This window comes from Dasypus novemcinctus, chromosome 6, assembly GCF_030445035.2.
Source record: "Dasypus novemcinctus isolate mDasNov1 chromosome 6, mDasNov1.1.hap2, whole genome shotgun sequence".
Taxonomy (NCBI): domain Eukaryota; kingdom Metazoa; phylum Chordata; class Mammalia; order Cingulata; family Dasypodidae; genus Dasypus; species Dasypus novemcinctus.
Genome location: NC_080678.1, coordinates 40,239,912 through 41,268,322, shown reverse-complemented (window position 1 = coordinate 41,268,322; position 1,028,411 = coordinate 40,239,912). Strand labels below are relative to the sequence as shown.

Below are 1,028,411 nucleotides of genomic sequence, written 5' to 3'. Positions count from 1 at the left end.
AAGATCATTCAAGACTGGGGCTAACAGAACATGAAGGGCTGATTTTCGTGTACCAGTCAATGTTCAGTTTCCAGGAACCAGGAGGGGCCAGCAGGGAGAATTCCTCTGACCTATACTGCTAGGAGGGAGGGGAAGGTGGTTCTTCCAGGGAAAGGTCAAGGGAGATCCCTGGATCAAGCAGAAGCTGAGCCAAGACCAGGAAGGGAGCCAGGGGAAAGCTGTGGAGTCAGGACCAAAGGCTGAGAGGGAGAGGGACAGAAGCCCTGCGGGCCCACACACACCAGACAGAGTAGGTCTGTTGATCTCACGCTACAACCCAGTGGTTCTCCCAATGTCCTGGACCAGCAGCTTCAGCATCACCTGGGAACCTGCTGGGAATGTAAATTATCAGGCCCCACCCCAGACTCCCTGCATCCAAAATTCTGGGGATAGGGTCCAGCATCTGCATTTCAATAAGTCTTCCAGTAATTCTAATAACCTGTAGAATGATCACTCTCTAGACCATGCCCTTGGAACAGGTTTGCTCTGACCGAGTCTGGAGCCCTGTGGGTACCATTTTCCTTGGAGTCCTGGCCTGCCTGGCTGGCTCAGCCCTCTTGGGGGCTCTCTTGCATTATGAGGGGCCTGCTCCACGTAGGATGGACAGAGGCTTTGGGAATCAGGATGTCTTCTGCATCCCACTTATTCCCAAATGGATTTCCATCTCTTTGTGGGGTAGGCAGGTCCTCCCTTCTGTCCTACATAGAGTTCTACGAGGATGCCCATGTCCCCAAGGAGCTGACCATCGTGTGTGGGTGGGGATTCCTCATTGTCCTCACAAGGCTCACATGTGCTTGGCCAGGCATGGGAGGTCAGGCCAACATCTAGGTCGTGGTAGCACCTTCCTGCAGGAAGGGGATTGCAGCATCTATTGAACACTACAAAAACCCATACCAGTGTGGACATGGACCGAAGTCTGAGCTCTTCCTGGAGACCAGATGGCCACACGTGTCACTGACGCAGCAATCACTGGGTGAGATATGAGGAGGGGCTCTTGCCTCAGGAGTGCTGCAGTCTCTCCTTGTCTACCTGTTCCTTGTGCTGGCCAGGAGTTAAGCAAACCTAGTCCTGTATCTAGTTTGAGCTCTGCCTCTTTCCGAGCTGAGTGCTAAAGGGGGAGTCACTTGACCCCTCCTGGCGGGTTTGGAGCTGCCCCTACAGACAGGATTACTAAATCCACCAGTTCCTTAGAGTTGGTTCTGTTTTCATAATTCACAGTAGATCCCGAATTGCAGGGATAATTCTGGGTCCTGCACCATTTGCTGGATACACCAGTGGCCAAAAAGAGTTAAACAGAGCTGCAACAGTTGATTTGTTCACAAAGTGAACTGCCCAGAAAGGATAAGAAAAGCCTCATTTCCTAGCCATTAACTGAAAACCACTTTTCTTAGGACAGCTTGACCTCTAATTAGACTATCCAGAAAAAGCACTGTAGATAAAAGATGTCTTCTTTTCGCATTCAAGTCCAACAAACAAGGTGGGAGAGGAGGAATTCCAACAAGTTATTAGCAGAAATCTGACTTCTTAGAGGAAATCATTTCCTCTCCTCATTACCCATGAATGGGCTTAAGCTTCTATCCACCTTCTTTGAAGTAGTGTCACTGTGGTGAGGTGCCGTGACAGGAACTAGGTGTAGCGCCTTATGCCTTTGGCAAGGATTTGCAAACCAGAGCTAATAGGTGAATGTGTTCCATTCAAGTTGGGGTGTTATCTGGCACTAAAAATTTGGGCATGGACCCATCGTATTTGTACAGCGAGCACTGTGCTGGGCACTGTGGGAACATGAAAAAGAAAACACCCAGTCCCTGCCCTCAGTGCAAGTCATGAGCTAAATCGACCTGTGAAATCTGATTCTCTCAAGACGAAATCATTCATTCAACAGCTATTTACTTAGCACCTACTATTTATATAGCCACTTTGAGGGGCTAGAAAAGTAAAAAAAAAACCAGGTTTCCAGGCTGCAGATACTACTGGGATCACACTAATGACAATGGCCATATTTTCCAAGTTCTTGCCTCTATTATTCAGGGACCACTTACAGCACCACCTGTCACCCCAATCAAATTCTCCCTCAGTTTACACCTACAGATCCTCAGAGGGTGTCAGCATGTACTCATCATCCATGCTGTCCCATTCACCTGTGTCTATCTCTTACCTATGCCACACTGTATTGTTTCTATAGCTTTTTAGTAAGTCTTGACGACAGATAGTGTGAGTCCTCCAGCTTGGTTCTTTTTCAAAATTGCTTTGCCTATTCTAGTTCCTTTGCCTTTCCATATGTATTTAGAATCAGCATGTCAATTTCTCCAAAAAGACCTGCTCAGATTTTGGTTGAGATTGCATATCAGTTTGAAGAAAAATGATGTTTTAAGAAAATTGGGGGGAAACGGACTTTAGCCCAATGGTTAGGGCATCCGTCTACAACATGGGAGGTCCGCGGTTCAAGCCCCGGGCCTTCTTGACCCGTGTGGAGCTGGCCCAAGCGCAGTGCTGATGCGCGCAAGGAGTGCCATGCCACACAGGGGTGTCCCCCGCGTAAGGGAGCCCCACGCGCAAGGAGTGCACCCATAAGGAGAGCCGCCCAGCGCGAAGGAGGGAGCAGCCTGCCAAGGAATGGCGCTGCCCACACTTCCCGTGCCGCTGACGACAACAGAAGCGGACAAAGAAACAAGACGCAGCAAATGGACACAGAGAGCAGACAAGTGGGGGAGGGGAGGGGAATTAAATAAATAAAAATAAATCTTAAAAAAAAAAAAAAGAAAATTGGGCCTTCTAAACCATAAACACAGTATATTTCTCCATTTATTTTGGTCTTTGATTTCTTTAAGAAGTTGTTTGTAAGTTTCAGCATAAAGATCTTACATATATTTTTATTAGATTTATGCTTAAATATCCATGTTTTTGGTAATATTGTAAATGATTCTTTTTAAAAATTTCTATTGCTGGTATATAGAAATATAATTTCATTTTTACCTATTTACTTTGCATCCATGCACTTGCTAAATTCCTAGTAGCTTTTTGTATATTCTTTGAAAATTTCCTACTTAGAAAAGCATGTTATCTGTGAATAGAGAACTCATCCTTTCCCATCTGTGTGCCTTTTATTTCTTTTTATTGCCCTATTGCTCTTCCAACACAAAGATGAATGGGAAAGATGAAAGTGGACATCTTTGCTTTGTTCCCAGTCTTTTTTTTTTTTTTTAAGATTTATTTTTATTTATTTAATTCCCCTCCCCTCCCCCAGTTGTCTGCTCTCTGTGTCCATTTGCTGCGTCTTGTTTCTTTGTCCGCTTCTGTTGTCGTCAGCGGCACGGGAAGTGTGGGCGGCGCCATTCCTCGGCAGGCTGCTCCCTCCTTCGAACTGGGCGGCTCTCCTTATGGGTGCATTCCTTGCGCGTGGGGCTCCCCTACGCGGGGGACACCCCTGTGTGGCACGGCACTCCTTGCACGCATCAGCACTGCTCATGGGCCAGCTCCACACGGGTCAAGGAGGCCCGGGGCTTGAACCGCGGACCTCCCATGTGGTAGACGGATGGCCCAACCACTGGGCCAAAGTCCCTTTCCCTGTTCCCAGTCTTAAGGGAAAAATATTCAGTCTTTCACTATTAGAGATACTATTAGTTGTAGGTTTTTTGTAGATTCCCCTTATCAGGTTAAGGAAGTTCCTTCTACTTTTAGTTTACATGATTTTTTAAAATCACTGAATGGATGTTGACTCTTTTCAGATGCCTTTTCTGCATCTTTTGAGATGGTTATTTGTCAATATGGTGAACTAAGTGATCACTTCTGTAAGGTTGAACTAACCTTGCATTGATGGGGTAAACCCTACTTGGTCAGGAGGTATTATCCTTATTATATGTTGTTGGCTCTTATTTCCTAATGGATTATTTTTGCTTCTCTGTTCATGAGGGATATTGGTCTCTAATTTTTTTGTAAGGTCTTTGCTTGTTTTGGGTATTAGAATAATTCTGGCATTTAAAAAATGAATTGGAAAATGTTCCCTCTTTTTTTTTTTTAATTGGACTTTTATTTTGAGATAATTGTAGATTGACATGCAGTTGTAAGAAAGATCCCATTTGCCCTTTTCCCAGTTTCCCTCTATGGTAACTTCCTGCAAGACAATAGTAAAATAAACAATAAAACAACCACAATAACACATACAGCTTATATGAGCCTTCACAGAATTAAAGTGAAAAAGAGCCGAAGGTCAATGTACCCAAAAAGTATGTTCCCTGTGGTATGGGTCCATTTATATAACATTCTTGAAATAAGAAAAATATAGAAATGTAGAATAAATTAGTGGTTGCCAGGGGTTAAGGAGGGAACTGGGTGCTGGGTATAAAAGGGCAGCAAGAGGGGCCCTTGTAATGGAAATGTTCCATATATTGACTGTAGATACAATCAATAAATTAGCAACCACTAATTTATTCTACATTTCTATATTTTTCTTATTTCAAGAATGTTATATAAATGGACCCATACCACAGGGAACATACTTTTCGGGTACATTGACCTTCGGTTCTTTCTCACTTGGCACAATTCTGTGAAGTTTCATCCAAGCTGTATGTGTTATTGTGAGTTTGCAGCACTGCTGATTAATATCCCATGGTATGGATGTACCATGTCTGTTTAACCATTCACCTATTGAAGGGCATATGGGCTGATGTCAACTTTTGGTTCTTATAAACACAGTTACAATAAATATCCATATACAGGTTTTTTTGTGAACATTAGTTTTCATTTCTCTGATTTGAATGCCTTGGAGTACAATTGCAATGTTGTATAGTAGTTGGCATGTTTAGTTTTTAAGAAGCTTCCAAACTGTTTTCCAGAGTGACTGTACTGTTTTACATTCCCGTTAACAAAGTATGTCTTCCAGTTTCTCCACATCCTTGTCAGCATTTGGTATAGTCGCTGTTTTTTATATTAGTCATTTTGATAGATATTGGTGATAATTCATTGTGGTTTTAATTTGCATTGCCTTGTTGGTTAATTATGTTGAACATCTTTTTATGTGCTTATTTGCCATCTAAATATCTTCTTCAGTGAAATGTCTATTTATGTGTTTTGCCTATTTTCTAATTAAATTGTTTTTTTTTTACTGTTGAATTTTGATTGTTCTTTGTATAGTCAAGATACTTTTCCTTTCCAGATATTTTCAGTTTGCAAATATTTTTCCCAGTCTGTAGTTTATCTTTTTATCCTCTTGACAGTCTTTCACAGAGCAAATGTTTTTACCTTTGATGAAATCCAATTGATTGATTTTTCCTTTCTTGGATTATGCTTTTGGTATTAAGTCTAAAAACTCTGCCTAGCCCTAGATCCTGAAGTTTTTCTTTTTTTTTTCTTTTTCTTTCTTTTCTTTTCTTTTTTTAGATACCAGGGCCAGGGATTGAACCTGGAACCTCGTATGTGAGAAGGTGACCCTCAACCACTGAGCCATTGTAGCTTACTGGGATTTGATAGGAATTTCATTAAGCCTGTGTATCAATTTGGGGAGAATTGACATCTTTATTATGTTGATTCTTCCCATCCATGAGTTTGGTATACCTCTTCATTTATTTACATCTCCTTTGATTTCTTTTATCAGTGTTTTGTGCTTTTCAGCATATAAGTCCTATATGTGTTTTGTTGAATTTACACCTATTTCTTTTTTTTTTTTAGTGACTATAAATTATATTGTATTTTCAATACAATATATTTATTGCCTATGTATTCATGTCAGTACATAGAAATACAATAGACTATTGTGTGTTTATCTTTTATCCTGAATCAATGCCAAACTCACTTATTAGTTCTAGGAGTTGTTATGTAGACTTCTTGTGATTTTCTAGACAGGTAATTATGTCATCTGTAAATAGGGACCCTTTAATTTCTTCCTTTATGATCTGTAGGCTTTTTATTCCCTTTTCTTGCATTACTGCAATCGTTAGATCTTCCAGCGCTATGCTGAATAAGCATGGTGAGAGCAGACATACTTGCCTCATTGCCCATCTTAGGGAAAAATATTCAGTCTTTCATCAGTAAGTATAATATTAGCAGTGGTTTTTGTGTAAAAGTACTTTATCAAGTTGAGAAAGTTCCCCTCTATTCTCTTTTTTTTCTGTTTTTAACATGAATGGATATTAAATTTTGTCAAATGTTTTTTCTTTATTGATTAATATGATCATGTGATTTTTCTTCCTTCCCCAGTTAATATGGTGGCTTAAATTGATTGATTTTCAAACATTGAACCAGCCTCGCAATCCCACTTCATCTTGGTGAATAATTTTTTTTATATGTTGCTGAATTTTGTTTGCTAATATTCTGTTAAGGATTTTTGTATCTATATTCATGAGAGATTTTGTCTGCAGTGTTCTTTTTGTACTACCTTTATCTGGTTTTGGTATCAGTGTAATATTATTTTTATAAAATGAAGTAGAAAGTGTTCCTTTCTTTTCTATTTTCTGGAAGAGATTTTGTATCATTGGTGTTAATTTTTCTTTTAAATATTGGTAGAAACCATATGGGCTTAGAGACTTCTATGGAACTTTTAAAATTATGAATTCAAGTTCCTTAATAACAGTTATAGAGTTACTCAAATGATCTATTTCATTTTGAGAAACTTGTGGTAGTTTGCAAGGAATTGGTCTGTTTCATCTAAGTTGTCAAATTTATGTGTGTAGATTTGTTCCTAGTATTCTCTTACTATCCTTTTGATGTCTTCATTCCTGAAGATCCAGATTTACCTTTTGTGTCATTTCTCTTCAGCCTGAAGAACTTCCTTTACAATTTTTTTTAGGGAAAATCTTCTGTCATTGTATTCTCTTTTTTCTTTCCTGTCTTTAAGAATATCTTTATTTTGCTTTTATTCCTGCAGGGCATTTTCACTGGATATAGAATTCTGGATTGATAGGTCTTTTTTCCAGTACTTTAAAAATGTTGTTCATTTATTCTTTTGGCCTTTGTACTTTTAATGAGAAATCCTTGGTCGTGTGGACTGTTGACATCTCTATTTAATTTGTCATTTTCTTCTTATCTTTGGTTTTCAGTCATTTGATTATTAGGTGTCTAATGTTTTTTTATTTTCTTACTTTAGTTTATTATGTTTAGGGTTCACATAACTTCTTGAATCTGTAAATTTATGTATTTTACCAAATTTGGGGAGTTTTCAGCCATTATTTCTGCAAATATATTTTCTACCCCAATCTCTTTCATTTTTTTGAAACTCCCATAACTTGCATAGTAGACCTTTTGATATTTTTCCCCAAGTACTTGAGGCTTGATTCTTTTTTCCTTTTTTTAAGGAGGTACCAGGGATTGAACCCAGGACCTTGTGCATGGGAAGAAGATACACCACTGAGCTACTTCTGCTCCCCAATGAGAGTTGGTGTTTTCATTTGTTTGTTTGTTTTGGGATCAAGCCCTGGACCTCGTGCATGGGAAGCAGACACTCAACCATTTGAGCTACATCTACTTCCCTCAGTTCACTTTTTTTTTTTTTTTGAGGTACCAGAGGTTGGGGAATGAACCTGTGCCCTCATACATGGGGAGTCATTGCTCAATCACTGAGCCACATTGACTTCACTCATTTGGTTTTTTCATTTGTTTTGTTTTTGTTTTTTTCAGGCAGCATCAGGAACTGAACCTGGGACCTCCCATGTGGGAGGTGGGAGCTCAACCACTTGTACCACATGTACTCCCTTGGTTCACTTATTTATTTATTTATTTCTCTCCCCTTCCTCCTCTCCACCCCGTTGTCTGCTTTCTGTACCCATTTGTTGTGTGTTCTTCTGTGTCCACTTGTATTCTTGTCAGCAGCACCAGGAATCTGTCTCTTTTTGTTGCGTCATCTTGCTGCTTCAGCTCTCCATGTGTGGAACCCCACTCCTGTGCAGGCTGCACTTTTTTCGCTCTGGGTGGCTCTCCTTATGGGGCACACTCCTTGCGTGTGGGGCTCCCCTACACCAGGGACTCCTCTGCATGGCCCAGCCAGCTCATCACACAGGTCAGGAGGCCCTGAGTTTGAACCTCGGACCTCCTATGTGGTAGGTGGATGCTCAATCCATTGAGCCAAATCCTCTTCCCTGTTCACTTTTATTCAGTCTTTTTCTTTGTTCTTCAGATTAAATGCTTTCTATTGCTATATACTCAACATTCTTGATTCTTTCCTCTGTCATCTCCATTCTACTATTGCGTCCATCCAGTTTTATTTCATATATTGTAAATTTTTTATTTTAAAAAATTCCCTTTTATAGTTTCTATTTCTCTGTTGAGAAGTTCTACATTTTCATTCACTTTTGGTGCCTTTAATTTACCTCATGGTATGTATTTATAATATCATTTGAAGCCTTATATGATAATTTCAACATCTGGGTTGTCTCAGGTTTGTCACCTGTTGATTATCTTTTCTCATGAGACTTAGTCACATTTTTATGGCTCTATGCATGTTGAGTAATTTTGGATTATATCCTGGATATTTTGAATATTAGGTTGTGTATACTCTGGGTCATGTTATTTCTGGAGAATCTTGATTTTTTTTTTTTTTTTAGTAGACTATCAACTCAGGTTTAGATCACACATTTGTCTCAGCTTCATAATTTCAGTTATGTTTTTAAAGCCTTTGCTTTCCTCCACCCCACCCCCTTGTATTTTACATTTATTTATTTTTAACTTTTAATTTTGAATTGCTATTTAGTATTAAACTCATGGGACAGCTACTAAAATAATACAAACCCCCATACAGAGAATTCCAACATACCACTCTCCTTCCCCTAAATACCCAGATCCACCAACCTTATCTTTTTGCCACATTTGCTATATAATTATACCTATCTAACCATCTATCTGTTCATTTTCTGAACACTTCAGTATAGATTATATATATCATGCTCCTTAAACACTTAATACTGCCATGTACCTTTCCAAAGAACAAGATTATTCACTTATGTAACCACTTCAGGTGAAGTTATCAAGCTCAAGTAATTTAACATTGATATAAAGCTTACAGTCTATATTCCATTTTTTCATATGTCCCAATAATGTCCCTTTGAACCTTTTATCCTCCCTTATAGATCCAATCTAGTATCATGTATTGTATTTGTCATTGTCTCTATAGTTGTTCTTTCTTTTTTTAACTGCAGGAACATGTATACAATATAACCTTTTTCTGTCTCAACCACTCTCAAGCATATAATCAGTGGGATTAATCACATTCACAAAAATGCAGTTCCCTCACCACCTTCCATTATTAAAACATTCCCATCTCCCCAAACAGAAACCCTACACCCATTATGCATTAACTCCCATTCCCTCTACCCCCAGCCCCTGGCAAATTGTATTCTAATTTTATGTCTCTATGAATTTGCATATTCCCTGAAATTTTCCTTGTAGTTACCATCCTAAATCTCATTTGCTTTGGTATCAGCTTAACTTCAATAGTATGCACAAGCTATGTTCCTATACCTCTGTCCCTCCATCTTTATGCAGTTCTTGTCCCAAATTAGATATTTATACTTTATGAGTCCAAAACCATTGATCTATCATTACATTGTATGCATTTGCCTTTTAGGTTCTGTAGGAAGTTAAAAGAGGAGTTACAAACCAAAAATATGATAGTCCTGGCATTTGTATTTACCCACGTCATTATCTTCACCAGGGATATTTATTTCTTCACGTGGCCTCAGTCTATTTTCTATTGTTCTTTCACCCTGCAGCACTCTTGTGTAGGGCTGGTCTAGTGGGAATGAACTCACTCAGCTTTTATTTATCTGGGAATATCTTCATCTCTTCCTCATTTCTGAAAGACAGTTTTGCTGGACATAGAATTCTTGGGTGGCAGTTTTTAACTTTCAACACTTTAAATGTGTCATCCCACTGCCTTCTTTCCTCTGTTGTTTCTGATGAGAAGTTGGCACCTAATCTTATATGTGACTTGTTGCTTCTTTCTTGCAGCTTTCAAAATTCTCTCTTTATCTTTGGTATTTGACAGCCTGATTATAATATATCATGGCGTGGGTCTATTTATGTTTATCCTGTTTGGAGTTCTTTGAGCTTGGATGTGTATGTTTATGTCTTTAGTAAAATTTTGGAAAATTTCAGCCATTTTTCTTTGAATATTCTCTCTGCTCCTTTCTCTCTTTCTTCTCCTTGTGGGCATTCCCCCAATGCATATATCAGTACTCTTGATGCTGTCCCACAGACTCCTCAGGCACTATTCACTTTTCTTCATTCTTCTTTCTACTCCTCAGTCTCAATTTTCAATTGTCTTATCTTCAAGTTCATTGATTCTTTCTTCTGCCTGTTACAATCTACTGTTGAAACCCTCTAAGGACTGTTTCATTTCTGTTACAGTGGTCTTCAGCTCTGTTTGGTTCCTCTTCATAGTTTCCATCTCTCTATTCATATTCTCTTTGTGTCCATCTATTGGTTTCCCAATGTCCTTTAGTTCTTTGTCCTTGTTTTCCTTTAGGCCTTTGAGCATATTTAGGACCATTTTTAAAAAGTCTTTGTCTGATATGTCCAAGGTCTGTCCAAGGTCATTGATGGTTTCTAATGTTTTTTTATAAAGATTTATTTTTTATTTATTTCTCTCCCCTTCCCCACCCCCCCTGCCCCAGTTGTCTGCTCTCTGTGTCCATTCACTCTGTGTTCTTCTGTGTCTGCTTGGATTCTTGTCAGTGCACCGAGAATCTGTGTCTCTTTTTGTTGCATCATCTTGCGGCGTCAACTCTCCATGTGTGCGGCACCACTCCTGGGCAGGCTGCACTTTTTTCGCACTGGGCGGCTCTTCTTGCAGGGTGCACTCCTTGCACATGGGGCTCCCCTATTCAGCACAGCACTCCTTTTGCACGTCAGCACTGTGTGTGGGCCAGCTCATCACACGGGTCAGGAGGCCCTGGGTTTGAACCCTGGATCTCCCATGTGGTAGGTGGACGCTCTACCTATTGAGCCAAATCTTCTGAGTTTCTAATGTTTTAATCTTCTCTTTTCCCTGTACCATCACTTCTTGTTTCTTCATATGCTTTTTTTTTTAAGATTTATTTTGTTTATTTCTCTCCTTTCCTCACCCCCTCCATTGTCTACTCTCTGTGTCCATTCACTCTGTGTTCTTCTGTGTCTGCTTGCATTATCCGGTGGCACTGGGAAACTGCATCTCTTTTTGTTGCATCATCTTGCTGCATCAACTCTCTGTGAGTGTGGCACCACTTCTGGACGGGCTGTGCTTTTTTGATGTGGGGCGGCTCTCCCTGCGGGGCACACAGCACTCCTTGCATGTGGCAGCACTGCACGTGGGCCAAGTCACCACACAGGTCAGGAGGCCCTGGGGATCGAACCATTGACCCTCTATATGGTAGACAGATGCTCTATCAGTTGAGCCTCATCTGCCTCCCTCTTTGTATGTTTTGTAACCTTTTGTTAAAACCTGGACATTTTGATATTTTAATATGTTATCACTGAAACTTAGACCTTTCCCAGTCATTGTAGATTGAACTGTGTGAGTGTTTTTATTCAGGACTTATACATACTGTGAGTTTAGAGAATAGCTCCAGGTCAAAGTGTAGGCTCCTCCTTGATCCTTTCTGTCATGTGTCTTGTCTGGGGCATATGCTGAGGCCTGTGCATGTGAACCCAGGAATTCCTCCATTTACATGACACTGAATGTCCCCTCTTCCCTAGGAGATGGTTTCCTCATGGTTCTGAGCACTGCACTGTATGTCTTTTAGCCAGCAATCCTTTTCCCCAGGTAGTCCAACTTGACTGCTCTCCCACAGCATTCTATTGGAGAGTTCTCTCTACACACAAAGCAAATTCTGGAACAGCAAGTCCCTCTATCAAATAGATTGGGCCAGACATACATGCTCCCAGCATGTGCGTGAAGGTTACTCTGATCCCTCTAGAACTGGGACCAGGGATCTGCTCTGGGAGCATGGCTGGCTCTGCACCTGAGCCAGTGAGGAGTGGAAGGGGGAGCCAGCCAGGGCACCAAAAGATCCTAGGGCTCTTAAGAAGCCTTTTTCTTGATTCGGCACTTGCCCTATTACTGTACTCCTTTGTTTTCTGGAGCTCTGATAAAGATATTTCTGCCAGTTCTTGCTGGTTGTGCAAAGCTTCTGTGGAGGTTGCACTCTGTAGCATCTCACTCTGTCATCTTGATGGGGTGGATAAAGCCTTTGCTTTTAAAGAATCTTCCCTATGGGTTTGTACCACATGTCCCACAAAGAGGTTAACCTAAAACTTGGGCAATAGTTCAATTCTCATTTCAGTTCACAAAGCTTTATTATGCCAACTTGAGTCTGATCTGTGCATTTTCAGCTTAAGGAGGAGCCCAAGATTTGTATGGGTTCATATATAAAATTAAGGAATCCCTTTTTCAGTTCTTTCCACTTCCTGATTCCCCACACACGATCCAGACCACAGGGGTTTCATTTCCCCATATTCTCTTGCCAGAAATATGGGGTTTCTATTGGGATTTTAGATGTCCATAAATCTCCACCACTGGGGCCCACCCTTGGGGCAAGGCCAAGAGAGAAAGGAGAAGAAAAACACCAACAACCCTGAAGCGCACCCCTTACAGTTCACTTCTTCAAGTTTTTACTCTTCTCCATAATCTATCTGCCTTGGTTTGCTTTTCAGAGTCTTCAGTTAGCTTTTTGTGTTTTGTCCAGGGTTTTAAGCTGTAATCCATGGAAGAACTGGGCTGTAGTGGATTTGCCTCACTCTAGAGGATTTGCAACTCGATTTACTAAGGTATTTCCTCCCAAAGCAGGGACTGTCCTTTGGTGCTTGGGTTGTACTGAGACATTGAGACATGACCCTAGTTATGAGTCTGGAGGCAATAAGGGAACCAGGGGCAGATCTCGAGGAAGGCAAGTACTATCTTGCAAGGCATCTACCTCATCTGAGGACTTTGAATGGGAGGCTGTGCTTTTCTAAAGTGGGGAGGGGATGTTTCTGCCATCTCAGAGGGTTCAGGTAAATCGGAGGTTCATTTTTCTCATGTTCATCCACCTATAAGTCCCAACCAAGGTCTCACAACCCATTTCTTCCATGTCAGGGTCCTGACTTGAGCATGAGAGACCTGTTGACCCCATGCATTCATATCCTGTGCAGTTTTACCACCCTTATGATTAAATCCTGTGCCTAGTTTCAACCATCTACTGTACGTCTGCAGGGGATGAGCTATGCTTTCACAGCATGCCCTGACTTGATAGTCTACTGAGACTGCCATTCTCTTCCTTTAAGATTTCTAGGACAATATTAAAAGAAGTCACCTGATTCCCTAATCGTAATAATTACCATTGCCCTCATAACATTCGAGTGCTATAGTCAATGTTTTCCCTTCCACCTGTATGTGGGTTATTGCAATACGTGAACTTACAGCATACTAAGGGTTCCTACCACCTAACTACCACCAGCAACAGGGCCCTTTTGCCATGTGAACCGGTGAATAATCCAGGTCCAGAATCTCACGCAGGGAGTATGTTTTCCAGGGATGCTTTTGGTACCAATGGAATTAGTTTGAGTCTCCTTGAAAGTAGTGCCTGAGACAAGGACTAGGGTGCAAATTGTTTAAATAGGAAGTAATCCCAGAAAAAAATCCTAAAGGACCAAGGACAATGAGATAAGTAAGGGAGAAAAAGCCAATAGGAGTGTGATTAAGCTAGTTCCCATAATGAGTAACTGGGGCTCAACCCCTGGGAACCTTCTTACTAGATTGGAGGGATACATCTTAAAATCTTGCCCCAAAGGATGCAAGGCTAGGACATTTGTTTACCAACTCCTCCTTCAATTGTGTCATCCATTGTGGAGGGCAGGCTGTGTGGGGACACTAACTGCCCCAGAGGGCTGCGGCATGGAGCAGAAGAAGCATCCTCGTGCAGTGAGTAGGGGATTTGATGTCATGACAGCCAGACCCATGGTCTTGAAGCTGCAGTGTTTTGACCTTGTGGCATGATCTTGATCACTGTCCTAGGTTTCTTCTGGCCTAATCCTAACCCTACAGGCCTCATAGCCAACCTCTACTGCCAGTTCTCTCCCCTGAGATGCTGCTGGCGTCCTGAGGGCTTAATGCCCTGCCTGTTTCTGATCAGCCTTCTTCTCTGGACAGGAAGTGGAGGGAGGGATCAGCAGGGGCTGCATCTTATTCGCAGATACCAGCCATAGACTGAAACTTCTACTGTTAGAAGATCAAGTACCCCAAAGATGGAGCAATCCTGATTACTGTGCTATCTCCGGTTGCTGGGAAACTGCCACATTTGCGACCTGCTGTCTGTTGGCCTCATGGACCTCACCCATGTTGTGGCTGGAACTTGGACATCTCTGAGGTCTTTGTATCATTCACTGTTGTCTTGGCCTGCACTGGGGCTGGCACTGAAGTGGCTTGGTGCCCAGGTCCTGCCCTGCCATTACCCCTCAGGCCATCCTGCATAGGATCCTTTTTGGATGGACACGTGTAACTTAGCATGTGTTGCTTGGAAACAACGGACACCAACCCATGCTAATTTAAACAAAAAGCAATTTATTAGAAAGATACAGGAAAAGCTAAATAATCAGGTCTAATAAAAGGCAGGTGAAATAACAGCTCAGGGCACAGGACCTGGTTATGATTCAGGTTGCTGCCAGTGAAATGGCCTCAGGTTTAAATTCCGTACCAGAGAATGTCTGGTTGTGCCAAGTCTTGCTCAGGGCAGGGGGGTGGAGTGGGTGTGTGGGGAAAGGGCCATTTTGCCAGTCCTAACAAGACATCACGGAAGAGGGAGGGGTAGTTCCCCAAGGGAAGGTGGTGGAGTGCTGCTACCAAAAAGAGGGAAGGGCAACGAGCAGACAAAAACACCAATTACCCAGAAAGGGCTAAGAGCCTCTCTCCACCCAAAATCTCTCCTTCTTCCTGCTCAGTTCCTCAGGGCCAGGGAGAAGCCACAGGTTGTTTTTTTGTAACTTTAGAGGATGCCTGGAGTCAGCGATGAGCATGAGCGATAATGAGACTCTGATGGTTCTATTTAAGCACTTCACGTAATCAATTCCAATCACCTCTGCTGTCTCCTAGTATTGATTATAGTTCTGTGTTCTGGAAATCTTAAAGCCCCTATCTGGGATGCTCCCGCTGCCACTGTGTTTCAGGTAGGCGTGTGGGCACCTGTGCTGAGGCAGACCTTTCTTTCCATGTGGTTGCCTGAGATTCTTTTTCACCTTAATTGTTTCCGAAGACAGCACGGAATAGCTGCTCCATTACTAATCTGAATCTAAGTGGGAAGGAGTGGCCCAGGTAATGGAGCATACAGCTGTTCCCAGGTGGGAGGGATGGGGTTGACTGCTCCGGATGCCCTCGCGGGGAAGTCACGCTGTGCAGCTAGCTGAGGAGAGGTGACCCTGGACAGACACCAAGCCGCCCTGCCCACCCACAGTCATTGCGGCTGGCGACAGAGGCTTAGGCCAGGCCGGGATCCAGCTAAAACAGGAAGGGCTTTGAGATGCCTCGAGTCTAGGCAGTGTGGAAAAGCAGGGAAAGGGCTCAAGGTCAAAGGCAGGGTGGCAAGTTGCAGTGATTTTCAAATTGCTGCACAGTTTTAAAGGCTCCATGCCTCAGTCCAACCCCAGATTTTGGACTAAAATCTCTGGAGGGGGATGGCCTGAGTATCTGTATTTTTTAAGTTCCCAGGTGATCTTGTTGCACAAGAAATGTTGAGGATCACAGAATTGGAACAAGTGTTCTTAATCTAAGAGCCACAGTGGGCTGGCGGGGTCCGTGCTGTCTCCTGAAATTGTATGCAAAATTGTTCACATGTTTGCTTTTACAGGGAGAGAAATCTCTCGCTTTCATCAGATTCTGAAAGTGATTCATGCCTTCCCCAAAAATACAAGGTACCGAATTAGAGGGGATAGACCTGAGTTGGAAGGCCTGAGCTAGCGGGTGGATTTGAGCTCTGGTTGCGGGGAAGGAATGATTCTCAGGGCCGCTTGGGCTTAGAACCACTGCTGTAGGGGAGCGGGCAGCTCCCATCTCCTGGCGGGCTTTCCTGGCCTGGCTGAGCGCCTGTACGAGGCTGACGCGGGGCTTGAAAGCCTTCAGTGTCTGCAGCTGAGAAAGGCTCAGCAGAGCCTGAGCGTTGAGAATGCGTCCCAGGCCTGTCGCCTGCGGGAGAGGAAGGCTTGGGGTGCTGCATTCATCTGCTGAGTGAGAGCGCGTGGTGGGGTGGCAACTGTGTTCCTTTTCAGCCTTCTAGAACTGGAGGTAACTGGGGACCTCTGTGCAGATTGTCCTAGTGGTCCACTGAGAAGCGCTGGAGACGTGATCATCAGCAAGTAGGTTGCAGTCACCTGGGCAAGGTGAGAAGGGAGGAAGGAGCCAAATACAGAATCCGAGTCCCATAGAATCCTCTGTCCTGGCCCCAGTGATGAGGCAGCCCTTAATTATTTATTTATTTTTAAAAGATTTATTTACTTATTTTCTCTTTCTCTCCCATTCCCCGCCCCGCCCCCCAGTTGTCTGCTCTCTGCATCCATTCACTGTGTGTTCTTCTGTGTCCGCTTCTGTTGTTGTCAGCGGCACCAGGAATCTGTGTTTCTTTTTGTTGCGTCATCTTGTTGTGTCAGCTCTCTGGTTGTGTGGTGCCATTCCTGGGCAGGCTGCACTTTCTTTCGTGCTGGGCAGCTCTCCTTACGGGGTGCACTCCTTGCACGTGGGGCTCCCCTACGCGGGGAACACCCCTGCGTGGCAGGGCACTCCATGTGCTTATCAGCACTGTGCCATGGGCCAGCTCACCACACGGGTCAGGAGGCCCTGGTTTTGAACCATGGACCTCCCATGTGGTAGGCGGATGCTCTATCTGTTGAGCCAAATCTGCTTCCCAGGCAGCCCTTACTTAGAGCCCCCAGGACTTCTGATGCCCACAGCACAAGCCCTGGAGGGGCGTCCCATCCGACTGGGAAGGTGAGGCCTGCACACGAGTGGGTGGGGTGCTCCTCAGAAGGAGGGGCAGAATAATGTTTTTGGGAGGGCTAAGGAGGAAGGAATCCTTGCATCAGGAGCGACCACAGAGGGGTGCTCCCGGAGGAGTGACCGTGGGGTCTGGGAGCAGGTAGGTTATCCACAGGAAAGACGGCCAGGAAGACAGCCCCAACAGCCTGCCCCGGGGGCTCGTCCAGAGAACAGACACACCGGCTCGGCTGCAGCCCAAGATTACTAGAAGGGGCCGAAGAAGACATGCGGCCTGCTAGAAAGGCTGGGGGCTCCGCGTGCCCGGTAAGGAGGTGGGACCCTGCCTTAACTGTGCAGGTTTAGTGGGTGAGTGAACAATCTGGTAATGCAGACAGGAGATACCTGGATGGGGAAACGGCTGGAAGCTTGACCAAATTGTCCAGGTGTGCAGTGTTAAGGACCTTCAGTTAAGGCACTTTAGTGAGATGCTAATATTCCAGCTAAAGGGCGGGTGACCATTTACAGGCCTTTCCCTGAAGTATGGAGGGTCAACAAAGTGCTACCCACCCACGTCCACCCCGCACCCACGCCCCACGAGCAGTCTGTTGCCTCCTTCCCTCAGTCTCCAAGCCAGTGCCTGGGTGTGGGGAGCACCAGGACAAAGACTGTGGATGAACCCAAGGACCTGGGTAAAGAAATATGGTGAGGAACCAGGAAAAGGTAAAAAAAAAGGAAACAAATGTTTCTCAGAAGGGGGTGGTTAAAGATTCCCGGGTGGGAGGGAGGAGGTGCCGTGACATGAAATAGTTTCCCGAAACATCGTGAAGTGGAGAAAGCAGCTCCATACCCATGCATGTAGAATGATGTTATTTGAGTAAAGGATAGGAATCTGAAATTATCTAAGAGATGCGAATGTGCTTTTAAAAAGGTCTGAACGATGCACAGTGACCCACCCACAGGGTTGCCTCCAGGGAAGGAAGCAAGATTGGAGACAGGAGAGGGAGGACATGAACTTTGTATGCTGTATACTTAGTTTTTGTTTTTGTTTTTGCTTTTCAGACGACTAATTGGCGTTCCTGTGTTACTTGCACAAGTAAAAAATGAGAAGTATAGTTATAGAGCAGGTGTGAGGAGACCCAAATTACTCCGTTTTAGAGTTGGGGAGCAGGGGTGGCGGTGACTGGATTGCAGCCGGGAGGGGGCAGTAAGACGAGAATAGCCTGGGGGGGGCATCCACGCTGGCGGGCTTCTCACACGCAGGGTGCACCCGAAGCACTAAGGGGCTGGCTGAAATGCAGACCCCACGGCCCTGTCCCGGACATCCTAAAGTAGGACGTCAGGGTGAGGCGCAGAATCACATTTTATCAGGCTTCCAGTGAGCCTGACCTGCCTCTTCCCGTGAGCCTGAAGCCAGCCGTCCCTCAGAGGCTCTGGGTGGCATCTCCGTAAACCTGTCCTCTGGCCCTCAGTTCAGCGGCCGGTCGGCCTGGCCACTGGCGGTTGCTGGGTAACTGGCCTTGGTGACTACCCCATTAGCTGCGTAAAACAGCGCTGGGTGAGGCTGACGGGAGGGTCATGGGCGAGGCTGACAGGAGGGTCCTGGGTGGTGGCCCTTCCTTCCGAATGTGCTCTTCAGCGGGTAAACGCCTTCCTTGACAACCAGGCTTTGCTGAGCATGGCTGCGTGGCGCTCAGCTGTGAGGCCAGTGGATTGAGACCTTCATTTATTGAGCAGCAGAGGTAATAGCTCAGCCTTCCCTAGGTGGTGTTTTGTTTTTTTTCATTCATAAAATATTTATTAAAAATCATCTATATGCTGGACACTGTCCCAAGCGCTAGGGAAAACAATGGAGAGGAAATACACACCAAGTCCCTTCTCTCAAGAAGCTTAACAATCTAAGGGGGAAACCAATATTAGTCAAGGAGCCCCATGAGGGAATGTTCAAAGTGAGGTCAGGCGTCTGCAGGTGGGAAAGCAGTTCTATTCCAGTTTATACAAAGGAATCTCTCTTAGCTGGAGAGGTTTCCATGGGGAACGAAAGGTTGAACTGAGATCGGTAAACTGTGTGGAGGCAGGGAGTGGGAGCAGGGAAGGGCCAAATGGCATCTTCTAGAGAGGCAGCGCTGACATGTTTTGTCCTGTCACTTTCCCTCAATGCCGTCCAAGGCATAAAAGGCTGTGGGGAAAAAAACCAACACATAAACAAAGCCTTATGTTAAACTTGCCCCAGCCCTGCCCTGACTAACTCACCTGGTGGATTAGTCTCCCGTGGCTGCCATAAACTCGATGGCTTAAAACTATTGAGATTGATGTTCTTACTGTTCCTGAGGTGAGAAGTCTGACATCAAGCAGGGGAGAATCTGTTCCTTTCCTAGGCGGTGTTTTAAAGACACCTGAGTACCCAAATCATCCTTCCCGAATTCATTTTACATTCCAAGCAAGCCGTGAAAACTGGTGTTAATTGAATATTTAATTGGAGTCCATTAAGGCTGGAATACTGGTTTTAGTTCAAATTTATGACTTCGTATTTTTTATAGTTGCACATATATTGCATATAGGCCATTGGTTCTCTTCTTATAGTAGTGTTCAGTGTATTTATGCCCATTCATAGGACTTGGGGTGTAACTTGAGTATTTTAAGTGATTATAGTCAGTGTTTGCTTTGATGACATTGCTGATGGTAGCAGTGATAAATTTGCTGTTGAGTCACCACTGATCAGAGCAGAAACCCCAATTATAAGCCTGGGCCTAGGGAAATTCATCTTATGAAGCAGTTTTCAGGAACCTGTTGAGGCAACATGTGAGTCTGTAGGGATAGAATGGCTTGAATAGCTCCTCACCTTTTATGGTCAGGGCAAAATCCAGAAGCAAACTCCTGCAACTTAAAATATGAGTTTGGAGATTCCTCACTGAACAGAGTGGGTTGTCAGCCCTAAATCTGTACAGGCAGGGGAGACAGAAAACACGGGTTTCCTCTTGCTTTTCTGTTCAGCCTTCCAGAGGCCTTGACACTGGTCTTTGACCTATCAGGAGAGACTCTTTCCATCAGCTCTGAGGAGCTATAAATGTCTGGTCTTCAGTAGTCAGCAAAGCTGATGCTGAAGTCAGTTTGGGGTCAGTGGTAAGTATTAGGAGAGAACTAGACCTTCATCCAGTGTAGCCCTTGTTTCCAGTAAATCAGTTGTGCATAACATTAAATTTATAGAATGGAAGTTTTACAGAATGTTTTATAGAATGCAAGACCTGGAAGAGAGCTTAGAGATCTGAAGCCCAACATCTTTCTTTGAAGATAAAATACAAGCAAGCAACAAACACAGGAAAGCAATCTTTCCTGAGCACCTGCTGTGTCCCAGGGCTCTGTGACGGGCACAGGCGTTGCCTCATTTAGTCCTCCAGTAGCCCTGCGAAGAAGGTTATTATCATCCCCATTTGCAAACAAGGAGACTGAGCACAAGGAAGTTCCATGACTTGTCCAGGGTCACCCAGCCAGAAAGTGGCTGACCCTGGAACTCGGTCTTCTTGATGCAAAAACCCAAGTTCTCAACCACTCTGCTTGGGGGAAGTCATTGCTGGTGAGTGGCGGAGTGGAGGTTTAGGTCCTAGAGATCCGAACCCCGGGAGATGAGGAAGGGTAGGAGGCATTGGAATGGTCTGGGGGCAAGTGCAGAGACACCACAAAGTTATTCAGCCACTTTTGCCAGAACAGCTCCCTGTCCTTTGGCCTGTTCCCTGGCCATAAGTCAGAACGGTTCCTGCACTGTCAGAGACTTCTCCGCCGTGAAGCCACACATTTTCAGATTTTGCGTGGCCGTGAAGTGTCTTGGCTTCAGTATTTCTGAAGAGGTTCTTCCCCCAGTGTGGCTTGGAGGTCAGCCACACATGGGCCCTAAGCCACTGGGCCTTCTTCTGATGCTCACTGCAAGGTCTGGCCATGTAATAATCTAAACACCACAAACTGTGGCCTTACCAAGCCGGCAAGAATCAATCCCAGTGGAAACGGAGGTTCAGAGAAGCACAGCAGCCTGCCACAGGCACAGAGCAGAGTCCAGGCTAATTCCCACTTCTTCTGCAACCCGGTCTGCTTTTTTCCCAAGTTGATGTCCCACTGTGTCCCGCTGAAGCCTCAACTTGAGGTGTGTTCAGACATAAGCACCTCTGATGTTTTGGGGAAAATCCCAAATTGTTCACAGGGGCTCTGACCCATCACTGAGTTCATTCCTGGACTTGCTCTTTATTTCAGTTCACTGGGTGCCTGCCCTCCTCTCTCTCCACCTCCACCTTTGGCAGGGAAATATGACTTTGGTTTTAAATGAAAGTCAAAAAGAAAGGATCTACCATGCTGGTGAGAATGCAAAATGGTACGGCTACACTGGAAAACAGTTTGGCGACTTATCATATACCTACACATATACTTACCCTATATTCCAGCTCACTTTGGGGTATTTACCCTGAAACAATAAAATCCTTTGTTTACACAAAAACTCGTACTTAGCAGCTCTTTTCATAATCACCAAAAAACCTGAAATAACCCAAATATCTTCCAGTGGATAAACAGATAAGCAAATTGTGGTATATCCATACCATGAAATACTACTTAGCAATAAGTAGAATCAAACTACTGATACACAAAATGACACAGATGGCTCTCCAAGGCATTGTGCTGAAAAATGGACATCATACTGAGAAGGCTACAGACCATACGGCTCCGTTTATATGACATTCTGGAAAAGGCAAATCTATAGTGATGGAGGAGAGAAGAGTGGTGCCAGGGTTTATGGATGAGGGAAGAGTGTCACTCCAAAGGGGTAGCATGGGTTTTGAGGGGGTGCTGGAGCTGGCCTGTGTCCCGGTCATGGTGTTGGTTTCATGAATCTATATGTGTATTAGGAACTCATGGAACTATACACCAATAATTTAAAAAAAGCTTTAAAAGGGGAAGGGTCCATCTGTGCTAGAACACATCTAGCTCAGATCACACCACATGGCAGAGGTTGGATCTGGGGTCAAGCTCCATGGACCCTCTCTGGTCTCCAAACCAACAAGAAAAACCCCTGTGCCAGCTCTGGTCCCCACGTGTTGGTGCCGTGGGCGGCAGCTCCCTCTGCTCCTGGAGGAGTCTCCATACTGCAGACAGTCCACTGCCTTCTCTCAGGCTCTCCCCATGCCTTCTCAGTGGGGAGCTGGGATGACGGGAGCAGCAGGCTGTCAGCTCTCAGGATTTCTCTGGTCTCCTTTGGGTCTGGTCAAGAGGCTTCCAAGTCCTTTCCCTTCTGATGCTGGGGAGCAGCTGGATGGCCCTGGGCAGAGGAGTGGCCCTCGCATGACTGTTCCTTTCCTTATATCCCATTCCATGGGATCCCAGGGGAAAGGAAGCCAGCAATTACACCCCTCTGCTACTGGGAAAAGTCTCCTGGAATTGAATGACCCTGAACTGGCCAACCCAGCAGGAGCCTGGGGCATGCAGCATGAGTAACCCAAGGATGCAGGGAAAAGAGGCACCCAAGGGCAGTCAGCTCCCAGGGTGGCAATGCCAAAGTTAGCAGCCCCTGCCTGGGCTGGAACACATTTCTGAGGCTGGGAGAGCAGCAGTGACCTCAAGTACTAACGGGTCAAGCCGAGAAGCGCAAGGAGAAAAGGCCGGGGTAGTGGCTTCAGCCATCTGTGGCTCGGGAGGGGGAGTCCTCCGGGTGGCAGCTCGTGGCATGAGTGACTGGTGAGGCCTTGGCCCAGAGCCAGGCGATCCTGGGAGGGCCAGGGGCTGCGGGCCTCGCTGCCAGTACTTTTCCCGGCTTAGTCATCAGACTCAAAAACAACTCCACCCACCTGCGGTGAAGGCTGCCCTGCATTTTTTCGCATTTGGGCTATCATTCCGAGGAAGAAATACCAGCCCAGGAGGAAAATTTTGGCCAAGTTCAAAGGGAAGGACTTGGGAATGGAAAGTCCTTTGAAATCTTGCTTGGATGGCGACTTCCTGACCCAGATTTTTCCTTTTCAAAAATATGTTCTCTGCTCAAAGGCTCGGGTGTCCTGTAGAGATGGGTGTGACAGAACCACAGGGAAAACACACTAAGGAAAGCACAGCTGGAGCCTCGACTGGGAAAACCTCAAGTCTGAGCATCAGGCCAGACTCTGAAGGTCAGCCTGGCCCTGGGCATGTTCCTGTGGGGCCTCTGGGGACACGGGTGGGACTGGAGCCCACGACAGTGGCCCTGGCTGGGATGAACACTGGCCTCCTCTCCCTTCTCCCCATCTCCTGGGTGTCGTAGTTCCCCCAGGTGTGGACACTCAGACCAGGGCTTGAGGGCAAGATGACTTCCCAGGAGGTGGTCCCAGGCAGCGCTGCTATGGGAGTGGGAAAAGAAGACACGGAAGGAAGGAGAAGAAGCGGGGAACAGTGGGTAGTCAAGCAGGTGCTACTGTGGGCAGCTGGAGCTGAATTCTGCTGGGGAACCGGGAAGAGCGTGAAAGAGGCACCTCGGAGTTTGCCCACCTGGGGCCAGGGGATTGGAGAGTTCGTTCCCCATCAGGCCTTGCCCGAGGCTGCTTCTGGGTGGGAGGGGCACTGATTCCCTGTTCCATGACCTCTGGTGAGTGGTCTGCGGAGCTGGGCTGCCACGCGCTGACTGGTGAAGGCCCAGGGACCGTGGCCTGGCAGAGTGTGGCAGCGACACTGGGGTCCATACGAGTCTACTCTGGCAAGTACTCCCCAGACTGGATACCCCCACGCTGGTGTAGTTAGTGGAAATGGACCAATGCCAGGTCCAGTGAGCATGTTGCTAGTTCCTCACCGTTGTTTCCACTTCCCCTATAGGAAGGAAAGAAGGGGAGGAAAGGCCAAGACCAAAAGGACTGGGCCTTGGTTCTCTGCCACTGAAGTGGGGCTCTCCTGGGAGTCCACTGCATGAAAAGTCCGAGTCTTACCCCAAACTACGTGGGGGCTTGTCCTTGTATCCTATCGGTGGCTTTCACTTGGTTTCCTCCCTGCACCCCTGGGCCTCCTTAATTCTCCTCCATCTGCCACGAACTCTGTGGCTGCCAAACAGACCCCTGGGTACTGTTTCTCAACCCCATCACCTTCTTCTAGATTCTGCTTTGTGATGTCGAAGCTGGGACTCTAAAAACCACACTTTTCCTTTGCCGGCTCGTTCCCATTTAGGTTCTGCCAAATGGGGATGCTAGAAGGAGTCAAGGAAATGGGAGGAGGGCCGTGCTCCTTCCTGACTGGCTTCTTCCTGTCAACCTCATCCCAACCACGGTTCTTCATCCTGGCAGCAGCAGGCAATTCCAGTTTCTAGATTTTTTTTGCACATCCCTAGAGTCAGCCTCATTGTGCCGCCTCCAAAAGACTAGCCACGCAGCAGCCCCTCCTCAGAAGTCTTGGTCCCTGCTCCACACAGCCCCTCCTTCAAGCTTCTAGGTTCCAGTAGCCCCAATTCTCCCCTTTGTCCCTACTCCGGGGGTGGTAGCTGCTTCTTGCAATTATTAACTCTGCTTTCTCAGTGTGGCACCCCCCTTTTTTGCCTCTTTAGTTATCCAATACCAGCTTAACTGATTCTCTAGATTAAATTCTCTCTGTTAAAATAACTGCTGTGGTTGCTGCTTTCCTGACCAGACGTTGACTGATACAGACCCCAACGGCTGCCAAGCAGACTGCATGAAGGAAGCTGTAATTCACCATCTGTTTTTCATCCATCAAAGGCCCAGGTGGCTGCCAACTTACCCAGTTACCACACTGCACTGAGACCATTCCAGCCCAAGGCAAAGAAATTGGAAAACTTGACTGACCTGTATAAATCGATCATGGGCAAAGTTATGGATTCCCTTCGGCCTTTAGAAAGACTGGGATTTGTTTGCAGGGTCCCTAGAGATCCTTGGGTGGGGTGAGGGGCTAAACTATGAAGGAAGCATCGGTCTAGCCTCAGGTCTCTTTAGGTTTGCCGAGCCCTCTGATCCCCAGACGGCTGAGAGAAACCCCTCCAGGCTCCCAACTTCCATGCTCCCTCCCAGGTTGCCACCCTCCCCTTGGAGTCTTCCCAGTAAGGCTCAGGGGATTGTTCCCTGAGAATTGTGGCTCTAAGCATGAAGCTTCCTCTTAGGACCCAGACTGGGATTGAGGAGGAGATTCCAGCACACAGCAGCTAGGGATGAGCTTTTCCAAGCTCAGATGCAATATCATTCAGAGGCTCGGAGCTGGAAGAGAACCCAGAGGCCAGTGGGTCCCACCCTGTCATTTAAATGATGGAGAAACCAAGACCCAGAGAGGCCGGGCAGTTTGCCCAAGGTCACACAGCTTGTTAGAGGCAAAACCAAGGCAAAGGCCAAACTTCTCTGTCTCTGGAGAGTTTCTAGATCTTCCATTAGCCACACTGAGATTATTCTGTTTACAAGTTTCAGAGGCCAGCTGAGTCTGCTTGTTTCTGCCCCCTTTCCTTCTTTCCTAGATTTCCTGAGAAGTCAGCATTTTCTATCTAGTTCTGTTTCCCCTGAGTTAGCCGTGAGTTTCCTCTGAGATTCCCTGTCCACCAAACTCTTCTTTACTCTCTATTTCTGGTCCATCTGCCCTGATTCTCTGCCTGTCCTAGCTGCCCTCTCACCCAGCCTCTGAGTCTTTCTTCCCCTTTTAGGGATACTGGGGGCTCTCACTTTCTCATTACCAGTTAATGCTTAGCAATTAGTCCTGGCTGTTGGACTCCGTGAGCAGTAGCTTAGAGTATAAGCCTGTAATTGTAGCTGAGTCCCTGCCCCATAGCCCATGGACATTAATTTAGCTGCCTAGTCACTAAACCCCTGTTTTCCTCAAATTGCAGACTTGCGAGTGCCCTTTTTCTGAGGATTCTTGAGAAGATGGGGTGACATTCTTAAGAGTCCAGACTCAATCATCCTCTTGATCAGCCTCGGGTACACCCCAAGGCGTTCTCTGGCCAGGTTGTCAGTGCAGAAGAGAAAACCATCATTTTCCTTTGAAGAGTGAAAGCAAAGGTAGTTCTTAGAAATGACATCTAAAGCCTTTAACCCCTGACACATATAAAGCCTCAACTTACATGGGTACAAGGCCACTTACCCTAGTTCAGGAGTGTTTAAGTCTGATGTAGATCAAAATCACCTGGGAAGCAGTTTGAAATAAGTTCTTGTTCCCCCACCACGGAGCTTTCAAAACAGAATCCCTGGGGGTGGGAGACTATAGATCTATATATTTTATTTTAAAACACTCTCTAAATGATTCTGATGCTCAGCCAAGTTGAGAAGCACTGCCCAGACAGATAAATGAGGTTGTTTCAAGGCTGCTAGGATATTTTGGTAGAAAAAAGGATGCAGAGAAAAGTCTAAAGAACATGGAGCATGGGATTATGCAATTAAGGCCTTCGAGGATGAATATTTGTCCTAGAACAGACTGTATGGGGACAGATTCTGGGCTCAGCCTCACTCTATCCTTCTTGGCCAGCAGTGTATCCTCCAGGGCCATGCCAGCTTGGGACACAGACTGAGAGACCAAGGGACCCAGTCCTCTCATTCTATGACTTGGAAGAGCACCCCTTCCCCCCTCCAAGCTCTTGGAGCTTCCATTTTCTCATCTCTACATCAGAAGACTGGACCAGATGACAGGTGAGGTCTCCCTACTGTGGCATCCTCCCCTGACAAGGATACAGGATGCCTCTGGAACTGCATGGTGCCTTTGGGAACTTCTTTGCAGATATGATGTCTGCAGTGCTTGTTTCCCACCGTGGCCTGACACAATGAAAGTTATCAAATGGCATTGATAGGTCTACTTTAATGGGGACCATTAGCTTTTTATTTGCTCTGATAAGAAAAACGTATTTTAAAACTATGTACCTGAGGTACATCTGCTTCTATCAATTCTAAAGTCTCATAAGCTAATGGTACATTATTTACCTATGTATTTAGATATGGTGCAACAATTGACAACCTTTATGTGTCAACCGGTGTTTGTAATGGAAATTCAAGGGATGCTTTTTTTAAAAATTATTTTTTAATTGCCTTTTTTTTTATAAAGGATACATAGATCACAAATAATGTTACATAAAAAAATTTAAGAGATTCCCATATACCCCACACCTCTCCCCCACTCCTCCCATATCACCAACCTCTTTGTGGCACATTCATTGCATTTGTTGAATACATTTTGGAGCACTGCTGCATTGCATGGATTATGGTTTACATTGTAATTTACACTCTCCTCCAGTCCATTTAGTGGATTATGGCAGGATATATAACATCCAGCATCTGTCCCTGCAATATCATTTAGGACAACTCCAAGTCCAGAAAATGCCCCCACATCACATCTCTTCTTCCCTCTTCCTTCCCTCAGCAACTACTGTGACCACTGTCTCCGCATCAATGATTAAATTCCTTCCATTGCTAGAGTCACAATAGTTCTATAGTAAAATATCAGTGAGTTCACTCTAATCCATATTTTATTCCTCATCCTGTGGTCCCTGGGATGGTGATGTCCACTCCATCTCTAAATCTAGAGGGGGCTTAGATTCCACATGGTTGATGGATGTACTTCTCCTGTTTGCAGTTGTAGGCACTCTTGGTTCCCTGGTGTGGTAGTTGACCATCTTCACCTCCCTGTTAGCTGACCTGGGTAAAACCAGGAGACTCTGCTGAGTCTCAGGGTTCAGCTGACACATGACAAGTCCAGAGATTCAAGTCTCCTGAATAAATACCAACCCCAGTGCCAACCACTGGTTCAGTAAAAGTGACAGAAGAGGTATGTGTAGAAAGGTCATATCTGAGTCCAACTCGGTCATACTCAGGAGCACAAGTTCCAAAGTAGGGACCACTGACAAGGCACTGAACTCCAGAGTCATCTGCCATGACCGTAGAATCTGTGTGTCTCTGTAGCCCTCAGGAGCACCAGTACTTTGGGTTGTATCTAATTTGGCTGTCTCTGGGATCCTGCTGAGATGTGCATAAGCGCGACCCCTCTGATGATCTCCTGACTCATTTTGAAGTCTCTCAGCCATATAAACTCATTTGTCTTTACCATTTCTCCCTTTTTTAAAAAAAGATTTATTTTTATTTATTTCTCTCCCCTTCCACCCCCCGCCCAGTTGTCTGTTCTCTGTGTCCATTTGCTGCGTGTTCTTTTTTGTCCACTTCTGTTGTTGTCAGCAGCACGGGAATCTGCATCATCTTGCTGCGTCAGTTCTCCGTATGTGTGATGCCATTCTTGGGCAGGCTGCACTTTCTTTTGCACTGGGCGGCTCTCCTTACAGGGCGCACTCCTTGCGCGTGGGGCTCTCCTACATGGGGACACCCCTGCATGGCAGGGCACTTCTTGCGCACATCAGCACTGCGCATGGGCCAGCCCCACACGGGTCAAGGAGGACCGGGGTTTGAACCGCGGACCTCCCATGTAGTAGACGGATGCCCTAACCATTGGGCCAAGTCCACTTCCCACCATTTCTCCCTTTTGTTCTAGGTCTTTTTCTAGTTGTATCACCAGCTGGTGATTGGTAATAATCCCTTCGAGCCAGGGAAGCTCATCCCCAGGAGTCATGTCCCATGCTGGGGAGAAGGTATTGCATTTACATACTGAGTTTGGTTTAGAGAATGGTCACATTTGAGCAACATGGAAGCTCTCAGAAGGTAACTCTTAGGCATCCTGCAGCTCTAGACCTAGTTGAAATTTCAGGCACACAGGCTCGTAAGCAGTATTAAGGGCTCTTCATTGGACCATCCTTCTTCACTTGTCTTTGCCCTTGCACTTGGGAGATTGTTGCTGTTCCATTGGGGAATGTGACAGAGCTCCCCTGGCTAGGAAGTCAGCAGTCTCAAGGGATGCTTTTGGAATGTGTTCATTCTGTCTCTCCTGGGAGTGGCTATCCCCGTCCTGTAGCCATGTTCCTGCTGGGTGTCCTGCCCCTGCTCTGGCCTGATTGGATCAAGGGCCTCTCTAAATAGAACTATTTTCTCTCACAGTAAATTGGAATTGGGACTGGGAAGACGGATCCAATCTGGTCCAGTGTTCTAGTCCTGCATATTCCTAAACAATGGAGTTCTGCCAAGTGGGTGGAAGGACAGACAACAAACCTCCAGAGGAATGAAGGAAATGCCAGAGCAGAGTGACAAATGGCGAAGGGACCTATTTAGAACCCTACTTAAGTATGGTACACTCATGCTCTTGGCTTCCATAAGACATCACTATGTCCTTGTAACACAACCCCAATTCTTTACAAAAGCCCAAGCCCATTTGAGCTTGTTTCTGTTACTTGCCACCATACAGCCTAATTCATGAACAGGGAAAGGGGCCACCAATCCAGAGCATGACAGGTTACAAGCACAGTCTGGACATATAATAGTATGGAGGTTAATTTGAACAATGATTCTAGGCATTTATTACTGCATCCCAGACACAAGATACGTATTTTATATTCACCAGCTTTTAAAATATTTACAAAAATCTTAAAAGGCAAATGCTACTATCTTGTCTTGCAAAGAAGGGAGCTGAAGCTAAAAGACAGCCGATTTTCCCAATTCCCTCAGTGAATGGTGGAAATGAGACTCAAACCCAAGCTGTCTGACTTGAAAGTTTATCCCCTTTCCATGACCCCACATGGCTTTTTCGCGTTATATAAGATTGAAGAGCATTCAGACTCAGGCAGGCTGTTAGTATTAGATGTAGGTGATATCTAGAGGCCAAAATCCAGAAAGACAGAGGCTGCGGACCCTGTTGCTCAAGGCCTGAGGGCCCGCTGGGTCAGAGTTTCAGGCAGAGGTTGTCAGGACCCTGGAGAGCTCCCAAAGAAAAACAAAAACCCTTTCCATGCTTAGGTCAGAGGCCTTCCTGGGAGCTCAGCCCCCATCGTGAGCCTCCGGACTTTGAAGGATTTTCATTTGCATACTTAGGGAGGTTTTATCCTCTGGGACTCTGGGAGTATCCTGAATCGTCCCCACAGCCCTCCCTATCTCACCTTCAGCTTTTCTCTGCACCAGCTTTTGCGTGGGAGTGCTAACTTAGAACATCTGTGTCTCCTATGTCCGATGAGTTTAAAAATAATTTAAACAATATTTTTCATGCTATCTCACCTTTCATAGATGAAGTGACTGGCAAATATGATCTGTTAATCATGCCAAGCCTCCTTTAGCAATGTAAAACCAAACTGGCTGCTTTGCATTATAAAAGGTTAAAATTATGAGCCGTACAGGGAACAAATAAAGCTTGATCATTCAGGCTCGAAATTTGTGATTGAACATCCTAGTGCTTGCCTTTCACATTTGCTCCATCGTCACATGTCTGCCCTCGACTACAGCTGTTTATTTTTAATCCAAGTTTCCCCAAAATAGATATTAATAATTTTCCTGCAGCTTCTCTGACAGCACCCTCGGCATCGACCAAGAGCAACAATATTTCTTTGACCATATGCATTTGGGGTTTTCTTTGACACTGTAAATGGATCTTTTGCTTGGTATTTAAGTTGGCTATTTGCGGGAAGTGTTGGCCAGTTCAAACTTCCTTAATAAGTTCTTCTTGACTGCATTTGTGATGACATTAATGAAATCGTTCTGAATATCAGTGGGCAGATAATGAGCCCAGAGGCAGTGACCAGAGTGAGGGCCCAGATGGAGGGGAAGACGGGGTGGCGGAGGGGAAGTGGGGGCAAAGCTGTCTTTCTGGCTCCTGAAGGAAGGTGAAAATGAACTTAAAAACCCAGGGTCTGACTTTTCTCTTCTCCCCCCTTCTAGGTGAGTTTTGGGTGAGGAGTGCCCAAGAGTTTAATGGTTCTTTCTCCAGCCTGTGTAGGAGATGAGACGGAGGTGACTGTTTTCCCAGCCCTCCCCTCTCACACTCTCCCTCTGCAGGAGAAGTGAGCCAGGTTCTCCTTTCCTGGAGGTAGGGCCTCCAGGCTTTTTGGATGCACTTGGCTCTGTGCCTCCTCTCTTGCTTCCCGTTCTGACTCCCATGCTGGCCTGACTCCCTCTATCCCACTCCCTACTCAGTACCCTCTAGGCAGCCACGGGCAGCTCCCAGCCTCCTACCCACCCTTCCCTTTCCATCCAGTACTGGCTTGGTGCTCCTCTTTGCCATGGGGCCTGGCCACTTCCTTCACCTGAGGATGGAAGAGGCACTTGGTGTCTAGACACAGGGCTCCATCAGTCTGCTCCCTGAGTTTTAAGGGTCACTGTGGACTGACCCAATTGTCAAGGGAATGGAAAAGGAGAATCAGAGACCTTGGATAGGGTTGTCTTGGAGGGATTGGGGGGAGAGGCAGAAGCAGCCTTGTCAATCCAGGCTGCCACACACCCCTCTGCAGATGATGCCTCGCGCGCGCAACCTTAGGAGGCATCGTGCACATCTTAGATGCTGTAGGTTTGAAAATTAATTATGAAAGTTCCCTGGAAGCTGGCAACCAGGTATCTTTAATATTACAACAATTTTTCAATAACTGGAAGCAGAATGTGTTGTAGAAAGGGAATCCTTTTCTACTCTACATAAAGATACTGTGTAGGCCGGAGTTGGGAATCCCATAAACTTGGGAGGGACATTCTGCATCACACAGGAAGTAAATCCATTCCATCAATTGTGCCAAGCCCCAGGAATGTGGGGCTAGGGGCAGAAGAGTGGGAGTAGTAGACTAGACCTCTGGGTGTTCCTGAAAATCACCTGCCTGCTCTAACTTCAGTTGATCATCTGTAAACTGTGGGTTGCCATGGCACCTATTTGACTTTGCCTCTTAGGGTACTGGGAGGCTCAGGCATGAAAATGGTGCGCACACACTTTGGAATCTGGACGTTGAAGTTGTTTAAAAGCTCTGACCCCACAAAATCCAGATCACTCTCCAGCCCTGCAAACAGCGGCTCTGTTTGCATCCTTCTAGACATTCCAGAGCTGCTGGAATAACAGTCTGCTCTTCAGAAGGGCTATTCAATAGCTGTGGCCCTGCCTAGCCCTCTGGCTCTTCTCATAAGAAAACAAACAGGAAGGCGATGCTGGCAGCAAATAGAGCGGGGCCAGGGGTCAGGCAGGCAGCTGGAGAGAGGCGCTGGCCATGCCAGGTGTGGATCTGTTACTCTGGGGAATGGCTGACCTGGTGAGCAGCCCAGCCAGCCCATCCCCTAGGGAGATCACTGAGGCCAGGAGCTGGGTCTTTGCCTTGGCGTGAACTCAGGGGGCTCCTTTCCCTCTGAGCCTTTAGTTCCCAACTGTTGAATGGAAGGGTTGGAAGAGATGGTCTCTGAGGTCCCTGCCAACTCTAAGAGGTGTGGTTCTAGGTAGCTCCCTTCCAGACACAGGCCCATAGGTGCCAGGGAAGGGGAGGGCTCACACATGGACTTGTGTCCACCTTGGTCCTGTGCCCACAGCCCAGAGCTCTCAGACCTCCCTCAGGTGGCCAGGTTGAAAGAAAACGCACTCCTTTCCCATCCAGGGGCTGGGCTTACTGCAGCATAGCATGGCGCCCCAGCTCTCAGGCAGCTGGTCTCCCAGCTGGCATGCACAGAGGTGCCAGAGCAGCAGAAGCGCTCATGCAATTGATTTTAGAGAGAGGCTTGGAGGCTATATGTTGTGTTTTTTTCCCCTGGAGAAGCTATTCCCCGTAGCCAAACATCTCAGATCAGGAAAGTGCAATGCTGATAAAAATAGATTTTAGCCAGAGTAGCAGAAATGGGAGGAGGAGACAAGGGCTCAGCTCCTTTCCTTGAAAAAGCAGCACAAGCCATGGTCCCACCGTCGGGAAGGAGATAACTGATCACTGGGGCAATTGCTTCCTGCCATCTCCTCTCTCTTGAACCACCAGATGATAGTACCTGAACCAGGGCTCTCTCTTGGGCAGGGACAGCAGTGAGAGGAGGCTCCTGTCAGGACAAAGATTTATATCATTATTTAATAGAGAATGGGAGCTTAGTTGTCAAGAAAATCATACCAGGCCAGGAAAATAATAGTAATCATGGTAATAATAGTAATAATTGTGCTGACCATGTGCTTGGTACTGTTAAATGTTTTTTTCCCCATTTAATCCTCATATAAAAGTATGCAATAGTTATTTTTTAAAAAAGATTTATTTATTTTTATTTTCTTTCCCCCCTCACCCCAGCCCCCACCCCAGTTGTCTGTTCTCTGAGTCTATTTGCTGCGTGTTCTTCTTTATCTGCTTCTGTTGTTGTCAGCAGCATGGGAATCTGTGTTTCTTTTTTGTTGCATCATCTTGTTGTGTCAACTCTCCATGTGTGTGGCGCCATTCTTGGGCAGGCTGCACTTTCTTTTGCGCTAGGCGGCTCTCCTTATGGGGTGCACTCCTTGTGCGCATCAGCACTGTGTGTGGACCAGCTCCACACGGGTCAAGGAGGCCCGGGGTTTGACCGTGGACCTCCCATGTGGTAGACGGACGTCCTAACCACTGGGTCAAGTCCACTTCCCTACAATAGTTATTATTAGCTCCATTTCCCAAATGAGAAACAGAAGCTCAGAGGGCGTGTAGCTGGTATGTCCTAATGCCAGGACTCAAACCCAGGCCTGTGCAACCACGAAGCCCACGTGCCTAGCACAGAGCAATGACAGCTTGTGCATCCCATGCTGCAGGGATGAGAAGTTTGACCAGCCATGGCTCTGGGGAGAAGAGCCCAGTGATGGGCAGGTATTGGTGGCTTCGGCAGATGGTCAGTGACCAGGAAGCTGTCACGAGAAGTATTTGGTAGTAGGAGCCAGGTAGGTGTGCCTCAGCCACTGGGATTCTGGGAGATGGGAGAATCCTGGGTGTCCTGGCAGGAGACAATCCATCAGGGAGGCAGTCAGCCTCAAGCGGGAATGCCAATGAGGAGCCCCCAGCCTCCCGTTTATCGGTGGAAGCCTTCAGAAGCCTCCAAAAATGTAGAGTTCCAGGGCTACCCCATCTGCTCTCTGAGGACAGCATTCAGAAGTCTATTTTGCACAAGTTCCTTGGATGATTCTGATTCTGATACTCTGGGGACCATCCTTTAAAAAGCTGTAGCCCAGGATAAGTGGTGATAGCACAGCTGTCCCCAGTCGCAGAAGAAATGGGCTGTGGGGCAAGTAGAACCCCAGGATGTGAGAGGGAGCCTGGGTACAGGACAGAGGCCCTGGGCCTCCGAGGAGAGCTGCCGGCAGGTGAAGTGAGGCCTCCAGGTCCCTCCATAGAGGGCTGACAGGGTCCGTTCTGTGGTTTGTAATAGAGGGATTTTAAAGGCAGTGATTTTATTTTAGATCAGTGTGCTATTAACGATTGTATTAAAGTTGCTTTTAAGCACCCTTTAATTATATTCCTAATGTATAAAGATGAATTTAGGCATTATCCCCATCGAATAAATGACAAATGCTATTTAATATGCTTTAAATTAATCATGCAATAAGGTGCTCTGTTGACAAATTTTGATTTTATATGTTTTGTTTCAGGACCAAAGGTACTTTAAGATGCAGACAGCAATTTAATCATAAGTTATGGCATTAACTACTGCTTTTAGGATTTGTTATTTGGAGTTACCCAACTTTTTGTGTTGAAAAATCAACTAGTTATTTTAAATGTAAAAGGTTTTCTGACGTTGGATATTGAGATAACAGAGAACGCTTGAAACTGCTCTTTGCAAGCACTTTGTGAAAATATATTGCAGAAGTGGATCATCTTTATTGCTTATACATAAAAAAGCCAAATTGGCTATAATTGCCACCGTGTTTTTCCTTCTTAGCATTGCTTTACGGAGGACAAGGAAAATTTTTAGAATTATTGTATTTTTTATGTTCCGCATTAATTTGATATTGTGTTTCCACCTCAGTGTTCCTTACACTTCCTGTCTTAAGCCAATGGTCCGTAATGGGTGTGAATTAAACTGAGCCTGACTAAACGTAAAAAGAATTGAACACAGACACAGCGTGATGGTGAAGACCCCCACGGTGGTCTTTGGTGTTTGGCTGAGTGAGGGGCCTGGCTGGAGACGCAGTCGTGGGTAAACCTACCGGGTCACAGCCGATGTAGGCGCTCTCACGGCATGCCTGCGGGGCGCTCGAACCATTGCACGAAACAGTTATTATCAGTTTAGGATCACTGCCTTAAGGATGTGGTCCTCTCGCCCTGTCTCCAGGAGCCCTCAGGGATCACCAGCCCCCCTGGGAAATGCTGCCCACCCCAGCTCCATCACAGACTGTCGGCGCCCTGAGGGCAGGCCCCCAGCTCCACCGTCTTTGCATGTCGCAGCCCCGCAGCCCAGGGTATTTCCCGTGTGCTCAGATGCTTGATGTTTGTAGGTTGATGGGACACAGGGACAAAGGAGGGGAAGACCAATTGTCCCCGTGGGAGTATATTCTGCTTCCTGGTTTACAAGGGGGTCTGGAAGGGGCAGCACTGCTCAGGCTCCGGACCGGGAATGAGAAGGGCAGTTGGGGCAGGAGGACACCGGCAGGGCTGGAAACAGAGGCACACAGCCCCAGGAACCAACGCGGGAGCTCCCCGGCCATGCCCTCCCCCTGCCAAGAGCAGCCGAGATAATGAAGATAGAACAAGTTCAGAGAAGGGCGGCAAAAGCCATCCAGGAGACATGACTTACGGGAGGAGGGTTTAATTGGCTTAGCCTAAAAAGCCCATTACGCTCTCTGGTGGACACGGTCATGCTATAAATATCCGCAAGGTGACAACAAAGGGAGAGAGTCTGGGATCCGTCTGGCTGGGCACTGGTGTGAAAGACAGGGGGCTCTGAGGGCGTGCAGAAACTGCCGAGGGTTGGGGCCCATTTCAGGGCGGGAACTGGGGTTCTTAACAAGGGGTCCATGAGCTTGAATTGAAATTCAAAAAAACATTATTCTTGTGGGGATGTGTTGGTACAGTGTGATATATTATGAAATAATACACAGTATAGTGTGGACTAGTAAGGGGTCCAAAAAACGTTAAGAACTGGTGGTTTGAAAGATGTTTCTGCAGTCAGAATCCTTTGTTCAAACAAAAGTGTACATGGAGCTCTGCTGTAGGAAACGTGAGCTTCTCTGGTTGAAGTGGAAGAGCGGGGCCAGGACCCTTTCTGCCCACCCCCCGCCCCAATCTCCTCAAGCCCCCGGGGCTCAGTTTGAAAACCTCTAGGCTGGATGCTCGGAGACCCCTGCAGCTCTGCTATCCAGAGCGCTGGAGCAGCAGTGTCCAAGCAGGAGCCGGGGAGGGGGCCCGGAGAAAAATGGAGGCGGGGGTTGGGGACAGCTGGAAGCCGGTTCTGAATGGCCACCAGGCACAAAGGGGTTGGCATGGGATCCTGGTGCCTGTGCCGGTTGCAGCCGTTCGGGAAGAATTGAGCTGTACTCGCCGACGCTGGCAGTCCTGGGGGCAGGAGTTGGCAGCAGGGGGGAGGCCCTTGTGTGCTGGGGGTCTGTAGAGGAGCTCAGATTTCAGGGGTGGGAGGGCCTAAGGAGAAGAAAAGGGTGGCATCCTCGGGGCACAAGGGCAGCCCGCAGGCGCGGGGTGGTGGAAGAGTCCTGTGTCCGGAGGCTGCCTCTGAGCTCTCTTCTTCCTCATCCCGCTCTGCCCAGAAGGGAGGCTGATCCTGCAGTCTGACTCCCCGAGGCCTCTGAGCCACACATCGCACACTTGGTCCTTATGACAGCTTTACCTGGCAGGCAGCACAGCCATCGTCGCTGCCGTTTTACAGATGAGAAAACCGAGGCGCACAGAAGCACAGCGTTTTGTTTAAGTTTGCAGTTAGCAGCAGAGCAGGCCGGGCACTCACATCTCCTGGGTGAGAGGGGCTCTCAAGAGCTGGCGCGGCAGCGGACTTGGCCCAGTGGTTAGGGCGTCCGCCTACCACATGGGAGGTCCATGGTTCAAACCCCGGGCCTCCTTGACCCACGTGGAGCTGGCCCATGCGCAGCGCTGATGCGCGCAAGGAGTGTCCTGCCATGCAGGGGTCTCCCCCGCATAGGGGAGACCCACTTGCACCCCGTAAGGAGAGCCACCCGGTGTGAAAGAAAGTGCAGCCTGCCCAGGAATGGCGCCGCACACACGGAGAGCTGACACAACAAAAAGAAACACAGATTCCCGTGCCACTGACAACAGAAGTGGACAAAGAAGAACACGCAGCAAATAGACACAGAGAACAGACAATTGGGGTGGGGGGTGGGGAGAAGGGGAGAGAAATAAATAAATAAGTAAATCTTTAAAAAAAAAAAAAAGAGCTGGCACAGGAAGCTTGCCCAGGAGGGCCTGGGTGGGCCTGCAGGAGATCCATAAATCCCCTTAAAAACGGTGCAGAAAAGCATGCACAGGTGACCTTTTCTGGAAAGAAGGGTCTATTGCTTTCATCAGATTCTCCAAGGGGTCCAGGATCCTGCAATGCTGAGAACCAGGGATTGTTGAGGAACCGACTGAGGCTGCTTTGGTTTGCACAGCCTCGGGCAAGGGCAGGGGGCGGGGAGGCAGGGAGCATGCTCTAATGACCAGAGCTGTATGTTTTAGTGTGGACAGGGAGGAGCCGGCTGGGAATACAAAGGAGGGGGAGGCAGGTGTGGTGTGTGGCGCTCCCTCAGGGAGCTTTGCAGATTTCCAAGCTCCCACTCTGTCCTATTCCTGGGGGCAGTTGGTGAAGCGGGATCCAGCTCCCCTCTCCCTGACCCTGGAGTGTGTGGAGCCAAGTCCTCATGGGACAAAAGTGGGCTGTGTCGGGACAGAGGACGAATAAGACCGGGGCCCGATGGTCACTGCTGCAGAGAAGGAGAGAAGCCTGTGTGTGTGTGTGTGTGTGTGTGTGTGTGTGTGTGTGTGTTGGACTCTGGACTCACTCCATCCTGGGGAAGGGGACTCCCTGGAGGGGCCCCCACTCCTGGTGACACATCCCCACAGGTTGGAGGCTGGTCCCCTAGCAGTCAGGGGGGTGGGTGGACAACTGTTTCCTGATGTTGCTTGGGAACGTGATGCATGGGGTGAGAGGAGGAGAAAGAGGGAGAAAAGAATGTGGTCCAGCCACAGAGAGAGGCCCGGAGGAAGCTGTGTGTGCTGGCGAGTGGCCCCAGCAGAACTTTTTCTGGTAAAGGCAAGGGTGGCCCACCGCTGCCCACGCTGGGACCTCAGGTTGTGCACGATGTGTAGGAAGGCACCAGCCAGTCCATGCCAAAGAATGTTGCTGCTAACACCACCTAATTTGCCAAGCAGGACGTGAGGCTCAGAGAGGTCGGTTAGCTCACCCAGTCTCACACAGCCAGGAAGTGGTTGAGCTGGGAATCCAACCCAGCTCTGTTTGACGCAGTCCCATTTGCACGCGGGGTTTGCTCCCAGGGGACCGTGCTAGCCTTGCTCCTCCTCCCTCCTCCCTCTCCTCAGCCCTCCCACCCACTGCCCCAGCCTGCTGTCCTGTGCTGGGTCCCAAAGCCTCCTTGCCAGCTGCACTGGCCCAGCCTGCAGGCCCGGCAGAGGCTCCGCGGCCACCCATTGCCAGCCCTCTCCTGCCCTCTTATGGCCACCCCTGCGCCAGCTGCTGCTGCCAGGCTCCCGGGCTCCCTCAGGGCGGGTGAGTTCTAATCCAGGGTTGTGGGAGCCACAGCAGGAGGCCGGGCTGGGCGGATGGTGGAAGAGCGGCCTGAGCCCTGGCTCCCTGAGGAGAGGACCGCGGAGGAGAGCTGAGAGAGCGCCCTTGGGCCCTCTTCCCCGGGGAGCAAGGACAGCTCCACGTTGCGCCCCTGCTCCCTGCTGCCTGGAAATCAGAGGAACCCCCAGGGATGCCGGGCGCCCTTCCTGCCCTGTCTCATTCCTCCCAGTTCCCCTCCTCGTACTCTGTGCTCCACCCGACCTGGCAGTCCCCAGGTCTCTGTTCACTCAGTGCCTTTACCTGAAAAGGCTGGTTCCCGCCCCAGCTCCTTACTCCTTTCCGGGAAGTCTCCAAACAGTGGCCTGCACTCCCCTCACTCCTCTGTGATCCACAGTGAACACTGATGTACCATTTCCCCCTATTAAATCCACCCGTAACCCCAGGAGCAATCAAGCCCGTTCCTCTCTGGTGCCACCTGGAAGGGTAACTCCTCAGCAGGAAGTACTGCGCGTGCAGTTTTTCATCACTGTGTAACTATTTCCTCTGTTGCTGCACAAGCCTTATGACAGTAACTTAACGGCTGGGTTAGGGGTGTCCTGGGGTGAAACCTAGCTGTTCATTCAACCCCAGGATCCCTGCTTTTATCTTTCTCTCAGTCTTATTATTATTGCTCTTGTTATAGTACACTGGGGTCTCAGGAAAGATTTTTTTGGGAGTGAAGTCCTGTGCTCTAAAACCCTTAAAAATCATGGAGGTAGATTAACAAAAACACACACAACCAAATGCTTCATTTGAAAGCATGATTTTGTACGTGTCAACTTCCCTTTTAAGCTGGTTCCCTTGGCGTCTCCTGCTTGGTGCTGTGGTTCCCTGGCGAGTGCATTTGCCTTGTCCCTTCTGTGGGGCTGGGGCTCCTGAGCGTCCCCTCAAAGGCTGGCAAGGTGCTGTGTGCACAGCAGGGGCTCATCGGCACTCGTGGAGTAGAATGTGAAAGGGAGGGCTGCGGCAGTGTACGGGGTGTACGGGAAGTGCTGGGGCAGAGGGCAGCTTGTGCTGGCAGTTTCTCAGCACTGACCCCGTCAGGGCACAGCAGGGCAGGCCCAAGCCCACCTCCCTGGCTCGGGTCCTGGGCTGGGGCTCAGAGAATGGCTGCCTGGGAAGGGATTTTGGAATCCTTCCACAGCCCACCACGGAGCTTCTCCAGGGCTCAGGAAGGCCTCGGGGGCAGCGGGTGCATGTTCTTCTTCTCCCAACCCTTTCCCTCACACTCCTGCTGCCACCATCTCAGAAGATCCTGCTCTAAGGGAAAATCCCCAGAAGATCTTCAGGTGGAGTTTTTGCTGGAGACATGCCAAGGGCCTGGGGCCTGGCATGTGGCAGCTGCTCAACTGGAAGGCAGCGAGGTGCAGATTCAGGTCCTCTGGGCTTGGACGCAGCGGGCTCAGGCCTGAATCCCAGCTCTACGCGTCCTAGCTGGGTGACTTGGGGTAAGCAGTTTAACTGCCCTGACCGGCTGTTTTCTGGGTGATGAAATGAAGATACCACTACTCACCCACCAGGATCAGCAGCACTGCAGTCTGAGCACACTAGAATCTGCTAATATTTGAAAGCTCAGATGGCTCCATCTCTCTTCTTTCCTTTTCCCCTTCCATGGCAATTTCTCATCTTGCCTTCATTTCCATTCCTTTACCAAACAGTAATCGACCCCTTGAAAACTGATCGCGGGTCTTCCTTTACCTCTTTGCCCATCTCCTTGATGTGGCCTCTGAGTCTTGGTCTCTTTAATTGCAAAGTGGAGATGCTACTGAGTGACTCACTGGGTTGTGTGAGGACAGGGATGATGTATTCATAGCACTTGGTTCATGCTCAGCGCGTAGCTTGTGTCATTTTCATTCAAAGAAGGGAGGTGCCATACCCAGTGGCAAGGGTGCCGGGCTGGAAATCAACACTCTCCAGGGAAGGAGTAATAGTCGAGCTGCCCCTTGAAAAGTGGCCAGGAGAGGTCAGTGGGAATAGAGAAAGTCACGTCGGAGTCCACCTGCCTGCCGAGTCCTGGCAAAGGCCCCCCAGCTCTCCTGATGTGTGAACTCCCTGACATGCTCCGATGCTCCGTGCAGGTGTGGCATCCCCTTCACCCCCTTCACTGCCCCTGAACGTCTGCTTCTGAGGACCCCTGGCTGTGGGACACCCGCTCCTCAGTTCTGCTTGGAGGGGCAACCCGGGACCCATCCCATGCCGTCATGCCCACAGGTGGAGCCATCACCAGCCCCCAGCTCGGGCAAACACAATCAGAACACAAGGGGCTTGAGCCACCTTGGTGATCCCTTGGGGAAAGGCTAAGGGTGCAGGCGAGGTCTCCAGCATGGCAGTGCTGGGTGACAGTAACCCCTTCTCTAGCCACCGGCTCCTCTCTTCCCAGTCAGTTCTCACCCTCTGTCATATTTCCTCCTAGCTCTGGGCAGGAAATAGGGAAACAGCAACCTCACAATTGGGAGAAGGTTTCTGGAGCTCACCAGCTGTGAGAACTTAGGGACAATACCTGAGCTCTCTCCAAACCTTAGTTTATTAGACTGTAAACTAGCGAGTTGGACTGGTGGGTCTCCAAAGTTTCCTCCAGTCATGACATTCAGTCATTCTCCTGTGGGGAGTGGGATTGGGAAGAAACTCTGTTTCCTCTGCTGTGGTCCTAAGTCAGGGGCCACGTGAGTTATCCAAACCGTACGGGAGCTTGTTTAGAAATGCTTGCTGACAACAGATGCAAATCAGGGCCAGTCTGGGTGGACTGGGGTGTACGGTACCTGAGTGCTCAGCCATGGGTGGAGACTGTAGAGATGGGGTGTAGCACCCACAAAGCCCCCTCCCAGGCGCCCTGTAGGCTGCTGGCACCCCCATGGAACAGCAGATTAGTAAGGCCTGCCCCGCTCCCTCCCACGTAAGGTACCACAGAGGAGGAAGTCACAGCAAGGTAAGCCTCCCCTGCCGAGGCACCTCCTGGGGCCTCTTCCATGAAACAGCCTCCCTCTGAAGGCAGAGCACATTGCGCTTACAAAGCCCTTTTATTTTGTTCCAGCTGGCTCAAACCATAACATTCTCAGGAGGTAGATAACATAATTTGAATTTGTAGGTGAGGAAATTGAGGCTCAAGGAAACTTCCTTGTCCCCAGTGACACAGCCAGTCGGTGGCCGGCCAGGTCCGCCCACCCCGCCCCTCCCCTGCCTCCCCTGCCACGTGTTGCTGGCTGTGAGCTGCCGACGGGAAGTGCCCCCAACGGGAAGCAGCGTTTGGAGATGGGACTTATGAATTATTTGCTGAAACCTCAGACTAAGTACTAGGCATTCTGTGGTTTTTGCTAAGTGTAAAGGCCTTCCCTCAAGCAGAAGGCCTCGATACCCGGGCGAGCTGGGCCAGGAATCCACTGCTGCGGTGCTGAAGCCATGTCTAGCTTCGGTGGGCGGTGTGACATTCATGAGCTCTCGCTCCGCCTTTGTAGGAATTGTCACTCATGGGTTTGCATTTCTCCCCTTCACGAGGGCCTTTCCCCAGACTTCTAGGCTGAACTAGTCTCTGTAACTTGTTAGAATTTTTGGAAGTGGAAGGAGGAAAGGAATTAATATCGGGTAAGCGCCTACTGTGTGCCAATTCATCACTTTCGTTGTCTTTTGGATCCTCACACGGGCGAGAGGAGGAGCTGGGTCTCGAACCCTGTCCCCGGCCTGGCTGAGTGCTGAGGCCTGGCTCTTCCTTGCGCAGACTGCCTCTCCAGGGGAAACGCCTCGTTTCCCGGGAAGGAGTTCCCAGAAGCCGACAACTTCCTGGGCAGTCATTTAGGCTACATTTAATTGAGGTAAAGGTAGAAATTGTTCCTAGAAATCAGGGACACTTGGGAGCCTTAAAATCTGTTTCTGGAATTCAAGGACAAAGCCCTTGAAAAACTGCTGACAAAGGCCCATTAAAGGGGCTTTAGAATTCAATTAAATTCAATGAACTTTTATTACTGTCTCCCATAGACCAGGTGTTCGGGGAAGCAAATGCCCAAGGCAGGTGCCTGCCTTTCTGGACCTTTCTGGAGAGGGACCAGGGCATCTCCCCTCCATAGGGCTCCAAGCCACAGAGTGGGTCGGAGGCTCGGAGAGGAGGAGGGTGGGTCGCTGAACCTACGGGAAAGGGCCGCAACCTCCCCTTTTCTCTTGAAGCTTCTTCACATTTTCAAAGGCTTGAGAAGGAAGGACACTTGCTCAGCTTGCCTCAGTCCAGAGTTTTCCAAACTTATTTGACAAGACGCCTCCCCCAGGGCACTCCTGCCCCTGGTGAATTTATTAACATCCAGGGAGTAGTCCATGGAACACCCCTGGGGACCCAGCAGCTTGGGGGCAGCAGCAGGGTGGGCCTGGGAGGCGCACACTCTCTTCTTTCAGAACGAGCTATAAGGTGCCCTGTTTGGAGCCGTTGGTGCTTCCCCGCCTTTGTGCTCTTGCATAGAAAATGTGTCTCCAGATGCTTGGGTTCAGCCTCGCCTGCTCTCTTAAAAGAGTGTCTTTCAAAATTGGGGGATTACCCAGACCTTGGGGCCTTTTAGCTAAAGGGACCCCTTGTGTTCGGGGTGTTTGGGGAATATGGGTCAAGGTTGCAGCTCTCCATAACATGTGCAGGAGCACAGTTTCCAACAGGGGCTTGAAGCAGCCCGAATATTAGTCAGGGGGCACGCTGGAAAGCAACAGAGGGGCCATTTGCCCCCCGCCTGGGACCCCTCTTTCACCTATGCAGAGGTCACCTACCTACTGGCTGGACTCCAGGCACTTATTTGAAGGAGAAAATGGGGGCGGGGGCAGGGGACCAACCTTTTGCAACCCAATATCCAAGCCCGGGCCTTCTAACCCGGGCCTCTCCTCAGAGGTGACACGTAGCCAGAGTTGTTTTCCCGGCAGAGCTAGTGCAAGGAAATGGCTTGGATTTCCAGGGCTTGTGACAAAACGGAATGCTTCATGGGCGTGGTGACATTTCTTTTCCTGGGTTGAGAAATCGCCTGGCACCGTGACGAAGAGGACACGCTCCAGCTTCACGCCGTCTTGGCCCTGCCTTGGGCCCGTCACGTTTGCTCTCTGGGCCTTGAGTGCTGCTTCTGTAAAGCAGGGACACTTCCTACCTTGGAATGTCTGGTGCTTGAGGAGTCTGTAGGTCCCTGGGGGTCTGCCTATCACATTGGATTGTCAAGATGAGAGGATACATGTGAAAATGCTTTATAAATGTTAAGTGCTATGCAAATAGAGAGGGTTATAGCTAAACTTTGCCAAGGGCTTACTATTTGCTCTAAATGAGCCAGTCTTTTTTAAGCCTCACAACCACCTTACGAGAGACAGGATACTATAATTCTTCCCATTTTACAGATGAGAAAGCTGTGATGCAGAGAGGGAAGGGCATCTAAACACTCCACTTCATAGCCAAAGAAATTGAGGCACTGACAGAGATTGTGCAACGTCAATGCAGACAGAACCGAAACCAAACCGCTGGGGCCTGGTTCAGAGCCAGTGTGTTGAACCACCATTCTGTATGTGCCAATGTTGCCGACCCACTGGCAGGGCCAAAGGGGAAAGACGTATTCCAGTTGCCAGGCCAGGCCTGGAGAGAAAGAAGCCGGCTCTTTACATCTTTCCATTTGATTAATCCTTGCAGTTAAGGTAGGGCTTCCTGCCCTGCTTTTACAGGGGAGGAAATGCAGCCTTAGAGCGTTTAGAGACTCGCCCAAGGCCACCTCAGTCAGAAGGAGCAGCAGACCTGCCTGGCTCCCCGAACCCATCCCCCATTCTATCTTGCTCATCCTTAGAAATCCCGCTGCACTCAGAGGTTCTGGGTCCTTGGAAGACCCAGGCACACCACGTTCTTCCCAGTGGGACACACACAGCACCAGGCCTCTGCTCGTTCTTCATGCCTCCTTCTTCAGCAGCCCAGAGCCAAGGGCAAGTGGCAAGAAGAGGGCGGCTACTACAAACCGAATGGAGGAAACATGTCAATGAAAGACCCCTGTCTTTCCTCTGTAACATGCAGCCAGAAGAGACTGCAGGGAATTTGGGGTTCTCCTTCCTCTCGGCCTCTGGCTCTTCCACTGTTCAGCAACCATGACCTGCTCTTCTCTGCCCAGAGTCCCGCAGTCCTCACTGGTACACGAGAGCAGCACCGCAGACCCAGGACCAGGTTCTTAAAGCAGAAATCAGGGCACAAGTTCTGATGCGTGGGGAGAGAGCCAGGCTGCAGAGGGGGTTCTGCCGAAGAGCTGATGGGGAAGGAAGGGGAGAAGACTTTCAAGTACCCACGTGTTTCTTTAACCACATTTCACGAAGCTCCTACTGTGTGACAGGCACAGTGGTTGGTGCTGGGGCTGAGACCAGAGGCTGAATTAAAATCCCAGTCCCATCCCTGGGCACGTCATTTCACCCCTCTGTGCACCAGCATCCTCATCTCCAAAATGAAGACAAGGGCAGCCCCCAGCTCACCCAGCCGCGATGAGGATTAGATGAGGTTGTGTGTATTAGAGACTTCGAACAGTGCTGGCACATAGTAAGAGCTGAATAAATGGTGGCTATTAGCACTATTATTATCTCTGTCCTTGAAGAGTTCCCAGGCTGGTGGGAGACAGGCATTAAAAGAAACAGATAATTTCCTAATGATTCCGGCCAGGAAGTGATGCCGAGTTACACCGGATAGTGGTGTCAGAATTTCCTGCCTCCCTGCTCTCAACGAAATGTACTAAGGTCATATTCTGTGCTTCGCTCCGGAGGTGGGTGGCAGCCTGAGGGTCCCCCTGCCAGCGCTCCCTCAGCCGGGGCCGTGGGAGTGGGGGCGCGGGGCGACCAGCCCGCGGGGGCCCTTGTCCCTGTGCTCCTGTTCAGTTTCACTCAGAAAAGAGAGAGAAACTGTGTGGAAAGAATAAGCTGAGGCTCCTTTACAATTCAGCACTGCAGACAAGAGACAATGAGATGGAAAATCCAAATGGCCAAAATGAAAACGTAAGGCAGCCTGATAGCCTGAGGACAAGCTGCATATGAGATGATAATCCCCTGCCGAAGGAGCAGCATTTTGGAAGCAGCAAAGCAGAAAGGGCTAGGTGGGGTGAAGTTGGGGACCTCACTCTGGGGGAGGGGGCCTGGTCAATGGTCTCCACTTGGCGGGCGGCATCATCATTCTATTTTGCTGCATTTGGAAGAAGCAATGACCCAGAGGTAGGGCTCTGTTCTCGAGCATCCCCTGCTTTATGAGATTCATGATCTTAAATAAAATATAATATCTCCCCAGGGGCAAATGGAACTGGACTTTCCAGTGGTTCCTGAAAGTCTCAGCTTTAATTAAACTGATAATCTTATTCTCTGATGCAAATTGTAGAAAATAAATGATTTTAATCTTTTCCCTTAGTATTTCTGCTTTATACCCAAAAAACCATTTCCAGAAATTAGCTTTCAAAGGATAAATAACAACGTATTTATTGTCTTGGCGCATAGCACAGTCTTATGGGAAATCTGCTTCCTCCTTGGGGTTCGGTGCGCTGGCCTTTGGATGGGATGGGAATGAAGCTGAAGGTAGTTGTGAGGTTGGCCAGCTGGCGGGACCATTCTCTGGGATCCCGGCATGAATGAGCCTCCATAGTGATGCTAGGCTGACTGTGGGCAAGAGTGGGGAGAAGCCGATGGGGGAAACAGAATCCACAGAGGAGGGATATGTGCCTGAACTAGCATTTGGTAGGGATTTCCCACTAGGGGGATCTTGCAGTGAGTGTAGTGAGTAGAATGGTGGCCCCCAAAAGACAGGTCCACGTCCCACCACCCAGAACCAGTGATGAGACTTTATCTGGAAAAGGGTCTTTGCAGATGTGTATGAGAAGCAAAACAGGTATAAAATTCAGTGACAGTGAAATCTTGGTTAATTAATTGTGGATTATCTATGATCAATTTTGTAACCTTGAACCAGATTTAACCTTGGCCTGCCCCCTCCGACTGTCCTGGTGTTGTAGATTAGCTAAGTTATGGAGCTCGACATGAGATCATCCAGGCTTGAACAGGTGGACCCCAAACCCTTATAAGAGATGGAAGAGGAGAAGGCCTTGTGGAGACGGAGGCAGAGGCAGGAGCTCTGCGGCCACAAGCCAAGGCACACCAGGAACCACCAAAAGCTGGAAGGAGCAAGGAAGGATGCTCCCCTGGACTTCAGAGGAAACATGGCCCCATCCACACTTGGACTGCAGACTTATTGAGAGATCCCAGTGTATAAGACAGTCCTTGGGAACTAAGACAGGGGGTATAGAACTAAGTGGCTAAGTCATTGGTTGAAGGCTGGAGCCCATGAAGTTTGTGGCTCTCCATTAGAAAGGATCTTTAGGACAGGGGACTGGGGTGGGGGTGTCATGGGAAAGAAAGGAAGAGCGGTCCAGAGCCTCTTCTCCTCCTCCTCAGGCAGCACGGGGACAGACAGGGTGACACCTTCGATGGTCAGCTGGTGACTCTCGCTTTGATTCCTGCTTCTCCATCCCTCCGGTCATGCCCACCTGGCTCATCCTGGTCACAGGAAGACATTTCCCCAGGCAGCTTAGATGTGTGAGAACGGGCGGCCCCAGGGATGTCATCTCAGCAGCCAAGTCACACCGGCTTTTAGTACTTCCACCAGCTGTCCTGCAGCTGCAGGGCTTCCGCGCAGGGCTCAGGAGTCTGCGGGAGCTGCTTGCGTCTCTGGGGCACTTCTAACACCAGAGCCTCATGTCTGGGCAGCTAGAAGGGGCTTCCTAAACCTGTTTGAGTGGTCCTGCTCACGACTGCTCAGTCTTCTCACCCCTTGATCCTAAGTTTGTTCGTAAAGCTCTGGCACCTACTCCTCCTCGACTGCTGGGCAGTCTTGGGCTGCAGCCTGAATGAACAAGCAGCAGATGAATACTAAAGAGAAGCTGCAAACACAGTCCATCTCCGCTTGGCAGCTTATTATTTTTTTCCGAGGACACGTGTGTTTGTGGTCGTGAGATTATATTGCACACATTGATATAGTCATATTTTCTGCTAGTAAAATTGTTCCTGGCTCATATAATGGGATTAAATATATCAGTATTTCATGGTGTTCCGCAAAGAGCCCCATAACTTCCAGGTGCTCAGCCACATGGACAAGTTTGAGAACCACTGATCTATAATAAAGGGTAAAATCATTGAACACATAAGCAAGCAGGATGCTTGAAAGAAGTCATTTGTCTCTAATCTGTCATTGTTCTGGGAGGTGGTACCTGTACGTACACATGAACAGAGTCAAACCGAGGCATGTAAGCTATTTAACATTTTCAAGCGGTATTTGATTAGCGTTCACACGTAATAGAATTGACACGAAACACTCCTGAAGTGCTCATCTGACCTTCAGAGCCAAATAAGAACATTGGCCTCATTATTCCATGAGCCAAAAAAAGCATCATTATTTCACGGCCACACTTTGATTTGTGCATCTCAGCCTCTCCATGAAAATGGATGCTGTATGTGCGAAAGCCACAGCGCGGATGTCGGCCCCAGGCCCCAGACTTCTCGCAGTCCACCTCCCAGGCAGCTGGCTTGGGGAGCATCCTCAGGAGAAGGGACTATGGGATCAGTGGGCCTGCCTCCTTGACATGAATTGCATCCTCCTGAGCTACTAAGTGGAACCAGAAAAGGGACCTAGAGGCCCTGCAAATAGTGCTCTGCAGCTATTTATAGGAAGACAATCTGCAAAGGCCAAGATGACTGGACATTGGCCTCCTGCCAGGAAATATTTTCCTGCCTTTGAATCCAGCTCTGGACTAGCCACAGCTGGAGTGTGGCACGCACCTTGATCACTGGACATAATTCAAAGAAGTTTCCAGAATACCAAGGGTGTGTGACCTGGGATGAAAAAGACAGAGAAACAAAAATAAGAATTATACAGTTATAATAATAATAATAATAAACTCTTTTACTAATACTATAGAATTTATAAGATGAGGATGGGAAAAAAGAAAATGGTTGAGAAAAAGCAAGCAAGCTAGGGATATAAATTAGACTTTGGAAAAGATAATTTTGAATCAAACAAAATGAAATATTACTTTGTAAAATGGTGACTATTACAAGTCAGCACACATAAAACATAGCTAGAGGCAAAACTAGGATTTTGCAAAATCCCTTTTTGGTGGGTGTACAACAGGCACTTAAAGAAAATAACGACTCTGGGGACATGTGCTCATTAGTAATAATTTATTCAGTCCCTACCATGTGCCAAGAACTGTGCTGGTCCTGGGGAGACAGTTGTGCAGAAGGCAGATGCTGGCCTCCTCTTTATGCCACGCCCTCTTGGGGGGTGTCCGGTAAGAAAAGGAGCAGTGACGACACCAGGTGATAAGGGCTATGACAGGAAGCCCAGCACTGAGCGAAGTCGGGGCATCTTCCCAGACCCAGGAAGCAGGGGCTAGGGTGGACATCCCCGTGGGCAGTTGTGCTCTCCAGGGGTGGCCCCGGGGGAGTCAGAACGCGGTTTACTCGGCCCCGGACTGCACGTCTCCTGCTCGGCCACACCATACCCCTCGGAGAGGGGCTACCAGGAGCACAAATGGTTTTGAAAGCATTTTAATGACTTGGACCCATTCATAATGCAGCTGCTGCTGCCCCAGAAGCTCAGACAACGGGCAGCGTGATGGAGTCCACCCCGTTATAAATATTTGATCTTCTAAAACAGTGTTCCCGTAAATATTTGCTGCCCTGAAAAGCTTCAAGCTCATAGTTTTAATTTCCCACATCAGAGGTCTAATGAAGAGGATTTCAAAGCATGCTCTCTGGGGACAGAGCTTACTGGCAGGCTCCACGCTAGGCCCTGGGGAAGGGTTAGATTCAGAGCAGGCGGTGCTGGCTCTCAGCGAGGGAGACAGGCAGGCTGGGAGCTGTGAGAGCTGCAGGCGTAGGTGGACCAGAAAGTGGGGGGGCCCCCAAGGAGAAAGAGACTCCTTCTGGTGATCTGGGGTGTGTGGGGGGGTGGCATTCTGGGGGAGGCCATGCTTCAGCCAAGCTAAAACATCTAAATGAAGAGCTTGTCTGGAGCAGCAAGGCAGCCTCTGCTTTTTATTCACCTGATGGCCTCCGGCGAGGTAGGAAGTCTCACCTGCAAAATACAGCTAATCACAGTCCCTCCCTTCTAGGACGAATGCGTGGGGGTGTCGTGTAAAGTACTTAGCAGGGTGCCCTGGGCACAGGTGGCTCCCAGCCCCCCCCCCCCCATCTCTCCCAGGGAACACGGGCCAGCCCCTGCAATAACTGCAGCTGCTGCTGTGAGGATGACGATTTCAAGTTCAAATCCAGCCGCCTCCGCATGGCTGCAAGGACCCTCTCCTCCACCCTGACCTCCTTCCTGTTGTCAGCTGCTCGGGCCCCAGCCACCTTGTTCCCATCACAGCCGCTGCCTCCTCCTTGCCCTTTACTTGCTCTCTCTGCTGGAGAACTCCACTTCATCCCTTGTCTGCCAGCTAAACCTCCAAGTCTCTTCTGCTGTAACCACTGTTGCCTCCTCCACAAAGCCTCCCTGACGTGCCAGGCCGACCTGGTAGCTCTCCTTGGCCCCTCACCCCCTACCCCCAGCCCCGTCCTGGGCAGGGGCTTGTTGGCTGCCAGTTTCTCCAAACAGCTGTGAGCATCTGGCGCGTAAGGATGGAGCCTTACTTATCTCTCTATCTCCAGACCTGGCAGAGTGCTCGGTTCTTGGTGTTCAGTAAATGTTTGTGGAATGAATGAATGGATGGACTGTGCGCAGCTTTACGATGTTAAGGGATTTTCACACCTGTTGTGCTACTTGTCCACCAAAGTCTCTGGGAGCCTTATTCTGCCCCTCAGAGCTCAGGGAGGCTAAATGACTTGTCTGGAGTTGCTCAGCTAATTAGGGGCATGCTGGCAGCTGCGACCCCTCTACCCCCTGGCTTCAGGGCAACTTTGTGTGATCGTAGAGTATTCTGGGGTCTGGGTTATCTGAGGCTGGCTCAGGCCATCATCTTCTGGCTCTAGCTGATTTGAGAACTGAGGGCTCCTACAGGCACCTGTTGGTCCTGGGCTTCCTTCAGTTCCAAGTCACCCGGAGGTGGGAATGAGGTTCTTCCTGGAGCTGGGAGCCACCCGGAGCTCCCGGAGTCCTTGGCTCCTGTGAGAGGGCTCTTGAACAGCCTGAGGCGTTCTCCCTCAGAATCCCATTTACAAAAGAGGTAACTGAGGCACAGAGAAGTTTGGCAAACTGTTCAAGGTCATGTAGCTAGAAGTGGCAGAACTTAGAAAGAATCCGAAACTTAACTGCTGCTCATTTCCCTGTGTCTTTGACACCAGAGATCACGCCAGGGTCTAAAACAAATCTAGCCCCCAGGATGGCTGGTGCTGATGATTTAAAGGGCCCAGCAGTGCTTAATCTTCCTGCCGGGCTCCCTCATTTTAGTAAATGTTGAGATTTAAGAGCTCATAAAACTGAGCTATAACAGTGCCCTGCCAAGAGCGCTGCACGGGGCTCTCTATCCTAGGCTGCACCCAGCCCTGCAGGCCCAGTCTTGTCCCAAGTCACCCTGGGAGAGGTTTGTAGTTGATGAAAGCTGGCTGCCAGGCTTCTCGGGTCCTCATGAGACCTAGTGGGTTGTTTATGTCCTTGCCAGGGCTAGATTGACAGGCGGCGTGGCTGTGTGCACAGTGACTGGCCAAATCCATCAATTGTTCAGGACTCCGGCAGTGGCAGCAGCAATGCTGGGTGTTGGGGGACAGTCTGGCCACAAAAGCAAATGAGGGAAGTAGATGTGACTCAAACGATTGGGCTCCTGCCTACCACATGGGAGGTCCTGGGTTCAGTTCCCAGTTCCTCCTAAAGAAGACAAGCAAGACAGCAAGCTGAAGTGACAGGCAGGTGCAGTGAGCTGATGCAACAAAAGATACGAGGAAAACATAATGAGAGACTCAACAACGCAGGGAGTGGGGGTGGCTCAAGCAATTAGGCACCTCCCTTCCACATCAGAGGTCCCAGCTTTGGTTCCTGGTGCCTCCTAAAAAGAAGACCAGCACGCAACAAACTGACACTGCAAATGCAAACAACAAGGGGGTAGGGAGAGAGAAATAAATAAAATAAATCTTAAAAAAAAAAAGAAAAAGCAAACGAGCCCTTCAGAGCATCTGCACAGGGACCATCTTCCTATGGCCACAGCAAGACAGAGGCTACTGATGTCTATGGAAGCAACTCTGTGGCTATCAACAGCTCTCCTTCTAATGTATTTCAGTGGTGGTTTTTTTCTGGCCAGAACCTCCTTCTAAACTCTAGGACTTATGCCACCAATATGAGCATTCTCTGGTCATGCCTCCAATATCTAGCATAGTCCTCTCCTACTCTAGGTATACTTAATTGATGAGAACTGGGTGGAAGGAAGGAAGGAAGGAAGGAAGGAAGGAAGAAAGGAAGGATAGGAAGATGAATTGTTGGAAGGAAGGAAGGAAAATTGAGGTAAATTGATTATTAAAATGTCCACAATTCTTCCTACTTCCCCATATCCATACCTTTTGCAATGTGACTCTGCAGCTCCTTGTATCAAGATGGAGTGTTTCCACCCCCCCCCCCCCCACACACACACACCATCCCTTAAATCTGGACTGGCCCCATGACTTGCTTTGGCTCATGGAAAGCAGTGGAAGTGACCACGTGCTATTTCCAAGTCAAGGCCTCAAGACATCTTGTGCACTTCTGCTTTTCCACTTGGAACTGTGCTGAGCTGCCAAGGAAGTGTGGGCTGGCTTGCTGAATGATGAGAAACACCCGGCCCAGCCATCCCATCACCCCAGCCTACAGCCAGCCAACTGCCAGACATGTGTGTGAAGCTGACCACCAGTTCATCACAGACACAAGAGCTAGCCCAGCAGAGGTCAGCCAAGTCTGGCTTAGATCTGCCCAAATGACCCATTGTCTCACAAATAGAAATAAATGCTATTGCTGTTAAGCCACTTACAGGGCAGTTAGTTTTGTAGCCATAGCTGATAAAATGAAGAAACCTTGGGCAATTATGCCTTCCACATTCAGCATAGTCTCAATCCCATCTTTCAAAGTCCATCTGGCTTTCCCCATTTTATCCTGTGCCCTCATCCCCTGGCCACACCCCAGCCAGAGCCTTCTGCCGCAAGCTTGGACTTTCTTCTTCTATGTCTAAGATGTGCAAGCTCTTTCAATTTAAGTCAGTTAACAACATCGATGGAGTACTTGCTGTGTGAAAGACATCATACCAGGTACTAGGCAGGTAGTGAAAAATTACAAATGGCTCTTGCCTTCAATAAGCTATTAGTAGCAGTAATAATAGCAGCATTAACAATAACCGATATCTGCACAGTTCTTGACAACACGCAGAGAGCTTTCTCATACATTACATGTTTGAGCTTATGAGTTAGGGGGTGACACAGCAGGCTAGATGCAGATTCAGCTATTACTTAGTGTCAGGATAGATGCTGGTAAAGCAGAAGTAATGCACTAGGGGTCACTGTAAAGATCCAAACTTCACTAGGTGGTAGAGCAGTTGAGTCCAACTTTTAGCAAGTATCCTTGCTTGGTAGAGGAAATAGAGATGCTGAGCTAAAACCCTCAAGTAACAAATGGAAAGTTCAAATCATCTGGTTTGCAAGTGCAGATTAGGGGAGTTATGACTTAGTATCAGTCCTTGTGAAACAGATCCAAGAGAAGTTTTAGTTGTCAAAGCTACTGAAAAGCCAATTCAATTTTAGATTACAGAATTAACATTATTGCATCATGCCGTGGGACATTAGAGCCCTGAACTCTGTCTGGGCTGGACAAATCACATTTAGGTGGAGACTGGGATGGAGAAGAACATTCTGGGCTTGGAATACTTGAGGGAATTAGGGATATTGAGCCTGGAGAAGAGAGGGAAAAGGAGAGATGGGTGGCTTTCAATATTTGAAAAACCTGTTGTGTTGAGGAGCGCTGGGATTTTTCAATATTGGCCAAGGGGGAGGAATGAATAGAGTGGGAGAAGAGCAAGGAGTTGTAAAAAGACAAGTTTCAGTTCAACTTAAGAAATAATTTTCAGAGCAGGTGTAGCTCAAGTAGTTGAGTGCCTGCTTCCCATGTACGAGGTCCTGGGTTCAATCCCTGGTACCTCTTTAAAAAATAAATAAATAAATAAATAAATAACTTTCTAACATCTTGCACTACCCATTACTGGAGCAGCCTATTCCTCAATGGAGAGCATCAGTGCCCATTGACTGATGGTTGCTGGAAAAGGGATTCCTGGACTTGGTAAGAGTTCAGGTTCATTGACTTCCAAAGTCCCTTGCATCTCTGAGTTCCTATGAAGGGCTCTACAAAAGGGGCTGACACATTCTTTTGTAAAGCAGCGAAAAGGAAAGTTAACATGGAATGACATGTCCTTCGGCACATTGAACTCTGGTGGCTACTGAGAACATTTGAGAAATGGGCTATGGTGGGAGAATGTACATTAGCCTTTCCATAGGGACTTAAATACAGATTTTAACCATATAAAGGTTCATTTGTATATGTTATAAAAATTACCTATAATTTATGTAAATGGGATGTGTAATTTACAATTCTGTTCTGAAGAGGCGGGATTGAACATCTGGCTGGCCCCTCTCCCAAGTAATGGACTCAAGAAAATATGAAGCCACTGTGGTGACAAGAGGGAGTCAGAGAGGAAGGCAGACAAGGCAGGGAACTAACAAGAAACACGCAGCCCAAGGTGTGGCCAGAATGACGGTGCGTCTGTGGAGACACATCAGCTGGGCTGGGGAGGGAAGGGTGCAGCGCTCACTGGCTTCTGGCATACTGGTCGTGGACAGTGATGTCCTTCAGAATAACTGTCACAGTAGTTGACATTTTTGGGCCACATACTATATGTCAGGGCCTATGATTTTCATATGTTATCTCACTTAAACCTCACTGCAATCCAATGAGTAGGCTCTCTAATTATCTCCATTTTACAGAAGAGCAACCAAAACACAGAGAGCTCAAGTAACTTATCCAAAGTCACACAGCCAGGAAGAGGCAGAGCTTGCAATTGAACCTGGATCGTCTGACTAAAGTCTACACTTTTAAACTCTTCTCAATCTTGGCTCTCTCGGCAGTGCCAGTGGAGGGCTGTCTGTCTGTCTTTCAGTCAACTGCGTTCCCCAGAGTGTGGTGAGATGGCGCTGAGAAACATTTTGAGAGCCCAAGCAATCCCACCACCTCAGTGTATTGATTCCTTTTCTGGACTGTGACAGAGAGAAAGGCAAGTTGTGCCTGGTGGCATAAATGAGCTCTGTGCCCTTGGGTTTTGTCTCACCATTCTGCCTCCTTGCTTCCTTGCCATGCAGGTGGTGGGCCTTCCTGCCGCAGAGATGTCGCATTAGAGCAACTCGCGACTGGCACCTGACAAAGGCTGCGACGACAGCTTCCACATCAAGTCTGGACAAACAGCAGAGCAGAGCAGAGGGCAATGCAATTTACAAGGAATCTTAGCAACCAGGCAACGGGCAATAAACCAGAAAATCACCGAGGAAACGCAGCGGAGCATGAGCTAAACGAATTGCAGGATCTGTGAACCAATTTACACCTATCCGAGGAAGGGCAAGAGAGGCACCTGGCGGCTCAGCACGCCTCAGCCACAGAACCACTGGGCCATTGCATCCGGTGGCCCCGTCGAAGGGCAGCGAGGACGCTGTTGCCGAGGGAGAGCTGAGCTGCGTCTCTGGGGATGTTGCTGAGTGGCTCTTGGGCCACCCCCACTAAGAGGGCTCTTAGGCAGGTAAAGCCCTCTGTGGAGGGACGGGTGCCAGGCGTGTGCGGTAGCGGGTGGAGGGATGACCTCTTTCTTGCCTCAAGAAGTTGATTCAAAAAAAAAAAAATAGATGAAGTATGCTGACCATAAACAGCCTCCATGCCAAGGAAGACGTTGCCCAGGAAGTGCCCCATCTCTCAAGTGAGACATCACGTTAGGAGGTGGGAAGCAGGTTGGTGAGAGCAGGGAAAATAAGCAGGGAGGTGAGCAGTGCCCGCTCTTCAAAAGGGCATGTGTCTAAGAAGAACACAGGCGGCGGACTTGGCCCAGTGGTTAGGGCGTCCGTCTACCACATGGGAGGTCCACGGTTCAAACCCCGGGCCTCCTTGACCCATGTGGAGCTGGCCCATGCACAGTGCTGATGCGCGCAAGGAGTGCCATGCCACGCAGGGGTGTCCCCTGCGTAGGGGAGCCCCATGCGCAAGGAGTGCGCCCCGTAAGGAGAGCCGCCCAGCGCAAAAGAAAGTGCAGCCTGCCCAGGAATGGCGCCACACACTCTGAGAGCTGACACAACGAGATGACGCAACAAAAAGAGACACAAATTCCCGTGCTGCTGACAACAACAGAAGCGGACAAAGAAGACGCAGCAAATAGACACAGAGAACAGACAACCGGGGTGGGGTGGGGAGGGGAGAGAAATAAATAAATAAATCTTTTAAAAAAAAACAACAAAGAACACATCCCCATCCTGAGTGACAGCGGGGAGGAACAAAGGCTTTTGTCCCTGGGACACTAGTGGGGTGGGGAAGGGAAGGAGGGCACCGATTTTCACAATATAAATATACCCACCTTTAAACAAGAGCTCTGCAAGAGCACATAGAGGACAATGTGCCACTTTTGGTCATGCAGGGCCAGAAGAGAGTCTGCTTCTGGTGGGCTGGCCCCCTCAGCTCACAGTCCAGGGAGTTAGGGCAGAATCCGTAATAAATGGGCGAGTTACCGAAGTAGTGTTTAGGGATATGAACAGTTTATGTCAAAGGCAAAGGCCTATACAGAGGTTAATAAGGGGCCCAACCTGCTGCCCCAGCAGTGTAACTCTCCTGGTCCTGCCAGGAAGTGAGGAGTGAGACACTTCATTATAGTGAAATGGGCCTCAGTTTCCCCATCTGTAAAATGAAGGGGAGGAACGAAAGTTCTCTAGGGCCGTAGCCAGCTCTGCCTTGCTGGGTTCCGTGAATCACACCTGGAGTGAGGGGCTTCGGCTTGGCCCTGGAGGAGCAGTGTGCCCCAAATTTCCCACCAGCCATGCCAGGCTCCTCCCTGAAGCCTCTGGACAGCCCCCCGATGACACTTCCACTGGCCCCACGTGACCTCTGGGGGCCTCGTGGCTGCTCAGCAGTTCCCAGCCCAGGTGCTCGGCCTCCACAGCTTCCTGGCACAGCCCCTGTCCAGGAGGCCACCAGAAGTGGGAGTATGGGACACGGGAGGAGGGGACAGCAGCACAGCTATCACCTGCCCCGGGCATGGCCCCTCACCTGGCTTTCTGGCCCTGAGCATGGAGATGTGGAGAGAGCACAGGTGTGTTTGAGTTTGATTTTTTGGCCAACCTAGCTGGTGAGGCGCAGAGTGATTCAAACAATTTAGGTAAAGAAAAGGGAGACAGCATGGTGTAGTCCCTGCAGCTGGACACAACCGGGCTCAAATTCTCCCTCCAGGGCGGCGGACTTGGCCCAGTGGTTAGGGCGTCTGTCTACCACATGGGGGGTCTGCGGTTCAAACCCCGGGCCTTCTTGACCCGTGTGGAGCTGGCCCATGCGCAGTGCTGATGCGCACAAGGAGTGCCGTGCCACGCAGGGGTGTCCCGTGCATAGGGGAGTCCCACATGCAAGGAGTGCACCCAGTGAGGAGAGCTGCCCAGCGCGAAAGAAAGTGCAGCCTGCCCAGGAATGGCGCCGCACAAACGGAGAGCTGACACAACAAGATGACACAACAAAAAGAAACACAGATTCCCGTGCCGCTGACAACAACAGAAACGGACAAAGAAGACACAGCAAATAGACACAGGGAACAGACAACCGGGGAGGGAGGGAAGGAGAGAGAAATAAATACATAAATAAATAAATAAATCTTTAAAAAAAAATTCTCCCTCCACCTGGCTGTGGCACTTGGGCACATTATTTTCCTTTCAGTGCCTTGGTCTCCTCACATGTACAAGGATAATGACAATACCTGCCACACAAGTCTTTAGAGTATCTGAAATAACCCTGGCAGGCACTTAGTGCAAGGCCTGGCCCCTGGTTCGCTATTTTCAGTATTAAGAACCCAAATGCTGGGATTAAAACACATGTATTTTACAGCTACTAGTTATTAGGGCACCCTAGAGAGTCTACGCCTGGGGGACAAGGTGGAGGCCCAGAGCTGTGACCTGAGCTGGGACAGGCTAGGACCACCCATAGAAGTCAGTCTAATTTTCAGAGGACTCAGGAATCAGCTGAATGATCTAAAGCATCAAGGTCAAAAGGATAAAGAGAAGAACAAGAACTAGATCTTCTGGGAAGGGTCTTTCACAGAGAGCATCAATCAGTTTTTGCTGCATAACAAGCAACCATGATGTCTCAAAGGCATATGATGGCAAGCATTTATTTTGCACAGGGATCTGTGAGTTGTCTTGGCAAGCTCCGCTTCATGTGGGTTCCCTGCTGAAGGGACAGCCGCTGTCCGGGGGGAGTCCCTCTCATGGCCATGGCAGTGGCACAAGAGAGCAAGTGGAAGCTCTCCAGGCCTCTTAAGGCCTAGGTTTATAACTGGTGCACAGCCCCGTCTGCCCCAGTCCATTGACCAAGGCTAGTCGCAGATCGCAGTCTAAAGCCAAGCAGTGGGGAAGTGAACTCTGCCGTGCTGAGGGGACAGCAAGGGTGTAGTTGCAGGGAGGAGTGAAGAATTGCGGCCTATAATGTAATCTACCTCGTAAGGGTGGGCCCTGATGGGTGGGAGTGGTTGGAAGAGGTGGAGAGATCACAAGGTGATGGACACCAAAGCGGGGAGATTTTTAGAAGGTCTGTGGTGAGGCTCAAGGAGGGGAGGGAATGCTGAGGGGCAGAACTGGTGCAGGCAGAAGCTCTCGTGTCCAATCCCTGTGTCCCTGGGCCCAGCCAAGAAGCCCCAATGGCCAGGACCTCTGCATTTTCTTTCTCAGTCGCCAAGCTGTCTGGCATGAAAGTGGAGTGACTATTATCCCCGCTGGGAAATAACCTGCTGTTATGTCAGAAAGGGGGTATATTTGAGTCCAGAGAGGCTCCCCTGGACTCAAGCCATACAGGAAAATGACTGACACCAGTATTTAACAATTCGTCCCTAAAAAACCAGTTCCTCTCAGTCAGGCCTAATACATCCAACTGCATCTTATAATGGCTCTATGGGTGCAGTTGCCTGGAAATTTGAGGAAGGAACCTGGACTTAATGAAGGGAGTCATTAATTACTAAAGCAGGAGTGATTTTAAAGAGATGGCTTAGGGGCCAAGATTATTCACTTATTTATGATTTGTATTCCTACTAACTTCCAAACAAATTAGAAATGACTGGAATTAAAAACACAGGTCACAGGATGGCGAGATTAAAGATAAAATAGCCAAAGTCACACGGATGAAGGGAGGAAATGATTAAACCAGAAATCTAGCAGAAGCTAGTTACTGCAATTGTGCATTAAATTGAGCTAAAGTGAAAGGGGGAAATAGAACGAGTTATTGGATAAAAGGAAGTACAGCAATTTGTCAGGAGAGCCAAACTTTTCCCTGACACTCAATGTGAGTGCAAATTTATCATGAGAGTCTCTATAGGAGGGACAGTGAGGCACATAATAGACACTCTCTTTTAAGACTTTTGCCGAAGATGCAGAAACAGTCTTCGGATGGTTGTTTATTATATCGACCCTGCAAAAAGGTTGAGGTCTTAGGGACAGACCCTTCTAGATTTGATATAGCCCCAGCTAATGGCTTATAGATTATCGTAAGGCAGGCCTGGTTAGAAGCGTTTCTAAGACAAGTCCTGGAGCTCAAGGCCAAAGGATTGGGAGAGATGTCTGTCCGTCCCCCTGCAGTGGGGCTGGGGATGTGCTCCCCAACAGGACACGGCGCCCGTGAGTCCTCCTGAAGGCGAGACGTAAGCCACGTGGTGTCCTGAGCGCGTGAAGCTTGGAAAGCTCTTGGTATAGGACAAACTGCAAAATGTCCGACTGCAAAATGGAGCATAGCCGGTATTATTTCATTTCTATGAACAAAACATATATGCCAACAACATGTTAGTAGTGGCAACCCCAGGTTGTGGGACTCTAGAGGATTCTTTTTCTTTATAACTTTCTTCCTTTCAAATCTTTAAGATTCAGTTTGTGTAACTTTTACAAATGGGAAAAAGAAAAAAAAAAGGCTTGTTTTGTAAATCCTGATTTTTGAGGTCTTTAAATTGTGGAGAGGGATCCCCAGGAACAGCCCATGTGTTTTTGAGCAGATTCCTTTCTAAACGAAATAGATGTGCTTTTAGAACTACGACCCATGCTTCATTCCTGTTGCTGCTTCTCTCACAAGCTTCTAAGGCAGGGGTGCCTAACCAGAGGTCTGTGAGCTTGAACTGAAATTCAGAAAAACATTGTTCTTGTGGGGACGTGGTGGTTTGGGTGTGATATATTTATTAAATAATGCACAGTATAGTGTGGGCTTAGTACGAGGTCAGTGATTTTCACCTGACTGGCAAAGGGGTCTGTGGAACAAAAAAAGGTCAAGAACTCTTGTTCTAAATCTAACCCCACATTCCAAATTGTGTAAATAGATTATATGTCATTAGTTTCACATGGGGTAAAGACGATCAGGAGGCACTTGGCGCTGTGATCCCCTGAACATAAAGTGTTACTTCACTAATGCATTCTTTGGCACGAAAACTGGCAATACACAGCAAAAGCCTCAAAGATGTGCACCCCCTTGCTACATTGATTTTACTTATGGGAACTTCCTTGAATGAGATAATCATGGTCACAGTTAAAGACTGAGCTTTAAGAATATTCCCCACAGCATTATCTATAAAGCAAAATCTGGGGAACAGCCTAAGTGTTCACCATTAGAGATTTAGTTAAACTGTGGTCCTAAGGAACACAAAGCAACCATTGCAAAGAACAACTTGGGAGGGTTCTTAATGGCAAGACAAAATATTTCATGGCCCTCTGTTCAATGAAAAGTACAGGTTGCAAAAGATCGTGGACAAAACCATTCTGTTTTGGGGGAAAAAGGCAAAACGTATACATTAGTAGGGGTATAGATGTTTTTTCCTTTCTCACCCCACCCACTTCTATTTTGGCTTTTTTGGGTAGTTATTTAAGTTTCTATTGTGACTATATATTTCTTTTGGTAATAAGAAAAAAGGGGGAAAAAGCAGTTTTACAAAGCAGTACTACTTCACCTTTCTGTTTTCTGGAAGAAAGCTGTTATAGGCTGCCTCTTGGGAGATCTTCAAGAAGCATATTTGAAGCAAACTTATTCTGGCTTCAGGATAGTTCATTGGAGCTGAATAGAATCAGGGCATCTCTGGGCCACTTGACTCCTCTGTCCCTTCCTTTTTTGTCCCTCCCTGGGTTTGTCTCAATTCATTTGAGAGCCTGAAACCCCAGCCGATCCAGCCTTCTCTCCTCTCTCCCATTCTAACAGACGTGATGGTAAAAGATTAGGTCTGAGATGATTCTGAGGCTTGTTCTGAAAGGGCAGCTTAGGGGCGATGTGCCTTACTGGATGTGAAAAATGGTGGGAAAGATAAACAAGAACAATTGCTGACCCTGCCATCAGACGGGCTTTGAAAAGATGACATGTTCTCTTCAAGATAAACCAGCTTCTTAGAGACAAGGACCCAAAGCAGTGCCCCCATGTCTTGTGTATAGAGTCCTTGAGATTTATTTGGCTTTTTACTATTAAGTTCAGCTCTTCGAAAATTCATCTCAGTCCAATTTCTTACCATCTTGTTCCTCTTTGCAGACAGGCAAAGACAGACAAACATTTTTCCTCTTGGTTTCTCTAGCATGTTATATGTTAGAAGTGAAGGGAAATGTCTTCGGAGGAAAGAAACAAATTCGGGCATGTCAAAAAATATTGCCTGGACTTTGTGCTGTGAAATTAAGGGCTGTCTGGTTGAAATAAAGACAGGCAGATAAAATGTCTTCGGGATGAAGGGGGAAAAGCACAGACTCCAGGAATCCTGGACCTGAGACACACAACTGAAACTGGGAAAGTGCCTCATTGTCTGTGAAGATGATTCTCAGAGGATGGTCTAGGGATCCAGGTGGACCTTGAAGGTTCTCCATGTGTTCCAGAGAAAGCAAGGAAAGAGGAAAGAGTGAGGTTCTCCCAAATGCAGAACATTTTGTGTATGATGCCCCATCAAGCCTTGCCACAGCCGTGGGAAATAGCTGTCACTATCCACACCTGGTAGATTAAGAGACCAGGCTCTGAAGGGTTGAGCAGCTTGCCTGAAGGCACATGGCTAGAAAGTGGAAGAGTCCGAATTTATCCCAGGCCTGTCTGACTTCCAAGCAAGAGCTCCTTGTGCTCTACCATGCTGATCTCCTTCAATATCGATATTTATAATACGACAACAAGGTATGAAAATGCCTAGGACAATGCTTTCTGCCTTGGAGCTTCTCAGCTCCAACTGTTTGCCAGAGGAACTTAATTTTAAAAATTTAAACACTTTCTGTTTCTGGTATGAAGTAGTTTGCTTTTGAGATGGTAAATAAAAGGTAACTTCATGGTCTTCCCAAAGCAGTACCAGTTTCTCATCTAGTCTCGTGAGAGATTTAAAAATTTATTTTATTTTGCTTTTTTTTGCTGTGGTCAATAGAAGAGGGAGAAGTTTTTGGTTTTTGAGAAGTGCTGCTCACAACAGTAAAGAAGAACTGCTTCCCGTGTTCAAGAATCTAGGGGTATGGATAGCAATTTTAGGACTTCATCTTTAAAAAAAATTTAAATAATTTATCTTGAAGTACTTTCAAACTTAAAGGAATATTGCAAGAACATTCCAAGGAACTCCCATATCCCTTTACCCAGATTCCCCAGTTGTTAACATTTTACCCCATTTGCCTCATTGCCTTCTCTTTCTCTCTATATATACACATTATCATTATTCTTTTTCTGAACCACCTGAGAACAAATTTCAAGGACACTCTCCTATTGAACAAGCATAAAACCTTCCAAATCAGGAAATGGCATTGATACAACCCGATCATCCAATTTACAGTCCTCATTTAAAATTGGTCAACTACCCCAACAATATTTCCTTTTCTTTTCTGGTTCAAGATTCACTCGGGGTCGCATGTCTTCACACTTGATCCTTCAATATGAAACAGTTCTTCAGTCTTTCCCTCTCTTTCTTGAGAATTTTCAAAGAGTACTGAGTTTTCACTGGGTTTGTCCAGTGATTCCTTATGCATGGACTCGGGCCATGCATTGTTGACGGGAAACCCACAGAAACGAGGCGGGGCTCTTCTCTGTGCTTCACATTGGTGGCACAGGATGGCAGCCCTTCACACCAGATTTCTCCACCACTTCCCCTTTGTGATCAACAAGTATTCTGTGGGGAGATATTCCAAGGCTACACCAGTATGCTGGTCCTCAACAAAATTTTACCCAGCTTTAGCATTTGTTGAGGCTTTTGTCAATGATCAATTTCACCATAATTTCTTTATATTCCTTTGTTGACATTTTATGATAAACAGCAGATATTTCCTATCTATCATCTATCTGTATGTATATGTATATATTTATATTCATACTTCCGATTACAAGCCGTCCCCTCAGGATTCTTCTGTCCTTCCCCTTTCCTTATTTGTAAATCTTTCTTTAACAGTGAGAAACTTGGCTCCAATTAGTCTCAATATATTACCTTCTTTACTCAATTCCTTTTTTTTTTGGCTTTTATAATGGGAATTTTATTTAAGGTAAAATAAAAGCTTGCAGTTCTGAGGCCATGGAATGTCCAAATCAAGGCACCATCAGAGATGTTTTCTCACCAAAGTCAGCTGCTGGTGATCTTGGTGTGCTGCCACGTGGTGAAGCAGGGTGGTGGGCTATCTCTGCCGAAGTCTCTGCCTTCCGGTCCAGAATGTACAGTCTTCCAGAGCTCAGCTTTGGGCAGCCAGGCATAGGGCGTGTCTCTTTCCAGGCCTCTTCTCTCTGTCTCTTGGTGCTTCTCTGCCTTTCTGCAGCTGTAGGTGAACCTGGAGCCCTCTCTTACATGGCAGGATCAAAAATGGTGACTTCCTTTCTCTCTGTTGCTCAATTCCTCTTACATAACCAATCTCCTAATGATGCTGGCTACCACCCCCACAGCCCACTGCAATCTCCTGGTCCCTGGCCATTTGCCACCTCCTTTGCCCTGCTGTCTCTGGCCATCCTGCCACCTCCGAGGGAAGGAAAGAGAAAGGAAGAAGAGGAGGAAAAAGAATTTGAGGACTTGATATTTTCCTCAGGGTCTTTCTCACTTACAGGCTCTGCTAAAGGGAGGTACATATTTTTCATACCACAAGATTCCTACTCCCTCCACTTTTTCAGGTGATTGGATGGGGGACAACTTAAGGCATTGGCTGGCCAAAAACTGGTGTGATCCTTTCTATCAAGGAATTGAGCTAAGGTTGACAAGTCTAAGCACCAGAGCTCTTGCTTGAACTGAATGACATGCAGGTCCTGCTCTGGGACAGCCACTTCAGCCACCTGCACCCTGCCAGGTCGGTGGAGGAGGCCAGTCTGCAGAGAGAGGCCGATGGATCCAGCTTTTATGGTGCTTGAAGCTTACATAATTTTTAAGAAAAAGAATAGGAATATGAGTACATAAGTCTTTTGCTCTTTCTATCACCATTTTATTTAAATTAGTTCAAATGGCTTTCTCCGTTTTGTAACCAAGGAGCCAGAACTCTGAACTTTAAGACATCAGCAATGAGCAAAGGCTAGTTATTTTTCCTTCTCTCAATTTTGAAGGCAAACTCAGTTCAATATTTTTGTCCCCAAAAGATGTTCCTCTTAACAAAATTGCCAACTAGGATTTGGGATTTTGCAGCAGTAAATAAAGAAGAATCAGAAGTTCTTGTTTTGGCATCGCTACCGCAGGTTTTAAGTCTAGTTCTTGAAGATGCCTTCTAAATCAAGTGTCTGAGTGTCCTTCAGGTTTGCTGTTGACTCAATATTACTGGGGATGCTTTATATCTAGTTCCAAATAACTTCAGAGCTCAAATCAGCAGATCATTTTGGAAGGGGAAGTTCACCCCTTTTGCAGGAAGCAGTAGACCCCGGGTGAGCAGCATAGACTGCTAAATAAGAGAAGCTTGTCCGAGTCAGCAATCATTGCCAACAGGGGCAGGGAACTACAGGGGTCCCCTCGCCCGCCCTTACCTCCACATCCTTGTCCAACAACTGGTGTAATCCTTCCCATCAAGGAATTGAGCTAAGGGGGCAGTGTACCACAGGGGGCTCCACCTCCTCCATATCCTTGCCGACATCAATGGATCACAGGGGTCCCTCCTGCCACTCACCTCATCTTCCATCTTTCCACAGTTCCAGAGTGTTAGGCACTTTGAGGACCTTGTGAAAGGATATTGCAAAGATACCATGGCTAATGTCAAAACGAAGAACCAGTGTGTTAGTGCAGGGGGTGCCTTTTCATCATCTGCCAATCCCTGGCTCAAATTATAGCCCTACACTCCCTAGCTAAGCATGTTACTTAACTTACCTGGTTCCTCTTCTGTAAAATGGGAACACAATTAAAAACTAAAGCTCTCGGGAGGCGGACTTTGGCCCAGTGGTTGGGGCGTCCGTCTACCATATGGGAGGTCTGGGGTTCGGGCCCCGGGCCTCCTTGGCCCGTGTGGAGCTGGCCCATGCGCAGTGCTGATGCGCGCAGGGGGTGCCCTGCCACGCAGGGGTGTCCCTCGCGTGGGGCGGCCCCGCGCGCAGGGAGTGCGCCCGTTGGGGGGGGGCTGCCCAGCGTGAGGGGAAGGAGCAGCCTGCCCAGGAATGGCGCCGCCCACACTTCCCGTGCCGCTGACACGACGGAGGCGGACAGGGAAACAGGGCACAGCGGGTGGACACAGAGAGCAGACAACCGGGGGAGGGGGGGGGAATTAGATGAATAGATAAATCTTTAAAAAAAAAAACTAAAGCTCTCTGTAAATGGCCAAGTACAACAGCAATGGCAACAACTCAATGTCAGCCACCAAGTATGTATTAGGCTCTATTCTGACCACTTTATGTAATTTCATTTAATACAACAATCATATGAGTTAGGTGCTATTGGTATCCCCAACTGCAGATGCTGAAAGAACAGTGCAGAGCATTTAGACGACTTGCCCAATGCCATTCAACTCATTACCTTTTCTTTTTGTTACGTTTGAAGAAACTGGTACAAGCAGGACTAAGCTGAAGTGATTTCCTCCAGGTCATGCCATTAGTTTGATTAAGAGCTGCTTTAGTTTCAGAGGGGGAACTAACAGCACATTCTTTTCCCACTAAAGGGGGAAAGCAGAGACTTGGAGAATACACGGAGACTTACAAGGTCTGGGTAAAGTGAGCTCTAGACCCGGTAAGAGTGCAAGTGGGATGAGCGCATGGGATAGGAAGCAGGGGTGAAAGGCTCCAAGATTCTCATGCTTTTTCCTCTGGTAAGGAGAGGACTTGCCCTTCTGTCTGTGGACCTCAGAGGTCAGCATCAGCACACACACGGGTAGCCTCTTATCCCTACTGCTCCAGAGAAAGCCTCAGCCACTCTCCCTGACGGGGCCAGGTACAAGCCACCCACATAGCCTTCAAAGGATATAGCTGAGAGCCAAATTTTACTTTTCAAACATGGCAGTGACTCCTAAATTCAAATTGCTACCCTTAGAATTAAGTGGCATCAGTCAGCTTTTTGCTTAAGACCTACAGATTTTGGCTAATATGGGGGGACAATCTGGTGTTCCAAAAAGAGAAAGTCTTTTTATAACGAGGTATTTGCTTGTCCAGGCCCCCAAAAGGCTATTGCCTGGGGACCCTCCCAACTCAGTCACATGGCCATTTGATGGTGGCACCACGGCTAAATTCTTCTTTGAGCTTAAGCACTTGGGCAGTGGAGTCATTTTGACAGGGGTCCCCATTCCAGCTCCACTCTTACTTGTGGGAATTTGAACAAACTACTCGATGGCTCTGCCCCTGCCTTTCCTGCTAGGGCAGTGATGGGCATTAAATGAGAGAAGGTGTGGAAAGGGCTTAGCAAGGTCCCAGCGTAGTGCCAGAGGAGAGCTACTATTGTGGCTCAATGCTGCTTCTAGGGCTCAAGGATAATGCTGCCTATCTAACCTGGGGGAGGCCATCTCTTTTTAAAAAATCTTTGTTGAGGTACACCTGACTACAGTAAACCACATATATTTAAAGTATACAATTTGGTGGGTGCTGACATAAGTATACACCTGTGAAACCATCACCACAATCAATGTAATGAAAATGCCCATCAAAAAACTTTCCTTGTGTCCCTTTGTAACCCATCCCTCCCTCCCCCTCCTTGTTCCTCACTAAACTCAGATCTGCTTTCCATCACTATAGATTAGCTTGCATTTCCCAGACTTTTATATAAATGAAATCATGCAGTGTGCATATTCTTTTTGGGTCTGGCTTCTTTCACTCAGCATAATTATTTTGAGATTCATCCATCCAATCTATTATTGGTGTGTCTTCTTGGATGTCCTTGTGATGGTTTGAAGCTGTATGTACCTCAAAAAAGTATATTCTTTAAGTTAATCCATTCTTATGGTTGTGGGCCTATTGTAAGTAGGATCTTTTGGTGAGTAGAATCTTAAGTTAAGATGTGACCCACCTCATTCAGGTCTTAATCCTTTTACTGGAATCCCTTATAAAAGAATGAAACTCAGACAAAGAGAGAGAACACCATAGAAGCAAGAAGCTAACAGCAAAGAAACCAGAAGAGAAAGGAGAGACCAGCATATACCATTATATGCCTTGTCACGTGACAGAGGAGTCCAGGATTGCTGTCAGCTGGTCTTCAGGAAGAGGATATTGTCCTGATGATGCCTTGATTTGGACATTTTTATGGCCATAAAACTGTAAACTTGTAAGCTAATGCATTCCCATTCTAAAAACCAACCAATTTCTGGTATCTTGCTTTTGGCAGCACAGCAAACTAAAATAGTCCTTTTCTCCTGCACACTGTGGACAAAGCATTACCAAGAGATAGAGTGGGATGCTTCTTGCAGGGCCTCATCTGGGCTCCTAACGCTTACATGTCCCAGCCGTGTGCAAGTGCTACTGACTCTACAGCAGCTGGACTTACCAGGGTGCACATCATGATGTCCCGGGCAGCTTTTTCACATCCCTACATATGCCCAGACTAGATCCCCAGAGCATCACAGCTTAAGGTGTGGTCTGGTTGAAAGCCATAATTCTGAGCTAATGCTGCTAATATTCAAAAGTCACCTCGGCAGTGAACACTGAAACAAAGTGAAGGGAATTTGGGCAGCATCTGGTGGTAAGAATCAGCTTTCATAGAAAAGGTGGGGCATTCTGTGGTGTCTCAATGACATTGTAAGACATCCAATGGTCATCACGAATGTGACACCTACGGGTTTAATGATCACACATGAAAATAAATCTGCTCCCTGGGTCTATTTCAGCATTCTAGACATACGTGACCAGAGAGCCACCACGTATTGCGTGGAGCAGGAAATAAACAAGGGTGGTGCCGCCACCTGCCTACACATGCAGTTCCAGAAAACCACACTCGAGAGGGCTTGAAAATCAATATCGAAATGAGACATTCCAGTTACCGAGTTACCGCAAAGAGCTATTTTTGCCTATTCCAAATTGCTCTGTTTCTCTAAGCAGCTATTTTCAGTCATGGCAAATCTAGCCTCTTCCCTGGCTATGTATAGGGATGGCTTGACAATTTGAAAACAAGTGGGAAGAGAAAAGAAATCTGGAAATAGACTCACACCCCAGGGATAAATCTGGGGCAATTGAAAAGTGGCCCGTGTTGGTTATTTTCCCAAATATTTAGCCTCTTCAAATTCCACTCTTGGGCTAGGGAAATCAAGAAATAAATATACAGGCACTTTAGAAGATCACGGCTGCCTCTAGTGGCCTCTGTCCCCTGTGCCATCTCTTGCTCTGCTATCCAGGGACAGTGTTTGGATGGCAGGTGAGGAGAAGCTCAGGTCTATTTTTAAAGTTTGCTGGTTTTCTGACTGTTGCCAAGGAGAATGTGGACAAAAGAGGAGCACAGCAAAAGGAAGGTCACCTCAAACATTGGTTCAGTGATTCATGCAAGGATTATTTACTGGTTCCACTGCCCCAAAATATATTGAATCTGTCCACATGTGTCCACCTCTGTAGCCACTTTTGTCCAGGCCACCGCTATTTTTCACCTCAACTAGGTGGGCTTCCTGTTTGCATTTTTGGTCCCTCATCCACTCTCCACCCTGCAGCCAGAGAGAACTTTTTAAAAGTGCAAACTTGACCCCATCACACCCCTGATGAATATAAAGGCATAATAAAAAGTCTACCAGCATACCTGCCAGACTGTTAACCGTGGCCATCTTGGAGGAAGAGAAAGGAGGCTAGATTTTTTTTTATCGTGCCTACTTCTGTGTCATTTGATTTTTTTTTTTTTACAATAAGTTTGCATTTCTTTCATACTTTTAAAAGTGTCTCAAATGTTTAATTTGGTCCCCAAGCTCCAGGAGCTCTTAATCTTGCACTGGAATCCCAGACACTGGAAACTCGAGGACTTGTGCTCATGCGTTATGTCCTCGAGGAGCACTGAGGGGAAGTTACCAGAGAAATGCTCGTTGAGAAAGAGCGAGCTAATAAGCAGAGCTGCCGGAGGCTCGGCTGGTGGCCGGAACCGAGGTCGATGGCCCGGGTGGATGTTCCGGGCTGAGGCTGGCCCCCCTGCAGCGGGATGCGGCGTCGAGCACTTGAGCATCTCATGCGCACGGGAACCCTGCAGTTCTGTGACACCTTGCGCTGCTGCAGAAGACTCGTTTTAGCCTGACGGCTGGAAGGATATTCTCCAGGGGGCCTAGTTACGTTACCCTCTTCTGTCTTTCCTTTCTACCTCCAATTCTTTCTCTTCATTTTATGTACCAAGAAGTTATGGACAATTGTCCTTCTGTGAGAAAAAGGAACTCATAAGATCTGCATGTGAGCCAGACTGGTGCTGTTAGTTCCCTAGGACTGCCAAACACAGCACTACAGATTGGGAGCTTAAAACAACGGGATTTACTCTCTTACGGTTCTGAAAGCTGGAAATTAAAAACCAAGGTGTGTGCAGGGGCCTGCTCCCTGCAAAGACCCTGCGGACGGCCCTGCCTATCCTCTTCCAGCCTCAGGCGGCCCTGGCAGTCCCCGTGGCAGCACGCCCTGGTCTCTGCCTCCATCTTCGCGTGGCCGCCTTCCCTCTTCGTCTGTGTCTGAACTTGCCTCTTCCTGTGAACACCAGTCATATTAGATTTAGGCTCCTCACCCCAATCTCATATGGCCTCATCTTGACTAGTGCATCTGCAAAGACCCTACTTCCAAATAAAGGCCCGTTCTGAGGTTCCCATGTGAGTACCAGTACAGGCACTGAAAGTGGAAGGGAGATGCTGGGGCCGGGTGGCCAAGGAGCACACACAGCATAAGCAGTCTCAGGTAGGTCACCTTCACCTTGTGCCTTCAGTCTGAGAAGTTGCTTCAGGTGTAACTCAACTCCAGTATGTGTCTGCCCCTGCCTGCCCCCAGGCTTGCTTTCCCATCACCCCAGTTCAATCCCTCAGGTACAGTGCCAATTCCTCTTCACCTTGGTTTTTTGGGCATGAGTAGTTTTTATTTATCTTTTAATCAAATTGAGGTATTTGTTTTAAAGTGAGTGGTAGATTATATGTATGCCAATATACAAATGTATTTAGGATATACATGCACCTATATCAGATAAATTACATAATACTAAGGTTCATTGCAGCCATTCCCTGGACCTTCCAAAAGTATATGAACTTTATAAAATCTAGGACAAATTAGAACACAAACTCCCTGTAGAAGCAAAGGACTTGGTAAGTGCTGTAAGAAACTATAAAGAGCATGTGGGATGAATATGCATTAGTATTAAATCTATAGGTCCAAGCTAAGTAAGCTGGTGTATACAATAACGTGCCCCTTTAAGCTATGGGAATTCCTTTGAGTAGGACCAAACAGTAACAAGTACACATCGTTTGTAACCAATTTAGGGTAACTACTGAAAAATCTCTTCACTTTGTTAAAAGAAAACAAAATGTTGTTACTGATGAATTAGTGTGCTTCTGTAACAAACTTATGCCAATAAGTGACTTTCTTTTCCATTTTACCTGTTTTGAGCTAGATGTGTAATTATTGTATCCCAGCAGATTAGGATAAAGTCCAATTGTTTCACAAACATCACAGTATCACTTCTCGATGAAGCTTGTTGTTTGCTTCTGGAACCAAAGGGATGACATATCCCTCAAGATGTCATTTTTCTTATTCTGGAATAAATAGGGATATTGGTCTGATTGGACAAGCACTTCATGGAGCCTACCTTGTTCTTTGTACTCTCAGACGTTTACAAATTGGCTGAATCATGTTTTTATTTTTTCCACCACCTCAAGGCCATATCATTTTTCTTTTTAATATACAGATCATGCCTTGTACAGAGTAAGTGCTCAATAAATATTTGCTGAATTGATTTTCCTGTTTAGAGACATGGCAGAAAGACCCACCGGCTTTATGTGCATAAGTCTGTTGTACAGTGGCTATTTTTAAATTCTTTTCTCCTGGATACTGGTGGCATTAGCCAGCACTGTTCTTAGGGTCTGGGCTGTGTATTGCCTGGATCAAGAAAACCAAATGCAATCCAAATGCTGAGGACAGAGTATGACTGAGGAAGGGAGGCCAGAGTTGATAAAAGGAGAACAATTCCAGTCTCATGTAGGTGGGGGATGAATATGAGCCATAGGTGGGAACAGAGGTAAGAGGTTGAAAGCATGAGATAAGGAGCAGATGAAGAAATGGAGGACAAAATTGGATGTGTGATGGATGCAAGACCAATATGGCGCACTGTAAGGCTGGCTAAGTCAGACGTCTTGGGTTTGCATCCTAGTTCTGGGGTGTATGTCACTTTGGACAACTCACTTAACTCCTCAGAGCCACACTGTCATCCATGAAACTAGGTGGTTCATAGCCACTGTGCGATTTAATGAGGGAGCTAATATATATATGAAAACACTGCAAAATGTGAAATGTGATGCTACAAGAAAGCAAATTAGTGAGATTCGAAAATACTTAGTGTCCTTAAAGAATTCATTAGAAGTATTCTTCTGTTTCCTTCTACAGTTTTAGTCACAGGAACCATTCCAACCCTTCACAGCTTGATGGAATCTTGGAGTTTATTTGGTCTATCCCATCATGTCAAAGATCAGGAAATAGGCTCCGACACACACAGCTAATTAAAAAAAAATCAAATGCCATCAGACAAATGAAAGGTTATGTGAATTGTACCCCTCTCATTTAAATTTTTACTTTTTTTTTTTTAACTCCCCAAATGTTTTAGTCTGCTAGGCCACCAAAATCAACATACCAAGAATAGATTGACTTTAACAATGGTAAGCTTATTAATGTACAAGCTTACTGTTCTGAGGCTGAGAAAAGTGTCCAAATTAAGGCATCATCAAGGTGATGCTTTCTCCCCAAACACCAGGCTACCGAGGATTCTGGACTCCTCTGTCACATGGCAAGGCACATGGCAGCATCTGCTGGTCTCTCCTTTCTCTTCCAGGTTTCATTGTTGTGGCCTAGCAGTAACTTTCTCTCCCTCTCTCCTTATGCATCCTGTTGATAAAGGACTCCAGACAGAGGATTAAGATCCATCCTGGGCCACACATTAACTGAAGTAACCTAATCAAAAGGCTCCATCTATGATACATTTACACCCGCAGGAAGGGATTAATGTTAATAAGAGGATTGTTCTGGGGTACAATACAGCTTCAAACCATCACACCAAGTTTACATTTACTTTCATCCCATGTCTTTTAGGTTTATCTATTTGCTTTATTAGAAAAGTTATTTATAGGTTTACAGAAAAATCATGTGTAAATGAAGTTTCCATATACCACCGTGTTCTTTTTTTTTAAGATTTAATTTTTATTTATTTCTCTCCCCTTCCCCCACCCCCGCTGTTGTCTGCTCTTTGTGTCCATTTGCTGTGTGTTCTTCTTTGTCAGCTTGCATTGTTGTCAGTGGCACCGGGAATCTGTCTCTTTTTGTTGTGTCATCTTGCTGTGTCAGCTCTCCGTGTGTGCAGCGCCACTCCTGGACAGGCTGTGCTTTTCTCGCTCAGGGCAGCTCTCCTTGAAGGGGCGCACTCCTTACGCATGGGGCTCCCCTATGCGGGAGATGTCCCTGCGTGGGATGGCACTCCTTGCCTACATCAGCACTGTGCGTGGGTCAGCTCATCACACGGGTCAGGAGGCCCTGGGTTTGAACCCAGGCAGATGCTCTGTCATTTGTGCCAAATCTGCTTCCCCCACCTTATTCTTAACACCTTGCATTAGTGTGGTACATTTGTTGCAATTCCCACATGTCTTTTTAAGGGCAACTCCTGCTGCTTACTCTAGAGAAACATGGGCTAACTCAGAGTGCCTGGCAGAGACACTTGCTCAGCTGCACTCAGTCTCTGCCATCTCTTCCTAATAATAACTGCCCCTGCTCAGAGCCCTTGAATCCTCACTGCTGTGGTCAGGCTGCTTTTGGAAGGACCACCTTCCTTGGGGTCTGGATCTGGCCAGTAAAAGCAGGAGATAAAAAGATGACAAGCCTCTGCCCCCTGGCGTCACACAGCGGCATCTTACTCTCCCTGGCCGAGGTGGAAGTCACCTTTGGTTTCATTTGGCATCCTGTGTAGAGACAGCTTCCCTCCACCCCTCCATTTTATACTCTATGTTTGGCAGAGCTCTGCCCCATCTCAAGTGGCAAATCTACCTGGGCTTCTTCCCTGTCTGGGTAACTGACCTGTGCCTGCAGGCAGGAGGGATGGCTCTATAGCCACACATTGGTATGTCATATAGAGATTATGTAGTAGAATGATTCAGGGGCCTGTTCTAGAATGAATAAAACATGTCCTGTGCGCCTTCAGTGAGAAACCTGAAGGAAGATGTGCCCGTCCTCTTTGGCTCGTCCCTTCCTGAGCGAGCAGGAGGAGAAGGCAGGGGAGAGAGCGCTGGCCAAGGCGGCCAGGGAGGGGCTTGGCCACGGGACCAGAGCACTTTGGTGGCCGCCTCCTCGCTGTTGGACGCACTTCCTGCCGCTCTTCCCGCCAGCCCAGCAGTGTTCCCTCCTGGCTGTGCGCCCCCTCCCACCTGCGTGTCTTCCGCCTTGAAGTCCTGGCTGTCTTGACCTCCCCAGATGTCTCACCCCGCAGTTCCTGAGGTGGAAACCAGCCCCCCACCCCCACCCCCACCCCCACCCCCGCGCCGCGACGGCCCAGCCTCCCCCTGCGCCAGCGCAGCCTCCTGATCCTGGCAAGCCTCTTCCTGCCTCCCCGCGTCACTGTTCTCCCTGCAAAGACTGATTACAACAGTCAAGACAGATACATTTTCCATATGACCCAAGGCATCGTATTAATATTAAAATGCATACATTTGTCACAATTGGCATACCATACACTAATGACCAAACTTGAGCTGGCTGGGGAAACGAAGATAAGCTATCAGCCAACATGAATTTGTGAGAGTGAGGCACAACGGAGAGCATGTGGAGGGTTGCCAGTGTCCACACACACACTGGCTGTGATGCTGCCAGGTGAAGCCTCAGTTTCCTCATTTGTAAAATGGGCTTAATAATTAAAAAAAAGCCCATCCTATGTACAAGGCTTTTGTGAGGATCAAAGGACACAAAATCCTTCAAAATCTGTAAAGAAAACAAGCAAGGAAGAAACCCTAGACTTGTGTACAAGATTATTCTTCCTTAGTTAGCAAAGTGCCTTGCTCAAAATAGGCGCTCTTTAGGCTTTAGAATTGAAGTTTTATTGTGAGAGATAATGTTATTATTTCATGGCATTTCCTACCTGTCAAAGAGAAGCACCAAACAGTAGTTAAAGTAGCAGGACAGACTTTATCCAAATTTCCACAATAAGGGAGAAGAGAAGCCAGCAGCAGCAGGTTTCAACTCAAAGCGGCACAGAGGTAGCAGATTTTTTTTTTTTTTTTTTACAGGGCACAAGAAGGAAGGGAAGTGGGGAACTGGAAAATTATAGGGAGGGGTCTAGGGAAGGTCAGAGGAGGTCTGACGATGGACTCACAGAAGAGGGCCAGGTAGTTGTGCAATGCTTCTGAGAATAGTCCATTCTGTGGGTTAGCAGCATTGCATCAGCTTAGGTAAGAGCTCAGGCTGGGGCCAGTGGCTTGCCCAGTGACGTGGCCTAGCATTAGGGAAGTCTATACTTCTTTGGACAAGTTTCTGGGGAAAAGTTTAGACAAGTACGTGGGACCAAGCAGAGTCTCTTGCAAGGTTCACATTCCTGATGTTCTTATTTGCTTTCCTGGTTTATGCCTTTTTCCCCAACTAGACTATAAACTGAGAGCAGGAACTCCATCCATCTTACTCAGGGCTGTAAGGCTGTGCTTTGAGGGGTCTTGGCACAGGGACAGTGCCCATTAAATATGCTTTGAGTGAATGAATGACAGCTTTATGGCTCAGAAGAAAGCAACGTCAGGAACTGTAAAAACAGGCTTAAATCTGATGAACACAAGCTTATTTAATTAAAACTTGTTGCTAGTGTAGAAATAAAATATAGATAAGAAAGTGACTGGGTCATCTTAGAGATTGAAACATAGAAGGAAACACTAGGCATTGGAAACAGATAAGGGAATTGTGGAATTTCAAGTGGGGAAAGATTTGTTCCAAATATCATCCTGATTTGTGTTGTCCCAGAATGTAGAACCAGAACTTTCAAGGAAGTGGGGCTTGTTTCAATCAGAGATATTTGAAAATAGAATGGGCTGGCTCAGGAGGCAGTGAATTCTTTATCAGGAACGGTATTCAGGAAAAGGTTGGCTACATGTACGATCATGTGTTAAAACTGCTTTTTGACCTTGAATAAAAGGGGGAAATGGCAAAGACAAATAAGTTTATAAGTTTATATGGCTAAGAGTCTTCAAAAAAGAGTTGAGAGGTCATCAGAGGGTCGCGCTTTGTATGCCTCAGCAGGACCCCAGAAATAGCCATAGTAGATACAACCGTAAGTACTGGTTCTCCTGAAGGCTACAGAGACCACAGGGTATATGGTCATGGCAGATGGATTTGGAGTTCTGGGCCATGTCAATGGGCCCTACTTTGGAATCTGTGCTCCTGAGAGTGATGGAGCTGGACTCAGATGTGACCTTTCTACACATGCTTCTTCTGTCACTTTCACTGAACCTGTGGTTGGTGCTAGGGATGGTGTATACTCAGGGGACTTGAATCTCTGGACTAGCCATGTGCCAGCTGGGCCCTGAGCCTCAGCAGAGGTGCAACTCCTACTCTCTGGTTCATTGGACTTACCCAGATCCGCTAACAGGGAGGTGAAGATGGTCAACCACCACACCAGGGAACCAAGAGTGCCTACAACTGTAAGCAGGAGAATTGCATCCATCAGTCATGTGGGATCTAAGCCCTTCTAAGTGGAATGGACATCACATCCCAGGGTCCACAGGATGGAGAAATAAAATATGGATTAGAGTGGACTTACTGATATTCTACTATAGAACTATTGTGACTCTAGCAACGGAAGAAATTATCACTGATGTGGAGACAGTGGCCACCATAGTTGCTGAGGGCAGGGAGAGGGAAGAAGAGATGTGATGTGGGGCATTTTCAGGACTTGGAGTTGTCCTAAATGATATTGCAGGGACAGATGCTGGACATTATATATCCTGCCATATCCCACTGAATGTACTGGGGGAGAGTGTGAACTCCAGGATAAACTATTACCCATGTGGTGCAGCAGTGCTCCAAAATGTGTTCGCCGAGTGTGATGTGAGCCACAATGATGAGGGAGGTTGTTGGTGTGGGAGGACTGGGGTGGGGGGGGGTGGGGTATATGGGAACCTCTTATTTTTTTTAATGTAACATTTTTTGTGACTTATGTATCTTCAAAAAAATACAATTTACAAAAATGATGGGGGTGGGGGGTAGGTTATATGGGAACCTCTTACATTTTTTTAATGTGACGTTCTGTGTGATCTATTAATTTTAATTTAAAAATGTGTTAAAAATAAAATAAAAAAACAAAAACAACAAAAGATGTTTCCCTATACCCCACTCCCCCTTCAAATGATCTTTATCCTAAGGTTCTAGTAATAAAATGAAGATTAAAAGAAAATGAAAGAAAAGGCTGGGTGAATTTGTGGCACAGAATTGATGAGATATAAGATGGCCCCCATAGACCCAGTTAATCTTAACCTGTAGGGCTCTGGAGAAAAATTTCAAAATAAAAGATAAGACAAAATAAAAATGATAGGGAAAGGAGGAGGGAGGAAGGGAAAGAAGGAAAAATGGAGATACCTGCCATTTTGCTTCCTTGAGAATCTTTTCCATTCCTAATCCAAGGTCCCCCTTGGGGAACCTCAGACACCCCCCAAGTTTGTCTCAGAACTGCCATGACTCATGGCTTCCTTCCCGTAGACCTGGGGTGCATGGCCTGCATCCTGCCTTCAACTCCAGTCCCCTCTCCGCCCCCCGCCCCATCCTCAGCACCTCCTGCCTCAGCCCTTCCCAGCTGCAGCCCCCCAGGCTGCCCTCCTTTAGTCCAAGGAAGGCCACCATTTACTTCCTGCCGAACAAGATACCAGGGACTTCTCCTGCCTCACCTCCACATTCCTATGTGAAGTGGGAATTGGCAGCCCTCTTAGAGATCAAGGAACTTGGAGGAGGAGGCACCGATTGGATGCTCTGCTCTGCCACTTACTAGCAGGGGGGCCCTGGGCATCATGTTGTCCCTGTCCAGCCTCAGTGAAGTTGGTGAGATGTGAGATCTGGGTCACAAGGTTTAAATGAGAAATCTTATTAAACCACCTGCCCCATCAAAGTTGTCTCCCCTGCACGCTGGCCCTGAGGGTCCCACTTGTTCATCAATTACCTTCTGGGTTGTCCTTTACCAACATCTGCCTCTCCAATTTCTCTAGCTCACGTCCAAGCCCTCCTTCATGGGCTGTTCTCCTTCATGGGCTCTTCTCGGTAGTTTTTTGGGACCACAGTGAAATGAATCAACCATATCTGCTGGAGCATTATTGTTGTCCACTTGAGTTCTCCCACAGATCTTGCCTTTGCATACATCCCCCTGCCTCCCCTCCCCCTCCCCAGGCCGGCAGACAGAGGTAATGATTCCACGTGCAAGTCTTCCAAGTAACCTTGGGCCCCTGGGGCCTTAAGTTATGCCCTGAGAGGACCCCCTGAAGGATGCCGGAGGCACCCCACTGAACAGCCAGCCCACCGGTTAGTCTCACGAGCGCTGCCAGATTGTTAGATCAGGTCGGAGGCAGGGGAAGATTTATAGCTTATCTCAAAACACTGTGAACAGCAATGTCAATTCCAGACAAACGGCAGGAGAGGGCACTTGGTGCCAAATTACAGGGCTGGCCTCTGAAGAGCGGCTGCCCTGCGGGCTCACCTTGAACACCCCGCCGCGGGCTGCCTCCTTGGAGCGCGCACATCTGGAACGCAGCTACCAGCGAGCCCTGCACATTTCTCTTGGTGTTGAAATCGGGCTCCCCAGGGACACAGCAGGTCAGCCAGCACAGACACTTCCCGCATCCTGACCTCAGCAAGCCCACGTGCTCTAGGATAGCAGAAGGGAAAGCGCTCAAATCTGCAAAGGGCTGTCAAGTAAGAATTCAGGCATCCTTGCCTCGTGCTGAGAGGAAGCATACCACTGCCTGGGCTGAGTTTCGTGAAGGAAGTAGAAAATGTGATTAACATGTAACTATAAAATGCTGTGGCCATAAAATAAGATGGGAAAGAAGTTAGCCTAAGTCTAAGCTGTGTAAATGGCCACACCGTGTCACTTCCAAAAGCCTCATCTCACCGAACAGCAGTCAACCTGCTGGCCAAGCGGAAACTGCCTCAAGACGTTTCAAAATTAGGGACATTTCTGCCAGCAGCCACACTGACTCAGTGCCCCAGAGACCCTGACACAGTGAACTTGCTACAGTCATATTTGACTTTTAAAAGTAGGATGCATCCTGCATGACAAATGATGGGTCAACTCTCATCCATAGGGTCACGATTAGGTGTGAGATGTCACAACCAGTCTGCTTCTAAAGTAAGTAAGGAAATCATGTTGTGAAGAAAAGGAGAGAAAGGGAGGGAGGCAGGGAGGGAGGAAGAAGGGAGCGTTTGAGAGTATGCCCGTGATAACAGCATCATCTCCCTCATTTGCATTCTAATCTGATTTCCTGAGGAGAGGAAGAAATTGTTCAAGGAAAGACAAAGATCACAGCAGGGACCAAGTGAATAGAGCTGTCCACCCGCCTCGAGGGCGAACTCATCTTGTAAGGGAGTAAAGTCAGGGTGTGTTTCTCCGTGGGCCAATACCCTGGGATTGTTTGTTCTAGGAAGAGGAGTTTCGTTGTGGTTATGCTAGCTGAGGAGTGATGTTTCCAGTCTGGAGAGGGCAGAATGCGCTGGCAAGTCGGCCGTGATGGCTTGAAACCAGTCCCGTTTTCACTGGTCAGGAGAGTCTCCACTAGGCCCAGCAAGGGCCTGGCATGCTGGAACCACTCAGAATTCATAGTCATTCATCAACTGTGGCCAGTTAGAGCCAGTAGGGGTGAAACACAGCATCCGGTTTGAATATCTGCTAGGCAAATGCAAGAGGAATGGAGGCACGGCAGGAATCATGGCAGGAATTTTGCCAGCCCTCGTTACCCCAGGGCAGTCTGCTCTGGACTGTGTGCCTGCTGTGGTGGTGGGAGGAGGCTGAGACTTGCGGCCCGGGTGTCCTGACACCCTCCAGGCACTGCAGCTCTCTCCCCCTCCCCAAGAGTTCTTGGCAATGACCTTCATCTGATGCTGCTGGGCTCTTAGCCTTGCCCTTCTGCTGTAAGGCTCTGGCTCCCGCCTCTTCTTATGCTTACCCTTTATTGCTATCCCAGAGCACGTGTTCTTTTTGCTCAACCTTATTCACTTACGAACTCATTCTTTTGTTTAGAGTCAGTACTCCAGGCTTTTCCTTAAATTACATTGCTCCTCTATTACCTGCCATAGACCACTTTTGACTCTAAAGCTCTGTTGACATGGCCAGGAGAGCCCCCACATTCTGGTAGTGAACTCAGACAAGGTTCTTCTCCGTCCCTGTTTCCAAAGTATCCAGCCCAACCTGGCCTCAGGCAGACTTGGAACAAAAGGAGCGTCCTGGGAAGCGGAGTTGGATTTGCCTCAACTGATAGAGCCTCAGCCTACCACATGGGAGGTCCAGGGTTCAAACCCAGGGCCTCCTGACCTGTGTGATGAGCTGGCCCACACACAGTGCTGCCATGTGCAAGGAGTGCCATGCCACGCAGGAGTGCCCCTGCGTAGGGGAGCCCTACGTGCAAGGAGTGTACCCCGTATGGAGAGTCACTCTGCATGAAAAAAGCACAGCCTGCCCAGGAGTGGTGCCGCATAGGTGAAGAGCTGACACAGTAAGATGATGCAACAAAAAAAGATGCAGATTCCTGGTGCCACTGGCAAGAATGCAAGTGGACAAAGGAGAACACATAGCAAATGGACACAAGAGAGCAGACAACTGGGGGAGGGGGGGAGGAGAAGGGCAGAGAAATAAACAAAAAATAAAGCTTTTAAAAAAATTCTGGCTAAAACAAAAACAAAAAAAGGAGCCTCTTGATCCGTGCCTGAGGTGGTACAGGATGGTGGGACATGTGATGGCGACGCCAAGCCCCGGGCTTCAGCCGTCCTCTGCTAATCACTACTGTGAGTGAATGTGTCCATTTTGACTGCAGTCTTCTTATGTGTAAAATGAAGATAATGATAGACCCCATCGTGTAGGGTGGTAGAGTAAGTAAAGGAGATGATGCTTAGCATAGTCCCTGGAACATCTTTAGGACACAATAAAAGGGTAGCTACTTCCTTTGTGGCGAGGGAATGGTTCTTTATCTTGACTGCAGTGGTAGTTACATGAATCTACACAACGAAATGACATGTTGTCCCAATGCCAATTTCCTGGCTTTGCTATATCACTATATTGCAATTGTGCTCTATTGACACAACCATTGGGGGACACTGGGTGAAGGGTACGTGGAATCCCTCTGTGCTATCTTTGCAACTTCCTGTGAAGCTATAATTATTTCAAGATAAAAAGTACCAGATCAGGAGGGGAGGAGGTAGATATGAATAGGGTTATTATTGCTGGAGATTTAGCTCCCTCAACTGCCCTACTCTATGACTCCACACCCTGGCTGCTGCCCCTGCTGCCCACTGTATTTTATCCATCACACCATGCCCCTTGGTTGAAGGTATGTACTGACTCTCCCCCTCACAGCTTCAGCGTCAACCTGCTCTGCTGGAAACTGTCTTGTAGAAGGGCAGCATCAATTATGAGGAATTGAAAAATTTAACAAATCCCATCGGTTCAGTGATAAGAAGTAGGGCTAGATTCCAGAGAGCGCAGGCAATCAAGACAAGCACATGAGCTTTGGAAGGAGAGGGGAGATGGACAGGCAGGGGTGAGGTTATTTAAGATGTTCATGCCCAAATTAGGTCGTAAGAAACCTCCATGTGAAACTGATATGAAGTGCTTCAAAGTGTTTGGAAGGGAAGGTAGGAAAAGGCAATCTGCAGAGAAGATGTTTGGGGACTGACAATGTGGGAGGGCTATGGGACACCCCAAGGGAAACTGGTGGCAGTCAAGCACATGCTGGGGCTCTAGCCTTTGTTTGTTCTCTCTCATTTGTCTCCCACAAAGAAGGGAAAAGGAACTGAAGCCCATGAGCTTACGACAAAAAAGGGCAGATACCACCCTGTCTTTGCAGGAGTAAAATGACATGTTGTCCCAATGTCACTTTTGCAGTTTTGCTCCAGAGCCTACCCTTCCAAAATTGGCAATTGTGGGGATAAACAGATACTCTCACACATGGTTGATAGTAGTGTAAATTGGAACAATTGTTTGGGAATTTGTTCAGCAAACCTCACATGTCTACACCTAGGTCCTCATGGCAAAGACTGGGTCTTACTTACCTCTGGGCTTTGGCTGCTGACGACTAGTGAAGTGACACGAGCAAGCACTTCCCAATCACAGGCACCTGCTTTGCACCCCTGCAAGGCCCCTCACCAGCAGGGAAAACCAGGATAGTCTCTGAGCCTCAATTCTGCTGCTGGGAAATTGGGACAATAATATCAAAACCTCCCTCCTGGGGCTACTGGGAAGGTTATCTGGGTTTGAAAGTTGTAATGCAGTTCTCAAATGTTAGTGTTATTGTTGTGACACATGAAGAAGTAGAGGTTTGGGGCTCTGGGACGTTTTAATGGGAGAGGGAAGGAAGGGGTAAAGAGGCTTGGAAGGTGGGTTGTCAACAATCCCACTATGCTCCAGATGCCTGGAATGGCTGGAAAGGAGTTAAGCATCACAATACAATGCGATATCATACCATACCATACTGTACCATATGACACAATACACACAGGATGTGCTCTGGGAAGAACAGGTTCAGGAGACTCAGGAAATGTCCATGAAAGTCTTAAAGGAGTAAGACACAGCAGTGGAAAGAATGCAAAATGAAACCTATGATTAAAGAAGAAATGAAAGAACAAATAAAGGAAATTAAAGTTCTGCAAACAAGAGGGGGAGAGGGAGGAAACAGTTCTAGCTTTCCCTGCAAGTATATCCTTCCAAACATCATAGGACAGAGGGGAGAGAATGGCATAGAGCTTTGAAGGACAAAATGGGGCAAGTCAAAACCAAGTCACTAATGACATAATGATAGGTTCATAACAGTTTCCAGGTCTGTCAGAGGATATGGGCAGGCTGAGACTGGAACATGATTTGAGGATCCCTTCTAAGATGGTACTGACAGAAGGGAAACTAGAGGATTTGAGAAGCAGAAACATTGTCCGGGAACACAGAGTCCTGCAGGACAGTTCTACCTTTGGGACTGATAAGTTTATTAAAGAATTTTCACTTAGAGATTTCTCGTTGTCCAGAGTGGGAGAGAGTGGGAAAGAGCACAAGCCCTGGGCAAGACTGCGGTGCGAGGCCCAACCCCACGCTCACCTCCTGGGTCAGCTCCCCTGCCTGGCTCTCACACAGCCTTGAAGTCTAGTTCCCTGTCCATACCATATTACATTTACAAGAAATTTTATTTAGTACCAGGCTTAGTGTTGGAGCTGCAATACTATGAAGGTGAGCTGATAGAATAATTCAAGGCACAGAGCATGTTACCTGAAGAAGACTGGAGCCCAATTGTCTTAAAGGAATCAAGGACATGTGAAAAGTGATGGGCATCTAGGCCAGTCAGACCTGGCTTCTGATCCCTGCTGACCACGGAGGACCAGGTACTGAACGTGGAGGACAAGGTGCTTCATACTCTGAGTTTACTCACTGAGTCTCAGTTTTCTTAGCTGTAAAATGGGGATGACATCACCTCCTGAGAGGATGATAACAATGATCACCTGTGGTAGCAGGTGACATGCCCAGCGGGGACCCCAGGGCTGCCCTCAGTGAAGATTACCCTTCTTGCATCCCTAATGGAACAGGATAGCTGGATGGGCAAACAGAAGATGAGTTTGCAGTGCCCAGGAGGGACCTAACCTTGCCCTTTAGACGTTGATGCAAGCTCAGAAAAACCCCCGTGATTCCCGTTGTCCTTTCCCGTCTTGTCAAGCCAGGGTTACCTTTTCAAAAAACTGGAAGGCCGAACCCTTTCAAAGAAGTGCCAAGTGCCAGGCAAAGGCCGAGGCTGAGAGGCGGGAGGCCTTAGCAGCCCCGGGGGCCGGCTTTGGGCCTTGCGCTGGCTCTGCCTGTTCCTCATCTGGTCCTGCCTTTTCTCCTCTGGGTCCAGGTGGTTTCCGCCCTGTCTCAGCCATTCTGTTGGCCCTAGAATTTTTGTTCGTTTGTTTGTTTTGTTTTGCTTTTAGTTAGGCCAGTAATGTATTCAGGTAGGAAGGGAAGAGAAGTGGGAGAAAATACCAGATCAGGGATCTCAGGTAGAGAGGAAGGGGCTGAAAAGGGACAAAGAGGGCTGATTTACAGACTACAGTTCCCCACTACAGGTTATAAATCCCCAGGTTTGCTTGCGTAGTGGTTCGAGCAGGGGAGAAGGCAGCCAGGGTCCAGGTCCAGAGGCAAGAGCTGCCCTAGAGTTCTGTTCCTTCTGGCTGGACTCTTCCTTTCTGAGCACCTGCCCCTCATTCTGCTTTTGCAGTCCCCGAAGACTGAGGTCTCAGACTGCCTCCTGGATGTCTGAAGTCCTCCATCTCACCCGGGCCTGTTGGGTGGTATAATTTACTAACTGAGTGTGAATCAGTCTGGACCCAAGAGTGCGTTTGTGTCCAAGAGTATAGACAGTGTGGGGGATGGAAGGGGTGGCTGGTAGGGGGTGGTGGGGTGTACAGCCACCAGGTTTGCAGGTCAGGAGCAGTGTGATGGCCCGCCATCCAATAGAGCCCTCCCCCGGGACACACGGACCCGAACACATTCCCCCAGACGTGGGAGCCAGATGGCCCCAGCCTTGGATAGCTCTCACCTTTCACCTGTTAGCTGAGGTCAGGGAGGGAGTCCCTGTGGGCTGAGCCTGTGCCGGCCACCACCCCCAGCCTGAGGCATAGACTCCTCACTGGCAAATAAGACCAGCCACCTAGCAGGGGTGAGCTCAGCATTTTATTCCCCTCCTCTGACATATATCCCTATCACTCTTAGAGCTGCAAGATCCCATTAGTTCTCCCCTGACCCTGGGGTTTTAAATTTTCCATTGCACTCATTTCAACCACCATTGACTGGCTGTGTGCTGGGGACAAAGTTCTGGGCTAAACATAGGAAAGGAAAAGGTGAATTGGTCCCAGGGGAGCTGCTGGCCGTAAGAGAAGCAAACCTGTAAGGCCAGGCTTTAAGTCCAGCATAGGACAACCAGCAGGGAGGCGCTGGAGGCCAGGGGACAGGGCAGGGGACAGGGGGGCTTCACTCTGCGGGCTGGGGCTGGGCCATGGGTGTGCTGCAGGTGAGCGGGAAGGAGGTGGATTTAGTGTGGACCCTAGCAGCCGGTTTCTGCACAGAGGGACCCTCCAGAGTCAGGCATGGAGGAGGCCGGCACAGGCAGAGGGAGAAGCAGGAGGTGCAGGTGAGGCCAGGTCACAAAGGGCATCTGAGGAGGGTCAGGGTCTGTGAACTCCCACCCACAGTGTGAACAAAGAGCTGAGGGTACACACGTTTTCAGGAGAAGCGTCTAAAGTTAGACAGCTCCCTTACTGCTGATATAAACTTTGGGGAACCATTGGAACATTTTTTTTAATTAAAAAAAATATATTATATTGATTTTCCAAACACACAAAGTAGAGGGAAACTACACACACACGTTTTTAAACATTTTAACGTGTGTATGTATGTATATATACATACATACACACACATAACCACAATACTATCAAGTCATCTAAAATGTTTTAACATTATTTCATTAACATTATCAAATATCCAGTCAGGTGTTCTCCTTTCCCTCATTTTCTTCTGATTTTTTTTTTTTTTTTAACAACAACTTGCTTATTCCATTCAGGAGCCACATAAATTCTGTTCCTTGAAGTCTCTTAATCATAGGCTCCCCTCTTCTCATTTTCTCCCTCGCATCTTGTTGTTGGAGAAAATCGGCCATTTGTCCTGGAGGGTTTCTCGCAGCCTGGGTTTTGCGGGCTGCATGCCCATGGTGACATTTAACACGCTCCTCCATCTGTGTGCTTCCTGAAAATTGAAAATAGAGTCAGAAATGCCATCCGATCCAGACTTCATTCTTTCTATTTCAAGACTACTTCTTGGAAGGGTTGCGTCCTTCCTTCTGGAAGTTCATCGTGCCTGGCGGTCTCCCTTGTTGCCAGGAGAGCGGTGTTTTGCTGGGAAGAGACGTGATGGGCATTGAGAAAGCTCCCTCTGTGTTGTGGCATCTGGGCAGGTTAGGAAGCTGCTGCAGGAGCCCAAGCGAGCTGCTGCTTTCCAGCCTGACAGATCCCTGGTGCAAACCAGAGGTGCCTGCAGCGTTTTGCATTTGCGGAAGGAACGCTGACACTACAGGGAACCCTCGGCGTGGGGACATCCTTCTGTTTGTGACCTGGAGGAGCATAGCAGCAACCTGAGGGCCCCGAGGTGACCAAAGGCAGCACGTAAATGAGCCCCTTTGGTGGATGTCTTTGCTTTTTCTGCGCTTGCAAAGTTCTGCTAGATTAAGTAGGCAGCCAGTGGGCGTCCCTGCCTAGAAACACAATCCCTCCGGGGTAGGAGGCGGGAGGGAAAACGCCTCCTCTGGGTGGTTTCTCCTTTTAAAGAGGAAAACAGCAGCTGTTCTTTAATGACAAATGCTCAAACGGTTACAAAGCCCCAGATTGCAAAGCCTCATGCTCCCAAAAATGTACAAGGAATTTAATGTTTGAAATGGTTTTAAGATTCTTTGGAGGCCAAAAATCTCTGTGCCCATCAGCTAGTCTCTGACTCTCCTTGAAATCCAAAAAAGGAGAGACAGAAGGGAATGGGGGGAGAGAAAGTTAGATATATGTATGTAAAGAGAGAGACAGAAGTATATTATTCCTCCTTTTGGAATGGTTACGTATAAGGTAGCCAGCAATGTAATTTTTGAAGGAGTAACTAGGCTTATTTGCCCATTGTCCTGAATCATAAAATTAGACACTAATTCCAAGATGTAATAAAATCATATTTGATGCTGTGAAACATTTTAAAGTGTGTTTTTAAAGGAAAATAATGCATTTTGGATAAATATTAAGGATTTCAGCTATTCGAAATAAACCATAAAATGCAAATAAAAATGTACTTTGGGTTGGGTTTTGAATGTGGGCATGATACATTAGAGATCTGCTAAAGCAACAAGAGTGGTGACTCCACTGGTGAGATCCCACTGGACCTCTCAGCTTACATTCCCCAAACCCTACAGTTCTATCTTAAAGCAAACCAAAGCTGCTGGCTCTTTGGTGTCTCTTTCTGAGTTTTGAGGAAACTGATTTTTCTGATCTAAAGGGCAAATGCTGTATTGATAGATCAGTGATTTTGGACTAAATATATAAATAGGCAATTTGTGACAAGAAGGTGGCATGATGGAGAGGTATAGAAAAATTGTGCATGCTATTGCAATTGTTGATATTAAAACAATCGAGGTGGTTAAAGATTTAGGATGTTAAATTTAAACCCCAAGTAACTACAAAGAAAGTATCAGAGAATATGCAAGCTCATAGAGAAAGAAATTCAAGTCTATGTTACCAGGAGCAAAGATTAGAAGGAAAGAGTTTATGTGTAACGGGTGTAGGGCTTCTGTTTGGGGAGATGAGGAAGTTTTGGTAATGGAAGTTGGTGATGGTACCGCAATATTGTAAATATCATTAGCCCCATTGAATGCTTTGCTTGGGAGAGATTGAGATGGGAAGGTTTGTGTTAAATATATGTTCCCACAATTAAAAAAAGAAAAGAAAGAAAAGAGCAATGACAGGGACAGTGCCAATTAAACGCAATACCTTCTCTGAGATAGTATCTAGCAAGGAAGGAGAAAAGGCTCAAAGGGACATTAGTAAGACATGAAAAAAGTTAGAATATAAACTATAAGCTTTATATAACTGTTAAATTTCTTGAATTTGGCAACTGCATTTAAAGGGGTTTCATATGTGAATATTTGTCTTCTTAGAAAATGTACACGACAGTATTAATTGTTCAAGGAGCATGATATATACGACCCACAGTCAAGTGTTCAGAAAATTGATAAATATATAGACAGATAGCTAGAAAGAGGGAGGATAAATAAATAATGGTAGATTAAATAGATGATGATAGAATGATAACAGCAAATGTGACAAAAGGAGAAAATTGGTGGAGCTGGGTATCTGGGGGAGGGGGAGAGTATGTTAGAGCTCTCTGTTTGGGGTTTGTATTGCTTTTGTAAGTGTCCTATAAGTTTGAGAGTATTTCAAAATAGAAAATTAAAAAGAAAGAAAAAACTGTAATGAGATACCATCTCACACCCACTAGGAAGGCTATAATAAAAAAGACATAATAACAAGCGCTGGTGAGGATGTGGAGAAATTGGAACCTTCATATACTGCTGATGAGAATATAAAATGGTGCAGCTGCTTTGGTCTGGCAGTTCCTCAAAATGTTAAAAATAGAGTTACTATATGACCCACCAATGCCACTCTGGGTATATGGCCAAGAGAAGTGAAAAAGAATGTCCACACAAACAATTGTGCACAAATGTTCACAGCGGCATTACTTACAATATCCCAAATGTGGAAACAACCCAAATATCCATCCACTGATGAAGGAATAAACAAAATGTGGTATATATATACAATGGAATATAATTTGGCAATGAAAAGCAATGAAGTACTGACACATGCTACAATGTGGGTAGCATTGGAAAACATTATGTTAAGTGAAAGAAGATAGTCACAAAAGACCATGTACTGTTTGATTCCATTTATATTAAATGTCCAAAAAAGGCCAATCCATAAAGACTGAAAGTAGAGTAAGTATCATCTAGGCCAGAGATGATAAATAGAGGGCATTATGCTACCCTCCCCATGCTCATGCAGACATCACTAATCAATCACGGCACCCTTTCAACACTGACCTGCTTGAGACAAGGCCAGAAAGTATTTTCCTTGTTAAATTCTAGCCATTTCTCCAGAAATCTTTACAGAACTATTCAACTCCCCACTTGTTTCTCTACACTCTGAACTTACTTTTCTGGTTCTGGTTGGGTCCAGGAGTTAGCTTGTAAGCCACTTGAGGGCAGAAGTCTTAGTCCGCCCTTATAGCCCTTGCAGTACCTAGCCAATCTTGAGTACACACCCGGTGTTTAATTAGTATCCATTAATTGATCTGCTGAGACCATATTCAGCAAACCTAGAGGGAGTCTCTGGTGATTTGAGAGCCAAAGACCAGTTGCTCTAGGACCATTTAGTTGGTGATAAAGCCTCTAAAGTACTCGAAGTATCCACAGTTGTCCTAAACTCATTCTCCATGACCAGTGTGGCTCTTTACTTCTTAAGAGTTCCTGATATACCAAGACTATGGCCTTGTGAACCATCTCCTTGCTCTGGGCTTCACTGGCATGGCTGCTGTGACTCAGACTCATGCGCACAATCTCCCTCTGGCTGTGGCTTTATTCTCCGCCCTGGGAATTGCTCTGCTTGGCCCAGCCTAACTTTCCAGACCAGGCCCTCAGTGAGTTTTTCCACAGCAAACTGACTTCAGGGCATTTTATAGTCCATGGTCCATTATTTTTTTTAGAGAATTAGTTTAGTGTAATTTCCAGAAAGTTTTCCTTAAAAACTTCACATTTTGCCATGATTTTTAGGCATTTGAGAAGGAAAGCCATAGTACAAAACTAAATAAATATCTAAATATTAAGAAAATCAGCTTGCTGCTTCATGGGATTCTAACATGAGACAAATCTGTGGAACCTATAAGAGACTGACCCTAAAATACCACGCATTTGAGGGATCCATGGAAGCTTTAAGGAAAATGTCTACTGACTTTCCTGTCCTATTTGGCAAGTACGCAAGTGTTTTAAATAATTTTGTCTAGTACACAAAATAAGTATATTTTGATATATACTTGTACTTATAGCATCATCTCTGTTGAGGCTATATGACATATACTTGCAGCTTTTATATGGAAACCCAATTTTATAAGACATGAAATAAAAAGAACTACAAAGTTGGAAGAAATTAGTGTTAAGCTGAATATAATCAAGGTGCAAATAAGGTAAAGACAGGCATGATTAAGTTCGGTAAAACATATGTTCAACTAACTGGGTATTTGATATTAAAGAATTTTTGATGTGATTTTGTTTAGATGTGGTAATGGTATTGTACAAAGATTACATGGATCATATATATCTAGTCTGAATTACTTGCTGATGAAATGATGATATTCAGGATTTACTTCAAAATATTCTAGGATGGGGAATGCCTGAGGCTATATAGATGAGACAAGATTTGACATAAATTGATAACTCAAGCTGAGTAATAGATGGGGGGCTGTTATACTATTATCTCTACTTTTGCACATGTTTGAAAAGTTTCTAAAATAAAAAGGTTGAAAAAACACATGTTCAGTGTACTTATTTTGGAATGCTTCATGAAGAATGGAGGCTAGAGATATTCCTTGATGAGTGTAAAGATTGTCGAGGCTAATTGTTAAGAATTGGGAAAGATATCCTGGGCCAGGACTGGGAGTAGAGGAGGTGTTGAAAGAGAACAGAAGATACAGCTTAAGCAAAACCTCAAGGAGAGGAAAGGAGGGCATCAGTTAGCTTTCACTACACAAGTCTCCCCTAACTTAGTGGCTTAAAATAGTAACCATTCACTTAGGGCTCAACTGGTGGTTCTTTTTTTTTTTTTAAAGATTTATTTTTTATTTATTTCTCTTCCCTCCCCCCACCCCCCAGTTGTCTGCTCTCTGTGTCCACCCGCTGTGTGTTCTTCTGTGACTGCTTCTATCCTTATCAGTGGCACCGGGAATATGTGTTTCTTTTTGTTGCGTCATCTTGTTGCATCAGTTCTCCATGTGTGCAGCGCCATTCTTGGGCAGGCTGCACTTTCTTTAGTGCTGGGTGGCTCTCCTTATGAGGTGCACTCCTTGCATGTGGGGCTCCCCTACACGGGGGACACCCCTGTGTGGCAGGGCACTCCTTGTGTGCATGTGCACTGCACATGGGCCAGCTCCACACGGGTCAAGGAGGCCCGGGGTTTGAACCATGGACCTCCCATGTGGTAGGCGGACGCCCTGTCCATTGGGTCAAGTCCACTTCCCTGGTGGTTCTTCTGATCTGTGTCAGGTTCCCCTGGCCTTGACTAGGAAGCACTCATGTGTCCATGCTTGGGTCAGCTGAGGCTGGTGACTGTTGGCACAGCCTCTGCATTTCTCTGCGTGGTCTCTCATCCTCCACCAGGCTTGTTCACATGGTGGCAGGGGTCTAAGAGCAGCAAGAGGACGAGTCCCAATGTGCAAGCACTTTTCCAGTCTCTGTATTACATTTGCTGGTGACGTGTTGGCCAAAGATATTTACACCACCAAGCCCAGAATCAGTGTGGAGGACACTGCCAAAGGAAGTGGGTATAGGGAACAAGTTTAGGCCATCATGACCATTGATCAACTATAGAAAGGGAACGAATGTTTATTAAACACCTGTGATGTGCCGGGGACTGTGCTTTATCTTTGATCTAATTTAATCTTCACAACAATTCTCTAAAGCACTAGCTTTTACCTTTACAGAGGAAGCAGCATCATTCAGAGTCCTTGAGTCCCTTGCCCATGCAGTTAGTAAATGTTGGAGCAGAGATTTAAAGCTGTGGTGTCAGGGAGCTGGACGGGGCCTGTCCCCTGTGAGTGACAGATGTCAGTCACAGAGAGAATTTGCCAGGAGATCAAGTAGAAATCTACCCGAATCAAGCACCTGAATGGAGCTACCAGATGGAACCTGTTCCACACTGAAGTAAGCACGAGGCTCTCTATGGACAGATATGAGTCAGTAGCAAAGGTGTCCACTGCTGCCCATGGTTCTCTATTCCATTCCATCAGAAAGATGAGAACGGAAGCAATGTGTCCTATGGAGCAGAGTTCCCAATGCGGATGTCCTCATCAGTGTGGGCGTCTGAAGAAGACCTCTTCTTTCTTGCCCCTCTCCAATGGCAGACCTTGCTCTCTGAGGGCTCATGGGCCACCAACACTGTTGTCAACAATTTCAGATACAGGTTTTTAACAATTTTCAAAGTGCTGCATTTAAGACACAATTCTAGATAGGTCACTTTAAAGATCTAATTTGAACAGTTCTCATCTGGAATAAAACCCCAAACTCACATGGGTACATGCATCTGAATAATTTTTTTTTTCACAGATTTATTTATTTATTTATTTATGTCTCTCCTCTTCCCTCCCCCCGCCCCAGTTGTCTGTTCTCTGTGTCTGTTTGCTGCATCTTCTTTGTCCATTTCTGTTGTTGTCAGCGGCACAGGAATCTGTGTTTCTTTTTGTTGCGTCATCTTGTTGTGTCAGCTCTCCGTGTGTGCAGCACCATTCCTGGGCAGGCTGCACTTTCTTTGGCCCTGGGCGGCTCTCCTTATGGGGCGCACTTCTTGCGCGTGGGGCTCCCCTACGTGGGGACAACCCTGTGTGGCAGGGCACTCCTTGCGCGCATCAGCACTGCACGTGGGCCAACTCCACACGGGTCAAGGTGTGGTAGACGGGCGCCCTAACCACTGGGCCAAGTCCATTTCCCATGCATCTGAATATTAACACAAATCTCTCAGTGAAATTGTCATCTGAACTGAATTCTGGCTCAGAACATTGGAGGAGCAGGTCAGGGTACTTCCATTAAAACGTCTGCCATGTCAGCATAAGTCTCCTACCTCCAAGGCTGTTGGGAGCTGTGTGGAGCCAGGTCAATGACTAACTATCATCTAAGACCAAAAAATAAAACATTTTTTAAAATGCCATTTTCAAGTTCAGTTGAAAGAGACTCAGATGAAAGACGGTGGAAGTGGGGAGCACTTGACTTCCTGCAACCAAAACAGGCAGGGCAAGACCCGGTGCAGCCTTGAGCTTTGCCTCCACATTTCAAAAGCCTGAGTCAGGCCTTGATTTCAGCAGCCTGTTGACTTCCTGAGGCATAACCACAGCCTGGGGACCGTCCATGGAGGCCTGCTCAGGCCCACGGACCCCTCTCTCCCCACAGCTGAAACAGGAGATGGATGCCCCACAGGAGCGGGTTGCTTGGCCCCAACACACCACCTGACTTGGACCCTCCTGGACATACCCAGATCATGTTCACAAACTCAGGGCCTTCTTTATCTCCAAACAAAAGGGGGACCATTTTCTCTTTGGATGCACAGGCCTAGCATGAGAGGAGGATTTCTGCTGCTGCCCTCTCTTGCTCACAAAGTACCCATAACAATGCTCGGCCAGGTCAAGGAAGGAGTTTAGATCTTGCTCTGTTTCGTTCTTCTTCCCCCGGGATAAATGGGTTTACCCTCAGCTTTATGAATTCCAGCTAATGGATTTTGGGTGCCCAAACAACAAATGATTACTATGCCAGCACTTTCTAGGTGCTGCCTCCAGGTGTTGGGGGTAGGGTTAGCAATCTCCAACTGCATTAGTGCTGGACAGGGCCTGGTAGCTTGAGCCTTCCTCATGCCATTGGGTTGGTCACACATCTTACCACCATCTCCTTCCAGCAGCGATGGGTGGGGCCCCCACACCTCGCAAACCTGACTGCTGGGGTGGAGCATTTCTCCTTCTCTCAGGAAATTAGACTTCATCCCAAAAATGTATGCAGTAAGATTGAAGATGCATCAGCAGTGGAGACACTGTCTCAGAAAGTCATCATAACAGAGTGCTCATTAGAGTCAAATGACTTCAGTTGGAATTCTAGACCATTTAATAATGGCGAGACTATGGGAAAATTCCCATCCATTCTATGAGCCTCGGTTTTTCTTCTGCTGTAAAATAGGAATTAAGATGATATACTGATCCTCCATCTCCATATTGTCCTATCAAATGAAATAAACATTGTCCTCAAACAGGAGAACTGCATCCATCATCCAAGTGGAATCTAAGCACCCTCTTGATACAGAGGTGGAGCAGACATAACCATCCCAGGTTCCACAGAATGGAGGAATAGAGTATGGATTAGAGTGGACTTACCGATACTCCATTCTGGAACTAATGTGATTAGTAGTGGAAGTAAATGTAGCATTGAGATGGAGAAAGTGGCCATGGTAGCTGCTGAGGGTGGGGAGTGGGAAGAAGAGATGTGATGTGGGGGCATTTTCAGGACTTGGAGTTGTCCTGGGTGATACTGCAGGGACAGTTACTGGACATTGTATGTCCTCCCATGGCCCACTGGGTGGACTGGGGGAGAGTGTAAACTATAATGTGGACCATTGACCATGTGATACAGCAGTGCTCAGAGATGTATTCACCAAATGCAATGAATGTCCCATGATGATGGAGGAGGTTGTTGTTATGGGAGGAGTGGGGTGAGGGGGGTGAGGGAGACCTCATATGTTTTGAAGGTAACATTTAAAAAAATAATAATAATGAAAAAAAAAAAGGAAAAAAAAATTGTCCTAAGCATGTAAGCAGTAAGATATAGACAGATACAAGAAGACATTGTTATGATTTTCAATATTATCAAGCGAGGCCAGGCTGCTCAGGATGGAGGCAGAAGAGCAGCTACAAACCACAGTAACAGGAGTGGAGGCTTGAGGAGGTGAGGATGGGAGTCTGGGGAACTCAGTCGTCATTTGGACTTGCAGGTTGCTTTTCACTTCAAGCACTGTGAATGGATGAGGCCACACTCTATTCCTTCACATGTACCCCCAGGCCAAATGGCGAGTTATAAATTCTACAAGTAATTTCATAAGCTCTGATTTAATCACCTCTAAGCTCTGTCTTTTTAACTGAGACCCCAATTGCTAAGCCCTTCCTGGCAATTAAGCATTTTGAGGCTGAGTATTAACAAATCTGGGTTGTCACCAAGCTTCCCTTCTTTCCTTTCCCAGGTTGTCACTGCACGAGAATGGAGCCTGATGAAACGGTCCCCCTCGATTGTCTGCCTGCCTCTCTTGTTGGCAGTCTGTCCTGCAGTTGTGCTCCAAAACGAGCACTTCCATCGCCGCTCCCTAAGAGCCGCGTCTCCCCCTAATCCAGAGGGATGCAGATTCCTCTTCTGGCTCACATGTCCCACTTGAAGCCATCTGCAGGCACTAAAGGGCACTTGCCACCTAACATTCCCACATTCAAACTCACCCACGTCCTCTTGAATCTCACTGTTTGCACTATTTTTGCTCTTGGAACATGAAATAGGAAAATCAGTCCTCCCATCTCTGTTTTTTTTTTTTTAATTATTTATTTATTTTTAAAAATTACATTAAAAAAATATGAGGTCCCATTCAACCCCCCCGCCCCCACCCCCCACGCCCCCCATAGCAACACTCTCTCCCATCATCGTAACACATTCATTGCACCTGGTAAGTACATCTCTGAGCATCGCTGCACCCCATAGTCAATGGTCCACATCATAGCCCACACTCTCCCATGTTCCATCCAGTGGGCCCTGGGAGGATCTACAATGTCCCGTAATTGTCCGTGAAGCACCACCCAGGACATCTCCTCGTCCCAAAAACGCCTCCACATCTCATCTCTTCCTCCCATTCCCCAAATCCAGCAGCCACCATGGCCGCCCTTCCCACGCCCATGCCACATTTTCTCTGTGGACATTGGATTGGTTGTGTCCATTGCACATCTATGTCAAGTGGGGGCTTAGATTCCACATGGATACTGGATGCACTCCTCCTGCTTTCAGTTGTAGACACTCTAGGCTCCATGGTGTGGTGGTTGACCTTCTTCAACTCGATGTTAGCTGAGTGGGGTAAGTCCAATAAATCAAAGTGTAGGAGCTGAAGTCTGTTGAGGCTCTGGGCCTGGGTGTCATATTATCAGTCCAGAGTCCTCCCATCTCTGTATTCAAAATGCTTAACACAGAGTCTATGGACCTGGACCTTAACCATATGAGCTTGGTTTTATATCAATTTTTTATTCATTTTTCATTGTCGTCTTCATACTTGGGTTTTAGTGATTATTCCAGACCTTGTCTTCTTAAAACCCTATTCCCACTCATACCTTTATTGCTTCTTTACTTTCCTGGAGGCTTCTTGAGGTTATGGACTTGGTTTTACTTTTTGCTATAGCCTTACCACCTAGCACAGCTCCTGTCCCATTGCAGGCACTTAGTAAATGTTTGTGAAATGAATGAACACCTGCACGCATAAGCCCTCTGATGCTGTTGTAACATGCAGCCAAAATTAAGTGTTATTAAAGCAACACTCTGGAAAACGTTCTATTTACCTGGTCCCCTCACTTTGGGAATCAGAATCTTGATTGCCACAGTCTTTGGGGATCCTTCCAATATGAATTTATAATCATAATGATGTCCAGTTGAGTTTTTACTGTAGGGCTTTTAAAGACAACAAAAGACGTGTTTGAGACAGAACCTACACTAGGGAATGAGAATTATATGTGGTTTACTGTAAAGTAAACTTCAGCATAATTACATACTGTGAACTACAAATGCACAGAGGAATTCTGATATTCATTTCCAATCACTCCTCACTAAGGATGAAAAGCGTGGTTCGGGACATGACTCCCTTTGCACGTGGTTTGAATTTCTCGTCTATGTGCTACTCCTTCACCTTCCGCCCTGTTCCTGCCCCACCCTGGTCAGGGCTTGGATGCTCAGCTTCTGGCACCAGACTCATTTTGCCAGGATCTGCATTAGCACTTGCAGAGCTTCTCATGTCCTGTTTTCAGTCATACACAATTCAGAATTTAAATTGAAAAGACAAAAAGGAAAATGTCTGGATAAAGGATCCCAGACTATTGGAGTGAGAGGAGACCTGAACACTGCTGAGTCCAGGGACAACAGAGAGTTTTCTGTCTTGGGTGCCAGTGCCAGTCAATGCTGTGTCCGGGCTTGCTGGGAAGAGCATGGTGGTCATTTAGTGCCTGGTCACAGACAAGGGATGAGAGGAGCATGGCATACGCCACATAGCTGCCTTACTTGCAGGAAGGCAAGGATACTGCAGGGGTGGAGCGGGGGCAGGACTCAAGTTGAAAATAGAATTGGCATTTTAGAAAAATGAAAGTCTGGTAGCAAAAATACTCATGTTCCCTTTATTCAGTCTCAGGTGATATGCAAAATCACCTTCAAACCAACATGGCTAGTGGCAAATCGACAAATAGGAGCAACAGTGCGTGGTCATAGCATGATGTAAGTCCCAATGCTGGTGAACAGCTGGCTGTGACTCTCGCTGGACTCCCTCCTGTGACAACCAAACACCCTCTTCTCTTGGACCAGGTGCAGCGAACTTTCTGTGCCAAGCATGTTACGAGATTCTTGGCTCTCAATAAATTTCTGAAAACCCTTCTAGTCTTCCAGGAGGGAAAGTGTCATTCTTTGAGGTAGAATCAAATTGGATCCTGGGACAGAAAATGTTGGAGAGGTTTTTAAAAAAGTGTAATTTGAAGAAAAGGTGCTAACAATGTGCGAAGACATAAATGCATTCGTACACACCACAGAGACAAAGTAAACTATTGCTTACTACTAAAATAAATCTGTGAACTAAAAAGAAATAAGATGACTCGTAAATTGCCTGGCCCTCCATATTTTGTATAGGAAGTAAAATACAAAATTCCTAATTTTAAAATTCCAAAACAAAAATGAACAAATCCAGTTAGAGGGGCTGTTTATGTGAGTGGGATTTTATGTACTCAATCAACAATTATGCAGCTATTAAACATTATGATTATTATGAATGGAAGGGTTTGGAACAACTTGGAGAAATGCTTGTTATGTGAAATTGCAATATTGTTAACACAGGGTGATTACTACTAGGGAAAAAAAATCATTTCACAGAAAAAAGCCATCCTAATTCCTTTCTAAGTAAGAAATGGTCACTGTTAATTATTATATGTGGTTGTGTCATTATATCGTTTTCTTGCAGTGTTTTTTATCTTTTTATTGGGCATCAAAATATTAACAATAATTGTGCTCAAGAGTGCTAACCATCAGTGATCTTATTAGCTCTTGTAACATCATTCCTTCTTGTTTATTGCAGCAATATTAGAAAAGAGACAAGAAAAATTAAAACAAAAACACTCATAATTCTATCCTGCATAGATACAATTTTGGTGTCTTCTTTCCAGATGTTCAATATGCAGACAGACACATAAGTACATTAATTTATAAAACTGGGATTGTCCTCTGTGTCGGTCAGTATTTACTAATATTAGCCATGGGCCTTGCACTGCTTGGTGCCATCTGGGCCTTGGGAAGCTTATCCTCTCCTCTGCCAGGGAGTTCACAGGAATCAGATCGCGGCGTAGTCAATCTCCCAGCTAAGTCTGTACGTTGTTTCTATAAGAACACTTTAACCATGAAAGCAAGATAATGTTCAACCATCTCAGTTTCTGCAGAGACAGGCCCCTTTCCTTTGTAATCTGATGAACTCTCTGCTTTTGCACTAGAAAAAAAAACAGTGAAGGGCATGATGGCTCATTACATCTCTTGCCCTTCCCAAATGGTGTGTCTATGGGAAAACATCAAGTGGTTCTTCTCCAAGCACTTGGCCAGGAGCAGGTCTTCATCTTCCCAGCACCCTTTAGGAGAAGGGGCAGGGTTAGGACTGTTAGCCAGGGCTGCTCCCACCCCCCTGATGCCGCTAGAGGCATCCAAATAAAGCCATCCCTTCTGTGACCGGGAGACAGAAAAGACTCTGGGGAAGAGAAGCTCTACCCCCATGGAGGAGCTGTCCCCAAACAGCTGCAGGGAGAGGTATGCCAGGAAGGGTACCCTGTTACCTGAAGAGGGGCCAACTGGATAAACCCTCTGTCATTATTTCAGAAGTGTCTGGAAAGAGTGACTGAGTAGCACAAACTAAATACCTAAAAAACCTTCAACTCTTCTTCCTTATCATATCTTTGTAATCTCAGAAAATCCTTTTTGGGTCTCCATGATAACTGTAACTTTGAAAAGTCATTTAACTTCCATGGGCCCCAGTTTTCTCATTTATTAAGTGAACTTAAGCAGTAATTTTCAAGGTGCTGGCCTGGCCACCCTGGTGAGAACGAAGTCCCACTCAGATGGCTGTGAACAGACCCAAGAACGCAAATCCTTCATGGTTCCTACTGTGAATCACACGCAAGTTCTGTGGACTCTCCCTTTTATGTAGAAGAAAGGTTACTTACTGGTAACCCACAAAATTTGTTATTCATAGATGAAAATTAGGGTTTCCATGGTTTGCTGAAGGCTCAAATTTTTTATCCCACCCTATACATTGCATGGGTGGAATTTCTCCAATATTTAGAAGGATGCCTTTTAATTAGTTCATCAGTTGTTTTGAGCTGTTGTGGTTTGTAATTGCTGTTATTCATACTTTTTATTTATAAATTACTGTTGGTGTTGTGTCCTCATTATCCATTTTAGTCTGATGAGGTTTTTTTAGTTTGTCCTAGAATGAGTGGGAATGAGTGTTTGCTTCAAGAGAAAATTTGACCTATAAAGTTTTTCAGTGTCTAGACTTGATATAAAAATCAACTGTAGTTTAATAATGAATCACTCGTATACCCCTATTGCTAAAGGAAATATATGTATAATCCCCTTACTGTTCGCTTGTGGGAGGGAGACCTACAGTCTCAGTGTGCCCAGACTGAGGAGTGTCCCAGAATGTGGATCTTTCCATGCTAAAATGGGGAGAATCAGGGCAAATCCCCACAGGATGGGGACACTTCATCGGGGCCTTGCTCACCTGTGGATATGTGCTTTTTTAATAACTTTCACTTTCCAGTCAAGGTTAGGATAGTAAAATAAGTAGGGTCCTCTGTGAGGTCATAAGGAATTGATTTATAAGGTCAAGTATATCACGTGAGGTTCTTCTGTTGGAATATAAATAGGAAGTGAATCACATATGTTGCTCACAACAAGTTCAGGGCAACATATTCAGTTGGCTCCTTTATAGTGCTCACCCCGTGCCCCAACCGTAAGCCCCTCTGCTAATCCTAAACTCAGGAGAAAAGTGGAATAGGTGGGGACACTGGAGTTCTTTGGCTCCACCCAAGGGGGTATAGTCAAACCTTCAGGGACCCCTGGACTAATGGATCCAGAGGGCATTTTTCCCTGGCCCAGCAGCCTAGGGATGCAAATTCCTTTGACCTAGATCAAGACTCTCAACAAAGGCAGAGAGTGCTCATCACAGTCTCATGACACTTCCTTTGAGGATCTCACTGTCTCGCCACTGGAGGAAGATGCTGGGTATAACCTCCTTTGGATGGCCTCCAGTATGGATCGTCTTATTTGGCACCATTGTTTTACAGGAAGGCAGGAGGGGAGGAAAGAGAGCTGGTGTTGAGCTATGCTCATCCTCAGCATGTCAGACCTCAAATTAGAGGACTTTTTGCTTTTGACAATTTAATTCTGTCCTTGCCACTGTAATATGAAGCATTATTAGCCCTACTTTATAGAGCAGGAATCTGAGCTAAGATTCAAGCCCGGCCTGCCTTGACCTGACTTACCTCAAAGCCTGGTCTCCCCATCATGCTCTGCACCCTCAAGGTCCCCAAGAACCCTGACTCCACTCACCTGCACAGAGGTTACTTTAAAACTGAAAGAGGCAGAAGTCTTAAAATGTCCAACCCAACCAAAAGGAGGCCGACAATTCAAAATAAAACCAACGTGGCCTTTTTCAGTCTGGAATGGGAGCTCCCAATCAGCCTGTCTTTAGAATTCATTGTCCCCAGTTTATCCCACATCCCGGGTGGCCTCTCTCCCACTGCTCTGTTGGCCTCAGAGGCTTCCTCGACTTACTGGGCGATGTGAACTGAGCCCGGGAGCTGAACCATCAGGGGGAGGCAGCTTCACCCCCACCTCTCTCTGGCTTGGAAGGGCTTTTCTACCACAAACAGCTCTCTGCTATGTATTTCCAGGGAGTCGTCGGTGACGGCGGGTGAGCAGCTGTATGGCGGCCTGATTCCCACTCAGCCCTGGGTTTTTTCTGTCCCCTGGCAGGAGGCAGTCACGCAGTATGCCAGCCAGGGTTAGCGGCGCGGCTGCTATTTATTTAACTGCTAATCCCACTTATGTGGAATTAATTTACTCTGCTATTATAACTCACCTTGCTTCCTGCCCTGACGGACGCCTATAATTTACACCTGACTGGCCCATTATGCTCCTGTTTCCTGGGCTAAAGGTCAGCGGTTGGAAGCTGGGTCTTGGGGTGACTCACATTTGGAGGGTACTTTATACACAAGAGAGGTTTTCTCATTATAGACTGAGGAGGGTGATTCTAAAAGCAGTGTTGTGTGATATTTTTTCCCCTCCTAATAACCCAGTTCTCCTCGAGGCCATCCCTTTCCAAGGAAGTTTGTTTATAATATATTATTAAACTTCTTCTGGACTCCATATATGGGCTGCCCTAGTTTACACAGCATGCAGATGAGCCTCTGGCCTCCTTAGTGGAAGCCCAGGCCCTGGTTCTCCTCAGCCTGAGGAGGTGAAATGCAGACTTGCCGCCCAGCCCCAAAGCAAGGGCCCACGGGAGAGCCAAAGCCCAGGTAGCATTACTAACGAGGTTTCACAAATGTCTAATGACAAGCAGGGGCTGCCCACTAAAGATTCCTGAATCCAAGCCCCGAGGCCAGAGTCTCTCACTTTGCAGAAGTAAACAAGGCATCATTTCCACGGAGGCTTCTGGGGACAAGGTGTTTTCCACAGAGATGAATCTGAGTCACCCTGGCCCCCTGCTCACAGCCTGCACTGAGCTCCCAGCCTGGGTAGACAATGGGGAGTTGAAGCCTGAAGATCTGGCCTCTGTTCTGAGGACAACCTCCCACCCTAACTCAGTCCATCTCTCAATAGTTCATCAGGGTACCCTGGGAGGGGGCCGGGGCAGGGGATGAGGGGTGGCCCAAGAGCTTGCCTTGGACGGTCACTGCCAACACTGTGAAGGCGGCCACTTAAACAAATTGGCGACTGGGCATCCTCCAACATGTGTAAAATCCCCAATGTCTTCTCAAATAAACTTCACAACGGCATAGAATGAAGCCCACCTTTAGGCAGGCATTAGGGTTTCGGTGACTTGACCGTCTTGTTCAGTCTTATTTCCCACTGTGGCTTTTCATAAACCCTCTTCCTGCCCTCTGTATGCTCCTGAGCTCTCTGTCCATATCTACCTTTCAGCCTTTTTGTCACACAGAACCTTGAAATAACGAGAACACTCTCCTCTCCATTTTTACCCATCAAGTTCAACCCATCCTTTTTTAAAAATTATTTTTTCTTCCCTTCCCCTCTCCCACCCTGCTGTTTTTGCCTCTATGTCCATTCACTGTGTGATCTTCTGTATCTATTTCTCTTTTTGTCTTCTCATCTTTCTCTTTCAGGATTTATGGGATTCGATCCTGGGGACCTCTGATGTGGAGAGATATTCCCTGTCAATGTGCACCGCGTTAGTTCCTGGTCTCTGCTGTACTTCACCTTGATTCTCCCCTTGGTCTCTCTTTTGTTGCGTCATCATCTTGCTGTGTGACTCACTTGCGTGGGCACTGGCTCACTGTGCAGACACTCGGTGTACTGTGTGGGCACTCAGCTTGCCATGTGGGCACTGGCTCTCCACACAGGCACTGGCTCGCTATGTAGGCACTCGTGCAGTCACTCGGTTCACCACGTGGACACTTGGCTCACTGCACCAGCACACGCACGGGTACTCAACTAACTGCACAGGCACGTTTTCTCTTCTTTTTCACGAAGAGGCCCCAGGGATCAAACCCAGGTTCTCCCATATGGTAAGCAGAGGCCCTATCCCTTGAGTCATATCCGCTTCCCCCAACCCATCCTTGATCTCACTCTAGCTCAGGGGTTCTTAACTTTTTTTTGATCCAAGACCCTTTTGCCAGTCAGGTGAAAACCATGGACCCCTTCTTGGAATGGGAGGTCACTCAACATCAGAGGCCAGAGAAAATGAAGATAATAAGTTGATTTTTTTCAATCCAAGCTCATGGACCCCCTGAAATTTTGGGGGTCCATGGACCCCTGCTTAAGAACCCCTGCTCTAGCTCAATACCATCTGCTCTGTGAAATGCTTCCTGACACCCCCAGTTCACAGGCAGCTTGTCTCTCCATCCATTTCCCCTAGTGTGCTCTCCACAGATTTAAATGGCACTGGAGTGGTTCTTTGCATGTTTTTGCCTTCCCCCCTCCAAATATTCTGTACATGCTTTGAGACATGGAACCTACTCTTAGAAAGTCAGCCATCAGTGGCACTTGATGGTGATACAACCAGTTGTCTACCAGCTGGGTCCAGGGTGTAGCTTCTTGCTTAGAACATGACTTTGATATCCGGAAGACCTCAGTTCACATCTTGACTGTTCAAATCTTGATTAGTTCTGTGAACCAGGACAAGCTAATTAATCTCATTGTGTTTATTCCCTCATCTGTGAAAACAGAGATCTATCATAATTGGCTCATGGGTTAGTTGTAGATTTGCATTAAGTAATGCATGTGAAGTTCTTGATCAGTGCAGGGCCTGACATAGTCAGGGCTCAATAAATGGCAGTTGTTACTATTACCTCATTCTCTTTGGAGCTGGTGCCTAGGTACCTTTGCTACAGCAAGACACAACAAATAGCAAATTAATTGAGACACTGATTTAGGGGGGCATCCTAGAGAGACTTTTAGGTGAGTATGGGAAATCCAAGAAGGATAGGAATCAGAGCTTAACCCAATCCCATTCCTCCCAACTTTTCAACAGCTTGCAGACAAACGAATTTTTAGCTGATTCTCCAGATACTGCAGAGCTTTTCTCAGTGGCAGGTGAAGAGTGACTGTGTTTGAGCCTATCTGACCTTGAACGTAACAAACAGCCCCTGAGGAAGGTAGCACCAATTACAGTCATGGAGCTGGGGGTGCACTCTCAAGGCAGATTGATTTATTGAGCCAGAAATACAACTCAACAGCCCACACACAGATCTCTACCTTGGCAAACTGCCCTGCCTGCTTCCTTCTCTCCTGCCCTGGAATATTGATCTGCGTGTGTGAGTTGGTGTACAGTTTGTTGTAGGAGTGTATGTGTGTGCACTGCTGTCCCGCGGCCAAAGCGCCCAACTCAGGGGCCCCCTCACTGAGGGATGACCAATGCCTTATGTGGAAGGGAATCTCACTCTTTTTCTTGTGGTAACTTAATTCATTCCCCTGTTTCCAGTGGATCCGGAATACTCGAGTGGCCCATGCCTCATCTGACCCCTCTGTTTCTAAGAGTAGTAATATGTCCTTTTGTAAAGAAGGAAGAAAATGTCTCTGTTGTGTGCCTATGTGCTAGCTTTCTTTTTAACTTGTGATTGAAGTATAATACACAAATAGAAAACCAAAAATCCTAAGTGTAGAGTGTCGAGCTAGATGCGTTTTTCAGACACTGAGCAGACCTGTGTTACTGTCACACGGATCAAACAGGATAAGGCCACTCCCCAAGGGCCTCCTCAGGCCCACCTCCAGTTCTCACCTTCCCCAAAGGTGAACTCCTCACATCATGGCTTAGCCCATTTTTGTACTTTTTATAAGTGGAATCCTACAGCATATATTATTTTGAGTCTGGTTTCTTTTAGTCGACATAGAATTGCTGCATGTAGTTCTAGGTTGTTAATTCTCATTGTTGAATAGCCTCCTATTGTGTGACTACACCACAGTGTATTCTACTGTTGATGGGCTTTTGGGTAGTTTATAGTTGGGAACAATTACAAATAGCCCTGCACTGAGCAGTCTAAATGTGCTTTTTGTGAACACACATAAGCCTTTTCTGTTAGATATGTACCTGGAGTGGGATTGCTGGGTCATAGGGTATGAATATTTGATGAGCTAGGTTTACATGTACAATTCTCACATCCCCTTTGTATAGGACATCGGTGTCCCTCTTATACACAACCGTCTTTGAACGAGGCTTGTGCTTTCTCGACTGTACCTGTTGCTTTTTGTCCTGTTTGTGATCTTTCAAAAACCAAGTCACCCAGGTCCCCATCTGCGTATCGTGGAGTTCGGCACCCTAGAACTTAGCCCTATTACTGGCAGCCTTATAGAGAAGGCCACAGAGAGAGACGCCCCAGGGAGCAGCAGGAGGCTGGAAGTCAACGGAACCTGGAAGAGCAGAAGAAGAACCCACCATGTGCAAGGCCATGTGACAGAAGAGCCAAGGAACTTCAAAGATTGCCAGCCAGCTAGAAGACACCAACCCCGGGAGGAAGCAAGCCTTCTAGTCTCTGAAACCATGAGCCAATAAATCCCTATTGTTAATCCAACCCTTTGTGTGGTGTTTTGTTTCTTAGCCGGCTCAAAGGAAATACCACTCCATATGGGTCAGGGTAATTAATGGGAATTTATTCGTTGATAGTTTTGAGGCAGGGAAAATGTCCAAATCAAGGCATCAAAGTGATGCTTTCTTCCTGAAGACTGGCCGCTGGCAATCCTTGGCTCCTCTGCCACACGGCAAGGCACACGGCGTCATCTGCTGGCCTGTCTCTTCTCTTCCGGGCTTCACTGATTTCAGCTTCTTGCTTTTGCAGCTTTGTCTCTGTGTGTCTGAGTTTCATCCTCTTTCACAGGGCTCCAGTAATAGGATTAAGACCCATCCTGATTAAAGTGGGACTCACCTTAACTGCAGCAGCCTCTTCCAAGTGTCCTGGTTACACTGGGTTCACACCCGCAGGAATGGATTGGATTTAAGAACATGTTTTCCTGGGGTACATAAGAGTTTTAAACCACCACATGTAGTAATTGTTTTAGCAGTTAGGAAACTAAAACACCGTCCAAGGAAGTGAAAAAGAAAGAGGGAGAGGGAGAGAGACCTTCCCGATTCTACTCCTCAAACTACACAAAACATTACCAGTGGAAGCAGGGAAAAGTTCTAGTCTCACCTCTGAGAAGCAGCTAATTCCCCTCCTGCGACTCATTGAGAAATTGAGCTAAATCCATAGTTCCCAACCTTTTCACTGCTGACAACCCTTTTCATTACTTTTTCTTAAAAGACCCATTGTTATGGAAGGTTTCTGCATACCAAGCAAATGTCCTTGGCTCAGTACCATTTAATTTATCTCCTAAGTCAAAGACACATCTAACCAGTGCTGAGCTGATGACCAGTGCAGGACAACCTGTATCACAGAGCTGACATGATTTCAGACAAAACCAGAGAAAATCCACATTTGGTTTCACCTCTGTAGCCTCCTTATAAGACATAGGCTTTCTCTCAGGCTGTTGAATCACTAAACATATCCCCCTTGCCCCCCACCCTTCCCCTTTGTGACGTTAAGGGAACTTTAAGCAACTAAGGACCCCACTTCTCCAGAAAAGATATCTTAAACCCAGACCATTCTGAAATCCTCTGATTTATGATCAATAAGTATATATTAATGCACAGGTAATCAATAAATCATGCGGACCAGGCTCAGATCTTCATTTCAAACAAAGCTTCCAAGACCCGTCCATTTCCTTTGGGCCTGCCTGTAAGCGAAGGCTGGTGACGTGGAGGTGGTAGGGGACATTTTCCAAACTGCAGCCCAGGGGCCAGGAAGGCTTCTGGCTGCTGCCAGCACTTGGGCGTACTTTATCCTTCCCCTTGGTCCCTGCCTCTGTTCTCCATGTCAGTCTCTCTGTCTCTCTCATAGCCTCTCAACTCAATCAATAAGCTCAGAGAGAGTGAGAGAGTGAAAGAGAGAGAGAGGAGACAGAGATATCTATGTATTTATAGCTATATCTATAAATAAGCAAAATTGGGGTCACACTGTATCTTACCCTTTTATTCGTATTTTCCCATGTAATATAAAAAGCACTTTCAAAACATCTTTTTTTTAAAAATTGCTGCTTAATATTCCATCACATGCAGCTGCCATAATTAATTTAATTAATTCCCTATTTGGGAACAGTTAGGCTATTTCCAATATTTTGCCATTGCAAATAACACTGCATGGATATTCTTGCATCTAAGTCCTTGGGGGACATCTCTGATATTTTCCTTAGGCTAAGTGACAAGATGTTGAATAAACTGCACCAAAGCCCATGAATGTTGGTTTTTGAGTCTCAGTAACAAAAACAAATTTATTCCACTGTCAACAGTGTATAAGAGTATCTTTTTCACCCACACTGGGTATTAATCACAAATAATATTTCCTCAGTTTTATAGGTCAAACATGATAGTTTGGTTTTCATGGCATTTAATTGATTTCTAGTGGGGTTAAATATTGGTTCAGATTTGTTGTCCATTTGCCTTTCTCCTTATTTTGCATTTTGTGTTCTTTATTTTTATTTCATGTGTTTTCCCTTTCCCCTACAGAATATGGTCATGTGCTCAAGTGGTCTCTTTCCCTGCTGCAGCTCAGTCTTTACCATGGGAGTAGTATCAGTGTCCCACAGAAGAGCTCAGCGGTTGTCAAATGCCTTGCAAACAGAACATGTGTCAGAAAAATGCACAATCTCAAGGTCCCCAGGAGGCTTGGCTAGCCACATCTGTCACTCCTCCAACCGCGTCGCCAGAATTCCTCCCAGAGCTATAAACCTCCCACCTCATGGAGGCTCCAGACTCCGTTGCCCAGGAGCTGTCCAAGCAGGGGCTGGCGTGTTACATAACGACTTAAGCAGACCAGATTTGCGTGAACTCAGGTCTTTACATGATTGTACCTCAGAGGAAGTGTTCCCCACTGCTTTGGGGAAACGGGCATGTGTAAATCAAATAACAATATGGCCCTGCCTTATTTATCTATGCAGGAGTTTTACATATTGGAGTCAGCAAGGGACACATTTGCTTCATCCACGGCCAATTTGCAGAGTCATCATTTTGGGGCTGCCCTCCCCTCCATGTCCAGCCAATGACACATGCTGCTGGCTTATAGGAGCCAAGGCACCCCACAGTGCCAAGGCACCATCTTATATCTTGATCGGGACCAAACATTATCTTCCGGAGGCATGAGACGTGACAGGAAATCACCAAACAGTGGGAAACTCTTCCTCTCACTGCCCAAATGACTCTTTCCCCCTCTGCCTATCTCTTCCAAGTTCCTTCTTCTTTGAAGGAATGTTTGCCTGGACACCAACAGCACCCCTGTGATTCCCAGACACGGCAGTGAAGCATTAAAGCGGATAAAGATGAGAAAAGAGCAGATTTCAAATCTTTGGCTAGTGCTAATTAGCAATCAAGGCCAAAGCTATACTCGGTGTCCTATAATAAATTATGGTACATCCTTACAAAAGAATATTATGCAGCTATAAAAAAATAATGTTTTCAAAGAATTTTTATGGCCCTGAGAAATGCTTATGACATGATGTAAAAAGAAAGCTGTAAAACCCACATCTAGTACATAGAATATGATCCCAATTATGTAAAAGTATAGATGGAAATATTTGGAATGTTAACAGTGATCGTCTCTGCAGGAAAGATTATATTTGAGTTTTACTTTCTTTCTAATTATATTTGTCAAACTTTTCTACATTAAGCATTTGTGGCTTGTTTACCAAAAAAAAAAAAAAAAGCCAGCATGTTTTAAAAGACCAAGTCTGATATGACCTGCCCCAGGCCTCTGAGGATCTGTTGGTTTTTCGGTTCTCTCTTATATTAGTAAGTGTTAAGAATAGGTGTGCTGTTGAGTCCAAGACACCTAGCATGGAATGGTGAGAAAGTTACCCTCACAGGGGCTATAGACACATCTCACTGAAGAAATCAGTCAGCTCCCTGCCCCACGTTCTGTTTTAAAAAAGAAAACAATTATTTTCCCTTGGGCCCTGGGAAGTCTTTGGAGAAAAGTAAATCTCAGGAAACTGGCAACCCGGACAAAATCCAAATTTTCAACAAGCTCAAAAAGTCAGTTGCACCAGTGCCAAACAGGGGAGCCCTGGTCTGACAGCCCTTCATGTGGAAAAGGCTCAGCTGACCCCAAGATTGATCCACTCTGTCCTACCTAAACTGCTTCTAGCAAGCTGGTTTCAATTCTGGGTGCCATGTTAAAAAATAAGTATACATCAGCTGGTAGTGGGGAACCCAAGCAATGAAAGGGATGTTTGGATGGGAATCTTCCCTTGGTCAAATGGACTGTTGCAAGCTGATGTGGTGAGAATACTGAGTATCCCAGACAAGCGTATCCAGCTAACAGATCCACTGATACATAGGACAAAAAATACAAGCAAACTATCTCTATAAAACATTGCTTTTAATAAAACAAAACTAGTTCACTCACAGTGGCATGGGGTACATGGCTATCTTATGCTGAATGTATCAGTACATTTTTTCTAAAACGGTGGCTTGAGCCCTGTGGACGTGGCTGTACTCTTTGGAGCGGAGCTTCCTGGGAAGCCGACCCGATGGGGGACTTGAAAGCTCAATGGTGACTCAGCACAACCTCTTCTTGGGTCAGAGTTAGCGCACGGTCACATGCTCCGGAGGTCCCTAAAGACCACGTGGGCTGCATTGCGTCCAGCGGCGCCCATGACACCTCCTCCTGGAAGGGAATCTCCCGTGATCCAAAGCTCTGCTGGCCAAGCCAGCAGGGAGGGGCAGGGGCAGGGCCTGCAAGGGGGCCCTCGACACACCAGAACACGACACACCAGCACGCGGCTGCGTCGAGAGGCTGCTGGGGCCTTGGGCCGCCGAGTGCCTGACCGGCAGGTAAGCACGGACGCTGGGCTCCCCTCCAGGCTTCCTGCATCAGATCTCCCAGGGAGGGGTCAGGTCCACCGTCCAAACAAGCCCTCCCCTCTCTGAGAACCAGCGTGAGGCTCTTAGCAGGAGAAGCTGAAACGTGAGACTACGGGTTTGAGGGGGAAGGGGCCTAAGCACAGATCCTCTCTGGGAGGCCAAGGCCCCATGGTTCAGAGAAAACGCTGGCCGTCGTGAGGTCAGTTAGGATTGGGATAGGTGCAGAGAATAATTGTTAAATTAAGAAACTCAGCTTTACTGGTCCTTACTGGTTTACAGGTGGATGGGGGGTTTAGGGACATGGGTCTCTCACAACCCACAATTGGAATTTGGAGTTGCCTCTGTTGGGATATATCCTCAAACCTCAGGAGGAGGAGGCGTGCGCGAACGCGAGGGCTGTGGGCAGCCTGGCGGAGACCACCCCCGTTTGTCTACCTGTGGCCTGAGAATTCTGAACTGGAGGCAATGGCTTGTTCAGGTGGGACTTCATGCTCGCATCCAGCCCTCCCTTCGTCCTTCTGTCCCTCCCTCCCCTGTGGCTTATCCTGGTCCTGTCTGCAAGCCTCTGACTTCCCACCAGCCCTCGCAGCCCACACAGGGTAGCGGGGTTCCAGGTACTCACCGGGATGAGCCCCACTTCCACAGAGATACAGGCCCTGGAGGGGAGAGCGGTAACTGGAGTGCAGGGGCATGGGGCGGGCAAAGTAGAGCTGGTCCAGGGACATGGCGCAGTGGAATATATTCTGTGGAGGTAGGGCCACAGTCGTTAACGTAGGAGTGTTATGGCCTTGACCTCCCTGGGCCTGCCAGAGAGGCTTTGCCTGCTGAATGTTTCCCCTCCCCTCTTCTCCCAGGAATGCCTCCCAGGTTGTTAAGATGCAGGAAGGAAAGGGGAAGAGAGAATAGGTGTGGGCCCAAGGCCAGAGATGGAGTTTTCCAGAGGCATTTTTTTGGGAAGAAAGAAGTGTGTGGGGGGGTGGGGGTGGGGGTGGGGTGGGATCAGAATGTGAGGAAACTGGATGGGAGAGAAAAGGGGAATTTGATAAGCTTTTGCTATGGACTCTGCCCTCCACCCAATTTTTTTGAAAAATAGAAGAATTTAACTTGTTTTAGCTGCTGGCACCTGTTTCTACTAGAACGTGCTTCTTTAGCCAAGATACCATCTGAGACTAGATGCCAGGGGCCCAAGCCCCAGTAGCATCACAGTAAATGGCAGCTAAGGGCCACTGGGACCCCGAGGTCAGGTCTGCGTCCCTGGCCTGTGTCAGACCAGCAGCAGGCTGAGAAGGGCGGTGGGGGGTGGCAGAAGGCTAGGGCAGCCTGGGTGGGTGTCCCGGGCAGGGAGAGCAATGTCTGCTGGACGCCACGATGGGGAAACCCTTGTGGCTGCCCCTCTCAGTGCACCCCAAACTGAGCTCATCCCCTTCCCCCAAGCCTGCGTCTCTCCCCATCTGCCTTGCCTTCCTCTGCCAGGCTTCTGGCCGGAGCCTCCACCACCGTGCCCCCTCCACCGCCGCGGTTACCAGGTCTTTCCACTCTCACTTCCCTGCGCCTCTCACCTCCAGTCATTCCATGCCATTCCCTCTACACTGCCTGGCTGTTACCCTATATCTGGACCAGTGCTGCCCAGTAGAAATATAACACGAACCACATGAGTAATTTTAGATTTTCTGGTAACCACATTGGAAGAGCAAAAAGAAATCGGTGAAATCAATTTTGATACTATATTTTATTTAACCCACTATATCCCAAATATCATCATTTCAACATGTAATTACCATGAAAATTGCTAATGAGACTCTTCCCTTTCTTTTTGTGTACCCAGTTTTAAAATCCACTGGCAGACCTCACTGGCAGACCTTTCAGTCAGGACGGGACACATTTTCCATGCTCGGTGGGTTGTGCGGTTCGTGGCTTCTGTATTGGATAGCACTGGCCTCCTGACTGTTCTCTCTGCCTCCAGGTTCACAAATGTTTGAAATATTGACAAAAAGTTTGGGGACGCGCTTCCCTGAGTTGAGGGGCTCCTGTGAGGGGGCTGGCGCCCGACGTCCAGCGGAAGGGCCGCAGCCTTGTGCTCCGCCCCTGCCTGTCCCCCGTTCCCAGGGAGGGTGGGCACAGAGAGACAGGGCGAAGCCGAGAGGACACAGCAGGCCGTGGGCGGGCCGGGAGAAGGCGAAGAGGAACCCCCAGGCTTGTACTTACCCCTCCGGGAAGCCCAAAGATTCTCTCCAAGTCGGGTGGCGTGAGGATGTCTCTGCCCACCACAGAGCGCCTGAAGCCGGGGGCATAGGCTTCGATGCAGTCGAACACTGGGGGTGCCAAGCCCCGGGGGAGTGAGGGGGCAGGAGAAGGCCGTGCAGCAGCCGTCACAACCGTCCACCGGCCTGCGGGGGTGCTTGCGCAACCACTGAATTGTGTGCTTAAAACGGGCTCGTTTTATCGCATATGAAGTATACCTCAATAAACTCTTTTTAAAAAACAGTCCACAGGCGAATAAATCATTTGTCACCAAGGCCTACGGGCCCTAGGGCCGCCCAGCCCTCTTTCCTTCCATACCCCCTCACCCCAACCCTGAACACAAACTTATTTATCTCCCTTGAATATGAAAAAGCTCTTTTCACCATATTGCTTTGCTCAAGCTGTTTTCTCTACTTGGAATGCCTTTTCCTGGCAGGCCAACAACTATTTACCCTTTTAAAAACAGGCTTAAATGTTCCTGCTTCTGGAAAGCCTTCCTTGTCTCTTTGGCTCACAGCTTCCTCCTTTGGGTCACACAGAACGTAATATTAAAATTATTCGTTTATTTATTAGTCTCAGCTACGAGACTGAACAACTGAGGGCAGGAACGATCTCTTTAACTTCCTCAGCCCACCTGCAGGAACGCAGCGGACGTCAAAATGCCTGCCAAGATCGTGGACTTGAGGTTCCCTCGGGGACTTCTCTCTGCTCCGGCCAGCACAGGAGCCTGTGGGCATTAACCCTGAACCCGGCAGCTAGTTGACTGCCGCTCTGAAGGCCAAGGCAAAGCCCCTCTTTACCTTTGTCTGCGTAGGCATTTCTCTCCTGCTCATCCCAGACCTTGCCTCCGGCCAGCGTGTAGGGAGTGTACTGAGTGAAGAGGGAGACCACGTGGCAGCCGGGGGGAGCCAGGGTGGGGTCCAGAGAGGAGGGGATGCAGAGCTCGATCAGAGGCCTGCCAGGGGGCAGAAAGAGGGTCGGGGCTGAGGGGCAGCACCGCGCCACGGGGAAGGGGCTGGAGCTGCTCTGATGACCTGGGACAAATGAAGGCCCATGAGGACAGCGTAGGGCTGCACTTGTAGGAAGGAGCTAGAACATGCAAATTCAGAGCCAGCAAGTAGAGCACAGGTGACCAGGAGGGGGAGGGCGGAGGAGCAGGAGGTCCGGGCATGGTGGGTGCAGGGTTTCCATCTGGGGAGACGGGAAAGTCCTATTGACGGATGGTGGTGAGGGTACACCGTGAAGGTGATGCAGGCCCGAGTGCGGGCAGGGGAGGGTTGAGAAGGAAAGTTCCTGCTGTATTTATGCCTCCTAAAGAGACAACAACCAAATGCAAGGCGTGATCCTAGACTGGATCTAATGATGAAAATACCCAAAAGGATATTATTGGAACATAAGAAAGAATTGGAGTATAGACTGAAAGCTTCATATCAATGTTAAAGTTTTTCAGCTTGGTAACTGCAAGTAAGCTGGTTACAAACAGGAACAGGCTTGTTCTTAGGAAACGTCCATGGCAGTGTTAAGTGTTCAAGGAGCAGGATATAAACAACCTACCCTTAAAGGTTCAGAAGATGATAGCTAGCTGGCTAGACGGGATAGGTAGAAAGAATGATGTGGCAAATGTGCCAAAAGGTTAAAAGTTGGTGGATCTCGGTATCTGGGAGGACAGGGTATGCGGGAGTTCTCTGCATGGGGCTGTGTATTATTTTTGCAACTGTCCTGTAAGTTTGAAATTATTTCAAAACAAAACGTTGAGTAATAACAATTAAAAAATGAAGCCCCTCAGGGGACGCAGGCCAGGCGGATCTCGCTGAGAGGCCCTGCGGGTGTTGGCTGGCACATCCGGTGACCACTAGCCCTGACCACTAGCCCTGACCAGGCCAGCCCAGAGGAGCTCCCCCGCCCAGCCTGCCCCAGGCCAGCCGCAGGGGCTCGGGCAACCCAGCATCTCTCCAAATGTGGGGCTCCTCATCCCCCCACCACAACCAGGTACTTAACAGCGGCTCCCAAACTCAGATGTCTCCAGGGTCCAGGTGGACACTGAGGATGTGTGGAGGGGTGCTCAGACGGCCCGATTTCAATCAAGCTTAAACCCTGCCTGGTCACCTTTTCCTGGGCAGGTCAAACAAAACAGAGCTGCTGGGCCCCCCGAACCCCAGTAGAATGGCTGAATCTTCCCCGCCCCTGCCCCCTCTGCCTGCACCATCTTCCTTTCTACCTGGAGCACATTTTTCTGCTGATCTGCAAACATGCCCATCCTTTAGGCCCATGTGAAAACCCCTTCTCACTGCATCCCTCATGACATCCCCCTGAACGTGGAGGACCACGTCATATCTGAAACCTAACCTGCGCAAACCCCAATGCCTGACACCCCGAAAACCTGCTCTCCCCATATACAATTGTCTCTATGTCCGTGAACGGACCTTCACCACCCAGTTGCCCCTCCTCTTCGCTCACACCCCACTTCCTGTCCAACAGCAAATCTTGTTGGCTTCGCCTTCGACATACACCCATTCTTCTGCCACTTCTCATCTCTTCCACTGTGCCCAACCTGGTCCGAGCTTCCTCCTTTCTTGGATTCTACAACAGTAACCAATTGCAATTATCTCCACCTGGCAGCATGGCTCTTTCTAAAATACAAGCCAGGCAGCATCACTGCACCACGCAAACCCTCCTGGAATGAAAATCAGGAGCAGCTGAAAAGGCCTGGCAGGATCTCGCAGCTGCAGTTCTCACCTTACCTCCCACCCCTCACTCATTCCCAGGTTCTCTCTCTCCAGCCACTGGTCTCACAGTGCCTCCAACACAGCAAGCACATTCCTGCCCCAGGGCCTTTGCACCTGACCTTGCCTCTGCCTGGAGGCTCTTCCCCAGATATCCTGTGCTCTCACTCCCTTCCTGTCTTTGCTCAAGTGCCATATTATCAGAGAGTCCTTTCCTGAGCTCCTTATATAGAATAGAGCACCTTCCCCTCCCCTGTGTTATTTTTCTCCATAGCACTTATCGCCACCTTGCACGTTGGCTGACTGTCTTGTCTCCCACCAGGAGGTCAGCGGCCTGAGAGCAGAGGCTTCTTGACTTTGCTCCCTGCTCTGTGCCCAGGTCCCCAAACTGTGTCAGGCACAGAAGGAGGCGCCCAACGAACATTGATGAATGAATAAATGAGCTTTGCCCTCTAACACTCTCAGGGCACACATCTTTACCTTAGGTTGCAAATAATTGTGTGTCTGTTTTATCGTAAGCGTTGTGTCTGTTTCACGCCTTGCTCCCCACTCTGTCTGGACAATTGCCCCTTGAATAAGAACATCCCAGGAGACCGGGGCAGGTGACATGGGGCAAAGCCCGAGCCACCCACCTGTGGGAAGGGAGGCCGTCCACGGCGTCCTCGAAGGCCCGATGGAGGAGGAGGGTGTCCTCACAGTTCAGGTGGATGGAGCACTGGTGATGGGGCTGTGGCCGGCCACTCGGAGTGTTCGGGGCAGCCAGGAAGCTGGGCAGCCTGTCCACAGCCACTGAGGGGTCAAGGAGGGGGGTCAGGGCCCAAAGGCCGGTGTCCTCAGCCCCCCCGGGCCCTCCCTCTACACCCATCACTCTGCTCACCCGCGTGGTGGACTGGGAAGGAAAAGTATGAAAAAGTGTTTCACCTTCAAACGGGGTGTCAGGCTGGAGGGCAGGGAGGGGAGGGGATGTCGGGCAGGGTTCCCTGACTCGCAGATTTCTCTCTCATCTAAGGTCAGTCCAGGTGTGCCTCTTACCGTTGATCTTGGTGACAGGGGACTGGGTGTCCAGCTGAGAAACGGTTTTGATGAATGCCTCAGGAAGCCACTCCTGGAAGGGGAAGTTTCTGTGACAGGCTGGGGATGGCTGAAGCCCCAAGCGGATGGCGGTCTTCCTTTGCTCCAGCTGGGTCCTTGTCCACCTACCGAGATCCTCTTCATCCCTCACTGTCATCCAAACCACCTCCTCCATGAAGCCTTCCTCGATCTCCCCTTTAGCTCTAATGCCTTCTTCCTCTGTGCTTGGCTAGCAGATCTGGCATAAAAATAGCCCACATCTCCTCCTGCTTTGGATTCTGGCCAGTGGTTTGCAGGTGTCTTTTCTCTTCTTGTCTAAAATCTCTTGGAAGTCTTGATTATCTCAGAATTGCCTTAGCAAGATGCTTTGCACTGATGCTTGTTAAATTTATTAGTGGAATCGCTCAGAAATTTGGTGCCTTGTCCCCAAGGATAGCCCCAAGAATGGATGGCACTCCATGCTCAAAAACATAGTATTATCTAATTTGAGGACAGGGAACGTGTGATCAATTGCAAAAAATATGCCAAATCCCCACTGCTCCTGCACCCGTGGCCCTTTGCTGCGTATCTCCGTCGTGCCCTTCCACTCTGACTCCGGCCGGGCCATCAGACTCACTTCTGCTAATGTTAGCAAACCTGATGCGGGCAGAGGCCTGGAAAGCACTTGCGTGATCGAGCTTGCTTGCTTTTGCTTCCTGCCAGATCCTGAGAACCTGCCTGAACCACCCTGCTGGAGGATGGAAGTCACGTGGGGTGGAGCTGAGTCACCCCTGTCACCCCAGCAGAAGCCACCCTGCGTCGGCCACAGCGCCCGACCCCCAGGCACAGGAGCCAGCCCGGCCTGATCAGCAGGGCCCACGCAGGGATGCGCAAGCACGTCCAGGTCAGCGAGCTCAGCCGAGATGGACTGAATTCTCCCGAGCTGTGAGTAAACCCATACTGATGGTTATAGGCCTGGATGTTATGTGGTTGGTTGTTGGGCGGCACTAATAGGGCAATAGATAATTGATACACATGGTGGAATTTGAGTTCCAAGCGGGGGGAGAAGTCAGGGTGGTAGGAAAGTTGCAGAAATAACAGTGGAGGGCAAGGTACACCCGGGTTCAGCTGCACGGTGGGTGTCATCCCACATCTCTGCACCTTCCTCCTCACCAGCGAGGCTCCTTCCCTGCTTGCTACCTGCCCACAAGGTAAGAGAGGAGCACCTGCCCCAGGTGAGCGGAGACCTGTCCTGGCTGACCGCCCCGAGGCTGCCCCGTCCTCTCCCGCCCTAATGGAGTCCTGGCTCCTCGGCTCCCCCCTTCCCAGCCCCCGTCTGGGCAGGCACCCCCCTCCCCGCCCCGGGCCTCACCTGCGGCGTCAGCTTCAGGAAGGTGCTCTGGGGTGACGCGTTGGACAGCACCACCTTGCTCCTCACCTCCGCGCCGTCCTGCAGCACGACTCCCTGCACGCGGCCCCCACTGCCCACCTGCACCTTCGCCACGGTCTGGAGCCCACGGGAAAGAGGCCCCAGCAGCGCCGCCGGGAAGGGAAGTCCTGTAGGACCTTGGAGGATTTCCAAGGCCGCTGCTTCTCTCAGGCTCTCACCGCTTCCTCACCCCAAGCCCACCCCTGCCGAGCTCTGCAGCTCTCGGGGCAGCCTTGCCCCACCCCCTCCAACAAGAAGGCTCAGCCTGAACAGGGGGTAGTGGCTGCAAACTGAAAGGGAAGGGGGTGGAAGAACTGGGACCTTGTGGACAGCTGCTCAGCCACACGGTCCCTTGACTAGCAGTAAAACGAGGGACCTCGTTTTGCTGGAAAACCCTAAAAATTTGTCCTGCCGGGGATCCTCGCCAACAACGAGGGTGGGGGGCAGCGGGGTCAGGCACCTTTTCAGTAAAGATACTTGCTCCATGTGCAGTGGCTGAGCTGGCGATGGCATCAGAGAGGGCACCCATGCCACCCTGGACGTAGCCCCAGGCCCCCGGTGTCCCCTCCAGGCCCCCCATCACATGATGCAGCAGCACATACCTGAGGAGAGACCATCAGAGTCAGGGGCTAGAGGCGAGACTTACTCTCCCCAGAGCTTGTGAATGTGCAAACGTAAAAATGCTCTTCTCTGTTTTCTACCTTCAGCCTTTCCCTCCTCCCATTCGGCCTCTTCCCAGGCCTTTAGATGAGCTCCAGGCTCTTGTGCGAGCCCTCGCCTTCTCACTCCTCTCCCCATGCTTTATTACCAACAATGTGCTGGAGTGGCCCGAATCCGCAACCCCAGCTCTCCCCTGAGCTCCAGCCCGTATGCCCAGTCGCCCACAGATATCTCCATTTGGATGCTTTTTGGGCAGGCATCTTAAACTCACCACCTTCCCCCACCCCTCAACCTGCTTCTCCTTCCATCTTCTCCATCTCAGCAAGAGGCATCTTGGGTTTCCAACAGCAACCCAGCGCTGACAGAGGCTCCTACTAGTCCCTCACCACCTACGTCCAATTGAGTGCCGTCAACCCCGCCGCCTGAAGAGCTTGCCAGTACATGCCCCTGCTGCCTCTCGCCTGGCTAGGCTGCTCTCGCCTCCTCGATAATCTGCTGCAGTCACAGCCTCCTGGTCGGAACTCCTCCTCCCACTCTTGCTTCCCCGCAGGCCTCTCTCCACACAGAAGTCAGAGTCCTTTCTCCAGCTACGATCTTGTCACTTCTCTCCTCTGAAATCTTTCACTGGCGTTTCATTGCTCTTAGGGTCACAGCCAGTCTCTGAGCCTCCTCTCTGCTTGCTGGTCTCCTCTGTCCTCATGCACCCCCTTGCAAAACCCCACCTCTTTCAGTTCCTGGAATGAACCGCACAGTGTCACCCCCGAGCATTTGCACATGCTGTCTGCCTGGCGCCCCCTGCTCTTCATCGTGGGTTTAGCTAATTTGTCTATGTCCCTTGGGCCTCCTCCTCTCTAGGCCTTCTCCGACCTCGAGACCAGACCGAGTTCCCTGCTCTGCCTCCTTGCTCCCCATCATAACACGTGTGACACCTTATCATCACAGCTTGCGCTACGCCAAGCTCTTCCATTAGGATCTCAGCTCTGGTCACCACATATCCCAGCACCTAGCACAGGCAAGTACGCCATCAGTATTTGTTGAAAGAATTAGTGAAGAAACAAATGGCTTCAAGGCACATTTCACAAACTGGGCATTAGCTAAACCTCCCAGAGACCAAAGAGAGAAGGACGGGAGGCCCCTGTGGGAAGAATCAAATCTCGGGTTGATCACGGGGGTCAGCCAAGGCGTGGCAGCTGCTGCCGGGCCCCCACGTCCACGGCCCTAGGGAATTTGGGGCAGGTTTAATGCGTTTTGAAAAACCACTTCCAAGGGGCGCTCTCATCCCTTGAGGGAAAAGCAGCATTGACAACTTCTAGCTGCTTCTTCTGGTGCGTTGGAAATGGCCCAACACTTGGCAGCATCCTCCATCCCGAGGCACAGACACACGTGCGCATGCGCACTTTATTCCTGCTCCGACCAGGAGCCACAGCACAACGACAGACTTCACTGTGTCTGACTGCCACCTCTCGGACTGGACGGTCAGCACACACCCTGCCCTCAAAGGGAAAGGCAGCTTCCTGCCTACACAGACGTGCCTGTGTGTGTCCCTGGAATCTAGGGAAAGGAATGGTGGCAGAAGGCAGGACTCGGGGCTTGGCGGGAGGTGATAAGCTAGGGAGAGGGGGGAGAGGAGAGGAGGAGAAAGACAGCAGGAAGATTTGAATGTTGAGATAGCGCAGTGGGCAGCGAGGAGAGGCTTTTCTTAGTGACGCAGCAGAGAGCAGTGGCTGGGAAAGAAGATACCGGGAAGCCAGACAACCTGGGTTGGAAATCAGCTCTGCCACTTACTAGCCATGTGACTTTGAGCAAGATACTTTCCTTCTCTGAACTGTAGTTCCTCGGATGGCTCTTTGCGGGTTAAACTAATTGCACAGGAAGTGCTTGGCTTAGTGCCTGGCTGATGGTGTGGGCTTAGCAAACAGCACAGGCCGCTGCTGCTCTCACTCTTGCTCCATGTCAAGTTCTCCCCTGCGCCCCCACTCGGCCACCTCGCTCACCCGCTCCCTGGAGTGTGGGGACTTGTCATGGCTCCAATCACGGCATCTGTGGCAAGAGTGGCTTTTAGAGGCTCGGACTCAAACCACTGATCCAGCACCTGCGACAGCAAAATGGGAGGGAGAAGGGCTGAGGGGCCTGGCGGAAAAGAGGCGAGGTCCCCTTACTCTGCAATTTGGCCTGAGGCTGGGAGCTGCTTACCTTGGTGATTGGAGCTGTGAGGACCTGGTAATACTGGGGAAGCTGGGCTCCCAGGATGAGGCCTAAGAGAGAAGACGGGCAAAGCATAAACTGGGACAGGTAATAAGGAAACACTCTAATCTGGTGCCCCAGGCATAAAGGCATGGGAGGATTTCGGATGGGAGGCAGTATGGCAGTTGAAAGCAGGATTCCAGAGTCACACAGAAGCAATGTGAATTCTGGCCTCACCTCTCACCAGCTGCATGGCCTCGGGCACATGTTTAACATCGCCAAACCTGCTTCATCTGTGAAATGGGAGTACTATTGCCTATTTTATAGGGCTCTTGGGAGGATTAAATGAGATCTGCAAAGCATTTGCAAACTAATATGCACTTAATACATTCTATCTCAGCATTTTTTAATCCTGCCCCCCCCCACCCGTGGTTTTTTGTGTGCTCTCTGCTCTCTGTGTCCATTTACTGTGCGTTCTTTTGTGTCTGTATTTTATTTCCCCTCCCCCCTTGCAGCTTGCTTGCTGTCTGCTCTCTGTGTCCATTCACTGCGTGCTCTTCTGTGTTTTTGCTTTTCTCCTTTTGTGTGTGTGTGTGTGTGTGTGTGTGTGTCACCTGCTGAGTCAGCTCTCTGTGGTGCCTGCAGGCCAGGTGGTACTCCACGGTGCTTGCACTCCGGGAGGCTCTGCAGCGTGCAGGTGATCCTGCCTTCACAAGGAGGCCCTGGGGTGCAAACCCAGGGCCTCCCATATGGTAGATGGGAGCCCAGCTGATTGAGCCATGGCCGCTCCCCTCAGCATTGTTTTTGATAATTTTGAACTTGAAGATTTTTCTTACTTTGAGCTCTGAGAGGCCCACACCCAGGCAGGTAGCTGATGTGGCTCACCTGTTCCTCTGAAACCAAGACAGACTATCTGAGTCAGGGCAGTAAGACCTCGAGGCAGGGATCATGATCCTGAACGAGTGTAGCCCCAAAGCCCAGCTGAGTGAGTGCCTGGCACACAGTGTTGCTCAAAGATAGACGTGTGACTAGGTGTGTGGGAGAGAACGTCCCATGGACAGCCTGAGACCAGTGGGGGACAGAAGCTGATGGAGAAACGTCTCCCCCTCTGGCTCCTCCAAGGCCCGCGCAGGGTCCAGCACCTCGTCACCCAGCTGGAAGGTCAGCTCTATGCTCCCTGGTGTGACTCTCTCCAGTTTCACACCTCCTTTCCCCCAACCCTTCCGTATCCACCACTTGCACCTTTGTCTTGGGCTCTACCCCAGGACCCCACAGGTTAGGCCGTTCCCAGGAAAGTACACGAGGCAGCGCTCACCCATCAACAGCAGTGGGCAGGCAGCTTTGGAGGTCAAGCCACTGAGAAAATGGGCTCAGCTCCACAAGGTCCCTCATCACGGACCTACCTGCCTGCAGCAGGGGCTTGAGGGTGGAGAGTGCCTTGAGACGTTGCAGCAGGGAACCATGCCGGAAGGCCGCCACGTCCACCGGGGCTGCGTCCAGCAGGGGGTCGATGGCTGCCGCCAAGCGATTCATGAACGCCTCGTATCTCGGAAAGGCCTGCAACAGAGCCCCACGTCAAGACCCCGTCACCCAAAGCCCCATGAGGACAGTGTCCCCATGTTCTGCCTTCCATGCCACCACATCCCAGAGCTGAGTCTTGAAGGCCTCAGCCTTCATCCCCAGTGTGGCTCAGCTCCGCTCTGTCGACTCGAGGACTGCGTGCCAGCGTCAGCACCAGGACAAGACGTCAGAGAGATCATGGGTGAATGGAAGCGCCACTCAGGGCGGTGACAGGGAGCAGGGTCAATACTGGCCGACACAGGAAACTGGCAAGTATCCTAGTGTGGCCTCTGCGGTAAGTCCTAGAGCCATTTAAAGTTTCTTCTCTGTCCTGTTTTTCCCTGTTGCTGGTAAAAGCAAGGTCTCTTCCTGTGTTCTCCAGCATGCTGACCGCTCCTTCCTTACCCTAATCTTCATGTAAGTCTCACGTCCCCTCCTGTCATTAGGAGCAGCAGACTGTGTCCCATCACCCACCAGCCCCTGTTTTTGAGACCTGTCTTTCCTGAGCCTGGTTACCGACATCCACCCTTCCTTGCCTTGATGCACAGCAGCAGGGATGGGTGCCTGTCCCACCGAGGTCCCTGTCTTGATTCCTAGCCCAGAGCCTTCGATTTGGGGGTCATTTTTTTTCATATACCTATGGAATTTTGATAAGTGTGACCCGAAGAAAAATTTTACATTGAAGCATATTTGAGAAGTCTTGGTAAAGATGACAAACAGCTTTTTCTAAAGCAGAACTTCTCAGAGCCTTTAACATGACAACATGTAAAGACAAAACCAGAAATCGGACTCCCCACTTCCCACAGGAGGATGCGGCCTTTGCTTCCTGCTCATGTGGTCACTGGAGCACAAGGCCTCAGCCAGCGTCCTGCAGGCCCTGGGACCCGGCCTAGCACTGGACCCTCTCAAGTGCATCCGAGACAGGCTGGGTTTGGAGGACTGGGTAGGCAGTGGTCCCCAACCTGCTGCACAAAAGACTCTCTTGAGAAGTACTTAAAAAATCAAAGCCCCTCAGGGGATTCTGATCATCAGCCAGATTTAGAAATCATGTTGAAGAGCTTTGCTGTGTGTCTGTGGCTCTCTAGATTATACCCAATATCAGGTTAAAGCACCAAAAAAGCCACAACTCCCCCCCCCCAAAAAAAAAAAAACCCACACAAGGATTGTACAACCACATACATGGATTGTATAGCCCAGATTCTTACAAAAATGTTCTCACCAGGCCATGATTGAATGCTACACCTTTGGCTGCTATTCAGGTTTGGTACCCGAAATGGCCATTCAAGGACTTTCTATACCAGCAAACTCATCATGCCAGGTCCATTATATTATTTGGTGACTCATCTAGACAAAGCCACCCAACACATCCCTTAAAATGTAATCTTAAGAAAATAATGTGCATTCTCCATCAGATACATGTACTTCCTCTCACCAGACCTATACACATCATGGCCCCTTTTTGCCTTGGCTGCCAGGGGACTGACGTCAAAGTAAATGAATATTTACTGCAACTCTCTTGTCCTAATTTCCTCATCCAACTCATCCTATTCTCCTTGATTGTCTCTGATCTCTCTTTCTCCCTCCTTTTTGGCTTACGTGTACTTTAATATTAATTACCACTTGGGATTCTTTCTGAAAGCAAGAGGGATATGAAGTGGACACAGTATAAGCACATATCCATGGGTTCCTTTCTGGAATTTAGCATGTGGAGAGCAATCTAACAATGGCCTCATATCAACCACTTACAAGTTTGATGGCCTCCAGTGTCCACTGGTCTTAATCATTCCCTTCTCTTTGCAGTGGCTGGTATTAAAGGCCAGGGCAGGCTGGAGCCTTCCTGGCCTTTCGACAAAGCGTTCCAGGGCAGCTCCAGCCAGGCCCTTTCCATTCAAGAGCTACCTCCAGGCTCCTGATATGGGGAAGGAGATCAGCCATTGGTCACGCTCCCTACCTGGGCATCCTTCCGTGAGAACTGGGCAATCTGCTTCTGGTTTTCTGCCATGTCTGTGCCCAGCAGAAGGGACCTGGGCACCGTGCCCCCTGGGCCCTCTTCCAGGATGGGGGTGAAGGAGTAGGGGTTTCGAAGATGCAGTCTCAGCCCGTGTTTCTGCAGAACACAAACAGTACAGGCAACAATTTAAGGGATCCCTGGTCCTGCCCTTGACCCTGTGTGTGGCCAGCTAGGAACCTGTGTATATGGCCAAGGTATATGGCCTTGGGTCCTTTTTAAAAAATATATAAACTAATAAAAAGCCCTATGGTAGATCAGACACTACAATACACCACTTACTATGTGCCAGACACTGTACAAAGAGTTTACAATTATTATCTGATTGTAATCCTCACAACTCTCTAAGTATTACTGTTCTTATTATACAAATGCAAAACTGGAGGCTCAGAGACGTTAAGTACCTTGTCCAAGGTCATGTTAGAAGGCGGATCTGGGTTTCAAAACCACATCCCCGTGACTCCAGAGCCCTGGCTCTTAAGCTCTGGTGTAAAACTGCCCCACTTCAGAAATAATTAAAATTTAGAAAGACACAATACAGCAATGGTTATGTGAAAATCCATACTCATAAGGTAGATAAATTATTCACATTGCAAAAAGAATTATTTACTTTGCAGACACATTTACTCCAGGGTCACTTTAAGTGGAAGTTCCCTTGGTGCATTTAAAAAATGATTTGATTTACAAATATTTTATTAACACACAGAACTTTCCAAGAGCACACCAACTTTTTCAGAGGAGGCACCGATAAAACAAAGGGGCCAGCTACCTCTGCAAATAAGACTTACTGCTCACGCCATCTAGCGTACTTTCCTCAGGTGCTCAGGTAACCTGCTTCCTCGCTTCCTGAGGTTCCTACTCAAATGCTGCCTTACCAGGGGGCCTCTCCTGGACACCTCAACACACCTGGCCCCCTCACCCCACTTTATTTTTCTCCAAAGCATTTGTCACTACCTGGCTTATTACATGCTTAGTTTTTATTTGTTTGTTTTTTTCTTTCTCCACAAAGTAGAACATAAGCTTTCTGAGGTCAGGGACTTTGTGCAATTTTCTCACTGCTGTATCTCTAGCATCTAGATACAGTGCAATAAATCAATATTTCGTTGACTGAATACATGAGTGCTATGTTGCAGGGAAGTTACAGTCCCAGGGGACAGAAATGAGACCTGGGAGTAGAAGTTTTAGGAAAGTGATAGGAAATGAAGAAAGGCCTTTCCAACAATGACAGCTGGAGCTCCCCCAAACCCAAAACATGCCAGGCGGGCAGGACCACCACGTTCTTGGAGGTGATTCCAGTCTCTGATAGGGATACGGGCTGGAGACCCCCAGGGTCCCTTCAAACCTTAAGATGGGAAATTTTTTTACTCAAAGTTGGAGGAACTTCCAGCTGGGTTCCTCTTAATACAGTGAACTTCCTAACTCCTAGTAGGCATCCTTGCTCCTCTTGCCCTGGCCACTGGCATCCCATCCATCACCATACCTTGCCAGCCCTGTCTCTAGAAGTCATCCCTTTCAATCCATCTCCACCGCACCTCAAGCCACCATCATCTCTCTCGTGAACCCCACCAACAGCCGCCTTTCTCATCTCTCAGCAACCACTCCTGCTTCCACCACAGTCCATGGCCCCCCAGCAGGTAGACTGGCTTAGATCATTCCACCTCCTGACTCAACATCTCTACTAGCTTCCCATGCACCCAGGATGAAATGCAGGGCCTTCGTCACAGCCTGAAAGGCCCCATCTGACCTGGCCCCTGCCTGCCTGTCCCACCCATCTGCTCTGCTCTGCCCGTCCCTGGTCTGCAGCAGCCACACTGACCTCCATTCCATCCATACCCACCTTAAGGTCTTTGCACCTCCACTGCCCTCTGACCGTAACCTCTCCCTTCAGATCTTCACATGGCCGGTGACTTCCTGGCATTCAAATGTCAGCCCAAATGTCACCTCCGCCTGGAGGTTTTTCTGGTCACCAGGCTGGAACTCCCTAGTGCCTCTCCAGCATTTGCCTTATTTCCTTTCCTTCCTAGCACTTACCTCTATCTGGAATTATCTTAGCAAGAGCAGAGGCCTTGCCTGCCTCAGTCACTGGATCCCCAAGGGCCTCTCCTGGCACAGAGCAGTGCTCAGAAGCATTTTCTGAGTGAATGTCTCAATAAACCCTTAAAACAAGAAACCCAAGAGTAGTCTCAAGCACAATTAATTGAACTCGAATAATTTTTTTATTTGATTCCAGGACTTTCTATTATAAATTAGGTCTTTGACATTCTTGATGGTTTTAATTATGTGGAGTTCAAATGAGAAGGAGAATGTTAAATAACTATTGGACTATCTCCATTGGATTTTCTCAGATCATGCCGTTTTCCTTTTTTTTTAAAAAAAAAAAGTCCTTCGAATCTTTTCTGTGGTCTACCCATGAGCTTTCTCAGCATATATAGCTATTCTGGGCTGCAAATTGTTGGGAAGGGACGAACGAGTGAACAGAGATATGAGAGATTCAGAGGGTGTGGTTCTCAAAGTTGTGCTCTGGGGACCACCTGCTTCAGAACCGTGTGCTCATACTGTGACGTGATGGCCCACCTGGCCTCCAGAACCAGAACCTCTGATCAAGAACTCTTGGGAAATGCTCATTTCTCCAGTTTCCCATGTCATTCTTTTTTTTCTTTCTTTTTTTTTTTTTTTAAATTTTAAAGGAGTTTTAGATTACGGAAATGTTACATAGAAAATATACATACCCCACCTGCCAACACACACACACTTTTCCCCATTAACAGCATCTTTCATTAGTGCGGTACATTTGTTAGAATTGATGGACACATAGTGAAGCATTGCTACTAGGCATGGCATTCTCCTAGACCTGAAAGGTTGAGAGCCGTGCCTCAGAGAAATTTCCAGGGGCCAACCGTGATCAAAATGAATACGGCTGAGACCCAGGAGATGAGTGAGGAAGGGAAGGCAGCACAAGGGGTTGCCGTTGGGAACCAGGCAGGGCAGGCCTGGAGGGAGGGCAGGAAGGTGGCCACTGACCAACGCGGGACAAAAGGCCCCTCAGGGCAAGAGCTCTCTTCTCCCAGCCAGGTTCCACAATTTAATGGGAGGCGCTGTAAAAGCAAACTTGTTATCCAGCTGGGCAGATCTGCCAGGGCTCACGCTGACAGCTGGGGACAGAGAGATCCAGGAGGGGAAGCAGGCCCCAGCAAGGGCCTCCAGGGCAGGGAGGTTGTGGGGGAGGATGCCCGGGCAGTGGGCAGCTAAGGGTGCAGACGTGTGCAGACGTCTTCCGGCTCTAGGATGGGAGGAGAGGCCGTGGAACCCAAGTCAAACCTCCCACTTCCATTGAGGGCCAGTCAACCGGGTATGACCTTCTAAGAGGCAGGGTCAGAGGAGCTGTAGCTAGACAAGAGTCCTGGGGGGCGCTCCCTGGTCTTTCTGGAGCCTTGGTTTTCTCAACTGCAAAATGGGAGTAACAATAATAGCTGACAATTGCTGAGCACTAACTGCCCCAGGAATCTCGCTAATGATTATCAAGCATCATTTCCTTAAGCTTCACAATGACCTTAGTGGGTAGGTACTATTACCATCCCCATTTTATAGACGAGGAAGATGAGGCACTATGAGGCTCAAAGTCACGTAACTGGTGAAGAGTAGACTCAGACTCTAGAGTCTGTAATCTCAGCCACTGAGCTCTATCCAGGCCAGAGATGCCGTGAGAGCTCATGGCTGACCCCTGTCCGTTGCCAGCTGCAATGTGCTAGAGACGGGTGAGAGTGCAGATTATCGCTCTCCAGATGCCTGAGTTCAAGAACATCCAGCTCAAGAACAAGGGGTAGGAATCTACTAGCCCTAGACCCCAGTTCTCCGTCATTTTCCAGCTATGTGAACTTAACCTTTCTAAGCCTCAGTGCCCTCATCGTAAAGTGGTGGCGTTAGCAGTTCTTGTCCCAAAGGGATGGGGTGAGGATCAAGTAGGAGAGAGCATTAAAACTCTTAGCTCAAGACCTGACACTGGTAAAATAAATGCACTTTATTATTGCTTTGGAAACAATATTCCTGGAAAGAGCTCAGTTGCCCTCCTGTAGAAGCAGCCCGGGTTGTCAGTGTCCTGTTAAATTAAGATCTCCCTTCTCTAGATGGGGTTAGTTGGGTGCATCATGCTTGAGGGCTCTTTTCCTTTTCTTAAGCTTCAAACTCCTATTAATGCAAACCAAGGTCATAGGTCAAATCATATGCTCAAATCACTTGGGAGTTTCTAGTTAAGGAATGCTATGATAAATACCATTTTCAAATTAAATTTTTAAATAAAGAGAACAATTGTAAAAATCTCTGTATTCTTAGTTTTCACAAGTTGGGTTTCTTAAAGGAAGGTTTACTCACACCCTCGCTCACATTTACCACTAAGCATAATTGGTACATTTGCAAATTGCCTTCCACCACCGTCTGAAGATAAGCAGTCTCTCAGGTCCTGGCTGGATTTTGACTGCACTTAGCCTGGTGGCAGTGCAGTGGCTCTCGCGCGCGCTCTCTCCCTTCATCGCTTCTCCCTCCCTCTCCCACCCATCTCTCTCTGTCTGTCTCTATCTCTGTCTCTTTCTCTCTCAGTGATCCTAAGTATTTCGTGAGTGGGATTCTACAGTTACCTAGTTCCAAGACCTCCTACTACACGAGGCAATTGAAAAGCCAAAGAGCTGTGAATAGTGGCTGAAAATCTTACCAAGTTTAAACGTTGAATCTAGAGCAAAGTGGGGCTAAAGGGCACAGCAGCCGCGTATACAGATGGCACAGAGGGCCTTTTCTCTGGAGGTGGGCACAGTGGCACCAAGCAGGTAGCCGTTAAGTCGGCTTCAAGATGCGGTGATGGAGCTTATGAAGGGGGCAGTGAGGGGTGAAAGGAACCCGAGTGTGGGGCAGAGTTGGGCAAGGTGTGGACAAAGGTAGGCTGCTTCAAGAGAAGTAAACAAGGGGCCGCCCGAGAGCTCCCAGGTTCCAGGGAAAACAGCCCAATAGCCAGGAGAGGCAACAGTCCCCAGGGTCTGACTTCCTGCTCAAACCACCCTCATGGTCAAAGGCTCAAAGTTCACAGAAGCAGAAACAGGCTGTGGTCCTAAGGCAGCTGGGCAAGCCCAGAGGCCCCTGGCTTCCGGCAGGTGTCCTGCGAGGCCAGTTAGGACAGCTGGGGGCAGTGGAGACTGGCAGGACCGGGTCCCTGTTCCATCTAAGGGGAGAGGTTTCCTAGCATCGGACGAGTACTAGGAACGTGGCCTGGTGTCTACAGGTCCCATTATTCAAAAGACGCTCAAATTCATGTGAAATTTCTCAATTTTTAGAACACTGGGTATTGTGTGACAAATTCCATCTGGGGGAACACACCAGGTGGAAGAGACAAACCCTCAGGACGGAAGAGAGAAAGACTTCAGGATAGGGACCTACTTTTTACGTAGAATGGGGAGCAAGATGGGCCTTTGCCCCCCGCCCCGGGACCCCCACCTTCTGGCTGTGGGGGCTCTACCTTTAGCTCCAGGTCTGTGTATATCTGCGGCCTCAGCAGGCTGAGGAGGTAGGATGCGCGGGAGAACTTAAACCCTGAAACCAAATCAGAGCAGACGGTCACTGGGGATCACCGGGGGTCCCGCCCGCCACCCCACAGCCCTGCGGGGCTCACCTGGGATGATCTCCTCCGTGACCGCTGCTCCCCCAACCACGTGGCGCCTCTCAAAGACCACCGTGTTCACCCCCAGCCTCTGCAGGTATGCCGCCTGGGGGCACACAGGGCCCCCACTTCAGCCCTCCGGAACGTCTGGGTTCCCGCAGGGCTGGCCTGGAGTCCTGGGGCTCTCAGGGCAGGGGCGCCGCCCTTGGTCCAAGCCTGCTCCCGCCTCCGGGAAGCCCTTCCATTTGCTCTCCACCCCCCCAATTCCCACCGTTGCCAGGTCTAAGATCTGGTAAATGCTGCCTCGACCTGACGCAGCTGCCCCTCTACTCCCCGCTGAAGGCAAAAAGCCTGCCCTCCTGGAGCTCACGCGTCCTGCCAAGCCCGCCTAGGAGGTCTGTCTCTCCAGCAGGGAACGGGCCTCAGCCCCCGTTACAAGCGCCAGCAAGAGGCGGCGGCACAGGGAGGTCGGACTGGCGAATGCCAAGCCAGACCGCCGGGTTCAATCCCTCACTCTTTCTGCTGCCATGGCCTCAGTACGCCAGTTTCCTCCTGAACGAAGATGGGGCTGATGATAGTAGTAGCTGCTTTACCTCCTTCATAGGGCTGCTGTGAGGATGAACTGAGCTGGTACCCAGAAGGGGCTTAAAATGGTCCCTGGCACATAGGAAGTGCTCAATAAATCCAGCTATGATTTGGGGGAACACAGGATGCAGGGGTTTTTATGAATTTTTCTTAGCCCTTACTGGAAAATCAAGAAATATTTGTTGAATTGAGCTAGCCGTGACTCTACGGGCCTGGAATGCTGGTCCCTCCATCCTCACCGTCACCAGCGTGTTCACAGGCAGGGCGTGGGCACAAGTCAGCTTTCTTTAAAAGTTCACTTGGCAGCTACTATGTGCCCAATGCTGTGTGGGCATCACCTCCTTTGATTCACCCGCTCATCCCAGAGGTAGACACTGTGATTCTCCCCAGATTGCAGCTGAGGAAACCGAGGCTCCACGAGGTTAATAGCTTCCCTCAGGCTCAAGAGCTGCAGAGAAGAGGTGCTGGGACTCGAACCCAGATGGGCTGACTCCAGGATCTACTCCTGACATCGTAGGACGTGGAGAGGCAGGTCTGGCGCTCAGAGCTGGGCCAGTTATGCCCCTGCTAGACATGCACAGTGCCGCAGACCCCAGCCCCAGACAAGGGGACTCGGAGACCATGGTAAAGTGAGACAGAGTAACCCACATCAAAATTTTGTCTAAGGACCAACAAAAACAGGGTCATTGTGATGCCCACGAAGTGCCAAGCACACCCCGTGCCCCGGCCAAAATGAGTGACTCTGCTTCTCTGCCAATTACAGCTGCCCTCAGACTAGTCTCCCCCCACTACAGGCACGATTCAGGGAGATGCCCAGCCAGGGACGTGCCCATGCTTCAGGCCGCATCTTCTGCGAGCCTCCACTTCCTTAGACCTGCCCCCAAAACACCCAACCAAAGCCCACAGTAGGTTCTTTCTAGCACCCTCCTACTCTGGCACCCCTGGCTCACCATGGTGTGTGCTCTCCTTCACCAACACGAGAAGAAACCCACCTTGTTTAACTGTAGGTGTGTCACTGCTGGTGTTTGGTTGCAGGGTGTTGATGCTAGCCTGCCTTAGGTTGGAAACTCCAATAAAGGTGAGAGCCACCATTTGTGCAAGGCTTTACGGGCCAGGTCCTTGAAGCAAATTATCTACAACCTTCACAGAGCTATGGGAGGGTGGGTGTCATCACTCTCATGCTACTGAGGCTTAGAGAAGCTAAGTGAATTCTCTAACCTTTACAGGTTGAACATGGCAGAGCTAGGGATGAACCTGTGTTTACATTAATATAAATAAATGCTTTACATTCCTGCTTGGTTGAGTCACATAACTTTCCCTGCAAAATCCTCAGGTAGAATTGAAAAGCCAGCGAAAGCATTAAGGTTTAATATAAATCCCTTAGCAAGCTCACACCGTTTCCTAGGTCCTTCTGTATTGATATGCTAGAGCCGCCACTGCTTCGGGAAGATGCTTCAAGTTTGTTTGGTGGTCTTGGAGACCCTCTAGCACATGCCACGGCCTCCTAGGACTACACCGACTCAGGTTTGAGATGCGCAGAGCTAGGTAACTGTGACCAGGCTCAGCCTGGGACCTCGAAGCCTGCTGTGTTAGGGGCAGGGTCCCCGCCTCCTCTGCTCAACTGGGGTTCCTTGCCGTTTCCAGGGCACACTTTGGTCCACGTAGCTGCTCTGGACTCCAGAGCTCTCTCTGCACCAGGATTGCCCACATCTCGGGGCAGAGGGCCCCACCCAGCCCGTCAGCTGAACCTCGAGCTTCAACACGTCTCCTGGGCTTGCCAGCTATGAGGCCAAGGGGGAGAATCCGTGCCCATGAAGGAAAGGAGAGGAAAGGCAGCCCTGAAATCCTCCTGCCCTGGCTGTGGATGTGCTTTCCCCCCGCCCTGGGCCAGCGCAGGGGCAGGGCGTGGACCTCCTGCCTTCTTCTCCCCGCAGCTGCGGTTGTCCCACCGCCTCCTCACACTCCCTCGCTGCTGAGAGCCACACGGCGGGAGAGGAGGGCAGGGGGAAGAGGTACTCACAGCTACCAGCCCGTTGTGTCCTGTGGGGAGACAGGAAGAGGGGAGGAAGACCACTGGTGAGCGGGCAGACAGTCACGGTCCTCGAGGCGCCCAGCCGCCCTCCCTGCCTCCAAGCCCGTGAACACCCTGGAGCGGCAGCAGAAAGCTGACCTCCCCCCACACCCACCGAGCCACGGTCAGATGCTGAAATAGCATGCAGTGCTACACCGTGGAGTACCTGGCTTGAAAAAGCCCCCTCCCCCTGGCCTGGTCACTGCCTCCACGAGGGGTGAGGAGAAATCCACGGTCAGCCGATCCAACTTATCCACAATGCCCCGCATCGTCAGCGTCCATTACTCGGAAGTGAGCAGGTGAGTGTGTCTTAGGGACGGGCCCGTCACAGCCTTCTCGGCAGGGAAAAGGAGGTGAGAGGTGGGGGGCGCCGCGCGTGTGTGGTAATTGGCGTCCGGAGGATCACAGGTCGTGTGGGTGTCTGCTGTCAGTCGCGGCTTTTTTGCCCAAGTGTAGCTAACCATGGCACAGCAGTGCACAAGGAAGCTTTATTCACCTGGATTTTCCTTTTGCCAATCCCCCCGTTTACAAACACGGAGGGTGGAAAGTTCAAGATGCAGTTGTTAAACACGTCCAGCTCACTGTGAGCTCGAGTTACTAGGAGTGCTTCTGGTTGCTCGTGGGCTGGACGGATGTACCTGTCTCATCTATGAGGGTTTTCTCTAACCCTTGGAGGGCTGCCCCTGGGTGGGAGGATCTGGTATTCGAGGCTGGACCCACTCTCCAGCTTCAGTCAGCTTCCGAATCGCCTAAGGACCTTGCGTGAGTGTCATTCCCAGGCCCCTTCCCTGGAGGTTCCGATGCAGTAGCTGGAGGCGGGGGCCTGGACTAATGCTGATTTCTCACAAGCTCCCGGGTAATTCTAATGCAGGTGGGCTCAGAGGCAACCCAAGGAGACAGGCCTTTTCTTACTCTCAGGAGAAAGTGCAGCCGCTGAGGGGAGTCGCAGGCGGGCCCCTCCTTTTCAGGACACAGGAGGCAGGCTGTGTGTGTGACCCTTGGCATGTCCCTTCCCCTTGGTGATAAACGGTCACTCTGAGTCTTTAAAGACGTCAGCAGATAACCATGCTCTCTGGGCACCAAGCTCAACTCAGCGTTGTCTCAGATAAAATGCTCAGCTGCTCATTTGACAAACATCCACACAGTGGAGAGCGGCAGTGGCCCACCTGATGGATAGCTTCATGGCTGAGCCGATTTTGTTTCAAATTTTCCTCCTAGCGACTCCCACACGTCTAGAGGTCACTGAGCCAAACTTAGCCATTAAGGGTCTCTAACCCTGACTTTAATCATGACCCACAGGAAGAAATGCATTTCACATTGTGACCTGGCATGTGCCCCACCTATAAATGTATTTCACAGAAAGAAACAAAAGTTTCACAGACTAATATTGATTCTTAACATGTGATAAGGACACTGATATTTTCTCTTTGATTGCATCTCATTTTCTAAAATTGCTGGTTGATATGCTATCTTGCTGGTACCTTTCGAAATCATCATATTAAGAACGTTTTTTTTTAAAGTCCCGTTGAATGGATTGCAAACTCCAGTTTGTAAAGCACTGCTCTCAAATGCCTGCAACAGATGCAAGGCAGACAGTCCTGGGCTCAAAACCGCTTTCTGCCTTTTACTAGAGCACGGCCCTCGGCGAGTCGTCGTAACCCCCACCAGCCTCAAGCTTCCTCACCTGTAAGATGGAGACCACGCTGTGGACCCGGCAGGGGCAGGGAGGAGGGCTGAGGGGACTTGTAAAGCACCTGACCCTCAGCCAGCCTGCAATAAGCAGTAACTATTTGTTTTTTAATTACTGCTGATTATATATCCTGGAAAACTAATGACGTCTTCTAGACAACTGGGTCCAGTTTAATCATCAGCCATCGGCCCACAAGTGTACAAACAGACCTCACACGACAAAGGTCAAGGCTCCGACAGTCGCCCATCACCCCACCCTGGCTGAGCGCTCCTGAGGCTTCTCCTGATCTCCCCTCTCCTCTCCCAGGGGTCTTATGATGCAGGCTCAGCTAACCCCCAGGGCTGACTCCAGGGTCTTTGGGCAGTGGGCACGCGGGCTCCGGAGGGGAGGTGCCCTGGAATGAGTTCTCCAAAGGGTGGGCTGCAGACCTGCTGACCCCCGAGCTGCAGAACACTCCTCGCCAAGGATGGGCTCAGGAGTCGGCACTGGAGCAAGCTCCTCGGAGCATTCTTGGGCACATGTAGTCCAATACCAAAGCAGGGCCCTCTTCAAGGTGGTTCCAGGTACAGGTGTGACTCCAGGGGCTCAGAGGAAGCCTGTCTCAGAAGATGCAGACCTGTTCCTCTCTCAGGCCCCAAGTGCCCTTAAAACAGGCTTCGCGTTAGACTCAGCAACTAAAGAGGCGAAGTCTTCTCAAGGAAAAGCTCATGGACTGAGACTCACTCACACGGTGGGGCATCAACAAAGCAGCTGTGCTTGCTGAGAGCGAACTCTCCCCAGCTGGGAGAGAGCAAGGTGGGCTCCACTGGGGCCAGAGAAGGGCAGGGGCTTCTCTGGGGCTGAGAGGCCGGGGGTGCTCCCACTTTCCAAGGCTCCAGTCAGTAGGGTGCTGGAACCCACTCCCAGCAGCTCATGGAAATTCCTGGGAAGTCTGCGAGCTGGTTGTTCAACACAGTCATTATAAAGATTGAATGATATTAACTCACCATTAAATAGTTTAAAACAAAGGTAATAAATACTAAAAACTCATTGCTTTCATAATTATTTTACTACGTTTACTCTCTTCTGTGCTCTTGAGGTTATTTACATCTGTTTCTCTCCCCAGTCCACATTCAGGAGCCTCATGTTGGTAACCTGAGGCCACGATGGGAAAATCTACACCACAGAAACCAGCAAACACTACAAAGCAGGGCTTGATTTATTGCTTTGTTGATTGCCACACTTCAGAAAGTGAAGGAGAAAATGCAAATACTGCAGATTAGGCTTAAGGGTGTGCTGTGCCTATAGCTGTTATGTGGTGAATAGTACAGAAAAATATTTGAGGAAATAACCTTCCAGTATTCAAAAATATCACCCAATTGTGCAAAGTTGCTCATGTCATTGAAGGAGTGAAGTCTGGACATAAATTTTTGTTGTTTCTTCATATTCTTCAAAGTAAATATCAAACAACAGTTCTTTCAGACTACCCTCGTTCATCAGTTCCAACCACAGGCTGTCTACTCAGTTTGCAAAATCAGAGAGCATTCAATGAGAATCAATTGGCTACTAGGAATCTAAACAAAGAATACTGTATATTTTAATTGTAAATTGTGTGCTCTACATCTTTAGGCCCAGTATTCATGATTTACACATGTATGTGTATATATATATTTATGCACACATTCTTTCCTTGGGGAGATGGCTGCTGCACTTAGTACATTATACAAATGAAGAAATGTCAAAATAGGGATACAACATTAAAGCTGAATTCTTTTTCCATCCTGTTCCTGTCCCTCTACATGAACCCCCAAGTTCAAGTTTGGGCCCTTTATGAGTGTGAATGGATGGCCCCAAAGGAAGGTAACCTCATCTCCAGCTGCAGCCTCACTTCATCAGTCAGAATGTGGTGCCCGGCAGGCTGGGGTCAGCAAAGTGCAGCAGGGTCACCGCAGCAGACCCCCAGACGCCCCAGAGGTGAGAGGAAGTGGGGACTGCCGCCCTCCGCAGACATGCACTAGGGTCTCTGGACTCATTTCAGTTTTCTCCTAATCCCCTTTATGAATGGTGGGGAATGATTTGTTTCCTTTGGGGATGGTAACCTCAGTGGTGAGGTGTGGCGTCCAGACCTCAGGGCACTGGGGTGGCTGGACTTCACTTCTCTGTTGGCCTGACGCTTTTTCTTTCCAGCCCTTATATACCATGTGCTCTTCGTGAACGTGGCAGGAAATGGCTAACTTCACAGGGGATACGTAGCAACCTCCTAGCTCACCTAGCCCTCGTCATTCTAGATGCAACGACCCAAGCCCAGACAGGGACAGAATTTGCCTATAGCAAGGTGGTGGCAGAGCCAGCACCAGAACCCAGGTGACCAACTCCAAGACCGGGGCTCTCTACCACAACCCCCGCGCTGTCACCCAAACCCCGGGGCAGTTTTGTCCCAAAGGCAGAGAGCGCAGCAGCTTTGTGGAGGGGCCCCCACCAGGCCTCTAAGCAGGGCTGCTGACCCAGCCCTCAGCCCTGGCTCAGCCCCTTTTACCTGCTCCAATCACCACCGCATCGTACTCAGGCTTCAGGCGTCCTCCGGCTGCAGAGTGAGCTTGTCTCCAAGCTCGGCAGGGAGAGGCAGGCAGGGCCCTGCAGAGACCTCGGCTTCTAGCAGCCATTTCGGCCCCAGGCTGAGCAGCACAAGGCCAGGAATTTGCTGGCAACCAGCTTTTTGTGTCACCCCAGGGGGGGGGGGGAGGAGCAGGAGAAAGCAGGAAGAGAGGTGGTGCCCAGCCGCCTGCACTTGGCCGTGGGCCTTGGCCGAGACCTCGGGACCTGCGTGCACAGGGCAGAGGCCCTCAGGGAGGCAGCTCTTTAACTGGGCAGGTCAGGGCCACCTCCAGGACTCAGGAAAATGATCACCGCATTGACCACGTGACGGAGCTGAGGCCCCAAGAGGAGAGGGCAGAGAGTAATGCCAAGCCGCGGAGACAGAACAGGGTCCAGGATGTTCCACTCCAAAGACCTTTCTCGACCCCTGTCCTGTCCCGCTATGCACCGAGGAACCAAAACCCCGGGAAGTGCAGGGACGGGAATTCTAAGAAGTAGAAGGGTAGACTCGCCTAGGCGCCAACTCCAGCCTTCTGCTCTGGAGGGCGGTGAGCCTGCCTAGTCCAGGTGGGCTGCCCTGGGCACCGGGAGCCGCTGGCCCCAGGCCTTGGGAGCACCAGGCCTTCAGCCGAGCTGCCCGAGGGCCCCATCTGTCTCGGGCCCACAGAGAAGCCCCCTCTTCTCTCCTAAATGCTGACAACAGCATCCGCTCCAAAGACCGCTGCAGAATCTTGCAAGAGCCCGGGAGCAAGTTCATTTGTTTGCAGTTCTCTGGTTCACCTTTGTCTTCTGAAGATCTGCACATTTCTCCTGTCTTTTGGCCCCTTTCCCATTTCCCAAGACTCCCCAAGGATTAAAGATCACATCTGTTAAGACCTTCAGCTACAGTACTTTCTTGCTTTTGGCCTGTCTCAAGCGAGGAGCCCTCTGTGCTCCGCCCTGAGGTTAGACCATTTCCCTTGCAGGAAAAAGGACCTTAGGCATTAAGAGCGTCTGTACCTCCACCAGCATTACAAGATACTGCGCTTAGAAAAGAACCTCAAAACCAGAAGACTAGGTGGGCAAGATGGGACCCCTCCACCGAGCACGGAAGTGGCTGACACCCCGTGTGGACCTCTCTGCTAACATCTGGTTGAGGATGCTCACCCCAGTTATTCATGTTGACAAATCAGGGGGACTGGTCAGCAGGTCCCATCATGCAGCTGTTAAAAATTAGGGGGAAAGATTAGGTAACAAAAGTGGGTGGCCAAACCAGTGGTGGGCTTAAAGAAGACTGATTTTTTCTTTGTGCTCTTCAGCATTTTTCACAACCACTATTTCTTTAATTCCCATCCATAAAACCGCGATGTTGAGGAGGAACCTGTTCCTTGAGGAGGAACCTGTTCCGCACTGCTGCCTTCTGAGGACTTTAGCTCAGGGTGGTTCCACCTGCTCAGCAATTCCATTCCCCCGAGGCTGTTCTCTAAAGGAACAGTAACTCAGCTTCGCATGAATTCCAGGTCACGATGTAAGATAGGGGAAGGCATAAAAGCATCCATTTATGTGGTCAAGGCTGTTTCCACCACGGGGAGACGCCCCCCCAACACTGAAGGCCTCTTGGAAACCCCTCCCCGTCCCCAGGGCTCACCTCCTGGTGGGCTCTGGTCCTAGCGTCTGTTCTGGGGAGGGAACTTACGGCTAGAAGAGAGGCACATGCCCGGGAAGCTTTTAAAGACCCGAGCGCCTGGGCTCCCCGGCAAAGCGAGGGGAGCCGCTTCTTTGGGGAGGGGCGAGGGCATCGGGGGCGAAGCTCAGCCCTAGAGTGGAACCCGCAGGACCGGAGGGAACCAAGAACTCAGCGAGGGCCTCCCTGCACTGACAATGGGGGACAGAACCCGCATTTACCAAGCGCCAACCACATGCCCTGTAACTCACAGCCATCCCGGGAGGGGGAGGCTCCCACTTTAAATGTGGGAACCAGGAGCGCTGCAGAGAGGAAACGACAGACTCGGAATCCAAGCCCAGCGAGGAGGCAGCTTTTACTTGGAGAGGGAAATCACTTCCTGCAGGGCAGCAGGGGGTGTGTGCAGACTCTCAGAGGACTTCCCCCTGCCTCCAAGGGATACACCTAGAGGCCCTGGTCTCACAGGGGCTTGCTCCTTTCCCCACAGGAGGGAGGTCTCGGTGGATTTCTTGTCCCTGCCTCAGGGTGGCCACTGTGGAGAGCAGGAGGCTCTTGCCACGAGGACTGTTTGTGAGCAGGGGGTTGGTGTGAGTGTGCACGGGCACAGCCCACCCACCCTACAGCAAGGGGATGTAGGAGACCTCCCACAGGCGCCGGGCCAGCTCCGCCGCCTGCTGCACCACCAGCTCCGTGGGGACAACCGACAGGTGGAGGGCCAGCAGCTCGTAGCACCTGATGGCCTCGGCCGGGTGCCTCTTGCTGTAGTAGCGCAGGAGCTTCCTGGGAGGAGGAGACAGGGAAGACAGGGCTCAGGACAAGGCGACCACTGCCCTCAGCAAGAAGGGGCCTCCCCCGGCACCACGCGGAAACTGCAACGCCCATTCCCACGCTCATCTCGTTGGGTGCTGACACCTGCACCCCAGGAGCCTTCTCCCGCCCTTCAATGACCCCTCCTGGCCCCAACCCACTGTCCATCCCTCTGGGCTTTCCGTCCTCACACTGGGTCTGCTAAAGGCAGCAGCGTCTTGGCAAAAGGATGCCAAGAGCCAGCGTCCCTGTTCTTCTGGGGTCCCAGCACAGGCATCTCTAAATGCCGCCAAGAGGCAGACGGGCAGAAGCTCAACCTGCGCTCCCGGGCAAGGCTGTGAGAGAGTCTATGGTGGGTTGCTAGCTTCTTGGGATGGGGCATTCCTGATGGGAGGAGCTGCTCTGAGTGGGAGCTGGCACTTAACACCCAGCCTTTGGGACAGCCATTGTCCCCAGCAGTCTTTGGCATCAGCGTCACCTGTAATAGTCTCCACCCAGCACACTGACGGGAGCCGAGTCATCGGAAAGAACGGGCACCTCAGCCATTGGAAGTTTGTAGCCCTGCAGAAGAGGAAGAGGGGCTGGAGACCAGGAGGCACTGGTGTGGTGGATGGAAGTGGGCTGGACCTAGCCACGGGGTTCCCGGCGGCTCAGCCTGCCAGGGGGGCCTGGTGCTCGGGAAGACGGGGGGAACTTTTACCTTGTTTTCTCAGCTGTAAAGTAGGAATACCAATAGGGACCTTATGAAACAGGAGCTAAGCAGATAAAGTTTTGAACACAGTGCCTGGCAAGGGGAAGTCCTCAGGCAGCCAGGGCCCCCGGGGAGCCTGCACCGTCAGGCTGCGTGGACGCGTCCTGCGGGGCTTCTGGAAGATGTGGCCAGCATCAAGCAGGTCTGCCCACCCCACATTCTATCGTCCCAAGGGGCCAGCCAAGCACTGCTCCCTGGAGGTGAAGCATAAAGGTCAGAGGAACCTTCTGGCATTTGTCATAAACACACCCCAGGTGCTTCTGAGAAGCTGGTATGACGTTCTGAGTGGGGCCTGCAGGTGGGAGAGCTGTGCCCGAGCTCTGGCTTCACCACGTGTGAGCTCTGTAGCCCTAGCCATGGTGTCTGGCCTCCCCCACAGCAGCGTCTCCACATGTGAAATGGGGACACCACCTGCCCCAAGCATGGTGTGGGGCTGTCGTGAGGCTCAAATGAGAGAACAGCAGGGAAAGACGCCGACAACCACGTGGCGCTGTGGAAAGGGTGGGCAGCCACCCTCTGGGTGGGCAGGAGAGCAGGAAGGTGTGTTGCCTCCAGCAGAGAGGTGGCATGAGTGGGGTGGGGGGATGGGAACATGGGACCAGGGAGTGAGGGGCAGAAGGTGTGAATGGGCCTCAGCAAGCTGGAATAACAACCGAGAAGAAAACACACGAGAAACAGAAAGCAAGGAGAGGGGGAGCAAGGGCAAGGACACAGATGGCCATGCCTCTACCTGCGCTTACACTGTGGGAACAGTGGGGTCTGGAGGAAGAAGGGCCAGGGGACAAGAGGCCTGTCCGTCCTGTGGCTCCGTGGCAGGCGGGCTAAGAGCTCTGAAGCTGGGACGATCCACCTACTGTGGGCGACGCTATGTACACAGAGCTGGCCTCGTGGAAGCTCAACTGATGGCGCGTGCGACTTGAAGAGCCGCTCGCGGCGTGAGTGCGTGTGTGCCTGTCTATCTGGCTGCTGCCTTGTTGGGTGGCTGGGTGGAGGGAACCCCAGGCAAAGTGGAAAGCCTGGCGGGAGAAGGGGCCCCTGCAGCTGGGCTTACCTGTCACGCTGCCTGGGAGAAGAGATGAAGGGAGGGACAGACTGAGCACAGAGCCGGAGAAAGGAAGCTGAGAGTCCCGTGAGCACAGAAGGAAAGCACCTCAGGCTGCCACGCCCAGGGACCTGGTCGCACCCACCATGTCCGCCTCGAACCACAGGAAGTAGGAGCAGTAGAAGTCCCCCTCCCGGAACAGCAGCGTGGTGTAGCCCTTCTGGAGGTACCTGCGCGCCAGCCGGATCAGAGACCAGACCTGGGGGGAGGAGGGCACACTCACCGCCTCGGCTGCGCCTGCCCCCGGGGCCCCTCTCCCCGCCCCAGCACGCCTCCCACTCCCTGTGACTGCCCCAAGGAAGACAGGCACCTGGTCCAGGGCTCCGCGCAGGCCGGGCACCGCCGCCGGCCTCCGAGCACCTGGGGCACTGCCTCGCTCCGAGGAGGGGCTCAGAACCGAGCCTCACCTGGATGAGGGCCGGCGGGCGATGGGACCACCTCTCCACGGTTGGTGTGAGGACAGAACGTGTGCAAAGACACTTTGTATGACCGTAACACACTACACACGAGCACTTCATTAACGCGGTTAAGGTGGCAGATCAGGAGTGACCCCTGGAAGCCTCTCCCGTCCAAACTTGGGCACACAGTGCCCCAGGGAGAAGGTGCCTTAGAGCCCCACCGCCACCTTCTCCCTCCTGATGAGGGGACTGCTGCTCGCCCCAAGAAGCTGAGTGGAAGGATGCACGATCCACTCCAAACCCGACCACAGTGAAGCATCTAATTAAATCTGGAAACAAAAACGTGGGTTTGCTATCCTTTTCAGGAAAGCAATTTGACAACCTGCATCAATAACGTTAAAATACCCTCACCCCCCTCCCCATCTGATTTAGTAATTCCATTTCTGGGAATCCATATTGAGGAAACAATCAGAGATGAGGACAAAGATGGATGCACAAAGGAGCATGCTGCAGAATTATTAATCAGAATGAAAGCCTGGAAGCTGTCTAAATGCCCAGCATTGGGGCAATGGTTAAGTAGATTGTTACGTTCACGTGAGGGACTATTACAAGCTGTTAAAAATGATGTTTATAAAGAATTAATGACATGAGGAAATGCATCTGATACGATGTGAAATGAAAATGCGGTAAACGCAATTGCACACAGAATGATCTCAACTAAAAAAAAACTGTGCACAGGAAAACAATGGGAAAAAAATGTACCAATATGGTAACACCAACCACCAAGGGCAGGAAGGCGGGACAGCGGCGGCTCAGGAGGTGCTCGGCGCAGTATGCGGGACATACTGCGCTCCATACTTTATAGGCATCGTCTCGTGCAGTCTCACAGTAATTCTATATGACTATCCCCTTTTACAGGCGAGGAAGCTGCAACCGAGACCAAGCAATGCTCATGGCCACAGAGCTGGTGAGGGCTGGCCTTCTACCATGTGTCTTATTTTAACCATTATGACACATTACAAACTTTATTTGACAAAAAAGGAAAAAAGGTGCAGTTTTTTTTCAGAAAGTGGGAGAGGCAGCAACCTCCCCCAAGACCAAAAATACTAATTTGCCATGAAGAGTCAGTTAAATGAGGAGAACATAAAAGAACCCCCTAAGAAGACTTCCTTAGCAGAAAACACCTAGTTTTAAATTCTGCTACCCAAATGGATGTCTTCGTATATTTCTTTTTTCCGCTTTAGTTAATTCAATATTTACTGAGCATTTCTTTACACCAAGCACTGTGTTAGGCAGGCACTGGCCATCTCCTTCCTGGGATTGCTGCTCAGACAGCACTGCTAGTCTCAGGCACGGTACAAAAAGCACCCAGAGGGACAAAAAGCACCCAGGAGGGTATGAGCCAACACCCATGAGGCCGCTTGGCCCAGGGTGCTGTGCCCCTCGCATCAGGTTAACAGTCGGATTTCGAGCACACAGGTGGACAGTGCAGTGCGGGATGGCATGGGGGTGTGGCCTCAGCCACACTGGAGCCCCAAAGGCGAGGGGCTGGCTGTTCGGGAGCACATCGCAGCTGACGGGCAGTGAAGCCCGCCTGGCCGGGCAGAGGTTACCTTGGCTTTGACGAAGGCAGCCAGGGGCCCCTTGCCCAGCTCCGATGAAGTCTTTTCACTGACGCTCAGGGAAGGAGCCACCATCTGCCCGGTTGTGCGGTCCACGTAGATGAAGTGCACCAAGCCTGGGAAATCTTCTAGGTAGGTGGAGGTCTGAGTTAAGGTGTCCATAAAGTGGGGAAGGCACTGTCCTTGTCTTGGACTTCCAGCTCAGGAGGGCCAGATCTGCCCCCAGCCCCCTCCTCCCTCCCCATGGGTTTCCATTTCACCCATCCGCCCAGGGTCCCTGCTTCCCCACATCTCTACCTCCGACCTTCCCAGCCTTGAGACATTCTAAGACTCAAGTACAACAGACCTGTGACACTTGCACGTTTAACACAGGCGGTTCTGAACCCTGCAGGAACATGTCATCCTTGTATTTTATCACTGCATAAGGGACAGGTTTAAACTGCACACAGCGAGGCTGGTGTGAGAGCTGCTCAGCTGAGCGAGCCTAGCTGACTGCCCACCCTCCACACCTCATCAGGGTTTCGGTCATCTCTGCCCTCCACTGAGAGGGGTGGAAAGGGGTCCATTTGAGTGGGGGAACAGGCACCCATGAAAGGGTCCTGCGGATGGCTAAGAGGCCCTCTGGCAAGCCTTTCATCTGCCTCCTGAAGATAGACATCTCAGCAGACTTGAGGCCTGACCCTTCAGAGATTTTAATAGAGGAAAAGCTGTTTTATATTAAAAGGTCCATGGAAAACTAGCATTCAGTAAAACTAGCATTCCATAATAAAAGGGTCAGGTAAGCCTTAAATACACACACACATAAACACATAAAGAGGAAGCAGCGTAGACCCCACAGGACTTCAGAGCCCTGGCATCATGGTGCATCCTGCTGCCCTAAGGGGCGGTACACAGCCCTGTCCAACTCAGACCGCAAAGCAGCCACCCCACCTCCCAGGAGATCAATTCCCGATGTGCCGGCTGGGAACCACTGACGGAAAGGGCCTTCAAGGCTCGTTGAACTAGCTTGGGGCAAACAACACGGATTTCTCAAATTTCAGCCTTGGAGGGCTCCTAAACATTAGGCTCCTGGGATACTCTCTCCCATTACTTTTCTTTAGAGGAAAGACACTGAGGCGGTGACACCTGTCCTCCCTCGGCCCAAACACGCCCAAACACGAGGGGCAGTTCCGGGCTGGCTCGGGCTCAGGATATGACACCATGGTGACGTTCCTCCTACTCTTCACCAACAGGAAGTCCTTCCAGTCCGTCAGCTTCTCTCTGCGGGGGGGCCGGGAGGCGCAGGCTCCGTGAGGCGCCGGCTCCGTGAGGCGCCCCGAGAGGAGACTCGTGCACTGCTGGAGGCTCCCCGGGGGCCTCCCCGACTTACTGGAGGACGGCCTGGGCCTGCGCCTGCAGGTGCTGCGGCAGGTGTGGGCCTCCCCTGCCCGGGGCCGTGGTCAGGAAGCTCAGCCGGTAGAGGGCACAAAGCTGCCGCTTCACCTTCCCACACGCCTGGAGGAGCCTGGCCACAGGGAGATGAGAGTCACAGCAGGGAGGGCCGGGGAGCCCCGAGCACCCGGGGGGCCACTCCCCGTGGCTGTGCCCATGGCAGACACAGCTGACCAAGCACAACACTGCGCATCTTGAGCCAGGACGCAGCATACCAAGTTTTCCTAACATGGTGCCCCATGCATGTGGGATAAAGTCTTGGCAGGTGGAATTCTGTTCAACCCCTTCATTGTACAAGTAAGTGGGGGGAAGTGACTTGCTCAAGGTCATACCGTGTCAGTGCTAAAGCTGGGCTGGAACCGGCTCTATCGGGTGCTGCTCCCTGGCAGGCTGAACTCTGCGTCCCTAGGGCCCCTCTTTGCTTATGAGCTCCTTCCGGAGCATTCTCTCCCTCTTGGTCTGGGGGAAACGTGGTGCCTCTGGGAAATAGTCCCTCTGTCCAAGCAACTCTCCCCTTGTCCCCAGAGCCCATCACTTACTCCCAGGACGACCCTGCTTCACTTCTGGAGAAGGCCTTGGTCTTAAACTCCAGCCAGGTACTCTGAGGAGGACAGGTGACAGGTCAGCTGGCGATGCCCTGCCGAGAGCCCGGGGGGACCCCTTCCCACATCGGGGCTCTGAGGGCACCGGGCTCAGCACCATCTGCCTCCTCACAGCTGGGCTGGCTTCTCCGCCGCCCACTGCACCCTCAGCGGCCTTTTCTGTGAGCCAAGTGCTGGGCGAGGCGCTGGCGCTCACTTCTACATGTGGCCAAGGGCCTCGACAGAGGGCGAGTACAGGGCAGGGGAGGCAGAGGGGTGGCCTCCCAGAAGGGGACCCTGAGCGGGACCTCCGTAAAGGAGGAGAACTCTGCATGCTAACCCGATGCTGGGGTACCCCACGTACTGAGGGGACTCCTCAGACAGAGCCGGGGCCTGCGGGTTCAGTCACTCATTCTGCCTCCTCAACTCTTCTGGCCACTGTAGACCAACTTGTGCCCCAGCCACTAGGAACCCTCAGTTCCTTGAAAAGACGAAAGTCCCACCTGATGCCTAAAGGGGCCTCCTTTCTGAAGGCAGGTCCAGGCTCCCGCTGCCCACTGCTGACGGCCTTTCCGCGGCTCTGGTCTTGCCTCCCCACCTGGCTCCCAGTTCCCAGGTGTAAGGGGTTGCCTGTGCCTTGCAATTCCTAGTTCCCCACCACATCGAGGTGTGCTGGCGTGGGCCAGTGGAGGACACCCCATGAGGGCCCTTGGCCCAAGGCCCAAAGACTGATTCAGATTCTGACCCCACCGCTCAACAGCCCCATCATCTTGGCCAAGTCACCATCTATCTAAGCTCCAGTTCCCGCGTCTATAAAATGGATATTAGAATTCACATTCTGTCAAACGTATGGGAACAAGCTCTTCCAACTTTAAGTTGGAAGTTTCTGTTGTCTCATAAAGGGAAGGGGCCCACGGAGCAGCAGGGACAGGAACCCAGCCCCTCTGGACTGAACGGGCCCTGCTCTCCCCGGGGCCTGGGTCTCACCTGAATCTCCTGTCCCCCTCGATTCTTGACAAACTTGTCCATCCTCTGGCGCAGGTCTCCCAGGGCGGGGTGTGACCGCAGGGCACTCCCGGTCTCCTGCCCTTCCTTCAGCTTCTTTTCCAGGATGGAAAACCCGTCCAGCAGCTTGTACAGGGCCACAGCCAGGGGGGTGCTGGGGCTCTAAGGATGAAAGCAGGGGGCATGCCGAGGGAAGGGCCGGGCACTGAGCACGGCCGGGCAGGGCCAGGGCTCCCGCACCTTGGTCAGCAGCACCATGCTGATGCCCGGCCACAGGGGCAGGCAGTACATGGTGTGGGGCACGATGGGGCAGCAGCTCTCTTTCACGTGGGCTTCCAGGAAGATTCTTCTGGGACAGGAAGCTGCCAGGGAGTGAGAAGCCAGCGTGTGGAGGGTGTCTTCAGCTATCTACAGGGGAAGGAAGCGCTGTTAGAGAGGGGCAGGTGGGGAGTAGGAGACGCCGGGCTGCCAAAAGTGGACCTGCCCATGGTTGCCCATTCACTGTTCTCTTTGTGAACCTTCAAGGGATAAACCTTTAACCCTGAGAACAACTAGTTCTTAAATCCCTGTACTCAGCTGCAATGGCCCTAGCAGCTCCGGTTCTGCCACCTGTTTGTCCGCCCTTTGCCATCTCAGTCAGGAATGGATGCCAAACCGGGGTGGTGGGAAAGGGGTATGGGATCTGACAGTGGGAGGAAAGAAGGCACCAAAAAGGCAGGGAAAACAGACAGGACTGGGGTGGGAAACCCGGTGGAGGTATTTAAGGTTAAACAACAGCCTGTCATGCCAATGACCCTGACATCTTGACAGTCATTCAAATTGTCCAGGTCAGGACATGGAGGCATAAAGTGACTAAATGAGCAAGACTCTGAGTAGGAAAGTCCTTAGTGGGAAAAATTAGAAAATTAGGGAAATTTTTAAAGATGGCACACAATTTCTATATAAGGATGTCATTTCAGTGCTATGTATAGCACAAACCTGGAAACAACATACTAGTCCACTCTGAGGATTTGCTAAATAAATAGTAACATATGCATGTGATAGACTCCCGCACGGTTATTAAAAACCACTGTTGAAGAATGCTTAGTAAACAGGAAAATGCTTAAAGAAAAAATAATAATAAGGTACACTATGACCCAAATTTGGCAAAGTATGTGCATATATTATATATATTTACATATGGAGAGACACACATATGTACCATAGGAAAAAAGACTAGAGAAAAACACTTAAAAAGGTTCATCTGGGGTGGAATTAAGATTGATTTTTATTCTTGTTTCCATAGTTTACTTTTTGTATTTTTCTACAATGAAAATATTTACTTTCTCATATAAAAGTATTGAATATTAAGTTGGACTTTCTTTCCTGCTCAAGAATAGTGAGGAGGGTGGGTGCTCATCAGGACTGGAGGCCAGGGTCTGGGGGAGGGGGAGGGGTAAGCCGCCCCCAGCCCGGCCCCAGGGAACACGGGGGCGTGGGGTGGGATAGGGTGGTCACCCTGGAGGCAAAGCCCTTGGGGCCCCCAGCGCTCACAGCAGCATCTTGGAGGAGCCCCCTTCCCCCAGGAGAAACTCACCTGGATCTGGGAAGCATCAGTGGGTGGGGTGCCCCCCTCCAGCCAGACGGTGCTGCCTGTTGGCCCCAGGAAATAAGAATAACGTAAATAATGTGACAACGTAATGGAAGGGGGCGGGGGGGGGGGGGCGCACCAAGGGCTGTGCTGGGCGAGCGGTCCCCAGCACCAGGCACTTCAGCGTGGGCTGCAGCAGTGCCCCCTCCTCATCCCAGTCACAGCTGGCAAGTGCAGGTGACCTCTGCAGTACTCTCCAGGACCAAAGTAGCCTGTGTCTGGGAAGAGAAGCTCCCCCAGAGCCAGCTGCCCGGAAGTAAGCTCCCGAGGCTGCAACCTCCAAAGGGAAAGGGAGGGGAGGGGCTGACACTTTTCTCAGCACTCTGGCCTTTACTCCCCTCCTTTCTCCCCATCCTCTCTACTCCCTCAGGTCCCTCCCTGGCTCTGACAGTGCCTTGTCCCCAGGAGGCAGCATGTGCAGTCTGCATTTCCCCATTCTTTCCTTCATTCACTCAGCAAACTTTTACTAAGCACCAGCTACGTGCAAGCCACTGAGCTCGATTTCCTCCGTAGCATAGCTCACAAAAACAAATGAACCCACTACATACTTGAAATATGTTTGTACTAATACTGTTCTCTTTTATTTCATTGCAAATAGCCATCATTTATAACCATGTTTCTCTGGGGAAATGTGTTCCTCAGTGTCAAACACCTGATTTACAAATGGACGGACGTAATTCAAGCCACTTGTACGTTGTGAGTTTGGCACGTTGTGGAATGAATGGCATTATGTACAGCTCTGAGGCAGGAAAAAACCAGCCGCTGAGAGAGGGGCCGGAGGAAGACGTGATGGTGCAGGAAGACAGTGGTGAGGAGAAGAGAAAGGAGGTCAGAGGACACTTGAAAGCAGTGCATCTCACTGTGCTTGTGGCTCAAGGTGTAGTTTAGAGAGGCAGAGGAAAGCTAGGGACCCTCAGCCCAGAAAAATGTCCAAGCGTGAGAGCTGGCACCCGGGCTCAGGGGCCCCAGATTCTCCGGAGCCCATCCAAGGACCCCGAGTTAAGAACAGCTAGCCCAATAGCTGTCCACCTGGGCTGCACAGGATGATCACTGGGGACCCTCTAAACAGCCTCAGGCCCAGGCAACTCTCTAGAAGGTTAAGTCGGCATCTTGGGGCACAAGCCCAGCTTCGGTAGTTTCTAAACCTCCCCGGGTGATGCCAACGCACAGCTCTCACCTGGACCTGAGCAGAGCAGAGTGCCCACCCTGACGCTGTGCAGGGCTCGCCTGGGGACCTTTTTAAAGCAGTCACACTGGGCACTGGGCCCCAGGCCCAGCAACAAGGATTTGATTTTAATGCACAACCAGGGCTGAGAACCACTGGTTTAAGGAAAACACACAGTTTCAAAACAGTCACCGAGAGCTTCTCCTCCTAAAACCCCGGTCATCTTTCTTTTATCAGACAAAAGAACCGTAGTGCCATCCTTTCTTCTACGAAGCTCAGAGCTAAGTGAAATGATGCTCACTCATTGTGACAACAGTCTGGATTTTGGTTTACCCACTTCCCCAAGCAAGGCTGTCTATTTTTTTATTAGTAACGTTATACATATCATTTCCTCAGTGTTTAACTTAAGTACTTTGTGAAAACGGTAAAGATATATACTATAGACACTGGATACGAATATTCTAAAACAATATACTTGAAATCAAATAATTATTCCCTTCTTAATTGTTACTTGATTAATTACCAAGAAAAAATAGAGTCGAAGCAGACAATACACGTATGACTGATGAATATTTAAGTGTAATCAACCTGTCCTGAAAAGCCTGAGAATCGGCTGAGGGTCTTAGTCCTTGACTCAAGCCTGGGCCGGCAGGGAAGAGGGCGGGGGGCTGCAGACGGCATCCTGTGCTCTGGGGAGGGAACACTTCTAGGAGACTGAGTGTCCGTGGGACCTTGCACGGTGTGGGGGTCCACTGAACCCCAGGACAGTGTTGCCAGGGCCACAGACCAGCACCTGCCCCCTGCCTCTCACCTGAGCTCTGCTCGTCAGGGGAAGGGGCTGGCGTGAAGTACTCCTCCGGGAAGGAGCAGCTGTCGGTCTCCTGGGAGGGAGAGGTTGGCTCAGGCTGCCAGCTCCACTCCGGACCCAGCTGTCCCGTGGGAGGGGAAGCCTGGGCACTGAGGGGGTAGATCTCCCCTCTCCTCCCACCCTGTGCCCGGCGCCCACCTACCGTCTCCACAGAACTGCCCCTGGCCGGGCATGCTGAGGAAGAGCTCCGGGCCTGCTGCACGGGAATGTTGGGGCTGCTCCAGAGCCGCCGTGGGGAGGGCTGCGATGGGCAGCGGGGAGGCTGGTCAGAGCTCGCCAGCTCTGGCCTCCTGCCCGTCCTCTACCCCCTGCCCTTCACAGAAGGCCCTCGGAGAGCAGAGGGCCAGGCCGGGCCCCTCGCCCCCGCCACCTGCGCCCCACGCAGCCCCATGTGCGTGGCCCTCAGCTTTCCGGGGAGTGTTTCAATTCCATGTGGTTAATTCTTTTTCCAAAACCACTGAAATTTCAGAAACTCCAGCACACTGGTAGCCAAACCACCACCACCGCATGACGATGGTGCTGGTGCTGGCGACACAGCTGCGGCTACTGCGTGCTGAGTGCTCACCACGGCCCAGGCCCTGCCGGGGTCTACAGGAACTGGGGCTCAGAGGGGACAACACTTGTCCAGCTGACACAGCTAGTTCAGTGGCGAAGCCGAGTTTCAAACCAGAACGCCAGAAGTCTGCGCTTTAACCCGCTACGGCACGTGCGTTCCAGAACTGCCCTTACGTGAGAGTGGCGGGAAGAACGCCGTGCCTGGCCACAGGCCTCGAAGGCGGCCGCCCCCCTCTCCAGGCCGCCTTTCTGAGCCACCTCCCTCAAGGCCCCCCACGGCCCAGAGAGCTGCCCGAGACCTGGGTGTCAACGTCGTCCACGGCGCTCTGGCTGGGATAGAGGTCCTGAGCCAGCAGGACGAGGGCGAGCAGCTCGGCTGGGCGCAGGGAGCTCGCGCTGTGGCTGCAGAGACAGAACGTGCAGTGAGTCAGCCGTGTCTGCGCCCTCGGCTGTGCCGGGGGTGGGGAGCTGCGGGCAGGTAGTCTAAGGAAGTCGAGAGCATGCTCCCTGTCTCCAAGGCGCTTACAGATGTGTCAACTGACCATCCTTTCTGGAGGAAGGCAAATTAATCCATCAGTTTTAAAAACAAAACTTATTTGTGTTTTTTAAAAAAAGTTACCAATGGGCTACAACCAGGGCCTAGTAACAGTATATAAGGAAGTTCCCCTAAATTAAGACCCTCAGACAATGAGCGTCCCAGGAAGAAAGGCTTCAGTGAAGGGAGAGAGCCAGGAGGGGTGGGGAGGCGGTGCCTTCCAAGAACAGGGAACAAGGAAGGGCAAGCGGGCGAGGCAGTGGGCTCCCGGGCTCACCTGGAGTAGAAGGCCAGCAGCTTGGAGTGCACGAGCAGGAAGGCGTGCAGGGCCTCCTCGCCGCCTCTCTCGGCGCTGGAGTTGACAGCCTGGATGACGTGCCGCTCCAGGGCCTCAATGCACAGCTCACAGAGCTGGGGGTGGATCAGCCGCTCCACGGCCTGGCCACGGGCATGTGGGGAGAAGCCACGTCACTGACCGCTCCCCTGACTCCGGGCCCAGGGCTAGCAAGTGCGTTCACTCAATCCACTGACATGCCAGGCTCTGGGGACTAGGGGCACTAAGACTGGCAAGGCCCTCACCTTCCTGGAGCCTACAGTTTGTTTGCCAGACTCTAGTGGATGAAGCAGACAACATATGAGGCAGCAGACAAAATAAGTGCTAACTGTAACACGTGCTCAGTAGGAAATACACAGTACTGAACCAGAAAAAAACAGAGGAAGCAGATGTGGCTCACTTGTAAAGGCCTCCACCTACCATATGGGAGGACCTGGGTTTAACCCCTGGGGCCTCTGGGTGAAACGAAGAGAAAGCATGCTTGCGTGGTGAGCCAGCGCCCACATGGTGAGCTGAGTGCCCACGTGGTGAGCCAAGTGCTCATGCGGTGAGCTGAGTGCCTGCAGGAGTGCATACATGGTGAGTCGAGTGCCCACGTGGTGAGCTAGTACCTGCGTGAGTGCCCATGCGGTGAGGTGAGTGCCCACGTGAGTGTCAGCGTGGCCAACCAGTACCTGCGCAGTAAGTTGAGTGCCGTGTTCTGAGCCGAGTGCCCACGCAGCAAGCCAAGTGCCTGCATGGTGAGCTGAGTGCCCACGTGGCGAGCCAGTGCCCACGCAAGTGAGTCACACAGCAAGATGATGACGCAACAGAAGAGATGAAGGGGAGAGTCAAGGTGAAGTGTATCAAAGACCAGGAACTGAGGTGGCACAATTGACAGGGAACCTCTCTCCACATCAGAGGTCCCCAGGATCAAACCCCTGTGAATCTTAGAAGAGAAAGAGGAGAAGAGGAGACAAAAAGAGAAACAGATACAGAAGATCACACAGTGAATGGACACAGACAGCAAAAGAGCAGGGTCGGGGAGAGGGATGGGAAGAAAAAAAAAAGAGGACATGACCTTTAAAGTGACACTTAAAGAATGAGAAAGTCTGCCAGAGAAAAGAGGAAGGAACGAACACTGTAAGCCAAGGAAACAGCATATGCAAAGGCCCTGAGGTAGGGAGAAAGATGAGTTAAAATGGGGTGGCTTTGTCCAATTGAAATATAAGGCAAGCCCTTTGCATAATTTAAAAATTTTACTAGAAACAGGTGATCTTAATTTTAATATTTTATCTTACCCAATAAATTCAATACTATTATTTCTAAATACAGCATAAAAACATTTTTGAGATATGATAATAAGAAATCTTAGATTAGTTTTTGGAAGTAAATCATCAAAATCAGATGGGTATCTTACACTTACAGCACTACGGACTAGCCATATTTCAAGTGCTACATGTAATATGGCTCCCGATCAGACAGAGTTAAAGTTAGAATATTCCTGAAACTGAAAGAAGTCCCATGTGGCCAGTGACAGTGAGGAAGAGAAAGGCATGAGATGAAGCCGGAGTGAGACCCGCAGGGGCGGATTATACAGGGCTTGGGGGGCCTGGGAAGGAATTTGCATTTTATCTAAACTGCAGGAAGTCACCTTCCTTGATGTCTGGGAAAGAGGTGACCACTCCCTCCTTTGTGCCACCATGGATTCTGAAGAGAAATCTAAAGTGGCACCCAGGATGCTATATTGTATTTTTTAACATTTAAAAAAATAGTATATATCCATGACTGATTTTCCCACTAGTTGATAAACAACTCAAAGGCAAGAATTGGGTCTTTATTCATCTTTGTATTCCCAGGGCTTGGCACACCTCCTGGCACATAGTAGGTACTACATGTTTACTGGAAGAGTGAATTATTGGGGGGTGTGAGAATGAATTCCTGATTTATTTCCCAGTTCACGAATTTTTTCTCTAGCTATCTAATCTCCTGTTTAACCCATTCCTTGAATTTTTCATTTTAACAATTAGGCTTTTCATTTCTAAAAAATTTATATGAATTCTTCCAATCTGCCTGGTCATTTTTGAATCTCCTTAGTTGTTCATTTTTGGGATTCTCCTTTTGATGTCTTTTTATATTTCATATAGCTATTTGATATTCTGTATCTAGTAATTCCAAAACATCAAATGCCTTGATATCTAAATCTACTGGTGATTGATTTTGCTGATTCTCATTCGTGGTGGCTTATTTACTTGTGCATATGACCTTCTTTGAATTGTGAGCTCCGATTTGTTCTTAATCTGGCTGCTACAGCAGTGCTTTTCAAAGTATGGTCCCCAGATCAGCATGATCAGCATGACCTAGGAACTTTTAGAAACACAAATTCTAGAGCCCCCTCCTCCAGACCTAATAAATGAGAAATTCTGAGGGGGAGGCCCAGCAATCCAGATGATTCTGCAGCACGCTGGAGCGAGAGAACCACTGCTCTGGGGAGAATTTGCGCTTGCCTACGCAGGGAGCCAGGGAGAGTGCCAACCCAGGGCTCGTAGTCGTCGAGGGTCTGGGCTCACCATGGAGTCTCAGGTTCAGCTCCCCTTCTTGGCAGTGGCTTAAGGCTGTTTTCTGGCTGGAGTGCTGGCATCAGCATTTCTACTCTGGGCAACCTCTTCTCTACTGCTGCTTATTTTTCACTTTTTCCACTCTGGTTTCAGCTCAAAGTAATTTTTTATTTGGGGAAGGAAGCAGGGTTGAGGCGGCTATCTTCAGTAAACTTGTAATTTACTGCAAGCCCCAAAAATGTACTTTAAGTGCATTTTATCTAGGATCTAAGCTGTTTTATCACATAAGAGCCCAGCAGATCACCCAGCCCACCATGTGGCCAGAAAGAGCAACTCCATAAATGCATGAATTTCAGAATCTGCTTGTGCCTCACTCATTAAAGGCCAAAATACGGTCTTGGGCTGGATGCCCCTCTGCCTTGACTCTGCTGTGGCCTGAGGGCTCCCGCTCCCAGTCACCTCCACGGCGAAACACTGCTCCTGCTCCCGCAGGTGGCCGTAAGTCCACAGCAGGCTCTGGAAGTGCTCCCACACCTGGCTGCGCTGCTCCAGGTCTGGGGGCCGCAGCCTGCGGGCAGAAGTGGGAGAGCAGGAGAGGCTATGAGAAAGCTGGTCAGCCCAGCCCCAGGCAAAGTGACCACAGACCCCAATCACCATCAGGGCTGAGGCAGCTGGTGCGAAGTGACCAACTAACTGGGACGGCCCCACGTCAAAGAGGGAGGAGCCTGAGCAAATCGCCTCATTCCTCAGTCTCTCTCCCGCACAGATACAGGCTGCAAAGTCAAGTAGAGAGATCCAGGAAAGCGCGTGAGTTGTCTACACCTCTCGCTTCTCTTGCAGGCCACTGAAAACAGGACATCCTGGTCCATTTATCAGGGCTCCACACTGGGTGCACTCAAATGTTGATAAGACCTGTGCTGGCAAATGCATTTGTATAAAAGATGCCCAACACCTGCGGCATTTGCCACTGAAACTATGACCTGCCTGGGCTAAAATGCTGAAATGATGTTCGCTCATTTGAAAAATGCCTTAATGTGTGCACTTGCTCACATCTCTACAAAACAAAAGACCCAGCCTTTCAAACTACAACTTCCCAATCCACTTTTGAGACCCAGAGGTGATCCCACCATGAACTATTTCCTCCTGCATCTGCATTTCTACCAGGCTCTTTTGAGGGGGGCCTTCCCACTTGAGGGTGTGCTTTGAGCCACCATTTTCTAGCTCAGTTCTTTATCATGGGCCCAGAGATGGGTTTTGGGGAACTGAGTCCCCCGAAAATGTGTGCAAGATTGTTTGTGTGTGCACGGGCATGCACTCTGCTGGGGAGAGAATCGAACGTCTGTGACAACAGACAACTGATGTTGGGTGAATGGAAAGAGTACTGGACTTGGTTTCCTGAGCTTTGAAGTCGAGGCTGGGTGCTGCCAACCACCATCTGGATGGCCCTGGGCAAGTTATTTAACTTCTCTGCCCTCGGTTTCCTCATCTGTATAACGAGAGAGTTGGACCAGATGAGTTTTGCTTCTCTGACCCAGAGACCCAGCCAGGGGCAGGGTGTGGAGTGGCAGCTGCACAGAGGGGCCCGGCTGTGAGGACTCACTCCTTTCGGATGAGTTGGCCATCCACGGTGACCAGCCCAAAGTGCACCTCGATCAGGTACTTGAGCACACACAGCTTCCGCCGCAGGTCCCCCTCGTTCTCCGTGTGGTCTCCGTTGATGGCAATGAACAGGCATTCTCCGAACTGTAGACACAGCGGGCAATGTTAGCCGGCTCCAGGGGGCCTCCTTCCCCTGTCCTGCCCCCTGGGGACCAGTTAGGGGAGGCTGGGGTCACAGGATTTTAGAGGATGCAGTTTCTGCCTTCCAAAGGAGTCTAAAGTTGAAGATAAGGGAGAGGCATGTGGACTCCCCGTGGCACTGAGAAAGGAGGAGCACAGGCCCCAGGGCTACCCACTCACCAGGTGAAGGACATATAAGCAATTGTTGTTTTCTGTTGAGAAGCAGGTGTATGTGTCTGAAAGCTTCTCCAGCATCGTCACAGAGGAGATGATGACTGGGGCAAGGAGGGTGCTGAGCCTGTCCTCCAGCGCAGGGGGCTGCAAGAGGGGAATGAAAGAATACTGCTTAGTGTGCCAGGTGCTGGGGACAAAGGAATGGACAAGGCCCAGGCCTTGCCAGCAAGGAGCACCATAGTTTTAGATTTCAGACCAGCTCGGTGGGTTTCACTGTCCTGACTGGGGTAGGGGGTTAGGGGGTGGGAGGGGGAGAGACTGCTCCCAACACTTTTGGGTGCTGGCTAGGGAGGGTCAGTCAGCTAAATGGGCTGCTGCTGCTTTGAAATTAAGAAACTGGGCCACATTTCCATAGTGAAAGTATGGGACATTTAACTGATAACTGGCCAACTCTAAGGAAGTTGCAATATGTATCAAGAACCAAAAAATGTCCAAGTCCTTTGCTGTGGTATGTCCTTTCCTTAATTTATCTTAAGGAAAATGATCAGCAGTGGGTACAGATTCATGCACAAAGATGCTCACTACAGCATAAGAAATAACAGCAAACAACTGGAAAAACTGTAAATGTCCAGTATCAGGGAAACAGTTAAATAAATAAATAACGGTACATCTAAATGATGGAAGAGTGTACAGCATCTTAAAATATTAGTGTTTACAATGACATGGAAAATCCCATGATACAATGTTTAGTTAAAAAATGGCTGTGAATGTTCCATATTTAAAAATCCATTAATAAAAAATAAGGAATAGAAAAATATTAAGAAAGTCAACACTGTCTGTTATTGCTTCTGGACAGAGGAATTATGAGGGATTTTTCCCTTACTTTTTAGTACTTTTCTGTACTTTCCCTTTTCTCCAAAATGAGTATGCATTTGCTTTTATAAGATCTTCCCCCATCTGTTCTCTCTGCCCTCCCCCAAGAGGAAAAACACAAAGGAAAACAAAGAAGCAAAAAAGAACTGGACAGATTTGTTAAAAAGCTGTGCATAAAAATGGGATCGAGCTGGTGGAACTGTTACAACTCAAATTCTCAATACTGGACTGAAAAGAGAGGAGCAAACTAGATGACCTTCCCCCAGGCTGACTGCGAGAGCCTTGAATGAAATATGGAGAAAGCTGAGTCCTAACTTTGAGCTGGTGCAATCTTCAAGGAGCTGAGTAAGACCTTGCCTTGAAAAGAAAAATAGGCAACTGGCCAGGAGTAATTTGCAGCATTTAAAATATGAGTGGGACCGAGCACTTGGGAGCATATTTTCTTCCCAACACCCTCGACATCCAGAACCAGGTCTGGCTGTGTCTGGCTGTCGACGAGCCCTTAATGGTGGTTCCATCATTCCAGCCCCAGCTCAGCCGCCTCCTTTCCTACCACTCTCAGGTCGCCCTGCCCCAGTCATTCCCTGTCCCTGTTTAATTTGGAGGACATTTATCACTCCCTGAACTCTAGCTATTTATCTGCCATCTGGCTCACTGCATGCTTCCCCTCTTTTGACTCCAATTTCTACCACGCTTACTACTTTACACCCAGATGCTGGCACAGAGTTAAGTCTTGAATTAATATTTACTGAATGAACATCCTTCAGTATAGACAAGAACAGAGGTTTGTTGGTTATTTGGTGAATTATTCACATACTACAACTTTCTTGAAATGTTAGGAACAAATATATTAATAGAAAAATCACTTCGAAATCTTCGAGTTGCAACTTGTTTAAAGAAGGAGTAGGGAAACAGACTTGGCCCAGTGGTTAGGGCGTCCACCTACCATGTGGGAGGTCCACAGTTCAAACCCCAGGCCTCCTTGACCCGTGTGGAGCTGGCCCATGCACAGTGCTGATGTGTGCAAGGAGTGTCCTGCCATGCAGGTATAACCCCCGCATAGGGGAGCCCCACGCGCAAGGAGCGCGCCCCGTAAGGAGAGCCGCCCATCGCGAAAGAAACTGCAGCCTGCCTAAGAATGGTGCTGCCCACACGGAAAGCTGACACAACAAGATGATGCAACAAAAAGAAACACAGATTCCTGTGCCGCTGACGACAACAGAAGCGGACAAAGACAACACAGCAAATAGACATAGAGAACAGACAACTGGGGTGGGGCGGGGGGTGAGGGAAGGGGAGAGAAATAAATAAATAAATCTAAAAAAAAAAAAAGTCTAGCTTTTTCTGCAGGCTTTGTAAGAACTGTTTTGGGGTGGGGAAGGAGATGAAAATATTTGGTGCAGGTCTAGTGTAAAAGGGCATTCTCATTATATTACTCGGTGGAATTATAAACTGGTAAAATGTTTTATGAACGGCCTTTGACTTGATATTTTGTTTTTTAGGAGTTTAAGGAAATGATCAGCTATGGAGATAAAAATCAGGCATAAATGTTCCCTATAGCAATAGTTATAGCAAACTGGAAGCAATATATATGTTCAGTGTTAGGGAAATGGTTAAATGATGGTATATTAATTTGTAAACTAGAATATCACGCTGCCAATAATTATGCTTTGAGAATGTTTAACATTATGGAAGAGGACTTTTGATATAATGGTTAAGTGAAAAAAACCCAGGAAATCAAACTCTAAAAGTGGTTGGATCCTAACTATGTATCTATCTGAAACAGTAGTTTTAGAACTGAAATATTTTCAAATCTTTAATTTAAAAATTTTATGTATTCAGTTAAAAATAAAAGAGCCTAATAGATACACCTGTTGGTTTTTTAAAATCAAGGTAAATAAAATCCTTGGAAAGTCTGATTTCTGATACCTTGTTTTTCTCCAAAAGACTATGACAACAGTATCCGTGTCACTGCTGCTGAATTAGCCTGCTAAAGCGGAGTGGATTAAGACCATTAGAGCAGGAAGGACACTCAGAGGCAACCAGTTTACTTATGCTGCTGCAGAAATCCAAGAACTCTCTCTACTGCATTGCCAATAAGTTTTTTTTTTTGGAAAATTCAATATTAATCTGGAAAAATTTCAAAATCAATTATTCCTTTAATATAAGAGTGGAAATTATATACAATGGAAAATGGCAACTATTTCTGAGTTATGAACATCTACATGTAAAAAAACAAAAACAGCGTTGACCCATGCCCAGGAGTGGAGGCACGTGGCCAGGGTGCGAGGGGCCCTGGACCACGCCCGCTGTGTCAACTGCCCAGGCTGGGACCCCTGCCCCCTCGCACTCCGGTAGTTCTGTGCCATTCTCTCCCACCCATCGCTCCTGGGACTGCCTCGGTACTGTACTCACCTCTTCCGCCTCATTCTCTGACTGCTCAAACTTCAGCTGGAGGCTGTCCTCAAACTCCTCATCTGTCCAGTAGAAGAGGACCTCCGCGCCCCCTGTGGCCACCAAGACACACTTCATCTGAGGGAGAGCAAGGCCAAGGTCACCACTCGTGGCCACGCATGTGGCTGAGTAATGGAGAGGCTCATAATCCCAGCAAACGTTCACTGAGCCTAAACCGCACACCAAGCGCTGGGCCGAGGGCCCTTCTGTGCTCTGGCGTCCCCTCAGAGCCACTCGGGAGGTGGGGCTCTCCAGGTACCCTGGTTTTACAGAACAGGACGTGGGGGTAGCCCGAAGTGGCAGAACTGGGATCTGAGCATAGGCCTGTGTGATGCTGAGTCCAGCTCTTCCCTCTGTGTGGCCCTGAGCCTCTCACGACACGTCAGACCTGCCAGGGGACCTACTGAAACCAAACACTAGGAAAAGGACCCAGTTCTCGGTCTGGAGGCAGAGGCAACAGCACCAGGGCACCGTCCCTGTGCAGGCAAGGTGTGCCTGGCAGGGAGGTGGGGACAAAGTGCCAGCCCCCACCCCCACCCCCCACCTCTGGGCAGGCAGGGATGTGTTACCTTCCAAGAAAACCCATCTCCACGAGAGGAGCCCCAAAGATCAGGAGGAATGTATTTCAGCATTCAGACATTTTCCCCGCAAGATCCTTCTGCTCTTGGTGGAAACAAGGCTGCCGAGGAGGGCCCACCCTGGTTCTGCTCATACCTGCTCAGCTGCTGCTGCTTCAGCCACAGCCACCCGTGCCTTCAGTCCTGCCCAATCCCCCTCCCCACAGCGCACACTCTCTGGGTCTCATTGTCTAATGCTCAATTGTACAAAATATGATTCCTGATCATTCACCAACTGGTATATCCTTAATTTGGAGTTTCCCACACTGTGCTCTGGCCCTGGGTGGAGCAGGATCTCAACCCTCTGGACCCCTAGGACAGCCCGGTCAAGTTTGGAGAGGCCAGAGCTCCCAGATGGGCTGCTTGCAGCTGAAAGCAGCCTTGGGCAGAGGCTAGCAAGCCTCTCATGTGCCACACAAATATGATCCGGTTGTACGTGTGCTGAGACGTGACAGTGTTGGAAAGCTCTGCTCCAACTCTTCCACGCGTGCATGTCCAGCACCCTCAGTAGGATCATAAGCATCTTGAGGTTGTGAACTGAGTCATACTCTTTAGCAGCCCTGTGAGTTTGGCCCAAATCTCCAGTTGACTTATCAAATGTAACTCAGAGCACCTGACCTCAAGGTGTTTCTAGGTGAATGTGGGGAGACATAATGGCACAGTGACGTGAACAATAGGATGCAGCCTACCCCCGGTGACTGCTAAACACCAAGGCAGAACAGACTGTGCAAGCAGCAGGGGTATGAAAATGAGGTGATGGATGAGGGCATGAGGACCTGGAAGAGGCAGCTCTGGGCCAACTGGGACTTAGAAAGGACTCCCAGGTGGGCATGACATAGTTGGGGGTTTGTGGGGTCAGCCTCACCAGAAGGGAAGATTTGGCCCAGGAACTGTAGTTGTAGCTCACAACCTGTAGGCTGGTGAGCAGAAGAGTGGCATGACGGTGGGAGCTGGGCGAAGTTAGAGTTATGGAGGCTCATCATGGGATGATGAGAGCCCACTTCTCAGTGGAGGCCAGGAAAATGGAGAGGAAGCACTGATTTAAGAATATAGCTTAGGGCTCAAAAAGCCTGAAAACCACTTGGATACAGGGCATGAAAGAGAGAAGAGGCAAAGGTGACATCAGGAAGCAGAGCTGGGGAAGAATGCTTGGGGAGGAGAGGGCTCTGTGGAGCCAGGACACTCTTTCCACTGCCCACCTCGCTCTGTCTGCCTCCCATAGCCTCTGCATGGGTGCCACCTGCCTCCCTGGCTGTCCCAGGTTGGGCAGGATTATCTACTTTGGCAAGGAGCACAGTGAAGCTTCCAATCAGCCAGAGGTTCAGAAAGGGCTGCTGTCAACAGACTTGGCGACCAGCTCACAGAAGAGCTGCATAGCATACTTGGTCCTGCGAACACTTAGAAGGGAGAGGCCATGAGGGCAAGCAGAGGGTCTCATTCTGACTCATGCCCATTCCTGGACAGAGGACAAGCTGGTGAAGGACTGAGTGGTTGAAAGTCTCTCAGTCCCTTTGGCGGTCTGCTCAGATCATACTTCCCATGGCCAGTAAGTGACAGAGTGCACAGCTCCCCTCCCCCAATCGATGGCTTTCCCTCTGGTTCTTACAAAGAACACAAACATGGCCAGCCCAGGCCCCCGCACATAGCAGGTGCCCACAAACACTAATTCTCTGCTTGCTCTGATTCCTTCCGAGCACTCTCATTTCACTGTGGGTCACTCAGAGACAGGGTGTGTGTGGTCTAGCTCAGCGAACCTGCCCGCAGCCCAGGGAACATGCAGAGTGACTGATGGAGACAGCAGAGCACATCCTACGCAGATGGGAGCAGCAGTTCCAGGGAGGAGAGGGGGTATCCTGGGATGATGCAATGAAATGACGGTAAATTCTAACAGAAAAGGCACCACAGACCTGGTTCTAGTTTCTGCTTTGCCAAGTCATTAAAACCTCCCAGTCTTGAGAAGTCAGGGGACTAACTGGGAAGACCATCCTTAGCAAACAAAACTTGCTTTCTTATAGAGATGTGAGGGCTCATTGTTTTTACTTCCCAGCTTCCCTCCTTCAAATAACAGGACAGGCTAAACTGGTCCCAGGATCATTCATATTTTGAAAATAAAAGGCAGCAGCAACACAAAGCTTTAGCTTAATTAGAAAGCCAAAATATTGTAAGCATATAAGAGGCAAGTGACTCGACAAGGGCTGCCACCTATTGAGGGGTTCAGAATCTTTTATAACATTACTCTAAGACTTGCTACCAACATCCGATTGACTGGCCTTGATGTCATACTTCCAGAAAAATGGGGAATAGTTTTCTGTGAAGACTTGGGTTCTATTTTTCAAAAGGCTTTTGGAGAAAGAACCTCTCCTATTTCTTTTTGTGAGTTCCCTGGTCTCCTCTCAAACTTGCTCTAAAGAATGAACTCGGGACTTACGGGCAAAGACCGGCCGGGGTAACCGCCCAGGGCCCATTTTCGGCATCTGGACCTCGGGTCCTCGCTTCCTTGCCCTGCACACTGCCCTTCCAGGGCCACTGCCCCTCTTGCCTGCAGCTTCGCTTTGGGGCCCACGCCCTCAGAGCCTGTCTTGCTAATGTGAGTAGCGGCAAGGGGCGAGTAAGCAGTTTCCCGCCGCAGAGTTCCTTGGCCAAGGGCAGCCCTCCCGTGTGCCCAGCACAGCAGTCTTTGGAGCAGTTCCACCCCGACGTCCCCTAAAACCTCACGGCGACCCTGGGAGGAAGGTCCGGCTCACGGCACCCTCCCCACTTTGCAAATGGAGAAACTGTGACCCAGAGATGAAGCGACTGGCCTCGGGCTCCCCGGCCAGGAAGCGAAGGGCCGGCTCAAGCCGCTTACCCCGCTGCCCGGGTCGCTCAGGCGGGGATGGCCCCAGCTCCCGGGAACCCCCTACGGTTCCTCCCCCACTTCTGGGCGGGCTCTACAGGGGCCCGGGGAGGGGGAGCCCCGCCGCCCACGCAGGGGGGCGGCCGAGCGGGTGCTCCGACGGTCCAAAGGACCCACGTACCGGATCGCGGCCCAAACGCTGCCCAGCCGGCCTGGAACCCGCGGCCGCGCTTCCGCATAGGTCACGTGACCGCGCCACGTGACCGCCTTGCAGAGCCCTGCAGCCGCCGTCGGGTTCCGCAGGTTCGAACTCCGCGCGTGCCTGCATTACCCCTCCACGCCGCGCGGGGCGCTTCTGCTCAGGGTCCTGGCCCGGCGACCTCTGAAACCTGCGCTCTTGAGGCCACCTTCCTCCTGTTATCAAGGAGGGCGCCGCCGTCAAAGAACTGGCATTCTCCCCCGCAACCTTCAGAAGCATCTGCTTCCGGCCTGGCTCTGTGCTTCCCTCGTGGGATTCCCCACCGAGGCTTTAGGAATGTCGTTTTACAATTTTATTCTCATTTTACAGAAGAGGAAACTGAGACCCAGAGAGAAGAAATAACTTGCTGAATGGCCCAGATAAGAACCCAGGTGTCCTGGCTCCCAGGCCCTGGCTGTAGAATGAGTTGCAGAACGGTTTATGGTTATGGGGCGAGAGCTGCCCTTCTCTGACGGTCCCTGGCCTCCTGTTGAGGAAGCACAGCCTGCAGGAGGTTGTCCCCAGAGTGCCATCACTGGCATTTCTTCATTGTGACCCCCAATCCATTTTGGGGGTGGGTGGTAAGTTAGGGGCTTTGTCTCCTATGTGTGTTTTGCAAGATTTACTTAAATTCTATGTGTATTTGAGGTGGCTGAAGGGAAGGAAGATTGTGGAAGGTATTAAATCTTCCCAAGCAACCCCTCAATGTCTTAGTGCCACGTGGGAGCCTTGAGCACACACAGCCCAGCAGGGAATGGGGTGCAGAGAATGGCTGGGGATACAGCAGATGGAGGACCCACTAAGGAAAGTGAGGGGCTAAATACCAGTGCCTCCTCCACCTTCAGTTTTCGTCCTGTCAAAGCGAGCGTCAATCCCCTGGCACTCACTGCCCATCCTCCCCAGCCCACCTTACAGGCGAAACCTTTGGATTCTGTCCACACCTGCAGGGTACAGCCCGGCACAGGCCATCTCTCTTCCCAGCCCATAGCTGATATTGTTCTGTTTGTGCACCCTTTATCCTGCTGTTTTCATTCACCATATTTCTCTTTTGTGTCAAACTCTTCATAAGCATGAATTTCAGTGGTTGAATGAATTCTATCAAATGGATATGTTCCTGTTAACATGTTTATTCCCCTACTAGTAGTGTCCATTTTTCACGGACAATGTATGAGAGCTCCACTATCTCTACATCCTCACTAACATTCCTTATTATCTGTCTTTTTTGTTATTACCATCTTGGTATGTGTGAAATGATATCTCATTGTAGTTTTGATTTGCATTTCCCTAGTGACTAAAGATACTGAGCTTTTCTTTCTTTTTTTAATACAAAGCAAAGGAACTTTAATATTCAAAAGTCAGGGTAAAGAATACTGGATTAATGACCCATGAAGAATGAATCACTTCACATTTTATACAGTACCAGATGTATTTTAAAGTAAAATCTGAATGCATATTGCAGAGAATGAAACATTTTAAAAACTCTTAATTTCTTTACCTGATATTAATACCAATATGGTTTTTTGATGGAATTAACTTTAAGTGATTTAATGATAAGGGTAAGTTCCTGAAATGTGAATCTGTTCTGTAGTAACCTTTTCATCATGAGTAATGTTGAGCATCGTTTTACGTGCTTATTGGTCTTCTGCATATCTTTGGAGAGAAATGTCTATTTAAGTCCTTTGCTTATTTTCCACTTAGGTCTTGTTATTGAGTTGAGTTGTTTATGTGTTCTGGACACAGGTCTCTTATCAGATCTATGATTTGCAAATATTTTTTCCCATTCTGTGGGTTGTCTTTTCACTCTCTTGATGGTATCATTTGTAGAATTTTGGTACAATCCAATTTAGCTATTTTTCAGTTGCATATAGGTGTTTAATATGAATGCAAGTTTGCATTTCAGTTGAGTAAACGCCTAGTAGTGGAATTTCTGGGTTGAATGGCAAGTGTATGTTTAAATGTATATTAAACTGCTGAACTATTTTTCAAAGTGGCTGCACCATTATATAATTCCCCCAGCAATACTGAGAGTTCTAGCTACTCTTGTATGCTTGTTAGCATTTAGTATTGTCCAATTTTTTAACTTTAGCCATTCTAGTAGGTATGTAGTAGTATCTCATTGTGGTTTTAATTTACATTTTCCTAGTGAATGATAATGCTGAGCATTCTTTCATGTGATATATGCTGTCTGTATATCTTCTTTGGTAAAGTGTTCAAATCCTCTGTCCATTTTAAAATTAGGTTGTTTTTGTTAGTATTATTTATATAATTTCTTTATATATTTGGATAAAAATCCTTTATCAAATATCTGTTTTGCAATAATTTTTTGCCAGTTTGTGTCTTTGTCTTTTCATTTCCTTTACAGTAACTTTCAAAGAGGAGAAATCCTAAGAACAATGTCCTATCAAAAAAAAATCTTTACCACAAAGATTTTTCTCCTGTATTTTCTTCTAGAAATTTGATAATTTTAGATTTTGCATTTAGATCTACTATCCATTTTGAGTTGAATTTTGGGTATGTCAAAGAAGGGATTCAAAAATTTTTTTTTTTTTTTTTGCATATGGCTGTCCAATTTTTCTAGTGCAATTGGTCAGGAAGATATTCTTTCTCCATTGAATTACTTCACATATTTGTCTAAAACCAACTGACCATTTATATATGCGCCTATTATGTTCCACTGATGTGTGTGTGTGTCTTTTTTCCAAGTCCCTCTCTGTCTGGATTACTGAAGTTGTAGTCTTAAAATCAGGTATTGTGAACCTTCCACTTTTGGTACTTTTTTTCAAAATTGTTTTGGCTATTTTCATTCTTTTGCTTTTCCCTATAAATTTTAGAATCAACCTGTTGATTTCTAAAAAAAAATGTATATATTCTTCTGGGACTTCAATTGGGATTGAATTGAATCTATAGATAGAGCAGTTTAGGGAGAATTGACATTTTTTAAATAAAGTTTTTATCTTATTGTAAAATTTTTTCCCTGCCTACTCCCCTGCCCCTGTCCCTGCCCTGCTGTTTGTGGTTTTTTTTTTTGTTTTTTTTTTTTGCTGTCTGTGTCCATTCGCTGTGTGATCTTGTTTATCTATTTCTTTTTTTGCCTTCTCTTCTCATCTTTCTCTTCTAGGATTCAGAGTGACTCAATCCTAGGGAGCTCTGATGTGGAGAGAGGTTCCCTGTCAATTGCACCACCTCAGTTCCTGGTCTCTGCTGCACTTCAGTTTGATTTCTCCCCTTTGTCTCTCTTTTGTTACGTCATCATCTTGCTGTGTGACTCATTTGCGTGGGCACTGGCTCACCACGTGAGCACTCACATGGGCACTTGGCTCACCATGTGGGCACTCATGCGGGCACTGGCTTACTGCATGGGCACTGGCTCACCAGGCAGGTATGCTTTCTCTTCTTCTTTTTCACCAGGAGCTCCCAGGGATCAAACCTGGGTCCTCCCATATGGTAGGCAGAGGCCTTATCACTTGAGCCACATCCGCTTCCCAACATCTTAACAACACAGAATTTTCCAATCAATGAATATGGTATATATCTCCATTCATTTAGGTTTTCTTTGATTTATTTTTATCAGTATTAATCAGTTTGCAAAATGCAGATCTTGTATACATACTGTTCGACATACACCTATATATTTCATGTTCTGGGGTCTTGTAAATTATACTGTTTTTAACATCAATCTCCAATTCATGGTTAAATATAGAAAAACAATTTATTTTTGAATATTGATCTTGTATCTCACACAGTTGCTAAATTCACTTATGGGTTCTGATAGTCTTTTTGTATATCTTCAAAATTTTCTACATAATCAGTTTGGTGTCTGTGAATACAGAGAATTTTAATTCTTTCCAGTCTGTATGCCTTTGATTTATTTTTCTTGCTTTATTGCACTGACTAGGCTCTCCACTATGTTTTTGCATAGGAGTGGTGAGCACAGATAACTGCCTTCTTCCCAGTCTTAGAGGGAAAGCATTCTGTTTTTCACCATATATATGGTATTAGCTGTAGGTTTTTCGTACATACCCTTTATCAGGTTGAAGAAGTTCTCTGAGTTTGCTGAGAATTTGTATCGTGAATGGATGTTGAATTTTGTCAAATTGCTTTTTGTGCATTCATTGTGATGATCACGTTTGCTCTTTTGTCTGTTGATATGGTGAATTACATTGATTGTTTTCCAATGTTGCATTAGAAACAGTGTATTTCTAATGTAACCTTGCATTCCTGGGATAAACCCAATTGGTCATGCTGTATTATTCTTTTTATATATGGCTGGATTTATATTAGCAAATATTGTGTTGAGGAATTTTGTGTCTTTGTTCATGAGGGATAACTGGTTTGTAGTTTTCTTTACTTGTATCTGGTTTTGGTATCGGACCTCAAAAAATGGCTTCAAAAATGTGAGGAAATCCTGCCTCCTTTTCTATTTCTGGAAAAGTGTATAAAGAATTGGTAGTATTGCTTGGATCTAGTAGTGAAGTCTTCTGAGTCTGCATTTTTCTTTCTTGGAAGACTTTTTAAAGTAAAAACTCAATTTCTTTAATAATATAAATTATTTAGATTATATATTTCTTCTGAGCCTCTCTGCATGGCATTCATGCATGGGCATTCAGGCAGGTGTCCACTCCCTAAGCACCAACTACAGCAGCCTGTGGAAACTGCCATAGGTCAAGCAGGGAAAGCATGACTGTACACACTTGGCCTGGCTGTTCTGTTATGCATGTTCCAGATGTGTCATCGTGGGTTCTCCAGATGGACTATGACCCAGGCACATCCAGTTTTTCTTTTTTAAAATTCGATCCTTCCCACCCTTGCAACTTCAATAATTACAATTCCGAATGCTAGCCAGGAAGTCTGGCACTTAAGTGGGCTGCAGTTCCTTGGCTGTGTCTATTTTCTGAATTTATTTTCCTCTTAGGAAATCATGAAAATGTCATGTTCATTTCTGCCACAGGCCTCTGCACATGCTCTTCTTTCTGTCTGGAATGCTGTCTTCACCACCCTGTCGTCTCTGCCACTTTCATCCTAATTAATTGCATCCCTTTCCTTGGTCTTAAACTCAGTCATAACTTACTCAGGGAAACTCTCTAATTTATTTGCCCCTGGCAACACTCATCATGACTGTCATTTTACTTTTTATAAAGTTTTATTGATTATAATTGACATAGAGAAAACTGCACATATTTAAAGTATAGAAATTGATAAGCTTTGCCATATGTATGCCCCATGAAACTACACAACAATGAAGATTATGAAGATATTCACCACTCCTAAAGGTTTCCTTGTTCCTCATTTTCCTACTTTCCTGCTCTTCCTCCCACCCTTTTCTTATCATCAAGAAACCACTGATATGCTTCCTGTCACTGTAGATTAGTTTGTATTTTCTATAATTTTATATAAATCAAATCATGCAGGATATACTCTTTTTTCTGACTTCTTACAGCCAGCAAAATTATATTGAGATTCATCCATGTTGTTCCATGTATCAGTAGTTCATTCAACTTTATTACTGAGTACTATTCCATGGTATGGCAATATCACAATTTGTTTATCCATTCACATGTTGATAGACATCTGGGTTAGTTCCAATTTTGGCTATTGCAAATGAAGTTGACATGAATGTGCATGAACAAGTCTATGCACAGACTGCTTTCATTTATTTCAAGTAAATTACTAGATATGGCATTGCTGGACTGTTTAGTAGTTGTTGAACTTTTAAAGAAATTGCCAAAGTGGTTGTAGCAGAGTATGAGGCTTCCCGTTCCTCCATATCCTAGCCAGCAATTAGTATGGTCAGTCTTTTTAGTTGTAACCATTTTAATAGGTGTGTAGTAATGTCTTATTATACTTTTAATTTGCATTTTCTTAATGACCAATGATACTGAGTGTCTTCTTATGTGCTTTTTTTGGCCTTCTCTATATACTCCTTAGTGAAGCGTCTGTTCAAATCTTTTGCTTATTTCAAAACTGTATTGTTTATTATCTTATCATTCACTTTTCAAAGCTCATTATATATTCTAGATACAAGTCCTTTATGAGATATATACCTGGAAAATATTTTCTTCAAGTCTGTAGCTTGTTTTTGCATTCTTTTAACAGTGTCTTTTGAAAACCAGGAATTAAAAAATTTGGTGAAGTCCAATTTAACCAATTTATCAATTTGTTCTTTTATGGATCATGCTTTTGGTTTTTCATCTGAGAAACCTTTGCCTAGCTCAGAGTCACAAAATTTTTTCTCCTGTTTTCCTCTAGAAGTTTTATAGGTTTAATAATTATGTATAGGTTCCATTTTGAGTTAATTTGTTTTATATGTAGTGTGAGATATGGATCGAAGTTCATTTTTCTGCATATGGTTATCCCATTTTCCTGTATCATTTGTTGAAAAAAACGATCATTTCTCTACTGAATTGCCTTTATAACTTTATTGAAAATCTATTTTCATGTATGGGTAGCTCTATTTTTGAACTATTTGGTTTCATCAATCTATTTGCGTGTTTTTGCACCTAAATCACCTTGTCTTGGTTATTGTAGCTATATGTATTAAGTCTTAAAATCAGATTGTATTAGCCTTCCAACTCTGTTCATTGCTTTCAAAGTTATTTTGGTTATTCTAGGTTCTTTATATTTATATATGAATTTTACAGTATGTTTATCAATTTCTACCAATAAGCTTGCTGGAATTTTTATTGCAATTACATTCAATCGATAGATCGATTTGGAGACAATTAACATATTAATAATATTTAGGTTTCAAACCAATGATTAAGGTATATTAAATGCATGAATATTATTTTTTAACAAATCCATTTTTTGATATATATTAATAAAGCATAAATTCATAAGTCCATCCAAAGTGCACAAACAATATAATTGGTATAATCACCAAGCTGTGCATTTATCACTTCAGTCATTTTTAGAACATTTTTATTATTCCAGTAATAATAATAATACTACTACTAAAAAACAAAAACCAGTCAAACAAAACTCAACATCTCTCCATCTCTATGCTTCCCCTGCTGTACATAGCTGTGATTCTGTTTCCTTCTCTCTAGTTTATTTGTATTTATATTTTGTAAAAAGTCTTTTATATGAAATATCACCCATATTTATATTTTACATGAGGTTTCACTATGTTATACAGTCCCATGTTAAATTTTTTCGCTTTCCTTCTAGTAACATACATGTCCTTAGACTTTTCCTTTTGATCACTGTCATACCATGTCCCTTCTAGCCACAAACGCTATGATGTGCTCTCACCATTTCTAGTCATTTCCAAAGATTTACAACCTTTTAACCATCAGCTTTTCATTCTCTACCCTCATTCTATTTTCTGGTGACCTATATTCTAATTATTAATTCCATGAGTTAACATAATATACTTAGTTCATAATAGCTCATACAGTATTTGTCCTTTTTTTTTTTTTTAGTTTTTGTCCTTTTGTGTCTGGCTTGCATCATTCAACATAATGGCCTCCATTTTCATCCATGTTACCATATGCTTTACAATTTCATTTCTTCTTACCACTGCATAATATGCCATCATGTTTATACACCACAATTTGTTTATCCATTTATCAGTTGATGGACACCTGATTTCTTTCCAACTTTTGGCAATCATGAATAATGCTGCTGTGAACATTGGTGTGCAGATGTCTATTCATGTCACTGCTCTCAGTTCTTCTGGGTATATACCTAGTAATGGTATTGCAGAGTCACATGGCAAGTCTATATTCAATTTCCTTAGGAACTGCCAAACAGTCCTCCATAGTGGCTGTACCATTATACGTTCCCACCAACAGTGAATAAGCGTTCCTATCTCTCCACATTCTCTCTAACATTTACGGTTTTCTGGCTTTTTAATAGTAGCCATTTTAATAGGTGTGAAATGATATCTCATTGTAGTTTTGATTGTATTTCCCTCATTCCTAGTGACGTTGAACATTTTTTCATGTGTTTCTTTGCCATTTGTATTTCTTTTTTGGACAATTGTCTTTTCAAGTCTTTTTATTGTTGAGTTGTATGATCTCTTTATATATCATAGATATTAACCCTTATCGGATATGTAATTGCCAAGTATTTTCTCCAGCTGAATCGGCTGCCTTTTCACCTTTTTGACAAAGTCTGTTGAGGTGTAAAAGTATTTAATTTTGAGGAGGTTCTGTTTGCCTATTTTTTCTTTCGTTGCTCATGCTTTGGGTGTAAGGTTTATGAAACTGCTGCTTACCCACAAGATCTTGAAGATGTTTTCCTTCATTTTCTTCTAGGAGTTTTATAGGTCACCTTTATATTTAGGTCCTTGATCCATTTTGAGTTAATTTTTGTATAAGGTGTGAGATAAGGGTCCTATTTCTTTATTTTGGATATGGCTATTCCAGTTCTCCCAGCACCATTTGTTGAATAGACTGTTCTGGCCCAGCTAGCTGGGTGGGCTTGACTGCCTTGTAAAAAATCACTTGACTGTAGACGTGAGGGCCTATTTCTGAGTTCCCAATTCAGTTCCATTGGTCAATCTATCTGTCTTTATTTCAGTACCATGCTGGGGTTTTTTTTTTTTTTGTTTGTTTTTGTTTTTTAACCAAAACAAACTAAACTAAGTAATATGCTTTCAAGTTAGGAAGTGGGAATTCTCCAACTTTGCTCTTTTTTTAAGACATTTTCGACTATTCAGAACCCCTTACCCTCCCAAATAAATTTGATTATTAGCTTTTCAGTTTCTGCAAAAAATTTTTATTGGGATTGCATTGAATCTTTCAGTTTCTGCAAAAAATTTTTATTGGGATTGCATTGAATCTTTAAATCAGTTTAGGTAAAATTGACATTTAACAATATTTAGTCTTCCAATTCATGAACATGGAATTCCCTTCCATTTATTTAAGTCTTCTTTGGTTTCTTTTAGCAATGTTTTGTAGTTTTCTGAATACAGGCCCTTTATGTCCTTGGCTAAGTTTATTCCTAAATATTTGATTTTTTTCAGTCACTATATATATGGAATGATTTTTTCTGATTTCTTCTTTAGATTGCACATCAGTAGTGTAGAGAAGCGCTATTGATTTTTTGCATGTTAATCTTGTGTCCTGCCATTTTGCTGAACTCATTAATTCTAGTACCTTTGTTGTGGATTTTTTAGCATTTTCTAGATATAGGGTCATATCATCAGCAAATAGTCAGTTTTACTTTTTCCTATCCTATTTAGGTGCCTTTTTAAAAAAATTTAGCCTAATTGCTCTAGCTAGAATTTCTACCACAATATTGATTAACAATGGTAACAGTGGCATCCTTGTCTTTTTCCTGATCTCAGCGGGAAAACTTTGTTTTTCACCATTAGGTACAATGATAATTGTAGGTTTTTCATATATGCACTTTACCATATTGAGAAAGCTCCTTCCATTCCTATCTTTTGGAGTGTTTTTTATCAAGAAAGGGTGCTGTGTTTTGTCAAATGTCTTTTCTGCATCAATTGAGAGGATCATTTAATTTTTCTTCTTCAATTAAAAATGTGATGTATTACATTAATTGATTTACTTATGCTGAGCCACCCTTGTAAACCTGGGATAAAACCCACTTGATTGTGGTGTATAATTCTTTTATTTTGCCTTTGGATTTGGTTTGCAAGTATTTTGTTAAGGATTTCTGCATCTATATTCATTAGAGAAATTGGTCTGTAATTTTCATTTAACATAGTATCTTTATTTGATTTTGGTATTAGGGCAATGTTTGCTTCATAGAATGAATTTGGTAGTGTTCTTTCCTGTTCAACTTTTTGGAAGAGCTTGAGCAAGATTGATAATAGGTCGTCTTTGATTGGTAAAATTTGCCTGTGAAGCCATGTGGTCCTGGGCTTTTCATGTTTGGGGGGTTTTTGATGACTTTCAATCTCTTCAATTGTGATTGGTTTGTTGAGGTCTTCTATTTCTTTTAGGGTCATTATATGTGGTTTGTGTGTTTCTAGGAATGTGTCCATCTCATCTATGTTGTCTAGTGTTTTGGCACACAGTTGTTCATAGTATCCTCTTATGATCTCTCTTATTTCTGTGGGGTCAGTGGTAATGTCTCCCCTCTCATTTCTGATATTATTTATTTGCATCTTCTCTTTTTTCTTTGTCAGTCTAGCTAAGGGTTTGTAGATTTTGTTGATCATTTCAAAGAACCAATTTTTGGTTTTGTTGATACTCTCCTGTTTTTTTTGTTCTCAATTTCATTTATTTCTGCTCTGATCTTTACTATTTCTTTCCTTCTGCTTAGTTTGGGATTGGTTTCCAGTTCCTCCAGGCGTGCAGTTAGGTCTTCAATTTTAGCTCTTTCTTCTTTTTTAATGTAAGCATTTAGGGCTATAACTTTCCCTCTTAGCAATGCCTTTGTGGTATCCCATAGCTTTTGGTATGTTGTGTCCTCATTTTAATTTGTCTCAACATATTTGCTGAATTCTCTTGTAGTTTCTTTTTTGACCAACTGATTATTTAAGAGAGTGTTGTTTATTCTGCATATATTTATGAGTTTTTCTTGTTTTCTGTCCATTATTGATTTCTAACTTCATTGTGTTTTGTATAATTTCAATCTTTTTAAATTTATCGAGACTTGTCTTGTGATCCAACATATAGTCTATCTTGGAGAAGGATCCATGAGCACTTGAAAAGAAAGTATATCCTGCTGTTTTGGGGTGCAGTGCTCTATAGATGTCTGTTAGGTCTAGTTCATTTATCATATTATTCAAATTCTCTGTTTCTTTCTTTATTCTCTGTCCAGATGTTCTATCCAATACTGAGAGTTAGGTATTGAAGTTTCCAACTATCATTGTAGAGACATCTATTTCTCCCTTCAGCTTTGTCAGTATGTGCCTCATGTGTCTTGGGGCACTCAGGTTAGGTGCATAAATGTTTAGAATAGTTATTTCTTCTTAGGGAATCGCCCCTTTTATTAATATATAAGGACCTTCTTCATCCCTTTTAACAGTTTTGTATTTAGAGTCTATTTTGACTGATATTACTATTGCTACTCCAGTTCTTTTTTTGGTTACTATTTGCATGGAATATCTTTTTCCAACCTTTCACTTTTAAATGGATTGTGTCCTTATATATAAGGTAAGTCTCTTGTAGACAACATATAGATGGCTCATTTTTTTTTATCCATTCTATCAGTCTGTGTTTTTTGATTGGGGAGTTCAAGTCATTAACATTCATTGTTATTACTATAAAGGCATTGCTTACTTCGTCCATTTTGTCCTTTGGCTTTCTGTTGCCATATCATACTTGTAGTAGTTTGGTATTGTTTATGAATTTCAGAAGTAGATATTGGATTATGTTTATAAACTGGTCTGTTCCTTTGGGCATATTAGATTGTATTAGAGTCAAAGGTTTTACTTTTACTTGGTTAAATCATGATTAAGGATTTTGATTCATCCATGTCAGTAGGAGTTGAGTCCTTATAGAGAATCACAGAGAAAATGACACAGCAGAGGAGAGTCAGAGTTTTTGATGTTGGAGCCCCAGTAAGTAAATACACAGGAGAAGAACACAGAGGAATAGAGATGACTCTATAGCCATGGCAGAGGACCCAGGAAGAGAGAGAGTGCCTGATAGCCTTCAGCTGACCTTGTGGAGAGAACAGAGCAGCTGAGCCTGGAGAGAGATGAGCCTTACACCAGCCTATAGCTGAGACCGGAAGAAGCTGGGACCATGGAGCCTGAAGAGGAAGGTTGAACCCTCACAGAGACTGGCAGCCATCTTGCTCCAACACGTGGCAACAGATTTTGGCGAGGGAAGTAATTCACTCTTTATGGCCTTGTGACTATAAGCTTCTACCCCCAATAAATACCCTTTTAAAAAGCAACCAATTTCTGGTATTTTGCGTCAGCATCCCTTTAGCTGACTAATACAGTTTTATTATCTGTCTTTTACCCTTTAATTTACCCTTTCTAATAATCTCAGTTTCTACACTCTTCTCCAAGTCTCTCACACTTTTTCTTCCTTTCAGGCTGCAGCGGTCCCTTTAGTATTTCTAGTAATTCTGGTCTTTTGATAACATATTCTATCAATTTTTTGTCTGTGAAGACTTTGAAGTCACTCTCATATTTGAAGGACAGTTTTGCTGTATACAAAATTCTTGACTGGAAGTTTTCCTCTTTCAGTACCTTAAATACGTCATACCACTTTCTTTTTACCTCCATGGTTTCTGATGAGTTCGGCACTTAATCTTACCAAAGTTCCCTTAAATGTGTGCTTTGATTTTCTTCTTGCTGCTTTCAGAACCCTCTCTTTATCTCTGATATTTTTCATTCGAATAGTAGGTATCTCAGAGTAGGTCTGTTCGGATTTATTCTGTTTGGGGTGCATTGTACTTCTTTGATATTGATATTTATGTCTTTCATAAGGGTTGGGAAGTTTTCAGTCATTATATCCTCAAATATTCTTCCTGCGCCTTTCCATTCTCTTCTCCTTTTGGGACACTGATAATGCATATGTTTGTGAATTTCCCACTGTTGTTCAATTCTCTGAGACCCTGTTCCTTTTTTTCCCATTGTCTTCTCTTTCAGGTTCCTGACTTTTCCAGTTCAGATGTTCTGTCTTTGAAATCACTAAGTCTGTCTTCGAGCAATTCAAATTATGTGCATCTAATATTTTTAATCTCATTTATCTTGTCTTTCATTTCCATAAGGTCTGTTACTTTTCTTTGCAGACTTTCAAATTGTTCTTTATGCTCATATCTTTTATCTCTTCAGTCATATTTTTTATAGACTTTTTTTTCTTTTTTAAAAAAAGATACATTGATCACAAAAAATGTTACATTAAAAAATATGAGGTTCCCATATACCTCACACACACACCCTCCTCCCATATCAACAACCTCCTTTCATCACTGTGGCACAGTCATTGCATTTGGTGAATACATTTTGGAGCACTGCTGCACTGCATGGATTATAGTTTAAATTGTAGTTTACACTCTCCTTCAGTCCATTCAGTGGGTTATGGCAGGATATATAATGTCCAGCATCTGTCCCTACAATATCATTTAGGCAACTCCAAGTCCCGAAAATGCCCCCACATCACATCTCTTCTTCCCTCTTTCTGCCCTCAGCAGCTCCCATGGCCACTGTCTCCACATCAATGATACAATTTCTTCCATTGCTAGAGTCACAATAATTCTATAGTAGAATACCAGTAAGTCCACTCTAATCCATATTTTATTCCTCCATCCTGTCGACCCTGGGATGATGATGTCCACTCCACCTCTAATTTAGAGAGGGCTTAGATCCCACATGGGTAATGTCTTCAGTTGTATTTTCTTACAATTCTTTGAATTGATTTAGAAGAGTAGTGTGGTTATTATTGATTAATTGTCTTAAATCCTGTATTTCTTCAGGATATCTGGTTTGTTCCTTTGACTGGGCTATCTCTTCCTGCTTCCTGGCATGTCATGCAATTTTTTGCTGATGTCTAGCATTTGAAAATGTTGGTGATTTTATTCTGATGGCTAATTTCTCTCTCTTCCTTATTGTTTTTTCCCCACAGGTCTTCTTTGATATTTGGTTCAACTTATTCTAGTCTTTAAAATTGCCCAGCTTGAGTTACCAAATTGGGCCAGGGACTCACTAATGGGGTGCAGATTTTCTCCCAGGAGTTAGTGTAGAGAGAACCAAAAGCAGTTTTTGTCCATGCAATTTCCAGACCTGCCAGCAGATGGTGTTCATTGATGTACCTTCCGTGGAGGTGTTTCAATCTCCATTTTCCCATGTTTTGTTCTGGCCAGAGCTGAAATTCAAAGCAAGCTCTGCTGGCCAAACTCACTAAAGAAAAGCCTGCCCCACTCCCCTTCCCTTTTCCCTTGAGACAGGGAGAAAGATGTCTGTTCCCCTCTCAGTCAGCTTCAGTGAGCAAGGGGTTTTACCCCAGCTTAATATCTTGGGGTTGGGGTTGAGGAGCCCTTCCTGGCCATCAGGGAGGTTTGGTAACTCACATTTGTTGTTTCAGATTTTTCATCTCGGTCCCTCACCCTCCTAGAAGTTGTGTAGTACTGCTTTGGTCTTCTGGTCCCCAAAGCAGGTCCCTTGGAGAACTTTTGGCTCTTTCTCCATTGTTTTTGTGAGGTGAGCCCTGGCTGCCTATTCTGATGACATCTTCCCAGAATTCCCATTTAATCTCTTTTATTGGCTTTAGGAATGGGATTGGGTACAAGAAGTGAGTTATTCAACTTAGATGCAAAATTTAAGGGTGCCTCCAAAAACTTTGTAAACAATATAAATAATATTTATTGCAATATTTTAAAAATCAAAATTAATGCAAAAAATCCATGATTAGTAAAATATCAAATTTAAAAATGAAAGTAGGATTTCAGATTTTTCCTTTTTCCTAAGGCTCCAGTATAGCTCAACATAGGATTTTATTGCCTGTGGGTCACATTTTTCTGCTTTTTTGTGAGTGTATTTTGTATTTTATACTGGGCATTGTGGATGATACATTGAAAAGACTCTGGATTCTGTTATCTTCCACTGGGGAATGTTGAGTTTTATTCTAGAAGGCAGTTAAATTACTTGCAGTTCACTTTGATCCTGTGGAGTCAAGATTTTAGAATGATTGTATTTCAGTTTTTTCTTAGTCCTAGAAGGGTGTGGCCCTTAGTTCTGAGATGTGGTCCCTACTTCTAAGGTATAGCCCTTCTGGCATTTCAGTGGAAAGTCTGAGGTATTTACCAAATCTCTCTAACTTGTTAGACTTGAATTAAAACTCTGTTTCTCATGACCCAACCATAAGAAGTTTACAAGAGATTCATCTTAAATTGACAAAAGTAGTTTGCGAGTGAAAGGCTGGGAAAAATATACCATGCAAATAGTAACCAAAATAAAGCTATTCTGTTATGAGTGACAACTGTTACTGATAATGGGGTCATTTCAACAAGAAGATATAATAATCATATATACGTATGCACCTAACAGCAGAGACCTAAAATATATGAAGCAAATATTTTCAGATTTGAAGGGAGAAATAAACTGTTCTACATTACTAGTAGGAGACTTCAATACATAACTTTCAATAATGGTTAGAACATTTAGATAGAAGATAACTAAGGAAATAAAAACCTTGAATAATTTTATAAATCCAGTAGACCTCACAGACATATAGAGAACACTTCACCCAATAAGAAGAATACACATTCTTCTTTAGTGCACATGGATAATTCTTGAATAGACCATATGTTAGGCCACAAAACAAGTCTCAATAAATTTTAAAAGATTGAAATCGTACAGTCACTTCTCTGATCGCAATGGAATGAAGCTAGAAATCAGTAACAGAGGGGGAACTGGAAAAAATACACTATTATGTGAAAATTATGCAACAACATTCTTAAACAACCAATGGGTCAAAGAAGAAATTACAAGGAAAATTAGGAAATATTTGAAGGCAAATGAAAATGAAAACATAGCATAACAAAATTTAAAGGTATTGCTGAGAAGAAAATTTATAACTTTACATGTTAATTAAAAAAGAAGAAAACCCTTACCTCACAAATGGAGGATCTAGTAAAATAACAGCAAACTAAATCCAAAGCCAGAAGAAGGAAGGATATAATAAAGATTTAGAGTAGAGATAAATGAAATAGAGAATTTTAAAAACCCAATAGACTCCACAAAACCAAAAGTTAATTTTTTTAAAAGATCAATAAAATTAACAAACTTTTAGCTAGGGCTAGACTGATAAAGAGAAAGAGAGAACTGATGCAAATAACTAAAATTAGAAATGAAAGGGGGGATTCACTACCTACTCCCAGAAATAAAGGGATTATCAGAGAATGTCATAAATGATATGCCAACAAAATAGATATCCTAGATGAAATGGACAAATTTCCAGAAATGCAAACTACCTGCTTTGTTTTTTTTTTTTAAAGATTTATTTATTTCTCTCTCTCCCTCCCCTCCCCCACCCTGGTTGTCTGTTTTCTGTGTCCATATTTTGCGTCGTCTTTGTCCGCTTCTGTTGTCAGTGGCACAGGAATCTGTGTTTCTTTTTGTTGCGTCATCTTGTTGTGTCAGCTCTCTGTGTGTGCGGCACCATTCCTGGGCAGGCTGCACTTTCCTCCATGCTGGGCGGCTCTCCTTATGGGGCGCACTCATTGCGCCGTTGGGCTCCCCTATGAGGGGGATACCCCTATGAGGTGGACACCCCTATGAGGCGGACACCCCTACGAGGCGGACACCCTTACGAGGCGGACACCCCTGTGTGGCAGGGCACTCCTTGCGCGCATCAGCACTGCGCATGGGTCAGCTCCACACAGGTCAAGGAGGCCCAGGGTTTGAACTGTGGACCTCCCATGTGATAGGCAGATGCCCTATCAATTGGGCCAAGTCCGCCTCCCCTTCAGAAAGCTAAGCCACTTTGCTATTTGAGATTTCAAGTTCTGTATTTTTGAATGTGTCCAGTAGAGGGCACAGCATTCAGTACTTTGTGCATCCTAACTGGAGAGCAGTGGAACAATACAGTGTTTTCTGATAAAAACCATTCAAGCACTAGGAGAGGCAAGACTTAAGCGATAGAGTAGGTGGAAAAGAAAGCTCCTGTAGGTCATTACAAAGTATGAAAAAAAAATCCTTCAAATTTAGGTATCACCACACACTAGCTCTTTGGAATACTCACCTGCTACAAATCAACTGTACAGGCCTAAAATCATTGAATCATTCTCTGGTCTCTGAGATGTCCACCAAAGCTGTGTACTGCTTTTCCATGAAATATAATTGTTGGGAAGTGGCTGCCCAGTTAGGGACTTCATTTCTTACACTCCAAACATCTAGATTGGACCACTTTTCCAACTTCTGGCCAGTGGAATTGGATGGAAAGGATTTATGCCAGTTTCAGGTTAGGTCAATGAAATACTCCCATGGTATTCAGCAAAAGCTCTCCCCCCGCCCCCCAAGCTGCTGGTGGATGTTCACAGCAATCTCGGAGAGCAAGTGCCACCCATATCAGAGAGGCTACATCATTTGGATCCCTAAGCAACTACATGGAATAGGACCATCACCCCTCTGCCATGGAAATGGAACTTCACATGAGCTATGAGCAAGAAATAAACTTTATGTAAAGGCACTGAGATTCGGGGGTTTATCTGTTATGACACCTAATAGTCACTTTAGGCAGTGACCTCTAACTAGAATTATTAAGTTTAATCTCCACTTATAAGAGTTAAAACAGAGCTTATGGAGAGGGCAGCACACCATAAAATCAAAGGTCCACAGCATGTCTACTTCATCAAGCAAACAGTCTTATCTTTCAAACTGTAGTGTGGACAGCAGTTGCCTCCCTCTCCTCACAGAACACACTGAGAAGAGAAAATTAGAGTATTCACATTTTATTACTTACAAAATATTGCCTCAAAATATAAACTACTTCATGGACCCAAATTCTCTGCAATTACTACCTCATATGAACCTTAATATAATCTGTTTTCTGGAAGAAACTATTAACTAACACCTGTTAAAATTCTTTGCACAGAGAAGAAACTTTTCCTGCACTTGTTTTGTCAACTTCCAGATGAATAAAACTAAGATCTCTTTTTATTTCTTTCAAAAACATAATTTATTACATAACATTTACAACTTGGAAAAGAATCCTAGAATATTTTCATGAATAATAATTAGTAATGTTCATATGGTGGGCTGTAAAGAAGGGCCCCCTTTTCTCTGCTGGGTGTGTAGGACAGTGGGACTTATTCATGAGTTTGTCATATGGAAGTTGGTCAACTCTTCCCACTTACTCTAAGGGCTCCCAGGGGTTGTTCTTGTGTTTGGAAAGAAGCAGGTACCAAAGCAATTTGCTGTATTTTGATTTTCTTTGTTTTAGAGCTGTTTTTTTTTTTTGCAAATGCTACCCCTAGGGCAATGAATTAATGTGCATATACTAGTGAGCATGCATGTCTGTACCAGTCTGTCTGAGGACAGCCTGAACACTGAAAAAGGACATGCATTATCTCATTGTTCCAGAGCTTGCGCTGCCCACACAGAGGTCTCTTACAGAACATCACAGGAGAACAGTCAAATTGCAGCTGCATGGGGCAAAGGAGTGCCAGCTGTGTGCATTCATAGATTTATTATTTGGTCTTGGAGGGTGAAGAAAGGCTTCTGAACCTCTGGGTGGTGGTGGTGGGACAGTGCTCTTGGAGGCAGTGTGTGCATGTGTATGTGCTGACTGTTTCTGCCACTCCCTTTCCAAGACTAAGAAATACCAAGAATCATGACTTAGGGTGGCAGGTGGTGGTAAGTGTGGTCCTTGAATTTCTCCACAGGAAAACAGAGAGAGGAACAGGCCAAGAGGACCATGGAAGGCCTAGTTTGTCACAGCCCTACTTGATCCTCATCAGATATGTTAGTTTGCTCCCCCAAATCAGGAAGTCTGCAGAGATCTGTTGTCCTGGGAGAAGGTACTGATAGAGTTCTCTGTTGTGTACATACAGGATGTAAGAAAACATGGCTGTGCACAACCCAGAGATGAGGAAGACTTGGCTGTGGCCAGTCAGATGAGAGGAAGAAAAGTACAATGAGAGCAGGCTTTAGAATCCAATAGACCTGGGTTCAGACCCTACCCAGTTCTGCCACTATGCTATCTGCATGTCCTCAGACAAGGTATGATACCTCTCTGATACACTCTATCTACAACTGGGGTCCAATACTCAGCACACAGGACTCCTTTGATGATTAAATTAAATAAGGTATCTGGTACAGATGGCAGCATTTAATAAAGGGCAGCTAATAAAGGACAGCTGAGGAAGCTCTTGTGTCACTGTTAGTGGAACTTGGAAGCAGTGATTCTAATATCCCAATTGTTTGGGCCCTAAAAGAATAATAAACTTCCTCATTTTAGCACTGTCTTTCTTTGGAGTCTTCCTTACTAAGTTATTTTAAATTCTGGTACATTCTAGGAAAAGAATTCTAAAATCAAAATTTAACACCATTTTAGTACAGCAGATGTCCCTGGCTCTGGGTTGGGGGTAGAGTGGCTAGCAGAGGTGAAGCTGTGGAATTACAGCATAAGTTAGAGGGAAATAGCAATGGGCAATGCCCAGACTGGGACAGTTGTACTGAGATTGGAGAGAATAGGAAGTAGAGGAAGCCATGTTGCATAAATCTTTATGCCCCAACCAAGATGGTAGAGTGAAATGCTCCAGGGCTCTGTTCCTTCACAAAAGCTTTGAACAATCAGTAAGAATTATCAGAAACATTTTCTGAAACTCTGGAAAACAAAGGATTTTAGTAACATGGTAAGCACTGAATCAAGAAAAGGGCATCTTAAAAACAGTAGGAAAACCTTGTGGCACCCTTGATGGCCCATCCCTCACTCCCTTACTGGCTTGGTGAGGCAATGGCCTGTGCTCTCAATGTAGCTACCTGGTTCAGTTCCAGTGTGAGGAGAGCAATCTTTGTGCACATACATGGGTGAGACATGTCAGTGCCCATCTGTCTGAGGGCATCCTGAATGAATAAAGTACACACATTACAGCCCACTGTCCAGAGCTTGCACTGCCCTCACAGAGATCTCTTACAGAATGCTGTATGAGAACAGTCAAATTGCAGCTTCATGGGGGCAAAGGAGTGCCAGGTGTGGGACATACAATGTAGCACCCAGGACCATGATGTATCCTGAAGAATGAGGGCATTCATATCTGTGTAAATGGAGAGAAAGGGTGGAATTCTGAGGGTCATGTGTGCCTGCCCAGGACAAGAAGCATGCACAGAAAAGACTGGGGGAATCCCTCTGCTTTTGTCTTTTGGCTAGAGTCTAAAGTCATTGTATGGCTAAGCTCTGAAGAGACCACTCACATAGGCTAATCTGTAAAGAATGAGAAAGTTGTTTTATTTTTTCCTTTTTTTTTTTTTAGCTCTTAGTATTCAAGGAAACCTCTGTCATAACATCATAACATTATCTGGATACAAGCTTAAGGAACAGATACCTCAGAGTTTAAATTCCATTAAAACACATTAAAACATCAAAATGTCCAGGTTATCAGAAGATTACAAAACAGACAAAGAAACACAAGAAGCTATGGCCTGTGAAAAAGACAAAGTGTTAGAAATCATAAACAAGGAGTACCAGACTTGGGACATACCAGACAAAGACTTTTTAAAAATGGTCCTGAATGTGCTCAAAGAGCTAAAGAAAAACATGGACAAAGAACTAAAGGACATCAGGACTATAACAGAGGAACACAAAGAGAATATCAATAAGGAGATAGGAATCATGAAAAGGAACCAAACAGAACTGAAGACCACAGTACCAGAAATTTGAAAATATTCCCTAGAGATATTTGAGCTGGCAGAAGAAAGAATCAGTGAACTTGAAGATAAAACAATTGAACTCATTTAGTCTGGGCAGCAGAAAGAAAAAGAATGAAAAAAAGTGAACAGGGCCTGAGGAACCTGTGGGACACCACCAAGCATACCAATATACACTGTGGGAGTCCCAGAAGGAGGAGAGAGAGAGAGAAAGGAGCAGAGAGAAAATTTGAAGAAATATTGGCTGAAAATTTCCAAAAAAAAAAAAAAAGACATGAATATACACATCTAAGAAATGTACAGGGAATTCTGCTGGTTGAAAGGAAAGAACAGGGAAGCGGACTTGGCCCAATGGATAGGGCATCCGCCTACCACATGGGAGGTCCATGGTTCAAGCCCTGGGCCTCCTTGACCCATGTGGAGCTGGCCCATGCGCAGTGCTAATGCGCACAAGGAGTACCCTGCCATGCAGGGGTGTCCCCCGTGTAGGGGAGCCCCACGCGCAAGGAGTGCGCCCTGTAAGGAGAGCCGCCCAGCGCAAAAAAAAGTGCAGCCTGCCCAAGAATGGTGCCGCACACACAGAGAGCTGACACAACAAGATGACGCAACAAAAAAAAGACACACAGATTCCTGGTGCTGCTGATAGGGATAGAAGCGGTCACAGAAGAACACACAGTGAATGGACACAGAGAGCAGACAACTGGGGGGAGGGCAGAAAGGGGAGAGAAATAAATAAAAAATAAATCTTAAAAAAAAAAAAAAAGGGAACACTAGGTAATTGAAGCTGCATAAAGAAATAAAGATATTCAGTACAAGTTATGATATAGGTAAATATAAACACTAACTATCATATATTTTATTTGTAACTCTACTTTTTACTTCCCACAGGATCTAAAATGCAAATGCATAAAAAGTAATACTAAATCAATGGTTTTAGATTTGTAATATATAGATATATAGATAGGTCATTTGTGTCAAAAATTACATGAAGTGAGGGGAGGGAGGGATATAGGAACATAGTTTGTATATGTTATAGAAATTAAGTTGGTATCAAAACAAATGAGATTTGTTATAGATTTAAGATGTTAAACATAATAGTTGTAGGGTTTCTGGTTAGGGTGATGGGTAAGTTCTGGTAATGGATGGTGGTAAACGTAGTACAACCTAACACATGTGATTAATCCCATTGAATGGTATGCTTGTGGGTGTTGAGATGGGAAAGTTTAGGTGGTGTATATGTTTCTACAGTTAAAAAACAAAGCAACTAAAGAGACAATGACAATAAATGCAATATATGATCCTGGACTTGATCTAATAGTGGAGGAGAAAAGGCTTAAAAGGACATTGGGGCATATGGAAAAAAATGGAATACAGACTGTAAGTTTTATATCAATGTTAAATTTGTTGAACTTCATAACTATTTAAGGTGGTTACATAAGTAGATATCCTTGTTCTTAGGAAACGTTCAAGGAGCATGATATATATATAACCCACTCTCAAATAGTCAGAAAACTGATGAACAGATATAGATGAATTGATAGATGGATTGTTAGAATGATACAGCAAATGTGAAAAATGTTAAAATTGGTGAATCTGGATATCTGGATGGTGGTATGTTGGAGTTTTCTATAAGGGTTTTGTATTATTTTTGCATTTGTCCTATAAGTTTGAAATTATGTCAAAATAAAAAGCTTAAGAAAAAAATATTTCTATATCTTTTTCCCTCTTTATCATTTTTGGTTGTTCTGTTGATATTTCAAAAATGTAAAGTTTTTCCCAGTCCCACTGTCATTATTGTCAGAGGCATCCACTGGGTTCACCTTTGCTTCTGCAGAGATTAAACATTACCCCTTTGTTTTCAGAAATAAAGCGGTTCTCCATGGATTTCCAAGGCGAATTCTGTAGCTGTATCCATCCCAAACACAGGGGTGTTGAGTTCAAGCAAGCACACCTGCAGATGCTGGGTCTGCCCCAAAGCCTTCTGGGAGCACAACAGTTCACAGACATGCCTGGGTCCCTTGTTGTCCCCTCCCCAGAAGGCCACAGAGGCTCCCCAGTGCAGAGAGCATGGGAGGCCCTAACAGAACTGAAGGCAAGAGACAGAATCTTCTAACAACTCTTTCCCACCAGAGGGCACAGGCTCATCTCCTGGGGGACTGGCTAGCTGCAGTGGGGACTGGGGCTGAAGAGGCCGACTTGGGAAAATTGAGGTACTGGGAATTGCAGGCCTTGGTTTCACTGTAGCCCAGTTCTGGTATTTTCAAGCTTTCTACTTACAGGAGATAATGGTAATAACCCACAGTTGCAGCTTTTTCAGGATACTAGAAGATTTGGAACTTTCCAAATAACAATGAGAATTTGTTCTGGGCCTTCTTGATAAGAAATGAGAAAGAAAAATCATTCCTAGAGGCAAGAGGAGCAGGAAACATTGCAACAATAGGCCCCAGCTTTTCATTATGCATTATTACTCCTTCAAATAAGCCTTTCAGCGAGCTCCTTTAGTTTAAAATAATTTGGCTCTTAAGACTTTGATTATCTTGTTCATGTTTTGTTTTAGGAAGGAAAAATCTCGTCTGGGAAAGCTGGCAGATGAGCTCTTCTGTTCCTGATCCAGCTTGCAAGATGCTCCCTTTATGTTTATCATGATAGTGAGTTTTGCCACAGGCTGTTTTTTGGGTGAGTGTGATAGGGGATCTCCTTATAAAGAGCAGTCCTCTCTGGTTTAGTAGCTATCCCCCCTCAAGTGAAAAAGTCTTGATATCCTGCACTAAAATCTCTGTGGAATGTGATGTGATCAAGTAAGTTTCTTGGTATCCTTTGAACAATGCAAATACTTCTTCCATGAGATAGTTGCAAAGTTAGAACTCCAGAATTCCAAACATAAATTTCAGTGAGTCCCTCCTCCCTTTATATTAACTAAAAAATAAACAAAACTTAAATCTCTTGGGAGCAGCCTTTAATATACAGAGAAAGACGAAAGAAGCAGGAACTCCTATATTCTGTGAGTTTAGACTTAGTGAAAAATCAACACTTATTTACAGAAAGTGTGTTCAAATGGGGCTCTGGAAGTCCCGGCTCTCCTGGATTAGCAGAATCGATGCAGAGGCAGAAGGGGCGCGTCTCTGACGTGGGCAGCACTGAGCTTGGTAGTTAAGGGGGCAGGCGCTGGGCTATCCAGAGCTTAGCAGCATGCTCCCCTGGGGGCCCTCGGCAAGCTGCGGCCCCTTTCCAAGACTCACAGGGAAAGTGGGGCTGCCATGCATGTAAAGCAAACCATCCCAGAACCAGGCCCCTGGGGAAGTCTGGTTACAATCGTGATGATCAGCCCTGCAGCTGTACCTGCACCAGCCTGTGGAAGAGATTTTCATATCTGCACACATATTTAAAAGTTTGGGGAAACAATCTTTTCATTCCTTGTTTCTTTCCTTCTCGCTTCTTACTTTGGCCTGTCCCTCTGCTGCTGCTCTCCCCTCTCTTCCACCCCCAGCCTTGGCCCTCTCTGCCCTCTCCCAGAGCCTGTGCTTCAGTAGGAGGGGCCTGTTTCCAGAGCAGAGGAGGCCCCTGGGCCAGCTGGTGCAGGGCAGTCTCCTGGCTGCTCTTCTCTCTCCAGCAGCTCCCACGTTAGGAACACCCCTGACCTGTGCCTAGCCCTTCTCACTGGCTTGCCTGCTCCTCCTGCCTGCTGCTCTTCCTGCTCCCGAGAGAAGGCACAGCAGCAGCCACATACAAACTACCCTGTCAGCTTCCCTCTTTCCAAATCCTCATTCTCCAAACTGAGAACACTCACCTCCTCTCTGGTCTAACCGTCCTCATGTCTCAGGCCTCACATCCACTTTGCAGACTTGGCCCTAACCCTCAGCTCCTTGGGCATCTCGGGCATCTCCCTAGCCTCTGGCCTCGGCAACCTCCCTCTTCCCATTTCTGTATTTTCACAACAACACAAATTGTATCACTGTTCACTGGAACCCTACAGCAGTATCAAATATCCCCCCCATCCCCCTTTAAAGTGTCATCATGTCATTTATCCTCAGGGGAAAAAAATCATGTCCACAGAAAAGAAAGTCATTTCAAGTGCAGCTCGTTTGCAAAGACCCATATCCCCTTGAATCATATGGAAGTTCCTCATCATGGAGCGTAGATCCTCATCTACGTCCCATCTGCCTTACTGCCCCTCCAGCTCCCCCTGTCACACACACTTCCAGGGCTCCAAGAGGACATATGGGCCTAAGTGAGAGCAGACTGGTCACCCAACTCAGAAGCTTCTCACCTGCTCCACAGCTTGCCATCAGACCTCGGGGTCCAGATTCTTCTTTCTTTTCCCAAATAGCTAAGAGAAATCTGTTCTTTGCTCACACTGGCTGGTCTGAGATAGATGGACCTGGACACCTTTAATGACAAGATTTGATTTCTGCCTGGTCAATGCCAGCAAGAGGGCACAGCTCCTTGGGCAGAGGCAGAAAAGTTAGATTCAGTTATGTCCTACTGTGATGACTTTTTATTCACCTCTTCACTTTTAAAAAATTGTTTTGGTCAAGCAACCCATAAAGGGCTTACTCTAACAAGTCCCTAAGATTGTCTCACTTTGAAGGCATTTCTAATTGGCTTTGTTCAGTTGTGTGTTTGTGTGTTTGGTGGTTCAGGGTGTTTCTCATTGCACTAACACTCTCTTCCTCACAGCAACATGAAGGATGGTTGTTTTTCGTGGTGCCTAATACATTGTTCTCCACTCAATGAATATTATTACCTGACTCCCATTCCAAACCTGGGGGGATCTGGAGTCACAGAGGAATAGAACCTTTTTACAAAATCTGGAGTCTGATTGTAATTTTACTTTTGACGCACCTGCTTCCCAGAGGAATACCCAGTGATTGATGTCAGTGTCAGAAGCCCAGATGCACACACATACATCAGCTGTGAAATTACATAAACAGCTCACCCAGCAGGCCAGAGCTGACTCGCCCATTTGCTCCCTTATTGAAAGAGAGCGGTGATAGGAAACCCAGGACAACAGCAGAAAACAGACAAAGGAGAAGGATTTAGAAGAGGATTGGGGTCCTGCATGTGTACCCAGTTTTTTCCTCCCTCACCTTCCGCTGAGGGCAGCAACAACAGGCTAAGGTTTGAGGTCTGTAGATGTATTGCTCTGTGACTAGGATCATGGGGAGTTGTTTGGAAATATTTGTCCTGGGAGTGTGCTGTCATCTTTTCATGGTGCAGGTATGTGGGTATGTATAACTATACACATAACTTCATCCTTCTCTTGGTACAGATGTCTACATTGTCCTTTCAAATGGATGTGATCTATGTAGGCAAAGCTAACACTATGACATTTAGTCTCTTTGGAGAGCAAGTCTGTTGATTCCAGCAGGATGGGGAGGCAGAAACTTGTCTGTTCCTACGATGATGTCTGAAAAGTAAGGATGCTATTAAGGCGGAAGAGTGGAAAGCAGTCCAGCAGATCCACTGGTAGCTTGCGTGTGTGAGGGTGGCTTATCGGTAGCGGCAGGCCAAAGCGTTGACGTTCTTGACCACATAAAAGCCCATGGTGACTGGAGGGATGACCAATGTCCGGCCGGCCCGCAGTGGGCGGGGCTTCAATTCTGGAAGGGTCCCATCATCCACCATCACTAGGGGCTGACCATTCAGCTGCACTGACCTACAGTGAGAAAAACAGTTTGGGATCCGTTATTGCATTGTAATGGAGTCATCGCAAAAAGGCCTAGGTTGTTCCAAATTGCCTGTTTGTCTGTCTGATATGTGCACAACACCTCTTGACACTATGCCTCAGGCTCTGATCTAGGAGCTCTACATTTTTTGTTTGTTATGAAATCTTTTATTATTGGGGTATTACACCCTTCTCAAAACAGATAAAAATTTACAGAAATTACACAAGGCAACGTTTTATCAAATGTCAAAATTTAGCAGTATTGTTGAGCAGAAATGTTATTTCAGTTGCATAAACCATCTTTTGTTACAAAAAACAATTAGAAACTGTACTAGATTTAATGGGTTTTTACAAACGTCCTAAGAAGTCTTAAGCGAAATAATATTTTAAATAGAAAAACACTGATTTTTAAATAGCTTAATATACTATTTCTGTGGTTTATGTACATAACTGATCTCTTTTATAGGAAAACTGGATGTTTATCACTTGCACATTAAAGATTGTAAAATAAAGGCAAGAGCTAATTGCCTTTTAACAGAAATACTCTGTGAAAAAAGTAAGTATTAAAGATATTATTTAGTGGTTGGATAATTATCTCTACAAAATATAAAACAAAATATATTTCCTGAGTTGTTTTTGAGTCTGCAACTGCCTGTTGGCATCTAAAATCAGGATTCCAGAACAAAAGCAGCTGTGAAATTCACTTAGGGATTAGTGGTCAATCATTTTTTTTCTTTTAATTTTTTATCTTCCCTCCATACCCCACAGTGGCACCATATTATTAAAAACATTAAGTATCTAGGATTTATGCTTCATATCAAGGTATCATTTGAGTAATCTGTGGTTGCAATTACTTCAAAAAGTAATAATATTCAAATACCTGTCATAACAGGCTTTAGGAATTACAATACAGAACCATGATTTTGACATATGGCAATTTACAAGTTAGGCAAATGTGAAATCTAAAATACGTAAACAGCTATTTTTCTATTTAAGTTTAGAGTGCTGCAAAATTAAGGAAATGCCTTTATTTTTTCAGTTATCATAATCAGCCCATGCATGGTACAGCAACTAAATCATAAAGATTTTTCAAAGAATAAATCCAAGGAAGGTAATACCTTTACTAAGTTTCAAAATTTTGTCAAATAAATACAGTACTTTTAAAAAAAATTTATTGAACTATATCTACAAAAACAATAAGTGTATACTAGTTGTGAACTTACAAAACAAACATATATAATATCAAACAAACATATATAACACCTCACCCCACCACCAATAACTTGCATTGTTTTTAAACCTTTTTAACTAATTATTAAAGAGCATTGTCAAAATATTACTACTAAACAAAGTATTATTCCCCTAACCAATCCTACTATTATCTTTATATCATTTATATATGAACATACATAAACAAGTGTATAGTAAAAGTTGTGAACTTACAAAGCAAACATGGATAACATCATACAAAGGTCCCCTACATCAACCCTCCACCAACACCTTGCATTGTCATGAGATGTTTGTTACAAATTATGTAAGAATATTGTCAAAATCTTACTACTAATCATAGTCCCTATCTTCCATTTGGTGTGTTTTTCCCCCAACCCACCCTATTATTATTTTTTAAATATATTTTTTTATGACAGAAGTTAAAAACTTATCAGACAATCAGGCACATGTGTAGAATTCCCATCAACATCCCTCCATCAACACCCCACAATGAGGTGTGTCATTTGCTACAGATAAAATAATATCATCTGATTGTTACCATGCCCATAGTGCACATTTGGCTCATAATATTATTAGTACTACTAACCACAGTCCATGAATCCCTCCCACTGTATTTTTCACATGCTTCTCCACATTCCCAACATCCTGCAGTAGTGGTATACATTTGTTCTAGCTAACAAAGGACACTCTTGCATCTGTACCATCAATCACAATTCTCATCCACCTCTTAGTTTACTGTGCTATTCACTTCCTAGATTATTCTCTAGCATTCCGTCAATTGGCATTTACATAACTAGACTACCATTTTCAGTCATACCCCATTTATAAACTAGCTGTTAATCACTGTGTGTTACCATCCACTCTATACATTTCCATACCTTTACAGTAAAGCTAATTAAAACTTCTACATACATTAAACATCAGTAGTCCACTAAGTCCTTCTCTTATCTCCTTTAAGCACCACCATTTACCACCAGGTCTTGAAGATATTTTCCTGCAATTTCTTCTAGAAGTTTTATGGTTCTTGCTTTTATTTTCAGTTTTTTGACCCATTTTGAGTTAATTTTTGGATAAGGTGTGAGATAGGGTCCTCTTTCCTTCTTTTAGCTATAGATGTCCAATTCTTCAGCACCTTTTGTTGAATGGATTGTTCTGCCTGAGCTGGGTGACTTTGACAGGCTAGTCAAAAAACACTTGTCCATACCTGTGAGGGTCTATTTCTGCACCATAAATTTGGTTCCATTGGTCTACTGTGTCTGTCTTTAGGCTAGAATCATGCTATTTTTATCACTATAGGTAGGTATTATGATTTAACATCTGGAGATGAGGGTTCACTTTTCCCTTTTATGATGTTTCTGGCTATTCAGGACTCCTTACCCTTCCAAATAAATTTAATGATCATGTTTTCAATTTTTTCTTTAATGCTGGTAGAATTTTTATCAGGATAGCATTAAATTTGTATATCAATTTGAGTAGAATTGACATCTTGATGATATTTAGTCTTTTAATCCGTGAGCATGGAATGTTCTTTCAGTTATTTAGGGCTTTTTAAATTTGTTTTAACATTGAGTTCCAGTTTTCTGAATGCAAGTGCTTTACATCATTGGTTAAGTTTATTCCTGACTATTTTGAGTTTTATCTGTCATATTTTATTTTTACCACACTTTTGACACTGTTAGTTACTTTTATTGATATAATCTTCATTTCTAGACTCTCTTCCAGGTCCCTCTCTCCTGTCTTTTCTTTTCAGGCTCTAGCACACCCTTTAGTATTTCCTGAAAATCTGGTCTCTGGTTTAGAAATTCTCCCAGTTTCTATTTACCTATGAATAGTCTAACTTCACCCTCATTTTTGAAAGACAGTCTTGCTGGATATATGCTTCTTGGCTGGAAGTTTTTCTCTCGTAATATCTTAACTATATCAGACCACTGTCTTCTTGCCTCCATGGTTCTGGTGAGAAATCAGCACTTAATCTTATTAAATATTCCTTATATATTATGCATTGCTTTTCTCTTGCTGCTCTCAGAATTCTCTCTTTTTGTTTGGCCTTTGACATTCTAATGAGATGTGTCTTGGAGTTGGCCTATTTGGATTTTTTTTGGATGGGAGTACATTGTGCTTCTTGGACAGGGATATCTATGTCCTTCATTAGGGTTAGGAAATTTTCTACCATTATTTCTTCAAATATTCTTTCTGCCTCTTTTCCCTTCTCTTCTCCTTTTGGACACCTATGACATGTATGTTTGCATGCCTTTTGCTGTCATTTAGTTCCCTGAGACCTTGTTCAATTTTTTCCATTCTTTTCTTCATCTGTTCTTTTGTATGTTCATTTTCAGAGGCCATTTCTTCAAGCTCACCAATCCTTTCTTCTGCCTCCTCAAATCTGCTATAATATAATTCCAATTTTTAAAAAATTTCATTTATTGCACTTTTCATTCCCAGAAGATCTGCTATTTTTTCTATGTATGTTTTCAAATTCTTCTTTGTGCTCATCCAATGTCTTCTTAATATCCTTAATCTCTTTAGCCATCTCATTGAATTTATTAAGGAGATTTGTTTATATTTACAATTAGTTGTCTCAACTCCTTTATGTCATCTGGAGGCTTATCTTATTCCTTTAACTGGGCCATAGCTTCCTATTTATTGGTGTGGATTGTAATTTTTTGTTGGTGTCTTGGCATCTGGCTTACTAGGGTATTTATTCTGGGTGCAGTTTTTCTTTTTAGTTTAGGTCTTCCTATCCTTTCTTCCTTGCTGCTTGTGCAGTAGGAGCCAAGCATGTAGTTGGTGCTGTAAGCTGTGGAGGCTCAAGCTGCCATCATTGCTCCAGGGACCAATGAAGCTTCTTCCAACTTTCTCCCTTGCCAGGGGTAGAGACAGAGTCACAGCTGTGTGGAATAATCCACATGTAGGCCTAGACTGTAGTTGCCCAGAGAGACTGATGAAGCTTCACATAACTTTCTCCCCTGCCTGGGGTGGGGATGGAGCTGCAGGTGTGGGCAGTAATCTATGCAGTGCAGGTCTAAGATGACCGCAGTTGCCCTGGTAGACTTCTGATTTTTAGTCTATTCCAGCCAAAGTTACCTGCAGTTACCTGTATAGGCTGGTGCAGGGCTCCTCAGCCTCCTCCCTGCCAGAGGCAGAGCTAAAGCCTAGGCAGGCTGATCTGTGTGAAAGAAATTGGTTCCTGCTGACACTGAGATTTTCAGTCAGCCCGGCTTCCCCTCAGGCTGGGGGCGGAGTCAGAATGGCAGCTACTGGCCTCTTTCTGACTTGGGCTGGCTCATACCCCACGGTTATCTCTTAGCCAGCCAAGTCAACCAATCAGCAGCTGAAATTGGCAGCGAACTGTCTCCTCCTGCCCCGTTTCCTGGAAATGGAGCTTCCAACTCCAGCCACAGAATAGCCCCTGGGGTGGCTCACACCGCCAGAGTAGGACAATCACCGGTCCGCTGCGTGGCCGATAATTTCCCAGAGAGGCTGGAGCAGGTCCCTGCAGCTTCCTCCCTGCTGGAGGTGGCCCTGGGGCCTAGGCTAGAGCTGAAATCTGACCTGGATGGAAAGAAGCTGGTCCCCACCTGCACTGGGATTCTCAGTCTACCTCGCTTCACCTAGTGCCAGGCACAGTTAGGATAGTGGCTCCCAGCCTCTTTCTGACCTGGACAGGCTCAAACTTTAGCTGTTCCCAGGATTATACTGTAGCCCACTGAATTTACTCATCAGTAGCTAAAATTGGTGCCCAATCGTCTCTTCCTCCCCCATTTTGGGAAAGTGGAGCTTTCATTTCCAGCCGCAGAACAGCTCCCAAAGAGCTTGTGCCTCCAGCGGAGGATGGGCAGCAACCTCTGCAGCATGGAGCCTCTACTTATGAGTCTTCTCCGCAGATGGGCAGTCTTCTCCTTCTACTCCTTCAAGGACTTGCAGGATGCTCTTCTGGTCTCCTTAAGCCCCCAAACAGGTGCTTCAGCTAGCTCCAGATAGTTCTGGGTGTTTACTAACTGCCCTGTAGCAGGAGCTGACTCTAGGAGCTCCTTACTCCGCCGCCATCTTGCTGGTTCCTCCCCAGTACTCTTTTAATACAATAATATTATACTCTTTTGGAGTCATATATTACTTTGGTGATAATTTTCCCTCAAAAAATAGAATTTAAGTACCAAATCTGAACACTGGTTTTTAATGGTGATTGATAGCAGAACAAGTTATTTTATACAAATTGATATGCTTTTAAAAGGATACAATTTCTCCTTTGAAAGGGAGTTCCTTCATGTAAGCTATTGAAGTTTAATGCAGTAGGGCAATCTTGTGTACATAAAAGGTGTTACAGTTTTGTTCTGGGGTTGCTCCCAAGCCAGGTAGCATTCCAATATATGAAAGGGGAGGCCTTATGTTCTCAAACAGAGGGGAGGGTGTCTCTTGAGAGCATGGGTGGCTCCCAATGGGGGAGGACAGACTAGTGTGTCAAGCCCTCAGCATTGTTGTAAGTATCTATGACTCTTGCCCTTCAAGCAGTGAAGCTTGGTTGTCACTGTGGGTCCCGAGGGGTGGGGAAGAGAGGAATAGAATAGATGGAAGAGGGGAAACTGGGGGTCAATGGAAGTGTTCCATAAGATTGTGCAATGATGGATATAGGCCATGTTAAATTTAACCAAAAATATATAAAAATATATAGTCTAAAATGTAAACCATAATGTAAAGCATAATGGAACCATGGTTGGTAGCCATGTTTCAATATCTGTACATCAGTTGTAGCAAATGTAACATCCACATGTAAAAAGATCATTGCTGGGGAAGGGTGAATAAGGTTTGATGTTGAGTATATGGGAGTCCCCTATAATCTATATGTGACTTTACTGTGACCTAAAACTTTTCTGAAGACATAATAAAAAAATTAAGAAAAAAAAGGATATAGACACTGAGGAAAAATGGAAGATTGCCTTGCCGCTGTACATACAGGGCAACACCTATTACAGAGATGAAAGACAAACATAAAAAAAAAGTTTTATGACATTTTTCATTTTTTAATACCCCAATTTTTCACTTTAGTTTTTCCAAATTATTTTGTATTCTACTTCTAATATTTGAACCTGTCATTACTACTACATTTTCTTACTAATTGAATTTGGCAATATATTAGGCTTCATTTTTGAAGAAATTTTGGATCACAGAGGGGTTCAGCTATGGCAGGGGAGGAGCACTGGTGTGGGATGTCATTGATGGGGAATGCATGGGTGGAAGGGAATTCTCCAGGGCATGCATATAGGGTATATAGATATGTTCAGATGTTCATTGGGTATTGTCATAGTAGGTAGAGTTACACACGACAACTGAGGGAGTGCTTGAGTTCCCATTCTGGAGCGCTCATTGTGAGCTCCCAATGGAACAGCAACAATCCCCCAAGTGCAAGGACAAAGCCCAGTGAAGATGGATGGTCCAATGATGGGCCCTTGATACTGATGACTATGTTTATGAGCCTATGTGCTTGAAATTTCAACTAGGCCTAGAGCTCCAGGGTGCCTAAGAGTTACCTCCTGAGAACCTCCATGTTGCTCAAATGTGGCCACTTTCTAAGCCAAACTCAGCATGTAAATGCATTACCTTCCCCCCAGCGTGGGGCATGACTCGCAGGGATGAGCCTCCCTGGTGCTGAGGGATTACTACCAAGCACCACCTGTTGATGCAACTAGAAAAAGACCTTGAATGAAAGGGGGAAATGGTAAAGACAAATGAGTTTATATGGCTAAGAGACTTCAAAATGAGTTGGGAGATCATCAGAGGGGTCACACTTATGCATGTCTCAGCAGGATCCCAGAGACAGTCAAAGAAGATACAACCCCAGGTAGAGATGCTCCTGAGGGCTACGGAGACACCCAGGTCCTATGGTCATGGAAAATGGCTCTGGAGTTCAGTGTCTTGCCAGTGGGCCTTACTTTGTAATTTGTGCTCCTGAGTGTGATGGAGTGGGACTCAGATGTGACCTCTCTACACATGCCTCTTCTGTCACTTTTACTGAACCAGTGGTTGGCTCTGGGGTTGGTGTATGCTTAGGAGACTTGAATCTCTGGACTGTCCATGAGCCAGCTGGGCCCAGAGCCTCAGCAGAGTTGCAATACCTACACTCCAGTTCATTGGACTTACCCAGGTCAGCTAACAGGGAGGTGAGGATGGTCAACCACCACACCAAGGAACCGAGAGAGTCTACAACTGCAAGTAGGAGAATTCCATCCATCAGCCATGTGGGATCTAAGCCCCCTCTCGATTTAGAGGTGGAGTGGACATCACCATTCCAGGGTCCTCAGGATGGAGGAATAAAATATGGATTAGAGTGGACTTACTGGTATTCTATTATAGAATTAGTATCTCTAGCAATGGAAGAAATTGTATCATTGATGTGGAGACAATGGCCACAGGAGTTGATGAGGGCAGGAAGAAGGAAGAAGAGGTGTGATATGGGGGCATTTTTGGGACTTGGAGTTGTCCTGAATGATATTGCAGGGACAGATGCAGAACTTTATATATCTTGCCATAACCCACTGAATGGACTGGGGGAGAGTGTAAATTACAATGTAAACTATAATCCATGCTGTGTACCAGTGCTCCAAAATGCATTCATCAAATGCAATGATAAAAGAGGTTGCTGATGTGGGAGAAGTGGGGGTGGGATGGGGAGTAGGGTGTATGGGAACCTCATATTTTTAATGTAACATTTTGTGTGATTTATGTATCTTTAAAAAAAAAAGACAATAAATAAATTCTACCTTGAGGAGACTGAATATGCCAATGCCAATTTCAAGGTACTTTTTCAAAAAATTATAAAATTTTACCATAATTACCCAAACCCTTAAAAGTAGATGGTCGTTTAAAAAAAAAAACACATTAATTTCAGATGTTCTCTTTTACTCAGAAGCCCTGCATCTCCTTTGTTTTGATCAAAAGTCACATATCATTTCTTCAACTTATAAATAAAAAGTCTACCTAGAATATATGTTGTAATGTAAAAAAATAAAAACTAAATATATTTCCAGCTTGGAAAGACCTGGGGGGGTCCACTGTTGTACACCAATTTTCATTATCATTTCTCTATAAATGCTGCCACTGACATTATTGTCCTTATGCTCCCTCTTGTCAAAGCCATCAATTCTTCAGTCTTGGCTTTTGATTTATGTGTGACCCATTCTATTGTTTCTTGGCCTTCATCAGCATTTGAAGAAGTTGTACTTCTCATTAGCCCTTCCAGGTGACTGCTGAAGCTAACTCCTTTCACAGTGATTATGGCTTTTGAGTCAAAATAGTTTTTTTCTGGTTCTTGAGGATGTGGTTTGTATATGTCTCTCATATACTGAAACCATATTTGCAAATGAAATACTAGTAGATTTAAGTTCCATTGTTCTCTCTATAGGATCAACTACCAAAATGTTCCTGCACATAGGTTTTGGTTTTTGCTTCGCCAATAAGATATTTCACAATGGAAGGCAGTCCCTACTCTGTGCTGAGAAGTCTTTGGCTGTGCAACTTTCCAGAGGGATCTGTAAGTCTATCTGACTGCTTGGGTTCATAGGGTTTGGGTATTTCTTTTTTTCGTTTTTTTCCAAGATTTATTTTATTTTTTATCCCCTGCCCCCCACTGCTTGTACTTGCTGTCTGCTCTCTCTCTCCATTCACTGGTGTGTTCTTCTGTATCTGCTTGTCTTCTCTTCTCTTCTTCTCTTTAGGAGGCACTGGGAACCAATCTTGGGACCTTCTGACATGGGAGAGAGGCACTCAGTGTTTGAGCCACCTCAGCTCCCTGGTTTTATGTGTCTCTCATTGTCTTTCCTCTGTGTCTCTTTTTGGTTGCGTCATCTTGTTGTATTAGCTCTGTGCATGGGCCAGCTCTCTGTGTGGGTCAGCTCACCGTGTGGGCCAGCTCTCCATGTAGGCCAGCTCTCTGTGTGGGCCAGGTCGTCACATGGGCCAGCTCACTGTGTGGGTCAGCTCTCTGTGAGGACCAGCTCTCTGCACAGGCCAGCTTGCCTTCACCAGGAGGCCCTGGGAACCGATCCTGGGACCTCCCATATGGTAGACGGGAGCCCAATTGCTTGAGCCACATCTGCTTCCCAGGTTTGGTATTTCTGCCTTGTAGCTGTCATAACTGTTTCCCATAGGTGGTCAAGGACATGCTCTGAAGTCCATGTCTTCATGGTGCAGGGGACAGAAGCAATGTCTGGGCAGCACTAGGAAACACTGAAGCAAGAGGTAACACTGGTGCTGCCCCCACCACCTCAACCCTCCAGTCACTGTTGCTTTACATTTAATGACTCATCCAATCATCTTAACAATGCTCTGAGAAACTGGACTATTTTTATCCCCATTTTACATAAAGTGGCTAAGTGACTTGCCCAAGGTCATATAGCTCTATGGTCTGGGAGCAAGGATTTAAACATATTTTCCAGAGCAAATCGTCTAGAACAATGAAAAGCCTCTATGATGCAGAAGCCATAAATAATCTCATGTCTTTTCTTTTAAATCGTACTAGCAGCTCTACCTAAAGAGTTTTTACCTGTGGAATGATATATATGCTTAAGATGATGTTGGAAATCTATTTAACTGGTATCTTTCATTAATTTATTCGACAGTTTGGAGAAATGACATCATGTTCCTTGTCTAGAATTGTTCTGAAGGGGGACATCTAACAATACATTTTCAAAAATGAAATTTTTCATATTTTAAAATATGAAATTTTTCATATTTTCAAATATGAAAATGAATCTTCATATTTAATACTTAATAGATACTTCCATTTTAGCAATACAACAAAGTAGGTAATAGAAAAGGTATTTATGATCACAATTCACCTATTCTGCTTGCTTTTATTCTTCCTGTGTGTGCAGCCAGCCATTTTCAACCTTAAGAAGGGGGACAATAGAAATAGCAAAATTAAAGAGAAAAGGGAAACAATTTAACAGCTCATCTTAGGCTAGATCTGAGGGAAAATGGCACCCATACTTGGCCTGGGTACAGATCCAGACAACTTGCCAGCTTTCCTTGGCTGGGGTATGACAATCAACTATCCAGGTTGAAGCTCAGTTTTTTATGGGTCAGTAGAAAAGTATAGAATGTATATTGGTACAGAGGTCTTTGTTTAGTGTTCCTTCTGTGCTATGAATGATGGACAGGTTTAGAGAGAGACAATCAGACCCATGCTCTAAAAAGCAGTGAATCCCCAGCGATAAGCATGTTGTACTTTGCTCCCAGTGGCAGGCGAGGCAGAGCAGCAGCTCTAAGCCTGGCCCCACATGGATAGGTTTGGGCCCAGCTCAGATTAGACAGGCCAAGGGGGAGGATCCCCCTCCTCTTGGCATTGCCGGTTTTGTCAGAAATGAGCACAGCACTCCTGTTTGCAGAGTCAGGCCTGCCTCTGCAGTTAACCGGCTGGGAGAATCAAGATCTGAAGATCACTGTTAACTTCATCAAATGTGCAGGGAACTTTTCCGTATGCGACTGATTCTCCCTGGTGAAGACAGCCTACTCATTGTACGTGGACATGAGTGCGGGTGCAGAGAAAGGTTCAGTTGCAAAAAACACCCACACACATCTTCATAATGTATTTTCTTTTCTGTTTTTTTCAAACTTTATTTCAAATTCAAAAAATAAAATAACAGATAAAAGACAGCTCAACAAGTTATGAAATCAGTACTCTCAAAATTTCTGTCCAGGCACTTTTATCTCACCTAATTCCAAGATCTAACTCAATTGTTCCTCCAGTATTCAGAATGACACACAGATGAACTCAGCTTATGTTAAATGACGTAATCAAGGTCTCCTCATTAATGAAAAAAAAAATGAAGTGAAAAAAATGCTTAATCATATTCATATCTCACAAAACCAAACCCCAAATTCTTTTTTTTATCTTTAGCATTAATATCGTATCTTTTTTGCTTTTGCTACAAAAACATTACAATATTGTTGTTAACTATAGTCTATAAATTACATTAGTTATATTTTTTCCATGTATCACCATACTCTTAACACCCTGTAGTAGAAAAACATTCCTCTATTTATATTATTAACCACAATCCTCATCTATTGCCAAAATCATTGTTATTCATTTCCTATATTATACTCCAGCTGTCCTCCAATTAACATTAAACTCTCTAGACTACTCTTTTCAGCCATAATCACAGCCATTAATCAACAGTGTTTGTTACACTCGTTATAATGTGTTACCATCAAGTCCATCCATTACCACATATTTACAATTGACCTTATTAAACATTCCACATACATCCAGCATCAGCTCCTATCTTCTCAACCCATACTCCGTCTCCCACCAACCTACACTTCATAGTCCAAATTCTTCTCATGATATTTAGTTCATATCAGTGAGATCATACCAAATTTATCCTTTTGTGTCTGTCTTATTTCACTCAACATAAAATTCCTCCAAGTTCCTCTGTATTGTCATGTGCTCCCCCAATTGATTTGGTCCTTCTTATCTATAGAATTAGGTGTAAACACTCTTTCTGCAGAAGTAGGTAATACCCTTTTAGTTTCAGTTATTTCCAGAGTATTGACATCTTTGGGTACTGGGAAGTGCAAAATAAAGTATAATAAGCAAGGCCTTTGGAATCTATACTGGTTACAGTCATTTGGAACAGGTTCCATGCTGGTCCTCATTGGATGGTTAACAAGCTAACTCAGGTGTGGGTGGAACCCAGGGAGCATGGTTAAGACTCTGGACTGAAGTCTCTAATTTCAGAAGCCAGGTCACTAACTTGCTAGATGGCTTTGGAAAGTGCCTTCATTTCACTGTCTTGCAGTTTTGGCATCTGTAAGAATGTCATATAAGCTGAAGCAAGAATGAAATGAAATAAAAAAATACAAAAGTGCTTTGAAAGCATGAGGAGCCATATAAGCCAGATATGGTGGCACTGTTGCGATTCTTTTTTTTTCTGTTATGGGTAGATCAACTTTCTTTGGTCCTTATACTTGGCTGCTCTGTGGCACTGACATTTCTCATGGTCCCCTTCTTAAAACTCTCTTTTCCATTGGCTCCCACAATCTCTCATTCATTCATCGGTTTTCCTCCTTCATTTTGAGATGTTACTTCCTTTCTGAGGGGAAGCTATTCCCCCTACCTGCCTCTCAGATGCTGGAGTTCCCAGTGTTTTTTCCTTGGATCTCCCCTGGGTGCTACATTCACACGACCTTGATTACAAGCCACATGCTAATGCTTACCAAACCTGTATCTGTGGCTTAGATCCTTCTTCTGAACTTATGTATCTGCACTTGGTGTCCCACCTGAACTTCAAAGTTACAATGTCCAAATTAAAAATCTTCCCTTCAAATCCTGTCTTATCTCTGCCTTTATTAACTTTGTGATAGAACCACCATTTATCCCAATTCCTAAAAGAGAAACTTGGGGGTCATCCAAGATTTTTCCAAGAATTCCCATATCTAGGATCATTAAGTCAAATCAATTCTATCTTTCACCATATTTCACATCTTCTCCTTTCTCTCCAGTCACTGCTACTACTTTAGTTCAGAGCTTTTTGTTTTTTCATCTAGTCTACTGCAAAGGCCTCTGAAACCTACCTCCTTGCCCCTGGCCTTGCCTTCCTCTGCCCTGCTTTCCACATGGCAATGTCACTCTGATGTCAAAAAACCTCCCCCTCGCTTACATCTCCATGTGGATGATAAAGCCTAGCTCCAGCTACTTCTTCAGACTCAAACCTTCTCCTTTACACCAACTCTACCTGGAAAACAGACCTCTGGGTGCAGATGTGGAGTCAAGAGAGCAGCTCTTGGGAGGCGGGGCAAGATGGTGTCTGAGTGAGTGCACCTTACAGTCTCTCCTGTGAAGAGGCGGCCGAGAGTCGGGTTGGAGTCTTGCCGGAGTGGGCTCTCTTGGGGGCTTGCAGGGTAGGGGGTGTGTGGACATCGATTTGGAGAGAGAGTGGCGGAGGTGGTACTTGCTAAAGGTAGAATTGCAGCTTAGAAGTACAGAGTCAGAAGCTGTGGGCTGGCGGGACCCTTCCCCCTGGGGCTGGCGGCCGTGGTGTTTCCTGAGAACTGTCGGTTGTGTGGTGGCATTCCTGGGCCCCGTGGTCCCTGGATGCATGGTCCCCAGGTCCATGTCCCCTGAGCCCTGTAGCCCGTGTTCCACTGACCTATGTGCCCTGGGTCTGCAGAGTCCTGGACCACCCTTTCCCAAGTCCAGCACTCCCGGAGATCCAGGATTGCCCTAGCCCTCTGGTTTTGGACTGACTCTGTGGGTGGGAGGGATTCAGTGGGGGGTGCAGTAGGAGGGTCTGGCTAGTGTGGGTTCGATTTTCTGGTGATGAAAGGCAAAATGTCAAAAACAAAACTTTTTCGTTTTTTCTTTTCTTGCCCTTGGAGGAGCATACCGACTGGCTTGGGGAGAGTCTGGGAAGAGAAGAGTGGCGAATCTGCTGAGAAAGCCCGATTCACCTAAATACCCTGGGATAGGAAACTTGGCCTGGGAGAAGGTGGAGTCAGAAAACCAACAAGACCTCTCATAGCACACCTAAAGGAGAGGGACTGTAGGAGCTGCTTTCCATGCCTCCAATAGCATACTTGGGGTTCCTGGTGAGGGTGGGTGTTCTCTCTCTGGAAATTAAGAGTCATTGTTTTCTGTGCAGAGCTGATTCAACAAGGACCCACTTGAATCTCCTATCAGACCTCTCAGGCAGCTTTCCTGCTGCTTGGGAGAGAGGTAAGTGAGGAAGGGAGAAAAGGGGGAACGTCAGATCCCTAAGCGTTTTATTTAACTACAAACAGGATTTCTAGCTTGAAACTTTCCCTAGTATTTGGTTGGTTTTTCCTTCCTCTTTATCCCTCCAAGGCCCTTTTTGCTTTCTTTCTTTTTTCTTTCTCTTTTTCTTTTTCCTGCTTACTTCCCCACTCCCTTTTGTCCCTTTTTTCCCCCTCTTTCTTTCTTTGCTTTCTTATTCTTCTCACATTAGGTGCTGCAGGGAGAGCTTCACATTTGCTGTATTTCCTCATCCTCCATTTACTCTTTTCTGTGTGTATTGATTTTGGCCACCAACACTATTCCCTTCCCTCTACATCTTTCTATCCTCCATCATTGATTGTTTCTCTTACATTACACTTCTCTTTGTTAGCCCCCCTATTTTTTTGACTTTTTATTACTAATACCTTTGTTCTGTTTTCTGCCTTATATTTACTCTTTGTATTAATATTGTCCTCTCTTTTCTCTTTCCCTCTCTCCTGAACACACAGGCCTTTTAATTCACACTGTATTCCTCCCCATATTCAGATTTTTATGTACTCTACTTTTCTTACTGTTATAACTCTACATACCTTACATGAGTCTAATATCCATTCTCGTATATCTCACATGGTTCCTCTGTTAATATTTACTATCAATACTACTATTATTCATATTCTTTTCTTACTCCTTTTGCTTTCTCTGGCCCTAATATTTTCCTTCAAGTGAACTTAGCCAACAATAAGGAAATAGAATAAGAAGAACAAAGTGACAAAGAGAAGACTTAACATGCATGCAAAAACAACAACTAATTAAACTCCAAACCAGACAAAGAAGCTAAAAAACTGACTAAACCTGTCAAGATAAAATGATGACCAGGCAGCAACAAAAAACTACAAACCAAACCAATAATCAGGAAAACATGCCCCAATCCAATGAACAAATAAAAACCAGGAAGAGGAGCAGAACATTGAACAAGTAATTAAAGATCTCAAAACATATATTAGGGACCAATTTGAGGAGGTGAAGGAGGAGATTAAGAATATGAAGAAAACAATTGGAGAGAATACAGAAGAAATTGCAAACATACACAAAAAAATAACAGATATGGTGGTGATGAACAGCACAATTCAAGAAATCAAAAATACATGCTCAGCAAATAACAGCAGACTCAAAGAGGCAGAGGAGAGATTAAGTGATGTGGAAGACAGTACATCTGAAATCAAACAGATAGTAGAACTGGTTGATAAAAAGATAGAAGAAATCCAGCAGGGGCTTAGGGACCTGAATGACAATGCAAAATGTGCAAACATACATATTATAGGCATCCCAGAAGGAGAAGAGAAGGGAAAGGGGACAGAAGAGGTGTTGGAGGAAATAATGACTGAAAACTTCCCAAACCTATTGAGGGAGATGGATGTACATGTCCAGGAGGAACAATGCACCCCAAACAGCATAAATCCCAACAGGGCTACCCCAAGACATATACTTGTCAAATTATCCAATGCTCAAGACAAAGAGAAAATACTAAAAGCAGCAAGAGAAAAGAGAACCATGACATACAAAGGAGGATCCATAAGATTAAGTGCTGATTTCTCATCTGAAACCATGGAGGCAAGAAGACAGTGGTATGACATAGTCAAGGTACTAAAAGAAAAAAATGTCCAACTGAGAATACTCTATCCAGCAAAATTAGCATTCAGAAATGATAGAGAGTTCAAAATATTCACAGATAAACAAAAACTAAGAGAGTTTGCCAACAAGAATCCTGCCCTTGAAGAAATACTAAAGGGAGTTCTGCAAGAAGAAAGAAAAAAAACAAGAGAGACAGAGTTGGAGGAGAGTAGAAGAGCAACTAAAAAGACAAAAACAGAAAATCAAACAGAATATGACAAACACAAATCCAAAGAAAATATGGCTAATATAAGTAATTCCTTGAAAGTAATAACACTGAATGTCAATGTATTAAACTCACCTGTCAAGAGACTAAAACTGGAAGATTGGATAAGGAAATATGACCCATCTATATGCTGTCTGCAAGAAACACATCTTAGACCCAGGGATTTAAGGAGGTTGAAAGTGAATAGCTGGAAAACAATCTTACAAGCAAACAATAACCAAAAAAGGGCAGGAATAGCTATATTAATATCAGACAAAATAGACTATAAATGCAAAACAATTGTGAGAAACAAAGATGGACACTACGTATTAGTGAAAGGGATAATCTTTCAAGAAGAAAGAATAATCATAAACATTTATGCTCCTTACAAGGGTGCCTCCAAATACATGAGGCAAACACTGGAAAAACTAAGTGAAGGAATAGATGCCTCTACAGTTATAGTGGGGGACTTTAATATACCACTATCATCTTTGGACAGAACATCTCAAAAGAGAATCAATAAAGAAACAAAAGCTTTGAACAATATATTAGAGGAGCTGGACCTAATAGACATACAGAACATTACACCCAAATACAGTAGGATATACATTCTTCTCAAGTGCACATGGATCATTCTCCAAGATAGACCACCTGCTAGGCCACAGAAAAAGTCTCAATGAATTCAGAAAGATAGAAATCATACAAAATAATTTCTCTGACCACAGTGGAATGAAGCTGGAAATCTGCAAGGGCCAGAGACCCAGATTTCACACCAAGATTTGGAAGTTAAACAACACACTCTTAGAAAAACAGTGGGTCAAGGAGGAAATCTCAAAAGAAATTAATAACTACTTTGAAATTAATGAAAATGATAACACTACATATCCAAACTTATGGGATGTAGCAAAAGCAGTACTGAGAGGGAAATTTATAGCCATAAATTCATACATCAAAAAAGAAGAAAGAGCTAAAGTTGAAGAACTAAATTCACATTTGGAGGAATTAGTTAAACAACAAACTAACCCCAAAGGAAGAAGAAAGAAAGAAATAACAAAGATCAGAGCAGAACTAAATGAAATAGAAAATAAGAAAGCACTTGAAAAAATAAACAAAACCAAGAGCTGGTTCTTGAGAAAATCAATAAAATTGACAAACCCTTAGCTAGATTAACAAAGGAAAAAAGAGAGAAGATGCAAATACACAAAATAAGAAATGAGAAAGGAGATATCACCACTGATCCCACAGAAATAAAGACTATCATAAGAGGATACTTTGAAAAACTATATTCCAACAAAAACAACAATTTAGAGGAAATGGACAAATTCCTAGAAACACATAAACAGCCTACATTGATGAAAGAAAAAGTTGATGATCTCAACAAATCAATCACAAGTAAAGAGATAGAATCAGTCACTAAAAACCTGCCAACGAAAAAGAGCCCTGGGCCAGATGGCGTCACAGGTGAATTCTACAAAACATTCTGGAAAGAATTAACACCAATCTTGCTTAAACTCTTCCAAAAAATTGAAACAGAAGGAACATTGCCTAACTCATTCTATGATGCCAGCATTACTCTAGTACCAAAGACAAACAAAGACACCACAAGAAAGGAAAATTACAGACCAATCTCTCTAATGAACCTTGATGCGAAAATCCTCAACAAAATACTTGTAGTCATATTCAACAACACATTAAACAAATTATACACCATGACCAAGTGGGGTTCATTCCTGTTATGCAAGGATGGTTCAACATAAGAAAATCAATTAATGTAATACACCACATAAACAGATCGAAGGGAAAAAAATCACATGACCATATCTATAGATGCAGAAAAAGCATTTGATAAAATACAGCACCCTTTCTTGATAAAAACACTGCAAAAGATTGGAATAGAAGGAAACTTTCTGAACATGATAAAGAGTATATATGAAAAACCCACAGCTAACATAATTTACAATGGTGAAATCCTAAAATCTTTCCCTCTAAGATCAGGAATAGGACAAGGATACCCACTATCACCCCTCCTATTTAACATAGTCTTAGAAGTATGTGCTCGAACACTGAGGCAAGAACCAGACATAAAAGGCATCCATATTGGAAAGGAAGAAGTCAAAATTTCACTATTTGCAGATGATATAATCCTATACATAGAAAACCCTGAGAAGTCTACCACAAAGCTTCTAGAACTTATAAATGAGTTCAGTGAAGTCGCAGGTTACAAGATAAATGCCCCCAAATCAGTAGCATTTCTGTACACCAATAATGAGCAATCTGAGGAGGAAATCAGGAATCAAATACCATTCACAATAGTAAATAAAAACAAATACCTAGGAATAAATTTAACTAAAGAGGTAAAAGACTTATACACAGAAAACTACATAACACTGTTCAAGGAAAGCAAAGAAGACTTAAATAAATGCAAGAATATCCCCTGTTCATGGATAAGAAGACTAAATATTATTAAGATGTCTATCCTACCAAAACTGATCTACAGATTCAATGCAATCCCAATAAAAATCAACACATCATTCTTTAATGAACTAGAGAAACTAACTGTGAAATTTATTTGGAAAGGAAAGAGGCCCTGAATAGCCAAAGACATATTGAAAAAGAAAAATGAAATTGGAGGAATCATACTACCTGACTTCAAAACATACTACAAACCTACAGGAGTGAAAACAGCATGGTATTGGCACAAGGATAGCAACACTGACCAATGGAACCAAATTGAGAGTTCTGATATAGATCCTCATATATACAGCCATATGGTATTTGACAAGGCCACCAAACCCTCTCAACTCGGAGAGAATGGCCTCTTCAACAAATGGTGCCTGGAGAACTGGATATCCATATGTAAAAGAATGAAAGAGGTGGAAATGGTGTTTATGTGTGATGAATCTGGACTCAGATGGGATCTCCCTTCATAAGACTTTCATGCTAATGTGCTGGAGGTGCAGTTAATGTTGGGGTTTAAGATATATTTAGGGGATTTGAATCTCTGGACTGACAATGTGATAGCCAGATCCTGAGCCTCAACAGACTCCAGCACCTACAATCTGATTTATTGGACTTACCACACTCAGCTAAGATGGAGTTGAAGAAGGACAACCACCACACCATGGAGCCTAGAGTGATTACAACTGAAAATGGGAGGATTGCATCCAGCATCCAGGTGGAATCTGACCCTCTTCTTGACATAGAGGTGCAATGGACACAACCAATCCAATGTCCACATAGAAGAGGTGGCATTGGATTGGGAAAAGTGGACATAATGGACAAAGGGTATGGGGAAAGGCAGGAAGAGATGAGAGGTGGAGGCGTCTTTGGGACATGGAGCTGCCCTGGATGGTGCTTCAGAGGTAATCACCGGACATTGTAAATCCTCACAGGGCCCACTTGACGGAATAGAGGAGAGTATGGGCCATGATGTGAACCAATGTATATGAGGTGCAGAGGTGCCCAAAGATGTACTTACCAAATCCAATGGATGTGTCATGATGATGGGAACGAGTGTTGTTGGGGGGGGGGGGGGGAGAGGAGGGGTGGGGGGGTGGGGTTGAATGGGACCTCACATATATATTTTTAATGTAATATTATTACAAAGTCAATAAAAAATAAAAAAATTAAAAAATAAAAAAAAAAAAAGAATGAAAGAGGATTACCAACTTACAACTTATACAAAAATCAACTCAAGATGGATCAAAGACCTAAATATAAGACCTAAGACCATAAAGACTTTGAAAAGCAAAGTAGAGAAGCATCTGCAGGAACTTGTATAGGAAATGGCTTCATGAACTTCACACCAAAAGCACGAGCATCAAAAGAACAAATAGATAAATGGGGCTTCCTCAGAATTAAAGCCTTCTGCACCTCAAAGGAGTTTGTCAAGAAAGTGAAAAGAGAGCCTACACAATGGGAGAAAATATTTGGTAACCATATATCTGATAGGAGACATATCTTGTATATATAAAGAACCTATATCTTGGAAATGAAAAGACAAACAGCCCATTTAAAAAATGGGAAAAAGACTTGAACAGACACTTCTCCAAAGATGATATACAAATGGCTAAAAAACATATGAAAAAATGCTCAAAATCTCTAGCAATTAGGGAAATGCAAATCAAAACAACGAGATACCATCTTACTCCCATAAGACTGGCAGCTATCAAAAAATCAAAGGCTACAATTATTGGAGAGGATGTGGAGGAATGGGAACACTCATCCACTGCTGGTGGGAATGTAGAAGGATCCCGCCATTCTGGAGGACAGTTTGGCGGTTTATCAAAAAAAATAGCTATAGATTTGCCATATGACCCAGCAATTCCAATGCTGGGTTTATACCCAGAAGATCTGAAAAGAAGGACACAAACTGATATATGCACACCAATGTTCATATCAGCACTATTCACTATGGCCAAAAGTTGGAATCAACCCAAATGCCCATCAACAGATGAATAGATAAATAAAATGTGGTATATACATACAATGGAATACTACTCAGCTATAAGAACAAATATAGTACAAACACATGTGATAACATGGATGAATCTTGAACACCTTATGTTGAGTGAAGCAACCCAGGCATTGAAGGACAAATACTTCATGACCTCTCTGATATGAAATAAGTAAACCAAGCTGTCTCAGAGAGCTAGAGACTGGATGATAAGCTTTAAGGTAGTTGGAGGGTAGAGGAAGGCTGTGAGCTGACAGCTATTTGGGAGAAATCTATGATAAGCTGGAGGTAAGTATTTGTACAGGGAAGGGATAAAATGGGGGCATAGGGATAACTTTGGGTGGGGCTGTGTGGGCTTTAGGGGTGCTAGGGATGGGAAGATGGGTCAGTTTGCCCAAGAAATTGGGGAGTGGTGAGGGGAACATTTGATCATGGGAAATTGTTAGGTATGTGGTTGAAATTGTGGTGCAGAGAAAACTCTTTAGAGAATGTAATATGGAAGGTTGGATGTTTGGGATGCTTCGAGAGGTGGGCATCTGACACAGGGCAAGCTTCTGAGGAGTGTGTGAGTGCTCATTTTGTCATAGTGGATTATATCATTGGGTAGAGACCCATACAATGAGAGTGAGGGTATACCCACATCCTGGGGAGCACTGATGTTCTCAAACAGAGGGAATTGTATCTCTTGAAAGAATTGGTGGCTCCCAATGGGTTAGGGCAGTCAAGTATGTCAAGTCCTCAACATTTCTGCAAGTATCTCTGAATATGGTCCCTCAAGTAATGAAGATTGATTGTCATGGTGGGCCCTGAGGGGGGGGGGGGAAAGAGGTGTTGAATGCATGGCATCAGGGTAACTATGGGGCAATGGAAGTGTTCCACAGGATCATGCCATGATTGATATAGGTCATGTTAAATTATGTCAAAAATGTATAAAAGTCTATAGGCTAAAATGTAAACCATAATGTAAAACATAAGATAACTAAAAATTTAGAAAATTGTATAGTCTAAAATATAAACCATGATGTAAACCCAAATGGAACCATGTTTGAAAGCTATCATTTCAATATCTGTACATTAGCTGCAGCAAATATAATATAAACATGTAAAAAGATAACTGTTGGGGAAGGGACAAAGGGTTTGATGTTGGATATGTGGGAGTACCATATATTGTATATGTAAATTACTATGACCTAAAATTTATGTCAAGAGAAACTTAATAATCAGGGGGGAAAAAAAAAAAGAAAGAAAGAAAGGAGGTAGACACTGAGGAACTAAGGAAGAAATGGGAGAAATTGCCTTGCCACCATACATACAGGGCAACACCTGTAGCAGTGATGAAAGGCAAAATGTCAAAAACAAAGCTTTTTCATTTTTTCATTTCTTTGATACACCAATTTATTTTTCCTCTATTTAATTTTTCTAAATTTTTATGTATTCTATATCTAACTTTTAAACCCATCACTATATTCCATTTTTCTATTATTGGAACCTGGCAATATATTGGGTTTCCTTTTTGAAGAAGTTTTGGACTACAGAGAGGTTCAACTATGGTGGGGTAGAAGCACTTGTATGGGGTGTCATTAGTGGGGGGCACACGGTTGGGAGGGAGTTCTCCAGGGCATATATACAGGGTACATAGAAAGGTTTCGATATTTTCAAAGTGGTTTCCATTGGAAACGACAGATGAGAGAGTGCTGAATTCCTGACCAGGGGAGCTCTGTCACATTCCCCAATGCAACAACAACAATCCCCTAAGTGCAGTGGCAAAGACCAATAAAAATAAATGGTCCAACGATAAGCCCTCGATACTGATGGTTCTGATTATGAGCCAGTGTGCTTGAAATATGAACTAGGCCTATAGCTGTGGGGTGCCTAAGAGTTACCTCCTGAGAGCCTCCATGTTGCTCAAATGTGGCCACTCTCTAAGCCAAACTCAGCATGTAGATGCATTGCCTTCCTCCCAGTGTGGGACATGACTCTCGGGGATGAGCCTCCCTGGCACAGAGGGATTACTGCCAAGCACTAGATGATGACATAATTACAAAAAGACCATGAATGAAGAGGTCAACTCAGATCAGCAGAATATCTCAGCCTACATGTAATAGCGAGTGTTAAAAACTGCATTTTGACCTTTGATAAAAGGGGGAAATGGAAAGGACAAATGAGTTTATATGGCTACAAGTCTTCAGAAAAGAGCCAGGAGGTCATCAGGGGGTGATGCTTATGCATGCCTCAGCAGGGTACCAGAGACAGACAAGGTAGAAGAAAACCCAGATGCTGGTTCTCCTGAGGGCTGCAGCAACCCACAAGTTCTATGGTCAAGGCAGATGGCTCTGGAGTTCAGGGTCATGTCAGATGGCCCTACTTTGGAGTTTGTGTTCCTGAGTGTGATGGAGTTGGACTCAGATATGACCTTTCTACACATGCCTCTTCTGTTACTTTTACCAGACCTGTGGTTGGCTTTGGGGTTGGTGTATACTCAGGAGAGCTGAATCTCTGGACTGTCCATGTGACAGCCAGGCCCTGAGCCTCAGCAGGCTTGCAGCTTCTACCCTCTGGTTTCTTGGACTTACCCTGGCCAGGTGACAGGGAAGTGAAGAGGGTCAACCACCATACCAGGGAGCCAAGAGTGCCTACAGCTGCCAGCAGGAGAATTGCATCCATCATCCATGTGAAATCTAAACCCCCTCTTGAGGTGTGTGTGTGTGTGTGTGGGGGGGGGAATGGACATAACCATCCCAGGTCCACAAGATGGAGGAATAAAGTATGGATTAGAGTGGACTTACTGGTGTTCTGCTGGAGAAATATTGTGATTAGTAAGGGAAGAAATTGTAGTAGTGATGTGGAGAGGGTGGCCACAGTGGCTGCTGATGGTCAGGAGAGAGAAGAAGAGATATGGTGTGAGGGCATTTTCAGGATTTGGAGTTGTCCTAGGTGGTGCTGCAGGGATGGATGCTGGACATTGTGTGTCTTGTCATGGCCCACTGGCTGGACTGGGGGAAGAGTGCGGACTACAATGTGGACCACTGTCCATGTGCTATAGCAGTTCTCCAGAATGTATTCGCCGGGTGCAGTGGATGTGCCACAATGATGGAAGAGTTTGTTGATGTGGGATGGGTGGCGTGGGTGGGGTGGGGGTTATATGGGGACCTCATATTTTTTGAATGTAACATTTAAAAGAAAATTAAAAAAAAGAAATAAAAGATAGCAGCTCCTATTCATGTGTATATTTCATCAATCTATACATGAATAAAGATTTAGAATGGAAAAAAATGTCTTGCACATAGATGAGGTAAACATGTTTCAAATGAAAATGTAAGTAGCTACATGCTGATTAACATACTCAAGTTAATTTAAAAGTGCACTGAATATTTTTTCAAATGTAAACACAAGTAGACATTGTTGGGATTAAGACACAAGTTCATTTTAAACTATTATAAAACCATTAATAGCTTTTTTTGGGGGAAAGGGGGCATCATGTGCCTTTTTCAACCAATAGATTTTAAAAGAACAATTCCTGTAATGCAGGAGGACCATGACATTGTTGACATTAAAAAGGAGACTTAATTCTTGAGAGGCCGAGCACCCTTCCTCCAGCATGACCACATTAAAGGACACAGTTCCACCTTGGGGTCTCTGTGTATGGTGCTCCCTCCACAAGGCCTTCTTGTCTGTCTGACAAACTGCAGTGGGTCCTTGCTGAGGCAGCTCACATGTTGCCTCCTCTAGGGAACTTTCTTTGATCCTGGGCTTGGTTAGACGTCCCACCTCTGGGTTCCCTGAGCACCCAAAACTTATCTATACCATGGTCCTTATCACCCTGAACTGTGGTGATTTCCTTGCCTCTTTCCCTAGCTGGGCTGTAAACTTGGTGAGAAAAGGGTTATCTTTATCTCTTGAATCCTCAGTGCTTAACAAGGTGCACACAGTAGGGGTTAAATTACTATTTTCTGAATAAGTGGAGTTTTGAGATTTTTAAAATATTATTTCTAGTCCTCCTGGGTTGAGTTTCTATAGTTCTGAAGAGGCTCCCTGGAGGGTCACCAAGAGTTTTTACAGATTTCATTAATGTACCAATTACTCTTGCTCTCAGTGGCTCATGGCAATGTTAGATAAGACCTGAACTCTCGCTGATTCCTGATCTCTCACTAGATACCTTATCTGAACCTGACACGAGGCCATTGATCATTGCTAGTGTTTTTCATCCTTAAAAAGATCTAAATGACCATCTCTTGGCTAAGGCAACATGAGTTAATTTTCTTAGTAAGGTTTTGGGAGTCCTTGAATCCTCATAGATCCTTTTCTGCAAAGTCCTGTCATTAGTAAAGATGGATTATGTGCTCTACCACCTCTATTCTATTTTTTCTCCTGATAGTCTTCTTTTAATATTTATTCTGTTACCTACTGAAGTCATATCATGCTAAATAAGACAATAATCTTTCATTTATTTAGCATCAAACAGTTTGTAAATTTGCAAACATAATCACCCTAATGGTTAGAAATCACCAATCACCAAGCATGTTCATGCCAAAGGCACTCTGCCATGATTTACATTTATGATTTTGTTTTATCTTGACAACAATGAATGGGAGGGAGGTGTTAGCTTCCCTATAGTGCAGATGAGGAAAGTGAAGGTTAGAGGGGTCTAAAACTCACCTATGCCACACACCCAGTAAGTGGTGAGCTGAGATTTGCACTAATGCCCTCAACCATAGTTCAGTCTGCCTCCTATGCCTCATGTGATTTCCAAAGAGCCTTGCAAGGTACACGGGACAAGTATTATTATAACTTTACTATTGAGACTGGGTCAGAGAGGTCAAGTGGCTTGGGTAAGGTCACATAATAAATGGCTAAGCCTGGTTTCGAATTCAAGCTGACAGCTTTCTTCTATGTCATGTTCTCTCTCCAATTCCAGATGGAACTTACTTACCAGGATCATGTTTCTTTCTTTGAAAACCTTTCTTATCATATTTTCATCACATTTAGGACCTTCTTACTGGTCCAGTACTTTTCAAACCAAATACAAAATAATCCAGGCTATGTTGAACTATTTTCTCTTAATTCCCTAGCTTGCCTGGGCTGCTGAAGGTATTTAAATTATCCAAATATTAGGACAACTGCATTTTATCACCATCTGTTTTTATAAAGTCTGAGTTACTTACCAATTCCTAAACTTGCTTTCTTTATTTTGCATGTTATTTGAAATGGGATTCAATGTCTTAATTTGGAGTCACGTCCTCTGCTCCCTAGGCCTCCCTGGGAGCCCGTTGGCCTGGTCACTCTCCTACTCCCACCACCTGTCTCTAATCTCTGGGCTTCATGTCTTATCATGATTCTTGGTTCTTGGGATATTTAAGCAGGGTTTCAACTGTTTTGAGGTCCTTGGGGAAGCAAGTCTAAGTGAGCATGCCCTTCCCCAGTCTTGAAGATAATTTGCTGGACTTGGTTTGGCACAGGATGAACTTTTGTGGAAGCAGAGGCAGGGATGCCTGTGCACTATTGGGAGCAACCTTGGGAGCTGGTATCTGCCTCAGGCTGGCACATTTTGGGGCCTCGAATGGAAGGCGAAGGGAGTTAGCAATTAATTGGTTTCATCTTAGCCACTTTTAGAAAGTTATTTGCCTTCTCTGAGCCTCGGCTTCTCCATCTGTAAGATGAGGGGTGACAGACCAGGTGAACCATAAGATCCCTTCTGGCTTGAATATCTTGAGGATGGGTTACCCCACAGCCTCACAGCTGACTCGAGGCAAAGCAATGCCATATCCAGAGCAATCCTGCCAAATAGAAATCCGACCACATCCTGCCTAAATATTCAGTGGCCCCTGTTGATCTTGGACATGATCCAAAGTCCTTAAAGACCCCACTCAGGAAGCAGGCCCTCACTTACTTCTGTAGGCCCCTGGAGGCTCACTCTTGTGCCCACCCATTCCAGGGCCCCACCGTGCACTACTTTGATTTTATGCTGCATTTCCTCCCATTCTTCACTGTCTTTCTGATCTCAGGGCTTTTTACAAATTGTTCCATCTGCCTGGAACCCTTTCCACACTCCTCCCATCCCCAGCTTCCTTCTGGCTTATGCCTGCTTGTCCTACTGGTCCAACGTGCTCCCACAGTACCCAGTCTTCTTGGGTCACACACTCATCATGTGGAATTGTGACTGCTGCCTGCCCTCTCCTCCACAAGATGGGAAGGCCACGCCTCGTCCATCCCATATTCTTCTGTCCACCAACTCACACAGGAGGCCCACAACAAAGGATGAGCCACCACCCAGAAGAAGCAGACACTGGACTGGAAAGCCAGACTTGTGCTGCTATCCTGACCCCAGGGCATTAAACGCGCTGGTCTAGAAATGTCACCGGCCAGTTCTGGTCTGTTTCTGGACTGTTAAATGAGGCGGGGAGGAGAAAGAAGGAGAGGGGGAGAGGGGAGGACAGCGCGAGAGATGAAGGGAAAACGGGGGTGGGGTGGGACACAGTAACAATGCGTGCAGGGGCCAACTCCTTTTGCCGCTCAATATCCCGCACAACCTTCCTAGTTCCGTTGTGCTTTCCCACATGCCACTAGAGGTCAGTCTTGTTCCACATAACGGTGCCGGGAAAACCAGACACCCCACTGGCTCCCAGGAAGCAGGAATGCGTCTGCCTCCAAAGCCCGCACTCCCAGACCCGGGAAGGCCGGGAGAGGTGCCCTTCACTTGGCCTCCCAGAGGAACAAACCACAGTATCAATCAAATCCCCACAAAAACGTTGTTGCGGTCCCCTTGGCAGGGGACCGACCTGGAATGTTGCCTAATATTAAGAAAACGTGCGAAGCCGAGCTGCAATTCCTGCGGGGGGTGCGGGCTTCCCGGCCAGTTTGCAGAAAGAGGAGGGGTCCGGGCGCAGGTGCGGGGTTGGCTGCGCCGGGACGACGCGGCTCCCGGGTCCCGGGTCCCTGGCCGCTTCCGCCCCCGCCCACCCCGCCGGCTGCGCACCTGTTTGCGTTTTACAAGCACCGGGGGCCAGAGCTGCCCCCTCGAGGCCCCTTCATTGAGTTAGGAAGCTGGTATGTGCAGCTGCCCTGGCTTTCTCCAGGTCAGGGGCAGGTTAGAGCCCGGAGGGTACGCAGCGGTTTTGAGGACAGAGGAGCTTTGCTCCCCTCCGCTGCTCAGGGTCGTTGTGCATCTGGAGCCGCTTGGAGAGGAATCAGAAGTTTGCGATTCCGGTGAGTGAGGGCTGCCACAGCAACGAGGGCCGGTCAGGAGTGGCCACTGCAGGCTATTTTCTCCTGGTGCCACATTTCCGCCGGGGCAAAGGTTCTAGGATGCTCAGGACCCTCTCTTGGGCCGTCCTACTCCTCAGGGGTCACGGGGAGATCATTTCCTCTCAGGTGTGTCCTCAGGCTTTTCTCCTTTGTGGTTTTGCTCTCCCTGGAATCTGGTAGAACCTGTCCCAACGCCCATTCTTTCCTTGGGCCTGCTTAGATGTAGTCTCCTCCACTGGGCCTGGTCCAGTAGCCCCAGCTGGGTATCTGCACCTTCTTTATTATATCTATGTGCTTAAGTCATTTTGCCGGCCAGACAATTTTCATTTCTTAATTTTCAATACAACTTGGCTCCATGACTTGTTTTGCCTATGACAGTTGTTCTATTAATGATTGTTGAGTTCCACTCAGTCAACCTCTAAGAGTTCCAGTGTGGCTCTCTGGACTCTATTGCTGTTAAAGAGAGGAGACAGGAAGGGAAGGGAGAGAAAAAGTGGGGAAGAAACCTTCCCATTACTCTTATCCCTCCAATTGCCCACATCTTATTTGAAGTTCCTGGCCACTGAGATGCTTTGAGGGTGGTAAGATTCTTTACTCTTCACCCTACCCTCACAGGGGCTTATTGAAATGAGTTTTGGCTTAGCTTCTGTATTATTGACCAGAGAAAACACTAGGACTTCTTTATGCAAGCAGAGCTGGGAATTTTATAGGCAAGTTGTTAGGGATTATAGGCTTTTCCTGTGTGTAGCTGGCTTGGGGGCCATGATTTGATCTGTATTCTATCCCAGTCTGTGTAGCAATAGTCTAGAGCCATAATAGGATCCTACCATAAGTTTGTAAAGGTTTAAAATACTTAGCACGCTTAGCAAACAAGATGAGAGCCCAGCTAAGGAACTGGGTTTTATGCTGATATTATTTCTCCCAACAGATGACAGAATTATCTGGGGGCAGTTTGGGAAGAAAATGTGATCCTGCAACTATAGCAATGCTCCATGTCATAGCATATACACTCAAACCACAGGACACAATAGGAAGCAGTCATAAAAACCAAGGAGACTACTGAATGGACTGGGAGAGAGTGTAAACTACAATGTAAACTATAACCCATGCTGCATAGCAGTGCTCCAAAATGTATTTATCAATTGCAATGAATGTACCACACTAATGAAAGAAGTTAATGTGGGAGAAGTAGGGGATGTAGGGAGTGGGGCATAGGGGAATCTCCTATATTTTTTAATGTAACATTTTGTGTTATCTATGTATCTTTTAAAAATAAATAAAAAATACATGAAAACAGAAACAAAGCCCATGGCAAGTTTTGTATGCAGTTAACTATGTTATATCCCTTTGTAAAGAATAGGTGCCACAGTCACAGTCATTCACAAGTAGCATTTAAGGGGCATCACCCATAGCCATATTGTTCTTTGTGTTGTACAAATTCAATTGTAACAGACTTAGTCTTTGCCCCCTAAAATGGGGAAATCATTGAAACATGCAAATGTGTGTCAGCCACATCATACATTACACAAAGAGAGGGGAGAGAAGGAAAATCAAACTTCTTGTCCTAGAATTCAAGGCCTTCTGCAGTCCTTTCATAATAAATCTTTTTTCTAATTTTAATTTTTATTCCCTCCTCCCTCCCCCTGATATGGCACCCTCATCTGTCTGCTCATCTTTAGGAGGCACCAAAAACCAAACTCGGGACCTCCCATGTGGGAGGTGGGTGCCTAACTGCTTAAGCCATATGCATTCCCCGCCCTAATATATCTTTATGGCTTCTCCCCTTACCCCACAAAGCCTTCTATACTCCAGATCTATGAGATTATTTGTTATGCCCAACAAAATGTGCCTTGAGCTTTCTTACTTCCAAACCTTTAGTAAGCTCATCCAGTTGTCTGGAGCATTCCTTAGAAGTATGGCTCCTGCTTACTGCCCCTAAGCCCTGAGGACTTTGCAGGTTTCCCAGGTCAGAATTCATCTCTCTCCCTCTCCTATGTTTAGCCCTCTTGAGGTCTGTCTTGTATTAGAGATTAGAGTTAATGTATCCTTTGTGGATAGGGACCAATTTCCCCACCCCTGATTGTGTAGAGCTGGAAGAGGCAGTGTGGGGATGAGGAGCATTCCCTTTATGGCAGTCTGCAGGTGGGATGAAGAGAGGTAGGAAGGAAGGCAGATGTGTGCATGTGTGTGTGAACATGTGTGCATGGACAGGTTTTCCATATTTAAGAATATAACATAGAGTTGATATGTCACACCCCAAATTAGTTCCTTTACTGTGTGGTCATGGTACCACATTAAAATATATAATTATGTATTATATATAGCCATTAAAATATATTAGATCAAAGGACTTAATATGCTTATCAGTTTTTGGATTTTGACACAATGCACCCAGTAAAATAAGGGTGGGCAGGCTGCCCTCAAAAGGAAAATTTTAAAAAAGATATCTCCAGTGGCAAAGCCTCTGCTCCAGGACCCACAGATGTCAAAGTGCAAAGTGTGTGTTGACTCTAAATCATTACTGCAAAAATAAACAGGGAAGAGGTAGCCTCAGAGTGATTGCTGGTGTTTGGCAGTTGGTTCACAGTTCAGAGCTCCAGTCCCCTTTTCTAGAATGAGCCACATCCTGCTGTTGGCTTCCTGATGCTGGGAGTCAAAGAAATACTGATTCAGGGCCTAGCCCCTGCTAGAAGGATGAGTTGAGTTAGGACTTTTCAGTTCCATGGGCTTCATGTTTGTCAATCGCCCAAATCTCAACCTCTGCAGAGTGTGGAAAAAGAGCTGATGAGGGTCTTTTCTTAGTTCACGAGAACTGCCTCACACTCTGCTTCCTTGCCCTCAGTTTAGAATCAACTGTTCAGAGACATGTTGGTTTTTACCCAAAAATACTCCTTAACCAGTGTTTAGTCTGTCCCATCTGGGACAGAATGGAAATCTCTGCTGCAACGAGGGTCCCCAGGCGGGTGGGGGTGGGAGGGGAGACCACAGGCTTGATAGACAGCCATGCAGAGAGATTCCAGCTGCTCTGAGCTGGCAGAAAATGTATTCTGGAGCTGAGAACAAATGAAAAACTCTCAGAAAAAAACAGTGAAGACCCTGGATTCCTGAACATCTTGGTTTAAGTTGTCAAGTTGGTGTAAAACATAAAAGCATTTTATAATCCTCTAATCTGCTCAGTGATCTGCACATTACTAATCTGGGAGTTAAAACAAAATAAACAATAAAACCTGTGGGGAGCCAGTGCTCATCCTTCCACTTAGGCATTGAGAACTCACAGGGCCTCATGGCATGTTCACACCTTTGGCAAAATGGCTTGGTGCCTGAATGAAGAATGTAATCTGGGAGAAATCAAAGATGCAAATCAGCTGGGATCTTGTTGCAGCATTTTATAGAGGGATAGTGATTCTCAATTTCAGCCACATATTTGAATCATCTGGGGAGCTTTAAAAACTATTGGTGCCTGGGTCCCAGCCCAGAGATTTTGATTTAATTGTTCTGGGGTACAGCTTGGGCATTGGAGTTTTTAAAACTCCCTAGGTGATTCCAATGTGTAGCCAAGGTTGGGAACTGGGGATAAAAGAAGGGGTGGGAATATGTTTGCAGCTGGGGGCAGACAGGAATCAAATAACTTTCTAACTATTATGTTCTGAACTTATTTTGAATATAAGGAGCTTTTTTTTTTTTACTCTTTCTGAGCACCCTGGCAGGAGGCACATATTTAATCTGAAAGTAAGATGTGATATTTTCAAGGACAAGGTCTGAGTTTTCTGTTGTTGAATAGACTGAAGTGAGTATTTTTGGCTCTTTCAAGAAAACGGCTTCAAGCATTGGCTTTTTTCCCTCTAGCTTGTACACTGGTGAGATGAATGTGTTCCTCGGTGTGTACCAGGGAAGTATGTGTATAGCACTTTATAGGGTGAATTGAGAACCGAGTAAGATGAAGGATCCACATCCATAACCAAATGCTCTGTGTTTCTTTAACACTACAAAGAAAAAGGTTTTGATGAGCTTGAAGGACAAGTTCTATAAAGCCATTTAGATTTCTCCCAGTTCCTAGGTTGTGTCACAGATAGCTCTCCACAGGCAAAAAGTGGTTCAAGCTTTCTTTAGGCAAGGAGAAATAAGAGGAATGAGAATATATCAGTACTCTCACCCTTTTTTGGATGTGTATATAAAATTATTTACTTAGATAACACTATATACATTGGTTGTAGCTACAGTCTTTTTATGAGTCACAGACTACCCCCAATTAGCACAAGGGTTAACAGAATCCAAACTCCTCTAAGTTTCAATGAGCAACTTTGCATTAACTGAAGATTTATAAGGCTCATTTCTCTACTTATTTGTTTCTCTTTCTATTTTCTACTGATTGCCCCAGAACTACATAAGAATTTTTATAAATATATATGGTTCTATTTCAGACCCTCCTAACTGGAACACTAGCGTGAATGTTGGTGTTTAAAATGAGTACCACTTTCCTGTTCCTCAGAGCCAGCTCGTAAATCTCCCGGGTTGCAGGCACCTTTCTTGCCACTCGGAGCTCCCAGCCTCTGCAGCTTGTCTGCCTTTCCTCTGAGGGGCTCTGAATGGCTTTTCAAAAGGGCTGCAGATGGTGGTGGCTGTTTCTGCACCAGCAGGGCCTTTTCCTCCAGGTAAAAGAAGTCTCCATTCTAAGCCTTGCTTTTGAAAAAAGAATCCTCTTTCTCCCCCCTGGTGTTTTAAATCCAGTGCCTGAAGCCCTGCACGGGTTAAACTGGTGTCCTTACTCACGCCTGGCTTGAACACCAGAATTATCAATGCTCCTTACTTTCACCGTACATCAAAACAAATTCCAAGTGCAGTAAAGAGATGAATATAAAAATGAAACAAAAAAGAAACTAGAAAGAAAATAAAGATGAACATTTTTCTGATTTCAGAAAGATAAATACATATACATGTAAGTGGAATGGAAGAAAATACAAAGCAAAATACAAATTGATTTAAATACATAAAAGGGGTCACTTCTGTGTGTTAAGATAATATCCAAAAAGTGAAATGTTTGAAGAAATAGCAAATAAAATACTGGAGAAAATATTTTCAACACATATGATAGATAACAATGGGGAAATCTCCTTACAGTAAAGAAAACTTACAAATCATTAAGAAAATAGAGGAATACCCAAATAGAAAAATGAGCAAAGAACACAGAAAATTCATAGAAGGAATACAAATGGCTAATCGACATGGAAAATCTTTAACCCCACTAATATTAACTCAAAGAATACAACTTAAAATAAAGCCTACAAAAAACAAACAAGCAAACAAACAAAAAGATAAAAAAATAAAAGCCTACTCTTTTTCATTATGAGGTTATGATTCTAATGTTACTGTTCTGTGTTGGAGAGGTAAGTTGTAATAACAAAAGGTTCACATTTTCTACTCTTTCTCAGACCTCTTCAACTCAGCTTGCCTGAGGTAAGAAAATTGAACAATCATATGTGACAAAGTTCTTTAACTCAATGGATTCCAGGATGAACAGGATAGTGAGCAATCTGGAAACCAGGCTACCTGAAGAATGGGTGAAGGAGCTGAGAGTGTTTAGAGAGATAGTAGAACTCTATGGGGAGACACTGAAAAAAATGTTATAAAGAAGAAGGTATAATGGGAGTTATGGTCATGGCCGATGGGGTTAACTACCAGGTCAGATGGCCCCTCTTTGGAAATGGTGTTTATGTGTGATGAATCTGGACTCAGATGGGATCTCCCTTCATAAGACTTTCATGCTAATGTGCTGGAGGTGCAGTTAATGTTGGGGTTTAAGATATATTTAGGGGATTTGAATCTCTGGACTGACAATGTGATAGCCAGGTCCTGAGCCTCAACAGACTCCAGCACCTACAATCTGTTTTATTGGACTCACCACACTCAGCTAAGATGGAGTTGAAGAAGGACAACCACCACACCATGGAGCCTAGAGTGATTACAACTGAAAGTGGGAGGATTGCATCCAGCACCCATGTGGAATCTGAGCCTCCTCTTGACATAGAGGTGCAATGGACACAACCAATCCAATGCCCACATAGAAGAGGTGGCATTGGATTGGGAAAAGTGGACATGGTGGCTGATGGGTATGGGGAAAGGCAGGAAGAGATGAGAGGTGGAGGCGTCTTTGGGACATGGAGCTGCCCTGGATGGTGCTTCAGAGGCAATCACCGGACATTGTATATCCTCACAGGGCCCACTGGATGGAATGGGGGAGAGTATGGGCCATGATGTGGACCATTGTCTATGAGGTGCAGAGGTGCCCAAAGATGTACTTACCAAATCCAATGGATGTGTCATGATGATGGGAACGAGTGTTGTTGGGGGGGGGGGAGAGGTGGGGTGGGGGGGGTGGGGTTGAATGGGACCTCACATATATATTTTTAATGTAATATTATTACAAAGTCAATAAAAAAAAACACAAATATGGGTGATATTGCATATATAAGACTGTTTTTACAAAATATAAATACAAATATACTAGATAGAGGGAAAAAGAATAGCAGCTACATACAGAGGGGAATCATAGAGAGATTGAGAGGTGATTTTCTTTTGTTTTTTGTTTATTATTATTATTACTGGAATAATGAAAGTGCTTTAACAGTGACTGATGTGATAAATGCACAAAATGTGATTACACCAAATATCATTGATTGTATACTTTTGATGGATTTATGCTTGATTAATATGTACCAATAAAATTGATTTGTGAAGAACATAAAAAAAAAAAAAAGAAGAAGGTATAGATTCTACTTAAATTTTCTAAGGCAAGAGTGGAAATGGGAAAAAAACAGCCTTTGGTTTCAGTCCTGGAGTAGGCCAACTCATGAGATAAGGTGTCCTGTTTAGCTGAAAGGCTTTTTGACAGGGACATTATGGGAGAAACTTCTTAACCTCTGAGTGTATTCCAGCTTTTTCCTCTATAAAGTCATCTTTTAGTATCTGCAGAACTTTCAGGGCATGGTTTAATGTAAAAAGAACTAATTGAAATGATTCCAGAAAAATAGAGACAATGGAAATCTGCAATGATACATCTGGCTGATCAGAGTTTAAAAAAATCCAGGTACTAACTAATAGTAGTAGTATAGCTCTTAAACACTTAGCTGTCTTGAGTCTGCTGGGATAAATGGAGCAATGGTCCTTAGGTATCAGAAAACAGGTCTTCAGATTTTGTTTTTGGGTGTGGGGGTGAGAAGTCTTGGCATAAAATTCTTGGGTTAAGATTTTCCCTAAAGCTGTGTTGACAAGGGTCTTTCTGTATCTGGAAACTAAAAGTGGTACTTCCAGTTATCATTATTGAGTGGTTGTGGTGGGTCAGGGCCAGTTCATCACTCAGGACTTTTCACCTTAGCCAAGCTCTGAACTCAGAGATCATAATGCAGTCTGTTCCAACAAGGTCATGAAGATATTTTTAAAGTCTTAGCACCTGGGAGTTAACATATTTTCAGAACCATTCTGTTTGGCTAACATCAGATGACACCTCTCCAAAGGCATGCAGTTAGATGCCAGTGCTTTTCTTTGATATAGGATTTTAATGGGGGTGAAATCAAAGCACAAGTTTTATCCCAGAGAGATGGAAAAATGAGTAGTATGTGGAAAAAGGAAAAAAAAAAAAAGATGTTCATTACTTCACAGATTAGGCAATAAGATTCTTGGTTCATTGGAGCCTTGAGATTCTTGACGCTAAGGTCATGGAAAGGCATATGCAGATATTAAATTTAAACATTTAATATGGAACCCATTAGCCCCAAAGCAGAAATACTCTGCATCTCTATTATGACACCACCCACAGGCTGTTTCCTGTTGGTTGTTTCTAACCATCGAGATGAGCTCTTGAGGGAAGACATCTCAGAAATTCCCTCCCCACCCTCAAACACTCATTAAATACTCCCAAAGGCCAGATGATGGCATGGCCTAGCATTAGGAAGTAAAGATCATTCGCCATTCTGGTCTAAATATTCATATTGAATGTTGTGTTCAGATTTCCCTCCCTAATTTTCTACTATGAAATCCCTGATTTCTTAAGAGTTATAAGAGTTGTAAGTTTAAAATTCACTTATAATTTTAGATTAATTTCCACTTCAGAAGGAACTGCTGAAGAGAAACTAGTTATATCTGTTAAAAAGTAGGATCTCAATAAAAGTTGATAAATGGTGGAAGGAATAATTTTCCAGTCTCCTTGGGAAGTTTCCCCTGTTGGCATCTTTCCCTGAGAAATATACCCAAGGGTGGGATCCATTAGGTAAAGGGAGGCTGACAATGCCTGTGGGTATGGGATCAGAATATAATATACTGATATTGATTTTTATAGATCACAAATTAAACCAGTTTACAGTCACTTCTGATAATTAATAACTCCCACATTTGAAAAGAGCATAGAAGAAGTAGAAGGCTATTCCCCAGTTTGGCCGAGAACAAAATTTGCTTTTAATAAATTCTGTGATATGACACAGAGTTTTAGAAGCAGCTCAGAGGGGAACTTTTAAGAAAAGCCTGAAATTAGGAATTGTGAAGACAAGTTAATGGAACTTGGTTGAGTTTGATGGAGGGAACACTTTGGGTAACCCAATATTCTTCAAATGTATTCAGTATATAAAGAGCCTGAGATGAAATGAACTCAGATAGTAATAGAGTTCAGTTATTCATACTGTATTTTTGTCAATTATAATTTTATAATAATGGACTGTGGGGGTAGCACCATAATGAAGAAAGTATCCAGGATTAGGAGGAAGGAGAACTAGAGGCTAGGTACCGGATATCTTCTACAGCCTGTCTGAGGGCAGGGGAATCAACCTGATCACCTCAGAATATTATTCTACCCCAGGATTCTTAGCATTTGCTGATTCCCTCAGGTCAGTGTGTCAGAATGGAACAGCTGATGTGATGAAAATGGTTTCCTTTCTTCTAATTTTTGGATTGTTTTCCCTCCAAGTGGAGTAGGGACACATAGGGGAGAACACTGAGATTTGACTAAGCACCTGTTCCTAGTTTGACTTTTTTTCTGAAAAATTGAGTGCTCTTGCTTTCTAATGTAAGTTGACTTATTTGGGCCAACTTCATGTTACTGTCTGTTTTTTGTTGTTTTTTTTAAAGGCATTACAGATATTTCTCACATAGAATGGATTCCCTGGAGGACAGTGTTTATTTATTTTCTGTTTTTAAAACCAGTTTTTATTGATTTTTTTTTAAAAAAGAGGATCAGAATATGTATAAGCAATGGATCTCATTAGATATGACTGCTAATGTAGTTGCCAGGAAGCTCACAGGTGTATTATTACCACAGCAGTGATCCAACAGGTTCTCATTTTCTGTAACACATGAAAAGCTTGCGATGGGCTCAAAGGGCTGATTGTGCACTAACGCCGACCACTTGGTAAAACCAAATCCAAACCCGAGGAGGGAAAGTGCAACCGTTGTTTCTAGAGCTGAAAAGGATTCTTCTCTTTAATACCTGTGCAATTTATCTTAGCTTTTTCTATATTCCACGACAGAGAAATGTTAATAAGTAAACAAAACTCTCTAGTTTTTAACTTACGGAGCCTGGGTGCTTTTTCTCACTACTTACAGGTCAAAGGCCAAGTTCTCACAACTTTTAGACCTGCCCGTCTCCACCCCCGGCAGGGAATGACTTTAAGCCACTTAATGACCCACACAAAGCTGCTCGGTGAGAGTCCCCCACCAGGAAGAGATGAGAAAGCTGGAATGTATATGTCAACGATTATTTTCAACTTCTAAATGTACACTCCCCTCAAAGGCACTGAGTAATTCTTTAAAAAAAAAAAGGATTTAATAACATTGGATAGTATTCAATGTTTGAGAAAACTAGGGAAGAGAGAAGAAATCCAGGCCTTTTTGAGAGGCATAGGTAAAGCAAAACTCTCACCTAGAATTCTGTGAAGGTCAAGAAACACAGGCTCTGCCAGTGGAAGTGAATTCTAGGAATGAACAGTCACCCTTCTAATCCCAACCAGTGGCCTGGGTGCAGAAAGGCACAGGCTGGTAGTCATTGCCCAGGGGTCTGTCTATAGCTGGGCATTGGGATCAACAGTGAACATTTTGCTCTAGAAGAAGTCTAGAGGTTGAATGAACTCAACTCTGCATTCCCAGCACCAGGGTAGTGCTTGACTGGTATTAGGTACCCATGACTTTGCAAGACTCATCATCTGCCTTCATTGCTGTTTGTCTTACCATTCAATCAGCCATTTGGCCTATGGATGGAAAGCATCATCCACTTTTGCTTCTCCTTTATCACCACCATGGAGATAACTCCTGATTCCAAATTTCTACCTGCACTCTCCAATAAGTGTCAGTACCATATTTCAGCTGCTCCTGAATGTTTCTAATAAGATATTTTTCTATTGCCTCTAACTCAACATATCTAAAGGAACTCATCTTTTTCCTCCAAACCAGTCCTGCACCTTTAAATTTCTATTGTTGGGAAATCACTCTCCTAGATATCCATTTTGGAAATAGATTAAACTCTGAATCCAACTAGTCACCAAATCTTTGGAAATGTTTATCATCCATCCCTTCCTCTGAGGTTTTCTTTTCACCACCCTAGTTAATCCTTTTACTGTCTCATTCCAAAATTCTTGCCATAGCTTCTTATCAGTCCTTCCCAACTACATTGATGCCACCCAGATCTATTTTCCTTAGCATCTACACCACAGCATTCACCTGCTCCCGTGAAGTCACAACGTTCTACAGTATTGACTTAACTTTTCCTGTTGGCTTTCAAGATTCCCCACTTCATAACATATAGATACCTTCAGTTCTAGGCAGACATAAGTCCTTAGCTACTATTCCCCAGAACCTTCTCTGTCTCTGCCTTTGCTCATGTTCTCATGTTCACTTGATTTTGCATTGGTCACATACATCAAAACCACATACCCCTCAACATCCAGTGCAGGTTCTTCCTCCTCCAAGGGGAATTTTCCTCCTACTATACCTCTCATTGTTTTTTTGTTTTGTTTTGTTTTTTAAATTTCTTTGTCTTTTTTTTTTTTTTAATGTTACATGAGGTCCCCATATATGCCCCACCTCCCTCACCCCACTCCTCTCATAACAACAACCTCCTCCATTATCATGGGACAGTCATTGCACTTGGTGAATACATCTCTGAGCACTGCTGTATCACATGGTCAATGTCTACATTATAGTTTACACTCTCCCTCAGGCTACCCAGTGGGCCATGGGAGGATATACAATGTCCAGTAACTGTCCCTGCAGTACCACCCAGGACAACTCCAAGTCCTGAAAATGCCCCCACATCACATCTCTTCTTCCCACTCCCCACCCTCAGCAGCTACCATGGCCACTTTCTCCATCTCAATGCTACATTTACCTCCATTACTAATCACAATAGTTCCAGAATAGAATATCAGTAAATCCACTTAATCCATACTCTATTCCTCCATTCTGTGGACCCTGGGAAGGTTATGTCCACTCCACCTCTATATTGAGAAGGGGCTTAGATTCCACATGGATGATGCAATTCTCCTGCTTGCAGTTGTAGGCATTCTTGGCTCCCTAGTGTGGTGGTTGACCTTCTTCACCTCCCTGTTAGCTGCCTGGGGTAAGTCCAATAAACCAGAGGGTAGGAGTTGCAAGTCTGTTGAGGCTCAGGGCCTGGCTATCACATGGACAGTCCAGAGTTCAGGTCCCCTGAGTATACACTAAACCCCAGTGCCAACCACAGGTCTGGTAAAAGTAACAGGAGAGGCTTGTGAACAAAGATCACGTCTGAGTCCAACTCCATCACACTCAGGAACACAAACTCCAAAGTAGGGCCAAATGATATGGCACTGAAGTCCATCTGCCATGACCATAGAACCTGTGGGTCTCTGTAGCCCCCAGAAGAACCAATACCTGAGGTTATATCTACTTTAGCTGTCTCTGGGACTCTGCTGAGGTGTGTGTAAGGGTGACCCCTCTGATGACCTCCGGGCTCTTTTTTGGAGACTCATAGCCATGTAAACTCATTTGCAGGACAGTGTTTATTGATTTGTGATCACATGAGACAGTAGGGCAGAAGTGCTCCTTTACAGATGGTACAGATGCTCCAGGGGTGCTTTTCTCCTGGACTTACCAGAATGGGAACTATTGTCTTGGGAATGAATGGAGTAATCTTCCTCCTAGAAAGAGGAGAAACGAGACAACCTAACAGGGGAGGGACTAACAGCTGGGGGTTTTCTGATCAGATGTTATCACTTCTTCCTCATTTAGCACAAAGTCTTTGTGTGACTTTCAGAGGCTGGAAGAAGCTACTTGTGAACATAGACTACAGGCTCCAAGAGAAAAGTGAAATTGGGAAAAGGGGAATAGAAGAAAATAATAGAGATTTAGAGTTCGATGGGAAACGGTGATCTTTTACCTTAACCACCCACTGATCTAGGGATTCTAGAGCATCTCTAAGATGGCCTATCTTGCTCTGACTAATGGGGTTCCTCTTGAGAAAGTCTATTTTTCCCTCAGTCAGGCCATGAAAACCTTTGGGAATGAGCTCAAGTTGAGGCAAAATCTCTCTCTTTTAAGTTCTATTCCCTGGTTTTCTGTCATTTTGGAGTAATCTTGGTCAAATCTGTTTTTTTCACTTGGAGTCCTTTGAATATCTGAAGAAAGTCCCCATGACTTATCTTACTTTTCTTTCCTAAATAAAATCTCCCATTTCCTTCAGTCATTTCTTAAAGAATATGTATTCCAGACCCAGAATGTCCTTCTCTTAGATAAATGTGGTTTCCTAAAAGTTTGCCTTTTCCTCTCCTCTAGGGTATAGGGTGCCCATCTTTCTTCTGGTTCCTAGATGAGAAGAATCTTTTATATAAGGAGTTGAGACTTGAGTAGTGGATCTTACAATTGGTTCGCTCACTGTGATGGGAAACAACATTCTGTGTGAACTTGGATTCCTAGGCCATGCTTGATTAGTGGCCCACACTGTGTTTCCTGTGCAATACCTAACCTACCTTAGCCCCCGAGTTCAAATGGTGTCTGAGTATGGAGATACCCTTTCAGAGATTTCAAATCTTCCCAGTCCTGGTGGCAATTCTTAGAGAATGAGAATTACTATGCTCTCAGCTGATCAAAAAGTTTGCTGGCATCACCCTACCCCTGAGACCGTAGGCCAAAATGCCTGTTTGTTGGCTTGAACAAGGTACTTATATGTTCTATATCCTTTGCCTGGTTCTTCCGGATAGAAACGATTATAGATTCCCCTGCTTCCAGAGCTTTCCATGCCTATTCTGAGCTAATATGGCTTCAGGTTGCAGACTGAGAACACAGAGTCTGGCCCCAGAGGCTTATAAAAGAGAGAAAGAGAAACTAAAGGCTAAAATATCTTTCTAGTATTTCCCTTCATTCTTTGCTGCATGGTCTGCTGTACCCAAACCACACTCTTCTTGTGAGATTCCCCCTACCTCCATCCCAGAACCTCTTGCTTTTATTTAGTAGCTACTGAGCAGAGGTGCTGGATGCTTCAACTGAGCCATGTACCTGACAGAGTCCCTGCCTGGCAGCTTAGTGTACAAGATGGCATAGCACAGGGCCAGAGTCACTGAATTCTAGCATGAAAGAGGTGTGCAAGCAGCAGTAGTTAACAGGAGAAGAACAGACTCAGAGAAGTGAGTGAAGGGGCCAAAGGTACACAGTGAATTAGTGGCAGGATTAGAGTAAGAATCCAGTTCTCATGACTTCTAGTCCAAAACGCTAATGCAAAATATGAAAAACCATATGCGTGTGTCTGTATTTATAGATGTAGGTATATGCCTATGTATGAAATTTACATTTGTAGAAGGCTTTCTTTCACCTCTATGCTCTAATTTGATTCTCATAGTAACCCTATTTGACAGGTAAGGAAATCGAGGTTTAGCTCCCACAAAAAAATGGTAGCAACTGGATTCAGATTCAAGACTTCTGACTCCAGCTCCACTGTACTTCCTGTGTTGTGCCATCTCAGACTCTAAGCTGCCAGGCCCCTGACTCTGTCAGGTACATGCTCAGCTGCAGCATCAAACTGTATTTCCAATTGTATGACATTATCCCCGACTCCATCTCAGTAGGTTTTACCAAATCCCTTTTCAGGACTGCTATGGAATGAAATTCTCTTTGTTTCTGTTCCTCCCCTACATTCTCAACAAAGCTGCAATACAACTCCTCACTAATATGGTGACAAGGTAAGGTATAGGACTGCATATGGAAACATACAACCTAACAATAGGTGGTGACAATCACGTCAGTCACTCTTAAGGACTGGGCCAAAGTGTGGCTGGGTTCAGATATCAGGAGAGCAATCCTGGAGGCAGGGACATAGAGCTGAGATAAATAGGCTTGAAGGCCTGTGCCCTTGGCTGGTGGCAAAACAAATTCATAAAAATGATGCCACCCTTTAACTACCATCTCCTCATGTTTCATGGTTTTGCTTTTATGTCATTCTTATCATGTCATTTTTATCATAATCTTCACAAATGTCATGTTAAAATACTATCTTAAAAATCTGAGAAGATTCTACTTTTGAAGAACATGCTTAGGAGAGCAATTGTTTCCCTTCTCTTCCCCAACTAGGGTTCTGAGTTGCGGAAATGGAAGGCAATGGACAGTTAGGAACATCTATTATGTATTAGGAAGTTTACAGGACTTATATCCTTTCTTTCTCTCCATGTGAGAGGTTTTACAGATGAGCATACTAAGTCTCACAGAGATTATGAAACTTGCCCAAGGACAGGCAACCAACTAGTGGCAGAGCAGGGATTGACAGCTAGGCCCGATAGACTAAAGCATTTGGCCAATTCCTGCCAAAGGGGACAAAGCTTTCCTGACACTGGGCAGATCCGGTGGATCAACTGTAAGCTCTTCTGTTTCAGAGGACATCAGCTTGTCACAATTACTGCTGAGGAGTTAGCACCAATACCAGAAATGGATTTGCAGATCACTGCTGAATGGTAGCAGCAGGAAATTAAACCCATTTATAAGCCTCAGAAAATGACACCTAGGATGAGACTTTTAGAGCTGGAGGGGACCTTACCAATTACAGAGAAACATTTGAATTCTGAGCATGAGAAAACTGAGGCCAAGGGAAGTTAAGCATTTGCCTAGGCCATACAATCAGTTGGTGGTAAAGTTGGCACCAGAACCAGGTCTCCTGCTTAGGATGAGGACCAGGAATTCAGCACACCAGTTGTGAACTACTGGCAAGTGGAGAAAGCATGTATATAAGTAGACTGGGGAGAAAGAAAAGTAGAAGCAACGCACATGAAGACAGAAAAAAGAGGCCGTATTTGAACCAAGACTGAAAATACAGATCTAGGGTGGCCTAAAGAGACTCAATAAGTAACTTCCCAGATTGTGCTTTGTTTCCATTGCACATAGAGTTGGAAGCCAAATGCAAGCCACCAAGGCTGCAGTGAAACAGCGAACAATTATAGTGCAAATATTTGTGGGCAGCTGTGGGAGTGCAAGCCACCTGCTCCAAGTTTACAGCTTTGTTTAACTTGGTAAACATGAGAAATGGAATGGGAACGCCCCTAGTCTGTACAGCATTCCATACCCTTCCTGGGAGGCCTGGCTCGGGGAACTGGGCTGGTCTTGCCCTTGACCAGACCCTTCTCACTGTAGCCTAGAGCTGCTTTCTGTTGACAGAGATCTGTTGTCAATAATCTCTAGTAGAGACTGAGGGAGATGCGGAGGATCACAGAATCATGTATTTATGGAGTTTGAAGGGACCACAGAGCCCCTAGAAGCTAACTTCTTTTTTCATGTTCAGATGAGGAAACTGAGACCCAGAAAGCTGATATATCCAAAATTGTCTAGAGAGAGGCAGAATTGACTTGATCTCTGAAGTTCTGGCCTGTATGTAGTCCAGTGCTGTTTTTTCTTCCCAAACCCCAATAGATTTGTAGATGATGATAACAGAGGGTCACAGCATTACAGAGTGTTGGTACTGGAAGGGTCATGATTTTCAACTTGCATGTTTTGGGTTGTTACAATGTCGAGGGGACACTACCGGCATTTAGTGAACAGGGCCATTGGTGCTAAACAGCCTGAAATGTGCTGGGTAATCCTATGTAATGAAGAACTGTCTTGCCCAAATACCAAGTATGTCCTTGTTAAGAAATATTTTGTCCACCATTTCACTTTACATTTGAGGGATCCAAAGCTAGGGCTGGGGGGGTGGGAGGGGGAGTGTTTTTAGGAGGGTCCCAGTGCCAAGAGTCAGCAGTCCTCTGACTGCAGACCATCGTCAGTCCTACTCCATCCCACTGAGCCCCTGAGTGAATTAGTGGCAACTTCGATGTCTTCAGTAGAGAAATGACTCTAGTCCCCCTTGTCAACTCCCACTCATTTACTCTGGAAGCTATTTACAGGTCAGCACTCACTTGGACTTCAGGCCCTCCTGTCCATAGGGCTGCAGCAGATACTGGTGCACCAGCTTGTCCCTGAGAGTTCCAGCCAGTTTGATTTTCTTTCTTGATCGGTGCAGGTTGATGATAAAAAGGGTAATGGATCCACGAACATAGTTGTGGCTATCCAGAGAGAGTGAAACAAAAAAGATGGGAGCAAAGTGGTCAGTGAGATGCTTTAAATAATTTATAGACAGACTGCATGAAACAGAACTATGCCAGAAAAGGACACTTATTTTATGGCTCTTGGCCACCATAGCCCTTCAAAGACAGGAAGGCCTTGGTTATTGTGGTTTCCTATAAATAATATACCTAGTTCTCACCACACTTCTCTTGTTTTTGTTTAAATTTATTGTAATGATTTTAGAAAACACAATTATATATATATTTTTCTGAATATGGAAGTAAATCATACTGATTACAAAGGGAAAAGAGGAAAAACATGGAGAGACACAAAGCAGAAGAGGAAAATTCTCCATAATTCTAGTATCTTGAGATAGCCACTGATAACATTTTGGTAAACATCCTTCCTTCCAGTAGTTTTTAGTTTATTAATTTAACAAATATTTATGGAGCTCTTTGACATGCACATACATATTACTCAGTTTTTACATCGGGATCACACTGTTGGCACAGCTTTTTTCACTTAATAAACATCTTAAACATGTTCTCATATTACTAAATATTCTTCCACTTGTAGAAGAATGCTAAATGGTACAGAGAAATGTACCATAATTTATTTACCTAATCCCCTACTTTTGGGGACTTATGTTGTTTTCAGATTTTTGCCATTATAAATTATGTGGTGAACAACTTCAATGTACTAAACTTTGTGTACATCATGATTATGTCTGATGAATACAGTCCCAGAAGTAGGGATCACTGGTCAGACAAAATGCACATTGTATTATTTCTTACCAAATTTTCTGGTTCATTCCCAATGGTGCCTGTACTTGGGGGAAGATTTTGTACCACTGCTCTGTTGCACATGACTTGCTTTGGCCAATGAAATGTGGGTAGACATGTTAAGCCCCTAGACTGAACCTTTAAGAGTGAGCCCATGCTTTTCCCTCTCTCTTTCCCTCTGCCAGGAGACAATCATATTCTTGACAGAGGCAACTCTGGGTCCTGCAATGAAGATGATGCAGACAGAGCTACAGCTAAGCCATGATGGATAAGTAGTGTGAATGAGAAATACATTTTCTTACTGAAAGCAATGGAGACTTGGGGTCCTTTCTTATCACAGTGTAACCTTGCCTTCCTGACTGATACACACTTATTTTAAATAATTTATTTTTAAAATTGTGGTAAAATATGTACAACATAAAATCATTTTAACTTGATACTTTTTGTTAAATATTAACTTCCCAAAAGAGCTTGTATTGGTTTTCTCCCACTAGCTATGTATGTGCCCTTTTCCTCATACCCTTAAGAACACTGGGTATTAAATTTTTAATATGCAAGTGGTAGAAATGGGATTTCAATGTATTTTTAAAATTCATATTGAAGTTTAGTATTTTTTCATTTGCTGTTGGTCATTTTCATTTTTTCTTTTGTGAACTGCCTGTTCATGTCCTTCTCCCATTTTTTGTAGATTTGTAAAAACTATTAAAGATAGAAATCTTTTGTCTGCAGGTACAGTGTCACATTTTGGCTAGTTTTCTTTGACTATTTCAATTTGTTTACATTGAATGCTCATGTATAAGTTTAAAAATTTTTATGTAGTGAAATTTATTTAGCTTCTTTTTGATTTATGCTTTTGATGGTTTACCTATCAAAAGATGATAAAAGTATTCACTATTTTAGAACCTTTTTAAACTAGCAAAAAATTTTCCATAAGGCTGAAATAACTATATGCCAACATGCAAGAGCCTTTTAGCATGCACCAACAAAACTATAATGATTTCCTTCTCTCTCTCAGGAAAAAAAAAAGACTTTCTAAGGGGTCCCTTAGGACCCTATCTGGACAGGTTAATGAGAGGAAAGAGAAAAACTGGCCTGGCCCCACCTTCAAAGGAGGAGTTCAGAGAAATTCTAAGCCAACTTTGCCCAGGGGGAAACATCATTCTCCAGTAGAAATTGTACCCCTCAGCTTCCGTGTCACTTGGTTGCTTCCAAAGGTGCTAACTAACAGTTGAGTGACCAAGGGCAGGCCAATATATTAACTTGGAATTTAAAAAAAATACAGTTTCTGGGGTCATTCCTGGAGAGGCAATAGATTTAGCAGATTTGGGATGGGGTCTGGGAATCTGTATTTAAAAAATCTTTCCAGGGTATTTGGTAGATGTGTTTAGATTTGGAAACCACTTGCCTGGAGCAATCTATTATGTTTAGGAGAAGAAACTTCCAAAGTATACCCTACTGGCAGTGTATCAGATGATTTTTCCTGCATCTGAATGAGGGCACTTTACTGAGTCCAAGGCTTTTTGGATGCCTGCATTTATGTTCTGATAAGTTATTAAATCACTCTCCTAGCTGGTCCCTCTTCCTCTGGCCCCTCTTCTCAACCCCCTCCAGTATGTGAGCTAGCTTTTCCAGCCAAATGATTTAGACCAGAAGAGAATGCCAATTTATTTGAGCAGACTTAGGTCAAAAGAGCTCTGAAAAAATGCTGGTAGCCTGTTGACTAAAGAACACTGACTATATTCCATTGGTGGGCTTTATTTGCAAACTTGAGGCAGACCCCATTAACAACAGATACTCCAAGCTTCAGAATGTGAGCAAAAGGAGCCATGGATGGGTACCAATTTTGCTGGACTACTGTAAACTCTTTTGCGAACTACCATCCAACAAGTTTCCAAGTTAAGCCATGGGGGAGGAGAGAGCCATGTGCTTGCATTTACGAGGTCCTCCTCTGCAGAGCTGGGGCAGAATAAGCTCTTGGAGACTGCAGAGGAGAAGGGTGGGATGTGAGGAAGTGGTGGGTGGGAGGGAGACCTGAAGTCATAGCACTGCTGCAGGGAAAGCTGTTTTTTCAAGCTACTTGGCAATCGTCTGATTCCCTTTTCACTCTCTGCCTGGGGGACACAAACCAGTACAGAAAGCCAGTCCAGGGCCCAGCATGCAGAAGCTCTCACAGAACTCAGGGAACCTCTTTAGGTAGTAACTGCCTTGTAGGCTGCCTCAGCTATCCCCCTCCTTGCCTTGACTGAAGGACAAGGACATAAGCAGAGGCTTCTTAGATGCGAAGACACGTTCCTGGCTGGGAAATGCCACACCAACTTGAAAGTACTGTGTTGAGGATCCATATTCCTGAAGAATATACATTCTCTACCCACAGAAAAATAATCTTGGAGGAATATCTGTTACCTAAGAAGTTGGGGTCCAAAGGCTTGGATTGCAGGCAGTTGCTGACTTTCTTACGTCATCAAGTCTAAGTGGCCTTTGGTTATTTTAGCGAGCATATCTTTCTGGAGAGATGGTGTCTAGGTAGAATATCTTAGTCTCTGCCTCACTCATGATGAGACTTTTTCACCAATAGAGAATCCATGTATCTGGAGTTCATCTTCCTACCTGACATCTCTGTGTTGCCAAGGGAGGAGGAGGAAGTGATTCAGGAAACGGAGGCTGGAATTGGAATATCCTGGATGTAGGAAGTGGAGGATGTCATATGGGAGGTGCATCTTGACTTCCAGATAGAAAACAGTCCCTGTTCTAGAGATGTCTTTGGTGAAGCTGGAAGACTGGGAAAGGGAAGGGAGTGTGATGCTTTGGAATCTAGGGACACTCCCAGTGAAAATCAATGTGTTTGAAAACTGGGTTGGTCCAATGAATCCAAATCTAATTCAAAGACTTTGGGTTCGGTAAGAGTCAGGCCATGTTTTGCCAAATATTTTTTCCCCTTAATTTCTAGACTCCTGAGTATTTTAGGGGAAATTTAATCCACATGTTTCTGATTCATTTACACTTAACTCATCAAAATATCATTTTGTAAGAGCTATTTGATGTCCAAGAAGCCTCAAGAACCTTTTTTATTAGTCCTTAAAAAAAACTTCTTCTGAAAAACAGGAAGTCATGTTTTGCCAATAATAAATGAACATGAACCCCAAAAGACTTGCTTTTGATTCAACATCCACCAGGTTCCAATTGGTTCTGAATTTGGCTAAGAGCCTCAGTTCCTCCCCAGAAACATACATTATCTCAACAGAATGGTTCATAAAAAGAAGATTTCCCAGTCAAAACTTGTTCGTTATCTGAACAAGAAGATTTAGGGTCAGAACTGCCATTTTGCCAGTCTCCTAATTTGTTAACTCTAAAGCAGAAATCACAAAGGCACCTATTGGTGTTGATGATGAGTATCTAACTTTTTCTCTTAAATCAATCATAAGAGCCAACTCTCTATTATTAATAGATCACAAAAGACCCACAATGCAAGAGGCTGCCATGAGAGGAGGAATTGTAATACTATCTTTCAGGGAGATTGTAGAAGGGGTTCCTGCAGTGAATAGGAAATTGACTAAATGACCTCTAAGAGTTCTTTGCAAATGTAGAATTATTTGCTTCATTAATGTTGTTACTTGCATATAGAGATGACTCTGCAGAACCTTCATAATTCAATAAGATAATACAAATACAAATATTTGGCACACTGCTTGGCAAATAGTAAGTGTTCAATAGACACTGGAGTGCAGGAGCTGTTGTTTTAGTTAGACACCTTCTTTGTTGTTCTATTAGTAAGTTCAGTTTTCCTAGGCAGTCCCTGTTTTTGACCAAGGATGTGTATTTTTGGAGTATTGTTCAAGGTTGAAGAGCATGAAGTCAAGATGTCCATTATGGGGAACATTTTGTGGTGTTGGACTCATTGGCCACACATAGGTGGATCAGTTGTGCTTCTTTATGATGGTTCTGGAGGTTATGGGGGCACAGAGAGGGCACGTGGCTTCCCGGAGAGGAGAAAGGCTATTTCTCCCATCCTTGTGCCTCCCCATCTGGAGGAGAACCTTAGTCATCTCAGTGCATCCATTGTGGGCTTTCTTTTGTGATCTAAGAGGAACAAAAAGACATTCTTCCCTATGATTGTCATGTGTAGAATAGGTTGATAAAATCTTTCTTTCTTTTTTCACTAGGGAGAGGGATGGGCAGTACTAACAGAAGCACAGAGGCCTTATTCCCACAGAGAGGTTCTAGAATGACTCCCCATAGAAAGCAGAGGAGAGCTGGTGATATAGAGATAGGAGTCTTGAACCCTGATAACTTCAGTTACTTGCAGTTTCAAGCTAGTGAATGGAATGGCTCCTAACCACTTCATCACAACACCTCCTCCTGGCTGATGTGATGCTATCAAAGGGGAAGAGAACTATAACTATCAATCAAAAATAACATCTTGATGCCTTATTTCTACATTCATTCATTTATCAAACATTTACAGAGACCTTCTTCATGCTAGTCCCTAAGGGAGATACCAAGAGTACAGAAATGAATGGCCCTGAGTTCATGGTATCCTCAGAATATTAACGACAACTTCCCACAAGAGTATGAAAGAGGATTAGGGGGAAATTTGAAATAAGACTATGTGACAACAATTTTCCCTGGGTCCTCAGGCCAGTAGTATAAAGGCCACAGATTGATGCGCTTTCCAACAGGGACAGAAGGTGCCAAGAGTCCTTTTTCTCTTCTGAGGCTGGGGTCCACCTTTTGGGTGGTTTCCTCAGTCCAGGGTAGAGACAAGGAATACAATGTTTCCTTGTGTAGTGATCAGATAACTCCAGGCCAAGGCCATAAAGCAGTCACTCTCTGTCAGGTATTGGACTGAGTTTCCTGTTCAGCAAAAAGGATGTTGAAAGCCTTCTGGCCTCTGCCCAAACCAGCCTCCCTTCATCCACAATAGGCACTTGTGTCTACAGACAAGACAACTGGCCCGCTAGTCCCCCTCTGCTCAGAGTGATTCTTTGAAAAATCTTATCATGATAAATTAATTGGCTTGGCTCCTCTCTCATCAAGGAAGGCGAAGGAGCGTCTGCTGTAACCTGACCACTCAGAGCTCTTTGTGCTACCCACTCCCCTTGATCAGCTCCTGATGGGCCTGGGCTGAATGAAGACCTGGCTGGAGGCATATGCCTATGCCCCACCCTACCACTGCCCCCCCAACCCCTTATTTTCTTGGTTAAGGAAAAAAGAGTTCTCTTTTCCAGGACTGCTTACTAGGCCTCTTAAAGAGGAAGTGATGTAACAAAGCCATATTTGGTCAAATGAGTTTTCTCTAGGCCCATTTTAAATTTTTACCTTATGGTTCTCATGCTTTAAAAATATTTTATCTGCCAAACTCTATTTATTTACTGGAATTAATTTTCCTGTTTGTTTTAAAGGCAACTTTAATGCCAATCAGCTCAAAAAGAGAACTCCACATTACCACAATGAGTTAAGTCCAGACCAAAAGAAAGGAAGCCCAGGTTTTAGTCTCTTAACCTTTAAACCAGGCAAAAAGATTTTTGAACTACTGAAAATGGCTCTAAAGCTGGCATGACTCCTGTTGGGCATTCCTTCAGTTCTGCGGATCCTAACCGGGAACACAAAGGCCTAGAGCTAGGTTTCCAGTTAGTGGTGTCACTCTTCATCAGGTGGCAGGGCATAAACTCAGAAATGTAGACTTCTTCAATCTCTGCTAGTGAATCATACGAATAGATTCTGCACTTCTCACCTTGGAAAGCCTCGTGGGCGTTATATAAACTGGCAACAAGAAAATGCTAGATAAAAATGTGCTGGACAAATAAGTAAATGAGCAGATGGCATGCGTTTTATGAACCTTTTATGAATATATCCCATAAGTGTGAGAAGGGGGTTCACTTGGAGCAAAGGCTATTTATCATAGGTCATTTGAAACCCTGCAAAGAACAGGTATAGTGATTCCAGAGGCAGTTTTCAACTAAGGAAGATTAGTGAGCAGAGAGAAGTCTTGAAGGGATACTAAAGAGAATCCTAAAGGGCTGGAAGTCTGAAGCCCCTGGGGGTGGTCTCTCTGTGATATCTCTCCGAAGACTTACTTGTGGTGGTTTGTGCAGTGCGCATAAATCCTTAGTTTGTCCCGGATCACTCGGCCTGGCCGTGGCTTCCGCTGGAGCCCAGCCACATGTACAGCCAAGACTTTGGGGCCGATCAGGCGCTTGTAAAGGAGAGAGAGCCAGTAGTCCTGAGGAGAAGAGAGGAGGAGAATCAGAGAGAGTGCACGTCCAGGTGCTCCAAGCAACACAGATAGACGCAGGCCAGAAAGCACTTCTCACCAGCAGTGGTGACCGGCCAGCAGTGAGACCCTAACCCTGTAGGTCAGCCCATGAAGCGCTCACTTTGGGTTGATGACAAAGCTGGCAGTCTAAGGTGGCCATTTCACTGACTAGATGAAGTGTATGTGGAAGGGACCCAGAGCAGCAGAGGAGCAAAGGAATTGAAATTTTTCATCTGTAACTACCAGTTTAGCCCTTAACTTTTCAATTTGATATTCCTACAACTTTCATATTGGCTAATGACTTCTATCTAATTATAGAATGGAAGATTTCAAATCCTTCGGATTGTCCTCAGTATAGGAATCCAAAATACATATTCCAGATATTGCCAGTAAAGACTACTAGCATGGTGGGAAGGAAATGAAGCTTCTCCAGGCAGGATCCAGAGTCCTTAATTCCAGAGCCAGGAATTCAAACTGAAAAATGTTTGTAAATCATTGTGCTACTTCTTGGTTATCCTTAATAATTCTAAAATAACAAGAAAAATTCTAAAATTGAAAAAAAAGGTGATGCATTTAACCATTCCAGGGTCCATTTGTAACTGATCAAAAACTCTGCAGTCAGTAACCCACACATTTATCTAAAGTTGCAAAAGTCTACCCACCACCACCTGAATTTATTTCTGCTATTATCAGGTTTTGCATTTGTATTTGATTCAAATATAAAATGTGCATTTGTATTAACAATCTATTATCACTTATTATGAGGTAAAGACTTCAGTATTGGTAACTTTGCCATGTTAGACAGGGCTTCCTAATTCATCCTGAATATGTCTAGGGACATCCCCAACACCCCCGTTTCCCCACCCCCACCCCACCCCCCCGGAATTCAATGATTCTACTATTTAGTGAACACTATCCAAAGTCTTAAGGCCGTCAATTATGTTTTTCTCAACCTTCATCTTTCCAGCCAGAAGTCTTATAATTGTCTCCGTTTTTCAAAACGTGGCCATTTGTATCATTAACTGCTTAAAGACATCTGACCAATTGCATAAATCAGAACAAAGTCTCTAAGTCCCTTTGCCACCAGAATAGTTCCATATCTGCCCTGATTAGAGGGCTCCAAGCTTTGCCCAACCATTGACCTCAACTTTAAGTAGCCTCAGGAAGACTGTGAAATATGGTCTTCCAATATTTAAAAAGGTAAATATTTAATCATGGTCAAACATGTATATGAAAACTATCTCACCGGTTTAATTTGCTTTATTTTAATTTCAATTTCTATATTTTTATTGATTTTTATTTTGTGACGTGACTATCACATCATGCATATTTCCAGGGGATATCTACCTTTTTCTTATTAATTTGTAACATATCTTCTAATATTAGTGCTAATGATTCTTTGGAATGTATATGTTGCAAACATTCTGTCCAAGTTCATAGTTTGTCTTTTTTTTTTACTTTTTATAATTTGACACAGAAAGTTAAAAAATTTTACAGGAAAATATATCTATCTTTTTATTTTGATTTCATCTTTTTCTTTTATTCATAGAAAGTCCTTCCTGACAGAAGGATTAGATGAATTTTCACTTATATTTCTTCCAGTTCTTTTACATTATTATTATTTTATTTAACCTTTTAATTCATCAGAAAATCTTTTGGTGTACGGTACTAGTAAGATTAAAGAAAAAAAAAATTTGGTAGTTGTTGTAGGACCACATAGTAAATAACATGTCCACTCACCACTGAGCCCATCTTTACAACATAATAAATTATATAATTATATATAATAAATTATATATACTTGTTATTTATGTGTTATGTATATCATAATATATTGCTAAGAAATATATATAATTCTGAACCTGGACTTTCTATTATTTTCCACCGCACTCTTCATTTTTGTAGCAATTCCTGATCGTTTTAATTCTTAAAATTTACATTTTAAACTCTAGAGTTTCAAGACCATTTCATTATAATTTTTTCTGTTTGTTCAAACTTTCTTTAATTAGTCATACCCATTTATTTTTTACAAATAAATTTTGAAATTATTTTCTCATAGTGTTTGTTGCAGAGACGTTTGAAGCTAGCATAATTTTTGTTCTATATGTAGAGAGCCTATTTGTTTATATTTTTAGTTTTTATTTCTTCCACGATTCTTACAGGAGCCATGCTTTAATCCTTGATATCTGAACTTTTACCAGGAATGTAAAATGTAGTTTTATCCATATATTTGCTCCTAACCAACATATTATTTGTTAGCTTTATAAAAGTGACATCATGCTATATGTAATTTTCTGTGACTTTACTTTTTGTTTTTTAACATTTTGTTTTTAAGATTCATCTAAGTTGTTACATCTACTTACAGTTCATTCATTTTCAATGTCGTATAATACTTCATTGTGTGAACATACCACAATTTATTTATTCATTCTTCTGTTGATGGATATTTGGAATTTATGCAGTTTTTTTTCCCTATTACAAACCATGTTGCTTTGACTATTCCTGTTCCTGTTTCCTAATATACAAGTGAAAAACTAGATAAGTCCAGCTCCAACTGTGACTGGGGACCAGTATCATCTAGGTGCTTCTGAGAACCACAAATTCATAGATTTCTCATCAGACCTACTAAATCAGAATGTCCAGGGTGGAACCAAGAAATTGTGCAGCTCTCAGGTAATTCTGATGCTCATTAAAGTTTGAGAAGCTCTGTTCTAGAGTATATTCCTAAAGTGAAATTGCTGTCATATACAGGTATACAAATAATCAATTTTACAGGATAATGCCAAACAGTTTTTCAAAGTGATTCTAATATTCCAACTTACACTCCTTCCAGCAGTATCTGTGTAAGTTCCCCTGCTCTTTATCCATGTCAACACCTTTTATTTTTATACTTCCTACTTTTTTTGCAAATCTTGTGGGCATGAAATAGCTAGGGTTTTTTTTTTTTTAAGAGGTCCTTCTCTATGTACAAGTCATAAAGATATTCTATACTTTGTTTTAACACTTTCAAAGTTTTTTCTTCTGTAGTTAAGCCTTTAATCCATCTAGAATTAATTTAGGCGTATGTTGTGAGATAGGTATCTAATTTCATTTTTCTCATATGGATAGTTTCAGTTTTATCAGCATCATTTATTCAAGTCTTTCCTCTCTTTGGTAATCTATGATACCCTTGTGTGATATATCAAACTTTTGTACACTCGGGGGTCTGTTTCTAGGCTCTCTATTCTGCCCCACTGGTCAATTTTCCTGTCCCTACAACATTACCATTCCATTTTTTTTTTTAAACAAAGCAACATTTTACTACTTTTTTTTCAATAAAAAAGTCACATTTTACTGATCCATTATGTTTAATATCCATTATTTTATAACTTATCTTGAAATCTGGTACAGCAAGTCTTCCTATCTTATTTTTTTTCAGGAATAACTTTGCTATTCTTGGACCTTTGCTCAGTAATAGCCATTTCAGAATCAGATCATCAAGTATCTAAACAAAATGTATTGGGGCTTTGTAATTATATTGAATTTACAGCTAAAATGAAGAAAATTTACATTTTACAATATTAGGTCTTTCTTCTTATCAATAAATATGAAAGGAACCTAAAATAAAGCCTTCCCAGGGGGCAGGTATCATTCTCTTTCTCTCTCTCTCTCTTTAGCTTTGAAGGTGAAAGTTCCATCATGTAGTGGTTTTTAAAAAGTATTTATTTATTTATTTATTTCTCCCCCCTTCTCCATTGTCTGCTCTCCATGTCCATTCATTGTGTGTTCTTCTGTGTCTGCTTGTATTCTCATTTGTCAGTGGCTCCGGGAACCGATCCTGGGAGCCTTCTGGAGTGCGAAAGAGGTGATCATTCTCTTGTGCCACCTCAGCTCCCTGCTCTGCTATGTCTCTTATTATCTCTCCTCTGTTTCTCTTTTTGTTGCATCATTTTGCTGTACCAGCTCTCCATGTGGGGCAGCACTCCTGCGCGGGGCAGCATTCCTGCGTGGGCAGTGCCCTGCGTGGGGCAGCACTGTGCATGGGCCAGCTCACCACACGGGCCAGCTTACCTTCACAGGAAGCCCTGGGTAATGAACCCTGGACCTCCTATATAGTAGATGGGAGTGCAATTGCTTGAGCCACATCCTCTTCCCTTTAGTGTTAAGAAATTATAGAAATAGTGAAATAACTCAAAGGTTGATGGATGTTATTGGTAATGTTTTGGTTTTGGGGTTGGCTGGTGAATTCACAGGTGCTGACTGCATTATTTTTCTTTAAGAATAATATGTAGGTATAGATAATCTTTTGTATGTGTCAAATACTATATTAAAAGATAATAAAAGAAAAATTGTGTATGCATTTATCACAGCTTCCTTTATGAAGACATCATTGATCTACTCAAAGGGAGATAGGTTTCTGCTGAGTTACTTTTACTTTATTTTCAGTTTCCTGAGGGGAATAGAGGATTTGGGTTAGTAAATCAGTTGTTGGTAGGTTCAAATCCAAGGTGAATGTGAAAATTTCACCTTGAGTCTGTGTACTGTTTTGAGACTCCATTTTCACTCTTGTTCTTCAGTTCCCTACTTGTTTTACCTCCTTTTTTAAAAAACTCCATCCCCCCTCTCCCTGTCTTTGTTTATTTCTCTCCCTCATATAAACCAGCTCTCTGCAGAATAAAACTGTTTTCTTTCTTTCTTTCTGTTTATTTCCTTCTTTCTATTATTTTACAATAAATGTGTACCATTTATGTAATCATAAACAAAATTAAACAATGTGGAAACAAATATTTCTTAAGGAAATGATATGCAAAAGAAAGTATTATATTTGTGCATAGAGCAGATTCGAATAAAGAATGCACATCCATATCAAACAAAAAAGAAGAAATTACTAAAAGATGGAATATAATGAGGAATTTTCAGACAATAAATAAGAGTCACCAAGAAGGAAGGCAAATATAATGACTTTTTATGTCAATAATAAAAAAAAAAAAAACTAAAGCAAGGAATGCACTGTAATTTCAAAGGACAAAGAGACATACAGACAGACATTCTTTAAGTACATCAGACAGGAAAACAGATTGAAGAAAAATAGGGTCCATTTATTAGTCTGAAAGGGAAAACTAATAACAGAGGACACTAAAAAAGACAGGGGTTTTAAATCTTTTCTTTTTCTTCAGTATTTGTCAAAAAGTCAATTTCTGTCTGAAAGCTAGACAAAGCAGTGTGTGGAGTGAGTTGAACTGAAATAAATAGGAAAAGAGAAACCAACAGAAGGTTGCAGAATTAACTGGACAAATTGCTGCAGTGTGTCAAGGTCTAAGACTGCATAATCTAATCCAGTGCCCAATAGAGTAACTGGCCTTTCAATTATGGGAAAGTCTGCTGGGTTTATGGCTCTGTGCTAGGCACTAAGGATACAGTGGTGGTGAATGAGACAGATAAAATTCTTGAAATCATGAAGTTTTTAATCTTAAGCTTAAACTTTAGGAAAATGAGGTAGGCAATTATTTAATATCAATAATGATCTTTGTAATGGAGGAATAGGGTAGGATTTGTTGAGATCATATAATAGGAGTCATGATCTAGTCTGGGGGGGGGGGTGGGCAGTGGTTCGTGAAGGAGTCTCTCATTGAGTGACATTTAAGATTTAAGGAAAAAGCTAGGAGGGGACAGAAAGTGCTCTGAAAAGAGGAAGGGCATATTTCAAGGCTCTGAGATGGTAGAGTTCGGTATGTTTCAGAATATGAAAGCAGAACAATTCAGCTGGAGCTCTGTGAGTGAAGACGAAAGTGGGACAAGATGGAGATGGCAAGAGCCAGTTCAGGATTTTAGGATATGTCTTAAATGAAAGCCTTTGAAGAGTTTTAAGCGAGGAAGTAATACAATTATCAATTTACATTTAGTAGGCTGACTTTCAAGGATGTGCAGAAAATGGACTGGAGAAAACCACTTAGGAGGCTAGTGGAGGAGAAAGATGATGATAGCTTTGATTAAGGTGGGGAAGTTAAATTAGGGAGAAGAGGAATTTGAGAGATATTTAGGAGATAAAATTGATAGGACTTGGTGATGGATTGGATATAGAGAACAAGCATGAAAAAAAGCATTCATAGCTTTTCAAATGCTCAAATCCTTAACTTTGGAGGATAGGATGGCTATTGGCAGCACAAGCAACAACAGCAGTATTTTCCTTCTGTTCTCAACCCCACCCTTAACCCACAAAAGCTATGTAAAATCAAGTCCTGCCAAGGATAAACAAGTAAAGAACATGTCCAACAAAAACTAGGATCAGAGTGACAATAACTAATAAGAAACTTGAATAGGTTGACACCCGATGCATCCCTGAAATTTACTTCTGACATTTCTTTTCATCATTTTCAGTGCATATAAATCTGATGAGTGTTTTAGAAATATCTTGTCTCTATACACTTATTTACTTGACTGAATACTTCTCATATCTACTATTTACTCTAGAGCTGGGCAAGGGGATCCTTGATTTAGAGGACCATCCTCAGAGCCAAGGGCATATGCCCATTTTGTTTCCAGGGCTTGCTCAACATGGAGTCTGTCATCCTGAGAATGGACCACAGCTCTGGAATGTTCATCACTAAGTGGGAAAAGTGGCAAGTTCCAGTTGCTTATAGAGGTGTGATCAGGGCTTGGGCTTGTGAACTGGATTGTCTACACTGCATACCACAAGACCCCTCATGCTACATGACAGAGCAGTGTTAATAAGGAAGTGCTGGGTCATGCCCCAGGTCCTGCATATAATAGATACTTGTAGCAGTTTGATATTGTTTATGAATTCCAAAAATAGATATTGGATTATGTTTGTAAACTGATCTATCCCTGCAGGCATATTAGATTATATTGGATTCAGAGGTTTCACTTTTACTTGATTAAATAATGATTAAGGCTTTGATTGGGCCATGTCAGTAGGACATTGAGTCCCTGCCCCTTTGGTGGGTGGAGACTCACAAAGAAACTGCATCACAGAGAAGAGAGTTGGGAGTTTTGATCCTGGAGCCCGGGAAGTAAACATGCAGAAGCAGCAGATACGTGAGGAAAGTGAGAAGGTTCCATTAGACTCAGCAGAGGCCGGGGGAAGAGAGATGAGCCGTTCTCCTGAGAGTTTACAGCTAACCTTGTGGAGAGAGGTGAGCAGCTAAGCTTGGAGAAAAATAAGCACCAGGAGAAAGATAAGACTTATCTCATCCTACAGCTGATATTGGAAGAAGCTGGGACCATGGAGCCTTAAGAGGAAGAGGAAGGCTGAACATTGGCAGCCATCTTGCTCCAGCACGTGACAAAAGACTATGGTGACGGAAGTAACTTATGATTCATGGCCTGGTAAATGTAAGCTTCTACCCCAAATAAATACCCTTTATAAAAGCCAACAGATTTCTGGTATTTTGCATCAGTACCCCTTTGGCTGACTAATACAATACTCATCTGCTATGAATAACCCAGTGAGAGATGTGGATATATTAGTGGAATCTTTCATTCTACAAGCATTTTCTAAGCACATATTAGTGGTATACAAGGTATTTGGTTAGGCCTGGGGGATACAAAGATGAACATGACATCTTCCTCTCCCCATGGAACTTGAGGGCAAAGATACATGTAAACAACTCCCTGTGGAACAAGGCTGGCTGAAGTAAACACCACATGAGCAGGAACCACTTGTAGTTCTTTGGGAGTTCAGAAAAGAAAATAATTATTTTTGACTAGGGGATTCTGGGAAGGCACCACAGGGAAACAAAAGCCGGGAAGTAATTTATTTAGATTTGAAAGATACATATTTGAATCCTGGGAAGTGATTTATTGTCTTTGAACCTCAGTTTCCTCACAGGGGTTTAATGAGATAATATATCTAGAAACATCTATCATAATGTCTGATACATAAAAGTCCCTAATACATGTTGATTATTCTTCTCTATTCCCTGAGGGGTTTTTTACATCATGAAAATAGTTATACTTCAGTATGTGTATAGTTATGTTCTTTGCTGCCCCCCATACATAATTGGTATGTGTATATGTGGTACGTGTAGGCAGAGGTAAGGATTTTGGATGGAGGTTAAGGATGGTTGGAAGGAAGTTCCTTGAGATCAGGGTTTATCTTTGCATCCCCAGGGCCTATGAACATAGATATTTTTTTTTTTTTTAAAGATTTATTTATTTATTTAATTTCCCCCCCCCTCCCCTGGTTGTCTGTTCTTGGTGTCTATTTGTTGCGTCTTGTTTCTTTTGTTTTGCTTTTGTTTCTTTGTCCGCTTCTGTTGTCGTCAGCGGCACGGGAAGTGTGGGCGGCGCCATTCCTGGGCAGGCTGCTCTTTCTTTTCACGCTGGGCGGCTTTCCTCACGGGCGCACTCCTTGCGCGTGGGGGCTCCCCCATGCGGGGGACACCCTTGCGTGGCAAGGCACTCCTTGCGCGCATCAGCACTGCGCATGGCCAGCTCCACACGGGTCGAGGAGGCCCGGGGTTTGAACCGCGGACCTCCCATATGGTAGACGGACGCCCTAACCACTGGGCCAAAGTCCGTTTCCCTGAACATAGATATTAATAATAAATGTTTGAACCTCCTGAATAATGGGAGTAAATGAATAACTTTGCAAGATTTGAAGGTCATGGTTTTCCTGAGCACTAATAAGCTTTGCTGCAGGTGCATAAGCATTTTTAATCTCAATATTTTCTGCTTCTGGGAAGTATACATGTACTGAAGTGTGAAAGTGGAATGAAAAATATTTTTCCTTAATGGAGCCTTCTCTGTGACTTCCAAAGTCAGAATTAACTCTATGAGCAGAGATGCTTCATCAGTAACCACTCTTCATCTAGATATTTGACCTTGGAGAGCCAAGGGAAAGTGAAGGGGAATGTCACTGATGGTCCTTGCATCAGACGTGGCAGTATGCCAGAGCTAACCTATAAGGGAGAGAGCCCTGCTGCTCTGACTTCCTTCACAGAGGGCTGCTACAAGGCAGATCCAGAAAGTCTGCATGAGACTAAAACATCTTTGGAAATTCTGAAAGCTATAATTTTCCTTACTCCCTCTCAAGAGGGAATGAAATAACCTCCAACCCAATTTTTTTTAAACCACCCTACTTAAAACTGACAAGAAGTTTCCCATTGCTTGCAGGCTAGAGTTTGTTTTTAATACAAATTGGCTCCTTACTCTCTCGCCTTTCTCTACCTGGCCTATTATGCTCACATACATTGCTCTTTTCCTCTTTCCCACTATAGACAGGGCCTTTCTCTTTCTTCAATTAACCTCCACCCATGTGCCCTCTTCCACTAACACATGCACACACTCATATATACACACACAAATAGACACACATTTTGTTAACACTTAACCCGGATGTTAACTTTCCCAGGGAAGACTTCCTTGACTGCCCATTACTCTGCCCAGGCTAAGTCAGATTTCTTTGTTAATGTTCTCATAGGAATGTTTCTCTCTCTTAGAACATTTGATTCAATTCGTATTTAGGCCTTTATAGATTAGATATAGATTATCTGATTTCTGTGTCTCTCCCCGTTTAGACTATGAATTCTACAAAGATGGGCCTGTGCTTTTTCATAGTTGTATCCCCACAGCCTAGCACAGCATTTAGGAAAAAAGGTGCTCAATAAATGGTTAGAACCAGGAGGGCCTAGAGGTATCCATTTTCCTCCTTGGTCTGCTCCCTGCCCCTTGCCTCTCTTACCTAGTCTTGTCTACAACTGGACTTCAAGTAATGCACTTAGAAAAAAAATTACAGAATTTTTCTACACTTGGACCCACAAATCCCAGGCCTGCGTAAGGGTGGGAGGTCGCACTGGCCTACTTGGACTCCGTGGAACAGCCAGTGGCCTTAGTGAGGAAGGTTTACCCCAATACACTGGGGGGTGATACCCAAACCAGAGAATCGAGTGGAATGAAGACCTGTGAGGCCTCCAAACTAAAGCTGTAGCACAGAGGGCCATCACACAAAAGGGGCTGGAGCTACTGGGGAATGAAGTCAGAGTTCCGTATATATGGCAAGTGAAAACAATCACAAGCTTGTACAGAGAACTATGAAGGCATGCCTTCATTTGCTCATTGGGACAAGATAGGTGATGTCTTCTGGGTTCAAAAAGTCAGGGAGAGAACTGATAGGTTTGTTGTTAAAAAAAAATACTAAACTATTCCTTTGCAATGAGAGTTATTTTTGGCAAAACACATTTGAATTACTCCTGTGTCAACAACCTGGATGGTCAAATCACAAAGCTATAGAATGCCAATGAAACAATGCCTCGTGTTTAATATCAAGAATGAATTGCCAGAAACAATCTTTCCTGAGAGAAACTTGGCAATATGCATTAAAAGCCTGAAATTGCTGTATACCCTTAGACCCAACAATTCTACTTCTTATAATTTATTCCAAAGAAATAATTAGAGATATGTGTAAAGATTTATCTGAAGGACAGTTACAGTGGCCATTTTTTTGTTTTGTGGCCCAATATCATTTCTTCCTCCTTCTTGTTATAACATCTAGATTTTCTTTGGGGAAATGATTCAACCATGATTGTATGCTGTTTACTAAGAACATGTGATCTCCCTTGAGGTGGGTAAGTGCTCATATTAGACCAATTAGACTTTCTCGCCAGGGATTCTGAAAACTGAGTGGCATGGCCAAACCGAACAAGAGAGGTTAGAACAGATTTATTCTATGGAGTGGCCCATAAGAAGACTGACCATTTGAAAACACTGCCATCTCTAGTCCCTGTGTTGCCCTGGATCCTGTTCTTCCCAAGCTGGATGATTCAGTTTTTCAACCTCCCATTTCTTCTGTGCTTAAGTTCACAAGATTCTCTCCTTTTTTTCCTTATGACCAAGAATCTTAATTTTTTCAATGGCCATCACAGCATTATTTTTAATGGGGAAAAATCCCTGAAGACAATTAAATGTACAATAAATAAATTAATGAATAAATAAATTCTTGAAGATCCAACTATGGCTACTTTGCAGTCATTAAAAATTATATTTTAGAAGAATATTTAATGCTATCAAAAGATGTTCATCCTAGTATGCAGAAAAAGAACAGGCTCTAAAATAAGATGATCCTATTTATAATGAGAAATAAAATGTCTTCTGTGGAGTTAAAGTTGAAGAATACACCTAAATGAAAATAGTAGTTATCTTTGGGTAGCAGCATCATGAATGATTCTTCCTTCTTTCCTTTTTACTTAAGAATATTTTTGAAACTTACAAGAATAAGCATTTAAAATGAAAAAAGTTTGCTTTTTTAAAGAAAGAACCAGGTACTCATACTTTTGTTGCTAACCTTTCAGTGTAAACAGGAATTATTTCTCTACTTCCAAAGAGGTGTGTGTGTGTGTGTGCGCATGTGTGATTTTAATTGATTTGTTTCTACTTGCCTTTTCTACATCTTTAATAGGATACACCATTGGCACTTCGAATGCATCAATTCTGCCCTTCCTCCCACCAGCTTCCAAATTGTCTCTTCTCCCATATTTGATATCTCAGTAAATGGTACCTCTATTCACTCAATTGCTCAAGTAAAAAATCTAGCACCATCCCTTTACTTAGTTATCCTTCACTCATTTATCCTTCACTCCTCCTAGGCAATCAAAACCCATGTCCTATCCATTTTATCTCCTAAATATCTCTCTAGCTCTCCTACTTATTTCCATTTCTGTTGCAAATATAGTGTCATTCAACCACCATATTTCTCCCATCTGCTTTCCTTGCCCCCTCCCAACTAGAGAGAACTTTCTAAAATGCAAATATGATACTATTTGCAGGGTCAACCAAAACAACCCAACTGGAGGACACTCTGCCAACAACTCTGATGAGCTCAGGGGATTCACAACACAAAAGAGCTCAGGGAATTCATAACACAAAAGTCTCTAACCACATAGCCCAGGAAAGCCTGCAGAACATTGCGCTGTCCACAAGCTATTTTGCAGCCGCTTCAATTAAAGAATTAAACTATGTCTGAGTAGCAGCAACATTTATGGGAGACAAATTGGATTCCTCCTTGGAAAACAAGCTACAGACCACATTTTTTTTTAACGCTTTAACCATTTTTCTTCATTTCTAAAGATTTACAAATAACTATTTAAAAAAAAAAAAGATTATTTATTTATTTCTCTCCCCTCCACCCCCACCCCGGTTGTCTGTTCTTTGCGTCTATTTGCTGTGTGTTCTTCTTTGTCCACTTCTGTTGTTGTCAGCAGCACAGGAATCTGTGTTTCTTTTTGTTGTCATCTTGTTGTGTCAGCTCTCTGTGTGGGCGGCGCCATTCTTAGGCAGGCTGCACTTTCTTTTGCGCTGGGTGGCTCTCCTTACAGGGTGCACTCCCTGTGCGTGGGGGTCCCCTATGTGGGGGCACCCCTGCGTGGCAGGGCACTCCTTGTGTGCATCAGCACTGCGCATGGGCCAGCTCCACACGGGTCAAGGAGGCCTGGGGTTTGAACCGTGGACCTCCCATGTGGTAGATGGATGCCCTAACCACTGGGCCAAGTCCGCTTCCCAACAAACAACTATTTTAACAATTCTGCACAGATTAACCCTCAGCTTTCCATTCTCTACCCTCCTATTTTCTGGTGATCTACATTCTAATTATTAACTCCATATTTTGTTCATAACAGTGCATCACATAGTATTTGTCCTTTTGTGTCTGACTTGTTTCACTCAACATAAGACCACATCTTTATTGTGCAGACGCTTGTTAAAAATATGCAAAAAAACCCCAAAACAAAACAAAACCCCAACAACAGTCAGAGAAAGATGTTTTTCTGCTTTGGAGACTTTTAAAACAGCATTTAATTCAATCTGGCATGCATGGCTAAACCTGAAAATGGCTACAATGTGTGACTGGTGGGAAAGCATAACCAAAGTTGTATCAGTCTACCCTCTGCAGGACAAGTATACCCAGAACTCAGCTGGGTTAAGGAGAAGGAGGTACTTCCCTTTACTTTTTCTGAACATTTAGAAGAATTGTCTATGATTGGGCACTTCTAAGTTCAGGAACCCTCCTGGAACAAAATGCTGCCTGCAGATACCTAGGTTAGTCTCTCCATCCCTCCTCTCACTCCTGAACAGAACTTAAATTTCTAGGCAGGCCACAACATATGGACATTAGGGCCAGCCACAGAGAGATTTAAAAACCTGATTTTCAAGAAATTCTCCCAAATAATTTCATAGTTTACTGTTTAAATGTAGAAATAGGCTGGCTGTGTTTTTATGGGGGTTCATTAAGGTTCTCTGGACTCCAGACCCTGTTTTGTGAAGCACACACTCATATAGATCCAGGCTTCAGGCAAAGTGGGCTTAAAGTACAAGGTCAGAGCCATCCTTCACAAAGAGACATATATCATAATGGCTTTGAAGATATTTTCATTGTTATCAGGTTTTATGTGATTATAAAAATAGCTAACTTTTGCAATCTTCAAAGTACATTACGGCACCCCAAAGCCAGGCCATGTGAGTGTAGAAATATGAAAAAGAAAATAAAGAATCAAGCTGGAGAGGGACAGAGAATTTCTTTTCCGCCCACATCCTGTAATGGGAGCTGCTAGGTGCTTTGGCGTGTATGAAGAGCAAAGAAGCACTTGAGCTGTGGGAAGAAGTTCCAGGGTGAGAGAAAGTTGACCATGTGCAACAAAGCCCACTGCCATCAGGGAATCTTGAAAGCAGGTGACCGAGGTAGTGAAAAGGTAGAAGACCTGTATCTCATCCAGGAACTGGTATTACAGGGGTCCTTTTCTTGGCACCACGTGAAGAGGAGAACTGGTGATTATCTGGCAAACCCATGCTGCCAAACTGCCTAATTCCCAGCAGAAAATAGACTAGAAGCAAAATTAACCAAAGTTGTCTCTGTGTAGCAGGGTTTTCCTGGGTTGTGACTCGGTTCTTCCTAAACAGATTCTGCTTTAAGACCAGGGATGCCAGCAGCTCTCTTGGTTGGACACAGCACAGAGGTATTGGGCAGGGCTTTCTTTTTCAGCCATCACCATGTCCTTTTTTTGCAGGGGGTGATTGAACATTTGTGACATGAATGCTTTGGAGCAGGTACTTTGCCAATATATATTCTTATTTTGAGGAGCCACAGTACCAACTCAGTAATTACCACTGATGTTTTCATATATTGGAAATTGATCATTACAAAACTAAAAAGTTTCATTTATGGTGTTTTACAGGCTTTGTATAAAGAAATATTATTGATGGAGAAGTTGGAAAGAATGCAATCTTGGCACAGGAACCCAGTATGAAATGGAATATGGACTCTTAGGAATGTGCAAAATTTTCAAAGTTCAAAGGGAAGTCCAATTTCAGAAAACTGACAACTGGAAAACAGCTGATTGAACCCTGAATGAAGACATTACTACAAATCCCATTATGTAATTTGATAATTCTGACATTTTAAAGAGTAATGATATAAGTCTTGAATTGCACAAAGTCAAACTCTCCACACAAAAGAAGCTGGATGGAAAATTTTATCCTAATTTTGCTCCGATCACCATTCCACAGTTTTAAGTACCAGTAATTGTTTCAGAAGTATAAGTGGAACACTGAAGTTGTTTAAAAATTTCCCCTTATGACTAGAAATTAAAGTCTATGTAGTATATTCACTACCTTCTTGCTCACATTCACATCATAAATGTGCTAGAAAGAAAAATTGGCTGAGCCCTCTCCTATCTTCTCTATCTCCTTGGCCAAAGTTTCAGATGTTTTTGACAGAAATAGCACCAGAAAGCCTAATAGGTTAGGGGCCTTTCATAATATGATAAGGAATTTCTTCTGGCAGAGTCAAGGGCTTCTGTTCTACCTCTTTTTCTTAAGTACCCAGTTGAACCATCTTTTCTCAATCCAGGCCTGGCTTCAGGGGTAGGCCACTCGGCCCCATGCTCAGAAGGGGCCTGTGCTCAAAGAGCTCTCCAGTTGGCTTAACGCTCTGCTACTGCCTTCTTGAAGTTCTTAGTAATTTTATCTTTGAACTTGTGTTTTGTAAATGAAGTCCAATGGGACAATGGAACATGTGGATGTGTACAAATATGCATGTTCAATTTCTTGCTATCCAATTAACATATAATGTTTGTGATGCCCAGAAGCATGGTGTTCTGGTAGACCCATGATATATGGGAGTTCAGAGAGACTCAAAGTGAGTACAAGTAAGTGTGTCACATCTATGATTGAGAGGAGGGATGACCGACAGTCCCAAGAGGACATACTTTCTATTCACACCAAAACTTGTATTCACTGTAGGAAGAAGTAAGTGGCATTCTAAGAAACATGAATGGCAAAAGAACCCTGTCATATCTTGTCTTACTCTTCCTTGTTTTAACCAACCACTTTTGTTGAAAATGATAGAGTAAGAAAGGGCAACCCATAGTTCCTTTTCCTTTCAATCCTTCCTTACTTATCAGTAAGCTAGAGGTAGTAAATGTCAATAGAATGTGTGCATATTAAGAAGTGAAAAAAAAATGTTTCCACTGTTCTGTAAGAATAATATATGTACTCATGGACAAGCTATGAAATATGAATTGTGTAACTTAGGTAACGCTGCATACAAGTTAAATGTACTCATATTTGCATTTAAATCTTGCATTGCACAATGTAAAGATGAATGGTAAAATTCATGCAAATTATTTAAAATTTTAATATCACATTATATAGCAAATAAAAAGAACCATGATAAGTTTAGAGAGAGACTGAAAGAAAGGAAAAGCTTTATGTTTAAGTGCCTTAGTACTTTTAATGGTGCTTTTTCCACCTTTTTGAAGTAGAGGTCCTCATTTCCATTTTGTGCTAGGTCTTGCAAGTATGTAGTGGATCGATTCAGTCCTCGCTTTCCTTAACAACTCTATAGGATCACAATATCCCCTTCTTGTTACATATTTCCCAGGTATATATCATAAAATGGAGTGGGAGTCAGAAAAACAGATGAGAGACTTACGGATTACTTGGTAGAAAGATGGGCCCAAGGGAGATCAAAAGGAGCTTTTTTGACTATGAAAGGAAAAGCCAAATAAGGAGAGAGGAAAAGGTGGTGGTGGCTAAGTATAGGAATTAGGAGACTCTTCCTCTGCAGAAAAGGGAGTTGGATAGGTGAGGCCCACAAGTTTCAGAGAAAGCAAAGTAGGCCTGTGGATTACCATAGTGACCACTATCTACCTCTGTGGCCTATGGATCTCAGAAGGGCAGGAAGTGAACCGCGGGGTGGGGATAGATTGGGGGCATGTGAACTCTGGAGGGCAAGACTGGTAGAAAAACTTCGATATTCTATCTCCATAAAGGAATTCAGGAATTTGGCAGCATGTCCAGAGTGATATTTAGCAGCTTTTAACCCCAACCATGGAGTAATGCTTTAAATTAAAATTTTTGGTGTAATCTTCCAGTAAGAGCAACAATTCTGTATGCTAGATGCTCCTATGATTGCAAGGCAAAATTACATGAATAGTTTCCAAAATGCATTGTCTAAGATAAAATTTTCCAACTTTAAATCCCCCCAATCACTCCTGAGTGCAGGGATATTATGACTGCCATCATTCCTCAGGCACAAAGTCCCTGGCCTCAGAAACAAGAATTGCTACTAATTTTACTGTCCTAGTGCTGTCAAATGTGGAGAACAGTTATGTACGATAAAGACCTGGAGGGGCGAGGGAGATAGAGGAGAAGACTAATGTGGCAAAGGAAATCGCAAATCTATGAGGTACAGTGGTAATAAGGACTAACTAGAATCTATGTCTTTTACTGTAAAGTGGTATTTACATGGATGATAAGGAAAACTACAATTTTGGTGTGGCTGTAAGACAGAAATGTGTGTATGTCATTTACACGAATGTCATTTCTCCTGCAACAAAGTAACAATCACATCATTACATGTATCAGATCAATTTTGATGTGTTTTAATTTTAACTATAATACCAACTCCTATATTAAATTAAACTCCTGTAATATACAGTTTGGCACTAATCATGGGAAACCAGCCTTACTCCAAAATCACATTTCTTGGGTTCAAATTCAGTGCCCATGCAGCATGCCCATCTGCTCTATGATTTCAAAAATAAATCCAGAGAACATGGCTTCTAAGGACCTGGAAGCTAAAATACAGGGCATGGACATCATTAAGTTTACAGATTACACTAATGGGAAGAAGGGCAGGTTAGGAATTCCAAATAGGAATAAATGCAGTGTTGAGACCCGAAGAGAAAATCTTAACCATAGAAGTCGATGACGATGAAGGTCTTTAAGTGGTCATGACTAGATTAGGATCAGGGTTTACTGGGTCTGGGGGATGAAGCTAGTACACATTTCTGGAGCCTAGCACTCTAGAAGAGACTCAGGGTTTATTCATTTGAACTCCTTGTAAAGATTTTTAGCCAGTCTACTCTTACTTGGGGAGGGGCAGGAACAATTTCTTCAGGGAAGCTCAAACCCACCCTTGGAAGTTCTTGTGCAGTAGTGTTGATATGAGGAGGCCAACACCATCTTGGGGTTGGCATAAAAGAGAATGTAGAAACTGATTCCTTTGTTTCTCTCTCTCTTATCCCTTCCCAACCAGTCCCTCCAAATGTCCTTTCATTTCTTCCTTCTACATATATATATCTTTGAGGTGCCCCCTTCTGCCCTCTTCACAGCCTTAATCCTCGTCCAAGTCATCACAGTTTCTTACCTGGTCCACAACAGCCTCCTCTCTAGGCTCTCTGCCACCACTCTTGCTCCTTTAAAATCTATTCTCCACAGAATAGCTAAAGCAATTCTCCCTGAAACTTAAATCAGGTCATATCACTTCCTTGTTAAGTTCCTTCACAGACTCCCATTGTTCTTAGACTAAAGGTTAAGCTCCTTACAGCAACCTCCAGACCCTGCAAGATCTGGCTACTGCTTTCTCCAACTCGGTTTCATATCACTCTGCACCTCACTATATCTAGCTTCCCTCTCTGTTCTGCAACTCCTCCAAATCCTCTCCCTTCTAAGCCCCTTCACTGGAAAGCTCTTGCTCAAGCTCTTCTTGAGACTACCTCATTCTCATCCTTTGGGAATTCTTAAGTGCCCCATCTCAGAAACCTATCTTTACCACCTTATCTAAAATAGCCTTCCCCAGAGCTTCCTAAACATTTATGATACTTATCATAATCTGTAGTAATTATTGTATTTATTTGTTTATTTTATTATTTATCTCTCCACTAGATAGACTCTGAACTTCTAAGGGCAAGAGAGCACATCTGTTTCCTTCACAGCTATATTTTCAGAACCTAGCCTAGTGTTTGGCACATGGCTGGCACTCAATAAAATATTTGCCAAGTAACTAAACCAGTGTTCTGTCACAAAGCCACTGCAGTGCCTAGCATATTTTAAAAACCCGACCTCTGTATCCTATGGTTCTTGATAATGAAGAAAGCTGCAGGCAAAAAGCTGACAAACATACCTGGACAGTAAAACCAGCTATATTTTCAAGATCTCACATTACTTATTTGAGGTCCTTCAGAGGTGAGGCATGTAGTTCACAGGTAAGGTCAAGCACTCTCTGAATCTTCTGGCTTTTTATCATAGCAAAAATATTATTTATTTTTAAATATTATAGTGGTAGCTTTAAAAGGAACACTTTTTTCTGTGTACTTTCTACTTGTATCTTCTCTGCCTTGGAGAATGCCTCTAAAATCAGTATCACCTAAATTCTCATAATGGTGGCTTTCACATCTGTCTTCTAGATCATAAATGATAATGAGAGAGACTACAGTTAAATGGTTCCTCATCCCTGACTGCCTCACAGCAGGCATCCCTGAATTCAGCCCCGAGTCACTCATCACTCTCCCATGTTTGCCTTCCTCCCGCCAGTTTTTACTTCATTTAACTGGCTTAGATTCAAGCACACTGAAGTTTCAAAACCTGAGCTTTATATAATTCTAGACACTTACACTTTCTGAGTCATTTTCTCAGAAAAGCATACAATGTGTGTTTTAGAGGGCATTTCCAGAGACCAATCTGGAATTATAAGAAAGGAGTAGGAGAAAAAGAGTATGGATGTTGCTTGCATCCCCAGGCCACATGGTGATTTCATTAGTGAAGCTAAGTGTGTGCAGATCAAACCATGGAAGCCAGTAGAGAACAGACACCCAATTAGTTATAATAACCTTTGACTGGTAAGTGAAAGGAGAAAACTATGGAAACATGGACACCCAGAAAGAATTTCAAGACCAAACAACTCTGAGTTTCCTCTCTGACATGTCAAATGGGAGTGCAATCCTTCTGAGAGATGTGCTATGCATTCATTAGAACATGGGGAGGCAAGCAATTGGGAAGCAACAGCCTGGAATGGACTTTAAAGTTACCGTAAATGAAAAAGGAAGGCCATATATTTTTAAGAGAAAAAGCCCCATAAATCTGACAGTTTCACCCCACTTATAGCAAATCCCAGTCATCTCTAGCCAAACCACTCTATTTTCCTGACACAGACTTGCACAGTGGGAAGACGTTGTGAAAAATCTTTGGTAATAACCGCAAACCACTTATGGTACACCCTGGGCTCAATCATAATGTCTTTGGGTCCATTCAGAGCAAGGTGGGTCACCCTCTATTTACAAACACACACACACCAAACCTCATACTCAACCAACACACATGCAACACCAACTTCACACACACACAAGAATAATGCAAAAAAAAATTTTTTTTGTTTCAATCCTTAAATTGTATTAAACTTTTCTATTTTGAAACTTCTATGTTATTGGTCTCAGTGATACTGTTATCCAGTTATGTTTTTATAGTTGCTATGTTAAAATACACTAAGGGAGAGGAAAACAATGTTTTTTCCCCCAGTTAAATCTGCAAATATTGACTGATAATGATACCTATCACATTTAAAAGATATATACTCTTGACTCAATCATTTCACTTCTAGCTAATTTTGGTGTAGACTTACAGAAATATGCAAAGATATCCTTAACGAGCCATATCCTCCAATCCTTCTTGTACCCAAGCAGCTGAATACAGTTGGATAATATCACACAATCAGGTATACAGGTTTCATTTGAAACACCATCTCAAACCTCACATGGATCCAAATACAACCAGTAATCCTATGATGTTTCTGTAGTTTCTCCATCAAGCTTACTTTCATAATTTCTAAGATGATTATTTTGTATATTTCCTTTCTCCTCCAATCCTCTTCTCCATTCACTTCCATTCTTCTCAACCGATGACCTTCCTTTGATTCAAGCAGTACAAGAAACAATAATTTGGAAGCTCTCTTATCTTCCCACTACCCAGTCTATGCATGGTTGCCTTTGTATCCTTTTTTTGTTCTTGAACATGTGGGAAACGCTGTTCCTCCTAAGGAAGGCTGATCTCTGTATCTCTCATCTCTCATCCTATTTCCCTTCTGCATTGTCAAGCCTTCATCCTTTCCCCTGGCTTTATATATGTGAACAAATTTGTATCTTCAGCTCAAACATCTTTGAGCTCCACACTTGAGATTAAATTGCGTATTTTAACTCAATTGGCTATTTCACAAGGATGTCAAACTTGACAAGCTCAAAGTGGACCTTTGATTTCTCCTTCTCCCACAAACTTACTCTTTCCCCAGTCTTTCCTGTGTCAGTAAGTGGCTCCACCACTCATCAATTGTCCAGGTCTCTCTTCTTCAATCCCCTCATCCATTCCTATTATTCATGAAAGTTTTAGCTTCTAAATATGTCTTGGATCTGTCCATCTATAGCCACCAGCCTAGCTCAAATCATCATCATCTATTGCTTGGACCACTGTTCCCTTCTTAGTCGCATGTCCATCCTTGCCCCATTCCAATCTATTCCCCACAGAGTAGCTGAGTAATCTTTAAAATAAATGTTGTTTTTAAAAATTATCTGATCACACTACTCTCCTGAATAAAATTCTTCAGTGGTTTCCCATAGAATAATCTAAACTCTTTATAATGGCTTACAAAATCTTGTATAATTGGTGTCTGCCTATTTCTCCAATGTCATTTCAAGCCCTCATGCATCACCTTTCAATCACATTGGCCTCTTTTCAGTTCTTTGAAGACACCAAGTTCTTTCCCATCTTAGGGCTTTTCAAATATTATTCCCTATGTCTGGAATGTTGTATTATCTTTTGGGTCTTAATTTAAATGCACTTTCTCAAAAAATCCTTCCCTGGTTATACTGATGAGGTAAGTGTTCCCTGTCACTTTATCGTGGCACCCTTCACTTTCCTCATAGCTCTTATCATGATTTGTAATTATATTTTTACTCCCTTGTTTATTTTATATATTTCTGCTGCTAGATTGTAAGTTCCTCAGGGCATTCAGTTAGGCAGAGTCAACCCTTCATATAGTACATCACATATAGAAGATCAATAAATATTGATGAACATTTGAAAGAATGAATACAAGAAAGTTTTTTATAGCATTATCACAATAGCCAAATGCAAACAATTTAAGTTCTATTAATAAGTTAAAGATTATATAAATGATTGCATATTCTTAGAATACTTAGACCTATTTTTACAGACATAGAAAGCTGTCTAAGATATAAGTGAAAAAAGCAAACTGTAGAACATTGTGTTTAAAAGGTTTATGCCACAAATATATTTTCAAAAATGCATAGAAAGTTTCTGAAATGAACCTAAGAAACCATTATGAACTGATACTTCTGTTTAGAGGGAATCATTTTATTTTATATTCCTCCCCCCCCCTTCTGTTTTTCCTGTCTGTGTCCACTTGCTGTGTATTCTTCTGTATTTATTTCTCTTTTTGTCTTCTCTTCTCATCCTTCTCCCCTAGGATTCACTGGGATTTGATCCTGGGAACCACTGATGTGGAGACAGGTTCTCTGTCAGTTGCACCACCTCAGTTCCTGGTCTCTGCTGCACTTCACCTTGGCTCTTCCATTCATCTCTCTTTTGGTGCATCATCATTTTGCTGAGTGACTCACTTGCATGGGCACTGGTTCACCATGTGAGCACTTGGCTTGCTGTGCAGGAAATGGCTCACCACATGGGCACTCATGTGGGGACTCAGCTCGCCATGTGGGCACTTGCGCGGGTACTCGGCTCACCACACAGGCACTCAGCTCACTGCGCAGGCACTGGCTCACTACATGGGCACTCAGCTTGCCACGTAGGCATTCACACAGGCACTAGGCTCGCCATGTGAGCACTTGGCTCACTGCGTGGGCACTTGGCTCACTGGCTTGCCACACAGGCATGCTTTCTCTTCTTCTTTTTCACCAGGAGGCCCCAGGGATCAAACCCGGGTACTCCCATATGGTAGGCAGAGGTCTTATCACTTGAGCCACATCTGCTTCCCAAGAGGGAATCTTTTATGTCCTCATGTACTGCTTGAATTTCTACCCATATTTATGTTACTTTTATAATTCAAAAAGCCTATCAAAATTAAAATGAAAATATATATTAACAAACATTTGTACATGTTTTGTATTCCTCCTATCTGCCAAGACACTGTTCTGTTTGCTCCAAGGGCTACTAGGATCTGCTGGCTAGGAGCTATTGGAATAAATGGGACATGTAAATAACCATTTTCATTAATTAATGAAGAGATGCTCTGCCTTGTTTCCAAAAAATAACTTTATTTTATTTTTTATTTTTCAAAAAATAACTTTAGATGGACACAAATAACTGTGTTCAATGTGACAGTTAGAAAAGGTAGATTTGTAGCCACATTGGGAAGGATGTGTATGCCAGAGCAAGTAGTCCTCATTTAACTGGATAGGAACTAGGGAGTCATAGAAGGTTTTTGAGCTTTAAAAAGTGAATCTAGCAGCTAAGAAGATTAATCTACCAGAATAAATTTAGCCTTTTTAATAACACTTTATAATGTAAAATTTATGAATCAGACAATACTGCTTATCCCTCTGCTAGTGACAGCTACCTAGTTAAATAGCACTTAAATGATTAGAACCATCCCTGATGCCTCTGGCGGAGTGCCTTGATCCTCACTGATTGCCAGATTGCATCTGATTTTAAAAGTCTGCCAACTAAATTGTTGCCCATTGGCTTCTTCTGGTTTCCTTCTGGTTGCTTCATTTGTACATACAGACAAACATAATGAAGGATGTGTGCATAGGTGGGATGGAAGTAGGATAGCATATGTGATAACTGGAAGGTACCAAGCCCACAGGACATACTTAGGTTCACTCTTGTGTTCCGTTACTCACTTGGAGGACTTTGAATCTTCTGGTTGTTCTCAAACTTTAGCGTGTGTAAAGAATATCTTGGAAGCCTTGTTGAAACTCAGATTGGCCCCTCCTACAGAGCTTCTGCTTCTGTAAGACTGGGGGTGGGTGCAAGAATTTGCAGTTCTAACAAGTTCGCAGGTGATGCTGATGGCTTGAGGATTTCGTTTGAGAACGCTTGCTTTCGTGGAAGTAATCCTGACCCAGCTTTCTCCATGCACAAAGGACCCAGAGAGGTCATACAGGAAAGCATCCATCCTTTTTGTTAGTGCTCAATCTGCGAGCTATTGAGTTCTCTCCCTGAAAGGCTCCCAGCCATCTCTGCTTTACAGAGGTAGCGCAGAGCTGTTTGGAATGTTCCTGTTCTGCCTCGACTGGCTCTTGGGTTCTGGCTTCCCAACCTGCAGTGTATATACAGCATGCCATACACAACCCCTAGCAGAGCTTCAGGATGTCAGGTATAGGAGAGGATACATCCCTTCCTTTTCTTTCCCTCACCTTCCTGGGCAGGTGTCACCTCCTGGAGAAGACTGGGGAAGTTAACAGAAGGAGCGTTCAGTGAGGCACATTAGGAAGAAAGGGTCTGAGCCCCATGGTCCTGATTTGTTAGCTATTCATTTCTTTTTTTTTTTTTTAAGATTTATTTATTTATTTAATTCCCCCCCCCTCCCCCTGTTGTCTGTTCTCTGTGTCTATTTGCTGCGTCTTGTTTCTTTTGTCCGCTTCTGTTGCCGTCAGCGGCGCCATTCCTGGGCAGCCTGCATTTTCTTTCATGCTGGGTGGCTCTCCTTACGGGCGCACTCCTTGCGCGTGGGGCTCCCCTACGCGGGGGGACACCCCTGCGTGGCAGGGCACTCCTTGCGCACATCAGCACTGCGCATGGGCCAGCTCCACACGGGTCAAGGAGGCCCGGGGTTTGAACCGCGGACCTCCCATGTGGTAGACGGACGCCCTAACCACTGGGCCAAGTCCGTTTCCCATAGCTATTCATTTCTTATCTCTCTTGTTTCCTCTTCTACCTTCTTCCCTCCCTTCCCACAACATTAACGGAATATATGTTCTTTACCAGGCACTGCACTGTGGGCCTTGAGGACAACATGCGGAACATGTGATCCCCAGCGTCAAACAGTTTATACCCCAGTGGAGGAAACAGGTAAGTGACTACCATGGAAGATCAAAAGCAAAAGTACTGAAGTGCAAATATTTGGAAATATGGGGAGCAAAGAGGCAGGAACAACTCATTCTGACTGTAGAAATTAGGGAAGACTTCAAAAAGAGAGTGCCATTTCAAGGGCCACAAGAGGGGATTGGGGAGAAACTCTAGAACCAGTGGTCTATTATTCTGGGAATAGAAAATATTAGAGTCTCCCTTATCACAGCATCCTTTTGTGCTATGGGAGCTGGGGAGAGGGAGATGGGGAAACAGTATATTTCCCAGTTTTTACTTTGTGTTGCCAAGTAACATCAGATCTTTCCTACTGCAGCCCTGCCCTCCAAAGGGGTATTTTCTACAGTTGGTAGCTGCTGCTGTGATCTCTTTTACTCTGGGCCTGGCATCCAGACAAACTTAATGCACATGTAGGTTAAAATGCAATGTAGGTTGACATTCATAAGTTAAATCCCCCAAAGGGTGTCTTTCTATGCAAATATGCCCAATTTCCCAAATATAGGACAAGAAGCTCAGTCTTCCACATCTCATCTTCTACAAGTATCCACACATCAGCCTTACCAGAAATGTGGGCTTTCTCTACCGATACCCTGTGACACAGGGAACGGTGCAGTTATTTTTCTGGATAACTAAGGTCAAAAGTGCAACACAGAGCCATCTGTTCTGTCATCTGATCCCCAATTATATGACCCTTAGCAAGTTACTTTATCTCTCTGTGCCTGTTTTCCATATCCATAAATGGTGATGGTAATAAGAATAGGTAGACACATAGAGCTGTGAAAATTAAAAGAATTCATGTAAGCATTCAATGCTTAACTAATGGTTGTTTTTCTACTGACACTTAAGCAAAGGAAATGCATTTTTAGGTGAATTAGCCCCAGAAGCCCTCATATTTCCATTTTGTTTTTCATGGCTTTAATTCAGTACTCTACTTGTAACAGTTTCATGCCACGTGCAATGTTTGCCCTTTCAACATGGCTGACTCCTAATCTATTTCTTTGGCTGAGCAGCTTTTCAGGTATTTGAGAATTTAGAGGAAGAAAACCTCTCTCTCCTTTATGTTGGGAATCCCTAGGATTCATTTTAAGATGATATATGATTTGTATGATTCAATCTTCTCCCTTCAATACCACCCCTAAAATATTTCTGGAGTATAAAGCTTCAGAAATGGGGAGAAGTACATAAGCTCCCTGAAGGATAATTTACAACACAAACAACCTACTCAGAAGTCTTGGACCACCTCTTCCTTTGAAGGGAGTGTGGAATGGTAGGCTCAGTCATACTTGAGCCAGCCTGGGTCTGAATTCTGCCTCTGCTTTGTGATCCTGGGCATGTGCCTTAAACACACTTTGCCTCCATTTACTTTTCTGAAAAATGGAGATGATGAAAGTGCCTGCCTCAAGAAGTTGTTGAGAGGACTAAATGATATATTTTGGGTAGAACATTTAGTATAATACAGTGCTTGTCACATTATAAGCACTCAATAATATTAGTTCTTGTAGTATAATGGAAAAAAATCCAGACTGGAAGTTGAAGTTACACATTTTTAGTTCACATGTGCCACTAATAATCTTTATGATAATAGACATCCTATTGGGGCCTCAGTTTCTCTTTCTTTAGCATAAAGAGGAAAGACAAGATAAACTCAAAAGGTCTAGACTACCATCGTATCTTTTAAAGGGTGGAAACAATAGCTCTCTCTCTCTCTCTCTCACTCTCTGGGATTCAGAAAACAGACTCTGTACCCTGGAAAAGCTTCCCTTTGCTTAGTCTCTTTTGACCTTTATTGCTTCTGGCCTTACAGCTTCTCTGGGATGAGGGCCGACCTGGTGATATGCTCTTTCCTTTCATGGTCTGAGTCCATTTCCATTTCAGCAGATGATCTGGACCTAATCTGCTCCCCTGATATCTTGACATCCACTGAAGACCTAGAATCAGGCATGCCCCCTTTTGGAGCTTCAATATCCTCATTTATAGTGAATGGATGATCTCCAAGGTCTCTTCTAATTCTGATGTTCTGAGTTTATGGATCTCAACTGGTACTCCTTTCCTGTGGATGTTTGACTTTGACTGCTACAAAGTTGGATGTATTTAAAGTCAGTGTGGGCAACAAAGATTCCAGTCAGTGGGCTAGGAATGCAAATGAAGCAGCTGTGATGTCAAAAAGCATCACCATAATTTGGAGTTCAAACAGTGTAAAGTAGAATTTTATGGAAGAAGGTAGTCTTTTGGAGGCATTTATGGGAGTCACAATAGACACTGAAGATATAATAATGCCTTAATACAAAATTTCCTGGCTTTCTTTTGAGTCACTGGAGCACAGTGTTTATGTTTCATAATGTTAATCACATGCAATTCTTCTAAATCTGGGATCTAATGGATGCAAAAATTGGTCCAAATGTCAATTTTAGCATATGTTTTTTATATTGAATAGACCTGTGAGGTTCCAAACATGAGTTAACTCTTTGATGAAATCAGGATCTGAGTTTTCAGAGTTGTTTCTGGTTGGTATTCAAGATGCAGAGAAATCCTCAGATCACTCCAGCCACAGGGCAGCAGAGGAATTAGAAGGCTATTTCCTCCTTAAGCAAGGACTGAAGGTCTGGGATAGCTCAGTGACTTTTGCTCACTCTGAGGAATGGAGGGAGTTAGGCAGCAGTCTGGTAGACTTTGGTAGGATCTGGAAATTTTGAAATTGGACAAAACAATGATAGCCAATGTGAGAACCCTTTTGCAGGGACTTTAAGTACAGATGGAGGACATACTGATTTTGTTGGTCATTAATAATCATTCTGAATTTCAAAATAACCATTTTCATTTTTTTTCTAATGATGTGAAACAGTTTTACTGGAGCAACTGTTGTCCAACGGCTGTGCTTGTTGTTTTGTATGAAGAAAAGAAGGCTGGGAAATCACTTAGCTTTTTTAGTGTAAGAAGCAATGTATAGCTTAAAAAGCAAGAGGAATAAGGGTAAGGCATAAGACTTAAATTTACATGCCAGGACATCAAAACTAGAAGAACTGGTTTAAAAACAAAAAACAAGAAAACAAAAAAACATGTACTGAGCGATGGATGGCATCTGCTCTGAAGATTTCACACTATCACCTGTTTTGGACAATTTATGTGCAGTTCTACCTGGAGTTTGAGGACAATTTGATCTCTTAAAGGTCTTTCCAGGTTGTTATTTGAAGTATCAAATTACACTGCCAAGATTCACAATAGTTTGGACATTTAAACTGGAATTAGCTTTTGAGCCAGTAAAAGTCATGGAAGAAATCCACTCCCATCCACTTCATAGTCATAACTTGGGATTTTTTCACCCCAAGTGAAAATTCCCAGTTTAAATATCTACTTTATTTATTAGTCATGGTTCCAAGTAACTTTTGGCCATTTCTAAAAATCCAGTGCTCCAAAAGGATAAATATTTGTCACTGATAAGATACCAAAAAATGTGCCATATACTCAGAGAGCAATTCCTAAAGTGATGTTTCAGATATTTTGAGCAAAGGCAACATCAGTAAAAGAACAGCAGAGACTTCTGAGGTCACTCTTTTTGAAGGGAGTTTCCTTCATTAGGGTTTATAGTTCTGGAATGTTTGGTAAAAATTAACATGTTATATCTTAAACGTACTTCATGTGAGGTTCTCTCACTCTTCCCAATCCACACAGCCCTATCTTAGATGCTAGAGTACAAGTGTGTGTGTGTGTTTTTAGGCAATACTGTGGACTGAACCTGGGAACTTGTACGCGTGCAGCAGGCGCTCAACCACTTGAGCTACATCTGCTCTCCTGCAAATGTTTTTTGAAAGGGTTCAACTTGGTGGAGCACACACAGAAAACAACTTTATCCTTCTTTTAACCATTGTCTTTCAAATTCACCTTCCTGTCTCTGAATGTCATCTCAAAGTAGATTTCTTAGCTTTTGGATACTAATGAACAATTCTGTTTTCAGGTATTAAAAATCTAGTCTAATCTTATACCAAAACTTGAATCTTTTATCCAAATTCAATTCATATCCTGGCCAGTTTCAGCTTGACATATCAGAAACCTATAGAGGGGAAAGGGGGTACATGTTTTTGTTTGTTTGTTTTGTATTTCATCTTCTTCTCCACTGATTCCTGTAGGGGCAGAGGGAATAAAGGAAGACAAAATGGGGCAAAGTGCTTTAATGCCTGCTGTTATTATAATATGGTTTTGGTGTCCCCTGAGGGAAATGGCCAAATCATGGCTCATTTTCTTATGACTTTTTTTGTGGGTTCTTCCAATAGTTTCCTGCTGGGAACTTGCATGCTATACTGTTTTTGTATACAGACAATATACTCCCTGGCTGACCATTTCAAACTCCTCCTCTAAGTTTCTACACTGATGTTATATCTCTCACAGCCTCTTTGTGCTGGGGTGGGATTCTTTTAAGACAACTCAAGTTTGGTTACCTTCTGTAGCCCAGGGAAACAGGCACCCTTGCTTGGTCCTCAGTAAAGATGTAACTTGGTAACACAGTAGCTCTCTCACCTCTTTCAGTTGTTAGGGACAGCTCCAGCCATCCTCTTCTTTAGACCTTTTCAGATGAGGATCAGGTACTGGACTCTTTACTCTTTTCAGGTCAGAGTATTTTGAGTGATGTTTTGAATCTACCTTTCATTGTGGTAGCCATTCCTTTGGTAGCCTTTCCTTTGGTGATTAACTGTGGATACTTGACTTTTACTGGACTGAGATTCAATCATCCCCATCATGTGTAAGGACTCTAATTCCATTACACAACTCTATACAGTAATATCTGGACTACAGAGAAGAGCAACCACAGAGCTCTTCAGGGAAGATGGAGCCTGCCAAACTCTAGAGGACACATGTCAGGTTCTCCCAAGAACTCTCCTCAGATTCTCCTATAGCACTTCCAGGACCAAGGAGCCTTCTCACTGGGGGTGGAAGGGAAGAACCTCTCTCCTATCCCAAATGCCAGGCTGATACAACTCTTTCCAAACACAGTCTTACTTACCAATCTTTTCTCTCATTAACCTTCCAACCCCATCTTAAAAGTAGGCAAGAGATGGGAAATGGGTCCCATCTGCTATGGCTCCAGAATGGGTTTGGGGATATCCCTTAGCAAGTCCTGCACTGATGATCCAGCTCTATTCACCCTTTAAGATGCATGGTCACTTTATACCCATTGACCTTAGCTTTGGGGTCTCAGCTGAAACTGAAAAACAGAAAAGTCCCATTTGTTACAAAAGCAAAGGTACAACAAGAATAAGAGCCCAGGCAGAGCTGAAAAGATATTTTCAGTTTATCATTTGAAAAGTCATTACAGACATAACTATTTCTTTATCTGCTTTATTAACTTCTTTTGGGTTAGTGGAGAACTGAAACAGAATGGCCAAAGAAGCAAGTCAGGTGGAAATCACTGAGGTGATGCTGGAAAGAGACAAAGCTTATAAGATGAACAGACAGTATTGATGGTCCATCCTATTGAACTCTTAAAGCTGAGTTAAGTGGAGATGAATCAGGTTACCAGAGAGGGGGAGGAAAGGAGAATGTCAGGTTTGGTGGCAGAACATCAGGAATTGAAGACAATGAATAGCATTAGAGGACAGAGACAGGTTTGCTAAGCTAAAGTCAAGAAAAACAGAAATCTGAGTCAGGCAGGGTAAGAGAAGCATTATTGCTCCAGATCAGTAGATTACTGCTGGAGAATCAGCTCATTATCAGGGAGGAGAACATCGAAGGCTTTCAGTGCCTGAAAACATATTCACTCTCTCACTCATGCACACACACATACCACAAGTACTTATAGGGGGCCTACTCTGTACCTAGTACAGTGGTAAGTGTTGGGATTTCAGTGATGAACACAACCAAAGATGAGCAGAATTAATCCACATTCAAAGAACTAAAAGAAGTACAGTTTGACTGGAGCACAGAATGTAAAATGAAGGGTGGCAAGAGATAACAAGGGGATGTGGGTTGAGGCCAAATCATACGGGTCCCTGTGGACCATTTAAGGAATCTGAATTTTATTCCAGAGGCAATTAATTAAATAGTTTTAAGCAGGAGATAGCAAGCTTTGTGTTTCAGAAAATCATGTTGGCTGGAGTATAGAAAATAGATTGAAGGGAGGCACCGCTGAGGACAGAAGCAAGTTAAGGAGACTTGGGGAGTGAGATGAAGGATCAGTCAAGATTTCTAGTTCAGGCAATTGGGTGGATGGTAATACCATTCATTTTAATATGGACACAGGATAGAGTTCAAAATAATAGCAAGGATGGAAAACTGGAAATGGAGATGCTGAATTTACCTCTGGACATGCCTGAGAAACACCCATTCAGAGATGGCTAGTAGGAAGCTGAGGTCAGGAGAGAGAAATGGGCTAGACATATGTATTTGTCAGTGATCAACAAGTAGGTGAAAATTGGAGATATGCGAGTGAGTGAGCTTCTATAGGGCATGTGTAGAGTAAGAAAAGAAGTAGGTCTAGGAAAAACCCTAAAGAATATCAACATTTATGGGATGGGTAGGGGAAGACAAGCTTGCAAAGGAGGATGATGAATAGCCAGAGAATAGGTGGGAACCAGGAGAGAATAGCCTCTCAGTCAAGCATCTGTTAGCTCCTTTCTCCATTGGGCTTTATCCATCTTCCTATGGGTCCCAAAAATAGATTTACCTAATATTACCAGTAGATTTGGGAACATATGTATTACTATTTTACATTAGTTTCTTGGGCACAGCTGGGAATGAACAGGCATATTTTTTATTCCCTAGGTCTATATAATTTTCCCCAGCAGCATTTTATCATTAGAAAGGCCTAGATTTGTGGTTCTCCACCTTTGCTGGACACTGGACTCATCCAGAGAGCTTTAAAAATTAGGTCCACCCTCCCCCACCCCCATTCTGACTTAATTGCTCTAGAGTGCTGTTGGGAAACTGGAATTTTTATAAGCTTCCCATGCAATTCTAAATGTGTAGTCAAGACTGAGAACAATTGACTTAGGCCTTACTTAATTAAGGTGGCTTTTGATCTTGCATCAGTGTTTCTAAATAAAGGTTATACATTACTCTCTAGAGAACGGCTTTGTTTGGTTTAATGTAGGAAGTGAAAAGTTTGAACAGGCCCTTGAGGAATGGCAAGTGAACAGAGGTATGAGCATGCCCACTTGTGGGGAGAGTGAAGACATCTGCCTGTCTATTGCAGATGGTTCCAGGTATATTATCAAGTACTTTGACACATCTTGTGTAAATTGTCCTTGGGAGGCCAGTGACAGAACCTGGCTCTCTAATAGCTTACTAACCTATTACTTGGGGGAAAGCAATGGGTGACTGCTTAATATTAGGCTTAGAAAAGAAGAAAAATTGTAGAAATCTGGTGTTGGCCCTCTCTGGTCAAACCCACTTAACAGTAGGTCAATTTCACAATATTTAACAGGATGGTAAATGTGAGGCATAATGCATACCCTTCCTTAAAAGGTGTGTTAAGAAAGCTGCTTGTGTTAAGAAAGCTGCTTGTGTGATACTATTTTAACACTCCTCATATTAAAAGAGTGTGGGTAGCATTCTAGTTCAGTGACTTTCCCATCTATCTCTTTCTTTTTTTTTTTTTAAGACTTATTTTTAAAATTTATTTCTCTCCCCTTTCCCTCTCCCCCCTCCCCAGTTGTCTGTTCTCTGTGTCCATTTGCTGCATTTTCTTCTTTTTGTCCGCTTCTGTTGTTGTCAGCAGCACAGGAATCTGTGTTTCTTTTTGTTACGTCATCTTGCTGCATCAGCTCTGTGTGTGTGTGATGCCATTCCTGGGCAGGCTCCACTTTCTTTTGCCCTGGGCGGCTCTCCTTATGGGGTGCACTCCTTGCGCGTGGGGCTCCCCTACACAGGGTCACCCCTGTGTGGCAGGGCACTCCTTGCGTGCATCAGCACTGCACGTGGGCCAGCTCCACATGGGTCAAGGAGGTCTGGGGTTTGAACTGCGGACCTCCCATGTGGTAGACGGACGACGCCCTAACCACTGGGCCAAGTCCACTTCCTCTACCTCTTTCTTACTCCCCTCTTGTATCTCTTTCTTTGTCTCTGGTAGTCTCTGCCCTGTACATCTCTTCTTCATTCTTTTTCCACCACTTACTTCCCTTTTCTTCTCTTTCTCCCACACATCTGACTCTTTCACTTTTATCACACTGCCCTAAGCTCTTTGCCTGATTTATCTTCTGCATTCCATACTCATTCTTGGTTTTCCCACCCTCAGGCACACCTTCCTTAGCTCTGAATTCTTTCATTCTCCCTGCACCCTTGAACAGTCTTCCCACCTCTTTAATAGAAGCTATTATGGGAGAAAAAGTCATAAAGTGGAGAGATAGGAACACCAGGCTTCAGGCTCTTTCTGACAGTTGTATTACCTGAGTTATGCTACTTACAAATTCTGGGCCTCTGTTTCCTCATCTGAAAATAAAGTTGGTGTGGATCAGTGTTTTTCAACCCTGAAACTTACAGTAGAATCACCTGGAGAGCTTTTTAAAAAAATGCCAAAGTCCCACTCCAGCCCAAATTAGAGCTCTGATGATAGTGTTGTTGCCAGTCCTCTTTCCCTCACTAAAGAGGTTTAAGGAGATGGTTCTCAGAACCTCCAAAATTCCATTCCATCTTTTTTTTTTTTCTGTCTAAACCAAGTCTGACTCTGCTTTGACATTCTTTGCCATTTCATTGTCCTAAGATTTTAGGCTTAGAAGCCTGGATGAAAACACATGGGAATGAGCAAATAACACTAGAGATGCAGTTAAGAAGGCATCTAAAAGGATTGGCTAGGAAGCATCTGTGGATCAACTGAACTGCCTACCATATAGGAGGTCCAGAGTTCAAACCCAGGGCCTCCTGGCCTGTGTGGTGAGCTGGCCCACACGCAGGGCTGCTGCATGCAAGGAGTGCCATGCCACTCAGGGGTGTCCCCCACGTAGGGGAGCCCCATGTGCAAGGAGTGCACCCCGCAAGGAGCGACCCTGCGCAAAAAAAGCACAGCCTTCCCAGGAGTGGCGCCAAACACACAGAGAACTGATGCAGCAAGATGACACAACAAAAAGAGACACAGATTCCCAGTGCTGCAGAGAATGCAAGCAGACACAGAACACACAGTGAATGGACACAAGAGAGCAGACAATGGGTGCGTGGGGGGGGTGCAGAAGGGGAGAGAAATAAATTAAATAAATCTTAAAAAAAAAAAGGATTGGCTGGTAAGTCATATTTAATTAATTAATTTATTTATTTTAAGATTTATTTATTTATTTATTTCTCTCCCTTTCCCCCCTCCCCCCTTCCCCCCCAACCCTCCACCCCAGTTGTCTGTTCTCTGTGTCTATTTGCTGCACTTCTTCTTTGTCCACTTCTGTTGTTGTCAGCGGCACGGGAATATGTGTTTCTTTTTGTTGTGTCATCTTGTGTGTCAGCTCTCCGTGTGGGCGGCGCCATTCTTAGGCAGGCTGCACTTTCTTTCACTCTGGGTGGCTCTCCTTAATGGGGCACACTCCTTGCGCATTGGGCTCCCCTACGCGGGGGACACCCCTGTGCGGCAGGGCACTCCTTGCGCGCATCAGCACTGTGCATGGGCCAGCTCTACACGGGTAAAGGAGGCCTGGGGTTTGAACCGTGGACCTCCCATGTGGTAGACGGATGCTCTAACCACTGGGCCAAGTCCGTTCCCCATATTTAATTTAATCACATCAATAATTAGTTGTATGAAATAAATGCCACACAGTAAAGTATAAAGACTTATAAAATTTTAACATGAATAAAAAGATAGAAATGTTGAATGAAAAACAAGATTCTGTTTTATAGAACTATTGACACCTAGGCCCTAGAAGAATTGTTAGGGATTGCCTAATTCAGCAGTTTTCAGAAGGTGGTCTGCAGACCCCTGAGTAGGGGGTCCCTAAGACCCTTCCAGGGGATCTGTGAAGTAAAAACTATTTTCACAATAAGACTTAAATATTATTTGCCTTTTTCACTATGTCAGCATTTGGACTGATGGTGCCAAAGCAGTAGAGGGTAAAACTGCTGGAGCCTTAGCATGAATCAAGGCCATGGCACCAAACTCTACCAGTAGTTCTTTTCTTCTTCACCACCTCACACTTGCAATAAAAAACAACAGAACCAGTTTCACTTAAGAATGTCCTTGGGAAACGGACTTTGGCCCAGTGGTTAGGGCGTCCGTCTACCACATGGGAGGTCCGCGGTTCAAACCCCGGGCCTCCTTGACCCGTGTGGAGCTGGCCATGCGCAGCGCTGATGCGCGCAAGGAGTGCCGTGCCACGCAAGGGTGTCCCCCGCGTGGGGAGCCCCACGCGCAAGGAGTGCGCCCATGAGGAGAGCCGCCCAGCGTGAAAAGAAAGAGCAGCCTGCCCAGGAATGGCGCCGCCCACACTTCCCGTGCCGCTGACGACAACAGAAGCGGACAAAGAAACAAGACGCAGCAAATAGACACCAAGAACAGACAACCAGGGGAGGGGGGGAAATTAATTAAATAAATAAATCTTTAAAAAAAAAAAAAAAAAGAATGTCCTTAATGAAGCAGTATATTTTTTTAGCTTGTTAAATCTTGACCCTTGAGCACACATTTTTTTCAGTATTCTATGTGATGAAACAAGAAGTACGCATAAACACTTCCACTGCTGTCTGAAATACAATGATCCTCTTAAGGAAAAACACTTAAGGGATTGTTTGAGTTGTGAGCTAAACTAGCTGCTTTTCTTCTTTTGAAATGGAATATCATTTTTGCTTGACTTAGTGGTTAATAGGTAATTAAATTATGGCTATAAAATACTCCTTCCTTTTCCAATTACATATATGGGTGAGGGCAGCTTCTCTTCATATAGTTTAACCAAAGCAACATACTGCAACAAATTGAATACAAAAGCAGCTATGAGAATGCAGCTGTCTTCTAATAAGACAGACACTAAAGAGTTTTGAGAAATGCAAAACACTGCCACTCTTCTCACTAACATTTAAAAAAACATATAGCTATTTTCCATCAGATTTGTTATTCATGTTAATGTACAGTGGAGTTTATTATTGTTATTTCTGAATGAATTAACAAATATTTTTAAATTTTCTGTGTTAATTTCTATATGGTAAATATTGATAGATATAACCTATATAAACAAAACTCATTAGGTTCTTCAATAATTTTTAAAGAGTGTAATGAAAACCTGTTACCAAAAAGTTTGAGAACTGCTGATCTGATATGATAAACTTTTGGAGGACAGAGAATGTGTCTGTTTTACCTTCACACATCCCATCTTGCCTTGTGGGCCTAGTTCAGTATTATTATGAGTCTTATGATAGAGTGAAACAAAACACTGAAGAGTCAGTCAAGCAATTCATTCATTCTCTGATTCAACCATTACTTACTGACCTAGGCACTAGGAACACAATAGTGAACAAGCAAAAAAGAACCCCTATCCTGTGGAGCTTTCATCCTACTGGTTCTGTGTTCTAGTCCTAATTCTGCCCCTAATTTATTGTTTAAATCATTTAATCTTCCTAGGAGTTTAGTTTTCCCATATGTAAAATGGGAGATTTGAAAAGAATGCTATCTAAGGGCCTTCAGAATCCTATGATTCTTTAACTTTGCCTGGGCTCCTGGAGTGACTCTGATGATGGACCTGAAATGCTGCCCTCCATTTTAGGTTTCATTTCAACTGCAGTTTCTTCAGGTTAGCACCGTTATAATATGCACTTGTAATCTATTCTTCCTTTGTTAGGACACTCATCACACTGGTAATTGTATGTTCAAAATCTGTCTTCCTTACTGGACTGTGAGCTTCCCAAAGGCCAGACCTGTGTCTACCTTGTTCACCGTACTGTGGATCAGAGGAGGTACCTGATGGTTATACTCAGAGGTGTCTTCCTTGGCCACACTATTTAAACATTTACCTTTCTCTAATACTTCCTAATCACCTTATTTCCTTTTTATTTTTTATCCTTAGCACTTAACCTCTTCATAACATACTATGTATTTCATTTGGTTATTGTGTTTATTAATAATAAAAACTCTGTGAGGGCAGGAATAATCTTTTGTTCATTGTGTAACCCCATTGCTTAAAAGAGTACCTGGAATATAGATTCTTTTGTTGAATCAGTTTGTTGCTTGAATAAACCATCAGTGGTAGAACACATATATTGAACGATTTTTAGTAGTGGGTTTGGATTTGGATACATTCATATATATGTTTTGCTTTGTTTCTCTTGTGCCTAAAAATATACATTTGTGTGAATATTGATCAAGGTCTGTGAACTGTAAATACAGCAATATAAACTGGCCTATGTAGTAAAAGGGCTCCTGATCCTGATCTTCCCTGGATATAGTAGGCCACATGCAATTGCGGTGGGCCTGACCATTCTCTAAAACTATTTACGAGTCTGTCTCAAACACATTTTTGGGTAAACCAAGAGCATATGAAAAAAGTAAAAAAGAAATCATTAAAAAAATAGACTGCATGAATAGAGAACAGGGTCCAAAGGAGCTTGGAGCAATAACCTAAAGATATAAAACATAAACTCCTTCAAAAGCACATATAACTTAAATAGGTAATGTTTGCTCTCTGAAACACAGGTTGCATGATGGAGGGAAAGTTAACCAGCAAGAAAATTAAGTAAACAATAGCAACAAAACCATAGCAAATTAAGATTCATAATTGAGTTAGGAAATAGGAGTTTTGAAATGTACAGTAATTTCAAATACATCCACCATGAAATAATGGGATTTTAGATGTAAAAAGGAAATATCAGGATAATTAAATTTAAGACTGGTAGACTTAAGGACTATAACTATAAACTGTATCAAATTATAAAGAAGAGGAAAGAACAATGTGAAGAAGAGGAATAGCTGTTCTTTTAGAATTAATTTTTATTTAGGGTTCAGATGATTCATGCGGTAAAGAATTAATCATTAATTCCCTTCATGTAATTTAAAAAGCAGGGTTTTGATATAATAATTTAGTGTGGGGTAAATGTTTAGAATCATCGTAGTTGGAAAAATAGTTTTCTACTTTTCAGTTATAATGTAAAAGTCTTTTACATTAGGATATCCTTATACTGCTACATCAGGGTTTAATTATTAAAATTCAATTTTTCAAAGCTGAACTTTACTCCTCTGAAATGTGCTGCATGAGTCAAATTCTGAACCACTCAGAAGCATTATCTTTATTGAAACATTGCAATTGTCTCCACAAATTACTTTAAAAAAAAATTAAAGTGAAAGGGAGAAGATGTAGCTCAGTGGTTGAGCACCTGTTTCCCATGTACAACGTCCTGGGTTCAATCCCTGGTACCTCCTAAAAATAAACAAACAAACAAATAAATAGACTTAAAAAAATAACTAAAATGAAGACACTGAAACTGACCTGTCCATATCGAAGCAGTCATTCAAACTGAGAATTATTTGAACTAGACATATTTCCAAGAAGTTGGGTAAAAGATCTTTTCCCCTTAAAATGATTCAGTTTAAAGACTTATGCACTTATTAGATTCCAGACAAAACACAATCCCTGCCTTCTAAAGCTGATAGTCTCACTGAGGGACAAAGAATGCCCACAAACAACTATAATATAATGACAGGTATACATGCCATACACGTATAAAGCACATGGCCACAAAGAAGGATATATGTAATTTGTAATAGCTCTTATAAAGCTTTGGTTGTAATCTTGATTCTCTGATGGCCTAATGAATGGTGCTAGACAGAAAATAATCTGTCATTGACACTGGGTTAGCAAATTCCCTTTCCCCTCTAACTTCCTATATAACCTCAGACATCCAGATATGGATACTAACTCTTCAGGTGACAGGGAGCAAGGGCTCCTTTGAACACTAATACAAGCATACCATAGTACAGACTCTGTTTTGGGACTCAGTTGAGATCCATCCTCCCTGCCATTTATTCTACAGCCAAGTAGTTCAGCATCTGGATATGCTCATTAATCTTAATATGATATTCATTTCTTCTCACTGTGGTAGATAAGAAGGAAATGTAGTTTTTGACACCTCTCTTACTAGATTCCTACTGGATTTCTCACAGTAGATTACCAAATTATCCTTGTTCTCATAAAACCCCTCCATCTCATTTTCTTAAGCCCACTTGCAGCAGATAACCTCAAATCCTATTTTACTACAAAGTTTTAAGCTACTGCTAACAAGTATCCTAACCTTACATCTCAGCAACCTTAAAATCTTTGTGTTTCTACACATGCCTCTTCTGTTACTTTTACTGAACCTGTGGTTGGTGCTAGGGATAGTCCATACTCAGGAGACTTGACTCTCTGAACTGCCCATGTGCCAGCTGGGCCCTGAGCCTCAGCAGAGTGGCTACTCCTACTCTCTGGTTCACTGGTCTTATCCAGGTCAGCTAACAGAGAGGTGAAGATGGTCAAACACCACACCAGGGAATCAAGAGCGCCTATAACTGCAAGCAGAGGAATTGCATCCACCATCCATGTGGGATCTAAGCCCCCTCTTGATCTAGAGGTGGAGAGGACATCACCATCCCAGGGTCCACAGAATGGAGGAATAAAAGATGTATTCACCAAATGCAATGAATGTCTCATGATGATGGAGGAGGTTGTTGTTATGGGGGGAGGAGTGGGGTGAGGGGGGTGGGGGGTATATGGGGACCTCATATTTTTTTAATGTAACATTGAAAAAATAAAGACAAAAATTAATAAATAAATAAAAAATAAAAATATGGACTAGAGTCGACTTACTGATATTCTACTATAAAACTATTGTGATGAGTAATAGAAGAAATTTTAGCATCGAGGTGGAGAAAGTGGCCACAGTAGTTGCTGAGGGCAGGAAGAGGGAAAAGAGATGTGATGTGGGTTCAGTTTTGGGATTTTGAGTTGTCCTAAATGATATGGCGGGGTCAGATGCTGGACTTAATGTACTGAATGTACTGGGGAAGAGTGGGAACTACAGGGTAAACTATTATCTATGTAGTGCAGCAGTGCCCCAAAATGTGTTCACCGAGTGAGATGAGTGTATCACAATGATGGGGGAGGTTGTTGGTGTGGGAGGAGTGGGGTGGGGGGTATATGGGACCCTCTTACATTTTTTAATATAACATTTTTTATGTGATGTATATATCTTCAAAAATATATAATTTACAAAAATGATGTGGTAGGGGGTGGGGAGTGGGTTATATGGGAAAGAAGGAAGGAAGGAAGAAACGAAGGAGGAAGGGAAGGAGGGAGGGAGGGAAGGAGGGAAGGAGGAAGGAAGGAGCAATGTATTGGTTAAGAGAGGAGAATCTGGAATCAAGTTGCCTGGAATTAAATCTTGCTTAAACCACTTACTGGCTTTGAGATGTTTGAGATGTTTGTGCCATAATTTTTTCATTTGTCAAACAAGGAAAATAATAGTACATAGTACAGAGTTGTTGGGAGAATTAAAGTACTTAAACTATTTCTCAATACTTAGTAAAAGCTCAAAATAATAATAGTTATTATTATTATTGTTTTTCATTGCTGAGAAGAAAGAGAAGTATCCTACTTGTTCGGTGCCCCTTCCCTCTGGCCTTCTTCAGAAATATACTCCTTTAATTATCTCCATCTTATATTTTGATCAATTTTTTTATTAGCTCTAGTCCCTTGTTACTTTGAAACTTCATTCTATAAACCTATTTTCTTTTTTCTTTTTTTTTTTTAATTGACTTTGTAATAATATTACATTAAAAATATATATGTGAGGTCCCATTCAACCCCACCCCCCCACCCCCCCTCTCCCCCCCCCCCAACAACACTCGTTCCCATCATCATGACACATCCATTGGATTTGTAAACCTATTTTCTTATTCCTGTTATGGTACTGTGGCTTTCTGTCCCTGCACTGATCAACTTCTTAAAAATATATCTATAAGTCCTGCTTCCTTGTAAAATAACCTACCCGCTAGTTTCTATCTAATCCATCTGGTGCAAGTGTTCTTTCTCATAACCAAATGTCAGAGCTTTTCTTAGTCATTCTTCTCCACCTCTGCATATAACACTGGCAATTTAACACAGGCCAACAACCTCCTTCTGCCTGAACCTCTCCTCCTTAGGCTTCTGTGACCCTCCACTGTTTGACTTCTCTTCCTACCTCTCAGCCAGCTCTGTGATCTCTTTTAGACATGGGCTTTTCTCAAGATGTCCTCAGCCTGTTTCTAAATGATCTCTTTCCCAGCACTATCATCTGCTCCCACATTCTAATAGCTCTTGAAATCTACACACTAGTGTTTCTGACTGAGTAGAGGCCATTCGTTTGAACATTTCTTGCAGCAATTAAAAACTCAACTAGTTCAAGATTAAACATTTTCCTTTTAAAGAAAAATTTCTATTTATTTTATCCCTGTTGATGATTTCTTTACTCTTGCTGTCATTCTCTTTCAAAACTTCCTTTCTTTCTCACTTTCCATTCCCACTAAATTGACAAGTACTGTAGATTAAAGTACTGTAGATTTGCAATATCTCTCATGCCTGTATTTTCTAATTGTTACATTTCTGCTCTATGATTTCAACTGTCACCTAACTAGTGTTTTACCATCCACTGCTTTTCACTTGAATTCATCTTCAAAAACAGTGCTAGTTAAATTGACCAAGGTCCAGTCCCAATCATGTCTTTCCCAAATTAAAAAAGAAAACAAAAAGAGGCCCATTTGACAAAGACGGCAGTATAAAATGCTCCAGGATGCTGTTCCCCCACAGAATCTTTGAACAATGAGCAAAATCTGGCAGAGCCATCTTCTTCAAAACTCCAGAAAACATTAAAGGGTTGCAGTAACTGGGCAAGTGCCAAATCAAGAAAACGCAGCTTTAAAAATGATAAAAATGGTAGGAAACTTAAAGTATACAGAGTTCCTGTTAAGAATAATAGAAATGTTTTGGTAATGGGTGGTGGTGAACGTAATTAAGCTCACTGGAATAAATATGAATGTGGTTAAAAGGAGAAATTTTAAGTTTTATATATGGTAATGGAATGAAAAAATTTTTAAAAAGATCTACGGAACTGTACTGCATAGTGAACCCTAGATTAGGCCATGGACTATAGTTAATAGTACAATTATAAAAACGTGCTTTCATTAATTGTAACAAATGTACCACACCAACGCAATGTGTTAACAATAGGGTGGTATGGAGGAAAACTGTATTTTATGCATATTTGCTCTGTAAACCCACAATTTCTCTAATAAAAGTTTTTTTTAATTAAAAAGTTAAAAAAAAGAAACTCACGGTATCCTTGCTGGCCCTTTCTCCATCCCCTCCCTAGAGCAGTGTGGAGCCAGCCTGTGCTCCCAGGCCGTGACCAGGGCCCTGGGTCTGTTCTGGAGGTAGCAGTGTAACTCCTATGTGCATACTGGGAGACTGTATGTTGGGGAAAATCTATCAGGGGGCAGCCTGAGAGACTGAACCAGGAAACTCATCTCTGGCTTGTCCTGCCAGAAGTTGCCCTGCAGGAAGAAGCAGCTTGTGGACAGCTAAATAAGTGTATAAAACAATTAAGTTGAAGTAGCCAGGGGCAAAGGATTACTGGTTTCAAGATATAAAACAGAGCTCCCTGGACAGGGTGAAAGTCTACTTCACAGAGAACAGAGGGGACATTCAGATTCCTGTAAATGGGGGAATTCCTAAGCCCAATAGCAAGAACAAGCTCAGGACAAGTCACAGGCTCAGAAAAGACAAAAAGCAACCTACATTTCATTTTTCTTTTGGGCTGATCTTCTTGATAGGAGGACTAAATTCTGATCTGGCTTCAGTGACTATAAGGATGATGATGCCATGTGCCAGAGAAAAGAAGAGGAAGGAGAAGAAGCAGGTCTTTGGGGAACAATGATTTCAGTTTTGGGGTTGATTTTAAGATGCTATAGGACATTCAAGTGAAAATGTGTAGCTAGTAAGTGGTTCTGCCATGGACAAGTTACTTAACATCTCTGTATAGTAGCGACAATACTGGTGATTGAATCAGCTCTTAACCCCCAGTCCTGAGGGTATGAATCCATTAGTAAAGAGGATCTTTGAATATATTTGTTAAAATAAGGCCAAAGTGAATGAGGGTGGGCTTTAATCCGTTATAGCTGGAGTCCTTACAAGGAGATGCCTGAGTAGGAGGAGTAGAAACCAGAGGAGGAAGCAGAAAGAGACAGATCACTATGTAAAGGAGGCAGAGACTGAGCCACCACCAGAACACTACAGACTTTGGAGAAAACATGGCCTGCCAGTGCCTTGATGTTGGTCTTCTAGCCTCCAAAACTGTGAAACAACAAATTCCTGTTATTTAAGCCAGCCCATTCTGTGGAATCTGTCATGGCAGTCCCAGTAAACTAAGAGAGACAACAACCACAATAATACCTATCTCGCAGGGTTTTTATGACATTTAATATAAAGAACTTAGAACTGTGTCTGGCACATGGTAGGTAAGTATTAAACAAATGAATAAAATGAGGTTGGATATAAGGGTCTGCATTTAAGGAGAGAAATTCTGACAAGAGATGAAGATTTGTGAGTCACGAACCTAGATGGAGTGGTTGAAGTAAATGGAACTGAATAACTCAAAGAAAGCTTGTAGCGTATATAAAACAGAAGAACGCCTGCTTGGAGGACTTTTTTTCCTTATTTCAGTTTGTAAAAAACATCAATAACCACATTTCATCAATTATAAGTTCCCCCCACCCTCCACCCATTTTTAACATTTCTGAAAAAGAGATGCATCTTATAATCAATGCATAGTTCAACCATCAGAATTCTTTCTTTCCTAGTGGTGCATAAAGTGATGGTGTGTCTTTCAAATGATAGTATCTTCGATTTGATGAGATATGCAAAATGTGACCTCTCTTCTTTGAACTTCCAAAAGACCCTATGGGAGTCTTTCCTATAATGTTTATTTTAGTCTGCTCTGTTTTATAGATGTCTGTCAACTACTAGACTATAAGGTCCACAAGGGTTAAAGAAAGCCCCTTAGTCTCCTTTTGATTTCTTTAAGGACACACTAAACAGCTATATCTGCAGAATGCTCTCAGTGAAAAAACCTTGAATTAAATTGAATTCCAAAGCATGCATTGATATTTTGAAATAAACCTCATTACTATTCCTGCCCCTTGGTATAGGAAAAGTTAGTTTAATACACATAAACACATTTGTTTTCAGATTACTAATATTACACTTGGTCAAAGTATCTGTCACATGAATTAACCAGGTAATTGATTACAAGGGCTATTTCAATAAAACAAATTCCTATCATTCCCAGGAAGACTTAAAATATAGGATCAGAAGTCATTTTACAAAGTTATATTGAGAATTTTATTAACAGAGAATAAGGTTCATACACATATTAATCATTAACTGTGCAATTGTAGTAGATTCTGATTCTTTCTGAGTAATCCTGGCTTGTATTTTCTTTCTACCTATTAATGAAGCTTTACTCCTTTCCTTGGTTGATATGTGGGACTTTAGGGGTCCTTACCTCTGTGTTCAGTCTCCTCAGGATCCCAAAGAAATAAATGCATGCTCAGACATGCATTTCTGTTGAAGTGAGGGGCTCACCTCTTCTCCAAGCCTACCCTTTGCATTGAACACATCTCATCTCTTAGCAATGGCCAGGCAAACTGTCTTGGTTGCCCTAGCTGAGTTTTCTGCCATCTTTTTCTCTAACACTTTGTCCCTCTCATTCCATTGCTCAAACCCTGATCTTATTTTACTTTTCTGGGTCTTCAAGCAAATACTGTACAATGGGTTGGCTTAAACAATGGGAATTCATTGACTTATAGTTTTGAGGCTAGATGTACAGATTGAGGCCTCATCAAGGCAATGCCTTCTTTCCAAAGATTGATGTTATGGGGCTGGCTGCCAGTGATCCTTGGGCCTCAGTTCCTCTGTCACATGGGCAATGGACTTGGCGACCTCTCTCTTTTCTTCTGGGTTCCATTGGCTTTCAGTTGCTGGAGGCTCCCTCCGTGGATTTCTCTTTCTGAATTTCATTCTGCTTATAAAGGACTCCAGTATTAGGATTAAGACGCATCCTGACTGAGTTGGACCATTCCTTAACTGAAGTAACTTCATCAAAAGTTTCTACTTACAGTGGGTTCCCACCCACAGAAATGGATTAAGCTTAAGAATATGCTTTTCTGCGGTACATAGCTCCACACTGCCACGAAGAAATAAGCCTACTGTCTTATCCAAAGTCACAGGTTGTGGAAGTCTCTCCAGTGTCACAAAAAGGGAGAGAAACTTTATTGCTTTCACTGATGATTGCCATTTTTTCCCTCACTTTTCTTTCTATGGCTATTTCAGTGCTGGTTGGGGAGTTGTTTTTCATCATCCCCATTGGGACTTCTTTTCTCCAGGTGGACAGTTAAGTGTGTCTCTATCCAGTTGGTGATCTACCCCATTTCTTTAGTACTATCTGGCATTATGATCTTGTTCATTAAGTACTCTATCCTTCCCAGAACTCACCAAAGATCCAAGAGTACTTTGAGTACTCTTACTGACAAATAAATGGAGATGAAGACATGTAAATGGTCACTATGGAAAATGTTACTCCACAGTCCCATCTACCCTAAATCTAGAGAGTAAAATTCAAGTTTCTTTGCATTGCATCCATACCCATGAAAATTCAGACTCATCTTGTCCTGCAAGCCTTACCTCTCCCAATGTCCTATAGATCTCCCCCTCTCCTTAGGCTTCCAGCTAGATCAGACAATTCACCATTATCCAAACTCACTACAATACCCAAGCAACTCACAATCTTTGCTCATTACCATATTGCATCTTGAATAATTATTCATATTTTAAAAGACATCTAATTCCCCATACAATTCTAAGTTCTTTGTGGTCAGGGACTCATCTTCTTATGTCAGTATTTCTTATGCCACCTCCCGTAATGCTTTGTAATATTTATTAAATGAATGACTAAATGAAGGCAGAGTTTCTTTAGAATGATTCAAGTATTATAAAGGTAATTTATAGTGCAGTAGGTAATTTTTTAAAAAATTATTTTTATTTATTTCTCTCCCCTTCTCCTCCGTCCCAGGTGTCTGTTCTCTGTGTCCATTCACTGTGTGTTCTTCCGTGACCGCTTCTGTCCTTGTCAGTGGCACCGGAAATCTGTGTTTCTTTTTGTTGCATCATCTTGCTGCATCAGCTCTCCATGTGTGCGGTACCACTCCTGGACAGGCTGAACTTACAGGGTGCACTCCTTGCGCGTGGGGCTCCTCTACAAGGCGGACACCCCTGCGTGGCAGGGCACTCTGCACGCATCAGCACTGCACATGGGCCAGTTCCACACAGGTCAAGGAGGCCCTGGGTTTGAACCGTGGACCTCCCATGTGGTAGGCAGAGGCCCTATCCATTGGACCAAGTCCACTTCCCAGTAGGTAATTTGAATATCTAGAAAATCATCCAATTTTGTATTCTCTAAAATTAACGGAGAGGTCTATCTGTTACAGAAGAAAGAACACTGGTCTGGGAATTAAGAGACTTGGGCACTGGTCTTGCTTCATCAGTAAGAGGGTCATGTCTCCTTTCTGGTTTGGTTTCCTCGTAGCTGAAATGAGGGGGTTGCTCTAAATCAGTATTTCCAAATCATGTAAATTTTTGCAATATGTGCATAATACCTGTGCTTTATTTGCTTAATAGTTTTCTTTAAATAAACTCAGGCCTAATATTACTACTAAGTTTACGCTCCTTGTAAAGAAGAATATCTGTAAAATTGTAGTTTTGTTTTGCTAGTTATTTTTTCTAAGTCAAATTAAAATAAATATAACTATTAAATTTTAAAAAAGAATCTGTGTACCATTAAAATAACTTCCTATGCCACTAGCAGCACAGGGACCTGCTTTGAGAAGTACTGGCCTAGACTCTCCCTGAGGTCCCTTCCTGCTCTAAGAGCTTATGTTTCTAAAGTCTTCACTGGGGAAGTCATGTTAGTAATGCCCATCTTGAGCCATTTATCAAAATGCATTAAAAGAATCTTTAACAGGGAATGACCCTGTATTAGACCCAGGGAATGGAATGTAACTTAAGCCTTCCTGCTCCTCTGATGACTAGGATTCCACCCTCCTTTTTCCTCCCCTCTGAGCATGGTGATCTTTGCACATTCTGCCTTTACTATAGCCTCTCTTTTCCTGCAGGGCCCTGTCTGTGTTTGCCTGCCCAGATCTCCCCTCTGAGGGCTTTTTATGATTGCACACTCAGTTTGTTCTGTGGACTTGTCTAACTAAACTCCCCTTTGAGGGCTGTATATTTTGGCACAGCCTGGCTCCCTAAGGGATTCCTTGGCCAATTAACACCTCAGGCTTACCTTGTCTTGCAGTTATACCAAAGTCTTTGCTGCCCTTGCCTCAATCAAGTAAGTCCAAGTTATTCTATTCTTAGCTAGTCTTCTGTGTATTTCCATTTATTTTTCTATACCTTCTAAAGTGAATATGTATAAAGTTTCCACTAAAAACAATTATAAATTTTAGTTTTAAAATGAGAAGAGGACATCTGTATGCACATGATGGAATAAAGTCATTTTCACCTCATTCCCCTCCCTTAAATCCCTTTGATAACAACAAAAAGAATGAAAAGCAGCATTAACAAAAAGACTCACTATCAATGAAACAAGGAAACAGCCACAGTGCCAAGTACCACAATGATAAAGCCTGCCTATCAAGTGGTAGCTTATTTGCTGGAGGGAAATTTCCCCCAAAGGACCACAGTCCTGAAAGTGTACTCAATGATCTTTTTTTTTTTTTTTTTTTTCAGCACAAAGAAATCTAAGGGGGTAGGTGGCCCCTAGAGAAGTGGGGAGTCTTCCTATAAAGGGACTCCTAGCTTCTCACCACAGAAGATGGAGAAGATGGAGTTGAAGAAGAAAGCTTGTTGATGTACCACTTGGACAGTCACCACTTGCACTTCTGGCCAAAAGAGATTGGGTGAACTTACCAGACAGCAACATAGGGAGCCTATACTTAACAGAATTTGCAGTGAGCGACACTAACCTCTGGATGCAGACAGTGGAGTAGAAACATACTCCCAGGGCAAAGGAAATACAGCCTTTGTTGGAAGGAGTTATGAGCAACAAATCCTAATAGAAATAGTAGTCTGCCTCAGGTTACTCCAAACACACATACACTATTCTTGAAGAAATACATGGTCCCATGCAAAGATGAGTAATAGTCAAAATAGGAGAAATAAAACTATTATTATTTTCTGACAATATTATTATGCATGCAGAAAATGAAAAAGTTTCTACAAACTATTGGAAATATTAAGTGACTTTATTAAGGTCATGGGACATAACATCAAAATCAATTTGATTACTATATACACTGGCAATAACCCCATAGAAAATAAAAATGTTTAAAAGATACATTTATCATAATATCAACGAATAATCAAATACCTAGGAATATATTGAATGAAAGGTGGGTTAGACTTCTAGCCTGAAAACTATAAAACATTATTGAGAGGAATCAAGGGATCTAAATAAATGAAGGGATTTACCATATTTGTGGAAGAGAAGAATCACTACTGTAAAGGTATTAACTCTCCCCAAATTAAAGCAGATTCAATGCAATCTCCATCAAGACCCCAAAAGGTACTTTTGCAGAAATTAAAATGCTGATTCTAAATTTCATATGGAAGGGTCAAACACAGTCTAGATAAACTTGAAGAAGAAAACCAAAGCCAGGAGAGTCTATATAAGTCTATACCACCAGATAGGAAGACTTATTCTAAGGCTAGTAATGCAGACACTGAGTTTCTTACTCACCAATAGACAAACTGACAAATGAAAGATATTACAGAGTCCAGAAACAGACTCACACATGTATGATAACCTGATTTATGAGAAAGGCAACATTGCAGTGCAATGGGAAAGGAAGATCTTTTTCAATAAATGGTGTTGAGTCAGCTGGATATACATATGGCAAAAATGTTTATTGACCTCTACCTTATACCAAACAATAAAACAATTCCAGATGGATTTCAGGGCTAAATACGAAAGATAAAACAATAAAGCTTTTAGAGAAAACATGAGACCATCTTTGCAACAGAGGAGTATGTAAATGTTTCTAAAGCAAGAGTGGTAAGCATAAAAGAGAAAACTGATGAATTGGACCATGTTAAAATTAAGAATTTCAGTTTATCAAAAGACACTATTAAAGGAATGAAAAGGCAAGTACTATATTCAAAGTACATGGATCTGTCAAAGAACTCATATCCAGAGTAAATACAGAAAAAGACAATTCAACAGGAAAATGGGCAAACAAACCTTGAACGGATACCTCATAAAAGAGGCTATCCAAATGACCAATAAACATAGGAAATGGTGCTCAATCCCATTAGTCATTAGGACAATATAAATCAAAACCACAAGGTGATACCACTACACATCCATGGGAATGGCTAGAATGAAAAGAAAATAAAGTGTTGACAAGATTGTGGAGAAACCAGAACTTTCATACAATGCTGTTGATGTTGTAAATTTGTATAAACATCTTGGCAGTATTTAATAAAGCTGTAAAGATGCCTGTTGTATGATACTGTTATTTCACTCCTAGATATAATGTAATAGAAATGTGCACATAAGTTAATCAAAAGACATCTACTAGATGTTCCTAGCAGCACTATATTTAACAGTTAAAACAATGAATATCTAAATGTTCATCAGCAGTAGGACAGATAAATAAACTGGTATATTTACCCAATGGGATTCTATACAGCAATGGAAATGAGAGATCCACAATTACATCTAACAATACGGATGCTTTTCATAAACATAATGTTGAGTGAAAGGATCCAGATTCACAAAAACAAATACTATATGATTCCATGCAGAGAGAGTAAAAAATTGGCAAAATTATTCTATTATGTGAAGAGTCAGGATAGTGGTTACTCTGAGGTGAGACTAATGCCTGGGAGGGAGCACCCTTCTGACAGGGAACACATTACACCCTGCCCACTGCACTCAGTAAAGTCTCTGTTTAGGCCAGTTTGTGCCCCTGGGAATAAAAGCTGCTCTGTCTATTGGTTCCTTTGTTCAACTCAGAAGCTCTAGGACAGGCCTGCTCTTTGCCTCTTTTCCCACTCTTGCTCCCATCTCCATTCTATTTTGTGCCTCTAGCACACTCTCTGATCCACTCAACCCAAAGCCTTTTTTCCCTGCCTGCTCTGGCACTTGTCTGAGCATGTCTGTCCTCACATCCACCAAGCCCTTTCCCTCTCTCTCCATATCCACATCCCTGTTCTTTTCATCTACCCATCCATCCACTGATTCAACAAACATGGCCCAAGTGCCTACTATGTGCCAGACTCTGCATAGGGGCAAAGGATACAGGGAGAATTACGGTACAGCCTCTGCCCCTGAAAGGCTTGTGCCTAAGCTCCACCCCAGGGATGTTTCTAGACCTTGTCCTTCTCTTAGGGGTCTTCTGATGCACCCTGGTCAACCTGGGCCCAATGCTCAGTTCTCTTCTTGTGTGGCCCATCTCCCTCTTTGCCTCTCAGGCTTTTCTTCTCCACTTAGATACTTTGCAAGTATCCTGGTCCACCTCAGGAGGACTTGGCCTCACTTAGAGCAACTCTGCTACAACTCCTTCACAGTTGAACAGTCATTTATAGTGTACTTATTCCCACTTAATCCTCACAGGTACCCTTCAAGAAAGCCTGAAAAGGCAGTCTTATGACTTCAAATCCACTGGTCCTTTTTTGTGCACAACAGATGTTCAAAAGTATCTGTAACATGACCAAATTAATGATTAAATATACATACCAGAGTCTCTTGAGGATTAGTTCCTTACTTTTATTCTATTTTTCTATCTTTCTTATTTGATTTTACAAGAGGCTTGACATGGAACCTCCAACTATCATACAAATGCTTCCTGGGGGGAAACGGACTTGGCCCAGTGGTTAGGGCGTCTGCCTACCACATGGGAGGTCCAAGGTTCAAACCCCGGGCCTCCTTGATCCGTGTGGAGCTGGCCCATACGCAGTGCTGATGCACACAAGGAGTGCTGTGCCACGCAGGGGTGTCCCCCCCGCATAGGGGAGCCCCATGTGCAAGGAATGCGCCCCGTAAGGAGAGCCACCCAGCGTGAAAGTGCAGCCTGCCTAAGAATGGAGCCACACACATGGAGAGCTGACACAATAAGCTGACACAACAAGATAACGCAACAAAGAGAGACACAGATTCCTGTGCCACTGACAACAACAGAAGCGGACAAAGAAACAGGACACAGCAAATGGACACAGAGAACAGACAACCAGGGTGGGGGGAAAGGGAGAGAAATAAATAAAAAAATCTTTAAAAACAAAACAAAACAAAAACAAACAAACAAAAAAAAACAAATGCTTCCTGGGGCTCTGGCTTAAAAAAAATGTGGATACAGATGTTCCTCAAAAGCTTACACATAGCTATCATATGACCCAGCACTTCTACCCTAGGTATATATACCCAAGAGAATTGAAAACCTATGTTCACACAAAAATTGTGCATGTATACTCATGGGAACATTATTCACCATAACCCAAAAGAAGAAAAAAACTCAGATGCTCATCAACAGATGAATGGATAAATAAAATGTGGTATTCCATGCAATGGAATATTATTCAGCAATAAAAAGAAATGAAATACTGATACAGGCTACAACAAGGATGAACCTTAAAAACATGCTGAATAAAAGAAACCAGTCTCAAAGACCACACATTTTATGATTACCTTTATATAAAATGTCCAGAATAGACAAATCTACAGATACAGAAAGTGTATTAGTGGTTTCCTAGGGATGGGAGGTTTGGGGAGAAATAGGGAGTGACTTCAGTGATTATGGGGTTTCTCTTTTGGGTGATGAAAACGGTCTGGAACTAGATTGTTGTAATGGTTACATAACCTTTTGAATATACTAAGAACTTTGAATTGTGGATGCATAGACTAAGAATTATTGAATTGTGAAATAGATGAATTGTATGATATATAAATTATATCTCAAGAAAGTTGTTATAAAAAAGACACTTGTCCATTAGGCAAAACTTAGAAAAGAAACAGAAAAAAGAAACAAATTACCATTATTCTACTAGTCAAAGAGAACCACTGTTGATATTTTTGCTAAACTTCCTTCTTATCTCTTTCTACACACATACACACACACACACACACACACACACGTAGGACCCTTTCTACGTTTCAGGTTGTAGCCTGTTTGCTTGGCTAAACATTACATCACAGGCACTTGCCATGGACACTAAGTGGAGAGGCTCTGAGGTCAGACAGAATTCCTGAGTGGGAATCCTACTTCTGCTCCTCGCTTACTCTGAGGCCTGGGCAAATCCCTTAACTTCTCCGAGCCAGGCTTTCCTTAACCGTAAAATGGAAATGACAATATCTATTGCACATGGATATCATAAGGTTTAAATGAAAAGTCCAACAAATGTTATTTTTCTTCTTTCTTTCCTCAGTGTGGACCAGTTTGTTTTCCTCAGTTTCAAGGCAGATTGTTCTTGTTAGTAGCCAGCTAAGATGGACTGAAAACTAGCCAAGACTGTTGTTCCCATTTCATTTAAACTGAAGTGTTATCTCTTTCCCAGGAAAATGCAGCAGAGTGATGGAGAGCATGGACTCTGAACCCAAACTTCTGAGAACAAACCTAAGCTCTGCTGTTAGCTTGAGCAAGTTTTACCTTAAGCCCTCTGTGACTCAGTTTTCTCATCTGTAAATAAGTATAATAATGGCACTAAATTGGTAGAGTTTTTTGAAGGAAATGTATTAATATACACACAGTGTCTGATACATTTTCAACTATCTTGCAATTTCCTTACTCAAGTAGTATTCTACACTTTTATTTTAAACTTTTAATTGTCCAAGAATGTATTAGCATTCAAACCTACATTATCACTTTTCTACAGTTTCAGGCAGAATTTTACTGGCTTCAAACTCATAATAATTGCTTATCCAAGTCCACTAGCCCACAGCAAAAAGCAATTTTTGTTTGGCAAATGGAGTAGTAAAGAATGTAGTTTCCATTAATTATTTTACTACCTACGCATCTTCTGGAGGCAGGGCAAGGCAGTTTAGTTAAACCAAACCAAACAAAGCATTTTAGGGGACTTATAAATGAGTACTTATTTGCATGGTTCTAAATCATCCCAGGCATATGGACATACTTTAAATATTTCCGAGGAAGAAGATTTCACAAGCTCCTTGAGTAACCTGAATTAACATTTCCAAGCCTCACTGAAAGTTCTGAAAATTGAATGCCTGGGGCAACTCTAAAGTTTATCATCTAAACCAGAACAACTTAAGGAGTATTAATAACAGCCACAGGACTAACTTAGGACAGTTCTGGACAAACTGGGACATACATTCATCTTACTAATGGCAGTCTTTCCCATTTTAAGTGTTGTCTCCATCATTTTTCTAGGTACTCAGCAGAGAAGAACAGCTTTTCCCCATGGTCTGTGTAACAACCTTAAATTCTTAAACTTCTACTTTATTTTCAGTTTGTGGAATGGAGGAAAGAGAAGCAGAAGTCAAGTAGGCAAAACTTGAAGAATTTTTTCCTTGCACTCTTCCTACTTGATGATGATGAAGATGACAAAGAGTATAATATATATGAGCACTTTGGTGAGTGCTTTACATGTATTATTTTATTTTAGTCTTTACAAAAATTATTATATTAGCATCAGCATCAGCATCATCCTTGTTTTGCAGGTGAAGAAACAGGTTGGGGATGGGGTGGGGGGAATTTTACCTTAGAGCACACAGTCAGATTTGCCTGAAGCAGGGGCCTAGAGGCTGGCCTCTTAACCAAGACACTCACCTCCAGGCCTCTTGCAATACCCTGGCAGGATAAAACCTTTTGTTGCAGTTCCCTGCTCTGACTGGCTATACCCATGATATTGCTCTATAATAAGAACACTTTAAAGTTTATGAAATGTACATTATCTTCTTGATTCCTCACAACACTCTGAAGTAGTCAATGAAAGTTAACATCTTTCTCATTTAATAAATGAGGGAAATTGAGGCTCAGAAAGAAAACATAAGCTATACAGAGAGAAAATGGCAGAGCTGGGACTATGGCCCAGGACTCTGACTGCTAGTCCACTGCTTATTATATTAACAAACTGTTAATGATTTAACATGTTATCTTTTTTGTAGCTATTTCCATTTTACACAAAACCTCCTGGAAAAGGAAAGCCTAATATAGAGAGATTATCTTTGAATGGGGTAGAGGTAGATTTCAGCCATCAGGTCATGCTGGTGGGAGGCATTTAGGAATAGAGAGCCTCTCTACTGGTCTTCAAATCTCTTGCATGCCATCCTGGCCTGTTCTCTTTATGGCCATGCTAAAGACCAAGGTGGACAGAAGCAATCACATTAAGAAAGAAGTCAAATTTATTTTCCACACTAGGTGGATTTTCAGCCAATTTTCCCCAAGACTTTGTGCAGAGGCAGCACAGCATGAAGCTACCAGTCACTTGTACACAAGACCAGGGAGGCTGAGAAGGAGAGTATGAGCCAGAGAACAGTGGGAAAACTTCCCTGGAGGTAATGTTTGTTCTGTCATCCATCCACTGGCTGGATTCAGTTCTCTGCTTTCTGAGGTGGGACCCAGAAGTGTCTTAGCTAGAGGACATCCCGTGAAGGGGAGGTGCTCCAGAGGGAAGAGGACAAAAGGGAAGAAATGGATGAAAATTATAGGTCAAATCAGATCTATAAAAGAGACATTTCCCCTCATTACAGTCATCGTAGGCTGGAAATAGTGAGTTCTATAAGGCTACATGTACTCAAACAGGGGTAGATGGCTCCCTTCTCAGGGATGGCATAAGGCAGTGGCTCTGTAATGCACAAACATCTCTTGGAGAGCTTGTGAAATGCAGATCTCTAGGTCATATCTCCAGAAATCATGATTTCCAGGAATCTGCATTTTTAACACACTTCCTCACTGACTTTGATGCAAGTAGCCCAAGCAACACTGCTGTAAAAGGAGCCCTGTTTGAATTGTGAGACAGGCTGAGGTGTAAGGCAGGGGTGAAGGGATGGAGAGAAGGGCTGACACCTCCCTTGTGAGCTGAACCATATGGTTGTGTGAACTTTACTCTTTCAGTCTTTCTAATATTAATCTTCTTTTGGATGTTTATTCCTTGGTTTCCTGACAGAGAATGCTTGAGTGACATATGAGGTGAGAGATCTGGGGTGTAATAATACCATGTCATGGAAACACTCATAAAGCCATGACCCTATGGCATACGAATTCTACGTGGGGTTTGCACAGGTATTAAATGTTCTGTGGTTGGCTTTTGGAAGCCTGCTCTAGCCTGACACCAGTATTTCTAAGCTGGCCTGGAGGGAAGCAGGCCTGCAGCTTCCTGGTGTTTGGAGCAGATGGGGAAAGAGTCTGAAATATTCCTTGTCATCACCTCCAGCTGACAGACCACAGGCAAAGGAGGCAACAGGGAGAAGTCAGACCAGTTGATCTGGGAGAAAAGAGAAATCAGTGGTGATGCCTTGTGAATGTTTCCTTCTTCGAGTTCCTCTCCAAACGGAATGGCTTGTGTGTATGTGTGTGTGCATACCAAATTGCGTAGCACTTGTTTCTGGCTGGAGACAGTAATAAATCAGGGGCTAAAAACCACTGCTGGCCACCTCCTGCAGGCCCTGTCGAAGAAACAGGCCTAAGCAAGCACAGCTGAACAGGCAGGAGCCCCAGTACTGCGGCCCCACCCCATGGGATGGAAATCACACATCTGGGACCAAGTGTGCCAGATGTGCAAAGGGCTAACACAGAAAAGACATTACCAAGGAGACCACATTGCTCTTAAAAACATTAGTGGAGGGTTCAAAGGTTTTTATGACCTTAGTCACCACAGTGCTTTTATCCGATCTGGGGAAGAGACTTCCCTGAGCACTGGTTCTCTTTCCTGGGTGCCAAGAGGTAAGGCAGAAGGATCAACCTCTTCAGAAGAAGTCATGTTGGCCCCACCAAGGCAGTGCAGTAATGATCCAGAGGTCCTGGTTAGAGTCCTGGGTTTGAAATCAACTCTGTCACTCAGAGTATGATCCTGAGCAAATTACTTTAACTTTTGTAAACTTTGGTTTACTAATTTATGTAAAAAGGGTGGGACAGCCATCTCCACTTCCTAGGGCTGCTGTGGGGGTGGACATCGAGAAATCCCTCACACAGTGAGCACCATGGCAGAAAGGGGACCCCAGTATTGCTCCAGGGAGAGGGGTACAAAACTAGAAATAACTCCCTGCTCAGCCAAGCCCCAGGGGGTCTGTGGGGGGAGAGGAGTTTTCTTTGTGGGGCAGTTCCACAAGATTGTCCTGTAAGATCTGTGTTTTCTTCTCCATAGCCCTCCTTTGAACAAGCCTGGTCTGCTTCTCTTTGCCTCTGGCTCCAGGAACTCCCTTTTGATCCTCTGAGTTATTCTTACACACGCTTTCTTTCTGGGCTCAGGACTGGTTCTTTCACTTCCATTTCCACCCCCGTAGCCGAGCCACACCAGGATGCCTTTCCTTAGAACAGCAGTGCTTTGGGACTTAAAGATTAACGAGAGTTATTCAAAGTTTCTACCCAGCTAAGGAATATAGAGAATTGCTGGCAACAAGAGCCTCAATACTCATTGAGTTTGTGAGTTTTAAATTAAAAGGTCAGACTATTGCTAATGGGTATGGAATTTCTTTTTGGGGGTGATAAAAATGGTGTACAGGTGTACAAATCTGTGAATATACTAAAAACCAATGAACTGTACTCTTTAAAATGATGAATTTTATGATATGTGAATATCTCAATAAAGCTGTTATTAAACAATTAGGTCAGACTATCTAGTTGGCTTTCCATTCTTCAGACCTCCAGTTTTAATTAAAATATATATCATAATTTAATTAAAAATTTAAATTGCAAAGTTTAAATTTAAACTTAATTAAAAAGAGTTATAACATACCACGTAACATTTTGAACCAAGATCAAATACCACCCCAATCTCTCCAAATCTGCATTTATTCTTATTCTTCCTCTCTCTCCTGATCAGGTACTATAGTAACTGTCAAAATTCAATTCATCTTTCTAGGCTTATGCCTGGAAGCCTTTCCTGATCTCTACAAACAAGAATCCTCTCTCCAATCACTGTTTGTCCCTCATGGGACTAGACTCTAGGGGCAGAGATGAGAAGGTGAAGGAGGACATTAACAATTTCATTTTCAGGGAATTCTTCCACCCCAAGACCTCTCTCACTCACTTCTTCTTCCAAGATAGCTCCCCAGTTTCCATCTTAGACCAGGGCAGTTGCCCTTCCTGCCTCTAGCATTCTCCTACTCCAGTCACTTTCAAATAGCTGCCATAGAAGAAATGTTCTCACATACATTATTTACATTGCTCTCCTAATTACGAACCCAGTGTGACTCCAATTGCTTATTGAGTCCATCTAAGTGTCAAATGGACCAGCTGTTTCCCAACATGCCAACTGCACTCCTGTCAGGCTGTCTATTTATGGGTCTCTACATGGGTTGTTCCTGGCAGGTAGAATTCTCCCCCCAGGCTGGTCCCTCCTTGTCCCTCAAATCTTGCCAAAGCCAGATCTGAACATTCCTTCTCCTTAAAGGATGTCTTCCCCTCAGGAGATTTATTCAATGCTTACCTGATTCTTCTTTGTTCAGTTTATGGTCTACTAATTTGCCCTTAATGGTAAAATCTGCAGGCCATGGCTTCTATGGCATGTATGTCCTCACTGCACAGTATGGTACTCTGTACACAGTAGGTACCCAAATGAATGTTTGCTGAGTTGAATTTTCTTCTTTAAGAAAAGTCCTTTCTGCTTCAGAGCTCTCCTTTTGGACTAAGAGTAATTTTTTTCACTTTAAATTGACAATTAACCCTGAATTGTCCACATGCTAGGCACTTTGAGGAGTATTTCTCCAACCACCCATTCCAACACCCCTCCCCTCTTTTTTGACCTGGTTGTTAGAACATGAAAACCATCCATTAGTAGTGACCTGACAGTTGAATTCATTGTTTTATTTGCTCAGTCCTCATTTACCACCCACAAGGTTGTCAAAGAAGCAGTCATTTTGTACAATGTGACCCTGGCCACAGACGGAGGTCCAGGTACGGACAGCTACCAGGCTAGGCCAACTGGTGTCCCTTCTTCAAAACTGCCGCTTGTGTCTTCTGATAAGTTTGAGGCTTGAAATAATCTTTCCTGTCCAGTTTTAAAAATACTGTTTCTTCCCAGGTTCTGCTTTCAACCAGAGTGTTAAATATTATATGTTTACAGTTCTTAGAACTGTACAGTATAAAATCTCAAGTTATAAATCTAATGAAATATGCTTGTTGTGGCCTAAAAGAGGGCAGTGGGACTGTATAACTTCTTTTTAAAATACAATTCAGGCAAATAAAGGCATTAAGTTAAACTAATGCAGTGGAAGATTTATTATTTAAACTTTGAGAAGTCAGGAAATCCCAGAGTTGTATTCCGGGAGAGACATTTCTTGAAAAGACAGTAGGGAAAGGCCTAATATATGTCAATGCTTGGTTCATTTGCTACCTGGTACCATCACCCTGTGGATTAAGCATGGGGATCACATTACGCAGAGTCTAACACTGTGCCTTGGACAAAGGAGACTGGTACTTAGTGACTGTTGAATGGGTTTTAAAGGAATAAAATACTTATACATGTTTACAAAGCATTTATTCTGAGATTACTGACCAGTAAAATTACATTATCTCTGTTACAAAAGGAAAAACTGAAGACTAGAAAAATGAAGTAACTGACTCATATCTTCCAAAAAGCCCATAGTAGACCTAGGACTGAATTCAAGATTAACTTATACCAAACGTTAGGTTCCAGTTTTGAAGTTATAATGTTCATGAACTACTGACTTCTTCCTTTTTTTTTTTTTTAAAGATTTATTTATTTATTTATTTCTCCCCTCTCCCCACCCCCCCACCGCGGTTGTCTGTTTTCTGTGTCTATTTTGCTGTGTCTTCTTCTTTGTCTGCTTCTGTCCTCAGCAGCACAGGAATCTGTGTTTTTTTCTTTTTGTTGCATCATCTTGTTGTGTCAGCTCTCCATGTGTGTGGCACCATTCTCGGGCAGGCTGTACTTTATTTCACACTGGGTGGCTCTCCTTATGGGGCGCACTCCTTGAGCGTGGGGCTCCCCTACGTGGGGGACACCCCTGTGTGGCACGGCACTCCTTGTGCGCATCAGCACTGCACATCGGCCAGCTCCACACAGGTCAAGGAGGCCCGGGGTTTGAACCTCGGCCTCCCATGTGGTAGACGGACGCCCTAACCACTGGGCCAAGTCTACCACCCTGACTTATTTCTTGATATTAAGAAATTGCAAGCAGAAATGAGAGCGTTTAAAAATGTTTCCAAAACAAAGTCCTATAACAATCTCATGCAAAATAATTGCTTGGCAAGGGAGGGTCTTTAGACCCTTCTGACTCATTTCAGGCACACACAGGCTAAATTTCTGAGCTGTCAGCCTCACTAGGTCTCTTCCTTACCTACTTTGGTACACTAAGTCTCCTAATTCAAAGGAAGAAGATTCCTTTTCCTTTCTTATCTGGCCTGACTTCTAATTTCAAAACAAAACTGCTCTCCATATATAGTATCTCCTTTGCATTGAGGCTAGCTGCTATAGTTGATGATTTATTTTTTCTCTGGAGATAGCATCTGCATGTTCCCGAGGTTAATTTGATTTGCTTCTATGAACATGTAGCCATTTCTCAATGTGCATCTTTCTGCTTTGGCCACTTGTTCTAATTTTCTCTCCCCTGATCTGATCCACACATGCTTGTATGCATTAGGGAAGACTGGGGTTGAGTTTCGTTCTTCTGAAGGTACTTTGTGAACTCTTGTACCTGTCATTTGCATCCTGCCAACTGCATCCTCCCCATCTCTCCACTTTTCTGTTTTCTCGAGAGTGAACTCACCTTCCATGACTAATGTGATCCATAAGCAGCCTTCATAGTGATTCTACAGATTTTAATTTCCTAACATTTCCCTTTAGACTCTTTCTAACATCCTATTTTTAAAAAGAAAATCCCTTCTTGGAGCTAGTCAGAGGCTCCACATGGCTGCCTATGGGAATGCCCCCCCCCTCCCCCTGCCCCAGGGAGCTCAGACTCCTCAGGTGGTATATGGCCATGCTCAGGCAAGGCCTGCACACATGAAGCAAAGCAGAGGGCTGAAGTGTGTGCCAAGCACCTTGCTATGGGTGGTGAGCCAGACAGGGTTTAAAAGAGAAAGATCTCTGACCTCAAAGAGCTTTAAGGTCCTTAGCAGGATATTCAAGGCGAAAACGCACACAAGACAGTCTGATGCAGCAGAAAGGGCATTAGCTTTGGGGCAACAGATGTGCACGAACTTTGGCTAGTTACCTAACTGTATTTTTCCTCAACTGTAGAAGGAGATTATGTTAGGGAAATCACAGACACCTGTTAAGACCTCACCTACCCCACCTCCTTCTCTGGGGAAGTCACAAACCCAAGCTAAGTGGCCATTCTCCAGCCTTCTGCTCCCCCCACCTCCTTTTCAACAAAGAGGAGATGTTAAGTCTAATGAAAAGGCCTGGTCAGACCCTGGAACAAGCAGTCCCAGTTACTTATCAGAAAAGGACTTCTCAGTGGCAGAACCCCTCTCCCTGAGGTGTATAAAAACCATACAACAATGGCAATGGAGGGATACTGGTATGGGATACCAATGATATATGGCTGACAGGGAGCTGTACAGAACATATGTCCAGGGTGCATGGTAATGTTTGGATATACTCATAGTGGCAACAATTAAAAACCACAGCAGGGGGGGTACTGGGTTCCTGGCCAGTGGTGCTCTGTCGTGGTCCCTAGGGGAGCAGCGACAGTCTCCCAGGTACAGCGGCGGGGACCGGGAGGGAGTGAGGGTTCAACAGTGAGCCCCTGATGCTAATGACTATGCTTGTGAGCTGATAAACCTAAAATAAGAACAAGGCCTAGAGCAACATTGTGCCTGGGAATTTCCTCCTGTCAGCCTTCATGTTACTCAAATGTGGCCAGTCTCGAAGCCAAACTCAGCATGTAAATGCAATGCCTTCCCCCCAGCATGGGACATGACACCCGGGGATGAGCCTCCCTGGCAACGAGGGACCACTACCAACTACCAACTGATGATGCAACTGGAAAATGACCTTATACGGAAGGTTCAATGCGGATCAGCAGAATATCCATGTCTACATAAAATAACATGACTTTAAAATGCTGTTTGACCTAAAGTAAGGGGGAAATGGAAAGGAGAAATGAGTTTATATGGCTACGAGTTTCTAAAAAAGAGTCTGGAGGCTGGCAGAAGGATTGCCCTCATGCACAACTGAGCAGAGTCAGAGAGACAGATAAAGCAGATACAACCCCCAGATATTGGTTCCTTTGAGGGCTAAAGAGACCCATGGGAGTTATGGTCATGGCCGATGGGGTTAACTACCAGGGCAGATGGCCCCTCTTTGGAAATGGTGTTTATGTGTGATGAATCTGGACTCAGATGGGATCTCCCTTCATAAGACTTTCATGCTAATGTGCTGGAGGTGCAGTTAATGTTGGGGTTTAAGATATATTTAGGGGATTTGAATCTCTGGACTGACAATGTGATAGCCAGGTCCTGAGCCTCAACAGACTCCAGCACCTACAATCTGATCTATTGGACTTACCACACTCAGCTAAGATGGAGTTGAAGAAGGACAACCACCACACCATGGAGCCTAGAGTGATTACAACTGAAAATGGGAGGATTGCATCCAGCATTCATGTGGAATCTGAGCCTCCTCTTGACATAGAGGTGCAATGGACACAACCAATCCAATGTCCACATAGAAGAGGTGGCATTAGATTGGGAAAAGTGGACATGGTGGACGATGGGTATGGGGAAAGGCAGGAAGAGATGAGAGGTGGAGGCGTCTTTGGGACATGGAGCTGCCCTGGATGGTGCTTCAGAGGTAATCACCGGACATTGTAAATCCTCACAGGGCCCACTGGATGGAATGGAGGAGAGTATGGGCCATGATGTGGACCATTGTCTATGAGGTGCAGAGGTGCCCAAAGATGTACTTACCAAATCCAATGGATGTGTCATGATGATGGGAACGAGTGTTGTTGGGGGGGGGGAGAGGGGGGGTGGGGGGGTGGGGTTGAATGGGACCTCACATATATATTTTTAATGTAATATTATTACAAAGTCAATAAAAAAAAAAAAACCATACTCAAACAGTACAGATTGGTCTTTCTTCTCTGTTGTAAAGGCGGGCATGCCAAGCTGTCGTCTATCAACCCCAACCTGGAGCACTTTTTGGCCATCTTGGGAGACTGGCGCTGATGTGACTTCTTCCCTTGCCTTTTTTGGACTCTTTGTGCTATGTGAATGACAAGGAAATTTGCCCCTTCTGGACCCTTTATTCTGTGCAACAAAGGGATCATTCGCTGAAATTTTCTGTTGTGGCCTGAACCTGTGTTCCCATGAGGTACTGTTTTAGCAACTTGCTCCACAGATGATACCTATTTCATAGGGGTTATTGTGAGGATTTACTAATGCAAGTGGTGTATATTAGGCATTCAACAAATGACAACTAATTATTTATTGTTACTATTTTTTAATTAGAAAAGTTGTGAGTTTACAAAACAATTATGCACAACATACAGGATTCCCATACATCACCTTGCCACCAACACCTAGGACTATTGTGGAAAGTTCGTTACAAATGACTAGAGAACATCATCAAAACAATACTGCTAACTATAATTCAGAGCTTACATTTGGTGTATTTTTCCAATAAACTACCCTATTGTTAACACCATGTATACATTTGCTATAGTTCATGAGAGAATATTCTTGTATTTGTACTGCTAACCATGTATTATTTTTACTATTACAGCATTTATTATTAGTCAGAATTTGAAATTCACCTCTATGTTATAAATGTCATTGGAAATGCCTTTAGGACATATGAAAAAGAAATTGTTCTAGCCTTATTGGTGAGCCTGACTCTTAAGGACAGCATACAGAATATCTTTCTACTCCTAACGGCCCAGTTTTTTACATGAGGCAACTGAAGGAAGATTCTCTCAAAAGCCCACTCTGTGAAGTGTTGCTTATTGCTTAGATCCTGAGGATGGTGAGGACATTGGGTTTTCTGTCCTCTGTCTTAGAATCACAAGTTGAACAGGGTGAGAGCAAGATTCCTGCTTGACTCTTGCTCTTAGGATGGATGTGAAAAGCCAACAGGAACTAACTCAGCATTGCTTAGTCCTCATCCACTTTTTTTTTTTTAATTCGCTATTTTTTTTTAAATGACTTTGGCTCTTTATTCATTTTATTTTATTTTATTTTGCCTTTTTCCCCACCACTCTGCTGTTTTTGCTGTCTGTGTCCATACATTGTGTGATCTTCTGTGTCTATTTCTTTTTGTCTTCTCTTCTTGTTTTCTCCTCCTAAGAATCACCAGGATTTGATCCTGGGGACCTCTGATGTGGGGAGAGGTTCCCTGTCACTTGCGCCACCTCAGTTCCTGTCGTGTATCAGCTTCACTCTCCCCTTTGTCTCGCTTTTTTGTTGTTGTTGGATCATCATTTTGCTGCGTGACTCGCCATGCAGGCACTGGCTTGCCATGTGGGCATGCTTCTTTTTTTTTTTTTTTAACCAGGAGGACCCAGGGATCGAACCCAGGTCCTCCCATATGTCAGGCAGAAACCCAGTCACTTGAGCCACATTAGCTTTCCCCTCTTCTACTTTTTTCACAAAGGTCATGGGTAACATAAGGAGACTAGGCTTGCCAGAGAGCATGCTACCTGTGCAGATGAGCTGAGCTTAAAAACCACCTGCACTATCAGGCCCTGGAATGACCTCTAATTTCATTAGTCCTCAAGAAGCATACCTAATGAGATTACTTAAACTTCTTTTCTAAAAACTGCTTCATTGAGATATAATTCACATGCCATCTGTGATGGTTTGAAGCTATCTGGATCCCAAAAAAGTAGGTTCTTAAAGCTAATCCATTCCTGTGGATGTAAATCTATTGTACGGAGGGCCTTCTGATTAGGTTACTTCAGTTAAGGCATCGCCCAGGGGGGGTGCTTAATCCTCTTACTGGAGTCCTTTATAAAAGGGATGAATATGGAGAAAGAAGAAGCTGAGATCACTGAAACTGGAAGAGAAGGGATAGACCAGTAGATGACACTACATGCTTTGCCATGTGAGAGAGGAGTTCAGGATTGCTGGCAGCCAGTCTTTGGGGAGAAAGCATCACCAGATGATGCCTTGATTTGGACATTTTTCTCACCTCAATGCTGTATGCTTGTAAACTAAAAGCAAACCCATTTCTGATACATTGCTGTTGTCAGCCTAGCAGACTAAAATACCATGCAATTCACCAATTCACCCATTTAAGTGTACAGTTCAATGGCTTATAGTATATTCAGAGATGTGCATCAATTACCAAAATCAGTTTTAGAAAATTTCCATTACCCTCAAATGAGACCCCATTTCCCCAAGCCCCAGGCAACCACTAATTTATTTTCTCACTATATAGATTTGCCTATTTTGGACATCTCATATCAATGGAATCATGCAGTATGTGATCCTTTGTGACTTGCTTCTTTCACTTAGCACTACTATATTTTTAACGACAGAGGTATCTTCAGTGTCAAAAGAAAAATGGCTAAATAAAGGAGGGGCTGTGGCTAAATAAAGCAGAGGACAGCCATGCTGTGGATTTCTGTGGTACTTATAAAAATGAGATAGATCTACCTAAATTAATAAATATATCCAATATATGTACATATATATGAAATCTGGAAAAACATACACCAAAACTGACAAAAGTGAGAGGAAGTGGGAAAGAGGAGGAGAGCAGATTAAGAGTAGCAATAGAATAAAAAGAAGAATTTCATTATCTGGAATATTAAATTTTTTCAAGGATAATATATTCATGGATTAGCTTTATAATGAAAACTAATTAAAAAGAGAAAGTACAAATATAATAATATTCTCTCGTCAGTTGTAACAAAGGTACCATACTAATGCAAAATGTTGAAAATGGGGTGGGTGTATGGGAACTCAGTATTTTCTGCATGATCTTTCTGTAACCCTACAACTTCTCTAACAGTAATAATAATTTAAAAACCCTTAAAAGCAGTGAGAAAAACATCTTAGCACAAAAAATTTTGTAGCCATGTTCTCTGTATGCTCTTCCAAAAGAGTATGCTAAATAATTACAATCAAATTGAAGGTTAAAATCCATTAATGGAAAAAAGATCTCCTATCAGTGATAGTTAATATTTGGTACTTATTAAAATGTGGTAAATGTTTTTTAAAAAATTACCCAAAAAAGAGAACACTAGAAATAAGAGAGAGAAACAGGAGCTTTCCCTGGAAAGAAGGAAGCTGGACAGGAAGCCCTGGGTGTCCTGACATTTCCTGAAGAACTTGGAACCAATCTGACAGCATAGACCTATCCAAGTATCCAGTGTGCAGAAAAACCCTTCAATAAGATTCAAGCTCTGAGCAAAGAACAGCGAAGGATGATTCCCTTTGTACACTGGAGTCAGGGACTTGGTCTAACCTCAACTATAGGACAATTCCAAGTTGTCCTCAACTTCCTACTAATTTGAAGGGCAAGGTAGGGAAACTGGGGACTGTGTACCCTGAGGGAGATACTGTCAAGATCCAGGAAATGCAATGAAGCAGGAATTATGTTACTCAGGACGATTATAAGGAGACTGGGATCCAATTTCTCAGTTTCTAGAAACTTGGGAAATACCTTGACCTCAGTATATACACAGAGATTAGTAGAGTAGCTCTTGAAACAAAAAGAGAAAAGGAGACCCGATCTTCTTTGTTTTGATTTGGTTGGATTTTTACCATTTTCTGGGAATGCAGAAAAGAGGGAAACCAGGCAGGCTGATTCTGCAGCTACTCTTTGTAGGGCTGGACCCCTGAAAAAACAAGCTGAGCAGAGAAAGCCTTGAAAAGGAGAAAAAACATCAGTAGAATTCTGGGGTAAAGCTGTTAATTTATGTATTATGAGAATTTGGGCAAATTCCCAATGGGCTCTGATGTTTCTTAAGTCCTTCACATAACTTAATATGCTTATGTAATAAGAAAGAAAGTCTATCTACTGTTGTGAACATCAGGCCACCCCAGTCTCCACAGGGTATCCCATGGTTGTGGTGATAAATGGTAGGTTTTAGATGGAAGAGAGCTCAATTGGAATGTCACAAAAATAGATGTAAGATAGAATTCTTCTATTCTAATCAATGCCCAAATTGGTAAAGTCACATTATTTCAATTAATACTCACAACAACGATGCTGTTATTACACCCATTTTATGGATAAAGAAATGGAAGCTCCCTGAGAGATTAAGAAGTTTGCCTAAGGTTGCAAAGCTAGTAAGAGGCTAGAACAGGAACTCAAGTCTCTTGATCTCCATCTAATACCACTGTCATGTCATGAGGTCAATTCCTGACTTTTTTTTTTAGGTCTACCCAAATCTTTTAATTTCCCAGGGCTTCCAATTTGAAGATAGACCATATACTCTTTTCTTGTTATTTTTAAAAAATTTATTGAAGTATATCACTCATACATAAGCATACATAAATAATAAGTGTATAATAATAGTTGTGAACTTACAAAACAAACATATATAACATCATATAGGACTCGCGCACCTCACCCTACCACTAATATCTTGTATTGTTCTTAAAGCTTTTTAAACTAATGATTAAAGAGTACTGTCAAAATATTACTACTAACTGAAGTATTTTCTGCCAACCCCCACTATTATTATCTTTATATCATTTATATATGAACATACATAAACAATAAGTATATAGTAAAAGTTGTGAACTTATAAAGAAAATATGCATAACATCATACAGGGGTCACATACATCAACCCTCCACCAACACCTTGTATTGTTGTGAGATGTTTGTTACAAATAATGAAAGAATATTGTCAAAATCTTGCTACAAATTGTAGTCCTTGTCTTACATTTGGTGTATTTCCCCCCCAATCCACCCTATTATTATTTTTAAATATATTTTTTATGACATAAGTTGTAAACTTATAAAACAATCAGGCACATGTGCAGAATTCCCAAACAACACCCCTCCATCAACATACCACAATGTGGAAGCCATTTGCCACAGATAAAATAGTATCATCTGATTGTTACTATGTCCATGGTGTACATTTGACTCACATTTTCCATACTGCCTCAGTATCAACACAGTATATCTTTGGCATAGATGCAAGAATATGACATAATTACTGCTAACCACAGTTCATAGGTCACTCCAGTTTTATCTTTCCCATACTTCTCCACATTCCCACCACTCTGCAATAGTGATGTATATTTGCTCTAACAAAGGACACTTGCATCTGTACCATCAGCCACAATTCTCATTCACCTCTTGATTTACTGTGCTATTCTGTTCCTAGAATATTCTCTAGCATTCTGTTAATTGGTATTTACATACCTAGACTACCATTTTTAGCCAAATGCCCATTTATAAACTAGCTGTTACTATGTGTTACCATCCACTCTATACATTTCCACACTTTTACAGTAAAGCTAATTAAAACTGCTACATACATTAAACATCAGTAGTCCATTTTAGTCCTCCTCTTAGCTCCTTTAAGAATCTACCACCTACCACCAGGTCCTACAATTTCTTCTAGAAGCTTTATGGTTATTGTTTTTATTTTTAGGTTTTAGGTTTTTGATCCATTTTGAGTTAATTTTTGGATAAGGAATGAGATAGGGGTTCTCTTTCCTTTGGCTATGGATATCCAGTTCTTTTAGCACCATTTGTTGAATGGACTGTTCTGCCTGAGTTGTGTGGGTTGACAGGCTAGTCAAAAATCACTTGACCATACATGTGAGGGTCTGTTTCTGAACCATCAATTTGGTTCCATTGGTCTATGTGTCTGTCTTTATGCCAGTATCATGTTGTTTTTACCAGTATGGCTAGGTAATATAATTTAAAGTCTAGAGAGAAGAGTTCTCTTTTCCTTTTCAAGATGTTTCTGGCTACTCAGGACCACTTAGCCTTCCAAATAAATTTGATAATCGTGTTTTCAATTAAAAAATGTTGGTGGACTTTTTATTGGAACTGCATTGAATCTGTATATCAGTTTGAGTAGAACTGACATCTTAATGATATTTAGCCTTCCAGTGGGTGAGCATGGAATGTTCTTCCAGTTATTTAGGCTTTTTTTGATTTCTTTTAACATTGAGGTGCAGTTTTCTGAATACAAGTGCTTTACATCATTGGTTTATTCCTATTTGAGTTTTATCTGTCATATTTTATTTTTAACACTCTTTTGACACTTGGTTACTTTTATTGATATAACCTTCATTTCTAGACTCTCTTCTAGGTTTCTTTCTCTTTTCTTTTCTTTTCAGGTTCTAGCACACTCTTTAGATTTCCTGAAAATTTGGTCTCTCAGTTAGAAATTCTCTCAGTTTTTGTTTATCTGTGAATATTCTAAACTTGCCTCATTTTTCAAAGATAATCTTGCTGGACATAAGATTCTTGGCTGGAAATTTTTCTCTAGTAGTATCTTAAATATATCAGACCATTGTCTTCTTGCATTCATGGTTTCTGGTGAGAAATAAGCACTTAATCTTATTGGGTATCCCTTACATGTTATGCATTGCTTTTCTCTTGTCTCAGAAATCTCTCTTTGTCTTTGGCATTTGACATTCTGATGAGTATGTGTCTTGGAGTTGGTCTATTTGGATTTTTTCGGATGGGAGTACGTTGTGATTCTTAGACATGGATATCTATGTCCTTCAATAGGGCTGAGAAATTTTCTACAGTTCTTTTTTCAGATATTCCTTCTGCCCCTTTTCCCTTCTCTTCTCCTTCTGAGACACCCATCACATGTATGTTTGCATGTCTTTTGCTGTCATTTAGTTCCCTGAAAGCTTTTTCATTTTTTCCCATTCTTTTCATCTGTTCTTTTGTATGTTCACTTTCAGAGGCCATTTCTTCAAGCTCACCAATCCTTTCTTCTGCCTCTTCAAATCTGCTATTATACAATTCCAATGTTTTTTAACTTTCATTTATTGCACCTTTCATACCCATAAGATCTGTTATTTTTCTGTGTATGCTTTCAAATTCTTCTTTGTGCTCATTCAATGTCTTCTTAATATCCTTACTCTCTTTAGCCATCTCATTCAATTTATTAAGGACATTTGTTTGAAAATCTATGATTAGTTGTCTCAACTCCTTTATGTCATCTGGAGGCTTATCTTGTTCCTTTAACTGTACCATAGCTTCCTGTTTTTTTGGTGTGGATTGTAATTTTTTGTTGGTGTCTTGGCACCTGGCTTACTGGAGTATTTATTCTTGGTGCAGTTTTTCTCTTTAGTTTAGGGTTTTCTGCCCTTTCTCCCTTGCTGGTTGTGCAGTAGGAGCCAAGCACGTAATTGGTACTATAAGCTGTGGAGGCTCAAGCTGCTCTCATTGCCCCAGGGACCAATGAAGCTTCTCCTAACTTTCTCCTTTGGCAGGGGTAAGGACAGAGTCACAACTGTGTGGAATAATCCAAATCGTGTAGGCCTAGACTGTCATTGCCCAGAGAGAATGATGAAGCTTCACACCCCTTTCTACCCTCCCTGGGGCGTGGATGGAGCTGCAGGTGTGGGCAGTAGTCTATGCAGTGTGGGTCCAAGATGACCGCAATTGCTCCAGTGGACTTCCGATTATTCAGTCTGTGCCAGCCAAAGGTACCTGCCATTACCTGGATAGGCTGGTGAAGGGCCTGCCAGCCCTCCTCCCTGCTAGAGGTGGGGCTAACACCTGGGCTGGTGCTGCAGGCTGATGTGGGTGAAAGAAACCATTTCCTGCTGTCACTGTGATTTTCTGGCAGCCTGGCTTCCCTTCATGCTGGGGTGGAGTCAAAATGGCGGCTACCAGGTTCTTTCTAACCTGGATAAGTTCAAACTTTAGCTATACTTAGGGTTATACTCTAGCCAGCCAAATCCACCAATCAGTAGCTGAAATTGGTGGCCAACCATCTCCTCCTCCCCTGTTTTTGGGAAATGGAGCTTCAAATTCCAGTCACAGAATAGCTCCTGGGCAGCTTGTGCTGCCAAAGTAGGATTATCACTGGCCTCCACGGCTTGGCCAGTAATTGCCTGGAGAGGCTGGTGCAGGTGTCCCCAGCTTCCTCCCTGCTGGAGGTGGCTTTGGGGCTTATGCTAGATCTGCAATCTGATCTGGATAGAAAGAAGCCAGTCCCTACCAGCACCATGATTTTCAGTCTGCCCTGCTTCCCCTCATGCCAGGCATGGAGTTAAGATGATGGCTACTGGTCTCTTTCTAGCTTGGACAGGCTTTAGCTGTTCTCAGGATTATATTTTAGCCCACTGAATTTACTCATCAATAGCTGAAGTTGGTGTCCAACTGTCTCTTCCTCCCCCATTTTGGGGAAGTGGAGCTTTCAATTCCAGCCACGGAACCAGCTCCTGAGGCAGTTTGTGTGGCCAGTGGAGGATGGGCACAAGTCTCCGTGGCATTGAAGCTCTGCTTACAAACCTTCTCTGCAGATGGGCAGTCTCCTCCTACCATTCCTTCAAGGGTGTGGCAGGATGCTCTTTGAGTCTCCTGGAGCCCCCAAACAGTGCTTCAGCTAGCTCCAGATAGCTCTGGATGTTTACTAAGTGCCCTGTATCAGGAGCTGACTATAGGAGCTCCTTACTTTGCTGCCATCTTGCTGGTTATGCTTTTCTTGTTATTTTTAAGTGTATATTTGAACTATATTATCTGATAAACAAGTGTTTATATTAATAAATATCTACTGCTAGAATTTCCTCATCTTGTGTGAAGTATTTTGTTTTAATGACATCTATAATCCAGGTGGATTATTGTCTCTATTTAGCTAAAAACTGCAACTGACTCTTGAATTTCTAAGTGAAGTGAAGGACCTACTGTACGCTCTACTGGAAGAAATATATGTAAAGGACAAAAATGAGTTCAGAAATAGTTTGAATATTATATACTCAGCCATTAATACAAAGTGACCGATTTATGACATCACAGATAAAACCTAGAGTAGATTAAATAATCAGAGGTGTCACAGAAGAGCACAAATCACTAGGGAAACAATAAAAATGCCTACACATATAAGATGGTGGATTACACTTACCGAAGGGAGTAGTGTAAGCAAGGGGGGGAGGGGAGGGTGAGCCTTTGAAGGTCACTTACTCACAGAAAGAAATCAACTGAAGACCACAGAGAAATAAAATGCGATTCAATTTGGTTTAACATTTTTTTCCTTGAGAAACAGAAAATGTTTAACTCATCTGCTTTTTAAATTATGAACAGGAAACATAAAACTATAGTCAATAAATACACACACACAAAACTGTAATAAAAATCTACTTCAGGACCATGTTACACCCAGTGAAAGGAAAAGGAGAAGCAGGGAGGGCGAGCGTGCAGGAGAAAGCAAAGGCCCGAAGTGGATGCTCAGCAGGGTCCCAGGCACCTCTCTCCATCTGTCACTGTCAGACCCCATTTCCTGGCCCTCTTCAGGACTATCCTATTTCTTCGTTTCCTTGTTGCCTAAATGTCTCAGGCACTACCTTTGCTTCCACTATCTCCCCCACCTCTATAATCTCCCTAACCGCCACCCAGCACCACTCTTTTGAGAAGAGTTGGAGAAATCCTCAATGACTCCTTCTCTAACTGTGGTCCTTATTCTCTTTGCCCTTCTGAATTCTCAACTGCTGATCAGTGCTTCCTTCTTTATTCTTTCTTTTTTATGATACCAGAATAATAAACTGACATGATTAAAAACAAAAGGCTTATAATGAAGAGTGCTACCTCTTCCACCCCATCCCAATTCCCTCCAATCTCAAGAATGTTTGTTTCTGTTTTTAGTTCTCATGGTGATTTTCTCCATGTCTCTAGATAATATGAATATATTACTATTTCCTGATTGTCACCTTTAGACACATGGTCCCTGAATTTCTGCTATGAAAAATGAAGACTTAACTCTTTAAAAGCACCACCTACTAATTCCTCCTTCCTTCTCCCAGTATGATGAAATTATATTCTCACTTCCTCTACCCTTCACCACTGCAATTTCAAACAACATACTTACACCTATAATTCTTTTGTGAGCAACCACAGATATTTATTGATACCCCACTAAGAACAGAAAGTATCTACAGACCTTATCGTTTACTGTCTATATTAACTGTCTTAATTATTTCACTGTCTTCATCAAATGACTTGCTTTGGAAGGTACAACTTGTGAATAACTTGTTTGTTTCATGAACTTCCTGAAAACCTATTTAAATAAACACCAGACCCTGAAAATCACCAGACTGCTCAAGTTTTCAATAGATAGCATCAAAAAACTGCTTATTCTTCCAGGCTCTTCGAAACCCTCACCTCAAAACCCTTGCCTTTCTGTGTCCACCAATCCTAAACTATCATAATATTGTACTTACCCAACCCTAATCAAGCCTCCACACTGAGAGACCCATCTTAAAACCAGACTCCAAACAAGTCATATAAATATCCTGACTTTTCCCTCACCCGATTGAAATGCTACTAAGACACTGTTATTTTCTCTATTTCATAGCTCTTCCCTCGTATTTTATGTCTCAAGGTTTTTCTTTCCATTCTACATTTGGGAGCTTTTCTCTATTTTATTTTCCAATCCTTTTATTACTTTTTGTTTAGAAGTCATATTTTTAATTTCCAAGAGTTCCTTATTTTAAAATTTTTACCCCCTCTTTAATATGTAATATAGCTTGTTCTGATTTTCAGATATAATAGATGCTCCTTATCTGACTTCCATCAATCAATTTGCTAGATTACCAGACACTTTCTATTCCCTCTGAAAAATACACGCTGATGCTCAGGACTTAATGAATGCTTATAGTTCTTTGGCCACTCTCTGGTTTGCCCACCCTCCTACTCCCATGAGATGAGTTGAATACCTATCAAGAAGAGTTCTGTTTTTTTGCCAGTGGTGCTTGATTTTTGTACATATAAAATTTATTATGAAAACTAATGAAATATGAAGAGTTATTATGTACATGGAAACCAAGTTGAATGGTTATTAAAGACAATATAGGAGTGGTATCACCAAAATTACTGTCAATTTAAATATGGACAAGAACTGGGGAAAATATAAAACTAAGGGCTATGGACTCAGATTTTCCTCAATTATCTTTGAGATCTGGCTCTCCCATAAGAAAATGGAATTAGTATTGGTGTAGTTTATGGGGGAAAAAAAAAAAGTTACAGAACTTCCAAAAAGCAGACTTCTTGCCCACTGCATGGAAAACTTGTGTGTTCAAACAAAATTTTTAGTGAATGTTTGCTTCATTTTTAATAATTATCTACCTTAAAAAGGCCTTCTCTTAACTGTAATACCTGGTCCTGTTTGAGACAGTTAAGATCCATTCTGGGGAAACGGACTTGGCCCAGTGGTTAGGGTGTCTGTCTACCACATGGGAGGTCTGCGGTTCAAACCCCGGACCTCCCTGACCTGTGTGGAGCTGGCCCACGCGCAGTGCTGATGCGCGCAAGGAGTGCCCTGCCACGCAGGGGTGTCCCCCGCGTAGGGGAGCCCCACGCTCAAGGAGTGCGCCCCATAAGGAGAGCCGCCCAGCACGAAAGAAAGTGCAGCCTGCCCAGGAATGGCGCCGCCCACACTTTCCGTGCAGCTGATGACAACAGAAGCGGACAAAGAAACAAGACGCAGCAAATAGACACAGAGAACAGACAACCGGGGGAGGGGGGGGAATTAAATAAATAAATCTTTAAAAAAGTAAAAAAAAAAAAAAAAAAAAGATCCATTCTGAATCTCTTTGAAGGTACTAATGATGAGATTTTTCCCTTCTTTTAAAATTATTTGTGCTTTATCCAGGCCAGGGACACTTTCTGTTGTTGTTTTGTTATGCTTTTGTTGTTTTTTGCTGTTGGTAGTGGTTTGTTTTCCCACTTTGACCTTCCCCTTTCATGTTGCAGGCTTTCCTTAAATGCCTGGTGATCATCAGTAGTGCAAATCCCAGAATCAGGCAAAAACCTACCTGGAAGTCATTGTGTGAAAGATCAAGAAACAAAAGAACATAAAGAGTATGATTCTCTTCATATAAACTTCAAGACTGGGTAAAATTGACCTACATTGTTCAGGAAAACATACATAGGTGGCAAATGATTTTTACAAACCAAGTAAAGGATTATACAAAATCAGGATTGTGGTTACCTCAAGGTGTGGGAGGGTGGAGCAGTGATTGGGCAGGGGACATGGTGGGCAGCTTTTGGGGAGCTATCCACGTTCTAGTCCTTGACCTAAGTGATCAGTTTATTCACTAAACTGTACATATGTGTTTAACACACTTTTTTGAATGTTTGCTATATGTCACATTAAGACAAGAAAAGGAAATTAAATACATTTTGGATTAGCAACTTTTGTATTCTTTTCAGTTGTATAAATATGGCATACTGAGAGGCAAACATATGTTGACCTGCCATTTTTGTGGAAGGAGACCCCAAATTATTTGAGACTTTCCATTTTTAAGCTTAAAACTTCAAATGTATCTACTACATAACTTTAAAAAATAATGTTTTGAATTCAACCCTAGTGCTTTAATAGATATTCTTGTTCTGCCACATCTCCACTGATAAAAATGAGTTTCTATCAACAGACAAATGGATAAACAATATGTAGTACATACATACAATGGAATAGTATTCAACTGTAAAAAGGAATGAAGTTCTGATACATGCTACAACATAAATGAACCCTGAAAACATTATGCTGAGTGAAATAAGCCAGACATAAAAGGACAAATATTATATGAAATATCTAGAAAAAACAAATTCACAGAGACAGAAAGTAGATTAGAGGTTATCAGGGGCCAGGAGCAGGAAGGAATGGGGAGTTAGTGCTTAGTGGGTACAGTTTCTTTTCAGGGACAATATAAAAGTTTTGATAATGGATGGTGGAATTAGGAGTACAACATTTTCAATGTAATTAATACCACTGAATTGTACACTTCAAAATAGTTCAAATGTAAAATTTTATGTAATTTATCTATTGTGGTAATTGACTTTTTATTATTATTATTATTTTTTTAAAAAGTCAATTGAATAAACCATGTGAAACTAATGTAATGAAGTACTAGTGAAACTAAAACAAGAGCCTTAAGATTCTAACTTTTAGAGCTAAGATGGTTCTACTGGAGTCAGAAAACCCAGGTTCAGTCCCAGTTCCAAAACCTTCTTAGCCATGTGGTACAGGCAAGTCAAAATCTTTCTAAAACTCACTTTCTCCATTTGTAAAACACACGGAGAGTTGACGCAGCAAGATGACACAAGAAAAAAAAACACAGATTCCCGTGCCACTGACAATGACAGAAGCGGACAAAAAGAAGAGCACACAGCAAAGGGACATAGAGAACAGACAGACTGGGGTGGGGGTGAGGGGGAAGGGGCGAGAAATAAATAATAAAAAAATAAAAAATAAATTAAAAAAAGAATGAGATGAAAAGTAGAAAGTATGTTTTACATTTTAAAATTTTGAAATGATAAAGGATCCATAGGAAATTGCAAAGATAGTATATAGAGAGAGCCCATGTACTGTTAACTATGTTTCCCCCAATGGTGACATCATAAGTAATAGTACAATATCAAAATTAGTAATTTGACACTGGCAAAATGTATGTATACAGCTCTACGTCATTTTATCACATGTGTAGATTTACGTAACTACTGCCACAATCAAGATACAGAACTATTCCACCACAAAGCTATCCCTCATGCTATCCCTTTATAGTCACATCCATGCCCCAGCTGCCCACCATCTCTAATCCTTAGCAACCACTAATCTGTTCTCTATCTCTATAATTTTGTCATTTCAAGAATGTTATACAAATGGAATCACACACTTATTTGATGTTTTGAGATTGGCTTTTTTATACTCAAAGTTGACTTTATTTTCACTCAGCATTCTCTCCTTGAGATATATCTAAATAGTTGCATGCATTAATGTCCATTCCTTTTTACTCCTGAGAATTATTTCATGATATGGATTACCACAGTTTGTTAAACCAATGACCCATTGAGGGGTATTTTGCTTGTTAACAGTTTTTGGCTATTTCTAATAAAACTGCTATGAACAACAGTATACATGTTTTTATATGGACGTAAGTTTTCTTTGCTTTAGGATAAATGCCTTGGAGTATGATTGCTTGATCATATGTTAAGGGAGTGTTTAGTTTAAGAAACTGCTAAACTATTTTCCAGTCAAACTATTTTCCAGAGTGTACCGTCTCATTTTACCATCAACCATGTATGAGAGATTAAGTTTCTTGGTGTCCTCACCAGCAGTGTAAGGCATTTTAAACTTAAAAAGGTATACAAATCTGAGATCAGTTGCTATTATTCCCCAAACCTCAAAAATGCAAAATTTTCTCTCTCTTCTGAGCTTCTGAAACTTCTTTCCTTCAGGCTTTTCTCTTAGGCTGATCAACAGGGAAAACAAAATGACAGAAAACTGTGATTATGTTGAAACCTGTTGGACAATGGGACTACACACCCTGCTGAGTAGTATCAGGAAGTGGGAGATAGGAAGGAATGTCCAATTCATGTCTGGGATTAATAGTCTGACAGATGGCTTACCTTAAATCATTCACACTGTATTCCATTTGCAGCCTTCAGACTTTGAGCCATGAAGAAAGCATTATAATCTCAGTAGGGAGCAGAATAACTAGACTAGGTCACTCTCCCCTTAGATGTGAACAGAGAAAGCATGAAGCAAACAACTTTCTTTAAAATGATATTTAGGTGACATTTCTCATTCTAGTGTGTTCAATTTCATTCAACATAATCCTAAATATAATATTTGTTATGGTAGATCCATACTCTAGACTATTTTAGCATACAAGTCTTATGGATTGTGGTGGCTTGAAGTTATGTACTCCAGAAAAACACGTTCTCAAAGTTAATCTACCCCTGTGTGTGAACTACTTGTAAGTAGGACTTTTGATGAGGTTACATCAGTTAGGATGTGGCCCAACTGACTCAGGATGGATCTTAATCATATTATGGAAGACCTTATAGGGTAGGCCACAGAAGGAGAGAAAGCCAGAGGGAGCAGCCAGAAGCTGAAAATCAGTGGAACACAGAAAAGAAAGGAGAAACCAGAAGAGGCCACCACATGCACTGTTATGTGACAGAAAAGCCACAGACCAAGGATCACCATCAGCCAGCCTCAGAACACCACAGTCTTTTGGGAGAAAGCTTCACCTTGATGATGCCTGATTTGGAATTCTCGTAGCCTCAAAACCATGAGCCAAAAAAATTCCCATTATTTAAGGAAACCCATTGCATGGCATTTGTTTTGGCAGCTAGGAAGCCAAAACAGTTTTTGGTACCAGGAGTGGGATGCTGCTATTTCAATTACCAAAAATGTGAAAACAGCTTTGGAATTGGTAATGGGTAGAGAATGGAAGAAATGTGAGGTGCTTGACAGAGAAAATTTAGATTGCTTTAAAGAGACTGTTGGTAGAAACATGGATGCTAAGGTACTCCCAATGAGACCTTAGAAGGAAATAATGAATGTGTTCTTAGAAACTGGAGGAAAGGCAATCCTTATTTTAAAGTGGCAGAGGACTTAGCAAAACTGAGTTCTGATGTCAGGTGGAAGGCAGTACACTTGGATATGGAGCTGAGGAGATTTTCATGCTAAGTGTGGAAGGTTCAGCCTGGTTTCTCCTTATAATTTATGGCAAAATGTGAGAGGAAAGGGATAAGCTGAGAACTGAACTCTTAAGCATGAAGAAATAAGAAATTGATAGCTTGGAAAATTCTGAGCCTATCTAGATAGTGTGTTCTGACACTAGGGCCAGGAGGGTCTCTAGCAGGGATCTTCCTGAGCTTCTGGAAAGTAAGTCACTGGAGAATAGGGCTCTATATGATGCTTTAATTGAACATAGATCCAATCAGCAATTTCAGTGGAAGTCAGAATTGGAAATGCAGTTATGCAGGAAGAATTTGTGGAAAGTTCTATTTGTCTGATGTTTGGATTCCTGGGTACTGGATACAAAGCTGAGAGGTTGTTGTGAAATTTGTATGAGTGGAACCACTTTCAGTCTGGACAGAGAAGGAATGAATAGAAGGAAGAATGACTTCAAGGGCAGAGCCATGGAAGCCAAGGTCTGGACTGAAGATATGTCCTCAGGACAAGGACGTGGCCCACCCATATGTGCAGAAAGAGTAGGTTCACTCTTGCATTTGAAGGGGGCAGGTCTTCTGCTCTGTTCTTCAGGGAGAGTGCTGCCACCTCAATGCTTGGAGATGATGGGGCCTGTGCCCTGACATTCATGTAGAGACTGACTTCAAGTTATACACAGGACAGTTGAATTATATTAGGCAAAAATATGGCTTTTATTGTTTTTATTTAGAGACTGAGTATGGTTTAAAGAGATGTGTACAGGTGCCAAGTTGACAAGGGATGGACTGTGATGCTTAAGTTTGTGTGTCAATTTGGCTTGATAATGGTGTCCAGTTGTTTGGTCTGGCATGCACTGGACTGATTGTTACTGTGAGGATATTTCATGGATTTAAATAATCAATAATCTGTGGCCAATTACATCCACAATCAACAAAGGATATTGCCTTCAACAATAAGAGAACTCTCATCAAATCAGGTGATGGTCTCAAAGGGAAAATTGATGATTTCAGCAGTCAGAAGGAAGGTTTTCCATCTTTACTTCAGCCAGCCAGCTTCACCTGGGGAATTCATTATAAACCTTCTTTGGAGTTCTCAGCTTGCAGGCTGCCCTATGGAAGTCAGATTTGCCCACTCCCACAATTGCATTAACTAATTCCTGTAATAAATCTCATAATCTTATATATAATATATATAAACACACAAATATATTTGTTTAAATATATATACATATATTTTCCTGCTGGTTCTGTTTCTGTGGAGAACCTTGACTAATACATGGATTTATAGTATCAGGTCAAGTTAGAAAATAAAATGTGAATAAAATAATTATAGGGTCTCAAAGGCTAAGACCCACAATCATTTGGAGGCATTTTCAATCAGGTGTCTGGTAGTTGATTTTGGCTGTTGTCTGGGATCTCAGCTGAGCTACTGGTTGGAACACTGACATGTGGCCTCCCCATGTGGCCTCTGTGTAGATTAGTTTGGGATTCTTCACAGCATGGAGGCTGGGATACAAGAGTATGTGTTCTAAGAGAACAAGACATAAGTGTCTATCATTTTTATGATCTAGTCTTGAGAAGTCACATAGTTTCTTTTCTATTGCACTTTATTAGTCCAGGCAGTCACAATGGTATACCCAGTTCAAGGGAAGGGAACAAAGAACCCTTCACTCTATCACAGGAATGTCAAGGTGACATTTTAAGAAGAACATGTGGGATGGAGGACACTGTTCTGGCAAGCATACTTCTGGGTTTTGGGTTGGGTAAATTTTCATGGATCGAAGTCCATGTGAGAGCAGCTCTATTTCTGGGAGGAAGCAGCTCTCTTTTTCTCAATTGTCTGAATTTGCTGAGACTGGCAACTTTAGGCACTGGGGATGGTAGCCCTTGGATGGGCCTAATGATGCCAATAAGCCTGCACAGGCCCATTACCCTGAAACAGTTTTCTAAGGAAGGGAAATGTCAGGGGCCTTTTGGCTTCACTAGTTCTACTCTCAAGGGAATTGGCCAGGGTAAGGAAGTTTTGTATACCAAGTTGTGGACTATTAGAATTAATAGAACCCTTTGAACCTGAAAGTGTGAGATGAGGAAAATTCAGAAAGTACCGCTTATCCAAAACTCACTCTTGTGGACAGAGATGAGTAGAAAGAAAGGAGATTTTAGGGTAAGACATTTGGGGGTCCCATTTTAGTGAACTTGACAACCTGTTCTATAAACTCAATTAATGACTTTTAATCTGTCAATAACCTAGGAATTTTCCATTAATTGAGTGCTGCACAAATGAGATGGTCAGTAAAATATTGAGAATGATGACAATTTTTCAATTACCTCAATTGAGGAGCAGGAAAAGTAAAAAAGTAAAACAAATTTTGCAATCTGACTACAGAATGTCTTCCCTCTGCTCCTTGACCACCTTACACTCTGCACACATGCACATTATCACCTGGAAAACTCCTTCTCAGACCTTAAAACTCAGTTTGGATGTCACTTCATCTCCTGCATAGAGTTTCTCTCTGCCCATATAATGATAGATACAATGCACTTACAGCTTTCAGTACATTCTTACATTACAATGCTAACCACACTGAATTATAATATGTTGTTTGTATGTTTATCTTTGCCACCAGACCAAAAGACTTTTGAGGGCAGAAATGATAACTTATTCATATTTATAATCTACTATTTATCACAGTTCCTGGAATATAAAATTAACTGAATAAATGAAGAGTGAAAAAAATGAAAGGAAATGAGGAAGGAGGGAGGGAGGGAGGAAGGAAAGAGAATGAATGGAGGATGGATGGATAGGCAGATGGATGGATGGATAGCTGGATGGATGCAAAATTTTCATTCTACAGACTTTAAATCTCTATTATATAAGTAAATTATATAGGAAGTCTCTAGAATCCTTAAGTTATTACTATTATATATGTTTCTTTTATTTCATACCATCTTTTTATTGAAAAAGAGGTAAATCCAGACAGTATGTCATTACAAGTTTCAAATGCTTTTTTATAGCATTGTTAAAAGTATTTGTTCATTATCATTATTTGTGTTTTCATGTACTATCCAACTTTTTAATATTAAAATAGTTTCAACATTTAAAAACAAAATTTATATTGGTTGTCCCAAGACCTCAACATCTGGCTATAAGCAGTATGTAAAAGTTAGTGTTTTCTTTCTTCTTAATGAACAGAAAAATTTTTTACATCGGTAAATCCATTTTCCTTTTAGGTACCGGGACTGGGAATTGAACTTGGGACCTCATATGTAAGCGCTCAACCACTAAGTCACACTGGCTCCCCTGAGTTGGTCTTTCCATTTGTTTGCCTGTTGTTTGTCTTGTTGTTTTTAGGAGGCAGTGGGAACCAAACCTGGGACTTCCCATATGGGTAGCAGGTGCTCAGTGATTTGTGCCTCATCCGCTCCTGGAAAATCAATTTTAATGATCAGCAATTTGGTGTGGATTTTAGAGCTTCCATGAGCTCAGAGATTTGACAAAAATTAATCTTTTTAATTCCAGGGCTAGGCTCATAAAATAGGCTAAATGATATATATTTACCATTAGGTGAATATATTTTTATCTTAGTAACCATAGTTGTTAGAATATATGAGCAATCATTTACTATGGATACAGTCAAATAAAATCTCAGCATACATATAAAACCTAACATCATTGGTGTCCTAAGTGCAGGGAGATAGGAGAAGTTTTCCCGGTGTAAGGGCACTAAGGGGGTACACTGTCTGTAGAGACTTTAAAAACAGTAATAAAACTGACTAAAAGTCAGTCTGCTTTTTATTATCACCATGTGCCAACAATTCTAAACATTGTCAGTGATAAAATACTCCTCTCTGAAAAAAGTCTTTTGTTGGTACAACTTCTAAACAACTGCTGTGGTTACTGCTGAGTTTTAATGATATATGTATAAGCTTCAAATGAGCACATTCTAATAATTTATCCTTTAATAAACATGGTATTCTATTCTATATGGAAGTTAATTTTGAGAACTTACAGTTATCCAGGAGTTGCCCTACACACATGATTCAGCTGCACATGTTCCTTTAAAGAGTAAGCTTCTAACAGTTTGGAATTGTCTGAGCTCTCTTCCAGCCAGCACTCCACATCTCCAACCCCTGTGGTATGACATATTCCTCCATTCAACAGGAGGTTCTAAATAAACAGTGATTGCACTGTGATCTTAAAGATGGAGAAACAAACTTGAGTTATTTCAATTCTGTCATTTCTGTGTCTACTTGGAGATTTTTGGGTTTAAAATTTTAAACAGTGAAAGAGTAAAAGCTGTGAAGTGTAATATTTCTATTTAACAACTGCAAATTTTAATTCCTACTAAAATTTTTACAAAATTTGAACAATATCTTTAAATACAAAGAATATTTTTTAGAATAGAAACTATCAATAGTTTTATTGCTGTAATAGTGTTATCTAGGGAAACAGAATGAACAGGAGATATCTGTCAATAGTATGAGATTTTTTATAAGAGTCACATGACCATGGGGATGCACAAGTCCAGGTACTGCAGGCAGGCTGCAAACCAGGGGCTCCAATGCAAGTCCAATGAAGGTCCTTGATGAGTTTCCGGGAGACGTTGGCTGTCCAAAGATGAGCTGGTCACTTCCCCTTTTAAGGCATTCAACTGATTGGATAAAGCACCACTCATTGCTGACAGCAATCTCTTTGACTGATGTAGATATAATCAGTCATCTATGCAATAAACTCAACGGTGACTAAAGTCCATAAATGTCCTTGTATTATAATTAGCCCAATGCTCCTTGACCAAACAACTGAGCACAATTACCTGGCCAAGCTGACACAGCCTACACATCACAAATGCTTGAAAAGGAATCAAGAAAATGTTATAACTGATTATTTCTGGAAAATAACTTTGCATACAGATAAACAGGACATTAGAAAATGATGTCTCCCTGGATGCCAAATGCAGTAAGCACGCCCCTACTTGATTTGGCTTACTGTGAGGGCAAACCCAGAAACTACAGTAAAGCAGGTGAGGTCTGTGTTGCTAGCCTACCAGCTCTACCTGGGCTGCTTCTTTCAGGCCCTGCCCCACTTCCATTTCCCACCCTGGCCCTCACCAATTTCTAAAGTTCTGCTCTCAGCAGTCAGTTAATGTATCCTTATATAGCATGACCCTCACTAAAGATGATTTACATTTAATAGAAGACTTTCTACAAAACAGCTTTATTGAGACACAATTCATATATCATACAATTCACCCATTTAAAGTGCACAAGTCTATGATTTTTAGTACTTTCACAGAATTGTACAACTATCACCACAATTAACTGTAGAACATTTTCATCATCTTAAAAACGTACCAAAGGGTCCACAGGATGGAGAAATAAAATATGGATTAGAGTGAACTTACTGGTATTCTACTATGGAACTATTGTGACTAGCAATGAAAAAACTAGCACTGATGTGGAGAAAGTGGCCACGGTAGTTGTAGGGAGAGGGAAGAAGAGATGTGAAGTGGGGGCATTTTCAGGACTTGGAGTTGTCCTAAATGATATTTGCAGGGACAGATGCTGGACATTATATATCCTGCCATAACCCACTGAATGGACTGGGGCAGAGTGTAAACTACAATGTAACTATAATCCATGTGGAGCAGCAGTACTTCAAAATGTATTCACCAAATGCAATGAATGTGCCACAATGATGAAAGAGGTTGTTGATGTAGGAGGAGTGGGGGTATGGGGTGTGGGGTAAGTGGGAACCTCTTATATTTTTTAATGTAACATTTTTTTGTGATCTATGTATCTTAAAAACAAAAAAGACAATTTATTAAAAAAATATATATACATAATGTGATTAAAAGGGGAAATGTTAGATTGTATATATGGTAATAGAATAAAAATTAAAAACAAACAAACAAAAAAATACCAAACAAAAATAACATACCATATAACAATTAGCAGTCTCTCCCCATCCCCACTTCCAGGCAACCACTAATCTACTTTCTGTCTCTATAGATTTGTCTGTTTGATTTGTCTATTCTGGACATCTCATATTAAAGGAATTTTAAAATATGTGGTCTTTGTGGCTGTCTGCTTTCACTTAGCATAATCATTATAAAATTATGCATTTTAGCACTTTCAAGGTTCATCCATATAGCAGTTTGTATCGATTCTGCATTTCTTTTTATTGCTGAATACTATTTCACCACTTGGATATTCCACATTTTACTTATCTATTCATCAGTTGATGGATAATTGGATTGTTTCTATTTTTAGCTACTGTTCTAGTTTACTAAGACTGCTCAAAGCACATACCATAAAATAGGTTGGCTTTTTAAAAATGGGAATTTATTAGCTCACAAGCTTACAGATTTGAGGCTGAGAAAAAAGTCCAAATCAAGGAATCATCAGGTGATGTTCTCTCCCTGAAGACTGACTGCTGGCAATCTGGACTCCGTGGTCACATGGCAAGGGAAATGGCAGTGTCTGCTGGTCTCTCCCTTCTCTTCCAGGTTTCCATGCTTTCAGCTTCTTGCTTCCATGGCTTTCCTCTGCCTAAATTTTATTCTCTTATAAAGGACTCCAGTAAGAGGATTAAGGCTCACCCTGAAGTAGGTCCTACCTTAAGATCCTATGCACCAAAAGATCCTACTTATAAGGGGTCCACACACACAGGAATAGATTAACCTCAAGAATGTAATTTTCTGGGGTATATACAGCTTCAAACCATCACAGCTTCTATGACTAATGCTGCTATGAACATCTGTGTACACTTTTTGTGTGAACATGTATTTTCAATTCTCTTGGGTATATGCCTAGGAGAGGAAACGCTAGGTCATATGGTAACCATGTTTAACTTTTCAAGAAACCACTAAACTGTTTTTCCAAAGTGGGTACACCATTTTAAATTCCAGTCAGCAATGTATGAGGGTTCTAATTAGTCCATATCTTAACAGGAACCTTTCAAAAGAGAGAGAGGAAAAAGAGAGAGAAGTGATGAAAGTAACAGACGGTGAGCACTGGGTTATACAACATATTGTAACTCCAAAACTTGTATGCATTTCATTGTCCTACTCTGAGAACCAAAAAATTCTTTACAGGAATGAATCTTCAATGGTATAAGGGCAGAAATAAGGTGGTTAAGAACTGAAATCATCTATCAGATTTCAAAAATCCTCCCCACTCTGAGATGCTACAAAGACTCTCCTGAGGTATTGTTTTCCTTACTAGTAAGAGCAAACTAAGTTTTGCTTTATCAACAGGCTGTTTTGGATGTATTATGGGAAGTAGCACTCAACAGGGAATATTAGCAAAAGGAAGCCAGACCTGCCCAGGATGAGGAGTAGAAAGAAGGTTCTTTTATTACTAAGAGTCTAAGAAAAGTCACAAAATATTGTGGTAGTAAAATGAGAAAAGCAAACACAGGAAATATAATTTAAATTTTCTATAAGAATACAAATTCTCTTGGAGATTTCCAATAATTTATTCAATCCCTAAAACAAAACAAAAAACAAAACAGAACCCTGCAGTTTGATCTGTTGCTATCAGGTGGCAGGAGTGTGCCAAAGCCAGGGCTAGAATGGCTTAAATCACAGGCTTTGCCCTCAATCTTGGGTTAGTTACTACATGATAAGTTATCACCATGCAGAAAGGTACCCAACTACACCATAAGCACTTTTTTGTTTTGAAAGCATATTTCCGAGCTAAATCTTATTTTCTTATTTCTGGTCCATATTTCTATTCCTCAGACCTTTGGATAATTTATCTGTTGCACTGATATTCAGTTAAAGAAGCACAGACCTGCTCCTTTTCAGTCTTTGGGTTCAGGGAATATCTCCAATCATTTTTCAATCATTTGTGGTCCAGAGAGAACCAAAACATGCCTTTTCTGGGGAAATTTAATCCACATGTTTATGATTAATTTATATGTAAGTGATTAAAATGGAGTTTCTAAGACATTTCATTTGGCAAGCTACCTCACTCTCTCACTCTCTCAAATCCTGTTTGAGTTGATATGGAACCACTTTACCCAGATGCTTTTCAGAGCTGGCAAAATATTTGGAAAAGTAGTTCTGAATACCTAAGATTTCATTCTGCCCATTTTGTAGTTGCTACACAACTAGCTGAATGGTGAGTATATCATAATATAGAACATATTAAAGAATTTATATCAAGTATTCCTTTAGGTAGTACTCTAAAATGGGGTATGACATCTAATGGCTTAGTCATCCAAAGTTCAAGTTCATTTCAATTTAATCCTTGTCAATTTAATAATCTTTCACTATGCACCTATTATGTGCTAGGTACAATTAGTCATCACAGTTCTTGCCCTCAATGTGCTTTTCATCTAAAAGGAAACACTGACATATATTTATAACTGTGACAGACAGCATTGTATGGTGAGAACCAAGTATAATATATAATCAAAGTGTTATGAGAGAGCCAGAGTGACAGGTTCCTTTTGGGGGCATTTGAGAAGGTGGCAAGTGAGGCTGGGCTTTGAAGCAAATAATGAGTAGGCGGTTCCAATGGAAGATGTATAACCTGATAGGGGCTAGTTGGAAATAGAACTAGAAAGGCAAGGCAAGGGCAGATTAGAGAAAGTCTTGACTTCCATGCTTAAGAGGTAGGGGCATTGTGTAGGTAATGGGGATAGAACTAAGGTTTTTTTTTGTTTTGTTTTTTTAAAGAAGGAGAATGACATGACTATGTCTCTGACGCTGCTACTCTGGAAGATAGGTTAGAAGTGGGAGAAACTAGCAGCAAGGGCACCATCAAAAGGCTGTGCTGGTAATCTAGACAGGAGCAAAGAGGCTCTGAATGATAGCAGAGGCTAGAGAAATGATACTGGGTGGCTTTGAGACACATTGCTGAAGTGGACTCTACAGGGCTTGGAGATGAGCAAGATATGAACATTCAGTAGGCTGAGTAGTGGTCTCTGGGTAAATTACCTAAACTCTCTGGGTCTCCATTTCCTCCAGAGCAGATAAAAGTAAAAAGAGGAAAAACATTGTATGAGATGATCTAGTTCTTGACATAGATAAGCAAAAGATGAAGATGATAATGAAGTGTGAGAACTAGGATTTTTAGTTCAATTCAACAATCATGGTACTTGGGTCTCTGAATCTCTGATGTATGCTTCTCACTGGTCTTTCACATGTATGCCTTTTATACATGCTATGTTTCATTTTAAAGACATGGAATCATTAAAAAGATATGTGGTAAAGAGCATTAGCAAAAAGACCATGTTCCCTAAAGGGATTCTGAACCTCTAAATTAATAATCAAAAACTGTGTTTAGGACCAAATGTGGGTAATTAGCATGGTTGCACTCTGGTTTGAGACAGTCCAATTCAGCTGACAATGTTTGTTTATTAGGTACTGACTCATACTGGGTGCTTGTGGAGATATAAAGATCAGTATATCAAGTTCCTGCCTTCAAGGAAGTTATATTCTAGGGAGGAAAATATGGCACATTTGCAAACAACTGTAAGTATTTATAGATTACATGATATATAATGCACAAGGAGATATATAAGTGCTAATGAGGTTCAGAGGCAGGAGAGAAAACTTTCATTTAGGGGAATTCTAGAAAAGCTATAAGTTGGTATTTGAGATGGCCTTGAAAGATACCTAAACTTTTGATAGATGGTGATGTTGGAGAAGGCAATTCTGGGCCATTAAAGAAATCCACTCATGCACTAACATCCTCAGGCCCTCCCTCGTTTATCAGACCTTTATTGAGGGTCCACTATGTTTGGGGAAGGCAGAAATTACTAAACCAAAAGTCTTTGCACTCATTCTTTCACGGTCAATTTCAATTCAAACATTTTTTACCCTCATGGGGGAAGGGGAGAAAGAACAGCTAAACTGCAGTACATATGGTCAGTATTTTATATAGCTCTTATTGATGGCAGCCTTAATTAAATGCTATATGAGACCTATGGAACAAATTTGATCCCAGCCTCTGTTGGTCAGGTTAATTACAGAGGCCAATGGAGTGGGATACATGAAAATTCGAGTTCTACCAAGAATATTTAGGGCTGAGGGGTGGGTTGTTGGGAGAGGCAACCCATCATGGCTCCTGAATGTCCCTGCCTGGTTTTGCTGAGGATGTTAGACTGCAAAGCTTATCTGTCTTCTGATATTGAGCAGCACAAGCAGCTCTTAGTTCATAGTGACCAGAGCATGGCTACCAAAAAACTGCTCACTTCCTGAGGTAGTAGGATTGACTTGTTTGCTGCTTGCTCAAAACATGCTGCACCCTAGTCTCTGAATTTTTCAGCTGCAACACAAACCCACTGCTGGGCCTGCTGCATTGCTCTTTTGGGACTTGGGGACCAGGGGAACTGACACAAAAATGCTAAAACTCATGCTGCTTGCTGTGTATGAGTGTATAAAGTCTTCTGTCTCTGACCCAGGAGTGCTGTGTTTTCTGCCTGCATCCAAACACAGCAACAATCTAATTTATTAATTTGTAAGTAAGGTAAAATCTCAGGCCCTTCACAGTTCTTGACAGTTTTAGTGACAAGAATGGGATGTTGACAGTGACATGGCTTTTTGGAACAGGATGGGCAAGGGTTTTGCAGGTTCTGGGATATAAGAAGACTCCCTGGGATCTGGTAGTGAAAGCTCTAGATTAGATTAGATTAATAGTAGATTAGATTTGGGAGTAAGGGTTACCCATTTTCCTACCTGTTAACAAAAAGAGTTGAATTAATATTTAGAGGCTGAGTGGTGAGAGATAGGTATGAAACAGGAAGGGGAGGTTCTCAGAATGGTCTCACTGTCAATGAGCTAGACATGTACAGATACATTGTAATGAGGTCCATGAGAATTGCCATGAGAGACACAGAGACTACACTGCACAGTCATCAGATTCAGTACAAGCAGTGAACTTGCTGCTGCATGAAACCAAACATTTTTTCCTTTCTATAATTCTTCAGTAAAAATGTGAACTTAGAAGAATTAGGCACTGTTAAATCCCAGGTTTTATATCCTGGATCATTTCAGTTTACCTTAAAACCAGCCTTTATGCTTCCTAATTGCCATATCTATCTGCCTCAACTGCTAGAGGACAGAGACGACCTGAATTCTTGAGTTGACAAAGCTGTGGCAAAACTGAGAGAGAAGATGAAGTCCTAATAAAGAACCAGGGGACTCAGAACCACTGCCCGTACCTTGCTGTGCCCCCTTGAGTAAACTGCTGATCCTCTCTGGGTCTTAATTTTCTTCTACGCCAGACAGGATAGGTATATTTAGCTAACCTGCCTTATTAGCAAGCTGGGAAGTGTCAAATCAATTAATGGTGGAAACAGGCTGTGGAAACTTACAGTGCCCCAAAGAAGCAAGCTAGTATTATGTAGGTTTGTGGAGTATGAAATGAGATGTGATAGATTTTGAAGATCTAAAGCAATCTATATGTGCACACTACCACTATTGTTACTAAATATTTCCTGTACTGATAACTTGCAATTAGAACCTGCAGTTGGGATGGCTATTTCCCAGGGAAGATGTTAGAATTTCACCTAATTTTAAGAAATGATTTTCATATTTTTAGAATACATAATAATGTTGGCATTTTAATATACTTACTAAATGTCAGGAACTGTGCTGCACACTCACATGAGCTTTAGGAGGTACAGACTATTATCATTCCTTTTATACAGATGACAAAAAAGAGGTAATATGACAAACGTGCCATAGCTAATAGTGGACTGGGAGTCATATCCAGATCTGTCTGGTTCCAGAGCCCAGTGTCTCAACCACCAAGCTATACTCCTCCCTGTACACAGGATTCACACAAAACCGGGCAATAAAAGCCTGCCTTAAATATTTAAATTAATGAGCAGTGCATTGCAGCCCCCAGAATCCCAGTCACTGAGCATCTTTGGCATTCAGTAAGGATTGATGGAGCATGACTACAAGCAAGGCATTATGGGGAATATAAAGATAGGAGAAATGGCTTCTGTGATCAAGGAGCTTACAGGCAGAAAGAGGGAATTAGAGGTAACAAACAGCTCTCACAACAAATGGGAAGCGATAAGTGCTTTAAGAGCCTTGAAGAAGAGGGATTATTCCTTGAATGACTTCAAAATGAAAGATTCCAGTTTACTTTTATTTTTGAAAGTTCTATTAATTTAAATTGAGGTAAGAGAAGAGTCTGAAGATGCTGGTATGGGAATATTGGAGGCGAATCAGAAAATGCCCAAGCTGAAGGGGACCTCAAGCTTCCACATTTGAGAGATGGATCCAAAGTATCCAGTGCCCCATGCCGAGTGAGTAGGTGGGAGAATCTGGAATCAGATGCAGAACTCCTGGGCTCCTAGGCAGTTAGCCTTCCATCTTAGGGCACTCCTTTCTTCCTTCTGCTCAGGACTTCAGTGCTCCGGGAGCATGTAGCTTTTTCAGGAACACATATTCTTTGGGTAATATTACAAATTACTAATTCTCCCCTCTAGTTCCTGCCTCTTCAGCCACTAGTCATCTCTACTACCTCAGAAATATGAAAAACTTGTCATCTGCAATTTATTTGGATTACTCTCTCCTTCCCTCCATTCTTATAGCAAATGTTAATCAAGTACCTCCTATGCAAGCAACATTGTATTAGGCTCTGGGGATACTGAGAAAACAAGACAGTCCTCAACACCCATCACCTATTAGCTCTCTTTCCAAGGCTTTATATTTTGCCACCCCAAGCGAATTGTAAACACAGAGAAAGAATCTGATTTTGTTCTTTGTTTTAGTGTGTATCATGCTCTACAATGAGGACATTAAAAAAATTATCACAGATATTTTTAAACAAACACAAAAATATAGTAAACTCTCATCTGCTCACTACCAGCTTTCACAAGTATCATTATTCTGCCATTTTCAATTCAAAGCCTGATGGGATGTGACTGAGGCCACACATGGAGATGGCCAGGTCAGTGAAAGGGCATTAGGCTCAGTTGGATATCCGAGGTATAGACAGGAGCAGGCAGTGCCATAAACCATTGTAATTTGCATACAGGGCAATAGACAGGAAGCAAAGGGGTTTGTTAAGTGCTGGTGGCAAGGGTAGGGCAAACCTAAGCAAAGTGTAGTGAGCAGTTTGCTGGCTACTTCTGGGCCTGGCTGTGTGGATGGACTCTTCTTGGGGTGGTCTTACAGGCACTGCATGACCTCTGACATGTGACCAGACCTCTTTCCCCCCTGCAGTCTTTGCAGATGCTTTGCCATCTGAGAGAATGCTCTTCCACCAGCTCCTCCAAGGGATGCCTCTTCAGTGAAGACTTCCTTGACCATACTTTCAAAGAGGTCTCCCCTCCTCATTATTCTCTAACTTAGCAACACAGCTTTCTGTGTTTGCTTCCTATACAGCGTTCCGAATTTTGTAATTAATTAATTACTTCTTAGTTTACTTGCTTGTTTTTAGTCTTCCCTATTGGACTGTAACCGCCAATGAAGTTAGGGATTTTGTCTTTCGTCTTTACTTCTAGTTCCTCAGAAACTAGAATAGTGTGTGGCATATGACAGATTCTCAATAAGTATTTATCAGGTGAATGAATGACATTCAATATTAAATACTTTGTTGATTAATTTCTTAATAGATTTGAAGCAAGGGATGAGTACAGAAGAGCAATGGAAAAGGAGAGGTCATTTCTAATTGACTTAGGGTAAATGGAACCTTTAACCCAGTGTTTTTCAATTTTGAGTGCACATTAGAATCATTTAGGGAGCTTTAAAAACTACTAACACCTGGGCTCCTCTACAGACGAACTGAATCAGAAACTCTTGGGGCTGGTATCTGAGCAAAGGTGTTTTTTTAAAGCTCCCTAGGTGACTCTAATGCATAGCCAAGGTTGACAACCACAGCTTTAATGCAGAAAAGCTATAATGATTTTGACTCCAGGAAAAGTGCAATGAATTCTTGAGTAGAAGGCAGGTCTGCTCTGGTCAAGTTAGTATAAGTAAAAATGGTGTGTTTCATTCCTTTCAATGTTTAAAACCCATATAGAGATGAAATAAGCAGAGATTGGCAATAGTTGAAAGTTAGTGTCTTAGTTTGCCAGGGCTGTTGTGATAAATACTGCACAATGGGTTGTCTTAAACAACTGGAATTTTGTCTCATGAATTTGGAGGCTAGAAGTCCAAAATCAAGTTCTCAACAAGCCATGTTTTCTCCAGAGTCTGTAGCATTCTTGTGCTGGCTTGCCACAATCTTTGGATTCTTTGGCTTGCACCTCTGCCTCTGTCACATGGTCACTGCCTCATTCTCTGGCTTCCTCTGACTTTTGGTTTCTACTAACTGATTGTGTCTGAATTTCCTTTACTTACAAGTACTCCAGTCATTCAGTTTGTCCTCATCTAAATAAAATCTTCAAAGATCCTATTCACAAATGAGCTGACACCCTAACTAATAATACCTTCAAAGGTCCTATTTACAAATGGGTTCACACCCACAGGAATGCGATTAAGACTTGGACATGTCTTTTGTGGCAGACATGATTTAATCTCCAACAGATCACTAAAGTTTATAAATATAGTAGTGAATTTAAGTATGAATTTATACAAGAATTAGCGTTGATTTCTTTTTTAAAAAAATACTTTTCCTTTCATTTAAACAAATAACAAAATACAACTTAGTTAGAAAAGACAGAATACATTATCCTTGGCTCTTGTTAGTTCTATCAGAGTTCTGTCTGTTCCTAAAGGTTATAACCAGACACCACTGAATCTGTAGTGTTGCAAAAAAGAAAAAAAAACTAAGATAAAATGACCTTAAATTTGTCATAATGTGGAACTCACAAAAGATCCTTCCAACCCTATGAATGGCCTTCCTTTTTACTCTTCCTTCTCTCCATCCTTCTTTCCTTTCTTTTTTCAACCTTCCTTATTCCTTACCTACCTTTTTAGATAATTTCTAAATGTTTTAGGTGAATTGCTGAGGTTAAGTGTGGAGCTCCTGCCATTTAGAGAGCTGCCCTTTCCCCTCCATCATCTGCAGCTTGCTTCAAGGATGGCACACTATGCTCCCAGGCTCAAGTGCAGTAAGGCTATAACTGCTTCTTCTCCTTAATTTATTTAGGTCTCCACACAATTTGCTGTAGCTGTAATCCCTCAGTATTGCAATCTGAGAGCAATATAAATGGTTGATGGCAGAGCGAGATTTTCAATTGTTGCTTCCCAGTGATTCGCATAATGTGCTGTCATTAGCACTTTGATGTGACATATCATGGTTTCCAGGGCTTATTGGGCCATTTATAAATACCAAATGAAGGTGTTAGAGCTAGTATTGCAGAGTGGTTACTTCCTTAATTGCCTTTACTGGGAGAGGTTGGTGTCCTTCTCTGGAGGTAAATAAAATGTATTTTTCAGTTTGTCTTTAACCATTTGTAGTCAGTTCCCCTTAAGTGAAGGAATCACAAGTTTTTTTTTCTTTCTCATTTTTTTAGTAATTTATTTTTCACAAAGAATCTAGTTTTCATATTTCAGTTATTATTACTTGACTTGATTCCCCGTTATCTCATTACAGTTATGTTTAGGTTGTTAACGATGACGTTTTGCTAGGTGATTAGAAAAAATGATAGTAGTTACCACTTACTGGGTGCTTACTATGTGGTAAAAGACAAATATGTAGGGTCTCATTTAACCCTTTCCAACATTCCTCTGAGGTAACACTATTACTATCTCTATTTTTAAGAGAGAAAATTGAAGTTAATCTGCTCAAGGTCATGCAATTAGTAAATGGTAGAGCTGGGTTTGAAACTCAGGTCAGGGAAGTGGACTTGACTCAACAGATAGAGCGCCCGCCTACCACATGGGAGGTCCAGGGTTCAAACTCAGGACCTCCTTGACCCATGCAGAGCTGGCCTATGTGCAGTGCTGATGCGAGCAAGGAGTGCCCTGCCACACAGGGGTGTCCATGGCATAGGGGAGCCCCACGTGCAAGGAGAGCCGCCCAGCTCAAAAGAAAGTGCAGCCTGCCCAGGTGTGGGGCTGCACACACGAATAGCTGACGCAGCAAGATGACACAATGAAAAGAGACATAGATTCCCTGGCTGCTGACAAGAATAGAAGTGGACACAGAAGAACACACAGAGAATGGACACAGAGAGCAGACAACTGGAGGGGGGAAGGGGAGAGAAATAAATAAATAAATAAATCTTAAAAAAAAAAAAAAAAAAAAAAGAAGAAACTCAAGTCAGTCTGATTCCAAAGACAATACTTTTAATTTTAAGCACTACATTTAAAAATGCCCTGCCTCCTCCATGCTGACCCCACCACAGTTAGTCCCATTTTCCAGAGAAGGAAATGAAGATTCATAAGACTAGAAAATCCATGGTGCTGCTTTCTGAGTCTGTATCTTCTGATTCCAGGTCCATAGCTCTTTCTGCTTCCCAAAGCACCTTCCAATGGGGGAGGCGGGGGTGGGGAGCTGTTACAACTGCTAGCCTGCATTGCTGAATTCCCAAGCAAGGGATGAAAAATAAACAAGGAATGAAACCTGGCATTAAAGGATCAGAAGGGCTTCTATGTAAAAGCATTTGGGAGCAAAAGAGCTGCCTGTCTGGTCAGATGGTGCAGGGCGAGACTCCGATCTGAAAAGCCAAGGCTTGTAGGCAAAGAGGAGGAAGGAAGCAAGTCATGCCCACTGGGCAGGCTGCCCAGGCTCTTTGGCCACTGACGTGGAGCCAGCCTGGGTCCCAGTGATTGATCCTGCAGCCGAGGATGCCCTTCTCTCAGCAGCCGCAGGGTCCCACAATGAAAGAAAGCACAAGAAGTCTTTGGCAGGGCCGCCAATGAGAGGATTGGGTTTCACATCACAGCTACCCTTAAACACGTACACTCTGCTGCTTTCATCTTCCTGATGGCTCCCACGGGAAAGAAAAGAGACAAAGGAGGCTATACCAAGAACCAGGTCGAAGGCTGGTTTGGCTAGGTTTTGTGCCTCCCCCATCCTCTACCTCCAGGTCTGTAGCTTTGAATTTCTTTACTTTTCACACACTGTGTGTGGCCACTGGACAGCAATGGGAATAGCTTTGCTAAATACATTTCCATAATCCATCCGCCATGACTCACTGTAAAACTAATGTCTCTGTATCTTTTCACATGCAGTTCTCTCTATTTGGAAGATCCTCCCCAGATCCCAAAGTCTTCTTCCTTTGAGAACCAGCTCAGGCATCCTCTCCCCCAGAAAACCTCCTTTGGTACCCCATGCCTGTCCTCCACTCAATCTGATTTCTGATTCCTCGCCTATTCTGCTAAAGCACTTCTCCTGTCATCCCTGCTAATCTATCTGTCAGAATTAAACATTCAATCCTTTCAAAACACTTTTTTCTTTTAAAAATAGCCTTGATTCTTTTCAGATTATAAAATAATGCTGATTGTAGCAACTTTACATTTGAAAAAAACCACAATGAAGAAAATGAAAACCGTGTTTTCCTAAGGAAAACCATGTTTACCCTTCCAGGGATTTTCTATATGCATATATAAATACATATATATTTTTTCCTTATAAAGTCTGAATCCTCTTGTCATACACAATTTTCTCATGGATCATAACAATAACCTTTGGATGTAATTTTTATCCCCACTTAAGTAATGGGAAAATGAACCCAAGGATGCACATCTAATAATGGCAGGGCTAGGACTAGACTTCATGAGTCTTGTTACAGTTCCAGGCTCCTGCTGTTCCCTGTGTTGTCTCCAAATTAGGTGTTGTTCTTTTTGCAAGAAGAAATTGTGCATCAACTCAGCACAATGGAACATGGGTATGTAATTTGGTGCCACCCCCTCCTGGAAATGGACAGATTTAAGCTGAAGCTGTGTGTACACTGTGAGTCTGCAGCCCAAAAGTGGAATAATCTCTAACATTTCAAACTGGAAAACACCTAAGAACTTGTCCCTGTGATATGCTAACTGAACTAAGCAGGCACCATGAGATTCAGTTACTTTCCAATGGCCAATTGACCTCTGAACACTGGGGCTTGGCTGAGAGCACCTCGGCCTGGGAACCAAAGCCATAGGTTCAATCCCACCATAGACTGGCTGGTTGAACTCCAATTCACGACCATTGACTAATTCAGAACAAGGCACACAGCAGGTGCTCAGTAAGTGTGCAGTGGACTGAAGTGAACAGTTGTTATTCAGTTTGCAAAAAAAGATGGAAAACAATGATTCCCACTATCACCCCCAGTATATGAAAGGCAATCCTGTCTGACGAAGCTTTTTTAAAAAAACTTACTCTAAATAGAAGACTAAATTGCAATTCCCCCAAACACAAACATTACACTGTTAGATCCTCAGATGAAGGGACCAAATCGTATTTATTGCACATCCCCAGACTTCCTAGCACTGAGCCAAACCTGTTTGAGGTATCGATATTTTTTGAATTGAATTGTATTAGTTTTCTGCTAGGCTGGCGTGGGAGTTAAGAAATGTTGTGAAAACTCTGTAAATCAAGCTCTTTAAAAAAGCAACAAGCTAAATTCCAAAATCTTCTTTTAGGAGAAATGCCCATGGCTGGTGAGGTCTGGACTATGTCCACCGAATCTGCAGATCTCTTCTGTTCACAAACATCATTTATTCCCAAGGGGTCCATGCCTGACTGGCTGGCTGTGGAGACTCACACATTCCCTCTTTCCCAATGACAGTGGGGGTCAGGGGGAAGGGTGGGAGGTGAACGATGACGTATGGCTGAACTAAATGTTCTCTTCCTAGGAAAAGGAAAATCTCACAACAGGAGGAGGGTTGGGCGCTTTTCTAGAGGAAGACCCATGAAGAACATGAGGTATAGTTGAAAATGATCTTTTCTCAAGACAAAGTTCTCTTTTAAAGGGCCACTTTTTGTATTCTCTGTTATCTTAAATTAGAATGGCCCTTTCAGAGCTGGGCTGGTTTCCCACAAGCTAGGGTGAGGATGACTGGGGATAATGCCATTTGAAGAGCCTTTAGGGCAAGATCCTCATTTTTTTCTGTATTTACCTAAGAGTACTAACAAACACAACACAAAATAAAACAGTATTTGCTTGTAGATCCTTTCCTGAAATGTACTGCACTAGATTGGAAGGAGCTGGAATAGAAAATACTGATTTTTCTGGGAGGTGACAAAAATAAAACTCACTAATCCCCTAAGCTCTTAACAAACTCTCTTGAAGGCTTAATCACAGTGTAAAATCAAGAACTTTTTATTGGCAGTGTTGGGTTATCAAATGCACAACTCTCTGAAGTGGCAATCAGTATGACAGACCAGAGGCCTGCTGGCAATGTCTATCAGATAGGTGCCCTGGTCTAGCCTTGTAAATTCTTTCCAGGGGAGACTTAGGATACACTCTCCCAACTGCCAAGTTTTCTACTTATAAGGTGCAGAATTTATTAGTGCAAAGAAAGATAAAAAAGAAAGCCCTCTAACTTCTTAAGTGTTTTTACATAGGTTTCTTTATTAGAGTGTAGTGTTTCCAGTAATACAGCTACCCAGCTCATCTGAGCCTTTGTGTTAAATCAGTGGGACTCATTTCAGCTTTCTACAAACGTCTGTGAGCTCTGCTGCCACTATGTAACAACTAAGGTCTCTTTGCACCATGCTTTTAAAGAAAATCAGCAGCACCAACTCTCATTGAAGGAGAACAAAGCCATGAGGACTTGTGCCTTTAACCTCCACATGGCCCTTCAAAGGTACAAAGAGAGTTGATATGAATCCTGGTTTGTCCATCTCTGGAAACTAAGGGCATCTAGTCACCCAAACACCATCTTTATTTAGCCTATGTTTTTTTCTCTTTGGTTCCCTAAGATGCCTGTACTGCTCTAGACAAAATTCTGAGGCAAATATTGACCTCAGATTACAGCACAGACACCAAAGGGAGGATCCCGAGAGATATTGCAGCACAGTGGAACGAAAATAGGATTTAGGACTAGAAAACTCTGAGAATTCCAGCTCTTAGTATTTGACCTTGGAAAAGTCACTTAACTCATAGAACCTTAGATTTTTTCCCCAGCAAAATGAGTATGAATAATTATATTTAACTCACTGGGTTTTCTTCAGACCTATTAGGACAAATTGCAATCAGTCTTGTTTACAGATACATTTATTTTCCATATCTCAGTACGCTTCACTAGATTATAATCTCCAAGAGTTCAGGGACCTTGCATTTTGGGTTCAACCCAATATCCCAGTGCTTAGAATAGTGATCAGCACACAGTACACAATCAAGATATTTTTGAATGAGTGAAGGAAGGAATAAAGGAAAGAAGGAAAAAAAAAGGAAAAAGGGGGTAAAAAGAAGTAAAGAAAGGAAAATGAGGGAAGGGAGGACAGACTATTTAGAGTATTATTGATGTACCCTATGTGAACATAATCTGTAAATTGTTAAGTATTATATACATTGTTAAAAAAACTTAACACACATTGTTAAATAAATATGTCATTATACACATTGTTTAAAAGCTCATAACATGCATTAATTATGCCAGAGTGATCTTTTACAATGTAAAGCAATCATGTCACTTCCCTGCTTAAGATCCTCCAACAGCTTTCATACTACTTATAATAAAAGTCAAACTTCAGTGTGTTCACAAAGCCCTATGTGATCTGACTCCTCCCTCCCTCATTCTAACTAGTCTAACTGCCTACCATGCCCCAGCCACTCTGGCATTCCTTTATTTCCTCAAACATGCCACATATGTTCCTGTTTGAGAGCCTTTGTGTTAGTCCCTTGCCTTGCCTGAGGCTCTTCTGTGAAATGTGCATGGGTGGCTCCTTATTGTCTTTGGGCTCTCGGCTTAGATGTCACCTTCTCAGAGAAGCTTTCCCTGCAGACTCACTCTAAAGGAGCCCTCAGTGACTCCCGATTACAGTGCACTACTATTACTTATTCATCTGTTATTTATTAATAGTCTCTCCCCTAGTGGCTGATATTCAGTATATATTTTGTGTAACATTATATATGTTTAATGCTTGCATTTCATAGATACTTTTCTAGTTATTATTTTGCTTTCATCTCTACAAGTTTATGAGCTCCATAAAATTCTCCTATGGTTCCACCCTGCCCCTGCCCCCCCATACCTTCAGAAAGGTACACTTGCCCTGTGATTAAAAGCAACTATACCAGCTTATGTTAATATGGGTGATTAAATTGGAGTAATTTATAACCAGTGATACAGCAATTACTTACTGCTTTAACTTAGAGGGATTCTCCTGAGCATAGGCATGGAGCTGCAAGTTGCCACGCCATTCTCTGTTCTGGGCTTGAAGGCCTCCAGGGATGGGGGCAAATGGCAGGCTAGTTCGAAGCTGGGTGTGGTTTGTTTGCTCACAGTGATTTTGTAGGAAAAGCACTGGAACAGGGGCCAGGGTCATGTCTGGAGCTGGCTCTATGTCCCTCTTCCCTCCTTTGTAAATAAGGTGAAACTGGGTCATCTCCTAGGGGAGTCCCACCTTTCATCATGCCCATGATGTCTGTAAAGAAGCACAAGGCTTTCTTTAGTTCATCTGATAAGCATAGCTTTTCTGGGCAAAATGGGGTTTTTCTCATTGACCAAAAAAGTCACTGGACAAATCTCAATCTTTGCTTTAGCCTTCCCTTTCCACTATTGCCCTTGAGAAGACAGTATGAGGCAAATGCTTTCATTGCCACATAGGGATCAACATCTAAGTGTAAGTATTCTGCTACTTGCAAGAGATGGGTTCCTACAGTATCTTAGCTAACACTCCCCCATCTGCTTTCAACATGTTTCATTTGACATTAACTAATGTCTCCTATTAGCATTAAAGAAAAACAATCTGGAAAAATTCACTCTCAAGCAGAGTTCAAACAGGCCACAAGTAGAAGTGGAATCTCAACTGCACAAGGTTTCTAAAATATGTAAATATATATAAATGTATATGAATGTATGCATATGTATATATGTTTGTTAATAATGCATGTATGTGTGTGTATGAGTGCATATGGTGAAGCCAAAGTCTGTAAAATGGGTCAAGGGAACAGAAGCCAAGAATACTTCTACTGATTTATGGAACTAACTGGTAAAAGAAAGAGGAGAAAATACTCCCAGTGTGGAACAAAGCACATTTAAAAGAACTGAGTGACATGGAGTTGGGAATCTTTATCCCACACTTACTGGTAACGGGTTAAAATTCTGGTCCACGAGGTGATTGTATCCATGGTCAAAAAATGAGTGCCGTATCACAACGTCGATGCCCTGATTGGCCAGCATTCCTAAAGTGTTCAACCATCTAAAAAGCAGGGGGGAAAGCTACATTAATACATTTTCTAATTGCCTATAACAAGGCTCTTTATAGATATTGGCTATGACATGTATACATATATACCATCACCACCCCACCAAATTTATTTAGTATTTTAAACTAAAGGAGATCATTTTAAACATTGAACACACAGCTAGAAGAGATTATCAAATTCAACCTCTTCATTTTATAGGAAAAGAAATGGAGACCTGGGGAAGGAAAGTGAATTGCCCCTGGTCCTAATACAGTTTGATGCTAATGATTTATCTTTCAGTCCTCTAATACCATGGCCTCAGGACACACAATCACAGGAGTGAAAACACTACGTAGCCCATCACTCAAGTTCACCTGCTGGGATCCCAACACTGTGCATGTAGCTTTCAGGTGACTCTAGCCCTTATAGTCCCATGACCTCACTTGACTGTTCTAGTCATTTGCATCCCTCATACATCACTTCAGCAGGTGACACAAAATTATTTTTCTTGATGCTATAATTAACTATATTAGGATACAAGTAGTCTACCATCCACACACATCTCAGTGGAGGATTTGCATCACTCATACACTTATCACATACCCCATTAGGCCTAACACCCACTTGCCAGAGCATGCTGTTCTTTAAAAATAGTTCCTCATTGGTTGTTCCATTTCACTATTTATACATTTAATCCATTCATTCATTCATTCATTTATGCATGCATTTATGTTTCTCTCTCCCTCTTTATAGTCTTCTGAAACTTAGGAAAACTTCTAATTGTAATAATATATGTATAATAAATCTGAATTGGAGCTACAGTCTTCTCAGCATGAAATATAAGGCATTACACAACCTGTCCAGAGCATACAAACCCGACTTCATCTGTTTCTTCTTCTTCCTTCTTCTCTCATAGTAAAACCTATTCCCCAAGCTCTAACCACATAAAAATTACTTGTGACTACCCCAATATACAAAGCTTTCACATACCTACCTGAGTCTTTAAAATTTTATTTATTTTTAATTTATTTCTCTCCTCTTCCCCTCTCCCCCCAGTTGTCTGCTCTCTGTGTCCATTTGCTGTGTGTTCTTCTGTGTCTGCTTGTATTCTTGTCAGTGGCACTGGGAATCTGTGTCTCTTCTTGTTGCATCATCTTGCTGTGTCAGCTCTCCGTGTGTGCAGTGCCAACCTTGGCAGGCTGCACGTTTTTTCATGCTGAGTGGCTCTCCTTACAAGGCACACTCCCCCCCCTTACATGGGGGACACCCCTGCGTGGCATGGCACTCCTTGCGCACATCAGCACTGTGTGTGGGCCAGTTCACTGCACAGATCAGGAAGCCCTGGATTTGAACCCTGGACCTCCCATGTGGTAGGCGGATGCTCTATCTGTTCAGACAAATTCGCTTCCCCCTACCTGTGTCTTTATATGTTTTTCCTTCTGCTTAGAATTCCCTTCCTCTGTCCTCTAACCTACCTCATTCCACCTGGCAAATTTCTTCTCATTTATTAAATCTCCAAATAATTCCCTTTTTAACTTTTTTTTCAATTTTTATTTTTAAAGAAACTTTAGATTACATAAATGTTAAATTAGAATTATAGGGGATTCCCATATGCCCCACCCACTTCCCTCCCACACTTTCTTACATTAACAACATCTTTCATAAGTGTGGTACATTTGCTACAATTGATGAACACATACTGAAGCATTGCTACTAACCGTGGACTACAGTGCCCCCATGTTACACCTATTCTTTCCTCTCCCTCCCCTCAGAATCTCTGGTGGCCACTGTCTCTATATCAATGATAAGAGTTCTTCCATTGCTAGAATAATAAGAAGTCTATAATAGAATAATAAGTCTACTTTAGTACATTGATCATTCCCCAATCATGAGGATTTGGGGATGATGATGCCCACTCTGTTTATAATTGAGAGGGGGCTTAGATCCCACGGGGCAGATGGATGGAGCTATCTTGCTTGCAGTTGCAGACACTCTCTGTTCCTTGGGATGGGCATTGTCAATCATCATTTCCTTGTTAGTTGTCCTGGGTGAGTCCATTGAACTGGAGAGTAGGTGTTGCAACTCTGCTGAGATTCAGGACTCAACCAGCACATGAACAGACCAAAGATTTAAGTCTCTGGTACATATATTTAACAAGTATGGTGCTAATTATAGGTACAAATAAAGGGGCAGATGAACCATGTGTAGGGAAACTATAAAAGAGTCTAACTCTGTTACACTGGGGAGCATAAATTCCAAAGTAAGGCCCACTGACAGAATGTTGAATTCTTGAGCTTGTCTGCCCTGCTTGTAGTATCTAGATGTCTCTAGAGCCCTCAGGAGCCCTGCTGTTTGAGGCACTGTTTACTGTGGCAGTCAATGAGATTCTGCTGAGACATGCATTAAGTGTAACTTTTGGAATGACCTCCCGACTCACTTTGAAATCTCTTAGACATAAAAACTCATTTGTATTTAATATTTTCCCCTTTTGGTCAAGATGTTTTTCCAGATGCATTGCTAGTTGGTGCTTGGTAATAATCCCTTGGTGCCAGGGAGCCTTATTCCTGGGAGTCATGTCCCACGAAGTGGAGAGATAATGTGTTTATATGCTGAGTTTGGCTTAGAGAAAAGCCACATTTAAGCAACAAGAAGGCCCTCAGGAGGTAACTGTTAGGCAATATATAATACTAGTCTAAGTTTCAATTTCACAAGAAAAAATTCGTAAGTACAATCATCAATATCAAGGGCCTGACATTCGGTCTGTCTTCCTTTACCAGGCACTTCCCATGTACTCAGGAGATTCTTGCTATTTGTTCTATTAGAGAATGTAGCAGGACTCCCCAGGATGGAAAAACAATTCCCTCTTAAACTCTGCTACTCCATCCAACAGGTGCCTTCCTCCTCTGTAGTCCCCTTTAACTTTCATTCATTCCTCCCTTATAGCCCACTGAATGGATCATTTAGTTCTCTGCCTCTCTCTGTTGGTTATGTGCTCATCAAATATAGACATAATGTCTTAGCTTTGCAACCAAAACACCTATTACAGCTCCTGGCATACTGTAGAGGCTTAATACTATTCATTAAAATGAGATTCTAGTAACTCTGAGAAATCACCAAATATTAAAAACATTAGGAACATATTTCACATAGTTATGATTTCCCAAATCTGAAACCAAGGATGCTATTTTTCATTTCACAAAAATTTATCGAATATCTACAATGTACTAGACACTGCTAGGTGCTGGAGACACAGTAGCATGCCAAGGGTATATTGGTAATGTACCAAAGAATCTCAAAGACTTGCCTGGGAAAAACTATCCTTGGATACTCATTAGCAGAGAGCCCTGATTCAAGCAAGCATATGCCTGTTTCCTAGCAAGCATGTTGTTATGCCATATATTGGAAAACAGCTGGGAAATGCCTTGTTTCCAATTTCTTTTGTATTTTTTTTTCTTCTGGGAAGCAATTTATACTTTTGGAGAACTGGAGTCCACGGGTGCATTGTTGGATATTGCCAGTGGAGTTGAGAGCAAATGGGTAATGAAAAGGTGGGAGAAGATTGGAAGTAGAGTGGAGTAGTTTTCACCTGATCTGTATCAAACAAGCATTTAGGTATTTGAGCTATAAACCAAATCCAAACAATTTTTTTTCTGTGTCCTGAAAATTGATTGCAGAGATTTATGGATATTCGACTGATGCTCATGAAAAAGCAGGGTGTCTGCTCTAGCTCCTTCCATAACAGTCTGTGATGTTTCTTAATTCACATCTTCCTTCAAAGAGAATATTGTTCATGGAATCGCTTTACTGGGCTGCTTGCTGGGCCCTTCTGCAAAGTTCCTCTGTGGTACTAGAGTAAAAGCAATTCTAATGATTCCAATATGGCACCTGCAGTCCTGACTGCCAATCTGGCCTCTCACCAATGCAACAGGGCTTACATCTAAACCAGTGCGGAGTGGATTTTTCAAAGCAGATTCTCTGCAACACTATAAAATGCTGATTTACTCTATTTCATTCATTTGAACCATGCTCTCTTAACTTCTATTCTGTGTTATTCTTCTATTAAGTGTTGAGGATACAGAGATGGGAGACACAAGGTATTACATTTTACTACACTGACTCATTGTCTTCTTCTGCATTTGCCAGGATTCCATCTGTAAAGGCAATCTACTTGACTGGTTTAATTTGTCCTTCACAAAGGTATTAAAGAAGCTGCCTCAATGGAGGGAAACTGCATCTGTATAATTAGGAACAGCTGTTAGTAGTGATACACATAGTTTAGAAAGCTGCAGTTCTTAGGAAGACCAACAGCCAAAAAGCCAGTGGTACAGGAACAAGGTACTTGGTTAGTACATTGTCCTGAAGGATTTGTCCTTGCCATGTGACACTGCCAGGAGTGGCCCAATCAGAGGCCTCTATGCATCTGGCTTAAGTCACTCTCCAAATGACTGCAGTAGCCTCCAAATTCATTTTCCCATAGCTTATCTCTCTAAACTTTTGTGTGTACAATTGCCAGATTTAAAGTTTTTTTTAAAACACAGGTCAGATTGTATCACTGTCCTCCTCCAACATCTTCAATGGCTTGCCACCAAGTATAGCACAAGGTCTCTTTACAGTTTTCAAGACTGTAGTAGGTTAAATAGCATCCCCCAAAATTCATGCCCACCTAGAACTTCAGAATGTGACTTTATTTGGAAATAGAGTCTTTGCAGACATAATTAAGTTGAGGTCCTAAGTCTAGGTTAGGGGTTAGGGTGGGTCGTAAATCTAATGATGGGTGTCCTTATTAGAAGAGGACAAGACATAGAGAGACACAGGGAGGAAGGTCATGTGCAGATAGAGGCAAGGATGGGAGTGATGTACCTACAAGGCAAGAAAGGCCAAGGATTGCAGGGAGCCAGAAACTAGGCAAGGGAGGATTCTTCCCTAGAGCTTTCTGAGGGAGCATGGCCCTGCTGATACCTTGATTCCAGATTTCTAGCCTCCAGAACTTTGAGAGTTAAGTTTCTCTTGTTTGAAACCACCTACTTTATGATACTTTCCTATGGCAGCCTTAAAAAATGAGTACAAAGACCTTCTGTGGTTTGGTGGGAAACCACTACCCCAGTTCCAATCTATACTACATCCCTGCAGACATCATTTCCTCCCCTTTTTGTGCCTTTGCCCGTAACATTCCTTCAACCTAGAATACTCCCCTCTACCATGATCACCATTCTCTACCTAAAGAAATTACATAATTCTTCTATGTCCCACTCAAATGCCACTTCCTTCATGAAGTTTTTCCTGATCCTCCCAGTCAGAGAAGTTCTGTATTCCTGTGTATGTCAATCACTTTCTTTTTGTAGAGATAGAGTGTGAGGCAGGACAAAAGGTGTCTGATGTAGTGGTAAGGAGGCTGGACTCTGGAGCAGATGGCTTGGGCTGGAGTCTAAGCTCAGTCACTGACTAGATGAGTGACCTTGGGTAAGTTATTTCAACTCTGTCCTTCAATTTCCTTATCTGCTTGTGTGTGTGCTCACGCATGCGAGTGTGTGTATATAAAGTCCTTAGCTCATGGAAGCCCTCTATACTCACAATTAGTACTTTGTCACTCACCTCCTATAGCTCTACCATGTAGTTATCTCCTATTCCAGTTCCTCCAATCACATGTTTCTGGAGGGCAAAAAATAAACCTTATGCTTCCCTATCTCCCAAGATTGAGGTGAGAATTAGATGAGAAAGTGTTTTTTATCTGCACTGTTTTACATTGTAGACATTCCTGAAAGCTCTTATTACTATTATAGTAATAATACAATAACTACTACTCTCTCTGCTCTGATGTCTGTGCCTGCCATTTTAGTCTCTAGAGAAGGTACTGTTTATTCAATGATTGAATACATTCACAAGTGAATGGATGAAGAATCCTCAAATAGAATGGGCAGAATAATGAGCAGTTAGGAGTATCCCTCTCATTTTTTCCCTCAAAGCCCCTTGGAAAGAAAGTTGAAGTGTTACTCACAAGAATCCAGCAGCATAGGAATCTGACAGGTTGTTTGTGCCTCCAGCCGAAGTGGTCACCACACCTTCAAGCCAAATCTTCTTTCCTGGGGTGTATGTATTAACCACCTTTCCATAAAACAAAAGCAGAAGGGGACAATAAGGTTTTTAGAAGAAGCACTTTCCAAATGAGACTTTCCCTTGGGGAAGCTTCTCCAATTTCCTGCTCCCAGGTGGTCATGATTTATGCTTTTTTTCATGATGATGACCCAGTAAAATGAGCTGGCATACATATACAAAAAAGAACTCTGACATGTATCCATTCAAAGAAATGACCTCTTTTTTTTCCCACAAGTAAACCCAGGTAACAATGTGACAGGAAGAACAGGTGCATATTCCAGGACATAAACTGACTACAACACTTCTCACTGGAAAATACAAATTGCATCATGTTTTCATACTAACAAGTACTGAGAAACATTTTAAAAAAATACTCTGTTATAGTACATTCATGGACTGTGTGCATTTCCATATATCAGGAATCACAAATCATGAAAAAGGGTAGAAAAAAAATGTCTGGGAGAGGTATTTTATAATGACCGGGCATGTTCATTGTAACCATGTTTTAAAAATAACTAACTGCAGTTAAGTGTAGAAGGGAAAATCACCATCCCAACGGGGAAAGCTCCTACACAGGGATCAACTATAGTTGCATGCCTTCCAAGAAGAGTAAAGCTTCTCACCAAAAGATGGCCCTCTGAAGTTTTGAAATGCTCTGATTCACAAGTGGAATATAAATCAGGGTACAGATATTCCAGAAAGCTATCTGATAGTACATAGAGAAAATGTCTAACAGCAGAGCCTGAGACAAGACTTGTTTATAGCAGTTCATTTGGGAAGTAATTCTAGGGAGCAGGAACAAGGAAATGGGGGACTGAAACAGGGAAGAAGGGGAAACCAATAGAAAGATAAGCTTCCAAGTTGAAAACCACTGGTGGCAACTGGTACTTAATCTGGTAAGAGCCTTTTGAATTGTGTCTCAGAACTGGTCCCTAGGGAATGCAAGAAGAAGCATTATTCCTTGACTCCTACTCCCCAAAAGTCAAGTGCAGCCCTGTGAATGCTACTCCCCCACATTTGATTAGGTAGGTATCAGTGCCAAGGGGTTACCCAAGAGTCCCACACCTCTGCCTCAGAGAAATCCGAGAGCAGGAAGTGGGAGGTGTGGCACTAGCACCAAGCACTTTGTGTGGCCCTGGTCTCTGCAGCAGTGGCTAGAGTAGGAAATGGGACTGAGAGGGTGCCAAGGATGTATGAGAGACTGGATCAAGACAATGTTGTAATTAGGTCCTCTGGCCCACCAATTTCTCTCCCACATTTATACCAAAGCAATTCTTGCTCAGGTCTCTAAGGGGACAAGTATGAGGCTGTTCACTGTATTGCTGTTTGCAGTGGTTCCTGCTGCTAAAGGAATGGAAACATAAAATGTGGGGGATACATACTGCAGCAGTTAGAACCACAAATTCAATGTAAATCCAGCAACATGGATAGACTTTACATATTTAGGGCTGAGTTGAAAGAATTAGAAACAAAATAAGATATGTGGTACAATATTATTTATGTAATTACTCATTCTCATCCTACACCATTAGATAGCATATAAAGATCCTGTTAAGGACATGTATCAAACATACAGGGAGGGCTTCTACAGGAGGGAGGTAATGCAAATGGAGACAGGAGATGAAGGGCCTTCCATGAGCTGATGTGAACAGTGTTCTGCCAACTGAGGAGTAGGGTTTTAATTCAGTTCTGTGCACCAGAGATCCCCTTTCCCCAAAACAAAGTGCGATGTAGCATATGTGCCAGAACTTTTCCAAAACCCGTGGGCAGACATCAGCAAATGATCATGTTCCTTTTTCCATCTGTACCTAGATATAGTGCCCTGCCTTCTCTCCTCCCATATACTAGAAAACTTGATGTTAGTTGAAACCTATTTTAAAATCAGGGTTGGCGAAATGCTTGACCCTTTCAGAAAGAAAGCTGTAAACAAAATTACACAAATTTGAGATGGAAGTAAGGACTATAAACAAGAATGGAAGAAAGACCCTGAGAATTAGTAATGAGGTCAATTGGAATGTAGTTAAAGATTCAATAAGAATTTTAACTTGGATCCAGAAAGACAAGAGTCCTTTAAGGACATAACAGCTTGCCCTTTTCAGCACTACTCAGAGTGCCTAACATAAGGGAAACTGGAAATAATATAAATATAAAAGTAAACATTTTAAATGATCAGAAACCAAAGCCATAAGGTAAAATTAAAGGGATATGGGTATGATCCCCTTAAAAATGTATTACTAGAAAAATGTCTGAGCTCATGATAAACTTTGTACTTCCTTCTATAACCAAAGAGAACTGAATAATGTATTTCTGGTGGTTATTTTGTTTTGTTTTGGTTTTGGCTTTGATTTCAAGTATGCTCAGAATTAAATTTTGTGTTCAAAAACAGACATAGAATAAAGTAGTTAGAGGAAGGGGGTTTGTTTAAACAAAACAAATGAAGCAAAAAGGTAAATACTATGACATGGATGAATCTTGAAAACATCATGCTAAGTGAAAGAAGGCAGTCACAAAGGACCACATAGTATATGATTCCATCTATATGAAATTTCCAGAATAGGAAAATCCATAGAGACAGAAAGTCGATCAGTGGTTGTCTTAGGAGTAAGGGATGGGGGTATTGGGGAGTGATTGCTTAATGGGTGTGGGGTTTCTTTTGGGATAAAAGACATGTTCATCATAAGATGGAATAATACCTGACAGGGTCATGCTTAGGATACTATCTGCTTGGTCAAAGGATAAGTATAATAATAATAGGCCACTCACAGGAAGATCCTAAGAGCTAGTAGAAAGGTTCACAGCCCTAGCAGATGAAAATTTATGCGGTCCCTCTAAGTTGATGGATTATTTCAGAAGAAATAAAGCATAATATCCTAACAGTCTGGTGGTAGGATTCTGACCTATTGTTTATGATCCAAGAAAAAAAATCCAGGAGTCTCTATGAACTACTTCATAGAAACCATGAACCTTCAGCTCTTTTAGGGCAGGGGATCCTGTCTTATTCAATTTTATATTTAGTTCCTAGTAGAGTGCCTGGTATATAGTAAGGGCTTAACTGGAGATTGTGACTCTCTCTTCAGACAGGAGGTCAATACAATTCCAAACTGGCCCTTGCACAAGCCCAGAGGGAACTGCCACTCTTTAAGGAAGTTATATCACCTAAGAAACGGCAAGTGAAAAATAATTGGAAGCAATACTACACTACGATTGGAAAAGCAACCTCTGAGATCAGGGAAAAATAAAGGCATACAATGAGACCCTATAATAATGTGGAAGATAACGCCTGGGCTCTCTTCCTTGAATTTTGAAAAACAGAAATTTCAGAGAAAGAAAGGGAAGAGTTGCTTTGCATAGCAGGTATTTTATTTATGGAATCCAATAACCTCAGAAGTGGTAAAGGCAAATCAGTATTGAATGTGATTTGGAAACCAGAAGCATTTTATGAAGTGTCAAACTTATTCTAATGTTCTGATATTGAAGATAAGGAGACAGTCAAGAGTTTGCACCACGTATCCCTTATAGACATTGTCACAAGTACTTAGTTGGATAGGTGGCATGCCCAACTCAGAGCAGCAACTTGAAAGTTCTTAGACAGTATAATGGGATAGTTATATTTCAAAGGGGACTCAAATTCTGGCTCTTTTAGAATGTAGGTGGATTTATAAAATGCTTTGTGTGACAGACACTGTGTAAACAAAAACTCATTGGTATTCTTTTCTGACTTGCAGGGAGATTTGGAAAGAAACAATCAAAATGGTTTTAATTGGTGAGGTAGCATTGAATATTAGTTGGAGGACATGAGCTCTGTGTCTGAATCCTAGTTCTTTTATTTACTTATTGCATGACCTTAAGTAAGTTATGCTACCTCTTTGTGTTTCAACTTCCTCAGCTGTAAAATGAGAATAGTTATGTCTACCTCAGAGGATTTTATGATATCTAAATGATTTAGTATTTATAATACACTCAAAACAATGTCTGGTATATAGTAAGCACTGATAAGTGTAATAAAATGCTGCCTGGACCACTCTCCTTGTCCAAGGCACATGAGATTGTCTTTGGATCAATGTAACATTAGTGTTGGTTGCTTTGTCTTTGGACATTCTGTTTGTAGCAAAAGGGAATAGCCCAGGCCCGAGCTAAGTGGCCAGGAAAAGCCAGTTTTGAATTGGAAATGCCGTGGGTAATTCACAGAAACACAATTAGCATTCAGAACAGTTCATTTATCCACTCTTAGCACATGGGCAATTCCTCCTTTCCTAGAGCAGCCACATGAATAGGAAGCACACGGTGAAGTATAACTCTATATCAAACCTAAACCAGTTATATGAAATGTTTTGTAAGGGAGACATTCCTAGAAAGTATTCATGTTATCTGTTCTAGAAGTAGTCAGTAGAAACCAGCAAATGTTACTATTTGGGCATGGTGGAAAGTGTGATGCTTCATCAGTCTGCTCTCAGCAGAGAAGACCTCCATGGTGATGGCTATTCAGGCTGGGTTCTAGTTGGGCTTGGGGAAGAAATCAGAATGGGCAGAAGAGAAGAAAAAAGTCAGGAAAAGCCGTCGGAACCAGCTGCAAAATTCCCTTAGGACATGAAACTCTAAGAAACTGAGGGCTATAGTTCAACACTGCGATTTTCTGAATAAATATGATTCTCCCTCTGCTTGAAGAGAGAAAATTGGAGGACTTGGGGAAGAAAAAGGGTACAGTTCTTGGAGAGAAACGATATGCCAATGAAGGTTATTTCAAGGGATCCATTGTCTGGGGAAAGGGAAGAAATACAAATACTGAAATTGCTTAAACAATGGTAGAGGAAAGCTAAATGTTTGACTGCCTTTCAGTAGTTCTTTTGTTCCCAAATAGACTTCAGCCCTTAGCTGTGAGTGTACAAGGGAACTTTGAAGCACCCATAGTCAAGCGGCCTGTTGCTGCTCAGTATCCCAGGCCTGCTGGCCAAAGAGCTCATGAGAAGGGAAACCCTTCTAGCTCCTTTCATTCACATTTCAGGGGCTGGACATTGTTAGGACTGCTTCATGTGGATATGTTGAGGAAGGAGGGATGAGAGAAGAGAGAGGTGGGGGTAGAGGGGAGGAGTGAGAAGAGGTTAGGGCAAATAACATAGATTTGGGTTTTGGTTTTGGGTTTAAGTTTTATTTTCCCTACCACTTATAATTAAAAAAAAAAAACAGTAAAAAATAGGAAAATAACCACTAATGTGGCACATTTTCAAACTTGGGCTTCCTTTTCCTGTGCTTTCTTGATATCCTGCCACCAAACTGTGATCTAAGTCTTTTAAAAAGACTCCTGAGAGCTTGGCCTCAGCCACGAGCTTGTGCAAGAGATGGTAGCCTTGTAGCAGCAGACATGTTGTTTATGGTTATCCAAACCCAACACCTCCCTTAATGAGAAAGGAAGCAATAAAACAGGAATAGTGGACAGGCCAGCTGGGCTAATCAGTCCTGGCAGGAGGCCCACCCTCCAAAAGAAGCTGGAGTCCATTAATTCCAGCATCTCCTCTACTTGGAAATCAACCTTCCTCAGGATTTCAGGAAGAGGGGTGGCTCTTTATATAACCAGAATTGGTCCCCTACCTATGATGGTGAGAAAAAGCTGAATAGCTTCAGGAAACTTTTTCAACCTTATTTATGGTGCGGATCTCTTTTTCTATATACCTTTGCCTCTGGGCAGTCTTTGTCCCTTATTGTATTTATAGGAGGTCAGAGTGAGAGCTCACAAAGATGTCCTTTCCATCTTTTTGTGTCATTTTTGACTCTAAGCTTACCTACTATAATAGAAGAGGAGGAGCTCTCAGTGATCCTGTCTTCTCCTTCCTTATTGCCTGAGTTCTGGAACTTCATTTCTTCCCTGGCCTTCTTGCCTGTAATCTCTTTCTTGTAAAGTCCATCCTCCACACTGCTGTCACTCAGTAACTTGACAAATCCCTCTCTAGCTCAAGCACTTGCAATGGTTCCCCATTGCCAGCAGAAGCACTCAATCAAGCCTGCTCACAAAGAGGTCAGCATGATCGGATGTGCTATGAGTAACTTGTTTCTGATAATACCAAAAGCAGTGACATTGTGAGTGATTTACTCCAAAATAAAGAATGTATTCAAAGTTGCCACAATAACATTCTTTTCCCTTACCAGAATTATGAAATATTTCTGTAACTGGGTAAAATTAGCCAAGGAGACAGTAATTGTACACAACCCAGTCTATTTTATCCATTGTCAATGGTAGTGCTTTAGACATGGTGGAACCACAGGATAAGATGTCAGATGCTTTATTTGACTTGGTTATCTAAACCCTTCATAACCATCCTTTAGCTACCTCTTCTCCCATCCCTCCCCACAAGACCTACAGTTCATCATACAGAATGGACTCAGTTTCCCAACTACATGATGTTCTTTACTGATCACTTCCTTACCCACCCCCACCCACACCTGCCTTGTCTGGAGCTTCCCCCCCCCCCCAGGTTATTTCAAGTTTTACCTCCTCTTTAAAATTTTCCCCAAACCTTTAGAAAGTTAATTCTTCTTTCCATTGGGATCCCAAATGTTTGAACTTATCTCTGTTCTTGACTTTATTATACAGAATTCTAAATGTGTTTGTCTGTCTTCGCTACTAGACCATAAGCACCTTGAGAAAGAAACATTTCCCCCTTTTTTGCATGCCGTCTAGCACAGAACACAATGTTTGGCAGTTACTTCATTTATTATCTACTTGTTAAATAAATGAAAGAGACAAGCATATACTGATGAAAAGACTGTTTCACAGAAGATAACTAATAATCTCAAGATCCCAAGGGCAAACACCAAATTCTCTAGCTGCAGTTTGGGACTTGATTCACTTTCTAATTGAATTTTCCTCTTTGAGGAGAGTCAGAAACTTCCAGGTGATTAAACTGCCTCCATATTTAACATGTCCTTCTTAGGTTAGAGAAGGTGAGCTATTCTGAGCTCAGCAATTCCAATATTGTATCACATTCTTTCTAATTTATTTCTTCTGTCTAATGCACTTCCTGTCAGTTTCATTAATTTTTTGTGTGTAATTTCTTTTTATCATCCGCCTTGTTCTGGAGTATTGTATTTGCCCATTTTCTTTTGGTATCAGATCAATTTTTAATTTGTGGCTTCTGTTTCTCTGACATTTTTAGGATTTAGAATTGTAATTTCTCTGCTCAAACCACAGAAAAGCAATTGAATGTAATTGCAACAAAACACAAAATTAAAATAAGAAGATACACAAAAATAGAATCACTGGGGAGGCAAGGAAATTATGAGCATAGGCAAGAAAATAAGGTAGAAAGTTTCAGAGTCCCAAAGCAATGACCATGTTCAAGGATAAGTGCTAAAGCAGAGAGAGAGAGATTGGAAAGTAGCTACTTGCACATTATCTATTCTTTTTCCATTCCCATGTCCTTTTTTGAGTAACCTACCTCTTAGGCTTCCTGGACAGGTTACCCACTTACAAGGCATAGGCCCCACCAGCCTCAGAGGTAACTTGCTCTTGCTCAGGACAAACCCAAACTCCTCCTACTTCCAAGTGCACACATTGAAAGGTCACTTCAAGTTTTATTTCCTCCTTCTGAAGAAGATTTTGATCCTGAACAGCAATGCGCTTCCAGGGCCAGGACCTCACTATACACTGACCAAGGGCCTGTACACATGAACCATGTGAATGCAGCCCAAAGGAATGAAATCCAAACCAGGCCTTGACCTCTCTCACTACAATTTGCCTAATATCATGGCACTCAACTTTCATTCAACCCTCGCACTAGACACCCATCCCAGATTATATCAACTGACTGTGGGGTAAAACTGATATGCTCTCTCAAGAACACTCAGTACTCTTCTTTGAAAGCCCTCCTAATTATGGGTAGTTAGGAATATAAATACTGTATCATATGGGTTACAAAAATAAATGGCTATTCAGTATATGGGAGAGGCAGACAGTATTGTAGATAAAGGGTGTGGACTATGGAGCTAGGTGGTTTGGGGATTGAATTCTGAGTTTACTATTTAGCAAGCTCCATTGAACAAATTACCTGGCTTCTTCAATGAGATGGTAATAGATGATGCACTCAGTAAGTGGTATTTATAAATCAAAAGGTGATATAATTACTATATTTCTATAAGTTAAAGGTGCATTTTTCATACTTAATGCTTTTGAAATTAGAATTTTTTTCATAATTAATATCAAAAGAAACTTGCCAGCTGTTTACCCTCCCTACCAGCTATAGTTAAATTGATGATCCATTTAAAAGTTATTAGTGTCTAAGAAAATAAGGTTCATAGAATGAAAATAAATGTAACTTTGAAGCTCTTTTGTGATAAACCTACCATTTGAGCTAGAGTCCCCCTATAAATATTAGTGTCTTGTATAGGAAGAAGAAAGCCAAAGTTCCCCTTAGTTTATCCTCTCATTTGCAGATGCACAGCCAAGTGGGGTCACAAAGTTACTTTATTGGGAAGCTAAAGAAGCTTAAGCTTCCAGCTCTTCACTTAACAGGTCTCCACCAATGTCATGGGAAGGGCCCTAGTAATATGTTCATATGGTCATACATTTTCCTAAAATTTGCAAATTTGGGTTGTTCTCTTTTTCTTAAATAATTTGTTATCTTTTGCTTAAAGACAGCCCCCAAATTGTATGAACTTTAGGTCCCATAAAATTTAGAATCACTGGTGGATGTCATCCCAAGGTATTAATGGAGCAGTTTGTATTTAGGGTTGCCTGCTTCCCCTGAGTATTTCTTTGGCCTGTGTTTCTCTTTCCTTCCATCAAAACTTGCTCTTGGAAAAGAATCTAACGTCTGGCATTAGCACCTTAGTGTGAACTTAAGCCAGTATAGTTTACATCTTTCCAGGTTGTTCACATTTTGCATAGTACCAGTAATGTAGAATGAAAGGTTTTTTTTTTTCTTCTAATGAAATATCTGACATTAGCAAAGAGACTGAATATTATTTTGGGTCTCAAAAAGATCTTTCTGTCACCCCTACACACACAGCCAGAAGACATTTTCCCCCTATGCCTACATGTAGACTTAGCTGAATTACACTGTTTAAATCAATCTTTGTCTATTCAACAGTATGCTACAAAGTTAGTGGCAGGTATCATCTTCTGCAAGGAGAACAGCAAAGATGGCAGGATGAAATGTGAATGAAACAGGGTCATTACTTCTTTCACATTTCTTCTATTTTACCCTGCTCATTCACCTGCCTCTCTGCTTGCCTTCCTCTCTCTGACATTTATTGAGCACCTGCCAAGTGATAGGCACTACTGTAGACCCTGGCATACTGAATGAATGAATCAATCAAACTGATTTTTGTGATGATACTACTGCTCCCACCCTAGTATTGCGTTTTCAGGTTGCTTCACTAGAGAAGTTAACATTTCATTGTGGTCCTCAAGACTAATTGTTTTTTTCACTGCCCATTGATACCCTGAGAAGCTTAAAATAAGTGGGTAAACCAGAAAGTTTGTTGAAAACAAAAGCTTCTTTTTAAATCTGTTAATTACTTTAAGGAGATTAAGTATCCATTTGCCTTACTCACATGGTCCTGCGAACTCTGATATATTGGAAGAAAAGGTATAATGTCTTTGTACATACTGAAACTTAGAAGAGTTGTCTTCACTAAATATCATAAACAATCACAATATTAACAAAAATTATCATGGTCTTATTTTGAACCATATAAACTACTCCCTCCAAACATACACATCTATCAGCAATAGACTCTAATCACACTCAGAGGAAAACTGTATGCATTAGATGTTTATCCTTTAGGTCTCAGCCTAAATGTCACTTCCTCTGGCAGGACTTCACTGATTTCGATTTCCTTTATATTACAAACTAAAGTAGACACGTCTCGTGATGGACTCCCCTAGCATCCCATATGTCTCCTCTTATAGGAGTCATCATACCTTATTATTGTTGCTTGCTCCATTACTTTTCCCATTAGACAATAAAGTCGGTGAGGATAATTGCCACATCAGAATTGTTCACTAACGTTTTATCCTCAGGGGCCTGCCAAATAGTGAGAATATTACAAATAGTTGAATATTTGTAACGAAGGAAGAAGGAAGGAAAGAAGGAAAGAAGGAAAGTAGGAAGGAAGGTAGGGAAGGAAGGCAGATAGGAAGGGAGAAAGGAAGGGAGGAAGGAAGGGAGGAACTTATTAAATATTAAGGAAGCCAATTCAGTTTTATTTCATATTCAAAATGCAACCATATGAATAGTACTTTTGGAAATATTTCCCTTATGACTGGGATTGCACCAACTCCTTCCTGTGTTTATTGAATTGCTGAAAATAATATCAAAACGTGTTATTTCCTCCTCTGATTCCTCTAGGAGATGAAGACACAAATCATAGAGTTCAAGTGACTTCAGCCAAGATGGTTCTTCTTGGTTCTTATGTCATTGTTTTGGAGTCAGCCCAGCTATCCACACTGTACCATCTGCACTGTATCCTAAACATCTCTTACTTTCCCACCTGACTCTTCTCTGCATTGTTATATTCTGAACACTTTCCTTTGACTCACCTCCCAATGTGGTTGATTATCCTTATTGTAATGGAATAGAGAGTGTGTGTGGATCATTGAAAGGAGTGGGTTGTCTAAACATTGTCTCTGTTTGGCTTTCAAGTGCATCATGCATATTTTCATACAACCAGATAATTCACCACTGCTCAGAAAACTGAGAATTCTTCTTTACGTGGCAGTCCAAATTTGGAAACCACAGCTGTTTTTAGTGATTTAGTCATTGCCTTTCAGGTGCCAAAAATATCACCTATCATGATCCCCAGAGTTCAGAGACAAAGGAAAAAGGAAAAAAGCAAAGAAAAAGTTAAGGATAAAGGTAGCATGAAGTTTCTCTAGTCACATAAGTTATTTATTAAAGATAACTATAATAATAACCATAATAACAGTAGTATTAATAATAAGAGCTAACATTCAACAGCAGTTAACAAAAGAGGGTCTCCCACGACTTTCTTAAAGTCCCTAAGAGGGAGGGAGGATAGTGTTCTTAGCATCCTCATTTCACAGATGAAGAAACAAAACCACAGAAAGTAAGTGACTGGCCTGAGGTCACACAGCTAGGCCTGAGCTCCCACCCAGACTATGAGACCTCAAATCCTGTGCCCTGTCAGTGTACACATATCTTCACCACTGACATATTCAGCCATTCCCACATGACTCCATTTTGGTGGGGAAGCTGCACTTTTCCCATCACTGTGGGCTGTAAGGGGGCCATTCAGACTTCTCTGAACTTCTCAGAATAGAGAAGAAACAAAGATTCAACCTCTAGCTTTTGGATGATGGTATAAAGTCATTAAAGTCTTACTTGGCCCATCCTCTGAATTGGTTTGGAGGCTCAGAAGAAAGACAGTTGGCTAGTCTGTCCCAGTTTTCACCTTGGACTCTGATTCCCCAGGCACCTACTCCTTAACCACTGTTAACCCAAACCCCCAGGATTTAGGAACAGACGGAGCAACTTTTCAACTAGCAAGGCTGAGGGATCTAGTTCTGGTCTCCCAGGCTTTATCAATCCAGAGCAGACCAGTGCTTAGCATATCCTGGGCTGTGGTGAGAGAGCCTCATCCTAGAGAACCTGACAACTGGGCCCAGGCTATTGCGGCCAATGGAAAGGTCATGGGTGTATCAAGTTTCAGGAGGTCAATGATCCAGCAGAGCCTAACTCTTTGCCTTAGTTCTGACCTAGAGCCACCTCTTATACCTTATACAGTTAGAACCTTCACTCTCAGTATCTTAAGACCCCTGAATCATTTTACCCTCTGTGTGGGTGAAACAATTCAAAACCAGAAAAAACAAAAATATAGGGAGTTGTCTATCTTCTACAATATTGTAATACAAGCACTTAGAACAGTCCCTGGAATATAGTAAGCACTCAATAAATGTTTGTTAAATGAGAGTGAATGAAAAATGAAATAGCACCCCTCCTTCTAGAGAGCAATTCCTTATGTCAGATTAGCATAGTGTGCTTAAAAAATTAGTGTCAATAGGTCGACATTCTATTGCACTATGTAATGTTTTCCAAGCTACTCAGAGTAAGTATTAAATCTTAAAACTGTGAGTTTTTTTGAAGGCAGGGACTGTGTCTTATTGTATTTTGTAGTCCTAGCACTTGACACTTTACCTGGTATTTAGTAAACGTTTTTCACTGCATGAATGTCAAACAGAAACTGATGGAGGTATTTCAAATAATGTAGTTCCCCTCATCCTTGCCTAGTAGAAGTCAGTCACAGATAATGGTACTGGCCAAACTGGCCAAGGTACCTGATCTCTAGAGATCAGATGAGGATGCAGGAATCCAGAAGTTCTGAAGATTCTTAGCCTCTAAAAACCCCCTGAGAACAAGGAGACCCTATGAGGTCATTTGTAATCTTGGTACAGCATTGATATGAATATTAGAAGGGGTCCAGACTTTCACTTTAGCTCTCAAAGGTGTTTTTACATGATTGCTTAAAGTAGGATTTTCTTTCATGGCTAAGTTTTATATAAGGCATTCATTCATTTATCTATTCATTTAGTCAACCCTTATTCATTGAGCACCTACTTGTCTAATCTGCTCAAAGGATAGCTGAAAATTCAAAAGATTCCCAGCCCCTGGTAAAAAATCTGGACAACAAAAGATAGGATATTTCCATCATGTAGTAGCTCACAGAAATTGCAGATACAAGATCCTCAAAATTCAGTATTTCCTACTCTACCTCTCTTGGAATGTGATCTTAGTGACCTCCATGGGTAGAATCACTTGGCAGATAATTATTAAAAATAGGGATCTCTGGCATCTACTACAGACATCCAAATAATATCAGGAACGAGATTAGAAATTTTAACAAGTACTACAGGTGATTTTAATTGTAATAAAGTCTGAGAATCACTGAACAGGGGTTTCCTGCTGTTGGGACATATACACAATTGCTCAATATAACTCCCCTCACGTTTTTACAAAAGTAAGGTGTTACTTGGTTGATTCCAGGTCACCTGGGAATAGTCTAAATATAGCTCAGTATTGCCAAAGCCCTAGACCAGAATTTTATGGAATAAATGAATTATATTATTTCATGTAATCATTCATTCTCTCCTTAAACAAACTAAAAAAAAAGCCCCTCAAAAAGAAAATAACAAAGTAAACCTATTCCTCCCTGAAGAAACTCACACTCTAGAAGCAAATTATTTAAAAATATTAAAATAGAGAAGCTTTTAAACATTGATGTATCATACACAAAATCCTTCTCTATTTGAAAAATAATATATAACAATAATCAATTAAAAGGGCATAGTGTGAGGCATCTTTCAACCTGCCCATCTGGACTGTACTATTTTTCTACCTGGTTCCCCCAATGCTAAGCCCATATGGGACCCTTTGAGCCTTTCCTTGCCTTACCCCCAGACTCATTCCTCTTCTTCCCAGGGTAGTTTTTACTCACTTTCTGAATTTTCCTAATCTGGTCAGAGAGTGTGTCTAACAGGCGAGTTTTCAGGAAGTCCATCACCTTGACCACCCGGCCATCAATGTAGCAACTGGAATAAAAATAAAATAAGAATCAGATAAAATCTGGAGCAGGGGACTACAAATACACTTCTCTAACCAGATGTCTCTGTCTCCTGGGCCAACATTCCAGGGTTTCACTTGGGCTCTCATAGTCTGAAAAGTTTTGACCTTCGGTACTTTACAAACAAATAAGATACTTTTCATTTTCCCCATTTCCACTCCATTTGTGGACTAACGCTATGATTGTTTTTCAGTTTTTGTTCTGTGAAACCCCACTCCCCATAGAGCAACTATGGGAATTGACAGAAATTCCATAAAACAAATTAGGTAATGGGGAAAACCTTTCTTATTTTCTCTAGGGAATGCAATTTAATGCCCACCCCATGCCCACCTTTTAAAGTAATAAAGGTATGTGAAATATTTGAAAGAAAACCATTAGTTTCCACAACTTTTGAATAAGAAATTAAACAACAATGCAAAAATCTGATCTGGTGCTGTGAATGGGCCTCTCATATTTCCAGTTTCCAGCTCACCTCCCTGGGCAAAATACCTTCTCCTATGAAAGGGAGGGAGGGAGGAAAGGAGGAAAGGAGGGAAGGAGGGAAGGAGGGAAGGAGGGAAGGAGGGAAGGAGGGAAGGAGGGAAGGAAAAAGAATGAATAATAAACACACCAAGCAAACAAATTAAAGTTCAAGAGCCCTCTCCTAATTAATAGTTTGGCTCTCATAGTGTGATGATGTCCGGTTTTCGCTACGCAGTGTAAATGAAACATGAAGTTGTGCTGACCCTGTGTTGTGAACATTTGACCAAAATAGGCCCTTCTAACTTTGTGTGAGCCCCTTTCGTGGGCCCCTCATTCTGAACACTAAACTGAGACTGGCCCAGGGTTAGAGGACCTTCCAACTCCTCATCTTGGCAAAGTTCTGAATGAAATCAATTTCTAAATGCTCATCTAAATGCATGATTTCCAACCCACTTAGGTCTCCTTGGTGAATGGCTAATGACAGATTATTTCATTTTTAATAAGACACCAACCCACCAGTAAATATTACAGAACTCTGTGAAAATTTCTTTTAGTGTTAAATACACACACCACTGTATGATGCGCAGGAACAGTTGGCAAGGCTGTTAACGTAAAGCAGGTGCTCTGGTTAAATGGCGGGTAGAAGATGAGTTCCACCCACTCGTCTTCCTGTGGCCTCCTTCACCACCTCAAGACATTTCCACAGAATCCAATTTTTAAATCACTGGTGAGTTGGAAAGAGTATAGGTTTTGAAGCTAGAGATACTTGAGCTCAAATTGCAGATGTGGTATCTCCTGCCTATATGATCTTGGGCAAATTATTTGGCCTCTATGAGTCGCGGTTTTTTAATTCTTCAAAGAGGGATAACATATCTACTTCTCAGGATTAATTAAGGATTAAGGAGATAACAAAACCTGAATTAAAGTTCCTGGCACATAGTAAGCACTCAACAACCTTTTGTTCTTTTCTAATTTTTCTTATTTTCAGTTCACAAACATGGTGTTATAAATAAATGGGGGGGTTGATCAGTTAAATTATGTGTGAGTACAGAATCTTAAAAGTTGAATTTCTGTGTCAAAGAGTACATAACTTTGATAATTTTGATGGCTATTTACATTAAGAAATAAAACAAAATAAAAATATGACATTTCAGCCCATCCCTGGCAAAGATGCTAGACTTAGATCCAATAACCATATATAGACATGTCCAGCATAAACATGTTATATACATTTCCGTATACTGCTTACTATTAGTACTTTACTATGAGCACCTCTAATTTTTTTTTTAAGTTATGATTAGATGACTACACGGTAGCTGGGTATATTGAAACAGAGACGTGTTCAATTAAATATAATTTATACAATATTAATCTGACATACATCTAAGGACACAGAATACTTGTCACTATATTGCATAGTGATTAGGCATGTGATAAGCAATGAATTATAATTAGTGTCCTCTAATGCTTTAATTAATTGTTACTATTTCTTCTTTTCTTTTTGTTAGTTCCCCAGTAACAATGTTAAGCATCAGTGTTAATAATTTTCACTGGCAACACATATAGCTTAATATTAATGAGAATTGAGAATTTTCCAAAATGTAGGATTCCCTATGAACTCCCTCCCTATCTCACTCAACCCATGGCCCAGGGCTAAGGGTTCCTTCACTCTTCCCCACCTTCCAGTTGTCTCTTTTCTCGCTGGGTTAAAATCACACAAAACTTGGAGTTAGAAAATCTTGGCTCAATCCCAGTTTTGCCGCTTACTCTGTATATGATATCTTCTTTGAAATGGGTTAAAAAAAGTCAAACCCAAACCTATAGTATTTTCATTGGATTTCTGTACCCATCAAATAAGGAAAAATACCTAGCACAGAATCTGGCACATAAAAGTTATTCCATTACCAAACCTACTTTGTCCGGGTTACTTAAGGGCCTGAGATAGCAGAAACAGGCTGAAAAGCCCTGATATGGGGGTGAACAGGGGACCCTCTGTCCACAGGAGCACGTAGCCATCCACTGTTGCTTTTTGAATGAGGGAAGCATAGAGTAGCAAAAAATAACTCTGGGTTCCCAGCAGGTGGGAGGCAGAGGGAGGGATGGAGAGGGGTGTGCTTATGTTGCAAAGAGTCAGAGCTTGAAAATACCTTAACTGTCATCTGGTCTGAAGCATGTTGCTACAAACCCTGAGATGTGATTTTCTAGCTGTTCTAGAACATTTCCAGGGAGAGGGAACTCATTATCATATAAATTCCTAGAATTGTTCCACTGTGCTGTGGCTCTAATTGATGCTAGGCATTTCTGCCATGGGTCTGAAATCTGCTCGTCATACTGTCCACTCAATGGCTACCATTCTGTCTTCTTGGCCCAGAAATAATCCAATTCCTCCTTCATGTGACACATGTATGTGCATGTGTGGAAAGAACTCCAGTAAAAAGTTTGACTTAAGCATATTTAGAGTCTATTCTTGGCCCCACTTTTAACCTAACAAGTTGGAGTCAATCATTCTTTGTCTTGGGTTCTGAATTGAATTGAGTGGGGAGAGCTACAGGCAGGGGAACCTGTGTGACAAGGTTATCTTATCTCAATAATGAAAGCAAGAAATGATATGGGTCTCAGTAAGAGAGTCACAAAAGAATTGACAGTGAGAGGCTGTGAAAGAACTAATAAAGCTTCTATAGAAAGGAAGAGAGTAAACTATCGGCACAGCTTATGAGAGAGAATGTCTTGGAGAAGACCGGTGCCAAGACAGGTAGGTTAGTTAGACTAGATACAGATCTGTCAAGGGAAATGAAGGATTCTGTGTGAGATATCAAAAGCAAAGGGAAATCCTAGAGGAGAAAGAGGGGAAGACAGAGAAATAGATACAGAAGATCACAGAGGAAATGGACACAGACAGCAAAAAACCCCAGGAGGGTGAGGGAGGGGGAGGGGAAGGAAAAAACAGGCACAGGGAATATCAGGGAGGAAATGTACATCAAGTAGTTGGTGCAGGAGAAAAGATGAAACAGAAATAGTGATCTGGGGGTTGTCTTCAGCTTATAGGTAAGGGATGAAGACATGGCTGTAGGTGAGCTCCCCAAGAGAATAAGGGAATTACCAGACATGTCAGAGACCCTTTAAAATTTTTCTCAAATACAGCTCCGGGCATTGCTAAGGGAGCCTTCACAACCCGTCGCCCCCCACCCCATAACCATCACAGGGTCTTTTTGGTACCCTCAGTCTAAGTTCAACTCACATTTTGGTGTCAAAGGAATTCCCATATTATACTGAGAACTTTCAGCAACTTTTAATTTGCAACCTTGAAACCATATTTACATTGTACTAAGGAAATATGAACTTTGGTCCCCTAGATTTAAGTATAGCCTTAAAGAGAGGGGATAATTTATCCATATGGAATAATTCTAATTAATACCTAAGCCTTTGTTCTTGCGTACCCTTTGACAAAACAAGTGGCCTGCTACAATTACCCTTTGTAAATGTAAGGCTTCTAAGTAAACATTCAGCTTAGACAATCTGAGGTTATTTGAAAAATTGCTGCCTGTTAACAGAGCTTTGGCTCTCTGACAGTGGTTGCCTGTGGTGAAGCGCCCAAAATGTTATTTCTGTTTGGGCATGAAGGAGGTGGAACAGCGTGTGGTAACCATTTGGTAAGTATACATTTTAAAAATGATGCTGATGATTTCTAACAAAGGCTTGGTGAAAGGAAGAGGGCTGGATTCCAAATGACTGTCCAGTGACCTGGGGGCAACTCTCTCTGCTTTTTTTAATCTTTCTCATTAGGAAGATTAAGATGACTCTTAGTTACCCACTAATTTTCACAAGAGTAAATTAATTTCATAATAGCTAATAAAACAGAGAGGAAAGGAAGGACTGAGGGAAGGAAGGAAAGACAGAATAGAGGAAAGAAGGAAATTCATCAACCAATTGGAGGTCGTCTGGCATCTGTCATGTAAACCTTGGCAGAATGGTTCTAGAATCAGTTAGACACTTTCAGATCAGTCTACTTCTCCTCCAAGCTCTCTTGAAATGTCAGCATCTCTTAGGATCACACCACAAGTAGCTGAGTTGTTCAACTAGAAGCTGAGGCCCAGAAAGTCTATGCAGAAATAACCTTTCTGGGAACTATTACAAATGCAGTGGGGTTGAAAAGTTTGTGCATAGACAAATAGCATGTCTGGCTCAAGATCAGCAACCATCATTCTCTCTGCTGCTGGCCTCTAGATTGGCAGCTCATGTCAAGCAAACATCTGGGGAGGTGACAAAGATGGCAGAGTATACAAAGTAAATGGAACCACTTACCAATTCATTCACCAGCTCTCTTCCTTTCTTATTTTTGAATTTTATTTTCAGTATAATGCCCTTCATCTTATTTTATTGAAAATTTTGCCCTTTATTTTTATTATAAAAGAAATAAATGTTCATTGTAGAAAAATGAGAAAATACACATAACAAAATTTAAAAATTAAAAATCATGTAAAAGCCCAACACCTAAAGAGACCCACTGTTAACATTTTGCTATATATCCTTTGCTGTACTATGTGCTTTACATGGTAAATACAAATAAAATTCTCCCCAAATGAGTTATTTTTAAACTTAATCCAGATCCTATACTACTAACAAATAAATGTAAAACTGATCCAAAGAGCTCACCTCCTCAGGATACTGACAGAAACACTAACAACTCCCTGTCAAAGCATCTTCTTATATTAATTCCATTCTGGTCATTTAGGGCTCCTCTGCCAGGGACAGCTCTCACCTCCTTTCAGTAACCAACAGCCAAGGTTTAATCCCTCTCTTCCCCTCTCCCCCCAGGCCCCTAGATTCAGTCTTTAGGATTGTACTGCAATTAGTCACTTATGCCCATTAGCCTCTTAAAATATTTAATGAGGAGAGTTTCTTGGCTCCAAGGGCAGCTGGTTTTGTTTACCTGGCCTTCTACTTTAAAAGGAAAAACTTCGCCCCTTATTATCTGACCCCTTCTTTTATTTCAGGTAATTGCATTAGTACTGGCTTCCCAATGCTCAGGAATTTCCGGACGTATTTTGCCGCCTGCTGCTTTCAGAGAGGAGGGGCAGTCTGCTCAGAATTCTAACACACCAGCCTGCTGAGGAGACACACAATTCCATAAAACCTGGACATTCCCAGCTGAAGGGGGAAAAGCTTGGACAATCATTAGAAAAATGCTGTTGACTGTAAAACTTGTTCTGATACCTCTAAACCAAACACTGGAGAAGGTTGATGAGCCCCTTAAAAATTTATAAATTGCATTTGCCCTCCCTCCCCTGGACTACTGATGAAAAACATACTTTTTCACCCTGGCCATCAGGTTCTCTTTCTGAAGGCAGCATTATTCTTGATCCTCTTTGCAATGGGTCAGTCTTCTGATCCAGTGTTCAGAACTACTTTGGGCAGGTAAAGCTCAGATAAAATAGACCCAATTACTAAGAAAGATTCTACAGACTAGAGATATTTCTTTGGCTTTCTTAAACTCATTCCTGTAAATACATATAGGAACCACTCAGCTGACTAAGGGGTTGTGGCTCAGGAATTGGAAAGAGTTTGTACCCTGGAAAAGTGTTACCGTAAGGATAATATAAATAAAGGCACACAGTACTCAAAAAATATATTTAATGCAAGAATGAATATCTGTATAATTTATCCTAAAACGAGCTAACAGGGCGGCCCTGAGGTTCAAGTGCTGAACTAAGAGCTCCTATTTTTTTGATATTCTCTCTCTTCACTCCTTGCATACTTTGGGTCCTAAGCTTTGAGGCCAGACTATTCTCGCCATGAATCCAGAGTTGTATGTGGAGAGAGCATGGTGTCCCATCAGAGGCTCAGATTCCAGTGGTGCCGAGCTCTCTCCTGGAAGTGGGGAAAGAAAAGGTGGTGGGGAGAAGCAGACTTGGCCCAATGGATAGGGCGTCTGCCTACCACATGGGAGGTCCACCGTTCAAACCCTGGGTCTCCTTGACCTGTGTGGACCTGGCCCATGCACCATACACACGGAGAGCTGACAAAACAAGATGACGCAACAAAAAGAAACACAGATTCCCGGTGCCACTGATGAGGACAGAAGCGGTCACAGAAGAACACACAGCAAATGGACACAGAGAGCAGATAACTGGGGGTTGTGAAGCACCCGAAATAACATTTTGGGTGCTTTACCACAGGCAACCACTGTCAGAGAGTCAAAGCTCTGTAACAGGCAGAAAAAAAAAGAAAGGGTATGGGAATGTCATCTAAAACTCCAGCCATCTGATTGGACTCTGAGGAGTGAACCTCTGGGAATTTTCAGAGGAAAAGCAGGTGATGATCAGAATTATAGATCCAAATGCTTTGTGATCTGAAAGAATTTGGAGGACTCTCTTTAAGAAAAAGAAATCAAAATTACAAATAAAATTAGATATAAAAGTAAATATTTAGAATGAAAAATAAATCACAGTCAACTCTTAGAAACTTAGAGAAACAAGTCCCGTTTTTCTGAGATCTCTTTAGGCAATTTCTCAGAAATGCTTTATAGAAATGCTTCCTGATAGCAAACCTGCCCCCTTCACCACCTGGAATCTTCTACAACTCTCAGCAACTCTTAGCACTTACAGGTGCCAAGGTAAGTGAGGGGACTGAAGCTTAATTCATTAGCTTCATTATAAATCTAATTACAGGGCATCCACAATAGGCATGGTAAGGTCTAAATAGCAGGAACCCAATGGTCTATGCACAGTTTTTTTTTTTCTTTTGCTGTTGTTTTGAATTCAGTATTTGTGGCTTGGAGGCCGCTTCTACAGTTACCACATCCTTTCCCTGGCCCCTCTTCATATAATGGACATTGTTTGTGGCAGATAGCACAACTAACTTAACCATAATTAAGTTAGTGCATTTGTAACTAGAACACACAAAAGAGAAGGAGGAAACTAGAACATGCAAAAGAGAAAGAGGAAGGGAAGGGCCTTTTATGTATTAAGTATCTTCTTATTTGCATGATATTTTACATATGGTATCACACTTAATCCTCATGAACACTCCTTGCTTTGCAGTCTAGAGATTGTGGCTCACAGAGATTTAGTAATGAGGAAACCAGGGATAAGATAGGCGCAAAGTGATAGAACCAAAAGCTTTTCACCCTCCTCTCTTCCTGCCGAGTATCTGAACTTTAGGACATTGTGCTCATTTCATTTGTCCTATAATCCAGTAAAATTGCTTTTCAGCTGCTTCTTGCCTTGCCTACTTCAACCATCCAGACACTTCAACAAAATTCCCAAATTCTCAAGAAAACAAAACCATTTCCACAAAATAAAAACAATCCCAAAATACTAATGACAGCAAAAACCTGAGGAGATAGTTAAGTAAAGGCAGAGAGGCCTTATTCTCTTCCTAACAGAAGTGTTTTTCAAAAAGTTTTAGTAGTTGTTATTTGAAAAAAAGGGCTTCATGGTCAAATATGTTTAGAAAATGCTGGATTAAAACAAATTAAATTGTATTTTCTGTTCCAGCCAGGATGGAATATAGTTGGTATCAGAATTACCTTCCTATCAGACAACTGTAAATCCTAGACAAACTAATAAAACAACTGCTTGCAAAATTGGACAGCAACGAACTCAGACTGATCCTTGGGAAAGGGAAGGCACATGAGAGGAGCCTCATATTCACCTGGGCTTTCTTTCCCTGCCCTGCCTGCCCATCCCCCCCCCCCCCGCCCAGAAGAAACAGTTTACTAATAACCAAAAATTTGTGCTCCCCTTCCATACTGTAGAGCTGTTTGCCATGCCAAGCAGCAGCTTCACAGTCAGAGCCTCTATTTTTCTGCTTCTCTCACAATAAGGGGACCCTTAAGACTAGTTCAGACCAAAGCAATGTGAGCAAAAGTAATGGGTCACTTCAGGGTGAAGATGGGAAGCTATGTCTTCTTTAGAGTTTCTTTCCGCATTGCTAGATGAATGTAAAGGACTCTGAGATGAAGTCACAAGAAGCCTTGGTCCTTGAAAAAACTATGTACAAGATTAGCTTCCAGAGATATAAGCACTGGATTGTGACATTGGTGAGAAATGAATTTCTGTTAGACCACGGAGATTTTGGTAGTTATTTATAAAGCAATTAGTAATACATTAACTAGGTCAGAGGTATTCATTACAACAAAACTCTGCTACACCAATCAATCTGTTTGACCAATAGTTTATAATAAACAGGTTTCCCTTTGGTTAAGAGAAAATGGTCCCTGGTGTGAAAATAAAATGATTAACCTGGAGAACTTACTGACAATTTTGGTTTGGATTGACTGGGTGGCTATGAACAACCTGCTGAATAATAACATACATTCTAATATCATGCCAGAACAGTTGCTGAGGGGATAGGTTCTTCTTATTCTTTGATAGCTAGACAAAATGAGCCTGGAGTGAAGACAAAGTAACCAAGGACATAACTATTAACAAAGGGGACACGGAACCTAGAATGCTGGAAGGGAGGCCACTTAGTGGAGGTCACATATCAGCAGGTGGCAGGCTTTTGATGCCATATGTAGTATTGTCCATTATGCTTCTAGATACTTCAGTTTTCAGTCTGAGGGACAGAACATAGTTGAGGTAGATTTATTGAGGCATTCTTATTTTTAAGGAAATCACATGACCTAACTTGCATGTATCATATAAACAGGAAAGCCAGAGGAGCAACTCTATCCTGCATGATGTTGCTTACTTCCAGATACCTAATGTTCATAAATATACACACACATACACACTAATCCCAAAGACATCTCTAGCTAACCCCACCAAGGCCATGTATATTTTAATTCCTGCACATAACTTTTATTCTGAGCAAATTCAATGTCATAGAACTATATCTTCTTAAAACAGTTTAGAATATTGCCCCTAGAAAAAAATCTTCCATCAATATAATTCTTTTCATGATAATTGTTACTTCCTTGTTTGAAAATAAAAGCTGGGGAGAACCAACAAGATGGTGGTGGAATAAGGAGCTCCTAGAGTCAGGCCCTGCTACAGGGCAGTTAACAAACACCTAGGGCTCTCTGGAGCTAGCTGAAGTGCCTGTTTGGGGGCTCCAGGAGACCAGAAGAGTATCCTGCAACATCCTTGAAGGAGTGGAATTTGGAGACTGCCCATCTGCAGAGAAGACTTGTAAGTAGAGTGGTCCATGCCACAGAGGCCGGTGCCCATCCTCCACTGGAGGCACAAGCCGCCTCGGGAGCTGTTCTGTGGCTGGAATTCAAAGTTCCACTTCCTCAAAATGGGGGTGGAAGAGACAGTTGGGCACCAATTTCAGCTACTGATGAGTAAATTCAGTGGGCTACAGTATAATCCTGAGAACAGCTAAGGTTTGAGCCTGTCCAAGTCAGAAAGAGGCCGGGAGCTGCCATGTTAGCTCTGCATCTGGCATGAGGGTAAGAGGGGCTGACAGAAAATCCCAGTGCTGGTGAGGACTGGCTTCTTCCCATCCAGATCAGATTGCAGCTCTAGCCTAGGCCCCAGTGCCACCTCCAGCAGGGAGGAAGCTGTGGAGACCTGCGCCAGCCTCTCTGGGAAATTACCGGCCAAGCCGCAGAAGCCAGGGATTGTCCTACTCTGGCAGCACGAGCCACCCCAGGGGCTATTCTGTGGCTGGAAGTGGAAGCTCCATTTCCCAGAAACGGGAGGAGGAGATGGTTGGCTGCCAATTTCGGCTACTGATTGGGCGACTTGGCTGGCTAAGAGATAACCCTGGGAACAGTTGGGGTGTGGACCAGCCCAAGTCAGAAAGAGGCCGGTGGCTGCCATTCTGACTCCGCCCCCAGCCTGAGGGGAAGCCAGACTGACTGAAACTCTCAGTGTTGGCAGGAACCAGTTTCTTTCACACAGATCAGCCTGCAGCCCTAGCCTAGGCTTCAGTCCTGCCTCTGGCAGGGAGGAGGCTGAGGAGCCCTGCACCAGCCTATACAGGTAATTGCAGGTAACTTTGGCTGGCATAGACTGAAAAGTCAGAATTCTGCCAGGGCAACTGCAGTCATCTTGGACCCCCTCTGCATAGATTGCTGCCCATGCCTGCAGCTCCATCCCTGCCTCAGGCAGGGGAGAAAGGTATGTGAAGCTTCATCAGTCTCTCTGGGCAACTATGGTCTAGGCCTACATGTGGATTATTCCACACAGCTGTGACTCTGTCCCTACTCCTGGCAAGGGAGAAAGTTGGAAGAAGCTTCATTGGTCTCTGGTGCAATGAGGGCAGCTTGAACCTGCACAGCTTACAGCACCAACAACATGCTTGGCTCCTACTGCACAACCAGCAAGGGAGAAAGGATAGGAAGCCCTAAACTAAGGAGAAAAATTGCACCAAGAATAAACACTCTAGTAAGCCAGATGCCAAGACACCAACAAAAAAGTACAATCCACACCAAGAAACAGGAAGCTATGACCCAGTTAAAGGAATAAGATAAGACTCCAGACATGAAGGGATTGAGACAACTAATCATAGATGTTTACACAAATCTCCTTAATAAATGCAATGAGATGACTAAAGAGATTAAGGATATTAAGAAGGCATTGGATGAGCACAAAGGAGAATTTGAAAGCATACATAGAAAAATAGTAGATCTTATAGGAATGACAGGTGCAATAAATGAAATTTAAAAAAAATTGGAATCATATAATAGCAGATTTGAGGAGGCAGAAGAAAGGATTGGTGAACTTGAAAAAATGGCTCTGAAAGTGAACATAAAAAAGAACAGATGAAGAAAAGAATGGAAAAAATTGAACAAAGTCTCAGGGAACTAAATGTCAGCAAAAGATATGCAAACATACATGTCATGGGTGTCCCAGAAGGAGAAGAGAAGGGAAAAGGAGCAGAAGGAGTATTTGAAGAAATAATGGTAGAAAATTTCCCAACCCTATTGAAGGACATAGATATCCATGTCCAAGAAGCACAACGTATTCCCATCCAAAAAAATCCAAATAGACCAACTCTAAGACACATACTCATCAGAATGTCAAATGCCAAAGACAAAGAGAGAATTTGAGAGCAGCAAGAGAAAAGCTAAGCATAACATATAAGGGATATCCAATAAGATTAAGTGCTGATTTTTCACCAGAAACCATGGAGGCAAGAAGACAGTGGTCTGATATATTTAAGATGCTACAAGATAAAAACTTCCAGCCAAGAATCTTATATCCAGCAAGACTGTCTTTCAAAAATGAGGGTGAAATTAAAATATTCACAGATAAACAGAAACTGAGAGAATTTCTAAGCAAGAGACCAGATTTTCAGGAAATATTAAAGAGTGTACTAGAGCCTGAAAAGAAAAGACAGGAGAGAGAGGTCCTGGAAGAGAGTCTAGAAATGAAGATTATATCAATAAAACTAACTAAAAGTGTTAAAAGATTGGTGAAAATAAAATATGATGGATAAAACTCAAATAGTCAGGAATAAACTGAACCAATGATGTAAAGCACTCATATTCAGAAAACTGTAACTCAATGTTAAAACAAATCAAATAAGCCCTAAATAACTGCAAGAACATTCCATGCTCATAGATTGGAAGACTAAATAACATTAAGATATCAATTCTACTCAAATTGATACACAGATTTAATGCAATCCCAGTAAAAATTCCACCAGCATTAAAGAAAAAATTGAAAACATGATCATTAAATATATTTGGAAGGGTAAGGAGTCCTGAATAGCCAGAAACATGATAAAAATGAAAAGTGAACCCTCATCTCCAGACTTTAAATCATAATACCTACTGATAGTGGTAAAAACAGCATGGTACTGGCCTAAATATAGACACAATAGACCAATGGAACCAAATTTATGGTGCAGAAACAGACCCTCACAGGTATGGTCAAGTGATTTTTGACTAGCCTGTCAAACTCACATAGCTTGGGCAGAAATAATCCATTCAACAAATGATGCTGAAAGAATTGGATATCCATAGCTAAAAGAAGGAAAGAGAACCCCTATCTCACACCTTATCCAAAAAATTAACGCAAAATGGATCAAAAAACTAAAAATAAAAGCAAGAACCATAAAACTTCTAGAAGAAATTATTGGAAATATCTTCAAGACCTGGTGGTAGGTGGTGGGTTCTTACAGGAGATAAGAGAAGGACTGAGTGGACTACTGATGTTTAATGTATCTAGAAGTTTTAATTAGCTTTACTGTAAAAGTGTGGAAATGTATAGGATGGTAACACACAGTGAGTAACTGCTAGTTTATAAATGGGGATGTGACTGAAAATGGTAATCTAGTTATGTAAATGTCAATTGATAGAATGCTAGAGAATAATCTAGGAAATAGATAGCACAGTAAACCAAGAGATGGATGAGAATTGTGGTTGATGGTACAGATGCTAGAGTGTCCTTTGTTAGCTAGAACAAATGTATACCACTACTGCAGGATGTTGGGAATGTGGAGAAGCATGTGAAAAATACAGTGGGAGGGATTCATGGACTGTGGTTAGTAGTACTAATAATATTATGAGCCAAATGTGCACTATGGGCATGGTAACAATCAGATGATATTATTTTATCTGTAGCAAATGACACACCTCATTGTGGAGTGTTGATGGAGGGATGTTGATGGGAATTCTACACATGTGCCTGATTGTCTGATAAGTTTTTAACTTTTGTCATAAAAAAATATATTTAAAAAATAATAATAGGGTGGGTTGGGGGAAAAACACACCAAATGGAAGATAGGGACTATGATTAGTAGTAAGATTTTGACAATATTCTTACATAATTTGTAACAAACATCTCATGACAATGCAAGGTGTTGGTGGAGGGTTGATGTATGTTACCCCTGTATGTTATTATGCATGTTTGCTTTGTAAGTTCACAACTTTTACTATACACTTTATTGTTTATTTATGTTCATATATAAATGATATAAAGATAATAATAGTGGGGGTTGGGGGAAAATACTTTGTTTAGTAGTAATATTTTGACAATGCTCTTTAATCATTAGTTAAAAAGGTTTAACAATGCAAGTTATTGGTGGTAGGATGAGTTTGAGAGTCCTGTATGATGTTATATATGTTTGTTTTGTAAGTTCACAACTATTATTATACATTTATTGTTTATGTATGTTTATGTATGAGTGATATACTTCAATAAATTAAAAAAAAATAAAAGCTGGTTCTCACCACATAAAACCTTTAAAGGGAATATTTAATGTGAATGTATATGTGTATACAAACTTGCATGGGTATATATATGTGTGTTAAGAGAGACACACAGAGAGACTGAGAGAGGGAGAGAGAGAGAGATCCATCCACTCACTAGATTTTAAGACCAGGGTAAATACTGGTCAGTTATTTTGGTCATATGGCATGTAACTGAGCCTGAAGAAAACTATTTCTGGTAGGATATTTTATTTTTCAATATTTGCAATTTTGTGTAATTAGATTTGAGTATCATTAATATTCTAAAAGAAAATACCATTTTCCTTCATATAGATTATTTTTTAAGTTGCTATATTCTTTGATTCATAAATTTTAATGACTGTAAAAAATATATATTGACTTTAAAATGTTAACAAAAAGTTTAATGAAAATTTAATAATCACTCAAAATTCCAATGTTCCACCTTTACAAACATTCAGGGAAAAGTATGCCAGATAGTTCTATATGCATAAAGATGCATATAAAAATATTGATAAATATTAATTTTAGAGCAATGTTATCATGCCATATATGCTGTTTTCTTAACAAAATGATTCAATTTAATGGTATTTGAATGAAATAGAAGTAAAAGAAGCTAAAATAAGTCATTGATGAATATATGATATTCGGTCCTTAAAGGGCTTTTTATGAAAAAAAATGTAAAGAATGGAGTCACATTTGTTGCTTTAACTATGTTTAGCTTTATAAAACTGTTTGCTGTGGGTGGTGGACTTGGCCCAGTGGTTAGGGCATCCGTCTACCACATGGGAGGTCTGTGGTTCAAACCCTGGGCCTCCTTGACCTGTGTGCAGCTGGCCCATGAGCAGTGCTGATGTGCACAAGGAGTGCTGTGCCACACAGGGGTGTCCCCTGTGTAGGGGAGCCCCACACACAAGAAGTATGCCCTGTAAGGAGAGCTGCCCAGTGCGAAATAAAGTGCAGCCTGCCCAGGAATGGTGCCGCATACATGGAGAGCTGATGCAACAAGATGATGCAACAAAAAGAAACAAAGATTCCTGTGCCGCTGACAAAACAGAAGCGGACAAAGAAGACGCAGCAAACAGACACAGAGAACAGGCAACCGGGGTGGGGGTGGGGAGAGGAGAGTAATAAATAAATCGCTGTGAAAAATAAGGATATTACACCTTTTTCCCCTATAACATTGACAACCACATCACACAGTATTATAATTTTTGCTTCAACTATCAAACACAGTTTAGAAAACTCAAGAGGAGGAAGCCTATCATAGTTATCCATCTTTCACCTTTCTCTTTTTCATTTTTCCTACCTGGTGTTCCAAGGTTCCTCTTTTATCATTTCCTCTTTTTTTAGAAAACCTATCTTTGCGATTCTTTTAAGCTATGTCTTTGTCAACAAATTCTCTTAGTTTTCCTTCCTCTGAGAATGATCTTGGTTTTTCCTTCATTCCTGAAGAATATTTTCACTGGATATGGGATTGTGGATAGACAGTTTTTTGCTTTCAGACTTGAAAACTGTTGTGCCACTTCCTTCAATCCATCATGGTTCTGATGAAAAACCCACTGTTATTCAAACTGCTTTCCCCCATAGGTCATTTCTCTCTTGTTGCTTTCAAGACTCTTCTTTGTCTTTAGTTTTCAGAAGTTTGACTACAATGCATCTTGGTATAGATTTCTTTGGGTTTACAGTTCATTCAGCTTATTTTAATTTGTAGTTATACGTCTTTTGATAAATTTGGGAGGTTTTCAGCCAAAAAGGCTCTTCCTTTGGAGAGTATGCCTTTATCACGGAGAATGCTCTGGTCATATTTCACAATGATTACACTTACGCTCCCCTTGCCAGAACCACTAGCATATTTTTTTATGGATATTAACTGTGAAAACCTGGTGGGATTCATGGAGGTAAAATCCACAAAAGTGTGCCTCTCCCCCGGCCCCCCCAAGACAGCCAGGAGTTTCTTACTCTCAAGCTAGTCCATACTTAGCCTCCAGCAATTCATCAATGTTGTCATTTAAGTGTTCCTACCAGTTTACAGCTTCAGTGATTTCTGCTCCAGATAAGCAGATTTTCACTTTAACTCTCTAGATTTGTCTGTCTCTCCAGATTTCAGGATGTGGTTTGCCCTGCAACCTCAATGCTATGACAGGTACAAGAAGAGTTGTTGATTTTCAATTTGTTCAGCATTTTCTTGTTGTAATATGAGAGTGAAGACTTCCATGTTCTTTACAAGTCAGGGTTGAAACTAGCAGTCTGCTAATGGCATTCTTTTCATGTATGGCAACACCAAACTTTTGGTAATACCTGCATTAAGGGTGATATTGAGAAATGGCTTGAATCTCCCCTTTGTATTGTCAACCAGGGTATTAATATGATCAGTTAGGGATGTCTACCATTGTAATACAAATATGGAATGGAGTCATATGTGCCACATATTTTCATTTTTGGTCAAGATGATTTGTAAGGCCTTTCCAGATTCAAGGTTCAAAGGTCTCTTCTTTGACACAGGATGGTATGATATCATTGGGTCTTCCATTGACACATAAAACATTTAGGGCCCCAGATTTCAGTTGGCATTAGTGAAATTGCATTTGCCTAGAATGTTATCCAACAGATGCACACAGGACCATATCCAACATGTGAAGAAAGCAAAGAAAAATGACTTTCCCAAAGGTCTCACATAAGTTTCCCATTTGAGTTCGATTTTCCACATCCTCATTTATAAACGAGATTGAGAAATTACTGCTGTTTTACATTTCCTCAGTCCCTATGCCATGCCTCTTCCTTAATGTGGGTTTGGCTTCATGCCTTAGAAAGAAAAGGGCAGACAAAAAGTGTCTAGATTATACATACACACACACACATATACAGGCATGCATGTATATAATAGACAGCATCCATGTCATCATATAATAGATTTTTAACACATTTATATTAAGCTTAGGAAAATGATGCTTCTCTTGAAAAATTAGTTTAGTTTTTGACAGAGACACTAGAATTTGTTTTCCACTTAGTATTGGCATCTAGGAAGCATAGAATTAAATTTGTCACCAATCTCTAACAAAAGAATAGAACCAGCTGATACACATTTTAGAAAGATAATCTTTCCCATTGCTTTATTATTATTCTAACCCTATTTTCCATTTAGTCTTACTTCTGCAATTGTTTATTTTTATGATTTGCTACTGGATCGTAAAGTAAACAGAAGGAAGGTTGAGAGAAGCTGTACAGAGAAGAAAAAAAAAAAGGAAAAGGAAAAGAAAAGCAATTGATGAGCTACATATTTAGCCCTCTCTATATATTATAATCAACAAAGCAAAGCAAAGATCCATAGTCTTGTTTCCTGCTTTATTTTCTTTCTTCCAAAATCCATCTTTTATCTTAGCAGATATCCAGGAAATTTTCATGAAGTCATATTCTCTTATCAAATTTAAAAATGCTCTTTTCTTCGTCAGATCAAATGTTATACTTGGTGCAATATAGTTTGAGAAATCATGAACCCATTAATCTATAGCTTGTAAATGGATTTCCAATTCTGAAAATTTCTAGACATTTTTGTTTTCCTGGGATGGAAGTGGCCTGCAACTTCAGTGGCAGCCAAGAGCTGGAAAGGGTTGAAGAATTAATATAATCAGAGCTACCTGGTATTTTCAGAAAAGATTTTGCCTAAGATCACAGTGTACTTCACAGATAAGAAACTTAAAGGAATTCTACTGAACGAAAACAGAACAAGTTTGCTTTCTCTGTTAAATGCACAATGAAGAGGCAACTCCGGGGTCTCACTGCAGACCATTCAGTCAGGGTATAGGGGTGAGGGGAGGGCAGGGAAGTGGAAGCAGCCTTGTGGTTATAGGGAGAGTGATAGGCCTTCAGGGTATGATGAAGACCTATGGCCTTGCCCAGACTTCATCAAACATTTTCTGTAAAAGGCAAGATAATATAATAAATATTTTAGGTGTTGTGGGCCATATGGTCTCTGTTGCAACTACTGAACTCTACCATTATAAAATGCAAAAGTAATCATAGACAATCTGTAAACAAAAGAATATGGCCATGTTCCAATAAAACTTAATGGACACTGAAATTTGAATTTCCTAATTTTCACAGGTTACAAAGAATTATTCGTTTTTGATATTTTTCCAATCATTTTAAAATGGAAAAAGCAGATTGTAAGGCTCACTGGTTGTATAAAAAATCCATGATAGACTGGATTTGTTCTGTAGGCTGTATGTTACTGACCCTTGCCCTCAATAATCAGAGTTCTCCTCAGCTAGAAAACTACCAGTTATCTCTTTGGAGGGAGCATTATCTTCCAGATTGTGCATGGTTGATATGCAACCACCACTGGGAGCATTAACACATGTATCTCTGATACCTATCTGCAGTGATTTTCTTTTTTTTTTTTACTGCCTATACATGTTGATGTATTTTATTTTTTTATTTAAATTAGATAAAATTCACAAAACATAAAAGTCACCATTTTAGCCATTTTAAAGTGTACGATTCAGTGGTTTCTAGTATATTCACAATGCTAAGCAACCATCCCCAAAACCAATATCAAATTCCAGAACATTTCCATCTTCCCCAAAAGAAGCTCTCTCAATTTACCCCTTACCCCGGGTCCTGGCAACAATTGATCTTTTTCCTGTCTCTATAGATTTACCTATTTTTTTTTCTTTATTATTTTTAATGTTACATTAAAAAAATATGAGGTCCCCATATAACCCCCAACCCCTTCACCCCACTTCTTCCACATCAACAACCTCTTTCATCATCGTGGCACATTCATTGTATTTGGTGAATACATTTTGGAGCACTGCTGCACCACATGGATAGTGGTTTACATTGTAGTTTACACTCTCACCCAGTCCACCCAGTGGGTCATGGCAGGACCTACAATGTCCAGCAACTGTCCCTGCAGTACCACCCAGGACAACTCCAAGTCCTGAAAATGCCCCCACATCATATCTCTTCTTCCCTTTCCCTACCCCTAGCAGCTACCATGGTCACTTTCTCCACATTAATGCGACATTTTCTTCCATTACTAATCACAATAGTTTCAGAATAGAATATCAGTAAGTCCACTCTAATCCATACTCTATTCCTCCATCCTGTCGACCCTGGGATGGTGAGGTCCACTCCACCTCTATATCAAGAGGGGGCTTAGATTCCACATGGATGATGGATGCAATTCTCCTGCTTGCAGTTGTAGGCACTCTCGGCTCCCTGGTGTGGTGTCTGACCTTCTTCATCTCCCTGTTAGCTGGCTGGAGTAAGTTCATTAAACCAGAGGGTAGGAGTTGCAGGTCTGTTGAGGCTCAGGGCCTGGCTATCACATGGACAGTCCAGAAATTCAGGTCCCACGAGCATACACCAAACCCCAGCACCACCCACAGGTCCGGTAAAAGTAACAGGAGAGGCTTGTGAACAAAGATCACATCAGAGTTCAACTCCATCACACTCAGGAACACAAACTCCAAAGTAGGGCCAACTGACATGGCACTGAAGTCCATCCGTCATGACCATAGAACCTGTGGGTCTCTGTAGCCCTCAGAACCAAAACCTGGGCTTGTATCTACTTTGGCTGTCTCTGGAACCCTGCTGAGGTGTGCAAAAGGGTGAACCCTCTGATGACCTCCTGACTCTTTTTTTGAGACTCATAGCCACATAAACTCATTTGTCCTTTCCTTTTCCACCTTTTAGTCAAGGTCAAAAAGCATTTTTGACACTTGATATTACATGTAGGCTGAGATATTCTGCTGGTCTGAGTTGACCCTTTTATTCAAGGTCATTTTCTAGTTACATCATCAGCTGGTACTTGGTAGTAATCCCTCAGTGCCAGGGAGGTTCATACCTGGGAGTCATGTCCCATGCTGGGGGGAACATAATGCATTTACATCCTGAGTTTGGCTTCGAGACTGGCCACATTTGAGCAACATGGAGGCTCTAAGGAGGTAATTCTTAGGCACCCTACGGTTCTAGGCCTCGTTCTTATTTCAGGCGCACAGGTTCACAAGCATAGTCATTAGTATCAAGGGCTCATTGTTGGACCATCCTTATTTATTGGTCTTAGCCATTGCACTTGGGGGATTGTTGCTGTTCCATTGGGGAATGTGATAGAACTCCCTCCCCCCCCCCCTCCGGCTAAGAACTCAGCACTTCCTCGGTTGTCATTTTCAACTGTAACCACTATGAAAATATCCAAACACTTTTATGTACCCTGTATACATGCCCTGGAGAACTCCCTTCAAATCATGTGCCCCTATCAATAACATCCCACACTAGTATTCCTTCCCTGCCATAGTTGCACCTCTCTGTGATCCAAAATTTCTTTGAAAATGAAACCTAATATATTGCCAGGTTCCATTAATAGTAAAGTGGAATATAGTGATGGGTTTAAAGGTTAGATATAGAATACATATTAACTTAGAAAAATTAAAGTAAAAATAAATTGGGGTATCAAAAAATTAAAAAATGAAAATGCTTTGTTTTTGATGTTTTGCCTTTTATCACTGCTATAAATATTGCCTTGTATGTACAGTGGCAAGGCAATTTCTTCCATTTCTTCCTCGGTGTCTACATCCTATCTTTTCTTTTTTTTCCAGTTTTTAAGTTCGTCTTCACAAAAGTTTTAGATCACAGTAATTCATATATACAATATGTGGTACTCCCACATATCCAGCATTGAACACTTTGTCCCTTCCCCAGCAGTGATTTTCAACACTTGAGTATGCATATGACTCATCATCATAGAAAGTATATTAAGGTGTAGGTTCCCTAGTCCTGCACGGAGCCTTTCAATCTCCATTTTTAAGCAGTATCCCAGGTGATGTGATTGATGGTAGGATCAAAACTTTGAGAATGACTGGAAATTTTCAGAACCTTTGCATATATATACACATACATGTAGGCTGATGTATATATATCATATTTATATATATATATATATTCCTAGAAACAAGGAGCAATTGCTCAAAATAAGATCAATTGGAAGGAAAGGTATTAGAAACACACTTGGCTTTCCAGCACTGGATTCCAACAGTTGAATAAGCCTCCAGTTCCCTCTATTTAACTTTTGCTAGTCTAAATAGCTCCCTTTTCTGTGAATTTTTCTAACCTACTATTCACCCAATAATGTATAGTAACTTAAAGATATGAATCCAGAAACAATTAGGGTCAAATCACCCATTCTTATCTAAACCAATTCCATAAAAATGAAATTTGGACTTCTAAGTAAACACACATGACTGAGTTGATGCTAGGAATCCACCCTTATACTTAAACATGTAGAAATGTTGGCTAAAACAAAACAAGTTTAAATATTAGGTAAACTTAAAATGAAGGAAAATCCCGAAATAGAAGAAATAAATAAGGAATTCAAAATCAGAATGGTAAGTGAATAGACTCAGGAGGATCTAGATCAAGCAGAGGCCTCAAGAACTGTGAACTGGGACTGGATTTTAGACCAGAAGTCTCAGAGGGCTGCTCTGTACATGAAACAGGCCCAGAATACTGGACTGTGGAAGGTACCAAGGAAGCCTACTGACAGCCTGAGACCAATCCTAGAGAGATACCCGCAAGAAATCAGAAATCAAAGTCCATGGGATTCTGGTTTGAATGCATGGTGCTCATATGGTACAGGATTCCAAACAAAGAAATTAACATAAAAACTACTCTTTGGCTTATAAAACCTACAGTGTCCCTGGCAGAGACAAACTAGAAACTTCTTGGAAGGGAAGATTCAATAATCCAGTACATAAGGGACTTCACAGAAAAAACAAACAAACAGCATGAGCTAATGGTGAGAAAACAAACGAAATGGGGCATGGGAGGGTGTGGGCTATGAGGTGGACCATTGACCATGAGGTGCAGCAGTGCTCCGAGATGTATTCACCAAATGCAATGAATGTCTCATAATGATTGAGGAGGTTGTTGTTATGGGGGGAGGAGTGAGGTGGGGGGAGGAGTGGGGGGGGATATATGTGACCTCATATTTTTTGAATGTAACATTAAAAAAATAAAGACAAAAAAACAAAACAAAACACATCAAATGTGAAAATTGCATCCCAATAATTAGAGATAAGAGAACAATTTAAAAGAGAAGAATGTTTAAATTAAGCCTGTATTAAGCCATTAAATCAGATAAAGAAAAGAAAACATAAGGTTAAAAACAGAACGGTGTGAATAAAAAAGCATTTAGATTTTTAAAAGACCAAAATAGAAATTCTAGAGGAAAATACTGTCTTACAGATGAAAGAAAGGAAGGAAAGAAAAGGAGAGAGAGAGAAAATAAAACTCAGTGGAAGGGCAGAACAGGGACCTGACTATAATTCTAGTTGGTAAATTTGAAAATACATCTGAGGAAATCATCTAGAATTAGTAAAATATAGCTTGGTTTGTCTAGAACAATCCCAGTTTTATACCTGTTGACTGTAACATTACTATTACCCCTTCTACCTTTCACTCCACCAAAAGTTTCCTGGTTGGATAAAAAATCACCACACCCAGAATGCACAGGAGTGAGATGTAGCCATGGAAAATATAAAACATTAAGAAACACGGAGGATAGAATGAAGTTATATTACAAGTCAATGAAGATTCCAGAAGGAGAAAATGAAGAAAATGGGGAGAAAGTCAATATTTGAATTAAGAATTGATAAAGATTTTCCAGAATTGAAGCAAGAATAGGGCCCTCAAATCAAAGGAATGCCCAGAATCCTGATGAAGAAAAATAAAGACAAACCCATACATAGAAATATGGAAGTGGAACTATAAAATATCAAAACAAATAGAAAAACCATAAATGTTCTAGACCATATTTATGCAGTAAATATATTTATATATTTATATATACACACCCTTTGAGAAAACATAAATGGAGAATATCACTTCTAGGAAAATGGAGTGGATGCACTTTTCCCTATAGCTTCTGCTAAGTACAACTAAAAAATATGGACATTATAAATAAAGAAATATAAAAAAACTCAAGCATAAGGCACAGAAGTTAGCAACTTTGAGACTTGCGGCAAGACAAGGTGGTGAGTTCCCAGAATTTCTTTTTGTCTCACATAGCCCAGGTAGAATACTGGAGAGGTCAGCAACATGGAAATGCCAACAGGAAAAGCAGAAAAAGCCCCAAGGAAAACCTAATCTCTTTAGCCAAAGGAGCAGGGAAGGGGAAGCCAGTATTAGAGAAACTTTTCGATAATACTTCTACCCAAACACATACCACAGGAAAAGCAACCTTACTATCATCTTTGCCAGCAAAGGCTGAGTGGAGAGCCTAAATATCTACCCTTAACAGGCTTTAAAGAGGCACCCCTCTCCCACTACTGGTACAGTATCAGAAAAGGCCAAGTGGGGTGTAGAGACTTTTATCTCTATCAGTTGTTAGTGAGGACAGCCCCATGGAAGTAGAAGAGACATGGTATCAGTAGAGATCCCATGGGGAACCTGGACTTCCCACCTGAGCAACAAGGGACCTCCTCTCGTTCTCAGCTCTGTTTTATCAGTAGAGGCCTGGGGGGGAGCAGGAACTCCTAACTCTGCCCAGCACTAACAAGTAACTTCCTACTCCTTAGTTGTCAGTGGAGACTAAGTGGACAATCTGAATATCCATCCCCACCAGGCAATAACAAAGAGGCATCCTCCATTCCCCACCAAAGCAGTATCAGAGGAGGCCAGCTAAACCACAAGATGTAAATAAGATCTCAATCCTTATAACATGATAACCTCAATGTTCAGTTTCCATAAAAAAATAAGCAACAAATAAAACAGATGTCACTGAGATGACGCAGATGTTAAAATTGTCTGACAAAGATGTTAAAGCAGTTACAGAAGAAATGCTTTGATGAGAAATTATGAACAAATTTGAAACATGAAAAAAAAGTCTCAGGAAAAAAATGAAGATATAAAGAACCAAATGGAATTTTAGAACAAAAATATACAATAACTAGAATTAAAAACTCACTCAATGGGTGGGCTCAACAGAAAAATAGAGAGGACTGAAGAAAAAAATTGAAGAATTAGAGAATAGGGCAATATAAATTACTCAATCTGAATAAGTTTTAGAAAATAGAATTTTAAAAATGAGCAGAGCTTGAAGACTATATGAGACAATAACAAAAGATCTAATGGTTATGTCATCAAAATCCTGGAAGCAGAGGAGAAAATACTTTCAGAAATAATGGCTGACAATTTTCCAAACTTTGCAAAAGACATAAACCTACAAATTCAAGAAGCTGAGTGAGCCCCAAATAGGATAAATTGAACAAATCCATACTGAGACATAACATAGTCAAATTTCTGAAAACTAAAGACAAAGAAAAAAATGTTGAAGGCCCTCAGAAAGAAACAACACATTACTTATAAGACGGAAAAAAATTCAAATGGTAGATTTCTCATCAGAAACCATGAAGGACAGAAGGAAGCAACACAATATTTTTCAAGTGCCCAAGGGAAAGAATTATCAATCCAGAATTCTGTATCTAGTGAAAATATTCTTCTGGAATGCAGAGGGAACCAAAACATTATCAGATGAATGCAAACCAAAAGAAATTGATGCCAGCAGACATATCCTAGAAGAATGTCTAAAGAAAGTGCCTTAAACAGAAAAGAAATAATAACAGAAAGAACCTTGGAATTCAAGAAGGAAGAATGCACACAGTAAGGGAAAAAATACGGATAAATATAATAGACTTTCTTTCTCTTTTTGTCAAACTATTGCCTAACAGTTGAAGCAAAAATTGTAACACTTGTTAATATGATTCTCAAAGTATGTGGAAAAAACATTCAAGACAGTTATAATAAAAATGGGGTAAGGTAAAGGTAAGTAAAGAGAAGTGTAGTTTTTTGGTTTCACTAGAACCAGTAAAATGTCAACACCAGTAGACTGTAATAAGGCATGCTTATGTTATGCAATATCTATAGCAACCAGTATAAGAAACTACACAAAAAGATACACACTCAGAAACTATGTAGACAAATCAAAATGGAATTCTAAAAATGTTCATGTAGCCACAGAAAGGCAGAAAAAAAGAAAACAGAGACATGAAAAACAGAGAACAGAAAACATAAAATAAAATGACCCAGTTAAGTCCTAACACATTAAATATAAGTAGCTTAAATATAGCAATTAAAAGAGATTAGAAGAGTGAATAAAAATAACTCACTTATATGCTGTATGTAAGTAACTCATTTCAAAAATATAGATTTAGGTGGGTTGGAAGTAAAAGGAAGAGAAAAGGTATACTATGCAAACATTAATAAAAAGAAAGCAGGGCAAGCAGACATAGCTCAACTGATAGAGCATCCACCTACCAGATGGAGGGTCCAGGGTTCAATCCCCAGGGCCTCCTGACCCATGTGGTAAGCTAGCCCATGTGCAGTGCTGCTGCATGCAAGAAGTGCTGTGCCATGCCAGGGTGTCCCCGCATAGCGGTGCCCCATGTGCAAGGAGTGTGACTCACAAGGAGAGCCACCAATGTGAAAAAAAGGGCAGCCCACCCAGGAGTGGTGCCGCACACACAGAGAGCTGATGCAGCAAGATGATGCAACAAAGAAGAGATGCAGTTTCTCAGTGCTGCCAGATAATGCAAGTGGACGCAAAAGAACACACAGTGAATGGACACTGAGAACAGCCAATGCAGGGAGGAAGGGGAGAGAAATAAATAAAATATAAATCTTAAAAAAAAAAAGGAAGCAGGAGGGGCTATATAATATCAAATAAAGTAGACTGCATAGCCAAGAAAATTATCAGGGATAGAGAGGGACAATACACAAAAATAAAACTGGCAATCCACTGAGAAGATATAGCTATCTTAAAAAAAGAGATTCAAAGTATGAAGCAAAAATTGATATTAATGGAACTGAAAGGAGAACTAGACAAATCCACAACTACAGAGACTTCAGTACTCCTCACTCAATAATTGATAGAACAAGACAAAAAATCTGCAAGCATGTAGAAGAACTCACCACCACCAAATCCCAAATGGACCTAATTGACATTCATAGACTACTCCCCCCAATAAGAAGAGAATATACATTCTTCTCAAGTGTACATGGACTATATCTCAAGATACACCATATTTTGGGCCATAAAATAAGCCTCAAAACATTTAAAATAATTGAATTCATACAGAGTGTGTTCTCTGACTACCACAGAACAAAACTAGAAATTAAAAACATAAAGATAATGGGAAAATCTCCAAACACTTGGAAAGTAAAATCTTCTAAATAATGTAAGAATCAAAGAGGAAGTCTCAAAGGAAATTTTGTTATCCCCCCCACCCCGTGGCTTTTTTCGTGCTGTCTCCTCTGTGTCTATTTGCTGCATTCTTCTGTGTCTGTATTTATTTATTTTTTATTTCCCCTCCCCATTGCAGCTTGCTTGCTATCTGTTCTCTGTGTCCATTCGCTGCGTGCTCTCCTATGTTTTTTTCCTTGTCTTCCTTTTTTGTTGTCACCTTGCTGAGCTGGCTCTCTGCAGAGTGTGGGTGAGCCTGCCTTCACAAGGAGGCCTTGGGACACAAACCTGGGGCCTCTCATATGGCAGATGGAAGCCCAACTGATTGAGCCACAGCTGCTTCCCTCTCAAAGGAAATTTTAAAAATACACTGAACTGAATGAAAATGATATAACATTAAAATTTATGGGGTGCAGCTAAGGCAGTGCTGATTGGGAAATTTAATAGAAAAAAGTAAAAATCTCAAATCAATCATCTAACTCTCCAACTCATGAAACTAGAAAAAGAAGAGCAAAATAAACTCTAAATAAGGAGAAGGAAGGATATAATAAATAGAGCAAAAATCAAAACAGTTGCAAACAGACAAATGATAAAATAAACAAAACAAAAAGCTGTTTATTTGAAAAGATCAATAATACTAATAAACCTCTAGCAAGACTGACAAAAATGGAAAGAAGATAGAAATTATTAATATCAGATATGAAACAGGGATATCACTAAAGGCCCTAATAAAGAATAATAAATTATTTATTATTCAAATGAAAATAAAGGAACACCATGAACAATTCTATTCCCATAAATTTGACAATGTAGATATTGAAAAGCACAAGCTTTCACAAATCATCCAATATGAAGTAGATAAGTTGAACATCTCTATAACTATGAGAGAAATTGGATTTATAATTTAAAAACTCCCCCAAAACCAAATCTCCAGGCCCACATGGTTTTTCCCCAGAGAACTCTAACAAACATTTAAATAAGAATTAACATAGTGCTCGCTTTGGCAGCACATACATTAAATAAAAATTAACACCATTCTATACAATCTCTTCCAAAAAATGAAAGATGAGGGAACACTTTCCAATTCATTCTATGGAGTCAGTATTACCTTAAAATCTAACTAGACTAAGATAGTACAAAGAAAAAAAAAAAAAAAAAAAGAGGAAGAAGATGACAATGGTGGTGTTAGTGGTGATAGTAGCTGCAGATGAATATCCAACATCAACATAGATGCAAAAATCCTTAACAACATACTAGCAAAAAGAATTCAGCAATATATAAGAATTATATATCACAACCTAGTGAAATTTATCCTAGAATGCAAGGCTGGCTCAATATTCAAAAAAATCAATATAATCCAGTATATTAACAGGCTAAAGAAGAAAAATCACAAAATCATATCAATTGATGCAGAAAAGCATGTGGCAAAAATTAGCACCCATTTATGGCAAAAATACTTAGAAAAATAGGAAAAGACGGGAACTTCCTAACTTGATAAAGAACATCTATAAAAATCCTACAGTTAACATCATAGTAGATAAGACAGACTGAATGTTTTCTCCATGGAATTAGGAACAAGACAAGGATTTTGTCTGCTTTCACCACTGATCAGACTGTACTAGAAGTTCTAGCCAGAGCAATATGGTAAGAAAAGGAAAGAAAAGATATACCAATCAGAAAAGAAGAAACAAAACTCTCCCTATTTGCAGATGAAATGACTGTCTCCACAGAAAATTCTACAGAATGTATTGACCTAATGAGTTCAACAAGGTTGCAGGATACAAAACAGTATGAAAGCTAATTGTACTTCAACATACTAGCATTTATAATTGTTCAAACAAAATGAAATACTTAGATGTAAATCTAACAAAACATACAGGACTTGTATGTTGAAAACTATGAAGCACAAGGTGAGAAATCAAAGATCTAAATAAATGTAGAGACATATTGAGCCCCAGGATTGGAAAATTCAATGTAGTGAAGATTTCAATTTTCACCAAATCAATATACAGATTGTTATGGATTGAACTGTGCCCTCCAAAAAATATATGCAACTTCTAACCCCTGATCCTATGACTGTGATCCTATTTGAAAACAGGATATTTGAAGATGTTATTAGTTAAGATGAGGGCAAGCTGGATTAGGGTGGGCCTTCATCCAATAAAACTGGTGTCCTTATAAGAAGAGAACATTTGGCATAGACAGAAAAATAGAGACAGACAAGAGAATGTCATGTATTACTGGAAAACCACCAGAAGCTAGATTGTTCCCTATAAATTTAAGAAGCATGACACTGTTGTCACCTTTTCAGTCATCTAGCTTCCAGAACTATGAGACAATAAATTTCTGATCTTTTAAGCCTCCTAGTTTATGGAATTTTGTTATGGAAGCACTGAGAAACTAAAATACAGGTGTACCACAATTCTTGTCAAAATACCAACAAGATTTTTTGAAGTTATAGACATGATTATTTATATATATAGACATGATTATTTAAAAAGTAATATGGAAAAGCAAAAGAACTAATACAGCTAAATCAACTTTGAAGAAGAATAAAATAGGAGTCACTCTACCAAATTTCAAGATTATATAGCTTAACAAATAAAAACTGTGTGGTATTGGTGGATAGATAGGCACATAGATCAAGGGAACTCAGCAATAACCCCACACAAATGTTGATTTTTTGACAGACATACAAAAACAAGTCAATGGAGGAAGAATAGTCTTTTCACCAAATAGTGCTGATGCAATTGGATATCCATATATGAAAAAATAAAAACAAAAAACCAACAAACCACATAGCCTAAATCACACATCTTATTCAAAATTAACTCAGACTGTACATTTAAATGAAAACGATAAAACTATAAAATTTTTAGAAAATAACAATAGGAGAAAATCTAAGGGAAGGAGGCCTTTGGGAAATATACTTAGATTTGATATGTTAAGCATGATGCAAAAAACAAAAAAAAATCTACAAATTGGACTTCCTCAAAACAAAAATCTTTTTCTCCATGAAAGATCCCATTAGGATGCTGAAAAGACAAGCTACAGACTGGGAGAAGATTTTTTTTTCAAATTACATATCTGACAAAACCACTCATGTCTAGAGTATTTAAAGAACACTCAATGCAAGATCATGTAGAACACTTCCATCGCCCACAAAATGCCTCCTGTTCCATCTATTCTATTCCTCCTTCCCCTTCCCCTCAGGACCTCTGGCAACTACCAGGTTTCACTCCTTTCAGGATGAGATTCAAAGTTACTTGGGACAACACTGAGGGCTTGACACACTGTTCTGTCCTCCCCTGTTGGGCACTGCCCATGCTTTCAACATACTCTTGTCCCTCTATTTGAGAACATAGTGGGCCACCCCAGGATAGGAGTCCAACACCTTCCCATTTACTATGTGGGTCTCCACCCACTAATTTAAAACACTATGTCAAGATGAACACTCTCACACTCCTTCGAAGCCTGCCCCAGGGGTGCCCTGTCCTGAATGTACCACACATCCAATGCCCTAAACCAGTAACCATTCCTTGCCCTATTTTCAAAAGAGTATTCCCAACATTGTAGTTTCAACCATAAACCCACCAATTCCCAATGTTCACCTGCTGTCTCCCCCAGCCCTCCCCCAGTTCCATGGACAGTCCAACCCACATTCCCCACCCTACCCCACCTGACATACCTGCTCTACCTAACCCAAAAGTATCACTGTACCATTGTCATACCCCCCCACTGCACAACTATACTCTTTAACCTTATAGATTTTGCTCATCTGGGTGCTGTCTCACAACCTTGTTCTCCTTTTCTATTTCCTGTAAACCAATCTTTCAGACTCTAGCTCTGTGATTCTCCTCAATTTGCTTAATTCATATTAGTCAGACCATGTAATATTTGTCCTTTAGGGCCTGGCTTGCTTCACTCAACATAAGATCCTCGAGATTCATCCATGTTATACTGTATGTTAATACTGTATTCCTTCTTACAGCTGAGTAATATTCCATTGCATGTATATACCACAGTTTGTTTATCCATTCATCTGTTGAGCATTTGGGTTGATTCTAACTTTGGCAATAGTGAATAATGCTGCTATGAACACTGGTGTGCATATATTTGTTCGTGTTCTTGCTTTCAATACTTCTGGGTATATATACACAGCAGTGAAATGGCTGGATCATATGGCAGTTCTATAGTTAGTTTTCTGAGGAACCGCCATAATGCACGCCCCAATGGCTGCAACATTCTACATTCCTACCAGCAGCGGATGAGGGTTCTCATTCCTCCACATCCTCTCCAACACTTACAATCCTCTGTTTTTTTTAATGCCACCAGTCTAACGGGTGTAAGATGATGTCTCAGTATAGTTTTGATTTGCATTTCCCTAATAGCTTAGTGATACTGAGCATCTTTTCATGTGCTTTTTAGCCATTTGTATTTCTTCCATGGAGAAGTGTCTATTCAAATCACTTGCCCATTTTTTAAATGGGTTGTTTTTTTATGTTTGAGGTGTAGGATTTTTAAATATATGCTGGATATTAGGCCCCTATCAGATATATGGTTACCAAATATTTTCTCCCATTTAATTAAGTATCATCAAAATTTATAAAAGTGTATGCCAAAATATGAACCATAATGTAACCAGTAACCATGGTTGGTAGCTATGCTTCAATCAGTTGTAACAAATGTACCATCTACATATAAAATGTTATTAATAAAGGAAGGGCAAAAAGGGGGAGGATGTTGGGTATATAGGAGTCCCCTATATTCTCTAAGAGGCTTTGCTATAACCTAAAACTTCTCTGAAGACAAAATAAAAAAAGTAGCACATTGGGGGAATAAATGGGGAAAAAAATGTCACTGTACATATAGGACAACAGATCTAACAGTGATGAAAGGCAAAATGTCAAAAAATATTTTTTCATTATTGTTTATAACTCCAAATTTTTATTATTTTATTTTATTCTATTTAAATTTTTTTGTATTTTATTTCTTATTTTGAAAACTCATTAGTTCACTTTCTTATTAATTGTATTTGGCTATTTGATTGGTTTCTTTTTTTTTTTTCATTTCATTTTTTTTTTAATTTTTTTAAATTACATTAAAAAAAAATGAGGTCCCATTCAATCCCACCGCCCCCACCCCCCACTCCCCCCACAGCAACACTCTCTCCCATCATCATGACACATCCATTGCACCTGCTAAGTTCATCTCTGAGCATCACTGCACCCCATAGTCAATGGTCCACATCATAGCCCAGACTCTCTCACGTTCCATCCAGTGGGCCCTGGGGGGATCTACAGTGTCCCGTAATTGTCCGTGAAGCACTATCCTGGTTTCATTTTTGAAGAAATTTTGGATCAAAGAAGGGTTACAAATGTGGCAGGGGAGGATAATTGGTGTGGGGTGTCAGTGATGGGGGATACATAGTAGGAAGTTCACCTGGGCATACATATAAGGCATGTAAATGTGTTCAAATGTTCATGGGGCATTGTCACAGTGGGTGAAGATTCACACAAAACAGAAAGAATATTGAATTCATATCCTGGGGAGCTCTGCCACATTCTCTAATGTAACAGCAAGAATTCCCCGAGTACAGGGGCAATGACTAGTGAAGGAGGATGGGCCCTTGATATTAATGACAGTGCTTATGAATCTTTGCTCTTGAAATTGTAACTTAGACTAGTATTATAGGGTGCCCAAGAGTTACCTCCTGAAAGCCTCCCTGTTGTTCAAATGTGCCCTCTCTCTAAGCCAAACTCAGCATATAAATGCATTACCTTCCCCTCCCCTGCACCATGTGGGACATATGACTCCCAGGGATGAGCCTTCCTGGCACCAAGGGATTACTACCAAGCACAAACTAGCAATATAACTGGAAAAAGACCTTGAATAAAAGTGGGAAAAGGTAAAGACCAATGAGTTTATATGGCTAAGAGACTTCAAAGTGAGCCAGGAAATCATTCCAGAGGTAATGCTTATGTTTGTCTCAGCAGGATCTCATAGACTGCCAAACTGTGGGGCTCCTGAGGGCTCTGGAGACACCCAGGTCCTATGGTTGGGGCAGATAGCTCAGGAATTTGGTGCCTTGCCAATGGGCCCTACTTTGGAGTTTGTGCTCCCAAGTGTGACAGAGATGGACTCAGTTGTGGTTTCCCTACACATTGCTCTTCTGTCCCTTCTATTTGAACCTATAGTTGGTGCTGGAGTTGGTAGATGTACATCCAAGATACTTGAATTTCTGGGCTGTCCATGTACCAGCTGGGCCCTGAGCCTCAGCAGAGTTGCAGCACCTACTCTCCAGTTCATTGGACATATCTAGGATGACTAACAAGGAGGTGAGGATGGAAAACCACAATACCAAGGAACCAAGAGCGTCTACAACTGCAAGCAAGAGAGTTCATCACCCATATGGGATCAAAGCCCCCTCTCCATTCGAGGTGGAGTGGGTATCATCCCAGATTCCTCAAGACTGGGAAATAAAATATGGACTAGAGTGGACTTACTGGTATTCTACTATAGATTTATTATGGTTTAGCAATGGAAGAAATTATATCACTGATGTGGAGGCAGGGCCACTGGAGGTGCTGAGGGCAGGGAGAGGGAAAACAGGTGTAATATGGGGGCTTTCAGGACTTGCAATTGTCCTGAATGAAATTGCAACGACAGATACAGGCCATTATATATCTTTCCATAACCTATAGAATTGTGTGGGAGAGCGTATAAACTACAATGTAAACTACAATCCATGCTTAGTGACAATGCTCCAAAATGTGTTCATCATTTGCAATGAATGTACCACACTAATGAAGGATGTTGTTAAATGTGGGAATATGTGAGAGGTGTGGGGAGAGAGTATACGGAAATCCCTTATATTTTTTATATAACATTTATGTAATCTAAGTATCTTTAAAAAAAGTGGAGTATTGAAGTCTCCAATTATTACTGTAAAAAAAATAAAGAACATTAAAAAACTCAACAACAAAAAAGCAAGCAATCCAATTTTTAAAATGGGCAAAATACAAGATTAGATATTTCACTGAACAGGATATACAAATGGCAAATAGGCATATGAAAAAAATATTCAACATCACAAGCCATTAGGGAAATAAAAATTAAGACACAATGACATTTTACTACATACTGATGAATGAGAACAGTTTAATTAAAAAATAGTGACAATACCTAATACTGGTGAAGATACATAGAAACTGGTCTCCCATACATTACTAGTGGGAATGCAAAATGGTACAGCCACTCTGAAAAACAGTTTGGCAGTTTCTTAGAAAACTAAATACATACTTTCCACACAACCCAGTGATCACACTCTTGGGTATTTACCCCAGAGAAATTAAAACTTTTGTCTACACAAATTCATGTGCACAATTGTTCATGGCAGTGAATAGCCAAACAATGGAAACAACCAAAATATCCCTCGATAGGCTGTTTAAACAAATTGTGGTACATTAATACCATGGAATTCTCCTTAGCAGTATAAAGGACTGACCTATCTATATAGTCAATGACTTGGATGGATCTCAAGGGTATTGTGCTGAGTGATAACCTACTGTATAATTTCATCCTTGAAATGAAAAAATTCTTGATATGGAGAACAGATTAGTGGTTGCTAGGTATAAGGATGCTCAGGGAATTCCAAAGAAGGGTGGTTTTGACTGTAGAGTGAGTGGAAATGGGAAATTTTTGTTGTGATGGAGTAGTTCTGCATCTTGAATGCTGTGATGGTAACAAGAATCTAAGCCTATGATAAGATGATAAAGAACAACACACACAACACATTGTACCAATATCAAATTCCTGGTTGTGATATTGTATCATTATTGTGTAACAGGTAACCACTAGGGAAACTGGGTGAAGAATATATGTGTCCTTTCTATATTATCTTTGCAACTTCTATGAATTTGTAATTATTTGAAAATTAAAAGTTTAAAATAAAAACCATATATGGCACCACAGTAGGCATACTGTTATTCATTGCATTTTTTTTTTACAACAATATTTTGTTTTCTTCTTAGACTCTATTACATTAGGCTGTAATCTGGAAAATACCCTTAGGGAAAAAGCTGGTATGGGTGATACCAAGCTCAGTTTGTGAACTTCCCTTCTTTCAAGCATCCTGGTCCTTTAAGTCTGCCTGTGTTGATTATACTCCAGGGCCTTTAAAATATTATTTATGTACTAAAAAAGCTTTTAGAGGTGTATTAAGTGGGAAGGTCAGTCCAAAACAAACTTATCAATTATGGCCAAACCAGAAGTTCTCTACTAACAATTTTAACAAAATCTTTAAAGAACAAATAATCCCTCTATTATATATACTGTTGAAAAGAATTTAAAAAAAGAAAAAAATAGACAAAGAAGGAAAATTACTCTGCTCACTTTATGATAGTAGTAGAACACAGATTCTAAAAACAGTAAAGAATAGTACAAGAAAACTAAATATAGAATCATTGCTAATGAATATGGAAACAGACATGTCAACATGAAATATCATCAAACAGACCCAACAATATATTAAAAATACTATGAGTATAGTTAGGGTTTTTCCATAAATATAAAGATAGTTCAGTATCAGAAAGCCTTCATATAAAATGCTACCGTAATATATTAAAGAAGAAAAATTACATGATCATCTCAATAGATATAGAGAAGAAGTTGGATAAAATTTGACACTTTCATTACTGAAAAAAAAAAAAACCCCAAAAACAAAGCAGCACTTGAACTACGAACACAGGAAGATCTTGACTATTTATAAAAAATCTAGAGCAGACATGATACTTTATGGTGAAAATTAAGTCATTCCCATTAATGTCAGAGACAGACTAGGATGCCCTCCATTACCCTTATCATTTATGATTGTACTGAAGGTCCTAGCAAAAGAAAGAAAAAAAGAAAGAAAACACCTAACTATTAGAAAGAAAAAATCATTATTTGCAAACTATATGATTATCTAGAGAAAAGCTGACGGAAACTATAGATAAATGTTGAGAACCAGTGAGAAAATTTATCATGGTAGTTATGTAAAAGATGAACATGACATCTGTGTCCCAAAATACTAAAAAAACAATCAATTAGAAAATGTATAAAAATGATGACATTCACAGTAGTATCAAACTTACAAGGTCCTTGGGAATGAATATCTAAAACATGCAAGAATTTTATGAAGAAAATTATTAAACCAGATTCCTAATTCACATCCATAAATAAATATATACATTTTAATATATTTTAACTGAAGTATATCATTCATACAAGAACATACATAAACAATAAGTATATAGTAAATGTTGTGAACTTACAAAATAAACATGCATAACATCATACAGGGGTCTTATACATCACCCTTTCACAAACACATTGCATTGTTGTAAAACATTTGTTACAACTATGCAAGAGCATTGTCAAAATAATACTACTAACTATAGTCTCTATCTTACATTTGATGTATTTTTCCCCAAACACACCCTATTTTAAAAAAATATATTTTATTACAAAGGTTGTGAACTTACAAAACAATCATGCACATGTGTAGAATTCCCATACAACACCCTTTTACCAGTACACCACATTGTGTGAAATATTTGTTACGATTGTGAGATTAGACTATTATTACCAACCATGGTCCATACCATATATTTGGCACACTTTTTCCATCCCCACCCCCATTATCAACACAGTATATCTTTGGCATTGATCCAAGAATATTATGCTTTTGCTGTTAATGACAGTCCGTAGGTCACACCAATTATATTTTTCCCATGCTTCTTTACATTCCCACCACTCTGCAATAGTGATGTACATCTGCTCTAGCTCAAGAAGGACATTTTTGCATCTGTACCATCAACCACAATTCTCATCCACCTCTAGGTTCACTGTGTTATTCAGTGCCTAGGTTATTCTCTAGCTTTCTTTCAATTGACATTTGTTTCCCCAGACTCCCCTTTTCAGTCACAATTCCATTTATAAAACAGCTGCTACTCACTATAATGTGTTACCAACAACTCCTGTCCATTTCCACACTTTTACAGTCAAGTTAATTAAAACTTCTACATACATTAAGCATCAGTAGTTCTTCTCAACCCTCCTTTTATCTTCTAAAACCTATATGCTAAGTTTTAACTCCATGTGTTTATTCTTCATATTTAGTTCATATTAATTACACCACGCAATATCTGTCCTTTTATGTCTGGCTTACATAGCTTAGCATAATGTCTTCAGGATTCATCCATGTTATCATATGTGTCCCAATTTCATTTCTTTTTATTGGAGCATAGTATTCCATCATATGTATATACCACATTTTGTTTATCCATTCATTGGTTGATGGACATTTGGGTTCTTTCCATCTTTTGGTAACTGTGAATAACACTGCTATGAACATCAGTGAGCAGATGTCTGTCCATGTCATAGTTTTTAGTTCTTCTGGATATATTCCTAGTAGAGGACTTGCTGGATCATATGGCAGTTCTATAGTTAGCTTCCTGAGGAACCGCCAAACTATCTTCCACAGAAGCTGCACCATTTTACAATCCCACCAACAGTGAAGGAGTGTTCCTATTTCTCCAAATTCTCTCCAACACTTACTGCTATATAGTTTTAAATAATGGCCATTCTGTGCGGTGTTAGATGATATCTCATTGTTGTTTTGATTTACATTTCTTTAATAGCTAGTGTTATGGAAACTTTTTATTCATGTGCTTTTTGACCATTTGAATTTCTTCTTTGGAGAAATGCCTACTTAAATCTTTTGCCCATTTTTAAATTGGATTGCTAGCTCTTTTATTGTTGAGTTGTATGATCTCTTTATATAGAATGGAAATCAAACTTTTATTGGGTATGTAGTTTCCAAATATTTTCTCCCATTGAGTGGGCTGCCTTTTCACCTTGATGAAGACTTTTGAATCACAGAAGTCTTTAAGTTTGAGGAGGTCCTATTTATCCATGTTTTCTTCCATTGCTCATGCTTTTGGTGTAAGGTTTAAGAATGGACCACTTACCACCAGGTCTTAAAGATGGTTCCCTAGATTTTCTTCTAGGAGCTTTATGGTTCTTGCTTTTATATGTAGGTCTTTGATCCATTTTGAGTTAATTTCTATATAAGGTATGAGATAGGGGTCTTCTTTTTTTTCTTTTGGCTATAGATATCCAGTTCTCCTAGCACCATTTGTTGAACAGACTGTTCTACCCCAGTTAGGCAGGTGCGACAGGCTTGTCAAAAATCACTTGGCCATAGATGTTAGGGTCTGTTTATGAATCATCAATTCAGTTCCATTGGTCTATGCATCTATCTTTATGCCAATACCATGCTGTTTTTACAACTGTAGCTGTGTAATATGGTTTCAAGCCTGGAAGTGAGAGTTTCCAACTTCACTTTTCCTTTTAAAGACATTTCTGGTTATTTGGGGCCTCTTACCCTTCCAGATAAATTTGATAATTGTGTTTTCTGTTTCTTTAGAAAATGCTGGTGGAATTTTTTTGGGGGATTATATTGAATCTGTATATCAATTTGGATAGAATTGACATCTTAATGATATTTAGTCTACAAATCCATGAGCATGGAATGTACTTCAAATTATTTAGGTCTTTAAAATTTTTTTTAACAATGTATTGTAATTTTCTGAATATAAGTGCTTTACATCCTTGGTTAAGTTTATTCCTAAGTATTTGATTCTTTTAGTTGCTATTGTAAATGGAAATTTTTCCTGATTTCCTCCTTAGATTATGCATTACAACTGTATAATAACAGCACTGATTTTTGCATGTTGATCTTGTATCCTGAAATTCACTCTACTGAAATCGTTTGTTAGCTCTAACAGCTTTGTTGTAGATTCTTCAGGTCTTGCTAGATATAGTACCATACCATCTGTGAATAGTGAAAGTTTTACTTCTTCCCTTCTGGTTTGGATGCCTTTTGTTTTCTTGCCTGACTCTCTAGCTAGAACCTCTAGCCCTATATTGAACAACAGTGGTGACAGTGGGCACCCTCGTCTTGTCCCTTATCTCAATGGGAAAGTTTTCAATCTTTCACCATTGAGTACAGTGTTAGCTGTGGGTTTTTCATATACGGCCTTTATCATTTTGAGTAAGTCTCCTTCAATTCCTATATTTTGTAGTATTTTTATCAAGAAATGTATTTTGTCAAAAGCCTTTTCTGCATCAATTGGTAAGATCATGTGATTTTTCTTCTTTGATTTATTAATGAAGTATATTATGCTGATTGATTTTCTTGGGTTGAACCACCCTTGCATGCCTGGTATAAAACCCAATTGATCATGATGAGTAATTCATTCGATGTGCTGTTGGATTCAATTAGTAAGTATTTTATTGAGGATTTTTGTGGCTGTATTCTTTAGAGAAATGGGTCTGTACTTTCCTTTTTAAAAAATATCTTTATCTGGCTTTGGTATTAGGGTGATATTGGCTTTGTAGAGTGAGTTTGGTAGTGTTCTTTCTTGTTCAGTTTTTTGGAAGAGCTTTAGTAAGATTGGTATTAAATCTTCTTTGAATGATTCACTTACCTGTGAAACTGTCTGGCCTTGGGCTTTTCATTTTGGGAGCTGTTTGGTGACTGTTTCAATCACTTCACTTGTGATTGATTTGTTGAGGTCTTCTATTTCTTCTAGGGTCAGTGTAGGTTGTTTGAACGTTCCTAGGAATTTTCCCATTTCATCTACATTGTCTAGTCTTTTGACATACGTTTTTCACAGTATTCTCTTATGAGCTCTCTTATTTCTGTGGGGTGGTAGTAAAGTTCTTGTTTTCATTATTTATTTATTTATTTATTTGCATCTTCTCTCTCTTTTTCTTAGTCATTCTAGCTAAAGGTTTGCTGATTTTGTTAATAAGAACCAACCTTTATTTTTGTTAATTCTCTCTATTGCATTTTTGTTTTCGATTTCATTTATTTCTGTTCTGATCTTTGTTATTTCATTCCTTCTACTTGCTTTGGGATTAGTTTACTGTTCTTTTTCTAGTTCCTCCAGCTATGTAGTTAAGTCATTGGTTGTAGCTCTTTCTTCTTTTTTTAATGTAAGCACTGAGGGCTATACATTTCCATCTGAAGCACTGTCTTTGCTGCATCCCATAGATTCTGATTATGTTCTCATTATCATTTGTTTTGAGATATTTATTGATTTCTCTTGAAATTTCTTCTTTGACCCACTGATTATTTAAGAGTGTGTTGTTTAATTTCTTCATATATGCAAATTTTCCCTTTTTCTGCAGCTTGTCAATTTCCAAGTTTATTCCACTGTGATCAGAGAAAGTGCCTTGTATAATTTTGATCTTGTTAAATTCATTGAGATTGGCTTTGTAACCGAAATATGGTCTATACTGGAGAAAGCTCCATGAGTACTTGAAAAGAATGTATATCCTGCTGTTTTGGGGTGCAATGTTCTATATATGTCTATTAGGTTTAGTCCATTTATCATACTATTCAAACTCTCCATTTCTTTATTGCTCCTCTGCCCAGATGTTCGATCCAATGCTGACAGTGGTGTATGAAGTCTCCAACTATTATTACAGAGATGTCTATTTCCCTGGGAGGTTCGGGGCACACCAGTCCCCTCCTATCCTATTGGGGGGGGGGCAGAGGTGGAGATGGACTCAAAGGCACTCAACAAACCAGTCTGTGTGGGCTGAAAATGCCTGCAATTGCCCAGAGAAGCTGAGGAAACCCTGCTCCTCTCTTACCCTATTGGGGTGCAGCACTGCAGCCCCAAGTGTCCGGCTATTCAGTCTGTGCTGGCCGAAAGCACCTGCACCTGGAGAACCTGGTGGAGGTCCTGTCAGCTTCCTCTCTGCTGGAGGTGGGGCTGGAGCTTATGCTAGGGCTACAGTTCAATCTTGGTGGAAAGAAACTGGTCACTAACTTCATTCTGATTTTCAGTCAGTCCAGCTTCATGCCAGGAATGGAGTCAAAATGGCAGCTACCAGCCTCTTTCCAACTGGGACAGGTTCAAGCCCTACCTGTTCCTAGGATTACACTTTAGCCAGCCAAATCCACTAATCAGTAGCTGAAGTCAGTGGACAACCATCTCTTCCTCCCCTGTTTATGGGAAATAGAGCTTCTAACTCCAGCCATGGAATAGCTCCTGAGGTGGCTTGTGTCATGGGCACTGACCTCTGTGGCATGGAGGGTTCTACTCATGAATCTTCTCTGCAGATGGGCAGTCTCCTCCTTTCATACTTTCAAGGATCTTTCAGGATACTCTTCTGGTCTCCTGGGGCCCCCAAACAGGTGCTTTAGATAGCTCTGGGTGATTACTAACTGCCCTGTAGGATGAGCTGACTCTTGGAGCTCCTTACTCTGCTGCCATCTTGCCTCCCCCCAAACATATATATATATATTTATAATTATACTATACAGTGGAGAAAAATACCTGAAAGAAATTAACATGTAACAACATGGATAGACCTTAAACGCATGTTGAGCAAATAAAGCAGTATGCAAAATATGTAGTGTGCTATCACTCTATGTTACTTTATATAATTTATAATTATGTAATTCACGTAATGTTTAAAAAACACTGCAAAGCAATTCTATAGATGTTTATAGATTCTCATGAATGCAGTAAAAATATAAAAATGTGGACCGGAAAGATGCGATCTAAAGATATGTAAGTGGAAGGTGAAAAGGTAGCCTACTCAAATGGAGAAAATATTTTGAAACCACATATCCAATAAGGATTTTATATTCATGATATCAAAAGAGATCTAACAACTCAATAATAAAAAGACAAACAGCCAAATTTAAAAAGGGGCAAAAGACCTGAATAGACATTTTTCCAAAGAAGAAATACAAATGGTAAAAAACAAAAACATACAACAACATATGAAAAGATGTACAATATCACTAGCTACTAGGGAAATGCAAATCAAAACTGAGATATAATTTCACACCTGTTAGAATGGACAGTATTAAAAAAAGACAGAAAAGCACAAGTGTTGGAAAGGATGTAGAGAAATAGGAATGCTTATTCATGATTGGTGGTAACATAGAATGGGGCAGGCGCTATGGAAGACTCTTTAGTGGTTCCTTAGGAAGTTAAGTGTAAAGCTGTCATATGATCCAGCAATCCCATTCCTAGGTATATACTCAGAAGAAATGAAAGCAGTGACTTGAACAGACATATGCACATTGATGTTCATAGCAGCATTGTGCACAATTACCAAAAGATGGAAACAACCCAGGTGTCCATCAAAAGATGAATGGATAGAAATTATGGAAAGATGGTGACAGACTAACAGGCAGAGCTGAATGCTCTCACAAATCAATAGAAAAAGAGCCAAAGTTGTCCAAGGGACCTACTTTGGGGTCAGCAGGCCAGGAAAATGCTACATAACTCCTAGGAGGGTGAGGGACAGAGAGTTGAAGCACTGAAAGGAAAAACATGAGTTACCAAGCCCCCATGGTGGCCAGGAAGGGCTCCATTCCACCACCCCTCTGATAGTAAACTGATGTAAAACTTCTGGCTCACTGCAGCTGAGAGGGGAACAAACACTCTCCTCCTTGTCAATTGCTTCAAGGGAAAAGGGAGGGGAGGTCAGGGTGCTTTTCTTCAGTGAATTTGGTCAGCAGAGCCCACTTTGAATTTCTAATCTGGAGATTCAACACAGGAACACAGGAAAGTCAAGACTGAAACACCTGCTTGGAAAGGTAAAGGTGTGCTGACAAGTGTTATCTGCTGGTCGGTCTGGAAATTGCATGGACAAAAACTATTCTCCATGTTCTCTGTATCCAACAGCTGAGGGAAAATCTGTGTCCCTCTAATGAGTCCCTGGCCTGATTCTGAAAACTTAAGCCAGGCAATTTTAAAGACTTAAAATAAATTGAACTGAATATAAAAGAAGAGCTGTGAAAAACAAATAAAAAACAAACATCCAATAGGCAAGACAGAGAAATTGGCAATCAGAGTAAATTCACCAATATATTCAGATGCCTAGACATCAGCAAAAAATTACAAGCCATAGGAAACAGGAAGAGAAGGCCCAGTCAAAGAATAAAACCAAATACCCTGAAGAAATACAGAATTTAAAGCAATTGATCAGTGACAATCACACAAGTCTCCTGAATCTCTTCAAAGAATTTAATGAAAACATGCCAAAGAACTAAAAGATATGAAGAAGACACTAAGAGAGCATAAAGAACAATATGAAAACCTGCAAAGAAAAGTAACAGACCTTATGGAAATGAAAGACACAATAGATGAGATTAAAAATACATTAGAGGCACATAAGAGCAGATTCGAATTGTTTGAAGATACAATTAGTTATTTCAATTACAAAACATCTGAAATGGAAAAGACAGGAGAACAGAAAGAGAAGAGTATGTAAAAAATGGAACAGTCTCAGGGAATTGAATGACGATGTAAAACACCCAAACATTCACATTATTGGTGTTCCAGAAAGAGTAGAGAATGGAAAAGGAGCTAAAAAATTTTGAGGAAATAATGACCAAAAATTTCCCAAACTTTATGAAGGACATAAATATCAACACCCAAGAAGGACAATGCATCCCAAACAAAATAAATCTGAATGAACCCACCCTGAGACACCTGCTATTCAGAATGACAAAATCAGAGATAAAGAGAGGATTCTGAAAGCAGCATGAGAAAAGCAAAGCATCACATACAAGAGAAAGTCAATGAGATTAAGTGCTGACCTCTCATCAGTAACCATGGAGGTGAGAAGAAAGAGTTATGATGTATTTAAAGTACTGAAAGACAAAAACTGCTAGCCAAGAATTTTGTATCTGACAAAGCTATCCTTCAAAAATGAGGATGAGTTCAAAGTTTTCACAGACAAAGGGAAACTGAAAGAATATTTTACCAAAAGACCAGATTTACAAGAGATACTAAAGGGGTTGTTGCAGCCTGAAAGGAAAAAACAAGGGCAAGAGATTTGGAGAAAAGTTTAGAAACGGAGTTTATTTGGGAGGGTAAACTAAAGGATGAGAAGACAGACAATAGAATGATACGACAACAGAGAGCTGAAGGACAAAATGGATGAAAGAAGTAATGCCTTTACAGTAATAACATTGAATGTTAATAGATTGAACTCTCCAATTAAAAGCCATAGAGTGATGGAATGGATAAAAAACATATATAAGCCATCTATATGTTGTCTACAAGAGACCCACCTCAGATGTAAGGACAACTTGGTTAAAAGTGAGAGGCTGGAAAAAGTTATTCCCTGCAAATAGTAACCATCCCCCACCAAAAAAAAAAAAAAGCTGGAGTAGCAATAGTAATATTGGACAAAATAGATTTCAAATGCAAAACCGTTATAAAGGATGAAGAAGTTCACTACATATTAGTAAAAGGGGCAATTCACCAAGAAGAAAAGATGACTATACTAAATATTTATGCACCTAACCTGAATGCCCCAAGATAATGAGGCACACACTGGCAAAACTGAAGGGAGAGACAGATGTCTCTACAATACTAGTTGGAATCTTCAATGCACCACTTTCAGTATTGGATAGACCATCTTGACAGAAGATAAATAAAGAAATAGAGAGCTTGAATAATATGATAAATGGACCAGACTTAACACACATCTACAAAGCACTGCACCACAAATAGCAGGATATACTTTCTTTTCATGTGCTAATGGATCCATCTCCAAGATAGACCATATGTGAGGTTACAAGAGAAGTCTCAATAAATTTTACAAGATTGAAATTATACAAAACACTTGCTCTGATAAAAACAGAATGAAACTGGAAATCAATAATGGACAGAAAAATGGAAAACTTATAAATATATGGAGAATAAACAACACATTCTTAAATAATCAGTGGGCCAAAGAAGAAATTGCAAGAGAATTCAGTGAATATCTTGAGACAAATGAAAATGAGAACACAACATATCAAAACCTATGGGACACTGCAAAGGCAGTGCTGAGAGGGAAATTTATAGCCCTCAATGCTTACGTTCAAAAAGAAGAAAGAACTAAAACTGAAGATCTAAGTGCACACCTGGAGGAATTAGAAAAAGAACAGCAAACTAATTCAAGACCAAGCCAAAGGAAAGAAATAGTAAAGATCAGAGCAGAAATAAATGAAACCAAGAACAAAAAAAGAATAAAATCAATAAAACCAAAAGTTTGTTCTTTGATGAACAAAATCGACAAACCCTAGTTAGCCTGACAAAGAAAAAAGAGATGATATAAATAAAATCAGAAATGAGAGGGAGGACATTACTACTGACCCCAAAGAAATAAGAGAGATCATAAGAGAACTCTATGAACAACTGCATGCCAAAAAACTAGACAATGTAGATGAGATGGACACATTCCTTGAAACACACAAACCACCTACGCTGACCCACGAAGAAACAGAAGACCTCAACAGACGAATCACAAGTGAAGAGATTGAAACAGTCATCAAAAACCTCCCAAAGATGAAAAGCCTGGGACCAGATGGCTTCACAGGTGAATTTTACCAATCATTCAAAGATGATCTAATATCAGTCTTGCTCAAGCTCTTCCAAAAAAATTGAACAGGAAGGAATGCTACCAAACTCATTCTGTGAAGCCAACATCACCCTAATACCAAAACCAGACAAAGATACTACAAAAAAAAAAAGAAAACTACAGATCAATATCTCTAATGAATATAGATGCAAAAATCCTCAAGAAGATACTTGCAAACAGAATCCAAAAGCACACTAAAGAATTATATACCATGACCAAGTGGGTTTTATCCCAGGTATGCCAGGGTGGTTCAATAGAAGAAAATCAATTAGTGTAATACACCACATTGATAAAATGAAGGAGAAATATCACATGATTCCCTCAATTGTATTTGCCACAGAAAAGGCATTTACAAAATACAGTATCCCTTCTTGATAAAAACACTCCAAAAGAAAGGAATAGAAGGAAGCTTTCTCAATATGGTAAAGTATATATATGAGAAACCTACATCTAGCATTATAGACAGTAGTGAAAGACTGAAAGTTTTCTTGCTCAGATCAGGAATAAGACAAGGATGTCCACTGTCACCATTGTTATTCAATATTGTGCTAGAGGTTCTAGCAAGAGCCATTAGGCAATATAAAGGAATAAAAGGTACCCAAATTGGAAAGGAAGAAGTAAAACTTTCACTATTCACTGATGATATGATCCTTTATTTAGAATGTCCTGAACAATCCACAAAAAAGCAAGTAGAATTAATAGACGAGTTTAGCAAAGTAGCAGAATACAATATTAAAATGTAAAACTCAATAACGTTTCTATACACTAGTGATGTGCAATCTAAGGAGGAAATCAGAAAAAAACTTTCATTTACAATAGCAATTAAAACAATCAAATATTTAGAAATAAACAACCCAGGACAAAAAGGACCTGTATTCAGAAAACTACAAAACATTGTTAAAAGAAACTTCAAAAGACTTATATAAATGGAAGGACATTCTGTGTTCATGGATTGGAAGACTAAATATGGTTAAGATGTCAATTTTACGTAAATTGACTTATAACTTCAAAGCAATCCCAACAGAAATTCCAACGGTCATTTTTGCAGAAGTGGAAAACTAATTATCAAATTTATTTGGAAGTATAAGGGGCCCCAAACAGCCAAAAAGATCTTTAAAAAGAAGAATGAAGTTAGAGGAGTCTTACTTCTGTATTTTAAAACATATTACCTAGCTATAGTGGTAAAAAGAGCATGGTACTGGCATAAAGACAGACACATTGACCAATGCATATGAATTGAAAACTCAGAAACAGACCGTCATATCTACAGTCAAGTGATTTTTGAAAAGGTGGTCAAGCCCTCCCAGCTGGGCCTGAACAGTCTAGTCAACAAATGGTGCTAGGAGAACTAGATAGCCATATCCAAATAAAGAAAAAAGATACCTATCTCATACCTTATACAAAAATTAACTCAAAATGGATCAAGGACCTAAATAGAAAAGCGACAGTCATAAAACTCCTAGAAGAAAACATAGGAAAACATTTTCAAGATCTTACGGTAGTCAGTAGTTTCTTAAACCTTACACCCAAAGCATGAGCAACAAAAGAAAAAAACAGATAAACAGGATCTCCTCAAAATTAAACACTTCTGTATTTCAAAGGGCTTTGTCAAAAGGGTGAAAAGGCAGCTAACTCAATGGGAGAAAATATTTGGCAATCATGTATCTGATAAGAGTTTAGTATCTATGATATACAAAGAAATCATACAACTCAACAATAAAAAGACAAACTATGTGTGGCAGTTTGATATTATTTATGAATTCCAAAAAGAGATATTGCTTATATTTGTAAACTAGTTTGTTCCTCTGTACCCTTTGATTGTATTAGATTCGCTGTGATGATTTTAATTAAATTATGTTAAGATTAGAGCTTTGATTTGACCACACTATTAGGACGACTCAGTTTGAGTCCCAGCCTCCTTGTGCGCTATATAAATGGATACTCAATCAAGGAGACACACAGAAGTAGATACATAGGAGAAGAACACAGAGGAAGAGAAACAGTTTCATATACATGGCAGAGGCCCAGGAAGAGAGACGAGCCATTCACCTGATACTTTGAGTTGAAGAGACCAGAGCCCTGAGCAGCTAGTAGGCCCAGAAAGAAATGAACCCTCCAGCCTACAGTTGAGATCAGAAGAAGCTGGGCCCATGGAGCCAAAAGAGAAAGAGGAAGGCTGAACCCTCATAGATATCAGCAGCCATCCTGCTTTAACACGTGGTAACATACATTTGTTGAGTTAGTATCTCTTATGGTACCTTGAGTTGGACTCTTTAGGGCCTTGTAACTGTAAGCTTTTACCCCAAATAAATACCCTTTATAAAAGTCAACAGATTTCTAGTACTTTGTGTCAACACCCCTTTGGCTGACTAATACACTACCAGATTTAAAAATGGGCAAAAGACTTGAAAAGACAATTGTCCAAAGAAGAAATACAAATGGTGAAGAAACAAAAATAAAAAATGTTCAACTTCATTAGCAATAAGGAAAATGCAAATCAAAACTACAATGAGATATCATTTCACACCTATTAGACTGGCCGCTAGTAAACAGTGGGAAAGCTGTAAACATTGGAGAGGATGTGGAGAAATAGGAACACTTATTCACTGCTGGTAGTAATCTAGAATGGTATAGCCACTGTGGAGGGCTATTTGGCAGTTCCTAAGGAAATTGAATATAGACTTGCCATGTGACCCAGCAATACCATTACTAGATATATACCCAGAAGAACTGAGAGCAGAGACACAAACAGACATCTGATGTTTGTAGATGCATTATTCACAATTGCCAAAAGTTGGAAACAACCCAGCTGTTCATCAACTGATGAATAGATAAACAAATTGTGGTGTATATACAACATGATGGAATATTAGACAGCATTAATAAGAAATGAAGTCATAAAGCATATGACAACATGGATGAACTTGGAGGATATTATGTTGAGTGAAGCAAGCCAGACACAAAAGGACAAATACTGTATGATTGTGCTGTTCGAACTAAATATACTGTGTAAACTCATATAGTTAAAAATTAGAATATAGGTCACCAGAAAATAGAAGGAGGGTAGAGAATGGAAAGCTGATGGTTAATCTGTGCAGAATTGTTAAAAAGGCTCTTTGTAAATCTTTGGAAGTGAATAGAAATGGTTAAAACATATCATGATGTTTGTATGTAGCAGTGCTATTGAATGGGTATTAGAGTGGTTGAAAGGGAAAGTCTAAGGCCATGTATATTACTAGAAGGAAAGCTAAAAACTCTATATAAGACTATATAAGATAATAAAACTTCATATAAAACACAAATATGAGTGATATTACATATATGACTATTTTTACAAAATATAAATACTAAGTATAAATACAAATACATTAGAGAGCAGGAAAAAGAATAGCAGCTATATAAAAGAAGAATGGATAAACAAAATGTGATAGATGCAAACAATAGAATAATATTCAGAAGTAAGAAGAAATGAAGTTGTAATGCATGTGACAACATGGAAGAACCTTGAGGATATAATGTTGAGTGAAACAAGCCAGACACAAAAGGACTGATATTGTATGATCTCACTAATATGAACTAAATATAATGATGAAAGTCATGGCATTAATAACTAGAAGACTGGTCACCAGAAGTTAGAGTGAGGATAGAGAATAGAGAGCAGAGGCTTAATTCGTGTGGAATTTGTAATAAGGTTAATTGTGAATGTCTGGAATTGGATGGAGGTGATGATAGCACATTAGAATGAATGTAATTAGCAGTGCCTATATGGAGGATGATTGTGGTTGAAAGGGGAAGTTTAGGGTTGTGTATGTCACTAGAAGAAAAGCTAAGGGATGAAATATAGGATTGTATAGCATGGTGAACCCTATTATAGATGATGAGTGTGGTTAATAGTACAGATGTAAGAATGTACTTCCATGAACCAGAACAAATGTATGTTAATACTCTGAGATGTTAATAATAGGATGGTATTTGAACTACAATGCACCTAAACAAACTATGGACTGTAGTGAATAGTAATACAAGAATATTTTTTATTAATTATAAAAAAAGGGAGAGAGCATTATCTTACGTGAACAAAGTATTGTATATTATATGGCTAAATTTATAAAAATTGTGAATATAAATAAACATAGATACAGAACTAAATTAGTGGATATACATGGCAGAGGAAGGATAAAAGAATTGAGTGGTAATTGCTAAGAGGTGGGGGGTTTTCTTTTTGGAGTAATGAAAATGCTGCATTATTGATTGAAGGGAAGAGTGCATAACTCTGTGATTATACCAAAGAACTCTGAATGTATACTATGGATTGATTGTATGGTAGGTGAATATATCTCATAAAATTGCTTTAAAAAATATACAAAGTTATGTAAGTGATTACATTTGAGAAAGTCATAGGACCAGGTAAGGAAGACATTGTTCTTGACTTTGCTTTTTTTCACCTAAACAATATATTTTGATAATTTCATATTAGTACACAAAGAGCTTCTTTCTTTCTTTTTAAGTCACATTGTATCCCATTACATGCATGTACCATGATTTTTTATAACCAATGCCTTCTTAATGAGCCACAAACTTGCTTTCAATCTTTTGCTATTACAAACAAGCTGCAATAAATAACCTTGTACAATAGATGTCTAGGAGAACAGAGTTCTTGCCTAGGCTCTAGCACTATTTAGACATTTCGCCTTGGACAAGCCACTTAAGATTTTGTCCTTTTAGAAATTGAAGGAATCTTAGTGGCTCATTGGTCTAGCATTTTCCCAAAGCATGTTATGAAACACTTGTTCCAAAGGGTGCTTCCCCTGACAACTGACAGTATACCCTAAGTCTCTGAGAAAACCACAGTGAACAAACATTAATTAATACAGGGTTTCATAAGCTTATTTAATAATTGAGTCATTTTATTTTCAGATAATCACCTATTAACATGCTGTGGAATTAATGTTCCCTTTGAGAAAAGGGATTCTAATCCAATCTTCTCTTATTTTGCAGGTATGAACTGAGAGAAGTTCAAGATTTTGGGTGTCTAGCACCTAACTAATGTTTGAACACCATAGTTCAAATAAGTGTTGCTTGATTTGCTTTAAAAGTCAGAGATATATCTAGGGAGATAATACAAACCTGTAAAAATACATTAAAAAAGATGTAAACAATAGTCAAGAAAAAATTGATGAGCTGAAGATAGGATATAGCAAGTTATCAAATAAATTGCACAACACTGACTACATGAGTTCAGAGACAGATGAAGGTCATTTTACACAGAGAAAATGACAGTCTGGGTCACAAAGGATGAATCGACTCACTGGCAGAGGTAAGGGTGTTCAACATTCTGGCAGTCAAGAACGCAGAAGGCATATTCTGGGCATAATGGAAAACTGTTTCATTAGGCCTTCCGTCTTCACCAAAGGATCATCTTTTAGCTCCCTTATTCAACAACTCATTTCCAAGCATTTACTATGTACCAGACACCATTCAAGGTACTGGGGATACAGCTGTGAATGGCGTCATGCAATGCATCTGCTCTCAAGGTGTTTGCATCCTAGAAGGGGAAGAAATAAAATACAAAATAATAAATGTTTCAGATTGGTAGTAAATGCAAAGAAGAAAAAATGAAGCAGGATAACTGGGTTATGAAGAGTATTGGACAGGGAGGAAGGATTGCTCTTTTACAAAAGATGTTCAGGGAAAGACACTTTGATAAGGTGAACTGGAACACAATCTTGAAAGAAGTAAGGGATTCATGTGAATTTATGGAAGAAGAGTATTCAAGGCAAATACAAAGATCTAAGGGAAGAATATGACTACTATTTTCAAGGAATAGAAAAGTAGACCAGGGTTAGCAGGAGTTGGACATGGGTAGTTGGATATTAGCAGGAGAGGAGTTTGGAGAGTCAGTTGAGATAGGACCTTGTAGGCCATCTTAAGCGCTTTAATTTCGTTTTTTTGTTTTTTTACGGTGGTACTGGGGATTGAACATAGGACTACATACATGGGAAGCAGGCACTTAACCACTGAGCTATGCTCATTCTGATGTGCTTTGATTTTTATTCTAAGTCAGACAAAGAAACACTGAAAGATTCTAAGCAGAAGAATGATACAATCATTCCAGTTGCTTGTTGAGAATAGGCTATGGTTAGGAGGTTATTGTAGTAGTCTGGGAAATAAAAAATAGGTTTGAATTTTGATGGTAGTAGCAGAAGTGTTTAGAAGGGTTTGGAGTCTAAGTATATTTTGTTTTCAGTTCTACTGGGTATATACCCAGCAGTGGAATTCCTGGGTCATATGGCAATCTATAGCTAGTTCTTTGAGGAACCACCAAACTGTCCTCCAGAATGGCTGGATCCTTCTGCATTCCCACCAGCAGTGAATGAGTGTTCCCATTCCTCCACATCCTCTCCAGCACTTGCAGTCTTCTGAGTTTTTGATAGCTTCCAGTCTTATGGGAGTAAGATGGTATCTCGTTGTTTTGATTTGCATTTCCTCAATAGCTAGTGATTTTGAGCATTTTTTCATGTGTTTTTTAGCCATTTGCATATCTTCTTTGGAGAAGTGTCTGTTTTTGACTTTGGATAAAAGGGGGAAATGGAAAGGACAAATGAGTTTATATGGCTATGAGCCTCCAAAAAAGAATCGGGAGGTCATCAGAAGGGTAACGCTTACACATGCCTCAGCAGGGTACCAGTGACAGCCAAAGTAGATAGAAACCCAGGTACTGGTTCTCCTGAGGGCTACAGAGACCCACAGGTTCTATGGTCATGGCAGATGACTCTGGAGTTCAGTGCCATGTCAGTTGGCCCTACTTTGGAGTTTGTGTTCCTGAGTGTGATGGAGTTGGACTCAGATATGACCTTTCTACACATGCCTCTTCTGTTACTTTTACCAGACCTGTGGTTGACTTTGGGGTTGGTGTATACTCAGGAGACCTGAATCTCTGGACTGTCCATTTGACAGCCAGGCACTGAGCCTCAAAAGGCTTGCAACTCCTACCCTCTGGTTTATTGGTCTTACCCTGGCCAGTTAACAGGGAGGTGAAGAAGGTCAACCACCACACCAGGGAACCAAGAGTGCCTACAACTGCAAGCAGGAGAACTGCATCCATCATCCATGTGGAATCTAAGCCCCCTCTTGATGTAGAGGGGGACTGGACATAACCATCCCGGGGTCCACAGGATGGAGGAACAGAGTATGGATTAAAGTGGACTTACTACAGTGTGTTCTGCTGGGGAACTATTGTGATTAGTAATGGAAGAAATTGTAGTATTGATGTGAAGAAAGTGGCCACAGTAGCTGCTGACAGTAGGGAGAAGGAAGAAGAGATAAGATGTGGGGGCATTTTCAGGATTTGGAGTTGTCCTGGGTGGTGCTGCAGGGACAGGTGCACATTGTGTGTCCTGCATGGCCCACTGGGTGGATTGGGAGAGAGTGCAGACTACAATGTAGACCACTGTCCTTGTGGTGCAACAGTGCTCCAAAATGTATTCATCAGGTGCAGTGAATGTGCCATGATGATGGAAGAGGTTGTTGATGTGGGAGGAGTGGGGTGAGGGGGGTGGGAGGTATATGGGGACCTCATATTTTTTTAATGTAACATTTAAAAGAAAATAAAGAAGAAAAAAAATGTATTTTGAAGGTAGAATGAGTAGATTTTGCCCTTGGTTTTCCTGTTTGTGAAGTAGGAAAATAGTTCTGGTCTTCCCTGCCACTCTTTAGTCCTGAGACATTGAGCAGGCCTCTTAACTTTCTTGGGCCTTATTTACCCCATCGGTAAAATGGGAGTATTATTTTTATGCTTAGAGTTAGGCAGCCAAGTAAAATGGTCTCTTGGGATGTCTTCCAGATTTGGGATCTATAAATTTGGTTTTGTCTGTCCATCGAATTTACCTATTCTTTTGCATTGCTTACTATAGTTTCATGTAAAGAATTGTATCTTCTCTACTATATTGTAAGCCCCTTGGAGCCTAGAACCTTGTCTAATACTCTTGCACATCATCCAGTGTTTATCAACAAATTTAGAATAATCAATCTTCAAATAATAACCCCCGGTGAATTACAGTGCTATATTCAGTTTGCTAGTGGTATTTGTAATTATTTGTCCCCCCTCCCATTACTACTTTGAGTTTTCTTGTGAATCTTTAAATTTACTGTCCATTAGCAAGCCCCAGCTTCAAAGAAAAAGAAAGGGAAAGAAAAAAGGAAGGGAATTAAAGTTCAAGAGTTGTTTAGTTGATGTAGGAAGATTAGTTAGAAAAAGCTTAGAAAAGAAGTTGCAAGTTTGGTATTTGAACGTAACTGTAAAAGAGACGCAACATTTCATAAGATGGAGAAGGGAGAGAAGTGAATTTCAGGGAGAAGAAACAGTACCAGCATGAAAGTGCATGCTGTGGAAAAAGAACCACTGCTCTGCTGGAGCACAGTATGCTCAGGGATGAGGAAAGTGGAAGTATGTATGAGAAAAAGCTTAGAAGAGAAGTAGCATCCAGAACATGATGAGTCTCACATGTTGTTCTAAAGAATTGATCTTACCAAGGAGAAAATGAGAAGTTATCTCTAGAATATAATCACCATGTCAGCAAGTTCTATGTCAGTCTTGTTCTACACGATATTCCTAGTGCCTACTGCAGTCCTAGCACATAGTAGGTATTCAATAATTAGCAACTGGATGAATCACTGTTTATAAACAGGAGAATGGAATACTCAGGTGTATGTTTTAGAAAAAAAGCTAATGGCAGTGGTGAAAAGGAACTGGGAAGTGAGACAGACGGGAGACAGGAAAACCTGTTAGCTGATTATTAACAGTCTTGGGGAGACTAAACAAATCAGATATCTAATGATTTTTATTATAATCAACAGAAACTGTTGAATAGAATTTAAATAATTCAGTGTTTAATAACAGTTATATTTTCCTGCATGCAGGTGTTCAATGAATATTTGTAAAATTAAAGTAGAAAAGGCATTAATTCAACATCAACTAGTGTGCTTTGTTTGCTAAGAGGCCAATTAATAAGCAATGACAATGATACCAAAATTGTTGTAACTGATTAGTTTATTTTAAGGAATATTATTCTCTATGATGTATGCAAAACAGTTATCTTCCTGCGTAGTGGCAGGTTTATATAATTTTTATTTGCCCGATGATACCAAGTCATAAAATTGCGAAAGCAAGAAGGTAGAGAGGGTATTTGTTGAAAAGGTTAAAGATGTGGAAGAATTTCTTCACAATAAAACAGCATTTTCAATAGGCCTAGAGAAGAAGTGAGAAAGGGGAGTCCATTTCTAGAAGGAGTAAGAATGGAGCAAAAAGGAGTGACAATATGGGAGAAGACAGGAGATAAGGCAAAGGAAATGGAAGAGGTAAGGTTTGAAAGATAGAAAGGACTTAAATGGAACTAAATATTGGTCTTGGCATTGCAAAAGGATCTTTGTGTAACTGGGTAAGGGATCCTGGTGATGCTTTGTGTAAGTGGGTAATGGTGGCTGGTGGGAAAAAAATTAGACATATCTAATTTTAAAAACAGGGTCTTGTTTTTCTTACCTATAAAGGGAATAACAATACCAACATTCAATGGCTGTTGTCCAGATTAAGTAAAATGATGCATACAAAGCAGAAGGTACATAACAAGTGTGATACATACAGTTAATAATTTCATTAGAGAGAAGGCAAAGAACTAGTTTTATAAGAAAAAAGGAGCTGAGAAAGATTAACCTGAAGTAATAGTCAGAAAGGGGAATTTTAGCATTTGACGTTTGGAAAGCAGAGCAAAATCACACTGAATAATTTTATCCACATCTTTTTCCTTGTCGCCCCTTACTGCACTGGGTCAGACAGATATTTGATGTTTTTCCCAACAAAGTCAAGCATTTTCATGAAAATTTGAAAACAGAGAAAAAAAGTCTAAAACTGATCGCAAGGAATCAGAGTTGACTACATGATTTGTGGGGCCTTCTGAAATGAAATGAAATATGGTGTCGTCTGTTAAAAATTTATAAGAATTTCAAGACAGTGACAGCAGAACATTAAATCAAGAACTGCACCCTTCTGAGAAAGGGGCTCTGTGTGACTGCACAGGTCTCAGGCCCAGGAAGCTGGCTCTACAAGGAATAATCCATGTCAGCATTCAGGTGGTCAAGTTCATGTCTTAGGCTCTAAACAAGCATGGGCCCCTGGCAATGCATGTTCTAGGATCACGTCAGTTAACTGGGAAGGGTCTGATGTCTTGAACTACTTGGCACAAACGGGCTAGATACAGAGCAGGGTGGCTCTGAGATGCTGGTTGATGGTCAACTAACATTAGCAGAGACGGCATTAACTGCTTTTAAGACATATGTGCCACATAATCTTCTCCCGTCTTCCTGATTTTTCACATTAGCTAATTAAATTACCACTTGAAGACAGAAAGTAATCCATTGACTTAATTTTAAAGAACCCTTCTAGGATATGTGAAAGTTTTATTCTGGACCACTTGAATGTGGGACATCAAGTAATTGAAGGGACGTGGTAATTTCTCCCCAAATCTAATTTCTCCTTATGTTTCTAGTAAAGGTAGGCCAATCCTTGGGGAAAACGATCATAGTTGAAGAGCTAAGATTGTTTTTAGCACTCTCAGTTTTTATTTTCAGTCACCTGTCCTTCTAGTAAATGCTTTAAAAAAAGAAAAGCCCATCTAGAAAAAGTATGACAAATGGTCATATTTTCAAAAGTTTACCCCTTGTACATTGTTCCTTTCCTGTTGTCCTCATTTTCCTACTATCTTTTCCCTGTTTCTCTGCTCCTTTATCTTTTACTTCACCTCCTTATTTACTTACATCAGATGTAAATGTAATACCTAATTACAAAATGCCTCATCCTCTCATCCTTCCCCCATAAAACTGATTATATAGTGAACAAAATCTTGTTTTCTATTGATTCCATCAACTTACAGATGCTTAATCACCTCTTTGCTAGAATGTGAAAAGCACAAAATAAAACAGCATCAACATTATTACAGTGACATTTGACAGTTTTTTGGTACCTATTATGAAAAGAGACCCTAGAGATGACTCAGCATAAACATCTACTTTTACAGATAAGAAATAACTTTAGAGAGATGGGCTTGCCCAAGATAGCTCAGGGACCGCTGGAGAGCAGGATTGGCAAGTCAAACCAATAAACAATAGCATGGGATGGGATACAATAGAAAGAGCACAGAGCCTGACACATGGCAGGCACTCAATAATGAGTCAAATAAGAAAGAAATGGAAACCAATCCAAGGTCCACAGGAAGGAGGAATACAGTAAGGATTAGAGTGGACTTACTGATATTCTATTCATGAACTATTGTGGTTAGTAATCGAGAAAATGTGGCATTGATGTGGAAAAAGTGGTCATGGTGGCTGCTGGGTGCGGGGAATGGGAGGAAGAGATGAGATGTGGAGGCATTTTCGGGACTTGGAGTTGTCTTGGGTGGTGCTGCAGGGACAATTACTGGACATTGTAGATCCTCCCATGGCCCACTGGATGGAACATGGGAGAGTATGGGCTATGATGTGGACCATTGACCACGAGGTGCAGCGATGCCCAGAGATGTACTCACCAGATGCAATGGATGTGTCATGATGATGGGGGAGAGTGTTGCTGTGGGGGGAGTGGTGGGGTGGGGGCAGTGGGAGTGAATGGGGACCTCATATTTTTTTAATGTAATATTTTTAAAAAATGAATTAAAAAAAAAAAGAAAGAAATGGGGTAAAATATTGAATTCTAGAAACCTAGGTCCTAGGAAAGGCTTTGCTACTAACTAAATATATTAATTAATTATATTATAGCAAGCATAATAAATTGATTAAATTACTTAACTTTTCTCAACTTTTTTTCACTATCTAGTAACTAGGAAAATAGTATCCTTTTACCCAAAAGCATAGCTACAGGAATAATACATATGATTGTGCTTAGTATATATTATAAGTTTCATTAATTAAATAGCTTAAGATAACTGGCAAGAGGGCTTGAAAGTTTAAAAGTATTGTATCTAAGGTTATACTTTTCAGAAGTGCCTGAAACTTTCCTGTTATCTAATATAGGGACCTTGATATTTTTTATTGTCGATACTTTTGTATTTTATGCTCAGGGGCAAGCAAGCTGTGACACAGAATAGATATGGAATCGTCTCCCCAGAGAACTGCCAAGGGGGAACTTTTGAGAAATAAAGTATATATTTTACAGCATGATCAGCGAAGGTGTCTGAAGAGCCACATTATAATTATCCTTGTCCCATTTGTCCCCCAAATTGAAACAGATTTTACAATGTCTCCCACCTACAGTGATCTGTTAGACTAGGTTGAAACATATGAAATTGCCTTTTTTTTGTGATTAGAAAGAGTTGTCTAGACACAGTTGATTAGACACAGTTGACTATGGTAACTTCATATAATCCAACCTAATACATATGTTATCGTCTAATATTCCATGGATCCATGTGGGGAGAATTCATTAAAGAAAAACAAATATGAATCATGGTATTATACTTTTATTTCATTCTAGGAAGTAGTTGATATTACCCCATTTTTCAGAGGAGGAAATCAAGACTCAGAAATTAAACTGACTTCTCTGAAGTTGCACAGGCTATCAGTAGCAGATTACAGATAGAAATGTCAGATTGCTAAGCAGAATGGTATTTCTTACATACCACACACACAAAAAATTACATACCTTTAAGAGATAGTAATTTAGCAATGGAAATGAAAAATGGGCAATGGTTAGGAAGACAGTGGGTTGAGAGGCATGAAGAAGTTCTGAAGAAATTAAGGAATAAGGTGAAACAAAATGACAATTACCTACAAAAATATATCAGTTCCCCTCCTCCTAGAGACAATGAACAGTGGTTTAAATAATGTGTGTGGCCTGCAGTTCAAACCCAGGACCTCCTTGACCCATGTGGAGCTGGCCCACGCGCAGTGCTGATGCGCACAAGGAGTGCCGTGCCACGCAGAGTGTTCCCCGTAGGGGAGCCTCACGTGCAAGGAGTGCGCCCAGTAAGGAGAGCTGCCCAGCGCGAAAGAACATGCAACCTGCCCAGGAATGGCGCCACGCACATGGAGGGCTGATGCAGCAAGATGATGCAACAACAACAAAAAAGAGACACAGATTCCCAGGCCGCTGACAAGAATAGAATATACAGTGAAGGGACAGCACACAATTTGGGGCAGGGGGAAGGGGAGAGAAATAAATAAATAAATCTTTCAAAAATAATAATAATAATGTGTGTGTCCTGAGCCGTGTAAAGGAGGCAAGCAAGAGTTACCACGTGTCTTCAGGATAGCCAGAAGGCAGCAGGTAATTGTAATCTGAGGAAATGGAAGTAGAGATGGCATCGAGGGGAAGGGATGATGATGAGACTGGGGTAGATTCAAGAGGATTCTCCTGCTAACCTCACAAGCTGTGCAGTTCTTGGAAGGGTGAAGTTGAACACAGAAGCAAGTGAGCACAAAGCAACTGATAATTTTAGAATAGAGGCCCCAATATGAGGTTGTGCCAGACTATTCAGTGGGTTTTGTGTTTGCGTTTTGTTTTTGCTCTCTCTCCACTAAATATCTAATATATGTGTTTTTGCATTATTTTCTGTTAACTAAAATTCTTAATATAACTGTAGCAAAAATGCTTGTCCCCAGATGTTTCCTGAAGAGCTGGGAAAGGCATTATATTCTATGGATCCATGTGGGAAGAATTCGTTAAAAAAAGAATACAAATCATGGTATTAAATTTTCATTTCATTGCCCTTTTTCTCTCATATTCAATTCTGAAAAATATCAGTACCAGGCAAATAATGATCTAAGGGAAGTTGGTCTTCAGACAGCCACATTTGTCTTTTCTATGTGTCATTTCTAGTACTCTCTGCAGAGATTTTTTGAGCACTAATCATATATAAAATAGCAATGGAAGAACTAATGGAGGGGGGAGACTAAGAATTCAGACTCTTCTTTATTCTTTCCCAACCCCTTTCTGTCTCTCCTGCTACATAAGAATAAATTTATTTACATTAAGATTGTAGGGCCTTTATGTGTTTTCCTTCAATAGCATTTTATTTTATTTTATTTTATTTTATTTTTTAGAAGGTACTGGGAATTGAACCTGGGACCTTGTAATGCAAAGCAGGCACTCAACCACTAAGCCACACCCACTCTCCAATAGCATTTTTTTAAAAAAACATTTATTCATTTATTTAAAATTTTTATTTATTTCTCTCCCCTGCCCTGCCCCTCCCCCCCACCCCCTTTGTCTGCTCTCTGTGTCCATTCGCTGTGTGTTCTTCTGTGTCCACTTGTATTCTTGTCAGCAGCACCGGGAATCTGTGACTCTTTTTGTTGGGTCATCTTGCTGTGTCAGCTCTCTGTGTGTGCAGCACCACCCCGGGCAGGCTGCACTTTTTTCACACTGGGCAGCTCTCCTTACAGGGTGCACTCTTTGCGTATGGGGCTCCCCTACACGGGGGATGCCCCTGCATGGCACAGCACTCCTTGCATGCATCAGCACTGTGCGTGGGCCAGCTCATCACACAGGTCAGGAGGCCCTGGGTTTCAACCCTGGACCTACCATATGGTAGGTGGATGCTCTCGCTGTTGAGCCAAATCCGCTTCCCTCCAATGGCATTTTAAAGGAGTATTTGAGCCATCGGTGTAGAAGTGTAGCCTCAGGCAGGAAAGAGTAATGTTCACACCTAGTTCTTAACCTAGGGTCCTTGGATTCTTTATGAGGTCTATAGATGGGGCTCAGGGGTCCATATAAACCCTGAAATCTCATGTAAAATTGTTTGTGTTTATGTATATTTGAGCATGCACACATGTACTTTTTTCTAAGATGATCAATAATTTTCATCAGAATTGTTAAAGGATTGACTATCCTAAAAAGAGTCTTCAATCCAAAGAAGTAACAGTGGCTCCTCTGGTAAGTGGGTTAAGGATCTGGGAAATCCCTTATGCCTGAAGGTCTTTCCTGGGAATTTGAGTCACAGCAGCCCATGGTCTGCCCCTTCATTATGCCAGGTTAGTTTGTTGTCTCAAGCATTGAAAGCTTGCTCTGCTGGTGATGCTGCTGATGTTGCCCTACCTGGAACCTAGGCTTTGTGCTTTTCTTGTGGCAATACTAGGTTCTTTATGAAATAAAAGTGTCCCCATGCCACAGAAAATCACCATCCCTGCATTCAGTGCATGCCAAATATTCATAAAGGAAGAGCATTTTTCCAAATCCAGCTGGCCAACTCCCTTCTTGCCCTCCCCAACCTGTTCAGCAGCCTATTAGATTGACCCAAAATTTACAAAATTACCCACACAGAACAGGAAATGCAAATGTTAAAGTTCTCATAACATACAGCCACATTTTTCATGTGATTCACATTAAAGCATCTTATATAAAAATTGACCAAGCATGGGAAAAACTATACTAATTATGTACAATGTAAATGAACTTAAAATTTACAGAAAATTTGAATTCCTTGGCTTCTAACAGAAGTATTTGTTGCTGTTGGTTCTTCTAATTTACCCTTAACTTTGTTTCCTTTTATTTACATGAAATGAAGTGTGAAGGAAGAAAAGAAAGGAGGGGAGGGGAATGACAGGAAACAGCTATCCACCTCTGCACCAAAATACCAGCAGAAAACCACAGTCACTCTGCCCTCTAACAATATATTCTGTTTAGGAGACTTCCTGAACCCAGAAATGGTCATGTAACTCTAGACAATAATGAAATTACATCTTGCACATGCTCAAAAGCCATCATCCATCGCTTCTAATACTATTAATTTTTTGCTTTTTTTTTTTTTGCTTTCCTGAACTTTCTCAGGAGATTTTTTGTTCCTTAGGATTTCAAGTCATGAGTTTCAGAGAAAGTGATGATTGTGGTGACGATGGGTACAGAATTGGGATTACATACTTTTGAATCAATGTTTATCAGGATCTTCTGTTTCAGCAGCCATAAATTTGGTACATGGGATAAGAATCAAAGTTGTTGCTGACCGTTTCCCATCAATGAGAAAAGAAAGAGACCACTTTTCCCAAGGAAAACAAATATCTGTCAGGGTAAAGGATTCACCCAGGGTGCTCAGGCCTTTTTCTCTTATGACAGGAGCTGGGCTCATGCTTAGTTGATCCTCAAGAGACCAACCACTTCTAAGCTTCTTAAGAGGAAAGATTTAAGCTGCTCTGGAAATCACACAAGTACATTCATTTTTATTTTGCAAATCTCTAAATGCTAAGTGTCTCTTGCTTATTTTTTCTAAGAACAAAAGTAAATATTACTACTACTAATTTTTTTTTTTAACTGAGATCAAGTTTGAAAAGTGTGGCTTGTAAAGACCACCTGAAATGAGAAAGTGGAATATATTACCAGAAACTGAAAATTGGAAATGACTTTGAACATCTGGATGATTTTCCCAGATGCTGTCAGGTACAGTGTACCCCTGGAGATAAGGGTTCTTCTGATGGTGGTAAATATAATGGCGATTCCATGCGACCCTGAGATCCAGTCACCTGTGAGACTGCCATGTTTTGTAATCCTAGAATCCAAACTCCCAAATAAATATAATCAACATGCCATGTAATCTGAGGAACAAAATCAAACAGACGTGATCACCACACAGAGTAAGCCTTAAAGTCAAACATCTACATTGAGGTAATACAGCTCTCAAAGGGATCAAATGACACCAGAGACAAATGTATCAAGTTATTGTGGCAACTGATCCAAAGTGTGGTCCAGCTGTTCCCAGTCTGTTTTCTCAACATCAGAGGCTATTTATTCAAGGCAAACCATAAAAATACCTCCTTGCTCATAAAAAAGACATTCTCTGACTCAAGTGCCAGATTGTTCATCTCCTCAGGCCATGGTCTGTCTTTCTCCATTCAGTCTTGTCTTCTGCTCATCAGAGTAAGATTTGGGGAGACTCCTGCCAACAATTACACTTGGGTCCCCTACTTCACACGAAAGGCAGGATACCTCAGAAGAGCAGGGGAGCGTATGACTCATCCACCCACAGCCAAACACAAATTCAATTATCATCTTCCAGGCCCTCTTCTTTGGGCCAGGTGTTTACATTCAGCCTGTCTGGACAAATGCTTTCAAAGTACATTCAAGTAGAAGTGGACTGATTTCTCCTTTTTTATTTCGATAAAATGGATTATGAAATACACCTATTGGAAAGAACTAGCAAGAGAAAGAACATGGACTCTGTGCTCTAAACAGAACTTGGTTTAAATCCTAGACTGTCATTTACTAGCTGTGTGTACTTAGACCAGTTATATGCTCTCTCTGAGCTTTATTTTTCCAATCTGAGGAAAATGGTGTTAATGATATTTGTCTTATTAGGGAAGCACTTCTTAGACTTATACATGAATATGAAACCTGGGGGGTTTTATAAAAATGCAGATTCCAAATCAGTAGGTCTGGGGTGGGCCCAAGAGTCTGCATTTCTAATGACTCCCAGGTGATGTTGAGGCTGCTTGTCCAGACCACACTTTGAGTAGCAAGGTAGTAAGGCCCTGCAAGGAATTAAAGAGGTAACTTCAGGGAAGTGGATTTGGCTCAACTGATAGAGAATCTGCCTACCATATGGGAGGTCCCAAGTTCAAACCCAGGACCTCCTGACACATGTGGTGAGCTGGCCCATGCACAGTGCTGATGTGTGCAAGGAGTGCCGTGCCACACAGAGGTGTCCCCCATATAGGGGGACTCCATGTGCAAGGAGTACATCCTGCAAGGAGCCACCCCATGTGAAGAAAGCACAGCCTGCCCAGGAGTGGTTCCACACACACAGAGAGCTGACGCAGCAAGATGATGCAACAAAAAGAGACACAGATTCCTGGTGCAACTGACAAGAATGCAAGTGGACACAGAAGAACACATAGCAAATGGACACAGAGAGCAGACAACGGGGCGGGGGAATGGGGAGGGGAGAGAAATAAAAAAAATAAATCTTAAAAAAAAAAGAGGTAACTTTATGTAAAGCAGCTAGAACAATATTTGCCACAGGGAAGGCTCTCAGTGATTGTTAGAGTTTTGTCCTTTTATTTTCATCACCCCACCCCCACACAATATATTATGTAAAAATACAAACTATGCCTACAGAGCTTCTATTCCTCTGATGATGTGCAGTTTGAGACAGCCTAAATAGAATTTTAATAACATAAAATCTTTCATTCTTTTCTTCTGAAGTGAAAAGGGAAGTAGAAAAGAAAGATGGTTAAATTTGTTGGGAATATTGGAAAAGTCCTCCTTTGAAGGTGGCTGGCTTTTGACAATAGCAGACTTTCAGATAACAACCATCTGAGGGCTTGATAAAAGCCACTGAGGACATGGAACGGTGGTCACATCTTCCACTTAGCTTTTAAAAATGTAATATAATGCCTTTTTTCATGACTTTTGCCCAAGAATGAAATTATTCAGAGACATTTAATATATTTTTTCATTCCCCAAAAATATATATAGAAGTCAAGAATATGTATGGAGAAAAATGGCAATTTCAAAAAGTTCCATTCCATCAATATTGCTGTAAGGATCAAATTTTAAGGTTCAGCAACAGAATGAACATTTAAAAAATCTGACTTATAAAATAATGATAAATATTAATCATAACCAAAAGGTATTAAGCACTCATTATTGTAAGTACATGGTAAATGCTTTACATGCATGATCTGCATGTCCTCCCAATAACCCTATGTGGTACAAACTCTTATGATGCCACAGAGCCACTCCCACCTTGGAGCCTTTGGTGGAGCTGCCCACTCTGCCTGGAACACTCTCCACTGGGGTACCTACTTAGCTAACTCCCTCACCTTTTTTACGTCTTTGTTCAAATCTCCCCTTCTCAAAGATCACTCTAGTTCATACTTTAGTCTGTCCCTCCCCTCCCCCAGCTTTCACTTTATTTCAACTTTTGGCCTTCTAACACAATTTATTATTTACTTATTATACTTATTGTTTATTGTCTTTCTACCCCCCACTAGAATGGAAACTCCACAAGGGCAGAGATTTTTGTCTGTTTTGTTTACCCGGAACAGTGCCTGACAAGATTGGACAGTCAATAAATATTTATTGAGAGAATCAATAGTTATTTTACAGATGCAAAAACTGAGATTTGGTATGGTAAAATGACTTGTTCAATATATGTAGTGTTGGAGCTTGGATCCAATTCCAGACAGTTTGATTCCAGACTAGTGTGATACTTGTTCTAAAGAGGAATAAAGAATGTGAGGAATAAAGAAAATAGAGGAAGAGGTACCCAGACCCTCTGATTTCCCATGAAGTCTCAGGATGGATAGATACAATAACCAACTGGCACCTCTCCTCTCGGCCCCAAGATGATTGAAGGAAGTTAGCACTAACAAAAGAATTTGCCCTGGCACAAAGATAGAAGGGGGACCTTTGGGAAATCAAGGCTAGTAAGTCTCAAAAAAGTAGCCCATTTGATATCCATACATTCAACAGATGCCCCTGATAGAGTGTGTTTGGGAAGCTTTGATGAATGGCAGGTGTTATTAGCTATGTACTTAGGCACTGGATCAATGCTTCTCAAACATTTCTTCCCTAGACACTCACACTTGTGAGCAGATCTAGAAGTGGTCTGATAGAAGCCCAACTCTCTGTTCAGAGTTTTAAACATGCATGCAGGCTTATAGTCCTCTAACCCTACTCCTCATTTTTAAGTGAAATTCAGGAAGATACAACTTTGTTCATCCTGTGGCTTTGAAGACTCAGGCCCAATACCTACGTCTTCATGAAATACTCCCTCTTTTGGGGTAACAAGGCTCCAGGCCCTCCTGGAAAGGATCATTACAATTTCCTATGGCTCCTACGTTGCACAATGAACTAGAAGAAATAAATTAGCTCATTAGGCAGGATTTTTCTCTTTTGGACAGCTGAAGACCTGCAATGAACTACTGCGTTGAAGGTGGAAGGAGAAAAAGAAAAGGACTGAGCCATTTTGTGGAGGGAGGGTACAAAGAAGGGAGAAGGGACTTCATGTGGATACTGTCTGCTGACTTAGGGTCACTAAGAGGGAAATGCCTGGAGGTCTAGGCCACAAGGTTCCACATATATCTAGAGCTTAGGTCCTTTCCTTTTTAAATCCTCTGAAGCAGGCAGTTGTTCAGGCAGAGCTCTCTCTGGGGCCTACGGGAATGTTCTTCCTACTTTAGTCCTTATATCTGTGACTTTCTACCTCTCCCTTTCTAACTTCTCTTCCAGAAGGAGACTAAGCATGGCTTGTAGAAATTGTCACTAGGCACATACATTTCTTCTTAACCAGAAGCCTCCCAATATCCCCAGCAGGAAGGACTGTGTCTCTTTTTACTCCCGAGTTATCCATAACACCTAGCATAGTACCTGAACATAGTAGATGCTCACTGAAATACTTGCAGGATTAATAAATAAATAAAACACAACAGAGTCCCACCACAGAACCACCAAGTTGCCTTCTTTAGCTGGAAAAGACCATGAACAAAAGCCTAGGATTTGCAGAGTGCTATGGAATCACTAATAGAATAAGTGCTAAATGTATATGCTATACTGAAAAACTTTCATAAATACAGGAAGATTGTGAGGAACTGCAGAAAGTTAGAGGGGGGAGGGAATTCTAATTTTGTGAGGACTCAATATGCTGTGTGTCCTGTGTCAAGTGCTTTTCTTCACAACAGCTTCATCCCCACATTATAAATGGGAAAACTCAGCTCTGAGAGCTATATTTCCCTGCAAGGTCACAAAACTACAAAGGGCTAGAGGGATTCTGTCTAAGTCTGATGGACTTAAAAGCCCTTGTTCTTTCTACCCAACCACAATGTATTGCCCTAAAGGTTCTTTCTTTCTAAAATGATTTTAAGTAAGTTTTAGCACTCTGCTGGTAATTTACTTTGTTAAATATTTCTTCCAATGTTTGCCTAAATAGGGTCCACATTTTGTTACCACTCTATTCTCTAAAATTGACTATGTGATGGATGTCTTCAATTTTTCCTTTTTAACAGAATCTTTTCTTAACAAGTCACTCTAATGTACCATTACCCCTGGAAAAGTTCATGAATTTCCAATGGATGCTATTCTCAGAGTCATTCTGCTCACATTTGCTCATATTATGGGCAAATTCATGGTTGCTCTTGCAATGGCTTTTTAAAATGTTCATTTTTGTGCTTCTAAAGGTAGCTAAAAATCTAAATTATGAAATTGATCTCTGTAAGCCTACAGCTACAGTATTCCCACCATATTGTTTTTTTTCAACAGCTGTAGTGAGAAATGATATGTATAAGCGCAGACTAAGACCATAGAGAGAAAAGTGCTGACCTTTATTATACAGGAGAAAAATTTATTAAAAACTAGATGTCTTAAAGCCATGACTTTGAAAACAAAGAGTAGGAATTTTTTAAAGGTCAATTCCCAAACAACTTTTCTTAAATCCCCTCTCCCCACATTCACATTAGAAAAAAAGCTACCTTGAAAGATTTATGCCAAAAAAATACAGTGGTAAATATATTCTTAGAATCAGATCCAGGCAGCCATCTTCTATCGCAGTGGTTGTCAAGCTTTAGATCACATCAGAAACACCTGGAGGGTTTGTTAAACACTTATGGTTGGGTCCCACCCCCAAAGTTTCTGATTCAGTAGGTCTGGGAGGGGGTAGAATTTGCATTTCTAATAAGTTCCCAGGTGATGCCGGCTGATGTGCCTGGTCTGGGAGCCATAGCAAGAGCCAGTGCTCTATGGAGTTTTAGCACCTAGGGCTAAATTGATTTTGTCTCAAAATCAATTCTAGAAAAAAAACCCAGAGAGAGCAGGGTTTCAGGTTAAATATGGTGCTTTGCATGCAGACATTTACCGAAGCTTCCTCCAAAGACTCCACTAAAATTACAGTAAAGGAACAAAAAAATGGCACTAATTCACAAGATCTAAGAAAATAGGACAGGAGAAAGCAGATACAAAATTTTTTATATCAGGTGGCACTAATCCACAAGATCTAAGAGAATAGGACAGGAGAAAGCAGATACAAAATTTTTTATATCAGGAACAGAAGGATGAGTGGTAACTGACTTAGCCAACCAGAAAAAACTGAATTTTACAGCTGTGGTGAGGGAAGCCTAAAAAGAGGCTGATTCTTGCAGCAGAAGCTCAGGAATTCTCAGGAACTGGAAGCAGCAGTTGCTTTTGAGAATGAGGGTGTGGGTGGACTGAAATAGGAGAGTTGAGGAGCAATTAGAGTCTCAGATGTCCACTGCCCCTCTATATCAACAGTGCTCAGAATGTGTGTAAGGGTCCCCTGGGAATCCCTAAGATCCTTTCAGGGGTTTATAAAATCAAAACTATTTTTATAATAATGCTAAGATATCATTTGCCCTTTTTAACCCTCATATCTTTTGAGGTGATATGACACATGGAGATGTCATTGCTCTGACAGTTATGGGGGTGTATGTTTGTGTATTCCTATGTTTTTCTAGACTTTTCTAAGGGATAAGTATGTGTGTTTTCAAAATTAACTCAGTTTGTTCTCGGTATTTCTATTATGTCTTATGAGCTATTTCTATGGTATTTATATAAGGAAAGATATGGTAGTTAGGTCTACCATTTTGTTATCTGATGTCTACTTTTCCCATCTGTGTTTTGTAACTCTGTTCCTACTTTGCTCCTTATTTGAGGTTAATCAAATATTTCTTACTATTCCATTTTTTAAAAAAAAAGATTTATTTATTTATTTAATCCCCCCCCCTCCCCCGGTTGTCTGTTCTCTGTGTCTATTTGCTGCGTCTTGTTTCTTTGTCCATTTTAATTCCTCTATGGCTTTTAGCTGTATACCTTTGGCATTATTTTTTAAGTGATTGCTCTAGGATTTCAATTTGCACCCTAACTTATCTGAGTCTTCTTAGAGTTAATATTATATATCTTTATATAAAATGGAAGACCCTTGCAACAGCAGAATTCCATTTATTACTTCCTCTTTTCCTCAGTCTGTGTGGTATCACTGTCAAATACTTTACATCAACATGTTATATAACCCATAATAAAATGATATATATATTTTTGCATTGGAGTCATTTGTTTTTTTAAAGAAATTAAGAGGATAAAAATGTCTTTTATATTTATTCCCAAAATTATCGATGCTTTTCATTCTTTTTTTGAGATCCAAGTTTCCTTCAAGTGTGACTTCATTTAGGTCTGAAGAACTTCAACTTCATTTAGTATTTCTTATAGGTCAGGTCTACTGGTTTTCATTTATCAAAAATACCTTTATTTCACCTTAATTTCTGAAGAATATTTTTGCTGGATAGAAAATTCTGGTTTGCCTTGCTTTTTTCTTTTAACATCTTTTCAGATGTTCCATTGTCTCCCATTCTACATTGTTTCCCATTTGTGTCTTGGTTCCCCTGTGTGTAAAGTGTTATTTTTCTCTGAATGTTTTGAAGATTTTCTCTTTACTTTTTGTTCTCAGCAGTGTAACTATGATGTGTCTAGGTGTTTGTTGTTGTTGTTTTTCCTCTTGTATTCATCCTTTTTAGGGTTTGCCTAGCTTCTTGGAGCTATTTTTCATCAAATTAGGGAGAAGTTCAGCTTTGGCATCTTCAAAAAAATTTCTGTCCCATACTCTCTCTTTTGTCTTTCTGGATTCTGATTACACATATGTTAGACCACTTGATTTTGACCATGAAGTTCCTGAAGCTTAAGTTTTGCACATTTTCTTCTAATCTTTTTCTCCTGTTGTTTAAATTGTGTCATTTCTATTGACTCTTTATATAAGTTTGCTAGCCCAAAATTTCTTTGGTAGTTTCCAACCTCTTGTTAAGTCCATCTAGTGAGTTTTTCTTTCCAGTTCAAGAATTTCAGTTGGTTTCCATTTTACTGCTATTTTCCATATGTTTACTCATTGTGGAAATCTTTTCTCTTAACTATTTGAATATATTTAAAATCTTTAAATTCCTTGCCAGCTACTTCTACTATCTGGGCTATCTCAAGGTTGCTATTGATTGATCATCCTTTCGGCCATGGGTCACATTTTCCTGTTTCTTTGCATGTCTAGAGACATAGTATTCTGTTTTGAAGAGTGCTGGTTTGGGGCCTAACAGGAAGTTGAATGCATGATTGATTACCTTGTGCTTGTGTAGGCTTCAGTTAATACTTTGTTAGAGTGAGTCTGTTTTGGTTATACTTTAATCTTGGAGAAAATCCTTAGTCCTGGGACATGATCTTTACTCCTAAGGCGTAACCCTCTTAAGTTTCACTGGAAAGATCATGGTATACATCAAACTCCTCTAAATTTGTGAGATTCATATTCCAATCTTTGTCTCTCATATGATGGTGAGCAGCTGAAATCACTTATCAATTTTTTGTTGGAAGCTCCTTAAAGTCTCCCTTGAATAAGCACATTTCAGGGATCAGCTAAAGATCTGAAGAAAATTTATATGCATATTGGGAGTTTTACCCCTGTAGCTCCTTCTTTCTGAGATTTCCACCCTTAATTTCCAGCCTCTGACTCCTCTTTCTGACACCCTGAGCCAAGATGACTGTGTATTTCTGTTTGAGTTCTGGCCTCTTCATGCTGCATGAATTGCTGAGTAACCACAGTGGAAAAGTCATATAAAAGTAGATCTCACCAAGTACCATTCACTTCTTTTAAGGACTGAATACTTTCTCCTAGTTTTTGCCTTCTTTTTGTCACTCTCCAGAGTTTTTTTTCTTTTTCAATATTTTGTCCAGATTTTATCATTGCTCTTTATGGGACAGTTACTGTGATACACACTACTCCACCATTTGAGTAATTCAAACTTCATCTTACTAACTCTTGCTGGGTTCTCCACGTGGGTTAGTGAGTAGGACCAATCACTATGTTGTGTGTTGCGGTCCCCCACATACACCAAATCTAAGAGCATGAGCTTCCAAATCAAACAAACCTAACTACAGAACTTTTTATTCATGATTTCAGACTCAGAAGGTTCAAGTTCTACATCCCAATATTGAATTGATTCTTGTGCCCACTATATGTCTGTATATTGATTAATTCTATGTTAGTTCTTTTTTTTTTAATTTCCTGAGAATGAACTTGATTACCTAAGAAGGCTTCACCTTAGCATTTTTCAGAGTTTGAGAAACATGGCATTTGGCTTTAATTTTCACTGAGTCCTCCTGGCCAGAATTTCCTGGCATTGTTCCATGATGATTTCAAGTCTTAACTGAGAAAAATGACTAGAAGGGATAAATGGTAGATAAAAGGTGCTACTTGCTGTCTCCAAATGAATGCTAATCCTGGAGCCAAAAGAAATATAAGCTATTGCTTTGAGGGATATTTTCAGAGTATTGCAAACATGTGACATTTATCTTGACAAATGGTCAATATTTTTTAAAGTAGCCAACAAACAAAAACATATTTATAGAAAAAGTGTATTTACTCACAACAAAAAATTGCTGGGCTGACTTCATTCCTTTTGTGTTGTGGAGAAGGTTTGATCCCTCTCATTCAGCCATGATTATTGAACAAACCACACATTCTCACCTGATAATTTTCTTACACCAATATCATTGTCTTTCCCTATAAATACTATAAATGCTTCAAGCTTCAGACTCTATATTACATTTTCCAGATAGCCTTTGTGGTGAGAACACCAGGCAGGATTTGAGTTCCTCCAACAGAATGTAAGATTCTCAATAAAGATAACAGTGTCTTGTTATCAAAGTGTTAGCTTCCAAGAGAATATTCTAGGAGTGAACTTCAAGTCCAAAATCTGTCACATCCGTGTAATTTATTTTCTACAGCTTCACATAAGCTGTCGAAAAATGAAGATAATAACAGTCCTTCAGAAAATCAACTAGTCCTCTGTAGCATACCTAAGGGAAGGGACAGTAGGATGTACTTTGTAGGCTTCCAATAGCTTATTTAGGGTTCCTGGCAAGGTGTGGGCACTCTCTGTCAAAGAAACTACAAGCCATTATTTCATGTGGTGAGTCAGTTCACCATGGTCCCATTTGAATCTCCAAGGGGAGCCTTACACAGCCTTCCTGCTACCCTGAGAGAAAGGGAATTGAGGAAGGGAGAAAGGGGGAAGAATAGACTCCTAAACAGTTTATTCAATTGCAAAGAGGATTCCTTGCTTGAGGCCTTGTCTGGTCTTTTTTGTTGGTTTGTTTTCTTGTCTTTCCTTCCTTTTATCTCTTTATTCCCCCAAGGCTCTTTTTTTTCCTTGCTTGCTCATTTTTCCCTCTCTGGCCCCCCCCCCCTTTTCTTCATCTTTTTTCTTTTTTTCTATTAGGTGCTGCAGACAGTTTCTTATTTGCTGTGCTTCATCACCCTTGATTTCCTCTTTCTGTACTGTACTTTCTGTACTGATTTTGGCTACCAACTCTATCTTCCATCATCTATTGTTTTGCTTACATTCCATCTCTCTTTGTTTAACCCCCAATTTTTCTGACTTTTTATTTCTAACACCTCTATTCTGTTTTCTATATTTTATTCACTCTTTTTGTTATTGTTCTTTCTCTTTCCCTCTCTCCTGATCACAGTGGCCTTTTAATTCATACTATAGTCTTCCCTATATTCAGTTTACCACCTCACTGTAGGCACTCCACTTTTTTACTGTTACAACTCTACACAGCTTACATGAGTTTAATATCCATTCTCCTAGTTCTCACATGAATCTTCTGCTAACCTTTACTATCAATACTACTATTATACTTTTTCTTTTCTTACCTCATTTGTTTTCCCTGGTCCTAATATTTTCCTTCAGTGGAACTTAGACAGCAACAAGTAAATAGAATAAAAAGGACAGTGTCACAGAGAAGATTTAACACATATGCAAAAACATCACCTAAATAAACCCTGAGACTAGAGGAGAAGCTAATCAACTGAGTAAACCCATCAAGATAAAATGATGACCAGACAGCAACAAAAAATTACAAACCATACCAATAATGAAGAAAATATGGGCCAATCCAATGAGCAAACTAAAAACCAGGAAGAGAAGCAGAACATCAAACGACTAATCAAAGCTCTCAAAACATATATCATGGACATTTAATGAAGTGAAAGAAGAGATTAATGACATTAAGAAAACACTTGGAGAGCATACAGAAGAAATTGTAAACATACACAAAAAGATAATGGATATGATGATGATAAACAGCACAACCAAGAAACAAAAAATACAGTGTCAGCAAATTAACAGCAGACTTGAAGAGGCAGAGGAAAGAATTAGTGATGTGGAAGACAATACATCTGAAATCAAAGAGATAGTAGAATTGAATGATAAAAGATAGAAAAAATCCAGTAGGGACTTAGGGACCTGAATGACAATGCAAAATGCAAAAACATATGCATTATAGGCATTCCAGAAGAGAAGGGAAAGGGGACAGAAGGGGTGTTGGAGGAAAGAGGCTGGAAATGTCCCAAACCTATTGAGGGAGATGGATGTACATGTCCAGGAAGCACAACAAACCCCAAACAGCATAAATCCCAACAGGCCTACCCCAAGACATATACTTGTCAAATTATCCAATACTCAAGACAAAGAGAAAATACTGAAAGCAGCCAGAGAAAAGAGAACCATCACATACAAGGGAGGCTCCATAAGATTAAGTGCTGATTTCTCATCTGAAACCATGGAGGCAAGAAGACAGTAGTATGACATAGTCAAGGTACTATGAGAAAAAAATTCCAACTAAGAATAGTCTATTCAGCAAAGCCAGCATTCAAAAATGATGGACAGTTCAAAGTATTCACAGATAAAGAGAAACTGAGAGAGTATGCCAACAAGAAACATACCCTTCAAGAATTACTAAAGGGAGTTCTGCAGGAGGAAAAAAAAAAAAACAGGAGAGACAGAGTTGGAGAAGAGTGTAAGACAAATAAAATGACAAAAGGAGAAAAAAAAAACATGTGAAAAACACAAATCCAAAGAAAATATGACTAATATAAGTAATTCCTTGAGAGTAATAACACTGAATGTCAATGGATTAAACTAGCCTGTCAAGAGACACAGACTGGAAGAATAAATAAGGAAATATCATCCATCTATATGCTGTCTACAAGAAACACATCTTAGACCCAGGGATTCAAGGAGGTTGAAAGTGAATGGTTGGAAAACAATCTAACAGGCAAACAATAACCAAAAAGGGGCAGTCATAGCTATAATAATATCAGGCAAAATAGACTTTAAATGCAAAACTATTGCGAGAGACAAAGATGGACACTACATATTAGTGAAACTGATAATCTTTCAAGAAGAAAGAACAATCATGAACATTTATGCTCCTAATCAGGATGCCTCCAAATATGTGAGGCAAACACTGGAAAAACTAAGTGAAGGAATAGATGCCTTTACAATTATAGTGGGGGACTTTAATATACCACTATCAACTTTGGACAGAACATCTCAACAGAGAATAAATAAGGAAAAAAATCCTTCAATGATATATTAGAGGAGCTGGACCTAATAGACATATATAGAACATTACACCCAAATACAGCAGGATATACATTCTTTTCAAGCGCACATGGATCATTGCCCAAGATAGACCACATGCTACATCACAGAGAAAGTCTCAATGAATTCAGAAAAATTGGAATCATACAAAATAATTTCTCTGACCACAGTGGAATGAAGCTGGAAATCTGTGAGGGCCAGAGACCCAGACTGGCACCAAGATATGGAAGTTAAACAACACACTCTTAGAAAAACAGTGGGTCAAGGAGGAAACCTCAAAAGAAATCAGTAACTACATTGAAACTAATGAAAATGGCAACACAACATATCAAAACTTATGGGATGCAGCAAAAGCAGTACTGAGAGGGAAATCCATAGGCATAAATTCATACATTGAAAAAGAAGAAAGAGCTAAAATTGAAGACCTAACTGCACACTTGGAGGAATTAGTAAAAAACAAACAAAAAAAAAAACTAACCCCAATGGAAGAAGAAAGAAAGAAATAACAAAGATCAGAGCAGAACTAAGTGAAATAGAAAATAAGAAAGCACTAGAGAAAATAAAACAAAGAAACTGGTTCTTTGAGGAGATCAATAAAATTGACAAATCCTTAGCTAGACTAACAAAGAAAAAAAAAGAGAAGATGCAAATACACAAAATAAGAAATGAGAAAGAGGATATCACCACTGACTCCACAGAAATAAAGATTACCATAAGAGGATACTTTGAAAAACTATATGCCAACAAGAAGGACAATTTCGAGGAAATGGACAAATCCTAGAAACACATAAGCAGCCTACATTGATGAAAGGAGAAATTGACTATCTCAACAAAACAATCACAAGTAAAGAGATAGAAGCAGTCATTAAAAATCTCCCAACTAAGAAGAGCCCTGGACCAGACAGATTCACAGGTGAATTCTACCAAACATTCTGGAAAGAACTAACACCAACCTTGCCTAAACTCTTTAAAAAAATCAAAATGAAGGAACATTGTCTAACTCATTCTATGATGCCAACATTACCCTAATACCAAAGCCAAAAAAAGACACCAAAAGAAAGGAAAATCACAGACCAATCTCTCTAATGAAACTTGATGCAAAAATCCTCAACAAAATACTTGCTAATCGTGTTCAACAACATATTAAATTATACACCATGACCAAGTGGGTTTCATTCCTGGTATGTAAGATGGTTCAACATAGAGAAAATCAATTAATGTAATACACCACATAAACAGATTAAAGGAAAAAAATCACATGACCATATCTATAGCTGTAGAAAAAGCATTTGACAAAAATATACAGCACCCTTTCTTGATAAAAACATTGCAAAAGATAGGAATAGAAGGAAACCTTCTGAACATGATAAAGGGTATATATGAAAAACCCACAGCTAACATCATTTACAATGGTGAAATCCTAAAAACTTTCCCTCTAAGATCAGGAACAAGACAAGGATGCCCACTATCTCCCTCCTATTTAACACATTTTGTTAGAAGTACTTGTTTGAGCACTGAGGCAAGAATCAGATATAAAAGGCATCCAAATTGGAAAGGAAGAAGTCAAAATTTCACTATTTGCAGGTGACATGATCCTATACATAGAAAGCCCTGAGAAGTCTACCACAAAGCTTCTAGAACTTATAAATGAGATCAGTAAAGTTGCAAGTTATAAGATCAATGCACAAAAATCAGTAGGACTTCTGTACACCAAAAATGAGCAATATGAGGAGGAAATCAAGAAACAAATACCATTTACAAATAGTAAAAAAAAAAAATCAAATATCAAGGAATAAATTTAACTAAAGATGTAAAAGACTTATACACAGAAAACTACACAACACTGTTCAAGGAAATCAAAGAAGACTTAAATAAATGGAAGAATATTCCCTGTTCATGGATAGGAAGACTAAATATCATTAAGATGTCTATCCTACCCAAACTGATCTACAGATTCAATGCAATCCCAAATAAAAATCAACACAGCATTTTTCAATGAACTACAAAAACTAATTATTAAATTTATTTGGAAAGGAAAGAGGCCCCAAACAGCCAGACATATTGAAAAAGAAAAATGAAATTGGAGGAATCACACTGTCTGACTTCAAAACATACTACAAAGCTACAGTTGTGAAAATGGCATGGTATTGGCACAAGGATAGACACACTGACCAATAGAACTGAATTGAGAGTTCTAATATAGCTCCTCATATACACAGTCATCTGATATTTGACAAGGTCATGAAGTCCACTCAACTGGGAGAGAATGGCCTCTTCAACAAATGGTGCTTGGAGAACTGAATATCCATATGTAAATAATGAAAGAGGATTACCATCTCACACCTTATATGAAAATCAACTCAAGATGGATCAAAGACCTAAATGTAAGTGCCAAGACCATAAAGACTTTGGAAAACAATGTAGGGAAGCATCTACAGGACCTTGTAATAGGAAATGGCTTTATGAACTTCACACCCGAAGCATGAACTGCAAAAGAACAAATAGATAAATAGGACCTCCTCAAAATTAAAGCCTTTTGCAGCTTGAAGGAGTATGTCAAGAAAGGAAAAACCTACCCAATGGAAGAAAATATTTCGTAACCACATATCTGATAAGAGACTAATATCCTGCATATATAAAGAACTCCTGTATCTCAAAAATAAAAGACAAACAACATATTTTAAAAAGGGGCAAGAGATTTGGAGAGACACTTCTCCAAAGAAGAAATACAAATGGCTAAAAAGCACATGAAAAGATGCTCGAAATCACTAGCTATTAGGGAAATGCATATCAAAACTACAATCAGATACCATCTTACTCCTGTAAGATCGGCGGCTATCAAAAAAAACAGAAGACTACAAGCATTAGACAGGATGTGGAGGAATGGGAACACTCATCCACTGCTGGTGGGAATGGAGAAGGATCCAGCCATTCTGGAGGACAGTTTGGCGGTTTATCAAAAAACTAGCTATAGATCTGCCATATGACCCAACAATTCCACTGCTGGTTATATACCCAGAAGAATTGAAAACAAGGACACAAACCGATATATGCACATCAATGTTCATAGCAGCATTATTCACTATTGCCAAAAGTTGGAATCAACACAAATGCCCATCAACAGATGAACAGATAAACAAAATGTGGTATATACATGTAATGGAATACTACTCAGCTATAAGAAGGAATACAGTACAAACACATGGGATAACATGGATGAATCTTGAGGATCTTATGTTGAGTGAAGCAAGCCAGGCATTGAAGAACAAATACTACATGACCTCTCTGGTATGAAATAGCAAACCAAGCTGTCTCAGAGAGGTAGAGACTGGATGATAGGCTTACAGGAAATTGGCAGGGAGAGGAAAGTTGTGAGCTAATGTCTACATGGGTGAAATGTATGATAAAGTGGAGGTAAGTATTTGTACAGGGAAGGGATAAGATGGCGGCATAGGGATACTATCGTGTGGGGCTTTGTAGGCTTGAAGACGGCTAGGGTTGGGAGGATGGGTCAGGTGGCCCAAGGAATTGGGGGGAGGGTTGGGAAGAACAGTTGAACATGGGAGATTGTTGCATATGTGGTTGCAACAATAACGTTGACAAAACTCTTTAGAAAATATAATAAGGAAGGATTACCTGTTTAAAGTGCTTAAGGGGGGATATCTGGCACAGGGGCAGGCTTCTAGGGAGTGTTCATCTTGTCATAGTGTGTTATATCATTGGGTCGAGACCCATATAATGAGTGGGAAGGTATACCCACATCCTGGGGAGGCCTGATGTTCTCAGACAGAGGGAATTGTGTCTCTTGAAAGAATTGGTGGCTCCCAATGGGCAAGGACAGTCTAGTATGTCAAGCCCTCAGCATTGTTGCAAGTATCTGTGAATCTGGTCCTTTAAGCAGTGAAGCTTGGTTTTCACTGTGGGTCCTGAGGGAAGGGGGATAGAGGAGTAGAATAAAAGGAAGCTGGGTAACTGGGGGCCAATGGAAGTGTTCCACAAGATCGTGCAATGATGGATATAGGACATGTTAAATTTCACCAAAAATGTATAAAATTCTAGAGGCTAAAATGTAAATCATAATGTAAGCAATAATGTAACTAAAAATTTAGAAAATTGTACAGTCTAAAAAATAAACCAAAATGTAAACCAAAATGGAACCATGTTTGATAACTATGTTTCAATATCTGTACATCAGCTGCAGCAAATATAACATGAACATGTAAAAAGATCATTGCTGGGGAAGGGGGAAAAGGGTTTATTGGATATATGGGGGTCCCCTATATTGTATACATGACTTTATTGTGATCTAAAACTTTTTTGAAGACAAAATTAAAACTAAAAAAGAATGGATGTATATACTGAAGAAGAAATGAAAGAAATTGCCTTGCCACTGTACACATAGGGCAACACCTATTACGGTGATGAAAGGCAAAATGTCAAAAACAAAGTTTTATGATATTTTTCATGTTTTAATACTCCAATTTATTTTTACTTTATTTTAGTTTTTCTAAATTAGTATGTATTCTATTTCTAATCTTTAAACCTATCATTACTATTTCATTTTCCTACTAACTGAATTTGGCAATATAGTAGGCTTCATTTTTTAAGAAGTTTTGGACCAGAGAGGGGTTCAACTATGGCAAGGGAGGAAAGCTGGTGTGGGGTGTTATTGATAGGGACACATGGTTGGGAGGGAGTTCTCCAGGGCATGTCTATAGGGTATATGAAATGTTTGGCTATTCATTGGGTATTTTCATAGCAGTTACAGTTACAAATGATAAGTGAGGGAGTGCTGAGTTCCTAGCCAAGGGAGCTCTGTCACATTTCCCAATGGAACAGCAACAATCCCCCAAGTGCAAGGACAAAGACCAGTGAAGAAGGATGCTCCAATGATGAGCCCTTGATACTGATGACTATGCTAATGAACCTGTGTGCCTGAAATTTGAACTAGGCTTAGAGCTGCAGGATGCCTAAGAGTTACTTCCTGAGAGCCTCCATGTTGCTCAGATATGACCACTCTCTAAGCCAAACTCAGCATGTAAATGCATTACGTTCTCCCCAGTGTGGGTCATGACTCCCAGGATGAGCCTCCGTGGTGCCAGTGGATTACTACCAATCACTAACTGGTGATGCAATTAGAAAAAGACCTTGAATAAAAGGGAGAAATGGTAAATATAAATGAGTTTATATGGCTAAGAGTCTTAAAAAAATGAGTCAGGAAGTCATGCTTATGTATGCCTCAGCAGGATCCCAGAGACAGCCAAAGTAGATACAACCCCAGGTACTGGTGCTCCTGAGGGCTATGGAGACATATAGGTTCTATGGTCATGGCAGTTGGCTCTGGAGTTCAGTGCCTTGTCAGTGGGCCCCACTTTGGAATTTGTGTTCCTGAGTGTGATGGATTTGAACTCAGATGTGACCTTTCTACACACGCCTCTTCTGTCACGTTTACTGAACCTGTGGTTGGTGCTGGGGTTGGGGTATACCCAAGAGACTTGAATCTCTGGACTGGCCATGTGCTTGCTGGGCCCTGAGCCTCAGCAGAGTAGAAACTCGTACTCTCTGTTTTATTGGACTTACCCAGGTCAGCTAACAGATAGGTGAAGATGGTCAACCACCACATCAGGGAACTGAGAGTGCCTACAACTGCAAGCAGGAGAATTACATCCATCAACCATGTAGGATGGAAGCCCCCTCTCGACATACAGGTAGAGTGGACAGCACCATCCCAGGGTCCACAGGATGGAGGAATAAAATATGGATTAGAGTGAACTTATTGGTATTCTACTATAGAACTACTGTGACTAGTAATGGAAGAAACTGTAGCACTGATGTGGAGACAGTGGCCACAGTAGTTGAGGGCAGGCAAAGGGAAGAAGAGATGTGATGTGGGTGCATTTTCAGGACTTGGAGTTGTCCTAAATGATTTTGCAGGGACAGATGTTGGACACATATCCCACTGAATGTACTGGGGGAGAGTGTAAACTACAATGTGAGCTATAATCCATGCAGTGCAGCAGTGCTCCAAGATGTATTCAACAAGGCAACAGATGTGCCACAATGATGAAGGACTTTGTTGATGTGGGAGGAGTGTGGGTTGTGGAGTATGGGGTATGTGGGAACCTCTTATATTGTTTAATGTAATATTTTTTTTTGTGATCTATGTATCTTTAAAAGAATACAATAAAGAAATAAATGCTCATATATACATATGTAAATAACAGTCCTGTTAATTGGCTTGAAGTTTTGTAACCTAGAAAAACATGTTCTTAATCTTAATCCATTCCTATGGGTATGAACCCATTGTAAATAGGACCTATTGATGAAGTTTCTTCAGTTAAGATGTGGCCCACCTCATTCAGGATGGATCTTACTCCTATTACTAGAGGGCTTATAGAGAAGGCCCCAGAGAGAAGCTACAGACAGCAGCCAGAAGCTGGAAGCCAAAGGAAGCTGGAAGTGAAAGAAGATGCTACTATGTCCATTACCATCTGACAGAAAAGCCAAGGACCAAGGATCACTGGCAGCAGCCCCAGTATCACACTTTCTTCTGGGAGAAAGCATCACCTTGCAAACACCTCAATTCTGGATTTCTCCTATGTTAAAAAATGTGAGCCAATATATTACGAGTAAGTAACATTCTGATAGATGAGAAAAACAAACAAATAACAAATACAAATCATGGGATAAAATAATAATTGCAAGTTATGATAAGTGTAATGAATAAAACAAAGAGCTAAGAAGAAAAAATGAAATAGGGGACCTGTTTTAGATAGGATGGTCAGGGAAGGCCTCTCTGATGAGATGACAGATAAGCTGAGACTTGAAAGGGGAGAAGGAGAAAGCCACACAAGAGGGGAGAGAACAACATTCTAGGCAGAGGGAACAGTATGTACAAAGATAGGCAGACATGTACCTGAAACTTCAAAGAACCTAACAAACACTAGTGTGGTGCGATGGAATGAGTAAGGGCCGAGTGGTGCCAGGTGAGATCAGAAGGTAGCAGAGGACAAACACAAAGGGCCTCATAGGCCAGAGTAGAGAATTTGGCTTTCATCCTAGTGCAAAGGGAAGACACTGGGGTTTGAAGCAAGGGAAGGACATGATTCTCAGATCTATTCAATCCATGACTTACAGAAACAAATTGAAAGAGGATAATAATTTCTGACAACATTTGGTACTTCTTGTTTGGAGAAACTAAGTATAAATGCAGAATAAAACACTTTCCATTATGATTCAAGTTATGGATTGCCAACAACAAAAAATCTTTTTGGGGGAAACAGACTTGGCCCAGTGGTAGGGCGTCCGTCTACCACATGGGAGGTCCCCGGTTCAAACCCCGGGCCTCCTTGACCCGTGTGGAGCTGGCCCATGCGCAGTGCTGATGCGCGCAGGGAGTGCCCTGCCACACAGGGGTGTCCCCCGCGTGGGGGAGCCCCACGCGCAAGGAGTGCACCCGTGGGGAGAGCCGCCCAGCCCTGAGAAAGAGGGTGCAGCCTGCCCAGGAATGGCGCCGCCCACACTTCCCGTGCCGCTGACGACAACAGAAGCGGACAAAGAAACAAGACGAGCAAATAGACACAGAGAACAGACAACTGGGGGAGGAGGGGAATTAAATAAAAATAAATAAATCTTAAAAAAAAAAATCTTTTTGGGATACTTAAAGATTTAATCTACTTCTCTTTCTTTCACACTTGTCATGAATCCCCAAGGGATACTCTGACCTACTTAAAACGGGGATAAACAAGAGGAGTAAATGCCCTATGCAGGAAGGGTTAGAGTAAATGGGAAAGATGGCCATACTTGAGGGCTGTGGCATAAGGGCTGGAAAGCACATGTCTGTGCAGCGAGGACCACACTAGGTAAGAAATGAATTGGAAGATGTTGGGGATAGGTTTCTACAGAAAATAACAGCATGATTCCAATATAAAATTGGGGAGATATTGTGTGATGCTGGACATTTTGGGACATATGCCATAAGGAGACTTAAAGAAAACTGAAGTTTATATATCAGATAATTATTTTTTACAAGTCAAGCTATCTTGGGGTAACAGGTCTTTGCCATTGTCAGCTTCTTTCTGGAATACAGGGTTTATCCTTTCTTCAAGCTGCTTTATTCCCTTGATACTTTTTAAAAATCTACTTCATATTAATGCCATTGACATAATGAAGTGTTTCTATTTTCACATGATATATTGAGTAATTAAAACTATTTCCTCTCTTAAACAAGAAAATTTTTCCCAAAGGAAAAGTTTACAGGGAAACGGTATAATGCTTAGACAGCCATTACCTGTTCGCTGATGACAGATTAATTTTGAAATGTACATAGTAGTTGAGCTCTCCAAAATGTGTCAGTGTTGTGTGGTACATGTGTGTTTTTTAAAGAACAAAGCAAAACAAACGTATTATACTGTGGAGATAGAATGTGTCATAAGAACAGCTTTGGAGTTAGTTTAAATTTTTTCTTAGAGAGTGAAGGATAACTTATTTAATGCCAACCATGAACTTGGTGACAACTAATTATCTTTCATTTCATAACAGCTGTTATAAGTAAGAGCAAAAATGGTGAATACCTACTGTTGCCAGGTAACTGCATCCACTGTGCTTCCTGCCACCTTCATGAATCTGGAAGGAACAGAAAGAAAATAAGGTATTGCAGTTTTACGCAAACCACATCCTTAGGGTTGAAATAAGACAAACAGAGACATAGATTGGATCAATATCTGAGCAGTAATGCTTTCTACCATGGTCCACAACCACAATGACGGCCTGCCCATAGCTACTGGAAGTCAAACTGTAAAGAAGGTGAAGGTAATCATACTTTTAGCTCCTTATACTTCCCTCCCCACCAGAAAAGCAATACCCCAATATGGCATTCCACCTATGTCTGTCTTCTCAAGTTCATGCCTGATGGCTCTCCATATCCCTTCCCTATAATCAAAATTATCTCTTCCATTTCCTATTCTCTAAGGACTCTGCCCTCTGCAGGAAACAAACTAACAATGTCTCCCAAAGATGATAGCAAACAAATGCCTTTGAAAAACTGGAGGCTGTAAATACTGTGAGATAGTCTGTGGCAGAAGCTAGAGGAATATGAAAGTCTTGAAGGAAAAAGAAGTCACATGTTTGGGACTAAAAGAGTAATAGATGTCTGGAAAAATAATAAAATTAAAGGTTAACTTAAAAGCAACAACAACAACAACAAAACAACTCTGAAGCCTCTGAGAGAGCATGGAAAAATCCAGTTTATTTACACAAGTATAAAGCACTATCAAATATGCCCTAATGATGGTTTGCTACATCTGCCTGAGTGCCATAATGAAAAATATAACTATTTTTGGAGACACTAAATAGCAAGAACTGTCATCTGACAAGCATGCTTAGTTCAAAAGAGAAATTAGAACTAATTTCCTGAAGCTATGCTCCCAGCAAAGCCTTGTTAGGTCTACCCTCCTGTGCCCCTGGAGGTTCCAGGAGAACCAAAGGGCTAGAATAAAGGCCTCTGGGGCCTCACAGATGCCCCAAGGTATTATAAATTGCATGCCTGTGAAAAACTCAATTATCCGTATATCTCTTTCTCCCCATTCCACATGTCTGAGGCCATGCGTTGTCATGGCTATTAATACTATTTGAGAGCATTACACCAGGCATAGAAAATCAAAAGGAACATTTCAATGCTTCAAGATATTCCTTTCAGCCCTAAGGCTCTGGATGGCAACTTTACTTCAGATGGAAACAATCTTCAATTAGTACTTCATAATCCAAAGACTCTTCTACACAGCATTTTGTCTGGAAGGCCCTATCCCTTCTCTTCTCCATCATGTTCTTTCTAGAGAGGCACCCAGGCAAAGGAGTTGCTGAGCATTGCCCTAAGAAATTTTCTTCTTTGCCTTAAAGGTAGATGAGGACTGACTCTCCTTGTTGGAGTAGGCAGGAGAAAGCTGGGTACCAGGACTTTTAATTAGCATCAAAATGGAGCTTATAAAAATATTTTAAAAAAATTTAAGGCCCTGTGTTGGTCTTTGTCTGCTTTTTAAATTCCAGTACCATTCATCAGTCCAGGTGTAAGAAAATGGAAAATGGAGCATGGAGGTGAGAGAGGAATGGAATTGGTGTGATGGTCAAAATGTCAGTGTCAATTGGAGGGAAAAGAACATTTACAGAATATCTACTCAGTACATATTTAAGCAGAGTGCAAAGGACATTCACATATGTTGTTTCTTATAATTCTCAAAATTATTTTTCCTGGTGAGGTGGATATTACTGATCCCATTAAATAGATTTCTAGGTTCCCTACTATCTAGAGAAGTCCTATCTCCAGCTACCACAAATAGTCAAGTTTTTATGTGGTCATGCCACCCCTCTTAGCAGTACTCCTTGGTAAGTAGGGCATAGATGTCCTCTGCTTTGGAACACATGAATTTCTCTTTCTCTTTTTCTGATCTCTTTTCCCCGGGCCAGAAATAGTTCTTTTGAGTCTGGGAGAGTAGCTTCATAATCCTCACTATTTCTGGCCCTATGCCTAGGATTCCCCTTTAGGAATTCAAAAGCCAGAAATGCTTTTGAGCTATTTGTTTTTTCCATCCTGCCACATACTACACATCAGTCAATAAGCACCCAGCCAACTATCTGCCTGAATGGTAAGGAAGAGAACGGAAAAATACAGGGTAAAAGAAAACAGATTAATATTCAAAATACTTATGTCCTCTAAACAGTGGAACTTGAGGATATTCTTAGAAGCAAGATGGTTCAAAAATAAAGTGGGGGGGAAACGGACTTGGCCCAGTGGTTAGGGCGTCCGTCTACCACATGGGAGGTCCACGGTTCAAACCCCGGGCCCCCTTGACCCGTGTGGAGCTGGCCCATGCGCAGTGCTGATGCACGCAAGGAGTGCCCTGCCACGCAGGGGTGTCCCCCGTGTAGGGGAGCCCCACGCGCAAGGAGTGCGCCCCGTAAGGAGAGCCGCCCAGTGCGAAAGAAAGTACAGGCTGCCCAGGAATGGCGCCGCCCACACTTCCCGTGCCGCTGACGACAACAGAAGCGGACAAAGAAACAAGACGCAGCAAATAGACACAGAGAACAGACAACCGGGGGAGGGGGGAGATTTAAATAAAATAAATAAGTCTTTAAAAAAATAAATAAATAAAGTGGGGGAAGATGAAATTTTGCATCCTCCCTGGGGAGTGGGAATTTTAAAAACTGGGAAAAGTAGACCATCTTAGATATATATGTCACCATTAAAAAAGCAATAAAATGTTAAAAAATATATTTACATGGGTTTTATTCCTCCAAAATAATTTATAAAATTTCTGAAATAGAAATACTTTATGTAAAACTGGTTTAATTTGCATATAACAATAGCCATAATTTCAATACTGATATTTATAGTGCCTTCTCCTTATAAAATGTTTTCAGCTTTTTATATGTATAATTTCACATAATCCTCAAGACAGATAGGTAGATATTTCTATTTTATAATGGGGGATGTTGAATATCAGAGAGGTTTATGACTTCCTCAAAACAGCTAGTGCAGACTAAATCCAGGTTCTCTGATTTCAATTCCTACCTTCTTTCTAGTTTCCTATGATGCCTCTAAGCTCAATGAGAACACTGAGGCCAAGAAGTACTAAGATGCAAAAATAAGTTTAATATTTGCCTTGAGAAAACAGTACCATATTTATCAGAAAAGGAAAAAAAAAGCCTGAGGGTCTTCTTCGCTTGTTGTGTTCAAGTGTGGTATGGAGTATAAGAAAGGATGCTGAAGGCTTTTCTTTTATTAGAGAAGTCACAGATTTACAGAAAAATCAAGCAGAAAATACACAGTTCCCATATACCACCCCCACCCCCACATGCAGTTTTCCCTATTATTAACACTTTGTATTATTGTGGTAACTTTGCTACAATTGATGAAACAATATTATATAATTATACTATACATAGTTTACACTAGGTATCCTTATTTGTACTGTATAATACTATGGTTTTTCTTTAATTTTTATTCTAATAACATATATACAACCTAAAATTTTCCATTTGAATCACAATCAAGTATATAATTCAGTGCTAATTACATTCACTATGTTGTGCTACTATCACCACCATCCATTAACAAAACTTTTCCGTCATCCGCAACAGAAACTCTGTACCAATTAAGCATTAACTCCCCATTCCCTAACTCACCCAGACCCCTGGTTACCTTCATTTTAGTTTCTGACTCTGTGAATTTGCTTATTCTAATTATTTCATATTAGTGAAGTCATACAATATTTATCCTTTTTTGTCTGGCTTATTTCACTCAGCATGATGTCTTTAAGGTTCATCCATGTTGTATCATGTATCAGAAGTGTGATCCATTCATCTGTTGATGGACACTTGCGTTGCTTCCCTCTTTTGGCAATTAGGAATAATGCCACTATGAACACTGGTGTGCAAATATCTGTTTGAATCCCTGCTATCAATTCTTCGTGTATATACCTAGCAGTGGATTGCTGGGTTATATGGTAATTCTATACTTAACTTTTTGAAGAACCACCAAACTGTTTTCCATAGCAGTTGTACCATTTTACATGCCCACCAACAATGAACAAGTGTTCCTGTTATTCCACATCCTCTCCAATGATTGTTAGTTTCCATAGTTTCAATATTAGCCATTTTAGTGGGTGTGAAATGTTCTCTCATGGTTTTCATTTGTAATTCCACAATGGCTTATGATGTTGAACTTTTTTTTTTCTCATGCACCTAGGGGTCATTTGTTTATCTTCTTTAGAGAAATGTCTATTCATGTCTTTTGCCTCTTTCTACATTGGGTTGTTTGTCTTTTTGTTACTGAGTTGAAGGATTTCCTTATGTATTCTGGATATTAAACCCTATTGGATATGTAGTTTTCAAATATATTCTCTCATTCTGTAGATGGTCTTTTTACTTTCATGGATACAGGTTCTTTGATGCACAAAAGTTTTGTTTTGTTTTGTTGTTAGGTACCAGAGCTGGAGGATTGAACCAGGGACCTCGTTTGTGGGAAGTTGGTGCTCAACCACTGGCCACGTCAGCTCCCTGAGTTGGTTTTGTCATTTGTTCACTTGTTTTTTGCTTTTTTGTTCTTAGGAGGCACTGGGAACTGAACCTGGGACGTCCCATGTGGGAAGCAGGCACTCAACTGTTTGAGCCACATCTGTTCCCCCAAATGGTTTTAATTTGATGAAGTCACATTTATCTACTTTTTCTTTTTTTGCTCATGCTTTGGTGTAAAGACCTTTCCAACACAACATCCAGAAGATACTTCCCCATGTTTTCTTTACAGAATTTTACTTTGGGTTCTTATATTTTGGTCTTTGATCCATATTTTGAATTAATTTTTACATATGGTGTGAGGTAGGAGCACTCCTTCATTCTTTTGTACAGAATAACCAGTTTTCCCAGCACTATTTCTCAAAGTGATTGTTCTTTCCCCCATTGAGCGGTCTTGGCACCCTTGTCAAAAATCATTTGGACACAGATGTGAAGGATTATTTATGAACTCTTAATTCTATTCCACTGGTTTAGATGTCTGTCCTTGTGCCAGTACCATAATGTTTCGATTACTTGCAGCATTGTAATAAGTTTCAGATTGGGAAGTGTGAGTCCTCCAACTTGCTTTTCAAGATGGTTTTGGCTATTCAGGGCCCCAAACTCTTTCACATATATTTGATGATTAGATTTCCATTTCTGCAAAGAAGGTTGTTAAAATTTTAATGGGAATTGCTTTGAATCTGTAAATCACTTTGGGTAAAAGTGATATCTTAACAATATTTAGTCTTCCAAGACATAGACAAGGGATGTTCTATTTATTTAGGTCTTTGATTTCTTTCACAATGTTTTGTATCTTTCCATGCCCAAGTCCTTTACATCCTTGGATAAATTTATTCTTAGATATTTGATTCTTTTAGTTGCTATTGCAAATGGAATTTATTTCTTGATTTACTCTTCAGATTGTTCATTATTAGTGTATGGAAACACTACTGATCTTTTTTTCTTTTTATTAGAGAAGTCATGAGTTTACAAAAAAATTATGAATAAAATAGAGGGTTCCCATATACCATCCTATTATTAACACCTTGCTTTGGTGTGGTATATTTGTGACAGTTGATGAAAGCTCACTTTTATAATTGTACTATTACCTATAATCCATGATTTAACTTGCAGTTCACTATTTGTGTTGTACATGAATTTTTTTACGTGTTTATCTCATACCCTGCCATTTTGCAAAATTTGTTCATTAGTCCTAAGAGCTTTGCTGTGGAAAAATTTTTCAGGATTTTCTATATATAGGATCATTTGCAAAAGGGGAAACTTTACTTCTTCTTTTCCAACTAGGATGCCTTTTCTTTTTCTTGCCTAAATGCTCTGGCTAGAACTTCCAGTATAATGTTGAATGGCAGTGATAACAGTGAGCATTCTTGTGTTTTTCCTAATCTTTGAGGGAAAGCTTTCATTACCATTGGTATGGTTTCAAACTCTTGGTTTTTCATAAGTACACTTTATCAAGTTAAATAACTTTTTCTTCTATTCCTAGTTTTCTGTGCTTTTAACAAGAAGAATGCCAGATTTTGTCAAATGCCTTTTTTCATCAATTGAGATAACTGTGTATTTTTTCCCCTCATTCTACTAATGTGGCATATTATATTGATTTTCTTATGTTGAACCATCCTTGTATACCTGGGATATATCTCACTTATCATGGTATATAATTCTTTTAATGTGCTGTTGGATTCAGTTTTCTCATATTTTTTTTGAGGATTTTTCTATCTTATATTTACGAGGAATACTGGTCTGTAATTTTCTTTGTTGTGGTATCTTTAGCTGGATTTGATCATAGGGTGATGTTGATCTCATAGAATGAGTTGGAAAGTGTTCACTCCTCTTCAATTTTTGCAAGAGTTTGAGCAGGTTTGATGTTAATTCTTTTTGGAATGTTTGGTAGAATTCATCAGTGAAGCCATTGTGCCCAGGACTTTTCTTTATTAGGAGATTTTTGGTGACTAATACAATCTCTTTGTTATTGGCCTGTTGAGATCTTCTATTTCTTCTTGACTAGGTAGCTTGTGTGTTTCTAGGAATTTGTCCTTTTCATCTAGGTTATCTAATTTTTTGGTGTACAGTTGTCATATCATCCTCTTACAATCCTTTTAATTTTTGTGGGGGTCATAGTAATGTCCCCACTATCATTTCTGATTTTAGTTATTTTGTCCTCTCTCTTTTCCTCCTTGTCAGTCTCACTAAAGGTTTGTTGATTTTACTGACATTTCAAAGAAACCCCTTTGATTTCATTGATTCTATTTTTAAAAATACTCTATTTCATTTAACTACACTCTAGTCTTTATTATTTCCTTCTTTCTAACTGCTTTGTGTTTAGTTTGCTGTTCTTTTTCTAGATCCTCATTTGTGAGGTTAGGTCTCTGATTAAAACCTTGCTTCTTTTATTAATGTAAATATTTAGAGCCATAAATTTCCCTCTCAGCACTGCCTTTGCTACATCCCATGAGTTTTTATTTAATTCACTTCAAGATATTTCCTAAATTCCCTTGTGATTTCTTCTTTGACCTACTAGCTGTATGAAACTGTGTTCTTTAATTTCTACCTATTTGTGAATTTTCCAGTTTTCCCTTTGTTAATGATTTCTAGCTTTATTCCACTGTGGTCGGAAAAGATACATTGTATGACTTCAGTCTTTAAAAATTTATTGGGATTTTTTTGTGGCTGAATACATGGTCTTTCCTGGAGAATGACCCATGTGCACTAGAGAAGGATGTGTATTCTGTCAGTGTTCAGTGAAATATTCTGTATATGTCTTTTGGGTCTAGCTGGCTTACATTATTGTTCAAGTTTTCAATTTCCTTTTTGATCTTCTTTTTAGATATTCTATTCATTATTGAAGGTGGTTTATTGAGACCTCCAACTATTGATGTAAAACTGTCTAGTTTTTCCTTCAATTCTGTCAATATTTTCTTCATATATTTTGGGGCTCAGTTTTTAGGTATATATACGTTTATAATTTTTATTTCTTTTTGTTGAATTTATCAGTAGATAGTGACCTTTGTCCCTTGTAACAGTTTTTGACTTAAAGTTTATTTTATATGATATTAGTATAGTTATCCTAGCTTTCTTTTGGTTCTTGCTTGAATGGAATGATTTTTCTATCCTTTAACTTTTAACTTACTTGTGTCTTTGAATTTAAGGTGAGTATCTTGTAAAGGATACATATTGTTGGGTCATGCTTTTTTATCCATTCTGCCAATTTCTGCCTTTTAAATGGAGTCTTTAGTCTATTTACATTTAAAATACTAGTGATAATTAGGACTTTCTTTTGCCATTTTGTATTTGGTATTTCTAAGTCTTATACCTTTATTGAATGTCAATTCTTACATTAATGTCTACTTTCTTATTTATTTGATTTTTTTGTAGTGTTCCATTTTGGAGTCCCCTCCTCATTTCCTTCTATATATATTTTATGTATATTTTCCTTGTGGTTACTATGGTGCTTTAATTTAGTATTCTACATCTACAAAAATCATATTTGATTTAACACCAATGTAACTTTAATAGCATATCATAACCTGCTCATATATCCCTCATTTCTACCACCTTTTTGTTGTACTTATTAGAAAGTATATATTTATACATTGTATGTCCAACACCATAGATTTAACATTAATTTTTATGCATTTGTATTTTTGAACCTGTAAGTACTAAAAACTGAATTTACATAAGAAAAACCACAATACCATAGTGCAGGCCTTTACAATTACCCATATAGTTACTTTTACCAGAAGTCTTTATTTCTTTATGCTGCTTCAATCCACTGTCAAATGAACTTTCCTTTCAGTCTGAAGAACTCCCTTTAGTACTACTTGTAGGGCAGGGCTAGCAGTGACAAACTTCCTTAGCTTTTGTTTATCTGGAAAGGTCTTCATCTTTTCCTAATTTCTGAAAGACAGTCTCATTGGATATAAAATTCTTGGTTGGCCATTGTTTTCTTTAAGTGATTTAAATATTTCACCCCACTGCCTTCTTGTCTCCTTAGTTTCTGATGAGAAATTGGCATTTAATCTTATTGGTACTCCCTTGCACATAACTTACTGCTTTTCTTTTGCAGTTTTCAAAACTCTCTCCATGTCTTTGCTATTTGACAGTTTGACTACTATGTGACTAGCTACAGTTCTCTTCTAGTTTATCCTATTTGGGGTTTATTGTGTCCATGAATGTGTATATTCATGTCTTTCCTTAAATATGGCACATTTTCTGCCATTATTTCTTTAAATATTCCTTCTGCCCTTTCTCTGATTCTTCTCCTTCTGAGACCTCCATATACTGGTATTCTTGATGGTGTCTCACAGGTCTCTTGGACTCTGTTCATTCTTTTTCAGTCTTTTTTCTCCTGTGCCTGACTCATTTGATTACCTTTGAGTTTGATGATTCTTTCTTCTGCCTGATCCTTTCAGCTGTTAATTTTTCATTTCAATTATTGTAGTCTTCCACTTCACTCTATTTGGTTCCTTCTTAAAATATCTGTCTTTATTGAGATTCTCATATTGTTCATGCATCATTTTCCTGATATTCTTTAGTTCTCTGTTTTACTTTATCTCTTTGAGCATATTGAAGACCATTTCTTAAGTGTTTTTGTCAGGTATGTTCAAGGTGTTCCTTTTTTGAATTGATGGTTTCTGTATTTTTATGCTGTTCCTTTGGGTGGCTCATTATGTCCTATTTCTTTATTTGTCTTGTAATCTTTTGTGTGTGTGCTGTGCATTTCAATATCTAACTCTTGAATTTAGTTCCTGAGCTGTATGACACTTAAATTTGTGTTTCAGTGAGTGCTATTACAGAGATTTCCTTGAGTGCCAGTAGCGAACAAAAGCAAATAAACCAATGTCAAAAAAGCACCTTTCATAGTCTTTGCAAATTGGCTCTGTATTGGCTATTGTTCTTCAGAGTTTAACTATTACAAATATCAGCCCAAGGCAAAACTGAAGTGCAGAGTTCTCTCTCTTTTCTTTTTTTAAGGCATATAATCCTTACCCTAAACTGCTTAATTTTTTTTTTTTTATACTACTTTAGCTATTTCCATACTGCTCCTGCCTGCAGGACAAGTTCTGAGAAGTTGAGCTAGAGATGAGTTTCCTGGCTCAGTCTTTCAGGCTGCCTTCCAATAAACTGGCACTGGCATACAGGAACCCAAGTATGCCAGAGGAGTTACTCTGCTCCCTTGGAACAAGGCCAGGGATTCACAATGGGAGCACTGGTTGGCTCCACACCACACGTGGGGATGGGGGAGGTAGAGGGAAACAGCAATGGTGCCTTGAGTTTTTCTACCATTTTTAAAGCTGAGTTTTCTTGATTCAGCTCTTACCAGTTTCTGAAACCTTTTAATTCTTTTCCAAGCTTTGAGAAAGATGGTTTTCCATTTTTTTCTTGTTGTTCAAAGATTTTGTGGGGGAACAGACTGTGGAGCATCTTACGTTACCATCTTGGTTGACTGGAAGTCTGAAGTTTTAATTGCAGTAATGCCACTGCCCAAGACAGGAAACTCAGGAGAGAACTTGTTTTTCTTAAATAATTTTACTGACATATAGTTCACAAACCTTATAATTCACACATTTTAAGTGTACAATTCAATGTCTTTTACTATTTTTTGCTTATTGTCTGTTTCTTTTTCTTCAGGAGGCACAGGGAACCAAACCTGGGACCTCCCATGTGGGAGGCAGGTGCTTCAACTGCTTGAGCCATATTCATTCCCCAGGAGAGAACTTTTGGTGTGGATGTTGGTGAGTATATTCCAATCCACTTGATATGCCTCAAGGAACTTAAAGTAAATAATCATTAATAATATCACCTCTATATGCATAAGAAAACTAGGAGGAAATAAAATCATCAATGCCCTGTGTGGCCAAAAGGTTCTGGATAAGCAATTAAGATTAAAGAGAATTTAGCATATTGGAAATTAGAGACTGTTTCTTCTTGTTACTATAACCTTAAGATCTTCATATACATTGGATAGTTTAGTGTGCTATAGGTTCATATTTAAGACCTTAAATAACCTTCCATTATAAAAAGTAACATCTTAAAAAGAAGGGGAAAACATAGTTAGGGAAATTTGAAGTAATATTTAATATTTTCTCTTTGCATAGTCCACACTTTCCTTAAAGAAAATCTGTAAAAACCTGTAATTAAATGTAAAATATACTGGACCCATATATAGAATATTATATAGTTTATAAATATTCCTACTATGATCCTGGGTAGGAAAACCAATTTTTCTTCCCAAACAAATTATGGATTTAATGAAATTCTTATTTAAAAATCCCAGCAGATATTTATAAACTTTACAAAATCATTCTAACATTCATTTTGAAAAGATCAAGAAAATTCTGAAGAATTAGAATAATGAAGTGGCATCTGATCTACCATATTTTAAAGTATACCATAAAAGCTGTAGTGAGTAAAGCATTCTGAGGCCAGGAATTAGTAAAGGAATCTATGGAGCCAAATAGATCTAAAATTTTTTCATGTATAAGAAATTACTACATGAAAAAAATTTAGTATATGAGAAACTGAAGTATTTTTAATAGTACTATGTGATTTGCTGTCTCTTAAAAAAAAGAAAACAAAGTCAGATCCTTATCTAATACCTTATTTTGCATAAGAAATCAAAAGTCAAATATATTCTACTTTCATTATGTTAAAAAATATTCCAATCATAATTTTGGTATATTTTGACAAATGATATTATTATCTTCTAATGTGAGGAAGTATGGCAAGGCAGTAGAAAAGTTTTAGCTAACTCTGATGAAACACATTATCAGATATGTGTACATGTAAAAATTGCTATACACTACGTTCTTATTTTCGTCCTCTTAGAAAAATGAAGAGAGCAACTATAGGCATATAGAAGCATTTCTACACTGATTCTGTGGTGGGAAAATCTAATTTGCAAATAATGTAAAACAAAATATACATTTCCAAATATCACCAGGATGACTAAACACACTTTTGTTTTTTGAGAATTATATAAAACTCATAAAAAATGGGACAGATATCCTGTTTGCATAAACCTTTGAAAGATATACATATTTTAAAAGCCATCAATAAAAGAAAAATCCTAGAATTAACACAAAATAAACTGGTTAGACTAAACTCCAGGGAACAAAGATGATATAGTTGATGAGTTTGGGATATACCCTCTACTGCCATGCTTCTTCTCTAAAAATGAGAACTTTCTATATTTACCCTGTATCTATATCATCCCTACACTCTGGTTTTATGTCTCTATTGGCACTGTGGAGGACAAGTCCAAAAAATACCATAATTTCCTTTGTTCAAGTCTAACACTGATGGATTCTTCTGCTTTAAACTTCTGCCTATTTCTCAGAAATTGACTCAAACCACATAAATGAATAACTTCAACACAGCTGCAAAATGCTCAGCAACAGTAATATTAGCAGTGGAATAACAAGCACACAGAATAGTGCTGTCATGAACAAAATACCACTGGGGAACTGAAATTCCTTTTAGGGTTTGTTTTTTCAAGGATTTTCAACTATTCACTTCCATTCTAACCCTAAACTAAGGTCTATGAAGATGCAAGTTAAAGAGGATCCAGGATGTGAATAACAACAAAAGAAGATCCTGGTTTTCCAAAGTTGGATCTCTCCATACCTGAATTATGATGAAAAAAACCCTGGATTATGGTCTCAGAGAAAAGGGTGTGATTGCCTTCATGCTGACACCCTGTCATGCAAAGAAGGATAAGAGAGGGAAAGGGACAGGGACTTGGATCAAAGGAAACTAGCCAAAGCCAGACAGGCATTTCAGCATTTGTTGGTCTTTCCATTGGAACCACTCTGTTGCTATAGAAAAGTACAAAATATCCCCTTTCACTGTGAGAGTTCCTTTTCTTTCCCAGGGGACCCCAAATCTGGGAGAATTTCTCTCCTTTGTTATCCACCTGCACGTATGACATATCTGAAATATTGTTGGGCCTTCTCTCCTAGGGCATATCACAACTCTCTCATAATAAGGCATATCTTTATTCACGGTCTTTGGGGTTTGATTTCTACTTCTGGACCACAGAGTATAATACTGAAAACTGGATTCTCAATTTTGCTCCCAGGAAAAAGGATAAATCCTTTATTGGGAGCTGGATGTCTAAATAAATACATTCTTCACTAAGAGTACAGCATCCTGATTTTTCTTCCCCTTTCTACAAAGAAAATCTTTGGTTATGTAAGAGGAATAGATGTGACAGTCTTTCTATACAGAAGCCAAGGAAAAAATGTTGGAAATTTTTTCATCTTGAGTTATAGCAAATCAGGCTGAATTCTAGATAAACAACAAATTTAGGGGCATCTTTCATTTGGTGAAAGCACTTGCTTTTCCATGGTTAACTATATATTGAAGATATATTGAGATGCAAAGAACAAACAAAATACTGGCTCCTCTCACCTCCTTCTGTCTCTCAGTCCTCTTTCCTTCATGCCCTTCCTTTCTTCTTTCCTCTCTCTATCTTTCTTCTCACCCTCTCCCCACCCTATTTATATATAATATCACATCAGCAGTAGACTATTAAAAAACATAGCTACATGTTCATTGACTTTAATGGCCTGTGCAGCTCTCTATTTAGGTTTATTTTAGATTACATTTCCCTTAGTTTGATAAATTTATATGGCCTTTAATATACAGGGGCTTGAGCTGGGTGAGATTCTTCAGCAAACCTGTATTTTCAAATAAAAGCTTTATCCAGGAGATTTAATTTAAGAAGAATCTTGAAAGAAGAAAGGAAAAATATAAGTCAACTTATATTTTACTGATCGATAGGCACTTGGTAAAGATATTTCATATTTGACAACCCTGTAAAGCTGGTATTATCACTTTCATTTATAGATGAAGAAACTGTACAAGATCACACAGAGTTGCAGAACTGGGATTCAAAGCCCAGATGTTAATCTAAACCCCTTGCTTTCCTCTACCTAAGAAGCCCATAACAGACATTAATAATAGACCTCACAACTTTCTCATTAAGGCCAGAATCAGCCTAGGAATCTTTCTCAACATAGGGTGCCAGGCACTATTACCTGGAACTGGACCCCACGATGAAGCCTATTTGCTGCTATTGAGGGATTAGGAGGAGGGAAGCTATAGAACTATGCCTGTCAGGAAACAGAGGCAGGCATGAGAGATTAACGCCCTAAAGGACTAAATAAGTTTACTTGATTAGCATGAAGAAAAATGGCAGGAGAATGAAGGATGATGAGAGAAACCAACCAGCAAGGCTGTGGCTGGAGCTGGAAGGTGTTGGTTAGAGGGATATTATGAAAGACATGTTGCTGTTGTTTTTTTTTTTTTTTTTTAATATATATATATATATTTTTATTGACTTTGTAATAATATTACATTAAAAATATATATATGAGGTCCCATTCAACCCCACCCCCCCACCCCACCTCTCCCCACCCCAGCAACACTCGTTCCCATCATCATGACACATCCATTGATGCTGTTGTTTTTTGATAGACATGTTTTGACAGTCTAAAATGCTACTGAGGAAGTCTCAAAGACGTGGATTCAGGCAAAGACAGTTGTGGCTGACTTGATATGATTTGCCTTGGCTGTGAAGCCTGATAGGAAGGGAGGAAAATTCATCAGGATGTCATAATGAATTTCATACAGAAAAGCAAACTCCAAAAGCTCAAACCTTGGTGTGAAGCTGACTCTACATAATACATTGTGGAATTGAGATGGAGAAGGTTTATATTTAATTAGTATGCTAGACTAGTATGTGGCTTAGGAAAGATGAAGACTCTGGAAAACAGCATAACAATAGAAAGAGCATGGTCCTGAAGTCGGACAGACATTTGATTTGAGACCTGACTCCAATGCTCATTAGCTCTGTGACCTTGGGTAAGTTGATTAACCTCCCTGAGCCATTTCATATGGAAATAACAGCACCCACTTCCCAGAGGTGTTGTGAAGATTAACAAGGTAATATACATGGAGGAACAAGGGTAGTGTCTGGCACACTGTTGACAATAAATGTGTTTCCTCCTCCTCATTCTGGCTCTTGAGCTTGGTAAACAATTTAACACCTGTGCACCTTCATTTCTTGACCTGTAAAATAAAGCTAATGAAACCTGCTCTGTCTCAATATCACAGGGCAGTAGTTCTCAGATTTTGGTGGGCAACGAATGTCTTGGGGAGCTTGTTTTAAGTACAAATATCTGGACTCCATCTGCACACATTCTGATTCAGTAGGTCTGGGCTGGAGGTTAAGAATCATGCTGCAGGTTTAAGAAGACTTCAGGTGCTTCTAATGCAGGTGGACTATGGGCTACACCTTTGACAAACTCTGATCTTAGCAGCATCTGTGAAGGCAGAACATTCTTAAAGGAGAAAGTAGGGTTATCAGGGAAAGAAGAGGGAAGGGAGGAAAGGAATGGAAAATTAGAAAGTGAGAAGAGTATTTCCCAAAATAATTGATTTGTAAAGTGTCAAATCCAAGTCCACCCACCACAGATGGACTTCTCTGATATTGGAGGGAGAGAGAAACCACCTTCATCATATTGGCCTTAACTGATAGCCTGGGACTTGGGTTAGTAGTTAGGATACTTCTCTAAACAGGAAAGAAGTCCTTTCTAGGAAAAAAATGTAAAAGATAGTAAGTTGAGCAGTACTGGTCCTTAACACAATTCTCAGCTAGGGAGCAGACACTTGCAGTAGCAGTGCTTCCCTGTTAAGGAGGACTGAACAGCTACTTTAAGGCTTTGAGATAGAAACTCTCCCCTTAAGAACTAAGAAGAATAAGCTGTTCCTTTCTCTCCTCTGGTAATTTGGTCAAGTCATATAATTGTTTCACAGTTGAAATGAAACAAAACAATTATTAGGAATAACATTGTGATAATTGCCCTGTGAATAAAATTGCCCCCAGTGGTGCATCTTACCATTGTGCATGAGACTGTGGTCTAAGCAGTTTCTGGGTAGGGTGATCACCCTCATTATACTGACATATTATTATAACTAATCTTTCAAGTTCCCTTGCTCACTCAGTTTCTGAACTGCTCATAAGGCTACATCCAGTCATGTGCAAAAAAGCTACTAGGAAAAAAACCTTTACAGCTTTGAAAGACATCTTCTCTTCTTAACAATAGTGGCTAGTGTTTCTTTATGGGTCAAGGTGTGCCAGGAACTGTGCTAAGCAATTTAAATTTATTATCTTATTTATCTTCACCACAGACCTAGGAAACAGGTAATTTAATGAGTCCTATTTTACAGATGAGGAGACTGAGACTTTAGAGCAGGGATTCTTAACCTTTTTTGTTCCATGAACCCCTTTGCCAGTCAAGTAAAAACCATGGACCCTTTACTAAGTCCACATTATACTGTGTATTATTTAAAAAGTATATTCCACCTGTACCAACACATCTCCACAAGGATAACATTTTTTAAAAATTTCAATTCAGGATCATGGAGCCCTTATTAAGAACCCCTGCTTTAGAGAGAGTGAATCGTTCCCCATGATAACCTAACTAGTAGCTAACCCAAGTCTCATCTAATTCCAAAGTGCATGTCCTTCACCATTCTGCTCTAGTTACTCATGGCAGTAGAAAACTGTAGTCTGTTTCTATACATTAGGAAATAAAATGGGAAGTTTTTATTTGTTTTTGTTTAGTGCTAAACCAAGTATCTTAGAGTTTAAGAAGGTTAGAGCTGAAAGGATCTCAGAAATCATTTATTAGTACCCTACATGAGGAGACTAAGGTCTAGAGTGGATGTGAGAGTAAATAAATATCTAAATTACCTTTTATCTCCGTTTTCTCTTCTTGGCAGGGCCAACTTTTCCATTTGACATGGCAGGCATAGTGCCTAGGGCCCACAATACTTGTAAGGGCCACAAGTTAAAGTCAGAAGAAAATAACGAACTTTAAAATGTTTTAATATATGATATTGACTTTATACTAGTGCAGTCACTATGTACTGTGACTATATAGTGAATTTCCATTACCTGCCCATATAGCTTTCATAGTTACCTATCCTTTGAGCTACCTATCCTTATAGAGTCTATAAATCAGCATTAAGCACTTAGTAAAAGTATTGGTAACTGGATATAGCAAAGAGAAACTATGGGTGTAAAAAGGCATTTGTATTTTTCTATTCCGGATTTGTAGAACATTGTACATAAAGCATAAAGCCTGTAGTTGTCTATGATGGCAAAGACTTTTAGTAGTTTCTTCTTGCTGTTCTACTTTATCCCCTTTGCTTAAATTATTACAGAATGCTTTCCACAGCTCTCTGTACCACTAAGGGAGCAAAAGGTACTGTTCTAGATTTCTGTTTTAGGCCAGGTTCAGGTTAGAATATTTCACCAGTAACTCTATAGAATGTTGGGGCTGACCTCTATTCTTCATTTGTTCATTCATTCATTCATTCAACAAATTCAAGCACCTACTATGTGCTTTTTGTCAGCACTGCATATACATTGGTATATACAACAGACACGCTTCCCCCTCTCAAGGAGTTTATAATCGATAACCAACAAGTAAACAAACAATAAATATATAATTACAAACATGACAAATGCCATAAAGAAAACTAACAGGGTGCATTGATAGAGAATTAGATTACTCAAAGTAGGGCTTTGACAGATAAGAAGAAACCAGCTGAGTGGCATGTGGCAGAAAGAATACTCTAGGCAGAGTGAAGGCCCTGAACATAAAGAGGAGCTTATTAGCATATACTGGGACAGTGTGGCTGGAGTGTAATAAGAAAAAGGGAGAGTGGTAGAAGGGGCAGTGGTCAAATTGCTCATTGCAGGGACTTTGGGATAATAGGAGATTAGATTTTATTGGCAGAGCAATGAAAAGTTAATGAAGTATCTTAAGCAGGTAACAGAAATGATATGAATTATTTTGTAAAAGATTTTTCTGGCAACTGCATGGTGAATTGATTGGAGGAGAGACAAGAGTGGAAGCAAGTAGACCAGTAATGATGCTCTTCAAGTGGTCCAGGTTCTCTGAGTCTCCAATTCTTGCTCTTCTTAGTTTCTCCTCTATTGTAATCTCACACCCAAACCAGAGTTCACATTCCAAGTCAGTGTGGTCCAAATATGTCAGTGGAATCCCAGACCCTCAAGATGGTCTCTGAAAATAAGACTGTATTGTAAAATTCAAGTAATTCTACATGCTAAATCCCCTTCTTGGAGATTCAGAATGTGAACTAATATATTAAAGGTCCTGGAAAGTGTTTCAGTGAATTTGTGTATCCCAGTATTTCCCAAACTTACCTGACCATGGAATCTTTTATATTTTTTCCTCTACATAACGTTAATATCCTGCACAACCGATATTCTCAAGAGCACATTTAAGGAAAAGTTGCCATAAGTCATTCTAACCAAGAGTTAAGCAACCTTCATGTACTTGGTTTACTGGGCCTGAGCTTCTACTCCTTTTCTCCACCTCTCCATTTATTGTTTCATCAGCTTAGAAAATATTTTCTGACTTCCTATATATTATATGTGGATATCAGCCTTTGCATGTTTTCTTTTGCTTCTACTTCCTATTTTTTGTCAACTGTCCCTTTACTTTTACATTGCCAAGGTTGGTAAGATTTTCATTCTTTTCTGTAACCCTATTTTTCTTCCTTTCTCTGTATACAGATTGATTCTACCACTTGAAAATTAATTTTTAAAATATCCACTATTTGATTATGCAAATTTTCTTCATGGCCAAGCCAAGTGTTTACCAAATTCCATTTTCTCCTCTATGGGTACAATGTCTTAAACCCTGAACTATGCAGTGGAGAACATTCTAGCATCTAAGTTAAGTGGGTTTTCTTTCCTAACACATTATCAATTGCTCAAGGTCATGCCATCCTTCTGGAAAGAACATGCTTTCTTACAATGCCAAGAATAGCATCTTCTCCTTACATATTCTATCTAATTCTTAGAATCGAATTCATTCTTCTTAAAGTTTATTGACATCTTACTTCAAATTGGACCAATTGCTTTTTAGGTCTGCTATAGAGACGTTATCTGAGATATCTTTTCCTTTGATTACAGGGTTAATGCTACCATTTTTTTTGTTTCTCATGTCTTCTTCCTTCTTGGTTTTCACCCTCATTTTCCTGGAGTATATCCAAATTAACTTCCTTAAAAATGGTGGATGATGGGAAGCAGATATAGTTTAAGCAATCGGACCCCTGCCTACCAAATGGGAGGTTCTAGTTTAGGTTTATGGTGCCTCCTAAAAAGAAGATGAGCAGTGAGAGCAAATAATGGGGAAAGTCCTGGTGGTGGTTAGAAATAATAAAATTAAATCTTAAGGGAAAAAAAAAAAAGAAATGGTGGATGGTAAGCAAAGATCAAGATTTAGGATATACAGAAATGTCTGGATAGACTTCCAGGAAGATGGACTAGAAAAACATGGGAATCTCTTTTCCTCCAGAAAAATAGCTAGAGGACAGGTTGAAACAGCCTAGAAAAAGATCTTCTAGGGTTTAGGATACCAGGCAAAGGCTGGACACTGCCCAGAGGAGAGAGGGACAAAGGAGGGAAATAACAATGATAGAACTGTGAGCTGAAACCAGTGGCTACTGCCCACGGCACCTTTCCCCACACTAATGATACATTAGAAATCGCAGGCCTCTGTGCCTGTGACTACAGACGAAGGGGGCACCAGGGATTTACCACCCCAAGAAAGGGGAGAGAGAGGGACACAGCCCAAGTCTGACTCAGCTTCTGACCCACAAACTTGGTCTGCTGTGTCCCAGGAGCCCTTTCAGGCCAGGTGGGACCATATAGTAGTTTGTCCTGGGAGCTGGTGAAGGACGGAGAATCTGACCCTCACAATCTCCCTCTCTTCGAGCTGGAACGAATTGTTGAGGACCCCCAGGAAAGGGGAGAGGGAAGCACACAGCCCAAGGGTTACTCAGCTTCTGACTCACAGATTTGGTCTGCTGTGTCCCAGGAGCCCTTCCAGGCTGGGTGGGTCTGTGCCATTGTCTGCCTTGGGAGCCAGTAAGGGCTAAAGTTATACAACCCTCTCCATCTCCTCCTCGACTATCAGGGACTGATTGTTGAGGACTCAGAGGGAAGTGGAAATATTTCTGACCTGGGAAAAGGGAGGGGCTGCCACAGAATGGTAGAGAACTGTCTCAGAGAAAGTTAGAATTACAAGGTTCATAGCCTCCAGAAAGGAAGCTCTATCACATTGATCCCGTCTATGTTGCAACAACACACTCCGACCAGGCATTGAACTAAGAGCTGCCACAGAGCTCCATATGCTGGCAGACCAAGGAAGTGCAAGCAAGAAAATGAAAAGTAAGTAGGAGAGACTTTTTTTCTGGCCTCTATAGCCTCCCTCCCCAAGGCCCTAGGAAGCAACTCTACAACCAATTACTGGGTCCAGTACCCAGTTTTGAGCAACCAGCAGGATAATCCCAACAATCCAGGTCGAGCCAAGAACCAAAGAGTAGTGCCACTAAATCCCTACAAAAGACAAAGAAATTGAGCATCTGAGTAAACTATATCCTAGTCAGATGCCTAGATATCAGCAAAAAATTATGAGCCATACTAAGAAAACAGAAGACATGGCCCAAGAAAAGGAATATATCAAAAGCCCAGAAGAGATGCAGAATTTGAGAGAATTAATCAGCGAGATGTACATAAATTTCCAAAATCAAATTAATGAGTTGAAAGACAATATGGTCAAAGAGATAAATGACATCAAGAAGACATTGAGTGAGCAGAAAGAAGAATTTGAAATCTTGAACAGAAAAGTAACAGAGCTCATGGGAATGAAAGACACAATAGATGAGAGCAAAAACACATTTGAGGCATACAACAGCAGATTCAAAATGATAGAAGAAAGAATAAGTGATACTGAAGACAAAACGACTAAAATTGAAGAGAGAAAAGAATGGAAAAATTGAGCAGGGACTCAGAGAGTTGAATGACAACACAAAATACAAAAACATACATGTCAGGGGAGTTCCAGAAGGAGAAGAGAAGGGAAAAGGGGCAGAAATAGTATGTGAGGAAGTCATAGCTGAAAAATTCCCAACTCTCATGAAAAAAATGAAGTTATATGTCCAAGAAGCATACTATACCCCAATCAGAAGAAATCCAAATAGACCTACTCCAAGACACATACTGGAAATCAATAACAGACAGGAAAAAAGTAAATTCACAAATGTGTAGAGGCTGAACAACATACTCCTAAATAATCAGTCGGTCAAAGAAGAAATTGCAAGTGAAATCAGTAAATATATTGAGACAAATGAAAATGAGAACATAACTTATCAAAACTTATGGGGTATAACAAAGGCAGTTTTGGGAGGGAAATTTATAGCCCAAATGCATATATTAAAAAAAAGAAGAAAGAACTAAACTCAAAGATTTAACTGAACAGCTAGAGAGACTAGAAAAAGAAGAGCAAACCAATCCCAAAGCAAGCAGAAGGAAAGAAATAATGAAGATTAGAGCAGAAATAAATGAAATTGAGAGCAACAACAAAAAAACAGAGAAAATCAACAAAATGAAAAGCTGGTTCTTTGAGAAGATCAATAAAATTAACAAATCCCTAGCTAGACTAACAAAGAAAAAAAAAGAGAAGATGCAAGTAAATACAATCAGAAATGAAATGGGGAGGTTACGACTGACCCCACAGAAATAAAAATAATCATAAGACGATATTTTGAGAAACTGCATGCCAACAAACTAGACAATGTAGATGAAATGGACAAATTCCTAGAAATGCACAACTGACGCTACAAGAAATACAAGAACTTAACAAACCAATCACATTTAAGGAGATTAAATCCGTCACCAAAAATCTCCCAGCAAAGTACCAGATGGCTTCACAGGGGAATTCTACCAAGCATTTTGAAAAGAATTAAAACCAATCCTATTTAAACTCTTCCAAAAAATTGAAGAGAAGGGAAAATTATCCAACACTATTTATGAAGCCAATATTACCCTAATACCAAAGCCAGATAAAGATACTATAAGAAAAGAAAATTACAGACTGTAGCAGTTTGATATAGTTATGAATTCCAAAAATAGATATTAGATAATGTTTGTAATCTGGTCTGTACCTGGACATGATTAAGTTATGATGAGAGCTTTGATTGGGCCACATCATTAGGGTGATAAAAGACATGGCAAAGGATGGAGTTGAGGGTTTTTGATGCTGGAGTTTTGATGTTGGAGTTTGATGCTGAAGCCTAAAGCTGGAGCCCCGGGAAGTAAGCTCACAGAGGAAAGAGAAGCAAGCCCCAGGAGGAGAGGAACCCTGATCCCAGGAAGAAGCAAGCCCTGGAAAGAGGGGAAACTTAAACCCAGAGAGAAGCAAGACCCTGGAAGGGAGGAGCCCAGGAAACCTGAACTCTCACATTCATCAGCAGCCAACTTGCTCCAACATGTGAAAATAGACTTTGGTGAGGGAAGTAACTTGTGCTTATGGTCTGGTATCTGGTATAAATACCCTTTATAAAAACCAACCAATTTCTGGTATTTTGCATCTGCACCCCTTTGGCTGACTAATAAACCAATCTCTCTAATGCAGATGGATGCAAAAATTCTCAACAGAACACTTGCAAATCGAATCCAACAGCATATCAAAAGACATACATCACGACCAAGTGGGATTTATTCCTGTTATGCAGGGCTGGTTCAACATAGGAAAAGCAATCAACATAATATACCACATTAACAAACTGAAGGAAAAAAAATCTCATGATAATCTCAATCGATGCAGAAAAGGCATTCGACAAAATCCAGCATCCTTTTTAATAAAAACACTTCAAAAGATTGGAATAGAAGGAAAATTCCTCAATACGATAAAAAGCATATATGAAAAACCCACAGCCAACATCATGCTCAATGGGGAAAGTTTGAAAGCTTTCCCTCTAGGATTGGGAAAGAGACAAGGATGCCCACTGTCACCACAGTCATTCAATATTGTACTAGAAGTTTTACCTAGGGCAATTAGACAAGAAAAAAATTAAAGGCCTCCAAACAGGAAAAGAGGAAGTAAAACTCTCACTGTTCATGGAAGACATGATTCCGTACTTAGAAAATTCCTGAAGTATACATGACAAAGCTACTTGAGCTAATAAATGAGTTCAGCAAAGTGGCAGGATACAAGATCAACACACAAAAATCAGTAATGCTTTTGTACACTAGTACTGAACAATCTGAGGAGGAAATCAGGGGAAAATTTCCATTTACAATAGCAACAAAAACACTCAAATATCTAGGTATTAATTTAACCAAAGAAGTACAGGACCTATATGCAGAAAACTGCAAAACAGTGCTAAAAGAAATCAATGAAGACCTAAACAAAGGGAAAGGCATTCTGTGTTCATGGACTGAAAGAATAAATATCGTGAAGATGTCAGTCTTACCAATCTGATTTATAGATTCAGTGCAATACCAATCAAAATCCCAATAGTTTACTTTACAGAATTAGAAAAGGCAATTACCAAATTCATTTGGAAGGGAAAGTGCCCCCAAATAGCAAAAAGCATTCCTCCCACTGGAGGAATTTCACTGCCTGACCTCAAAACATATTACAAAGCTACAGTGGTCAAAACAGCAAGGTACTGGCAAAAAGATAAACCCATTGATCAGTGGAATAGAATTGAGAACCCAGAAATAAACCCTCATCTATAAAATCAACTGGTTTTTGACAAACCTACCGAGTTCATGTTAATAGGACAAAAGAGTCTTTTCAACAAATGGTGCTGGGACAATTGGAAATCTATAACCAAAAGAATGAAAGAGGACCCCTATCTCACTCCCTATATAAGAAGCAACTCAAAATGGATCAAAGATCCAAATATAAAAGCTAGGATCATAAAACTACTAGAAGAAAATGTAGGGAAATATCTTCAAGACCTTGTAGTAGTGGTGGTTTCTTGGACCTTACACCCAAAGCATGTGCCACAAAAGAAAAAAATAGATTAATGTGATCTCCTCTTTAACACTTTTGAAACTCACAGGACTTTGTCAAATTGTGAAAAGGCAGCCAATTCAATGGGAGAAAAAATTTGGAAATCACATATCTGATAAGGGTTTAATACCCAGGATATATAAAGAGATGTTACAACTCACCAATAAAGAAACAAATGACCCAATTGAAAAATGGGCAAAAGACCTGCATAGACATTTGTTGAAAGAGGAAATACAAATGGCAAAAACACACATGAAGAAATGCTCAACATCACTAATGATTAGGGAAATGCAAATTAAAACTACAATGAGATATCACTTCACACCTATCAGAATGGCCACTATTAAAAAGACAGAGAACTACAGGTGTTGGAGAATACATTGTTGGTAGAAATGCAGAATGGTAAAGCCACTGTGGAGACTGGCAGTTCCTAAAAAAGTTGAATATAGACTTGCCATGTGACCCTGCAATACTGTTACTGTGTATATATCCAGAAGAACTGAGAGCAGTGACACGAACAGACACACTGATGTCCATAGCAACATTATTCACAATTGCCAAAAGTTGGAAACAACCCAGGTGTCCATCAACAGATGAATGGATAAACAAACTGTGGTCTAGTAACACAATGGAATATTATGTACCTGTAAGAAGAAATGAAGTCATAAAGCACATGACAACATGGATGAACCTGGAGGACATTATGTTGAACGAAGCAAGCCAGAGACAAATGGACAAATACTGTATGACTGCATTACTGTGAACCAAATATATTGTGTAACATATTGTATGATTAAAAAAAAAGTTTATATGTATCCAGTACATTTAATTGAGAAATGTATGTTTTTATTCAACTGTTTTCTAAGTTTTTAATTGTTTATATTTTTAATTATTAAATGTACAAAATAACATTAAAAAATAAAAATAAAAAATATATTGAAAAAAAGAAACGTCTGTATATTAGTTATCTATGCCTGTATAACAAATAACCACAAACTTTGTGGCTTAAAACAATACACATTTATAATCTCACAGTTTCCTTAGGTCAAAAGTTTGGGTGCCACTTAGCTGAGTTCTCTACTTCAGGCTACAATCCTGATATTGGCCAGGGCTATAGACTCAGTAGGAAATCAACTGGGGATAGATCTGCTTCCAAGGTCCCTTTGGTTGTTGTAAGAATTCATTTCCTTGGAGATACTAGACTGAAGGTTTCAGATTCTTTGGAAAGGTCCACAGTTCCTTGCCACAGTAGCCTTCTACAACATGATCACTTACTTCATGGTAGCTTAGTTCTTTAAAGCCAGCAATAGAAAGTCAGAGAGATGGTTTGCTGACAAGACAGATGGAGTCCCCAAATGTAATAATGGGATGATGTCTTAATACTTTTTCCATATTCTATGTATTAGATACAAGTCATGGGTCTGACCCACACTCAAGGGGAGGGGATTAAAAAAGGTATAAACATGAGAAGACAAAGTAATGAAAGAGAAAAACTGCCAGCCAAGCATTTTGTATCTGGCAAAGCTATACTTCAAAAAATGAGGATGAGTTCAAAGTTTTCACAGAGGAACAAAGACTGATAGAATATGTTACCAAAAGACCAGATACTAAAGGGGGTGCTGCAGTCTGAAAGGAAAAAACAAGGATGAGAGATTTGGAGAAGCATTTTGAAATGAAAGTTATTAGGAAGGGTAAACTAAAGGATAAGAAGACAGACAATAGAATGGTATGACAATAGAAAACCAAAAGTAAAATGGATAAAGTAGGTAATACCTTAATAGTAATAACACTGAATTTTAATGGATTGAACTTCCCAATCAAAAGACATAGACTGATAGAATGAACTAAAAAAATATGAGCTGTCTATACGTTGTCTACAAGACCCACCTCGGACATAAGGTCACAACCAAATTAAAAGTGAAAGGTTGGAAAATGGTATTCTGTGAAAATAGCAACCAAAAAAGAACTGTAATAGACCAGATAAATGTAAAATAACAATATTATAGTATATGAACAATAATCGCTCAATGCAACTAGCAAATTGTTCCTGTGATCAGTATTCTTTAAGTTTCTTCACACAAAATAAACACTTGGTTTTAATTGAGGAGGACTGGAGGAGAGATATATTTTTGGATACTTCATTTTTCTTTAACCCGTTCTTATGCATACTTGTTAATTAAAATAATCCATCTGGATCAATAATGATTTATCATGACTACTGTTGAACAAGATTTTGAGTTTTTCTGCCTCATAAAATTATGAGTTGGTATATTGTTACCTACTGTAATTCATTCCAATAAGATGTGAAGAATTCCCAAATAGGAATTTGATTATCTAGAAAGAATTATGGCCTAAATGGAAATTAAATAACTAAACCAACAATTTATTTCATTCTGAGATATTATGTTCCATAGTTAGAGATGTGATATAAAAATTAGAATTATGCTATAATTAATTTCTATTATATTAGAATTATTTACATTTATAAATGGTTGTTGCTATACTATTTCTTATAATTGATTATATTTAATCTGGCCTTGCATTCTTTTAAAATTTGTAATTTCTTTCCATCTTTTTTTTCTATTTTACAATTTTACAATAAAGGTCTTTTTAACAGCTAAAAATAACCATTGACTATACACTTTGGATAGATCATATAGTATATGAATATATCGCAATAAAACTGCTTAATAAAGAAATAATTAGCAAGTATAACCAGAAATAGCAGCTATATACAGCAGTGGAAAAAAGATTGAGAGGGGAGGAATTTCCTGGGTTTTTAAAAATTATTATTATTGAAATAATGAAATGCTTTAATAATGATTGAAGTGATGAATGCACAACTATGTGATTATGCCAAATACCACTGACTGTACAATTTGAATAAATTGTATGCTTTATTAATACATGTATTAGTCAGCCAAAGGGGTGCTAATGCAAAATACCAGAAATCGGTTGGTTTCATAAAGGGTATTTATTTGGGGTAGAAGCTTATAGTTACCAGGCCATAAAACTGGTTACCTCCCACCCCAAAGTTTACTGCCATGTGTTGGAGCAAGATGGCTGCCAACGTCATTAAGGGTTCAGGCTCCCTGGGTTCCTCTCTTCCCGGGGCTTGCCTCTTTCCTGGCTTAGCTGCTCTGTTAACTTCACAAGGTCAGCAGCTGTCTATTAGATGAATGGCTCATTTATCTTCCTGGGGCCTTCTCTCTTTCCTCATGACCAAGCTCCTCTCTGTGCTTACTTCCTGGGGCTCCAGCTGAAGACTCCAACCTCCCTTCTGTGGGGTGCAGTTTTGCCCTTGGTGGGCAGGGACTCAATGTCCTAATGAAGTGGCCCAATCAAAGTCTTAGACATTATTTAATCAAGTAAAAGTAAAACCTCTGAATCCAATACACTCTAATATGCCCAGGGGAACAGAGCAATTTACAAACATAATCCAATATTTTTTGGAATTCATAAACCATATCAAACTGCTTCAAAAAGTATCAATAAAATTGATTGGTTTTTTAAAAAAATAGGGTGGGTTGGGGAAAAATACACCAAATGTAAGATATGAACTGTAGTTAGTAGTAATATTTTGACGAAGCTCTTGCACAGTTTGTAGCCAGTGTTATCACAACAATGCAAGGTGCTGGTGGAGGGGTGAGATATAGGACCCCTGTATGATGTTATGCATGCTTATTTTGTAAGTTTACAACTTTTACTATATACTTGTTTATGTATGTTTCAATAAAAAATAATTTTTACAAAAAGTAAGTTTCCTTAGAATTTTGAAGACATTGATTCATTATTTTCTAGCACCAATATTTCTGATGAAGTATCTGTTTGGTGTTCTGATACTTTATGTTCTCATGCCTAGGCATGAGTCTCTTTTTAACATTTAATTCAGCACTCAATGAGCTGTTTTATTTTAGAGACTTGTCTCCTTCTATAGTCTCTATGGAAAATACCAACAATACATTTCCTATTAATTTGATAAAATCATTTCCCTCCATTTCCCACCCCCAATATAGTCACATCTATAGATATGACTATTCTAGACAGTTCATGTAAATGGAATCATTCAATATGTGGTGGTCTATGACTGGTTTCTTTCACTCAGCATAATGATTCCCAGGTTCATTCACACCATGACTTGTAACCTGTATTTTTATTGCTGACTAATATTCCACTGTATGGATATACTGAATTTTATTTATTGTTGAAAATTTGGGTTGTTTTCACTTTTTGTGCATTATGAATCATGCTGCTATGAACATTCATGTATACATTTTTGATTGGATGTACATTTCCAATTTTTCCACATCTGTGTCAACACTTGTTAACTGTCCATCTTTTATATTACAGCCATCTGGTGGGTATGAAGTGATATCTCATTATGGTTTTGATTTGCAATTCCCCAATGACTAATGATGTTGAGCATCTTATATGCTATTAACCATTTGTATATCTTCGTTGGAGAAATGTCTATTCAAATCTTTTGTCTCTTTTTAAAATTGGGTTATTGGTCACTTATTGTTGAGTTGTAAGAGTTCTTTTTTTTTTTTAAGATTTATTTTATTTATTTCTCTCCCCTCCTGCCCCCTACCTCAGTTGTCTGTTCTCTGTATTTATTTGCTGCGTGTTCTTTTTGTCCACTTCTGTTGTTGTCAGCTGCACAGGAATCTGTGTTTCTTTTTGTCGCGTCATCCTGCTGCATCAACTCTCTGTGTATGCGGCACCATTCCTCGGCAGGCTACACTTTCTTTCACACTGGGTGGCTTTCCTTGTGGGGCGCACTCCCTCACATGGGGGTCCCCTATGCAGGGGACACCCTGCATGGCAGGGCACTCCTTGTGTGCATCAGCACTGCGTGTGGGCCAGCTCCACACAGGTCAAGGAGGCCCGGGGTTTGAACCGCGGACCTCCCATGTGGTAGATGGATGCCCTATCCACTGGGCCAAGTCTGCTTCCCGATAAGAATTCTTTATATAATCTGAATACAAGTCCCTTATCAGATATATAATTTGCAAATATTTTCTTCTTTCTGTAGGTTGCCTTTTCACTTTCTTTATTTTTTTTAAAGATTTATTTATTTCTCTCCCCTTCCCCCCCAGCCAGGTTGTCTGTTCTCTGTGTCTATCCGCTGTGTCTTCTTTGTCTGCTTCTGTTGTTGTCAGCAGCATGGGAATCTGTGTTTCTTTTTGTTGCGTCATCTTGTTGTGTCAGCTCTCCATGTGTGCGGCACCATTCCTGGGCAGGCTGCACTTTCTTTCATGCTGGGTGAGTCTCCTTTCGGGGCGCACTCCTTGCGCGTGGGTCTCTCCTACGTGGGGGACACCCCTACATGGCATGGCACTCCTTGTGCGCATCAGCACTGCGCATGGGCCAGCTCCACAAGGGTCAAGGAGGCCCAGGGTTTGAACCGCGGACAACCCATGTGGTAGATGGATGCCCTAACCACTGGGCCAAGTCCGCTGCTTTCACTGTCTTTATGATGTCATTTGATGCACAAAAGTTCAGGATTTTGATGAAGTCCAATTTATCAATATTTTCTTTTATCATTTATGCTTTTAGTGTCACATCTAAGAAATAATGGTCTAACTTAACTTTTAATTTCAGCAATTATATGTTTAGTTTCCAAAAAGATTTTTCCTTTGACTACTTTTCCATAGCAACCTATTTTTACTTTATAGGTATAATATCTTATTGTATCTTTAAAAGTATACTCAGGAAACAGACTTGGCCCAATGGATAGAGTGTCTGCCTACCATACGGGAGGTATGCGGTTCAAACCCAGGACCTCCTTGACCCATGAAGAGCTGGTCCACGCGCTGTGCCACGCAGGGGTGTCCCCTGTGTAGGGGAGCCCCATGCGCAAGGAGTGAACCCCGTAAGGAGAGCCGTCCAGTGCAAAAGAAAGTCCAGCCTGCCCAGGAGTGGCGCTGCACACATGGAGAGCTGATGCAGCAAGATGATGCAACAAAAAGAGACACAGATTCCCGTGCTGCTGACAAGAATAGAAGCAGACACAGAAATACCCATAGCAAATGGACACAGAGAGCAGACAATTGCGGGGGGGGGGGGGTGTGGGAAAGGAAAAAAAGTATACTAATTACAGGCTTTTTGTTTTAATTTTCTGATACTGGAATATATTTTTTCTTGAGTCAATTGTTTATTTATCTTGGTTTTTCTCCTTCATGTTGCTAGTTACCTTCTTATGTCTTTTACTAACTATATTTAAAAACAGCCTTTTCTAGGTAGCAGTACAGATTTTTCTCTGCTGTTGACTATCTAGATTTTTTGACTTGGATCTCCACTGTGTGGGTATGGCTTGTTGACCAAGAGCCTTCACTTTGAGATAAAGGATGGGTCAGACACAGACAGACTTTAGGCTAGGGGATACCACAGTGCTTTAACTCAGTGCTTTATCTGAGAAGCAATCCCACCCAAGTAATACTGGCTCACCCCCAGAGTGGTTCTTCAGTTTCTTTGGTGAAAGGTCCTCTTCAGGTTTGGTTTTGCTTGGGGATAATAGACTGACCTGTTTGTGCTCTGTATGGGCAAGGTAGGGGAATTGAAATGATGGAAGGGAGAGTTGAGCTGGGGTGTAGTCCCTCCTCAGACAGACTTTCATATAAACCCCTTGGCTTGGTTCAGTTCTCATCCTGACTTTGAGCTGGCCTGCTTGGCAGATTGGCTATCTCTTTCTACAGTCCATGTTTCCTGGGCTGCCTTTTCTTTACTCTGCTTAATTTGTTAAGAAGCTTCCATCCATTTCTATCTTGTGGAACTATGTCAAAATCTCTTGTGTGCTAATACCCACACCCCTTTTGTGTTTGCTGTAACTATGTTTGTTCTTTACTACTTTTTAATTTGAGTTAGGATGGGGGGTCCCAGGAGGAAATGGAGGTTTTACTCAGACCACTTTACTGAAACTGAAGCACGCCCAACATATTTTAAAGCATCTTTTGCTGCTCCACAGGTATTTCATGAGTATTAATCCGTGTTCATTTTCATGTAGCTTTCTTTTGAAAAGTTCCCTTTTCTATAGGTAATGGCATTTGAAAAATGCCATCCTCAATTCCTCCTATACTGTCATACACACCCTGAGATTCCAACAACATATGTCCTTTCTACTTCACATTCCCTCCATTTCCTTTGCCTCACCTTAGCCCAATCCACCATCATTCCTCACAAATAGAGAAACAGCCTCCGTACTGAGTTCTTTTATCTCCTACTTTTGTGCTTGAAATCTATTCCACACACAGTAGCTAGAGCACATGTCACTCCTGATAAAATTCCTTTGATGGCTTTCTACTGCTTACAGAATAAAATGCACAACCTCTGTGGGATGATATATGTGATCCAGTAATGATCTCATTCTTGCACTTCTATGCATTCACATTCCTTGCCACTCTCCTTTTGCTCACGACACTGCCCATCTTTCTATTGCTCCAATGCTTTCATCTTGTTCTGACTCAGGGCATTGACAATGGCTGTTTCCTCTACCTTGAACTCTCCTTCCTTCATACGAAACGAATGGCCTCTTTATTCTTTTGGTCTTACCTTAAATAATTTGTTCCTCAGATCACCTTGCCTAAACAGATCCCCCAACCACAGACATCCGGAAATTTCCTTCATAGAATTACATACAATTTGTAATAATTTATTTATTTATTTTCATATTTACTGTGGGTTTCCCTTGCTTAGATCCACGAGGTTACAAATCACTTTGGCTTTATTCATCAATGTATACGCAGCACTTAGCAAAGGATCAAAAACAATTATGTGTTTAATAAATATTTACTAAAGGAGAATTTAGCACTCCTCATATATGATTTAAAGGCCTTAAAACAGAGCCTTAGGACAGACAGACACAAGAGAGAAGATAGCCATGTAAAGATAGAGGCAGAGATTGCAGTGATGTTTCCACAAACCAAGAATGTCAAGGATTGCCACCAGATACCAGAGGATAGAAAAGACAAAGAAGGATTCTCTAACACAGGTTTCATAGGGAACATGGCCCTGCTGACACCTCTATTTCAGACTTCCACCTCCAAAACTGTGAGAGAAGACATTTCTGTTCTTTTAAGTCACCTAGTTTGTGATACTTCCTTATGAAAGCCCTAAGAAACAAAGCAATGCCCATGTTAACAGCAGCAATAGGAAATACATTTTACATTACCATAATAAAAAAAAGTCTTAGTAAATATCCTCTCAATGAGTATGTTTTTCCTGAAGCTTATGCATCAGTTCTGCTTCTATCATAGTAAGAGAAGCCTCTAGCAAAAGATAGATTAGGTACTTAATCTATAGCAGATACAGCAATAAATTCCAAATAAGTTAAAAGAGCCTAACATTGAAAATTAAAACATATAAAAAGGCTTGATGAAATGAAATAGTAACTTTATCCCAATTGTATAAGGGAAGAAAAGGAAGACTATCAATAAGAAAGTAGACAAAAATGATTGTAATAAAAACAAACCTCTGAAACAAGAAAAACATTTTTTGAGAAAAGCAGTGTATTGGAATGAAATTGTCATTACATAGATGATGCATAAACGTTTACAGAAGAAAAAGGGAGAAAATGGATATAACTCTAAAGAGCAATTTTTTATGCCTTTATATAAAAATCAATGGATAGGAATAGCCAGTTCCTGAATGAGGACATGAAACATAATAAAACAAGCATTTTATTAAGTACCTCCCATATTTTGAGCAATACACTAGTCTCTGAGGATAAAAAAAATGAAGATAATATCTCTATCCTGGTGGAGTTCATATTCTAGCTGGGAAGACAGTTCAGTAATTGACTAAGTAAAAAGAAAAAAAAATCTTAAAAAATTGGTTTGGTTCTATACAACTAATACTAATCAGTATAACTGATATAAATTACTATTTATATAATGATTTACAGTGCATCTCAATCGCAATTATGCATACTGTTTCCATGTCAGAATTCATTGTCAGCTGTTGAATAAGACTGACACTGTTCTTTCAACAAGAAACCTATAATATTCCTGGCATATTCTAGCTTCTGAGGAGACAGAATGAACAAATTAAATATTGGGTCTAGTTCTCATTCACAGTCTATCAGAGGAGGTAGATATGTAAACAAAGAAGCTGTCATCACTTCTGAAGTGCTAAAGCAGAAAATAAAGTGCTAGAGCAAAGAATTACAATGCCTTGTGAGAACAGAGAAGGCCACAAGAAATCCTGCCTGAAAATGTCTGTGAAGATATAATGAAGGAGGAAAAGCAAAGGGAGGGAGAAATAATCAAAATAAAAATGGCACAAAAGAAAAAGGTACAAAGGTTAAAAAAAAAAAGCATGGTGCCTTCCGAAATTTACAAGGACACTGAGGTAGCTGGCAGTGGGTCAACAAGGGGGACGAGCTGCTAGGAAGCTGTAAAGTTAGGCAGACACTAGACAATATAGGCCAGACTCTACAGGTACCTGAAAGGATTTGGATTTCAAGCATGAGTGACTTGTCAAGATGTTGCATTAAAAAATAATAATAACAACACTATTATATGAAAAAATTATTGGAGCCTGAGATTAGATATAGAGAATTCAGTTAGAAGGAAAAATGATAAGGTTTAAAATTAAAATGAAAGGAATTTCGGATATGAATTGATACTTAGAAGTTTTTAATAGCTATAGCAATACTTAACTGAGTATGTGAACAAAAAGAGGAAAGAATCTAAAATTACCTCCTGGTTTGGGCCTCAGGCAAAATGGTTATTATATCCTTAACCAAGATTGGAACAGCAAGGAAACAGACAACATACGGGTTTGGAAAATGTTCAGCAATTCTTGTAATTAACAGAATTCAAATTTAAACAACCATAGGGCCTAATCTTTCATTAATTAAAACAGAATAAATAAATAAAAATGACAATACTCATTGCTGTGGGGTATTGGGGAAAAACACAAATACATTGCTGCCTTGCAACCTGATAATTGTTCTGAAAATACATTTGGCATCAAATATACAAGCCATAAAAATTATCATACACTTTGACCTAGCAGTCCCACATTTTGGAATATAGCCCAGGGATATAATTCAAGAGAAATAGAAAACCCGTTTGTATAAAGATGTTTATAGCTGTGCTATATATTACAGGCAAAAATTGGAACCAGGCCAAATGCCCAACAGTGAGGGAATGTTTAGGCAGACTTTAGCGCATTAATGCAATGGAATATTTCATTGCTGTTAAGAATGACAAATATGAGAACTATGTAGAAATAAGGAAAGGGTGTATGAAACAATGAGTAAAAAATGCAGAATTCAAAATGATGCATATACAATGGTCACAACTATGTAAAATTACATCTGTATGTTTACCAGGAGGATTGGAAAAGACTACAGAGCTGGTGATTTAGAGTACTGACATTTTTGTTATTGTTAGTTCAAGCTGCTGGGGATGTTTATGTATTTCCAGTTATATTTCACTGTATATTTGGTATACATATACATTTTTCTGGCACATAAGAGAAAAAATGCTTATCAATATTTTTTCCTTCCCCTAAATGTGTTCCTCTGGTCTCTGGAGTCCTACTTTAGTGTTTGGATATATGAGGAAGTGGACCCCACCACCTGCCACCACTACATCCCAGTCACAGCTCATTTCTTGCATGTGTTACTTACAGTGTCAAAGTTTCTTGATTCATTCATGGCAAACCAGCATCTCTGTGCACACATTTACACCATGTACACAAGTTGTGATGTCCTAAACATACCTTACATACTGGATAGAGGCTTCTTCTAAATATGGCCTTTAAAATTTCTTACGTAGAAAAAATTTTTCTTACATTTTTTTTAATGTAAAAAATTACTCTGGAGGAATTGCCCCTCCTTATGATGAAGGCCAGTCCCTCTGGATTCTATCTCTTCTAACTTTAAAGGACGTCTTCTTCTGCTATATTCTCCTTCTCTTGTATCACCTACTTCTTCCTTTCTTAAATAAGTCTCATCAACATACAAGCATGTTCTACTATCACTCACATTAAAGGGGAAAAAATAGCATCATCTTTTTTGATCCCATACTTTTCTTCATTTTTCTGTTTTTTTCACAGTAAAAATTATCTAGGAGTTGTTGCTCTTATTATTGTTTCCAATTTCTCACCCTTCATTCAATCTTCAAACAATTGCAATCTGTTTTCTGTCCTTACTTCTCCACTAAATTGTTTTACTCAAGGTAACCAAAAAGCAAATCCAGTGGCACTTTTCTGTCCTCCTGTTACTTGATGTCCTGACCTCCCAGGATCAAGTCCCTATTTAAAACTCTTTTCTTGATTCATATGACACCTGTCCTCCTACCTCTGAGGCCATTCCTCCTTTCTCATATCTCTAAATGTTGGAATTCCTCAGCGCTCTCTCCTAGACCTCTGTCTCTTCTCTTTCTACATTCTCTTTAACTAATCCCATCCATTCCCCACAGCCTTAAATCCCATTCACATGATAATGATTCCCCAAATTAATATTTCTAACACAGACCTTTATCCCTTAACTTGTAAGCAATGGAAACGTTGATACCTCCACTGAGATCCAAGCCTAATAAACACAGTATGACAATTAAAGTCACGGTTTTCTTTCCAGAGTCAGTTACTCCCACATCTTTCCATTGGGGGAAGCACCATCCACCCAGCTACTTACACATCCCTATGTCACATCACCATACTCTCATCTGATATGTTGTTAAGTTCTATGAGTTCTATTGCCAACAATATATTCTGCTGCCACCACTGTAGACCAGGTCACACCATTCTTTCTGTACACTACTGTGGTAGTCTTCTCACTTATTTCTCTCCTTTCTTGCCAATCCATTTCCACAGTGTATACAGAACATATTTTTATATGGTAAATCAAATTATTTACCTCCCAAGCTTAAAAACATTCAGTATCTTACCCCACATCACTAAGAAGAAATTCTAAATCCTTCAGCATACTAAGTCCCCATATAATCTGATTCATACTTTTCTCTCTAACTACAAATTTCTCTAGCCAATCTGGCCTTTTTTTTTCAACTCAGGGTCTCTGCATGTGTTTCTCTTCCTGACAGGTACACAATACCATTTGTTTCTCTCTGCCTAGTTAATTCATACTCATTCTTTAGATCACACCTTAAATGTTTCTTCCTCTTAAGCATCAATCCTCTAGGAACACTTCCATGACCTCCCTAACTCAGTCAGTCCCTCAGCCCTTATAATCGTTCATAGTATGATGTACCTCACCTTGGTATTATCTTACTTTTAAGATTACTTGAGAAGCCAAAAGAATAGCTTCATCAACTTAGGTGACAGAGTTATTACCTTTGCTTGATTATGTATCTGTGACCTGTGAGTGAAGTTCTACATACAAGATCCTTACTGCCTAATTATAACAGGTAAAATGATCCCAATATATCCATAATAATCCCTATCATCCCCTGCCACACATGCACACTGCAAATGTATCAACGTTTCAGTGAGTCTTTGAACATACAAAGAGAAGCTCAGAGCTATATTTGAGGTTAGGAGCTGAGATAGTGAAATTGTTCTGCAAGAAAAAATTGAAGAACTCCATTTTTGTTCCTGAGAGAAAGGGGAGGAAAAAGGGGGAGGAGGAAAGGATAGGAGCTGAAATAAGGGTTCAGGGATTTTTTGTAAATAGAGTAGGATGCCCCAAATTAGATTTCAGGTTGTTAAATAGCTACCCATCTACCTTCCCAAAGCTTCAGTAATGTTTGCTCTGTTTATTAGCTTAGATCAATTCTAAGCCACCAGAAAAGGGAGGAGAGACTACCTAGGGCCGTCAGGCCACAAGGGTCATCCAGGAGACTAAGGTTTCTCTCTCCTCATGTATCTACCTATACTTATGTGGCATTTAGCTAACCTCGCCTGGTCTATTAACTTCACTGGAAAATGTCTTACTCATCTTTGTATGAGAAGGAATAACCATACCCATCCCAAAGTATGACAAGCTATCATATAAAAAGGTACCTGGGTGCATACCCTGAGTTCCAAATGAACTCCTGAATCTCTTATCCTCATTGTTTCCATCCTTCTCAACTTTGGCCCTTTGATGCAACATACTTCTTCACTCTTCCTGGCACCAACTTGGCTCCCTCTGGCCATAATTCTACCTTTTTACTGGCAATACACTCATGGCAAAACATTCCCTCTAACCTTGCATAACCGGATGGATGCGTGGATGTCTCACCTTTCCAATTTGAGTCTGGCACTAGCAGGACTGAGGCAGACAGCATTTAACATAGAGCCAGACTCATAATTGATGCTTACAATGTGTTCGTCAGAGTCAGTCAAAATTAAATAAATCAAGTCATAGCAATTATTCAGAATATCTGCTATTAAATCTATTGGTCAAGCTGTGTGCTTCAATCTATAAGTATATATGGTGTTTCCAACTTTTTAACCAGGTTCCACTGGTCAAGATTTTGTCTAGCTGTACTTCCTCTAAGTGGTCATAAGAATAGTGTGGGTATTTTTTTTTTCTTTTCTAAAATACAAAATTATGCTATAAAATGCTATAATATTAAATGTGGTTTTTGAAACAACATGTTCCTTCCAACCCATCTTGGAGACTGTGATATCTTGGAGATTCTGATATCCCTTCCCTTACCCCACCACCCTCCACAGACTGTAGAAAGTCTGGAGAGAAAAGAAGTCTACTTTGTAATGTGAGAATCCCTGATTTAGGGTGGGAGAGTCACTCTGGAAAAAATCCTTCCTTTAGAGAAGAAAAATACAAATGCATCTATCAATTACATTTAATAACAGGGTCATGAGAACAGCTAAATAAGCTGACCTACCCATCAAGGAGAGTGATGACATTCTTCCTGGGCCGCCCAATATTAGGGCCATACAAGCTGGCTCTGGAGTAAATCCGGATGGGCTGCAACAGGCTCTTCAGCTGGATGTAATCCTTTCCCAACTGGCTGCCATTTACTGCTCGGCCATGCATGCTCCGATAGTTATTTGGTTCTAGATTAAAAGCAGATATGGAAGTCAGAGCTAAGAAGGGTGAGACTCTGCGAAACATTTCCTATTCACAGATCTTTCTGCCTTTCTCTTAACAAGGTGAATGAAATAACCAAAAAGAGAGTGAAAGCTAGCTTAATTTTAGAAACTACCCCAACAACAACAAAAAACTCAAGTTAGCAAGGTAATCTTGCTGTTCCATTCATTTTCAAATTAATTGCTGATTTGCAGTAATAATTCATAATGAATGGTAAGAAGAGAAAGCTTTATTTCATGACTTTATTCATGACTTTTCTTCTCTTAACTAATTTAAAAGTCAGTTGCAATAAAACAGAACTATAAAATTATATTGTTGAGCTTATAACATATAAAGATGTAATATTTACGATAAAGGTACTACAGAAGAGGGCATAATGGAGCTACAATGGAGTAGGTTTCTATACTTAACTGAGTTAATTTCCTCTGAAGTAGTTGAGATAAGTTGAGATGCCTACTGTAATCCCTAGGGAAACTACTTAAAAAAAATAAAGCATACAAAACATAAAATAAACAACAAGGGAATTAAAATGGCACAAGAGTCAATATCTCTTTTTCACAAAATTTCAGAAAATAGGAAAAACAAAGGAACTAAAAAACATGAAGAAAATAGAAAACAAATAGCAAAGTGGTAGACATAAATTCTACCATAGCAAAAATTACATTGTATGTCAGTGGATTAAACACTCCAGTTGAAGATAGAAATTGTCAGACTGTATAAAACACAGGCTCTAACTTGCGACAAACTTTAGATTCAAAGATACAAACATATTGAAAGTAAAAGAAAGTAAACAATATAACATGCAAGCAGTAACCACAAAAAAGGTGGAGTGGCTATACCAAAAGAAAATATAAAGAGACTTTAAGGCCAAAATGGTACTAGAGATAAAGAATAACACTTTACAATGATAAAAGGGTCAACTAATTAGAATGTTATAATAATTATAAATATATAGGTACCTAACAACAGAACCCAAAAATACAGAATTAAACAATTCAACAACAGAAAGAAATTTGGGAAATCCACAAATATTTAGAAATTAAACAAATATCCCATGGGTCAAAGCTGAAATCACAAAGGAAATTAGAATATATTTTAAATGGAATGAAAACAAAAAATACAAAATATAAAAATGTATGGGATGCAGCTTAAGGCAATGCTTAGGGGGAAATGTATAGCTTTAAACTCCAGTATTAGAAAAAAAGAAAAATGTCAAATCAACAACCTTAACCTTCCACTCTAAGAAAGGAGAAAGAAGAAAAAGGAAAAAAAAAGTTAAACCCAAGGCAAGCAGAAGAAAGGAAATAATAGAGATTAAAGTGGAAATCAATGAAATTAAAAACACAAAAATAGAAAAACAGAGAAAATCAATAAAGGCAAAATTTGAATCTTTAAAAAGATAAAAAACATTGACATTCCTTCATCTAGCCTAATCAAGAAGAATGGGTGAAGTCACAGATTATCAAAATCAGGAATGAAAACGGGAACACCACTAATAACCTCACAGTGATTAAAAGGACAATTTTATGCCAATAATTTAAACAGTTAGATGAACTGGACAATTTCCTAGAAAGACACAAATTACCAAAGCTGTCTCCAACAGAAATAGAAAATCTTAATAGGAGTATAACAACAACAACAACAACAACAAAAAGACATTGAATTAATAATTAAAATCTTCCCACATAGAAAGACCAGACCCAGATGGACTCATTGGTGAATTCTATAAAATATTGAAAGAATAAATAATAGCAATCCTTCACAAAGTCTTCCAGAAAATGGAGAAGGTGATACATTCCAACTTATTTATGAGGCCAGCATTCCCATTATACCAAAGACAGACAAAAATATCACAAGAAAAGAAAATTAGGGAAGCAAACTCAGCCCAATGGATAGGGTGTCCACCTACCACATGAGAGGTCCGCAGTTCAAACCCTGGGCCTCCTTGACCCTTGTGGAGCTGACCCATGTGCAGTGCTGATGTGCTCAATGAGTGCCCTAACATTCAAGGGTGTCCCCCGCATAGGGTAGCCCCATGCACAAAGAGTGCGCCCCGTAAGGTGAGATGCCCAGCGCGAAAGAAAGTGCAGCCTGCCCAAGAATGGCGCCGCACACACGGAGAGCTGATGCAGCAAGATGAGACAACGAATAGAAACACAGATTCCTGGTGTCGCTGATAAGGGTAGAAGCAGTCACAGAAGAAAACACACCTAATGGATACAGAGAGCAGACAACTGGGGGGGGTGGGCGGGAGAGGGGAAGGGAAAAGAAATAAAAAAAAGAAAAGAAGAGAAAAGAAAACTACACACTAATATCCCTCATAAATATAGATGTGAACATCTCCAAAAAATATTTACAAACCAAATTCAGCAACATATTACAAGAATTATATATCATAACTAAGTGGGATTTGTGACAGAAATCCAAGGTTGATTTAACATCAAAAATCATCTGATGTAAAATACCAAATTAATAGAATAAAAAACTAAAATTACATTATCATCTCAATATAGGTAGTAAAGGCCTTTCACAAAATCTAATTACTCTCCTTTATAAATAGGAGAGAACATTCTCAAGCTGATAAAAATACATTTCAGATAAACCAACAGCTAACATACTTACTGGTGACAGACTGAATGCTTTTCTCTTAAGATTGGGAACAAAACAAAGACTTTTGCTCTCATGACTTAAATTCAACATTTGTACTGGTTGGTCCAGCCAGTGCAGTCAGGCAATGTCAAAAAATAAAAAAACATCCAAATTGGAAACAAAGATGTAAAACTGTTTTTATATCAGATGATATGATCCTCTACATAGGAAACTCTAAGGAATACACACAAACACAAACCTACTAGATCTAAAAAACAAGTTCAGGAAGATTGGAGGACACAAGATCAATATACAAAATGAATTGTATTTCTAACTACTAACAACACACAATGTAAAAATGAAATTAAGAAAATATTCCATTCACAATTGCATTAAAATACTTAAAAATAAATTTAATAAAAGAAGTGTAAGACATACACTAAAAGCTACAAAACATTGATGAGAGGAATTAAAGATCTAAATAAATGGGGAGATAATCTATACTTGTGGATAGAAAGGCTTGGTATTGTTAAGATGTCAATTCTTCCCAAATTGATTTATAGATTCAATGCTTTTAAAATCTATTAAATTCCTAGCAGGCCATATTGCAGAAATTAACTGGATGATCCCAAAATGTACATGGAAATGTAAAACACTCAGGATAGCCAAAATTATTTCAGAAAAGATCAAAGTTAGAGGGCTTATACTGCCAAATTTTAAAACTCATAAAGTTACTGTAATCAAGATAATGTGGTACTAGCATAATAAAAGACATATAGCTAGCTACATGAAACAGAATTGAGAAATAAATTCAATTATGGTCAACTGATTTTCAACAAAAGTACCAAGAGAATTCAATGGCGAAAATGATAGTCTTCAACAAATAGTGCTGGAACAATTGGATATCCACATGCCAAACATGAATTTAGACCCTTACCTCACACCATACACAAAAATTAACTCAAAATGTATCATAAGCCAAAATGTAAGAGCTAAAACTCTAAAACTTTCAGAAGAAAAATCTCTGTGATCTTGGGCTAGGGATATATATGACATGAAAGCATGATCCATGAAAGAAAAAAATTGATAAACTGAACTTTATAAAAATTCACAACTTTTGAGCTTAAAAGATGACATTAAGGAGAGGACTGAATAAACTATAAACTTGTAGAAAGTATCTTCAAATCATATATTTGATAAAGAACTTATATCCAGAATATATGAAAAATTCTTACAACGCAATAATAAGAAGATAAACATCCCACCTAAAAGTACAAAAGATTTGAACAGACATTTCCATTAAAGACGATGGATGAATAGCTAATAACGCAACATCATTCAACATTAAGGAAATGCAAATTAAAGCTATATTAAGATACTATTCAAACCACTAGAATTGTTAAAATCCAAAAAATAGACAATAACAAGTGCTGCCAAGTGTAGCTGAGCGTGAGGGTCTCGTCCTCGCTCAGGCCCAAGAGTCAGGGGGGCTTGCTCCTGCCGATCAGCCGGCGGGGGGTGCCCCGAGAAGGGGCACCGGTTCTCCAGGCGTGGGGGACACGCGGTTGGGGAAAAACCACGGAGACCGCTTGAGCACAAGAACAGGTCTGCTTTATTACGGAAGTACACTTAGCTATATAGGGTTGGGTAGAGGGAGGGGCGTGATGAAGGGAGGGTTGGCTAAGGGGCGGCTGTGGATAGGCTGAAGCTGATGGATAGACCTGAGGTAAGCAGTTACTGGGGAAGAGGGCAGATTGTGGTTTGGCAATATGGGCGGGACTGGCGGGAAGGACGGCGGGAGCTGGAAGGGGAGGAGGGGTGGAGAAAGGCGGCAACAGCCAAGGATGTGGAGAAATTGGAACCTTCACACATTGCTAGTGAAAATGTAAAATGGTGCAGCTGCTTTGAAAAAGTTTGGCAGTTTCTTAAAAAGTTAAACAAATTTGCCATAAGATGTAGGGATAGTAGGTCATAGCAGCATTATTCACAATTGCCAAAGGATGGAAGATGAATAGATAAACAAATATGGCATACATGCATGGAATATTTTTCAAGCGTTAAAAGGAATGATGTGCTGAGATATGCAACGATATGGATGACCCTGGAAGATGGCATGTTGAGTGAAATAAGCCAGACAGAAAAGGACAAAAATTGTATGATCTCACTGATATGAAATAATTAGAATAAGCAAATTTATAGAGTCAGAAACTAGATTATAGGATATCAGGGCCAGGCTGGGGGTAGGAAGTGGGGAGTTAAATGTTTAAATTGTACAGAGTTTCTGTTTGGCGTCATGAATAGTAGTGATGGTAGCACAACATTGTGAATGTAATAAACAACACAACTATAGATTTGAATGTAATTAAAAGGGGAAATTTTAGATTGTATATATGTTACTAAAAAAATGTTAAAAAAAAACACAAAAACACCACAGCACTGTACAACACATATAAGGAACCCTAATGTAAATGATGGACTATAATTAATAGCACAATTATAATAACATATGTACCAAACTAACACAAGGTATTAATAATGGGGGGAGTATATGAGAGCTCTGTATTTTTTGCATAATTTTTCAGTAAACCTACAGCTTCTTAAATAAAAAAGAGAAAGAAGTGGTAGACATAAAAATGATCTCGAAATTGTACAAAATGATAGCAAGCTCTGATAACTATCCTGCTGCGTACATTAACTTATATTCAGAAAAGCAAGGGTCAAGTTGAACATTTCCATTTGAAAGTCTAAAGGGCAAAAATGGTGTAACAGAGAAGATAGTATAAACTGTCATCAAGTCCTATTTTTTATTTATCTACCCTACTATGACATATGCAGGGATATCATTTATTGTTATATATCTTATATTAGTACACTATCTGTGCACATACTGGGCAGTCAATAAATATTTGTTGAATGAAAGCTAAATGATGTGAAGAAAGACAAGGAGTCTTAATACCACTAAAAAACCATAAGGTCGTAGAAAAAGTATATTAGTTTTGTTATAAATCCCAAGTTCCTCTCATAGATTCAACTCTTACTGCTGCCTTTAGTAATTCACTTAACCTCTCTGAATATATTTTCTCATGTGTATAATAGGGGATTCATAATATTTACCTTATTAAGCACTTTACATAGCATTTTGAGAACCAAATAAAATAGTTTTATTTGCAAGTGCTGTTTAATGAAATAAGTTGCAAATATAGGGCAATAATAATGTTGAAAATTACAAATATAAACCTCTAAGAAAGGAACTCTAAGTCATTTGTCACCAACCACTAGGCAGGGAATATGCATTGTTATGTCCTTTAAAATAAAAAAAGATAAACACTTAATGTTCTTTTTATTCGTAACAGCTTTATTGAGATACAATTCACACACCATACTATTCACCATTTAAAGTGGACAGTTGCAAGCAAGAGAGTCCCATTCATCAGCCCTAAGGGATCACAGCCCAAACAGAGGCAGAGTGGACATCACCATCCAAGAATCCTCAGGATTGGGGAATGAACTATGGACTAAAGTAGACTTACTGGTATTCTACTATAGACTTATTGTGACTTTAGCAATGGAAGAAATTGTATCATTGATATGGAGGCAGTGGCCACTGGAGGTTCTGAGGGCAAGGAGAGGGAAAAACAGGTAGAACACAGGGGCATTTTTTGAACTTGGAAATTGTCCTGAATGACATTGCAACGACAGATACAGGCCATTATATATCTTGCCATAACCTACAGAATTGGGTGGGAGAGAGTGTTAACTACAATGTAAATTTTAATCCATGCTTAGTGGCAATGCTCCAATTGTGCTCATCAATTGTGATGCATGCACCACACTAATGAAGGATGTTGTCCTTGTGGGAAAGTATGAAGGATAGAGAGTGGGGCATATGGGAATCCCCTACATTTTTTATGTAGCATTTATGTAATTTAAGTATCTTTTTAAAAAAAGAAAAGAAAAGAAAAAAGAACTGTAATATAACTAAATTGTAAGAATTGAATGGGATTAAGGAAAGGAGAATAATAGACTAATTCATCATAATTGGAAATCAATGGATAGAGCATGTCTAAAAAGAATCAAGATAGATCAGTATACTTATATTGTTTTGAAAATAAACATAACACTAGAATAAACTGTTGAGTTGAAAAAAAATTTTTTAAAAATGTGGACAGTTCAGTGGTTTTTAGTATATTCAGAGTTGAGTGATTATCATCCCAGTCAATTTTAGAACATTATCGTTATCTCAAAAAGAAACCCCATACTTCATCAGTCCTCATTGCCCTCAGGTTCCCAGGCCTGGGGATTTATAAAAATCTATCTTTATAAATTTGCCCATTCTGGACTTTTCATGTATATAGAATAATACAGTACAGTCTTCTGGCTTCTTGCTCTTAGCATAATGTTTTCAAGGTTCATCCACATTGTAGCATGTATCAATACTTCATTCACTTACATTGGCAAATTACATTCCATTTTATGCATATACCATGTTTTATTTATTCATCTTCAGATGATGGACACTTGGTTCTTTCCACTTTTTGGCTAGTACAAATAAAGCTGCTATGCATATTTCATGTACAAGTTTTTGAGGGGACATATGTTTTCATTTCTCTCGGGAATATACTTAGGAGTAGAATTGCGGTCTCATATGATAACTCCATGTTTAACCTTTCACTTACTGCCAGACTGTATTCCAAAGTGTCTGCACCATTTTACATTACACCAGCAAAATGTACGGGTTCCAATTTCTTCACATCCCTGAGAATACTAGTTATCACCTGTATTTTTTTTATTATAGTCATCCTAATGAGTGTGATGTGGTTTTCATTTGCATGTCCCTAATGATTAATGATGCTGATCATCTTTTCACATGCTGATTGACCATATGTACATCTTCTTTGGAGAAATATCTACATTGATCATTTGTCCAACAATATTATTTTAACATGAAATGAAACAATGTTGTCCTTAACATGAAATGAAACAATGCTGTAAATGATGTTCACTGTTTCAAGAAGTAGTTTTCTACTGTGACTCAAAAATCTTTTAAATGAGACATGGAATCTGCCTCACATCCTGTGAACAGTCACTGCTAGAGCATGTCCACTATCCTAAGCCAAAATATGCCCAAATCAAGTTTTCTGTCCTTTGTCAAACATATATAGATGGAGAACTCACTGGTGTGTCAATGTCAGAAGAACAGATTTAGTCTTTTCTTTTATAGGTTTCTGGAAGCATTTTCAAATATTAAAAAAAAAAAAAAAACGCAGGCAAGAGTTCTATTGAGCCACATCAGTTATATGTGTTCTCTTTCAAAGTATCTAGTTTTGAACAAAGAAGGAGGGTATTTTTGAATAGAGTAGAAGATGATGATAAGTATAAAAAAATAAATTGGTGCAAGAAAAACGTTGGTAAATTTATAGCTTATATTTGTAAGCACTTAAATTAATTATCCTTTGGTTATTAAGGGAAGTCAGTGATGTCTGAATTATATCAAGTTTTATTAAAGTTCATTTTCATAGTTGAAAACCAAGTTCTTTCACTAAAATTCTGTATCATGCCACAGTTAGATATTGAAGAAAGCATTTGCAGGATAGCTGCTATGTATGTGGAGGCTGGATGAATCATGGGTATGACCGAGATTATAATTTGTTTTGTTGTTCTTACTGATTTGAGTCACCACTGCAGCTCAGTTGTTACTTTTAGGAACAAAATAAATAATTATTAAGCACTTTATATAGCACCAATTAATTTTTTTCCCTACATTATTTGTCAGGTAAACAACTTCCTTGATTCATTCTTTATGCCTTTCAAACTGTAAGAGCTCCCACTAGTTCTACTATATGATAGTTTAGTTCAATAGTTTTGAACTAAACACTTACTTTACCTTTCAATAATTAGCTCCTGGAGACTAGGAATTCTTTTGTTCTGTATATTGACTTTCTGTCACGGTACTCACTAGCAGGCCATGAAGTCTGTGCTGAAAAGGAATTGAAGGATATCCCAGCCCTGTGCACAATATTCTGCACAGCAGATGCTCAGTACATACAGACTAAATGCAGAATGAGGAAATGGCATGAGAGCACGTATGTGAATGGGAGTATGCGGAAAACGGATTGAGAGAATTAATTTGAAGAAGGCGAGAAACAGACTGGGAGAGGGAAAGGAAAAAGGTGATCAAGTAAAGAAGCTATATGATGTAGTAGTTTGATATTATTGATGAATTCCAAAAAGAAATATTGGGTTATGTTTGTAAACTGGTCTTTTCCTCTGGGCATATGAGCTTATATTAGATTCATAGGTTTACTTGATTAAGTAATTATGTATACTTCTTGTGCCAGTAGGGCATTGAGTCCCCACCCTTTGGTAGGTGGGGACTCAGAGAATTGAGGTGTTTTGATGTTGGAGTTTTGAAGCTGGAGCTTGATGTTGAAGCCTTAAGCTGGAGCTCCAGAAAGTAAGCACATAGAGGAAAGAGAAGCAAGCCACAGGAAGGGAGGAACCCAGGAAGCCCGAACCCTCACAGATGTCGGCAGCCATCTTGCTCCAATACATGAAAATAGACTTTGGTGAGGGAAGTAACTTACACTTTATGGCCTGGTATCTGAAAGCTCCTACTCCAAATAAATACCCTTTATAAAAACCAACCAATTTCTGGTATTTTGCATCAGCACCCCTTTGGCTGACTAATAGAATGGTTTTGCATTTTTTCCCTCCTCTCCTTTCCTAACTATCAAAACTCTACCCTCTGAAAATACAGTTCTCTCAAAGTTTTGGACTATGACCTAGCCTCATAAATCATTGGCAGTGGGTTCAAAAGAGGTGGTTTGACCCTATGTTTACTTTTCACCATGCTATACATAAATGTATACAAACCAAATGCATAAATGGCTATACATAAATACATCCATACATTTATGCACACAAGCACAGAATAGGAGCGTAACAAATATTGTGTGAATGAATGAGTAAATAATGCCGGGTCACACCTTGCCAGAATCATCTCTATAGGTCAGAAGTTTGATTTTATTACATCACTCAGAAGACATAAGGCTGATTCATGTAACTAAAATATAAGGGAATAATGGGTGAATGCAGAGATGTGATATAGGTATGTATATATGATACCAATTCAATAATTAAATATAGTAGCTTTTAACTGAACACAGAAGTGTACAGATTTGGGAAGCAGTTAGAATTCATAATAGAATATAATGGTCATTCTATTAGAAATGCTGCATTATCTTTGGAGAATTTTTGTTAAGTACAGCTTTCTTAAAAAAAAACAAACACCATCTCCCTGGAGCGGAGTTGGACTAACCGTCTTATTCAACACTTCAGGGTTTGATTCCCAGCTTCAAAATTCTCCCAGTTCTTCCTTACATTAGATTCATCAATGATTACCAGAAGTGCAAAGAACTACAGTCATCACCTGGTATTTATCAGTAACAAAGGCTATATTTTATGGGTATTTAAGGAGACACATTTAGTTTAACAAGCTTTCCCATTCAGAGATGCCAAAATTCCTGAAGAATTATTCTCATTGTGCCTAAATTTTAATTACTTTGGACTACCTGAGATTTTTAAAAAATCAGCTTTACTTAGGCAACACAATATTTTTAAAAGAAAAGCAAGCAAACAGAAACAAAACAAACCCAAACCCAAAGCTCTCAGGCAGGGCATGTACTCTCCACTTCACTAGATACCATAGGCCTCACCACCCCTACTCTCATATACTCACCCAAATTAAACATCATACCTGAAATTGGTCCCTCATGACAGTTATTATGTCCTGTTTGGGGAATAGTTTGCTTTTGGGGGAATATAACTAAGGTGGTGGGGTCTGACATTGGAGCAGGGAAAGGTAGGGCGGGGGTCATGAATAGACCACAGAAAATAACAAAAATTGTCAAGAAGCATGAAATAGAAGATGGAAGGTGGAGGGAGCAGTAAAGAACTTTGCCTACTATGGATTCCACCTAGTTCAAACTGATTACATCACTCCCACCTTTGTCATGAAATGGATGATATCAAGACAGGTTTGGAAGATGAAAAACCCCATGCTACCCCAGTTCTGCCTCCTAAGTGAAAGCAATTTCAATTCAGTTCAGTGGGTCTCCATTTGGTCCCTAACTCTGCCCAGATTACCCCCACTCCAGGGGAGAATGAGAAAAAGGAAGAGAAAGAAGAAAGAAACTGACAGCTGCATTGCAGTTACTGGTTATTGACAGGAAGATAGGACTCTTACTATTATAAGACACTTATGCCTTATCATCTTATTATGAGGACTTCAAATCCCAGAATGCAATAATATGCAACAAACACACACACACATGCACACCTGTACACATAGTACCCAAACAAACATGGATCAGCTACAGACATTCAAGGCCATGGTAAAAAATGTTGGTATCAATTTGTAACAGTATTTTGAGAGGTCTTGGTTTGTTAGACTCAATTATTTTATTTTAACATTTACCAAAAACTCTTTTAATGAGAGAATCAGAATATTTCAGATTTAGTGTATATATATATATAAAATTTGGAGGGAAATAGCAAAATTTAAGCAGTATTTCCCCTAATTTGGTTCCATGGAATATTGTTCCATGGGATGATAAAAGGTGTTAAACATGCACACACACACACACAGTTCTATGGTTAAACAGGATAAGCTGCCTAATTTGCAGGGCCCAGTGAAAAATAAAATTGTGTCACCCCTTGTTAAAAAAATTACTGAGAATTTCAAGATGGTGACAGCAGACTACTAAACTAAGCATGTAGCTCTTCTAAGCACAGGTCTCTATGTGACCCTACAGGCTGCACCCTATGAATCCATCACTGGTTAAATGGTTTAAGAAATGTTGGGCTAAAAAATAAACATATTTCTTTGCTGCAGGACTTCTCAGAGACTTTTACATATTAATATGCATTATGAATCTTCAAGAACTATATATGATATGTAGCAATCCCCAAATATATTTGACCAAAAACTCCTTTTCATTGTTATTTTACAAGGATCATCTTGTAGGACCAATGTTCTACAGAATATACATTGCAAAATGCAGATCTAGGCAGTGCAGACCGGTTATATTTGTTTGACATCACTCAGTCATAAATCACATGGGCATTTTCCTTATTTTTAGAATAAGACAACTAGAGATAACTAGAGATGCAAATGATGTAAATTCACTACATATGTTATTCTTCACTCTTTGATCTGTTACCATTTGGAAGGTCAACTCAGTGGCCAAACATCCCACCTTCTGGAGATGTTTTGACTGAGACTATGATCCAGTCATCTTATTTCTTCCCTTTATCCTGTCAATTCAAGTAAAGAGCATTCTTACTTACCATTACCAAGTTCCCAAGAAATGTTGTACTTTTTGCTGGCACTGTACTTCAACAGACTCAGGGCACTAGAACTGTTCCAGGAGTTATTGGGATTACGACGCAGTGCATTTAGAGCAAATATCAGGTGGAGTCCAGAGCAATCAGCAAAGTTATAAAGTTTGTCTAGAGACCTGGCTGGGAAGAAGCAGAGAAAAGGTTGTAACTTTCAAATTAAGATTCTAACCAAAGGAAAATATTAGCTACTGCCAAAAGCCTATCTATGAGCTTCCTATTAATAAGGAATTACACAGGCAGGCTTCTAAAAGGGACCGTTACCTTTTGGTACATTTCAAAGTGATTTTAGAAATCAGTACACACATTTCCAGGTAAAGGTTGCAAACTGGCAACCAAGCCTAGACCACAGTATGATTTGTTTTAAAAAAAATGGATTGTTGGCATGTAAAATTGGGAAGATTTCACAAAGTAGCTGGATTCCTAGCTGTTCTTGAAAATCAGATATGGCACTAACTAAGATATATATTCCTGAACACAACATGATAGATATTGGGGTCAAGACCAGGAAAGATGGTTGGCTGGTGAGTCTTCGGAAATAGCTCAACCTAGAAGCCCATTCACAAAAGTTCATTCAAGTCCCAATTTCTAATATTTCTGAATATGGAAATAACTGCAATCATCAGTAGAAATATGTTTCATTGGCAGGTTGATCCCAGGTAACCATCAACTCTATTCAACATGCATCCCATACCCATCCCATTCCTTCATTTCTATTATCACCATTCTGGTTCTGGATCTCACCTTACGGATTTTCATGACCTTTTTCTTTAGTTTTGTGATCAAAGCCCTTACAACTTAACCCTAAGTTTTTTTCCTAACTTTAAGCTTCAATTGCTTTCAGTGAGTTCTTTGTTGATGTCAGCCTGTTCTAGTTATTATAGAATCCCCTCCCCCATTGACCTTTGCTATAATTATTCTCCTCATTTGGTGTGACCTATTTTGTCTTATAAACGAATCCAGATTTTATTTGTCATTTTTAGACAAAGTTTCCCAAGGTATGGATGACAAGGCTTTAGGTGATACACAGATAAAAAATGTTTATGCTAATAATCAAACCCAGGGGTTCACATTTTCCCAGTACTCATTATCCAATTCCCTAGAAGAGGGCTTCTCAAATGGGGTTCTGCAGACTTCTAGGGTTCCACAAGATGTCATTAATGGTTCTGCAAGAGATTGACACATAGTGAGCAAGCAGCCCCTCACTAGCCATTTTGTCATAGATCTTTTAGTCCTATAAAGTAAGGGCCATGATCATTTGGTTAAGTCCATTGTCAAGTTTTGAAGTAGGATATAAGAAGCTTCCCTTTTCAACCTCTTACCTATGAGAGAAAGCTTTAACTTGGTTAAGAATCATTAGGAAAAAAGGCAAAAATGGTCTCATTTCAGTTGAAAATAAAATTCAGTTGAGAATAAAATTCAGTTGAACTTAACTTATATTCAGCCCAGAATTGAGTAGTTTGGCAGCAACAATAACAACAGGCCATAGTTTTCTTGCTAAAGAAATACTCTTATTTATTTTTTGTTCCAAAATACTTATTTTAATGCATTTAGAAGCCTGTTAAGATCATGGAACCAGAACAAAATCATAATAATTCCATAATTATTACTCAACTTTGACAATGCCACTCAGTAAGAACATGGTTTTATAAAAAATTGTGTCTTATGCTTTTTTTAAATTCTTATTGCCTTGACTTATAGTTTTAGAAGCTTTACTATTCAACATTGTCAATAAATTTTTATATTGGAAAAACTAATTAAAGTAAATTCACAATCCTTATTTAATGAAATCTAACAAGCATATATTTAGAGAACTTATATTCTATTTTGGCTTAAACTAGTTATTTAACAAAAAACTTACGTTTGCCTTATGAGTTTTTAAAATTTATGAAAAGGAAAGACAGGGATTAATTTTAAGGAAGCTCATTTAAAATGCCATTTTTAGTTTTAAATAAAAAGAAAACACAATTTTGAACTTCATAACATTTTGTACAATAGAAATTTGTGATAAGACTTTTAGGCCTACTTGGCTAAGATAACAAAATCAAGTAGAAAATTTGTTACAAAGGAAAAACTGAAGTTTCTTCTGCATACACCATTGACCTGCATTAGAATTGGTATCCTTAGTGAGGAAAGGGAGACCATACCAAAGAAAACTAAGAAGGCCAAAATAAACAGAACCACAGGAAAATACTGTTTTCCATTTAAAAGAGAATTGAGAATTATTATCGGATTATTATATCTAAATAAATAATCACACCAATATACTATTAGATTTAGATATAATAATTTCTATTTAGAGGTTCCCTGAGATTTGAGGTTTGTCAGGCATTCCTCTGGGGTAAGAAGTTTGAGAAGCCTGCTTTAAAAGATTGCACAGGAAAATAGAAGTCATCCATTTCACCCAGATATTTGCAGTTGAACTGACAATGACTTAAAATAGTCCTTCTACTTGGCAATAATATCCCTACTAATCAAATCAATTACATTATCAATCTCTCCAATTCAATGCAAACCCAGTAGAAATCCATTGGAATTAAAAAATAATCAAAAGCATCAACTAACAGGGAGGTGAAGATGGTCAACCACACACCAGGGAACCGAGAGTGCCTACAACTGCAAGCAGGAGAATCACACCCATCAGCCATTCCGGATCTAAGCCTCCTCTTGATTTAGAGGTGGAGTGGACATCACCATCGGAGGGTCCACAGGATGGAGGAATAAAACAAGGATTAGAGTGGACTTATTGGTATTCTACTATAGAACTATTATGACTCTAGCAATGGAAGAATTTGTATCATTGATGTGGAGACAGTGGCCACTGTAGTTGCTGAGGGCAGGGAGAGGTAAGAAGAGATGTTAAGTGGGGGCATTTTTTGGACTTGGAGTTGTCCTAAATGATATTGCAGGGACAGATGCTGGACATTATATATCCTGCCATAACCCACTGAATGGACTAGGGGAGAGTGTAAACTACAATGTAAATTATAATTCATGTGGTACAGCAGTGCTCCAAAATGTATTCACTGAATGCAATGAATGTGCCACAATGATGGAAGAGGTTGATGTTGTGGGAAGAGTGGGGGAATTGGGGTGTGGGGGTATATGGGAACCTCATATTTTTTAAAGTAACATTTTTTGTGATCTATGTATCTTTTTAAAAAAAGACAATTTGTTTTAAAAAATAAAGACTACGGAAATGTTAAAAAAAGGCATCTGAGTAATTATGCAGGAATTCATGAAATCAAAGTAATGTTTGATAACTGCTCAAATCACAGGCAAATCCAGTGGTAGATAAGGATCTGGAAGAATTATATCAGTTAACAACCAAACAGAAGAAAACTCATAAGGATGATAACATAATAGATTATTTAAAAAATATATGAATATTGGTATGTTGGTGAAGGGGTGTTGTATGGGAATTCTACACATGTGCATGACTGTTTTGTAAGGTCACAAACTCGGTAATAAAAATATATTTTTAAAAAATAGGGTGGGCTGGGGGAAATATATACCAAATGTAAGATACAGACTAAAGTTAGTAGTAATATTTTGATGATGCTCTTGCACAGTTTGTAACAAATGTTTCTCAACAATGCAAGGTGTTGGTGGTTGAGTGATGTATGGGACCCCTGTATGATGTTATGCATGTTCATTTTGTAAGTTCACAACTTTTACTATACACTTATTGTTTATGTATGTTCATATATGAATGATATACTTCAATAAAAATCTATTATAAAAATATATCTATGAATATTAAAAAAATCAAGAGAGGCTCTTCCTGGGGATGGTTTTGAAGTCCTTTTTTTCCTCCCTCTCCCCTTTCTTTCCCCCTCCCCCTCCCCGCTATTTTTGCTGTCTGTGTCCATTCGCTGTGTGATCTTCTGTATCTATTTCTCTTTTAGTCTTCTCTTCTCATCTTTCTCCTCTAGGATTCACTGGGATTTGATCCTGGGAACCTCTAATGTGGAGAGAGGTTCCTGTCAATTGTGCCACCTCAGTTTCTGACCTCTGCTGCCCTTCACCTTGACTCTTCCCTTTGTCTTTCTTTTGTTGCATCACCTTCTTGCTGTGTGACTTACTTGCACGGACACTGGCTCATCGTGTGGGCATTCTGCTTGCTGTGTGGACACTTGGCTCACGACGTGGGCTCTGGCTCACCATGCGGGCACTCACATGGGCACTTGGCTCACCACATGGGTACTTGTGTGGGCACTTGGCTTACCACATGGGCACTCAGCTCTCTATGTGGGCACTGACTGACCATGCAGGCATGCTTTCTCTTTTTCTTTTTCACCAGGAGGTCCCAGGGATCAAATCCGGGTCCTTCCATGTGGTAGGTGGAGGTCTAATCACTTGAGCCACATCTACTTCCCTTGAAGTACTTTACTACTCATCATTGTGTCAGAAAAGGTATTTTATCATAAATGCTAACTATTCAGTTAATACAATTAAATTTGTTCAAATAATTAGTTCTTAGTTGAAACAAAAGCTTATAATTTGCTAACTCTACAATGAAATACACTTATTTTCCTAACATTTAGGTTCATTTTTTAACTAAAATCCTAATCAAACTTTGCATCAAAATTTACCATGAAAGGCTGATATTACTTCTAGATGGATTGATTCCCTTTAAGTGGTCTTTTTCTAGAAATAATTATTTTCATTTAATGAGGATTTATTTATCTATTTCAGTTATATTTAAAAAACAAATATACATCAAACACAAAAGCACATGCAACCTGTGATTTCATGGATTGAATGGTTTAAGGCAAGGCAAAGTTATTTACATATAAAAAATGTCAAAGTCAAGAAAATGTGAGCAAATAACAATATGGATGGTTTGTTTAAGCTGCAAAAATTGTTGAGAACTAGAGTGCTAGAAGTTTTGGAAATATCATTAAGGATGTTTCAGGGAAGCGGACTTGGCCCAGTGGATATGGCATCTGCCTACCACATGGGAGGTCCGCGGTTCAAATTCCGGGCCTCCTTGACCTGTGTGGAGCTGGCCCATGCATAGCGCTGATGCACGCCAAGGAGTGTCGTGCCATGCGGGGGTGTCCCCCACATAGGGGAGCCCTACATGCAAGGAATGTGACCCGTAAGGAAAGCCACCCAGCGCGAAAGAAAGTGCAGCCTGCTCAAGAATGGTGCTGCACACACGGAGAGCTGACACAACAAGATAACGCAACCAAAAGAAAAAAACAGGTTCCCGGTGCCTCTGATAAGTATAGAAGCGGTCACAGAAGAACACACAGTGAATGGACACATAGAGCAGACAACTTGGGGGTGGGGGTGGGGGAGGAGGAATTAAAAAAAAAAAAGTATGTTTAAGTTTTGCCTCTTCCATGAAGTCATTCCTGGACATACCCACATCCCTCCACTGGCTCTAAACTCAGGGTCTATATCATTCATTGTGCCATTTCTTGTAGCACTGTCTCACTCTTTTGATTCATCCACATCTCCAGAGTGCATAGCGTGTTTTCCCAGTTAAACTGTTAAGTTCCTTGAGGCTGGTGCTGTATATCATTATCTCCTTCACAACATCTGCACAGATCAATTTCCTGCTTTAAAAAAATGCTGAATGATTCTTATAACCCAATTCCTTTTTGTTGTGCAAAAGTAGTTTAATAAATTGAAAGGAGCCCAAAAGACAAATTTGTCTAAGACATTATTACTGGTCCAAGAGATGTACTCTAAAGATTATTAGAAAAGTATATATATTTGATTGTTGATCATTTAGTAGGTGCTTAACAAATGTAATCTTCCTTGGAACATCTGCTGTTAGGTTCTAAGGAAATAGAGGTTTAATTAGATGACTTATTTCCTCTTTCCACCAGAGGGTGCCAATTCTTCTATGTCCACTAGTCGGTTTGCCTTGACATTTTACATGAATATTGTCCTAAGGAGTAATATCTAGAAGACAGCTGAAGATGAGAAGATGGAGCTTTAGAGAGATGTAAATGAGTATAGGCTTGGGCATCATATATAAAGAATTGCTAGCTAGGTTCTGTGAAAATTCTGAAGGACAAAATGTAGAAAGATGGATGAAGGCAAAAACCTTAAGAAATATCTACAACATGAATCAGGAAGAAGGAAGGATGAAGTAAAGACAAAGAGGAACAGAGAAAATGAAGGATAACCCAGAAATCTGGTCTTAAAAAACCCAAAAGAAGAGAGTTTCAAGGAGGTGCTAGTTGATGAGAATAAATGGTGGCGAGAAAGTTAGGAAAAAAGTGGCCAAGAAAAAAGCCATTTTGTTAGGGTGAAAGTAAGAAGTTGAAAAATGAGTGAAAGGAAAATAAGGAATAGATTCTTGTACATTCAACTTACTTGTTGAAATCATTATGGCAATAAAAAGGAGGAAAAGAAACACACGTAGTAATGAGAAAAGTCTCAGGGATAGGTTTAAAAAATTTGAGATATAAGACCCTATTTTGTCAAAAAGCCATGTCTTCAATAAAGCTAACTTCAGCTTAATATGAGGAAGACCATAATAAGATCAACGAATTCACCCTAAGATGTGAATGATTGATCAATTCCATTAGTTTCCTCAGGATTCTTCACTTTAAAAACAAAATAGACAAACAGCAATCCAATAAACAGAAAATAGGGCTCTCAGTCTAAACAACTGGGACTGGAATTTCTACTAGGATTCAGAAATTTATTCAACAAATATTTATTGAGTACCTAGTATATGCCAGGTACTATAACATATTCTAGGTTTACAGCAATAAACAAAACAGAGAGAAATCCTGACCTCATGGTGTCTACATTTAATATGGTTGTGGAAACGATGGATGGGGGAGGTAAAGCAGGTAGGGGATAGGTAATTGTAATAAGGGGTGGTATGTTATTTCACATAACCTTCACTGATAATGTAACATTTGAGTAGAACTGAAGGAAGTGAGGGAGTAAGTCAAGTAAATGTGGAAAGAATTCAGGGCAGAGGTTACAGTAAGGGCAAAGGCCTAAGACAGGAAAGAACATGATGAATTTGAAGACCAGCAAAGAGGCCAGTGTGGCTAAGGCAGAATGAATAAGAGAGAGAGCAGTAGGAGAGAGCCTTAGCAGGGTCAGGCTGTGTAGAGCCTTACTAGCCATTATAAGGACTTTGGCTTTTACCCAGAATGATACAGGACACCACTGGATGGTTCTGAACATGACCAGACTCGTATTTTGAAAGCATCACTACGGTTCCTGAACTGAAAAGGAACTAGGCAGAGGGAGTAGGGAAGAGCAAGGATGAAAGCAAGAAAACCAATTAGGGGGGTATAGCAATAATTCAGGCAAGGGTCATCATGGCTTAGAGTAGGGGAGTGGTGGAAGTGGTCAGGTTCTGTGGATGTTGTAAAGGAAGAGCTGGTAATATTTGCTCAAGGATTCAATGTGGGGTGTGACAAAAATGAAAGAGTAAAGAAACACCCAAATTTCTGGCTAGAGCAGCAGAAGGATGAACTTAACATTTAACAAGGAAGTAAGGAAGACTTTGGGAGAAGGGAGGAGGAGATGACAAAGATCAGAATTTTGGTTTGAGGTGCAAATTGGAGATGCCCATTTGACATACAAGTAGAGAATTTGAGTGGACAGAATACATAAGTCCAGATTTAAGGGAAAAGGTATTGACTGAAGATACAAATCTCACTAAGTAAAACATTTTGAAAGGTTGGGAGAAGCAGAGAACTTTTTGTTGTAAAGGCAGAAATAGAAGATCTGTCATAGGGGTCTTCTCATTTATGGACACCAGTGTCCTCAAAGCAGCTCTCTATTCTAGCCCTTCCCCTTCTCCCTTCTGCTAAGCACTGTGAGGTTACTTGATTCTCGCCTTCTTTGACTATCTTTCCGGGATTAGCTTCTCATCCTCTCATCCTGTTTTTTGCTTATTTATTTTCCCCAAAGTAATGACTATTTAATTATGGCCCCCCCCCCATTCTTTGGCAGGAACAATTGATTTTTTGAGTCCTGTGTAAAATGCCATGCAAACGGAGCTTCAAGACATGCCCCCAATCCCTCTTTCTAATCTGATGGCCAGCCCTAATCTCCTTTATAGAGATTCCAGAGCCACAGTGGCCTCTGGGAATTAAATTCTAACTTGCTGGGTGATTTTGGCTTTCAAGTTTGCTTCCCCAGACTTCTGTCAATATGTGGCATTAATGCTTCTTTCTAACTCAATACCTAAGAAGATATCCCTAGTATTAACCCTACCTCAGAGAGGCTCCTTTACATTAAATTCTTTTTTTGTGTGTGGGGGTTTCAGCTGGTGTCAGAGGACTAATGCTAAAACATTAGCTGAGTTCAACTCAAGTATGTCTATTCTCTATATTTTCCATGTGATTTGGTAGTCTGTTCATAATCTCATATGCTCATGATTAGAATAAGCCGACACTACTCTATTGCACCTAGCACTGAGTTCCCCTTTTGGAGTCACCAGTACTGTCCTCCAGAAGCTAAATGCGAAGGTCATGTGTCCATGTCTTCTGTGATTGTATACACTTGTTCAAAGAATTACTCAAAGCCTAGTATGATGAAATGTGGGCCATATTAGAATATCTCATCCTTCCCAGACAAACCATATTATCCCATGGCTCACTGTTGTTCTTAGCTTGTTATATTTTCCTGGACCATCCTTCCTCTTCTTTAACTTCCTTATAAGTCCATCATTCTTCACAGTGTAGGTCAATGGTCTACAGTGTGGGGTCTTCCCAAAGCAGAGACACAGGGACTCTTACTTCTAGTCTTTCCCAGCTCTGCTCCAGTCACAGCAATAACCAAATCATGTGATCATTGTTCAATTCTAAAAACAGATTAGACCATTTGCCAAAGAGAAGGTACCATGTCTGCCTTTTTAGCATCTAGTTCAGTGCCTGATACACAATAAGCCTTAAAAATGTCTGATTCATATAGGTGTTATATAGGCCATTCAGTACCACTTAGTAATCTGTCTGTACTCTATTAAACTGCAATTATCATTATTCAGTGTAGCAAGTCCCCTCTAAGTTATGTCCATTGCTTTAAGTGTTTAGTTTGGAGTGAATAACACTGGTAAGGGAGGCTCACCAATAGAGGCTGCTAAGGACAGAGAAGTTGCTGGAAGAAGCCAGAAAAGAAACATGTCAGTGAAAGCAGTGTGATGTGAACTCTGAATCAACTCTGCCTCTTATAATTCAGCGTGAGAAACCATCAGTTAATGGGGAACCATTAGAATTAGTGAGTACAACCAATAAGAAGTGAGACATTGTAATTGTAGCTATTAAGAGAGAACAGTTTGAAAATTGCCTAGGAGGAAAACACAGCCATTTCGGAAAGACTAAAGATATCTCAAGGCTGAGAGCTAAGTTTAATTGGAAGGGAAATATCTCCTTTAGTCAGGACAATGAAACTTTAACTAGGTTATAAAGAAATAAGCATAAATGTCTATAATTTGATAGAGCTTTTAAAGGAGAATGGGATTTGGGGAATGTTTGTGAATAAAAATTAAACACAATCACAAGACTAGAGGCTAGAGACTGTTGCATTAATCAGCTTAACTAGGGTAAAAGGAAAACTGAGTGCCTTTTGGTATATACGCAAGACCTCTGGATCCCACAAGGAGCCCATATAAATGGTGGTAAAGGAAGAGTAGAAGAGACGTTGATAGTAGTAAAGATCTAGGTTTGCAATAAAGAAATATGCCCCTTAGAAACTGGTTTTAAAAGATGCAAATAATATTTCTAGATGATAGCTTGGAAAATCTGTCAAAATTTTAAATGCATATTCCCCTAGACCAGATGAGAATGTTGAATTTTACCTGAACCCTGTAATCCTGGAAAACAGCATAGGTTAATATATCCTCATCCATTGTGTTACTGTCCAAGATGCCTTAACTTTGCCTTAGCTTGACTAAACTTTAGATAGGCTTCTCTCTGTCTCTAGGCCCCTGACTTCCCTCACATTGGTTCTTACAGAATCCAGATAGAACATATCCCACCTGGCCTTGAAAACAAACTCATGATAAAAAATTACGTAATGGACACATACCATTGCTTGACCTTCCTATGTGGAAGAAATAGAAAATTATCACTAGGTAACACCTCAGTAGTGATGTTGTGTTCAGAAACCTCTGATGGATGCTAAAAAAATCAGTATGTGAGAATATGATAACAAACAGGATATCTGCATTGTCTCAAGTTTTTTTCCCATAAGACATTTGTTAATTACAAAGTGAACAATGAGTAACTTAATAGAGGTTAAGAGTAAACTTAAACAAGGTTGATCTATCCCTTGTGATCAAAGTCAACCTTAGTAGTTATAACTGGCCTGGACTCTTCAAATGTGTCAAGGTCATGAGAAAGAATGAAAGACTGAGGAACTGCCACAGATTGAAGGGGACTAAGAAGATAGGACACTTAAATGTTATGAAGGACAAGAAATAGAAGTTAAGAAATGTTATTTAAAATTAAGATAATAAATGTTTTAAATATTTATGTATTTATATCTATTCATATATTTATGTAATTGATAAATATGAATATAATATATATCTATCAAATAAATATATTAAATATATATTAGATATATTTATATTAAAGCTATCAAACCCTGGGAAAAAGGAAGACAGGAGAGAGGGTAGTTAAGAAAGGCAAATTCTCATCTTTCATAGCAGAGTCAATAAAGCAAAAGTCATTAAATCAATAATGGGAGTATGAGCATATTATCTAGTCTAAAGGAAATAAATATAGAACAACTGATTTTAAACTGGTACAAAAAGAAAATACTAATACAATTGTAAAATCTCTAGCAAGACTGACAGAAAAAAGCAAAGAAAGGAAAGAAAAAATGGAGAATGTATAGAAAAACAATTTTAGCAAAGAAAAAGGAGATGCAACTACTTATAAAGTATTTTTACATAATAGTAATACATATAAATAGCATTATGGCACTGAAATTGAAAACTTAGTTGAGATAATCTGACAATTTTCTAGAAAAATAAACATAATTTTAATTGACTCAGGAAGAAAGAGAAATTCTGAATAAACCTGTAACAATTAAAAAAATAAATTGGTAGTCAAAAGTCTATCACCTCCCCATATCCCTTTTCTTCAGGCCTATAAGGTTCAATTGAAGGTGTTACTGATATTTCAAAGTACAGTTTTGCCTATCTTATGCAAATTTTTAAAAGAAGAAAAGCCACCAACTCATTTAATGAGGCTATAAAACTTTGATAATCAAACAGAAGATTTTAAAAATTAGAAGAAAATCACTTATTAACATAGATTAAATATACATAAGCAAGTGTATCAGTATAGTATAACCACTGTCCAATAGATATATGAGCCATATAGTAATTATAAATTTTTCTTCTAACTATATAAAAAGTAAAAAGAGACAGGGAAAATTAATTTTAATAACGTTTATGCAATACATCTAAAATATTATTTCAATCTGTAAAAAAACATAAAAAATTATTAATGAGATGTTTTACATTCTATTTTTCAGACTAAGTCTTAGAAACCTGGTGTGTATTTTATATGTTTACCGCACCTCAATTTGTTCTACTTACATTTCAAATGCTCATTAGCCACATGGTAGCTAATAGTAACTATAGTGGACAGAATATATACATATATATACACACACGCACACGTATCACACATACACTTATATATGTGCATATAAACAATTAAAATTCAGCCATATGTATGTGGAGATAAATATATGAACAAGTCAAATTCTACTCTATATGTATAGATTCACATAAATGATGTACATATTTCTATCTCTATTTGCATACATGCACACACAACACATAAATATGCATACACACATAAATATATAGGTAAAATGAGAATTCATACCAGGAAGGCAAAAGTGGCTCAAAATCAGAAAATCTATTAATATAATCCACCATATTAATGGATTAAAAGAGAAAATTACCTGTTCAACAAATTTATGGCTATGTTTTCTTCTTAGAATTATATAATTTTGACTCTTACATTTAGGTTGATGATTCATTTTGAGTTAATTTTTGTATATGATGTGAGGTAGGGATTAAACTTCATTCTTTTGCATGTGTATATCCTGTTGCCCCAACACCATTGGTTGAAAGGTCTACTCTTTTCCAATTGCCCTTGTTGAAAATAAGCGACCATAAATTTAAAGTTTATATCTGCACTCTCAATTCTATTCCATTGATCTACAGTTTTATTTTCATACCAGTATCACCTGGTCTTGATTACTGTAACTTTATAGTAAGTTTTGAGTTGAGAAGTGTGAGTCCTTGAACTTTGTTCTTCTTTTTCAAAATTGTTTTGGCTATTCTGGATCCCATGTATTTTTATATGAACTTTAGGATCAGCATGCCAATTTCTGCATTAAAGACAGCTGGAATTTTGATAGGGATTGGATTAATCTGTATATCAATTTGGAGACTATTGCCATTTTAACAACATTGTGTCTTCCAACCAATGAGCATGGATGTCTCTTTATTTATTTATATTTCTTTAATTTTTTTCAATGATTTTTATAGATTTGTATACAAGTCTTGAATTTCTTTTGTTAAATTTATTGCTAAGTATTTATTTTTCTATGCTGTTGTAAATGGAATTGCATTATTAATATCATTTTTGGATTATTCATTTTTAATGATTAAGTAACTTTTGAAAAATTTGCAAAACAATTCAATGGAGGAAGGATAGGTTTTTCAACAGATGGTACAATAATAATTGGTTCCCCATATGCAAATATAAAAAGAGAGGGAGCGAATCTTGACCTATACCTCAATATCTTATCACCTCTCAAAAGTTTAACTCAAAATGGATCATAAACCTAAATTTATAAACGAAAACTATAAAATGTAGACAGGAATATATTGGAGAACATAATTTGGGGTAGGCAAAGAGCTCTTAGATACAAAACCAAAAGCATGAAAGAAAAAATTGATAAATTGGACTTCATTAAAATGAAAATATTTTGCTCTGAGAAAGATACTGTTAAAAGAATGAAAAGACGAGTCACAGATTGGGAGATAATATAGGCATATCACATAGGTAAGAAAGGATTGGTACCCAGATTGTAATATAGAATTTCAAAACTCAGCCATAAGAAAACAATCCTGTAAACCAAAGAAATCAGGGATTTGATTAGACATTTCACCAAAAAAGAAGACATACAAATGGCAAATAAGCACATGCAAAGAATGTGAATATCATTTGCTATTAAGTAAATGCAAATACCACTAATGAGGTACTACTACACACCTACTGGAATGGTTAAACAAATCCTGACAATACCAAGTATTGATGAGAATGTTGGGCAGTTTCTTATAAAATTAAATATACACTTATCATATGATCAAGGAATCCCACTCCTTAGTATTTACCCAAGATAAATTAATATTTACATACACATAAGGACAGATATGTGAATGTTATTCAAAATAGACATAATTATTCAAATAGTAAAAAACTAGAAACAGCTCAGTATCCTTCACTGGTCAGAGAACAAACTGTGGAACATCCACACAATAGAATGTCACTCAACTATAATAAAAGGATCATCTATTGATACAACAGCATGAAAGAATCTCAAATGTATTAGGCAAAGTGAATGAATCTAACTCAAAAGGCTACATACTTTGTGATACTATTTATATATGGCATTCTAGAAAATGTCAAAGCTATAGAAACAGGTTAAAGGTGGGCAGAGGGTGTGATAACAAAATGGCAGCACAAGGGAAGTGTTCTGTAACTTGATTCTTTGTCAAAACCTATAAAACTACATACCCAGAACAGTAATTTTTAGTGTATAAATTTTAAAAAATGAATTTATAATAATACATTTAATAGTTTTAAAAATTAAAAGTGAGGAGAAAATAAAGACAACAATCTTGAGAGAATCTGCCACAAGCAGACCTGCATTACAAGAAATTCTAATTTTTCCTTCAAGCTGAAGGAAAATGATCCCAGTGAAAGCACAGATATAGGAAGGGATGAATAGTAAATGATACGGATAAAAAGATGTCTGTATATGAGGGTAAATAAGAATATTGATTGCTTTAAATAATGGTGATGATGATGGTGCTGATGATTTCTTGGGGGGTTTATAACATGTACAAGCAGAATATTGGCATTGATACCAAAAAGGCCAAGAGGTTTAAATGGAGTTAAAGTGTTTTCAAGTCTCTTGTATTGTTTAGGAAGCATTAAAAGTACTGATTTAAGATAGACTATTAAAGGTCAAGGATGAATATGGACATCTGTATGGTGACTAAAGAATTATATAAGAATTTATAATTAAAATGCTAATAGAGGGTAAATTGATATAACAGAAAATTATTGATTAATCCAAAAGAAGGAGGAATAAAGGAATAAAAAGAACAGATAGGACGAACAGAAAACAAATAGTAAAATGATTAATTTAAATTCCATCTATTTCTGTAATTTCATTAATTATAAAAAGATTGAACAATCCAATTAAAAGACCATAATTGTCAAGACAGTTTTTAAAAAAATCTATGTGCTATAAAAAATACACTTAAATATAAAGAAAAAGGCCTTGGGGGGATACTGTGGAAACTTTAAAATATGGATTAGGTATTACTTGTTATTAATGAATCAGTATTGATCATTTTAAGTTTAGTCATGATATTGAGCTCATGTGGGGAAAATGTTCTTTGTTTTTAGAGATGTACATTGAAGAAATTCCATGATGTATGTATTTTACTTTAAATATTTTGTCAAAAAATAGGGCAAAATGCTAATAATTATGTAATCTAGGAGGTGGACAATTGGATATTCATCGTATTATCCACTACATTTTCTGAGTATTTGAATTTTTTTTCTCAATAAAAGCCAGTAAAAGGTGATGACAAGAAAAAAATTATAGTTAGAAGACCAAAATGCACAAGGTAAAAGTTGAAACCATTTAGAGGAAAATACAGCAGAATGACTTTGGAATCATGAAGGAATCTTTAAACATGTAAAAAAAAAATATCAAACTACAAAGAAAAAAGATCACTAATCTGATTTATTTAAAATTAAAATACTTTGTATAACAAAATACCACTAACAAAGCATAAAGTGAAAACTTATATGACAAGTTACCTATTAAAAGATTTCGACCTCACTGAAAACACAGAAATGCAAATTAAAATGATTTGCCATTTCACATGTGTCAGATTGGCAAAAATTAAAATGCCCAACAAAACCAACTGATAACAAGGATGAGGAGCAATAGGAATTCTGATACACTCCTAGTAGGACTGTAAATTGGCACAACCACTTTGGAAAGCAATTTGGGAAAGTGTAGTAGAATTAAATATGGGAACAACAGAGAACACAGAAATTCTACTTTGAGATTTATACACCAGAGACGTTTTTTCACGTGTTCAAGGAAAAAGAACAAGAATTTTGATTGCAGTGCTGTTTGAAATAACAGTAAGTCAGAAATAACCTAAATGTCCATTACGGAGAATTGATAAGTAATTTAAAGAGAACGAACTAGAGATAAATCTCAAGAACACAAGGCAGAGGAGGAAAAAAAGTGAGTTATGGAACGAATATGCAGTATGATAATATTTACTTCAAGAGTTAAAATATACAAAATACTACTAACTCATTTATTATGGAAATAAATGTTTACATAATATATCATATATAGTATAATATATAATATGCCATTAAACTGTACTATATTATACTATATATTATTATTCTTTTGGATATGAAGATGTTGCTAAGTGTGAAGAATCCCTATCCAGAAAAGACATAGAACAGTCCCTTTGCTTGAACCAATGAAATAGTGAGAGAGCATGAACTTATTGATTTATATCCCAAAGTGCTCAGATTTAGTCAAGTGGTCTTTCCGGGTTCCAGGGGGTCCCCAACTTACAGCTTTGTCATGTTCTAAATACTCACTTGTCCGTTAGTTGTTGTAACCTCAGTATACATTTTCATATAGAAACAAAGCAACAAATGGGGGCCAAAACTCAGACCAGACAAGAATGGTTGTACAAATCCATTCTGCTTTTGAAATTATAATTCTAATGGTATAGTAGAGTTCCCAGGTAACTATCTGCATGCATGCATGCATGTGTGTGTACTCTTGGATTTGAAGAGGACATTTCAGGGTCCCCTTTCTCTGGATACAACCCCTCAGACACCAACTACTGCTCAGTGGATCCACCGCTGTGTAATGAGGCCACACTTCTCATTTACTGCCCTCTGTCAATGACTGAGCACAATGGCCAAAGATAATAAGCAAGACTGTTTTCAGCAAGTCATAAGATTCCTCCTTTAGACAACTTTGTTCAAAACTCTCCATTAGCGCTGACTGAAACTTTTTTGGAATTGTGCTGTAGCCTGAGGCGCCTCCTGACCTAGTCTCCTTTTACTCCTCTCTCCACGGGTATTATACTGGTCTGAAAGCTGCTCCCCTCAGTCAATATCTGGCATTCTATCTTGGTGTTCACTTTTTAGAAGACCCAAACTACAGTTTGTACTAAGAGTGGCCCAAGGAAGAATGGGAATGGTTACTAACCCACTCACGACCTGGGGAGCAAAGCAGATGCCATACTGAGTGGTAGGTGGGAAATCAATAGTAACTGGCAAAAGATGATGACCCATCTGCTTAAGATTTCACTGGTGCTAACCTGATAAAGAAATCCAGATATAGAAAGTTATACCCTAGGTGCAAATTCTAGAGACAAAATATAATTAGCAAACAGTATTGAATATTAGAATTACCTTTGAGAGGTTGGAATTCTGAATTTATTAAACAGCAGAGGGTATAAGAGAGAATTCTTCCATTTTTAGCTGACACTTTTCATGGGACATTAGGCTAAGGTAAACTAAGGAGGCCAGCAAAGAACTGTTACTGATTTGGAAAATTTATTTCCTCTTCTTGTGGAGGCCCTTAACATCTATTTTACCTACTCTCCCTGTAAAAGCTTACATATGGTGGTCAGCTTCCCAAATCCTAGCAGAGATATATGAATCTCCACCCAGCAGTCAAGTATATTCTATTTATCAGATGTATTTAATTCGGAAGGGACATAAGCAAGAATCTATTTTTTTACAGTTCATTTATTTTTCTATTATATACTTTCCTTATATTTTCCTGGATGTATTGTTTCTGTAATTTTTAAAGTTATTACAGAATTGTAGGTTTACAGAAAAATCATGCAGAAAATACAGAATTCCCTTATACCACTCTCTTTTACACACATATTTTCCCCTATTTATTAAAAATTTGCATTAGTGTGGCCTTGGTTATAATTGATGAAAGTATATTATTATAATTGTACTACTAACTAAAGCCTATATTTACATTGGGGTTCAATGCTTGTGTTGTATATCCAATGTGCTTTTTAAAAAAGTTTTCTTCTAGTAACATATATCAAGTATATAATGCACAAATAACTCAAAATGTGCTACTATCACCATCATCCATTACCGAAACTTTTCCATCACCTCAAACAATTCCAGAAGAACTGAAAGCAGGGATTCAAACAGATATTTGCACCTAATGTTCATAGCTGCATTATTCACAACACTTAAAAGATGGAAGCAACCCATGTGTCCATCAACAGATGAATAGATAAATAAAAATGTATGGCATTTACTGTACATAAATGTAAGATATTATGTCTGCAAAATTTTTCAGACATAAAAAGAAATAAAATTTTATACATGCTATAACATGCATGAACATTGAAGACATCACGTTTAGTGAAACAAGTCAGATACAAAAGGACAAATATTGTATGAATTCACCTGGCCATATGGTAATTCTACACTTAACTTTCTGAGGAATCCCCAAACTGTTTTCCACAGAAACTACACCATTATACTTCCCCACAACAATGAACTAGTGCTCCTATTTTTCCACACCTTCTTCAAACACTTATTTCCCTTTTTCTAATAGTAACCATTTTAGTATCTCATTGTGGTTTTCATTTGCATTTCCTTAATGTTTAATGATGTTAAGCATCTTTTCATGTGCTTTTTGGCCATTCATATATCTTCTTTGGAGAACTGTCTATTCAAAAATTTTTACACATTTTAAAATTGGGTCTACTTGTTGCGGAGTTGTAGGATTTCTTTATATAGTTTAAATATTAAACTCTTATCAAATACGTGGTTTCCAAGTATTTTCTCCCAATCTGTAGGTTGTCTTTTTATTTTCATGATGAAGTCTTTCGATGCACAAAAGTTTTTCTTTTGATGAAGTCCTATTCATCTTTTTTCTTTTGATGCTCACATGTTTATTGCACAGAAGGAAACTGCTGCCTAACACAAGGTCCTGAAGATGCTTCCCTGTGTTTTCTTCCAGAAGTTTCAGAGTTTTTATTTATTTTGGTCTTTGATACACTTTGAGTTAATTTTTGCATATGGTATGAGGTTGGGGTCTACCTTAATTTTTTTCATACATGGATATCCAGTTTTCCTAGCACCATGTATTAAAGGGACTGTTGCTTCTCAGTTGAGTGGACTTGGCAACTCTGTCTAAAATCAATTGGCCAGAGATGGGAAGATTACTTTCTGAACTCTCAATATGATTCTACTGGTTTGCATGTCTGCCCTTATGCAATTATCATGATCTTCTGATTATTGTAGCTTTGTAATAGTATTTTTTTCAGGTTTTAAAAAAATGTTTGGGTTTTAAAAAAATTTTAATGAAGCTTTAGATTAAATAAATGTTACATCAACAATAGAGGGGATCCCCATATGCCCCACTCCTTCCCCTCCCACACTTTCCCACATTAATGACATATTTCATAAGTGTGGTACATTTATTACAGTTGATGAACACATACTGAAGCATTGCTACTAACCATGGAGTATAATTTATATTACAGTTTATACTCTGTCCCACACCATTTTATAGATTATGACAAACATATAATGGCCTGGATTGGTCATTGCAATGTCAGGCAGGACAATTTCAATGTCTTGAAAATGCCCCCATGTTATACCTGTTCTTCCCTCTCCCTCCCCTCAGAACCTCTGGTAGCCATTACCTTTACATCAATGATAAAAGTTCTTCCATTGCTAGAATAATAATATCTGTAATAGAATAATAATAAGTCTACTTTAATCCATTGTTCATTCCCCAATCTTGAGGGTTTGAGGATGGTGAAGCCCACTCTCTTTCTAATTGAGTGGGGGCTTAGATCCCATGGGGCAGATGAGTGGAACAATCTTGCTTGCAGTTGCAGACACACTGATCCTTGGGGTGGGAGTCGTCCATCATCATCTCTTCATTAGTTGTCCTGGGTGAGTCAAGTGAACTGGAGAACAGGTGTTGCAACTCTGCTGAGATTCAGGGCTCAACCAGCACATGAACAGACCAAAGATTTAAGTCTCTGGGACATATATTTAACAGGTATAGCGCTAATTATATGTTCAAATAAAAAGGGTAGAAGAGCCATGTGTAGTGAAACTATAAATGAGTCTAATTCTGTTACACTGGGGAGCATAAATTCCAAAGTAAGACCCATTGACAGGATGCTGAATTCCTGAGCGTGTCTACCCTGTAATGAATTTTAAAATCAGGAAGTATCAATCCTCCAACTTCATCCTTCTTTTTCAAGATGATTTTGACTATTCAGGGCCCTTAAGCCTTCAATATAAATTTTACGATTGGTTTGCCATTTCTGCAAAGATGTCTGTTGGAATTTTTTTCTAATTTTTTAATTGTTTTTTAAAGATCACTAAAAATGTTACTTTAAAAAATATAAGAGGTTCCCATATACCCAACTTCCCACCTCCCCTCTCCTCCCACATCAACAACCTCTTTCATCATTGTGGCACATTCACTGCATTTGGTGAATACATTTTGGAACATTGCTGCACTGCATGGATTATAGGTTACATTGTAGTTCACACTCTCCCCCAATACTTTCAGTAGGTTATGGCAGGATATTTAATGTCCAGCATCTGTCCCTGCAATATCATTTAAGACAACTCCGAGTCCCGAAAATGCCCCCACATCACATCTCTTCTTCCCTCTGTCTGCCCTCAGCAACTACTGTGACCACTTTCTCCACATCAATGCTACAGTTTCTTCCATTACTAGTCACAATAGTTCTATAGAAGAATACCAATAAGTCCACTCTAATGCATATTTTATTCCTCCACCCTATGGACCCTGGGATGGTGATGTCTCCTCCACCTCTATATCAGGAGGGAGCTTAGATCCCATATGGTTGATGGATGCAATTCTCCTGCTTGCAGTTGTAGGCACTGTTGGTTCCCTGGTGTGGTGGTTGACCATTTTCACCTCCTTGTTACCTGACCTGGGTAAGTCCAATGAACTGTAGAATAGGAGTTGCACCTCTGCTGAGGCTCAGGGCCCAGCTGGCACATGGCCAGTCCAGAGATTCAAGTCTTCTGAGTATACCCCAACCCCAGCACCAACCACAAGTTCAGTAAAAATGACAGGAGAGGCATGTGTAGAAAGGTCATAACTGAGTCCAACTCCATCACACTCAGGAACACAAATTCCAAAGTAGGGCCCACTGACAAGGCACTGAACTCCATAGCCATCTGCCATGACCATAGAACCTGTGTTTCTCCGTAGCCCTCAGGAGAATCAATACTTAGGGTTGTATCTACTTTGGCTGTCTCTGGGAACCTGCTGAGGCGTGCATAAGCGTGACCCCTCTGATGACCTCTGATTCTTTTTTGAAGACTCTTAGCCATATAAATTCATTTGTCTTTACCATTTCCCCCTTTTATTCAAGGTCCTTTTCTAGTTTAAACACCAGTTAGTGATTGGTAGTAATCCCTTGGTGCCAGGGAGGACCATACCCAGGAGTCATGTCCCAGGCTAGGGTGAAGGTAGTATATTTACATGCCGAGTTTGGCTTAGAGAGTGGCCACATTTGAGCAACATGGAGGCTCTCAGGAGGTAACTCTTAGACACCCTGCGGCTTTAGGCCTAGTTGAAATTTCAGGCACACAGGCTTATAAGCATAGTCATCAGTATCAAGGGCTCATCATTGGACCATCCTTCTGCATTGGTCTTTGCCCTTGCACTTGGGGGATTGTTGCTGTTCCATTGGGGAATGTGACAGAGCTCCCTTGGCTAGGAACTCAGCACTCCCTCACTTATCATTTGTAACTATAACTACTATGAAAATACCCAACGAATATCTGAACATTTTTATATACCCTATAAACATGCCCCAGATAACTCCCTCCCAACCGTGGGTCTCCCATCAATAACACCCCACAGCAGCATTCCTCCCCTGCCATAATTGAAGCCTTCTGTGGTCCAAAACTTCTTAAAAAATGAAGCCTATTATATTGCCAAAATCAATTAATAGGAAAATGAAATAGTAATGACAGGTTTAAAGATTAGAAATAGAATACATATTAATTTAGAAAAACTAAAATAAAGTAAAAATAAATTGGGGTAACATGAAAATTAAAACATGAAAAATATCACAAAACTTTGTTTTTTACAAAATGTTTTGCATTTTGTCACTGGGATTACCTTGAATCTCTTAAATTGCTTTGGGTAGAACTGACGTCTTAATACTTAGTCTTCCTATCTGTGAACACAGAATAACCTACTACTTATTTAGAACTGCTTTGATTTCTATTAGCAAGGCTTTGTAGTTTTGTATGCACAAGCCCTTTACATTTTTGGTTAAATTTATTGATAGATATTTAATTCTTTTAATTGGTATTTACAATGGATTTTTAAAATTTCCTCCTAATATTGTTCAATACTAGTGTATAGATTCGCCACTCACTTGTGTGTTGATCCTAAATCCCACCACTTTGCTTTTTTATTAGCCTTAGTAGATTTCTTGTGGAATTTTCAAGATTTTCTATATATAGGATCATGTCATTTGCAAATATGGAACGTTTTACTTCTTCCTTTACAATGTGGATGCCTTTTATTTCTTTTCTCCTGCCTAACTGTCCTGGCTTTCTACTGAACATCCCGGCAATATTGAATAGCATGGTGATAAGTGGCATCCTTATCTTGCTCTTAATCTTAGAGGGGAAGCTTTCAGTCTTTTACCATTGAGTGTGATGCTAACTGTGAGTTTTCATATATGCCCTTTATCATTATGAGGAAGCTATCTTCTATTCCTAATTTTCTAAGTATTTTTATCAAAAAGTGGTGCTATGGGAGTGGATGTGGCTCAAGTGGTTGAGTGCCTGCTGCCCACATGGGAGGTCCTGGGTTCGGTTCCTGGTGCCTCCTGAAATAACAAGCAAAAACAAATGAAAAACAACTCAGGGAAGCTGATGTGGCTCAGTGGTTGAGCACTGGGTTCAACCAGGGTGAGGTCCTGGGACCTGGGTTCAATTCCCAGACCAGGGTACCTAAAAAAATAAAAAGTGGTGCTAGATTTTGTCAAATATCTTTTCTATGTCAATTAAGATGATAATGTGTTTTTTTCCCTTCGTTCTATTAATGTGGTGCATGACATTAATTGATTTTCTTATGATGAGCCACTTCTGCATACCTTAGATAAGTCTCACTTGATCATGGTTTATAATTCTTTCAGTGTACTTTTGGATTCCAAGTTCTACTATTGTATTGAAGATGTTTGCACCTGTATTCGTAAGACATAATGGTCTGCAATTTTCTTTTCTTGTGGTATTTTTATCTGGCTTTGGAATTAGAGTGATCCTGGCCTCATAGAATGAGTTAGGGAGTATACCTTCTGTTAAATGCTTTTGGAAGACTCTGGGCAGATTTGTATTAATTTCTTTGGAAATGTTTAGTAAAATTCACCATTGAAGATATCAGGTCTAGGGAATTTTCTTTGTTAGGAAATTTTTGATAATTGATTCAATCTCTTAAATTGTTATTGGACAGTTGAGATCTTCTACTTCTTCTTGTCAGTGTATATAGTTTGTACATTTTTGGGAATTGTCTATTTCACCTAAGTTATCTAGATTTTTGGCATACAGTCATTCATAATATCCTCTTATAATCATTTTTATTTTTGTGGTGTGGTAGCAATGCCCCCCCCTTTCATTTCTGATTTTAGTTATTTTTATCTTCTCTTTTTTTGTCAATCTAGCTAAAGGTTTGTTGGTTTTATTGATGTTTTCAAAGAAACTGCTTGTTTTTTTTATTCTATTCATTTTTATTTTGTATTTCACTTATCTCTGTTCTAGTCTTTGTTATTTCCTTCCTTCTGCTCACTTTGGTTTAGTTTGCTCTTCTTTTTCTTGATCCTCCAGTTTTGAGAGGTTTCTGATTTGGGATCTTTCTTCTCTTTTAATATAAACATTTAGAGCTATAAATTTCTCTCTCAGCACTGATTGACTTCATTCCATAAGTTTCAATATGTTGTAATTTCATTTTCATTTGCCTCAAGATATTCCCCAATTTTCCTTGTAATTTATTCTTTGAGCCTTTGGATATTTAAGAATACATTGTTTAATTTCCACATATTTATGAATTTTCCAGTTCTCCCTCTGCTATTGGTTTCTAGGTTCATTCCATTGTAGTCAGAAAAAATGAATTGTATGATTTCAATTTTTAAAAAATTTATTGAGACTTTTTTTATGACCTAACATTTGGTATATCCTGGAGAAGGATCCAGGTACACTAATGAAGACTGTGTATTATCACTGCTATTAAGTGAAGTGTTCTATATTTGTCTGTTAGGTCTAGTTAGTTAACAGTACTATTCAAGTCTTCTGTTTCTTTATTGATCTTCTGTCTAGATGTTCTATTCATTATAGAAAGTGGTATATTGAAGTTTCCTACTACTGATGTAGAACTATCTAGTTCTCCCTTCAAATCTGTCAATATCTGCATCATATATTTTGGGGCTCTGCCATTATATGTATATGTGACATCTATATATATGATTCCTTCTTGAATTGATGCCTTTATTGATATATAATGACCTTCTTTGTCCTTTGTAATGTTTTTTTAACTTAAAGTTTATTTTATCAGAGGTTAGTATAGCTACTCTAGCTTTCCTTTGGTTACCATTTGAATGATATATTTTTTTCCATCCTTTCACTTTCAAAGTACTTGTGTCTTTGAATTTAAGTTGAGTCTCTTGTAAAGAGCATGTGGTTGGGTCATGCTTTTTTATCCATTCTGCCAACCTCAGTCTTTTGACTAGAGAGTTTAATCAATTTACATTTGAAGTAACTACTGTTAGGTAGGACTTTCTTTTACCATTTCATTATTTGGTCTTTGTAAGTCTTATACCTTTATTGACCATCAATTCTTATATTAATGTCTTCTTTCATATTTACTTGATTTTTTGTAGTGTACCATTTTGGAGTCTCTTCTCATTTCCTTCTGAATACATATATTTTTTGGGGGGTGACCAGAAGACTTAAATACATACACATATGCTGTTCCTATTACAAGTTCAAAAATGAAAATGCATGAAATATAATGATAAATCTATGGTGTTGGACATAGAACGTATAACGATATACTTTCTAACAAGTACAACAAAAAGGTGGGGGGAGTGGAGGGGTATAGGAACAGTATATGTACATGCTATGGAAGACCTCCCTTGTAATTTTTAATCTCTTGCTCTAAACCCCAATCTGCATATTGAAATTTAAAATACTATTTTCAGTAATCTTCATGAAACTTTAAAATGGCCTTTAGAAAGGGACATTTTGGCAATATGTATAAGTATTTTTTTAATTGTATAGAACATTTGACTTAAAAACTGCACCTTTACAACTTTCCTGTGGAAATATATAGAACTAGATGCAGGGTATTGGTATAAGAATGCTCATCACAGATTTGTTTAATGCGGGAGAGAGAGTGAGAGAGAAACATAGAGTGAGAGAGAGAGTGAGAAAGAGAGAAAAAGGGAGTGACTTGATGAATCCATAGGGTGGAATTCAATAAAGGCACCATAGAAAAATATTTTTGACAAGGGAAAAATATTAGTAATATTTTGCTAGGTGAAAAACAACAAGTTCAATACAATAAATATAATACTTCTGTTTTAAAAAAATCACCAATAGAATATTTCTGTGATTTCAAAGTTTTCTTTGTTGGCTGCAATTTTGGACTTTTCAACTTATTATAGCCTTAATGGAGATCATTTAGATTAAAATGAACATCCAGGGAAGCGGACTTGGCCCAGTGGTTAGGGCTTCCGTTTACCACATGAGAGGTCCGCAGTTCAAACCCCGGGCCTCCTGACCCGTGTGGAGCTGGCCCATGCGCAGTGCTGATGCACGCAAGGAGTGCCGTGCCACGCAGGGGTGTCCCCCGCGTAGGGGAGCCCCACGCGCAAGGAGTGCGCCCCGTAAGGAGAGCCGCCCAGTGCAAAAGAAGGTGCAGCCTGCCCAGGAATGGCGCCGCACACACGGAGAGCAGACACAAGATGACGCAATAAAAAGAAACACAGATTCCCCTGCCGCTGACAACAACAGAAGCGGACAAAGAAAGAACATGCAGCAAATAGACAGAGAGAACAGACAACGGGGGCGGGGGAGAAGGGGAGAGAAATAAATAAATAAATCTTAAAAAAAAAAAAAAATCCAGAAATTTGGATCATCTTTTGGGTAAAGACGTATGTGTATGTGTATGTATATATCCATATATTTTAAAATATTTTATATATCTCTCTATATATACATAGACATATACGTGTACATGCACACACTTTCAGTGAAGACAGAGAAGACTTAAGGATCAGAATAGAGAAATACAAAATAATTGAACATTGCCGCCTTGATCAACTTTTACAGTTCTTGGCAAGGCTAATATAATGTCTAAAAGCAAAACTCCTATCTATGCCATGTATCAAGTGTGTTAGTGATCCAAGAAAGCAGAAGCTAGAGATTCACAATTGTTGAGAACAGAAGCAAAACAATATAAAAACATTACAAGATCTCCCACCCGCCCCCATCCCCCCAATAGCATTATGCTTCATTGTTTGTGCCAGCTCTCTCTCTCTTCCTTCTTGGCATTTGACTATATTGTTAGTGTGTGCTATGCATATGAGAGAAAACTCCTAATCAGCTGCACAATCAGATCAGAACTCTGGTGGAGTTCTCAAGAGGTTCCCACTCATCCCAACCCCCATTCATCCACTAATTGCATCCTCCTTTCCTATAGTCCTCACGGCTCTGGTGGGCGAGGCTAGGGGCTGGGCAGGGGAAAGCAGAGGGGCAGATGTTGCAGTTTTAAGTGAAATCAGGTGTTGCCTTCCCTGAAGCAAGATCTGGAAAGTGTCAGTCCTTAAGTAACAGGTATTTGCAGCTGAACACTCAGCCTTCTCCACTCCACTCAGTCTTCCCTTTTCCTGGAAGAAGTATTTAGGCTTTTTCTTTTCCATTTACATTGCCCCAATCTCCTTTATGTCCTCTTTAGAGGTCCCTGAATGAGAATTTTCATTTTGTAGATCTTCATCTGACATGATTCTAAGAATGCTGGGAATGGGAACATTTTGGTAATTGAATCCACAAGTGTTAAATAAAATGCTCTTTAGTGTTGCTGGTGACCTAGGCTTCCACTTGAGGAGGGAGTACAAAAGATTTCTTGGAGTAGTGGAGAGGAAGGATTGGGTGCTGACACTTTTTTCTCCATATGTTAAGAGCTACAGACAAAAATACAACACACAAATTTGATAAAGCATATAGTGAATGGAGCTGAGAGAACATTCTTCAGGTTTCCTTTCTTTTATTTTTTCTTCTCCTGCTAGGTCAGCCTGGAACTACTCTATTGCTGAACTGCAATCCAGATTGCAGAAAAACACATGTGCCCATGCACAGCTGATGTATGATCATCTTTATTGTGTTTGGATGATTTACATAATGTGTCTCAGCACATTCTGGGGTTGACTACGGAACAATGGGGGAGGTCTTGGGCAGTCCCATTTTAACAAAAGTGAGGCTCCTTTAGGGGAAACCGCCACTCATGTGAAGGTACCTTGAGAAATGAATCATTATGAGTATGATATCAGTGCCAGTAGTTTTCTATTCTATTAGGGGAAAATGCAATCTGTGATAAGGCTCCACAGTTCTGAGTTTAGTTGGTGACTAAAGAGCAAATGAATGGAACTTAAAATTCTGAAAAACTAAGCAACTAGAGAGGAAAGAGCACTGGACTGGGAGCTCTGGTTAAGTCTTAACTAAGAGTGCTTTATCACTTTATCTTTCCTCACCTAATACTCTAAGCAATCTCATTCATCCATTTGGTTTTGCTTGCTACCTATATGTTGACATTTTGGTCCCAAATTTCAATCTCTAGCCCAGGTTCCTTCTCCTGCACGCCAGACCAGTCATATCCATTAGCTCTGTCTCTAAATGGCCCACAAGTATTTTAATTGTACATGTGAAAAACTTACCAATAAGCTACCCAATAAACCTATTTCTTTTATTATATTTCTAGTACTGATGAACCTTTCTCAAATTTGCCTTTCCTCAGTCATCACCACCACTACCATAATTTAATACACTATCTCATTATCTGAACAACAGCCACAGCCTCCCAGGTTAGCACCCTTCAATCCCTTCTCCACATTGCAGCCTGGGGAACTTTCTAAAAAGCAGACCTACACATCGCCTATGTAGTATTCTTGCCAAACATATTTAAATGTACTCTAACCATAAGGAAGCAATCAGGCAAATCCAGATTTAAGTATATTCTACAAGAAAACTGGCCTGGACTTTTAAAAATGTCAATGTCACAAAAGACAAAATATAATTAGGGAACTGTTCTAGATTAAACAAGACTAAAGAGACAAGAAAACTAATGTGAGCATGATCCTTGTTTGGATCGAGGATTGGAGAGTGTAGTGTAAGACCTAAAATTAAGGTTCAATATTATGTGCTGCATTAATATCTGGGGGAAACCTGGAGGGCCTTGAATTGACTAACCACAGGTTTCCCTCCCCACTCTGCTCCCACAGAAAAGGTCCTCTAGCAAAACAAAACAAACAAACAAAAAGCCCCTCCTTTGGGAAGCAGCTATGGCTCAATCAATTGGGCTCCCGTCTACCATATAGGAGGCCCTGGGTTCATGGCCCAGGGCTTCCTTGTGAAGGCAAGCTGGCCCGTGCCTGTGGAGAGCTGGTGCAGTAAGATGATGCAACAAAGGGAGACAAGCAGACACAAGAACATGCAGCGAATGGACACAGAGAACAGACAGCAAGCAAGCTGCTGGGGGGATAAATAAAAAATGAAAAAAATCTTTAAGAAAACACAAAACCCTCCTTCTCATGGGGACCAGGCACAGTTTCTGCTTATCCCTGAGCATCAGGCTTCAGTCCCTGGCAGCCCATAGAATTACTCAAACAAGCCAATCACACCATCCCACAGGAACTAGGGTCACTCCACCCTCTTGATATGACAAAGTCTGTCTCCCACTAATCCTGGTTGTTCACTCTGCTCCTGTGTGCAACTCTGTGTGACCCTGTGTGTGTGCAGTGTCCTTCTCCTCTGGGTTGTGAGTATATGTGACTAATAAACTGCTGCCAATCTCATGTGTTGGGTGTTGTATGTTTAGCCATGTCCATAACCCTAGGGGGGTAATACCTCCCTCACAAACAGGCTGAAGAGGAGGCAATAAAAATAGGGAGGTGGGAATAGCTATCCTGGACATTGCTGGGATAACTGGGAAAATTAGGATACAAACTACTAGACAATTTTGAATCAATGAATGTTAAATTTCTTAGGTGTTTTAATGGTATTGAGATTATGCAGGAGAACGCTCTTGTTCCTAGAAGATGGTATTTTGGGGTGAAATGTCATGATATCTGCAACTTACTCACAAATGATTAAACAAAAACATACATAGATTGCTAGGGTGAAAGAGAGAGAGAAGATGTGGCAAAGTGTAAATAATTCATGAATCTAGATTTTCAACTGTCCTTCGGGTTTAAAATTTTCCAAATAAAAAGTTGTGGAGACAAAAAAAAGGAGAGAGCAGTCAGTCACTATTACTAAACTGTTCTTCCAGTAGACATTTTTCCATGTTATAAAAATAACTTGAGTTTCTTGGAGATTAAAAAATAAAAGTAATAGTAGGGAGGTCATTAGGTTAAATTACCAGAACCATTTACTTTCATCCCCAGGGCAGGCTTAATTCCCAAGTGAGCACAATAACACAAGTTAACACAGGACTTAAAAAAACTATATATAGACGTGGTTAGGTAGTTCAACAAACAGATTGAATTCAAGCCAGCCTTTTTTCTTTTTACACTCAAGAATATAAAAACTCTATTGAATCTCGTAATAACCAAATGAGCTTAATGTTAGAGATGAAAAAAATCCAGCAAAAACCAAACTGAATTCTGTTCTAAAGTTTCTATAGCTGTCAAAACCAATAAGGTGCATTATTATGTGATACTGGAGATTGTTTCATTCTTAATCTGCTATTTGTCCTCTATATTATAATTTTCTTTGCCCTCATGTGAAATAAAACAACTAAAAGAGTACAAAACAAACAAATAAACAAAAAACTTTGCCAAGCCCAGATAAATGCTAACCGGCATCCCTGCATTTAGGATAGCAACCTGAAGGTTCTTAATGAAGGAGTCCCTGCCTCCCCATTCTTCCTCTTCTCTTCTACATCCCTTCTTACTGCCTAAGCTACTGGTACATTCAACTACTTTCTCCTCCTTGAATGCATATGTTCTCTCACACAACCAGGGCTTTTTGTGATGGTGGTTTAAATCAAAAGAAATATGATGTGGCCCTTCATGCCATATATATACCTAACGCAAGCTTATTAGATGCAAGAACACTCAAGAACGAATCTATACATTAGGGAGTAAGGAGACAAGGATTTTGCTTCCAGGCTGGCTATGTGGGCAATTCCCTTTTCCTCACTGAACCCTAGTTTGCTCATCAACAGAAGGAGGTTGTTAAATTCAATGATTAAATCAGGACTCTCTCTGGTCTCAATGTTGATGAATTTATAATGTGGCCCTGGAAAAATCACAAGTGAATTTAAATATAGAGGAGGTTTTCCCCTTCTTAGGAGAAATTGCCCCAAATAAATTGTGAAACTCAAAAGATAAAGTTTCAAGTCATATTCAGGTTTAATCGACTTCACTGATAATGTAACAGAAACTAGAAACTAGTCCTAATACTTCTGGATGTCTCTAAGGATATTTATCAAGTCTAAATCATAGGGAATTGCCTAATTTGGAGAGACTCACTAGAGAGCCAAGCATTAGTTGCATGAATGAGGATTTTTCACACTATATTTATATATATTTTCTTCAAGATGAAATTATCTGAGCATATTTTCAAAAATACATGGAATTAACTTCCAGGCTAACACACTTACTGGCTGCTGATCCTGCTCATCCCTCTCTGTGTCTAGAAACTCTAGAAACTGTCTGTTGATGCAGCAGCATCACAATAGGGAGGAAGCCTGGGTCCTTGAAATACTAGATGGAGTGATGAATTAGCTATATTGGACTTCCTAAATTTTTGTTGGGCTAAACCACTGATATCTACATTTATTATCACAGCATAGCATAGCCTATTTTGAATAATAGGCATTCCCTGGCCACCATATCTAAATTTCCACAACTACACCTTGCAAAAATACGTATACTGAACACTTATGAATACATTCTACTTACTCTTCTTTACTTTTTTTTCTCTTTAGTACTTGTCACTCTATAACTTATAATGCATTTTACTAATTTATCTTGTTTATTATCTGTCTTCCCCAATAAACGTAAGCCCCATGAGGGGAGGGATTTGTTTGTGTTTGGTTCATTGTTGTAATCCTAGCAATACAGTGCTATAGGCACTCAACAGATACTTGTCGGATGAATGAACTAAAAGATGATGCTTGGTTCTCTTTGGGGAACAGTCAGACCTTCAAGTAAAGAGGTGCTATGGGTGGTTATGAGTGCAGGTGTGAGAGATCCACAGTCTCAGACTAGGGACACATCAACATAGTCAAAGGGGTCATAATTGAAGTGATGAGGAGTTCCTTGAGAGAATGAGTGTTTTAGGTTGGATTTTCCAAGAGCAGAGGCTGAGACAGAGGAAGAAGTTAAACTGCACTGCAGGCCAAATATGCCTGGGCCAACCTGATGGGAAGCTCTGATGCAAGTACTGCTTGTCAGAGTTGTCCTGTGTCACACCAAAATGGTCAGGCCTTTATATTTCCGCGTCATTCAGTCATAGAATGTGGGCTGTCTTGAGAAGGGCTAACCCTGTGTGAGGTGGCTTTTTGCAGTTGAGGAAGGCCCTGAGGGGGCTGACAGCTGTGGGCTGTCTGTTGACCTTATTTCCCACTGCTGAACAGCAAACACTTCTTTAAGAGGAAATCTAGGCAGTGCATCTCCGTATCAATCACAAATGGGAAAAGAAGAGAAGGCTAAATAGCTAGGGTTGTCAAATTGTCAAATTTAGCAAATACAAATACAAGATACCCAATTAAATTTGAATTTCAGATAAACAGAAAATGTATAAGAATGGCCCATGTAAAATTCGAGATATACTAATGCTAAAAAATCATGCATTCTTTATTTGAAATTCAAATTTAACTGGGTGGCCTATATTTTCTCTGGCAACTTCACAAAGGGCTGAGTTTTGAGGCCGAGTTACAGTTTTAAGGAGAGAAGTAAATGGAATTGTCAAGAACAGATAAGTCATAGAGATGATACAAAAAAACAAGATGAAGCAAAAGCAATGAAATCCGAGGAAGGAGGTAGTTTTCAAGATAATAAGGTAATATGATATTAAACCTTGTAAAATGAAGAAGATAAAGGAAGATAAAGACTGAGGAATTAATGCAGTGCCTTAGAGACTATAAATAAAAAAAGCTTCAAAAAGGAGTGGTTTTCAGTGTCAAATGGCACAGAGTCAGGCAGAGCACAAGTAAAGTATCTGCGGGTGGGGGGGATGAGGTATGTGAAAGCAGATGTGGTAGGGCATGCCTTGCCACAAGATGGCACTCATATTTCCTCTTTTTCTGAGTTTCTATCAAATATTCTGCAATTTTTTATTGACATAGAACAGAGAATATCTTAGGCTTTACAAAAATATAGCAAAGTTTTGTGTTTCATGTTCTATCAACTATCCATGATTTATTATTGTTTTTCCCTTTAGAACATGAAGACATAATGAATGCTGGAATTGATTAAAGGAGACTGGGGTGGGTGGGCATTAGGATCTAGAAAAAGGAACAAATACAATGTTATTGCAGATATTTAGTGTATAGCCTTAACAAAAGCTGCTGGATTTGACCATCAGATCATGATTGATGAGCTTCAAGAAAACTAAGAATACTGATAGAAGTTAATCCAGACTGCCTGTTGTTGTGGACTGATAATGTGTTGAGATCAGAGAAGCAGTGAACATAGTCTATGTGGTTTGCCCATCTGTGATGAAAGAAAGGCAGGAATATAGGGGGACTTTTCCTTACAGGGAATTGTTTCCTAGTAAGAATTTGTTTTCCTTATTCCTAAGTTTCAAATATATGACCAAATTGCCTAAAAGGAGTCTGCAATAAAACAAGTGTAATTGTGTTACAGAGATATTCCACTTAATGAAATAACCCCTTTAGTTCCTCAATATTATAGCACTTATTTCTTTTCTTACCCATGCTCTCATATTATATTGCTCATTGAGTGCATATTCTATTCAAGGACCAGAGAGATCACAAGATTTGTTTAACATTGCACAGTTAGAGAGAGGGATGAGCCAATGCTTTCTCATGCCTAATTCCATTTTCCTTCTGAAACAGTCTTTCTATCACTTGATTTCTAGTTCTAGTTATTATCTAACTACATTTCCCCGGCAGCATAAAATGACAATGGTGCTTCAAAATTACCCTGTTTTAGTTTCCTTGCTATCTCAGATATGAAACAGTTACCTGTCTCCAGAATAGCATGGAAAAACTCATCAAAATGAAAAAAGCATGCTCATTATCATCTCTGATTTTTGCAAAACATGGTATAACCTTGAGATGAACTGAAAAGAACTTATAACATCTTACCATCACTTATTGTTATGATGGAGAGGTACTCCTGGTAAAATACAGTCCCACTACACAATCTAAAACAGTGTCTTTTCAGCCAATAAACCCAATCTTTAGTCATTCACTTTTCTCCTTTTTTATCATCAAGGTGAAAACAGTCTCTATTTATGAAAACCAAAGCAAAAGCTGTTTAGTTCCTATAGACATAAAGAGTAAATTGAAGGTAATGTTAACTTAGTTTCTTCCATTCACCTCCCCTACCTAAAACATAGAAAAAAGTGTGGAATGGCTTCTTGTGGCTATTTCACCAATAATTCCATATAAGCCAAAGGAAACATATAACAAAAGGAAACTTCAAACTTGCTTTGTGGCTAGGCCTCCATGGGGAACAGTCTTCTTACTGAGTTGGAAAGAATAAAGAGTAGTTTTGAACTTACAAGTGCCTGAAAACATCACGTCTGCGAAGTGCGGTTGGCATTTTTATGCATTAAGAGTCTAATGAAGGCCAGCTCCTTACAAATTCCTACAAAAAGTGAAGAATGGGAAATGGCTCCTGCCACCCAGGGGTCAGAGTAGTGGTTATTGTACCAACCAATTGGACAAAGGAGACCTGTCATTTTTAGATAGCTCCAAAATCTTGCATTAGCAAGAGCGCCATGAAGACTGGCCCTTACCCAAAGAATTTACTCAGAGACATTTAATATGGAGTAAATACAGCCTCAAAGAGAACAGCTTTGAAGGAGGGCTTTGAAAAGGTCAGAAGAAGATGAAAAGAGGAATGTTGTTACTTAGTGCCTTTATTAAACAAATGCTTGCCTTAGTTCTTCTTCAGCACGTCTCACAATGTGGCAAAGTAATGACATGCCCACTTCACAGACAAAAAAATAACTTGGAATGTGAAATTTTTCATTAGGATGGGCCCTCAGGCCAATGAGTTGTTCTCAGAGTGTGTGAACGTCCTATTTCCACCAGCCTGGACAGTCTTCCTTTCTCAGCAATATATCTAATGCACCACGACCAGTCCAGGAGAGTTTAAAATTCAGATATTCTCCCCTGTCACATCAGATAAATTTGGAAGCCGCATTCTCCCTAATTATTATTACCATGTCCCACCCCTTCAGGGCCTTGATCTAGGCAGAAAGTAACCAGTCACTGCTGGCATTACTGCAGATAGCACTTTAGGTACTAACTTTTTTGGAGTCATGGGCACTTTTTATTATAAAATTAATTGACTGATGGAGTTTTAGATTTTTCAGTTTTCCATGACATGACTCCCTTCAACTGATTTCTTTTCTGTTTCTATTCAACTCTAGTCTTTGCATTCTTGCATTCAACAAATATTACTATGCACCTGCGATGTGCCATGTGTTGTTCTAGGCAATGGGTTTACAGCAGTCATCCAGAGAGACAAGGTCCCTACTTTCATGGACCTATATTCTAAATGGGCAGGAAAGGAAGAGTAGAGATGAGGGAGGTGGCAGGCAATAAATAAACAAGATAATTTCAGATAGTGATTAGTGCTTTGATGACAAGCAGGGTAATGTGATTTAGACTGGATGGAGGACTGCATTAATTTGGCTAGGGCCCAATAATGAGAAGAAGCCAACTGTACACAGTGCCGTGAAAAGAATGCTCTAGGTAGAAAAAACAGCAAGTGCAAAGGTTTTGAGGGATGACAAGCTTGGAATGTTTGAGGAACAGAAAGAGAGGGCCAAGGTTGTTGAATCCTAGTGAAAGGACCTAGTAGTAGGTCATAGGGTATGTGTTCTGAGAGATACATGAGGTAGGCTAAGGTGCTAGATAACGAAGAAGTTCTACATGGGTTATTTCAAAAACTGTAAAGATTTTTTAACTCCTGAATATTTTAATATGGTTTTCCTAAGATCAAGGACAATTAAAGTACAATTGTCAAAATCAGGACATTTTTGCTAACATAAACACAGTACAATAATCAAAATCAGAAAACACTAATACAATATTATTATATAATAATTTATAGACTTTATTCAAATTTTTCCAGTGGTCCCAAAAATGTCCTTCATTGGAATTTTATTGATCTAATCCGGGATCAATCTCTGAATTTAATTTTCATACCTATTTAGTCTCCCTTAATCTGGAACTCTTTTTCATTCTTTCTTTGTCTTTCATGATGTTGATATTTTTAAAAAGTACTGGACATTTATTTTGTAGTATGTTTTTCAGTTTGGGTTTGCCTGATGTTTCCTTGAGATTCAGGATATGCAGGTTATGAAAAGGTTATCCTTTCCGGGGTAGCATATCAGGAGAATACAGAGTCAGTCTGTCACATTACTGATATGCAAGGGGAGGAATGGGCTGGAAAAAAGTGTGTTTTGCTGGGGAAAGATAAATGTATATTTATGATTTTTAAGGTGGCAAAAATATATTAATTCTAAAAATAAAAATATACTGTAGGTAAATTCCTATGAATTAAATGCAAATACATGATGGCTTTCCTTACTTGTTGAAAACCCTCAATAATAGCTGAGGGAAAAATTTCAACAATCACTAAAATATTAAGGAATAAGGAGATGGAAAGCAGAATGTGAGTTATTAAGAAGGAAGAAGTTATTCCACAAACTTCCAACAACAAAAAACTGTGATTTTGAATATAAATCTATACAGTTTAAATAAAATAGACTAGATATTTATATAAATATGTTGTTTTTATAGAGGCAATATAAGAAGGAATTGTTGAGCATTTATGAAATTAAAGTTAGTTTAGATACTCAGTGGCGATTACAAGGATCTCCAAAAACTTATTTTTCTTTAACTATAGTGTACCTTATTTTTCCAAGAATACTATTCAAAAGCAAACTGACAAGAAAAGTGTGGTTGGAAATTTTGCCACTAGGAAATTTTGCCACTAGGAAGAATGGAGAAAGGAAAGAAAAACAAGAAAATGCAGTCTATACAGAAAGCATAAGAAATGAGAGGGGGGTAGGAATTCAGTAACAAGTTCCATAAAATGAACTTTTCCACTGGATCAAAAGGGCCTTGAAGATATGGACTATGGTTGTTTTCTAGTTACAGTTTCTTAATCAGTGTCTCTCTTAAAATATGGTGCCCAGAAATAAAATAAAAACTCACCTACAACATGACTACTGCTTCCCTTTTGGTTCCTATAGCTTTATTAGTGCTTAAATTATTATCAAATCTAATTAGATTATCTCTTTAGAGATAAAGAGGAACCAAGACTTCCATCTAGTCTAGTTTTTCCAATTTTTAAGTAAGAAAACTGAAGTGCAGAAAATTTAACTCACTTGTCCAACATCACCCAATCAGTGACACTACTGGTGAATAAACATTAAGACTGGGAAGCCCAGAATGCTGGTAGAGACACAATAAAGACATCACTATCAAAGGAACACCATCCCGTATGTACAGGGGACAGAGCACTGGACTTGGAATCAGAAAACTCATATTTGAAGCCACTGAAGCTCTCTAAAAAGAGAACAATAAGATCTACCTCAGGAAATTGTTGTATGGATTCAATGCAAAAGTTCTTTGAAAAATTATAAAAATAGTAAAACTATTAGAATGTATTACAATGATGATGACCTTCTGGCTATAACTTGATTAAATGGATGTAATGTCTTCCAAGTAACTGCACTGTTAAATGGATGTTTTGGAAGAGGAAAATTATTCTATGTTCCTAATTCTCAGGCATCAGCAAAGGTGTTGCATATGCATAAATTTGCCTTTAAAGAATTTTAACACTTTTTAAACTTTGATTGAGGAAAAATTTCAAAAACAAAAAGAAGTGAATAAAATATAATGAACCCCCATGTACCCATCACCCATCTTCAATATTTATCAAAATTCTGCCATTCTTATATCATCGAAACCTCCACCCATTCCCCATCCTTCCATTTGAGGTTCACTTGCCTCCACCATTCATATGTTTGACTGTTTCCAGAGAAGCTGTGCTAATAGCATCATGGATTCTCTTTCAGTGATGTGATGATTCTCAAGTCAAGTATTTTCTTGACATTCCTTCAATATTCTCTTGTACCTTAACAGAGTGGGACAGGTAAACCTAATTAAGTTTCTAATATGAAAATTCTCTTAGTAAAAAAGTAATGAGAGTTCTCAATATCTTGGTGATGGTATTTAATTATAAAAGTAATTAAATAAACTCTAGTGGCCTAAGTCAGGAATATCTCAATTCACTGAAGCCACCTACTGAAGCGTATTTGTAGGCACGAGAACACATTGACTTCCCTTGCATGATTGAGTCCCTGTGAAGGATGCAGCACTGCCTCCCCTCTTCTGGGTCACTGCTCTGATGAGTCTTATCTCTGATGGGCTCCTCCTAGCCTCACTTTATCTTTGCACACTAAAAGTGAAGGTATTCTAAGACCTATTCCTCAGCCTTGTGTTCTTTTACAAACTCCAATGGACAACTCATTTATATGGCTTCAGCCTAACTCTCCATATGAGATGCTCTAAAATCAACACCTTCCAGCCAACAATCCTCCAACTCCCAGGGTTTTTGAACCTCAAAAAAGAGCATTTTCTAAACTAAACTTATCATCATTCTCCCAAGCTCTTTTCCTCCCAGAAGTCCTCTTTCTGTTCATGGCACCATCACCTTCCTGGTCATCCTGACTTTCCATTTTCTAAAATCCCTCATAACCTATTCCCAGAAAAACAAGGGTGAGTCTTCCTTAGAAATATCTTTATTTGTTCCACTTTATTTCCAACTCCTATAGTTAGGGGATTACAACCTCACAACCTAATTAGTGTAATTATAGCTCATGTGTTCTATCAAATACACTTTCGAGCATATAATTAATCAAGAAACCAGATTCTCAACTCTTTTAGGAATTAAGTGAGGGTCATGCCTCAGCAGCCCTTCAACTGATACTTAACATTGCTTAAAAAGACAAAAATCCATGGAGCTGCCCTGGATGGTGCTTCAGAGGTAATCACCGGACATTGTAAATCCTCACAGGGCCTACATGATGGAATAGAGGAGAGTATGGGCCATGATGTGAACCAATGTATATGAGGTGCAGAGGTGCCCAAAGATGTACTTACCAAATCCAATGGATGTGTCATGATGATGGGAACGAGTGTTGTTGGGGGGGGGAGAGGGGGGGTGGGGGGGTGGGGTTGAATGGGACCTCACATATATATTTTTAATGTAATATTATTACAAAGTCAATAAAAAATAAAAAAATTAAAAAAAAAAAAAAAGACAAAAATCCTTTCTCTAAGTCAGAAAAAAACAAAAATTTCTCTTTACTGGCAAAGCATACTATTTTATAACTAGGTCTGAACAATGCAAACATCTGATAATCTTCAGAGAAATCACACCAACAAAATCTGAGTGCAATCTGGGCCCTCTCAAATATGGCTCACATTTTCCTAATTTTACAGTCTCTCTATAAAAACGTGTATTCCCATTATTACACTTAGAGAGCCCTTCAAAGGTGCCATAAAGTTCCAGACTTGATAGTCTCCAATTAGTGTCCTAACTACATAGCTCTGAAGTTCCAGTTTACTAGCTTAATAGGCAAGCTAAAGTTTATCTTAACTGAGAACACTTATCTCTGATGACTGGTTTCCATCAAAAGCAAACCCCCAGTTATACTAAAGAGCTAACTTTCAGATTTTAGTTCCCTTCATACTTTTTCTTTTGTGATATACTATAGTCTGGTTGTCTAGCTTCCCAGGTGACTTTCTTCAGAGATTACTCCATTGACATTCACTCTCTCTAGTGTTCTGGGATTCAAAGTTTTCCTCCCTTCCTTTCTTCCCTCCCTCCCTCTCTTCCAACTTCTTATTTTAATATAACCACACACTTTGCAGGACATGTAAAGAACTCCAACATAGTTCTACTACTAATGCATCCTCACCCCCCAATAACCAGATCTATCAGTTTTAACATTTTGCCACCTTTGCCATATCATTCTATCTATCATATATCAATCTATCAATCCATCCTCTGAATATCTGAGAGCAGGCTTCACACATCATACTCCTTGAACACATAATACTTCCATGTACACTTCTTATGAACAAGGATATTCACTTATGTAACTACCTTAAGGGGAGTTACCAAGATATTTAATGTTGATATAAAGCTTACATTCTATAATCCAATTTTTACTTAGGTACAAATAATGCCTTTTTTTTCCTTCCTTTCTTAGATTCTATCCAGTATCATGTGTTGCATTCAATTGTCATTACTAGTTTATCTTTCTATTTTTTAAAAATTTGTGTTAACATAATTGTATTAGTTAGCCAAAGGGATGCTGATGTGAAATACCAAGAATTGGTTGGTTTTTATAAAGGGTATTTATTTGGAGTAAAAGCTTACAGTTACCACGTCATAAAGCATAAGTTATTTCCCTCACCCAAGTATTTTACCAAGTGTTGGAGCAAGATGGCATGCCTACATCTGTAAGCATTCAGGCTTTCTTGGTTCCTCTCTTCCTGGGGTTTGCTTTTCTCCAGGCTCAAGGTTCCTCTCTTCCCAGGGTTTGCTTCTCTTTCCTCACAGCCAAGCTCCTCTGTGTGTTTACTTCATGGGGCTCCAGCTCAAGACTCCAACCTCCCTTCTCTGCTGTGCTTTTTCTGTGAGTCCCCGCCCACCAAGGGGGTGGGGACTGAACATCCTACTGACATGCCCAATCAAAGCCTTAATCATTATTTAATCAAGTAAGGGTAAAACCACTGAATCCAATATACTCTAATATGCCCAGAAGAAAAAACCAGTTTACAAACATAATCCAATATTTCTTTTTGGAATTCATCAATAATATCAAACTGCTACACATATATACAATATAAATCTTCCATCTCAACCCATCCCAAACACACCATTGAGTGGGATTAATCACATTCACAAAGTTGCAGTGCCCTTAGCACCACCACTTACTCGAACTTTCCCTTCACCCCAAACAGAAACCCTACCCTTTTGCATTGACTCCCCATTGTCCCTGACCTCCACCCCTGGTAACCTGTACTCTAATTTCTGTCTTTATGAGTTTGCATATTCTCTGATATTTTCTTGTGGTTACCATGGGGCTTAAATTTAACATCTTAAATCTATAAAAATCACATTTGCTTTGATATTAATTTAACTTCAAAAACATACATACATAAACTATTTTCCTATAATCCTCTGTCCCCCCACCTTTATGTGGCTCTTGTCACAAATTACATATTTATATATTAAGAGTCTCAAACCATTGATTTGTCATTACATTTTATGCATATGCCTTTTAGATCTTGTAGGAGGTAAAAAGTGGAGGTACAAATCAAATATATATAATAGCACTGGCATTTACATTTACCCATGTCATTGTCTTTGCTGGAAATTTTGTTTCTTCATGTGGCTTCAGTCAATTGTTTAGTGTCCTTTCCTTTCAACCTGCAGAGCTCCCTCTAGCATTTTTTTTAACAAATCAATTTTTGGGTACATATTAATAAAGCATAAATCCATCCAAAGTGGTGTACAATCAATGGTATGTGGTGTAATAATATATTTGTACATTCATCACTTCAGTCATTTTTAGAGCACTTTCATTATTCCAATAATAATAATTAAAAAAACAAACAAAACTCATCACCTCACAATTTCTTTCTATGCTTCCCCTGCTGTACATAGCTGCTATTCTTTTTCCTTCTCTCTAGTATATTCATATTTATGTTTTGTAAAAACAGTTTTATATATGCAATTTCACCCATATTCATGTTTTACATGAGGTTTTACTATCTAATACAGTTCCATGTTATAGGTTTAGCTTTCTTTCTATTAATAGTAATACACATGACCTTAGAATTTCCCTTTCAACCACTGTCATACCCATACAACAGTACTGCTAGCTACAAACACCATGATAGGGTCAGTCTAGTGGGTCTAGGAAAACAAAGTCCCTCAGCTTTTGTTTTTCTGGGAATGTCTTAATCCCTCCCTCATTTTTGATAGATGGTTTTTCTAGATATAGAATTCTTAGTTGGCAATTTTTGCTTTTAGCAGTTTAAATATGGCCATCTTGCCTCTATGGTTACCAATGAGAAATGGGCACTTAATCATACTGTGGCATTGCTTCTCTCTTGCAGCTTTCAGAATTCTCTGTCTTTGGGCATTTGACAATTTGATTTTAGCATGGTGTGGTATGAGTCTACACTTGAGTTTATCCTGTCTGGAATTCATCAAGTATCTTGGTTGTATAAATTCATGTCTTTTGCTAAATATGGGAAGTTTTCAGCCATCATGTCTTTGAATATTCTCTCAGCTCCTTTCTTTTTAACTTTTCCTTCTGGGACTCCTATAATGTATATATTAGTAGCTTGGTGTCCTGCAGATATCTTAGGTTCTGTTCACTCTTCTTCATTCTTTCTTCTTTCTGTTCCTCACACTGGATGATTTCAATTGTTAAATTCAAGTTCACTGATTCTTTCTTCTGCCAGACTCAATCTGTTGATGAACCCTCTAGGGAATTTTTAAGTTCTATTACTGTGGTCTTCAGCTCTGTTTTTTTTTTTTTTTCCATCTGTCATTTTTCTGGTTTCCATTAGTTCTTTGTCCATGCTTTCCGTTAGCTCTTTGAGCATAGTTAGAACTATATTTTTTAAAGTCTTTGTGTGGAATGTCCCTGGTCTGATCCTCCTCATTGATGGTTTTTAATATTTAATCTTCTCCTTTGTCTGGGCCACTGCATCTTGTTTCTTTGTAAGTTTGGTAAGCTTTGTTGAAAATATGTTATCCCTGGAATTTATACATTGAGTCACTTCTTCCTTAAGCTTGTATCCAACTATTTTTATAATAGAGCATTCTTTGAATGCCAGGAACTAATAACAACCAAAACAAAAAAGAAGGAAAAAAAGAAAATACCTTTCCCAGTCTTTGCAGATTGACCTGGGTGACTGCTCTCCTTCAGAGCTTATCCATACAAAGAGTTCAGAGAATAGTTCTAGGCCAAAGTGTAGGGACCTCCCTGGTACTTTTTGAACATGCATCTTATCCTAGGTATGTGCATTTAGCCTTAGGAATTCTCCCAATTACACAAATATGAATGTCCTCTTTTACCTTGGAAACAGTTGCCTCACAGTCTTGGTCACTGCACCATATGTCCTACAGCCAGCAATCCCTTGCTTTCTATAGGAGAGCTCTGTGGCTGCTTTCTGCACACAGGGCAAGTTCTGGTACGGTGTATCCCTCAGGCCACCACTAGGCAGACTGGATCAGATACACACGCTCTCAGTATATGCACAAGGGTTACTCTGCTCCTTATGAAATCAGGACCTGGGATCCATGCTGAAAGCATGGCCAGCTCTACTCCAAGCCAATGAGGGGATGGAGGAAGGGCAAGTCAGGGTGCCACATGATCCCATAGTTTTAAAGGGCTTTTTTCTTGATACGGTGCTTCCACTGTTACTCTATCTTTTGACTATTTCCTGGAGTTTGAGAAAGATGTTTCTGCCAGTTCTTGCTGGTTGTTCAAAGCTTCTGTGGAAGGACAGAGCCCTGAAGCTTTTCACTCTGCCCTTTTGATTGGGCTGAACTCTCAAAGTTTTGATGGCAAATATGTAAAGATATATGTACAAAAATACTATTGTATTTGTTTGGCAAAAAGGTATATATAACTTTAATGTCTAGTCATAAGTGGGGAGGGGAGCAGTATGTACTGACAGAACTAGGGCTATGACATTTTGTTAAGTAAACAAACACAAGTTGATAAACAAATATTGTATTGCTCCATTTTGGGATTTTAAAGTCTCTGTGTGTATGTTCATGTTTGTGGCTATATATATTTGTATATCCACAGAAAAAGGTCTAGACAGAGACCCACCAAACTAATAGCTAATCTTAAAAATCAGGAGAGATAAAAGTGGATATTCACATCTTACTCGATATACTGCAATAAGGTTTGAATTTTTACAACCAGCATCTGTAATTTAAAAAATAAAGAAAATAGTATTAACTAAAACTTTAGTGCCATGGGGAACTGGAGACTTGAATTCTTTGGGGCATTAAGTACTAAGGAATACTCAAGGTGTACATCTATATTTCAAAGTATGTTACATATTAAAGGTAAAATCCATTTATCTGACTTACTCTCTCAAGGCAGTGACTTTAATTAAGTGCTTTTTCTACTAACCTTATCTAGGACTGCCTTCTGTTACTTCCTGGCAAGGTTTTACTTAATTCTTTGATCTTTCCTTATTATAGGGAGAACAGATGGAGGAAAACCATAAAAGATTTCCTTGCCCTTTAGTCTGGTCCAAATACATAATTTTTCTCAAAATCATGATTAGAATCATTTGTGTTTCCATGGCAACCAATAGCTACTAACTTTCTGCTTGGCCCAAAGATATTCTTACTACTCCCTATTTTGACTAAGGGATCTGCAATGCCTTTCTTTTCTACCTGTTAATTCTTATAACCTTCAGGTTATAGTTTCCCTGCCTTTCCCTACCTCCCCACTCACATCTGGTTAGGTGCCTTCCTCTATCATAGAACTTGCCATACTCCACTGAAATTGGTTACTGCAAGACTGTAAGTGGGCTGCAGCCAGGGGAGGATCCAGTTTTGTAGGGCCTTGAAACTTACACAATTTAGGGAACCTTGCTTAAGAAAAGAATATAAAATTACAAATAAAAAATTAGGTATAAACATGAATATTTACTTTGAATGAGAAAAGAAATTACAACAGATTATTGAAGGTTTAGAGATTAAGCTCTCCCTTCTGAGACTTCCTTAAACAAGTTCCCAGAAATGCATACATAGAAATGCATCCTGATTGTAACGTGGTTTCTTTTCCTACTAATAGTACTTACAAGGGTCTGTGCCAGTGATGGGTCCTGAAGTTTAAGCTTCATTAGCTTCACCATAAATCTATGACTGTCTTCTTCCCTAACTGTAACCTAAGCACTCAGCATATTGTCTTATATGCTGTTAAAATACAACTGATGCACGAGAGCTGGGATAAATGGATTAATCTTCCTTTAAACAAATCCTTCAATGGCTTCTCATGCTCTGAAGATAAAAGATAACTATAAAACCCAGTCTTCCCTATCTCTCCAATACATCTTGAAGTCCTCTCTTCTTCATGTTCTATACTCCAGGTACACTGAACTTCTCTCACTGCCTCAGGACCTTTTCATAAACCATTCCCTCAGCTTGGACTCTCTCTTCCGAACTCCGTTATCTAAACTTTAGAGCTCAGTTCAAATGCTACTCAAGGAAGATCCTAGATTAGATCAAATCTCCAGTTACCATGCTCCTGGAATTTTCTTAGAAACACATTCACAATTGTAATTACAGAGTTGTGTAAAAAGCAGTTTAATATCTATTGAATGAAAACTTATTGAAGGTAGAGGTCATAGGGTGCTCATGTATTCATTCTTTCCCCAGTTTACCACAATACTGTTAGCAGAGTAGGTGCTCAATAGATATTTGTATAATGAACAAAGAAATGAATGAATAAGGATTAATGTCCAAAAGAATACAACTCTTAGTACATATTGAAGGAAATGTAGTGTCTAGGATCAAAGACATACACTGATTACAGGAAGAAATGAAAGATTTCATAATAATAGCTCATATTTATTGTTTGCTGTTTACCAGGTTTTGTATTGATTCTCAAAAAAATTCTATAAGCAAGTAGATGGTAGAATCAGGTTTTTGATTTCTACAAAAAAATTGTGATGAATTTTTTTTGGGATTACATTTAATCTATAGATCGGATGGGGAGATTGACATTTTAATAATTTTGAGTATTAAAAATCATGAACAAAAAAATCTCTCCATTTATTCCAATATCGTTTGATTTATTTCATTAGTGTTTTATAGTTTTCAGCAAACAGATCTTGCACATATTTTGTTAGAGTTATACCTAATGATTTCACGGTTTTAGGTGCTAATTTATATGACACTGTTTCCTAATTTCAGTTTCCATGTGTTCAATTTAGGATATAGAAATACAATTTTTAAATTTTGACCTTGTAACCTGTACCTTCCTAAACTCACTTATTTCCACAAGGGTTTTTATAGATTCTTTGAAATTTTCTATGTAGACAATCATGCTATGCTGTCTGTGAGTAGAGAAAATTTCACTTACTGATTTCCAATCTGAATGCCTCTTATTTCTTTTTTTTTTTTGCCCTTTACCCTGATGAACAGGCTTGGTGAAAGTGGACATTATTGCTTTGTTCTTTATTTCAGATGATGCTTTCTCCCTAAAGATTGTGGCATTCTGGGGCTGGCTGCCAGCAATCTTTGGTCCTTGGATTTTCTTCACATAGAATACTCAGTTTCAGTGAGATGTCTTCTTTTTCTTGCAGGTTCCATTTAATTCCAGCTTCTCACTGCTCCCTGTGGCTTTCTCCCTCTCTGTGGCCTTGCCTATAATCCCTTCAGTAGCAACATTAAGACCCATCCTTATTTAGGCAGGCCATAATATTAACTGACATAAACTCACCAAAATGTCTTATATACCAGCATTCACATCACAGGAATGGATTAAATTTAAGAACGTGATTTTGGGGTACATAGTGCCAAACAACCACACTTAGAAATCAACTGCTAAGTATAAATACATTAGATACTTTGGGACATAATGCTACAATAACACGTTTTGTATTGAGCTGATGATCTATGGATCTGACAGAGTTAAATGATATAAAAAATATTATTTCAAAAAGAAAAAAAAGAAAAAAAATCATTTCATCTAAGGAATAACAGATGCCCTAAAATAATTAAATCCATTTTTGTTAGCTATTCTTATTAAAATAGAAATCCTTTATATCATCCTGTGGTTCCAAATTATTGTCTCTCCATGAAACTTTATTTGTTGCTATCAGCATTTATAAAGTAGTATTTCCCAGTATGACAGTGCCATGGCCATTTGGTTAAATTAATTAAATTAATTATTAACAAATGATTATGTTCAACATATTTCTAAATGATATATATTCTTTCATTATATTTGGTTCTAATCAAATAGCCAGTATTCTGAAAAACTTAAGATAGCCAATTTGGCCATATTTAAAATAAAACATTTTAAACTCAGAGGCAGAGCCTGGTCCCTACATTGTTACATAGAGGAGAGAGACCACTGACATTTACATAGCATGTGCCATATATGTCAACTCATTTCAACCCTTTTAGTAATTTCTACTATCCTCATTTGAAAAAAACCTGGGGAGGCTAAATATCTTATCTGCCTTGCCTTCATTACACTCTCATAACTGTTAATGAGATTGTTTTATTAATTTTCAGAGATCACTCTATCAAATATATTTCTATTTTATGTTTTTGACACTGTTGAAAACAGTATTTTTAAAATTTTATTTTCCAGTTTTTTGGGGTTAGAAGTTAGAAATACAATCATATTTAAATATTTATATGTACTTTGTATCCTACAATCTTGCTAAATTCACTTATCCTACTAGTATTTTTGTAGATTATATAAATTCAATCTATATAAATATAACTGTCTGTTTATTGCTGTTTCATATCAAGTAAAAAATGATGCCATGGATTTTCACCAAATTTGGAGAATATGACCTGTGATTAGATTAATAGTTTAATCAAGAATCATTTTTGGGAACCCTAAAAACAACAGTCATCATCCTAAGGAGCTGAAAGTAAAGCACAATGAAAAGAAAAGTTCATATTTATTAAAATACTAGAGAAAGATAAAACATCTCCTTGAGGAATACATTAAGGGCAGACATATCAAACTGCCAAACTGCAATTTATGGCCCACACCTCATTTAGGCAACTTTGTGGGCTCCAAAGTTAGAAATGACAGGATTTATTTATTCAGCTATGGTAAAGAATTCTTTATTGTGATGGGGAAGACAGCCAGTAAAATAAGCATTATTTTATTGCTTCTTAATGTTATCTCTGCCACTTCCCCTTCATTACCCAAAATTATTTGTTTCTAGGCATACATTTGTGATAATAACTTTAAAAATAACTTAGGTTTACATTCTTGGCTAGATAGAGTCATGCTCTATTCGACCAATTTTTCTGCTGAAAATAAGTAGAAAAACTGAAATTTAAAAAAAGTTTGACGGCATCAGATAAGTAAGCAAGACAGTAAGGGCGTAAAAATAAGATCTAAGGAAGGAAAGGTAACTTATTGAGATTAGCTGAATATTCTTTCACGGCTGTCCACTGAAAGCATTTGCTGATTCACATGTGATACAATGTGAAGAAGCTGAATGACTAAGACAAGCAGAAAGCAGAAGCCAAGAAGCTGTGAAAATGAGTGCAGTTTACAGCAGTGTCACAGTGCTGGGAGGAAAAACTGCCTAGGTAAATTTCCTGTGCTTTCTACTGGGACCCTGAAAGGATGTGTCAGAGGAGTAATAATGAGCCAGAAATAAAATAGTCTGAACACAGAAAGGAGCTTCAAGTCAGCTTAATCCCAAACTGGATAAGGTGACCACCCCTACTAGAAACAAAATTAAATACTTTCTGGAGGAAAAAGATGTTCAGAGTGTGACAGTTTATGTTGTACCAATTTAGTTACATTTCCCCCAATTTTCTTCCCTGATATTTCTAGATTAGAAGTGGTCAAAATAATTTGAGACTTGAAAGGTAGAAGGTAAGCAACCACCATTACTCTTTATTTTTTTCAGTCAAACATGGTGCCCAGTGGGTTACAGCTTAACCTTACTCTCTTCTGCTCTTTTCTATAAACTTTGGCCCTGCTTACAGCAGCAGCCTCAGATCTACCACCAGGCACTTGGTTGTGGAGCCACAGGAACAGTAGCTACATAGAGGCAACAGCTTCTGGTAGAAATCTCTATAAACTTTTCATTTTTGCCCCCACTTCAATAGTTGGACTTGCTTACTTTCTCAGTGACTAGTTAATGACTCATTTTCTGTTCTTCCAACTCTTCCTTCTGGGCCTTCATTTCACTAGTTTCTCACACAATTGGATGAGATTTAGCTCCTATAAAAAAAAATCTCTATTCCATAACACTTATAGTGACTCTGTTCTTCTGTCTGATATATGAAACTTCAAATTATCCCTATAATTTTAGAAACACATCTGGAATATAATACAAAATTACTAGGTGCTTTAGTGTAGGTTCCTGCCAAAGGTGACTCTTAGACAAGAGCTTATGTAAAGGTGGATAAATATTCCCCTCCTCTGGGCCTCAGGGGAAGAGTGAAATGGGGAAGAAAAGAAAGCCAGTCCAAAGATACATGAGTTGTTTGCCACTGTGGGCAACTAGAATTCAATTACTCCTTTGAGGAATTGTGTAGAATGTACTCCAGATACCCGAAAAGGGTAATATTCATATACTAGCTCCCTTTCCCCCATTGGTTAAGGGTCTCCTTAGGAACTATTAGCTCCTTTACTCTTCCAGTGTGCTCATCAACTAAAGGGGTATTTTGGCTCCTACAAGGATACTACATAGCAGTGGCAGAGTAATTTGGGGGCAGAAAATAAGAGTCAAAGCAATGGGGCAAGATATGGGTGGGCTATACTTTGTGTTTCTATTTGTTACAACAAACGTCAGAACAAAAAGGTAGGACAAGAAGATGGAAGATAGTACATAAAAGATGTGTAATAGGACAAGCACAGCAGGACACAGGAGCAAATGACCAAAATCCAAGAGGAAAAAATAGACAATGGGTATGTCCAAATAATGGAAGCATCACACATGGACTTCAACAGTAATAGATATGTTCAAGTTTATAGCTGAAAAGACAGAGAATCTTACCAAGAAAGTAAAATCTCTAAAACTAAGCCAAATGGAAATTCTAAAAGTGAAAAATAGAATGTCTAAAATTAAAAACACAATATGGATTTAAAAGTAAATCAGACACAACTGAAGAGGTTATTAATAAACTAGAAGATAGGTCAGTAAGGAAAAAAATAAGGAAATATGGAGATAAAAATGATAGAAAACACAGAAAAAAGGACTGGAGACACTTGAAATATAGTAAAAAAGATAAAAAAAGTTCTAAAAATATGGAATAGTCTAGGAAGAAAAGAAGAGAAATAGAATAGAAGAAATATTTGGAAGTGATAAGAGCTGGGAATTTTCTAAAATTAGTAGTAGCCAATGACTCACAGATCCCAGAAGCTCAGAGAACCACAAATAGGATAAATATAAAGATGCTAAAAACCAAAGATGAGAAAAAATTTCTTAAAACAACCAAAGGAAGGGATAAGAAGAATAAGACTGACAGTGGACTTCTCAGGAAAAAAATATGGAAGCCAGAAGACTTTTTAACATGTTTAAATTGCTGAAAGAAAACGACATCAAACTCCATATCCAGCAAAAATATCCCTCAATGCTGAAGGGAAAAGAGAGACATTTTAAAGAAAACCAAAACTGGGTCATCTGTTGAAGGAAATTTATGCTAGATAAAAAGCACAAAAATGCAAGAAGGAATGAGATACAGAGGAGAAAGTCAGTATCTGGGTAAACCTAAAGGAATATCAACAGGAAAAGAAAACAATAATAAAGTATTGCGAAGTTTAAAATATACAAAGAATTAAAATAAATGACAATAGCACATAAGATGGGAAGTAGATAAATATTTTAAATATTTTATGGCTCTTGCATTGTCCTGCAAATGGCAAAAGTAAAAATTTATATCATACTATAAGAAGTCAAGAATACATGCTATAATCTCAGGGATAATCACTAAAATGTAGTAAAATAATGTTTAAAAACAAGCTAATAGAGAAAAATGAAATAATAAAGTTATAAATTTAAAAATTCAAGATGGGGAGAAAAAGGAACATAAAAGAGATGAAATGATTAGAAAATAAATGGTAAGGAATAGATATAAAGTCAACTATATCAGTAACTACATTAAATAGAAATGGATCCAATTAAAAAACAGACTTCAGACTGCACAGAAAAGCAAAATCTACCATATATTATTTTAAAAAGAGAAAAACTTTAAATATATAAGAATAGAGAAAGGATAAAAATAAAAGGATGAAAAATAAACACATGCAAACACTAACCAAAAGGAAGGTGTGTGTACCTACATCTTTCTATTAGATAATGAAAACTTAAAGTAAGCTGAATAAAGCCTTTGCTTCCAACCTCCTCCTCTGCAAGATGCCCACATGCTAATTCCCAGAACCTGTCAGTGTTGACTTATATGGCAAAAGGGATTTTGCAGATGTGCTCAAGCTAAGGATCTTGAGATTGGGAAATTATCCTGGATTATCCAGATGGGTCTGACGTAATCACAAGAGTTCTTATAAGAGAGAGGCAGGAAGAGTCAGAGTTAGCCAGAAAGCAATGTAACAGCAGAAGCAGAGGGACAGAGAGAAAGAGATTTGAAGATGCTGCTAGCTTTGAAGATGAAGGGAGACACAGCCAAAGGATGTAGGTGGCCTCAGGAAGATGGAAAGGGAAAGGAAATGAATTCTTTCTTGGAGTCCCCAGAAGGACTCCTTATAGACTTCTGACTGCCAGAAGTATAAGAAAATAAATTTGTGTTATTTTAAGTCACTAAGTTTGTTGTAATTTGTGACAGCAGCATAGGAAGCTAATACAGATGGAATACACGAAGATTGAGAGGGAATATGATTAAAGGTTTTAGCCACCAAGATGATATAACATTTCTAGGGAAGCAGATGTGGTTCAAGTGACTGGGCTCCTGTCTACCATATAGGAGGTCCAGTGTTAGATTCTTGGGGCCTCCTGGTGAAGGCAAGCTGGCCCAAGTGGTGAGCTGGCCGGAGCAGAGAGCTGGCCCACACAGAGTGCTGGCCTGCATGGAGAGTTGGTGCAGCAGGATGATACTACAAAAAGCGACACAGAGGAAAGACAATAAGAGACACAGCAGACCACGGAGGTGAGGTGGTGCAAAAGATTGAGTGCTTCTCTCCCAGTCTGGAAGATCCCAGGATTGGTTCCTGGTACCGCCTAAAGAGAAGACAAACAGACATAGAAGAACACAGAGCAAATGGACACAGAAAGCAGAGAGTGGGTGCAAAAACAATGGGGGGGGGGGGTATAAGTCAATCACTCACTCAATCTTATAAAAAATTCTAAATTGTCATGCCTCTAAAAACATAGCAATAAAATATATGAAGCAAAGTTAATTGACCTACCAGCAAACATCAAGTCCACAAATTATAATGGGGATATTCACCTTCTTCAGTAACCTTCTGAACATTCAGAAGCAGACAAAAAATATCAACAAGGATATATAAGATTTGAACAACATAATGAAAAACCTCCACCTGATCAATATGCATAGAATTCCAAAAAGAGAAACATATGCTTTTCAATGAACATTTACCAAAATAGACCATATGCTGGGCCACAAGAGAAGTCTCAACAAGTTTCAAAATATTTAAATGTTCCCAACAGCGGAAGTAAACAAAAAACCAATTACAAAAAGATCACTACAAATTAAGCAACATGCTTCTGAGTAGTCCATGGATCAAGGAATAAGTAAAAAGGGAACTTAGAAAATAACTGATAACAAAAATAAAATACATGAAATCTTACTACTACAGTTAAAACAATGTACAGACATAAATGTCTAGTCTTGAATACACAGAAAAGAAAGCCTTAAAAAAATTATATAAGCATCCATTTTAAGAAGTTAGAAAAATAATAGCAAACGAGACCCAGGGAAGTACAAGGAAAGACATAATAAATGTGAGAGCTGAAATCAATGAATTTTACCAGACATAAAATAGAAAAAAATCAACAAGGCCAAAAGTAATTTTTTGAAAAGATTAATAACATTAATGAACTCCTGGTAGGTCTGGACAACAACAAAAAAGAAAAAGTCTAAATAACAATATCAGAGGTTAAAAATTACTCTGGATCCTGCATAGGTTAATATTATAATAAGAAGATAAAATAAATAATCACCTTTTGCCAATAGATTTGAAACTGTACATGAAATGGACAAATTCCTAGAAGAATCAATTCACCAAAATTGACACAAAAAGAAATAGAAATATGAGTAATCTAATATTGATTTAACAAGTTAATCTGCAATTTAAAGTATTTCCACAAAGAATCTCTATACCTTGATGGTTTCAATGGTAATTTGTTCCCTTAATTTAAGGAATTAAATCTCACGAAAACTCTTTCAGAGAACTAAAATAAACAGGGAACATTTCCCAATCCATTTCATTAGACCAGCATAACCTTGATATGAAAATGTGAAAAAAACATTAGAAGAAAGAAATAAATACAGTTTAGACATTCCCATAAACACAGATGTAAAAATCCTAAATAAAATTTTATTAAACAAAATCTAGCACTTTATAAAAAGGATAATACAGCAAAAATAAACTGTATTCATTCTAGGAATGCAAATTTAGTTTAACATTAAAAAATCAGAGTAATTCACCAATAAACAGAATACAGGAGATAAATCATAGGATCACCTCAGATGTAGAAAAACAATTAGGTAAAATTCAACACACATTTACAATAAAAATTTTGATTAAACTTAAATATCTCTTATATGATAAAGGATATCTACAAAAATCTACAGAAAACATGATACTAATGATAGAAAAGTGAAAGATTTCTCCCTGAGATTGTTAATGAGTTAAGGAAAACCACTAGAGACCTTTTCAACACTGCACTGGAGGTCCTCACTATATAGTAAGCCAAGAATTAAAAATGAAAGTATACTGATTAGAAGAGGAGTAATAAAACTGTCATTATTCATAGGTGACATATTTACACAAAAAATCCAAAAGAAGCTGCAGATAAAATTTTAAAGTGAATAAGTGAATTAAACAGGGTCAATATAAAAAATGTCTATATATCTATATTCCACTAACAAACAATTAGAAAAGGAAATTATAAAAAACATGACACTATTTCTAGAAGCATAATGTACATAAAAAGCAAGTCGTTGTGAGTAAATTTAAAGATGTGTAATACATCTACATAGAAAACTACAAAATATTGCTGAAAAGAAATAGCTATCTTCCAAAGGCTATGTACACCCTTTATTATATTCATTGTCTGGAAAAATCAATATCAATTCTCCCGAAACTGACTGATTGAATACATTCCCAAACAAATCAGGATTAGGAGTTTTACAGAAATTAATTAGATGATTCTAAAATTTATATGGAAATATAAAGGCAAAAGACTCACTAAGGCAACCATGAAGAAGAAGACCAAAGCTGGGGAATTTATCCTACCAGGTATCAATAGTTATAAATTATAAGAGAGAGAATTTATCCTACCAGATATCAAGATTTATAATTAGGAGAGTGTGTGCTATTGGTGTAAGGATAGACAAAAAGACCAATGGAACATAACAGAGAGTCCAGAAGCATACCTACACATATATGACACTTGCTATATGATAAAGGTTACAGAAGAGTAGGAAAAGGATGCCATCTCAATAAATTTTTCTTGGTCAATTGGATATGCATATAGAAAAAAATGATGAAACCCCATATTAGGCAAAAAATCAATTCCATGTGTGTTTTAGGTCTAAACATAAATGGTAAAACAATAAACCTTGAAGATAACATAGGAAAATATATTCATTACTTGGGGTAGGCAATAATTTCCTGACCTGGGTATAAAAAGTACTATCAGAAACAAAAAAGAAATTATTTTCATCAAGAGACTCCATTAAGCTAGTGAAAAGGCAATCCATAGAGTGGGTGAATATATTTATAATACCTATAACCAACAGAGGGTTTATACTCAGAATATAGAAATGGAACTCACGTCAATAAGAAAAAACTAGGCCATAGAAAATATATAGACTTGAATAGGTACTTCATCCAATGGTTAATAAACAGTAAAAAAGGTGCTCAATCTCATCGATCAACAAGGAAATGCAATGAAAGACCTCTATATATGCACCAGAATGGCTAATATGAAAATGACTATAAATACCAAGTGTTGGGGAGGATGTAGAACAACTAGATCAGGTGGTTGGGGTGTAAATTAGAGAACCACTTTGGAAAACTATTAGACAATATCTAAAGCCTGGCATCTATCTAAAGGTCTAGCAATTTCATTCTCAGGCATATATACCCAAACAAAATGTGAACAAATTTTCATCAGAAAACACATATGAGAATGTTTTTAGACATTCTTGGATAGAAGTACTATTTTTTATTAGTCAAAGTCTAGAAATAATCTGGATGTTCATCAATAATCAAAAGGATAGGTAAGTTCGATATGTCCAAACATTAGAATGCTATATAGCAGTGAGAATGAACAAACGTAAGACTATGTGGAATGGTATGCATGAATCTCACAAAAATAATGGTATGGGAAGAAGCCAAACACAAAAGAGTACACAGTCTTTGTTTCTATATATATAAAGTTCAAACACAGGCAAAACGAATTTGTGGTATTTAAAGTCATAACAGTGTTTACCTTCAGAAAGAAGATTTAGCTTAGTGAGTGGGAGAAAACCTGCAAGCAACTCCTTAGGGCGGTTAATGACCTATTTCTTGATGGGTGGTTGTCACAGAGGTATGTTCACTTTAAAAAGGTGCCTAGCTATTCACTAATTCACTTTTCTGTATCACTCTTTTAATTCAACAAAATTATCTTTAAAATAATTCAAAAATATTTTTATTCATTTTTACTTCTTGTGGTACTTGAAGATGCTGTGTAGGTACTGATGTATTTTGCCATCATAGAATGCTAGTTGGGTTAAGAAACTATCATTTCATTTACCTTATCTTTAAAATGAAGATAAAATATCTTTAGATGACTTCAGAAGTCCATCTCATTTCAAATCTTTTATGATTCTACAAAGTTTTAGTCACAGGCTGCGTCTCATACTAAAATTATTTGATTCTCTTAAACTGCTCAGTTGAGTCATCTGAGGACAGAATAAATTGATGTGGATTGCCTGGAATATCAAAAACAATCTATGAGTTTGCTTTGTTTTAAAGAAAACCCCTCAGGGAGAGTTAGTTTTTGCTGCTTCTGCTCTTAAAACCATTCTAATATCCATTTCTTGCACAGCACTTAGCAGGCCTCAGTGAAATTATTTGCTTATTTCTCTGTCTTTCTTACGAGCTTGCAAGTTTCTTACGGGTAGGAATTCACTCTATCCCTTCCTCCCTTTCACTCACTCAACAAATATTTATTAAGTACCTGCAATGTGGTAGCCACTGTGCTAGACACAGGGGATATAGTATTGAGAAAAATGGATATGGTATCTGTGCTCTTGCAGCACAGTAGAGGTAGCACACACTGCTCAAGTAATTGTACCCAAAAAAGCCCTTCTGTGAGAATAATGATCAAGGACAGATACATGGCTCATGAGAGTTTATCAGTCCAAAATGGTTTGATCTGGTTTTTGGATGTATGTGGGTGGGGGAGACAAAGAAGTTTTCTCTAATGAATATTGCTTCAGCTGAGTGTTATTGAAAGAAAAGTAGGTAACACTATGATGAAAGGAAGGAGAAAAGAGCATTCAGCCAGAGGGAATGTCATAAGCAAAGGCTGGAGAGAAAATGTGAATAGTTATTTGGGAAGAGGCTGAGAACTGGGTAAGAAGCCAAGTGTTACCTTTTCCTCAGGTAAGGCTGGCTCCTTCCTGTCATTCAGATTTCAGCTAAATATCACCTTCTCAAGAGAGACCTTCCCTATCCTTTCAACTTGAACTTTAGTCACTGAAGTTAAAATTAGTTCCCTCCTCCTCCTCTGCTAACAAAACCTCAAAGTTATTTACCCTATTCTGAGCAGACTGTGCTTGTTGGGGAGATAGATTCCCAGCCCATGGGATGAATCCTAATTAGTCTAAATCAGTATAGTGGTCTTATTGCCATTGCTAGAATGGCTTAAGCATGGGCATGTGACACAATTCTCACCAATAAAACATAAGGGAATATCTTTTGGGGGGATTTCCTTCATTTATGAAAAGGGAAAAGAGAGAAGATGTATAAAGACTGTCCCCTCTTCTTTTTATCTTTTCTTAATTGGACATCATTATGAATGCACGTGGTGCCTGAACAGCTGCAGTCATTGTATGTGTAAGGGGGAAGATGGAAAGCATCTGGGTTCTTGAGGCTGTCTCTGAGATACTAAATTAACCAATCAAAACTGCCCTACTTCCAGACTTTTGGTTATTTAAATTACTTTTAATTAAGTTCAGCTGTTACTTGTCACTGAAAGATTTGTTTTCATTTCATCACATCACTATATTTTAATTTCCTGCATAGCATCTATCATCATTTGATTTTCATGTATTTATCCCCCCCACTAAAATGTATGCTCCAAAGAATGCAAAGACCTTGTTTAACTTGTTCACCATTGTATTCCAAGTGTTTAGAATAGTGCCAAGCATATAGAAGATGTTCAGTAAATATTTGTTGAATGAATATATGAAAAAACTCTGAAAGAATTTAAGTGTTGGTATTACATAAAGGACAACAAAAATAAATCTAATTCTGTGTTTTAATATAATTTACATTGATTTTACTACATTGTATAAAATATTAATTTAAAATAGCAACATCGAAAGGAGAGTGGAGATAAGACTCAGCAATGGGATTGGTGTAAGTACCTTGGTGGCAGATTTAAAACATTGCCCCAAATCTTTAACTCACCTCTCATAAAGAGGTGGAGTCTCTGTCTCCTCTCCTTGAATCTTGGCTCTGTGACTGGATGGCTGATAGAATACTCCAGAGGTGATACTGTGCCAGTTTCTAGGACCAGGCCTTAAGATTGGCAGTTTCCACTTCCTATTTTTTGAGATGCTCACTTTTGGTACCCAGCCATCCAGCCATGAGGAAAACAAGCAGCCCATGGAGAGGCCCATGTAGGAAGGAACTGAGGCCCCCAGCTTTCAGCCTCAGCAGGCACTGTGCTAGCACCAATTTATTAGTCATGTGAGCCTGCCATGTTGTAAGTGGATCCATCAGCCCCCAGGTCAAGATGCCCAGCTGACAGCACATGCAGCAGAGATAAGCCTTCCTTGTCAAGCACTGTCCAAATTGTATATCTGTGAGCTAAATAATTGTTTTAAACCACTGGATTTGGGAGAAGTTTGTTATGCAGCAATAGATAACTAATAGCCTTCAACAGAGAAGAGCAAAAGGATGCTTACAGAAGGACAGTTATTTTTGGTTACAAAGCAAAAACAATAATAGTAGTTATGTTTTTTAGTACATTAAAAATTTTTTTTGAAGATACTTTAGATTACATAGATGTTACATTAAAAATATAGGGGATGGGAAGCAGATTTGGCTCAATGGATAGGGCGTCCACCTACCACATGGGAGGTCCAAGGTTCAAACCCAGGGCCTCCTGGCCCATGTGATGAGCTGGCCCATGTGCAGTGCTGATGTGCACAAGGAGTGCCGTGCCATGCAGGGGTGTCCCCCACATAGGGGAGCCCCATGCACAAGGAGTTTGCCCTGTAAGGAGAGCCACCCAGAGCAAAAAAAGTGCAGCCTGCCCAGGAATGGTGCCTCACACACAGAGAGCTGACGCAGCAAGATGACGCAACAAAACAAGACACAGATTCCGGGTGCTGCTAACAAGAATACAAGCAGACACAGAAGAACACACAGCGAATGGACACAGAGAGCAAACAACTGGAGGGGAGGGAGGAAAGGGGAAAGAAAGAAATAAAAACGAAATCTTTAATATATATATATATATATATATATATGAGATTCCCACGTTTTCCACTCCCTACCCCTCCCACATTTCCCAAATTAACAACACTCTTCATTAGTGTGGTACATTTGTTACAATTGATGAACACATATTGAAGAGTTGCCACTAACCACGGATTATAGTTTGCATTATAGTTTACAAATTGTCCTGCATGATGTTGCAATGATGGATACAGGTCATTATATATTTGGTCATAAGTATGGTATTTAAAGGACTGAGGCAACGAAAGGGTGGATAAGTGAAATATTTTGTCATGTGGTGAAATTAATAGTTAAAAGCTGCTTTAAGACTGTCAGGGTGGTGATGCCACCAAGCACTATATCTGCCCACTATAGCACTGCTCTCTGCTCGCATAAGGCTTTGTTATTTTTGAAATATGTTCATACGTTGTTTTATTGGATGCCTACAATCTTGAAAGGTAAGCAGAATGAAAATTTCAAGGATGCTGAAAGTTGGAAAGAATAGAGAATTTTTTCAAAGTCGGGGCTGTTAAGTGGTAGGGGTTGGACTAAAACTCATAATCTTCTGATTTCTTGTACAGTTTGTGCTATTATTGCCCTGTCTTCTGTATTAACTTTGACATATTCTCATGAATAAAATCTCACCTAGCCTTTAATACAGGGCCTGGATTACATTTTTTTTTCAAAGTGATTTTTAAATACTGCTATGACTTATGGTATTTTTGCATTGTACATTTCTCCAATACCATTTGAGTTGTTGAAGTTACTTGTTTCTGGCTATACTCGTTCATTCATTCATCTATTCAGTCAGTCAGCGAGGCAGGTAGTCAATCAATGTTATTGTTGGTTATGTGCCAGGCACTGAGGAAACTAGTGAATGAAGCAGATGGGTCCCTGTCCTAAAGGAGATTACATTCTAGTGGGGAAAAAAGAACAATAATGATAAATGTAAAGGAGGAGGGGAAAAAGAGGAGACACAAAAAAACAACAACACAGGATTGGAATAGGGCCTAATGGAGAAGTGGGGACTATTTTAGATTAGCATCACAACTTCCTCAATTTAATACTCAAGGGACACCTATGATTCATGAAAAAAGCCTTTTTTCTGAAAACTGTAGGCTCAATGACAGAATCTTGAGTCAGGGGTTACACTCTCTCAGGAAGAAGGCGAAGAATTTACAAAAACTGTGCTTGCCAATCCTGAATCTAATCTATAGGAAAAGTGATCATGTAGACATAAGTAAGGTTTATTAACAGAACTTCTAACATTATAAGAATTTAAGCTCCACTTTAATGAAGAAGTTTAAAAAATAAACAGCTCTCTTGAATGTGGGAAAAAATTTTATGGTTTAAAATACTCTCTAACTTAACATCCCTTGGTCCAAAGCAACAGCACACATTCAAGCCCTAGAGATTATGAATCTCCCTCAGAATCAATGGGAAAGCAAGGCCATACATTTTCAACAGTGGACATGAAATTCAATTTGATTCACAATAGTCCAAGCAGATTTTTCCCAAGTTATTTTTATATGAAAGCATGCCTGAGAAATTTCAACCCAGATTTAGGTTTAAGTTTCCCAGACTTAGTAAGTAATTGCTGCAGTAATGAGTTCTTATGTCTTAATTTGGTTTGCTCCAGATGTTAACATCTAGATTGTTTGTTTTTCATTCTCCACCCCCCTCTGTATTTCCTTATAAAACAGTACATTTGTAAATGTTCTGCTTTTTTTTATATTGAGCAGGGGAAAGAGGGCAGAAAGAAAAAGGGTAGACAAGAGGTTTAGGATCTCATCTACTATGCCATTCTGACCACCTCATCTGCTGAACAGAAGCTGGGGGAGGAGCATTTTTCACCTTTCCATATTTGCAGGAGGGTGTGGCCTGAGGAGCAAGCATTCAGGGCTGCTGGAGGTGCTCCCCCAAGGTCATATACTGTATTGGTGGTCCCTGTGGCAGGGAAAGGGGGGGCGGAGGGGGGAATCCTGTGGCAGAGTTGGTTGTGCTGTACCACTATTCAAATTATTATTTAATGAGGGGAATGAACCTCATTCTATAAACTAGCACAACTGAACAATGGTTAGGACAAACTTGGCTCATACAACTGAGCTAATAAAATAATGCACTGATATAGTATATATTAATAAGAACCTGCATTTTAGACCCAGCTGGTGAGCAGCTGGATGGCAGCTGGAATATCTGGGATTGTTCCCCAACAGATAAGGGAGACCTTGCTCAAGGGCAGTGGTTCTCAAATTTTAATGTGCAGGGGAATCAGCCAGAGTGGTCGTTGAAAACGCAGATTCCATGGCTGTAACCCCTAAGAATTCTGAGCCAGAAGACCTGGGACAGGGCCCAGAAATCTGCCTTTATAATAAGCAGTCTCAGGTAATTCTTATGCAGGTGGTAGGCAACCACATTTTAAGAAGTGCTGCTCCTCAGAGATACTAATATCATCGTTCAAGATCTTTAGCAGCTGAAAAAGATAAACAGACTTTCAACCAGTCTTTACACTTGGTTTTTGACAGCCGAGTCCAATCCGCAGCTGGTAAAGAAGTTGGATAATAACCATAGATAGGTTTGATCCCTTGAGATGGAATACTTAAAGTGGTTTGGGGACTGTTCCTCCCCCATCAATAAGGGGGTTGGAAGGCGGCCACTGACTGGGCTAGAAATCCAGCTGGCACTAAACTTGGAAGACAATCCTCAGTGAGGTCTGGGTTCAATATCTAACTGCTAAAGAGCTTGGCTGTCCGCCTTGTGGTGTGCAGTCAATCTCCAATTGATATAATGCTTTGATAACATATGAGCAGCATGGGTTAAATCCAGACACTGTAAAGAACTCAGATAAAAGTCCAAAGACCTGAAGTTTGGTCCCCAAATGGCATGGAGCTTGGACAATATTTGGGAATGAGTTTAATCCTCAAATGGCAAGAGTTTTGGATGTCAAGAATGAGGTCTGGGTTCAATCTCTTGTCATTAAAAAGCTTGGAAGACCAGCTTGGGGTCTGGTTTCAATCGTCAGATGGTAAAGAGTTCAAATGACAACAATGGTTTCTAGGTTCAAGTGAAAGCTGACAAACAGTTTGAAATAAACTGCAAGATCTGGGTTCAATCTTGAAATGTTAAGGGTTTAGATAATTGTCATGAGGAATGAGTTCAGCTTGGAGGATTTCTGAAAATCTAGGAGAGGTAGCTAAGAATCTGCAACCAGATGATTAGAGACAATTTATGGTCATGATTCACATGGGAAAAGATTCTGATAGTGGCTACTCTTCGTAGATTAGGAAATAGAGAGGGTACTCAGTTACCATTGATCTAGGGATACATAGTTAGCTAATGTAGAAAGAAACTTGATTTCTAGCTATGGGGTAAATAAATGTGTACACAAGTACTAAGTTATGGGCTAATTTTGCAAGAGAATATTATGTGACTTCTCCATATCCATAATTATAGAGATGAATACAGGCACCAGGCCTGGGAATGTGATTCCTGAAATAATGGAGCTCTTTTGCCAGCACTTTTGCTGACAAAATGACTGTTTTATATGGCTAAGAGAGCAGATGTCTGAAAAGCACTGAAATCTATGATGTGTGTTCCTAAGTGGGATGACAGCTGGCACCACTGCATAAAATCTTGTTCCTACTTTTACAGTTTCACTAATACTCCTCTTTCTGATTATTCTGATTTATCAACAAACAGCAGTTTCTGGAACCTTTTAAAAGCATTCCCAAAGAGTCAAGTAGCAGACAGTTTTCCAAATACCTAACAATCCATGAACCTCTTAGAAAGTCAAAAATGGAAATGGATTCCTCAGGGAAGAAGCAAAAATCAAGCCATGGCTACCAAACAGCTTTCTTCCCAGAGATCTTCATTCTTTGACCTGACAAACCAAGGTGAGTTCAAAAGCGATGGTCTCGTTTGGGGACTGGTTTAGACTTCTGTGTTTCTTAAATCTGGGCAGGTTCTGAGGAATACCTTTTAAGGAATAACCATGCTTCAGACTTGTGGAACATATTAGGGAATTGTTTTAAGACATTGCCATTGAAATGGTATTACTATTTATTAATAGATAACACTTATTGAGTACATTTGTCAGGAAATATAACACTTACTGAGTACATGTCAGGACATGTACTATCTTACTTAATCCTTAAAATAACTCTAAAAGGTAGGTCTTATTATCCTCATTTTATTGATGAGGAAACTGAGACACAGATGTAAGCAAATTACCTAATGTGGCAGAGGCATTGCTATGTTTAACAGTCCACTATTTCCTAGCACAAAAGAAGATTGCCCAGCATCACTTGCACTTAAGTTGCAATCATGTGATTCAGCCTATGGGGCGTCATGTGTTACAATCCTCAAGTTTTCTAATCTCTGCCACAGTGAGCTTAGAGGCCAGCATTTCAGATGATATAACAAGATGGAGAGTTGCCTAGTATGTCTCAATCAGACTTCAACTAAGCAAGAAACAAATACCTTAACTGTATAAAATATTCTATCAAATCTAAGATGTCTCTGATTATAATAGGCAATATTTTATACATCACTAGGAAAGAGAAAATATTGCCAAAAAAAAATGACATCCAACTAATTGTAAGACACACCCTTATTTCAGAGAGGTTGAGGTGTGAAAAAATGACATGACCTTGGGTTCCTCACCATCAGGACTCAGGAGACAATTTCAACTAGTTAAAGATGGGAGAATTTAAGCTTCAAAATGGATAATAATTGAAATAGACTGAAACCATGAAATACATTTAAATGCATTAATTCATAATGGTATTTTAAAACTTACTTGGCTATCTTTGGAGGATGATAGGGAACCAATTCATTATTTTGAATAATGGTAAAGAAAAAGAACTAATCTTTTATCCTAACTTTCCTAACCAGGAGATGATATAGAGATGATCTTCATGGGAAGTGGATGTGGCTTAAGTGACAGAGCTTCTGCCTATCACATCCAGGAGGGCCTGGGTTTGACCCCTAGGGTTTTCCTGGTGAAAAAGAAGGGAAAGCATGCCCGCACAGTGAGCCAGTGCCTGTGCAAGTGAGTCACACAGCAAGATGATGATGCAGCAAAAGAGAGACCAGGGGAGAGTAAAGGTGAAGCACAGCAGAAACCAGGAACTGAGGTGGTGCAATTGACAGGGAACCTCTCTTCACATCAGCAGTCTCCAGGATGGAATCCTGGTGAATTCTAGAGGAGAGAAAATGAGAAGAGAAGACAACACCGACAGCAAAAACAGCAGGGTGGGAGGGAGGGGAGGGGGAAAAATAAATAAATAAATCTTAAAAAAAAAAAGATGATCTTTATAACAGCATTCCAACTAATAAATTGGAAAGAGATGATAGAATATAACCATTTTGCAACCTCCAATGCCAATGAATTAATGCATCTGGGTTCTGAGCATCAATAGCTTCTATCACTATAAAAAAAGAGGGTCAACCAGACTTTAGGTCTCTCTTGATGAAAAAACTCAAAATCTCCTGTAGGTTTGCCCAGAGGTTGTCAAAGTATAGTCTAAGGTCCCTGAAACCCTTTCTGGGCTCTGTGAGGTCCTTACATTTTCCAATAGAGAATATGTATCTTGTGTGAGACCAGGTTTTCTTCTTGCATTTCAAATAAAACAACAAAAATGCAAAAGATTGAATGCAAAAGGAGATATGATAACCTAGTTGTCTTCTATTAAACAAGACATTAAAGGAATTTGAAAAAAATATAAAGCAATGTCCTTTTCACTGGACAATTTTTGTTTTGTAAAATATATAGTTCTTTATGGTTTAAAAATATTATTTAACACATAATGGTTTATTATTTTTTGATGAATTATTACATAATTTTAAAAATTGTTAGTTTTAATGTCTAATATGGCAAATATTGATAAATATGATCCACATAAACAGAAGCTTTGGAGGGGATTCAAAAATTATTAAGAATTGTAAAGAAATCCTGAAACTAAAATGTTTAAGAACTGTTGGTCTTGCCAGAGATCAGACCTGAGTCTGATCAAGTCTCAGGATCCAGCTGTCAATTTTCAGGACAGAGGAACATATTGAACTGCCATATAAGTGTATAATCAGCAAAACTCAGAGTATGGAAAACTTGAGCACTCAAATGCCCTGGATTCTTCCACAAACTGTAAGGAACAGAATGGGATGAAGGGAGAAATTAGATTAAATGACTTCAAAATACGACATTTAAAAAAGAATGGAAGAATGAGGAGAGGGAGAGGGAAGAATGGGTGTAATATTGGGGTATTTTTGGGACATTGGAATTGTCCTGCATGACACTGCAAGGAAGGGTACAGACCATTATATATTTTGTCTTTACCTACAAAATTGTGGGGGATAGAGTGCAAACTATAATGTAAACCATAGTACACCATTAGTAGCAATGTTTTAATATGTGTTTATCAACTGTAACAAATGTACCACACTAATGAAGGATGTTGTTAATGTGGGAAAGTGTGGGAGGGGTTGGGGTAGGCATATGGGAATCCCCTATATTTTTATGTAACATTTATGTAATCTAAAGCTTCTTTTAAAATAAAAATATTTTTAAAAAAAATGTACAGCCCCTGAGCCTCAACGGACTTCAGCTCCTACAGTCTGATTTATTGGACTCGCCTCACTCAGCTAAGATGGAGTTGAAGAGGGACAACCACCACACCATGGAGCCTAGAGTGCCTACGGCTGAAAGCAGGAGGATTGCATCCAGTATCCGTGTGGAGTCTGAGCCTCCTCTTGACATAGAGATGCCACGGACATAATCAATCCAAGGTCCACAGAGAAAAGGTGGCATTGGAGTGGAGTGGGAAAAGTGGACATGGTGGCTGATATGGGTATGGGGAATGGCAGGAAGAGATGAGATGTGAAGGCGCCTTTGGGACTTAGAGTTGCCCTGGATGGTGCTGCAGGGGCAATCACCGGACATTGTAAATCCTCCCAGGGCCCACTGGATGGAATGTGGGAGGGTGTGGGCCATGATGTGGACCATTGACCATGAGGTGCAGAGATGCCCAGAGATGTACTTACCAAATGCAGTGGATGTATCATGATGATGGGAGTGAGTGTTGCTGGGGGGGGGGAGTGGTGGGGTGGGGGTGGTGGGGTTGAATGGGACCTCATATTGTTTTTTTAATGTAATATTTTTACAAAATCAATTAAAAAAATGGACAGGACTAAACTATAGCATTTTGGAATATAACTTGAGTGATACAAATATAAAGGAATTATCTCATCAGAAACCATGGAGGTGAGAAGCTAAATGGTATGATATATATAAGGTACCAAAAGAGAAAAACTGCTAGACAAAAATTCTTTATCCCACAATACTGTCCTTCAAAAATGGGGATTTTAAAATATTTACAGATAAAGAGAAACTGAGAGAATTCATCAACAAAAGGCCTGCCCTACCAGAATTACTAATGGGAGTTCTGCAGATTGAAAGGAAAAGACAGGAAAGAGTGACTTGAAGTAGTCTGAAGAAATGAAAATTCAGAGAATAGGTATGGTACTGAAGCTAAGTAAATATCTTTAAATTAGTAGGTTATATATGTAGGCTGTGCAATATAATTCCCAGGTAAACCAGTAAGAAAGTATTTTTAAAACAGAAATGAGGAAGACAAAGAAAAAGGTGTGACATAAAACCAAAAGATAAAATGACTGAAATAACTACTGCCTTTACAGTATTAATGCTGAATGTTATTGGATTACACTTCCCAATCAAAACACACAGACTGGCAGAATGGATACAAAATTATAATTCAACTTTATATTGCATGCAAGAGACTAACCTTAGCCCAAAGACACAGATAAACTGAAAGGTTGGAAAAAGATATTCCATAAAAATAGTAACCAAAAAAAGATCTGGGATTGCTATACTAATGTCAGCCAAAATAGACTTTAAATTCAGTAGTGTTTCTATACTGTAGTAATGAGCAAGCTGAGAAGGAAATTAAGAAAAAAAATTCCATTTACAGTATAATCTAAAAGAATTAAATATCTAGGAATAAATTTAACCAAAGAAGTAAAGGTCTTGTACACAGAAAATAACAAAACATTACGAAAAATAACAAAGAAGACCTAAAGAAATGAAAGGACATTCCATGCTAATGGATTGGAAGACTAAATATTGTTAAAATGTCAATTCTATCCAAAATGATTTACAGATTCAATGCAATCCCAATCAAAATCCCAATAGCTTACTTTTCAGAATTGGAAAAGTCAATTATGAAGTTTATTTGGAAAGGAAAGGGACCCAAATAGTCAAAAACCTTTTAAAAAAGAACAAAGTTGTAGGACTCACACTTCCTGATTTTAATACAGACTATAAAGCTACAGTGATCAAAACAGCCTGGTAATGGCACAAGGATAGGTATATTGACCAAACTGAGAGCTCAGAAATAGATCCTCACATCTCTGGCCAACTGATTTTGACAAAGCTGCCAAGTTCCTTAATTGGGAAAGAATAGCCTCTTCAACAAGTGGTGCTGGGAGAACTGGATACCCATATGCAAAAGAATGAAAGAGGACACGTATCTTACACTATATACAAAAATTAACTCAAAATGACTCAAAGATCCATATATATGTATCAGAACTATAAAACTCCTAGAAGAAAATGTAGAGAACCATTTTTAGGATCTTGTGTTAGGCAATGATTTCCTAGACATAACATCCAAAGAACAAGCAACAAAAGAAAAAATAGATTTAACAGACCGCCTCAAAATTAAAAACTTTTGTGCCTCAAATGACTTTGTCATGAAATTGAAAAGACAACTTACTCAATGGGAAAAAATATTTGGAAACTACATATCTGATAAGGGTTTAATATCCAGAATACATAAAGAAATCCTAAAACTCAATGATGGAGATAAGAAACTCAATTAAAAAACGGGCAAAAGGCTTGAATAGCCATTTCTCCAAAAAGGATATACAAATGGCTAAAATAAAAAGCACATGAAAAGATGCTCAACATCACTAGCTATTAGGGAAATGCAAACTAAAACTGCAATGAGATACCATTTTACATCCACTAAATGGCTACTATTTTTTAAAAATACAGAAAATTACAAGTGTTGGAACAATCATTAACTGCTGGTGGGAATGTAAAATGGTGCAGATCCTGTGGAAGACAGCTTTGTAGTTCCTTAGGAAGTTAAATATAGAATTGCCATATGACCCAGCAAACCTGCTACCCAAAATAAATGAAAGCAGGGACTTGAACAGATATATGCACAATGATGTTCATAGTGGCATTTTTCACAACTGCCAAAAGACAGATGGAACCCAAGTTTCTATCAACCCATGAATGGATAAAGAAAAGGTGGTATATACATATGATGGAATATTATTCAGCCATAAAAAGGAATGAAGTATGGATGCATCCAATAACATGAATTAACCTTCAGGACATTATGCTGAGTGTAATAAAACAGATACAAAAAGATAAATATTTATTATCTCACTGATATGAACTAATTTTAACAAGTAAACTCATAGAGTTAGAATCTAGAATATAGGTTATCAGGGTAAAGATTAGGGTTAGAGAATGAGGAGCCGATGTTCACTTTGTACAGAATTTCTAATTAAGGTGATTGCAAAGGTTTGGAAATAGATGGCAGTGATGGTAGCATATTATTGTGAGTGTAATTAACAGCACTGAATTATATAGATGTGTGTGGTTAAAAGGGGAAACTTAGGCTGCATATGCTATTTAAATAAAAATTAAAAGATTAGACATAGGAAAGCATAACACAGTGTATCCTATTATAGATGATGGCCTTTAGTTAATAATACAAGGATAAGATGTTCTTTTATAAATTATAACAAATATATGATGCTACTACAAGGTTTTAATAATAGGGTGGCTTTTGGGGAAAATATACCTATTCTAAACTATGGACAATTGTTAATAGTACTAATTTAATAATCTTTCATCAATTGTAACAAAGGTAACCACTGTTAAAAAGTATTACAATTATAAAACAGCTTATCATAAATTGTAATAAATGTTCTACACCAAAGCAAAGTGTTGGTGGTTGGGTGGTGTCTGGGAATCTTGTGTTTTATGCATGTTTGACCTATAAACCCAAAACTTGTCTAAAAAAAAAATTAACTGTAAAATATATATATATATACACACACACATATATAAAGAATCAAAAGGATGTGATTACTACATTGGTTACATTTAGAGGAAGGGAGGAGGTTAAATTAGGGCGGGACAGGCAGAAGGGATTTAGGATGGCTAGAAAAGTTCTATTTCTTGATCTGAGTAGTGTTTATAAAAGTGTTTGCCTTATAGTAAGTCATAAAACTATAAAAGTCCATCTTAGAATCAATAATTTTTGGCAAGCTACCACGACACTTGATTCTTTCCAAGTATAGCAATGATTCTAAGTTCTGTATGTTTAATCATTATGTTCTACTAATGAAAGTGCTACAATTAATTAATTAATTTGATTGATTGATTGATTTTGTAAAAATATTACATTAAAAAAAAATATGAGGTCCCATTCAACCCCACCACACCCACCGCACCCCTCCCCCCCCAGCAACACTCACTCCCATCATCATGACACATCCATTGCATTTGGTAAGTACATCTCTGGACATCTCTGGACATCTCTGCACCTCATGGTCATTGGTCCACATCATGGCCCACACTCTCCCCCATTCCATCCAGTGGGCCCTGGGAGGATTTACAATGTCCGGTGATTGCCCCTGAAGCACCATCCAGGGCAACTCCAAGTCCCAAAGGCACCTCCACATCTCATCTCTTCCTGCCATTCCCCATACCTATCAGCCACCATGTCCACTTTTCCCACTCCAATGCCACCTTTTCTCTGTGGACCTTGGATTGGTTGTGTACGTTGCACCTCTATGTCAAGAGGAGGCTCAGATTCCACATGGTTACTGGATGCAATCCTCCTGCTTTCAGTTGTAGGCACTCTAGGCTCCATGGTGTGGTGGTTGTCCTTCTTCAACTCCATCTTAGCTGAGTGAGGTGAGTCCAATAAATCAGATTGTAGGAGCTGGAGTCTGTTGAGGCTCAGGGCCTGGCTATCATATTGTCAGTAAAAAGATTCAATCCCCTAAATATATCTTAAACCCCAATACCAACTACAATTCCAGTAAAGTAGCATGATAGTCTTATGAAAAGAGATCCCCTCTGGGTCCAGTTTCATCACACAGAAACACCAGCTCCAAAGAAGGGTCATCTGACATGGCAGTGAACCCTATCTGCCATGACCACAGAACCCATGGGTCCCTTTAGCCCTCAAAGGAACCATTACCTGGGGATTGTATCTACTTTATCTGTCTCTTAGACTCTGCTCAGTTGTGCATAAGGGCAATCCTTCTGACAGCCTCCAGACTTTTTTTTTTAGAGACTCATAGCCATATAAACTCATTTCTCCTTTCTATTTCCCCCTTACATTAGGTCAAACAGCATTTTAAAATCATATTATTCTATGTAGACAGGGATATTCTACTGATCCGCATCGAACCTTCAATTCAAGGTCATTTTCCAGTTGCATTATCAGTTGTTAGTTGACAGTGATCCCTCGGTGCCAGGGAGGCTCATCCCCGGGTGTCATGTCCCATGCTGGGGGGAAGGCATTGCATTTAGATGCTGAGTTAGGTTTAGAGACTGGCCACATTTGAGTAACATGAAGGCTGTCAGGAGGAAATTCCCAGGCACAGTGCTGCTCTAGGCCTTGTTCTTATTTCAGGCATATAGGCTCACAAGCATAGTCATTAGTATCAGGGGCTCACTGTTGGACCCTCATTCCTTCTCGGTCCTTGCCGCTGCACCTGGGGGACTGCCGCTGCTCCCCTAGAGACCACGGCACAGCACCCCCGGCCAGGGACCCAGTACCCCCCCAGCTGTAGTTTTTAATTGTTGCCACTATGCACCCTGGACATATGCCCTGTATAGCTCCCTGTCAGCCATATATCACCTGTCAATAGTATCCTATACCAGTATTCCCCTGCTGCCATTGTTGGACCACTCTGTGATCCAGAACTTCCTGAAAATTGAAGCCCCAATATAATGTCAGGATCTCTTACTAGCAAAATGGGATATAGCAATGGGTTTAAAGGTTAGATATAGAATACGTGTTGACTTGGAAAAATTCTACATCCTATCTTTTTCTTTTCCTTTTTTTTTTTTTTTCCCTAATTATTGAACTTCTCTTCACAAGAGCCCTAGACCACAGCAATTCATGTATACAATATACAGCACTCCCACACATCCACCACAAAACCTTTTCCCGTCCACAGCGATACTCTTACAACCTATTCACAACATATTTACTTAAAGTGATGTACAGAGTCTGAGACAATAGCTTTCAAACCAGGTGACATCTGTGCTTACATTGTGGTGCATACTTTAGGACACGCAGTTTTCTAACATTTTTAGTTATCCTATGTTTTACATTATGGTTTACATTATCATTCTGTCGTCCCCTATATGTTTATGATGTAATATTACATGTTTTATATCCATCCTTGTGTACTCTCACGAAACTCCTCTCTTACCCCACATTTACCTTGGTTCCACACATTTAACATCCATTTTCCCATCCCCTTGGTGCCCACATTGACAGCCAACCTCCGTTTCCCGAGGAGCCACGTCCAGAGATACTTGCAACAGTGTTCAGGTCCTAATTTGCTCAGCTGCCCCAATGCCCTGGGAGCCACCCTTTCTCTCGAGAGATACAGTTCCCTCTATTTGATGGCATTAGTCCTCCCCAGGATGTGGGTCCACCCCCACTCTCACTACTTGGGTCTCTACCCAATGGTATCACCCACTCTGGCAAAATGACCATTCAGACATTCCCCAGGAGCCCGTCCCGCATCGGACCATCCCCTCCGAGCATCCTAAACAGGTAACCCTCTTAATTATATTTTGATACGATTTTCTCAGCATTTTACTCTCAACCAACACCTGACACTCTCCTGTGTTCGTATGCTACCCCTCCCTCCCCCCACTTTTTGGGCAATATTACCCAACCGCCCATCCCCAGCCCCCCTCAAACCCGCAAAGCCCCACTCAAAGGCAACCCCTTGCCCCCATTTTATCTCTTCTTTGTGTTCATACTTACCGCCAGCTCATCATAAATTCCACCCCTGCAGACGTCGGCTCACATCCTTCCTCCACCCCCCGATTTCCTGTAAGCCTATCGTTCAGTCTCTAGCTCTCTGAGGCAGCTTGTTTATTTCATATCATTGAGGTCATGTAGTATTTGTCCTTCAATGCCTGGGTTGCTTCACTCAACATAAGGTTCTCAAGATTCATCCATGTTATCACGTGTGTTTGTAGTGTATTTGTTCTTACAGCCGCATAGTATTCCATTGTGTGTATATACCACATTTTATTGATCCACTCATCTGTTAATGGGCATTTGGGTTGATTCCAACTTTTGGCGATAGTGACACCTTTGCAACCACATGTTTTAAAAGAAGATGAGATATTAGTTATATGCCTCTCAAGTTCTTGTATCTGTAACTCTCAAATGATGGATTCTCATACCTTTTCTTTGGAATCTAAAACTACCTTTGAAAATAATGTTTTACTTTCTTAGCCTGTAAACTGAGTTATAAAGTGACCATTTCCCTTCTTCACATCCTTGAAGTACCCCAATGCAAATCGCTGGTCCAGAGCCTGTTATGCTTTGTTGTAAACCATTTATGTAACTGCCTCCTTGTAGGATATTGACACAAAGTAGGTTCTCAAGAAATTAATTATATAATGAATCTTACAAACTCTAAAATGGCTTCTAATAAGAATTCATAGAATTCTGAGTCGTATAGAAGCCCATGCCCTTCTTCAAATCTTCACTTAGAGCTTATCTACTCTGACTTCACACTGTTCTTACAAATGTGCTCAGCTGGTTTATAACCTTATAGCATGTTAGAATTAACAAATTAGAAAGCAGGAGAAGAATGGCTATACATCAATTCAGCAAATGTTTTTCTATTATGTGTAATATACTAGAAATACTAGAAGCTAAAAATAGCTCCAGTAAGAGAGCAGAAAGAGAAACAATGCAAAATAATAATTACAATAACAATATATCTAAGATCAAAAAAAAAAAAGAAAGAAAGAGAGAGAGAAAGGGGCAATGGAAGGGTAAGGAAAGAAAAGAAGGAAGGGAAAGGAGGAAGGGTTTATGCTAATATGACAGCTGGTAGACAAGTCTGAAATCCATAGGGCAGGTTGTCAGTAAGGGACTCTGGAGACAGATAGATTTGGGTTTCAATCTAGCTCCACTGCTTACTAGTTATGCGACCCTGGACAAATTACCCTAACTCTTTGAACCTCAGTTTTCTAATGTGTACAATGGAGAATGGAGATAATACTGTATATATTACCCTTTTGTTGTAAAGATAAATTAAAATATTAAATAATGTACATATTGCACATAGCACAGGACCTGGCACATAAAAGCTGAATACATTGTATTATTTCTACCCTATAAGATAATCACTTATCTTTTTATAATTTTCATTTTCCCTTTAAAGAGAAGGAACCAGACCTGATTCATTTTTATATTCCCCACAGCATGTAGCACAAAGAAAGGTGTTCAGATGAATATGAAGGGCATCTTAACCATGCCACTGACTTCTTGAGCCCTCAACTGACCTCCTTTGAAGCAAAGTTCTCCTGACAATTCACATGTGGGCACAAATGTGGGTCTCACATATACTCTTCACCCAGCAACAGGAGGATGGAAATTTACAATGTAGACTATATTTTAAATTCAGAAAACATCTAAAGAAATTAACATAAAATTATAATAGATCAGTTCTAGAAATAGGCCAGGGAAAGATGTGATTCACATTTTACTATAGTATGTCTTTACAAAGGTAGGTAATGAACCATATAAAGAACATTCATTTCATTCATCTAGATTTAATTAAAATAAAGAAACTTTATTAATTAAAGGTCAGTGCCTACAGTCATGCAAAATTAAGGCTGAAAATTTAAATGCTAAAGTTAGGAGAGGTAATTTCTCTGTAATATTGACATCTGGTGATCTGACTCACACAGCACTGCTATTGCATTTCTATCAGTTATGAAGATCTCAACTCCTTTCTGATTCAAATTTTTCCCAAAACCTCATCACTATTCTGTTCTTGAAAGATAAGATGAAAATTAGACAAATGAAGAAATTATAAAAAGGTGAATAATACATTTGTAATTATAAATTTTAAATTCATTTCCTCATTCATTCATTCAAGATAACAGAACATACACAATATTCAAGGTACCATGCTAAGTGCTACGTTCTAGGAAGGGGATTATGGTCATTTGAAACTGTACGTACCCCAGAAGAGAGAGGGACAGACAGAAAGGGAGGAAGTAACAGAAGCAACAATCTGAAAGAGAAGTGAGAGACCAGCAGATACTGTCGATGTGCTTTGCCATGTCACAGAGGAGTCCAGGGTCACCAGCAGCCTGTCTTTGGGAAGAAAGCATCACTGATGATGTCTTGGTTTGGACATTTTTCTCAGCTTCAAAACTGCAAACTCGCAAGCTAACAAATTCCCATTGTTAAAAGCCAGCCCAGGGAAGCGGACTTGGCCCAATGGATAGGGCATCCGTCTACCACATGGGAGGTCCGTGGTTCAAACCCCAGGCCTCCTTTACCCATGTGGAGCTGGCCTACATGCAGTGCGGATGCGCGCAAGGAGTGCTGTGCCACTCGGGGGTGCTCCCTGCGAAGGGGAGCCCCACTTGCAAGGCGTGCGCCCCATAAGGAGAGACGCCCAGTGTGAAATAAAGTTCAGCCTGCCCAGGAATGACACAGAAAGATGATGGAACAAAAAGAAACACAAATTCCCATGCCACTGACAACAACAGAAGCAGACAAAGAAGAACATGAAGTAAATGGAAACAGAGAACAGAGAACTGGGGGGGCAGGGGGAGAAAAATAAAAGCCAGCCCATTTTATGGTATCAGCTTTTGGCAGCAAAGTAAACTAAAACAGGGACCCAAAGATGAAATGATCAAGAATCCATTCCTCCAGATCCTTACAATTCACGAGGCTCACTAGGAGAGAAAGGACTTGCTTGTAAATAGCTATAACAAAAAGTATACAGGTTAAGAAGCCCATGTAAAGTATAGTGAAAGTGCTGCTGTATGTCAAAAGAGAGGACTTACTTTCAGTTGGAGGAAGAGGTGATGATAAATGAAAATTTAACATAGTTTTTGAGAAGTAGAAATGGGAGGAACAAATTACATATAATATTTTACAAAACATCTTCAAAATATTCATCTTATTTAAATATTCATAACAAGAGTAATATTCTGGAGTTTTTCTTCACTCAATAGAATTGCTAAGATTCATCCTTACTTCTATGTAGCTATAGTGAATCTTTTTTTTTTAGATTTTATTTTTTATTTAATTTTCTCCCCCTCCCAAACTCCCCTTTGTCTGCTCTCTGTGTCCATTCGCTATATGTTCTTCTGTGACTGCTTCTATTCTTATCAGCAGCACCAGGAATCTGTGTTTCTTTTTGTTGTGTCATCTTGCTGTGTCAGCTCTCCGTGTGCAGCACCATTCTTGGGCAGGCTGCACTTTCTTTCGTGCTGGGTGGCTCTCCTTACAGGGTGCACTCCTTGTGCGTGGGGTTCCCCTATGTGGGACACTCCTTGCGCGCATCAGCACTACGTATGGGCCAGCTCCACATGGGTCCAGGAAGCCCAGGGTTTGAACCTTGGACCTCCCATGTGGTAGGTGGACACCCTATCCAATGGGCCAAGTCCGCTTCCCAATATAGTGCATCTTTTAATCATAGTCAGTCTTGCCCCCCAGAGTTGCAGCTAAGGGTGAAACAGGGGTAGCAGTCATTCCCCATGAGCATATTCTCCAAAAGGATGTCTTTTCAATAATATTAAGGTAATATTCTAACATGAGAGTTATTAAGAATATTTCTTCCTTGATAATGTAAATTCTATGAGGGCAAGGATTGGTCTTTGTTGCCTGGCACATAAATATATTCTCAAGAAATAATTATTTCTATGTGTTGAAACAATGGAAACTAGTATACAGAAACTTTTGTGGGCTAAAGAGAGTATGGGGTCAGAAAAGACTCTTTTTATATGTGAACTTACGTAGGAGCAACAATCCAGTGAGGCCTCCAAGTCCCCTCATACCTTTGGTCTCTGCCTCCGCAAGTGTACTCCTACAAGGGACAGTGCCAGTTGGATGAACTGGTTTTGGCAGAGTCTGCCAAACAGTCTGCCTCATTATTGTAAAATTATTTCATAGTGATGTCAATGAGGTGAAATTGGATTCCTTTGACTTGGGGTATAAAGGAAATGGTTGACAGTAGAAAGGAGAATCCAGTATAGAACCCAATATGTTCTCAATTATTACAAAACTGGAGTGAAACAATGATATAGTTAATTAAAAAGTGTTTTTGCATTTGGCTTTTGGACTGGGGCAGTTAGGTTTGAATATGAAGCTGTTTTCAAAGTATACAAATTTTCAATAATTAAATTAAACCATAACATAAAGATTGATGGAAAAAGAAAAGTTTGTTAAATTCCCTAAACTTTTATGACTAAAAGCTATTCCTATCCCCATACTCACTTTTGAAAAAAGACATAACCTCTCATGTAAAATTTTCACCTTAATCTACAGAGAAACAAATCTACAAATAACAGATCTTCCTTTCCTCAAAACTTCTATATTTTGTGCATTATTCATTCCCTATTTGGGAAAAAGGTATTCAAATATTTTTATTCCAAAGCCTCCAAGTGATGAGCTTACTGCCTGGTGAGCAATGGCATATATATTCCTGAGTTTTGTGACTTAAATTTAGATACAAATATTTCTTCCATTTTTAGAAAATGTTATTACCTCAATTCTGAGTTCTCGCTAAAGACTGATTCTCTTTCATTTGTAGGATGGTGGTCTCATTGGAAGACAGGAATTCCTTTGTGCTTCTGAAGAGTTGCTAGATAAAGGAATTCATTTAATCAGACATTAATTGACCTGGTTCTACTTCTACACTGTGTGAACCTTAGGCAAGTTACTTCTCTCTGAGCCAAAGTTTCTTCATCTGTAAAATAAGCAAGGGAATTAGATGATGTGTGGGGTCTCTTACAGCTTGGTGGTTTCTGGATTGATAAGTATGAAAAAAAGGAAGAAGAGATGTTTCACAAGACATCTGCTCTCACTGAGATGCAAGGAAGCAAGGTTGAAACTCCATTGTGTATTAAGTGGTCAGTTTCTAGACTCCAAATATCTTCATTTAGAGCTGTTTACATTTGGAGGTTGTGGACTATGCTTACGTTTATGATATTAAAGTATTTATATTCTTGGGGGTTTTGGTAATAATTTAAATAATATTAGTGTTTGCAACAATAATTTATTAGAACTAGATAGAAGACTGAAGAATTTAGACCTGTGTCAATATTTGACCTGTACTCAGGAAAATTTCAGAGACAAAGATAGAGAAATATTAGTGAAATGAAAAAGTCAGGCTTAAAATTCTAAGCAGCGCCACAGATTGGCAGTAATCACAGATTCAATCCAGTTGAATCCAAGTTCATACTAGGATATCAATCAGCTTTGTGACCTTGGGAAAGTCGCTAACCATCTCTGAATTTCAGCATTACTTTTAATAGCTTCCACATTTTAAAAATACACTACGTTCCAGGCAATATACTGGGTATATTACATATGTAGTTCTAACATAATTTAATCTTTACAACAAATCCTGAGAAGTAGGCATTAGCATTCCAATTACAGATGAGGCATCTAGAGCTCAAAATGCTGACATTACTTGCTAAATCAGGCACACAAATGCTAAGTGAGAATACCAAGATTCTCACCCTGGTCTTCTGACTGAAAAGCCCAACTCATTCCACTGCACCCTTCCATTAGTAAATTATATCATATTGAGAATATTTCTACTTATGTACAAAGTAAGGTAGGTATAAATGCTATTAAGATTTCATTTCCTGGCTGAGGGCATTTTCAAATGTGACACAAATGAAACGGAGGTAACTCCTAAAGGGGAAGATGGTAAGGATAACTAGTAACAAGGGAGGAGGATAATTCTGGGCAATTAGCCTCTTCCTCCAAACTACCCAAGAATAAGGAAGATCTGGAGAAGGAAAATAAAGTTTAAAAATTTCCAAACTAAGTTAGGAGAAGGGGTTCCGCTTAGAAGAGCTCATTCCTCACTCCACTGAGATCAGTGCTGAAATACTAAGGATGGGTAAAGCTGAAAAGTACCTTTCAACATCAATTTTCTCAACTATTTTTACAGTTTGTAAGAGCACCAGATCTATATAGTGGATCACAGAATTTTGGATTAAAACTATGGCATGTGAGTATAAAGAAATGGGGCAAATTTTCGTGAGAAAATCATAATATCTAAAAGCAATGGCAACATTTTATATTTTCCAGTGACCACTTTGAGGAGCAATTCTCAACCGGATGCATAAATCTTGTTCTTGGACAAGTTGTCTCGTTTTGTATGTAAGTGAGCCTCATTACCATCCAGTCACACCTGGTGTGTGCCTCTGATGTGGCTGGGAGCAGGCTGGACAAGGGACTTCCCGTCTACTCTCTAGTGTGTCTTGGCCAGTGCACAGGTGTGTTATGGACTAAAATAAGGTTGAGAACTGAGACATTTGCAGGCTGCAGGCAGCTGGAGTCTTAAGTGCACAAGCTCCTACTGATTGTCTTGGGATAACTCAGTAAAGGAATCAGGGCCTTTAATTACCAGTAGTTGTGTTTCCCAACCAACAGAAATGATTTTCCATTCTGAGCATGTCCCCCTTGAACAGATGCAGAATAAGGAGTCTTAGGCCTGGCATGTGGTGTGGGATTTCTGTTTCCCATCAAGTGAGAAAATTTTACAGATTCTCTTTACAGCAAGAGTTTAATCACCATCAGATGGACTTTTGTCAAGGATGATTTTGCAATGGAATATGATATTATTATAAACTTACTGATAGAAAGTTTTGGTTTTATCTTTGAAGAGTTTAACAAGAAAATAAGCTGGGTAAAAAACCTATATCAGCTCTTTAAATTTTTTTTAAAAAAGCAAGTCAAAGTTTAAATTTTTGATAACCTGCCTACCTCCTGGGATCACCATACATATCTGTTTATCTGAAAATGCTTTGAAAAGCAAAATGTTCTGTTTAGATGCAACATACAATTATGTGACTATGAAGAAAATTAAACCTAATCACTTGTATCAACCATGATTGTATATTAATAATTTTAAATTCTCTTTTAATAGCTCTTTTGAAAATACTAAATTAAGACTTCTCACTTCTTTAGAGGAGAACATTTCTTCAGCATTAGTTAGATTTTTAAAAGCATGATGCTATTTATTTTCAGGTTTCATGTTTTGGACTTTTGAAACAAAAAAAAGCATTTTAAGGGATGTTCTTGGAAAAACTTTGAAATGGCAGTTATATTTTCCAGAAGTGATGACTTAAAATTACCAAGCAATAATAATTAAAAAAAAATGTTTAAGGGACAGAGGCTGGAACTTAAGGATAGTAGAGTATAACTGTCCAATTAACTAGCTCATAAAGGCCAGAAACTGTGTGATAGTCACCTTTAAACATTGATTCTAATAGATTCTGGCATCTCTTACATGCCAAATAAATGTAGAAAAGGTCTTAGATACCTGCAAAGATTTGTTTCTTAATCTTTTAAAACACTTGACCTACAAAAGGAGAGTTTGCTGAGTTTTAGTTTCTCTCATTTTATTTATGAGAATAATATATTTTTTTGTTTTTTAAATATAGCATTATAATATTGCATATATTTTTTCAGACTATTTACATGATAATCTACTGCATTCTAAAATCCCCAGAGGCTACCTAATGGCTCCCCCCAGTCACCAAGAATCAGTAATGTAGGTTTACGTTTTCATATAGTATATAAAGATATTAGGGCTATGAGAGGTTAAATGATTTAAGTAATAAAGTTTATACAACCAGTTAGAGCCAAATCTTAGACTAGGATCCAAAGCTCCCTAGTTTAAAGCTCTTTTGATCATGCTATGCCACTTATACCTATATTTGGTTATATTTCTTCTTTATCATGACTTAGGTTTGGGAGCTTGTGACTTGATTAAATGGTACCCCAAATACAGTACAAGATTGTATGTGAGTGTGCTAAGCATGGAGACAAGCTTTGCTACATATCCCCTGTAAATGGTTTTTCCTTGTTTTTAAAGAACCCAGGAGTGGTGAAGTAACTGCTGGAACTCTTTGTAGAATAACCATCGTACAACCAATTCAAAAACATCTTCATCATTTGTGAAAAAAACTTTCAATAAAATCTGAAAAATAAAAAATTTACTGAAATTCAAGCCAACAAGCAAAGAAATAGATTGAAATAAACACATGGCTTCTTTTAAATGAGCTTCACTAAGGCACTGTGCAACAACTGCTGTAGTGGCAACGTTTTTTACAACAGTTTACAATAATGATGAGTTCAGAGAATAAATTCTATAATAAAATCCGGTGCAAGTCAGAGAGTACATATCTGCAGATGCACATGAAGTTTCAGAGAAGTTTCAAGCAAGTATAAAATGCAGGTGAAAAGTATTGATAGGAGACTAGATGAAGTTAACCCAAACTTCCCCTTGCACAGCCTGGCACAGTCATCTCTTTAGTTCACCATTCACCTTCAGATTCAGTAATAACATGTGATGACAAACAAAAACTCAGAATTATGAAGAGCCTTGCCCAGAGGTTTATTTATGCTATAGTAAGAGTGGAATCTATGTCCCCTTGCCTATCAGTCAGAGATGGTTCATACCAATGCATTTGGTAACTATTTTAATTCAAATCATAGAAACAGCTACCATTTATTAAACACTTGTTATATTTCTGGCATTTGCTGAGTGATTCACACTATCTCATTTAAAACTTATAACAATCCTAGAAGACATTTAATATTATCCTGATTTTATAGATAAGGAAATTAAGACTCAAAGGGATTACACAGTGAATAAGTGGTTGCATTTGCCTAACACTAAAGTCTGTGGTTTTAACCACTACTGCAGGCATGGCTATTAGGTTTCACTATATATGCCAATTTTCCTGGATTGGGAATACTTTCCTGGTCTCTTAGGCAAAGCCTAAGCTCAGTGATCATTTATTGATGTCTACTATGGCCAAAGGATGAAAAATGGAAGTGGTGACCTACACATCAAGTATTAGCCAACTCTACTCTATGCAATGCTTGCTCTGTGAGGTATTATTTTCTTTATGTGAGAGTAGGTAATCTGTATTTGACATACTCTATTGTCAGGCTTATATCATATCTATAATATTGGACCATATTTTGCCAATCGAATATTAGAACATGTGATCTGTCAGTGTAACAGAATTTCCTTAATTGGTACTTTATTCAGGCTATAGTATGGTCACTGTTCTCTTTGAGTTTCCCGTAAGAAATATGAGGTTCATCTGGGTTGAGAGAACAACAGGAACCAGATCAATTAAAAAGCATTAACACTTATGCACTAGCTAAATGTGTTCTGTGCCTATCATTCATAAAATGATTCAGGTAAAAATTAGTCTTAAGAAGATTAAAACTAAGATGAAATCAATTTGTCCACAGTTAAGTCAGGATTTGGGAATAAAAAAGAATATAGACTTACCAGGAGGCAAGCAAAAGGATTAAAAACTAAGAAAGGCCAAAGATCAGCAGATAGAAAAATAGGTACTCAGATCAAAGCAGGAAACTCATAAAAACCACCTCTTACTCTTAAGAAAGAATTATTTACTTACTGCTTATATTCTGGCAATTTTTAATCATTGTACCAAGACAGACTGGTTAGAATTAGTCTTGTAAACACAAGGAATGGAGCATGCATTTCAGAGGCCATGGAAATAGGTCAGAATGTCAGGTCCTGAGACAATGGCAGGGATTCCAGGCTGTTTGCATTCCTCCATCTATAACACAGACCTCACCTGCTAAAGCTCAACAATAATGAGAAAGTAACAATTACACTGAAGACTTTTCCTCCACCTTTTCACTTTGCTTTTAACTTCTTTCTTCCCTTCTGTCTTCTTGCTGCCTTTTTCTCCTTTCTTTACTCTCTCTTTACCGTCTTCTCATAAGACATTGTTAAAGGCCCACTACATTCAAGTATGTTGGGTTTACACAAATGAATCAAACTTACTCTCTGCCATTCCAAGACACATAATATAGTGAGGGAGGTAATTAAAAAAAACACCAAAAAACCTACATTAGCACTTTACAAAGCACTTTCTTACACAGGGCAAGGAATTACAATCTCCCTTTTAAAAATGAAGAAAGTAAGCTCAAAGAGGTTATGTTAATTACCCAAGAACAAATATCTAATGAAGAATATGGATAATGGAGAGGAAACAGAGAAGAATAAATGAAAGGAAAATTAACACCCTCTTTCCTTCCTAGTTAATTAAGTTTCAGCATAGGCTGCATAATTAAAATGCAAATACCTATATTTCTATACACATGCACACATGCACACGCATGTGTGTAAAGGTTAATACTATGCACCTTGTAAAAGGCTAAGATACCACCATTATTATAGGAAATCAGGGTAAATAAGTAAAAGAGTAGGCTAAGGATGGGAATATCTAGCAATATTCTTCTGCTTGCTAAAGTAAATACATTTCAAGGCTAAATATAAACCATCGAGAAACATAGCTGGGCCAAAGAGATTTTTAAAAAACACAAACAGAAAAAAGGTGTATCAAGATAAGGAAGCTCTGGATTCATTACCAGAAAGTTAAGGAATAGAGTCACTAAATACTTTGGAAGTGAAATTAAAGGTTTTACTACAGTCAGGGCATCTTTTAAAGACAGAGAAAAAAATGAAAACTGGAGAAATAGGAAAACTCATTTTCCCTTCTTAATAGATGAATAAAAATAAGTCATAATTACCTATAAAATTATTTAAAATTTTTAAGGTAGACCTACCTAAGTGCATCATTTCTTAAAAAGGTAAAAATAAGAAAATCAATGGAATCATTTTGTTAAGAAAGTCTAGTCTTCTACAGGCAAAGGGTAGAGACGTTTCCTGCTAGAAAAGGCCTTTCTGCAGTATACAAATGATCCCATATGGAATGGACTGCACACTCCATATGTCTATTTGACACTGTCAACAGACGCTGCAGGTCCTTACATAAGTAAGAAGCAAGTGAGTACAGTTTAGAAGTGATAGGAAAGAATTGACAGGAACAGTTAACAAATTTAGCAGAAGTAACTTAACCTGGAACCAACTGGTAGACTCCAGTACTTACTGGGATCAAGACACTATACTAAAATGTGTTAGATTTATTACTTTTAATCCTCCCAACAGCTGTGCAAGGTGAATATTATTATTGTCATTTTATAGATGAGAAATCTCAGTGAGGTTGAATAACTTGCCTAGAGTTAACTAGACCAGGCAGATAGGGCTCTTTCCTTAATTTGTCTTCCAAGAGAGCTGGGAGAAAAAGATGGAGTAGATAGGAGGGAAACCGAGATGGAAACTAGAAATTACTCTAAAATTTAGAAATTATTGTTAATCCACGTCAAATTTAGTTTGCAATGGCAAGACTTGTGTCTAGCTATAGCAGCCCTCACTTTCATTTACATTCAAAGAACTAAAGCTCTTTAGATAAAGGTTTTGCAAACCTTATAACCCTACCTAAACAACCTACAAAGTGAAAGAAGAAATTGGGAAAACCAAGATGAGCGACTTGCTAACTTCCTTAACAAGCGTGGAGAAGTATTGGTTGCATATAACATTCACTGAATCATTTATTTATTTACATAGTTTCAAAGTTCTCAGCACAGCTATATGTTGTCTGCCTAAGCTCCAAAACAAAAAATTTAAAATGTAAACTAAATACAAAAGGCAAAAGCCACATATCTGAATAGTTACAAATGTAAGTTAGAGACATTTTCATAAATACCCTTGTTGTTAATCTTTGATAAATTCTTATGAACAGGCAATTTATGCAAGGCTGAGCCATTTTATTCTTACAGCTAAATGAGGAGGAACAGCAAAACTTCCCCTAAAAGTTCTAAGCATTTGTGAAGGGTTTTTAAAGAAAACACAAAGGGGAGAGGTTTTCCCTCTTATTGTTTGCCATAAAGTCAAACAAGGCATTGAGATAATGTGCTCCATTCCTCTCCAGAGAAGCAGGTGCTTTAGCAAACAAAGCTATCCAGGATTTGAATTCCAATCCCAGTTCTCCCAGTCAAGGTCAATGCCTTTTATTGACAGTGGACTGAAAAAAAAATTGAGCTTCCTATGTTTATCTCTTTCTCATTCTCTTTTTTCTCTGTCCCATTTTTCCTTTCTTTTTATCTCCTCTCCTTTCCTTACACATCACTAGGAAAAATGTTTTGGTATAGAGTAAAATGACCAAGAAAAAGTAAAAGTTCTCTCTCTCCCACAAATCCCACATGCCCAAAAGTAATCTCTCCCTGAGCCACCAACTATTCCATACATTTGGAATTGAATACACACACACACAAATACATATACATGTATTTGAAGTACGGAATCCTAAGAAAACCAATGCAGTTAGGAAGATGCAATTTATGATGCAAAGCTAGAAGAAATGGTCTCTAATCATACTATTTAGTAACTATGATTTTTATCTGCTCTGAACTCGTTACTTTACCTGTAAAATGGAAATGAAGATCCTAATTACTTAATACATAAAATATGTATAATTGTTTTGTAAAGTGTAAAGTACTGACAAGTGAAAAGGAATATTTTTTATCTTATTTACTTCCCTTTGATCTTTTCTCTAATTCTAAGTAGGATGATCAGAAATACCAAAACAATAAGCAAGACTTGTGTATCTCAACAATTAAAAAATTTATATTAAGAATAGTGATCTAGAATAAAATAATAAGAAAGAATTGCCACTTATCCTTTATTTTGGGAATTGAAGATCTTAAAAGCAAGAATGAGAATTTAACAATGAAGATTTCTTGAATGTCCTCAGCTATTTCTCTGTTTTCTCTAGGCTGCTTTCATTATATTGCACGTTTCATGCACACTTTGCATTATAAAGACTATTTTATGAGTTGATGATTCTTTTATGAGAAATGGTTTACTGTGTAATCAAGCAGAGCAAGAACTGTCTCATGGCTCACTTACAAGAAATTCAATTAGGAACCACTAAATGTGTCGCTCATACAGACAAGATTGAAACTTGTGTTGTTTTTTAAAAACTGTATCATGACATGTCAGCATTTCTTTGTCAAGGCCAACTCATGACTTTTCAAACTTCCATTCAGGGAATGAAATGACACTCTAAAAACCCAGTAAGGTACTGATCTATAACTGAGGGTAAATTACTTTCATTTCAATTTGGCAAACACATATGAACCTACTGCTATATATAAGGCACTGTGCTAGGCACTGGGGGAGGTAGAGGGCAAATATGAATAATGGAAATAACATCTGTCCCCAAGAAGCTGAAGTATAGTAGGAACATACAAGATGTAAGGAACATACTGAAAAACATGAAAACCAGGATCTCTGGGCACTAAGAAGGGACACTCACTCCCAGTTGAGGGGCAAGAAAAATTGAGCTTTTGCTACCTTTAGATCTAGTTTTATAGGAAGTAATTCTAAATGATTGAGGCTCCCAACACCTCTTATTTACTTTTTTTGTGTGTATGATCTTACAAACCAACATATATAACATCAGACAAACATATATAACATCTCACCCTACCACCAATAACTTGCATTGTTTTTAAACTTTTTAAACTAATGATTAAAGAGCATTGTCAAAATATTACTACTAAACAAAGTAGTTTTCCCCTAACCAATCCGATGGTTATTTTCTTTATATAATTTATATATGAACATACATAAACAATTAAGTGTATAGTAAAAGTTGTGAACTTACAAAGCAAACTTGCATAACGTACAGGGGTCCCCTACATTAACCCTCCGCCAACACCTTGCATTGTCATGAGACATTTGTTACAAATTATGAAAGAATATTGTCAAAATCTTACTACTAATCATAGTCCTTATCTTATATTTTCCCCAGCCCACCCTATTATTACTTTTTAAATATATTTTTTATGACAGAAGTTGTAAACTTATAAAATAATCATGCACATGTGCAGAATTCCCAAACAACACCCTTCCATCAACACCCCACAATGTGGTGTGTCATTTGCTACGGATAAAATAATATCATCTGATTGTTACAATGCCCATAGTGTATATTTAGCTCACATTTTCCATACTGCCTCAGCATCAATACAGTACATCTTTTGCATAGATGCAAGAATATTATATTATTACTACTAACCACAGTACATAGGTCACTGCAGCTGTATTTTTCCCATGCTTCTCCACATTCCCATTACCCTGCAGTAGTGATATACATTTGTTCTAGCTAACAAAGGACACTCTTGCATCTGTACCATCAACTACAGTTCTCACCCACGTCTTGGTTTACTGTGCTATCCAATTCCTAGATTATTCTCTAGCATTCTGTCAATTGGCATTTACATAACTAGACTACCATTTTCAGTCACATCACCACTTATAAACTAGTTGTTACTCACTGTATGTTATCATTCACTCTATACATTTCCACAGTTTTACAGTAAAGCTTATTAAAACTTCTACATGCATTAAACATCAGTAGTCCACTCAGTCCTTCTCTTATCTCCTTTAAGAACCCACCACCCATCACCAGGTCTTGAAGATATTTTCCAATAATTTCTTCTAGAAGTTTTATGGTCCTTGCTTTTATTTTTAGTTTTTTGATCCATTTTGAGTTAATTTTTGGACAAGGTGTGAGATAGGGGTCCTCTTTCCTTCTTTTAGCTATGGATGTCCAATGTTTCAGCACCGTTTGTTGAATTGGTTGTTCTGCCTGAGCTGTGTGAGTTTGACAGGCTAGGCAAAAGTCACATGACCATAACTGTGAGGGTCTGTTTCTGAACTATCAATTTGCTACGGATTGGTCTAAGTGTCTGTCTTTATGCCAGTACCATGCTGTTTTTACCAATATAGCTAGGTAATATGATTTAAAGTCTCGAGATGAGGGTTCACTTTTCCTTTTATCATGTTTCTGCCTATTCAGGACTCCTTACCTTTTAATGATTGTGTTTTCAATTTTTTCTTTAATGCTGGTGTTATTTTTATTGGGACTGAATTAAATCTGTATATCAATTAGAGTAGAATTGACCTCTTGATGATATTTAATCTTCCAATCCATGAGCATGGAATGTTCTTCCAGTTATTTAGGGCTTTTTTGATTTGTTTTAACATTGAGTTGCAGTTTTCTGAATACAAGTGCCTTACATCATTGGTTAAGTTTATTCCTGACTATTTGAGTTTTATCTGTCATATTTTATTTTCACCACTCTTTTGACACTTTTAGTTACTTTTATTGATATATCTTCATTTCTAGACTCTCTTCCAGGCCTCTTTTTCCTGTCTTTTCTTTTCAGGCTCTAGCCTTTAGTATTTCCTGAAAATCTGGTCTCTTGCTTAGAAATTCTCTCAGTTTCTGTTTATCTGTGAATATTCTAATATCACCCTCAGTTTTGAAAGACAGTCTTGCTGGATATAAGATTCTTGGCTGGAAGTTTTCCTCTTGTAGTATATAAAATATACCAGACCACTGTCTTCCTGCCTCCATGGTTTCTGGTGAGAAATCAGCACTTACTCTTATTGGATATCCCTTATATGTTATGCATTGCTTTTCTCTTGCTGCTCTCAGAATTCTCTCTGTCTTTGGCCTTTGACATTCTGATGAATGTGTGTCTTGGAGTTGGTCTATTTGGATTTTTTTCAGATGGGAGTACGTTGCCAACACGTCTTATTTACTTTTAATAATGAGTAAAGCTAACAAAGGGAAGAAATGAATCTCAGCATCTTGAAAATTCGGGTGACAGCTCACTAGACTTTAGGCACCCATTTAAGGTTTAGAAGGCTGGAAAGAACTTCACTGCTACCCTGATAACAAGAAATAGTCAGTTAATCTATAAAAGTATTTCTTGAACCTAGCAGAGAGGGTTAAAAAAACCTCAGGGCAACCAACTAGCCTAAATTCTACAGAAAGATATGCACTCCAAGGAGACATGGGATGCCTGCACTTTCTAGCCTGGGACAGAGATGGGAGTAGGAGATGCTGGGTGCCATATAAACTGGTAAGAAGAACTCAGGTAAAATATTCAGTGAATTGCTCAGTGGTGGGAGTGCACTAGCATGAGAGGATAGAATTCCTGGTAGTCTGACAGAAAGGAGTTTTGCACCCACTTGCAGGCTCCTTGGACTTAACTGGGTATGCTGTAGAATGATGAGGGGAAATGGCAGGGAAGAAGTCCAAAGAAAACTTCCTTTGGTGATTCAGGCCTGGAAGGGGTAGAGAAGGGTGTGGATGGGTAATAGCCACTCTGGGAAAGACCCAAAATCTTGGCTAGATCCTTCTCTCAATATCTTTTCTAAGGTAGAAAGGCTCTAGCTGCTAGGGACAGGGCGCAAACTCTATCACCCTCAGCATAATTGAAAACCTATTGCAACAGAATGGAAGAAACAGGGAAAATAAACACTACACCTGTGAATGGGGCAGGAAACAATCTTGAACTCAGACAATTAGAGATCTCACATCAGCATGGATGAAGCAGATGGATGGATCACTGCCGAGAAATCTCCACCTCTGACACCCAGAGACACAGAGCCTTCCTCAGACTAAGCTGGAACCAGAACAACTGAGAATGAACCCCCTGTTTCCTGCCTTACCCAATTATGCTAGCAAGCACTGACTAAAAAATACTAGTAGTCTATCACTGAGGGGGGAGTCAAGAACATGAAGAAATACCCTTTTTGAGGTGCTTACACACAAGGAAAGCCTAAAGTTGAGAATGGAACAGGAACATCAAGAAAAAACCTCTGAAAACCCAACCCCCACCTAAGCACAAGATTATCCTAGAAGAATTTGATGATCATGTTGCACTGAGGGTAATCACAGAACAATAAAATCTGAACTCAGCTCAACTCTGATTAGACCGATTCAAACACTCTCCACCGATATTGAAGGTCTAACATCAAAAGAGTTGTGCTTATTTCCAGGCAAAAATACTATGACCTCAGTTTCTATTGTCCCACACATGATGTCTAGCTTTCAACCAAAAACTATGTGACAAAAAAGCAAGAAAAACAACCCTATGTGAAGAGACAAAGCAATGAAAAGAATCAGTCTCAGAAATGCTTCAGAACAGGAGGCAGGATAAGATGGTGTCTGAGTGAGTGCACCTTATAATCTCTCCTGCAAAGAAGCATCTGAGTATGGTTGGAATTTTGCTGGACCAGGCTGTTTCAGGTGTTTGCAGTCTGGACATTGATTTAGTGGGATGGTGACAGAGAAGATTCTTATAAAAGGTAGAATTTTGGGTCTCTTTTACAGAAATCGGGGTTGCACACAGGATGCTTCCCCCTGGGGCTGGCGGCCTGGTGGCAGCGATTCCTAGAGGCTTTGCTGCGCTGGAGAGTTCCCAAGCCCTGAGTGGGATATTTGGGGGCTTGCAGGGCAGGAGGTGTCTGGAAGTCGATTCGTGAGACAGAGACAGGCGATTCTTGCGAGACATGGAATTTTGGGTTTCTGACACAGAGATCAGAGCTTCCAGCTAGAGCCCCTCCCCCTAGGGCAGACGGCCCATCTGTGGCATCCCCGTACTGTTTGTAGTACAGCGGTGTCCCCAGCAGGCTGTTTCGGGGCCTTGCAGGGCGGGAGGTGTCTGGAAGCCGATTTGGTGAGACAGTGACAGAAGAGACTCTTGTGAGAGGTGGAATTTTGGGTTTCTGACACAGAGGTCAGAGTTTGCAAGCGTGACCCCTCCCCCTAGAGCTGGCACCCAGCTGCAGAGATCCCTGAAGGTTGTGTTGTGCTGCGGTACTCCCAGGCTCCCTGTTAATTGGATGCGTGGTTCTCAGGTCTGTGCCCCCTAAACCCTGGTGGCCCACACCCCAGAGACTCACACTTCTTGAGTCTGCAATATCACAGACTTCCCATCCCTGAATCCACCACACCCTGAGGTCCAACTGAGGTCCTTGATTGTCCTAGCCCTCGGCATTTGTGTGGTTTTTTTCCTTTTTCTCTTCTTTCTTTTTTTTTATTGCCTTGGTTGCTAATATTGCAATATCTCCTGGTCTTTTCTCCCATTGTATCCCCCAAGGTCCTTTTTCATTTATTTAGGTTTTTTTTTCTTCCTTCTTTTCTTTTTCTTGCTTGTTTCCCTCCCTTTTCTTTGCCCACCCCCCTTTTATCCTTCTCTTTTTTTTTCCTTTTCTCTCTTTTTCTTCTTATTTTATTTTATTTATACAATAGCTGCTGCAGGGAGCACCTCACCTTTGCTGTGTTTCCTCATCCTCCATTTCCTCGTTTCTGTGTGAATTGATTTTGATCACCTACACTATCCCCTTTCCCCCACATCTTGCTATCCTCCATCATCTACTGTCTCTCTTACATTCCACCTCCCTTTCTTTGGTCCCCAAATTGTCTAACTTTTTATTTCTAATACCTTTGTTCTATTTTCTGTCTTTTATCCACTCTTGATATTATTGTCTTTCTTTTCTCTTTCCCTCTCTCATGAAAACACTGGCTTTTTAATTCATACTATATTTCTCCCCATATTCAGTTGACTATCTCATTATAGATACTCTACTTAAATACTATAACTCTACATAACTTACATGAGTCTAATATCCAATCTCCCAGATCTCACATTGTTGCTCTGTTAACATTTATTAGTAATACTACTTTACACATTTTCTTTTCTTACACAGTTTCCTTTCCCTGGTCCTAATATTTTCCTTCAAAGTGAACTCAGCCAGCAACAAGAAATTAGAGTAAGAAGAACAAAGTGACAATGAGAAGACATAACACTTATGCAAGAACAACAACTAATTACTCCCCAAGACTAGACAAAGAAGCTAAGGAACTGACCAAACCCGTCAAGACAGAATGATGACCAGACAGCAACAAAAAACTACAAACCAAACCAATAATCAGGAAAACATGGCTGAATCCAATGAACAAACTAAAAACCAGGAAGGGGAGCAGAACATCGGGCAAGTAATTAAAGATCTCAGAACATATATTAGAGACCAACTTAATGAAGTAAAGGAAGAGTTTAACAATATGAAGAAAACACTTGGAGAGGAAATTGCAGACATACACAAAAAGATAACAGATATGATGGGAATGAAAACCACAGTTCAAGAAATCAAAAATACACTCGCAGCAAATAGCAGCAGATTAGAAGAGGCAGAGGAGAGAATTAGCGACGTGGAAGACAGTACATCAGAAATCAAACAGATAGTAGAATTAATCGATAAAAAGATAGAAAAAATCCAACTAGGACTTAGGGACCTGAATGACAATGCAAAATGCACAAACATACATATTGTAGGGATCTCAGAAGGAGAAGAGAAGGGAAAGTGAACAGAAGGGGTGTTGCAGGAAATAATGGCAGAAAACTTCCCAAATCTACTGAGAGAGATGGATGTACATATCCAGGAAGCACAACACACCCCAGACATCATAAACCCTAACAGGCCCACCTCAAGACATATACTTGTCAAATTATCCAATGCTCAAGACAAAGAGAAAATTCTAAAAGCAGCAAGAGAAAAGAGCACCATCACATACAAGGGAGGCTCCATAAGCTTAAGTGCTGATTTCTCATCTGAAACCATGGAGGCAAGAAGGCACTGGTATGATATAGTCAAGGTACTAAAAGAAAAAAATTTCCAACCAAAAAACCTCTACCCAGCTAAACTAGCATTCAAAAATGATGGCAAGTTCAAAATATTTGCAGATAAACAGAAATTGAAAGAGTATGCCAACAAGAAACCTCCCCTTCAAGAAATACTAAAGGGAGTTCTGCAGGAAAAAAGGAAAAAACAGGACAGGCAGAGTTGGAGGAGAGTGTTAGAGCAACAAAAAAGACAAAAAGAAAAGGAAAAAAACAAACGAAATATGAAAAACACAAATCCAATCAAAATATGGCTAACATAAATAATTCCTTGAAAGTAATAACACTGAATGTCAATAGATTAAACTCACTTATCAAAAGATTCAGACTGGGACATTGGATGAGGAAATATGACCCATCTATATGCTGTCTACAAGAAACATATCTTAGACCCAGGGATTCATGGAGGCTGAAAGTGAATGGTTGGAAAACAATCTTACAAGCAAACAATAACCAAATAAAGGCAGGAGTAGCTATATTAATATCAGACAAAATGAACTTTAAATGCAAAACAATTGTGAGAGACCAAGAAGGATACTACATATTAGTGAAAGGGACAATCTCTCAAGAAGAATGAACAATCATAAATATTTATGCTCCTAACAAGGGTGCCTCCAAATATGTGAGCCAAACACTGGAAAACTAAGTGAAGGAATAGATGCCACTACAATTATAGTGGGAGGTTTTAATACACCACTATCAACTTTGGACAGAACATCTCAAAAGAGAATCACTATAGAAACAAAATATTTGAACAGTATATTAGAGGAGCTGGATCTAATAGACATATACAGATCATTACACCCGAATACAGCAGGATATACATTTTCTCCAGTGCACTGGGTCATTCTCCAAGATAGACCATATGCTAGGTCACAAGGAAAGGCTCAATGAACCCAGAAAGATCAAAATCATATAAAATAATATCTCTGACCACAGTGGAGTGAAGCTGGAAATCTGCAAGGGCCAGAGGCCCAGATTTCACATCAAATTACGGAAATTAAACAGCACACTCTTAGAAAAACAGTGGGTCAAAGAAGAAATCTCAAAAGAAATTAATAACTACCTTGAAACTAATGATAATTATAACACAACATACCAAACCTTATGGGATGCAGCAAAAGCAGTACTGAGAGGGAAATTTATAGCCATAAATTCATACATCAAAAAAGAAGAGCAAAAATTGAAGAACTAACTGCACATTTGGAGGAATTAGTAAAAAAAAAAAAGCAACAAAGTAACCCCACAGGAAGAAGAAAGAAAGAAAGAACATTGATAAGAGCAGAACTAAATGAAATAGAAAATAAGAAAGCACTTGAAAAGATAAAGAAGACCAAGAGCTGGTTCTTTAAGAAGGTCAATAAAATTGACAAACCCTTAGCGAGACTAACAAAGAAAAAAAGAGAGAAGATGCAAATACACAAAATAAGAAATGAGAAAGGAGATATCACCACTGACCCCACAGAAATAAAGACTATCATAAGAGGATACTTTGAAAAACTATATTCCAACAAAAATGACAATTCAGAGGAAATGGACAAATTCCTAGAAACACATAAGCAGCCTATATTGACAAAAGAAGAAATTGATAATCTCAACAAACCAATCACAAGTAAAGAGATAGAATCAGTCATTAAAAACCTCCCAACTAAGAAGAGCCCAGGGCCAGATGGTTTCACAGGTGAATTCTACAAAACATTCCAGAAAGACCTAACACCAATCCTGCTAAAACTCTTCCAAAAAATCAAAACAGAAGGAACATTACTGAACTCATTTTATGATGCCAACATTACCCTAGTACCAAAGCCAAACAAAGACACCACGAGAAAGGAAAAATACAGACCAATTTCTCTAATGAACCTAGATGCAAAAATACTCAACAAAATACTTGCTAACCGTATTCAACAACACATTAAATGAATTATACACCATGACCAAGTGGGATTCATTCCAGGAATGCAAGGATGGTTCAACATAAAAAAAAACAATCAATGTAATACACCATATAAACAGATTGAAGGAAAAAAATCACATGATTATGTCTATAGATGCAGAAAAAGCATTTGACAAAATACAGCACCCTTTCTTGATAAAAACACTCCAAAAGATTGGAACACAAGGAAACTTTTTGAACATGATAAAGAGTATATATGAAAAACCCACAGCCAACATCATTTACAATGGTGAAATCCTAAAATCCTTCCCTCTAAGATCAGACACAAGACAAGGATGCCCACTCTCTCCCCTTCTATTTAACACTGTCTTAGAAGTACTTGCTCGAACACTGAGGCAAGAACCAGATATAAAAGGCATTCAAATTGGAAAGGAAGAAGTCAAAATTGCATTATTTGCCGATGACATGATCCTATACATAGAAAACCCTGAGAGGTCTACAACAAAGCTTCTGAAACTCATAAATGAGTTTAGTAAAGTTGCAGGTTATAAGATCAATGTGCAAAAATCAGTAGCATTTCTGTACACCAATAATGAACAAGCTCAGGAGGAAATCAAGAAACAAATACCATTTACAATAGTAAATTTTAAAAAATCAAATACCTAGGAATAAATTTAACTAAAGATGTAAAAAACTTATACACAGAGAACTACACAAGACTGTCCAAGGAAATCAAAGAAGACCTAAATAAATGGAAGAATATTCCCTGTTCATGGATAGGAAGACTAAATATTATTAAGATATCTATCCTACCAAAACTGATCTACACATTCAATGCAATCCCAATAAAAATCAACATAGCATTCTTTAAGGAACTAGAAAAACTAACTGTGAAATTTATTTGGAAAGGAAAGAGGCCCCGAATAGCGAAAGACACATTGAAAAAGAAAAATGAAATTGGAGGAATCACACTATCTGACTTCAACATACTACAAAGCTACAGTAGTGAAAAAAGAATGGTATTGGCATAAGGAGAGACACACAGACCAATGGAACCGAATTGAGAGTTCTTATATAGATCCTTATAAATATAGCCATATAATATTCAACAAAGCCACCAAACCCTCTGAACTGGGAGAGAATGGCCTATTCAACAAATGGTGCCTGGAGAACTGGATATCCATTTGTAGAATGAAAGAGGATTACCAACTCACACCTTATACAAAAATCAACTCAAAATGGATCAAGGACCTAAATATAAGAGCCAAGACCATAAAGACCTTGGAAAGCAGTGTAGGGAAGCATATACAAGACCTTGTAATAGGAAATGGCTTCATGAACTTCACACTAAAAGCACGAGCAGCAAAAGAACAAATGGATAAATGGGATCTCCTCAAAATTAAAGCGTTCTGCACCTCAAAGGATTTTCTCGAGAAAGTGAAAAAGGAGCCTACACAATGGGAGAAAATATTTGGTAACCATATATCAGATATGAGACTTATAACTTGCATATATAAAGAACTCCTATATCTTGAAAATAAAAAGATAAACAACCCGTTTAAGAAATGGGAAAAAGATTTAAACAGACACTTCACCAAAGAAGAAATACAAATGGCTAAAAAGCACACGAAAAAAATGCCCCAAATCTCTAGCTATCAGGGAAATGGAAATCAAAACTACAATGAGATACCATCTTACTCCCATAAGATTGGCAGCTATGAAAAAAACAGAAGAATACAAATGCTGGAGAGGATGTGCAGGAATGGGAACACTCATCCACTGCTGGTGGGAATGCAGAAGGATCCAACCATTCTGGAGGACAGTTTGGCGGTTTCTCAAAAAACTAACCATAGACTTGCTGTATGACCCAGCAATTCCACTGCTGGGTATATACCCAGCAGAAATGAAAACAAGGACACAAACCAATATATGCACACCAATGTTCATAGCAGCATTGTTCGCTATTGCCAAAAGTTGGAATCAACCCAAACGCCCATCAACAGATGAATGGATAAATAAAATGTGGTATATACATACAATGGAATACTACTCCGCTTTACGAACAAATACACTACAAACACACATGATAATATGGATGAATCTTGAGAACCTTATGTTGAGTGAAGCAACCCAGGCATTGAAGGACAAATACTACATGATCTCAATGATATGAAATAAGTAAACCAAGCTGCCTCAGAGAGCTAGAGACTGGATGATAGGCTTACAGGAAATTGGGGGGTAGAAGAAGGACATAAGCTGACATCTACATGGGTGAAATCTATGATAAGCTGGAGGTAAGTATGTATACACGGAAGGGATAAAATGGGGGCATAGGGTTACCTTTGGGTGGGGCTTTGCGGGCTTGAGGGGGGCTAGGGATGGAAGGACGGGTAATATTGCCCAAGAAATTGGGGGGAGGGCGGGGCAACATATGAACATAGGAGATTGTCAGGTGTTCGTTGAGAGTACAATGCTGAGAAAACCTTTTCAAAAATATAATAAGGAAAGTTACCTGTTTAAGATACTTAAAGGAGATAATCTGACACAGAACAGACTCCTAGGGAATATGTGAATGCTCATTTTGCCAGAGTGGGTTATATAATTGGGTAGAGACCCATATAAAAAGAGTGAAGGTATACCCACATCCTGGGGAGGACTGAGGGCATCAAATAGTGGGAACTGTATCTCTCAAGAGTAATGGGCTCCCAGGGCATTAGGGCAGTTCAGCATGTCAAGCCCTCAACACTGTTGCAAGTATCTCTGAACATGGCTGTTCAAGAAATGAAGATTGACTGTCACTGTGGGCCCTAAGGGGAGGGGGAAATAAGTATTGAATAGATGGAACCAATGTAACTGTGTGGGCAATAGAAGTGTTTCACAAGAGTACGCAAGGATGGGTATAAGACATGTAAAATTACACCAAAAATACATAGGGGCTGATAGGCTAAAATGTAAATCATAATGTAAAACATAAGATAACTAAAAATTTAGAAAACTGTATAGTCTAAAATATAAACCACAATGTAAACACAAATGTTCCCTTGTTTGAAAGCTATTGTCTCAATATCTGTACATCAGTTTCAGTAAATATGGTATGAATATGTTAAAAGATTATTGCTGTGGAAGGGAAAAGGTTTTATGTTGGATATGTGGGAGTACTGTATATTGTATATATGAATTACTGTGATCTAAGACTCTTGTGAAAATAAGCTTAATAATTAGAAAAAAGAAAAGAAAAAGATAGGATGTAGAATTTTTCCAAATCAATATGTATTCTATATCTAACCTTTAAGCTCATCGCTATATTCCATTTTATTATTAAGGGAACCTGGCAATATATTGGGCTTCACCTTTCAGGAAGTTTTGGATCACAGAGAGATTCCTCAAGGGCAGCAGAGGAATACTAGTGTGGGATGTTACTGACAGAGGACACATGGTTGGTAGGGAGTTCTACAGGGCATATATCCAGGGTACATAAAAATGTTTGGATACTTTCATAGTAGAAACAATTAAAACAACAACTGAGGGAGTGCTGAGATTCTAGCCAGGGGAGCTCTATCACAGTACCTAAAGGAACAGCAACAATCCCCCAAGTGCAATGGCAAAGACCAAAAAAGAATGAAGGTCCAACAATGAGCCCCTGATACTAATGGCTATGCTTGTGAGCCTGTGCACCTGAAATAAGAACAAGGCCTAGAGCAGCAGTGTGCCTAAGGGTAACCTCCTGAGAGCCTCCGTGTTGCTCAAATGTAGCCAGTCTCAAAGCCAAACTCAACATGTAAATTCATTGCCTTTCCCCCAGCATGGGACATGACTCCCGGGGATGAGCCTCCCTGGTACCAAGGGATGAATACCAAGTACCAGCTGATGACATAACTAGAAAATGACCTTGAATAAAAGGTTCAACTCGGATCAGCAGAATATCTCTGTCTACATACAATAATAGCAGTTAAAAATGCTTTTTTACCTAAATCAAGGGGGAAATGGAAAGGACAAATGATTTTATATGGCTATGAGTCTCTGAAAAAGAGCTGGGAGGTTACCAGAGGGGTTGCCCTTATGCATACCTGAGCAGAGTCCCAGAGACAGATAAAGTAGATACAACCCCAGGTATTGGTTCTTCTGAGGGCTACAGAGACCCACAGGTTCTATGGTCATGGCAGATGGAGTCCAGTGCCATGTCAGTTGGCCCTTCTTTGGAGTTGGTGTTTCTGTGTGATGGAGCTGGACTCAGGTGTGATCTCTTTTCACAAGCCTTTCCTGTTACCTTACCAGAATTGTAGTTGGTGCTGGGGTTTAATATATACGCAGCGGATCTGAATTTCTGGACTGACCATATGATAGCCAGGTCCTGAGCCTCAACAGACTTCAGCTCCTACACTCTGGTTTATTGGACTTACCCCACTCAGCTAACATGGAGTTGAAGAATGTCAATCACCACACCAGGGAGCCAAGAGTGCCTACAACTGAAAGCAGGAGGATTGCATCCAGCATCCATGTGGAATCTAAGCCCCCTCTTGACATATATGTGGAATGGACACAACCAATCCAAGATCCACAAGATGGAGGAATAGAATATGGATTAGAGTGGACTTACTGATATTCTATTCATGAACTATTATGGTTAGTAATCAAAGAAAATGTGGCATTGGTGTGGAAAAAGTGGCCATGGTGGCTGCTGGGTGTGGGGAAAGGGAGGAAGAGATGAGATGTGGAGGCATTTTCAGGACTTGGAGTTGTTCTGGGTGGTGCTGCAGGGACAATTACCAGACATTGTAGGTCCTCCCATGGCCCACTGGATGGAACGTGAAAGAGTGTGGGCTATGATGTGGACCAATGACCATAAGGTGCAGCAATGCTCAGAGATGTATTCACCAAATGCAATGAATGTGTCATGATTATGGAGGAGAATGTTGCTATGGGGGGAGTAGTTGGGTGAGGGGGGTGGGGGGTACATGGGGACCTCATATTTTTTGAATGTAATATTTAAAAAATTAATTAAAAAAATGAAACATGCAGAAGCCAAAAAAAAAAAAGAAAGAAAGAAATGCTTCAGATGTTGGAACCATCAGACAGGGAATTTAATTTTAAAAAATTATGAGCAAAATGTTAAAGGTTCTAGTGGAAAAGTAGACAACATGCATGGACAGATAGGTAATTTCACCAGAAAGATGCCATATTAAATTTCTAGGGCTGCTGTAACAAAGTACTAAAAACTGGGTGGCTTAAAACAACAGAAAATTATTGTCTCACAGTTTTGGAGACCAGAAGTCTGAAATCAAGGTGCAGTACTTCCTCTTAAAGGGGAGAACCTATTCCATGCCTCTCTCCTGGCATCTGGTGGAGGCCAGCATAACTTGATCTCTCTCTCCCCCTTCCCCCCCCCCCAAATGTCCTCTCCTTATAAGGAAAACAATCAGATTAGATTAGAGCACACTGTAATCCAGTTTGGTTTCATTTTAAACTAATAACCTCCTTAAAGATCCTATTTCCAAATAGGATCTCATTCATGGGACTAGGGTTAGAAACTGAACATTTCTTTTGGGGGAACACAATTCAATGCATAGCAGATGGAAAATATAATAAAAAGTCAAATAGAAATGTTAGAACTGAAAAAATTGGATAACAGGGATGAAGAAACTTAATTTCATTTGGGCTTATCAGTAGGTCAACCCAACTAAGGAAAGAATCAGTGAGCTTGAAGATAGGTCAAAAGATATTATGCAAACTGAAACACAAAGAGGAAAAGAGGGAGAAAAACAAAACAAAACATAGCATCTAAGAGCTGTGCAACAAATATCAAATAGTTCAACATATGTATAATTGAAATCTTAGAGGGAAAAGAGAAAGATACATGATAGAAGGAATTTTTGAAGAGATAGTGACTGAGAATTTTTCAAATATTATGAAAGACATCAAATCACAGATCCTGAATGCCCAGAAAAATTCAAACAGGATTAAAAAAAAATCTAGACACATAACATGCAAATGCCCTTCAGAGTCAAACTTCTGAAAAACAATGAAAAAGAAAATATTAAATACAGAAGAAAAAAAAGACACTTTAAAGAGAGAAACAAAGATAAGAATTACAGGTAAACTTATCACAAATTATGCAAGCCAAAAGATAAAGTTCTAAAAGAAAAGAGTAACTGATTAAGTCAATTCCATATGCAACAAATCTATCTTTTAAAATATAAGGATTACATAATAATTTAGAAAAACTAAAATAAAGTAAAAAATACATTGGGGCATTAAAAAATGAAAAATATCATAAAACCCTGTTTTTGATGTTTTGCTTTTCATCACTGTAATAGGTGTTTCCCTGTGTGTACAGTGGCAAGGCAATTTCTTTCATTCCTTCCTGAGTGTCTACATCCTTTTTTTTTTTTTAATTTTAAATTTTGTCTTCAAAGTTTTAAGCCACATATACAATATAGGGAACTCCCATATATCCAACATCAAATCCTTTTCCCCCTTCCCCAGCAATGACCTTTTTACATGTTCATGTTATATTTGCTGTAGCTGTTGTACAGATATTGAAACATAGGTACCAAACATGGTTCCATTTTGGTTACATTATGGTTTATATTTTACACTGTAAAATTTTCTAAAATTTTAGTTACATTATGGTTTACATTTTAGCCTATAGACTTTCACACATTTTTGGTGAAATTTGACATGTCCTATATCCACTGGGAGCCACCAATTCTCTCAAAAAACACAATTCTCTGTTTGAGAACATCAGGCCTCCCCAGGATGGGGGTACACCTTCCCACACATTATATGAATCTCCACCCAATGACATAACACACTATTACAAGATGAGTACTCACACACTCCCTAGAAGCCTGCCCCTGTGCCGGATGCCCCCTATTAAGCAACTTAAACAGGTAACCCTTCCTTGAGGTGAGGCAGGCTGAAGTCTGGCTGGCAAGCATAGCCGCGCCCAGTGGGGGATATGTGCAGCCCACCACTCGGGTGTAGGGCAGCTGGAACGGGTGAACTGCCTCAGCCATGGAACGGGCGCACTGCCCTCGGCCCCACCCAGGCAACTGACACCGGCTTGCTGATAGCCAGCAGAAGCTGCCTACGCTCACATCCCCCCTCCCGCACTGTCAAGCCACAGCACAAGCCGCACCATAAAAGGCAAGGAACTAGTCCCTACCAATCACTCCCAGCCCCGTTCCCCTTTCCCGCCGGTGCCGCCCCTTCACCAACCTAGAATCTGCCTCTTCCCCCCACCAACTGCTCGCCACCGCCAATCCAATCCCCCTTTGGCCACAGCCAATCAGTCCCCTGCTCACTCCCCCATAACCCTATATAAACACATGTACTTTCCTTAATAAATTAGACCTGCGTGCTCACCTCGTCTCTGTGGTGGTTTCTCCCCCGCGCGCCCTCCACGCCTGCGAGCCCCTGCAGGAGCCTAGGCCTCTCCTGCCCCGTCGTCCACCGGACAGGACGTACCGACCGCAACAGGACGTACCGTCCGCACTTCCTTATTATATTTTCTAGAGTTTTCTCAGCATTATAGTTTCAACCACAGACCCGATAATTTCCCATGTTCATGTGTTCAACCCAACTCTTCCCCCAATTCCTTGGGTCATCTGACCCATCCTCTCTACCCTAACCCACCTCAAGCCTACAAAATCCCACTCAATAGTATCCCCATGCCCCTGTCTTATCCCTTCCCTGTACAACTACTTACCTCCACTTTATCATAGATTTCACCAATGTAGATGTCAGCTCACAATCTTCCTTTCCCCCCCCAATTTATGATATTTTTCATTTTTTAATACCCCAATTCATTTTTTCTTTATTGTATTTTTTCTAAATTAGTATGTATTCCATTTCTGATCTTTAAACCTATCATTACTATTTCATTTTCCTACTAATTGAATATGGCAATATATTAGGCTTCATTTTTGAAGAAATTTTGGACCACAGAGGGATTCAACTATGGCAGGGGAGGAATGCTGGTGTGGGGTGTTAGTGATGGGGTACACATGGTTGCTTGGGAGTTATCCAGGGCATGAATATAGAATATATAAAAATGTTCAGATATTTGTTGGGTATTTTCATAGGAGTTACAGTTACAAACAATAACTGAGGGAGTGCTGAGTTCATAGCCAGGGGAGCTCTGTCACATTCCCCAATGGAACAGCAACAATCCCCCAAGTGCAAGGGCAAAGACCAGTGAAGAAGGATGGTCCAAAGATGAGCACTTGATTCTGATGATATGCTTATGAACATTTGTGCCTGAAATTTCAATTAAGCCTAGAGGCTGCAAGGTGTCTAAGAGTTTCCTCCTCAGAGCCTCCATGTTGCTTAAATGTGGCCACTCTCTATGCCAAACTCAGCATGTAAATGCATTACCTTCCCCCCAGCATGGGCTATGACTCCTGGGGATGAGCCTCCCTTGCGCCGAGGGATTACTAACAATCATTAACTGGTGATACAACTAGAAAAAGACCTTGAATAAAAGGGGGAAATGGTAAAGACAAATGAGTTTATAGGGCTAAGAGTCCTCAAAAAAGAGTAGGGAGGTCAACAGAGGGGTCGCACTTATGCACATCTCAGCAGGATCCCAGAGACAGCCAAAGTAGATACAACCCCAGGAACTAGTGCTCCTGAGGGCTACAGAGATGCACAGGTTCAATGATCATGGCAGATGGCTGTGGAGTTCAGTGCCTTGTCAATGGGCCCTACTTTGGAATTTGTGTTCCTGAGTGTGATGGAGTTGGACTCAGATGTCACCTCTCTACACGCGCCTCTTCTGTCACTTTTACTGAACCTGTGGTTGGTGCTGGGGTTGGGGTATACTCAGAAGACTTGAATCTCTGGACTGGCCATGTGCCAGCTGGGCCCTGAGCCTCAGCAGAGTAGAAACTCCTATTCTCTGGTTTGTTGGACTTACCCAGGTCAGTTAACAGGGAGGTGAAGATGGTCAACCACCACACTAGGATATGGAGAGTGCCTACAACTGCAAGCAGGAGAATCACATCCATCAACCATGTGGGATCTAAGCCCCCTCTCGATGTAGAGATGGAGTGGACATCACCATCCCAGGGTCCACAGGGTGGAGGAATAAAATATGGATGAGAGTGGACTTACTGGTATTCTACTGTAGAACTACTGTGACTAGTAATGGAAGAAACTGTAGCACTGATGTAGAGAAAGTGGCCACAGTAGTTGCTGAGGGCAGGCAGAGGGAAGAAGAGATGTAAAGTGGGGGCATTTTTGGGACTTGGAGTTGTCCTAAATAATACTGCAGGGACAGATGCTGGGCATTATATATCCTGCCATATCCCACTGAATGTACTGGAGGAGAGTGTAAACTACAATGTAAACTATTATCCATGCAGTGCAGCAGTGCTCCAAATTGTATTCACTAAATACAATGAATGTGCCACAATGATGAAAGAGGTTGATGTGGGAGAAGTGTGTTGTGGGGGTGTGGGATGGGGGATATATGGGAACCTCTTAAAATTTTTAATGTAACATTTTTTGTGTGATCTATGTATCCTCAAAAAATGCAATTTAAAAAATTTAAAAATATGGAGAAGAAATTAAGATTTTTCTGCTGTTTTCCAATCATCTCACATGTAGTAATTCATTGTCTCCAGGAAAAATCAGAACAATGTAACAGGAACTGCTTTAGTATTATTCCCATGTAAGAACCCTTACTACTCATGGGACCTGGAGATGAGCTATAGTTTGGCCAAAACTCAAGTGATCAATCTAGCTTTCTCACAAAAATCTCACATTCCTTACATTCAGCTTCTCCTCATATGATGCTTCTCTCCAAGTTCAAGTTCATCACTCAAGTTTTGACCACTGGATGTTATAATTAATAGAGTCACAAAGTAGTATCTTCCCTCAGGAAAGAGCAGAACAAACAGTGTGGTTAGCTCCCTTTTTGGACTTTGGGCTATACTCTTGGACCTTCTATTTACCTGTTTATGCTGACCAGTCCTTCCTATTTTTCCGGGATCATCTACTTTATTCAGTTCCCTGTATCTATGCCTACTTACACAGGTAAAGAGGACTTCATATCTATATTTTATAGCCAGGCATATATATAAGAGAAGAAATAGAAGATCTGAATATGTCTGTGTAAGCTAGAAAATAGCTTACTACATTCTGAAGGCAATTCAGTTCTTCCAATTGCTTGTTGGAGTAGGAACAGTATGATCTTTTCAGCGTAACAAATAAATATCTTTTTTTGCTGAGACAATGTAGATACCACAAATTTAAGTCATTCCTCAAAATAGTTTGATAAAAGTACAACATTTACAACATGAGAGGTTTTGTAATAAAAAACAGCAGATACACACCCCCAACCTACACACACATGCACAAATCAAGTTCAAAAGACAAAAGAACACTGTGACATGGATCTCAATAGAGCTGTGTGCGTTTTATAGTAGAAAGAGAATTATTTTAATGATTAGAAGCAAAGATAAGAATTAAATGTATATGCCTTTAATAAAGAAGTATTAATAATGGATTTACCCAGAGATCTGATTTAAGACAGTCTGTTATAATTGTTATGTAGTCTCTGAAACAGACTGCGGAAAAAGATGTGCATTTACAGAGAGCAGAAACTTTTTTATATTATGAAATGTCAAACTGATGAGGATAAAACAATATTATCTCACAAAATTTTAAGAGTAGGAAAAAACATTTGAGCAAGAGATTGCTTTAAAGGAAACCAGTGGTTAGAAGCAATAATAATAGCCACCAAATAATCATAGCTAGCAATAGTATTAGATATTAAATATTATCACATTTAATCCTCAAGAATCCTTCAAAGTAGTTATTATTCTTATTTTATAGATGAGCTAATATAAGCTCACCTGAAGTTAAAACAATGCTTATTAAATGCCTACATGAATGGCTCTGTCTAAATCATTAATTAGCATCTCTATGTCTAAAGGCTGAAATTTGGTTTTTCAGATATCAAGACAAGGATTGACTAAGAAATTGTAAATTCTGCCACTCTTGACCTTGATTGCCTAGAACAGAATATATGCTGGCAACCAGCCTGTTTAAAAAACAAACAAACCGAAAACAAAAACCTGAAGCATGATTAAGCATTGGTTCCCTGGAAATTTTAAAGATCAGTGATATGTGTAGGGCAATGAATAGAAAACCAAATTTGACAATGGCAAATTCATTCACACACTCAGTAGGTTGATTTTCATGGTCTTAGTGCCACAGTCTGCACAAATAAATCAACAAAAAGTTAAAGTGGGTTTGGAGAAGTAACAGTGCCAAGCAAGGAAAGCTGGTGATGGAAAATGCTGAAAAAGCCTCTTCAGAGTTGTGTGGAAGGATCTCAAACACAACCTTACCAGTAAATGTGAGTTGGCATTATAAATTATTTAATGAGTGAGTTCTGAGATACCTGCTGGGATTGTAAATTCACAGTAATGGGCTTGTGAATAAAACTGAGGGGGTTGTTAGAAGAATATAAAGGCTACCAAGGCTATGTAGCCCCTACTTTACCAACAGGTTGTTTTTCAAAAGTTTGTTTCAAATGTTTCAAAGTCAGGTGTTTAGAACGCAACATTCATTTCACCATGGAAACAATGTTACAAATCAGGGATCAACATTGTGGCACTATGGTCCACATGCCAAATTCTGCCCACTACCTGTTTTTGCAGGGCTCATAAATTAAGAACATATTTTACATTTCAAATGGTTAGGGGGAAAATCAATAGATTACTATTTCATGACATGTGACTATTACATGAAATAAAATTTCATTGTCCATAGATGAACTTTTATTGGAACACAGCTATGCTGATTCATTGATGAGCTTTCTATGGCTGCTTTCACACACAATATTAGAGTTACATGGTTACATAAGAGACCATTTGGCTCACAAAGCCTAACATGCATGCATGTACACATACAACTTTGCCCTTTATGGAAAAAAGTTTGCTGATCCTTCTATAAATGATTATTACACTCCCAGAATGGCTGGCAAAAGGTGATATTTAAACTATGGTTGTGCTACAATGTCTATTAGCATCCCCAAATCTAATGTCTTGAGCTCCTTTGAGAATTCTGGTGGAATTCCCAGCTACAGAAGTAAAATACCAGAACAAATTTTCAAAGTTATGCTTTCCACCTTTGCTTATGTTGGTTAGTCAACTTGGCATACCATTCCACTCAACAAAAACAATAAAAGTGATACTTATTGAGCATGTTCTGTATGTTTTAAGTATTTTAAGTGCATTGCTTCATTTAATCCTCACAATTCGGTAATATTGTTACTAGTAATATTCCCATTTATAGTGGGGAAACAGACCCAGAGAAGTTAAATAACTCACTTCAAATTATATTTCTATTAGTGCTAATGCCAGGATTTGAATTTCAGCACTCTTAACACAATTTTGGATATTGTGTCACCATTTACTAACTATAAGGTTACACCCCCTTTTACAACTTTTGAAAGCTCTTTCAACTGTTTACTTGTAAGGAAAGGGTTAAGTTTAGTTTTCACATGAAAGTGAAGCCAAAGCCGGCTCTGCAGTTGGAGGACAGAGGGAAAGAGGTTCTAATGGCTTTGGCGCCAAAATCTGAGAGTGGTGCCAAAGCGAGGGCAGAGCCAAAGCAAAGACAGGGCCAATTGTGAAAGTGAGTCTGAATTTGAAAAGCGGTACCAGGAGCGGAAGAGCATTGAGCTGCCGGAATGTACGGAACAGGAGCAGGGACTCAGAGTGGGAACACACATAAGTTAATTAGACCCCTCGGATAGGCTGTAACCCCTGAAGTATCCAATCAATGGGGAAAAGGGGAGGGAAGCGCATGTTAGGTTTAGAGTATAAGTGTCATTGTTTCTTGTTGTTTAGCATACCCACCATTTTGTCCAGGTTGTGCTCCCACTGGCAAGATCATTAATAAAATTCTTTTCTCCTTCACAATCGGGTGAGCTTTTGTTCTCTTACAGGTGCATCTTTCTTTTTCTTTCTAACAACTTTGGGGGCTCATCCGGAATCCAAAGATTTGGAGGGGGACCCCTGGGGCAGACAAGGGGAAGGCCTGCCCCACTGATTGAGTGGTCTTGGACTCTGCCGTGGAGGGCGTGCCTTTGACAGCTGGAAGGACCTGAGACCAGATGCTTAGATCTGCTGATTGTGTATGAGAAAAGGGGAAGGGAAAATCTGCCTCTCAGTGACCAAGCAACTCTGTGCACAGACCAAGGTAAGAAAAAGGACTATTAAGTATTGTCATGGTGATGGGGAAATTACGATGAGTCTGGGCTTGAAAGAAAGCCAGACAAGACTCAGAATTGGGAATAGAAGCAGTCAGTCAACCAGGGAGGGGGTAACTGTAAGAGCCCCAGGGACATTCCTCCAGATAGTCCATTAGGGAGGATGTTGGAACATTGGACTGATAATGATTGGACCAAGGGAAAAGAAATGACTACCCAATGTATTCTGGCCAAGATATGGGGCAGGTGAGGATTGGTTTTGTGCCGACCTTGCTTTCATAATTCTCTTTGTGTTTGTCTGTTTGTTCAGTGTATGTTTTAATACCTGCGGGTGGTAATATTAAACTGACTAGTGAAAATTCTTAAAATAGCTCTATTCAAATGGCTACAAATCAAATAAGAACTTACTTTGATAAATAAAGTATGGAAATCTTTGAAATGCCTAAATTGAGATGAATAGTTTATTCTTTTTTCACAGAATAGAGTAAGGGATATAGATTTAAGTAGATATAGAAAGATATAAAAGGTCTGTGGCAGTGATAAGTAAAATTTGACAAGTTTGTTTAAAGGAATATGTTTTCTCTTAAGATAAAATAGTTGGTTTTCATAAAATCAGAAGAGAAATAGGTAGGACAAAACTTGAATGCATATGTCAAGTTGTAGAAGGTATTGTAGAAGGTACCATTAAGTAAGGGAATGTATTTTGTGAAGACAGAATTTGTCTTGAGATGAAGCAACTATTGTCTCTGCAGTTATGGATAGTTATAAGAAGTTTGCAGAAGCAATGTTTAAATTGAAATATTCGAATTGCTAATTCCAGTAAGTCTTTATTAAACAGAAACTGAATTGTTTTAATAATAAAAAGTAGCTTTATATCAGGAAAAACTATCAGAGGCCACCTCAATCTGCATATTAAAGTGGTGGTAAAGGAAGATAATCTTGATTCCATTGGGTATCTGTATTGCTGAAGTAAAATACTTGTTAATTAATGTCATCATGGTGAAGGTATAGAAGTAAAAAGCTCCATGGTGCTGAAGCGCACTATGCACCAGGCCAATGGAATACTGGAGCCTACTTCCTAGCTTCTCTCTAGGGTCAATGGGGCTGCAGCATGCTGGCTGTGTGAAGGACATGCTAAGTGGAACAGTGCTTACCAGAGTGCTGTGAGTAGAACTTAAACATAATTGGCATTATGGCCTGCTCCCATGTAAAGACAACTTTTATGGTGTTGCAAACCTGGATCTTAGATCTATTAACTGCAACTCAAAAAGAAACTTACACATTATTAGTGCATTGATTAGTATTAAGTACTGTACCTGTATCTCTCCTATTCTAGACATATGCTTGATGATTATGGTGATATCTTTTGTAGATCATATGCACAGGGATATTGAACATGTTAAAAAGTCCTGGTAAACTTCAGTTTCTAAGTAGTTAATGAACATACTTAATCCAAGTCTCCCTCCTAACCCTTATTCTAAAACCTGTCCCACTCATATGCTGAGGAGGACTGGCAAACCGACGTGCCTTCCTGCCAGAGCTAAGCATTTTCTCACCAGGAAGTAAACAGCAAACAAGGTGGCTGGGATCCACTTCAGCTTAACCCCTTCAAGATAGTCTATGGATAACCTTTCCTTACCTAGGACCTGGAAATCAGTTTCTATGAAAGCCTGCAAAATAAAGCCTATTGACTTTGAGAAGATGCAACCTTTAGACACCTGGCCTTTTCTATTTTTGTGGCCCAGGATTCTTTCAGCAAAACCCTATATCCTTGAAATTCTAATTTTTCCATCTTGTTAGCCATATAAGGATTTCATCCAGTTTCACCCAGGAATACAGCATGAAGGAAGTAGTCTTCCTTCAATCATGATAGAATAGCAGGAGGGTTTTACACCTTGCAGGTAAGGCATACTGCCCCTAACCAGCAGGAAGCAGTTACAAAAGAATGACCATCATCCTTCAGCACCCCTTTAAGAACGAAGGTATAAGCTCTCAGTGGGAGATAGAAATTTAGAGGGGCTCAAAGGGGCATTGGTGCAAGCTCCTATTCTGGCTCTCTCTTCCCTCTAGAAACCCTTACACCTGTTTGCTACAATAGATAAAGGGACAGCTTTGGGGGTTCTGACCCAAATCTGAGGAGGTCAAAGGAGACCTGTAGCCTTCCTTTCCAAAATCCTGGATCCTGTCCCCAGCGGATGGCCTGGATGCGTTCAAGCTGTGGCAACACCTGCTCTCCTGATAGAAGAGAGCAGAAAGCTGACTTTTGGAGGAGACTTAGTCGTTAGTACCCCTCATCAAGTCAGAACTATTTTGTCTGAGAAAGCGGGAAGGTGGCTGACTGACTCCCGAATTCTGAAGGATGAGGCTATCCTAGTGGAAAAAATGACTTAGTAATGACAACAGACTATAGCCTAAACCCAGACCCCTTCCTTTGGAAGGGACCTGACCAAATGGGAGAGCCTGATTATTATAGTTTAGTCTGATTGAATATCAGACCCAAGTCCGGTCTGACCTAGGGGGAAAAATTATTCATAGACGGATCCTCCAGGGTCCTAGAAGGAAGGAGACACAATGTCTATGCAACTGTAGATGGACTAACTTGTGAGGTGAAAGAAGCTGGCTGATTGTCCAATGACTGGTCAGCACAAACTTGCGAATTGTATGCATTAAATCAAGTCCTCAAATTATTAGAGGTAAAGGATGGCACAGTCTACACCAACTCTAAGTATGCCTTTGGGGTAGTCCACACCTTTGGGAAAATTTGGGGAGAGATGGATTGATTAACAGCAAAGGAAAAGGGCTAGTCCATGGGGAATTAATAGAACAAGTGTTGGCTAATCTACTCTTACCCAAGGAAATATCAGTGGTACATGTAAACGGACACCAGAAAGGTCATATGTTTAAGACAAAGGGCAACAGGTTAGCAGATGAAGAGGCTAGGGAAGCCTTCCTTAGTCCCCTTTAAAGTTGATAGCCCTGATACCCCCCATTCCCGAAGAGTTTGGGGTCCCCACATTCTCTGAGAAGGAGGTGAAAGAGCTGGAACAGTTAGGAGTGACCCTAGATGATCAAGGGAGGTGGCACCTCCCAGATGGCAGGCAAATGTTGAGTAAGCAAGTGATTAGAGAGGTATTAGCAGTCTTACACCAAGGGAGCCATGGTGGGGTAGAGGCCATGTGTGATCTGGTTCTTCGGTATTTTGGATGTGTGGGCCTTCATACTACAGCTAAACAAATAAGTGAATGATGTATAATTTGCCAAAAGATCAATAAGAATGTCTTAAGGAAGCAAGAACAAGAGGGAAGGGAGCCAGGTCTCAGGCCATTGCAGAGTATTCAGGTTGATTACACCGAAATGCCCCCAGTGGGTCGGTGAAAGTATGTTCTGGTTATTATAGCTCATCCGACAGGATAGGTGGAGGCATATCCTCTGGCCTCAACTACAGCATCAGGAACTTGTGAAATTATCCTTGAACAAATCATTCCTTGTTATGGGTTAGTGGAAAATGTAAACTCAAGATAACGGTAACCACTTTACCTCCTTGCGTACTACAGAATGTTATGTGAAGACTGGGTGTCATATTGAACTTTCATACACCTTGGCACCTGCCATCTTCTGGGAGAGTGGAGAGAATGAATCAAACTTTAAAGAAACATCTTCTAACTTGGTCTTAGAAACAAAGTTACCCTGGATTAAGTGCTTACCCATAGCCTGACTGAGGATTAGAACTACCCCTAGGAAAGAACTGGGAATCTCTCCTTATGAAATGCTTTTTGGCTTTCCTTTTCCTAGAAGGACTGGAAACCTCCCTTCTAGTCAAAGGGTCTCTTCTTTAAGAATTACATACTGGCTTTGTCCTCTACTTTGTCATCCCTCAGGCATCGTGGTTTGCTGGCCCAGATCTCGCCTCTAGAATTTGCTGTCCATCAACATCGACCCGGTGGTTGGGTCTTAATCAAGTCATGGAAGGAGTCCAAACTTCAGCCAACCTGGGAAGGACCCTATCAAGTTTTCTTGACAACTGAATCTGCAGTCCAGACAGCAGAAAGAGGCTGGATGCAATACACCAGAGTAAAAGAACCAGTGCCAAAACCGGATGATATGTATCCAACAACACCATCTGAGTCCTGGGAAATAACTCCAACCTTGGATCCCTTAAGGATCATTCTGAGAAGGCAATAGTTGGGAAAGCATATCAGGACAGGGGAAGGGACTAGTTGGACTCTGTATCAGTGAACTTTGCAGGAAGATATCCCTCTACTTTGAGGGCAGGCTATTACCTATATCCACCTTGACTAGTACCTTAAGAAACTAGCAGATGAAAGTTTTAAAGTTTCTGAAAATGAGAATAGTTATACTGACTATGATGTTTCAGATTTGAGTCATGACAAGCCCCATTAAATTGATAGGAAATGTAATCAAAGGCTTAGAGTCCCAGACTGTGCAGTTTGATGCCTGCCAAGTGATAAAATGTGGGGACTTAGGACATCAGCTGCGGCTGACTGGGCAAAATAAATATCTATGCCCAGAGTCACTGAGAGGTTATTTCAACCTCCCCCGTCCCCTGTCTCAATTGGAACTTTGTGTCACGGACTACTCAGTTCAAGGGGTGGACTGCCAGGAACAGCAGAGGCTGTATTCACTGGAAACCACTGGAGGACAAAATAGCGTTTTATAAAGGTAATACCCCACCAGACTGCAAAAATCTCCATTGTAACCCAGTAGTAATAATCATTAGAAAGGTAGACAAATTCAGCAACAACAACCATTATTCTTCCCCTAACAGAGTCTATGGGATGGGAATGGACGTTACAGGTAAAGATCCTCTGGGGAGGTTCCATATTGAAGTCCTTTCTCCCTTGTGGATATGACGTCAACAACGCCCCCTCCAGCTAACCCTTCAGAGATACCAAGAGAAAACCAACCAAAGGCCAGTTCCCCAATTCAGAATGATCCCAAAGCAGTCAGGATACTTAAGGCAGAAGATTTAAAGCAAACCATAGAAAGAAAGACAGGATATGGGGATGCAAATGCCTGGGTAGAATGGGTCAAATATATAGTACAGAGTGTGAGCAAAAGCAAATGTTACTATTGTGCAACAGGCCAGCCCACTATTCGTATTGTATCCTTTCTGTTAGGTGTGGAAAAGCATGAAAGGGAGTTTAAGTGCATGGTGCTCCTCTTCCAGAAGGTTACTACTGGTGAAAACTGTAGTTCATTGTCCTCTTTCTTCCCCTTCTGTCAAAAAGGGAAGCATCAATGCAGTGCAGCAGTGCTCCAAAATGTATTCACCAAATGCAATGAATATGGCACAATGATGAAAGAGGTTGTTGATGTGGGAGGAGTGGGGATGGGGTGGGGTATGTGGGAGTTTTTTATATTTTTTAATGTAACATTTTTTGTGATCTATGTATCTTCAAAAAATACAATAATAAAAAAAAACTCATGTAAAACACAAATATGTGTAATATTGCATATAAAAGATTGAGTTTTAAAAAAAAGCCATACTGGCTTCCCGCCTTGGTCCAAGAAGTCACTCTACCTGTTTCTCTAGATGGGGAAAAGGGCTCCAGGACCTTGGGACCATGGCCTTGTATACACGAGCATAGAATGTGAGTGAGGACAGTATTGGCAATTTCTCCAGTATGGCCACACCCCGAGAAGATCTTTGGTGGTACTGTGGAAAGGGCATCCTCTGACTGCTGTTACCAGAGAAGTGGGGAGGAACCTGTGCTCTGGCTCAACTGGCCATCCCATTTACCATGGCATTTGAAAAAGAGAAAGAAACACAGAACCAGAGAAAGAAAAAGGAAAGAAGTTTACCTGGTTCCTTTGATGACTAAATTTATCTAGATAGTATAGGAATTCCCAGGGGAGTCCCAAATGAATTTAAAGCTAGAAATCAGGAAGCTGCAGGAGTTGAGTTATTCTTGTTCTAGAGGGTCACCATTAACAAAAATGTGGAATGGATTAACTATATATATTATAATAAACAAAGATTTATTAATTACACTAAGGATGCAGTTAAGGGAATAGCAAAACAGTTGGCTGCTACTAGCCAAATGGCATGGGAAAATAGTATAGCCCTAGACATGATGCTAGCAGAAAAAGGAGGTGTCTGTATTATGATTGGAGGTAGCTGCTATACATTCATCCACAATAATATGGCTCAAGTATGGACTATCACCAAAACTTTGCAAGGCTTGACAGCCTTATCTGAAGAGTTGCCAGTAAATTCTGGCATTGACAACCCACACACGGGATGGTCAGAGAGCTGGTTTGGAAAATGGAAAGGAGTGACACTATCTGTTTTGACTTCCCTTATCATCCTGGCTGGGGTACTCACAGCAGTTGGATGTTGCATCATTCCATGTACCTCAAATACTCATTGAAACAGCCCAAACCAATCAGCTGCCCACACAGTATAAGCAAAACCACTTAAACCCCCTTAAAGAGGAAAATCTCCATGATGAAGAATGTGAGGAAGCTCTTAGTAGATTTGAGAAACTAAATTTTGAAAACTAAAGATTCTAAAAGAAAGAGGGAGGATTTGTAAGGAAAGGAGTAAGTTTAGTTTTCACATGAAAGTGAAGCCAAAGCTGGCTCTGCAGTTAGAGGAGGAAGGGAAAGGGGTTCTAATGGCTTTGGCACCAAAATTTGAAAGTGGCACCAAAGTGAGGGCAGGGCCAAAGCAAGGATCGAGCCAATGGTGGAAAGCAGTTCCAAATTTGAAAAGTGGTACCAGGAATGAAAGCAGTGCAGAGCCACTGGAATGTAAGGAATGGGAGTGGCGACACAGAGCAGGAGCCTGCATACCTCTCGGATAGGCTGTAACCCCTGAAGTACCCAATCAATGGGGAAAAGGGGAGGGAACTGTGTGTTAGGTTTAGTGCATAAATACCATTGTTTCTTGTTGCTTGGCACCTCGGGCATTTTGTCCAGGTCGCACACCTGTTCTTTCAAGATTGTTAATAAAATTCTTTTCTCCTCCACAATCAGGTGCACTCTTATAGGTGCAACTTGCTTTCTAACAGACTTAATTCAAATGCCAGCTTTTTCCTGGAATCTTTCTCCCAGACTACCTATGCCCACAAGTTCAAAATAATTGTATTAATTGCTATATTAGACCTCTGCACATCTCTAAAATCATTCTGAATACTCTTTATTCTAATTCTTAAGTCTCCATCCCTCTTGTCCCTAGACATAAGTTTCAGGATATGTACATGGCAGTATTAAGTATGATGAACACAACCTATGCTCAAGCATTCAGAAAATGGATGGGTGGATATACACAAATAAATAGACAGATGATAGAATGATATGGAAAATGTGGCAAAATATTAAAATTGGTAGATTTGGATAGTATCTAGGAGGATGGGGTATATTGGAATTCTCTGTATCGGGTTTGCATTATTGTTATAACTGTCCTGTAAGTTTGAAAGTATTTTAAAATAAAGAGGTATAAAAAAGAGCAACATACTGTGTTTCCCAGTCTGAACAGCAAAATGTGAGCCTATAAAGAGTTGTTAATCTGGGTATTTGGGTTGGCAGGGGTGTGGGGATATGTTGAAGTCCTGTGTATTGTTTATGTGTTATTTTTGTAAATTTCCTATAAGTTTGAAATTATTTCTAAATAAAGAGTTAAAAAAAGAAATGATTCTATTAGGTAACATCTCTAGTGCTTTGGTTTGCATGCAGTCTAGGATCCTCAGGCTACTGGAGATCAGGGCCATTAACCGGTTCCCAGAATTAAAAACAGAGAGAGAGGGATTTATCCAGAATCTTCAAACTGGTAAGACGTGGAGGTCTTATAAATACCAAAGGTCAACTCTTACAAATTTAGAAAACCCTCTAGTTTTAGAATCAGTAAATTTGCTTTGAAATTCTGGCACTTCCATTACTACATCTATGACTTGTTATTTAATCTCTTTGATTTGTACAGTGGAACTAATAATATTTGTAGGATCTCATGGTTTCTAACTTCAAATTAAAATATGGATGCCAAATTTCAAAATATTCAGCCTTTAATGCTATTATCATATCAGCAGTTTAGAATTCATAGCTATTTTCTCCTATGTTGCAGGAGAGTGATAATGGAAGGATATACTAGGGTTCAGAAAATAGAGCAGAATCCCTAGAGAAAATTTTGAAATAAAACACTGGAATTATACATTGATATCCCAAAAGACTAAAGTAGGCAAGAGACAACTATCAAGGAGGACCGATGAGGACTTTTAGGACCCGAGGTGGAAAAAATATTGTTTTTAAGTGGAAAGGAAAATCCTTGACTCCCTCAGGAATGAAACATGTGACAGCAATTGAAAAGGGATGCAAAAAAGAGAATCTTTGTTGACCACTGGTTCCCAGAAGAAATCACAGGCAATGGGACCCAAGTCTTAAAAAAATATATGGGAAAGGAAATCACAAAGCACTTAACAGGATCTAGGAAATTCCAATGCTCCAAATCATTGGCATTTCTTCTAGGAGATCTTGCAAGTAATTGCAATGGTGAGAACACAGGAATAGCCCCAGTGGAAATTATAAAAATGGTTCCAAATTTAGGAACACTTGTCCTGTGAACTACCCATGTACACACACAGTTGTGGCATGTTGGCTTTTCCTACCCACTCCCTCCAATGCCACTGATGGATAGTCAATAGAAAAACACCTACAGCCAGCCTTCACTTCTTGCACACTCCTCCTCCTTCATGTTTAGAAGGGGCTCATCTCAGAGGTGCTCAAAAGCCTAGACTGGTAAGAAAAGAAAAAAAAAACCTCTCTAATTCTCATTTATACATGTGATTACCAAGTTTAAAGAGCCTCTTCTAACAGAAAAACATTTTCTGACATCTCAAATGATGATAGCTGGATTTTATAGAATCTATTAATTGAGAAGAAACAATGACAAAAGCAAGTATGCACTCAAAAACTTTTAAATTGCATTTTTATTAATCATAATGTGTGTGTGTGTGTGTGTGTGTGTGTATTTAAGAAGCTGGCTTATTATGCAAAGTATAAAATGTATTCAGCCTGCAGATAATGACTGGTGTGTTAATATATTCAAGGACCTCTTCTAATCCTGACGATTCCAGCAATCTGTCGGCCACATGTTGGTAACTGTATTAGTTTGTCAAAGAGGTGCTAAAGCAAAGTACCAGAAATCTGTTGGATTTTATAAAGAGTATTTATTTGGGGTAGAAGCTTACAGTTACCAGGACATAAAGAATAAGTTACTTCCCTCACCAAAATCTGTTGCCATGTGTTACAGCAAAATGGCTGCCTACTTCCTCTTCTTCTTACGGATCCATGGTCCCAGGATCTTCCAGTAGCAGCTGTAGGCTGGGCTATGTTTCTTCTCTCTCTCCTGGGGTAAGTTTCTCTCTGGGCTCAGCGGCTCTGCTGTCTCCACAAGGCCAGCTATAAACTTTCAGGCAAACAGTTTATCTTTCTTCCCAGGGCCTCTGCCGTGTCCAGTGGAGCCTTCTCTCTTTCCTCACGTATCTGCTTCTCTGTGTGTTTACTTCTTGGGGCTCCAATATCAAAACTCTAACTTTCTCTTCTGCCATGTTGTTTTCTTTGTGAGTCCCTACCCACCAAGGGTGCAGGTACTCAAGGTCCTACTGACCAGGCCCAGTCAAAGCCTTAATCATTATTTAATCAAGTAAAAGTGAAACATACATCTCCCCACCACCAACACCTTGCATTGTTGTGAAACACTTGTTACAAGCTATGAAAGAGCATTATCAAAATATTACTGCTAACTATAGCTCATATCGTACATTTGGTGTATTTTTCCCCCAACCCACTCCATCATTAACACCCTATATTAGTATTACATATTTGTTATTGTTCATGAGAAAACATTTTCATATTTATCCTGTTAACCACAATCCATCATCCACCACTGGATTCCCTGTGTTACACAGTTCAAAATATATACTCAGTGGCTCTCATAATAATATGGTGATGCAAGGGAAAATTACAACTAATGTAACCTATGGATGATAGTTAAAATTACAGATTTTTAAAATAGAGGGTATGTTGACTGACTCTTAAGATATATCCAATTTGGTAAGTCATTAAAGGTAATTTAAAGGAAAATGTTGGATACTTCTGCTCATACCAAGATGGAATAACAAAGACCAGATTCAATGCATAAAATAGATTTCAAGACACCAAACATAAGGCAACAAAGGACAGTAAATTGAGAGATAGGTAAAAAATGAGGTAATCACTATAATTCCCCTGCTTTCTGCCCTGAGAGAGTTTATAGGCCATGGCATAGGGAGTGGGAACTGAGAAGTAGTCCAGTAGACTCCTTGATTTAAGGAGACAGTAGTAAGAATCTGGAGAAGTCAAGGCACCTAATGCAGAGTACTACAGAGGAGAAAGCTACACAGCAACAGAACCTTGAAGATCTTCAGAAGGTCTCCTTTGAGTATTCAGCAGAGTACACATAAGTGTGTGGGTATGAGGAAACTACCTGAGGCCAAGAAAAAATACCCAAAGGGCTATAAGGAACAGTGCTTGTTCACAGAAGACTGGGAATACTACCTATTCCCATCAGCCAGGCAGATAAAAGTACTTGCTTCAGTTGTAAATAATAATTATCCCTACACTGAACACTGTTTCAAGACTTGCTTAACAAAATCATAAAAGCAACACATGAAAGAATCAAATTGTTTCCAAGTAACTTAACTCTATCCCTAAACAAAGCCCATAATGATGTATAAGAATGCAAAAATATCCAATTCTCTACAATGTAAAATTCATAATATCTGGCATTCAATCAAAGATTCCCAAATATGCAAATAGGCAGGAAAACATGACCCATAATAAGTGAAAAATCAATCCATCAAAACCAACCTAGAACTGACAGAGATGTTGACATTAGCAAAGAAGTCATTAAAATATTTATAATTGTATTCCAAATATTCAAAAAGTTAAGGAAAAACACGGAAGATATAAAAAGTGACCCAAGTTGAATTCCTAGAGCTAAATCTATAATACGTAAAATGAAAAATATGCTGGATGGGATTAACAGCTGATTAGACAATGCAGGAGAAAAGATTAGGGAACTTGAAAGAGAAATAATATAAATTGTCTGTAACAGTTTGATATTATTGATGAATTCCAAAAAGAAATATTGGATTATGTTTGTAAACTGGTCTTTTCCTCTGGGCATATTAAATTATATTGGACTCAGAGGTTTACTTGATTAAATAATGATTAAGGCTTTGATTGGGCCATGTCAGTAGGCTATTGCATCCCTGTTCCCTTGGTGGGCAGGGACTCACAGAGAAAACAACATGGCAGAAGAGTTAGTTGGAGTCTTGAGCTAGAGCCCCGGGAAGTAAGCACACAGAGGAGCTTCCCTATGAGGAAAGAGAAGCAAGTCCGGGGAGGAGAGGAACCCTGAACCCAGAGAAAAGCACACCCTGGGAACAGAGGAACACTGAGCCAGAAGAGAAGCAAGTCCCAGGAAGAGAATAACCCAGGAAGCCTGAACCGTGGCAGATGTCAGCAGCCATCTTGCTCCAACACATGGCAAAAGACTTTGGTGAGGCAAGTAACTTATGCTTTATGGCCTGATAACTGTAAGCTTCTACCTCAAATAAATACCTTTTACAAAAACCAACCAATTTCTGGTATTTTGCATCAGCACCCCTCTGGCTGACTAATACACTATCCAAAATGAAGTACAGACAGAGAAAATGAAAAGAGCTTCAGGAACTTCCGGCAAGATGGTGGCTGAGTGAGCTTGCCTTGCCGTCTCTCCTGGGAAGAGGCAGCTGGGCACCACTGGAGGTTCTCCAGGACCAGGCTTTTTCAGGATTTTTTCAGGGCAGGAAGTGTCTGGACATCGATTTGGTGGGAAGGTAACGGAAAGGACTGGTCTATAAGATATAAATTGGGACTTTTCAGGAGGGGGAGGCAAGATGGCGGCTGAGTGAACTTCCCGGTTACTAGCTCCTGGGGGGAATTGGCTGGGAGGCGTCGGAGACTCTTTGGGACCGGCTGTTTCGGGATTTTTCCTGGTCCGGAGGTGTCTGGACATCGATTTGGAGGGAAGGTAACAGAGAGGATCCATCTGTGAAATATACACGGAGATCCCAGCTACGTGTGGAGGATTCCCTCCTTGGGTAGGTGGAGCCGAGGCAGCTAGCACCGCGCGGAGCCCCGGCGGGCGGCGGCCAGGGTAGCCGAGTCCGGCCGAGCCCGGCTGAGCCGCGGCGGGCGGAGGGGCGGAGCCCAGCTGAGCTCGGCCGAGCGCAGCCGCGCCGCGCCGGGCGGCGAGCGGGAGAGCCGAGCCGAGCTGCGCCGCGCCGGGCGGCGGGCGGGAAAGCCGAGCCCAGCCGAGCCCAGCCAAGCCCAGCCGAGCCGCGGCGGGCGGCGGGCGGGGGACCGGAGCCCAGCTGAGCCCAGCCGAGCCTGGCGGCGGGGTTTCTGTTCTTTGGTTTTTTTTTTTTATTTTATTTTTTCTTTTTTATTTTTTGTTGTTGTTGTTGTTCTTTTTGTTCTTTTTTTTTTTTTCAATCCTCTCTTTCTTGTCCCCAATATTCTTCTTATACTATTTTACCTTAACAATACAATAGGTCCTACAGGAAATACCTCACATTTGCTGGGTTTCCTCACCCTCCACTGCCTCATTTCTCTGTGAATAGATTTAGCCTATCTACACTATCCCCTTTCCCCTACAACTTGATATCCTCGACCATCTGCTATCTCTCCTATATTCCATCTCCCTTTCTTTGATCCACAAAATGTCTAACTCTTAATTTCTAATACCTTTGTTTAGTTTTCCATCTGGTATTCATCCCTGAAACTATTACCTTTCTTTTCTCTTTCCCTCTCTCACAAAAACAATAGCCTCTTAGTACGTACCACATTCCTCCCATATTCAGTCGTCTACCTCATTATAGGTACTTTCCTACTACTATAACTCTATACAATTTACATGATCTAACCTCCATCCTCCCAGAACTCATATTGTTGCTTTGTAAACATATATCACCAATACTACTTCACACTTTTTCCTTCCTTACACAATTGACTTTCCCAAGCACTAATACTTTCCTTTAAAGTGAGCTTAACTAGCAATAAGAAATTGGAATAAGAAGAACAAAGTGACAAAGAGAAGATATAACACTTACGCAAAAACAACAGCTAATTAATCTCCAAGACTAGACAAAGAAGCTAAGGAACTGATTAAACCCGTCAAGAAAAAATGTTAACAAGACAGCAACAAAAATCTACAAACCAAACCAGTAATCAGGAAAACATGGCTGAATCCAATCAACAAACTGAAAATCAGGAAGGGGGGCAGGACTTCGCACAAGCAATGAAAGATCTCAGAACATTTATCACCGACAAATTTGATGAAGTAATGAAAGAGGTTAACAGCGTGAAGACAACACTTGGAGGGGAAATTGCAGACATGCGCAAAAAAATAACAGATATGATGGAAATGAACACCACAATTCAAGAAATCAAAAATACACTTGCAGCAAATATCAGCAGACTAGAAGAGGCAGAGCAGAGAATTAGTGATGTGGAAGACAGTGCATTGGAAATCAAACAGATAGTAGAAGTGGTCAATAAAAAGGTAGAAAAAATCCAGATAGGACTTAGGGACCTGAATGATAACGCAAAACGCTCAAACATACGTATTATAGGCATTCCAGAAGGAGAAGAGAAGGGAAAGGGGTCAGAAGGAGTGTTGCAGGAAATAATGAATGAAAACTTCCCAAATCTACTGAAAGAGACAGATGTACATATCCAAGAAGCACAGCGCACTCCACTGGTCATAAACCCCAACAGGCCCACCCCAAGACATATACTTGTCAAATTATCCAATGCTCAAGACAAAGAAAAAATTCTAAAAGCAGCAAGAGAAAAGAAAACCATCACATACAAGGGAAACTCCATAAGATTAAGTGCTGATTTCTCATCTGAAACGATGGAGGCAAGAAGGCAGTGGTATGATATAGTCAAGGTACTAAAGGAAAAAAATTTCCAACCAAGAATACTCTATCCAGCTAAACTAGCATTCAAAAATGATGGAGAGTTCAAAATATTCACAGATAAACAGAAACTGAAAGAGTATATCAACAAGAAACCTCCCCTTCAAGAAATTCTTAAGGGAATTCTGCAGGAAGAAAGGAAAAAACAGGACAGTCAGAGATGGAGGAGAGTGTAAAAGCAACAAGAAAGACAAAAATAGAAGGGGAAAATAAAATAATACAAACAAAATATAACAAACACAAATCCAACCAAAATATGGCTACCATAAATAACTCTCTAAACGTAATAACACTGAATGTCAATGGATTAAACTCACCTATCAAAAGATTCAGACTGGGACACTGGATAAGGAAATACGACCCATCTATATGCTGCCTACAAGAGACACATCTTAGACCCAGAGACTCATGGAGGTTGAAAGTGAATGGCTGGAAAACAATCATACAAGCAAACAACAACCAAAAAAAGGCAGGAGTAGCTATATTAATATCAGACAAAATAGACTTTAAATGCGAAACAATTGTGAGAGACAAAGAAGGATACTATATTTTAGTGAAAGGGACAATTTGTCAAGAAGATCGAACAATCATAAATATTTATGCTCCTAACAAGGGCGCCTCTAAATATGTGAGGCAAACGCTGGAAAAACTAAGTGAAAGAATAGATGCATCTACAATTATAGTGGGGGATTTTAATACACCACTATCAACTCTAGACAGAACATCTCAAAAGAGAATCACTAAAGAAACAAAACATTTGAACAGTATATTAGAAGAGCTGGATCTAATAGACATATATAGATCATTACACCCAAACACAGCAGGATATACATTTTTCTCAAGTGCACATGGAACATTCTCCAAGACTGACCATATGCTAGGCCACAAAGAAAGGCTTAATGAATTCAGAAAGATCGAAATCATACAAAACAATATCTCTGACCACAGTGGAGTCAAGCTGGAAATTTGCAAGGGACAGAGACCCAGACTTCACACGACAATTTGGAAATTAAACAGCACACTCTTAGAAAAACAGTGGGTCAAAGAGGAAATCTCAAAAGAAATCAATGACTACCTTGAAACAAATGATAATGATAACACAACATACCAAAATTTATGGGATGCAGCAAAAGCGGTACTGAGAGGGAAATTTATAGCCATAAATTCATATATCAAAAAAGAAGAAAGAGCAGAAATTGAAGAATTAACTGCACATTTGAAGGAATTAGAAAAAAAACAACAAAGTAACCCAACAGGAAGAAGAAGGAAGGAAATAACAAAGATAAGAGCAGAACTAAATGAAATAGAAAATAAGAAAGCACTTGAAAAAATAAACAAGACCAAGAGCTGGTTTTTTGAGAAGATCAACAAAATTGACAAACCTTTAGCGAGACTAACAAAGAAAAAAAGAGAAAAGATGCAAATACACAAAATAAGAAATGAGAAAGGTGATATCACCACTGACCCCACAGAAATAAAGACTATCATAAGAGGATACTTTGAAAAACTATATTCCAACAAAAATGACAATTTAGAGGAAATGGACAAATTCCTAGAAATACATAAGCAGCCCATACTGACGAAAGAAGAAATTGATGATCTTAACAAACCAATCACAAGCAAAGAGATAGAATTAGTCATTAAAAATCTCCCAACTAAGAAGAGCCCAGGGCCAGACGGCTTCACAGGTGAATTCTACAAAACATTCCGGAAAGAACTAACACCAATCCTGTTGAAACTATTCCAAAAAATCGAAACAGAAGGAACACTGCCTAATTCCTTCTATGATGCCAACATTACCCTAGTACCAAAGCCAAACAAAGACACCACAAGAAAGGAAAATTACAGACCAATTTCTCTAATGAACCTAGACGCAAAAATACTTAACAAAATACTTGCTAATCGTATTCAACAACACATTAAACGAATTATACACCATGACCAAGTGGGATTTATTCCAGGTATGCAAGGATGGTTCAACATAAGAAAATCAATCAATGTAATACACCATATAAACAGATTGAGAGAAAAAAACCACATGATTATATCTATAGATGCAGAAAAGGCATTTGACAAAATACAGCACCCCTTCCTGATAAAAACACTCCAAAAGATCGGAATACAAGGAAACTTTTTGAACATGATAAAGAGTATATATGAAAAACCTAAAGCCAACATTGTTTACAATGGCAAAATCCTGAAATCCTTCCCTCTAAAATCAGGAACAAGACAAGGATGCCCATTGTCTCCGCTCCTATTTAACATTGTCTTGGAAGTACTGGCTCGAGCACTGAGACAAGAACCAGATATAAAAGGCATTCAAATTGGAAGGGAAGAAGTAAAATTTCATTATTTGCAGATGACATGATCCTATATATAGAAAACCCTGAGAGATCTACAACAAAGCTCCTAGAACTCATAAATGAGTTTAGCAAAGTCGCAGGTTATAAGATCAATGCGCAAAAATCAGTAGCATTTCTATACACCAATAATGAGCAAGATCAGGAGGAAATCAAGAAACAAATACCATTCACAATAGTAAATTAAAAAATCAAATACTTAGGAATAAATTTAACTAAAGAGGTAAAAAAACTTATACATCGAGAACTATACAAGATTGTTCAAGGAAATCAAAGAAGACCTAAATAAATGGAAGAATATTCCCTGTACATGGATAGGAAGACTGAATATTATTAAGATGTCTATCCTACCAAAACTGATCTACACATTCAATGCAATCCCAATAAAAATCAACACAGCCTTCTTTAAGGAACTAGAAAAACTAACTACGAAATTTATTTGGAATAAAAAGAGGCCCCGAATAGCCAAAGACATATTGAAAAAGAAAAACAAAATAGGAGAAATCACACTTCCTGACTTCAAAACATACTACAAAGCTACAGTAGTGAAAACAGCATGGTACTGGCATAAGGAGAGACACACAGACCAATGGAATCGAATTGAAAGTTCAGATATAGAACCTCATGTATACAGCCATATAATATTCGATAAAGCCACCAAACCCTCTCAACTGGGAGAGAATGGCCTATTCAACAAATGGTGCCTGGAGAACTGGATAGCTATATGTAGAAGAATGAAAGAGGATTACCATCTCACACCTTATACAAAGATCAACTCAAGATGGATCAAAGACCTAAATATAAGAGCCAAGACCATAAAGACCTTAGAAAGCAGTGTAGGGAAACATCTACAGGACCTTGTAATAGGAAATGGCTTCATGAATATCACACCAAAAGCACGAGCAGCAAAAGAACAAATAGATAAATGGGACTACCTCAAAATTAAAGCCTTCTGCACCTCAAAGAAGTTTGTCAAGAAAGTAAAAAGGGAACCCACACAATGGGAGAAAATATTTGGCAACCATATATCTGATAAGAGACTTATAACTTGCATATATAAAGAACTCATAGATCTCGAAAACAAAAAGATAAACAACCCATTTAAAAAATGGGAAAAAGATTTAAACAGACACTTCTCCAAAGAAGAAATACAAATGGCTAAAAAGCACATGAAAAAATGCTCCAAATCCCTAGCTATCAGGGAAATGCAAATCAAAACTACAATGAGATACCATCTTACTCCCATAAGATTGGCAGCCATGAAAAAAACAGTAGAATACAAATGCTGGAGAGGATGTGAAGAAAGGGGAACACTCATCCATTGCTGGTGGGAATGCAGAAGGATCCAACCATTCTGGAGGACAGTTTGGCAGTTTCTCAAAAAATTATCCATAGATTTGTCATATGACCCAGCAATACCACTGCTGGGTATATACCCATCAGATCTGAAAACAAGGACACAAACCGATATATGTACACCAATGTTCATAGCAGCATTGTTCACCATCGCCAAAAGTTGGAATCAATCCAAAAGTCCATCAACAGATGAGTGGATCAATAAAATGTGGTATATACACACAATGGAATACTACTCAGCTGTAAGAACCAATACACTACAATCGCACGTGATAACATGGATGAACCTTGAGAATCTTATGTTGAGTGAAGCAACCCAGGCATTGAAGGACAAATACTATATGACCTCAATGATATGAAATAAGTTAACTGCCTCAGAGAGCTAGAGTCTGGAAAAGTGGCTTACTGGAAATCGGGGGGTGGAGGAAGGCTGTGAGTTAATGTCTGTAGGGGTGGAATCTGTGATGAGCTGGGGGTAAGTATGAGCACAAAGAAGGGACAAAATGGGGGCAAGGGGTTACCTTCGGGTGGGGTTTTCTGGGTTTGAGGGGGGCTGGGGATGGGAAGAGGGGTAATATGGTCCAAGAAATAGGTGGGAGGGAGGGGAAACATACAAACATGGGAGAGTGCCAGAAGTTCATTGAGAACTAAATGTTGAGTAAAATGTATCAAAGTATAAGTAGGAGGGTTACCTGGTTAGGACGCTCAGGGGGTATGGTCTGATGCGGGACGGACTCCGGAGGGAATAGCTGAAGGCTCATTTTGCCAAGGTGGGTTCTACCATTGGGTGGGGTGGACCCATATCCTGGGGAAGACTAATGCCGTCGAATAGAGAGAACTGTATCTCTCGTGAGAAAGGACGGCTCCCAGGGCATTAGATTGGCAGGCGTTGTGGGCCCTAAAGGGAGGGGAAAATGGACGTGCAATGGATGGAACAAAGGTAAATAAGGGGGCAAAAGAGGAGTTATGTGAGAGTACACGAGGATGAATATAAAACAGCTAATATTACACCAAAAACATATAGAGGACGACAGACTAATAATGAAAACCATAAGACAAAACATAGGATAACTAAAAAATTTAGAAAACTGTACAACCTAAAGTATGGACCACATAGTAAGCACAAATGTTACCTTGTTTGAAAACTATAGTTTCGGAATCTGTACATCAGTTTCAGGAAATATGATATGAATAAGTTAAAAGATTATTGCTGTGGAAGGGAAAAGGTTTTATGGTGGATCTGGGGAAATACTGTATATTGTATATATGAATTTTGGTGATCTAAGACTCTTCTGAAGCTGACATTATGTTGGGATTCACTTTACGGGAAGTTTTGGATCACAGAGTGGTTCAACAATGGCAGCGGAGGAATACTGATATGGGATGTTATTGACAGGATATATATGGTTGACAGGGAGTTATACAGGGCATATGCCCAGGGTATATGGTAATGTCTATATATACTCATAGTGGAAACAATTAAAAACAACAGCTGGGGAGGTACTGGGCTCCTGGCCAGGGGGTCACTGTTGTGGGCCCTGGGAGAGCAGCGGCAATCCTCCAGGTGCAACGGCAAGAACCAGGAAGGAAGGAGGGCCCAACAGTGGGCTCTTTATACTAATGGCTACACTTTTGAGCCTATGCACCTGCAATAAGAACAAGGCCTAGAGTAGCATTGTGCCTGGGGGTTTCCTCCTGACAGCCTTCATGTTACTCAAATGTGGCCACTCTCACAGCCAAACTCAGCGTGTAGATGTAATGCATTCCCCCCAGTGTGGGACACGACACCCGGGGATGAGCCTCCCTGGCACCGAGGGATCACCACCACATACCAGCTGAAGAAGCAACTAGAAAATGACCTTGAATTAAAGATTCAATGCGGAACAGCAGAATATACCTGTCTACATATAATAACATGACTTCGGGAAGCGGTTTGACCTAATGTAAGGGGGAAATGGAAAGGAGAAATGAGATTATAAGGCTGTGAGTCTCTAAAAAAGAGTCTGGAGGTTGTCAGAAGGAATACCCCTATGTACAACTGAACAGAGTCTAAGAGACAGATAAGGTAGATACAACCCCAGGTATTGGTTCTTTTGAGGGATAAAGAGACCCACGGGTTCTATGGTCATGGCAGAAGTGGTTCACTGCCATGACAGATGGCCCTTCTTTGGATCTGGTGTTTCTGCGTGATGGAAATGGACTCAGAGGGGATCTCTTTTCACAAGACTTGCATGCTACTTTATTGGAATTGTAGTTGGTGCTGGGTTTAAGATATATGTAGGGGATTTGAATCTCTGGACTGATAATATGACACCCAGGCCCAGAGCCTCAACAGACTTCAGCTCCTACACTTTGACTTATTGGACTTACTCCACTCAGCTAACATGGAGTTGAAGAAGGTCAACCACCACAACATGGAGCCTAGAGTGTCTACAACTAGAAGCGGGAAGAGTGCATCCAGTACCCATGTGCAATCTAAGCCCTCACTTGACATAGGTGTGCAATGGACACAACCAATCCAATGTCCACAGAGAAAATGTGGAATGGGTGTGGGAACGGTAGCCATGGGGGCTGCTGGGTGTGGGGAACGGGAGGAAGAGATGAGATGTGGAGGCGTTTTCGGGACGTGGAGTTGTCCTGGATAGTGCTTCACGGACAATTACGGGACACTGTAGATCCCCCCAGGGCCCACTGGATGGAACGTGAGAGAGTCTGGGCTATGATGTGGACCATTGACTATGGGGTGCAGTGATGCTCAGAGATGAACTTACCAGGTGCAATGGATGTATCACGATGATGGGAGAGAGTGTTGCTGTGGGGGGAGTGGGGGGCGGGGGCGGTGGGGTTGAATGGGACCTCATATATTTTTTTTAATGTAATTTAAAATAATAATAATAAATAAATATTAAAAAAAAAAAAAAAAGAGCTTCAGTGAGCTGTGGGACAAGTTTAAGTGTCCTAATATAGAAATAATTGGTATCCCAGAAGAAGTAGAGAAAAATGATAGAAAAAATATTTGAAGAAATTATAGGTGAAAACTTCCCAAATTTAATGAAGACATAAAGTCAAATATCTAAGAAGTTCAAAGAATTATAAACATAAAAAACATAAAGAAAATTACATTAAGGCACATGAAAGTACAATTGTTCAAAATGAATGATAAAATATCTTAAAAGCTGTCGGGGGGGGCAGAAATACATGTTACAGAGGAGCAAATATACAGAATGCTTCATATTTTCCATTGGAAACAATGCAAGTGAGAAGACAGTGGGGTAGCATCTTTAAAATACTTAAAGGATTAAAAAAAACCCATCAACTTAATATCATATAACCTAGCAAAAATATATTTCAACAGTATAAGGTGAAATAAAGACACTTTCAGATACATGAAAGCTGAAATAATGCATCACCACCAAAGCCTCACTACAAGAAATGTTAAAGACTGTCCTTCAGGCAGAAGGAAAATAATAGCAGATGGAAATGTGGATCTCCACAAAGGAATGGAGACCACCAGGAATGGTAACTACATGAAGTAGATAAGCAAAATGTTTTTCTAATGATTCAAATCTATTTAAAAGATAATTGAGGGAAGCGGCTGTGGCTTAATTGATTGGGCTCCCATCTACCATACCTGCCATCTCCTTGTGAAGGCAGGCTGGTCCAGGCCCGCAGAGAGCTAACAGCCCTCACCCGCGGAGAGTGGATGGCTAGTGCCCACGGAGAGCTGGTGCAGCAAGATGATGCAACAAAGGGAAACAAGCAAGACACAGAAGAATACGCAGCAAATGGACACAGAGAGCAGACAGCAAGCAAGCTGCGGGGGGGGGGGGGGGGGAAGCACGGGGAATAAAGTAAAAATAAATCTTTAAAAAAAGATAATTGTTAAAACAAACATAATAACACTATATTGTGGAGTTCATAACATACATGAAAATGAAAAGCATGATAACAGTAGTATAAAGGCTAGGATGGCACAAATGGAAGTATGTTATTGTAGTTTTACTATGCTATATACAAAATGTATATTACTTGAAGATATTTTCTAAGTTAATATGTATACTTTATTTCTTAAACAATCACTTGAATAACAAAACAGTTATAGGTAATAAGCCAATAAAGAAGATAAAAATGGAATAATAAAAAAATATTCGATTAATCCAAAAGAAAGCAGAAAAGGAAGGAAAAACAAAGAAAGATAGGACAAATAAGAAACAAATAACAAGATGACAGACTGAAACCTCTACTTATCAATAATCAATGTAAATTTTCTAAATACCCTGTGCTAGTTTTCCATCTGCTAAAGCAAATACCATACAATCATTTGGCTTATACAACAGGAATTTATCAGCACATGGTTTTATGTCTAGGAGAAGTCCAAAATTGAGCATCAGCAGGGCGATGCTTTGTCCCAGAAGACTGCAGCATCTAGTGTTGGCTGCTGGTGATCCTTTGTTCTTGGCTTGGCTGTTGCATGGCAATGCAAATAGCTATATTTTTTCCTTTCTCCTCCAGATTCTGTTGACTTTTAACTTCTTCCTACGGTTTTCTCACTACATATTTGAATTTCACTCTGCTCAGAAAGGACTCCAGTAATCTGGGTTAAAGCCCAACTTAATTCAGTTGGGCTATATTTTACCTGAAATAACATTTTCAAGAGATCCTATTACAATGGGTCCACACCCACTATAATGAGGACCAAGACCAAGAACATGTCCAAATTTGGGGTACACAATTCAATCTATACAAACCCCAATTAAAAGGCAGAGATGATCAGTCTGGATGAAACACAAGACCAACTATCTGCTGTCTACAGGAATTGTACTTTAACCATAAGGAAACGAAAGGTTAAAAGTAGAAGGAGAGAAAAATGTACACCATGCTAACACTAATCAAAATAAAGTTAGAGAGGCTAGACTATTAATTGCAGAAAGTAAAGTAAAGACTATTACCAGGTATAATTGGGTCATTTTAAACAATAGAGGTCAATAAATCAGGAGGAAATACTGATCTTAAGCAATTATGTACCTCATAACAGGAAAACCTGATGGAATAGGAATGATATATAGACAAATCTGCAATTACAGTCAGAGATTCCAATATGACTCTCTCAATAATTCATAGAATAAGTAGGTGAAAATCAGCAACAATATAGTAGACTTAAACAATAGTATCAACTAATTTGACCTAACTCACATTTATAGAACACTATACCCAACAATAACAGAATATATTTTACTCAAGAGCACACAAAATATTTACCAAAATAGACTATATTCTGGGTCATAAAACAATCATTAAAATTTTAAAAAAAATCATTTCATGCAAAGTATATTCTCTGATGACAAAAGAATTAAGTTAAAATTAATAACAGAAAGACCCTTTGAAAAATCCTAAACATTGGGAAACTAAATAAAATATTTCTAAGTAACCTTTGGATTAAAGAAGAAATCAAAAAAGAATTTAGAAAGTATAATTGAACTGAATGAAAATGAAAACATACCTTATCAGTTTGTGGGATTCAAAACCTTTGATCAAACCTTTGACCAATGGATCAGAGAAGAAACTTACAGCATTAAACACCGGTATGAGAAAAGAAAAATAGTCTCAAAGCAATTATCTCAGCTTCTATCTTAAGAAACTAGAAAAAGAAGAGCAAATTAAAGACAAAATAAACAAAAGAAAGGAAATAATAAAGATCAAAGCAGAAATCAATGAAATAGAAAACAGAAAAATAGAGAAAACTAATGAAACTAAAGTTTGGTTCTTTGAGGAGGTCAATACAATTGACAAACCACAAGCCAGACTAATCAGGAGGGAATAGAGAAGACACAAATCATTAATATTCGCTAATAATAAGAATCAGAGAGATGACATCACCACAGATTCTACAGATATTAGAACTATATAACCTAAATAACTTTATATTTAGTAAAGAAACAGATTGATTTTTTTAAAAAATCCTTCCCCCTCAAGAAAACTCCTGGCCCAAATGGCTTCACTGGAAAAGTCTTCCAAACATTTAAAGAAGAAAGAATACCAAATTTTAAACAAAGTACTCAAGAAAACAGAAGAGAAAAAAGTTCTTCCCAAGTCATTGTCTGAGGCCAGCACTACCTTGATACCAAAACCAGACCCCTGAAAGTCATTTCAAGAAAAAAAAAATACATAAATCAATATTCCTCATGAACATAAATGCTAAAATTCTAAACAAATTTCAGCAAACTGAATCAAGCAATATATTAAAAGGGTAATAAATCTTGGCCGAGTGATATTTATCCTAAGAATGCAGGACTGGCTCAACATTTAAAGATTAATCATAAACTTTACAATATTAACAAATTAAAAGAGAAAAAAGACATGATTTCCAATACACACAGAAAAACCATTTGACAAAATCTAACATCCATTCCAGATAAAAATTCTTAGCAAACTAGGACTAGAAGGGAACTTCCTCCACCCACCCCCCCCAAATTATGAATTATGTCCTCTTCAGAAAGGTGTGTTGAAATCCAAACCCCTCCTATCTGTGATGTGACCTTATTTGGAAATAGGGTCTTTGCAAATGTAATCTAGTTAAGATGAGGTCGTATTAAATTGTGCCCTAATCCAATATGACTAATGTCTTTATAGGAAAAGGAGAAGATACAGAGACACACAGAGGGAAGATGGACATGTAAAAACTGAGGCAGAGATGCTACCACAAACTTGGGGACACCTGAGGCTACCAGAAACTGGAAGAAGCAAGGAAATAGTCTTCCCTAGAGCCCCTAGAGGACCGTGACTCTGCCAATGCCTTTATTTCTTATTTCTAGCCTCCAAAGTATAAGAAAATATATTTCTGTTGTTTTAAGTCACTAGGTTTGTGGTAATTTGTTGCAGCAGCCCCTGGAAACTAATACAAAGAGCATCATGAAAATGCCTAGTGTGGTGGTTTGAAGCTGTATGTACCCCAGAAAAACATGTTCTTAAATTAATCCATTCCTGTGGATAAGTAGGACCTTTTGCTGAGAGAGCGAGAGAATAGAAAACAAGAGGCTCACATCAAGGGAACCTGGAAGAGGAAGTAAAGACCAGGACACGCCACTACGTATCTTGCCATCTGGCAGAGGAGCCAAGGATGGTCAGCAATCAGTCTCAGAAGGGAAGCATGACCTTGACGGCACCTTGATTTGGACTTTCTTTTAGTCTTGAAACTGTAACCAAATAAATTCCCATTTTTAACCTGACATAATAATATGTAAAGGTGTCAAATATGGTACAAACTGATCTACAGATGCAACAAAATCCCAATAAAAAGCCCAACAGGCTTTTTTTTTTTTTTTTTTTTAGAAACCGAAAAGCTTGTTTAAAAACTAATAGGGAAATAGGTTACTAGGAGATAGGATGAGAGTTAAGAAGGTGTATATATGTAGAATTTTCAATTAGCTTGACAGTAAAAGTGTGGAAATGGATAGAGTTGATGGTAACACATTAGAGTGAATATAACTAACACAATGGTTTATAGATGGGATTATAGCTGAAAGGAGTAGTATAGGAACATAAAGTTCAATTGAAAGAAAGCTAGAGAATAATCTAGGGATGGAACAACATAGTGAACCTGGAGGTGGATGAGGATAGTGGTTAACAGTACAAATACAATAATGTTCTTCTATGAACTAGAAAAAATGTGTGCCACTAAAACAAAGTGGTAAGAATATGGTGATGCATGGGAAAAATACAATTAATGTAACTTATGTACTATAGTTAACAGCAATAATGTAATTTTCTTTCATCAATGTCAAAGAAGGTATTATATATTAATACTAAGGGTCAATAATAGAGGGGTATGGGATTTTTTTTTCTTTTGGACTAAGGAAAATGTTAAAAAACTTACTGAGTTGGGAAGCAGACTTGGCCCAGTGGATAGGGTGTCTGTCTACCACATGGGAGGTCCGTGGTTCAAACCCCGGGCCTCCTTGACCCGTGTGGAGCTGGCCCACGCACAGTACTGATGTGCACAAGGAGTGCTGTTCCATGCAGGGGTGTCCCCCGCATAGGGGAGCCCCACGCGCAAGGAGTGCACCCCATAAGGAGAGCCACCCAGGGCGAAGGAGAGTGCAGCCTGCCCAGGAATGGTGCCATACACACAGATAGCTGTTGCAGCAAGATGATGCAACAATAACAACAAAAAAGAAACACAGATTCCCATGCCCCTGACAACAACAGAAGCGGACAAAAAGAAGACTACGCAGCAAATGGACACAGAACAGACAACTGGGGTGGGGGGGGAGGGGGAAGGGAAGAGAAATAAATAAATCCTTTAAAAAAGTCTTATTAAAAAAAAAAAACTTACTGAGTCAACTCTGTGGTGAAAGTGAGAGCCACTGAGTGTGCACTTTGGATGGAGCATACAAAGCAGAGGACTGTATAACACAGTGGACTATGTGGTGGAAGATGGACTGTGGTTAACAGGACAAATATGAGAGGGTTCTCTCGTGAACTATAACAAATGTAAAATAATAATACATCGTGTTTGACCTAAAGTAAGGGGGAAATGGAAAGGACAAATGAGTTTATATGGCTATGAGTCTCTAAATAAGAGTCTGGAGGTTGTCAGAAGGATTGCCCTTATGCACATCTGAGCAGAGTCTCAGAGACAGATAAAGTAGATACAACCCCAGGTATTGGTTCTTTTGAGGGCTAAAGAGACCCACAGGTTCTATGGTCATGGCAGATGGAGTTCATTGCCATGTCAGTTGGCCCTTCTTTGGAGCTGGTGTTTCTGCGTGATGGAGCTGGACTCAGATGGGATCTCTGTTCACAAGCCTTTCATGCTACTTTACTGGAATTGTAGTTGGTGCTGGGGTTTAAGATATATCTAGGGGATGTGACTCTCTGGACTGACAATATGATAGCCAGGCCCTAAGCCTCAACAGACTTCAGCTCCTACACTCTGATTTATTGGACTTACCCCACTCAGCTAACATGGAGTTGAAGAATGTCAACCACCACACCATGGAGCCTAGAATGCCTACAACTGAAAGCAGGAGGATTGCATCCAGTATCCATGTGGAATCTAAGCCCCCTCTTGACATAGATGTGGAATGGACACAACCAAGCCAAGGTCCACAGGAAGGAGGAATACAGTAAGGATTAGAGTGGACTTAATGATATTCTATTCATGAACTATTGTGGTTAGTAATTAAGAAAATGTGGCATTGGTGTGGAAAAAGTGGCCATGGTGGCTGCTGGGTGCGGGGAATGGGAGGAAGAGATGAGATGTGGAGGCATTTTTGGGACTTGGAGTTGTCTGAGTAGTGCTGCAGGGACAATTGCCGGACATTGTATGTCCTCCCATGGCCCACTGGATGGAACATGGGAGAGTGTGGGCTATGGTATGGACCACAGGCCATGGGGTGCAGTGATGCCCAGAGATGTACTCACCAGATGCAATGGATGTGTCATGATGATGTGGGAGAGTGTTACTGTGGGGGGAGTGGTGGGATGCGGGCAGTGGGGGTGAATGGGGACCTCATATTTTTTGAATGCAATATTTTTTTAAAAATGAATAAATAAAATACAATTTGTAACACACACACACACAAAAAATGACAGAAAAAAAAAAGAAAGACAAACATATCAATGGAACAAAAGAAATAAACTCACACATATACAGTCAACTGATTTTTGACAAAGGCACAAAGGCCAAGCAATGGAGAAAGAATAGCCTTTTCAACAAATGTAGGGATAACCAAGGGGCATAAAGAAACTTTTGGGGGAAATGGATAAATCACTATCTTGATTGTGGTTATGACTTTATGAGTACATACGAATGTTAAAAGTTATCAAAGTAAGCATTTTAAATATGTGCAGTTTATTGTATGCCACTTATATCTTAATAAAGCTGTTTTGATTTTCAAATAACCTGTGAATAAACATAACAATCTGAGTAAGAATATACAAACAATTTAAGAAGCAGATAAACCATTTGCTAAAGGACAAAAGCAATGTAATTTAGTTCCTTTACTTTAGGGGGGCTTGCTCATTTTGAGAATACTAATAAATATTTGTTAAGTAACAAGGCTTTGTTTTGTATGTGTTTTTCTAATGAAAGCAATCAAAGGAAATCTGAAAAAATAGAAAACAGTTTACTAATGTTTAAATGGGAAATTGTCTTAACTCTTCAGAACAAAATGCCTAATGTCCAATAAATTCAGTAATATATTAGAATAATTTCTCTTTTATTCCTTTATACATATTGAGGGCCACTGATCCTTCAGGATGAGAATTGTTTATTTTCTAAAATATTAGATTTCATATAGCAAATTGTCATTAACAGGAAAGTTTTTGTTTTTCTTATTCTAATTGGCTTGTATTCCTAGAAAATGGATTCCCCAAATGAGTAGTTTCTAGGAGGTATTTCAGGAGGTTAAAGTATCCGGCAGACCTCACCCTGTTTTAATTGGAATTCTATATAAATGGAGTTTTGTATATTAAAGTTTAACCAAATGGAATTTTAATCTGAAGGGCACAAAAGGAATAAATGTGGAACACTTTGTTCATTATATTTTGTTATTTGTGCCACATTGTAATATTTTGTTAAAAAGCAGAGGCCAAACTTTCATAAAAATAATTACATAAAGGAGAAGTACTTTCTTTCTATATGGTTAAAGTGACACTGCAGACTGTGCTTAGTAAACAGCCACAGGTCACTGTCAAAGGCCCATCCAACAGGAAACCAGTATTATAGTTGAATGCTAACAAACAGAGCTAAGGGTACCAGTAGGTGTTTATTGGGGATTGACTATACCATTAAGTAACAACAAAAGCCAATGTGTTTGATCACCAACTGTAGACTAAGCTCTATGATCAACATTTTATGCCTATTATATCACTCAATCCCTCAACAAGATTATTGAGTATGCACTATTATTATCCCTATTTTACATCTGAGGCTTAGAGAAGATAAAGGACTTGGCCAAGGTCACACAACTAGCAAGTGGCAGAACAGAGCTAGGGTATAAAAACCAGGCAGGTTTATTAATATTAAAAAAAATAGTAATCACACTTTTAGTCCTGTTGATTTGAGAAAATGCATAATAAAGTCTCTCAGAATTCAGTATAATCACTGCTATATATATATATATATATTTCAAAAATCAACAGTATATCTATGAGAGAATAATATTGCTTATTTGGTGCTTGGACAATACTTAATAGCCACATGGATTAGAGGACTTCTTGCAATAGGGGGACTGAGGTCACAAATAAATCTATAAACATCTTTATAAAAGCATTTTTCCTATGTTAATTTTGATAACTGTGCACAAATGCTTTCCATTCTTGTATCCAAAAAAGACTAATCTAAATGTCTAGTTTTTGTGAGGGATTCTCTGAAGGAATATAATAAAATAGATTTGGGGTGTAGTCTATCAGGCACCCAGCTTAAAGCATGGTATTCAGACTCAAATTTTCCTTGGTCATTGCTTCCCTGCCATCATTCTCCAGTTTAGGCCTAATTCCAGCTCTCTAATATCCTACTCTTCCTTATCAGTTGTATTGGTTTCCTATTGTTGCTGTAACAAAGTACTACAAACTTAGTGGCTTAAAACAATAGAAATTTATTTTCTTATAGTTTTGGAGGTCAGAAATGTGAAATCAGTTTCAGTGGTCTAAAGTCTAGGTATCAGTAGGTCTGCTGCCTTCTGGGAGGCTCTAAGGAGAAATGGTTTCCTTGCCTTTTATCAGTTTCTGGAGGCTACCTACATTCTTTGGGTCAGGGCCCTTTCTGTGAATCACTCCAACCTCTAGCTTCTGTCACCACATATTCTGCCTTCCCATTCTAGGCAAATCTTTTCTTCTTCTTTCTTACAAGAACACTTACATTTGGGGCCCACTGAGATAATTCAGCAAAATATCTCCATCTCAAGATCCTTAACCACATTTGTAAAGTCCCTTTTACCATATATGGCAACATTCACAGGTTCTGGGGATTGGGATGTAGATATCTTTGGGAGCCATTATTCAGCCTCCCACATCAGTGGATAGGGTCACAAGGTTATGACCTACATTTCTTTGTGTCTTAGAATGGTTTTCTACTAACTTTTTCTTAGTTCATTGTTCCCCAAAATGTATTTCTTAGTATACTCATATTCTAGGACATTAAAGTATTGTGTGAAAATAAAAAATTTTGTGGTAATAAAATGTTGAGAAAACCAGAGTTAAGAAGAAAAAGTTAAAGTTTCTTACTGCAGGACTTCTCAGAGCCCAGATTAAATATTAAGTAATATTCCCATATTAACATTCTCATAATTAAATATGGGAACAAGCATTTGAGCGTTTTTAAGAAAAGAACAAAATTTTCAGTATGGCTCAAGCTTACTTGGCTAGAAAATATTTTTCTGTAGAGAATTTCACATGGTTTCTGTTTCACTGCACACATTTTTGGACACTGACTTAGTTCATATTTAGGATTTATGTAATTTTGCTCTATTTATGATTTATATACATAAGCATCCTTGATGCCAAGAGTATGAGAGTACCCAGATCCAATGAGATATTTAAAGGCTTCGGACTGATAGGGTAGGTCTTATTAGTGGGCTTGCTCCTTCCATTTCCTGTAATAGTTCTGTTCCCACTTAAAGGATGAACTTTGATATGATGGTGAAATAGGGATGGTGAAATAGGAGATTATTAAATGTTGCAAAGGGAATTATTTTACTTTATACAATTTTTTACTTTATAAAATTATTTTACTTTATAAAATTTTTAAATTTACATAAGCCATTATCAAAACAATTCTTTTACCCTAGACTTGAAATGTCATCTTCACCAGTGCCCAGATGCAAGTGTAATTCTGTCCTTAAGGTTTTGTAAACATACTGATCTCTATCTTTATTACATTACCCTAAAACCCCCTAGAGTCAATAGGTGCTAATGAGGAGGATTTCATGGTAGGAACACCTTGTTTTCTAGTCTGGATTCTGCCACTAATCAGCATATACCTTTGGGCAAGTAACCTTACTGGTCCCAACTTCACATATCTGTAAAATGAAAAAGTAAGTTGGCAAAGTTGCTTCCAGCTATAATTACTGTGATTCTGTTATCCCAAACAAGGGGTTTGCTATGATCAACACAATTGCCTCTGGTAAACCTAAAGTCATTGAATCACTAGAAGTTGTACTATTTCTCTATAAAACAGAAAAATCTCTGTGACTTTTCTCTCAGAAGGTATAGTTTTGTGTATATGTTGTTTCCAAAATCTTACTTCTGCAAAATAAATTCAGTCCCAACTCAGGGCTTAAAACTCTCATAGGAGAGTTTATTGAACAAATTTTATATTGAAAGTTGTCAATAAAATATAAATTAAAATGTTTTTGCATCAGAAACAGGACAACATTATAAAGTGGTAAACAAATGAGGGAAATGCATTCCTTTCCATAGAACATAGCAGGAAAATATAGGTGAGAAAACATTGGATTTGAAGTAAAAAAAGTTAAGCTTGTGATACAAGTCTATTATTAGCTGGCTCTGTATCCATTAACCCAGATAAACATCTGTTTCCTTATCTATAAATTGGGAAAATAACACCTGTAATATCCATTTCATGGGGTTGGTGAGAAACATAAATGAGAAAATGCATGAGCAGTAGGCTTTGCAAAGAGAAAACTCACAACTAATAGCACCGGAATTTCTTTGTTCCCTATGAAAGTCTGCTGTGTCCCTGGGCAACAAGATTAATGGGGGTAAATGAATAAAACCAACAACCTGTAAGAGAAAACAGACACTTAATGAACTCAGTTGAAAAGGAAATGAATTAAATCTAGGAAGAGGTGTTGATGAGCACAATTACAATATATTAGGCTGGTACAATAACCTAAGAGTGGATATAAAGTAAAGTCTTAAAAGCATATTGTGTATGGCCAAGACTGACTTACTGTTGTTGTAAAACTTAATCTTGTAGACACATTCTGGGAAAGAGAAATGTGGAGAGATGGGAAAGAAAAATATGATTCAGATGTATAAAAGAGTCATCAATAAAATATTGATATAGAGTTATCAATAGATTGTAGATATAAAAGAGTTATCAATAGATTATAGATAAGATGAATACATTTGGTAGATAAACCCAGATGTACTTAGAGAAACTGTAGAGAAGTGATAGAAGATCTTAGATGTTCCAACATTCTTAGTAGACAATAATACTAGAAGAAAAGGCTATAACAAATGAATTTATTTATTTATTGTGAAAAATTAGGATTGAGTCACCTTAAATTCCTGCATTGCTCTCCAAGATCAGTCAATAAATGGGATATGACTGACGTCTTAAGGTTAAAGAAGGGTGACACAGAATAAAATGGAACATACAAATATATGAGACCTAACAAAATAAATTACTGTCTATTTACTATTTCTATGTTGCAAGTACTGTGTTGGGGCCTTTTACAAACATTACCTCATTTAAACCCTACCTCTGAGTTAAAGCTCCATGATGGCTGGGACTTTTACTCTTTTGTCCACAGCTATATCCCCATTATGTAAAAGGACTCAGAAAACCTTTTTGGAAGAATGTGAAATATGTATGGAATATATCAAGTAATTTCCCCTCTTTGATCCCAGTCTCCTTATCTACAAAAAGACAGGCTGGATAAGTTGATTGCTGAGATCCCTTTCAGCTCCCACATTCTGTGATGATATCTGTATACACTGGGGTCTACTTTAACATAAATTTCATGAGCTAGTTAAAAGTCTTCTTTGGAGTCTTCCCTTCCTATCAAATTAATATTTCTTAATGTGACATTCAAGGCCCTCTACAAATGGGCTTCATTAAGTATACAATATTCTAAATATCACTGCCCTTTAGACAAAGGTACCTCAAGTTCTTGACAAGCACCTAACCACTGAACAAAAACTGTACTTTATCTCTGTTATCATTTTATTCATGGTATTCCCTTCAACCCAATGTCCCTATCTGTGCAAATCTTATGCCCCATATGTTCAAAGCTCATCTCAAATATCACCTCCTTCAATTATCACATTCTTAAGTGTCATCACCTCAAATATTACCTTCTTTATGTGTTCTTTTCTTTTATCTCCTAATTACATGTTATCTCTCAAATTTCATATGACGCTTTATACAAGATGGATAATATGACATAACGAATAAGAGATGAGGCTCTGAAATCCAACTGTCTGAACCTGAATCCTGGCTCTACATTAATTGTGTAAGCCTGGACAAATAAACCCTCACTCTCCCAGTAGTAAACTGATGTTGCTTTTTACTCAGTGCTTGATGCCCTGGTGATGGGGGTTTGGTAGTAGTTTTCTCTGTTGTCCTGGTTCAGCCTCAGTATCAACAGATGTTAGGTCTTATAGGCAGGGCCTTCTCAGTGACCCTACCCTTCCCCCAGGGGGTAGAAGATCTCTAACCCCCTACCCCCAGGAGGTAGAAAGCTGTTTCCTTTTCTCTCCTCTGAGGCACAATGGACCTGCTGTCCTTCTCCCAGGGATTTAAGACTTTTGTTCCTTAAGGGAAAAGGGTCCACCTGGGAATTTGTGCCTTCCCTTCTCTTCTCCCAGGGAGACTCTCTTCAATCTCTACTTCAACTCACCCCAGTCTTTCATGTGAGCATCCAGTGGAAGTCCATGGTGAAGAACCAGCAAGTAAATATGAACTGTCAACGTGTCTGAAGCTCCTGGAGTTTCTATACTCTCATGCTGGCCCACATTCACCATTTCACAGTATGTTAAAGAAAACTGATCTAAATTCATCTTATCCACTTGTATAATGGTCCCATCATTATCATGTGCTTTACCACATATAAGCCAGTGCTCCTCTTGGAGGCACCTATCTTTCCTTAGATTTCAAGTGAGATGCTTTCCTTGCAAGTTCAGCTCACTAATGGGTTCAAGAAAAATTACAGATGTTTAGATTATCTGGTTTTTCCTTAGTTTTAGTTTAGGAATGACACTCTTTCCAGCTTTCTGCATCAAAAGCAGAAGATGCCAACACCATTAAATCCAAATCTTTATTTGAAAGAATAGGGTCCCTCACTATTTCTACAAGAAGGAATCAATATGTGCATTTGTCACTTATATGGGCAAGGTGACCCAATGAATTTGTTTGCTGAATCTGAGAATGAGAATGTAATGCTATTCCACTGGCAGGTAAAAATGTGCTTACATTCTATGAAACTAGAGCCCATTATGTGAACCAAAATGTAGGAAAGCTCTCTGAACCCCAAGTTACTGCAGAGACCTCAGATCCCTTTCCTGCCCCTTAAGAACTTTCAGCAAAGAACCCCAGCCTGACTATTGGATGTATCCATTTCTTAGCAGCAAATAGATATAGTGCCATTGTATGTTATTCTATTTTGAAGTATTCAAATCTGAAAAAGTTTGATATAAAAATAGAAATAAAGTTTCACTTTGTGTACAAAATTTGAAAACATTTTATTTGTCAAGAATCACACAATTTCAAAGCTGGCAGACAAAGTAAATGGTAAACAGTTTACAATATGCCTTATAATGGTGCCATTTAAGCTGGTAAATGAAGAGAGACTAGCGACTGATATCAGTAAGGAAGAACTATACTGTTTGTATGTGTTAGAACCTGGGCAAGCTGTTGTGATAATTTTATTGCACAGTTATTTTTAGATTGTCATTCTTTTCAAACATTTAAAGTAATTTTATATCTGTAACAATTCCATCACATCACTTATTCACTAGTAGAACTCATGTAGAAAACTACACCAAAGAAAATTAAATCTGAGAACATGTTATGGAGAATGCCAGACAATCACCACAGTATGTCGCTCTGTTAATTTAGGAGAATTTATTCTCTCCTGAGCCATCTCCATTATGTTGAGATCATGTTAGGAAAATAATAAGCAGCATTAACAACCCCCATCCAATTTTTCTACAATGGTTAAAATGCTTTATACTTATTCCTACGGGAAATTGTATCATTCATTACATAATTTTAAACATAGAATGAGTTCAGGAAATAATCACTCATAATTTTTTGTAACAACTTCACTTTTGCATGTGATAATTCTTGCCACTTAAGTATTGAAACTATATCTGCTCAAATAAATTGATATTTCTTGTCCTACCAACACAATCAACAGAAAACAGAAGGTTAAATGCCATTTCACTGATCAGTCATGTGCCCTTTCTCCTGAAAATACATAAAGTGTAGGGTGGTGCTTTTGTTGCCACCAAGCATTTCCTTGTCTTGAGATATCCTCTGACTTTCAGCTGACAGCTTCTGTTATATGCATAAGCAAGATACTGCAGAAGTGGAAAGGTCATGTGGCACCAGGTATTAGCATGTAACCCTGTCAGCATATTACATTGTCACATCAAAGATCATTCTGCTGGGCAAGAATTCAATGAAAATATGGAATTTGCTATCAGTCATTTATTTTAGCATATTTTAAAAAAACTATTCTTTAAAACTTTAAGCAGTTAATAGGATCTTTAAATGCTAAATACAATAATTATGGTTTTATTTTAATCATTAATTTTTGAAATTAGAGATTTGTCACAAATTTCAACAGAAGAGGGGAAGCGGATGTGGCTCAAATGGTTGGGCTCCCGTCTAACATATGGGAGGCCTCAGGGTTTGATTCTGGGGTCTCCTGGTGAAGGCAAGCTGGCCGAATGCTGCTGTAGAGAGCTGACAGCCTGCGCCACCGTAGACAGCTCAGAGCAGTGAGCACAGGCAACAAGGGGGGAGGGGGGAATAAATAAATAAACTAAAATAAATAAATCTTAAAAAAAATTCAACAGAAGAGAATGAGCAGAGAAAGAGAAAAGGGGAGGAAAGATACACAATTAGATTCTGTGTTGCATACTTGATATTCTTCTGGATGGCTGGGTACATTTAGGGTTATTTTTTTAAAAAGAACAACAGTATAAATGTTGGAAACACTAAGTTACTTTTATTTTAAAAAGAAACAAGCAATAAATCCATAAATCCTTTATAGTTAATAGGTGAAATCACAGACTGTCAGTGCCAAGTTAAAGTCCATAGAGTATATCTTGCCTAATGCCAACCTATTTTACATATGAGGAAACTGAGCCCCAGAGTGAGACAAGGAGGTATGTTAATGGCTTCCAGTCCAATTAATTATCCTTATCCTTCATTGTCATAAATAATCCATGTTTGAGTTATCTGTTCTGCACATCTAGAATATTATAGAACGGGACAGAGTTGAAGCAGAGCACAACACAGTATTCTTAATATTAGTCAGCTCTAAAAAATTTCTACCATTTGAACATAGAAAAACTCAGCTTTATTACTACTAATAAAGCTTTTATTAACTGAGAACAAACATCTACTTTTAGAACAAATTATATTTTCATAGAATTGTTTAATTTCTGGTTTGAAAGGACCCTAAAAGTTTCAACTCTCTCAAGCTAATCTGATTCTCCATATGATAATGAAATCTCCTCTATAACATCCATGCCTAGTAGTCATTTTGTTATCTGCTTGGATACATTCCATCTTTGAGAAGCTATGACTGTTAAAAAATTTTTCTTTAATTATACCAAAATTTATCTCCCTGTGATCTCTCCACCCACAACCCCTATCAAGAGTACTACATTCTGAGAACACCTAAAATGGATCTTATCTCTCTTTTCCAAATGAGAATACATGGCTTCTCCTCTCCATGTAAAGCTCCAATTCCTTTAGACATTGCTCACGTGACATGTTTGGGCAGAGGTGCATCACAGTGGTTAAGAGAAGTTTTTGACATCGCAGGAAGGTTCAAATCCCACAGCCACAAACTACTGACTGTGTGACATTTGGCTGCTTATTATCCTGATTCTCGATATTCCTCATTTGTAAAAGAGAAATAGTAATGGTATTGTTTTCATAGTACTGTTGTAAAGATTTAAATAAATAATCTCTATAAAGCACTGACATAGATCAGATGATCATTGTTGCCAACTCTTCATATCCTTCATGCGTTACAATTACACATTCATGCTCTCTGCCATGATGACAGGACCTACCACTGTAGGTAGAGTATACTTCCCTGTCCCAGTGATATTGAATTTAGCCAAAGGATTTCCTTTAGCCAATGGAATGTTAGCAGCAGTGACATAACCAGAGACTTTAAACATGCTTGCATGGTTTGCTTGCTCTCTTGCATTCTGATGATCTTGCATTAGAATATGCCCCAGGGAGCCAATGGCCCAAGGAAAATAAGAAAACACATAAGGCAGACTTGTACACAACCTGCAGTCTGAAGCCTAGCCTAGCTTTTCTCAGCCAAGTTCAGCAGAGCCATACTGATTCACAGACTTTTGATAAAAATACATTTAAGGTTGTCTGTTAAACTATACTGATAAAATTATTTCTTCGATAATGCTGCATCACAACCAAACCACCCAAAACTCAATCACGTACAATAATAAGCACTTCTTTCTAGTTCCTTTTTCTGCAGGTTGTCTGGGGTTCAGCTGATCTTGGCTGGTCTTGACTGTAATTTGCTCCAAAGGCTGCAAATTGGGCCTGTATCTGCTCCAAATATGCCCTATCTTCCTCTGACGAGCCCCATCCAATTGAATGAACAAAAAGAAGAGTCTGACTTTTGCCCATCACATCTGCTATCTCACCATTGGTCACAAGAAGTTATGTGGTGCAGCCCAAAATCAAGAAGAGGGAAGCACATTATGGCCACCAAGAGCGCAAAGCAAGTCACACCAATGGGGTGAAGAAGCATACTCCAGACTGTGAGAGGGAGGAATGAATATTTGCTAACAGTTATCTAACTTACCACAATTGTGCAGCAAAAACTGATTAAAACAAGCACTTAGAATATTTAGTTATTGAAACTGGTAAGCAAATACTAGCTATCACAATTAAATACCTTCACAGTGGTTCAGGTTCTTCTCCATTTGGTTGCTCTCCTACGAATACTGTTCATCACTATACCCCTCAAAAAATAAGATGTCTGATCCAGAAAGCAATACTTCATGTATGGTTTGACTAGATGAGATTATCATAGTCCTCATTCTAGGTATTACTCTTGTTTTAAACAGCCTACACACGAATGTTTTTGGTAGTCCCATCAGCATCACCTAAAACTTCTGTTCTCTTTCAAACAGACAGATGCTTAAACATCTCTTCCCCTTTAGTGATAGAAAATTGGTCTATTTGTATTTTAAAATCCATCTTGCTATATTTAATTTTGTTGCGGGCTGTCAGATACTCCGGGATTCTGATTTTATCACTTAGCATAGTCCCCTTACCTTCATGTGACATATGTACTCTCTAGCTTCATCCAGTCAGTGACAGAACTACTATCCTGCCGACATAGGAAGGAATCACTCGACTGGATGGTATCTACAGAGGGAAGCTGTGAAATCCCTACCCATAAAAATAGAGCTAACAGCTCCCGGCAAGAGGAGACCTCCTGAAAATACTGGCAATTCCATGACTTCATCATTCTTTCTGTGTTCTTCCTGAGCAGCTGCTTGCAGCCTGTGCTGAGGCCATAGAGTGTGGGGAGGGGCGGGTGGAAGCACAAATCTGGAAGCAAACAAAAGTTATGCTTCTGAGCAGGAGTCAGTAGGCCTAAGCCTGTTTTCAAATAAAGAGACAGCAGCAATGACAGCAGGGTACAAATCCTTTGCTGTCAAAGGAGACTTTGCAGTGATGGTAAAGATGATTGACCACTTAGGAGAGTGAAGACAATCTTGGTAATATCCGAAAAGTCGAACTCCAAGAAAAGAAAACATTTCTCACAATTCAAAAGATAGGTGTTTATATTCATATTGATTTTGCTTTGCTATTTTTTAAAAAATAATTCCTGAGCATGGAAAAAAATTCAATGGTACAAATGGATATAAAATGCAAAATAAGTCTTCCTCCTACCTCTCACCAACATCTAGAAGCAACAATTGCTATGTGGACCTTACAGAGCTCTTCAGTTATTTCTACATAAGTACAAGTATATTCATTTACATACACCTATTCATAATCAAAATGAAGCAGAGCACGTGGAGTCATTTTAATTTAAATGTTCATTATGTACCAGGTAAGAGCAGTATATCTGGGTTACACAGATAAAGCTCCTTAGTTTCACAGAGGCTGACTTGTCAAGGTCACAAAACTGGAAGAGGCAAAGCCCATATCTAATCTGAAATCTGTCTTCCTCCTAGGCCTGAAGTAACACCTCCCCCTAGCAGTAATGAGTTTACATAAAGGAAAAACGCCCACCATATTATTTAGGAAAAGACTTCTAATCTGCAAATAGTTTGTAGTTATTTGAAGGGGCAAGAAAGAGTCGCAGAATCTGTAGTTGTGACTGTGACCCAAATCCATGCACTATTACCTTAGCCACACCATGGCAGCTTAAAGGAGTGACTGATGATTTTTTGTTTTTTGCACTTTGGAGAGTTGGGGATCTGGTATTTTTCAAACCCTAAAATATTCTAACTGAAAACTGTCCTAAGAAAAAGGAAATGTTTCAATTTGAAATCCTTAATTAAAACCACATTCATAATTCTAAGTATTTAAAGAGAAAGTTAAAGAAGAAATTTACTTTTGCACATCACAGAGATTATAATAAACATAAAACCCTGCCAAAAGACATGCCTCCAGCTGCACTGAGGAAACATCAGAGTAGACTAGCACTGTAGCTTCAGCAAGAGAAAGACTGAAGGCAAAGTCATGTACAGAAAGGCAAACAACCATAATGTAAAACTCATGTTCTCCCCTGGAGTAAATTCTGCAGAAATGCATCTTTCACTTCCATGCGTGCACACACACATGCAATGAGCTCCAGTTGTTCCCCAATATTGACTGAAAAACTGTTAGCTATAAGTCTATTTTCTTGAGGTCCACCAAGGCCACAGATGTTTGTTCCATAAAATCATTGCCAATTTGGGGACAAGCTCAATCAACTTGTGCCTGAAAATCATCCACATGAGTCTTTAACTGCAGAGCTCATTACTTCAGGGATTTCCCAGAGCTCTACATTCCTGGCTGCCTGCTCCAATAAGGGAATGCATAATTTATTTTGCCAGGATACACATCATAGAAGAAAAAAATCCTTCAAAATTCCTATAATTCCTAAGAAATGTATTGCCTCAAACGTGGAATGATATACCTGTTAGAGAGCAAAGTGAGTCCTCATGGGTCACCAAATGCAACAGGAATGATGTTTCCTGGTCTCTCTATCAAAAATCTTTATGGTGCATGTACTACGTATAGAAGTTTATACCAGAAACTAAGGAAGAAGTATAAGCACTGTGAAGGAAATCAAATACTAGAATTACCTCTTGCAGAATACAGATGTGTACGAACCACGTTAAAACAACTACTGAGCATACAGGAAAGAAAAAAAAGAAAAATATAGTTATTTAGATATATCATGGGGAGTCAGAGTTAATTTTATCCATTACTTTTATTACCATCTATTTGCCAAAGCCTGTCCATTCACATGTCTTGCAGGCACTATCTCCTGAGCTTTAGACCTGTATACTCACCACATTGTCAGCTCCACTTGGATATTTTATTGGCATATCAAATGTGATATATCAAAAATCTTAGGAATCTTTCCTCCTACAAGCATCCTGAGGGCAGACTATATTTGTATATATTTCTCTTAGCACATAATACAATACACAATACCTATGGGAATTAAATATGTATTTATTGAGTAAATGAACTAAGGAAGGATTGCTAAATATGGAGAAACTTGCAAAAGTAAAGAGTGGAACTGGGAGAATTCAATGGAAAGAAATTTCCAGAAAAATGACTGGCAAGTCTAAAAGCAAATCAAGGAGGAAAAGTTATTGGGAGTATTGAAGATGAATGAATATGAACCTACTTAACAGTGACAAAGAATCTAAGGATGAAAAAGATTATCATTTTTATATTTGGGACCAAGATTTTAAATAGATTGAGTATGTTAGATTTAAGTGTTCATGACTAGGGCTATTTATAAATATTATTTTTGAAATGGGGGAGAAAGAAATTGATAGAGAATCTTGAAATAATATATTCTCCAAAAGAATGTTATCCAAGTAGTTTTATATATATATAAATAGGAATTTTATTCAGCAGTTAAAAAGATACATATCAACATGCATTATATACACACATACATACATGTTTACCCTGTAAAATATAAAAATATTAACAGGAAAGAAACAAACAAATGCACGATAGTAGTTGCTTCAGTGTTGCTTTAGTGTTGAAGGGAGAATGGAAAGAAGTATAAAGGAGGCTCTATCTTTAACAGTTTATTCCTTTTATTAAAGATACAAATGAATAAGATGTTACTATTTATTCAGAGGGATGAGTACAGAAGTTTTTGCTATATTATTGATCATCTGGTTTTCCAAATTAAAATGAAATTTTTAAAAAATGCAGAGGACTGATTCTTTGGGTCAAGTTAGTGAGGTGACTGTGAGTCAGGTCATCTAATCTGAAGCCTTTCTGTTTTCCAGGTTGAAGTTTGTCTTTGGCTTATCAGCCATCCAGACGTTGGACTTCGACACTCTACTGTTCATCACCTTAATCTCATCTGCCAGGGGGAGGCATGTATACTAGTTAGAAGTGGAGAAGTGGGATGATCTCAACAGTTACCCTAGGACAGGGGTTCTTAACCTTTTTTGGTCCACAGACCCCTTTGCCAGTTAGGTTAAAACTATGGACCTTCTTACTAAGTCTACACTATACTGTGTATTATTTAATAAATATATCACACTGGCACTAACACGTCCCACAAGAATAAAGTTTTTCTGAATTTCAATTCAAGCTCACAGACCCCTGGTTAAGAATCCCTGCCTTAGGACATTTCATGTTTTCATGAATCTCTGTGCAAGCTGGCAACCAGCTTTAAGTACTTCCTGGACTACTGGAAAGCATTTGACCCAACTTTATTAATAGTAAAATTAACCCTTTGAGATAAATATGATCCATTAATTTTTATCCAGCAGAAACAGAAATAATGTTGAGAAGCTCTTTTCTCAGGTCTAATAGCATATAGGCAACTTCTGTTTTCCTGTTGTTTGATGATAGAGGCAATTTACCCCCCATTAGTTTGACATCTTCACCTTGTTACCTTTTACTTACAAGTAAAAGCCAAAATGCACTTTGAGGTCATTCCACAAGCTCAGAGTCACCTATCAGAAATGATCTTTCAAACTGTCAAGTATTTATTAAGGGACAAAGTGTAGTTAAATGCAGGCAGTCTACTTGGACTTTATAGTAGAAAGATTTGTGAAGTAGCAGCCTTTTTTCAGACTTTGGAGTCCTTTTGTTTTGAATCTTCAAATTTGTTCTCTTTTTTCAAATTTGCATTCTTGGTTCTTTGCATTTGTTTATAAATTTTAGAATCAGCACATAAATTTCTAAAAAAGCTCCTGCTGGGATGTTGATTTGGATTGTGTTGATATACAAGTATCAATTTGAAGAGAATGATATCTTAAAAGTATTAAGTCTTCTGATTACCAATATAGCTTTGCATTTATTTAGATCTTCCTTAATTTCTCTCAGTAATGTGTGTAGTTTTCAAAGTCAAGTTTTGCACATATTTGTTAAATTTATCCTTAACTGTTTTTGAAGCTATTGTAAATGAATTTTTTCAATTTCCAACTTTTTATAATTATGGTGATATTATTGACTTTTGTATTTTAGTTGATTGCTAGTTATAATAACATTGATTATAATCTGCAACCTTGCTAAACTCATTTAGATCTAGTCGCCTTTTATAGATTTCTTAGGATTTTCTAAGTAGGCAATCAAGTCATCTACAAAGAAATACAATTTTATTTCTTCTTTTTTTTGGCCTTATTGCACTGGCTAGTTCTGCCAATAAAATGCTGAAGAGAATTGGTGGTAGCAGACATTTCTTGCCTTATTCTCAATCTTAGCAGGAAGTCATTCAGTCTTTTGCCATTAAGTATGGAAGTAGTTGTAAGTTTTTCACAGATGCCTTTTTATTTTATTAGAGAAGTTGTGGGTTTACAGAACAATCATTCATAAAATTCAGGATTCCCAAATACCATCCCCCCACCAACACTTTGCATTGATGAGTAACATTTGTTACAATTGATGATAGTACATTTTAATGATTATGCTGTAACATTAATTAAAGTCCATGGTTTAACTTAGGATTCACTGTTTCATAGATGCCTTCTCTTCCTAGTTTTCTGAGTGCTCTTTGAATGATTGTTGAATTTTGGCAAATACTTTTTCTGTAGCTTATAAGATAACTGTTTATTTTCCTCCATTTTTAGTGGTTTAATATTATACTGATGGATTTTTAAAATGTTAATTAATCTTGCATTCCTGGGATAAATCTCACTTGGATATGATGTATTACCTTTTGTGTATATGGGTGGATTTGACTTGCCAAAATTTGCCTAATAATTTTTGTGATAAATTGTTTATGGGGGAAATAGATTTTTTTTTCTTATAGTATCTCTGTCTAGCTTTGATATCAAGATAACACTGGCCACACAAAATGGATTAACAAATGTTCTCTCCTATTCTATTTCCTCATGTAGCTCATACAAAGTTGATATTATTTTTCCTTAAATGCTTGGTAGAATTCACCAGCTAGGCCATCTGGTCCTGGTGCTTTCTTTGGGAGAAGCTTTCTAACTATGAGTATTCAGGTTATCTGTTTCTTCTTGAATTAGCTTTGATAGTATGTATGTTTGAATAGATTTGTGAACAAACTATCAAATTTAAGGGCAAAAAGTTGCCTGTGGGATATGTAATGATATTACCTCCTTCATTTCTGACATTAGTATTTTCTCCTTCTTTCCTGATCAGAGGTTTATCATTTTATTGTTCCACTGATACTTTTTCTACTAATTTTCTATTTTCAATATCATTGATTTCTCTTCTTACCTTTATTATTACCTTGTTTCTGCTTATTTTGGACTTAATTCACTCCTTCGTTATATATAATTTCTTAAGGTGGAAGCCTAGATCATTGATTAAGACCTTTATTTTATAATTTAAGCACTAAACGCTATTATCTCCCTTTAAGTGTTGCTTTTCCAGCATCCCAAAAATTTTGATATGTTGTGATCTCATGTTTACCTAGTTAAAATAAATTATAATTTCCATTGTAATTTTCTCTTTGATTCATGGGTTATTGATAAATATGCTGCTGAATTTTAAAATATATGCAGTTTTTCATAATCTTCCTTTAATTTATTCCTAAGCTAATTCTGCTGTCTTCTAAGGACACATCATTTATTTCAGTGCTTTTAACTTAATTGAGACTTGTTTCATGGTTTAGAATATAGTTTACTTGTGTGAATGTTTTGCATACACCTGAAAATGTAATTTCTGTTATTGAATGAACTATTATATAAATGTCAACTAGGTCACATTGGATAATAGTTCATTCAAGCGTCTCTCTCTATTGCTTATTTTTAAATATTCATATAAATCACTGAAAAAGGAATGTTGAACTCTCCAACTATAATTTGAAATTGTCTATTAGTTGTTGCTTCATGTACTTTGAATATTTCTTACTAGGTTTATATATATATTTATAATCATTAAGTCCTTTGGATAAATTGATCCCTATTTCATTATGAAATATCCCTCATTATCCCTGGTAATATTTCTTGGTCTGAATTCTATCTGTCTTGTATTAATAAAGTCACTCTAACTTTCTTTTAATCAATTTTATTGGCAAATGCATGGTATATCTTTTTCCATCCTTTAGTTTTTATAATACCACATCTCTGACTTTATATATTAAATGGGTTTCTTGTAGACAAGTAAGTCAGGTTGCCTTTTTAACCAACCTGGCAAATTTTTCCTTTTAATTTGAGTGCTTAGACTATTTTCATTTTCATTATCAACATGGTTTGGTTTGAATCAAACATCTTGCTATTTGTTCCATATGCTCAGTTTTCTTCTCCTACTTTTTTACTTTCCATGACTTAAATAGAGTACATGTTATGATTCCATTTTATCTCAACCATTGACTTATTAACTATACATCTTACTTTTAGTGGTTTCTCTAGGGTTTATAATATACATTGAAAATGTATCATAGTTTATCTTCAAAAAATATTCTGCCACTTAACTTATACGGTAAGAACCTTTCAACCATATTTTCTCTTCCCCCTCCTATTCTCTGTGATAGTATTTCCATAAATTTAAACTCTACATATGTTGCAAACCCAAAAACGTATTGTTATTATCTTTCCTTAAACAGTCATCTTTTAAAGAGATATAAAATGATGAGGAAAAGTCTTATATTATGCATGTATTTATCATTTCCTTGATTCTTTATTCCTTTTGATATATTCCTATTTCCATTTGATATTTTTCTTCTACCTCGAGAACTGCTTTAACATTTCTTATAGTGCAGGACTGGTGGCACTGAATTCTCTCAGCTTCTGTTTGTCTGAAAAAGTTTTTATTTCACCTATATTTTTGAAAGCTATTTTCTTGGTATAGAATTCTAAATTGTCAGCATTATCCCTTTCTTTCAGTACACTGAAGATGTTTCTCTCCATTGTCTTCTTGTGTGCATAATATCTGAAGAATTCTTCCATCATTCTTATTTTTGCTACTGTATTGTATTGTCTTTTTCTCTCTGGTTGTTTTTAAGATATTCTCTTTAACACTTGTTTTCAGCAATTTGTTTATGATATTTCTTAAATGTGATTCTCGTTAAGTTTTTTTCTACTTGAAATTTTTTTTTTACTTTCTTGAATATGGGTTTATTGTTTTCATCAAATTTGTAAACTTTTTAGTCATTATTTCTGGTCTTTATGTCTGCCCTCACTACTCCTTCCGCAAATCAAATTATATGTATGGTAGACTCTTCGTATTCTTCACAGGTAATTTATGCTTTCTTCATTTTCTTTTCAGTTTTTTCCCTCACTGTGCTTTTACTTTGGAGAGTTTCTGTTGCTGTGTTTTCAAATCCACTGATCTTTTCTTCTTCAGTGTCTAATCTGTTGTTAATCCCATCTAGTGAAGTTTTCATTTCAGATATTGAGCTTTTCATCTCTAAAATTACTATCTGGATCTTATTTCCCTCTTCATCCCATTTCTGTTTTATTCTATCTTCTTGAACAAATGGGACATATCTATAATAGCTGTTGTAATATCACTGCTAATTCTATCATCCTCATCACTTCTGGGTATGTTTCTGGTGATTAATTTTTCTTCTAGTTTCAGGTCATATGTTACTATTTCTTTGAATGCTTGGCTATTTTTATTGCTTAACGATCATTGTAAATTTTATATTGTTGAGTGCCAATTTTTATGTATTCCTTTAAAAAATCATGTATTTTTTGCATAAAGTTAAGTTATTTGGAATCACTTGAATTCTTCTGAGGCTTGAATTTAAGATTTCTTAGGGTAAGTTCAGAAAAACCTTTATCTATAGATAATTTAGCCCTACTACTGAGGCAAAGGCTTTCTGAGAACTTTGACCAATACCCTATATATTATAAGGTGTTTCCACTCTGGTTAGTGGAAATACAAATTATTTCCAGCCCTGTGTCACATATGTAAGTTGTTTGCTCTACTGCTTTCTGATATTTCTTTTCTTGGCTTGGTACTTTCGTATCATATATATATATGATACAACATATCCCTCTGCAGATCTCAGGAGCTCTCTCTCTATAAGTCTCTCTCTCTCTCTCTTTTTTTAAATTCATAATTGTAGTGGTGGTTACTTTTTTTAAAAAGATTTATTTATTTCTCTCCCCTTCCCCCCCTCCCCAGTTGTCTGCTCTCTCTGTCCATTCGCTGTGCATTCTTCTGTGTCCACTTGTGTCTGCAGCACTAGAAATCTGTATCTCGTCTTGTTGAGTCATCTTGCTGTGTCAGCTCTCCATGTGTGTGGCACTATTCCTGGGCAGGCTGCACTTTTTTTTGTGCTGGGCAGTTCTTCTTATGGGGTGCACTCCTTGTGTGGGGGGCTCCCCTACGTGGGGGACACCCTTGTGTGGCACGGCACTCCTTGCGTGCATCAGCACTGTGCATGGGCCAGCTCATCACAGGGTGAGAAGGCCCTGGGTTTGAACCTTGGACTTCCCATGTGGTAGGCAGATGCCCTATCCATTGGGCCAAATCCACTTCCCTATAGGTCTCTTCTCTCCAGTATTTTGACATGCAGATTCTAGCATCTGTGGCTTCCCGAAACTTTGATCTTTGTTTTCTCAACCTAGTGAGAATACTGAGCTCTGTTTGTGTCTCCCTTTCCCAGGCTATGATCTAGAAACTGCCTCCTGGCAATAAGTCCAGGCTGGCAGTGGTTACACTCATACAAATTTCACAAAAAAACATGTTGGCTTTGCATGCAGTTCACAAGGGTCCAAACCATCAGACAGTAGAACTTTACACAGATCCTCCCTGCAAAGCTGCATGTCCAAACCTGACTTCCACTGAAACAGCTGACTAGATCCATGGTCAGTTAAATCCACACATGGAGCCATATTCTCTGGTGATTCACTTTCCAGAAGCCCAAGGGAGGTCCCTGATAGAGCCCCTTCTGGCCCTAATCTAAAGCACACTATCTGGATAGGCTCAGTTATTTCTCAAACCATTAATTTCTGGTTTCTTGGTGCTTAAGAGTTCAGTGATCAGTTTATCCCTTTCCTCTCACAGTTTACTATAAGATGCAAGGTACCAGGCTGTACCTTCCACATTTAACTTGGAAATCACCTCAGCTAAATATCCACTTTCATTGCTTTCAAATTCTACCTTCGATAGAATTCAATTCTGCCAAGTTTTCTGCCCACTTAAAACAAGGATTGCCTTTCCTTCAGTTTCTAATAGCACATTATCATTTCCTTTAAGGCCTCAGTGAAAGTACCTTTGTCATCCATATTTCAATGGACTCTTTAAAGCAATCTGGTATTTTTCTATCAAGCATTTCACAACTTTTGGTATTTGCAATAGCAGCACCCCACTCTTAGAACCAAACATTGTTTTAGTTTCCTTGTTACTAAAGCAAATTCCACGCAATGGATTGGCTTAAACAAAGGGAATTTATTGACTCAAGGCTTTGAGTCTAGGAGAGGTCCAAAATCAAGGCATTCTGGCTTCTCTGCCTGTGAGACTTGGTCCTTGGCTTTTCTGTCACATGGTAATTCACACGGCCATCTCTCTGGGCTTCTCTTTTCTCTTCTGGGTTCCAATGACTTCCTCTGACTGCTCCCTGTGTCTTTCTCTCTCTCTGTGGACTTCCCAGTAAGGCCTTCAATCAATAGGATTAAGATTCATCCTGATTCAATTGGGCCACACCTTAATTGAAATGACTTCGTCAAAAGGTCCTATTAACAAAATTTATACCCATAGGACTGGGTTAAATTTAAAAATGTTTTTTCTGGGGTACATAGCTCCAAGCCACCACAAGCTAGAACTTGATTTTGTTCGTTTCTATATCCCCAGAGCCCAGAGAAGCACCTGGAACATGGCAGGCATTGAATAACTTAAAAGTTGAATAAAACCTATACCTCCCTATACCTCCAAAATACTCTTACTATTTGCACATCATTACAAAGCCCAGAATAGGGCATGAGCCTTGGCAAATCAGAGTCCTACAAATAATAGGTACATTTGTTTTGGAAGTAAAAAAAATGCACATTTAATTTTTAGCTATTTTGACTCTTTATAAGTTTACTCTTCATACTGACTAAATTGTACTTACTATTTATGACATTCTCTACTTGTGAAAATAGCTAACATTTATTTAAGTTTTGACTGGCCAAACACTATATTAAGCATTAACTGACTAAATCCTTTCACAAAAAGTTATGAGATGAAGATCTAGTGTTATTCCCATTTTATTAATTAGAAAAATGAGGTACAGAAAAATTTAGTGAGCTGTCAAGATAACATAGCTGGGAAGCAGTGGACCTAGGATTTGAACAGTTTGAGCATGTACACGTAATCGCTACCTCAACTGCCTCTTAGTACTTCCTACTTTCCAACTGGATTAAACATAGCTTACAATAAAAAATATGTTATTAAAATAGAAATTTAAAATGAAAGTCATAGTGATAGGAAGGCTGAATTTTCTTAAAAATCTAGGTTAATATATATTACCATCAAAGAATATTAATTTGTTTTTTTTATTGACTTTGTAATAATATTACATTAAAAATATATATGTGAGGTAAAGAATATTAATTTGAATTCCAAGTTTCCCATCATTCAAAAATAAAGGGAAAACTAAGTGAGCTGATGAAATAAATATCATTTTGTAATAAAAAGGACGTCAATTCATCTTCTGAAAGGAATTTACATAAAGGATTGTATATAGTTTAATATAATTAAATAACATTAAAATTTTTTTTTAAAGATTTATTTTTATTTATTTCTCTCCCCTTCCCCCATTGTCTGTTCTCTGTGTTGATTCACTGTGTGTTCTTCTGCATCTGCTTGCATTATCAGGCAGCACTGGAAAACTTTGTCTCTTTTTTGTTGCATCATCTTGCTGCATCAGCTCTCCATGTGTGTGGCGCCACTCCTGGATGGGCTGCACTTTTTCATGCTTGGTGGCTCTCCTTGCTGGGCACAATCCTTACGCATGGGGACCCCCCTGTGTGGGGGCGCCCCTGCATGGCTGTACACTCCTTGAGCATGGCAGCACTATGCATGGGTTGTGTAAAGGTTTTTTGGTTTGTTTGTTTTTAGGAGGTACCAGGGATTAAACCCAGGATCTCGTAATGGGAAGCAGGTGCTCAACCACTGAATTACATCTGCTCCCCAAATGAGCATTGGTTTTTTCATTTGTTTGTTTTGTTTTTAGTAGGTACTAGAAATCAAACTCAGGACCTCGTACCTGGGAAGCAGGCATTCAACCACTTGAGCTATTCTGTAAAGATTTTATATAAAGGATTTTTCACAAAAAAAAAACACAATAATTTCAAGGATGTTTTACAAAATATTCCATAGCACTCCCTATAATATGGCCATGTCTAATACTGCTTATTAAATCCAGAGGCATAATATGAAAAAACTGAATGAAGATATACATGAAGGATAATAAGTCAATGAGATACAGGTAAACAGACCTCTGCTGGTTTTATCTGGTCTGAGAATAGAACTTGTAATTCATAGAAAAGAAAAAGAGTGCATGTCCTTTAGCCCATCTTCTTCAAACATCAATGGTCTCAGTTAAGGTTGTGACAAGAATTGTATAGTGACATTTCCAGACAGAGCTGGTCCTTGTAAGAAAATCATTATGCTTTAAATATTAATGTACAGTTGGAAAAGTAGCCATTTTATTATGAAAATAACTAGGAAAAGATACACTCAAGTCTGCAGAGAGGTGGGTTGCAGGATGTCTGAAAATAGGCTCAACATTCTCAAAGAGTAGAATAGAAAAGATGAATTTAGCCAAGGAAATGCTATTAGTCTGTGTGCATTCATTCATTCTTTTAACAAATATTTACAGAGTGCTTACTATGTGCCAGGCTATGTGTCAAGCTCACTAGTTACAAATGAACTTTGGAATATTTCCATGTAATATTTGATTTGGAAGGGACCAGTTCTTGGGGACCCTATCAGGCTAGTTAATTCACTTACACCTAATATGTCAGCATAGCACTTCATGATTTTAACGATTACCTATAATATTATTTCTTAATATTTTACTCTACATAGATCACTTTTTTATTTCTCAAAATTTATTTTAACATAACTTTAATTCCTTACTATAAGGCAAACCATTATCATGTGCTAAAAAAAATCAATGCAGTAGTTAACATTCATTGAGTTCTTGCTAGTACCTGGTACTATTTTAAGTGCTTTAAATTTATTAGCTCTTTTGATCATGAACCTCATAAGACAAGCACCATTGTTAGACCTATTATACAGATGAGAGCAAAGAGCCATGGGAAGTTAAATAAGCTATCCAAGATTCCACAACCACAGTAGTAGTAGCCACAAGACCTCACAGTAGGCAACAGACCTGATATTTTTAACGCAGGCAGAGTAGCTCCAGAGTCTGTCTACTTAACCACTATAGCACACTGTTTCTGTTTAATGAAAAACAATGCTATTTAAATCTTATTATATATTGTTGCTTACCTTTTGAAGTATTTGAGAGATATTCAGAACTAGTGCCAAACTAAGAAAGTGCACTTGATGTAAACAGAATTAAAGGAGAATTGAAACTAGAAAAACTTTCTCACTAATGATTCAAATGTTATTTAATGCCATGTCCACGGACCACGTATAATCAATTCATATACTACCTAAAGTTGTGGGTCCTATACTTTGGGAAATAAAACCTCAGCATTAAGTGAGGTTAAATAGGGGCCTCTATGACCATTATAGCACTTAGATAACTAAGAGTAGTCAAGTTTATTCTTCTCTAGTTAACTTTCTCCAAGCAACAGGCAGATGCTCCTTACTATTCCGTCACTGAAAGCCACTCTCTGAAATGTGCTGAGTAAAATGATATGAATTGGGGAACAGATGTGACTCAAGCAAATGAGCCCCTGCTTCCCACATGGGAGATCCCAGGTTTGCTCCCCAGTGCCTCCTAAAAACAAAAGCAAACAACTAGCAAACAAATGAAACACCCAACTCAGGAAAGTCGATGTGGTTCAGTGGTTGAGCACTGGTTTCCCACATATGACATTCCAGGTTCAATCCCCAGCCTCAGTACCTCAAAAAAAAAAAAAAAAGATATGAATTGAACAAATCTTTGGGCCTTTAATTACTCATAAGTTCATTCACAAACATTTATTTAGAAGCTACTTATTGAGAAACTGTTCTAGGCACTAGTGTGAGGCAGTGAGGAACAAAGTAGCTTCATACTCTAAAACAGTAAGTAATAATATCTAGAATGTGCTGTGGTTTTCTTAATACTCTTCATTTCAAATATCATTTTCTTAGATATTTCAGTCAGCAATGTTCAGGGAACAGTGGTGAACTGAAATTATCATGGCTCGAAATGTGGTATGTGTACCACTGGAGGCTCATGAGATAATTCTCGGTGATAGATGGGCAAACTTTAAAATTTTACTGTGAATTAAAAAATATAACTGGCAAATAAAACCTGAGATTTTACAAGTATTTTTACTTTAGGTGAGTAAATATGAGTATTTAAGTAAAAAGTATACCTTGCTTTAAAGAAAAAAAATAAGGCAAAAATTGAACAGACGGTAAGTGGGCATAATAAAAACCATGAAGATAGTATATAAATGACTAAAGCTTGGGAACCTGCCTCAGGCTAATACTGGGAAATTTATCTCTCATATTGTCTACCAGAACTGGACCTAGTAATCTTTGTACTGCAGGAAGGAGAGAAGAGTATACATTCTATCCATAAGGCTCTAGGCAGAGTGAATGCTCTTATATTCCGTTCCCTTAGAGGAATTTAATTGTATTCCATTTCTTAGTGGGGGGAAAAAAGGACTTCAGAAAACAGTTCTTTGTCATTCAGGCTGCATACTTCTTTCCAAATTGGTTTTTAATTACAATCCATAGGAAGGGACCTAATGAAATGCCTAAACAGTTGGCAGAATTGAATACAGAAGAGAAAAAGCATTCATTCCACGTTTTAAATTTTTCTTTTCTGAATAGAGGTGGGCCATAAACAAAGGGAGAAAAGTATATTGATAGATTTTAATTGTTTGGGCCACAAACTAGGATATGAGTCAGTTTCCACTTAGAAGCCATTTACTATTTTGTACGTTCAATAAGTTCCTGTCTAGTTTTCAGGTTTCAACTTCTATACCTGAGTCTGTTTTCTAAAAGAAAAAGACTACAATTTCATTAACAAGGCATAGCAGATTCCTTCTCACAGAGTTATTAATTCTACAGAAATAAACCATTTTATCTGCTTTTCCACAGTATCCAGTTTTCTGGAATCCTTTGCTCAGAGTAGGTTTTGTGGTTTTTTTGTTTTTGTTTTTTGCTTCGAATGACCTGCCCTACTAAATCAACATGTCTAAATCCTCCCTACAAGGCTGTGATTAAAGGCCAAAGTATTATATTTTCAGCATGAATTTAATAAATACTTGGTTAATCAAGGAATAAATTATCTCAAATAAGAATACAATTATATAACACAGTTAACTTTAAAATATTTTCTATTAAATGCCATTAAATTATAAATAGCATTAAATGCTATTAAATTATTTCCAACATGCCTAAGAATCTAAGCTATGCAAGCTAAAGAGTACACAATTTTGTTTTTAAAGACCCAGTAATACCAATACATCTTTGAATACAGGGAAGAAAAGCATCTGGTTCAGTCTAGTCCTACCATGAAAGTTTAAAGACCACATTTGGATGTAGCTCCTAACTGTGCTTTCTGTATCAACTATGTTGGAATCCAGTCAAATAATTCTTAACCACTAGTGGGGGTATACAGAAAATAATTGTATTTTCATGAGCCCCAAAGTATAAATCAGGTACATACTCAAAATTCTATTAATTAGCATCTTTGCTAGATACTTTACCTGTGCTTTCTTATGACAACAACTCTACAAAGCATAATTATTCCCATAATATGGATAGGGAAACTGAGGTTTAGAGAAGTGAAATCACTTTCTTAAGGTCACTTAACTGTTAAGTGCCAGAGCCAGGATTTAAACCTAGATTATATCAGACTCTAAAACCTACTTGTTCCTCTACTTTCCCCTGCCTCTGAAGGATTTCCCAAGGGCACTGTAGCTTCAGCCTTGGCTGTTGTTTAAGTGGTGTTCTGAGAGCCAGCTTATATCTTCATGGCTCTATACCCTCTCCTAACCATGATGGCTCTCAGCTGCTTTGGCTGCCAATTGAATTATACATGCAACTTTGGGTTCTGATCACTGAAAGTCAAAGTAACAAGAAGGACATTGCTGGGTTCCTGATTCTACTTCAGTTTCATTCAAGTTCACAACTAACCATGTATTTATCGAATGGTTTTTTTCCTTTCTGACAGCTTTTTATACAATATAGTACCTATACATAGTTATACACTTTAGATCTGCCTCCCCTAATAAAATAGTTATTGAAAGAACTATTGTTTCCAAATTTGAAGAGTTAAAACTTACAGCACTGAAAAACAAACAAGAGTATATAATGAAATCGAACTCCTGATAAACATTCTCTTCCCTTTTTTGAAGCTCCAACTCAAGTTGTCTCAGGTTGTTGCTTTTATGTTCTATCGATTTCCTACTGCAATCATTAAATGAGTTTGACAGTACTCCATTCAATTCACTTAAACAGGAAATTGAGGCCCAGAGGAGAAATGACTTGCCCAAGATCACACAATTATTTAGTGAAGAGTCAGAATTAGGATCCTTATTTCTTGAAATGTTTATTTCAAATTGGTTCTCCTTGGGAACTGCCTTCTGAGTCTGTGGCACATTATTTTAAACAAGTACTCTAACTGGCACATTATTTTAAACAAGTACTCTAAAGACAAAAGCAGTTTGGAGCCATGTTGGTAAAGAAAGTATGTGACTGAATTAACTAATTACATTTGGAGTAAAAAACAATTCTTAATTATACTCTAATGAAATTGATTTTCTTCTCATGAGGCTGTAACATAACTGTCTGGAAGATATTCCCCAAAATGGAAAAAAAAATGTTAGAGTGATAACATTATTGTATCATTAACATTACTGTAACATTATTGATCTCTTATAAGAACTATTTAATTTTTTTAAAGATTTATTTATTTTTATTTATTTCTCTCCCTTCCCCCTCCCCCCCCAGTTGTCTGCTCTCTCTGTCGATTTGTTGTGTGTTCTTCTGTGACCGTTTCTATCCTTATCAGTGGCACCGGGAATCTGTGTTTCTTTTTGTTGCATCATCTTGTGTCAGCTCTCTGTGTGTGCGGCACCATTCCTGGCCAGGCTGCACTTTCTTTCATGCTGAGCGGCTCTCCTTACGGGGTGCACTCCTTGCACGTGGGGCTCCCCTATGTGGGGACACCCCTGTGTGCCACAACACTCCTTGCGCGCATAAGTACTGTGCATGGGCTAGCCCCACACGGGTCAAGGAAGCCCGGGGTTTGAACCGCGGTCCTCCCACGTGGTAGGTAGGCGCCCTATCCATTGAGCCAAGTCTGCTTCCCAGAACTACATTAAAGGGATTAAAACTCATTTAGATATTAGAGGGCTGATATGTTTTAAAAGATGCCTTAATATTTTGATATTTTAGTTTATCTAATAAAATTTACAACAACAGAAAAATAAATAAGAATAGTCAGACACTGCACTTTATACATGTCTTATTTAATTCTCCCAGCACAAATTCCTCCATAACTGTTAGTACCTTGGGCAAAAATCTATTATCAGCAGATTTAAGCCTGGGTATCTTTACTTTTTCAATGAATATACTTCAAAATACATTCATTTTAACCCACTCCTATAAGGGATATTAGATGTAACAACAATATATAGAGCTGTTTAACTCTTAGCAAATGGTGGGATAGCTTTTCTTTGGGAAAAGAATATGCTAGAGTTTTAAATAAGATCTCTCAAGTAATAAAAGTAGATCATTAAGCTGCCTTCTAAGTAGGATGGATCCTACTACTGAGGGCTCTTTTTTGTTGTTGTTGTTGAGCCCTGTGATAGATTTAGAAATGTAATTTTGCATGTAGAAGCTGGAATAGACTTGAATCACTCTGCATGGAAAAGTGATGAGGAACTCTAAGTTTTCATGGAAAATCTGGGGGAGAAAAGCCAAGAAAGCTGAGCAATGCATGAAGAAAAAACAAGGGAAGAAAGTTCCTGATAGTACAAGACTAAGGAAAATTTTAAAGGACTGGAATATCTATTAGGAATTTTGAAGCTGTTGAGTGTGCAATGAGTGATATAAACTCTCTCCTATGCTCCTTCAAGAAATCTTCAACAAAGTCTACATTTCTTTGCTGATGCTTTAGAAAAAGTGAATTTTGAGGACGTGGTAAGGATGTTCAAATAGGAGCTAAATTCTGCATTCAGTTTAACAAAGAACAACATGTAAACCATTCAGACATAGATAGATAGTGTAGAATGATTTTGGGATACCTTAGAGAAAAGATATTTACACCAGAAGTTTACCATGCTGCCTTGAAATATATAAAGGAACCTAGAACAAGGTAAAGCTGGGCTTAGACTTGTGTGTTAAATTTGCTAGGAGAAAGGAAGCTAAAATATGTAGAAGAGGGCCTGGAAAAATGTACTTTAATATGGACAGAGGTAAAGTCTAGGAGAAATGCCCATTCAGGTATGCAGAGTATGCTAAATTAAAGCTGCTTGTAGTTTTTGTTTTTGTTTTTCCATTCAGTCTTCAAATTACTTTAACCTCTGGGACCAGGGTAAACCTTGGAAACAGCATAAAACATGAAAGAAACTGAAAATTTAGATGAAAGACCAGCTATAGAAAAATAAATACCTTCTTAGTATACATATTATGTACAAAAAAATATAAATCAATTTATAAACATTTTATTAAAAGCTTAGGATAAAAAGAATCCAGAAACTTCCTTGTGTGATAGCAATATTAAGATATGCAAAATAAAAATTTTTATTGAGATGCAAGTAGATGAAACCTTAGTCTCCCTATGACTATTTTTACCTTAAGTGCTTATATTTCTCACAAATCTTCTGCCACATGGTTTTTCAAAAACAAAACTGGAGAGAAAATATTGTAAATATTCCTATATTGTATATATATTAAATACATGTATTAAATACATACAAATTTATATCCAAAATACATAAAATAAAGCCATATTTGCAGGGAGCAGATGTAGCTCAGTGGTTTAGAGCCTGCCTCTCATGTACGAGGTCCTGGTTTCAATTCCTAGTGCCTCCTATAAAAATGGCCATATTTGCTTGGACTAAATAAAAGACATGCCAACCTAATCTAAAAGTATATATTTAATAAAGATACTTTTATTACTTTCACATATGCCCAACTCCAGCTAATTTATAGAGCATCTTTTATGTACAATGCTTTAACATTATATCAACACAAAATTTCCAGCCAAAATTGAGGTAAAAGTCTACAGGGGGACAGAAGTGAGAAAAAGGGGCCAAACAGAAAGCTCATACAAAGAGTTAGGAAGGTTCAATGAATAGAGATAAGAGTAAACAGAAGGATTCATTAGGAGGGATATTGAGATTCATTCATTCAAACAAGAATCACTGAGTTCCTATCATGTTCCAAACATTGTGCTAGATACTGGAATGGAATAGAATGGAGATCAGGGAAGAGATTAGTGTTGAGAAAGGGTACAGAGTCAGTCAGGTATGACTCTAGGATTGTTTCCTTAATTCAGTGGGCAATGAGAGCCAGAATGTGTTGTAAGAAGAGAAGTGACAGAATGAATCATAAATCTGGCAGATATTATACTATAACTTACTGATTAAAAACAGTTTCCAATTTTTAATGGGTCTCATTTATAATTAGTCATTTATATGCCGATAAACAATGTGGTCAGCTCTTTCTCAATCTTTTGATTTCTGAAGGCAAAGCAGAGAATTATGGTTTAGGGACCTCTGTAAATTTATAGAGTTATCACAAAGGAATGCCTCAGTGATGACTGTCCAAAAAGTCACGAATTTCAAATGATTAAAGATACCAATGAGTTCCCCTATATCACAAAATCTATATTATCACCTCTGATTAATGTGCTACAGAACACAAACATACAGTATAAGTTAATTTTTGCAGGTTAAGGCTAAGAATTATATCAGTTTTGATATTGCCTGAATTCTAGAGTTTCATTTCAGTTTATTTCACTTTCCTTAGGTTATTAACTCCCTCTGTTTCTTCAGGGGGGAAAAAATTAGTATTACCAACTAGTTCTGTTGTTATGAGAAAGGACTAAATAACATTGGTAAGGAGGTCTAAGACATGGGAAGTGCTAAATTTAATTATGTATTATTAGCATCTGCTCCCCGTGCAGATGTTTCTGGTTTAAAAAATGCAAACCATGTGGACAACACAAGATCACTGAGTCTAGTAAATGGGGAAGCAAGAAGGGTAGACAGAAAGGCATTATGAAAGTCATGGGGTCAGGAAAGAAAGAACATCCAAGGTGTGGGAGAGTTCAAAAGTAAAGGAAGATTAATCCAAGAAATATTCACAGGGATGTGCTTTAAAGAAAAAGAGTTCAGCACAGAAGAAACTAACATAAAATGTAAGAAGGTAAGACAGGCAAAAAGGATGCAATCCTGAAGACAAAGAGAGAACCTATGGAGGAAAAAATGAGAGAAGCTGCATGGGGCAGAGAAGAAAAACCAAGGTTTTGTCAAACTCCGTTCTAATGTGTCCTTTGGGAGACATGAAATGTAGCCGTGGTGAAAACAGTACGAAACTGGAAAACAATCAAATCAATTTAAAATGAAAGTGCAAACACACACATACATACAAATCAGTTGCAGAAACTAATAAAATAGGTATAAGCCTTTAAATACACATACACATACACACACACACACCCAGCTTCATCATCAGAATAAGGTTTAAAGAAAGTCCAACAGTGGATGGCATGGTAATCAGCACTGAAGGAAATGTAATAAACTGACCCTTCTTTCTTCTCTCCCTCCCTCCCTTCCTTCCTTTTTCTCTCCCTCTCTTTCTCCCTTCCTCCCTCCCTCCCTCCCTTCCTTTCTTTCTCCCATATCTATGCATTTATTTTCCCATATAAATATGTTGGTGGAATCTGATCCCTGTATACTTAAGGAAATTACTTCAGAATAACTCTTAGAGTTTTTATTCCAAAATCACCTTTTCTGAAGACAGAAAAGGGTAAATATTTTGCTTCTAAAAAGGTAGTTTTAACTGACTATTCTAATTTTTGTATTAGGTAATAAGGGAAAAATATCAGTGAGCTTCAAAGAGAAAACAAACTATATTAAAATCAGATAGATACCATCTCATCTCTTCATTATCTCATGTGACATTGAGCAAGTCAGTTAACTTCAATGAGCTTACAGTTTTCTCATCTCTAAAATGGTGATAATAACATCCTTTGTTTGGTGAATATATAAGTGGAGGTGCATGTAAACCACAAATGGCATACAAAAAACTAACAAATGAGCACACAACAAGTGCTTCATATCCCTCTCCTTTTCTCCTTCTCAATCTGGCTGCCATTAACACACAAAACACAATTAATTTCTCTATCAAAAAGTGTTCCACTGTAGTCTTCAGGCCTCAGTAAACTCTTGTTAACTATAAATAAGGCATTTCTCCAACAAGAAAAGCAAGGAATTGTGGGAAGCCAATTAAATTTGAGATTCCTTTCAATCTGGAATTGCTTAAAAAATACATGGAAACTAATAATTTGGTGCCACGTCCTCATAATTAGTGCCAGTGATACTAGTGATAGCAGCTTCAAACCAATCCCTTTCTTTTCTGAAAAGAAAACAAACATGGATGTTTATTTCAGGTTTTTTTCTCTTGCCCTTCCCTCAATAAAAATGAACTGGGAATAAGATTGATTCAGCCATATAGACTGGGTGTGTTTTGGTTTTAAAACTTTCATTCTTGTGTTCATTCTGCAAAAATTCTGGTAGGTATCTGTGGGTAAGGACAAGTGAGAACAAAAAAGACACAGAAAAGACTTGCACAGCAGGCTGGCAACACAGAGCAGTGAAAAAGGTACTGGCAAAAGAGGTGATTCTAGTTTGATCTTAAACAGATTAATTCTCTCATTTATAAATCTATATGATGAATATTCCAGGAGTTCCCTTACACCTCCAAACATCTAAAAAAACTCCCCCAAAAGACTAAAAAAATGATGGGGTATTTTTTGCTTCTCTTAAATTAACAAAATGGATCAGAGGGCAGGGGATGGAAGTCCAATGTCTGAACCTAAGTTTCCTGAGACAGTTACCATTCACAGTATGGGTGGGTAGAAGAGGGAAGAGAACTGCTATAAATTAATATAACCCTTTAGAAGAGGATTGTGGTAAAACATGTCCAGAATATGAGGCTCAACTGTGGTTCCAAGTTGCAGTCTCTAGTTTTCAGAGAGGAAGGTTTCAAATGCTCATTTAGCTAAGTTGTTTAACTCAGTTAACTCATCTGGAAAATAAAGATAATAATGTAGCTATCTGAAAAGGGTTTTTTGCCCACTCACAACTTGGCACACAGTAAGTACTGAAGCTTGAGCTATTATTAGTTTTTATTATATTTTGACTCAGTAAGTCCAATCCTGGAAATTTATCCTTAAGAAATAATTGTAAAGAAGAAGCAAAGATATTTAAGGATATTATATGGTTTCAGTGACTAAAGTAGGAAAAAATCTACAAAAATTCTCAGTGTTCAACAATTGAAAACCAGGAAAACTACAAGGAGATTATGGTGGACAACACCCATCCCAAGAAAAAGAGAGTGACCATAACCGCAAGCAAGGTATTTCCATCCATCTGCCCCATGGGATCTAAGCTCCGTCTCAATTAGAAGCAGAGTGGGCATCACCATCCCCAAATTCTCAAGATTGGGGAATGAACAATGGACTAAAGTAGAGTTATTATTTTTCTAGTAGTGGAACAACTTCCATCATTGATATAAAGGCAGTGGCCACCAGAGGTTCTGAGGGGAGAGAGAGGGAAAAATAGGTGTAACATGGGGGCATTTTTGGGACATTAGAATGTCCTTTAAGATATCAATGATAAAAGTTCTCCCATTGTTAGAATAATAATAAGTTTATAGTGGAATAATAATGTCTACTTTAGTCCATTGTTCATTCCCCAATCTTAAGGATTTGGGGATGGTGATATCCACTCTGCTTCTAATTGAGACAGAGCTTACATCCCTTGGGGCAGATGGATGGAAATATCTTGCTTGCAGTGCGGACAATCTCTGTTCCTTGGGAGAGGCTTTGTCTATCATCATCTCTTTGTTAGCTGTCCTGGGTTAGTCCAATGAACTGGGGAGTAGGTACTCTGCTGAAATTCAGGGTTTAACTGGCTCATGAACGGACCAAAGATTTAAGTCTCTGGGACACATATTTAACAAGTATAGTGCTAATTATAGATTCAAATAAAAGGGGCAGAAGAGTCATGTGTAGAGAAGCTATAAATGAGTCTAACTCAAAGTAAGGCCCAATGACAGGATGCCAAATTCCTAAGCTGTCTGCCCTGCTTATAGTTTCTGGATATCTCCAGAGCCCTCAGGAGCCCCACTATTTGAGGCACTGTTTACTTGGCAGTCAATGAGATCCTGCTGAGATTTGCATCAAAGGTCTGGTGTAATGATTCATTTTCCTTCACTAGGCACTGCCCTTGCACTCAGGAGATTCTTGCTGTCCTACTAGAGAATGTAGCAGAACTCATCAGGATGGGAATTCAATATTCTTTTGGTTATTGTGTGGTTATCACCCACTGAGCCAATGCTGCATGAATACTTTAACATATTTATATGCCTTAGAGGCATGCTCTAGGGGAAACCCTTCCCATGCATCCCACCAACACTGACACCATGCAGCAGTGATCCTCCCCTGCCACTGTTGTGACCGTTCTATGATCCAAAACCTCTCCAAAAATGAAGTCAACAAATAACCAAATAAAAACAATAAGAAAATGAAGTAATAATTTTTAAAATAACCAATAAAATATAACTTTTTTAAAAATTTGAAATTAAGAAAAAAGTCTAGGCATTGCATCTTTCATCACTGTAAGATCTGCTGTCTTGTATATACAGTGATATTTTCTTCCATACCTGGGTATATACCTAGAAGAATTGAAAGTAAAGACACAAACAGATATATGCACACCAAAGTTCACAACAGCATTACTCACTATTGCCAAAAGTTGGAAGCAACCCAAATGTTCATCAACAGATGAATGTATAAGCAAACTGTGGTATATACACACAATGGAATATTACTTAGCTATAAGAAGGAATGCAGTATTAACACATGAGATAACATGGATGAATCTTGAAGACCTTACATTGAGTGAAGTAAGCCAGGCACTGAAAGACAAATATTACATGACTTCACTGATATGAATTAAGTGAATTAAGGAGACTCACAGAACTAGGGACTGGAAAATAGGTTTACAGGAGACAGAAAGGGAGCAGAGAGTGGTAAGTCAATGCCTATAGGGCAAAATTTATGATATGCTTGAAGGGTGTAGTTGTGCAGTGGATAAGCAGTAATATGATTGGGTTCAGTGGTGCTGGTATGTGAGAGGGAATAGGGGGGTTGGGTTGGTCTATCCATGGAATTGGGGAGAGGGGGAGGGTCAGGGGAAGGAGCAGGTGAACTAGGAGGATATGCAGGTCTATGGTTAAAACTATAATGTTGGGAAAGTTCTTTTGGCAAACATGGCAGAGGAAGGTTACTGATATAGGGTGTTGGTGGGGAGCGGTATATGGGACCGGGTGCACCTGGGGAAGGATTCTATGGAATATATAGGTATTCACCTTGTCATAGTGTGTTATATCAGTGGTTGGAGACCTGCACAATAAACAAGAAAATATCAGCTCCCATCCTGGGGAGTCTTGCTATGTTCTCAATTAGAGGGACAAGAATTCCTTGAGAACAATAGGCAGGGCTTAATAAAAGAAAAGAGACCAATATGTAAAGCCCTCAGTATTACTTGAAGTAACAATGAATGTTGTTCTTCAAAAATTGAAACTTGGTGGTTACTGTAGGTTCTAAGGGGAGTGGGAGGGAAGAATAGAATAGATGGAACTTAGGGCATTTTTAGGGTGTTAGAATTGTTCAGCGTGCTTTTGCAATAACGGATACAGGTCACTTCAAATTTTGTCAAAACCTATAAAGTATACGATCCAAAATGTAAATCAAAACATAAACCACTGACCATGGTTAGTAGTAATGCTTCAATATTTTTACATCAATTGTAACAAATGTACCATTTGCATGTATTAATAGGGGAAAGGGAAAAAGGGGGATGGCATTGGGTATATAGGAATTCCCTATATTTGTGACTTTTCTGTATCCTAAAGCTTCTTTGAAGATAAATGAGAATATGCTTTTGATATGGCTATTTTAATGACAGGACTAGATTTAAAACTCTGCTGGTCACTCCATCAAAGTAGTTACTCCAAATATCAATTGATCTCAGAAAGAACCAAAAAATGGTAAATTTTTTGGTTATAATTTGACTCCATAAATGCACATTTATAAGGAATGTATAAGTTATTTTAATAATTTTACTGTTACTCTACTTTCTGATAGGTACTTTAAAATTATGAATATCAAAGCAACCTCCTAAACCTCATAATTTTCAGGCAAAGCATTCTATGATCCGGGTTCCAATGTACATTCAGACTGTTTCTATTTCTTGGAGATATCCCCCCAACATCAAGAATCATATCCAAATAAATAGCAATAGTGAATGAAAACCATTTTAATAGAGAGTCATCAAAACTTCAAAATTATCCCATAAGCATGGAAGGGTTAAGAATAAACTGAGTAAATAATTCTGACTATAGAGAATCAATGTAGCTGAAAGCACACAGATATGAAATATTTATTGCTAATTGATTCATGGACTGTAGCAGAAGTAAATCAAGAGTGTGGGAGAATTATACATACTTCTAGCATTTGGTCACAGAAATTCCAGATAGGAAATATAAAATTAAATGGGTAAAATTTTGAAAATTCTCCTCAAATTTGGGTGAAAAGAAAAGAAAAAAGAAAAACTTAAATAAATTGACCATTATCAGAAAGTAAGAGGGTCCTGGGGATGAGGTACACTATATAAGTTGGATTATCTAAATCCTCAACTGTCCAAGGTCAAGACCTAGAATGACAATGAAAGCTACACCACAGTCCTAAAGATCCTTCATGAGCTGAATTTAGAATAAAAACTCTTCAATATACCCTGATTTATCTTCTATTTAATTCAGCGAGTATCTATTGAGTGTGTATTATGTACAAGGAATGGTAATATGTACAAATCCATCCACAAATAAACAAATATGACACTTTCCTTCCATTGCTCCCAATCTTTGAAATCTTGGATGTTTCTTGAGCAGAAGGACCCTCTACTATCCTTTACAGATTTCTTTAGAAACAGATAAGATACAATTGGGCCAGTGCCCTTCCTGCTGGTTTTCAGTATCAACTTCTAAAAAACACAAGTTAATTCATCAACAGCCTGGCAACTAAAATAGATTGCCTTATGACAAGTCTCACATTTTCCTTGAATGATTTTAACTATCCCTATAGCCAAGAATTGTGACTAACTTACATGAGAGAAGTGAGAAGTACATTGCTGAAAAAGGCATTAAACTGTTTAATTTTTGGTGTTAAACCTTGTAGATCTGTCACTTTTCCTGGGGCAGGGAAGAGGATGGTAGTTAACTTGAGTATTTACCAAAGGCCATACATTAATCTAAGTGCTTTATGTACATTATCCTATTTCACTTTCGCATATAATACTACAACGTAGGTATCATTATTATAAATTTTAGAATGAGGTTTAAAAAGGTTAAGAACTTGTACATAGTTACAAAGCTTATAAAGATATCACTTGTTCCTAAAAATGAAAGGGTATACATACCATGTAACAATATGCACTAATTAGGTCAAATTACAAGAAAGTCATGCACTAAGAGACCAAATATTAACAGAAGAGACCTGGTCTCCATTTTTGTCCATATCACAAAATTGATACCCTGAATACTACTTGACCTGCTTAAAAAAACTAAAATTCTGAATAAAGTCTAAAAATGTCTTATAAAATACATTGCTGGTCTAGCAGTAAAGTAAGGGAAATTAAAGAGGGCAGAAATGAAGGGATACTAACTCTCTACAATCTCTACCAGAAAACAGAAAAAAAGGGAACACTTCCTAATTAATTCTGTAAGGCCAGCATTACCCTAATAACAAAACTAGATAAAGAAATCACCAGAAAAGAAAGTATAAACCAATACCTCTCTTAAACACAGAAGCAAAATTCCTCAACAAAATGTTAGCAAATTGAATGTCAGAATGTACAAAAAGAAATTATACACCATGACAAAGTGAGAATTATTATAGGTATGCAAGGCTTTTATCAACATTGGAAAATCAATCAACATAATCACCATATCAATGAGCTAGAACAGAAAAGTTATATGATTATATCAATCAATGCAGAAAAAGCATTTGGAAAAAATTGAACACCACTATAAACCTAACAAAATATGGACAAGCTCTATATGCAGAAAACTCTAAAAACTCTGAAAAAAAAAAAAACCAAATCTAAGAATATGCAAAAAGATATGCTATGTTCATGGATTAGAAGACTCAACATTTGTTAAGATGTCAATTCTTTCCAATTTGATCTGTAGATTCAACTCAATCACAATAAAAATTCCAGCAAGCTGTTCTGTAGATAGCAACAAACTGATTCTAAAGTGAATATGGAAAAGCAAAAAAGTAAGTAGTACTGATTTTAACTCAAAGTATAAAATAAATAGCTAACAGTCCATAAGTGATATAAATACTTGACTAAATAAATAGTCAATAAATAAATGGGGGAGAAGAGACAAATCTCTAATGCAGAAGAATTCTAAATAATTTATGTAGATAAGCAACCTTCAAGGAGGTAGAGCATAACTTCCCTCTCCTTAAGCATGTGCTGCATAGAATGGCTTCCTTCCAAAGAGTACAGTATAGAAAGGGGTGGGGAAAGAAAGAAACTTTACAGTGGAGAAATCTGACAAATACAACCTCAGCTAGGTGATGAGGGTCAACATCAACAGTCATGTTGACAACATCATGACTGTTGATGTTGACAGAATGCATCCTTAATATGCGATGAAAATGGCACTTTACCTCTGTGATCCTCTGCCCCAGAACTAATCCAAGTCTGGTCATGCAAAAAATATCAGGCAAATCCAACTTCAGGGATATTCTACAAAATACCTGACTATTTTTAAGGTCATCAAAAACAAGGTAAGACTGAGAAACCGTCAGTCTAGTGGGACAATGAAGGCATCACAACTAAATATAATGTGGTATCTTTGATGGGATCCTGGAAGAGAAAAACATATTGGGTAAAAAAAAAATAAGGAAATCTTAAAGCATGGATTTAGCTTAATAATAATGGATTGATATTAGTTCATTAATTATAACAAATGAAAGTGTACCATACTTATTTAAATATTAAATGTTGAATTCAATAGTTCTAAGGACATTCCCCACTTTTATGATGTTTACAAAGGTAGGAGTTCCACTGATGGATCAATTATATGGTGTTCTGGGAATCATTCCTAGGGGCTCAGCTTAGACCCTCCCAGACTTCGCTACAACTCAAAAAGCATGTAATTCTTATGTAAAACCTCTTTCTTATTAAAATACCTAGTATGTTTCTGTTTCCTACACTGACCCTTTAACTGATACAGTGCCTGACACCCTGACCTAAAATAGTCACAAAATGGATAAACATGGAAACAAATAATGCCAATACTGTGCATGATTAAGGGAGCAACAAAGCAATGTGCAAAGGCAGCACAAGAAAAGAATTATCAGGGGTGGCTGGTAGAAAGAAGGCACAGAACATAATTCCATGCATTTGGGTTCATTATAAGTAAAGGCACATAAGTGTAAAACTCAGCAATGTTCTGGAATGAAGACATAATTTTGTGATATTGATGCATAAATTGGTAGATGCAGGAAGCAGTTGTAACCAGGGGCCAGATCGTTAGGGCTTTTTCTTTAATGTTAAGGAGATTGGACTTTATTCTATGAGTGAGAAAGGCCCCTGAAAGATTTTTAAGCAGGATAGGGATATGATCACCTTCTTGTTTTAGAAATTTCACTCTTAGGCTTGTGTGGATAATTGTCTGGAAAGGGGAAGGCTATTAAAAAGTGACCCAAAAGAAATCGAAGGCAATGGTCTAGGTGAGAAATAATGAGGAAATGACCTATGTAAGGTTTAGGCAGAAGAGAAAGGAAATCTATCAGATTAAAGAGAATTTTAGAAAGAAAATTGACTCAAAAATACCTTTTGAATAAGTTCTATGTGCACGGGCATTAGCAGTTTAAATATATTCCTTTAATTCCATATTCTGTTCTTCAGTTATATCACACATTAAACATTTTGCAAAAGTTTAAAAACACATAATGAAAACAACTACCTTAGTCCCTAGATCAAAGATCAAAGTTCAAAGCAACAAATGAATCAGCTGGAATTGGAACTGGCAAAAGAGGGCAAAGATGCCTTCCAAGTTCAATTCCAGGCTTGGGAGACTGAGTAGATGGTTGTCCAATTAGCTAAGAAAAACATACATGAAATAATAAGAAGAATAGTGTGTTGTCTTTCTGATAGAAGACATGTAATTTTGGGGGAAATACTTTTGTAGTTCAGACAATAACTATTTATTGGTTACCCATACTGTGTGTCAAGCATCATGTAGGTATTGAGGATACAATGGAAAGCAAAACAGGTATGGTCCCTGCGTTCTAAAAGATTGTAGTGGAGTAGGGGAGGCAGACATGAATTTAAAAAGTGCTCTGTAAGCCTATCGTTCAGTCTCTTGCTATCTAGGGCAGCTTGGTTATTTCATATCATTGAGGTCATGTAGTATTTGTCCTTCAATGATGATGCAACTGGAAAATGACCTTATACGGAAGGTTCAATGCGGATCAGCAGAATATCCCTGTCTACATAAAATAACATGACTTTAAAATGCTGTTTGACCTAATGTAAGGGGGAAATGGAAAGGAGAAATGAGTTTATATGGCTACGAGTCTCTAAAAAAGAGTCTGGAGGCTGTCAGAAGGATTGCCCTTATGCACAACTGAGCAGAGTCTGAGAGACAGATAAAGCAGATACAACCCCCAGGTATTGGTTCCTTTGAGGGCTAAAGAGACCCATGGGAGTTATGGTCATGGCCGATGGGGTTAACTACCAGGTCAGATGGCCCCTCTTTGGAAATGGTGTTTATGTGTGATGAATCTGGACTCAGATGGGATCTCTCTTCATAAGACTTTCATGCTAATGTGCTGGAGGTGCAGTTAGTGTTGGGGTTTAAGATATATTTAGGGGATTTGAATCTCTGGACTGACAATGTGATAGCCAGGTCCTGAGCCTCAACAGACTCCAGCACCTACAATCTGACTTATTGGGCTCACCACACTCAGCTAAGATGGAGTTGAAGAAGGACAACCACCACACCATGGAGCCTAGAGTGATTACAACTGAAAGTGGGAGGATTGCATCCAGCATCCAGGTGGAATCTGAGCCTCCTCTTGACATAGAGGTGCAATGGACACAACCAATCCAATGTCCACATAAAAAAGGTGGCATTGGATTGGGAAAAGTGGACATGATGGCTGATGGGTATGGGGAAAGGCAGGAAGAGATGAGAGGAGGCGGCGTCTTTGGGACATGGAGCTGCCCTGGATGGTGCTTCAGGGGCAATCACTGGACATTGTAAATCCTCACAGGGCCCACTGGATGGAATGGGGGAAAGTATGGGCCATGATGTGGACCATTGACCATGAGGTGCAGAGGTGCCCAAAGATGTACTTGCCAAATACAATGGATGTGTCATGATGATGGGAAGGAGTGTTGCTGGGGGGGGGGGGGAAAGGTGGGGTGGGGGTGGTGGGGTTGAATGGGACCTCATATATATATATTTTTAATGTAATATTATTACAAAGTCAATAAAAAAAAAAGAGTGAAAAAAAAAAAGTGCTCTGAAGGAAAAGTCAGGAACACTTACCTGATGATTGAAGGCAATGTTGGTGTTAACTAGAGGATTGAGGAGAGCATTATGGCCAGGAAAAGTACAAAAGCTCTGGGGTAAGAGTAATCAGACTGTACAGTGAAAAGCTCACCAGCTACAATATAGTGATGAAATAATAGTTTCATCATAGAGTTGCAGGTAAACAGGAACCAAATAACACTGAAGCCCACAGATTGGGGTATGGTTTTTGGATATAAAAGAAAATTTTCTCTGGTTGTGTCAAACTGATATCTATCAAGTTCAAGTTCTTTACTATCGCTCAATTTCCTCATAATCTTTACATTCACCCAAACTTTTTTCACTGCTTAAAAAGCCTACTTATCATCAAAAAAGGAGCAGATAAGCTTTTGTAGGCATTCATATGAAAAATGTCTTTTGTATAGGTTATATGTGCAAGGGCATTAGCAATTTAAATAACTTAATAGCATATTCTATTCTTCAGTTATACCACAAACTAAACAATATGCAAAATTTTATAACACACATGAAAAAACTACCTTAGTTCCAAGATCGAAAATCATTTTCAAAGCAATCATTACTTACAGGGTTAAAATACAATAAACACCATATAGAAGGTTTTCTTTCTAAAAGAGGGATTACTCAACTCTTTTTTTATAAAAGTAAACTGTAAATATAGCAATTCTCTCTCCCTTGTGCCACCTTTCTATATGGTCACCAAAACCCATTTCATTTTCATATATTGGGAACACAGGATGATTATTTAATATAGCTTCCCAAGATGGGTTGATGCTATATGACCAAGCTCTGGCCAATTTGATGTAAGCAGAATGATGTCCAGCCATTCTCATACCAGATGCTCCTGCTCTTGTTTCCAGCCACAGCAAACTTGGAGGCAACCTGTGTAACTCTACGATGGTGGATTGTCTATCAGCTTAATCCCTGAGACTACAAAAGGACTAGTTTGTGTTGTTGAGTCCTTTCTCTCAATAGTACTAGAAGATGCTGTAATTGTCTGGATAATCTTTTCTCAAGTTAGGTAAAAACCAAGAGGAAATGTAGGTATCTGCAATGGAATGCATAGAATAGTTATTTCTCCTAGACATCTAGAAAAAGATACAGGCAACACCATCCTAGAATCAAAGGAATGGAAGTGCTGTGAAGTCAATTCAATTTAGTACTGACCTTGGTAGAGGCAGCATGGAAAAGAATATCTATTTTACTAAATCCTTCAAAGATAAGGAATATACCTCCGGTTATGTCTATGTGCCTTTTTAATGTGACTATAACATCCATGGATTTATTTAAGGAATTTCATTTTTTTAACTGGGGTTTGAGAAGCAGCAAACATTATTTTCCAAAATAGCAGCAAACATTGAGCAAACACTCTGGAGGATCAGACTTGGGACAAAACAGAGGAAGATTTTTAAAGGGTCCTAAATATGTTCAAGTAGCTAAAGGAAAATGGGGGGGGAAGGGGAATACTCAAAGAAATCAAGAAAATTATATGTGAACACAAAGAGAATATTAATAGAGAGGTGGCAATTATGAAAGAAACCAAATAGAGATGAAGACCACAGTAACAGAAATGAAAAATTCCCTAGAAGAGTTCAAGAGAAGATTAGAACTGGTAGAAGAAAGAATCAGAAAACTTGCAGATAAAATAATTGAAATCATGTAGACTGAGAAGCAGAAAGAAGATAAAAAAATGAAGAAAAGTGAACAGCCTGAGAAACCTGTGGGACCCCATCAAACACACAAATATTTGCATTTTAGGAGTCTTAGAAAGAAAGAAGCAGAGAGAAAATCCAAAGAAATAAGAGCTAAAAATTTCCCAAATTTAATGAATATGCACATTCAAGACATTCAATGAACTCCAAATAAAGTAAACCTAAATAAATCCACATTATGGTGTAGTATAATCAAACTGTCAAATGCAAAAGATGGAGAATACTGAAAGGCACAACAGCAAAGTAATGTGTCACATACAAGAAGTCTTAATAAGATTAAGTGCCAACGTCTCATTGGAAACCATGGAAGCAAGAAGACAGTGGGATAACATATTTAAAGTGCTGAAAACAAATATAGTTGCCTACCAAGAATTATATATCTGGCAGATCTGTCTTTCAAAAATGAAGGAACCAAATAATTGCCTGAGACTGAGGCCCCTCTTATCAACAAAATCTAGGATTCAATACTTTTGTTGAATGAAGTACAATTTTTCTGAACGTTATATGCCCTTAAGTAACTAAAAAGTATTATTTATCTATGGGGATGACTTGACAAAAATTGGGGGCAGAAATAATGTCCTTATATCCAGTTCTTTTAAAAGGTAAGTTTTATACTTCTAAAGAATAGAGAAGAAAAGAATTATATACCATGATCAAGTGTGGGTAGATGTCCACCTTCATTCTTTGGCATATGGTATCTAGGTATCCCAACATCATTTGTCAAAGAGACTATTCTTTCCACATTGAGTGGAGTTGGCACCCTTGTCGAAGTTGGCCAAAGGTGTGAGGGTTGATTTCTGAACTCTCAATTCAATTCCATTGGTCTAAATGTCTGTCCCTGTGCAGGTACAATGTTTTTTTGATTGCTTTGTAGCTTTGTAATACGTTTTAAAATCAGGAAATGTTAGTCTTCCATATTTGTTGCTTTTCAAGATGGTTTTCACTAGTCAGGGCTACTTATACTGCCATATAAATTTGAGGACTGGCTTTTCCATTTATGTGAAGAAATCTGTTGGAATTTTTATTGGATATGTATTGAATCTGTATATCACTTTGGGTAGAAGTGACTACTTAGTCTTCCAAACCATGAACATGGAATGTTCTTCCATTTATTTAGGTCTTCTTACAGCAATGTTGTGTAGTTTTCCATGTACAAATCCTTTATATCATTGGTTAAATTTATTTCTAGATATTTTATTCTTTTAGTTGCTAAAGTAAATGAAATTTTTTTTCTTGATTTCCTCTTTGGATTGTTTATTACTAGTGTAGATAAACACCACTTATTTCTGTGTGTTGATCTGGAATTTTGCCACTTTGTTGCTTTATTAGCGCGTAGGTTTCCTATGGATTTTTGAGGATTCTCTATGTATAGGATCACATCATCTACAAAAAGGGAAAGTCTTACTATTTCCATTCCTATTTGGATGGCTTTTATTTCTTTTTCTTGTCTGATTTCTGTGTCTAGAACTTCCAGTACAATAGAAGTGGTGAGATGGGACATAGGTGACTTGTTCCAAATATTAAGGGGAACACTTTCAGTCTTTCACCAATATATAGCATGTTTGCTGTGGGTTTTTCAAATATGTCCTTCATTGTATTAAGGATGTTTCCTTCTATTCCTACTTTTCTGAGTGTTTTTATCAGGAAGGGATAGTGAATTTTGTCAAATGCCTTTTCTGCATCAATTGAGATGATCATGTGGCTTTTCTCCTTTATTTGATTAATGTGCTATATTACATTAATTTACTTTCTCAAGTTGAACCACCATTGCTTGCTTGGGAATAAATTACATTTGATCATGGTGTATAATTCTTTTAACGTGCTGATGGATTTAGTTTGCTAATATTTTGTCGAGAAATTGTGCAACTATGTCTGTATTTTCTGTAATTTTCTTTTCTTGTGGTATCATTGTTTAGCTTATTTTTTAGGGTAATGCAGCCTCCCTGGATGAGATGGGAAGTGTTTCCTCCTCTTCAATCTTTGGAAGGGTTTGAGAAGGTTTGGCAGGTACATTCACTGAAAAGGAATATACAATTTACATTCTTCTTTGAATGTTTGATAGAATTCACAAGTGAAGTCATCTGGTTCCGGGGCTTTTCTTTGTTGGAAAGTTTTTGATTACTGATTTAATCTCTTTACATTTATCAGTCCCTTGAGATCTTCTATTTCTTCTTGAGTCAGTGTGTGCAGTTTGTGTGCTTCTAGGAATTTGTCCATATCATCTAGGTTATCTAGTTTTTTGGCATACAAATGTTCATAGTATTCTCCTATGATCCTTTTATTTCAGTAATGTTAATAGTAATCCCCCTTTCTTCAGATTTTAGTTATTTTCATTCTCTATTTTTTTTTCCTCTCGTTGGTCTAGCTAAATATTTGTCAATTTTATTAAAATTTTCAAAAAACCAAATTTCCTCTCATTCATTTTATTGTTTTTTCATCCTCTAATTTATCACTTCCAATCTTTATTTCCTTCTTTGTGCTCATTTTTGGATTTAGTTTGCTCTTCTTTTTCACACCTAGTTCCTCCAGGTGTGAGATTAGGCATCTGATTTGAGATTTTTATTTTTTCCATGTAAGCATTTAGAGCTATATTCTCCTCCACTGCCTTCCCTGTGCCCAATACATTTTGATATGCTGTGTTTTGTTTTCATTAATCTCAAGATATTTCCTTATTTCCTTTTTGACTCCTTCTCTGATCCATTGTAAAAGCATAAAAGTGTATTGTTTATCTTCCAGATATTTGTGGATTTTCCAGTTCTCCTACTCTCATTGATTTCTAACTTGAGTTCATTGTGATCAGATAAGATGTTTTGTATACTTTCAATCATTTAAAATTTATTTAGCTGTGACCTAACTTGTGGTCTTTCCTGAAAAATGACCTTTGTGCACTTGAGAAGACTGTATATTCTGCTGATTTTGGGTGCAGCATTCTGTATATCTCTATGTCTATGTACATGTTAGGTTTAGTTCATTTATAGTATTGTTAAAATTCCGTTTCTTTATTTATCTTCTTCTAGAAGTTCTCTCCATTGATGAAAGTGGTGAATTGAAGCCACCAACAAATATTGTAGAGACTCTTGTTTCTCCCTTCAGTTTTGTCAATTTTTGTATTTTGAAGCACTGTGGCTCAGTGCATAAATGTTTATGATTTTTATTTTGTCTTGGTGCATTAACCCTTTTATTAATATATAGTGTTCTTCTTCATCTCTTACAAAGTTTTGACTCAAAGTCTATTTTGTGCAATATTAGTATAGCTGCCCCAGCTCTCTTTTGGTTATTGTTTGCATTGAATGTTTTTCCATCCTTTCACTTTCAATCTTTGTGTCTAAGGTGGGTCTCTTGAAAACAATATATAGTTGGATCATGTCTTTTTAATCCATTCTGCCAATCTGTGTCCTTTAATTGGAGAGTTTGATCCATTTACATTCAATAAATGGCAAAGAGATTTGAATAGACATGTCTCCCAAAAGAATATAGAAAGGGCAGTGGACTTGGCCCAGTGGCTAGGGCATCCGTCTACCACATGGGAGGTCTGTGATTCAAACCCTGGGCCTCCTTGACCTGTGTGCAGCTGGCCCGTGTGCAGTGCTGATGTGAGCAAGGAGTGCTGTGCCACGCAGGGGTGTCCCCCGCGTAGGGGAACCCCAAGTGCAAGGAGTGTGCCCTGTAAGGAGAGCTGCCCAGCATGAAAGAAAGTGCAGCCTGCCCAGGAATGGCACCGCACACATGGAGAGCTGACACAACAAGATGACACAACAAAAAAAAACACAGATTCTCATGCCACTGACAACAACAGCAGACAAAGAAGACGACGCAGCAAATAGACAGAGAGAACAGATAACCAGCAAAGAGCAAAAAAAAATACATCAAGAGATGCTTAATGTCATTAGGCATCAGGGAAATGTGAATCATCCAGAATTACCACAATTAGCTACCATATCACACTCACTAGAATGGTTACTGTAAAAAAATAGAAAGTAACATGTTTTGGAGAGTATGCAGAGATATAGGAACACTCATACATTGCAATTCAATGGCAATGTAAATTGGTGCAGTCAATGTAGAAGACATTTTGGTGGCTCCTCAGAAAGCGAAGTATTAATCTACCATATGACCTAGCAATCCACTACTAAGTGGGACTAAAGAATTGAAAACATAGAATCAAATAGATTTTTGCACACCAGCATTCATATTGGCATTAAAAGGTAGAAGCCATCATCAGACAAATGGATAAAGAAAATGTAGTATATATATATTATGGAATATTATTCAGCCATAAAAAGGAATGAAGTTCTGAGGCATGCTACAACATGGATGACCTTAAAGACATCATGTTGAGGAAAGGAGATGTGGCTCAAGTGATTGAGCTCCCACCTACCACATGGGAGGTCCTGGATTTGGTTCCCAGTGCCTCCTGGAGAAGATGAGCAAGATAGTGAGCTGGTGTGACAGGCAGGCATGGTGAGCTGACATAACAAGATGACCCAACAAGGAGACACAAAGAAGAAAGACAATGAGGGACACAACAAAGTAAGGAGCTGAGGTGGCTCAAGAGCTTGAGTGCCTCTCCTACATGGGAGGTCCCAGGTTCAGTTCACAGTGCCTCCTAAAGAGAAGACAAGCAGACAAAAAGAGTACACAGCAAATGGACACAGAGAGCAGAAAGTGAGTACAAACAATAAGGGCAGGGGATAAATAAATAAAATAAACCTTAAAAAAAAAATCGCATTGAGTGAAATAAGCCAGACCCAAAAGGACAAATAATGTGTGTGCTCACTTATATGAAATAAGTAGAATATGAAAATTCCATAAGGTCAGAAACTAGAATACAGGTTACCTAGGACCAGATTGGGTCAGAAAATGGGGAATTAATGTTGAATTGGTATGGGGTTTCTGTTTAAGGTGAAGGAAACTTGTTGCCAATGAATGATGGTGATGGAAATACAACTTCGTGAATATAATTTTATTCAAAATGGGATAAAACAGGAAATTTCAGGTCATATATGTTAACACACACAGAACAGAACTATACAACACAAAGGGTGAACCCTAATGTAAACAATGGATTAAAATTAATAGCATGATTATAATAATAATTTTTCATCAATTGAACAATGGTACCATACTAATATAAAATGTTATTAATAGGAAAAACTATGTGTGTGAAAGGGGATTACATGGAAACTCCGTACTTTCTACATGATATTCTGTAAACCAACAACTGCTCTACTTGAAAGATTTATGAAAATGGTAAAAAAAAAAGTTGCTCAAAAATGGAGATCAGTTACTAGAAATGTAATGTATCTCTGCTGTGTGACTACTAAATACTCTTATGTATATGCCACAGTATTTCCCAATTTTCTAAAAAGAAACTATAATGTTAAGAAGAAGAAAGTCTCCATAAAAACAAATTTAATTATGCTCTGATAGAGAGAGAAAGGAACTAGCAAGATCGATGATGCAGTGTAGCTACTAGGAGGGGTACTTAGGGACTTCCTTCTTACATTTCCCAAAGATAAGGAGACAAGCTGACAGTTTTGTGGGAGGGGAGTTGTAGTCACAATACCCAAGAAATGGTCATTGAGATGGTGCAGCTTTGTTAGATAAAGCCTTCCCTGGTCAGATCTCTCACTGTCCTCAGTATGGCATCAGGCTCAAGAAAGATTCTGAATCTCCAGGAAAGAAAAGTTTTAACTGAAGGGGATTGTAGCAGTTTGATATAGTTATAATTCCAAAAATTGATATTGGGTTATGTTTGTAATCTGATCTGTACCTGGGCATGATTGAGTTATGATTAGGGTGTTGACTCCCCACCCCTTGGTGGGTAGGGACACAGATAAAAGGCATGGCAAAGAACAGAGTTGGGGTTTCTGATATTGGAGTTTTGATGTTGGAGTTTGATGTTGAAGACTTAATTTGGTGCCTGGGAAAATCAGCATACAGAGGAAAGAGAAGCCATCCCCAGGAACAAAGGAACCTTGAACCCAGAGAAAAGCAAGTCCCAGGAATGGAGGAACCCAGGAAGCCTGAACCCTCACAGGTGTCGGCAGCCATCTTGCTCCAAATAGACTTTGGTGAGGGAAGTAACTTATGCTTTATGGCCTGGTATCTGTAAGCTTCTACCCCAAATAAATACCCTTTATAAAAAATACAGCCAATTTCTGGTATTTTGCATCAGCATCCCTTTAGCTGACTAATACAGAATTTGGTACCAAGGAGTAGGGAAGTGCTTTTGTAATTACTGAAATGCTGGAATGGTTTTGTAAATGGGTAAGGGGGTATTTTTTGGAGGACTTGTGAGGTGTTTGATGGAAAAGGCCTAAATCACTTTGAAGAGACTGTTGATAGCAATATAGATGGTAAAGAGACTTTTTGTGATGCCTTACAAGTAAATGATGAAACTGTTATTGAAAACTGGAGGAAAGGCTTTCCATGTTTTAAAGTTGCAGAGAACTTAGCAAGATTAACTCCTGGTGTTTTATGGAGGGTAAAATTTGAAAATGGCAGGCCTGAATATTTAGCTGAAGAAATTTCCAAAGTAAACCTGGAGAATGCAGCTTGGCTTCTACTTGCAGCTTATAACAAAATGCTAGATGACAGAGATATGTTGAGAACTGAACTGTCAGGTACAAAGAAAACAGAAACTGATTCTGGAAATTCCAAGCCTCTGGAAATCAAGATTCCAGATAAAAGTGCACCATTGGAGGACTTAACTAAACATGGAACTTGTAAATCAGGAATGAAGATGCAGTTATCTAGGAAAGTCTTGTGGAAAGTCTTACTGTCTGATGGCTTGGACCTCTGCTTCCTGCATGCTACACCAACAGTCTTTTTGAGGGAGCCATATGAACAAAACCAGTGTCAGCCTGGAATAAAAAGGACATGGAAAGGAGAGACTGAAGGAGAAACAGCTTTAAGAGGAAAACCATGGAAGCTGAGATCTGGAATTAAGACTTCACTTTGGGCCAAGAGAGGAACCCCACCCATGTGTACAGAGAAGGTGAGTTTGTCCCAGCAGTTGAAGAGGATGGATGTTCCTGACCGAAGTTCTGGGAGAGTTTTGGTGCCCCAGGGTACAGAGAGGGTGGAGCACATTTCCCAAGAATTAGGGCAGTTAAGGTCAGCACCCCACAGGGCTGAGAGGGGTGGACCTGTCCCCCAAATGTTAGGAAAGGCAAGGTGGTCAACTCGTTGCTCTGAGAGGGTTGAGCCTGTATGTCAAAGGTTAGGGGGAATGTTGTCTTCACATGACTGTACTAGAGAGGTTAAGACTCTAACAAAAAATTTGGGTGAGGTGTGGCAATCATGCTAGGACTCCTGGAGGGAGAGGTTTGGAGCTTGGTCAACACCCAAGTGCTTGATGAGGGTGGAACCAAAAAAATGGACATTGGGCAAGATTGTGGAAAGGGTGGGTTCCCATAAGGTCAGAAGAAGAAGAAACCATCATGTTAAGAATGACTCTCACAAAACATACTACAAAGCTACAGTAGTGAAAACAGCATGGTATTGGCACAAGGAGAGACACACAGACCAATGGAACCAAATTAAGAGTTCTGATATAGATTCTCATATATATATATGAGTGATATAATATTTGATGAAGCCACCAAACCCTCTGAACTGAGAGAGAATGGCCTATTCAACAAATGGTGCCTGGAGAACTGGACATCCATATGTAAAAGAATGAAAGAGGATTACCATCTCACACCTTATACAAAAATCAACTCAAGATGGATCAAAGACCTAAATATAAGAGCCAAGATCATAAAGACCTTGGAAAGCAGTGTAGGGAAGCATATACAAGACCTTGTAATAGGAAATGGCTTCATGAACTTCACACTAAAAGCACGAGTAGCAAAAAAACAAATGGATGAATGGGACTTCCTCAAAATTAAAGCCTTCTGCACCTCAAAGGAGTTTGTCAAGAAAGTGAAAAGAGAGCCTACACAATGGGAGAAAATATTTGGTAACCATATATCTGATAGGAGACTTATAACCTGCATATATAAAGAACTCCTATATCTTGAAAATAAAAGGACAAACAACCCATTTAAAAAATGGGAAAAAGATTTAAACAGACACTTCTCCAAAGAAGAAATACAAATGGCTAAAACGCACATGAAAAAATGCTCCAAATCTCTAGCTATCAGGGAAATGCAAATCAAAACTACAATGAGATACCATCTTACTCCCATAAGATTGGCAGCTATGAAAAAACAGAAGAGTACAAATTCTGGAGAGGATGTGGAGGAACGGGAACACTCATCCACTGCTGGTGGGAATGCAGAAAGATCCAGCCATTCTGGAGGACAGTTTGGCGGTTTCTCAAGAAACTAGCCATAGATTTGCCATATGACCCAGCAATTCCACTGCTGGGTATATACCCAGTAGAACTAAAAACAAGGACACAAACCGATATATTCACACCAATGTTCATAGCAGCATTTTTCACTATTGCCAAAAGTTGGAATCAACCCAAATGCCTATCAACAGATGAATAGATAAATAAAATGTGGTATATACACACAATGGAACATACTCAGCTTTAAGAACGAATACACTACAAACACACGTGATAACATGGGTGAATCTTGAGAACCTTATGCTGAGTGAAGCAACCCAGGCATTGAAGGACAAATACTACATGACCTCAATGATATGAAATAAGTAAACCAAGCTGCCTCAGAGAGCTAGAGACTGGATGATAGGCTTAAAGGAAATTGGGGGGTAGAGGAAGGATGTAAGCTGACACCTACATGGGTGAAATCTATGATAAGCTGGAAGTAAGGTTTTGTACAAGGGATAAGATGGGGGCATAGGGTTACCTTTGGGTGGGGTTTTGTGGGCTTGAGGGGGGCTAGGGATGGGAGGATGAGTAATATTGCCCAAGAAATTGGGGAGAGGGCGGGGCAACATACAAACATAGGAGATTGTCAGGTATTTGGTTGAGAGTATAATGCTGAGAAAACTTTTTCAAAAATATAATAAGGAAGGTTACCTGTTTAAGATGCTTAAAGGGGATAATCTGATGCAGGACAGGCTCCTAGGGAATATATGAATGCTCATTTTGCCATAGTGGGTTATATCATTGGATAGAGACCCATATAATGAGAGTGAAGGTATACCCACATCCTGGGGAGGACTGATGCCCTCAAAGAGAGGGAATTGTATCTCTCAAGAGAAATGGTGGCTCCCAGTGCATTAGGGCAGTTGAGCATGTCAAGCCCTTAACACTGTTGCAAGTATCTCTGAACATGGCCCTTCAAGCAATGAAGATTGACTGTCACTGTGGGCACTAAGGGGAGGGGGAAATAAGTATTGAATAGATGGAACCAATGTAATTGCGTGGGCAATAAAAGTGTTCCACAAGAGTATGCATGGATGGATATAAGACATGTAAAATTACACCAAAAATATATAGGGGCTGATAGGCTAAAATGTAAATCATAATGTAAAACATACGATAACTAAAAAGTTAGAGAATTGTATAGTCTAAAATATAAACCACAATGCAAACCCAAATGTTACCTTATTTGCAAGCTATTGTCTCAATATCTGTACATCAGTTTCAGTAAATATAGTATGAATATATAAAAAGAGTATTGCTGTGGAAGGGAAAAGGTTTTATGTTGGATATGTGGGAGTACTATATATTGTATATATGAATTACTGTGATCTAAAACTTTTAGGAAGATAAGCTTAATAATTAGAAAAAAGAAAAGAAAAAGATAGGACATAGACACTGAGGAAAAGACAGAAGTAGTTGCCTTGCCAATTTGCATACAGGGCAACACTTATTGCAGTGGAAGGCAAAACATCAAAAACAAATCTTTTGCATATTTTAATTTTTTGATACCCCAATTTATTTTTACCTTAATTTTTCTAAATTAGTATGTATTCTATATCTAATCTTTATACTTATCACTATATTCCATTTTACTATTAATGGAACCTGGCATATATTGGGCTTCACTTTTCAGGAAGTTTTGGATCACAGAGAGGTTCAACAATGGCAGGGGAGGAATACTGGTGTGGGATGCTATTGACAGGGGACACGTGGTTGGCAGGGAGTTCTCCAGGGCATATATACAGGGTACATAAACATGTTTGGATATTTCCATAGTGGTTACAATTAAAAACAACAACTGAGGGAGTGCTGAGTTCCTAGCCAGGGGAGTTCTATCACAGTCCCTAAAGGAACAGCAACAATCCCCCAAGTGCAACAACAAAGACCAAAAAAGAATGAAGGTCCAACAATGAGCCCTTGATACTAATGACTATGCTTGTGAGCCTGTGCACCTAAAATAAGAACAAGGCCTAGAGCTGCAGGGTGCCTAAGAGTTACCTCCTGAGAGTCTCCCATGTTGCTCTTATGTGGCCAGTCTTAAAGCCAAACTCAGCATGTAAATGTGTTGCCTTCCTCCCTGCATGGGACATGAATCCCGGGGATGAGCCTCCCTGGTGCCGAGGGATTACTACCAAGTACCTGCTGATGATGTAACTAGAAAATTATCTTGAATAAAAGGGTCAACTCGGACCAGCAGAATATCTCAATCTACATATAATACCAGGAGTTAAAAATGCTTTTTGACCTGAATAAAAGGGGGAAATGGAAAGGACAAATGAGTTTATATGGATATGAGTCTCCAAAAAGATCTGGGAGGTTATCAGAGGGCTTACGTACACCTCAGCGGAGTCCCAGAGACAGATAAAGTAGATACAACCCCGAGTATTGGTTCTTCTGAGGGCTACAGAGACCCACAGGTTCTATGGTCATGGCAGATGGAGTTCAGTGCCATGTCAGTTGGCCCTACTTTGGAGTTTGTGTTTCCGTGTGATGGAGCTGGACTCAGATGTGATCTTTGTTCACAAACCTCTCCTGTTACTTTTACCAGAACTGTAGTTGGTGCTGGGGTCTAATATACCCAGGGGACCTGAATCTCTGGACTGACCATGTGATAGCCAGACCCTGAGGTCAACAGATTTTAGCTCCTACACTCTGGTTTATTAGACTTACCCCACTCAGCTAACATGGAGTTGAAGAAAGTCAACCACCACACCAGGGAGCCAAGAGTGCCTATAACTGAAAGCAGGAGGATTGCATCCAGCATCTATGTGGAATCTAAGGCCCCTCTTGATATAGATGTGGAGTGGACACAACCATTCCAAGGTCAACAGGATGGAGGAATAGAGTATGTATTAGACTTACTGATATTCTATTTATGAACTACTGTGATTAGTAATCGAAGGAAATGTGGCATTGGTGTGGAGAAAGTGGCCATGATGGCTGCTGGGGGTAGGGAATGGGAGGAAGAGATGAGATGTGGGGGTGTTTTTGGAACTTGGAGTTGTCTTGGGTGGTGCTGCAGGGACAGTTACTGGACATGGTATGTCCTCCCATGGCCCACTGGGTGGAATGTGGGAGAGCATGTGCTATGATGTAGACCATTGACCATGAGGTACAGCGGTGCTTGGAGATGTATTTGCCAAATGCAATGAATGTCTCATGATGATGGAGGAGATTATTGTTATGGTGGGGAGGAGTGGGGTGGGTGTGGGTGGGGGGTACATGGGGACCTCATATTTTTTTAATGTAATATTAAAAAAATAAATAAAGACAAAAAAAAATATATTCTTCAGGTTTACACTTTAAAAAAAATAACTAAACCAATAATTTATTTCATTCTTAGAGATTATGTCCAATAGATAGAGCTGTAATATAAAATTTAGAATTGTTATAATTAACTATTATATTTGAATTATTATTTACATTATAAATGTTTGTTGCTATACTATCTATTTCTTATAATTGATTATATTAAATCTAACTAGCTTTGCACTCTTTTAAAATTTGTAATTTCTTTCAATCTATTTTACAATTTTACAATAAAAGTCTTTTTAATAGCTAAAAAAAGTCATTGATTATACACTTTGGATAGACCATATGGAATGTGAATATATCTCAATAAAACTGCTATTTAATAAATGAATATTTGTGCAAGAATAGCCAGAAATAGTAGCTATGTACAGCAGGGGAAATGGAAAGGCTCAGAGGGAAGGAATTCCCTTGTTTTTTAAAAAATTATTATTATTGAAATAATGAAAATGCTTTAATAATGACTGAAGTGATAAATGCACAACTATGTGATTATATCAATGTGATATAAATGTGATTGCACACTTTGGATAAATTGTATGCTTTATAGTATGTATCAATAAAATTGATTTGTTTAAAAAAATAGGGTGGGTTGGAGGAAAAATACACCAAAGATATGAAGAACTATAGTTAGTGGTAATATTTTGTCAATACTCTTGCATGGTTTGTAACAAATGTATCACAACAATGCAAGGTGTTGATGGAGAAGTGATGTATATGATCCCTGTATGATGTAAGTTCACAACTGTTACTGTACATTTATTGTTTATGTATGTTCATATATTAATATATGCTCCAATAAAAATACTTTAAAAAAAAAAAAAAAAAGAATGACTCTCAGACTTTGAAATCGAATAGGGGATGCCCTGCAGGTCTTCTGAACTGTAGAGAAATTGTAACTCATGTTTCCTTCCCAATTTCTCCTTATTGTAATGAAAATGTTTATCCTTTTTCTATTCATTTGTGTATTGGAAGCAGATATATTGTTTTGTAATTTCAGAGGTCTATAGCAGATACAACTTTGGCCCAGGACAAACTGTATTTCTTTAAATTTATTATGATATGATTTAATACTTGCAGTTACTAATTTAAGATTTTTTCAAATATTGTAATATCTTCTTGGAATTCAGAGGGTGGAGTGTAGCAGTTTGATATGGTTATGAATTCCAAAAACAGATACTGGATTATGTTTGTAATCTGATCTGTACCTGGGCATGATTGAGTTATGATTAGGGTGTTGACTCCCCACCCCTTGGTGGGTAGGGACTCACTGATAAAAGGCATGGCAAAGAACAGAGTTGGGGTTTCTGATGTTGGAGTTTTGATATTGGAGTTTGATGTTGAAGACTTAAGCTGGAGCCTGGGGAAGTCAGCACATAGGGGAAAGAGAAGCCATCCCCAGGAACAAAGGAACTTTGAACCCAGAGAAAAGCAAGCCCGAGGAACATAGGAACCCAGGAAGTCAGAACCCTCATAGGTGTTGGCAGTCATCTTGTTCCAAATAGATTGTGGTGAGGGAAGTAACTTATACCTTATGGCCTGGTATATGTAAGCTCCTACCCCAAATAAATACCCTTTATAAAAACCAACCAATTTCTGGTATTGTGCATCAGCACACTTTCAGCTGACTAATACAGGGATAAAGAGGGCAGGGCTAAAATTTTTAAAACTCAGCAATAGCACTCATGTATTGTTTCAGGGAGTACTTGCAATATTCTATTTCTTGAGCATTACATAGGGTTTCTTGTGTAACTATTTGTTAAACTGTACATGCATGTGTGCTTTTTAGTTTCTATGCTATAGTTAATAACAAAATGTAACGGAAAAATGTCAGCAACAGAATCTTCCTAGACAGATGAGACAAAAGAAGGCTTCAGAGGCAGGAAGAGAAACAGTGTTCAAAATAGGTCTGAGGACAGCCCCTGAGGAACAGTAGTCTCTCAGTGTCAATGAATTGCTTTATACCTTGCAAAGTGCTTCTACACCACATACTGACTTTAAGGCTCAGACTGACCCAGAACAGAGATCCTGAAGTCAGGTCAGCTGATGTATATACTGTACAGTGATCTTTCCACTATACCAAAATCATCACAAAATACATTTTTGGATTGAATTTTTAAAAAATATTAATTTGTGAGTATTCATAATATTCCTCTGAAAACTTGAGTTTTTGCCTGCTCAGCTTCACCTGGTCACTCTCATCTGAGGAAAAGTTCTACCTCCATCAGAAATTGTTCTTTTGAGTTTTGTGATGCAGAACATGACAAATTAAAAGAGGAAGACAGAAATTAAGCCAGAAAAAAAAGCAAGGAGAGCTTATCCAATAAAAAGAGAAGGAGACTAAAGGAGGGGAAAGTTTCAAAGGACAGTGAGATAAACCAAGGTATTACTGCCAGAAAAGAAATGGTTTGGAGGCAAAAGATGATTTTAACAAATGTTGCTCTCTAAGTCTTTGGATTGTATTTCTTTGACCAAGACATCGCATGGTTCTTAGATTTCTAGGGGCAGCACATTAACTGACACCCTTTGCTATACTGTGACCTAAAAGCTGCAAGAGTTATTACAAAGAATAAGACTTGATTCCTGCTCTTAAGAGACACATAGACTTGTGAGGGGACAGACACAAACTATCAAACTCCTTGCATGTATAATGGAAGTAAAGAGGGCAGAGTGACTAATTCTGTCTGGGGATGCTTTGAGATAGAGAAGTAGGGAATGGGAAGGAATAGGAATCAGAGATGAGGGAGGGGTCACGTTGGAGTCAGGTTGAACAAGCCAAGACGTTTAGATTTTATTGCTTAGGTAATAGGGTTACACAGATGCTTGTATTTTTTTTTTAATTACCTAGTACTACTGCACAAAAGAATTGGAAAAGGATAAAAATTGAGAGGTGTTGAGGGTAGGAAAATCAATTAGGAGGCTGTTGTGATAGAACAGGCAGTGGATGGAGAGGGTTAGGAGCCAGGTAGATACAGGTTTAAATCCTGATTCTGTCATTTGTAAGTGCTTGACCTTGAGAAATTACATAATCTTACCTCACCTCTGTTTCTTTTTTAAAATTAGATAATACCCAGCCTCGCAGAATTGTTGTGAGAATTAAATATGAAAATGTGTCTATTTTAGTATCTGGCTACATATTAGGTAATAAATATAATAAATACATTGTAAGGTAGTGGTAAGGATAAAGATGAAGACACAAATTCAAGAGACATTAATGAGAAAATATCAATGAACTGGATTTGAGGACTGATTAGATGTGGAATGTAAGGAAGATGCCAGAAGAGGGAAAAAGTCCTATATTATATATAGCAATTACTTTGTTCTCTGTAATAAATACCCTTAATACCAACCTATTAAATTGCTACATTCTTTGTCTGCTAGACACCACACCTAGTTGATCAGAACCCTCTAACAATGTCATTTGGTGTGAGTTTAGGTATCTCCTCCTTCTAATAGCTCCCTTGACTCCCAGTAAGTTCATTGCCCTTGAGAGTTTTAATTTCATTGTATTTGTTCCAATTCAGGTGTCTTCAAACCATAGTGGGCAGCCACATGGTCCACATCCCTGGGATGCTCACTTGGGAGCTTTTGGAACAATTTTCCTCACACAAGAAGGGTATCTCTGAAATTTTTTAAAGAGCTTTCTTAAAGGAGAAGCATTTAAGGACTTGAAAGGAAAAGGATGCTTCCTTCATAAAAGCAAAGAATTGTACTGAACTGGTAGAGACTCAAATCCACAAATAATTGAGGGGAATAAAGTAAACAGTTAATTTTTTCCCTCTTTCATTGAGGAAAATGAAATTTTAGAAGGTGAAAATGGAGGATTTAAGTATTGTGAGACCTAGTACTATTTCTTTAGCAAAAATAAGAGGCAAAACAAAACAACACACATGAAAATTTCTCAAACCCTCACAACCCTTAGAATCAGTTGGGGTAGTCATCTTCCTAAAAGGAACCATAAAATAAAAGTTAAGATTGCTTCAATATGTTGCCTAAAGGCCATATAGGCAAACATTTCTTAATCCAGGGCAGCCTCACTTAGTAACTCACTGTACATCAGATGTATGTCTGATCTAGTATCTTCTTACATAGAGAAGAATGTTTAATAAGAAAAGTTACCCAGGTCCTATGAAAAAGCACCCCAGTGGAAGATGAGACATCTGAGCTATGGCAGCACAGTCCTCTATATTTAAGAGTGAAGAGAGAACAGCTTAGAAGAGGGACATCAATCTGCAGTCAAATTGAAACTAATTTTATCACATTGCAGATGACATACTAAATAGACTCAATCAGAGAATCAGGATGGTAGCAAGATATGTAGTGTGTTTCACTCCAAGGCTAGGTCCTTACATCAAAATTCCATTTAAGAAACTCCATTTGAAAAATGTCCAAGGATGAAGCAACATGCAAAAGTATATATGCAATGCAATCTCAACAATATTGAAAGTAATGCACACAGAAAAACAAAACCATTGGAGGGAATAACCAAATTATTATGTTTTTGTCTTTGATGGCAAGATTATTTTTTCTTCTATATAGTTTTATATACTTCAATAAACTTTAATTTTTATATTTTTCTATATATTTTCCTGAAGTTTTCATATTTCCTACAGTAAGCAAATATTATTTTTGCAGTAAGAAAATAAATGCAAAAAATAAAAATACAAAAGAACTAAAAAAACAAAAATGAAAGGAGGAAAACATTTTTCTAAGATGATTCTAGAATCATCTTTAGAATGTTAGCATGTAATTTCAAAGTTAGCATCCCCAGAACTCTATGATTGTGTTTTAAAACAGCCTAACACTTCACAAGCCAAGTCTCTTGTCTTTGTGTTTGCTTTGCTTCTCCGTAACCCCCCCAAAATGCTCATAATAGTCTTGCTCCATGAAACACGTGTGAATGAGAAGAGAAAGAGAGGGGAAAATTTGCCCTTGGGAAGAGGAAAGTCTCTCGAAAGGGTGACTGGAAGAAAGGATGATGGTGAAACTTTTAGAAATATGCACGAATAGAAATGAATGTGGAACTTGAAATGAGAAACTGAGGCCAGCCTTAGTGACAGAAAGGAGGGTATGGCAAGAGTGCAACGAACAGGAGAAAGCAGAGTACAAAAGAAAGGATAGTAGGAAACATACAAAATTTGTGTGTGTGTGTTCACATAGGATTCACAACATTCCTCAGAAAATTCAATTTAGTTGCCCTGTTCTAGCTTGCTAACCAGAACCAATTTAATTTTAAATCTACACGCAGAGCCAAGGGGGATGGAATATTTTGCAATTACTTTTAGCTCCCTGTTGGAAGGCAGAATAGGATTTAACCACCTCTGCTCCGGCTGGACTAACCATACAGGTTCACCTAAGGCCTAACTGATGTCATTTGGCTGAGGATTAAAGATAGAAAACTCTGTTACCAAAATTACTTACTATGTTTAACAACTTAATGGGAGTGAATTTTTAAGGATGTGACAAATTGTTTTTGATTTATCTGCACAGGGCATGAAATAACAGTGTAAGAGAATGATTTGTTACACAGACAATGTCTCCCCCTTGCTATAAATCTGCCCACTGTCACACTCTATTTGACATTCAGTTAGGTGATTTTTGAAGAACTAGTTTATTACTACATTTAATGAAGAGCAGAAAACCGATATATGACTCTTCTGTTGCTGCTCAGCTACCAGGAACACATTTCTCAGATATCAGTCTATGTAAGTGTTTCTTGGTTTTATGCCCTATTGTGACAGATTGGTAAACAAGCTGATAAAATCAAGTTCTTTCAAAAGGGAAAAGTTATCACATTCATGTTATGTCCCTGGCTTGTCATAAAACTTCAAACAATTTCTGGTCTGCTTAGCATCTGTACAGATTTAATTCAAATGACATAAGAAAGTTTGTTTCTTGATTTCTTTCAACAAAAAGAGAACCATTAAATATGGGGAGGGGGGGCATTTTTATTCTGGGAGACAGTCAGATCATCTATTCTGATTAGACTTAACACATAATCCTACCCTCACCAACCCCCCCCCCCCCCCACCTCTATCCAGTTCCCTTCCTCCAAGTTTCTCAATGGTCAGCTCTTTCCACATTAGTCTTGCTGGGAATATCTCTAGAGTATCTGTCCTCAAAACCTTTCCTAGCCATGTCTCCTACTGGGAGGAAATGAGACTGCTATAGGTATGACTGAAGTTCCCCTTGGGCTACATTGTGGTCTGTCTTTATTAAAAGCAAAATAAAGGCCTCACATGAGGATTTGGCAACTATTCCAGATTATGCCAGGTTTTTCAATTCTTGCTTTTTTGGTGTGGGAAGCAGGGAAGGAGGAAGTCATTTATAAATGTTACACAAATAGATCCAGCCAAGACCATTTTATCATTGTCAATTTCAACACAGATACTCCCCCATCCCACATCACCAATAGCCTGTTGAAAACTGGAGGAATATAAGGAAGAACCATTAGTGTCTTTAACAGATGCAATCCTTGTAAGCAAAATAAGAACTAAATGACAAAGGTTCTAACTATAAACATTAGGTGTTCAATAAATATGATGGTAGGTCCAAAATTTCATTTTATATTCTATCATCTAATGTAGAAGTTGCTGTCATCAAATTTCCAGATTAAGTGGAAAAACTCAGCAATATAAATTAAAGTTAAATCTTGGAGCTATTCTAAAACTCCTTTCAAACACTAGCTACACCACTTAATTTCTCTGTGCCTTCAGTTATCTTTAAAATGAAAATAATATTTTCTACCTTACAGAGTCATTTGGAAGATAAAATCACCTAGTTCGGTGCCTGTGTGGACACTCAATAACTGGGACCTATTATTAATTATTCTTCTCTTTCTTTTTCTTGTTACTATTTTCCTCCTGCACCATGTTTTTACTTACCACCATATGCTGAGTGAGTGGATGAATAAAAATGAATGAATGAATGAACAAATAAATATCTAGGAACACCTCTAAAAGAAGGGGCTCCGGTAGGCATCCAGCAAGTTTCCTTTCCTGTTTTTTTAGTCTTTCTCATGACAATGCCCACAGGGAAATTTTTTTTAAAATAATTTTTATTTTTTATTTTTAAAGCAGTTTTAGATTACACAAATCTTACATTGAAAATATAGGGGATTCCTGTATACCCCACTCCCTCCCCCTCCTACCCTTTGCCCAGTTAACAACATCCTTCAGTAGTGCCCATAGGGAATTTTAAGGAAGAGCAGTAAGCCATCATTACTGACCTTTTTCTACAGATACAAGACAATATAATTGTTCAAGTATAGACTGTATATAAATGAAAATTATACCAGGTCAGGGTCATGCTTGCAAGATAACTTAGGCCCTCAAATCTTGCCTACTGCATCATCCCAGTCATATATATATACTTATATGACAGATATATGAATGGTGTTGACCCAATAGTATTTTTTTTTAAGATTTATTTTTTTATTTATTTATTTCTCTCCCCTTCCCCCCCACCCCAGTTGTCTGCTCTCTGTGTCCATTCGCTGTGTGTTCTTCTGTGACTGCTTCCATCCTTATCAGGTACATCGGGAATCTGTGTTTCTTTTTGTTGCGTCATCTTGCTGCGTCAGCTCTCCGTGTGTGCAGCACCATTCCTGGGCAGGCTGCACTTTCTTTCGCGCTGGGCGGCTCTCCTAACGGGGTGCACTCTTTGTGCATGGGGCTCCCCTACACGGGGACACCCCTGCATAGTACGGCACTCCTTGCACGCTTCAACACTGCACGTGAGCCAGCTCCACATGGGTGAAGGAGGCCCGGGGTTTTAACTGCAGACCTCCCATGTGGTAGGTGGATGCCCTATCCATTGGGCCAAGTACGTTCCCAACCCAATAGTATTAATAAGTGTAATTTTCATTGCTCTCAAATAATGAATATTGTAAGACTAAGATATAAACAACAACAACGCCACTTACCGAAAATTCAAATTGAGGTTTCTTATGATTCCTTAAATACATTCTCATTTTATCCATTTACTCAAAATTACACAATTTTTTTTCAACAAGACTCTGGCAGAGACATCACAGGGGAATACAAAGACTAAAACTTAGTTTTATTTCAGCCGAGCTATCATTTATAGAGCACCTCTCATGGGTTAAAAACTGCTAAGAATAAAAATTTTAAGGAGAAATAAGGAACAAATATTACAATGTAGAACATTGTACAATGTAGAACATGTAGAAAAACTTGCAATTTCAGACTGCTAGGAGGTACAATAGGAATACAAATGAAGTTACCAATTCTGATCTGAAATCAAGAAAAGCTTTAAAGAACATGACATCTGAGTAGGATTTTAGGAGAAAAATGATTACATCAAGTGGACAGAAAAAGAGCACATGTCAGACAAAGAAGAGAATATATACAAAGACAGAGAATGTGTGGAATTGTAACTGATTCTATAGTGCTTTTATAGAAAAAACAAGGGGGAATAGAAGGAGAGAAGGTTAGCAAGGTGGCAGGAATCAGTTAATGAATTGCCACATACACTATGCTAGGGAACTTGGATTTGTTTTCTCTAAATATTATCAAAGGTCTCTAAAAAGGTCATATTCGGGAGTGGATGTAGCTCAGTGGTTTGAGCGTCTGCTTCCCACATACGAGGTCCTGGGTTCAATCCCTGGTACCTCCTTAAAAAATAAAATAAAATAAAATAAAATAAGAGGTAGATTTAAAAAAAAAAAAAGTGTCATATTCATGTTTTGTTGCTGAGAAAGTGAACAAAACAGCAACAAGACCAGAAGCAGGTAGATCTGATGGAAAGCTACTAAAATAACCCAAGGAAGTGAGGATGAGGAGACTTGTGCTGATCTAGTACCATAGGGAACAGAAAGAAAGAACAAATTTTAAATATACTCAAGAGACAAAATTAACAAACATTTCACATTAATTAGTATTTATGGAAAAATGGAAGCAAAAAGAATATATAAGAGTGCTCATTTTACTTACATCAGAACAAAAATTTGAAGCATTTAGAAAAATTACCAGATACCAAAAAGGACAAAGCTTTAGCAGATACCAGAAAAGAAAAAAAAAAAAAAAATTTAAGTCCAGATAGTTGGATATAGCTTCTAAAAAAGGAAGGGATGACAGGATTTTTTACAGATGATGTACTTTGAAGGCAGAAGATTTACTTTTAGAAGAAAATACTGCTTAAATGGCAACTCTGCTTCTTGGTTCACTTGACACTAGCAGTAAATTTTAGAAAAGTACTCCAGTTTGGCAAGGCAATACGTAACTGCGGCAGACATGGAGGTGCCCTTCAAGAGAATCTGCTCCTAGAAACTCAGTGGTCTGACAGCCTCCAGCTGCTATACCTTTAGGTCCACTGCAGCCTTTATTCTGAGACCACACTCCCTAGACCCACCCCTCTGCCTTTCAAGCTGCTCCAGCCAATGACCAAGCACAGAATTTGAGTAGAGCTAGGCCATTCCCAGCCAACCTGGGATTTCTCTAAGGGGCAACTTTTGCTTCAGGACTCCCCATAAGTTTGGTCAACGCATTCTCAGAAATGCATTTAGTGGTCTAAGCCTTTTCCTGCCCAATTTTCTTTCCTTCTCCTGCTCTTTTCTCAGGTATCAGACCTGCATCACTGTCAGAAGCCTCTCCCTGCTTATTCCTGCTCCTTTCCTTGACCATTCACTGGTATTTCTCCGAATAAAATTTACATATCTAATCCTTGTTTGGTGTCTGCTTCTCAGAGGACCCAAACTGACTCAATTGTTTAAGAAAGTTTATTAAGAACAAGAATCACAAGGAAACGTGTGACCATCCTCAGAGAAACTCACACTTAAACCACCCCTTGGAGACAGAAATCTAGCTGGTCCTCAAGATTTTCCAGAGATTACACAACCCAGCCCAGTGTTTAACAACCCTCACAGTCAGGACATTTTATTCCTAATGACTTACCCACCTCCCTTGGGTCATATGTTCCATTCTAACTTCCAGAACATCTTTTACTAACATTTCGTATAATTGAATTAAATTAGATTAAACTTCCCATAAAAACTGGATTGAACTAAAAATAGAGAAAACTCTATCCATAAGAATTTTGTTTTGAACTGAGTGAATTCTCAACTTAAATAATCATAGTCTCCTCTCTTTGAGTCCCAGCAGCACATGCAACTCAGGCAGGCAACATCGTCTCCTCTGGAGAGTTACGACATTCATCCACCTTCTCAGGAGAATTTGCCTTTCCTGCTGCAAGCAGCTTCATCCAGCTGCCAGTAGAATATTTGGATGACAGTGCCTCAAAGTCAACACACAAGAATTCTAGTCAAGGGAGGCAGTCTGGAATAACAGTCAAGTATGCAGGCTCTGTACTCCCACACATGTGGGTCCAAATCCTGGCTCCACTAGGTGATCAAACTGGTAAACTTAGGCAAATTCTTCATGTCTGACCCTCAGTTCCCTCATCTGTAAACTGAGTATTACAGTAGTATCAAACATATGTGCTTAAATGAGTCAAGGCAGATAAAGCACTTAGCACAGTTGCTGGCACATACTGACTAAGTACTCAGTAAATGGTAATTACTATTATTTATGTTATTGTCATTAGTGGGAGCATCTGCTCTGGGAATGGACAGAGTTGCTATCCACACGGGAGAAGCCAGCAGTTACATAAAATGATCTGGCCTTTTTTCGACTAGAAAGCTGAGAAGCTCTGTAAGTGGCCACACATTAAGGTTCAGCCTTCACTCACAGCAGCAAAGGAAAAGCTGGCCTCTCTCTGAATAACGGGCAGACAGCTGGAGAGGGCCAAAAGAGGGATTACCAAAAGATTATGATGGTCAGGGGAAAGCTGAAATAACTATTTTAACAGACAATTTGTGCTCCAATTACCATCTAAATGTTCATGGTAAATAAGGATCTATAAAATAATGTCTGTAAACCCCCAACTGCTTTGCATGGTTCATTAGCACATGCTCCTTTGCCCAACTGTGATGTCACTTATCAGCACAGACCTTGTCTTTTCAAAGTCTATGCCCCAGCAGTTGGGGCCAGTTTCTTAAGAGGAAATTTTCTGAAATAAGTGCTGTCATGGATCTATGTTGACTGGTGCAAGAGAACTTTATTGAGGGAATATCTTCCATGGTGTCCTATCACCTAAAACTCACATTCTTCTTTTAAGGTAAGGGTTGTCACTATAAATTAGTAGGTGACAATTCATGGGGAAAGACTTGCGTGCTATACAGGGCTAAGTCTAAGACATACATTCCAGATCTGCACTGTGCAAGAGAAATATAATGTGAGTCACAAAAGTGAGCCATATTTGTCATTTTACAATTCCTAGTAACTAAAAAAGGAAAAAAAGGTGAAATTAGTGCTAACAATTTAACTTATTTAACCCAGTATACCAAAACCATTATCATTTCAACATATAATAAATATAAAAATTATTAATAAGATTTTAGTTTCTCTTTTTTAAACTGTGTTCAAAATCCCATGTGCATTGTATACTTGTACCACATCGCAATTAAGAATAGCCATATTTCTTTGCTCAAAAGTCAACTTTGGCTAGTGGCCACCAACCTAGACAGTATATTTCAGAAGGGTTAGATTGGGATATGATAGGGTTATATAAAGGACCAGGCCACTGTCATGGATATCGGTCATGATTTTAGTCAACAAGCATCCTTTGAATACTCATCCTATGTTACATGAGAAATCTTCTACATTGAGTCTTATTTCCTCAAGATAATAGAGAGAATTCACTTTCTCAGATTCTCTTCAGTTAAATGCACTGGGAGGTGATCCAAATTGGTCAATTAGAAACATATACATCAGAATTGAATTATGAAGAGGAAACATGAGAAGGTGGTGTTATTTCTGTGGAATCAATTCTCTGTAAAGGATGATGGTAAAGATACCAGCTTTCCTGGACAGCAGTTGAAGTGATCTGATGTCTAGTACCCAGCATCCATGATCCATGGTACTATATGCTTTAACTATGGCCAACAACAGAGGCAGTGGGGGCTTTGCTGATGCCATCCAAATTTGGGTAATACTTCTAAAATAGTTTCCAAACTTGGCTCTCTGGCAGTCCCCTATACTTTTGGGCTTCCTTATATCCTTTCATAAATTCATTATATGCTTAAAGAAGCAAGAGTGGGTTCTGTAGCTTCAACTAGGAAATCAAATTGACACAGAAATCTAGATAATGTTCTATCCAGATTTGATATTATAGATTTAAGAGTTCAAGTCTCAGTGCTGGGGGAAGAAGACTTGGCCCCGTGGTTAGGACATCTGTCTACCACATGGGAAGTCTGCGGTTCAAACTCCAGGCCTCCTTGACCCATGTGGAGCTAGCCCACATGTGGTGCTGATGCGCGCAAGGAGTGCCCTGCCACGCAAGGGTGTCCCTGTGTAGGAACGCGCCCCATAAGGAGAGCTGCCCAGCACGAAAGAAAGTGCAGCTGCACACACGGAGAGCTGACACAATGAGATGATGCAACAAAAAGAAACACAGATTCCCATGCCACAGACAACAACAGAAGCAGACAAAGAAGAAAACACAGCAAATAGACACAGAGAACAGACAACTGGGGGGGAGGGGCGGGAAAGGGAGAGAAAATTTTTTTAAAAAGTCTCAGTGCTGACATTTACTGGCCCTGTTACTCTGAGCAAGTCACTTAGTCTCCATATCCTCATCCTCATAGTCTCATATGGGCACAATAGCAGTGTCTTCCTTGTAGAGAGACTGAGGATTAAAAGAGATCATGTATGTACAAGTTCTTGGCACAGGGCTTGGTACAGAGTAAGAACTCATAAAAAGTGTTCAAATATTATGATTATCAAGAATGACAGGGTAAGATGCTCTATCTTCTTCTTTGTAACCCATCCTCATCGCTTAAAGGAGGATAGGGTGTCTGAGAGCTAATACACTGAAGTTAGGCTACAAAATTAACATAAGCCAAAGAGGAGTGTTTGCCTTACAGTTGTTTCACATTGAAGAAAAGGATAAATGGTCATGGAGAGAAGGTTCTCACAAGCCTTGAGCACAAATATGGCAACAGCATGAAGTTGAGACCCTACAAGAAGGGGAGGATAGAGAAGAAGAGAAGGAGCAAGAACAAATAAGAGAGACTTCTGAGCACTTATATGAATCAAATTGGTTGGAATGAAAAGAAACCTGAAGAGAACAAAAATGGTTTGCCTCTTTCTCAGGGCTCTGAATGCATCCATGACTGACAAAGAGTAAGAATATTTCTTTCTGGTGATGGAATATACATGCATAACCTTTGAAGCAGCATGGAGGCACAACAACAAAGCTACATTATAATCCTACTTGTTACATTACAAATGAAATTCTGGGAAAAAGAATGGGCAACATAGATCTATATTATCATAAACCAGTTCACTTTACAATCACAGTGTCATCACGAGTCCACCAGTGCCTCCTTTCCAATCAGATGGCCACCCCTGAACCACTCTTTCTATATATAAATTCTGGAGCTGTCATCGGAACTTAAGAGTACAAGTATTTAAAATGCTACTTATTTAGACCATACTAGATGACTTTTAACCTATTAATTCTAAAATTTTCTGAAAATAAATGGCCACCAAGCAATGACTCAGTCTCCTACTGTAAACTTTCTTGGTATTGTAGTATTCTAGGATTTAGACAAGTGAAGGAACTCTGCTTGAAAGCACCCCTCCCTCAGTTCTTCTTCAGGAAGACTTCCAAGACTGGGCCAATTTCTCCTTTTATATCCTATCATAATACCATGTACCTTTCCTTCAAAGAATAATCATAGCTGCAATTTTACTTGTGTTGGAATGATTAAGACATTTATTCATTCAACAATACTTACTGAGTTCTTACTATATGATAGGCACTGTTCTAGGTACTGGGAATAGGCAATGAATAAACAAGGAAGGCCACTGCTTTCATGGAGCTCACAGTCTACAGAATATTTTTGATTAATGTTTACTTCTCCTCTAGAATTTAAGCTCCATGAGACAAGGGTATATATCCAATGCTAAACCAAAGGATGAAGTTTCACAGTTTAATATCACTCAAATTGGGACAGATCTTAAAATCAATAGGATGTTTGTTTGGCAGCATTTTCTTTCCTGGTTATATGAGCTACATAAAAAAAGTATCCAAAATGTACTGGCTTAAAACAACATCTCAGTTTCTGTGGGTCAGGAACCTGGGTGCAGCTTAACTGGGTCTTCTGCTTCAGGGTCTCTCAGGCTGCAGTTGCCTCAAGGCTTGCCTAGGGAAGGATCCACTTCCAAGCTCACTCACATGGTTGATGGTTAGATTCAGTTCCTTGGAAGATTTTAGACTGAGGCTTCAGTTCCTCATGAGCTGTTGGCCAGAGGCCTCCCTGAGGCTTACTTCATCAGAATTAGCAAGGAGAAGGCAAAGAAGAGTTTCAGCAAAAAAGACAGTACTAGCAAGACTGTGGTCACGGTCTTTTGTAGTCCAATCATGGAGGGATATTCCATCACTTTTTTAAAAAAAAGATTTATTATTATTATTTTTTTTAATTTATTTATCCCCTCTCCCCCTTGCTGCTTGCTCACTGTCTGCTCTCTGTGTCCATTCGCTGCATGTTCCTCTGTGTCTGCTTTGTCTCCCTTTGTTGTGTTATCTTGCCACACAATCTCTCCACACTCCCCGGGCACCGGCCATCAGCTCTCTGTGGGCGCAGGCCGTCAGGTCTCCGTGGGTGTGGACCAGCCTGCCTTCACAAGGAGGCCCCGGGACACAAACCCAGGGCCTCCCATATGGTAGACAGGAGCACAATCTATTGAGCCACATCTGCTTCCCTCCATCACTTTTTAAAACAACTTCATTTCAAATTCATAGGCATAAAAGAACATAAAAAAGGCAGCTCAACAAATTATGGGAACATGACTCCTAAAAACTTCTTTTTCAGGCACTTTTATCTCATTAATTCCAATTGTTAACTCAGTTATTCCTCCAGTGTTCAGAAAGATGCAGAGATGAACACAGATTATTAACATGATATGGTCAAGTTCCCCTTACTAATGAAAAAAGATGAAGAGGAAAAAAATGCTTAATTGTATTCATATCTCACAAAACCAAACCCCATATTCTTTTTTTAATCTTTAGAATTAATAAAGGACTAACTTTGCTTTTGCTACAAAAAAAATTACAATGTTGTAATAAATTATAGTCCATAAATTACATGAGTTATATTTTTCCATGTATCACCACATTCTTAACACCCTGTGGTAGAACATTCCTGTATTTATATTATTAACCAAAATCCTCATCTGCTTCCAAAATCATTGTTACACATTCCCAATATTATCCTCCAGCTGTTCTACAACTAATATTCATCTTCCTAGACTACTCATTTCAGCAACAATCACATCCATAAATCAATAGTGTTTATTACATTCATTATAATGTGTTACCAAAGCCAACCTTACACATATTTACATTTAGCCTTATTAAACATTCTACATACATCCAGCATCTTTTCCCCTTTCTCATTCCACATTCCATCTCCCACCAACCTACACTTCATACGCCAACCCCTAAGTCTACTCATTTTATGTAGATCATATCAGTGAGACCATACAATATTTGTGTTTAGCTTATTTTGCTCAACTTATTACCCTCAAGGTTCCTCCCTGTTGTCATGTGCTTCCCCAATTTATTTCTTCTTACGGCTGAATAATAGTCAATCACATGAATATTATCTTGTTTATCCATTCATCAGTTGACAGATACTTTCTTTTAGCAACTGTGAATAATGTTGCTATGAACATCAGTGTGCAAGTATCTGTGTGCGTCCTCGCTTTCAGTTCTTTGCATATATTCCTAGTAGTGGGATTGCTGTGTCATATGGCAGTTCTATATTTAGTTTCCTGAGGAACCACCAGATCATCTTCCACAGAGGCTGCACTACTTTATACTTCCACCAACAGTGAGGAATGTTCCTGTTTCTCCACACTGTCTTCAGCTCTTCAAGTTTTCTGTTCTTTCAATAATGGCCATTCTGTATGGTGTGAGATGATGTCTCATCATCGCTTTGATCTGCATTTCCCTAACAGCTAGTGAAGTAGAGCATCTTTTCATGTGTCCTTTGGCCATTTATATTTCCACTTCAGAAAAGTGTCTGTTCAATTCTTTTGCCCATTTTTTAATTGTATTGCTTGTCATCTTGTCATTAAGTTATGTGATCTCTTTATATAGATTTATGGCAATCAATCCCTTATCAGATATATTGTTTCCAAAGAGTTTCTTCCATTGAGTAAGCTGTCTTTCTACTTTCTTGACAAAGTCCTTTGAAGAACAAAAATATTTAATTCTGAGGCAGTCCCATTTATCTATTTTTTCTTTTGTTGTTCATGCTTTGCATATAAAGCACCAACTACAAGATCTTGAAGATGTTTCCTTACATTTTCTTTTAGGAGTTGTTTGTTTTGTTTTTTTTTTTAATACCATAAGTCTTTATTTATTCATTATATCATCCCAAGGAAAAGAGGGGAAGGGGAAATGGTCAGCATGTGTTACAAAATAATAGCAGAAGGTAAAGGAAGTACCCAATACAAAATCAACCATCAAATAAACATACTCCAGTGATGGGGTCACCAAAGCTCAAGTGAAGTCAGTCTTCTGGAATTCAGGAATGAGGGGAAAGAATTAGGGAAAGAACAGACAGTTACATGTTTTCCTACTCTCCTCCCCATAAACTCAAGATTCCACAGAAAGTTTTGGTTTCTAGTGGTAAACATGGAGTTACATTTTTCCATTTTCCATTAAACAATCTTGTGTCCACTTTGAAATAAGTTTCTTGCACCTGCATAAAAGTTCCTGAGTCACCTAGATATACAGTTACCTTCCCTTTCTTGATCTCACACCCCTACATTCTAAATGGAACCCTCCCCACCATTGTTTCTCTCTATCCTAGGATTGATGGTTAAGTAGATTTGATCAATTCAAATACAGCAGTACTAATTCTTTGGCTTAAATCACTTTACTTGGAAGTTTGAGAATGAGGGATGGAGTGTTCCTAGATTCTTCAGATTTTTTGTACAAATCATTGAAGAGTTGTGGAGGTACCCCCAAAATTAATGTATGGGGAATTGGGGAGGGGGAACTGTAGAGGGGCAATGGGTTAGTTTTCAGGACAGAAGATCTAGTCCAAAATAGGAAATAGGGGAAGAGGGACACACAAAAAAATGTTGGTACAAAATCCCTGCTTCGAGAGGGGATCCAAGGTACAGTTATCCAAAGGAGCAAATAAACAAGATTGTATTGGCCCAGAATGGGGTAGGCATGAACTTTGGAGCAGTAGGTCTGCAGCTGTCCCAACCACCCCTTTTGCCTGTCATCACAGACCACTGCTTGGGATAGTTCCTTGCACCCTGTCCCCAGAGTGGGTAATGAGGAGACAAGATGTGGTAAAACCCTGCCTTAGCCCTGAGATTCCCTCCCACAGAATGTAGTAGTTCCTACAATGGTTCCATCAATCTGCTCTCACCTTGATCTTTTCACTCTGGCATGAGAAATATTTTAATAATTCCTTCTTTCAAAGGATAAGAACTTCCCTCTCTAGGTCATAGTCAAAAAGCTGGAGATTCTAGGGGTATTTCACACAGGCTTTGAGGTACTTCTCCTGAAAGCCCTCATTACATTTAGATGACGCATGGTTGGAGTTACTTTGCCTCATTCCTTCTACCCATCAAGAAGGAAGAGGGGGTGATGCTGTGGACCTGAGCCTGAGATACACAGCAGAGCCAGCTGCCCCCTACACACCCTATCCACTCTTTCCACTCTGCTGATTGATGCCTTCTCCTTAGAACTTCCAGATCGCAAAAGGATTGTCCCCACCCACCATGGCTCAATTCTGGGCCTCTGGGAGCAGGTCAGGGCTGTGGATCTCTTCTTCTTTCCCCAAAGTAGGAGAGCTTTCCTTGGGAGCTGGGGCCCTCTGAACTTTCAATAGACACGTGGCCACCACATGGCTGATGATCTGGCAGAAGTGGCACTTCTTAGGCTTGGATGGCAGCTTTCATTCCTTGACATGACGGTCAAGTCTTCCATAAATGTAGCACCTGTCAGATTTAGATCTGTGCTTCTATATATGTTCTTCCCCTTTGGCTGCCTCTCACTCCCAATACAAAACACCCCACGAGGTCCCATGACATGGATAGATTCCAGGCCCTTGGTAGACTTCTTAAAGGTGAACTCCACTGCCTCACCTTCCTTCAAGCTCTGGTAGCCCTCCATGTGTGGCTTACTCTGGCGCACAAAGATGTTTACCATGGGGTAAAGCATGACCCCAGTGCTGGCAGTCATGGATAGGAAACTCAACCCCATGTGCACTTTGAACCACTTACAGATGCCAGTATCATGAAGCAGCTGTGGCTTCTCTGCCTCCAGGAGTCATGTTCTCTGATGCCTCCTCCAAAGCCTTGGCACAGCCACCTACAAACTGCTGTTTGGACACAGGACCGATGGTTGTTCCCTGAGCTAGTGGCCCTGGGTCCCTCTCTTTTAGGAGTTTTATGGTTCTAGTTTTATATTTAGGTCCTTGATCCATTTTTAATTAATGTTTGTATAAAGTATGAGACAAGGGTCCTCTTTCTTTCTTTTAGATATGGATATCCAGTTTTCCCTGAGTGGGATAACAGCCTTGTCAAAAATCACTTGACCATAGATGTGAGGATGTATTTCTGAACTCTGGATTCTATTACATTGGTCAGTCTGTCTATCTTTATGCTAGTACCATGCTGTTTTTACCACTGCAGCTATAGAATATGCTTTAAAGTCTGGAAGTGAGAGTGCTCCAATTTCATTCTTCTTTTTAAAGATATTTTGGCTATTTGTGGGTCCTTCCTCTTCCAGATAAATTTGACAATTGTCTTTTCCAGTTCTACAAAGAAGTATACTGGAATTTTTACCAGACTGCATTAAATCTGTAGATAAGTGTGGATAGATTTGACATCTTAATGATAGTCTTCCAACCCATGAACATGGAATATCCTTCCATTTATTTAGGTCATCATGGGTTTCTTTTAGCAATATTTTAGTTTTCTGAATATAGGACCTTTATGGCTTTGGTTAAATTTATTACTAAATATTTGATTTTTTTTAGTCACTATTGTAAGTGGAATTTTTTTCTGACTTCCTCCTCAGATTGTTCATTAGTAGTGTATAAAAAAGCCCTTTTGATTATTGTATATTAATCTTGTATCCTGCCACTTCACTGAAATTGTCTACAAGTTCTAAAAGTTTTATTGTGGATTTTTTCAGATTTTTTATGCATAGGATCAAATCATCAGCAAAGAGCAAAAGCTTTACTTCTTCCTTTCCAATTTGGGTGACTTTTATTTCTTTTTCTTGTCTAATTGCTCTAGCTAGAACTTCTAGCACAATACTGAATAACAGTGATGGCAGAGGATATCCTTGTCTTGTTCCTGATATCAGTGGGAAAGCTTTCAGTCTTTCACCATTAAGTACAATGTTAGCTATGGGTTTTTCATATATGCACTTTATCATATTAAGAAATTTTCCTTTTGGAGTGTTCTTTATGAAGAAAAGGTGTTTGTATTTTGCCAAATGCCTTTTCTGCATCAAGTGAAATAATCATGTGATTTTTCTTCTTCAATTTATAAATGTGGTATATTACACTGATTGATTTTATGTTGAACCACCCTTGCATACCTGGTATAAACCACATTTGATCATGATGTACAATTTTTTAATGTGTTTTTCGGAATCAGCATTATTTTGTTGAGGATTTTTTCATCCATTTTCATTGAAGAAATTGTAATTTTCTTTTTTCATAATATCTTTATTTGGCTTTGGTAGTAGTATGATGTTCACATCATAGAATGAGTTCAGTAGTGTTCCTTCCTGTTCAATTTTTTGGGGGGAGAATTTGAGCAAGATTGGTATTAGATCTTCCTTAGATAATTGGTAGAATTCACCTATAAAGCCATCTATTCCTGGACTTTTCATTTTGGGGAGTTTTTTAAATAACTTTCCATTTCTTTACTTGAGATTAGTTTGTCATGGTCTTCTATTTCTTCTAGAGTCAGTGTGGTTTGTTCATGTGTTACCATGTATTTTTTCATTTCATCAATGTTGACTTGTTTGTTGGCATAGTGTTGTTCATAGTAACACCTAATGATCTCTTTTATATCTGCTGGGTCATTGGTAGTGTTTCTGTTCTCATTTATGATTTTATTTGTATCTTCTCTTTTTCCTTTGTTCATCTGGGTAAGGTTTATTGATTTTGTTGACCTTCTCAAAGAACCAATTTTAGTTTTGTTGATTTTCTCTAGTGTTTTTTTTTCTTTATTTCATTTATTTCTGCTCTAATCTTTATTATTTATTGCTTACTTTGGGATCGTTTTGTTGTTCTTTTTCTAGTTCCTCCAAGTGTACAGTTCGGGCTTTGACTTTAGCTCTTTTTTCTTTTTTAATATAAGTATTGAGGGCTATAAATTTCCCTCTCAGCACTACTTTTGCTGTATTCCATAAGTTTTGGTATGTTGTGTTCACTTTTTCATTTGTCTTGAGGTATTTACTGATTTCTCTTGCAATTTCTTCCTTAACCCACTTATTATTTAAGAATGTATTGTTTAATCTCCATATATTTGTGGATTTCCCTTTTTATGCCTATTATTAATTTCTAACATTATTCTATTATGATCAGAGCAAGTGTTTTGTATAATTTCAAAGGTTTTTAATTTATTGAGATCTGACTTATGTCCCAACATGTGGTCTATCCTGGAGTAAGATCCATGAGAACTTGAGAAGAATGTATATCCTGCTGTTTTGAGGTGTAATGCCCTGTAAATGTCTGTTAGGTCTTGTTCATTTATCATATTATTCCAGCCCTCAGTTTCCTTATTTATCCTCTGTCCAGATGTTCTATATAATGCTGAGAATGGAGTGCTAAAGTCTCCAAATATTATTGTAGAGATGTTTATTTCTCCCTTCAGTTTTGCCAGTGCATGTCTCACGTATTTTGGGGCACCTATGTTACGTGAATAAATAATTATTATTTCTTTTTGGTGAATTGTCCTTTTTATTAATATACAGGAACCTATATCATCTCTTATAACAATTTTGCATTTTTAAAATCTATTTTATCCAATATTAGTATCACTACATCTCCTCTTTTTTATTGCTATTAGCATGGAATATCTTTTTCCAGCCTTTCACTTTCAGCCTGATTTTGTCCTTATGTCTAAGGGGAGTCTCTTGTGGATAACAAATACATGGTTCCTTTTTTAAAAAATCCATTGTACCAGTTTATGTCTTTTAATTGGGAAGTTCAATTCATTAACATTCAGTGTTGCTTCTGTAAAGGTGTTACTTCATCCATTTTATTACTTGGCTCTCTGTTGCCATATCTCACTATTGTCTGTCTTTTAACCTTTCAATTTCTCTTCTGTTCTTCATTTCTACACTCTTCTCCAGGGTTTTCTACCTTGTCTTTTCCTATCAGCCTATAAAACACTCTTTAATATCTCTTGTAGATTTGGTCTTTTGGTAACATACTCTCTCAGTTAACTTTAAACCCACCTTCATTTCTGAAACATGAAGGCACTTTCTGAAAGATTGGCACTTAGCTTTATTAAGACTTCCTAGTAAGTAATACATTGCTTTTCTCTTGCTGCTCTTAAAATCCTCTCTTTATCTTTGGCCTTTGACAATCTGAATAGTACATGTCTCAGAGTAGGTCTATTAGGATTTATTGTTTGGGGTACATTGTCCTTCTCAAATAATGATATTCATATCCTCCATAAGGGTTGGAAAATTTTCAGTCAGTATTTCCTTAAATATTCTTTCCATCCTTTTCTGTTCTTTTCTCCTCCTGGAACACCTATAATGCATATGTTTGTGCATTTCATGTTGTCATTTCATAACCTGAGACCCTGTTCAATTTTTGAAATTCCTTTCTCTGTCTCTACTCCTATCTTTTCAAGTTCAAATGTTTTGCCTTTGAATTCTCTTACTCATTCTTCTAACATATCAAATCTTCTGTTACATACCTCTAATGTATTTTTAATCTTATCTGTTTTGTCTTTCATTCCCATAAGCTCTGTCATATTTTTGTAGGCTTTCAAATTGTTCTTTATGTGCATACAGTGTCACCTTATATCATTTATCTCGTTAGTCATATTTTCCTTTATCTCCTTAAATTGATTAAGGAGATTTGAACATCACTTATTGGATGTCTTAAATCCTGAGTCTCATCTAGATTCTTGGTTTATTTCTTTAACTGGGCTATATCTTCCTGTTTCTTAGTATGGACTGTTATCTTTTGTTGATTCTGAGGCACCTGCTTATGTTGCTGTTTTTACTCTGTTGATTAGTTTCTCTCTCTTGCCTAATGGTTTTATTTCACAGCTCTTCTTTAATTTTTAGTTTAATTTTTTCTAAAACATTAATATTGCCCTGATTAAGTAGCCAGGCCTGACCAAGTCTTCCATGTCTGGGAAAGAATCAGGAGAGACCAGTCTGTCTTCCTTCATTTTTCTGGCTGGCCAGCAATTGGTGCTCCTCAGTAAACCCTTCCATGAAGATGAATTCTTCAATTTCCACTTGCTCTTCTGAGCTAGCAAGTTATGGTTGCTACATTTGTCAAAGAGAAACCATAGTGAGCCTTCTGCTGCATCCTCCTCCTTCCCAGGAAGGAATCTGTCCTTTCTCCTCTCCATTGGCTGCTCAGCAGCAGATTTTATAGAGGCTGTTCACCTCAGAGGTGGGAGATGGACAGCTTTCCCAGGGGCAGGAGTATTAACTCACAGTTTTCCTTTAGCCTTTCCATTTCTTCATCCCCATTCCCTCCTGAACAATGTGTGTAGCACTTTCCTGGCCTGCAGGTGTCCCAAAGTGGCTGCCTCAGACGACCTCTATGCCTTCTTCTCTATCCGGCAAGAGAGCTGTGCCCTGCCTGAGCTACTCCAGCACCATCTTGGATCCATTCCATCATTTTTGCCATATTCTGTTCTTTAGAAGCAAGTCGCTAAGTCCTGCTCACACTCAAGGGTTACAGAAGAACATGAATATTAGAAGGCATGGATCATTGGGATCTGTGTCAGAAGCTGCCTGACACACTAGATTTCTGAAATAATGATGCACCTTACCTTCAATGAAGTCTCAGAAATACTGTAGGAAGTACTCAGTAAATGTTGATTAAAATGAATTCAAAGAAAAATGATTCTGACTTTGCTGATATAATCAATTACAATTTTGTTATTAATATTTCAAAATGTTTCTAACAATCTCTATAACTGTCCTAGTTTTTCTAATGCTGATTTTCTAAAAGCAAACAATCACAAAAACAGTATAATTAATGAGGAGCATCATTATAATATTTTTTTCAGAGCAATATTGATATGTACTCACCCAATAAACAAATCAACATTCTCATCTCAAATGACTCATTCAAGAGGAAGAGTAATTCAAATGATAAGCCATGAGTTGACTACATGTTCCCTCTTCCAAAAACCACAAGGTAGCATTATAATTTTTAGCCCATTGAGAAGTGGTAAGATTTACCTTCTCCTTTTATTTGTTCTAACTATTGACATCACTGTTTACACATGCTCTGAACTCTGACTGGGTTTCTCTGCCATATTATGTCACAGACTGCAGTGGAGCAAAAGTTCATGTGACAATTATTCAAGCCAGGCCTATAAGTACAAGTGACAGGAAGGGGTGGTTAGCCCCTTTCTTACACCACTAGCTAATGAGAGAAGGGAGAGGGGTGCAAAATGAGGGAGAAGTTGATAGAGTCATTTTGTAAGCATGAGGAAACTAAGCCCCTTTACTTTATTTAAACCAAAAGCACCCTGCAATAACCCTGCCTGGATGACAAGACTGCAAGTAAAGAAATATTGCAGACATGGCTCTGAGAGAGAATAGAATCAGAAATATATTTATCCTGATTGGCACCATTAAAATTCCCTGATCATTCTTACATGGTTGCTGTTCTTCTTTTCTTTTAACATGAAAATATACTGTCTTTGTAAAGAAGTAACAAAGGTAGCATGTGTGACACATGGAACCTCTAGACCAGACATTCTTCCAAGGAAGTCTCCCTCCTTTGCATGCAAGGAAAGGATCTGGTTTGGAGAAGCAACAGGGAAGTAACAAAAAAATAATACACAAGGTATAATATTTGGCTACATTTGCACAGGACCAGGAGAAAAATGCAAAAAAGTCTAGTATAACTGACTTCAAATGGTTTAAGAAAACAGATAAACTGAGTGTACAGGAAAACATGACAGTAGCTCTACTGAAAAACAAATTTTGAAGATGTTTTTTAAAAAACAATGTGTCTATTAGGGTCTCTCCATCTCACAGAAATGCTGCATGTTATCCTGGATACTTTATAAGTTTCCTGAGGCAGGAAAAACGCATTATTTCTCTGTGTGTTTCCAAGTACAGTGTCCAATATAGGATATGTGTAAGAAATAATAAAGTTAGCATTTATTGACTACTTACATAGCCAGACTGTCTGCTACAAGCTTAGCATCCAAATGAATCCTCTGACTGGTATAATCATAAAATCCAAATTATAGACAAGGAAATGAGGCTTGGAGAAGTTATGTGACTGGCCCAGGCTAAAATTTGTGGAGCCAAAATTCAGACCCAGGTAGCTATTAATAATTCCAAAGCCTTCACCACTCTTAACCTTACCCCAAATAAGTGCTGCCTTGAACTGATGCTCTTAATTATAGAGGGGAATGATGAGTGATGTCTTCCTGATTCAGTTTTCCAGAATTTTGTTTTCGTATGATATGGTCAGAAAAGTATAATCTACCATCAGAGGCAGGCTCCTTTTCACAAGTGAGGCATTTAAGCAAATCACCTTTCTTCCCTCTGTGTTCCATTACCCACCTGTATGTGAAAAGAGAGTGGTCAAAAAAGCTAGAGGCCATTGAAAAAGGATTCTCCTGCTCAAAAGAATTTGCATGGGAAACGGACTTTGGCCCAGTGGTTAGGGCATCCGTCTACCATATGGGAGGTCCGCGGTTCAAACCCCGGGCCTCCTTGACCCGTGTGGAGCTGGCCATGCGCAGTGCTGATGCGCGCAAGGAGTGCCGTGCCACGCAAGGGTGTCCCCCGCGTGGGGGAGCCCCACGCGCAAGGAGTGCGCCCGTGAGGAAAGCCGCCCAGCGTGAAAAGAAAGTGCAGCCTGCCCAGGAATGGCGCCGCCCACACTTCCCGTGCCGCTGATGACAACAGAAGCGGACAAAGAAACAAGACGCAGCAAATAGACACCAAGAACAGACAACCAAGGGAGGGGGGGGAATTAAATAAATAAATAAATCTTTAAAAAAAAAAAAAGAATTTGCATGCATGCATGTGTGTTTGTGTGTTTATGTTTGTGTGTACACACACATAGCGAAGAATGGAGTGGGGCAAAGTAGGCCAGGATTGGGGGACGGAGAAGAAATGTGAGAAAGGCTATAACAAATCCCACTTTAAAATGGCAAATCCTTCCTACCCCAGGTTAACCTTATCAGTCACTCACAACTCAGTGTGAATTATCAGTCTGCTTTCTTTTCAGAGACAAAGAATTACTGCTGCTCTAGCCAGGAGCAAATGATCATGCTACTGAGGACAAAGGCCTTCGAGGGCTAAAGAGACCCATGGGAGTTATGGTCATGGCCGATGGGGTTAACTACCAGGTCAGATGGCCCCTCTTTGGAACTGGTGTTTATATGTGACGAATCTGGACTCAGATGGGATCTCTCTTCATAAGACTTTCATGCTAATGTGCTGGAGGTGCAGTTAGTGTCGGGGTTTAAGATATATTTAGGGGATTTGAATCTCTGGACTGACAATGTGATAGCCAGGTCCTGAGCCTCAACAGACTCCAGCACCTACAATCTGACTTATTGGGCTCACCACACTCAGCTAAGATGGAGTTGAAGAAGGACAACCACCACACCATGGAGCCTAGAGTGATTACAACTGAAAGTGGGAGGATTGCATCCAGCATCCATGTGGAATCTGAGCCTCCTCTTGACATAGAGGTGCAATGGACACAACCAATCCAATGTCCACATAGAAAAGGTGGCATTGGATTGAGAAAAGTGGACATGATGGCTGATGGGTATGGGGAAAGGCAGGAAGAGATGAGAGGTGGAGGCGTCTTTGGGACATGGAGCTGCCCTGGATGGTGCTTCAGGGGCAATCACCGGACATTGTAAATCCTCACAGGGCCCACTGGATGGAATGGGGGAGAGTGTGGGCCATGGTGTGGACCATTGACCATGGGGTGCGGGGGTGCCCAGAGATGTGCCAAATGCAATGGATCTGTCATGATGATGGGAGGGAGTGTTGCTGGGGGGGGGGGAGAGGTGGGGTGGGGGTGGTAGGGTTCAATGGGACCTCATATATATATTTTTTTAATGTAATATTATTACAAAGTCAATAAAAAAAAAAACTACATTAAAAGTCAAAAAAAAAAAAAAAGGCTCTGATGATGAAGCAGTGGTGGTAAGCTCTAACAAAAAATAATTGCTCAATGACTCATGCCATCCAACCCATACTTTCTCTTCCCTTCACAGCTGCCAAAGCCCCAAACAAGTCCAAGAGACTGTTACAGAGTCGAAAAGGGATCCTGAAGGTTCCTGGTGGGCAAGGGGGATATTTCTTACACAAAAGAGCTGGGCTTTTTTCCTGGTAGTAGGGCTGACCTGGCAATTCTGAGATATCCTATAAAAGGCTTCAGTTGCAAGATCCCTCAAGGAGCTATAATTTACTTGATACTCTCTTTGTTACCAAGGAATGCCTTAGGATAGGAGACTTCCCACACAACTGGAACCTTGCTAACTTGGCCTTATCCCACATTAGCCATTTATAATTCAGCTCTGCCACTGTGACTATGACCCGTTGGCTTTATCAGTGCTGATTTATATCACCAGGTTTCTGTACAACACAGCAGAGATGCGGGAAGACTCAGTCATCTCACTACGCCAAACTGTCCTCGCACTGCCTGGGCCTGGGCCCTTCTACCCCAACCCAGGCTTACACACTAAGGTATCTTATATCAGCTTTGTTTGAGGCTTGTGGGCCCACTTAGTTCAGAACAAAGGATACAGCGACATATTGAGGAGATGGATAGGATGGACTATTTTGAACCTTGAGCAGTTAGTTGAAAGGGAAGGATAAGATATCTGGATGATACTGGTAAACCGGGAGTGAAAAAACAGACATCATGGAAGCAGTAAAATGTGGTCAAATATGACAGGAGAACTGGTTAGGAGCACTGGCTTTGGAGTCCGGTAGACCTGGGTCCTCAGCTCAGCTCTGCCAATTGGTAGCTCTATAAGCTTGAACACTTTACTTAGGTCCTCTAAGCCTCAATTTCTTCATCTTTAAACTGGAAATAATTCTTCCACAGTCATGTGATGAAAAAAGTAATGTAAGCAGAGTACTGAGTATAGTGCAGAATCTATAATAAGCACAAATAGTGGCAATTATAAGACAGTACTTGGAGTGGGAGGAAAAGAGCACTAATAGATTGGAGAGGTTACAGGCAGAAGGTGGGTAGACCTTAAAATCTTCATTCCTTTTTCCATTCTGTTGGGAACCCTCGTGGTACCAAATAAGTCAATAAAATCTTGATTAAAAACACTCATGACAGCAAGATACCAAGGGTTTCCTAAAAAATGACAGTACTAACATCATTAGGGAGAACATAATGAGCTTTAAGCTTTTAAAAGTCACCAATTCGTTGGAAATACATTCTGAAATTTCTTGTTTCTTTATTTTCCTATGCTTTTACTTTTCTATAATAGATAGGAAACCTTCAAGTGACTTTTTACTTTTTTTATTAGACCAGTTGTAGGTTTACAGAAAAAACATGCAGAAAACACAGAGTTCCCTATAGCCCTCTAGTACACACACACAGTTTTCCCTATTAACATTTTTATTAGTGTGATATTTTTGTTATAATTGATGAAACAATATTATCATAATTATGCTATTAACTTTAGCTTACTGTTTAAAATTGGGTTCACTCTTCAGTTTTTCAGTTCTATAGGATTTTTCTTATGGTAAATTATATAAAATCTAAAATTTCCCTTTTCATGACTTTTCAAATATACAATTCAGTGGTATTAATTACATTGAAAATTTGGGCCTCCATCACCATCATCAATTGCCAAACCTTTTCAATCACCCCAAACAGAAATACAATACCAATTAAACATTGTAACTCTCTATTCTCCTCCCCCAACTGACCCTGGTAACCTGGATTCTACTTTCTGACTTCATGACTTTGCATTTTCTGCTTATTTCATCTGAGCTTGTAGTATACGTCCTTTTGCATCTGGCTTATCTCACTCAACAAGATGTCTTCAAGGCTCATCCACATGTAGGGTAGATCAGAACTTGATTCCTTTTTATAGCCAAAATTATTACATTGTATGTATTTATCATGTTTGGTTTGTCTGTTCATCTGTTGATGGACACTTAGGTTGCTTCTGCATTTTGGAAATTGTGAAAAATGTTACTATGAACCTCAGTGTACAAATATTTGTTTGAGTCCCTACTTGGAATGCTTTTGGATATATAGTGTGAAGTGGGATTGTTGGAGCATATAGATTCTTTTCTGAGGAATCCCCAAACTGTTTTCCACAAACCCACCAACAAAGGTACAAGTGTTCCTATTTCTCCACATCCTTCCCAACACGTAACTCTCCATTTTTTTTAATAGTAGTCATTCTAATGGGTGTGAGATGGTATCTAATTATGGTTTTGATTTGCATTTCCCTGATGGCTAATGGCTATGATCAACTTTTCATGTACTTATTGGTCGTTTGTGTATCTTTTTTGGAGAAATGTCTACCGAAATTTTTCCCCATTTTTATGGATTTTTTTGTTTTGTTTGTGTTGGTTAGTTATGAGTTATTTATATATTCTGAATGCTAAACCCTTATCAGATGTATGATATTTCAGTTTCCTGGACTGGTACCATAAAATGGGTTGGCTTTAAACAATGGAAATTTATTAGTTTACAGTTTGAGGCTGTGAAAATGTCCAAATCAAATCATCGCCAAGCTGATGCTTTCTTCCCAAGACTGCTGATGATGATCCTTGGTTCCTCTGCCATATGGCAAGGCACATGGTGGCATCTGCTGGTCTCTCCTGTCTTTTCAGGGTTTCTTTGATTTCAGCTACTTGCCTCTGTGGCTTTCTCCATTTATTAAGGACTCCAGAAAGAGGACTAAGGCCCACCCTGGATAAGGTGGGACATACCTTTTCAAAGTAACATAATCAAAAGGTCCCACCTACAATAGGTTCACACCGACAGGAATGGACTAGTTTTAAGAACATGATTTTCTGTGGTACGTACAGTCTCTAACTATCACAGAGGCTTAATCTATTTACATTCCATGTAATTACTGATAAGGCAGGACTTACTTCAGCATTTTATCCTTTGTTTCTAATAAGTCATATCTTTTTCTGTCCCTCTTTCCCTTTATTGCAACCTTCTTTTGTGTGTACTTAATCTTTTGTGATATAACTGATTGATCCCTTTTTCATCTCCATTTCCATGTATTTTTAAAATACTTTCTTTGTGGTTACTTAGAGGTTTGTATTAAACAACCAAAGTCTATAACAAACTAGTTTGAAAAGATACTAACTTTACCTCAAAGAATATACCATCTCTGCTCCATTTCCCTGATTTATATTGTCTTTGTCACATATTACCTCTTTATATTTTACATGTCTATAACATGGAAAAATGATTATTTCTTATTTGATTTTATTCTAAATCTTATAGAAAATAAAAAGAGTAGTAATACAGACTGAGGATACCATTCTTTTAGGTAATGCACTTACCCACTCACTTACCTTTGCTGGAGATCTTCATCTCTACATACTGCTCCAAGCTACTATCTCTTGCCCTTTCCTTTCATCCTGAAGAACTCCCTTTACCGTTTCTTGAGTAAATGAATGCCTGAAAGTCTTCCTCATTTTTGAACTCCCTCATTTTTGATGAATAAATAAATTTCAGTTGGTAATTTTCCTGTTTTAGAATCTTTAAGTATATTATATACTGCCTTCTTGCCTCCATGGTTTCTAATTATTAATAAGCACTTAGTCTTATTGAGGATTTCTTATATGGGATGAATCACTATTCTCTTGCTGCTTTCAAATTCTCTCTTTATCACTGGCATTTAACATTTTGATTAATATTTGTCTTGGAGTATTAGGGTTTATACTATTTGGATTTCATTGTACTTCTTAGACATATACATATAACTATGTGTAAGATTTGGGAAATTTTCAGCCAATATTTCCTCACATATTCTTTCTGCTGCTTTTTCCTTCTCTACTTCTGGCACTCTAATAATGCGTATCTTGGTACCCTTCTTTTTGCCCTACAGGTACCTTAGACTTGGCTCAGTTTTCTGTTTGTTTGTTTTTCATTCTTTTCTCTATCTGCTCCTCTGACAGTATGATTTCAATTGTCCTGTCTTCTGGTTCACTGATGCTTTCTTCTACATGACCAACTCTGCTGTTAAACACTTCTAGTATATTTTTCATCTCTATTACTGTTCTTTTCATCCCCATAAGTTCTCTTATGTTCTTTTTTAAAGTTTCTAATTCTTTTTTTCCATACATTATCTTTCCTATAATCTTTACTTCTATATCTGAATTTTGTTTATTTTTTTCCATATTTTTCTTTGGCTCCTTGAATTATTTAGGAGATTTGACTGTCTGTGTATCCTTTGAAGTTTTAATTAGTCCCCTTGGCTAAGTCATCTCTTCCATCTCTTCCTGTGCCTTTGTTTCTTATGATCTTCTGTTGATATCTGGACATTTGGTTGTTTTGATGTGCTAACTCTGGAAATCAGTTTCTCCTTCTTGCCTAGTTTTTAGTGTAGATTGGATGTGTATTAAAGCTCTTCTTCAATGCTTGGTCTAGTTTATACTGAACCTTTAGAACAGCCCATGTTTAACAGTTTGGATTTTCTTAGTTCTTTCTGCATCTGCCTCTTTTCCTGGGCATGCACAGTAACTTTTAAGATTATCCTATTATGTGTAAATGTTTCCCTCAAAGAGAGCATTTCCTTTCCTGTGTTCCTCCTAAGAGGCTAGGATGTGCTCAACTCTTTTTCCACACTTTGGGCCACCTTTCACTACAGCTTTCAGCCCTGGATCTGTCCTAACTTGCAGCAGTTCATTTTCCCCTTTTCATATGGCTTTTCTGCCTCCAATAACTTCTGCCTCAGGGGATCCTAACCCATAGGGCCAGATGTGTTCAGACACACCTCATCTTTTCATTTAGGTACACCAACAATTAGGGTCCAGATCAGAAGCATGCACAACTTGTCAATAGTACTGCCACAGTCCATTCTGATTTCCCAGGCACTGCTTTGTATGCACTTGCATGCTGATCAATAGGGCTCCATCTCGGGAACCTGTGGTTTTGATTTACTGTGCCTGAATATGTGTCAAACTCAAGCCACAGCCATGACCAAGACAAGAGGTGAGTATGGCGGGGCAGAGCACTACAACTGTGTCTTTTAAACTGCATAGGACTTACCATGTGGGAGGGGTCTGGACTGGCAGGTATATGTGGCTCTCCTAACTTTTATTTATTTTGGTGGATTTTTTCTTGGATTCAGAATATGTGGAGTCTTTCTGCAGTCTCTATCATCCTCCAGAGTTCCAAGCAAGTTGAAGTGGTCCTTTATTTAGTTATTTCTAAGAAGAAGTAGCCCTGTGGGTATCTTCTGCTGCCATCTGCATAACATCACTCCTTTTCAATTGATTTTATTATGGATATTTTTCTTTGGCTTTTATAACTTTGATGTAGAAAGCCCATTAATTCATATGAAGGAATATAATGAAAGGGCTGTGTCCCTATTTTGAAAAGTGAGATAAGGAGTAGCATTGATGGTGCCCATGCATAGGAGACAGGACATTCTTTTTCTACTTAATTTAGCATTTGCTGAGCTCTCCTTAAGTGCCAGCCCTTTTGAATGCTAAGGATAATGAGATGAAGGGGACCCAGTGAGGAGAACTGTATTCTCTGCCTTTGTATTTGGGGGTAACATCTTCTTGCAATCTATATTTCCTTAACTTTCACAATCCTCTTTGCCACCCACTCCTCTTACCAAAAACCCTGAAACTTCTCATCATTTCATAATTCACCCTTGTCCTTTGAGTTCAGAGGTTACAACATTGCCTCTACAAACACAGGACATCCTATTTTTCTGCCTCTTTTCCGAGATTCCCTATGCCCATTAGTACCATATTATCCTGAGTAGTTCCTCATTCTCCTCCATTTAAAAAACTCTAAATATTTAAGAGTTAACAAGCATTGCTTGATGTTCCACAATTTGCAAAGCTGTCTCAATCAACATTTTCTCTCATCACCAGTGATTGCTCTCAATCACTTATAGGGGTATCTAATGTGTTTTTCATATATGAGGTCAAAAGAAGTGGCAAGCTGAACACCAGTCAGCAAAGCATCATCCTTGCTCCATTTAGCATATCAGCGAGAAATAAATGAAATAAAAATTTTTCATTCTATTTGGGGAACAGTTATAAATATGAGGTGAGTACAATATAAACCCAGCATTTTCTACCTTGTTCCTTTATAATGAATAAATATTTTAGGTTATAGTGTAGTGAAACTAATAACCAAAATTTGGTTATTGTAAGTGCTTAGAGATGATAGTGGATATCCCCCCCAAAACTCAGAAATGAATGTTAAACTGAGTATTGAATACCCATTGGATCAAAGTATCAATGATATCTAAAACTCTTGTAAAACCATCAGCCTAGGAAGATCTAAATGCATTACTATATCCAAAGAAAGAAGGTATGATGCACAAGAAGACTGGTCAACCATGGATGCAGAATCACAGAGACCAATTCTCATATAAGTAGGAATATGTTTAGCATACAGATTTCACTGATGGAACAATTTTTTATTGAGTACCTCCTAAACATTGTTTTAGCTCTAAGGATACCATAGTAAACGAGGAGGAAGTCCCTGCCCACACAGAGTTTACATTCTAGATGGAAGGAATAAACAATAAAGAAAGAAAGAAATAAGAATTTCCACTTATTAAAAGTGCCATGAAGAAGACATGGCAAGATAGAGCATGGATGCATGGTGTGCTCAGTCAAGCAGGAGAGGGATACTTTAAATTGGTTTGGAATAGGTTTGGCAGAATATAACAAAAGAATCCAAAACAAAACTAACTTAAATGAGATAGTTTATCTCTCTCTTATTTCAAAAAAACCTGGAAATAGGCATCCCAGAGTCTTACAGATCATCATGGACTCAAGCTTTCCAGATCTCTATTCTGCCATACCTAGGAAATACCCTTTTCCTGCATGATCCAAAATGTTGCAATAGCTCAGCCACCCCCACATCTGGTGTTCCAGGGAACAGAACAGAGAGGAAGAGGAAGGATGCACTTCCTTCCTTTTAAGAATTCTTTTCAAAATACCACAATTTGGCTTACATTTCATTGCCCAAAATTTAGTCACCAGACAACACTCAGCTACAAGGGAGGCTGGGGAATACAGTCACTCAGCTGTGTGGCAACATGCCTAGCAAAGGAAGAAAGAGAAACAGACTACTGGGAAGCAATTGGCATTCTTGACAGAGGTGGTTAAGGAAGGCCTTTCTGAAGAGCTAACATACGACCTGCGGCCTCAATAATGAGAAGAAGGTACTCATGGCAAGAACTGGTGGTAGAACATTCCAATCAGAGGAAACACCAAGTGCAAAATCCCTAAGTGGGAATAAGTCCATTTCATTGTGTATCTTTAGACTCAAAGATGGCTAGAATGCTTGTACATATTGAATAAAGGAAAAAGTGCTAGAGCATGAAATCAGGAAATTAGCATGTTTGACCTTAGACTAGGGCATGATAAAAAATTTAGATTGGAGTATTTCCAGTTCCCCTGAAAGGGTCATTCCCATTGTGATCAGGATTTAAGACCATTTTAGTCAGACACTATCAAACATTCTATTTATCTAAGTCCTCTTGTTGTGAATGCATGCTCATACAGCAGTCTTCTGATTTCACATGCTCAGTCAATAGAGTGGCTTCTGATTATGATTTGGCTTGTTCTCATGTAGCTCGAGCCTCACCCCCACCAACAGTTCCTTAGCAGCCTTTCCAATTGTTGCATTGGGATGCTTGTGCTTTAAAAAGATCATGTAGGTATGACATGAACAGAGATGCAATTTAAGGTAGTTAAATCTTAAATTCCCTCAAAACGAACATGCTGGTTAAGTAAAAGAAGATCTCATTTTTGGCTTCCAAGAAAAATATTCAGAAAACACTCTCATAACCTTTGTTTGCAATAAAATAAACAGCTCAACAGTTTCCCTTCTGCTTCTCCCAGATTTTGTATGGGTTTTGTGGGAAGTGCTCACATCTGCAGAGAGAAGAAAGGAAGCAGCTGGAGGGGCTGTCTCTTCTGGCATGTGCTCTCTGTAAGCTTTGATAATATGAGTCACTGATCTTCTAGAATGTTTAGCTGTTTAAAGATGGATCTGAATTCCCAAAAGGAGATCAGCAGGGTTATTAACAAAATAATGTTCTATAAAGCTAGTGCCTCAGAGGTCTTGTATTGCCTACATGTATGTCATACACACATGCGCATCCCACACACTTTAGAATTAGTTTCCTAGGGCTACCTATAACAAAGTACCACAAACTGGATGGTTTAAAACAACAAAAATTTATTGTATCTCAGCTATTGAGGTTCTAAGTACAAAAACAAGGTGTCAGCAGGGCCGTGTTCTCTCCAGGGGTTTTAGAAAAGAATCCTTCTTTGCCTCTTCCTAGCTTCTGGTGGCTGCAGGCATTCCTTGGTCTGTGGCGGCATAACTCTAATCTCTGCCTTGTCTTTACATGGTTATCATCTCCCTGTGTGTCTCCACCTTCACATGGCATTCTCTGTCTCTGTGACTCTTCTCCTCTTCTTATAAGGACACTAATCATAATTTAGTATCACCCTAATCATTATGACCTCATCTTAACCTGATGACTCTGCAAAGACTATTTCCAAATAAGGTCACATTCACATGTACCAGGGGCTAAGACTTAAGCATATATTTCAGGGGGACACAGTTGAACCCGTAACATATATATTCACAAACATATCCACAAACACACACAAACATATACACTAGGTAAATATGACCAAATAATTTGCACAATACACATTTCAATATATTTGTGGAACCTGACTAGGCATCAAAAAAACCAAGTTAAAGTCAAGGTTCTGTTCTAAGAATTTATAGTCAAACATATAATGGAGTTTAAAATTTTTAAAAATGCAAGGGTAAGTGGGTCACACAGAGAACTGTGGAACAAAAGAGAAGCTAATGCAAAAGCAAAAGTCAATCTTTGATTAAAATAATGAAGAGTGATAAAGATAATTATTATTCATGCTATCTACTGTGGAGGCTTTCCTACATGCTAGGCAATGTGCTAAGCACTTTACTTACCTTATCTCATCTAATAATAACAACTTTAAGAGACAAGCACTGTTTTTATCCCTGACTTACAATTAAAGAATCTGAGGCATGGAGAGATAAAAGTTAAAGGTCTGAGAATTAGTAAATGATTGCACTGGAATCAAACCAGATCTGTCTGACTCTAAACCCTTTGCTTCTAACAGCTCCTTCTGCTGTGTGATGTTCGCATGCCATAGGGGTTGGGAGAAAAGAGAGGAGAAAATGAAAACTTAAACAACATTAATATTAAAAGTTTACAGTGTTTCTATTTGGTCATATTTTTGTCAGACATCACCTGAGCATCATGTCAAATTTAGGAACAATATTTAAAGGCACAGACTTTCACAGTTAGAAATTTCTAGTACTGGCTTCCACTACTTCTAATTAGGCAAACTTGGCCAAATCCATAAAAGTTTCAATTTTTTCATCTGAAAATGGGAAAATACTTTACAGAGTTTATGTCAAATTGTAGGTAATGCGTGTGAAGAGAAGAACACAGTGCTTGCCACATAGTAAGCAAAGAAGGCACTAAAAATATGGCAGCCTGTAAGTTTATTACTATTATTCAAATAGCACTATTTCTGAGATATTGATCATATTTGTGGATCATTTTCTGCATAAGATATTAATTCATATTTTTTAAGTGTTTTCATGATTACTTTGCATTCTGCTAGAAACTACAAATTTCTTTAAAAGCTCAAAGCCAGGCTCTTCTGAGGCAAAGGAGATAGATCTTATAAATCGAGTTAAGTTCACATTCCCCACAGAACTGAGAGGGATTCTTTCCAGTCTCTTGTCAAAATTATCTCTTTAAAAAATAGTCAGTGGGAAAGGAGTCCCAGTGGCTGCTGGTGTCCTGCCAAATCCAAACACCCATATCTCTTCAAAGGTCTAGCCCAAAAAGAAATAACATTTTCTGTCTTGACTGACAACACTTATCTTGGATTTCAAAGCATCAAAGCACTGTTTGTACCCAAGATGTTTTGTGAAATGACACTCAAGTGTTCAATGATCTACATTTGAAAGGTTGTATTTCTGAAACTGATAAACCCCAGGGAACCTCACTAGAGAAGCCCATTTTCAGTATATAAATTTCATCTGCATTCAAAAAGGCATCTATTATTCAGAGGCATTTAGAGTCTACAGCAGACAAGCTAAGGATTGAGGGCAAAAGGCATTCACCTGGATGGCAAAAAAAAGGAAGAAGACATTAGAAATACAGGAAAGCTAGGCAAGCAACTCATTGTTACTTCCAGACCTAAACTGAGTTCTGAGAGCAGAACAAGACTGTAAAATAGAAGCAAGGCTTATACAGTTTTACTCCTTCTTCTATCTACTGCCACCTCAGAAACCAGTATGCTTCTGCATACAGTTTTTCCATAGAAATATTCTTCCCTCAGATTCTGTCAACCAAAAGCCACAAGTACCACTTCTTCCATGAAATCTGCCCCTTTTCTACTGTGATCAATTCCATCAAACCTAAAAGCTGAACTGTTAACTCACCAAAGTACTTACAAAGATGTGAGACTGTTTTTATACTTTACGACAGGTGGTAGGGGAAGGCACTGAATCCCAGTGAATCACATAGTGAATGTCTTAGTTTCCTAGGGTTGTTGTAACACAGCACCATAAACTAGACGGCTCAAAACAACAGAAATTTACTCTGTCACAGTTTTCAAAGCTGGAAATATGAAACCAAGGTGTTGGCAGGGCCATGCTATATGATAAACCTATCTAGTTTCTAGTACTTGCTGGCAGTCCTTGGTTTTCCTTGGCTTGTAGATACATGACTCCATCACCATACCTTTTTCCTTATCTCCATCTCCATCTTCACACGGCATTTTCCTCTCTGTGTCTGTCTGTTGTAAAGTCCAAATTTCCTCTTCATAAAAGGATACCTACCAGTCATAGTGGCTTAGGGTCCACCTTAATCCAGTTTGGCCTTCAGTAACCATATCTCCAAAAACTCTATTTCCAGATAAAGTCACTTTCACTAGGGGTTAGGACTTGAACATGTCATTTTGGGGGAACACATTTCAATTCTTAACAGTGAAAAGGTCATTCCACTTTTAATTCTTTTTCTGAATTTCTGATTAATTAAGAAGCAAGTCTCTGTGGCATATTAATATGTCATTAACACCTCTCTTTTTTCTAAGGATTCAGTCTCAGAGCCAAGGAAAAAGCAACACTACCTAGAAAGAATTTAATAACACTATTATGTTTATTCTGTCTTTATTTTTAGTAACTGTCTATTTAGGGCAAGTGATACTGGATTTCCGTTTATAGTAGTATGTAAAGTTTACTTTCTAAATTCATTTATTTGAATTATAAAAGTTAAAAACATGGACTTGATATAAAACTGATATGCAAATAAGAAAAATATGGAAGTGGGCTGAGTGACGAAATTTGAGAGATACTAGTTATTATATGATCTAAAAACAAAAATTTAAAAATGTATCCCTCTGGAAGTAGCTGTGGCTCAATCAGTTGGGCTCCCATCTACCATATGGGAGGCCCTGGGTTCGCGTCCCAGGGCCTCCTTGTTAAGGCAGGCTTGCCTGCATGCTGTGAAGAGCTGCTGGTCTGGGAGCCATGAAGTACCGCTGGCCCGCAAGTGCCGTGGAGTGCCACCTGGCCCGCAAGTTCCCCAGAGTGCCACCCAGCCCGCAAGTGTCATGGAGAACCGACTCAGCAAGGTGACCCAACAAAAAAAGGGAGACAAGTAAAAACACAGAGGAGCACACAGTACATGAACACAGAGAGCAGACAGCAAGCAAGCCACAAGAGGGGGAGGAATAAAAAAAAAATGTATCCCTCCACTATCCCATGGTAGAATGAATCTCTTTCTTGTTTGCACTCCCACAATCCTGTTTGTAACTCTAATATAGCAAAAATTAATCCTTGAGTTATAATTAGCTATATACATTGCCTGTTTTCCCTAAATGGAGTGTAAGCTCCTCAAAGTCTGGGACCTTGTCTTGTTCATCTTTGTGGATCCCTTTTATGTTATACTGAGTACATTCTCTGTGAATATATATTGAGTTGGGAAACTGGTTCATCTCAACCCCACATGTAGAAAGCAGATAGTCACTTTAAGGATCATCAGGAACCCCAAGTATAAGATTTCTCTATCATATAAGATTTTCATTAGACACCATTTAAAGAATGATCTATAAACAATCAAGATATACTTATTGAACTTTTATCATATTCAATCCCTTTGGGTTACACAGAAAAAAAACAAGATACATTCATGACTCCTATTTTTTTCAGATTGTAAAACTAAAATATTATAATTGCAGAAAACTCAGACAACAGAAAAAGCCAAAAGCAAAAAAAAAGTACTGGGGGTGGAGCCAAGATGGCATCCGAGTAAGGTGATCCTGGAGTCAGCTCCTGAAACAGGGTGGTTGGTGGTCCTAAAGCACCTTTTGGAGGACCCAAGAGACCAGAGAAGTATCCTGCAACATCTGTGGAATTGTGGGAGGAGACTACCCATCTGTACAGGGGAATTGTGAGTAGAGCCCTCCTTGCCGTGGAGGCAAGTTTAAGTTCTATAGTTGGAGTTTAAGTCCCATCTCCCCCAGTAAAAAAGGGAGGAAAACACGGTGTGCATCAACTTCAGCTACTGATTAGTGGATTCAGCGGGCTGAAGTAGAATCCTAGGAACAACTAAACTTTGAGCCTGTCCAAGTTAGAGGGAAGCTGGTGGCTGCCATTCTGACTCCACCCCGGGCATGAGAGGAAGCTGTGCTGCCTGATAATCATAGTGCTTGTAAAGACCGGATTCTTTCCACCCAGGTTGGACTGCAGGTCTAGCCTAAACCCCAGTCCCACCTCTGGCAGGGAGGAAGCTGGGGGGACTTGCACCACCTCCCTGGGAAGCTGCAAGCCACGCCACAGAGGCTGTTGCCCATCCTACTCTAGGGGCACAAGCTGCCTCAGGAGCTATTCTGTAGCTGGAATTAAAAGCTCCATTTCCCATAAATGATGGAGGAAGAGACAGATGTCCACTGACCTCAGCTACTGATTAGTGGACTCGGCTGGCTAAAGTATAATTCTAGAGCCAGCTAGGGTCTGAGCCTGTCCAAATGGGAAAGAGTACAGTAGCTGCCATCCTGACTCTGCCCCTGGCATGATGGGGAGCATGGCCGACTGAAATCCAGTGAAGTTAGGGACAGGCTTCTTTCCACCAAGATCGGACTGCAGTCCTAGCCTAGACTCTAATCCCACCTCCAATAGAGAGGTAGCTGGCAGGACCTGCACAAGGTTCTCCAGGGAAGTGCAAGTGCTCTCTGCTGGCAGAAGCTGAATAGTTGGACACCTGGGGCTGCATCCCTGCACCCCAAGAGAACAGGAGAGGAGCTGGGTATCCTCAGCCTCTCTGGGCAATGGCAGGAGTTTTCAGCTCACACAGATTTGTTGAGTGCCTTTGAGCCCATATCCACCTCTGTTCCCCCACAGGATAGGAGAGGGCTGGTGTTGCCTCAACCTCTCAGAGCAACAGTTTTGGGCTGCACAAGTCTGACCGTTGGGCACCTGTGGCTTCACCTCCATCCCCAATAGGACAAGAGATAGACTGTGTTTGCCCAAAGAAGCCAAAGAGGTTTCTTTGGGTAACTGCAGGTGCTTATGGCCCACACAGCCCGGTCTGGTGGGTACTTATAGATGTACCCTCACCCCCCAATAGGAAAGAAGGGAGCTGGTCTTTCCATAGCATTTTTGGGCAACAGCAGACGTTCAGCCTGCATGGACTGGACTATTGGATGCCTATGAACCCACCCCCACCTCCAATAGGATAAGAGGGTTTTGATGTCTCCAGAACTTCTCTGGACAATAGTGTGTACTTTCAGCCAACAGGGACTGAACTGTCGAGTGCCTGTGGATCCAACCCCATGCCTTAAGAGGATAGGAGGGGGCTGGTGTTTCCTCAGCCTCTCCAGGCAATGGCAGGTATTCTTTGCCTAAAGGGACTGAACTATTGAACACCCATAGAGCCACCCCACCGCCCAATAAGATAGGAGGGAATTGGTACTTCCTCAGCCTCTTTGGGCAATGGTGGGTACTTTCAGCCTGCAGGACTGAACTGGTGAGCATTTGTGATTCTGTTTCCACCCCCAGAAGGGCAGAAGGGGCAGTACTCCCTAAACCTCTCAGGGCAACTGCAGGCATATTTGGCCCACAGAGATAAGATTGTTGGGCACTCCAGAGGGTCCATTCCCACTCCTGGTAAGGAGAGGGTCTGGTGAGACATCAGTTTACCTAAGCAACTGTGGTCATTTTGGACCCACAAGCATAGACTGCTGAACAAAACTATAGCTCCATCCCTGCCTAAGGTAGGGGAGGAAGGGGTGTGAAGTTTCATCAGTGTCTCTGGGTGACTATAGACAGTCTTGTGCCCAACTGGGGTCATTATACACAGCTACAGCTCTGTCCCTACCCCTGACAGAGGAGAAAGGTAGGAGAAACTTTATCAACTCCTGGGACAACGTGGGCAGCTTCAGTCTCCATACCATACAGCACCAACTACATCCTTGGCTCCTACTACACAACCAGCAAGGGAGAAAAGATAAGAAATCCCTAAACTAAAGGGAGAAACTGCACCCAGAATAAATACATCTAGCAAGCCAGATGCAGAAACACCAACAAAAAATTACAATCCATACCAAGAAACAGGAAGAGGTGGCCCAATTGAAGGAACAAGATAAGCCTCCAGATGACATAAAGGAGTTGAGACAACTAATCTTAGATGTTTAAACAAATCTCCTTAATAAATTCAATGAGATGGCTAAAGAGATTAAGGATATTATTAAGACATTGGATGAGCACAAAGAATTTGAAAGCATACATATAAAAATAACAGGCCTTATGGGAATGAAAGGTGCAATAAATGAAATAAAAAATACACTGGAGGCATATAACAGCAGATTTGAGGAAGCAGAAGAAAGGATTGGTGAGCTTGAAGACATGGCCTCCAAAAGTGAACAAACAAAAGAAGAGATGAAGAATGGAAAAAAATTGAACAGGGTCTGAGGAAACTAAATGATAGCAAGAGATGTGCACACAGAAGCATCATGGGTGTCCCAGAAGAAGAGAAGGGAAAAGGGGCAGAAGGAATATTTGAAGAAATAATGGTGGAAAATTTCCCAACCCTATTGAAGGACATAGATATCCATGTCCAAGAAGCACAACATACTCCCATCTGAATAAATCCAAAGAGACCAACTCCAAGACTCATACTAATCAGAATGTCAAATGCCAGAGAAAAAGAGAATTCTGAGAGCAGCAAGAGAAAAGCAATGCATAACATATAAGGGATACCCAATAAGATTAAGTGCCAATTTCTCATCAGAAACCATGGAGGCAAGAAGGCAGTGGAATGATATATTTAAGATACTGCAGGAGAAAAACTGCCAGCCAAGGATTTTATACTCAGCAAGATTATCTTTTAAAAATGAGGGTGAGATTAGAATATTTACAGATAGACAGAAACTGAGAGAGTTTATAACCAAAAGACCAGCATTGCAAGAAATAATAAAGGGCGTGTTACAACCTGAAAAGAAAAGACAGGAGAGAGAGGCCTAGAAGAGAGTCTAGAAATGACAACTGTATCAGTAACAGTAAATATAAGTGTCAAATATAAAATGACAGACAAAATGCAAAGATCAAAATGGATGAAATAAGAACTGCCTTTACAGTAATAACATTGAATGTTAATGGATTAAAGTCCCCAATCAAAAGACATAGACTGGCAGAATGGATAAGAAAATATAAGCTATCTATATGTTGTCTGCAAGAGACTCACCTTAGACCCAAGGATACCAATAAATTGAAAGTGAAATGTTGGAAAAAGGTATTCCACGCATGCAGTAACCAAAAAAAAAAAAAAAGCTGAGGTAGCTATACTTATATCAGATGATACAGACTTTAAAAGCTAAACTGTTATTAGAGACATGGAAGGACATTACATATTAATAAAAGGGATGATTCACCAGGAAGAAATAACAATCATAAATATATATGCACCTAACGAGGATGCCCCAAGATACATGAGGCAAACACTGACAAAACTGAAGGGAGAATTAGACATCTCTATAATAATAGTTGGGACTTTAATACACCACTCTCAGCATTGGATAGAACTTTTGGGCAGAAGACTAATAAAGAAACAGAGAGCTTGAATAATATGATAAATGGACTAAATCTAATGGACATATACAGAACATTGCACCCCAAAACAGCAGGCTATACATTCTTTTCAGGTGCTCATGGATCTTTCTCCAGGATAGACCATATTTTGGGTCACAAAGCAGGTCTCAATAAGTTCAACAAAATTGAAATTATACAAAGCACTTTCTCTGATCATAATGGAGTAAAGCTGGAAATCAACAAGTAGCAAATAAAGGGAAAATTCACATATATATGGAGATTAAACAAAACACTCTTAAATAATCAGTGGGTCAAAGAAGAAATTTCAAGAGAAATCAGTAAATATCTCAAGATGAATGACAATGAGAATACAACATATCAGAACCTATGGGATGCTGCAAAGGCAGTGTTGAAAGGAAAATTTATAGCCCTCAATGCTTACATTAAAAAAGAAGAAAGAGCTAAAGTCAATGACCTAACTACACAGCTGGACAAACTAGGAAAAGAACAGCAAACTAATCCTAAAGCAAGTAGAAGGAATGAAATAACAAAGATCAGAGCAGAAATAAATGAAATTGAGAACAAAAAATAATAGAGAAAATTAACAAAACCAAAAGTTGGTTCTTTGAGAAGATTAACAAAATCAACAATCCCTTAGCTAGCTAGACTGACTAAGAAACACAGAGAGAAGATGCAAATAAATGAAATAAAAAATGAAAAAGGGAACCTTACTACTGACCCCCCACAGAAATAAGGGAGATCACAAGAGGATACTGTGAACAACTTTAAGCTAAAAAACTAGACAATGTAGATGAAATGGAAAAATTCCTAGGAATGTACAAACAACCTACACTGACACTAGAAGAAACAGAAGACCTCAACAAGCCAATCACAAGTAAAAAAATTGAAACAGTAATCAAACAGCTCCCCAAAATGAAAAGCCCAGGACCAGATGGTTTCACAGATGAGTTCTACCAAGCATTCAAAAAAGATTTAATACAAATCTTACTCAAGCTCTTCCAAATAATTCAACAAGAAGGAATGCTATCAAACACATTCTATGAAGCCAATATCACCCTAATACCAAAGCCAGATAAAGATATTACAACAAAAGAAAATTACAGACCCATTTCTCTAATGAATACAGATGCAAAAATCCTCAATAAAATACTTGCTAATCAAATCCAAGAACACTTAAAAGAATTATCCATCATGATCAAGTGGGTTTTATACCAGGCATGCAAGGCTGGTTCAATACAAGAAAATCAATCAGCATAATACACCACATCAAAAAATTAAAGAAGAAAAATCACATGATTTTATCAATTGATGTAGAAAAGGCATTTGACAAAATACAGCATCATTTCTTGATAAAAATACTACAAAAAATAGGAATTGAAGGAAATTTTCTCAACATGATAAAGGCCATATATGAAAAACCCACAACTAACATTGTACTCAATGGTGAAAAACTAAAAGCTTTCCCATTGAGATCAGGGACAAAACAAGGATGCCCACTGTTACCACTGTTGTTCAATATAGTGCTAGAGGTTCTAGCTAGAGCAATGAAGCAAGAAAAAGAAATAAAAGGTATCCAAATTAGGAAGAATTAAAACTTTCACTATTTGCAGATGATATGATCGTATATCTAGAAAATCCTGAAATATCTACAACAAAGCTGCTAGAGCTAATAAATGATTTCAAAAATCAGTGGTGTTTCTATATACTAATAATGCACAATCTGAGGAGGAAGGCAGGGAAAAAATTCCATTTACAATAGCAACTAAAAGAATCAAATATTTAGGAATAAACTTAACCAAGGATGCAAAGCACTTGTATTCAGAATACTATAATGCATTGCTAAAAGAAATTTTAAAAGACCTAAAGAATTGGAAAAACATTCCATGCTCATGGATTGGAAGACTAAATATCATTAAGATGTCAATTCTACCCAAATTGATATACAGATTCAATACAATCCCAATAAAAATTCCATCAGCATTTTTTAAGCAAATGGAGAACACAATTATCAAATTTATCTGAAGGGTAAGAGACCCCAAATAGCCAGAAACATCTTAAAAAGGAAAACTGAAGTTGGAGGACTCTCACTTCCAGACTTTAAATCATATTACCTAGCTACAGTGGTAAAAGCAGCATGGTATTGGCATAAAGATAGACACATAGGCCAATGGAGACAAATTGATGGTCCAGAAACAGACCCTCACATCTATGGCCAAGTGATTTTTGACAAGCCTATCAAGCCCTCCCAGTTGGGGCAGAACAGTTTATTCAACAAATGGTGTTGGGAGAAATGGATATCCATAGCCAAAAGAAAGAAAGAAGACCCCTACCTCACACTATACAAAAATGAACTCAAAATGGATCAAAGACCTAAATATAAAAGGAAGTACAATAAAGCTCCTAGAAGAAAATGTAGGGAAACATCTTCAAGACCTGGTGGTAGGTGATGGATTCTTCAACCTTACATCAAAAGCACAAGCAACAAAAGAAACATGGATAAATGGGACCTCCTCATAGTTTTCTGTGATTCAAAGGACTTCATCAAGAGGGTGAAAAGGCAGCCCAGTTGATGGGAGAAAATTTGGAAACCACTTATCTGATAAGGGTTTGATTTCCATTCTATATAAAGAGATCATACAACTCAACAATAAAAGAACAAGCAATCCAATTAAAAAATGAGCAAAAGATTTAAATAGACATTTCTCCAAAGAGGAAATACAAATGGCCAAAAGCACATGAAAAAATGTTCCATATCACTAGGTATTAGGGAAATGCAAATTAAAACAACAATGAGATATCATCTAACTCCACATAGAATGGCCATTATTAAAAAAACAGACAACAATAAGTGCTGGAGAGGATATGGAGAAATAAGAACACTCCTTCACTGTTGGTGGGAGTGTAAAATGTTGCAGCCTTTGTGGAAGATAGTTTGACAGTCCCTCAGGAGGCTAAATATAGAACTGCCACATGATCCAGCAATTCCTCTACCAGGAATATATCCAGAAGAACTAAAAACTATGACACAAACAGACATCTGCACACCAATTTTCATAGCGGTGTTGTTCACAATTGCCAAAAGTTGGAAACAACCCAAGTGTCCATCCACCAATGAATGGATAAACAAAATGTGGTATATATGTACAATGGAATACTATGCTGCAATAAGAAGAAATGAAATTGGGACATATGTGATAACATGGATGAGTTTTGAAAACATTATACTAAGCGAAGTAAGCCAGACACAAAAGGACAGATATTGCATGGTCTCATTAATATGAACTAAATACAAATAATAAACACATGGACTTAAAACCTAGACTATAGGTTATAAGGAGATAAGAGGAGGGTTGAGAAGAACTATGGATGCTGAACATACATAGACGTTTTAATTAACTTGACTGTAAAAGTGTGGAGATGGATAGAGGATAATAATACATTAAACACATTATAGTGAATAACAACTGATTTATAAATGGGATTGTGACTAAAAAAGGTAGTCTGGGGAAATAAATGTCAATAGAAAGAAAGCTAAAGAATAATCTAGGAACTAAATAACACAATGAACCCAGAGGCGGTTGAGAATTGTGGTTAAGGGTACAAACGCAAGAGAGTCCTTCTGTTAGCTAGAGCAGATGTACATCACTATTGCAGGCTGAGGGGAATATGGAGAAACATGGGAAAACTACAATTGGTGTGATCTATAGACTGTGGTTAACAGCAATACTATAATACTTTTGCATTAATGCCAACCTATACTATGTTGATAATGGAGGTGTATGGAAAAAATGTGCCAAATGTATGCTATGGACCATGATTGGTGGTAATAGTCTGATGATATTATCTCATAATCTGTAACAAATATTCTACCAGGGTGTGGAGTTGTATGGGAAATCTACACATCTGTATGATTGTTTTGCAAGTTCACAATATCTGTAACAAAAACACATTTAAAAAAATAGTATGATTGGGGGAAAAATACACCAAATGTAAGATAAGGAATATAGTCGGTAGTAATATTTTGACAATGCTCTTGCATAGTTTGTAACAAATATTTCACACCAAGGTGAAGAGTTAGTGGTAGGATGATGTATGAGACCCCTGTGTGATGTTATGTATGTTTATTCTGTAAGTTCACAATCTTTAATATACACTTATTATTTTTGTGTGTTTGTGTATGAACAATATACTTCAATTAAAAAATTAATTAAAAAAATTAAAAATTTTTTAAAAATGGTACTAAAATGAAAAGATAAGTAAACCATAATTCCTACTCCTGCAGATAGCTACTAACATTTTAAGAGTATTTTCTCTCAGTCTCTTTTCCTTGCTTGTTTGTTTATTTGTTTATTTTCAGAAGTGAAAATGCATTTGACTATTAAATAGAGTTCCTGGCTCTCATTTCTCACTCATTGTATTATTTGCTCTTGTGCTGCCTTGTTTCATACTTCATTTCTCGGAATGCTTCTATGTTATCAGCCTTGTGAATGGCTAGTTAGTGGAAACATTAAGAAACACATAGGTAAAGGTATACATGCCCCTTTATAGCCCTTTGCCCAGTAAAGTCGTTCCATATCTGAAGAGGAAACAAGGAGTTTTGAAAGAGATGTGCCATAATATTTCTTTAGGTCAAAGTATCAGTGGTGGCCATTTCCAATTTGGAACCAAGAACCATTGGCTGAGTTGTCTGTAAATGGCTTTGAAGACATCTTTAAAGACCAGAAACCAAAGGTCTGGATAAAATTAATGACTTAGCAAAGAACATCCATTAGAAGCAGCAGGGACTATTATCCAGACATATGGAGATAAAATATTTCATATTATAATATAAATCAATAAGAAACATGGTTGAGTGCTCACACACCTTGCAAAGAGCATGTCTATCACAACATGCAAAACATCTGCATAGCTCAATGACTCCATAGCTCAATGACTCCATGTAAGAGTTTTCCTCTACCACAGTGCCTGTCTAGGGACTTGTGACTATCACCTTCCTGAATTTTTATTTTGCTCTTCTCTCAATAGCCTATCTTTCCTAACTTTGTGGTTTTATTTCCCAGTTATTTTCTATTTCCCATCTCACAGAAAATTCCTACTTAAATCTTCTGCATGGAGGAAAATAGCTGTTACATATTATAAATAAACAAGTTTATTTATTGAAATGGAATTAGGTTGAGCTACTTGGTATACCGTGGCATTGCTTTCATATTAACCTTTTTCCTAATAGTGTGATTACTGTATTAAAAATCACTTAGAGGGAAGTGGACTTGACCCAGTGGTTAGGGCATCTGTCTACCACATGGGAGGTCTGCGGTTCAAACCCCAGGCCTCCTTGACCCGTGTGGAGCTGGCCCATGTACAGTGCTGATGTGTGCAAGGAGTGCCGTGCCACGCAGGGGTGTCCCCCACATGGCCCCACGTGCAAGGAGTGCACTCTGTAAGGAGAGTCGCTCAGCGTGAAAGAAAGTGCAGCCTGCCCAGGAATGGCGATGCACACACGGAGAGCTGACACAACAAGATGACACAACAGAAAAAAACACAGATTCCCGTGCCGCTGACAACAGAAGAGGACAAAGAACATGCAGCAAATAGACACAGAGAACAGACAACTGGGGCGGGGGGGAAAGGGAGAGAAATAAAATAAATAAATAAATCTAAAAAAAAAACCACTTAGAAATTATATTACCCACAAACATTAAGCATCTGATACTGCTACGCTGCTAATTACACTGAAGTTCTTAGAGCACCTCCCTTCCTTTCCACAGTATTCCCCTATCTGATACCGCCACCCTCTAATCACTGTACTTTAGGTATTTCAGTTACCTCTTCCTTTCCTTCCCTCTAAATCAGGGTTTCCCAGGGGTCCATTTTCAGTCCTCTGCTTTTGTCTCTATCAAAACTCTTCTTTTTAGAGATTGCATCTGCACTCATGAACCTTTGCTACCCCTTTCAATATTCACTATTAAATAAATCTCTCAAGCCCTGACTTCCCTTCCAAGTTTCAGTCATATCTTCTTAACACACCTGCAGAATATCTCCAATTATGTCTTGCCATCATATGACTAAATCCAGTTTCATCATATTTTCCCAAAAATCAATGCCAATTCCTGGTTTTCCTTTCTTTCTTTTTTTACACTTTTAACAACAAAAACTTCATTGAATTAGAAATTTTAAAATGAATCACTTAATTTAAAAGTAAGACTATTTTAACTTAACTCTTTTCTTAAACTCATTCTTTCCAAAAATGCACTTCTTTTTGAAAGGACAATGCAATAGGTTAGTCTGCAAACTGATAAAGTAAAAATGGGCTGGTGCCAGAGGCCAATTCTTAAATAATTTGGGTCTTAACATGGACATTCAAATATTGTTTGCTATATTACATCAAACTGATTTGCAAAAAAAAAAAAAAAAGGGGGGGTGGGGGAAGGAAGTGGAGGGCGTGTCAAGCATGGACTGAGGTCTTTCTAGCAGCCTTGCAGCATCTGACAGAATGTAGATTGAGTGGGATAAATGTGGGCTTTATAACGGTGGCCTTTAAGATGCTCTGGAGCAAGCATACATTAAAGGAACCTAACAGAACAAATATACCCACTTCAACAAAATGTAAAATTTATTTACAAGAGCTGTATGTTAGATAAGCTGCATTACAGTTTATTCAACACCTTCATTCAGCATGTAACAGAGAAAATCAGCAAATAAGATACAGTACAATATCCCTGTCTTTCTTAATGGAAGTAAACCATTCTCCTAGACAGACTCAAAACCTTTTAATCACCTTGAATTTTCTTCCTGCCCATTATATTTAGTCCTTACCAAATATTGTTGATTTTTCCTTGATCCTTTCTAACAGCCATAACTTCCTTCCCATGTTCCCAGTTTCCAGATAGGGCCACTTACTACCTCATGTCTATACTATTGCAGTACTTTCCTTACTAGTGTCTCTGTCAACAGAACCTCCCACTTATATCCTGCTCAGAGCAATCAGAATAATCTTTCTAAAATATTACTTTCCCCTGATCCAAAAATCTTTAGTAGGTACTGCTGCCTAAAAAAGAAAGTTCAAATTTCACAATTAGGATTCTACACAATCTATTTCCAACCCAAGGTTCTTATTTTGGATCATTTATAAGAAATAATATGGGTAAGTAGAAAGAGTAAAAGACTCAGAGTAGGGAGATAGGGGTTCAAATACCAGTTACTAAATCAAACGCCACTTACTAATTGTGTAATCTTGGGCAAGTCACTTAACCTCTATGAACCTCAATTTCTTTAATCTAGAAAACAAAAAATAATGTTCTCACATAGTTGGGAAATTTTTTAAAAATTATGAATATAAGTAACACATGGTAGGCCTTCAGTCAAGGTCCTTTGAATGTGAATATAAGGTCTCTTCCAGTTCTAAAGTTCAATAATTTTCATCCCCATTTAGTCCAACTCTCATATTCACTTCTCCTAAATAGGACTCCTTCCATTAGCTTGTGCCCCTCCTCTCCACCTTTACAAATAATACCATCCTTCAATGTTTTCTTCAGTCTATCTATTCTGTAAACTCTACAGATACAGAGGGACCAGACAAAAGCAGAGTAAGGTGGGAGAGAAGGGAAGTATTTCCTACCCCTGAGTATATTCTACCAAAGCAATTTTTTAAAGGTACCAAAAATATATTGAATGAAAGCTATTAATACCTTGATGAAAATATTTCAGAGGTAGCAGCACGAAAGCTGCCAGGATTACAAAAGAGCATTTAGTTAAAGGGTGGAGCTTTTTAGATTGTTGCTCTTCTATCACGAATGGCCAGACTCTCCTAGTCCCCCCTGACCCTTCCTCTCAACGCAGGTGATGCTAAAATCCTTCTAGGCTGGGATTCAGATAATGCAGGATCCTTCTAGGCCATGCTAAAAAGTTTAGGTTTTATGCAAGGAGGTTTGTGGTATGGTTTGCACTATAAGATCACCCTCTGCCCTGTAAACCATGGTTTCAAGGAGAGAACTGTTAGAAGAAAGAATGTGATGAACTCCAAATGGTTTTTTTCTGAGCTTTTAGCTGGCAGTTTCTCAGAAGGCTGAGGCTCAAAAGGTGATAGGGATATTAGATCTGGGTATAAACTGAGAGGCAACAGAATATCCACAAACAGCTTAACACACAGTACCACATTAGTGCTACCACAGCCATTCCCCAAATGGCTCTGTGTGAGAGTTTATGACATTGTAGAGTGTCTTCAATGCTTCCAAGGTTTGCCTTTATCAAACCCTTCACATATTAGAATGTGAAATGTCTCCAAAATTTTGAGTTTGCAACTTCCCTGTGCTTTGTCTCAGCACAAATATAAACTTCTTCTGGGAAAAGTTCAAGGAAATTTCATGAGATATTTGTATGTTTTATTTAGTTTTTCAAAATGGAAAAAAAAACAATAGATGTTTCCCTGTTTAAAAAGAAAAAACAAATCAGTTGACTCTTACATACAAATAACTCAAAACAGCTGACCTTTAAAATGTCAAACTTCACATGTGGTCAAGCCTCATACAGATGCTAAGTTGAGTTTGGAAAAAATAATTTAAATAATGAACTGGTAAAACAAAGTAAAATATTTGGATGATGATTCAGTTGAGTAACCACTAGTGACCCCAAACTGCCACTTGTTATGGATAGATGCCTTGCAAGAATTTTAACTTGGGAGTGTTTAGAAAAAAAAACAATTATGGTGGGTGTCTTCTCAAATTGATGAGGGGCTAGAAGCAAGAGGAGAGGCAGTGTCTGATCCAATCAAGATTAAAATTCTGGGGCCTTAGGGAATACTGGAAACAAGTCTACCACACACATGACTCATCTACTCCTGGCTGGAATAGTGAATTTTTCAGATTAAGGACTGGTTAAAACCTTTATAGGACTAAAAATATATGGACTACACCCTTCCTACACAACCATCACCATGTAATTCAGAATAAAAACAATACTAAACCATAAATTTAAAAATACAGCATAAGGAAGCCTGACAACTTTCTGATTTTCTCCTTGGTAACCACTTTTATACCTTTTTAAAAAATATTAAGTTATTTTTTAAAAACCTAGTACCCATATTTTTGAGGATACCCTAGGTATATGATTAGCTTGTCTTTTGGGTAACCTGCGCTGTCTAGATTCCCATAGTTAATTGTTTACGTTTCTTATCATAATTAGTCCCTGACTTTCATAAAGTTACTATTGTGGAAACTCTTAGGTTAGTACTTTTTAAACCATAAATCAAAATCACTTTACACTATTAGCTCACTAAATGGGCACCTGTAATAAAAAATAAAAAATTAGAGAGAGTATGTGTTGGGGACAATTGGTGCGGGCATACACTGAGATCAGCAATACCAATGGAATGGCCACCAGAGCGGAGCCCATTTCCTGGTTCTTCTCCCTCCCTGCTCCTTTGTTCTCTGTTCCCGCCACTGCCCAGGCTAGCACAGTAATGCACAGGCGCAAGGCACGAAATTGAAGTCTGCCCTCCACCCCAGCAACAGCAGCCACCAATCCCTAAACCCTGCCACTTCCCCCAGCAACAGCAATAGCCAATCCCTAACCGCCATCCCTCCCACTACCCCTCCCCTTCCCAAGAGTATAAATGCTTTGTTCTCGCAATAAAATTTTGCAGCTTGATCCTCACCCTGTCTCGCTGTCATTCCTCGCATCTCCTGTCTCACCATTCTCCTCCGCGTGACCACGAGCCCCCGTTCGCAGCCCTGCAGGTCGGGGCTCATCTACTTTAACAGCTGGCGCCCAACATGGGGCTTTTGGTTTGCGTGTGAGAGAGAACCGCCGCCCTTACCAAGATAGAGAGCTCTCTTCACCTCGGCCGAAGCAAAGGCAAAACTAGCGGCGCAGAAGTCCGGGAATCTGGGAAGTATCCCGTCCAGGAGGGAGTCCTGGGAAGAGCAACTTAAGGTAAGAGTTTTCACTAAATTTCACTTTTCTATTCACCATGGGACAGGCACAATCCGAACATTAATTGTATCTTAACGAGATAAAGAAAGCACTCAAGGCGTGAGGAATTGTGATAAAAAAGAAGGGTCCCCCGTCACCGCCTTTAGCTACTGGCGGCTAGTACAAGATGTACTAGGAATCACCCCCCCCCAACCTCTTGATATAAAGAATTTAGTTACAGAAGGGGAGACTGCTTTAAAATTAGGTTCTCAACCCCCCTTCGGGTTGCAGTAAAAAGTCTGAGCATCACTTGCAACCCCATCACTTACATTCAAACTCACCCCTCAGTTTAATTTCCTTTGATAATAAACCCTCCACTCCTTCTATCCCCTCCCCCGAAGATGAGGTCTGTGAAAATAACCCAGAAACTCCCAATGAAGATGTAAGTTGTAATCTTAAACTGCTCTCACTTCCGCCCTGCTTCCTCCCTCACTAATATTAAGCAGGGGCCAGAATAACCCTTTTCAAATTTTGTAGGCAAATCGTGCACAGCTGCAGAAAGACTATTTAGCGATACCAACACAGAAACAGACTTTGTAAAGCAAATTGCCTTTATAAATGCAAATGCAGCTTATCAGGCTGCAGTTAGACCTTACAGAAAGTAGGAGAATTTGTCTGGTTACTTCAGGCTTTGTTCTGAAATTAGCCCTGCCTCGGGCGCTGGCTGGGGGGAGCGCGGCGGGCAGCAGGCGGCACACGGCCCAAGCCTTCCCAGCTGTGGCACCCTCCCTGCGCTTGGTGGGCGCAGGCGTAGGCGCCTGCTGATTGAAGCCCACCAGAATCCGCGCCACCACGAAGAGCAAGGCGCTGCCCCTGCTTCCCATCAGGGAAGTGGGAAACAAAGCCAGCCACAAGCCCCAAAATCCAGACAAGCTTATGAGGCAATCAACTTTGTGCCGGCGAAAGCTAGCCCCTTTCACAACTTTTCAAACTCCCTGCTGTCTGCATGACAATGTAACTCCGGGTTAGTGAAGGCTAATATAGTTAATCCACTACAAAGAGAGAGAAATGTGACAACATTTATGTTTTGTTTTGTTTCCATTCTAGTTCTGATTGGGCTTGCTTAACCAAGATAATAAAATTGGTACCAAGTTTTTATCAAGGTCTAAAGGAAGTTTCCAGTTTTAAATCAATAGTTTTCTCCAGAACTTCAAGTCTCAGTTTAATCTTACAGTAATAATCCAAAAATGTGTGTTAATAGTCTGTCTAAACTACAAAATGAAAACTTAACTACATTTATGCTGCTCAGGTTATTTTAACTGATTGCTGATAACTAATAAAAATGTTTACAAGCACAAGCTTTCATATTACAGGCAACATGAAGTCCAGAAGAAATCTTGAAGGGTATAATCTATGATATGCTATGTAACAAAAGATTTAAAAGCAGCTATACCAAGAAAGTAAGAATTATGAGTCAATTGTAAATAAATTATATATTTCTGTTAATGTGTTGTAATTGTTCTGTGTTAGTCTGTCTGTTCATTCAATGTCAATGTATATTGTGATACCTCCGGATGGTAAATATAAATTACTAGAAATTTTTAAAAAAGAGCTCTATTCAGATGGCCAAAAATTAAATAAGCGCTTATATTAATACTTAAGTTTATTATATTAATACATAAGTTTAAATGTTAATAAGATATCTACAATAATAAAAATTGTAAGTCTTAATTAACAAAATTAACTGTACATCTTCATAAAAAGTTGTTCTTGCCTAGATTAAAATGAATAAATTATTTTTCTTCACAGAATAATATAAAGAATGTAAAACTTAAATGAATATTAAAAAGGTTAAAAGTTTGTGAAAATACTAACTGAAATGTAATAAGTTTTGCAAAAAGACGTATTTTGTCCTAAAGTAGAATGGCTAATTTTTCATAAACTCTTGAAACTTAATTTGCATGTAGCAACTTGTAAAAGGTATTGTGATAATTTTAAGAAAGGGAATGTGTTCTGTAAAGAAAAAATTTATCTTCAATAGTCTATATGGTTATAAATAATTATGGAAGGTTTAATAAAGCATTGTTTACATTAAGGTATTAAATGGCTAATTCCAAAAGGTCATTCTTAAATATATATATAAAACTGAATTGATAATAATAATAATAAAAGGTAATTTTATAACAGGAAAGATTAACAGCAACCAACCTCCCCTGCCGACTTGCTTTTAGGAAATGGTTTCTAATATTGCATGCTACTAAGTATTTAAAGAAAAATTCATTATTTTAACAAGCTTGTTTAGTGTTCACAGTATTGTTATAAGAAGTTTGCTTAATAACTTTGTATGTAGGCTATATGGAATTTGTTTTTATTATTAAAGAAACAGAAAATAATTTTGTCCTGAGATAAAATGATTAACTATTGGAAAGAGTAGAGTATAGGACGGAACCCGAGTGAATGCTGAAACTGCAGAAGCTCGTCCAATATTCCAGAAGAGGCCCCTATCAGCATGACAACAAACGCCAAGAAGACATCATATCTCAACTAAAAGTGACTCAGCCTTTCCAACTCCGCCTAGTGAAGACACTTCATCTCAACCCAGCAGCTCCAAACAACGCCTCTGCCTCTCCTGGCCTCCCGGTAATGCTTCTACCTTAAGTATCCACCCTCCCAGTGATTCCTTATCTTTTCTTTGCAGCCATTGTCTATTTAGCAACACCCCTCCCTATCGGCCTAGCCACTGTTGCTCCGGAGGATTGGAACCTTAAACAAAGACTCCTCCTCACTGTCCTCTTCCTATCTATCGTTACTATATTTACTGCCCTCATTCTCCTTCGTTTATAAAGCAGTCTCCTACAAACCACAAAGCTTCTGTCTTAAACATACCATTCTCAACCCTACCCTCTAAATGATCTTCTCACTTCCCCCACAGCCTTTAATACTTTATTTCTTCCTCATAACCTTTGCCTTCTTGACAATATTTTCCGCCATCTGTCTAGCCGCTACCGCCCCAGAAGATTGGAACCTCGGCCAACGAATTCTACTCTCCATCGCCTTTCTGTTTATTATCCTCTTTTATGCTTTACTCCTTATCTTCCTCCCATAATGACTTCACCAAGCCTCCTTTTGTTCAAAACCGTCACCCTTCTTTTCCTCACACTCCCCATTGCACTCACCAACCCCAGCCATCAGCCTTTTAATTGGACAGTAAGCCTCTGGCAGGAAGAAGTAATCCTCTCCTACAATGTCACCCCAGGCCTCCCATCCTTTACTATACACATGTGTGCTCTTGCTAATCTTTGGACCTGCACGGAATCTAGCAAAGAATATAACTGCCAGGGGCATAATAACAAGCATGGCTGCTGGGGAAGGGATCCGGGCAGACATCAAGTTTATGGCCGCTACAACAAGTTTATATCAGGCTACTACATCTCCCCTTCTTTGTCAGGTTCTTCTTCGCGTTCCTGCCACGATCCCGCACACTATTACTGTCCCCATTGGGGGTGCAAAACCATAGCATTTGGATGGCCCAGAGCCCCTAACCGGGACCCTCACCTTTCCTTGGTCAATCCCCAATGGCCTAACGTCACTCTACAAGTAAAAGATCCCAGTGACATTCAATGGCTTCATGGCCGTACCTGGGGAATACGACTCTACATGACCGATTATGACTATGGTTCCTTTTTCATTATTAAGAAAAATCAAGTCTTCTCATCACCACCCCCAGTCCCAGTCGGTCCCAATCAAGTTCTTAATCCCCTTCCTACTCCCGCTAACTCCCTTCATACTACAACATCTACCTCTTCTTCTCCCTCTTCTCTTCTACCACCCTGGTCATCTACTCCCGTAAACCTACTTATATCCCTTCTTAATGCTACATTTGACACCCTAAACTCCTCCAATCCCAACCTCACCCAAAACTGCTGGTTGTGTTTCTCCGCCGCATCACCCTACTATGAGGCCATAGCCACTAATGCCCCTTATCAAACCTCCACTAACAGCAATCCCACCTCTTGTAATTGGAATCGAACGAAGATTGGCCTGACAGTCCGGTCGGTTTCTCAAAGCGGACTTTGTGTCACTAAAATTAAAGGTTCTACTGCACCATACATGCGTACCCTTTGCAATATTACTATCACTCCTCAGCCAAATGCAACATTTCTTATACCTCCCAATAATACCAAATGGCTGTGTTCTTCCACCGGCCTCACTCCATGCCTTAGTGTCCAAACCCTTAACAATACCAAAGAAACCTGTGTGCTCGCCATCATACTCCCCCGCATCTATTTTCACAATGATAACCAATTCTTTGACTCCTGGCGTCACCTTCTACCAAACTACGTACAGAAGAGAGAAGTTATCACCGCCATTACAATTGCTTCACTTCTAGGTCTTGCAGGAGCCGGCACTGGAATTGCAGCTCTCACTACACAACAAACATCTTTTTCCTCTATCAGGCGAGCCATCGATGAGGACATAACCGCCTCGAAAGCTCCATTTCCCATTTAGAGAATTCCCTAAACTCACTATCCGAAGTCATCCTCCAAAATCGCAGAGGCTTAGACCTCCTCTTTCTTAAAGAGGGGGGACTTTGTGCAGCCCTAGGAGAAGAGTGTTGCTTTTATGTTAATCACTCTGGCATTATTAGAGACAATATGGCCCGAGTCAGAGAGGGGTTAGCGAAACGTAAAAAAGAGAAACCCAGGGAAACTACTCTTGGGGATTTAATGGAATTCTCCCTTACATTCTCCCCATACTAGGCCCATTCATTACCATACTCCTCATACTATCTTTTGGACCCTGGGCCATAAAAAGAATCATTCAGTTGGTTAAGGACCATATTGACTCCGCTCTCGGCAAGCCTATTCAGGTGCATTACCACCGGTTCCACCTTGCTGATCAAGGTATGCCAACAGACCATCTATATATGGCCCCCTCCGCCTCAAGCTGCTGAGTGCGTGGCAAAGCACCGCAGGAGACGGTTAAAGAATTAACTTGACTGTTCTCTGAGAAGCACACCTCGTTCTTATGGGGATTTGCTCTGCTCCTGATTGCTTTCCCAACGAAACGCCGGGCTGATTAGTCAGTGACGGGCAACTTGGCTAGCCTTTCAGTCAACCTAAGGCAGGGACGTGGCCTTTCGCTGCCACGCTTCCCCATGACAGGTAAGGCTGATTGCGCATAGCCTCGACCTAGCAGGCACAGCCCCCCCCCCCCCCCTCAGTATGCGAGCATCTGGTACGACACTGCTTATATCAAAACCTTCCATCTTTGGCCTGCATAATCTCGAGAGATTGAGGGCAACCGTAAGACCCAGAAAAACTCTTGGGATAAGGGCGATAGGGGTTGAGGGCAGCCGTAAGAACCAGAAAACCTCCCTCAGCTGAGGGCAATTGTAAGACCCATAAGGCTGAGGACTGCCCCATAAGGTCTCGGCATCCATCTTCCTTGAGCAGTGAAAGGTACCCACTCCTTAACTTTGAAGGCAATAGATATCAGAGCTGTTTACACCAGGGAAATGAGGCCTCTGCTTCCCTCAGCTAGCCTCCTTTAATAAAACAAAAAGGGAGGAGATGTTGGGGACAATTGGTGCGGGCATATGCTGAGATCAGAAATACCAATGGCATGGCCGCCAGAGCGGAGCCCATTTCCTGGTTCTTCTCCCTCCCTGCTCCTTTGTTCTCTGTTCCTGCCACTGCCCAGGCTAGCACAGTAATGCACAGGCGCAAGGTGTGAAATTGAAGTCTGCCCTCCACCCCAGCAACAGCAGCCACCAATCCCTAAACCCTGCCACTTCCCCCAGCAACAGCAATAGCCAATCCCTAACCGCCATCCCTCCCACTACCCCTCCCCTTCCCAAGAGTATAAATGCTTTGTTCTCGCAATAAAATTTTGCAGCTTGATTCTCTCTCTGTCTCGCTGTCATTCCTCACGTCTCCTGTCTCACCATTCTCCTCCGCGTGACCACGAGCCCCCGTTCGCAGCCCTGCAGGTTGGGGCTCATCTACTTTAACAAGTATGACTTTCCAATGAGACTCCTGCCTGGTGTTCTCACCCTTCAACACAACAAACTACTCAAGGCAGACCATGATCTATATGTTTATGGACCAAGAAACTTTTATCTAGGTTTGTGGAAAACTTTATATAAAGCCAAGTTTATGTAAATCAAGTCTTAGTAACCCTAGGACTGTCTTTACTAATCTATCCTGCACTTCAGCATCAGAGAAGATTCTCCACAGTTCATTTCTACATCAGGTAGTTAATAGTTGTAGTGGTCTGAAGTCCAATGCCAACTACTTTTTCTCAGACTCCCTCTATTCAGTATAGAAAAAAAGATTCCATAAGTCTGAAGGTGGACCAGTCTGTGCCTTAAACCTCTCTTCTTTGTGCTTGTAGTTGTATCTTTCTAGGTAAATGTTTCATGTTGGGTCCTTATTTGAGGCTAACTAAGAAGCAGCATGTTGTGCTTTCTACTAAGTACTCTTGACTAAAGATAGAATGTACTTTACCTATTGCCTTCAATTCTAACCAGCGACCTGACACTTTGCACCAAAGTAACCTCAAAGATCCCTTGCAACTCTGATATTTTATGATTATAAAACCTTCTCTGGTTCAGTGAAGACAAAGATAGTGTTAAATTCACGGAAAATTAGTGATTTGGTAACCCTTGCTCCATCAAAGTGGACTGAATACTAAAAAGCACATTAATTTAAATAATGTACCCTGTTTTCTTATCATTGCATTCCTTGGATCCAATATAGCACTGAACACAAATAACTTGCCTGAAACAGATTTTTGAAAAATTGTACCAAGTATCTGAAGCCACCTCATAAGCTTCTTGGGTGAAACAACATTTTCAGGATCACAATGTATGGAAGCAAAAGTGTTGTGGGAAACTGGCTTACCTATTTGTTGCTTCCTGTTATTGTAAATTACCTTACTCTAGATGTTGCAAGTTACTTCCTATTGTTGTACAATATGTTCTAAATTGCTTCCAGTTATTGTAAATTACCTTATTGTAGATGTTGCAAGTTGCTTTCTGTAGCCCACAGCTGCTCTGTTAGCTTTCAAATAAATACTACTGGGAAACTAGGGTTGAGGCTTTCAGTTTCAAAAGCTGTGAAGCCCCCTGGTCCTATCTTTGTTTCCTCTCTTGTGTCTTTCTGTCCTTTTATTTCTTCAGTTCTGCATCATCTTCCCTTTGTGCAGACGTATTGCTGAGATGATCTCAGCACAAAAAGTCATAAACAAAATGCCACATTTGTGAAATAAAAGAAGTTTCCTATGGCACGGAGTTCAGAGTGTTTGAGAAGAGATGAGGTAAAAAAGACTGGGTCAGGAGCCAAATCCTGTGCATGCTGAGTTTTAAAATGTCAATTTATGCCCTAAAAATTTAAATGGGACCAATAAAGGATTTAATCATGTAAGGAATCAAATTTGCATTTGAGAAAAAAATCCTCTGATTTCACTTAAAACAGTTTGTGGTGTAGTGCTCAGAGCCACCAAAATGGAGAGGCTATATAGATTTCCCGATTCAAAGTAGTTTAAAACTTGAAGATTACAACTGTAAGTTCAGATTACTGACAAATAATTAGTTGTATTTATCCATCTACCCATCTATTTTCTCATTTCATCAACAAACATTTACTTAGCATTTACTATGTGCCAGGCACCAATTCTGCTCAAACTTTTTCATAAAACTGAGGAGGAGGGAAAAATCCCTAACTCATTCTACAAGGCCAACATCATCGTCATATCTAAGCCACAGAAAAGAAAACTGCAGACCAGTATCTCTCATAACTATAGATGGAAAATTCTCAACAAAATACTAGCAAACCTAACCCAAGAGCATATTAAAAGAATTATATACCATGATCAGGTGGGGTGTATCCCAGGTATGCAAGGGTAGTTCAACCTAAGAAAATAATTAATGTTAATGCACTGCTTTAACTTAATGAAAGAAAAAAGCCTACATGATTATCTTTCTTAAAAATACATTTTTATTTTATTTTTTTAAGATTTATTTTTTATTTCTCTCCCTTCCCCCCACCCCAGTTGTCTGCTCTCTGTGTCCATTCACTGTGTGTTCTTCTGTGACCACGTCTATCCTTCGCAGCAGCAACTGGAATCTGTGTTTCTTTCTTGTTGTGTCATCTTGTTGTGTCAGCTCTCCATGTGTGCAGCACCATTCTTGGGCAGGCTGCACTTTCTTTTGCGCTGGGTGGCTCTCCTTAAGGGGTGCACTCCTTGTGAGTGGGGCTCCCCTACGTGGGGGACACCCCTGTGTAGCAGGGCACTCCTTGCGCCCATCAGCACTGCACATGCGCCAGCTCCACACGGGTCAAGGGGGCCCGGGGTTTGAACCACAGACCTCCTATGTGGTAGGCAGACACCCTGCCCTATCCATTGGGCCAAGTCCACTTCCTACATGATTATCTTAATTGATGTAGAAAAGGCATGTGATAAAATCTAACACACCTTCATGATGAAAACACTTAGAACAATGGAATAGGAGGACACTTCTTCAACATAATAAAGAGCTTATATGAAAAGCCCACAGCTAACATTCTTTGTAATAGTGAAAGACTGAAATCTTTCCATCTAAGCTTAGGAACAAGACAAGGATTCTCACTGCCACCACTGTTATTCAACATTATACTGGAAGCTCTTGCCAGACTAAGTGTGCAAGAAAAAGAAATAAAAGGGATCCAAACTGGAAAGGGAGAAGTAAAATTATCCCAATTTACAGATGATAAGATCTTACACTGAGAAAACCCTTTTTATATTTTATTTTTATTTTTTAAAGATATATTTATTTATTTCTCTCCCCTTCCCAATCCCCCACCCCTGCCTGCCCCAGTTGTCTGTTCTCTTTGTCTATTTCCTGCGTGTTCTTCTTTCTCTGCTTCTGTTGTTGTCAGCGGCATGGGAATCTGTGTTTCTTTTCTTGCATCATCTTGCTGCGTCAACTCTCCATGTGTGCTGCGCCATTCTTGGGCAGGCTAAATTTTCTTTCACCCTGGGCAGCTCTCCTTATGGGGCACACTCCTTGTGCATGGGGCTCCCCTATGCGGGGGACACCCCTGCATGGAACGGTACTCCTTGTGCACATCAGCACTGCACATAAGCCAGCTCCACACGGGTCAAGGAGGCCTGGGGTTTGAACTGCGGACCTACCATGTGGTAGACGGACACCCTATCCATTGGGCCAAGTCCACTTCCCAAGAAAACCCTTTTTAAAAACCCATTTAAAAACTCCTAGAGCTATTAGGTTGGTGCAAAAGGAACTGTGGTTTCGGACCATGAATTTTAAATTATTATAACTAGGCTCAAACGCATCTTTATTAATCAAAATAGGAACCTTTATAACCAACTCATTTTTGCCAATGAGAAATAAGTTTGTTTATTCCTGTAGTGTAAAAATCTGTGCTTTAGGATGCGATGAACTCTTGGAAAGCATTTTCTGCATCCTGCTGGTTGTGGAAGCATTTTCCTGCAAAAATTTATCAAGATGCTTGAAGAAGTGGTAATTGGTTGGTGAGAGTTCGGGTGAATGTAGCAGGTGAGGCAAAATTTCATAGCCCAATTCATTCAACTTTTGAAGCATTGGTTGCATGATGTGCAGTCAAGCATCTTTGTAGAGAATTGGGTCTTTTCTATTGACCAATGGTGTCTGCATGTGTTGCAATTTTCAATGCATCTCATCAATTTGCTGAGCATGTTTCTCAGATGTAATGGTTTCACCAGAATTTAGAAAGCTGTAGTGGATCAGACAGGCAGCAGACCACCAAACCGTGACCATGACCTTTTTTTGGTGCTAGTTTGACTTTGGCAAGTGCTTTGGAGCTTCTTCTCAATCAAACCATTGAGCTGTTCATTGCCAGTTGTCATATAAAATCCACTTTATATCACACATCACAATCTGATCAAGAAATAGTTCTTTTTTGTTGTGTAGAATAAGAGAAGATGACACTTTAAAATGACAATTTAAAAAATTTTTCAGTTCATGAGGCACCCACTTATAGAGATTTTTCACCTTTCCAGTTTGCTTCAAATGCCAAATGACCATAGAATGGTCGATGTTGAATTCTTTGGCAACTTCTCATGTAGTTTAAGAGGATCAACTTTGATGATTCCTCTCAATTGGTCATTGCCAACTTCCAATGGCTGGCTACTATGCTCCTCAACTTCAAGTCTCTTGTCTCCTTTGCAAAATATCTTGAACCACCAACTGCACCATACATTCATTAGCAGTTCCTGGGCCAAATGTGTTGTTGATATTGTGAATTGTCTCCACTGCTTTACAACCCATTTTGAACACAAATAAGAAAACAGCTTGAATTTGTTTTTTGTCTAACATCATTTCCATAGTCTAAAATAAATATAAAATAAATAGCAAGTAATAAGTCATTAGCAAAAAAACATAAAGCAAGAAATGAACATTAAAATGATGCATAACATAACCATATTTATTTAAGAATGTGTGCCAGTATCAAACAACAAATTTCAACAATGCAAAACCAAAACTTTTACACCAACCCAATAATAAATGATTTTGGAAAAGTAGGGGGATACAACCTCAATACTCAAATATCAGTAGTGTATTTATACACAGCAGTGAACAATCAGAAGAAAAAATCAAGAAAAGAATTTCATTATATATAGCAACTAAAAGAATATCTAGAAATAAATCTAGGTTGTAAAGGACTTGCACATAGAAAACTACAAAATACTGTGAAAAGAAATCAAATATGTCTTAAATAAATGGAAGGATAGTCCATGTCCATAGATTGGAAGACTATATATTGTTAAGTTGCCAATACTACCTGGAGTAATTTATAGAGATAATGAAATATCAATCAAAATTCTAACAGCCTCCTTTGCAGAAATGGAAAAGCCTATGATTAAATTTATGTGTATGTGAAAAAGACAAATAGAACTGGAGGATTCACATTTCCAATCTGAAAACTTATTACAAAGCCCAGCGAGTAGCTTTTGATAAAAATCAAAACAGCATGATACTCACACAAGGACAGGCATACAGACAAAGGAATTGAATTGAGAGCTCAAAAATCAATCCTCACATTTATGGCCTATTGATTTTTGACAAGGTAGCAATGACACTCAATGAGAAAAAGCAGTTTCTTCAACAAATGGGGTTCTAAGACTTGGATATTCATATGGGAGGGGAAAAAAAGGATGCCTATCTCACACCAAATACAAAAATAAACTTAAAATGGATAAAACACCTAAATGTAAGAGCTAGAACTATCAAACTTCCAGAAGAAAATGTTGGGAAGCATATTCAGATCCTTATGTTAGGCAATGGTTTCTTAGCCTACAACCTAAGTACAAGCAACAAAAAGGAAAATGTAGATAAATGTGTCCTCATAGAAACTAAAACCTTTTGGTCCTCAAAGGGCTTTATCATGAAAGTAAAACAACCTACACAATGAAATAAAATATTTGGAAACCACATATCCAACAGAATATGTAAAGAAAGCCTTCAACTTGAGAACAAAAATACAAATAAACCATAAAAAATGGGAGAAAGACTTGAATAGACATCTCTCTAAAGAAGCTACAAAAATGGCCAGAAAGCACATGAAAAGATGTTCAACATCATTAGCCATCAAGGAAATGGAAATCAAAACCACAATGAGATACCATTTTACATCCATTAGAATAGCTGCTATTTTAAAAATGGAAAATAGCAAGTATTGGAGAGAAAAAGGAACACATTCCTTGCTGGTGGCAATGTAAAATGGTGCAGATGCTGTGGAAGACAGTTTGACAATTCCTCAGAAAGCTAAGTATAGAAATATCATATGATCCAGCAATCCCACTACTCAGTATATACCCCCAAAAAATTGAAAGCAAGGACTCAAATATTTGCACACTGATGCACACAGTGGCATTATTCACAATTGCCAAAAAAATGGAAGCAACTCAAGTGTCCATCAACTGATGAATGGATAAATAAAATGTGGTATACAGTGGAATATTATTCAGCTGTAAAAAGGAAAGAAGTCCTGACATATGCAACATGGATTAACCTTGAAGACATTGTGTTAAGTGAGCCAGACATAAAAGGGCAAATATTGTATTATTTCACTGATTTGGAACAATTAGAGTAAGCAAATTCCTACTAATTCTAGAATATGATACCAGGGGATAGGGTAGGGAGAGGGAATGGGAAATTAGGCTTAAAATATGCATGATTCCTATTTGGAATGATGGAAAATGTTTTGGTTATGGATGGTGGAGATGGTAGCACACATTGTGAAAGCAATTAACAGCACTGAAATATATAACTGAATATGATTAATAGGAGGAAATGCTAGATTGTATATATGGCAATAGAATAAAAATTTCTTTAAAAACCCATGGAATTACAGTACACAAACAGGCGATCCTAAGTTAAACCATGGAAATTAATTAATAGTACAATTATAAAAATGTGCTATCATCAATTGCAGCAAATGTTCTAAATCAATGCAAAGTATTGGTAGTGGGGTGGTATATGAGAATCCTGGATTTTATGCATGATTGTTAAGTAAACCCACAAGTTCTCTAACGGTGGGCAGGGAGAGCATCTACAGTGTAAACAGTACTTCTGAACTACATGGCCTTACTCATGACAAAGAGTAAATTGCAAACTTTGCTTTTACTAAATGTGAACACAATCTAAGAATAAGAATATAGCATTTTTAACAAGGTAAAAAGCAAGGGTCCATGTGTCATCAAAAGTTTATTTGGGTGATGTTTTTTAATCTTTCTTTCCACTTGTCTGTGTTTTCCAAACTGCATATAATGAGCAAAATGGGCAATAAAAGAGCTATATTCATATTACATTCATCTACTGCCAATGCCATCACACACACACCCAGTGTCAAGGGATGGTTCAAAACACATGGAAATTTGAGCAAAAAGAATGATACGTACTGCCAAATAAAACATCTTAAGTGTGAAACTTCAAAAGACTGTAGCAGTTAAAACAAATTTTAGGTTGTACATATGTTACCAGAATAAAATTTTTTAAAAAACATAAAACCATACAACACAAAGAGTGAATACTAATTAAGCTATGGACTAAGTTAATGGTGTAGTTAAAGTAATATTGTTTCATCAATTGTAACAAAGGCACACTGCTAATACAAAAGGTTAATAATAGGGAATACTGTGTGTGAGGGGAGAGATACAAAGGATCTCTGTACTTTCTATGTTATACTTTTGAAAACCTACAGGTTCTCTAATGAACAAAATGGGAAAAAAGTGCAACAACTTAATAGAGAAAATGAATACCTGGTGATCATATAAAAGGATTGTAGCAAATTCTGATTTGCATGTTAGGCCTGATAATTAAAATTTAGGCACTAATGGATTCATTATAAAGTGGCTAAAAATCTTATTGCCTTGTTCCCCATTACTGTTAAATATCTATCCATCTACACCACTCAATGAAGACTGGTTGCAGATGTACTAATATTATTTTGGAAGCAGGGAACTCAGGTTAAAACAAAGATAATATCAAACTTTTATTAGCGAGAAAACTTAATGCTATTAAATTTTTTTATTTTGGTGTTCATTTATTTTGGTTTTGGTAAGTAATGTTCATTACTTATTCTGATGTTCAAGGTAGCAGTTGAAATGTTAGATTTATCAAGTGTAAATGAGTAACAGCTATATGAAGGCTAAACTATGGAAACAAAGAATGTTCTAATTTGGTTTTAATTTTATCTTCTTCAACATTATTTCCTAAGAGGGTTCCTGTTTGACTTTTGTTTCAGTGACTACTTCTCATGAAATTTTATTAGATTTAACAGAGAACTTACAACAGTTGCTGAGGTTATAATGATGATATATTTGGCTGATCAGTGTACTGCATGCTGACAAAGTAGTGAAACTACTGTGATATGACACTAATGGTTCAAAGAAAAGAAAAAAGAATCACCTCTTTTCACAAGACTTTTGCTTGTCTCTCTTCTTGGTTATTTCTCTGTATTTCTACCAGGGGAAATGATTAAAAGGAGAATCGATATTTATAAAAAATATAAGCATATGTAATTTATTCAGGAAGTACTCTCTCATATCAAAGTTATTTGAGACAGAGCTCATGTTTCAAGAGCTACAAGACTTAAGAGTGAGTGGGTGTAGGGGTAGATTATTCACCAGAGAATAATTCAGAAAAACAAGAGAGATTGGAACTAGGTTAGACTTCCAGCACTCAGTCCACCTGCACAAACTGTAGGACCTGAGGGATATCTTCAGAAATAAAAAAAATTCAGATTCAGGAGTGATGTCATCAACGTGATGACATGAGATATCCCCTGAATAAAAGAACAAATTCCACTTGCATAGAACTCTGGAGGATGGTAGAGACCTGAGAACAACTCGGCAAACATTGAATCAAAGAAACAGAAAAATCTCAGGTAGGAAAATTCTGTCCCAGATCACTTGATCACCAGAAGTGATCACTGGTCACTTCTTACTTCCCCTCCCCCTCACTTGGTTCCACACAGCTTGGGATTCACACAGAGGCAGCATAGCCAGGCTCCCTCAAACTGTGTACAGAGTCTGTAGACTCATCCACAGCAGCAAGTTAGAACTCTACTCATATCCAGGCACAGGGACCCTAAGTCCACAGAGACCCAGAAAAGAATGCAAGCTGTTGAAGAGTGCAGTATACAAAAGGGTTCCCAGGGTGTGTATGAGGGGTGGAGAGACCATCACAGAAAAGCTGGTAAAAACTGCTGTGACTTCACTTAATTCAGTTTCAGTCACCTGGACCACCTAAAGGCAAAACAGACTTCTCTGATTTGATCCACATTTATGGATTAACCCCATCTGACTCCTTAGGCCAGGATACCCTAACAGGGAAGAAACCAGAGACAGGACATTTCACAGAAAAAAAAAGGGGGTGGGAGTTTCTGTTTACACTGAACTGCTGTAAGATAACACAGGTCCCAGAACTGAAAAGTAAAGGAAAACTGGGTGCTGAGTGAGGAGAGAATTAAAATAATTCATCTCTGGGGAGATGCTCTACACAAGAGTGGAACAAATCAATATTCCTGGAGGAAGAACAGAGGAAAGGAAGCTCTCTCATGAGGTGAAAAAATTGTACAAAAAATTCATCTCAAAAACTGCACTGCATATCCAGGGAAAGATCATAAGAGCTATGAAAATCTAAACAGGTAAAAACATGGGCTATTCTAAAAGTCTAGAATAAGTTAGGCCAAGCATCAGAGAAGAGCCTTCGAACAAAGCTAATCAAAAAATAAAACACTAAACAAAGGGAGAAACACACATTCAGAGTTAACTCATCAAGATAATCAGATGGATAGACATCAGCAAAAAATTACAAGCCATACTAAGAAGATATGATTCTGTCAAGAAAGCAAAGTAAAACTTCAGAGGAGATTCAGAAGTTGGAACAACTAATAAAAGATGTTCAAACTAACCTCCTAAATCAATTCAAGGAGATGAAAGAAAATATACAGAAAGAGATAAGGGATATTAAGAATACAATGTGTGAACATAAAGAAGAATTTGAAAGTATAAAAAGAAACAACATAAATTATGGGGATAAAAGGCAAATATCAGAGATTAAAAATACACAAGAGGCATACAACAGCAGATTTGAATAGGTAGAAGAAAGAATCAGTGAACCAGAGGACAGGACAATTGAAATCATACAGTCAGAACAACAGATACAGGAAAGAAGAGAAAAAATGAGCAATGTCTCAGGGCTTTGAATAATAGCATGAAGCACACAAACATCACCTTGAGTGTCCCATAAGGAGAAAAGATGGGAAAAGTGCCATAAAGAATATTTGAATAATGGCCAAAAACCTCCCAATTCTTATGAAAGACATAAATATACATATCCAAGAAGCACACAACACACTCCAAACAGAATAAATCACAGAACTATCCTGGATACATACAAATCAGAATGTCAAAGATAAAGAGAAATTTTGGAAAACATGAAAGTGATTTGTCATATACAAGGGATGCCTACTAACCTAAGTGCTGATATCTCATCAAAATCCTTGGAGAAGAGAAAGCAGTGATAAGATATTTCTAAGGCACTGAAAGAGAAAAATAGCCAGCCAAAAATTCTATATCAAGCAAAACTGTCTTTCAAAAATTAGAGAGTTTAAAGTATTCACCAATAAACAGAAACTGAGTGTTTGTCAACAAGAGACCTGCCCTACAAGAATTACCAAAGGGGGAAGCAGACTTGGCCCAATGGATAGAGCATCTGCCTACCACATGGAAGGTCCATGGTTCAAACCCTGGGCCTCCATGACCCGTGTGGAGCTGGCCCATGCACAGTGCTGATGCACACAAGGAGTGCCCTGCCACACAGGGGTGTCCCCTGCATAGGGGAGCCCCACGTGCAAGTAGTGCGCTCCGTAAGGAGAGCCACCCAGTGTGAAAGAAAGTGCAGCCTGCCCAAGAATGGTGCCACACACACGGAGAGGTGACACAACAAAATAACGCAACAAAAAAGAAACACAGATTCTGGGTGCTGCTGATAAGGATAGCTGTGGTCACAGAAGAACATACAGCAAATGGACACAGAAAGCAGACAACTGGGGGGTGGGAGGGAAGGGGAGAGAAATTTTTTAAAAATAAAAATAAAAAAGAATTACCAAAGGAAGTTCTGCCAGTTGAAAGGAAGACAGGAAAGAGTGGCTTAGAGTAGTTTGAAGAAATGAAAATCATCAGTAAGGGTAACTAAAAGGGTAAATGCAAAATTGAAAAATACCGTATTGTCACTATACAACTCTACACTTTAATTCACATAGGAATCAGAATATGCTTGAAGAAGAAAAAGGCATATTTCCTGATAACAGGTGTGCAAAATTGAAAGTGGTAAAGTAGGACAAAAACAACATAAAGAGGGGAAATAGAGGAATATGAGAGGAGAGAATGTGTATGCTATTGAAGCTAATTTGGTATCTTTTCAAAGTGGTAGGTTATGGATGTACGCTGTGTAATATAAACCCAAGGGTAACTACAAAGAAAGTATTTTAAAAATACGCAGAAATAGAAATGAAAAAGGGGTCAATAAGATACATCAAAAAAGATCAATTATATATGAAAGGAATTTGCAATAAAGGAAAAGATGCAAAAAAAGGGATATGACATTTAAAAACCAGAGAACAAAATGGCTGAAATAAATACTATCTTTACAGTAATAAAACTGAATTTTAAGATTAAACTCAGAAATCAAATAGCACAGATTGGCAGAATGGATAAAAAAGCATGATACAACTATATGTTCTTTAAAAGAGACTCACTTTACACACAGCAACACAAACAAGTTGAAAGTGAAAAAATGGGAAAAAATATTCTATGCAAATTCTAACCAAAAAAGAGTTGTGTTAGCAATACTAATTGGACAAATTAGACTTTAAGTCAAAAACTATTATGAGACAAAATAGACTTTAACTCAAAACTGTTATAAGAGACAAAGTAGAATTCAGGTGGGAACATGGCTTAGGCAGATAAGGCTCAGCACTCACTAAAACAACAAAGAAAGAGCAAGGGGCCACCTTGGGGACCTGCTTTGGGGTACAGCAAACCAGGATGCAGCTCCCAGAACAGTAAGGGTCAGAGAGATGAAGAAGCCAAAACAATTCATAGTGAGTTATTAAACCTCCCCACTGGTGGGAAGGGCTCCCCTCACCCACCCCCAAAATATTAAGCAAGGATAAAATGCCTGGTGAATTGTACCTAACTGACAGGAGAGCAGACGTCATCCTCCCTGCCAGCTCCTTGGGATAAATATAGAACCATAAGGTGCTCTGCATCATCTAGGAGGATACTGGAAAGACAGGGAAGCTGGGGAGAAACCTTAGGTCGCTTGCCTTGGTGGCTGGAAGCAGCACACATGCCCAGTCAAAAGGGCAGACAGCCTAAGTGAAGCCCCAGGCTCCCTACTCCAAATGGGAATGGGACTCCCTGTAAGAAAGAGGGGTCTGGGAGGTTGGACAGCGATTTCTTTGCTGTGAGTTTACCCAGCTAGTCCCCCCTTGAATAATGGAACAGACCTGAACTGAACAGGGAGATGGGAGTGGGATCTCCTAAGGCAGGCTGTCATACCCAGCTGCTTAGGTAAAGAGGAATCTCGTCAAGTGAGGAGGCAGAGACAGGCAGTTGATCAGGAGGACTCCTGCAAACTGCAGGGAATCTAACATGCTCAAGGGAAAAGGGGTGGATAGTCTTCTGAAAGACTATTTGACCTAAGAGGGCAGAATAGCTCAGTGGAAGAATTCCTGCCTAACATATAGAAGAATTCCTGCCTAACATATAACATATTCCTACCTAATCCTTGGTTCAATTCTTGGCTCTTTACTGAGAGGTAAACCACCAGATTATCTAGCATCCAGCTTAAACTTTATGATAGGGAACATATAGACATTTTCTTTGTATTAGGTTTTCTTGGATCTCTTATTATTTCCACACACACACACACAAAAGATTCCTTTTTTAAAATTTCCCTTATTTAACCACTTAAACCCAGTTCAAAACCTGCAGAGGGGCAGGCTGCAGGGTGACTGACTGATGAACACCAGAACCCTGAGAAGATCCTTAAGGGTCTAAAACAGAAGGCTCTTTTTATGTGTTTATTTCTGTTTTTAATTTTTTTTCCTCTTCTCCCTTTTTAAAATGAGTTGCTGCTGTCTTATTTCTAGTTTGTTGTGTTCTTCTTTCCTTTGTTTCTCTTTTGTGTCTTTTTTTTTCTTTTGTTCATTGATTTGGTCTACTTACACTATTTTTCCATCTACTATATCTTTATATCTTCAGTTTTCTGTTGCTACTTTTTCATTCCATTTCTTTTATTTGGACTCCAATTTTTCTTGTTTTTATGTCTCTCTCCTTTTTTCTATTTACTTTCTCTTTTTTACTTGATCTTTGTCTCTTTCCTCTTTTCTTTTTCCCTCTTTTGCCATTCAAGCCTTTTAATTCTGTTTTTCTCTATAGTGTTCATTTTTTTTAAGTTTTATTTTTTATTTTTTGCATTTATTTTATTTTATTTTCTATGCAATATATCTTTTAAATTAAAGTCAATAGATCACAAGGAATATAGTGTTCCTTATTTCATTGTTTCCATTCCACTTTTCTAATCTTATTCCTCTGTGCTTCTTACCCATATTAATTTTTCAATTTCCTATGTCTTGTATGGTTCCACTCCTGCCTTTTACTGTTATTATTACTATTATGCTTTTTCTCTTCCTATCTCTTTCCTTTTCTCTGGTGCTAATTTTTATCCCCAAGGGAACAGAGACAACAATTAAATAGAATAAGAGGAATGAAGTGTCAGAGTGAAACCTTACAACACACACAATAACAACAACAAAATAAAACCATAGAATAAAGAAGCTAATAAACTGAATAAGCCCATCAAGATAAACAGATGCCTAGACACCAACAAAAATTTACAGGCTGAACTAAGAAACAGGAATACATGGCGCAGTCCAACAAACAAACTAAAAATCAGGATGAGGTGCAAAATATGAAACAACTAATCAGAGATGTCCTTGAAATAACTAATCAAAGATGTCCAAACAAATACCATGAATCAACTTAATGAAGTGAAGGAAGATATTAAGGATATTAAGAAGACACAAGGAGAGGATACTGAGGAAATTGTAAACATAAATAAAAAGATAACGGATATGATGTTGATGAATGGCAAAATCCAAAGAATCAAAAATACACTTAAGGTACATAACAGCAGATTTGAACAGGCAGAGGAAAGAATCAGCGATGTGGATGACAGTACATCTGAAATCAAACAGATAGTAGAACAGATAGAAAAAAAAAAAAACAGAAAAAATTCAGCAGGGTCTTAGAGATTTGAATGACAACACAAAACACACAAACATACACATTACAGGCATCCCAGGGGGAGAAGAGCAGGGAAAAGGAACGGAAGAGTGTTGGAAGAAATAATGGCTGAAAACTTCCCAACCCTTTTGAGGGAGATGGACGTACAGGTCCAGGAAGTGCAGCCACTCCAGAAAGTATAAATCCTAACAGGCCTACTCCAAGACATATATTTGTCAAACTGTCCAATGCTTGAGACAAAGAGAGAATACTGAAAGCAGCAAGAGGAAAAAGAAACATTACATACAATGGAAGCTCGATAAGATTAAGTGCTGATTTCTCATCTGAAACCATGGAGGCAAGAAGACAGTCATATGAATAGTTAAGGTGCTAAAAGAAAAAACATCCAGCCAAGAATTCTCTATCCAGCAAAGATGGCATTCAAAAGTGAGGGAGAACTCAAAATATTCACAGTTAAATAGAAATTAAGAGACTATGTCAATAAGAAACCTGCACTTCAAGAAATACTAAAGGGAGATCTGCAGGTTGAAAGGAAAAAAGCAGAAGAGAAAGAGTTGGAGGAGAGTGTAAGAACAACTAAAAACATAAAAAGAGAAATAAAAACAACATACAGCATGCATAAACCTAAAGAAAATATGGCTAATGTAAGTAATTCCTTGACAGTAATAAGATTGAATGTTAATGGATTAAACTTACCAGAGGACTTGAATATGATAAACTAGACCTAACAGACATATACAGAACATTGCATCCCAAAACAGCAGGATATACATTCTTCTCAAGTATACATGGATCATCCTCCCAAGTAGACCATATATTGGGCTACAAAACAAGTATCAATAAAGTTAGAAATTGAAATCATGCAAATCATCTTCTCTGACCATAATGGAATGAAGCTAGAAATCAGTAACAGAGGACTGAAAAAGTAACAAATATATGGAAGAGAAATAGCACCCTCTTAAACAATCAGTGGGTCAAAGAAGGAAATGCAAGAAAAATCAGTAAATATCTTGGGACAAATGAAAACAAGAATATAACATATCAAAACTTACAGGATACAGCAAAGACATTGCTAAGAAGGAAATATATAGCTCTAAATGCTTCCATTAATAAAGAAAAGCTAAAATCAAAGACTTAACTGCATACCAGGAGGAATTAGGAAAAGAACAGCAAACTAAACCCAAAGCAAGCAGAAGGAAAGAAATAACAATTATTAGAGCAGAAATAAATGGAATCAAGTATTTAAAAAACAATAAAGAGAATTAACAAAACCAAAAGTTGGTTCTTTGAAAATATTAATAAAATTTACAAACCTTTAGCTAGCCTGACAAAGAAAAAAAGAGAGAGAACATAAATAAATTAAATCAGAAATGAAAGGGAGGGCATTTTCTACTGACTCCGCAGAAATATAAAGGATCATAAGAGGATACTATGAACAGCTATATGCCAACAAATAAGATAACCTAGATAAAAGGCAAAAATTCCTAGAAACACACAAACAACCTATAATGACTATTTTAATCAGTCAAAGGAGTGCTGATGCAAAATATCAGAAATTGGTTGGTTTTTATAAAGAGTATTTATTTGGGGTAAAAACTTAAAGTTACCAGGCCGTAAAGCATAAGTTACTTCCCTCACCAAAGTCTTTTGCCACATGTTGGAGCAAGATGGCTGCCAATGTCTGCCAGGGTTCAGGCTTCCTGGATTCTTCTCTTTCCAGGGTGCATTTCTCTCCAGGCTCAGCTCCTCTGTTTTCTCCACAAGATCAGCTGTGGAATATGAGGCTCTCCAGGCTTTGCTTCTCTCCACATGGCCAGCTCTAGACTATCAGGCAACCAGCTCTGCCTCTCTCCCCAGGGCTTGATTCTCCCTGGGTTCAACTGCTCTGCTCCTCTGTGTGCTTACTCCCTGGGCTCCAGCTCAAAACTCCAGCATCAAAACTCCAACATCAAAACTCCAACTAATTTCTCTGCTCTGCTATGTAGTTTTATCTGTGATTCCCTGCCCACTAAGGGGATGGGGACTCAACAGCCTACTGACATGGCCCAGTCAAAGCCCTTATCATAATTTAATCAGGCCCAGGTATAGACCAGTGTTACAAACATAAAATCCAATATCTAATTTTGGAATTCATAAACCTTATCAAACTGCTACATTTTAAAATAGAAGACCTCAACAAACCAATTACAAGCAAAGAGATTGAGTCACTCATCAAAAACCTTCCAATATAAAAAGCCCAGGACCAGATGGTTCACAGGTGAATTCTACCAATCATTCCAAGAAGAATGAAAACCAGTCCTGCTCAAACTCTTCCACAAAATTGAGGAAGAGGGAACACTACCTAACTCATTCTTTCAAACCAATATCAACATAATACCAAAGCCAGATAAAGATACCACAAGGAAAGAAAATTACAGACCAATTCCTCTTATGAATATAGATGCAAAAATCCAATAACACATCAAAAGAATTATATACCATAACCTGGGTTATAACCCAGATAAACAAGGGCGGTTCAACATAAGAAAATCAATTAATGTAATAAGTCACATCAACAAAATGAAGGGGAAAACAATATGATCATCTCAATTGATGCAGAAAAAACATTTGACAAAATTCAGCATACTTTCTTGATTTAAACATTTAGTAAAATAGTAATAGAAGGAAACTTCCTCAAAATGATAACAGGCATAATATGAAAAACCCACAGTTAACATAAGATTCAATGGTGAAGAATAAGAGATTTCCCTCTAATATCTGCAACAAGACAAGGATGCCATTTAAACCACTGTTATTCAACATATTACAGAAGTTTAAACCACAGTCATTAGGCAATAAAAGGGAAAAAAAGTACCAAAATTGGAAGGGAAGAAGTAAAACTTTCAGTGATTGCAGATGACATGATGCAATGTATAGAAAGTCCGACAAATCTACAACCAAGCTACTAAAGCTAATAAATTCATTGAAGTGGTGGGATACAAAACCAATACACAAAAAATTGGTAGTGTTTCTTTTATTATTTTTTAAAGATTTTTAAAAATTCTCCAACCCCCCCGTTCCTCTCATCATCCGCTCTCTGTGTCCATTCGCTGTGTGTTGTTCTGTGTCTGCTTATATTCTCATTAGGCAGGTCCAGGAACTGATCCTCGGACCTTCCAGAGTGGGAGAGAGACAATTACTCTCTTGTGCCACCTCAGCTACCTGTTCTGCTATGTCTTCTTATTTTCTTTCCTCTTTGTCTCTTGTCATCTTGCTGCACCAGCTCTCAGCATCTGCCAGCACTCCTGTGTGGAGCAGCTTTCCTGCACTCGGTGGCATTCCCCCACAGGGGTCATTCCAGCATGGGCCAGCACTCCATGTGGGCCAGCTCACCACATGGGTCAGCTTTGCCCTCACCAGGAGTCCCTGGGCATCAAACCCTGGACCTCCTATATGGTAGATGGGAGCCCAATTGTTTGAGCCACATTCATTTCCTGGTAGTGTTTCTAATCACAAGTAATAAGCAAGCTGAAGAGGAAATCAAGAAAAAAATCCATTTACAGTAGTAACTAAAAAAATCAAATATCTAAGAATAAAACTAATCAAAGATATAAAAGACGGGTACACAAAAAACTACAAAACATTGTAAAAAGAAATCAAAGAAGACTTAAATAAATGGAAGGCATATTCTATGTTCATGGATTGGACGACTAAATATCATTAGGATGTCAATTTTACCAAAAATGATTTACAGATTCAATGCAATCCGAATAAATTTCCAACAACCTACTTTGCAGAAGTGGAAAAGTCAATTATCAAATTTATTTGGAAGGGTAAAGGGCCCCAAATAGCCAAAAACATCTTGAAAAAGAAGAACAAAGTTGTAGGACTTACACTTCCTGATCTTAAAGCATATTACAAGGCTACAGTGGTAAAAACAAACAAACATCATGGTCCGGGCCCAAGGATAAATATATAGACCAATGGAATTAAATTGAGACTTCAGAAATAAACCCTCAAACCTATTGTCAATTGATTTTTGACATGGCTGCCAAGTCCACTCAATTGGGAAAGAATAGCCTCTTCAACAAATGGTGCTGGGAAAACTGAATATCAGTATGCAAAAGAATAGACTAGGACACCCATCTCATGCCACATTAAAAAATTAACTCAAAATGCATCAGAGACCTAAATATAAAAGCCAGGATTATACAAATCCTAGAAAAAATGTAGGGAAACATCTTCAAGATAATGTTAGATGATGGTTTCTTAGACTTTGCACTCAAAGCACAAGCAATGAAAGAAAATATATAAATGGGACCTCATCAAAATTAAAAACTTTTGTTCATCAATGGACTTTGCTTTGAAAGTTAAAAGACAACCTACTCAATGGGAAAAAATATTTGTAACTATATATCTGGTAAGGGTTTAATACCTAGAATATATAAAGAAATCCTACAACTTAACAATAAAAAGGCAAACAACCCAATTAAAAAATGGGCAGGCTAGCAGGGAAGCAGATGTGGCTAGAGCAGTTTGGGATCCTGCCTACCACATGGGGAGTCCCAGGTTCAGTTCCCGGTGCCTCCTAAAGAAGACAAGCAAGACAGCAAGCTGACATGATGGGCTGGCAGGGTGAGCTGATGCAGCAAGATGACGCAATGAAGAGACACAATGAGGAACACAATAAGAATCACAACAAAGCAGGGAACAGAAGTGGCTCAAGTGATTAGGCACCTCCCTCCCACATGGGAGGTCCCAGTTTCGGTTCTTAGTGCCGCCTAAAAAGAAAACAAGCACACCAGGAATGGACACAGAGGGCAGACAGTGAATGCAAACAATGGGGTGGGTGGGGGGAGGGAGGCAGAATACATAAATAAAATAAATCTAAAAAAAAAAACTGGGTAAAAGACTTGAATAGACATTTCTCCTATTAGGATATACAAATGGCTAAAAGCACATGAAAAGATGCTCAACATCCCTAGTTAACAGAGACATGCAAATCAAAACCACAATGAGATATCATTTCACACCCGCTAACATGGCTATTATTAAAACAGCAGAAAATTACAAGCGTTGGAGAGAATGTGGAGAAATAGCAATACTCATTTATTACTGGTAGGATTGTAAAATCGTCCAGCCACTGTGGAAGACACTTTGGCAATTCCTCAAGAAGTTAAATGTAGTAAGATTTAAGATTGTTATCTTATTCTTCCTAATTCATTCAAAGCATCATAAAACAAAAAAGCATCAAAAAAAAAAGTCCTGAAAATTTCAATGTACAAAAAACTGGTTCACAACGAATTCTATTATTTACTCTAGTAGCTAATTCAAAAAGAAACAATGAATGGAGGAAAGTAATCCTTTGTTACTGGTACACTGTTCAAATAACCTCCCTATTTTCCAAATGGACACTTAAGCACCAAAAGGAGAAATGTCTAGAAAAGGAGTTTACAAGGTGAAGAAAAGGCCTCAGAAAGGATAAATATGATTATTTTAAACCTGAAGCACCATTAGGAAGGCATTTGCAGCTAGAAAGGCAAGATACCCATTTTCGCATGACAATTAAGATGTAAACAACACATTCCATATGGGATGAATACCACAGATAAGTAATATTACTCCAAGTGCTTTCATTTTTGTAGATCTCCATAAGGTATCAATTTAGTATACTGCAAGGCAAAGGATTCAGTGAGACATCAATTCAAATTTGAATTCTGCTACCTTCCAACCCATGTCACCTCATTTAACATTTCTTAGTCTCATCTTTAAAAGAAGGAAATGCTATTTATCTCACAATCTTGCTTTTAAGTTCTAAAAGAACTTAACTCTTTAATGCTCTATATATGGGTTCTCATCCCCAAATCACTATCCTTGCATATTTCTTAATCTCTATCCTAAAGTTCCTTTCCAGGTTTCCCCTTTGTAGTGCCAGAATCTGTGATGTAAATAGAAAAATCATAAGCTTTGGAAACAAAGCCATTTTGAGTTTAACCCTGGCTCGCTATTGCTAGTATAAGACCATGGGTAAGTCCCTTATCAGCTCTAACTCTCAGTTCCCTCACCTAGAAATTAAAGTTCATACCCTCACCAGAGTAGTGGAAGAGTCATTGGAGTAATGTTTATGAAAATTTAGCACAGTATCTGATCCACTAATGGGTTCGAGAAATGCTATTTCTTCCAGCTCCTACTAGCTCTGGCACTACCAGGAGATCCAAGCAACTCTTAGATGAAAGAACATCGGACTATAGAAAGCTCAAAATTCTATTTCCAATATTAACATTTCTTCTAAATTCTAGTCCCATAGCATCACCTGTTTGATGGCTATTGCTACCTCTATGCCCTATCCCCCAATACATCTAAAACCACGTTTGACTCCTGAATACCTGATTTCTGCAGTTATTTTTACTTTCTCCCTTGTCAATTTTCCAAAACAGTCCATCCTATTGATGCATTCATATATTCTTTATTTCCCTAATAATATTTATTTTATTTAATTTTTTAATTTTTTAATTTTTTTAATTAAAGTTAATAGGTCACAAAGAACATTACATTAAAAAACATAAGAGGTTCCCATATAACCCACTCCCCACCCCGATCATTTGTGTAAATTGTATTTTTTTGAAGAAATATACATCTCAAAAAATGTTACATTAAAAAACAAGAGGTTCCCATATACCCACCACATCCCCATGCCACTCCTCCCACACCAACAATCTCCACCCTTAATTATGGCACACTCATCTCACTCAGTGAACACCTTTTAGAGCACTGCTGCACCACATGGATAATAGTTTACCCTGGAGTTCACACTCTCCCCCAGTACATCTAGGCAGTTATGGCAGGATATATAAAGTCCAGCATCTGACTCTGCAATATCATTTAGGAGAAACTCAAATTCCCAAAAATGCCCACACATCACATCTCTTCTTTACTCCCCCTGACCTCAGCAACTGCTGTGGCCACTTTCTCCTCCTCAATGTGACAATTTCTTCTACTACTAGTCACAATAGTTTTATAGTAGAATATTCAGTAAGTCCACTCTAATCCATATTTTATTCCTTCATTCTGTGAACCCTGGGATGGTGATGTCTACTCCACCTCTAGATCAAGAGGGGGCTTAGATTCCACATGAATGATGGATATAATTCTTCTGCCTACAGATGTAGGCACTCTTGATTCCCTGGTGTGGTGGTTGATCATCTTCACCTCCCTGTTAGCTGACTTAAGTCCAACAAACCAGAGAGTTGCAGTTGCAACTCTTCTGAGGCTCAGAGCCCAGCTGGCACATGGGCAGTCCAGGGATTCAAGTCCCCTGAGTATACAGCATCTCTAGCACAAACCACAGGTTCAGTAAAAGTGACAGAAGAGGCATGTGTAGAAAGGTCACATCTGAGTCAGCCCCATCACACTCAGGAGCACAAATTCCAAAGTAGGGCCCTCTGACATGGCATGGAACTCCAAATCCATCTCCCATGACCATCTACTCTGTGGGTCTCCACAGCCTTCAGGAGAACCAGTACCTAGGATTGTATCTACTTTGGCTTTTTCTGGGGTCCTGCTGAGGTGTGCATAAGCGCAACCCCTCTGATGACCTCTCGACACTTTCTTGAAAACTCTTAGCCATATAAACTCATTTGTCTTTGCCATTTCCCCCTTTCATTCAAGGTCAAAAAGCAGTTTTTAACACATGATCCTACATGTAGGCTGAGATATTCTGCTGGTCTGAGTTGACCCTTTTACTCAATGTCTCTTTCTAGTGGCATCATCAGCTAGGGATTGGTAGTAATCCCTTGGCGCCAGGGAGGCTCATTCCCGGGAGTCATGTCCCACACTGGAGGGAAGGTAATGCATTTATATGCTGATTTTGGCTTAGAGAGTGGGCACATTTGAGCAACATGGAAGATCTCAGGAGGTAACTCTTAGGCACCCTGCAGCTCTAGGACTAAAGCATATTTCAGACACACAGGCTCATAAGCATAGTCATCAGTATAAAAGGTTCATTATTGGTCTTTGCCATTGTACTTGGGGGATTATTGTTGTTCCATTGGGGAATGTGATGGAGCTCCCCTGGGTAGGAACTCAGCACACCCTCAGTTGACATTTGTAACTGTAACTACTATGAAAATACCCAACATATATCAGAACATTTTTATGTCACCTATATACATGCCTGGAGAACTCCCTCCCACCCACGTGCCCACTATCAACAATACCCCACACTAGTGTTCCTCCCCTGCCATAGTTGAACCTCTCTGTGGTCCAAACCTTCTTCAACAATGAAGCCTAATACACTGCCAAATTCATTTAATAGGAAATTGAAAAATAGCGATGGGCTTAAAGTTTAGAAATAGAATACATACTAATTTAGAAATACTAAAATAAAGTAAAAATAAATTGGTGTATTAAAAAAATGAAGAATATTATAAAGCTTTGTTTTTAATGTTTTGCCTTTCACCACTGTAATAGGCATTACCCTGTATGTACAGTGGCAAGGCACTTTCTTCCATTTATTCCTCAGTGTCTACATCCTTTCTTTCTTGTTCTTTTTTCCCTAATTTTTAGTTTTGTCTTCAAAAAAGTTTTAGATCACAGAAATTCACATATACAATATAGGGGACTCCTATATATCCAACAACAAAACATTTACCCCTTTCCCCAGCAATGAACTTTTTATATGTCCATGATGTATTTGCTGCAGTTGATATACAGACTTTGAAACATAGCTATCAAACATGGTTCTACTTTGGTTTACATTATGATTTATATCTTGGACTGTACAAATTTTAAAATTTTTAGTTTCCTTATGTTTTATACATATTTTTTAAAGATTTATTTATTTATTTATTTCTCTCCCCCCCCACCCCACCCCAGTTGTCTTTTCTCTGTGTCTATTTGCTGTGTCTTCTTTGTCCACTTCTGTTGTTGTCAGTGGCACGGGAATCTGTTTTCCTTTTGTTGCGTCATCTTGCTGTGTCAGCTCTCCATGTGTGCGGCACCATTCCTGGGCAGGCTGCACTTTCTTTTGCACTGGACGGCTCTCCTTATGGGGTGCACTCCTTGTGCGTGGGGATCCCCTACGTGGGGGACACCCCTGCGTGGCAGGGCACCCCTTGCGCACGTCAGCACTGTGCATGGGCCAGCTCCACATGGGTCAGGGAGGCCCGGGGTTTGAACCACAGACCTCCCATGTGGTAGACAGGTGCTCTAACCACTGGGCCAAGTCCGCTGCCTATGTTTTATATTATGGTTTACATTTTAGCTTATAGACTTTTATACACTTTTGGTATAAGATAACATATCCTGTATCCATCATTGCATGATCTTGCAGAGCACTTTCATTGCCCCCCATTTGCCCTGCTTCAATCTATTTTATACCTCTCTCCCTCTCCCCTCAGGGTCCATGGTGACAATCAGTCTTCACCACTTGAGGGAACAGATTTACAGATACATGCAACAATGCTGAGGCCTGACATACTAGACTACCCTAACTGACTGGGAGCTCCAATTCGCTCGAGAGACACGATTACCTCTGTTTGAGAACATCAGGTCTCCCCAGGATGTGGGTACACCATCACACTCAATGTACGGGTCTCCATCCAATGATAGAACACACTATGACAAAATGAGCAGTCACACACTCCCTAGAAGTTTGTCCCTGTACCAGATGCCCCCCCCCTTAAGCACCTTAAATATGTAATCCTTCCTTATTATATTTTCTAAAGAGTTTTCTCAACATTATAGTTTTAAATATATACCTGACAGACTCCCATTTTAACTGTTCCACCCATCCTCCCCTCAATTCCTTGGACCATCTGACCCATCCTCACAACCCTAGCCCCCCAAGCCTGCAAAGCCTCACCCAAAGGTATCCCTATGCTCCCATCTTACCCCTTCCCTGTACAAATACTTACCTCCAGCTTATCACAGACTTCACCCATGTAGGAGTCACCTCAAAACCTTCCTCTCCCTACTAAATTCCTTTAAGACTATCGCCCAGTCTCTAGCTCTCTGAGACAGTTTGGTTTACTTGTTTCATATCAGAGAGGTCATGTAGTATTTCTCCTTCAATGCCTGGGTTGTTTCACTCAACATAAGGTCCTCAAGATTCATCCACGTTATCACATGTGTTTGTACTGTACTCCCTCTTATAGCTGAGTAGTATTCCATTGTATGTATATACCACATTTTATTTATCCATTCATCTGTAGATGGGCACTTGGGTTGATTCCAACTTTTGGCAATAGTGAATTATGCTGCTATGAACATCAGTGTGCATATATCAGTTTGTATCCTTATCTTCAGTTCTTCTGGGTATATACCCAGCAGTGGAATTGCTGGGTCATATGGCAAATCTATAGCTAACTTGTTGAGCAACCGCCAAACTATCCTTCAGAATGTTTGGATCCTTCTGCATTCCCACCCGCAGTGGATGAGTCTTCCCATTCCTCCACATCCTCACCAGCACTTGTAGTCCTCTGTTTTTTGATAGCTGCCAGTCTTATGGGAGTAAGATGGTATCTCATTGTTGTTTTGATTTGCATTTCCTTAACTTCTAGTCATTTTGAGCATTTTTTCATGTGTTTTTAGTCATTTGTATTTATTCTTTGGAGAAGCATCTGTTCAAATCTTTTTCCCATTTTTCAAATGGGTTGTCTTTTTATTTTCATGATGGAGGAGTTCTGTATATGTGCAGGATATAAGTCCCCTATCAGATATATGGCTTCCAAATATTTTCTCCCATTGGGTAGGCTCTCTTTTCATGTTCATGACACACTCCTATGAGTTGCAAAAGGCTTGAATTTTGAGGAAGTCCCATTTATCTATTTGTTCTTTTGCTGTTTGTGCTTAGGGTGTGAAGTTCAGGAAGCCATTTCCTACAACAAGGTCCTGTAGATGCTTCCCTACTTTGTTTTCCAAGGTTTTTATGGTCTTGGCTCTTACATTTAGGTCTTTGCTCAATCTTGAGTTGATTTTCGTGCAAGGTGTGAGATGGTAATCCTCTTTCCTTCTTTTGCATATGGATATACAATTCTTTAGGCACCATTTGTTGAAGAGGCCATTCTCTCCCAGTTGAGTGGGCTTGGTGGCCTTGTCAAATATCAGATGAGTGTATATATGAGAATCTATATTAGAACTCTCAATTCAGTTCCATTGGTCAGTGTGCATCCTTGTGCCAATACCATGCAGTTTTCACTACTGTAGCTTTGTAGTATGTTCTGAAGTCAGATAGTGTGATTCCTCCAATTTCATTTTTTTTTCTCAATATGTCTTTGGCCATTCAGGGCCTCTTTCCTTTCCAAATAAATTTCAGAGTTAGTTATTCCAATTCATTAAAAAATGCTGTGTTGCCTTTTTTTGGGATTACATTGAATCTGTAGATTAGTTTTGGTAGGACAGACATCTTAATAATATTTAGTCTTCATATCCATGAATAGGGAATATTCTTCCATTTATTTAGGTCTTCTTTGATTTCATTTGAACAGTGTTGTCTAGTTTTCTGTGTATAAGTCTTTTACATCTTTAGTTAAATTTATTCCCAGGTATTTGCTTTTTATTTACTTTTGTAAATGGTATTTGTTTCTTGATTTCCTCCTCAGATTGCTCATCATCAGTGTACAGAAATGCTACTGATTTTTGTGCATTGACCTTATAACCTGAGACTTTACTGATTTCATTTACAAGTTCTAGAAGGTTTGTTGTAGATTTCTCAGGGCTTTCTATGTATGGACTCATGTCGTCTACAATTAGTGAAATTTTGACTTCTTCCTTTTCTATTTGGATCCCTTTAATATCTGGGTCTTGCCTCAGTGCTTGAGTGAGTACTACTAACATAACATTAAATAGAAGGAGTGATAGTGGGCATCCTTGTCTTGTTCCTGACTTAGAGGGAAAGATTTTACTGCATCCCATAAGTTTTGATATGTCACGTTATCATTTTCATTAGTTTCAAGGTAGTTGATGATTTCTGTTGAGATTTCCTCCTTGTCCCACTTTTTTTCTAAGAGTGTGTTGTTTAGCTTCCATATCTTGGTGCCAAATCTGGGTTTCTGGCCCTTGCAGATTTCCAGCTTCATTTCACTGTGCTTAGAGAAATTATTTTGTATGATTTCAATCTTTCTGAATTCATTTAGATTTTCTTTGTGGTCTAGCATTTGGTCTATCTTGGAGAATAATCCATGTGCACTTGAGAAGAACATATATCGTACTATATGTGCATGTAATGTTCTGTATATGTCCATTAGGTTCAGATCCTCTAATGTATTGTTTAAAGTCTTTGTTTCTTTATTGATTCTCTTTTGAGATGTTCTGTCCAAAAGTGACAGTGGTGTATTAAAGTCCCCCACTATAATTGCAGAGGCCTCTATTTCTTCACTTAGTTTTTCCAGTGTTTGCCTCACATATTTGGAGGCACCCTTGTTAGGGGTGTAAATGTTTATGATTCTTCTTTCTTCTTGAAAGATTAACCTTTTCATTAATATGCAGTGTCCATCTTTGTCTCTCACAATTGTTTTGCATTTAAAGTCTATTTTTTCCAATATTACTATAGCTACTCCTGCCATTTTTTTGGTTATTGTTTGCCTGTAAGATTGTTTTCCAGCCATTTACTCTCAATCTCCTTGAAACCCTAGGTCTAAGATGTGTTTCTTATAGACAGCATATAGATGGGTCATATTTCCTTATCCAATTTTCCAATCTGCGTTTCTTAACAGGTGAGTTTAATCCATTGACATTCAGTGTTATTACTTTCAAGGAATTACTCATATTAGCCATATTTTCTTTGGATTTCTGTTTGTCATATGTTGTTTGATTTTCTTTTCTCTTTTTGTTGTTTTAGTTGATCTTCCACTCTCCTCCAACTCTGTCTCTTCTGTTTTTTTATTTATTGCTGTGGAACTCCCTTTAGTATTTCCTGAAGGGCAGGTTTCTTGTTGGCATAGTCTCTTAGTTTCTGTGTATCTGTGGATATTCTGAACTCTCCATCATTTTTGAATGCTGGCTTTGCTGGATAGAGTATTGTTGGTTGGAAACTCTTTTCTTTTAGTGCCTTGACTATGTCATACCACTGCCCTCTTGTCTCCATGGTTTCAGATGAAAAATCAGCACTTAATTTTATGGAGCCTCCCTTGTATGTAATGGTTCTCTTTTCTCTTGCTGCTTTTAGTATTTTCTCTTTGTCTTGCACATTGGATAATTTGACGGTGTATGTATTGGAGTAGGCCTGTTTGGATTTATGCTGTTTGGGATGCATTGTGCTTCTGGACATGTTCATGCATCTCCCTCAATAGGTTTGGGAAGTTTTCAGTCATTATTTCCTCTAACACCCCTTCTGTCCCCCTTCCCTTCTCTTCTCTTTCTGGGATGCCTATGATGTGTATGTGTGTGCATTCTGCATTGTCATTCAGGTCCCTAAGTCCCTGCTGGATTTTTTCTATCTTTTTATCTATCAATTCTACTATCTGTTTGATTTCAGATGTACTGTCTTCCACATCACTAATTCTTTCCTCTGCCTCTTCAAATCTGCAGTTATTTGCTGAGGGTGTACTTTTGATTTCTTGGACTGTGCTGTTGATCTCCATGATATCTGTTATGTTTTTGTGTATGATTACCATTTCTTCTGTATGTTCTCCAAGTGTTTTCTTAATATGCTTAGTCTCTTCCTTCACTTCATTGAATTGGTCCATGATACATGTTTTGAGGGCTTTAATTAGTTGTTTGATGTTCCACTCCTCTTCCTGGTTTTTTGTTTGTTCATTGGATTGAGCCATGGTTTCCTGATTATTGGTAGGGTCTGTAGTTTTTTGTTGTTGTCTGGTCATCATTTTAGTTGTTGGGTTTGTTCAGTTGATTAGCTTCTTCATCTCAGGGTTTAATTAGTTGTTGTTTCTGTGTGCATGTTAGGTCTTCTCTTTGTCACTCTGTTCTTCTTATTCTATTTCCTTGTTGTAGGCTAAGTTCCCTTGTGAAAGCACTAATTTTGTTGCAGTCTCTCCAGATCAATGTCCAGGCATCTCCTGCTTTGTACGTTCCAAAAAAGCCCACTCCAGCAGGGTTCCGTCACCACTCAGCCGGTCCTTTGCAGGAGAGATGATGATGGTGTCTCCTCTAATTACCTTAATCCAAATACCTGAGCCTGAATTAAAGCAATGTTCTCCTTACTGGCTTCCTTCCTTAAAAATATCTACTTGGCAATACATGTTGGTCACAATCTCCATACCAATCTTAAGTTACTACTTCTGTCAAAAAATAGCTCCTCTAGCCTTTTTTAATTTAAAAATTAGGTTTGTTTCTTCTTATTCAATATATATTTTTAAAAGCTTTTTGAGAAGTAAAAGCCTTGGTCCCCATCAGAAATTCAGGTAAAGGGATAAAAATCAACTGTAAAACAAAATAAAAAGACAAAGTCCACTCACCTGAGTTTTGGAACCATTCTGTTGGGTGACCTTAAGGTAAGTCACTCAAACTCTTTAGATCTCATTTCCACTCAACAAATAGTTTTCATACAAGTTACATTACTGGTTACCACTAAATGCCAACAACATGCCATCTGACAGCATTTGCCATGAAAGCACTTACAGGATCATGGTAGTAGCTAGAATAACATGATGTCAAACATGTTCTCCAGCTCAAAAACAAAAATTATTTAAAATCTGTTCATCTGTCTTCCAAAATAAGACAAGTTTCTGGAGCTCTAGCAACAGGGACACTGTTAAGATTGTTAGCCTCCATTGGATGTGCCTCGTAGATTCCATGCTATTTAGGAGAAGGAATGGCACATTCCATTCTTCTAAAACCCATATGACTTCATATATATCACACACACACACACACAACACACTTTATTATGTTCTTCAGAACTTTTCACAATATATACCAACATAAATTTCTCAATTTTCTTCCTACCACATCCCAACTCAAGCCCCACACCCCAGCCATACCAGTCTACTCACTATAATTGTTGATGCAAATCTGGTCAAGCAAATTTCCACCTCTCCTTTTTTCTCATGCCATTTTCCAAAATTGGAACGGAAACTTTAACTTTGATATATCAAAGGTCTACCCATTTTCAAATGTCTAGTTCATTCATTCTAAATTTATTGCCAACAACATGGAGGCTCTGAGGACAGAAAGAGGACAAGGCAAAAACCCTTCTATTCAAATGGAAAGTACCAGACAATAAATGGATAAATAAATATAAAATGTGAATAGAAATAAATCGGAGCAAGAGGAGAGTGCTAAGGTCAAAAGAAGCGATTGCTATTTTATAGAGATGGTCAGGAAAAGCCTTTTTGACATTTCAACAGAGACCTGAGAGGCAAGTCGCATGGATATCTGAGGGAAGAATTTCCAAGAAAAAGGGAAGCAATTGTAAAGGCCCTTACATAAGAGCATGCTGTACATTTTCAAGGAAGAGAAAGGAGGCCAGTGAGGGTAACAAATATGAGAGTGACTAGTAAGAGAAAGGTCAAGAGAGTGGGAGAGTGGTGGAAGCTGAGGTAAGAGTGGGAGATGGCTGGCAGGCCACATGTCCTTATAAGCCACTGTAAGAGCTGTGGCTTTAATTTGAGAGATGAGCAAGCCATTGAGGGGTTTGAGGCATGGTATGGCATAGGTTTAAGATCGGTGTTTGTATGTTAATGAACATAAAAGGTAAAGGGGTAAAAGAAGTGTTGTAGGTTTCAAAGAAGAGAAAGTGAGGATAATAGGAGAGTGAATGGATGAGAAAAAGATGGTAAGATTGCTAGGCATCATCAAGGCTTATTTCAGGTTAATGATCATGAAATTGAAGTGAGACCAGTTAGCATGGTGCTATTTTTTTCCAGCCACAAAAAACTGAATGGGAGCAGTTCTGAAGTTGGCTGCACCAAAGCAACTTCCCTGTCTCTAAAACCCTCCTGACAATTTCAAGTTTCAACTACCCCTTTCATTTTTTTTTTTAAATTTATTCCCCATCCCCGGTTTGCACTCACTGTCTGCATTCTGTGCTCTCTGTGTCTGCTTGTCTTCTTTTTTTTCAGGAGGCACTGGGAAGTGGCCTGGGACCTCCTATGTGGGAGGGAGGTGCAACTTGACCACATCTGATCCCTGCTTGTTGTTTCTCTCTTTGTGTCATCTTCTCGCATCAGCTCACCCTGCCAACCCATAACATTCAGCTCGTTGTCTTGCTTGTCTTCTTTAGGAGGCACTGGGAACAGAACCAGGGAACCTCCCATGTGGTAGGCAGGTGCCCAACTGCTTGAGCCACATTCACTTCCATACCTCTTTCATTTTATCCGTTTCATAAATATTTCTCTAAAGCTAAATAATATTGCCTGCTTTTTCCACTCATGTAGAAATGAATCAGTTGCATCTTTTACTTTAGTTTGAGTTCCCAATCTTTAGTTCCTTAAAGGGAGAGAATATATACTACATCTTCCTAAATACAGAATAAACTCATATGTAAGGTAAGATTACTTTTCAAAAATAAATAAATATATATATATATATGTATATATATTACTTTATAAAATACTTCATTGGTCCCTAGGGCTTTAGGGAACTAGAATAACCTCTTTTCTTTTCAGCTTTCTGCCTTTGTTAGGCTTGATTCTATCATTTAAACAGTGGATTTTCATACCAACAGGGTTTTTCTTAAACAGAACTTCCTAACAATTTTCTAAGAGGGCCAAAATCAGGCATTGAAAAATAGCAAATATTAATATATATATTCCAGAACATAGGCACGAGGTTCTGTTGCTGTCAATTATTTATTGGGGAGATTTGTAGATGGGAGAGCTGAGGCAATGAGGGTTTTATTTACAAGCCATAATCTAGCTTCTATGTTGAATCATTGGGCATACTGTGATTTAATGCAATTCAACACATTTTTACTGAGCACGGACTATGTGCAAGACGCTGTACTAGAACTTTGGAGGAAATAATGAAGAGTAAGAAAAGTCTTGCACTAAAGAAACTTATTATACAAGTAGCTATATACAAGAAAGAGTAAAATGGTGCACAAAGTGCTTAAAGAAAGATGCAACAACCCTCTTTCCTACAGTTACTCTCAGTGGTAGCCAGAAGTAGAGTAAATGAACACGTGACACAGGAGTCAAGAAGCCTTCATATTGTAGGAGTTAAGAGCAAGGGGTTTGAAGTTAGACAGAGGTTCCAATTCCATCTATATTTCTTTGCAGCTGTGTGACCTTGTACAATTATTTAACATTTCTGATCCATGGTAACAGTACTAGTAATAGTAATTGTTATAATACTTGTGGTGGGAATACTATAGGTAACCAGTCTCCAGTTTTCTACTTTGGGGTACATAGGAGAATTGTACTTTCTTGTCTCCCCTTTGATCTCTCTGACCTCTATGAAGATTTGCTATATTGCATTAGACCTGTGATCCCTCCATCTAGTCATTCGCCAAACAGTGAAAATTCAGGATACAAGAAAAATGTCTAACACTGTGACTGGTGCTAAAATAGAGGAAATTACTATCATATAGTTGGGGCTATATGACTTACTTTGGTAAATGTAATGTGAGCTGAGGTGATGTGTGTCACTTTCAGGTAGAAGCATGAAATTGGTGACACCAAACTCCCCATTCCATTCCTCTCTATTTCTGTGATAACAGAATCTTGTTTTGATATTAAGCTGCCCTAAGAGCAAAGAAATCTGAAATGAGAGCTAACACATGGAGGGCAGCTGCCATGTAAGTTGTCCCAACCTGCAAAGGACTTTGTGTGATTGAGAAATAAACTTTTGTGTTAAACCATTGAGATTCTGAGGCTGGTTGTTACCATGGGATAATCTATCCTATTCTGAAACTTATAGATTCCTTTCAAGGTTGTTGTGAGGATTAAATATGAAAAATATATATGAAGGGCTCAAATACTAACAGGCATACAATAAGTATTCAATAATGGTAGCTACTATAACTCATCACAGTAGTACCCCTCAGTTTTTTTTAAACATTTAATTATTTATCCCTCCTCTGCCCCGGTGTTTGTGCTTACTATCTACTCTCCGTGTTCACTTGCTGTATGCTCTCTGTGTCTGCTCGTCTTGTCTATAGGAGGCACCGAGAACCGAACCTGGGACCTCCTACGTGGGCAAGAAGTACTCAATTGTTTGAGTCACTTCAGCTCCCTGCTTTTTTGGTTCTCTCGTGTTTTCTCTTTGCATCTCTATGTTGCATCATCTTTTCTGTGTCAGCTCGCCACACCTGCCCATCACGCCAACTTGATGTCTTGCTCATCTTCTCCAGGAGGCACCAGGAATGGAACCCAGGATCTCCGATGTGGGAGGCAGGAGCTCAATTGCTGAGCCACATCCTTAGATTTTAATAATGTTCAAGGTGGAAAGGAAAAGCATGTGATGGGAAATAAGGTGAAGAATAGACGGCAGAGCTGGGAAAAAAAGATGACTCTTTTTTGACTGCAGTAGGGAAGCCAAACACCACTTCCTACTCCTACTCTCACCCAGTTCTCCCTGCCCATCCAGCTGTCACACATCTGAAATGAGAATAAATATATTCTCATTTATTCATTTTAAGTACTTGAAGGCAAGCTGGCCTAGAAGCAAGAAAAGAAAGCTCAGATAAAGAGACAAGTAGAATTAATTAATCTTTGGTTTCCCTTCAGTAGTTAATCTCAAAGTTCAGCACATTTATTCATAACTATTAAGTGTCCCCATTAGGAATTAACCCCTGGATTGTCCCTGGCATTCTAGCCTCATTCCTATGTAGACTGGCCATGCTTAAGGAAGAGTTCTCAACAGGAATTCTGTTTTTTAGCTCCATTAAGATTTGCCATATTGAATTAGACCCACGGTCCCTCCATCAAGTCATCCATCAAAGAGTGAAAATTTAGCCTCTAAGAATGCCTATACATTACGATCCATAACAAAATAGAGGAAATTACAAGGACCACAAACCAGGACTTAACTAATTGCCTGGAAATGCTGAGGAAGGCTTCACAAAAAAGATGTCCTTTGAGCTGGGACTTGAAGGATGAAGAGGACTGAGGCATATGAGCCAAAGAGAGCTGTGCATATAAATCCAAAAATACAAAGTCATATTCTGGAAAAGACAAGTTTTTCAAAACCTACAGAAAACCCTAAGGCCTCACAGTGGGACTTGTTAAAATTGAACATAGGGAGAAGACCAAATATGGTGACAGAGTAGGAAGCTCTAGCAACCAGCTTGTCCCACAGGGCAACTAATAATAAGCCAGGATCTGTCCAGATTAACTGCTTGGGGGTCTCCAAAGACCAGAAAAACACAGTGTACCATCCAGGGAAGAACAGGAAGAGGAGACTGACCATGTGTGGTGAAGATTCATGAGTAGATTCCTTCACATTGCAGAGGCAGTTGACCCACCCCCACTGGCAAGGCAGCCCACCTCCAGACCCACTCCCCAGTTGGAAGCAGAAGCCTTCTTTCCCAAAAGCAGGGGAGGGAAATTGACTTGGCACCAACAACAGCTATTGGTTGACAAATCTGCTACCTGGATTCCAATCTCAAGCCTGGCTGAGGTTTAAACCTGCCCAAGTCACTGAGAAGCCAGCAGCATTTCTGCTGTCTTAACCCCCAGTAGGAGTGGAAGCAGGGGTGACTGAAAAACACACCTGTCCACCGAGGTGGTTGGGATCAGGTCCAGTGCATCCAGTTTGGAAAGTCACTGCTTAGGTCTCCACACTTAGAATGATTGGAAGTTGGGTACAGTTTGAACACTTTCTCAGGGCAGAGCAAGCAGATTCACACTGGGATCCATGCCCTCTGAAAGAAGGGGAAGCACACACATTTCTAGGAGGCAGGGCATCAGATTCACCCCACCCATCTTGAACAGCTGCTGCACTCTCATACCCAAGGTGCCCCTAGAACTGTCTCTCAAGACAGTGTGGGCAGAGTCACCTCATTCACTGGGCAGGAGGCAGCACAGGGGGAGGCAGTTGATCAGATAATTCAGATCAGAGGAGCTGGGAGCTGTGCAACAGTTTCATCCTGAGTAGGCTGGCAACCTCAACCATGCCCCCACCAGGGGCTAAATCAGCTGAGAATTAAAGGCAAAGAATTACCTTAAGGCAGCAGGGACTAACTGGATAAAGAGTGCTAACTGCTGGATCCTTTAGGAAAGCATAGATTGGGATAGACATCAAGAAGAATATTGAAGGCCTTTACAGTCTTTTGTCCAGAGAAGATTGGAATCAATCTACACTCCCTTCATAGGACCCCTGACCCTGTTCTGACTGGGAAACCAGAGCTGGGAGGGTTTTCTCCAAGATGACACCTCTAACATAAATAGCTCTCCAGGAAATAGCAGTGAGAGAAGACAGAAGGAGTATTAAAAACATACAGAGGCAAATAAAAAACAAACAGAACAGACTAACATTCACAAATGAAGAACAGAGGAAGATTTAGCAACAAGGCAACCTAAAAGAAAGCCATAGGCTAAAGCGAGAAACTGAGCACAAAATAAACACATTTTTAAAATCAGATGCCAAGATACTAACAAAAAATTAAAAGCTATACTAAGAACTGGAAGATATGGTCCAGCCAGAAGAACAAATTAAGCCTTCAGGTGAAATGCAGCCTTTGACACAACCAGACACAGATTTCCAAACAAATCTCCTTAATAAATTCAGTGGGATGGTTAAGGAGATTAAAGATATTAAGAAAACACTGGTTGAACACAAAGAATTTGAAAGTTTGCAAAGAAAAGTAAGAGATTTTATAGGAAAGAAAGATACAATGGAAGAGGTTAAAATATACTGGAAGCATATAATAGCAGATTTGAATTGGTTGAGGACAGAGTAAGTGACTTGGAGGACAGAACATATGAATTTGAAAAGACAGGAGAACAGAAAGAGAAAAGAATGGAAAAAATGTAACAGGGTCTTGGACTTGCATGGCAACACAAAATATACAAACAAACATGTTATAGGTGCCCCAGAAGAAGAGAATGGAAAGGGGCAGAAAAAAATATTTGAGGAAATTATGACTGAAAATTTCCCAAACCTTATGAAAGACATCAATGTCCAAGAAGGACAATGCACTACAAACAGAATAAATCCAAACACACCTACTCTGAGACATCTACTATTCAGAATGTCAAATGCCAGAGATAAAAAGAGAATTCAGAAAGCAGCAAGAGAAAAAACAATTCATCACGTACAAGGGATGCTCAATAAGACTAAGTACTGATTTCTCATCAGAAATCATGGAGGCAAGAAGACAGTTGTATGATATATTTAAGTATGATATATTAAAGAGAAAAACTGCCAACCAAGAATTCTTTATCTGGCAAAACTGTCCTTCAAAACTGAGGATGAGTTTAAAATCTTCACAGATAAACAAAAACTAAAAGACTATGTCACCAAGAGACCAGATTTACATGAGCTACTAAAGGAAGTGCTACAACCTGAAAGGAAAAGACAGAAGAAGCTAGAGATTATTTGTAAAGGTAACAAAAAGGGTAAAAAGACAGATAATAGTAAGATAGGTTAATGGAAAGTCAAAAGATATAATGGATGAAGTAATGCTTTTATGCTAATAACATTAAATGTTAATGGATTAAATGCCCCAATCAAAAGAAACAGACTGGCAGAATGGATTTTTAAAAATCGGCCATGTATACATTGTCTACAAGAGACTTACCTTACACACAAGGACACAAATAGACTGAAAGTATAATGCAGGATAAAGATATTCCATGCAAGAGTACTCAAAAAAGAGCTGAAGTAGCAATGTCAGTATCAGCCCAAATAGACTTTAAATACAAAACTGCTATAAGAGATGAAGAAGGACAGTATATATTAATAAAAGGAGCAATTCGCTAAGAAGAAATAACAATAATAAGTATTTGTGCAACTAAATGAGTGACCCAAAATACATTAGGTACACATTTGCAAAACTAAAGAGAGATGTAGATGTCTCTACAATAATTAGAGACTTCAAAATGACACTCTCACCTTTGGATAGAACAACTGGACAAAGGATAATAATGATACAGAGAACTTGAATATATGATAAATGAACTAGATCTCACAGATGTATACAGAACATTGTACCCCAAAACAGCAGGATATAAATTCTTCTCAAGTGCTTGCTGATCTTTCTCCAGAATAGATCATATATTGGGTCACAAAAAGGTCTCAATAAATTTTAAATGATTAAAATTACACTCTCTGATCATATTGGAATGAAGCTGGAAATCAACAATGGGTGGAGAAAGGGAAAATCCCCAAATATATGAAGGCTAAACACACTCTTAAACAATCAATGGGTTAAAGAAAAAAATCACAAGAGAAATCAGTAAATATCTCAAGACAAATGAAAATGAGGACACAACATATCAAAACTTATGGGATGCAACAAAGACAGAGCTGAGAGGGAAATTTACATACCTCAACACTTACATTAAAAAAAGAAGAAAGAGCTAAATTCAAGGACCTGACTGAACATCTGGAAGAACTAAGACTAGAACTAAGAATAGAAAAATCTTAAGTAAGCAGAAGGAAAGAAATAGCAAAGACTAGAGAGAAGTTAAATGAAATTGAGAACAAAAAACAACAGAGAGAATCAACAAACCCAAAAAGTGGTTCTCTGAAAATATCAACAAAATTGACAAAGCATTAACTAAACTGACAAAGAAAAAAAAAAAAAGAGGCAAATAAATAAAATCAGAAATGGGTTGGGGGGATGGGGACATTACTATTGACCCCACAGAAATAAAAGAGATCTTAAGAGGATACTATGAACAAAAGTATGCCAACAAACTAGACAATGTAGATGAAATGGCCATATTCCTAGAAACACACATACAACCTACACTGACCCTAGAAGAAATAAAACACCTCAACAAACTAATTATAAGTAAGGAGATTGAATCAGTTTTCAAAACCTCCCAAAGATGAAAAGCCCAGGACCAGATAGCTGCATAGGTGAAATCTACCAATTGTTCAAAGAAGAATTAATAGCTATCTTGCTCAAACTCTTCCAAAAATTAGAGCAGGAGGGAATGCTACCAAACTCATTCTATGAAGCCAACATCACCCTAATACCAAATCCAGATAAAGATAGCAGGAAAAAGAAAATTACAGACCAATTCCTCTAATGAACATAGATGCAAAAATCCTCAACAAAACACTTGCTAACTGAATCCAACAGCACACTAAAAGATTTATACATCATGATCAAGTGGGTTTTATTCCAGCTATACAAGGTGGTTCAACACAAGAAAATCAAAGTAATACATCACATTATTAAGTTGAGGAACAAAAATCACACAATCATCTCAACTGATGCAGGAAAGGTATTTGATAAAATCCATCCGTTCTTGACAAAAACTCTCGAAAAGATAGGAATAGAAGGAAATTTTCTCAACATGATAAAGTGCATATATGAAAAACTCACAACTAATATTGTATTCAATGGAGAAAGACTGAAAGCTTTCCTGCTGAGATTGAGAACAACACAAGGATGCCCATTATCACTGTTATTCACTATTGTGCTAGAAGTTCTAGCTAGAGCAATTAGGCTAGATAAAGAAATAAAAGGCACCCAAATAGGAAAGGAAGAAGCAAAACTTACACTATTTGCTGATGCCATGATCCCATATCTAAAAAATTCCAAAAAATAGACAACAAAGCTACTAGAACTAATAGAGAAGTTCAGTGAAGTGGCAGGATACAAGATTAATACAAAAAAAGTCAGTAACATTTCTATATAGTACTAATGAGCAATCCAAAGAGGAAGTCAGTGAAAAAATTCCATATACAATAAAGACTAAAAGAATCAAATATTTAGGAATAAACTTAACCAAGGACATAGAGGACATGTATGTGGAAAACTACAAAACATTGCTGAAAGAAACCAAAGAAGACTTAAATGAATGGATGGACACTCCATATTCATGAATTAAAAGACTAAATATCATTGAGATATCAATTCTATCCAAATTTATCTAGAGATTCAATGTAATCCCAATAAAACTTCCAATAGTCTTCTTTACAGAATTGGAAAAGTCAAGTATTAAATTTACTTAGAAGGGTAAAAGGTCCCAAATAGCCAAATACATCTTTAAAAAGAATAACAAAGTTGGAAGACTCCCACTTCCTAATTTTAAAGCATATTACTACTTACAGTGCTAAAAACAACATGGTACTGGATTAAAGATAGATATGTTGACCAATTCAATAAAATTGAGTGTTCAGAAATGGATCCTCAAATTTATGGCAAAGTGATTTTTGACAAGGCTGGAAAGCCCACCTAGCTATTCAACAAATGGTGCTGGGAGAACAGGATGTCCACATCCAAAAGAAAAAAAAGGAGGGCCCCTACCTCACATCTTATACAAAAATTAACTCAAAATGGATAAAAGACCTAAATATAAAAGTGAGAAACATAAAACTCCTAGAAGAAAATGTAAGGAAATATCTTCAAGATCTTGTGGTAGGCAGTAGTTCCTTAAACCTTACACCCAAAGCATGAGTAACAAAAGAAAAAAATAAGTAAATGGGACCTCCTCAAACTTAAACACTTTTGTGCTTCAAAGGACTTCATCAAGAAAATGAAAAGGGAAACGGACTTTGGCCCAGTGGTTAGGCGTCCGTCTACCATATGGGAGGTCCGCGGTTCAAACCCCGGGCCTCCTTGACCCGTGTGGAGCTGGCCATGCGCAGCGCTGATGCGCGCAAGGAGTGCCGTGCCACGCATGGGTGTCCCCCGCGTGGGGGAGCCCCACGCGCAAGGAGTGCGCCCGTGAGGAAAGCCACCCAGCGTGAAAAGAAAGAGCAGCCTGCCCAGGAATGGCGCCGCCCACACTTCCCGTGCCGCTGACGACAACAGAAGCGGACAAAGAAACAAGACGCAGCAAATAGACACCAAGAACAGACAACCAGGGGAGGGGGGGAAATTAAATAAATAAATAAATCTTTTAAAAAAAAAAAAAAGAAAAAAAGAAAATGAAAAGACCACCTACTTAATGGGAGAAAATATTTGGAAACCACATATCCAATAAGAGTTTGATATCCATCTTATATAAAGAAATCAAACAACCCAATGACAAAAAGACAAGCAACCTAATTTTAAAAAATGAGCCAAAGACTGGAATAGACATTTCTCCAAAGAGGAAATACAAATATCCAAAAAGTGCATTAAAAAAATGTTCAACATCATTTATTAGGGAAATGTAGATCAAAACTACACTGAGATATCATTTCACACCTTATAGAAAAGCCATAATTAAAAAACAGAAAACTAAAAGTGCTGGAGAAGATGTAGAGAAATAGGAACACTCGTTCACTGTTGGGGATGTAGAATGGCACAGCCTTTGTGGAAGACAGTTTGGTGGTTCCTCAAGAAAACGAAATATAGAACTACCGTATGATCCAACAATCCCATTATCAGAATACATTCAGAAGAACTAAAAGCAAGGACGTGAACTGACATTTGCACAACAATGTTCATAGCAGTATTATTCACAATGGAAACAACACAAGTGTCCATCCACTGATGAGTGGATAAACAAAATGTAGTTCATACATACAAAGGAATACTATTCAGCTGTAAGAATAAATGAAATTAGGATGTATATGACAATGTGGATGAACCTTGAAAACATTATGTTAAATGAAATAAGTCAGGCACTAAAGTACAAATATTGTACAGTTTCACTAATATGATATAAAGCATTGAGTAAACTCACAGAGGTAAATGCTAGAGTAAAGATTATTAGGAAATTGAATGTGGGTTAAAAATGGGAGTTGATGCTTAATGTATGTAGAATTTTTAATAAAGTTTATTGTAAATGTGTAGAAATGAATAGAGTTGATGGTAATATGGTGAGTATAACTAATACTGATGAGTTATAAATGTGATTGTGGCTTAAAGGGGTAGTCTATGGATGTAATATTTAATTGAAAAGAAGCTAGAGAATAACGTAGGGACCATAAAACAGTGATTTTGGTGATGAATGAAGATTGTGGTTAATAGTATAAGAATGTTCTTCCTTTACAAGTGTTAAGTATATGATGATACATGGGAAAATTACAACCAATGTAACTTATGGATTATAGTTAACAGTAATATTTTTGCAGCAATGGCAAAGAAGATATATCAATTCTAAGGGACAATAATAGGGGGTATAAAGGGCACAGGATTTTTCCTTTTAAAATAATGAAAATGATCTAAAATTGACTGAGGTGATGGCAGCACAACTCTGATGAATATGGCAGCCACTGAGTGTACACTTTGAATGGATTGTACAACAAAATGAATCCTGAATCCTGTGGTGGAAGATAGATTGTGGTTAACAGAACAAATATGAGAACATTCTCTCATAAACTATAGTATATAATACTAATACAGTGTCATTAACCAAGTAGGTTGGGGGTAAAAATAAACCAAATATAAGATATTGGCTATAGTTAGTAGCAACGTTTTAACAATGTTCTTTCATGGTTTGTAGCAATTGTTTCACAATAATTGTTTTGTAAGTTCACAACTTTATATACTATATACTTATTGTTTATGGATGTTCATGGTAGAATGATAGACTTCAGTTTTAAACATTGAACATAGCTGTCCTCTTGGATATCAACTTCAAAGCTTTGTAATGTCCCCTTCCACTCCCCTACCATAGGTATGCCTCCCTAAATAACTCATGGGACTGCCATTCATTAAACCTTTCAACCTTTCTTCTGAATATATTTCTATTTGAGCTCTTCACTACCTCTTCAGTTATGAAGTTTCATAAGCTGTGTAAAGTAGTTCTTCTTTTGCTTTACTTGATACACCCTCTAAGATGCCTCACTGCTTGTCCTCTTATGCTGGGATCCAATGAGTAAGACCATGCTCATTTTGTTCATACTCCAGATACTTTCATAGATTGGTTATATCCCATTCAAGCTTCAAATATTCATTTCTCACCTGTATAATTTGTTCCTGAAAAACCTCAACCACAGCTCCACATTCTCATACTATATCATTTCAGTCGACATTTCTGATTCTATCATTTTGGTGTATAGTGAACAAAATTACATATAGAATCCTAAGTAGAATAGGATCCCTGTTTTATTTGAGGATAAAATAGTATTTTCCAGAGAGTTATTAATATACATCTTTGCCACCATCTTCAGTAGTGCTTGGTTTCCATATTCATAGGTTACACTGAAGTTCACTGATTATTTTCCTTTCTGTCAGAATGCTGCAGAAAGTAAGCAGGCAGGCTCTCAAGTCAGATGGCCTGGATTCAAACCCAGATTTCACCCTTTCCTAGCTGTAAGTTTAACAAATTTAAGCCATGGTTTTCTTATCTTTAAATGTGAATAATAATAATTTAACTCATAGGATTGTTATGAGAATAAAATGAAATAATACCTATAAAGCACTAGGCAAAGGGCCCGGTATATTGTAAACATCCAACAAATGGTAGCAATTATTATTAGTATTAGGGACATTTCTAATCATTTATTCTCCTTCAGCTTTATAGTTCAATGCTCAGAAAAACTTAGTTCAACCTATTTATTTGAAGAAGTCACTAAATGTTATTTCCAGATTAATTTTCAAAATGTTATATCTGAGTCCTCTTTATGGTCTGTTTTCTAATATTCATACTTTCCCCTTAAGATAACTATCCACTTCTGCGCATCATTAAGAAAATAAATAAGACAAGGCACAGACTAGAAGAAAAATATTCACAACACATATATCTGATAAAGAACCTATAATCAGAATATATCATGAATTCCTAAAAATTGGTAATAAAAAGGCAAATAACTTCCCACCTCAAAAAAATAGACAAAAGATTTGAACAACCACTTTACAAAAGAAAATCTACAAATGGCCAATGAGCACATAAAAAAAGATGACCAGCACTACAATGAGACTAAATATAATGAATGTGGTATCCGAGATAGGATGCTGGAACAAAAAATGTACACTAGTGGAAAAATTGAGGAAATCCAAATAAAATCTGTAAATTAGTCAACAGCATTATAGCAAAGTTAATTTCTTAGTTTTGACCAATATGCCAGAATTATGTAAGATGTTAACATTAGGGGAAGTTGGGTGAAAGGTATATAGGAATTTTCTGCACTATCCCTTCAACCTTTCCATAATCCAAAGATAATTTGAAAAGAAAACGTTTTTTAATTTTTTTTTTTTCTGTGTGGGAAAGGATGAGCTTGAGCCTGTGGGGAGGCAAGCGGGCTCTAGACTTCTCCAAGTCCACATATTTTTGCCTCTAATTCTTACGTGTCCAAGGACAGGAAACCACCGATACTCCTTTCTAGGAGGGTTAAAAAGTTTTTTTTTGAAAAACAGTAATATATCACTCCACACTCACTGGATTCAGTAAAATGAAAAAGAACTAATGTTAGATAGAATGTAGAACAATCAGAATTTTCGTACACTATTGATGGGAGCGTAAAATGGTTCAATCACTTTGGAACACAGTTTGGCAGTCTCTTAAAACAATAAACGTACATCTATCTACCCTATGATTCAGTGATTTCACTCCTAAATATTTACATGAGGAAAACGAAACTCTATGTCAACCAAAGGACTTGCACAAGAAGCTTTATTTCTAATAGCCAAAGAACTGGAAACAATCCCAATGTCCATCATCAGGAGAATGGATAAACAAAATGTTACATATTCATACAATGGACCAGTACTCAGAAACAAAAAAGGGACAAACTAGTGATACAAACAACAGCGTGAGATGAATCTCAAAAACAACCTGCTGAGTGAAAGAAGCCAGACACAAAACAGTATATGCAGCATGATTCCATTTATATGAAGTTCTAGAATAGTAAAATTAACCTTTGGTGTTAAAATTCAACCTGTGGTGGTTTAGAGGTTAGATAGGCTAAGCACTGACCGGGAAGGAGCATAGGAAACTTTCTGGCGGGGGGTGGGGAGGAAGGGTGGAAATGTATTGGGTGCTGCTGGGGATTACACAAGGGTGTGCCCTTGTGAAATCTGATTGAACTGTCCACCTAAGATTTTAACATTTCACTATATGCAAATTATACCTCAATAAAACAAAATTTTTAAAAAATATACATAAGCACATATTCCTTCCTTTTGTTTCCTATTTCTAAATCAATTCACCACTTCAGTCAAAACAGACCCTTGCCACTACAAACTCAATGACATTTTAAAGGCCTTTGATGAGAGAACTTGTTACAGATTTTTGAAAGTCTAATTGGATTATATCCACTTGTTCCTCTCAAAATAGCTGACAAGTTAACTTCATAAATAGAAGACTGAAAGGACTGCAGTATGTCCACCCTTTGTATTTAGTGCTTTGGCACATTTTCACTCACAATTTAAGAATATACAAATAGTCCCCTTATCTGAAGGAATCCTAAGTGTTTTACAAATCTTCAAAACAGATTTTTGAACTATCTAATATTTTATGGGAGGACCATTTCATGCACACTATAGTGCAGCCACATCTGGCCTGCAACATGGCAGCTGTTTAACAGCCATGACACCTCACAAAAGTTTAGGACAGGAAGTGAAGAATTCTGCAGCCAACCCAGGCTAAGATGAGGAAGGCTGCAGAAGCAGAGGCTGCAACGGCTTGGACTGGAGCACAGCCAGCACGATGTGGTTAACACCTCTGTCATAATGAAAAGCACAAGTGTCATTAGTGGTCAGAACCTCATCTCACAGAAGGCATGTCCCACAACACAGTGACCTTTTTCTTCCATGAGGGGCACTAGTTTGTTTCAAATACAACAAGAAAAACACTCCCCCTAATCATGTCCAAATCATTCCTTTCTAAGGTCTCTCTTCCAAGGTACTATACCACACATGAGCTTAAGAGTGCTGAAATTTGACAAGGTCTTTATCCTGATGTCAGAAGGTGAAGCCATAACCTAGTTGGATATATTTCATCCCAGGCAAACAGAACAGAGAAACTTGAGATTTGGGTTTATGGACTATAGACAAATATACTGTCATTCAAAGACTCTCCTTTTAGACACCACTTCAAACATTTTTTTCTCTTTTGTCATATTAAAGGAGGTAATTTTGAATGATTTTATTTTTTTCATTTTTCCTTTGATGGCCTTGAAGTATCTTCCTAATGAAATCTCAGCTAGTTTTTGTTGCACCTACAGAATAATTCTAGATACAGAAAAAATGAAAGACCATGTAATTTCTTCATTTGCTTTTGGCCAGTATATCTGCCTAAGAAGTCTTTTTCTAAGACGGACATGAAAGCACCTGTGAGTAATCATCACACCTTGGCCTCAACTCCCTGGAAACACAAATCCTTCTTCATTTAGCTCCAAACTGGTCTGGATACTAGACCTCAAATCATTTTTTCCATACACAGCAACTAAACCAAATCACTCAGACTTCCAGGAACTTCCCATCAATCTCTGAATTACATAAGGATTTTGTGCCTTGAATTTCAATGCTTCCTTATTGGTAGTCAAAGTCACTAACTGAAAGGCCAGCTAAAGATAACCTAGTAGTCAGAGTTCTATACTATAGTAAGAGGTCCACCTATGCAAAAGGTACAGTCCACACTTTTACAATGCATATAAAGCTGCAGTGACATGTCAATACCGAGAATATCATAGAGAATTCAACCTTGCAAATGAATTCATCACTTATCAAAGGACAAATTCTTATTCCCTTTAAATTCTGCCCCTTAAATTCAGGTCATAGATAGAAATCCAGTTGAGGTCATTATTAAATTTATCTATTATTGCTTGGATCCAAGTATATGGATATGTTAGGGGGGTTGGGGATGACTGAGGTTACAGGTAAAGGAAAAGATGGTTACATCTAAACACTGAACCATCAGATGAAATAATATATCATTCAATATTCATTGGCCACATGCTATGTCCAAAATATACTCTGTTAGGTAGTATACAGAGAGAGTGTGTATATAAACACACATATATACAAACACACACATAGAGGGAAAGAGGAGAGGAGGGAAGTCACAAAAAAAATCTCACTATAGTAGGCAGTAAATACATGTTGTGCATACTATGCTATTGGAATTTGGCTTTGGAGACTCCAACACTATAAACATTTGTGTTCAATTACTAGGCACCAGATACTATGCCTGGAGAGTTTACATATTCTATTTATTTAACCCTCCCAACACCCTTATGAAGATAATGGTATACTCTAATTTTTGTAGATAAGAAAATCAAGGTTTGGACAGTTGAATTTATTTGTCCAAAGTTATCCAAGCAGAAAATCCCAAACAAAAGGTGAGTTCAGGGAACTATGAGGAAGCTTGCTTTGGAGCAAAGTGAGGATTATATAGAAAAGAAGAAGATAACACTCCAAAGAAAAGCCTGAGCTAAATCATGGAAGGATTCTACCATTAAGCTTAGGAGTTTTACTTTATCCTCTTGATAGTAGAGAGCTGGTATAGTTCTTTAAATGTCACTTTTGAAGAATGCCTTCTGGCATGGGGTGTGATAAATGGGTTAGTGGAGAAAGAATACAGCAGAGAAACCAGTCTCAAGTGGTTTCTGCAGTAATGCAGATGTGGAGTGCTAAACTAGGATAGAATGGAGGGGAAGAGAAAAATGAAAACAATCCCTGGATGTGGTGTGCACTACTCAGTAAGTATTTACAGAGAGGCGGAGCAGGAAATATAGGTATTGAAAGAAGAGAGGCATTAGAACCTGATTATTAGAACCTGGCTATGAAGAACAAGAGAAAAGGTGTATCATGTCTTTCTACTGTCAGGCACAGACAATCATGAGAATGATAGGACCAATGATAGAAGTAAGACGTTTAGGAGGAAGGAACTTAATTTAAGGAAGAAAATGACAAGATTAAAACACACTGAATATGAGAAGACTGCAAGACACCAAGTGAAAATGTTTAATGGAGAAAACTACCCTAGATAGAAAGCAGGCTGGAGATTTTGATTTGAACATCATCTGCAAGTTAAGAAGCAAAATCACCAAGGAAAACTGCATTGAGTGATAAGCATGAAAGGCTAAGAACTAGATGCAAAAAACATATTCAGAGGTGCAAAACAGTATGAAATGTTATATGCAAATCAAGGAATACAAGGGCTGGGAAATGACCATTTGATTTGGAAATTAAGAGGTCATGGTTACCTTCAAAAATTCAGGTTCAGGCAATTAATAGAGAAAAGGGCAGATTTCAGAGACTAAGAGCATGAGTTGAAAGTGGAGGCTGTGAAACAGACTACTTATATGAAAAGATTGGCAGTGAAAGAAGGAAGAAATAGGACTTTGCATTATGTGCAAGCTTAATGTACCTGGGAGAACATTAACATTTTCAGTTCATTATTTTAACTTTTATATTTATAGTAAAATTCTGTTTAAAAGCACCACTATGCTATAATCTGAATTAGGCTCCACTATGGGTCAAATCCTGCCCCCTGTGTGCATGGGGTTGTATGGGGATATCAGTTTCAAAGCACTGGAGGAAAGCAAATAATATGGGTATTATCCTTGTTCACCCTACTCTGTAACTTTGTTATGATAAGATTGTACTGCAATTTTAAGTTACAACACTAATGTTGCTTCAATGGGACTTCAATACATTTATTATTTCAAATAAATCACCCGATTTCTCTACACACCCTCTATTGACAACTTCACTAATTTGGTGAGATGATGATGTTGGAGTGTGAAAAACATATTGAAATAAGATTTATGTCTAAATCCAGGTGTTTAGACATATTAAACCACTGTGGAATCTGATGATTTATTTTCTCTCTCTACAGGTCACAGCACATGGCTTAGAGAACACTTAAGAGAGGTGGCCTAATGCACTCAGATTTCACTGGAATCTTTGGTTCTAATTTGAGTAAATTAACCAATGAAATATGTTTGATGGACTCTTAACAAAATTCTAGTCAACATTATCCATATCACATCAAATTGTCTACCTACGTACTATCAGACTTAGTGCTATCAACAAGAAATTTCTCAAGTACACAGTAGTAGTAACCATTTAAACATCTCAGGCCATGATTATATGAATTCTCTTAGTCCAAGTTAATGAAAGGAATTAAGACAAGGTGGACAAGATTTTCAAATTTTTCCTTTTAATGACAAAATTACTGGCAAAGAAAATACACTTTTCAACTAGTCAAATACTCACACAGGAAGCCATCATAGTCAAAGGAACATAGCTACCCAGACTCATGGGTGTTTTTAGCAAAGATCTATTGATAGTACCATTGGTGATTACATTTCAGGATCATAATCATGTTCTGAGTGAAAAATATGACATCAATTTAAATCTAAAAAGCTTGGAAATTATACTTCATCAAGTTACAGCTACAGTATATTAATGGAAAATGTAGTGAATTGTCTAGGTCAAGTGTTAGCAAACTTTCTATAAAGGGTCCGAAAAGTAAATATTTTAGGCATTGTGGGCCATATGGTCTCTGTCTCAGCTACTCAATTCGGCTGTTATAGCACAAAAGTAGACATAGACAATACAGAAAAGAAAGAATGTATCTATTCTCCAATAAAACTTTATTTACAAAAACAGGTGACAAAAGGAAATACTGAAAAAAAAGAAAGCCACAATAAGGGGGAATGTCAAAAGAACACAGGAGCTAATTACAGAGCTCCTAATGGACAAAGCTGGAAAAATTTGAGCAACAAAACAAATAAAATAGTATTGGATTATAACCCAAAATATAAAATAAATATCCATGAATCCATATTGATATAAATAAATGATTGGATAAATAAATAAATGGAGAGGGGGTAATAGACAAGTCTCCCTACAGAAATCAAAATTATTTAATTATCTACTTCACCCTCAAGTAGGTGGAGAATAACTTTCCACTTCTGACGAGTGGCCTGCATATAGTGATTTCCTTCCAAAGAACACAGTATGAAAAGGGGTGAGGTGGGGGTGGGAGGCCAGTAAACTTTACAATGGAGAAACAAAACAAGCACTACCTCAGGCAGGTAATCAAGGTCAAAATCAACAGTGATAAGCCATGTGACAGTATGTACCCTTAAAATGATGTGTTGAAAATGGCGCTTTACCTCTGTGGTCTTCCTCTCAAATTCCCATAACCACAGTCTAATCATGAGAAAAACATCAGACAATTTCCAATAGAGGGCATTCCATGAAATTTCTGTCCAGTACTCCTCAAAACTGTCAAGGTCTCAAAAATGAGGAAAGCTGGGAGAAACTATCACAGTTAAGAGGAGCCTAAGGAGACATGACAACTAAACTATCCTAGATACCACACAGAAAAAAGGACATTAGGTAAAAACTAAGAAAATCTGGATAAAGTATGGACTTTAGTTAATAAAAATTAAAAAAATAAAAAATAGGTAGCAGGCCGAATTTGGCCCAGAGGTCAGAGATTTCCAACCACTAGTCTGGATTAATTGCCACATTTTCTGTTGGTCAGTGGTTTCCCACAGGTGCAAAACAAAACATAGAAATAGATGAGAGAATGAAAGTAAGACCTTTAGGAACCATCTAGTCTAGCTTCTTCATTTTATAGTTGAGAAAATTGAGAAGCAGAGAGGTTAAGTTTCTTACCCCAAGGCTAAACAGTCTGTAAGTGGGAGACCCAAGGCTGCTATTCAGATTCTAATATCCTGCCTCTTCATGCTACCCTATGCTACTGCCCTCCCCTCATTCCCTATATACAGAATTTTAAATCACTCCAGAAACAAAGCAGCACTTTGGCAACTTGACTGACATATGCCCTTCAAAAAAGAAAATCCTCTAATACCTTCCTATTTTCTTCCCAGATAAGGCTTTTCTCCTTAAGTTCCTACAACTGAAAGCTAGAACCCACAAAACACCAAAGACCTGAAAGACTGACTCCTCACTGCTTTCCATCTCCTAATCTTGTTTACATGTGTTTGTCTGCAAAAGTTTTAATGGAATAAAAGAAAACGAGTGCTTTAATTTCCCAATAAAATCTGTGCGGCAGTATGAGTCATTGTTTTCTTTTTTTACTCTAGCCAGGGTAAAGCCTTCTGGTTTTAATGACTAATACTGCTGAGTTCAATAAAAAGCACTTAATTTAATTTAACCCAAACGTTGATCAATGCCAGCTTTCCCTGGAATTTTATCTTTGTTTTAATTTAAGTCTCCATGTTCAGAAAAATGAGAGGCCAAGAGGAAGGGAACAGAAGTCAATTAGCTTGTAGGCTTATTTCTAGGCAACAGACATGAAAATACAAGATTGACAGGTTAACTCCCAAAACTCTAATGTTTCTGCCCTGCTGGACAAACTTTTCCTGGAAGAATTAATGTTTTCTTTAGTCTTGAATAAAGAAACTGAACAATTCACAGTCTCATTTGGAAAATGTTTTAAAAATAAAATGTTGCAAAGCCAATTAGTATCAGATTTCTAAGCTAAAAATATATTGCCTTTAATGTGTTAATAATGGAGAGATATGCTACTGTAAAATTAGATACAGAAAGCCTCTGCAGTTAGTCTGTTTGAACTCTAAAGAAATCAGACTCAATTCTTGGGGACTGGAATAGATATGGGGACTAGAATGAATATGGAAGGAAGCAGTCCAGCTGACAGTTTTGATGAGCTTTTCCTAAGCAGCTTCTTCTTTATATTAAAATAAGAGTTCATATATCAGAAAACATGTACGATTTTAGAAGAATTGCCATTTACAATTAACTGATACCACTGTCATAACTTATACCAAAAGTTCCTTCTGCCCTGTCAAGTGGGAACCAAAAACTTTATGGGGCTTGAGGGAATTATAAAAATCACCATTTTTGTTCAATTATCTAGTTTTTCAGTGCAAAGGCTTTCAGAGCTGTTCTGAGGGGGCCTTCCTAAAAGAGGGCTGAAACAGGGCCAGCTTCTCATCGTCCCCCAGAACAGGGTTACGGGCATCCTTGACAGTAACATCCTTGCGACCATCCTGAAGTACTAATTCAACAGTGGACCAGAGGAACAAGGCAGCCAGCATGTTGGAGAATTCCAAACTTCAGTTCCTGTAGCACCTGGGTTCTCCACAGGGGTTTCATGTACAAATCTGATCCAACTACAGTTTCACAGACTATAAGATGTAAAACCTGGGAGGAAACTTGGAGAGCATCTTAGGCCACTGATCCACATACTTTTGGATTTCATGCACTGGTAGTATTTCAAAAAATAAATATTCAGGACACCAAAATAGGGTTGATCATTTTTTGTGGTCATTTGATTTGCAAAATAAAGACATTTAAAATAGCAACTACTGTCAATTATCAACAACATTTCATAATGTTACAGATATTTTAACAAAAATGTAGAAAGGACATAAATGTGGAACTGAAAATTTAAATAAATTTTTCATCATTAAAACTCATCACATTGTTCTTATTTTCTTGTTTCATCATAAGTTGATGAAACCTTTATGATCCGCTGTCTTTCATCTCTAAAACATTGCTTGAGAAACAATCAGCTAGTCAAACTTTCAATTTACCAATAAGAACATTGACTTCCTGAGAGATGAAGAGACTTCCTCAAAGAAACCAAACTGATCGACGGCAAGCTTAGACCAGAACCCATATCTCTAAATTACAAGTATGATGCTTTTCCATTGATAGCAGACTATTTCATTTGCTCAGCAAAATTTCCTTGATTCCCTGACTACATGCATATGTAAAGATCAAAAAATTCTTACAAGAAAACAGGGGTATATCTTTATCACCTCAGATTTGGAAATGGATAATTAGCCTGAGCAACAAAAAGGAAAATATGTAAATGGAACTTCATCAAAATAAAAAACCTTTGTGCTTCAAAGGACATTATCAAGAAAATGAAAAGACAACCTACAAAATGAGAGAAAATAGGTGCAAATCATGTATCTAATAAGGGTTTAAATTCCAGAGTATATAAATAACTCCTGCAACTCAACAACAAAAAGACAAGCAACTCAATTTTAAAATGTGCAAATGAATTGAACAGAAAAGTTCCCAAAGAAGATATACAAATGGCTAATAAGAACATTAAAAGATGCATAATACCATTAGTCATTAGGGAAATGAAAATCAAAACCACAATGAGATACCACTTCACACCACTAGGATAGCTGTTGTTAAAAAAAAAAAAAATCAACTGTTGGTAAGGATGTAGAAAAATAGGAACCCTCATACATTTTTGGTGGGAATTTAAAATGGTGCAGCCACTGTGGAAAATACTTTGATAGTTCCTCAAACAGATACAGAGAATTACCATTTGACCCAACATTTCCATTCCTAAGCATATACCCCAAAGATTTCAAAACAGAAACTCGGGCAGAATAATACCACTGAATTGCACAACTAAGATAGTTAAAATGGCCAATTTTATATTACATTTACCATAATACGTTTTTTAAAATGAAACAGGAGTTACTAGAACACAGATTGGTGGGGCCAATCCCCAAAGATCCTAAACCAGTTGGTTTTGGGGTAGAAGCCATATCTAATAAACTTCTAAGTGATACTGATGGCTGCCCATATATGGAACACACTTTTAGTAGCACTGTAAAATTTACACATAAGTGGAAGAAGTTATGGTTACAGAACCTTTTTGGGCAGAGGAGTAATATACACTATTTCGTTGTCAATTTATTCACTTATTTTGGATTTAAAAATAGAATTAACCAAGACCAAGTAAATTATCAATAGCAGATCCTTAGAATCCTATTTGTTGTGACCACAGCTGTTCCCTCATAAAGAAATAACTCGAAATCCTTGGAGATTCTTTTGGGAATGAGATTCTTTATTCTGCTTTAAGAGGACATCAAATGAAACTTGCTTACAATTCAAAGTAACAAAAATAAAAAACAACCTGTATTTTGAAAAGACAAAAGACTAGGAAGGAAATTAACACATTTATGAGCTATCTCTTGAAAAATCCTTAAGTACAAAGCATTAAAAAACTAAATAAAGCACATTTTGGAAGAAAAATTACTATAGAGTCAGCTATTTAAGAATCTTCACGTTTCTTTAGAAGAAGGAACAATGTTAACAGTATATCTTCCCACACTTGGGAAAAACAAAGGTTCATGAATTGCAGTCTTGTGAGAAAAGGGGATTAGGCATGAGTTCTGTGATTCCAGAGATGAGAACTACCACCAATGAGTAGAAATTTTAAGGGAGGCAGGATATGGCTAAAGATAACTTGTTTTTATAGCTATTCCATAAGTCTATTTCTATTTCTAAGTCTATTCAAAGATGTCTGGACAAATTCAAGGTACAGGTGATTGCCATACTCTGCCATACACTGTTAACTACTTGGTAGTTTTACTGCAAAGGGAAATCAAACAAGGATCAGATAGTAGATTGGCCTAGTTAACCTCTATGAAGCCATCCTACTCTAAGAGTCTACAATTCCTCTCCCATCTCAGCCTGACCAACCAACTGTAATCAAACAATGAGTTAAGATTCTTCAGTATAGACACAACCCCTCCTAAGGATGAATATTAAGTCTACAATTTCAGAGTACTAAAACTCAGCAATCGTCAGTCATGCTTGGTTGGAGTTGGGAAGCTGGGCTCCAAAGCATATTGCTTCCCCCAATAGCATGTTACTTTCATTATATCAGTATTTTTAAAGCCACTTTAGTGTATGCTTTCAATACACATTTCTTAAGCACCTTGTTAATGCCAAGTACTATGCCTAGCTATTGTTCAGGAATAATCACAACCAGACATTACATGTAATGAAACCTCCTTAACTGCATAGAGTCTTATTATCTTATATGGAGGAGGACTGAGTGCTAATTAGGAGGAAAGGTAGAAGGAATAGGAACCTACTTGAAGAGTTCACCTGTCCAGGAAAATCTCAGAATCGCCTGGCAGTTAATGAAATCCCACCAATAGGAATCCTTTCCCTTGGTTCCCAAAGGTTTTGTATTAGAAGAACTCTACTTAACAGTAAATACAAATATCCCTAAGAATCTCAAAAAACTCCAAACAGGATAAACCCAAATAGACACACTCTGAGACATATGATAATCAAGCTGTTGAATGCCAAAGATGACGGAAGAATTCTTAAAGACACAAGAGAGAAGCAGTGCATCATGTACAAGGAGCCACAATAAAATTAAGTACCAATTTCTCATTTGAAACTATGGAGGCAAAGAGGAAGTGAAATGATATATTTAAGTGCTGAAGGCAGAAATTTGTCAACCAATAATTTTATGTATGGAAAAACTCTCAAAAGTGAGGGAGAGGGAAGCAGATGTGGCTCAGTTGATTGGGCTCCCATCTACCATATGGGAGGCCCTGGGTTCACATCCCAGGGCCTCCTTCTGAAGGCAAGCTGGCCTGCACTCTCAGAGAACTGACAGCCTGTGCCTGCAGAGAGTTGATGGCCCGCACCCACAGAGAGCTGGCGCAGCAAGATGACGCAACAAAGAAGAACACACAGTGAATGGACATAGAGAACAGACAGCAAGCAAGCTGCAAGGAGGGGGGAATAAGTAAATAAAATAAATCTTTTAAAAAAAGTGAGGGAGAGATTAAACAATTCTGTACGAACAAAAGCTTAGGAAGCTTTTTTTTGTTTTTTGTTTGTTTGTTTTGTAGACCAGCCCTACAAGAAATGCTAAAGGGAGTTCTTTAGGTTCAAAGGAAAGGACAGTAGAAAATAGATAGAAGATGAATGAATGCACGAAGAAATAAAAATCTCCTGTAAACTACATGGGCAAATACAAATACCAGGTTTGTAACTCTACTTTTTACCTCCTACAAGAACTAAAATGCAAATACATAAAAAGTGATGACAAATTAATAGTTTGGGACTCATACGTATAAATACATAATTTGTGACAGGAACTACATTAAGTTGGGAGGATAGAGGGGTATAGGAACATAGTTTGTATATGCAATTAAAGGTCAGTTGGCATCAAACAAAATGAAAGGTTTATACATTTAAGGGGTTAAATTTAAGCACCATGATAGCCACAAAGAAAATATCAGAAAAATATGCACAGAAGAAAATTAGATGATGTAACATTATAAATATATATGCACCTAACAACAAAGCTCCAAACATTAATAGATTTGAAGAGAGAAATAGATGGTTTTACATTAATAGTAAGAAACATCAATACATCACTTTCAATAAAGGATAGGACTAGACAGAAAATCAATAATGAAATAGCAACTTGAACAATACTATAAACCAATTAGATCTAGTAAACATATATAGAAAAGTTCGTCCAGAAACATCAGGCTACACATTCTTCTCAAGTGCAAATGGATCATTCTTGAGGATAGACCATATTATAGGTCACAAAATAACTCTCAATAAACTTAAATAGATTTAAATCATATAGAGTATCTTCTTCAACCATAATGGAATGAAGAAAGAAATCAGTAACAGAGGGAAAACTGGAAAATAGGCACATGGAAATTAAACAACACATTCTTAGGCAAACAAAATAGCTAAAGGAAGAAACAACAAGGGGTGTTAGGAAGTATGGTGAGATGAATGAAAATGATAAGACACCATACCAAAAGTTATGGGGTACAGCAAAAGCAGTGCTGAATGAGAACTTTATAGCTCTAAATGTTGACACTATAAAAGAAGAGAGAGATCAAATCTGTAGCTTAACTTCACACCTGGAGGAGCTAAAAAAAGAACAGCAAAGCAAAATGAAAGTGAGAAGGAAGGAAACAAGAAATATGAGAAGAGAGATAAAAAGTAAATAATAGAAAAACAATAGAAAAAAATCAAGAAAACCAAAAGTTGCTTCTTTGAAAAGATCAATGAAATTGACAAACCTTTAGCTAGAGTAACAAAGAAAAAAAAAAACAGAAAGGATGCAAGTAACAGAATTAGAAATGAAAGAATTACTATCAACTTCACAGAAATAAAAATATTTACAAGAGGATATTATGAACAATTCTACATGAACAAATTAGATAACTTAGATGAAATGGGAAAATCCCAAGAAGCACATAAACTAACTATTCTCAAGAAGAAATAGAAAATAAAATGTCAACAGACCAATGACAAGTGAAGACAATGAATGAGTTATCAAAAATTTCCCAGAAAGCAAGCCCAGGACCAGTTTCATTGGTGAAATCTAGCAAACATTCAAAGAAGAGCTAACACTAATCCTTTTCAAACTCTTCCTAAAAAACTGAAGAGGAGGGAAGAATTCCTAATTCATTCTATGAGGCCAATATTACGTTAATACCAAAGCCAGATAGAGATAGCAAAAGAAAAGAAAATAACAAACTTTATCTCTTGTGAATATAGACACAAAAATTCTCAACAAAATACTAACACGCTGAATTCAACTTCATATCAAAAGGATTATACACCATGTTCAAGTGAGATTTATCCCAGGAAAGTAGGTTAGTTCAATATAAGAAAATCAACTAACATAATACACATTAATAGAATGAAATTTTTACAAAACATACGATCATCTAAATTGACACAAAAAGGCATTTGATAATAAACAAAAACACTCATAAAAATAGGAATAGAAAGGAAATTCCTCAATATAATAAAAGGCACATTTGAAAAACCCACAGCTAACATTAATGGTGAACAACTAAAAGACTTTCCCTACATATATCCAGGGTACATAAAAATGTTTGGATATTTTCATAGTGGTTACAATTAAAAACAACAACTGAGGGAATGCTGAGTTCCTAGCCAGGGGAGCTCTATCACAGTCCCTAAAGGAACAGCAACAATTCCCCAAGTGCAACAGCAAAGACCAGAAAAGAAGGAAGGTCCAATAATGAGCCCTTGATACTAATGACTATGCTTGTAAGCCTGTTCACCTGCAATAAGAATAAGGCTTAGAGCTGTAGGGTGCCTAAGAGCTACCTCCTGAGAGCCTCTGTGTTGCTCAGTTGTGGCCAGTCTCAAAGTCAAACTCAGCATGTAAATGTGTTGCCTTCCCCCCAGTGTGGGACATGATTCCCAGGGATGAGCCTCCCTGGTGCCGAGGGATTACTACCAAGTACCAGCTGATGATGTAACTACAAAATGACCTTGAATAAAAGGGTCAACTCGGACCAGCAGAATATCTCAGTCTACATATAATAACAGGAGTTAAAAATGCTTTTTGACCTGAATCAAAGGGGGAAATGAAAAGGACAAATGAGTTTATATGGCTATGAGTCTCCAAAAAGAGCCAGGAGGTTATCAGAGGGGTCGCCCTTATGCACACCTCAGCAGAGTCCCAGAGACAGATAAAGTAGATACAACCCCAGATATTGGTTCTTCTGACAGCTACAGAGACCCACAGGTTCTATAGTCATGGCAGATGGACTTCAGTGCCATGTCAGTTGGCCCTATTTTGGAGTTTGTGTTTCTGTGTGATGGAGCTGGACTCAGATGTGATCTTTGTCCACAAGCCTCTCCTGTTACTTTTACCGGATCTGTAGTTGGTGCTGGGGTTTAGTGTATACCCAGGGGACTTGAATCTCTGAACTGTCCATGTGATAGCCAGGCCCTGAGCCTCAACAGACTTGCAACTCCTACACTCTGGTTTATTGGACTTACCCCACTCAGCTAACATGGAGTTGAAGAAGGTCAACCACCACACCAGGGAGCCAAGAGTGCCTACAACTGAAAGCAGGAGAATTGCATCCAGCATCCATGTGGAAACTAAGCCCCCTCTTGATATAGACGTGGAGTGGACACAACCATTCTAAGGTCCACAGGATGAAGGAATAGAGTATGGATTAGAGTGGACTTACTGATATTCTATTCATGAACTATTGTGATTAGTAATCGAAGAAAATGTGGCATTGGTGTGGAGAAAGTGGCCATGGTGGCTGCTGAGGGTACAGAGCGGGAGGAAGAGATGTGCTGTGGGGGCATTTTCGGGGGTTGGAGTTGTCCTGGGTGATGCTGCAGGGACAGTTACTGGACATTTTATGTCCTCCCATGGCCCACTGGGAGGACATGGACTGTGGGAGAGTGTGGGCTATGGTGTGGACCATTGACCATGAGGTGCAGTGGTGCTCAGAGATATATTCACCAAGTGCAATGAATGTCTCATGATGATGGAGGAGATTGTTGTTATGGGGGGAGGAGTGGGGTGAGGGGTGTGGGGGGCATATGGGGACCTCATATTTTTTTAATGTAACATTAAAAAAATAAAGACAAAAATAAAATAAAATTACAGAAAACAAAATAAAATTTTAAAAAAGATGTCAATACTACCCAGAGTGACTTGCAGAGTTAATACAATCCCAATCAAAGTTCCAATAGCCTTCTTCCATGACAAATTGTTTTTACAAGGGTGCAAAGCCTACTCAAATGGTGTTCGGAAAACTGGATATCCCCATGCAAAAACCTGATGGACTCCTACCTCATACCACATACAAAAGCTAACTCAAAATGGATCAACAACCTAAATATAAGAGCTACAACTATAAAACACAGAAGAAAGCATACAGAAATATCTTCATTACCTACTATTAGGCAACAGATTCTTAGACTTTATACCAAAAGCACAAGCAATGAAAGAAAAAGCCAGATAAATTGGACATCATCAAAATTAAAAACTTTTAAAATTAAAAAAATTGCATTAAAAAATATTATCAAGTTAGTGAAAAGACAACTTGTACAATGGGAGAAAATATTTGGAGACTTCATACCTGATAAAAGTTTAATGTTTAGAACATATAAAGAACTCCTACAACTCAACAACAAAAAGATAATACAATTTTAACATTGACAATGTACTTCGATAGATATTTCTCCAGCGAAGATATACAAATTGCCAAAAAGCACATGAAAACATGCTCAACATCATTAGCCACTAGGGAATTGCAAATCAAAACCACAATGAGATACTACCTCAAACCTGTGAGGATAGATGTTTTTAAAAAACAGAAAGTAACAATCATTGGCAAGGACACAGAGAAATAGGAACAATTGTTCATTGTTGGTGGGAATATAAAATGGTGCAGCCACTGAGGTAGACAGTTCGGCAGTTTCTCAAAAAATTAAACACAGAATTATCATATGACCTGGCAAATTCACTTCTAGGTATGTATCTAAAACAGGAATTCTTAACAAGGGGCCTATTAGCTTGAATTTAAATTAAAAAAAAAAAATCTTGTGGGGACATGTTGGAGTGGGTATGATATATTTATTAAATAACACACAGCATAGTGAGGACTTGGTAAGGGGTTGGTGGTTTTCACCTGACTGGCAAAAGGGTCCATGGAACAAAAAAGGTTAAGAACCCCTGATCTAAAATAATTCAAAGCACAGACTCAAATAGGTATTTGTACACCACTGTACACAGGAGCATTAGTCACAATGCCAAAAGGTGGAAGCAATTCAATGGTCCTTCAACAGATAAATGGGTAAGCAAAATGTGGCATATACATACAATAGAAACTTATTTAGCTGTAAAAAGGAATAAAGTGTTGATAACCACTACAACATGGATGAAGACATCATGTTCAATGAAATAAGCCAGATACAAAGAATAAATACTGTGTGATTCCACTCATATAAAATTACTAGAATATGTATATTCACAATGACAGTAGAGCAAAGGTTACTGGGGGTGGGGTGTGGGGAATGAAGAGTTAATGTATAAAGGATGCAGGGCTTCTCTTTGGGGTAAAGGGGAAATTTTGATAATAAGTGGTGGTGATAGCACAGAACGTGAATATAATGTCACTGAAGGGTATGCTTGGGAGTGGTTGAGAATGGAAATTTTATGCTGTATATATATTATCACAATTAAAAGGAAAGAAAGAAAAGAGTAAAGAGGCAAAAGAATTAAATGCAATACATGATCCTGAACTGTATCTAATAATAGAAAATGCCCAAAAGGACATTCTTGAGACAACTAAAAAGGCCTTATAGCAGTGTTAAATTTTTTAACATAATAGCTCAATTTAAGGTAGCTACAGAAATGACTGCCCTTGTTTTCAGGAAATGTGCATGGAAGTGTTAAGTATGAGAGGAGATGATTATGCGACCTACTCCTAATTGTTTAGAGATAAATTGATCAATAGAGAGATGATAGATGATAGAAAGAGAATATTATAATACTACAAATATAGTAAAATGATAACAGCTGGTAAATCTGGGTCTCTGGATGGGGATACTTTGGAGTTATATATATTGTTTCTATATTATTTTTATACGTCTCCTGTAAGTTTATAATTATTTCAATATAAAAAGAAAGAAAGTAAATACCCTCTGGGAAGAGAAATAGCTTAAAACTCTAGTAGCTTCCCCTCTTTGGACTTCAGTTTCCCTGCTTATAAAATAAGTGGCTTTGATCAGATGGTTCCCTCTAACTATGAATGTCTAGGACTTATTTGGCCTGCAGGCCAGGGAATAGGAGTAGGCTATGGCTGCCTAGAAATAAAGGTTGGAGTCATAAGCAGTGCAAAGTACTTACAATGATCAACCCCTCTCCTAACCCTGAAGTTACAGGAAAAAGATTTAAACATGCCTCCAAACCTCATGGGCAATTCACTCCCTGAGAGCTGTTGGACAACCTTTGGCTAATAAAGATTAAACAAATAAATATAAAAAATGGTTCTTTCCAGCATCCTGAGAGGCCAATTTGCCGTTAATGGTGGCGTTTAAGCCCTAAAAGAGTATTAACTTACAGAGTAGTAAAGTCTCCAAACACAGCGCAGAGCTATAAAAGATGTACAGGTGCCAAAATTAAGGGCCAAATTACCAATCTGTTTTAAGTGATGGTCTGGGAATGCTCGATATGACAAGGAAAATGTATGACAAATAATATCTTCAATACAAAGAAAAAGTTGCTTGAATTTATTAAAGGAAATGTACTATCTCTTGGGACTTCTTTTTGCCCTCTCCCCAAAGAAGTGATTTTTCAAAATAGACTTGAAGACACAGCTAATGCAAAATGACCTTTGTAGTATAAAATAAGCTTGGTTTTTGTTTTTTGCCTTTTTTTTTTTTAACTAAAACATTTTCTTAATCAGCATTTGCCAAAACCTTTTGGAACTTAGAAATCTCAAGGAAATACACATTCCATTAGTATCAAAACTAATTCCATGATATGCTAAATGCCTTACTACTCAACAAGTGCAAAAGCTTTAGACCAAAGAAAAGTCGACTGCCTCTCTTTCTACTCACTAAAAATTTAAAGAATTGCATTGGCAGCCCTCCTGGATGACAGCAGAATGACTTCCTGTCAAGTAACCTCCATCCTCCAAGGTGACAGGAAATGGGTGCAAACACTGGTAATATGACTAATCAATTTGAGGGAGCACATGTTTCCAGCCTGCAACTGTGAAGTTTGGTTGCAATGTGTTAGCTGCTTGCTGGGCCACGTGATTCAGCATAATGACAGATGAAAGGAAAGGTCAGATTTACTAAGTGCTGAAGAGGTGTCATCAAGAGTTGCATATTACTTCAAGATGTCCTCTGCATCAGAGGCATCGCACATATAGGAATGGATTTCTCCTACAGAATTCTTCACTTCTCCAATAACCTTATGGAAGCCCCCAAATTTATTTCAATACTTAGAGAACAAGACTTTCTCATTCCCGACTGAGACCGAATAGTCCAAAGTAATAATCTTACCTTTATATGATCGTACTTTAGTCTTTAAGGTAAGTGTATACATGCATAGACTTTCAAGCTTTGCCAGATCCATTCTAAGTTAAAATAGCCAGATAGTCCTCAAAAGTTCTTCTTAATGCCCCCAATATTTAGATGCTGCTTCAAGGACTGAGTTGGTTTCCCCCTCAGATACAATGACATTTGTATAAGTTCTCAAAGAAGTACAATTCACTAAGGAGGGCCAAAGGAATTATAATTTTCCCATATTTGGTCTCAATCAGGAATGAGAAAGTCTTGTTCTTTATGTGCTGGAATAAATTAAAAGCCTGTGAAAGTGTTCAAATACAAGGATAAACAGTTTGTAGCTCAGTCAGTAGGCCATCTCTAAGGTAAATATGATATACTGGCAATGATAATAGAATCTGCTCACAACGTTTTTAGGCTTATTTAGAGAATGCCAGAAGTTCAAATATAGCAGGCTATTAGTCAATGATTTTTGTTCCTGAGATTTCCACTACCTTATTAAGTATGAGAGCAATCACAACAATCACAAAACATGCACAAATCAACCTGAGCTTTTAGTTTTAGTTTGAATGTTTTCATCAGTCACACCAGATACATCTGGCTCAAGTATAAGCACAGTAATCTTAATTTCCATTTGCTGCATCATAAATGAGACATTTATTTCAGAGGTGTTTTTTACAGTTACTGTTGAATGTTTGGAGCACATCAGTAAGAAAGTGAAAAATAGGTGTAATATCTAGACTTAGAGGATACATCTTGGCACATAGAGCAAAGTTTAGAAAATGCCTGCCACCTGTTCCATTACTTCTTGAGATTACAAGGTTCATCTTCTTTTCACCCACTGCTTGGGGGGAAAAAGTGGAAAGAAAAACCCAACAGCACATAAGAAGCTATGGCTCTGTGAATGCAGAGAAACACACCACCATTCAACCATTAAAAATCAATAATCTTCAAATTGAGTTCCATGGAAATCTAGGGTTCCTCTGAAGTCCCTCAAGATTCCTACACACACATATTCATCACTTTTGACTTTATGTTTCTCTATTTTTAACATTTATGTATGCCTTTGCTTAAAATGTATTTTAAAAACCTTATAGTGAATGAACACTTACTGATGTAGAAGAATCATCTTGACACTTTTATTGGTATTTTACTGTTGCTTAACAAACTATCACAAACTTAGTGGCTCAAGTAACACAAATTTATTATCTTACATTACTGGAGGTGAGAGGTCCAAAATGTGTCTCACTGATCTAAAATCAAGATGTCAGTAGGGCTAAAATCAAAGTATCAACAGGCTGTAATTCTTTCTAGAGGCACTAGAGACTATCTATTTCCTTGCCCTTTCCAGTTTATAAGGAATGTCCACACACCTTGTCTCAAGGCCCCCTTTCTCCATCTTCAAAGCCTGCAACAGGCCTTCTACCTTGGCCTTTCACTTTTAAGGATCCTTGTGATTGCACGGGGTTCACTGTGATAATTCAGGATAATTACCCTATCTGAAGATCAACTGATTAGCAGCCATATTCTATCCGTACCCTAAATTCCCCTTTGCCATGTAAAGCAAAATAAATATTCACAGGGATTATGATGTGGATATTTTTGGGAGTGGGGTATTATTCTAACACCACAGCCCTGAAGTTTCAAAAAAACATGTAACAAAACAGTAGACACAGCATGTATTTGATTTGATTAGATACATATATATTTCATATAATAGCAAAGGAAAATGTTCAGAAAGATATATGATCATTACTTGGTGGTGGAATGGTGTTTTCTATTCCCTTTATTTACTTATATTTTTGGCTTATCTGTATTTTCTAATATTTCTTTAATAAACTGTTATACCTTTAAAATAAAAAAAAAACAACTTTTATTTCTAATTTAAAATCCAAAGAATAGACAAGATACTTCACCAAAAAAGATATGCAGATGGCAAATAAGCATATGACAAGATGCTCAAAACAGTTATCATTAGGGATATGCAAATTAAAACAATGATATACCACTATACACCTATTAGAATAGATTTTAAAAACTAACAATACCAATGCTGGTGAGGATGCAGAGTAAGTGGAATTCTCATATATTACTGTGGAAATGCAAATAGTACTGTCAGTTTGGAACACTGTGTGGCAGTTTCTAATAAAGTTAAATAACACTTACTGTTTGATCCAACAATTCACTCCTCAAGTGATTTTAAAAAATCATGTTCACAAAAAAATCTATAACATATTTATAGCAGTATTATTCATAGTTGCCCAAACTGGAAACATCCCTGATACCCTTCAAGAGGTGAATGCATAAACAATGGTACATCCATACCATAGAATACTATTCAAAAATTAAAAGGAACAAACTATTGATTCATGTGATAACATGAATGAAAAAAAATAACAGCTTGTTAAGTGGAAATATGATTCCATTTATATGACATTCTGGAAAAGGCCAAACTATAGGGATAAAAAATAGTGGACGGAGGGAGTAGGGGTGGAGTTGGGATTAACAACAAATGGGCAGCATGAGAGAATTTTGGAAGTGATGGAACTATTCTGTCCAGTGCTATCGTGGTGGATTTGTCAAATCATAGAAATATAACCCATTAAAATAAATTTTACTGTTTCCACTTTTTAAAAAATCAACCAGGATGTCAGCAGACGTCTATTGACATGTGTAAAAACTTGAATGAATCTCAAGGGCTTTAGTCTAAGTTAAAACAAAAAACAAACAAACAAAAAACTAATCTTGAGAGGCTACATATTATAAGATTCTATTTATATAACATTATCAAAATGGCAAAATTACAAAAATGGAGAACAGAAACCTATGGCTTTGAGCATTTTGTTTTACTTTTTCAGACCTCAGCTTACCCTATTTTAAAAGACAAGTCAGTATGGGAAATCTCAAGTGCCTTTAAGGATTAGACAAGACATGTAAGTGAGTGAAGCACTGAGTAGAAGGTTAAGAATGGGTGGGAACTAGTGATGCAGATCCTATGCTCTCTCAAAGTCAAATGTTTTTTATATGTTTTTTTAATGTTTTTTAATGTAACATTCTTTGTGATCTATTAACTTTAATTTTAAAAAGAATTTAAAAATCTTAAAAAAGAAAAAAATCAGGTTTCTTATTCCCAGCCAATACTCTGCCTAGTCTTTTGATATCCTATGGTCAGGCTCTAACTCTAGCTGAGTGAATACCTAGATCTATGTTTCACTCTCTTGCTACCACTTATCTCACCTGTCTTGAGTAAGACACCAACCATGTCTTACTCAATGGGAATACCTGTCTTTCCCAAATCCCAGGACTATTGGAATAGTCACATAAAATAATACATGTAAAATCATTGTGTAACAAATGAAGGACATTAAATATATATTTATGTCCCCTCTGAAGCAGCAAGTACTCTAAGCCATGATACTGTTTAGCCTTTCCACGGTGAGTGTAGCTTCAGTAAGATCATTATATTGCAATGCGTTAGAAAAGGCCCAATCCAGAAATGGGAGCACAGGAAAAGGGAGCAAATTCAGTGAAAATGAGCTCTTGGATTCTTGAAATCAAGCAATGAAAAGGGGAAGATTAATACTAAGAGATGAAAGAAGGAAAAGAAAGGAAGTTGACTCACTTATTACACTTCTGCCAAACAAAAGTAACTGAAGAGGGCTGTCATATTTATACTTTAATTATATAATGACCATATTTACATACCCTTAACTATTCTCCAAAAATAATTTTCAAGTATAAATTTTCACCTCCACCTCTTCAAACCCACAAAATAGATCTAAATTTATGAATGTATAACTATGCATTCCTCCATAATTTTTACTATGCTTATAAACGTCGATTATAGATAATATATGCATATTTAGATCCTTATAGATGCACTTTTATTTTGGAAAAATTTGATCATGCTATCCAGATAGTCCTTTAAATTGCATTTATATCATGGGCATCTTTCTTCATCACTACATACAATACTACTGCATTCCTTTTAATAGTTAAATGTATTTTGACTGAATGGATATATTAAATTTATCTACTTGATCCTCTATTAATGCACATTTAGTTATTTCTAGTATTTTGCTATTTTAAACTATATACAAAGAAAATATATATTAACATAGAAATATTTTTATTTCCAGAAAGTAGAACCCTAGATTTAGGATTACTGAAAATGCACCTCTTAATTTTTATACTAATTTATATTTCCACCAACAGTGTTTTAATACATGTTCACCAACCTTTTGCCTTCTATATTTTATATCTATTTTTTTCTAATCTGTTGTTAATCTTTTAAGTTTGTATCATAGTTTTCAAAAGAGAAGTATACTTTTATGTAGTCAAACCTGCCACTCACTGTCTTATTATTTCCAGGTTTTATGATTTGGGTAGTTACTCCACAAAACGTTAAAATATTCTTCCATATTTCCATAACATTTCTATAGTTGGGAAAGGAATTCTACTTAGATTTTTTTATTCATTTGGAAATTATTTTTATATGCAATATGAAGAAGAAAATAAAATCAAGATTTATTTTCTTAAAATCATATAGTTGGGAAGCAGATGTAACTCGAGCAGTTGAGCACCAGTTTCCCATACTTTCACTTCCACTTACTGAATCTATCTTTCCTCACTGATCTGAAATGCCACAGTCTTTTTTATAAAATAAATTTCCATATATATTTAGTTCTTCTTCTAAACTTACTCTTTATGCCATTGATCTTTTCATCTACTCCAGCATTTTAAAAACAGTAGCATTATAATGTTGTCCCCAAAACGTCTTGACTATTCTCACATATTTGTTCTGATAAACAATTTAAAATCAACTTGTCAAATTCCATCCCCCCAAAACTTCTTTGGTTTCAGATTAGAATAGTATTACTAATAACGGGATAATCAAATGCTATGTGTCACCCAATATGATGAAAGGAAATCAACACATAGCACTTGTACACAGCATTTGGGGGAAAAATGACATTTAGTTTTCCTCTCCAGAAATACGGTACATCTCTCTATTTATTCAGATCTAGTTTTACAGCCTTCAGGAAAGCTGTTCTGTTTTCTTTCTTTAGGTTTTATATCATTCTGGTTAAATTTATTTTGGTTTTAGGCCAAATTAATTTTTAAATGCCTATACCTAGTCAAAAGAAAAAAAAAAACTTAAAAATCATCCAACAATAAAAAAATTACTTGTAAAGGAGCAAAAGTCATAGTTTTCTTTTTCTAATATATTTTTAGTTATTTCTAAAAGATACTTAGATTATATAAAATGTTACATAAAAAAATATATGTGATTCCCATATGCCACACCTCCCCATACCTCTCACTCTTCCCCACATTAATAACTTCTTTCATTAGTGTGGTACATTCACTGCAATTGATGAACACATTTTGGAGCACTGCCACACAACATGGATTATAGCTTACATTGTAGTTTCCACTCTCTTCCACTCCCTCCTGTAGGTTATGGCATGATATATAATGTCCATAGTTCTTTTCTACAACACCAAATGAAAGACAACCATGAATTACAGAATTCTGAGAGAAAATTACTTTAACCACAAATTTTTATACCAAGCCAAATTGTCATTCATATGTGAAGAAAACAGAACTATATTCTCAGATTTTCATAGATTCATACAATAATTTCCTCATCTAAAAATGCTTGAAAATAACTTAGTTAGATATTTATAGACTGAAAGAAGAATGAGTCAAATTCAATAATATGGATCAAGAGTCTTAAAACATTGAGACAGGTGAGACTTCCAGGGTGAAGAGATAGGTAAATCCTCTCTCTAAACAAACTACTATAAAATTGGACAAAATTTCAAAAACAACCATTTCAGGATTCCATAAATTAAACAAAGGTAAATAATAAATTGAAAAGTATTTATTCATGAAAACTTTGGGTAAGAAGAGAGAATATCTGTGGCCTTGCTTAGGGTTGCTTTCACCCCCACATATCATCTCATTAGGAGAAAGCAATAGTTTTTCCAGGGCAGGGATAGCAGTGAAAACCAGAGTTTTGCTTACAGATTACTGGGACATGATTTGGAACAGAAGATAAGAATCTGGGATGTTCTCAGTAAAAGTAATTAACTTGGGAGTAAACAATTGGAAAAATCTCACAGCTCTGCTAGCTTAGGTTATAGTTCTAGGTGGTACAAGGGACAGACTAGCCAGAAACTAAACAGAGAGATGCTTGCAATAAAAGAGCCATAGAGGAGTTAGAAAAGTTTGCCACACATCATTGTCAAACAAGAATGCACAGAGGAGAGTGGAAAGAGCCAGAAAGAAAGTGAAGGTAGACTTGTGCAGTGGATGAACTTTCAATATCCTCTCCAAGTCACATACAGATTGAATAAACAGAAAGTGAAAACCTTATGGGCTTGAGGGACTTAAACACAACTTCTTCTCAAATAACTAATGACTACTAACCTAAAACACATACAGATACAGAGCAATCCCCAGGAAATCAAAATAAAGAATAAAAAAATAAGCAAAGATATCAATAGCTAAACACTGCAGGGCAGATAGATCCTTCAGTGTAAGTTTAGGAAAGTGACCAAAAGCAAAAAGAGAGCAAAAAATCAGAATGTAAAGTTGCAACAATGTATTATCCAAAATACACAGTTTTCAAAAAAAAACTTAAGTGACTCAAATAAATGCTCAGAAGGGAAAAGTAGACAAAAAAATTTAACTATGAGTGGGTCTAGATGTTATATTTAACAAAGCCTTCGAAGCAGCTGTTAAAAATATGTTAAAAGAATTTTAAAAAAGCTTGTGCAAGAATTCAAGGAAAATATGATATTTCAATGAACAGAGAAATTGCAAGAGAGAAACAGAAAGTATAAAAAAGAACTAAATGGAAATTCTAAACTTAAACATGTAATAACTGGAACAAAAAAATATATTATTAAATGAGCTCAACAGTGAAATGCAGATAGTAGAAGAAAGAATCACTGAACTAGAAGATAAATAGAAACTATCTACTATGAAGGAAAGATAGACAGAAAAAGCTGAAATGAACAAAGCTTCCAAGACCTGTGGGACAACATCAGTCATATCAACATACTTACCAAGGGAATCCCAAAAAGAGAGCAAAGAGAAGGGGACAGAAATAAAATATTTGAAGTAACAAAGGCTGAAAATGTCCCCTGAATGATGAAATATATTAAATATCCAAAAAGCTCAAGATACCCAAGTACAATAAACACAAGGAGATCTAAATTTCAACATATCACAGTCAAACTTAGAAAAAGAAATTTTTGAAAATGGCAAAAGAAAAATGATTCATCACATACAGAAGAATAATACCATTAAAGGCTTAACTTCTAATCAGAAAAAATTAAGGATAAAAGGCAGGAGAATAACATATTGACGGTTCTAAGAAAAAAACTTGATAACCAAAGATTCCATATCCAGCAAAACTTTACTACAATGGCAAAGATGAAATAAAGTCCTAACCAAATAAACAACTGCAAAAGAAAAAAAAATTTTTTATTAAAAGAATTTCATAAAATAAACCCTTTTCTCTTCAAAAGACACCATTAAGAAAATAAAAATACAAGTTACAGATGAGAAGAAAATATTTACAAATCACTTATCTAATAAAGGACCTATATCTAGAATATATAAAGAACTCTCAGAACTCAACAATAAGATGAACAATCTGATTTAAAAATGGCTCTTAATAGACTTTTCACAAAAAATATATACAATGGCTAAAATGCACAGGAAAAGATGCACATCATTAGTCATTAGGAAAATGTAAATTACTGCAAAAAATACTACTTCGTACCCTCTAGAATGTCATTAATCAAAAAGATTTAAAATACTAAGTGTTGGTGATGATGTGGAGAATCTGGATTCCTTGTACATTGTTGACAGGAATGTGAAATGGGGAATTCACTTTGGAAAAATTTAGCACTTTCTTAAAAAGTTAAAACACTTATCATTTGCCCCAGCAATTCTCCCTAAGATATCTACCCAAAAGAAATGAAAACATATGTCCATACAAAGATCTGAAAATAAATGTTTATAGCAACTTTATTTATAATTGCCCAAAACTACATACAACCCAAAAGTCCAAAAACAAATGAATGGATAAACAAATTGTACAATACCCCTATAATGGAGACTGCCCAGCAATAAAAATAATTAAATACTAATATACACAAGAAGATGGATGAATCTCAAAAAACATTATGCTAAGTGAAAGAAGTAAGACACATGCAACCACTTTATGCCATGCATATGGCATTCTGGAAAAGGCAAAACTCTAGAGTGGAGAAGCAACTGACTGCAAAGGAGTGTGAGAGAATTTTCTAGGGTGTGAAAATCCTTTATATATTGATGGTGGTGGTAGTTACCTATATTTCTTTGTCAAAATCATTTTTGCTGAATGTAAATTATACCAATAAACCTGATTATAATATCTTTTGATGCAATATGCCACTTGGAGAAATCTACTCTATAGGAATAAATTCATCAGTAAACAAGGACATATATACAAGCATCTTTCTAGCACTGCCTATAGTGGCAAATTTAAAATATAATGCAAATAATAATCATTGATAATTTATATCAAAAAATATTTTTACAATATTTTCAACAGCAACAAGTTTTAAAAAACAATGTAGCTACCAATTGGCTATTATTTTAAAACCTATATGACTAAATGCCCTCACTGCAAAATTTAATCTCTTCAAAGCCCAAACTTGGTATATAGCTAACATTTTGAGCTAGGCATTAAGGTGGTGTTTTGCCTGCATTATTTCATCTAATCCTCACCACAACACTTTGGAGTAATTGCTACTATTATCCCCACTTTACAGCAAGAAAACAGGACTGATTCTGGAGCTCATGTTCTCAACCATCAGGCTATTTTTCTTATAAACAGATTCCATGCCATAATTGCAAACTTTGAAAAAAATTCTTTGTAAAATGAGTACACTGATCAAGCAGATTCATAGGAGATAATCAGAAAGGACTGTTATTTTTTCTCCCACTACTCTTCAGTGTATATCTAGTGGAGAAGTGTTTCCTGTGCCCTTGGATTAAAACTTTGTAAGTAACAAGGCCTTTATTTTCACTCTCAGATAATGAAATTCTCTGTGATCACTTTAAGTCTAAAACACAGTCTCAAAGTTCACAAAGTACGTAATTCCAGATTATAATCACCTTTACACTTGATTCGAGATTACATCTACTCCCTGCTCAAAGGTTTGCAGAGGGACAAGGGAGAAGTAAAAGAAGCAAGAAACTCTTGCTTAATTAGTACTGCTATAAACTGGTTTAATGCTGAGTCTGGCAGAAGCTTAAATTTACTCTTTCTCTTGTGGGTGCTTCACAGATTCTTCAAAGGGCTACATAGATCTCTAAATACTGGCAGTCTATCACCTTCAATTCCCTTAACATAGGCAGTCATTTACCCCTTCCTCAGGCTCTAGGGCTGCAGCAGTCTGCTCTGCTGGGCCCTGTTCTGTCTCATCTTCATATCTGACCCAGTGGAAATACTCAGATTCTTCTCCAGAAAATAATCTGGGGATGCAGGTCAATTCTAAGGCAGTAGCAATTATTTGTCCCACCACCAAAGTAGCTTGGCAATCTACTTTTTTCTCTAGTCCTCCTGGAGAGAAATCAGTCCATTGCATCTTCCCCTACCCAATGGTAGGAAACCCATATCTAGAACCCCAGCTAGCCCTTCTCTACTGATCTGAGATGAAAAGGGAAGCACTTTCATGTCACCCTTGGCAGAGAGTTGTGGAGCAAAAGATTCACATTTTCACTTTATACAGAAAAAGCTTCCTGTATTAGTCAGCTAAAGGGGTGCTGATGTACAATACTAGAAATTGGTTGATTTGTATAAAGGGTATTTATTTGGGGTAGGAGCTTACAGACACCAGGCCATAAAGCATAAGTTACTTCCTTCACAAAACTCGATTTTCACGTGTTGGAGCAAGATGGCTGCCGACGTCTACAAGAGTTCAGGCTTCCTGGGTTCCTCTCTTTCCAGGGCTTGCTTCTTTCCAGGCTTAGGGCTTCTCTCTTCCCAGGCTCCAGCTTAAGCCTTCAGCATCAAACTCCAACATCAAAACTCCAACATCAAAAACCCTTAATTGTGTCCTTTGACATGCCTTTTATCTGTGAGTCCCCACCCTTTGGTGCCCTACTGGCACAAGAGGTTTATATAATTACTTATCAAGTAAACCTATGAATCTGATATAATCTAATATGCCTAGAGGAAAAGATCAGTTTACAAGCATAATCCAATATTTCTTTTTGGAATTCATCAATAATATCAAACTGTTATACTTCCTTTTGAAAAAAATCCTCAACTCTCTAACAATCCACACTTTCACAGCCTCCATATAGGTCAGAGGTTTTCTAGGTTATATGGCCAGTTTCCAGGTATATCTATCTTTCTGTATCTTAGCTGCATTAATTTAGTATGTCACATCTACTGTATATTGGTGCCTTAGGAGAAACTTAAATTTTACATACTACTAGATTTCCTTATTTTGCAGTGTAAATAGAGTAATCTCCATAATTCCAAGAGTCCCCCAGCTAAGGCCTCTACTCAACCATTATAATATGAAGCAGTTAAAAGGAAGAGTTTGGGAACCAGAGTTTCAAGGCACTGGGCTATTTTGCTCTTCTTTAAATATTCCCACTCATCTCAAAGAGGCTAGTTGACTAGCGATAAATTGATATGTAACCTAGTCAGAATTATAAGGATGGCATTTGGAGGAAATGCTGTCCCATAACTTTGTTGGTAGCAATCTCTCTTCTCCTACCACTTCTGATGAGAACTCTTTTTGAACTATTTTCCTGGCCTTACCCCTGATTTCCCAGAAAATCCACTATGCTTAATTCCTGATGTCCCATTTTGAAACTACATAATCTCTATCACTGGCCATCTTGCCAAGATTTAATAGTAATGCTTTTCCTTCAAATCCTTCAAATAACTGATTTGAAAATGCTTAGTATTAGTTTGTAAAGATTTGGAATTTCATGAAAATTATTCTCCTGAATATCCCAAGTCCTTTATTTATTTTTTAAATGGTAACTTTGTCCATTTCTTACTTAATGACATTCACATTTCTGTAAGGAATTAAGCAAATACATGCAGCAACATGTTAAGTGAAAAATGGGAAGGGTTGCTTCCAAGCAGGTGCAGTCAATTACCATAATGAAGACTCTTCATTTAAAAACAAATAATACTTTCATTTTCTTCATAAACTTTAAGACCTTAAAAACTTCCAGATAGTGGAAAGTCCCAGAGCTCTTTGGAAAAGGTTTTCTCATTCACTGTACCTGCTAAGGCAGCTAGTCTTCTACAGCAATGAGGAGTTGTGAGTTTCCATTTGTAAAAATTCAAATAAAATCTATCATTTTTGGAGTGAGAAGGTCCTGGTCTTCTCAAATGTCTTTGCAGGTTGAATATTTGGATGGGATTCAAGACATCAGTCAATGTTAGAATATGGAGAACAATTTACCTTTCTACCAAACAGGATATAAAATGAGTTCTTTCTCAACTTGATTATTTCAGTTTTGTCTAATAACTCAGTTGCTGATGAACACCTCTGGGATCACTCAAGGGGCACATTTTTAAAACTCAAATTAATAGCACTTTCAAGAATTCTGCTTTGAATATTCTTAAAGAACACTAGTGAAGTCTGACTTGAGAAATGGATTCAAATGGACTCCCCATCACAATCTGTAAAGTATCATTTATAGTAAGATAGGAAAACAAAACGTGAAGGGAGCTTTTTATTTCATAGGGAGGTTGACAAGCCATTTCCAAGACAGAGGACTCTATATTTTATTTAAGGAGAAGAACATTAATAAATTTTGAGTTATTCCTCTTAAAATCACTAAAATTTTGAAGAATTTTGAAAAGGCTAATCAAGTCATTTATTGCTCTTCTGGTGATAGTTACAAGGTATGCACTTTTGGTGCCTTCTAAGTGGGCACACTGTTACTCAGTTTTTAGATCTAAAGATCTCTTTGGCTTAGACTTGAGTTTATTCCAAAGCCAGATAATATATAAGTAAAGTGGATATGGGCTAAGAACCTGTCAGGAAGGAGGACTGTCACAGTCTGAAACCATTAAAAAAAATATATATATATATAGCAGGAATTATGAATAAGTAGTATTTTTCTTTAAAATGCTCTGTATTGCTGTCTTATTTCCCAGGTTAATGATGTCTCTACCCTGAGATTGAAATCTCACTGAGGGTAGGTCTCTATCTTCCTCATCTTCTGTATATGTTGTTCTGCCTAGAATAGTGCTGGGCACACGTAATAGCATTCAGTGCTCTAAGGTGTTTAACATAAGAAAATCAGTGCAATAAACCACATTAACAGAATGAAGAAAAATGTGATTACCTCAATAGATACAGAAAAAGCATTCCACAAAATTCAATATTCTTTAATGATGAAAATTCAGTAAACTAGGAACACAAGGAAATTTCTACAACACGCTAAAGGACATTTACCAAAAATCCACAACTAACATCATACTCAATGGTGAAAGTCAGAAAACAAAAACCCACAACTAACATCATACCCAACGGTGAAAGTCAAAAAACTTTTCTAAAAACAGGAAAAAGGCAAGAATAACTACTTTACCACTGCTATGCAACATTATACTGGAAGACCTAGCCAGAGAAATTAGGCAAGGAAAAGAAATAAAAGGCATCCACACTGGAAAGGGAAGAAAACTATCTCTATTTGCAGGTAGCATGATTCTGTATATAGAAAATCCCCCCAAAAATCTACACACACTAAAAAAAACTTACTAGAGCTAATAAATGAATTCAGCAAAGTTGTGGGATACATGTACTAATATCAGTTCTCTTTCTATACATCAGCAATGAACAATTAATAATTTAACAAATTAAGAAAAATCCATTTATAATAGCATACAAATGAGTAAAATCACTAGGAATAAATTTAACCAAGGAAGTGAAAGACTTATACACTGAAAACTATAGAACATTGCTGAAAGAAATTAAAGAGGAGCTAATTAAGTGGGAAAATCCCATATTTATAATTAGAAGATTTAATATTTTTAAGATGGCAATATACCCAAACCAATCCTTACCAAAAATCCAATGACCTTTTTTGCAGAAATGGAAAAGTGTCTCTTCAAATTTATATGGAATTTCAAGGGGAACTGTCAAGTTAGAGGACTCATACTTTCATATTATAAAATTTATTAAAAAGCTACAGTAATCAGAACATAAAATAAGGACACACATATTGACCAATGGAATTATATTAGAGAGTTCAAAAATAAACTCAAACATTAATGGCCAGTTGATTTTCAAAAATGCTACCAAGACAATTCAATGGGGAAGCAATAGCCTCTTCAACAAATCACCAGATAACCACATGCAAAAGAATGAAGTTGGATCCCTATCTCATTCCAATACAAAAATTAACTCAAAATGGATCAAAGACCTAAATAAAAGAACTATTAGAAAAAACACAGGAGTAAATCTTCATTACATCACATATGGCAACAGATTCTTCTATTTGACACCAAAAACACAAGCCACAACAACAAAAAAAGGTATATTAGACTTTAATCAATATTAAAATATTTGTATATCAAAGACCACAATCAAGAAAGTGAAAAACAGCCTAAAGAATGGGATAAAATATCTGCAAATCAAATATCTGAAACAGGTTTAATGTCCAAAATATAAAAAGAGCTCTTTCAGCTCAGCAACAAAAACAAGCAACTGGCAGGAAGGACCACTGGCCGAAGCAGGTCAGGGTCCAGGACTTGAGCAATCCCAACAAGCAGTGGGTGAGAATGCCCAACCTCAGTCTGAAGAGGGTCCAAGGCCAAAGGGGTTAGAACAAGTAACTCCCCCACTTCTCACCTCCCTCAAATGCACACCCTGCTTGCCTGCTATGGGCGGCCATGACCACCTGTTCAAGGTGTTGGTGGTGGGGAAGACAGCGCTGGTCCAGCAATATTCCCAAGACAGCTTCAGCAAATACTGCCAGTCCACAGTGAGAGTGGATTTTGCTCTGAAGGTTCTCCAGTGGTCTGACTCAGAGATGGTGTGGTCCAGTTGTGGGATATTGCAGGATAGAAGAGTTTCACTTCTATGACCGACTATACTATCAGGACGCCTCTGCCTATGTTATTATGTTTGATGTTACCAATGCCACTATGTTCAGCAACAGTCAGCGATGGAAACAGGACCTGGACAGCAAGCTCACATTGCCCAGTGGAGAGCGCATACACTGCCTGCTCTTGGTGAACAAGCATGATCTGTCCCCTTGGGCAGGGAGCCGGGACCAGATAGACCAATTCAGTAAATAGAATGGTTTCACAGGTTGGACAGAAACATCAGTCAAGGAGAATAAAAATACTAATGAGGCCATGAGAGTTCTCACTGAAAAAAAGAAGAGCAATTCCAGAGACGATATCATGTCTTTGTCCACCCAAGGGAACTATATCAATCCTCCTCCAACTGGGCCTGCTGCTGGTAGTGTTTGACTTCTTGTTTTTCCTTCCAGTTCTAGGAATTTCTTCCATCTCTTCTTTTTGGTTCCCCATCCAGCAGTTTTATTAAGTACATTTGAACTGTCTCCTGCTGACTATCCAGTAAAGAGACCCATCATCACTTAGAAGAGACTCCTGGGGCCCACATGCATTTCTGCATCTCCTGGATGTTTGCTCTGACCTGCCATTGGCTGATGTGGCCAAGTCAGTATCTTCAATATAATATGGATCATCTCATCCCTCAATTCATTATCTGCAATTTTGTGGAAAGACTTAGAATCAGCATCTGTGTTTTAAAAATCATAATTTTCAGTTGCTTTCAAGTTTATTTTTCCATTTGATGGATAGTCATATTATGGTAAGTTTGAGAGAAAAACAAGATCAAATGTCATTTCCCAAATTCCTTATAGCTCATTGCTTTCAGATTCTTTCTTTCTTGGACTTTGATGTAAATATATGATTCTGGGGTGCAGAAGAGGGAAGACGAACATCTGTGACTTTTGGACTACTAGAGGTGACCTAAAAGTCACTATTTCTGAACCTTCTAAAATCATAACTATTCTTCTCTTGTTTGGCTTTGAGAATAGTCAAGCTTTTAATTTACATATCTTGTGTTATGAGAGCATTTATTTCCACAAAGAAATTAATCCTCATTTAGGTTTTTCTAGTGTCTAGTGTGGAGGAAATGTTTGCAGGTTTCTGGGTTAATATGCTTGATTCATATCAATCATGCTGCAAGTGACGTCACTCAGTTGTTGTGCCCTGAATTAGATCTGTTCCTGGCAGCTCTCAGAATCTGAACTGAAGAAGAAGTTAACAGAAGTAAATTCTGTGGGAACACTTTGGGTGGCTATCACTTAACAGCCATAAGAAACAAATATTATGTATAGGAGTTGGCCTGGGGATGGAGAATAGGTAGACAGAAATCATTAGGTAATTTAAATGCTAAATTGGGTGGGATTATTAGTATCAAATTTTAGACATTTTTATTTGTTAAATCCTCTCTAGGTTGTTGATTTATAACCTACTCAAAGTTATGAATATTCTTAGTGGACTCAGAGACCTTAGGTTATCTGATAGACCTTAGATAAGTGTCTTCAGTCAGCGGTTCCAAAACCTGGCTGATTAAAAATCACCTCAGATGTTTGTAAAAAAAAATTAAAACTTAAAATATTTTAAGATTCATAGGTCCTAACCTATGAATCAAAATTTTGAGAAGCAAAGCCCAGGAATTTCTTTGTTTTGTTTTGTGTTTTCCAAAACTCCCCAGGAAATTCTGATCAGCCTGGTTTGGGAAACCATTGCTAGGGAACTTGGTAAAGATACAGAGGCCCAGGCCTTTCCTACTTATACAAGCCTCCACCCCTATATTCTCTGTTAACTCTCAAGGTTATTCTGATATACACCAGACTTTAAAAACCACAGTCCTGAGAGAACAGAGCAAAAATGTCAGAAAGGAAATGGAGGCCAAAACCTTCATATTTTTAAATTTTAATGCTACTTATAAATTTTGCACAATTTTTTGAGACCTTAAAGTTCTCTTCTGTATTACCATTTTTCAGGTAGGGATGTTTTGTTTTGTTTTGCTTTTATAAATTGTTTGAACCAATAGAACTTTCACTTGACATTTTCTTTTGCTCTCTCTTTCAGGGTAATCAAAGCTCTTGACCTTCACCATCAACATCAGAGAAATAACAGCAAGATTCTAAAGATAATAGTGGAGTAACTAATTCCCTTTACATGGAAAGCCAATTGACTTTTTTTTTTTTTTAAAGATTTATTTATTTATTTAATTTCCCCCCCTCCCCTGGTTGTCTGTTCTTGGTGTCTATTTGTTGCGTCTTGTTTCTTTGTCTGCTTTTTGTTTCTTTGTCCGCTTCTGTTGTCGTCAGCGGCACAGGAAGTGTGGGCGGCGCCATTCCTGGGCAGGCTGCACTTTCTTTTCATGCTGGGCGGCTTTCCCCACGGGCGCACTCCTTGCGCGTGGGGCTCCCCCACGCGGGGGACACCCTTGTGTGGCGCGGCACTCCTTGCGCGCATCAGCACTGCGCATGGCCAGCTCCACACGGGTCCGCGGTTCAAACCCCGGGCCTCCCATATGGTAGACGGACGCCCTAACCGCTGGGCCAAAGTCCGTTTCCCCCAATTGACTTTTATTTACTGGTTTGAACCTCTGCAAAATCACAAATAAAAGATAAGTAAGTCTTGTATTCATGGTAGTTATTAGCCTTTAATGTGTATTTGTTGAAGTGTTATTTTATACTGATAGTTCAAGAGTATTGTGGAAACAGATTTTATTTTAATGCCTCCTTTAAAAATGAAGGTAAATATTACTGTTTATCTATTAATTTACTAGTACCAATTGCCAAGACCCAATTGCCTTGTCCCAATTCAATATTTGATGTAACAGGCCAAATACTGCTTAGAAATGTGCTCATTTTAATAAATTGAATATGCTTTATTAAAAAAAAAAAAACACCCAAATTTATAACAAAGGACTTGAATAGATATTTTTCCAAAGAAGATATACAAATGGCCAACAAGCACATGAAAAGATGTTCAAAATCACTGGTTTAATTAGCATACATAATAGGAAATGAAATAAAATCACAATGACATATGACTGCCTACCCTTCCAGAATGGCTATAACAACATCAAAAAATGGAAAATATAAGTGTTGGCAAAGACATAGAGAAACTGAGCCCTCATACATTGCTGGTGGGAATGTAAAATGGTACAGTCACTGTGGAAGACTGGCAGTTCCTCAAAAAGTTAAATAATCACCATATGACCCAACAATTTTACTCCTAGGTATATATCCAAGAAAAATGAAAATCCATGTCCACATAGAAACTTGTACACCAAAATGTTGAAAAAACCCATATATCCATCAACAGATGAATGGATAAACAAATTGTAATATAATACACTGGAATATTATTCAGCCATGAATAAAAAGAAATACTCATACATGCTGTGGCATGGATGAACTTCAAAATCATTATACTAAAGGAAATAAGCCAGACACAAAAGATCACATAGTACATGATTACTTTTATATGAAATACCCAAAATAGGCAAATCCATAGAGATAGAAAGTAGATTAGTGGTTGCCATCGAATGACGGTAAGGGAGAAATGAGTAGTGATTACTTAATGAGTATGGGATGTTCTTCTGGGGTGATGAAAAGTTTTGAAACTAGAAAAAGCTTGTGGTTGCATTACATTGTGAATATACTAAATGTCACTGAATTGTACACTTTAAAAATGACTAATTGATGTTATATAATTTCACCTCAATTAACCAAAAAAAGCTGAGAGGATTCAGTTTCAACTGACACATTTCATGCTAAAGGAAGGTCTTCTGGCTGAAGGGAAATGAGACCATATGGAAATTCAGATGTCTTAATTAGCCAAAGGACTGCTGATGCAAAATACCAGAAACTTAGATTTTATACAGGGGGTTTATTTGGGGTAAAAGCTTACAGTTCTGAGGTCATAAAATGTCCAAATCAAGGCACCATCAGAGATGCTTTCTTACCAAAGTTAATTACTATTGATTCTAGTGTCCTGCCATATGGTAATCAGGCAAGACAGCAGGTCTGCCCTTTTCTCTCTACTTTCTTCTTGAACTCAGCTGTTGCCAATCAGTCATTTCTCCTTGGACCTCAGCTTCTTGGGCCTCTTGGGGCTTCTCTCCTTGAGCTTAGCTGTGGGAAAACCAGGAGTCCTTCCTCTTACATGACCAGATCAAAATAGTAGCTTCCTTCTCTGTGTGTGTGCCTCTGTGTGTGTGTCTCTCTCTATTTTTATCAGACCCAGCAAGAGGGAAGAGGCCCAACCTGGCTTATGGCTCACTGATATAGTTCAATTAAAAGGCCTTACACCCATAGGAATGGATTAAAAACCATAATCTTTTTCTTTTCGGGGATTCATGAAAGAACTTCAGACTGTCCCACAGGAGAAATAAAGGGGACTAGAAACGATAAATATGTGGATATTTTAACAAATGATATTTTCCATCTTCTATTATTTTTAAAAACAACTGTTTAATATAAAAATTATAACATTGTTTTATGGAAATTACAATATATGTAGAGATTGGGCAAGATGGCATCTGAGGAAGTACACCGTTGTCATCTCTACTGCAAAGTGTGGTGACGGAATTCTGCCGGAGCACGCTGTTCCAGGAAGCTACAGGGCAGGAGGTGCCTGGACGTTGATATGGAGAGTGCTTGTTCAAGGTAGAACTGCAGGTTTCTAACACTGAACTCAGAAGCCATGGGAAAGTAAATCCCTTCCCCCTAGAGCTGAGAGTGTAGTGCTTCTGGAGAGCAGCCAATCATGCAGCAATGTTTCCAAGCCCCATGTTCTTCAAATGCGTGAACCCCAAGTCCGTATTCCCTGAACCCCCACAACCCACATTTCACAGACCTACATATCCCAAGTCCACATTCTCCTGGAGCTCTCTTTCCTGAGCCCAGCACTCCCGGAAACCCAGCACGGCCCTACCCCTCCAGACACAAACTAACTTTGGGAGTGGAAGAGTTTAGGTGGGAGGTGCAGAGGGGCCCAAGGACTGCACGTTCAATTTTCTGGTCCCCCACTTTTATTGAGTTTGGAGACTCCCCAGAGTTGGGAGGCTCTCCCCAGCTAAGCCTAGGAAGAGAGAAGAGGCGAATCTGCTGAGAGAACTTGATTTACCTAAACGCCCTAGGATAGGAAACTTGGTCTGGGAGAAGGTGGAGTCAGAAAATTAACAAGCCCTCCTGTAGCACACCTAAGGGAGAGGGACATTAGGACGGGCTTTGCAGGCTTCCAATGGCATATTTAGGGTTCCTGTCAAGGGATGGGTGCTCCCTTTCAAGAAATTAAGAGACATTATTTTCTGAGGTGAGTTGGTTCACCAGGGACCCATCTGAATTTCCTACAGGAACCCTCATGCAGCCTCCCTGCTACCCTAGGAGAGAGGGAAGTTAGGAAGGGAGAAAGGGGGAAGGTCAGACTCCTAAGCAGTTTATTCAATTGCAAAGAGTATTCCTTGCCTGAAGCCTTATCTGGTCTTTTTTGCTGGTTTGTTTTCTTGTTTTTCTTTCCCCTTTATCCCCCCCATTGGCGCTTTTTTTTTTTTTTTCGTTTTTTCTTTTTTTATATTAGGAGCTGCAGGCAACATTTCTTATTTGCTGTGCTTCCTCATCCTCAATTTCCTCTTTTCTCTGTGTACTGATTTTGGCTACCAACTCTATCCCCTTTTCTTTACACCTTTCTATCCTCCATCATTTATTATTTCTCTTACGTTCCACCTCTCTTTGTTTAGCCCCCAATATTTCTGACTTTTTATCTCTAATATCTCTAATCTGTTTTCAATCTTTTTTTCACTCTTTATATTAATGTCCTTTCTTTTCTCTTTCCCTCTCTCCTGCCCACACTGGCCTTTTAATTCATACTGTATTTCTCCCCATATTCAGTTTACTATCTCATTATAGGTACTCCACTTTTTTTTTGGTTACAACTATACACAGATTATGTAGAGTTCAATATCCATTCTCCTAGATCTCACATGGTTCTTCTGCTAACATTCACTATCAATATTACTATTATATTTTATTTTTCTACCCCTTCTGCTTTCTCTGGCCCTAATATTTTCCTTCAAGGGAACTTAGCCACCAACAAGGAAATAGAATAAGAGGAACAAAGTGACAAAGAGAAGACTTAACATGCGCACAAAAACAGCAACTAATTAAACCCTGAGACGAAGAAACTAATCAACTGAATAAACCCAACAATTAAAATGATGACCAAACAGCAACATAAAACTACAGACTATACCAATAATCAGGAAAACATGACCCAATCCAATAACCAAACTAAAAATCAGAAAGACAAGTGGAACACCAAACAAGTTAAAGCTCTCAAAACATGTATCATGGACCAATTCAATGAAGTGAAGAAAGAGACTAAGCATATTAAAAAAACACGTGGACAGCATACAGAAGAAATTGTAATCATATACAAAACCATAACAGATATGATGGGGATCCGCAGCACAATCCAAGAAATCAGAAATACACTCTCAGCAAATAACTGCAGGTTTGAAGGGGCAGAGGAAAGAATTAGTGATGTGGAAGACAGTACATCTGAGATCAAATAGATAGCAGAAATGATTGATAAAAAGATAGAAAAACATCCAGTGGGGACTTAGGGACCTGAATGACAACACAAAACACATAAATATATGCATCATAGGCATCCCAGAAGGAAAAGAGAAGGAAAAGGGGACAGAAGGGGTGTTGGACGAAATAATGGCTGAAAACTTCCCAAACCTATTGAGGGAGATGCAGGTACATGTCCAGAAACACAACACACCCCAAACAGCATAAATCCCAACAGGCCTAACCCAAGACATATATTTGTCAAATTATCCAATGCGCAAGACAAAGAGAAAATACTAAAAGCAGCAAGAGAAAAGAGAACCATCACATACAAGGGAGGCTCCATAAAATTAAGTGCTGATTTCTCATCTGAAACCATGGAGGCAAGAGGGCAGTGGTATGACATAGTCAAGGCACTGAAAGAAAAGAATTTTCAACCAACAATACTCTATCCAGGAAAGCCAGCATTCAAAAATAATGGAGACTTCAAAATATCCACAGATAAACAGAAACTCAGAGACTATGCCAACAAGAAACCTGCCCTTCAGGAAATACTAAAGGGAGTTCCACAGCAATAAAGAAAAAAACAGGAGAGACAGAGCTGGAGGAGAGTGGAAGATCAACTGAAACAACAAAAAGAGAAAAAAAATCAAACAACATATGACAAACACAAATCCAAAGAAAATATGGCTAATATGAGTAATTCCTTGAAAGTAATAACACTGAATGTGAATGGATTAAACTAACCTGTTAAGAGATGCAGATTAGAAGATTAGATAAGGAAATATGACCCATCTATATGCTGTCTACATGAAACACATCTTAGACCCAGGGATTCAAGGAGACTGAAAGTGAATGGCTGGAAAACAATCTACAAGCAAACAATACCCAAAAAAGGGCAGGTATAGTTATATTAATATTGGACAAATAGACTTTAAATGCAAAACTATTGTGAGAGACAAAGATGGACACTACATATTAGTAAAAGGGATAATTTTTCAACAAGAAAGAACAATCATAAACATTTATGCCCCTAACAAGGGTGCCTCCAAATATGTGAGGCAAACACTGGAAAAACTAAGTGAAGGAACAGATGCCTCTACAATTATAGTCAGAAACTTTAACACACCACTGCTACCATTGGACAGAACATCTCAAAAGAGAATCAATAAAGAAACAAAGACTTTGAACAATATAGTAGAGTATCTGAAGCTAATAGATATGTAAAAACATTACACCCAAATACATTCTTCTCAAGTGCACATGGATCATTCTCCAAAATAGACCACATGCTAGACTACAAAGAAAGTTGTAATGAATTCAGAAAGATTGAAATCATACAAAATAATTTCCCTGACCAGGGTGAAATGAAGCTGGAAATCTGCAAGGGCCAGAGACCCAAATGTGGCACCAAGATACGGAAACTAAAAAACACACTCTTAGAAAACCAGTGGGTCAAGGAGGAAATCTCAACAGAAATCAAACTACCTTGAAACTAATGAAAATGATAACACAACATCTCAAAACCTATGGGAGACAGCAAAAGCTGTACTGAGAGGGAAATTCATAGCCATAGATTCATACATCAAAAAAGCAGAAAGAGCTAAAATTGAAGAACTAACTGCACAACTGGAAGAATAAGTAAAAAAACAAAAAACAAAAAAAACAAAACAAAACAAAAAAACTAACCCCAAAGAAAGAAGAAAGAAAGAAATAACAAAGATCAGAGTAGAACTAAATGAAATAGAAAGTAAGGAAGCACTAGAAAAAATAAACAAAACAAAGAGCTGGCTCTTTGAGAAGATCAATAAAATGTACAAACCCTTAGCTAGACTAACAAAGAAAAAGAGAGAAGATGTAAATACACAAGATAAGAAACGAAAAAGGGGATATCACCACGGACCCAACTGAAATAAAGACTTTCATAAAAGAATAACTTGAAAAACTATATTCCAACAAGACAGACAATTTAGAGGAAATAACAAATTCCTAGAAACACATAAGCAGCCTACAATGATGAAAGAAGAAATCAATGATCTCAACAAACCAATCACAAGTAAAGAGATAGAATCAGTCATTAAAAGCCCCCCAACTGAGAAGAACCCTGGGCCAGATGGCTTCACAGGTGAATTCCACAAAACATTCCAGAAAGAACTAACACCAATCTTGCTTAAACTCATCCAAAAAATCTAAATAGAAGGAACATTGCCTAACTCATTTTATGATGCCAACATTACCCTAATTCCAAAGTCAAACAAAGACACCACAAGAAAGGAAAATTATAGACCAATCTCTCTAATGAATCTAGATGTGAAAATCCTCAAGAAAAAAATACTTGCTAATCATATTCAACAACACATTAAACAAATTACACACCATGACAAGTGGGTTTCATTCCTGGTATGCAAGGATAGTTCAACATAAGAAAATCAACTAATGTAATACACCACATAAACAGATCGAAGGAAAAAAATCACATAATCATATCTATAGATACAGAAAAAGCATTTGACAAAATACAGCACCCTTTCTTGATAAAAACACTGCAAAAGAAAGGAATAGAAGGAAACTTTCTGAACATGATAAAGGGTATATATGAAAAACCCACAGTTAACATCATTTACAATGGTGAAATCCTAAAATCTTTCCTGCTAAGATCAGGAACAAGACAAGGTTGCCCACTATCACCCCTTCTATTTAACCTTGTGTCAGAAGTACTTGCTCGAGCACTGAGGCAAGACCAGATATAAGAAGGATGATGGATCCTTGTAACGACATGATCCGTTACATAGAAAGCCCTGAGACTCTACTACAAAGCTTCTAGAACTTATAAATAAAGTTTACCTTACCTTTGGGTGAGGCTTTTTGGGCTTGATGGGGGCTAGGGTTGGGAGAATGGGTCCGATTGCCCAGGGACTTGGGGGGAGGGCTGGGGGGATCAGTTGAATATGGGAGAATGTCAGGTATATGTTTGAAGCTATAATGTTGAAAAAACTCTTTAAAAATATATAATAAGGAAGGATTACTTGTTTAAAGTGCTTACGTAGGGGTAGGGGGGGATCTGGTACAGGGGCAAGCTTCTGGGGAGTTTGTGAGTGCTCATTTTGTCATAGTGTGTTATATCATTGGGTGGAGACCCATAATGAGTGTGAAGGCATACCCACATCCTGGGGAGACCTGATGTTCTCAAATAGAGGGAATTGTGTCTCTCAAGAGAATTGGTGGCTCCCAATTAATTAGGGTAGTCTAGTATGTCAAGCCCTTGGCATTGTTGCAAGTATCTGTAAATCTGGTCCCTCCAGTAGTGAAGACTGTTTGTCACTGTGGGCCTGAGGGAAGGAGGAGGGAGGTATAGAATAGATGGAAGCAGGGCAACTGGGGGACAATGGAAGTGCTCTACATGATCATGCAATGATGGATATAGGACATGTTAACTTACACCAAAAGTGTATAAAAGTCTATAAGCTAATGTGTAAACCATACATAAAACACAAGGAAGTTAAAAATTTAGAAAGTTGTACAGTCTAAAATATAAACCATAATGTAAACCAAAATGGAACCATGTTTGATAGCTATGTTTCAAAATCTGTACATCAACTGCAGCAAATTAACATGAACATGAAAAAGATCACTGTTGCGGAAAGGGGGAAAAGGTTTGATGTTGGATGTATGGGAGTTCTCTATAAAGTGTATGTGATTTACTGTGATCTAAAAATTTTGAAGACAAAATTAAAAATTAGAAAAAAAAAGGATGTAGATACTGAGGAAGAAATGAAAGAAATTGCCTTGCCACTGTACATACAGGGCAACACCTATTACAGTGATGAAAGGCAAATATTTGAAACAAAGCTTTATATTTTTCATTTTATTGACACACTAATTTATTTTTACTTTATTTTAGTATTTCTAAACTATTATGTATTCTATTTCTAAACTTTAAACCCATCACTTATTTCAATTTCCTATTAATTGAATTTGGCAATATATTGGGCTTCATTGTTGGAGAAGTTTTAGACCACAGGGATGTTTGGCTATGGCAGGGGGGGGAACACTGGTGTGGGGTGTTATTGATGGGGGCACATGAGTGAGGGGGAGTCCTCCACACACATATATAGGAGCCATAAAAATGTTCTGATATATGTTGGGTATTTTTATAGTAGTTACAGTTACAAATGTCAACTGAGGGGGTGCTGAGTTCCTACCCGGGGGAGCTCTGTCACGTTCCCCAATGGAACAGCAATCATCCCCCAAGTGCAATGTAAAGATCAACAAGGAAGGATAGTTCAATAATGAACCCTTGATACTGATGACTATGCTTATGAGCCTGTGTGCCTGAAATATGAAGGAGGCCTAGACCTGTAGGGTGCCTAAGAGTTACCTCTTGCAAGCCTCCAAGCTGCTCAAATGTGGCCACTCTCTAAGTCAAACTGAGCATGTAAATGCATTACCTTCTCGCCAGCATGGGACATGACTCTTGGCCATGAACCTCCCTAGCGCCGAGGGATTACTACCAATCACTAACTGGTGATGCAACTATAGAGAGACCTTAAATAAAAGGGTTAACTCAGACCAGCAGAATACCTCAGCCTACGTATTGGATCAAGTGTAAAAAACTGCTTTTTGACCTTGAATAAAAGGGGGAAATGGCAAAGACAAATGAGTTTATATGGCTAAGAGTCTTCCAGAAAGAGTTGGAAGGTCACCAGAGGGGTCATGGTTATGCACAACTCAGCTGGACCCCAGAGAGAGCCAAAGTAGATACAACCCTAGGTGCTGGTTCTCCTGAAGGCTATGGAGATCCACAGGTTATATGGTCATGGCAGATGGATTTAGAGTTCTGTGCCATATCAGAGGGCCCTACTTTGGAATATGTGCTCCTGAGTGTGATGGAGCTGGACTCAGATGTGACCTTTCTGCACATGCCTCTTCTGTCACTCTTACTGAGAGCTGGGGCTGGAGTCTGAGCAGAACAAGATTAGATCACTAACCCACGGAGGCAGAAGTCAAAGTTCGTGTTAATTGAAGTAACTGGAATTTATGAGGCAAGGCATCAGAGAAAAGGTGGTTGTGCAGAGAAGGAGGCTCCAGGAGTCCATGTGAGAGGTCTTACATGAAGAGATCCTATTAATATTTTGATAACCTCTGGCATTCAGTTAAGACATCAGAAGGTCACATCATAGAAGTAAGGACTAAGTTCTAGTATAAAATCTACTTCAAACCCATCCTAACAAAGCCTGAAATCAAGTCCTTATGAGATCCATTGGGCAAACAGAGTTTAAAGTTAAGCCTAGCCAAGATAGAGGGGCTTTAGAAACACCTTGAACTTTCTGTCAATCTGCACTAACAGCACAAAACCAAGCCTACACAAGTTTAAGGTGATCAGTCAGTAAATACACTGTCTATTAAAATAAGAAACAAATCTATTAATCATTTCATTTTCAATTTTCAGTATTCAACCACAATTCACCATGTATTACAAGAAACAGAAACATGTTCTCCACAAGCAAATATTAACTAATTAATTAAAAACAATGAATAGAAGCCAAACCAGAAATTGTCGAGATGTTGGAATTAGCAAATAAAGACTTAAAGTAGCTATTATAATTTAATAAAGAATTAAAGGAAAATACAGTTTTGAATTTAACAGATAGGGAACTGCAGTAGGGAAATGGAAACTACAAAAAAGAAAACAATTAGAAATTCTATGACTTAAATTTAAAAATCACTAGATGGACTTAACAGCAGATTGTAGAAGAACAGTGAAGTTAAAGACAAATCAATAAAAACAATTCAATTAGAAGAACAGAAAGAAGTTATTGAAAAAATTTACTAAAGCCTTGTGAACCTTTGGGACAATACTAAACATTCTAGTATACATGTAATTGAGTCCTAAAGGAGACTGAGCAGATAAAATATTTGAATAAATAATGGCTACAAATGCCCCGATTTTACTGAAATACACAAATTGTAAATCAAGATGCTAAGAGAATGAAAATTTGCAGAGTATGGTCTCTGATGACAATATTAAATCAGAAATCAGAACTAATGATATATCTAAGAAGTCTCCAAGTATCTGGAAATTAAGTAACACATTTCTAAATAATCCACAGGTCAAGGAAGAAATTACAAGATAAACTTTAAAATATTTCAAACTGAGTAAAAATGAAGGCATAATATATCAAAATTTGTGGGATGCAGTCAAATCACTACTGGAAGGGGAATTGATGGTTTTAAATGCCTATATTAGAGAGAAAAATAAAGATTTCAAATGAATAAATTTCCACCTTAAGAAGCTAAAGAAAGGAGCAAATTAAATTCAAAGTACATAGTAGAAATCAGCAAGTAATAAATAAAATTAACAATGCCAAAAGTTTGTTCTACTTAAAGATTAATAATACTAATGAACACAGCAATGATAAATGAAGGAAATGAGAAAAAAACACAAATTAACCATATCATAAATAAAAGAGGAGCATCACTACAGATCCTACAGACATTTAAATGCTAAAAAGAGAATATTATGAACAATTTCATGCCAATAAATGTGTCAACTTAGATACAACAGGAAAATTCTTTTTAAAAATGTAACAAAATTGACTCAAAAAGAAATTCTGAATAGTCCCAAATGTACTAGAGAAACTGAATTTATAATTCAAAACTTCCCACAAAGAATATTCCAGGCCCACCTGGGTTGACTGGTGAATTCCATCAACCTTCAAGCAAGACTTAATACCAATATTATACACAAATTCTGAGAAAAGAGAGGATAAAAGAATGCTTTCACCTCATTTTATGAGCCTTAACGCTAATACCAAAATATGAAAAGATAATACAAAAAAGAAACCTACAAATCAAGAGAATAGCCCAAATTCTTAACCATACAATTAAATGGGGAAAGGCTAGACTTTCAACAAATGCTGAAAGAATAACTGGATATATGTATGAAAAAAAATGGATACTGATATCTCTTTGACACCATACAAAATTAATGTGAAATGGATCATAGACCTCAGCATAAAAACTAAAGCTATAAAACCTCTGGAAGAAAACTTTTGTGGGCTTGGGGGTAGACAAATATTTCTTAGACATGGCACAGAACATTAACCATTAAAGAAAATTCTGATAACTGAACTTTATCATAAGAATAACTTTTGCTTTACAAGCCAGAAGTTCATTAACATAAGAAAGCATAAACAAATTGTAAAACATTCATATAATGGACTAAAACTCATAAATTAAAAAAGAATGAACTACTATACGGATAAGTTCTATCCGTAACTATACGGATAAGTCTCAGAAACATTATGTTTAAGCTAAAAACAAAACACCTATGAAATTCAAGAACAAGCAGGACTAATATATGGTGACAGAAATCAGAAGAATGGTTGCCTATGGAAGGTAAGGAATGACTGAAAGGGGATATGAGAGGACTCTGTGGGTGATGGAAATGTTCTACATCTTGATTGTGGTGATGGTTACAAGGGTGCATACATGTATCAAAACTAATCAAGTGTACACTTAAGATCTATACATTTTACCAAATATAAACATTACCTCAATTTTTAAGCAAGCAATATAGTGGGGGGGGGGAGCTTCAGTTTCTGCCAATTTATGAAATTTTCCATCTAGACTTCAGAGGTAATCAATTGCCAGGTAAGTGAAATAAAATCCAAGTAACTCATATGCTTTAACTGAACCCCACTATAGACCATGGCATGGCTAAAATGGAGGGTCCTAATATCCACCCATTTAATAGTCTGCAGAGTAGGAAAGGTATCTTCATGATAGAAAGACACAACAAAGGCAGGCAGCCCACAGCATGGGGTTTCTTCTACCATCTGTTTCTTTCCTTCACCTCCCTACAGTGTTGAACTTCCAAAGCAAACCTATAAGCTTTCAGGCCTTGCCTCCACAAACTGGGAATAACCCCAGACCATGTTTTTTAGCAAGACAACAGCTTGGACTAATCCTAAAACAATCACTTCCTCAGTAGCTCCACCAAGGTCATTGAAGGCAGGGAGAATGACCTTTCCCAACGTTAACCCAAGGTTCTAGTCAAGCTGACAGGGAAATGAACTTATTTTGCTCAGCTGGCTGCAAAAACACGTGCATGAATTCTTTCCTGCTCACCCTGATGCTAGCGGTTCTCTCCCCTCTTCCTGTTTCTTTTGTTTTTCACACATGCACAAATAGTCACGTCGTCAAATGAGACAAGTGAACACTAAAACTTTTGGGTAAAAAAACAGATGTTTTCCAATTTTCCTTCACAAAAAACATATTTTATATCAAGTTCTTGTATGGATTTACAGCCAATGAAGAGATGTTACTACATGAGCTCATGGAGGGGGACGATAAAAATTGGAAAGGAAGAGACAAGGCAAAGAGAAGCTATCCAGAAGGCTGCAATTGGAGAAGCATGACAAATGGGCAGCACAGTTTTAGAGGGTTCCGGCAGAAAGGCAGATTGCCTGACTGGGAGAGATTCTCCACAGCTGGTGCATCGCACACACCATCTGGAATTTTTTAAATCTGCTTTCCCCAGGTGAACTGATTCTCAGAGTGCCAGTGAAGATGAGAAAAGGAGGGACTGTAAAGTTTAGAACAGCTTCAAATGCTCCCCAAATTAGTTAATGAAATCTTGCTTGAATCAGTTTCAGCTTCTCCTCCAAACTCAGTCCCTATTTTGTGTTGAAATAAAACAAATTGAATGTTTGGAGTTTAACCCCTAAAGGGTTTCTAGACAAAGGAAAAAAACAGGATTCCCTGCACAGTGGTCAAAAATGGTACTCAAACTGTCAGATCTGGTCCAAATTTCCCAGTACAGGCCAACAAAGCTTCACTTTCAGTCTCCTGCCTCTTGACTAGTCTTAGCATTACTTTTTGCTGTGCCAAATGGAGGGCCTACATGCTGAGATCCCCCAGTTTTCTTTCCCAGATGGTCCAAACTTCAAATTTTAAAAAAAGGAAGCAAAATATAATTGGAAAAATTAAGAACAATCCTACACCTTCAAAATAATGAAAGACTTTGGTGTCTTTTTCATAAACATATACATTTTCTTTCTTTTCATGACTTATATAATGTGTATAAATATTGGGGTGGGATGAGGTGGGCATGTGTGGAAGAAGAAGACAGGGATATAGCTAACTGGGAAATAAAGAGGAAAAAGAGAAGGAATAAAATGTAGCAGGAAAGAAATCTGCCACTATTCTTATTTTATCTGCTGTTGTAGTATAAAAGCATCCATAAACAATATGTGAACAAGTGAGCATGCCCGTGTTCCAATTTGTGGAAACTGAAATTTGAATGTCATATACTTTTCACATGTCACAAAATAGTCTTCTTTTTAATTTTTCCTCAACCATTTATAAAATGTCAAAACCACTTTTAGTCCATAGACCATACAAAAACAGGCAATATCTGGTCATCATTTGCCAACCCATTTTCTAACAATGGTGACCATTATTGAAGATATAGTTCTACAACTGCACAACAGTTATAACAAGTGTCACTTGAGACTCAGAAGAGATTTTTTTTTAATTGAAGTTTTCTATCCGACCATGAGGAAGAGTGGTAAATTTTCATTCTCAGGGTCAGGAGATACCTGGAGGTCTAAGTAATCATATTTCTGAAATAAATTCATTCCCCCCTGTTTTAGTTTGCTAAAGGCTGCCAAGGCAATACACAAGAAATGGGTTGGCTTTCACAATAAGGGGTTTATTAGTTGAAAACTTACAGGTTCAAGGCCAAGAAAAGCATCTAAATCAAGGCTTTATCAGACAATTCTTTTTTCCCCCAAAGACAGGCTTTTGGCAATCCTAGAATCCTCTCTCACATGGCAGGCACATGGTGGTAGCTGCTAGGAATACCCCTCCTCCTCTGGGCTACAGTGCCCACAGCTTCCTGCTCTGTGGCTTTCTCTCTGCTTCTGTGTTCCGTTGATTTCAGCTTCTGCCTCCTAGGACATTCTCTCTTAGCGTCTGGGGGTCTCTTTCTATTTGGTTAAAGTCCTACCCATTCCAGTTTATAAAGGACTCCAATAAGAAGATTAAGACACACCCTGGGCTATGCCTTACTAGAATAATCTAATCAAATGGTCCTTAACTGAATCCAATCTAACCAAAGGTTCACTATAGGTTCACACCCATAGAAAAGGACCAATTTAAAAACAATTTTCTGGGGTCCACGAAGGATTCAAATTACTACACCAACTTTAAAACTTTCAAGAATTTCCCACTTTGCCTTTTCTTTTTATCTATCTACTTCCATTCTCATTGACATCAAGAAAGGGTAGTCTCTTGATGATCACAAACATTTTCAAGTATCTACTGATACTTTTCTTTGGTGATAATCAAGGTCAGTATGGGTACTAGTACCTTTCTTTTTTCCCTTGTCTTTGTTTCAGTGAAAACACTAACATGCCTGGTAAAATAAATTAACATCTCTGTCTTGATAGACTCCTTTGCTGGTAACAACAAATTCATATGTCATTTTTGTTTTTAGGAAATACTGGGGATTGAACCCAGGATCTCATACATGGGAAGCAGGTACTCAACCACTTGAGCTACATCTGCTCCTGAAGTGTCATTCTGAAAGAGGAAAAAATATCTGGTTGCAAAAAAAAATAGTTAGGAAGATCAATTTATAATATACAAGTTTGCCACAGCACTTCTCACAGATTTTTCAGTGACATGAACATTCTTAAATAAAAGTACAGGCCAGGGTTTGCTACTACAAATAAGTTAGAGATGGTTCCACCCTCAAAAACCTCACGGTCTAGTTGTAGACACATAAAAGGTAACATAACAACCACAAACACTTAACATGATTTAATATATATGAAAACGCATGGCAATATGGAATCTCATATAGATATAATAAAAAAGAAAGCTCATGGAGATTGTATGAGAAAAATCCCAGCTCTCAGAAAATTTATTGAAGACTACTTCCTGCCTAATAAGAACAGATTTAGAAAAATGCCAGAAAGGCAATAATCCAATGCATAAGTAAAAATAAATAAATAATAACCAAAAAAAATGGATAAAAAGGATTATCCCAAAAGAAAAAGAAAGCACATACCAAGATAATTAAATATGGGAAATAAATCATAAGGACATAATAAAATGACAACATGGGCATAATAGAATGTTCTTGAGGCAAATATTGGGGGACATAGTTTATGTTTAAAGTCAAGAGTGAACTGAAATGTTTGAGTTTGCAGTATTTAAAATTCCAACGAAAATTTAAAAAACATTAAGAATTCAAGGTAACTATGTATCAGGTAACTGGTACGTATGATAAATAATCCAGAAACTTAGAGAAGGCTGAGGAGTGGGGTAGTGGTTTACAGAACAGCATGGTTGTAGGAGAGAGCCCTGCAGAGAAGGGACCCAGATGGAGAGAGAATGGGGTGGCATATCGGAGACAGAGTAATGATGGGAGAGAATTTGGGCAAGAAGAAAATCTGACTGTCCACAGCAAAGGGAGTCCATCATACTGGAAAATAAACCCAAAAAAGGTCCAAAGAGCATAAAAGGAAGATTGGACAGCCAGGCAGACCATATGCAATAATCAATTAACATTAGAATTGGAAAGTTCCTTTGACATAATCTAATCCTATGCATTAATTTTATAGATGAGAAGTCTCTGGTCCAGAATGGTGAACTGACTTACACAAGGTCACATAACAAATTGGTGGCAGGTCTAGGACTCCAACCCTAGTGTCCTATCACACGGATGATCCAAGGTGCCACAGTGCCTCCCTAGCAAGTCTTCATGTGATATGTTATTCCTGTTAGTCTCTCAGTAATACCCTAATTCTTTATCTGAATTTATAATTGTTTGTAAGTACAATATGTAGGAGACTAAATATAACTGGGCTTTGTTCTTTGTGTTTTATTTTTTAAATTTTTTTAAAGATTTATTTATTTATTTAACTCCCCCTCCCCCCCACCGCCCCGTTGTCTGTTCTCTGTGTCTATTTGCTGCGTCTTGTTTCTTTGTCCGCTTCTGTTGTTGTCAGCGGCAGGGGAAGTGTGGGTGGCGCCATTCCTGGGCAGGCTGCACTTTCTTTTGCACTGGGTGGCTCTCCTTACGGACACACTCCTTGCGCGTGGGACACCCCTACGCAGGGGACACCCCTGTGTGGCACGGCACTCCTTGCATGCATCAGCAATGCGCATGGTCCAGCTCCACACTGGTCAAGGAGGCCCAGGGTTTGAACCGCGGACCTCCCATGTGGTAGATGGACGCCCTAACCACTGGGCCAAGTCCGTTTCCCTCTTTGTGTTTTATGAGTATAACAGGATGGTTAATGCCATAGGCTCTGACATCAGACTGATCTACATTTAAATTCTTGCATTGCCATTACAAATTATATGGCCTTGTGAAGTTACTTTATCTCTCTAAACCTGGATTTAACATCTACAAAATAGAAATAATAATAGTACCCTCCACAAAGGATTGTCGTGAAGATTAAATAACATTTTTCATGTAAAGCACTTAGCGCAATTCCTGGAATATAATAAACACTCAATAAATGTTAACTAAATATGTTACCTACTGTTAAAGAAAACATCTACCCTCTCCCACACATTTTCCCAAGTCAGCATAGCAGAGCAGTTAAGAAATTTGATTCTAGAGGCCCCTGCTCTGCCACTTACATGCTGTGTGAGCTTAGGAAAAGAATTTAACTTCTCTGTGCCTCACAATCCCTATCTATAAATAGGCTTGTTGTAAGGATTAATGATACATAGTATGTAACATGCTTTAATTAAAAAATAAGCTTTAAAATAGGAACTTCCATTTACTGAGAAGTATGAGGGAGAGAAGTTTGGCTTTCCTTTGGTTGGGAAAGACAGACACGCACACATATACTCATATATGCGGTGATATTATATGCATATGGTAAGCTTATAGGAGGGAGAGAAGGATAGGTGGGGAAGGAACTCCAAGACATCTAGCAATTTGTTACCAAAATCCCTATCAGGAAGTTCTCTGTGTTAATTAGCTAGAATTGGTTTTTAATGCTTAGAAGTTAGAATCATAACCAACATAGCATTTAGGGTAATATTTTCTTTTACCATAATAGGACTATACTATGCACAATACCTTCCTTTTTTAACGTGATGATAACTTCCTCACATGCGTCTGACTTTGCTTTCTAGATTTCAGATTGGCTAGGAGGTAGGTGCATGCCTGTTTGTTCTGGTCTCCCTGCTCCTCCCAACCCCAGTTGACAGAATGTTTAAGAAGAATTTAGATGACCCCAATTCATGCTGAGAGAGTAAACTGCCCGTAACTAGTCCTTTCCAATTACAAAGGCAAATGAAATGTACTACTTTCCCAACCTCCCTCAACTTCCTCAGACATTTGGTATCTAGTAGATGAATCTTCTCATTAAACATTTTGAGAACATTTATAAAGTTTTCTTTCTGTTGTATTTGTTCCACTCTCCACTCTGTCATCCACGATACAAAGGCCTAAGATCCCAGTATCAGCACCATGGAATTCAACCAGGGCCAAAACCCTATACCTGGAACCAGGGTACCCACTGATATTGCAGCCAGTAATCTGTCCATAGGCACAGCCAATGACCAGAGCCAGATGGCATGAAGTAAGCAAAGCTAATGTCCAAGATCTGAGCCAAGAGCCATAAAACAAACTTGGCAGAGAGAGGAGAAGGGAAATGGGTGTCAAATCTAAGCCAAAGAAGTTACAAACACCTCATATTGCCAGAACCACCTAGAGGCCACTGTGATACTATTACTGTTGCTTTAGGACTAGCTTCCTTGAAGACGGCTGACCAGTGGCTGAGCTCTGAGAAGCAGTCAGTCTGGAAAGGAACAAGGGTGGCTCCTTAGCCTGTTCACCTTTTCTTTACAGTGTCCCTTGTCATGGTGTGCATTTCTAGCAGAATAGGCCTAGATGTGAATCCCTTCCTCCTTGGGCAAGTCACTTAGGTTCTATGAACCTCAGTTAGCTGATCTGCACAACGCTAGTATTTATTCTTATCATCGCAGATTTGTTTTAAAATTTCGAAGATTTGACAAAATAAAAATGAATTTTTGTAACATAAGCACATATAAACAAAGTTAAAAGATAAATATTACATTGAAAGAAAATATTTGTAATAAATATTTAACAAAAATGTTAATATCTCTAATAGTCCAAGAACTTAACATGCATATAGGGAAAAAAGCAAAGGCATATATAGGCAATTCACAGAGGAAATACAAGATTTTCAACCTCACCAAACATCGGGGAATTCCAGACTAAACAGGGAGATACCACTCTTCAACTTGGCAAGAATTTCTTTTTTTTTTTTTAATTCTACTCAATTTATTCATTTTTTAAAAGATATTACATTAAAAAATATATACGAGGTCCCCATTCACCCCCATCACCCCCACCCCACCACTCCTCCTGCCATTAACACTCTCCCCCATCATCATGTCACATCCATTGCGTCTGGTGAGTACATCTCCGGGCATCGCTGCACCCCATGTCCTGTGTTCCACACCATAGCCCACACTTTCCCACGTTCCATCCAGTGGGCCATGGGAGGACATACAACATCCGGCATTTGTCCCTGGGGCACCACCCAGGACAACTCCAAGTCCTGAGAATGCCTCCACATCTCTTCTCTTCCTCCCATTCCCCGCACCCAGCAGCCACCATGGCCACTTTTTCCACATCAATGCCACATTTTCTCGATTATTAACCACAATAATTCATGAATAGAATATCATTAAGTCCACTCTGATCCTTACTGTATTCCTCCTTCCTGTGGACTTTGGCTTGGTTGTGTTCATTCCACATCTATGTCAAGAGGGGGTTTAGATTCCACATGGATATTGGATGCAATCCTCCTGCTTTCAGTTGTAGGCACTCTAGGCTCCATGGTGTGGTGGTTGACATTCTTCAACTCCATGTTAGCTGAGTGGGGTAAGTCCAATAAATAAGAGTGTAGGAGCTGAAGTCTGTTGAGGCTCAGGGCCTGGCTATCATATTGTCAGTCCAGAGATTCAAACCCCCTAGATATATCTTAAGCCCCAGCACCAACTACAATTCCAGTAAAGTAGCATGAAAGTCTTGTGAAAAGAGATCCCATTTGAATCCAGCTCCATCACGCAGAAACACCACTTGGCAAGAATTTCAAACATCATTTATATCCATGTTGGCAAGGTTGTCAGAAAAAGGATACACACAGCTGAAGAGAGTATAAATTGGTATATTTTAGGTAGGCAATTTGCCTGGGACATTTGAAATGTGAATAACCTGAAGTCCATCAATTCTGCTTTTACTAAACTCTCAATCATAAATGCTAACACAAGTTCATGAAATCACATGTATAAAGATGTGGATTAAACTAAATAATAAATGTGTGTCTACATATAGATGTTTTATTTTTATATATTTTCTATATATGTTATATATGCATGCATAAATATGTTTTTCATGGAAAGAAAAAAGGTCTGGACATTTATATAACTGTTAATGGTACCTATTCCTGGGAAGTAGGATTGGGGAGCTTGGTGGGTAATTTATACTTTTTATATGTTACATATATATATAGAATACCCTATAATTTTCTCCATCCAATATGAAGTCCTGTCATACCTTTTTAAGAAAAAAAAAGAAAATACTTTGCAGATAATAAAGTAGAGGTGTAATTATTAAATAAAGTTATACCTTATCAACCAAAAAGAGTTTAAGGTTATATACAAATTTTAAGTGCTACTATTTCTTACCTATTTTACTTAAAATTATTTTATAGTCAAGAAAACTGAAAAGTATCATAACAAGCCTTCATTCATATAAAGATATAGTAATTTTTAGTTTTGAAGAATAGAATTACAGCTCTCTTTAGAAAGAAAAAGATTTCTTGTAGTTTTCTTCCTTTTCTACTATTATTCTCATACTTAAAGAACATTATAGTTATTTACTACTGTTCCTAAAACATGAAGCTATACCTGACCTACTTTCCTTCTGAAGTAATTACACCAAACTGGAATTCCTTCTTCTTATACCATCCTCTTTGGTTAAGTTTGTCAGATCATTTTAAGTTGAACATATTTTTCTCAAGTACATGATCAACATCCCAATTTTGTGAGATCAGAAAATTAAGCATACATACTTTTCTACTTCACTATTGACTGTAATATAAAAATGATACAAACTTATCAAAAGGCAAGAGTTAGTAAAAATCATATTAAACTCAAGGGCAAATGGAGCAGCACTATCTAATACAAGGAATAAAGCTACAACTGCTAAATCTTAGAAATCAGGTTTTTCACTCAAAAACTATTTATTGAGTATCACTAGTTACCATGTGAACTAAACTGATGGGCTTCCCTCACAGCACATGTGGAAGAGATAAACAAGAGGTTACACTAAGTGTAGTAATTGCTAGATAAGGTTAAGACAGGGGTGTTAAAAAAGGGGCGACATGACCAAATGCAAGGGGTCAGAAAATACATTCTAGTGGAAGAAATAACTGAAGACTTGAAAAGTGAGTGGTCATTACCAGACAAAAGGGGGTGGGAGGAAGGAAGTATGAAGAATGCTTTCCTGGCACCTCAGAAATCACATCACTCCCTACACCCAAGATACATGTCTGACTGATGAGTAGTGAAGTTGGGAACAAAATCCAGACCTTTTAACTTCCAATTCCTTTTCTCACTTGGAACAGTATTTCCCTTACTTCCTCATTTCTTTTCAGTTTCAAATGATCATGGAAAACAATTGGACCTGTAAAATGAGAAGTCACTGAAAACCAAAAATACAGGAAAGAAAGTGAATATGTATAGGGAAACAGTTGGGGAAATGTTTTATAAGAGTAGCTCAACCTGACAAATGTCTGGGACAAAACAGAATTCCTAGCAACAGTCTATATACCCCTAAAGACTGTAGCTTTGGCAGGGCAGTAAATATTCAACCCCAATGTCCAAACAGAACAAATATCTGGACAGTCTCTGCCACACCAAGATTACAAACTACTACTATATCTTCTAAAGTAAAAATAATCAGCAATAAATTTATCCATATTCAGTTAAGCAATGCTCACAGGGAAACTTACAGCTTTAAATACCTCTATTAGTTGGGAAAAAAAAAGATCATAAGAGTTAGTCCTCTCAGTTCTCAAGTCACTTTACAGGTTTTAGAAATCCTTATTGGTTTAGATGACATACTATTAGTGAAATTACTAGATTTATGGAAAACAAATACATTTCCAGTTAAAAAAACAAATACATAATTAAGAGTATGTTGCAAAAAAAAGAACTTTCTCTCCTTCCATCCTATGTGCTTACATTTACTATCTATATAGTACCAATATGCTATTTTTTTCTATTGTGAGTGATGTTGAAAAAGTGTTCAGCCACTGCAACATTAAAATGGCGATGATAATAACCATATCTAATATGTACTTAGTACTCAGTGTTTTCCTATATCAAGTCATTAACTCTCATATTGTCCATGTTTTTTCTCATTTAAAGAAGGTTGTGGAGACACTGCAACTATTTTAACGGTAGCAGCTTCTTGTTTGGTAACCTGAAAAAACAAAACTGGAATAGTTTGTCCATAATAAAGAGAGAAAGTGGGATGAAGGTAGAAAAATATTATCTAGGTATTGAGGAGATTCTGGGAAAGTGGAGAGTAAGGTTTTTCTGTGCTATTGCCCAGAGCAATTGAGAGAGATGTCTAAAGTTTTTTGTTTTTGTTTTTGTTCTTTAGTTTTTCTGTACATTAAGACTACAGCGATATCAAAAGCATGATCCATAAAAAAATTGATAAATCTCTAAACTAAAACTAAGAACTTCTGTTCTTTGAAAGACACTGTTCAGAGAATGAAAAAGACAAACCCCAGAATGGGAGAAAATATTTACAATTCGCCTGTTGATAAAGGACTTATATCTAGAAAATATGAATAACTCTCAAAACTCAACAAGTATACAAACAACCCAATTTTGAAAATGGCTAAAAGATTTGAACATACACTTCTTCAAGGAAAAAATACTGATGGCAAATAAGCCCATGGAAGGATGCTCAACACCATTATTCATTAGAGAAATGCAAATTAAAAACTCAATGCGATACCACTACCTACTTATTAGAATGGCTAAAATTATAAAGACTGATTATACCATGTCTTTGCAAAGATTTGGAGCACCTGGAATTCTCACACAATGGAATGTATATATGTACAGTGAAAAGTAAAACGATTACAACCACTTTGAAAAGCAGTTTGGCATCTTAAAAAAAGTTAAATAAAATGTTGCCATAGGACCCAACCATTCCATTCCTAGGTATTCACCCAAAGGAAAAAGGAATAGTCCATACAAAGACTTATACACCAATATTCATAGCAATTTTATCTGTAATAATGAAAAACTGGAAACCCAGTTGTCCATCATCAGGTAAATGGATAACCAAATTATAGTACATTGATGCAAAAGACCACTAATTAACATAAAAAGGAATGAACTATTGATATGTATAGCAACATAGATGGATTTCAGCATTATTATGCTGAGTGAAAGAAGGCCGACAAAAAAACAGTACCTATTATATGATTCCATTTATATAAAATTTTAGAAGATGCAAACTAATGTAGAGTAACAGATAATCACCATACATTGGGGTAGTGCCTGGGAATGGGGGAGCTTGGTTGAGGCAAATGGGAGGTATTCAAAGGGGCATGAGGAAACTTTTGAGGACTACAGATAACACTTTTTATATTGATCGTGGTGATGATTCCATGGGTATATGTAAGTAAAAACTTACTGAATTTTATGTTTTAATTATGTGCATTTTATTGTACACCAGTTATACACAAATAAAACTTAAATTTTTTATATTTTGTTTAGAGACTAAAATGGATATCTGAATTACTCTCAGTTACATTTTTCTGTTATTCTGCTTTTTCGTTGAATATGATACTACCCAGCAACTGGTCACATAGATCCCAAGCAATATTTGGGTTTCATTGTCATGTTTATTTTACAGATAAACAAACTAAAGCCCAAAGTAGATAAACAATTTGACTGAACTCACAGAAATATTATAGGAGGTGATAGAGCCAAGATTAGAATCCATATCTGTGTGGCTCCAAAGTTCATGTTCTTCACACCATATTATAAACCATGGAAAAAGTGGAAAGCAAAATAAGATGGACATGAGATTGTAATTACCTAAAAAGTGCAAAAATGAAAATAAGATAATTTCTTATTCTGAAAAGATTTTGTTTGGATTTTCAGTTGTTAGCCTAACATTGCCTGTGGGACATACCATTTTAATGTACCAAGTTTGAACTACCTTGTCCAAAAATCCACTAATACCAACATAAAATGCTTGGGTTATGTCTTAACTATCAAGTAAAAACAGCAGGCATATGGCATGTGGAAAATAATGGCTTTGGGGACAAATACCATGACACATTTTCTTCTTAAAGCCATAGGTCCTGTTAGGGAAAGCATATCTTTGGCATTGACTCTGGGGAGGCTGGAACCACATATTCTTAGGTATGTGGAAAAAATAATGTTCAGGGTTGATCACACTGTTTGACTTGGCATTACCCTGACACTGCTCAATCATTTTGTAAATCTGAGTGATGCCAAGACTACATGTTTCTGATTTAGTTCCACTTAGTGAATCAAAGTGCTGTTTTATGAGAACTGTTTGAGATTTAAGGCAATATTTGAGTGGTATCCTTTGAAATAAGGATACTGAGTCAGAAGCCATCAGTCACGTGGCAGATGCGTTAAAGATGCTTTATACAAACCAGCTCTATCAGTTTCCACTGAAGTACATGCTTTTGCCAAATGCATCCTCTTAGCATATACAATGATATTTTTCACATTTATAGGCAAAATTCCTCTTCCAGCCACATCTTGGATCAGTTTATTAGGAATAAGCTTCTATCTCTTTTATATATTGCTGGTAATGGAATATTTGAAGCCATATTGCTTAAATTCTAGAAGAGTCAAGAGTAGGCTGTAGAAAAATAAAGTGCAGAACATATGAAACCAGGGCTAATAGAAATGCTTATATTCAAATGCAAATAGGAAAATAAACAGGAAGAAATGGAAATGTGTATAAACACAGATCTCTCATGAAACAGCAGGGGGGCTGGGGCATGAAGTGACTGCAGAAAGCCTATGTTTCTGAAGTTTTAAGTTCAGGCAACTAAATGGGGAGGTGATTGCCAATTCCACTCTTTCTCTCCTCTCCATAGTTTATCATCCATTTTCATGTTCCTCTCCAATTCTTTAAATTTCTTCTCCCATTCAGCAATGATAAAAAGTGTGGTGTAATGAGAATAAAAACAGAAGAGGAGAGAGAAAAGGTATTAGATGAGAAGTGTTTTCATTTCCTGGGCTGGTCAAGCAAATATCACAAAATGGGTAGGGCTGAACAATGGGAATTTTTTTTTTAAGACTTATATTTTATTTATTCCTCTCCCCTCCCCCCATCCCCCTGTTGTCTGCTCTCTGTGTCCATTTGCTGTGTGTTCTTCTGTGACCACTTCTATCCTTATCAGCGGCACTGGGAATCTGTGTTTCTTTTTTTACATCATCTTGTTGTGTCAGCGTGTGTGTGGTGCCATTCCTGGGCAGGCTGCACTTTCTTTTGCGCAGGGTGGCTCTCCTTAGGGGGCACACTCCTTGCGCGTGGGGCTCCCCTACACTGGGGACACCCCTGTGTGGCATGGCACTCCTTGCACACATCAGCACTGCCATGGGCCAGCTCCACACAGGTCAAGGAGGCCCGGGGTTTGAACCGTGGACCTCCCGAACAATGGGAATTTATTTGCTCATGGTTTTGGGGATAAGAGAAAGCACAAACCAAGGCATCATCAAGGTAATGCTTTCTCCCCAAAGACTGTTGCATTCTGGGGCCAGATGCTGGTATTTTTTGGTCCCTACTTTGTCACATGGCAAGGCACATGATGGCATGTCCTGGTCTCTCCTTTCTCTTCTGGGTTCCACTGGTATTCCACTTCTAGTTGCTCCCTCTGGCTTTTTCTCACTCTTCCTGCTTATAAAGGACTCCTGATTTGACGTGGGCCACACCTTAACTGAAGTAACCTCATCAAAAGATCCTACTTACAGTGGGTTCACACCCACAAAAATGGATTAGATTTAAGAACATGTTTTTCTGGGGTACATCCAGATTCTTACCACCACAGGAAGAAATGGGAATGGAGAGGAAAGATGAGTATAAAAACACCTTCACACCCGATAACTTTTATGCACTAAGTAAGTTTTTAAAAACATGGTCCCAAATCCTTTTGATATGCGTCCCATTGAGACATGGCCTCTACGTCCCTTCCTCTTGAATCTGAGTAGGCTTTTGACTGCTTCTACAAATAGAGCAGCCAAAGTGATGTTATGTGATATCCAAGATTAGATCATTAAAGTCCAAAAAGTTTCTGCCTAGTTCTCTTGGAATACTTGCTGTCTGAAAGCGCCCTCTCTCAGGTACCTCTTGGGACCCTGCCACATGTTGAGAGTAGCCCAGGCCACATGGAGAGGCTACCCATAGGTGTGCTAATCAAGAGGTCCAGATGAGTTTAACCTTTGAGTCATCCCATCCCAGACACCAGAAATGTGAGTGAAAAAGCCAGGATCAGCTTCATAGGCATGCAGCCGGTACAGTCACACAAGAGTCCATGCTTAGAAGGGTTCTATGCTTGATTTAAGTCGCTGTTCTTACTGTCTTAGCATTCTTAGTAATTTTAGCTTTGAAATTGTGTTTTGTAAGTGAAGCCCAACAGGACAACAGAACATGCATGTGCCTGCCAGTTTCTTACTGCCCCATTCATATATAGCACTCACGATGTTCCACGAGCATAGAATTCGAAAGAATCCACAATCCTCGGGAGTTCAGCAAGACTCAGAGTGAGTACAGAGTTAATATGTTACATCTACAACTAAGTAAGTGAAGGCACCAATAGCCCTGAGAGACCATGCTTTCTATTCTAACCAGAACTTGCTTCAAATGCAGGATGAAGGCAAATGGAAGAAACAAATGGTTAAGGAATCCTATCATATCCTTTATCATGTTCCTTCCTATATTACCAACCACTTACAATGACGATGACAATATGGAAAGACAGGACAATTCATAATTCCTTTTCCTTTCAGTCCTTTCTTACTCATCAGTAAGCTGAAGGTGGTGTTGGTAGAATGTACATGTATCAATAAATTAAATAAAAACTAAATCCTAAAATCCTTCCCTCTAAAATCAGGAACAAGACAAGGATGCCCACTGTCTCCCCTTCTATTTAACACTGTCTTAGAAGTACTTGCTCGAGCACTGAGGCAAGAACCAGATATAAAAGGCATTCAGATTGGAAAGGAAGAAGTCAAAATTTCATTATTTGCAGATGACATGATCCTATACATAGAAAACCCTGAGAGATCTACAACAAAGCTTATAGATCTCATAAATGAGTTTAGTAAAGTCGCAGGTTATAAGATCAATGTGCAAAAATCAGTAGCATTTCTGTACACCAATAATGAGCAAGATCAGGAGGAAATCAAGAAACAAATACCATTCACAATAGTAAATTAAAAAATCAAATATTTAGGAATAAATTTAACTAAAGATGTAAAAAACTTATACACTGAGAACTATACAAGACTGTTCAAGGAAATCAAAGAAGACCTAAATAAATGGAAGAATATTCCCTGTTCATGGATAGGAACACTAAATATTATTAAGATGTCTATCCTACCAAAACTGATCTACACATTCAATGCAATCCCAATAAAAATCAACACAGCCTTCTTTAAGGAACTAGAAAAACTAACTATGAAATTTATTTGGAAAGGAAAGAGGCCCCGAATAGCCAAAGACATATTGAAAAAGAAAAACGAAATTGGGGGAATCACACTACCGGACTTCAAAACATACTACAAAACTACAGTAGTGAAAACAGCATGGTATTGGCATAAGGAGAGACACACAGACCAATGGAATTGAATTGAAAGTTCTGATGTAGAACCTCATATATATAGCCATATAGTATTCGATAAAGCCACCAAAGCCTCTCAACTGGGAGAGAATGGCCTATTCAACAAATGGTGCCTGGAGAACTGGATATCCGTATGTAGAAGAATGAAAGAGGATTACCATCTCACACCTTATACAAAGATCAACTCAAGATGGATCAAAGACCTAAATATAAGAGCCAAGACCATAAAGACCTTGGAAAGAGTGTAGGGAAACATCTACAGGACCTTGTAATAGGAAATGGCTTCATGAATATCACACCAAAAGCACAAGCAGCAAAAGAACAAATAGATAAATGGGACTTCCTCAAAATTAAAGCCTTCTGCACCTCAAAGGAGTTTGTCAAGAAAGTAAAAAGGGAACCCACACAATGGGAGAAAATATTTGGCAACCATATATCTGATAAGAGACTTATAACTTGCATATATAAAGAACTCCTATATCTTGAAAATAAAAAGATAAACAACCCATTTAAAAAATGGGAAAAAGATTTAAGCAGACACTTCTCCAAAGAAGAAATATAAATGGCTAAAAAGCACATGAAAAAATGCTCCAAATCTCTAGCTATCAGGGAAATGCAAATCAAAACTACAGTGAGATATCATCTTACTCCCATAAGATTGGCAGCTATGAAAAAAACAGAAGAATACAAATGCTGGAGAGGATGTGAAGAAAAGGGAACACTCATCCACTGCTGGTGGGAATGCAGAAGGATCCAACCTTTCTGGAGGACAGTTTGGCGGTTTCTCAAAAAACTAACCATAGATTTGCCATATGACCCAGCAATACCTCTGCAAGGTATATACCCAGCAGAACTGAAAACAAGGACACAAACCGATATATGTACATCAATATTCATAGCAGCACTGTTCACTATCGCCAAAAGTTGGAATCGACCCAAATGCCCATCAACAGATGAGTGGATCAATAAAATGTGGTATATACATACAATGGAATACTACTTGGCTTTAAGAACAAATAGACTACAAACACACGTGATAACATGGATGAATCTTGAGAACCTTATGTTGAGTGAAGCAACCCAGGCATTGAAGGACAAATACTACATGACCTCAATGATATGAAATAAGCAAGCTGCCTCAGAGAGCTAGAGACTGGAAGATAGGCTTACAGGAAATCGGGGGGTGGAGGAAGGATGTGAGCTGACGTCTGCTGGGGTGGAATCTATGATGAGCTGGCGGTAAGTACGAGCACAAAGAAGAGATAAAATGGGGGCAAGGGGTTGCCTTTGGGTGGGGCTTTGTGGGTTTGAGGGGGGCTGGGGATGGGCGGAGGGGTAATATTGCCCAAAAAATTGGGGGGAGGGAGGGGCAACATACGAACATAGGAGAGCGTCAGGTGTTGGTTGAGAGTAAAATGCTGAGAAAACCGTATCAAAATATAATTAGGAGGGTTACTGTTTAGGATGCTCGGAGGGGATGGTCTGACGTGGGACGGACTCCTGGGGAATATCTGAATGCTCATTTTGCCAGAGTGGGTTGTACCATTGGGTAGAGACTCAAGTAGTGAGAGTGGGGGTGGACCCACATCCTGGGGAGGACTAATGCCATCAAACATTATCTCTCGAGAGAAAGGGTGGCTCCCAGGGCATTAGGGCAGCTGAGCAAGTCAGGCCCTGAACACTGTTGCAAGTATTTCTGGACGTGGCTCCTCGGGAAATGGAGGTTGGCTGTCGCTGTGGGTCCCAAGGGGAGGGAAAAATGGATGTTGAATGGATGGAATCAAGGTAAATGTGGGGGCAAGAGAGGAGTTTCGCAAGAATACACAAGGATGAATATAAAACATGTAATATTACACCAAAAACATATAGGGGACGACAGACTAATAATGTAAACCATAATGTAAAACATAGGATAACTAAAAAATGTAGAAAACTGTATAGCCTAAAGTATGGACCACAATGTAAGCACAGATGTCACCTTGTTTGAAAGCTATTGTTTTGGAGTCTGTACATCAGTTTCAGTAAATATGATATGAATAAGTTAAAAGATTATCGCTGTAGAAGGGAAAAGGTTTTATGGTAGACGTGTGGGAGTATTGTATATTGTATATATGAATTACTGTGATCTAGGGCTCCTGTGAAGAGAAGCTCAATAATTAGGAAAAAAGAAAAGAAAAAGATAGGATGTAGAATTTTTCCAAATCAATATGTATTCTATATCTAACTTTAAACTCATCGCTATATTCCATTTTACTAGTAAGGGAACCTGACATTATATTGGGCTTCACTTTTCAGGAAGTTTTGGATCACAGAGTGGTTCAATAATGGCAGCAGAGGAATACTGGTATGGGATGTTATGGACAGGCGATATATGGTTGACAGGGAGTTATACAGGGCATATGTCCAGGGGGCATGGAAATGTTTGGATATACTCATAATGGAAACAATTAAAAACAACAGCTGGGGGGGTACTGGGTTACTGGCTGGGTGGGGGCTCTGCTGTGGTCCTTAGGGGAGCAGCGGCAGTCCCCCAGGTGCAATGGTAAGGATCAGGAAGGAATGAGGGTCCAACAGTGAGCCCCTGATACTAATGACTATGCTTGTGAGCCTATACGCCTGAAATAAGAACAAGGCCTAGAGCAGCACTGTGCCTAGGAGTTCCCTCCTGACAGCCTCTGTGTTACTCAAATGTGGACAGCCTCGAAGCCAAACTCAGCATGTAAATGCAATGCCTTCCCCCCACCGTGGGACATGACACCTGGGGATGAGCCTCCCTGGCACCGAGGGATCACTACCAAGTACTAACTGATGATGCAACTAGAAAAGGACCTTGAATTAAAGGTTCAATGTGGACCAGCAGAATATCCCTGTCTACATATAATAACAGGAGTTAAAAATGCTGTTTGACCTAAAGTAAGGGGGAAATGGAAAGGATAAATGAGTTTATATGGCTATGAGTCTCTAAAAAAGAGTCTGGAGGTTGTCAGAAGGATTGCCCTTATGCACACCTGAGCAGAGTCTCAGAGACAGATAAAGTAGATACAACGCCAGGTATTGGTCCTTTTGAGGGCTGAAGAGACGCACAGGTTCTATGGTCATGGCAGACGGGGTTCATTGCCATGTCAGTTGGCCCTTCTTTGGAGCTGGTGTTTCTGCGTGATGGAGCTGGACTCAGATGGGATCTCTTTTCACAAGCCTTTCATGCTACTTTACTGGAATTGTAGTTGGTGCTGGGGCTTAAGATATATCTAGGGGATTTGAATCTCTGGACTGACAATACAATAGCCAGGCCCTGACCTCAACAGACTTCAGCTCCTACACTCTGATTTATTGGACTTACTTCACTCAGCTAACATGGAGTTGAAGAATGTCAACCACCACACCATGGAGCCTAGAGTGCCTACAACTGAAAGCAGGAGGATTACATCCAATATCCATGTGGAATCTAAACCCCCTCTTGATATAGATGTGGAATGGACACAACCAAGCCAAGGTCCACAGGAAGGAGGAATACAGTAAGGATCAGAGTGGACTTAATGATATTCTATTCATGAATTATTGTGGTTAATAATCGAGAAAATGTGGCATTGATGTGGAAAAAGTGGCCATGGTGGCTGCTGGGTGCAGGGAAGGGGAGGAAGAGAAGAGATGTGGAGGCATTCTCGGGACTTGGAGTTGTCCTGGGTGGTGCCCCAGGGACAATTGCTGGATGTTGTAAGTCCTCCCATGGCCCACTGGATGGAACATGGGAAAGTGTGGGCGATGGTGTGGAACATGGGACATGGGGTGCAGCGATGCCCGGAGATGTACTCACCAGATGCAATGGATGTGACTTGATGATGGGGGAGAGTGTTACTGGGGGGGGAGTGGTGGGGTGGGGGTGGTGGGGGCGAATGGGGACCTCATATTTTTTTTAATGTAATATCTTTTAAAAAAATGAATAAATTGAGTAGAAATTGAAAAAAAAATTAAATAAAAACTGCTGAGTTAGACTTTGCAGGATTTCCACTGCTCTGGTAAAAACAAATACATGTATATGTATAAGCTATAAAACACAAATCATGTAATTTCTGTGGTTCCACATACAAATTAAATGCTCTTACATTTGTATCTAAATCTCATACAACACAAAGACAAACGGTAAAGTTCATGCTAATATATATTTTTTAAGATTTATTTTAAAAATCTCTAAGTAAATCATGATGGCCTCGTACTTGATGGACAACAGAAAGTTACAAAGAGTACAAGAAGTGCCAAGGGAGAAGAATGCAAAGACAACAGGAGACAGACCCCGGGAAAGAGAACTTTAACCAGCAGTAAAATTTGCCTCCTCCTCAATCCTGGGTGCATCGTGGGCAATGCAGAGGGCAGTGGAAAGTCCTTAATCACTTCTCAACTATGTTTTCATTTGTTTTTCTTGGAAAGAGATGCTTGTTGAAAAGGACTCTGAATTTCTTTTCTTCCAACAAATATGCTTTTGGGGCCAATAATGGAAGAGAAAATGTCTTGAAGAAAGGAGGACAAAAGTCAAAGAAGGCGATACAAATTTTGCAAAGGCTGAAAATGCCTATGAGCCTGAAGGGATTGTTATCTACAAGTCTGAACTAAAGGCCCACAAAGCTGTGTGGGAATAAGCAATAAGCCTTTTTTTTTTTTTTTTTTGTTAAGTAGCTGCTCAAGGTTTTCAACCAAGAGTCATTTCAGACATGTTTACTCCATTTTCAATCTGAAGCCAAAGGTACAGCTATTGGGGAAAGAAAAGTCTGCCATTCCACAGCCAGGTCAGAAGTCCAAGGTTTGTTTGGCTTGTGCCCTTTTGCACAGAGGACCATAAAACTCAACTCTTCCCCATCCTGAAATAAATACTAGGCAGAGTAATGTTTCCAGAATGTAAACAGAATGCCATAGAGAAGAATTTGCTTTTCTTAGTAACTAGTGTATTTAGGGGCACTGAAGTTCTTATTTTCAATTCCAGATAAACAGGAACAATGAAATGACTTCAGGCTTTTTTTTTCACTCTTAGGAAAGTGCTGGAGGAAATTAAGATGTAAAATGCCCTTTTTCTATGCAAATATATGTAGCATGTTTTCACTAACAAACCATGGGTACTTGTAACTCCCCACTAAGTCAAAGATCCTCACAGAAAAAGGATCCAAATGTTCTCAGGACATGGATTTCCCCTTATACTCAGGGGGGTTACTTTTAAAGTTAGACACTTCTGCAAACAGTGCCAACTGAGCTCCCTAAGGAACCACTTTTGCAGGCAGGTTGGCTCCACTGGTTAGAAATGGATGTGAATAAGGCAATCGATTTTAATTTTATCTCAAGGGAGAGACAAAACTCGTAAAAACAAATAGAAAGGGAGTAGGTATAGGTCAGTGGTTTGAGCACCTGCTTTAAATCTTGTAAGACCTGAGATAGCAACTCTTGGTAAATGCATGCTTTCGGTTGCCAAGGGAACAAAGTGATTGTATATAAAGAAGTTAAAAGAGTAGAGCTGGCAAAAACAAACCAGTGACCAACCTGCCATAGTCAACAACTCTAACAAGGAAGTTACATAAAAAAGCCAGGAACTCAACAGTGAGAAAGAGCCACTTTGCCTGTTTTGTAAATCTCACTCTCCTCGTCTATATCCTTCACCCCCAAGGCAGTGAAAAAGTACAACTTCCATCAGCTACTACCAACTTCCTCCCTCTAGCTCTTCTCATTCCCATCTTCTCTGCCTCCCTTCACTTTGGTCTGTAGGTGTGAAGCAAGGGGAGAGAAGTAGGCAATCCTGCTGCAAGAATCTGTAAGTACATCCAGGGTGAGATGTAGCATGTTTCGGCCAAGCAGGATCAGCACTGCCCAGAGCAGCAAAGAAAAATCCAAGAAAATTTTTAAAAAAAATTTTATCTAAGGGCAACCATGACTGCTCAGCATTGAATCATGGAGAAAGAAGTGAACCTGGAGCTTATTTAAAGCAATTCCTCATTTTCAAAATAAGGAAAATCTATTTTCCCAAGATATTTCCCAATACCACACACATTATCAGGCTGGAGCTATTTGCATGCCCATGCTGGTGGTTTACTTAGTCTTTAAATAAGAACAAACTCCAACGAGAAGATAGGAGCTGAACGATCAGTTTCTGTTTCATATCCCTTTTTCTCACCCAATGATTTTTACATCACTCTTCATCACCTTGAATCCATTCTATGATATTCACCATACTGTTTCACAAACCCAGTTCATTCAATAATAAAACTTCTCTGAATTAGTAGAGAATCATATTAGTACATATTGAAAAAAATTTTTTAAGTAAAAACTGGATTTGAGGATAAGAGACTTAGAGATAATATTTGAGACTATTTTAATTTAGAGAAACAACTGGAATTTTATCCTGGTATGGACTAAGGCTTGTCCGAAACAATAAGAAATGGGAAGTACTTTCAGAGAGAAGTCCAAATTCCTCAGCTTGGAATTTAAGGGCCAAAGGTCAGTCCCAACTATTTCATCTCCACTTCTATTTTTCAGTGCCCCTTATATTCTTACCACACCAGACTCCTCATGCTCCCATTCTCTCTTCAGGATTATTATTCCATTTTTGTTTGTTTTCCTATCAAACACTTACCCAGTTCGCTATTCAGGCTTATTATTCCATTTTCCTCACTATCCTACCCATATCTCTGTCACCAATCAAAAAACCAGTAATCTTTCGAGGTGAATCATCTCAGATGAATGCTGCTACTTAAGGCCTTTCCTGAACACATCAGGTAAATTTGAGCTCTTTCTCCCCCACTATGATCTTTCCCAGTATTTTGTTCATGTGTCAATTATAGCACTTACCACACTCTGTCTTCTGTGCTACCATAGTATGTCTGCCTTCCCCAAGAGATGCTGGGACTAGGTTTTCAGCCCATAGTGCCAGCACTGGGACTGGCCTAAAGGAGGCAACACAATAAATGTTTCTTTAATTGAGTTGAAGGATTGGGAAAAAGGAAGTATTAATCAGTATTAAGCAGCCCATATGTGTAATACATAGGAGTACTTTCATCTAAAGAATTTAAATGAGGACCTCTCTAAATGTTTGAATTGAATTTCTTATAGAAAACAAATTATCCTAATCTCATCTTTCATTAAAAGAGTAAATGTGTTTTCCACATTTCCCTTGACTACTGTGCAGATTTCTCTCCTTCTGAGGACTGACAATGGCTCACTTTCCACCCAACTGAAAAATCACAAGATTATACAGAAAAAAAAAAAATTCCCATTTGTCCAGTGCAAAAGATTCCTAGCAATTCTCAAACTGCAGACACCTTTATCCTGGAAAAAGCATCCACCAATGGATGAAATATACCCTTAGTATGAAGACTGTCTGGTTTTCCCTGTATTACTCTAAGTCTAAAATTATAGAATGAGAGTGACTTGAAATTTTAGGGGTTAGAATTTTAATTTCAGTTAGATGTGAATGCAAATAGCAGATAAAGGATGAAAATTCTGCTGGAGTCATCTCCATGTTTAAAAAATCATGTGTACTCTTGAAAACACATTTGTAGATCATAAATGTTTGTAAACTTAAAAAGTAATGGACAGAGCCCATATTTTGTATCCCTGCCATCTTAACCCATCAGCATTGACATTACCACAGAAAAATGTCCCTTTCATGGTTAGTAGCTTGTCCTCCACAGATCCATGATACTTTCTGGTGCCTCACACAGTGAATTATTTTATTTAATTTCTAAGGGCCAGATCCTGCCCTTGCGTACATGTAAGCAATAAGTATTGACGTCAATGGAAATTCTGGGTGTGCATCTGAGGGCAGGCTATAGTCCTCTGTGTATTCCTGATGTGACTGCTGAAATTCTCCTTGTTAAAATGGGTTTGATTTTGGCTCCCCTTCTCTTAAATGTGCACACAATACAGAAGTGATGCATGAAGGCTGTGATCAGATGAAGAGCTTGGTGACTGGGTGAGATCCTCTGTGGCCTTTTGACCTAAACAAAAGAACTAGATTCTAAGTTCTTTAAGTTCTGGGGTCTGCTATTAACCTGATGACCACAATATTTTTTCATTTTTGTATCCATCTCCTTGTTGAATAGAAAACAAAACTGAGATTCCAATTAATGATCATTTAAAAACAGTTGTTAAAAGTATTAGAATGAAAGCTGTGTCCACTCAATACCAAAACAACTTGACTCTTGTTCTTTTGCCACTAAACTGTTGTATTTTTGTTGTTCTTTTTATTGTTTTTTACTGAATTGAACTGCAAACCCTAATAATTCCCAGACGTTTATTTACTTGCATACAAATGGAAACAAACTGGTAAAGAGGCAATCTGGAACTCCCTGGATGTCCCAGCTAGAAATGGGAGACTAATCCTTGACTCTGTACTCTTTCTCACCTGCCTGATATCCAGCTTCTTCTATTCTGTTGACACACACATACATATGGTCACCAGGACCTCTCAGTTCTATCTCTTTAATATTTCTTGAGTCTCTCTCTTCCTCTCAGCTCCACTATCTTTAGTTCTGTTAGTGTTTAGCCCAGTCAATTGCAATAGTCTCACTCTTCTGATCTCCCATCCCCTATCTTGAATTCTATCCATTCTCCAGAGGCGATATAAGGTGTTTAGGAATCTGCATTTTTCTAACAAGTTTCCCAGGAGATGCTTACTTAAGTTTGATAACTATAGCTTTTGTCTCAGTCCCTGAAATTCACTGCAGCCATCTCTGTCACAGCCTCTCTCAAATACAACTCTCCCTGAGACCAGAGAGTCTTTCAGTGCAAATAACTGGATCTTAACTACAGATGGAAAAAACTATCTTCTTTGGATGCTAATAATCCTTCAGAGATGTTATTTACAGATCAACATTTCTACCAGCAGCAAAAATATTACTTTTAAACTATTAGTCCTTGGCAACTTTGTATAATAGTACCCTGCAAAATTAGAAAATGAAGGAGTTCTAAAATATCCTTTTGTGTACTCAGAGACACTGAGCTACATCTGAACTTATCAAATTCCTACTATGTAGCACAGGGAAGTCCATCCATTACCTCATTTAACTCGAACCTTGTGAAATAAGGGTTAATAACACTATGATCTTGTCCAGAGTCACTCAGCTGTTTCCTGGGAGTGCAAAATCTGAACCCAGTTCTCCAGACTCCAAGTGCATGATTATTTTCAGCAAAGTTCTTTAAAGTCATAGCCATTCCTTGCTTTATTTGGGCTCATTTATGTTTCCTTAAGAAGTGGAGTTGTTCTCATTTGAAAAAAAAAAAGGAGAAGGAGCAGGGAGGAGGAGGAGAGAGTGAGGAGAAGGAGAGGGAAGAGGAGGAGGGGCAGGGAGGAGGGGAAGAAAAGGGAGAGGAAGAGGAAGAGGAGGAGGAGGAGGAAGAAAAAGAAGAAGAAGAGTAGTAGGAGGAGGAGGAGGAGGGAAGAGGAAAGAGGAGAAAAAGAAGAAGGGCATAAAGTCTCCTACATATGTTCCATTTGGTATTCTGTGCTCCATTCCCCATTGTGGCACTTCTTGATAGCTTCAGCTGGCATATTCTTCTGTCCCAGATGCTTTTAATTTACCTGTTTATGGGAGCACAAATGTCATTCCATATTTCAAATGTTCTTTATGTTGCAGTCCTGCCATATCATATATTTTTTTCCTGATCCATTTAATATATTCTCTTTCATTAGAGGACATGTCTCTTTGAGCATTAAAGCAAAATTCACTACAGACTTTAAATTCCTATGAACTTTCCTTTTAAAGATTCTTTAATTAAACTCAAAAGTCTCTCTCATCTTTGTTACATTTATGAGCTCAAATGCCAGGAAAGCTGAGGTTTCCAAATAAATCCTTTAAGCTAGTGTTTTTAAAAGTATATTCTTTGGTCATCACAGTATCAGGACATGCTAGGAGTCTGGAGGGGGAAAGGAAAGGGTTACTGGTCATAGGAAAACCACATTCTATATCCCCCTCATTAAGAGTCACATGCATCAGCATAGTAAAGGCTCTGATAAATCTTGCAGTGAAAAAAAAAACTGGTTTTAACTCAGTATTTCTCAAACCTGCTTACCATGCAACCTTTTTTATTTTTCACTCAACATCTAATAAAATCTCATAATTTACTATATGGTAGACACTGGAAGAAACAATAAATGTACAGAGCCTATTAATATGCCATACATATAATAAATGCTCACTAAGTGGTTGCTATTGTTATTATCATTAATTATCAGGTCAATAAGTGTCATGCCTCATGTAAGCTATTGCTCTAAAGATGGTAAGCTCTGGTCCTAAAGTATTCATCAGAAGCATCTCCACTGGCTTTCAGAAATAAAGTTTACTGTTTCCAAAAGAAAATTCATAGGAGAAAAATACTTAGAAAACCCTCGGGAACCTGAGCATCAATAATTTGGAAATGTTACTGTGTCGGAATACCTGAAAGCATAACCAGCTATAGTTTAGAGATAGCATGGTCCTGGGGAAAAGAGACTGAATGACTTTTGAAGTCACATTCAAAGCCAGCCTAGTCCCTGAGTCTTCTAAGCCATGGGTTCTTAACATGTAAATTGAGGATATCACCATCAATTTTTGCAAGGTTATTGTATGACAAATAACAAACCTAGCATTATCAGACCTTCAAAAAAGAAATTAACAGCTTTTGTGGTCCAATGAAATTTGTTGACTTCTGAGAATCCTAAATTATATAAGACAAATTTGATCATGCAAATTGACCCACTTCATTCTCCAAAAGGAACATTTCTTGGAAAGTACAGCCCTTTCTAGAACCACTCAAGAATTCCCCTCTCAGATCTATTAACTAGCCATCTACCATGGCTGCCTCACTAAAGTTTTGACATGAGAATATTTTCCTGAATATAATAAGAACTTCTACCTTTACAATTTCTTTTAAATTTTGAATATGATACACTCACATAGTTTAAGAAGCAAAACATCACCAAAAAAAGCATATACAGAAAGTCTCCCTCTTAACTTACCTTATTCTGCCACATGCCCCATCTGCCACCTATATCCATCCCCAGAAAAATCACTTTTGTTTCTTATGTTTCCTCTCAAATTTTTATGAAAATATATACTATTATCAATATGTATGGACATATTTATTCACTTTTTCTGAATTTTTTGCGTTAAGTGGTCAGTGCATTTATTTTCCTTTTTTTTTCTGAGATCATTACTTAAGGCTTCAATGAACACTGCTTATTTCCTATGAGCACCCATGGTTTCTGATATCTACTATTTTCATCATCATTGTTTTCTAGAAATTTTTAAATTTTAGGTTGGTGTATTTTTGTTTGACACAAGAATAACTTAAGAGAAGTCTGGGTTTTTTTATTTGTCCGTTTGTTTAGTATTTACTAAATTTCCAAATGGGGGCAGGGATTTTCCTTTTTTATTTTGTTATTAGTTTCTAGTTTCATTGCATTGTATGCTATTCATTCTTTAGCAATTGGATTGAAACATTCTTTGTGAACATTTTACAGTTGAGTTCAGAGAATGTTCTATGGGTGCCTGAAAAGCAAAAGTGTGTATGCATATGTATATACATAAATACTTCTATATCCACACATATTTTTGGTGTCTACTTGTTCTATGTTAAACTAAGAGGTAAAGTCTTGAATACTAGTATTTCTATTTTTCCATTTATCTCTTACATCTCTTTTCCTTTAATCTCTTTAATTTCTGCTTTAGGAAAGCTGCTTTGGGGTTACTTAGTAGATATTCACAACTGTCACTCTCTATTGTACCTATTAGCATGGTAAAGATTTCCTCATCTCATTCAATGCTTTTTATCCCAACATTCGCTTTTACTGATATTTCTATTGTGACTATTACTAGATAGATAGATAGATAGATAGATAGATAGATAGATAGATAGATAGATAGATAGATAGATAGATAGATGGATGATAGATGGATAGATGGATAGATAAAGATATAATCTTTTTAAGCCTGCATAAAGTTCATATATATTTCTTTTTGAAACAAAATTGATATAATTCAGCAGATAGACCTGTATATGGTGTTTTCTGTTAACATTATACAATAAATATTTTTCCTTTACACAAAATGTAAGGTCATAAATTTAATAACTGCTGAAAATTAACATTCTACTTTTAACTATACAATAGTACATAATTTTAAAACTTGTTTTTTTCTTACCCAGTATTCTACTAGATTTTGTCAGCAATAAAGATAGTAATATAAATAAAACTTACTGAGTACATACAATGTGCCAGGCACTTTTCTAAATGCTTTACTTATTTATTCCTCACAACAATCCCATAAAGTAAGTATATTTTGTTGTTCATTTTAGAGATGAGAAAAATGAGGCACAGGGTTCTTAAATAATTTCCCCAAAATCAAAAACAAGAATGCCCTTAACATAAGATCTCCTTCTATTTTATTAATTCATCCTTCTATATTGTCTACACTTTGTACACTTCTCAGAGTCTTTAATCTCTTCTGGGTTGACTGATTAAAAATTTTCCTGAAACATTTTCTAGGAAGCATGTTTTCTCTAAATTGTGCAGAGTATTTTATATATATTATTTCATTTACTCTTGAAAACAATCCTATAAGCTAAATAGAAGACATTTCTGTGTTACTGAGTTACCTAGGGAAAGAGAACCAGCAGGAGAGATCTGTAAATATTATGAGATTTTTAAAAAAATCATCGCATGCAACTGTGGGGATGCACAAGTCCAAATTCTGTAGAGCAGGCTGCAAGCTGGGACCTCCGATAACGGTTTTTGATTAATTCCCCAGGAGAAGCTGGCTGGCTGAAGTAGAGATGGAAATTCTCTCTTCTGACCATTGAAATCATCTCTTTTTCTGTTAACACCTTCAATGGATTGCATGAGATGTCTCTCATTATTAAAGGCAATCTCCTCAGGTGATTATAAATGTAATCAATCATAGATGCAATCAACTTACTGATGATTTAAATCCAAGGAATGTCCTCACAGTAACAATCAAGCCAGTGCTTGCTTGACCAAACAGCTGAACACCATCACCTAGCCAAGTTGATATGGGAATCTAACCATCACAATTATCTTCATTTTACAGACAAGAAAATGGGTTCGCGGTGAAGGAATTCAGTGACATGTCTTAAGAAAAAAACAATAGTAAATGGAAGAACAAGGATTAAACCCCAGGCATTCAGCTTTCAAAACGCAGTTAGGAAACGTCAATAACTGTTTCCTCATGACATTGTCAAGACTGCAGTAGCTGCAGCTTCTATGGCTATAACTTATTCTTTGAAGTTCTACTCTTCCTGTTGATCCTATCTTTTTAAAAGTCTATCTATTCCATTTACAAATATAACACAATCTTAGCCCATTGTCACAAAATTTTGACACAAAATACTGGTGGGTGAAACAGACACATCTAATATTTTAAGAGAACCTAAATGTTTTTGCAAATAAGCTGGATTTCAGATCCACAGTTTCTTATCCTAAGTGTTATGGAACTTAAATCTCTTACTATAATTTCCTTAATACAATATAATACACATTGAATGAGTGCTTCTTAATTACATCTTATTGCCTGAATTGCAAAAGTGCAAAAATATGTTTTACTTGTATTTAGGTTTGTAGAAAACTTTAGTTCTTAAAGTGTTCTTAAAATAGACTATCATTCCATTTACCACAAACAGGAAATCTATTCTGAAATCTCTAAAAGAAAAAATCTTGGAATAAGTTCCACCCATTATAATCATTTTACTGATGTAGACTTTAACTGAGTCTTAAGGCAATTCACATACCATATTAATGACATTTTACCAATATTATTTTACCAATACTTTTTAAAAACATGTACCAAGCTTTAATTATATAATAGTTATAATGGATACCACTTACTTGAGGACTGACCATAATCTGGGCACTGTGTAAGCCCTAAACATATATAATTACTTAATCCTCACAACAATCCTATATGGTAAATGTTATTATTATCCCTATTTTAGAGCTGTAGAAACTGAGGTTATGTTACTTTCCCAAAGTCCCCTTGTGGTTTTTGTTGTTGTTGTTTGTTTGTTTTTGTTTGATTGGTTTTTTGGTTGGTTTTTTAGTAGTTTAAAACAACCCAATTTTATTATCTTACAGTTCTGGGGGTCAAAAGTCCAAAATCTGTTTCAATGGATTAAGGTCAAGTTGTCAGCAGGGCTGCTTCCTTCTGGAAGGGAGAATCTGTTTCCTTGTCTTTGTCAGCTTCTAGCAACCACCTCTATTCCTTGGCTTACGACCACTTCTCCACCTTCAAAGTGCATCTTCTAATCTCTGCTTCCATCACCCACTGATCTGTCAGTCACAGCAACAGGCAGTAAGCTCTTCTCCAGATGAAAACTGATGTATTCACCTCCTTACTGCAAGTATCTATCTCTGCATGTGACAGAGCTGCCCCTCAATAATTTTTTTGTAGTACATATATGAATTCATTCTTTAACTGTATAAATCTTTTTTCATTTGGACAAAAAGTTATTTCACTTTCAAGAAAGTATTTTCCAGTGTAGTAAGGAAGAACAGCAAACCCAAGAATCCAAAGACTGGATTTTAGTCCCAACTCTGCAATAAGGCAACTGTATGCCGTTAAACAAGTAGCCTCAGTTTATTTACCTATTATGTGGCTGGATTAAACTTGGGTGAAAATAAGTCTTCCATCTATAAATTTATATTTAATTTGGAAAAAAAAATTTCTGGTTAGCTTTCTATGAGTTTCTTGCAATTCCTGCCTAGAGTACTAAATGTTGAAATGATGACTTCAGCCAGGCAAACAAAAGAATCATTCCCAACTGGCACAGGGTGGAATGAATTATTTCCCAGCTAAAACTGGGGAAACTCCAAGAATGGAATAATAATGCTAAACAGGAAGTTCTTGTACTATATGAAGCTGTCTCTTTACTGCCTCTTCTTCCGAAGAGAGAAAATGGAACTAAAGTGGCAACATTCAATACCCACAAAACACTATATAGAATGTGTTCTGCCTGCATAACTAATGTGGGCCCTGTTCCTCTCTTCCATTCTCCTCATCTACAAAGAGGCTATAGATGACATGAAGAAAAATTTCCCTTTCAGTGGGTTAGGTATTGCCAGTACATGAAAAGAAAAAAAAGAAATATGGAGCTATCACAGATGCAACAATTAATTCAAAAGAAATAAAAATAGTAAGCATCATTGTTTTGAATATAAGACCAATGTTCGTGTAAGATCCCATGAAAATCAGGTTCTTTAAATTTACTCATATCAAGGATTAAGAAATACAGACTTGGAGTCAGTAATATGGGGAAGGAAAGAGGGTTATGTATAAATAAACATTTAAGGAAGCAAATCAATGTGTTTTCCAAAAATTCTATGCTAGCAAATAAACTGGCATCATAAGCAAGCATCTCTTCAACAAGATGAGCACAGCTACCTGGTTCAAAAACAAAAGGGTATTAACTTAGGGGTTTCTGCTTCTAAGAAAATACAATCTTGAAGCTATTTTAAAAGAAAAGGGCACGCTCATTAGTTAAGTTCACTGTATTGTTCCCTGCTTAATACAAATTCTTCTTTCAGCTAGGCCCACCTGCAAGAGAGATTGCATTCTCAGCTCCTTGTAGGCCTGGCAGGCTTAGGTTCTCTCTGAAGAGAATGGAATTAGCAGCCACATTACAAATGTGGAAACTGCTCCAAAGCTGCATGCATAAGCACCACACTTGACAGGTAGGTCTTCCTTGCCATAGGAGCCCGTGGTGGTTTGAAGCTACATGTATCCCAGAAAAACATATTCTTAACTTCAATTCAGTCCTGTGGGTGTGAACCCATTGTAAATAGGACCTTTTGATGAAGTTACTTCAGTTAAGGTATGTCCCACCTCAATCAAGATGGGACTTAATCCTATTACTGGAGGCCTTTATAAGCAAAGTGAAATTCAGACAGAGAGAAGCCACAAGAAGCAAAAAGGTGAACCTCAACAGCACCCACAACAAGAGAGAGAGACCAGGAATCACAGTAGTGTGCCTTGCCATGTGAAAGCTAAGGACCAAGGGTTCGCCAGCAGCCAGCCCCAGAACACCACTATCTTTGGGAAGAAAGTATTGCCTTGACTTGGCCTTTTTCCCAGCCTTAACTCATGGGTAATACATTCCCATTATTTAACCCAAGCCATTTCATGGTATTTGCTTGGCAACCCAGAAAACTAAAATAGAGCCTTAATTAGAATAATAAATATTCTCTTCCCTTTCAACATATACTCTGACTTCAAAACATTAGAAAGGGGAATATTTATGGAGAAGTAAAAGTTCATTTATTCAAAGATGTATATAGTTCCATTTTCACAAAATGAGTTAAGAAAATGGTAAGCCTGTGAAAATATGTTCAGGGTAAGTGGAAACTGACAATTGAAATTAGGACTCTTCTGAATAAAATAAATATTATACTTAAATCCTAATGATAGAAGAAAAAATGCTACCTTTATTCCATCTCTCCTTTATTGATGGATTAGGAGATGCAAAAAATTCTATTACAGTTACCCAAAAGGCTTTTAAATACATCTTTCAAATTTTCATTAGCAAGTTTCCCTTTCACAAAACAGAAATTTCTGATAAATCTGTAGAGGATCAGGAACTTCACTTTAAAAATGCATAAAAGTCTGTATGTGGAGAACAAGGCAACAAAATTATTTTAAACTCAAACATAAAGTATTATTGTATTTTAGTCCAAATCAAGAATTCAGAGTATTTCTGGGTCTAGTTAGTCACCAAAACATAAGTTACATAAAACAGAACTTTGATAAACTTCAAAATTATATAGTAAATATAAACTCTACAGAAACGTAGTGAAAAACTGAATTTTAGGCAAAGAGTGGTTTTTGTTCCTTGTCAATGAAGACCATTTAAAGGTACTTTGGGAAGTTTTTAGGGTTTGTCAATTTATTTTTATTATTCTTACCCTTATGGATAGGTTAATGCTACATTCAGAATATTCACAACAGTCACTAGAAGAATACATGCACAAATCACATAATATACATGTTGAAAACTTTTTTTTTAAACAGTTTTTCAGGGAAGTCAGTTATTGTACATAGGGAACCTCTTTTTTTTGTTGTTCTACGATCTTTTTTTTTTTTTTAAATGTTACATTCAAAAAATATAAGAGGTCCCCATATACCTCCCACCCCCCCTCACCCCACTCCTCCCACATCAACAACCTCTTTCATCATTGTGGCACATCCATTGTATTTGGTGAATACATTTTGGAGCACTGCTGCACCATAATAGTTTACATTGTAGTTTACACTCTCCCCCAGTACATTCAGTGGGTTACAGAAGATATATAATGTCCAGAATTTGTCCCTGCAGTATAACTTAGGACAACTCCAAGTCCTGAAAATGAAAGATTTATAATCTATACATTTAAAACATGCAAGTCATGGTAACCATAAGGAAATTGAAGAAAAATTAAGAAATTAAGGAAATTAAAAAGCTCTAACTCAACTTTCAAGTATATGGAAAAACCCTAATTACATGTGCACAATAAAAGAGTACAAGATGGTCATTTAAATTGGAAATATGACAATGTGATAGCCAGGTCCTGAGCCTCAACAGACTCCAGCACCTACAATATGATTTATTGGACTTATCACACTCAGCTAAGATGGAGTTGAAGAAGGACAACCACCACACCATGGAGCCTAGAGTGATTACAACTGAAAGTGGGAGGATTGCATCCAACATCCATGTGGAATCTGAGCCTCCTCTTGACATAGAGGTGCAATGGACACAACCAATCCAATGTCCACATAGAAGAGGTGGCATTGGATTGGGAAAAGTGGACATGGTGGCTGAGGGGTATGGGGAAAGGCAGGAAGAGATGAGAGGTGGAGGCGTCTTTGGGACATGGAGCTGCCCTGGATGGTGCTTCAGAGGCAATCACCGGACATTGTAAATCCTCACAGGGCCCACTGGATGGAATGGAGGAGAGTATGGGCCATGATGTGGACCATTGACTATGAGGTGCAGAGTTAACCAAAGATGTACTTACCAAATCCAATGGATGTGTCATGATGATGGGAACGAGTGTTGCTGGGGGGGGGGGGGGGAGAGGTGGGGTGGGGGGGTGGGGTTGAATGGGACCTCACATATATATTTTTAATGTAATATTATTACAAAATCAATAAAAAAAATGTAAAAAAAATAAAATAAAATAAAAATAAATAAATAAATAAATAAATTGGAAATAACCTACTTTACCTTTTGCCAAAGAGGAGTATTACACTGTAGCATGAGCTAAAAGAGGACAATCACTCAGGACTAAAAAGCTACAAAGGGCCAGAAAGAAGAGAGAATAGAAGGCAATCTGAAAAAAAGAACCATAAAAATTGCACCACCACCCCTAATCCACAAGGATTAAAAAAAATAACAAAAAGGCAAAAATATTAATACAAGGCCTTAAAATAAAGTGGCTTTTTCTGACTTTTTCAAATTAAATCATCAGGATCTTTTTCAGTTACATAAAAGCTGATTTTTGCCTTCCTTTGTGCTCCTGACCCTGAATCAGGGCTGCTTGCTCTAGTTAGCCCCATTATAATCTTCCACATAATAATTCGATTTTGAAAAATGTAATATGTACTATGAGGCAGGCACTGCACTCAAGTGCTACCCATTACTACATTATCTCTACACTCAGCCCTCAAAGGTACATTCTATTCTGAGGAGAAAGGGGAAATAAATAGAAAAGCAGCATAGATTGGGTGTTAGGAAGAGTTTTGGAGGGAATAGAGTTTGGAGTGAGAGTTTTGGGTTGCAGCTATTGGCCACATGAAGAATATCAAGAGGAGCTTCAAGGTTTTTAATATGTTTGCCTCACATAAAGTGTACACTCTCCCTTTGGCACTGTCTCAAGAGAATGAATAAAGATTTGAAGGATTGCTGTTATTTCTAAATTTTATATTGTTGCTTTGAAGGCAACACCATATGGAGCCCTGAGATTTGTTTGGGTTACACTTTCCTATTTTCCTTCTGGAGACGTGCTTCTGTCTTCCTTCTGCTTATGTCTCTGCCCCTCTTCTCCCCCACAGATTTGCAAAATGCACCAGAATTGATTCACAAGGGAAAACTAAGAATTGTTTCTTACAGGAAGATATATTTTAATGTATTTAATGTATACATTTGTAGCAGTTTGATATGGTTATGAATTTCAAAAATAGATATTGGATTATGCTGGTAATCTGATCTGTACCTGCACATGATTGAGTTATGATTAGGGTATTGAGTCCCCACCAACCTTACAGTTAAAAGGTGTGGCAAAGGACAGAATTGAGGGTTTCTGATGTTGGAGTTTTGATGTTGGAATCTGATGTTGAAGACTTAAGCTGGAGCCCGGGGAAGTCAGCATGCAGAGGAAAGAGAAGCCAGTCCCAGGAAGAAAGGAACCTTGAACCCAAAGAAAAGCAAGCTCCAGGAATGTAGGAACCCAGGAAGCCTGAACACTTGCAGACCTTGGCAGCCATCTTGCTCCAAATAGACTTTGGTGAGGGAAGTAACTTATGCTTTATGGCCTGATATCTGTAAGCTCCTACCCCAAATAAATACCCTTTTTAACACCCAGCAGATTTCTGGTATTTTCCATCAGCACCCCTTTGGCTGACTAATACAACATTCTAAATTATTTCTAATCCACCTTTACATCTTCAAGCAGAATACACACACACACACACACACACACACATATATCTATTATATATAATATATACAAAGTACTATATGTGCATTTATGTGCATATGTGTACATATATAACCTATACATAATGTACTCTGATGCCTTTCAATTAATTGAGCGGCTATGTTTGAGGTATTAGTAGTATAAAGACATTGTTTCTGAAAGCAACAATTTGTTACTTGATATAAACATGAAAATCCAAAGGATATGTTGGTTTGGAGTAAAGAAAGTTATTTATTTCTACCTTGGATCATATGAATTGGAAATGACAAAGGAATGTGCAAGTGAAATAGAGGTTAGAAACATGAAAGTGGAAGCTGGAAGAATATTACTTGCAGAAATATACATTTAGGAGTCAACTTTTTGGGTAAAAGTAGAGGTGAACTTACCTTAAAGTTGGTGAAGTTCAAACAACAGGGATACTCAAGAGAGAATTAGGGGCTACTGTTTATTGGGTACAGACTTTCTGTTTGAGGAGATAAAAAAGGATGTGGTAATGGATGGTAGTCATGGTATCAAAACACTGTGGAAGTAATTAATACCAATGAATTGTATACTTGAAAGGGGTTAAAATGGCAATTATCCTTCCATTTTTCTTATAGGAAGTGAGATTACAAAATTACTATCATCCAAGAGTATGTAGTCAAAAAAATGTGGGAAATGTATTATAGAAGGGTGCTCTGGGGAAGAAGTGAGGAAAGTGTGTTCACATGCCTATGCCCCATATCCCAATAATGAACCCTCTACTTCCTCTAAAGCCTGGACTCTAATAAACACACACACACATTCCAGTCTGGCTACATGGAGAACTTTAGTTTTGATTACAGCCATGAAAATTAAGGACTTACTTCTTTTTGGAATCTACTAGTTCTTTTTCACTTTGCATTGTGATAGTAACTGAGAGATGGGCTCATTCCTTAAAGGATGGACAATCTTGCTATTAATAATAATAAGAATGATGATAATAACAGCAGCTACTATTCACTAAGTGTTTTGTACTAAGCACTTCATAAACATTAGTGAATTTAATCCTCACACACCTTATAAGATTCTATTTTCCCAATATTACAAGTAGGAATGAGATTAAGCCCAAGTTTGCCCAAGGTCCAAGTAGTACATGTAGGTACAGGATCCAAAACCAGATATGGCCAAGGTTCCTGTTCATATCCACTTTCCTATGCTGCTGTGAGAAACAAAATGACTGTTGTGCCCATAGGTTGTTCATCTCTAAGTCTTTGTGACTGTTTATACAAAACCTTATTTTTACTCTCATTTCAAAAACACTATTAATAGTAATTCTCTGGGCATTATATAAGATTTTAATACTTCTTATTGTTAAAAAAGAAAGTATGTAAATCCAAATTTCAAATAGTCTTCTTGATCATTTATTTTTGGCCAACTTCTTGTCATATTGATTTTACCTCAATATGTGGCAGGCAAAGAGCTCATACTAAAAGACAAATTGTCGGCTTTGCAATTTTCTTGTTGTTCCCTTGTGCTGGCATTATTAGAATTATATTTAATCAGTTTCTTTACAAAAATTCCTTTAAGACACTTGCCCATTGTGATGGTTTGGGTCTGTATATACCCCAAAAAACAAGTTCTTAAATCTAATCAATTCCTGTGGGAGTAAAACCATTTTAAATAGGACCAAATTTTGATGAGGCTACTTCAGTTAAGGTATAACCTACGTCATACAAGATGGGACTGCATCCTGTTACTGGCATACTTTATAAACACAGGAAGAGGAAGAGAGAGGAAGAGCCAGCCAGCCATGGGAGCATGAAGCTAAAATCAATGAAACCCAGACAAAAGGGAGAAGCCATGTGCCATGCCATGTGGCAGAGGAGCCAAGGATTGCCTGCAGCTGGTCTTTGGAAAGAAAGCATTACCTGGATGATTACTTTCTTTGGACATTTTCTCAGCTTCATAACTGTAAGCTAATAAACTCCCATTGTCCAAGCCAAACTATTTTATGGTATCTATTTTGAATAGCCTAGAAAACTGAAACATGCATTTTCAGGGTTAATTTAAAGATGATAACATAGCATAATCCCTAAATTCACTTAACTGAACTGCAATATGTAGAAATACATGGAAAATAAACTAATAGACTGTCAATTCCTCTCAATTAAGAAAATTCCCACTCTATCCTCAGAACAAATCAGAAATGCACAAAACTTGTAATCTTCTGATAAAGTGCATAAATATTAGCAAAACTTTCCCTACCAATGGATTGTGGTGCAAAGCTCCTGGAGTGTCTATACATGCCCAAGCCTGCCCAATTTTGGAGAGAACTGATCTAAATACACTAAAATTCAACTTGGATTCAACCAAAATTGCAGAAGGCCATGTGCATATACTTCACCTCCAAAAATAATGTCTTAATTCAATTAAACTTTTTTCAAAATTTTCTTTTGGAATAATTTCAAACTTACAAGACAATTACAAAAATAATACAAATCCCATATAGTGACCTCCAACATACCCCTATACTCTCACTCTCCAGAAACCCAGATCCACCAATTTTAACATTTTGTCACATTTTCCATATCAATCTATCCATCCATCCTTCTGCTGGCCTATTTATCAACCCATTTTCTGAACACTTGAGCATAAGTTGTATATATCAAGTGTCCTGAGCACTTAATAATTCCATGTACATAAACGAAGAACAATGATATTCACATACATAACCCTTTTAAATGCAGATATAAAGTTCAAGAAATTTAACAGTAATATAAAGTTTACATTTGATATTCTAATTTTTTTATATGTCCCAATAATGTCTCTTTGAATCTTTTCTCCTCTATTGCTAGACCCCACTCAGATCAATTTGCATTTAATTGGCATTGTACCTTTAATTGCTCTTTCCTTGTTTAATTGTGGGAACATAGATACAACATAAACTTTCCCATCTCAACCACTCCAAAGCATACCATTCAGTAGGATTAATCACATTCAAAATGATGGCGTACCCTTAACACTATCCTTTACTAGTACTCTCCCTTCGTCCCAAATAGAAACTCACTCATTTTACCTTAACTATCTGTTGCACATTCCCCCAATTCCTGGCAACCTGTTTTCTACTTTCTGTCTCTATGAGTTTGCATATTCTCTGATATTTGCTTTGTGGTTACCATGGGGTTTAAATTTAACTTTCTAAATCTGTAAAAATATTGTTTGCTTTGATACAAACTTAACAACTTCAATGACACAAACTATATTCCTATACTCCTCTGACCCCAATCTTTATGTGACAAATTACATATTTATATATATGAGTCCAAAACCACTGATTTATCATTACATTTTATACATTTGCCTTTTAGATGCTTTAGGAAGTAAAAAGTGAGAGCTGCAAATAAAAAATAGTACCAGCATTTCTATTTACCTGTGTCATTACCCTCACCAGAAATCTTTATTTCTTCATATGACTTAAATCTATTGTCTATTGTCCTTCCTTTCAACCTACAGAACTATCTTTAGAATCTCTTGTAGGGCGATTCTAGTGGTGACAAATTCCCTCAGCTTTTATTTTTCTGGGAATGTCTTAATATCTCATTTATGAAAAACAGTTTTGCTGGATACAGAATTATTGCTTGGCAATTGTTTCACTTTCAATATTTGATATATGTTCTGAATCCCACGACCATCTTGCTTCCAAGGTTTCTGATAAGAAACTGACAGTCTTACTGAGGCTCCTTGTATGTGACATGTTGCTTCTCCCTTGCAGCTTTCAGAATTCCCTCTTTATCGTTGTCATTCGACAGTTTGATTATAAAATGCCACAGTGTATTTGGTTTTATCCTCTTTGGAGTTTGTTGAGCATCTTGGATTTATATTGTAATGTCTCCATTAAACTTATTGAGTTTTCAGCCATTATTCCTTTGGGTCTTCAGCTTTATTTGGTTGCTTCTCATAATTTCCATCTCTCTGTTATATTCTCTTTGTGTTCATTTATCATTTTCCTGATTTTCTTTAGTTCTTTGTCCTGTTTTCCCTTGGCTCTTTGGGCATATTTAGGACCATTTTTAAAAAGGCTTTCCCTGGTATATTTTAAGTCTAGTCCTCCTCATTGATGGATTCTAATATTTTAATCTTCTCCTTTGTCTAGGTCATTGCTTCCTATGTCTCTGTATATATTATAACCTATAGCTGAAATCTGGACATTTTTATATGTATCACTGGAATTTAGACTCTGAGGCATCTCTTCCTGAAGATTGTATCCAACTAGTGTAATGACAGAATTTACCCTGATTGCCTAGACAAGGAAAAAAAGAAACCACCTTTCACAGTCTTTGCAGACTGACTGTGCCTGTGCTCTACACTTCTGGGCTTATCCATACAATAAGCTTAGAGCATAGCTTCAGGTCAAAGTATAAGGGCCTCCCTGATCCTTTCTTCCCCTGTGTCTTTTCTTCAGCATGCATGAATGACTCTAGGAATTCCTCTGTTTACATGGTTCTGAATGTCCCTCCTTCCTAGCAAACAGTTTCCACATGGTCCGAGGACTTGCACTGAACAGCCAGCAATTCCTTGCCCCAGGCAACATGATTTGACTTCTTACTCATAGTGTTCCCCAGGAGAATCTGGTGAGCTGTCTTGTACATGCAAGGCAAGTTCTGGGGCAACAAGCCCCCAGGTGATCACCAGATAGATTGGGCCAAACACACATGCCCCCCATATGTGCACAAAGACTACTTAGCTCACTCCAGACCAGGTCCAGGGATCTGCCATGAGCACAGGCTGGCTCCATGATGAACCAGTGATGAGGGAGTGAGGGAGAGTGAGGGGCCAATCAGATAGCCACAAGATCCTACCAGTTTTAAGTAGTCTTTTTCTTGATTTGGCACTTTTACTGTTACTACAGTCCATAACCTGTTTTCTGGAGCTTTGAGAAAGATGTTTCTGTCACTTCTTGTTGGTTGTTTGAACTATATTTTGATGTGATGCCATCAGCCTAAAGAAGGAATCTATAAGAAATTACTTCTTATACTGACAAAACTGGAGAATTAAAGTTAAAATAAATGCATAGGATGACTTGCTAGTTATAATTTAAGGAATAAGGGTGAAAAGGAAGAAGTAATCAATAAGGGAAAGGCAAGACACCACCCAGAAGATAGAGGAGCAAAGGAAAAGAGTCTCACTGGATGAAAAATCCTGTGAGTAGAGCTGCAAAAGCAGCAGCAGGTGCCCTTCTCCCACTTCCAAAGCAAATAGCTGTCTGTGGACCACGGGGGCTATGAATTGCAGTGGTTATGGACTACAGGATTTGCAGGGGTCTTCTTCCCTAAGAAAGGTGTGAGGGAGGGACACAGCCTACAGTAAATTCCTATTTTGGCTAGAGAACTTAGTCCGCTGCATTGGAGGGGTCACACACTTCCAGGCTGGACTGAAATGCAACATTGTTTGCACTGAGAGCCAGCAGGAAACCAAAGATAATTTGCCTTTTCAAACACCCTTCCAACTGCCCTGGGCTGGCTGCTGAGGAAGCAGAGGGAAGAAGCATGTGGCCAGCCAAGGGTGGAGAACAGCCTCTGAGAAAGCTTGTTTGTGATGCTTGGCCACCCTGAGGACCCTGCTTTTACCGCCGACCCATGTAAGAGTTACTCAGAATGCATTCCCCCCTAGTACCTGCAATCTGAGCTTAGACGTCTGGCAAAAAATGCCATCTGCTGGCCAGACCAGAAATGTGCATGAAAAGGAGAAATAATTAATTAATTAATTAAAGAGGCAAGGAGATACCTTTACTGCCACCCTCTCCAGTACCCCATTACTGGGTGCTTAGCTCTAGTTTGAGCAAACAGGAGCAATCCTAAATATCTAGAACAAGTTTAACTAAGAGTCAAAGAAAAGTGGTAGCACACAGCTTCTTAATAGTAAATTCCTAGGCAAGGGAGAGAAACTGAACATCAGAGTAATCTCAGCATCAGAATCAGATGTCTAGACATCAGCAAAAAATTACAAGCCAAACAAAGGAAGATATGATTTAGGCAAGGAACAAATCAAAACTCCAGACAACACAGGACTTGAAACAGCTAATCAATGATGTTCATGCAAATCTCCTAAATCAAATCACAGAGTTGAAAGAAAACATGGCTAAAGAAATAAAACATATTAAGAAGACACTACATAAGCACAAAGAAAATTTTGAACTCTTGGATAGAAAAATAAGAGAGTTTATGAGAATGAAAGAAACAGTAAGAGACTAAAAATACAACAGAGACACAAAAGCAGATTTGAAATCATAGAAGAAAGAATGAGTGATGCACAAGAAAGAACTGAAAATGAAAAGAGAAAAAAATGGAAAAAATTGAACAGGGGCTCATTTTGGGGAATTGAATAACATGAAGTGCACCAACATATGTATTATGGGCATTCCAGAAGTAGATGAGAAGGGAAAGGGGGCAGAAAGAGTATTTAAGGAAATAATGGATGAAAATTTCCCAACTCTTATTAAAGACATGAATATACATGTCTAGGAAACACAGCATACTCCGATTAGAATAAATAAAAATAGACCTACCCCAAGAAATGTAACATGCAGAACACCAAATGCCAAAGAAAAAGAGAGAATTCTGAAAGCAGCAAGGGAAAAGCAAAACATCACATATAAGGGAAGTTCAATAAGACTAAGTGTGGATTTCTCTTCAGAAACCATGGAGGCGAGAAGGCAGATGTAAGATATAATTAAGGTACTGAAAGAGAAAAACTGCCAGCCAAGAACTCTTCATCCAGCAAAACTGTCCTTCAAATATGAAGGTGGGCTTAAAATATTCTTCAATAAACAGAAACTAAAAAGAGTTCATAAAGAATCCAACTTTGCAAGAAAAACTTAAGGGAGTTCTGCAGCCAGAAAATGAAAAAGAGAAAGAGGCTTGGAAGACAGTGTGGAAGTGAAGACTATCAGAAAGTATAAACTAAAAGGCAAAAAGATGGACAAAAATAAGATATTATATATGAAAGCCAAAGGATAAAACGGCTGAAGTAAAGTAGTACCTTTACAACAATAACATTGCAAGTTAATAGCTTAAACTCCCCAATCAAAAGACATAGGCTGAGAGCTTGGATGAGAAAACATGAGCCATCTATACGCTGTCTGCAGGAAACTTACCTTAGACCCAGGGATACAAAAAGATTGAAAGTGAAAGGTTGGAAAAAGATATTTCATGCAAATAGTAACCAAAAGAGAGCAGGAGTAGCTATACTGGTGTCAGACAAACAGACTTTAAATGCAAAAAAGTGATAAGAGATGCAGAGGGCCATTATATTAATAATTATATTATTAATATATTAGTAAAAGGAACAGTCCAACAGGAAGGAGTAACGGTAATAAATATCTATGCACCTAATCAGAGTGCCCCAAAATACATAAGGCAAACTATGGCAAAACGGAAAGGAGAAATAGACATCTCTACAATAATAGTTGGAGAATTCAACACCCACTCACATCAATAAATAGAACAACAAGATAAAAGATCAACAAAGAAACAGAGAACTTGAATGATATGATAAACAAGCTGGACTTGACAGACATACACATAACATTGTACCCCAAAACACAGATTATACATTCTTCCCAAGTGCTCATGGACCCTTCTCCAGGATAGACCACATGTTGGGCCATCATACAACTCTCAGTGAAATTAATAAGACTGAAATTATACAGAGCACTTTCTCTGATCACAATGGAATAAAGCTGAAAATTAAAAATAGACAGGAAAGGGGAAATTTGCAAATATATGGAGGCTAAACAACACACACCTAAACAACCAGTGGGTCAAAGAAGAAACTGCAAGAGAAATTAGTAGGTATCTTGAGTTAAATGAAAACAAGAACACAACTTATCAAAACTCATGGGATACAACGAATGTAGTGTTGAGAAGGAAATTTATAGTCCTAAAAGCCAATATTAAAAAAGAAGAAAAAGCTAAAATCAAAGAACTAAATGAACAACTGGAGAAACTAGAAAAAGAACAGCAAACCAATCCCAAAGCAAGCAGAAAGGAAGAAAGGATGAAGAGCAGAAATAAATGAAATTGAGAGAAAAAAAAAACAAAAACCAACAAGACCAAAAGCTGGGTTTTTTTGGTTTTTGGGGGGTTTTTTTGAGAAAATTAATAAAATTGACAAACTCTTAGCAAGACTAACAAAGAAAAAAGAGAGATGAAAATAAATCAGGAATTAAAGGGGGACATTACAACTGACCCCACAGAAATAAAAAGGATCATAAAGGGTATTTTGAGAAACTGTATGCCAACAAATTAGACAATCTGGAAGAAATGGACAAATTTCTAGAAAAGTGTAAACAACCAACATTAATGCTACAAGAAATACAGGAACTCAACAAACCAGTCACAAAGATACTGAATCCGTCATCAAAAATCTTCCAACAGGGGAAATGGACTTTGGCCCAGTGGTTAGGGCGTCCGTCTACCACATGGGAGGCCCGCGGTTCAAGCCCCGGGCCTCCTTGACCCGTGTGGAGCTGGCCCATGCGCAGTGCTGATGCGCGCAAGGAGTGCCATGCCACACAGGGGTGTCCCCCGCGTAGGGGAGCCCCACGCGCAAGGAGTGCACCCATAAGGAGAGTCGCCCAGCGCGAAGGAGGGAGCAGCCTGCCGAGGAATGGCGCCGCCCACACTTCCCGTGCCGCTGACGACAACAGAAGCGGACAAAAGAAACAAGACGCAGCAAAAAGACACAGAAAACAGACAACCGGGGGAGGGGAATTAAATAAAATAAAAATAAATCTTTAAAAAAAAAAAAATCTTCCAACAAAGTAAAGTGCAAGACCGGATGGCTTCTACCAAGTATTTCAAGAAGAATTAATGCCAATCCTGTTTAAACTCTTCCAAAAAATTGAAAAGGAGGGAAAATTACCCAACACATTTTATGAAGCCAAAATCACCCTAATACGAAAACCAGATAAAGATACAAGGAAAGAAAGTTAAAGACTAATCTCTCTAATGAACACAGATGCAAAAATTCTCAATAAAATATTTGCAAATTGAATCCAACAGCACATGAAAACAATTATACAGGGAGCAGATGTGGCTCAGTCAGTTGGGTACCCACCTCCCACATGGGAGGTCCCAGGTTTGGTTCCCAGTGCCTCCTAAAGAAGAAACAAGCAGATAATGAGCAAAAACAATGAGCAGACAATAAACAAAAACAATGAGCAAACAGATGAGGGGGCCATCTCAGGGCAGAATGGGGTGGGCAATTACACATCACAACCAATTGAGTTTTATTCCTGGTATGCAAGGGCGGTTCAACATAAGAAAATCAATTACACCAACATAATACACAAAATTAACAAATTGAAGTGAAAACACCACATGATCTTCTTGACTGATGTAGAAAAGGCATTTGACAAAAGCCAGCATCTTTTCCTGATGAAAACTCTTCAAAAGACAGATATAGAAGAAAAGTTCCTCAACATAATAAAGCACACATATGAAAATCCCACAGCCAACACGGTACTCAAAGGAGAGAGGTTGAAAGCTTTCCCTCTAAAATCAAGAAGAAGACAAGGATACCCCAATGTCACCACTGTTATTCAACACTGCGCTAGAAGTTCTAGCTAGAGTAATTAGGCAAGAAAAAAAAAGGCATCCAAATTGGAAAAGAGGAAGTAAAACTCCCACTACTCACAGGTGACATGATCCTATCTTTCAAAATCCTGAATCATCTATAACAAAGCTATTAGAGCTAATACATGAGTTTAGCAAAGTGGTAGAATACAAGATCAATATGCAAAAAACTGGCATTTTTAGACACTAGTAATGAGCAAGTTGAGGAGGAAATCAAGAAAAAATTTCAATTTACAATACCAACAAAAAGATTCAAATATCTAGGGATTATTTTAACCAGGAATGTAAAGGATCTGTATTCAGAAGACTACCAAACATTGCTAAAAGAAATCAAAGAAGACCAAATAAATGGAAGGACATTCCATCTTCTACCCAAATTGGTTCATAGATTTAATGCAATACTAATCAAAATTCCAACAGCCTATAATACTTTATAGAAATAGAAAGGTCAATTACCAAACTTATTTGGAAGGGAAAGGGATCCTGAATAGCCAAAAATTTTCTAAAAAAGAACAGAGTCAGAGGACTCATGCTTTCTGATCTTGAAGCATATTATAAAGCTACAGTGGTGAAAACAGCATGATATTAGTATATAGACAGACATATTGATCAATGGAATCAAAATGAGAGTTCAAAAATAGACCCTCATCTGTTTTGGCAAATGATTTTTGATAAGCATACCAAGTCTATTTTTCTGGGACAGAACAGTCTCTTCAGCAAATGGTGCTGGGGGAGCTGGATATTCATAACCAAAAGAATGAAAGAAAACCCCTAATCCCACTCCCTATACAAGAATCAACTCAAAATTGATGAAATATCTAAAACATAAAAGCCAGTGCCATAAAACTTCTAGAAGAAAACAAAGGGAAACATCCACAAAACCTTATAGTAGGTGGGGGTCTCTTAAATCTTATACCCAAAGCCCAAGCAATGAAAGAAAAAAAAATAGATAAATGGGACCTCCTCAAAGTTAAACACTTCTGCACCTCAAAGGACTTCATGAAGAGGGAAAATGGAAGCCTACTCAATGGGAGAAAATATTTGGAAATGACACATCTGTCAAGGGTCAAATATCCATGATATATAAAGCAATCCTAGAATTCAACAATAAAAAGACAAATGGCCCAATTAAAAATGGGCAAAAGACCTAAGAAGACATTTTTCTAAAGAAATAAAAATGCAAAAAAAAACCACCCACATGAAAACATGTTCAACATCACTGGCTATTAGGGAAATATAAATCAAAGCAATAACACAAACAAACATTTGCACACCGGTTTTCATAGGAACATCATTTACAATTGCCAAAAATAAAACAACCCAGGTGACCATGTGGTAGACGGACACCCTAACCACTGGGCCAAGTCCGCCGCCATGTGTTTTTTTTAACCTCATGACTTTTGTGCATGGCCACTGACTTGTGCATGACCACTGACTTTTATACAGACATTTCATGGTATTAATAATAGCATTAGGCTCATTCTGAATATTTAAAATACCATCTAATACCTATTCTGCTTAGCCTCAGAGATTCATTTTCGGTTATCAGCCAGAATTCTAATACCATCTAATATTCATCTAGTTAGTATCATGCCTTCCAGAGCTCAAAATACTTGGCCAAAAGAGTATGAACAATGCTTGCCACATGACACTGTTTCTGACCTTTACTTTCCAGAAGACTGAGTGAATCTTTGCACTTTATTTCACTAATTCTTACACACATCCTATAACTGAGAAATCCAAATTTCAGGGTGTTGGAGAGATTTATCACAAAGTTATCACAAGTTAATAGCAGAGCTCAAAACTATTTCTGGGGGAGCAGATATGGCCCAAGCAGTTGAGTGTACCTGCCTCCCACATGGGAGATCCTGGATTTAATGCCCAATGCCTCCTAAAAAAACAAACAACAAGCAGAAAAGGGCAGACCTTGAACAAAAAAAGCAGACAAGAAAAAACAGCGAGCAGACAAGAGAAAAAGAGGAAACAGACAATTAGAAAAAGCAAGCAGAAAATGAGCAAAAACAATGAGCAAGACAACAAGCAAAAACAAAACAAGCAGGGAGTCCATGTGGCTCAAGCAGTTGAGTACCTGCCTCCCACATGGGAGGTTCCAGGTTCCGTACCCAACACCTCCTAAAGAAAAAACAAATGGACAACAAGCAGACAATGAAAAGAAAAACAAGCAGACAATAAGCAAAAAGCACAAGCAGACAACGAGAAAACAATGAGCAGACGAGCACAAAGCAAAAACAAGGAGTAAGAACAACAAGCAAACAGATGAAGGCACCATCGGGGGGCAGGGGAGTGCTGACTCTTTCTGATTGGTTCCATCTTACCATTGCATCAACTGAAGCTTTAAAACCAGAGAGAGTGCTCGCTTCGGCAGCACATATACTAAAATTGGAACGACACAGAGAAGATTAGCATGGCCCCTGCGCAAGGATGACACACAAATTCGTGAAGCGTTCCACATTTTTTAAAAAATGAATAAATTGAGTAGAATTTGGGAAAAAAAAAGTATGCTTTAACACAAAGGTTTGGAAACAGCAAGCATAGGGAACTGGTTGTCCTTTTATCTCCTTGGTGGAATGGATGATTTATTAGGATCTCCCTTTCCTTTCAAGATTATTATTAAAAAGTTTCATGTTAAAAAATAAATAAAATAAAATAAAACCAGAGAGATTTCAGCAAGAGAAAAGAAACTGAGCTAGCCAAGGACAAAATTTTCTTTTGGAAGCATAGTAATATTAATCATAATAATAAAATCCAACACTTATTTAATACTATGTGTCTGTGCTAAATACATTATGTATATAATTTCATCTAATCCTCAAACAATTCTCTGAAGTAGGTACTGGTGCAATCACTATTTTACACCTAAAGGAAGTTAAAACTCAAAAGAAGATTTTTAAAAAACCTGCCCAAGATAACAGAACTAATAAGTACCTGATATAGATTCAAACTCAGAGTATCTGATCTCAGAATTCACATGTTGAACCCATACACTATATGGAACTAAAAGCTGCCCAACCATTTGCACATTTCTGCTTTAAGGGACCACTATAAAAGGATGAAGTGTATCTCTTACCATTTTTGAAGAATTTTTCATACTCTAATTTATTATTCAAATACAAGAGCAAGGCATTATTCCTCCAGTTTTGACATGCTCTGAGGCTATGATTCCCAAAAAAAACCATAAGAAAAAAGCAATGCATTACTATCCATCTATTAATGATGGGGATTGTGAGACTTAAAACATATTAGTAAGCACACAGCTGAAAGGTCTCAGCTGAGAGAGGCCTTCCCTGACTGCCATATCTAAAGTAGTTCCTACTCTAAACCCGCCAACCTCATCACTGTCAAAGTGGCAGCCAGTAGTTTGAATGCTAAGAGATAATGTGGACTAAAAGTACACTGCAAGAGATGGGAGACCAGAATCTGACTAACTTGGACAAAAGAACGTGCTGTTGGCCTGCTGTCAGAGGCAACAGTTGACAGGAAGCAGCAGGAAGGAAGAAAGCAGCATGGAGCAGGGGAGAGGAGGGCTGTAGGACAGGGAAGATTAATTCATAGCCCTGCAACCTAGAACTCAAGCAAGCTATGTGGCTCAGAGACTGGATGTGCAACATCCCAAATATCACCACAGAGCAGGAGTCCCCCAAACATCACTGTAAGACCTGGTTCTAGACTAGGGGCATCACAGCCTGGTTAGAGACAACCTCCAAACTGCTAGCTGGCAGGGTTTAGCATAGACAGAGAAAGAGAAAAAAAGAAAAAACAAAATGTAAAGACTACTAAATAATACAAATAATAAAAACAAATTTTAAAAAACGTAAGAATACAGTTTTGCAATATACATGACAAAAGATATTATCCCTAATGCAGAAAGAGATTTTACAATTCAATAGGAAATATACAAACTCCCCAATAATAAAGCCGACAAAAGAAAGAGACAATTCCCACAAGAAATACAAATAGCTAAGAATTCTAAAAAGACAGTTAACCTCACTAGTAATCAATGAAAAGTAAATAAAAAACAATACCATATCAATTAGTCCATTATATTGGCATAAAAAGACTGAAAATAATCAGCATTAGCCAAAGAGAAAATAAAAGAACTTTCTCGGGTAGAGGTGGTAGAAGTATAAACAGGCATGTCCTTTCTGGAAGTCCACTTATTAAATGCATTAAAATTTTAAATATGCATTCCTTTGACACAACAATCACACTTCCAGGAATTGTACAAATATATATATATGCAGTGATGTTCATCATGACATTGTTTATAATCATGAAAAATTAGAGACAACCATTACGTCAATCAATAGAAGATCACTTTAACAATTAAGATATAGCCATACAATGTAATTTTAATATAGCAATGGAAAATGATAATGTGAACCTATATTCAATAACATAGAAGATGTCCACAAAATAATAAGGGAGATTACAAAACACAAAGCATATATTGTATTACTTGTTTGTAGAATTAGGTGTATGTGTGTTTTCTATATGTTTATGACTTATATATGTGTGTATGTGAGTAAAATTATTTCAAAGAATATTAATCAAAACACTAATTTATATCTATTAGAATCAGAAATAAAAGGTATCCCCATTTTGAAATATATATATTTATTTATTTAGATTTAAAGGTATTGGTTTTAGTGGAAAAATATTCAGATGTTTATGCACATGAAATATTGAAGTTATTTTCTGCAAAATCATTTAAAAGCAGCTATCAACAATATTTTCAAACTGCTCTGGAGGTTTTAAGAAATTTAAATGAAAATTTTAAAAATAATTGGTAAAAATTTAGAACAAATCTAAATCTATCTTTGTCTTTGATAGCATTGTGTACTACTGAAACTCAAGAAGCTTTATTAATGAGCTATTAATTTTAAAAATTGGTATAAGGGATGGATAGAAGCTAAGTATTTTAAAAATCAATAGCTCCCCTCTATAATAATAAGTTATAAAGAAATTCATTCTCAACATCAACAATACTTCAACATATTAAAGAATAAATTTAACAAGTTATAGGAAGAAAATTATAAAATATCATCAAACAATATAAAACAAAAACTGAACATGTAGAGGAATATACATGCTCAAATTAGGGAACATACTGAATGTAATTCCAATCAGAATCCAGTGATGAATTTCCTTGAACTGGAGAAAAAGACTAAAAAGTTCATTTGGAAAAAATAATTATTATGAGAATAGTCACAAAAACCTTGAAAATCAAAAATGAAGGAGTGGATAATAATAAGCCTTAACAGATACCAAAACAGTATATCATTGGCACATAAATAAAGAATAGAAAAATGAAAGAAATTAGAGTTCAGAAATAGGTATATGTGGGAGTAGAATTGATAACATATATGGTGTTTCAATTCAGTGGCAAAAGAATGTTTTCTCTCACCTTGACTATAATCAGAAAATTGCAACAAGATTCTCTTTTTCACCTGTTAGACTGAAAAAGATTCCAAAGAGCACCAGCATCCAATACTAATAAGAATGCTGGGAAGTAATTGCTCTTATATACTGCTAGTGGGAATGTGAACCGCTATAATCCTTTCTGAAAATAATCCGTCAAGATGTATTAAAAGAAAAAGGATTTTTTTAATAAAAGAAAAATTCATAAATTCAAGTTTGCCACAACTAAAAGCTTGCGCTTTTCAAAAGAAATACACTGTTAAGGAAATTAAAAGAGAAGTCAGGAAGAAAATATTTGCAAAACACCTATCTAATAAAGGCACATACCTATTCTCAAAACTCAATAAAATAGAAAGCAAAACTCATTAATTTTAAAATGGACAAAAGATTTGAGCAGGCACTTTACTAAAGAAGATATATGAATAGTAAATAAGCTCATGAAGAGCTGCCTGATATCATTAATCTTAAAAGGAAATGCAAATTAAAACCGCAATAAGATACCATTACATGTCCAGTAGAATAACTTAAATTTGAAAGAGACAATACGAAGAAGAGGATGTGGAGAAACTAGAACTCTCACACACTACTACTGGGAACACAAGGGTACAGCTACTTTTGAAAAATTTGGTAGTTTCTTAAGAAGTTAAACATACGCTTACCATAAAACCAAGCAATCCCACTCCTAAGCATCTACCCAAGAGAAATGAAAACATATGTCAACGTAAAGATCTGAAAGCAAATGTTTATAGGAACTTTATTCAAAAATGTCAAAAACTATAAACAAACCAATGTCCATCAACAGATGAAAGGATAAACAAATTGTGGAATATCCATTTACTAGAACACTATTCAGCAATAAAAAGGAATGAAATACTGCTATCACATGAATTATATGATGGCTGAATCTCAAAAGCATTATGCTAAGTGAAAGAAGCCAGACACACATGAATATTTTACCATCCATTGATATGACATTCGGAAAAGAAAAAATCTTTAGAGACAGATATTCTATGAGAGGCAGCTAAAGACTAGGGACTGGGAAAGGAGACTGGCTATGAAATAGGCAGAGAGAACTTTTCAGGGTAACAATTTCTTCTAATACTGATGGTGATAGTGGTGACATGACTATCTACTACACACATCTATCAGAATTACTTTTTGCTGCATATAAATCATACCTTAATAAACCTAACTTTATAAAACTTAAAAATACACATACACCTTTTAATTCAGACATTCCACTTTGAGACATTTACTCTACAGAAATAAATGCATCAGTAAATGAGGATATATACACAAACATCTTTATTCCAGCATGGTGTGTAGAGGCAAATTATATACATACAAATGTACATTAAAAGGGGAATGGTTCAACAAAGTATGTTATATTCAGTGCTATCAATACTATAGAATATTATGCAAAGAACTAAAAATAATGAGTTAGAGCTATGTGAATTAATGTAGAGAGATGTAATGCACCCCATTAAGGGCCAGAGCAAAAAAAAAAAAAACCACAAAAAAAACATATTTTAAAATAATGTTTATATTTGTACCCCTTTTGTATTAAGAACAAAAAATTTTTAAAAATCTATGCAAGTAAATATAATGTATGAGGCATTTTAAAAAGTCATGGAAGTATAAACATTAAATACTGGTTACTTTTAGGGATAGAAACAGAGGGGACCAGGAAAAGAACATGATTATCTTTTTCCTTATTTATCTCTATATTTTTAATTAATTAAACTAAACATTTCTTTTTATAATATTAAAACATCGAATAAATTTATAAGAAAAGTTAAGATCAGAATGTATACACAACTTTTCAATGTTAACAATTTTAATATCAAAAGTTAGCCCTAAAAGTAATTTCTATTTTTAAACTGTATATATAGTTTAAATATATGCAGTCTAATATACAATTCATATATAATTTAACATACAATTTAAATTATAATAGATATATAGATTAGATTAGATTGATATAGATAATATAACAAAATTTTAACAGCCATCATCTCCAAGTAATGCAATTATGGATGACTTTTTTTCCTTTTCTATCTTTTTCAAATTTATACAATTAACCTACATAAACTCTTATTATTAAGAAATAAACATCATTAAATACCAATATTATAATAAATATATTTATCATAACCATAAGAAAGAATATTACATGGCTTTCAGAAATATTATCAAAGAATATTATCAAGGTGGGAAATAGTCATTATATAATTTTAATTGGGAAAGTAGGATCTAGAACTATATATATATATTTCATAAAATTTTAGTTGTTTTAAACATTAAAAATACATATATTGGTTATCCCTAATTTAAGAGGATTTCCCACTTTTCTTCAATGAGCATATATTACTTCCACAATTGAGGAGAAAAGTTTGTTTTTAAAAGGAAGGCACTTAGATAAACTCAGTGACATCTGTAGTTTGGAAGATTTTTTTCTTGTAACAAAGAGAAAGGAAGTGGGAAGAACATCTGCCTTATGAAATCAGACATACTCTCACGATTCTCACTGTTTAATTTCATATTAACAGAGAAGGGTTTGGACAACAGAACTCTTTCCAGTTTTCCTTTCTTTTATATAGTTCCTAGTTATGACATAAGAAGGTTAAGAAAATAAATTGTCAAGAAAGAGAAGAAACTAGCATACCATCATCAAAGGTGTTCAGGTCATAACCAATTGGCCTAGTCTAAGTCAGCCAGGATCCATAATGTACAGACCCACTGGGGCCAGGCCTAGGGGCAGAAGGGCAATTGGTCTGGTAATAGTTAGCATTAGGGAAGTGTGATGATGGGTACCCCAAAAAATGACACAGCACAGTACTGTGACTGACGGCAAATGAGAATGTCGTACAGTAAGCACTTATCAAAGGCTGTTAAGGTGTTGAATCTAGGTATGTTGATTATCCACTAGGCAGAATATATGAGAAGCCACAAAACCTTTTCATTACATAAATATGCTCCTTTTCCAGATCCCTAATAAAGAAAGCTTTACCCTCCCAAACCTAAGAGTCACTGCTCTGGATAAAGACCCTAAAAATTCATTTACATTTAACCAGCTTTAAGATAAGCTCTTTTATTTTTATTCACGAATTCTGAAATCCAGAACCACAATCATGAATTTACAGAGTTTGAACATATGTACTCACCCTCAAATTCTGTGTGATCTATGTATCTTTAAAAGTGTATATAATAAAATAAACATAAATTTTAAAAGAAGGGGAAAAAAGTAAATGCTTAAATAAAAATGAAAAATAAAATAAAATGTTTAAAACTTTAAAAAAAAATCACCCTCAAAATTTCAAGTGTAGTTCAATAATTATGATGCTTACTATTTTGAGTACTTATAAAGAATGGGTTAATAAAGTGATGTCATTTATCAGCATATCTGTCATTACTGGAAGGGCTAGTCTATAAGTTGTTTTTACATTGAACAGTTTCCCCAAAAGGCTTGGGAACCCAGTTTAGAAGATATATACATATATGTGACATAGTCTCTAGCATTCTAGAAGAATATTCTATGGTGATAACTCACATCACCCTATAATATGTTAATGAAAGGCAAATAAATAGCATACGATGCTGAACACTAATCACTTTTCAAAGTCTTTTTAAATATTTTTTCCTCTGATAAATTTGGAAGTAAACGCTGGAGGAAAAACCTGATATTAAAAACTCTGCAATGAGGGGAAGAATATGGGGACTCTGTATTCTCTGCATGATTTTTCTGTAAACCTAAAACTTCTCTAATAAAATTAAAAATAAATCTGCTATCCAGAGGTTTTGGTTCTGTCCTAGAGTCACACCTGCCTGGATTCATAATGATAGACAAATGTACTTCTCTCTCCCTACAAAGCAGAAAGTCTACGAGGCAGATGTTTCCTTTGTCCTGTGGGACCAGTGTAATATGCGGTGCTACTGTATAAAAGGGTTTTAAAGATTGTTTTGAATGAGCAAAGAGATAACTTGGCAAATGGAGACATGAAACTGACCCAAGCATCTAGGGTACAGTAGAAGAAAACATGGAGTATTTAATGCAACAGTTTATGCAGATACGCTTATAGTACATTCACTTAACTGGAAGGAAAGGGAAACAAGTCAATAAGAACGCAGGTGGATCTCACAGGATCTTGAAAGTCGCAGTGAATGGACTCACTCTACTGGGAAGCTATAAGAAACATTTTGATAATGAAAATGATTTATTCAAGTCACTACTAAGGAAAACTGGTTTTGAAAGGTAGTTTTAATCAACAGGTATTTGCAAAAATCATTTTAAACTTCCATCAAACTGCTAAATTAATGGCACAGACGATTCTTAAATAACAGTGAAAGTGAAGAAAAGATCACTTTAGGTTGGATGATCAAGAAAGATACTGCAGAGGGAAGAATAAAGTTTAAAATAGTGTTTTGCACTTTGTTGACTTCTGTAGATTTATACTTATCTAGAAATAGACCTTCAAGCCTTATGGTTTGGTGAAATTAAAAGAAACTATTCTCATTCCACTGATTTGAGCTCTTTTGATATAATTTAGTAAAATGGCTTATAACAGAAAAGTACAAAGTTCTTTTGCTCAATCCATTTCCAACAGTAACACAGTAAAGCTGCTCCAAAGGAATCTCTGTCCAGTTTGGAGCTCTTAATGACTAAAGGAAGAAGTATAAAACTAAAAGTGATGGTCGATAACATGACAAGAGTCCTCATAAAAGAGTATCAGAAAATGTCTTGGGAAATGCCATCCTTCTACTGTGGCCACAGTTCGGGCTGCCTGGATACAGAGGGCTGACTAGAGGACTTCACAGCACAAATAAAATTTTTAAAAATTGGCCTCATTTCAGGATCATTCACTATGCTCTAAATACTATCCAAAATTCTACTCAAATATGGTATTCCTTGCCCTAAGAGTTTATGTTCTATACAAATCCTATAAAATACACTGCCTTTTAAGGCTGACTTTTAAGTTTTACTTTCTGTTTTTCATTTGATTACAGTACAGGGATCCTCAAAAGTTCAATTTACATCTTAAAAAAAAAAGAAAGGAAACAAATAACTGAAAACAAACCAGTAAAAGTTATTTATTATAAGTCAATGTTACCCCTTAATAAGCAGTCTTCAAGTGAATTCACTCATTATGTACACAGCCTAATATTTTCAACAGTAAGAATCATGGGAGCACAAAGAAGTATAAGACATGATTCCTGTTCTTTCTTAAAGGATCCTACCCAACTCCCCTCTCACCTGTCACTATTTGAGAACAATATATTATCTGGGATTGACAGTGATTAACAAGAAGCTGCAGGACAAACATACATGCATGTGTTAGTGAGTCAGTGTGAAGACTCATCAATATTTTAAATAATGTTTTTATTGATGCTGTACTAGAATTACTCCATCACCTTCCCATAAACTTAAGAGTTTATTTCAAAATCTCTCTAGGCTAGGTGAGGTTAACATTATTTCCAATACCATGTAAATCATTCACATGAAAATATTAAGACAAGTTTAAAACCATGCAAAAATACATGAAAAAAACCCACTTTCCTAGAAATATGATGCAATAATAAGGAATACTTCAATGAGATATACACACTAAAGAATTGGATTAGTTTCCATTAACTAGGCTATCACTACAGAGTTGTTTCCATTTATTAAGTGGGTAGAAAGACTCTCATACTAGAATCTCATTTGTCCTCATAGGATGGGTTGGTGAAAGAGATGGCTCATCAGCTAGAATGCAGAATGTGAAGGCATGCCTTGCACCTCAAGAGCTGACTGTCATATCAACTAAAGGCATAATACCTAAAAACAAGAATTTGCTTGTAAGCTGGAGAACAATATCACTTTTAACATGCTTTTAACCATCTGACATTTCAATCACTTTATTAATTTTTTTTACTATACTATGATCTTAGTTGTTATATTTTAAAAATAAAGAACAAACCACTAAACAACCAGGACTTAGTTATAAAGCACTGCTACACATATACATAAAATTATGTAAATAACTGGGGGCGGGTGTGTGAAAAAGTGATCTTTTTCTGAGATTTTAGAGTCCCAATTTCCTTATCCTGTTCCCACACGAATATTTTCATTGCCGATATTACAAACATTATGCCAGAGTTATACAAAAGAAGTGGAACATCACCAAGCAGAAATCCTAGAGTAGGTGTTTCAAATGTGTTGGTAAAGAAAGTCACTTCTTTTGAGAAGTCTCTGGCCCTTCAACCTTACCCTCCTTACCAATATACATTCATCACTGAAAAGGGAAATATTTACAAAAGTTAGTTTAGTTATGTTTAAATATTATGTTTAGCTGTCTGGAGACCATGTTCTCAAGATTTATATAAGAAATCAAGGATTAAACTTCATAACAATTAGAAAACCACATTGTGTAAAACCAAAGACTTAAAGGACATTAAAATAGTTTTAACATTGGTGCTAAACTGAAATGACTCCACCTCTTCATAACACCTGGAAGAAAAACCTTTTGAACTTTCATGTAAACAAACCAGGGCACACCAAATGCTCAGTCTGCAGTGAGGTACCACCTCTGCACAGGCATTTGGGTGAAAAATGTGGAAAATGCCAGAGGACTCTTTGAAGCAGCTTGGGAGAAGTAAGAGCAGGAAAGAGGCTCTTCTCTAGGGTAAGTTTGTTTAGTGGAAAGTAAGCAAGTTGTCAGGGTAAAAGTTGACAATGTTGATTCCAACAGTTTGAACTGGGAATAAACATTCAAAGGGATTATGTTACTGAGAATTAGAAAAAATTCCATTGAACTCGATAGAACACTTGTGTTTTCAAAGATAATATGCCTTCAAGCCATGCTCTGAATCCACAGTTTAAGGTTAGAATTACCCTAAGCCCTTTCTTTGCCACATTATATAACACAGGGTGTGACCCCTGAATATATACCTAAAATATATTATAAGGAAGAAGTAAAAAAACATTTTATTCCAATAGTTGAATTGGAAAATACTAAATACTTGTACCTATGTATATGTGAGGCAAACTGAAGAAATTTGGAGAAAAAGGTATATTCTTCCCAAACATCTCAACTTAAACCCAGTTTCACTAACCAATTCAGGGATATACAGGCATTGACCATAATTCACTTTTAGGTTTTCCTTCCTCAATGATCTATCAAAGAACAAAACTTGGGGCCTATATGTAAGAAATCTATAGTCCTCTTCTCTGCTCACCAAAGCCACATTTATATCTGGCTTTCATCTTATGCCGTTGGGTTTTCCACCAGGTACAAGATGAAAAGTTAGAACAGAGTCTTGAGCTTTTTTGAAAGCAAAACAACGTGGTTGCCACTCAGTAATTCCTGGTGAAATGCCAGGAATCCTATAAAAAAAAAAAGTTAAAATTTTCCTAACTTGGAGTCTTTTAAAAAAATGTGTGAGTTGTTCATAGCCTGTCAGACATTCCATCTTTCTATTTTTTAAATATTCAGGAACAAAAGAAAACACATGCACTTGTTAACATATATTTGGATCAATATAAGGGGTTGCCTTACATACCCTTAAGAAAAAGGGTTAGCTCGGCTTGCTTTTGTTAGTTTACTTAAAACCCTAATAACATCAGAGGCTGCTATTACAATCTTTTTCAAAGCCAGAGGAAGGCATGCACTCTCATGCTCTTTAAAGTCTGCAGGCAACCCTGCTAAAAGTTGTTTCTCCTCAGAGTTCTGACACATACTCACTTTCTTCCTCGAATCAAGGATGTAAGGGAGTATGGCTCAGTTTCATAGCCTCTCTGCTCTTAAAAAGAAAATCAAATTCCCCAGATATTTTCAAACTCCACGAGGAATAGAACATTCTCAGCTCTGCCTGTGGATCATTATCTCTTTTACATTTCATCTTTATACACACTGGGTTCATAGAAAGGGCATACACAGAAAGAGGAAAATAGCTGCTTCTTAAAAGACACCAAATTTAGTAATTCTCACAAATCTACTGGCACACATTAAAAATTCACATTTTTACAAGGCTTCCTTAGGCTTTCATTGGTTCTATCTTTTGAGAACATATATACTAAATTGCCTGTAACCTCAAGCCAAAATATATCTGCAAGCTACAAGAAACATTTGTTATATGAAGACAGGAGTCATAACAGTTAAATAAAGGGATATAGCGGGTGAAGACAGACAGGCGTGGGCTCATCTGGATCCCACTCTAATGTTTCCCAAGCATCAAGCTGCTAACTAATGGAGGCCATCAATCTATGAAACTCAAAGATTTCAGCTGGCTCCAGTAGCCTTACCTGTTAATATGAGATTACTGTAAGTATTCGAGAATTGCTCCTTTAGAAGCACCAAATGCATCTGAGCTGCCTTCTCCCTTTGTAGCTCTAGCATAATATCAGGGTGCTGGGCAATCTTGCAGCCTTTCTGTTTATCCAAGGCAACATCACTTCGAACAATATCTACAAAAAGAAAGAAAAAAGGCAGGTAATAAAACAAAAACATAAAAAATAAAAATAAACACATACACACATCAAAGTCTTGTTTAATACAAAACAGTGTCAGAAGTTATGAACTAAACTACCAGCATTTCATTAAACTAAGAGATTCAAAGAAATAAACCTGAAGGATCTCCAACTCCATTATATTAATACATCCTCCAAGTTGTTCTGGTCCTTTCCAAATTCTGTGGAGATTTCTCTGCTTCTTAGCTCCCTCTGACCTCATTTAAGAGTCTCACTCCTCCAGGCTCCTTCTCAGCTCACCTCCAGGACTTATTTACTTCCTTGGGCCTTTCCTTAACATCTTTTACCATGCTCCAAGGGGAAAAATAATACTATTTTGTCAGTATCCTTGTGACTATAAAAGTCTTTTTTTGTTAAAGGTAATTTTCTCCACGTCATGCCATAGAACTAGATGATAGCTCTAGCATGTGTATCCAGGATACTTGCCTATTTTCAAAATCACCTACCTGCCATCTCACTCAGTTCAGGTTAGAGTTGCCATTGGCTGTGGGTTTCTTCTGCTATTTTTCACATATCTCTGAGAAAATAGCTTCATTCTGGCTGAGTAATAACTCTTTCAATGCAAAAGTATTTGTGGCTCACTAATGAGAGCAAGAAGAGAGCTAATCACTTTGCAGATATACCTCTTTCCCAATTATTTTTCCATTAGCACTAGGCTGCTTTTCATAATTCAGTATGAAATTTAAAGAAAAGCAGATGTACTCCCCAGAAAACAACCTTTCTCAAAAAGAACCACATAGAATGCTTCCCACCAAGAAAGGAGTTTCCACACTCTAAGTCACTTATTTTTACAAGTTAAAACAATTCAGCTGATTCTAATGTGGACAAATGATACCATCAGCAGCAACCTGGATGGCAATTCTAGAAACTTTCAATTTCTGGATAACATACTGAAAGATTTTAGAAGAACTAAAAAGTAACTGTTCTGGCATTGTTTAACACCAATGGTTTTGGAAGAGGAAAAACTAATGGTTATACTGATGGTACCAAACTGAAAAAGAAACCTAAAAGAAAACAGGGTATATGGCATGAAGTGTGGAACAATGTGCTAGATAAATCAACAGAGCCCTTAAAGAGAAGCCTAGGTGTAAATACAATCCCTTGATTATAAGAGTAAAGATGTGTGACACACAAAGATCAGCCAAATGTGGAAATGGTTCTCACTAATTCTTAGATGAAAACAGGGACCTGGCTGGAAACCATGCAGTGTTTATGCATGGTAGAAATACCAATTTCTAGAACGTGGGCAATAAACTTAAGTCATTTAACATAAGTAACTAATTTCATAGGTTTTCTGGGGCTTGAATACAAAACTAGAATAAACTAAGTCAACGATACCCTCTTATTTTTAAAATCATTCCCTACAACACAAGAGGAATAACAAATAAAGTTTATACTTATTTAAATTAGATTTTGTGAAACATTTTAATCACAATGTCTCACTAAATCCTAACAACAATCTTAACAAAGTAGGTGGCATACATTGTTGATTGGCTGACCCAATCCTACACACAACTCTTTTCGCTTCGGTTCCTAGGACTACTATAGAGACTAAAAAGCTAAAATATACAATCTCCCAGCTTTCCTTGCGGAAGAAATAGCCAAATAGCAAGATTCTGGTCAATGAGCTACAAACAAACATCCCTAATGGACACTTCCCTTGACAAATTAAAAGACAAAACCTCACTAGCAGAATACCAATTCTTCCATTTAGCCTCTTGATCTTTCCTATTCTTTAGGCTAAAACATACATGTAAGGCCCAGAGTTACAAAAGCCATCTTGTGATCATGAAAGCAAAGGACTACACACTAAGGATGGCAGAACAGAAAAAAAGCCTAAGTCCCTAATGTCTTTGTTGAGCTACCATTCTTTTGTTAGACTGTCCATCTCTTAAATTTCTTATTCTATCAGACAAATCCACTCTTCTTTAATTTCCCTTTTTTTTTTTTTTTTTTTTTTTTTTTGTTTTGCAAGGCAGCACAGAGTTTATTAAGAAATAAGAAAATAAGAAAAATACACAGTCCAAGGCATGGACCGCAGGCACATGGCAGGGTGAGTTGCAAGTGTGGGGCCCTAGGTCAGGGTTTTTTAAAGTCTTTCCTTCTCCCCCTTCAGAATGTTGGGGTGGAGCCCTAGCTGTTTGCTGTTCTGATAGGTTGCCCTTGTCCCACCTGTCTTTTCTCAGGGGCCAATGGTGAGGACTTTTCAGTGTATCTGGGTTTTTCCCTTCACCTTCAAGTGGATTCTCATTCCAAATGAGATTCTCATGGCTGGGATCTTGCAGGGCATTTCTGGCAGCCTTCTTCTCAAGAGGTCTCCGGGCAGGGTCTCATGGCCATGTGGTCTGTCAGCCATGTTGTCTGTTGGTTATTGCTGTCTTCTGGGCCAGCCAATTTCCCCCTTTCAATACACTAACCTACCTCAAATCCCCTCTTGGAGAGTTTACACCCTTATTCTAGGGGGCGCTGAAAGGAGATGGTCATTCTGTAGCTACTTCCTGCTGGTTAGGAGGAGTAGTCTCTACCTGACAAGGTGTAAAACCCTCTGGCTATTCTACTGTGGTTAAGGGAACACGGATCCAGCACTCTTGTTGAAACTGGATAAAATTCCCACATGACAAATAAAGCATTGATTCAGTCTCCAGCAGGGGTGGGGAGTACCAATTGCCTCTCTGTCTTCTGGCCTTGGCTCACCAAATATTACTGGATGGCTCTGGTTTTGGGGCTTCTAGGTTCTAGGCTTATGCTAAATAAAAGAATTTAAGGACATGCCATAGTGTAGGCAAGGGACTAAAGAGTTCATTAAGAAACCAGAGAGAGAGGGGGCAAGATGACATAGGTTTACGTACACACTCACCATCTCTCTGGCAAAAAATTGCTAAGTGGGGGAAAGATCCTGCCCAAATGAGTTGTTTTGGGAAACCAAAGAGCATCAGGCTTCAGGGCATCAATCTGGAGAGAGTTTGACAAAGAGATAAATTGCTCAAGGTAAAACCATGAATTTCTTGCCCTTGTGGCTGGAAACTGCAGGATGGCTAAGACCCACCCTCAAAGCAAAAAGCCACAGTGGGCCCCAACTCCACCAGCCACCCAGCAGGAGGAAGTATTCTCTGAGAGTTGCAGGGTTCTGGTGAAGGGTGGAGAGGGGTTTCCTTTTGGTGGGTTTGATTGCCTGGACCCCCTGTGAGCTTTGAGGAGCATACCAGCTGGCTCAAGGTGGCACCAAGAACAGGGGAGAGGCAAATTTTGCTGAGACACCCTGATTTACCTTAGTGCCCTGGGAGAGAGGAACTTGGCCTGGGAGAGGACAAAGTCAGGCAAGTGACTATTCCTGTGCTGAAAACTATCAAAATTTCAACTCCCCTAAAGGAGGCAGGCAGTCAGAAGAGATTAATAAGCTTCCAAGAGCCTATTTAGGGTCCCTAGGGAGAAAGAGGTGGTATAGAAGAGGCTTGGGACTTATTTATTTCTGCGGAGAGTTCAGTCACCAGGGTCCCATTTGAATTTCAAAAGGGAACTCAACCTGACTGGGAAAGGTGATGGTGGAACAGCTCACACAGACTATTGTGTCCTGCTGACCAGGGAGAGAAAGCAGTAAGAATAGAAAGGGGACAGGAATAGACTCCTAATCAGCAGGAATTTATCCAACTACAAAGAGTCAAACCTGACCAAGGAAAAGTAACTAGATAGCTTTCTGAAGAACTGACCCAATGAGGAAGTTTAGCTCAGTGGAGGAGTTTCCATCTTGAATATATGAGGTCCTTAGTTCGATTCCCAGTTCCTTTTAGAATAGTGAACCACCAGGATATCAAACATCCAGCTGATTATTTAGAACACAGAAAACGCAGACATTATTTTTATATTAGTTTCTCTTGGGTCTCTTACTTTTCCTTAAAAAAAGGTTATTTTTCGTAAAAATTTAACTTAGTTTACTCACTAAAATCCACTTCAAAACCTGCACACAGAAGGCTGCAGGGTAACTGATTGATGAACACTGACAGCCTGAGAAGCTCCGCAGAGTCTTAAGAGGGAAAGCAGTTTCCTTAATTTTGTTCGACTGCTTATTTGTGTGTTTGTTTATATTATTTTCTTGTTTTTCTTCCCTCTTTCTCCCCACCCCCTTTTTTCTTTTCAGTTTGGTGCTGCTGGCTTGTTTCTTGTTTGCTGTGCTTCCTCTTCCTTGATTTCCCCTCTTCTGTGTATACCACTTTTGTCTACCAACGCTATCTCTTTTCCTTCCCTAATCTTTCTATCTTCCACTCTCTCTACGTTCCACCTCTCTATGTTTAGTCCTCAATTTATCTGGTTTTTATTTCTATCTCATCCATTCTGTTTCTTTCATTTATCAATTTTTATTCTTTTTGTTCTTTCCTTTTCCATTCCACTCCCCTCATCATTCTGGCCTTTTACTTCTTTCTACATATTTTTCACTATTCAGTTTCCCATTTCTTTAACAGTACTTCCTTTTCTAGCCCAATTACTCTACACTGCTTAAATGAGTTAAATATTCATTTTCCTAGGTCTTACATGGTTCCTCTTCTAACATTTACTATTATTATTACTATTATACTTTTTCTCTTCTTATCTTTTTTGCTTTCTCTGGCCCTAATATTTTTCCTTCTGGGGAACATAGAAAACAGCAGGGAAATAGAATATAAACAACAAAGTATCAAAGAGAAAACTTAACACACACACAAAAACAGCAGTTAAATAAAACCCTAAACTACAGAGAGAAGCTAATCAACTGAATAAACCCACCAAGATAAAAAGATGACCAGAGAGAAACAAAAAATTACAAACTTTATCAAGAAACAGGAAGACATGGCCCAGTCCAATAAACAGACTAAAAACCAGGAAGAGATACAGAACATCAAACAACTAATCAAACCTGTCCAAACAAATATCATAGACCACCTTAATGAAGTGAAGGATATAAGAAGACACTAGGAAAAATACTGAAGAAATTGTAACCATACATAAAAAGACAAGGGATATGATGGAGATGAATGATAAAATCCAAGAAATCAAAAATACACTGGAAGCACATAACATCAGATTTGATCAGAGAGAGGAAAGAATTAGCAATGTGGAAGACAGTACATCTGAAATCAAACAGAAAAACAGATAGATTAAAAAGACAGAAAAAATCCAGCAGGGACATAGGGATTTAAATGACAACACAAAATACACAAACATACACATTATAGGCATGCTAGAGGGAGAAAAGAATGGAAAGGGGATAGAAGGAGTGTTGGAGGAAATAATGGCTGAAAACTTCCCAACCCTACTGCGGGAGATGGATTTACATGTCCAGGAAGTGCAGCATACCCCAAACAATACAAATCTCAACAGGACTACTCGAAGACATATATTTGTCAAATTATCCAATGCTCAAGACATGAGAAAATACTGAAGGCAGCAAGAGAAAAGAGAACCAACACATACAAAGGAAACTCAATAAGATTAAGTGCTGATTTCTCACTGAAATCATGGAGGCAAGAAGTCAGAGGCATGACATATTTAAGGTACTACAAGAAAAAATTTTAAGCCCAGAATTCCCTATCCAGCAAAGCTGCATTAAAAAATGATGGAGAGTTGAAAATATTGACAGACAAACAGAAATTAAGAGAGTATGACAATAAGAAACCTGCCCTTCAAGAAATATAAAAGGGAGTTCGGCAGGTTGAAATGTAAAAAGAGGAGACAGAGTATTGGAGGAAAGTGTAAGAAAGGCTAAAAAGACAATAAGAGAAAAAAAACAACATATGACATGCATAAACCCAAAGAAAAGATGGCTAATGTAAGCAATTTCCTAACAGTTATAATACTGAATGTTAATGGAGTAAACTCACCAGAAATGAGACACAGATTGGCAGAATGGATAAGAAAATATGACCCATCTATATGCTGTATACAAGACACATGCCTTAGAACCACAGATTCAAGGAGGCTGAAAGTGAATGGCTGAAAAACAATCTCACAAGCAAACAGTAACTACAGAAGGACAGGAGTAGCTATACTAATATTGGACAAAATAGGCTTTAAATGCAGAACTACTGTAAGAGACAAAGACGGACACTATATATTAGTAAAAAGGATAATCTTTCAAGAGGAAAGAATAATGATAAACATTTAGGCACCTAACCAGAGTGCCTCAAAATACATGAGGCAAACACTGGAAAAACTAAGTGAAGAAACAGATACCTCTACAATTATAGTGAAGGACTTTAATACACCATTATCACCATTAGACAGAATATCTCAGCAGAAAATAAAAAAAGAAACAAACACTTTGAATAATACATTGGAGGATCTGAACCTAACAGACATATACAGAACACTACACCCAAATACAGTGAGATATACATTCTTCTTGCGTGCACATGGATCATTTTCCAAGATAGACTACATGCTAGGCCACAGAAAAATTCTCAATGAATTCAGAAAGATGAAAACTATACAAAATAATTTCTCTGATCATAATGGAATGAAGCTGTAAATCAAAAGGCCAGAGAACCAGATTAGGCACAAATATATGGAAGTTAAACAACATATTCTTAGACAAACAGTGGGTCCAGGAGGAAACTTCAAAAGAAATCAGTAACTACCTTTAAATGAATGAAAATGACTGCACAACATATCAAAACCTATGGGATGCAGCAAAAGCTGTACTGAGAGGGCAATTCATAGCCATAAATACATATACCAAAAAAGAAGAAAGAGCTAATATGAAGACCTAACCACACACCAGGAGGAATTAGAAAAGAACAACAAACTAACCTCAAAGGCAGCAAAAAGAAGGAAATACCAATGATTAGAGCAGAACTAAATGAAATAGAAAATAAGAAAGCACTAGAAAAAGTAAAACCAAAAGCTGGTTCTTCAAGAAGATCAATAAAATTAACAAATGCTTAGATAGACTAACAAGGAAAAAAATAGAGAAATGCAATTACACAAAATAAGAAATGAGGAAGGGGATATTACCACTCACCCCACAGAAATAAAGAATATCATAAGAGGATACTTTGAAAAATTATATGTCAGGAGAAGGAAAATTTAGAGGAAATAGACAAATTCCTAAAAACACACAAGCAGTCTACAATGACAAAAGAAGAATTTGATGAACTCAACAGACCAATCATAAGTAATGAGATAGAATCTGTCATTAAAAACCTCCAAACTAAGAAGAGTCCAGGACAGGTGGCTTCACAGGTGAATTCTACAGAACACTCCAGAAAGAACTAGCACCAATCATGCTTCCAATCATGCTTAAACTTGCAAAAAATAGAAGTAGAAGGAACATTGCCTAACTCATTCTATGATAACAACATTGACATAATACCAAAGCCAAACAAAAATACCACAAGAAAGGAAAGTTAAAGACCAATCGCTCTAATGAACCTAGATGTTAAAATCCTCAACAAAATACTTACTAATTGTATTCAACAACACATCAAACGAATTATACACCATGACTAGGTGGGTTTCAACCCAGGTATGGAAGGATGATGGAACATAAGAAAATCAATCAATGTAATACACCACATAAACAGATCAAAAGAAAAAAACCACATGATCATCTCTATAGATACAGGAAAAGCATTTGACTAGACAGAACACGCTTTCCTGATAAAAACACTGCAAAAGATAGGAAAAGAAAGAAACTTTCTGAATATGATAAAAGTATATATGAAAAACCCAAAGATAAAATCATATACAATGATCAAATACTAAAAGTTTTCTTTCTAAGATTGGCAACAAGACAAGGATGGCTGCTATCACTGCTCCTATTTAACAATGTCTTAGAAGTACTTGCTCAAGCACTGAGGCAAGAAAAAGATATAAAAGGCATCCAAATCAGAAAGAAAGATACAAAATTTCACTATTTGCAGACAACATAATCCTACACAGAGAAAGCCTTGAGAAATCTACAACAAACCTTCTAGAGCTTATAAATGAGTTCAGTAAAGTCACAGGTTATAAGATCAATGAGAAAAAAATTAGAAGAATTTCTGTACACCAATAATGAGCAATCTGAGGAGGAAATCAAGAAAAAAAAATCCCATTTACAACAGCAAATAGAAGAATCAAATATCTAGGAATAAATTTAACTACAGATGCAAACGATATGCAGAAAACTACACAACACTGTTAAAGTAAATCAAGATTTAAATTTAAATTCATGAACAGGAAGACTAAACATCATTAAAATGTCTATCATGCCCAAACTGATGCACAAATTTAATGCAATCTAAATAAAAATCACCACAGCATTTTTTACTGAATTGGAAAAACTAACTATGAAATTTATTTGGAAGGGCAAGAGGCTCTGAAAAGCCCAAGTAATACTGAAAAAGAAAAATGAAATCAGAGGAAGCACACTACCTGACTTTAAAACATACTACAGGGGAAGCAGACTGGGCCCAATGGATAGGGCATCTGCCTACCACATGGGAGGTCCATGGTTCAAACCCCAGACCTCCTTGACCCATGTGGAGCTGGCCCATGCGCAGTGCTGATGCGCACAAGGAGTGCCATACCACGCATGGTGTCCCCCACATAGGGGAGCCCCACGTGCAAGGAATGCGCCCCGTAAGGAGAGCTGCCCAGTGTGAAAGAAAGTGCAGCCTGCCCAAGAATGGCGCCGCACACACAGAGAGCTGACACAACATGATGATGCAACAAAAAGAAACACAGATTCCCAGTGCCACTGATTAGGATAGAAGCAGTCACAGAAGAACACACAGTGAATGGACACAGAGAGCAAACTGGGGTGGGGAAAGGGGAAGGGAAAAAAATAAAAAATAAATCTAAAAAAAAACATACTACAAAGCTAGAGTGCTCAAAACCGCATGATATTGGCACAAGAATAGACATACTGACCAATGGAACCAAATTCAGAGTTCTGAAATGGATCCTCACATATAGAGTCAACTGATATTCAACAAGGCCACCAAACCCATTTAAATAGGAGAGAATGGCTTCTTCAATAAGTAGTGCTTGGAGAACTGGTATTCATATACAAAATAATGAGAGAGGAACACTCTTTCACACCTTATGCAAAAATCAAGTCAAGATGGATCAAAGATCTAAATATAAGAGCCAAGACCATAAAGACCTTGGAAAATAATATAGGGAAGCATCTACAGGACCTTGTAATGGGAAATGGTTTCATGAACTTCACACACAAAGCAAGAGTCATGAAACAAAAAAACAGATAAATAGGACCTCCTCAAAATTAAAACCTTTTGCACCTCAAAGGAGTTTGTCAAGAAAGTGAGACAGCCTACTCAATGGGAGAAAATATTTGGTAATCATATATCTGATAAGATTCTAATATCCAGCATATATAAAGAAATCCTATATTTCAAAAATAAAAAGACAAACCACTCATTTAAAAAATGGGCAAGTGATTTGAACAGACACTTCATCAAAGAAGAAACACAAATGGTTAAAAAGCACATGAAAAGATGTTCAGCATCACTGGCTATTAGGGAAATGCAAATCAAAACTACAATAAGATACCTCTTACACCCATTAGACTGGTGGCCATTAAAAAAGCAGAGTACTACAAGTATTGAAGAGGATGTGGAGGAATGTGGTAGGAATGTAGAATGGTCCAGCCATTGTTGAGGAGAGTCTGGTGGTTCCTCAAAAAACTATACATCTGCCATATGACCTAGAAATTCCACTGCTGGGTATATACCCAAAAGAACTGAAAGGACAGACACGAACAGATAAATGCACACCAACGTTCATAACAGCTTTATTCACTGTTGCCAAAAGTTAGAATCAACCCAAATGCTCATCAACAGATGAATGGAAAAACAAAAAATGGTAAATACATACAATGGAATATTACAATGGAAGAAGGAATACAGTACTAACACACGGGATAACATGGATGAATCTTGAGGACTTTATGTTGAGTGAAGCAAGCCAGGCATTGAAGGACAAATATTATATGACCTCTCTGATATGAATTAAGCAAATCAAGCCAATTCAGAGAGCTAGAGTCTGGAAGATAGGTTTACAGGAAAGAGAAAGGGAGAAGGTTGTGAGCCTGCACCCACATGCATGAAATCTATAAGGTGGAAGTGAGTAGTTGTGCAGTGAAGGGGTATGAGGAGTGTAGGGATACTATTGGGGTGGGTGGTGCAAGTTTGACAGGGGGCTAGGTTGGGGAAGATGGGTTGGATGGCCCATAGAACTGGGTTCAGAGGGAGCAGGGGAACCCTGGAGATTGGCAGGAACAGGGTTGAAACTGCAATGTTGAGAAAACTCTTTCAGCAATATGACAAGGAGGGGTTATTGATTTTGGGTGTTGGATCGGGGGGGGCATTTGGGTCTGAGCACACCTGGGACAGTCTTCTAGAGAATGTGCAAGTGATCATTTCACCATAAAGTATTATATCAGTGGAAGGATACCAACATTATATAATGAGTGGGAGAGGATTGGACTTCCATACTGGGGAGGTGCAATATGTTCTCAAACAGAGGGAAGGGTGTCTTTTGAGAGCATGAGGGGTTGCTAATAGGGGAGAACAGACTAGTGTGTCAAACTCTCTGCATTGTTGCAAGTATCTATGAATCCTGCCCTTTCAAGGAGTGAAGCCTGGTGGTTGCTGTGGGCCCCAAGGGGAGAGGGAGGGAGGAATAGAACAGATTGAAGAGGGAGTAGTAAGGGGGAAATGGAAGTATTTTGCATGACCTTGCAATGAGGGATACAGGCCAAGTTAAATTTCATCAAAAATTTATAAAAGTGTATGGTCTAAAATGTAAACCATAATGTAAACCACTGACCATGGTTAGGAGTTATTTTTCAGTATTTGTACATCAGTTGTAAGAAATGTACCATCCAAATGTAAAAAGGTTATTAATAGCAAAGGGGGAAAAGAGGGAGGATGTTGGGTATATGGAAGTTCTCTATATTCTATATGTGACTTTACTGTGACATAAAACTTCTTTGAAGACAAAATGAAAAAAAGTATGACACTGGGTGAAAAATGGAAGAAAATGCCACTGTACATACAGGACAACAGTTATTAGTGATGAAAGGGAAAACATTAAAAAATTTTAAAAAATATTTTTCATTTTTTAATACCCAATTTTCTTACTTTATTTTACTTTTAGTTTTTCTAAATTATTATGTATTTTATTTCTTAGGTTAAAAACCTATATTTACTAACTCATTTTCCTATTAATTGAATTTGGCAATATTCTTGGCTTCATTTTTGAAAAGGTTTTGGATCACAGAAGGGTTAAAACTATGGCAGGGGAAGATCACTTGTGTGGGGTGTCAGTGATGGGTGATACACTGGAGGAAGTTCACCTGGGCATACATATAAGGTATACAAATATGTTCTAATGTTCATGGGGCATTGCCACAGTGGGTAGAGATTCACACAACAACTGAAAGAATACTGAATTCCCATCCTAGGGAGCTCTGTAACTTTCTCTAATAGAATAGCAACAATTCTCCAAGCACAGGGCAATGACTAGTGAAGAAGGATGGTCCACCGATGGACCCTTGATCTTGATGACTGCTTATGAGACATTTGCTCTTGAAATTGCAACTTAGTTGTGTAGGGTGCCTAAGAGTTACCTCCTGAAAGCCTCCATGTTGCTCAAATGTGGCCACTAATTAAGCTAAATTCAGCATATAAATGCAGTACCTTCCCCACAGCATGGGACATGACTCCCAGGGATGAGCCTCCCAGGCACCGAGGGATTACTATCAAGCACTGGCTAGTGATGCAACAGTGGCCAGGGGAGTTGCCAAGGGCGGGGAGAGGAAGGAAGAGATGTGATATGGGAGCATTTTCAGGACTTGGAGTTGTCCTGAATGATATTGCAGGGACAGATGCAGGTCATCATATATCCTGCCATAACCCACTGAACGGACTAGGAGAGTATGTAAACTATAATTGCTGCTGTGTAACAGTGCTCCAAAATGTATTCATCAAATGAATGAATGTGCCACACTGATGAAAGAATTTTGTGATATAGGAGAAGTGGGTGGGGGGAGTGGGTATATACAGGATCCTCTTATATTTTTTAATGTAACATTTTGTATGATCTATGTATCTTTAAAAAATTTTTTTAATCTTAAAAAAAAAAGGAGGAAAGGGTAAAGATAAATGAGTTTATAGGCTAAGAGATTTCAAAGTGAGTTGGGAAGATAGTGAGAGAGAATGCTTATTCAAGTCTCAGCAGGATTTCATAGACAGCCAAAGTAGATACTACCTCAAAGAGTGGGGTTCCTGAGTGCTCCAGAGACACCCAGGTCCTATGGTCATGGCAGATAGCTCTGGAGTTTGGTGCCTTGCCCTGGGGCCCTACTTTGGAGTTTGTGCTCCTGAGTGTGACAGAGTTGGACTCAGATGTGACTTCTCTACATATGCCTCTTCTGTCCCTTTTAATTGAACCTATAGTTGGTGCTGGAATTGGTAGATGTATAATCAGGAGACTTGAATCTCTGGGCTGTCCATGTGACAGCTGGGCCCTGAGCCTCAGTGGAGTTGCAACACCTACCTCCAGTTCATTGGACTTCCCAGGACAACTACTAAGGAAGTGCAGGTGGATAATCACCACAGCAAGGAATCGAGAGAGTCTACGACTGCAAGCAAGAGAGGCCCATCTATCAGCCATATGGGGTCGAAGCCCCCTCTCAATTAGATATGGAGTGGGCATCACCATCCCAGAATCCTCAGGATTGGGAATAAAATATGGGCTAGGGTGGACTTACTGGTATTCTACTATTGACCTATTGTGATTCTAGCAGTGGAAGAAATGTTATCATTGATGTACAGACATTAGTCACTGGAGGTGCTGAAGGCAGGGAGAGGGAAAAAGAGGTGTAATATGGGGGCATTTTGGGGACTTGGAATTGTCCTGAATGACAATGCAATGACAGATACAGGCCATTATATATCCTTCCATAATCTACAGAATGGAATGGGAGAGAGTATAAATTACAATGTAGGGAAACGGACTTTGGCCCAGTGGTTAGGGCGTCCGTCTACCACATGGGAGGTCCGCGGTTCAAACCCCGGGCCTCCTTGACCCGTGTGGAGCTGGCCATGCGCAGTGCTGATGCGCGCAAGGAGTGCCGTGCCACGCAAGGGTGTCCCCCGCGTGGGGGAGACCCACACGCAAGGAGTGCGCCCGTGAGGAAAGCCACCCAGCGTGAAAAGAAAGAGCAGCCTGCCCAGGAATGGCACCGCCCACACTTCCCATGCCGCTGACGACAACAGAAGCGGACAAAGAAACAAGACGCAGCAAATAGACACAGAGAACAGACAACCAGGGGAGGGGGAGGAATTAAATAAATAAATAAATCTTTAAAAAAAAAAATTACAATGTAAACTATAATCCATGCTGTGTACCAGTGCTCCAAAATTTGTTCATCAATTGCAATGAATGTGCCATACTAAAGTAAGTTGTTGTTAATGTGGGGAAAAGGGGGAGGTGTGGGAATTGGGGCATATGGGAATCCCTTATATTTTTTTATGTATCATTTCACGTAATTACCTTTTAAAAATAAATAAAAATATATTTTAAAAAGAAAGAAATTTAACATAAAAAGAGAAAGAGACTAGAAAATGAGAAAAAGTACATGGCCTGAGGCATGGACCATGGGCATACTGCTCAGTGAGTTGTGCCAATAAATACACACTTGATATATAAGCCAATGATAGTCAGGCGGCCTGTTTTGTTATCCTAAGTGATAGAGAATAAATTTTATTGTCCCTATTTTATATATAAGGAAGCTGAGGTCCACAAAGCTTAAGTGATTTGCTCACGTTCACACAGGATGACCAATCCCCAAATCCAGGAGTTTTCAAAGTCAAGTCCAGTGGCCTTTCCACATATCCCAGACATTACTCCTATATAGAAACTCATGTGTTTAATAGTGGAAGCATAGTAAACAATAAAAATAGGAAACTAAAAAGAAAAATTATACTATTACAGTAGAACACCTTGGACAGTCTATCAGAAATATAAATATTGCACTCTCAGAAAATATTATAAGACTTGTATTTTTAAAAATACTATAAAGAGTGAAGGGGTGTTGGATTATCCTGATATGTTCTGATGGAAGTCTAATTCATAGAGTAGAACACTTACTAAACTCTCCATTTTCTAATAAATTCATTGTTCAAAGGGCAGAGGAAGCAATAGTTATAACTGATATCCTCAACATCATTCCAACCAGAAGCTTAAAATAAAGTGACTATATTATCTTAGTATTAATAATAGTATGAAAATAAAACCATGGGCATGGCTGAACACATGGCTTAGCCTTCAGAAAAGTACATTTCAAAATGTTTGGAGAAAAAATATTTATGCTGTACAGATTCTTTAATCAATTGTATCAATGATTAAGATAAAAAGAAAGCAAGATATCAAAGGTGTACATGGTTATATGAACAGTTAATACAATAGATGATAGAAACAAACTGCAAAATTATCTTGGCAACCTAGAAACATCGGCTGAATTTCCCAAGGTGGAAGGTGTACACATGAACACAAATTAATTATGCAAGAGAAAATAGGAAGGCCAGACCAGACAGAAGCTCAGATATTTAAGATCTTAATAAGATTTTTAGATTTTAGTTGAATACAAGCTTAATATAAATCAATCTATGATATCGTCAATAAGATTAATGCAATCCGAGAAGAGATTAATAGAACCAGAACATTCAGAATAAAGGAAATAATACAGCTACATGTACACCATGCCAGCCAGTGGCAGCATAGTGAAAAGTTTGGAATCAAGCACACCTTGGCTCAAATTCTGGTTTCTTCACATGTTAGTTGGAGAAGTGAGAGACGAAAGCATCTCTCTGAGTCTAAATTTTTTTCATCCATTGCTATCATAAACTTCATGAACGACATACCACTATACCTGCCACACTGAAAGAGCTCAAAAAATGGTAGATTTTATTATTATTATTGCTATTAATATTCCACTTATGGTATTATATTCATTTCCAGCTATAAGAGTCACAGAAAAAAACTGATGATGTAGAGGGCATCGAAGTATCAACATGAGAAATAATTATCTTTTTTTTATTATTAAAGCAGAAAAAATGTGTTTTGAGCCTGGCAAAGCAAAACTAAAGAAAACTTGCTTTCTTAGAGAAGAGATAGTTGACTTATTCTCTATAAATCCAGAAAGCCAAACATTACAGAGTAACCAGAAGGCAAATATACTATTTAGGGGAAACGGACTTGGCCCAGTGCTTAGGGCATCCGTCTACCACATGGGAGGTCCGCGGTTCAAGCCCCGGGCCTCCTTGACCCGTGTGGAGCTGGCACATGCGCAGTGCTAATGCGCGCAAGGAGTGCCATGCCACACCACGCAGGTCTGTCCCCACGTAGGGAAGCCCCACGCGCAAGGAGTGCACCCATAAGGAGAGCCACTCAGCGGGAAAAGAAAGAGCAGCCTGCCCAGGAATGGCGCCGCCCACACTTCCCGTGCCGCTGACGACAACAGAAGCAGACAAAGAAACAAGAAGCAGCAAATAGACACACAGAACAGACAACGGCGGGGGGGGGGATTAAATAAATAAAATCTTTAAAAAATATATATATATATACTATTTAGTTCCACATAAGAAAACTCAGTAATAAGAGAAACTGTCAAATAAGGAAAAGGGCTACTTAGAATGGAGTTAGTTTCCCATCCCTAGATTATATTCAAGAAGAGCAGGGGTTCTTAACCCTTTTTGTTCCACAGACCGCTTTGCCAGTCAGGTGAAAACTACGAGCCCCTTACTAAGTCCACATCATACTGTGTATTATTTAACAAATATAACACACTCGCACCAACACATCCCCAGAAGAATAATGTTTTTTTTAATTTCAATACAAGCTCTTGTTAAGAACCCCTGAAGTAGAGGCTGGGTGGCATAGGCACAACAGAATGATTCTGGTATTAGGATTAAAACTACCAGACACAGGGTTAGGTGCTTTCCTACATTACATAAAGCAATATAGCAGGATGGTTAAAGGCTCTGAATTCAAACAAATCCAAGGTTGGATCCAAGCTCTACTATTTACTATCTGAGGGCTCTTTGACAAATCACTAAAATTCTCAATGCCTTTTCATATTTTCAAAAATGAGAATGCTATTATCATACTTTTAATGAGCTTATTACAGTCATTGGAACATATTAGGCACTTGAGACGTGTTGGCTGTCTTAGCAGTTGCTAAATAATAATTAGATAATAATATCAGAAACTTATTATTGGAGGATATTATTATTCCCTTAGGTCATTTTCATGGCTTTACAAAATACATGCTTTTCTGGTCGTCTTTTTCATATATGATGGAAAAAATAAAGACTCAAAGCCAGAAGACTTAGGTGTGAATTTCAACTAATTTACCAAATCACCATGAAACCAAAGACTAATAGCTTAACATTTATGTGCTTCAGTTTCTTTTCTGACCTAGAAAATTGGAAAGTTAATGAACTAGATGATCTCTTAAACCTCTACTCTCCCACTAGTAGCTCTCCCCATCCTGCAGATACTCTTTCTTTTTTGTGACCAAAGTAGTTCTGAATTTTGTTCCTAATATATAGATAGGCATATGTCCTTTCCTCATCTCTCAAATGGACATACTGGAGTTGAAAGTACAATAACACTTTGAAGTGAATAACAGAATGGAAAAATATACTATATGGGCTTAACAACAGATTTGAGATGGCAGGAGAACTCGGAGTTCTTGATGATAGATGAACAGAAACGACCCAATATGAAAAACAGAGAGAAACAGATCAAAGAAAAATGAAGGAAGCAGATTTGGCCCAATGGATAGGGCATCTGCCTACCACACAGGAGGTCCAAGGTTCAAACCCCAGACCACCTGACCCATGTAATGAGCTGGCCCACGCGCAGTGCTGATGCACACAAGGAGTGCTGTACCCCACAGGGATTCCCCTGCGTATGCACAAGGAGTGCGCCCTGTAAGGAAAGCCGCCCAGCGCAAAGAGAGTGCAGCCTGCCCAGGAATGGCGCCGCTGCACACACAGAGAGCTGACGCAGCAAGATGACGCAACAAGCGGACACAGAAGAACACGCAGTAAATGGACACAGAGAGCAGACAACTGGGGGGGGGGGGGGCGCGAAGAAAGGAAGAGAAATAAATAAAAAAGAAAAAATTACTAAAAAGAAAAAAAGAAAAATGAGCAGCGCCTCAATGAATTGTGTACAAAATTAAGCAAGCTAGCATATGCATAATAACAGTCCCAGATGGAGAAGAGAGAAAAAGGGGCAGAAAATTATTTGAAAGAAATAATGACTGAAAATGTCCCAAATTTGACGAAAATCATTGTCCCATCAATCCAAGAATTTCAATAAAACCCCAAGTAGAATCAAGACAAGAGATCCACACCTGAACACATCAAAGAAAAATGGCTGAAAGTCCAGCATATAAAGGAAATCTTTAAAGCAGGCAGGAAAAAATCTCATTTTACAAAGTTACAAAGGGGACCAGCAATACAATTAACAGTTGACTTCTAATCAGAAACAATGGAAGTCAGAAAGCAGTGCAATGACATTTTCAAAGCGTTAAAAAGTAAAATAAACTTCTAACAACCAAAAATTCTACATCCAGCAAAACTATCCTTCCAAAATGAAAGCAAAATATATTGCCATATTTTTTAAAAGATGACAGAATTTGTTGCTAAGAGCGCTACAATATAAGAAATATTACAGGCAATCCAATGATACCAGATTATAACTCAGTTACAAAGATAATATGAAGGTAAATACATAGGTTAAAAATACCATCCTCTTTTATACTCTTAATTTCTTTAAAAAGATATAAGACTATATAAAGAAAACACATGCAGTTTTTATAGCACATATAGATGAAATATATAGAACAAAAATTACACAATAGAGGGGGTAGGAAAATGTGCTGTATTGGAGCAATGCTGCTATAATTTACCAAAATTAAGTCAGTATTAACCTCAATTAGTCTGTGATAAGTTAAGTATAGTGTAATCCTCAGAGCAACCACTAAGAAAAAAATCTAACAAGAGAGGTCCAAAAATACATGAGGCAAAAACTGACCAGAACTGAAAGAAGAATTCAACAATTATACTTAGAGATTTTAATACATCAGTTTCAATAATTGACAGAAAATCGGAAAGGGAATTGAAGATATGAAAAACACTATCTACCAATTTGACCTAAAAAATATGTATAGAACATACCAAACAATAGCAGAATATACATGATTTTGAAATGCACATGATATATTATTCAGGGAATGCTAGGCTTATAAAATAAGTCTCATAAATTTAAAAGACTTTAAGTCAGAAAAAGTAGTTCACTGATGACATGGCAATTAAATTAGAAATTCACAACAGAAAGATCTCTAGAAAATCCCTAAATATTAGGAAACAAAACAAAACATTTCGGAATAATTTATAGGTCAAAAAAGAAATCACAAAGGAAATAAGAAAATACTTTTAGTTAAATGAAGAAAGCTCCACATATCAGTATTTATGGAACATAGCTTAAATAGTGCTTAGAGAGATTTATGGCATTACATACCAATATAGAGAAGAAAGAGCTGAAATCAATAACCTAAGTTTGCTCCTAGAAACTACAAAGGTAAGAAAAAAGCTAGACACAAAGCAAGCAGAATAAAGGAAATAATAAAGATCACAACTGAAATCACTGAAAGAAAAAAGCAATACAGAAAATCAACAAAATTTTATAAAATGATTCTTTGAAAAGATTAACAAAATTAAAAACTTTGAACTAGACTGAAAAAAAGAAATTAAGAAGAAACAAATTAACAAAATCAGGGAAAATGCCAATCTCAAAAGGTTATATATTGTATGATTCCATTTACATAACATTCTTAAACTCACAAAATAACACCACTGTAGAATAAAACATAAAGAGGTAGCATGAGAAAGTTTCTTTTGGTAGTGAAATGGTTCTGTATTATAGTACTTACATTGGTTACACAGATTAATACATGTGATAACATTTCATAGACTTATACAGACTAAACTGACATACACACATACATACACGCAAGAAATGAATGCATGCAAAAACTGATGAAATACAAATAAGGTCCTTAGTTACTCTACACTATTTTTGCAAGTTTTTATAGGTTGAAAATTATACAAAATTATCTCTTAAAACTATTAATATTCTTAGATTTCAAATGTTCCAAGTTCTGTCTACTGACAGAATCTCTCCCCAATTAACAAAAATTGGCTGACCAATCTTTCTCAAAACTTCATAAAACAGCTAAAGGATTGCAGTAACTGGGCAAGTGCTGATCAAGAAAATGTAATTTTAAAAATATTAGGAGAAGCTTCAGGCACATTTCCTGGCCCCTCCTCTCCCACTCCCCAGCACAGTGTAGAGCCAGTCTACTTTGTCATTATGGGCCCGTGGTCCCATTCCAGAAAGAACAGAGTAACAACCCCTATGTGCCACTATGGCTCCTGTATATTACTGCCAATCTGTCGGGCAGCATTCAAAAAGAATGAAATAGGAAACTACTCTCTGGTTTGCCCTCCCAAAACTTGCACTACAGGAAAAAAGCAACTTGCTCACACCTTAAGCAGTGTAAGAAATAACAAAAGCAGCCTAAGATGACATATTACCACCTTTAAGACAAACAACAGCATGCTGGAAGAGAGGAAGCCCTATCTCATAAAGAACAGAGTGGGCATTTGGATTCCTGTTCACAAGCACAAACCCAGAACAAGATAGAGACTCAGAAAATAACAAGGGGGACCTACACTTTGATCTCAGGTTGAAGTTGCTGATAGGGGGCACTATATAAAGGAGAGCATAAACAAACACAGAGCCAATTTACGAAGACTATGAAAGATGTTTTTTGCATTGTTTTTTTTTTTCTGTTATCTTCTGTCACTCAAGGAAATCCCTGTGATATAACTATTTGGATATGTACTTAAGGAACAGACACCTCAAGGGCCAAAAACCAGAGTTAACATACGAAAATGTTAAAATGTACACTGCAACAAAACATTACAAGACAAACAAAGTAACAGGAAATGATGGACCATTCATAGGAACAAGATAAAAATTCAAAAACCAAAAACAAAGAGGACCAGACTTTGGAAATACCAGACCAAGATAGATACAGACTAATATACATTTTGTCAAACACATAAAATTGTGCGTGGCAAAGTGTAAACTATAATGTAAACTATACTCCATGGTTAGTACTTCAATGTGTTCATCAACTGTAACTAATGTACCACATAAATTAAAGATATTGTTAAAGTGGGAATGTGTAGGAGGGGGAAGGGATGAGGTTTATGGAAATTCCCAAAGTTTGTATTCCTTTATTTTTTTTTACAAGTTACATTAAAAAAATATGAGGTCTCCATATACCCACCACCCCCCTCACCCCACTCCTCCCACATCAACAACCTCTTTCATCATCGTGGCACATTCATTGCATTTGGTGAATACATTTTGGAGCACTGCTGCACCACATGGATAGTGGTTTACCTTGTAGTTTACACTCTCCCCCAATCCACACAGTGGGCCATGGCAGGACATACAGTGTCCAGCATCTGTCCCTGCAGTACCACCCAGGACAACTCCAAGTACTAAAAATGCCCACACATCATATCTCTTCTTCCCTCTCCCTACCCTCAGCTGCTACTGTGGCCACTTTCTCCACATCAATGCTACAATTTCTTCCATTACTAATCACAATAGTTTCACAGTAGAATATCAGTAAGTCCACTCTAAGCCATACTCTATTCCACCAGCCCTTGGACCGTGGGATGGTTATGTCCACTTCCCCTCTATATCATGAGTTGGCTTAGATTCCACATGGATGATGGATACAATTGTCCTGCTTGCAGTTGTAGGCACTCTTGGCTCCCTGGTGTGGTGGCTGACCTTCTTCACCTCCCTGTTAACTGGCCAGGATAAGTCCAATAAACCAGAGGGTAGATGTCGCAAGTCTGCTGAGGCTCAGGGTCTGGCTGTCATATGACAGTCCATAGATTAAGGTCTCCTGAGTATATATCAAACACAGGTCTGAGTATGTGCCAACCACAGGTCTGTAAAAGTAATAGAAGAGGCATGTGGAGAAAGGTCACATCTGAGTCCAACTCCATCACACTCAGGAACACGAACTTCAAAGTAGGAACAACTGACATGGCACTGAACTCCAGAGCCATCTGCCATGACCATAGAACCTGTGGGTCTCTGTAGCCCTCAGGAGAAGCAGTACCTGGGCTTCTACCTACTCTGGCTGTCTCTGGGACCATGCTGAGGCGTGTGTAAGCATTATCCATCTGATGACCTCCTGACAATTTTTTTGGAGACTCATAGCCATATAAACTCATTTGTCCTTTCCATTTCTCCCTTTTATCCAGACTCATAAAGCAGTTTTTAACTCCTGATACTACATGTAGGCTAAGAAAGTCTGACGGTCTGAGTTGACCCTTTTCTTCAAGGTCTTTTTTCTAGTTACATCATCACCTGGTGCTTGGTAGTAATCCCTCAGCACCAGGGAGGCTCAATCCCCGGGAGTCATATCCCATGCTGGGGGGAAGTTAATGCGTTTGCATGCTGAGTTTGGCTTAGAGAGGGGTCACATTTGAGCAACATGGAGGCTCTCAGGAGGTAACTCTTAGGAACCCTGAAGCTCTAGGCCTAGTTCATATTTCTGGCACATAGTCTCATAATCGTAGCCATCAGTATCAAGGGCTCATTGTTGGACCATCCATCTTTATTGGTCTCTGCCCTTGCACTTGGTGGATTGTTGCTGTTCCATTGGGGAATGTGACAGACTCCCCTTGCTAGGAGCTCAGCACTCCCTCAGGTGTCATTTTAACTGAAACCACTATGAAAATATCCAAACATTTTTATGTGCCCTGTATACATGCCCTGGAGAACTCCCCTCCATCCATGTGCACTCCATCAATAATACCCCACACCTGTGTTCCTCTCCTGCCATAGTTGAACCTCTCTGTAGTCTGAAACTCCTTTAAAAATGAAGCCTAATATATTGCCAGGTTCCATTAATAGTAAAATGGAATATAGTGATGGCTTTAAAGGTTAGATATAGAATACATACTAATTTAGAAAAATAAAGTAAAAATAAATTGGGTATCAAAAAATGAAAAAAATGAAAAAGCTTTGTTTTTGACGTTTTGCCTTTCATCACTACTATAGGTGTTGCCCTGTACATACAGTGGCAAGGCAATTTCTTCCCTTTATTCCTCAGGGTCTACTTCCTTTCTTTTTTTTTCCTACTTATTAAGTTTGTCTTCACAAAAGTTTTAGATCACAGTAATTCACATATACAATATATGGTACTCCCACATATCCAATATCAAACCCTTTGTCCCTTCCCCAGCAATGATCTCTTTACATGCTCATATTATATTTGCTGCAGCTGATGTACAGATATTGAAACAATAGCTTTCAAACATGGTTTCTTTGGGTTTACATTATGGTTTATCTTTTAGACTAAATAATTTTCTATATTTTTAGTTATCTTATGTTTTACATTATGGTTTACATTTTGGCCTATAAACTTTTATACATTTTTGGTGTAATTTAACATGTCCTATATCCATCATTGCATGATCTTGTGGAACACTTCCATTGCCCCACAGTTACACTGATTCCATGTATTAACGCCTCTTTCCCTCTCCCCTCAGGGCCCAACATGACAATCAGTCTTTATTACTTTGAAGGACCATATTCAGAGATACTTGCAACAATGTTGAGGGCTTGACATACCTGACTACCCTAACCTAATGGGAGTCACCAATTCTCTCGAGAGATACAATTCCCTCTGTTTGAGAACATCAGTTCTCCCCAGGATGTGGGTATACCTTCACTCTCATTGTATGGGTCTCCACCCAATGATATAACCCACTAAGACAAAATGAGCGCTCACACACTCCCTAGAAGCTTGCCCTGTGTCAGATGCCCCCCCCCCCTTAAGCATCTTAAATTGGTAACCTTCCTTATTATATTTTCTAAAGAGTTTTTTCTCTACATTATAATTTCAACCACATACCTGACAATCCCCTATGTAGAAATGTTTCCCCTAATCTCCCCCCAATTTCTTGGGACATCTGACCCTTCTTCCTATCCCTAGCCCCCCTCAAGCCCACAAAGCCCCACTCAAAGTTATCTCTATGCCCTCATTTTATCCCTTCCCTGTACAAACACTTACCTCCAGCTTATCATAGATTTCACCCATATAGAAGTCAGCTCACAACCTTCCTCAACCCCCCAACTTCCTTGAAGCCTATCATCCAGTCTCTAGTTCTCTGAGACAGCTTGGTTTACTTATTTCATATCAGAGAGTTCATGAAGTATTTGTCCTTCAATGCCTGGGTTGCTTCACTCAGTGTAAGGTTCTCAAGATTCACCCATGTTATCAAATGTGTTTGTACTATATTCCTTCCTATAGCTGAGTAGTATTCCATTGTATGTATACATCATATTTTATTTCTCCATTCATCTGTTGATGGGCATTTGGGTTGATTCCAGCTTTTGGCAATAGTGAATAGTGCTGCTATGAACATTGCTGTGCATATATTGGTTTGTGTCCTTGTTTTCAGTTCTACTGGGTATATACCCAGCAGTGGAATTGCTGGGTCATATGGCAAATCTATAGCTAGTTTTTTGAGAAACTGCCAAACTGTTCCAGAATGACTGGATCCTTCTACATTCCCACCAGCAGTGGATGAGTGTCCCCATTCCTCCACAACCTCTCCAGCACTTGTAGTCTTCTGATTTTTGATGGCTGCCAGGCTTAAGGGAATAAGATGGTATCTCATTGTTGGTTTGATTTGCATTTCCCTAATAGCTAGTGATTTTGAGCATTTTTTCATGTGCTTTTTAGCCAGTTGTATATCTTCTTTGGAGAAGTGTCTGTTCAAATCTTTTTCACATTTTTTAAATGGGTTGTCTTTTTATTTGTGAGATATAGGAATTCTTTATATATGCAGGATATAAGTCTCCCATCAGATATACGGTTACCAAATATTTTCTCCCATTGTGTAGGCTCTCTTTTCACTTTCTTGACAAACTCCTTTGAGATGCAGATGGCTTTAATTTTGGGGAAGTCCCATTTATCTATTTGTTCTTTTGCTGCTCGTGCTTTGGGTGTGCAGTTCATGAAGCCATTTCCTATTACAAGGTCCTGTAGATGCTTCCCTACATTGCTTTCCAAGGTCTTTATCGTCTTGGCTCTTACATTTAGGTCTTTGATCCATTTTGAGTTGATTTTTGTATAAGGTATAAGTTGGTAATCCTCTTTCATTCTATTACATATGATATCCAATTCTCCAGGCAACATTTGTTGAAGAGGCCATTCTCTCCCATTTGAGAGGGTTTGGTGGCTTCGTCAAATACCATATGGCTGTATATATGAGGATCTATATCAGAACTCTCAATTGGGTTACATTGGTCAGTATGTCTATCCTTGTGCCAATACCATGCTGTTTCCACTACTAGATTAGTAGTACGTTATGAAGTCCGGTAGTATAATTCCTCCAATTTTATTTTTCTTTTTCAATATGTCTTTGGCTATTCGGGGCCTCTTTTCTTTCCAAATAAATTTCATAGTTAGTTTCTCTACTTCAATGAAGAATGCTGTGCTGATTTTTATTGGGATTGCATTGAATCTACAGATCAGTTTTGGTAGGACAGATATCTTAATGATATTTAGTCTTCCTATCCATGAACAGGGAATATTCTTCCATTTATTTAGGTCCACTTTGATTTCCTTGAACAGTCTTGTATAGTTTTCTGTGTATAACTCTTTTACATCTTTAGTTAAATTTATTCCTAGGTATTTGATTTTTTTTATTTACTAATGTATATGGTATTTGTTTCTTGACTGTCTCCTCAGATTGTTCATGATTGGTGTACAGAAATGCTACTGACTTTTGCACATTGATCTGGTAACCTGTGACCTCACTGAACTCATTTATAAGTTCTATAAACTTTGTGGTAGACTTCTCAGGATTGTCTATGTATAGGATCATATCATTAGCAAATAGTGAAATTTTGACTTCTTCCTTTCCAATCTGGTTGCCTTTTATGTCTGGTTCTTGCCTCAGTACTCAAGCAAGTACTTCTAAGACAATGTTAAATAGAAAGGGTACAGTGGGCATCCTTGTCTTGTTCCTGATCTTAGCAGGAAAGATTTTAGGATTTCCCCATTGTAAATGATGTTAGCTGTGGGTTTTCCATACATACCCTTTATCATGTTCTGAAAGTTTCCTTTTATTCCTATCTTTTGCAGTGTTTTTATCAAGAAAGGGTGCTGTATTTTGTCAAATGCTTTCTCTGCATCTATAGATATGATCATGTGATTTTTTTTCCTTCAGTCTGTTTATATGGTGTATTACATTGATTGATTTTCTTATATTGAAACATCTTTGCATTCCTGGAATGAATCCCACTTGGTCATGGTGTATAATTCATTTAATGTATTGTTGAATATGATTAGCAGTATTTTGTTAAGGTTCATTTGTCTAGGTTCATTACAGAGATTGGTCTGTAATTTTCCTTTCTTGTGGTGTCTTTGTTTGACTTTGGTACTAGAGTAATGTTGGCATCATAAAATGAGTTAGGCAATGTTCCTTCTATTTAGATTTTTTGAAAGAGTTTAAGCAAGATTGGTGATAGTTCTTTCCGGAATGTTTGGTAGAATTCACCTGTGAAGCCGCCTGGCCTAGGGCTCTTCTTAGTTGGGAGGTTTTTAATGACTGATTCTATGTCTTTATTGTGATTGGTTTTTTGAAATCATCAATTTCTTCTTTTGTCAATGTAGGCTGCTTATGTGTTTCTAGGAATTTGTTCATTTCCTCTAAATTGTTTCTCTCGCTGGCATATAGTTTTTCAAAGTATACTCTTATAATAGTCTTTATTTCTGTGGGGTCAGTGGTGCTATCTCCTTTCTCATTTCTTATATTGTGTATTTGCATCTCCTCTCTTTTTCTTTGTTAGTCTAGCTAAGGTTTGTCAATTTTATTGATCTTCTCAAAGAACCAGCTCTTGATTTTATTTATTTTTTCAAGTGCTTTCTTATTTTCTATTTCATTTAGTTCTGCTCTGATCTTTGTTATTTCTTTCTTTTTTCTTTCTTTGGGTTTAGTTTGTTGTTTTTTTAACTAATTCCTCCAAGAGTGCAGTTAGGTCTTCAATTTTAGCTCTTTTTTTGTTTTTGATGTATGAATTTATGGCTATAAATTTCCCTCTCAGTACTGCTTTTGTTGTACCCCATAAGTTTTGATATATTGTGTTATCATTTTCATTAGTTTCAAGGTAGTTATTCATTTCTTTTGAGATTTCCTCCTTGACCCACTGTTTTTCTAAGAGTGTGTTGTTTAACTTCCATATCTTGTTACCAAATCTGGGTCTCTGGTGCTTGCAGATTTCCATCTTCATTCAACCCTGGTCAGAGGAATTATTTTATATTATTTCAATCTTTCTGAATTCATTGAGGCTTTTTCTGTGGCCTAGCATGTGGTCTATCTTGGAGAATGATCTATGTGCCCTTGAGAAGAATGTATAACCTGCTGTATTTTGTGTAATGTTCTATATCATCTATTGGACCCAGCTCCTGTAATATATTGTTCAAAGTCTTTGTTTCTTTATTGATTCTCTTTTGAGATGTTCTGTCAAAAGTTAATAATGGTGTATTAAAGTCCCCCACTATAACTGTAGAGGCATCTATTCCTTCACTTAATTTCTCCAGTGTTTGCCTCACATATTTGGAGACACCCTTGTTAGGAGCATTAATGTTTATGATTATTCTTTCTTCTTGAAAGATTATCCCTTTCACTGATATATAGTGTCCATCTTTGTCTTTCACAATTGTTTTGCACTTAAAGTCTATTTTGTCTGATATTAATATAGCTACTTCTGGCCTTTTGTGTTTATTGTTTGCTTGTAAGATTGTTTTCCAGCCATTCACTTTCAACTTCCTTGAATCCCTGGGTCTAAGATGTGTTTCTTTTGGACAGCATACAGATGGGTCGTATTTCCTTATCTGGTCTTCCAGTCTGAGTCTCTTGACAGGTGAGTTTAATCCATTGACATTCAGTGTTATTACCTTCAAGGAATTGCTTATATTAGTCATATTTTCTTTGGATTTGTGTTTGTCATATTTTGTTTGATATTTTTTCTCTTTTTGTGCTTTTAGATGCTCTTACACTCTCCTTCAACTCTGTCTCCCTTGTTTTTTTCTTTCCTCCTGAAGAACTCCCTTTAGTATTCCTTGAAGGGCAGGATTCTTGTTGGCATACTCTCTTAGTTTCTGTTTATCTGTGAATATTTTCTTGGTTGGAAATTCTTTTCTTTTAGTACCTTGACTATATCATACCACTGCCCTCTTGCCTCCATGGTTTCAGATGAGAAATCACCACTTAATCTTATGCAGCCTACTTTGTATGTGATGGTTCTCTTTTCTCTTGCTGCTTTCAGTATTTTTTCTTTGTCTTGAGAGCATTGGATAATTTGACAAGTATATGTCTTGGGGTAGGCCTGTTGGGATTTATGCTGTTTGGGGTGTGTTGTGCTTCCTGGACATGTACACGCATCTCTCTCAATAGGCTTGGGAAGTTTTCAGCCATTATTTCCTCCAACACCTCTTCTGTCCCCTTCTCTTCTCCTTCTGGGATGCCTATAATGCATATGTTTGTATATTTTGCATTGTCATTCAGGTCCCTAAGTCCCTACTGGATTTTTTCTGGATTTTTATCAATCAGTTCTTCTATCTGTTTGATTTCAGATATACTGTCTTTCACATCACTAATTCTTTCCTCTGCCTCTTTGAGTCTGTTATTATTTGCTCAGAATGTATTTTTGATTTCTTCAATTGTGTTGTTCATCACCATCATATCTTTTATCTTTTTGTGTATGATAGTAATTTCTTCTTTATTCTCTCCAAGTGTTTTCTTCATATTCTTAATCTCTTCCTTCACTTCATCAAATTGGTCCCTAATATATGTTTTGAGAGCTTTAACTACTTGTTCAATGTTCTGTTCCTCTTCCTGGTTTTTAGTTTGTTCATTGGATTGGGGTATGTTTTCCTGATTATTAGTTTGGTGTGTAGTTTTTTGTTGCTGTCTGGTCATGATTTTATCTTGACAGGTTTAATCAGTTGCTTAGCTTCTTTGTCTAGTTTGGGGTTTAATTAGTTGTTGTTTTTGTGTGCATGTTAAGTCCTCTCTTTGTCACTTCGTTCTTCTTATTCTATTTCCTTGTTGTTGGCTAAGTTCACTTTAGCAAGCACTACTTCTGTCACAGTCTCTCCAAATTGACATCCATACACCTCTTGCCTTGCAAGCCCCTGAAACAGTCTGCTCCAGCAAGATTCCAACCCTACTCGGCTGCTTCTTTGCAGGAGAAATTGTGAGGTGCACTCACTCAGATGCCCTCTTGTCCTGCCTTTCCCCCTATATTTCTGATGTAAGATTGATGTGATCTAAAGCTTCTTTAAAAATAATTTTTAAGAAATTTTTAAAGAAATTAATAAAAGAGGGAGAAAGGGAAAATTCATGTATATGGGGAAATTAGGAAACATAATAAAATAATAGGTTCAAGAAGAAATCAGAAGCAAAATTAGGAAATATCTTGAGACAGATTAAATGAAATACAGCATATGAAAACATGGGATGTGGCAAAGGCCATGCTGAGAGGCAAATTTATAGCTCTAAATGCTTCTGTTAAAAAAAATTTAAAACTTCAAATCAGAGTCCTAACTTCAAAACTGAAAGAACTAGGAAACGAAGAGCAAACTAAAACCAAAGCAAGTTGATGGAAGGAAATAAAAGATCAGAGTGGAGATAAATGAAATAGAAAACGAATAATACAGAGAATCAACAAAACCAAAAGTTGATTCTTTGAAAAGATCAAAAAAAATCAACAAACCTTTAACTACATAGACAAAGAAAAAAAGAGAGGATACAAATAACAAAAATCAGAAATGAAAAGGGCAACAACACTACCAAAACCAAGAAATAAAATGAACTATAAGTGGGAACTATAAACAACTAAATGCCAATAGATAACTCAGATGAAATGGAAAAATTCTTAGAAACACAAAAACTATCTACATTGACTCAAAAACAAATAAAATATCTCAACAAGCCAATTACTAGTAAAGAGACTGAATCAGTAGTCAAAAACCTCCCAACAGGGAAGAAGCTGTGGCTCAATCAGTTGGGGTCCTGTCTACCATATGGGAGGCCCTGGGTTCGCATCTCAGGGCCTCCTTGTGAGGGTGGGCTCACCTGCACACTGCAGAGTACCACCAGCCCACAGGCACTGCAGTGAGCTGACTCAGCAAGGTGACACAACAGAAAAAGGGAGACAAGTAAAAAAACACAGTACAGCACACAGCGAATGGACAGAGAAAGCAAACAAGCAAGCCGCAAGCATGAGGGAATAAATAAAAATTTAAAAAATACAGACACACTGAAGAATGCACAGTGAATGGACACAGAGAGCAGACAGCAAACAAGTTGCAAGGGGGTGGGGGAATAAAAATTTTAAAAAAAGAAAAAACCTCCTAACAAAGACTAGGACCAGATGGTTTCACAGGGGAATTCCACCAAATGTTCCAAGAAGTCTTAACTCCAGTTCTGCTCAAACTCTTTTCAAAAAATTGAAGAGGAAGAAATAATCCCTGACACATTCTAAGAGACCACCATCATCCTCATACCTAAACTAGATATATCAAAAGAAAAGAAATTGACAGACTAATATCTCTTATGAATACAGGATGCATAAATCCTAAAAAAAAAAAAAAAAAAAAAAAAAAAAACAAACAAGCAAACCAAATCCAACAGCATATTTTTAAAAATTAGGGGGCAATGTGGCTCAAGTGGTTGAGTGCCCACCTTCCACATGGAAGGTCCTGGGTTCAGTTCCCAGTGCCTCCTGATAAAACAAAACAAACACCAAGCAAAATGAGTGAAAAAAAAAACTCAGGGACGTTGATGTGGCTTAGTGGTTGAGCACCAGCTTCCCACATACAGAGGTCCCAGGTTCAATCCTTGGCACCCAGTGCCTCAAAAAAAAAAATTATACACCATGTTCAAATGGAATTTAACCTTGTTATGCAAGATTATTTCTTTTTTTTAATGCAAGTTTATTTCAACATAAGAAAACCAATTAACGTAATGCACCACATTAACAGAATGAAGGGAAAAAACATACAATCATCTCAATCAATGCAGAAAAGGCACTTGACAAAACACAGCACCCTTTCTTGATTAAAAAAAAAAAACTCAGAACACTAGGAATAGAAGGAAATTCCTCAACATGATACAGGGCATATAAGAAAAGCTCATATAAGAAAAGCCCACAGCTAACATGCTACTTAATGATGAAAGACTGAAATCTTTCCCTCAAAGATCAGGAACAAGACAAAGATAAAGATGTCCATTGTCACCGCTGTTATTCAACATTGTACTGGAAGTTTTTGACAGAGCAATTAGTTAAGAAAAAGAAATAAAAAGCTTCCAAACTGGAAACAAAGAAGTAAAACTATCCCCACTGAAGATGGCTGGAAGTGGCACACATACTATGCCCTCAGGGTGGGCAGATAGCCTAGGTAGAGTCCCTGGCTCCCTGCTCCAAATGAGAGCATGACCCTGGATTCTCCACAAGGAAGAGGGTCTGGGAGGGTGGAGAGGATTTCTTGGAGGTGAGTTTAGCCGGCTGGGCCCTCCTTGAATATAAGAGGGGAGGGGGATCTCCTAAGGCAGGCAGTCTTGTCCAGTCACCTAGGTAAAGAGAGGAATTACATCAGAGAGGAGGCAGAGACAGGCAGCTGATCAGCAGGGTTCCCTCCCAGTGCCAGGAATCTAACATGCCAGAGGGAAAAGGGCTGGATAGCTTTCTGAAAGGCTAATTAGCTTAAGGGAACAAAACAGCTCAGTGAAAGAAGTCCTCCCTAGCATATACAAGGTCCCTGGTTCAATTCCTGACTTTCTGAGAAGTGATCCACCAGGTTATTGGGCAGCCAGCTGAAACTCTGTAACAGGGAACATATAAACATTTTATTTTATTAGCTTTTTTTTTTTTTAAGATTTATTTATTTATTTATTTCTCTCCCCTTCCCTCCCCACCCGGCTGTCTGCCCTCTGCGTCTATTTGCTGCATCCTCTTTGTCCACTTCTGTTGCCGTCAGCGGCACCAGAATCCGTGTTTCCCTTTGTTGCATCATCTTGCTGTGTCAGCTCTCCGTACCACCCCTGGGCAGGCTGCACCCTCCCTCGTGCTGGGCAGCTCTCCCCACGGGGCGCACTCCACGCACATGGGGCTCCCCTACGCGGGGGACACCCCTGTGTGGCACAGCACTCCCTGCGCGCATGAGCACTGCGCATGGGCCACCTCCACACGGGTCAGGGACACCCGGGCCCGAACCGCGGACCTCCCATGTGGCAGACAGACGCCCCAACCACTGGGCCAAGTTCGCCTCCTATTAGCCTTTTTTGTTATCTGTTTTTCCAGAAAAAAAAGTTTTCTGTTTTAAAATTTTCCTTATTTTACTCACTGAAACAGTTCAAAACCTGGAGAGGGGCAAGCTGCCGGGTGAGTGATTGATGAACACCAGCAGCCTGAGAAGATGCTTATAGGTCAAAGAGAAAAGGTTGTTTTTCCATGTTTATTTTTTGTTTCTTTTGTTTTCTTTTGTCTTCTTCTGTCTCTTTTTTAAAGGAGTTGTTGCTGTCTTGTTTCTTGTTCGTTGTGTTCCCCCTCCTCTGTTTCTCTGCTTGTTTTTGTTTTTTCTTTTTTTTTAATGATTTTCTCTACCTGTCTATTTCTTTTCTCTCCATCTTTATATCTTCTGTTTTGTGTTATTGTTCTTTCATTCCACCTCTTTCATTTGGCCTCCAGTTTTTCTTGCATTTACTTCTCCCTCTTTTTTTTCTCTATTTATTTTTTTACTTTTTACTTTCTTTTCTCTTTTTTCCCTTCTCACCATTCCAGGCTTTTACTTCAGTCTAGATATTTTTCTCTATTCTGGTTTTTATTTCTTTATTTCTATTCCACTTTGCTAATCTTATTCCTCTGTGCTTCTAACACATGTTAATTTTTCAATTTCCTAGTTCTTCTATGGTTCCTCTCCACCCTTTTACTATTATTACTACTATTATTATTTTTCTCTTCCTTTCTCTTTCCTTTTCTTCAGGCATGTTTTTTTTCTTTCAAAGGAACATAGACAAAAACAAGGAAATAGAATAAGATGAACAAAGTGTCAAAGTGAAACTGAAGCAGGCTAATAACATAGGGAATTAATAGACAGATCTGGAACCTGGCAAAAGAGTCCACATGGACATCAGAAACCCCCAAGATGGCTGCTGGAGAACCCCCACCCCTGGGATTCTGCTACCTAGAACAAAGACTTCTACCTGCGAACAAGAAAAAGCCCATATGTTCTCTAGGAACTTTATCATTGGGTCCTCACTAAGGGATTGACGGGTGAGGCAATCAGTCAAAACAGCAAACAGCTGAAACCTCCTCCCCTGCCATTAGCAAAAGGGGTGGAATAATTAGCAATTTAAAAGCAAACCAAGGGCGGCGGACTTGGCCCAGTGGTTAGGGCATCGTCTACCACATGGGAGGTCCATGGTTCAAACCCTGGGCCTCCCTGACCCGTGTGGAGCTGGCCCATACACAGTGCTGATGTGCGCAAGGAGTGCCCTGCCACGCAGGGGTGTCCCCCGTATAGGGGAGCCCCACACGCAAGGAGTGTGCCCCGTAAGGAGAGCCTCCCAGCGCGAAAGAAAGTGCAGCCTGCCCAGGAATGGTGCCGCACACACAGAGAGCTGACACAACAAGATGACGCAACAAAAAGAAAACACAGATTCCCGTGCCACTGACAACAACAGAAGCGGACAAAGAAGACACAGCAAATAGACACAAAGAACAGACAACCAGGGTGGGGGGAGAGGGGAGAGAAATAAATAAATCTTTAAAATAAAAAATAAAAATAAAAGCAAACAGAGAGGCTTGAGTGTGCTCTCTCTTGCCTTACTCTTTTGCCTGCAGACCTGTCCTGCCCTCTGTATGCCACTATTGCCATTTTCCCTCTGCCATGTGGCCACGCAAGTAACCCTGGAGACTTATAATCTATAATGGGGAATTGTAGCTTGTAAATTAGCCCTCTTCATCCCTTTTCATCCCCTTTCTCACTATCTGGGACCCCTGCTCTATTATTTTCTGTTATTTCCTCCCATTTCTCTTCCCTCCCTACCTGAATAAATTACTGGCCTAACTTACCCAGCGTGCTCTTGAAATTGATTTCTGGAGCATAGCCAAGAACCTAGATAGAATCTGGTAACAAAACCTTACCACACACAAAAAACAACAACAAAATAAAACCACAGAATAGAGTGAGAAGCTAATCAACTGAATAAATTCATCAAGCTAAACAGATGCCTAGACACCAACAAAATATTACAAGCCATACTAAGAAACAGGAAGACATGTCCCAGTCCAATGAACAAATGAAAAACCAGAAGGAGATGCAGTACATGGAACAACAAATCAGGGATGTCCAAACAAATATCATGAATCAACTTAATGAAGTGAAGGAAGCGATTAAGGATATTAAGAAGACACTGGGAAAATAAACTGAAGAAATTGAAAACATACATAAAAAGATAATGGTTACAATAGTGATGAATGGCAGAATCCAAGAAATCAAAAATACACTGGAAGCACATAACAACAGATCTGAACAAGCAGAGGAAGGAATCAATGATGTGAAACGCAGAACATCCGAAACCAAACACAGTAGAACCGATGGATAAAGAGAGAGAAAATTTAGCGGGGACTTATGGGATTTGAATGACAACACGAAATGCACAAACATATACATTATAAACATACAAGAGGGAGAAGAGAAAGGAAAGGGACAGAAGGGGTGTTGGAGGAAATAATGGCTGAAAACTTTGCAACTATATTGAGGAACATGGACGTACATTTCCAGGAAGCACAGCACACCCCAAACAGTGTAAGTCCTAGCAGGCCTACTCCAAGAAATAAACTTGCCAAATTGTCCAACACTCAAAACAGAGAATATATTGAAAGCAGCAAGAGAAAAGAAAACCATCATATAAAAGGTAAGGTACATAAGTTTAAGTGCTGATTTCTCATCTGAAACCATGGAGGCAAGAAGGCAGTGGTATGATATTGTTCTGGTGCTAAAAGAAAAAACTTTCAGCCAAGAATTCTCTATCCAGCAAAGCTGGCATTAAAAATGAGGGAGAGCTCAAAATATTCACAGATAAATAGGAATTAAGAGATTATGTGACTAAGAAACCAGCACTTCAAGAAATACTAAATACTGCAGATTGAAAGGAAAAAACAAGAGAGAGAGAGAGTTGGAGGAGAGTGTAAGAACAGCTAAAAAGATAAAAAGAGAAACATGGACTCAGATGGGATCTCTCTTCATAAGACTTTCATGCTAATGTGCTGGAGGTGCAGTTAGTGTCGGGGTTTAAGATATATTTAGGGGATTTGAATCTCTGGACTGACAATGTGATAGCCAGGTCCTGAGCCTCAACAGACTCCAGCACCTACAATCTGACTTATTGGGCTCACCACACTCAGCTAAGATGCAGTTGAAGAAGGACAACCACCACACCATGGAGCCTAGAGTGATTACAACTGAAAGTGGGAGGATTGCATCCAGCATCCAGGTGGAATCTGAGCCTCCTCTTGACATAGAGGTGCAATGGACACAACCAATCCAATGTCCACATAGAAGAGGTGGCATTGGATTGGGAAAAGTGGACATGGTGGACGATGGGTATGGGGAAAGGCAGGAAGAGATGAGAGGTGGAGGCGTCTTTGGGACATGGAGCTGCCCTGGATGGTGCTTCAGAGGTAATCACCGGACATTGTAAATCCTCACAGGGCCCACTGGATGGAATGGAGGAGAGTATGGGCCATGATGTGAACCATTGTCTATGAGGTGCAGAGGTGCCCAAAGATGTACTTACCAAATCCAATGGATGTGTCATGATGATGGGAACGAGTGTTGTTGGGGGGGAAGAGGGGGGGTGGGGGGGTGGGGTTGAATGGGACCTCACATATATATTTTTAATGTAATATTATTACAAAGTCAATAAAAAAAATATTTTTCCTTTATTTTTTAAAAAAAAAAGAAAAAGAAAATAAGCTTACTAGTATTCTTCTATAGACTTATTGTGATTCTAGCAATGGAAGAAATTATATCACTGCTGTGTAGGCAGTGGCCCCTGGAGGTTCTGAGGGCAGGGAGTGCAAAAAACAGGTGTAATACAGAGGCATTTTTGGGAACTGGGAATTGTCCTCAATGACATTGCAATGATGGATACAGGACATTATAATTCTTGCCATAACCTATAAAATTGGGTGGGAGAGAGTGTAAACTACAATATAAACTTTAATCCATGCTTAGTAGTAATGCTCCAAAATGTGTTCATCAATTGCAATGAATGTACCTCACTAATGAAGGATGTTGTTAATGTGGGAAAATGTGGGAGGTATGGGAAGCAGGGCATATGGGAATCCCCTACATTTATTATGTGACATTTGTATAATATAAGTATCTTTAAAATAACAACAACAAAAAATGAAAATAAGAAGTGTTGGAAAGGATGTGGACAAATAGGAACACTCATTCCTTGCTGGTGGTAAGATAAAATGGTGCAGCCACTGTGGAAGGCAGTTTGGCAGATCCTCAGAAAGCTAAGTATAGAAATAACAAATGACCTAGTATTCCCATTGCTAGGTATATACTTAAAAAGAATTGAAAGCAAGGACTCGAATGTAATTTTGCACCCTGATGTTCATAGTGGCATCATTCACAATTGTCAAGATGGAAGCAACCTAAGTATTCATCAATCAGTAAAAGGATAAATAAAATGTGGTATATACATACAATGGAAAATTATTCAATCATGAAAAGGAATGAAGTCCTGATACCTGCAACAACATGGATAAACCTTGAAGACATCATGTTGACTGAAATAAGCCAAAAACGGAAAGACAAATATTGTATAATCTGACTGATTTGAAACAATTAGAACAAGCAAACTCAGAGAGTCATAATCTAGAATATAGGTTACCAGAGGATGTGGTTGGGATAGGGAATGAGAAATTAAGGCTTAAATTATACATGGTTCCTATTTGGAATGATGGAATGTTTTGGTAATGGATGGTGGTGATGGTAGCAAAACATAGTAAACCCAATTAACAACACCGAAATATATATCTGAAAATGATTAAAAGGGAAAATTTTAGATTGTATATATGGTAGGAGGATAAAAAACTGTTTTTAAATCCATAAAACTACAGTACACAAACTGTGAAACCTAAGTTAAACCAATGACTTTAGTTAATTGTACAATTATTAAAATGTGCTATCATCAATCGTAACAAATATTCCACACCAGTACAAGGTGTTTGTGGTGGAATGGTATGTGAGAATCCTGTGTATTATGCACAATTGGTCTTTAAACTCACAACTTCTCTTAATAAAGAAAAAAATTTTAAAGCAGAGCTTGACTATATGGAATTTTAAAAAAAGGATATCCAAAATGCCATTTTTACAAGAGACCCATGCAAAACTCAGTTGTGTTTCTATACACAAATAATGAAAAATGTAAAGAAAAAAATTCAGAAAAACATTCAACTTACAATAGCAAGAAAAGACTGAAATACCTAAGAATAAATTTAACCAAGGATGTAGAGGACTTGTACAAAGAAAATACAAAATATTGCTGAAAGAAATCCAGGAAGACATAAATAAATGGAAGGACATTCTGTGTTTATAGATTGGCAGACTTAATATTGTTAAGATGTCAATTCTATCCAAAGCAATTTACAGATTCAGTGCAGGCCCAATCAATATACTAATACCCTTCTTTGCAGAAATGTTTTAGCCCAGTGGTTAGGGCGTCCGTCTACCACATGGGAGGTCCGCAGTTCAAGCCCCGGGCCTCCTTGACCCGTGTGGAGCTGGCCCATGCGCAGTGCTGATGCGCGCAAGGAGTGCCGTGCTACACAGGGGTGTCCCCGCATGGGGGAGCCCCACGCGCAAGGAGTGCACCCATAAGGAGAGCCGCCCAGGACGAAGGAGGGAGCAGCCTGCCGAGGAATGGCGCCGCCCACACTTCCCGTGCCGCTGACGACAACAGAAGCGGACAAAGAAACAAGACACAGCAAAAAGACACAGAAAACAGACAACCGGGGGAGGGGAGGGGAATTAAATAAATAAATAAATAAATCTTAAAAAAAAAAAAAAAAGCCTACCATCAAGTTATATGGAAGAGTAAAGGGCCTGGAATTGCCAAAATCATCTTCAAAAAGAATGAAGTTGGAGGACTCACACTTTCCAATCTTAAAACTTACTATGAAGCCACAGTAATCAAAACAGCATGATCCTGGCACAAGGAAAGACATATACACCAAAGAAATCAAACTAAGAGTTCAGAAATCAACCCTCACATATATGGCCAACTGATTTGGACAATGGTGACAAGTCAACTCAATTAGGAAAGAATAGTGTCTTCAACAAATGGTTTGGGAAACCTGTCTGTCCAAATGCATAAGGATGAAGGTTGACTTCTACCTCACACAACATACAAAAATCAACTCAAAATGGATCAGAGACCTAAATATAAACGTTAGAACTATAAAACTACTAGAAGAAAATGTAGGGAAGCACCTTCAGGACCTTGAGCTACACTATGGTTCCTTGGACTTTACACTTCTTGGACTTTACACAAACCATGGCAACAAAAGAAAAAGTAGCTAAATGGAACTTCATCAAAATTGAATTAAATTAATTTTAATTTCATCAAAATTAAAAGCTTTCATATATCAAAAGACTTCATACAAAAGTAAAAATAACCTACAGAATGCAAGAAAATATTTGGAAACTACACATCTGCTAAGGGTTTAATCTAGAATACAAAATTAAATTCTATACCTCAAAAACAAAAAGACAAACAACTCAATTTAAATATGGGCAAAAGATTCAAATAGACATTTCTCCAAAGAAGATAGACAAATGGACGATATATACAAGAAAAGATGCTCAGCATCCATTATGGAAATGCAAATCAAAATCACAATGAAAAACCATTTCACACTCACCAGGAATGGCTACTATCAAAAAAGATAAAACACCAAGTGCTAGAGAAGATGTGGAGAAATAGAACACTTGTTCATTGTTGGTGGGAATGTAAAATGGTACAGCTGCTATGGAAAACAGTTTGGCAATGCCTGAGAAACTTAAGTACAGAGTCGCCATTTTACCCAGCAATTCCAGTTCTATGTATACGCCCGAAAGAATTGAAAACAAGAACTTGAACAGCTATTTTACATACCAATAGTCATAGTGGCATTATTCATAACTGCCAAATGAGGGAAGCAATCTAATTATCCATCAACAGATGAATGGATAAATAGAATGTAGTAAATACAATGTAGTATTATTCAGCCATAAAAAGGAATGAAATTCTGATCTGTGCGATTATACGGATAAATCTCGAAGACATCATGTTGAGTGAAATAAGCTAAACACAAAAAGAAAAATAATGTATGATCTCAAAGTAAATGAAATAATTTGAATATGTAAATTCATAGATTCAGAAACTAGAATAAAGGTTACCAGAGGCTGGGGTTAGGGTATGGAATGGAGAGTTAATGCTTAATTGGTACAGAATTTCTCTTTGGGGTGAAAGAAAAGTTTTATTAGTGGATGGTGGTAATAGTAGCACAATATTGTGAATGTAATCAACATCACTCAACCATATATGTGAAAGTGATTAAATGGGGACATTTTAGGTTGTATATATGTTAGCAGAATAAATTTTCTTTAAAAACCACGAACTGGACAACATAAACTCTGTGCCTTTTTATAAAGTTTTGGGCTACAGTTAATAGTATAATCATAATGATACTATTTCAGCAATTGTAACAAAAGTACCACACTAATGCAAAGTGTTAATAATAGGGAAACTGGGGGTAGGGAGGAATATATGGGAACTCTTTCTTCTGCATGATTTTTCTATAAAGTGATGTCTTTGCTAATAAAAAAGTATATATGAACTTAGACCTTTATCTCACACCATACACACAAAATTAATTCAAAATGGATCATAGCCCTAAATATATGAACTATAACTATAAATTTTCTAAAAGAACACATTAGGAGAAATTCTTTATTTCCTTGGGTTAGGTAAAAATTTCTTAGTACACTAAAAGCATGGTTCGTAACAGAAAAAAAAAAAGAGCTTCATCAAAAGTAAAAACCTTTGTTCTTTTAAATACATCATTAAGAAAATGAAGACACATGCCACAAACTGAGTAAAAATATTTACAATTCATATATCTGATAAAATACGTTATCCAGAATATATAATGAAAACTTTTACAACTTAATAAGCTGACAACCAACCCAATTTAAAAATGGACCAAAGATCTGAATAGACATTTCACCAGAGTATATACAAATGGTTCAGAAACACATAAAAAGACAAATATCATGAGTCACTAAATAAATGCAAACAGAAGACACAATGAAATACTACTACACACCAACTAAAATGGCTACAATCCAAAAAGACTGACAATACCAAATGTTGGCAAGGATGTGGAGAAACAGGAGCCCTCATATAATGCTAGTGGGAATGCAAAATAGTATAGCCACTTTGGAAAACACCTAGGCAATGTGACAGTTCGAAGCTTTTGTGAATCTAAGAAAAGATCATGTTCTTGGAGCTAATCCATTCCTGTGGGTATAGGAATCTTTGATTAAACTGAATTTAGTTGGGGGCCTTTGATTGGAATACTTCAGTAAGATATAACCCAGGGTGGATCTTGGCCCTCTTGCTGGAGTCCTTTATAAACAGGAGAAACTGTCAGAGACACACAGAGAAATAGAAAGCTGCCATTTTCACCCTGCCATGTGAGAAGAGACTCCAGGATCACCAACAGTTGTAGAAAGAGAGAAACCCCAAGAGGCTAATAGAGGTGGGAGGCTGGAATCAGCGTAGCAGCCCAAAGTTGAAGGGACAAGGCCCAGGAAGAGACAAGCCATATGCTTAATCACCCACAGCTGAGCTCAGAAAGAAAGTATCTTTAGGTGATGCCCCCATCTGCTTGATTACCCACAGCTGCAACTTGGTAAGACAGCATCTCTTGATGATGCCTTGATTTGGACATCTTTGCAACCTTGGAACTGTCAGTATCTACCCTAATAAATCCCTGTTGCCAAAGTCAATCCATTTTCGGTATTTTGCACTGGCAACCTTTAGCAAACTAAAATAGACAGTTTCTTAAAAAGACAAACATCAACATACTGGTGGACACAACAATTCTACTTAGGAATGTACCCAAGGGAATGAAAACATATTCACACAGATTTGTATGTCAATGTTCATAGTGGCATTATTCATAATAGACAAAACCGAAAATAACCCCAATGTTCATCAACTCATAAATGGAAAAATAAAACGTGGTAGATCAATACAAAGGAATACTATTCAACAATAAAAAGAAACAAATCACTTATAATGCTACACCATAGATGAAACTGAACATTGTGCTAAGTGAAAGAAGCCAGACACAAAAAGACTATGTACTGTATGACACCATTTATATAATATTCTCAGAAAAGGCAAATCTACAGAAACAGGAAGCATATCAGTGGTTGCCTGAGGCTGGATCGTGAGCAGGGACTGATTACAAACAGACATGTGAACATGCTAAAAGTCATGTGTGATGATTGCATAACTCTGAACATTTTATAGAAATAATAGAAATACATACTTACAATGGTTACATTTTGTGGTGTATGAAAATTATAGCTCAAAAAAAAACTGTTAAAAAGAACTAAAATAAGCATTAATATGCCCACAAGGTTTTGCAAAAATTAAAACAAACATGAATTACCTTAAAACCTTGTGACCACAATGTCCTTGTTACTAGCGCATAATCTGTTATCTCTGTAGAGTTTATGAGATTAAATATTATAACTATAATATAATTTTATATGAAGCTATTGCAGTGCCAGAACCAAAAGAATGGAATGCAGGTCTGTGGGCAGCTGCGGGCCTCCGGGAGGGTCGACGCGATGGCCGGGTGAGCTCTCCGGACGGGGGCTGCCCCACGGTTAAAGGAGAGGAGGGGAGTCGGCACGAAGCCGTTGGGCCCTCGCTCTCTCCGCTCAGGCACGGGGGACGCGCGGTGCAAGCAAAAACACCACGGAGACGAGATCTAGGCACAAGTCTGATTTATTGTAGAAGGGGACATGGTTTTATAGGGTCTAGGGATACGTAAAGGGACTTGATTGGTGCCGGCGGGTGCTGTTGCTTGCGTAGACGGTTACTGGACAGTAGGCGGTTACTGGACAGTAGGCGGTTACTGGACAGTAGGCGGCTAAGGGGTTAGGAGCAAGGGAGGGGAAGGGGAAAGTGTGGGCTGTCTAGATAACGGCTAGGCGGAAGACGGAGAAGGAGAGAAGGAGGGGCAGCGCCGGCTGCCAATACTGGGCGGGAAGGAGACGGGGACACAGGTCTGAGAGAATGCTTTGGCTGTTCTCACATAAACTGAGCAGGGATAAGAGTAGTGTCATTCCCTTCCCTCCTGGTTCAGTACAGTCACTATATTAGGATTAGATTGGAAAAGATCTGTGCAGAAAGATCACAGCCTCTGTGCTGAGATCTTACAGTCCCAAGCCAAAGTACTCATCACCTTCCTTCCCCTCACTCCAATTGGCTTGTCCTTTCATTTCCCTGTTTCAGTCAACCACAACTTTCCTAGTCCAGTCTCTGATATTCAGTTATATCTTATTCCTCTCTCTCCCTCTCTCCTCAAGTCAACAAGTTCTTGTCCACTTTGGCTTCAAATATCTCTAAAATTGCCCTCTTTTCTATTCCAATTAACACTGTCCATGTCACATATGGATAACTAAAACAGTCCAAGCCAGCGTCCATAAATCCAGACTAATGAATCTCCAAAGCATTCAGCATACCACCTTTAGAAAAATCTTAGTTTTACATTATTTTCATTATAAACTGTTTCTAACAGAAAAATGTACAAAGTACAGCCACCCATGCCCATGTAATCATCCACTCAGCTCTATCCTTCATAACATTTTTCCATATTTAATTCAGATTTCTTCAAACAAATAAAATAGTTCAGAAACACTTGAAACCCTCTGCTCACCTCTCTGAAATGCCATTCTCCTTCCTCTCTCCACCCCCTCAGAGAGATAACCACCAATTATTACCGTGGTGTCCTAGTGCTGATTTCTACTTTTCCCATTCCTTCTACATTTATTAATTGGAATTCTTCTGTAAGAAAGAGTTTTCCCTTCTTCATCAATTTATTCATTCAATTGTTTTTAATATCAGTATGGACTTACATATATTTATTTTATTCTTTAGGTTATAAGCCAATATTATTTATGTATTTATTTTTTATTCAAATTATTCCAGATTTGGCTATTGGGAGCTCTTTCAGGTCAATTCCCTGTTCTTTGGACATAACCCCCTGATTTTTTTAAGGTATGTCCTTACTTTCTTGCACCACAAGATGTTCTTATATTTTCCCTCCCCAATGCTGGAATCATTCACTTCGCCAAAAAGCTCTAGTTCATTTTGTTCAAGAATGGTATTTAGAAACCAAAATCTGGGCACTACATGTGTCCACTGCTACTGGAGTTTCACTATTTCTAGGACCTCCCAGGAGACAAAGCTAGAAAAAATATATATGTATACTGACCCCCGACTAACCAACTCCTGGCAAACAGTGACATGTTTTTTATCCCTCTAGTTTTGTCTTTTCAAGAATGTTGTATGGAATCATACAATCTGTAGACTTTCTGTATGGTTCCTGTCACTTAGCAAAATGCATTTAGGAGTCATCCATGCTGTTGTGAATCAGTAGTTCCTCTTTATTGCCTAGTAATATTCTACTGAATGGATGTACCACAGTTTACCCATTCACTCATTAAGAAAATCTGGTTTATTTCCAGTTCTTGGCAATTTTTAATAAAGCTTCTATAAACAGTCACACATACGTTTTTCTGTGAACATAGTTTTCAATTTGCTTAGGTAAATAAATTCCTAAGAGTGAGAACTGAAGGGTCATATGGTAAATGTATGTTTAATATTATAGGAAACTGTCAAATTTTATTACAGAGTGACTATACTATTTTGCATTCTCACCAGCATTTCATGAGGATTCCAGCTGCTCTGTATCCTCAACAGCACTTGATATTGTCAGTTTTGTTTATCTGTTTCATGAAATGAGCACCTTTATATATGTCTCCCTTTACACATGTGAAAGTTTCTCCAAGATACATAACTAGGTATCTCATTGTGGTTTCAATTTGCATTTTCCTAATGACAATGATGTTTAGTATATTTGATGAACTTGTTTTCTATCTATATATCTTCTTTGATAAAGTGTCTCTTCATATCTTTTACCCATTTTTCATCCAGATATTTTCTAATTGGTTATTTTAAGAGTTTTTTATATGTCCTGGATACAAATCCTTTATCAATTTTTTCTTTAATGGATCATATGTTTGATATATGTAAAAACGTTTTGCCAATTCCAAGGTCCCACAGACTTGTCCTACCTTTTGTCTTAGAAGTTTTATAAATTTTGTTTTACATTTATCCCTATGATTCTTTTTAAGTTAATTTTTGCATAAGGCATGAGGTATGTGTCAAGATTCTTCTTTTCATACAGAGACTTTCAATTTTTCCAGAACCATTTGTTGAAAAGACTGTCCTTTCTCCTTTGACTTGCATTTGTACTTTTGTCAAAAATCAATTGACAATATTTATATGGGTCTATTTCTGGGCTCTCTATTCTGTCCCATTGCTCTATATGTTTAACCTTTTGATGGTACCACATTTGATGATTACTGTAGCTTTATATTTAATCTTGAAATCAAGTAATGTGAGTCCCACAACTTTGTTCTTCTTTTTCAGAATTGTTTTACTTACTTCACTTCCTCTGCCTTTCCATATATATGTATATATAAATGCATATATATCTACAAAAATTCTTGCTGTGACTTTGACTGGGATTGAATTGAATCTAGATATGACATTAGGGAGAACTGACATCTTAAAAATATTGAGTCTTCTAATCCATGAACACGTTCTCTCTCCCCTCTCTCTCTCATTTTCTCTCTGCAAATATTTGATTTCTTTCACCACTATTTCAATAGTTATTTTTCAGTATCAGTACTCTGTACACATTTTGTTAAATTTATAACACGTATTTCATTTTTGGTCCTATAATAAATGGTATTTTTATTTCAAATGCCAATATTCATTGTAAATACACATATAGAAAAATGATTCCCTTTTGTATATTGACATTTCATCCATGACTTGATGTAGTGTGATGGACTTCTTTATGTTTCGCAATAATGTTTTACAATTTTCTTCTTTAAAATTTGGTGCATAATATTTTATATTTATTCAAAGATACTTTGGTTTTTATAAATGGTATCATTTTTATAATATGTTCTAAATTTTTGTCCCTAGTTTATAAAAATGCAGCTAGTTTTGGGATATAATGTTTGAATCCAACAATCCTGGTATGCTTTCCTATTATTTCTGATCATTTGTGTCTAGATGGAATAAAAGGTTTGTGTTTTCCTTCCCACTTCCTACATATTTTATTTCTCTAACTTTTCCTATTCATTGGGAGACAAAGGACTCTTGCATTTCAACATAGCTTATAATCAGAGATAGTGACTGCCTTTATCTTTTCAAGGATGTTTATATATCTTGGAAGATATAGTTTCTCCCTCCATAGCAAAGTGCAGGCATACTTACTGTCCAATATAGTAAGTATATTTACCTCCATAATAAAGAGCAGGCATGTTTACTGCCCATTACAAAAAACAATATTCAGGTTCTCTAAGTTCAGGGTTCATCTCCTGTAATATAACCCATTGTATGTAAAAGTATCACCTAGCCCTTTTCCTGTCACCCTATGGAAAATGGAGTTCAAGAAACCAGATCCAAAAGACTGTTGATACTATTGCTATTGCTATGAATAATAAAGTCCTTTGTCTCTGACATAGGAGTCTCACATCTTCTGCCATCATCCATCAAACTTTGGCAAGTTAACTTGCTAGCTTAAAGTAGGGAAATGGATGTGGCTCAACCAACTGGGCTCCTGCCTACCATATAGGAGGTCCAGGGTTCGTTTCCCAGGGCCTCCTGGTGAGGGCAAGCTGGCCCACATGGCAAGCTGGCCCCACAGTGCTGGCCCACTCAGGAATGCAGCCCTGTGCAGGAGTGCTGGCCAATGAGGAGAACTGATGCAGCAAGATGACGCAATAAGAGACACAGAGGAGAGAAAAGAAGAAGACATACCCGAACAGGGGAGCTGAGGTGACAGAAGAGAGTGATCACCTCTCTCCCACTCCAGAAGGCCCCAGGATCTGTTTCCAGAGCCACCTAATGAGAATACAAGTAGACACAGAAGAAAACACTCCAAATGGACACAGAGAGCAGACAACAGGGGCAACAGGGGGCAGGGGAGAAATAAATTTTTAAAAAATAAATCTTAAAAAAAGTAAAGTAAAATCTCAGACCCTTCACGGTTCTTGACATTATTATACTGGCTAGAATTCTGAGTACAAAGGTGACCTGTAGGCATCCTTGGCTTCTTTCTGATTTTAAAGGAAATGTTTTATTCTGTGTCGATAAAATAAGTGATTTAGATTCTTGGTGGATATCCTTTTCAGGTTAAGGGGAGAAGTTAAAACAATTTCCTAATCCATTTAACTTGGGGAACTATTGCTTTAGTGGCCTAAAAGAGATGATGTTGCTTTCAAAAGGGGTTCCCCTTGGAATCAAAAAGATGGAAGGAATCCCAAGAGGGAGCTACTGGAATTTCAGGCAGGACAGTTTTTCACTATGTCCTGCCCTCCAGGTCATCTGACAATCTTTACCCCCTACCTACCAAATACTAGCAACATTGCTACTCTCAATGAATAAAGAACACTACAATTTTTCCAAATATCCTCTAGAGCAGGGGTTGACAGACTTTTTTTAATAGAGAGTGAGACAGTAAATATTTTAGGTTTTGTAGGTCATTCGGTTTATCTGTCACAACCACTGAATTCTACTAGCATAGAGCAAAAGCAGCCACAGACAATACATAGGTCATGGCTGTGTTCCAATAAAATTTTAGAAAAGCAGGTGATGGTAAGATTTGATCTGCAGGTTGTATTCTTTGCTGACCTTTGCTCTAGAAGGATATATAGACAGAAGAATCCCCTCAGATTTCATTACATAAGGAAACTGGGGTCAGGGATGAAGTGATTTGCCTATGGTTACCCAGCCATTTTGTACCAACCAAGGATTAGAACCCAGGCCTCCTAATCGCTGGTGCTCTTTCCACTATATCACACAGAACAAATGACATACTAGCAGAATCTGTCTCAGCAAGTATTTTTATCCACTTCTAATTGTAAGCAACTATATATGGACACCGGCAGATGTACATGAATGTCCAAGTCTTTCCTAGAGTTTCCTTCTCTGCAGTCTATAGTATTTTTCTAGTTTGCATCATTCACAGATGAAGGCACCTGTGTTCCATCTCAAGAATGTCTATGAAAACATGTAATATACTTGGGCTGCAGGCTGAACCTAGAAGAGAGCCTTCCCACAATAACTAATCATAAGTCATTCATCTCCTATATATTTCTAAGGCCTTCCTCAGAATATTGTCCTTGATTTTTCATCTGTATACCAGACCTTACATCCGATCAAATTTAAGTCTATTTTCAAGTGAGAGTCCCTGCAGAATTGGATCCAATACTAATCTATGTAAAGTATCAGAATGTGTCACCCTTACTTCATTTCGTTCATCTGCAATTGCTAACATTCTATCCACAAAGACATTTTGTCTGGCCTGATTGCTTCACCAAAGTGCTAAATAAATTGCCTCAATGCAAGGAAGGTGAATAGGTGTCAGCAGTGACACACACAACTCAAAGCAAAGAATTAGTTCTTAGGAGAGAACTGAACTCAGAAATGAACAGATACATAACCAGTCAAAGTCAAAAACAAGATTTCTGATGGTCATTTAGGGTCTCTGGTGCCATATTAACCCAATCTTGCTGGAATTCTCATACTGAGAAGAAGATTGGACTGCATGAACTGAAGTTCTTCCAACCCCAAGACTTAGTGTTTCTGAATTCAGATAAAAGACTGTTAAAGCCTGGAAAAGTCAGAGAAATCCTCACAAAAGATGAACTCAGTTGTGAAGGACAGAATTTAGATATGGAAAGAAAAGGCAGACATGCATAAAGAGATCAATGTAGCTCTGCACCACTGGGCTTCTCTCTTCCTCTTCTCAGTCTCAGAATCTCCAGGGTTATCCCATTATCAAGAGGCCTCTATAGATATGACCTTCTAAGAAATTACTTAGAATTGACCACACCAAAGCAGCAGTCATAAATGCCAATTAGAATCACTGGCCTGGCATATTTAGTTATTAAGCAGCAATAATATAATCTTAGTAATTTCTGTTGGAATCTGGTGTGTTCAAATTCTTTGGAAGCTAAATAAATGATAGGCAAGGAAAAGAATCAACTATCAGACTTAATGTTTTTTTGATGAAAAAGGGAAGAAATATTGAGACACTAGATTATGGGTTCAGTAGTCCTTGCCTTTATTCTGTGCCTGAAAAACTAACCGCCTCTTCAAGAACTGACTTTACTCCCTGATACGGGTAGTACTCCCTGATACGGCCAGTAGAATGTTCATATTCCTGGCTTATTATCATTTAGGTATAAGTTCTCCAAAAGGCAGTGTGTAATCCAAAGCTGCTAACTGGTTCAAATGTCAAGGTCAACCAGAAAAAAAAACATAATTCTAAAGAAATTAAAACAAAAGTTTTGGACATCTGAACTTTTGATAAGAATTTGTCAAGCATCATCAGTTCCTTGCCTAACTTGGAAGTAAACCAAATTTTCTCATGCGGATGGCTTTGGAGCCTCCTAGTGGCAGCCTCAAGGGACCTACGGTGTTAAGAGTCTTGGAAAGGACCAGGCTTTCAAGATAGGGCATTAGTTATGTCCACTGGTGATCAATTCAAACATGTTACCTCCAATGATATGCTCAGGGCATTATATTGGGCACTAGGAATGCAATTTTGAATAAATGTTGATTCCTGTCCTCATGGAGCTCACAATCAACTATGGAAAAAAACAAGAACAGAGATAACTCTGACACAATGTAGTAAGTATATATAATCTGCATAATAGGGAAAGGGAATGAAGTCACAAAATGGGGACTAAAGGGAGAGACAACCTTAAAGGTCTGAGACAAACCTTAAAGGATAAAGAGAAGTCTACCTGGTGGAGAATCCAAATACATTATATATTTTCATGCTTTTGCTATTCTGCCCCCTTAATTTAGAACACTCCCTTTTCAACTTGCTATTGTAGGTAGAATACTAAAGCTAGAGTATAATAGGTTGGGAAGAAAGCTGGAGAAAGAGATTAGCAGCAAACAGGAGATTTGGTGTGCTACAGGCAGGGCTCCCATCCCCCACAGGCCTCGGGGTTCTTCCTGCTCTTCCCAGCTGGATGACTCTTCCTAGCTCCTGGCTTCTCAGGCTGAAGCGGAAGCCACCTTCCCTGCAGAGGCGCCTCAGTCTGGAGCATCCAGCAAGGAGTGCCAGGCGACCCAAGCCACAACCACTAGGAACCTAGCAGTGCTTTGTGGGGCATTGGGGAAGTCTGCCTCCCTCTTCTTAGCTCTTGGCTCCTGAAGAGAAACAATTTGTATTTTCCAGCTGCAGAATGTGTAGTAACTTTAAAGATTGGCAGCAACGAGTAAACTGGAATTAAAGAAAGACAAGATCCTGGAGGTTCAATTTATGAAGGATGATGATGTTCTTAATTACATTCTTGATAGAGAAGGAGGAGCTAAATTAAGAGAGACGTGAGCTCAACTTTTGGTCAACATAATAATAATAATAATAATAATAATAAAGAAACCAGAACATGATTTGGCAGAAGATGACCAGGAAGTCTTAACAGAACAGAACTATGTAGGGAAGTTTTGGGAAAAAGATGTTCAAAAATCCTTGAGGGGGTGCAGTGATGCTCAGAGATGAACTTACCAGGTGCAATGGATGTATCACGATGATGGGAGAGAGTGTTGCTGTGGGGGGAGTGGGGGGCGGGGGCGGTGGGGTTGAATGGGACCTCATATATTTTTTTTAATGTAATTAAAAAATAATAATAATAAATAAATATTTTTTTAAAAAATCCTTGAAAAATGGCTCTCCTACAGATGATGGCAATAAAGTTTATTATTTTCAGCACAGAAAGCACTCTGAAAAGATGGCTAAACTAGCTTCAGAACTAGCAAAAACACCAAGGAAAAAATGTTTCATCAAGGGAGGGTGGGGGGAACATTTGAACATAGGAGATTGTCAGGTATGTGGTTAAAATTATAATGTAGAAAAAACTCTAAAAAATATAATATGGAAGTTTACCTGTTTAAGATGCATGGGGGGGGGGGCATCTGACACAGGGCAAGCTTCTAGGGAGTGTGTGAGCACTCATTTTGTCATAGTGGGTTATATCATTGGGTGGAGACCCATACAATGAGAGTGAAGGTATATCGACATCCTGGGGAGGACTGATGTTCTCAGACAGAGGGAATTGTATCTCTCGAGAGAATTGGTGGCTCCCAATGAGTTAGCGCAGTCAAGTATGTCAAGCCCTCAATATTGTTGCAAGTATCTCTGAATATGGTCCTTCAAAGTAATAAAGACTGATTGTCATGGTGGGCCCTGAGGGGAGGGGGAAAGTGGTGTTAATACATGGAATCAGTGTAACTGTGGGGCAATGGAAGTGTTCCACAAGATCATGCAATGATGGATACAGGACATGTTAAATTACACCAAAAATGTATAAAAGTCTATAGGCTAAAATATAAACCATAATGTAAAACATAAGATAACTAAAAATTTATAAAGTTGTATATAGTCTAAAAGATAAACCATAATGTAAGCCCAAAAGGAACCATGTTTGAAAGCTATTGTTTCAATATCTGTACATCAGCTGCAGCAAATATAATATGAACATGTAAAAAGATCATTGCTGAGGAAGGGACAAAGGGTTTGATATTGGATATGTGGGAGTACCATATATTGTATATGTGAATCACCGTGATCTAAAACTTTTGTGAAGACAAACTTAAAAGCAGAATAAAAGAGAAAGAATGTGAACACTGAGGAATAAAGAGAAGAAATTGCCTTGCCACTGTATGTACAGGGCAATACCTATACCAGTGATGAAAGGCAAAATGTCAAAAACAAAGCTTTTTCATTTTTTCATTTTTTGATACCCCAATTCATTGTTCCTTTATTTAATTTTTCTAAATTACTATGTATTCTATATCTAACCTTTAAACCCAACACAATATATTCCATTTTACTATTCATGAAATCTGGCAATATATTGAGCTTCCTTTTTTGAAGAAGTTTTGGACTAAAGAGAGGTTCAACTATGGCGCACTTGTGTGGGGTGTTATTGGTGGGGGGCACATGGTTGGGAGGGAGCTCTCCAGGGCATGTATACAGGTTACATAGAAAGGTTTGGACATATTCATAGTGGTTTCAGTTGGAAACAACAGCTAAGAGAGTGCCGAGTTCCTTGCCAGGGGAGCTCTATCACATTCCCCAATGGAACAGCAATGATCCCCCAAGTGCAATGGCAAAGACCAACAAAAATGAATGGTCCAACAATGAGCCCTTGATACTGATGGCTACAATTATGAGCCTGTGTACCTGAAATATGAACTAGGCTTAGAGCTTTAGGGTACCTAAGAGTTACCTCCTGAGAGCCTCCATGTCGCTCAAACATGGCCACTCTCTAAGCCAAACTCAGCATGTAGATGCATTGCCTTTCCCCCAGCATGGGATATGACTCCCGGGGATTGAGCCTCCCTGGTGCTGAGGGATTACTACCAAGCACCAGCTGGTAATGTAACTAGAAAAAGACCTTGAATAAAGGGTCAACTCAGACCAGCAGAATATCTCAGCCTACATGTAGTATCAGGAGTTAAAAACTGCTTTATGAGTCTGGATAAAAGGGAGAAATGGAAAGGACAAATGAGTTTATATGGCTATGAGTCTCCAAAAAAATTGTCAGGAGGTCATCAGATGGATGATGCTTACACACGCCTCAGCATGGTCCCAGAGACAGCCAGAGTAGGTAGAAGCCCAGGTACTGCTTCTCCTGAGGGCTACAGAGACCCACAGGTTCTATGGTCATGGCAGATGGCTCTGGAGTTCAGTGCCATGTCAGTTGTTCCTACTTTGAAGTTCGTGTTCCTGAGTGTGATGGAGTTGGACTCAGATGTGACCTTTCTCCACATGCCTCTTCTGTTACTTTTACCAGACCTGTGGTTGGCGTTTAGGTTGGTGTATACTCAGGAGACCTGAATCTCTGGACTGTCCATGTGACGACCAGGCCCTGGGCCTCAGCAGACTTGCGGCTCCTACCCTCTGGTTTGTTGGACTTAACCCTTGCCGGCTGACAGGGAAGTGAAGAAGGTCAACCACCACACCAGGGAGCCAAGAGTGCCTACAGCTGCCAGCAGGAGAATTGCATCCATCTTCCATGTGGAATCTAAGCCCCCTCTTGATGTAGAGGGGGACTGGACATAACCATCCCAGGGTCCACAGGATGGAGGAACAGAGTATGGATGAGAATGGACTTACTGGTGTTCTGCTGGGGAACTATTGTGATTAGTAAGGGAAGAAATTGTAGTAGTGATGTGGAGAGGGTGGTCACGGTGGCTGCTGATGGTAGGGAGACAGAAGAAGAGATACGGTGTGGGGGCATTTTCAGAATTTGGAGTTGTCCTGGGTGGTGCTGCAGGGATGGATGCTGGGTGTTGTGTGTCCTGCCATGGACCACTGGGGGAGAGTGTGGACTACAATGTGGACCACTATCCATGTGGTGCAGTGGTGCTCCAGAATGTATTCACCAGGTGCAGTGGATATGCCATGATGATGGAAGAGGTTGGTGATGTGGGAGGGGTGGGGTGGGTGGGGTGGGGGTTATATGGGGGCCTCATATTTTTTAACATAACATTTAAAAGATAATAAAGAAGGGGGAAAAAAGTGTTTCATGTGATTTAAAGGATGATCCTGCAAATATGAGATGTGTTCTTCAAAGTAGTAAAGGTCATTCCACTTCCAGACAAAATTCAGTTGAAGAACAATGGCAAAAGTGAATTTCTGTCAACAACACCTAGTGGCCTAAGAAAAAGATTAACAGTTTCAAGTTCTAATTCTGACAGCGAAAGTGACTATTCTGCTTCCAATTCAAAGGATGTTGTTTGCAAAGAAAAGCCTTCTAAGAAAATGAAGAGATAAAACAAGTGACTTAGTAGAAGAGTAATTAGAAGCTCACAGCAGTTCTAAAGTTTTAACTGCTAATAGAAAACTGCAAAAATTAAAGAGGGCTGAACTGAATCAGCAAACTTTGTATAACTTATTAAGCAAAGTTTCTCCACCCTTTTCTGCTAATCTTAAACAACTAACTCAACAATATAAACATTTAATTCATAAAAGGATGTTACAGTCACACTTGGGGTACAACACTGTGTTTTATGGTTTGAGTTCTAAGGGAGATTTACCTGAAAGATTTGAACTACCATGGCACAAGATTCCATCCATGTTGTCATCAATTGCTTCTATCCTGGAATCAGTGTAAAATCAGTCCTGAATTCTATAATAAAAGAAGTCCTTGATCATGTGGGTACTTTCTGCAGCATGCTGGATCAGCTAGATTGGATAATAAACATATTTAAAGAAGATTCTTCTTTAGAACTCTTCCTGCTCATCCACAATTCAGAGAGAAAATGGTGAAAGGAGAAGACAGCAAATTATTGGGCAGGTGTCATTCTTGTATAACATATACCTTTTAGTGTCTACTGGTCACCGCAATGATCCTCTCATGTGGTATCGTGCAAAGCAGAGTCTATAACTGGCTCTGATATGAAACTACTACATATAGTCCATATGCTGAAGAAACCTCCTATAAGAATTCTCTTCTGGTTAAACAGTCTGGATCATTATGACTTGGTTCCCTAATTCATCTTACCTCTAAAACAAGGGGTACTTTTCAGGCTACATATAAAGAATCACCTAGGTAACCAGGATAACCCTTCCTACATTGGACTTTCTTTTCAAGATTTTTACCAGCAGTGTCAGGAAGCATTTCTTGTCAACAGTGATGACACTTTGAACCCAGTTAACTAAATTGAGGGGCTACAACCTGATTATTGAATGTGAAAAACAAGGAGACAGTTCTTAAAGCTGCATAAGAAAAGCAATGTGTAATATACAAAGGTGCCCCAGTAAAATTATGTGCCAATTGCTCATATCAGAAATTATGGAGACAAAAGACTGTAGGACAAAATATTTAAAGTGATGAAAGAAAACAACTGCCAACCAAGAATTTTATATCCAGTAAGACTGTCCTTCAAATATGAGGTAAAAATTGAGACAATCCTAGGTAAATAAATATTGAGGGAGTTCATCACTAGACCTACAGACAAGCAATGCTAAAGGGAGTTCTTCTGACTGAATGGAAAGGGTACTGGACATGGACCATTAAAGGTAACCATATGGATGATTTAAAATGCCATTATTATTGTACCGTATTTTGGGGTATAAAATTCTTTTTACTTCATACAGGTTCTAAAATGCAAATTCATAAAAAGCAATGATGGGGAAGGGCAAGATAGCATCGGTTTAAGTACACACTCACCATCTCTCACAAAAAACGGCTGAGTAGGGGCAAAATCCTGCCTAAGTAAGCTGTTTTGGGAACCCACAAAGCAGGAGGCTTTAGGGCATCAATCTGGAGAGTCTGACAAAGAGATAAATTGCTCAAGGTAAAACCTTGAGTTTGATGTCCTTGAGACTGGAAATGTGGGATGACTAAACCGCACCCTCGAGGCAAAAAGCCACTGTGATGGTCACCCAGACAAAGGAAGCTTTCTCTGAGAATAGGAGTGTTCTGGTGAAGGAAGGAGAGGGGTTTCCTTTTTGTAGGTTTGGTTGTCTGGACCCCCTTTTGAGCTTTGAGGAGCATACCAGCTGACTCAAGGTGGCAAGAGGGGAAGGAAAGGCAAATCTGCTGAGGCAGCCTGATTTACTTAACCTCCTAGGACAGAAAAACTTGGCCTGGGAGAAAGTGGAATCAGGCAATTGATTAGCCTGGTGCTGAAACTATCAAAATTTCAACTCCCCTTAGGTAGGCAGGCAGTAGGAAGCACTTATCAAGTTTCCAAGAGTGTATTTAGGGACACTGGGAGGAGGGAGTGGTTTGGAAGGGGCTTAAGAGTCATTTTTTCTGCAGTGAATTAAGTCACCAGTGTCCCATTGGAATTTCAAAAGGGAACACTCACAGAGGCTATTGTGTCCTGCTACCCTTACAGAGAAAGCATTAAGAATACAAAGGGAGGGAAGCAGATGTGGCTCAACTGATAGAGTGTCTGCCTACCACATGGGAGGTCCGCGGTTCAAACCCCAGGCCTCCTTGGCCCGTGTGAAGCTGGCCCACATGCAGTGCTGCTGAGTGCAAGGAGTGCCATGCCACGCAGGGGTGTCTCCCGTGTAGGGGAGCCCCACACGCAAGGAGTGCTTCCCGCAAGGAGAGCTATCCCATGCAAAAAAGCACAGCCCTCCCAGGAGTGGCGCCGTACACATGAAGAGCTGACACAGCAAGATGACGCAACAAAAAGAGACACAGATTCCCAATACCGCCGAGAATGCAAACAGACACAGAAAGAACACACAGTGAATAGACACAAGAGAGCAGACAATGGGGGCAGGGGGAGGGAGGGAGGTAAGGGGAGAGATATAAATAAAATAAATCTTAACAAAAAAAAAAAAAAGAATACACAGGGGGCAGGAAAAGACTACTACTCAGCAGAAATTTATCCAGCTGCAGAGTCAAACTTATCTAAAGGAAAGTGACTAGATAGCTTTCTAAAGACCTAACTGACCCAATGAGAAAGTTTAGCTCAGTGGAGGAGTTTTTGCCTTGAATATATGAGACACTTAGTTCAATTTCTTAAGAGTGGTGATCCACCAGGATATCAAAAATACAGCTAATAATTTGGGACAGGGAAAATATATGTATTATTCTTGTATTAGCTTCTTTTGGGTCTCTTATTTTTCCTGAAAAAAAAAAAAAAGGTTATTTTTCTTAAAATTTTAACTTAGTTTAGTCACTAAAACCCACTTCAAGACCTGCAGAGGGCAGGCTGCAGGGTAATTGATTGATGAATACCAGCAGCTTGAAAAGATCCACAGGAGCCTAAGAGCGAAGGCTGTTTCTCCTTATTTCTGTTTGACTGCTTGCTAGTGGATTTGTTTGTTTTCTGCTTCTCTTGTCTTTCTTTCCTCTTACTCCCACCCCACCCCCCTTTTGTAATCAGGTGCTGCTGGCCTGTTTCTTGTTTGCTGTGTTTCCTCTTCTTTGATTTCCCTTTTCTGTGTATACCAGTTTTGTCCAGCATGTTATCTCTTTTCCTTCCATACCTTTCTATCTTCCACTTTCAGTTCTTGTTCTTAATTCCAATTCTCTTTGTTCCAGATCTCAATTTTTCTGTTTTTTTTTTTTAATTTCTACTATTCTGTTTTCCTTCTTTATTAACTTTTTTCCTTTTGTCCTTTCTTTTCTCTTTCCCTGTCTCCTCATCATTCTGGCATTTTAATTCATTCTATATACTTTTCCATATTATGTTTCCCATTTCATTGTAGGTACTCCACATTTTTAATCCTATTACTCTATACTACTTACATGAGTTATTCATTTTCCTATGTCTTATATGGTTTTTCTTCTAACTTTTACTACTATTATTGTTAAGTCTTTTTCTTTTCTTACCTCTTTTGCTTCTCTGGCCCTGATCTTTTTCCTTCAAGGAAACATAGACAACAGCAAGGATAGAATAAGAAGAAGTGTCAAAGAGAAAACTTAACACATACACACAAACAGCAACTAAATAAAACCCTAGACTATAGAGAGAAGCAAATCAACTGAATAAACCCATCAAGATGAAAAGATGACCAGACAACAACAAAAAATTACAAACTATACCCAGAAACAGGAAGACATGACTGAGCCCAATGAACAAACCCAAAACAAGGAAGAAGTGCAGAACATCAAACAACTAATCAAAGCTGTCCAAAAAATATCATGGACCAACTTAATGAAGTGAAGGAAGAGATTACAGATATTAAGAAAATGCTGAGAGAACATACTGAAGAAATTATAAACATACATAAAAAGATAATGGATATGATGGTGAAGAATGGCACAATCCAAGAAATCAAAAGTACACTGGAAGCACATAATAACAGATTTGAACAGGCAGAGGAAAGAATTGGTGATGTGGAGGACAGTACATCTGAAATCAAACTGATAGAACAGACAGATAAAAAGCAAGAAAAAATCCAGCAGGGACTTAGGGATTTAAATGACAACAGAAAACACTCAAACTTACGCATGCATTATAGGCATCCCAGGGGTGGAAGGGAAGGGAAAGGGGACAGAAGGAGTGTTGGAGGAAATAATGACTGAAAACATCCCAACCCTACTGAGGGAAAGGGATGCACATGTCCAGGAAGTGCAGTGCACCCCAAAGAATATAAATCTCAACAGGCCTACTCCAAGACATATACTTACCAACTTTCCAATGCTCAAGACAAAGAGATAATACTGAAGGCAGCAAGAGAAAAGATAACCATCACATACAAGGGAAGCTCAACAAAATTAAGTGCTGATTTCTCATCTGAAACCATGGAGGCAGAAGGCAGTGGTATAACATAGTTAAGTTACTAAAAGAAAAAACTTCCAACCAAGAATTCTCTATCAAGCAAAGCTGGCATTCAAAAATGATGGGGAGAATTCAAAATATTCACAGATAAACAGAAACTAAAAGAGTATGCAAAAAGGAAAACTGCCCTTCAAGAAATACTAAAGGGAGTTCTGCATACTGAAAGGAAAAACACAGGAGAGAGACAGTTGGAGGAGAGTGTACTAAAAAGACAAAAAGAGAAATAAAAACAACATATAATGTACACAAAGCCAAAGAAAATATGGGTAATATAAGTAATTCCATGTCAGTAATAACACTGAATATTAATTGATTAAAATCACTGGTCAGAGACAAAGACTGGCAGAATGAATAAGGAAATATGACCCATCTACATGCTGTCTAAAAGAAACCCACCTTAGACCCAGGGATTCAAGGAGGCTGAAAGTGAATGGCTGAAAAACAATCTTACAAGCAAACAATAACCAAAAAAGTGTGGGAGTAGCTATGCTAGTATTGGACGAAATAGACTTTAAATGCAAAACTACTGTAAGAGACAAAAATGAACTGTATATGAGTAAAAGGGATAATCTTTCAAAAAGAAAAAACAATCATAAACATTTAAGCACCTAACCAGGGTGCCTCAAAATAAATAAGGCAAACACTAGAAAAACTAAGTGGAGAAATGGATGCCTCTACAATCATAGTGAGGGACTTTAATATACCATTATCTCGAAGCGGACTTGGCAGATTGGTTAGGGTGTCTGTCTACCATATGGGAGGTCCACAGTTCAAACCCCGGGCCTCCTTGACCCATGTGGAGCTGGCCCATGCGCAGTGCTGATGTGCACAAGGAGTGCCCTGCCACACAGGGGTGTCCCCCGCATAAGAATGGTGCTGCACACAAGGAGAGCTGACACAACAAGATGATACAACAAAAAGAAACACAGATTCCCATGCCACTGACAACAGAAGCAGACAAAAAAGAACACGCAGCCAATAGGCACAGAGAACAGACAACTGGGGTGGGGGGGTGGAAAGGGGAGAGAAGTAAATAAACAAATAAATCTTAAAATATATATACACACATATATATACCAATATCACCATTAGATAGAACATCCCAGGAGAGAATCAAAAAAGCAAGAAAGACTTTAAACTATACATTAGAGAATCTAGATCTAATAGACATATACAGAACACTACACCCAAATACAGTGGAACATACATTCTTCTCAAGTGCACATGGATCATTCTCCAAGATAGACCACATGCTACGCCACAGAAAAATTTTCAATGAACTCAGAAAGACTGAAATTATACAAAGTAATTTCTCTAACTACAATGAAATGAAGCTGGAAATCTGTAAGGGACAGAGAATCAGATTAGGTACAAATATATGGAAGTTAAACAATACACTCTTAGACAAACAGTAGGTCAAGGTGGAACTCTCAAAAGAAATCAATAACTACCTTGAAATGAATGAAAATGACAACACAATATACCAAAACCTATAGGATACAGCAAAAGCTGTACTGAGAGTGAAATTCATAGCCATAAATACATACATCAAAAAAGAAGAGCTAAATATGAAGATCTAACCACACACCTGGAAGAATTAGAAAAAGATCAACAAACTAACCCTAAAGGAGTTAGAAAGATGGAAATGACAAAGATTAGAGCAGAACTAAATGAAAAGGAAAATAAAAAAGCACTAGAAAAAATAAAACCAAAAGCATGTTCTTTGAGAAGATCAATAAAATTGGCAAACCCTTAGCTAAACTAATAAAGAAAAAAAGAGAGAAGATGCAAATACACAAAATGAGAAAAGAGAAAAGATATATCACCACAAGCCCCAGAGAAATAGAGTATCATAAGAGGATACTCTAAAAAATTATATGTCAACAAGGACATTTCCAATTATAGGAAATGGTCAAATTACTACAAATACACAAGCAGACTCCATTGATGAAAGAAGAAAGTGATGAACTCAACAGACCAATCACAAGTGTAAAGACAGAATCAGTCATTAAAAACCTCCCAACTATGAAGACCCAGGAGCAGACAGCTTCACAGGAGAATTCTACCAACTGTTACAGAAAGAACTAACACCACCAATCCTCCTTAAACTCTTCCAAAAAATTGAAATAGAAGGAACATTGTCTAACTCATTCTATGATGCCAAAATTACCATAATATCAAGACCAAACAAAACTCCACAAGAAAGGAAAATTAAAGACCAATATCTCTAATGAACTACATGCTAAAATCCTTGGCAAAACATTTGCTAATCATATTCAACAACACATGAAAAGAATTATACACCACGACCAAGTGGATTGAAAACCTAGTAATTCAAGGATGGCCCTCATATAAGGGTATACGGATATATAAAGTATATATATGAAAAACTCACACTTAACATCATATTCAATGGTGAAATCCTAAAAGCTTTTCCTCTAAGATCTGGAACAAGACAAGGATGCCCTCTATCACCACTCCTATTTAACAATGTGTTACAAGTACTTGCTCGAGTACTGAGGCAAGAAAAAGATATAAAAGTCATCCAAGTTAGGAAGGAAGAAGTCAAAATTTCACTATCTGGAGATGAAATGAATCTATACCTAGAAAGTCCTGAGAAATCCACAACAAAGCTTCCAGAATTTATAAATGAGTTCGGTAAAGTCACAGGTTATAGGATCAATGTGCAAAAATCAGTAGCATTTCTGTACACCAATAATGAGCAATCTGAGGAGGAAATTGAGAAAAAAATACCATTTACAATAATAACTAAAGAAATCAAAGGCCTAGAAATAAATTTAAATAAAGATATAAATGATTCATACACAGAAAACTACCCAACACTGTTAAAGGAAATTAAAGAAAACTTATATAAATGGAGGAATGATTTCCATTCATGGATAGGAAGACTAAATATCATTAAGATGTCTATACTAAACTAATCTACAGATTTAATGCAATCCCAATAAAAATCACCACAGCTTTTTTTACTGAATTGCAAAAACTATGAAATTTATTTGGAACAGCAAGAGGCCCCGAATAGCCAAAGACATATTGAAAAAGAAAAATAAAATTGGAGGAAACACATGACTTTACAACATACTACAAAGCTACAATGGTCAAAACTGCGTGATATTGGCATAAGGATAGACATATTGACCAATGAAACCAAACTGAGAGTTCCTATATTGATCTTCGCATATACAGTCATCTTATTTTCAAAAAGGTCACCAACCCCACTCAACTGGGATAGAATGGCCTCTTGAACAATGTGCTTGGAGAACTGGATATCCATATACAAAAGAATGAAAGAGGAACTCCATCTCAGACATTATACACTTCAAGAGGGATCAAAGATCTAAATATAAGAGCCAAGACTATAAAGATCTCAGAAGGCAATTGTATTAGTCAGTCAAAGGGGTGCTGATGCAAAATACCAGAAACTGGTTGGTTTTTATAAAGGGTATTATTTGGGGTAGGAGCTTACAGATACCAGGCCATAAAGCATAAGTTACTTCCCTCACCAAAGTCTGTTTGGAGCAAGATGGTTGACGACATCTGTGAGGCTTCAGGCTTCCTGGGTTATGTCCTGGGGCTTGCTTTTCTCTGGGTTTAAGGTTCCTTCTTTTCTGGTGCTGGCTTCTTTTTCTTCTGGATGCTGACTTCCTGGGTTTTCAACATCAAACTCTAATATCAGAAATCCTCCACTCCATTCTTCGCCATGCCTTTTTTATGTGAGTTCCCACCCACCAAGGGGTGGGGACATAATGCCCTGATCATAAGTCAATCATGCACAGGTACAGATCAGATTACAAGCATAATTCAATATTTCTTTTTGGAATTCATCAATTAAATCAAACTGCTACAGCAATGCAGGCAAGCATCTATAGGACTTTGTAATAGGAAATGTTCATTAACTTTATACCCAAAGCACGAGCAGCAAAAGAAAAAATAGATAAAAGTGACCTCAAAATTAAAACCTTTTGCACCTCAAAGGAGTTTGTCAAGAAAACGAAAAGACAGCCTACCCAATGGGACAAAATATTTGGTAATGATATATCTGATAAGAGCCTAATATCCAGGATATATAAAGAAATCCTATATCACAAAAATAAAAACACAAGCAACCCATTTTAAAAATGAGGAAGTGATTTGCACAGACACTTTTCAAAGAAGAAATACAAATGGCTAAAAAGCACATGAAAACATGCTCAACATCACTAGCTAGTAGGGAAATGCAAATCAAAACTACAATGAGATACCATCTTACACCCATTAGACTGGTGGCTTTTAAAAAAGCAGAGGACTACAGACATTGGAGAGATGTGAAGGAGCACGAACCCTCATCCATTGCTGGTAGGAGCCATTGTGGATGACAGTCTGGCGGTTCCTCAAAAAACTAACTATAGATCTGCCATATAACCCAGCATTTCACTGCTGGGTATATAACAGAAGAATTGAAAACAAGGACACCAACAGATATACACACACCAATGTTCATTGAGGCATTCACTATTGCCAGAAGTTGGAATCAGCCCAAATGCCCATCAACAGATGAATGGATAAACAAAAAGTGGTATATACATACAATGGAATATTACTCAGCTGGAAGAAGGAATACAGTACTAACACACAGGATAACGGATGAATCTTGAGGACCTTACGTTTAGTGAAGCAAGCCAGGCAATGAAGGACAAATATTACATGACCTCTCTGATATGAATTAAGCTAATCGAGCCAACTCAGAGAGCTAGAGTCTAGAAGTTAGGTTTACAGAAAATAAAAAGAGAGAAGAAGGTTGTGAGCCAACACCCACCCAGGCGAAATCTATGATAAGGTAGAAGTGAGTAGTTGTGCAATGAAGGGATAAGACAGGAGTATAGGGATATTATTGGGTTGGGCAGGGCAACCTTCACAGGTGGTACAGTGGGGAGGATGGGTTGGTCAGTACATGCAACTGGGGGGAAGGTTGGGTGATGGAGCATGTGAACACTGGCGTTTGGCAGGAATGTGGCTGAAACTACAATGTTGGGGAAACTCTTGGCAATATGACAAGGAAGGGTTACTGGTTTAGGGTACTGAATGGGGACATTTGGGACAGGGTGCACCTGGGGCAGTCTTCTAGAGAATGTGTGAGTGATCATTTTGTCATAGTGTTTTGTAACAGTGGGGAGACATGCACATAATGAGTGAGAAGAAGTTGGAGTTCCATACTGGGGAGGCCCAATATGTTCTCAAACAGAGGGGAAGATGTCTCCCGAGAGCATGGGTGGTTCCTAGTAGGGCAGGACAGACTACTGAATCAAGCCTTCAGTGTTATTGCAAGTATCTATGAATCCTATTCTTCAAGGAGTGAAGACTGGTGGTCGGTGGGGACCCCTAAGGGAGGTGGAGGGAGTAAGAGAATAGATGGAAGAGTGGGTATTTAGGGGGCAATGGAAGTGTTCTGCATGATCTTGCAATGAGGGATACAGGCCATGTTAAATTTCATCAAAATTTTTGAAAAGTGTAGGGTCTAAAATATAAATCATAATGTAAACCATTGGCCATGGTTAGTAGCTATGTTTCAATATTTATACATCAATTGTAACAAATGTACCATCCACATGTAAAAAGATCATTAATAGGGAAGAGGAAAAAGGGGGAGGAATTGGAATATATGGAAGTACCCAATATTCTGCCTGTGACTTTACTGTGACCTAAAACTTCTTTGAAGACATAATGAAAAAAAAAGTAAGAAAACAGTTATTACAGTGACAAAAGGCAAAACGTCAAAAAAATTTTTTTTAGTATTTTTCATTTTTTTAATACCCCAATTTTTTTACTTTATTTTAGTTTTAGTTTTTCTAAATTATTCTGTATTTTATTTTTGATGTTTAAACCTATCATTACTATCCCATTTTCCTATTAATTGAATTTGGCAGTCTATTTGGCTTCATTGTTGAAGAAATTTTGGATCACAGAAGGGTTCAACAATGGCAAGAGAGGTGCATCAGTGTGGAGTGTCAGTGATGGGGGATACATAGGAAGAAGTTCACCTGGGCATGCATATAAGGTATATAAATATGTTCAAATGCTCATAGAGCATTACCACAGTAGGTAGAGATTCACACAACAACTGACAGAATACTGAATTCCATCCTGGGGAGTTGTGCCACATTCTCTAATGGAACAGCAACAATCCCCCAAATACAGAGGCAATGACTAATGAAGAAGGATGCTCCCTCCGTTAATGGGCCCTTGATAATGATGACTATGCTTATGAGCATTTTGCTCTTGGAATTTCAACTTAGCCTAGTGTTTCAGGGGACCTAAGAGTTACCACCTGAGAGCCTCCATGTTGCTCAAAGGTGGCCACTCTCTAAGCCAAACTCAGCATATAAATGCATCACCCTCTACCCATCATGGAACATGGCTCCCAAGGATGGGCCTCCCTGGCACCAGGGGATTACTACCAAGCACCAACTGGTGAGGCAACTGGAAAAAGACCTTGAATAAAAGGGGAGAAATGGTAAAGATAAATGAGTTTATATGGCTAAGAGTCATCCAAAATAAGTCAAGAGGTCATCAGAGAAGTAAGGCTTATGCATGTCTGAGCAGGATTTCCTAGACAGCCAAAGTAGATACTATCCCCAAATAGTGGGAATCCTGAGAACTACAGAGACAACCAGGTCCTATTGTCATGGCAAAGAGCTCCGGAGTTTGGTGCCTTGACAGTGGGCCCTACTTTGGAGTTTGTGTTCCTGAGTGTGACAGAGCTAGACTCAGATATGACTTCTCTACACATGCCTCTTCTGTCTCTTTAATTTGGACCTACAGTTGGCACTGGAGTTAGCAGGTATATGTCCAAGAGACTTGAATCTCTGGGCTGTACATGAGCCAGCTGGGCCATGAGCCTCAGCAGAGTTGCAAAACCTACTTCTAGTTCATTGGACTCACCCAGGACAACTACCAAGGAAATGCAGGTGGACAACCACCACAGCAAGGAATCAAGAGAGGCTACAACTGCAAGCAAGAGAGGCCCATCTATCAGCCATATGGGGTCGAAGCCCCCTCTCAATTAGAGGAGGAGTGGGCATCTCTATCCCAGAATCCTCAGGATTGGGAATAAAATATGGACTAGGGTGGACTTACTGGTATTCTACTATTGACTTACTGTGATTCTAGCACTGGAAGAAATGTTATCATTGATGTAGAGACTCTGGTCACTGGAGGTGCTGAAAGCAGGGAGAGGGAAAAAGAGGTGTAATATGGGGGCATTTTTGGGACTTGGAATTTTGCTGAATGACACTGCAAAGATAGATACAGGACATTACGTATCTTGCCATAACCAACAAAATAGAGTGGAAGAGAGTATAACTACAATATAAACTATAATCTATGCTGTGTGGCAATGCTCCAAAATGTGTTCATCAATTGCAATGAATGTACCACACTAATGAAAGAAGTTGTTAATATGGGGAAAAGTGGGAGGTATGGTTAGTGGGGCATATGGAAATCCCTTATATATTTTTATGTAACATTTTATGTAATCTAAGTATCTTTTAAAAATAAATAAAAAATATATTTAAAAGTAGAAGTAATGATAAGACTATGGTTTTGGGCAAACAATGTTGCAGATATAGTCTGTAACCAGAATAACAAAAAGGTGAGAGAACAGGGAAGTAGATGTGGCTCAAGTAGTCGGGTGCCCACCTACTACATGGAATGTCACAGGTTCAGTTTCTAACACCCCCTAAACAAGATGAACAGGACAGCAAGCTGATGCAAAGAGATGCACAACAAAGAGACACAAGGAGGAAATAAAGGAGAGACACATCAAGCAAGGAGCAGAGGTGGCTCAAGTGACTGGGTGCCTCCCTCCCACATGGGAGATCCAAGTTTGGTTCCCAGTACCTCCTAAAAAAAGATGAGTGCACAATGAACAGACACAGAGAGGAGACAGCAAGTGCAAACAATGGGGGGAATAAATAAATAAATCTTTAAAAAAAAATAGGTGGGAGAACAAAAGGCTATAGGAACACTGTATGAATATATTATTGAAGTTAATCTGGTATCAAATCCAAAGTACCTGATATAAATTTAGTAGAATCAATACTAACCACCAAGAAAATATATGAAAGATAATATATAAGGAAAAAATAAGAGGAGACTTAAAATGGTACAATACCAAAAAATAAAAATAAATATGAAAGGAGGCATTAACAAAAAAAATGAGGGACAAAAAAAGTTATGAGTTTCCAAGACCAAATAACAAAAAAGCAAAAGAAAATCCTTCATTACAAGTACTTATTTTTAAGATGTGTGTACTTTATCTTTTATGATTAAAAGAATAATTTATTCCATGTGTATTGAACTCACAATGACCAAATGAAATTCATTATTCCTCTACCCTGAAAGTTTCTTACATCTTTCTGAGTAAATAACAAAAATAAACCTTAGACTCTTACTTCACTAATAACCCCATCCCACCCCTAGTTCCACTTAAAATTATATATAAATGGATTAAACCAGCCAGTCAAAAGGAGAAATTTGCTGAATGAATAAAGAAGTGTGACCCAACTACATGCTATTGACAAGAGACTCAACTTAAATTCAAAGACACAAGTAGGATGAAAGAAAAAGATGGAAAACACATTCCAGGGAGTCCGGAGGCAAGATGGTATCAGTTTCAATGGGCACTCACCACCTCTCTCGCAAAAAACAGTAGAGAAGGGGCAAGATCCTGCCTGAGTGAACCGGTTTGGGAACCCACAGAGCAGGAGGCTTCAGGGCATCGATCTGGAGGGAACAGGACAAAGAGATAAAATCCCAAGGGAAAATTGTTAGTTTCTCACCCAGGTGGCTAGAAAGGCCAGCAGTTAAGCCCCACCCTCAAGGCAAAAAGTTGCTGCAAACCCCAGCTCCCACTAGCCACCAAGCAAAGGGAGCATTCTCTGGGAATTAAGAGGGTTCTGGCAAAAGGTGGAGAGGGGTTTTCTTTCTGTGGGTTTGGTTACCTGGACCCCCTTTGAACTTTAGGGAGCATAACAGCTGGCAAGAGGTGTCCCCAGGAAGAAGGGAGAGGTGAATCTGCTTAGGCAGCCTGATTTAACTAGCCAACTTGGAAGAAAGGAACTTGGTCTGGGAGAAGGCAGAGTCAGGCAACTGACTGGTCTATTGCTGAAAACTCCAACTCCCCTAAGGGAGGAGAGCAGTAGGAATTGCTTAATAACCTACCAAAGACCTGCTTAGGGTCCCCTGGGAGGAGGGGGAAGTCTGGAAGAGGGTTAAGAGTGATTTCTCTGCGGTGAGTTTGGATACCAGTTTCACAAGGAAACTCAACCTGACCAGGAGAGGTGAGGTGGGATTCGATTACACAGGCTATTGTGTTCTGCTGCCCTGGGAAAGAAAGCAATAAGAACAGAAAGGGGGCAAGGACGACAGTCTCCTAAATCAGCAGGATTCTACCCAACAGCAAAGAGTCAAACCTAACCTAGGGAAAATGACTAGTAGCTCTCTAGGTAACAGACCCATAAGGAAATTTAGCTCAGTGAAAGAGTCTCCACTTTCAATATACAAGGTCCCTGGCTCTTAGAGTAGTGATGGACTGGGTTATCAAACATCTAGGTGATATTTTAGGACAGGGAACACATAGACATTATTTTTTAATTACCTTCTCTTGATTTTCTTATTTTTCTTTAAAAAAAAAAAAAAGGTTCTTTTTAAAAATGTAACTTAGTTTACTTTATAAAACTGATTCAAAACCTGCAGAGGGAGGCTGCAGGATAACTGATTGATGAACACCTGCAGCTTGAGAAGCTCCTTGGTGGCCTAAGAGGGAGGCTGCTTTTCCTAAGGATTTCTTTGATTGCTTGCTACAATGTTTGTTATGGTCTTGTTTTTTGTTTTTGTTTTTTTTTCGGTTTCTCAACCACCCCTTTTTTAAATTAGATGCACTGTCTTGTTTCTTGTTTCCTATGTTTCCCTCTTCCATTGTTTCCCCTTTTGATATACCAATTTCCTCTACCTATGCTATTTGTTTTCCTTCCTTCATCTTCTTATCTTCTGCATTCTGTTTTTGTTCTTTCATTCCACTTCTCTTTCTTTACTCTTCAATTTTTCTTGTTTTTATTTCTATCTCCTCTATTCTCTCTTTTCTTACTTTTCTTAACTTTTTTCCTGTTTTTTCTTTTCTCTTTCGGCCTTTTCATTCATTCTAGATATTTTTCTCTACTCAGTTTTCATTTCATTGTTTGTACCCCACTTTTTTAATCTTATTCCTCTGCATTTCTTACATGAGTTAGTCATTCATTTTCCTAGGTCTTCTATGGTTCCTCTTCTACCTTTACTATTATCGTTTCGCTCTTCTTAAATCTTTCCCTTTCTCTAGCACTAATCTTTTTCATTCAAGGGAACATAGACAACAGCAAGGAAACAGAATAAAAGGAACAAAGTATCAAAGAGAAAACTTAACACACACACAAAAACAGCAACTAAATAAAACTGTAGAGTAGAGAGAGACACTAATCAACTGAATAAACCCATCAAGATACAGAGATGCCTAAACACCAACAAAAAATTATAAACCATACTAAGAAGCAGGAAGCTATGGCCTAGTCCAATGAACAAACTAAAAACCAGGAAAAAACACAGAGCATGGAACAACTAATGAGAGCTGTACAAACAAATATCATGAACCAACTTAATTAAGAGAAGAAAGAGATTAAGGATATTAAGAAGACACTGGGAAAACATACTGAAAAAAATGGTAACCATACATAAAAAGATAATGGAAAAGAAGATGATGAAAGGCAGAATCCAAAAAATCAAAAATGCACTGGAAGCACGTAACAGCAGATTTGAAAGGGAGAGGAAAGAATTAATGATGTGAAAAACAGTACAACTGAAATCAAACAGATATATGAAAAGATAGGTTAAAAGATAGAAAAAAAAATACAGCAGGGACTTAGGTATCTGAATGACAACAGAAAACGCTCAAACATATGCCTTACAGGCATCACAGCAGAAGAAGAGAAGGGAAAGGAGAGGGAGTGTTGGAGGAAATAATGGCTGAAAACTTGAGGGAGATGGACGTATAAGTCCAGGAAGCACAGCACGCCCCAAGCAGTATAAAACCCAACACGCCTACTCCAAGACATATACTTGTCAAATTGTCCAATGCTCAATACAAAGAGAGAACACTGAAACAGCACGAGAAAAGAGAACCGTCGCATTCAAGGAAGCTCAGTAAGATTAAGTGCTGAACTCTCATCTGAAACCATGGAAGCAAGAAGTCAGTGCATGACATAGTTAGGCCACAAAAGAAAAAAATTTCCAAACAAGAATTTTCTATCCAACAAAACTGGTATCGAAAAATTATGAAGAATTCAAAATATTCACAGATAAACAGAAATTAAGAGAGTATGCCAAAAAGAAACCTGCCCTTCAAGAAATACTAAAAGGGACTGCTCAGGTTAAAAAAGGAGAGAGAGACATGAAGATGGAGGAGATTGTTGTTATGGGGGGAGAAGTGAGGTGAGGGAGGTGGGGGGTATATGGGGACCTCATACTTTTTTAATGTAATATTAAAAAAATAAAGACAAAAATAAATAAAAAGGAGAGAGAGAGTTTGAAGAGAGTATAAGGAAAAAAGAGAGAGAGAGATAGAAAACAACATCTGACATATATAAATCCAAAGAAAATATGGCTAATGTAAGTAATTCCTAGACAGCAATAACACTGAATGTTAACAGATTAAACTCACCAGACAAGACACAGACTGGCAGAATGGTTAAGGAAAAATGGCTCATCTGTATGCTGTCTAAAAGAAACCACCCTAGACCCAGGGATCCAAAGAGGCTGAAAGTGAATGGCTGAAGAACAATTTTACAAGCAAACAACAACAACAAAAAGGCAGTAATAGCTATACCAAAATGGGAAAAATAGACTTTAAATGCAAAAGTACAGTAATAGACAAAGATGACACTATATATTAGTAAAAGGGGTAATCTTTCAAAAAGAAAGAACAATCATAAACACTTAAGCACCTAACCAGGGAACCTCAAAATACATTAGGCAAACACTTGAAAAACTAGGTGGAGAAACAATACAATACAATTGTATTGGGGGACTTTAATACACCATTATTACTATTAGAACATTTCGACAGAGAATCAATAAAGAAACAAAACTTTGAATAATACATTAAAGGATCTAGACCTAATAAACATATACAGAACACTACACCCAAATACAGTGGAATATACTTTTTTCTCGAGTGCACATGGATCATTCATCATGATAGACCACAAGCTAGGCAACAGAACAACTCTAAAAGAATTAAGAAATATTGAAATTATGCAGAGTAATTTCTCTGATCACAATGGAATGAAGCTGGAAATCAGTAAGGGCCAGAGAACCACATTAAGCACAAAGATATGTAAGATAAACAATACACTCTTAGACAAACAGTGGGGGTCAAGGAGGGAATCTCAAAAGAAATCACTAACTACCTTGAAACCAATGAATATGACAACACAACATATCAAAACCTAAGGGATGCAGCAAAGCTGTACTGAGAGGGAAATTCATAGCCATAAATACATCTATCAAAAAAGAAGAAGACCTAAAATCAAAGACCTAACTGCACACCTAGAGGAATTAGAAAAACAAAAACAAACTAACCCCAAAGAACTATAAAGAAGGAAATAACAAAGATTAGAGCAGAACTAACAGAAATGGAAAATTAAAAAGCACAAGAAAAAAATAAAACCAAAACCTGGTTCTTCAAGAAGATGAATAAAATTGACAAACCCTTAGCTAGACTAACAATGAAAAGAAGAGAGAAGATGCAAATACACAAAATGAGAAAAGAGGAAGGGGATATCACCACAGACACCACAGAAATAAAGAGTATCATAAGAGGATATTTTGAAAAATTATATGCCAACAAGAAGGACAATTATAGGAAAAGGACAAATTCCTAGAAATACACAAGCAGACTACATTGACGAAAGAGAAAACTGATGAACTCAACAGACCAATCACAAGCAATAATATTGAATTAGTCATCAAAATACTCCCAACTAAGAACAGCCCAGGACCAGAGAGATTCACAGATGAATTCTTTGAAACATTCCAGAAAGAACTAACACCAATCCTGCTTACATTCTTCCAAAAAAATAGAAGCAGAAGGAACACTGCTTAACTCATTTTATGATGCCAACATTACACTAATAAAAAGGCCAAAGGTGCCACAAGAAAGGAAAATTATAGACCCAATATCTCTAATGAATCTAGATGCTAAAATCCTCAACAAAATACTTGGTAACCAACAACATATCAAATGAATAATACAACATGACCAAGTGACTTTCATCCCTGGTATGCAAAGATAGTTCAACATAATAAAATCAATGCAATACACCACATAAACAGATCAAAAGAAAATAATCACATTATCATCTCTATAGATGCAGAAAAAGCATTTAACAAAATACACTGTACTTTCCTGATAAAAACACCACAAAAGACAGGAATAGAAGGAAACTTCCTCAACATGATAAAAGGTATATATGAAAAACACACAGTTAACATCATTTAAAATGATGAAATCCTAAAAGTTATCCCTCTAAGATCTGGAACAAGATAATGATGCCCACTATTACCACTCCTATTTAATGTTTTGTTAGAAGTACTTGCTCAAGCACTGAGGCAAGAAAAACATATACAAGGCATTCAAAGTGGAAAGGAAGAAGTCAAAATTTCACTATTTACAGACAACATGATCTTATACATAGAAAGCTCTGAAATATCTACAACAAGACTTCTAGAGTTAATAAATGAGTTGAGGAAAGCCACAGCTTAAAAGATCAATACACAAAAATCAGTAGCATTTCTGTACACCAACAATGAGCATTCTGAAATGGAAATCAAGGAAAAACTACCATTTACAATAGCAAGTAAAAGGATCAAATACCTAAGAATAAATTTTACTAAAGATGTAAGCAACTTATACACATAAAAATATACAACACTGTTAAGGGAAATCAAAATAGACTTAAATGGAAGAATATTCCCTGTTTAGGGATGGGAAGACTAAGCATCATTAAATGTCTATCTTACCCAATCTGATCCACAGATTTACAGCAATCCCAATAAAAACCACCACAGCATTTTTTACTGAATTGAAAAAAACTATCAAATTTATTTGGAAGCCAAAGACAATGAAACAGAAAAATGAAATTGGAGGAATCACAATACCTGACTTTAAAACATAATAAAGAGGTACAGTGCTTAAAACTGCATGGTATTGGCACAAGTATAGGCATACCAACCAATGGAATCAAATTGAGAGTTCTGATATAGATCCTCACATATACAGTCATCTGATATTCAACAAGGCCACCAAGCCACACAAATGGGAGAGAAAGGCCTCTTCAACAAATGATGTTAGGAGAACTGGATATCCATATCCAAAAGAATGAGAGACAAATACCATCTCACATTTTATAGATTAATCATCTCAAGATGGATCAAAGACCTAAATATAAGAGCCAAGACCATAAAGACCTTGGAAGAAAATATAGGCAAGTATCTACAGGAACTTATAATAGGAAATGGTTTCATGAATTTCACACCCAAAGCAGGAACAGTGAAAGAAAAAATAGATAAATGGGACCTCCTAAAAAATAAAACCTTTTGCACCTCAAAGGAGTTTATCAGGAAAGTGAAAAGACAGTCTACCCAATGGGAGAAAATATGTGGTAACCATATATCTGATAGGAGCCTAATATTCAGCAAATATAAAGAAATCCTATATCAGGGAAATAAAAGGACAAACAATCCACTTTAAAAATGGGCAAGTGATTTGAACAGACACTTTTCCAAAGAATACAAATGGCTAAAAAAGCACATGAAAAGAGCTCAACATCACTAGCTAATAGGGAAATGCAAATCAAAACTACAATGAGATTCCATCTTACCCCCATTAGATTGGTGACCATTAAAAAAACAGAGGACTACAAGTGTTGGAGAATGTGCAGGAATGGGAAACTTCATCCACTGCTGGCGGGAATGTAGAATGCTCCAGCCATTGTGGAGGACAGTCTGGTGGTTCCTCAAAAAACTAACTATAGATCTGCCATATGACCCAGTAATTTCACTGGGGGTATATACCCAGAAGAATTGAAAGCAAGGACACGAACAAATATATGTGCAACAACTTTCAGTGCAGCATTATTCACTATTGCCAAAATTTGGAATCAACCCAAATGCCCATCAACAGATGAATGGATAAACAAAAAGTGGTATATACATACAATGGAATATTGCTCAGCTGGAAGTAGGAATACAGTACTAACACACGGGATAATGGATGAATCTTGAAGACCTTATGTTGAGTGAAGTAAGCCAGTCAAGGAAGGACAAATATCACATGACCTCTCTGAAATGGATTAAGCTAACCAAGCCAACTGAGAGAGCTAGAGTCTGGAAGATAGGTTTACAGAAAATAGAAAGGGAGAAGAAGGTTGTGAAGCCAACACCCATATGGGTGAACTTTATGATAAGGTGGAAGGGAGTAGCTGGGCAGTGAAGGGATATGACAAAGGTATAGAGATACTATTGGTCTGGGTGGTGCAAGTTTGACAGGTGGGTAGTGTGGGGAGGTGGGGTGGGTTGGACAGTCCATGGAACTGGGGTAAGGTTGGGGGAGGGAACAGGTGAACATTGGGGATTCGCTGGTATGTGGTTGAAACTACAATGTTGGGAATGCTCTTTTGGCAATATGACAAGGAAGGGTTACTTGTTTAGGGTGCTGGATGGGGGGGGGCATTTGGGACAGTGCATGGCTGGCGCAGTCTTCTAAAGAATGTGCCAGTGATCATTTTGTCATAGTGTGTGGTATCAGTGGGTGGAAACCCACATAATGAGCAGGAAGAGTTGTAATCTCACACTGAGGAGGACTGATAAGTTCTCAAACAGAGGGGTGAGTGTCTCTTGAGAGCATGGGTGGTTCCTAATAGGTAAGGACAGACCAGTGTGTCAAGCCCTCAGTGCTGTTGCAAGTAACTATGAATCTTGTCCTTCAAGGAGTGAAGCCTGCTGGTCTGTTGGTTGCTGTGAGCCCCAAAGGGAGGGGGTAGGAGAAATAAAATAGATGAAAGAGGGGGTATTTAGCAGCAACAGAAGCATTCTGCATGATCTTGCAATGATGAATACAGGCCATGTTTAATTTCTTCAAAAATTTATAAAAGTATATGGTCTGAAGTGTAGACCAATAATGTAAACCATTGACCATGGTTAGTGGCTATGTTTCAATATTTGTACATCAGTTTTAACAAATGTACCATCCACATAAAAAGGTTATTGATATGGGAAGAGGGAAAAGGGAGAAGATATTGGGTATATGGGAGTACCCTCTGTTCTGTATGTGACTTTTCTGTGACCTAAAACTTTTTTGAAGTAAGCCACTGGGCAAGAAATGGAAGAAAAGTCACTGTACATACAGGACAATGAAAATGTCACTGTACATACAGGACAACAGATATTACAGTGATGAAAGGCAAAAATGTCCAAAATATTTTTAATATTTTTCATGATCTTTTTAATATGCCAATTTTTAAATTTTACTTTAGTATAAATTATTTTATTTCTTCTGTATAAACCTATCATTATTATTTAATTTTCCTATTAATTGTATTTGGCAATATTCTTGGCTTCATTTTTGAAGAAGTTTTGGACCTCAGAAGGGTTACAACTGTGGCAGGGGAGGATCATTAGTGTGGAGTGTCAGTGATTGGGGATACATGGGAGGAAGTTCACCTGGGCATACATGTAAGGTTCAAATGTTCATAGGGCATTGTCACAGTGGGTGGATATTCATACAATAACCAAAAAAATAGTGAATTCTCATCCTGGGGAGCTCTGCCACATCTCTAATGGAACAGCAACAATCTCCCAAGTATAAGGCAATGACTAGTGAAGAAGGATGGTCCATTGATGGGCCCTTAATAGTGATGAGTACGTTTATGAGCCTTTGCTCTTGAAATTGCAGCTTAGCCTAGTGATCTAAGGTGCCTAAGAGTTACCTCCTGAGAGCCTCCTTGTTGCTCAAATGTGGCCTCTCTCTAAGCCAAACTCAGCATATAAGTGCATTACCTTCCCCCCAGCATTGGACATGACTCCCAGGGATTAGTCTTCCTGGCACTAAGGAATTACTACCAAGCACCAAGTAGCAATGCAACTGGAAAAAGACCTTGAATAAAAAGGAGAAAAAGTAAAGACAAATGAGTATATGGCTAAGAGACTTCTAAGTGTGTCAGGAGGTTATCCAAGAGGTAACGCTTACGTACATCTCAGCAGGATCTCATAGACTGCCAAAGTAGATACTACCCCAAACAGTGGGGCTCCTGAGAGCTTTGGAGATACCCAGGTCCTACAGTCATGGCAGATAACTCTGGAGTTTGGTGCCTTGCCAGCAGGCCTTACTCTGGATTTTGTGTTCCTGAGTGTGTCAGAGTTGGACTCAGTTGTGACTTCTCTACATGTGCCTCTTCTGTCCCTTCTACTTGAACCTATAGTTGGTGCTGGAGTTAGTAGGTATACGTCCAAGGGACTTGAATCTTTGGACTGTCCATGTGCCAACTGGGCCCTGAGCCTCAATGAAGTTGCAACACCTACTCTCTAGTTCATTGCACTCACCCAGGACAAGTAACAAGGAGGTGAGGATGAACAACCACCATACCAAGGAACTGAAAGTGTCTACAACTACAAGCAAGAGAGTTCCATCCATCAGCCATATGAGATCTAGGGCTCCTCTCAATTAGAGGTGGAGAGGGCATCACCATCCCAGAATCCTCAGGATTTGGGAATAAAACATGGACTAGAGTAGACTTACTGGTATTCTATCATGGACATTGTGATTCTAACAATAGAAGAAATTACATCATTGATGTGGAGACAGTGACCACTGGAGGTGCTGGAGGCAGAAAGAGAGAAAAAAAGTTGTAATATGGGAGCATTTTGGGGACTTGGAATTATCCTGAATGTCATTTCAACTACAGATACAGGCCATTATATATCTTGTCATAGCCTACAGAATTGAGTGGGAGAGAATGTAAATTACAGTGTAAAATATAATCCATGCTCAGTGGCAATGCTCCAAATGTGTTCATCAATTGCAATGAATATACCATGCTAATGAAAGAAGATTTTAATGTGGGGAAGGGTGAGAGGTATAGGGAGTGGGGCATATGGGAATGCCTTATATTTCCTGGTATAACATTTTGTGTAATCTGAATGTCTTTTTAAAAAATTAAAAATATATATATTTTAAAATCCATGAAAATAGTAACCAAAAGTAAGCTGGGGTAGCAATAATAACATCAGATAAAATAGACTTTGAGTCAAAAACCGTTACAAGGGAAGTGGAGAGGGCAAGATGGAGGCAGAGTAAGGAACTTCAAGAGTCAGCTCATCCTACAGGGCAGTTAGTAATCAGCCAGAGTTATCTATATCACCTATTTGGGGAGCCCAGGAAACTAGAAGAGCATCCTGCAACATCCTTGGAAGAACAGATGGAGGACACTGCCCATCTGCAGTGAATACTCATGAGTAGTGCACGAGATGAAGCAAGACTGACTGAAAATCAGTGACAGTAGGGATCATCTTCTTTCCACCCAGGTTGGAGTGCAGCCCTAGCCTAGGCTCCAGCTCTACCTCCAGCAGGGAGGAAGATGGGGGACCTGCACCAACCTCTACAGGCACTTACGACTTGCATGGACTAGATTAGTGGGCAAATTTGTGGATACGTCTTTACCCCCAATAAAATAGGAGGGGGATAGTTTCCTCAACCTATCTCAGCAACTGTAGGCACTTTCTGTCTGCATGGACTTGAATGTTGTATATACTCCTGTGGATCCCTTCCCACCCACAACAGGGCAGACGTGACAGTGCTCCCTCACTTTCTCTCTACAACTGCAGCTACTTCCAGCCCACATAAACTAGATTATTGGACACATCTATGGCTTCACCCCCACCCCGATAGGACAGGAGGGAGGTGGAGTTTCCTCAGCCTCTCCAGGCAAGTGCAGTTACTTTTGGTCTGCACAAACTGAATTGCTGGATGTGCCTCTGGCTCTATCACCACCCCTAACAGGAGGGGGCCAATGCTTCATCAGTCTACCTGGGCAACCATGGTCAGTTTTGACTCGCATGGCTTAGTTTGCCACCCACACCTGTGACTCCATCCCCATCCCAGGCAGAGGAGGAAGGGGTGAGGCCTTCATCAGTCTCTCTAGGAAACTAAAGATAGTCTTGGCTTGCACAGCTTGAATTACTGCACATGGCTGCAGCTCCATCCCTACCCAACAGGGGAGAAAGGTGGGAAAAGCTTCATCCATTCCTGGGGAAGCATGGGTAGCTACAGCCTCCATGGCTTATGGTACCACACTCATCCTCAACTCCTATTCTGCAAACAGCAAGGTAGTAAGGTCAAGAAACAGATGAGGGAAACAGACTTTGGCCCAGTGGTTAGGGCGTCCGTCTACCACATGGGAGGTCAGCGGTTCAAGCCCCGGGCCTCCTTGACCCGTGTGGAGCTGGCCCATGCGCAGTGCTGATGCGCGCAAGGCGTGCCGTGCTACACAGGGGTGTCTCCCGCGTAGGGGAGCCCCACACGCAAGGAGTGCACCCATAAGGAGAGCCGCCCAGCGGGAAGGAGGGAGCAGCCTGCCGAGGAATGGCGCCGCCCACACTTCCTGTACCGCTGACGACAACAGAAGCAGACAAAGAAACAAGACGCAGCAAAAAGACAAAGAAAACAGACAACCGGGGGAAGGGAGGGGAATTAAATAAATAAAAATAAATCTTTAAAAAAAAAAAAAAAGAAACAGATGAAAAAGACCTGAAAAAATTCAGATTAGCTAAACATGAGCCACGATAAAGTTCCAAATTAAGTTGAACCAAATAAGAAAGAGGGGTTGTAGCACAAATCCAGTCAAATAGAAATCCGTAGAGTAAAGACAGAAAAGGAACTAAGAATAAATAAGTCTAGTAAATCAGATACTGAGACACCAACAAAAAACTTATATAATCCATACTAAGAAACAGGAAGATATGGCCCAAAGAACAAACTAAGCCTCCAAATGAAATAAAAAAGTTGAAATAACTAATCATGTTCAAGCAAATATCCTTAATAAATTCAATGAGATGGCTAAAGAGATTAAGGACATCAAGAAGACACTGAGGGGAGCAGATGTAGCTCAAGCTGTTGAGAACCTATTTCCCACATGGGAGTCCTGGGTCGGTTCCCAGTGCCTCCTAAAAACAAAGGCAAACAACCAGCAAACAAATAAAAAAGCCAACTCATGGGAGCCAATGTGGCTCAGTGGTTGAGAACCAGCTTTCCACTTACAAAAGGTACCTCAAAAAAAAAAAAAAAGACATTGACTGAGCACAAAGAAGAATTTAAAGGCAAACATATAAAAATAGTAGATCTTGTGGAAATGAATGGCAAAATAAATGAAATTAAAAAAACACTGGAGGGGATTGGACATAGCTCAAGTAATTGAGTGCCTTCTTCCCATGCATGAGGTTCTGGGTTTGATCCATTGTACCTCCTAAAATAAAACAAACACACAACAACAAAAAGAAAATGAGAGCCAGTGTAGCACAGTGGCTGAGAGCTGGCTTCCCACATATGAAGTCCCAGGTTCAATACCCTGCCCTGGTACCTCAGAAAAACATACACTGGAGGCATATAACAGCAGACTTGAAGAGAAAGAAGAAAGGATCAGAAAGCTTGAAGACAGAGCCTCCAACATACAGAAAAACAGATAAAGAAAAGCATGGGAAAAATTGAACATACAGAAAAACAGAAAAAGAAAAGAATGGGAAAAATTGAACAGGGTCCCAGGGAACCTAATGAGGGCAAGACATGTGCAAACAAGCATGTCATGGGTGTTCCAGAAGGAGAAGAGAAGGTAAAAGGGACAGAAGGAATGTTTGAGGAAATAACAGTAGAAAATTTCCCAACCCTATTGAAGGACATAGATAGCCATGTACAAGAAGCACACCATACTCCCATCCAAATAAATCTGAATAGACCTACTAAGAGACACATACAAATCAAAATGTCAAATGCCAGAAAGAAAGAGAGAATCCTGAGAGCAGAAAGAGAAAAGAGATTCATCACATATAGGGGCTGTCCAAGAAGATTAAGTGCTGATTTCTCATCAGAAACCATGGAGTCAAGAGGCAGTGATATATTTAAGATACTGCAAGAGAATAACTACCAGACAAGACTGTTATATCCAGTAAGGGCAAGATTAGAATATTCATACACACAAAGAAACTGAGAGAATTTATAACCATGAGACTGCTTTGGCAGGAAATATAAAAGCGACTACTACAGCCTGAGAAGAAAAGACAGGAGACAGTGGCTTAGAAAAGAGTCTAAAAATGAAGAATATATCAGTAAAAGTAGCTGAAAGTGTAAAATAGTAGTGAAAACAAGATATGACATATAAAACACAAAGATCAAAATGGGTGAATAACAGCCTTTCCAGTAATAACACTGAGTGTAATGGATTAAACTAACCAATCAAAAAAACACAGACTGGTGGAATGCATATGAAAATATAAGGGAAGTGGATTTGGCTCAACTGATAGAGCATATGTCTGCCATATAGGAGGTCCAGGATTCAAACCCAGGGCCTCCTGACCTGATTAGTGAGCTGGCCCACAGGCAGTGCTAATGTGCACAAGGAGTACCCTGCAATGCAGGGGTGTCCCCTACATAGGTGAACCCCACACACAAGGAGTGCACCCTGCAAAGAGAGCTGCCCCATGCAGAAAAAAGTGCAGCCTGCCCAGGAGTGGCGCCACAAACACGGAGAGCTGACGCAGCAAGATGATGCAACTAAAAGAGACAAAGATTCCCAGTGCTGCTGACAAGAATGCAAGTGGACACCGAAGAATACATAGTGAATGGACACAGAGAGCAGACAACAGGGCAGGGGGAAAGGAAAATAAATAAATAAATAAAATAAATAAATCATTTTTTTAAAAAAAGAAGGAAAGAAAGAAAATATAAGCCATTTATATGGCTATCTACAGGAGACTCACTCAAGGATATAAAAAGATTGAAAAAAACATTCCACACATGCTATAACCAAAAGAAAAAAGCTGGAGTAGCTATATTTATATTGGATGAAACAGATTTTAAAAGCAAAGCTATTAATAGGAACAAGGAAGGTCATTATATACTAATAAAAGGAGTTATTCACCAGGAGGAAATAACAATCATAAATGTATATGCACCTAAAAAGAATGCCACAAATTACATGAAGTAAACAATGGCAAAACTGAAGGGAGAAGTAGAGGTGTCTACAATAATAGTTGGAGACTTCAATATACCATTCTCATTATTGGATAGATCATCTCGGCAGAGGATCAATAAAGAAACAAAGAGCTGGAATAATACGATAAACAAACTAAACCTAATAGACATATACAGAACATTGCACTCCAAAAGAGCAGAATATACATTCTTCTCAAGTGCACATGGATCTTTCTCAAGGATAGATCATACGGTGGTTCAAAAAGCAGATCTCAATAAATTAAAAAAGATAAAAATTATACAAAGCACTTTCTCTGATCATAATGGAATAAAGCTGGAAAACAACATGCAGAAAAAGGGAAAATTCACAAATGTAAGGAAATTAAACATAATATTTAAAAATCAGTGGATCAAAGAGGAAATTGTGAGAGAAGTCAGTAAATATCTCAAGAATAACGAAAACAGGAACACAACATATCAGAATCTATGGGATATCATGAAAGGAATACTGAGAGGGAACTTTATAGCTCTCTAGGCTTATACTAAAAAAGAAGAGCTAAAAAGCAATGAACTAACTACCCAGAAAAAGAACTAGAAAAAGAACGGCAAACTATGCCCAAAGCAAGCAGAAGGAATGAAATAACAAAGATAAGAGCAGAAATAAAATGAAATTAAGTATACATACACACAAAAAAAATACAGAGAATTAACAAAACCAAACATAGATTCTTTGAAAAGATCAACAAAATTGACAACCCTTAGCTAGACTGACAAAAAAAAAACAAAGACACAAATAAATAAAACTAGAAATGAGAGGGGAGACATTACCACTGAGCCTGCAGAAATAAGAGAGATCATCAGAGGATTCTATGAACAACTGTATGCCAAAAATCTAGACAATGTAGACAAGATGGACAAATTCCTAGAAACACATGAACCTACACTGACCCTAAAAGAAATAAAAGATCATAACAAACCAATCACACTCAAGAGATTGAAACGGTCATCAAAACCCTCCCAAAGATGAAAAGCCCAGGACCAGATGGCTACACAGGTGAATTCTACCAATCATTCAAATATAACACCAATTTTACTCAAGCTCTTCCAAAAAGCAGAGCACTACCAAACTCATAGTATGAAACCAACATCATCCCAATACTAAAACCAGATAAAGATACAAAAAAAAAAAAAAAAAGAAAATTACACACCAATATCACTAATGAGTATAGATGCAAAAATCCTCAACAAAATACTTGCAAACAGAATCCAAAAGCACATATTTAGGAATAAATTTAATGTAGGACATAAAGGATCTGTATTCAGAAAACTGCAATACATTGCAAAAAGAAACCAAAGAAGACTCAAATAATGGAAGGACATTCCATGTTCATGGATCGGAAGACTATATATGATTAAGATGTCAATTCTACCCAAGCTGATTTAAAGATATAATGCAATCCCAATAAAAATCCCAAAAGCCTTTTTTACAGAAATTGAAAAGCCAATAATCAAATTCATTTGGAAGGGTAAGGAGCCCTAAATAGCCAAAAGTGTCTAAAAAAAAGAAGAATGATGTTGGAGGACTCTCACTTTCTGACCTTACAGCATATTTCTTAAATACAGTGGTAAAAAAAAAAGATTGACCAATGGCACTGAATCAAGAACTCAGAAATCGACATTCACATCTACAGTCAAGTCATTTTTGACAAGGCTGCTAAGCCCATCCAGCTGGGCCAGAACAGTCTATTCAACTTATGGAACTGGCAGAACTGGATAGCCATATCCAAAATAAAGAAAGAGAAACCCTACCTCATACCTTATATAAAAATTAATGCAAAACGGACCAAGGAACTAAATAGAAAAGCAACAAGCATAGAACTCCTATAAGAAAATGTAGGGTAACATCTTCAAGATCTTGTAGGCAGTGGTTTCTTAAACTTTACACCCAAAGTACAAGCAAACAAAGAAAAAGAAAAAATTAAGATAAATAGGACCTCCTCAAACCTCAACACTTTTGCACTTCAAAGGACTTTGTCAAAAGGGTAATAAGGCAGCCAACTAATAAGAGAAAATATTTGACAATCACATATCTAATAAGGGTTTAATACTCATGATATATAAAGAGATCATACAACTCAACAATAAAAGACACACTATCCAATTTAAAAATGGGCAACAGATGTGAAAAGAAAATTGTCCAAAGAAGAAATACAAATGGCAAAGAAACACATGAAAAAATGTTCAACATCACTAGCAATTAGGGAAATGTAAATCAAAACTACAATGAGTTATCATTTCACACCTATTAGATTGGCCACTATTAAAAGGTAAGAAAACTGCAAATGTTGGAGAGAATGTGGAGAGATAGGAATGCTTATTCACTGTTAGTGGGAATGTAGAATGGTACAGCCACTGTGAGGGATTGTTTGGCAGTTCCTAAGAAAGTTGAATACAGACTTGCCATGTAACCCGTCAATTCCATTACTAGGTATATACCCAGAAGAACTGAGAACAGCTACACGAATAGACATTTGCATACCAATGTTCATAGCAGCATTATTCACAATAGCCAAAAGTTGGAAACAACCCACGTGTCCATCAACTGATGAATGGATAAACAAATTGTGATATATATACACAATGGACTATTATGTAGTGGTAAGAAGAAATGAAGTTGTGAAGCATATGACAACATGGATGAACCTGCAAGACATTATGTTGAATGAAGCAAGCCAGACACAAAAGGACAAATACAGTATGACTGTCCTATTATGAACTAAACATTGCATAAATTCATGGAGTTAATAATTAAAATATAGTTTACCAGAAAATAGAATGAAGGTAGAGAATAGAAAGCTGATGGTTAATCTATACAGAAACGGTTAAAAGGTTGGTTGTAAATCTTTGGAAATGAATAGAAATGGTGAGAGACATCATGCTATTTGTGACTAGCAGAGCTATTATGTGGATATGGCAGTGGTTGAAAGGGAAAGCCTAAGGACATGCATATAACTAGAAGAAAAGCTAAAAAAAATGTAACATAGAACCATGTAACATAGCGAAGCCTCATGTAAAATACAAATATGAGTGATAATGCATATATAAGACTGCTTTTACAAAATATAAATACAAATAAACTAGAGAGAAGGGAACAGAATAGCAGCTATGAACAAAGAAAGAGAGAAGATGCAACTAAACAAAATCAGAAATGAAAATGGGGACATTGCTCTGACCCCACAGAAATAAAAGATATAAGAGGGTACTATGAACAACTGTACACCAACAAACTAAGCAATATAGATGAAATGGAAAAATTCTTAGGAACATAAGAACAACATAACTGACTCTAAAAGAAATAGAAAACCTCAACAAACCAATCACAAGCAAAGAGATAAACAGTCATCAAACCATTCCCCAAAATGAAATGTCCAGGACTAGATGGCTTCACAGGTGAATTTTACCAAGCATTCAAAGATTTAATACCAATCTTATTCAAACATTACCAAACTCATTCTATGAAGCCAATATCACCCTAATACCAAAACCAGATAAACATACTATGAAAAAATAAAATTTCAGACCTACTTCCCTAATGAATACAGATGCAAAAATCTTCAACAAAATACTCACAAATCAAAACCAACAACAAAAGTAAAAGAATCATTCATCATGATCAAGTTGGTTTTATCCCAGAAAGTCAATCAACCTAATATACCACATTAACAAATCAAAGAAGAAAAAATCACATGGTGATCTTGATTGGTACAGAAAAGGCATTTGAAAAAATCCAGCATCCTTTCTTGATAAAAATACTCCAAAAGACAGGAATCAAAGGAAAAATTCTCAACATGATAAATTACATATACAAATAACCCACAGCTAACATTGTACTCAATGGTAAAGGACTGAAATCTTCTCCATGGAGATTGGGAACAAGACAATGATGCCCACTGTTACCACCATTGTTCCAGTATCTTGCCAGCTGCTCTACCTAGAGTAATTAGCCATGAAAAATTAAAAGGTGTCCAAATTGGAAAGGAAGAAACAGAACTTTTGCTATTAGCAAACAATATGATCCTATACGTAGAAAATCCTGAAAAATCTACAACTAAGCTACTAGAGTCAATAAAGGAATTCAGCAGAATGGCAGGATACAAGATGAATATGCAAAAATCAGAAGTGTTTCTATATACTAGTAATGAGCAATTTGAGGAGGCAGTCAGGACAAAAACTCCAATTACAATAGTCACAAGAAGAATCGTATATGTAGGAATAAACTTAACCAATGAAGTAAAGCACTTGTATTCAAAAATCTACAATGCATTGCTAAAAGAAATCAAAGGAGACCTAAATAAATGGAAGAATATTCTGTGCTCATGGATGAGAAGACTAAATATTATTAAGATGTCAATTCTACCCAAATTGATAAACAAATTCAATGCAATCCCAATAAAAATTCCACCAGCATATTTAAAGAAATGGAAAACACAATTATCTAATTTATTTGAAATGTTAAGGGGCCCCAAGTAGCCAGAAACATCTTAAAAAAGAAGAATGAAGTTGGGGTACTTTCATGTCCAGATTTTAAATCATATTACCCAGCTACAGTGATAAAAAACAGCATGGTACTGGCATAAAGATACACGCATTGACCAATGGCACTGACTTGATGGTTCAGAAACTGACCCTCAGATTGATGGCCAAATGATTTTTGACAAGGACCTCAAACCCACCCAGCTGGGCCAGAATCGTCTCTTCAACAAATGGTCCTGGGAGAACCGGATATCCATATCAAAAAGAAAGAAAGAGGACCCCTACCTCACACCTTATACAAAAATTAACTCAAAATGGATCAAAGATGTAAATATAAAAGCAAGAGCCATAAAACTCCTAGAAGAAAATGTAGAGAAACAACTTCAAAACCTGATGGTAGATGGGGGTTTCTTAAACCTTTCACCAAAAGCATAAGGAAAGAAAATATGGATAGATGGGCAAACTTAAACATTTTTGTGCTTCAAAGAACTTTGATAAGAATGTGAAAAGGTGGTCCATTCAATGGTAGAAAAATATTTGGAAACCACATGTATGATTTCCATGCTATATAAAGAGATCATATACAACACAACAATAAAAAAGCTAGCAATCCAATTATAAAATGGGCAAATGGCTTAAATAGAAATTTCTCACAGAAGGAAATACAAATGGCCAAAAAGCACATGAAAAAATGTTCACTATCACTAGTTATTAGGGAAATGCAAATCAAAACTGTAAAATATCATCTCACATCTCATAGAATGGTCATTATTAAAGAAAAAGAAAACAGTAAGTGCTGGAGAGAATATGGAGAAATAATAGGAACACTCCTTCACTGTTGTGGGAATGTAGAATGGTGCAGCCTCTGTGGAAGACAGTTTGGTGTTTCCTCAGAAAGGTAAATATAGAATGGCCATATGATCCTGCAATCCCTCTACTAGGAATATACCCAGAAGAAATGAAAATAGTGATGCAAACAGACATTTGCACACAGATGTTCATAGCGGTATTATTCACAATTGCCAAAAGATGGAAACAACCCAACTACCCATCAACCAATGAATGGATAAACAAAATGTGGAATATACATACAAGGGAATACTATCTGTTTTAAGAAGAAATGAAATTGGGACACATATGATAACATGGATTAACCTTGAGGACATTATGCTAAGTGAAATAAGCCAGACACAAAAGGACAAATATTGTATGGTCTCAATAACATAAATGAATACGAAGAATAAACACATGAAGTTAAAATCTAGATTACAGGTTACTAGGAGATGCGATGAGGCCTGAGAAGGGGTACTGGTGCTTAATGTACATAGACTTTTCAACCAGCTTGACTTTAAAAGTGTAGAAATGGATAGACTTCATGGTAACACATTATAGTGAGTACAACTAACATGGCTGGTTAATAAATAGGACTGTGGCTGAAAGGAGTACCCCCTTCATCTAGGGATGAAATGTCAAATGAAAGAAAGCAGGGGAATAATCTAGGATTGAATAACATAGTGAACCCAGAGGTGGATGAGAATTACGGTTAATAATACAAATACAAGACTGTTCTTCCATGAACTAGAACAAATGTAAGTCACTATTACAAGGTGATAAGACTATAGTGATGCATAGGAAAATACAATTAATATAACTTATGGACTATACTTAATAGCAATATTGTAATATTTTTGCATCATTGTCAAAGAAGGTAATATACCAACACTAAGGGTGAATAGTAGGGGGATATACAGCTCTACGTAAAGAGTAGGAGATTTAAATATAGCACTTTTAATTATGGTTAAGACAAAATATCAGTAAGGAAATAGAAGACTTGAATGATACTATAAACCAACTAGACATCATATACAGAGAGAAGAGTTAACCCAGCAACAGCAGAATAAAAATTTTTCTCTAGTGCATACAGATTATTCTTCAGGATAGTCCATACATAAGGTCCCAAAACATGTCCCAATGAATTAAAAAATATTGAGATCATACAATGTATACCCTTGAACCACACTGGAATAAAGCTAGAAATCAATAACTGAGGGAGAACTGGAAAATTCACAATTATGTGGAAATTAAATAATGGACTCTTAAACAACCAATGGATCAAAGAAGTCAAAAGGGAAATCAGGAAATATCTGAGGCAAATGAAAATGAAAACAAAACATACTAAAACTTATAGAATGCAGAAAAGGCAGTAATGTTTAGTACAAGGTCTTGTCGAAATGGGTTATAAGTGTAGTCTGTCCTGGGGCACAATTCCCCTCCATCTGTGGGCCTGTGAAACCTACAGAACAGGGTATCTGCTTCCAATATACAAAGGAAGGACAGTCATAGAATAAACATTTCCATTCCCTTAGGGAGAAATTGGAAGGAAAACAGGGGTCAAGAGTCCCAAACAATTCCAAAACCCTACAGGGCATACACCATTAGATTTTAAGATCTGAGAGCCATCTATGGAACGATGGTTTCACACATTCAATGCAATTCCAATCAAAATACCAACAACCTTCTTTGCAGAAATGGAAAAGCCAATCAAATTTATATGGAAAGGTAAGAGCCTCCAAATAATCAAAACCCTCTGAAAAAAAGAAGAATGAGGACTCAAACGTCCCAATTTTCAGCAGATTTGGCTCAACTGATAGAGCATCCGTCTACCACATGGGAGGTCCAGGGTTCAAACTCAAGGCATCCTGACCCAAGTGGTGAGCTGGCCCATACGCAGTGCTGATGTGTACCAGGAGTGCTGTGCCACGCAGGGGTGTCCCTCACATAGGGGAGCCCCACGTGCAAGTAGTGCACCCCTCAAGGAGAGCCACCCCACGTGAAAAAAGCCTGCCCAGGAGTGGTGCTGCACAGAGAGCTGATGCAACAACAACAAAAAAGAGACACAGATTCCTGTTGCCACTGACAAGAATGCAAGCAGACAAAGAATAATACACAGCCAACGGACACAGAGAGCAGACAAGGGTGGGGGGGAGGGAAGGGGAGAGAGATAAATTTTTAAATAATGAATAAATAAATAAATAAATAAAAAGCTTTAAAAAAATGGGGGAGAGAATGTGGCTCAAGATGTTGAGTGCCTGCTTCCCACGTGGGAGGTCAGAGGTTCAGTCCCCAGTGCCTCCTAAAAGCAAAAACAAACAAACAACAAGCAAACAAATGAAAAAACCAACTCAGGAGAGCCGATGTGGCTCAGTGGTTGAGCACCAGCTACCCACATACAGGGCCTGGGGTTCAATTCCAGCCCCCGAATCTGAAAAAAAAAAAAAAATATGCTACTGGCATAAGTACAGGTATATAGACTGATGAAACTGGATTCTGATTTCAGAAATAAACCCTCATATCCATAGCCAATTCATTTTCCACAAGATTGCCAAGACCAGTCAACTAGGGGAGAATAGTGTCTTCAACAAATTGTGCTGGAAAAAACAGATACCCATATGCAAAAGAATGACGGTGGATCTCTACCTCATACTATATATGAAAATCAACTCAAAATGGATCAAAGGTCTAAACATAAGAACCAAATTTATAAAACTTCTTGAAGAATACATAGGCAAGCATTTCAAGACTTCACGTTGGGCAAAAGTTTCTTAGTCTTTAAACCAAAGCATGAACAAGCAAAGAAAAAGTAGCTAAATTGTACTTAATCAAAATTAAAAACTTTTGTGCATCAAAGGACTCCATCATGAAAATACAAGAACAATCTACCAAATGGGATAAACTATTTGGAAACCACATATCCAATAAAGATTTAATATCCAGAATATATATAAAGAAATCCTATACCTCAACATCAAAAAGACAACCCAATTTTAAAACAGGCAAAGGACTTGAATAGACATTTCTCCAAAGAAGATATGCAATTGTCCATAAAGCACATGAAAAGATTTTCAGTAGTGTTAGCCATTAGGGAAAGACAAACCACTATAGGATATTTCATACTCACTAAAATGGCTACTATTCAATAAAGGGAAAATAAGTATTGGAGAGGATGCGGAGAAATAGGAACATTTGTTCATTTTACATTAGTGGAAATGTAAAAATGCTGCAGCCACTGATTAAAAGTTTGGAGGTTCCCCAGAATATAAGTAAAGAATTACCATATGTCCCAGTAATCCCACTACTAGGTATATACCCAAAAGGCTTGAAAGCAAGGACTTGAACAGTACTTGCACAATGATGTCCATAGTAGCATTATTCACAATTGCCAAAAGATGGAAACAATCCAAGTGTGCATCAACAGGTAAATGGATAAACAAAATGTAGTATTTCCGTACAACAGAAATTTCCTCAGCCATAAAAAGAGATAAAGGTCTGATACAAGTGACAACATGTATCAATCTTGAAGACATCATGTTGAGTGAAATAAGTCAGATACAAAGGACAAATATGGCTTGACCTCACTGAAATGAAATAATTAGAAAAAGCAAAATTCATTGTCAGAAACTAGAACACAGGTTATGAGGAGCTGAGGTGGGGGTAGGAAATAAAGAATTAATGTTTAACTGGTACAGAGCTTCTAGTTGGGGTGGTGGAAAACTCTTGTTAATGGATGGTGGTGATGGCACCACAATATTGCGAACATAATTGACGCCACTGAATTATACATTTGAAAGTGGTTTAAAGAAGAAATTTCAGGATATAAACTTGTCATAAGAATAAAAATTGAAAAAAAAATGAGACTTCATAACAAACAAAATCTTTATGTAAATAAGGACTATAGTTAATAGTATAATTATAATAACGTTTCATCAATTGTAACAAAGGTACCACACTAATGTAAAATATTAAAAATAGGAGAAAATGTTTATGATGGGGCAGGAGGGTGTTTATAGTACTGTATTTTCTATATGATTTTTCTATAAACCTACAACTCTTCTAATTTAAAAAAAGTTTCCAAAAAAGCTATTTAAAAATACATTCCATATGTTCAAGAAGAGAGAGAAAACCATAAGTGTGATGAAGAGAAATACAAAAGATATATATATAAACTAAATCTCCAAGTAATAAATATGATATCTGGAATGAAAAATATACTGGGTTGGATTAATGGTAACTTAGACACTGCAATAGAAAACATTAATGTAACTGAAGACAGAGAAATAGAAACTATCTAAAATGACACATGTAAAGAAAAATATATACTTTAAAAAAATTGAATCATTGAGCTGTCAGACAATATTAACCAACCTAACATATGAGGAATTGGTGACCTCTAAAAAGGGGAGAGAGGAAAAATTATTTGAAAAAATATTGGTCAAGATTTTTAAAATTTCATGAAAAATATAAATCAAGAGAACCACGATCAGAAGAAACAAAAAGAAGACAACATCAATGCACATTTCTGAAAATCAGAAATAAAGAGAAAATCTTAAAATCAGCCAGAGGAAAAGGAAGACCCTTAGGTATAGGAAAATAAAAGATAAGAATAAGATTTTTATTTTGTCAGAAACAATGAAAGCAAGAGAAGACAGTAGAACATCTTTAAGTTACTGAAAGTAAAAAGTTATCAACCTTCAATTCTATACCCAGAGAAAATATCTTTCAAAAATGGAGGGAAGCAACATGGGAGGTCTGCGGTTCAAACCCCGGGCCTCCTTGACCCGTGTGGAGCTGGCCCATGCGTAGTACTGATGCACGCAAGGAGTGCCATGCCATGTAGGGGTGTCCCCCGCGTCGGGGAGCCCCACGCACAAGGAGTGTGCCCCATAAGGAGAGCCGCCCAGCGTGAAAGAAAGTGCAGCCTGCCCAGGAATGGTGCCACACACACAGAGAGCTGACACAACAAGATGACGCAACAAAAAGAAACACAGATTCCCTTGCCGCTGACAACAACAGAAGCAGACAAAGAAGACGCAGCAAATAGACACAGAGAACAGACAACTGAGGTGGGGGAGGAGGAAGGGTAGAGAAATAAATAAATACTTTTTTTTTTTTTAAAAATGGAGGGAAGCAAACGTGCCTCAAATGATAGAGCATCTGCCTACCATATGGAGGGTCCAGGGTTTGATACCCAGGGCCTCCTGAGCCATGTGTAAGCTGGCACATGTGCAGGGCTGCCACACACAAGGAGTGCTGTGCCAAGCAGGGGTTCCCCCTGTGTAGGGGTACCCCACGCTCAAGAAGTACTCCCCACAAAGAGAACTGCCCCATGTGAAAAAAAAGCACACTCCACCCAGAAGTGGTGCCACATACACAGAGACCTGGTGCAGCAAGATGACACAACAAAAAAGCAACTCAGTTTCCCGATGCCACCTGATAATACAAGCGGACATAGAAGAATACACAGCTAATGGACACAGAGAGCACACAATGGGGGGGAAGAGGAGAAAAATAAATCTTAAAAAAAAAAAAAAATGGAGAGACAACCAGCAAGATGGCATTGGAGTAAGGAACTCCTAGAGTCAGCTCCTGTACAGGGCAGTTAGTAAACACCCAGAGCTCTCTGGAGCTAGCTGAAGCACCTGCTTGGGGGCCCCAGGAGACCAGAAGAGCATCCTGCCACATCCTTTACGGAGAATGAAACTGCCCATCTGCAGAGAACATTCATAAGTAGAGCACTCCATGCCATGAAGGCCAGTGCCCATCCTCCACAGGAGGTAGAAGCAGCCTCAGGAGCTGTTTCATGGCTGGAATTGAAAGCTCCACTTCCCAAAACAGTGTGAGGAAGAAGACAGCTGGGCACCAACTGGAGCTACTGATGAGCAAATTCTGTGGGCTAAAGTAACAACTAAAGTTTGAATCTGTGCAAGTCAGAAAGAGGCCAGTAGCCACCATCTTAACTCCATGCCTGGCATGAAGGGAAGTGGGGAAAACTGAAAATCACAGAGGTGGTAGGGACTGGCCTCTTTTCATCCAGATCAGATTGCAGCTCTAACATAAGCCCCAATCCCACTTCTGGAAGGGGGGAAGTTGGGGGACCTGCGCCAGATTTCCTGGGAAATTACCAGCCAAGCTGTGGATGCTGGTGATTATCCTACTTTGACAGTGCAAGCTGCCCCAGGAGATATTCTGTGACTGGAATTGGAAGCTCTATTTCCCAAAAACAGCAGAGGATGAGACAGTTGGCCACTGATTTTGGCTATTGATTAGTAGACTTTGCTGGCTAAGGTATAACTCTAGGAACAGCTAGAGTGTGAATCTGTTGAAGTCAAACAGAGGCCAGTAGCAGCCATTTTGACTCTGCCCCCAGTTTGAGGGTAAGCCAGGAACAAAAATCACAGTAATGGTAGGAACCAGTTTCTTTCACCCAGATCAGCCTGCAGCCCTAGCCTGGGCTTCAGCCCAACCTCTGACAGGGAGGAGGCTGGTGGGCCCTGAACCAGCCTATCCAGGTAACTGCAGGTAACTTTGGCTGGCAGAGACTTAATAATTGGAAGTCTACTGGGATGACAGCAGTCATTTTGGACCCACACTGCATAAACTGCTGCCCACACCTGCAGCTCCATCCATGCCCCAGGCAGGAGAGAAAAGAAAGCCTCATCAGTCTCTCTGGGCAAGTACAGTCTAGGACTGCATAACTTGGATTATTTCACAGCTGTGACTCTGTCCTACCCCTGGAAAAGGAGAAAGAAAGAAGAAGCTTCACTGGTCCCTCGGACAATGAGGGCAGCTTGAGCCTCCACAGCTTATAGCACCAACCACATCCTTAGCTCCTACTATACAACCAGCAAGGCAGAAAGGACAGGAAGCCCTAAACTAAAGAGAAAAACTGCACCCCGAATAAATACTCTAGTAAGCCAGATGCCAAGAGACCAACAAAAAATTACAATCCACACCAAGAAACAGGAAGATATGGCCCAGTTAAAGGAACAAGATAAGCCTCCAGAAGATATGAAGGACTTAGGACTTGGGACAACTAACCATAAGATATTCAAATAAATCTCCTTAATAAATTCAATGAGATGGCTAAAGAGATTTAGGATATTAAGAAGATATTGGAGGAGAACAAAGAAGAATTTGAAAGCATGCATAGAAAAACAGCAGATCTTATGGGAATGAAAGGCACAATAAATGAAATTTTAAAAACATTGGAATCATGTAATAGCAGATTTGAAGAGGCAGAAGAAAGGATTGGTGAGCTTCAAGAAAGGGCCTCTGAAAGTGAATATACATAAGAACAGATGAAGAAAAGAATGGGAAAAAACTGAACAAGGTCTTAGGAAGCTTAAAAGACAGCAAAAGACGTGCAAACATACATGTCATGGGTGTCCCAAAAAGAGAAGAGAAGGGAAAAGGAGCAGAAGGAATATTTGAAGAAATAATGGTAAAAAATTTCCCAACCCTATTGAAGGACATAGATATCCATACCCAAGAAGCATGGCATACTCCCATGCAAAAAAAATCCAAATAGACCAACTCCGAGACACACTAATCAGAATGTCAAATGCCAAAAACAAAGAGAGAATTCTGAGAACAGCAAAACAAAAGCAATGCCTAACATGTAAGGGATACCCAATAAGATGAAATGATTTCTCACCAGAAACCATGGAGGCAAGATGACAGTGGTATGATATATTTAAGATACTACAAAAAGAAAAACTTCCAGCCAAGAATCATATATCAGGCAAGATTATCTTTCAAAAATGAGGGCAAGATTAGAATATTTACAGATTAGCAGAAACTGAGAGAATTTCTAACCAAGAGACTAGATTTTCAGGGAAGCTAAAGGGTGTGCTAAAGCCTGAAAAGACAGGAGAGAAGGGCCTTGAAGAGAGTCTAGAAATGAAGATTATATCAATAAAAATAAACAAAAGTGTCAAAAGAGTGGGGAAAATAAAATATGACTGAGAAAACTCAAATAGGAATAAACTTAACTAATGATGTAAATCACTTGTATTCAGAAAACTGCAACTGTTAAAAGAAATCAAAAAAGGCCTAAATAACTGGAAAGACATTCCATGTTCATGGATTGGAAGACTAAATATCATAAAGATGTCAGTTCTACTCAAATTGATACACAGATTCAATGCAACTCTGATAAAAATTCCACCAGCATTTTTTTAAATTGAAAACATGATTATCAAATTTATTTGAAAAGGTAAGGGTCCTGGATTAGCCAGAAACATCTTAAAAAGGAAAAGCAAACGCTCATCTCCAGACTTTAAGTTATATTACCTAAATATAGTGATAAAAACAGCATGGTACTGGCCTAAAGACAGACACATAGACCAGTGGAACCAAATTTATGGTTCAAAAACAATCCCTCACATGTACGGTCAAATGATTTTTGAGTAGCCTGTCAAACCCACACAGCTCGGGCAGAACAATCCATTCAACAAACGGTCATGAAAGAATTGGATATCCATAGCCAAAAGAAGGAAACAGGACCCCTACCTCGTACCTTATCCAAAAATTAACTCAAAATGGATCAAAAACCTAAATACAAAAGCAAGAACCATAAAGCTTCTAGAAGAAATTGTAGGAAAAATATCATCAAGCCCTGGTGGTAGATGGTGGATTCTTAAAGGAGGTAAGAGGAGGACTAAGATGAACTACTGATGTTTAATGTATGTAGAAGTTTTAATTAGCTTTAATTTAAAAGTGTGGAAATGTATAGAGTGGATGGTAACAAACAGTGAGTACCAGCTAGTTTATATATAGGGATGTGGCTGAAAATGGTAGTCTAAGGAAGTAAATGCTAATTGACAGAATGTTAGAGAATAATCTAGGAACTGAACAGCACAGTAAACCACCATGTGGATGAGAATTGTGGTTGATGGTACAGATGCAAGTGAGTCCTTTGTGAGCTAGAGCAATACATATCACTACTGCAGAGTGGTGGGAACGTGGAGAAGCATGGGAAAAATATAACTGGAGTGACCTATGGACTGTGGTTAGCAGTAATAACGTAATATGCTTGCATCTATGCGAAAGACGCACTGTGTTGATAATGGGGCAGTATGGAGAATGTGTGCTAAATGTACATTATGAACGTTGTAACAATCAAATGATATTATTTTATCTGTAACAAATGTTCCACCACAGTGTGGCCTGTTGATAGATGGATGTTGTTTGAGAATTCTGCACATGTGTATGATTGTTTTATAAGTTTACAACTTCTGTCATAAAAAAATATTTTAAAAATAATAATAGGGTGGGTTGGGGGGGGAAATACACCAAATGTAAGATAAGGACTATGATTAGTAGGAAGATTTTGGCAATATTATAATCTGTAACAAATGTCTCACTACAATGCAAGTGTTGGTGGAGGGTTGATGTATGGGATCCCTGTATAATAGTATGCATGTTTGCTTTGTAAGCCCACAACTTTTACTATACACTTGTTTTTGTATGTTCATATATAAATAATATAAACATAATAATAATAGGGTATTTTGGGGGGAAATACTTTGGTTAGTAGTAATATTTTGACAATGCTCTTTAATCATTAGTTTAAAATATTTAACAACAATGCAAGGTATTGGTGATAGGGTGAGTTATAAGACTCCTGTATGATGCTATGTGTGTTTGTTTTATAAGTTCACAACTATTACTATACACTTATTATGTATGTTTATGTGTGATATACTTCAATAAATTTTTTAAAAATAAATTTTAAAAAGCAGAAATAATAACTTTCTCAGGAATATAAAAGTTGAGAGGAGTCATCACTAGCAGAGTTCTTCAAGAAATATTAAAAGAAGGAAAATTATACCAGACAGGAATTTGGATTGACACAAAGTAATGAGGAACAAAAGTAGTAAATACAAGGGTAAATGTAGTATAAAACAATTCTTTTTCTTCTTTTTAAAACATTTTAAAAGACGATTAACTGTTTAACTGCTTAAAATTAAAGCAGTTATTTAATGGATTCTGGGCTTATAAAATCATAGAAGTAAAATATATGACAATACTAGCACAATGGCTGGGAGGGAGAAAATAAAAGTATACTTTCATAAGGTTATTACAATATACATGAAGTGGTACAATATTGTTTAAAGATAAACTGAGATAAGTTAAAGATATATTTTGTAAACCACTGAGCAACCATTAAAAAAAAATGTATAGTTAACGAACCAGGCAAGAAGATAAAAACAATCAAAAAACATTTTTTAAATAATCAATCATGCAAAAGAAGTGAGGGGAAATAAGAGAGAAAAGGAACAAAAACCACTTGGGACAAAATGCAAACATATAGCAAGATGATCAATATAAAAATATATATCAATTATCACATTAAATGCAAATACTCTAAACGTGTAAAGTCTAGTACAGCAGTGAATAACCATACGTGGTTAATGAGCACTTGAAATGTGGCCAGTCCAAATTCAGATGTGCTATAAGACTCAGTACAGAAAATTAAAAATGTAAAATACCTCATTAATATTTTTAATATTGATTATATATTAAATTTTTTGGAATTTGGGATAAATCATATATATTATTAAAATTTATTTAACTGATTTCTTATAACTTTTTAAATATGAATATTGGAAATTTTTTAATTGCATACATGGCTCACATTATACTTTTGTGGGAGAGCACTAGTCCAAACACTTCCATTAAAAGGCAAAGATTGTCAGATTGGATTAAAAAAGGAAGACCCAATTATATGCTGTCTACAAGAAATTTACTTTAAGTACAAAGAGACAAAAACCATGCAAGGAAAATTTGGAATGGCTATATTAACACTATACAAAGTAGGTTTCAGATCAAAGAGTATTACCAAGGATAAAGAAGGTCATTTATAATTAGAGAAAATCAAGCCATCAAAAGGACATAATTTTAAAGGTTATACACCTAATTACAGAGCTTTAAAATGCAAGAAGCAAAAATTCATAGAACTGAAAGGAAAATCAAACTAATTCAAAATTATAGTTGGTGATTTATACATCTTTTTCTCAATAATTAATAAAACAAGTAAAAAGAGAATTAAAATTACAGAAGCCATGAACAATAGCATTAAACAATTTGATCTGCTATAGTCAATTAGATATCCATATGAAAAAAAATAAACCTGGATCCTTATCTCACTGTACATAGAAAGTATATGTAAGAGCTAAAACCATACACTTTTAGAAGAAAGCATATGGAAAAATCTTAGTAAGCTCCAGCAAAGATTTTTTCAACAGAACATAAAAAGCACAAGGTATTTAAAAATATTAATAAATTGGACTTCATCAAAATTTAAAACTTCTGTGATGATAGCACAACACTGTAAATGTAATAATGTCACTAAATTATATGCTTAAAAATGGTTAAAATGCCAAGTTTTGTTACATATATGTTACCACAATAGAAATTTTTTAAAATTTAAATCTTTGCTCTTCAAAAAACACTTTAAGAAAATGAAAATGCAAACTAGAAACAGGAAAAAAATATTTGCAAAACACATATCCAACAAAGCAGTTATCCAGACATATAAAGACTCTTAAAAGTCAATAATAAAACAAACCACCTCATTTAAAGATAAAGAAAAGATTTAAACAAAAGTTTCACCTAAGAAAATATACAGATGGCAGATAAGCCCATGAAACAATGCTCAATATCATTAGTCATTAGGGAAAAGATAACACATTGAGATACCACTGCACACCCACTAGAATAGCTAAAATTAAAAGATTGACCATAGAAAGCTTTGTCAAGAATGTGAAACAACTAGAACTTTCATAAATTGCTGGTAGAAATGCAAAATGGTTTGGCCATTCTTAAAAAGCTAAATATACATTTACCACACAATCCAACAATGTCTCTCCTAGGTATTTACTCCAAAGAAATGAAAACATATGTTCTTGCCAAGACTTGTACATAAATGTTTCTATCAGTCTTATTTATAATAGCCAAATATTGGGAGGAACCCAAATTTCCATCAGGTAGTAAATGAATAAACTAAAATATTGTGATATATCCATCCAATAAAATAGTATTCAGCGATTAAAAGGAATAAACTACTCATGCATGCCAACAGGATTGCCAAATCTCAAAAGCATTATACTAAATAGAAGAAGTCCAACCAAAAATCCACCTACTGTACGATTTCATTTAAATAAAATTTTAGGAAACGTAAAACTATAGTGACAGAAAACAGATTAGTAGTTCCTATGGAGGGGGCATGAAGGCCATGGGAGGAGAAGGGAATTGATTATAAAGGGGCTAAAAGGAACTTTTTGAGGAATAGAAATGTTCTATATCATAATTTTCATAGTGATTAACAAGTGAATACATTCATCAAAACTCATAAAAGTATCCTCTTAAAAACTGTAAATTTTACCTAAATAATGTTGGCCCATACAAAGAGGGTGGTGAGGAGTAGGTAGAGGAGGAAGTGTTTTTTAAAATTATTTGTAAAGATTGTTACAGTCTACCACTCACAGGTGATTCCTCACCTAAATCTAACTATGAGACGTACTAAACACACCTGAAACACCAGCAAATAGTACCATACATTGGAACAGAGTGTGGTTATTATCTCCTAGTGCTTTAGACATTGAGACAACAGGGGACTTATAAAGTCATTGCAACAAGAGAAAGTTTAGGAGTAAATGTAGAACTCAAAGAGGACTTAGAAGGCAGAGTAAATCTGAGAAAAAGAGCCTTTGCACAAGTGAAACAGTTGGTTTAAATATTTTTAGAATATTGAAATGGAAATTCATTTGCAGAGATGAGAAGCAATCCTTGGAAAAAGCCCCTGAGTTCCCCATGGATCCATATGAACTTAGTCTGTGTATTCATGACTTCTGAGTCCTAAGGAGTGCTGGAAATTCCACTCTTTCACTGTGCGCAAGTCCTGTTTCCTCCACGTGACTCTTTTTCCCCTTTTAACACAAGAGACATCTAATTAACTTTTCTGCCACATGCAGCTGGCACCACAGCAAACCAAGCTGTGGGGTGGCTGACCCAGAATTACTGATGAATGTTCAAAGTAAACATGCTTTCAGCCAATCTGGAATGGTATATTCTAAACGGACAAAGAGCTCTTAAAATGAACTAACTCCTCCGGACAAACTGTCCATCCAATGGAGGTTTTTCAGTAATGAATATCAGACCACAGATCTTCCTGCAGCTGAGCTTGTTTATCATTCACGAGGGCCGCTTCTGCTTGTCTCATGGATAGCTTCATGATTTTTATTTTCACTGGCTTCTGGCTTCTTATATTTACATAAACAAGCTGAGAAAGCAAAACACACATGAGAGCAAGTTTAAATGGAAGATCCCACATTTCCCCCAAAAGTCTGAAATACCTACCTTTCCTTTCCTACATGTCAAAGTAGATAACTGAGGTGCAAAAGACCCCACATTTGGGAGGAGAGGAAAAGACCTTATTAAAAAGCATATACTTGCTTAAGTGGTTTTGTCATTGTGTAGAAATTCTAATAAAATGCTCTCTGCTGCAAAGTTTGATGATTGCCCAGTGGGAGCTATACACAAAATACATCAGACCCACAAGAAGGCTGCAGCTCAATCTTAAATTAGAAAGTGTCCAAGCTAGTGTCCTCAAAGAACTTGCTTTACTTCATGGTGAACATAACCAATTCCATGTCAACCAAGGTTCTTTTATTGTTTTCTTTGCCCGTTTATTTTTGTTTCTGTACAACATAATCTTCTGAATGGATTCTGACCATGGATGTAAAGAAAGAAGTACATTTCATGTGGGTCTATTTAGGGTTATAGAGAAACCCCTGAAAAGGCAGAGGCTGTCTGGCCTTCCTCTAAATTAACTGATCACTGTGCCTGATGGGAGTTCTTGCTCTTCCTTTGGTCAAGGACACCCAAGAGCCCACTCTGGCCAGCCTGGGAACAGAGCTAGTGCCTCCAAACCTCTGAGAAGAAGCCCAGGTAGATGCTTCTGTCACCTTACATTAATCGTCCCCACCATTTGCCTCCCAGTGGGGTTTTTCTAACTTCATTAACTAACATCCTGCCTTGGATCATCTTAGGGGGCTACCACATAGTGACTCATGTAAAAGAACAAAAATAACTGCCATTTGTTGAGTACCTACCATGTACTGGGCACTGTGCTAAAATTTTACATTACTAATATAATGTCACCCCACTAGAATACAATGTGGCAGTATAGAGAACAATTAAGAGCACTGTGAACTCGAGAGAGAGACTACCAGAGTTATATTTTTTTACTTCACCATTTACAAGCTATGTGACCATGGAGAAGTTACATAACCTCTGTTCCTTAGTTTCCACATCTATAAAATAGAGAAAATGACAGAATATTTCATATACTTTCTGTGAAGATTAAATGAAGTGCTCAATAACTGTTAGCCATTTTTTTCTGTTTGTCAATATAAAAAACTAAGACTGAGTGAGATTAAATGACTTCTCCAAGATCACACAGCTAATAAATGGTGAAGGTTAGAGGTCACATATAGGTCTGTCTGACGCTAAAGTCAATGTCCCTAACTGCTATACCAAATTGTCTCCAAAAAAATTCTCAAACCCAAAGTTTCATAAAGTATATTCTGTGAAACACTGGTCCCATGAAAAACACATTCTATCTTTCACGTGAAGATTTATATACCATATTAGTATATTAAAAGCTCCTTGAAGAAATTTATTTAACTTGCTTTAACTCAATGTTTCACAAACCTATTTGAAAACTAAAGTTTATTTCATGGATATTCAGGATCACGGGACCATCCTTTGCTAAAGAATCCAAGGAATTAACCCAAGACAAACAAAACTGGAAGGTGTTGACAAGAATTATGTTCAAATGTCCTGACTCCTATAATTAGTATTATACAAGTCATTACCTACAACCCTAGACTAACTGTTGTAACAAAGAAAAAAATTATAAAACTTGTTTACCAGAGAAAAACAGTCTATGAATTCAAATTTTAAGAAATAAATTACTTGGCCAAGGCAACAGAGCCAGGAATAGAAGCCAGTCTTCTGAATTTTAGTCTAATACTCTTTTATACTACCAGTCTCCCTAGCAGGTGAGGTGTTCACAAGGGGATGTTCATATATCCTAATCTCTGCAATAATTTTGTCCATGTTATATTAATACAGCATCTATATTAATCAACAGTGCAAGTATATAATTTATAAATAAATAAAATAAATAAATAAATTTGAGGGTGTGCTTAAAAGGTTTTTACTGACAGAAGGACACTATCAAAAAGTTGGGTGTCTCACTATTCCAATCTCTGAGCCTAGAGAGCAGCAACCATACTGCTCTGGCAGAGGACAGCAGAGGGCAAATCAGAAAAGATGTCTATGATGTTCCTTCCCAGTGTCTTTCAAACATAAAATACAAACTCTCATTTTAAAGACAAAAGGAGGAAAAAGGAGTTCTCCTGCATCATCCCCAAAATGAAAATAAATTATTTTATTATGTTACTTAAAACTTTAAAAAACATAAAAGCAACTACAAAAAAACAATTTATAAATTAAATAGACAAACCAAAAAAACTCATAAAATTTAAATTGCAATCAATTTAATGTGATGGATTAGTGTTTATTTTAATGAAATACTAAATCACCACTCACAACCTAACTATAGCTAAGACTTATGGCACAAGCTGAGACTCAAATCACCACTCACAACCTAACTATACCTAAGACTTAGGGCACAAGCTGTGTCTCAGTTTCTTCATATTGAAAATGAGGAAACAAAAATATTCAACTCATCAGTTTGTTATGATAAGTTATTGAGCAAATGCCTATAAAGTGCACAGAATAGTACCTGCCAAATAGTAAAATACTCAATAAATGTTAACTGTTGTCATAATCAGTATTGTCAAAATCACCCTCAATACCATCTTGAATCTGGTTTGGGCCCTATATGGAACACTCAATTCTCTCACAACTTTTCTCTGTTTGAACTACTTCTAGACTTTTTTTCCTGTAGCCCCCTTTGACATATTTTGCCAACAATTGGTCTAATCATATCATTTATGTATAGTCTGTCCCTCCTCTTCCCCATAACCTGAGATCATTAAAATAGTACAATTTGACATTAACACAATCTTAAAGATCAATTAATGCAGGTATTAAAACCCCAAGGCAGAATGATTTCAAATATACCAGGATCCAAATATATATTAGATTATCATTATAATGAAATATAAACTGTTTAAATTCTAGTAAAGAACTCATTGACACCTGAAAAGACATTCACAGACACACACACACCCTTTGTAGAACTTGGATTCCAGTTAGAGACATACTGTCTTATAGATGTATAAGGAAAGATGAAAATTTGTATTCCCACTAAACATAATTTAGTTCTTTATGTCTCTAATACCAGACTATGTTTCTGTCTCCAGGATACCAATGACATTCAATTTCTTTTTTTTTTTTTAAGATTTTTATTTTTTAAATTTATTTCTCTCCTCTTTTCCCCCACCCCCCACCCAGTTGTCTGCTCTCTGTGTCCATTCGCTGTGCGTCCTCTGTATCCTCCCGTATTCTTGTCTGTGGCACCCCGAATCTGTGTATCATTTTTTGTTGCATCACCTTGCTATGTCAGCTCTCAGTGTGTGCGGCACCATTCCTGGGCAGGCTGTACTTTCTTTCGTGCTGGGCGGCTCTCCTTACGGGGCACACTCCTTGCACATGGGGCTCCCCTATGTAGGGGACATCCATACGTGGCATGGCACCACTTGACACACATCAGCACTGTGCATGGTCCAGCTCATTACACGGGTCAGGAGGCTCTGGATTTGAACCTTGGACCTCCCATGTGGTAGGTGGATGCTCTATCCGTTGGGTCAAATCCACTTCCGGACATTCTATTTCATACGCATCATTTGCAAGAGGAGCTCCTTAAAAGCATTAGCATTATCAAATTGCCTTTCTTCCAACTCCTAAGAGAACACCCTACCAACTTTTAACAGGTTATAATACGAAGAGTACTAAACATGGCGTTAGAAGTATTAAGTTCAGTTCAAGCTCTGACACATTTAATAGCTATGTGAACTTGGGCAAGTCACACAATTTCTAAACCTATTTCTTTGCCATTGAAATAAGAATTAAAGCACACAACTGACAGGGTTGTTTGAATATATATATACAAAGTGCTTATTAAACAATTATATACCATGTAGATGTAATATAGAATTATTAATGTAAAATATGATTCTGACAAATGTGAAGAAGATAGAGAAGACATCCTTTTCATAGACTCAAATCTCCATAGGCAGATGGTGACCCATTACTAACTGTCTCTGACTTAACCAAAATGTGTTCTGCATATAACAAACAAAGTGATAGATTAGGCATCTGTGTTTGACACTATGTCAAAACATTTCATAAATAACTCTTTGCCCCTCTAACTAGATCTCTCCTTAGGAGGTACAATAATATTATGCTGATGCTTTTTAGCTCTAAAAGTGATGCTACCAACATGTCTGTTGTAGATATACTTAGAAGCATTTTACCCTATATAATGGAGGTAAATTGGTCTGGGTTCATGAACTAGTTCTGTCACTTACTAGTTGTATAACCTGAATAAGTTATTTAAACTCTCTGAGCCTGGGCTTCCTCTTCTGTGCAATAAAATAATAATGGTACCTATCTTATAGGAGGGTTGTGAGAAATAAATAGGTATAATGTGGGCATAATGCCTGACTCACAGCAATGTTTAACAAATGGCACTAATAAAAAAAAAGCCAGATGATGACAATGACAATTAACTGGGATATCCATTTACTTAGTCGCTATTTATAAACAAAAACATATAACTGTAGGACAACATGGTTGGTTTAAAAGTGCAGTATTAGCTACAGTAAAGATTTTTCCCCTATATGTTAACCAGATTCAAGTATATCTGTCATACAGATACATCTTACATATCTGTATAAGGGAAAGTCTGAAATACAAGTGTTTTCTGCCCATTTACTGACACTTGGAAAATATTTTTGAACCCCATTTTCAACTATCCAATTGTCTGGCTGTAATTTGCCTTTTGGGAGAGGGCTGAGGGCAAAAAATGGAGAGGAAAGGATTTTTTCCAGCTAAAACTGACATGAATTGACAGAGTCAAAATCCTGCTCTGTACTTACTGAGTTAAAAAAATGTTTTTTTTACATTTGAATCATGCCCATGCTATTAATCCCTAGTTTAGAAGCAGTCTTTGACCCTAGTGAGTTTGTAAAAAAAAAAAAAAAATTACTAACATCTCCCTTTCATTTTTCAACTGGAGCACAACTTAATTGCAATATCAAATCAAGTACTATATTCTGTCAACTTTCTCTTTATAATGACTCCCTAACTATCCCTTTCTTTCCCAGAGCTGCTTCACTAATGTACGCCATCCTTATTTTACTCCAGCTATCTTCTCTAGCCTCTCCTCCATTGCTCACCAGCTAAGTATTTACCACTGTTCTATTCTGTCCTATGAGGGGAGACAAGAAATATTACATATTTTCTTAGTCACAAGCTTTCCTTGATTCCCTATTGCCAAAAGAATAAAATCCAAATCCCTTAACTCTCAGGGACCTCCACAATCTGATACCATACCCCCAAAACAATTTCATCTCCCAAGGGAAGCCTTTTACAACTGCTCCTCCAAAGGGTCTTCAAAGTTTGGAAAGAGGAAGCACATGATAACTACCTTTAGTATACCAATGCCTAAATGTTAAGCAGTTTGTGAAACAAACAAAAAATATAAAGGAAAAGCATCCTTTCCTTTGCAAATACTCCTGACAATGACTAAAACCTCAAAAGAAGGATCAAAGGTTAATATGCATCAATCAAAAATCCACCATATAGTCCTTCATTTCCAAAATTTTACTTCTTGGCCTTGGCTCCCAGCTATACCAAGAGTCACTCCAACTTCTAATACACCAAAACTATCAGAAGATGAGCATGACACTGGCCTCAAGGGTGGTAACTCAGTACCAGTAAGCAAGTATTTTTGACCACCCACTATATACTCACCATGATGAAGAGACTCTAAAACGGATTGAGGATAACCATGTATTGTTGGAAAAAAAAAAACTTCACAATCATCAGCTCTGACTCTGCCGAGTCCTAATTTTAAAACTGGGACAAGTTATTGAAACCTTCCACACACTCCTGTACTTGTTTCTTCATCTTTAAAATGGTGATATTTGTGATACCAATTTAGTAGAGTTGTTGCGATGATTAAAGGAGATAAAATGTAAAGTGCCTTGCAAAGGGGTAGGTGCTCAATAAATGTTTATTCCCTTCCATCCACTGACACCAGTTAGGAAGTTACCACTGTGGTAAAAGGCTTGGAATAGGACAGCAACAGTAAGACTAAAGGAAAATGAGAAAGACCAAAGGCAGTTAAACTGGAAGAAAAGAGAGCTGGCATTGCATCAAAACGGGTGTCATTATATGCATGAACTGAAAGAAATGTTGTTATAGGGAAAGGTGCATCTCAAAATGAGTGTGGACTTTTTCCTGTCTAAAGAAAAATGAGACTTCTAGAGAAAGTCCAAAAAGCAGAGAAGAAAAGACACCGTTGTAGTAAAATGTTTTTGGTCATTACACTTCAATAAGAAAAAGAAAAAAAATTATCTGAAGAGATCAGTAGAAATGAATTCTTTCACAAACAATCTCTGATAAAGAATCATATAATGATTAAATAAACCATCTCTAACCAAGGGCTCCATCCCTCTGCTACCCAAGAGCTTGATGTCCATGGAGCTTAACATCCATGAAGCTTAATGTCCCTGCCCAAAAGAGAGCTTCTGGCAAAGAGTAAAGCCTATTCTCTTCTTGGCACCCCACCACAACAAACAGATATACACACATGCACACACACATGCACATGTACACACACACAACTCCAGTTTCAGAGAAATAAATTACACAATGTCACTATCAATAGCCAAAGTCATTAAAGAGGCCTAGAAGGTTTATGTTCTCACTTGAGTATATACTCTTTTTTTAAAAAAAAATTATCTGAAGGAGGTATTGGGAATCAGATATGAGAGGCAAACTGACTTTTAGAGGGAGATATCAAATCCTAGTCCTGCTACCTTGTACAAGAGTGAACCTTTCTGAACCTCAATTTTCTCTTCTATAAAATGGGATCGATAATAAAATCTACTTCCCAGGGACATTATGAGTATTAAATGAGACATCATAAAAGTTTAAAATTGTTTGCATTTCAAAGGACACAATCAAGCAGAGTGCGATGAGTGTGCCACAATGATGGGGGAGGCTGTTGGTGTGGGAGGAGTGGGGTGGGGGGATGGGGGGTATAATGGAACCTCGTATGTTTTTTTGTTTTTTTTTTTTTTTTTTAAAGATTTATTTATTTATTTAATTCCCCCCCTCCCCCGGTTGTCTGTTCTTGGTGTCTATTTGCTGCGTCTTGTTTCTTTGTCCGCTTTTGTCGTCAGCGGCGCGGGAAGTGTGGGCGGCGCCATTCCTGGGCAGGCTGCTCTTTCTTTTCACGCTGGGCGGCTCTCCTTACGGGTGCACTCCTTGCGCGTGGGGCTCCCCTACGCGGGGGACACCCTTGCGTGGCGCGGCACTCCTTGCGCGCATCAGCGCTGCGCATGGCCAGTTCCACACGGGTCAAGGAGGCCCGGGGTTTGAACCGCGGACCTCCCATGTGGTAGACGGACGCCCTAACCACTGGGCCAAAGTCCGTTTCCCTCGTATGTTTTTTTAATGTAACATTTTTTGTGATGTACATATCTTCAAAGAAATACAATTTACAAAAATGATGGGGGTGGGGGTTGGGGAGTGGGTTATATGGGAACCTCATGTTTTTTTTTAATGTAACATTCTGTGTAATCTATTAACTTTAATTTTTAAAATGTGTTAAAAAATAAAATAAAATGATCATAATCCCAACACCTAGACATCATTATCAGATTTATATATTACTCATACATACTTAAATAATTTGTAGCAATGAATCATAATGTATATATATATTTGGAAACTCAGAATTTTTCACTAAATATATTCTTCTTTTTAATGATAACAAATATTTATCTATTAAAAAAAAGTGAAAAGACAACCCAGAGAATGGGAGAAAAATTTTGCAAATCATGTATCTGATAAGGACCTGAATCTAGAATATCTGAAGAACTATTACAGCTCAATAATAAAAGGCAAATTACCCAATTAAAAAATGGGCAAAAAGGGTCACAGGGAGGGGTTGGGGAAATAGAGGAAGGGATTAATAGGTAAACCACAGAGCACTTTTAGGGCAGTTAAAAGTATTCTGTATGACACTGAAATGGTGGATGCAAGACATTATGCATTTATCAAGACCCAGTGAACTGTACAACTGTATTCACAAAAGAGTAAACCCTAAACTGTGTACTTTAGTTACTAATGATGTATCAATATTGGTTCCATCAATTGGAACAAATACAGCAAAATAATGCAATATATTAACAGTGGAAACTATTATAGAGTTATAGGAGAATTTTCTGTACCATTTTCCTCTGAACCTAAATCTGCTCTAAAATCAAGTTTATTATTATTTTTAAATAGATAAATATCTCAATAGACATCTCTCCAAAGAAGATATACAAATGCTCAATAAGTGCATGAAAAGATGCTCAATATCAATGGCCATCATGAAAATGCAAATCAAAACCGCAATGGGACGATACTTTCCATCAACTAGGATGACTACAGTAAAAAAGTAACAAGTGCTGGCAAGGATGTGGAGAAAACGGAACCCTAATACATTGCTGGTGGGAATGTAATCTCTTGCAGCCACTGAGGAAAACAGTCTAAGTGTTCCCCAAAAAGTTAAATATAGCTATCATTTGACCCAGCAGGTCTACTCCTAGACAGCCAAGAGAAATGAAAACATACGCCCACACAAAAACTAGTACACAAGTGTTCACAGCAGCAGTATTTGTAATAGCCAAAAGGTAGAAATCCAAATGTCCACCAAACTAGTGAACAGATAAACAAAAATAGGCATATCCATACAAAGGAATATTATTCAGCCGTAAAAAAAACAATGATGTATAAATACATGCTTAAAAATGGATGAATCTTGAAAACATTATGCCAAGTAAAAGAAGCCAGGACTACAAAGTCTAAGGTTTCATTTATATGAAATATCTAGGTGAGGATGGACAACCACCTTACCAAGGAACCAAGAGAGTCTACAACTGCAAGCAAAAGAGTCCCATCCATCTTCCATATAGGATCGAGGCCCCTCTCAATTAGAGGTGGCATGGGCATCACCATCCCAGAATCCTCAAGATTGGAGAATAAAATATGGACTAGTGTGTACTTACTGGTATTCTACTATAGATTTTTTGTGATTCTAGCAATGGAAGAAATTATATCATTGATGTGGAGGTAGTGGGCACTGGTGGTGCTGAAAGCAGGGAGAGGGAAAAAGAGGTATAATATGGCAGCATTTTCAGGACTTGGAATTGTCCTGAATGACACTGCAATGACAGATACAGGCAATTATATATCCTGTCATAACCTACAGAATTGAGTGGGAGAAAGTGTAAAATACAATGTAAACTGTAATCCATGCTTAGTGGCAATGCTCCAAATGTGTTCATCATTTACACTAATGAACGTTGTTAATGTGGGGAAGGGTGGGAAGTGTGGGGAGTGGGGCATATGGGATTCCCTTATATTTTTTGTGTGTAACATTTTGTGTAATCTAAGTATCTTTAAAAAAAATAAAAAACATATTTAAAAAAATATCCAGAACAGACAAATCCATAGAGACAGAGAGTAGATAACTATTCTCTTATGGCTGGGAAACCAAGGAGGTTGGTAATAATAAAAAGGGGTGTAGGCATGAAAAAAATGCAGCAATTAGAGAAATGCCAATCAAAACTACAATGAGGTATCATTTCATACCTATTAGACTGGCTGCTATTAAAAAGTTGGAAAACTAATTGTTGACGAGGAGGTGGAAAAATAGGAATGCTTATTAACAATTGGTGGGAATGTAGAATGGCACAGTCACTGTGGAACACTGTTTGGCAGTTCCTAAGGAAGTTGAATATAGACTTGCTGTGTGACCCAGAAATAACATTACTAGGTGTAGAGGTTTGATATTATGGGTGAATTCCAAAAAGAATATATAATGGATTATGTTTGTAAACTGGTCTTTTCCTCTGGGCATATGAGATTATATTGGATTCAGAGGTTTACTTGATTAAGTAATTATGTAAACCTCTTCTGCCAGTAGAGCGTTGAGTCCCCACACTCACAGATAAAAGGCATGGCAAAAGACAGAGAGGGAGGGTTTTTTGATGTTGGAGTTTTGATATTGGAGTTTGATGCTGGAGCCTTAAGCTGGAGCCCCAGGAAGTAAGCACACAGAGGAAAGAGAAGCAAACGCCAGGAAGAAAAAAACTCTGAGCCTAGGAAGAAGCAAGCCCTGGAAAGAGAGGAACCTGAACTCAGAGAGAAGCAAGACCCTGGAAGGGAGGAACCCAGGAAGCCTGAACCCTCGCAGACATCAGAGACATCTTGCTCCAACACGTGAAAATAGACTTTGGTGAGGGAAATAACTTATGCTTTATGACCTGGTACCTGTAAGCTCTTACCCCAAATAAATACCATTTATAAAAGCCAACCAATTTCTGGTATTTTGCATCAGCACCCCTTTGGCTGACTAGGTATATATTCAGAAGGACTGAGAACAGCCACACAAATAGACATTTGCACACCAATGTTCAAAGTGGCATTATTCACAATAGCCAAAAGTTGGAAACAATCCAGGTGTCCATCAACCGATGAATGGATAAAAAAATTGTGGTGTATATACACAATGAATTATTATGCAGCAGTAAGAAGAAATGAAGTCATAAAATATATGACAACATGGATGCATCTGGAGGACATTATGTTGAATTAAGCAAGCCAGACACAAAGGGCAAATACAGTGTGATTGTGCGATTATGTACTAAATATATTACATAAACTCATGGGATTAATAACTAAAATATAGGTCACCAGAAAATAAGGGTAGAGAATGGAAAGCCGATGGTTAATCTTTGCCATACTGGTTAAAGGGTTATTTGTAAATCTTTGGAAATGAATGGAAATGGTGAGAGCATATCATACCGTTTCTGACTAGCAGAGCTATTATATGGGTATGACAGTGGTTGAAAGGGAAAGCCTAAGGACATGTATATGACTAGAAGGAAAGCTAAAAAATGTAACTTGGGACTGTATAATATAGCGAAACCTCATGTAAAATACAAATGAGTGATATTGCATATATAAGCCTGTATTTACAAAATATATATACAAATAAACTAGAGAGAAAGAAACAGAATAACAGCTGTGTATGGCAGGGGAAGTTAAAGGAACAAGATAAGCCTCCAGATGACATAAAGGGGCTGAGACAACTAATCATAAATGTTTAAACAAATCTTAATAAATGAATGGGATGGGTAAAGAGATTAAGGATATTAAGAAGACACTAGAAAGAAGAATTTGAAAGCATATGAAGAAAAATAGCAGATCTTATGGGAATGAAAGGTGAAATAAATGAAATTTAAAAAACATTGGAATCATGTAACAGCAGATTTGAGGAGGCAGAAGAAAGGATTGGTGAGCTTGAAGAAATGGCCTCTGAAAGTGAACATACAAAAGAACAGATGAAGAAAAGAATGGAAAAAAATTGAACAAGGTCTCAGGGAACTAAATGACAGCAAAAAAACATACATGTCATGGGTGTCCCAGAAGGAGAAGAAAAGGGAAAAGGGGCAGAAGGAATATCTGAATAGATAATGGTAAAAAATTTCCCAACCCTATTGAAGGCCATGTCCAAGAAGCATAATGTACTCCCATTTGAAAAAATCCAAAGAGACCAATTCCAAGACACATACTCATCAGAATGTCATGCCAAAGACAAAGAGAGAATTCTGAGAACAGCAAGAGAAAAGCAATGCATAACATACAAGAGATATCCAATAAGATTAAGTGCTGATTTCTCACCAGAAACCATGGAGGCAAGAAGACAGTGGTATGACATATTTAAGATACTATGAGAGAAAAACTTCCAGCCAAGAATCTTATATCCAGCAAGACTATCTTTCAAAAATGAGGGCGAGATTAGAATATTCACAGATAAACAGAAACTGAGAGAATTTCTAAGCAAGAGCCCAGATTTTCAGGAAATACTAAAGGGTGTGCTAGAACCTGAAAAGAAAAGACAGGAGAGAGAGGCCTGGAAGAGAGTCTAGAAATGAAGATTATATCAATAAAAGTAACTCAAAGTGTCAAAAGAGTAGTGAAAATAAAATATGACAGATAAAACTCAAATAGTTGGGAATACATTTAACCAACAATGTAAAGCACTTGTATTCAGAAAACTGCAACTCAGTGTTAAACAAAATCAAAAAGGCCTAAATAACTGGAAACATTCCATGCTCATGGAATGGAAGACTAAATATCGTTAAGATGTCAATTCTATTCAAATCGATATACAGATGTAAGACAATCGTGATAAGAATTCCACAGCATTAAAGAAAAAATTGAAAACATGATCATCACATTTATTTGGAAAGCTAAGGAGTCCTGAATAGCCAGAAACATCATAAAAACGAAAAGCAAACCTTCATCTCCAGACTTTAAATCATATTACCTAGCTATAGTAGTAAAAAAAAAAAAGCATGGTAGTGGCCTAAAGACAGACACAATAGACCAATGGAACCAAATTTATGGTTAAGAAACAGACCCTGACATGTATGGTCAAGTGATTTTTGACTAGTCTGTCAAACTTACACAGCTCGGGCAGAACAATGCATTCAACAAATGGTGCTGAAAGAATTGGATATCCATAGCCAAAAGAAGGTAAGAGGACCCCTAACTCACACCTTACCCAAAAATTAACTCAAAATGGATCAAAAACCTAAAAATAAAAGCAGGAACCATAAACCTTCTAGAAGAAATTATTTGAAAATATCTTCAAGACCTGGTGGTAGGTGGTGGATTCTTAAAGGAGATAAGAGGAGGACTGAGTGGACTACTGATGTTTAATATATGGACAAGTTTTAATTAGCTTTAATGTAAACGTGTGGAAATGTATAGAGTGGATGGTAACACACAGTGAGTAACAGCTAGTTTATAAATGGGGATGTGACTGAAAATAGTAGTCTAGCTATATAAATGCCAATTGACAAAATGTTAGAGAATAATCTAGGAACTGAATAGCACAGTAAACCAAGAGGTGGATGAGAATTGTGGTTGATGGCACAGATGCAAGAGTGTTCTTTGTGAGCTAGAACAAATGTATATCACTACTGCAGGGTGTTGGGAATGTGAAGAAGCACGGGAAAAATACAGTTGGAGTGACCTATGGACTGTGGTTAGTAGTAATAATATAATATTCTTGCATCTATGCAAAAGAGGTACTGTGTTGATAATGAGGCAGTATGGAAAATGTGAGCCAAATGTATACTACGGATATGGTAACAATCAGATGATATTATGTTATCTGTAACAAATATTCCACTACAGTGTGGTGTATTGATGGAGGGGTATTGTTTGGGAATTATGTGCATGTGCATGATTATTATATGTTTACAACTTCTGTCATAAAAAATATAATTAAAAAATAATAATAGGGTGGGTTGGGGGAAAAACACACCAAATGTAAGATAAGGACTATAATTAGTAGTAAGATTTTGACAATATTCTTTCATAATTTGTAACAAACATCTCACAACAATGCACAATGCAAGGTGTTGGTGGAGAGTTGAGGTATGGGACCCCCATATGATGTCTGCTTTGTAAGTTCACAACTCTTATTATACACTTAATTTTTTGTATGTTCATATATAAATGATATAAAGGTAATAATAATAAGGTTGGCTGGGGGAAAATACTTTAATTAGTATTAATATTTTGACAGTGCTCTTTAATCATTAGTTAAAAAAAGTTTAACAACAGTGCAAGTTATCGGTGGTAGGGTGAGTTATGAGAGTCCTGTATGATGTGACATATGTTTGTTTTGTAAATTCACAACTATTATTATACACTTATTGTTTATATGTTTATGTATGAGTGATATACTTCAATAAATTAATTTTTTTAAAACGGTGTGGGGTTTCTTTGGGAAATCATGAAAATATTCTAAAATTGACTGTGGTGATGGCTATACAACTCCGTGAAAATACTAAAAGCCACTGAATTGTATATTTTAAATGGTATGAAAATTGTATGGAATAAAGCAGTTTTAAAAAATATTAAATAAGATAATACTTGTAAAGTCTTCATCACAGTGCCTACCACCTTGGAAATGCACAATAAATACAGGCCAATGATGTTATTGATACTATTGTCTCCAGAAGAAAATATATCTACTCTTGATTTTTTTCATGCATATAATTGATAAGAATCACCTAGACCCTTTTTTTTTTCCTAAAACTTTTTTTTTTAAAGATTTATTTATTTATTTAATTCCTCCCCCCCCCCCCCCGTTTGTCTGTTCTTGGTGTCTGTTTGCTGCGTCTTGTTTCTTTGTCCCCTTCTGTTGTCGTCAGCGGCACAGGAAGTGTGGGCGGCGCCATTCCTGGGCAGGCTGCTCTTTCTTTTCGCGCTGGGCGGCTCTCCTCACGGGCGCACTCCTTGCGTGGGGCTCCCCCACGCGGGGGACACCCTTGCGTGGCAAGGCACTCCTTGCGCGCATCAGCACTGCGCATGGCCAGCTCCACACGGGTCAAGGAGGCCGGGGTTTGAACCGCCAACCTCCCATATGGTAGACGGACGCCCTAACCACTGGGCCAAAGTCCGTTTCCCTCACCTAGACCCTTAATCTCAAAATTTAAAAAGTTATTTGAAATACAGTGGTACCTTTATGGAGTGTCAGCAATGGGGTAATTACCTAAACTCACATAAATATTTTCAGCAATCAGAAATGATAACAATAAATTTGCCTAGTGACACCTGGTGCCTGTCAATATTTCAGGTAAGGTTTGCTGCTTCTTTCTGTATAATCTGTATTCACATTTCTACCTTATCATTATCTATTCTATTTGTCATTTTTTCCAACTAAAGTGTGAGTTCTATCATGGCAAGGACTATATCTCATTCCACCTTTGTATCTGACAGAAAACCATATTCCATTGCGGATACATAGTAGGTGCTTACTTAATATTTACTGGATGAACACTGAACTGTGAAAATTAAGCAGATTTCTTATAATCTATCTGAACGTCCTTAAAGAGATTTAAGCAGAGGGGGGAAACAATTTTGAAAGCTGGCCAATTTAAGCAATTATAATCCACACCATTACATGACACGAAAATGCCTCAAAAAGTGGAGTTTATTAAAACAATTTAAAAATAAAAAAACAAGCTCTCTACAGTAGAGTCAAAATTACATTTAAACAGATTCCAGAATATGTTTACTTATAATCAATGCTGTTTTTAGATTCTCTGTGGAATGTAAGTGCTTCAAGAGCTTAGCTAGTTCATTCAACAAATCCAGTCCTTTTGTACCATATTTAGCAAACTGCCTATGAATAAATAGTGTAAATGGGGGGGGGGAGTGGAATTTTATTTATCCCTAGTACAGTGTTGTATATCCCTGGGAAAACAATTGACAAATTTACATAATCAGCCTGTGATCCCTCCCATCATCCAAAAGCAACATGGATGAGAAGCCCCTCTCCAGATCCCCATTCTTCTGCTACCTCTTGATAAACTTATCCTCTTCCACACATCGAGAGTACTTATATTACTATCTAGTACAGGGGTTCTTAACAAGGGGTCAATGAGTTTAAATTTAAATTCAAAAAAACATTCTTGTGGGGACAAGTTGGTATGCGTGTTAAATATTTATTAAATAATACAGAATATAGTGTGGACTTAGTAAGGGGTCTGTGGTTTTCACCTGACTGGCAAAGGGGACTGTCGGACAAAAAAGGTTAAGAACCCCTGATCTAGTAATAAACCTTTACTATTCCAACTATGGTCCCATACCAGCAGTTTGGGGAAATCACCTAGGAGTTTGTTAGATATGCACAATCTCATTTTTAACTAAATCTCTAGGTAATTCATAAGCACAATAAAATTTAGGCATCCTGCAGTGAAGTAGACTTTTTACAGGGGCTCTAGATCAAAACTGCCTAGATTTGAAGTCCACCACTGACCAGCTGGGGCACCTCAGAAAATCACTTAACCCAGAGGTTCTCATCCTGGTATGTCCTTTAGAATCAGGTGGAGAGATTTTTTTAAATCACAATTCCTAGGCTCCATCCAAGAGATTGATTTCGCTGGCCTAGTAATCAATAGTTTTTAAAGCTCCCCTAGGCAAGTCTACTGTTGTGCAGCCTGAGTTGAGAACCACCAGTTGTTCTCTCCAAGTTTCCATCAAATGGGACAATAGTATCTACCTCAAGCAGTTGTGAGGCCTGAAACTGATCACTTTGGTAAAGCTCCTGGCACAGTACTTGGGGTGTAGAAGTCTTCAATAAATGGCAGCTATTATTGCCATATCTGGAAACCTGGAAATAAATACTCCTACAACAGGAATGAAAACAAGCAGGTTCAAATATACTGGTCTGGCCCTGTCCTACAGGTAGATAGCTGCCTGCCACATTCATAAGAACACAAAGAACATATGTCCAAGGACAAGTTTTTCCTAAAAGCAAACTGTTGATTGCAGCTTCAAGGAAACTATAATGTTGGCAGGTCAGAAGCAAACTATTTCTGCAATGCGTCAGAAAGGCCAGCACCTTCATTTGGAATTTATCAATGGAGGGTGGGGAAGCACTATTTCAGCAGTTCTGTAACACAGGAAATCCCCCTTACCACACCTTCCTGATTTACACCAATTCTTGATACACACCACATGTCTCTTCAACTCTCTTCTCTCCTCCCCCAAAGTTTTCAATCGTTTTGTTCCACATTTAGGTGACGAAAACTTAAAACCCGATGTTATAACTTCTTTGAGAAATTTCATTTTGAAAGCTTGCTAAATTTCAACAATATTGCCATGAGGAAAAAAGAAGAAACAAAAGACCTCAGTCATCCACTAATACAAAAACTCCTAGTGAAGACATTTAATAAGTTTAAGTTTTCTGTTGCAAGCTGTTGAAAATCCTGAACTTTGGACTGAGGTGCCATTCATTTGTTTTTACAATGTTCTGTGAAATAATAGCATTTATTTTTCTAATGGTTTTAGGTTACATGTTTCGTTTCACCTATGGATTTTAACTTGGCTAAACCTGGCCTGTAGTTCCTTTTCAATCTATATGTCACTAGATTTAAGCTAAGTCTACTCTTCCAAGGGGATTCATCATAGCCAGGCAAATAACTCCATGATCTGGTTTTCCATCAATTACTGCAAGGAAATAAACACCCCAATGAGAACAGCATACCTATCAGCCTGCTGCAATATACAGGAAGATTTATCTCAATGATAACTACATGCATTTTTTAAAGTGTGCATGGTTTAGTTAGTACCTGTGTCACCAAAAGCTTACATTCTATTACCAGCTCTAAGGCTTGCTTACTCAACTAAGGATGGCCTCAGTGGTAAATGAAACACACACACACAAATGCACACACCCTCACTGGGTGCTCTGTGATAGCTAATAAATGTCTGCATTTAAAAGGCTTTTAAATTTTCCCTTGGAAGTCTACCCAGAGATACGGTCATCCCAGAGAGCTCTCAAAGTCCGCTGGCCCTATCCTCTCAGTTTGGAGCCCAGTCTCAAGGGAGTCTAGGATTCAGGTCCCAGATCTCCAAGAACGGCAGTCTGCAGTCTATTTAGGAGTTTGTCAATAAAGAACAGTTCAAAAGATCTAAGAATCCAAAGCTAAACTGGAGCCCAGAATACCTACAAGCACACAAGGCCTGTGACGAAAACTACAGATCATTTCAAGCCTCCCATAGAATCTGTTTCAAATTGGCCCAGCCACTTCAGAACACCAGTGTAGTGAAGTGAGTATCCTCAGCTATTATACTTCCTTTGAGAGTGGCAGGCTTGAAGGTAGAGGCACCAAGTTCTAATCCCAGCTCTGCACTTAAAAGCAACCTCATTTTGAGCAACTTCCTTGAATCTGTTTCCTCATTTGAAAATCAACAAAGCCAATTTAAAATAAGAATTACTGTACAAAATTCCTAGGAGGACCAGAGTAGTTTTTTTCAATCTTTAAGAACATTATAAATGTAAAGTAATTATTTTTCTCCTGCAAACAATTGATTAGAGGGCTATTGAAAAATGGCTACCTCTGCTTTCTTTAGTCTATTTTCTAACTAAATATCTGTCAGGTCTTTATAAATCTCTCCTCTTCAGTTGAATTCACAAAGCAGCTTTAATGAGATGAGTGATATTCAAAGACAATCAAGAAATCCTCAGCCAGTATTTCTTTCAAGGCACACAGTGCTACACTATTTGAACAAAAAGTCAAAATATTTTTAGTGTCACTTTCCATCTGTACCCAAAACTTTACAAAGCACTCATTTTACTAAAGGAAATCATACTTTGATGCATAGGGTTAGTTTTGCTGTGGCCATTTTCTTGATATTTCCTCAAAAAATGTATTATAATTGAAAGGCTTAAGATGGAAAAGGGTGTTTAAAAAAGACGTTAGGGGGAAATAAATAAGTTAAATCAAGTTCCAATATGGGGCGAGAAATATGATACTACAGCACTGCTTTATTAGAAACTGTAGACAAATAGGGAATAGAGAAGTTCTTATAAAAAGTACCAATGAAAAAGTTAGAGAAAATAGTTAAATAACCGTTCACCTACATAAGGCCAATGAAAACCTGACCATAATTACTGACTAAATGGTGATCTAGATAAGCAAGTTTTACAACGTGATCCCACTTACATATTTTTTAACGTAAATGTGGCTGTATGCATAGCAAAAAGTCTGCAAAATTACATGTCAGACTCTTAAAAGAGTTGGTTATATCTGTGGAGTGGGAAGGAAGTAGGATGTGAAGAAAGATTTTCACTTTTTATTTTATATACAAATTATTTAATTTGTATTAATGAGCCATGCACTACACATTGCTGTTAATAGTATGAATAAAAAGCATAAATCTTTAAAAGTAAAAGAATGAATAAAATTAAGCATTAATCAGAAATATTTTATGAGCTTAAGAAAAAGCAGGAGAAATGAAGTTATTCCCTTTAGTGTGTTAAGCTACCAAATAAATGGCAAATAAACAATCAACAAGTATTTACTGAAGAGCTACTAAGCAAAAGGTGCTACCCAAAAGGCTGAAACTACAAAGATAACATAATCACTACTCTCTCAATGGCCTATAATTTAGGGGTAAAGCCAAGTCTACACTGAGCAAACACAAAATGATACCTGAGAATATATGGAAGAATGTGAAATATCCAAATGAGTGATTTTTATACAGTAGGTGCTTTAGAAATTCAGGCTCAATAAATGTTTCATGAATTAATTAATCAAATCACTTTGAGCTAAGATAGTAAAGAATTCACAAAGGAGGACAAACTTGAGTAGGGCTTTGAAAGGCAGATAGAATTGAGAAATGGATAGGAAGTAGGCAGAGGGATGATGGGATAGGGGATCCAAAAGTTTTGAAATCAGAGAATGGCAGAGAGAGTCTCAGCTGTGTGACAGGAAGTCTGTGACATCTTTCATGACTACATGACTATAAACTCAGGTTCCTATATGAAGGAGACGGGGAAATTGGACAAGGAGGGTGGGCAGAATGTATAGGTCTTGGAAAGCTGGAGTAGCGAGGGAGGTTTGAGTTAGCAGGTAAGGGATTTCCCTGAAGGTTTCTACCTGGGTAGTGACAAGAGGGAAGTGGAACGTCAGAAAGGTTCGTTACACAGTAGGATTGAGAGAGGCTGGTGATAGAAAAGCCAGTTGAGACAGCTCTGATATAGGTAGGAGGTGAGCAGTGCCTGACCCAGATGGAAGCAGCCACAAGGGAAATAGCAAAAATTATCATTTAGCCCTATTCCCAAACAAATTTCAAATCAGACTCAAGCTAATATAAACCCCTAGAAGGAAGGACTTTTGAAACCATCTTGTTAGAGGAATGAAAAACTTTAAAAGCTGCTATGCTATTACAAGGGAGGAAAGGGCGTAAAAATTACCAATTCTGTTAAGAGTTAGACCTACCTGGATTCAACTACAGCTCTGCCACTTACAAGCAGAGTTACTTAAATAACCCCTGAGATTTTGGGTAGAATATATAACCTTTTTGCTCCTTGGTTTCTTCATTTTAAGTGGCTATAAAAAGTGTTCTCTACTTGGATTTCACAAAATCTCAGTTCAAGGAAACAAATAAGTGAGGAAGTGGTGAAAACAGGGTTTCTTTATACTTCACCTTTATCAGTTTGCCCTCCTGAGGCTTCACTGCACTTAGAACATGAAAGGAGAATAAGGGAGACTATGGTACTACTTTAGAACAAAAAAATAAAATAATTCTAAAATTGCCCAACAATTTGATAGTACCTTTCCAACAACTCTTTCAAACATTCTTTTTTCTCTGCTTTTTTCCTGCCATTCGCCTTACATGGATCACACTGTAGATCCATTTCTATTACTCTTTTCAATGCAGCTGCTTCCAAAACACACCCCCTTCCTAGGGCCACTAATAAGCCCTATTCCACATTGGATTGATTGTCGTTCTACTCCTTAAATATGTCCTAAAAGGTCACAACCTTCTTTCAATTGCTCATGTGTTTCACTGTAATTATTCTTTTGTTGTTTTACCTAATAACTATTTTGTGCCCTGATCCACAAGACCTATGATTATCCTCATGGGAAGGCCAATGACACACTTTATTAAACGAGTGACAGTATTCAGTATAGAGCTTTTGGGTGTCAAATAAATAAACAGATGAATAAATGAAACAATGAATGAATGAAAAACTGGATGCCTCTCTAATCTAAGCATGGTGAAGAGAGTACAACACTGAGATCCGATTCTGGCTCTACCAACCACTCTCATCTGTATGACCTTCGGCAAGTTGCATGTCTTTTCTGAGTCTGTTTCTTCATCTACCAAAAATAAAAATAAAAACCCTTCTTTTAAGGTTGATTTAATAATTAATTGAGATAATGTATGTAAAACACAGTAAGAGTTAAACAAACAGCAGCTATTATTAGCATCATTATTCACCCTTAAAGCCAGGTTGACCCCTCCTCCAAGGTACCTCTCCTGACTACTCCAGCTCTCACTTAAACCCTTCTCTGAACTCCTAGAGCTCTTACAGCTTGTTTTATACCCTTAACTTTTTTTTAAGATTTATTTATTTATTTATTTCTCTCGCCTTCTCCCTCCCTCTACCCCAGTTGTCTGTTCTCTGTGTCTATTTGCTGTGTGTTCTTTGTCCACTTCTGTTGTCAGCAGTACGGGAATCTGTGTTTCTTTTTATTGCATCATCTTGTTGTGTCAGCTCTCCGTGTGTGCGGCGCCATTCTTGGGCAGGCTGAACTTTATTTCATGCTGGGCAGCTCTCCTTATGGGGCGCACTTGCGCGTGGGGCTCCCCTGCGCAGGGACACCCCCTGCGTGGCAGGGCACTCCTTGCACGCATCAGCACTGCACATGGGCCAGCTCCACATGGGTCAAGGAGGCCTGGGGTTTGAACCGCGGACCTCGCATGTGGTAGACGCCCTAACCACTGGGCCAAGTCCGCTTCCCTACCCCTTAACTTTTCTTTTATTTTTAAAAGATGTATTTTTTTTATTTATGCCCCGCCCCTCACTGTTTGCAGTTGTTGTCTGCTCTATGTGTCCATTCACTGTGTTTTCTCTGTGTCTGTTCGTCTTCTCTTCAGGAGGCACCGGGAACCCAACATGGGACCTCCCATGTGGTAGGTGAGAGCTCAATTGTTTAAGCCACATATGCTTCCTGCCCCTTAACTTTTTTTTTTCTCTCCCCCCCACCCCCCAGTTGTCTGCTCTCTGTGTCCATTCGCTGTGTGTTCTACTGTGACCACTTCTATCCTCATCAGTGGCACTGGTAATCTGTGTTTCTTTTTGTTGCTTCATTTTGTTGTGTCTTATAGTTATTATTTCCTGTATATTAGCCTTGTGACTCTAAGGAGACCTTCTAACTCGCAGAACCTTAGAATTAGAAGCTACATGTAGACAATGTAGTAAATTTTCTACATTTTACAGATTCAGAAGGCTTGCAGCCCAATGGCACACAGTTAGTGGAAAAACTGAGACTAGGAAGACTCCTTGGGAAGCTCATAGTAAAGACTCCAAATATGTCTGAAAGTTTAAGACTGACGTCATTGGGCCTCTGCTCCACAGCACATTACATGGGTAGCCTTGGGCAAGTTACCTAATGGCTCTGTGCCTCAGTTTCCTCCATTTTTCAACTGGGGAGAATTATTGAAAGGATTAAATGAATGTAAACTGCTTAGACCAGTACATGGCACAATAATAACCACTGAACAATTTCAGGTTATATTATTTTTATTTTTATTAATATTATTAGGCTGTGGAGAAACATCTATTCTTCCATACTATTTCAGAGACAATGCCACAAATCTGGGCAATTTCCATTTTCCCAGCTTTCTAACCTCTCCCCCTACCTTCCATCCTTCAAGATGTTTTTATCTTTCCAGAGCAAGTGAAAATAAGGTACTATTTAACCCCCAACAGCACTCCACACAAACATATAGATACACTAACACACATTCCATTTTTCTAAATATACAGCTTACATTTTTCACTCTTCATTCTCTGCCACATGAAAAGCAAAACACATACATTAAAGTTTTTAAATTACCTAAATTCTTTGACTTAATGTAGGTGTCTTTTCCACACAGTGTGATAATGGTTATGCCTATAGGTTTTTTTATGTGTCTGTCAATGCTACCATGTCTTGACTGTAAATTCCTAGAGACAAAATTGATGTCTGCTTAAGTCATCAAACATAAATTCTGAGGCATTGAGACTAAGTTAGATTGGGTATTCAGAGAAGAACTTCAGAAAAGTTCAGAGAAAGGGGGGGATTAAAGAGGACTGGACTAGTGGGAGGTTTAATGAAAGAGGGAACTTGAGCAGAGCTTTGAAGAGCAGATAAGATTTTGAATTCAGGGAGGGGAGGTAAGGGTTCAAGATGGAGGGTATAATACAAGCCAAGTGCAGAGGTGGAGGAACTGGGCAAATATTAGCCTGACCAAAGTAAAAAGGTGATACTGGAGACCACTGGGAAATTACATTGAATATATAAGACCATAGCACTTTGAGAGTAGATTTCATGTTTTATTCTTCTTGGTAGCCCCAACATCAAGCATTAAGTCTGGTATAAAACTGATAATCAAAAGTTGTTTATTGAATTGAGCATAGTTATACTGCTTTCCACCGTACTAAAGTGAAGAAAACTCAGTGGAATTGAACTCGACCCAATCAGATCACAAAAGGCAAAGGACGAAAAATTTCAACGAACTTGACAGATACCTTATACAGAACTAGTCACTGGCCTGGAAACCATGTATTCCCTTTGCCTCAACCACCATCCATGGATGAGTATAAGAAATAAAACCAACATATCACATTCTCTCATTCTCATATTCATTCTCTCTCTGTCACACACACATGCACAGAAAGAGAGAGAGAGACAGACAGACAGACAGCTCCAGTCCAATGGCTCATAGACTGAGCCACGGAAAGCTTGATTAAGGTACTAAGAAGCACTAAAGTAAAGATTCTTAACATCTGATCTATTTTGATGAAGGATTATCAGAAAAGGATTCTGAATCCAGGAGTTCAGACCATGTGGCTGACAGGCTAAACAAGCCTGGAAATTTCAAAAGAAACTTGTTTTCTTCCATGAGGTCCCTATTCCACCAGGAGGGCTTGGGAGAGTAGAACAGGAACTTAAATGAACTTGGCAGGAAAAATAATGATATTTGGTATTGGCTACAGTGGCCTGTTTGTGTTGTACAGGAACTTTGATGGATTACCTTTGGCCCCAATGCCCAGGTGATAAATTACACAAATGTGATTGCCACTGAAAGGTTTATTTCCTGGCTTTTCTGATTCACTGAAATTAATTAAGCCACCTCCTGAAGCAATAGACCAGTTTCCTGAGCTCTACCACTTCCAGCACTATAAAGATGGTCACAGTGACTAAAGTGTGACTAAATGACACAGTAAACTAAACCTTTGTGAGGTATCAAAGTCAAATTCACAGGGCTACTGTGAATTGCAGCTCGCACTCAGGACCTCAGTGCTGAATTTCAATAAATTGCAGAAAATGCTGTATCTGTTTTGTTTACAAAAGTCAGAATAAAACATACATAAAACTTCAGGAGATTTCTATTACCATTAAATACAATATTAAACTTTGTCAAATCTTTCTATAGTTATTGGCACACAAATCATTAAAAGCCAAATGACAAAGTTGGAATGGAGATTCAACACAGGTGGTGAAGTTAATGTATACAAAATATGAAGCCAAGACAACTTAGACTACCAAAGATAAAGAGCACATGGTTAAAATAAAGAAGAATGTCATTAAAATGAGCATTAAGACTTTACTTCATGGGAATAGGCAGTAAAGGTAGAAAATGAATAGAATCTTCATGTATGCAGTCAGTCAACCTGTCATCATTTGCCTCCATTTTCCAGTGCCTTTAATAGTGCTCTTAACCTATTATGCATTGAAAAATATTTGCTGAAGGTCTCCTATGCATCACATATAAGACTAGATATTGTGGGATATACACTCTAGAATGAGATGTGGTCCTTTCTTATAAAGAACTTGCATTCTAGTTGGAAAGGTAAAGCAAATAAATACATATGTGAAAACTTCAATAGCAAGACAAGGCAGATGTGGCCAAAAGGAACACAGAGAGTAAAAGCTACAACAGTCCAGAAGAAGAAATAGGTCATGGTGGAATGACCTGTTCAAGAAAGTTTTCATATAAAGTTGTCTGAGGAGTCATTACTCGCAGACCCCCTGAAAAAAAAAAAAAGAAAGGTTTCATGAAAAGGAGCATTTGCAATGGACCCTCAAGAATTGGGTGGAGTGAAAGTGGGGCAGGATTTGAACAGAACCAAGAAAAAGGCATTCTGGGCTGAGATATACTGGCTAATTAAACAAAGGTATGGGGTTGAGATAGTGAAGGTGCTTTAATGAGACAGTAAAGAATCATCTATGGCTGCAATAAAAGGTAAATAGAAATACCGGGTAAAAAAGTAAGCTGATCTTAGAATGTCAAAGTGTTTGAATACCAAGTTGAGAAGTTTGAACATTTTCTGTAAGCAAGCCAAAAATAATCAAGGAGTAGCTTGATGAATACAGTATTTTAGAAATATTACACTGACTTTTGATTTGCATAATAAATGGTGTACACCTTGACTAAAGGTATGGTTATGGCAGTGAGACATACATACAAATAGAGTGCACTTAATATATAACAAAGAAGGGCACACAGGAGCAAAATAAACTTAAATACAAAAGATTAACCCAAGATTTCTTTGTTGGGAGCAAGGAGCACATAACATCACACAGAACAGAGAGGAAGTTAGGCAAAGAGTAAGATGCCTAAGGTACGAAGAACAATTTTATTTTAATTTCTTCTATCATTCCTATGTTTATATAGAATTCAACTTGCCTATGAACAGAGTGGAATAGGTAATTGTATTACAGGAGTAACCAGAGAAGCTCTCAAAGTGATACATAACAGGGGCTTTACAAAGTTAGAGAAGACGCAGTTGCATTGATATGCTCAAAAAATATTTAGAAAACAGAAGTCACATGACTTAACTATTACTGCTATAATTCAAGGAAAAACAGCAACAACAAATCACATTAGGGTAGTAATATGAATATGAACAGAACTATTGGTTCATTTTTAAATGTTAGCATATAACAAAATTAAAAATTAGTCTCTTTTCTCATTATCACAACAAAAAAGCCACCTCCACTCCTTAAAGATTACCCCCCCCATGTCTTTTAATCTTCTCAAACAATTCCTTAAATCTAACTCTTTCCTTCTGTATAAACTTTGGTATCCCTTAATCTTATTCATTCTTTAATCATACTTTAAATTTAAAGATATGTTAGAAGTTTTCTGAAGTTGTCTTTAATGAAAATAAAAATCCTCAGCCTTCATAGATTGTTTTGCAGATGAGAAAATATTTTACACACATTAACTCTTAAGACCCTTAGAGAAGCAATGTGAAGTAGATATCTTAAAACCCTTACAGAAGTAATGTGAAGTAGATATTAGCGTCAGCCTCATGTTACAAAAAAGCAGCAAGCCCAGGGCCACATATTCATAAATGACAGTGCCAGGCCTACAATGCAGGCTAATCCAAATGCCATGCAATCTTTAATATATCAATTCAGTTCCACAGTGAACCAACAAGTATATCTCATTACTCAAAATGTATGCTGTTAGTCTGTATTAATTAATGCATCTTTTTTTCATAAGGTACTTTTATTTAAAGTGTCTATTACAGGGCCATGTACGAGAGGATCTAATTATTTTGTGATGCTCATGATAATGACAATTATCACTGGATGAAAAGTGGCAACCAAAGTATAATGTTTACAAAATGGCTGAGGCCATACATTTTTCACCTTGAATTCTGCAATGCAATGTGCAACAACAAAGACACTGTGGGTGATTTAAGGATATGTGAGCATCAAAGGGCAGAAATAGGGCATTCCTACTCTCTTTAACTCTGCTAAGGCCTCAAATACTGATATAGTTCAGAGCATCTTATTACCAGGGAGACATAAATCAAAAGGCGTTCAGCTAGGAGCAATAAAAGAGATTAGCTTGGAAGGAGTGACTTTAAAGAAAGTTTTAAAGGAATTAAATCCAGGTAGTCTAGATAAAAAACAGCTATGAGGAAACTTTTTTTAAGCTGACACCCACACCAAAGACAGAACTTATTTTGAAGGTAGATGTCTAAAAAACACAAAGAGGAACAATTCCAAACATTTGGAGAATATTTATAATGGGAAAATTCAGTAGAAATTTTCTATCAAAACCTACAAGATAGTACTATTTTAATAATCTTTTATCAAGTGTAACAAAAGTAACTACTGTTAAAAAAAAAAAGTACAATTATGTATTTTTTAAAAGTCCTAACATCAATTCTAACAAATGTTTCACACCAATGCAAGATGTTGGTGATGGGGCAGTGTTTGGGAATCCTATATTTTATGCCTGATTGTTCTGTACACATCACAACTTCTCTAATGATGAGAAGCAGGATGAGGAAGAGGCAGAAGAGGAGGAGGAGGGGTAGAATGGGGAAGAAGAAGAGGAAAAAGAAGAGAGAGTAGGGAGGAAGGGAGAGTTTGAAGGTTCCAAAAAGATTCAAACTCATTCAGGAAGAAAGTGTCCAATAGTATGGGAATGGTTACAAAAAAGCCAATGGCACCTCAATGCAATTAAAAGTGATATGAAGAGTTTGCAACAACCGGGAGAAATGTTTATGTTAAATTTTAAAAATCAGGATTAAAAATAATGTTTAGAAGAGAACCTCAACTAAGAGGGAAGAATGCATAAAATCGAAGGAAATAGAGTAAAACACTAACCAAAGTTATTTCTTTAAAAAAGTTTTTAAAGCTAGTAAAATCTAAATAAAGTCTACACCTGAATTAATAGTATTGTACCAATATCAATTTTCTGGTTTTCACATGTATTATGATTATGCTACTATTGCAGAAGTTGGGTGGAGAGTACACAGGAGCTGTCTGTATTATTTTTGCAACTTTTTATGTGTCTTAAACCTTTTAAAACTAAAAAGATATGTATTTTAAAAGAAAAAAAAAAACTATGAGACAGAAGAACTCTCTCCCCCAGGAGTGGTGAAAACTACATTCCTAGAGATATTTAATACCAGCTTGGACAAAACAAGAAAAGGATTCCATATGGAATGATCCTATACTGGCCCCTGAAGTGGTAGAAGGACTAAAGATGACCTCTTAGATCTTTTCCACTTCCGATTTTTTTTTAATTCTAAGAAGTTTTACAGGGCACGGCCTTCTGCCAATTTCCTTTCTCCCCATGATGTCCACTTTCTCCTTTTACAAAGGGAAACAAATCATATGCCTCATTTTAAGTAGTTCTCATTGTTCTCAATGAATAGGTAATATAATCCTAGATACAAGTTTGGGAGAAAAAGGCACATTGCTAAAGTTATAATGGCCTCTTCCCCCCAAGGAAACCAGGGACTCTTAGGAGTTTGTTCACAAACTAAAGAGGGAAGTAGTTAAAATGGATTCGAAGAAGGGCTGTTTCATGAGGAAAACCATTAATATTTTCCCTTCTTCAGTCTGATCACAGAGCTGACAGTGACCCTGGGATCTATAAGGCTCTGGGTCAAATTACCATCAGAGCTGCTGTTCAGGATTATCTTTTACCTTTCAGCTTTTTATACTGAGCAACAGCAGAATCTACTTGCAATCCACGTTTCTATGGCAATGACTTTTGAAAAGACGTTGCCCTAAACACCTAGACACTGATTTCCTGGCTTTGGCAAATCCTATAAAAGAGTAAGTTCTTTTCATACTTCAAACTCAAGAAACCTCAGCCATCCCCCTTTTCTTTATTCTGGCACTTTAAAAAATGTTCCCCAGCCACCCTTGAAATAGATCCCAAAATCTCTCCTGAAGTTCCTTGGAGTGATAGCCCCAGAAAATACCAGAGCATTTCCTCATTTTGTTGATTTATAAGGACAAGATGTAAGGAAATCCAGGAGGCTTTGAAAGCATGGCCCTAAGCCCTTTAAAAATAAAACTGTAGCTCACTTAGAAGGGATAGCAGGGCAGAGATAGCCCACCAAAAATGGATACTAATGCTTCTATCCAATTTAAACATCTTCACCAGCTGAAGATCCAATGCCCACTACACCTATATGATTTTTTTAAAAGTGTGTCCCTCTACCTAACATAAAGTATCGCAGATATTAACATCAAACCCTTTAAACAAAATTCTTTAAATAATGTTTTCATTACTACCACCCCCCACACACCACCGCCCATTCCCCAGGTAAGAAGTGAGACTGTTCAAGCCTAGAAAGACTGGCCTCTCACACTGCAATAATATTGGCAGTTTTCAAAGCCCTTCCAAAACTTAACTCATCTAATTCTGGCAAGAAGGCTGCCCTCTATAATACCATTTTTAAATAGGCAAAAACAAAAAACAAAAAAACATCTGATTCTGTCCAATCTAAAAGGGATTATTCCAGAAAACTTAGGAGGGAGTTTCAAAGAACCTAATGGATCCCTCCGTATCCTCATCCCAGGAAGGCAAGAAATTTTAAAAGATACAAAGATTAAGCACTCTTTCCTAGAATTTTAGGAACGAAACCTGACCCTGATCATTTAGTAACCTAAGAGTCTGCCTAAATTTTCTCAAGAAACCTACTGCATCTTCTCCCCATAGAGCCAGACTGCCCGAAGTCTATCTGGTTTGGGCCACCAGTTCACGGCCCTGGACACCCAGCCGCCCAGCGGAAGACGGGCTACTGGGGCAAGAACAACTTGGAGTCCTCTGTGTGTAAAAATGTCAGGTGTCCCACACTCCAGGGTCCCCTCACTCGCAGCCACCAGCTTTTCAGGGGAGCTTCAAACAGGCTATCCTCCACCCTCCAACCCCCAACGGCCCCCCCTCCCCCCCACCACCACACACACGGGCTGCTCACTCCCGCTCTCCAAACTTTCACCCACGCCGGAAGAATGGGATTCAAATTTCTCACCATCCTCGTAGTTTTTGAGGTAGTAATCCGGACCGGGGCCCCCGCGGCTTTTCGCTGGGTTCCTCAGGTTCTGGAACTGCAGGAAGTCAGTCCTTTTGCCTCCAAAACGCAGAAAGGCGGGCGAAAGTCCCCGGGCCAGGGTCACCAAACGCTTGGAGCTGCAAGGGTTGAGAAAGACAGAGGAAAGGGTCCCGGGGGAAGGCGAGGACGCGCGGAGCACGGAACAAGCCCCTCTTCCCACTCCCCGCAGGCGACCGGCCAGGGGTAGGGGTTCTATGCCGGCCCCAGCCCGTAGGACCCCGGCCGTTCGGCCGCGTCTGGCTTGCGCCCGACGCGCCCCAGCCCGCCTTCCCTTCTGCTGCCCGGCTCCCGAGGCTACGCCTACTGCATCCTGCCGGCTGCAGCGGGCCCCCTCCCTGGGACACCCCGACGCTGCTCGACAAAGGTACTGATTTTCAAAAGATTAGTTTGTGTTTGTTAACAGTGGAGGGGGGCGGGGTAATGGGGACACTTTTGCTACGAACTCGCGGCTAAGGAGCAGTTGCTTGGCTTCTGCCACTGCCCAGGAAGCGCTCCTGGCAGAGACACGCAGTGCACCGACTGACGGGCTCCGACTTCTGCCAAAATACTTCTCAGAGAGCCGGGATCTGCCTCCTCTGCCCCTAAGACACCGCAACCTTTGTGGAGAAGGTTAAATCTGCTTTCTTTCCCCCAGACCAGGCGCCGCGCCTGAGGTCAAGGTGATCCCGATTTTTTTTTTTTTTTTTTTTTGCTTTTAATGCCAAAGTTGAGTTTCCTTTTCCACTACCTTGAAACAATCGTATCCATCTCGCAAATCCCCTGACGGGAGATTCCCAGGGTAAATCTTTGCCTTTCCGAGAACAGAATTGCCCCCCCCTCACCCTCCTCCCCCACACATGGTAAAAGCATATCTCTTTGGTTCCTGGAATAGTTCAGCCTAATCTCAAAAAAGGTAACGTCTCCCTCCCATCTTCAAGTTGGACTCCATCTTTTCTCCCCTTTTACTTGGGGCAGTTTGGAAGCACTGGGGAAAAGTTAAGTTTGTCGAAAGGTAGGAAACTCGGGAGCCCCAGAACAATTATATTTACATATATTGAAGCTCAGGGTTTACATAAAGTAGGCTAAGGGAGAAAGGGGGGGGGGGGGAGGGAGCCAAACACAGCTACTTCGGGAAGGAGTGGAGAAGGAGCAATGTTAATGCTGAGGGATTAGATGATGAGTTCCAATTTGTAAGTTATTTTTAACGCTTTTGCAGATTCAGATTCTGAAAATCCAAATCCAAATGGAGACGCTAAATAATGTCAAAGGAGGTAGACAGGGGAGGAAAGCACGACACTCCTCTTTAGGAGAGTTTCTGAGAAGATAAGTGGCCGTCTGGAGAAGTCCGGTAGCCGGAAGGGTCTTTGGCTGAGAACTCCAGGACCGCGTTCCAGCGCGGGCACAAACAGGGTGTCTTTTGGGCTGGCTGCCGCCGAAGAGATTGGCTCTTTGGAGGAGGCATCGGCGCGAATCCGGCCACGGAAAACGGCTTTTCCATCAACCTTCTATCTCGAAGCCTGCAGCCAATGCAAATGCGCCCCACCACAGCTTCTTCCCCAAAAAGCCACGTTCCAAAATCAGTTCTGCGGCAAGCATTTAGCGCCAACAGAATGGTTTAAAATGAGAGAAAGAAAGAAGTCAATTCGCAGAACATCCGAGCTGCTTAAGAAGGGTAATGCAAGTGGACGTGCATCTGGGAAAGCCCCTCTCACACTCCACGTTCGGACGCGCCCAGAGGCACGCTTTGCTGCACAGAAGAGAGTTGTTGGAAGCCGGGCCGCGCGAATATGTTCCCGCCCTCCCGGCTGCGGCACCCGCAGGAACCAAAACGGCCCGGGCTGCCGTGGCGACTCAACGCTCCGGCTACGGTCCCTGCAAGTGGAAGGAGCCCTCCACGTGGCGCCTCCCGCTACCTGCCGCATCCCCAGACCCTGCCGAGGCCAGGCGGAGACTCCGAGAGCCGAGGGACGGGAGCATCCCGAGAAGCAAAACTCCAGTTTGGCAATGAGTGAAAAGTACCCATGAAAGACGCGCGGTGACCTCGGCTTCAGGGCAAAAGAGTGGGAATGAGCGCATGCAGGGCTCTTTGGAGAAGCCCACGGCTGAGCCTCCAATTTGGAGGGAATTCTGAAAAACTCAACACTTGGATTCGACATTGCAGACGATTTATTTATTTATTTTTACCCCTCAACTCTGCCCCTAATGGGAAGGAATCGCGGTTGCCTAACTGCTAAACAGAAACAACCCTGGGGGAGGGGGAGCCCAGTTAGATTCTAAACCCTAGAGCAAAGGGAAATCAGTGAGCACAAAACACCCGGTTTGCTAATCCGTGGGTGCCGGGTTCAGACCTCCGAACTCCCCCTCCCCCCCCCCCCGCCCCGAGTATTTCTAGGACCCGTCCGGTTCCCCTTATATACGCTATGAGCGGAGCGAGGATTTTTTTTTTTTTTCTTTAAAAACTAAACTATGCAAGTTACCGCAGGAGATTTGAGGAGGAGGGACTGCGGGCCATTCCATCTATAAAAAGCGCCTTACAGAGTCCTGAAGCCTGCAGACGACAGCGGAGGATATAAAATAAAACTTCAAAAATCCGATCCATCTTGTCCACTGCTCAAGCCTCTGCTTGAATTCGTTTTCTGTCCGGCAGTGGGAAAGAACTGACGAAACGATCTTTCCGTGGAAAATTCCACTTTCGTGCGAGTCCCGCTTGAACACTCATAGATACACACGCAAACACGCACTCTCTCACTCACACACCCATTCCTCTCGGGTCTTTGTTGCTGGAGACCTTTTCTTCGCTTTTGTAACTGTCCTCAACCTCTTGTTTCCTTTACAGGAGGAGACGGAGAGGCTAATTGTGGATATATATGTAAGCACAGCATTTTTTCAGTCATAACTGATAAGTTTCTGAAATGCCTTCTGCATTGCAAACATGTGCATCTTAATAGAAAACATTGCTTTTCTCAATCACCAGTTACAGCCTCGCAGCAAATATTCCAGGACTAAAACCTTTCTTCTCTTTGAAAGATCCACTTGCTTAGTTGTTTCTTCTCCTTTTCCTTCTTCTTCCCCCTTTGGAATGGGGGGTCGAGTGAGGATAGAAAGGGGTGGGGGTTGTTACTTTAAAAAAAAATCCATCGAAGCCCCTGCCTTACCTTAAGAAATCGAGCCAGCCATCATGAATGATGGACGGATCCAGCTGCAGAGAGAGGAAGTTCTCATTGACTGTCCTGACTGGGTTCTTGGTGCTCACATCAAGTAGAATCAGGGTCTTTTCCTTCAAACCTGGAACTCTGTCTACAGGCAAGGGTCTCCTATCTCCAGCCCGGGAGGAAAGGGAAAGATGGGACAACAGAGCCAAGAAGAGAGCCACCGGGGGTAGGCACGCCGGGGGGCGGGAGTTGCTGGAGGGCATGGCTGCAGGGAAGACACAGAGCACCCTCATTAAATCCCTCTGATTTAAACCACTCGTCCTACAGGGTCTCGCTGGTGACTAATTGTCCTTATCTAAAGTGTGTGTCTGTCTGCCCCCCCACCTCCTTTTTTTTTTCCCTTCCTTTTTTTCCCCCTCTCGCTTTTTTTTTTTTTTTTTTTCAGTGTTTTGGTGCTGGTGGAGCGAACTCACGCCCCTAGCCAGCCTTCTCAGCGACTCGTGCCAAGAGTACTCGTTCACCAGCACCGCCCCTTTAAGAGATTTAGACTGCAGGCATTCTTTAACTTTTTAAAGGTAAGGGAGGGGGGCGCGGGAAGTAGGAGGAAGGGGTGGCGTTGTACCCTCCTAATTTAACCCTCCAGGGTCAGGACACGGAGGGAGGGATCGCAACTGTACTGTTGGAACGTTTTGGGTACCGGGCGGGACGTCTTGTTTTTACTTCGCTCCCTGCGATTCTCTGGGGAGGAAAGTTCAAGTTCCAACCCGGACTGAAGAGACCCAGAGCCAGCCGCGGGAGCACTAGGTAAAGCGTCTGTTTGTCCTGACAGCGTCCGGCATTTCGTCTGCTCGGGGCCCTTCCCTTTGGGTTGAAGTAGCAATAGCAAGTGGCTAAAGTTGCAGAGGGGTCCTGCCTCTGTGCGGCGACTGTGATTCTTGCCAAAACTTAGAACGCAGAGGGAAACTCCGTGGACACGATTCCAGACCTCTGCGACGCGCTGGGCAGCCGCACAGAAGCATCCTCTAACCCTGAAAGGGCAAAGGGTGGCGAGAAGGAAAACAACGTGACCAGGTCAAAGGGCTTCTCCGCCGGCAGGAGCAAAAGGGCCCCAGTCCGCACGCCGTAGCTTTGCTCTGTCTGCAGCCGTGGCGAAGTGGTCTTGGGGACTTCAATATGCACTGGTTTTAGTTAAGTCAATGCAACCGGGACTGTGCTTGAAAAGTAAGGGTGGCGCTGCGCCTCTCCAGCCCCTCCTCAAGGTCAATCCTGGGTTTACCCCTCCTGCCAAGGGAGCGCTAGTCTGTAGTGCTGTAGGGTTTTCAAACCCGGTGCGGAGTCAAAGCTAGAGCCAGCCCGCACGTAGCTTCTGGTTGCGGGAGAACAGCCGGGCAGCCGCGCAGCGCACCTCCCCGGCTCTTGGAGCTCCACGCACAGCAGCTTTGAGTCTGAACCGTGGGTTCCGCCCTAAAGCGCGGGAAAGAGGCCCGGCATGATTTGCTGCAGTCATACGGTTGGGCCCGCTTTCAGCTTCTTCATGAAACAAAACGGGCCTCACTTGGCAGATGGGAAGAACTATTTTAAACAGTTTAAGGTACATATGAATGTCCTAGGCCCTCCTAGGTATCAAGCAGGCAAAACCTTTAAACGCAATGCAAAGGTTTTCCCCAAAGGTAGATAAAAAAGGCGGCAGTTTCAGAGACCAGCAAACACTGTAATGGCAACCTGACTTCCCCTCCTTTCCCCTAATGGGATTAAGGAACCTTAAAAAAGCTGAAGTAGATGACCTACAAAAGAGGTCCCGCAAGGAGTCTCTCTACAAACCTAAGATACCAGAAAAGGCAGTGGTAGGGCTGGATTAGATTTGGGAAGTGCCATGAATATCTACAAGTAGAACTGTATAAAATGAGGTCAAAGGAGACAGAAAATCTAAGTCATAGGTATGGGCTCTAGCTCTAAAACCCTCTTCTTTCAGTTCCTGAAAATCTTAACACATCTAAATCTTTTTAAATGGGGGGGGGGGGCACTGCATGGTGTGTAAGTCCCAGTAGCATTTATTATGATTATATGTATATTGGTGCCTTCTAGAGGCCATGAACAAAGACTTTTATTTATCTGTATATTCCCAGAAACAGATACTTGATAGGCACTCAATAAAAGTCTATGAAATAAATGAATACTAAGTGGTAAATCAAATCATGCCCAAGACACTGAAATCATATTCTGCTCTCAAGAAGAATACGGGGGGGGGTTTACAGTAACTTTTGTTTTGTTTCGGGTTTCTGTTCAGTAAATTGTTCCCAATATTAGCATCCTCCTGGTCATCTTTAGGAAATACTTATCTTGCAAATTCAGAAGCCATTAGTTAATTTGCTATATTCAAAATTAAAGCAAGTTTCCAAGAACCTAAACCCTCTCTGACTGACACACAAATGCATTTTTAAGAAGCGGCATTAACTGGGACAAGTGGAAGACCATTTGAATGAAATTAAAATCATTTACCCTCTAGTTATCTATAAAGTTAATGTACCTTTCAAAAATAATCTACTCTTGTGACTAAGGATGAACCTGGATGTTATTGACAGTTGCTTAATTATTAATTTTATACATGATTTTTGTTTACTGATGCAACTATTTTGTAATAGTAACATCTGCAATTGTAATATTAACCAGGGTTTGATATTTTGATCACTACATGTATATGGTATAAAAATTCAAAATCAACAAAGCAAAGCCCTTGTTTTAATTTCTGATGAAATTCTATAATCATGTCCAGCCTCAGGACATCAAGGCAAAGAAAGCAATTCAGTAGCATTTAAGGAGTTCCAGATAGCCCTGGTTGACTCAGGGATGACTGGTTGTTTGGTCTTTTGATCTGGTTTGGGAATAGATCTCAAGAGCTATTCTTTCCACCCACCCACCCCCATCCTGGCTTTTGTCTCCCGAAATTAAATCTAATCCTAAATTATATGCTGCAAGTAGCTCATTATTAATCTGTATGTTAGTTGGATGTTTCTATCCTATTTTACGTGTGCTGGAATCTGTTGAATGGTGCTTATAGATAAATTCCTTTAATATCAAGGAGCCTAGAGTCCCAGAACAGTAAGAAAATGAAGATTAACTGGTTCGGTGATTTCCAGATTTTGGGATTACACAATAAATACTACTGGGAAGGAGCTGACATATGTTTGCCAGCTTTTCATTTTGTCTAGAAAGGACCTTTAAAAAATCTATCAACGACTTATCACTATTATTTCCCAAAATAGAAGAACATTTAAAAATTAAAAAAAAAACTGAAAAATAAACAGCAGGTACTTAAACCAAATAAATTTAACTTTATGAAAAATTACTATATTATTTTTATCATTTCATCTCAGACCAGTGAAAATATGTCAGTGACCAACATAGAGCCTAGGACAGGTGACTGGGACTACTGTGTTTATAGCCAAATTCTATTTTTTCTATATTTTCAGTGTTGCTGCAAGGTGTGCATACTTTTCAATGGTGATGGGGACTACACTGATGTCTTTTGATTCTTCTTACACCCTTTTCTCACTTAAAGCCTGTTACGAACTCATTGACTATACTATATTTATAGCCTCCTTTCTTTCTATCAAACATTTAAAGTCATAGTTATCTCCATGACCATTTCCGCCTTCTGACAGAAGCATACACAGCTGGCTAATAGCAGGAGAAAAATTCTTTCTACCATAATTGATTATGGGAAGCATGAAGATGACAGCAACCAGCCCATTCCTTGTGTACTTGTTCATGGTGACTACTATTTATTGAGATGTTATGATCCAGGCACAGTGCTCAGTGTTATACATGTTATTTTATTAACCTTTTCAAATTATTCTAAGAGGTAGATAGAGGTAAGAAAATTGAGACTTGGATGTTAAGCAACTTACTTAACAGTGTACAGCTAATAAGTGGCAGAACAGGATCAAAACTCAGTGCTACATGACTCCAAGACCTATGTTTGCATTCTCAACTACCACACTGTACTGCAAGTGGCTAAAATACTGCAAACCACTCTTAACTTGTCAAGGTATAGTGGAAAGAACCTTAGCCTATGAGTTGGAAATCCCAGGTTTGAGTCTTGCAACCATGGGTAAATTTTAACTGCTCTAAGCCTCAGCTATCTACTCTGTAAAATTAATATAATCTCTAAGAGTAGAGTAAGAATTAAATTAAGTTATGGAGAAAGTGCTTTATAAATTCTAAACTATTGTACAGTTGTGCTATTTATTGTTCATTCTTATCCCCTCTTCCCCATAATTGTGACAAATATACCCCTTACTAAGGGGTATGTTTATTTATATAAAAAAGTTATATATAAATGACTTCGTGATAAATTTAAGCCACTAAGTGGTAAGCTTAGACTCTATCTAAGATAAAGTCAATAAGTGTAGTAACCAAATGAGTCCTGTAATTAGTATTTTAAAAGGGAGGAAAAGTTCAGTGGGTTTTACATGTTTCCTTCAATTTTCCACCAAGAGAGGAGATAGGATAGGGCAGAGGACAGTGCTAGGTACTCCAATACATTTTAAAATCTAGTTTATAATATACTACCTGCTAATGTGACCTTTGCTGAGTCCCAATTTCACCATCTATAAAATAGGCATAAGCATATGTACCTCAATGTGCTGTTGTGAGAATTAAATGAGATAATGTGTCTTAAGTGCCTGGCACATAATTGCTTCTGAATACAAGTCAGTTTCCTTCTCCTTTGGTTGGGTTTTATTGTGAAAATAAATGTACAATATAAATTTGCATTGATAGGACAGGAAGAAAATACTCACTAGAAAACTGAGGTTTCTAACTACTATGCTAATAACTTACTTGTATACCATTCCATTTTATGTTCACTGGATGGATAGGTCAGGCTTTATCCTCATAATTCAGGAAGGAAACTGAGAGTCAAAAAATTCAAAATGCTATCTCTTAAAGAACCTAAGACTACAGCCAGCTCTACTGACTGATAACTAGACTATGCTTTTGGCATGTTTGTTACTGAAAATATCTGAAAGCTTTTACATATAATGTCCCAGGGAAAAAATTCAGATTGCTTTTTAAATGTCTATAGTATGAAGTAGTTTATACATACCACTTTCCTAATTAAAAATTCCTTAAGTATTAATTAGTGCTAACCATAATTTCTAAGAAAATAGAATATATAAATCAAGTATGAAGAAAGAAATTAGTAACCTCAAGATTGGGATATCGAACCTATAATAAAACACTCGCCTCACACATGGTTGTGTTTTTTCCCCCCCAAAAAAAATGATGACCTATGTTTGTATTTTCTTTTGTTTCCTAGACTAATGGTAGAGTTTGATCTTTTTAAAAAGGCTTAATTTGCTTAGTTCACAAAAGAGTTAAACAGATGTTGATAAAAGTAGGCTTACCATAGGTAGGGAGCCGATGTAGCTTAGTGGTTGAGTGCCTGCTTGATTCAATCCCCCGTTCCTCCTTAAAAAAAAAAAAAAGGAGGCTTACCATAGGTTCAGTCTACTCCTCCAATTCTTCTACTTTTTGGTCACTGAGAAGCATTGATGTGCATAGGAAATATGTTTAATTTCTATCAGCACTTAAATTTTAAATTCCTTTTGATTTTTTAAAGCCTGGCAAGCACAATAAAATCATATTTCCTATGTTTAAACACCTAAAAATAATGTTTTCCCCTTTCAGGTAGAAATGAAAATAATGTGAGTGTCTAAGACAGTGATTCTTAGCCCTGGTTGGACATTAAAATGACCTAGAAATTTTTTTAAAAATACTGATAAATGGGCTTCCCGCCCAGATATTTTGAAATTTGATTTGGAGTAATGCCTGGGCATATCCTAGATCCCTTGCTATCCAACTCTATTTAGTTTCTAAGTTCAGAGAGCAAATTTATATTACAAAGGATGCCATGCTATTTGAATCCATTTGATTCCTATAGTAGCTTTCAGTAAATAAGTAGCTACAGTTCAAATATCTCAAAAAATTATTGGGATTTATTCAATTCCCAAATTTAGACAGTGAAAGTTCAGATAGTGAAGAAGCTTCCTCAAAGGGTAAAAAAAAAAAAAAAATGCAAGTAAATACTGTACATCCTTTAATGGATTCACAACTGATCATTCTTTAATTCAAGAAATGTATTCACTTTATGCCATCTGATTGGCAAAATTTGAAATATTGGATAACACTCATGGATGTAGGGAGTTGGGAGACTTCTTGCTGTTTGGGAGTGTAAACTATTAGAGCCATTCTGGATGTAATCTGGCAATATTTCGCAAAATTAAGTATATGCATACTCAGAGACCCAGCAGTCCCACTACTTGGCATAAATTCCCAAGGAACTCACAAAAGGCCCATAAAGGGAGTTGAATGAGGATGGTCAATAAAACATTGATTTTAATTGTGAGTAATTGGAAGTACCTAGGTATCTATCATAAAGGTAATGGATAGGTAAAATGAGGAAGGCAGAAGTCAGAAGTAATGAACTAGATGTATATACAACAGCATGACAGCTTTTAAATATAATGATATGTGAGAAAAACAATGAGATCTATAGCACAATAACAATGCAAATTAAACACATGCATGAAACTATATTTTAAAAGAATACAAAAATATCAAAGTCTATATATCAAACACGTGAAAACTGATGTCTTTAAGGTCACTGACAAAAAAAGTGAGAGAAATATTCATAAACATTTTCCTGCATTAAAAACAATACTTAATCCATATTTCCCAGGAAAGAAAAGGAAAACTCTTTATCAAATACCTACAACAGACTAGAAATTGGGTCTCCCCACAAACCCTTGAAATCCAAAGATGAGAATGAACATCCTGGTCCTTAGAAATCTCACAGTCTAGCCAAGAAAATGGATAGGGCAAAAGATACTCAGAAATCCATTTGATACATTTAGAGAAAAGTACAGTCAAGTACTGTAAGGGGTTATGACTTTATACTAATTTTTTATAAAAGGGTCTATTATTTGATATATATATAATTTTCAAACACCATGATGACTGGAATATTTCATATTTTAATGTTACTTTTTTCCCCTTTTTTTGTCTCCAATTTTGCCTAGTGTCTAAGGGACTAGCTAAAGGTGGCATACTGTAGAAATGCTGGAGTGCCATCTGCTGGTGGAAATATTTTAAATTTCTACCTATTCCGCATCAATTTTTTAAAACAGAAAAACATCACATGCATCATGGGGTATTTGGGCTTGAAAGGATCTTGGAGATCTAGTTCAGGCCCCTGGTGTTATAGAGGAAGAAGTATCTCCTTACAAGATTTTATTTCATCTAAGGAAAGTATACATATACACACACAAACATATGCAAATACCACCTTTCAGCATTCTAAGTGTCACAGAAATCTACACCACAGTAAAGACTCACAAAGTTAATCTATCTAAATTTTTCCAGATAGAGAACTATATAATTCTTTTAAAGGGTTCCATAAAACATTTTTAAACCTTCATGTAAAACCCATTTCTGAGGAAAACAATCTTAGGAAGAAGCTTACTGCTGTGGAAAAAGAATGAACTTTGAGGACAGATCTAAATTCATCCCCACTTCACTATTTCTTAAGTAACCTTAAAGGAAGTTAACTTCTCTGAACCTCACTTTCTTTATCTGTAAAGCAGGAACAATAATCTAAATTAAATAGTTGTAGTAATTATTTGGGATATATGTAGCAACAAAATTCCTAACAATATAAAAAACTAACGGCTACACTAACCCCCTAATACTAATTTCAAGATGCTTCCTATTCCATTCACAGTGAAGCTAAAAATTGGAAATTAGAGATCTTCCTATTATTTATCTTTGATATTTATATTTAATAGAAATAACTTTTCAGCTCTAAGTTCAAACAATTAGTTTCCATAAGAAAATGGAAATGGAATGAAATATTTTTTAATGCTTCATTATGTATCTGATGTGGAATTTCAGGCCCTACCTTCCAATTAGAATCTATAGTCTAACAAGTTTCCCAGATGATTCATATTCACACTTAAAGTGTGAGAAGTATTACTTTAAGAAACAGCAAATACCCCTCTCAGTTGAGAGGTGAAGTGGGATCACCACCCCAAGGTCCTCAGGATGAAGGAATAAATATAGATTAGAGTGGACTTTTTGGTATTCTACTATAGAATTATTGTGACTCTAGCAATCGAAGAAATTATATCACTGATGTGGAGACTGTGGCCACGGTAGTTGCTGAGGGCAGGGAGAGGGAAAAGGAGGTGTGATGTGGGGGGATTTCCAGGACTTGGAGTTGTCCTGAATGATATTGCAGGGACAGATGCAGGACATTATGTATCCTACCATAATCCACTGAATGGACTGGGAGAGAGTGTAAACTACAATGTAAACTATAATCCATGCTGTGTAGCAGTGCTCTAAAATGTATTCATCAAATGCAATGAATGTACCACACTAATGAAAGAAGTTGTTGATGTGGGAAAAAAGAGGGTGTGGGGAGTGGGGGCATATGGGAACCTTCTATATTTTTTAATGTAACATTTTGTGTGATCTATGTATCTTTTAAAAATAAATTAAAAATAATTTTTTTAAAAAAAGAAAATAAACAGCAAATAGAGTCTAAGCTCCATTATTTTAGAAGGGGTTTACAGAATTTGCTCTGCTCCTCTTGGCTAAGTTTCTCTAAATTTTAGCAATTAAATGCCTGGAACTCTTAGTTCCTTAAAGTTATATTAAACTCATCTTTGCATTCCACATTGCACTTTGCACACAGTCCATGACAGGAAAGGAAGGGAGGAAAATGCAATACTACAATGTCACTAATAAAATGTTGTTCCAGAGCCAAAGAAGATAAAAAATTGACTGGGAAAACAGAACAAGGGAAAAGGATTCCAGGGTTTCTGTTACTGATGGTAATGAAAGCAACTGTAAAATATGGAATAGCTCAGTCATAAACATCATGAAAATTAATGTGTGCCTATGTATCTTTGTGAAAATTAATGGTAGATGAAGCAATGATCACAAATGTAGCAACAGCCAGCAGCCCCTAAAGAAACAACTCCAATAGCTGAGAAATCTGAATGTTTGGGGGGTGAAAAAGCAGGAACTTAACGAAGACAAAATTGGGCATGGACCTGCCTGAGCCTTAACCAAATTATCTAAATACATGCAATGTGCTACTCATATTCTATGACTACAAAAACCACCAGAAAATCTTCATTTAATACTGTACCGTAAGCAAAACATGATGGAATAAAAATCAAGTCATATAATTACAGAGAAAAAGCACGCACACAAGACTATGCAGGCACTCAAGCAGGCAAAAACTGTTCTTACCAGCGGAAGATGTCAAACGAAAATAAAGCTGATATCATTATAAGCCCTAGCTTCATCATTTTGGTTATGAAATCTCTCTACCCACCCATGCAGACAAAGCATAATACTTAAAATAACCAAGTTTCTTGAGCACTTATTAAGGGTCAAGCACTATGCAAAGCACTTCAATGCATTACCTCGTTTAATCTTTACAGTAACAGGTTCTAACAGCTTCATTTTTTAAACTTTTTAGTTTGAAGCAATTTCAAACTTAAAGGAAAGTTGCAAAAGTTATGCAAAATCTATAGAGAGAACTCCAATACACCCCCATCCAGATACACAGATTAAGCAAGTTTTAACATTTTGCCACATTTGTTATATCATTCTATCACCTACCTACCTATTTTGTAAACATTTGAGAGTAAGTTGCATACATCATGCTCCTTTACCACTTAATACACACACACACACATATTTCCTAAGGACCAGGATTTTCATTTATGTAACCACATTACTTACAATGATCAAGTTAAGAAATTTCACATTGATAAAAAATAATTGCCTCTTTTTAAAGAAGAAAACATCTAAGTTTTGGAGAGATTAACTTATCTGAAGTACATAGTAAGTAGTAGCTTGTGGATTCAAATCTAGGACTGTTAGTCCAGAGGGTAAGCTCTTAATCACTTGGGTATTCTGAATTGGTCTATATAACATATAAATGAGTTCATATTAATAAACGTTTAAATCAGTGTTGCATGTCTTTTAACATTTTTATCAGCTTTCCTTCATCAATCTGTATGACACTCCCTTCTGTAAAATAGCTTATATTTTGCAAAAACAAAAAACAAAATTTATTTCCTTTTGTGAGCAATATTGGTAATTTACTTTTCTCCATAGTTTTGAATTTGATATACAACATTTACTAATAAATAAAGACTAAGTCTGTATTCAGGGTTATGTTCATTTTCATTGAGCAAAGACTCTAGAGGCCCTCCCAGAAGTTCCCTAACATGTGTGTGTGCATTCTTGAGTTCATGCTTATTCTCTCTGTCTCTCAAACATAGTCTCACTGGAAAGAGTAGCAGGCATACTTGAGAACAGTAACAGAAACTGGAAAGGTTTTACATAGTTCAATTTGTGGGTGGGCTCAAAGATCTCATGTAAAGTCTGAAGAGGATGAAGAATTCTGAGCCCTTGGAACTCACAAAACTGACCGGCTAAAGCTTAAGAGCTCTCTTCCACAAAAGAAACCTCCTAATGAGGAGAAATATTTGGGAATAGAATCCATGTTGGACAGTATAGAGACAACTGAGGCAAAGGAAATAGAAAGCTCAGATAAAAGTTGCAGGAAGGAAACAAAACCAGGAGATTTTAGGAAGCAATAATACACAGTTTTTAATGCTGCATGCATACAAACATACACACACACAAAGAAGAGGGACCTCTACATCTATGAGACTAGAGGAACTCTTCTAACTCATACCTCCTTCCTAAAGGTTCAAGAAAAATAAATTTGCATAAAAATAGGCAACAAAAAGAATCATGATCAACCTCATGCAAAAATATTCTAAGAAAAAGAGAAGTTGAATAATCTCCCTGGAATAAAAGCACACCAGAAAAGACATGCCCATTGAAACTAAAACCTCATATTTCTACACACAGTAAAGGAAATTAAGAAAATGATATAAGATATGAAAGAAAAATATAAATCACAATTAGAAAAAAAATCAAGAAAGAATTAGAAACAAAAGAAAAAATACCATATCTGAAATGAAGACTGAAAAAACCCAAAGGAGTGAATAAACATAAAGGATACTGCTATAAAAGAAACAGATAAAGAAAAAAGAAAAAAAGAAACCAAAAAGAAAAAAAATGATAAAAAAGAAATTGAGAGAAAGTGGCAAACACAGAAAATAGGTAAAGAAGATCTAATATATGTATAATAGCAGTTCCTGAAGAAGAAAGCCAAAGACATGGAACAGTCTAAATATGAAAAATTTTACTTCAGTAAAACTCACCTGAAAAATATTTAAAACTGCATAGTGAAAGGACACATTGCATTATAAAATGACTAATACCTACACATATTCTAGTAAACCACTGGATAAAGGGGGAAAGAACATATCCTTTAGGCAAAGACTACATTACTTATAAGGGAAAGAAAATCTGATTATCATCCATTTCCAATGGTTTGAACTACATATTACTAAGACAAAGTAATAATTAAAGAGAGAGAATATAGTAGGTAATAGCTATAAGCTCTAACAATGAAAATCCAGTACAGCTATCAAATATGGGAGATGAAAAAAGAAGAATAAACTTGCTGATTGACTCATCATTAAATGGGAATAAATACTCTGGGGGAAAGAATGGGAGGGATTTGGGAAGAAAAAGAAATAAGGGAAGAAGAGGTTATTTGCTAATCTAAGTATTACTCACATTAGGAAATATCCAAAGATCAAGTGGACCAAGATATTATATAAAGATATTAAACCTTTAAAATATAGCTTGTTTAACTGATTTGACTTTAGAAGCATGTAAATATTTTACTTAATACATTATTTTTTCTTAAAAAGCAGCCCTTAAAAGTTGAAAATAAAATGAAACAAAGCAATCTAAATGTTGATTCAGCTGCACCTGAGGAACTATTTTAAATGACTTTAAAGCACTGTGATTTATACATCTCCAGTGAGATTAATAATAGTCATATTATTAGTAGTCATATTGAACAGCACACTGTTATATGTGTAATATATAAACACATATAGGATAAAAGAAATTACTATTTATGTAATATAGAATATGTAGTATTCTATCATATCCAGAATTCAGGAGAACCAGAGATCTCAGAATTGAAGAAAGAAATAGAATAATCCATAATATGAAAAGAAAAAAATAAGTTTATAAAAATCTTATAGTCCTGAATTAGAATTGAAAATATTAGTAAGAACTCAGGATGTACTTTAACTTTCTAAAATAACCTATTTCTTAGTTCCATCCACTGAAATAGCCTAGAAACCATGACCAAATCAGTAGCAATCAGCACCCTTAATGCCCAGATTACCCTATCAAGAGGAACTGTGGATCCTTGGTAAAATAACCTTACAAAAAGAGAGACAACCAGACATAATGTGCTTCTTGGGAGAAAAACATGACATGACATTATCTATGAAGAAGTCATGGGAAAAAAAAACAAAACAGATTCTGATTATGCCTCCAAACTCAACTGCCAGGAAAATACAGAGGAATATGTTAAACACCAAGGTGATGAAAGCAGTAAACTCAGAATAAAAAGCACACTAGCATAATATTAGAATAGGACTACATCACAGAAATCATCCAACTCTCCCTCCCCTTGTAAATGTGGTGAATGAAGCCCAGGAAGGGAAATAGACTTGCCCAAGGTCATATGGCTACTTATATCAGAAGTAAAAGAAAACCCCATATATCTTAATTCTCAATGATTTTCTTGCCTTTCTTGCTTGCTGTTAGAAGGAAGTGATCAAGAAGTTAAAAAAAAAAAAAAGCCAAGTGTTTTGACCTGAAAAGGCATAAAACTTCTTGAACCAAAGTATATCCCAGCAACAAGTCAAAAGAACATTTTAGTAAACTGTCAAATAAATGATTGAGGTCATCAGGTCCCAGACTTCCAGTTTTTTCTATCAATAAATTTTCAAAAAGAAATTTGTTTCAGGGAAGCGGACTTGGCCCAGTGGTTAGGGCATCCGTCTACCACATGGGAGGTCCCCGGTTCAAACTGCGGGCCTCCTTGACCCATGTGGAGCCGGCCCATGCACAGTGCTGATGCGCACAAGGAGTTCCGTGCCACGAAGGGGTGTCCCCCGCATAGGGGAGCCCCACGCGCAAAGAGTGCACCCGTAAGGAGAGCCGCCCAGCGTGAAAGAAAGTGCAGCCTGCCCAGGAATGGTGCTGCCCACACTTCCTGTGCCACTGACGATAACAGACGCGGACAAAGAAACAAGACTCAGCAAATAGACACAGAGAACAGACAACTGGGGGGGTGGAATTAAATAAATAAATAAATCTTTAAAAAAAAAAGAAAGAAATTTGTTTCAGAAACATAATTCCTGTTTGGGTTTTGTGGGGTTTTGTTTTTCGCCATGATAGGAGAAATTAGGGCCAGGGCAGAAGCTATCATGCACAGTCACAATCATTTCCTAAAATAAAAGGGCCTTTTAACATAGAAAAGTAGAAATGACATAATCTAAGAATAAATTTAGTTTCACTTCACTTCTATCAATGAAAACGACCTCAAACTCTGAAAAAGTGTTGGGGAGCCCTAGAAGAAAGAGCAGCTACTTAATAAGTGAGAATAAATAAGTGAGTTATCAAAACTCTGGCTGTCATGTTAGTATCAAAAAAAAAAAAAATCCTCATGAGATAGAGATGCATACTAAACTATTTACAAGTGAAATGACATGTTGGCATTTGCTTTAAAATACTCTAGGAAACAGAAGTGGGAGGGAGGGAAGCGGACTTGGCCCAGTGGTTAGGGAGTCCATCTACCACATGAGAAGTCCGCAGTTCAAACCCCGGGACTCCCTGACCTGTGTGGAGCTGGCCCATGCACAGCGCTAATGCCCGCAAGGAGAGCCCCCCTCGCAGGGGTATCCCCCGCATAGGGGAGCCCCACGTGCAAGGAGTGCGCCCCGTAAGGAGAGCTGCCCAGTGAGAAGGAAAGTTCAGCCTACCCAGGAATGGCGCCACACACACGGAGAGCTGACACAACAAGATGACACAACAACAACAACAAAAGAAACACAGATTCCTGTGCCAATGACAACAATAGAAGTGGAAAAAGAAAAACACAGCAAAATGGACATACAGAACAGGCAACTGCGGGGGAGAGGGGGAAGGGGAGAGAAAAAAAAGAAGTAGGAGGGAAGACAGTCTGAAAAATTGTCAGAATGTTGTAATTTTAGAATCTGAATGATAAATATATGAGGGTTCATGTATTCCACTTTTAGGATCTTTTAAAAACTCTCCATAAGAAAAGGATTTTAAAATGTAAACAAAAATTACATATATATATTATATATATAATATATATATTTTATATATATATATATAAAATTACATATATATATATATGAGAATTTTCCTTCTCCCTCTGCTTTTGGCCCAAATGCAATGATTTCAAAATATATTAAAGATGGATGCTTAACAAATAACAGACAAGGAAAACAGAATCTAAGAAAACAGGGTTCTGAATCTAAGGCACTGATTTCTGGGTGAATCAGGTCTAAGATATAAAGCCCCCTACAGGAATGCAACTAGTTTCCACGAGAAACAAAGGAGTTTTTCTCCTGAAATTACTTGCCACAGACCTTTAGACTGGCACATATAAAATGGACGGACAGACAGACTGATGGACGACAGAAAAACAATCCAGCATTGAGGGAACTTTCTAAAAAATAAGTATCTCAAGAGGGAGGGAATAGCATTTAACTACAATGGGGATTAAAAGGAAGCTATGATGCTAGGACCAGTGGGAATATATGTACTATCTCTGCTGCCATGGATATGATTTCTAAGATCCAATGTGGAGCAAGCCCTTATAAAGGCAAACAGCTCATTAGCCAATCTGGGGTTATATAACTTCTCTAGTAACATTTATATAAATAATAAATATCTAGATGTCTGTTAACAGTATGAGGGAAGGGAAACAGACTTGGCCCAGTGGTTAGGGCGCCCGCCTACCACATGGGAGGTCTGCGGTTCAAACCCGGGGCCTCCTTGACCTGTGTGGAGCTGGCCCATGCGCAGTGCTGATGCGCGCAAGGAGTGCCGAGCCATGCAGGGGTGTCCCCCACGTAGGGGAGCCCCACGCGCAAGGAGTGCGCCCCGTAAGGAGAGCCACCCAGAGCGAAAGAAAGTGCAGCCTGCCCGGGAATGGCGCCGCCCACACTTCCCGTGCCGCTGACAACAACAGAAGCGGACAAAGAAACAAGACGCAGCAAATAGACACAGAGAACAGACAACCAGGGGAGGGGGGGGATTAAATAAATAAATAAATCTTTTTTAAAAATTACAAAAAAACAACAGTATGAGGGGAAATGTCCAGGTGAATAGGAACAGAAACTAAAGACTCAGTTTGGAGCTCCTGAGATGTAGTTGACCAATCAAAAGACATTAATACAAAAAGGGAGATATCAGTTCCTGCATCAAAACTGTCTTGGCAAGAGATAACTCTAAGAGCAGCTGAATACTTTCAGAGCTTCCCATTCTGCCTGAGACCTCGTCTTAGGAGGCTAAACGTAGGTAATAAAAATTTTCTAACAAGGATTTCACCACAACTATCTGAAAAACAAGTTTTTCAGCAAGTCTTTATGTAGTATAAAGTCAAACCACACAACACTCAGCTGGGAAATATACTTCATCACCAGTAGATTTAGTTCTCTCACATAAATATAACCTTTTAAAACTAGAACAAAACTCTACAAGTGTACTCTTTTCCAGTCTACTTCTCCTAAAAATATAACCTTTTAATATTATAAATGTAAGGGACTTAAGAAATAATTTAATTCTGTTTTTCATTTTAGAGATGTGGAAACTTTGGCTCTTGGAGGGTTAGAAAGGAAAATTCCTATAGCAAGTTAGTAAGTGGGTTAAATCCAGGATCCAATTCCTCCAAAACTCACTGTTAGTTCCAGAAAGAAAAAGGAAAGAAAAAGGAGAGGAGGGGAGAGGAGGGGAGAGGAGGAAAGGAAAAGAGGAAGAATGAAAAAGAAAGAAAAGATACAGGAAAGGAGAGAAGATAACAGCTCATTCTTTTGCAATCAGCTCTTAATTTTTCCAATCAAGATGGAGACAAGCTGAGATGAAATTTTTAAAGTTTATCTTACTGTTAACCCTTTTTTGCCCTCATTACATCCCCATTCTCTCTGCAGGTGGTCATGTAGATAGTATGTGCCAGGAGAGCTTTCGTCACCCCTACACATTAATACCCTAAGGGTAGGGTGACCATATAATTTATCATCCAACCATCCACTTAGGAGAGCTAAAAGTGGACACAATTAGTAAGTACACAGGAACAAAGATATAAACTGGACTCCCCTGGACAAGCTGGAACATATTATAGTGACTGTACTTAAGTATTACCTACTTAAGATGTCTGGTTCAGCCTTAACCATATAATCTAAATACATGTAGAACCCTTTGGAGCACCCATTTGACACTTTGTTTATTGTGGCATTTGCAGGGACTGCCCTTCCTTCTTTTTTAATTCTTCCTCTTTCCAGCTGCAGCATCCTTCCTGGATCTTCACCAACTCTTTATAACTGACTGTAGGGTAGCCAACATCATTGCAGGTACCAGACCAGGATCCCTCAGGCCAGAACATCTAGGACATGGGGCCAGAAGAGAAACCTTCTACTGGGAGTAAAAGAAAGAGACTCTTACAGGAGGGCGTGTGTTATGACTGATTAAAAGTACATGGTAGTGGCCTGTATCTGTTACTGCAAGGTCATGCTGAACAATTCTAATGCCCTAAAAATGCCCTACGTTCCTTCTATTCTATGTCTCCCTCTCCCTTCCCTTGGAACCTATGGTAACACTGTTTCAATCTCTGAAGAGTAAGATTCATAGTTACTTGCAATAATATTGAGGACTTGACATATTTGTCTGTTTTATTAGGCATTGCCTATGTTCTCAAGGAACACTTGTCCCTCTAATTGAGAACATATCAGGACTCCCCAAATGGGAGTTTGATATTTTCTTGATTATTGTGTGAATCTCCACCTATTTATTTATTTATTTTCATTTTTAAATTTAGTATATTTTATTTTCATTTTATTTTTTTCTCTATTATTTTTTTAATTATTTATTTATTTTTAAAAATTACATTCAAAAAATATGAGGTCCCATTTAACCCCACCGCCCCCACCCCCCACTCCCCCCACAGCAACACTCACTCCCATCATCATGACACATCCATTGCACCTGGTAAGTACATCTCTGAGCATCACTGCACCCCATAGTCAATGATCCACATCATAGCCCACACTCTCC

The 1,028,411-nt window shown here is 39.7% G+C and overlaps 3 protein-coding genes, 1 long non-coding RNA gene, 2 other non-coding genes and 4 pseudogenes across 8 annotated transcripts; 4 read left to right on the top strand and 6 right to left on the bottom strand.

Annotated features, from left to right (window-relative positions):
- Positions 1-108,159: 108,159 nt before the first annotated feature.
- Positions 108,160-135,206, bottom strand: PYROXD2 (pyridine nucleotide-disulphide oxidoreductase domain 2). The gene is made up of 16 exons (XM_004457028.5): positions 135,019-135,206; positions 130,763-130,782; positions 128,170-128,263; positions 128,017-128,090; positions 122,460-122,615; positions 120,352-120,505; positions 118,958-119,019; positions 118,759-118,856; positions 116,565-116,706; positions 116,048-116,182; positions 114,658-114,730; positions 114,258-114,414; positions 111,703-111,857; positions 110,867-110,973; positions 109,284-109,404; positions 108,160-108,464 (listed from the first exon to the last, which is right to left on the bottom strand). The coding sequence occupies exons 1-16, from the start codon at positions 135,143-135,145 to the stop codon at positions 108,394-108,396; spliced, it is 1,746 nt and encodes a 581-aa protein (XP_004457085.1). The 5' UTR covers positions 135,146-135,206; the 3' UTR covers positions 108,160-108,393.
- On the top strand, positions 130,387-133,532 carry LOC131278707 (uncharacterized). The gene is made up of 2 exons (XR_009186116.2): positions 130,387-131,112; positions 132,445-133,532. It is a non-coding gene; the product is annotated as an uncharacterized lncRNA (long non-coding RNA).
- A 1,864-nt stretch (positions 135,207-137,070) lies between the features above and the next one.
- HPS1 (HPS1 biogenesis of lysosomal organelles complex 3 subunit 1) lies at positions 137,071-161,152 on the bottom strand. 3 transcript variants are annotated; one of them, XR_011649020.1, is made up of 19 exons: positions 160,976-161,152; positions 157,303-157,419; positions 154,021-154,158; positions 153,662-153,804; positions 152,521-152,629; positions 149,468-149,628; positions 148,955-149,057; positions 148,243-148,341; positions 148,044-148,113; positions 146,014-146,069; positions 144,678-144,845; positions 144,420-144,599; positions 143,391-143,452; positions 142,790-142,924; positions 142,616-142,680; positions 141,412-141,557; positions 139,350-139,599; positions 138,026-138,108; positions 137,071-137,520 (listed from the first exon to the last, which is right to left on the bottom strand). XR_011649020.1 is itself a non-coding variant. In XM_058298641.1 (19 exons), exons 1-19 carry the CDS (start codon positions 161,120-161,122, stop codon positions 137,358-137,360), a joined length of 2,259 nt encoding a protein of 752 aa, XP_058154624.1. In that variant the 5' UTR covers positions 161,123-161,152; the 3' UTR covers positions 137,071-137,357. The 3 variants fall into 3 exon arrangements, 2 of the variants coding, with proteins under 2 accessions (XP_058154624.1, XP_058154623.1); XM_058298641.1 differs by having other exon boundaries at positions 139,486-139,599; XM_058298640.1 differs by having other exon boundaries at positions 139,486-139,599; positions 141,412-141,564; positions 142,620-142,680.
- Positions 161,153-184,213: 23,061 nt separating this feature from the next.
- Positions 184,214-1,011,422, bottom strand: HPSE2 (heparanase 2 (inactive)). Its single transcript, XM_004457034.4, has 12 exons — positions 1,011,084-1,011,422; positions 1,007,869-1,008,026; positions 880,299-880,460; positions 487,583-487,756; positions 475,440-475,611; positions 438,242-438,289; positions 356,808-356,901; positions 343,264-343,370; positions 337,168-337,282; positions 237,866-238,011; positions 230,862-231,008; positions 184,214-186,930 (listed from the first exon to the last, which is right to left on the bottom strand). Exons 1-12 carry the CDS (start codon positions 1,011,371-1,011,373, stop codon positions 186,765-186,767), a joined length of 1,779 nt encoding a protein of 592 aa, XP_004457091.1. The 5' UTR covers positions 1,011,374-1,011,422; the 3' UTR covers positions 184,214-186,764.
- LOC139439154 (PRELI domain containing protein 3B-like) lies at positions 195,239-196,346 on the bottom strand (annotated as a pseudogene).
- On the bottom strand, positions 692,503-693,259 carry LOC139439153 (protein lin-28 homolog A pseudogene; annotated as a pseudogene).
- Positions 775,272-775,404, bottom strand: LOC111763806 (small nucleolar RNA SNORA38). Its single transcript, XR_002796582.2, has one exon. It is a non-coding gene; the product is annotated as a small nucleolar RNA SNORA38 (small nucleolar RNA).
- LOC139439152 (ras-related protein Rab-7L1 pseudogene) lies at positions 807,558-808,145 on the top strand (annotated as a pseudogene).
- On the top strand, positions 868,952-869,058 carry LOC111763808 (U6 spliceosomal RNA). Its single transcript, XR_002796584.2, has one exon. It is a non-coding gene; the product is annotated as a U6 spliceosomal RNA (small nuclear RNA).
- Positions 921,679-933,881, top strand: LOC139439151 (origin recognition complex subunit 2-like; annotated as a pseudogene).
- Positions 1,011,423-1,028,411: the final 16,989 nt, after the last annotated feature.

Excerpts from the sequence above, each read along its gene's own strand:
- HPSE2 (XM_004457034.4), bottom strand. The coding sequence starts at position 1,011,373 with ATGAGGGTGCTCTGTGTCTTCCCTGCAGCCATGCCCTCCAGCAACTCC. Across the intron at positions 880,461-1,007,868 it reads CCTCAAAAACTACGAGGATG|ATATTGTTCGAAGTGATGTT; the intron begins GTGAGAAATTTG and ends TTCTTTTTGTAG. Across the intron at positions 238,012-337,167 it reads AGAATTTTAACCCGTTACCA|GACTACTGGCTCTCTCTCCT; the intron begins GTAAGTGTGGGA and ends TCTTCTCCTCAG.
- HPS1 (XM_058298640.1), bottom strand. The coding sequence starts at position 161,122 with ATGCAGGCACGCGCGGAGTTCGAACCTGCGGAACCCGACGGCGGCTGC. Across the intron at positions 142,681-142,789 it reads CAGGCCCAGGCCGTCCTCCA|AGAGAAGCTGACGGACTGGA; the intron begins GTAAGTCGGGGA and ends GCCCCCCCGCAG. Across the intron at positions 138,109-139,485 it reads TGTGGTTCGAGGCGGACATG|GGCTACAAACTTCCAATGGC; the intron begins GTGGGTGCGACC and ends CCTCTTCTGCAG.
- PYROXD2 (XM_004457028.5), bottom strand. The coding sequence starts at position 135,145 with ATGGCTGCTAGAAGCCGAGGTCTCTGCAGGGCCCTGCCTGCCTCTCCC. Across the intron at positions 114,731-116,047 it reads TCCTGAAGCTGACGCCGCAG|GAGTGGCTTCCTGAGGCATT; the intron begins GTGAGGCCCGGG and ends TTCCCCTTCCAG. Across the intron at positions 110,974-111,702 it reads AAATGCCTACGCAGACAAAG|TGTTCGACTGCATCGAAGCC; the intron begins GTAAAGAGGGGC and ends TGGCACCCCCAG.